A 1153433-nucleotide genomic window follows, 5' to 3' on the forward strand; every position below is an offset into this window, starting at 1 on the left:
TTAGGAGTGGTTATGATCAGTGACTGGATGTCCTTAATGCATTTGTAAAAGCAATTGTAATCTGAACCAAGGCACTTATACCATTAAAGTTCAGTAGTTTAAGAGTTGAGTCAGCTTTTCTTTAATTGTGCATTTAGACACATTTACATGGTAACACCAAGCATTCAGCAAATTATAACAAAACTTTATTCCACCACAGTTGGCAGTGGTTAATTAAATATGAGTCATTCTTATTAAATATTGTTGCTACATAAGTTAGTGTGCATGAGATCTGTTCTGTATCAAATATCATAAATTGCAGGTTGCAGATCAACAACAAATTAATATCCAGATTAAGAAAAACTTCAGTACCTTGTTGCTAAGCAGTGTACATTATTTCTACCTTATATTGAAAAAAGAAATTCAGCATATAGCTAGTTTTACCAATTGTAAATGTTTAGATATGCAGTCATTGCACTTAAGAAGCCTTTTGTTGAAAGGTACTGGGAATATGTGTTTTGTAGTGTTATGGTAATAAACTTTACAGATGTGAAGACTATGTAAATTGTGTGTAATTATTTTTATGTGCTTGCTGTCATTTGCTGTATATGATGTAAAAATGCTACTTTACAAAGGCAATTCATGTAAATTACCATTGACGCGCTTCCTTTAAATAGTTTTCCCTGTATTAAAATGTTTGTGACATAAATGGTAAAATTGTTTGAACAGTGCTATTTTATACTTTTTACACTGTATTAAGTGCATATCTCTCCAATTAACCTATCAAGGGACAATATTTGAATGTTTGAACATGTCTCAAGATTTGAAAAGATAATTAACATTTGAATTTTGTTGCTCATATTTTACAACGGTGTAAATCATGTATAGTTTCGTCTAACTCTTCAAATATTAACTACATACCAAACTTCCTTGAGCTTATGTTATTGCATATTTGAAAGGATAAAACACAATGACATGTTCACAACAACACAGTAATAACTTCAAAAACATTTGTCCATCAAAGTGAAGGACACACATTAGAAACATAGTCCGCTAAAGTGAAGTACACACATTAGCATAAGTTTGAAAGTAAAATATGATGCATGGTCCTAGTGTATTATCAGTGTTGTGTGTAAAATGTTAATTTTCATCTATTAATGATTTTTAAAAATTAGATTTATTTTGCAAGAATGCAACTGTAATCAGAAATATGCCATTTCTTTGGTGATGTTACGAATGGTTGATGTCTACTTTCCATTTGGTGGCCAAAGCTGTGTGCTGAAAACTGGTTCGTTCATTTTTGTGCACTTTCTTAATATTTACAAATTCGACATGAGGCCAGGGCATTTCATTATATAATGCTACTAATGCATTAAAACATCCAGAATACTGTTTAGGTTAGTATTTGGTAAACTTTACGAGTTTAAAAAAAATGTAAACATTGGCTTCAAGGTGGAAGTAAATTTGTATTGCGTCCAGCGAAAAAAAAATTAGGATTAAGCCAATACTTTTTGCTTAAGTTTTTAAAAAATATATATTTCTTCACGCTGGTTTGGCTTGTGATTTTGCAGCTTTGTGCTGAATAATTGCATTGTAATTTTCATATTAACAGTAATTCTTTTGAAACCCAAGCTATTGTTTAGAACGGCAATAAAGAATCCAGAGTAGAACTGGTCAATGTTTTTTCCAAACACTTTCTTGTACAGCTGTTAAGCAACTATATTACATTTTAGATCAATGACTAAGTACAATACTTTAAATTAATTTGAAATACAACAGTCTATACATGTTCTATTTTGAAAAGTAATTCTGAAGTGCTTTCAAGTATATTGGCCTTATGTATATATACCCACTACAGTAAATCAATGTATTGTAATTTAACCCAAGATTCTAGTAAAATGAAGTATATATTGTTAAAATTGTTGAGTTGCTCTTTACTGCATGTTGTACACGCATTAAATATTGAAGCAGAAGTCTGATTCTTAATCTAATTAGGAACTAAAAATGAATCCAAACTGACCTTTTTTTTTAAAAAAAAAGTTGTGATCATGTAGCGCCGTAGCCTGTTCCAAATGAAAGCCTAAGATATTTTACAAATTTCCATGTGTCTACACCATTAAAGGCAAGGAAAGTTTGAGCGGCCAAAAACACAAAGGTATTTTTAAATAGATGAAAATGCAGAGCTTGTTTCTTCTGAGTTCTTTGTTTTATTAATTACAACCAGTAATTTTTTTATCAGCAGTGAACCTAAACATGGATTTATTAAATACATTTTCTCCATTCTTTGGTCCAAGCACCATAATTTAAAAAAATAACTATTTTAATCAAAGTGATTCATCATGGACAACTGGTTAAAGTGTTGAAAACCTTGCTCTGTAGCTTTCTTTTTGATTTAATAAGCACGTAGCAAGTAAGTTTTAAAAAATTCAGTTACTTAAGAGGAAAAGTTGTCGAAAACACTTGGGGATGACACCAGAATAAGGGGCAAAATGGAAGAAAACAAAGCAGAAATAAAATTTACCCTTGGGGTAATGAAAGTGCCTCATCAGCCCTGGCAAATGGTGACTTATCTCTGCACAACTGAGAGCAAAAACTAAATTCTGAGGTTGCTTTCAGTGGAGTATTTTTCAAAAATTACACTGGTTCTGGCTCTTATGGAGATCAGCAAGAAAATCCTATATCAGAGCGGTTCCCCAGACATAGGCTGGGGAATTCTCTTGCAAAAAATTGGATTTGGCTTGCTGGTGTTCCATTCTGGTTGCCTCAGATGTGGTTGAAAGGGTGTGAAAACTTTAGAGCCAATGCAGAGAAGATTTACAAGAATTAGAACCATGTCTTATGAGGAAAGGTTGAGTGGGGTATGGCTTTTCTCATTGGAGTGAAGGATGAGAGGTAACTTGATAGAGATCATGGACAGCCCCTGCCTTTGTCCCAGGGTGGAAATGGTCATACAAGAGGCCATAGTTTAAGGTGATTGGGGAAAAACATAATAAAGATGGCAAGTTATTTATTTATTTTGCACACCTAGTGGTGAATGTATGGAACAGGCTGCCAGGGTTGGTGGAAGAGGCAAATGCATTAGAGACATTTTCGGGACTCTTGGATAGGTAGGCACACCAGTGCAAAAATGGAGGGCTATGAGGGAGGGAGTGTTAAATTGATCTTGGAGAAGGTTAAAAGTTAGGTTCTTCAACCCACAATGCTGTGCCAGTACTGTGCGGTTCTATAATACCCCAAATCGTTAGACCAACTGAAATTTTATAAACGCATAATCTAGCTCCCTTATCTGCTGGAAATGCATGATGGTCTTGGACCTAATATTTTTAATTTTAAATCTTTGTAAACTCTATGTTCCATGTGAAGAGCCAAATAAGATCACTCACTTTTATCTAAAACTTTCTCTCCACACTCTATAACTTTCTATAAAATCATGTCTGATGCAATAGCAAAATGTTTTGCAGAAATTGACAATGTTTCCCATCAGTTTCTTGTGGAAATCTAGACCATGAAATTTGCCAAGGTAAGGTTTGAATAGGGACACCATTCAGTATTATTACTATATTCAATTACAGTCATAGAGATGGGTGGAAAGGTCACGCCCAGCCCAATCCTTCCGTCCTGGGGCCATATTATTTGCTACACTTACCCATCGATACATTCGGGCGTAGGGCAGAAACAGATGGTGCTTTTAGTAGTACTAGCTTTGGCTAGATAATGTCAGGAATTAGTAGAAAAATAAATCTCGTGTGTAAGAGTAAAACTACAGAATTTCTTTTGCCAGTGACATCAAATGGAAAAAACTAAATTCATAATCAGACCAATTTGCTAGGCAGTGTGACTTGGGATTAGATTTGAATTTAATACAATGTTTGTAGACAAAAATATATGGAATACAAATTAGTATTTTAAAAGCCTTAATATGAAATCAAAGATGACTCATGAACTGTAATTACTATTTTTAAACAAATTTTAATATTTGCTCTAATTCCTATCAGAATTACTTGCTTTTCAGAAAATCTTTATTTCTAACTTTATTCTCCTCACATTTCTATTTATGGTGTCTCACATCAAGTTTAGTTGTGCCTACGTTTTTAGTGTTTTTCATGCCTCCGTTCAATTTGTTGGAATTCAAGATTATAATCAGTTCTGACTTTGTACATAAAATAATTTCAACTTTCAGCAATTGTTATTTTTCTCTGAGCCTTTACTAATTTTAGAGTTGAAATGATTGAAATTGTAGTGACTTGGCTTCTCCCTGAACTGACAGTGTCAAATTTAAAAATAAACAAATCCTATAGATGGTGGAAATCCAAATCAACCCCCACAAAATGCTGGAGGAACTCACTGGATTAGGCAGCATCCATGCAAATGAATACTCGTAAACAGTCTCAACGTTTTGAGCTGAGACCCTTCCTCAGGACTGGAAAGGAAGGAGGAAGATGCCAGAATAAAAAGGTAGGGGGAGGAGAAGGAAGATAGCTAGAAGGTGATAGGAGAAGCCAGGTGGGTGGGAAAGATGAAGGACAGGAGAAGGAGGAATCTGACAGGAGAGGAGAGTGGACCATAGGGAAGCAAGGGCACCAGGGTGAGGTGATAGGGCAGGTAAGAAGAGCTTAAGGAGCCAGAGCAGGGAATAGAAGTAGTGCCCGAAGGGGGGTGGGTGGAAGGATTTTTTTTTAAAATCCGGTGGAGGTATTGGAACTATCCAGATGGAATATAAGGGGATGCCCCTCCACCCCAAAGGTGGCCTCATTGTGGCACAAGAGGCGGCTACGGACTGACATGTCAGAACGGGAATGGGAATCAAAACTAAGATGTTGTGCCACCATGCAGTTCTGCTTTTGGCGGATGGAGTGGTTGTGCTTAACAAAGCAATCACCCAATTTACAACAGGTCTCACCAATGTAGAGGAGGCAGCACCAGGAGCGCTGGATACACGAGAAGGCCCCAACATGTGCCTCACCTGGAAGGACTGTTTGGGGCCCTGAATGGAGGTGTGTAGTTGCTTTATATGGAACTATTCCCTTTACTTTTTTTTTTGTTCCCTGTATTTGACTGCTCATTAGTTTGCCAAATTACAACAATAAAACTAAATAAATATTAAAAGTTCTTTATTATAATCTCACGATACTATAATGGATTTTCTAGATAAATTACAAATATGAAATGAGAGATTTCAGAGTTTCTTTGAAATTATTTAGAAGTTTGAATGCTTATTTTTTATATTACTTATTTTGAGATTTAGACATTCCTCACACGTACCTTCTCTATGTCTTGTGAATTCCAACACATTGAAGGAAGTCATGAAAAGACACCAAAAACGTTGCACTTCGGCCACTAGCAGAGGTAAGTACCAGGGGAGAGATTACTGGGGAGGGATCTCTGTGGAAAGTGCGAGGTAAAGATGTGTTTTGTGGTCAGATCCCTTTGGAGATAGTTGCGGAGAATGATGTTAAAATTTACCAATTACTAACTGCTTGTGGGGTTCTCTCCTGAATCATCTTACTGCCATAAAGGGCTGCAAATTAATTTTTGGAAGAACACATTCTGGCTTAGGTTATGTAAATAGGGTGACTGCTTCCTGATTCTGATAATCAATTTTTGAGTAAAGTGTCTTCTGGTTTCTGTGCTAACCTGTCTACTTGTTTCTTGTTCATTTAGTATTCACAGAACTATAGTGGATGGCAACTGCACTGCTCCATGCACCACACATTGGGAAATTCCTCAAACTTCCACAATTTATCTTCTGTAATTCTCAAACTAATATCAAAAGTAAGCATTCAAACTTCTAAATAATTTCAGAGAACCTCTATAATCTCTCATTTCATATTTGTAATTTATCTATAAACTTCATCATAATCTCAAGATGCAATAAAGAGCTTTTAATATTTAATTAGTTTTATTGTTTGATTTGGCAACCTAATGAACAGTCAAATAAAGAGATCAAAAAATTAAGGAATGATTCCATATAGCGCAATTACTTACATGTATGAATTTGAATCCAGTTGGATTCAGCCTGCTTTTAGTCTTTAATGTAACCTCAAGCACAGAAACCATGAAATAACATTAGAGAAAATTTAATGGATGCTTGCTTTGGGAAAAGTTCACCAGTCTCTTCCTAGATGTGTGTAATCCTTCAGCTTAGCTAATGGTCAAAAACAAATTAAACGTATTGGACCAGTCAATACTGGTCCCAGCTCACTGTCTGCAGTGCCTTTCTGAGTAAAAAGAGCCATGTCAGTCTCAGCACCCAAGAGAGAAGTGGGTTGCACAATGTGAGATACTAATCCAGGAATACCATCAAGAAAGGCTTTGGAATGTTTTTTTTCCCCCCAGATGTTACTATTAGAGATATTGTTTAAATTTTATTTAGCAGGATGTTCTTCAAACACTTAGCAGTAAAGTATTCCTAAAATTTAAATTAAGATTTAATATAGGAAAGTATAAAGATCAAGCAAAAAAAAAGTTGATCACAATTTCACAGGACCACCGCTGTTAATTTTAAGCATGTCAGAAGTAGGTATACAATTTCAAAACAGAAAATGTCAAACTGTAGCTTGCTTGAATTTCAAATACTAATGCTTCTTTCCTGGGCAAAGCTTGAAATATTTGACCTGGTTTATGTTTTTCAGTTAAAAGTAGAATAAGATTAAGTAATAAAACAAAGATAATAAAATGAACACTTTACACCAACAGTTTGTAAATATAGAAGATCCACACTTGTGACAGAAGCAAAAAATAAAGTCTAAACATGGAACTAAGTTACAAAACCAAGGCAAGATTTGTGACAAGGTTCTTTATTACAGCACTTTTGCACTTGCATTGAACCTGAACACTAAAAGCAACTCAAACACAAGATTCTGAAGATGCTGGAAATCCAGAGCGACGCATTACATACTGGAGAAACTCGCAGGTCAGCCAGCATCTATGGCAATAAAATTGTATAACAAGCTTCAGCTATCAACAAAAATTCCAAATCAATTCACACAGCTTCATTTAATTTAGCTATCATTTGTTGCAAAAATAAACACTAATATTAATTGGTCTTTGGTAGACAGCTCCCTGGACATAACTGGTTCCAGATGTCAATGGCAACATGTACCTTTAACTCTATCAACTTTGAAAAAAGTTTCAATAAGCTTGCTACTTAAACAATCTTTTGAAATTTCCCATCAATATATACGGAAAGGGAAGCCTGAAAATGAAAAGTCCTATTTTATTTCTAGATATAAAAGTAACTTGTTTCCAAATAGCTATGGACATTTTTGGCTTCTTAACAGCATATCAAGCAATGAAAAGCTCTTAAACTCCAGAAACATGCCTATACAGAACATTCCTATTCATCAACACTGCTATTACATCATTGTAACTTTTAAAAAATATTTTAAAGGGTTAATTGATCATGTTAAGTTGGTACAGTATAGTTGCCTGGAAAATCATCCTTGATTGCCAATTGCACTTAAAGCACCACATGACTTTTTTAGATTGCAAATCCAAAGTCAATCCTAATGAAATCAAGGGAACGAATTTCCATGCATAATACAACATTCTCCAGAATGAAAACAGGCTGCACAAGTGCTGGTCACAGGAACCTATGTGGAGCTTGCTCGGTAACAAAATCACTGCTCTCAGCAGGTGCCAGACAAACTAACAGAAATGAAAGCTAAAAATACGTGACAAAATACACCTCATTTATTGTTACAGTGATTAACCCAATGGAATGGTGAAGAGAAACAGATGCAGTAAGTGTAAGTAATGAAGAGATACTATATGAAGTTAAGGCATCTCCTTCCATTCCAAAAATAGCTTTAGCCAATATAAGCATTTTCTGTAATCTCCCTTCTGCGAGTAATGGGAGATGCAAGTGCAATTAATATACATACAAAACCAGTGACTGCAAGTTGGTAACTTATGATAAACTGTTTGGCTTACTCCTTAACACAACACTTTAAATTGTTTTTTTCTAATTACTATCTTCAACAAACATCCAAACTAATTTCCAAATGCAACAATCAAAGTTCTACAGTTCATGAGTAAATACTGACATTGATTTTGTTTTACAAGTAGCAATATAACTCATAAACAATCATACTGTATGGTTGAGAACATTCTTAAAGAATAATAAACAATGTAATTGTGTGCAAAAGAGTGATAAAGATGAAATGCCTGAAAATTTGTTATATTGAATGGATGTCCAAGATAGCTACCACTAAGCTCATTTCCCTTTGGAAATAAAAGGTAAATTAAAATTTATAGATTACATGCACGACAGAAAGATAAGCAAGACAATTGGCCCTTTGAGAAATACACATGTAACAGTTTTGCGTGATTAATTGCCTCTGAAGAGTTGCATATATTTTTTTATTGCATCAGAGAGCCAAAATTCCTTTGTGACTTCAGTTCTTTGTGACTTCTTCCAAGCTTCCTAATAAGGATTGTGCTTGTCTGAGCCAGGTTTCTATTGCGCTCTCTGGTCACCATCATCAGTGTTGAACTACTAGACAGCTGAAAAGGCATGACTCTTGCACAAGGGTTTCTCCTTCTTAGAATAAAATGTCTTGCCTTCCAAGTTTGTGTGGCATACCTGGAAAGTTAAATTAAGTCAAGTTAGTTTCAATCCTTCTGAATTCAATGGAAATTATATTAATGTTTTCATATACAGTGGATTCTGGTTCATTGCGACACAGCACGATTAGTACATTTTGACCCAATTAAGTGGCTACCCCAATTAGCTGAAGTTTCATGGAAATAGTTAAAGGGTATAAAAAAAGACAAACTGCAATTTACCTGAGTAACAAATTATGTATTTAAGATTCAAGATTGTTTGGTGTCATTTCCTGTACACAAGTGTAAGGGAAATGTAATAATTGTTACTCTAAACCCAACACAGCACGAAAGATGAAGAACAAAATATAAAAGGACAGTAAATATAAATACTGTACATAAATAGCTTATACCCAGTTCATAGATTGTTTGTATCTCCATAAAGGTGACTGACAGGAAATAAAGTAGTGGTGGTTAGGGGTGTAAGGGGGCGAGTTAGTGGGTGGAGGTGTTGTTCAGCTTTACCGCTAGGAAAAAGTAACTGCTTTCATCAAGATCCATCAAGTTCGCTGATGATACTTGATGTGGTTGACCTCATCAGCAACAATTATGAGTAGGCATATTGAGAGAAGGTAGAGAGGCTTGTCAAATGGTGTGAGAACAACAACCTGAGTCTCAAATGTTGAGAAGACAAAAGAAATGATTGTGGACTTCAGAAAGGCACAGGTCAACCACTCTCCATTGCAAATCAATTGCTCTGTCATGGAGAGAGTGAAGAGTACAAAGTTCCTTGGTGTGCACTTAATGGACAATCGAACTTGGAACCATAGCACTTCCTCACAGGTCAAGAAGACACAGCAGCTTCTACACTTTGAGGAGATTGAGTTGCGCAAGGCTCCCCACCCTATTTTAACAACTTTCTACAGGAGTACTTTCAAAACCGTCCAGTCTGGTTATATCATTGTGTGGTAGGGAAGCTGCAAGGAATCAGACAGCAAAACCTTATAGAGGACAGTAAAAACTGCTGAGAGGATCTTTGGGGTCTCCATCTCCCCTATTTGTGACATTTACCATGGGCGTTACAGACAACGAGCCCAAAGCATTGCTGAGAATACCCACCACCCACCCCATAACTTCTGACCCACAACCATCTACTTTCATAATTTGCAGCAACTTCTATCCCCCCGCTCCCCAGTTTTCTTTATCCCACCAGCCCTATGACCCACACATTTCTCCCTCCAATTTCCATCCTCACCTACTTCCCTTTATTCCATGATCTACCTTGCTCTCCAATCACATTCCATCTTTAGCCATCTGCCACTTCCACCTATCACCTCCCAGCTTCATACATCATTCCCACGTTCTCCCTCCCTCACCTACCCATCATCCCTTTCTCATCTGGATCAACCACAACCTCTTGCTCCACCCCTTCCCCCCCACCTTATTACACTGAAGTGAGCAGGCCTTAAAGTGCTCTAAAACTTTCACTTCCCTGAAATAAATTTGATAAGTGGAGAATGGAATTAGGAACATACTCACCGCACACACAAAACAGGTGTCATGCCAGCTATACCCTAAAGCCTCAAGAAATCTGTCACCAGCATCGATCTTGAAGTCACAACCATGGCATTTTGTACCAAACATTTTTTCATAATCTGTTAAGAGTGCATAAATAAGATATATAGATTCATATTTCTACTGCAATAGTTTCTAGATCAGTTTATTAATTTTATCCATCACATAAAGACATTCAGTTGAATTATGGTGTTCAGTCTGACACCATACACTAATCGAGGTACTAAGGCCTTGAAGAGGATGCTGTGGAGATGTATAGAAGTTATGCAGAAGCTGGGAATAACCTCTTTACAATGACAGGTTTGGTAAAAAATCAATATTAAAAAGCAAAAATGAACAGAAATTGATTCATACAGCACTGTTTTGGATGAATATGTAGAAAAATGAAGATATCTAGTTAATGACAATGTGTTTCAGCTGGCATGTGCACATCCGCAGCATTTGATACAGAGTATGCAGGTGTCAATGGTGGAGAAGCTTCATTGTTAAAGAGGCCTTGCCTTTGATGGTCCCTACCGGTACTCATACATCTCCTGGAGGTAATTTACTTATCTGGGTCAACTTTGGGATTCCCTCTGGTAAGAGCACCCAAATTCTTCCATAAACTTATGATTCTCACCCAACACAACCACACCCAACTTATTAATCAGTCAACTGATCCAATCTCCCAACAAAGCTCCCTCCTGAATACTGCCCTTCCACTCCTCCTCAAACTCATATGATCTGTGTCTGCTGCATTTTATCCCAGCCCTGCTTATGATCTTTTCAATTCCTTATCTTTTCCACAGCCCTATCTCTCTCACTTCTGTAACTCTAGTGCTCAACCGTGCTCACCCAATTGTAAAAGAAAGGCCTTTCACCATAGAAGGTATTCTCAGGAGTGATCTTGAACCTTGAGCACCTAGAAGTTACCCACTGACAGGCCAACAAACAAAATGCAGATCAACTTCAAGGTGCTTTAAGAAAATTGAAGCTATTTTACATGCAAGAGAAATATCAATAATTAAAGGTTATAGACTTAACATTATAGTACAAAAAATTCTCTTCATAACCAGTAGATTGGTATGAATGAAAAATTTAAAATACTGATGGATGTAGATTTAACATTAGGTGACCAACTCTCTCATTACCACCCTAGATAAGTTTTCACCCTCACCAATCCCACCATATACCTGCATGAACATAATGTCTTACTTGCTTTCTAAATTATTAAAATCATAGAAAAAAGCAACATAATATATCTTGTTAGGAGGTGCAAGGAAAGGCAACATAATATAAAGGTCTACATTCTAAAGGGAGCAGAAACAGAAACCTTCAAATCTTTGAAGGTGGAAAGGTTGACAAGCAGAGGATACAGATTTAATATAAACAGCAAATGTACAAAAGCTGACTTTCAAAAAAAAATGTACTAAAATGTGATGATTGAAACATGCATTTCAAAAGGGAATGGGATTAAGATGAAAATAAAATAAATTGCAGAGCCATAGAGTAAGGTTAAGGGATAGGTTGCAACGCTCTTGCAGAGAGCTGGAGGTGAACGATCTCCCTCTATGCAATTGTTGTTCAATGATTTTTAACAGGTCAAACCAAAATAAAACACTGTATTTGTAATCACTATCAAACTTTCCACAGCTTCTTTAAAATTTACTTTTGACCTTTAAATTGGGTCTTTTTGTAAGCATTGTATAGATATAAAAGTCAGTTAGTATATTTATAAAGTCTAGAATGCAAGTCCAAAAGTACCATTTGAAAAGCAAATGCAACTTAATCACACACTACTAATCTGAATGAAAAATGAAATGCTGAAGATTTTCATAGGATTGACAGGATCAATAGAGAAAAGAAGTAAATGTTTCAGGTCACGCAGATGCAGCCTGATTTGTTAAGCATCTCCCACACTTTTGTTAATGTCCTTCGTGTACAACTTACTCCAAGGTTACAAATCCTTTTATTTGCCACTTGAACTAATATTAAAGATATGTCAATGTAAACAATCTCCTAAACCAAATTATGACATTAAGTAATATTAGCTTCATGAACTCATTACAAGAGTTCGACCTCATTCCAGTTCACTTAGATGAGGTGGACACATTGTACTCTCTTTTACATGAAAGCAATCATACCCACTATTTAACGTAGAAAAAATATTACTGCTTTCAGATTACATGTTCAACTGCTCATAGTCTAAATTAGATTTAGAATAAAACTGTGATGAAAATTAAGGATGTTATATTGGCTGAATGTTACAATATGCAAAGACATTTAGATAATTACTGATTTCATACAAAGGAATATATGTTTTAAAATTAATATATTGAGTTACACGTCAAATTTTATGCAAAACGCTGCTCTGGTTCAAAATGAGTGAAAATAACTGTTACCGTACATTTAATTGAAAAGGTTCAAACTGTGTTTACCTCTCTCACAGTAAGGCTGACCTTCTTCCATGTAAAACGCTTTATTGCGGATTGGAGTTTTGCATGCAGCACAGGTAAAGCACTTAACATGCCATGTCTGCTTCAAAGCATGCATAATTTCCTAGAAATGGTAAATAAAGGTTAACAGGAAAGAAGAAATTCATATCCAGATAGAGTTTGCCTTTTTTCTATCATTTGGTTTTCAAGTAATCCTTCATCTAGCTTTAATTAGACAAGACTAGGCTAACCAATCTAGACTTAAATTTCTATTTGGACTGCACTTTGAACACTAGGAGCACTCTGCAAAGAGTCAAGTTCAACTGCTGCTTCTTTTGCAATTATACTTAAATATGCCATGTCAGAGAATTAAAAAAAAACAGCTACACATTTCCACTTCAGCTTTTGACGGTCCAAGGATGAAGGAGATTGATATATGATTAAATTACATTCCTGCTTTAAGTAAGCAGCACTCCCATTTCATGCATAACATGACCCTAACCCCTCCTCCAGGTTCAAAGTGGATTTATTTTAACTCAGTTCTTGCAGTTTATTTTTCCCCAATTATGTCAGTGTGGTACTTTGCCTTTCTGTTCCTAACAGAAGTTTGGCTGCAATTCCTCAAACACTTCACTGCAGTCTCCTCTGAAAACAAGTCAAAGTACAAAGGATCCTCTAATCAATATGGTCTGAATGAAGGGAACTCATTCAGCTATAAAGACTACCTTCATCTGGAATATTTACAATGCAATTTCATTGATATTTTATTGATTGCTTCACCTTATATAAAAAAGGTGCTCCTTTTCCATACACATACATCCCTCACAAAAGCAAATGTGAACTTTGATCCATGGATGATTCCCAAGAATTTAGTTATTCTGATGAATATTTCAAGTTCATGCTTATGGTTTAATTAACGAGTTTGCTTGCATCATACCAGTCTTTTATCTTTAAAAAAAACAATGATATTACTCACGCCTATGATCTTCTGTTTACATTTGGCACAGTTGGGAGCGTGCTTATTTTCATAGCATTTTCCACAAAACACAGAGCCCTTTTCCTCAAAGAATCCTCCCTCAGTCAAGGCCGTTTTACACTGATTGCAGGTAAACTCTTCAGGATGCCAAGAACGGCCCAAAGCTACAAGGTAGCGACCTCTAAACAAATGGAACATACATCAATCAAAGTATGCAAATCTTTTTCTAACCCAGAGTTTGATGAAAAAGAGCACTCACTGTATAGCTGAGTACACATTTATGAAACTAAATTTTCCACTGCCGACAATGGGCCGACATTAATAACCCAGTATTATTAGACTAATTGTAAACACCTACATAGTTATAAAAGTGAAACAGAACATGTCAGTGCCACAGATTCATCTACTTCATAGTTTTTTTCAATCATGAGCAAAACTAACATTTCATACTGTGGCTATTATCAGATCTTAAGATTTCAGTATTTAGGTTAACTTTAAAAAGTCAAAAGGCCTACATTGAAAGATTATGCCTTGTTCAAATAATGATTTTGGAAGTGATACCTAATACCCCAATCATGTCAGATTTCACTGAAGCTAATCAGTTATTTCACAATATTCTTTAGTGGTTTACTTGGATGAGTTTCAACCTGTGAAAGTATAATGTATTGACAATTAAACAATTTCCTTTGGTTAAAATGAAATATCCATAGCATCAGCTAATCATATAAAAAGATGTAAAAGTTATGAACTCAAGCTAAAACAAATCATGGACCAATAAAACAACAAGAAATTGCAGTGGGTGAGAAATGTAAGAGAGAGAAGATCGCAATTGATGGCCCAAGAGTCAAATGCTGAGTAGCAAACTGTAAAGTACATTTTGTGCCACCAAGCAAAATAATCTATGAAAAGATATTACCATTACTGCAAGTTATTGCTCAAAATACAATTTTGACAATGAAAATGCAGAAAAACAAAAAAAGTTCATAGCCATATACAATTGTAGAGATATTAAGTTTAGCTTTATTTGTCACATGGACATTGGAACATTGAAAGATACAGTGAAATATCTTGTTTCTGTCATCAACCAAAACAGTCCGAGGATTTGTTGAGGGCAGCCTGCAAGTGTTACCATCTTCTGATCCACAATTGCTTAACCCATATGTTTTTGAAATATGGGAGAAAAGCAGAGCACACAAAGGAAACCCGTGTGATCATCAGTACAATACACAAACTCCTTACAGACAGCAGTACTCTAAAGCCTGATTTATACTTCTGCGTTAACTGGATGCCGTAACCTACGCAAGTGACCTACGCACGTTGTGAGCATTTATACTTGTGCGTTGGTGTGTCTGCGTTGCTCTGCAATTCACGCATGCGCACTCATCTGCCTGCGCAAGGCTTCACGGTCATGGTAGTCTTTCTCAGGGTAAACAAGAAGCGAGTGTCTTTTTTCGTAAAAGCGAAATGTGTCCTCCATAATTTCAGAGGTCTGTAAAGCTTTATGGAAAGCATTGCAGCCAGAGTTCCTTCCTTACCCTTCACTCGCCCAATGGGAAGCTATCGCAGCATAGGAAAACATGCGATGCTACCAAGTGGACCAATCACAGTTCTTACGGTCTGCGTTGCCGCGACGTGCGGTTACATTTTGAGACGGGGCGCGTCGCAGCAACGCAGGCTCTCGCGTAGGGTTCCACGCTGGCTTTGCGTAGGGTTTGCAGCGTTGCAGAACTTACAGCGACGCGTTGATGCAGAAGTATAAACCAGGCTTAAAGCTTTACGTTAACCACTTCACCCCTGTGCCACCCTTGCATGTATAAACTTGCCTAATACATGCAGAGTTAAACAATGAAAACAACTTACTTGTACAACTGAAGTTAGTTTAAATATGTTTAGCAAATTAGCTAATCCTCAACACAGGTTGCTTATCAAGGTGGCTTTTTCATATTCAGCAGCAGTTCACAAATTACAATTTGAAAGAACTCATGCAGAAGTAATACCTGATTATTGACTCCGTTTCTGTGCTTTAATGATCCTACTCAGTCATTCTGATGTGGCTATCCTCTGTCCTCCATGGGTTGTGTGCTCATGCTGACAATAGGTTTCACAGCCTGTCAAATTCCCCAATGTAATTTATAGCTGGAAATAGAATGTGTTCCCAGCTAATTCATGCTGTTCTTTCCTAAAATACATTCCAAATGGCATCTCTACATGGTGCAGAATCTGTTGACCCACACTGAAATCCTACTCCCTGCTATCTTGCCTTGCTCTGAGAATTGAGTTAGGGTTAATTTGGAATTTTAATAATGTAGGTTTAATCTCACAATTGTAAATTTCACAGTGCGAATTTGCTGACTTTGCAGAATTTACATAGGAAATTTTTGCATTCACCTGACCTTTAAAATTAATTCAGAATATAAATGTAAATACAATTAATTCAAACCTCTATCTACAATGCAAAAGAAAATAAATAAGCTAAATTTTAAGAGACTGCACTCTATTATTATAAGCATATAACTTGGTCAGTACAAATTGGAATTCTGCAAACACAGCTTTGAATGCAAAAGATTCAGTAGGTTTTCTCACCTTACTAAATTAAAGATTAATCTATAAATTAGTGATTCAACTTTTTCTTAAATATTAACGCAAACAACCGGGGAAAATATCTTTAGGGTGTTAAAGAAAACAGTGCTTTTTTTTTCATTTTCTTGAACACTTTAGTCCAGTGGTCCCCAACCTACGGGCCACGAAGAATGCAGTGGTGCAGCGGTAGCCGGAATGCACCCAACACATCTTTAAGGAAAAGCCAAAATAATCAAGCTAATCAATTAGGTGACGCAATCAGCAATTGCCTCCGATCTGGGCCGACATTTACGTGCCAGGCGGCACCTAATTAATTAGCTTGTTTATTTCGGCTCTTTTCTTAAAGATGTGCTGGGTGTGTTCTGGCTACCGCTGCGTCACTGCATTCTTCACGGCAATGTATCAGTCTGTGGCCCGGAGGTTGGGGACCACTGTTTTGGTCAATTTCGAAAATAGGATAAAGGAGTTGTGCAACTGGGCAAGGCCACTGAAGCAAGGTGTCCCGTGATGAACCCTGCAAGAATAGGGCAAAAACTAATACAATAAATATTATAAAATGGTTGCCATCTGCATTTTTACAGTCAAATAACAATCATTTAGCTGCATGTTCTTTTTTGTAAATAACTTTTCCTTCAGCATCTGAAACTTTAAATTGCAATCTTGACTTCATCACAACTCTGACCAAAATATTACAATATATTTTGCACTGTAACTACTTTTGACGATTCAGCATATCACAGCTGTTCCATTTTACAATATTACACATTCCTTCAATAGTTCTCATTTTATTCTCAGCAGTTCACCGAAATCATTACAACAAAAAAGGTGTCAGTGTTGTCCTCCATTCTTCATCCCTGGGTGTTATTACTATGATTACAAAAACTAAAGACTAAGAGCATAGATGTCAACAATGATCTAAAGATCATGTAAATTTTGGGGGTTAACAAGATGTATAAAGAGCAGCAAATGCATTTATCTAGTTGCTACAAAATGCTTTTTTAAAATTAATTTTATTGAGATACACCACAGAATAGATGGTGTATCTCAGTTATACTTTTCTAAACCAGCTACAAAAAAATCATAGGAGAGAGAAGTTTATAATTCTGGAAACACTAATTGCTGTGATTTGAAAAAAAATCTAATTTAATAAATTACTAAAAAAGTTAAAAGTTCAATTAAGTTGGAAACCTCTTAACAATTTTAAGAATCCTTCTGATCTCTTTAACAGTATCACATCATTGCTACAAATAGTGCACCTGCCAGCTGAGTGAGTTTTCCAGAGAAATCTGATAACAGTAATTGTTTCTAATCTTGTTCCATCACTGGCTTGTGAGGTCATGGCAATTCTCAACTGACAGTTAAATTCCAAAGTTGTCTTGATATTTGCCAGCTTTGTGGGGAGTGGAGTACTGTATTCAGGGAAAATCTGGATCCTGGGTTCTGAAATAAAAGTGGAGTCATTGCCAGTGGCATTACCAATCAATTCTTCAATATGCTCAAGAGAACAAATGTATGCAGAAGAGGCATAATTGTCTTTCCAAACAGGATCAGAGATCATATTGCTATTTATTATGGGCAATGTATTTAACTTTAAATTTTTATTTTCCTTTGCGTCCTACATTCCTATTCTCTACAAATTTGACTATTTTCTCTATACAGGACATTATAATTTATGAAGAGGTTCCATGCCTGTGTTTTGATAAACCTACTTGCCGAAAATTCACTTTCAATGCATTGGAGAATTTGAGTGCAAATTGCATTTGAATCATTTTGCTGACAACAATTTTGAGTTTGTTCTCAATGCTATTTCCAATTTCTATAATGAGAAAATTTCCAGGAACCAGCACCTTCAAGGAACATTGTAGAACATCATATTAATTCTTGCATTCATAGCATTGCTCAATTTGTGGTCACATGGTATAATATTGGGGGGGGGGGGAAATCAAAGTTATAATGCTTAGTAACCATGTGACAACAACGTAACTTTTAGTGTTTGAATGTGAATAATGTTTTACTGAACAATTTACTAATTTCCTTGGTATGCAATGATCTGTTTCTTAATAACTATTTAACCACTCATTAACTATGTAATCACTGAACTTTGGCTCCCCTGGAACTAAAAAGAGAAACAATTTTTTTTAATGTGTCCGTCAGGGCTCACCTGGGGCACATGTTGCTTTTATCTGATAATTTCTATGGGCACAAAGTACTGTGCTAACTTTACCTACAATGAATGGGAGTTGCACTTAAGAATTCATCTACTATCATCTTCAATTTGGACAATTTTAGGTGAATTGTGCTAGAAAAGTAGACCAGAAACCCTAAATAATTTTAATAATGACTAAGTGAAAGTTAAAGGACAAATAGCAAGCCTGCACATCCCTCAAATCTAGATAATTTGTATTGTTTTCTGCTGAGATTTTGGTAACTTTTTTTTGGCATGAAGTTATATTGGTAATGTCAGGGAAATGCAGCAACAGCAGAAGGTTTATACTCAGCTTGTAGGTAGATTGACCTGCATTAGGTTTTGGTAAGCAGATTTAAACCTGATTTCTATAATCATTTTACCATATAAAAGGGTGCAACATTTGTAAACAAAATGGTACTCCAAAATCAATCTTGAACTGTACTTCAAAAATCAACGTCGTAGTCAAATTTCTTGTCATATGCACAAGTACATGTAAGCAGGTGAAATGAAAACTTCACAGTAGCATCAGCGGTGCATAGTATCATTCAAGTAGTATTCTTAAGAAAAACGTAAAAGTCTTAGGCACATGTAAAATAATTCTGTAAAGTGAAGTTCAAAAATAATGAAATGAAAAGTTTCTAAATATCAAAAAAATTACTATAAAGAACAATATTTTAATCCCAGTTTAGATTCCTAGACAGGCTTGATGATGGTGAGACTCTGTAGGGGCCATATCATCTGTTGCAGAACTCCTTGTTCTTCTTCTTGCTGAAGGTAGTTCTTTATGACCTTGACTGTGTGTTTGGGGCTCACTGTCCTGCTGCAGAATGAAGTTGCGACCATTCAGATGCTTCCCTGATGGTATTGCGTGATAGATGAGAATCTGTTGGCATTTCTCAGCACTGAAGATTCCACTAATTCTCACCAGTTCACTAACTCCATTTGCAGAAACGCAGCCCCTAACCTGCAGGGAACCATTGCCATGCTTCACCCTTGGCTGTAGACACACATCCCTGTAGCATTCTCCAGCTCTTCTACATGCAAACAGTCTCCTGTGTAGGCCAAAAATTAAAAATTTTGATTCATTGTTCTAGAGCACTCACTGCCATTGTTCAACAGCGCAGTCCTTTTGTTTTTCAGTGTATGTTAGTCTCTTAGCTTTGTTTCCACTTCAGAGAAATGGCTTTATGGCAGCAGCTCTTCCATGAAGACCACTTCTGACAAGATCTCTCCGGATGTAGAGGAGAGTACTTGGGTTTCAGTGGTTTCTGTGAGTTCAGTGCTGGATTCTTTCAACTTATAAGGGATGTCAGTTTGGTGCACCTCACCTACTGCATGCAGTTTCCGTGGCTGACCACTGTTGCTGGTCCTCAATTTTGCCTGTTTCTTTCTGCTTCTTCAGAAGAGCTAGGCCAGTGCATTATGAAACTCTGGACTGTTGTGAAATTCCTGCTTGGGAGAGGCCTCGTTGATGCAGGATGACCACTTTGTGTCTTGTTGCTATGCTCACTCTTGCCATGGTGCAACAATTCATGAACTGAAGGGTAAAATGTCACATCTGCCACACCCTCACCTTTTACTTTGGTTGTCCTTCGCCCAGTTTAATTCTTTCTACAACCGTTTCTGTTTCAGTTCATCAGTTAGTTCATTCAATGCATTATATCATTGATCATTAGTACCTGTTTGTTATCTTTGTTTAATCATACACTGGGCTATATCTCTACAAAGTAATCAAGTTTTTATTTGATAGGTGGTCTATTACTTAATGTGTAACAAAATTCTTTAACAAAATACAAAAAAAATTTTCAGTAACAATTTCTTGGAAAATAAATGTTTGGAAATCTAAACTTTACTCTTTTCTACTAACACACTAACGCAGAATATGAAGCAAAGGTCTAAAACAAAGTTTATATTAAAAAATCTAGTGTGCTTCAAACTTCTGCACAGTACTGTAAATTAAGCACACGTTTTACAAGAAAAAAAACACAAACAGAACAAAAAAGCCAATTTGAGTGCAAAGTGATTAGAGTGGTCATAGTATTGCTAAAGTATGGCAGTAATTAAGGTTTTGCTGGTTGGTTCATGGATTGAATGAATGAAGGGAAGTAGCTGTTCTGGTGGGATGGGACTTCAACTTCCTGTACCTCCAAGAGCTATCATTAGTATACAATTTCATATTAAACTTTAGAGTAGTGTGTTTAAGTCCGAAACTAGAGATTTTATGTTGATCAAATTAATTATGAAAGAATTAAGTTAGATTGGAAATTTACATGAAAGCTTTGCTAATATAAGAGCAAGAACAGAAATTACTTGTACTACACACTTAGGAAGCTATGAAGTGATGTAGTGATGCGTGCAGCCCCATTAAGTTCCCATTAAGTGTCATATAGTCCAAGTTTCCTGGTCCAGATTTTTCTATACTTAAAATCCTTTTAAGTTTTGGGAAAGATGGGCCAAACATATACTCTGCTCTAAACAACAGGAATTCTGCAGATGCTGGAAATTCAACCAACACACATAAAAGTTGCTGGTGAACGCAGCAGGCCAGGCAGCATCTTTAGGAAGAGATGCAGTCGACGTTTCAGGCCGAGACCCTTCCTTCAGTTAGTCCTAACGAAGGGTCTCGGCCTGAAACGTCGACTGCACCTCTTCCTAGAGATGCTGCCTGGCCTGCTGCGTTCACCAGCAACTTTTATGTATGTTGCTCTGTTCTAAACAACAGTTCATGAATTGAGCTGGTCCAAATCCACTATTCTTTATTGTCTTATATTAGTTTTCTCATCCATTTCAAGTAAAATAGAGCCAAAAGTGTTTATGGCTGTATATAATTCAAAACATCAGAGTGATATTATTGTATATCTATTTTCCAAAGAATTGTGGTAGTGTTACACAAGAGCATAAGGAAGAACACTAGAAGTAGGCTGTCTGGCCTAGCAAGACAGCTTAGCCATTCAATATGATCAATTCTGATCAGGCCATTGACTCAACCCCACCTATCTGCCTTTCCGCCATAGTTTTGATGTCCTCAGCTATGCAAAAAAAAATCTAAATGTGTTTTAAATATATCTATTGAGGTATCACTGATTACCTTTCAAAGCTTTGAAGCAAAATAATTCCTTGTAGAATTCAGCAAGAAAGGAAAGAGGAAAAAGTGGATGAGTGATGAAGGGAGATCAAAAGGTGATGTCCCAGCTGAAGCCAAAAAAATATTCATGAGCAAAGGAGAGAAAGCTGCAATAGGAGAGAAAGACAAAGAACAGTCAAAATACACCAACAAAAAAACAATGATAGGGATTTACCATATTTTCTGACCTATCATGTGTAAACTGATAATAAGGCAGCAAGAAATAATTAAAAATCACCAAATGCTTTCACAAATATTCATTGATACTCCAACTATACCTAAGAAGTCACAAAAAATTAATCAAACTGCATAAGATAGCAAATGCTGCAATTCTGACCTAAAAATGAAAAATACCAAAAATACTCATCAGATTAAGCAACATCTGTGGAAAGAGCAAAATGCAGACTGGGTGACTGCTTTCCTGAACACCTCCATTAATTACATAAGATTGGCCCAGAGCCTCCAGTTTATCATCAAATTTCCACACTGAACTTGGTCTTTGGTCCCTTATACCACCGCACAGAAAATCATCATCATTTGACTGGGCGCACTGCCACTCCACGGATTCAACACAAGTTTCAGACGATGTGCCTTTCCAGATTGTGTCAGCACTGGCCAGTCATCAAATTGTAATGTTATTTCAACTTTTTTTCTCTCCACACTTTCTGTCTGACCCAGCTTTCTTTGTTACTGAAGTTTTCTGGCACCATTTTTCCCCACTCCTTTGTGCTCATTCATCTCCTTCAGTTTTCAACTACTCCTGGTCGATCAGCTGTGAGTGATAAATCTTCCCAGATGGCCTCCCCAGCTTTATTGCCATAACAACATTTGAACATATAATTTAGGAGCTGAGCCTACATTATTAAGGCCATTGCTAATCAGAAAATATTTCAACCTATCCCAAGTGACCTTTCACCCTTGCTTATTAAGAATCTGTCTACTTTTGCCTCAAAATTTTTAAAGCTTCTGCCTAAACTATTCTTTGTGGAACATTGCTCCAAACACTCACAACTGTCAAAGAAAAAATATTTGCCTCATGTCTGTATTAAATGGGCTTCTCCTTTTCATCAGAGTGATCCCCTGTTCTAGTTCCTCCCACATGAGCAAACGTCTGCCCAAAGTTCAAAGTAAATTTTTTTATCAGTGTACATACATGTCATCATATGTCATCACCTTGAGCTCAATAAATCAAACAACCATAATAGAATCAATGAAAGTCCATACCCACAGGGTGGACAAGCAGTGTGCAAAAGACAACAAACTGTACAAGTGAAAAAAGAAAGAAAAATAATGAATAGATAAGTAACAAATATCAAGAACATGAGATGAAGAGTCCTTGAAACTGAGTTCATAGGTTGTGGGAAGAGTTCAGTGATGAGGCAAGTGAAGTTGAGCAAAGTTATCACCTCTGATTTAAGACCCTGATGGCTGAGTAATAATAATTGTTCCTGAACCTGGTGGTGAGAGTCCAAAACCTCCTGTACCTTCTTTCCTGATGGCAGCCACAAAAAGGGATCATGCTCTGGGTGGTGGGAGATCCCTGATAATGGATGCTGCTTTTCTGTGACACCGCTCTATGTAGATGTGTTCAATGGTAGGGATGGCTTTACCCATGAGGTACTGGGCCATATCCACCACTTCTCGTAGGATTTTTCATTTAAGGGTATTGGTATTTTCATACCAGGCCGTGATGCAGCCGTCAATATACGATTCAGCACACATATTAAAAAAGTTTGTCAAAGTTTTAAATGTCATGCCAAATCTTGGCAAACTTCTAATTAGAGGTACTGTCACATTTTCTTCATAACTGTACTTACGCTGGGCACAGGACAGGTCCCTTTGAAATGATAACTCTGATGAATTTGAAGATGCTGACATTCACCCACACCTATTTTGTACAAAACACTCAGGATTTTCTATGTTTCAATCAATTTACATCTTATTCTTGTGAACTCCATGAGATACAAGCCTCGACTGTCCAAACTGGTCTTATAAGACAATACGTCTTTCTATCAATCCTTCTCTCAAAGCAATAACATTTTGGTCTCATCCCACCACCAACAGTTCTCTCCACCTTGTCCCTCCTTTTCAACTTAAAATAAGCTTGTTTTCTAAGTTGCTTGAGATTTGATGGAAGGAATTTACTTGGAATTTTAAGAGTTCCTCTATCTACAGATGCTGCCTGACCTGCTGAGAATATACTTGATGCTGTAACTAATGAACAGTTATACTTGTATTCTTTACTCACTTGATGACCTTGTTACAATGCGCACACACTGGAGTCCTGTTTGTCCCTTCGGGTGCCTGCTGAGCTGCCTGGACAATAGAGTTTCGATTCTGCTGAGGGGTTGGTTGAGCAGGCTGAGTGTATTTAGTCATTATGGTGGTAGTTTTGTTTGGTGCATATTTCTCTGCAAAGGAATCATCCACCACCCAAGGTGGTCTACAACGTGGAGCAGAAGGAACTGGAGCATCCCTTGGGTCAGGTTTCCCTGAAAAAGAAATCAAGGCAAATAATGAGACATTTTCTCCAATGAGATACCTTACAAACATATGAAATAGTAGCAGAAGGCAGCCATTTGGCACAAGTTCATTAAACACACTGCTTACCTGATTTTAACCACTTTGATTGTAATTTTCTAGTTGTGCTAGTGGATTTGCATTCTAGGAATTCCATAATTTAACTGAAAGCTGATTTTTTTAATACATAGGGTAAACTATGGAAATTTAATTATACAATATTTCAGATTATTGCTCACTTATTATTATTGAGATTGATGGATGAAACACAACAAGCCATAATCTTCTTCTGGTAATCAATAAGAGCAATAACGTGCCAGCAATGCAAGGGATTTCACAATTTCATCATATTTAGTTATTCAGAATCTCTTCAACTCACAGCAACTCAAACTCCAATTAATCTGTCCCTTAAAATAAGCTAGTCAAGCCCAGATACAGTATGCCATCAAAGATCCTTGGTTGCCAGATCCTCCATGTCAGAGAAACCTTTGTCGGAGTTAATAAGGGAGGATCTAATCCAAGAAAGAAGCAGTGAAAAGAATCAGAATCTGGTTTAATATCACTGGAATGTATTGTGAAATTCATTAACTTCATGACAGCAATACAATGAAATACATGATAAGCAAATATAGAGAAAAATTTGAATTACAGGAAGTATATATACGTCTATTATATAGTTAAATTAAAATAACTATTGCAAAAAAAAAAAAAAAGTCCTCTTGTATTAGCCATTCTTGCCATGGAAAAATTCTCTGGCTATCCACTCTGTCTATTCCTCATCATCTTGTACACATCTATGAAGTCATCTCTAATCCTTATTGCTCCAAAGAGAAAACTCTAACTTGCTCACCTATTTTCATTAGACATGCCTTCTAGTCCAGGCAGCATCTTGGTAATCTCCTCTGCAATGTCTTTAAAGGTTCCACATCCTTCCTATAACGAGGTGACCAGAACCGAACACAATATTCCAAGTGTGGTCTAAAGAGTGTTTTATAGAGCTGCAACATTACCTTGAGGCTCTTTATCTTAATCACCTGACTAATGAAGATTGATACACATAATACACCTTAACAACAGTATCAAATTGCGTGGTAACTTTGAGAGATCTAGGGACGTGGACCCCAGATCCCTCTGGTCTTCCACATTGCCAAGAATCCTGCCATTAAACCCTGTATTCTTCCTTCCAATCTGACCTTCCAAACCGAATCATTTCACACTTTTCCAGGTTGAACTCCATCTGCCACTTCTCGGCCCAGAACTGCATCTGGTCAATGAGCCTTTACAACCTGCCACAACACTCCACACTCTCCACAACTCCACCAACTTCCATGTCACAAGAAGTCAGGGATCTGTCTCAAATAGATTCTCTTCTATGGAGTTGAAGGAGTAGCTAAATAGAATGGAGGATTGAACAGAGGGAATTCATTGGTAGCTAGGACATGTAGAATTGTTTTATCATAAGCAGAGCTTATTAACTATATTATTGATCTGCATTACAAAGATACAAAAGTTTATTTTTAAAACCCTTACTATTATTGATTGGCAGTATATTATGGACAGTGAAAATTAGTTGTAAAATACTATATTTAGCAATTGACCAAACAATTGAAAATCAGATTTTTCTAGGGCTAGTATTAGAGGGATGCTTACAATTTCATACAAACTAAATTGCTCTATTAAGGTGGATGCTAATTAATCTAAATAAGTAATTAGCAATAGATTCAAACTAAAATCACTAAGATGAAGGTAATACTTCCAAAGTATCTGCCACCATTTACTTACATAGTGTTGACTACCAGGAAATTCAATACTACCGCAGGGACAGTTCTAGCAGTCAATAATGGGTTACACAGTCTAGTTCCTAGTTTCTTGATTGAAGGAAGATAACCACACCCTCACTAGACAGCTCCTTGGCTGAGGGAGCATCCAGGAATTAGAAGCAAATTTACAGTGTTGGACCTCAATAACATTCACCTCAGCATAAATTCCCTAGCCACACACTGATTGGCATCCTGAAACAAAGAGGGGCAGCATGGTAGCGCAGTGGGTAGTGCGACGCCATCACCGCTCAGGGTGTCAGAGTTCAGGGTTCAACTCTGACATTGTCTGTAAAGAGTCTGCACATCTTCCCTGTGGGATGTGTGGGTTTTCTTCGGGTGCCGTGGTTTCCTTCCACAGTCCATAGATATACTGGTTAGTAGGTTAATTGGCCATTGTAAGTTGTCCCGCGATTAGGCTTTGGTAAAATCGGGGGTTGTAGGGCGGTGTGGCTCAAAGGACCTGTTTTGCACTGTATCTCTAAATAAAAATTTAAAAAATATTCTGTAACCATAGTATTAAAATAACTAGATTGTTATATAACCTACCTGGCTCACTAATGTACTCCTGGCACTAAAATGTGCCATTCTTACCCCCTTTGGCCTACAGGTAGACAGTATGGCCTATATGACTGGCATCTCCTTAGCGCAAGGGGTTTAGATGGGGCGGAGTTTGTTAGGTGTGTTCAGGAAATTTTCCTGATGCAATATGTAGATAAGACAACCAGAGGAAAAGCTGTACTTGATCTGGTATTGGGAAATGAACCTGATCAAGTGTGATAGCTCTCGGTAGGACAGCATTTTGGAGGTAGTGACCACAACTCTATCTCCTCACCATAGCGCTGGAGAAGAATAGGAGCAGACAATTTGCGTAAACATTTACGGGGTAGGGGGAAATATGATGCTATTAAGCAGGAAATTGGGAGCATAAATAGGGAGCAGATGTTCTCAGGGAAATGCACAGCAGAAATGTGGCAAATGTTCAGGGAACATATGCGTGGAGTTCTGCATAGGTATGTTCCATTGAGGCAGGGAAAGGATGGTAGAGTTAAAGAACCATGCTGTACAAAGTATGCAGAAAATCTAGTTAAGGAGAAAAGCTTACAAAAGGTTAAAGAAACTAAGTACTGTTAGAGCTCTAAAAAAATGACAAGGTTGATAGGAAGGAGCTTAAGAATGGAATTAGGACAGCCAGAAGGGGCCATGAGAAGGCCTTGGTGATCAGGATTAAGGAAAACCCCGAGGTATTCTACAATTATGTGAAGAGCAAGGGGATGAGCCGTGTGGGAATAGGACCAATCAGGTGCGACAGTGGAAACGTGTGCATAGAATTGAAGGAGGTAGCAGAGGTACTTAATGAATACTTTGCTTCAGTATTCACCAGGGAAAAAGACCTTGGCAATTGTGGAGATGACTTACAGTGGACTGAAATGCTTGAGCATATAGACATTAAGAAAGAGGAGGTTTTGAAAAGCGTTAAGTAAGATAAGTCACTGCTACTGGATGAGATATACCCCAGGCTACTGTGGGAAGCGAGACAGGAGATTGCTGAGCCTTTTGTGATGATCTTTGTGTCAGCAATAGGGACGGGAGAAGTACTGGAAGATTGGAGGGTTGCAAATGTTGTTCTCTTGTTCAAGAAAGGGAGTAGAGATAACCCAGGAAATTATAGACCAGTGAGACTGACTTCAGTGGTGGGCAAGTCGTTGGAGAAGATCATAAGAGGAAGGATTTATGAGCATTTGGAGAGACAATATGATTGGGGATAGTCAGTATGGCTTTGTCAAGGGCAGATCATGCCTTACGAACCTGACTGAATTCTTTGAGAGGGTAACAAAACACATGGATTTCATTAAGGCATTTAATAAGGTTCCCCATGCAAGTCTCTTTCAGAAAGTAAGGAGGCATGGGATCCAAGCAGACCTTGCTTTGTGGATCCAAAATTGGCTTGCCCACAGAAGGCAAAGGGTGGTTGTAGGTGGTTCACATTCTGAATGGAGGTCGGTGACCAGTGGTGTTCCACAGTGATCTGTTCTGGGACCCATCCTCTTTGTGATTTTTATAAGTTACCTGGATGAAGAAGTAGGAGGGTAGATTAGCAAGTTTGCTGATGACACAAAGGTTGGGGGTGTTGTGGATAGTCTGGAGGTTTGTCAAGCGTTACAGTGGGACTTCAATAGGATGCAGACTGGGCTGAGAAGTGACAGATGGACTTCAACCCAGATAAGTGTGAAGTGGTTCATTTTGGTAGGTTCAATTTGAAGACAGAATATAATATAAATGGAAGACTCTTGGCAGTGTGATGGATCTGAGAGATCTTGGGGTCCGTGTCGATGGGACACCCAAAGCTACTGTACAGGATGACAGCATTTGTTAAGAAGGCGTATGGTGTGTTGGCATTCATCAACCGTGGGACTGAGTTCAAGAGCCGTGAGGTAATGTTACAGCTATACAAGAAATTAGTTAGACCCCACTTGGAGTACTCTGTTCAGTTTTGGTCACCTCACTACAGGAAAGATGTGAAAACTACAGACAGAGCGCAGAGGAGATTTTTTACAAGGATGTTGCCTGGATTGGAGGGTATATCTTACGAGAATAGGTTGAGTATATTGGCCTTTTCTCCTTGGAGCGATGAAGGATGAGAGGTGACCTGATAGAGGTGTATAAGATAATGAGAGGCATTGATCATGCAGATAGCTAGAGGCTTTTTCTCAGGACTGAAATGGCTAACACAAGGGGGCATAATTTTAAGGTGCTTGGAAACAGGTACCGAGGGGATGTCAGGGGTTAAGTTTTTCCACACAGAGAATGGTGAGTGCGTGGAATGCACTGCCGGCAGCAGTGGTGGAAGCGGATACAATAGGGTCTTTTACCAGCTTCTTAGATACGTACATGGAGCTTAGAAAAATAGAGGGCTGTGCGCTAAGGAAATTCGAGGCAGTCTCTGGAGTAGGTTACATGGTCGTCACAACACTGTGGGCCGAAGGACCTGTAATGTGCTGTAAGTTTCTATGTTCTATGTAGCTTCAGATGTTTCAATGTGATTGTCTTTTTAAGTACTTCCTCATTTGAGGGGCAATTAAGGATGGACAATATATGCTGGCATTGCCAGCAGCGTTTACAGTACTTCTGCATGAATAATTAAAAGCATAGTTAATTTTTAGCTATGCAAACCCTCTGTTTAATCTCTACCTGTACAGCTGCATGTTCTGAATATGATAACTTAGAAATGTTATACAAGCTTGAAGCAAAGCCAGCAGAACAGATTAAATTGAGAAGAACTGGATGAAGAATGCTCATAAGGAGTACACTGATTAGCAACTCTGCAAAGATTGGCAATCTTAAAACTAGAAAATATACCATTTAAAAAAAAACTCTAAATGAATACTTCACTCAATATATGATGCATACATGAACCACTTGCAAAAAATAAGCAGAGTGCTACCTCAGTTACCACCTTTGTATCAAGGTCAATGGATGTTTTAAAGAACCCAGGAACTGAAACCAAGGCAGGTGGATAGATTTACACAACACTTTTTTTTGCTGTAGAAGAACTGAATGTTAGAACAGGCCAGAGGGACTGGGTGATCTAATCCCCTACTCACCTTGCTTTTTGCAATTCATCTTTGTGACATGGGCATCACTGACAAGCTAAGGATTTCTTACCCATCCCTGAATGCCCATGAAGTGATGAGTCACTTGTAGACACTCGTAGGATGCTTTTGGTTAAAGGATTCCAGGATTTACACTCAGTGACAGTGAACAACCAGTGGTTGCTAAGTGCTGTGGAAGAAACCAGAAGTGAGTGGTGTTCCTCTGCACTTGCTGCCCTTCCTTTGGAGGAGGTGCCAACAATGTGGTACCTGGGCAAGTAACTGCAATGAATTTGGAGGTACTAACAATGTGGTTCCTAGACATGTAACTGCAGTGGATTTTATAGATGGTACACACAGTATAAATAGCACATTGGTGGTAGAAGGAATAGGGTTGTGGATGAGGTGACAATTGAGCTTACATCTACTTAGGAGCTGTTGCTGCTGCACCTGAACAAACAAGTAGAGAGCACTGCATCATACTTCTGACTTGTGTTGATGGGGCAAAGGCCTTAGGGTGTCAGGAATCACTTGTCACAGGACACCCAGCTGCTGATCTGTTCCTGAGACCACTATATTTATGTTGCTGATCCAACTGAGATTCTGGCAATCTCCAAAACATTGAAGGTCAGAGATTAAGAAATGTCAAGGCTAGCCATTTCAACTCTCTCAGAGACTATCACTTCAGTGACAGTAATGTTACTTGCCACTTAATAGCTCATGGGTGAATGCGTCTCAGTCTTGCTCTTTGTAGGGATGGGCTATTTTATTTGCTGAGCAGCAATAAATGGAATTGAATATCGTGCACTCAGCAGAAAACATTCAATAAGTTTTTTTTTTGTAGTGCAATGACAAAGTTTTAATACAAGACTTCACAAGTAGAGATTCTGACCACATTTCCTAACTCAGATGTAACCAGTTCTGCTTTAAAGTACAATCAATCACAAAGAGGTCCAGGCACAAAAAAAGATAGATCTTCTGGTTAGCACTTGCAGTGATCCTCAAATTCACTCTGGGTGTAAATTCCACATGTTCTTTCTGCTGATGTATATGGTTTAGCAAAGACAGGGATCAACTCATATTACCTCAATAGTGTTATCCATTGATAAAGCAATTGATGTTGATCAGGTTTGGATTGATTGGCTTCTGATAACCATGGAAGCGTGGTGTGACTCCCACCACTGGAGTGTTTTCTATTATCAACACTTCCACTAAGAAGTTAATAAAGACAAAATTTACATGATGACAAGAAGTTGTTTTAAAATGTCAACAGCCTGAGGGGGATCATTGAATTCAATTACAGTGATGACAGAACCGTTAAAAGGGAGATATTTTAATTAAGACTGACCTCCTTCCACAGAAGGTGTGAGCTCTCCTGTTGCCTCTAATTCGAAAGGCCTAAGTGAAACTAGAATACAGCCCAGGGCAATTCCAGTTTATGTTCTAATCCCATTCTAAACCATGGACTGAAAACATACATCAGACAAGAATATCTACCTAGCGGAGATCAGAAGAGTTTCATAGTTGTTTTATCAGTTTGGGAAAGAAAACTCTTCTGGAAATAGCAAATTTGGAGAATGAATTTCTGTTATTTGACAGGTTTCATTGTTTCTGTTTATTGCCCTGTACACAATTTTATTTAGCCTGTACTTATTCATTTGTGTGTTTTCTTGTGTACGAGTTCAGATCTCTGTGTTGTTCACATCCTAAAACTATTAACAAAATTAGCAACTCTCAAATAAATGCCACAGGAACTCAGCAGCTCAGGCAACATCTATGGAAATGAATAAACAGTCGATGTTTTGGGGTGGAGACCCTTTATCAGGACTGGAAAGAAAGGGGGAAGATACCAGAATAAGTGGGGGGAGGCAAAAGAATACAAACAAGAAGTTGATAAGTGAAGCCAGGTGGTTGTGGAAGGGGAGGGAGTAAGAAGCTTGGAGCTGATAGGTGGAATTGGTAAAGTGCTGGAAAAGAAGGAATCTGATAGGAATAGACCATGGGAGAAAGGGAAAGGGAAGGGGCTCTAGGGGCGGATGATAGACAGGTGAGCAGAAGAGAAAAGGCAAAAGGAAACCTGACATAGATTGAGGGACCACGTTGTTGAGCACCTTTGTTCCATTCACAAAATATTGTATCCCGCACTCTGGATGTGACCACCTCTACACTGGTGAGACATAATGTAGACTGGGGGACCGCTTTGTCGAGCATCTTCACTCCTCTGCAAAAAGCAGGATTTTCCAGTGGCCAACCATCTTCACTATAATCCTCAGTCCCATTCCAACATGTCAGTCCATGGCCTCCTCTACTGCAATGATGAAGCCACTCTCAATTTGGAGGAGCAACACCTCATATTCTGTCTGGGTAGCCTCCAACCTGATTGCATAGATTTCTTCAATCTCTCCCCCTTCCCCGATTCCCACTCTTACGTCTTCTTCTCTCCTCACTTGCTTATCACCTCCCTCTGGTGCCCATCATCCTTCTCTTGCTCCCATGGTCCACTCTCCTCTCCTATCAGATTCTTTCTTCTCCAGCCTTTTACCTTTTCCACCTATCATCTCCTAGCTTCTTACTTCATACCCCCTCCCACCCACCTGGCTTCACCTACCACCTCAAGCTTAAAATCCTCTCCCTCCCCCACCTTCTTATTCTGGCTTCTTCCCCACTTCCTTTTCTATTCTGATGAATGGTCTCTGCCCGAATATATATATTTATATATTATGTGCGTGTGTGTTTTTAAAATTGTCTTTATATCTTCAGATACAGTGTCGAACAGGACCTTTGGCCCTTTGAGCTGCGTCGACCAGCAACCCTGATTTAATGCTAGCCTAATAATAGGACAATTTACAATGACCAATAGACATAACAACTGGTACAGCTTTGGACTGTAGGCAAAAACCAGAGGTCACAGAGGAAACTCACGTGGTTATGGGGATAATGTACAAACTCCTTACAAACAGCAGTGGGAATTGAACCTGGGTCGCTGGTACTGTACACTGTAGTGCTAACCACTACACTATTCCCAGCATCTGCAGAATCTCTTATGTTAAAATTAACAACGGTTAGTTTTAAGCTTTCTCTCTGGGGTTTATATTGTAGCATTCACTTTCTCATTGAAAATCACTGCATGTTGTGAAATATTTTTAGTTAAAGCTAAATTGTAGGTTGCTTGATTTTAATCATGGCCGATGTTTATACCCAGCTTCAGTTTCAAATTCCAACTAATCTCAACATAGTATTGCTGGTTCACTTGCAAGAGGACCCAAGGCAAATAGTTAAATGTAAATATGTATGTTCTATTTAAATATGTCTGACTGCTGCATGTTTTTGAAATAAACAAGTACTCAAGTTCAGATTTGGAGATTGGGATATTTTATAGCCACTGCCATTCAAATCCACAGGTTTCATTAAGACTCTTCAAAGAAACAGTGCCTGAGTGGAAATGTAAAGAAGCCAGACACATTCTATAACTGCTGATTGAATATTTACTAATGCAACTTCATAAAGTACTTTGGCTGATTTGAGTGCTACATTATTCAAAGTTTTATAATGCAAGGAGAAAATAAATTGGGAATCAGTGAAAAATGTGCTGTTACTATAAAAGCACATTCATACCCATTTTTAAATGAAATAGAACAGCCTGGAGCACGGTTTAGTACTCGAGATAACTTGCTGAGATTAAAACCACAAGAAAATTCTCATGGAAAGACAAGCTACAGCTGTGGCTAAAATAGTATAAGAAAGCATATCCTTAGAAAATTTTGGCTTAAGGGGATTATCTACGAGTTTTCTGAAATGCAGAATGTTGTAGAATGAAGCAAAAAGAAATTAAAAACAAATAAAACTATTATTTAGGACAGGCATCAGCAAGAAGATGGATAGAGATGTCACAGGGGTAACATATGAAGAGAAAAGGTCAAAATTTGAACTTGTATTCAAGGGAAAAGTAGAGATATTTCAATATGAAATAGTCGTTTTGTATACTTTTGCTACATCTTCCTCATTATACCATTAGAATGATCTGCAACACTTCACACAGTGAACTGCCATTTTAAATACTGAATTATATACATCACATACCAAGCCATCAGATGTTAATATTCATATGGACATGATTAAATACAGAAAATGAATTCAATTTAGTAATCAAAATCTGAAAACAAACATAATGAAGAAGGATAATTTATTCTGGCACAAGAAGCACAAAATGCTGGAGGAGCTCAGCATGTCAGGCAGCATCTATGGAGGGAAATAAGCAGTCAATGTTTTGGGCCAAAACCTTCATTAGGACTCGAAAAGAAAGGGACAGAAGCCAGAATAAGGTGGAGGGTGGGGAGAATATACAAGCAAGCAGGCAAGAGGTAAGACCAGGTGGATGGGTGGGGAGGGGGACATGAAGTAAGAAGCTGGGAGCATACAGTGTATGTAGAAGAGGTGAAGGACTGAGAAAGAAGGAATCAAATTGGAGAGGACAGTGGACCATGTAAGAAAGGGAAGGAGGGGAAGCTAGAGGGAGGTGATGAGCACATGAGGAAGAAAAAAGGGGTGAGCACATAACCAGCATGGGGAATGGAAAGAGAGAAGGAGGGAGGAGAAATTACCGTAAGTTAGAAAAATTGATTTCATGGCATGAGGTAGGAGGCTACCCAGACAGAATACGAGATGTTGCTCCTTATTCTGGTTACTCTCTTTCCCCTTCTCTTTTCCTCAACTGTTATCACCTCCCTCTGGTTCCATTCCCCCTTCCCTTTCCTCCATGGTCCACTGCCCTTTCCTATTAGATTTCTCTTTCTTCAGTCCTTTATCTCTTCCTAACTCCTCCCAGCTTGTTACTTCATTCTCCCTCTCCACACCCCCTCCGTCCCCATCAACTGGCCTCACTTATCACCTGCCAGCTTGTACTCCATTCATTTTTCCCAACACCTTACTCTGGCTTCTTCCCCCTTCCTTTCTTGTCCTGATGAAGGATTGCTGCCTGAAATGTTGACTGTTTATCCTGCTCCATAGATTCTGCCTGACTTGCTGAGCTCCTCCAGCATCGTGAGCAATGCTCAAGATTTCCAGCATCTGCAGAATCTCAAGTTTATCATTTAATCAGGATCTCTGAAGAAAGTTTTCATATTTTCTATTTGGGGCCAAAACCAAACGTTACACCATTCAGTGATACTATCCTCCGATGTTTTCATAAAAAGGTTCAGAACTGATTCCAGAAGCATCCGATTTTTCATCAGCAAGATAACCTAAAACATGACGTTAAAACTTACCCTCATCAGTCTAGGGAGCCTACACTATATTTGTGAAACTCAGAATCAAGAGGAGAATGGCTTAACCTGTATGGACTTTACATTGAACTTAACTACTTCAGGTTATACTCCCTGAAGTATAGGGTGACACTGATTCTGCTATTACATTTTCATATTGCTCTTGACTAATCTATTCAGTTTTTTCCACTTACCACACTTTCATAATTTTGGCAGAATTGCCTGAACCATCTCATTTAAAAAGAATTTTGACAGGCAGGTAAGCAGGCAGGGATGGAGGAGTAGAGAGAAGTTTCAATTGGCATCATGGTCAGTACAGACTCCCTGGGTCAAAGTGCCTGTGCTAAACACTTGGACGTTCGTCTGCTCTCCATCCTGTAACAAGGTTCTCTTTTGTTCTTCCTTTCCCTTCCTCATTCCCTGCTACGGTACCCATTTAAAACATGATATCCAGGTCATCAACAGATTGTAAGGCAGTTTGGCAGTCATGGCACTCGTCAAAGATTTAAAGATAAATCTCAGCTGAACCACAACTGCAACACCTCACAATGGAAGACACATCTTTTAGCTGAGACGTTAAAACAAGAAGTCATCTGCTTTCACAACATTATGGTCAACTATTATCCTTTTAATATTAGCATTTTATCAAAGAAGAATCTAGTCACCATCACACTGATATTTTCAGGAGCTCAGTGTTTGTAATTTGTTAGAATCAGAACACATTTTCAGATCTTCTTTATTGGTCTTGAGGTGTTATGGAACTTCCCAGAGAAGATGTAACAGGCAATATACAAAATCAAATATCTTTTTACATTTCTGTCTAATGCTGACAAAAAGCTTAAAATATCATTTTGGTCTTTCAGTCCATTGATGATGTCCAAACTGAGTATTTTGTCTATTTCCATTTTCCCTATAAATTTAGACATCTACATTTGCTTGTATATTTGCTAAATTTTGATGACAGAATACAAACTAAAGCTGAAAATATTTGGAATCATCTCAACCTCACAATGAATAAACAACCTATGAACACAAAAATATTACCTGGATCTTCAAAGATGTTGGAGGTGGGCTCAAGAGCAGAAGCTAGATCAAATGTATTCTCTGCAGCACCTGTCCCAGGGCTAAAATAACAAGAATAAACCTCAATGCTAATCTCGTCAGAAGACAATTGATAAGTATTTTGGTTAAAGACTCTAAACATATACATTGAAATTTTAAGTCAAATGATTACCTGAACAATGACAGTAAATTTAATCTGAGATGAAGACATTATATAGTTAGTTAAAACACTCAAAAATAACATCAATTATTTTGTCATAATGCACCAATAAAGCAATGGATTACTGTGGTGGAACTGAATTGCATCATGATTTAGGGCCTAAAAATGAAACACGAAAATATTTTATGAAACATTATATGGATTAGTTTACTTAAAGTGAATCTTGAAAAATCCAAGGTATCTCATAATAAATAGAACCATTATAATTGTACTGGGAAATTCTTACAATTTTAATGACAGAGTTCCATTATGACAAAGCAAACAGAAAAAAAGTCATGAGAACCACAATTTAGTAAACTATATGCTGTGACAGATAACAGAAGAAAAATGCAATAATGCTGACCATTTATATTACTGACAATATACAAATCTAGTATGACTCTTTCGGCCAATTTTGTTTCCTTCTCTCCTGAGGGCAACATCACAAAACAAGGTTAAAGATGAAAAATGACAGCAAGGAAGTAATAGTAAACAGCTATCTTTATTAATTCTTCCTCTCCACTAACTCAGAGCATGAAAATAAATAACATTACTTCTCCTGTCCATCTGGCTGATATGAGCTAACTCAGTATAAGGAGATCTGTAAATACTTTTCTGTGTGAATTAATCAAGCATTCAGGCACAAGGAGATCGAAAACAAAAAATAAAAACTACGTATAAATCATCAACAATCTGTGGTTTTGTTTCATTTTGAAAATTAATAAGCCTTACAATAATGCAGGAACAATGATGATAAGAACTTCATAAAATGTATGCACTAATATCTTCCTATTCTATCCTGACTCCAAACACAGCCACCTCTCACCCCATTTCCTGCAAACAAAGGATCGTGTAGAATTTGTGATTATAAAGAAGATGGTTTTATTTTTTAAAAAAACAGCTGCTATATTGCAAGCACCTTTAGGCCTTGGTGGAGGATCTCAATCGAAATCTGCCAAGCACATTGAGAGAATGTTTCCGTTGGTAGGAGAGTGTAGAATCTGAGAGCACAGACTCAGAATAAAGGAACATCCCTTTAAAACTGAGATGATGAGGAATTTCTTCATCCAAAGGGTGATGAATCAGTAGAATCCATTGCCAGAGAGGGTGATGAAGGCAAGACACTGGGTATATTTAAGGAAGAGATTGATCGGTTTTTGATTACTAAGGGAGTTAAAGAAAATGAAAAGGCAAGAAAATGGGATTGAATAATATCAGCCACTATCACCGGCAGAGCAGACTGGATGGGTAAAATGGCCTAATTCTTCTCTCAAGTACTAATGTCTTAAAACAATTACATGCAGAGCATAGTACAGGGGTCCATAGGTACCAAAATCCAACCAACTAGACAATAGCACATTCCTAATGTAACTGCAAATGAAATAGGTGCCTATATAATTTGTTACAATATGCAGTTCACTTGAATCTTAAACCTGCACTTTTGCTTATGAACTTTCATCTCTATTGTATGCACAATATAGTGTTTACTTACAACTCAATTTCCAAAATCTAATTCCACAGACTTACGTGGGATTTCTGCTCCATCACATCTTTCATATGCTACAATTAAAGTCAGTTTCATTTCCTGACATGAATACAGCAGAATTTCCTGTTACAGTGCCTTGGAAAGTAATAACAAAATTCATAACTCTTTATACTCAAGACTTTGACAACTCTTTGTGCTTCAGTAGTCTAGGCTTCAGGCTAAATACACAGCATGACCAAGTAATGTACTCTACAATATATTTCTTAGAAAATATTAAGAATTATTAGAATGGTAAATATAACTAAGGGTGGTACAATTAACTTAGAATGGTATAAAATTTCAGTGTTTATAGATTCTATCTGCTTTCAGTTTGATGAATATTTAATAAGCTAGTTAAATATAAAAGTGCCTCCAGTGTTAACTTCTGTTGTACCTCATTTTTAAATAGCTATGTTTTTGAAGAGATTTATGTAAATTAGTTAAGTCAATATACTGCTGTATTCAAATTTGAGTTGTTGATTTGAAGTTGGTGATTATTAGTCTTCTCAGAGGCTAATGTCCAAACAAGAAACATAAAACTGATTTCACATAACAGACCATAAATAATTAGTTGTAATATTTTCAATATAATAGATTCCAATACCAACTTTCTGTGCATTTAATTTCAAATTTACCTATAGCACACACAATCATCAACCTTAATATATATTAAAAAGTGTTTGCTTAAAAATGAAAGCAAGTCTGCTTAAATAAAACAATTAAGAATGTTCAGAATTATTTGTTTTAAATCTATGCATGCATTTTGCGTTTCCTCAGTTCTATACCCATTATTTTCATTTTACTTCGGCGATTATCTACATCTGATGCTTTGGTTTTTCTTAAGACTGCTCCATTGAACCCCAGAGGAAAAGTTTTGGATTTTGTCATCTGGGATCAATTTTAATTCTTTGCATTCCTGCTGGAGCTGTTAATCTGATAAACTACTTAACAACTCCTACTGTTCCCTCCTCCCAACCTACCAACTGCCTCAAAAATAAATTACAGAATTAATGCGAAAAGTAGGTAGCATAATTGTCCCTTTGCTTCCAAGAGCACTTTGGAAACAACCACATGCTGGATTAGAATAATGTAACATTTAGGAACCAAGTGACTATGTAATAATTAAAAACAATAATGAAAGCTAAGAAGGACATGTTTATTTTTTGACACTGAATCGCTTAAATTTAATGTAAAACTTGCAATCCTCTATAGTAGAGGTCTCCACCTGAGTCCACTGACCCTCGGTTAATGGCACAGGTCTATGCCATTAAAAAAGGTTGGGAACCCTTGCTCTGCAATCTCATTTTTCTCTGCAATTCACATCAAAGGACTAAGTAGATACCTTGGAGGTGTTTCAATTCCAATAAGAGAGTTCTTGATGATGAATTGTTTTCACATGGAAGAGAAAATGTGCATCTCAGTCATTAATTCAGTACACCTATAATTAACTAAAGAGATTAAATCAAATATCATTTGATATTAAACTTCTAGTCTTAAACCCATTAAAAGTTTATATGTATCTAACTATGAATACTACTTGATTCAATTCAGATGTAATAAGATCCTTTAATGTGATAACAAGTTGAAAAATAAGTCTAATCTCATTCTAAATTAATATTTTATATATATTAGAATCTTATCATTAATTATCACTTTGAAATAAAGATTTCAATCAAGATTGCTTCCTTGAGCTTGTATAGGGATCATACAATATTCTTTGATTCCATAAATGGGCATAGCTAAAACAAAGGTTATCCTCAGAGACCGAGGCCTGAAAATGGATTGATTACATTTTGATGAGAGAAACTGGGACACAAATTTCCCACTAGTCTTAGGGTCATTCTTGCATTTAATTCTGCTTCTGAAATTTGGTTCCACTGATACAAAATCCTCTAAAGTATTTAACACATTGTGGAAAGCAGTATGTGAAATTGTGCAAACAATTTTAATAATAACTTAGAACGTGCTTATATGTGGAAAGTGAGTATCGAGTATCGCAGAAGATAACAAGTGAGTGAGATTAACTGGATAGCAGTTTTGAAGAAACTGGCACTATAGTCTAAATCATGTAGCATTCATATTTAAAATGATCCTTGAATATGATAACAAGTTCAGAAAATAAGATTCTAATCTCACACCAAATTAATATTTGTTGAAGGATGGGATGGTTCAGCTCACTGCTCTGCAATGTTTACTTGACTCTGCACTGAACTAAAGGTCTGTGCACAGACTCTCCTTGTGGACTCCAGTTCAGAATGCTGTTTGCTTATTTTTATTGTTTGCATGATTCTTCTTCTCTCTGCACATTGAGCATCTAACAGTCTTTTTTTTTAAAAAAAATGTGTTCCTTTGGGTTTCTTTGTTTTGTGACTGCCTATAAGGAGACAAAGCTCACGGTTGTATGATGTACATACATCCATTGATAATAAATGAAATCTGAACTTTGAACTTTTAAAGTCTGTATCTAACCCAACAACAATGTCAAAAGATCTGAGGAAATGAAATCGTATGAGCAATACAAATGAAGTTTGTTCACCCAAGATGTTAGGTTTTGTTTTCATTTTCATTTTTATAAATGGAGTACAGAAAAGGAAACAACAATTCTACAAGAAAGCTGATGAAAATAACATCACTTCAAAAGATTCAGAAAATTCAGGAGAGCTGGGGAAATGGGTGCAAATAAATTGAGCATCCTTGAACTATATTCAAATTTCTTACGTATTTTGCGCAGGAATTTGGACAATGTGGCGGTCATATTTTCAAACAACACATGAAAAATATATTAAAGGAGAACTTACATGAAAGACTCAAGCTTTTGCATGATTATCCAACCCCTTTGGCACCCATGATCCATTAATTATTTGATTACTAAAAGCATTAAAACCTCACATCTGGACAGTGAAAATGCATATATTGTATCATGATGCTCTTCATTGACTACAGCTCTGCATTCAATACTATCTTCCCTTAAAACCAATCAGCTTCAAGAGCTTGGTTTCATCATCCCTTCGTGCAATTGGATCCTTGATTTCATCACTTGCAGACCATAGTCATTCTGGATTGGCAACACCTCCACAATCATAATCAGCAACGGTGCACCACAAAGCTCTGTGGTAAGCCCCTGTTCTATCAACCTTATACTTGTGACTGTGAGGCTAAGCACAGCTTTAATGCCATATTTAAGTTTGCTGTTGATACCACTGTTAATGACTATCTATCAAAGGTGGCGGTGAATCAGCATACAGGAGAGAAATTGAAAATCTGGCTGAATCGCACCACAATAAAAACCTCTCATTAAAGTCAGCAAAGCCAAAGAGCTGATTATCAACGGCAGGAGGAGGAAAATGGAGGTCCATGGGGAGGGGGAAGGGGAGGGAGGGAACATCGACTCACACCGTGAGAGGCCTGTGTTGGGCATTTTCATGCCTTACAAGGTGCAGATTGGAAGTCTGTGTGGGACACCACTCCTCGCACAGACACTAGAGCAATGTGTGATTAAGTGCCTCGCTCAAGGACACAAACACGCTGCCACAGCTGAGGCTCGAACTAGCGGCCTTGAGATCACTAGACGACCACCTTAACCACTTCGCCACGTGCCCACACTAGGTTCATGAGCCAGTCTTTATCAGGGGATCAGAGATGGAGAATGCCAGCAACTTTAAATTCCTCGGCGTTATCATTTCAGGGGATCTGTCCTGAGTCCAGCATGCAGGTGCCACTACAAAGAAGCCATGGCAGTGCCTCTACTTTTTTAGAGGTTTGTGAAGATTCAGCATGTTATCCAAAACTCTGGCAGGCTTTTATAGCTGCACGATGAAGAGTATACTGACCGGTTGCATCACAGCCTGGCATGGAAATACAAATACAGTTGAACAGAAAGTGCTATAAAAAGTAGTGGATACAGCCAGGTCCATCACAGATAAAGTCCTCCCCAAAATTGAGCCAAAACATCTACAAGGAACGCTGTCGCAGGAAAGCAGCAACCATTATCAAGGACCACCACAATCCAGGTCATTTGCTCATCTCACTGCTGCCATCAGGAAGGAAGTACATGAGCTTCAGGATCCACACTTCAGTTATTACCCCTAGCCCTCAAACACCAGGCTCTTGAAACAGAAGGGATAACTTCATTCAGTGCAACACTGAACTGTTCCCAGAAATTATTCCCTCACTTTCAAGGATTCATCATCTCATGTTCTCCATAATGAAAACATATATGGCGACATATAGATACTTTGATAATAAATTCTTTGAACATCAAACCCTGGGGATTGGCAATGGTCTGCAGATCACAAGAATATAGTCCTGAGGGCAACAACATTCTCTTTGCATACCCGGAAAAAAAAAGTGTTCTCCTACTTAAACCATGCTCCTATAAGTCAGCTCACCCAGATTGTTGCTGCTCATAAAGGGTGCAACCTCAAATCAGCCGTCCAAGGCTCAGCGAAGTCACAGAAATATCCATCCAGACCCTCTGAACTCCACTGCTACAAACAGTATCCCACAGTCATTAGGCAGAAATGTACAGGACCACCTTCAGGCAAGGACACACAAAAGGTAGGCACTTGCAAGGAAAGCAGAAGGATGAATAACTAATGTTGTTAAATACAAGATATCAGTCTAAAGAAGGTATATAAATTGCAGATACTGCAACTTTGTGTAATGTAATTTTGGTTTTGGTTATAATAATGAGACGCAGACAGAAAATAACTTACGGTGCCTAAAGCTTCAGGAAGAATGTAATGCAAACACAGCCAATTTAAACAGCACAACCCTCACAAAGTGCTGGAGGAACTCAACAGGCTAGGCAGCTGAGTTCCTCCAGCATTTTGTGTGTGTTGTTTGGATTTCCAGCATCTGCAGATTTTCTCTTGTTTATGATCGAATTTAAACTATCCCACTGCCAGCAAGAAAGAAACAACTAACTGTGGCCTTTCTCCTGTTATTCACCTCCTCCTCTGTTTGCATTGTTGTGGGCAGTCACCAAGTTAAGAAGAATGCTAGACCATAGAGGACAATGTCATAACTCTGCTTAAATCTAAGCTCTATCCCTTCAAAGACAGCAGTTGTTACTATACTCAGCCTCCAACCATATCCAATGCAGATTTGAAATCAAGACTCAATAAATATTTTAGTAACATCCAAACTGGAATCCTCAAAGAGTTCAATATTTTCAACATTATACCCCACAACCAACTAAAAAGAACAGTTTAGATCAAGGCAGAGCCATGTGTATGGTGGACAGGCTGCCAGCCTATCAGAGTGTCCTAATTATCTGCAATACATCATTCTTAAAATAAAAACAATGCAGAAAAGTGCACAAGCAGCTAGATTTTTTGATCCAATCAGCTGCTAGTTTCCAACCTTTTCTAGTTTTTGGCACCTTCACCCTTTTAAGCACACCAGAATTTATAGACTACCCTGTGCAAGTAGCTTTGATATATGCAATTAAATTTGAGAAAAAGGAAGGCATTCAAATAGTTTTATCAGGAGTTGATAACCTTATCCTTTGCCACTCCTTGCATCATCAGGAAGTGCTCAATGTTTCATGAATAATTTTACTATTTATCCAGAGTGCTACATTTGTTCTAATTGTTTCGCTAGCAACAACTGATCAAGAATTTGAAATTTGCCCAATTTTAAAAGACTTATCACATTTTATTTAAGTGATGGTTGAAAATACAGTTAATCACAGAGGAAAAAAAAGTTTACCACTCTTCATAAAGAAATCTTTTTGTTGCTTTGGAGTAGCTAACTACTGTAGTTACAATAGTAATTACTGTTCTCATTTGTAAACAGGTGACATTTGGACAACAGTAACTTCTCTTACTTGAAACAAATTGAGGACTTAATATATTTATTCACAGCTTCATACTAGGATTACACCAAGTATGGGTATGTAGATTCTGCCATTGAAAGTTTTACACTTATTAGATTTGGATAGCTACAAACAGCCACAAATACACAAATCAAATGGAGAAACAGTTAATTCAGGAATCTTTATTAAAATATTTCCTCAAAACAAACCAGTATATATAAATTTGTACACAGTGCATTAATGGTATGTTATAAATGTATGCAACAGTTTGCAAGTGCCTGGCTTTACAATCATTAAACCTGACTCAAGTGTGAAGATTTACCCAATAACATTTTGTGCTCCTACAATTCAGGACTAACCATTTCACATTCTCTTGGCAGGTGAAAAGCTTCAGACTAAATTTTACTTGGCTGATTTATATACTACTGCATCCAGACCTTACATCTGCAATCTAAAGAAAATTGGTTCAACTTTAGCTTTGTATATTCTAGAAGAATTCTGTTTAACTTAAATCATGCATAACTGTTCATTTCGCAAATCATGTTGTATCATAATTCAATTGTAAACAAAAACATGCTGATTAACAAATTGAAGTCTCCACAATAGTCATAACTTTTTTATGTTTCATATACGACTAATGCTCAGACATAAGAGAAATGAGATGTTCAGGTCAGAAATAAAGGACTTAAGAGATAGCAAGCTTTCGGCAATTACACTTTAGTTAAGTTTTTATATTAAGAGTGTGAGCAGATCTTTCATGGTGCCAATCACGCAATCTTGTGTAACGTGGGCTCTGCAGTTCGGTGATAAACTTTTCTCTGCAGAGGATAAAAGAGAAAGATGAGAAGAAAAAGGAAGGAAAATGTAAAGCGACTCATGCAGAAGGTTAACAAAATGCCTCAATATTTTTCAAAACTGTATTTTCAATTTAAATCCCACATTAGGGTCAGAGACACCTAACTTTCAAGGATAAAGCTGGGGATAGTTCTGATGCATGTGGTCCTTTGTACTGCTTAAATAGATTATTTTAAAGAAAGTAAAGCAAATTCTTCCAAGAATATTACGTCTTTCATAGCTGGTCAGAAAAATCTGTAACGTACGTCTAATAATGAAACTTTAAATTTGCTTCTGAAACATTTAACAAAAGTAATAAGTCCCTTTGCATCTCTGTTTCTTGAATTTTCTCCCTGTTTAGAGAATAGTCTATGCCTTTATTCCTTCTACCAACATGTATGACCATACACTTTCCTACACTGCATTCCACCTGCTACTTCCTGGCCCATTTTCCCATTTTGCAGACTCCCTGCTTCTTCAAAACTACCTGCACCTCCACCTATCTTCGTATCATCTGCAACCTGGCCACAAACTAATTCCATCATCCAAAACATTAAACATATAAAGCGAAGAGAGGAAGTACCAACACCGACCCCTGCAGAACACCAGTAGTCACCAGCAGTCTACCAGAAAAGGCTCCCTTTATTCCCACTCTCTGCTTCCTGCCAGTCAGCCAATTTGCTACTCATGCTAGTATTTTTCCTGTAATATCATGGGGTCTTATGTTGTTAAGTAGCCTCATATGCGGCACCTTGTCAAAGGCCTTTTGAAAATGCAGGTATACAACATCCACTGACTTTCCTTTGTCTATTCAGAATTCTAACAGATTTCTCAGGCAAGATTTCCTCTTAAGGAAACCACGCTGACTTTGGCCTAATTTTGGCATTTACCTCCAAGTACCCCTACACCTCACCCTTAATAATGTTCCCAACCACTGAACCCAGGCTAACTGGCCTATAATTTCCTTTCTTCTTACCCCTTTCCTCTAAAAGAGTGGATGAAATTTACGATTTTCTAATGCTCTGGAACCATTCCATAACCTCATATTTCTTGAAAGATCATTACTAATACCTACACAATTTCTTTAGCTACCTCTTTCAAAGCCCTGGGGTATAGTCCATTTGGTCCAGGTGACTTATCTACCTTCAGACCTTTCATCTTCCCTTAACTCTTAGCAAAAGCAGCTACACTCACTCCTACCCACTGACACTTTCGAATTTCTAGCATGCTGCTAATGTTTTCCACAGTGAAGACTTATGCAAAATACTTAAGTTCATTTGCCTTTTCTTTGTTCCCCATTACTACCTCCCCAGCATCATTTTCCAACAGTCCAATATCTACTCTCACCTCTCTTTTACTCTTTGTATATCTGGGAAAACTTCGGAATCCTCCATTATATTATTGGCTAGCTTACCTTCATATTTCATTTTTTCCTTTTCTTATGGCTTTTTAGTTGCTTTCTGTTGCTTTTTAAAAGCTTTCCAATTTTTTAACTTCCAACTAATATTTGCTATAATATATGCCCTCACTTTCCTTTTAGGCTGTCTTTGACTTCCTCATTAGCTCATCATCTCTTTAGAATATATCTTCATATGTGGAATGTATCTATCCTGTGCTTTCTGAATTGCCCCCAGAAACTCTAGTCATTGCTATTCTGCCATCATCCCTGCTAGTGTCTCTTTCCAATCAACTTTGGCCAACTCCTCTCTCAAGCCTCTGTAATCCCCTTTACTCCACTGTAATATTGATACATTTGATATTGTCTTCTCCCTCTCAAACTGCAGGATGAATTCTATCATATTATGATTACTGCCTCCTAAGGCTTCCTTTACCTTAAGCTCCTTCATCAAATTTGGTTCATTACACAACATGCAATTCAGAATTACCTTTCCCCTAGTGGGCTCAATGACAAGCTGTTCTAAAAGGCAATCTCTTAGGCATTTTACAAATTTTCTCTCCTGGGGTCCAACACCAACATGACTTTCCCAATCTACCTGCATACTGAAACCCCCCATGATTACCGTAACATTGTCCTTTTGACATGCCTTTTCTATCTCAGATTGTAATTTGTATCCCACATCTAGGCTTCTGTTCAGAGGTCTCTACATATACAACTCCCACCATGGTCTTTTTACCTTGCAGGTTCTTAACTGTATCCACAAGGATACTACATCTTCTGATCCTATGCCACCGCTTTAGAAGGATTTTTTCCTAAACCAAGCCACCCCATCCCAACAACCAACCTGCATGTCATTTTGATGTATATCCCTGGGTTTTAAGCTCCCAACAATGATTTCCTTTCAGCCATACACAGTGACGTCCATAACATCATACCTGCTAATCTCCAACTGCTAAAAGATTATCTACCTTATTCCATGTACTGCATGCATTCAAATATAACACCTTTAGAACTGTATTCTTCATCCTTTTTGATTTTGCCCGCATGTTACATTTCAACCAATTTGAATGACTGCAATTTTGCCCCATCATCTGCCTGCCCTTCCTCACAGTCTCACTACACACTCCATCTATTTGCATACCAACTGCCCCATTTTCATCTCAAACACACTGATTACCATTCCTTGCCAAATTAGTTTTATACCCTCCCCAACAGCTCTAGCAAACCTACCTTCAAGATATTGGTCCCTCTCAGGTTCAGGTTTTTGTATAAGTCATACCTCACCCAGAAGGGATCCCAAAGATCCAGATAGATGAAACCCTAGCACAAGTACCAATTCCTCAGACACACATTCATCTGCCATTTCATCCTATTCCTACCCTCAGAGGCATGTGGCACAGGCAGCAATCCAGAGATCGCTACCCTGGAAGTCTTAGGCTTTTCAACATTCTACCTAACTGCCTATAATTCTCTCTTCAGACCCTTCTCCTTTTTTCCTACCCATGTCATTGACACCTATATGCACCATGACTTCTGGATGCTCACACTACCTATTTAGAATGTTGTTGACCTGATCTGAGACATTCCTGATCCTGGCACCTGGGAGGCAACATACCATGCGGGTGTCTTTTTCACATCCATAGAATCTCCTGTCAGCTCGTCTATCTATGGAATCGTCAATCACTACTGTGCTCCTCTTCCCCCCTCTTCCATTCTGAGCTACTGAGCCAGACTCAGTGGCAGAGACCTAGTCACTGTGGCTTCCCCCGGCAGGTTATTTCCCCACCTCCCCCCAACAATATCCAATGCTACCTTCCTGTAGCTCCTCTCTATCACGTTCTCACTCTTCAGTATGAGCTGAAAGTCATCAAGCTGCAGCTCCAGGTCTTTAACACAGTCTCTGAAGAACTGCAGCTCAATGCACTTCATGCATATGTAGTTATTCGGGAGACTGGGGGTCTCCCAGTCTTCCCACATCTCACACTAAGAACATACTGTACCACTAACCCTGGATCCATTCTCAGCACATTATGTATGTACTAATAGAGAAAGAAACAGAAAAAATGTTCAGAAACCATGCGTTATGAATGCACTGAAATAGCAAAATATGTTTGTTGTAAGCTTATTATAACATTCAAGTTACAAAGGGAGACAAAGAAAGTTTAAAACCTTACCATTTCAGAATACCTCTGAATTTATACCTTGAGTTTCTGTATGTCACACAAACCATCATCTTAATGATTTACATTCAATATTTCAGCAGAAAATTGATTGTTGCCTCAACCTGGGTAACCACAGGATTTTTATGGAACATAAAAGGACCACTCTTAATCTTTGGATTCCACAGAAAAGAGCAATGAAAGATTTTTTTTAAATCGTTTAAATCAATGCTTTAAATAGACACTTCAAGCACCACTGCTAAATCCTTGAATACTTGATATAACTGGATAAAACTTTTAAAATGCTGTTTCAAATCATCACTACACAATTACTAAAACAAAAGAATTTTTACGACCTGTATTTTATAGTAACTTAATGTTGGTTACACTGGGACTGCCTGCACACTTTGACTTCCACCAGAGTGATTCAACCACCTGAGGCGTACCCTAACCCTGAGTCCAATTCTATCTTCATTCTCAGGAAAGTCACAAGAGATTCAGTTGATGCTGGAAGTCTTGAACAACACCCTTCATCAGGGCTGGGAAGGAAGGGGGCAGTGACAGCTTTTGTCCCATTCCTTTCCAGTCATGATGAGCAGTCTGCCCAAAACGTCATTTGTTTATTTCCTTCCATAGTTGCTGCCTGACCTGGGGAGTTCCTCCAGCATTTTGAGTGTGTGGTGTTCATTCTCATTAATGCCTGCTTCTATAATAAATACAATGTAGATAAACGCACATTAAAATTTTCACCCCACAATTATCATTACTATATTCCAAAATTTTAATTTATTGTTTGGGGTATTGCAGACCAAATTCATTTGTGTAAATTTCATTGGGTGTCTTTTTTTAATCTGCCTGCTGTTTCAGTTTAAAACACAAGAGATTTTGCAGATGCTGGAAATCTAGAGCAACACACTCAAAATTCTGGAGGAACTCAGTAGGTCAGGTAGTACCTAATGCAGTCAGCGTTTTAGGCTGAGACCATTCCTTACTCTTGAAGAAAGGTCTCAGCCCAAAACATCAACTGTTCATTCATTTCCATAGATGCTGCCTGACCTGCTGAGTTCCTCCAGCATTTTGTATGCATTGGACTTCCAGCAACTGTAGACTTACTCGTATGTCGTTGATTAACAGTAACTACCAAATTAGTTGTCTGCTAAACAACCTGTTTGATTTGCTTTTCCAGTGAACTCGGAGGAAAATAAAGACAGCTCATGAAGTGCATTGAGTTGGTGTTAATATATTGGCAAGGATAAGTGAGTGGCTAACTAACAGAAAGAAATTGAGTGGGATAAAAGCGCAATTGAAAATTGACTATCAATATTAGTTACCAGAATAAGCACTGGGACTTGAACAGTTTTCAATCTTAAATGAAGGGACCAAGTTCATTGTAGCCAAATTTGCTAATGCAGTGGAGATGGTGAAAAGTCTGCATGATTAAATGAGTGAAGAAAAAACTGAGAGATGACAGGTTGGTGGATAGCAGAAGTTTCTTATAAGTTGCGGCAGGACATTGACAGGATGCAGAGCTGAGCTGAGAAGTGGCAGATGGAGTTCAACCCAGAAAGTATTAAGTGTTTCATTAAAGAAAATTGAATTTGATGGCAGAATACAGCATTAATGGCAGGTTTCTCGGCAGTATGGAAGAACAGGGGGATGTTGGGGTACATGTCCATAGATCCCTTCAAGTTGTCACGCGAGTTGATAGGGTTGTTAAGAAGGTGTATGGTGTGTTGGTGTTCATTAGGCAGGAGATTGAGCTCCAGAGCTACGAGGTAATGTTGCAGCTCTATAAATCCCTGGTTGGAATATTGTGTTCAGTTCTGGCTGCCTCACTACAGGAAGGATGTGGAAGCTTTAGAGAGGGTGCAAATGCTGCCTATACTATACATGGCTTATGAAGATAGGTTGAGCGAACTTGGGCTTTTCCCTTCAGAGTGAATGAGGATGAGAGGTGATTTGATAAAGGTGTATAAGATTTAAGAAGCATAGATCAAATGGGCAGCCAGAGACTTTTTCCCAGGGCAAAAATGACAAATGCAAGGGGACATAATTTCAAGGTGCTGGAGGAACTCAACAAATCAGGCAACATCTATGGAAATGAACAAACAGGCAACATTTTAAGGTGACTTAGAGCAAAGTAGAGTGGGGATGTCAGAGATAGGTTCTTTATATAGAGAGTGGTGGGTGCGTCAAATACCCTCCCAAATCCGGCAGTAAAGGGGCATTTAGGGGCATTTCCCACAAGCTCTTAGATAGGCATGTGGATGATAGAAAAATGGAGGGTAATGTAGGACAGAAAGTTTAAATCGATCTCAGATTAGGTCAAAAGTTCAGTATAACACCTTTTGCTGAAGGGCTGGTACTGTGCTGTAATGCTCTATGTCGAGGAGTATGATGTGGAAAAATATATTGGCTATCCAAATTGAAAAGATGGAAAGAAAAAGAAACGAATGATTACTTAACTTAGAGAGTGTAAAATTACTATGGTTGAAGGGGATTTGAGGGTCCTAGTACATGAAAAGCAAGGAGCTGACATAGTGGAACAGCAAGTAATTAGGAAGTTTAATGGAATATTGGCACAGATTGCAAAGGAGGGAAGTTTCAATGTCCTTTCAGAGTGCTGAAACAACTGTATCTCTGGGCTAATGCATACAGTTTTGATCTCTATACTTAAGAAAATACCACGATTAGGGTATTTTTCTGGAATAAAGCGGCTAATATATGGAGAGAGGCTGAACAAGTTAGCTCTACTCACATTATAGTTCAGAAATGTTTCTTATTGAAGCATAAAATTCTGAGGAGGCTTGCAAAAATGGATCTTGAGTGGGGCATGTACTTAGAACAAGAGGGATTCCTTTTCTCAGAATGGCCAATGCTCTTCAGTATTCTCATTCCCAGAAAGCAGAGAGGAATTATAGCATGCTTCTGGGGCAGAAACTGACAATCATTTGAATTAAGCGTGTCAAGGAATGTGGAGGGAGGCAAAGCCAAAACTGAGTCAGCTCAGATCTTATTGAAAGGAGTCACCTATGATCTTAAACACAAAGGATTCTGCAGATGCTGGAAACTTAGAGTAACAGAAACAAAATGCTGGAGGAACTCAGCTGGTCAGGCAGCATCTTTAGAAAGGAATAAAGTCAATGTTTCAGGCTGGGATTGTTCATCAGGACTATGACCTATGATTATACTGTTTTGTTATGAATATGCATTGGTGCGTGCAGTTGTATCACTAGTGTTAGAGCATTTAACCACCTTCTGCTATAAATCAAAAACAATTTTTCTCCCTATTCCTGTCTCTGTATCTTATATTCTTAAGCTTTACTACATTGGGAAGGATCACTTTCATTTTTGCTCATCTGTTGCTGGAGTTATCAATCGATTAGTAATTTCAAGATTTGAAAAAATAAAGCCATTAATAGTTCATTTATCCTCATACAAGAATAAAGCATATATGGGAAGTAAATGTGCTTCAATGAAAAGAAAGTCCTTTTTGGCAATGACTACAAATTCTCAAAACTATAGATTTTGGAAATTTGAAAATAAAACTAAAAGTGCTGAAGTTGTTCAGCAGACCTGATAGCATCCATGAAGTAAGGGAAAAAAAAGTAAACAGTTTATCCAAAATGTTTATTTCATTTCTACCTATACAAAATTACCCAATGTACTGCACATCTCCTGTAATTGTGATTTTATGCTATAAAAGCACAATAGGTTTACAATATTAATACTACGAGTGTGGATAGAAAACTTGTGCTCATTTCCAGCCGACTATCTCAAGCAGCTGCATAGATCTGTCTACTTCCACAATTTTGACTTTTATTGCTTCACATAGAAATTCATAATGTTATAGCTCAGTTAAGAATAACGGAAGTACTGTACAAATCAAATGAATTAATTTATTATCAAAATTCTTAGCTGTTAGATGCTGCCTTTATCCAGTTACTAAATAATGTCGTGCAGATTATGGATGGGCTTCGATATGTCACAGTACAGACCAGGCATTAACAGAATATCTATCCTTTAGAATATGCTTTTAGTCACAAAGTTTTTTGATTAAATGTGCATAAGCAATGGTGGCCTCAAGTTATTGAAAGGCAAAAGTTTATCAATGTCCTTGTCTTTGATCTATAGGGAATGTTCTACTGCTATTGACACTGTCTATCAAATGCATGTGCCAATGTATATTAAGAGCAAAACAGTATTTGGTCACAAACTCAACCAAGGTTATAAGACAGGTGAGCATTGTTAACCTGGAATCTATTTTAAAGTCAAACACTTTAAAATTTTCTTTATAATGGCAACTACTGATATGAATGTGACAACATAATTGCACTATTCCCCTGGTCTTGCCCAATGTAGTTCTGTCAATATAGAAGAAGACCTGATCTTTCATCGACCATTTTCTTTACGGATGCAGAGCTTATAATGGAAAACATTAGCATAAAGCGTGAAAACTGCCTGGAATATGCCACCTAAAAAAGGCCATAAATCAATTGGTTCTTCCACGCCTTACCTGGCTTTTTTAACAACTTCATCATCTGGATCTCTCACTGAAATTAATTGAAAATAAATGAGGGATTCTTAGTTAATAGCGCGTGCTAAATTAAAATACTAAATAAAACAATTTTCAAATTACAAAGATTTAAGCATGAATACTTTTCACATGCTATCAGATTAACTACTTTAAATTCATACAAGAAAATATTCTTCACATCCTTAAATGGTGCCTTGTTATGTTAATACCAGTAAGTAAGCAATATAAAGTTCATCCAATGTAAATTAAAATTCATCTCATTCATTCAAAGGGGAAAAGACAAAACACAACTCAGGTTTACAGGTTCATGAAGCTAAGCATTTGGTGTACTACACACATCATGCAACATTCCAGTTAATTAAAGGAAACCATGAATATATCCTTGCCCTCTCGGTGCTAAATTTAATTAAATTTCTTCAAAATAAATTGCTTCCAGACAAAGTTCTAGTCATTGTTCCACAAAAATCTTTCAACTTAGCAAGAAACCCTTTCAACATTATTCAGATTTCTATCCCAGTAAAATCAAATTCCTCAAATATTTGCATTTACTGGTTACACAAAAGCACAATTTAGTTTATAATGACACTCATAACTGATGCACTAAATTGTATATTTTTCTTCAGTGAGAATCTACAGATACTGGCCTATCACTTATTAATACTAAGACAATTGAATGGACTAACATTCAAAGCTGTCCCTGAACAACAGGAGTTATACTCTTGAATATTTTAAGCTTTTGTTACTTTTAATTTCAGTACTGGTGTTCCCACCATCTCATACAATCCAAACTACCCAAAATTCTTATAACCACATACACATTTCATCAAGTCCTGCTCATCCACATTCCCAACCCTCTATAAACCTATTCTAAATACTATTCTCTCCACAAATCTTACTCCACCTCTCACCACCATGCATTCAAGCACTGTACATTTTAATTTTGCCTCACTACTAACAGAAGCTATCTTAATCCTTCTTTCAAATATCCTCTCTAAATTCACCCATTTAACTTGCACCATCCTATCTATAAAATTCTCCAACTCATCATTTATCTAGCCATGCATGGACGAAGGAATGCATCACTCCCTAAGTGTGCATTTCTGCTGTGTGGTGTCTGCTTTCCTTAAAGTGTACAATGCAAGTTGTTCTTTTAACTTTGCCATGACTGAAAATGTTCTACATTCAACAATCCATATTTTACATTTCTTCCTAAGAAATCCCAAATCATACATCCTCTCCTCACAAAACTGCAACTGAAAGGGATTTCAGCAAATGTCTAAATGGCATTAACCATTATGTTTGTTAGAGCAATAGACGTTAAAGTTTTAAGAAATCACCAACTGCTGACATGCTGTACACTACTGCACATCAATAACCTAACTACACTTACTGAAATCTGTGCCTGTTAGTTGAGCAAGAATACGAAAAGAGCGGGATTGGGTTGTTCCAGTTTTTGGTTGCCAATCCTCTGTGTCTTCTATAAGTCTTTTCTTGCTGGCATCATTTGGTATGACAACACGATGATCAACTTTGCCAAAACGTCTATATAATGTTTTCAGAAGTTAAAGAAGATGGGGTGGGGAAAGAAATACATACCAAGACAGAGAGAGTGAGAAAGCATTTGAAAAGCAGCATGTGACCTCAAATACAGCTAATAACTTAAGCTGATACAGTGCCTTTAGAATAGCAAAACAACTCCAGCCCCTATGGTAGCATTACAAACTAAATTTTACAAATAGTTGAGAGAGAAGATACTGGAGTAGGTGAAACACCAAAAAAAATCTGCAGATGCTGAAAATCTAAAATAAAAACAGAAAAAGATAGAATGACTCAATTAGGTGACATCAGTGAGTTCTGATAAAAAAGTCTTTGACATGTTTCTCTGTTTTAGTCTCCATGTACACCACCCTAGCTGCTGAGATAGTGGAGAAGACCCTGTGTAAGTTCAAAAGGTTGCAAAGAGCATGAAATGGTGTTTGAGTTGTTGATAATGCTTAGCAAGGGAAGACGTTCCAGAATTTGAGGTGGGACAGGAGTTAGCAAAATCAGTTAGCATGAGGACCAGGAAGTGAAGTTAAAAAGTCAGTGCTTTAAAGGGCAGTATTACAATCCAGGGAAATACATTAGCTGTTTTACATACAGATTAGCCTTGCAAAAGGCAATGACAAAGTAAACTATATTTAGCATAGCTCATTGAGGGTTAAATATTCAACAGAACATATGAAAAATCACGTTGCTATTCTTTGAACAGTGCATTGAGATTACTTACATCCACCTGAGACAGCAGCTGGAGCTTTATTTAACCTCTCAACTGAAAGTCAGTACCACATGCAATGTCAGGCTAGACTATGCACTCAAGGCTCCGGAGTGAGACTTGAACCACATTTGCTTCAAAAGGCAAGAGTGCCATTACTGACCCAAGAGTGATGCCTTAAACGTTCAACAAAATTCTCTGCATACATGAACTACAACTTCTGCCAAAAGGTAGAAAGGCAATGTTCAGAAAATTCTAATGAGGATTTGAAATTCTATGGTGTATTTTAATCTGCTGCAGTCCAGTTCTCCGGAATGAGATTATCTGTCAACAGCCATCAGTCATGGAGCAAAGACACTGCAAAAAGGACTCACAAACTGTTTAAAATTATGTTGTCCTCCAAAAGAACAGAGGTATCATAACATATTCTACCTTGTGTCCAGAGATATTAATTTAAAATTTCTCCACAAAATCTCATTATGTAGGAAGCTAAATTAGTGGTTTTTAAAAAAAATGTTTTAATTACATTAGTTTTAGATTTAAATGTTCTTAAATTCTGTACATTTTAAATCATAGAAATATGAAGAAGTAGTAAGCAAGTGACTTTCCTACTGGAAGTGGTTAATTGGTGCTGTTACTAAAATCCTGTTACCTAGGAATATAAATCTGAGGGCTCAGCTAAATCCACGACATCCTGTGCATGCAGTGTCTACATATATCAGCTTTTCCAGCTCTTTTTATTTAGTACTTATAGAACAGTAGCATAGTGTCAGCACACACTTTACAGTACAAGTGACTCAGGTTCGTTTCTAAACAAGAACAGATCTGCAGATGCTGGGAATCCAAGCCACACACACAAAACGCTGGAGGAACTCAGGAGGCCAGGCTGCATCTATGGAAAAGAGTACAGTCGACATCTCAGGCTGAGACCCTTCAGCAGTCCTGCTGAGTTCCTCCAGCATTTTGTGTGTGTTGCTCGGGTTCAGTTCCTGCCGCTGCCTGTAGGAAATTGTACATCCTCCCTGTGAATGTGTGGGTTTCCTCCAGGTGCTCTGGTTCCTCCCTCAGTACAAAGATGCATCAGTTGGTAGTTTAATTGGTCATTGTAAATTGTCCCATGATTGGGCTAGGATTCAACTGGGGGATTGCTGGATTGAAGGGCTCGAAGGGCCTATTCCATGGTATCTTAATAAATAAATTTGTCAGCCAAAAGAAGTGGGGATGATTATGTCTAAAATCCAGGTAGGTTAGAAGAAGCCTCTTGCAGAAGATACAAGATGCGTGTTTTCTGTGCAGTCGAGAGCAAGGGTTTCAGGGTATATGAGCAAACTGAACTCAGTGCCATGGTACAAGAGGTTAATGAAGGTGAGCAAGAGAAAGGTATGTATTGGTAAAAGAGACAGTAAACTTAGGGGATAAATTGTGTTTTCTGCACCTGCAAATCTGAATCCTAAAAGCTGTATTACTTTTCCAATGTCAGAGTTAGAGACAACCCCTCAGGGCTACAGAGGAAAGTGCAGATGAAGGGAAACAATCAAGTTCTCGTGATCCATGTGGGAATCACAACATAGGACAAAGGAGAGTATCCTGCTGAGGGAATATATGAAATCTGTTTCCAAATTAAAAAACAATATATCAAAGGTGATATTCCCTAGATTACTGGCCACGCTACGTATAAAGTGGCACAGGGCAAACACAGTTATGGAAGACTGAATATGCATCTCAAAGATTAGTCTGTGAAAAATGGGTTTCAATTACTGGAATTATGGCACCAAATCTGCAGAAATTTTTAATTGAATAGAGATGATAACACTTTAAACTAAATATTGGGGGGGGAGGGGAAGGAGTGATCTGGTGAAGGTCAATTTCAAAAGCTAAAGAGAAAGGGTGAATGTGCTAGTGCTAGTATCAACTTAAGCTGTGCCTGCGGGGAAGGGAAAGAGCAACAAACACAAGAGCATATCTGCAGGAAAGCAGCATCCATCATCAGGAAACCCCACCACCTAGGTCATGCTCTTTTTTCACTGCTGTCATCAGGAAGGTGGATCAGGAGCCTCAGGACTCACAACACCAGGTTCAGGAACAGTTATTACCCATCAGCAACAGACTCTTGTACCAAAGGAGATAAAATAACTTTACTTACCTCATCATTGAAATATTCTCACAACCTGTGGACCCACTTTCAGGAACTCTATTTCATGTTCTTGATATTTATTGCTTATTTATTATTATCATTATTTTTTCTTTCCTTTTGTACTTGCAGTTTGTTTTGTTTTTTTTTTTGCATGCTGGTTGTCCACCCTATTGATGTGTTCTTTCATTGATTCCACTATGGTTATTGGATTTATTGAGTATGCCTGCAGTAAAATTAATCTCAGGGCTGTACATGGTGACATTTATGTACTTTGATAATAAAATTACTTTGAACTTTTTGAATTTTGCAGTGAGGGAAAATGGTATAAAGAAAAATTTGAAGGTCTTTTATCTGTAATAAAGTAGGTGAATTAATAGTACAAATAGGAATCAGTGTGTCCAATCCAATAGTCATTACAGAGACATATTTGGACAATGACCAAGATTGGGAAGTAAATATTTTACATTACTTTTAGAAGAGAAAGGCAAAATCGAAAAGACGACATGCAAACTTCATTAAAAAAAGAGGGATAAAGTGGAGGAAAGATTTCAAATCTGAAAATGAAACAGAGTCAGTTTGAGTGGAGAAAAATAGAAGGAAATATTATAAGTAATAGTTGAGTAAAACAGAGAGAAACCAGGAAATTAGAAGTACTGCAGGAATGATATTTTAATAATCATGGAAGACTTGAAATCAGCATATAGACAAGGAGAATCAATTTAACAGTAAATGTGTGACAGTTGAATACATGGTGTACAAGAGATCAGTATGTTGAGAAACCAATAAGGGGACAGAGTATTTATGAACATTTGGAGCGGTATAATATGATTAGGAGTAGTCAGTATGGCTTTGTCGAGGGCAGGTTGTACCTTACAAGCCTGACTGAATTTTTTGAGGATGTGACTAAACACATTGATGAAGGAAGAGCAGTAGATGTAGTGTATATGGATTTCAGCAAGGCACTTGATAAGGTACCCCATGCAAGGCTTATTGAGAAAGTAAAGAGGCATGGGATCCAAGGGGACATTGCTTTATGGATCCAGAACTGGCTTGCCCACAGAAGGCAAAGTGTGATTGTAGACAGGTCATATTCTGCATGGAGGTCAGTGACCAGTGATGTGCCTCAAGGATCTGTTCTGGGACCCTTACTCTTTGTGATTCTTATAAATGACCTGGATGAGGAAGTGGAGGGATGGGTTAGTAAGTTTGCTGATGACACAAAGGCTGGATAGTGTGGAGGGCTGTCAGAGTTCGCAGCAGGACATTGATAGGATGCAAAACTCGGCTGAGAAGTGGCAGATGGAGTTCAACACAGATAAGTGTAAAGTGGTTCATTTTGGTAGGTCAAATATGATGGCAGAATATAATATTAATGGTAAGACTCTTGGCAGTGTGGAGGATCAGAGGGATCTTGGGGTCTGAGTCCATAGGATGCTCAAAGCAGCTGCGCAGGTTGACTCTGTGGTTAAGAGGGCGTACGGTGTATTGGCCTTCATCAATCGTGGAATTGAATTTAGGAGCCAAGAGGTAATGTTGCAGGTAATGTGGGACTCTGGTCAGACCCCACTTGGAGTACTGTGCTCAGTTCTGGTTGCCTCACTACAGGAAGGATGTGGAAGCCCTAGAAAAGGTGCAGAGGAGATTTACAAGGATGTTGCTTGGATTGGGGAGCATGCCTTATGAGAACAACTTGCGTGAACTTGGCCTTTTCTCCTTGGAGCAATGGAGGATGAGAGGTGACCAGATAGAGGTGTACAAGATAATGAGAGGCATTGATCGTGTGGATAGTCAGAGGCTTTTTCCCAGGGCTGAAATGGTTGCCACAAGAGGACACAGGTTTAAGGTGCTGGGGAGTAGGTACAGAGGAGATATCAGGGGTAAGTTTTTTTTACTCAGACTGGTGAGTGCGTGGAATGGGCTACCGGCAACGGTGGTGGAGGCAGATTCAATAGGGTCTTTCAAGTGACATTTAGATAGGTACATGGAGCTTAGTAAAATAGAGGGCTATAGGTAAGCCTAGTAATTTCTAAAGTAGGAACATGTTCGGCACAACTTTGTGGGCCGAAGGGCCTGTACTGTGCTGTGCTGTAGGTTTTCTATGTTTCTATACTTCTATGTAGTATTTTAGATCTACTTTGAATGAGGGAAGATTAATTAATGACGGGTGATTACGGGGCCTTCAGGGAACAGTGATCATGTTAATATCTATTCACATATGAACTGAAAATATTACAGACTAAAACCAAGGTCTTAAAATTGAATAATGCATGAAGAATGTTATGATTTGGCCATGGTAAGTTGAGAAACTAGATTAAAACTAAAATAGAGAATAAGTAATAACTAACTTTTAACAAAAATAAATGTTTACAAATATTATCTATCCCTTTAGGGCAAAAAAAAGGAAAGTGGTCCAATCTTGGCTTTCAAAAGAAGTCAAAGGTAGTACCAGATTAAAAGGAAAAGGCTTAGAACTTTACAAACAGCAGTAAGTCTGAAGATTGGAAGAAAATGAAGAACCGCAAAAATGGACTAAGATATGAAGGCAATCTAGTGAGATATGTACACAAAAACAAATAAGAGCTTCTATAGCCAGGTAAATCAGAAAAGACAGCAGAAAGTAAATCAGAAAAGACAGCAGAAAGTAATGGGGGCTGCTAACATACTTTCAAGAAAATGTACAAAGGAAGGAATTGGCATAAAACTGAACAAATTGTGTGTGTCCATCTTCAAACAAAACCTCATGAAAATCATGACTCAAGTGGAGAGTAAAGGAAGACATGAAAGAAATTAGCATTAGTTTAAAAAATGGTTAATATTGCAGAAATTAATAGTGTTGAAGAGTGATAATTGCCAGGACCTAATGACTTGCAGCTATGATATATAACAGATTGGCAAGTACGGTGGTTGTCATCTTCCAAAATTCTTGAAAGGCTCCTATGATTGGAAGGGAGCAAAGTCTATTTAAGAAAGGAGAAAGAAAGAAATAAAAGGAACTACAGGACCTGTCAGCCTGACATTAGTTAAGGAAAATGCTGGAATCTATTAGGAAATTGCAACAAGACACTTATAGACTAATAACAAAAATAGCAGGAGCAGGCTATTCAGCCCCTTGTACCCACTCCACTTTTCAATAGTATCAGCTCAGCACTACTTTCCTATACTGACCACATAGCCCTTGATTGCCTTTATATCTAACTCTTTATCAAACTATCTTCTGCCACTGATTGAAGCTTGGTTCATGGACAGAAATCAGAGCAGGGGTGAATGGGTCACTCTCAGCTTGAAAGAGTAAGGGGTCATCTTTGGAGCCTCTGCTGCTTAGAATACAGTGTGGCATTCCAGAGAGCATGGGGGGGGGGGGGAGTGGGGGCCTGGACGACAGTTCACTCTCAGCATTCCTGGTGGCCAGCTTGTTGTAAAATGTGTTTGTGGGATTATGGTGGGATGTTCAAGTTCACTTACTGTTGCATTTTACTTAATGTTGTGGGTCACCCTGACTGTAACTGGGGCGTGTCACAATCAACTCCCTTGTCTGTACTGGACTGGGTTGGTTCTCACCGAGCGATGGCGCTCTGCCTGTTACTGTGCTTGCCGCAATAAAGCAGGCTGTTCAGATAGACGAGCCCTTCTCGTCTGTCATCATGGACTGAATGCTCGCCACAATATTAATGGTTTGGAGGCATGGATCACATCCACATATAGGTGGCAGTATGGGCTGTCAGAAAGATGTAGTCAGGTTTCAGAGAACATAGGTTAAGCAAATGAGCAAAGGCACAGCAAATGGAATACAAGATGCAGAAATGTGAAGTCATCCACTTTCGGGGGAAAAACTAGAAAATACTGTCTATTTCTTAAATGGTGAGATATTGAAATTTGTTAGTACTTAGGAGGGTTAATTCATTTATTTAGCAATATAGTGTGGAGGAGGCTCTTCCGGTCACATTGCCTTAGCAACCCCTGACAAACCCATTTAACCCTAACCTAATCACAGGACAAGTTACAATGACCAATTGACCTCCTGGTACATCTTTAGACTGTGGGAGGAAACCAGAGCACCCGTGGAAAACCCACACATTCCACAGGGAGGATGTACAGAGACTCCTTACAGAACAGTGCCAGAATTGAACTCTGAAATGCGCCAAGCTGTAATAGTGTCATGCTAAACGCTACCATGGTGCCACATGTACCGTAAGAAAGATTGCTTGCAACAGAGCTGGATTTGGAGATTCATCATATTGATTCCTAGCATGGCAGATTTGTCTTATAAGGAGAGATTAAACACTGTGGACCTATGTTTAATTTAGAAGAATAAGAGGCGATCTCATTAAAATACATACAATTCTAATGGGATGTGAAATGGTATATGCAGAGTTGATGATTTTGCTGACTGGAAAATTTTGAACAAAGGGTCACAGTCTAAATTAGGGTGCCTAGTCATTCACTTAATGTATCCAAGGAAGACTGATAAATTATCTTATTAAAAGAGTAAGGGGATAAGTGCTCAGTGCAGCAAAGTGGTGCCAAAGTTAAAGATTAGTCATAATTTAGTCGTATAGTGAAGCAGAGATGATTGACCCACTCCTTCATCTAATGGCATTTCCTTATTTTTTTTCACTACTAATATCAATATCACTCCATTTTAAACATACTTTAATTTCAAGATTTGAAAGATTACCAAAACATTGCACATAATTTGGAGGAAATTGTAAAGAAATGATCCCATATGAACTCTATTCTCCAATGGAAGTAATTAGCAGAAAGTAGAACAATATACAGACGAACAAGCAATAAGACAAGCAATACTTGTACCAAGTGCAGTTTGAAGCAATACGTCTTTTTTTGATTTAATCAGATCAGACATGCCAAAGAATGCATTTCACCTACAGATCACATTTCAAATAACAATGTCAGCACAATGCATTTCGATTAAACGATTTTGGAATATATTGTGTCTTTCTTTAAGCTCTGTCCACCATCTGATTTCACCCTTCTTTTAAAACAAAGTGTTAAAATACCTGGGACTATGATCAATGTTTCTGAAGGCTCAATGTACTATTCGATCAGGTGGTGTACCACAGAGCTCTGTAGTTCGTTTTAATTAAATATCTCAAAAGATTAATCCATGCTGCATTCAGGATATGTATTAAACAATATATTTTATACATTTGTGCAGCGAAAACTTATTTAATTTTTTTGTCCATTCATATGGCATGGATGTTGTTAAAAGTTCATTGTCTATACCCAATTGACCTCCAATCATGAGACAGATTCACTGAGAGTGTGGAGTTACTTATAGACCAGACCAGTTTAAGGATGATAAATTTCCTTCCCTAAAGGACACGTGTCATAGAGTCATAGAAAATACAGTACAGAGACAGACTCTTCGGCCCAACTAGTCTGTGCTAAGACCATTTAAACTCCCTAGTCCCATCGACCTGCACCCAGATCAGGTGCATTCTCATCCATGAGCCTGTCCAGACTTCCCTAAATGTTGAAATGGAGCTCGCATGCACCACTTGTGCTGGCAGCTCGTTTTACACTCTTATGGCCCTCATGTTCCCCTTAAACATTTCACCTTTCACCTTTAACCCATGGTCTCTAGTTGCAGTGCTAAAAGACTGCTTACATTTACCCTATCTATACCCCTCAGAATCTTGTACACCTCTTTCAAATCTCCCCTCAACCTGCTCCCCTCAACCAAGGGATAGAATGTTAACCTATTCAATCTTTCCCTACTACTCAGGTCTTCAAGTCCTAACAACATCCTTATAATTTTTCTCTGCACTCTTTCAACTTTATTTACATCTTTCTTGTAAGAACATGACCAAAACTGCACATAACACTCTAAATTAGACCTCACCAATGTCTTATACAACTTCACATAACATCCAATCTCCTATACTCCGTACTTGGATTTACGAAGGCCAATGTGCCATAAGCTTTATCACCCTATCTACCTGTCTGCCACTTTCAATGAATTATGAGCCTATATTTCCAGATCTTTTTGTTCTACTGTGTCCTAACATTCACTGTGTAAGATCTACCCTGATTGGTCCCACTGAGGTGAAACACCTTACACTTGTCTGCATTAAATTCCATCTACCACTTTTCAGCTCATTTCACAATCTGGTTTAGAACCCACTGAAAGCTCTGATGATCTTTCGCACTGTCCCACCCCCAATCTTGATGTCATCCACAAATTTGCCTGTCTTGAATCCTGAGTGACTGAACTTTCTTGACCAACCTCCCATACAGGACCTTGTCAAATGCCTTGCTAAAGGCCATGTAGACAACATCAACTGCCTTGACTTCATTAACTTTCCCGGTAACTTCCTCAAAAAACTCTATAAAGTTGGTTAAGCACAACCTACCAAGCACAAACCTGACAACCCCTAATCAGTCCCTGTCTATTTGATACTGATATCTGGTTCATGAGAATACCTTCCAATAACTTTCCCACCACTGCTGTCAGTCTCACGGACCTATAATTTCCTGGTTTATTTTTAGAGCCTCTCTTAAGCACTGGAATAACATTAGCAATCTTCCATTCCTCCAGTGTCTCACCTGTTGCTAAAAATGATTTAAATACCCGTTATGGCCCCTGCAATTTCTACACTTGCTTCCCACATGGTCCGAGGGAACACCCTGTCAGGCCCTGAGGATTCATCCACCCTAATTTGCGTCAAGGCAGCAAACACCTCTTCCTCTATAATCTGCACAGAGTCCATGACCTCACCACTGCTTTGCCTCACTTAAATAGACTCTGTGTTTGTCCCCTGAGTAAATACAGCTGCAAAAGATCCATTTAAGATCTCCCCCACCTTTTTTGGCTTCATGCATACTGTAATTACCATTCTGATTTTCCAGAGGACCTTTTTTTCCCTTTGTAATCCTTTTGTTCCAAACATATCTCTAGAATCCTTTAGGATTCTCCTTCACCTTGTCTGCAAGGGTAACCTCATGCTTTCTTTTAGCCTTCTTGATTTCTTTCTTAAGTGTTGTTTTACATTTCTTATATTCCATAAGTGCCTCATTTGTTCCTACCTGCCTATACCTGCTATGCATTTCTTTTTTTTCCCCCCTCTAAACCTGTTATCTTTACCTTTTTACTCTGACAGGCACATACAAGCATTAAACTCTAAAATTTCATTTTTGAAGACATCCCACTTACCAAATACACCTTTGCTAGAAAATAGCCTGTCCCAGTTCACACTTGCCAGATCCTTTCTAATATCATCAAAATTGGCCTTTCTCCAATTTGGAATCTCAATCTGAGGACCAGACTTATCCTTTTCCATATTTACATTATCATCACTAGATGCAAAGTGTTTCATTATACAAACTTCTGTCACCTGCCCAGTCTCATTCCCTAATAGCAGATCAAATATTGCACACTCTCTCATTGAGACTTCTATGTACTAGTTAAGGAATCTTTCCTGAACACACTTGACAAATTCTATCCTATCTAGACTTTTTATAATAAAGTGTAGTAATACAGTCAATGTGTGGAGAGTTAAAATCACTTAATAAAACAACCTTATGTTTCCTGTAACAGTCCGCAAGTTAATGAGTTAATCAAATGGATTGTTACAACAATTCAGTGGTTCTAAGATCAATGTTACTGATACTGTCTTTATTTATTGAATTAACTAAATTTAATTTCACCAGTTGGCAGGTTGAAATTGAAACTTGACATTGGATCAGTAACTCAGGACTCAAAATTACTTATCCTGTCACTGAACTACAATTTTATCTTTCGGATTGTTGCAATATGATAAGAGTGATGTCACCAAGCATTAATGAAGCATAATTGTAAAGGCAGAGATCAGGAAACAATGCTGTGGGAAACCATGGAGTACAAAGCACATTAAAGTTCAGTTTAGTTCAGCCTGTACTAGTCCATGTTAACCGATTCAAGTGTATAAACTGTGAGGAAAAAAATTTCATACATCTATAGATAGCAAATAGAATCTGTTCTTTGGTGAAGAGAAATTTTTGTAATGGAAAAAGAAACTTGACTCTAGCCAGCCGCAAGCTCTTAATTAAGATGAAGCTAAAACTTTGTGATTATTTGTCTATAAATTATTTAATCTATTTTGTAGTAAATCCCATCACACTACATTCCACCGACATTAAACGAGAGTTATGATAAAGACTCAAAGGTTTCATGCTTGCTCTGCTTACCTATAGTCACCAAGATCATAAAACATTTCTTCGTCTCGAAGAACATGAAACTTGGGACGACCCTCAAGCTTATCCTCATTTTCACTGAATACATTACAATACAGAGTCAAGATTAGAATAAGTGGCAAGGCACGAAATTCCACAATGAACAGGAATTGGGAAAAAGTGATTATTAAAAATAGTCTATCAAATAAAGGAATTATAAATATAGGCAGTAAAAAAGTAGGTCCTGTGTTTTGTTACTTAGGTCAACTAAGTACTTTTATGAAGAAAATATTTCTTTTTTAAAAAAAATGTGCTGTACTAATATGTATTATCACACATGCAACATGCACATCAAATGCCAACACTTCAAACAAACTTGGGAAATTAACTAATTTAGACAGGTCATTAAGCATTCTCAGTAAAATACATTCCCTTTAAGCATCTATTTAAAAGCATAACAACATAAAAAACAGTTCTTCATGCGAGAATCTAAAATAGGTTTGCAAGCAACTAAACACAACGTAAGCTTTTGTCTGAAGTCTTAAATATTTTGTAGGTCATTCAATTTGTACTCTGGACATTAACAATATGTAAAAGTTGAACAATGTCTTTTTTTAAAAATGTCAATTTCAAATAATTTTTGCTGGGTAATGTAATATAATGTAATAACCAATTCACTATTGTATTATGGAAGTGTTTCTATAGATACTACCAAATAGAATTTTTCAGACCCCTAGAATTTCAAGCTGAATTTAACACGCTAATTTAAATGACTACAAATTCCTATCAAATACATAACTACACAATAAAGTTCACTAGCTTTTACATAGTTTTTTTTAAACATGGAAAGTATCCAACTGCTATCAAAGGAATAAGATACGTGCACACAATATTAATAGTGGCTTCATGGAAAATGGCCAAAAGCATGGTCCAAATGGCTTGAAGGAATAGAAAGAAAGTTTAGGTGACAGTTACACTGACTTCTTATACCATTTTACCCCCACAATGCATGATGAATCTATTATGAAGGATTTTGTAACATTAAGGAAAACAGTCCAAACTCAACTGGATACATCATTCATTATTCCACAGCTTCCAAAGAAGAATCTATCCACAATATCTTCAACACTGTTATCACTTTCCTAAATGTTGAAGAACAATGCAGTCTCTTTGTGCTATGAATTTACCTTCAACATTGTCCTACACATCGCACACTAATTTTCAGGCTCTATGCCAAGTTCTGCCAAAGCACAGAATTCTTAAGACACTTGCATTAAGAAGAAGCAGGATTTTTGCTCATTTGGAAATGCAGTATGCTGTTTGTACTGTTTATCAGTGGGGGGGGGAAGCTAAATGAAGTATAATGCTTGTTTTTCTTTATAACAAAGGACAGAGGTACATTTACTAGTGGCTGTCACACACTTTATATAGCTTTTCAATACAGTTTTATATTTCCTTTGAGGAAATTTTGTCATAAATTTGTAATTTTGTAAAGGAAACAAAATTAACAGCATTTGCTATGTCGCTAAAAAGCCAACTACTAAGTAGTTAAGAACTGAGGGGAAAAATATAATACTAACACATAGGGAAAAAATCTATTATTGTGTAGTAAATGTATACTTAATAAATCAGGCAGGAAGAATGCTGCTTCTGATATTCTACTGACTGCATCTGAATTTCAGAGGCATAACTGATGACAATACTGCAAAGTTTAGCACACATCATGAAGTATGAACTTCAGGTTTAACTTCAATTATCATTCAACCATATATCAACATAGCCAAATAAAAGTGTTCTTCCAGGGGCAAGATGCAAAACACATTATCAACAACACATGGCACAATGCACATAGTACAAATAGTACACATAGTTATAATTTCAGTTAAAAGAACACTGTCACAAACAGAAAAAAAAATTACAGTAATTATATAGCTCAAGAGCCTGTGTGGCATGACTAGTTTAATGGTAAGTAGTCCTGGTCCAGTTTGTTCCTCAACCAAGCGAACACCAGAGGGCACAAATCGGCTAGTGACTATCTTGGTCACAACTTAACTCAACCTCTCCTTCCCCATCATCCATCAGTAAGAGAACAGCTCAACAATAGTCAATATATTTAACAAGTGCATTTTAAACTCCTATTCCAAAATATCTCAGGCCTTTTTGTGACAAAAATGCTGCAAATCCCAAAGTAGACGGGTCATCAGAAGCAGCCATTAAGCACAAGTTGCTTGTTCTTCTTGTATTATATCCCCACCAAGTGTAAACAGTCTTATCATAGGGTCATGCAGCACAGAAACAAGCTCTTGGGCTCACCAAGTCCATGACAACCACCATGCATTTCTTTACAATAATGCTACTCTAGTTCTATCATTATTCTCCTTTAATCCTTTCAATTCGCACATACTGAACTACTTATCTACATATGGGGAGCAAAATACAATGTCCAATTAACCCATTCAACCTGCACATCGGGATATCCACACAGCTGCAGGGAGAAGGTGAAAACTTTACACAGACAGCACCCAAAGTCAGAATTGAATCTGGATCTCTGTGGATCTCCAGAGATAGATCGATGTCTACACTCTTTAATATGGATGTCTCTGGCACTGCTTGTAATCATTATTGAGACAAGCACAGAGTGTGTAAGATGGTGTGATGTTCTCAGCAATATCCAGATACTCTTTTAGATTAACTTGGAAGGTGTCTAGCTTCAGTGGTTGATCTGGCATGACCAACTCTCCCTAGTCTCTACCCATGAAAATTGAGAGGAGCACAAATTCGACTGGGCATCAGTGAAAGCCATGGTGCAAGCAAACACACAACATGTATGAGAATTCCTAGAAACCTGGCTTTCCACAAACAATTCTGTAAATAAACATATAGACATCAGTCCTATTTATCAGCAGATGCAGGCAAAATTCCTGATGACACTGCATGAAGTTCACCATACAGCCAATCAGCAACAAGATTTCCTCCTCACTTCACAACTGATTTTCTGAAATGGCTTCCAATCAGCCTATTGAAAAGTATATAAAGGCCAATCATTCAGAGGACACACCACAATCAACAAGGCACTGACCATGACTCCTCGCATAGTGATGAAACGTTTGCATGTCAACTGCCAAGATTGGAGAACAACTCAACCCAACTCTTTTAGACTTCTGAATTAGTTAAGAAAAAGAAATATGAATTCTTGATAATTTTAGCCATTTATAGCTAATCGCACATGCACAGTGAAAACAATAGCCCTTTTTCTATGGTTACATCTAGGGTGTTGGCATTCTCAAGAGTTGTATACAGTATTCAAGAAATATAACATCTTTTTGAACACCTATTGCACAAAATATATATTTTGATGTTATTTGATAATGTAATTTCTCATTAACAGCCTCCAGAATTACAGTCCCCAAACCAAACTGAGTTGCATTCTCCTCAATCTAAAGGGAGTCCAGATTAATGGTAATCTAGATAGGCATAATGATCCCTGGCCTGTTAATTTCAACGTTCAAAGAAAATGTATTATCAAAGTACATACATGTCACAATATGCAACCCTGAGATTCATTTTCTTGCAGGCATACTCAATAAATCCAAGGAATAATGGGATCAAGGAAAAACTGCAGCAATAGGGCAGACAACCAGTGTGCAAAAGACACCAAACATACAAAAAGGCAAAAAATAATAATAATAATAAATAAGCAATAAATATTGAGAACATGAGATGAAGAGTCCTTGAAAGAGAGTTCACTGGTTGTGGGGACAATTCAGTGATGGCGAGTGAAGTTATCCCCTCTGGTTCAAGAGCCTGATGACGGAGGGGTAATAATTCTTCCTGAACCTGGTGGTATGAGTCCTGAGGCTCATGTACCTTTTTCCAGCAAGAAGGGAGTACAATTTGGGTGGTGGGGGTCCCTTATGATGGATGTTGACTTCCTACAACAACACCGTGTTAATGTGCTCAATGGGTGGGGGGAGAATTTACCACTGATGCACTAGGCCACATCAACAAACTTTGAGGATTTTTTTTTTAACTTTTTTTTAAAAGCACAAACATATCTGCCCTAATTATGACAATAGTAAGTTAACCCTCAATTTGATTACACAAATGGTTCATCACATCTGTGTTCAGTTATCTGAAGCTCATGCTGACATTTCTGTCCCCCAAAGTCAAAACATTTATTTCTGTTTGCTTAATTGTGTGGGGATTCTCATAACTGTAGCAGATACTAATCTGTTTCCACTGTAGTTCTTGTCAAGATATCATTATGTGATCAAGATTTCCTAGACCCATCGCATACTGAACTATCTGACCGCTAACTATTCCATTGTGGAGAATATTCAGATTCCTCTCTCTCTCCCTACCACACCTTTTTTCCACAAGAGAAGCCACATCACGTGTTGCTGCTATCATTATGGTTATGGTATGGAATGTGTACTTCCTTTGCTATACACTTATATTTAAATTGCACAGGCAGCAACAAACCGTCTTGAGGAGATGTTAAATTGTATATAATCCAGCAACAATTGTCATTTAAACTATCCTGGAGGACCAGAAAATATTTTAAGTGTTTATCCCAGTGTTAGTTTAGTATACCAAAAACAGATTTTTTTTTTGCGCTAATAAATCTTAAAGAAAAAGGACAATGTTCTCCAAGGTGAAATGCAGTAACAAGATCATAAAATATCACACTAAGATTCTCACATTCATAAGATCATTAAGACAAAAACAAGATTAGGTTACTTGGCGCATAGCCAACTCTGCCATTCAATCATGACTGACTTAATTTCCCTCTCAATCCCATTTTCCAGCCTTCTCCCTGTAACTTCTGACACTTACCAATCAAAAACCTATCAACCTCCACTTGACATGGCTTCCATAGCCATCTGTGTCTATGCATTCCACAGATTCATCAGTCTCTGGCAAAGTAAATTACCCCTCATCTCTGTTCTAGAGGAACATCTTTCTATTCTGAGTCTGTGCCTTTTGGTTCTAGACTCTCCCAGTATCGGAACCATTCCATCCAAGTCTATTCTATCTAGGCCTTTCAGTATTTTGGTAGGTTTCAATGAAATCCCCCCTCATGCTTTTAAACTCCAGCAAGTACAGGCCCAAAGCTCCTCATACATTAACCCCTTCATTCCCAGGGTAATTATTGTAAACCACCTCTACACCCTCTCCATCTTTTCTTAGGATGCTGCTCATGATGCTTTAATTGTGGTCTCACCAATGCCTTAACAAGCCTCAGCATTGCAACCTTGCTTTTAAGGACCATAAGGCATAGGAGCAGAATTAGGCTTTTCAGCCCATTGAATCTGCTCCAGCATTCCATCAAGGCTGATTTATTATTCCTCTCAACTCTATTTTCCTGCCTTCTCCCCATAACCATTGAAACCCTGACTCATCAAGAACCTATCAACCTCCACTTTAAATATACCCAATGACTTGTCCTCCACAGCAGTCTGTGATAATCAATTACACAGATTCACCACCTTCTAGCTAAAAAAAATTCCTCCTCATCTCTGTTCTGAAGCTGTGCCCTCTGGTCCTAGACTCTCACCCCAGAAGACTTACTCTTCACATCCACTCTATCTTAGCCTTTCAATATTCAGTAGGTCTCACTGATATTCTAAACTCCAGTGAGTACGAGACCTGAGATATCATACCTCATACATTACCTCTTTCATACCCAGGATCATTCTTGTGAACCTTTTCTGGACCCTCTCCAATGCCATAATTTTACTTAGATAAGAGCCCAAAACTGCTTATAACACTCCAAGTGTGTCTGATGAATGCTTATACAGTCTCAGCTGTACATTCTTTCTTTTATATTCTAGTCCTTTCAAATTGAATGGTAACATTGCATTTGTCTTTCTTACCACCAACTCAATCTGCAAGTTAACCTTTAAGAGAATTTTGCACGAGCATTCTCAAGTCCACCTGGACCAGTGATTTTTGAATTTTCTCCCATTTAGAAAATAGTCTACACTATACCTTTATTCCTTCTACCAAAAGTGCACAACCATGTACTTCCCTACATTATGTTCCATCTACCACTTTTTTTCTCCATTCTCATAATCTGGCCAAGTGTTCTTCAGACTCAAAGTTCAAAAGTTCTAAGTAAATTTATTATAAAAAGTACATACAGTGGCATGCAAAAGTTTGGGCACCCCAGTCAAAATTTCTGTTACTGTGAATAGCTAAGCGAATAAAAGATGACCTGATTTCCAAAAAGCATGAAGTTAAAGATGACACATTTCTTTAATATTTTAAACAAGATTACTTTTTTGTTTCCATCTTTTACAGTTTCAAAATAACAAAAAAGGAAAAGGGCCCGAAGCAAATGTCTGGGCACCCTGCATGGTCAGTACTTAGTAACGCCCCCTTTGGCAAGAACCACAGCTTGTAAACGCTTTCTGTAGCCAGCTAAGAGTCTTTCAATTCTTGTTTGGGGGATTTTCGCCCATTCTTCCTTGTAAAAGATTTCTAGTTCTGTGAGATTCTTGGGCCGTCTTGCATGCACTGTTCTTTTGAGGTCTATCCACAGATTTTCAATGATGTTTAGGTCGAGGGACTGTGAGAGCCATGGCAAAACCTTCAGCTTGTGCCTCTTGGTAGTCCATTGTGGATTTTAAGGTGTGTTTAGGATCATTATCCTGTTGTAGAAGCCATCCTCTTTTCATCTTCAGCTTTTTTACAGACGGTGTGAAGTTTGCTTCCAGAATTTGCTGGTATTTAATTGAATTCATTCTTCTCTCTACCAGTGAAACGTTCCCCATGCCACTGGCTGCAACACAAGCCCAAAGCATGATCAATCCACTCCTGTGCTTAACAGTTGGGGAGGTGTTCTTTTCATGAAATTCTGCACTCTTTTTTCTCCAAACATACCTTTGCTCATTGTGGCCAAAAATTTCTATTTTAACCTTATCAGTCCAAAGGACTTGTTTCCAAAATGCATCAGGCTTGTTGAGATGTTCCTTTGCCAACTTCTGATGCAATTTCCTATTCCTGAGGAGACTGAGGTCCTTTATCATCTGTCGGACGATGCTGAGGATGTTCTACGAGTCTGTGGTGACCAGTGCTATCATGTTTGCTGTTGTGTGCTGGGGCAGCAGGCTGAGGGTAGCAGACATCAACAAACTCATTTGTAAGGCCAGTGATGTTGGGGGGATGGAACTGGACTCTCTGATGGTGGTGTCTGAAAAGAGGATGCTGTTCAAGTTGCATGTCATCTTGAACAATGTCTCCCATCCACTACATAATGTACTGGTTGGGCACAGGAGTACATTCAGCCAGAGACTCATTCCACCGAGATGCAACACTAAGCGTCATAGGAAGTCATTCCTGCCTGTGGCCATCAAACTTCACAACTCCTCCCTTGGAGGGTCAGACACCCTGAGCCAATAGGCTGGTCCTGGACTTATTTCCTGGCATAATTTACATATTACTATTTAATTAGTTATGGTTTTATATTGCTATATTTATACTCTATTCTTGGTTGGTGCAACTGTAACGAAAACCAATTTCCCTCGGGATCAATAAAATATGACTATGAATTTTGTGGTAAGGACGCAGGAAAGGTTTTTTTCTTATGACTCTTCCACAAAGGTCATATTTGTGCGGGTGTCGCTGCACAGTAGAACAGTGCACCACCACTCCAGTGTCTGCTAAATCTTCCTGAGGGTCTTTTGCAGTCAAACAGGGGTTTTGATTTGCCTTTCTAGCAATCCTACGAGCAGTTCTTGCAGGAAGTTTTCTAGGTCTTCCAGACCTCAACTTGACCTCAACTTGACATTACAAACTGAGGAAACGACTAACTGAAAACACTTTGCTATCTTCTTATAACCTTCTCCTGCTTTGTGGGCATCATTTATTTTAATTTTCAGAGTGCTAGGCAGCTGCTTAGAGGAGCCCATGGATGTTGATTGTTGGGAAAAGGTTTGAGGAGTCAGGGTATTTATAAAGTTTTGAAATTTACATCACCTGGCCTTTCCTAATGATGATTGTGAACAAGCTATAGCCCTAACAAGCTAATTAAGGTCTGAGACCTTGGTAAAAGTTATGAGAGCTCAAATCTCTTGGGGTGCCCAAACTTCTGCATGGGGCTCTTTTCCCTTTTCCCCCCACTCTAAAATTGTACAAATCAAAAATAATACGCTAATCTTGCTTAAAATGTTTCACCTATAACTTTATGACTTTGAGATCAGTTCATCTTCTACTGACTTAACTATTCACAGTAACAGAAATTTTGACCAAGGGTGCCCAAACTTTTGCATGCCACTGTATATGTCACCTTATGCAGCCCTGAGATTCATCTTCTTGTGGGTAGTTGTAGTGAATACAAGAAAAACTACAGAATCAATGAAAGACGTACCCAACAGGATGGACAATCAATGTACAAAAGACAACATACTGTGTAAATACAAAAATAAATAATAATAATTGTCCAGATATAACAGGATAAATAAGCAACAACAGCTTAAGAAATAGATACAGCCATTCCAAACACATATAACATACAGAAATCAGTAAGTGAAAAACACCAGAAACATGCTGAATTAAGAGGGGAAATTGATAGACAACGGAACATGAACAGGGTATACATTGTCCATATGTGCAACTGGTATCATCCCAAAATCACTACACAATAGCTTTAAACAATTAGGCCTGTACAACAATTATTATGTAAATCTCCAGAAGCCAGAATACTATACACCACTAAAATAGTCTGAAAGTTCCTAGCAATGAGTGTGCTTGGATATGACGATATGCCAGGTTTTACCGGCTTGAGCTGAGAAAAAAAAAAATCTTACATATTCTTATAATATATAATAAATATCAAGAACAGGATATGAAGAATCTTTTAAAGTGAGTCCAAAAGTTATGGGAACAATTCAGCGATGGGGGTGAATGAAGTTATCTCGTCTGGTTCAAGAGCCTGATGGTTGAGGGATAGTAATTGTCCCTTAACTTGGTTGTATATGTCCTGAACCTTCTGTAGCTCTTTCCTGATAGCAGTAGCCTGATTCCTCAACACTTCATGCCCTTCCACCTGTCTTTGTACTGTCCACAAACTTGGACATAAAGCCAACACTTCTGTCATTCAAATCACTGACATATAACTTGAAAAAAAACAGTACCAACACCAACCCCTGTGAAACACCACTAGTCTCTAGCAACGAACTCAAAGAGGCCCCTTTATTCCCACTCTTTGCCTCCTGCCAGTCAGCCAATCTTCTATCCATGCTAGTATCTTCCCTGTAATACCTTATCATGTTGAGCAGCCTAATGTATGGCACCTAGTCAAAGGCCTTCTGAAAATCCTAGTAAACATCTACTGACTATACTTCTGTCTATGTAGCCTGTCATTTTCTCAAGGAATTCCAACAGGCAAGATTTCGCCTCAAGAATATCATGCTGATTTTATGTAAAATGAAACTCTTTTAACATGTGCCTCCAAACAGCCCAAAACCTCATCTTTAGTAATGGATTCCAACATCTTCCCAAGCACTGAAGTCAGGCTAACTGGCCTATAATTTCCTTTCTTGTGCCTCCACCTCGTCTTAAAACGTCCAGTGACATTTGCAACTTTCCATTTTTCTGGAATCATTCCATAATCTTGTGATTGTTGAAAGATCATTACTTATGCTCCCACAATCTCTTCAGCTACTTTTTTCAGAACCCTAGGCTGCGATCCATCTGGTCCAGGTGACTTAGCTACCTCCAGAACTTTCAGCATCCCAATCACCTTCTCCATAGTAATAGCAGCTACATTCACTTCTGCCCTCTGACACAATTGAATTTCTGGCATATTGCTCGCAACTTCCACAGTGAAGTCAGGCCCAACTAGCTGAATTTTCAAGAAAATAGTTAAAAAGGTACCAAAAAAAAAAAAAGAGTAATGTTTAACTGAGCAACAAGTAAATGAAATATAGAACAAACTAAAACACCATCTGTACTACAATAGCGCTGTAAAACTGAGAATTAGTTCCTAAGATATCGACAGAGGAATTCATCCAGTGTACGCCACCATGTTCTTTGGATCGATTGTGAGTTAACAAAATCAGCACAGACACCTCATGCAGGTAATGGACTGCCTTCATACAATACTTTTGATGACTGCATCCTCCAAATCTTCATGGTCATTGTGACATTCAAGATGATTGTTGATACCTTCATATTCTTCATAGTTCCTAACTTGTAGTGGTAAAACCATTTTACTCAGGGTCTTTTTACCTTTGTACTTTCTTAACTCTACCCAGAAGGAACCTACAGCTTCTCATCCTATGTCACTTCATTTTTTTTTTTTACCAACAGAGCCATCCCACCCCTTTATCCTTCCAATACAACGTGCATCCTTGGATGTTAAGCTCGTAGCTGTGATCTTCTTTCAATCACAGCTCTGTGATGACTACAACATCGTAACTGCCAATTTCTCACCGTGTCTACCTTATTTTGTATAATGTGTGCACTCAAATATAATACCTTCAGTCCTGTATTCACTACCCTTTTCTTTTCCCCCCCAATTTTGACAGCATGTTATTGGAAGTTAAATTCTTATCAATTTCTAAACTTTCTATTCTGGAGATTTCACTAACTTCTCCTACACTCTCCTACCCATTTATTTTATTCATACTTTTCCCAAGCTGTTCAGTCCATATCCTGTTATTTAGTTTAAAGCCCTGTTCACAGTCCTAGTTATGTGATTTGCCAGAACCCTGGTTCCAGCATGGTTCATTGGTACAGCTCTCCCCAACTTCCCCAATACTGGTGCCAATGTCTCACAAATTCAAACCCATTTCTCCCACATCAATCCTTGAGCCACATATTTATCTCTCTGATCTTATTTACCCTGTGCCGATTTGCATAAAGCCCATGTAACAATCCACAGATTACCACCTATTTGGTTCGGCATTTTATTTTGGTCCCTAGCTCCTCAAATTCACTAAGCACACCCTTTTCCTTTCTTCCCAGATCTCTGCAATCACACTTAGATGAACCTAGGATGCTAAATATATGAAAAGTGTGTACAAGAGCTTGCGGCTGAGTCCTAAAGTAACACCTTTGCAAACTACTATCATGAAATTAAATAGAAGGATTTACAGAAAGGCCCTTGAATGAAACAGAGGCTTATAGTTAGAATCCTCCTGCTGCTCAGTATAAACGGTTTGGAAGCATTAACTGTTATGTATACAAACTACAGAAGTCTAAAAAGATAGCTTAACTGAAAACTTAGTTAAGGAAAGCAAAGGACCTTAAATGAAAAATTCATATCACAACAACAAGGAAATAACCAGAGAGTATAGTGGAATTTACATAAAATTCAAAGGTTAAAAACACTAACAACCACAGAACGAAATGCAAAATTGGATAATACTGTTCAGTTAGAAACTAGATGCACAGTAAATAGATCGAGTGAAGATAAGGTTGGATGGTATTAATGTTCCAATAAAGAAGGTGAAAATATATCCTAAGTGATGAGCAGAAAATAGCATCCAAAGTTCAGCACAAAAATAGTTATCCCAGAATAGCTGTACTCTGCTCTAGGTTAAGAACCAGAAAGCAAGCTGCCAATTATCCAGAGAAAAGAATTCAAGGATTCTGTCTCCCACCATCTGACTGAATATAACCTGAGTTCTTGCTACACTCTCAAAGGGATTAAACAAAAGCAAAGTTCACTGCACGCCTGTGAGGTATTATTAAACACATTTCTCTCAAGAAATGATAAACACTTGTGTTTCCTCCCTTTTGTTAAATAAGATGGTAAAATGCCATTCCATGTACCAACAGCTTTCTTTACTGTGATCATTTGTATTTTGTTAATGGATTTTGCATTTTAATATAAAATGATTCATAGCTATGCATACTTTCTCATTCTTCTATTTTATGTAAATCTTTTGAAAAAATTCTTACTAAAAATAGTAACATGCCACAAATAGCAATCCATGCAAAGATGGAGATATACTAACTTGATTAGAGTATCCTCCTAAAGGAAAGAAAGATGCAAATAAATTAATTATGAAATCTAGCCAAAAGATAAAGTTTCCCCAACAACAAAATAACTGGGGTAAAAAGGAGATAAAACTCAAATGCACAGGTGGAATGATCTGCAGAACAGGATTTAATCACAACAAAGTGACTGTAATTCCACGGCTTACAGACAGATCATTTTGTTGTTTGCTTCTCTTTTTAAAATATCTTTTTCATCTTTGTTTACACAGTCTCATATGAAATTAATTCGAAAATCATTGGAACAATAGCATTCAGTACATTTTCATTTAACCATTGATACAGATAATGTTTCATGTTTATGCATAGGATTACCAAGAAGTACAAAATTCAAAACAGATTGCAAGGACAAATATCCCAAAGCACAGCAAATTTGCAATGCCACATCATTAATTAGACAGGCTTACTGACAAAAATGAAAGGTTGTATCTGCTTACATTTTACAGCCTTCTGCTTTGTATAGGAATACATCATAATTATAGCTGTTTTTGAATATTTTATCTGCATTTCACTAAGTCCAAACCACTTCCTGTTCAAACTCTGTTCTTCTGAATGACACACATTATAATGATTTTGAGGAACAACAAAAGAAAAAGTCAAATGCTGCTTCGTAAATTTTTGAGTACATGGATAGAATATATTGAAGTTTGCCAAATACACCATTGTTCTGTGATCAGGCAGTAATGAAGAAAAAATACACATTATTATTCCAGCAATTGTGATATACCTACCTTTATAATAATCCATTTATTGCAACTTGTTTTACATATTAACAAAAGTAACCATCCCGTAAATGGTAATTATTAAAAGTTATATAAGATTATAAGCATCACAAGAGAGATTTAATTATTTTACTACTGAACATGTTCATAACTCCCAGAATATGTTGTGCAAGTGGAATTGCTTTCAGGTAAGTACGTTTGTAAAAAGCTACAAATCACAAGGTGAAATGGGCCTGTGGCAATAGCACAAAATAAGTAATTATGAATGGCAGCCATTTTACACCCTGCCCAAATTTTCTTTTTCCATCAATCTCTGCATTCTTACCAAAATCTAGTTTCAACTCCTCGCATTTCAAAGTTCTCAAGTTTCTGTTTTACTGTTAGAATCAATACTTTAAAGGATGCTTCATTTCATGCTCATGTGGTTAACAGAAGCTCACGATAGAATCAAATACTAGCATCTCATTAACCAGCCCAATTTGGTTCTGCATGTATGCCTCTGAGATTTTACTACCCACCCATCCTTAGTTTTAAAATCGATCAAAATTATGTCAGTGTTTCAGTGCAATGAAAACAACATTCTACATCAGCAGATTTACACTATCATACATCTTCCTGACAACCAGGATCATCAAAGCTTGCTAACCAGAGCAGCAGTTAAGTATTCATGATGCCCAATATAGGTACAGTTATATATATATGCCTTTCCAAGTATGGGCAGACTTTAATGGGCACCAGTGTAATATGATCCTGACCTGCAAGCTTATTTATAATTTCTTTAAAAGGAAGACGCACACAGCTTGGCATGTTACTGAAGCCAGCTTCCAGTTCCTAAACAGTAATCCAATGCTATATTGTTGCACAAACTTAACTGAAAACATCATGGACTAATCAAACACAAATGCAAATTTAAAAGATTAATTAAAATACAACAAATAATAGTCCTAGAAAATAAGCAGAATTAGTACGGGGACTTCTGCTTCAACCTGAAATGCAAATTTTCCAAATATAAAAGTATCACAGTGAGTGAATTATACTTCAGTTTTTTTTCTCTTAAATGGCTATGGAATAAAGCAAAAGCCAATTGTGAAGTTGCATAAGGCAGTGAACAGAGACACATTTTGTTCATATCATTAAAAAGCAGAGCTGCCAGGAAGCTTGAAAATTTGTTTTTTTTTAAATCAACAAACTAAAGTGTCTGAATTCCCATACATCATGCAGAAGGTATTTTGGTGCAATTTTTGTATTAACATATCAAGTGTTCTTTCATAAAGGCAGTGCCATTCGAGAGGGGGATTCCTACTACTAAATTATTGTTTTTAACTCCATTTCATCTACAACTAAAGTGCATATAGTTTGACCTAAATAACTCTGCCCATCCTATTGAAATATCTGAGCAAATAACGTATCATTCACTTGTTTTAAATTACTCAGAAACCTTAAACTTAGCAGTAGATTCTCCCTCTTTAGTACAGCAATTTTGAAGGTATCAGCTATAAGGACTACATTTCATTGAGCGATCTGAAAGCGTGTTTTCACATACCCATTGGGATGCCGCAGTGTGGATGCAACTGAGCTGCGTTTTTCTGTGGCTGAGCCATATTTTAGTTGTGTCTGGTTTGCACGTGCACTACTGGGCAAAGCAGAAGGTGGAGTGTACAATGAAACAGGTTTGTAGCTCACTGACTTTATTGGTGTCCCTGAATTTGAACTTTCCATTGTTACGGCACCAAAAGGTCTGGCTGTCTTATTCAATGGCATGCTGGAGTCAAACGAATACTTCGGAACTGAAGACGCAGCAAATTTAAAACCCTGAGCAAAAAAAAACAACACAGAAAAACTCAACACCACAAGCAACATGCAGTTACACAGTAATCCAACAGCAAATTCAAGCAGTGTTAAATAATAAATATAAATCACAAGAATATGATTACATAATACCACACAGAATTTAAAATATCAGCAGCAAAAACATAGAATCAAAAAGCAAATCACTGCTACACAAGTTGAAATAATTTCCTTTGCTGTCCTTGGAGAATAGTTTTTCCATAACAAACTTGATTAGCTGAACACAGGAATGTAATAAAAAGGAGTGTTTTGGCTCATTCAACAAGATTATGCATCTTTTTTTTCCCACCACAGCACCATTTTCCTCCCCTATCCCAATCTTCGTAATTCCTCTATTTTTCAAAAAAAGACGATTGATCTTTGTTGATGATAGGGACTCCACACAATCCTAAGGTAAGTACATGTAATGTCTCTCCACTTCCTGAACAAAGAAATGTGATGTTATTTCTGTCCTAAATGGCTTTTCCCTCATCTTGAGATTATGACAATGGGTTTACAGAAAACATATGGTAAAAACATACAAATGTATTAGTCATTTTAAAACAATTTTGACATATTAATCGTAACTGCTAGGATCACCAGTCCAGTACACTGAAGGGGGTGCAAGGGGCCAAATAGCCTTTTTCTTGTAATCATAATTCTATTATCCTATGGAGAGAGATGTGTGATTGAAGGGACTATAGCAAGATAATTGAATATATAACATTGTGAAAAAGGCATGATGTAAAATAGAGGCAAACTAGGTTACAAGTAGGTAGGTACAGTACACCCATACTACTTTAGATTCTGTTGGACAGCTTAAACATGATTTAGGTAATTAAAATTTCTCAAAACAGATGCAGCATTTTTTTTGCTGTAAAAGACAGGTTTGTACACAGCTGGATTTAATTATTTCAAGATTGCTTTAAGATAACATTTGAACTGAAATTAAATCGTGGGGGTGGATGTCCCATTCAGCATGACATGAGTTAAGAACAGATTCAGATCTTGTGGTTATAATGATGGCAAAACTTGTCAGTGTTCATCGTTTTCCCACTTGAAGCTGACAGTAACATCTGGCTTCCACACGTGCAGAATTAGACAGCTACTTTGCTGATGGAATCAATAATTAATCAGTAAGTTGATCAGGACTTTAACTATTTACAAACTATTTAGCCTGAAAGAGCGCAAGGGCAAAAAGAGAGAGAGAAAAGAGAGTTAAAATGAATATGAATTATTCATTATCGGCTGAAACATTTACAAGCTTTGTAACTGAAATTTTAGAAGTTATTTGCTTATCTGGATGCAAGATAAGATTACATTATTATGAAGTATTATCATTAGTGTATGTCAGAAATCCCCTATAATTGATACCAAAAAATCTACCATCCCCCAAAACTGAAATTGCATCACAGAGATACTTGACTGTTATTTTAGCTTTCTTCAAGGTTAACAGGGCACACTGCCACACTATCCCTGTGTATACAAGACTAGGTTTGGTCAAGGTCAAGTTATTTCTTCTTGATCACATACTGCAACAGTACAATCTGCATGAAGCCTCTAGTTTCCCTCACTCAGTCACTTTTTTTTTACAATGTTGGATGGGAGGAAAAAAAGCATCAGCATTCATGCTCTAGTCAAGTCCTGAGTCTGATATTCCAGTTCTTGCCAATTAATCCAATATTTTATAATCAGAAATGGCTTCTACTTGCAGGCCTACAGTGAAACCATGCTAGTGCACACATGGGCAAACTGTTCCAGGAAATCATGACTGCCTGTGAAAATAAAAACCTCCTGTCATCTCATCTGAGATTTGCTTTCATAATTTGAAGCTCTCTAGCTTGCTCTTCTACACCCACACAAATAAACAGAATTGGTTCTCTTCCAATACTTCCAATGTTATATTTGATTATTCTAGCTGAACACCAACACACCATTAGTTAATTGTCTATACTCTGCTTTTCAATAAGAACTTAGCAGTAGCATAGAAACAAATGAAAAAAGTTAAAATCTGAAGTTAGTTCTGAAAATGCAAATATATCTGCAATTTGCATATTGGTTGAAGGGGGATCTTTCAGTGAAAATGTCAACTTTCATTTCCGTGATAGTAAAGCACTTCCTACTTGAAGATGTCATCAACAGTTATTACTGTCACTACAAGGGGCCTCCCATCATGTGTCTGGCAAGGATCCTCAACTAATTTGATTTGTTTCATGGCTAAATGATTCATTTCCAAAACTACTTTAACTCTTTGGTATCAATAAGTCACTGAAAAAATGACAAGCCTGAAGTAGATTCCCATCAAATGAAAACATGCAACATGACTCAGATTTAGAATACCTGAAAGTTTAAAACTTAAGACAGATGCTAACCCAGCCTAAATAAATGTATCTACATAGCATTGTTATTGCAGTACAACATCCAGAGGTGCCTAACAGAAATATTCTCAGACAAAATTAAAGCTTCTGTATGGTATCAGAATGGTCAATCGTTATCTTGGTCAAGGGCCAAGTATTTAAAAAGTAAATTATTAGAGGACAGTGGGGAGAGAAATACAGGGACTGGGCTGGCTGGAGGGCTTGACACACTGAAGTTAAGTTTCTGAGTTTTAATGTAATAGAATTAAAGAGATTAGGGAGGGAATTTGAGAACGAAGAAAAAAATCAATAGTAAAGCAATTAAGATTGTAAGAATTCAGAACTAGAGAAGCACAAGGTCTGTGAGCTTGAAGAAATTACACAAATAGGGAGGGGCAAAACCATGGAGGGAATTGAAGGCAAGGCCAAGTAATTTTAATCTTTGAGATTCTGCCAAACCAGGAATACTGTTTGGTTGGTGATTTCATGGGAATGACATTTGATGCAAGTCATGAGACAGGATGAGACAGAATATGCAGTGTGGTAGAAGGAAAGAAGCTACAAGACTATGAGAAGTCCAGAAATAGCAAAAGCAGAGAAAAGTGTTCTGCCATAGCATTTAACTTTTTAAAGAACATAGTTTAAAAGATGTTTGTCTTTTCAGTGCTTCTGCATTTAATAAAAGACACTGAAGCAAAAGTAACACATCTCATTTTGATACTTGTACATACATTTTCAAATCAGATTGCTAGTGAGCAAGATGAATTGACAAAATTGACTATTTGACTACATATCCATCCTGAAGTGCCCTCTGCATTGTCATTCTGTGGTGACACATTTTCTTCATATATTATAAGACCATAAGACATAAGGGCAGAATTAGGCCATTCAGTCCATCAAATCTGCTCCATCATTCCATCATGGCTGATTTATTTTCCCTCTCAACCACATTCTCCTGCCTTCTCCCCATAACCTTTGATGCCCTGACTAATCAAGAGCTATCTAATATGCCCAATGAATTGGCTTCCATGGCTATCTGTGGCAATTAATTCCAAAAATTCACCACTCTATGGCTAAAGGAATTCCTTTTCATCTCTGTTCTAAATGGACGTCTCTCAATGCTGAGGCTGTACGCTCTGCTATTCGACTCTCTCACTATAGGAGACATCTTCACCCACTCTATCAAGCCCTTTCAACATTCGATAGGTTTCAACAAGATTCACCCTCCCTGTTCTTCTAAATTCCAGTGAGTACAGGGTCAGAGCCATCAAGTGCTCTTTCTATTTTAACTGTTTTATTCCCTGAATCATTCTAGAGAACCTCCTCCAGACCCTCTCCAATGGCAGCACATCTTTTCTTATATAAGGGGCCCAAAACTGCTCATAATACTCCAAGTGCAGTCACACTGGTGCCTTATAAAGCGTCAGCAGTATTAAAACATAGAAACAAACACTGCAACCCAACTTGTCCATGCCAAAGAGTTGTCTACTTGAGCTATTCCCATTTTTCTACATTTAGCCCAAATCCCTCTAAATCTTTCATAACTATCAACCTGTCCAAGTATCTTTTAAATGCTCGTATTGCTGCAACTCTACTAGTACCTCTGGCAGCTCATTCCATATATGCACCACTCTCTGTATGACAACGTTTCCCCTTTGTAACCTTTTACATGGTTACCCAGGACTTAGAAATTGAATGATGCACAGCTTCTTAGCTTGGATTGGTTTTGTAACTTATATCAGTTGTGTATTTATTTCTTGTTTCCCAAATGAAGCCGTGATCCATTGTACATACATTTTACTTATCTTAACGACGCAAACCCAAAACAGGTCTGGCCCAGTGCCAGAGTCCAAGGGTAAATTCTGACTTTTGGTACTGTATGTGTGGAGTCGGTATGTTCTCCCTATGAGCACATGCGTTTCCTCCACATTCTCCTTTTTCCCTCCCACATCCCAAAACAGATGTGTTGGTAGGTTAAATTGGCCAACGGAAACTGCTCTGAGTGTGCAGGTTAGTGGTAAAACCCATGTGCAGTCAGATAATGTGGAGAGAGAAGAAGGGACAAATGTTGGATTTTTATAAAATGGGTGGATAGGCTGCTGCAGGGTCAATAGGTTGAAGGGCCTGTTTCTGTGCTGCATCTCGCCATAAACAAGGTAGGAGACGTCTGCTTAATGGAAACTTAAAGGCTACCACCAGATCAGAGACCACATTGGAGGCAATCCCATTAAGTCTCATGTAAGAACTGTACACAAGGTTTGTTGTGTTTCTTTGGATTTTCCATCTCCAACGTTTGAGCGTTATCATAATCCTGATGTTCTTTGATCATAACAGCCAGCCAGTTCCTCAACTCATACTTAGGGCTCATACTGTATTCCCATGATCTGGTCTGGTCCAAATATTAAGGTCACAACCCTCCCCAAAATTCTAACTCACCTTCCCCACAAACTAACTGGGCCGCTTCTAACCAACAACCATTGCCTGCAGAGTACTTCTCCTTATTCCAGATTGGAACTTGCACCTACTGTGCTTCATCCACCTAAGGGACCTTTCCCGATGTGACAAATAAAGCTAATCTTTGTTTCTAATCCCTCTTGCCCGTCAGTGAAGAAGTGCTGCCCCTGCATTTCCAGTTTTTAAAATAGACCTTGCTTATATATTTGTGCCAATTTTTGCACACACCCTGGCTCCTCGGAACAAGATCTGCAGCATCTTCAGGTAGCCAGAATGAACGGTGAAAGGGTTAAGGACAAGTTGAGACTCATCACAGATGTTGATCGATGATGGGACTGACCTTGGATCCAAGCAGTAGATAGCAACATTGTGTGTGAACAGAGAGATTTTGATCTGAGTTTGCCTACTGCCTGGCATTATCACCACTCTTTATCTATCTTATTTTATTTAGAAATACTGCATGGTAACAGCCCTGCTGGCCAAAAAAGCCCATGCCACCCAAATATACCCATGTAATCAATTAACTTACTAACCCATACATTTTTGGGATCTAGGAGGAAACCCACATAGTCACGGCAAGTAAATACAAATATCTCACAGGGAGCAGTAGAATTGAACCTGGGTTGCTAGTGTTGTGATAGCAATGTGCTAGCTTATGCTACAGTGCTGCTCCTAACTACTATGCTCCAGTACAACATGTTATACAGCAACATGTTCTTCCTGAGTCAGCATGTTCACCATGAAAACAAGACGAGAGAGATTAGGCAAATTTGTCTGACTCCAGAATTGATAGAGAAGCCTGTCTCCTACCCATTGATTAGACCACTACTAGAGAGCAGATAGAACCAGTTCTCTATTCCCTCCCCAAAGCCTACCTTGGAGAGTATGTTTTTCACTTACACGAGTAATATCCTGTCAAATATCTTGCCTCAGCTGTCCAGATAAGTGTGCCTCTTCTTTCCTCACTCCCTAAGCAATGCAGGACAGTCAGAGATTTTCCTGCTAGGTACATCATAGGTCTGGTCTGGTGTACCACAATATATATCCCAGAACAGACGTGCTCTGACTGGTGATGACCTTGGAACCTGTATCCCCATTCAACAGTGAACTAGGTTGCCATTGACCAGCTCTCTCCTCTTTCTGATTGCAAACAATGACAATGCCGCCCTTCCTCATGGATTTTGACACACTGCCAATGAGAAAACGTGCTGGTCTGGGCCCATCCAGTCCCAACAAATCAGTTTTTGGAAGTTTGATTCAGATTAAGGGAAGAAAACAAGTTTGCCATCTCTTCCAAATTCAGTGTCTGGTCTGGTCCCTCCTGCTTGCTGCTGTCTAAGATCTCTATGATAGAGGATGGGAGACTGTGCTGTCTGAACCCATTCTACTACAGAGACTGACACACAGGGATCTGCAGATCTGGTTGTTACAGCACTGTTCTCATCGCTACACCTGTGACCCTTTGGGATGAAGTGTGAACACATCACATCATGCTCCCCTGGGCAGATTGTGGATGGAACCGCAATCTCAATGGATTCCATTACAAAGAAGAAAGCTTGCCAGTTCCTTGTCACTTATTGGGCGTTTGAGAAGTGACTGGCTGCTGTGTCTCAAGCAGGTTTTTGAGTGATTAATGATCAAAGCATTGCCAAGACCTACCAAGGTCAGGCCTCCATTTCGCACGCGAAGGGCAGTGACGTTGACAAAATTCCAGAGAGACAGCATGCGGGAACCTCGTGGTGAACAGGCTGCAGGACGGAGCACAAGCCGATGTTTGGCTCCATTTCGCCGACTAAAGCTCCCATTGTTTGCTGATTAAAGCGACAAGGGAGATCGAAGCATCGAAGCGATTGCATAGGGGTGAGTATGGCTCTGAACCAGAGAAGGAAAGATCTTTCAAAGTTGTATTTTTATCCACCTCTACCACCATTTCTGCCAGATCATTCCACCTACCACCACCCTGTGTGAGAACGTAACCCCCCAGGTCCTCTTTAAATCCTTCGCTCACTACCCTTAAATCTAAGCCTTTCATATTTAGAAAGAAATCTGAGAAAAAAAAGACCATGCTCATTTATAGTATCAGTGTTATTCAGGGAACTACTGTCTGTACTTGTATTCCATTGTCTCTATTCTACAACATACTCCAGCACCCTGCCAGCTACTCCAAGTTGTCCTATTGACATGAACATCAATTTCTCTAACTTCTGGTAATTTACCCACTCCCGTTCCCTCTTCTGCAATTCCTCACCCTGGCTCCCCTCTTACCTCTTCTCTTTTCATCACCTGCCCATCACCTCTGCCTGGTGCCCCTCCATCCCTTACACCCACTGGTGATTCTCTTGTCTTATCAGATTCCTGCTTCCCCACCTTTCCTATCACCTCCCATCTACTTATTACATCCCCCCTCCCCCACCCATCTGTCTTCACCTATCACCTTCTAGATTGTACCCCTTCACCTCCCCCACCTTCTTATTCTGGTTCCTTCCCCCTTCCTTTCTAGTCCAGATGAAGAGTCTTGGCCTGAAATGCATAGATGCTATCTAATCTGCTGAATTCCACCAGCATTGTGTGTGTGTTGCCATAAAGGATTTAGCCCTTTATGTCTTTGTCACTTGTTAGCAGAAACATAATTAATACTGGGACTTTGATTTGTGCAAAATGAACCACTCCTCCTTTTGGTATGTAAATAATAATGTTAAACAAAATTTCAGAAAAGTAAACAGTATTCAGTAATAACTCAAGTTGTTATTTCTCCATCCCTTTCCATACTGCACTCAAATTAAAGTGTCTACAAAATACCATCTCAAGTCCATTGGTTCTATCAAGAGGACACAAAATATTTATCTAACCTTAAAACTTCAGTTTATTTCCATAGAACTAAATGTTCGATATATTAAGGACTTCTGAATTAAAACAATGATTCAAAAATGTGAGTGTGGAGAAGTTTGGTGTATAAATGATGCATGAGATGTGGAGCAGTATACTCCAGAGGATAGAGTAATACCTCACAAAGAAAGAATTTGGTTATGATTGTTTGAGGTCAAGCATTGCATTGCCATGACAACCACCTTCAAATACTTCAATGATCTTTCATCAACAAGTCAAAATTTGCTGATAACTGCACAGTTCAATTCTACTTATAAATCTTCAGCACATGAAGCCGTCCATGCCTGCATGAGACAAGATCAAAGCAGCACTCAAACATAAGACTAAGTGGAAAGTAACATTCACACCACAGAAATTTGAGTCAGTGATAATCTCCAACAAGGGACTGGAACCACTTTCTCTAGATTTTCAATGCATTTTTATGTTGTACGTGACAGGATCATCACTGATTCAACTAACCAGCCACATAACCAAAAAGAAAGAGGAAAGATCAGACTGCAACAATGAGAAAAGAAACAGGATTACATGTTTCAAGTCAAAATTCCTTTGTCAAAACTAGGACAGGAAGAAGCAGTGGAAGAGCGGTGTGGAGGGACAGCTGGTAGGGAGAATGTCTCTGAACAGGTAAACCAGAGTGACCTTGGCAAAAAAAATGTAAACAAGCTTATCTGGTCAGTGAGTAAATGGGAGCAGCGAGAATAAAAAAAAAACAAGCAAATGTACATAAATTTTAAAAAATGTAGGAACTGCAAAAGTGAAACGTAAACCCTTTCTCTCCAAAAGATGATAACTTGCTGAGCATTTCTAGCATTTTATGCTTTAAAAAAAATTCACATATATAAGTACATAGCCACATGAATATTTTGAGAACTTGAATATTCTGTGGTGAGCAAAATCTGACCACTATCCTGAAGACAAACCTAGATTATGACTAAACTTTGTCTACTTGCCTGGATAATTGCAGATCAAGCAACTTTTAGGAAGCTTGACACCAAGTCAAAACAGCCTATTTGATTAGAACCCTAACCACTGTCTTAAATGCACCTTTCCTCCATCACCAGTCCATGCTGATTACAGAATGCACTGTAGTTACCTAATTAGACGACTCTAACAGCACTGGCTAGATTCTATCATCAAAAACAAAACACAGATATATCTGAATACAATCACTTGGGGTGTCCCCTTCCAAGCTGCACACAATCCTGACAATTTTTCCATTGTTACTGAATTGAAATCCCATAACATGTGCCCACACTGTGGGGAGCAACCTGACCAGAATGACCATAGTAGTCTCAGATGACATGTCACCACCAGTTCAAGATCATTAAGCAATAACTAAATAAATACTGCCTTGCCAGACACACCCAGATCCAAAAATGTAAATAACTCAACTCTGGCTTGCCTAATTGCCCTCAAGAAGATCAAAAACACTAATCTTTTAAATGTTCACTAAACAGGATGAAGAAGATGGCTGTCAATAAGCATAGTACTAACAACTGATGCTGTAATGCAATCAGGTAAAAGAGCACTGTGTGTATTTAGCAAAGCAGTAAGCGGTAATTTTCTCCAAAGTTTTGTGCCTAAAGTATAACTCATTCAGAACAGATATAGACAGAGCAAAACCAATGGTGAGCAATATATTGATTATGAATGCTAGTCAATGTATTGGTAATCACTATGGTTTAGAAAGCAATTTCCATTATTCCAAGTGTTGATCTCCTCATTCAGCTGCAATCCACTTTACAAATATAATTTTAATCAGTATTCATTTGAGTATAACCCAAGGTTATATCATATTTCATATCAACAGTATAATGTTTTTACTAATACCAAGATATCCAAGCATAAATGCAGAGGAAACCAAAAGTCTATGGCCTGGGGATACATGCATAGCAAAGACTCCATTTTCAGTGAATATGATTTTTTAAAAATATTATAAATGGGAGCTCTTACTGACAACACAAGCAAATGAAGTTACACTGAACCTATGTAATTACTTAGCAATCGGCCTGCTTTCATTTGTGATGATTATGATAAACGTATAAAATACTAATACTTTATCAAACTTATTTATCCACTATACCTTCTCATCACCGCTGCCAGAGGAACGATGAGCTCTGAGAAGATAAAGAACAAAAAAAGGAGTTAGTGTTGCAATATATCCTAAGTTAAAGTTCAATACAAAATTATATACCGCAGAGGATGTGGTACCAAAACGCATCATCCTGTTAAATTGCATGATGAATCATTCTTTACAGCAATAATTGATGCAATTACGTATTTCATTTAAAGGAATGAGACTGCGAGATAATGCAAGGTCACATTTTTTCAGTCAGACACTGAACCATTAACATTTGAATTCCTGAATCAATACCTTGAAAAGGTGTCAGAGGATAATCCATTGACGTTATACCACTGAATGTCAAATGAGTTATTAGAAGTCTAAAGATGCGAATGTGAATCAATGCCCATATTCTAGACAGGGAGGTCGATTTTGCAAATAAACTCCAAACACCAACACGAAAATTGGCTGATGCTAATAGAACCAATAACCTGCTATAGATCTCCAATACGCACTAAATAAAGGGACATCATGTAAGCCAAGCCTTGGGTTCCTTGGTTCAGAACCTAAATTACTGATACCACAAAGGTCAGAGCAGATAAAAAAAAAGCAGAAAAAATGTTAAGACTAGTCACAAAAACCGCCTGATCCAGTCAATTGGTTTCAACTGTGTTTGATAATATTGTAGAGATATTTTATATCATATCATGATGGAACCCTAAACCTTAATTTCTGATCCAAGTTTGGTTTGTGGCATGATGAAGTTATATGCTCCAAAATGCTTGAACAGATAATTTAGGCTGGAGCTTCAGTAAAGTATTACAGACCATACACTGATATACGTTTAAGTTTATTGAACACAAACCTTTGGTTCCTCTTCCTCAATCCTCAGGATCAAGGGAGGCTTGCCTCCATTCTAATTTTGTGGGTTCTGAGTTGGTTAACGAAGACCATGTAGGAAATGCAGATACCTCCAAAGAGAGAGCAGGGTAAGCTAACTTGGTGCACAAAGGTGGTGCTTTCCTTCTATCACCTATGCAGGATTTCTTTGTCTTCCTGTCATGCAGCCTCAAAGCTCCCAGTCTCACCTTCTTCACTATGAGTGGTCGTTAGCCACCGGTTCCCAAAATTCAACAAGGGTACTTACTTCAAGGAAGCTTTGAGCAAATTCTCAAATGTGCTCTTTTGTGCAACATTTTGCAGAGACGGGTATTAATTCTGCAGTGCCATGAAATGCCTATTGTCAATAGAGCATGACTCTGAAATGTATGTGAAAGTAGGACTCACTGCAAGACCATCACCACAATTTACTTGTTTATTGAAGGTCAGAGACAACATTCAAACACAGTGGACACCGGTTACTTGAGCCATCGGTTAATCGGGGCAGTCGCTAATTCGGTATGACTGATAAATAACAAAAACTAATCAATAAAATTGCTGGGTTTCCCTTCATTTACTTGTGACATTTGTGCAAGAGACTGCTGCGAACAGGTTCTAACTATCATCAGTCGAGCCCCCTTGTGTGGCCATTAGTTGCTACACAGTGCTTAGAGTGAACAGTTTTTAAAAAGCATAGTTGTGTGTGTTTGTGTTCATCGAGCAGTGATTTTTGTCAGTAAGACAATTCAGAACTATTTTACTCATTGCAGTTTCAGGCATTCAGGCTTGTAGATGCCAGAAACAGCCAAGAGTGAAAATGAAATGATTGCACTACTTCAACAAGTTAAGAACTACAAAGAAATTGAAGGTACCTACAATCATCTTGAATATTACATTGAAATGAAGATTTGGAGGATGCAATTGTCTGAAGCGTTGCATGAAGGCAGTCCATCATCTGCACTAAATGTCTGCACTGATTTTGTTCATTGCGTACACTGGATGAATCCCTCCATCATATGTATTCGGAACTAATACAGTTTTAAAGTACTGTAGCACTTTTGGTTAGTGTTCTAATTAGTTCTATATTCCATTTAAATACATAATTCGTTACTCAGTTTGTCTTTTTTAAACACGTTTTCAACTATTTCCATGAAACTTCGGCTAACTGGGACAAAATGTACAGATCTCAATGTGTCCCAATTAATCGGAATCCACTGTAATTCCAATTGTTCCTCATCAGCATTAGACAGTGTAAAGTTGCTGCTACACTACAAGGTCCTAATTTACAGAAGCCATTGCAGAGATTCTATTTGTCTCTGGTATTCAAAAGAACGGGTCTGATCATTTTTCCAACAGAAGGGTCCATTCAATTGGATCATGAAGGCTCCACCTGCATTTTAAAGATAATAACTGTGAGCAACAAGTCAATCATGCAGTCATCTGCAAGGATTTCCTGAAACCTCTGTGGGAGAAGGACTTGGCGGATACCATGGATGGTTCCCCAGTCAGACTGTCAGTCATGTTGCAGAATACATCACCAGAACTCTTAAGAGGGTACTGAGCCCCTGCCTGACAGGTGACCAGAAGGAGCACCCCCATCAGATTTTTCATGAAAATCAAAGTCTATTATGCTACCATGCATACGCTGCCCTCAAGTTAGCTAAATTGTAGATTAAGTTGCCATCTACTTCGTTATGTTTGCCAGGAAAGTCTAAAAAGGGGTTCAGGTTTATTCCAAGCAGCTGCACAACATAAGACTGTGCTCAGATTGTTTCCAGAGACACATACTGAAATAAAGCTCAACTGCTACTGGAACTTCAACTTGGTAAAAGATACATTTTGGTCTGCAAGGTGACATCTGCAAATTAGTGCTGCCGACTGGCATATTCTAAGGAGAAATGAAGTGAAGCTTTAGATTTCCACAGAAAAGCCTCTATGGAGAAGAACCACAACCTAGGACCATGCAACAACACTGAGGGGCTGCATAGCAACCCTCAAACCGATGGAATGCTTGGGGGTGAAACATTCATGACATTCACACATGCGGCTGCATTAAATTGGCTGGCTCAGTGAACAAAGGTAATCATGTTTCAATTCCTTCAATGGAGGAAGGATGCAAGGAAGATCGTGAGAGGAAGGCCGTGAAGTACCAGTCCCTAGTCCAGCAGTGCAGGGACAAAGGATGGCAGACGTGGCTATTCCCTGTGGAGATCGGCCGTAGAGTGTTCTCAGCAAGGTCAGCAGGGAGGTTGCCGTCTGCACTGGGTCATGATGAAACGAGCAAGAACCAAGCAGTTCACAGGATGGGGGAGGAAGCAAAAAGAGCCTCTTGCTGGATATGGAGCGGGTGAGAGGAGTTAATCTGTCAGCCAGGAGCAGATGGGCAGTGACTTGGCCACCACTGCCGACCACTACACTCTCCAGTGGGCAGGTGTGTAGAAACACTCCATGAAGGTTGGGTACCACCTGACATCTGCCCCTGGCCAGAAGCTATGGTTACCTCATCAGGTAACTGAAGAGAGCACTCTGGTGTATGATGCAAGTGTTACTTTCAATACAAAAACCATTTCTTAAGTAGTTATTGAACTCAGTATTCAGTCAAAACTAAATGAAACAGTCAAGCACTCTGGAACTCAGCTCTGGCTCCAAACCTACCCACGTCTTTTTAAACTCCTGCTGTTCCCAACCCTGCCCCTTGATACTGGCTCCAGTTACAAACCAACTATTAATATTGCACAGCAACACGTAAAATTCTGCAGGAACTCAGGATGTCAGGCAGTATTGATAGAGGGGAATAAACTGGTAATGTTTCAGGTTGGGACCCTTCATCAGGACTGGAAAGGAAAGGGGGAACAGACAGAATAAGGTGGGTTTGGGAAGGGGAAGGAGTTTAAGCTGGCAGGTGAAAGCTAAAACTAGGAGAGGGGCTACGTGGGTGAGTGGAGGAGGGGATATGTTGAGAAGCTGGGTGGTGATAGGTGGAAAATGGCTAAAGCAGGAGAGGAAAATGGATCATAGGAGAAAGAGGAGGGGCACTAGTGCGAGGTTATGGACAAGGAAAAGGAAAAGGAAAAGGAAAAGGTACCCAGGCGATGTATGAGGTGTTGATGATCAAATCTGAGAGTGGACTCATCGTGGCAGTAGAGGAGGTCAAGACTGACATGTTGCAATGGGAATGGGAAGTAGAATTAAAATAGGTGGCCATCAGGAAATCCCAACTGTTGTGGCAGACAGAGTGAAGGTACTCAACGAAGTAGTCCCCAACGAAGTAGTCCCCCAATTTATGTCAGGTCTCACCAACAGAGGTGGCCTCACCAGGAAAAACAGAGCAGTATATGACACCAACAGACTCACATGCCAAGTGTTGCCTCACCTGGAAGGATGATTTGGGGCCCTGAATGCTGGTGAAGAAGGTGGTATAAGACACTGAAGTCTATTGCTGATGAAAACCATCGGGAGGATATGTTGCAATGAGGATATTAAGACTCTGCAGTAAGATGTAGCTAAGTTGAATGATTGGGGAAAAGCTTGGCAAACGAAGTTTAATGTGGAGAAACTGCAAAATCATATACTTTTGTAGGTGGAATCAAAAGGCAAATTATCTAATTGGAGCAAGACTATGAACGATTGGAGTAGAGAGGGAAGGAAAGAAATTCAAGCATGCTGGTGCATTAAATAATAGGGGTGGCAAATGGTGTAATGGCATTTAATGCTTGAGTGGAGTTTAAAAATAGAGTTCTATTACAACTATACAGTGTGTTGGGAAGGCTATAGCTGGAGTATAACTGGAGTATGGTACACTAATAGTGAAGACAGTACAGAGAATCACCAGGCTAATATCCAGGAATGAGAGGGTTGTGTCACCTCAACTGACTAAAATAAGTTATATCTGTATTCTTTGCAGTTTGGAAGAATGAGAGAGGACCTTAGTGGAAAAACATCCAAGTGTGCATGGACAGATTCGATGTTGATATGGTTACAATATCTTGAATAAGAGTCATAGTTAATAGATAAAGGAGAGGGTAAGTGCATATGATACCGAATCCCTGGCATTCTCCATACCAGAGAATTCAAGATGGTGATGGTAATACAAGGTGATGTTTTGTGCCAGCTCTTGAAACTTCTAGATATACTTCTGAACTATAATCTGCAGCCTGTAATTTCCCTTTAAATTATATACTTCTGAATTGCCTAAACCAGGTGTTCCCAACCAGGAGTCCATGAATCCTCAGTTAATGGTAAGGGTCCGTGGCATTAAAAAAAAAAGGTGGGAACCACTGGCCTACATGAACTAGTGATTTTACAATTTCCTGCAGGAGTCAATGATCTTGACTTTCACTAATACAAGTACAGCATCTTTAAGCAGATGAAAGTCCATCAGCATGGTCGTTAGAGAGGAAGGAAGGGAGGACGCCAAGCCATATTAAAATAATAGGGTGTAAAACTTCCGCTATCCAGCTTCTTGTTAGCAATTATACAGTCACTGGAGAGCAAGAAAGGGGACCTAAGGGCAAGATTGCAGGAGAGGAGGGGAATGAAGAATTGCTTATTTCTCTATTTCATAGAGACATGGTCACTCCAGACAAGCCAAATACAACGGTCAGAGCGAAGGGCTTCTTGATCCCCGATTCGAAATGGTTGTCTGTGTTTCATGATAAATTCTTCTTGATACTCAGACCTAGCAATCTTGTTGCACTCTTGTTTTCCCCACCTGAAATATCTAATGATTAAGTGCCATCCATTCTACTTACTGAGAGAGTTCTCCTCCATGATCCTGACTGCAGTTTACATACCGCCATAGGCAGATGTTAAGCAAGCACTCGATGTATTGAGTGCTGCAACTAGAAAACAAGAAAGAGCATCCACCACGCCTTTCAAATCATTGCCAGGGACTTCAACCAAGCTTGCTTGAAGAAATCTCTGCATAATTATTATCAACATATCACCTGCAGCATTAGGGTTCCCAACATATTAAGCCACTAGTACACTACCATCAGGAATGTTTACCATTCCATACCTGAACCACATTTCAGGAAATCTGATCATCTGGCTGTCCTCCTCCTATCTGCATACAGGCAGAGGCTAAACAGCAAGTCACCAGAGGCAAGGACAAGAAAGAGATGGTTATGGAAGGCCCAGGAGTGGCTACGGTGTTGGTGGACTAGTTCAAGGACTCAGAGGACCTGACTCAATAAAGTCTGTCGTGGATGAACGTGTCCCCACAAAATCATTCAGAGTTTTCCCCAACCAGAGGCCCTGGATGAACCAAGGGATCGGCAATCTGCTAAGGGCCAGATCAATGGCATTCAGGTCTGGCAACCAAGTAAAATACAAGGAATCCAGTTACAAACTCTGAGAAAGTCATCTCATATGCAAAGTGACAATTCCAAACCAAACCTGAATCACAGAAGGACAATCAACAGTTGTGGCAGGGATCAAATACTAAAGTAAAATCAAGCAACATATGAGACAACAAGGTTTTGTTCCCAGATGAGCTCAATACCATTTATGCTCGCTGAGACAAAACATGGAGGTACCTTCACAAACTCCAAAAGCAGCAAACAACCCTGTGATTTCCGTCTCTGAGGCCAAAATGAGAGCATCCTTTAACAGGGTCAAACCACGAAAAAGTATCTAGCCCAAACAGGGTACCAGCTGAGTACTGAAAGCCTAAATTGGTCAGTAGACTGGAGTGTTCACTGACATTTTAACTTCTTGCTTCAGCAGTTTGAGGTACTCACCCATTTCAAGTAGGGTTCAGTCACACCAGTGGCTGAGACCAGCATCCAGTAGTACTTACATCCACTGTGATCAAGTGCTGTGAGATGTTGGTGATTAAACATATAAACTCCTGCTGAGGAGCTACTTGGATCCTTGATTTCCTCATTTCCAGACTCCAGTCAGTTAAGATTAGCAACAACATCTCCTCTACGATCTCTGTCAGCACAGGTACATCACAAGGCAGTGAGCTTAACTCGTGCTCTACTCGCTTTATACTTGTGATGTCACATGCCAGCGATAATAAACCTGATTATGATTCTAACGACATTTTTAAGCTTGCTGACGACACCACTGATGTTAGTCAAATCAAAGAAGGTAATGAATCATCATCAAAATCCGGCTGAGTGCCACAACAATAACCTCTCGCTCAATGTCAGTAAAATGAAAGAGCTGATTATTGACCACAGGAGGATGACACCGGAGGTCCATGAGCCGGTCCTCATCAGGGGATTGGAGGTGGAAAAATGTCAGCAACTTGAAATTCCTTGGTACTATCATTTCAGAGGATCTGTCCTGGTTCTAGGGTGCAAGTGCAATTACGAAGAAAGCACAGCAGCACCTCAACTTTCTTAGAAGTTTGCAAAGATTTGGCATGACATCCAAAACTTTGACAAACTTCTTCATTGCTCAGTGGAGAGTATACTGACTGGTTATATCAAAGCCAGCTATGGAAATATCAAAGCCCTTGAATAGAAAAGCCTACAAAAAAAAAAAAAAAATGTGGATACGTCCAGTCCACAAGGGGTAAGACCTCCCCACAATTGAGCACACCTACACAGACCACAGCTACAGGAAAGCAACATCAATCATCAAGGACGGCCATCATCCAGGATATGCTCTCTTCTCACTGCTGCCTTCAGAAAGAAGGTACAGGAGCCCAGGACCCACACCACCAGGTTCAGGAGCAGTTACTACCCCTTAACCATATGGCTCTTGAACCAAAGGAGATAACTTGACTCAACTTCACTTGCCCCATCATTAAAAGGTTCCGACAACCTCTGGAATCACTTTCAATGTCTCTTCGTCTCATGCTCTTCATATTTATTGCTCATTTATTATTTTGGGTTTTTCCTCTTTTTTGTATTAGCAGAGTTTGTCATCTTTGCATATTTGTTGCTTCTCCATCTTTGCTGTGTGTGGTTTTTCATTAATCCTATTGTACATCTTTATATTTACAGTGAATGCCCGCAAGAAAATGACTCATGGTAGTATACGATGACAGATGTACTTTAATAATAAATTTACTTAGAACTTTGAACCATAGGGTTGCACTGGCTGGATCTAGATCATTGGATGTACTGTAACTAAATTGAAGTTGGATATATTTTTATAAGATTAAGGAATTGAGGACTAGAACAGATTAGCCTATCACATTGAACAGGGCAAGGATGTAGAAATGAGAGGCTGGGTGATCTGTTCCTATTTTCTTTTGTGCTTTTTTATGTAAGGTAATTGCGAAATGAGTGATTAAGACACAATTTGCAACTATTGGTACACGTATTATGCTCCAACACCCTGATAAGTCAGCAGGAAACTGTTAATGTGCGCAATGCTATAAACAGGAAACAGACCACGGGGAAACCTTCCAGTGCTCTAAGATAGCTTCAGTTGCAGTATTTTAATCTTAACAGTCACCAGGATAAATGACTATTTTACCTTTCATGCTGTAGAATCCCATTTTTGCCTTTTGGGGGGGGGGGGGGGGGGAGTCCTTTTTTTAAAATATATAACCTCACCAGTAATAGAGACAAGATAAGACATTACCCAACAACTTGGGTACAACATAAACAAAAACTTTAGCTAAGAGAAGGTATTTTTAATGAATTACAGTTAGTTAAGTGCCTCAGACAGAGCAATAAAATAATAAGGAAAGGCAACTAATCTTTAAAAGGTGTCCAATATTACTATCAACTGCACTTTAACCTCTGAACATACACTGCTGAATGACGTCGGGCTCTGAAACTTGAGAGACGGATGACACCACAGCAGTTACCACACTTCATTGTTGGTCTTGGCTATGGTGGCCCTGTTGGGCTTCCCCTCCTTTATTCTGGGGAAACTATTTCTTCTCTTCTGTATCAGCATGCTACCACAGGATTAGAGACCCCCCCCCCCCCCCCACCCACCTTCATTTCAGTTAGTATTTTAAATACATGGATAAAGAGTGAAAGGGGAAGGCAAATAATTTCTTAATTATTTAGTTCATATAAAAATTTGGTTTACTGTTGTGATTACCATATTTGTGTTTATGCCACATCATTTCCTTGTGTCATTTTTCTCTTTAAGACTATTTAACCTTCAATAGTTTTAAACGTGGAGGGAGCCTCTGCAATTTCACCATCTGAAGCTGGTTCACTGTTAAAACTCAAGATTTGATTTGACAATTTGGTGAGCCAGTGATCATTCTTTATCTGAACAGTGAGTGTGGGTAAATTAGTCTGTGAGCTGCAAGCCAGGTCCAGTAAAACTAATAGTGCTTCACTCTGATAACAGTGCTTCTCACTGCCTGATCTACAGAATATTTTCAGTATCCTCAGCTTTTTGTTTCTTACCATAATCCAAAAGGAGGTAAAGGATTTTTTGCTTTAAATTGCTTGTGCAAAAATTAGCATAATATTGAGGTTAATCTAATCAAAAACATACAATTCTTTGCTTGTCAGAAAGGGTTTTGTTCACCTTGACTATATCTCGCAATTGTAGTGTTTATTTGGGATTCTCACAATTGTTTTTCAGTGACTTCTCCACTGCACACCCACTTACAGGCTTTACTATCTATGTGATGCTCAGTAGTGATTGCATTCAAATTAGTGCATTATAAACATTCCAGTTACTCATCACAAGCCACTAAATTTCTGCATTTATCTGGATTCCTATTGAAACCCATCACTATATTCCCTATTAGTTGCACTTTGTTTAAGATGATTACTACGTAAGGCAATCTTCTTCAGACAGTAGATTGGCTAACCAGCTAAGGTGCTTCAGGTGTCTTATGCTCACAAGGTTTTATGGAGGCATTTACTTCATAATTTTCACTCTAACTGTTGAGTCTTAAAGCTCGAAAGGTTTCCAGTAAGCTTGGTTAACAAGGGAATAATGTCTATCACAATGCAGCTCTACTTCTTTTTCCCTCTCCTATTATTTACTTATTGTTCTACTGAAAGACCATTGTGCTTTCCCCAATTCTTCAATGCCCTGTTTCCCCAGAGTAGCACCTTTCTCATCAAATTAGTCTTCACTTGATTTTTTTTTAAAAAACACAAGTTCTAATACCAATTCTCTTATCTAGCATTATAAACATTTTTATCTTTTGGCTTTCAGTTCTACAAATACAACCTGAAGTATTAAACTGTGTTAGACTATACACAGATTTTAAAATGAAGTGTTGGCAAACAGATGAGGAGGTTAAAATGTAAAATATACCTTCAAGAATAGAACCAATTTTTTTTTTGGTGGGGGGAAGATAGGCAGATTTCAACTCAGTTACTAACTGCACTTGGAGTGTTGGTAAAAGGGTTTGTTCAATAGCATAGGCTGATCTGTGACTTCCCCAATGAACACTAGCCTAAATCCTACTACCAGAAGCTCAATGCATCACAGGGTCAACTGGTTCAGACATGTTCCTTACTCTCACCTACCACAAAAATATTTTGGTAATATGCCAAAACATTTTGCACTACTTAACAGCCAGGACAATAACTGCTATGTTTATCATCAGAACGTGATTTAGGAAAAGGTCTGTTCAGAGGCTTTTGCCAATGGCAACTACTCTAAAATTAAAAATAAAACAAAAATCATAGATGGTTTAGAAAGCGACATTATACACAAATGGAAAACAACTTAATTTCCAAACCAATTATCTTTACATTAACGTTTTATGCCACAATATTATCAGAACGCACTTGCATTCCATCATCACAAAACAGAAGACATGTCATCTTCAAATATTCATGCAGAGACCTGCACAATCAGGACAGAAGTGAATTATGTGTATCACTACAGTATGGTTAAATCAGTGAAAGAATTTCCCACTGCCAAACCTCTCTGCTTGAACAAATTTCCAGCCACAATAATGCATTGGAATCAGGTTTATTATCACTGTCTTACATACCATAAAATTTGTTGTTTTGCAGCAACAGTACAGTGCCAAAGAACTGACATCATTAGAAGTTACAAAATAAATAAATAGTGCAAAAAAAGAATAATGAAGCTCATGGACTATTCAGAAATATGATGACAGAGGGAAAGAAGCTGTTCCTTAATAGATGAGTGTGGGTCTTCAGTCTCCTCTAACTCGTTCCTGATGGTAGTAATGAGAAGAGGGTATTACACAGATGGTGAAAGTCCATAATGATGAACACTGCTTTCTTGAGGCATCACCTCTTGATGCTACTTTGGTGGTGAGGAGGGTAGTGCCTGTGACGGAGCTGGCTGAACCTACAACCCACTACAGCCTCTCCTGATCCTGTGCTTTGGAAACTGCATTCAAGGCTGTAGTTCATCTCATCAGAATGCTCGCCACTATAGATCTATAGATACTTGCAAGAGTCTTTGGTAGTGTACCAAATCTTCTCAATGAAATAAAGCCACGGTTCTGCCCTCTTGCATCAAATGACTTCAAATATTCATGCAGAGACCTGCACAATTAGGACAGAAGTGAATGGTGTGTATCACTACAGTATGGTTAAATCAGTGAAAGAATTTCCCACTGCCCAAGCCTCTCTGCTTGAACAAATTTCCAGCTACAATAATGCATCAGAATCAGGTTTATTATCACTGTCTTACATGCCATAAAATTCTTTCTGCAGCTGTGATACTATCCTTCATTAGCAAAGCCACTCTCCGCCACCTCTTTTACCTCCCTCCCTGTCTATTTTGAAGTACCTAAGCCCTGGCACATCCAGCAGACACTTTGCTTTTCAATTCACAAATGCAAATATCATTCAATTACATTCATCCAGATTGCAATAAGATTTTCAGTAATAATACAATTTTAGATATTCCTTTAAAGTATCCAATATAGCATTCTACAGTATTTTAATGCACTTTCTAAAGAGAGGCATAGTAATGCAACCACAATGTAACAAGAAAAATAGGTATTTGTCCTCCCAGGTATACACTCCTTCAAGAACCTTCACCATCTAACACATTTACATTCCCATTCAGCAGACCACTTCTCCGGCATGTAAGGAGTAGCAATAAAGAGACAAACCCTGCCCTTGTTTCTGGGAGAGTTTTTAAATAAAGAGTGATCATTTTTTGGTCCAACATTGTCTTCTATTCCTTCACTTTACTGGAATCTAGCTAATCAAATGTCATCATTTGCGGAATTGCCAAAGACTCTGCACCAGATCACAGTAATCAAAGTAACATCTTGTAAGAGAACCTGCTTTTACAATATTCACAGCAATTAATTTGCATTTATTCTTAAAAACACACCTCAACCAGGCTGATCCAAATTGAATCTTAATCACCACACATAAAATGATTCTAGCCTGTTCACTCTCAAAGTCTAGAGCCGGTAAAGATAACTCTGACACATAGGCAAGTGGTTATATGCTCAACTGATGAGAAATGTATTTTAACAATGGAGAAAGATAGCTCATTTGAGAGATCAAGGAGGTGATAGGAGCTACAGGAAGGTAATTACACCAAAGTTGCAAGAGGCTAGTAGTTGGCTGACTGTCAGGGGAAGGAAAGGGAATAGACAGATTGTGCAGAACACTTCACTGGCTGGTCCCCTCAATAGCAAGTGTACCACTTCAGATCCTGTTCCGGTTCTGACCCATCAGAGATAGCAGCAGTGACCAGGTCTCTGGCACCGTGGCTCAGAAGGGAAGTGGGAGAAGAGGAGGAATTCAGTGGTGATAAAGGATTCAACAGTTGGGTAAACGGACAGGAGATTTTGTGGCTGTGAAAGAGAATCCCGAATCGAATGCCGCTCCAGGTATCAGGGTCGGAGGCATCGTAGATTGGGTCCACAGCGTTACCAAAAGGGAGGGCGAGCAGTCAGAAGTCATGGTGTTTATTGGTACGAACAACAAAGGTAAGAAAAGGGATGAAGCCTTGAAGAGCTAATTTAGGGAGCCAGGTAGAAGCTGAATTTCTGGGCAGGAGTGGCTGCTGGTTGTGCCAGGGTTTAGGTGCTTCAAGATGGACAGGGAGGGAGGTAAAAGAGGTGATAGAGAGTGGCATTGCTAATGAAAGATAGTAACACAGCTGCAGAAAGAAAGGACATCGCTGAGAGCTTTTCTACTGAGTCAGAGTGGGTAGGAATCAGAAACAGGGAGGGAGCAATCATTCTATCAGCAGTATTGTATAGACCCCACTCCCTAAATAGCAAGGAGCAGATCAAGAAACAGATTTTCAAAAAGTACAATAATATGGTGGTTGCCAAAGGAGATGTCAACTTCCCCAACATTATTTGGCACCTCCTTAGCAGAATTTGTGGGGTATCCAAGAAGGAATTAAAATGTGGGCAAGCTGTCTGGAGAAGCCATAATGGATCTGGCATAAGGAAATGAAGCTGATCAAGTAATAGGTTACAGTCGGTGATGGGGGGTGGGGGGGGGGCGCAACCATTCTAAGGGATTCTTAGAGAGAGGATTTATGAGCATTTGGAGAAGTGGTATCATCAACATGGTTTTGTGAAGGGCAGATCAAGCCTCACAAGCCTGAATGAATTCTTTGAGGAGAAGTGAGATATTGATGGAGGCAGAGCAGTGGATGTGGTACATATGGATTTTAGTGAGGCATTTGATAAGATTCCCCATGGCAGGCTGATTTAGAAAGTCAGGAGGCATGGAGTCAGAATTGGCTGGCCCACAGAAGGCAGGAGGTGGTAGCAGATGGAGTGTATTCTGTCCGAAGGTCCATGACCAGTGGTGTTCCACAGAGATCGGTTCTGGGATCGCTCCTCTTTGTGATTTTTATGAATAAGTCAGACAAGGAAGTGGAAAGGTGGGTTTCTATTTTGTAGGTGTCATAAAGATTGGTGGTGTTGTGGGTAGTGTAGCAGGTCGTCATAGGTAACAACGGGACATTGATAAGATGAGAGCTGGGCTGAGAAGTGGCGGGTGGAGTTCAATCTAGAAAAGTGTGAAGTAATACACTAAATGGTCAAACTTGAAGGTAGAGTACAAGGCAGGTTTCTTAGCAGTGTGAAGGAACAGTGGGATCTTGGGGACCAAACCCATAGATCCCACAAACTTATAGGACGGTTAAGGCACCGTATGGTGTGTTAACCTTCATTAGCCGAGAACTGAGCTCAAGAGACACAAAGAACTGTTGCATCTCTTTAAAACTCTGGTGAGACTACACATAGAGTATTGTATTCATTACAGGAAGCTTTAGAGAGGGCGCAGAGGAGAATTAGCAGGATGCTGTTTGGATTAGAGAGCATGTCTTATGAGGAAAGGTTAAGCAAGCTGGGACATTCTTCAAGATAAGAGCAACTTGCTAGAGGTGTACAAGATGAAGCATATATAAGACTGGCAGCCAGAGACTTTTTTGTCAGGGCAGAAATGACTAACATGAGGGGGGATTATTTTTAAGGTGACTGGTGAAATATATTGGGGGACGTGTCAGAGTAAGTTTTTATTTTGACTCACAGAGAGTGGCAAGTTCATGGACAGTGCTGTCAATTGTGACGACAGAGACATATACACTTAAGAGATTCTTAGATGGATGTAAGAAAAGTGGAGGGCTAATTAGATTGACCTTAGAGTAAGTTAAGATGTTGGGACAGTATTGTGGGCTGAAAGGCCTGTACTGTGTTGTACCCTTCTACGTTCTATTTTATGAATGCCACAAAATATCATATTTCTGGTGCAAAATGTTTTAAGCAATCAATGACATTACTGGTGCAAAATCCTTTGGGCAATCAAATTCCTTAATTAACAAATGCAGCCATCAATCACCATTTTCTGCCTATTAATAGAAACGATAATTGAACTGCACATCTGAATTGGTAGAGTATTTACTTTAAACAAAATGGCAATTTCTTTTTATATTAAACAACTATTTCTTTAGGATATCTAAGTGTGAAAACTCTACAGCCTGTAATGAAATAGTGAAAAGGCGAATTAAGTAAAAACTTAATTAAAACATTTAAGGCTTCTTGCAGAACAACAACTCTGGCTGAGAGACAACTGATATTGTTCCTTAACGACTTCTTTGCTGAAATACAAACTATATTCCACACTTAAATGGAACTCAGCTAAATAGGGATTCATAAACAGCAAGACACATTTCAGCATTCTAATGAGAAAACCAAATCCACGTTGCCAGCTTTGCTAATAAAAGAAAAAGGATTTTGAGTGGATGTGACACAAATGTTAAGAAATGTTTATAATTATAAAAACTGATTTGAACATTCATTTGTTTTTATTTAGCGACACAAAAGATCATGTTTAAGTTCAAGAAATGTTTTCGTTATTCTTTTGGCAGCCATTCAACATTACATAGTGGTTCCAAGAAAATGGACTAACCCTTCCTGGAAAGTATTGTGTCAGCTATCAAATCACCGGTCTTGCAATGTAAATAATGTTATCAAAATGTGAGCCAAGCATGAATCTAATTTCAACTAAATAATAAGAATTAACCCCCAAAATTGACAGAATGTCTTTATTTAGAAAACCTCCAAGACTGAAGTTGTTCAGTCCCCTGAATTGTTAATGTTGCTTTATCTGGGGTCTATGGAAGTCATACTTTTCCAGAATTTTGAGTTTGATCATATAAACTTCAAAAGCATCACAATACTGTAACCATGAATGTTTTATTGAAAGTGTGGTTTCCCTATTCTACATTGTATAGATAATCCAGAACAGGTGGACATGGGGGGGGGGGGGGGGGCAGTCAGAATATAAAGAAAATGTGCAAGGAGTAAGACTTCTGCATCAAATTTTAAACTCTTCTCTCCTCACCAAAGGATTGCAAAAGAAAACAACTTGGACCTGCAGCAAAGTAAAATTTAAAAAAAACTAGATTATATGTCAATTAATTCCTTGCAAGTTCATTTAGCAACTCTAGTGAGTACGGAATACAGGGATGGGAAAAAAATCTATACAGTTGGGATGAGACTCCTGGGAGACCAACTTGTAGTTGTTTATTTTTAATGTTTATACAAAATTCAAAACAAAACTAACAGATGTAAAGGGATTTCTGGAAGGACAAGCCATGAAAGTGAATTTTGATTAAAACTGAAAGGCAAACTCTACCTTTAATTTCCCTACGGTTGACTTAGAAAAAATTAAAATACAATGAAAAACTGCTACAAAGCATAATTTCCCATTAACTAAGATTTATTTAGGAAACTGCCAATACTAAAGATGACATTATTGATAACAGAGTTGTCCTGCAAGTCTCCTTTATCTCTTTCCCTTCTCATCTTAAATCTATTACCTCAAGTTTTAACCTTCCCTACCCTCTATATTTTATTAGATTTTATAAAGCTCTATAGGGTCACCCCTCAGCCTTCTGCAATCCAGGGATAAAAGTCTCCGGCCTATCCAGTCTCTCCTTTAAACTCAGGCCCTTGAGCCCCAGTAACATTATTTCCTCAGATGATTCATAGAAATCTAGAATATTTTAATTAGAAATATGAGTAGTTCTAATTTATCTATATGAAATTTAAAGTTTTCATTCGTACTTCTTGAAATTCACTTCAATATGATGTACTATTGTGCAATAAATAATTAATTACAGCAAGTTGAATTAATGTGCCAGGAAGTAAAGAAAACAATATAAATAATTATCTGGATAAATTTAAATTAATTGATTTATTTCAACATTGAAAGCTACTAGTCAGATAACTCAGTAATACTGAGATAGTTTGGCTACCAGGAAGCAGTAAAAGTCTTCAGCCTGCATCAATTGTTCCATTGCTGGAATAAATATTGGAGGAGGGCACTGACAGAACAGAAGAACAAAATAAAAGCCAACATACAAATACAAATAAGGCTTAATTTGAATTGCCTATTAATTTATAATAGGTACCAATGTGAACTTTTCACTGATCAAAACTTCAGATGATCACAACACTATAGTGAGGAATTCTAGCATCAATATTTCAATATCCGAATATTGACCAAAGTTTTAGTAACAACAAATCTGAAGCAACATTATTATGGCTTCTTTCTTATCCTTCAATGGTTTTTCGACAGTAAAGCTTCTACCACCTGCAGCTGTCAACACAACATAGGACATACGTTAACTGCCTTTCAGTACTTCAAGTCTGGATTTCACTGTCAGTTCAAGTTTTCTAAAAGATGAAATAATACTTTGTGCATAAACTCCTTATGGTTTGGAAAACTAAAATGACCTCACTATAGAAATATGCTACAACATCCCCACATGGGTATGTAGAGCATACCATTTTAACATTATTAAAGCATTACATTTTCAGTTGGAGTTACGTAAAACATGTCTGCTACAGTATTCTGAACATCAGTTACTACTCCCATGACCAAAGAAAAATGCTAGGTTAATATCTTCCAGCTGAAAATAAGTTCTATTATGTTGATGTCAAGTACCTTATAAATGCCTAATTCTCTATCCATGTCCGACAAAACAGATGCTTCCTGTATTCAAACATATCACTTTTGTAGTTAGCCAAACACTGGTGAACTGTGATTTTGTACTCTATTGAAAATTGCTATGAAACTTTACAGGGAATTAAAATGCCTCATAAATGTTAAAGCTTGAAGGGAAAAAAAAATCCAACTTAGGTAACCAAAACCATTGTTAAAGCACCTTGACAAATACTCTACACTGCAATAAAAGAATAAGTTCTCATGATCCCATCCCTGGAGTTTGCCATGCTACAGTTTGCAGTTCTAAATTACTGGCTTCAAACCCTATGCAGTACATCAACATCGTACCTGATACTCACTTTAAAACTAGAGAGTTTTGAGTATCTGTAATCAGATGTTGCATTGATTCTTACATCAGCAAAGAAAACTTCAAGAACGCATTTAAATTTCTGATAGAAGAATAACGGAAAATAGAATGTGAGGTTCAATAGGTGCATTTAATGTCAGAGAAATGCATACAACATACATCCTGAAATTCTTTTTCTTCGCAGACAGAGGCGAAAACAGAGGTGTGCCCCAAAGAATGAATGACAGTGAAGCCCGTCCAACTCCCACGCACAAGCAACAGCAAAGCAACAACCCCCCCACCAGCAAAAAGCATCAGTACCCTCCACCGAGCACTCAAGCATGCAACAAAGCATCAATAAAGACATAGACTTGCAGTACCCCAAAAACTCACCCATACACAATTTCTCAAGTTGAACACATTAAGGACTAATAACTTTCACATCACCAAATAAGCAACCATGGCTTCTGGACCTCATTTCGATCCATACAGCTCTACTTCCTGCTCTTCTTAACTTGGGCAGAGAAACTTTACTAGGGATCTGTCCAACTAGCCAAAAATTCTCTTGGCATTAAATTTGGATCCTCACAGCAATAAAGCAATACTGATTCATTTTTGCAAGCAGTAAAGAGCATATTTGAAACAGAAATTTAGCTGATTCTATGGGTCACCAGCTAAACTCTCTTGAGCAAACAGGAAAGTCTGAACTTTCTTGCCCACCGCAGACTTTTGTCTTTTGCAGTGCATTTAAATAAGTTTTCTTTACTGTGGAATATCACACAGGAAAGCTCTGAAGCTAAAGATACGCTCTCAACAGACAGTTGGGCCTGCTAGCTATTATGGCAAAATTTGGCCCATTGTCAAACCATCATCATTCATTTTAATTGAGTCTTGAAACTCCTGCTTGATTAAAAAGACTTAATAGGTTGCCACAAATCAGAAGACTAAGCTCAGATCCTTCCACAGAACTAACATACAATCTAAACTTAAACCTCAGTACAATATTCTAGAGTACTGCCTTATCAACTAATCTAACCTTTATGCATGATGCTAATTGATAGATGCAAAATGTATTGTAGATAATAAAGTAAGATAACTTCTCATAATATTTTAAAATCAAGACCTTTTTTTGGCAATAGGGATAGTGAATAATCTGTGGTAAATTCATGCTATCATGTGAAGTAATAACTGGATGATTAGGCCAAGTTAGTTGGTAGCCAAGAGCCGTGCACAAAAATTAAACAAAGCTGAACTTCTATTGGGCTTCCATGCCAGGAGTTACCCAACAGTAACTTTGATGACATCATACTGCCAGAATTAAATTCTGACAGAAATATAATGTATTCCATACATGAATATTGCCTGCAAAATAAATTCCAATATTATCACTGGTATCCATTTTGATTTTAAGCTGAATTATCAGTCACTGTGGTGAAAAGCTTAGGCCTAGAAAATACATCTAATCTTTTACAAACTACTCCTGGCACATGACCCATTAGAGGACAAAAAAAAATTAAAAAGATATTAACCCACAAAGCATCTCAAAATGGTAACACCCCAGGAAGGTGGTAAGTTCACTGCGCATATGGTAACTCTCTGATAGAGCTATTCAATTAATCTCCATTCCTTTACTCTTTCCCCACAGCTCATCTTTTCCCCTCAAATATTTATCTCATTTCCTTTGAAATTTACCACTAAATTCACCCTTGCCTCTTTCAGATCGCATATTTCACCAACAATATCTCATAAGAAAACATTTTCAGATACTGCTTTTGATTCATTTGCAAAATTAAATCTAATTTGTCTGGCTACCAGTCCTTCTCCACTAAAAAGATCTTTAACATCATTTATCTGGTAAACATGTTTATGATATTGAGAACCTCTGCTGGAACTTTTTTTAATTTCCTTCACCAAGGAGAATAATGCCAGCTTGCTAGTCTCTCCACATAACAGTATGGTAGTAAGTGCATCTATACATTCTCTTTGAAGGCTTACATATTTCAATGTGGTGCAAGAACCTCTCGTGCTCCAGCAGAGGCCTAATTGATACCCCACTTCTTCAACATTATCTGCCCCTCCAGCTATCTTCCTATCGTCCACAAAATCGGCCACAAAGCCATCAATTCCTTCATCCAAGCAACACACACTCAGCAGGCCAGACAGCATCTATGGAAAATAGTACAGTCGACATTTCATCAGGGTGAAGGTTCTCGGCCCAAATCATCTTTCCCAAAGATGCTGTCTGGCCTACTGGATTTCTGGCATCTGTAGATTTTCTCTCATTTGTGAATTCTTTCATCCAAATCACTGATATCCAAGGTTAAAAGAAGCATTCCTAAAACTGACCATGTGGAAAACCACTAGTCAGCAGCAGCCAACCAGAAAAAAGCCCCCTTTATTCCCACTCTTTGCTTCCTCCCAGTCAGCCAATCTTCTATCAATGCTGGTACCTTTCTTGTTATAGCATTGGCTCTTTATCATTAAGCAACCTCATGTGTGGCACCTTGTTAAGAGCCTTCTGAAAATCCAAGTAAACAACATCCATTGACTCTCCTTTGTGTATCCTGCCTGTACTTTCCTCAAAAAAAATCGAACCGATAAGCCAGGCAAGAATTCCCCTAAAGGAAATCATGGTTTCTTTAGCCTATTTAATTATGTGCCTCCCAGTACCCTGAAACCTCATCCTGAGTAATGGACTCCAACATCTTCCCAACTACTGGTCAGGCTAATTGGCCTATAATTTCCTTTCTTCTACCTCCATCCCTTTTGAAAGAGTGGAATAACATTTGCAATTTTCTAATCCTCCAGAACCATTTCAGAATCCAGTGATTCTTGAAAGATCAAAACTTAATGCCTCCACAATCTCTTCAGTTACCTCATTCAGAAACCTAGGGCGTAGTCCACCTGGTCTAGGTGACTTACCAATCTTCAGACCTTTCAGCTTCTCAAGCACATTCTCCTTAGTAATAGCAACTATACTCACTTCTGACAGTCACAGATTTCTGGCATACTGCTAGTGTCTTCCATAGTGAAGACCAAAGCAAAATATGATTTAAGTTCATCCTCCATTTCTTTGTCCGCAATTACAACCTCTCCAGTGTAATCTTCCAGCAGTCCGATATCTACTTCACCTCTCTTTTTCTGTTTACATACCTGAAAATCTTTTAGTATCCTCTTTTGTGTTACTGGCTAGCTTACCTTCATATTTCATCTTTTTCCTCCTTATGCCTTTTTTAGTTTGTTTTTTGTTGGTTTTTAAAAGGTTTTCCAATCCTCTAACTTCCCACTAATCCTTGCTATGTTATATGCCCTCTCTTTTGCTTTTACTTATTATATGAAATTTAAAGTGTTTAGTTCATCTTCGGCTTATTCCTTTTACAAACATGCTACACAGTTATTTAAATTACAAATCAACTCTAAATAGCTGTGTTTATAAAATGTATTTAGATCTTGTGGTCAAGGGGAGGTAACCAACAGCAACTTGTCACCATCTTCACTGTTTTATCATCAGAAGGACAAATCCACAAACGTAAACTAAGTTTTAGAATGTTGCTATAAAACAGTGCAAAATACAAGCTTGAAAACATCTTTACGTAACAGAACACTTTGAAATATTAATCTGTATGCATAGTAAGACAATTATGAAATAAAGTATATCCATTACCATTTTATCACTCCTTCATGACCCTAAAAATTCTGGTTAAATCATGCAAAGTTCTTTCTCAGAATTCCTCTACATTGAGCAGAAGTTTACAAATGATCTTTGTTCTCAACTATTTAAAAAAAGGTCATTTGTCATATTCAACCACAAGGCACATAATGGCGCCAAATTACAATTATCTCCGTTTATAAGCAGCTCACTGGATCATGAGGAACCAAAGTATGCAGCATTCCTACATCAGCATGATAATTTTCATGAAAGTTACATGCCATTCTGCATCTGCATACTTCCAACTTACTTCCCCAGGGAAAGTTTCAAGATCCCTGCACAGGCCTTGATCTTGTTCTGTGCTTCCAGATGAGTCATTCCTTCAGTATTTTCTCCATCAATGGATAAAACAGTATCTCCTACCCCGATATTTGCTTGGTCTGCCTTACCACCTGGTGTGACCTGCAGCAAAACATACAATTTTGATGTTGAGTACAACTTAAAATCAACAGGGCATTATCCAATGCAATTACACTGGCATAACTAAATACACTCCCCTCAAGCACGCAAGTAAATATACTCCAGATTTTTTTTAACTATCAGAATTTTATTGAAAGCAAACATCTTCTGAATTTTCACTGACATATGACCAATTAACCTTCCTACTGGTATGTTTTTGGATTGTGGGAGGAAACCAGAGCACTCAGAGGAAAACTACGTGGTCACAGGGAGGACATACAGGTTCCTTACAGGCAGTGGTGAGAACATATCAGGATAGAACAATACTCTGCAGTTAATTCATGCCACCATGTGAAGGTGACGACAACGATATTCTGTAGTGTCAAAATGTGAGCCTATAAGTTGAGGAGAAAACCAGTTGTGCAGTGTAGTTTCAATCAGATGATTATTCTCTTTTCGTCACGTAAAACAACAATCAAGGAAAATTAGATGTCAATGATCCATTTTTGATAGTACACAACAGCATAGTGAAAGACTTTGTCACAGAATAAATTCTGAGGCCCACATCTGGTCCCAAGGATGGCAAACAGTAATCTGTGGCCTGAGTGTGGATATTATATAGCCAACAAAATGAGGATTTAATTAACCACAATATAATGTTTCAAGAAACTTAATTATATAGGTGAATCAAAATGAAATAGAAATGAAGATGAAAACATGGTTCTCATTAATCAAAACGCATTTCATTTACTTTATGGGCTCCATGAAAATCACCTTTCACTGCATTGAACTTACTCTAGTGACAGGTTGAAAGGTTGAGAAGTAGATGACAAATAACAAAATTATTTGAAATTTTGGGAATCAGAGAATACTAAGATTTAAAGGAGCCTGGAGATGCTCCTGAAAATGGACAGCTGTGACTGTCCGGGAACAATTTTTGTGCAACTGAGTCAAGTCTCCACACACCAATTCAAATTCAAGTTTTTGTATGTGTATGGCTGTTGCAATGGAACAAACACTTCAGCCTGGTTCAGGGACTGAGAAGAGGATTTCTAGAGTTTATTTGTGGAAATTAAAAGGTTATGGTGTGATTGGACTTAAGTTATTAAAGCAAACTAATTGAGCAAATAGAAATAAGCAAATTGCTTTGAACGTGCAAAAGGCACGGCTTGATAAGTTTCCGCCACTCTCTGTCAGGGGTTTGTACTTTCACCCCGTAACCCAGTGGGTTTCTTCTGGGTGCTCTGGTTTCCCCCCAGTTCCCAAAGATATAACGGTTGGTAGCTTAATTGGTCATTGTAAATTGTTCCGTGATTAGGCTAGGGTTAACTTGGGGATTGCAGGGCAGCACAGCTCAAAGGGCCAGAAGGGCCTGTTCCATGCTGTATCTCAATAAATATATAAACACTTTACACACAGGAATACAGAATCATGGAATTCTGCAAGGTCAAAATGCTCATTTTAAACAATTTGCAAATAACAAAGCCCTGTGGGAGAAACATCACACAGAATCATGCTCTCAACAAGAGATGCTAAATGGCCCCTTCCTTTTACTGGTATGTAAATGGATGGAATTATCTAATTATTCTACAATTCTAACAAAGATCTACTTGAAAAGTACTTCACAGTTGGTATAAAACTTAGGAGTGACATGGCAGAAGTGAAAGGTGTTATTAAATCCAAATTATTCTTTAGATAACCCACATGGAACAGGGAAGGATCTAATTTACTTTCCTAAATTGTGCTTGGATATCACCCAAGATCATTTGAATGAATAACAAGATGCTTTAAGAAACATGCAAAATTCCCTTGGCTAATCATATAAAGGGCATTATTCTTTCTGTATATGAATATAGAAATGAGTCAAGAAAACTGAAAGCAAACATGCAAATTCCTCCTTTTTCTGTAGTTATTTAAATTGACTCCACATGGGCTAAAGGGATACCAGGAAGAGCAGATGTTCTTGTACGAGAACGCATCAAACCTTATTGAAAGGAATTGAAAACCACAATTAGGCTTGCTTGCATCAGAAAGTAAAACTGCCACAGATACTTGCTATCTTCTGCAATAGTCTGTGAATGCACACACAAGACTTTAGTTTATGTGGGTTACCATCAAATTTTATCTGGATTTCATCGCCCATTTCCTGCAGATGATAATTTTCAGACATTACCTCACATTGATTCCAAATGCTTTAAAACCTCAACTCATAAAACTTTTGGTAACACTTAAATTTCATTAACTTTCTCCCGAGACATAAGAAAAGCGCATCAATAAAGTGTTGTTTGCATCCTACAGCCATGCAAGGGAACATATTCAAGTAGCTTTCAAATAGCACCTAGAAGCACTCTCAAATAGCAAATGCGATAATGACCAGATAATCCACTTTTTAAGTGTTGTTTGTATGATGGAGGTTGGCAACGACACTGGAAACTAGTCCCCTACACATTAATACACCACCATAGATCTAATCCCAGCACATTAATAAACTGCTAGCTCTGACAAAATTTTCATTAAACTTTTGTATTAATCATACTTCCCAATTTACAAGTGTTGCATGACCAACTGAGTGCTCCCATCACAGACTCAATAGCAACCTTATTATGTACAGGAGTGGAAGCCGGTGTGATCTCCTGTTGCTGTTGCCCATCCACTTCAAGGTTCAATGTGTTGCACATTCAGAGATGCTCTTCCGCACACCACTGTTGTAACTTGTGGTTATTTGAGTTATTGTCACCTCCCGGTCAGCATGAAAACGTTTGGGCATTCGCTTCTGACATGCCTGATTAACAAGGTGGTTTCGCCCACAGAACTTTGTCTTTCACACCATTCTCTGTACACTCAGACTGTTGTGCATGAAAATCCCAGGAGATCAGCAGTTTCTGAGTTACTCAAACCACCCTGTCTGGCACCAACGATCATTCCATGATCAAAGTCACTTAGATCATATTTCGTGCCCATTCTAATGTTTGGTCTGAACAACAACTGAACCACTGACCATGTTGGCATGCTTTTAAACTGCCATAAGATTGGCTGATTAGGCACTTGTCTGAACGAGTAGATGTACAGATGTAGCTAATAAAGGGGCTACTGAGTGTACATCATACTGGACCTTTTACAATCACCTGAGTGGGCAGTTTGATCCTCAATTTAAAGTTCAAAGTAGAAAGTACATTTATTATCAAAGTATCCATACTTACACAACCCTGAGATTCATCTTCCTGCTGGTAGCCACCAAATCCCACAGAACAAAGACCGTCATACACACAATGTGCGAAAAAGATCAAATCGTGCAAAAATAAAAAATTAAACAAATAACACACAGAAAATTAACCACAGCGTCCTCAAGTAAGTCCACTGCCATGGAGCCACTTATAAGCATTGCAGTTGGTCCAGGCACCTGATGGCTGTAGGCCACAGCCACGACGAAAGTTCAGCACTGAGGCAAGTAAACTTCATAGAGTAGTGTTTAACACCAGTTTATCCTTGACGCCTTCATCTTTTTAATCTGGCTCGAAACAAATTGACCAAGCGTCGGTTTGTTTTTGCTCTCAGGCCCAGACCCAAGAGCTTCGATCTGACCCCAAGCCTGCTCCAACAAAGACGAAACATCAGCGCATTTTTCAGCCCCAGGCCCAGGCTCAGGCTCTGCCACCTCGATGTGGTCCCAAGTCCACTCCAGCAATGGCGGCCGTGGCCATACCTGTATTCTTCTCAAGAGTCCAATTTAATGGATCCTTCAGGATACCAGAAAAAAGTGCCAGGTCATTCAGATGGTTCAAAAGCACAATTCCTAAAGGGAAATTACAGGCTTCAGAAAGCAGTGACCATCGTCCAGAAAAAGTGTAATTAATAGTTAGTAGATTTGCTTGCTGCCTGTAAAGCATCGTCGTGTCTCACCTCTTTTAATGGTTTAACACCTCATCTGAGGGAACAGCACTCTCAGTACTACTGAGTATCAGCATGCTTATACTGAAGGCTCTGGAGTCCAACCAACCCTCTTAACTCAATGTTATCGACTGAGCCACGACAAACGCTGTAATTATTAAAATGTACTCTATGATTAAGCTGACCATATAATTCAGTGGTTCCCAACCTCTGGGCCAAGTGGTGCAGCGGTAGCCAGAACACATCCAGCACACCTTTAAGAAAAAAGCTGAAATAAACAAGCCCATTAATTAAGTGCCACCCGGCATGTAAATATCGGCCCAGATCAGAGGCGATTGCCAATTGCGTCGTCTCTGATCTGGGCCGACATTTACGTGGCCGGGCGGCACCTAATTAATTAGCTTGTTTATTTCGGCTGTTTTCTTAAAGATGTGTTGGGTGCGTTCCGACTACCGCTGCACCACTGCATTCTTTGCGGCAATGTATCGGTCCGCGGCCCAGAGGTTGGGGACCACTGATATAATTTTAATCTATACATCTGCATCTAACGTTGAGTAAAACAAATACTCATTTAAAATACTAGCCTCGACATTATTAATGTTACAATGTGCGGCAAGATTTCTGTACTATTTTGCAGATAGTTAAGGTTCTAAAACAACAGAATAGTACATCCCATCCATTCACTATTAGGTAACTCCTAGCTTAAATAGCACTGCATAACACTGGCCACTAGAACCAGACAAGAACATTTCTTCCTTTCCATACACAAATGAAAACGAATACAGGTGTCCCCCGCTTTTCGAATGTCGCTTTACAAAACCTCACTGTTATGAAAGACCTACATTAGTTCCCTGTTTTCACTAACAGAAGGTGTTTTCACTGTTACGAAAAAAAAGCAGCGCGATAAAAAAAATTAGCGTGCGAGAAAAGCAGCAATCGCCTCTGATCTGGGCCGACAATTACGTGCTGGGCTGCACCTTATTAATTAGCATGTTTATTCGGCTTTTTTCTTAAAGATGTGCTGTGTGCCTCCCGGCTACCGCTGTACCTCTGCATGCTTCGCGGCAATGTATCAGTCGGCGGCCTGGAGGGTGGGGGCCACTGCACTCAGTTTAACACACCATCATCAGTGTGCTCAACAAGCTGTCTTCCCGATTCCCGTAAGTGATACTACACTGTACATACATTATTTCTACTTTATATCGTCTGTGTATTTTTATGTGTTATTTGGTATGATTTGGCAGCTTCATAGCTTACAGGTTACTGGACAGAGTGTTTTGCCAACAGCGCTTTCGTGAGATTTTCTGCCGAGAGCGCTTGCGCCATGTTTTTGCCAACGGCGCTTGCGTGAGATTTTCACTATGGACAACGGTGCAGGCAATGATTGTGGAAAAGTATTTCTACTTTATATAGGCTGTGTATTCATCATATTCCTGCTTTTACTATATGTTACTGATATTTTAGGTTTTATGTGTTATTTGGCATGATTTGGTAGATTATTTTTGGGTCTGCGAATGCTCACAAGATTTTCCCATATAAATAAATGGTAATCGTTTCTTCGCATTACAACATTCCGGCTTACGAACCATTTCACAGGAACGCTCTACCTTCAGATGGCGGGGGAAACCTGTAACAGCAAAATATTTGACATAAAGCAAATGGAAATTTTGGGCTTTTGCAATAGTTCCATGACTCTAAGTTAGAATCAACTACCTACCAAAGTGCACCATTGTCTGAATACAAATATCCAGGCAGATGCAACCAGATGGACGAGGGAGAAGAAACTGGGCAACAGGGAGGTTGGTGCGTCGGGGTGGGAGGGGAAGATGTGGTGAAAAGAAGGGCAAGAGAACTAGGGTGGATCAGAAGGCAAGAGAATGGGTGGGGGTTACTTTAAATTAGGTGTGGTTCTTCTAGTTTATGTTTAGCCTCATCTTGCAGTATCAAAGACATTATGGCAATGGGAAGGGGAGTTAAAGTGCCTTGCAATTGTCAAAGTCAAGAAGTCAAACTAAATTTATTGTCGGAGTATGTATGTGACACCATATACAACATTAGAAGTCATTTTTTGCAGGCATTGACAAGAAAATAAAGAAATTCAATAGAATTTATGAAAAGCTATACATCAATATTAACAACCTATGTGCAAAAGACAAGTTGTGAAAATAATAAAACAATAAACAATATTGAGAGCTCAGAATAGGAACTGCAGATGCACTGCCTATGCACAGCAAAGCCGTTGCCAATGTAGAGTAGGCCGTATTATGAGCATCAAGACAAGGAGGAATAACTTTGAGGTGTTTGAAAGGAATTATGGAGGGGGTGGCGGAATATCAGAGGCAAGGTTTGTTTTTTACACAGAGTGGCAGGTGTGTGGAATGTGCTGCCGGGGTGGTTTTAAAGGCAGATGCCTTAAAGATATTTAAGACACTCTTAGATAGGTACATGAATGAAAGAAAAATAGAGGGCTACTTGGGAGCGAAACGTTAGATTGATCTTTCATATGTTATAGGGTTGCACAATATTGTGGGTCAAAGGGTCTGTACTTATGAGTACAATATTGCAAGATGTGCACATGGATTTCCTCCTCACTTTGAATCATTTCCAAAGTAATTACCAATGATACAAATTGCAATCAATCTATATTTTGATGATCAGATTCAGTCAAATATCAATCCAATCCTGCTACATGCATGGTTCAGGCCATAACAAAATCACATCAACATTTCATGGATGAATGCCAGCACAATGGCTCAATTTAAGATCAGAGAATGTATACAGTATACAACCTGAAATCCTTACTCTCCACAGACATCCACAAAACAGAGGGAAAATACCCCAAAGAATGAATGACAGAAAAACATTAGAATCCCAAAGCCCCTCCCCCAACCTCTTGCGAGCAGTAGCAAAACCATTAAGCATCAACGAAGTGCAGTTTTTAAAAACAAGTGAAAGTTTTCAAGAAATGTTGGGAAACAAAGTCATAGCCCGTCAAATTGGAAGCAGCAAAATAACAGAAAGTGAGACAAATGCCTCGATCACCTGGAACACAAGTCCCACTGCTAACTTACTTTGACAAGGTAGGAAATGCCACAGTTAACTTAAAAACAACTAATTCTAGAAATTAATAATGACCAGTTTAAACTTTTAGTAATGCTCATAAAAGGGACAAATATTGATCAAGGCACTGAGAATGACTTCTGTTTTCCTTCACAATAATGTAGAAGAATCATTTGCATCCATCTAAAGAGCAACCAAATCTTCAGTAAAACTTTAATAAAAGATGGTATTTGAAAACCTGCAGCCCCTCAATATTGCTTTGGAGGATCAGCCTTAAATTTTTGTACAGATATCTTAAGTAAAAACTCATTTCATTCACAAGGTGGCTACACAGATCCACTAAGCATTTTGTAATACTATAGGTATGACAGAATAAGTTTAATTTTCTTCCACCCCCAGCATTAACATTACGCATAAATAGCACAAAATTTTTATCATAAAATGCTTCAAGGATAGCAAAATAATTAACACAACAAGCAGTCAAATATCCCAGACGAGAACAATGTTAAGTTACAATTCTAAACAAGTAATGCAAGATGGTAACAAAATTTTCTATCATTACATGATGAGCAATTACATTTCAGTGACACTGTTCTGATAAACAAAAGCATCTAATTATTATATTAACAAAAGTACCTATTTATATAGATTCATAGTTATTCATCTTTGGAATCTACCTTTTGTTTTATGTGTACATCCCACTACTCATTCTTAACTGAGTACTGTTGAAGCTAAATGCACATTCCTACAAGGAACTACTTGTACATAATAGTGACATTCTATCCTAGTTCAGCCATCCAGAAAGAAAACAAATTTTCCTTGCATAATTTTAAGATTCTTACTTCCACTAATCTTGTCTATTCTAAGCCCAGCATTCAGCAGAAAGATGCATTTCTCAATGCAGTCCAAATGTTTACCTCTGTCTAGTTTGAATCTACATACATTCCTCAGTTATATTCCGTAGTTTAAAATAAATCAAGAAGATAGAACATTTCCAATACTCTTAGCTGTTCTCTACACCCCTTGCAAACACAATTATAGCTCCTTTGTAAAAAGCCAAAAAAACTTGCTCCAGGATTCTCTAGTTATTCATCATAACTTAAACCCCTGACACCTGCATTATTCTATGTCATTTCTTTCATTGCTTCAATGCTTACATTTCTCTCATTTCTTGAGAACTGGAAACACATGTAGTTTGAGGTGTTACGTATGATATTATTGTCTACTCACATTTTGGGAAACTGAAAGAGTTTGAGTGTTTTATTACAGTAACTGAAGTTACCCAAGTCTGCAGATTATCTGTCATCAGCACTGGCTCTAGAGAAGCCATATAATTCCCACAAAAAACCTCAATACTCTTGAGGATTTGGGTTAATCTTCTTTAGTCTTGACTTTGGGAGGCTCTTCATTTCATTTTTAACCTAAGGGGCAAATGTTCAGACACAGTTGCCAAAGAACTTCATTTAGAATCTGCTGCATCAATGCCTTCAATCACAGCTGCACCTCAGGAAACATTCTTCTGCATCATATAATTACATCATTCATCATTCTCATTTTACTTCAAGTTGAAATTTGACTTGCATAAAACACTGCAGACATATGGTAACTATATAAACAAGGAAAGTTCAAAAGTACATAGCTAAGTTAAAAAAGGATCAAAATTATATGACTTCTAAAACATTATTAAATGAAAACTATTCTGGCTAAACTTATGGAAATGCTGCTTTATGTTGTACTATTTAGCAAAAACTTCAGAAACCAACCTCTTTCACATCAAAGGACCGAAGCTCCCTGCTGGCTCAGCAAGTTCATCTACTGTCTGACTCAAGTGTACTACATTACAACATCTTCATGCATTCAATATCCATCTTTAGTTATAGAAAGAATAAGCATTCATGAAGAGAAAAACAAAATCAAAGCAATATGAAGGGATTTCAAAACATCATCGAAGGCTTAGAATCAACTTATAGTCTGTTTTATTTTAGCAAAGCAGCATTGTAATTGCCTTCAGTACCATTATCATAGGATCTTAGTCCACAGCTGGAGTTGGCAAAGAAATCATGTAACTGTACATTATTTAAAAAGTGAACTATTCATTATGCCTCCAACACACACAGACCTAACTAGTGCGAAATAATGCATGATTTTAAATATCAATAAATAATAATTCATGAGCAATGACATAATGGGTTTGGCAAATTCTTTTGAAAGGTCAAAAATCTGTGAATTGTCATCAGAAACTATTTTCATGTAAAAATATGAGTGGATTCCAGTTAATTGGGGCACATTGGACCAGTTTATTTTGACCCAATTGAGCAGCTGCCCCAATTAGCCAAAGTTTGATGGAAATAGTTAAAAAGGTATATATAAAGACAATGTAACATTTAACTGAGTAGCAATTATGTATTTAAATGAAATGTGGAATAAATTAGAACACTTAACACAACTGCAGTACATTAAAACATAGTTATCAGAGGTATCATTCAGTGAATGTTGTCATTTCCTTTGATTGACGGTAAATTAACTAAACATGCACAGACACCTGGCGCAGATAATGGATAACCCCCATACAATGCTTTCAATGATAGCATCTTCCAAATCTTAATTTTCAATATAACATTCAAGATGATTGTTCATACATTCAAATTCATTGTAGTTTCTAACTTGAAGTAGTGAAATCATTTGATTGAAACTGCAGTGTCTTATTGCTTATTTCTTGCCAACTATCAGTGACAAAAAAAAACTACTTTTTGAACAAAAACAAAACACGCAACAGACACCATTTAAAAACTGTTCAAACAAAGCATCCTGTAGTGTCTAATGGCTTCAACTGCACATGATTGACACGAATTAGAAACTGTCTGGAAAGTCTTAAACACAAAATAATCTGCAGATGCTGGGGTCAAAGCAACACTCACAACACGCTGGAGGAACTCAGCAGGTCGGGCAGCATCCGTGGAAAAGATCGGTCGACATTTCAGGCTGGAACCCTTCATCAGGACTGTAGAGGAAAGGGGCAGAAGCCCTATAAAGAAGGTGGGGGGAGGGTGGGAAGGCAAAGGCTGGTAGGTTCCAGGTGAAAAACCAGTAAGGGGAAAGATAAAGGGGTGGGGAAGGGAGGCAGGGAGGGGATAGGCAAGAAAGGTGAAGAAAGAATAGGGGAAAACACAATGGGTAGTAGAAGGAGGTGGAACCTTTCTTCACCTATCACCTCCCTGCCTCCCCTCCCCCACCCCTTTATCTTTCCCCTTACTGGTTTTTCACCTGGAACCTACCAGCCTTCTCCTTCCCACCCTCCCCCCACCTTCTTTATAGGGCCTCTGCCCCTTCCCCCTACAGTCCTGACGAAGGGTTCCGGCCCAAAACGTCGACCGATCTTTTCCATGAATGCTGCCTGACCTGCTGAGTTCCTCCAGCGTGTTGTGAGTATTGTCTGGAAAGTCTCCTGTCCCAATTATGCAGCGTAATGTCAAAATAAGTGAAGGGAATCCCAGCAATATTCTGAATTAGTTTTGGTTTTTTTAAGATTTGTACCAATTAAGCAGCTGCCCCAATTAACCAATGGCACAATTAATCAGAATCCACTGTAATTAGTTTCTTTGAGCTTAAATTTTCAAACATAATAATCTATAGTAACACTTTTACTGCTGACTTACTTCTAACACTGGTTCTGAAAAAAGCAGCACGGTGCATCTATGCAACAATCAAAAACAGTAATACAATAGCTGACAAAGTGTTCAGAAAAATACCCAAGAGAAACTTGAAAGAAATTTGCAGATGAAAATTATTTCTGGATTAGTTATGTTTTCCTGTGCAAAGATTTCATTCAGGTTTGGGTGAGGGGGAAAAAGTGGTGCAATGTACATCAACTTTATTAATGATCAAGAGGGTATACAAAACTGACAAACTTTTTCTATTTTGCATGCTCCATAACTTTGGATTTACATATCTCTCCATTACTCCCTATCAAAATGAAACTAGAAACTTTAATGTTACACTATTACTGTAAAAATAATGTGCTAAAAAGGTAATCTGACACACGCCAGTTTTACAGAAGTGAATTCATAGAGCAATCAATAAATTTATTCCACCCCTTTAAAACTAAACTTTATAATACAACCATGTTCTTTCTCTTCTCTTCCACACCCCACCCCGAGCAATGGAACAAACTTCAATTACTACTGATTATGATTAAATTATTACACATTGTTATAAACCCAGCTTATCCACATTCATCATTAAATTTGAAGCATTTAAGATGGTAGAAAGTGAAACTCATTTGCTTGAATCACCTGGAAAATCAGTTTCACTGTGCAGGCAATATTGCAGTTGGTCTTTAAGTGACTCTTCCTATTTAGTGTACAGTTTTATCAAACAGAGTTAAAATAGCAACGAAACTCATCTTCAGCAAAACAATTTGACACCCTGATTACTTCCTCCAGTAGTTATTATGCCAGCTTCCTCCAGGTGCTGGCACTTGAAAATTTCTCACTATTTATACAGAATAATTATTAATTACCACTACTTATTAATCAAAAACCTCAATGAATCTTAAGCCGTCTCAACAAATACACACTGCATCACAGAAGTGTGGAGACGAATCTGGAGCTTAAACTATTGTCCATTTAGCTCAGTGAATAGAACCATCAGTCAGAAAGAGATGGATTCCAGCACTATAAACACACTTGAGCGCAAAATTCAGCCATTTCAATGCAGAACTGACAAGGTGCGACTTTGATACAAGTAAGCATCGTTTAGAGGGAGTATGAAACAGAAGCTTAGTCTGCTCACTCAGGCTGAGATAAAGATCTCATGGCCCCTTGCACTCTGGCTAACATTTAATCTTCATCCACTATCACAAAGGATTATCCGGACATAATCATGTGCTATTTCGACAGTGTGAAAATTAACTGCTCCAGTTTGACCATAACAGTGGCTGCATTTCAGAAGCACTTGTCTCCAAACAATTAAATACAGAGTATACATGAACCACCATAGAATCTAGACATCGTTACATGTAGCAAGCTCTGAAAAGGCACTGCATGGGGGAAATCACGTCAGTCCCCCCACCCCCAGGGCCTTTGTTGTATTTTTTTTGTCCCAGGACTGGTGTACTTAAAAGATGACAACTACAACAGAGCTTAACCATTATAGCATGTTATCCAAAAGGCATTTCAAGAGTCCTGCACACCAGTTCCAATTGATCATAGGCCTACATTTCAGAGCGTTAAGTGCGTGCATAAAACAGAAATATCACTGGCATTAGTGTGACATCGCAAATGATTTGCACAAAGATGGGCAATCTGATTGACTAAGTGAACAGCAGGATTTATATCTTGTAACAAAGGCCGAAGCTGGCAGACAGATGCCTATAGTGTTGTCCAGAAGATACAGTCTCCAGTCAGACCAAAGGTGAATAAATGCCCACTTTCTCATCAAAATACTTCAGCCAAGTACACCAATCACAAACAAGAGAAAATCTGCAGATACTGAAAATCTGAGCAACACACACAAAATACTGGAGTAACTCAGCAGGCCAGGCAGCATCAAGGAAAAAGGAACAGTTGCTGTTTCTGGCCAAAACCCTTCGGCAGGACTGGGGGAAAAAAAAAACTGAGGAGTGGATTTAAAAGGTAGGGGGAAGGAAGAGAGAAACAGAAGGTGACAGGTGAAGCCTGGAGAGGGAAAGACCTGGGAAGTTAATTGGTGAAAGAGATAGAAGGCTATGGAAGAAAGAAAAGCGGGACCTCCCACTGGCTACCCCTTTTAATTCCACTTCCCATTCCGATATGTCCATCCATGGCCTCCTCCACTGCTGTGATGAGGCCACACTTAGGTTGGAGGAACAACACTTTATATTCCATTTGGGTAGCCTCCAACTTGATGGCATGAACACTGATTTCTCAAACTACTGGTAATGCCCCCCACACCCCCTCATTTGCCATTCCCCATCCCCTTTTCCCTCCTCATCTCATCCCCTTGCCCGGCCATCACCTCCCTCTGGTGCTCCTCCCCCTTTATTTCTTGCATGGTCTTCTGTCTCTTTCACCAATTAACTTCCCAGCACTTAACTTCATCCTTCCCTCTCCAGGTTTCACCTATCACCTTGTGTTTCTCTATCCCCACTCCCCACCTTTTAAATCTACTCCTCAGCTCTTTTTTCCTCCAGTCCTGGCCAAAGTGTTTCAGCCCAAAACACTGAATGTACTCTTTTCCTAGATGCTACCTGCCCTGCTGAGTTCCTCCAGCATTTTGTGTGTGCAGCCAGATAGACCAGTTCATTTTGCTCACGGCAAGAGAATGCAATCCGTAGCCCGGCCACCCTGGGCTCAGAGTTACTGATGGTCACCGATATAAATCTCAAATGGTTGAGCATGCAATCTTTTGCCATCTCTACAGCAGACCCTGCCCACAGTTATGAGTATTACAGCAAAAGGCAGCACAGAAGAAAAACACAAAAGGAAATACATAGCTTTATTTGGTATCTTTGGATCTCTTGGGAACCTCTCTCAGTGCACTGCAATTGGCTTTGCAAAATAAATTTCAGTTCCCCACTGCAGCAAGTTACCTAGTTGGGTTTATGATCAAAGTTACTGGTGGAGAATTGAGTAATGGAACTGCCGTGAAATAATGTTAAAACTTCAGGGCCAAAGAGCAGCAATTAACTGCTATTTTCAGGCAGTGGAGCTTGTTAGGCCGGAAAGGGCTATTATGCACAGCAGCTACAAATAAATTAATAAACATGGCAAGCTTGTTTGTTACAAGATGCTGATCAAAAAATGTTTCAGTCACATTTTAATTCCACAGCTTTGAGTTTCTAGTTGGGAAGTTTCAACTTGGCTACTTTATTTATTTTATTTAGCGATACAATGAGCCATGCCGACCCTGCATCCTTACAACCCCGATTAACCCTAACCAAATCACAGGACAAATTAACCTACTCGGTACGTCTTTCCACTGTGGGGGGGGAAACCTGAGCACCTGGGGAAAACTACACATTCCTCAGGAAGGACGTACAGAGACTCCTTTTGGAACCCAGAATTGAACTCCGAACTCTGGAAAGCCCTGACCTGTAATAGCAGCGCACTAACCGCTAGGCTACTTATACATTTTCCTATTCCTATAGTGGTCCTGACTTTGCCACCATCTGTATTGGTCATTCTTGACTTCAAGGGCACCTCAACTTTACAGTCAACTCCAGGACACGTCTCAATCAAACAAAATCGTAGTTGGTACCATCATTAATAAAACCTCAAATAATGTATAGCAATGCAAATACAAATATTGACAAGAAAATGAAATATTTGGCAGATTAATATTATAAGTATTGGACACTTTATTAGATACACCTGCAAATATCTAATCAGCCAAACATGTGGCAGTAAATCAATGCATAAAAGCATGCAGATATGGTCAACAGGTTCAGTTGTTGTTCAGACGAAACATCAGAATGGGGTAATCAATTGATCTAATTGACCTTGACTGTGGAATAATTGTTGGTGCCAGACGGGGTGGTTTGAGTATTTCAGAAACTGATGTTCTCTTGAGATTGTCACGCACAACAGTCTCTAGAGCTTACAGGGAATAGTGTGTAAGCAAAGTACATTCAACACCTTGTTAATGCGAGAGGAGAGAGCATGGCCAGAGTGGTTCAAGTTGACAGGAAGGTGACAGTAACTCAAATAACCATGCCTTACAACTGTAGTGTGCAGAAGAGCATCTCTGAACACACAGCACATTAAACTTTGAAATGGATGGGCTACAGTGGCGAAAGACCACAAACATTCTCTATGTGGCAACTTTATTAGGTACAGGATGTACCTAATAAATTGGTCACTGAGTGTTTGTTCATTACTTAGCTCCAAGATGCATTGTTTACTCTTTAGTTCTGACATCCACCAAAATTTACCTTCCAGTTATGACTTGAATTACTCACATCAAACCCAGAATTGGATGGGTAACAGCAGCAGAAGGCCACACCTGGTTCCATTCCTGCATCTAATAAAGTGACCATTGAATGTATGTGTTAGTCCTCTGAACTCTCCATTCAGTAAATAATGTGAAAAACATGACAAAACCATGGTCTGAATTTCATGGGTACTGCCAGAGCAAATATAGACTGCCTTGGAAAAATCAACCATGATGCAGAGTCTAGCCAAACTCCATACAAACATTCTTACCTGAATGAGAGGTTGCTTAATTGGCAAGTACAGGATACAATTAATATAACATGTGAATCAAGGCCATTTAATGCAATGATTAGGTTCCCAAATGAAAAATGTCACTAATTTCATCAATTTAAGTTTAAAGTTCACTTATAAAATCAAATGTCCTTGCCTAACAGTATAGTCCACCCGATAGAAAATAACAAAAAGTAAATGAAAGCAAAATGTACTTGGATCAAATATTATGGATCCACTAAACAAAGAAATAAGGTCTCAATCTTACTCTTTCAATTACTCATTGTTTGCCTTCACCAGAAGTTTTTTCCAAGTAGCCAATTTAATTAAGTAGCCTCACAAACACTATTTTTCAACTGATCTTTATAGAGAATAGTGTATGTTTCATTACAGCTTTTCCTCATAAGTTTACCTGTCAAAGTCGCATAGCAAAAATCATACATCACTTTTTAAAAAGTGTCTGCATTGAATTCAATCAAATCCAGAAGTTATACAAATGTTTTATCTTACATATATATCTTTTAAAAGTTAATTAATTGCTCCTTTGGATTTAGCAGAGGACTTGCAGCTGTTTATGGCCACAGCAGAGAAATGTCATTCAGGAGTCAGTTACAGCACATGTAATTCCATCCTCTTATTTCTGGAAAGAAATCTGCAAGCCTTAACACTGCAGGTCCATAAATATTTCTGAAATAAAATACACTGTGCCATACCCAACTGGTGCAATCAGTTATTAAAAAAATTATGTGTTAAACATCTTAATGCAAATTTGCCATGAAAATAATTCAGATAGCTACATGTGTAACCAAGAATAGTTTGCAATCTATCAAATGGCTGCATGTACATTCCACAATAATCTGATGGCACTTATGCCAGGGAACTTTCTTTTAACATTCACAGACTGAAAACAGCACAATATGGGAAAATTACTTTTGTCCATTGGCAATCAGGCTCTTGAATAAGTGGGTTAAATGCATCACAGCCTGGTATGGGGAACACCAATGCCTTTGAACAGAAAATCCTGCAAAAGGTAGTGGATTCGGCCCAGTACATCACGGGTAAAACCCTCCTAACCATTGAGCACACCTACATGAAACTCTGTCATAAGAAAGCAGCATCTATCATCTGAGACCCTCACCACTCAGGCTATGCTCTTTTCTTTCTGCTGCCATCAGATACAAGGTACAAGCGCTTCAGGGCTCACACTACCAAGTTCAGGAACAGGATGAGTATAGAGGCACTTGACAAAATAGGTCAATGTCAGCATGTTTTCTAAAGGGGAAATCTTCCCTAATAAATCTGTTGGAATTTTTTGAGGAAATAACAGGCAGGGTAAAGGAAAGTCAATCGATGTTGTTTCCTTAGATTTTCAGAAGGCCATGATCAAAGTGCCACACATGAGGATGCTAAACAAGAGCCCATGATGTTACACGAAAGATAATAGAATCTACAGAAGACGAAGGGTGAGAATAAAGGAGCCTCTTCTAATTGGCTGACAGTGAAGTGTTCCATTGAAGACAATGTTACTTTTCACGTTATGTGTTAATGATCTGACTGATTTATACATTAATGAACTAGATGGCATAACTGTGGCAAAATAATTACACAAAGATCGGTGCAGAGGCAGTTGGTGCTGAGGAAGCAGGAAGTCTGCAGAAGGACTTGGACAGTTTAGGTGCATGGGCAAAGGAGTGGTAGATGGAATACAGCATAGGGCAGTGTATGGTCATGCACTTTGGTAGCAAGAATAAAGGTGCAGACTACTTCCTAAATTGGGAGTGATTTTGGAAATCAGAGGTGCAAAGAAATTTGAGGAATCCTAGTGCAGAGGTCACTAAATGTTCATTTACAGGTCTATCCACAATAAATTGGCAAAAGCAATGTGAGCATATGCTTTGAGAGAAATAGAATATGAAAACAAGGATGCAATGTTGAAGCTTTATAAGGCTTTGGTTAGAATGCATTTCGAGTACTTTGAGCTGTTTTAAGAATACGTAAGAAAGGATGCGCTAGCATTAGAGAGGCTCTAGAGGAGGTTCTCAAGGATGATTCCCAAAATGAAGGGGTTAATGTATGAGGATATTTAATTCCTCTAGGCCTGTCCTCGCTAGAGTTTGAAAAACTAGTGTGGGGGGGGGGGGGATTTTTATTGAAACTTACCATACATTGGAAAGCCTAAATACAGTGAATGTGTTGAGGATGTTCTTTATGGTGGCAGAGTCTAGGTAGGACCAGAGAACATGGCTTTGGAATACAAGGATGTCCCTTTAGAACAGAGGAGAGGAAGAATTTCTTTAAGCAATGTGTAGTCAACCAGTGGAATACTGGCGTAAACAACTGTGGAGTCCAAATCATTGAGTACATTTAAAGCAGAGGCTAATATGTTCTTGATTAGTAAAAGTGTCATTTTTTTTTATGGGGACAAGACAAGAGAATGGGGTTGAAGGGAAAAATAACTCAGCCATGATCAAATGGTGAAGCAGACTGCATGGCCTAATTCTGTTCCTGGATTTTACAGTCTTATGGTCAGCCTACCTGACAATTGGAGGTTAGAATATTTTTAAGAAACAGCAGCACATTTTCTACCTGAAAGAACACATTGCCCTGAAGTAAATGTGCCAAATGTTTGGAACTCCAAAGCTGCTGATAGAACAATGTGATTAGTAACAAAAGCAAAGTAACTAGGAACAGCAAAATCATCAGGAAATATAATAATGCCGTACATGAAATACAAATATGAAGAAGCTATAAGAGTATTAATTTCAGCTTTAAATTAATAATTCATATCGCAATAACTATATTCATTGCTCTGGTGTGCCCTTCTCATTACTGATCAAAATATACACTACTCGTTTCATGTTTGCCTCCAGAGGCTTGTATCTGAAGTGCATCGTTTTCCAATTTCTCTGTAGGTGAGACATTACAATGCCATATTTTACATTGAACTATCATGTTTAATTCAAAACACAGTTACACTCTAACAAATTGACACAAAACACAGGGGAGGCAGGTAGCAATGAATCAGTTACAAAGGACTGCAAAAATATTAGAAGTGATAGGCAACAAAAGGGGTGAAGTTGCAAAGAGTGAAATATTCAAGATTGTTTAATGTCATTTCCTGTACACAAGAGTAAAGGAGAATGAAATAATTGACTGGAAAATAATACGGTAGAGGTGGCAATCATGACTATGGCATTGACCTACCTTACTGCTTGGAAAAAGTAATTGTCTTTGAGACTGGTGGACATGGTACACAGCCTCTTCCCTGATGAGATTGGGAAAAACAGTCCTTGAGCGAGATGAGTGGGATCTTTCACGATGTTACTGGCCCTTTTCTAGCACCTTTCTGTATATAGGTCCTTGGTCGCAGGTAGGCTGGTGCCAATGGTGTGTTGGGCAGTCTTGACTGCCTGTTGTAGAGCTTTCCTATCCACCGCAGTGCAGCTTGCATAGCAAACAGTGATGCATCATGTTTTCTTTTTTGATTAAAATCCTTTCAAACTACACTGTGTTAAAATACTGTCCTTTAGAACTCAGAGTTATTAACATGATTCAAGGAAGAGGAATTCTCTTGCTTGATACTGTAGCTATTTTTTGTAGGAATTGGGAGGTAAGGCTATGATGGATTAGAAGAAACTGTCCCCAGCGTTGTTGGGGTCAGATGGTACAGGATATGGAATGGTGGCAGAACAACCAAAAGGTGAGGCAAGGACAAACTCTCTACTTATGTTGCCAGGAGTGCTGATTTTGTAATGGGCACTAATTCAAAAAAAATTTGAAGCATAATAAAAACAAATCATGTTGCAATGGCTAATAATTCCTTCAAGTCCAGATATATGAAAGAAATTACTATTCAGATCAGGTGACCTCTTCATCAACCACAGGTGTCTTTTCAAAGGCTAAAATATCCTGCTTAATGCTTGCATTCATCAAATGAATTGCATTTAAACACACCACTCCAGAATTCTCTTTTCGATCTGATGAAGCTATAAGCTTCATAAATCTTAATTTCAGGTAGTTATTCAGGGAGCCAAAGTATCTACAAATTCTCCATAAATTTAACATTCTTACACAGCGAGATAATGCTGTTGTAGAGGGAGCGAGAGTGAAAAAAAATCACACACCAAGTCAGAGGAGGTGACTTAACAGTGGAATTAAAACAGAAGGAGCAACATCAATCTAGTTCACCACTGACAATCTGGTTACTGCAAGATGCAATGATAATAAAGTTGTTGACTAAACAAGGCCATCAATCTCTATCAAACATTTTACATGAAAAAAGAGCTTTGGACAGAGCTTTGAAAAGTACTTAGTTCCTCGGCCACTTTTTCTCTCCCTTGCATGCAATGATTATGAAGACAAATCCATTCTCAGTCACAGACACTGAATACCCAATTTGAAGAATTGAGCACAGCAACCAAAATGTTACATTGGCCTCCAAAAAATAAATTATGACATATAATGTGCATATTCTAGTACATTACACGTTTGATACCAATTACTATTCCACTACATTAATAATATTTACATAATTTTGAAATTAACATTGCTGAGATCACATAAACCTCTGTTAGCTCAAATGTGATTATAGTATTCCGAAGCCAATGTTCAGCACCAATTTCAAAATGGCTTCAAGCGAAAATATTTATTAAGATTGATATTAAGGGGTAGTAATCTCAAATGTAGAAACAAGTGCAAAAATTTAAATAGCGAATTCATAACAAGGGCAATATTAATTTCTGGCATCCAAATCAGACATTAGTAAAAGCCATTTATGAACCTTCAACACAAAACAAAGCTAGAAACCAACAATAAACACAAGAGGTTCTATGGATATCGGAGCTGATGAAGGGTCTCAGCATGAAACGATGGTTTTTTATTCTTCTCTGTAGCTGCTGCATGACCTGCTGAGTTCCTCCAGCACTTTTTGTGTGTAACAAACTAACAATATTCAGATTGCAATACCAGTCAAAAGGTTAGAGAACATGCTGATGCCAATACCCTGCAGAAAAATAAATGAACTCAATCCAATTTACATTATCCTGGTGTCAATTTTCATTAAATAGCTCCCTCCAGATTCACCAGAACTGATCATAATGTCACAAAGCTAAAGAATGTTGGCTGGTTCAGTTCTTAGGTGAATAAGTCATAAAGTAAGCTCTGTTAAGTAGAGCAACAGAGTTTTAAACACCTTGAACAGGCCAACTTCAGTAGCACTATGGCTTTGGAATTCCTGGCAAACAGCCAGGCACTCAAACTGCTGCTATCATTATAGTCAAAAACTTAGGGTTGTTGGCGTGGACTGAGCAGCATCTGGTGAATGATGAATGACATAAAAAATTAGTTTTGTTCCTTTCTCCACAGGTGCCATGTGACCTGTTCAGCATTGCCAGCATATTGTGCTTTTAATAAATGAGTATTTTCTCACCTCCCAACCACTAAACTCTGAGGGAGGAATTCCACACAAGGGAGGAAGCTCAAAGCAGCAAAGTCCAAACAATCCTTTCCAGAGACCGGCAGAACATTTCAAAACCTTTGGTCTGCAAGTAAACGAAACCAAAATTATACCAAATGTACTTTTCCTCTTCAGGACCTGACTGTTCTTTAGAAAATGTTTACATAACGTAGAGCTCAAGTTAAAATTAACCTTAAGACAGGCATGTAAAAAAGTTACCCAACAATTTTAAAAAAATAGGATCACAGAGGAAAGTATATTTTTAAGTGAACAAAATATAATGACCATGTTAAAAAACTATTTCAAACTTAGAAACAAAATATCAACAACTCTTCACCCCGCATGCTACTTAGCCCATTGAGTTCCTCCAGCTAGGTGAAGACCGTCAGCGCATCCAACAAAGACACTAAGCTAAAAGAAACAGGTTCACCTGTAGCCCATCTATTACGCATGACAAATTCAGTTTTGTGTAGTTTGCACAGTCTTTTTTCCCATTTGAAATGCCATGAAGGTGACCAAAGGTTCAGCTAGGATGGTCAAGTACCTGGGAAGGCTGACATAGAAAGACATAGTAGAAAGAGTTCACTGCAAGAAGAATTTAGACAAGAAAGCAAGTTGAATTTTTCAAATGATACATTCAAGAGTATCAAATTCCTTAGTGTTAAGCCAAGAAAGACAGCTTCTCTACCTTGCATTGATGTAGACCTTCATCCACTATGAAAGCCAGGCAAGGAGAGATCTGCACCTTAGTACGATCTGAAAACTTGTATGTAGATAGTGTCCAAACTTGCACTGAACACACACATTTGTCATGCACCACATCCAAGCATCTCCAGAAATAAATGCTTCACATGCTTGGGAGTCCCTAGAAACAATATATTCTGCAGTAAGAACAATGTATTACATATCATTAAATTCCTTTATATGTGGCATAAAATGATCCATGTTAAAGAATCCCTGGGCCATTGTGCTTACTCAATAGAAAGCAAGAAATAAAAACCACATATTCAAACACTTCAATTGATGAAAACACTGTACAAGTCAGCAGTGACCCCTCAGTTTGAAGATGTTCTCTAATGCTTCATTTCTCGCTATTCCCACTGATTATAGCATCAAGGAAGATTGAAATCATTGAAGATAAGAGCAGAAAGTGGGAGGGTGCTCAGCACCGTCCACCTGCATGTGACTGGTCTCTCACTCTCCCTCTCGCCTGCTGCTCCCAGAGGAAGATGCTCACGTATAAATAGTCTTCCTCTCCCTCTCACTCAATAATGCTAGAGTCCCACATCTTGGGAGCAAGGTTTAATCAATACAGTTTATGGATTGGACTCTGTAGTTCACGTTATGATGTGCTTCTGGTCGCTCCTTTTTTGTTGCTGTTTTGTGTAATTTTGATCTGGCGCTGTGGCCTGCAGATTGCGAGCAACACAGCACTGGATTGAACTGCACTGAGCTCAAATGAACTGAATATACCTGGGCTCTAAATAACTTTGTGATTTAGCATTTTGTATTCTGTGTACCTTGAATCTTTGAATGCAGTTATTAATTAGCCTCAAGATGAGTATGCAATCCTACAACAAAAAAAAATCTGCCTTAAGGAGGTAGTCATTTTGTCATGTCAGCTAGGTTTCTTTCCCTTTCCTTCCTTCTACATCTCTCCCCATTTCTAAATGTGAAAGACTTTGCGCAGCAAGCCACTGCTTGATGAAGGATATGGTGCCATCGAAGTAACTGACCACGTGGCCTCACGATGTCTACACCAGCCTCCTGGTGTTATACTTTCAGCGTGTTCTCACGAAGCTTCCTTCAACGACCATGGAATTTCTCACTATGGGCAAGCTGGAAGTCCAGTAATAGCTGGGAAAACAGGCATGCGCAAAACCCAAGGCAGTCTCAGAGCATTTTAATCTCTTGATGCCATCAAGAATCCAAGGCTTTAGTATGTTAGTTTAAAGGATCCAGTGTAAGCTGAAGACCATTCTGATGGTACACTGGGTTCCAGTTAATTGGGACACATTGGGACTAGTACATTTTGGCCAATTAAGTGGCTGCCCCAATTAGCTGAAAATTTCACAGAAATCGTTCAAAAGGATTAAAAGAAAAATTACCATATTACTGAGTAACAAATTATGTACTTAAATGAAATACAGAACAAATTAGAACACTATCAATACTACCGCAGTATTATAAAACTGTATGAGTTCCTAATTTCTGCTGACAGAGGAATTCATCCAGTATGTCTGTAAACTGACACATTCTTTTGACAAGACTATAAATGAATAATCTCAGCACAGACACCTAGTGTCTTCATACAATGCTTTAGGCGACTGCACCTTCTAAATCTTCATTTTCATTGTAACATTCAAGATGATTGTCGATACCTTCAAATTCTTCGAAGTAGTGAAATTGTTTCATTTTCATTCCTGGCTGTTTCTGGCATCTCCAAGCCTGAATGCTTAGAACCTCAGTCAGCAGAGTTCAGAATTGATTTACTGCTTATTTCTTGCCAACTGTCAGTGACAAAAAACACTATGTTGCTTAGCTTCAATTTCAGTGGAACTGTCCCCAGACAGTAACACAGAACATTGCTAGTAACATGATCATGTGAATGCCTTAGAACCATAGCACATTTTAGAGAACACCAAACCTGGCTAGAATTTTCACAGAACTACATGATTAATGCAGACATCCCACCTCTCCCAGAAGTTCCGGGAGTCTCCTGCATATCGATAGCAGCTCCCTGACGCCCGCAAATTATATATAATATCCCGGAAAATGGGGGAGGGGGAGGGCATCCTGATAGGTCTACTTAGCACAGAGAGACCAATCAGTTTTCTCTGTGAGCGGGCTTTAGAGTCGAGCTCTCTCTCTCTTTCATTGTCCATCAGCTCAGTTTAGTGTCCTGTAGTGCCATGGCAGAGTGTTCCAAAAAAAAATATAAAATGTACTTCACCTCAGACTACACTAAAGTGTACTCCTGCCCAACAGGGGTCAAAAATAATGACAGTGTTGCTCGCTGCACTGTTTGCAACAGTGACTTTTCTATTGCCCATGATGGGTTAAATGACTGTAAAAGACATGTTAAGGTGAGTTTAACAGGTGCCATTCGTTCATTAGCATAGCTAACGTTATTTGAACTAGCTGGCTAGCTGCTAAGGAGCTACTCTATTGACGTCCTAAGTGATGAGGCCAAACTCCCTGTAGACTTGCTTAAAGTTGTAATAGAATAAAAAAAACTCCATAGTAATATAAAAGTACATATTTTAATGTCACATTTTCTGCATAAGACAATATAATAAGGATACACCTTATGCTTTTATTTCTTTTAGGGACCACAATATATTAGGGAGGCTAAGCGCAGGGAAGGCTGCTCAAGTATTTCACAGTTCTTTTCAGTAGAAAACCAAAGACTGACAGAGAAGGTCACTAGAGCCGAGGTGTACTTTACATCTTTCATCGTTGAGCATAACCTGCCATTCCAGGTGTGTAAGCACACGGACAAGCTATTCAGGAAAATGTTTCCTGATTCAGAAATAGCAAAAAACTATGCCTGCTCATGAACCAAGACAGCAGCTATTGTGAACATGGCACACAGCCTGAATGTTCAGAGGATCTGGACAGAAAACGGGCCACACAGTATTTTGGTTGACAAAAGCAACTATATCATGTGTGAAAAGGAATGTGTCATTTTAGCCAGGTACTATAATGAAACACAGGATAAGGTAACAGTTGGATTTGTAGACATGTCAGTGTGCAATGATGCCAAAGCTGAAAACAAATTCAACAGCATTGCATCATCCATGCATGGCAAATGCCTCGAATAGTCTAACTGTGTAGGATTTAGCAGTGACAACTCGTATTTTCAGCGTTGGCTATCCAAGTCACCTGGTCAACATTTGTGCCAAAACTGCTGCTAAGGAGTTCTCAATGTCACCTGAAGAACAGCTCACTGACATCTACTACTACTACTACTACTTCTTCTTCTTAGAGAAAAGTTCCAAATGAAGAGAAGACCTAAAACAGTTTCAAGAGTTCTGCAATGTTGCCCAGCAGAAAGAAAAGCATTGTCCTACATGCTGGTTTTCGTTAGGAAAAGGTTTGGACCATCTGCTCCACCAATGGCCAGCCTTTATTTCATATTTTGAGTCAAAGAGTGAGAATCAGAAGTCATCTCATATTCAGAAGAGGCTGAAAGACCCCCAAATGAAAATATACATATGCTTTCTCCATAATGGAGGCAGTTGCTAAATCAGGTGCTTTCTCAACAAGGAGAATATATATATGTAAATAGTTTCAATATGTGATCAAATAAATTGTTGTGGTCTTTCATAATCAAATGCCCTGTATACATATACCCTTGGAGGTCGACCGGGGGGTGGGGGGGGGGAATATGGGGTTTCGGGGGGCGATGGTGGTGGTGCTACCTCCCTGAAATGTGTTTTTGCAGGGTGGGATGTCTGTTAATGATCAAAGGCCTTTGTGAAATCTGTAAAACCTTTGTGCAGGTCCCAATTTTCCTCAAGAGCTTCTGGCACACAACAGATATCAATCTGGTTACTCCAAAAGATAGGCAAAGTTCGACTACTGGATGAAAATATGAATTTGTGGAGAATTCAGATGCCCCAGGCAAGGTCAAGTACACATAAATAAAGCCCGTTTAAATGTAATGCAATATACTGAAAGCAGCATAGTTCAAGACTTTTTTTAAGATAGTTTATTAAAATGACATAGATAAAGGTATAGATATTAGACCCAAACAATAACAGGAATAGATAAAAGCACTCAGGAAAGTTCTGTAGTCAATATCTTGACTGAAACATTCCTTACTTTGTCACTTTAACATAAATGAGAACTCAACAATTGTCCTACAATTTTAAAATGCTTTCTTTTCTTTTTACATCCTTGTGCAAATGACATAGCTAGAATTCCAAGGAAAGAAAATCATCCTTGAAGGATGATCTTAATCAAACTGCAGTATTGATATATGCAAATTGTCCCTTCAGGGTAGGTGAGGCAGTCAGCAACTCTATATCTTACCACAACGAGGCCAACCAGACATACATCACACACAATGGAACCAATCCTACTTATAATACATAAAATTTATGTTAGGAATAAATAAATATAATTTATGGTCTCAGCAAACCTAACCTGTAGTATATAGTTACTGAACTACAAACAAGAGAAATTCTGCAGATGCTGGAATTCCAAAGCAAAGCTCAAAAAATGCTGGAGGAACTCAGCAGGTCAGGAAGCATCTATGGAAATGAATCAACAGTTGATGTTTCAGGCCAAGACCTTTCATCAGGACTGTCTGAAGGGTTTCAGCCCAAAACACAGGACCGTTTATTTATTTCCATAGCTGCTGCCTGACCTGCTGAGTTCCTCAAGCATTTTGTGTGTTTTGCCTTTCATATATAGTTACTATATTACATCAGAAAGCAATACTAACTTTGTCTTTGGCTCCAGAACTACTAATACAGAGTTTGTGGCCGCCCAATATCCACATAAAAATACATACATTTCTGCTAAATGATACATACAGTGGCATGCAAATGTTTGGGCACCCCGGTCAAAATTTCTGTTACTGTGAATAACTAAGCGAGTAAAAGATGAACTGATTTCCAAAAGGCATAAGGTTAAAGATGACACATTTCTTTAACATTTTAAGAAAGAAAATTTTATTTCCATCTTTTACAGTTTCAAAATAACAAAAAAGGAAAAAGGCCCGAATCAAAAGTTTGGGCACCCTGCATGGCAGAACTTAGTAACAACCCCTTTGGCAAATATCACAGCTTGTAAACACTTTCTGTGGCCAGCGAAGAGTCTTTCAATTCTTGTTTGGGGATTTTCACCCACTTTCCTTGCAAAAGGCTTCTAGTTCTGTGAGATTCTTGGGTCGTCTTGCATGCACAACTCTTCTGAGGTCTATCCACAGATTCTCGATTGATGTTTAGGTCAGGGGACGGTGAGGGCCATGGCAAAAACCTTCAGCTTGCGCCTCTTGAGGTAGTCCATTGGGGATTTTGAGGTGTGTTTAGGATCACCCTTTTTTCTCCAAACATACCTTTGCTCATTGCGGACAAAAAGTTCATTTTAACTTCATCAGTCCACAGGACTTGCATCAGGCTTGTTTAGATGTTCCTTTGAACCTTTTAAATGGAATTTTTTGGTCGCAATGAGCAAAGGTATGTTTGGAGAAAAAAGGGTGCAGCATTTCATGAAATGAACCTCTCTCCAACTGTTAAGCACGGGGGTGGATCGATCATGCTTTGGGCTTGTGTTGCAGCCAGTGGCATGGGGAACCTTTCATTGGTAGAGGGAAGAATGAATTCAATTAGATACCAGCAAATTCTGGAAGCAAACATCATACCGTCTGTAAAAAAGCTGAAGATGAAAAGAGTATGACTTCTACAACAGGATAATGATCCTAAACACACCTCAAAATCCACAATGGACTACCTCAAGAGGCGCAAGTTGAAGGTTTTGCCGTGACCCTCACAGTCCCCTGAACTAAACATCATCGAGAATCTGTGGATAGACCTCAAAAGAGCGGTGCATGCAAGATGACTCAAGAATCTCACAGAACTAGAAGCCTTTTGCAAGGAAGAATGGGCAAAAATCCCCCAAACAAGAATTGAAAGACTCTTCGCTGGCTACAGAAAGTGTTTAGAAGCTGTGATATTTGCCAAAGAGGGTGTTACTAAGTACTGCCATGCAGGGTGCCCAAACTTTTGCTTCGGGCCGTTTTCCATTTTTGTTATTTTGAAACTGTAAAAGATGGAAATAAAAAAGTTTTCTTGCTTAAAATATTAAAGAAAAGTGTCTTCTTTAACTTTATGCCTTTTGAAAATCAGGTCATCTTTTACTCGCTTAGCTATTCACAGAAATTTTGACCGGGGTGCCCAAACTTTTGCATGCTATTATAAATCATAAATTGTAAGCTATTATAAATTACTATGATGTTATAGTAATATAACGTATAGATTTATTATGGCAAAATCACATCATTATACAGAAAAACTAACAGTGTAAATTTGTTGTGTTTCATGCACAAATTCCAATCTGTGGGTGACTGCCACATTTTTTGTAGTCTTTACCACTGGGATTAAAATCAGTTAAATCAATGAGAATACAAAGCTTACAAATTCACTTTTCTGTAAAATCCCCTGAAAATATTGGTAATTTTTTTTGAAAGATCTTACTGAATGTTTAATGGAATTGTTAGCAATAACTGATACTCTAACACTTCTGACCTTTAAAGAGTTCAATTAAAATATATGTAATACAATTCTCTGATATTTCAGAACAATAGACTTTCCAAAACAAATACATTTTAAATCTTACTGTTCACAAAAACTTCTCAATGTGATTGCAGTTATCGCTTGATGATATCAGAACTATAGGACCCTAGAGATCTCCTCATGTTGTCTACATATTTTGCATGAACACAACCAAGGATATTGAATGACTCACTTAAATTTGATTTCTGAAATGTATTGATCTGTGGGATTTGTTTATCAAATCCAGCTCAGAATCAAAGTAAACAGTTTATCTTCAGCTACTTAAGAACCATATTCTGGCAAGTTTCATAACTCACCTCCACTCACAATCACGTTCATGAAGTCAGTTCTCCAGACCAGTCTGATAAGTGGCAAAAACATTTATACCATATAAATGGTGGCTCCGGTTCCTCTAAGCTGTGTGGGTGCACAGCCACGCAGTAACTGAAATGCTCCCATGCTCACAGCCTTTGCTGCTGCGCAATGTTATATAATATTAATATAATTTTGAAATCTATGTTAATATAATTGTAAACTACCCTGTAATTTAATGTGTTAATGAATATAATCTACAAATTTTCTAAATAATATACATACCACAACCTTTCGTTTCAAACATTTTAGAGCTTCAATGCATTTACATTATTGGTGTTCAAGTTACACTGCTGTTACAAACTGTAACAATAAACACAGAATGGAAATTGGTAGCTCATTGGCCAAGGAACACCAATGTTATAATATGCACATTACAAAACAGAACAGTTAAAGTGTGCTGCAGTTTTCAGGCCACATAAGTATTTCCTGCTCAGAGCAATGACTGGTCCACACAGCCGTAAAAAAAAATTAGAGGGAACATTGATTGATGGGTAATGGTCATCTTGAACAACTGATGAGTTATCCCCCTTTGATATTTAACACCATCACTAAGGTCAAATCCTCCAGCATTATCAGCTTTGCTATCACCATTGACTAGCAGCTTAAGACAATTAACAATGAAAGCAACAAGATGAAGAACAGCCAATGCAATGTAATTTTTGCAACATGCAAAAATATAACATTGTCAAACATCTGTCAGGCATGGGTTATAAGAATGAGCACACTCCCAGAATGGTTGAAAGAGATGCTGGCTATTCATCAGGTATTCGGAAGTGACTCGCCAATATCCACAGAGCTCCACTGAGTTGCAGAGCAGAATAGCCACCATTCATTTTGTTGCATCTACCCATTACCTATCCAGTAGAATTTTTTTTTTTTTTTTTAAATAAAAGTGTCCATTCACATTTTTGTTACCTCCAGACTAATTTAACCACTAGAAATGAGACTGAATACTCTCACAAATTTCTACAGATGCACCGTGGAGAGCATACTGACTGGTTGCATCACCATCTGGCATGCAGGGGCCATTGCACAGGTTCAGATAAAGATGCAGAAAGTAGTGAACTCAGCCAGTTCCATCATAGGCACTAGCCTCCCCAGCATCAAAGACATCTTCAACATGTGGTGCCTCAAAAAGGCACCATGCATCATTAAGGAGCCTCATCTCCCAGAAAGTGTTTTCTTCTCATTGCTACTCAAGGAGGTGGTACAGAAGCAAGAAGGCACCCATTCAATGTTTTAGAAGCAGCTTCTGCTCCTCTGCCATCAGATTTCTGAATGGGCAATGAACCCATGTACACTACCTCAATATTTTTAGTGCTACTTATTTATAATTTTATTTTTTAATATATTTCTTATTGTAATTTATAGGTTTATTATGTATTGCAATTTACTGCTGCTGGAAAACAACAAATTTCATGACATATGCTAGTGATATTAAACCCAATTCTGAAATTTCCTCTTGAACCTTCCAGAGCTGTGCGCAAATAAATCTTCACCTGCGCACCCACAATATTTGACCTATCACCTATGTCCCTGGCAATCAAAACCTCAGATTTTAAATTCTCACATCTGAAATACTTCCACAGATTCAACCCCCTCTAACTCGTGATGTCAATGACTCTACAATGTCCAAACAAAATGCTTCCAAATCTGGCCTCTCTTCATTTTCTTCCAATAAGATAGACAATGCAGAGGCCACTGGCTACCATTCCATCAAGTAAAAAACAGCTCTCAACTACTGGAATTCCCTCTTCAAACTTCAATGCCAACTTTCTCCCCTCTTATGATTTTTTTAAATCATGTACCTCAGATCATGACATTCTTTTCAATTTTCTGTTATAATTTAAAAGGATATCCAATTCAAGTGTGAATCACAAGAAAATTGAATGACATTTCAAAATGCAATAATTTAAACTAGCAATTAAAACAATATAAAAAATACTTCCCAGAGTTGAAGACTAGTGAAGATATTCCTCCTTTTCTGGCCCTACTTAACTAAGATTTTGGTCATCTTTCCTAATGATACTTAAGTGACAGTGCCAAAATTTATTTGATAATACCAATTTAATGTTCCCTAGAATGCTGATATTTTAAAAATGCTGCAGAGACGCACACACTGTTTGTAACAGTCTAAGCTGGCTGACCGACCCATAGAGTCTGCTGTAAAATGACCAATGACCCAGATAATGGACAGAACCATCTAAATTCTATGAAGCAAGTACATATCCCCTTGTAAACAGATGACAACTTTGGGAATTTAGCACGAATATGAAATCCTTAAATTGCAGTCAACAGTCATTCTTGCAGATTAAGTCCTGAAGTTCTTGACTTCATGGGATTGAGCTGGAGGATGCAAATTTGAGGAAGTCCCATGTTTATCAAGGCAAAAATTACCCAATATCAAGTAGAGCCACAAAAGGAGGAAGATCTCCACTTATCTTCACTGGCAAGGCAAGGCTGCGAACAATTTGGGAAGTATTTTTATATTGTTTTAATTGATTGTTTAAATGACTGCATTTTTTAAATATCATTTATTTTTCTTTTGATTCATACTTGAATTCAATATCTTTTTAAATTATAACAAAAAATGGAAAAGAATGTCATGGTCTTCACCCATTTTATCATTTACAGTGTGTGTACGGCAGTGTGCGTAAGTTAGTATAAGAGACAGTGATGGCAATAGCAGAATGCAACTTTAAAAATTTCCCAAACTTAGATGGCTTATTTGAAAAGTGACTGAGCAGAGGATACCAGGAAACAATTAAAAGAGAAAATAGATTGAAGTAATATCGAGAAACAACTGACCACATTAAGCTGTAACATTGAAGGGTTAATTATTGAAGAAATAAAGTATGGTCTGAGAGACAAGGATGGGAATGGAAGTCTCTTAACTAGATTAGCAAGTTATTGAATACAGTAAATATGTTGTGTATAGACAACCATCATCCCCTTGCCCAATTCCTTTGAGTAACAGATACGTGCTTAACAATAAATCTACAATCTCCAAAACATCAGAATGTACAAAACAAGCACATAGCAATGCAAAGTCCATAATTCATAATCAAAACTAGTCTTTAGATCTGTATTTGTACACAAGATCATTTTACTAATTATTCATTTTTGGGGAAGAAGGTGTTGCTGGTGAAGCCAACATTATTGTTTATTCTCAAGTCTTGAAATGAAAGGTTAAGATGAATGCTATCTAGAGAACACATAATCCCTTCTATGGACATGTTTTATTGGACACAATTACAATGAGTAATACAGCTTCACTTGCAGAAATGGAATTGAATCAGTATGTTGAACCCAAAAAGGACCTGTATCATTGAATACTATACAATACTTGTCTGGAATTTCTCATTTTAATGTTCAGGGTGATTTAATTTGCTTCGAGGTATTACTGTGTGCATTGGAGCATAGCCAAAATATTTAATAGCTGAAGTCATAATCCTTACTGGCATATTCAACTTAAAATTTCAGAGATGTTTAAAACTACTCCACAAATGAAGAGAGAATACTGAAATAAAAGTCTTTCAGAGGACAGTTTGCCACATGAATTTCATCGAGATAAAATTATTTCTGGTGTTAATCTGCAATTTGTGTTAAATATCAACACTTACATTATTCTATGGAGCAATTTTGCTTGACTTTAAAATCATGGAATTGATTTTAAAAATGCCAAACGAGACATTGGCCTACCGTATAACAGCAGGCTATGCCATACAATTGCCAACATATTTTGAGAAAACTAGACACTCACTCACTGGAGGTCACTCATTTTTGGGCATTAACAACAAGTTTCACATTTAATCCTGTTCACATTTCCCAACTATCTAAAATAACTGTTTAAGCAAATTGCACGCCATATGAGTAAATCCCTCCTGGGAATGAAGTTTATTCAGCACAAATGAATCTGGACTTTTAGAATTGCAACACAACTTGCATGTTGTAACTAGTAATCTTTGTTTTAAAAAGCATAGTAGTTCACATAGCTAACAAGTACTTGGCTCAACTATTGGTTCAATTTCCCTTCTGTCAAAAAAAAAATGGATTGCAATGAAACTCTAACCTTATTTTTAGCATTTAACATTCCCAATGGAGCATTTTTGGCTCTAAAGAATTATAAACCCTGCACATACATTAACCCACTATTTGCAAATCAGGCTTAGCAACTAATGCAAGAAAGCTCCAAGAGTATCAAATCCATTAACATTTAAACTCTAAGGATTCTCAAAAGCAGCAAATTTGAACCATGTTAAGAATATTTACTTTAATAATATTAAAACACTTATAAATTGAAATTATTTAGTCCCAATACACTTTAAAATAATTCTTCCTGTTATTCCAATATCTATTTAGCTTTGTTTTTACTACTTTCTTGTACTTCAGACTTAAGTCATTTGGTTTAAAAGTTCTCCAAAGTTGAATGCACTACAATTCTTGGATCAAATGTCAACCATAAAGTGAAGGTTAAAGTGTTCTTTTTCCAGTGTGGACAGATGCTTACATTTAGTGAGGAGCAATACAATGAGAACAAGCAAGATATATGAAGATATATGAACATGGGGGGGGGGGCGGTGAGAGAAGTGGAAATTTGGGGAAAGATAAACCTGGGAAAGGAGAGCATGGGATGAAACAAGAGGATGGCATGGTAGAATGGTAGGTAGGTAAAAAGTCTAATAGTAAAAAACAAAGAAAAGGAGTTAGAGGACACAGAGAGGGTAAGGGAGAACAGACACACCATGCACAGAGAGCAAAGAGGGAGGCTTAATGGGGTGATGGGGAGGAAAAAGTAAAAGGTAAGACATAGATGAGCTAAGATTTCATGTGGGAACAGTGAGGGGAATATGGGGTAAAGCAAGTTAAGAATGGGATTGACACAAAGATAGAGGATTTCTTCTGCATGTGTCTAGAATTTGTTACTATTTTGGGTTCTCTGCCTTTAATAAGTTAAGGGCAAATTAGGTTGTTCCTGCTAACTTCTGTTTGTACTACTTCAGTACTTTCTAGACTTGAAGATTTATAGATTTACCTAGTGTGAAATTCCAGAATCTAAAGCAGAACGTGAATATCAATTAGGGCAACAAAGTCAACTTTCGGATGCCAAATACACCTTGAATTAAGCTAAGCTATGCATACAAACACATAAATGGGTCCAAGTACAAATATGGCAACACCATAAATATGCAGCCACAAGAACAAACCCTTTCAATAATTTGATTTCTGAGACCTATATGGAGTTGTTTTTCTACTTCTCAATGCTTGAACACTTGCCCATATCTGGTCATGATGAACAAATCTTCTTCAAAACTGAAAGATCATGAGACTGGATCAACAACCAAATTTTAATCAAAAAAAGAACAAAATCCCTGTATTGTACTGTGATATTATTCAAAAATACATTTTAAATAAGCTAAATTGGTCAAATTACAAATCATTTGCGTTATCATTATCAAGAACCTTTTAGAATCAGATTAGTTTGGATTCATCCAAACCAATGTTTTAAACTAAAAAAGTAGTACTTAAAGAAGTTATTACTTCATTGTAACTTAAATTTTGAGAAATCATTGCAAACAGCATACATAACACACCCTGATGAGAATTATATCCAAGTCAGCACATTTCATGTTTTAAACATCAGTAGAAACCTTACCCTAGATAGCGATACGTATTTAGATGGATTCAACTTAAACAGAATTTGGGGTGACAATGACCTCATCTGGTCCATACAAAGGGAAGAGACAGTCTCCTCAAAGAGGCCCTATCAGTTTACACTGCTAGTTCTCAGTACAGTGGAAGCTTCAATCCTTAACTAATCCCTGTGCATTCCTGATATGCAAGATTCACTCTGGAATGTGTTTTCAATACTGAGATTTTAAGATACCATTTTGTGTCGCCCCACCACCTCACGTTAGACTAATAACTTACCCTGGGTCTCTTCAAAATTTGGGAAACACTGCTAATTGTGGGCTCTGAAACACAAAGCGCTCATAGGGCGATTTCATGGTTTTGCAAAAGAAAACGTGAACCCATGTGGCCTGACCTGTCGAGGTTACAGCCTGCAGCTGAACCAGGACCGACTTGCCCCCGCTTTCAAACATGAAAAGCCTGCAGCACTCACTCCCTGTAACACAGGGCGTGCTTTGAAATCCAACAAGAGTTGGAGGAGTGAGTTGTGATTTCATACATCAAATCGCAAGTGCAGTACAAATGTGCCTGTCTGCCCACTTCTGCCTCAAATCTCTTGTTCTCGCAAGATGACGATTTGCAACACAACGCCGTTTACCCAATTCACCAATACCCTCTGAACAGGTAACATGTAGAGAGAGTTACAAGTTGTCTCAGCCTCCCGGTTGCTCTCGCTCACCCTAGACATGGTTAAAGGCATGTTGAAGTCCTTTCCTCCCTGCAGTCTAAACCCCCACGGAGCCGGTCCTTCCAGGGTAACTTTGTACATGTCCATCGTCGTTGGAGAGAGAGAGAAAAAAAAACAAAACTAAAAGTTTGTTGTTTACTTAAAGACCGGGTCGGGGAACTTAATTCGGGAAGGGAGGGGGTTAAGGGATGAAGAAACAAATTGAAGATTGAGCGAAGGAGGACGATGCCCGTGCGAAAGAGAAGGGGGAAGGTATAACCGTGCAGCAACCACTCGCTTTATCCCGCGGAGAATGACAGCTCTGCACTTCCAGGCTATATAAGGCGTGTAAAACTACACCAACAATTTCAGCACTTTTTTATGACTCACGCTGGGGAATTCAAACGCCACACAACACGTCACTGCCATTTCCCGTCCAGTTTGAAGAAAATGAAGCAAGAAAAAAGATAAAGCCCAACAGTGCTTGCAACTACAACCACTGAAGAGTGAGGAGCTGACCAGGGCACTAACCTCCACCCCTAGCCCTACCCCTCCCCCCTCCCGGTACACTATGGGGAGTCTAGCTTTCACCCCGTAAAGTAAGCAAACACTAAAGAATGGCGGCCGCGTACGTCTTAACTTCGTTGTGCTGGTGTTTTAACCTCAAAGCAGCTCACTCGCAGTAAATGAAGAGAATATTTTCCACTTAAAGAGTCTACATTTACAACATGGCTTATTATCAGCGCAGAACTGCATTGTAGGATATCTGAAGAAATGGTGGAGAAATTAAAATTTGCATTGGATGGACAACCTGTTTTTTTTTGTTTGCTTAAAAACTCTCATATCAAAATATCTAAACGTCCTGAACACCCAACCCCTCGGCCATGAGCCACATAATAATTACTTCTTCATAATACAAAAGTCACACCCAACAGCCTCAGTCTCAACAAGGAGTACTAAACACTAACGGGCGTGTCTAATAAATCATACCCTTGATAAAACAGCAGAGTTAAGGAGGCAGATGTAGCTTCTAAAGTAATCGTGTAACAATGAAGGTATTAGGAGAAAACTTATTCTTTACATTACCCATCCAATACAAATTTTATTTTCCCCCATTTCTTCAGACTTTCTACAATGTGGTTCTAATTTGCCAACTAATGAACAAATAAATAAAATTACATTATGTTGAACAATTAATGCAGTACAACCAAGATGAAGGGCCCAGGTGAATTATGCCACTTCTATGTTGAACCTATTATTCATTAACACTGCTCCACGTCCAGAAAAAAAAACATCTTTCTCAAGTTTCCCAATTTAACTGCTTTCCCCAAGTCTGCACACATAGGTTGAGGAATCTGGGAGCAACTTAGCTGTCCTGAAATATTTGTCTCCACTTTACATCTGCTTCAGGCTGTGACTGTAACCAACAGTTCCACAAATGGATCAGATCTCAGTGCAGACTAATGTCCTTACAGAGTCAGAGGCATTTGTGAGTGCAAAAGAGGCCCAGAATAGTGGTTCATGCTGTTCCCGGCATTTTTTTGGAGTTAACAAGTGGTGAAAATCATATTAATGTTGCCTTTAGAAATAAAGAATCTGTGTTGTAATTCAGGGAGGCAATAACATTCCTTGTGGGAGGCCCCACCTGAGTTAGCACAATCACTTCTTTCTCCTTTCTTGAAGATTGTCACAATCATAGCCCTTATGAGTTCCTCCCAGATGTGAGAGATAAGTTTGCAAATTTGAGACTAATATCAAAATAAAATTTATTGTATATAGAGAAGTACATGAACACACAGGTGCAAATGGAAAATTATTTACAGCAGCATCACAGGCATATAGCATTAGATAGGCAGCATTCACAAGAAGAACAACTAATTGTACATATTTTTACAAGAAAGAACAGAACTGGAGCAAAAACAAGGAAACCCATTTTAGTGCAAAGTGGTCATGGTTGGTCACAGTGGTGTTAAACTATAGTGATTAGCATTTTGCAGGTTGCTTCAAGAAATGAATGGTTGAAGGGAAGTAGCTATTTTTGAACCTGATGGTGTGAGACTTCAGGCTTCTGTACATCCTGCAGCTGCCAAAAGATGGCATGGCCCAGATGGTAGAGATCTTTGATGGTAGATGCTGCTTTCTTGAGGCAACACTTCTCGTAGATACCAACAATGGAGGGGAGGGAAGTGGCCATAATGTATTGAGTAGAGTCCACTGCTCTTTTCAGCTTTTGGCATTCCTGTACCAACAATATTTAGAACTTTTAACTGGGATACTGTTCACCACTGCTGCCATGTTACTTCTCAGCTGGCAACCCCTTGTTATAGTGCATGGGTGCTGCAAAGCCACTTAAGTTTACTGTCGCATCAAGGATGCTCATATCAAGGAGAGAAGTTCCTCACTATTCCTTTCAGGAGGCAATATCACCCCTCTGTCAAAGGTTTCAAGGCACATTTAATATTAGAGTCCGTATCCAATACACAACCTAAAATTTCTCCTCTTTACAGACATCCACAAAACAAAGAAACCCCATAGAATGATAGAAACATCGAAGCCGCAAAACTCCCCCTCCCCCACCCTTTGCACAAGCAACAACAAAAGCATTGACCCTCACTCGATGCCAGAAGAAGTACCGACCCCCATCCAACCTCCCCCAACCCTGCAGGCTACAGCAGAAGCACCAGAGATCCAAAGTCATTCAAACTACAGCTCAAAAAACCAGCACTTTGGTACCTCCAACAGGGTCTCTTTTTCCAGCAGAAGAAGAAATGAAAGGGTTGAGTATTTTCTAAATGGATAGAAAATACAAAAAAACTCTGGCGCAAAGGGACTTGGGAGTCATTGTGCAGAATTCCCTAAAGGTTAATTTGCAGGTTGAGTCTATGGTGAGGAAGGCAAATGCGATATTATCATTCATGTCAAGAGGACTAGAATATAAAAGCAAGAATGTAATGTAGAGACTTTATAAAGCAACAGAGAGGCCTGACTTGAAGTATTGTGAGCGGTTTTGGGCCCCTTATCTTAGAAAGGATGTGCTGAAACTTGAGAGGGTTTGAAGGGGGGGGGTGTCATGAAATTGATTCCAGGATTGAATAGCTCATATGAAGATCATTTGATGGCTCTGGCCCTGTATTCACAAGAATTCAGAAGAATGAGGGGTGACCTCATTGAAACCTATCGAATGGTGAAGGGCCTTAATAGAGTGGACGTGGAGAGGACGCTTCCTCTGGTGGGAGAGTCTAAGACCAGAGGACACAATCTCAGAATAGAGGGGTGTCCTTTTAGAACAGAGATGAGAAGGAATTTCTTTAGCCAGGGAGTGGTAAATCTGTGGAATTGTTTGCCACAGGCAGCTGTGGAGGCCAAGTCTTTATGTATATTTAAGGCAGGTGTTGATAGATTCTTGAATGGTCGGGGTATGAAGGGATACAGGGAGAGGCAGAAGATTGGGGCTAAGAGGAAAATTGGATCAGCCATGATAAAATGGCAGAGCAGACTCAATGAGCTGAAGGGTCTAACCTTCACCTACATCTTCTGGTCTTGTGGTCTTATGGACATTAAAGGCAGACACGATACTGTCAATAATCTTCACTACATGTTGATCACAGTTCTCTGTGTGGGATGTTTGAGGAAGGAGATCTTTGCAGGGCTCTTAAGTCATTCAACACTGATTTTCCAGTGACACTATTTTGTTGCTTAGGCCAGGTGGAAATAACAGTAAACTTAGCAGTAGCCAGTGCAACAGTCTTCGGTACCTGGTGTGGCACAGGTGATGGAAATATCCTTGCAGTTCCTTGCTCAGGTAATCCAATAGTTTCAGTGCCTGGATCAAGGCGTTGCCAAGTTGTGCACTTGTCGCTCTGGCAATGCAAGGTGTTCACCAATACAAGAACATGCTCTCTGTATTTTCTCAGCAGGGACCCTCTGCTGGAGTTATCATTCTTATCACTCCCTCCTTGTCAATCATATTTTTCTGGAGGATCACATCTTGCCAACTCTGGCACTGAAGTTTCTCATGAGGTTCAGTTTGTTTCCCTCAGCAACAGAGGCCATGTTATTTATTTTATTTAATGTTCAAAGTAGAAGTCCTCCTTGGCCTCATTCATAGCTTCCAGATTGGTGGCATAAGTGTCAGTGACCACAGGTGGTTCCATGTTGCAATGAGCTGGGGAGTTAAATGATATTCACTTACACCACAGAGATGGGTGCAAATTAGCTCCACCTTGAAGGAAAAACCTACCCAGTGAAGACAATGTTGCACTTGCATTTGCCGTTCCAGAAGAAGGTGTGTACACATCACCTTCTTTTCTCCTGTCTATCCTGTGCAATTCAGACGTTCACGTCAGGGAATCTAAATTTCTGTATTATGATAATGAAATAACTTTCATGTCTGTCATTACTGAGACTGTCCACAAGGACCCCAAGGTCCCAAACTTCATATTGAAGATGGAAGTTACAACTGGGTAATTTCTTCCCATAGGGAATAATTTTTCCGTTATAAGGTGCACATATTCACAAACACACATGGTGAGTTCACTAAAAGTTGCCCTCGTTCTCTGCTTCCCCTTTGCTTCTCCTCTACCACCTTGCCATTGATACCTTTCTTCCTCACTTCTCCCTGCCCTGGAATGTCTCCTTTAGTTCCTCCCACCAATTCCACCCACAGACCACCTCCCAAAACTCCCCTCTCCCACCTTTGTGTCCTGCTCCACATTTAGCACCCAATTCCCTTTCTGACATTGCAAATCTCTGACCTTTGACGCCTATCCTAAAGAGCAGATGAAATCTAAAAGACAGGACCTCTGGTTGGCAACCTTCAAGAATCTAGATTAATGACATAAATCAGGAGAATAAGTGCAATATATCCAAGTTAAGCTACAGTGCAAAGTTTGATTGCAATGCACTTTGTGAAGAGAATGCAGAGAGGCCTCAGGAAGTGGCCACAAGCATGGCAGATGGAATATACTGTAGAAAACAATGAAGTCACCCACTTAAGCAGAAAAAGTCCTTTTAAAAAACAGAATATTTACATGGTTAGAGATCGAAAATATTAGTGTTCAGAGGTACCTGAATGTCTTTACCCACAAATTATTGAAAGTCAATATGTAAATCCTGAAAACAATTTGGATGCAAATTGTACATTGTCCTTTATTGCAAGGGGATTTGAGTAAAAGAACAAAGATGTATTCCTGCAATTACAATGATGATTATAGTACAGAGTACCCAGTTGAGACCGCACCTCGTATACTATGAACAGATCTAGTTCCCATAATTAAGGAAGAATGTAATTGCAATAGCATGAGTGCTCAGCGAGGCTCACTAGATTGATTACTGAGAGAATTGTTCTCAGAGGAGAAGTTCAGTAAGTAGACCCTCTAGAGTTTAGAAGACTGTACACAAATTAGAATATCACTCGCCGTCCAGTAGCATTGAAGTGCCTGACATTTTTCAGTAAGGTCTTTCAGTAAGGTATCATATTGCCTCTTTGCCTCAATATCTAAACAGTATGAAAAGTAGTTTAGTCCTGCCTTTATTTCTCATGTTCTTCATCGGTGCTGGATTTTGAGTGATAGCCTAGGTTGATTTATGCAAAGTGGGACAACTCTATAATGTTCTGACTCTAAAGCAAGAGTTCTACTTACTGAGCCACAGTGGACAGACCTATTCGTGACTTAGATTGTTCCAAATCTAGTACCCTGTTCAAGAACTCTGTAAGGATCCAATTCTTTTAGGCCTTTGAGAACTTTTTAGCAGGCTTGATATATCACAATTTATTAGGCACTTGGCAAAGGTTTCTAAAGAGAAGTGAAGTTTAAGAAGAGCGGCCATTGTATTGCGGGAGCAGCCATTATTCAAGTCAGACAGTGTTAGAGTGGAGGGTTTGAGGCTTTGGCAAGGAGAGGTGGAAGCTAAGGTAAGTTTCTGGTCAACAAGCCAATGGGAGGAGCTTAGGAGGATGATGGAGCCTAACAGGAACTCCTTTGCTTGCATCTTTGGAAAGAGCTCTATTTCTATCTTTAGTATCTCTTTTTTTTCCCTTTTCAGGGTTCTTTTGAAGACCCTGACCTGGAGTTATAAGCTGACTTCGGTTCGTTGTAGAAATGGGGCTCACTCTTGGCTCTCACAACTGACCACTTTTCGTTATGCCAAGGACACGGCCTGGAAGACTAGCATGCCTTCAGTGTGCCAGATTTTCTGTGGCCCTGGAGGCAGGCGGACTTGAGGTCGGTGCCGCCACCTGGTGCGTCCTGTGAGATGGAAAATCAAAAGCAACGATTTGAGCAACAGAGCTCGAAAAAAGCAATGCAACAGACTTTTAACACCATTAATCGGCCAGTTGCTTTGTTATGTCTCCCCCCTCGCTGTGAAATGGGGTCACCACGTTTTCCCTTATTAAGGAGAGAAAGAGCCTGTGGTATGTCGAATTACCAGGTGAACAAGTAGTCTTTGGGATAGTGCAAATCTGTGTCTTTATCGATGCTTTGCTGCACACTTGAGTGCTTGGTGGGGGGGGGGCACTGATTCTTTTTTGCAGGTAGGGGAGGAGGATGTTGCTTGCAGCTGCTTATGCATGGGATGGGGAGCTGGGGGGGGGGTGCTTTGGCATTCTAACACTTAATTGTCATTCATTCTTTGGGGCACTCCTCTGTTTTCGTGAATGTTTGCGAAGAAGAAGAATTTCAGGATGTATATTGTATACATTTCCCTGACATTAAATGTACCTACTGAAACCTATTGAAATTTCAATCTTTTTTCATCTATTAGTGCCTAGCTAGCATAGTGAAAGTGGGTCCAGGGTTAGTGGTGTGTTCGTCATATAGGATATGGGAATTCTGGTTGAATGTAGTGTTACCTCCCTGGTAATACTATACAGGTATCTGTGTGAGGTGTATCCAACTGCAACTGAAAGCTCTTATAACCCTTATATCCCCTATAACTGCAACTCCTTTCAGGCCGTGTTAGGGAACTGGAGCCAGAGCTGAATGACCTACAGTTCATTCAGGAGAAGAGTTATAGGGGATATAAGGGTTGTAAGAGCGTTCAGGTTATGTCACCCCTAAGTTGAGGGTGAGTCACCTAAAAAAAAGATGTGCTGGCATTGGAGAGAGGTTCACAAAGATGATTCCGGGAAGGAAAGGGTTATCATATGGGGAACGTTTGATAACTCTGGGTCTATACTCACTGGAATTTAGAAAGATGAGGGGGAGATCTAATTGTAACTATTTGAATGTTGAAAGGCGTAAACAGAGTAGATGTGGAAAGGATATTTCCCATGATGGGGGTGTCTAGGACAAGAGGGCACAGACTCAGGATAGAGGGGTATCCATTTAAGTCAGGGATGTGGAGAAATGTTTTTTGTCAGAGGGTGGTAAATTTGTGGAATTTATTACCACGGGCAGCTGAGGAGGCCAGGTCATTGGGTGTATTAAAGGCAGAGCTTGACAGCTTCTTTATTGGACACGGCATCAAAATTGACAGGGAGAAGGCCGGGAAGTGAGGTCTAGGAGGGGAAAAGGGGATCAGGCATGATTGAACTGCAGAACAGACTCGTTGGGCCAAATGGCCTAATTCTGCTCTTTTGTCTTACGGTCTTACGGTCTGATAGCGTTCCCCTTGGTAGGCTCATTCAGAAAGTCAGGGGGATGGTATCCAGGGAAAATTGGCTGTGTGGATACAGAATTAGTTTGTACATGGAATACAGAGGGTGGTTGTAGATGCAGCACATTCTGCCTGGATGTTGGTGCTAGTGGCGTTCCAAAAGTTTCTGCTCTGAGACCCTGGTTCTTTATGATTTTTATAAATGACTTGGATGAGGGAGTGGAAGGGTTGGTTAGTGATTTTGCAGATGAAGCTTTGTAGAGCTGTGGATAGTGTAGAAGGTTGCCATGGTATACAAAGGGGACGTTGGCAGGATGCAGATTTGGGCTGAGAAATGGCAGGTGGAGAACATCCTGGAAAAGTGTAAAATGATTAACTTTGGAAAGTTGAATTTGAAGGCAGAATACAGGGTTAATGCCAGGATTCTTAGCAGAGGGATGAACAGAGGGGGATTTTGGGGTCCATGTACATAGATTCCTCAAAGTTGCCATGCAAGTTGATAGGGTTTTTAAGAAGGCATATAGTTTGTTGTCCCTCATTAGCTGGGGAATTGAGTTCAAGAGCTGTGAGGTGATGTTGCAGTTCTATAAAACCCTGGTTAGACCACACTTGGAATATTGTGTTCAGTTCTAGTTGCCTCATTATAGGAAGCGTAGGAAACATGTATCTATTTTCTGTGTGTCTGTATTGTACTTTGTGTTGCGCAGATATTATAGGTAATTTGTCACAAGGGTTGAGGTGTGGTAGAAGCAAATGAGTATAGTTATGCTCACAACACGCTGGGGGAACTCAGCAGGTCCGGCAGCATCCGTAGAAAAGATCGGTCGACATTTCGGGCCGGATCCCTTCATCAGGACTGTAGGGAGAAGGGGCAGAGGCCCTATAAAGAAGGTGGGGGGAGGGTGGGAAGGAGAAGGCTGGTAGGTTCCAGGTGAAAAACCAGTACGGGGAAAGATAAAGGGATGGGGGAGGGGAGGCAGGAAAGTGGTAGGCAGGAAAGGTAAAGAAAGAATAGGGGAAAACGCAATGGGTAGTAGAAGGAAGCAGAACCATGAGGGAGGTGATAGGCAGCTGGGGAAGGGGGCAGAGTGACATAGGGATAGGAGAGGGGAGGGGCAGGGAATAACCGGAAGTTGGAGAATTCTATGTTCATACCAAGGGGCTAGAGACTACCTAGACGGTATATGAGGTGTTGCTCCTCCAACCTGAGTTTAGCCTCATCATGGCAGTAGAGGAGGCCATGTATGGACATATCTGAATGGGAGTGGGAAGCAGAGTTGAAGTGGGTGGCTACTGGGAGATCCTGTCTGTTTTGGCGGCCGGAGCAGAGGTGCTCGACGAAGCAGTCCCCCAATTTGCGTCGGGTTTCACCGATGTAGAGGATGCCACACCGGGAGCACCAGATGCAATAGATGACCCCAACAGACTCAAAAGTGAAGTGTTGCCTCACTTGGAAGGACTGTTTGGGGCCCTGAATGGTGGCAAGAGAGGAGGTGTAGGGACCGGTGTAGCACTTGCGTTAACAGGGATAAATGCCAGGTGGGAGATCCGTTGGGAGGGACGTGTGGACCAGGGAGTCGCGGAGGGACCGATCCCTGTGGAAAGCGAAGAAGGGTGGAGAGGGAAAGATGTGCTTAGTGGTGGGGTCCTGTTGAAGGTGGCGGAAGTTGCAGAGGATAATGTGCTGGATCCGGAGGCTGGTGGGGTGGTAGGTGAGGACAAAGGGAACTCTGTCCCTGTTGTGGTGGCGGGAGGATGGGGTGAGAGCCTAAGTGCAGGAAATGGAGGAGATGCGGGTGAGGGCATCATTGATGACAGCAGAAGGGAAACCACGATCCTTAGAGAAAGAGGACATTTGAGATGTCCTGGAACGGAAAACCTCATCCTCGGAGCAGATGCGGCGGAGACGGAGAAACTGGGAATAGGGAATGGCGTTTTTGCATGTGGTGGGGTGGGAAGAGGTATAGTTGAGGTAGTTATGAGAGTCAGTGGGCTTGTAGAAATGTCAGTGGACAGTCTGTCTCCAGAGATGGAGACCAAGAGATCGAGAAAGGGGAGAGAAGTGTCAGAGATAGAGCAAGTGAATTTGAGGGCTGGGTGGAAGTTTGAAGTAAAGTCGATGAAATTGACGAGCTCAGCATGGGTGCAGGAAGCTGCGCCAATGTAGTCGTCAATGTACCGAAGGAAAAGTTGGGGAGCAGTACCAGAATAGGTTTGGAGCGCAGACTATTTCACCTAACCAATGATTTGTCTACGAAGGTGAACTTACATTGGACTCATGCCCTCAGCCGGAGAAAAGGGCTCATGGTGAGAAGATTGCCCTCCTAAAGGAAAATGGTGTCTGCTTTGGCTATTTGTGTACAGGACATATCAACAAGGATTACAGGAAGCGTCTTTCATGCAAGATATGCAGTGGCAAGCATTCCATCATATTTCACATTCACTCTAACGAAAAGGGTGCAGAATCAAAACCAACGAAAAGGCAGGCATAGCTAGGGCCCATGCCAGTTCCCATAGTTACACCCTTAGTCTGAAGAAAGTGGGAAGAGCCAAACGAGAAGTTATTGAGTGTGAGAACCAGTTCCGCCAACCGGAGGAGTGTAGTGGTGGTGGGGAACTGGTGAGGTCTGTTATCCAGAAAGTAGCGGAGGGCTTTGACGCCTTCTTGATGGGGATAGTTACGTATTCACACTTTGTCTTAATTTAGTCTAGTTGAGAGGGAGTGAGCCACGGGATAATATTTTTCTCTTGACAAAGTGTAACAGCTACTTGAAAACAATCCAAAACCACTGAAAGACTGAATACAGGAGATGACACCGTATGACACACTTCATGAGTAGCTACATCATTTCAGGATTGGAAGTGGCTAGCTTAGATGGTGCAAAATATTGTGAATTACCTAACACCTATAGGCAGCAAAGTATGCCGGTCCATGGAGAGAACATTCTACATCAGAGGGATCTCCAGGGATGATCTCACCTGAGACGTGTCCATTTGCAGAGATTGATTCAGAAATTAAGTTGCTGATGGGAACAAATGTGCCCATGCAGCCATTGCAAGTGATTTGTATTGTTAATAATGGACCTTATGCAACTAGAATAATGTTGCATTCAACTGTGAATGGACCACTGAAAGGAGACAACGGTGCTGGGAGAGTCTGTGCTCAGCCTGAGCTGACAGTTAATGGGATCTCAATTTTAAACTTGGATAAGCTTTGGCACCAACAGTTCAAGGATGATTTCCATGAATGCAGTCAAGATGAACAACCTGGTTTGTCAAGAGAAGACCACAAGTTCATGGAGCTGGTTATAAATTATGCAAAACTAATTGATGGCCACTAACAGATTGGTTTACCAAGTGAGAAAAAAAGGAAGTAAATGTGCCAAATAACAGGAAGATTTCAGAACAGCATGCTTTAAATCTAAGGAAGAGGCTTAAGAAGGATTTGTCATTTCAGTCTTACTACACAGCTTTCATGAAGGATATCACCTCCTAAGGTTATGCCAAAAGAGTGCCAGCAGAGGATCTGGAATGCAATGATGGAAAAATCTGGTATATTCCACATCATGGTGTTTATCACCCCAGAAAAGGGAAACTTTATGTTGTGTTTGACTGTCAAGCGACTTTCAGAGAATATCACTTAGTGCTCAGATTTTACAGGGACCAGATCTTACTAGCTCACTGTTTGGAGTTATAATCAGATTCGGAAAAGAATCCATGGTGATCATGGCTGATATTGAATTGATGTTTCTTCAGGTTAAAGTACCAGAGAAAGATGTCGATCTGCAAAGCTTTTTCTGGTGGCCTGATGGTGATATCATTCAAGATATAGTGGACTTTAGAATGGTGGTAAATCTCTCTGGAGCATCTTCATCACTGAGCTGTGCCAACTTTGCTGTTAAGGAATATGCAGAAGATAAAAAAGAACAGTTCAGCTGAAAGATTGTGAAGCAAGTTTTGCATTGCTTCTAATGCTGATGACTGCCTTGTGCCAGTGTCCTCTGAGGAAGAAGTGCTGTCTTTCTATCATATCCTTGTATCTATTTGTACTAAAGGCAGCTTTTCACTCTCAAAGTTGATTAGCAACAGGCATAGTGTGCCATCTGTGGTACCAGAGGAGCAAAGAGTGAAACACATGAAAAATTTGGATTTGGGTCAAGATATACCTTCATTGGAGAGAGAGATTGAAAAGGCCAAAGATCAGCCTGGCTGAGGATGTCTCTCAGTGGAAGATCTCAGAGAGGCTGAAATGGAGATCATTGGGTTTTGCCAAAAGAAAGCGATTTTGCAGATGAATTCTTAAGTATTCAAAAAGCAATTAAGTGGACTTTTAACTCCCAGCTGGTTAACATCATAGACGAACATGAGAGAGATTGATTAGGCCTGTGCAGAAGGTCCTCAATTCCACCATGAAAGTACAGAACTTTGATGAAGAGGGTTTCCACACAGTTCTTTGTGAAGTGAAGGTGATTATCAATAGTCCCCCATTTAATAAAGCATCCTCCAATCCCAGTGATTTGGAAGCACTAACATCCAACCATCTGTTGCTTCTGAAGACCTCACAGTCCTTACCACGAGGAGAGATCCAAAAAGGAAGACTTTTATGCTCGCAGTTGATAGAAGCAAGTCCAATACGTATCAAGCTTGTTTTGGAAATGGTGAGTCAAGGAGTATTTACCATAGCTACAGGAACATCAGAAATGATCAGTTATGAAACACAATTTCCTCCCAGGAGACATTGCATTTATAGTTGCTGAACAGCACATCAAAACTCATGGATCACAGGTGTACTAGGTTAAGTGCTGGTTACCTCTGGCCGAGATGACGGTTACATGAATTGACCGGAAGAAGAAAGAAGATAGAATACATTTACATAAATGTTAAGATGTTCATCCTTGAAGATTTCATGTGTCCTATTTTTAGTAGCATGTAGTTGTAATTATTATAGTGGAACAATTAGTGGCTGAGATGTAGAAACCATGTATCAATTTTCTGTCCATATTGTATTTTGTGTTGCGCGTTTATTAAGGGTAATTTGTCACGTGGTAAACGAGTATAGTTACATATTCTCACTTTGTCATCGTTCAGTTTAGTCAAGTTGAGAGGGAGTGAGCCAGAGGGTGATATTTCTTTTTGTTGACAAAATGTCGTGGTTACTTGAAAACAAACTAAATCTGCTGAGAGATTGAGTAGACGAGTTGACACTGTATGACACACTTCAAAATAACTAATTTCCAAGTTGTAAAACGGTATGTTTGAACCTTTATTATGAAACCAGCAAAGGCAAACGGTAAGCACCAACGTGACTATTCCTGTAATATCATCTATCTCACTTCCTCAGCCAACCTTTCTGTTGCAAAATGCTCATCTACAATCTTTTCACTGAGAAAATACTGTACATAATTAGATAAATACTTTGTTACAAAATATATACATTTTATTACAAGTTCCTTAAGGTTGTTACAGCTGGGGGTGGTAGTGGAGATAAGCTTTCACTACCTATTAAATTCTTCCAATGGGGGTTCATCTCAAATAGTCTCAGACAACCAAGCCCACCTCCAGGCATTCATTTGTGGCTTAGCTACTAAGCGTGGTGTATCTCTACTGACAGGAGAAGGGGTAAAGGCGAGTTACTGGTGACCTAAAACCAGTCGCTTCGGGCAGATGGGGCTCATCAGTTGTGGTTGGCAGCTCATCTAGGAGAAGGAGAACTCTGATCTCAAATCTCCACAGCCTTGCGGCTACACCTACTCAAGGGGAAGGCTTCAGGAATAAACCTGGAGGAAATATCTAGAGCTGCAATCCCTAAGGTAATCCTACGTTGAGTTGCTAGCTGGTTAACTTACGTGATGCCACTGTGCCAAACTGTATCGGTCTCCGCTGTTCCATTGGATTCATCAGCTGCATGGAGAACGGGAGCCTGCTACATTGACAACAGCTTGCTTTCCATATTATACTACCCTACACAGCCATCAGTCATCCAGCAGGGTAGAAGAACCTCTGGGCAGTGAATAGGCCTCAGGCATAATGTCCTATGGCTGCCCTCTCGGAACATGCTAACAAACTTTGAAAATTTACCATGGAGTCATAGAACATTAGAGTGTCGTAACAGTGCCTTCGGCCCATCTAGTCCATGCCAAACTATTAATCTACCTAGTCCCAATGACCTGGATTCGGACTACAGTCCTCCACATACCTCCATTCAATATATGTATCCAAATTTCTCTTAAGTATTGAGATCAAACTCAAATCCATCACTTCCGCTGGCAGCTCATTCCACCCTGCCAACACCCTCTGAGTGAAGAAGTTTCCCCTCATGTTCCCCTTAAACATAGAACATAGAAATCTACAGCACATTACAGGCCCTTCGGCCCACAGTGTTGTGCCAGCTATGTAACCTACTCTAGAAACTGCCCAGAATTTCCCTAGGGCATAGCCCTCTATTTTTCTATGCTCCATGTACCTATCTAAGAGGCTCTTAGAAGACTCTATTGTATCCGCTTCCAACACTATCGCAGCTGGTAGTGCACTCCATGCACCCACCACTCTGTGTGCAAAACTTACCATTGACATCCCCTCAGTACCTATTTGCAAGCATCTTAAAACTATGCCCCCTCGTGTTAGCCATTTCAGCTCTGGGAAAAAGCCTCTGGCTATCCACACGATCAATGCCCCCCATCATTTTATACACCGTTCGCCTTTCACCCTCAACCAATGACCTTCAGTTCTAGTCTCACTCAATCTCAGTGGAAAAAACCTCCTTGAATTTATCTTATCTATACCCCTCATAATTTTGTATTCTTTATCAAATCTTCCCTTATTCTTCTGCACTCTATGGAATAAAGTGTAAACCTATTCAATCGTTCCCTATAACTTGGCTCCTCAAGTCCTGACAACATCCTCTTTCAATCTTATTGCTATCTTTCCTGTAGGTAAGTGACCAAACCTGCACACAATACTTCACCAATGTCTTAAACAACTTCAAAATAACATCCCAACCCTTACACTCAATACATTAATTTATGAAGGCCAATGTGTCAAAAGCTCTTGTTATGACCCTATCTATTTGTAATATCACTTTCAAGGAATTATGAATCTGTATTTCCAGATCCCTCTGTTCTACCACAGTGCCCTACTTCTCGTATAAGTCATACAATGGTTAGTCCTCCCGAAGTACAACATCTCACACTGCAAGCTTTGTTAACCTTCCTCTACGCTGTCCACTACATTCCCTATCTTGTTGTCATCTGCAAATTTGCTGAGCCAGTCAACAACATTATCATCCAGGTCGTTGATATACACGTTTGTAGATGACAAACAACACCACACTCAGAACTGATCCCTGCATTGTGAAACCTAATCGGAAGTATTGTGTACAATTTTGGTCACTTACCTACAGGAAAGATATTAATAAGATTGAAATAGGATGTTGTCAGGACTTGAAGACCTGAGTTATAGAGAAAGTTGGAATAGGTTGGCACTTTATTTCCTAGAGCGTAGGAGAATGATGGAAGATTTGACGGAGGTATGCAAAATTCTGAGGAGTATGGATAAGTTAAATGCAAGAAGGTTGGCCAAAAAGATTCAGTTGCTTGTCATTCAGGATGAGGTAGTATATTGGTAGTACAATGGCCACAGGAGAAGCCAGAGGGTACTAGTAGTTGGTTGCCTCTCTGACTGGAAGCCTGTAACTATTGGCGAGCTGCAGGGATCCATGTCAAAGGCCTGGCTAACGTCCATCCACTGCCTTTCCTTCATCAACTTTCCTGGTAACTTCCTTGAAAAGCTCTATAAGATTGCTCATACATGACTACTAGGTAAAAGGCTATGTAGACTATTCCTAATCTGTTCCTGTCTATCCAAATACTTATATATCCAGTCCCTTAGAATACCATCAAATAATTTACTCACTACTGATGTCAGGCTCACTGGCCTATAATTTTCTGCCTTATTTTTGGAGCCTTTCTTAAACAGTACCACATAAGCTATCCTTCAATCTTCCCTAACCCCACCTGTGGCTAAGGATGGTTTAAAAATTTCTGCTAGGACCCTTGCAATTTTTGCACTACCCTCCCACAGTGTCCAAGGGAAGACCTTGTCAACCCCTGGGGACTTATTCACCACAATCTCTTAAAGACAGCAAACACCTCTTCCCCTGCAATCTGTACATTGTCCACTGCTGTTTTGCCTCACTTCTCTGTCTGTCCCCTGAGTAAATACAGATATAAAAATCTATTTAAGATCTCTCTCATCTTTTTCAGCTGAATGCATAGATAACCTCTCTGATCTTCAAGAGAACCAATTTTGTCCTTTGCTGTCATTTTGCTCTTAATATATCTATGGAAGCCCTTGGAATTCTCCGTCACCTTGTCTGCTAGAGCCACCTCATACCTATAGCCCTCCTGATTTTCTTATTACGTGTTCTCTTGTATTTCTTGTACTCCTCAAGTACCTTATTTGTTCCTTCCTGCCTACCCTGCTATGCACATCCTTCTTCTTCTTAATCAAGACCTCAATATCTCTTGAAAACCAAAGTTCCCTAAACCTGTTATCTTTGCCATTTAGTCTGACAGCTACATACAAACTCTGTACTCTCAGCGTTTCCCTTTTAATGGCCTTCCAGTTACCAAGCACACTTCGGCCAGAAAACAGACTGTCCCAATCCACACTTGCCAAAGCCTTTCTGTTACCATCAAAACTGGCCTTTCTGCAATTTAGAATCTCATCCTGAAGCCCAGAACTATCCTCCTCCATAATTGTAATGAAACTATGATCACTAGACGTAAAATGTTCCCCTACACAAACTTCTGTCTCCTGCATTGTCTCATTCCTAGTAGATCCAGTATCATACTCCCTCTATTTAGGACTTCAATGTATTGATAAAGGAAATTTTCCTAAACACATTTGACAAACTCTATCCCATCCAGACCTTTTATAGTATGGGAGTTGCAATCCATATTTGGAAAGTTAAAATCACCTACTATCACAACCTTATGTTTCTTACAACAAACTGCAATCTCACTACACATTTCGTCCTCTAGATCCCACAGACTACAGAGTATTCTACAGTATAACCCCATTAATGTGGTCATCCCTTTCTTATTCAGATGTCACTCCTCCCCTGGGTGGCTAGAACAGACATTGACCAGATGCCAATGCCTTTCTAATTATTAAAAACTATTTTAAATTAAAATGTAATAAATAATACAAACAATTAAATTGCAGCAAAATACTTGTAATATTCATCTGTACTTACCTTCCATCAAAAGGCAAAGGGGTCCATTCAAATGAACAGGATACATACGTATTCCTGCATTTTCTGTTGTAATTCTGGGGAGATGATTACAAAGTACACCTTGATCCTCTGTTCCTCTGTTCAGCTTATCAGTTCTCCACTCCTAAATCATCTGACCTATAACCCTTCTCAATCTTTCATTTTTGACACTCAGAGCTATGTGTGCCTGAAGGCTGATAGAATCTTTTTATTACATTATGAAGCTTACAAATGAACCTGCTTCTACTACATTTTCAGGCATTTCAGATAATGGAACATCCCTGGGATAATAGCAAAGAATCTAGGCCTGAAATAGATGTGTTTTAATGAAGGTAGGCTGTGACTGTCATTGGTAAGGAACCCACAGAGAACTGTGTGTTGCCAATTTGAACTGCTGAAATAAATAGCTATTTAGATTATCTTATGTAGATCCAGAGATGTGAACTTAATGACAGACAGATCTAGATACAAAATGATAAGGCGCTGCATGGTGACTGAGCCTTGTGTAATACAATGTGGTAACATGGGCAGACCAGAACAAGCATTATCTAAAAAAAATACCTTCAACAACTGACAAAGTCCCATCACTGACTTTATCAGCAGCAAAAGTTTTCAGTTTTTTTTAAATGGGAGACTTGATAACACTTTGCAAGGGACCTTAAGATGGCAGCACGCTTGGTCATAGTGACATTTCTGGGTCCAACAAGTGGTGCAAATGTGTGTCTTAAAGGTTTTTCTAGTGATCACAAGAGACTGTTGGACACTGGTAATATAAAATATTGCAAGTTGGGTGTATTGGTTCATCAGTGAGACTGACAGCAAGGGAGCTGTGTAGTCTCGGGTGTTGCATGGACCAGGCCCTCATGCCGCGGCATTGCCTGGTGTAGCCACCCAGGGGAGGAGGCACTGAAGGCGGTGAGGGGAGAGAACGGAGGTTCAGTGGATGTGCTGCAATCTGTGCGGACTTGGGGTCTGGCCCCTACAGGCCGGCTCTCCCATCAGTGCTGATCTCCAGTGTTTGCCCGAAGCGGGATTGCCTTCGTATGCAGCTGATGCAGCATGAGACAAGCTGATTTGACTATATCTATGGCTCATACATCACGAGATGAGGAACTGCTGTGTACTTGTGCTTGCAAAAACATGATTCCAGGGCAATATCCTATGTATCATCAATTTTTAGGCCATGCCTCTCAGGGACTTGTACTAACATTATTTTTGTGACTGTATGAGCTACTGTTACTATACTGTGTGTGTTGTGTGCTGTGTGTGACTGTATGAGCTATTGTTACTATACTGTATGTGTTGTGTGCTGTGTGTGACTGTATGAGCTACTGTTACTATACTGTATGTGTTGTGTGCTGTGTGTGACTGTATGAGCTATTGTTACTGTACTGTATGTGTTGTGTGCTGTGTGGGACTGTATGAGCTATTGTTACTATACTGTATGTGTTGTGTGCTGTGTGTGACTGTATGAGCTATTGTTACTATACTGTATGTGTTGTGTGCTGTGTGTGACTGTATGAGCTATTGTTACTATACTGTATGTGTTGTGTGCTGTGTGTGACTGTATGAGCTATTGTTACTGTACTGTATGTGTTGTGTGCTGTGTGTGACTGTATGAGCTATTGTAACTATACTGTATGTGTTGTGTGCTGTGTGGGACTGTATGAACTATTGTTACTATACTGTATGTGTTGTGTGCTGTGTGTGACTGTATGAGCTATTGTTACTGTACTGTATGTGTTGTGTGCTGTGTGTGACTGTATGAGCTATTGTTACTATACTGTATGTGTTGTGTGCTGTGTGCGACTGTATGAGCTATTGTTACTATACTGTATGTGTTGTGTGCTGTGTGTGACTGTATGCATTCTGTTTTGCACCTTAGCCCTGGAGAAATGCTTTTTCACTTAGCTGTATACACTTACTGTAAATGGTTAAATGACATTTGAACTTGAACTAAAGGTTTACGGAGGAACACCTCAGTCAAAAGCTACAAAATCAAGTAACAATGTTACAAAATCCAAAGGATTCACATCAGCTATGGGAGGAAGAACTGAAATCTCATCCTAAGTTTGGACGTTGACTTAGTCACTTAGTTAAAGAGAAGAATTACCTATTGGACCAGCCTACAGAATTGTTCAACAAACTCGAAGTAGTATCTTCTTGGTTGCCAAAGGACTGGTTGGAAGGAGTTGGCTGTCACTTCTCCCACCTGGATACAGGCAGTGACTAAAGAGCAAAGCTCCAGAGATTAAGAGAACAAAGAAGTGGTTATTGGAGACAGAGGAGCAGCTTCGAGATTGCTTCAAGTTGGTGGACTGGGCCGTGTTCAAGGACTCATCTGTGGATCTGGGTAATACACCATGGTTGTCACAGACTTTATTAAAACAGTTGTAGACAACTGTGTACCCACAAAATCATGCAGAGTTTATCCCAACCAGAAGTTTTGGATGAACTATGAGATCTACAGTTTACTGGGGGCCAAATCAGAGGCATTCAAGTCTAGTGATCAGGAAAATTACACGAGGACCAGGTAAGAATGCTGGAAAGTCATCCCATGGGTGAAGTGGCAATTTTGGACTAAACTTGAATCAGCGAAGGATGCTGAACAGTTGTGGTCAGGCTTGAATGCTATTACCTCTTATAAAGTAAAATCTAGTGATATAGGCAACAACGGGGCTTCGCTTCCAGAAGAGCTCAATGACTTCCATGCTCACTTAGACCATCAAAACATCGAGCAGCCATCATGAATTCTAACAGCCCGTAATGATTCTGTGACTTCAGTCTCAGAGGCCAACATGTGAGCAGCTTTCAGGAGCATGAACCCACGAAAAGCATCCAGCCCAGATGGGGTACCTGGCCAAGTACTAAAGACCTGCGCTGATCAACTGACTGGAGTGTTCGCTGAGATCTTTAACCACTTGCTTTAGCAGTCTGAGGTATCCATCTGCTTCAAGTTGGCTTCACTTATACCCATACCTATGAAGAACGTGATAAGCTGTCTCATTGACTATTGAATAGTTGCACTTCCATCTACAGTGATGAAGTATTTTGAAAGGTTGGTGATGAAACATATTAATTCCTGCCTAAGAAGTGTCTTGGATCCACTCCAATTTGCCTACCAGCACAATAGATCAACAGCAGATACCATCTCATTGGCTCTTTACTCAAGCCTGGAACATCTGGACTGCAAAGATGCATACATCAGGATGCTCTGTATTAACAATAGTTTGACGTTCAATACCATCACTCTCTCAAAACTAATCAATAAGCTTCAAGATTTCAACCTTAATTGGATCTTCAATTTCCTCAATTGCAGACTCCATTCGGTTTCGGATTGGACTCCAACATCTCCTTCACAAACTCCATCAGCAGAGGTGTACTGTACCACAATGCTGTGTGCTTAGCCCTGTGCTCTAATTGCTTTGCACATATGACTCTGTTGCCAGGCACATCTCCAATGCCATTTTTAAGTTTGCTGACGCCACAACTGCTGCAGACCAAGTCAAAGGTAGTGACAGATCTTGACAGAGATTGGTGCCACAACAATAACCTTTTATTCAATGTCAGCAAGACTAAGGAGCTGATTATTGACTTCAGGAGGAGGAAACCAGTGGTCCATGGGTCAGTCCTCATTGGAGGATCAGAGGTGAAGATAGTCAGCAACTTTAAATACCTTAGTGTTATTATTTTGCGTGACCTCTCCTGTGCCCAGCAAGTAAGTGCAATCATAAAAAAAAAGCATGGCAGACCTTCTCTTCCTCAGGAGTTTGGGAACTTTCGGCATAACATCTAAAACTTTGACGAAGTACTATAGATGAGTGTTGGAGAGTATATTGACTGGCTGCATCACAGCCTGGTATGGAAACACCAATGCTCTTGAATGGAAAGTCCAACAAACAGTAGAGGATATGGCCTAGTCCATCATGGGTAAAGTCCTCCCAACTCTTTAGTGTATCTACACGAAGCATTGCCACAGGAAAACAGCATCCATCATCAGGGACCTCCACCGCCCAGGACATGCCCTCTTCTCACTGCTACCATCAGAGAGAAGGTACTCACACCACCATGTTCAGGAACAGTTGTTACCCCTCAAGCAGCAGGCTCTTGAATCAAAGGGGATAACTTCACTCGCCATCACTGAAATGTTCCCACAAACTATGGACTCACTTTCACGAACTCTTCATCTTATGTTCTCAATATTTATCACTTACTTATTTATTATTATTCATTCTTTCTGTTTGTATTTGCACACTTTGTCTGCCCAAGTTGGTGCAGTCTTTAATTGATTTTATTGTGGTTAGTATTCTACGAGGGGTGATTGATAAGTTCGTGGCCTAAGGTAGAAAGAGTCAATTTTAGAAAACCTAGTACATTTATTTTTCAACATAGTCCCCTCTTACATTTACACACTTAGTCCAGCGGTTGTGGATCATACGGATCCCTTCATTGTAGAAGTCTGCGTCTTGGACCTCCGGAGTTGGTCCACAGCAGGGGTGATAAGTTTGTGGCCTAAGATAGAAGGAGATGAGTCATACAGCTCTCATTACATGCACGTACAGTTCAACTCTTTGAGTGATTATGCAGAAAGTTTGAAGTTAATAACATTTCAGCAAGACATAGGCCAGCAACGTGGATGGGTCATGATTGATATCCATGGGTATTGGGCTGTCCCAGGCCAGTGAGTCTCGGGAATGGGTGTCCATGCAAGGAAGAGGCATGATAAGACACGAGGGCCAGTCAGTTAGCAAACCCAGAGTTTGAGTCGAGAAATCAGAGTCTTGTCATCAGATTGTCTGGGGGTCGATACCAAAGAGCAAAGCCTGAAGGTTGATTGAAAGTCTGGAATTTGAAGCCTGGAGAATACAGGTTGGAGACCGGACACTTGTCCTGAAGTTCGAGTATTGTCCGTGTGTGAGTGTGTGGGTGGGAAGGAAAAGGGGGCTTGAGTTGCTGTTGTTATTAATGGTTGTGTTATTCTGCTGAACATTGTGGGCATGCTATGTTGGTGCCATAATGTGAGGCAACTCTTGTGGGCCTCCCCCAGCACATCCTCGGGTTGTGCTGGTTGTTAACACAAATGAAGCATTTCACTGTTTCGATGTACATGTGATAAGTAAATGAATTTCTATCAGAAGCCTTCAAGGTCTATTAAAAATAAATTAAACTATGAATCTTATAAATATTAAAGAGGTAAAATACATAATTTAAACACAGTCGAAAACATTAAAGCAAACACAATTAAGGATCACAAATCGAGCTTAATTTTTCTTGGAGACCTTTCTCTCCATTGAAGGAATGAACCTTGCATATGTCCAATTCAGAGGTAGATCTCCCAGAGTCCATGCTGGGGAAATTAGCAAATTTGTGTTCAACCGCTGGACCTTTTGAGGACTCTAGCAGCCGCTCCTAACAAGGTACTGGCACTTAAGAGACTAAATTCTCCTATTGAATTGCCACCATTTTTAACAAACTCCAGTTCACAATGTGTCTTCTTGAGATCTTTCTGTTTGTTTAGACAGCTTGAATCTCAATAGTTTGGTATGGTCAATTCTTACAAGTGTCCAACATTCCCAACTTTGGCCATCGGAAAATACCACAAAGTAAACTGCCAAATGCAAGTAAGTTGACTGTATTTGGTGTACTTTATTTCTGACGGATTAACAATGATACTTGTACAGGAGTAGAAGCTATCAGAATATTTCTATGAAGTTTGTTATCTAAAATCTCTGATGCCTTTTACATTTTTGTGATCTTTTCACAAGCTTTAAAAACATTATCTATTTTCTTGTGTACCTTCAATTTATGCATTAATTTTGTTTGCTTCATATTGGTTTACTCAATTGAAACTGTGATATTTATAATATTTTTATTTATAAAGTCAATCTTCTCGGAAATTATGGTCTGTTTTCAGCAAAGGTCACAGAGTGGAAAAAAGTTTGTACTTCTGTTCGACATTGCTTCAAGCAAGGCTGCTTTGACAGCTTGTGGAAAGCTGTTGATTGCAGGAACAAGAATTATATCCAGTAAACCCTGGAGCTATCTGGAGGCTGACCACATTTGCTTTTGGCAGTTCACTGAGAGCAGGCAGACCATCTGCCACAGATGTAAATTATACCCTGAGCAAAACTATGGATAATTAATTGTGGTTGGACAATAAATGAAGATAATACTTCAGGTTTGCTGTATTCAGTTTGTGCCACTAGGTAGCATTAGAATGCTTCATGAAAGCTTTACATATGATAACAGTTACAACAAAATCAGCGAAGTTTATAATAGGCATGCTTATCATTGTGGTTATCAAAGCAACAACATATGTAAATAACTTACTAAATCAAAGACTTGCTTTTTCATGTGGTTTGTGAATATTTATAATTGAAATAAAATGATAAAATTATTTATAATACATGATAGAGCATAAGACCATAAGACCATAAGACAAAGGAGCAGAAGTCGGCCATTTGGCCCATCGAGTCTGCTCCACCATTTTATCATGAGCTGATCCATTCTCCCATTTAGTCCCACTCTCCCGCCTTCTCACCATAGCCTTTGATGCCCTGGCTACTCAGATACCTATCAATCTCTGCCTTAAATACACCCAATGACTTGGCCTCCACTGCCGCCCGTAGCAACAAATTCCATAGATTTCATCACCCTCTGGCTAAAAAATTTTCTTCGCATTTCTGTTCTGAATGGGCGCCCTTCAATCCTTAAGTCATGCCCACTCGTACTAGACTCCCCCACCATGGGAAACAACTTTGCCACATCCACTCTGTCCATGCCTTTCAACATTTGAAATGTTTCTATGAGGTCCCCCCTCAGTCTTCTAAACTCCAAGGAGTACAGTCCAAGAGCGGTCAAATGTTCCTCATATGTTAACCCTCTCATTCCCAGAATCATTCTAGTGAATCTTCTCTGAACCCTCTCCAACGTCAGCACATCCTTTCTTAAATAAGGAGCCCAAAACTGCACACAGTACTCCAAGTGAGGTCTTACCAGTGCCTTATAAAGCCTCAACATCACATCACTGCTCCTATACTCTATTCCTCTAGAAATGAATGCCAACATTGCATTCACCTTCTTCACCACCGACTCATCCTGGAGGTTAACCTTAAGGGTATCCTGCACGAGGACTCCCAAGTCCCGTTGCATCTCAGAACTTTGAATTCTCTCTCCATTTAAATAATAGTCTGTCTGTTTACTTCTTCTGCCAAAGTGTATAACCATACACTTTCCAACACTGTATTTCATTTGCTACTTCTTTGCCCATTCTCTCAATCTATCCAAGTCTCTCTGCAGACTCTTTGTTTCCTCAGCACTACTGGCCCCTCCACCTATCTTTGTATCATCAGCAAACTTAGCCACAAAGCCATCTATTCCATAATCCAAATCGTTGATGTACAACGTAAAAAGAAGCTGCCCCAACACGGACCCCTGTGGAGCACCACTGGTAACCGGCAGCCAACCAGAATGGGATCCCTTTATTCCCACTCTCTATTTCCTGCCAATCAGCCAACGCTCTATCCACGTATGTAACTTTCCCGTAATTCCATGGGCTCTTATCTTGTTTAGCAACCTCATGTGTGGCACCTTGTCAAAGACCTTCTGAAAATCCAAATACACAACATCTACTGCATCTCCCTTGTCTAGCCTACTGGTAATTTCCTCAGAAATTGCAATAGGTTTGTCAAGCAGGATTTTCCTTTAAGGAAACCATGCTGAGTTCTGCCTATCTTCTCATATGCCTCCAGGTACTCCGTAACCTCATCCTTGACAATCGACTCCAACAACTTCCCAACCACCGATGTCAAGCTAACAGGCCTATAATTTCCTTTTTGCTTCCTTGCCCCCTTCTTAAAGAGCGGAGTGACATTTGCGATCTTCCAGTCCTCCGGAACCATGCCAATAATTCAGTTCCAACTCCATTCTGTCATAAAGTGGTTTCCTTTCCAGTATTAAGATAAAGAAAATATATGAATATCTATATTAGTGCACTGTATCAGAATGGTATATCATTCACCAGAAACTTACATTGAGGAAACAATCATTGCAGCCTATCCATAATTTGTAAGAGCTCTAAAAAATAGATGCAGGAGTAGTATGTACGTCCAGCTAAACATGCTCAAAATAAAAACCTCCTTCCTTAAAGATGGTGGTGCCCAACACAAAAAGTCAGAACCTTGCCGTTGGATAACCCTTTTCACATGATGTGATGTGGCTGAGGTGACTGGATACTGCAAATATCCAGCCACATTTCAGCTGTAATGCTGGAGACTTCTGCTCCAAAGATAGATAGAACAGTACAGCACAGGAACGGACCCTCCAGCACACAATGATGTGCCAAAGGAATTAAATTAGTAATCAAATGGCTAACTAAACTAATCTCTTCTGCCATATCCTTCCATTTCCCTCACTTCTATGCATCTATTTAAATGTCTCTTAAACGTCTCTAATGTTTCACAAACATGCAAACTCTTTCATCAGCTCAACAAAGTGGAAAATTTACCATGGTATGACCTTTCCATAACGTAGGACAAATACAGGTCAGCCTATTACTGCTCGATAAACATATTCTCCATCATCAGCAGAATGATGAGAGATGTCGTCAACTGTGCTGTCAAGTGACAGTCATTCAAAATAGCCTGTTTATCTTGTAGGTACCTTCACATACTCTATTAGGCTTCCCTCGGAATACAGCTTATTGATCACAATTTTGAAACCCTACTCTTGGTTACCTGTAAAAATTGTATTGGCAGCAGCTTCAATTATTGTGTCACTTTAGCAAAAAGGAATGTCCTGTTTTCTAAATCTGTCTCTCTGATTCAAGGTCACTCTGATCATTTTGGACAAATGAATCTGATCAGTGTGCTCCATATTGAGAGAACCGTGCTGTATTTACCTTGTGAAATATAAACTTTCTGGTATGTTGGCACAATGACTAGAGCCATTGCCTTCCAGCTCCAGTACAGCTCTAGTAACCAAAGTTCACTCCAACCCTTTAATGCTGTCCAGCTGGTGTTTGCACCTTCTTCCTCCATCTGCTTCAGTGTTTTCTCAGTATTCCAATTATTTTCCCACATCCCAACATTGTGCAAGTTGGTAAACTACTTGGCCACAGTAATTGCCTGTATTATGCAGGTGAGTGGTAGGATTTCGGGGGTATAGACAGCATGTGGGAGAATAAGGTGGGATTAGTGTGAATAGATGTCATAGAGTTGTACACAACACAAATGGGTCTTTCAGTCCATCATATCCTTGCCTACCTTTTTTCTATCTACAAGAATTCCATATGCCCACATTAGATCCATTTTAGAAACATAGAAAACCTACAGCACAATGCAGACCCTTCAGCCCACAATTTTGTGCCGAACATGTACTCACTTTAGAAATTACCTAGGGTTACCCATAGTCCTCTACTTTTCTAAGCCCCATGTAGTGTGGTTTGTAGATGGGTCATATTCTGCATAGAGGTCAGTGACCAGTGGTGTGCCACAGTGATCTGTTCTGGGACCCCTTCTCTTCAAGATCTTTATAAATAACCTGGATGAGGAAGTGCAGGGATGGGTTAGTAAATTTGCTGATGACATAAAGGTATGGGGTGTTGTGGATAGTGTGGAGGGCTGTCAGAGGTTATAGAGGGACATCAATAGGATGCAAAACTGGGCTGAGAAGTGACAGATGGAGTTCAACCCAGATAAGTGTGGTTCATTTTGGTAGGTCAAATATGATGACAGAATATAGTATTAATGGTAAGACTCTTGGCAGTGTGGAGGATCAGAGGAATCTTGGGTAAGAGTCCGTAGGACACTAAACGCTGCTAGCCTGATTGAATTTTTTTGAGGATGTGACTGAACACATTGATGAATATTCTATGTCTTGCCCGTTTAAAAATAAAACCTGTCTAAATGTCTCTTAAACGTAACAGTTGTATCTGAATCCACCTCCTTGAGTTGAAATGTCTAATACCAGACGGCATGCATGTAAGGTGAAAGAGTGTAAGTTCAAAGCAGATGTGAAGAATAGATTTTTTACACAGAAACTGGCAGGTGCCCAGAATGCGCTGCTTAGGGTAATGGTAGAGGCAGATACAATAGGGACTAGTAACAGACGTTGGGATAGGTACATGAATGTGAGGAAAATGGAAGGATATGGACATTGTATAGTTGGCCATTTGATTACAAGTTTAATTGTTCGCCACAGCATTGTGGACCAAAGGGCCTATTCCTGAGCAGTAGTGTTCTATGTTCTATGTTCCACTTTCCTCTGGCAGTGAGTTTCATTACCAACACACTCTGTGTAAAAATGCTTTCTCTTCAATTCCCCTTTAAAAAAAATGCCTTTCTCTCATAGAAATGTTGGACGAAGATGATTAAAAATCTATGTGGTGTGATGATTTATGCACTTTTGGAACTGAGGAAGTGTTGCTGATAAAAGGTTTTTGAGTTCAAATGGAAGAATAATATTTAATTTTCATTTATCCGAGTTTAAACAGTGTTCCTTCAATAAATGAAATAAGCGGGTGAAACCCATGTTACAGAATATAACTGAATAGTGTAGGAAAGGCTTTAATGGACCTGCTTCCCTTGATCATTCAGTTTACTTAACAATTTATATCAGATTCACATTCTACCACACTCATTATTGATAAGCGTCTGTATGAAATTTTGTTGAAAACTAAATAAAATCACCTGTAAAAATATTATTATAATGTCCAATGCATCAAGAAATTACAGTTTGTTGTTTCTTCTTTAAACAAAAAAATTGTTCTCAGCTATGGGTTGGTGAAATAATAAGTTACAGAGATGTCATTTGGGATTTTATGAAGTAATTGATCACTGGGCCTTGATTACTGATCTCTTCTTGCTGCTGCCTCAGGCCTCATTCCACCAGGTTTAGGAACAGTTATTATCGCTCAACCATCAGGCTCTTGAACCAAAAGGGATAACTTCACTCAGCTTTACATGACATATTACTGAAATGTTCCCACAACCCATGGATTCACTTTCAAGGACTCTTCATCTCATGGTCTCAATATTTGCTTCTTATTTATTTATTATGATTATTTATTTCCTTTTGTACTTGCACAGTTTCTTATCTTTTGCACATCGGTTGTACACCCAGTTGGTGCGGCCTTTAATTGATTCTATTATGGTTATCGGACTTACTGAGTATGCCTGCAAGAAAATGAATCTCGGGGTTGTATATGGTGACATATATGTACTTTGATAATAAATTTACTTTGAACTTTGACCTGATCTTTATTTCTCCATAGAAGTGAAATGTGAATAAATCAAGATTTTATATAGAACTATGTGATTAATTAGCAGATAATCTTTTTCTTATTAATCTTCATTGAGAGATAATGATAATCAGGACAAATTCTCTGCAAATATTTCCAGGGGAACTAGTTCAGTTACTTCCCGTGCCATCTCAGTGGTAACCTAGTTACCCAGCCAGTTTTGGCCATGACAGCAGTTGAGCTATTACATAATGTGCTCAGTTTCAGTAAGAATGAATAATAGTTCCCGGAGTTGTAGGTTCTTTGACAAAACCACATCAGAAGCACCATTGCAGAGGACAAACTGGAAGGACTGGAAAGAGCTAGACCAGCATTTCTATGGAAGAGGCAGCTTTAATTAGTTGAAAGTTTTCCAGGGAGGAGGGGTAAAAAATATGACAAGCGCTACAGACGCGGAAGGAAAGCCAAAAGTTCAACAATTTCTGTGACTGCCAAGCATTCAATAATTAGTGTCTGTTCAACCAACATGAACTTATGCACTCAAAAGATTTAAGTTTATTTACAGCATTATGAATCTTCTGAGTGTCTTGATTTAGAAAATTCATGAGGTTGCTCTGAGAAACAATATAGTCACAAAGGAAGGCCGCAGAAGGACTTAGACAGGAGAATGGGCAAGAAAGTGGCAAGTGAAATACAATGTTGGAAAGTGCATGATCATGCACTTTGGTCATAGAAATAAATGTGCAGACTATTTTCTAAGTGGGGGGGGGGGCAGGAGAAATCCAAAAATCTGAGATGCAAAGGGATTTGGGAGTCCTTGTGCTGAACTCCCTAAAGGTTACCTTGCAGGTTGAGTTGGCAGTGAGGAAGGCAAATTCAATGTTAGCAGATATTTCAAGAGGTCTAGAATACAAGAGCAGGGATATCATGCTGAGGCTTTACAAGGCACTGGTGAGAGCTCACCTTGAGTATTGCTGAACAGTTGTAAGCTCCTCAATAAGAAAAGATGTATTGGCATTGGAGAGGGTTTGGAGATGATTCTGGAAAGTAAGGATTATCATATGAGGAATGTTTGATGGCTCTGGGATGGTACTCACTAGCATTTCGGGGGGGGGATCTAATTGAAACCCTTTGATTGTTGAAAGGTCTAAACAGAGTAGATAGGGAAAAGGCCTAATCTCAAATAATAATGAGGCAGCCTACAGAGAAGAAGTCATCACCCTGACACAGTTGTGTCAAGAAAACAACCTCTCCTTCAATGTCGCAAAAACAAAGGAGCTGATTGTGGACTACAGGAGGAATGGAGGCAGGCGTCAATGGATTTGATATCAATGAATCTGGTGTTAAGAGGGTGAACAGCTTTAAGTTCCTAGGCATGAACATCACCAAAGATCTTATGTGGTCTTTACATACCTGCTGTGTGGTGAAAAAGGCACAACAGCGCCTCTTTCACCTCAGACAGTTGGAGAGGTTTGGTGTGGGCTTCTAAATCCTAAGAACATTCTACAGGGGCACAATTGAGAGCATCCTGACTGGTTGCACCATTGCCTGGTATGGGATCTATACATCCCCCAATCACAGAACTCTGCAGAGAGTGATGTGGACGGCCCAGTGCATTGGTAGATGTGAACTTCCCACTATTCAGGACATTTACAAAGACAGGTGTGTAAAAAGGGCCCAAAGGTTATTGGGGACTCGAGTCACCCCAACCACAAACTTGCATCTGCTATCATCCAGGAAATGGTACCACAGCATAAAAGCCAGGACCAACAGGCTTCGGGACAGCTTCCTCCACCAGGCCATCAGACTGCTTAACTCATGCTGACACAACTGTATTTCTATGTTATATTGATTATCCTGTTGTACATACTATTTATTATAAATTACTATCTCATGTATATGAAGGATGTAAGTAATAAAGTCAACTCAATTCAACTCAGGATGTTTCCCATGGCTGGGGAGTCTAGGACAAGAGTGCACGCCCTCAGCATAGAGGGGCACTCATTTTAAACAGAGATTCAGAGAAATTTCTTCAGCCAGAGTTTGTGGAATTTGTTACCACCGACAGCCGTGGAGGCCTGGTCATTGGGTATATTTAAGGTGGAGATTGATAGGTTCTTTATTGGCCACAGTATCAAATGTGATGGGTAGTAGGCTGGGGAGTGGGGCTGAGGAGGAGGATGAAGGATCAGCCATGATTGAATGGCAGAACAGACTTGATTGGCCAAATGGCCTAATTCTGCTCCTATGTTTTATGGTCTTATGGAAAGCCTTACTGCTTCTACAGAAAGCCTTTCTTAAGTTATTATCCAACAATAATGAGCCTGTAAATTAGAGACTATATATTAGCACATAAAAAAAAATTCATGATTTACCTAGGTTAGCTGATTGTCTCATGAATCTTGGTATCACTTATCATACCAGACAGGATCCATAAATGCTTTGTTGGAAAACATTAAATTCAAATTTAGGACGCCTTTCAGAAATTAAGTAGGAGTTTTTATCTGAATTTCATACATCTAAATTTATCTTTTTTCTGCCATAATTGTTTTTGTTCTGTTTTCTTAAAAAAACATTTGGAAAAAATCCTTTAGACTTACCTTTGCTATTGTACAAAAAGTCTTGTACCTACCCAAGTGGCAGCCGAGCTTCTGAGGTGATTTTTGAAGCATACATTGGAGTGTACAAATGGCAACAGCAATTATTAGTGGAGGAACTAATACTGAATCTTCTTTCTGGTATCATGCAATTTGACACATGGAACACTAGAGGGCATAAATGTACTTCATCAAACTTTGTGGAGCTCTCTCAAAAAGTATTGGCCCACTAACTTCTAAAAATGATCCCTGTAGTACACAGCTGATTTTTTTTGAGTTCTTATATTTTTGTTATTTTATTGACCAATTTATTCTATTTCCTTTATTGCAAGTGCTTTCACTTTATACACATAAATCATACCCTTATAGATTAAAAATTCAACACAAATAATAACTAGTGGATAGAGTGATGTATGTACCCGATCTCATTGTAACATAAGACCAAGGCAAATTTAACCAGGGATATTGTATCAACGTTACAGGGGCTGGGAGAAAATGATGAGCTGGATCTTCAAGAAAATGTTAACAATTTCACATTGAACTGTTGTCAGTTCTTCAAGTTAGTGTCACTAAATTCAAAATTCCCAGGGAAGATTCCCAGATTTGTTCTAATATTGTTTTCCTTTCAGTTAACAGCAAAACACCACAAACATGTAACATTCCCATGCCCTTACCCTGGGGAATCAGGCGCTGAAGCGAATGTGATAAATCTTGTTCAGAAACAGATTCCATTAAAGGGTTGAAAGGGAGCAAAGAATGAGGCAAATTACATTTTTGGAAATTAAGTTTGGTTAAATAATTTAATGATATGAAATTAATATAATTTTTCAAACATATTAGTTTTTTTAACTAAAATTTTAACTGTGTTCATTTGAATTTTACTAGTTTTTGCGCACTTTGCCTCCTGCACAGCACTTTTCGTGTTTCAGATGCGCTGCTTATTTTAAGTAATTGTGTACTTAATACCATCTAAAAAATCAGAACGGCTGATAACATTTGACTTCAGCCAGCATTTGGAACAGCAGAACAGAGGAGGATTCGATTTCAAGATAAAGTGTATTTTCTGCCCTTTGGATGCTGGATTAAGAGATTTCTGCTCCTTACAAAAAAAAAAGCAACTTTGGCATTTAGCAGCTGCACATGAACATCTCACATTGGAGTAGCAAGCTCTAAAATTTCACCGTGTAATTCACTTTACTCCAGCAATTTTCTGAATGGATGTCTTGAGGTGGAAGTGCTGAGGCTTTCACAAATGAGACTTTAGCAAGGAGGCTGAGCAGTAACAGAATCTCTAGAATTGACTCCAGAAGTAGAAATAGCAGTCGATGGAGTTGTATGTTGAGAAATGTGGGAGATAGGTGAGAAATCGAATGTTCATCACAGCTACAGTTGCAGGAAATGTGCCCAGCTACAGCTCCTCTCAGACACGGATTAGTTGGAGTTGTCGTTGGAGCATACTGTAGGCAAAAAGTGTCATAGACAGGAGTTTCAGGGAGCTGGTCACTTTGCAGTTCAGACAGATGAATGGATTACCTCTAAGAGGGAAAGGCATTTAGTTCAGGTGTCTTCTGTGGCTATCTCCCTCCAAACAAGTATACCATTTTGGATACCAAGGTGTGTGTGGGTTGGGTGGCCGGGGCAGGGTGGGGGGGGAGAAAGTTTTCTTTCAGAGGAAAACAAAAGCATGGCTGGCTCTGCTATACAACAGGGAAGTTCAAAGTCTATATGAGCAGTAGTAATAGGGGACTGTGCATCAGGGGCATAAATGTGTATTTCAATGGCAACAATTGAGACTCGAGGATGGTATGTTGCTCCCATCAATGATGTGTCTGAGCAGGTACAAGGCATTCTGAAAGGGGAGGTTGAGCAGTAAATGTCATGGTCCACACAGGCAAGAAGAGAGCTGAGATCTTGCAAAGAAGTTAGTCAGGAAGTTAGACAGCAAATCCTCCAGGGTTCTAATTTCAGGATTACTCTATGTGCCATAAGCTAGTGAGGGTAGAGGATAGCACACATGGATATGTGGTTGAAGAGCTGCTGTAGGTGAGTGGAGTTCAGCTACTTGGACTATTGGGATCTCTTCCGAGAAAGAGGTGATCGGTACAAGAGATACATCTTGCACTTGGTGCTACATGCTTCCACTTGGAGGGAGACTAATATCATTTTTGGGAGGTTTGTTAGTGATACTCAGTGTAGTTCAATCTAGTCGGTAAAGGAGGCAGGACACCAAAGTATCTGTTGTGATTTAAATTCGGAAATGCAGCACCCGGTACTTGTCTGAGTTAAATTCCATCTACCATTCCTTAGTCCACTTTCTCAGTTGATCTGGATACTGTTGTAATTTTAGTTAACCTTCTTCACTATACAATATACCACCAATTTTGGAGTCATCTGCAATCTTACTAATTATGACATCTGCATTCTCATCCAAATTATTATTAAGGATGACAAGTGAAGATCCAGCCCTAATCTTTGTGGTGTATCACTGGTTACAGGCCTGCAATCTGTAAACCAATCCTCTATTTCCACCTTCTGACTCCTTCATCAAGCCAATTATATATCCAATGGATCAGCAAATCTTGAATTCCCATGTGATCTAACCTTCCAGACCGAACTACCATGTAAAACCTTGTCAAAGGCCATCTAGACAGTGTTTACCGTCCTGACATGTTCAAAAGGTCATAAGACATAGGAGCAGAATTAAGCCATCTGGCTCATTGAGTCTGCTCCATCATTCAATCATGGTTGATCATTTTTTTTTAATCTCCTCCTCAACCCCAGTTCCTGGCCTTCTCCCGTAACCTTTGATGCCAAGTCCAAACAAGAACCTATCAATCTCTGCCTTAAATACACCCAACGACCTGGCCTCCACAGCTGCATGTGGCAACAAATTCCACAAATTCACCACAGTTTGGCTAAAGAAATTTCTCAGCATCTCTAGTTTGAAAGGACACCCTCCCCCCCCTATCCTGAGGCTGTGCCCTCTTGTCCAAGACTCTCCTACCATGGGAAACATCCTTCCCACATTTACTCTGCCTAGGTCTCTCAACATTCGAAAGGTTTCAATGAGATCCCCCCTCATTCCAGCGAGTACAGGCCCAGAGCCATCAAGTGTTCCTCATATGATAACCCTTCCATTCATTTCTGAACCTCCTCTGGACCCTCTCCAATACCAGCACATATTTTCTAAGATGAGGGGCCCAAAACAGTTCACTATACACAATACTCCTATGTCTTATGACTCACCAGTGCCTTATAAAGCCTCAGCATCACAACCTTGCTCTTGAATTCTAGATCTCTTAAAATGAATGCTAAAGTGACATTTGCTTTCCCAACACTGACTCAACCTGCAAGTTAACCTTCAACGTGTTCTGCACAAGGACTCCCAAGTCCCTCTGCATCTCAGATTCCTGGATTTTCTCCCCGTTTAGAAAATAGTCCGCACATTTATTTATACTACTGAAGTGCGTGACCATGCATTTCTTGCCCATTCTCCTATTCAATCTTTGCTCACCTCTTCAGAAAAAACTCAACCAAATTTGAGTTACAATTTCTTATACATACAAATACAGAACTTCATTATACAATGAATGAAATCTACAAAATGCATTATCTTTCACTGTTCATTATTAAAATGTTTAACATGATAATGTAACACCATAATGTAAAATGAAATTATTAGCATCTTTAATATTACAACATTGAAATGGCAGATGAATTGAATAAGTACTTTGCAGCAGTCTTCAGTGTGGAAGCATGCCAGACGTTTGAGAGTGTCAGGAGGCAGAAGTGATTGTTTGGGAAGTTACTGCATTCTTCAAGAAAGGAAAGAGGCTGAAGAAAGGAAATTATAGGTCATTTAGTCTGACCTCAGTGGTTGAGAAGGTATTGGGGTTGATTGTTAAGGATGAGGTTTCGGGGTACTTGGAGGCACATGATAAAATAGGGCAAAGTCAGCATGGTTTTCTTAAGGGAAAATCTTGTGTCACAAATCTGTTGGAATTCTTTGAGGAACTAACAAATAGGATACACAAAGGAGAATTAGTGGATGTTGTGTACTTGGATTTTCAGAAGGCCTTTGATAACGTGCTGTACATGAGATTCTTAGCAAGATAAAAGCCCATGATATTACAAGAAAGATACTATCATGGATAGAGCATGAGCAGATTGGCAATAGAGAAACAGTGGCATAAAGGGAGCCTTGGCTGCCAGTGACTAGTGATGTTCTGCAGAGGTCACTGTTGGGATCATTTCTTTTACATATGTCAATAATTTGGAGGATGGAATTGATGGCTTTGGGGCCAAGTTTGCAGACAATAACAAGATAGGTGGAGGGGCAGGTAGTGTGAGGAAGCAGGAAGGTTGTAGAATAACTTAGACAGATCAGAAGAATGGGCAAAGAAGTGGCAAATGAAGTATAATTTCAGGACGTATATCATCATGCACTTTGGTAGAAGGAATAAACACGTAGAGTGAAAGTGAGAAAATTAAAAAATCTGAGTTGTAAAGGGACTTCGGAGTCCTTCACCAAGATTCCCTAAAGTTTACCTTGCAGGTTGAGTCGGCTGTAAGGAAGGCAAATGCGATGTGAGCATTCATTTCAAGAGGACTAGACTTTAAAAACAAAGATGTATTTCTAAGGCCCTATAAAGCTCTGGTGAAACTTCACGTGGAGTATTGTGAGCGGCTTTGGGCTCTTTACCTGAGAAATGATGTGCTGATATTGGAGAGGTTCACAAACAAAATGATTCCAAGAGTCCAAGTCTTATCATATGAGGAGTGTTTTATGGCTCTGGGCTTGTACTCACTGGAATCTAGAAGGATGATGGGGTATCTCACTGAAACCTATCGAATGTTGGAAGGTCTAAACACAGTGGATGTTTCCTCTAGTAGGGGAGTCTAGGACCAGAGGGCACAACCTCAGAATAGAGGGACAACCATTTAGAACAGAAATGAGGAGGAATTTCTTTAGCCAGAGGGCGGTGAATCTGTGGAATTCATTGCCACGGTCACCTGTGGAGGCCAGGTCATTGGGGGTAGTTAAGGTGGAAGTTGATAGATTCTTGATTAGACAGTTGTGAAAGGTTATAGGGAGAAGGCAGGAGAATGGATGGGGTGGAGAGGGAATTTGATCAGCCATGATCAAATGGCGGAGCAGACTCGATTGGCCGTTTGGCCTAATTCTGCTCCTTTGTCTTATGGCAACATTATAGTTAGGATAGTCAATTGATTAGAACAGTATTTTTATTTAATTATGCTTTTAATCTCATGGGTTAGTAATAACATTGATTCTGCTAGGAGCGATGGCTCAAAGATTATTAGAATTGATAACTTTGTTTTAGGGTCTAAACCACTGTGAACTGTTATGTTTTGAGCTCCTATATCAAAAACATCAGGGTAAGATTGATAACAGTGTGGGCATGTTATACTAGTGTGAGTTTCTTACACATATGGCTGCTTTATACTTTATTCTGTCACCAGGTGGCATCACTTCCCCACTTTAATGAGTATCATGGTAAGACTATTGACTTACAGCCTCTTCACTTACATACCCCAAAGGTGTGACACGGCTGCAGGATAATCTCTAACTCTCTGCGTCCTTGTGTTCTTTACTTTCTGTTCAAGTAAGGAGAGAGAAAGTACATCTGTGAGATGGCACTAATTGGATGTATAGATAAGAGGTACAGACAGAAATTTCTGTGAGGCAGGGTAAATATACCCATGATTGATGGGCAGATGAGGAAGTATGGAAGTAGAATAATAGACAAAATACATACAGGGTGAGCAGGCATGAGGACTATTTACTAGACTTGATGAAGAAAGTAAGAAAGGGAAAACTTTGATGAATTAGCTATTGCTCTTACCTATCCAAACTGATAAAGTCACTGGATTGTTCTCCAGGAATATAGCGCATTCTCTGGCTGCTTACCCGTGCAGTCCAAATAGAATATCCTTTCTGGTTGTCCCTGCAGAAATCTTCCTTTTGTGTCAAAGTAACGGTGTCACCTTTCAGGTACTCAAAGCCTCCAAGAGGACATCTGGGGAGTCAGCAATGAACCAATATATATTCAGTGATGTCTAGTTTGATTCCTATCAGCTCCTTCTGGCTTTCAAGTAATTTCTTCCACATTTTCTACTTAGACGATCCTAGTTAGAATTGCATCAAATAGATTGTCATCATGCCTACTGATGCTAATTAGGAGCCGAGCATGATCAGTATATGTTAGTTCAAATCCCTTGTCATGCATGTAACTTTAACTTCTGGGTTTCCTAGGCAAGGGTGAGCCCTTTCCCCTTTCTATGCTCCAAACATTTTGTGAGAGTGAAGTCCAACCTTCTTTATCATTCCCTTTCAAATAGTCTCCTTCTATTCAGCATCACTGCCCAGTATCTACCTAAATCAACTGCCCCATCCTATCTATCTTGCTATTATCCAACCACAGCAGTCATAAAATCCACTGTCTTCATTTTACATAGCTCAGATATTGGTTTGGTAAATACTTCTTTCAACAGGATCAACAAATGTAAACATATAAGCTACTTGCCAGGCTCAAATGGGATAGATAAAGCAGCTGCTCTAAATGATCATAAAAGGATCATAATTACACTACGCATTGTTTCCCTAGAAGTGGCTAGAAAGTGCTGTAACTCTGTCATGTAATGAAGACTTCATATCATTAATTTATATGACTAACCATTTATAGAAGGGTGTGTATATTTATTTCAGATTGTAGGACTCAGTGAGAGATTCCAGGATCATTATATCTTGCCAACAGTACTTGCCAGATGCCTTATGTGGAAGAGATTTTTCATCACTCTTGAGTGACCATTCTTGTTTCAATATTTATATCAGCTTTAATACCTTGTATTTTGGCATTGACTGCTAAAGTGTCGACAGAGAATATAGATCTCGCTTATTTAAAAAAGTCAGAAATTGGCTTGATATAAACAAACAAATTCATTGTACTATATTTGCCATTTTCTTGATGCATTCTTAGTCAGTATAGTTACATTTTTAATAAAGGTGATTCACAGTTTTGTTCTCCTACTGTCCTTCATATCCTAAGGCTAGGTTGCATTCTAGTTTGGTTTTCCACAGTTTATAAATCTCAGAAATATCTCTATCAGCTTCTCATTGCTTGAAAGATGTACATCATAAGTAAGCTAATTTGTCTCTAATCACTTCATTTGTGATGGCTGTGTTTGTATCAGAGGACAGTTTTCATTTCCACATAAGTGAGGGCTTTTTTCAGATACGACCATGGAATGATAGTATCCACTTCATGTGATAAATAACAATACCTTGTCTCGGAAGAGTCTAAAAACACAGCAATGCCCCTTCTTTCAGCTTCTATTTTCGTTCTTACCAGCATTATTCATCTGTTACATAACATTGGCCCTGATACTAATGAGTTTTTAAAATGTTTCTTCCATTAAAGAACTTCAATTGAAAATGTAATCAAAATATTTAGCTATAACAGTTAATTGTTTTGTAAGGTAACATAATTGGGTGAAATTTTCATAATTCACAACCACTGACATTGAGTTGGGTTTCACTTTAAGAGGCTGGGCTGATGTAATGACATTGTTACGTAAGGATTTTTAGCACCTTTCGGTTCTGTAGGTTTTGGAGCTCAATGAAACGTTAAACAGAAAACACCTCACTTCATTTTATTTGCGTAAGTCTGCATTGGTGACCCCAATGCACCAGGAGTTATTGTACATGTTGTCAATGCAGTTGCTTTGAAACTGTTGGAGTTTTGGGAGCAAAATGCTGTTGCTTGGTTCGTACAAGCTGAGGCTCAATTTGCTCTGCGAGAAATATCCATGGGCGACACCAAATTCTACTATGTGGTAGCATCACTCAGCAATTTCACAGCTGCAAGAGTGGTGAGCCTGCTTGAACACCCACCCGAGCACAATGAATACTGTTTGCTGAAAACTCACCTTTTACAGACTTTTGGACTGGCAGAGTCTGACACGCCAAACAGCTGCTCTCCTTGTCCAGTGCTGGCGACTGTAAGCCTCCGGATCTATGGATCACATGCTGTCTCTCCTGTGGAAGTTACCATTCCTGTTTTGTTTTTAAAGAACTCTCATGCAGCAAATGCCTGATCTACTTTGCAGACCCCTCACTAATGCACCCGTGAAGGGCTATAGGGAGCTTACTAAGATGGCTGATAGTTTACATGCAGCCAGGCAGCATTGTATCATTCCTCCTCCTTTCTCTACCTCAATAAATCTGATCAGCGAGGTCCCCAACATAAGGACGCCTGTGGCTGTGAAACAGATGATATTGGGCCTGTGTTTTTACCACGCTTGCTTTGGTAGGAACACTAGGAAGTGCCAACTGCCTTGCATTTTCGACAGTGCCAGCACATCTGGACACCAGAGGTATGTAGATACCATGGGTTCAAGGTGCCAGGGTCATCTACTGTACATTTCGGACACTCTTTCGTGATGATATTCCCTGTGTGACACGGGTGTTCCAGTGAATGTGCTGCCAGCATCGCCTATTGATGAGAAAGCCAAGAGAGTGAAACCTCGCTGGGAGCTTCCAATGGCAGCAGGATTCAGACTTAAGAGACATGACAGGTGACACTCTGCTTCAGTGAGCGATGTTACACATGACACTTCATCCTGCCTAAAGTGGCTAGACCGATGCTTGGTGCAGATTTCCTGTGTATCCAAGGACTGGTAGCCGATCTTAAGAACTGCTGGCTTGTGGATGTCAAGGACTTTGGGTCATTACATTGCTCCCCCAGTAAGTTCCCCACAACCCCTCTGTCAAGTGCGTGCACTACTGCATGTGAATTCACTCAACTGCTGGGTGAATTCCCAGACCTCACCAAGCCCACATTCTCCACCACAGTCACAAAACATGGGGTGAAGCACCACATTCCCACATCTGGCCCACCAATCCTTGCCCACATGTGTAGACTGGACCCAGAAAATTTGGCAACTGTGAAGGCCAACTTTGTCAGCCTGGAAAGTCTCAGAATTGTACATCGGTCAAATAGCCCCTAGGCTTCACTCCTCCACATGGTCCCTAAGTCTGATAGTGGTTGCTGTCCAAATGACGATTATCGATGTCTTAACATGGGCACCACCCTCGATCGTTCCCCGATCCCACACATCCAGGACTTTTCAGCACGCTTAGCTAAAGTCGATCTACGAGGGGTGATTGATAAGTTCGTGGCCTAAGGTGGAAGGAGTCAATTTTAGAAAACCTAGCACATTTATTTTTCAACATAGTCCCCTCCTACATGTACACACTTAGTCCAGTGGTCGTGGAGCATACAGATCCCTTCTTTGTAGAAGTGGTCCACAGCAGGGGTGATTGATAAGTTTGTGGCCTAAGGTAGAAGGAGATGAGTTATTAACTTCAAACTTTCTGCATTATCACTCAAAGAGTTGAACTGCACGTGCATGTAACGAGAGCATCTTGGACCTCCAGGTGGTCCACAGCAGGGGTGATTGATATGTTCGTGGCCTAAGATAGAAGGAGATGAGTTATACAGCTCTCGTTACATGCACATGCAGTTCAACTCTTTGAGTGAAAATGCAGAAAGTTTGAAGTTAATAACTCATCTCCTTCTACCTTAAGCCACGAATTTATCAATCACCCTTGCTGCGGACCACTTCTAGAGGTCCAAGACGCCGACTTCTACAAAGAAGGGATCCATATGCTCCTCAGCCGCTGGACTGAGTGTGTAAATGTAGGAAAAATAAATGTAAACACAAGGAAATCTGCAGATGCTGGAAATTCAAGCAACACACAAAAAAAATGATGGTGAACGCAGCAGGCCAGGCAGCATCTATAGGAAGAGGTACAGTCGACGTTTCGGGCCGAGACCCTTTGACAGGACTAACTGAAAGAAGAGATAGTAAAAGTTTTGAAAGTGGGAGTGGGGGAGATCCAAAATGATAGGAGAAGACAGGAAGGGGAGGGATGGAGCTAAGAGCTGGAAAGTTGATTGGCAAAAGGGATATGAAGCTGGAGAAGGGAGAGGATCATGGGACAGGAGGCCTATGGAGAAAGAAAGGGGGAGGGAGGGAAGCCCAGAGGATAGGTAAGGAGTTATAGTGAGAGTGACAAAGGGTTTGTGCTCCCAGTGCGGCCTTCTTTATATTGGTGAGACCCGATGCAGGCTGGGAGACCGTTTTGCCGAACACCTACGCTCTGTCCTCCAGAGAAAGCAGGATCTCCCAGTGGCCACACATTTTAATTCCACATCCCATTCCCATTCTGATATGTCTATCCATGGCCTCCTCTACTGTAAAGATGAAGCCACACTCAGGTGGGAGGAACAACACCTTATATTCCGTCTGGGTAGCCTCCAACCTGATGGCATGAGCATTAACTTCTCTAACTTCCGTTAATGACCCACCTCCCCTTCGTACCCCATCCCTTATTTATCTATCTATCTATCTATTATTTGTTTGTTTATGTATTTATTTATCTATTTATCTATTTATTTATTTATTTTCCCTTTTCTCCTCTCTTTTTTCTCCCTCTGTCCCTCTCACCATGATCCTCTCCCTTCTCCAGCTTCGTATCCCTTTTGCCAATCAACTTTCCAGCACTTGGCTCCATCCCTTCCTCTCCTGTCTTCTCAAATCATTTTGAATCTCCTCTCCCCCTCCCACTTTCAAATCTCATACTAGCTCTTCTTTCAGTTAGTCCTGACGAAGGGTCTTGTACTTCTTCCTGTAGATGCTGCCTGGCCAGCTGCATTCACCAGCATTTTTTGTGTGTGTTGCTTGAAAAATATATGTGCTAGGTTTTCAAAAATTGACTCCTTCCACCTTAGGCCACAAACCTATCAATCCTCCCTTGTGGTTAGGGGCTACTATCAGATGCCTGTGTTCTTGGAGGACATTCCCAAAACAGCTGCAATAACCCCGTTTGGTCTCTTTGAGTTTCTGTGCACGCCATTTGGATTTAAAAATGCAGCATCGTCTTTCCAACGGCTGACAGACTCTGTATTAAAAGACTTAGATTTTCTTTTTTTTAAACCTGGATGACGTACTTGCCGCCAGTGTGTCCAAATCCATACACGTAACAATCCCCTCACACTTTTTGAGCACTTAAGCCAAAACGGATCGATTATTAACCCTGCTAAATGCCAGTTTGTGTTGTTAACCGTTGAGTTTCTTGGGCATCACAACTCTGCAGAAGGTGTGAAAACCCTCCCATCAAAAATAGCTGTTCTTATGGATTTCCTACCACCCCGCACTACGAAAAAACTACGGGAGATTTTAGGCATGGTGAATTTCTATCACTGCTTCATTCTGCAAGCTGCTGAATATATGCTTTCCCTGTTCAGTGGGCTTAAAGGCAATATCCTAATCAAGTGCTTGACTCCTCAGTGGACATGACCAGGGCATTTGATGATACCAAACGATCTCTTTCTAATGCGACCCTACTGGCACACTCACGTCCCAATGCATCCATAGCCTTTACAACTGATGCCTCTGACTGTGCCGTGGGTGCTGTGCACTGATTGGAGGCATTTGGCAGCCGGTCACCTTCTTCAGTCAGCAGCTCCATCCCCCCGAAAGGAAGTACAACACGTTTGACCTTGAGCCTCCTGTTCTCTATCTGGTTGTCCGTCATTTTGGCTTTCCTTTAGAGGGTTGCGATTTCACAGCATTTGTTGAGCACAAACCACTCATGAACGTGATGAGTGAAATGTCAGACCCTTGGTCTGCATGGTAGCAATGCCACCTGGCCTACAAATCTCATTTCACAATGGATATACAGTACAACATAACGAGGGGAAAAATAGTGCCATGGCCAATTGCTTCTCATGGCCAGTCATTGAAGCCACATACATAGGGCTTGATTATGCTGGCATGACTTCCGACAAGCTACTGACTCAGAGATTCCGGCTTACCAAATAGCAGCCACGGTCCTGAGGTTGGCTGACATTAAGTTTGGGGAAGCTGAGGTTTCTCTCCTGTGTGATGTCTCAACCAGACACAATCACCCCATCGTGCCTGCAATCTCGGGACGGACTGCTTTTGACTCCATACTTGGCCCCTCTCATCCGGGCCGGAAGGCACCACAGAAACTGGTTGGACTGAAGTTTGTTTGGCACGGCCTCAGAAAGGATGTGCATGATTGGACAACACACATAAAAGTTGCTGGTGAACGCAGCAGGCCAGGCAGCATCTCCAGGAAGAGGTATGGTCGACGTTTTGGGCCGAGACCCGTCGTCAGGACTAACTGAAAGAAGAGCTAGTAAGAGATTTGAAAGTGGGAGGGGGAGGGGGAGATCCAAAATGATAGGAGAAGACAGGAGGGGGAGGGATAGAGCCAAGAGCTGGACAGTTGATTGGTAAAAGAGATACGAGAGGATCATGGGACAGGAGGTCCGGGGAGAAGGAAAAGGGGGAGGGGGGGAAAACCCAGAGGATGGACAAGGGGTATAGTGAGGGGGACAGAGGAAGAAAAAGGAGAGAGAGAAAAAGAATGTGTGTATATAAATAAATAACGGATGGGGTACATGGGGGAGGTGGGGCATTAGCGGAAGTTCGAGAAGTCAATGTTCATGCCATCAGGTTGGAGGCTACCCAGACGGAATATAAGGTGTTGTTCCTCCAACCTGAGTGTGGCTTCATCTTTACAGTAGAGGAGGCCATGGATAGACATATCAGAATGGGAATGGGATGTGGAATTAAAATGTGTGGCCACTGGGAGATCCTGCTTTCTCTGGTGGACAGAGCGTAGGTGTTCAGCGAAACGGTTTCCCAGTCTGCGTCGGGTCTCGCCAGTATATAGAAGGCCACATCGGGAGCATCGGACACAGTATATCACCCCAGCCGACTCACAGGTGAAGTGTTGCCTCACCTGGAAGGGCTGTCTGGGGCCCTGAATGGTAGTGAGGGAGGAAGTGTAAGGGCATGTGTAACAGTTGTTCTGCTTACAAGGATAAGTGCCAGGAGGGAGATCGGTGGGGAGGGATGGGGGGACGATTGGACAAGGGAGTTGCTTAGGGAGTGATCCTTGCGAAATGCAGAGAGAGGGCCGGAAGGAAAGGTATGCTTAGTGGTGGGATCCTGTTGGAGGTGGCGGAAGTTACGGAGAATTATATGTTGGACCCGAAGGCTGGTGGGGTGGTAGGTGAGGACAAGGGGAACCCTATTCCTAGTGGGGTGGCGGGAGGATGGAGTGAGATCAGATGTGCATGAAATGGGGGAGATGCGTTTGACAGCAGAGTTGAGAGTGGAGGAAGGGAAGCCCCTTTCTTTAAAAAAGGAGGACATCTCCCTCGTCCTGGAATGAAAAGCCTCATCCTGAGAGCAGATGCAGCGGAGACGGAGGAATTGCAAGAAGGGGATAGCATTTTTGCAAGAGATAGGGTGAGAATAGGGTGAGAATAGTCCAGATAGCTGTGAGAGTCAGTAGGCTTATAGTAGACATCAGTAGATAAACTGCCTCCAGAGATAGAGACAGAAAGATCTAGAAAGGGGAGGGAGGTGTCAGAAATGGACCAGGTAAACTTGAGGGCAGAGTGAAAGTTGGAGGCAAAGTTAATGAAGTCAACGAGCTCAGCATGCGTGCAGGAAGCAACGCCAACGCAGTCGTCGATGTGGTGAAGGAAAATTGGGGGACAGATACCAGAACAGGCACGGAACATAGATTGTTCCACAAAGCCAACAAAAAGGCAGGCATAGCTAGGACCCATACGGGTGCCCATGGATACACCTTTAGTTTGGAGGAAGAGCGAGGAGGCAAAGGAGAAATTATTAAGAGTAATTCAGAGTTATTAAGAGTAATTAAGAGTAGTATTGGACTGCATCTTGTGTGGAGTGCCTGTGGGCAAAAATTAACAGCTATGTTCAGGCACCATTAAGATGTGGAGAGGAAGTCACATCGCATATCCAACTCTCCCTAGTCTCTACCCATGAAGATAGGGAGGGACTGGGCGTCAGTGAAAGCCATGGTGCAAACAAACATGGGGCATGCATACACGAGAATTTCTAGAACCTTGGTTTTTATTTTGAACAATTCTATAAACAATCATGTAGACCTCAATTTTATTTATGAGTTAATGCGGGCAAAATTCCAGACCACGACACACGAAGTTCGCCACTCAACCAATCAGCAACGAGATTTCCTCCCACATCACAACTGAGTTTACGAAATGACAAGCAATCATCTGATTGATAGGTATATAAAGGCCAAGCATTTGGAAGACACACCGGAATCAACAGCGCACCAATGATGTCTCCTCATGTGGTGACAAGATGTTTGCAAGTAAATTGCCAAGATTGGAGAATAACTCATCACAACCATAATTTGTAGTTGTATGTAGGTTATATGTAGTCATATGTAGGTTCTTGTGGTACTTTGTAGACAGCCTATGTAAGACCAATCTCAAGAAACATGACACTACCACAACATGTAGAATCATAACTTAGCAGGTAATCTTCAAATATAATAAGATACTGTGATATTTATTTCAGACCTTCCAATAGTGGCATTTTAAAGCTCACATGAGTTCTGCACTTCATTTTGCACTAGGAACTTGCAAAACTAATTTCTATTCACATTTAGAAAATCATAGGAGTTTGATACAACACCACAGGACAGAAGACAAGTGTACTATGTGGTAATAATTCAGTAAGAAATTATAATGTGAAATGAGGGATTGAACGGAACTCCTTTAATAATATTCTTCCTTGGTATATTCTTGTTATATACTTAATTATTTCCGTATTTAGATATTTCAATCCTTCATTAAAATTAACTAACTTATATATACATTTATGCTAAAGTTATAGTTGACTTGCATTTCAACTTGCACCACTCCAGTTATCAGTCAAAAGCAGGAAAAGAATCATGTCATAAAGCTATAATACAAGGCAGATATTGCCATGGTAAAAGTAGTTAATAGGAAAAACATCGGAGTATTAATTAGTATGCATTAGTGCCATAATGATGATTCATCAGTCTCACTTACATCCTCCTGGTGTTTGTACTTTGCAGTGGCAAAATTAAATCCCTCTGCAGGGAGCTCTCGTAGTTAGAAACAACTGGCTCCTGGTGCCTACAGAGATCTGTCTTTAATAAAAAGAAGTGACATTGTGTGCGCATGAAAAGGTCAAATATCAAAGGTCAAAGGCAAAATACATGTTAGAGTATAATGAAGTGCCATCCTAATATCCCCAAGTGAATACTGAATATACCCATATCATGACAGCTTATTCCCATGGTTACTGTACTTACAGGTTTGGTATTTGGTTTCTCTGCAGGAAGCATAGAAGAAACAAAACACTTTTGTAATAAAGGAGTACAATTAAAAATGAATGTTAAATTCCTTCTACAAAAGTAAATCTGTCCCCTTCCTATTAGGTTTGTGAAAATAATATGAATTTGGCTAAGTGTACACTTGACAGCAATTTTCATGCGATCTTTATCAGCATAACTTGAACGAACTGTACATACTTTCCAGTTTACCTTCAATTACTGTCTGTTCTTTAATGGATATAGTAATTGAGCAACTGTATCCCTCTTTAAATAAGTTGATTTAAGTTCAGGACTTGGGTCCTCTGCCATCAAAAGATAGTTTTCAGGGTATACTTTTTAATCAACTAATGGGCACCAAATCCATTTACTGTCATTCATGAAGATTTTTGTCATGGAAACTATTTAAAAACTCTGCTTGTCACAAGTGCCAGAACAGGCTGCCATTCTATTGTTATGACAGCTCTGTCTGCATTTCTTGAGCCAAGTGCACAAGCAGAAGCATTACCCCCGATGTATTCAGCCATCATAATAACCTGAAGGAACTAATTCAACAGCTTCTTTTTCTTTACAGATGAAACAATCGTCTCAACTGAGGCATTAAAACCAGTCCTGATGAAGGGTCTTGGTCCGAAAAGTTGACTGTTCACTCTTTTCCATAGATGCTGCCTGGCCTGCTGAGTTCCTCCAGCATCTTGTGTGCGTTGCTTTGGATTTCTCATATCTGCAGGTTTTCTCTTGTTTGTGATTTAAACTGTTCGATTTGCGGATTGTTCCATATAGTTTGTTTGTTGTGTGGGCACTGAAAAAAAATTAACGCTCAAGTAATTTGGACAATAATAAAAATGTGAGTGTTTCTCTGTTGATCTATTTTTGTATTTATTTTGAAGTAGCTCAATATTACGTGTGGAAAGTTCAATTTGAAACAACTCTGCTATCAAAAACCGACCTCCTTTTCCCTTGAAAGAATCATAACCCCAAAACTAAACAGAGTAACTCTCATGAACACCTCACCATAAAATAAAAGTCAAAACAATTTCATGAAAAATTTCAAAGTGGGCTTTTACCAACATATGTATTTCAAGATTCTGCTTCAGTACTTTTGCCTAAGATGATCCAGTTCTAAGGATAAATTTCATAAGATATTATCCTGACCCGTGGACAATACCTCAGGTGACAAGAGACACTGCAACTTTAACAAAATGCAAAGGCATTGATATTGTTCTACAGTTGCACAATTCTCAATAGTTTTATTAAGTTTCTAAAACCATTATTTTTGGGACATAAAAAGTCAGCCTTCCTTTTGTTTATTCCTGTTGGTTTCAAAATTGTTAAGTTTACTGTGCATGTACTTTTGTTCCACTACTCTCAGGATAAGACAATGCTACTCCGCTATTTTCATCCTCTGCTTGAGAAAGAACATTGTTTAAAAAAAAAGACTTTTTTTCCTGGATAAGAATGAGATAAAGAGTAACTCTGGCTACCGTTAATCATTGATAAACTTCTGAGCGCTGCAGGCTGGTGAATTATTATGCTGTCATAAAGCACTGGGCAAGAAAGGCAATTAAAAATGAGTAATTGAAGTCAAACAGAAATAGATGTAAGATTTTTATGGATCATACTGGAGTTGAGAAACTGAAGTAAATTTTGGAAACCAGCAATGTCGTGTCATACACAAATCTCCCTTATATATGTTAGCCCATTCAACAAGCAATTTAGTGGCATGAATACAAGATCTTTTGCGACTATATCATATTCATTCAGTGGTTCAGTCCTAAATTCACTTGTTAAGTTTATAACTGCTTTTATTATACTTACTTTTGTTCTACTTTACTAGCTTCAAATTCAAATTAATAAAATTCCTTGTATATTAATAAAACCCCATAGCCATCAGTTGGAAGCCAAAATGGGTTTCACTCTATACATGAATGATTGTGGTTACAGTCGTATCAAATGCCACAGTGGTGAGGCCATTAACGCTTAAACAGGAAACATTTGATGGAAGTATGCAGTGTAGCCAAATCACAAGGTAAAGCAGATTGCAACACTGATTTAGCTCTTGAGTTGTTGCGTTGGAGTTCAATGCTGTAAGCAGTGCCCTATCATAACCTTGAACAGACAAGCATGCCTTTAACAGGAGGAAGGATTTCTCCTATTCACAAAGCTAGAGCCATGCGTAAAAGCATAATCATTGTTTGCTCATCACCTTTTTATGTTGTGATTCTATCCATGCTTTGTGTTCTCTGTGATCGTTTCAAGTTTCAGAAGACTGCTGGGAGTGTTGTGGTTGGCATTGAAATATTTTTTGTTGACTTCATATTGCTGCACAAGTGAATTCCTGCCAGAGAAAACATTAGCAACGTTTTTCTTGGAATCCAGGGTGACTAGGAGAATGAACAGAGGGAATAGTGAACAAGACAAACAACTGGAAGAAAGAGGGGGAGGAAGAGTAGGATGCCAAAAATGCCCAAAATATTGGGGGACCAATTTATTTTAATGAAACCTTAGCTAACAACAAGGGATTATTAATTGAATTACACTTGTATTTAGTGTTTTTAAGCATTGTTTGATTAAGCATTAATGCCAAATTGGGGGATTCCACAAAAATATCATGAAATTGCTTGCACAACAACATGCATAAAATACTGGAGAAAACCAGCAAATCAGGCAGCATCCGTAGAGAGGACTAAACATTCAATGTTTTGGACCAAGACCTTTCATCAAGTCCGGAAAGAAAGGGTGCAGAAGACATCTCTGCCCCCTTCCTTCCCGGTCCTCGTGAAGGGTGTTGCTCAAGTTTTCCAGCATCTGCAAAATCTCCTGTGTCTTTCATCAGAATGAAAATGGAACTGGGCTGAGGGCTAGGCTAACCTCAGGTGGTCGAATCACTTGGACTCAACCAGTGCCATATTCAGGATGAAATTGGTCACAGACATGTTTGAATCAATATTATAATGACTCACACTCGGAAATATGCACTGAAACAGGATCTACAGAGTCCTTGCCCAGTTCAGGCTTAAATAAGCACGTCTGCAGACACAATGATGTCATTAATGTTGCACTCTCCATAGCAGCCTAACAGCAGTAGAACATACTGTAACTGCCATAGGGAAAGGGGAGGATGCAGGAAAGAGAAGAGACACCCTCAGGTTTACAAAGGAGATATTGGATTCCTAATTACTGACATGCCAGGAGAGAGTTTTGTGCAGTGGAAAGAAGGGGGAAAGTGTGGAGAAGAGGGCCACAGTTAGAAGAGCCTACAGGAGGAGGTAGGTCAGAGTTATCTCATTCAGTGTTGAGAATCTCCGTAACAATGCTGAATAAATTGCTGATATAGAACAATGTTGAGAAAAAATTATAGCCTCTGAAGGTGTAGCCATGGTAGTGTAATGGTTAGCAAAGTGCCATTACATCATTAGTGATTAGGATTCAATTCCCCCCACTGGCTGTAAGGAGTTTGTACGTTCTCCCCATGACCATCTGGGTTTCCTCTGGGTGCTCTGGTTTCCTCCCACATTCCAAACACATACAGGTCAGAAGATTAATTGGTCACATGGGTACAAATGAGTGATGTGGGCTCGTTGGGCTGGAAGAGCCTGTTAATGCATTGTGTTTCTAAATTAAAATTAAAATTAAATTAAATTAAAGGTGGTACAAAAATCACTTTAAAATTCATTTCCGATTCAGCTCAGGGTATTCACATATGCATTTGCAAACAAAGGGAGGCAGGGCACACGTTTTCAAAGCCACAAGGAAAGCACTTTATGAGAACCAGCACAAATGCAATACAGAATGGAAAAAAAAATGTCTACAGCAGTGCAGAAATCAAAATAAAACTCACCATCCACGAAAGGTGATTTCCACAGTCTCTACTGTAACTTTTCATAATCAGGCAGACCACAGCTCTCTACATGAATACTGGGTCCATGCCTTGCAATGGCATGGGACCACTCATTGCACTGGCCACAATGAGTTGGCAGAAGAGAGTATGTCATACATATTGAAGGCATGTTCTCCCTAATGCACTCATTCATTCTCATAGTACTCTCTTACACTGTGACCACCTTGAAAGTTGTGTTTTAAGGCTGTTTGCTAAGTGCAAAGATGTAGCATTTATAAATACTGTAGCCAGCTGCTTTGGGAACCATGCAGATATGTAATATTACAGCTACCAAGTTGTAAATCACACCAAGTGAGGCCTCCATTGGTCAGGATCAACCATGAATATTGTGTCCTAGCTGACTAGATGCACAGGTCTGGGCAATACAATATGGAGACCAAGCTGTGGGCCATGTAACAAGCTCCCCTTCTCCACACTTCTGTTGAACCCAAAGGAATGGCAGAGACGGACACAGTTTGGCACCGGAAGTGTCACAGAAGTTGCCAGTCAGCATTGAACTCAATACAGGACTGCCTTAGGGAATCCAGCTACAGACTTTCCCTCAGGCTTACTCCTGAAGCCCTCCCCATTAGAGGGGATAGTCACAAGATCCGAGTTTTCCTTCTCCTAGATGAGCTGCCAACCACAGATGACAAACCCCATCTGCCCGAAGCGACTGCTTTAAGGTGCCGGTAACTCACCTTCACCCCTTCTCCTGTCAGTAGAAGTGTTTTTTCCGGGTTTAGTAGCCAAATCATATGTAAAGGCCAAGAGCTGGACTTGGTTGTCAAAGGCTATTTGAGATGGATGCCGTTGGCAGCATTTAATAGGTGGTGGGAGCTTATCCCTATTACCACTCCCAGCTGTAGCAACCTTAAACCACACTAACCATTTTTAAGAGTTATTTTCTTCACAATTTTTTTGGAATGTGGTATCCCAGTTGGAGGCCAGCATTAATTGCGACATCTACTTAGCACAAGTAAGGATAAAATGAAATTTCTAAGCATAGGCGCCAGTGTTATTCTGACGATAATTATGGAAAATTGATTATGACTTTGCTATTTTTATCTCTTGCTAAATCTTATCTTCTATGCTTATCACAACCTCACCTGAAGGCAGGACTCCAGAAAGAGTCAGCTCATATGATTGAACACTGCACTACATTGCCCCTTCTCCAGATCAACTCCACTGCATCCCCACCTCCCTTCAACTCATTCATGAAAGACAGAGCTGCACCAAGAGACGATGACTTGTGCAGGTAACCAGGACAGCACGTTGTTGAGGTCAGTTCTTGTGAGCTAAGTGAAACATGAAGCTGCTTACCACTGACGTTTTGACGGTTCTGGCAGGCTGTGAGAGGAATAAGGAAGAAGGGAAGGTAGCAGCATTCCTTCTCAAGGAATTTTTCCAAACAGAATTCTGATAACAACACCTCTAATTCCACATATGCCAATAGTTTCATACTTTTACCTTCCATCCATCACAGATGGACACAGTGACTGCTGGACCGCAGAGCAGAAACAAAAGTCCAGACAAAATAAACACTCCAAGGTGAAAGTTATAAATTATGTCATGTTATATACCAGACAGTAACAACTAATTACTCTTGATGTCTGCCTTTTCTGAGATTTTATGTGCCTTGGAGCTCCAGTTCAGTGCTTTCTGTTGGCTGCAGTGCAAATGATGACTGAAGAAACTTGACACATCTATGGACCTTGACAGACATGACACTCATCTTGGTGTGGACGGCAGCAGTCTGGTTTGATTGCCTGACATACAACTGGTGGGGTGGAAGAGAGCCTTTGATTGTCTCCCCAAGAAATGACAGCCTCATTGGCACTTTTCTGAGATAGAAGAAGAATTTGAACTAAGAATGTGAGAAAGAAAATTACAGTTACGTATAAGGATATCGTCTTTGAAATTCCCAGCAATAAACCGGTAACAGCTGATCACAGCCTCTTCCATGGGGTTTAGCAGATATGGATATGCTTGCATCTCCAGTTAAATATGGCTGTTTCTGCTTATGCTTCATCCTGACTAGAAATAGTGAGAGACTTGTTTCAATCAAATAATGTGTTGAAGTGCTAATGTTTTTGCAGTTCAACAACTGGGAATGAGTACATCTTGTATTAATCTTGCAGCAGTACTGAGTTCTGAGTGATAAAAATTGATTGAGTAGTGCCTAAGTGCTGGTGTTAAGAGAAGGCATAAGGTACTTACTTCCCTTGACTACTTGGAGAAGCTTTTGAAGTTGTGACACTTCATCCATGTTTTTTTGGCTAACACTTGTTGTTGACCTCCAGTGCTATATGTGTTCATTCGTTCTATATGCACTGCTGGAAAGTTCTTGTCACACGCATATTAATAACTCCTCTCTTTACTTTCCCTCGATCTTTGAGTGTGAGGCCCAAAAGTAATAGATTTTACCTCTTCTTTGTTATGTCATTAATCGTCAGGTAAGCTACTGCTGCGGAAGGCCTTCCAGTAGCTGCTCCAGCCTCACCTGATCAGCTCCTTAAAAGGTACAAACTTGCTTTAACAACAACGGCTTGTTTTATTAGGACTAGGCACTCACAACAAAGTATTCATGCATCACGTAACCTCAAGATGAGTAATACAGTTCTATATATGGTTTGTTAACTTGAGACTTTAGTTCATTTAATAAAAAATTTTGTTCATCTTTAGTTAGTTAGTTAGTCATACTTTATTAATCCCAGGGGAAATTGGTTTTTGTTACAGTTGCACCATAAATAATAAATAGTAATAACACCATAAATAGTTAAATAGTAATATGTAAATTATGCCAAGAAATAAGTCCAGGACCAGCCTATCGGCTCAGGGTGTCTGACCCTCCAAGGGTGGAGTTGTAAAGGTTGATGGCCACAGGCAGGAATGACTTCCTATGACGCTCTGTGCTGCATCTCGGTGGAATGAGTCTCTGGCTGAATGTACTCCTGTGCCCAACCAGTACATTATGTAGTAGATGGGAGACATTGTCCAAGATGGCATGCAACTTGGGCAGCAACCTCTTTTCAGACACCACCGTCAGAGAGTCCAGTTCCATCCCCACAACATCACTGGCCTTACGAATGAGTTTGTTGATTCTGTTGGTGTCTGCTACCCTCAGCCTGCTGTCCCAGCACACAACAGCAAACATGATAGCACTGGCCACCACAGATTACTTATGAAAACATAACATAAATGAATATTTCCTATGATATGTAATATTTCATAATGGCATGCAATTCATTGGTCAGATTTCTCTGTTGTCAGAAAACTAGTTAGTCCATTCAAATGTACTCTGTTATGTAATAATTTTATTTCATTTATAACAGAGGCATCATTAATTAAAAAAATAGAAAGCATATAATTATAATAAAAGCTTTTAAAAATCTGTTAAATGTTTGAAATTTCCTGTAATATACAGCAGTGGAATTTAAAGAGAATAAAATTAAAGCAATTACATATTTGTGATATTTATGATTCAATTTAATCTCTGGCAATATTCCACTCAACAAGATGTACATTGTAGGTTGCACTGTTGTTAATATCAGATAATTAATATTTAATGCAAATAATTTTATACTTTATTTTATTTGCATTGATACAAAACAATACCCTTGAACTATTATTTACTGCATTTGGAAGCCTCATTTATATTATTGTCATATCCATGTGAACTCAAACTGCTTTGCAAAATAGATAAAGTAATAGTATATCCATTCCCTTTCATTCCTTAATCACAGATTAACTGATTTATTTTCATCACACTATAGTAAATGGAGCAGTAAATTGAACTGTCAATTCTAATTCTTTTGCTTGCTTTATACATTGAGAATACTTAGCATGGTTCAAAAGTACTCTAGCAAGAATTGGGTTGCTCGCAATTGATAGGATCAAACATGTTGTACAAGGTTTGCTCTGGATAACAATGGACTGTGAGCCCTGTCACATGAACCAAAAACAAGCTTGAATGCAAATCATTACCGTTTATCTCTTTCATTTCTATAGAGCCTCTTTATTAATGACACCCATGAAGAAGAACTAATCAACGACAGCAGTTACTGCTGGTAACTATGTGCCCTTCATGGCTATTAGCTTCAGAATTCATGTAGAATAAATGAAACTGAAAATACTTTCACTGAACACAGGTTACCGCAGAATATATTTTAGACAGGAAATAATTCTGGTTGAATTTGTTCATGTTTAAATTACAAATTCTCTGAAATTTAAATAATATTTTTAAAACATCGCAATTTCTGTAGCTAACTTTCTAAAGGTGCATCATTATCACTCTTATTTTTGAAGCAGAAACTAACATTAACTTAGACAAATTGTTGAATTTGTCCATGTATGCGGGACTAAATCAACTTGAATCACCATGTTCTATTTTTATGCAATGCCTACTCAATTTTAACTAATTGAAAACATTCCAAAACAATTTCTTTTCAAGTAAGTCTGTAAATAACTCAAATTTCAAAACTCTTTAAGATACTTTGGCAAATTAAGCAACTAATACTTTCAAAGATGTTAACTGGAAAAACAAAACATTGTCTATTCCAGTTGGTCCACTGAACTTGAAATGAACGTTACTAAGATAAAGGGTTTCCAAATTGGCAGGGCTGTTCATTGGAATATGCTTATTACTGTCACATTTCGAGATACAGTGAAAAGCTTGTCTTGCATACTGCTCACGCTGTCACTATGTGCGGATATGGACCAAGTGCGGAGCGAGAGAAACCCAAGCATGTTGGTAGCTCACAGACTTCAATACGAACAGAGTTAGAGGAAAAAGAAAACAATAAATGCTAGGCAAAACAGGGCCATTAACTAAAGCTTTCAAATGGAAAACAAAGCCAACACTGCAACTGAAAGGATAACTAACTATAAAATGAATACCACTCATCTTCAGAGTCAGTTGACTTGACAGTCCGATTTCTCAGGCAAGGCCGAATGCAAGCAGGTAGTGAAATGTTGCTGTGCTTTGCTCAAGTCTTGACAAGCACTACAATGAAAAGAATGGAGTTAAATACTGTCACAATGAAATAATAACTAGCTGACATGTACATATTCACGAGTGCAATTTCCGTACCTGTTGTGCTGCCGAATCAGTGTTTGTGACAATTACATATCAGATTATTACACAGTGCATTGAGGTAGGAAAAAGATAAAACAATGACAATGCAGACTAAAGTGTAAAGTCTACAGAGAAGTTGTAGTTCAGATGAACAATAAACAGATTCAGAATCAGGTTTAATATCATTGGCATATGTCATGAAATTTGTTAACAATGCAATGCAGTGCATAGTAATAGGTTAAAATACAGTGAGTTCAATTAAATAAGTAGTGCAAAAAATTTTACAAAGTAGTGAGGTGGTGTTCATGAGTTCAATCTCCATTCAGAAATCGGATGGCAGAGGGGAAGAAGCTATTCCTGAATTGTTGAGTGTGTGCCTTCAGACTTCTCTACCTCCTTCCTGATGATAGCAATGAGAAGAGGGCACATCCTGGGTGATGGGGTTTGATGCCACCTTTCTGAGGCACAGTTCCTTGAAGATGTTCTGTATACTACAAAGGCTAGTGCTCATGATGAAGGCAAATAAGTTTACAACTCTTTGCTTCGATCCTGTGCAATAGCTCCCCACCCCCATATCAGACGGTGATGCAGCCAGTTTGAATGCTCTCCACGGTACATCTGTAGAAATTTGTGAGTGTTTTTGGTGACTTACCAAATTTCCTCAAACTCCTAATGAAATGTAGCCACTGTTGTGCCTTCATTATAGCTGCATCGATACGTTGGGTCCAGGTTAGGTCCTCAGAGCTAGTAACACCTAGGAACTTGAAATTGCTCACTCTTTTCTTTTCTGATCCCTCTATGAGGACTGGTGTTCCTTCATCTTACCCTTTCTGAAGTCCACAATCAGCTCTTTGGTCTCGTTAAGTATAAGGTTACTGCTGCAACACCACTCAACTAGCTGGTATATCTCACTCCTGTATGCCCTCTAGTCACCATCTGAGATTCTGCTAACAATAGCTGTATCATCGGAAAATTTTTAGATGACATTTGAGATGTGCCTAGCCACACAACCATGGGTGTAGAGAGCGTAGAGCAGTGGGCTAAGCACACATCCTAAACTAAGTGCAAGATCATTACGAGGTAGATTGTGGAGACAAAAGTCAATATTATTATATTAGGGAACCATTTAATAGTATTATAAAAGTGAAGTAGAAGCTGTCCTTGAACCTGACGGTACGTGCTTTCAGGCTTTTGTATCTCCTACCAAATGGAAGAGGGGAAAAGAGAGAATGTCCGGGGTGGGTGGGATCTTTGATTATACTAGTTACTCACTGAGGCAGTGAGAAGTATAGACAGAACCCACAGAGGGGTGGCTGATTTCTGTGATGTGCTCAGCTCTGTCCACAGCTCCTTGCAGTTTCTTGTGGTCATGTGCAGAGTAGTTGCCATACCAAACTGTTATGCATCCATTCAGAATGCTTTCTCTGGTGCATTGATAAAAATTGGCAAGGATCAACAGGGATATGCCTCCAAAGGAAATAGCAGTGTTGGTGAGATTTCTGAGATTTTCCATTCTCACTTCCACTTTCACGTAGGCTTCCCCTAAGTCTTGCTCAACACTGACTCTTTGAATTGGGCATTTCATTAAGATGTGCTGCTTGAAATGCTAAGGTATACAGATATATAGGGGCTTAATAAAATTTATAGCACCAATGGGTGCCACATTTCTTTCATCATTACCAGGCTTAGCAACTAGCAGTCCTTGAAAGAATTGTTGCTGCCCCTCACCATCATCCCCTCCCTCTAGTCACACTCTCATAATATCTTTCCCACCCAACACAAGACTGTCAACCAAGTCCAATGACTTTGATACCTCAGATGTTGTGAACGTCATTTTGACTCCCTTGTCATCTGGTGTCAGACATATACTTTGATAAAGTAGCTGTGAATATAGCATTGTAAGCCATTTTAGAAAGATAGAAGAGTGCCTAATCTGTAGTTATGTTAATGGTGAACCTACATTTACGCACAGACCATAGAAATGTTATTCATCACCTTCTCTGAATGAAGGAAAATACCTTCATATGTCTTCCAGTAATAGTTTTGATGAGCAATGGAATATTTTTTATGCTCTGGATGAGCATCCACAGTTTGAATAGTGGACCCTGGGTGCAAGTTAGATATCTTGATTATTCAGGTGAGAAATAGAATCATAGTACAGAAGGTAATCATTGCTCCTTTACAACATCTTTGCTAAAGCAATCAGACCTTGCTTAGTTGCTTCATTATCCTTCACTTTGCTCTTTATCATTGATTTTTTTGGTAAAATGCAATATTCTGATCCACCAGTCCCTTTTCAAATCATTTCATGCTACCACCGTCAACTGGTGTAGAACTCTCTCCCCACTATCGTAGTAAAAATGTGAAACTGATGACCACCCATTGCTGTTTTTCTAGCCAAAGGAAATAATGTTACCTTATTTACTCATAATTTTAAAGCTCTTTGAAATCATGCAGAAAATGTTCTATCTAAATTCTCACATTTTCACATTCCTTTCTCCATCTCATTGAATCACTCCACCACGCTCTCTTTGGCTTCAATACCTTTTTCTGAAGAGAAATGTACAGAATTTATACATCAATCCAAGTTTCCTATTCCATCTCTGAAGTGTATGGATCTACTTCTTTTAGGGCAATGACTCCCCTTTACACTTACTTATGGACTGATAACTTACCTATGTGCATTGATCTGTTTATACATACACATTGATCTACTTTCTCTCTCACTGCAATGTAAATACATGAGGTAAAGTCATCTCCCACATGTGTGTTTCTATTTTAATTGATATTTAGTTGTAAAGACACAACATTCTCCATATCCTTTGATGTGCTGTATCTAAATTACTATTAATCTCATTGTTGAATTCATTTAGTGATAGCGCTTGGGTCTTACAATTCTGAAAGTAAATGTTGACAGGCTATTGCAAGTCATATTAGGCTTTTGATTGAACACGAGATTCTACAGATACTGGAAATCTAGAGCAACACATACAAAGTGCTGGAGGAACTCAGCAAGTCTGGTAACATCTGTTCTGGTGAATAAGCAGTTCACATTTTGGGCAGAGACCATCAGGACAAATGATGTCTAACCTGTTGACTACCTCCAGCATTTTGTTTGTGTTGCACAGGCTTTTGATTATTTGTATATTTAATTATTTATTGAGAGAAAGTGCAATGCAGGACCTTCTGGCCTTTCGAGCAATGTTCCCCAGCAACCCTCAGTTTAACCATAAAGTACATAAGTATCAGTCTAATTATGTGACAATTTACAATGGCCAATTAACTTACCAATTGGTATGTCTTTGGACTGTGGGAGGAAACCAGAGCACCTGGAGGAAACCTACACAGTCATGGGGAGAAAGCAAAGTTCCTTACAGACAGTAATGGGATAGGGACCCAGGTCACTGATACTGAAAACATTGTGCTAACCACCACGCTACTGTACTGTCTTCATGTACTTCTAGGAAATTATGTAATTGTGAATACATGTCATTCAGTACCCTTTCATTGTTAGTATATCTGTTCAAAAGGCACATTAAACTGCATCATCCATCTCCTTGGTCAGTCTGCTAAACTAATATTACAAAAGAGCGAGCAGTAGAGAAAAATAGTCCTATGTTGAGTTCAACAATGAGTGGTAATTTCTGCGACGCCACTGGCACCAAACTGTATTGGTCCCTGCTCTTCATAATTTGCCCTTCTCCAATTAAAAATTAAATAGAAGAAGCAGAGGACAAGCTTGCTCGCAGTTAGTCTTTACAATGCCTCTTGAAACGGTGATGTGCCTCTCATGTGAGATGTGGCAGTCTTCGGGGAACGCCTCTCTCTTGCAGAGTCACATCTGCCAGAAGTGCATACGGCTGGACGATCTGGAAGACCATGTTAGGGATCTGGAGCAGCACCTGGATGACCTTCGACTCATAAAGGAGAATGAGGCAGTCATAGATGAGAGCCCGAAACATCGACTGTACCTCTTCCTAGAGATGCTGCCTGGCCTGCTGCGTTCACCAGCAACTTTGATGTGTGTTGCTCTAACATATAGAGAGGCTTTGAGGAAAGAGAAGCAGAATAAATGGTGTAAAGACAGTAAGGTAGAATGGCTGAAACGTGTGTACCTCAATGCAAGAAGCGTCAGGAACAAAGGTGATGAACTGAGAGCTTGGATACATACATGGAATTATGATGTAGTGGCCATTACAGAGACTTGGCTGGCACCCGGGCAGGAATGGATTCTCAATATTCCTGGATTTCAGTGCTTTAAAAGGGATAGAGAGGGCGGAAAAAGGGGAGGAGGGGTGGCATTACTGGTCAGGGATACTATTACAGCTACAGAAAGGGTGGGTAATGTAGCAGGATCCTCTTTTGAGTCAATATGGGTGGAAGTCAGGAACAGGAAGGGAGCAGTTACTCTACTGGGGGTATTCTATAGGCCCCCTGGTAGCAGCAGAGATACAGAGGAGCAGACTGAGAGGCAGATTTTGGAAAGGTGCAAAAATAACAGGTTTGTTATCATGGGTGACTTTAACTTCCCTAATATTGATTGGCACCTGATTAGTTCCAGGGGTTTAGTTGGGGCAGAGTTTGATAAGTGTGTCCAGGACAGATTCCTGTCACAGTATGTGGACAGACCGACTAGGGGGAATGCCATACTAGATCTAGTACTAGGTAATGAACCGGGTCAGGTCACAGATCTCTCAGTGGGTGAGCATCTGGGGGACAGTGACCACCGCTCCCCGGCCTTTAGCATTATCATGGAAAAGGATAGAATCAGAGAGGACAGGAACATTTTTAATTGGGGAAGGGCAAATTATGAGGCTATAAGGCTAGAACTTGCAGGTGTGAATTGGGATGATGATTTTGCAGGGAAATGTACTATGGACATGTGGTCAATGTTTAAAGATCTCTTGCAGGATGTTAGGGATAAATTTGTCCCGGTGAGGAAGATAAAGAATGGTAGGGTGAAGGAACCATGGGTGACAAGTAAGGTGGAAAATCTAGTCAGGTGGAAGAGGGCAGCATACATGAGGTTTAGGAAGCAGGGATCAGATAGGTCTATTGAGGAATATAGGGAAGCAAGAAAGGAGCTTAAGAAGGGGCTGAGAAGAGCAAGAAGGGGGCATGAGAAGGCCTTGGAGAGTAGGGTGAAGGAAAACCCCAAGGCATTCTTCAATTATGTGAAGAACAAAAGGATGACAGGAGTGAAAGTAGGACCAATTAGAGATAAAGGTGGGAAGATGTGCCGGGAGGCTGTGGAAGTGAGCGAGGACCTCAATGAATACTTCTCTTCAGTATTCACCAGTGAGAGGGAACTTGATGATGGTGAGGACAATATGAGTGAGGTTGATGTTCTGTAGCATGTTGATATTAAGGGAGAGGAAGTGTTGGAGTTGTTAAAATACATTAGGACGGATAAGTCCGCGGGGCCTGACGGAATATTCCCCAAGTTTCTCCATGAGGCGAGGGAAGAGATTGCTGAGCCTCTGGCTAGGATCTTTATGTCCTCATTGTCCACGGGAATGGTACTAGAGGACTGGAGGGAGGCGAATGTTGTCCCCTTGTTCAAAGAAGGTAGTCGGGATAGTTCGGGTAATTATAGACCAGTGAGCCTTACGTCTGTGGTGGGAAAGCTGTTGGAAAAGATTCTTAGAGATAGGATCTCTGGGCATTTAGAGAATCATGGTCTGATCAGGGACAGTCAGCATGGCTTTGTGAAAGGCAGATGGTGTCTAACAAGCCTGATAGAGTTCTTTGAGGAGGTGACCAGGCATATAGATGAGGGTAGTGCAGTGGATGTGATCTATATGGATTTTAGTAAGGCATTTGACAAGGTTCCACACAGTAGGCTTATTCAGAAAGTCAGAAGGCATGGGATCCAGAGAAGTTTGGCCAGGTGGATTCAGAATTGGCTTGTCTGCAGAAGGCAGAGGGTGGTGGTGGAGGGAGTACATTCAGATTTGAGGATTGTGACTAGTGGTGTCCCACAAGGATCTGTTCTGGGACCTCTACTTTTCGTGATTTTTATTAACGACCTGGATGTGGGCGTAGAAGGGTGGGTTGGCAAGTTTGCAGACGACACAAAGGTTGGTAGTGTTGTAGAGGATTGTCAAAGATTACAGAGAGACATTGATAGGATGCAGAAGTGGGCTGAGAAGTGGTAGATGGAGTTCAACCTGGAGAAGTGTGAGGTGGTACACTTTGGAAGGACAAACTCCAAGGCAGAGTACAAAGTAAATGGCAGGATACTTGGTAGTGTGGAGGAGCAGAGGGATCTGGGGGTACATGTCTACAGATCCCTGAAAGTTACCTCACAGGTGGATAGGGTAGATAAGAAAGCTTATGGGGTGTTAGCTTTCATAAATCGAAGGATACAGTTTAAGAGTCGCACTGTAATGATGCAGCTCTGTAAAACTCTGGTTAGGCCACACTTGGAGTACTGTGTCCATTTCTGGTCGCCTCACTATAGGAAGGATGTGGAAGCATTAGAAAGGGTACAGAGGAGATTTACCAGTATGCTGCATGGTTTAGAGAATATGTATTATGATCAGAGATTAAGGGAGCTAGGGCTTTACTCTTTGGAGAGAAGGAGGATGAGAGGAGACATGATAGAGGTGTACAAGATAATAAGAGGAATAGATAGAGTGGATAGCCAGTGCCTCTTCCCCAGGGCACCACTGCTCAATAAAAGAGGACATGGCTTTAAGGTAAGGGGTGGGAAGTTCAAGGGGGATATTAGAGGAAGGTTTTTTACTCAGAGAGTGGTTGGTGCGTGGAATGCACTGCCTGAGTCAGTGGTGGAGGCAGATACACTAGTGAAGTTTAAGAGACTACTAGACAGGTATATGGAGGAATTTAAGGTGGGAGATTATATGGGAGGCAGGTTTTGAGGGTCGGCACAACATTGTGGGCCGAAGGGCCTGTACTGTGCTGTACTATTCTATGTTCTATGTTCTATGTTCCTTTGGCTTCATCAGCAGTGTGGAGAGGGAGAACCTGCTTTGTGGACAAATGCTTGCACTCCATATCTTATTCCCCTGGCTTGTCTAACACATAGGCAACTAGGACACAATTCAGGCATTGGTCAACCATGACCGATGGAGGCCCTCAGACTCAGGACCTAAAAAATGTGTTTTGTAATATGCTTTGTATCAAAGAAAATTATGTTAATTATCTGAAAATTGCAGCTTTTAGCAATTACAATTAGTGTGAAAATACTTAATTATTTTCCGTTATTAAGTTCTGCTTTTTTTTCACTAGACTTCTTTCTATTTCACTCTTCTCTTAATGAAAATGATAACTGAAGTGTGGACCCACCACTTCACACAGTCAGTTTTAACTTTCTAAATTATCTCTTTACACAAGGGATGTGTCAATGCTAAACCAAATATTTTCCTGGGCCAAGGTCTACACAAGATTTCTTCAGAATGGTTCCAAGTGTAGTGAGAGGAAAGCTGTTGTTTTGGGCTGGTGAAATCAACTGGTCAATCATTAATTTGTCAGTTAGGAATCAAGAATTGAATGTAGTAGTTCTAATTAACATTGATAAATGTTAACTGATGAATGAAGATCTTAAATGATTGACACTAGAATTACTAGAAAAGACAGGAGGTTTTGTGGATGAGAACGAGACTCCTGGATGGTACGGTGCCTTCCAGGTGCCAGGGTCTGAAACATTTCAGATCAAGTCCTCAGCATTTATAACAGTATGAGCAGCAGGAGGTTGTGGTCCACATTGGTACCAATAACAACAGTAGGAACGGTGACAAGGTCCTGCAAAGTGAGTTCAGGGAATTAGGTGCTAAGTTAAAGGACAGGACCTCCAAGGTTGTGATCTCAGGATTGCTAGCCATGCCATGTGTTAATAAGGCCTGAAATAGGACGGTCATACAGATTAACACATAGTTAAGGAGACAGTGCAGGAGGGAGAGTTTCAGATTTTTAGTCTATTGGGTACTCTTTCAAGGAATATGGAACGTACACAGAAGGGACAGTTTGCACCTGAACTGAAGGGAAACTAATATACTTGTGGGAAGGTTTACTATTTCTATACGAGTGGCAGGGGACAGGGTGGTCAGCTTTAATTAGAGTGCAGGAGAATGGGAACCAGAGTGCCAGAGCAGATTATGGAGAGGTTGTGGGGAAACATGTTGTTAATCCTACTTATTAAATCAGGAATCAAAAGGTTCAGCCCGGGGGGTTAATGTTCTGAATTGTGTATATTTCAATGCAAGAATTGCAAATAATGCAGATGAGCTAAGAGCATGGATCAGACCGTGACATTGTAGCCATTAGTGAGACTTGGTTACTAGTGAGCAGGACTGGCAGCTCAATATTCCAGGGTTCCATTGTTTTAGACGTGATAGAGTGAAGGGATCAAAGATGGAAGGGTGGCAATACTAGTCAGTGAAAATGCCACAGCCATACTCAGATGGGACAGATTGGAGAGCTTGTCTACTGAGGCTGTTTGGGAGGAAATGAGGAATAAGAACGAGAAGACTATGTTAATGGGATTGTATTATAGACTGCCCAACAGTCCGTAGGATTAGAGACGCATATTTGTTGGGAGTTTGCAGACTGTTGCAAGAAACATAAGACTGTGATAGTAGATTATTTTAACTTTCCAAGAATTGACTGAGACTCCCATAATGCGAAATGACTGAATGGGATAGAGTTAGTCGAATGCATTCAGGAAAGTTTCCTCAATAAGTACCAGAAATTCCAACAAGAGAGAGTGCGATATCAGATTTCCTATTAGGGAATGAGACAGGGCAGGTGGCAGAAGTCTGTGTAGGAGAACACTTTGCATCCGGTGATCATAATGCCATTAGTAATTATGGGAAAAAGATAGGCCTGGTCCTCAGGTTGTGATTCTAAATAGGAGAAAGGCCAATTTTGATGATATCAGAAAAGATTTGGCAAGTGTAGATTGGGACTTGAGAAATCTTGGAGACAGTGTGTGAGGGAGGATAGGCAGGTGAAAAAGGGACATGCTCAGACCAATGGTTTGAGATGTGTCTATTTTATCACAAGGAGTATTTTGAACAAAGCGAACGGGCTTATAGTGTGGATCAGTACTTGGAGCTATGACGTGGTGGCCATTACAGAGACTTGGATGGCTCAGGGACAGGAATGGTTACTTCAAGTGCTGGGTTTTGGATGTTTCAAGAAGGACAGGGAGGGAGGAAAAAGAGGTGGGTGCGTGGCACTGTTTATCAGAGATAGTGTCACAGCTGTAGAAAAGGTGGACATCATAGATGGATTGTCTATGGAGTCTCTGTGGGTGGAGGTTAGGAACAGGGGGGGGTCAATAACTCTACTGTGTGATTTTATAGGCTGCCCAATAGTAACAGGGATATCGAGGAACAGATAGGGCAACAGATCCTGGAAAGGTGAAATAATAACAGAGTTTTCATGGTGGGAGATTTTAATTTCCCAAATATCAATTGACAACTCTCCAGAGCAAGGGGTTTAGATGGGGTGGAGTTTGTGTGTTCAGGAAGGTTTCTTGACACAATATGTAGATAAGCCTACGAGAGGAGAGACTGTACTTGATTTGGTATTGGGAAATGAACCTGGTCAGGTATCAGATCTCTCAGTGGGAGAGCACTTTGGAGACAGTGATCATAATTCTATCTCCTTTACAATAGGATTGGAGAGAGATAGGCACATACAAGTTAGAAAAGTGTTTAATTAGAATAAGGGGAATTATGAGGCTATCAGGCAGGAACTTGGAAGCTTAAATTGGGAACAGATGTTCTCAGGAAAAGGTACAGAAGAAATGTGGCAAATGTCCAGGGGATATGTGTATGGAGTTCTGCATAGGTACGTTCCAATGAGACAGGGAAAGGGAAGTAGGGTACAGGAACTGTGGTGTACAAAGGCTGTAGTAAATCTAATCAAGAAGAAAAGCAAAGCTTACAAAAGGTTCAGAGAGCTAGGTAATGTTAGAGATCTAGAAGATTATAAGGCTAACAGGAACGAGCTTAAGAAGGAAAGTAGGAGAACCAGAAGGGGACATGAGAAGGCCTTGGTGGGTAGGATTAAGGAAAATCCTAAGGTATTCTATAAGTACGTGAAGAGCAAGAGGATAAGACGTGAAAGAATAGGAACTATCAAGTGCGACAGTGGGAAGATGTGTATGGAACCGGACAAAATAGCAGAGGTATTTAATGAATACTTTACTTCAGTATTCACTGGGTGGAAAAGGATCTTGATGACTTACAGTGGACTGAAAAGCTTGAGCATATTAAGAAAGAGGATGTGCTGGAGTTTTGGAAAGCATCAAGTTGGATAAGTCACTGGAACTGGATGAGATGTACCCCAGGCTACTGTGGGAGGCGAGGGAGGGGATTACTGAGCCTCTGGCAATGATCTTTGCATCATCAATGGGGACGGGAGAGGCTCCGGAGGATTAGAGGATTGCGGATGTTGTTCCCTTATTCAAGAAATGGAGTAGAGGTAGCCCAGGAAGTTATAGACCAGTGAATCTTACTTCAGTGGTTGGTAAGTTGATGGAGAAGATCCTGAGAGGCAGGACTTATGAACATTTGGAGAGGTATAATATGATTAGGAACAGTCAGCATGGGTTTGTCAATGGCAGGTCGTGCCTTACAAAACTGATTGAATTTTTTGATGATGTAACTAAACACATTGATGAAGGAAGAGCGGTAGATGTAGTGTATATGGATTTCAGCAAGGCATTTGATAAGGTACCCCATGCCAGGCTTATTGAGAAAGTAAGGAAGCATGGGATCCAAGTGGACATTGCTTTGTGGATTCAGAACTGGCTTGTCCACTGAAGGCAAAGAGTGGTTGTAGACAGGTCATATTCTGCATGGAGGCTGGTGACCAGTGGTGTGCCTCAGGGAGCTGTTCTGGGACCCCTACTCTTTGTGATTTTTATAAATGACCTGGATGAGGAAGTGGAGGGATGGGTTAGTAAATTTGCTGATGACACAAAGGTTGGGGGTGTTGTAGATAGTGTAGAGGGCTGTCAGAGATTGCAGCGGGACATTGATAGGATGCAAAACTGGACTGAGAAGTGGCAGATGGAGTTCAACCCAGATAAGTGTGAAGTGGTTCATTTTGGTAGGTCAGATATGATGGCAGAATATAGTATTAATGGTAAGACTCTTGGCAGTGTGGAGGATCAGAGGAATCTTGGGGTCTGAGTCCATCAGATGCTCAAAGCAGCTGCGCAGGTTGACTCTGTGGTTAAGAAAGCATACTGCGCATTAGCTTTCATCAATCGTGAGATTGAATTTAGGAGCCGAAACGTAATGTTGCAGCTTTATAGGACCCTGGTCAGACCCCACTTGGAGTACTGTGCTCAGTTCTGGGTGCCTCACTACAGGAAGGATGTGGAAACTATAGAAAGGGTGCAGAGGGATTTACAAGGATGTTGCCTGGATTGGGGAGCATGCCTTATGAAAATAGGTAGAGTGAACTTGGCCTTTTCTCCTTGGAGCGACGGGGGATGAGAGGTGACCTGATGGAGGTGTATAAGATGATGAGGGCATTGATCATGTGGATAGTCAGAGGCTTTTTCCCAGGGCTGAAATGATTGCCACAAGAGGTCATAGGTTTAAGGTGTTGGGGAGTAGGTACAGAGGAGATGTCAGAGCTAAGTTTTTTATGCAGAGTGGTGAGTGCGTGGAATGGGCTGCCAGCAACGATGGTGAGGGTGGATACGATAGGGTCTTTTAAGAGACTTTTGGATAGATACATGGAGCTTAGAAAAATATAGGGCTATGGGCAACTCTAATAATTTCTAAGGTAGGGACATGTTCGGCACAACTATGTGGGTTGAAGGGCCTGTACTGTGCTGTAGGTTTTCTATGCTTCTATGTTTCTCTGTTTCTATGGGACAGTTGTTTTCTGGAAAGGGTGTACATGATAAGTGGGAGGCTTTCAAAAGTGAGATTTTGAGTATATAGAGTTTGTATGTTCCTGTCAGAATAAAAGGCAAGGAAAGCAGAGTTAGAGAATCCTAGTTTTCAAGACCTTGGTTAAGTATAAAAGAATGAGGTAGATAGCAGATATAGGCAGGAGAGTGCAAATGAGATACAGGTTTCCCCTGCCATCCGAAGGTAGGGCGTTCCTATGAAACGGTTCCTAAGCCAGAATGTCGTAAAGCGAAGAAGCAATTACCATTTATTTTTATGGGAAAAATTTGTGAGCGTTCGCAGACCCAAAAAATAACCTACCAAATCAAGCTAAATAACACATTAAACCTAAAATAACAGTAACATATGGTAAAAGCAGGAATAATATGATAAATACACAGCCTATATAAAGTAGAAATAATTTTCTACAATCATTGCCGCACTGTTCTCCGTAGCGAAAATCTCACGCAAGCGCTCTCGGCAGAAACGCAGCACAATCGCTCTGTGCAAAAACACTCTCTCCAGTTACCTTTAAGCTATGAAGCTGCCAAATCATACCAAATAACACTTAAAAATACACAACCTATATAAAGTAGAAATAATGTATGTACAGTGTAGTATCACTTACCAGAATTGGATAGACAGCGCTGAGCACACTGATGATGGTGTAGTAGGCTGAGTCGTCGGAGGATGGGGTGGTGCAGTGGACCCCACCCTCCAGGCCGCCGACCGATACCGATCCGCAAAGCATTCAGGGGTAAAGCAGTGGCCGGGATGCACCCAGCACATCTTTAAGAAAAAAGCCAAAATAAACAAGCTAATTAATTAGGTGATGCCCGGCACGTAAATGTCGGCCCAGATCAGAGGCGATGCAATCAGCAATCGCCTCTGATCTGGGCCAACATTTATGTGCCAGGCGGTATCTAACTAATTAGCTTGTTTATTTCGGCTTTTTTTCTTAAAGATGTGCTGGGTGTGTCCCGGCTACCGCTGCATTCTCCTTGGCAATGTATCGGGATTTGGGGTGGTGGGACACTGGGGTGTCATCTTATCGTCATCTGTTTCCATCAAGGCAGGCAGGTCATCTTCTTCTATGTCTGCCTGCCTCGATGTCGAAAGTCGAGGTTCGTCGTCTGCTGTGGCTGATGTGGAAGGCTTGAAGAACGACAGCATGCTTGACTGCTGAGCCTCGCGCATTTTTCTATCATACAGTTCTTTGTAAGCACTCAAACCATCCTGCAAATATTCCCTAGACCGACGTACACTTTCAAAATTAAAGTCATACTTTTCTGCAATCATTGCAGTGAAAATCTCACGCAGTTGCTTCACGTTCAGTTCCTGGACGACTTCACTTTCGGTCCGTTCGCTACTGCATTCAGTTTCGATTGTTATCCTTTCCTCTTCCAATTGCATCAGCTCTTCATCTATCAGTTCTTGGTCATGGGAAGCGAAAACCTCTTCAAAATCATCTTTGTCAACTTCCACAAGCCAAACTCACTTTGTCCTTACTTCGTTCACCACGATCGCAACGCTTAATTATGTCAAGTTTTGCGCTAAGTGTAACACCTTAACAAGCTCTTTTAGGCTTTTCCGATACCTTTGAACTCATCTTGCTAACGGCTGCTCACAGACACGTGTTTAAGCAATGCTGGCTAGAATGCAGTTCCGAGGGAGGAGCTTGGCTGCTCAGGGCACGCACTGCCTTTTTTCACGCACTGCCTTTTATCGTGCGCTGTTTTTCTCGCGCTGTGCCTTTTTTCGTAACAGTGAAAACACCTTCTGTTAGCAAAAACAGGTAACTAATGTAGGTCTTTCATAACAGTGAGGTTTCGTAAAGCAAACATTCGAAAAGCAGGGGACAACTGTACTTGAAGAGTATTAGAAATGCTGGCGAACATTTAAGAAGGAAATCAGGAGGGCTAAAAGAAGGCATAAGGTTGCTCTAGCAGACAAGATGAAGGGGAATCCCAAGGGCTTATACAGATATATTAAGAGCAAAAGGATAGTAAAAGACAAAATTGGTCCTTTGGAAGATCAGAGTGGTTATCTGTGTGAAACTCTCCGGTTTCCTTGGCTGCATAAGTCTAGGATAGACACACTCAGGTCATCATCCATACTAAGACTCCAGATCTCTAGTGCACTGAGTGGCGTCATTGGTAAATGTGCAAATATCGGCTGCAAAACGAACAGTACAGCAAAGGAACTTAGATCATGTGTCAAGTATGGCTCTAGCATAAATACCCTCTATCCGTAGCAATACACTGGAGCTTGGCCCCACTAGGCCTTCAGGAATAGGGTTTTTTGCTTGATATATCGCTGGGAATGTGTTTCCCTGCCCCCACCCCGAAATGCCAGGCCGTTCCTTCACTACATCTCTTCTAAGTTTCCTGACGTCTCTCTCTGCTTATGTGCCTGGGGGCTCACTCCCACCTGAAGTGTCACTTTTCACTACAATTATAACAGACAACACTGCTTGCTACCCTTCTCATGGGACCCCGGTCACTAGCAGCCCTCTGCATAGTCTGTCCCCTCGGAGGTCCACCTCCTGATCAGCTTTGTTGTACCCACTGTTAACAACCGGGACAACTCAGTTGTCAGCTCTGCCACGAGCTCCTTCACCACTACCTGGGGTGGGCTATCAGTGGTCACTTCAGCACAAGGGGCTACTACCAAGGACTCTACTCTGCTGACAGAGGCCTCCTGCACCTCCGAAGCATTCTCCTCCTCTCTTACTTCTCTGATCAGCTCAATAAATGAGGGAGGGGGGCTCGTCTTTTGAGACATTCAGAGACCCCGAGCGATCAGGTTCTGCGACTGGATGCCATTCGCTATGTGGTTCATTTTTAACTGATTCACCTCCACCGTTTGAATGGCCCCTCTATGCCGTGAGCAATCCAACTGCCTCTCTAGCCAAAATATGTAGGCGGAAACTTTCTCTCCCTTCTCCTGAAGCATGTCCTGAAACCCCGTCAAAAGCTCCACTGGGCTTCCCGTCCTGCCAAACACATTTCCTGGCATTTGCATGTAGCCCACAGAAGTAGCAAAGGGGTTCTGTGTCTTTACAGATCACACTGCATCAACAGCCAGCCTCATCAAACTTTCAATCAATCGTTGTCTTCTTACGTCATCAGAGCACTGCCGCTCATCCAGCATCTGAGAGGTCTGCTCTGCCCAAGTCTCATACTCCTCTTCCCCTTTATGGGTGTGGGCTTCACTCCTGAGAACATTCCGACCTTCTGATAACTAGGACCCTCCGCCTGTATACTGGGCTATTCATTCACCAGAGGTAAGGGCTGATGCCAACTGAGACTTCTCACTCCTCGCTGGAGGAGTCATTAGAGGTTTCAAATCTGACTACTCCTTCCCCTCGCTCTGCAGAAATGAGAGCAACCGGTCTTTGAAGTCTCCGCCCCAGACTCTCTTCAAGCACTAGATGGAATAAGTCGCACTTGACTTTGCTCCGTTCTTTTTTTTCATTTATTTACCACCGTTTATTATTCACATTGAAGTGTTTACATTATTTTTGTATGCTTGAATTTTGACTTTTAATTCTTGGAAACGGCAACCAGAGGGAAAAAGGCACTAACCGAGAGCGAGGAAGCCGACAATGGAAATAGAGGAGATGGAGTCAACCCTAAACAGTCTAAACAGCCTGAACAAGCACAACTGACTTTGGAAGTTATATCCAAGCTTTTAGATGACAAACTTGATAAATTTGATAAAAGATTTTCTAATCTCGAGATAAAGTTAAATAATATTGAAGATCAACTTGGAGCAATTAAACGTGAGAATGAAAAGCAACAACAACTAATTTCAGATCTTGATGAAAATGGCAGACAAAGAGACCGTAGATTAAGCTCGTTGGAAAGAAGGAATTCTTGACCACTCAAATGCTGGAACCATATAAAGCCAAGATCATTGACCTGGAAAATCGTAGTTGCAGTTTTTTGCTCAATTTTTAATGGAGGTATTCGGTACTGGTGTTTTCTACCACCCCCCCCCCCCCCCCCCGCATACTAGACTGCGCTCATCGCTTGTTAAGGGTTAAATCTCTGGAAGATTTAAAACCCAGAGCAGTTGTTCTATGATTCCACTATGTGCATACTAGCATACTGAGGAGCAGTTAATTCGAGTTGCATGACGGAAAGGAGTTATTGAGCATGCAGATCTCAAATTTCGTTTGGTGGAAGATTTTAGTCCAGAGTTGTTACAAGAGAGGTCTCTTTTTAAGTTGGTGCGTTATTATATCCTGCGCGTTTAAGGGTTGTTTTGCCAGATAAATCATGTAAATGGTTTAAATCAGTGACGGAGGCATGTCAATTTCTTGAAGATCTTGAGTAATCTTTAACTGTTTAATAAATTTACTGCTTTCTCATGTTTGAATGTAGTTGTCTATTAGTTTAAAACTTATGTGTAGATTTGCCTTTAAAGTTCGGGAATTCTCATTCTTGTTTGGATTATACCTGTATTTTTTTTGGAGTATAGATGTTTATTATAATTTTATGTTAAGATTTCTTTTCTCTTTTATTATTTTATGTAAGTATTTTTAACCTTTCATTTAACATTGTGACTTGGCGACAGATTGTTTTTTTTTGAAATATTAATAAGATTGTATTTTGTTTCATTATTACGATTTCGCCTTTCAAAATGTCTCACAATGACTGGGTTCTTTTTTCAAAATTTGTTTTGTCCTTTTCTTCATATTTCTCTCATAATGTTTTGTCTGTGGGTGGTTTATTACATTCCTTCCATTTGGAGTTATGTCTTCATGAGAGTTTAGGGTAATGTATTTGGAATTAGTTAGCATACTGGCTGGCTGTGGCCAGTTGTTTTTTTTTTCGGGCTTGGCGGGTGGGTATTTCTTTTAGATTAGTATTTTCCAATTGGGGTGTTCTGAAACTACAAATATGTTTGAAGTGTCGTAGATTCCGGTTCCTCTTTAAACTATTTCCTCTTCCTGAGTCATGAGTTTCCTGTGCAGTAAGGTTAACCCTTTGCATACCATTTGGCTTATTGTAATAAAAAGGACAATGTTATTAATTTTGTTTCATAGAATGTAAATGGTTTGAATCATCCGATTAAATGGAGGAAGATTTTTAATGTCTTTTGTAGACTGAATGCTCAGATTATCTTTGCTTGGGAGACTCATGGGAGGAGGGTGGATAATCAGCGTTTCCTTAGGTTTTGGAAGGAAGAAAAGTTTCATTCTAATCCACAATCTAAGGTAAAAGGAGTCTCTATTTTTATAGACTCCTCGCTTGCATTTGTTCATTATGAAACAATTTCAGACCTGAATGGTAGATTTTTGCTAATTACTGGCTTACTTTATAATCAAAAAGTTGTTTTGGTTAATATTTATGCACCAAATGCTGACTATCCTGAATTTTTTAAGCATTTATTTGCATCTTTTCCTAATTTAAATGAATGTAAGTTGATAATGGGTGGAGACTTTAATTGTTGCTTGAGCCCTTTGATGGATAGGTCTGTCTCTAATCAAATATCTCCAAACAAATCCGCTATTTTTATTAACTCCTTTTTAGTTGATTCCGGAATCTTAGATGTTTGGAGGCTTTTATATCATAATCAGAAAGAGCTCTCTTTTTTCTCCCATGTATCTTATAGCTATTCGAGAATTGATTTTTTTTATTGATTCTCGATTAATTTAGTCTGTTATTGCATGTGAATATGATGCAATTACTATTTCTGATCATGCACCTCTGAAACTATCAATTAAATTCACTGATGTAATTTCTAGTGCTAGACAATGGAGGTTCAATTCCACTTTACTACAGGATTCAAATTTTGCCAATTTTAATAAAAAATAGATTGATTTTTTTCTTTTCAACTAATTCTACGGATGAAATTTCCAGTGGAATATTGTGGGATACTTTGAAAGTGTATATTCATGGGCAAATTATTTCATATTCTGCTGGATTGAAAAAATGAATTAATAATGAAATATGTACATTGGTTGATAAGATTAAAGGAATTGATAAAAAGTATTCTGTTGCTCCTAATTTAGAACTCTATAAAAAGAGGGTTGAACTTCAGATGCAACATAATTTGTTATTAACTTCTCTGATTGAAAATCAATTACTTAAAACTAACAGTCAATTTTATATACATGGTGATAAATCGGGTAAATTATTGGCAAACCAACTGAAACTGCTTCGGCTAAACTTTTGATTAGTAAAGTTTCTAAATGGGATGGTACCTTGATGGTTGATCATGACAAAATTTATAAATCTTTTCAAGGCTCTTATATCTCTCTATATCAATCGAAATTTCCTGAAGAGTCTACCATTATGCATGAATTTTTAAGGAAATTGAACATAACGGAATTACCACTTAATGAACACTTAGAACTAGATGCATCCATTATGAAAGATGATGTAAAGAAAGCAATTTTTGCGATGAATGCTTGAAAAGCACCAGGTTTGGGTAGATTTACAGTAGAATTTTATAAACCTTTTTCAAGTTTATTTTCACCATAGCTATGTAAAATTTTTAAGGATGCCTTACTTGTAGGTAAATTACCACAATCCTTTTATGAAGCATCCATTTCTTTAATTCCTAAAAAAGATAAAGACCTTACTGATTGTGCATCATCTAGACCTATATCGTTGTTGAATGTAGATTCCAAATTTTTTTTTAATAATTATAGCAAATAGATTGGAAAAGGTACTGCCTCAAATTGTTTCTGATGATCAGACAGGATTTATTAAAAATCGCTTTTTGTATTTCAATGTTAAGAGATTAATGAATATTGTACATACTCCTTCATCTAAAGTTCCGGAATATGTTATTTCACTTAACACCGAGAAGGCGCTTGACAGAGTTGAATGGAAATATTTATTTAATGTGCTTGAGAGGTTCAACTTTAGCCCAAAATTTATTTCTTGGATTGAATTGATATATCATTCACTTCTGGCTTCCGTAGTTACCAATAATCAGAGATCCCCCATTTTTAGGCTTTTCAGAGGTACTAGACAGGGTTGTCCATTAAGTCCTTTGTTATTTGATATAGCTTTGGAACCCTTGGCAATTGCCTTTCGGGATTCACCCAATATATTTGGAATTACTTGTGGGAAGGAGACACATAAGGTATCATTGTATGCAGAAGACTTGTTACTATACGTCTCTAACCCAGAGAAATCCATCCCAGCAGTTTTATCACTACTACCTCAGTTTAGTAGTTTTTCTGGTTATAAACTAAATCTTAATAAGAGTGAGCTTTTCCATTAAATATGCAAGTTCCAATTTATAGACAATTACCATTTGAATTAATTATTGATTATTTCACTTATTTGGGTGTCAAAATTACTAAAAAAATATAAAGATCTATTTAAAGTTAACTTTCTACCCTTAATTGACCATGTTAAACAATTGTTTACTAAATGGTCCCCACTGTCCTTATCATTGATTTGTTGAATTAATGCTATTAAAATTTCTGTATTTATTTCAAACGGTACCAATTTTTATCTCTAAATCTTTTCTTGATATTATTGATCCTAAAATTTCTTCATATATATGGCAGAATAAAAAATCCTAGATTGAGTAAGAAATAGCTACAAAAATCAAAAAAGGACGGTGGTTTAGCATTGCCAAATTTTAGATTTTATTATTGGGCAATTAATATCCGATATTTAATGTTTTGGACGCAAGATTGGGATGAAACTCATTGTCCACGATGGGTGAACCTGGAGGGTGAGTCTGTGCAGGGGTTCTCATTAGCTTCTATTTTAGGAGCTTCGCTCCCCTTTGCATTAACCAAACTGAATAAACAAATAATTAATCCAATATTTAAACATACAATACAAATATGGTTTCAATTTCGCAAACTTTTTGGATTGAACAAATTTATTTTGTCTAGTCCTATTACATCTAATTTTTTCTTTCAACCTTCTAGAATCGATCAAGCTTTTTCCTTATGGAAAATGAGGGGAATAGCATGCTTTCGTGACTTATCCATGGATAATTGTTTCATGTCGTTTGAACAAATATCTAATAAATACAAGTTGCCTAGTTCACATTTTTTTTAATATATCTGCAGATTAGAAGTTTTTTGAATGGTGTTTTACTTAACTTTCCAATATTTCACCCTAAAAAAAATTAGGTTTAAATCCCTATCGGAAGCGCTTAATAGCAGTTTTGTATGATTTAACTATGAAAATACATCTAGGTACATCTCATAAAATAAAAAATGAATGGGAAAGAGAACTTCAGGTATCTTTACCTATAGAGAAATGGGAGAAAATTCTTCAGCTAGTTAGTACTTCCTCAATGTGTGCTAGACATGCACTGATACAATTTAAAATAGTCCATAGGGCTCATATGTCTAAAGATAAATTAGCTCGATTTTACCGACATATAAATCCTGTGTGTGACAGATGTAATTCTGAGGTGGCCTCTCTGACACATATGTTTTGGTCTTGTCCTCTTTTAGATAAATATTGGAAAGGTATTTTTGATATTATTTCAAAAGTTTTGCATATTAATTTAAAACCTCAATTTTTGGATTACCAGTGACATATGTTGGTCATTTATCCTTTTCAGCTTGCTGTTTGGTTGCATTTGTTAAACTAATAGCTAAAAGATCCATCTTACTTAAATGGAAAGATTCTGATCCTCCTACTACTTTTCAAAAGTTTTCTCAAACAATATTATGTTTAAACCTGGAAAAAAATTAGGTGTGGGGGTATGGTTGCTTCTTCAGTTAAATTTGAAGAAACCTGGAGACCGTTTATTCAACACTTTCATATGATGTAAGCTGTCCCTTTCAAAACCCTTTTTCTAAAATAATCTTTAGTTTATCTATAGAGGAGCAGAGTTAATGACAAATAATGTTCTTATCTGAAGGAATAGGACATCCCAGTTTTGTTTTGTGTTTTTTTTTTAGTTCAGGGGGTTCTTTATAAAATTCTTTTTTCATATTCAATTACTTAGAGATTGGGAGGCTTGAATTATATATTTTATTCAAATTATGTTTGTATATGTTAACCATTATCAATGTTATACTGATCTCTTTGTATCATTAATATTGTTATGTATATTAATCTGAAACTTAATAAAAAGTTTGAAAAAGTAAGAAAGAAGTCTCCGCCCTGGTATGGGAGACGCGGCTTGTGATTCAGTATGCATGCCTACATTTTCCTCCTTCCAGAAAGTATGGACAGCCCACGGGTCCCCCTCTCCCGGGGCCCCAATAATACCAGGCAGTTCCAGATGGTATACTGCATATGATTAAAGGAATTATATTTATAAATCTTAACTTAAGTAAAGGGATAGAAAAGAAAAACTAAAAGAAAAGTGCCCATTTTAATTAAACAGTTAAATGTGCACAAGTTGGAGCTCAACGTTTCACCATATTCACCGATCCTCAATTGAACATCGCTCCTGGCTTCTTTGAATCATGGTCCCGCTCAGGGTTGAATCCTACAACCTGTCCTCTTCAGCATCTTCTCTCTTCATCTCCCACTGAACAAAAGCTCCCAAGCCAAACAGTGTCCCTCACCAGGAAAACCTTCCCTCAGTTCTACCATCCTAATTGGATGGCACACATTCCACTTCATCCCTTATCTTCAACAATAGCCCAAACAGGCTGACAGCTGAACAGATTGTTCTTACAGAACTGCTAAATGGAATACATACAGCATAACAGTAAAAATATGAACCAGGGCGTTACATATGCATGCAGCTGAAAGAGATGTGGGAGTTCTTAAATGGATTTTTTGCATGTCTGCTTGGGAGATGGACACAGAGTCTGTGGAAGTAGGGCAAATCAGCAGGAAGGTCATTGACCATATATAGATTACAATGTTTGCTGCCTTGAGGCAAATTAGGGTGAATTCATCACCAAAGCCTGTGGGAGGCTAATGCAGAAATTGCAGGAACCCTAACCAAGATATTTAATCCTTAACTATGCTGGATAATTGGAGGATAGTTATTGTTGTTTCATTGTTTATGAAAGATTCCAAGAATAAACCAGGAATTTATAGGACGATAAGCCTGACATCAGTAGTGGGAAAGTTAATGGAAGATATTCTAAGGGGCTGGATATGTAAATATTTGCATAGACAGGGACCGCTTAGGGATTGTCAACATGACCTTGTTCATAATAGATCAGAATAACAAACCTTAAAGAGTTTTTTGAGGAAGTTACCAAGAAAGGAATGTAAAAATGAATGTAAGTTAGTGAATGCTGTCTACATGGACTTTCGCAAAGCATTTGAAAAAGGTCCCACATGGGAGGTAGGTCACGAAGTTTCAGTTACTTGGCATTCAAGATGAGGTACTAGGTTGGATTAGCCATTGACTTTGCAGGAGCAACCAAAGAGTTGTAGTAGATTGTTGCTTCTCCGACTGGAGGCCTGTGACTAGTGGAGTGCCACAAGGATCTGTGCTGGGTCCATTGTTATTTGTTTATTTCAACAAACTGGATGAAAAAAGAAAAGTAATGTGGTAAACTGTATCAGAAGATTTGAAGATGACACTAAGATTGCTGGTGTCGTGTACAGTGAAAAAAAACTATAAAAGCTTGCAGCAGGACCTGGACCAGCTGGAAAAATGGGCTGAAAAGTGGCAGATGGAATTTAATGCAGATTAGTGTGAGATGTTGCACTTTGGTAGAACAAATCAAGGTAGGACTTACACAGTAAGCAACAGGGCATTTAGAAGTCCGGTAGAACTGAGAGATATAGGAATACTGATCTATAATTCTTTGGTGTCACAGTAGACAGAGTTGAAAAGAAAGCCTTTGGTACGTTGACATCCATAGATCAGGAAAGGTATTGATAAGATTGAAAAAGTGCAGAGAAAAGTTATAAGGATGTTGTTAGCATTTGAGAACCTGCATTATATAGAAAAATGTAATATGTTAGGTCATTATTCCTGAGAGCAAAGGAGAAAAAGGAAAGATTTGATACAGGTATACAAAATTATGAGAGGTATGGATAGGGTAAATGTAAGCAGGTTTTTTCCACTGTGGTAGGGTAAGACTAGGACTAGATGTAATGGGTTAAAGGTGAAAAATGAAATGCTTAAGGGTAATGTGAGGGATTACTTCTGCACTCAGAGGATGGTGAGAACGTGGAACAAGCTGTCAGTGGAAGTGGTGGAGGCAGGAATGCTTTCAATATTTAAGAGATATTTGGATATGTATGTAGATGAGAGTGTAATGAGCTATGGTCCAGGTGCAGGTCGATTGGAGTACGCAAATTAATATTTCAGCATAGACTAGTTGGCCTGAATGACCCTTTTCTGAGCTGTAGTGTTCTATGATTCTACACAATGTAAGATATAGGTCTGGACCGTAAAGACCATGCATACCAAATGCTAAATTTATTAATGTGAATGTGCAGTTTTCAGCTTTCATAGAGTTCAATATGGTGTTATCCAGGTAAGACCACTACCTTAATTGAATGTATCTAGGAAGAAACTCGGGGAGAAATAATGAAAAGCAACCCAAGTTTATGCATAGAGGATTATGTCTATTACTACCCTTTAAAGATTTAAGCCAGTGAATACTATATTAAATTAATGATAACTACTTATGAAATAAAACTCTTAAAAGAAAACAATTTATGGGAGCTGTAAATACTTATAATATCTAGATTGTTGTGAATTGGATGCTTCTTGGATAATATATGTATTTAATCACTGCAATTTCTCAAATATCATCATCTTTAAACTGTTGTTGATAAAAAAAAAGACTCAATAAACTTAAGAGTATGTCACAGAGAATGTCTTAGCATTATATATTTGAGTGCCTGGAAGGAGTAAGTATCGAAGCAGAACAAGTAACCATTAATATGGATAAATGTTATCTGATGAATGCAGTCCTTAAACCAGGATTTCTTAACCAGGGTTCCGCGAGAGATCACTAGAGGTTCCGTGAGGGAACATGATTAAAAAAAAACATATGATGGAGAAGGTGGATGAGCTAGGATCTCAAATGTCAACGGCTATAGTATGACCATTTGGGAAGAGAAATGGCAATTTCTTTGGTTCGCCCAATGGTAGGCAATAGCAAACCACCATTGCAATTTGCAAAGAAAACCATGGTTAAACTCACAAAATGTATCACACAACAACAGCGTCAAGAGGATCTTCAAGGCAACCCTGAAGATGTCTCGCTTGGTAGGATTGATTCAGGCCAGCAGGGGATCCCTGACCATCATCAAGCTACTGCTCATAAAATTAAAGTAACGCAAAAGAAAATTATTTCCACTTGGAATGTAAGAACACTATATCAAGCAGGAAGATTGGACAATGTGATAAATGAAATGGAAAGACTAAAGATTAACATCATGGGAATTAGTGAAGTTTGTTGGATAGTTGCTGGAACATGTCAGATTAGAAATAAAACACTAGTTTATTCTTGTGGAACATCCCATACTAATGGATTAGGAATTCTTATGGATGAGAACATGGCAAAAAGTGTTTTAGGACTTTGGGCAATATCATAAGAATGCTCCTTGTTAGATTCAGAGGACAACCATTTGATTTTGCAATTATACAGGTATATGCACCAACAAGAGATGGAACAAATGAAGATATAGATAAATTCTATGAACAGCTTGAACAAACAAAGAATGGATGCAAATCTCAAGATACTGTTATTGTCATGGGAGATCTAAATGCTAAAGTAGGACAAGGTGTTGGTGGAAATACCACAGGAAAATTTGGACTAGGGGAAAGAAATGAAAGAGGTGAGAAATGGGTAGAATGGTGCAAGATGAATAATCAGGTCATTGTGAATACCTACTTTAAAAACCATCCAAGATGCTTGTGGACCTGGAAAAGTCCAGGTGATAACACTAGAAATCAAATTGACTTTATTACTATAAACCATAGGTTTAGAAACTCAGTGACTCAATGCAAAACATATCCAGGTGCAGACTGTAATAGTGACCATAACCCAGTAGTATGTCATGTAAAAGTAAAACTTAAAAAACTAAAGAAGCGAACACCTGAGCAATCCTTTGACAAATTGCAATTAATTAAAACTTAAGACAAAAACTTACAATTGAAGTAAGGAATAGATTTCAAAGTCTAGAAATAGAATCTGTTAAAGGTGATAGCAATCATGTAGAAATGAAATTTAACTCTCTAAAGGATGCCTTGGTAGAATCAGCAAAGTCAATGATTCCTAAAAAAGAAAAAAGCACAAAGAATGAATGGATGACAGATGAAATCAAAAATCTAATGGAAGAAAGGAGACAAGAGAAAGCAAATCCTATAGAATATCAGTCCTTAGATAAAAAAGTTAAAAGCTTATGTCAAAAAGCCAAAGAAGAATGGTTAAACCAGAAATGTGAGCAAATAGAAAGAATCCCTATTACTGATCAAAAAAGGTTACATCAACAAATCAAGAATATCAGTGGTAAAAAGCTCCTCTGTTCTTCAGGTGGATGTTTGAAAGCAAAGGACGGTACCATTATCATGGAAAAAGATGAGATTATGAACAGATGGACTGAGTATATTCAGGAATTGTTTGAAGACGATCGAGGTGAAAAACCAGACATTAAGAAAAACATTGAAGGTCCAAGTATTTTAAAATCTGAAGTTCGTAATGCAATAAATAAGATGAAGAAAGGAAAGGCAGCAGATCCTGATGAATTAGTAAAAGAACAAATTATTTCCTTTGAAGATTATGGAATTGAAAAACTTACTGACATTTATGAGACTGGAATAATACCAGAAGAGATGAAAAACTCAGTACTTATCACTCTTCCTAAGAAACCTGGAGCAATAGAATGTGAATTACATAGGACTATAAGTTTAATGAGTCATATCACCAAGATACTTCAAAGAATTTTGATGACAAGAGCTAAAGGTAAGATACAAGCTGAAACAGGCAAAGAACAATGTGGTTTTCTGAAAGACAAAGGTACAAGAAATGCAATATTGATGTTAAGGATACTATCAGAATGAGCTACTCAAGTGCAAAAAGATTTGTTTGTTTTATCGACTACACAAAAGCATTTGATAAAGTGAAGCACAATGAGTTATTTGAAATATTACAGATAACCCTAAATCTAGATTCGAATGACCTCCGCCTAATCAGAAATCTGTACTGGAAATAAACTGCCTCTGTAAGAATAGATGGAGAAGTGAGTCAGTTTATGAAAATCAAGAAAACAAGGGTGTGTTTTCTCCCCTGATTTATTTAATGTGTACAATGAAACAATATTACAAAAAATAAGAGACATCTTGGGAATCAAATTTGGCAGTGAAAACATCAATAATTTCAGATATGCAGATGACACCATGTTAATTGTAAGTGCGGAGGAAGAACTACAAAACTTAATTGATATAATTGTTGAAGAAAGTGCAAAAATGGGTCTATCTATCAATTGCAAAAAGACAGAATGTATGGTGATATCCAAAAAGTAGGAGAATCCTATCTGCAGGCTGAGAATAAATGGGGAAGACATAAAACAAGTAAAGAACTTTTGCTACTTAGGAAGCTGGGTGACATCAGATGGCAGTTGCGACTTAGACATCAAAAGAAGAGTAGGGATGGCAAACGACACCTTTACGAGAATGAAGTGTATACTGACCAATACTAAACTAGGCATGACAACCCACCTCAGAGCACTGAAATGTTATGTTTATCCAGTTATGTTATCTGGCTCAGAATGTTGGACAATATCTAGTAACATGAGGAAATGAATTGTAGCAGCAGAAATGTGGTTTTTGAAGAGGATGCCAAGAATATCATGGACAAAACGAATATCTAATAAGGATGTCATGAACAGAGCAAACACAAAAAGAGAAATAATGTATGAGATTATGAAAAGGCAAAGTAACTTCATTGAACACGTGATTAGGAAAGAGGAGATAGAATGCACGGTAATTATGGGAAAGATTCTAGGGAAGAAAGCAAGAGGAAAACAAAGACAAATGATGATGGAGACAGCAGCCAGAAAATTAAAATGAATACCAATGAATTGATCCACTTGGCCTGAAACAGAAGTGTGTGGGACATGGCAGTCAAAGCTCAAACTGGGCATGGCACCTGATGATGATGATGATGATGATGATGATGATGAACTGGTAACAGGGGAATGTCTGCAGATGTTGTTGAAATGGAATTCCAGAGACACGGAACTGTTCAAAGTTCAAAGTAAGTTTATTATCAAAGTACCTATATGTTACCATTCACTACTTTGAGATTCATTTTCTCATAGGTATTCACAGGAAAAAATAAAGACAATGAAATTTTACAAAAACGATACATAAACAAAGACTGACAAACAGCCAACGTGCAAAAGAAGAAAAAAACTGTGCAAATAATAGAGTTTATGAATTGTGAAGAGTCATTGAAAATGAGACTGTAAATTCAGACTACTGGTGAAGTTATCCACTGTGGTGTGGGAGCCTGATTGTAGTAAGATAATAACTATTCATGAACTGAAGGCAAATGATTGATCTGCTAAGGAAATTGGTGAAGTAGCAAAACCAGAGAACAGGGAATAAGAAAAGGTCTTCATATTGGCAGGATGAGATGTATTTTTGCCATGAGTATTCATTTTATTTCCAAATGACATTAAAGATGAGTTGAAGTCCGTTATGCAATTTGCTAATGGTAGGTGGCATTGTATTAGTGCAAGTATTAAATCTTAGTGAGATGTTAATACATTCAGGAGATGAACAAACCCTCTCAAGTTATTTTTCAACACAGAAGTTACCCACTTTTCAAGCAGAACAGATTACTCTCTAAATGGAGAAAGGATAAAAGCAGTGAAGCTCCAAAGATACCTGTGGTCGATAAACATACATCAATAAAATCTCATGGGCTGTTATAGAGGTAATGAGTAGGCTAATATACTAAGAGGACTGAATTAAGAGCAGATAGGAAGTCTGCTACATCCATACAAATGCTTGGACAAACCCAGCCTAGTGTTCTTTGAATAGTCCTGCTATCATATCCTAAAAGTATAGACTTGAGGACTAAATTATAGCAGAAACTAGAGTTACATTCCATAGAATTTAATAGTTAAAGGACAATTTGACTGGAAACAAAACTTTTCAATTCTTACTTCCTTTGCATGCACATAAAATACTGTTCTAAATCAAGACACAAAATCATTCCTTCCATGCAGCCAGATACCGATACATTCTAAAACATGCTCGCTATCAGGAAGGAAAATGGGGAAAATTTAAAACAAAAGAGGATCAACAAATATCTGCACTAAGATGACCAAAAATGAGAACTTATTCGTGTTAATAATTAAATGATTATGACAAAAAATCAAAATAGTACATTAACACATTTTTGTCAAGAAATACAATCAATTTTGACTGCTGTTGAAAAAGAATTGCCTTGTGTTCTCCTGAACAGTGCAATATCATAGTATCCTGGACTGAGCACATGTTCTCTATCTTTGAAATTAAATCAACAGACCGCAAAAAAGTTACAATGCAAAAAGCAGTCACAAATGTTTCTTCTATTGTAGCTTCCTTCTGGCATTTTCCATGCCGTTCATGGATTATTCATGCCACGGTTCATATAACAAGAAGTCAATAACTCTGCAGGAAGTTACGAAAGCGCCACTGCAGCTGAAGGTGAGAAGGAACTTGTTAGCAACAATCAGGCTGGTGACAGTGCTCTCACACTTACAGTTAGATAATTAAGCATGTCAATGGCTTCTGCCTGACATGATGTTTCCAAGTAGGAGATATGGTGTGAATAGCACACCACACCAGGAAGAGGTGAAAAGTATTTATTTAAAGCATGCTTTTCCTAGCATGTTGCTGAAATATCTATGTTACACAGGCAGGAAGTAATTTTGTAAGAATAAATACCTCATGGTAGCAATAATTTAAATATATATTTAGAATTTACTAAAGAGTGTGGCTGACCATACATTTAGAAACCCAAAGAAATGCAACAAAGAACATTAAAGTTAAGGAAAAATGATATAAGCAGCTTTTGAGGAAAAGTGTTTTAGGTAAGGTATGGTGACATTCAGGACCTCATTCTTGAAGACTGATGGAAACACACAGTCAGACTTTTTAAAGGGGAAAATAATGCACAGAGTTACAAAGAGGCAGTGGGATTGACTGAATTCCTCTAAGGAGAGCTATGATAAATTCAACGAGTTGAATGGCTTCCATCTGGACTGGTTCCTGGACCGGCTACTGTGCAGAACTGGCTCCATGGCTGTTCATTTAAATAATTAATTACAGGTTATATGTAAAAATAAATTGAGCATAAGTTATCACACTACCAGATGACTCATGTGCACCTCACTTAAAGTAAAGATGAAGTTACACTTGTATCTTCGGAATCCCATGTCTTTCTTTGAATTAGTTTAATATTTCGAAGTTATAAAACATAACATTGGCAATGAGGTATTTTTAAAAGGAACCCAAGACGACTACCACGTAGCAAGATGTTTGAACTGAAAACAGCACAGTGAGGAACAGCAAAACAGAGTACCACATGCAGTCGTCAAGTCTTAAAAAAAAAGTCGTACACAGAAGAATTCAGAGGTCATAAGGAGTGAGCAGTGGGTGATAATAACCATGAAAAAAAAGCAGAAATGGCTGTCTGCATTGGAAAGATTGTCGAAGAGGGTAATTGGCTCATGTATACTAAACTACTGGAATGATATTTTGAAGCAAATGAAATAGCCAATTGGAAGTGTTTGCCAATTTAGCTGAGTTCATTAGGTTTAAAAGCATACAGTTTGCTTTAAAGTTTGACTGCTCCAAACAAACCATCAGAAAAGAGCTTTGCTACTATTGTAAAAGAACAGTTAGAACTGAGACTTTGTTGATTGCAGAATGCCTCAGGTTTCTGCTACAGAGATGCAATTGAGATGTAGCCAGGAATGAAAATGAACATGTGCAAAATTACAGCATCTAAACAGAAACCATTCTGGCCAAGCAAATTGTGTTACCATTGTGGCAGGAGCTATATACATCAAACAAGCGTAGATTTAAAGGAGAGACTTGCAAAAAATGCAACAAAGTAGGATACATACAAAGAGCATGTCAGGCAGACAAAAATAAGTGGTCTGCAAAGGGAAGAGAAAATGCTAAGAAGTCAAGTTGCAGATTCAGAAAGAACCTAATCTGCATGTTGCTGCAGAAAAATCTTGAAAATGATGAGAATGACATGGGATTGTGTAGTTTGAGATTTAAAGTGTGAAAATTAGCAATAGACAAGCATATCAGCTTACCACCAGAAGTGAACAGCAAATTAATTAAAACGAAATTAGACAGCGGTTTAGCTGTTTCAATTATTGCACAAAATGAGTTTGACAGCATTTCAAAGACATTAAACTGGAGCCTGCAGTTGCCCCGCTAAAAACATTTACTCGAGAAAACATAACTACTGTGGGAATGACATTCGCAACAGTGAAATACAACAATCAACAAGCCACATTGAGCTTGTAAGAAGATAAAAAGAGAAAGAACAGCCCTGAGGGGCATGATTGGCTGAGACAACTACAACTTGATTGGAGTTCTTTCCACAATTTGCATGCCATACCCTCAGCAATGAAGGCAGCTGAAAGTGAATTAAGAAAGGTACTGAATGATGCCACAACTGTCTCCATGCCAAACACCATGAACCATTCCCAACAGAGGATAAACAGGCATTGGTGCCAACCTCTCCACCTCTGACTAGAAAACACATTGGACTAAGAAGGAACCATGCTGCTCAGAGGAATCAGGAAAATGATGAAAGTAGTGTTCAGACTGCAACAGTTTTCATAGTCAATGCATCTGAGAAAGCCTCTGATATGTTAATCATGCAGTTACTTGTGAAATGCAGCTTAGTTTTAATCTGGAGGAGAGTTCAAGTAACTTCAGGAAAGTTGCAATCATTCAGCTTTTGTGAGGATAAAGAAACAGAATCTATTCTGCGTCCATTAATGTTATTGTTAGAACTTCAAGTGGGAGATAAAAATCTGCTTGTAAAAGTAGATGCATAGTCCAAAGCCCATCTAGGTGAAAAGAAGGCCAAAATGAAATGAGTCAATGGAGATACGAAAGCAGAGAATTAGTCTGGTGATTTTGTGGATATGGAAGCCAAGAGGAGAGATCAGATCATAAAGGGAGCAATAGAAGGATGAATATGAGAATACTCCAGTGAACTACATGGACCTTCCCAAGATCAAGATGCACAAACTTGGAAGCATAAATTGGGAACAGATGTTCTCAGGGAAATGTATGAAAGAAATGTGGCAAATGTTCAGGGGATATTTGCATGGAGTTCTGCATAGGTACATTCCAATGAGACAGGGAGAGGATGGTAGGGTACAGGAACCGTGGTGTACAGAGGCTGTTGTAAATCTAATCAAGAAGAAAAGAACAGCTTACAAAAGGTTAAAAAAACTAGGTAATGATAATGATAACCCTTCCTATTGAGCAACGAGGAAGGGATAGTTAGCAATCTTGTCGTGCGAGGCCCCTTGGGAAAGCATGACCATAATATGTTGGAATTCTATATTAAGATGGAGAGTAATGTAGTTAATTCAGAAACAAAGGTTCTGAACTTAAAGAAGGGTAACTTTGAAGGTATGAGACGTGAATTGGCTAAGATAGACTGGCAAATGATACTTAAAGGGTTGACGGTGGATATGCAATGACAAGCATTTAAAGGTTGCATGGATGAACTACAACAGTTGTTCATCCCAGTTTGGCAAAAGAATAAACCAGGGAAGGTAGTGCACCCGTGGCTGACAAGGGACATTAGGGATAGTATCAATTCCAAAGAAGAAACATACAAATTAGCCAGAAAAAGCAGCACACCTGAGGACTGGGAGAAATTCAGAGTCCAGCAGAGGAGGACAAAAGGCTTAATTAGGAAAGGGAAAAAAGTTTATGAGAGAAAGCTGGCAGGGAACATAAAAAACTGACTGTAAAAGCTTTGATAGATGTGTGAAAAGAAAAAGGTTGGTTAAGACAAATGTAGGTCCCTTACAGTCAGAAACGGATGAATTGATCATGGGGAACAAGGACATGGCAGGCCAATTGAATAATTACTTTGGTTCTGTCTTCACTAAGGAGGACATAAATAATCTTCCGGAAATAGTAGGGGACCGAGGGTTTACTGAGATGGAGGAACTGAGGGAAATACATGTTAGTAGGGAAGTGGTGTTAGATAAATTGAAGGGATTAAAGGCAGATAAATCCCGAGGGCCAGATGGTCTGCATCCCAGAGTGCTTAAGGAAGCAGCCCAAGAAATAGTGGATGCATTAGTGATAATTTTTCAAAACTCTTTAGATTCTGGATTAGTTCCAGAGGACTGGAGGGTGGCTAATGTAACCCCGCTTTTTAAAAAAGGAGGGAGAGAGAAACCGGGGAATTATAGACCGATTAGCCTAACGTTGGTGGTGGGGAAGATGCTAGAGTCAGGTATCAAAGATATGATAACAGCACATTTGGAAAGCGCTGAAATCATCGGACAAAGTCAGCATGGATTTGTGAAAGGAAAATCATGTCTGATGAATCTTATAGAATTTTTTGAGGATGTAACTAATAGAGTGGATAGGGGAGAACCAGTGGATGTGGTATATTTGGATTTTCAAAAGGCTTTTGACAAGGTCCCACACAGGAGATTAGTGTGCAAACTTAAAGCACACGGTATTGATGTGGATAGAGAATTGGTTGGTAGACAGGAAGCAAAGAGTGGGAATAAATGGGATCTTTTCAGAATGGCAGGCAGTGACTAGTGGGGTACCACAAGGCTCAGTGCTGGGACCCTAGTTGTTTACAATATATATTAATGACTTAGACGAGGGAATTAAATGCAGCATCTCCAAGTTTGCGGATGACATGAAGCTGGGCGGCAGTGTTATCTGGAGAAGGATGCTAAGAGGATGCAGGATGACTTGGATAGGTTAGGTGAGTGGGCAAATTCTTGGCAGATACAATTTAATGTGGATAAATGTGAGGTTATCCACTTTGGTGGCAAGAACAGGAAAACAGATTCTTATCTGAATGGTGGCCGATTAGGAAAAGGGGAGGTACAACGAGACCTGAGTGTCATTGTACACCAGTCATTGAAAGTGGACATGCAGATACAGCAGGCGGTGAAAAAGGTGAATGGTATGCTGGCGTTCATAGCAAGAGGATTCGAGTGCAGGAGCAGGGAGGTACTACTGCAGTTGTACAAGGCATTGGTGAGACCACACCTGGAGTATTGAGTGCAGTTTTGGTCCCCTAATCTGAGGAAAGACATTCTTGCCATAGAGGGAGTACAAAGAAAGTTCACCAGATTGATTCCTGGGATGGCAGGACTTTCATAAGTTGAAAAACTGGATCGATTAGGCTTATACTTTCTGGAATTTAGAAGATTGAGGGGGGATCTTATTGAAATGTATAAAATTCTAAAGTGATTGGATAGGCTAGATGCAGGAAGATTGTTCCCGATGTTGGGGAAGTCCAGAATGAGGGGTCACAGTTTGAGGATAAAGCGGAAGCCTTTTAGGATGGAGATGAGGAAAAACTTCTTCACACAGAGAGTGGTGAATCTGTGGAATTCTCTGCCACAGGAAACAGTTGAGGCCAGTTCATTGGCTATAGTTAAGAGGGAGTTAGATATGGCCCTTGTGGCTAAAGGGATCAGGGGATATGGAGGGAAGGCTGGTACAGGGCTCTGAATTGAATGATCAACCATGATCATACTGAATGGCGGTGCAGGCTCAAAGGTCCGAATGGCCTATTCCGGTACATATTTTCTATGTTTCTATGTTTCTAGATCTAGAAGATTATAAAGTTAGCAAGAAGGAGCTTAAGAAAGAAATTAGGAAAGCCAGAAAGGGCCATGAGAAGGCCTTGGCGGACAGGATTAAGGAAAACCTCAAGGGATTCTACAAGTATGTGAACAGCAAAAGGATAAGACGTGAAAGAATAGGACTAATCAAGTGTGACAGTGAAATAGTGTGTATGGAACCGGAGGAGATAGCAGAGGTACTTAATGAATACTTCGGTTCCGTATTCACTACAGAAAAGGATCTTGGCGATTGTAGGGATGACTTGCAGAGGACTGAAAAGCTTGAGCATGTAGATATTAAGGAAGAGGATGTGCTGGAGCTTTTGGAAAGCATCAAGTTGGATAAGTCACCGGGACCAGATGGGATGTACCCTAGGCTACTGTGGGAAGCGAGGGAGGAGATTACTGAGCCTCTGGCAATGATCTTTGCATCATAAATGAGGACAGGAGAGGTTCCAGAGGATTGGAGAGTTGTGAATATTGTTCCCTTGTTCAAGAAAGGGAGTAGAGATAGCCCAGGAAATTATTGGCCAGTGAGTCTTACTTCAGTGGTTGGTAATTTGAATATAGAAGATCCTGAGAGACAGGATTTATGAACATTTGGAGAGGCATAACATGATTAGGAATAGTCAGCATAGCTTTGTCAAAGACAGGTCATGCCTTACGAGCCTGACTGAATTTTTTGAGGATGTGACTAAACACATTGATGAAGGTAGTGTAGTAGATGTAGTGTATATGGATTATAGCAAGGCATTTGATAAGGTACCCCATGCAAGGCTTATTAAGAAAGTAAGGAGGCATGGGATCCAAGAGGACATTGCTTTGTGGATCCAGAACTGGTTTGCCCACAGAAGGCAAAGCAAAGAGTGGCTGTAGACAGGTCATATTCTGCATGGAGGCCGGTGACCAGTGGTGTGCCTCAGGGATCTCTCCTGGGACCCCTTCTCTTTGTGATTTTTATAAATGACCTGGATGAAGAAGTGGTGGGATAGGTTAGTAAATTTGCTGATGACACAAAGGTTGGGGGTGTTGTGGATAGTGTGGAGGGTTGTCAGAGGTTACAACGGGACATTGATAGGATGCAAAACTGGGCTGAGAAGTGGTAGATGGAGTTCAACCCAGATAAGTGTGAGGTGGTTCATTTTGGTAGGCCAAATATGATGGCAGAATATAGTAGTAATTATAATGGAAAGAAGCTGCAGAACATCGACCGATCGTTTCCACAGATGCTGCCCGACCTGCTGAGTTCTTCCAGCATGTTGTGAGTGTTGCTTTGACCCCAGCATCTGCAGATTATTTTGTGTTTACAAAAGTTGTAAATCTAGCCAGCTCCAACTTGGGCACTAGCCGACAAACTGCCCAGGACATCTTTAGGGAGCAGTGTCTCGGAAAGGCAGCATTCATCATTAAGGCCGTCCAGCACCTAGGGCATGCCTTTTTCTCACTGTTAACATCAGGTAAGAGATACAGAAGCCTGAAGGCACACACGCAGTGATTCAGGAACAGCTTCTTCCCCACTGCCATCCGATTCCTGAATGGACTTTGAAGCTTTGGACACTACCTCACTTCTTTAATATACAGTATTTCTGTTTTTGTACATTTTTTAATAATCTATTCACTATGTGTAATTTACTTGTTTATTTATTATTACGTTTTATTTTATTTATTATTACTTTTTTTCTGTCGTTGCTCGATTATGTATTACATTGAACTGCTGCTGCTAAGTTAACAAATTTCATGTCACATGCCGGTGATAATAAACCTGATTTTAACTCTTGGCAATGTGGAGGATCAGAGGGATCTTGGTGTCCGAGGTTTGCCATGTCAACAAATACACTCAAAAACTTCTATAGATGTACCGTGGAGAGCATTCTGACAGGCTGCATCACTGTCTGGTATGGAGGGGCTACTGCACAGGACCGAAAGAAGCTGCAGGAGGTTGTAAATCTAGTCAGCTCCATCTTTGGTACTGGTCTATAAAGTACCCAGGACATCTTCAGGGTGCAGTGCCTTAGAAAGGCAGTGTCTATTATTAAGGACCTCCAGCACCCAGGGCATGCCCTTTTTCTCACTGTTACCATCAAGTAGGAGGTACAGAAACCTGAAGGGAGACATTAGTGACTCAGGAACAGCTTCTTCCCCTCTGTCATCCGATTCCTAAATAGGCATTGAATCTTTGGACACTACCTCACTTTGTTTTAAATATACGGTATTTGTGTTTTTCCACATTTTTAAAATCTATTCAATATACGTATATTGTAATTGATTTACTTGTTTATTTATTAATATTACTATTTTTTTCTCTCTGCTAGATTATGTATTGCATTGAACTGCTGCAAATTTCATTTCAACATGCCGGTGTTAATAAATCTGATTCTGATTCTGAAACTAAGTCCTTAGATCTGAACCATAAGACCATAAGACCATAAGATAAAGGAGAGAAGTCGGCCATTCGGCCCATCGAGTCTGCTCCACCATTTTATCATGAGCTGATCCATTCTCCCATTTAGTCCCACTGCCCCGCCTTCTCACCATAACCTTTGATGCCCTGGCTACTCAGATACCTATCAATCTCTGCCTTAAATACACCCAATGACTTGGCCTCCACTGCTGCCCGTGGCAACAAATTCCATAGATTCACCACCCTCTGCCTAAAAAAATTTCTTCGCATTTCTGTTCTGAATGGGCACCCTTCAATCCTTAAGTCATGCCCTCTCGTACTAGACTCCCCCGTCATGGGAAACAACTTTGCCACATCCACTCTGTCCATGCCTTTCAACATTCAAAATGTTTCTATGAGGTCTCCCCTCATTCTTCTAAACTCCAAGGAATACAGTACAAGAGCGGACAAACGTTCCTCATATGTTAACCCTCTCATTCCCGGAATCATTCTAGTGAATCTTCTCTGTACTCTCTCCAATGTCAGCACATCCTTTCTTAAATAAGGAGACCAAAACTGCCCACAGTACTCCAAGTGAGGTCTCACAAGCGCCTTATAGAGCCTCAACATAACATCCCTGCTCCTATACTCTATTTCTCTAGAAATGAATGCCAACCCTGAAGCAACTTGGTGTAGGCCCAAAGCCTTGCTTATCTGTTTTTCATATTAGCAGGCATCAAGCACAGCAGCCAGGGCAGTTTTCATAGCCTCAGTGCCATAGGTATAGGAGTGACTATTGTGTAGAGCAAGTGAGATCGGTTCTTGCCTTGGATCCTGACATCTTGTCTTTTCAGTCTATCCGGACCGGCGTATAAATTGAATGAACAATGGAATAGTGAAACACTCTGGGGTCCTGGAGAGAGGAGTGAATACCGTAGAGAGTGAGCGAAATCAGCTCTCGCCTCTAATCTGGGCCGGCATTTATATTGTCTAAACAACAGATTGTACCTTGCATTACGGCCCAGCCACTGCGAAGGGCTCAAATCCAACACCACAGCACCCAGTGACTTGCTCATGTCCCCAATTTTGCCACTCAGCCTGAAATCACTCTCAAGCTCTTCAAATCAGCTCAGTGCCAAGAGTGATCCAACTTTGTACCCATCAAATTTCCTCTGCCCCAACCTCTCCTCTCTGAATGACTCGCTCCATCTGCATCGATTCTGCAACATTCCATCCCGGCTTATCCCTCGAACTTGCCTCACCATCACTCACCCCTTTACTGTTTGTGGCAATAATTTAACACAATTTACCTCAGAAATGGCGTTTTTAGTGGTGTTTTTAGTGGGACTTCTTTACTTTTTAACTAAAAAGTGACCTGTCGCATGCATTTAGTAGTGCCATCTTGAGCGGAAAAATATGTTACTTGGCTACATCATCACACTACCACATGGTATGTGCACACCTCGCTTAAAGTAAAGATGAAATTATTCCTGGATTTTCAGAATCACTATGTCCTCCTTTGAATTAATTTAACGTTTCAACATTACAAAACATAATACTAATGTAAAGTACTCACTAAGGATGTAACAACATGCAAATGGTCCTCCTTTCATCTTGATTAGTCCTATCTTCTCTCTAGTTATCCTCTTGCTCCTGATGAACAGGATATATAGAATACCTTGGGATTCTCTTTAATCCTACTTGCCAAAGACTTTTCATGGCCCCTACTGGGGAGGTGATAGGCAGGTGAGGAGAAGAGATAAGTGTCTAGAGTGGGGAATAAAAGAAGAGGAAAGGGAGAGGGGAAGAGAAAAAAAAGGAAAAAAAGAACTATGGCAAGGTGAAATCAATGTTGGAGGTTACTTAGACAGAATAAAAGGTGTTCGTCCTTCACTTTGAGAGTGGCCTCATCGTGGCAAAAATAGAGGTCATCCAGAATGGGAGTGGGCATAGAAATTAAAATGGTTGGTCACCAGGAAATTTCGCTTTTGGCAGATGTAGTGGAGATGTCATAGTTCTATGTATTGATCGATGTTCTAAGTTCAATGTGGTGCTGGCGATATATCAGGATGCTCTTTATCAATTACAGCTCAGCATTTAATACCATCATATCCTCAAAGCTAATCAGTAAACTCCAAAACCTGGGCCCCAATGTCCCCTTGTGCAATGAGATCCTGGTTTTCCTCACTTGCAGATGCCAGTCAACTCAGATTGGCAAAAATATCTCCACAATTTCCATCAGCACAGGTGCACCACAAGCCCCCTGCTCTACTCACTTTATACCTATGACAGTATGGCTAAGTAGAGATCCAACAACATATTCAGATTTGCTGATAATACGACTGTTGTGGGTTATGGTGATGAATCAGCATACAAGAGGAAGGCTGAAAATTTGGCTGAGTGGTGTCATAACAAGAACCTCTCACTCAATGTCAGCAAGACCAAGGAACTGATTGTAGATTTCAGTACAGAGAAACCAGTCCTCATCGAAGGTTCAGAGTTGGAGAGGGTTCACAACTATAAACTTCTGGGTGTTACTATTTCAGAGGACCTCTCTTGTATCCAGTGTATACATGCAATTCTGAAGAAAGCACGACAGTGTTTCTACTTCCTTAGGAGTCTGCATGACATCAAAAACTTTGACAAACTTCTACAGATGTGCAGTAGAGAGTGTATTGACTGGTTTCATCATGGCCAGATATGGAAACACTGATTCCTTTGAATGGAAAATCCTACAGAAGGTAGTGGACTCAGCCCAGTACATCACAGGTACATCACAGTACATCACAGGTAAAGTCCTCCCAACCATTGAGCACACCTACATGAAACAGTGTCACAGAAAAGCAGCATCGAACATCAACGATCCTCACCATCCAGGCAATGCTCTTTTTTTCACTGCTACCATCACGTAGAAGGTGCAAGAGCCTCAGGACTCACACCACCTGGTTCAAGAACAGTTACTACCCCACAACTGTCAGGCTCTTGAACGAAAGAGGATAACTACATTCATTTGCCCATCCGTTAAGGTATTCTCACAACCAATGACCCTACTTTAATTACCTCATGTTCTCATAATTCATTGCGATTTATTTATATTTGCATTTGCACAGTTTGTCGTCTTCTGCATCCTACTTGATCTTTCACTGATCCTGTTATGGTTACTATTCTATAGATTTGCTGAGTATGCCCACAGGAAAATGAACTCCAGGGTTGTATGTGCTGACATATATGTACTCTGATATTAAAATTGCCTTTGAACTTTGAAATTTACCTATAAATCTCCCTCCATTAATGTATACACATTTCAAACAATCTGTGCCATCGTATCTATTACTTTGCTCCTACATGGTTACACTGGCCCTGATGTCTATATCTTCTCCATTTCTCCTCTTTCTGATCTGGTGCTCTGGTCACCATCCAATGCCGAATTATTTTAAACTCTCCTGAGTAGCACTAGCAAACCTCCCAGCCAGAATATTGATTCCCCTTCATTTTAGGGGCAACCTGTTCCTCTGTGCAGTTCACCCCTGTCCCCAAAAAGGTTTCAATTATCTAATAACCTGAAGCCCTGTCCCCTGCACTTGTTTCTCAGCCACTTATTCATCTGTACTATCATACTGTTCCTGGCCTGACTAGCATATGGCACCAGGAGTAAGGCAGAGATTATTTCCTCAAAGGTCCTGCTCTTCAGTTTCTTTTCTAACTCCCTATACTCACTGCACAGGACCGCTTCCCCCTTTCTACCTATGTCATTGGTGCCAATATGCACCACAATTTTCTGGTTGCTCACCCTCCTGCTTGAGAATATTCTGCAGCCACTTGAAGACATCCATGACTCCAGCATTTTGTAGGTAACACTCCAGCCTGGCATCACTTTCACAGCCACAGATTCTCCTGTCCATCTCCCTAACTATCAAGTGTGCTATCACTACTGCCCTGCCTGACATTACCCTTCCCTGCTGAGTCTCAGAACTGGCCACAGTCACACTGGCCTGGCATCTACTAATTGAAGCCTTAAGCTTAACTTCTACAATCACCTGAATGATTCCAATTGACTCAGCACCCTTAGCCTCTGCCTGTTCACGTTGAAATGTGTTGAGCTGAAGCCTCTTAATCTAATCCTGGCTCACTCCAACAATGGCCACTCCACTTAAACTGCGCTTCTTTTTATTGGTCTTTGCTAAGTTACTAATAACCTAGGCAAACTCCCACTCTGCAGACACATCCTGACAGGCCGCAGTTGCTTTTTAAACCTGGCATGTACAGTCCACAAGGAACTACCTCCAACTCACTCCTCAACCTCGCGCTCTATAGATATGATTTGATGATTCTAAAATTTAGCTTAGTTCCAGGTCTGATCTGATGTGTTTTCCAATACAGAACTGATATGAAATTCTTCTGTCTCTAAGCTAATTATACTTGGGATTTCCTGAATAAATATCTGACATTAATGGTTAGTTATCTGGAATAAAGTAATTTAGAAAATATCTTTCCAATGCTCAGTGTTACAATAATGGAAGTAATACCAATGCAAGTTTCTAGCATATTGCTTACTATATTTTTAATTTAAGAAATTCAATATATTCCATAATCACACTACATATTTCTCTCTATGACCCCATGCCTCTCCATGACTTCATATAAACCATGCTTCCCAACTAGTTTGCATTGGATTCTGTGCTCTTTGCAGGTACATTATCTAGTAGAAAGTTTTGAAAATAAAGGTTTTCACTCCCTCGTGATGCCTTCATATTATAGTAATAATTTATTCTTGATGCCTCAAATTAATCAAATAATAGGTGGTTGTTTGGAGTCAAATTTTATTGCCGAGTCATCTGAGAACTGGTTATCTTGGGCTCGTCACAAGATCTGCATATAAAAGGAGAGTGCTCCTAGAAATGAGAATCTTGCTGAACCTGGCAGGTCATCATCAGATTGATGTTCTCTGCCTGAACCCACCTTAACAAACGCCCAAAAATGTCCCACGTCATTTGTTTTGCATTTTCTGTGGAAGCGGTTGTTGGGTTGAAGAGCTTCATTCAATAGAATGATTTTGATTCTGTAATACAGGCTCAATTTTGGGGTCAACCAGAGAAGGTAGAAGATGACAAAGCAATTGCGGATCAAAGAGGGAGGGTCAAATAGGAGAAAGAGGAAGGAGTAGAAGAGAAAGGCAATGTAGTGTTGAGAGACTCTTCCCACTTTGATAGATGTTGATATCAATAAACAACAATCAAATTCTTAATTATTCTGCAGTTTCCATTTTACCCTGTTCTAAATTCTCTCAGCACCTCGAATCAAAATAACAGGATACAGCAGGACACTATATCTAGTCTAAACCATACCTATACAGTGGCTTCTAGTTAATTGAGCCAACGGTTACTTATTTGGGACAAATCTCAAAGAATGGAGGATGCAGTCGTTGATAACATTTTATGAAGGCAGTCCAGGGTCTGCACTAGGTGCCTCCACTGATTTTGTTCATTGCATACTTGTTGATAACTTAGGAACTTATTCACATTTTTTTCTTTAATGTGGTACTATTTGTAATGTTCTAATTTGTTCTGTATTTCATTTAAATACATAACTTGTTTCTCAGTTTGTCTTTTTATAATTTTTTAAACTATTTCCATGAAGCTCCAGCTAACTGGAGCAGCCACTTTATTGGGCCAAAATGTACTGGGCTTGGTGAGTCCCAATTAAATGGAATTCACTGCATTTCCAAAAGGGAGACAGAAAATACTAGAAATCCTCAGCACTTCAGTCAGCACCTGAGGAGAGAAAAAGAATTTAGTATTTCTGATGCCCTTTCATCAAATGTACAATATATGTTCAAATATCAATCATATGTGTAAATGTAAACAATATATCAAATAAATCAATATAAAAATATAAAAACTTACATACATAGAAATTGAGCTTGTGTCTCTTATTGGATTTCTCCTTGTATGTTATTCTCAGCACTGTTTCCCCAGTTACTGTAGCATGGCTGATGAATGTTGCTGAAGTACCAGCCTAGGTTCTCCTTGGGGATACACAAATGTATTTCAGAAAATGTAAATTTTTGCTAACTTTCTTCCATGTGTACTGTATTCTATTACGATTACAATGATATGCTCAGTGTAGCAAGTAAAAACATTAAAAAGCAGATTTTGCATTGGTAGCATAGGAAATCTTAGCAAGCTAGATCACCTGTGCATAGATTGCAGACAAGAAGATTGCTTTGTCAGTTTGTTTTGCTCCTGCTGTGAGCTAGCAGCCTATGAATGGTGTCCTTGGTAAACTAATTCAGTTTCTGTATACAGATTTTGTTTATTTTTCCATACAAATTTCTTAAGATAACATTTTTATTCTATATCTCAAACTTTGAGGTTGTAAATTGCAAATTCCACATGGCCAAATTTCCGTTACCTGAACTGCCATAAAGAGTTCTCTAATTACTATAAAGCATATTGTATCCATCTTTCAATTCTTGCAATTGCTGGATAAGTTAGATCAGATTATGCCTGCCCTAACTCAGATGTTCAGCCTACAAAATTTTCCTGTGGCTGCATTGAGCTTTACTGCAAAATTACAGATCAAGCTTCAGGATCTGTTTCTGTGTCTATCTCCGGTGGAGTGCTCCAGGAGTAGTGAGCAGGTCAGTAGTGGCACATGCTGAGTCCCTTCTCAGACTGCCTTGATGGTCTTTGGAAAGCACTTCCAACTGATGATTAAAGACCTGGGAAAGCAATTGATATAGATCCAAGCAACATCTTTAAAAAATCCCTAAACATTAAAAGAAGTTTACTGAAATAAATAAGTTTTAAAAATAATAAATTATTAAAGTAAAGAAAATTTACAAAACTGCTCACCCTCACCTACCTTTTCCATCCAGATTGGAGATTTCATTCCAACAGTATCTAAACTTCTATCCATGACTTCACTTCATGAAATTTATTCATATTCCTGAACTCAGTGCCAAGTCTAACAGTAATACAAGAGTTCAAATGCATGTTTTTAACCTTTAGTGCATTCCATGCTCTCGCACTGCATTGTACAGGTTTAAATATCAGTTACACATGGAAATATGATGCAGCATTTTCAACTGCTGTTTCATTACTCCAGAGACTTATTTTGATTGTGACTGCTGTTTAAATTAGCATGGAGTTCATATATAATTGATGTGACCATAGCAATTTCTCCCAACTGCTCTGGTTCTACCCATATTCTATAAATATATTGATCAGTAGTTACATATGCCATGTTAAATTGTCCCAAGTATATGTGACTGGCAGGATGACCAGGAGTTGATCAGCATGTGAGTGAGTAGGTTAGAGAAGAGGATTGTGGAATGGGACTGGTGAGATTATTCTGAGAGCCAGCAGAGACTGAATGGACTGAATGCCTGTGTTTTATGTCAATATGATATGTGAAATATGGCAATGAAGATGCACACAGAAGTGAAATAGATCACATTAACAACTTTGCACTCAACATCAGTAAAACCAATGAACTGATTGTGAGCTTCAGGGAGGAAAAATTGGGAGAATTCTCACCAATCCTCACTGAAAGATCAGCAGTGGAAAGGGAGCACCTTTTTTTTAAGTTCCTGGGCATCAATAACTAAGATTATCCATCTTGGACATAACACATTGATACAATCACAAGCAAGACATGCCAACAACTAAACTTCATCAGGCACTTGAGGAAATTGATATGTCACCAAAGACTCCACTGAGTTTCTACAAATCTGCCATGGAGAGCATTCTAATTGGTTGCATCACCGTCTGGTATGGAGTTGTCAAAGCACAGGATTTTAAGAGGCTTCAGAGGTTTATAGCTTTAGGTGGTTCCATAGGAACAGGCTTCCCACCATTGAGGATATCTTCAAAAGGTACACACACAAATGCTGGAGGAACTCAGCAGGCCAGCGAGCATTTAGCAGTCAATGCTTTGGGCTGAGACCGTTCATCAGGACTGGAAAGGAAGGGGGAAGGAATAAGACTAAGAAGGAGAAGGGAGGAAGAGTTAAAAAGTGGCAGGTGATAGGTGAAATTGGAAGAGGGAAAGGGGGTAAAGTAATGAGCTGGGAAGCTGATTGGTGAAAGAGATAAAGGGCAGGAAAAGGATGAATATGATAGGAGAGGACAGAAGACTATGGAAGAAAGGGAAGGGGAGGAGCACCAGAGGGAGGTGATGGACAGGTAAGAAAGATGAAAAGGCATGAGAGGGAATCCGAAATGGAAAGGAGGTGGGGGGAGGGCAATTACTAGACGTTCAAGAAATCGATGTTCAAGCCATCCGGTTGGAGGCTACCCTGATGGAATTTGAAGTGTTGCTCCTTCAATCTGAGAGTGGCCTCATCACGGTAGTGGAGGCCATGGACTGACATGTCAGAATGAGCATGGGAAGTAGATTTGAACTTGGTGGCCACCAGGAGATCCAGCTTTTTCTGGTGGATGGAGTCTAGGTGCTTGGCGAAGCGGTCTCCCAATCTATGTTGGGTCTCATCTCTATACAGCAGTGGTCCCCAACCTCCAGGCCATGAAGCATCAGGGGTGCGGTGGTAGCTGGGTGGCACCTAATTAATTAGCTTGTTTATATTGACTTTTTTCTTAAAGATGTGCTGGGTGCGTCCCGGCTACCACTGCAGCACTGCATGCTTCGTGGCCCGGTATCAATTCACAGCCCAGAGGCCATCTACTGTACCCAGTGCTCTCAAAGTAGCCCAGGAGGCTACTTTGAGAGCACTGGGTACAGTAGATGGCCCCAACAGACTCGCAGGTGAAATGTCGTCTCACTTAGAAGGACAGCTTGAGGCCCTGAGTGGTAGTGAGGGAGGAGTTGTAGGGGTAGGTGTGGCACTTGTTCCACATGTAAGGATAAGTACTAGGAGAGAGGTCAGTAGGACAAGGGAGTCATATAGGAAACGAGCCTTGCGGAAAGTGGAGGGGAGGAATAGATGAGCTTGGAGGTGGGATCACATTGGAGAAGGTGGAAGTTATGTGCTGAATGTGGAGGCTTGCAGGATGGTAGGTGAGGACAAAGCGGTGTGGCGGTGGGAGAATGGAGTGAGGGCAGATGTGCATGAAATGGAAGAGATGTAGATGAGGTCAGCATTGATGGTGGAGGAAGGGAAGATCCTGTCTTTGATGAAAGAAGACATCTCAGTTGTTCTAGAATGAAAAACCCCATCCTAAGTGCAGAACCAGCATAAAAGGAAGAACAGAGAGAAGGGAATGGCATTTTTACAAGTGACAGGGAGGGAAGAAGTATAGTCCAATAGCTGTGTGTTAGTGAGTTTATAGAAGATATCAGTAGATAGATAGACAAAGAGATTGAGAAAGGGGAGAGAGGTGTCAGAAATGAACCAAGTAAATTTTAGGGCAGTGTGGAACTTGGAGGCAAATTTGATGAAATCGATGTGCTCAGCATGGGTGCAGGAAGCAGTATGAATGTAGTCGTTGATGTGGAAGAGTTGTGGAGTGATGCAGGTGTAGACTTTGAAAATGGGCTGTTCCACGTGGCCGTCAAAAAGGCAGGTATAGTTGGGACCCATGCACGTTCCCATAGCTACACCTTTGGTTTGAATGAAGTGAGAGGAGCTGAAAGAGAAATTGTTGAGGATGAGGACAAGTTCCACTATATGGAGGAGAGTAGAGGTGGATGGGAGAGTAGTGATCGGGTTTGCTGTCCAGAAAAAAAGTGAAGAACTTTAAGACCCTCCTGATGGGGGATAGTAGAGTATACAGACTGAATATCCATAGTGAAAATGAGACAATCGCGTCAAGGAACAAAGTCATTGAAAAGAACAAGAGTGTGTGAAGTGTCATAGATATAGGGACTGAACCAAGGGGGATAAAACAGAGTCAAGATATGCAGACACAAGTTCAGTGGGGCAGGAGCAGGCAGAAAAAATAGCTCTTTCTGGACAGTCAGGTTTGTGGACCTTGGGAGGGAGATAGAAATGGGAGGTGCAGGGTAAGAGAACTATGAAGTTGGTGGCAGTGGATGGGAGATCCCCAAAGTCGGTGAGATTGGTAATGGTGTAGGAGACAATGGCTTGGTGCTCCTTCGTGGGGGCTTGCTTGAGGGGTAAGTAAGGGAAAATGTCTGAAAGTTGCTGTCTGGCCTCAGTATGTAGAGGTCAATCTGCCAGACTACTACAGCACCCCCATTATCTGCAGCTTTGATGGTAAGGTTGGGATTAATGTGGAGAGAATGGAAAGCAGCGTGTTCAGAAGGAGTGAAGTTTGAATTGGAGAAAGAAGCGTTATAGTTGAGACAGTTGATGTCTCATTGGCATTTAGCAATAAAAAGATCCAGAGCAGAGTGTCCAAGAATGGAGTTCAAAAGTTGGTACTTCAAGATGTTACCTTGGCAAACATCATGAAGACCCTCACCATCTGGTATATGCACTCTTATTACTACCATCATGGAGGAAGTGCAGGAGCCTGAAGATCCACACTCAACATTTTAGGAACAGTTTTTTCCCTCTGATATCAGATTTCTGAATGGTCCATGAACTCATGAACACTTCCTCACTATTCCTCTTTTGCATAACACATATTTACTTACTTGTATTATTGGAATTTATAATAATCTGTTATGTCTGCACTATACTGCTGCCACAAAACAACAAATTTCACCACTTATGTGAGTGATAATAAACCAGATTCTGATTCTGATTCTCAATCTGAAAGTTCTCCCATGAGAGGCACTTCTCTGTTGGCTGTTGTCCAAACTGCTGACAAAAAATTTAGCCTATTGCATTACCAGACAGTTACTAGTGCTACATTTTGACCATTTCAATTAACTTTGACCTTCAACTGCACACTTTCTAAATAAAGAAATATAGTGACTGAAAAGAAGCAGAATAAATATAATTTGACAGTTAGAATGGGGAGCACTACCAACATAAAACAGGATGTAGTTATAATATTAATCCAGGATGGGGATATATCCATAGAATGTAAGCGACATCACTCAAGAAAAAAATGGACAAAGTTTATTTTTAATAAACTAGCAGGTAATCATCAATCTTCTGATACTTTATGAATTATTCATTTTCGTTTGAATTGTCTCCAGTGAAAGTAGTTTGATTGAAATGGTCGGCACTGGCTATATTCAAGGATACCAAACGCACTTGTGGAATAATGGAGGGTTACCACATAACAACAAATCTTTTTGAAACTCCCAGTGGAATGAGGATTTGGAAGGAACAACATTGCTCATTCTTCTGTCAGAAATCATCCCGTTTCACCTCTTATCCAATCATGAGACTGATCATGACCTCAATCAATGCACCCGCTCATTCTCTCCTGTTACCTTGCTTCTCAAATGCTCCTTTCTTCTGAGCACCTGAGTCTAAGGACATTACCTTTCCTTGTTCCCATGTCTGGAAATCATCCTTTTCTTCCAGTCCGTTCTCCAAGTCTCCCAACTTTCAGCCACCACTCAACAATCATCCATATTTTAATCATCTGATTAATTTTTTTTCTGGGAAGTCCATTATATATCATGAGCTCATGACAGTGAGGCCATAGGTCCAGAAATTCCATGCAATCTGCACCTAGACATACATTTCACTGATAGATAAATTTCTATTTCTATCCAAGTTTATGATTTTTATATTGTTAAAATATAATTATTTGTCTTGCTTTTTAAGTAAAATTTCACATTCAAGAGAAAACTAGAAAGTTGTTCTTTGTTTTTTATTCAATTTTATAAACTTCAAAATAATGAACAAATTCCAGGCAAAATTAAAGACTTATTTATTATTTTGGTATACAATACTGATAGTAGGTACTGTTTTAATACTGATCATAAATGAATAAAGTAGTTATACATATTAAAAGTATTTAATACATGAAATTAGATGTTAACAGAAGATTTTTGCAATATTTAAAGGAATTGGTTAATAAGCATGCAGGAACAATTTGCGTAATAACAACTTTGCTATTATTAATTTCTTTATACCTTGTATACAGAACAAAAGAAATTTCTAGTTCATTGACCTTAACTCTGTCAGAATATCTACCTCTTGTCTCTCCCACAGGTCTACCCACATGTTCTGCCAGATGGAGAGTGGAAACTGCCACTCCTTTCTTCACTTGTTCAGCCTGCAGGCTAAAGGCTGTTGCAGCCTTATGTAATATTCATAAGTGAATTAAATAGCTACCAAGTAACTTATCCTTGCTTAACTGTCCATGGCCTTTATTATCAGCTCTTTATTACCGACAAGTTCAAGTTTAAATTTTTATTATTCAAAATATCATATTCAACTACCTCTAGAAAAATGTAGAATATACTATAAATTTGATATAAACTAAAATATCAAACACTCCACCAGGGTTTGAAAATCAGCTCATTCTGAATTTATTAAACAAAAGCAATACTTTAGAAAAAATAAAATTGTCTTTTATCATTTGAAATCTGAAGGAAAACTAGTACTAATACTTTTATCTTTTTGAACATTGAATATTTATAAACCTTATTTTTCAACCAAAAATACATTTTCAACTAAGAGAAAAATCCAAAAAGTATTTGTTCTTGTAAGATATTTTTCATATTAGTTCTCTCTAACGTAGGATAGATAAAGCCAAACCTCAAATGGACACCAAAGGCAAATGTTGTTTTTTAATGGCATTCAGTAAACACAAATGCTGTGTAAGCATCTGTACTACTTCAGAAATATGATAATTCTCCTAAAATAAACTAAATGCTTGGGATACTGGAAAATTGAAACTAAAAGAACAAAATCGTTAGAAATACTCAGGAGGTCAAACAGAACCAAAGTGAAGCTGACTTGATGAGTGAACGAATATCAGCAATTCTTGAAAAATGGGGTAGAATAGTAATATAAACTAGAAAGAAATATATCATCAGAGTTCAGGAGGATTATAAGAATACAAAAAGCAAATGAGTAGCAAAAGTAAAAATTACTTGGAAGCTGAGACAAGAGAGTTAATAATGGGAAATAAGAAAATGACAGAAACAAAATAAATATTTTATGTCTTAGACCATAAGACAATAAGATTTAGGAGCAGAACTAGACCATTCAGCCCATCCAGTCTGCTCCGCCATTCTATATGGCTGATCTCAGATCCCACTCAACTCCGTACTCAACCCCTTCTTGCCAATCCTATGATGCCCTCACCAGCCAGGAAATGATCAACTTCTGTCTTAAATATACCCACAGACTTGGCCTCCACCACGTTCTGCTGCAGAGCATTCCACAGATTCACTACTCTCTGGCTAAAAAAAAATCTTCATTACCTCTGTTCTAAAAGTTTGCCCCTCAGTTTTGAGGCTGTGCCCTCTAGTTCTGGATATCTCCACCATAGGAAACATCCTCTCCACATCCACTGTATCTAGTCCTTTCAACATTCAGTAGGTTTCAATGAGATCCTCCCACATTCTTCTAAATTCCAGTGAGTACAGGCCCAAAGCAACCAAACACTCCTTATATGTTAACTCCTTCATTGCTGGAATCATCCTTGTGAACCTCCTCCAGACTCTTTCCAATGATAACACAGCCTTTCTGAGAAATGGGACCCAAAACTGTTGACAATACTCCAAATGCAGCCTGACTAGTGTCTTTTAAAGGCTCTGCTTTATCTCCTTGCTTTTATATTCTATTCCCCTTGAAATAAATGCCAACATTATATTTGCCTTCTTTACCACAGACTCAACCAGTAAATTAAACTTCTGGGAGTCTTGCACAAGGACTCCTAAGTCCCCCTGCACCTCTGATGTGTGAACCTTCTCCCCATTTAGATAATAGTCTGCACTATTGTTTATTTCACCAAAACACATTATCATACATTTCCCAACTCTGTATTCCATCTGCCACTTTTGTGCCCATTCTTCCAACATATCTAAATCCTGCTGCAATCACAATGCTTCCTCAGCACTACCTACCTTTTCACCTATTTTTGTATCATCCATAAACTTTGCCACAAAGCCATCAATTCCATTATCCAAATCATTAGCAAACTATTTGAAAAGAAGCGGTCCCAATACTAACCCCAGAGGAACACCATTATTCACTGGCAGCCAACCAGTAAAGGCCCCTTTTATTCCCACTCACCGCCTCCTGCCTGTCAGCCATTCCTCTATCCGTGTCAGTATCTTTCCTGTAATGTCATAGGATTTTATCTTGTTAAGCAGCCTCATGTGTGGCACCTTATCAAATCCCTTCTGAAAATCCAAGTAAATGACTTCCACTGCCTCACCTTTGTCCACTATAGTTTTCTTGAAGAACTCTAACAGATTTGTCAAGCAAGATTTCCCTTTTGAGAAACCATGCTGACTTTGACTTATTTTATCATGTGTCCATGTACCCTGAAACCTCATCCTTAATAATCCTTATTAAGACTCCAATCTTTTCAACCACTGAGGTTAGGCTAACTGGCAGATAATTTCCTTTCTTTTGCCTTCCTTCCTTCTTAAAGAAAGAGTAGAGTGACATTTACAATCTTCTAGTATTCTGGGTCCATGCCAGAATCAAGTGATTCTTGAAAGATCATGACCAATGCATCCATTATTTCTTCAGCAATCCCTCTCAGGATTCTGGGAAGTAGTTCAACTGGTCCAGGTAACTTATCCACCTTAGATCTTTGAGTTGCTTGCACTTTCTCCTTTGTAATGCAATGGCACTCACTCCTGCTCCCTGACACTCACTGACCTCTGGCACACTGCTAGTGTCTTTCACAGTGAAGACAGGCGCAAAGTACCCATTAAGTTCATCTGCCATTTCTTTGTCCCCCTCGGATTCAGGTGCAACCCATCCCATTTGTACAGGTCCCACCAGCCCCAGAAGAGGTCCCAATTGTCCAGAAATCTCAAACCTGGCCCCCTACTCCAATTCTTCAGCCACACATTTATCTGCCTCTTCATTCTATTCCTATTCTCACTGTCATGTGGGAATAGAATGAGGTCTTCCCAGTAGAATATCAAATAACAGAGGACATACATTTAAGGTGAAAGGGCTAAAGTTTAAGGGAGATGTGCAGTGCATTGGTAGATGCCTGAAAGAGCCTGTCAGTGTTAATAGTGGAAGCAGATAAGACAGTGACATTTAAGAGGTTTTTTAGATAGACACATGAACAAACAGGTATTGGAGGGATATAAATTTAAATCTTCCAAATTCTCTAGATTCTAGAAGGGACATGTAAATTGGAAAATAGAAAACATAACATCATTATTCCATAAATAAAGGGGAGAGAAAACATGGAACTGTAAAGCAATTAACCTACTATTATCGGATGGAGAAGCACTAGCAAAAATCTTAGGGGAGTGATTGCAAAGATGCAAAGATCAGGCAAAGAAAATATGCTTTTGCATAGGAGCATCGTTTTAAGGAATGTATTGGAGTTTTTGAAGAATATTACTTGTTTGATGGAGTCAGTGAATGGATTGTATTTGGATTTCCAAACTATATTCCAGAATGTGTAACTTAAAGCTAGAAATTGCAGAGGCCAGTGCAGAGATTTTTGCTTCATCAAATGAGTTTCTGGAGGACTAGACAGTGACTAACGAGGTACCATTGTTTAAAAAAACAAGACAGGAAGCTACAGACCAGTGAATTTGACATGATAGCGCGTAAATTACTGGAGGGGATTCTGAGGAACAATATCTATGAATATTTGGAGAGACAGGGTCTGATCGGGACTGTTAGCATGACTTTATTCATGGGAATTCATGCTTGACAAATCTTCAAGTTCTTTGAGGAGGTAACCTAGATGGTAGATGAAGGCAGGGCAGTGGATGCTTATCTATATGACTTTAGCAAGGCATTTGACAAAATTACTCATGGTAGGCAATATGGAAGGTTAGATAAAATGGTATCCATAGAGAAAGAATAGATTGGATTTATCATTGCCTGAAAGGTAGGAAGCAGAGGGTGATGGTCAAGGGTTTATCTTCAGACTGGTCTGTGACTAATGGTGTGCCACAGGCTTTTGTACTGGGAACTTTTTTGCTTTAAATTTATATAAATAATTAGAAGTGAGTGCACAAGGTATAGTTAGTAAGTTTGTGAATGATCCTCAATTAGGTGGTATAGTAGACAGTGCAGAAGGTTATGAAAATTTCAGGGGTAACATAATCAGCTGGGTATGTGGTTGGAGGGTTGGTAAATAGCCTTTCTTCCAGATAAATATGAGGTATTGCATTTTAGGAGATCAAACCAGGTTAATACTGAAACAATGATTGGTAGGGTCCTGGGAATGAAACAGAGCAACCCAGGAGTGAGTGCAAATGCATAATTAGGTCACCCTTTTATAGGAATGATGCTATTGAACTAGAAAAGTGCAGAAAAGATTTGACAGGATGTTGCCTGGACCTGGAGACCTGAGTTACATTACAAGAAGAGGCTGTATAGACTAGAATTTTATTCTCTTGAACATTGGAGATTGAGGGGTGACCTGAAAGAGTTATCTAAGATCAAGAGGGACATACACAGGGTGAAAACACAGCCTTTTTTCCTAGGGAGGGTTACTAAAAACAAAAAGGTGAAGGTTGAAGATCAGAGGTGAGAGATTTTAAAGTTATAACAGGGTCACCTTCTTTACACAAAGGGTGGTGCATATTTGGAATGAGCTGCCAGAAATAATTGTTGAGGGGAGATACATTAGCAACATTCTGTAGCCATTTAGGTAAGTGTGCGAATAGGCTAACTTTAGAGGGCTATGGGCTGATCACAGCCAAATGGGACTCGCTCATGAGGAAACACATTAAGAATGGATGTGTTGAGCCAGAAAGCCTACTTCCATTCTATACAATGCTATGTCTACTGCCCTCTCTGAGTGTGTGAGCACAGCTATGCAGCGAACTAAACAATGTTTTAAAAATCACCTGAGACAGAAGCTTTATTTCAAGTTTTTTTGAGAAAACGTATTGCCATTTCAAGGGCAAGTAAAGAGTGGATGGAGTTAAATGCCTTTTCACCGTGTGTTTTGAATCAGAATAAAAACTATCCACGCAGGAAGTAGCATAAAAAAATAACTTGCGTACAGGAAGTGATATTCATACAAAATAAACTGCATCTCTAGAGGCCAGAACACTATAACTCTAAAAGTTGACTTCACAAGATAAGGGTTCAACAGGTCAAGAGTTACATAACTACACAAACATGCTGTATTATTATCAGACAGAAAATACTCAGTGAGGGACAGACCATTTTCAAGTTTGTAGCCTATAACTCATTCACTGGGTGACTCTGTACAGCACAGCGGCAGGAACAGTTAATGATCTTCTATAATGCATTCAAATTTCCTTATATATTTCCATTTTCGTATGACAGAGAAAGTGCTCATTTGGCCCATTTAGTCTATGCAAGGTCTCCCAATATTCCCATCAGTCCCATTATCTAATTATTGCTCCATATTTTTCCTCCATCACTCTCAAATGCTCATCAAACAGCCCGTTTCTCCAAATAGTTATGCCAACTAGAGGTATTTTACAGTGGCCACTTAACGTAACAGCACATCATTGGGATGTGAGAGGTAACCAGATTTCCACGCAATCACAGAAGTTCTCTGTGTACAAAGCTCACAAAGACGGCACTGGGGGTCCGGCTTGCACTTGGGTTGGTGCAGCCACACAGCAGCAGCAGCACCTAACTAACTCCGTATGAGTGTCGTGCCTGCCAGCACACCAAAGGTGGGATGATGCAGAAAAAGATGGGAAGTGAGTTAAAGAAATCGTACAATGGTTTTCTCCTGTTGAGATGAACCACTTGTAAGGTAAGAGATCAGCGAGTGAAGCAGTGAGCAGTGAGGGACAGTGAGAAGAGCGTGAGAGGGGTGGGACCAGTAATGATGGGATTGAGAGGTCAGTGAGAGGACAGAGAGAAGGCACTGTCACTCAACATCAGGAAAGCCTAGCAACTTGCTAGGGGACCAGAGTTGGAGAGGGTCAGTAGCTTTAAATTCCTTGGTGTCAACAAGGATCTGTCCTGGGACCAAGCACATAAGTGTCATCACAAAAAAGACACAACACTGCCTCTGTTTTCTTAGCATTTTGCGTAAATTGGCGTATCACAAAAACTTAGACAAATTTCTATAGATGCAGAGTGGAGAGTATCCTGACTAGTTACATCACACACTGGTTTGAAATCACAAATTCCGAGGAATGAAAAGGGTCCAGAAAGTGGTGGATACAGCCAACTTCACCACAGGCGAAGCCCTCCCTACCAATGAGTACACTTCCATGGAGAGCTGCCACAAGAAAGCATCCATCCTCAAAGAACCTCACCATCCATGCTGTGCCCTCTTCTCACTATTACCACTGGGGAGAAGGTACAGAAGCCTTAGGATCACATCACCAGCTTCAGGAACAGTTATTACCCTACAACAATCAGGCTTCTGAACAAATGTGGATAACTTCACTCATCACTACCTCAAACTCACTTTCAAGGACTCCTTACAACTCATTTACTCTTTCACAGTTTGTCTTCCATTACACATTGATGTTTGTTTATTTATAGGTTTTTGTAAAATTCTATCATACTTTTTTCCTGCAAGAAAATGAATCACAAGGTAGTATATGGTAAAAATATAGAGTAAATATTGATAATAAATTTACTTTGAACTTTGGAAAGAAGTGAGACAGCAGTAAGTGTGCAGCGAAAGGTCAGTGAGGAGGCACTGAGATGACAATGAGAGTGCAGAATTGGAGCATTGACAAGCAGTGATGCAGTTTCAGTCACAGGATATTTACGACTACAGGATTTATGTTTGTAACTCAAGCTATCCTAAGACCATAAGACATAGGAGCAGAATTAGACCATTTGACCACTGAGTTGCTCCACCATGGCTGACATATTATCCCTTTTAAAACCATCCTCTCCATAACCTTTAATGCCTTTACTAATCAAGAACATATCAACCTCTTCTTTAAATATATCCAATGTCTTGGCCGTCACAGCAATGAATTCTACTAACTCAACACCCTCTGGCTAAAGAAATTCTTCCTCATCTCCGTTTTAAAGGGATGTCCTTAAATTCTGAGGCTGTGCCCTTTGGTTCAAGACCACCCCACTTTAGGAAACATCATCTTCACTTCCACTCTATCTAGGCCTTTCAGTATTCAATAGATTTCAATGAGAACCTCCTTCATTCTTCTAAACTCCAGTGAGTAGAGGCTCAGAGTCAACACTTTTTTTAGTGGTCCTTGAAAATGACTTAAATTGTATATTTGATCCTCTCTGCCAAAAAAAAAAGACATGTACCACTGCCACTGAAAGCATTGATAAAATTTTAAAACTAAAGTGATCCTGGCCAGGAACTAATTTAGTTACTAAGTGCAGGGCTGAGGGGTGAGGAGTAAAGGGTGAAGGGCACTAGGTGTGAGCTAGTTAACAGGCAGCAGATGTTTGAATAATCTCCAGTTTATGGATTTTAGACTGTGGTGACTACAGCAGTCAGCATGAGAGGTACCAAGCTGTATATGGATTCAGCAGCAGATGAGCAGAATCAGGGTTAAAACTGGGCAATTCTCCAGATGTGGTTCAAAGCTCATCTCAAGGTTGTACATGTCACTGCTTCAAACAGTTTAATTCAATCTGAGGCACCTGTCGAGGACTGAATGAAATCAGCAACTGTGAGAAGAGATTTTGCAGAGTGGAGGAAGCAAAGCTCTTGCCAACATTTAATTAAAGGTCATCCAATACTGAATGTCAAACGAGCTGCATCTCATGTCAAAGTCAAAAAAGGGTTGAGAGAGTTGCTGTGTGTGTCCACTGGGACACACAATATTAAACCTGCAGAAACTGATGCTCTATTTTCGGATCATTTCACCAAGGATCTGCAAATGGTAAAGGAGTAGAATGACATCATGGACTGACCCTTTGGAGATAATAATGGCTTTGCTGCTTGGGTGGAGAAGGTAGGAAAATAAGTATTTTACATGATTCTGGACAGATAAAGAATGGACTAGGTGAATGTAATTCTTTCTGGCTTGATGGTGACAGAAAGACTTGAAGGGGGATGTAGTCAGAAATTGAAAGATTGCAGATAGGACAAAGAAGAATGGTGAAGTATAAACTGGTGCCATTAACATAATTTTGAAAAAAATGTCACTTTGGTACAATGAAAGACAGAATGGTGGTATAAACCTGGTGCCATGGGGGAGTACTGGCAAATTCAAGAAGTCTGGAGAACTAAAACAAAGGGTTGCCAAGATATTGAAATTTTGTGTTTTGAAAGAGATTGGAACAGTATGTTGGGTGATGGAATCATTGATGGGATCTGCTAACGTGGAGGAAGCTATGATAGGTCAGGGATTTACAGGCAATTCAGCCAAGGGATCAGGAGACTTGTCTCAAGAACAGGTGTGGGCAGAGAGGGTTTGAGGAAGAACTGAAAAAGGATGAGAGCTTAGCAATAGAGAATATTAAACTAATTGTTCAACAGAGTTATTTGATCATCAGAGGCTTTCCTAGCTTTGATGTATTCCATATGATGCTAACATTCACAGTCCATGTTAGCTCCCTAGTTCTCCTATATTTGGAACCACATGTAATTAAAGATATCTTCAAGATGTTCACATTTTTCGACCACACCTCTTACCCTCCTGAAATCCAATCTCAGTACCACATGCAAACTCTTGACCTTTCACTTTAACTGCATTGTTTCACCCTTTCATAGATCTATTCTGGTTCAAATTTCATATAAATTTCCACACTTTATTTCCCACCTCAATTATTAAAATAATTGTATTGTTATGTACTGAATAACAATAAACTACTTACAAGTTCAAGGTCTAAGTTCAAGTTGAATTCATTATCAAATGTACAAGTAGATCTATGCACAGGTGTAGTGAAAAAGCTTACAACAGTATCACAGGCATATAGCATCATATCAACAGCATTCACAAGAAAGGCAGATTAAATTCAAGCTATTCCCATTTTTGTAAGAAATACAATTGCAGCAAAAGGTCCAATTTCATACAAAGTGGTCAATTGTTCATAGTGTTGCCAAACTAATGATTGTTTGTCATTTGGTTGTATGAAATTGGCTGTTCTTGAACCTGATGGAGTGGAAATTTAGGATTCAGCACCTCCCAACTGATGATGACTTATGAAAAGATTGTTCATGAACTAATAGAAGTTTCATTTGATTTGAAACTGAAGAAATTTCTTATAAACTTCCGAAGTTTAATCTAACAGATGTAATCGATTTTTCAATATTACACTGGCTACATGTCATGGATCCCAATGTAATTAACCATTTGACAGAAATGTCATTATTTTCAAGATTTAGATTAAAATTGATAAACAAGCGAAGCATGAAAAATTGAGTGGTTGCTTGTAGAAATGCAAATGAAATATATTAAACATATGCTGTTAAATTCAAACTGTGGGGTCAAAATGTCACTATCTTCTGATTTATTCATTAGGAAGTGTTAGGGAAAAACAGTCATAATCAGAAAGAATGAATGGTTAAATGCAGTAACCAATAATACAAGTAAGAGCCAGCCTTAAATTTAGTACAAGGATAGCTGTATGAATAAGTACCATTTTCTGCAAAACAAGCCATAACTTAATAAAATGGTAAATAAAGCTTGTTTTTGGTATCTGGATTCCTGAAAGAAGTGATTGAATATTCAAGGGTAGTCTTATCAGCTGAACTGTGCATCACCTGTCTACACCCAAAGTAGTGAACTGAATTATGTAATTATGACTTTTGAAATTGTACTTTATCACCATCACCTTTGTACTTAAAATATAATATCTCAATTGCTTTTGAGTTGAAAGAAATTCCTCTGAGAGAACCCCCAGGAGAATTATACACCAGGTCTCCTCTTAATGTCTGCTTGTCTGAATAACAACCTCTTGTGCCTGCAGCTCTGGTCTCCATTGCCTCATTCAAACCACAATGGGAAAGTAGCTCCTCATGCATGTCAAAACTTTCTATATAATACAAAATGAAGACAATGAAACTGTATGCTTATGGCATTGATTTTCTTATGTTAATAAGTATGAATTACCATTTTCCTTATAATTTTCTCTTCTTTTATGCAAACAGAATGACAACTGAGAATTGTTCTGAAATGTTGAGAAGGGTAAATATTTGCTAGATATTGCCGAAGATTAATAGCTTATGATTTTTTCGGTGATACATAATCGCAATAAAAGGCTTCCTTAGTTATAGAAAATATTTGCATTTACTTTGAAAATAATTATTTGTATTAAAGTCCTAAATAACATTAATATATGATGACTCTTCTGTGATTACAGTTCCTTTCTTCTTGCAAACACGAGGAAATCTGCAGATGCTGGAATTTCGAGCAACACACATAAAAGTTGCTGGTGAACGCAGCAGGCCAGGTTTCTTCTACTGATTTTGTCAACATTCTTGAGGATCTATAGCCGAAAATGTGCATGAATGAACAATGTTTCATTGTTCAGAAAGCTAGAACGTTGACTTTTAAAAACAGTACAGAACCAATTTTTACAAAACTATTTATGTCGTGAAACTATTAATCCAAGATCGATTCCAGAGATTCAGGTTACTTTTACCATTCCATTGCACTATATATCTCTACTTTTTTTTAACCTATGTGATGCTCTACTATTTTCAGAAGTCAAGTGGTAATATTATAGTAGTTAACATGCTGGTCGTTTCACCTTGAACCAACTTACCAAAATTTCCAGACACTGCTTCATTAAATATCAAATAAGGTCTGTCATTTATTTGTTTTATATTTTAGATTTTACATATTTTTAATGACAAATTACTGTAACAGTTCAAACAGCTTTCTTTTTTTATCTACAGCTATTTTGAGTAATTCAAGTCACAGTTGGAAGGTGGGGTTTGGTGCACGTCAGAACAAAGAGAAAGAATGCGTCCCTGATCTAAGCAACCACCTAAGTAACCATCTGTACCTAATAAAGTGGACACTGAGAGAATATTCATTGTCTTCTGCTGCTGTAGCCCACCCACTTCAAGGTTCAATACAGTGTGTTTTCAGAGATGCTTTTCTGCACTTCACTGCTGTAACATATAGCTATTTGAGTTATTGATGCCTTTCTATCAGCGTTAACCAATCAGGCTTTCTCCACTGACCTCTGTCATTCACAAGGCATTTTTGCCCACAGAAAACTTGTTCACGGGATATTTTTGCTTCTCGCACCATTCTCTGTAAAATCTGGAGACTGTTGTTTGTTAAAATCCCAGGAGATCTGCAGATGTGAGATACTCAATCATCCCATCTGATCATGGTCAACTTTTCTTCCTCATTCTGATAGATAGCCTGATAAACAACTGAATCTCTTGACCATGACTGCATGTTTTTAAACATGTGCTGATTAGATTTATTGCATTAAGGTTCATGTGTACAGGTGTACATAATGAAGTGACACTGGATCATAAAAGAAGACTGAATTAGAATGCGTATTCAAAGAGAAGGTCAGGTATTGGAAGAAAACAAAGGATAAATCGAATTGGATTCACATGTGATAATTAAGAAAAAGAAAGAAGTATAAGTATAAAAAGTAAATTGAGTGTTTTCTATCTGCAACAATTGATGCCCAGAAGTATGAGATGCTATTTTTGCAAGAGCTAATTTTCAGTGCTAGCAAGGTTGATTGACACTAATAAATAATTATGCCATACTTGGCAGGTTGCTTGAAATAGTTGGATTAACTTTGTGCTGCAAAAATATAAAGACTTTGAGCCATCTATGGAACTTCAAAGATGAGAGAAACAAAATGATATCTATATTGTAAAGACAGTAGTGGAATTACACAAATCAGCTGTACCTAGCCCTGCACTATTGACGCTTGCAGATATAACAGCACTTATTGATTATTAATATTTGCAAGCATCATTACTCTTACAGTTGTTTTGGTGACAGGAAGTGGCCCATTTAGGTATTTTTATTTGATAAATATCTTCACTTTCTCCAATTATCTGATGCACTTAGTACTCCACTCAAGCATTACAGGTCCCTTGGCTATCAAACTGAAAATTCATAACAATTTAAGGTGCCATTGTACTCTAAGCTCCAACAGGATAAAATCTATAGTATACCAAAGAAACACAAGTCATTCTTAATGCTTGAATTGAGAAACAAAATGTCAAGGGAACCGTTGAGAGAAATCGATGGAGTGAGCTAATTTTTATATTTAATTCATTTATGAAAAGATTGTCTTAACTTTTACAAACTTAAAATTTGTGCTGAAATAAATGGGAACTGAGGTTTCAGTGAGGAAACTTCTCATCTATTGGATTCGGATCGAATGCCATTTTGAGACAAGCACACATTTTATTTATTCCGGACGTCCACACAAAGCCAGTTGTTGCCCAATCTATATTTATAACTGAGGATTTGCTGCTTCAGTACTTGATCACAATGGATAACCCCACTGTAAAACCTTCATATGTACTTTCAAAAGGAATATGGGAGAGAGATGCCGTTACAATATTATTTTAAAAATCCTCCACAGCTGTTAGGTATGTTTCTGGTCATCATTTTCAATAAGTAGTGAAGATTTTCTTTTGACTGCTTCTGGGAGTGTTTACAACTCTAACAGACTTGCAAAAAAATTGTCAAACTTTCTCTGGGAAGAATCATGTAGTTTGCTGACTTCCACCACAGTTGGGGGAGCAGTTAATGGTACAGCATTAAACTAGAGTAGAGAGAACTGCATCTGAAAAGAGATGATGCTGAAGGAGGGAAGTTGCAGAAATCTATTTTTTTTAAACTCCAAACACGTTTCAGGACAGGAGCATTGAAGATTCAGCTCAGAGACAATCTGTTTGAAGTAGCAGCTCCGCATCAAAGGTAAGTAATTGCAGAGCTACATTACCTGTTGAATCCTAGCATCATGGACCATACATTGTCTCTAATCCAGCACTACTATGAGATCATTCTACGCTGCAGCAGATAACTTATGTGAGATTAGAGAATTGGTGCTGTTGAGTACCTGTGTCAAAAATAATATTGTTAAACCATTTTTATAGCCTATGTTCATCTCCTCTTTTATAGAGTCAGAAACACCATAAGACAGATTTCTGGAGTTCACCAGGATTGTAGGTTGCCTTGGCTCAACTAACAACACACACCAACATTCTGTAATTTGACCCAAGCATATTAAGGGACAGGAATGGCTCTCACTCAGTAAATGTGGAAATAACATCCAGTGGCCAACAGGACATCATACAGATTTTATGCTGGTTTCCTGGCAGATCTGCTGGTGACCCTATTCTGCACCACCTCTCAAATTTCCCTTTTTTGCTGTAATCAGTTCAGCTGGACAAAGGTAGGGGAAAACAAATGCCCAACTCTGATCAGAACTACAGCTGACTCATCCCTTATCACCAATCATACTATTTGCTGCCATTCTACATAGCATCTTGTTCTAAGATCTAATCCTTTCTGTTCCCAAATCAGTCCCTTCAACCTGAAGATTGATATTGCATTTCCATTGTTTCACCCACATCAATAAGAATCAGGACAAGATATGTATTTTTTTTCATTATTAACAAATACATGGAGCAATGCAAGATAAAGTTTATGCTTGGTTTAGGTGAACATATGCTTAGTCTCATATGTTTTACTGCTTGCTGTAGATGCTACGGCATGAGAGATGAAATGCAGCTATATAAACTGTGTGGTACTAGAGTTGACCATAGGAGTGACATTGAAATCTAGGGCCTAGGTGGTGTAAGCAGGCAGTAGTCCTGTCATTTTGGTGGAAGGATCAGAAAATACCTCACATTAGCTCTCCTTTTCTCTTATGGTAAAATTAAAACTCTTAGTAAATGATTGCAGTAGATGTATCTTCATCATTCTATCAGTTAATTGAATTATAATGCATGTGTGTGTGTGTGTGTGTGCGTGGAAAGGAGAGGAATATCTGGAGGAGTAAGTTGAGTGGGTAAGGAAACAGAAGGAAAATCAATCGTAATTGCAAATCAGGAATTATCAAAAGCTTCGGGGAGTAAGCTAAACAGTTGCAGGTAGTTAGTTAAAAGTAGGTGAATACTTACAGTAGTTTTCTAAACTCTGTAGGATGCAGCACACTGGCTCTCAAAACCCAACGTCAACATAAAGGAAAGACAGCAGAACATAACAAGTGAAGGAAGTTCCCTTAGGTCCTGAAATTCCCAGTATCAGACTTAACCTCTCCCATTTAATAATTGAAATAGACCTTAAGATGGGTGTAATTCTGTGAGAAATGTTCTTTTTATTTGAATCCTTTTAGTACAGTACATACTACAATGTTCCTCTGATTACTATTAAATTTCCAAATGTCAACATTGTAACAGAAGTACTAGACATTAATATTTATTAAATAGAGTCATATGGTGAATATATTTATTGCACACAAAATAAGTTCATTGTTAATAACAGAGTCATAATTAACTTTAGGTGTGAAGTCTCAGACATCACCAAACATTACATATAATCCCTCATGTTCCTTTATTATTAAAACTGTTAGAGTATGTCTTTAACTCACCCCAGTTTTCATCAATGTACCATAGAAATTTACATACTAGGATGCTAACTTTATTGGGGTAATAAATCCAATCAGTAAAATCAACAATATTCCTGTACTTATCAAGATTAACAATGAGACTGAATATACAACCAAAAGACAAATGATAGTTTTATTCCAAACTAAAGAGGTTCAGTCAAGCATGAAAAAATGCACCAAAGTTAATAGGACCTCAGTTTCCTTGTCTGCCTCAGCTGATGGAGGCAAGATTAATAGAACTTGCCCAACACTAAACAATACTCCTTACTGATTTTCCATGCATGTGTTTCACATATTACATAATATTACATCGGTTTAACCTTTCTTGTGACTTAGTAATTTAAGTTCAATAACAATAACAGTTTTTATTTGGCTTTTACTTAAATAATTCTGTATTCTGTATTCAAAAACTACTAATTGCTACATTATTTTCACTTAATTTGATGATTATAATAATGTGTTAAAATGTACATATACTTTGACAATTATGAAAATAAACAGAGAACATTGATGTTAATGCTTTAACATCATATTATTATGAGATGTCATAACATTATTATTGATATTATGATAGACAAGTTGTGTAACTGATTATGTTTTGCATTTAATACACATAAAGGAACTAATAAACATGCCTAGTAAATTTTATTTTACAACAGAGACAACAAAGGGAGAAACTAAATGTTATCCTCTTAATCTCAAATTCACCTAAAGGAATTTTAGCATTACTTCCAACTTCCAGTCCATAAAGTTTTGGCAATGTTCAAACTTCTTGTGAAAAATATACTTTGTGCCAACTTCTTAGAATGACGTTTAATGAACTTTGAGCCAAAAGTAATTACAAATATACTCAAGTGGGCTTCAAATTGAAGGTGTTTTCTTTAAAAAGGGTATAGGAATTTTAAAAAACTACAATGGTAACTCAAATAGATAGAAATGAATTTGAGTTTTATATTTAGATTTGCGTTTATTTTGACAATATTCAGAATTAATAAAAGCAAATTACTAAAACTGGAATTAGATAAATGTTACATCTATTTTTGGGGGGTATGAAACAGATATAAGGCATTTCTAACTAGCAGTGGGACAGGTTGTTCCCATATTGCACAGAAATGGGATTTCACAGCTGAACTTGTTGGCATCCCTCTTAGTCAGTGCAGGGTTTTGCTTAAATTGAGCCAGATTATCCGGAACCTGGCACACTGCCCATCACCTCTAACAGGGATATCCATCTGTCCTCTGGGCTGGTCGTAGACATCTGATCTCACCGACCCACTGTACCCTGAAGTCAGAGGAAGCAGTCTTAGAGGTGACTGCTCCTCAGGCAATGTTGCACTGTGACATTATCACTGGAAATCCCTGACAGGTTTTGACAGTTAACTAAGTTACGGGCTTTAGCTGCAATTAAAACTGGTAATTAACATTATACACTTTTAAAAGTCTTGACAAACTATGAAAATGATGCAACTTATTGAATAAAACAAGTTATTAAACATGAAAAATAAAAAAACTTCAATGTTAAAAACACTTATTTTAATATTTTCATTTCAAAGTAAAATAATTGATAGACAAATTTATTTTACCTGTGCCTCCCAAACCACAGGCTGATAATCCTCATTGAAATGGGTATAGCAATGGGAAGTTATCATTTCAAGTCCCAGTCCCAGGCTGAGAAATACTAAGTTTCGTATGGATGTGGGTGGGACTAGCATCAGATGCTTATCTGGAATACTCTGAGGCAACCAGAGCCCAACAAAAGCACTGATACATGTAGGATGCAAGTCACTCTGCTTTACGTTCTCAGTCATTCAAATATAGATCTTTACAAGTAATACGAATGGAAGCATGGTGATCTATGTTCATACAAGGGAAACTATAAAGCCTGAAACACTTGTATTGCTTTAACAAAGTCAAGATGTTCCTAATCTCCTAACAGACTCTTTGAAATTGTGACGGGTTGGGACTGTTATAATGCAGGAAATACCTCAATCAATTTCAGTGTAGCAAGTTCTCACAAACTTGAAGCAAACCTAAGGACGCTGGAAGATCATTGAAGATCCTAATTGACTAATACTGTGCTTCCTGAGACTTTTTAAGAATCATCTTCCATACTCATGATATCCAACCTTCTGCTGAAAAGCAAGTAACAAAGAAAGCAAATTTAGTGTGATCAAGATGAAGCCCAAATCATGGAATTAAGCGAAATGCATGCTTTCTCCAAACTGGATCTAAACTTTGGATATGACTGGTAGCAACATGAGGAGGTCACAATTATCCTACAACATAATTTGGTTTGCAGTTTACAGAAGTTTTAAACCATTAGCTCATCTTTATCTATATGTGTCACTGAATAGACTAATACACAATTAGATTGTGATGACAATTTGTCACTGAATAGATTAACACACAATTAGATTAGATAACAATTGCACTATGATTGTGAGAAATGACAGCCAAAGAAAAGTATTTCATTAATTTTGTGGTATTCACATCAAGGGATGGTTTAAAGTGCTTTAGATCCAATGATACTTATGTTTAAAGGATAATTACCATTGTAGCTAAAGTTGACATCTTCATGGTACCATGCTATAATATAGATGCATAAATACATGCCTATAAAATGCCTATAAAAGGTATTCACCCCCCCTCTTTTGGAAGTTTTCATGATTTATTGGTTTACACAATTTGGCTTTTTTGACACTGATCAACAAAAAAAACTCTTTCATGTCAAAGTGAAAACAGAACAAAAGAACACTCCAAGCAATTCTACGTAAAGGTTATTGAAAAACACAAGTCAGGAGATGGATACAAGAAAATTAGCAAGTCACTGAATATCCCTTGGAATACAATTGTCAATTATCAAGAAATGGAAAAAATATGGCACACCTGTAAATCTGCCTAGAGCAGGCTGTCCTCAAAAACTGAGTGACCATGCAAGAAGGGGTCTAGTGAGGGAGGCCACCAAGAGATCCATGACAACTCTGGAAGAGCTACAAGCTTCAGTGGCTGCGATGGGAAGGACTATGCATACAACACCTGTTGCCTGGGTAGTTCATCAGTTGCAACCACATGAAGTCTTGGCTGGAGTTTGCCAGGAGGCTCTGAAGTCAGATGGAAGAAGGTTCTATGGTCGATGAAACCAAAATTGAGCTTTTTGGTATTCAGACTAAATGCTATTTTTGGCATAAGGCAAACACCACCCATCATCAAAAACAAACCATCCCCACCGCGAAACATGGTGCTGGCTACATCACAGCTGTGGGGATGTTTCACTACAGCAGGCCCTGGAAGGCTTGTGAAGGTAGAGGGTAAAATTAATGTAGGAAAATACAAGGAAATACTGGATGAAAACTTGATGCAGTCTGCAAGAAAACTGCGACTTGGGAGAGGATTTGTCTTCCAGCAAGAAATGACCCACGTATAAAGCCAAAGCAACACAGGAATGGCTTAAAAACAACAAAGTTAATGTCCTGGAGTGGCCAAGTCAGAGTCCAGACCTGACTTGAGAATTTGTGACCAGACTTGAAAAGGGTCATTCACTCATGATCCCCATGTAATTTGACAGAGATTTGGCAGTTATGTAAGAAAGAATGGGGATAAATTGCAGTGCCCAGATGTGCAAAGCTGATAGAGACCTATCCACACAGACTCAAGGCTGTAATTGCTGCCAAAGGGGCATCTATTAAGTACTGACCTGAAGAGGTGAATACTTATGCAATCAATTATTTTGTGTTTTATATTTGTAATTAATTTAGAATACTCTATAGAGATCAGTTTCCACTTTGACACGAAAGAGACTTTTTCTGTTGATAGTGTCAACAATGTCAAATTAAATCCATTGTGATTCCACGTTGTAAAACAATAATACATGAAAACTTCCAAGGGTGGTGAATACTTTTTATAGGCACTGTAGATATGGATATAGCTGTCTAGTCAGGCCACATCTTTTTTGATGTTAACAGGCAAATGAAGAACTATTCATTGTCAGTTTTTGGCTTGGGAATCATCCATTGATAAAATAAAAAACTTTGGTGTTATTGCTATCCACACATTGCAGAGAGCAATGTTACAGTCAAATTGAATTGGAAAAGTTGATATTTTGTGGAATGAACAACAATTCTACCCATTCATGCATTTTTTATTAGAACATTTAAAGAAGTGTCTACAGGTGTACTAATGAAAAGATTCTGACTGGCTGCAATATTGTCTGCTACATCAACCTCAATGTGCAGGAAATAGAAAAAGAGAAAAATATACAGCACAATACTGGCCCTTTGGCCCACAAAGCTGTGCTGAACATGTCCCTACCTTAGAACTACCTAGGCTTTACCCTTAGCCCTCTGTTTTTCTAAGTTTCATGTGGCCATCCAGGAGTCTCTCAAAAGACCCTATTGTTTCCGCCTCCACCACCTCCACCAGGAATGCAAGAAGCTGCAGTGAGTCATGGATTCAGCTCAATACACCACTGGAACACCTGTCCCTAACATCAGCAATATTTACTGAAGATGCTTCTTCAAGGATGCAACATTCATCATCAAAGACCCCCACTATCCAGGCCACGTCATTCTCTGCCCTTACCATCAGGCTGGAGGTACAGAGCCCTAAAGTTTCACACCGCCAAGTTCAGGAACAGCTGCTTTCCTTTTGAGCCATCTGGCACAACCTAAACACTACCTCAGTATAACACCAGTATGACCACTTTGATCACTTTGCGGTATTTGGTTTGTTTTGTTTCAATTTTGTCAGTTCTTGTAAAAACTATGTATCATTTACATTTAATTTACAATTCCTTTTCTTTTGAGTGCTCTTTATATGATATTATGTGCAAGTGATGTTGCTGCAGGTAAGCTTTACATTACACCTGTCATGCAGGTACTGGTGCATATGACAATAACCTTGACTTTGGTGTTGACCTTTTTCCAGGATTTGTGGAAATTGAGTTAGACAAAGTTTGTTAATTTCCTTCCACGCTAAATGTGGGAATCTAGCCAATAAATTGATTTCCAAAACTTCACTTCCAAACCTTGTTGTAAGATATTACTCGGAGAAAGCTGATGTTCAGATTTAGCTTTCTATACTCCAAGCAATTGTTATCAAGGATCCTTTCCAAAGGATCACACATTGTGCAAAATCCAAAGTCAAAAATTGGAAACAGCAAGGATTGACTTGCTATGAATGGCCTAACAAAGAGAATATCAGTCTATAGGAACTTCAGATGAACTTAATATTTAAGTATTATTTCCTTCCCAGAGATGAAGATGCAACAGTCAACTTCAAAGGCTAACTCATCCCGAGGTTCAGTTCTCAGATATATACAGCAAGGCAGAAGTTGGTCATAAAAGATGTGTAAGCTGTTAGAGGAGCACTTACACATCTTAAAACTATCAATCTTGAAACTATTTTAATACCTATTACAAACTACTAATATTGAAATCTTGGGCTCATTTATTCAAAATTAGTCCTACCACAAAACAGCCAAGCTTCAAATTAATCATTATGATAAATTTATGTGAATTTACTCTCCCTTAGCTAATTTTTCATTCATTCTGAGCTAATATCCCATCATCCATTTACATACCATCTAGAAGTATTGACTGCTTTTTTTTTGCCACAATTTGATAAAAATTAAAATAACCAGTAGAATAAAAATGGCTAAAGTGTCAATATAAAATGCATTAAGCATCATGTCAGTTTTCACAATCTTTTGTAAGAAGATATGTTTTCTGCAAGAGACTGTGTGTTATTGTTTTAAGGTGCCTCATTCACAGAATTAGCTTCATTCACCTTCCGTCTCCACCCTGTGAATTAATAAGTGAATAAATGACTACGGGAGTTTCAACTAGCTACCCTCATTGCTTGTCTTTGAATAGTCTCTAAAAATAAATGATACTGTTCAACACAAAGACAGTTACAGAAATGTTTTAAAAGCTTTTGAGTACAATTCTGTATCTCAGGTAGATGAATGGACACTGTGACTAAAATAGGTTTTTTTTCTGATAAACCCACCTTCTGCAAAATGTACGTGGTTCCCATGTCAAATATATTGTATTACTGTTTGAAGACCAGATTTTTTTTTAAAGACACACTTCAAAATTCTCTCCAATTATATTGGTTAAGGCTGGGATTTAGTCACAGAGGGCATAATGATCACAAATAACATAATATGGAAACATATATTTTTAACTTCAGTAATTTTCTATATTCAATTACCTTACTTAATGGGAACTGTTGCAACTCTTGATGCTGACACCAACAAAATGAGTCAACCAGAAGATGTCAGCACAAAAGTATCCTTTTTATAATCTGAGATAAACTTACATGAAAGTAGAGATTTACTTTTTTAGAGATAGAATCATAGTACTGTACAGCACTCTGTGCAAGTGTCTGTCTATATGTCTCTTGAACATAGCTGTGGTATACTGTATACTAATAGATTAAAAGTACTAAGAATTGGAAAAACAACTTAGAGTAACTGTTTCATAAAGATAATGCATTTTTGAAGAAAATAATGTGTATTATTTTCTAAGACCTCATTCGTCCTTGTCCAGTTCTTCATTTTCAGCCAATATGCCATGACTAATCTGTGATTACAGTTCAAATGTTCTGTAACATAAACCTATCGCTAACCCTAGTTAATGCCAGAATTTACATTTATTTGTATACTAAAAAATGAGCAGAAATAAGTAAGATGATACTTTGCAAAATGTTGCACTGATTTTACAAGTAAGACCTAAGCCAGAATAGAATGTTTTTAAGCACAAAGGAATGAATTCAAAGCTTTTAAAAGCCTGTGATCACACCAATACAATACATAGCTTTACCAATTTGCTTCACTTCATTCAAAATTGTGCAGTTAGACAAATGGGTAACTTGAAATTCCATGCTTTACATATAAGTGACAGAATGATCTTGATGAGACAGTTGATTAAAGCAACCTTCATGAAATACTGAAATCCTAAATCACATTGCAATGATTCAGATAATAACGTAAGTTATCCACACACCAGACAACTGTTACTTAACTACTGGAATAGGTTTAGGAGAGGAGGGCAAGGAAAAAGAAAGTGAAGAGGAGGATAGGCAATGGGAAGGAGCCTATGGAAGAATGCAGGACCATAAGAAATCCTAGCAGGAATAAGCTATTTTCCTCTCATCGCTTCTTTTCCATTCAATAGGAACACGGCCCATCTTTTACCCCATTGCCATTTTCCTATAGTAACCTCATACTCTTGATTCCTTTAATAGCCAAAAATGTATTGATCTCTGTTTTGAATCCGCAGTGACCCAGCCCTCACAACTCTCTTGGTCAGAGAATTCCAAAGACTCAAACTGAGGAAATTCTTTTTAACTATATACTGAATGGTTAATCCATTACTTTGAAACTGTAACACTTGGTTGAAGACATTCTAGCAAGCTTAAGTATCAAACCTACTTCTACCTCGTCAAGCTGATAAGAATTTTGTATGGTTCAATAAGACTGCCTCTCAATCTTCAAAACTTTTAGAAAATGATGATCTGGTGTCCCTTTGTTGGAAAGTCAACATGGTTTCCTTAAGGGAAAACCTTACCTGACAAATCTGTTGGAATTCTTTGAGGAAATAACAGGCAGGTTAGATAAAGGAGAGTCAATGATGTAGGTTCTTGGATTTTCAGAAAGCCTTTGACAAGGTGCCACACATAAAGCTGCTTAACAGATAAGAGCCCATCGTATTACAGGAAAAATAAAAGCATGGATAAAAGATTGGCTGATTGACAGGAGTGAGTTTTGGAATAAAGAAGGCCTATTCTGGCTGGCTGCTGGTCACAAATGGAGCTCCGCAGTGGTCGATTTTGGGACCGCTTCTTTTCATGTCATACGTCTACAATTTGGATGACGGAATTCATGGCTTTGTGGCCAAGTTTACAGACGATACGAAGACACGTAAAGGGGCAGGTAGCATTGAGGAAGCAGGGAGTTTGCAGAAGGACTTGGACAGATTGGGAGAATGGGCAAAGAAGTGACAGATGGAATATACTGTCAGGAAGTGTATGGTCATGCACTTTGATAGGAGGAATCAATGTGTAGACTGTTTTCTAAATGGGGAGAGAATTCAAAAATCTGAGGTGCAAAGGAACTTGGGAGTCCTCATGCAGCATTCTATAAAGGTTAACTTGCCAGCTGAGTCGACAGTGAGAAGGCAAATGCAATGTTAGCATTCAATTCAAGAGGACTAGAGTAGAACAGCAAGGATGTGATGCTGCAGCTTTATAAGGCATTGGTCAGACTGCTTTTGAAGTGCTGTGAGCTGCTTTGGGCCCCTTATCTAAGAAAGAATGTGTTGGCAGTGGAGAGGTTCCAGAGGAGGTTAACAAGAATGATTTTGGCAGTGAAAGAGTTAACGTACAAGGAGTGGTTGAAGGCTCTGGGTCTGTGCCACTGGAGTTTATTAAAATGAGTGGGGGTCTCATTGAAACCTATTAAATATTGAATGATCTGGACAAAGTGGATGTGCAGAGTATGTTTCTTCAGAACTGGAGAACCCAACAGCAGAATAGAGGGACATCCATTTAGCACAGAGATGAGAAGGAATCTGTGGAATCTGTACCACACACAGCTGTGGAGGTCAAGTCATTGAGTATATTTAAAGGAGAGGTTGATAGGTTTTTGGTTAGTCAGGGTGTCAAAGGCAATGGGGATAAGGCAAGAGAATAGGGTTGAAAGGGATAATAAATCAGCCAAGATGAAATGGCGTAGTGGAGGTGATAGGCCAAGTGGCCTCATTCTGCTCCTATGTCTTATGGTCTTACATATTGCAAAAAAGACCAACATATAATTTTCATTGCTAATTAGTTTATAAGAATTTAGGGATGAAATACCAATCTGTCTTTTCTGATGACAATGACTTATGGAGATTAAAATATTCTGCAGTCACTAACTGTACACAAAATGGTAGCTATATAATCACATCTATTGGTAGTTAAGGTCACCGATGCAATATTTTTTTTGCACCTCTCCAGACAAGAGTGACAATATCAATCTCTATTTATCAAAAGGCAATTTCATATCCAGGCAACTACATATCAATTAAATAAAGACATGCATGTAGAGATGGCTTTATCTGGAATATTCACATTTCAGTGAGAGAGAGAATGCATCAATGTGCATGCATAGACAACAGATCGATGTGCATGCATAATTGTCAGTCAATAATCAGGGCTAAGGGGAGTCATTTTGTTAAGGAGAAATAGATCCATACATTACACGTCCTCCCCCTTTAAATTAATGTAACATAAAACTGCATATGTAACAAGACACTTAATTTCCCTTTAACAGCCCATATTCAAATAAACATGCTTTCACAATAACAGTCCATAACTTACTTCTCTATTCTAAATATTCAGTCTCTTGAGTGCTGCTCTGTTTCTTTTAGGATATCGCCTCTGGACCTATGAATTGGCATCAGGTTTGGCAGTTATCTTGTCAAAGACAAACTTCTCTGATGCAGGTGTCACACTGCTGTCAGTGACATGATCATCACTGAGAGGTAAGTCCGGTGGCTGTAAGGTGTCCATCTTGTTGGGTGCAGTTGACTCAGGTGTATACTTTGACTAAGCATCCAGTATCTGGTTCACATGATGTCTCCATGTATGATCACCAACAACCACGGTGTACATCAGTGGTCCAGTCTTTGGAGCTATTCTACCATGTGTCCAATTGTTCTCTCAGGTCTCACGCACTAGGATTTCCTGTTGCGTCTTCTTGCTGATTTAATTAGCTACTGGCTGAACTGTTTGTTTTGTACTTCCCTCCATAGATCTGGTTTCTGGAGGTCTATGTGTAATCTCAGATTCCTGCTCATGAAAAGCATTGTAGGTGTTTGATTTGTCATCGCACAGAGTTCCAATACACAAATAGGAATTGTCCACATTGTGCTGTAGAGAAATGTCCTCTTTGTCTTTAATGGACTTCTTGAAGGTTTGGATAAACTTTTCAGCTAATCCATTCATTGTTGGGTGAAGAGGAGATGACTTGAAATGTTCGATGACATTTTTCTTCATGAATAGTCTGAACTCTTCAGACATGTATTGTGGTCCACTGTCACTCAAAATTTGTTCTCGAAGATAGTCCTCAGAGCAGAGGCAGTCTTTGCTGAGGTGGTCAACTTCACCAGTATGACCTCAGGCCACTTCGAATGAGCGTCCACAGCAATCAGAAGCACAGAGTTCATGAATGACCCAGCAAATAAATATGCACTCTTTGCCATGGTGAAGATGGCTACTCCCACAGGTGTAATGGTGCCTGTGGGGTGCATTTTGAACAGTGTGGCATCCCAAACAGACTTTGGTCAAGCCTTAAATCTGTCTATATAGTCCAGGCCACCAAGCATAGCTCCGGGTGAAACTCTTCATCTTGACTGTACCCAGGTGTCCTTCATGCAGATTCTCGAACACTCTGGTGCACAGTTTAGGGGGAACCACAACACGAGATCCACACATCGGCATTCTTTGACATTCAGACAGCTGGTTTTGTCTCACTGAGAACTCTGGAAACATAGAGTTACCATAAGCTGGCCATCCTTGCATGGTGATGTCATAGACTTCTGACAATGTCAGGCCTTTCCTTGTTTCTGTTTGTATTTCAGAATTTGTTACCAGCAACTGGCCTGCCAATGCTGTGTGGAACACCTCTGCTGGGTCACAGAATGAAGACTTCTCTTCTTCAGTTGCAAACGGTGCAAGACATGGCAAGCCAACAGCGTTGCTATGTTTTTTGTACCCTTGAATTCTATATCGTAAAAGTGGGTTTGTAGGAAAAGTGCTCAACATTGCTACCAGGTAGCAGACATTACTGGCATTCCCTTCACAAACAGGAGAAAATTTGCAGATGCTGAAAACCCAAGCAACACACATAAAATACTGCATGAACTCAGCAGGCCAGGCAATATCTATGGAAAAGAGTTCGGTTGACATTTCGGGCTGAGACCCTTCAGCAGGATTGGAGGAAAAAAGATGAGGAGTCAGAGTTAGAAGGCGGGAGGAGGAGAGGGAGAAACACAGGGTGATAGGTAAAACCTGGAGGGGGAGAAGGGTGAAGTAAAGGGTTGGAGAAGGGGGAATCTATTAGGAGAGGACAGAAGGCCATGGAAGAAAGAAAAGGGGGAGGACCACCAGAGGGTAGTGATGAGCAGGCAAGAGGATAAAATGAGCGAGGGAAAAGGGGATGGGGAATGGTGAAAGGGGGGACATTACTGGAGTTCTGTTTGGGTAGTCCCCAACCTGCTGGCATGAATGTTTGAATTCTCAAACTTCCAATAATGCTCCCCCACTAAGCATTCCCCATCCCCTTTTCCCTCGCTCACCTTATCTCCTTGCCTGCCCATCACCTTCCACTGGTGCTCTTTCCACTCCTCCCCCTTTTCTTTCTTCCATGACCTTTGTCCTCTTCTTATAGACTGCCCCTTCTTCAGCCCTGTATCACCAATCAACTTCCCAGCTTCACCCCTCCCCCTCCCAGATTCACCTTTCACCCTGTGTTCCTTCCTCTCCTCCCCCAACATTCTAACATTGAGTCCTCATCTTTTTTCTCCAGTCCTGCTGAAGGGCCTTGGCCCAAAATATTGACTGTAGTCTTTACCATTGATGCTGAGTTCCTCCAACATCTTCTGTGTGTTGCTGGGATTGAAAATGGACAATGGGGGCCGGTGGTCTGTCACTAGAGAAAGGTTTTGTCATTGATGCGGTGTTGGAACTTCCTTACTCCCCATACTAGACTAAGGGCCTCTCGGTCGATCTGCAGATAGTTGTGTTCTGCACTTGGCAGTGAACTTGAAGCAAATGCAATCAGGCGTTCAGGTCCATCATCCACCAGTGTGTGACAAAACGGCTGTAAGGGGCATATCACACACCAGTGCAATGGGCAGAGTTGGGTCATAATGGGAGAACTGTTGATCTGATGTTATTACGTAGTCTCTTTGTGTCCTTGAATGCTCTTTCACATCTTTCTGACCATTCCCACTTCGATCTTCTCTGCAACAGTGTGTTCAAGAGATGCTGCACTGTAGCAACGTTCAGGAGAAACCGGTGATAATAGTTTACCAGGCTCAAGTATAATCTGAGTTGTGACACATTTTCTGGTTCGGGTGCTGGTAGCACTGCTTCAATCTATTCCTGTGACATTTGTAAGCCATGCTTGTCAATGCCATACACAAAACATGAGATTTCATTCTTGAAAAACTCATATCTCTCTCTCTTTGCACACAGACCATACTCACTCCACCTGGTAAGCACTTTACCAATGTTCTAGAGGTGCACTTCATCATTCTTGCCGGTCACGATGAGGTCATCAAGGTAACATTGTGTTTCTGGGAAATCTTCAAGTATATGGTCCATTGTTCTTTGCCAAATTACTGGAGCTGATGTGATGCCAAAGATGAGATGATTATACTGGAACAGTTCCTTGTGAGTGTTGATTGTGAGGAACTTCCTGCTTGACTCCTCAATCTCCATTTCAAGATAGGCTTGTGGACAAGTCAATCTTTGAAACCTCCCCCTGCCTGCCAAAGGTGCAAAAATGTCTTCTATTCATGGCAGGGGCTACTGCACTGTACGCAACACAGTGTTGGTATTTACTTTGAAATCCCCACGTACGCAAACAGCTCTGGCCTTTCCATTCTTGATCACCGGGACAATGGGTATGGCCCAATCATTCCACTCAACCTTGCAAAGAATACTAGATGCCTCCAAGCTCCAAGGATCAGCATTCACTTGAGGACATAATGCGTAAGGCACTGGATGTGCTTTATGGAATCTTGGTGGTCCTACTTCATTCAGTTCAATTCTGGCCTTCACGCCTTTGAGTTTACCAATACCCTTCTCAAACACCTTCTCATTAGCTTTAAGCAGCTGTAACAGTCTCTGGTTAGTGCTATTGTTTGGGCTGCAGTTGCGCATTGGTGACACGTTGAGAGCTTTGATTGTGTGTCAGTCTACTTGGACTTTTCTCAACCATTCACGTCTGAAAAGTGCTCACCCTCCACCTTTCAATACATAAAGCTCTAAATGCTGCGTTTGGCCTCCATACATCACATTCACTTTCAGTTTGGCTTTGGGAGACATTTGTTTGCCTGTGTACATCCTTAGCATCACTGAGGTCTTTTCTAACGGTAGCTTAGAAAACAGTCTGTTGTAGTCAGCCTCTGAAATTATAAATAAAGCTCACCCTGTATCCAGCCCAGTTTTCTGTTTTACACCAGACACATCTATTGTGATCCATATGATTTTGTGATTTGCTTCAGTAAGACTAAACAGTTCTAGGCATGACAGCTCACTTTTGTCAGACTCTTTATTATCTGATTCAGTTTCACAATCAGTCACACTATGCATTTGCTTAGTTTTGTGTTTGAAATGTTTCACTCTTTGTGGTTTTCTCTTTGGTAGTACTTCTTATCTGGTTTGTACACTCACTCTAAGTTGCCGTAGCTGTAACACTTACTGCAAACTGTTTCTTTGAAGCAACAGTCATCTGCATCATGGGAGGATATGCCACATCAATAACATTTTTGGCTTTATGCACCATTCAGGAATATTGTGTATGTTTCATATTCTACATGCTTGTTCCGTAGTTCTGCTGCATCCTTTGTTGCGGTTTCTAAAAATATGGCAATAGTCAATGCCCGTTCTAAGCTTAGGTGGCTTTCTGACAGTAATCTCTTTTGAGTGCTTTGACTATGCAAGCCACATATAAGCTGTCTCTCAATGCATCAGAAAGTCCATCTCTAAAGTTGCAGTATTGGGACAGTTTGTGCAGTTCTGCAATGTATACAGAAATGCTTTCACCATTTGACTGGTTCCTTTTGTTAAAATCTAAATCTCTCAGCTATTACTAGTGGTTTAGGGCTCAAGTGATTTTGTAAAATTGCAACAATTTCATTGAATGTCTTGTTGCTGGCTTTTCAGGAGTTACTAAGTTGTGTAAGAGCTTGTACATTTAAGCACCCATTAAGCTAAGAAGCGATGATACTTTCTCTTCCTCATCCACTTTGTTCATGTTACAATACAGTTGAACCCTCTCATTAAACGATTCCCAGTCCTCATTAGCACTATCAAATTCATCAACTTTCCCAACTACCGTAAGGCCATTATCACATTATTTTCACTTTAGCTTTGCTAGTTGTGTGTCTTTCACTGTGTACTATGCAGTTACTCACACGTACTTTTGTTAATGTCCGTGACGGATCCGTACTAATTCACTCTTTTCTCTCGCTGTCTCCCTCCTTCCCTCTGAAGTCTGTCATCCCATATCTGTCAGTGCAGTTGCTGATATTCATGGATATTCAGGTTTGTACTCATCGCCAATTTGTTGTGTCTGTGCAACTACATTTCAATTAAATAAGGGCACACACGTGGAGGTGGCTTTAACTGGAATATTCACATTGCAGAGAGACAGAGAAAACAAATCAATGCATATGTGTAGCTATTAGTCAATAATCAGTGCTAAGGGGAGTCATTGTGCTAGAACAAAATAGATCCATACATTACAATAGTCCTTGTCTCTTCCTTTCCTTGACTGGATTTCAATCAGTCCCTTTCACACTGTTCACCCTCAGTATTTTCAATCTTCTATTTGATGAAGCATCGCCATCCCCCACCTACTCTGCCACTTAGAGTAATGTTGTTTTTCTCTTTATCAGTTTTGTTGAAGGGTCCACGACCTGAAATATTAACCGTTTTCTCTTTTCATGTTGCATTCTTCCAGCATTTTTGTTTTTGCTACTGGCCCAACAATGCACTCCAAAACACTCCAGGATGGGTCCATCACACCATCTTCATTATTGCTTAACTTTACCACCTGGACATTAAGTAGTCCTTGTCCTTCTCAGGGATTTCACAGCAGACTGAGAAGCAAGGGGTGAAGAAGAGGAAGAAATAGTAAAAAAGGAAAGCCAGTCACCTTTTAGCACGATTCAGAACACCACCTCACCTTGATTGAGCAATTGATTTTCATTGTCTGCATCCATCACACCTTCTTCATTTTATTAGCAATAAAGCAACTTGGTGAATTTATTTCAGGGGTCCATTGCCTCCTCTTGTGTCACTATGATCCACCCTCATGGTGGAGGAGCAACAGATTTTGTCTAGGTAGCCTCTACCTGATGGCATAAATATCGATTTTTCCTTTCAGCAATTTTTTCCCTCCCCCCCTCCCCATTTCTTCCATTTCCCACTCTGGCCTCTTACATCTTCTCAACTGCTGATCACCTCTCCTAGGTTCCCTCCTCCTTCCTTCTCACTTATGGTCCATTCTCCTCTCCTGTCAGATTCCGTCCTCTCCAGCTCATTACCTTTCCTACTCAGCTGGCTTCAACTATCACCATAAGACCATAAGACCATAAGACAAAGGAGCGGAAGTAGGCCATTCGGCCCATCGAGTCTGCTCCGCCATTTTATCATGAGCTGATCCATTTTATCCTATTTAGTCCCACTGCCCCGCCTTCTCACCATAACCTTTGATGCCCTGGCTACTCAGATACCTATTAATCTCTGCCTTAAATACACCCAATGACTTGGCCTCCACTGCTGTCCGTGGCAACAAATTCCATAGATTCACTACCCTCTGACTAAAAAAATTTTTTCGCATTTCTGTTCTGAAAGGGCACCCTTCAATCCTGAAGTCATGCCCTCTCGTACTAGACTCCCCCATCATGGGAAACAACTTTGCCACATCCACTCTGTCCATGCCTTTTAACATTCGAAATGTTTCTATGAGGTCTCCCCTCATTCTTCTAAACTCCAAGGAATACAGTCCAAGAGCGGACAAACGTTCCTCATATGTTAACCCTCTCATTTTCGGAATCATTCTAGTGAATCTTCTCTGTACCCTTTCCAACATCAGCACATCCTTTCTTAAATAAGGAGACCAAAACTGCCCACAGTACTCCAAGTGAGGTCTCACAAGCGCCTTATAGAGCCTCAACATAACATCCCTGCTCCTATACTCTATTTCTCTAGAAATGAATGCCAACCCTGAAGCAACTTGGTGTAGGCCCAAAGCCTTGCTTATCTGTTTTTCATATTAGCAGGCATCAAGCACAGCAGCCAGGGCAGTTTTCATAGCCTCAGTGCCATAGGTATAGGAGTGACTATTGTGTAGAGCAAGTGAGATCGGTTCTTGCCTTGGATCCTGACATTTTGTCTTTTCAGTCTATCCGGACCGGCGTATAAATTGAATGAACAATGGAATAGTGAAACACTCTGGGGTCCTGGAGAGAGGAGTGAATACCGTAGAGAGTGAGCGAAATCAGCTCTCGCCTCTAATCTGGGCCGGCATTTATATTGTCTAAACAACAGATTGTACCTTGCATTACGGCCCAGCCACTGCGAAGGGCTCAAATCCAACACCACAGCACCCAGTGACTTGCTCATGTCCCCAATTTTGCCACTCAGCCTGAAATCACTCTCAAGCTCTTCAAATCAGCTCAGTGCCAAGAGTGATCCAACTTTGTACCCATCAAATTTCCTCTCACCAGCGCCTTATAGAGCCTCAACATCACATCCCTGCTCCTATACTCTATTCCTCCAGAAATGAATGCCAACATTGCATTCGCCTTCTTCACTACCGACTCAACCTGGAGGTTAACTTTAAGGGAATCCTGTACGAGGACTCCCAAGTCCCGTTGCATCTCAGAACTTTGAATTCTTTCCCCATTTAAATAATAGTCTGTCCGTTTATTTTTTCTGCCAAAGTGCATAACCATACACTTTCCAACATTGTACTTCATTTGCCACTTCACTGCCCATCCTTTCAATCTATCCAAGTCTCTCTGCAGACTCTCCGTTTCCTCAGCACTACCGGCCCCTCCACCTATCTTTGTATCGTCAGCAAACTTAGCCACAAAGCCATCTATTCCATAATCCAAATCGTTGATGTACAATGTAAAAAGAAGCGGTCCCAACACTGATCCCTGTGGAACACCACTGGTAACCGACAGCCAACCAGAATAGGATCCCTTTATTCCCACTCTCTGTTTCCTGCCAATCAGCCAACACTCTATGCACGCATGTAACTTTCCTGTAATTCCATGGGCTCTTATCTTGTTAAGCAGCCTCATGTGTGGCACCTTGTCAAAGGCCTTCTGAAAATCCAAATATACAACATCCACTGCATCTCCCTTGTCCAGCCTACTGGTAATTTCCTCAAAAAATTGTAATAGGTTTGTCAGGCAGGATTTTCCTTTAAGGAATCCATGCTGAGTTCTGCCTATCTTGTCATATGCCTCCAGGTGCTCTGTAACCTCATCCTTGACAATCGACTCCAACAACTTCCCAACCACCGACGTCAAGCTAACAGGTCTATAATTTCCTTTTTGCTTCCTTGCCCGCTTCTTAAATAGCGGAGTGACATTTGCAATCTTCCAGTCTTCCGGAACCATGCCATAACTATCGACTTTTGAAAGATCACCGCTAATGTCTCCGCAATCTCCACAGCTACTTCCTTCAGAACACGAGGGTGCATTCCATCTGGTCCAGGAGATTTATCGACCTTTAGCCTATTCAGCTTCCTGAGTACTTTCTCTGTCGTAATTGTGACTGCGCACACTTCTCTTCCCTGCCACTCTTGAGTGTCCGGTATCCTGCTGTCTTCCTCAGTGAAGACTGATGCAAAATACGTGTTCAGTTCCTCTGCCATCTCCTCATCTCCCATTACAATTTCTCCAGTATCATTTTCTATCGGTCCTATATCTACTCTCACCTGTCTTTTATTCTTTATATACTTGAAAAAGCTTTTAGTATCCTCTTTGATATTATTTGCTAGTTTCCTTTCATAGTTAATCTTTTCTCTCTTAATGACCTTCTTGGTTTCCTTTTGTAAGGTTTTAAAGACTTCCCAATCCTCTGTCTTCCCACTAATTTTTGCTTCCTTGTATGCCCTCTCCTTAGCTTTAACTTTGGCTTTGACTTCTCACCACGGTTGCATCCTTTTTCCACTCGAAAATTTCTTCTTTTTTGGAATATACCTGTCTTGCACATTCCTCATTTCTCACATAAACTCCAGCCACTGCTGCTCTGCCGTCTTTCCCGCCAGTGTCTCTTTCCAGTCAACTTTGGCCACTTCCTCTCTCATGCCACTGTAGTTTCCTTTACTCCACTGAAACACCGACACATCAGATTTCGGCTTCTCTTTTTCTAATTTCACAGTGAACTCAATCATGTTATGATCACTGTCTCCTAAGGGTTCCTTCACGTCAATCTCTCCAATCACCTCCGGTTCATTACACAATACCCAGTCCAGTACAGCCGATCCCCTAGTGAGCTCAACAACAAGTTGTTCTAAAAAGCCATCTCGCAGACATTCGACAAATTCTCTCTCTTGAGATCCAGTGCCAACCTGATTTTTCCAATCTACTCGCAAGTTAAAATCCCCCACAATTATCATAACACTGCCCTTCTGACAAGCCTTTTCTATTTCCAGCTATGCTCCTTCCACCCTCCACTTTTTTTATTCTGGTGTCTTCCCCCTTCCTTTGCTGTCCTGAACAAGGGTCTCAGCCTGAAATATCGACTGTTAATTCATTTCCGTAGATGGTGCCTGACCTGTTAAGTTCTTCCAGCATTTTGTATGTGTTGTATTAGATAAAAAAAAAGCTATCTCCTCAGTTCCTGTGGATTATCTTTTGCCTTTCCAACACAAGATTCTATTTCATTGTTTCTATTTCATGTTTCTATTCCATTCTTCTTCCATGCCTGCAATCTCATAAATGAATCAGAATCAGGTTTAATATCACCGGCATATGTCATAAGATTTGTTAGCTTTGTGGCCGCAGTACAATGCAATACATGGTAGATAAAGGAAAAAAAAACTGAACTACTGTAGGTATAGAGGTGCATATTAAATAATTAAATAAGTTGTGCAAAAACAGAAATTAAAGCAGTAGTGAAGTAGTGTTCATGAGTTCACTGTCCATTTGGAAATCAGAAGGCTGTCGGGAAACAGCCGTTTCTGAATTGCTGACTGTGTGTCTTTAGGCTTTTGTACCTCCTTCCTAATAGTAACAAGAGGGCATGTCCTGGGTGGAAGGGGTCATTCGTGATAGACTCCACATTTCTGAAGCACTGCTCCCTGAAGATGTCTTGGATGCTACATAGGCTACTAACCATTAAGGAGCTGACTGATTTTCCCACTCTAAGCAGTTTACTTCAATCCTGTGCAATAGCCCCCTCCCTACACACACCAGGCAGTGATGCAGCCAGTCAGAATGCTCTCCACAATACATCTGTAGAAGTTTTTGAGTGTTTTAGGTGATAAACCAAAACTCCTCAAGCTCCTAATGACATATAGCCTCTGTCGTGCCTTCTATATACGAGGGGTGATTGATAAGTTCGTGGCCTAAGGTAGACGGAATCAATTTTAGAAAACCTAGCTCATTTATTTTTCAACATAGTCCCCTCGTACATTTACACACTTAGTCCAGTGGTCGTGGAGCATACGGATCTTGGACCTCCAGAAAGTGTCCACAGCGGGGCTGATTGATAAGTTAGTGGCCTAAGGTAGAAGGAGATGAGTTATACAGCTCTCGTTACATGCACATGCAGTTCAACAGTTTGAGTGATTAGGTAGAAAGTTTGAAGTTAATATCCCCGTCTACCTTAGGCCACAAACTTATCAATCACCCCTGCTAAGAACACATCCCTGAGATGTACCAGTGTTGATTGGCAGTGAGATGGTGATGTTTTTACAAATCCACACAGATTGTGATTTTCGAGTTAGGAAGTCAAGGATCCAGTTGCAGAGGGAAGTGCGGAGGCCCAGGTTCTGTAGTTTTTCAATCAGAACTGTAGGGACAATGGTGTTAAACTCTGAGCTGTGTTAATGAAAAGCATCTTGACGTAGGTATTTGTATTGTCCAGGTGATCCAAAGCCACATGGAGAGCCATTGATTACTCATATATTCCAGTATCTGTGTTCTCGATATTTGCAATCTATAAATAACAGACTACTGATTACGTTAGTGGTTACGGAATAGCAGGATCACTTTAACAAGACGTATGTGTGCATCATCTTTGTTTTGTAGCATCTCCTCAGGTAATTACAAAAACAGGAATTTTTTTTATCACAATTGACAGAAATAATAGCATATTTATGGTTTACATGTTAGCTGTTCAACTTTTTAATCTTAACACTTACTTAAAATTGGAAAATCTTACAAAAAGTGATGGATAAGGCCCATTCCCACCATAGAGCACATCTACAAGGAGTGTCATTGCAGGAAAGCAGCATCCAACATCAAGGAATCATACCATCTAGGCTGTGCTCCTTTCTCACTGTTGTCATCAGGAAGGAGGTACAGGGGCCTCAAGTCAACACCATGAGGCTGGTCAACAGTTATTACCCCTCAACCATCCGGCTCCTGAACCGGAAAGGATAACTTCACTGAACTTTCACTTGCCCCATCACTGAATTGTTCCACATTCTATGGACTACTTTCAAGAATTATACAACTCATGTTCTCAATATTTATTATTTATTTAGTTACTATCATTATTTTGTTTTTTTTTTGTATTTGCACAATTTGTTGTCTTTTGCACATTGGTTGTCTGAATTGAATTGAATTGACTTTATTACTTACATCCTTCATAAACATGAGGAGTAAAAATCTTTATGTTACGTCTCTGTTCAAATGTGCAATGTACAATTATAGTAATTTATAATAAATATTACATACAACAGGATATGTACTATAACATAGAAATACAGTTGTGTCAGCATGAATTAAGCAGACTGATGGCCAGGTGGAAGAAGCTGTCCCAGAGCCTGCTGGTCCTGGCTTTCATGCTGCAGTACCATTTCCCGGATGGTAGCAGCTGGAACAGTTTGTTGTTGGGGTGACTTGGGTCCCCAATGATCCTTCAGGTCCTTTTTACACACCTCTCTTTGTAAATATCCTGAATAGTGGGAAGTTCACATCTACAGATGTGCTAGGATGTACACATCACTCTCTGCAGACTCCTGCGATTAAGGGAGGTACAGTTCCCATACCAGGCAGTGATGCAGCCAGTCAGGATGCTCTCAATTGTGCCCCTATAGAAAATTCTTAGAATTTGGGGGCCCATACCAAACTTCTTCAACCGTCTGAAGTGAAAGAGGCGCTGTTGTGCTTTTTTCACCACACAGCTGGTACGTACAGACCACGTGAGATCCTCAGTGATGTTTATGCCGAGGAACTTAAAGCTATTCACCCTCTCAACTCCAAATCCAATGATGTCAATACGGTTTAGCCTGTCTCCATTTCTCCTGTAGTCCACAACCAGCTCCTTTGTTTTTGCGACATTGAAGGAGAGGTTGCTTTCTTGACACCACTGTGTCAGGGTGATGTCTTTTCTCTGTGTAAACTGCTTCATTATTACTTGAGATTAGGCCAATCAGTGTAGTGTTGCCAGCAAAATTAATTAGCAGATTGGAGCTGTGGGTAGCGACACAGTCATGGGTATACAGAGAGTAAAGGAGAGGGCATAGGACACAACCCTGAGGGGCACCTGTGTTGAGGGTCAGAGGGGCAGAGTTGAGGGATCCCACTCTTACCACCTACTGGAGATCTGACAGGAAGTCCAGGATCTAGCTACACAATGCCGGGTGAAGGCTGAGGTCTCTGAACTTCTTGTCAAACCTGAAGGGAATAATGGTGTTGAACGCTGAACTGTAGTCCAAGAACAGGAATCTCACTTAAGCATTCCTTTTCTTCAGATGTGTAAGGATGGTGTGTAGAGCTGTGGCTATTGCATCGGCTATAAGTCGGATGTGTCGGTAGGCGAATTGTAGGGAGTCCAGTGTGGATGGCAGCATGCTGAAGATGTAGTCCTTGACCAGCCTCTCAAAGCATTTGCCTATTATTGAGGTGAGTGTGACATTTCACCAGTCATTCAGACATGTTCCCTTGGTCCTTTTAGGTACAGGGACAATGGTGAATATTTTGAAGTAGGCAGGCACTCTACATTGGGAGAGGGAGAGATTAAAAATGTCTGTAAACACACCTGCCAGTTGTGCTGCACACTTCCTGAGTATTTGCCCTGGGATGCCATCCGGTCCTGCAGCCTTGCGATTGTCCGCCCATTGGAAACACCTGCATACTTCAGCCTCAGAGATGACCAAGCTGCTGGTCACATCATCTGCAGGTCTCCTCAGGGTCTCAGTACTGGCGACATCGAATCAAGTGTGAAAAAGATTTAGCTCATTTGGGAGAGAGGGGTTGATGTTGGAAACTCCACTGCGTTTAGCTTTGAAGTCTGCGATGGTGTGCAGACCTTCCATAAGCTTCATGTGTTGTTGGTGGAAAGATGAGTCTGAATCTTGTCCCTGTATTTTTGTTTTGCTGCCTTGATGACCTTGCGCAGAACGTAGCTGTATTTCTTGAAAACAAATCTCAGCGTTGTATATGATGACATGTATGTTTTTTGATAATAAATTTACTTTGACCTTTGAATTTTGTACTTAGCTAACTTTTAGATTACAAACTTACAGCTACTGATCATTGAATTAGCTATATAGCCATCCAGCACAGAAAATGCTTTGTCCCGATGTGTATGAAATTACAAAAGACTAAAACATAATGCCGAGAACTTCCGAAATAACGTTCTGAGTATGATATGATTGATTTCTAATAATTCTATCTTCCTTTGTGCTGGGTATAACCCAGACAGTAGAATATTCCCCTTGGTTCCCATTGCTTTCAGTTCTACTAGGGCTCTTTAATGCCATGAAAGATCAATCACTGCCTTAAAATCAAGGGAAAGAGTCACTTGTACTTCAGCTCTTTTGTCCGTGTATTGATCAAGCCTCATTGAACTCTGGAGCTAAGTGGTCTTGATGATACCTGAGCTTAGTACCAGTGAGTGGGTTATCAGTGAATGAGTGCCATATGTCAATCACACATCCTGTCATTCTGCTGGTAATTGAGAGCTGACTGATAAAAAGGACATTATTCAGATTAGGTTTGCCCTGTTACTTGTGAAAGGATGTGTCTGCATAATTTTCCAGACTCTACAGTCCCTGATGGTGCTGTATCTTCAATAGCTTGGCTAGAGGCACATCTAAATCTGGAGAGCAAGAATGTTATAATCAGAATGTTGACTAGACATACCGTATAGCAAGGCACAAAAAATTCTGGACTGATGAAGGGTGTTGGCCCGGAACGTCGACTGTTTATTTTCTTCCATAGATGCAGCCTGGCTTGCTGAGTGCCTCCAGTATATTGTGTGTGTTCCTTTGGATTTCCAGTGTCTGCAGATTTTCTTGTGTTTGTCATGTAGTATAGCCTTTTCTTGTATTCAGTGCTTTTAATTTCTTGAAGTCTATACCAACAAGAACCAGGAGCTACAGAAAGACTGAGAAGATAGTTAACCATAGCTAAAATAGTTCCCTGGATTGGAAGCTCCTGTTTCCTTAAGGGAAAAGAAACAGTTCCCAACGTACCTGGAGGCAGAGACCCATCAGAAAACTCGTGACTTCAAGAACAGCTGTTAGATGGAGGCTCGGTTACATACTGGCAGCCACGACTTGTGTGGGTTCTTGAAAACTGTAAAAAGCATCCATGCTTCATACACGTAAGACCCACCCAGTGAGAATGGAGAACAGTGAACTCCACAGCAACAGAGAAGCAGGCAACCTCCACCGAAAGAACACTACAAAGGCTCCTTAAAGTTGATTCTTCCCTTTGTGTGATCATCCAGGACTGTGTTTCACAGCAACCTATTCAGGCCATATTTGATTCTTAGCTGACAAGAAATCAAGAAAGCCACATCCCGATTCTGAAATAAAATGATCTTGAAAGCAAAGGGTTTCCCCAATGAAATCTTGAGAGTTGGCATTGGAGAGGCAATCTCATTGTCAATATCTGGGAAAAGGAGGAAATGCCTAAGAACATGTCAGAATGCTGAAGCAGGGACCCAATCGCAGACCAAGTACTGTGCACACTGTGATATTTACTGAGTAGCAAATCCAGAGGGGCAACAAAGTCAGTGTCAAAGTTCAGGCAGAGATCAAAAATTCCAGAGAAATCAAAAAACCAGAATTGGGAAACAGGCAGAGTTGATATTTGGATGGACAGACTTCAGTTACGAATGTTGTTAGGGCTCGGGAAACCTCACTGGCACAATCTGGCAACAAACAGGTAAAATCACAGGACTAAAATACACTCAGCAATAAACAGAGAGGCAGATGGTAGGTGGATGGTAGATGGTAGGTACAATGACAGAACATCACAGATGCCTTAACAGAAGAGACTCTGTACATGTGCCAATGCTGGAAATCTTGAGCAACACATAGAAAATTCTGGAAAGTCTTCGCAAATTAAGCAGCATCAATGGAGGGGAATAGACAAAAGTTGAACATAAATTTATTATCAAAATGCATATATACCACCACATAATACTCTCAGAGAAAGAGTTGACGTTTCAGGATATTTTGAGCCATGTCTCAGCTCCAAGCGTCGACTTCTTATACCCCTGCATAGGTGCTGCCTGATCTGTTGTGTTTCTCCAGCGTTTTGTGTCTGTTGCTCAGAGATCCTTAATCAGGACCAATTTTGAAAAAAATGACAGGAGACAAGTAGTCCATGGTAATTTACTCAATATTTCACACAGTAACAGCTATTTCCTGGTTCATTTTCAGCGGTTTCCTTCGAGTGTTCAAAAAACACTTTCCTGAATCATAATGAGGATTCCTTTCAACTATAAGCACAGTGAACACAATTTTACCTTTAATATAAATTTTGTTTCAGTCTATAAGCACAGTGAACACAACCTTTAATAACACACAGAAAAGTTGCTGGTGAACGCAGTAGGCCAGGCAGCATCTATAGGAAGAGGTACAGTTGATATTTCGGGCCGAGACCCTTTGTCAGCTGGTTCACCAGCAACTTTTATGTGTGTTGCTTGAAATTCCAGCATCTGCAGATTTCCTCATGTTTACCTTTAATATATGTTTTGTTTCAGCCTATAACTGCAGTGAACATAATTTTACTTTTAATATAAGTTTTCTTTCAGCCTTTGTATATTGCAGTGAGAGTCTAGCTATGGAACTAAAATATATACACCTAAAATGTAAAATAAATGCTAAGTGAGCTTAATTCCAATAGTTATACTCTGACTTAAACTATAAATGTTATTAGTTAGGTTGAAGGATAATAAAAGCTGTATTCCAATCGCACGCAAGATTGCAACCAGACGAGTTTCTTACAAATTACAACTGGATTTGATGGAAGTAAATTTAAATTATATTGACCTTTGTGAACTAAGTAGGTAAAGCTGTGAACTAACATAATGCAGGATAAATATTATGGACCAAAGTCTGCAGTATTTGACCTTTGCTGCTGGTGCTGGCGTGTTACATTTGTTAATTTATTTCAACTTGATTAATCTACGTGCACTGACAGGGTAGTTCAAAGTTCATCTCATGTGACAGGTGCAGTTCCTTGCAGGCAACACACCTGCTCTTTTACAGCTTAAACTCATTTACTTAAGTTTTGACTATATTGCCTTCTCCCATTTTAATAAAGCCTAATTGAAGTATATAGTTCAACATATCTGCAAGATAATAAATTATGGATCACTTGTTTGTTAACAAATAGTTTCAATGACATATCTACATCTATTTTTAACATTAATCTCAGCAATTATGTTGACTATAACTTATAAGAATGCTTTGTACCCAAATTATCTTGAGAAAAATATTTTGATAGGATACATTTTGTGTCTATTGATATTTGTAGCACAGCTGAATTCACAGTTCCGAATCTATCTGAATTTTGGAAGAGTTTCAGCACTTCAGCAGCGTTTTTAGTAAGCCGCATAGTTTATTGTTAATGCAACAAATACATCCACTATTGTAATTGTTATGTTGTGTTAGGGAGACCATTCCTAGTAAAATAACCATATGAAATTACACATTTCAATGTGATTCAAAATGTAAATTTATTGAAAACTAAAGAATAATTTCATTTTACAGCATACTTTTTCATGAATAAGTCTATCGAATTAAATTCAACCTTAATATTTTACGATGAAAATGATCCTAGAATTATTGCTGGAACATGTTCCACTGAAGGGCAAAATGTGACGTGATAGTAGCAAAAACCACTATCTACTCGCATTTCAATGACCGCATTAACGTCGACCATGAAAACAGCGCAACAATTAATAATGAAATATTACACACGCTAAAAATTAAGAATGGAGTAATATCTCAACAATGCCATGAATTCTGCTTCATTCTGATTGGATTTTACTATGCATAACTTAATAGATTCAGCTGTAGTATTCTTAAAGTGCAACAGGCGATCGCAAAATTGCGCGAGAAAACCATTTTATCGCTATTTGGAATTAATATAAAAATAAATTTATTCTGTTCCACTCTCTACATTGAGAAGTTATAAGTTTTTTTAAAAAAAGTTCAGTTTCTTTTTAAGTTTTAGCCTAATTGGCTTTCTGCTCCCTGGCGATATGGGAGTGATTCTGCGCCGTGGCACGGCGTACCGCCAAGCTGTTCCTCCTCCCAGTCACTGGAATGCGAGTGAGGAGACGATTCTCCATCACTCACATTCTGCAGAAGTTCAGTTAACTCTGCGATGTAGATCTGTGCCATTTGCAGTGTTTCGTATTTTGACAATTTCCTATCGTTATGAAAAGCTGGAATCACACTTCGCAGTTCATCAAAAGCATGATTTAATCCATGCATTCTTCTCCTTTCGCGTGCGTTTGCAGCAAGTCGCCGATGTTTTGGTGGTTTTGCTACCTGCTTGCTTGGAGATTTTGTCTGACCTTTGAAATTGTGAAGATCACTATCTTTCCCTGCATCCACTGTGGGGACTTCCGCGCTTGGAAGTATGTTGGGTAAATCTCCGTCACAAACTTGCTGATCAGACAAAACTGCGTTTTTTTCTCCAGGCGGACAACAGGTATGAAAGGATGGGTAGGTTGATTGAAATGCGGGCGAAACCCAAGCCCGGGAGTTGGTATTTGTACCATGCTCTGCACTTGCTGGAGAATATGACTTCGTTTCATTCGAGTCCTCTCCCGACCACGCTGCAAGTTGGAGCTTTATCCTCTGGGACATGTCGATGAGTACAGTTCGATCAACTGCTATCGTGCCGAGAGGCATTACCAGGCGAGCCTGGAAAGCAGATTCCCCTAACTCCTGGTGCCAGCTATAAATGCACCAAGATGTACTCAAGGATGGGGAAGGAGACAAATCAATTCGTGCCCGTGGCGCGTGTGATTGACCAATCGGAGATCTGATCAGACATTCCCGTTGCTGGAAGTCAGCCGTACGCGCGCTAATCGCGTGCGGTGGCCCAATGAGAAGAAGCGGAATAGCCTTTCGATGAATAATTAACAGGGTGTCCGGGCTCGGGTTCCATCCTGTGAGATGGCACGCGCCGGGTATGAATGACACTTCACCCTGACTTCAGCACCAGGCACAATTGGAAGGAACAATTCAAATTATTTGGCAAACTGCAGAAAGTATTGCTTACTTCTGCACACTCGAGACTGATAATCAATCCTTACACTTTTGCCACATTCGATTTTGGTTTACATAAAAACGTATGCAACTGATATTGCAAATTTATTTTCCACAAATCTTCTGAACGCAACCAATTTGTTAAAATAATACGGGTCAATATTTGGACTGATTTGCAGAGAAAAATACATTCGTTAGAATAAACTGCGAAGTTCCTCGGATTTCACAAAAAAAACTCCCAATTTCTCAAATAACAATCACTCGCAAGTTCCTCAATTATAAAACAGAATTTTATTGGGGCTAAATGACGACAGTCTGAGTTTACATTCATTGCTGTTGTGGATAATGTAATTACCCTAATAACTTTTTTTTGTGTGGTTGAAAAATAATTCAGCTCAACCTCGCCCTTGTTGATTGAATCATCTAACTCCTTTTCCGTAGTTCAAAAAGTTTAAATAAACAAGACATAGATATACATTTCAGTAAAATAAGTTTTTAAAAAGTATTTCAAAAATGCTAAGTGAAATTAATTAGTTTAAAGCACGTGGAACAATAGTTGTTTATACTTATCCTCTCACAGATTCTGAAATTGTGAAGAAAATGTGTTAAGACAGATTAATTACCGGAGGTAAGTATGCTCCCAGTAACAGTTCCTTCATTTTTTAAAAAAGATTTAATACTTTGTGTCCAGTTAAATAAGAAATTATGCATAACCAACTGTCCTCTTAACACAGGACTAGAATATTGCCCTACCCAGCACCGGGAATGATTTTCACATGCTTTATCACATGTACCTCTCTCCGAATTATATTGATGTATATTGCAATTACAAGGATAGAATGTCCACTTTTGACTCAAAATAATTTAATATTTTAAGTGTATTAGTGTAAATATTTTATTGTGAGTATAAACACAAATATAATGCTTCATGTAAAATAATTTCTAGAATTAAAACTAAATTATGTTTGAAAATAATTGAATAATATCCATGTTGCAAATCAACGTTTAGAATCTATGATTAAGTTCATTTTGCCATTGACTTAAGCATTTTTACCAATATAAAATCAGGTTAGCTTTGGATTTTGTGTGATCACTTTTATTGCATAGATTTAATCAAGCACTGAAGTAATTATTTTCAAGAAAGTTTTTCACTTTAAAGAATAAGTGTTTACATTTGAAAAAAAATTAAATGCACTTGATTTCAGAAGTTGTATTTGGCAAATTGCTCAGAACTTGTATATTACATTTATTCAGTGTATTGCCTCATTTCATTCTGCCCTGTGAAAATGAACTAACACGAGGAATCTCATTTTAATCAGTGCTTAATTAATTTATATAAACACTTCATGATTTGGGGAATAAAGGATTCAGAAGATTTTCTATCTCATTCCAAACATACATTTCATTATTTGCACTTGTTTGTTCCGGATGTCAAACCTCTTCTACTAAGTATATTCCTTCTTTGAAAATCAATACCTTTCTACTTTTATTTAATACTGAAAGTTTCAAAATCCAAGTAATATAAAATTATTAGTATTATTTATAAAAACCAATAAACTATACTGTTGTCAATGCTATAAATGTTGGACTTCTGTAAACTCTTGGTTGTGTAATCATAAAAAAAGTTGGTTAACCATTTACTTAATTAGTCGGATTGCAAAGTAAGGTTGTACTTGCAGTATAGTTATACACCTGGTATCATAACTATACAACCTATTTACTGTTCTATATTAGATATTAGACACAAAATATTAAAAGGGTTATTGGCCTGACCACAAGATGAATCATATTTCTTTCAAAAGATGCTTTGAAAAAAAAACATTTTCATTTGTAATACAAAAAGTTGAGTGATAGGTATAAAATGAAATCTGCAACAGAGTTAGAAGAGAACACCTTTTGTCAAAGCAGTATACATTCTCAAGAGATTAATTTGTTTAGATGTGGTAGAAAATAAATTTATGAACCATATCTTTAAGCACTCAATTCCTTCCTGATCCTATTTAAAATATTGTCAATTAATAATTGAAATATATTGCCATTAAATATTTTTTGGTAAAAACACATTAAATTAATAACACTTGTATATAATTGCAATAAACAATATTCCTATCTAATTATATCTACTGTATCTAGTACAAGGCAAAGTTTGAAATAAAACTATTTTTGATCTTTCCTGTTCAATATAATTCATGAAACAAGAGAAGTTAACTACAAAATCCCAATTAATGCATAACATGTGGTCAATTAATAATTGAAATATATTGCCATTAAATATTTTTTGGTAAAAACACTAAATTAATAACACTTGTATATAATTGCAATAAACAATATTCCTATCTAATTATATCTACTGTAACTAGTACAAGGCAAAGTTTGAAATAAAACTATTTTTGATCTTTCCTGTTCAATATAATTCATGAAACAAGAGAAGTTAACTACAAAATCCCAATTAATGCATAACATGTGGTAAAGGATTTTTTCTAGTCTGCAGGAGAATAATTATTCAAGGAAAAGAAATTTAAAACTGATTACAAGGCACAGCTATGATTGAGTAATTAAAATTAAATCAAATTTTGATAAAAAGCTAACTATATATTTGAATCTTAATATCTAAAATAGTCAAATTTAAACACTTTTAGAATACATATTATAGTTTACAAAGTGCGCGCTGATATCACCAGAATAGCTTGATCATAATTTGGGTTGATTCTTCCTGTTTTTGTCTTAAATAATGATGCTGGTCATTGCACTGACATTTTTTAAAAATACACAAGTTGCTGGAGGAACTCAGTGGGTCAGGCATAATATGTGGAAGGAAATGGACGGTCTACAGTCGCAGTCAAGATCCTTCATCTGGATTAGCTATCTACTTTTTAGTAAACCTTCCATGTTTACCTACATCATTACTTCCTATCAGCCAACGTATTACCCAATCATTCAAAATATTTGCTGTTCTATAACAATCTCCTAAGTACGTGTGTGCTGCTTCTATGAACCTCGCTTTCCCTGCCAATCTCCCAATGGAGTTCAAATGTCGATTTGATTACAGTTCACAGCATGGTGCTGAAGACCATGCACTAGCCTACAAACCTTCTAATGAAGTTAGTTGGAAAGCCACACCTTCATAACTAGGCAAGGAAGTAGCAGTAGGAACAGAGAGAAACACACACATATAGATCTGTAAATAAAAGACATCTCAGAAAATGCATTCTTCCACACTATAATTGTTAACACCCTTTGGATGAGATATGGAGAAGAAATGCAAGACTTAAAATGAGATTTTCTCAAATTTGCTCCAAAGTGCTTATAGTCAGCAATGAGTTGCTTCGACTCATTTTAGAACGAAAGAGCCTTTGCAATCCCTATGGGTTGCAAACACTGAAAGCAGATAAGAGGATCCTAAGGTACTCATTTATCTCCTAATGTAAGACAGAAGAGAATGCAGATGCCTAAATCTGGAGCAAAGAAACAAGCCACTGGAAAAAACTCAGCTGTCAAACAGCATCTGCAAAGAAAAATAGGTGGTCATTGGCTCAGGCTGCGACTCTGCTTCAGGACTGAAATTGTAGAGGGAAGAGAGCCAACATCCAGAAGTGAGAGGGAGGGGCAAGGCAGACGCTGACATGGATAGGTGGCATCAGATGAAGTGGGAAGGGAGGGCATTGTTGAGGCCGGGTGGAGAAGGAGAATGGAAAGGAATGGAATGGGCATGACTTGTGGGTGTGGTTTAATAAAAATGGAAAGAAAATAATAAAATAAGCAGATGGGTTGGTAGCAGCAAAAGCTGTTTGGTGACGGGTGGAACCAGATAAGGGAGGGATGATGGGGGAGGGATAGGAAAGGTGAATCATTGGAATGGTGGAGCAGACTCGATGGGCTGAATGGACTAATTCTGCTCCTATCTCTTCCAGTCTATGGAAAAATTAAGCCTGATGGATAGACATGAGGGTGACTGGCAGATGAATTAAGGTGGTGAATAGTCCAGGTAAGAAAGGGGAAGAGGGAAGGGAAAAAATGAACCAGAACTAGAGAAAACCATGCGGAGCAGGTGGAAGTGGGAAAGGAACAAAGGGGGTGTAATTATCTGAAACTAGAAAGCTCAGTGTCTTGTGCCTTTGGGTTGCAGATTCCATTTGGGAAGCCCATAACCAACACCCACCCTGCTCCACCGCCTCCCAACCAAACACACACACACACCAGCTTCTGATTCAAATCCGCTGCTACCCATCACTTTATGTCAGTAGTGTCGCAGGCACACCCACCGAGCACCAGTAAAAAACAATAATAGGGATTCTTTCACAGGACTATTTCATACATATATCGGTGACACTTGGCATCAGCACACCAAACCAAATGTGCTTGCTCACTTGTGCTCTTATTTAATCCAAGATAGACATTTGTGCATTTTGAATAACATTTAAAGAAATTAAAGTTTGCTTGATTTAAGTGTATTAGCAACTGGTTTGTATAAACAAAATAAAACAGAGTCTACTTATCCTCTTTTACATGGACCAAACAACTTTCAGGATAGGTGCCCGAAATAACTTTGTCTGTAGAGTGGTAGGAATGAAGGATTTCTCCACAAATGGTAATTGAAGCTAGGTCAGTTGTTAGTTTAAAGTTCAAAGTATAGATATTTGTTAACCAAAGAATTAAAAGGATATTGATTTGCAGAATTAAGTGGTATATTCATATCTCCCTGAATGGTGAAGTGTACCTGACAAATGACAGGTATACACCTGTTCCCATGCTCTTTCATTGGATGTCATATGGATTAGCATTTATTAAGTAATAACCTTTAACGATGTACATAATAAAACACCACCCATCATGTTTACATTTTTTCTTTCTGATTAACTTCTAATTATAAATGAAGATAAAAGAAGGAAAAGCCAAAAAAGTTTACTGCAAAACTTTTACTCATCCTAGTGATATTCAAAAGAGGCTGCAGGTCAAGAAGAAAGCAGCAATGGCTGTTTATTGAAAATATGCATTACTTTCAACTTAAAGCAAGATTACCAAAACCAGTCATGAAACCCAGTACAGCTGAAATATGGAGAGCAGAACAATACTGTTACAGAATAGGACAGGTTAGATTGGCACTTGGGGTAAGGTTAGTAGTTTGGTAATCAGTGTGCACCTTCACCTGAGCTATCCAGGTTTTGATGTGAAATGCAGCTGAGTTCTGGCACTCTGCAACCTAAGAGTAGAAACTAGCTTGGCATTTGTGAAAGGTTTATTGGCGAATCGCCAGCAGTTGGTACACATAGATGATACTTTTTCTCAGGTGCGAATGATCAAGAGTAAACTGATCATTTAGATTGATCGCGTCCTGCTTCTGTGGAATATATCACATTAGTCCTATCCATTCCCCACTTCTTTTCCTTAATTCTTCTGCTGGTAGCTGCTTTCTTTATCATAGTTGCTGATGATGCTTGGCTGGCAGATCCAGATGATTTTTCAATATCTCAAAGTTGCCAGAAACGTAGCTGCATCAACACAACTTGATTACAAGCACAGCTATTTTGCACCTTATTATTTACCTGTGCTGCACTTTCTCTGTAGCTGTTGCACTTTATTGTGCATTGTGTTACCTTGTGCTACCTCAATCCAGAGTGTAATGATTTGATCTGTATGGACAGCATGCAAGACAAGCTTTTTACTATATTTCAGCACATGTGACAACAAGATCTGTAAGGAGTTTCTCCCTTTGACTGCTTGCGTTTCCTCCAGGAGCTCCGGTTTCATGCTACATTCCAAAGATTTACGGGTTAGGGATAGTAAATTGTGAGCATGCAATGTTGGTGCCGGAAGAATGGCAAAACTTGAAGGCTGCTCCCAGCACATCCCCAGACTGTATTAGTAGTTGACGCAAATAACACATTTCTCTGTGTTTCAATATTTCAATATACATATTTCAATGATCAAAGTAAATTTATTATCAAAGTACATATGTATCCATATATTATCCTTAGATTCATTTTCTTGTGGGCATTCACAATAAATGCAAAAAAAATCCACAATATTTCAAACAAAGGAACACAAAATAATCTATGAAGAACTGCACACAACAAAGAGACACAAAAAAACATGCAGCCACTCTTAATCCCTTTATCAATGGATGGATAATAATACTGATAAAATATTGTTACTTCAACCTATTCTCTTCAGTTTAAAATATGCCAGTTATTTTTAAAAGTTAGATTAGTTCTCTCAAGTAAGACCGTAAGAGATCGAAGCAGGATTAATCCACTCAGCTCATTAAGTCTGCTCTGCCATTCGATTATGGCTGATTTACTGTTCCACCTCAAACCCATACTTCTACAGTGCCTTCTCCCTGCAACCTTTGACACCCTTACCAATCAGGAACCTATCAACCCCCACATTAAATATACCCAATGACTTGGCCTCCAAAGCTTTCTACAGCAAAGAATTTCTTAGGTGCACCATACTCTGGCTAAAGAAATTTCTCATCTCGATTCTAAAAATATGTCCTTTTATTTTGAAGCTATGTGCTCTAGTCCTTGAATCTCCCACAACCAGAAACATCCTCGCTGTGTCCAATTTATCAACATTCAATAGGTTTCAACAACTCTCATCCTTCTACACTCCAGCAGTACTGGGCAAGAGTTTTGAGGCACATGTATATAGCTATGGTGCTTAAGACCTTTGCACAGTACTGTATTTGTCAATGAGGAGTGGAGCTTGTAAATCCTGCGGAAGCAAAGGATGTTAGGAGTGGTGAGAATGGCTTGCCACAGGAGAGGTGTGGGACGGGTGACAAAGAAAGAGTGCTGGGGTGTGGTGTGGCATGGGTACAAATACACCCAGCCCGAAGACACCAGGCAAGGTCATTTGATTCCGAACAATTGATTTATTGATCATTACAGAACGTCTCTCTGGTGCTTCCCACTCCCACACCTCTTTCTTCCCCTTTTCCCAACCATGATTGCCCTCTTCCTGCCCCCTTCCCACTCTCAGTCCACAATAGAGACCCCTTCCCTCTCTCAGAATTAAGTTTATCATCACTCACATATCTCATGAAATGTGTTTTTGTTTCTGGTTGTGGTACAGTGCAATACATAACATTACTACAGTACTCTGCAAAGTCTTAAGCACACTAGACTAAGACTTTCTTGGACCATTTCCAATGGTAACACATCCTCCTTTGGATATTGGACACAAAGCCATCCACAATACTCTAAATGTGTCCTGACCAAAGCCTTATAAAGCCTTAGAATCAGAATCTGGTTTATTATCACTGGCATGTAACGCAAAATTTGTTAACTTAGCAGCAGCAGTTCAATGCATACATAATATAGAAGAAAATGAATGAATGAATGAATAAATAAATAAATAAATCAATTACAGTATACGTATATTGAATAGATTTTAAAAAAAACATGCAAAAAACAGAAATACTGTACATTAAAAAAATGAGGTAGTGTCCAAGGGTTGAATGTCCATTTAGGAATCGGATGGCAGAATGGGAGAAGCTGTTCCTAAAGCACTGAGTGTGTGCTTTCAGGCTTCTGTACCTCCTACCTGATGGTAACAGTGAGAAGAGGGCAGGTCCTGGGTGCTGGAGGCCCTTAATAATGGATGCTGCTTTTCTGAGACACTGCTCCCTGAAGATGTCCTGGGTACTTTGTAGGCTAGTACCCAAGATGGTGTTTACTAGATTTACAACCCTCTGCAACTTCTTTCGGTCCTGTGCAGTAGCCCCTCCCCCCATACCAGACATACTTGCTTTTATATTACAGTCCTCTCAAAATGAATACTAATATTGCATTTGCCTTACTCCCGAATCGACCTGTAAGCTAAACATTAAGAGCCTTCATTGGGACTCCAAAGTTTCTTTGCACCTCTGACTTTTTATTCCATCTACCATTTCTTGGTCCATTCTCCCAACCTTTCCCAGTCCTTCTGCTGACTCCCTGCATCCTCAACATGTCCTCCCTTCCACTTATATTTGTACCAGCTGCAAAACTGGCCACAAAGCCTCCAGGTCATTAACTTATAACATGAAAAGAAACAGAGTCAACATAAACCCCTGCAGAACACCTCCAGCCACTGGTAACCCAGCAGAAACAACATCCTTTATTCCCACTCTTTGCCTTCTGCCAGGCTTCTATCTCTGTTGAAAACGTTACCGCAATACCATGTGCTCCTACCATGTTTAACAGCCTTCAAGTCATTCAAAGTAAAATCGAAGTAAACACCATCCACTGACTCTGTTTTCAGTACACAATAGTACAGGCTAGGGTCCATGTGGAACAAAAAGCATTCTAAAATCAAATTTAAGTTCAAGCCTCAATGACAGAATCACAATTTCTGATTTCTAATGGGTATGAGTTCTGTACAAAGTTAGATATTATTCTTGAGTCAATGGGTAGCACCTTCTGCTCTTCAGTCTTAATCTAAGGTTCAAATCCCACTCCATAGACATCAATCAATAGTCCAGTACTTCGGTTTCTATGGCATTTTCCAGAAAGCTTTGAGATTCTTTGTGAAAAAAATATAGAAGTTCATAACTCTTATTGATAATATGTAAACAAGTTACAAATTGACAACCCACCTCTACGGGGAGCTTGTATGCAAGCAACCCAAAAGACATTTGGGTTTAGTCAGAAGTCAGTGGGTTAGAGATGGATTTCTGACCTGCTATCTTACTCAGTGTTCCTAGTTCTGAATTCCTTCCCAGACCTACCTGCTCATGGAATTTAAAGTCAAAACCTATTTGTCCCGAAGTGCGAAGTGTAGAAAAATCAGGAATGTTGGCTCCAATTTGGTAGTACTAAACCATACAGTTAGGGTAGTACTCATTTAATGATACCAACTGCAGGTGAATTTCTAGGAAGATTTTCATAATGACTGACAGATAGCAATTAAAGTGCACTACCTCACATCAGTCCCAGGTCAGAAGTCTGCCAAAAGTTTGTAGCAGCCATTAGAGAATTTTTGTGCCAAATATATTACAGATCATGTATTATATCCAATAAGTATATACTGTGCAGAAGTCTTAGGCAGCCTAAGACTTTTGCATAGTTCTGTATATATTATTTTATCTGTTCCTTCTATATTAAATAGCTACTAGTAGAGAATCATGAGTAATCATATTTTGATCATTATAAGTCTCAAATAATAATTTGCATATTCAGCTAAAGGTTCCTTGGTAAATGATACAATGCTGGCAGTTGGCATGGAGAAAGTAAATTAATACCCTGGCTTGAAGACAAATCTTTGGTCAAAACAGTTATAATGACTAAATAATTAAAGAATCAATGATTTCATATCTGACAAATGAGCGTGTTGGCGGTACTCTACATTATGTATCAGAATTGCACACTCATCAAACTGTTTAACAAAATTAACTGCTTTTGATGTAGCTACTACACAGTAGATCAATCAGGCACAACAAAGTGGCTTCTGGGTGTATATTGATAAATTGTTGATTTTTTTTATGGTTGAAGAATAATGTCTTAATAACTGTATTTTGTGAACAATACCCACAAATTAATGCTTGAATCAACTATATAAAGTGCAATTATGTAAAGAAGGAATTTGGTGGAAATGGTGTCATAGATTTTAATGAGAAACAAATTCAATACCTTTTAACAGTTTTAAATGTTAGAAACATTTCCGAAACTGATAGCTTTGAACGGTGGTAAGCAAAACAGGTCAGTATGGGAAGGAATGGGAAGAAATGGATAGGGTTATTAAGTTGCTGTTTGCCCAGACGGTATGCGGACCTTACTGTCAGCTGATACAGAAAGACTAAACCCTGTTACTATACTAGATACATTAAGTCTCTGCTAAGCAGCTGCATTTTCAATTTCAATTAATCTTTTTTTAATCAATGGAAGGGTAATAATTATGATGAAGGTAGATTGATAATTCAACCTACGCTCTTTAGCTTGAAATGTACCAATTATTTTTAAAATTTAAATCAATTCACTCAAATAGCACAAGCCACAAAACCTAGAGCCCAAATGGCACAAGAAAAACTGAAATAAAATTTGAATTCAAGCCTCAATGACCTAATGGCAACATTTGATGGGTATGGGTTCCACACAAAATCTTGATTTAGTGTTAATATTTCTGTCTTTTGAGTCTTAGTTGTTGGGTTAAAAAACCCACCCCAGAAGCTTGAACCTAAATTCCTGATTGACACTGTAATTGTAAGGCTATGCCTGAGAAAGAACATGCTGATGGAGTTGGAATTCTTCACCTGAGACTTTAAAGTGAATCCTTTCTGGTCACTTACATAGAAATCAAATATTCAAATAAATCAAATATTCTGAAATTCCAAACAAAACAAAAGGATGTTTATTTTCTTTCAATACTTAGGTATTAACCATTCTTACTTCATTGCTGTTTTGTGGACCATTCGGTGCGTATCCCTCCCCCTCCTGTCTTCTCCTATCATTTCGGATCTCCCCCTCCCCTCCCCCTCCCACTTGCAAATCTCTTACTATCTTTTCTTTCAGTTAGTCCTGATGAAGGGTCTCGGGCTGAAACGCCTACCGTGCTTCTTCCTATGGACGCTGTCTGGCCTGCTGCGTTCCACCAGCATTTTGTGTGTGTTGCTTGAATTTCCAGCATCTGCAGATTTCCTTGTGGGTGCATAAATTAGCTCATTTTTCAGTTACAGCAAAATTAAATAAATAAAAATGTTCAAGGATACCTATGGCTGTGAATAGCTGATGATCAGACATATTATTGCTTTAGGTCAATCTGAAAGCATTTCATAATCATAAACTCACAGATAAAATGGAAACACTAATACCATTTAACAGAAAATCCTACAAAAAGTAGTTGATACAGCCCAGTCCATCACGGGTAAAGCCCTCCCCCCACCCCCCTTTGGGAACATCTACACAAAGCATTGCTGTGGGAAAGCACCATCCATTATCAGGGACCTCCACAACCCAGGTCATACTCTCTTCTCACTGCTGCCATCAGGAAGAAGGTACATGAGCCTCAGGGCTCATACCAACAGGTTCAGGAACAATTATTACCCCTCAACCATCAGACTCTTGAACCAAAGGGGATAACTTCACTCAACTTCACTTGCTCCATCACTGAACAGTTCCCACAACCTATGGACACACTTTCAAGGACTCTTCATCTCATATTCTCAATATTTATTGCTTATTTATTATTATTATTATTTCTTTCTTTTTATATTTGCAAAATTTGTTGTCTTTTGCATACTATTTGAATGCCCAAGTTGGTGTGGTTATTCATTGATTCTACTATGGTTATTATTCATTATAGATTTATTCAGTATGCCCACAAGAAAGTGAATCTCAGGGTTGTATATGATGACATATATGTACTTTGATAATAAATTTACTTTGAACTTTGAACATGCACAATAGGACAGGGTCAAGGAAATATTGGTATTACAACAGAGAATCATAAAATTGGTATAATTAATTAAGGGAAATATTATAAATATTGTACTTTATATCTTGGTAATTTGAATCATTTAAGAACACACAATTTAAATCATCATAACAAAACCTCTATATTGTTAAGAATATAATAATCTACTAATAAGTAAATTATGAAACTTCAGCAACTCCAAAACAAAATGTGCAGCAAATTTCATTATCTTCCATCGTAGATTATGCAAAAGGGATTTAGATAAAATTACAAAAAGCATTATTCATGATTAAGAAGTGCATTGCTGTATTTAATCCTTTCTTTTCCTCACAAGAATATTAGAATCATGAGCAGTAGATCATATGAACCCTCAAGTCTTACAATTTTTAATTAGGTCTGAATAATTGTACAGTAACAGCAATGAACTTTTGATTATATATTACAATGTCACAAAATTTTATTAAGAATTTAACCAAAATTGTATGTTTGATAAAGATCTTTCAAAAAAAGAAACTTCGTATGCAGCCACGTTACAAAAGTTGAAACATGAAGTTGTATAAGCATTGTTGTTTTTTACTTTGAAATAAAAGACAAAAATGTTTTCAACAAACACACCTTTCTCATTCAAGTTGAGACAGTCTTTTTTAATCGCTTCTTAATCTGAACTTCTGTCCTATGACTAGAATCCCTTCAACATCCTTGAATGTCTTGCTCCCCTTCAAGAAAATGCCAAACCTTGACGTGCACTCTTCATCTGGACCCAAGCAAAATCAGCAATTTATTATGTTGGAATCAGGTAAGCAAACATAGATTGATTGATCTATGGAATTTATTGGAGCAGTTACTGGGAATCCATTAAAATATTTGCTTGATGCCTGGCATGATATTGTAGATAAATTCTCCCTATTCATGAACTTGAGATGATTTCATTTGCTTTACATTTATGTGACAATTTACTGGCACATTTTCTAAATAACTATCATAAATTTTAACAATAAAAAATTCTATACAAAATATGAAAGCAAATCCAAAATGACCTCTAGATTTGTACTGTATGTCATCTGTCCTTCATTATTAGGATTACTATTGCTTAATTATTTTCAGCCAATAAATCTAGAATTAACTGAATAAAACACTGACAGAAATAAATTGGAAAACCTATCTTCTTCAATACGTTTTTGTTTGCTTTAAATCCTCTGTTACTATTTAGATTCCTCTTCCCCTTCTCCTGGCATATTCATATTATTGTTTAAGAATTTTAGTAATTAATAATTAGGACTTTAAACTAGAAAGTGATGTCAAATGATGAGATGGATTTCTTCACCTTTTACACATATCTTTTACCTCTGTACTTCACCATTACCAATCCTGATTGCCCCATTCTCTCCTCCAAATAAACTTCTAGTAGGACCAATTTCACCTTGAGATCATTCCCATTATTTTGCACTTCTTGTTTGATTTGGTAGCACTATTGAACATAATAAATAAAATTTGTTTTTATTAAAAAACTGAAATTGAACATGATTTATATGTGCTCTCCACACATGTCTATTTCTACCTTGTTTACCCTTGCTTGCCCCTACACCATGTAGCTCCACCAAAATATATAGTAACTTCACTAGCTCCCTTAAGCTGGATAACACAGTGTTTAATTATATGTAATTTTTAACAGTTTTTCCAAACTTTTTTTTTTCTGTCATGAAATCTAGTGCAATAATTAAATGAAAGAAACACATAATTAGAACAAAAAAGTAAATATACATTTTCTTATTTTATAACCGGACATTTGAATAGATGTGGATTTTTCCAGTTTAGGTAGATGAATGATGATGAAAGTACTTTAAGTACTTTTTGTGGAATCACAGTTTAGTGTGGGTTTATCTAACTTAGGTGGTTCATCTTAACAAAACACTGCTTTTAATGAGGAAATATTAAACTGAGTTAAGTATTATATAAAATGTGGCATTGATATGGTCTGTAATGTCTATACATTTAATAACTCCATGAATCTATACAAATTTGTATGCACAAACAAGAAGATCACAATCTTATGCCATATAAGTGGCTTAGCTCTACAATTCAGATCATAATCAATAATTCAAGATTGATATAATTTTCTTCATTATTACTTTCTGGAAAAAAGTTTTTTTCATACCAGTATGAATCAATGAAGCAAAGTTTCTTCAGAAAACATAATGAACTATGAAATGAATTTAACTAATATAATTTAAATATATTTTCTAACATGTTAATCTAAGTAATGGGCACAGTTTTAATTAGTACTTTAGTTATTCTCAGTCCTGTGTATTTATTCTGATAGCATATTCTGCATGTTTGCAATGTTCATGTAAAGGAGCAGATATTTCAAAACTGTCTTTTTGCATTCTTTGTTGCAATTTATCTGAGAATGAGCAGTGAAAAAGTAAGCAGACTTTACAATTATTAGCTTCAGTTGGGATGCAAATAATTGAACAATCAATGAAAATAGTGACAATCAAAAATCCAAGAGATATATGTAAGTTACAGAAATCCTTCATTTTGAAAATATTCATTTAAAAAAGGTAAGCATGCAGGGAAAGGGAAATGAAAGATGCTATTTAGAGTCCATAGAGGGGGAAGCTTTTAGCACTTAAAGTGCAATAATAAGAACAATTCATGAAAAGGCTATATACAATGACATAAACTTGAAAAGAGAACACAACTGTTTAGCATCAATATGACTATTTATAACAAGAGCTGTACTAACATAAGGGCACTATTTTACTCTTAGTTCATACATCAATGACATTGCATCAATTGATGTGACAATGGTATCAGACCAGGCATTTCATAAAATGCAATCTTATAGTCCAGTGGTTGCACAGTATTCCAAGAGAAGCTGTATTCTACACAATGATTTTGTTGGCATTTCAAAAGAACAGTCACTACTGCACTACTGGATGAGAATTCTAATAATCACAGGCCCCAGTCTCTTTCAAGGTTAATAAAATTTGCAATATCATTTAAAATGGCAGGAACTGAGTTCTGTTAAAACTCCAGTGTGCTGCAATATTTAATATTAACAAGTGACATTAAGATCTGCAAAGATTAAAATACAATGTAGTTCTATTCTTCATTTACATTTCCATCTATTCTAGCATGGTGAAAAGTAACAATTGTTTTCCTCTCATCTCTTTCAAAGGAGTTGATTGGAAAATTAACATGCAAATTAACTAATTTTTACATAAATCAGATTTTGAAAATGTATTCTGGCTGTATGAACAGGTTTTGTCATAAAGACTAGAGCTTCCTGAATATCTAGGACTGAAAATTTATTTTACAAGCCAAAATGGAGTTGTCAGACTACATAATTTAGTCCCAAGACAATTTTCTGTTTCTCCTTAAGAATAAATTTCATTTGTAACTTATTTCTGAATACCCACGTTTTCACATATCCATAAGTAATTTGGCAAATGAAAAACCCAGCCTTAAAATTAGTTACTAATCTAGGATTGATTCCTGTTGTAGAAGCTTTTTGGTATTCAATCAACCTTTCTTCAATCTAAATTATTGTTACTAAATTTCCCTGACAATAGACATTATGCAAATAAATTTAACACTCTATTTTCAGCTTTTAAATATGGGGCCTCTCGAATGATGTCACCTATTTCCTTCAAGATTCTGGGATGGAACCCACTTACCCCTAGAAATGTCATTCTTTTGCCATTACAGTTTCCCTAGAACATTCAGTAAGTTATGCTCTACCTCTTGTATTTTACATAGAACACAATGTGATGCACCTAATAATGTATATTTATTTTAAAATTAATCACATAATTTTAGTGATATACCAATATTAGTTATAAGTACCAAGCAGCACTTCTTTGTAAGACTGCAGTGACATCTATGTGTTACTTATTTAAAATTCCAAAGTACAGATGAAAATGTATGCAAACAGTTGTTATATGCAAAGTTTGTTCTCTGAAAGTTATACATACTTCTAGTTATCAACAAAGCAACTGGAAAAATAATGAATAATTTTGAATGTTTGTAGCCATCTCTCGAAGCCACTATTAACTTACATTCTTATATTCTGTTGTTCAATGGTTGTAATCATCTTGCATTACTTTATTGTCTACATTCTATTTTAATTAAAAAAAAACATCAAGTTGGTTTATTACAAATGAATCACTATTAAACACATAAAACTGACTTGAAAGTTACAAGAAGATTATGACTGCAGGTTTTAAATAATCATATGGCTAGATTTCCCAAATAATTTGACAGAATTGGAATATGAGGTTTGTATAGGAACATGCTGCCCCCTAGCTCACCCAATTGAGTTTATCATCAGAGGCAGAGCACTGTTCTGTTGACAGTACTGTAAAGGGATTTTAAAAAATTGCTGCATTTGAAAATGTTGAATAAGGAAATGACTTTCACTATTTAATTTAACCAGATAAATCAATTCTTTTAAGTTGTGCTTCATAGAAAATATTTCAAAAATTCTTGCAAAGCTACTTAGCTAAAAATGACCATCGGATCACATACTGCCAGTTGATAACGAACAGTAGAATTTGCAATTTTATTTTCCTCATATTACAGTGAAGCTAATTCATTGTTGTAACATTTATATCTCATTTATTATAAAACTGTTAAAACTAACACTGCTTCTGTTACCTTCTTTAAAGTGCATCATTTTGAACCATTATAGAACTCATGTAATATACATTTCTTTTAGTTTGAAGCATTTCAGTTAGACGTAAGTAACTAAGCAGCACATGTAAATCCACACAGACTAGGCCAGTACACAATATTCTCTGTCTTAATAATTTCAAACAGATTAGGACACAAATAGGTCGTAATATGTCATAAAGTCAGTCTCCTTTCAACTTTCAGCTTGCCTTCTCTTGGTTCATGTATCTGTGTTTTTAATTTCCTTCATTTCTAATTTTTAACTTTACATTTGTTTGCTGAACATAGCTTACTTTCATTGTCTACTGAATATCTAAGACCAGGCACTTCCTCAGCAGGCATTTCTTCTCCTTGCCCTAGCACAATCCTGACGGAAACTAAGGAAGGTCACCTTCCACTCTCTTAGGCTGTGAATGGTTCATAGGAAAGGAATTAGGCAATAGGCAGAGGAAAATATTTTAAACTAGGGATAAAGAATGAAAGACTGTTACATCAAACATGTACACACAAATCAGAAATAACCTGGATCCAGTAATTAAAATTTGCAAGAGCTTGCTAACTTTCCAGATAGTATGTTGGCAACGTAATCACTCTGATCCAGCAAAACATAACAACATGTGATAAATCATTCTAAAAAAGAATTTGCCTTACAATACTCAGAACCTCATATTTCATGGGGCTGTAGTTTAATTAGTTCAAAGAAAAGATGAAGGACTGCTACAGTCCCTCTCATTTTGTGGTGTACATACACATTGTGCAGTTTGTTGGGATGTGCCACTCAATGGCATTCCAGATAAAGTCTTAGCCGATAAGCTACATGTGCTTGTCCTCCGCATCTGCTCAGGTATGAAAGTTGACATGGTCAAATTAGTGTTCCTGAAATCACTAAGTTCTTCTTGATTTTCACCAGTTGGTATCATAGAAAGTTCAAAAGAATTTAAGTCTACAAAGGATGGTGAAAATTTAAGAGAATGTTCATCGATTTTAGAGATGCTGTCTGCCTTTTTCTGAAACTGACCAATTTCAATTTCATTGCCCTCCTGTAATAAGACAAAGAGAAAAAAAATAACTGAATACTACTATAGCATTAATTGTTTTAAACATTCTGTCAGAGAACAGCAATTGTTTGCACACTTTGCCAAGCTATGCAGTCAGTGTCCAATGAAAGATCTATCTCCTTTCATTTCTGGGAATATTCAGTGTTGAGAAAAAAACTTTCAACCCCCACCCCCACCCCCCCCCTTGAAAGTTTTCATGTTTTATTGTTACACACCATTGAAGAACAATGGATTTAATTTGGCTTTTTTTGACACTGATGAACAGAAAGAGATACTTTCATGTTAAAGTGATCTCTATAAAGTGATCTAAATTAATTATAAATATAAAATACAAAATAATTGATTGCATAATTACTCACCCCCTTCAAGTCAGTATTTAGTAGATGCTCCTTTGGCAGCAATTACAGTCTTGAATCTGTGTGGATAGGTTTGCACATCTGGACACTGCAATTTTTCCATATTTTTCTTTTCAAAACTGCTCAAATTCTGTTAGATTGCATGGGGATCATGACAGATCAGCCCTTTTCAAGTTTAGCCACCAAATTCTCAAGTGGATTGAGGTCTAAACTCTGACTTGGCCAGTCTAGGACATTAACTTTATTGTTTTAAAGCCATTCCTGTGTAGCTTTGGCTTTATGCTTGGGTTCATTGTCTTGCTGGAAAACAAATCTTCACCCAAGTTGCAGTTCTCTTGCAGACTGCATCAGTTTTCCTCCAGAATTTCCCTGTACCTTGCTGTGTTCATTTTACCCTCTACCTTCCAAGCTGCCCAGGACCTGCTCCAGTGAAGTATCCCCTACAGCATGATGCAGCCACCACCATGCTTCACAGCAGTTTGTTTTTGATGATGTGCGGTGTTTGGCTTACACCAAACATAGCGTTTAGTCTGATGGCCAAAAAGCTTAATTTTGGTCTCATCATACCATGGAACCTTTTTCCAGCTGACTTCAGAGTCACTCACATGCCTTCTGCCAAACTCTAGCCAAGATTTAATGTGAGTTTTTTTCAACAGTGGGTTCTCCTTGTCACTCTCCCATAAATCTGTGACTGGTGAAGCACCTGGGCAACAGTTGTTGTATGTGCAGTCTCTCCTATCTCAGCCACTGAACATTGTAAGTCCTCCAGAGATGTCATAGATCTCTTGGTGGCCTCCCTCACTAGTCCCCTTTCTTGCAAAGTCACTCAGGTTTTGAGGATGGCCTGCTCTAGGCAGATTTACAGCTTTGCAATAGTCTTTCTATTCCTTGATGATTGACTTAACTGTCTCCAAGGGATATTCAGTGACCTGAAAATTTTCTTGTATCCATCTCCTGACTTGTGTTTTTCAATAACTTTTTGGGCTGAGTTGCTTAGAGTGTTTTTTGTGGTCTTCATAGTGTAGTTTTTGCCAGGATACTGACTCACCAGCAACTCCGGATACAGGTATATTTTACTACAATCAATTGAAACACCTTGACTGCACATGGTAATCTCCATTTACCTAATTACAAGATTTCTAAAACCAGTTGGTTGCACCATTAATGATTTGGTATACCATATTAAAGGGGGTGAATACTTATGCAATCAATTATGCGTGTGTTATATTTGTAACTACTTTAGATCACTTTGTAGAGATCTGTTTTCACTTTGACACGAGTCTTCTTTTGTTGACCAGTATCAAAAAAAGCCAAATTAAATCCTCTGTGATTCAGTGTTGTGAAACAATAAAACATGAAAACTTCCAAGGGGGACAAATACTTTTTATAGACACTGTATTTCAAATTCAGTTCGCATTGAAATACAGTGGATTCCAGTTAACTGTAACACATCAGGACCAATACATTTTGGCCCAATTAAGCCAAAGTTTCTTGGAGATAATTAAAAAGTATAAAAAAAACTATTATTTAACTGAGTAACAATCTATGTATTTAAATTAAATAGAGAACAAATTAAAACACTACCAATACCTCTATAGTACTATTAAACTGTGTATTAGTTTCTAATATGAAAAGATTGAAGAATTCATCAGCTGTGTTCTTTTAATTGATAATAACTAACAAAGGCATCTGTTAGTCTTGCGAGAACATGGATCTGCACCTAGAAAGTCTTCACTCTCCAGAGTGCAGGCCTGGGCAAGGTTGTATGGAAGACCGGCAGTTGCCCATGCTGCAAGTCTCCCCTCTCCACGACACTGATGTTGTCCAAGGGAAGAGCAAGGGCCAATACAGCTTGGCACCAGTGTCATTGCAGAGCACTGTGTGGTTAAGTGCCTTGCTCAAGGACACAACACGCTGCCTCGGCTGGGGCTCAAACTCACGACCTTCAGGTCGCTAGTCGAATGCCTTAACCACTTGGCCACATGAGCACATTTTGATTGATACTAAATGAACAAAATCTATGTACACACCTAGTGCAGATAATGGACTGCCTTAATGCAATGCTTTAGATAATTGCATCCTCCAAATCGCCTTTTTCTTTGTAACATTCAAGACGATTTTCGATACTTTCAAATTTTTCATTGTACCTAACTTTTTTAAATAGTGACACTGCCAGCCATTTCTGGCATCTCCAAACCTGAATGCTTGAAACTGCAGTGAGCAAAACAGTTCCAGATTGTCTCACTGCTCATTTCTTGCCAACTACCAGTGACAAAAATCACTGCTTTTGAACACAAACACATGCAACTGATGCTATTTAAAACTAACATGGAAGAAGAGCTGCACCAAAAGAATCTCTCAAAGTACAAATTCAATAAATTTTTATATTTACCATTGACTAGACTACTAAAACAAATTTGTTAACACACAGATCTTGCATCATAAACAAAGAAATGAGGGCACAAAGGGTGAGATTTTAGTAACTGTCCAAATTAAATAAAAATAGATGGCCATAATAGGATCTTGTTGAAAATGGGTAGAATTCAATTTCCAAAGCTGATAAATTACACCTTTTTACTGTTGCAATGCATACTACTTAAATTTTTAAAGATGCAAGATGAGTGCACATTTAGATGCAGAAGAGAAAGCCAAAAGGTTGTAAAGAGAAGCTGATGAGAGATAAAGAATTGAGAGCTGGGTGCCTGAGCTATATTGCTGAATTTATCATTGATACAAAAGTGGCCATAAAATTGCAGGGCTTAACAGTCATGATCCACTTTTGGGCAGGTGCTAACTCAGGCAAATTCAAGATGTTTCAATTATTTAAGACGGAAAGATAAAGCACCACTCGTTAGTGTAGCTGTTCACAGGTAAGCTGTGATTAAGGTCAAATAATCCTGGCTAACCTTTTTGTTGTACCTGTAACCACATTCAACGGATGCACTTATCTTCACAAGATACCAGTCCGTGGCTCATCATTACTACTGATTTCAAATCAATTAATATAATTGATAAAGACATTCTGAAGGATTAATACAGCTAATAATACAACTGAACTGCATTATCAATGATTAAAGGTGATTTAGTTGGCTGTATCATGCTAGATTCATTTCCCTATCTTATGTTTACCATTGCATAATCCTTATGGGTTTTCTAACTTCTTGAGCATCTAGAGGTCTAAACTAATTGAAGGTTTTATTTCGGTAGTCACCCAGGAAGCAGATTGGACCACCAGCAGTACTAGGCCTAAGAAGGCAGATACTGCCGACTGACTAGCCTCAAAATTGCTCTGATGACTTTTGACAGTTTTACAAATGGTTTTTATTTGTCCTCGATCATCAGATTCATAGACTTAATTGATTCTAATTAATCAGAAGCATTAATATTAATTTAATATAAAGGAAATATTTGTCTTTATTTAACTTTATCAACAGTGACCCTACATCAAATGAAGAGGGTCTTGCAACATACACCAGCAATATTTGGCATGAAGCTGAGAAATTGATCGAGAGTCTATCCAGTTTTGCATATCTGAGCTCCACTCCGAAATACAGTACTGGATATTATGGTAAAATGGGAGATCAGGTATGCAAAAGTCTGCTCTCCCAAAGGATTTGAATTTCTGGTGCAGTGCATATATGTGAAGGTTCAGCACCCTGAACAAGAGTGTGGGTGCTCCCTGTGGAGCCACCATCCACACCCTAACAAAATTCAGCCCAATGTTTTTATGAATTGAGATTAATATTTTAATTTATCTCTCATAATATCACTGCCATTAATTTCTTGTTTTATTTGATTGCACATCATAGTCTTAAATAATACTCACCAAGAATAAAGATAAAGTAGCATTTAAAACGAAGAGGAGATAAGATACCCCAAAGTTAATTATTCTTTAATAGATTTGGGTTTTAAAAGCTGCGTACCGTAAGTGAATCCTGGATACAGTGAAAAGAATCTAATTTCATTGTTTTGTGTGTAAAAAGATACCAATGATAGCTTAGATTGTGATTCCATATTTGCTTATATTTTCATTTAGTTTCAATAAAATAAATCATTTTTGAGAGGTCTAAAATCAAAATATTACCTCTCCAACAGCATCTGCTTTCTTTTTGCCTTTCCACCAAGATTCCACCATGGCAGCGACGAAAGCCAAAATAACACCCACAGCAAGAAAAACAAAGGCTCCAGCAAAATTTTGTAGGTCCATTGGTCCCCCTTTTCCTTGTGTTTTAGCCTGACTTTGCAAATCACATTTCCCAGCTTTGGGCCACCACTTCTGCTTTAGTCCATCAAGTTCACCACTTTGCTCAAGTTCTAGAAGGCTGCATTAAAAATATAGAAATGTATGTTATTCAAAAATGAACTATTTAAATAACTTAATCAATTGCAGCATTTTTAGATTAAACTTGTATTTGCAGAGCATTTGTAACAAGGATAGGCATCTCAAGGCACTTAAGAGAAGCTTCATTAGAAAAGAACTTACACCATTGGCATAAAAATATAGATATTAAAAGATGCAAGTAAAGGTTTGATCAAAGAGCTATTTGTAAGGGGGAGTTTAAGACAGAAAAAAGATTAGGGAGTGTTGGAATTGGAATTTTTTAAGCTTTGCAGCCAGGCAGAAGAAAGTACAGCCATTAGTGCTGCTGTGTTAAATGCCAATGATGCACATGTCGTATGTAATAGTCTTCATGCAAATTTGCAGTGCTGGAGAAGGCCACAGAGATAAGGGTAACTACATGAAGAGATTTAAGCAAATGGACAAAAAGATTTAACATGTATGCTTGAGCTGTGGGAGTCAAAGAGTGATCACAGAAACTGAGAAAGAATAAGGCCTGGTATGGGTTAGGAAATTCGAGACAGTGTGCTCTATGATGGCATAATAGAAAATGTAGGAATATGTAGGTAATTCCTTATCAGAGTATGAATGTTTAGAGATCAGATGTATGGAAAGGGAAGAGGGTGAACAAAAAAATGAAGAGATGAAACAGGAGAACAAAGAAATAAAATAACAAATGACACAGAGCCAACTCACGGTGGTGTGACAAATTTAAGAATAATTGTAGATGTAAATGAGGATATTAGAATCATTATCTAATATTTTCATTTCTACATTGCTCTTAGAAGGCTGTATTGAATCTCACTGGAAGTGCAGTTTTTTTTTGAGCTCCTTGTTTAAACTGAAGTCCATTCAGGGAGAGCAGGAAGCAATAGATATGCTCCTGTTTACATCAACATTGCTGAGATGATAAGGTTGAGAGCAACATGCTCCTGGGGGTGAACGTTACCAATTACTGTCTTGATTAAACTATGTAGATGCCACAGGCAAAAAAAAAAAAAAAAAATTGCACTTGGCCTTCTTCAAGTGGGCAAAAAAAATCTGGCATGTCAACTGTGAGCCTCATCAACGCTTGTTGATGCACATAGAAAGCATATATGGCAACAACTCTGCCTGAGACTGTAGAAAACTTTAGGGAGTTGTAAACAGAGCTCAGCACCTCACAAAAACCAGTATCACCTCCATGGACTCTAGTCTATTCTTCTTGCTACCTTGATAAAGTATTTGACATAATCAAGGATTCCATCCACCATGGACATTGTCTCCCACCTCCAATCAGGCAGAAGATATGAACGTCTGAAAGCACTTACCAGCAGGCTCAAGGACACCTTCTACCTTGATGTAGTAAATGAATGGTTCCCTGGTATGATAAGATGGACTCTTGACTTCACAATCTACCTTGTTATGCCCTTGCACATTATCGTCTGCACACATTGCTCTTTTTCTGTAACTGTAACACTTTACTCTACATTCTCTTATTGTTTTCCCGTGGACTTCCTCAATGTGTCGATGTGATGAAAATGATTTGTATAGATGGCACACAAAACAATGTTTTCACTGTACCTCTGTACAGTGGTTTACAATAATAAACCATTTTACCAAATGAGTAAAGCATGGGTGAAGAAATAGCATTTCTGGGAAGAGGGAGGCATTAGGTAAACTATGGCCATGGCCAACCCAATGGTTAGGTAAAGGAAACTGACTTAACAGAGGCAGTTCAGGAATTGAAGGACATGATAGAAATCAGTAAAAAGATTTCATCAAAATTTTATGTTACTTTTCTTCAAATGTCTTATCTTTTATTTATTTTACAGTGATTTCTTTGTTGTGTATCTCTAATTTACCATTAAATCAATTTTTAATTGCTTATTAATTAGCTTAGGGCAAGATGATTAAACTACTTTATGAATATTAACTTCTTATTACAAAATATTTCTCTTACACTTCAAAGGCCAGAATATTTTTGAGCATTTGAATCATTTAAGCAAAATGTGTGAAATAATCTTATTTGTTAGCTGATTTTGAATGGTAATATGGCTCTGTAGTGAATAATGCATTGTGAGAAGAACATCTAAAGAAAGTACTTTTACCAAAAATGCAAAAAAACACGTAATAGCATACATTTAAATGTACCAAATTACCAGATATTTTGTTAAGACTTTAATGAAGAATATTACCTGTAAGGCAGATCTAGATTTAACAAGATTTAAGTTGGTATTGTTAGATACTAACTTATAAATCCTTTAGAATTTGGACATTACACTAAACAACACATGCTGAGAATAGAATCTTAACAGACAGTTCTTTGGAAATATAAACATGTAATGTATATACATATGGTTGATTAGAATAGTACAGGCTGTGAATTCAAAAAGAGTAATGATATTTTAGCTCTATGCAGAAATGGAGTTATGACAGACTGATTTATTTGCCTTATTGAATATCCTATTCCACTGGGTCACTTAAGGATATATTTACTGTTTACTATTTACTATTTAAGTTCCATAAGCTTAATGTTATTGGATTATTTATGGAGGTAGCATATGCAATTACTCAGTATTTTGCTCAAGAAACAAAAGTCTTAGTTACTGTGCTGTCAGAACAGAACTAAAACTAAACAGATTTCTCTCTGATTGACAGTTTTGTTTGAACTGATAATTAGTTCCACTTTCAAAGGATACAGTACTTTCCTGGCATAGGTTTCATTTCAGGATCAGTTCAGAGGCGATCTTGCAACCTGTAGATTTCATTTAATTCACTATATTTCTATTTCATCTATCATAAATATTTCATACTGCTCATTGTCAATATATGTTAAAAATAGTATCTGCTTGTGTGGATAAAAAGAAACAGAAGGAGCTGCAACATGTAAATTCTAGCTTAACTGGGGAAATCTCAGTTCTTTTGATCCAATTCCAGAGACATATGAAAATCTACATTGATGATTGAAACACGTTACTAAAGAAATACTGTATTTGCCAGAGGTGTGATCTTTCAGGGGTGGCATTATCTGTGCACGTGTCGAGAAATGCCAGGTAAAACAAAATATTTATTGTCAGTACTTTCTTACATTAAGTTCTTAAGAGCAAGTTTATTCTGTATCTCGGATTATGGTTGGCACACTGCAGAAAGAATGTGGAGGTTTTGGAAAGAGTTCAGATGAGGTTTACCAGGAAGCTGCCTGGATTGGAGTCCATGAGCTACAGGAAAGGTTGGACAAATTTAGATTGTATACTCTGGAGTGTTGGAGGACGAGGAGAGAAATGTATAAATATATGAGAGGAATAGATACGGTAAGCAGTCAGAATCCTTTCCCCCAGGATTGAAATGTCCAGTTATAGAAGACACACATTTAAGGTGAGAGGGTAGTGCTTAAAGGAAGCGTGCACGGTAACATTATTTTAAGCAGAGAATGGCAGTTGTCTGCAACTGACTGCCAGGTGTAGTGGTGGAAACATACAACCATGGTCTTTAAAAAGCTTCAGATATGCACATAACTATGCAAGGAATAAAATGATATGGAGAATGTACAGGCAGAATAAATGTAGTTTAATTTAGCATTGTGTTCAACACAGACATCATGGGCCAAAGAGCCTGTACCTGTGCTGTACTGTTCTAAGTTTGTCTTTTGATAGAGATTTGCGAATTTGGTCAGGGTGAATCTTCATAACCTGCGCTGCTGTACTAGGGGCTTTCCTGCATTTTCCTTCTCTGTCAACGTGGCTCAGATATGTAAAATTGCAGCAGGAACATAGTTGTCTGTTTAGTTTTCCAACGAATAACAAACATTTTAGTTTTTTTGTGTTGCTGATCAAAATAAATCTTGAAACACATCATAGTTCTGATAATTGATGTGATTTTTTTCAGGTAACTCGCTGAATCTTCCTTTCTTTTCAAATCTTTTTATTATTATTATGTTATTCAAAAATAACACGAGTACATCGAAGTAAGCAACACTTACAATGTCTCAAGAAAAAAAAATAAAGATTGAAAAATTTTGGTGATAATAAAAAAACCCTACTAAGCAGAAAAAGTGGGGAAAAAACCCCGTTAGGTGTACAGCCCCGGAGCCATGCGTCATACAAAAAGCTTTTAAAGATAAACATCAAACTGCCAGCAAGAAAAAAACATAACGAGCAAGTGAACCCCATCTTTTCTCAAAATCAAATAAAGGTTCAAAGGTTCGACTTCCAATTTTCTCCAAACTAAGACATAACATCACTTGAGAGAACCATTATGACAAAGTGGGAGCTGATGTATTCTTCCACTTCAACAAAATGGCTCTCCTAGTTATCAATGTAACAAATGCAATAACATGTTGATCAGATACAGAGGTACCATGGATATTTTGAGGAATTATTCCAAAAAGCACAGTTAACTTGTTAGGTTGTAAATTAATTTTAAGTGCTTTAGAAATTGTCGAAAAAACTGACTTCCAGAACTGTTCCAGTATAGAACAAGACCAAAACATGTGTGTCAATGTAGCTGTTTCAGTTTTGCATCTATCACAATAACTATCAACATTAGAACTCACTGAATCTTCCATGAGTTGCATGGCAAGGGGATGTTATAAAATACATTCAATGAAATGGGGAGGTATATGAAGAATATTACTACATAACATCTGAACATGGTCAGATAAGTAACATAGATGCATAAAGTGCATAACTAGCTATTTTTGCTTTGTCTTTCTTTTATTCTGGTGACTTTGTTTTGATATATTTGTTGAGGGCCATCAACTACCAACCTAGCCCATTGCTGCAAGTTAGAATTAAATCAATTTCAAATCTTTAAAGTTCCACCTTACCAGATACTAAATCGTGCTTATCAAGATGGTTGTAGTTTACGCTCATGCAGTAGTATGGTAACAAGATAACTCAAGTACTTGAATTAGAAAAAAATGTTCATTTCTATCAATGGTACAAATGAGATATTTTTGCTATTTTTTAAAATTCTTGTGGGATATCTTGACATCCTGGGCAAGGTCAACATCGTCTGCCCATCCTTGTACTTGAGAATGTAATAGTAAGCTGCCATCTCGAACTGCTGCATGCTTTTTGGTGAAGGTTCTCTCATGTTGTGGACAGCAAGGAAACAAAAAATGTATTTCCAAGTCAGGATGGTATGCAAGCTGCAGAAGAACCTGCAGCTAGTGGTGTTCCCATGCACCTGCTAGCCTTGACCTACGTGGTGGTACCATCATAGCTTTGGAAATAGGCCAGATAAGTAACTGCAGTGCATTCTCGGTACACACGGAAGCCAATGTGCACTGATGATATGGGTAATAAATGGCCTGTGTGATGGATGGTGTACTGGACAGTCAATCCCATCCTATCTCTGAAATTCAGTCCTTTGATCCAAATTTTGGTATAGTTTTTTACATTAACAGTGGCAGGTGCCTGAAATGCACTACAGGAATTGGAGGTAGAGGTTAATACAATAGGGACATTCAAGAGACTCTTAAGCACATGAATGTAGGAAAATGGAGGGTTATGAGTCATGCAGAACGGAGGGGTTAGCTTGATCATGAAACAGGTTTACATAGGTTGAGATGACATTGTAGGCCAAAGGGCCTCTATTGTGTTGTACCATTCCCATTCCATATTCTATATACCATACGTTTAGCTGTGATGAGGTTTAGAGCTGGGTGGCCCTGGTAAAGTCTTGCTAGGTAAGCAGGCTATGGATAATTAAAGTGCTGCTTGATAGCACTATTGATAACATCTCCCATTACTTTGCTAATGACAAGGTGCCAGAGGAGCCGGCCACTGTATCAGAGGAGATGGCCGAGGTGCCAGAGGAGCTGGTCAGGATGTTGGAAGAGCCGGCCCGGGTTTCAGACAAGCCGTGTCACTGTCTGCTACCTGAAGGCATTGTGCAGTGTAACCATAGGTGATTGTCTTGGATGTTTCTCTTGCCATCGCAAGACCCTGTTGGACACTGATGATGTAACATGCCACAGGCCCATTTCCCTTGTTTGGAGGTGAAACAGGCAGCATGGGAGCTGCATAACCTCAGTTGTAGTGAGGACTATGATCAAGCCACAAGTTGTCTGCTGCTGCAGTTCAGGTGCGGAGATGCAGGAAGCGGTGTAGCATGGCGTCTGTGCTCTGTTGGTGGCTTGCCTCTCCCATTGCTGTTGCCCTCCAGTGTTTGATCAGTGGAATGACAGGCTGGATTGCTGGGAACCGCACCATCAATTTGCGGGACATATCGCTCAGGGTCTTGGACTATATGCATGATTTTTTTGCATGACCTTGTAAGCAACTGTGTATGAAGTTACGTGGATACCTGTTTCATGTGAATACTTTGAAGAGATGTTTCTCCTCTTTCTCCTTTAGCTCCATCTTACTGCAGCATGTCTCTGTTACGGGTTGTCCACTACGAGGCCAACAATGCACCAACCAAATGGGTTGTCCCTTTATACATTTGAAATACCTCAGAAATGACAGCCTGACTGCTCCAAGAACATAGAATTTTGGTCAAGCATAAATTAACAGAGACATTGGTCTACAAAATCCAAGGGACTGCAGCAAATATTATGTCGTCCAAACTAGGAGAAAGCTATCCACAAGGATCCATGAACATCAGCTGGTTGTGAAGTGGTGTGACCAACCCTCCCTAGTCTCTACCCATGAAGACTGGGAGGGCCACAAATTTAACTGGGCATCAGTGAAAGTCATGGTGCAAGCAAACAAGCGCATGCAAAAGAATGCTGAGAAGCATAGTTTTCCTCAAACAATTCAGAAACAGTTTAGACCTCGATCCAAAGCCAATGCAAGCAAAATTCCAAACAATGCACATAGCTCAACACACAACCAATCAGTGACAAAACTCCCTACCTATGTTACAACTGAGTTTCTGTAATCAACTGATTGATAAGTATATAAAGACCAAGCATAGTTGGATGCATCAGCAAGGGAGATGAGTTTGAGTACAGGTCTATGGTAGGGAACTTTGTCACATGGTGTGAGCAGAATTATCTGCAGCTTAACGTGAAAAAGACTAAGGAGCTGGTAGTAGGCCTGAGGAGAGCTAAGGTACTGGTGACCCCTGTTTCCATCCAATGGGTCAGTGTGGACATGGTGGAGCATTACAAATACCTGGGGATACGAATTGACAATAAACTGGACAGGTCTAAGAACACCGAGGCTGTCTACAAGAAAGATCAGAGCCGTCTCTATTTCCTGAGGAGACTGAAGTCCTTTAACATCTGCCGGACGATGCTGAGGATGTTCTACGAGTCTGTGGTGGCCAGTGCTATCATGTTTGCTGTTGTGTGCTGGGGCAGCAGGCTGAGGGTAGCAGACACCAGCAGAATCAACAAACTCATTCATAAGGCCAGTGATGTTGTGGGGATGGAACTGGACTCTCTCACTGTGGTGTCTGAAAAGAGGATATTGTCTAAGTTGCATGCCATCTTGGTCAATGTCTCCCATCCACTACGTAATGTACTGGGTGGGCACAGGAGTACATTCAGCCAGAGACTCATTCCTTCGAGATGCAGCACAGAGCGTCATAGGAAGTCATTCCTGCCTGTGGCCATCAAACTTTACAACTCCTCCCTTGGAGGGTCAGACACCCTGAGCCAATAGGCTGGTCCTGGACTTATTTCATAATTTACTGGCATAATCTACATATTGCTATTTAACTATTTATGGTTCTATTACTATTTATTATTTATGGTGCAACTGTAATGAAAACCAATTTCCCCCAGGATCAATAAAGTATGACTATAACTATGACATTTGAAGGACTCACCACAAGTGAAAAACGCACTGATGATGTCTCCTCGTATGGTGATGAAACATTTGCAAATGGATTGCCACGATCGGAGAACAAGTCAACACAACCATTGGGCTAACCTATATAAATCTACTCCAGAATCGCTCTAACCTTTCTCTCATACACAGCCCTTAACTCTACATGTTCTTATGTCCATGTGATTTAAGAATCTTTTAAATATCACTTTCTATCAGCCTTTACCACCACCTCCAGTAGTATGTTCAAAGCAACCACCACGCTCTGTGTAAACAAAATACCTCTAAAATCTCACCAAAATATTCCTTCACTCACCTAATATGGATATCCTCTGGCATTAATCAGTGCTGCCGTGAAAGAAAGGTGCTGCCTCTCCACTCTATCTCTGCCTCTCATAATCTTATAAAGTTACCTCTCATCCTCCATTGCTCCAGAGAGAAAAGCCCTAACTCACTCAGCTTTTCCTCATAAGACATGTTCTCTAATCCAGATTGAAATCCAGGGGATGAAGGCAGCACAGAGCAGCCATTATCTCACCTAATTGTGGGGCAGGCTTGAGGGGCCCTGATGGTCTATTCTTGCTCCCATTTACCGGGTTCTTGTATTCAGTTCCTCAATCGATAACCACTTTGTGTTTTGCAGAGCAACACACAAAATGCTGGAGGAACCCAGCAGGTCAGGCAGCATCTATGGAAAAGAGCGAACAATCGATGTTCGGGCTGAAACCATTCATCATGACATTCCCATTTACTCATTGTATTTTAGTATATCCAATGAAAAGTTTAAGTCCAAGACACTGATCACCTCTGTCATCTAACATCACTGACTGACACCCAGAGTGCTTCCAGCTCTTTCTGTGTTTTAGTTCAAGTTTCCATTCTTCATCTTATGAAAAGGTAAGACTGATTGTGAGTTTTCTCTGCAGTATGAGGAACAGAGAAACTGATTTGCTCTGCTTTGACTTCTGTGACTGGTATTTTCTGAAAAAATAAATCAGCGTCACTTTATGGCACAAATAAGGCAAGTACTGACGAAGGGTCTCGGCCTGAAATGTCGACTGCACCTCTTCCTACAGATGCTGCCTGGCCTGCTGCGTAGACCAGCAACTTTGATGTGTGTTGCAAGTACTATACATGTGTCTTTTTCAGAGTGCGATGGTAATTGTAACTGACTTGCAATTATTATTAGTGTATTTCCTAGTGCGATCAAACTGTGCTCTGTCACGAGACATAAAGGGTGGCGAACATTAGAACTGCTTTTACTTAGCCAGGACAATAGTGGCATGACTAGTAAGAAACATGCATTTTCTGACCTGTCTCCAAAGGGCTCAGCTGATCTTTCAAGTAAATTTGTATGGTTAGCATTGCCTGCTGTGATGTGTCACCTTTATTTGTATTGCAAATAAATATTCAGTGATATTCTGATGAAGTGTTGCAGCATTCATACTTATGAATAATTTAAATACAACATTTAAATAATCACCTTGGGATACAGCTACCTTGTAATTCTGTTATGTTTAACATTTTTGATTTAAGCAAAATTATAAAACAATAAACTTTAATGTTTAATATGACCTATTAAAATTAGAGGGTTTTGTTTCAATAAAACTGTTATGTAACTTTCAATTGAAGACACTCTGGTAAGGATCAATTATGATTTCTTAATGATCATAATTAACAGTCAGTACTTGGCACACAATCTGTAAAGATGTAATCTGCTGTCAGTTTTTGTTCTGAAATGCTCTAATCTTGTTCACCAACTGTAAAGATTAAAATAAGTGAGGGATTCCTGTAGTGGGCAGATAAACTCCATCTATTGTATTGTGACTGCTTGGTTGTTAAGTGATTGTTGATCTTTTCTGCTTTTTAGTTAGGAAAATACATTTTTATAAAATTACCCATGATGTCATACATCCTTATCTTTCTCATTTACAATACACTAGTAAATAGTAAGCATCATTTTCAAAGTAACCTTTCATTTATTTTACTCAGCAGCATAGTATTCTGAAACACTAATGTGAAAGAATCATTGTACAAATAAAATTAAGCTTTTAGATTTACAGGATTGTTATGTAGCAATTGGTAAACCATTAAAACCTCACCTCATCCAAATGAGTAACATTTTTAGGATTTCATTACAGTGATAATTTTTTTCATAACTAATTGCTGAATTTATGCTAGAAAAGGCTGCATAATGCTGCCTCCCTGTGAAAGAGCTGCTAACACATTTTCAACTCTCTTGAAATATGCCAAAAGTTCTATTTTCGCACAGCACCATCTACCCTGTCAAACCTCCTCAAAAGATTAAACTCTTTATTTTCCTAGCCTCCAGGGATTTAAAACCCAATCTTCGTAATTTTTACTCACATAATAATTCTCCGATTTCAGGAATCAATTCCAGGAGCCCTTGATTATTCTTATCTAAATTTTTGCAATTACAATTAATTTTGGTGGACTTGTCAATTAATTTTCCTAGTGGTGTGTACACATTTTATTGTTTAAGCTAGCCTGTAAAATACAGATCAGCTTATTCATTACACTTTTTGTACATTCAGTGATATTGCTCAGGCAACCCGATATTAAATGAACAAGAGGGAGCAGCTGCAAATAAAAAAACAGATATGTTAATAACATAATTAAAAGCCCTAATTTGGCATCAAAGGTAAAGTCAGTCTACATAAAATATAGTGTGCATCAAAGATCAAATCTTGATATGATCTGTATAATGTCTTATATCCAATGCGCTGCTGTCATATCACAATCACAAAAAATAATCAGCAAAGAGCTTTGAGATTTAAATAATAAAATTATATTGCAGAGGATTAAATTCTACATAAACTTTTACAACTAATTTTTTTCCAATAAATATTTGTGCCAATGTTATACTCGTTCGTTACTGTTGCATATGACGTGGATGATCACTGTCTTTCCATGACCATGATGGTTCTTGATAAATTTTCCTACAGAAGTGTTTTGCCATTGCCTTCTTCTGGGCAGTGGCTTTACAAGATGGGCAACCCCAGACATTATCAATACTCTTCAGAGATCGTTTGCCTGGCGTCAGTGGTCGCATAAATAAGACTTGTGATATGCACCAGCTGCTCATACGACCATCCACCACCTGCTCCTATGGCTTCGTGTCACCCGGATTGGAGGGCTAAGCCGATACTATACTTTGCCCATGGGTAATCTGCAGGCTAGTGGATGGAAGGAGCACCTTACACTTCATTTGGTAGAGACGTATCTCCACCCTGCCATCCAATGTCATATTACATAATTTTAAAAGCCTCTAACTTTGCAAATTAGTCCTTGTTAGCCAAGCAACAAAATGATGTTTTCATTCTACAGTTGCTGACTACATGACCACTATATCAGAAACCAGTTAAACAAATATTTGACAAGCTCAGAAAAAGTCTGAGCTTTGCACAGAATTGGGTGAGCAAAATCAGCCATGCTCAAACCTTTACTGAAGTGAAATAACTTTATGCTCCCTACTGCTTCGTTGTGCTGCACACAGCATGACTCAGCAGAGGTAGGGCGAGGTTCCCCCACTGAGGGTGCTTTTTCATAGATTTATCCAAAGGAGTTGTGAAGCCATCAAGAGACAAGTAAACTTGTGCCTGGCACTGGGAGAATGTGATTATAATGGTGGCTGGGGTAGTATTTAGGGGTGAAGATGTGTGGATGGTGGAGGGTTGGACACCTGAGATTACATGTTAATAAAGCTGTTGGCATTAGTCCAATAGAGGCTGTGGCCTCTGTACCCACTTCTTAAGGGAACAAAAAAATTATCTTCCAGTTTGAAGTGAGACAGCTTCCCAGTGGGTGCTTTAATACAGTACCTAAATGTGTGTGCAATTTTGCTTTAAACCAGACAAAACACAGTGCTGTTGTTTTTTTTTCAGGAATTTACAATGAAATTTCAAGCTCTATGAGTAAAGTGCTGAGAAGTTGTTATGAATTTCCAACAATCTGTCTTTGACTGCATCCTTCCAAGTAATGCAGAAATGTGCACAATCACATCTGGAACTGGGAGACCAATCTTCTATAGTGATAGTCAAACCACAGAATCAACTCTGGTCCAAGGAAAAGTGCTGAGAACACCAACTGTACTAGAAGTGAGGTGCCAAATGATGAAACTGCAACACAGGACTTTGTGTGTGTTATGTAATCGAAGTAGAATAGAGCAGACAGAGCTAAGCAATGGTTCAGATCAAAGATCTGTGGTCATGTTGCATTTTGTCATTAATAAGTTGTCTAATTTACCAGATAATGGAAGGTAGAGAATTCAAGAATATTTCCATCATTAACATTGGTGAGGTACAACATAAGAGTGCTAAAGACAAGATTTAAGACCTTTAAAATGGCGGAGCAGGATCGACGGGCCGAATGGCCTACTTCTATTCCTTTGTCTTATGGTCTTATAGGTTATGGTGAGAAGGTGGGGGAGTGGGACTAAATAGGAGAAAATGGATCAGCTCATGATAAAATGGCGGAGCAGACTCAATGGCCGAATGGCCTACTTCTGCTCCTTTGTCTTATGGCCTTATGGTCTTAAGTATTAGGAATCACATTCAGGGCTAAGTGCCTTGTGGATGATCCTTCTTTGTTTCTTCTTGAGAACCCTACCATCAAGCTAATTTTATTCAATGCATGCCATGTTAAGAAGAACCAACTGGCAGCATTGAATACAGTAACAATTGGGGACTAGACAACATCTGCATTGTTGTATAAAGGCCCATGGTCCCGAATGAGTCATGCCTTAAGCCAAGTTGTTTCAGTTTATTTGCAACCCTGCCAACTACCAATAGTTACACAGGTGTGTTTGGATAAATCCAGTCCAGCTAAATACTGCCCAGTCTGCTTTCAATCATCAAACGATTGAAGTAAGTTGTCATTCACAGTACTATTAGGCAATATTTATACACTAGTAATCTGTTCACAAATCTCTTCTTTGGGTTTCACAAGGGACATCTAGCTCTAGGCCTCATCACAGTGTGAATCAAGAAACTGAATCGCCTTGGGAGATGATACTAATTGTCCCTTACACCAAGGTATTTAGCCAAGTACAGTGGATGCCAGTTAATTGGGACACATTGGGACCAGTACCTTTTGACCCAAATAAGCAACTGCCCCAAATGGCGAAAGTTTCATGGAAATAGTTAAAAAGGTACAAAAAAGAACAACTACCATTTAACTGAGTAAAAAATTACGTTTTAAATGAAATACAGAATAAATTACCACAGTACTATAAAATTGTGTATTAGTTCCAAATAGTTATCATCAGAGGAATTCATTCAGTATACATTGACGTGTTCTTTTGATTGACTGTAAATGATCAAAATCAGCACAAACAGCTAGTGCAGATGATGGACTGTCTTCAAACAGTGTTTTTGACAATTGCATCTTCCAAATCTTCACTTTAATTGTAACATTAAAGATGATTGTCAATATCTTCAAATTCTTCATATTACCTAACTTGTTGACGTAGTGAAATTGTTCCATTTTCGCACCCAGTTGTTTTTGGCATCTCCAGGGCCAAGTGCTTGAAACCGCAGTGAGCAAAACAGTTTTGAATTGTCCCACTGACTATTGCCAATTACCAGTGAAAAAATCATTGGTTTTTGAACACGAGCACACAAGTGATGTTATTTAAAAAAACATTCACTCTAAGCATGGTGCAGTGTCTAACAGCCCCATGACATGCAACTGACACTAATTAGAAAATATTTGGCAACAGTCTGCTGTCCCAATTAAGTAGCATACGAGGGGTAATTGATAATTCGTGGCCTAAGGTAGAAGGAGTCAATTTTAGAAAACCTAGCACATTTATTTTTCAACATAGTCCCCTCCTACATTTACACACATAGTCCAATGGTCGTGGAGCATACGGATCCCTTCTTTGTAGAAATCGGCGTCTTGGACCTCCAGAAGTGGACCACAGCAGGGGTGATTAATAAGTTCGTGGCCCAAGGTAGAAGGAGATGAGTTATTAACTTCAAACTTTCTGCTTATTCACTCAAAAAGTTGAACTGCACGTGCATGTAACGAGAGCTGTATAACTCATCTCCTTCTACCTTAGGCCACAAACATATCAATCACCCCTGTTGTGGACCACTTCTGGAGGTCCAAGCCAGCGACTTCTACAAAGAAGGGATCCGTATGCTCCACGACCACTGGGCAAAGTGTGTAAATGTAGGAGGGGACTATGTTGAAAAATAAGTGCGCTAGGTTTTCTAAAATTGACTCCTTCTACCTTAGGCCATGAACTTATCAATCACCTCTCGTATGCAAAGGGAATCCTAGTTATTTCCTCAAATTGTTTTTTTCTTTTAGATTTGTTCCAAATAAGCAGCTGCCCTGATTAACTGATGGTCCAATTAACCGGAATCCACTGTATAGCATTAAGATGTCCTTGTAAAACTAAAATCTTTGACAGCAAAGGAAAATACTCTAATGATTAGTGTAAGTCCTGGCACAAAGGAAAGTGACTTTATTGGGATCAATCCCATATCCAGGAGGCCCAAACAATGCCTGATGTTTCATCAATTACCTTGCTTCCATCGTAAATAAGAAGTTCAATGTTTGCTGATGATGCACAAAGTTCATAATTCCTTAGGAAATGAAGCAGTCCATGCCTGACCAGACCTAGGCAATATTCAAGCATGAGCTAATAAGTGGTGAGCAATATTTGCATCTAATGTTTAAGCTAATGAACATCTCCACCAAGATTTCAATTACTTAATCTTAATACACAGTGCATTACCATCAGTGAATCTAACAATTTCAACACCCTAGGAGTCACCATTTACAAGAAACCAAATTAAACCAGTCACACAAATAATGTGGCTATTAGTGAAGGGTTAGAGGCTTGAAATATTGGAACAAAGGACTCAATTTCTGACATACAGAACTTCTTCCATCATCTACAAGAAACAAGGTATAAATGTGACAGAACCGTCTGTAGGAGTTGAGTTCTAATCTCATTCAACATCCAGGACAAAGTAGGCTGCTTGATTCATCCCTCAGCATTAGTTCTCTCCATTGCCAGCTCATTGGAGCTGCAGTATGTACCTGTTGTGTATTTAATATTTCAGTAATATATGAGTAAAATTGTAAATATATTGTTTGAGTAAGCATTCTTTGTTGTTTATATAATTCATTATGGTATGAAGTATGTGATGGCATACGTCATCACGTCACTATGTCATATCCGTATGTGCCTCGCTTAAAGTAACCACTAGACTAGGAAGATGTTATCCCCCAGCTCCCTTGATTTCCTTTCAATTAGTCCTTATGTTTTGGAGTTACAAAACATAACAGTGGCGATGAGGAAGATTTAAATAAACTTGAGATGACTACCTATCTGTTGAAGTGAAGTGAGGCATTCAAGTTTAAAAATAGTCAAGTAAACAAAAAAGGCCAGCATGTGCTTCTTCAAGAACGGACAGTCTTGGTCAAGTTTTAAAAACGCAGCAAATGGACAAGCTCATAGGTTAATAAGCAGTATGCACCGGGTGTTAATAATCTTAAATAAAAAAGCAGAAATGGCTGGCTATGGTGTAAAGATAGACACATTCTATTGCACAAGAGATAACTGGATATTGTATACTTTGTGAATTAAGCAGAATTGTAAAGCAAGCGGAATAGTTGATGAGGAGCGGGTGCCAGTTTTGCTGAGTGCATTGGAATTAAAGGTATACAGCTTGCTTAAAAGTTCGACTGGTCCAACCCAACCAGCTTAAATGAGCTTTGCTGATATTGTGAAAGTAATGCAGGAATATTTAGAACCAAAACCATTGTTGATTGCAGATTGATTTAGGTTTCGTAAGCAGAATCAAAAGGAAGGGGAGTCCATTTCAGCATACGTGACTGAATTGAAGAGATTGTCTGACCACTGTCAGTTCACTGAAGAGCTTAATGATTCATTGAGGGATCATATAGTTTGTGGAATTTTGCAAGAAAGCATTTAAAAATGGCTCCTAACTGAAGCACAACTTACATTTAAAAGTATAGTTGAAATTACTGTATCAATGGAAACAGCAGGCAGGGATGCAATTGAATTGCAGTCAGGAATGAAAGTGAGTGTGAACAAAACTGCAACATCTAAACAGAAACTGGCCTGGCTAAACAAATCGTGTTACCGTTGTGGCAGGGGATCACATATAACAGACCAATGCAGGTTTCAAGGTGAAACTTGCAGAAAATGCAAAAATATAGGACACGTACAAAGAGCGTGTCGGCCAGACAAAAATAATTAGACTGGTAAGGGAAGAGAAAAAGATAAAAAGTCAAGTTTCTGTTTCAAAAATAACACTAACCTGCAGCTGTTGATGAAAAATCTGATAATGAAAATGACACAGGACTGATGGCTTGAGATTTACAATATGAAAACTAACAATAGACAAGCAATATGGCTTACACCAGAAGTGAATGGCAAATAAATTAAAATGGAATTTCACACTGGCTCAGCTGTTTCAGTCATTTCAGAAAATTAATTTGAATGACATTTCAAAGATACTGAACTGAAGCCTGCAGATATCCAACTAAGAACTTACACTAGAGAAAAGATAACTTCTGTGGGAATGACATTCCTAACAGTGAAGTACAACAACCAACACGCCATGTCGGTCTTGTATGTGGTAAAAACAGGAAGGCCAGCATTGTGGGGACCATGAATGGCTGAGACAGTAACAACTCCATTGGAGATCCATTTACCATTTGTATGCCACATCCCCTGCAACTGATTCAACTGAAAACAAATTGTGAAAGGCACTGGATGATGCCACTAGTGTGTTCAAAAATGGCACTGGAAAACTCAAAGATATGAAGGGTAAAATACCGTTAAGTGAAAATGTTACAACCAAGTTTTACAAAGTCCATCTGGTTCCTTGCATCATTTGTGATAAAGTAGCATTGAGCTAAATTGCATGGAGGCTGAAGGAATTCTTTGTAAGTTTGAGTGGAGCCCATGGGCAACGCCAGCAGTCCAAATAGCCAAGAAGAATGGGTGTGTCAGGATTTGTGGTGATTCTAAGGTCACCATCAAACTAATACCGAAAGCAGATCAACTCCTTCCACCCAGGATAAAGGATATCTCTGCAAACCTTTCCGGAGGTTAGCTGTGGGCTTAGTGGACTTAGTGGAGCCCTATCCTCAGATGGCGATGGAAGAAAAGTCCAAAGTGTTTCTCACCATTAACACTCACAAAGGGCTTTATTACTATAATAGGCTTATTTTTGAAAAAGCATCTATACTTGCAAACAACAGGAATTCTGCAGATGCTGGAAATTCAAGCAACATACATCAAAGTTGCTGGTGAACGCAGCAGGTCAGGCAGCATCTCTAGGAAGAGGGGCAGTCGATGTTTCAGGCCGAGACCCTTCATCAGGACTAACTGAAGGAAGAGTGAGTAAGAGATTTGAAAGTTGGAGGGGGAGGGGGAGATCCAAAATGATCGGAGAAGACAGGAGGGGGAGGGATGGAGCCAAGAGCTGGACAGGTGATTGGCAAAAGGGGATACGAGAGGATCATGGGACAGGAGGTCCGGGAAGAAAGACAGGGGGAGGGGACCCAGAGGATGGGCAAGAGATATATTCAGAGGGACAGAGGGAGAAAAAGGAGAGTGAGAGAAAGAATGTGTGCATAAAAATAAGTAACAGATGGGGTACGAGGGGGAGGTGGGGCCTAGCGGAAGTTAGAGAAGTCGATGTTCATGCCATCAGGTTGGAGGCTACCCAGACGGAACATAAGGTGTTGTTCCTCCAACCTGAGTGTGGCTTCATCTTTACAGTAGAGGAGGCCGTGGATAGACATGTCAGAATGGGAATGGGATGTGGAATTAAAATGTGTGGCCACTGGGAGATCCTGCTTTCTCTGGTGGACAGAGTGTAGATGTTCAGCAAAGCGGTCTCCCAGTCTGCGTCGGGTCTCGCCAATATATAAAAGGCCACATCGGGAGCACCGGACGCAGTATATCACCCCAGTCGACTCACAGGTGAAGTGTTGCCTCACCTGGAAGGACTGTTTGGGGCCCTGAATCTATACTTGCACTTTGGCAGAAAGCTATGGACCAGGTGCTGGAAGGCTGCCCAGGCACTCAGTGTTACAGGGATAACAACATTGTTACTGTTTAGGAATAGAAGGAACATGTGCAAAACTTCTTGTTACATACACCTGTTAGGGTGCATTCTCCAGTTACCTTATAAGGTAACCGTAGCCTTCAGTTACCTTAAGAAAGAGATCGGAAGATAATGGGGTCCGAGCATGGCACGACAAGTGTGAATTCCTTAAACCAAGCATCACTTACTATGGTCACATCATTAATGCACAAAGATTGCACAAGTGTGCTGAGAAAATCCAAGCATTGGTGGATGTCCCAACATTAAAGAATGTGATGCAGTTATGGTCCGTCCTTTTTAAGATTAGTCAAATACTATAACAGGTTCCTGCCAAACCTGGCTACTATGCTCCACCCCTTGAACTCATGGCTGTAGATTGGGAAGAAATGGCAATGGACAGAGCAGTGTGAGGTGGCGTTCAAAAAGGTAATGTCAGACATTATACTCACACATTGTGATCCACATCATCCAGTGAAGCTTGCCTGTGCTGCCTCGCCTTATGGTATAGGTACAGTTATGTCATATGGAAGTGAACGCTCATAGATAGCCTTTGCATCACTTTCCCTTACTGCTGCAGAGAAAAATTATGCACAGATTGACAGTGAGGCCTTTAGTCCAGTTAGGGGTGTAAAATGTTTCAACCAGTACTTGTATGGGCAAGAGTTTACTCTTGTTACTGATCATCGACCATTAGTGTCCAGTTTTCAATCCACAGAAAGGTGTTCCACTAACAGCAGCAGCACAACTGCAGAGATGGGCTCAGTTTCTTGAAGGATACACTTACAAGATCAATCCAAGAGGATAACTAATCATGGAAATGCTGATGGATTGTCCCCTTTACCTTTGGAAAAGGAAATAACCTGAAAAATTTACAAAACAGGACACTCTATTTGATGTATTCTTCCTAATGTAAATTGAAAGTCTCCCTGTTACATCAGGGATGATCCAAAGGGAAACCAGGAGAAAAAAAACATTGCCTCAGGTCTACATGTCCATGCAGAATGGTTGTAAAGTGTAACATAAATCCTAGTTTCGCCATTTTTACCTGTGCCAGGATGAAGTTGCCCTTGACAAAGGTTGTGGGGGTTGAGTGTTGTTGTTCCATACAGGCTGAGAACTAAAGTGATGGAGGAGCTACATGCTGGCCATCTAGGTGTGGTCAAGATAAAAGCATTGGCTCGAAGTTTGTCAGGTGGCCTGGGATTGATCATCTGATTGAGCAGATTGCCATGCACAGTTTGGAATGCCAACACGTCCAAAAGAAAGGTATCAAGAGCTGTCAGAATCACTTCCTGCAGTCCCAGAGTCAACTCCTACAGCCATCACAGAGGAGGCCTCAAAACATCGCTTCACGGCCATGTCTTACCTGTGAAGTAGAGTGTCCTCCTTGGTCAGGAAAGATATTATTCCACAAGAGTAAGAAAGCCTCCACAGCTATTAACTCTTTTGTCCTGAATAGAATAATTTAAATTTTACTATGCTGTGGATGCCTATATAGTAGTTCTATCATATAGTATACTGTATATACTAAGACACATCTCCAAGCTCAAATCTTCTTCTTGCAATTAGTTTTATGTTTTAGAGTTGCAAGCATAACAGTATCAGCTACTGCAGTTTCTCAGGCTAAGCTGATGGAACCTCTCATTCCCATGCCCAAATCCATCATGAAGGACAAAGGCAGGAAGCAGACAATATCACCTTTAGTTTCCCCGCAAGTCCTGTTATGATTTCACTTGGAAAGTATATCACAGTCTTCTTTTGCCAAATCTAAATCTCAGAACTCCTTTCCAATAGCATTGTGGGAATAGCGTCACCAAATGGACTGCAGCAGTTCAGGACAGTGGGTCACCATCATCTTCTCAAAGGCAATTACTGATGGGCAATCATTGCTGACCACAAAAAAAACATATGTAAAGCTGAGACTGAAGGTAAATTTCTCCTTTATTATAAATAGATCACTCTTGAGTCTTTCTTCCACTCATCAGAGCTATTTTACCAGTGTGCTGCATAGCTGTGGTCCTCAGCATTGCCAATGATCTCTCCCATCCATTTAACAATTTCTTTGACCTCCTATCATCAGGCAGGAGGTTTTGTAGCATTAGCACAAGAACTGTTAGAATGGCAAACAGTTTCTTCACTCTGGTCATAAGACTACTGAGCTCCCTGTTACCATGCAGGTCTCATGACTTACAGTATGAAGCACTGGTAACGTTACTGCTATTTGTTAACTTGTGTAGTAAATGCACATTATTATTTGTTAACTTACTTGCAATAATATTACTTTATGTGTTGAGTGTGAGAGTTACATGTACTTAGTTATGCACCTTGGTCTGGAGGAACATTGTTTTGTTTGGCTGTATACAATAAACAGAAGTTCAATTTGAACTTGAGATAAATATAGACGGTTTAAAAATAAAATAGGATCACTGAAAGATGGACATAATAATGATGATTGTAATGAGTAATATGACAGAGGCACTGAATGGGAACTATTTGTCAGATAATAAATACAGAAGGATGAGCAGCATTTGATAATTTTGAAAATAACTTTGCCATAGTGATGGGATGTAGTGCGGAAAAGGTATTGGATCCTGATGGTCATGGATCTCAAAATTCAAGAATGCAGATGAGCACAATCTCTCAGAACTTTTGATATAGAGGTTATGTCAAAGGTTGCAGGTCAAGCAACAGGTACAGGGACAAAAGGAGTAAGCTACCATTTCTGCCTGAGACCCTGCTCCATAACTGAAAACAAAGTGACAAGATTTCTATTATTTATCAGTAAGAGGCAAGGAAGGAACAGAAGCCGATAGGTGAGAGGCAAAACAGGTGGGGAGGGATTGATGAGCAGATGAAGCCAAGAGGATGGGAGAAGTGAACAAAGGGAGAGAAAACCTAAGAGAACAGTTGCGTGTCTGTGTGTGCCTTCACACGTGTGTGGAGAACACCAAGATGTAGGTTGACCTGAAACTGGATATTTCAAAGTTTATCAGCTACCTAAGCAGAATATGAAATGTTCTTCCAGTCTAGGTTTGACCTCTTCATACATTGGAGAAAGCCGAGTACAGACAGGTCTGTGTGGGAGGGAGAAGAAGAGTTAAAATGAAACTGAAGATGACCACTGAGGTGTCTCAACCTTGTCACTTCTCTGCTTACACATGGGTATTCTTTAGGAACTTGTGGTTAAAATTTAAATAGTTCAATTTGAATTTAGCTTGGTCCAGTTTCCTTAGAATATTATACTATAAAATCTAAAGTTCTTTCATTAATTATACCAATCGAACTGATGCCACTGAAGAATGCCATGACAGTAGATTATTAGAGGAAGATTGATGTGAGGATTTTGATGTTAAATTATTGTGTCCTAAAGTACTGTTAAATAGCCCATAAAAATTCACATCAAATTGGTATTTTAAAAACGAATGCTCCTCATCCATGAAGATCCTCGTGTGATGTGGAAAAATCACTCAAGGTTATTTCATTTTTATAGAAATGCATAAAATGAAGGGAAATGCTGTAGAATAGGTTTCCCTTCTACAGGATTTTGTTCTTTATTCTTTATTTTTTACAGGATGAACAGCATATAATATAATAGACTTAAAAATTTATGTCTATAACTAGCGATACATTTTCAATAGATTTGATTATAATAAGTTCTTGGTGTTTCCCGCTATCTCGTTTCCTCGAAATTTTCACAATCATGCGAATTTCACCCTCTTCCTCACAGTAATTCTTCATTATAGTCTAAAGGATATTACTTTAAAAGTGCACCCTTGATGTAATTTTATATTGTTCATACCAAAATTACATGGCAGCAGTTCCAGGTTGTCAAATCCACAGACAGCATATGCACTGGGAATATCTTTAGGACACAGTACACAATACAGCAGCACCCAGCCTGTCTAAAATGGTCTTTTTCACTTCAATTTGTCGGTAGGATGGAACATTGCAGCATACAACGCATGTGGTTCATAGTATGAAAGATCATGGTTTTCAAATACATTCAACTCTTCATTTTGTTTTTTTTTAATAAGAATTTTCACTTTCCTCTAAAGCTGCTGACAAGAAGAAAGTATATATCAGCTGCATTGTGCTCACTGGCTGATGCTGTTCAGGAGTGGCCCTGGAGTCAATGCAATCCTGTGGTAACACCTGCCAATCTTAGGCACTCACTAGCCACATGTAATCTTATGCAAGAAGTTTAACACTCCAACCTTGACAATTCTGATCTCTTTTACTCAGCTGTGCCTCACAAAAATAGAGAATTCCCAAAGCATCCTGAGCCCTGAAACATTCAGATCATTATCTTTTCCTGGATCCACTAATATTCTGCCTCACAGCATCTTTCATCAGCAATACCAGGAATTCTGTATAAGTTCAAAAGCTGGTCTATTTTCCTTTCATTTGTGTCTGTCAAAACCTGAATGGGAATTGGCATTGCTATCGGTGAACCTGATGCTGCAATGTCTCATCTAGTATAAAGAGCTAAAGATCACTGACAATTAGCTTCCTAGATAAAAGGGGAATCATAATAGCTTCAGCTAATTGATCTCTTAAGTAGAAACGCACTTATTTTTGCAGCTTCATTATCTATTGTATGTGACAATAGTTTTAATATTTAAAAGTAAATGATTCATCATTTTTGTTTACCCAGTCTAAACAAAGAAGAAAAAATTATAAATTTCTTGAGTACAAGTTAGACAACCTCACTAACAAATCCAATGTGTATTACATCCAAAAATATAAGTAGGTTCTACAAATAGACTAGCAATAGCAACTTTTAAAAATAATTCATCATGTAACCAGGCAACAGTTGCTATGGTGCAATTGCAGCTCAGCAAGGAGCAGCCTGAAAGAGAATTGAGCACACTGAAGGGAGGTGATGCATTAGAAAAATATAATTATGTTTTTCTGTGGTTATAGTTCCTATAAGGGCTGATAAAATGGCACTGGTAAAGAATAACATGAGAGCACTGAAATTAGTATCTACCTTATTGAAGTCACAAAAGAGTTCACCCTTGCTACGAAAAATGTATATTTACTGTGGCTGTAATCTTGATAGATATTTGTTCTCCTTACTGCATCACTTTCTATATTTCATAAACTGCCCAGGAAATAACATAATAGCATTATTATGATTAGATATTTAATTTTAATAATCAGTAAATAAATAATTGCAATTGCTAAATCTGATTTAAAAAATTCTGCATTTATTTTCACCCATCTTCTTTAAGAACCACTAAAACTTTTCAAAATAGGACACTTGAAATGTTTCATTATTATGGATATTTATGTATGACAAATTAATCTTGATTCAAAATTTATAGAGCAGAAACTGCCTGATGCAAATCCAGCATTTGATCAAATTTCTTGATGCTCACCAACAACGGAGGGCTTTATCTTATTTGTAGTTTAGCATTCATGAAAGTAATATAAGGGTTAAATCATCTCTAGGAAATTGATACAAAAGGAAATGACTGCAGTTTGGTCATTCTTGCCAAATCTGTTGCTTTCCCTTTGACTGAAGCCATCTGTTCTAATTAGTTTTCCTGCCCTTTCCCTGCATTATCATATTATTCTTCTTCAAATACCGTGAACTGGTATTCAATTATTCTCTCAGTAATCACTGTTAAAGCACCCCATGTACAATTAAGCCTTATTTTAATTTCCCCTCCATAATTCTATTGTTGATACTCAGTGAATAATGTTGGTGTTACTTCGCAAACGCAGTTGGCACATTATTTCAATATTTACGTTTTTATATCTCATTATAACTTTGAACTATTAAGTTTTCAAAACAGAAAAGCCTTTTTTGACTTTTCTCCATAACCAGATTCTCAAGTTCTCATCACATTTCTTCAGAATGCAGCAAGAACTGCCCCACGACTTAATGTCCTTTTTATAATGGGGTTCCAAGAGTGATACAAATTGTTCATAATATAGCCCAAACTATGTTTGACGAAACCATCTTACTCCCTTGGTTTTGTATTGAATGAGTACAACATACTGAATTTTATATAGATTCTTCCTATTCATTTTATTTGTAATATTTCTACCAACAATATCTCATAGGAAAATAAAGTTACAATTTGTTCAATTAAAGCAATCATACAGCAAGAAGGGAAGAATATGCTTGTAGGCAGGTTAATCACTATAATGGGATGATTCCAAATAAAAAAAAAACAATCTAATTCCTTTTCTTAGATATCGAGTACAGGAGTTGGGATGTTATGTTGAAATTGTATCAGGCACTGGTGAGGCCTAATTTGGAGTAGTGTATGCAGTTTTGGTCTCTCACCTTTGGGAAAGTTGTCACTAAGATTGAAGGAGTGCAAAGAAAGTTTATAAGGATGTTGCCAGGACATCAGGACCTGAGATATAGGGAACGGTTGAATTGGTTAGGACTTCATTCACTAGAGCATAGAAGAGTGAGGGGAGATTTAATGGAGATATACAAAATTATAAGGAGGACAGATGGGGTAAATGCAAGCAGGCTTTCCCACTGAGGTTAGGTGAGATTAGAACTAGAGGTCATGGATTAAAGGTGAAAATTAAAATGTTTAAGAGAACATGAGGGGGAACCTCTTCACTCTGAGGGTGGTGAAAGTGTGGAATGAGCTGGCAGCAGAAGTAGTGATTGCGGATTTGATTTCAACACAAAGAGAAATGTGGATAGGTACATGGATGGGAGGGGTTTGGAGGGCTATGGTCTGGGTGCAGGTCTATGGGACTAGGCAGATTAATAGTTTGGCATGGACTTGATGGGCCCAAGGGTCTGTTTCTGTGCTACAACTATGACTGTATTATCCCTTCAGTTTTCAAGTGCTTTTGATTCGTGGATTTCTGGCAGTCCACTACATCTTTTTCAGGGATTAATTATGTTAAATGTAACCAAAAATCTTCTGTAGAATAGTTTATATCTGTCTTCAGTTAATACAACTGATTTGGTAAACTTAAAAGCTTCATGTATTTTTTCATGGAGCCCAGCATTACTAGATTTCCTAATTCAATGTGAAAGCTGTGGAAGTTTGCCTGCCTTTGCTGGATACCATGAGGACTGAAGCACTGAAGTACAGCTGGCCAGCCATCAACTGTGCAGAAGTTTGTAATTTCTGCATTTGCACATGCTTGCATGGGAATCCCAGGCTGGTAACTCTGTGTTTTCTTAATGGTAGATTGAAGTCCAAGCGCCTCTTGGTAGTTTTGACAACTACCATAGCTGACAAGTGAAACTGATTAAATAAAAAAATCTCCTCTTCATGAATTTACACAAATGTGCATTCTGGGAATGATATTCTGAGCAACCTAGTATTTCCTTGCCAAACACACTAAAAATAAAATACATGTTGTGCCATCTAATTTACATTTAAAATAATATATGCGTATTTCAGTTAAATTAGAAAATATTAATAAATTACAGTGAGATGTAATTCAAATACTTATGAAAGTACTTTCTTATATATCAGAATGCGTGTACTATATTCAAAATTAACGTGTTTAGTAACAGAAGAAGCCTACCTTTGTGAAAAAATGTCCCTATAAGGGCTGCCATCCTGAAGAGCAATGCCATAACCTCTATCGACTTTAGAATTCCTTGCTGTCACAAAGGCACAGTCAGGTTCATTCTCTGCAACATACTCCAGAGCTGCAACATCCCAGATGAATGCATAATTTCCAGACTTTACCTTTAAATATGAAAGTGTGTTACACAATAAACAGTTCTATTCATGGCTTTCAAAAACCAGACGATGGTGCACTAACACATCCACATAGCACACACAGAAAATTGCCCTCATGTTTACATTTTAAAAGTTGTAGTGTATAATTAATTTTCAAATTCAACTAATGTAAAATGTATGAATTACAAGAGAAGGAATCTACATATTTTGTGCATTTTACAATGGTGAATGTATCAAATGTTTAATGACACACTTCTGTTTCCTTATATACTTCCACATTTCATACATATAAATAATTCTGCAATGTAGAACTGCCAGTTTTCAGTCCAATGACTCCGACAATAATGAATACTTTTATTAGGAAGGCAACTAAGCATAGGGAATATTTATTTTTCTGCCAGTAGCAAACTTAAGGTGGTTTGTAACTTTAGGCTTGTTAATGAGACAATAATACATTTGGCATGAGATAAGCACTAGAATGCCATATTCCAACTCACTACCATATTAAAGTAATAGAAACACTGTTACTATGAACAACAACAGTAGCATGATGCCAGCATCTATCTGTAGCTGTAAACAGTAGGTCATATTTGCATTAATGATTTTATTCAAAGACAAACTGGACCTTGTGCAATCATGAATACTGATTCCACATGATCTTGAATGTCACACATTAAAACCATTGTAAATTACTGCAGTAATGGCACATTTCATTATGAGTTCTTTTGAAACGTGACAATGACGCAGGGGAAGCAGCATATATTGACATCACACTTGCAGACTCCCTACTTTCATCCAACCAAAGAAGTCCATTACCAGAAATGCTAGCCTAACTATATGTAATTTAAATAGTCATGGATAGATTATATTTATTGTAAAGTAATTTCTCACAGCTACCATGACGACTTTCATCCCACCCTGCCTCCTGTAAGAACTCAATTCCATTCACCTAATTCCTCCTTATCTTTTGCATTTGTTCTGCTGATGAGACTTTTTCTGCAGGTCCTTTGAAATGCCCCCATTCTTAATGAACTGTGGGTTTCCCTCTATCATTGTTTAAAGAAAAAGCACCAGACCACATCTCATCTATTTGCGATGACTCTGCTCTCAACCCCTCTCCTCATGTATAGAACGAGGATGAGCTCCGCTGGCCCTCACATTTCACCCCACTAGGCACCACGTTCAAAATAAAATTCTCCACAATTTCCACTGTTGTTAGACAGCTTCCTCCACCAGGTGAGAAGAGATGGGGTAAGAGGGGAGCTAGAAAAGGGAATGTAAAAAGTGCAAAGGGGGACAGGGAGGAACTACCAAAAGTTAGAGAAATTGATGTTGATGCCTTCAGGTTGGAGGCTATCCAAATGAAATATGAGGTGTTATTCTTCCAACCTCAGAGTAGATTTATCGTGGCACTAGAGGAGGTCATGTACTAACATGTAGGAATGGGAATGGGGACTGGGATTGAAATGATTGATCAACGGTTTGTTGCAGACACAGCGAAGGTGCTCGACAAAGCAATCCTTCAGGTCTCATCAATGCAGAGGAGACCGCACTGGGAGCACTCGATGCAGCAAATGACTCAAAAGTGAAGTGTTGCTTCATCATCTCTGAAATTCAACATGTTTCTTTTGTCTCTTTTCCAGTTCTGGTTAAGGGTCTTCAACCTAAAACATTACCTCTGTTTCTCTACCCACAACTGCAGCCTGACTTGCTGAGTATTTTTTAGCAGTTTTCATTTTCATTTTAGATTTCAAGCCAAACAATTTTTAAAATGTTCACTTATCAAAGCATTTCAGAGTTAATACAACTTTTTAAATTATTCTCCAATTACAATGTTTTTTTTACCACAGGACTGAATTCTCTAATTTGAATGATCTTATTACCCAAGTTATTCATTTACCGATGACACTGACAATGACAACCAATGACATGCTCTTCACTTCACCCCTCCCAGTTTCACCTATCACATTGCGGTTCTTCCACCTACTCCCCCCCCCCAACTTTCTTACTCTGACTCCTCATCTTCTTTTCCAGTCCTGATGAAAGGTGTTTGCGTGAACAAGACACCTGGCTGGTATGTTGCCTCCCAGGTGCCAGGGTTATGGACATTTCAGATTGTGTCCACAACATTTTGGAGAGGGAGGGAGAGCAGCCGGATGCCTTGGTACATATTGGTACCAATGGCATAGGAAGGAAAAGCAAAGAGATCCTGATAAGAGAATTTAGAGAGCTAGGTAGAAAGCTGAAAAGCAGGACCTCCCAGGTAGTAGTTTCTGGATTGCTGAGGATAAAACACGGTGATTTGGCAGAGAAGCTGGTGCAGGGGGTAGGGCTTCAGGTTCTTGGATCATTGAGATCCTTTCTGGGGGAAGGTATGGCCTGTTCAAAAGTGACGGGTTGCATCTAAATCTGAGGGGAACCAATATTCTCACAGGCTGGTTTGTTAGAGCTGTTGGGGAGGGTTTATACTAATTTGACCGAGGTTGGGAATCAGAGTAAAGGGACTCAAGATAGGATGAATGGTAAAAAAAGCAAAGATAGCATGCAGTCAGACTGTCAGGAATTGAAGACAGATGATAGGACATAATTGCAAACAGCAGCGTGAGTATCAGGGCATTAGAGATGCAGAATCAAAAAGGGTAGCATATACAGTACTCAAAGTGTTATATTTTAATGCATGAAGTATGAGAAATAAGGTTGATGATCTTGTTGCACTGTTACAAATTGGCAGGTATGATGTTGTGGCCATCATTGAATCATGGCCATGGTTGAAGAATGGCTGTAGTAAGGAGATAAATGTCCAAGGTTACACTTGTATTGGAGGGTTTGGAAGGTAAGCAGAGGGGGTGGTGTGGCTAAGCTGGTAAATAATGGCATCAAATGAGTAGAAAAATGTGACATAGGATCAGAAGATGTTGAATCCTTGTGGGTTGAGTAAAGAAACTGCAAGGATAAAGGGACCCTGATGGCAATTGCATACAGGCCCCCTAATAGTAGCTGGGATGTGGACCACAGGTTACAAAAGGAAACAGAAAAGGTGTCAAAGGGGTAATATTATGATAGTCATGGAAGATTTCAAAATGCAGGTCGATTGGGAAAACCAGGTTGGAAATAGATCTCAAGAGAGTGAGTTTGTTGAATGCCTGCCAGGTGGCTTTTTAGAACAGTTTGTTGTTGATCCTACTAAGGAATCATTTATATTGGATTGGGTGTTACGCCATGAACTGGAGGTGATTAGGGAGCTTATGATAAAAGAACCCTTAGGAAACAGTGAGAGAGGAGTTGGCCAAAATAAATAGGAAGGAGGTGCTGGCAGGGATAACAGCAGAGCAGCGATGGCATGAGTTTCTGGGAAAAATGTGGAAGGTGCAGGATAGATGTATTCCAAAAACACAGAAATACTCAAATAGCAAAATAGTACAATGACAAGGGAAGTCAAAGCTAATGTAAAACCAAAAGAGAGGGAATACACAAAGCAAAAAATAGTGGGAAGACAGAGGATTGGGAAGCTTTTAAACCCCTACAGAGAGCAACTGAAAGAATCATGAGAAGGGAAAAGAAATATGAAAGTAAGCTAGCATACAATATCAAAGTGAATATTAAAAGATTTTTCAAGTATGTAAAAAAATAAAAGAGAGATGAGAGTGGATATAGGGCTGCTAGAAAATGAGGCAGGAGAAATAATAACAGGGGACAAGCAGATGGCAGATGAACCAAATGAGTATTTTGCATCGGTCTTCACTGGGGAAGACACTAGCAGTGTGCCAGATGTTAAGGGAAGAGAAGTAGGTGCAGTTACTATTACAATAGAGAAGGTGTTCAAAAAGCTGAAAGGCCTAAGGATACATAAGTCACTCTGGACCAGAGGAACTGCACACTAGGGTTCTGTAAGAGGTAGCAGTACAGACTGTGGAGGCATTAGTAATGATCCTTCAAAAATCATTGGACTCTGGCATGGTGCCAGAAGACAGGAAAATTGCAAGTGTCACTCCAATCATTAAGAAAGGAAGAAGGCAGCAAAAAGAAAATTGTAGACCAATTAGCCTGACCTCAGTGGTTGGGAATATGTTGGAGTCAATTTTAAGGATGAGATTATGGAGCAATTGGGGACACAGGACAAGATAGCACAAAGTCAGCATGGTTTCCTTAAGAGAAAAACTTGCCTGATGAACCTGTTGTAATTCTTTGAGGAGATTATGCATAGGATAGATAAAGAGGATGCAGCAGATGTTGTATATTTGGACTTTCAGAAGGCCTTTGACAAGGTGCCACACATGAGGCTGCTTACCAAGTTAAGAGCCCATGGTATTACAGGAAAGTTACTGGCATGGTTAGAGCATTGGCTGATTGGTAGGAGGCAGTGAGTTGGAATAAAAGGATTCTTTTCTGGTTGGCTGCCAGTGTGTGGTGGTGTTCTGGAGGGGTCGGTGTTGGGACTGCTTCTTTTAATGCTGTATATCAATGATTTAGATGATGGAATTGATGGCTTTGTTGCCAAGTTTGCAGATGATACAAAGATTGGCAGAGGGGCAGGTAGTGTTGAGGATTCAATAGGTTGCAGAAGGACTTAAGACAGATTAGGAGAATGGGCAAGAGAGTGGCAAATGAAATACAATATTGGAAAAAGAATGGTCATGAATTTTGTAGTTGAAATAAATTTGCAAAATATTTTATAAACAGAGAGAAAATCCAAAAATCTGAGATGCAAAGGAACTTGGTGAATCCTTGTGCAGAACACTCTAAAGGTTAACTTGTAAGTAGAGTCGGTGGTGAGGAAGGCAAATGCAATTTTAGCACTCATTTCAAAGGTGTAGAATACAAGAGAAAGGATGTGATGCTGAGGCTTTGTAAGGCACTGATGAGGCTTCACCTTGAGTATTGTAAACAGTTTTGGGCTCCTTATCTGAGAAAAGATGTGCTGGCATTAGAGAGGGTTCAGAGGAGGTTCACAAGGATGACTCCGGGAATGAAAGGGTTATCAGATGAGGGACATTTGATGGCTCTCATCTGTACTTGCTGGATTTTAGCAGGATGAGGGGGGATCTCATTGAAACCTTTCGAATTTTGAAAGGCCTAGACAGAGTAGATGTGGAAAGAATGTTTCTCATGGTGGGGCAGTTTAGGACAAGAGGCATAGCCTCAGGATAGAGGGGCATCCATTTAAAACAGAGACGTGGAGAATTCGCCAGAGGGTGTTGAATTTGTGGAACTTATCACCATAGTCAGCTGTGCAAGCCAGGTTGTTGGGTGTATTTAAGGCAGAACTTGATAGTTTCTTGATCGGACATGGCATCAAAGATTACAGGGAGAAGGTCGGGGAGTAGATCTGAGGAAGAAAAAGAGAATCAGCCACGATTGAATGGTGGAGTAGACTCGATGGGCCAAAAGGTCTAATTCTGCTCCTATGTCTTATGGCCTTACGGAAATGTTGACTGTACTCTTTTCCATAAATGTTGCCTGGCCTGCTGAGTTTCTTCAACATTTCGTGAGTTGCTTGGATTTCCAGCATCTGCAGATTTTCCCATGTTTATTATTAGACAATCACTGACATGGTCTTTTTCCCTTTTCCATTACTTTATAGTTACTTTTCTATACAACACATTCTGTTGCAGCAATTCTAGTTCCATTGATTTGTTTGGATCTAATTTGTTCTTAATATTTAATTACAACAAAAATGTCTGGATCTTTCACTGAGGGAAAAAAAGCATTCTCCTTGAAACAAATCCAAAACAATTTGAAATAAATATTCAACCAGTGTTTGACTTCCCAGAGAAATTGTATTCCACCAGTTTGAAAACGTATGATCCATTCTGATAAATAATTGTATAATATTGTTATTTGCAATAGAAATACCACGATGGCAAGCATTTCCCCCCACTAGTTCATCAATCATTCAACCAGCACGGTTCTGAGCTATCATTCAACTTTTCAACGCTACAAAAGTGATTTAAGAGGAGAACTGTCAAATCGAACTAATCTATTAATCCACCGCATCCTACGCTATCAAACATGAAAATATCATTGTTCCTAAATAAGATACTTTAATCAACAGCATTATGGAAGTATTTTCACCAGAAATTCTACAGTAGTTCTAAGCAGTGGTTTACTGTCACCTTCTCGAGGTCTGTTAGGAATGAGCATTAAATGCTGATCATCTTCACATCCATTTTCTCTATTTATGACCCTATTTATTTCTGCTCCTATTGTAACTGCTTTCTGTCTTTCCACAAATTATTTTATTATTGCATCAGAGAAAATAAAAGATTATTATCTGTATTATCAGAGAACAGGATCAGGGTTTGCTGTAAAGTGCAACAAATTTGAATTCAGACCCATTAGTTAATATCAGATGAGCTACAGACTAGCCATATGATGTATCCGTGCAAATGCCCGCCAGAGTTTTAGACTAACATTGTAGTATTCAGAAGGAATGTGAAACCATCAAGAACTGGCTTTGGTTGGTCTGTATTCGGATGAGGGGTCTCGGCCCGAAATGTCTACTGTTTACTCTCTTCCGTAGGTGCTGCCTGGCTTGCTGAGTTCCTCCAGCATTCGGTGTGCTTTGCTTGGATTTCCAGCATCTACAGATTTTCTCGTGTCTGTATCTCAATGTGTCTGTTTGCTTCTGGTCAGCCGTATCATGGAATGAAATTGCACTGGATGAAGTACATACATAATTACATGGTGAGCCTGCACTTAGTGCATTTGTTGGATTCCATTTCAAGTAACAAGAGTTATTCTGCAGTTACTGAGCTGAATTTTCAGTTAACCAGGAGTAAACTCTCTGACTAGAGGCCTGAGACCAGTGGTGTGCTGTTGGGATCAGTTCTGGGTCCCTTGCTGTTTGTCATCTATATCAGCAATCTGGATGATAATGTAGAAAACTGGATCAGTAAATTTGCAGATGACATCAAGATTGGCATGTAGGGGAGTGTGAGGAAGGCTATTAAACCTTGCAGAAGAATCTGGACCAGCTGGAAAAATAAGGTGAAAAATGACAGATGGAATTTAATACAGACAAGCATGAGGTGTTGTCCTTTGGGAGGAGAAATCAGGGTAAAACCTACGCAGTGAACGGTAGTGCACTATGGAGTGCAGTAGAACAGAGGGCTCTGGGAATACAGATCAATAATTCCTTGAAAATGATGTCACAGGTAGAAAGAGTCGAGGAGAAAGCTTTTGGCATATTGGCCTTCATAAATTGAATTATTGAGTACAGAAGTTGAGATGTGATGCTGAAGATATAGAAGACATTAGTGAGGCTTATTTTCAAGTACTTTATGCACTTCTGGTCACTGACCTTCAGGAAAGATATCAGTAAGATTGAAAGTTTGCAGAGAAAATTTACAAGGATATTGCTGGGACTTGAGGATTTAAGGTATAGGAAAAGGTTGAATAGATTAGGATTTCATTTCTATAAGAGAATGAGGGGAGATTTGATAGAGGTATATAAAGTTATGAGGGATTTAAACAGGGTAAATGCAAGCAGGCTATTTCCACTGAGATTGGGTGATACTAGAACTAGGTCATGGGTTAAGGGTGAAAAGTACAATGTTTAAAGGAAACGTGAGGGGAAACTTCTTCACTTAGAAGGTAGTGAGGGTGTGGAATAAGCTGTACATAGGAGTGATGAATCCAATTTCGATTCCAACATTCAAGTTTGGATATGAAGGGGCATGGTCCAGGTGTAGGTTGATGGGACTAGGTAGAATAATAATTTGGCATAGACTAGATTGGCCAAAGTGCCTGTTTCTGTGCTGTAATTATCTTAAGATTCTAAAACATGGACTCAGCATATCCAGACTTTTATTAGCCCCTGTAGCCCATGTGAACTGCTTATTGACTACAGGAGGAAGAAGCTGGAGGTTTAAGAAGTGAAGAGTCAGTAGCTTTAAATTCCATGGTGTTGACACATCAAAGGATCTGTCCTGGGACCTGCATCATAAAGAAGGTGCAGCAGAACCCCTACATTCCTAAAAGTTTGCCTAAATTCAGCATGTCACCAAAAACTTCAGCAAACTTCCAAAGATGCACAGGGGAGAGTATCCTAACCAGCTGCATAAAAGCCTGGTGTGGAAATACAAGTACTCAGGAACAGAAAAGATGGACAGAAAATGGTGAATACGGGCCAGTCCCTCACAGGCAAATTTCTTCCCACCATTGAATACATTAATATGAAGCACTGTCACAATAAGGGAACATCTGTCACCAAACAACCCCACAATCCAGGCCATGTTCTCTTCTCATTACTACCATCGGGCTGGAGGAACAGAATCATTAGGTCCTACACCACCGGTTCAGTAACTATTATTACCCTACTATTGTCAGGCTCCTGAGCTGGCATGGGTAACCTCACTCACCACAATTCCAAATAGATTCTACTATCTACAGACTCACCTTCAAGGACTCTTTACAATTCATGTTCTTAGCATAATTCTTTTTTATTTGCACAATTGGTCTTCTTCTGCACATTGATTGTTAGTTTTTGTTTTATGTATAGTTTTTCATGCATTTTATGGCATTTCTTTATTTTCTGTAAATGCTTACAAGAAAATCAATCTTATGGTACAATATTGTAACACATACTGTATGTACTTTGTTAATAAATTTACTTTGATTTAACTTCCTTAAAATCCTCAGCATATTAATAAATAACATAATATTAGTCTAAACAGATTTTAGCAGACTTCCTTAATGCACCTCAATATTTTCCAGAACTATGACGTCAGATGTTGACAGATAAAACTTCTTTGCAATAATGCCTGTGTTTTCAAAAGGTCATACCCTGGCTGAAGCACTAATCTTCTTTATTTCCAGCTCCTTTACCATGTAGTCAGCCAGCAACCATGGTTTATTTTGAACAGTCTGAATGGGTACTGTTTAACCCACATATGTCACATCATTGATGAATTAATAGCTTGTTATCACTCCCTCCAGAAATACAAGATGAATGATGTCAATCAAAAATGAATCTTAGACTTTCAATCTAAAATGCCTTCTATTAACTAGGTTTCTTTGGTTTATTTCAAATAATCTTGAATCCATTTGCTTTTTAAAATCCCACTAAAATTTTATATTCTACCATTAATGCCAGTAATCTTTTGTAAGTTTGTACAAACCTTTAATAAAAGAACACTAATCCTAAATATCCCATATTCAACTTTTGCTCTTAATTTGTAGAAATGTCAGAATCAGAATCAGGTTTATTATCACTGGCATGACACGTGAAATTTGTTAACTTAGCAGCAGCAGAAGTTCAATGCAATACATAATCTAGCAGAGAAATAATAATAATGATAGTAAGTAAAATTAAAATATTAATAAATAAGTAAATCAATTATGATATACATATATTGAATAGATTTTTAAAAAGCATGCAAAAACAGAAATACTGCATATTACAAAAAAGTGAGGTAGTATCCAAAGATTCAATGTCCATTTAGGAATCAGATGGCAGAGGGGAAGAAGTTGTTCCTGAATCGCTGAGTGTGTGCCTCCAGGCTTCTGTACCTCCTACCCGATGGTAACAGTGAGAAAAGGGCATGCCCTGGGTGCTGCAGGTAATGGACGCTGCCTTTCTGAGACACCGCTCCCTGAAGATGTCCTGGGTAATTCGTAGGCTAGTGCCCAAGATGGAGCTAACTAGATTTGCAACCTTCTGCAGCTTCTTTCGGTCCTGTGCAGTAGCCCCTCCATACCAGATAGTGATGCAGTGTTGAAAATCTGCCCACAAAAAGAAGCCTCACATGTCCTTTGGATGTGTAAAACATTAGATGATTGTTAACCTAGTATTAACTGTTGGCATTAGATGGAAGTTTGCCATCTAATTCAACACCTCTAACAAAAGATAGTTATCTATTAGCAAGTTGGCTATCATGAAACTATCAGCTATTGTACCGCTTATGTGCATGCTAAGAGAGGTTTATAAATGAATTGATTAATAGGGCTAAATTTAGGAGGAAAAGCCATGTGTCATTTCATTGTGCATTTGGTATCTTTATAAATATCAGCATCTTGCATTCACTCTTACAAAATAAAAGAAAAGCTTTCCGCTTCACAAGCATCATGGATAAAAGCATGGAATAATAATTAACTTCTTCAGTTCTTACTGTACAAAAAGACAGTGGATGCAGCCCAATCCATCACAGGAAAAGCCCTACCCACCATTGAGCACATCTACAAGGAGAGCTACCACAAGAAAGCAGCACCCATCATCAAGGACCCCCATGATCCAAGGTCATGCTCTCTTCTCACCGCTGTCGTTGGGAAGGAGAAACAGTAGCCCTAAGTGCTACACCACCAGGGACAGTTATCACCTTTCACCCAACAGGCTTCTGAACCAGAGGGGATAACTTCACTCACCTCAACACAGATCACTGAACACAACCAACAAGGACTTTCAAGGACTCGACAACTCACGTTCTCAGTATTATTTATTTATTTATTATTTGAGTTATTTAGATTTCTAGGGTTTTCTTTTGCACATTGGTTGTTTCTCAACAATTGTAGTTTTTCACTGATTCCATTGCATTTCTTTGCTCTATTGTGAATGTCTGCAAAATCAATCTCAGGGTAGTATATGGTGACATATCGGTACTTTGATAATAAATAAACTTTGGACTTTGTTAGCATAACCTAGACTTTATAACATATTATTTATAACACACACCATCCAGATGAAGGGACTCAGTCTGAAATGTTAACTGTTCATTCCACTCCATGTATGCTGCCTGTCCTGTTGATTTCCCCCAATATTGTGTGTGTGTTGCTCTAAATTTTCAGTATCTGCAGAATCTTTTGTGTTTACTTCTTACTTGTACTTTTGTAAGAATTTATCTGAATTTTATATTTGTCTAATTATAGCATGCTGTTGATCAAAGTTTATTTTTTAATATAAATACTTCACTTGGTTGTCAAGTTCCTTCAAATTGTTCCTGCTGTCTTCTATTTTTCTCTAATATGTGTCAGCTGATACACTCAGAAAAGTTCCTGTTGTGAGACCCTGCAGGTCCAGTCAACTGAAAGCATTGCAATGACTGTGAGGGAGAATGGCAAGTAAAAAATAATTTTATTTTTAGAATTAATTAACTTTACTTTAAAGTTTTGAATTGTTCGAAGATGAATGGAGGTGGGAGAGGAGATGAATGGGTAAGTGTAACACTTCTTCCACTTGCAGGGATAAGAACTGGGAGGGACATTAGTGGGAGAGACAAATGGACAAGGGAATTACAGATGGACTGATCCCTGCAGAAAGTAGAGAGTAGGGAAAGAGAAAGATATATTTTGTGCTAGGCTCATATTGAAGATGGTGGAAGCTGTGGAGAATGATATGCTGGTTGCAGAGTCTGAAGGGGTGGTAGGTGAGATTAGCATCCAATTTACAGTTCCATTTAAATGCTCATAGCAAATAAAATCTTGAATGAACTTGTTCACTCACCCTTTGAATTCCATCATGAATTTTCTTTACACAATTCTCCAAACCATTTGTTTTGTTCATCATATTCCACAAATGAGCATATGTTTGTTCAAGTTCAAATGGATTTCGACCCTTGGTTTTGATTATTTGCAAAACTTCTGAATCGAGGACAGTACCATATGGAACATCTGTTTGTTTGGCAAGATCCTGAAAAGATCTGCATTATGAAAAACACAATTAGTTAACTCAGCATTAGCTGCATGTTACTATTATTCCTTTAATAGTGTTGGTCTCAAAGCATTTCAATTAAGATTCCTTCTTGCTTAATATGTAGCATTGGCAGAAAAGTTCAAAGTACAAAGTTCAAAGCAGAAGACATGGATTGGGTATTTTTGTTTGTTAGAAGTGGCGAGCAGCATAGTTGGCCCTTGAGATTACTGGCAACCTAGCATAAAGTTGTCACTAATTGGATACAGTCCGCATTATTTCAAGAACAACTGAGGGAAGAGGTTACTGCGCCTCTGTCAATGATCTTTTCATACTCACTGGCCACAGGAGTAGTGCAAGAGGATTGAAGGATGGCAAATGTTATTCCTTTGTTCAGGAAAGGTAATTGAGATAATCCTGGGAATTATAGACCAGTGAGCCTTACATCAATGATGGCAAATTATTGGAGAAGATTCTTAGGGACAGGATTTACAAGCATTTGGAGAAATATAGTCTTAGTGGGGTTAGTCAGCATGGCTTTGTGAGGAGCAGGTCATTCCCCATGAGTCTGATTGAATTCTTTGAGGAAGTGACAAAACATACAGATGAGGCAGAGTAGTGGATATGGTGTATATGGATTTAATAAGGTGAGGACTGCTGAGAGGATCATTGGGGTCTCCCTTCCACCCATCAGTAGTGCTGTGGATTCAGGGCCCTCAGCATTGTCAATCATCCCTCTCATCCATCCAACAAACTCTTTGATCTCCTACCATCAGAAAGAAGCTACCAAAGCATTAGGACAAGAATTGACAGGAGGGGAAATAGCTATTTTCTCCCAGGCCGTAAGACTACTGACCACCCTGCCACCACCAGTTCACATCATTATAAAGTGCCAGTAGCATTATACTGTTTACTTCTCAAATTAGGTCATAATTGCACCTTGTTAATGTACGAGTAGTAATGTTACTTTATGTGTTATTTGTATGAGTTATATGTACCGTGTTGTGCAGCTTTTAGTCAGGAGGAGTGTTGTTACATCTGGTGGTATACATGTGTACGGCTGAAGGACAATAAACAGAACTTAAACTTGAACTTTATTTGCAAGCTTCCTCATCCATGGTAGGCTCACCCAGAAAGTCAGGAAAACTTGGCTCTGTGGATTCAGAATTGAACACCCACAGAAGCAGATAGTAGCTGGAACATTATCTGGCTGGAAGTCAGTGACCAGTGGTGGTCTGTGACCCATGAAGTGGCAGATAGAGTTCCAACCAAAAAAGTGTGAAATCATTTGTTTTGGAAGATTGAACTTGAAGGGAAAAATTAGGGTTAATGGCAAGACTCTTAACAGTATAGACAGAGGGATCTTGGGGCTTCTATAGATCCCTCAAAATTGCAGCATAAGATCATAGGCAGGTTAAGAAGGTGCAGAGGGTGTTGGCCTTCATTCGTTGAGGGATTGATTTCGAGAGCAGCAAGGTAATAATGCAGCTTAGTAAAACTCTGCATAATTCAGACTACACTTGGAATATTGTGTTCAGTTCTGGCCAGCTCCTTATAGCTTTAGGGATGATGCAGAGGAGATTTACCAAGATATTGCTTGGATTGAAGAGCATGCCTTAAGAGGATGGGCTGAGCAATCTAGGGCTGGTCTCTGGGGAGAAGGAGAATGAGAGATAAATACTGTAGGGTTGCAAATTGATAACAGACATAGGTAAACTGGACAGCCAGCTCCTTTTTCCCTAGGGCAAAAATGGCTAATACGAGGCGGCATAACACTTAGGTGTTTAGGAGGAAATTATAGCCGAGATATTAGAGACAGGTTTTTTACAGTGAGTGGCAAGTACATGGAACACACTGCCAGGGATGGAGGTTGAGGAAGATACATCAGAGACATTTAAAAGATGCTTAATTAGGTGCATGGATGAAAGAAGGAATGGAAGGCTATTTGGGAGAGAAGGATTTGGTTGACCTTGGAGTAGTTTAAAGGGTCGGAAACCTTTAGATTTAAGATGGCGTCGGGGGCAGCTTCTTTGAGATATTACGTGAAAACAGCTTAATTTCTTCCTTTAATTTCCCTTTTCTTCCTTTTCAAAGTGGATGGGTTCTGTCTGAGTTCTTGGTCTACAGTTGTCCTCATGGTGCGGTTCTTTACAGTGATGGTTCCTGCTCACCAACTGGCTGTTTTTCAATATCCCAAGGACGCGGCCTGGAAGACATGCGCGCCTTCAGGGTTCTGAGGCTCTGCGGATGAATCGGCTTCAAGCTGGCTGAGGTGTCGCAGAGAAAACAGAACACTGCATACAGCAAATAAGCTGTCGGTGGTCTCCGTACTTGGATTGCTCTCTCTCATTTTATCAATGATGGGGAAGAGTTTGCTGCGAATTCTCGATTCAGAGCACTCATAAAAAAGCAACACGGCAAACTTTAACACTGTATTCAGCGATCTGTTTTTCCTCTTTCTGCCTCTTTCTAGAGAGAGAGCGAGCGTGGGTGGCATGTCGAATTACTAATGTGAATGAATAGTTTTTGGTGTACTGCAGATCATGGTCTCTCTTTTCAGGGCTTCGCTATTGCTTGCTTGGTGGGTGGTGGGAGCTGATGCTTTTTGCTGGAAGTGGGGGGGAGGGGAAAGTTTGATGCTTTGCTGCTGCTTGTGAGTAGGGGTGGGGGGAGAAGAGGGGATTTGGGGTTCTAACATGTTTTACCATCACTTATTCTTAGGGTTACTGTTCTGTTTTTATGGATGTCTGCGAAGAGCAAGAATTTCAGGTTGTATATTGTATAAGTTCTCCAATATTAAATGGAAAAAATTAAACCATTTGAACATTGTGGGCCAAATGGCCTGTACAGCGCTGTACTGTTCTACATTCTATATATCAGTGATTCTGAATCTGATGTATAAAGAGTACGTTCACTTTCAGCCTCTGAAATTAGTGACTTCTTATCTTCATAGAATTCACTCATTTCAATTCAGCTCAATTTCCGCCGTAAACTTTTAGTCTCTCCTTCAGGATAATAGCTTCAACACAAATTCTCAGAAATATCCTTGACCTTGGCATCTCATGTGGTCGCACTTTCCTCATTGTTTCAATCACAGTTAGAGCCATCTCTCATCTCTTATGTTATACTTCATCCATTAACCCTCCCAACACCTCCTTCTATTTTTGTTTGCATTGGACTCTAGATTGACTTACTTCTGCATTTTCAGAATACTTATTGTCTCACATTATGCACTCCATTTTGGACTGTTTATATCACTTTGCACTAGATAAGGAAAATTATTAACCATTTTGAAAACATTCCTGCTCCATTATTGTCTGATTTTATCCCCCAGATTTTCAGCTGTTTAAATTCCATCTATGGACACTATTGCCCTTGCCAAAGTCACACATGACATCATCTGTGTCTTTGTCAAAGTGATGAATGAGATCACCAGAGGCAGTGTGGGTGAAGCCATCTTGCTGTCTAACCTTCCAGAGAATGTTGCCCTTCCTCCCTCCCACCCTTCCCCCCACCAAGGTGGCCTTTAGTTTTAAATGTCTAATTTCTTAGCTCCTCTCTTTGCTCTTTTTCCTCTATACTTTCATTTCCGGAGCCTTATAAGATCCCATCTTTGGTGGTTTCCTTTTCCTCACCTGTATTGCACTGCTCAGTGACAATGACCAACAGTGAAAGGACCTCTGCCAGCTGAATGTTGAAGATGTGCAATTTGATGGCATTCATACTCTGAAATTACTTCTCCAACTACACCATTGATTTTCACTCCCCCTTCTTTGGATACAACACTGAAGTCGCCTTCATTCTTGAAAATTCTGATGTCCTATTTGCTTGACTTGTAACATGTAAATTTAAAGGCATCCCATCTCCTCACCTTGCTATTATAATCTCTCCTGAATTGCTTTCCCTTGTGTGCGTGTTTCTTAATATGCTGACATCTTTCATCCATTCTTCCTTTATGCCAGGAATAGTTCCACTGGATGTGAAACACTTCAATGACAATGTACAAGATGTGGGAGTCTTCATAATTATTAGACATTGAAACATGGGCATGAAACTACTTCTACATACGATGTTGCCTCAGAATAGAAACCAAATCAGTTGTACTCTAAAGAAGAACAACTGCTAATGAAAAGCAGATCTAGAAGCTCAGGTGTGGCACTTTTCCTCAGCACGCCAAATCTTGAAGTCACTTTGTTCTAGAGTCTAATGCAACTGTGGCCAGGTCCAGGTTGAATAATACCACTTCAAGAACTTGACCAGCCATTTCCACTCAGAAATACCCTAAAACATCTGACTTGATATTTGCATTATCTATATATGGTGTGATGTTGATTCCTGTTCAATCATCTTTTGGACTGTTGTTTAGGAAGAAGGTCACATTATTCCACTGAACACCCTTATGACAATGCTAGTTTGGGAGCTTTGCTCCTCCTGAAGCTGTAAATTTAAAAGGGGCTTCTGCAAGCAGGTTACAACCATTTCCTTGAACTTACAACTTAACTGCTCTCCTCGGGCAATCATTCTGCTACCCACTCCAGAATGTTTTGAGCTTTACTGCATAAATGATCTTTTGAAGTCTATGGCAGAGCTCCCTTCCCATACTTGCAACCCATCTTCAGGTATTACAGCACATCCTCTTGTCCCCACCCCAATCGGTGGAGCCAAACCCTGATCACACTCCATCTCCCAACTGAGCTTAATCCACTGGGTAATCTTGCTCTCAATCCCCAGATCCAGATTCTTCATATTTTTCTTCAAATAGGAGAACTGACATACAAAGATAATAAAAACAATACTCATGAATGATTCAATCTTTTGTTATATAAAATTCGACCACAGGTAACACAAAGTAAGGCTAGGAACAGTTATGCCCATGAAAAGACGGCTTGTTGCAACTCTTATAAATAATAGTTTGATAAAATTGTGGGAAAAATGAAATGAGTAAAACTAAGAATGAAAGAGAAGGAGGTAGAGGACTCTCTCTTCAATAGAGACAGATATAAATGTATGGATTGAATCACACATTTTTAATGCAACCAAATACTTAAATGTATCAATCCATATTTTACGTCAATGGAAGAGATATTGATGAAGCTAGTAAATTGATTTAAATTGAATTGACTTTATTTTTTACATCCTTCACATACACGTGGGGTAAAATTCTTTACATTATGTCTCCATCTAAATGTGCAATGTGCAATTTATAGTAATTTGTAATTAATAGTATGTACAACAGCACAGTTGTATAGCATAGAAATACAATTGTATCAGCGTAAATTAATCAGTCTGATGGCCTGGTGGAAGAAGCTGTCCCGGAACCTGCTGGTCCTAGCTTTAATGCTGTGGTACTGTTGCCCTGATAATAGCAGCTGGAAAAGTTATGATTGGTGTGGCTCGGGGATTTGGGGACTTATGTCAAACTTCTTCCGCCATCTGAGGTGAAAGAGGTTTGGTGCTTCTTTCACCACACAGCCGGTATGTATAGACCACGTGAGATCCTCGGTGATGTTTATGCCAAGGAACTTAAAGTTGATCACCCTCTCAATTCCAGATCCACTGATGTCAATTGAGGTTAGCCTGCCTCCATTCCTCCTGTAGTCCACAATCAGCTCCTTTGTTTTTGTGACATTGAGGGAGAGGTTGTTCTCTTGACACCACTGTTTGAAGATGATGACTTCCTCTCTCTAGGCTGCTTCGTTATTATATGAGATAAAGCCAATCAATGTAGTATCATCAACAAATTTAATTAGCAGATTGGAGCTGTGAGTGGTGACACAGTCATGGGTATACAGAGAGTAAAGGAGGGGCTTAGGACACAGCCCTGAAGAGCATCTGTGTTGAAGGTCAGAGGGGCAGAAGTGAGGAAGCCCACTCTTACCACCTGCCGATGATCTGACAGGAAGTCCAGGATCCAGCTGCACAAGGCAGAGTGAAGGCCGAGGTCTCTGAGCTTCTTGTCAAGACTGGAGGGAACTATGATGTTGAATGCTGAACTGTAGTCCAAGAACAGCATTCTCACATAAGCATCTTTCTTCTCCAGGTGTGTAAGGGCGGTGCGCAGAGCAGTGGCTATTGCTTGGTTCGTGTCGGTTGTGTCGGTTGTTTGACCAGCTTCTCAAAGCATTTGCTTATTATTGAGGTGAGTGCGACAGGACGTCAGTCATTCAGACATGTTACCTTGGTCTTTTTAGGTACGGGGCAATGGTGGCTGTTTTGAAGCAGGAGGGCACTTTACACTGGTAGAGTAAAAGGAAAGGTACATCCTGATCTCCTATAGACAGCTTAAACTGTCAAACACCATTTCTGCTGTTTCCTTCTTTTTTATTCTTGATCACTGATGGTCAGAGACATTTAGAAAAGAATAAAAAACATAAAACAAATTAATTTAAAAACTTATTTAACTTAATATTAATTGAAACTTTAAAATGAACTAAAAACAAAGAGAGGAAACTACTTTCTTTGTGTTGTAATCTTTTTAATAAAGATCAAATTAGTGCAACCAGACTAGTTGTGCCAGCTATGGCTAGTATAAAGATGACGGGCCAGCTACAAACTTAAAGATATCTGGCCTCTCAGCTCGATTTTGAACTGCTTGTGAGCTCAGTGTGACTGACCTCGAGCACTTCTAAACTTCTGCATAGGCATGGAAATCCCAAATGCGCTGATTTAACCACTACAGCTGTGAAGCCCTTCTTTTTGGAACCACCACATAGACATTAGTGTAATCTAGTTCATTATTTTGCTTCTGGATGTTTTCAAGCAGTTGTTTTATATATCAATGTCTTCCATGGCAATAGCGTTTCAGTGAAAGAGGGAGTTAAAAAATTACAGCATTTTTCTTTTAAATGCACAGATATTTCCATGAGTATGCACAGCTTTTTTCACTGAGGGCTAAATTTGGTGCAGGTTCATTATGGTATTCAATGCTAAATAGAATGGAAATATCATAATGTGTGAGGATTAAGAAGAGTCTGTTATTTATTGGGAAGAGCTGGATAGACATAGTACTGTGCAAAATCTTAGGTACACATATATATATAGCTAGGGTAACTAAGTCCTCTGCATAGTACTGTATTAATTTTATGTATTGCGCTGTACTGCTGCTGCAAAAAAAATCATGACATATGTGAGTGATGATAAACCTGATTGTGATATGGGTCTCTATTGTAGACTGACAGTGGGAAGGGACAGGGAGAGGGGAATCATGGGTGGGAAAAGGGAAAGAAAGAGGGCAGGGAGTGGAAAGCATCAATGACACATTCTGTAATGCTCAATAAACCAATCATTTGGAATCAAATGACCTCGCCTGGTGTCTCAGAGTTGGGTGTGTCTGCACCCATGCCACCTGCCATCCCTGGCACTCCTCCTTTGCCAACTGCCCCATACCCCTCCTGCAGTACGCCAACCTTGCAATTCTCAACATCTTTTGCTCCCACCAGATTTACAAACTGATTGTTCATCCCATATTCACAAATATTGTACAGTGTAAAAGTCTTAGGCACCCTAGCAAATAAATGTACCTAATATCTTTGCACAATTGATTATGCGTCGTGTCATGTGACATGGGCAACCATGGTCCATGACCACAATTATTCTTGGCAAATTTTTCTACAGAAATGGTTTGCCATTGTCCTACTGGGCAGTGTCTTTATAAGATGGATGGCCTCAGCCATTATCAATACTCCACAGAGACTGCCTGCATCAATGGTCACATAATTAGGCTTTTGATATACACCAGCTGCTCATATGACCATCCACCACCTGCTCCCAGGCTTTATGTGACCCTGAACGGTGGGGGGAGAGGTAAGCATCTGCTTTACCTTGCCCAAGGTGACCTTCAGGCTAGTGGAGGGAAGGAAGGCCTTACACCTCCTTTGGTAGAGAGTTATCTCCGCCCCACCACCCACTCGGCACAGTACTGGAAATGCAGCACTTCCTGGGTAAATCGGGAATTTTCAAATTTCCATGTAGTTTTTCTGAAACAAGTTGTGACAAAAAAGTTACTCCAATCCATCTGACTTTGAGAAGAGTTATCATTGGTAAACTGTGTTTTGTCATTTTATTTTAAAGAGGGTCTATTTTAAAAGATTTGTGCAAAATAGAATTTAGTACAATTGTAACTAGTAGAGAATTAAGGATATGGGATTGATGCAGAAAAGGGACATGGAGGTAAATACTCAAGCACAAACATGCACCTCATTGCTATTTGTTGGAAGAGTAGGCATGAGGGGCTGAATGGCCTTCTCCTTCTAGTTTAATGGTTTTACGAACCTAAGTTTGCTCGTATTGTATGCATATAATAAAATTATGGAGACCGGCAAGATAAAAATGAACTCATAAAATATTACTCTCAATTACAAAGTGTAATTTAAATATATCTTGAACACTGTAACACTATTTATGACATTATAAATGGGAACCATATATTCAGGAAATATTCCATATCATCAGTTCACTTCTAGAAGGCAGTGAAATCAAGAATGAAAAGGAGGAGGGACATAGTGACCAGGTCCATCACAATCGCCCCATGACATATAATTTGCTAGCGTATAACGGCATCAAAGTATATGTAATCCAGTTGCAAACACATGGCTGAATCATATTCATGACCTGATGCAATAAAATAACTATGAAGTCATACGACATAAAAGCAGAATTAGGGCATTCAGCCCATTGGATCTGCTCCACCATTCCATCACGGCTGATTTATTGTCCCTCTCGATTCTCCAGATGGCACTCACGCAGTGAAGTCACTTCTCGGCTTCGCTCCATTACTTTTTCATTTTATATCTATGATCACCTTTACTTAATTTTTACTTTTAAGTTTGGATTTTGAACTTCAAAGAGATTAGTAGAGAACCAGCTACAAAACCGAAAGTTCGAGACGCTAAACCCACAAAAGATGCCGATGGTGACGGAAAAAAGAAACCCGATCCTAAACATCCTGAGATAACTTATGAAGTGTTGATGAATATGTTTCGGGATCATGCTGATGAAATACGCCGAAGCTTTAAAGAAGAGATTACACCAATTCTGCAAACTTTTGGTGCGCTTGACCATCAAGTTCAACAGCAACAAAACACTATCACTGAACTGAAGGAAGGTGCCGGAAAGAAAAATGAAAAAATCGACAGTTTGGAACAAAAAGTTTCTTCGACAGATAAACAGCTGGAGAGTCTTAAATTCAAGATTACTGATTTGGAAAACCGATCCAGAAGAAAGAACTTACGTTTAATTGGTCTCCCCTAGGGAGTTGGGACAAGAGACCCTTCAGTATTCTTCTTGAAATTTTTAAAGACTGCGTTTAGCTCTGAATTCCCGGATGACCCTTCATTGCTTGACCGTGCTCACCATATTTTTCGGAATAAATCAGATTCTCAAGCTAAACCGAGACCAGTAATTATCTGATTTCATTATGTTCATGTTAAAAAGCAACTCATATGAGTAGCCCAATGGCAGGGAATGATTAAATTTGAAAACCATCAATTCCGGCTGTATGAGGACTTTCGCCCTGAATTAATGAGAGTGCGATTAGCTTTCAAACCTTTGATGATGGAATGCAACCAAAAAGATCTTAAACCAGCGTTACTGTATTCTGCTCACTTAAGAATTTCTCCTCTGAACAGCCCGTGACTTTTTTTCAACTCTACATGTGCTGCTCGAAGCTTCCTGGAAGAACTTGAATCAGACACCACGGTTTAATTAATATACGATCTGTGTGATATTGGCTTTGGATTTTCATTTTTTTTCAATTTCTATTAATCATACGATTCATTTTTGAAGATTGACTTTTATAACAATAAGACTTTTAGTTTTGATCAGTAGTGTTGGTATTCTTTATACTTAATTTTAATGATATCAGTTATTTTCTATATATTTTTTAATAATGTATGAGGGGGAATATTATGTTTTTTTTCCTTGTGGCATAATTAAGATGGCGTTTTGTTTTTCTTCTTTCCATTATACCTTTGTTTTTTCTTTACTGCGCCATCTTTTTGGGTTCTTCTCCCCATAATACTTTTCTTCCTGGATACGCCTTTTTTTATACTTAGCTGTTTTGCCTTACAAATATTTTACATTGAATATTATGTATTGGTGTCTCTTTTCTTTTTATTTTATTAGCATGTTAGTGATTATAATGCTAAGGTATTTTATTTTACTGTATTTGTTAAGTTTATTGTTTTTTTTTTGCTGTTATAGTGTAGTTTTTTTTTCTTAGGTGGTCTTTTTACCAACATATATTTGGGAGCTGCCTTCTGGAGAAATGGGGGTAGATTTAGTCTTAGTTAGCTTTCTGGCCTCTCTTGGCTTATTTTTAGGGTTCTTGGGCGGTGGGTGGGGGGGTCTTTTCTTTTTTCATCGGGCTAATTCTGAACTACAACAATGTCTGCTTTGTCGCAACTTCCGTTTCCTTTCCGAATGCTGGTTCCTCTTCTCGATACATGGGCTTATACTCTGGTTAACCCTTTATATACCAAAAGACTGATTTATGGTTAACATGGCTCAGAGGATTAACTTTGTTTCTTGGAATACAAATGGACTAAACCATCCGATTAAAAGGAAAAAAGATTTTTAAAGTATTCCATAGAATGAATGCCCATATTATTTTTGCCCAAGAAACTCATGTGAGGAAAGAGGATAATCAGCGTTTTTTTAAGTTTTGGAGGTAGAACAGTATCACTCAAACTCCAGAGCTAAAGTGAGAGGAGTCTCAATTTTCATAGATTCTTCAATTGTATTTGTTCAACACAACACCTTTTCCGAACCGAATTGTAGATTCTTGTTAATTACTGGTCTACTTTTTAATAAGAAAGTTGTTATGGTTAATGTTTATGCCCCGAATGTGGATTACCCTGAATTTTTTAAATAATTATTTACCTCTTTTCCTAATTTAAGTGATTATATGTTGATAATGGGGGGTGACTTTAATTGTTGCTTAAATCCTTCGATGGATAAATCTATACCAACTCAGGCACTACTGAATAAGTCCGCCTCTCTTATCAATTCGTTTTTGATCGATTCTGGAATCTCCAAGATTTGGAGATTTCTACATCCCAAGGATAAAGAATTTTCTTTCTTTTCACACATACATCATACTTATTCTAGGATTAACTTTTTTTTATAGACTCTCGTTTAATTCCATCTGTAATTGAGTGTAACTATGATAACATTGCCATTTTTGACCATGCACCATTGAATCTCTCTATTAAGTTATGGGATACACCTACTAATACTAGACAATGGTGTTTTAATTCCAACTTACTTCACGATTCAGATTTTGTAAAATTTATCAAGGATCATGTTGACTTCTTTTTTTTAACCAATACTACGGATGAAATTTCCAGTGGGGTTATATGGGATACTTTTAAATCTTACATCCGCTGTTAGATTATTTCTTACTCGGCTGGATTGAAAAAATGCACTAAGAATGAAATATAGGTGTTGATTGACAAGATTAAAGACATCAATAAACAATATGCTATTGCTCCTAATGAGGAGCTTTACAAACAGAGAGTTGAACTTCAAATGGAACATAGTTTACTTCTAACATCGTCAATAGAAAATCAATTAATGAAAACAAGAAGTGAGTTTTATATACACAGCGATAAATCTGGTAAATTATTAGCCAATCAATTAAAAACAGCCTCGGTTAAACGTCAAATTAATAAGATTTGTAAACCTAATGATATTTCAACAGTTGATCATGATGAGATTAATAAATCTTTTCAAGAATTCTATACATCTTTATATCAGTCAGAATTTCCTCGTGATCCCGGGGAGATGCAAGATTTTTTTAGGAATTTGAACTTTCCGAAATTAACACCCGACGAACGTTTAAAGTTAGAAACACCTATTACGGATGAAGAAATAATGGGTGCTATTTCTTCAATGAATTCTGGTAAATCACCTGGCCCAGATGGTTATACAGCAGAATTTTTAAAGTTTTCCTCTTCTATTCTTTCTCCCCAGTCGTGTAGAGTCTTTAGAGATGCAATTATTATAGGTAAACTGCCACAATCATTTTATGGAGCTTCCATTTCCTTAATTTAAAAAAAAATAAGGATCCTACTGAATGTGCATCATATAGACTGATACCTTTATTGAATGTTGATTCCAAATTTTTTTCTAAAATACTAGCATCTAGGTTAGAAAAGGTATTACCTCAAATTATTTCTGTGGATCAAACTGGATTTATCAAAAATCACTATTCATCTTTTAATATTAGGAGTTTCATAAATATTACTTATACTCCTTCACTGAGAACTCCAGAATGTGTTATCTCATTAGATGTTGAGAAAGCTTTTGACAGAGTTGAATGGCCATATTTATTTACTATGCTTGAGAAGTTTAATTTTAACCTGACATTTATATCCTGGATTAAACTGACATATACTCCCTTAGCTTCGGTTTTGACTAACAATCAAAGATCTCCCTTTTTTCGACTATTTCGTGGCACTAGACAGGGTTGTCCTTTAAGTCCTTTATTATTTGATATTGCTTTAGAAACTTTAGCAATTGCAATTCGAGATTCACCAAACATTTTTGGTATTACTCGTGGGAAGGAGATACATAAGTTATCATTATATGCAGATGACTTACTATCATATTTGTCTGACCCAGAAAAATCTATTCCTGCAACTTTATCCTTATTGGATAAGTTCAGTAAATTTTCTGGTTACAAACTGAATCTTAATAAGAATGAACTTTTTCCGTTAAATATGATGGTTCCAATTTATAAAAAATTACCATTTAGATTACTTACTGATCAATTTACTTATTTAGGAGTTAAAATTACTAAGAAGCACAAGGATTTATTTAAGGTTAATTTTTTACCCTTACCTGATCAGATTAAAGGTTTGATAACTAAATGGTCACCAATGTTTTTGTCATTAATTGGTTGGATTAATGACATCGCCCCAGCGGCCTCAATGACTACAGACTGGTGGCATTGACCTCCCACATCATGAAGACCCTGGAGAGATTTGTTCTGGAGCTGCTCCGGCCTATGGTCAGGCCACACTTAGATCCCCTCCAGTTTGCCTACCAGCCCCGACTAGGAGTTGAGGATGCCATCGTCTACCTGCTGAACTAATGTCTACGCCCACCTGGACAAGCCAGCGAGCACTGTGATGATCATGTTTTTTGACTTCTCCAGTGCGTTCAATACCATCCGCCCTGCTCTGCTGGGGAAGAAGCTGACAGCAATGCAGGTGGATGCTTTCCTGGTGTTATGGATTTTTGATTACCTGACTGGCAGACCACAGTACGTGTGCTTGCAACACTGTGTGTCTGACAGAGTGACCAGCAGCACTGGGGCTCCACAGAGGACTGTCTTGTCTCCCTTTCTCTTTACCATTTACACCTCGGACTTCAACTACTGCACAGAGTCTTGTCAACTTCAGAAGTTTTCGGATGACTCTGCCATAGTTGGATGCATCAGCAAGGGAGATGATGCTGAGTACAGGGCTACGGTAGGAAATTTTGTCACATGGTGTGAGCAGAATTATCTGCAGCTTAATGTGAAAAAGCTAAGGAGCTGGTGGTAGACCTGAGGAGAGCTAAGGTACCGGTGACCCCTGTTTCCATCCAGGGGGTCAGTGTGGACATGGTGGAGGATTACAAATACCTGGGGATACGAATTGACAATAAACTGGGCTGGTCAAAGAACACTGAGACTGTGTACAAGAAGGGTCAGAGTCGTCTCTATTTCCTGAGGAGACTGAGGTCCTTTAACATCTGCCAGACCATGCTGAGGATGTTCTACGAGTCTGTGGTGGCCAGTGCTATCATGTTTGCTGTTCTGTGCTGGAATAGCAGGCTGAGGGTAGCAGACACCAGCAGAATCAACAAACGCATTCGTAAGGCCAGTGATGTTGTGGGGATGGAAGTGGACTCTCTCACTGTGGTGTCTGAAAAGAGGATCTTGTCTAAGTTGCATGCCATCTTGGTCAATGTCTCCCATCCACTACGTAATGTACTGGGTGGGCACAGGAGTACATTCAGCCAGAGACTCATTCCACCGAGGTGCAGCACAGAGCGTCATAGGAAGTCATTCCTGCCTGTGGCCATCAAACTTTACAACTCCTCCCTTGGAGGGTCAGACACCCTGAGCCAATAGGCTGGTCCTGGACTTATTTCATAATTTACTGGCATAACTTACATATTACTATTTAACTATTTATGTTTCTATTACTATTTATTATTTATGGTGCAACTGTAATGAAAACCAATTTCTCCCAGGATCAATAAAGTATGACTATGACTATGACTATGACTATGGATTAATGCTGTTAAGATGATTATTTTGCCTTAGTTTCTATATTTATTTCAAGCATTGCCTATTTTTATTCCAAAATCCTTTTTTGAAAATGTTGATTCAAAAATTTCCTCATACATATGGCAGAATAAAAATCCTAGATTAGGTAAAAGATACTTACAGAAGCCCAAAAAGGAGGGTGGCTTAGCATTGCCAAACTTTAGATTCAACTATTGAGCGATTAATATTCATTATTTAAAATTTGGACATGGAATTGGGTTACAGTTCCTAGTCCACAATGGGTCAATCTTGAATGTAATTCTGTTTCAGGATTTTCATTGGGTTCTATTTTAGGGACCCCACTTCCTTTTGATTTTTCTAAACTGGACAAACAAATGAATAACCCAATAGTTAAATATACTCTTCGAATATGGTTTCAGTTTTGAAAATTTTTTGGACTGAATCAATTCATTTTAACTAGCCCTATTATATATAACTTTCTTTTCCAGCCTTCTTTTTTGGATCAAGCATATCTGGTTTGGAAAACAAAGGGTATAATACGTTCTTCTGACTTATTTTCAGATAATTGTTTTATGTCTTTTGAACAATTATCTAATAAATATAATTTACCTGGATCACATTTTTTTAGATATTTACAGATCAGAAACTTTTTAAATACTATTCTTACTACATTTCTGATTTCATATTCCACAAATATATTGGAAAAAATTTTGGATCTAAACCTTTTTCAGAAAGGTTCAATAGCAATTATTTATAATATGATTAGGAAAATAAATCCAGATGTTTCCAAAACAATTAAGAATGATTGGGAAAAGGAACTTAAGCTTACCTTACCTATCGAGAAATGGCAAAAAATTTTTCAATTAGTTAATTCTTCCTCTATTTGTGCTAAACATGCGTTGATACAGTTTAAAGTTGTACGTAGGGCTTATATGTCTAAGGATAAATTAGCTCGTTATTACTCTCCTATAAACCCTATATGTGATAGATGTCATTCTGAGATAGCTTCATTAACTCATATGTTTTGGTCTTGTCCTTTATTGAAGAAATATTAGGACAATATTTTTGACATTATTTCCACTCTCTTGAACATTAATTTACAACCTCACCCTATTACTGCCATTTTTGGTTTACCAATGTTTGAAAAATATCATTTGACCCCTTCAGTTTGTCGGATGATTGCTTTTGTTACTTTAATGGCTAGAAGATCTATACTATTGAATTGGAAAGAGATTAATCCTCCTACAACATTTCATTGGTTTTCTCAAACTATATCTTGTTTAAATCTAGAAAAGATTAGAAGTGTTATTTTTGACCCATCTATTAAATTTGATGAGACTTGGAGACCATTTATTCAATACTTCCACATGATGTAATTTGACCCTTGCCAATCTATTTCATGATTTCAATATTTGTGGAGAGGAGCAGAAGTGGCGACACTATTGGTTCTATCTGAGATATCATAATAGCCCTTTCTTTCTTTCTTTCTTTTCTGTAGTTTTCTTATTTTGAGTAGTTTAATTTTTATTTAGGGGATTTTTTTTCTTTTTCTTTTTTATGATATTTTATATTTTATGTATACTCTTTATATATTTTGTTGCTGATCTGTGTGATTTTGGGATGTTTTTAACTTTGTGTTACCTGACTGTAAACCTTAATAATTGCTATCAATTAACATAATCCCAAGTATTATGTACTTACTTTTTGTAATGTGTTTGTTGTTGAAACTAATAAAAAAGATTGAAAAAGAAAGATTTATTATCCCTCTCAACACCATTCTCTTGCCTTCTCCCCTTAACCTTTGATGCTCTTAGTAATCAAGAACCTATCAACCTCTAATATAAATCTACCCAATGACTTGATCTCCAAAGCCACCAGTGGCAATGAATGCCACAGATTCACACCCTCTGGCGAAAGAGATTTCTCCTCCTCATTGTTCTGAAGAGATGCCCTTATGTTCTGAGCAATACATACAAAATGCTGGAGGAACTTAGTAGGTGAGGCAGCATCTACTGAAAGGAATAAACAGTTGATGTTTTGGGCCGAGACCCTTCATCAGGACTGATAAGTGATAGAAATGTCTTACCGAACAGGGCTTTCAATACGATTACTGGTCAAGATGGCAGTTAGATTTGCAGTGTATGTTGAGATAATTATAAACACAAAGAGCCACCAAAAACCCATCAACAAGCGAACTGCCAAAGTGTTCAGGGGTACTTCACCTCCTGTGCCTAGAAAAAACATAGTACAAATTAGCATTTGCATGTTTCTAAATTAGCTCAACGATTTAAATGTCAGGATACTAATTCACTCATAAGGTGAATCAGGTGATATTAGGAACATATGGTGGAGAAAATGGAATTGTGGGTACTTCTTTGCATTAAACTCTAATATTTATAGGCCCATGGCATGGGAGACTAATTTAATTGCAATAATGTAAACTTTTCCTTCCTTGTTTCATTGGAAACTTACTCTCTCAATCCTGTAAGGGAATCTTTGAGCACTGCTTAATGGGTCACATATAAAATTAGATCCATTAAATGTAGTTTCACACTAAAAAATAAAGGAGACAAAAGAACAAAAGACAACAAAAAAGCAACTCATGCACTCTAGTCATCTTTTCTGGTGCATTCATTAATAAATTTAAAAATAAAGATAAAAATTAACTTTTTTTGTCACATGTACATTGAAACACAAAGTGAAAAATATCATTTTGTGTCAATGACCTACATAGTCCAAATATGTGCTAGGGGCTGACTGAAAGTGTTGCCATGCTTCTGGCACCACAAACCATGCCCACAATGTACTAACACTGATGTGTATATCTTTGAAATGTGGGAGGAAATCAGAGCACCCGAAGGAAACAGAATGAACAAGCTCCTGACAGACAGTGATGGCAATTGAACCCGTGAATGGGTGCCACGGCAGTGTAGCAGTTAGCGCGACGCTATTACAGCTCAGGGCATACTGGAGTTCACAGTTCAATACTGGAACTGTTCTGTAACGAGTCTCTGTATGTCCTCCCCGTTTTCCTGCATGGGTTTTCCCTGGGTGCTCTGGTTTCCTCCCAAAATCCAAAGACGTACAGAGTAGGTTAATTGGTCGTGGTAAATTGTCCTGTGATTAGGTTAAGGTTAATCAGGGTTGTGATGTAACTGGGATGGCAAGGCTCAAAGGGCCAGAAAGGCCTACTCCTTGCTGTATCACTAAATAAAAATAAATAAAATTCCAGTCACCTATAGCAGGCACTGCAATAGCATTATGCTAATTTCTATGTTGCCTCTTTTCAAACCTACATATTTTCAAAATCAAGTTTCAACAAATTTGCAACTTCTGGTCTAGTATGTGCAAGTAGTATATGCAAATATTTTGCCACATAAAACAATCAGCTCTTAAAAATTATTTTGATTATTGTTTTCAATAATCAGGCAAATTGCCTCAGGTCACTTCATATTACCGCAGTTAGAATCATTACCACTTCCAAAATGGTGACAATTATGGATTTAAGCATAGTTTCCAAGGTCAATGTGTATGAACTGATTGTCATAATATAGTTTATGTTGTATGCTTATAAGTTATTAAAGGTAGGGAGGAAGATGTAAAGAAGCTTTAAGGGTATAGATAAACTAAATAACAGGACAAGAATATTTCAGATCGAATACAATTTTGAAAAATGTAGGATCATCCACTTGAATGCACAGATAGAAAAATGTCTATTTTTTCAAGATAATAACAGATTTTTATATCTGTTGGTTTCAAAGTGATACAAGTTGCTGAAAGCCAATACGTTGGTATAACTTGCATTTAGGAAAGCAAATTGCATGCTGGCCTCTGTTACAAGAGGTTGAGAGTACAGGAGTGAAGACATTTTACTGTAGTTACTAAGAGTTTTGGAGAGAATTATGTGCACCTTTGGTTTCCTTACCTAAAATATGGATATGATTTTCACAAAGTCATGGTACAGAAAATTCACTGGCCTGGTTCCTGTGACAGCAGGTTTGTTACATGAGATGTCATTGAAGAATTCAGGGGCTCTGCTGTCTTCTGAGGCTCTTTTTAATTGTCTCCTCCCAGCTGCTAAAGAACTGCTTCTTGAGTCATTGTGTGATTTCCATTCTTCAATTGGCACGACAGAAATGATCTAAACTGTATGAAAGTTCCCAAGAATAATGCAGGGAGCATCATTATCCAGCTTACACTGCCTTTTTCAACCACACAAGAACCTTCATTCATCAAGAATCCTTATCAAACGTCGATAGAAACTCATCCTTATTTGCTGCATGACAAAATTCAAGCAATAATTCCAACTAATGTACCCATCACAGATCTAATCCAATAATGCAGAATAGGATCAAAGAAGACTGTGCTATTAATTCAGTGATCAGCAGCACTGAGGCTCCACAGGGGACTGTCTTGTCTCCCTTTCTCTTCAACATTTACACGTCGGACTTCAACTACTGCACAGAGTCTTGCTATCTTCAGAAGTTTTCTGATGGCTCTGCCATAGTTGGATGCATCAGCAAGGGAGATGAGGCTGAGTACAGGGCTACGGTAGGAAATTTTGTCACATGGTGTGAGCAGAATTATCTGCAGCTTAATGTGAAAAAGGCTAAGGAGCTGGTGGTAGACCTGAGGAGGGCTAAGGCACCGGTGACCCCTGTTTCCCTCCAGGGGGTCAGTGTGTACATGGTGGAGGATTATAAATACCTGGGGATACGAATTGACAATAAACTGGACTGGTCAAAGAACACTGAGGCTGTCTACAAGAAGGGTCAGAGCCGTCTCTATTTCCTGAGGAGACTGAGGTCCTTTAACATCTGCCGGACCATGCTGAGGATATTCTACGAGTCTGTGGTGGCCAGTGCTATCATGTTTGCTGTTCTGTGCTGGAACAGCAGGCTGAGGGTAGCAAGCACCAACAGAATCAACAAACTCATTCGTAAGGCCAGTGACGTTGTGGGGATGAAACTGGACTCTCTGATGGTGGTGTCTGAAAAGAGGATGCTGTCCAAGTTGCATGACATCTTGGAAAATGTCTCCTATCCACTACATAATGTACTGGGTGGGCACAGGAGTACATTCATCCAAAGACTCATTCCACCAAGATGCAACACTGAGCGTCGTAGGAAGTCACTCCTGCCTGTGGCCATCAAACTTTACAACTCCTCCCTTGGAAGGTCAGACACCCTGAGCCAATAGGCTGGTCCTGGACTTATTTCCTGGCATAATTTACATATTATTATTTAATTATTTATAGTTTTATATTGCTATATCTGTACTCTATTCTTGGTTGGTGCAACTGTAATGAACCACAGTTTCCCTCAGGATCAATAAAGTACGACTATGACTATGATTATGACTAACACTCTTTTCAACCTCCTTTGCCAAAATCTTACACCTCATCTCCAGCAAATTCCTCAGTGGTGTGGAATGGGAAAAATGATCATCCTTTGTTGTCTCCACACCAGAGCCATGTGACTCCAACTTCAGACATCGAGCTTCAGTCTACAGAGGACATTCGCATATGTGCACACTCAGGCTGAGTTTCAAGTCAATGTAGACCCATTCACTGAAGTGTCTGAGAATAGAGATCTTAAACTAAACATCTTTAAGTCAAAGAAAAATGGAGGGCTACATGGGAGGGAAGTGTTAGATTGATCTCAGACTAGGTTAAAAAGTCAGCACAAAATCATTGGCCAAAGGGCCTGTCCTGGGCTGTGCTGTTTTATGTTCTATGTTCCAAAGACCCGTTACCAACCTACCCCTGATGTACATTGTTTCATGAAAGTTGGCTACTCTAGCTCAAAAGTGGAAAGCTAAAGTATGGAATCCCTGCGCATATCATTTTGCTGATAAAAATAAATTTGCATCACTAATCACCAGCAACATTTATACTCTGAACAGTGAATAAAATGTAAATGGCTGGGTTCGTGGTGAGATAAATCCCAAATGAACTCTCTGCAATATTGTATATATTGGAGGGGTAATATCAGAAGTATGCTTACACTGCTTTCTAAATAATTCCAAATTTAGAAACACACATTTAAAAAGTGAGAAAAAGATGAGCAGGTAGAATCAAAAAGGACGGATTTTATAAAGGAAGCTATAAAGTGCAATAGCAAAATCCAAATTCCTGAAGAGGCTCCAAATACGGTATGTCCTTTGAAAGCTAAATTATTTATTTATGTAGGTATTTATTTATTTAGAGATACAGTGTTCTGGCCTGAAAATCTACATTGTTCAACAGCCCACTATTTAATCCCAGCCAAATCACAGCACAATTTACAATGACCGATTAACCTACTAACAGGTATATCTTTAGATGGTAGGAGGAAACTGGAGCACTTGGATGAAACCTCCACATTCATGGGGTGAACGCACAACTCCTTACAACTGTGGCATTCCTCTATAAGGTAGATTCTATATAACATACATTCTAAAACATGTGCTCCAATGGCTTCCCTCCATTGTGAAATAATAGCATCCTCCAGTAGCCTGGCAGGGTATTTTGGGGTAATACCCAAAATATAAAAATAAATAATTTGATGTGCAGGGAAATTAGTGAACGTCCTTTAAAATTAAGTGGTGTTTGAAGATTAGCTAGGGAGCAGAGCATAATAGATTTTGTTGCAGATGTATAAATATGCCTGGAACAACTGAGTGTACCATGTGATATGACTATTGTTGCACCAGATATTGCAGTCAGTTGAGAGGAATTGCCTTCAATGAAGTATGCACCCTTTCAAGCTCCTCTCTGTATATTCGTTTATGAAAGCATTAACCTGAAAGAACCTATACTCCTTTTAGTAATCTAAACTGGTTGACTGTCAGCAACTTGCATTGGGGTTTTATGACACTCTTCAAAGATGATTGGCATAAGCATCTACAGGCAGATTGATACAGTAACAGAAGGGAAAAAGTGCATCAAGAAGGGTGAAATCAGAGGGCAGAGCAAAGGCACGATGGCGCTAAACGGCAACTCCTTTGCTTGCATCTTAAAAAACAGCTCTATTTCTATCTTTGATATCTCTTTTTTCCCTTTTCAACGTTCTTGAAGTTACACTCTGACTTTTGTTCTTGCGCTCTCAGGGCCTCACGACTGGCCGCTTTTTGATATCCCAAAGATATGGCCTGGAAGACTAGCACGCCTTCAGGGTGCCAGATTTTGGTGGCTCTGGAGGTGAGCTGATTCAAGGTCGGTGCCCCTGACTGAGGCATCACGGGAGAACACAGAAAATCAGGAGCAGCGAGTTAACTGCTGGCTGTGTGTCCAGAGACCGGAGCCTTTCTGGGGCCAACTTTCAGGGCACAGAGCTCGGAAAAAGCAACGGAACAGGTTTTTAACATAATAAATTAGCAAGTTGCTTGTTATGTCTCCCCTCTTGCTGTGAAACGGGGCCACCCCTTTTTCCCTTATTAGGGAGACAGAGGGCCTGTGGTACGTTGAATTACCAGGTGAACAAGTAGTCTTGCCGTTTCCTTTCCACGAATGCTGCCAAATTTGCTGAACATTTCCACTTCTCTCTCAATAAAAGAACCAAACAGTTCCCCTCCGCTACCACTCTCCTCCATCTGGCAAAACTGGTCCATACTCTCAACAATTTTTCCTTCAGCTCTCCCTCTTTCTACAGATTTGAGGAGTAACCATGGCCACCCACATGGGCCCCAGCTATGCCTGCATTTTCATTGACTACATAGAACAGTTCATCTCCAGTAATGCTCCCCGATTCTTCTGCGACATTAACAACTGGATTGGTGCTGCTTCATAACCCATGCTTAGCTCGTCCATTTAATCAACTTTGCCTCCAACTTCCACCCTGCCCTTAAATTCACTTGGTTCATATCTGACCCCTTCCTCCCCTTTCTCAATCTCTCTGTCTCCTTCTCTGAAGACAAACCTTTGACCAACATCTACCAACTGATTCCCACAGTTTACTCCATTATACCTCTTTCCACCCTATCTCCAGTAAAAACACTATTCCCTTTTCTCAGTTCCTTCATCTCTACTGCATTTGTTCCCAGAATGAGGCGTTCCTTTCCAGGACATAAGGGATATTTTCCTTCTTTAAAGAACAGGAATTCCCCTCCTCCGCCATTGATGCTGCCCTCACTTGCATCTGCTCTATTCACCCCATCTTGCTGGCACAGTGACAGTGATAACATTCCTCTTGTCCTTACGTACCACCCCATGAGCCTCCATATCCAACACGTCATTCTCCACAGCTTTCACCATCTCCAAAGGGATCCTACTACCAAACATATGTTTACCCCCCACCCCCTCACTTTCTACAGGGATCACTCTTTCTATGATTTCGTTGTTCATTTGTTCCTCCCTACTAATCTCCCTCCCGGCACTTAGCCTTGCAAGCAGCTGAAGTGCTACACCGACTGATTCACTTCCTCTCTCATTTCTATCCAGGGCTCCAAACAGTCCTTCCAGGTGAGGCAATGCTTCACATGCAAATCTGTTAGGGTCGTTTATTGTGTTCGGTGCTCCCGATGCGGCCTCCTCTACATTGATGAAACCCATCGTAAATTGGAGGGGCCACCTCATTGAGCACACCCGCTCCATCCTCCAAAAGTGGAACTTCTCCATGGCATAACATTTTAATTCCAATTCCCAGTCCCGTTCCGACATGTCGGTCCATTCCCTCTTTCTTGTGCCACGACGAGGCCACCCTCAGTTTGGAAGAGCTGCACCTTGTATTCTATTTGGGTAGCCTCCAACCCGATAGCATGAATATTGATTTCTCCTTCTAATAAAAAAAGTTCCCTCCTCCTCCCCTCTTCTTCTATTCCCCACTCTGGCATCTTTCCTCTTCTCACCTGTCTATTACCTCCCCCTGAGACCCCTCCTCCATTCCTTTCTCTTATGTTTTTTTTTCTTTCCCATCAGATTCATTTATTTCCAGCCCTTTACTTTTCCAACACATTGGGCTTCACTTCACACCTTCTACCTATTCGCCTTCTCATACCGCCACCTTAATATTCTGGCATTTCCCCCCTTCTTCCCCAATCCTGAAGAAGGGTCTGGGCCCAAAACTTCAGCTGCTGATTCATTTGCATTGATGCTGCCTGACCTGCTGAGTTCCTCCTGCATTTCATGTGTGTTAGCAAGCATTTTCTGCTTTTATTTCATGTTTTCAAAATCTGTAGGCTATTTTGTCGATTTTCAATATTTTTTTTTCCAAATTTGTAGTGCCTAGAATTGCTTTGGAAACTATCAGTATGGAACCATACACTATCCTCTCCAACCGTTGAGCACAGGTCAGCATTGAGGTAGAAATACTCATCACTAATAAATAGCACATGAACCAGATAACACATTGTCCACAAAAAATCATTCAGTATTCTGGTCCATTACAAATCCATGCTGACACTCTAATCAGCTGAACATTTACAAGATGCTCAAATATTTTTTTCCTGAACTATAAACTGTAGCAATATCCCAGGATAATTGTTAATTGGTCCATAATTCCCTGATACGCTGTTTCCATTTGCATGATTTTTCAATGTAAAAGTAAACAAGAGAAGTTATTAAAACCATAAATGTTTTCAAAGATTATCATTGGAACACTTTCAACATTTTCCCCAACTTTCTTTAAAGGTTTCTTTGATAGAAACTACTCAGTTCTGGAATTTTGTAGCTTGTTACTACCATTATTTGTTACAATAATTTTAGTGCATTTCTGCCCTTGAATTGTTACATATATTTCTCCCTTGAACAGGAGAATTTACTTTGATTATTTTGCATGTCACCCTAATAGCAAGAAGTAGAAAGCTTTTCATTACGAGGCCGTATGCCTGGGAAACGCAGAAGAGGAAGGCAAAGAAGAAAATATATGGACACTGTGAAAGAACTAACAAATCTAAATGTGTGAGATACCATTGACACTGCGAGGGATCGTTCGATGTGGACAGCCATGATCGTCCAAGCGTGTAACGCGCAAGGCACGTGAAAAAGAAGAAGATTTTGCATGTATGTGTGACCAAGCAGTTCTCCAGAAAAGCAAGCTGAGAATCATGGGACCGTTGGCCAAGCTGTTCTTAGACTAGTTCAAAATTCGCAAAACTAGTAGGGCCAGACATTCAGTCTGATTTCACAGGTTGGTCATACCACAGTAACAACAGATGTTACTGGCCACATATAAGTCCATAATTAGGGACTGAATATTTAACGTAAGTATCAGTTTCAGGGGAGAGAAACTATAGAGAGCAGACTTAACGGTGCCTTGGTTTCTTGCCTTTAACTTATTTGGTGGTTCTGTTCAATGCTTCTCTACAACCCAGTGTCCGTTGAAGTGATTAATAGTGGCACTCCTTCCTTGCCACCCAGCTGGTTGAGGCAAGAAACATTTTTGGAAGGCCTGAGCAGGGATCTGACAAAACTCCAGCAGCAAGCCATTCCCACATCCTCAGGAAAGACAAGGGCCACAGCCAAACTCAAACCAGCATCAGCAAGTTCCAGTTGAAGGTGCAAGAAGAAAGGGCAAGCCAGGGTAGCAACAGCTACGTCCTGGTGGTCAGCATTGAAGAACCTCATCAACAGCCAGTGAAGCAAGCAAGGAACACAGATGGAAAAGTCCTAGTCCTGGAAATTAAATTGATTTATTATTGTCACATGTATCAATGTACATTGAAAAGTTTATCTTGCATTCTTTTCATACAGATCAATTCATTATATACTACTACTACGTCGACTCAGGCCTAGGGTGCTGGCGTCGGGCATGATGACAGACTCTCCACTTCTCCCTCTCCCTCATCAGTGTGTTCAGTTCATCTATATTAGCTGCACTGCTGTCTTCTAGGAGCGTGTTGACCATAGTCTTGGGAGGGCGCCCAGGGTTCATCCTCCCGTGCTTGGGCTCCCATATGATGACTAGACTGGCAGGTAGCTCGGGGTATAATGGAATGTGGCAATATAGGTGTAGCCCTGCTGGCCAGCCTCAGGGTCGCTCAGCTCGCTGTCGTCTAGGGAAACAGCCCTCGGCCCCGCCAAACTGGGTAATTAGTTTGTGTGGATGCTGTGTGAGGTACCTCACCCCGCCCAAATAACAGACAATACACCAGATACGATTAAATGATTTACAGTTTATAGATATTACTGGAACTATATAATTAATAGAGAATAAAATATAAAAGGCAAATAAAAGGTGCCACACTTATCAAAGTTCAATCTCTTCGTGCACAAGCAGTTGGAGCTCAGGACCCTTCTTCTTCACCCTGCGACCCCGTGGACCACCTTGACCGGCCACCTGGGACCACCAACGGTCGTCGACCAGACACTCCACACGAGTCCGTCTCCGTCTCCTCTCCTCACCGAATGCCCCGCTCAGGGTCTGACCCCGTTAGCAGATTCACAGAACCTGGTCCCTCCTCTGTCTCTCTCTGTCCCACTTTCTGCCCCAAAACCCCACACATACAATATCTTCAGATACACCAAAAACATAACAACTATCCCAATTGGTTTGTAACATCTTCTTATCACAGTCTAATCCAAAACAAGCTGCTAGCGCAAGAACTTTCTCAGCGTTTAACATAACAAAGAAGCATTCCCAAGTATAACATAACAAAGAAGCCATTTTAATTAGACTACGAAGTAACAAAAAAGACGAAACCCCCTTACATAGGGTAGATCAATAACAGAATGAGGCACATTTTTTCTTCGCAGAGAGATGTTCAAGTTAAAAGAAGTGCAGTGACACATTCGTGTTTAAAAAAGTGCAGCATATTTTTCTTTAGAAGGGGGAGAAAGACGGGTGCCAATGCAGCATAGCAGCTAGGACAGCTTTATTACTCTTGGGGGCAATCTGAAGTTCAGACTTCAATTCCAGCACCGTCTATAAGGAGCCTGTACATCCTTCCAATGGAATGCATGGTTGTTTCCCGGGTGCTCTAGCTTCCTCCCACAGTCCAAAAATGTACCAAATAGGTTAATTGGTCATTGTAAATTGTTCCAAGATTAGATTAGTTTTAATCAGGTCTGTTGGCGTGGCGTGATAGGCTGAAAGGGCCTACTGTGTCACTAAATAAGTGGGGGGTGGAGCTTAGGAGACAATGGTGCCTAATGGCCACTCCTTTGCTTGCATCTTCGGAAACAGCTCTATTTCTATCTTTAGTATATCTATTTTACCCTTTCAGGGCTCTTTTGAAGACCCTGACCTGGAGTTACATGCTGACTTCGGTTCTTTGCAGGAATGGGACGCACTCTCGGGGTCTCACGACTGGCCGTTATTCGATATACCAAGGACACGGCCTAGAAGATTAGCTCTCCTTTGGAGTTTCGGGATTTCGTGGCTGTGGATGTGGGCGGACTCATGGAAAATCGGTGTGTCACGGGAGACAGAAGATCTCTGACTGTGTGCCCAGAGACCCGAATTCTTTGGGCACAGAACTCAGAAACAGCGACACAATGGACTTTTAACATCGTAAATCAGCGAGTTGTTTGTTATGTCTCCCCTTTCGCTGTGAAACAGCGACACTACTTTTTCCCTTATTAGAGAGAGAGTGAGCCTGTGGTATGTCGAATTACCTGGTGAACGAGTAGTCTTCATGGTACTGCAAGTCTGTGTCTTTATTGACGCTTTGCTGCACGCTTGAGTGCTCAGTGGGGAGGGGGGTGCCAATGTTTTTTTGCTGGTGAGGGAGGGGGTCGTCGCTTTGCTGCTGCTAATACATGGAAGGGAGGAGCTGGGGGGCTTTGGGGTTCTAACATTTAACTGTCATTCATTCTCTGGGGCACTCCTCTGTTTTCGTGGATGGGTTTGCAAAGGAAAAGAATTTCAGGATGTATATTGTATACATTTCCCTAACATTAAATGTACCTTTGAAACCTTTGAAGTGATAAATAAATAAATAAACACAATTTTTATAAAGACAGAAATTGGACAAAATTCACTGGTCCTAAATAGTGTGCACTGTGTGATAATACTAATAAATAAAAAAGTGGAAATGGTTGGCTACGTTGGAAAGACAGATGTGTTCAATTGCACAACAGATAATAGAATATTATACTGAGTGGACTGAGCAGCAAAAAAGGTTGGAGTTACAGTTCCCTTATTTTAACCAGCAGCAGGATGATCTTGCCCTTGACAGGGTTGCCTTTTGTAGGGATTGACAGTTGTTGTACCATCCGAGCTGAGAGTTAAAGTGTTGGAGAAGCTACTTGCCGGTTATCTAGGTATGGTCAAAATAAAAGTGTTGGCTTGAAGCTTTGTCTGGTGTTCTGAGGTTTATTAGCAGATCGAGTAGCTTGCAATGATCTGTTTGAGATGCCAACATGTCAAGAAGATACCAAGAGCAGTGCCTCTCCATGCCTGGGAATGGTCTGCAATGCCCTGACAGATGATTCATGTGGACTTTGTCAAACCATTGATGGGTCCAAATTTCTTGGCAGTAGGGTATCCAAAGTGGTCAGAGGTGTTCCTAATAGGCTCCACTACAGCCACACACTCTATTGGTGAGTTGAGAAGACTCTTCCCAAGGATTGTTGTTCCAGAACAATTAGTTAATAACAATGGACAACAGTTTGTTGCATAAGAGTTTCAGTAATTCTTGAAAATGGATAGAATAAGACCTATTACATCTTCACCATACCACCAAGCTACAAATGGTTTGGTGGACACTAGGAAATCTGCAGATGCTGGAATTTCAAGCAACACACATAAACGTTGCTGGTGAACACAGCAGGCCAGGCAGCATCTATTGGAAGAGGTACAGTCGAAATTTCGGGCCAAGACCCTTTGTCAGGTTTGGTGATAAGGTTTGTCCAGACTCTTTCTAAGGCACAGCAAGCAATGTCAGCAGAACATATCACATTCACACTGAATCAGAAGCTTGCCAATTTCTTCCTTGCATATCACAATGCAGCATACTCCACAACCAATAACTCCCAGCTATGCTGTTCCTGGGTTGTCCCTTATACTGACACTTGACTCACCTCAAAACAAATTTCAGAGGGACTTTGCGGGTCAAACAGCTGAGACAAGTTCAGGACTCCTCAATCAAATGCTGGCGAGGAACTACAGAGGTGATCAAAAATGGATACTTGGAAAGATTATGGACAGAACTGGATAACACTCTCCTGCAGAGCGACTGTGTTTAATGTCATCTAGAGGTGACACATTGATCAGTTGATGATAGCAGAGTCAATTGTTAGAGAAAAAAGGTGTCCAGAGCTGTCAAAACTACTTTCTGCAGCCCCAGAATCAAATCCTACAGCTATCACAGAAGCCCCAGAACCTTACTATACATTATATATATATATATATAGTAAGTACTTTATTGATCCCGAGTAGGAAGTGATTTCATTACAGCAGCAACATTTAAAAACACTCTTAGCAATAATAATAAATAATAATAATGTTACCTAACAATAAAGTACAGAATAATAATATATATAATATTTACCAATATGCAATAATATGCAATAATAATGTACAAAATAACAAAACAGAGATTATTGTACTACGAGGTGTGTTCTATTGTATATAAGTATGTCTATCCCAGCATGTGAAGACAGACTCCGGTGGATTGAGCGGACGAGACCAATGGAAGGTCCAACGGTTAAGAAGGCAGTCTCTGCAAGTGTCGTGGAACCTGTAGAGCAGGACAAGACACAGAAGACGTCCTGGTCATCCACTGTGCCTAGTCCCATCTCCAGCCGTCTTGACTCTGTCTTACCACTGGATCCAGATGGGAATTGGGAAGAGAGAGTGAGGCTGATGCTGCGCAACTCTCCCTCACTTAAATCCAAATCAAGCGCTAATCTCGACACCGTCATAATGGTGTTGAGGTCCTCATCGACGTTGACGATAGACGAACACACACAAGTATGTATATAAGTTAAGATGCATTCTATATTGAGTTGAAGTTTATAGCTAAGCAGGGAGGAATGTTTGTATTGAATATTTCAATAATATTTGAGTAATAATTGTAAATACATTATTTGATTAAGCATTCTTTGTTTACATAATTCACTGTGGGCTATATGTAAAAGAACATGAATGGCATATTTGAGCTCCCTTCTAAAGTTAAAACGAAGTAAGCACATTTATCCATGGCTCCATGTTTTTCTTCAGATTAGTTTTACGTTTTGGGGTTACAAAATGTAACAATGGAGGGCAGCAAAAGTTCACTCGTATGATTCCAGTATATGGGGCATTTTAATTAAAAAGACAAACTAGAGTTATTTTCAATTGAAGAAGGAGCGTTTAGAACAAAACTTATGATGGATTTCAATAAAGTAACTGGTAAAAAAGCTGTGTCCATTGTTTGCTGACATAGCATGGAACTCACATAAGTCAATGAAAATAGTAACAGTTTTGACAGAAAACAGCTATAAATATCATTGGCTAGAAGATGTCCATTTGTATTATCAAGTTACAGTATTCATGAAATTAAAGTTATACAGCAGAGAAATAGGCCATTTGGCCCAATTCATCCATGCTGAACTTAACTGATTCTCTCCATGTATTTATCTAAAAGTCTTTCGTCTTTGTAACTGTGGCCCTACCATGTCCTCTAGCTGTTTACTTCATATATCCACCACTGTCTGTCTGAAATATTTGCCCATCTTTAAATCTTTTTCCTGACCATAAATCTGGCACTCTAGTTTTAGACTTACCCATGCTGGGGAAAAGTCTGTAGCTGCCTACACTATCTATGACCCTCAAGATTTTATAAACCTCCATAAGGTCACCTCTCAGCTTCCTTCATTCCAGGGTACCCAGTCCCAGCCTATCTAGCCTTCTCAAAAATTAAGCCTGCTAGTCCTGGCAACATCTTTGCAAATCTTTTCTGCACCCTCTTAAGCTAAATAGCATGATAATGATCTCTAAAAATTAAACATAATTTACGAAAACATAAATAAAGCATTTTAGAAACTTAGTAACATAGAAAACTTACAGCACAATACAGGCCCTTCGGCCCACAAAGCCCTGCCTAAAGTGTACTTACTTTAGAAATTACCTAGAGTTACCCATCTCCCTCTATTTTTCTAAGCTCCATGTACGTATCTAGGAGTCTCTTAAAAGACCCTATCATATCCACCTCCACCACAGTCGCCGGCAGCCCATTCCACACACTTACCACTCTCTGCGTAAAAAACTTATCCCTGACATCTCCTCTGTACCTACTTCCAAGCACCTTAAAACTGTGCCCTCTCGTGCTAGTCATTTCAGCCTCTGACTATTCACACGATCAATGCCTCTCATCATCTTATACACCTTTATCAGGTCACCTCTCATCCTCCCACCGCTCCAAGGAGAAAAGGCAGAGTTCACTCAACCTATTCTCATAAGGCATGCTCCCCAATCCAGCCAACATCCTTGTAAATCTCCTCTGCAACCTTTCTATAGTTTCCACATCCCTCCTGTAGTGAGGTGACCAGAACTGAGAACAGTACTACAAGTGGAGTCTGACCAGGGTCCCATTAAAGCCGTAACATTACCTCTCGGCTCCTAACCTCAATCCCACAGTGTATGAAGGCCAATACACCGTATGCCTTCTTAACCACACAGTCAACCTGCGCAGCAGCTTTGAGTGTCCTATGGACTCAAACCCCAAGATCCCTCTGATCCTCCACACTGCCAAGAGCCTTACCATCAGTACTATATTCTGCCATCATAATGAACCACCTCACACTTAACTGGATTGAACTGCAACTGTCACTACTAAGCTCAGTTTTACATCCTATCAATGTCCTGCTGTAACCTCTGACAGCCCTCCACACTATCCACAACATCCCAATCTTTGTGTCAACAGCAAATTTACTAACCCATCCCTCCACTTTCTCATCCAGGTCATTTATAAAAATCACGAAGAGATGGGAGTCTCAGAACTGATCCCTGAGGCACACCACTGGTCATTGACCTCCATGCAGAATATGACCCGTCTACAACCACTCTTTGCCTTCTGTGGGCAAGCCATAAAGCAATGTCCCCTTGGATCCCATGCCTCCTTACTTTCTCAATAAGCCCTGCATGGTATACCTTATCAAATGCCTTGCTGAAATCCACATACGCTACATCTACTGTTCCACCTTCATCAATGTGTTTAGTCACATCCTCAAAAAATTCAATCAGGTTCGTAAGGCACGAATTGACTTTGACAAAGCCATGCTGACTATTTCTAATCATATTATGCCTTTCCAAATGTTTGTAACTCCTGCCTCTCAGGATCTTTTCCATCAGCTTACCAACCACTGAAGTAAGACTCACTGGTCTATAATTTCCTGGGCTATCTCTACTTCCTTTTTTGAATAGGGGAACAATATCTGTAACCCTCCAATCCCCTGTAACCTCTCCCGTCCCCATTGATGATGCAAAGATCATTGCCAGAGGCTCAGCAATCTCTGCCCTTACCTCCCACAGTAGCCTGGGGTATATCTCATCCAGTTCCAGAGACTTATCCAGCTTGATGCTTTCCAAAAGCTCCGGCACATCCTCTTTCTTAATGTCTATATGCTCAATCTTTTCAATTCACTGTGAGTCATCCTAACAATCGCCAAGATCCTTTTCCGTAGTGAATACTGAAGCAAAGTATTCATTAAGTATCTGTGCTACCTCCATCGGTTCCATACACACTTTTCCACTGTCACACTTGATTGGTCCTATTGTCTTACGTCTCATCTTCTTGCTCTACACATACTTGTAGAAATCCTTGTCGTTTTCCTTAATCCCGCTCGCCAAGGCCTTATCATGGCCTCTTCTGGCTCTCCTAATTTCATTCTTAAGCTCCTTCCTGCTAGCCTTATAATCTTCTAAATCTTCTAGATCTCTATCAATACCTCGTTTTTCGAAGCTTTCGTAAGCTTCTCTTTTCTTCTTGTCTAGATTTTCAACAGCCTTTTTACACCATGGTTCCTATACCTTACCATCCTTTCCCTATCTCATTGGAACATACCTAATGCAAATATCCCCTGAACATTTGTCACATTTCTGCCATACATTTCCCTGAGAATATCTGTACCCAATTTATGCTTCCACGTTTCAGCCTCATGGTTTTATATTTCCCCTTGCTCCATTAAAACACTTTCCTAACTTGTCTGTTTCTGTTCCTCTCCAATGCTATGGTAAAGGAGATTGAATTGTGATCACTATCTTCAAAATGCTCTCCCACTGAGAGACTTGACACCTGACCAGGTTCATTTCAAGTACAGGTCAAGTACAGCCTCTCCTCTTGTAGGCCAGTACAGCCTCTTCTCTTGTAGGCTTTTTCTTATACATTATGTACATTTTCAATGCCTGGAAGCAAAAAAATCAGTGTTTATCTCAAAATGATTGTAAATGTATAATATGTTTATATAAGTGAATTTTCTTAATGTAAAGAGCAACAAGTTCTGATGACAATTACATACAGAAATATCAATCAATTAGTCTGCAAAATGAAGTCGGTACTAGTGTAGAAATACATACTGCCTAAATCAATAAATTGGTAAAAGCTGACTAACTAATTCTGGGGGGGGGGGGGGGGGAGGGTAGGAGCTAATACAAGTTGGAGATATAACATGCTGAGTACATCACTTCAGGTGCAAGAAGTTATGAACATCAGCAGGTATGCTCACTGAAAATAGAATCCCCTTGAGCTATCTCTCTTATCCTAGTGTATTGGTAGAGAATAGCCTGAAGGTAGTCTGAAGTTTCACTCTGCACACATCAATGGAATCATATTTCAGAAATATACTCTACGATGCAGCCAACAACTTGCAATGGATTTAGCACCACTAACTATTGATAATTTTTTTTGGCAAATATTTATAAATCTGTAAGTACTCAAGTGCATAATGTAATGTTCTCACAAAAAAAGGGTTCTCAACTTTCCATTGGACATAACTCTGGTTTTTGTTGTGTCTTTGAATCCTATAATAACAATGTGATAATGTCCCAATAATGCAGTGCAAATGAATGTCATGAAAAAAAATCTGTGCATTGAATTAAACTGTGCCTCTGAGAATAAAATTCTGTTGCATCAGGGCAGTCATGTGACATACTGCTACAGTTTATCCTGCCTAAGATCAGGAAGGTGCGTAGAGGGAGAGAGAGTTTAAAAGAAGTGAATGGGGACAGGGCATTTGTTTGCGCATCACAGTTCCCAAGGAGACATTGGACTGTGTATAATTAAGCACTTGGCAAGGACCAATAAAAAAGAAGTTTGGTTTAATCAGAGCGGCCATTGTGTGAGTGGGCCAATGTTAGAATAGGGAGCTGAGGCTTTGGCTCATCAAAGCTTCGGCAAGGAAAGACAAAGGCCATAGATAGATTATTATTTATTCTTTCCATGTTTCTTATTGTACATTTAGAACAGTGTGGATGCCAGACAGGATACTGGAATGCTCTTCTTGTGGGATGTGGGAAGGCAGGGAGACCACCAGTAGGTGTAGTTCCTGATGACTACACCGACAAGAAATGCCTCCAGCTACAACTTCTAATAGACCATATTAAGGAGTTACAGCCGAAACTGGTTGAACTCCGGATCATTCCGGAGGCTGAGTGGTTGGTATTCAGGACATACAGGGAGGTAGTTATACCCAAGGTACAAGACACAGTTAACTGGGTGACCATTATGAGGGGGAATGGGGCTAGGCAGCCAGAGCAGAATACTTGTTCCTTTCAACAACTGGTATACTGCTTTGGATAATGTTTGGGGGGGGGGGGGGTGACTTAGGAGAGGAAAGCCATTGCAGTTACGTCTCTGTCACTGAGTCTGGTTCTGTGACTCAAAAGAGAAGGAGGAGAAGAGTCGAGATGTCCTGATAGAGGATTAATGGGTTAGAGGAACAGAAAGGAGGTTCTAGAGATGAAAACGAGATTCTTGGATGGTTTGTTGCCTCCTGAATGCCAGGGTCAGTGTCATCTTGGACCAAGTCCACAGCATTCTTAGTGGGAGGGTGAGCAGCCAGAGGTTCTAGTCAACGTTGTTACTAATGGCATAGGTGGGATGCATGACAAGGTCCTGCAAAGTAAGTTCAAAGAGTTAGGTGCTAAATTAAAGGACAAGACATTCAAGACTGTGATTTAAGGATTGGTACCACTGCCACATGTGAGTGAGGCCAAAAACTGGAAAAATCATACAGATTAAAATATGGTTAAGGAGATGGTGCAGGAGGGAGGGTTTCATATTTTTCAATCATTGGCTGTCTTCCAGGGAAGGTAAGACCTGTACAGAAGGGGCAGTTTGCACTTGAAGTGGAGAGGGGCTAGTATCCTTGTGGGCAGTGGTGGGGTGCTAGCCGGAGCACGTCCGGTACCTCTTTAAGAAAAAAAGCCGAAGTGAACAAGCTAGTTAATTAGCTGCCGCCCAGGGTGATTTGAGTATCTCAGAAACTGCTGATCTCCTGGGATTTTTATGCACAACAGACTCTGGAGTTTACAAAGAATGGTGCCAAAAACAAAAAAACATCCAGCGAGTGGCTGTTCTGTGAGTAAAAACATCTTGTTAAATCCACTCGCTGGATGTTACTTTGTTTCTGACACCATTCTTTGTAAACTCCAGAATCTGTTGTGCATAAAAATCCCAGGAGATCAGCAGTTTCTGAGATACTCAAATCACCCTGGGCGGCACCTAATTAGTTAGCTTGTTTATTTTGGCTTTTTTCTTAAAGAGGTGCCGGACGCGCTCCAGTGCGCTCCAGCTAGCACTGCACCACTGCTAGTGGGAAGGTTTGCTACTACTGCATAGGGGAGTTTAAACTAAAGTTACAGGGAGAAGGAAACCTGAGCACCAAAATAGATAGAGGAGTGGTTGTGGAGAAAGATGTTGTTAAGCCTACATACAAAGTCATGAATTAAAAGGTCGAGCATGGTGGGACTAATGTTCTCAGCTGCATATATTTCAATGCGAGGAGTCTTGTAGGAAAGATGGATGAGCTTAGGGCAAGGATCAGCACGTTATGTAGTCATTAGTGAGGCTTAGTTGCACGAGGGACAGAATAGCAGCTTAATGTTCCAGGATTCTATTGTTTTAGACATGATAGAGTGGGGGAGATTAAAGGAGGAGGGTGGCGATACTAGTCAGGGAAAGTGTCATGGCAATGTTCAGTCAGGACAGGCTGGAGAGCTCATCTAGTGAGGCTTTACGGGTAGAACTGGGGAATCAGAAAAGTATGACCACATTAATGGGAGGAGCAAATTTGTATAGAGATCACAGCTTGCTGCAAAAAACATAAGGTTGTGATAGTAAACACGAGGAATTCTGCAGATGCTGGAAATTCAAGCAACACACATCAAATTTGCTGGTGAACGCAGCAGGCCAGGCAGCATCTCTAGGAAGAGGTACAGTCGACGTTTCAGTCCTGACAAAGGGTCTTGGCCTGAAATGTCGACTGTACCTCTTCCTAGAGATGCTGCCTGGCCTGCTGCGTTCACCAGCAAATTTGATGAGGTTGTGATAGTAGGTGACTTTAACTTTCCACATATTGCCTGAGACTCCCATACTCTAAAAGGGCCAGATGGAAAAGAGCCTGTCAAATGTATTCAGGAAAGTTTCTTTAATCAGTGCATACAAGTCCTGATGAGAGAGTGCGGTACTAGATATATTACAAAAAGAGGCAGATCAGGTGACAGAAGTTTGTCTAGGGAAACACTATGCATCTAGTGATCATAATGCCATTTGTTTCAAGGTAATAATGGAAAAAGATGAGCCTGGTCTTCGGGTTGAAATTCTAAATTGGATAAATGGCTAGTTGTGATGGTTTCAGAAATGATCTGACAAGCGTGAATTGGGACAGGCTGTTTTCTGCCAAAGGTGTACTTAGCAAGTGTCAGGCCTTCAAAAGTCAAATTTTGAGAGTTCAGAGTTTATGTGCTCCTGTTTGAATAAGTGGCAAGGACAACAGGTTTAGGGAGCCTTGGTTTTCAAGAGATATTGAGGCCCTGGTTAAGAAAAAGAAGGAGGTGCATGGCAGGTAGGAACAAATGATGTACATGAAGAGTATAATGCAATACAACACATAAGAAGAAAATCAGCAGTGTTAAAAAAAAAGACATGAGGTGGCTTCAGCAGACACAGTGAAGGAGAAACTTAAGGCCTTGTACAGATATATTAAAAGGAAAAGCATAGCAAAGGACAAAATTGGTCCTCTGGAAGATCAGAGTGGTCATCTATGTATGGAACTGAAAGAGATGGGGGAGATCATAAATGTTTTTTTTTTGCATCTGTATTTGGAGATATGGGAGATGGACACAGAGTCTATAAAAGTGAGGCAAAGCAGCAGTGATGTCATGGACCCTATACCACTTACCCAGGAGGAGGTGTTTGCTGCCTTGAGGCAAATTAGGGTAGATAAATCCCCAGGGCCTGACAATGTGTTCACTCAGACCATATGAGGTGCTAGTATAGAAATTGAAGTAGCCCTAGCAGAGAGATTAGCCACAGGTGAGGTTCCAGAGTAATGGAGGAGAGCTAATGTTGATCCATTGTTTAAGAATGGCTCTAAGAATAAGTCATGAAGTTATTGGCCAGAGAGTCAGATACAGTATGAACATTTTTGGAAAATATTCTAACAGACTGGATGTATGAGTATTTGGATAGATAGGAACTGACTAGGGATAGTCAACATGGCTTTGTGCATGGTAAGTTGCGTTTAACCAAACATAGAGCTTTTCGAGGAAGTTACCAGGAAAGTTGATGAAAGCAAGGCAGCGGATGTTGTCTACATGGCATTTGATAAGGTCCTGAATGGAAGGTTCAGTTGCTTCGTATTCAGGATGAGGTAGTAAATTGGATTATACATTTGCTTCATGGAAGAAGCCACAGAGTGGTTGTAGATGGTTGCCTTTCCAAATGGAGGCCTTTGACAAGTGGAGTGCGCAGGGCTCGGTGCTGGGTCCATTGTTGCTTGTCATCTATATCAAAAATCTGGATGATAATGTGGTAAACTTGATCAGCAAATTTGTGGATGACATCAAGATTGGGGGTGTGTAGTGGACAGTGAGGAAGACTATCGAAGCTTACAGTGGGATCTGGACCAGCTGGAAAAAATGGGCTGAAAACTAGCCAATAGAATTAATGTAGTGAAGTGCAAGTTGTCACTCTTTGGGAGGACCAACCAGGGTAGCTCTTACATGGTGAGTGAATGAATGAATAAATGAATGAATGACTGAATGAAATTTATTTCAGTCAGTACAAACGTAACAAAAAGCATCATTTTCAACAATGATTTCATAATGATGATTTCATAAGACAAAATTACAACAAAAAGGAAACATAGATATTGTTTAAAACAGACCAGAAGGTGTAGGTTGAAGCTACAGCTTATTACGCCTAGCCCTCTTACTTATACACTGAAGATTGTGGTAGAATAAAGGGTTCTATTAATACAGATCCATAATTCCTTGAAAGTGTCGTCACAGATAGGTATTAATGAAAACTTTTTAAACATTGGGCTTCGTAATTTAATGTAATGAGTACAGGAGTTGGGATGTTATGTTGAAATTGTGTAAGACTTTGTTGAGGCCTAATTTGGAGTATTGTGTGCAGTTTTGGTCACCAACCTACGGGAAAGATATAAATAAGATTGAAAGAGTGCAGGGAAAATTTACAAGGATATTGTTGGGTCTTGATGACCTGAGTTATAAGGATACATTGAATAAGTTAGGACTTTATTTCCCAGAATGTAGAAGATTGAGGGGAGATTTGATATATGTATACAGAATTATGAGGGGTATGAATAGGGTAAATGCAAGCAGGCTACAGGTTGGATGAGACTATAGCTAGAGATCATGGGTTAAGGGTGAAAGGTGAAATGTTTAAGGGGAACATGAGGGGGAACTTCTTCACTCAGAGGGTGGTGAGAGTGTGGAATGAGCTGCCATTGCAAGTGGTGGAACTGAGGTTGATTTCAAAATTAAAGAGAAATTTGGATAGGCACACGGATGGCAGCAGTATGGTGGGCCATGGTCTGCGTGCAGGTCAATAGACCTACGCAGATTAATGGTTCAGCATAGACTGGAGAGGCCAAAGTGCCTATTTCTGTGCTGTAGCGTTGTATGACAACGACAATAGGGTGAAGTTTTGAAGTTGAAAGCTGGATGAAATTTAACACTCCTTGCCATTACTTAGATGCTTTCAAATGATATTTTATCCCATTCACATTGTATCAATAAAATATTTGTTTCCATATAAAAACTTGTTTTAATGCTATGAAAATTTGTCTCAAACGCTTGCATTAGTACTAGCACAGTTTGCATTAAGTCTAGCTGTAGGTGCCTGAAAAAAATTGAAGACTCATCCAGGGTTTTACTAGAATCCACAGCATAAATAATAAGTAATCTGGTAACTGACAGGTGGTTGCAAATATTCTTGCACATGAATGAATGGCTATCATCACATTCACATTTGTCATGCTTAGACAGTATAGCAACTTCAATACTCCTGAAGAAATTGCTATAATAATGTCTCCGGTATATACATTCCTCAAAATAAACCTTAAAATATATATATTTTTTTAACTTTTTAATACATTTCCATTGTGTTACGAGCCATGAAATTTTACAATCATTTTGCATATCAGGGAAGGAGAAAAATTGCTGGAGTAAAAAATTCAGAGGTAAATTGGTTCTGTTAAAACATAAGTGGGCTGGTGTGAAAGTTGCAGCAAGGATTAAGGTACTGTGCTTGGAAGATTAGTTTACAGATAATCTGCAGTCAACTCAAGCAAGTGAGGTCTTTGAAGAATAAAGTTTCTCTTGGCTCAGCAGGGTCCAAGACTAGGATGCAAATGAAGGATTCTGGGGTGACACTTACTGTTAGTCAGTTACTTTACTAATTCTGAACTATTATTGGCCTTTACTGTAGGGAATTTATTGGCTAACAGTACCTATATTATTGTTGTGCTATTGGTGATTGATTATGCAAATAAAGAATTTGAACATGTACCAGGTTACCAATTGGTCAATATCTGTATCCAACTAGTCAATTAGGCATTAAAAAGGCATTTCTTTGTTCAATCTTCAGAAATATTTGGTGACAGGAACCATGCTGCCTTCCTTGTACACAAGTAAATTAAGTGTAATTGAGGAATGAATGCAAATTTTCAGAGTTCAGTTATTCAGCAACAACACTGGTAGTACTGAATGTGTATTCAAAGGAGGAGCTATGGAAGCAGAAACATTCTGAACAAATTAACCCTTTCAACATGTTTTGATGTTAAGGAAGTTGACAATCACCAAGCTGATTACTTTGGCACCGAAAAGAAAATTCAGATGGGAGAGGTATGAAGCTATATTGGATTCAGTGAAACTAGTATAGGGAAGGTCAGGTGTTTAACAGTACTTAGAAAATAGTAGAAGTAGAAGATAACAAACTAAAAGATAAGTTGACAGATTGCTAGTATCTATATTACATAAATTCATTCTGTACGTGCCATGATGGGACATATTAAGACATAAAGATCCTTACCTTGTTGTACAAATGATCCATAAACAAGCCAAGCAGCATTGTACAATGTTGTAGATGTCACAGATCCTATCTGAAGTGGAGATGGCTTTACCCAGCTGAACATGCAGACAAGCAGGCCAATTATAAATAGAGTGCCAATAATGCAAGCCCACACCGTTAGATCAAATGGTTCTAGGCAGGTAAACATATCCACTTTTTGTTCTGGCTTCTTAAGTAGAAATCCTAAAGTATAATCCATAAATCGACCAGTGAAGTCCACTACATTCTCCCTCTCTGGGGTAATTGTCAGGGCTGAAACTGCTATGTCAGCTCTCTAAAAGAAAATTTAAAACAAAACATATTATGCTCACTTATTATGTTGCTGAGAATGATAATGGAATTATCTAATTACAACGATCTTTCAAGTATTAAAATTAAATATCCAGACAATTTACCTCATTTTTATCCTGATAATAAACAAATTTAGCAGACATCACAATTCATGAGGTATTAATTGCTATTAATAGTCAATGGCATTCAGATCAAGGCCTTATATTACATATTGATGCAGTCAAATATGTCAAATGGAGATATATATATAGCTCAAACAAATTAAATTGTCTTCATTTAGAAAATAAATTTGTGTTTTCTATATAGCCAATAAAGCTTCACATAACAACTGACATTTTATAAAGGCAGAGAATTGTATCAGTCAAAATATTTATTCCCACTGTGAGGCTAGGCACAGGTCAAATAGCATTGATATATTTGCCAATAACACAACTTTTGTTGGCAGCATTTCAGATGGTGACAAAGAGCTGTACAGGACTGATAGGTTGAGTTGTGTTGCAACAATAATTTTGCATTGTAAGTCAGAAAGACCAAGGAACTGATTCTGGCCTTCATGAGGGAAGTTTGAGGGAACACACATCAGTTCTCATCCAGGGATCAGCAGTTTCAATTTCCTGGGTGCCAGTATCTCCGAAGATCTAACTTGAGCTTAACATATTGATGCAATTACAAAGAAGACATGGCAGTGGCTATATTTCATTAGGAGTTTGAGGAGACTTAGTATGTCAACAAAGGCTTACAAAATTCTACAGATGTATGACAGAGAGCATTCTTAATGTTTGCATCACTACCTGCTATGGTGGGGCCACTGCACAGGATCAGAAAAAGCTGCAGAAAGTTGTAAACTCAGCCAACACATCATGGGCCCAATACTCATCAAGGACACCTTCAAAAGGTGATATTTCAAAAAAACTGCATCCATCATTAAGAATTCCCATCACTGAGGACATGTCCTCTTCTCATGGCTCCCATATTAGAGGAGGTACAGGAACCTGAAGACACACACTCAATGGTTTCGGAACAATTTCTTCCCCTCCATTATCAGATTTCAGAATGGACAATGAACCCATGAAAACACCGACTATTTTGTTTCTACTGTTGTTCACTTTTTGCACTAATTATTATATATACACATATATACATACTGTATGTGTATATTTATTGTAATTATTCTAATCTGTAATTTTTCATTATTAAGTACTTAGACCATAAGATACAGGAGCAGAAGCAGGCCATTTGGCCTATCGAGTCTGCTCCACCATTCAATCATGGGCTGATCCAATTCTTCCAGTCATCCCCACTCCACTGCCTTCTTCCCATACCCTTTGATGCCCTGGCTAATCAAGAACTTATCTATCTCTGCCTCAAATGCACGCAATGACTTGGTCTCCACAACCAGTCGTGGCAACAAATTCCACAGATTTACCACCCTCTAACTAAAGTAATTTCTCCGCAAACTAAAGTAATTTTTCCGCACTAAAGTAATTTCTCCTCAAACTAAAGTAATTTCTCTGCACTAAAGTAATTTCTGCTCAAACTAAAATACTCTCTCTGCACTAAAGAACTTCACTGTATTACTGCTGCAAAACAACAAATATTGTGACATATGTCAGTGATATTAAACCTACTATCCACTATACTTTGTAGGCCAGGTTAGTTTGTAAGATAAACAATCTGATTATTTGTTAGACTAGAAGTAAGTACTGACTTAGATTAAAATTAAATATTTTATTTTACTGCCAGAAATATTAACTCCATTTCTCACTATTACAAATGTGGAAAACAGGAGCAGGAGTAGGCCATTTAATCCCTTGAGCCATTTCCACCTTTCAAAACAATCACAGCAGATCCACACTCCTACTATCTTCCCATACTCCATTGGTATTTTCAGAAATTCATCCACCTCGTGCTTAAATATAGTTAGTATCTGTGTTTAATGGTGGAGAATTTTGCAGGTTTACCATTCTTTTTCTGCATCCCAGTATCCTGCAGATGTAACCTTCTTCTCATTCCGACCCACTGATACTCATTATTACTGCATCCAAATAACCTAGCCCTTTCAAAATTTCGTATGCTTCAGTGAGATTTGCTCTCATTTTCAAGATTAGTGGATAGAAATATAGACAAGCAAATTTCTCCTGATACAATTGTTTATCATCCCAAGAAACGTTCTGATAAACTTTTGCTCTCTTTAGCAAGTATATCATTTCTCAAATAATACTCTACAGCTAGTCTCAACAAAACCTTCTGTAATAGTAGAAAGATATCCTTTCTTCAATACTTAAAACTTTTTGTAAGAAGTGCTGACATATCACTCGACTTCTTAACTACCAGCTTCCCCTGTATGTTTGCTTTTGATAACTAATATGTACTGTAAAGTTATCCAGGTCCCATCGTACATCAGCTTTTCCAAATCTATCAACATTAAAATAATACACCACCACATAGTTTTCTATACAAAAGTGCAAAAGTAGAACATTTTGTATCTGTTAATTTGGTAGTGGATGGTGGTGGGGGGGGCGGGGGGGGGTTAAAAAACAGAAATAGCAAAACTCCTGAATGCTTCCTGTATATTTTAACTTTACTTTAGGTTTCCGCAGTCAACATGTTTTGCTTTTGAGATGATTGATGCATTTTAACATTAAATTACTTTCAAAGAGACTGAATGATATCTCTACTTATTTAAAGCAAGTAAAGAAAATGAGAGTAAAGATCAAAGCTTGTTTATCTTTGTATCTTGTGTTACATTGTCATTGGACACGCTAGTAACATACAAATGTAGCCTTCCTGAAAAATGAGAGTATTGAAATAAATATTAAATGATTCAAATCAAATTGCATTAGCCACTTCCTTTATGGTGATATTAATTGATAAAATGATGGTTGAATAAGTGGACAATGAAATGTATTAGATCTTGAAATGTAACAAACTAAATCTCATTTTAATTTGGGAACAATTGCTTTTAAGTTAATAGTTTAGATTTTAGTACCGGTTTTGTTGATGTGTGAAAAGGTATGCACCAGAGGAACTCAGTGGGTCAGCCAGCATATATGGAGGGAAATAGACAACTGATGTTTTGGGTCAGAACCCTTCATTTAGGCATCACTTTACAAGGACAAAATACTACTTTTCTTTCTCAGCACCTTTCATTGGCATGAAAGCTTAAATTTATAAAAGGCCTTGTATGATTTATAAATACAGACAAAGTATACAAATCAGCTTGTTAGTAAGCTCCCACAGCCATTCCCTCTCAATACAACAACATAAATCATTCATTGACTTACAGTAAGTTCTGGGAACCATCTAATGTGGTGCCATTTCAGAGATTTAATACATTTATTTGACAGTGTTACATTATCATCCTGTGATCCAAATTTTCAACAATGTCTATTTTTTTTCCACGAATTGTACTGATTTTCATGATTTCAAATGAACCTGTTTGTGTTTAGTGTCATTAATATATCTAATCAAATAATACAATATATTTGCATATGTATATTAATAAGCCCTAATACTGTAATTCATTTGCCTTAATAGGTGAAAGAATAAACAAAAAAAACTGGAAAAAATGAATACATTTCTGAGTATGAATATGTTGATTGATCCATACTGAAATTAAATTAGAAAGCATACATTTGCATTCAACTTGGTTGGAAAGAATTCAAATAGTGATATAAATAGTAAAACTACAAAAAAAAATTCAACTTCAGCAAGGGCAGATGCATATAGAATATTTAAGTAGAATATGGTGGGCAGTCAAGTATTTTATTACCATTAAACAGAAGGCATGACTCACTCCTGAATGTTACATTCATAATCGATCCTCTGTTGCTTCTTTCCAAAATATTAAATCTGATCTATTATTTCAATCCTAGCTGCACTGTAGATGCATTTATTCATTATGGATGCATTTGAATTCAATGTGTTTTATCACTGAATGGCAATACTTCCTGTCTTGATAAACTAAACTAGCAACTTTGAATTTAATTGTTCTTTTTGAAATTGCTCAAAGAAGAACATAGGAGCCAGGAGGAAAATGAAACTAATGTGTTGTGTGTTTTAAAATTAATTACTTTTGTAGATAAAATAATGAGAAAGTAGATTAGATTAAGCGAAGTTATGTAGCAAAAGGAGTAAGGAAAAATAATTAATGAGTAAATCCGCAATGAGTCATCTTGCTCCAGCACCATCTTGTTTTAATAACCACAGTGCGTAAGTACAGGCAACAACACCAATACCCCAATTATTCTCAACACTGGTGCTCAACAAGGCTGATTCTCCCTGTTCTCCCTATGCACTCAAATCTGTGTGACCAGATCCTGCTTTAACTCTTTCTATAAATTCACAGATGCCACCACTATAATGGTCTGAATCTCAAAGAATGATGAGTCACAATACAAGGAGAAGACAATATGACGTGACAACTCTTCCCTCAGTAACAGCAAAACAAAAGAGCTCATCATTAACTTCAGGAAGATGGCAGTGTACACCGTCTTTTTGCGTCAGTGGGGGTTCAGAAGTTGAGAGGAATGAGAGTTTTAAATTCCTACCAGCAGCTGACCTGGTCGACCATGTAATTGCACGGCCAAAAAAGTGCACCAGCATCTCTACTTGCTCAGAAGATTAAAGAAATTTGACATGTCCACCTTGACCCTGACTAATTTTTGTAGGTGTTCTGTAGAAAGCATCTTATCCAGATGCATCATAGCTTGGCATAGCAACTGCTCTACTCATGACTGCAAGAAATATCATAGAGTTGCACAGTTAGCTCATTACAGAAACTAGCCTTTCCTCTCTGGACTTTGTCTACACTTCTTGCTGCCATGGGAAAGCAGCCAAAGTACTTAAAGACCCACTCAGCCACTGAACAGTCTCTTTTCTATCTCCTCCCATCTGACAGAAGATACAAAAACCTGAAATCACATAATACCAGGTTCAAGAACAGCTTCTATACTGCTTTTATAAGACTATCGAACAGCGTCCTAATGTGGTAAGATGAAATCTTGAGCTTACAATCTACCTCATTAAGGTCTTACACCTGATTGTCTGCCAACAGTGCATTCCTTGTAACTGTAATATTTGATTCTGCATACTGTTATTGTTTTCCTTTGAACTACCTCAATGCATGATTATAATGAAATGATCTGTACAGATAAACTGCAGAACAGTTTATCATTATATCCTTACTATGTGTGACAATAATAATCCAACTTGCCAAAGTTATTAGAAATAAGAATTTCAAAAAAACTGACAATGATATTTATATATTTTCATGCATGTGAAATAAAGGTTATATTTAAATCTGCATATTAACATACAATAAGAATATCCTATCCATAATTTTTTTTGTATTATCAAACTTCTTGAAGGAAATTTGTCCAGTATCATAGCATGAGACTTGACAATCTTAAATGAATTTGTGAAGGACGTCTGTTGTATTAAGTCTTACTTTTGAATTAATAAAAGGTTATGTTACAGTACTTTTAATGTTGCAATACTTGTCACATTCTTTCTAGACTTCACAGTCCTATAATGCCCACCCTAAAGATGCAGCAATCTCTGCCTGAATAATGAGCTTTATAGTGAAGTGGGGTTACATTCTGTATGGGAATCAATTTGTTAGGATGATCATGAGGATCAGGTGATTCATGGCACACATTGTAAACATGGTTTCTCTTACTTTCAGAGTAACTTTACATGCTCTTATACTGTGCCATATCTGCTGTGAAGGGATTCATTAAAGCCATGACCTGCTTCACAAGATTCTCTGCAGGCTCTTTTTCATCTCTGCAGGCAATTATTTTTGGGAACCTTGCAGTTTTCATTTTAACACAGCTACCAAGGTAAATCCTCCCAAAGATGTTTTACAGATCTTCCTGTTGGGCATTAGTTGAAACCCAGGAGTTGCTTAACACGCCTAATGAGTGTGAGATTTTTGGCATTTATATCAAGTTAATAAATCTAATTACTAGAAACTGCTGTTAGTTCAAGATGAAGCAATGTATTTTCTACAAAGATGAACATTTTTTTAAAGGGAATGTATGCTTAATGTTTGTTAATTATTTTTATAGTTGAAATACATCTCTCATCAAGCTAGTTCCACTCAGTCAACTATAAGAGATAGACTATTACCTCTGTCAGTGCACTATATCCTGACTAATTATGGCTTGCAAAACCAATAGAAAAGGCAGTAGTGCAAAAGTGTAACAAAGCAAGTGATTTGGATCTGGAATGAATTGCTGAGAGTGCTAGTCAAAGACGATTCAATTGTTGCATTTGATAGGGAGTTGAAAGTGTATCTGAATAGAAACATAAGAAATAGGAGCAGCAGTAGGCCATCTGGCCCGTTGAGCCTGCACCGCTATTCAATAAGATCATGGCTGATCTGGCCATGGACTCATCTCCACCTACCTGTCTTTTCCCCACAGCCCTTAACTCCCCTACAATGCAAACATCTATCCAACCTTGTCTTAAATATATTTACTGAGGTAGCTTCCACCGCTTCACTGGGCAGAGAATTCCACAGATTCAGCACTCTCTGGGAAAACTAATTCTTCCTCATCTCCGTCCTAATTCTACTCCCCTGAATCTTGAGGCTATGTCCCATAGTTCCAGTCTCATTTATCAGTGGAAACAATTTTCCTGCTTCTATCTTATCTATCTCTTCCATAATTTTATATGTTTCTATAAGATATCCACTTATTCTTCTAAGTTCCCACCTCAGGTGACTCAATCTCTCCTCATAGTCTAACCACCTTATCTCTGGAATCATTCTAGTGAACCTCCTCTGCGCCACTTCCGAAGTCAGTACATCCTTCCTCAAGTAAGGAGATCAGAACTGCAGGCAGTACTCCAGGTAGATCCTCACCAGTACCCTGTATAGTTGCAGCATTAGCTCCCTGCTCTTACGTTCAATTCCTCTAGCAATGAAGGCCAACCTTCCATTTGCCTTCTTGATAGCCTGTTGTACCTGCAAGCCAACCTTTTGTGATTCATGCTGAAGCATTCCAAGTCCCTCTGCACAGCAGCATGTCACAATTTTTTACCATTTAAATAATCATCTGCTCTTCCATTTTTCATTTCAATGTGGATGACCTCACATTTACCAACATTGTATTCCATTTGCCAGACCTTTGCCCACTTACTTAACCTATCTATATCTCTTTGCAGACTCTCCGTATCTTCTGCACAATCTGCTTTTCCACTCAATTTAGTATCATCAGCAAACTTAGATACACTACACTCAGTCCCCTCTTCCAGATCGTTAATGTATTTTGTGAACATTTGCGGGCCCAGCACTGACCCCTGCAGCACACCACTCACCACTGATTGCCAACCAGAGTAACACTCATGTATCCCAACTCTCTGCTTTCTCTGCTATTAGTTAACCAATCCTCTATCCATGCTAATACACACCCCCAACTCTATGCATCCTTACCTTATGGATAAGTTTTTTATGTGGCACCATATCAAACGCCTCCTGGAAATCCAAGTAAATAACATCCATCTGTTCCCCTCTAACCACTGCGCTGATTATATCCTCAAAGAACTCCAGTAAGTTTGTCAAACAGGATGTGCCTTCGCTGAACCCATGCAGCGTCTACCTTATGGATCAAATTCTTTCTAGATGCATCACTATTTCTTCCTTAAATCTTCAAGCATTTTCCCAACTACAGATGTTAAACTAACTGGCCAAAAGTTGCCTGCCTTTTACCTACATACAATTTTGAACAGTGGTGTGACATTCACCAGCTTCTTAATTCGCCAGGGCCCGCCTAAAGTCCAGAGAATTTTGCTAAATCATCATTAAAGCCTCTACTGTAACCTGCCACTTCTTTTAGTACCCTGGGATGCATTCCATCAGGACCAGGGGACTTATCTATCTTCAAGCCCACAAGTTTTCTCAGCACTACTTCTTTATGATAGCTATTGTATCAAGGTCTTTGCCTCCCATCACATCCATAACATCTCTCTTTGGCATATTAGATGAGTCCTCCACCATGAAGACTTCTTTCTTTCTTTCTTTCTTTATTAATCTTTTTATTGATTTAAAAGGAACATAAATACAAACAAGAGGAGAATTATCTCAAATATATATATATTAATGACAATACAAACTAAGATTGAGATAGACATTATCAAAATCATGGTGTTAAGCTCGTACATAATATATAATAAAAAAGAAAACGTCAATTCTCCTCTGATCAGTTCATAAGGAGGAAAGAAAAAGCTTTGGATTTTAAATGAAGAAACAAAAACCCACTGCACAGTACAAAAAAAAAGAAACAAAAAGAAAGGGACTGGGCAGTCCATTCTGAGGATATGACCAAAGAAAATCTTTCTGATCAAATCTAAAACTTTAAAAAAAATTGGAAGAGTAATGAATCAAATTAAATGAAAATATTGAATAAAAGGTCACCAGGTTTGCACAAATTTAAAGGATGTATCAAATGTCCAACTTCTTATTTTCTCTAAACTTAAACAGGACATAATGGAGGAAAGCCAAGAAAATACCGTAGGTGGAATAGAATCCTTCCACTTCAATAAAATGGCTTTCCTAGCCAATAAAGTCAAAAAGGCTATCACACGTTGAGCGGAAACAGGAATGTTTCCTGCTTTCGATGGGATAATCACAAAAATTGCAGTCAGCAAATTAGGTTGTAGATCCAGATCCAAGACTTTTGATAGCATTTTAAAAACATCTCATCAAAAGTTAGGCAACACACGTCAAATTTGCTGGTGAACACAGCAGGCCAGGCAGCATCTCTAGGAAGAGGTACAGTCGAAGTTTTGGTCCGAAACCCTTCGTCAGGACTAAGTTATCTAGCTTTATACAAGACCAATACATATGAGTTAAAGTGGCCACCTCAATATCACATCTGTCACAAATAGGATTGATATTGGAATATGCGCTAGTTTATCCTTTGACATATGGGCCTGATGCACTACCTTGAACTGTATCAAGGAATGACAGGCACAAATAGATGAGTTATTAACCAAATGAAAAATTTCACTCTATTGATTAGCTGAAAATGATTCTTGAAATTACAATTCCCAAGCACGTTTAATTTTATCGTTAGATATCATTCGTGAGTTCATTAACCGTTTATAGATTATAGCTATCAAGCCTTTTTGAAATGGTTTAAACTGAAAGAGAGCATCTGTCATATTAAGGTGGATAAGCAGAACGGTAATTTGGTAACAAACCACGTAAAAATTTCCTAATTTGTAAATATTTAAAAAAGTGTACATTAGATAAATCATATTTATCCACTAACTGAGGAAACCATGAAGAACTGACACAAAATAGTCATTCAAAGCCTTGACCATTTCTTCATTACCGAATATCAGTTTCCCCTTCTTGTCCTCCAAGGAACCTACATTCAATTTAGTAGCCCCTTTCTGTTTTATATAATTATAAAAATTCTTACTATCCATTTTTAAATGTTGTGCTAGTTTATTTTCATAATCTAGCTTCCCTTTCTTTATTGCTTGGTTAGTGGTACTTTGTTACATATAAAGTTTTCCCAATCTTCCAGTCTTCCACTACTCTTGGCTACTTTGTACACACGAGCTTTTACTTTGATGCCCTCTTTTATTTCCTTGGTTATCCGAGGCTGGCTCTCCCCACTCTTACTGTCTTTGCTTCTAACTGGAATATACTTTTGTTGATCACCACGAAAAATCCTTTGAAAATCTTCCACTGTTCCTCAACTATCCTGCCATATAGCTTGTAGTTCCCTGTCTACACTTGCCAAATCCTCCCTCATCTCATTGCAGTCTCCACTGTTTAGGCACAATACACTGGTTTTAGGTCAGACCATTGCACCCTCCATTTGTATGAGAAATCCAATCATACTGTGATCACTCTTTCCTAGAAGATCCCTAACTACAAGCTCACTAATTTTACCTGTCTCATTGCACAGGACTGGATCTAAGGCAGCACGTTCCTTTGTAGGTTCAGTAACATGCTGTTTGAGAAAGCCATCACCGGTGCATTCTATGAAGTCCTCCTCAAGACTGCATGGACTAACTTGATTCACTCAATCTATGTGTAAGTTAAAGTCCCCCATGGTAACTTCTGTTCCATTCTTACATGCCTCAGCTATTTCTCTGTTTATTGCCTGTGCCACTGCAATGTTATTATTTGGTGGCCAATACACAACTCCCTCCAGTGATTTTTTTTTCCCTTTACTATTCCTAATCTCTACCCAGTTGGATTCAACATTCTTAGATCTTGTATTGTCCCTCACTATTGCCTTGAACTCATCCTTAATTAAGAGTGCTACCCCACCTCCCCTACATTTCTGCCTGTCCTTCCGTATTACCTGATATCCTTGGATATTTAATTTCTAATCCTCTCCACCCTGCAACCACGTCTCTGTAACGGCCACTAAATCATACCTCTTTGTACAGGTTTGTGCCACAAGTTCACTGACCTTGTTTCAAAAACTATGGGCATTCAAATTAAGAACCCTTACTCTCATTTTAAAATCATGTAAATGCTTTTAAAATCGTGTAATCTTTTATCCTTTTGCACTTGACTTTTCTTTACTCCACTCTTAATTTTCTCTTTTTTCTCTTTTGCTTTTTCTTATACTTTATCCATACTTCTCCATTCTGTTGAACCCACCTCCTTACTATTTAGTTTAAAGCTCTATCCACAGCCCTAGTTATGTGAATTGCTAGGATCCAGGTCCCATCACGGTTCCAGTGGAGCCCGTCCCATTGGTACAGCTCCCTCCTTCCCCAATACTGGTGCCAATTTCCCACGAATTCAAACCCACTTCTCCCACACCAATCCTTGAGCCACACATTTAAGTCTATAATCTTCTTGACCCTATGCCAATTTGCACATGGCCTCGGTAGAAGCTCTTTCCTCATTTTACCTATGTCATCGGTACCCACATGGACCACGACAACTGGATCTTTCCCATCCCACTGCAAGTTCCTCTGTAGGTCAGGTAAGATGTCCTGAACTCGGACATCAGGCAGGCAACACAGCCTTCGGGACGCTTTATCCTCATGACAGAGAACTCTTGTCTATTCTCGACTATACTATCCCAATTACCACTACATTTTTCTTCTTTCCCCCTCCTCCTGAAAGGCTCCCCGAACCACAATGCCATAGATAGGGTGCTCTTCCTTCCTATAGCCCCCACACTCATCCACACAGGGAGCAAGAATCTCAGACCTGAGAATCCTCCAGCACTGTCACTAACTGCCTCACTCACAGTCATATCCTCTTGTCCCTGACCACAGACCGAATTTGAGGCAGCTAATCTAATATGTGTGACCACCTCCTTGAACAGAGAATCCAGGTAACTCTCCCCTCCCTGATGTGCCGCAGTGTTTGAAGCTCAGATTCCAGGTCATCAACTTTGAGCCTGAGGTCTTCGAGCAGCCTGCACTTGCTGCAGATGTAGTCACCAGGGACCACCACAATGGGGTTCACCAATTCCCACATCAAGCAGCTACCGCTGAAAAAAATTTTCAGGATTACAGGGGCTGGTCAGGGAGGGTCTGCAACTTGATAAACTGGATTGCTTTTGCACTGAGCTGCTACTGCCTTCATAGACTGAATTAGTTCTTCATTGCTGTATCCTTTCTGAGATTCAATGTCCAATAGGAAAATTCTCAATACAATGCTTAAATCACAAGGTTACTTCTGTTGGCCTCAATGAAATTTTAGAAAGGAAAAATGCTGCTCTTAATATGAATGAATATTTTCCTTACATCCATGGAACACAAATGTCCCTTTTAAAATATTTTGTTCTATAAGATGTCCTCAATTATGAAAGAATAATATAAAAATAACCTGTCAAAACAATTGAGAAAACTAATGAAAATATAGTATAAACCAACACATTAATTTTGTTCTCAATGTTACTTTTAGATGGTTAATCTAATCAAAATCCATGCAGTTTGTTCAAATGTTCTATCAGTTTAATACAGTTTTTGTCTGATTTATTCAGGAAGTTCCAGCCTTAGAATTGATGTTTGCAGATGTTCTAAAACCCAAAGCAACAACCATAAATCTATAATCCTGCTAATGCAGAAATTTGTACAAGTAGAACTTTAGCTTTGGGGGAAAAACAGAATTTGCAGAGATTATGGAATGTTATCATTTAGATTTAGAAATTGTTGTTTGAATGCAAACAAATTATGACAAAAATCACCACCAAGGTGCTTCTCATGCCGAATATATTTATGTTGTCATTCTTCCCAAGCCTTTATTACCATTAGTACCTGTAATTTATGAGATTTTGAGAAATGAAGAATCATTATAAATATAATCTTTCATGAGTGTAGCTTTAAGTGGGTTGGATTTATAATTCAATTATAACTTTAGGGTCAGTAACAAGAAAACTCCAATATTTCACTGTAAATTTTTTTACCTTAATCAGTATTCCAACATTACAGACAGATCAAATTTTCCACTTTTACTATTTGTGGTATTATAATCAAATAATCTATGTTCCACGTAGAATACAGAACAATACAGCCCAGGAACAGATCTTTCAGCCCCACAATATGTATGCTGAACAGGATGCCTAAACAAAATGTTATCAGCCTGGAAATGATCCATATTCCTCCAACCCCTGTTCACTCATGCATCTATCTACAAGCCTCTTCAATGCTATTATTGTAACTGCTTCCATCAATATCCCTGACAGCCCATCAAGACACCTACCCCCCTCTGTGAGTAAAATAAAAACTTGCCGTGCATATCTTCCCTAGATTTTCCTACTCTCACCTTAAATGTGTGTCCTTTAAGTTATGACATTTCTACTCTGGGGAAAACCATATGTTTCTCTTAATTGTAAATGCTGTGAACAGGTCTTCCCTCAGCCTCTGATGCTGCAGAGAAAATAACTCACGTTTGTGCAACCTTTCCTTTTAGCTCATACACTCTAATCCAGGCAGAATCCTGATAAATCTCAATTGTACCCTTTCCAAGCTTTCATATCCTTCCTGTAATGGAGTGGACATAATTGCACATTCTATTCCAAGCGCAGCCTAACCAAAGTTTAGCCTCTAACATGTATCTTTATGACTTCTTTGAGAAGCTGTTCAGGGCACACATCAACTCCATTTTTCCTGACAATCTTGACATGCAATTTACTACCGGCAAAAATAGTTCTATAGCAGACACAGTCTTCTTGGCCCTAAACTCATGTCTGGAGCATCTGGACAGTACATCAGATTACTGTTTATTGACTACAATTGTGCCTTAAATAGTATTATTCCAAGCAAACTCATCACAAAACTCTGGACCCTGGGAGTTATTGCTTCCTTCTGCAACTGCATCCTTGATTTTCTGACCAACAGACCACAATCAGTAAGGATAACAACACATCCATCACAATTATTCTCAACAGTGGTTCTCCTCAAAGTTGCATCCTCAGTCCCCTGCTCCACTTCCCATACACTCATGAGTGCATTGCCAGATTTTGCTTTAACTCCATCTACAAGTTTTCAGATGATATCACTGTGGTGGACTGCATCACAAATAATGATGAATCAGATTAGAGGAAGTATGTAGAGAGCTTAGTGATATGCTGTCATCGCAACAACCTTCCTTCAATGTCAACACTGATTTCAGAAAGTTGAGGGGTGGTGCTGTACATGCTCTTGTCTATATCAACTGTATTGAGGATGAAAAGGTTGAGAGCTTCAAATTCCTCGGTCTAAATATAACCAATATCCTGTCCAAATCTAACCACGTTGATGTCATGGCTGAATTAAAAGCCATTATTACAAAACAATTAAGTGTAAAAGAGAAGGCCAGTAAGGTGGAAAATACGCAAAATACTGCAGTAACTCAACAGGTCAGGCAGTATCCATGGAAATGAACAAACTGTCGACTTTCCAGGTCATCTTCAGAATTGAAATGGGAAGGGAAGGACACCAGAATAAAAAAATGGGGGAAGGGGAAAGAGGCTAGCTATAAGGTGATAGGTGAAGCTAGTAGCTGGGGAAGGTTAAAGGCCTGGAGAGGAAGAAATGTGAAAGGAGATCAGACTGAACCAGAGAAGAAAGGGAAAGAGGAGGGGCACCAAGGAGAGCTGATAAGCAGGTGAGCAGAGGAAAGAGGCCAGAGTGGGGAATAGAAGGAGAGGGGAAGGGAAGGGTTTTTTTTAACTGGAAGGAGAAATCAATATTTATGCCATCATGCTGGAGGCTACCCAGACGTAATATAATGTATTGCTCTTTCAACCTAAGGGTGGCCTTGTCCTGGCACAAGAAAGAGGCCATTGACCGACATGTCAGTCAGAACAGGAGTAGGAAGTGGAATTAAAATGTTTGGCCATCAGATAGTCCTGCTGTTGGAAGTTCTTGACAGAGCTGTCCTCAGTTTACGACTGTTTTTCATCAATGTAGAGGACGCCACATTGGGAGCACTGGAAACAATAGACGACCGCAGCAGATTTGCAGGTAAAGTACTGCCTCACTTGGAAGGACTGCTCATGGACCTGAATGGAGGTGAGGGAGGAGGTGAATGGGCAGGTGTAGCACCTTGGTCTCTAGCAGGGATAGATAAGTGCTGGGAAGGAGATTAGTGGGGAGGGATAAATGGACAAGGGAATCACAAAGGCAGCAATCCCTTGGAAAGTGAAGAGTGGGTAGGGGAGGGGGTAAAGATGTGTTTGGTGGATCATGCAGTGGTAGATAAGGACAAGGGGAACTCAATCACTGTTAAGACAGCAATGTGGGTGAAGGCAGCATCAATGGTGGAACAAGGGAAACCCTGTCCTTTGAAGAAGCAGGACAACTCTGATGTCCTGGAAAGAAAATCTATTTGTTGAAGCATAAGTTTCCATTTGAATGAAGTGTGTTGCAAACAGATGTTGAGGAGAAACTAGGTACTCGTTTTTAAACTGCAAATGTCATTAGACCATAAGACCATAAGATTTAGGAGCAGAATTAAGCCATTTGACCTATCGAATCTGCTCCACTATTTCATCATGGCTGATCCAATTTTCCTTTCAGCCCCAACCTCTTGCCTTTTCCCCCTAACTCTTCAAGAGTTGACCAATCAAGAGTCTATCAACCTTAAATATACATAAAACCTTGACTTCCACAACTGCCTGTTGCAAAGAATTCCACAGACTCACCACTCTCTGGCATAAGAAATTCCTCCTCAACTCCATTCTAAAGGGACACCCCTCTATTCTGAGGCTATATCCTCTGGTCTTAGATTATCCCACCACAGGAAACACCCTCTCCCCATCCACTCTATCAAGGCTTTTCAACATTTGATAGGTTTTGATGAGGTCACTCCTCATTCTTCTGAATTCTAGTGAATACAGGCCCAGAGCCACCAAATGCTCTTCATACGACAAACCATTCAAAGCCAGAATCATTTTTGTGAAGCTCCTTTGAGCCCTCTCCAGTTTCAGCACTCCAAGTGAGACATCAACAGTGCTTAATAAATTCTCAACATTACATCCATGCTTTTATAATCTGACAAAAATGAATGATGATATTGCATTTTCCTTCCTCACCACAGACTCAACCTACAAATTAACCTTTCGGGAATCCCTTTGCACCTCGGATTTTTGCATCGTCTTTCTATTTAGAAAATAGTCAACCCTTTCATTTCTCTGTCTATTCTCCCAATCTGTCTAAGTCCTTCTGTAGACTCTCTACTTCCTCAAACCTATTTCCCCTCCACCTACCTTCATACCGTCTGTAAATTTTGCAATAAAGCCATCAATTCCATCATCTAGATTATTGTCCTATAACGTAAAGAGAATCAGTCCCAACACAAACCGCGGTGGAACATAACTTATCACCCAGCATCCAACCAGAAAAGGCTCCCTTTATTTCCACTCTTTGCCTCTTACCAAAAAACTACTGCTTTATCTATGCTAGGATCTTTCCTGTAATTTCATATCAAAGGCCTTCTGAAAATCCAAGTACTGTACACAACATCAACTGATTTTCCTTTGCTATCCTGCTTGCTACTTCTTCAAAGAATTCCAGCAGATTTGTCAGGCAAAATTTTCCCTGGAGGTAACCATGCTGACTACGGCCTATTTTATCACGTGCCTCCCACCAAGTACCCTGAGACCTCATTCTTAATAATTGACTCCAATATCTTCCCACCAGTTAATTTACTTTAATGATATTGAAATAAAAGGAGACATTTATAAGGTAAGAAATGGCAGAAATACCAATCACTTGCTGGTGGAAATGTAAGGAACAATGTAACCATACAGTTATAGGATAGTATTACAATTAGTTTTAAGAAAAAATTGTTAACGAGGAGCAAAGTGTCCCCTCCATTGGATTTCTGTAAAGAAAATTCTTATGATGGATGATTACTTTGCAGCAATAATTATTAGATATGAAGTGATTTATTAACCCGAATGCATGCCAGAAATCTCAGACATGGGAAAAGAACATTTAATATGTAAAGTAACAATAAGAAATAATGGTGCTTAATGGTGACAGATCCTAGGAGCAGATCGTTCCCAAGTATTGGCTTTAGATTATGCTGCTGAGGATATTATTCAGAATTACCCTCAATTCCTCAATTCATTTCTTTTTCTTAAATTAGGCTCGAAATTTGTAAATACTCCATTTTTTGAGAAAGTTAGGATAGGCAAATCAGGAAACAATAAATCAATTCACCTATTAACTATTGTCAGGACGTAGTGAAGAATGGTGTATCTGGCTGTTTCAAAAATCTTAGCAGGGAATGGAGTTGAGGAGTTGGAAAAAAGGATCAGCCATGATTGAATGGCAGAGCAGACTTGATGGGCCAAATGGCCTAATTCTGCTCCTTTGTCTTATGGCCTTATGGTCATAAATTGTACCCACTGGGTTATCATAGTACATAGTTCAGTACAGCACAGGAACAGGCACTCTGGCCCACAATGTTGTGCTGAACCAATTAAGTTAGCAATCAAATAAGCAACTAAACTAATCATTTCTGCCTACACAACGTCCACATCCTTCCATTTCCTTCACATTTATGTCTCTATCTAAACACCTCTTGAAAGTCCCTATTGTTTCTGCTTCTCCCACGACCCTGGCAGTGCATTCTAGGTACCCATCACTCTGTGAAAAAAACTTTTCTCCAAACTGCTTTGAACTCAGCCATTTCACCTTAAATGCATGCCCTCTGCTATTAGACATTTCAACCTTGGGAAAAAGAAACTGTGTATCTATGCCCCTCATTGTCTTATAAACCTCAATCAGATATCCACTTAGCCTTCACCACTCCAACAAAAATAACCAAGTTTGTCTAACTACTTATTATATTACATGAGCTCTAATTGAGGCAGCATCCTGGTAAACCCCTTCTGTGCCATCTCCAAAGCCTCGACCTCTTCCTATGATGGAGCAACATAGCACTGCATGAAATACTCCAGATGCGGCCTAACTAGAGGCTTATGAAGCTGCAACATAAACTCATGATTTTTGAACTCAATGCCTCAAATAATAAAGATAAGCATGCTATATGCCTTCTTTGATCACCCTATCAACCCGTGTTCATGTTTCACTATCAGGGATAAACCCTAATAAACCTGTTGAACTTTTTGGAAAATGGACATAGAAAGAATGTGTATGTTTGTTATTTATCTGGGTCTTCAGAAGGAACTTAAGGAGTCATGGTGAGTTGAATACCTGATGTAAGATTATTGATCTTGGAAGGAAATTGTCTGAGTAATAGGATTTTGACAATAGGAATAATGGATAGCCACTGCAATTGGCAAGATGTGGCTGGGATTCTCCTAAGGGACTACATTCGTGTTTTGGCTATTAAATTATCCACTGAGATAATGGGATTGAAAGCCTCATATACAAGTATGCCAATTAAACTGAAACAGGCTTTACGTATTTAAGTTTGCCATTCAAGCAAAACAAGTTAAAATAGTCCCAGTAGAACAAGGATGTGGGCAAGTCAGTGGCTATTTTAGATCAGATATTTCCTAATCACAAAAAGCTAAAACAATGCTCCAAGCAAATTTAGAGGTTCAACTACATGTAATGTAAAGAGGACCCACAGAAAATAATCATAAGGGCTAATGGAATGTTAGAAACATAGAAAACTTATGGCACAATACAGGCCCTTCGGCCCACAATACTGTGCCGAACATGTACTTATATTAGAAATTACCTAGGATTACCCATAGCCCTCTATTTTTTCTAAATTCTATGTACCTATCCAGGAGTCTCTTGAAAGACCCTATTGTATCCGCCTCCACCACCGTTACCGGCAGCCCACTTGATGCACTCACCACTCTCTGCGTAAAAAAATTTCATCTGACATCTCCTCTATACCTACTTCCAAGCACCTTAAAACTGTGCCCTCTCATGTTAGCCATTTCAGCCCTGGGAAAAAGCCTCTGACAATCCACAATGCCTCTCATCATCTTATACACCTCTATCAGGTCACCTCTCATCATCCGTCGCTCTAAGGAGAAAAGACCGAGTTCACTCAACCTATTCTCATAAGGCATGCTCCCCAATCCAGGCAGCGTCCTTGTAAATCTCTTCTGCACCATTTCTATAGTTTCCTCATCCTACCTGCAGTGAGGTGACCGGAACTGAGCACAGTACTCCAAGTGGGGTCTGACCAGGGGACTATATAGCTGGAATATTACCTCTTGGCTCTTAAGCTCAATCCCACGGTTGACAAAGGCCAATGCACTATATGCCTTCTTAACCACACAGTCAACCTGCGCAGCAGCTTTGAGTGTCCTATGGACTCGGACCCCAAGATCCCTCTGATCCTCCACACTGCCAACAGTCTTACCATTAATACTATATTCTGCCTCACATTTGACCTATCAAAATGAACCACCTCACACTTATCTAGTTGGAACTTCATCTGCCACTTCTCAGCGCAGTTCTGCATCCTATCAATGCCCCATTGTAACCTCTGACAGCCCTCCACACTATCCACAACACCCCCAACCTTTGTGTCATTAGCAAATTTATTAACCCATCCTTCCACTTCCTCATCCAGGTCATTTATAAAAATCACAAAGAGAAGAGGTCCCAGAACAGATCCCTGAGGCACACCACTGGTCACCAATTTCCATGCAGAATATGACCCATCTACAACCACTCTTTGCCTTCTGTGAGCAATCTAATTCTGAATCTACAAAGCAAGGACAATTGGATCCCATGCCTCCTTACTTTCTCAATAAGCCTTGCACGGGGTACCTTATCTAATGCCTTGCTGAAATTGCATTCTAGCTTTTATATTCTAAATCCCTTGAAATGAATGCTACCATTGCATTTGCATATTATTGGTACATGTACCTGAACAGAATTATTTTGCCCACCACAGTTTAATACATTATTAAACTGAGGTAAAATAAAGAAGACCGAAAGTAGAATATCGTGTTTCAGTTACAGAAAATGTTCAGTGCAGGTAAACAAATAAAGTGTAAGGCCCTGTTGATGTAGGTTAGGAGATTGAGAGTGTATCTTTCAATGTACTGTATCTGAAGTCCATTTAAGAGTTTGATATCACTGGGATAGAAACTGCCCATGAGTCTCCGTGGTTCGTTCTTTCAGACTTCCGTATCTTTGGCCTTATGGGAAAGGTGAGAAGATAGAACGATTGAAGTGGGAGTTCTAAATGATGTTATCTGTTTTCCTGAGGACGCGTGAGAATCAGTGTAAGGGATGTTGGTTAGCATGATTGGTGGGGCTGCATTCACAACTCTCTGCGGTTACTGTGGTCTTGGGCAGAACTATTCCCATACCAAGCTATGATACATTAGGAGCATGGATTCACTATCCTGGACTTCATTTAGAATAAGGTATGAGGAGGGAAAATAAAAATTAGCATCTACCCCTAAGAATTTATGCCAGAGGGTGACTGTATTGAAATTCTCTAGCATTAAAACAAACCAATAAAATAAATAGAAAAAGTGCTGTTAAGGTAGCTCAGTACTAAGCTTTCATGGACAAACCAAGAGCTTTAATTTGTGGTTGTTATATGTACGGAGTAGTAATGATTTGAAATTTCTTTTTCCTCACTTCAAATTGATGTTCAGACAATTATTCTTCATAAATGATATCAAAGATATTATTAGCTAAAAGTCAAGAAAAAAATGGATAAATGGAGATAGATTCAATGGAGATTGGTTGCTTGCTGTTTATCAAGTCATAGAATTTTACAGCACGAAGACTTGCCCTTGAGCCCACAGAATCCAATGGAACATCAAACACAGATTAATACTAATCCCATTTTATTCTCCTACATTCCATCAAATGCCCCCAGATTCTACTATTCACCAAGGGAAATTTATGGTGATCAACTGATTACCTATCTGCATGTCTTTGGGATTGGGGAGGAAATTGGAACTCCTGGAGAAAACCCACACTGTCACAGGTAACATGTGCATACTCCACACAGGCAGACCAGGGTTGGGTATCAAACCAAGGTCATCGCCACTGCAAAGCAGTGTCAGAACTACCTGCTCCACTGTGCCACCCAACGCTTATAAAATGGAATATTTCACGATTTTGATGAAATTAAAATACTGTGAAGATGCAGCATTTCTGATTTTCCAGATATGATGAATTTATTCTTCCAATATCATTCCTTATTTATAGCATGACTTCAAATTTCAAGATACAAATTTTCAATCTAAATTTTTGAAAAGGTATTAGCTGTAAATCAATTAAATAGTATTTTTAATTTTAGTTCAAAGACTTCATGGTTTATTAATCCTCTCTGAATTCAGGTGCAGGCTGCAAACAAGATAATGTGCATGTTACAGCAGTTTTCACGGATGAACTGATCCAAACACAGATTTGATGAAATAAAGAAAGTTAATTTTGACTGAAATTTTATCATCTATATGAAAATTATTGTTATATGAACATTATTGTTGTACAGTTGTGGTGTGGACTAAAATATGCATACATGCACATAAATATATTCATGCCTCTCTCACGGACTTAGATAATAAAATAGATATTTGCTCAACACTAAAAGTGGTACAAGCACTTACAGGTCATTTAGTGAATACAATATTTTGTCACGAACTGAGTTCAATGAGACAGTATTTTATCACTAACTGACAATCACTATATGAACTCCTAATAATAATATTTGGAAGATACTTCTGTATTAAATAACCATTAGTTGATTGTAATAACCATTGACAATCTCTTCTTCTGAGTGAATAGAATAATGTCAAAGTAAGCATCAGTCAGTAGAGGTACAGTATATTTGTAGTCATTTGAATAACATGGGAGACATGAAGCCTGATTCTGGAAAAAGCATTGCGGGTCACTGTGAAGCATGAACTAAAATAAAGCAAGTTGACAAAAAATCAAATGTAAAAAGAAGATATTGTTCCAAAAGTCAGCTTCAAATTTGTAACGATAACAGTTTTATTTAATATGTGAATAATATTAAATTAATTTTAATACTATATTAATATTTCAGTAGTGCTCTACTTACCTTGTTAATGAGTTCACCTATCATTCCATCCCATTTTCCATTACTTAATAGTTTACCATACTGATTATCAGGAGCTTGATAGATTTGATACTTAAAGCCAAGATGCTCTGACAGTGCATTCAGAACATCCATAGAAAAACCATAAAATTCTTTAGGTTGACCGAATATGTTCTCTGATACCATAACAAATGGAGCCACCTGAAAAAAAAAGATAAAGGAAAAGGATCAGATCATAGGGGAGACTGTCATGTTCCTCTTGTTTAAAAAGTAACTTTCAGTGTTAATTTTCACTTGGACTTAATACTCAAAACACGCAGTTAACTAAAATTAGTTATAGTTTTCTACAGAATACTTTAATTTGCTTTTCAAATATTCATAAAGAGAATGGATATTATTTTAAAAAACTATAAGTTAATCTAGATAAGATAAATATGCGTTAGAAATATTCTTATCTATTATCAGTTGAGGAAAAAGACGACAGAAGAAATTTAGGCAAAATTTGAACATCACATTGTGATTTAATTGGTGTCATTTGTTTTCTCAGACCATTCAAAAAACTAAATGATAATTAGTTGTAATTAACATGGTTAGCTTATAGTTTCTGCTTCTGTCATCCAGATTTAAAGGAATTAAAAGGTTGAGAACATCCAGTGGAGTACTGTTTCAGTTTAAATTCAACTTTGAGTCAGAATTCTGAAACTCCATAGTTTGTTAATCATCCTTTGCTTTCTGATACAGATTTTCTAATAAAGTAGCTTTCTTCTAAGGTGTATGTTACAATCTTCATCAGTAGTGAATTGATCCAAACCGAACAAATTCAAATGAAATCCAATGATTTTTAAAGTGATACCATTCAGACTCAGATGATGACTCACAATAATAAACATAGTATTTCTATGAAAACGTGCTTTTGTTTTTCCCAGCTTCAACATAATCTGGATCATTTCAAGCACATATCTGTAGTATGAAAGATGAAAATAATCATTTATGACAGACAGAATTAGATTTTTCTACTATTCAGCTGTTTGATTTGTGTATAATTTATTTAAGTGGGAAGAAAGTTATCTTTACAAAGGTCCGTCACATCTTTGATGTTCATCTGAAACATAGAAACATAGAAAACCTACAGCACAATACAGGCCCTTCGGCCCACAAATTTGTGCCGAACAGGTCCCTACCTTAGAAATTATTAGGGTTACCCATAGCCCTCTATTTTTCTAAGCTCCATGTACCTACACAAAAGTCTCTTAAAAGACCCTGTCGTATCCACCTCTACCACCGTTGCCGGCAGCCCATTCCACGCATTCACCACTCACTGCTTAAGAAACTTACCTCTGACATCTCCTCTGTACCTACTTCCCAGCACCTTAAACCTGTGCCCTCTTGTGGCAGCCATTTCAGCCCTGGGAAAAAGCCTCTGACTATCCATTCAATCAATGCCTGTCATCATCTTATACACCTCTATCAGGTCACCTCTCATCCTCCATCGCTCCAAGGAGGAAAGGCCAAGTTCACTCAACCTGCTTCATAATGCATGCTCCCCTTATCTCCTAAAGAAGATCTGCAGAAAGTATCAGCTACATAAATGGCAGTCTAGTTATCATGACTATCACTAGCCTTAACTACAATGCTTATGCTCAAGGTAATTGCTGTGCCAGAAGGTGTAAGTGATAGTCTCCAATGAAGAGGTGGTTTTGCCTTAAACTCCGACAAGAAAAAATACTTCAGTGTGTTGTTGCAGAGATCAAAGATTTTGTTGACTATCCATGATGTAATATAGCAATATGAAGATTAAAAAGATCTTTCATAACCGTATATTTGAAATGGCCAGGTAATCTTGCATTAACTAATATTATCAAATGCAGAGTAACTATTTGAAAATCAAAATAACAGCAGATGATGGAGATGGAAAAGTGACAATGATTGAAACAGTAAAAAAATGTTGGAAGGAAGTTCTGATGAAGGGCCAGTGACCCGAAACACCAATTCTCTTTCTCTTTTCATAGATACTCTCTGATATGCTAAGTGTTTCCATAATTTTCTCTTTTTATTACAGAAGAAATAACTTGTGAAGCAATGCTAAATGTAAGGATTTTGCTGCTGCTTATACATTACACTGTCTGCATATCAAAACAAACAATGAAACATGAATTACCTTATAACATATTTTAGACATGTTATGGTGTCATATATTTGCAAATGTCTTCTTTCTTTCAATGCAAGTTCAGCCATTAAAACTGAAAGAGTTGATCCATCTGACACAGCAAACCCTTGTTTTGTCAGTGAATGTTATTCGCTAATTAAAACATGCTAATTTCTGATATTCCAGGAGTTACACATGCCCATGAACGCCACTGGATATTGTCTTCAGTAGACAATGAAAAATTATTTAATCTGTCAGAAATTAAGGGCAAGTCTGATTGACTGGTTCATTGGTGAGACCGATGGTGCGGGGAGCTACATTGTCTTAGTTGTTGCATGGACCAGACGCTCATGCTGTGGGGTCACCTGTAGCTGCCCAGAGGAGGAGTCACCAGAGGCAATCTGGATGGGTGACTGTTTATATTGGGATGGGGGCTGGCATATTTATATGACCGTTTATATTGGGGTGGAGGTCCCTCCCATTGGTGCAGACCTCCAGTGTTCACTTAAGACCATAAGACCATAAGACAAAAGAGCAGAAGTCGGTCATTTGGCCCATCGAGTCTGCTCTGCCATTTTATCATGAGCTGATCCATTCTCCCATTTAGTCCCACTCCACTGCCTTCTCATCATAACCTTTGATGCCCTGGCTACTCAGATACCTATCAATCTCTGCCTTAAGTACACCCAATGACTTGGTCTCCACTGCCGCCCATGGCAACAAATTCCATAGATTCACCACACTCTGGTTAAAAAATTCCTTCGCATCTGTGTTCTAAATGGGCGCCCTTCAATCCTTAAGTCATGGCCTCTCGTACTAGACTCCCCCATCATGGGAAACAACTTTGCCACATCCTCTCTGTCCATGCCTTTCAACATTCGAAATGTTTCTATGAGGACCCCCTCATTCTTCTAAGCTCCAAGGAATACAGTCCAAGAGGTGGACAAACGTTCCTGGTATGTTAGCCCTATCATTCCTGGAATAATTCCAGTGAATCTTCTCTGTACTCTTTCCAATGTCAGCACATCCATTCTTAAATAAAGAGCCCAAAACTGCCCACAGTACTGCAAGTGAGTTCTTAACAGCGCCTTATAGAGCCTCAACATCACATCCCTGCTCCTATACTCTATTCCTCTAGAAATGAATGCTAATATTGCATTCACCATCTACACCACCAACTCAGCCTGGAGGTTAACATTAAGGGTATCCTGCACGAGGACTCCCAAGTCCCGTCGCAACTCAGAACATTGAATTCTTTCCTCATTTAAGTAATAGTCTGCCCGCTGATTTCTTCTGCCAAAGTGCATAAGCATACACTTTCCAACATCATATTTCATTTGCCACTTCTTTGCCCATTCTTCCAATCTATCCAAGTCTCTCTGCAGACTCTCTATTTCTTCAGCACTACTAGCCCCTCCACCTATCTTTGTATCATCAGCAAACTTAGCCAGAAAGCCATCTATTCCATAATCCAAATTGTTGATGTACAACGTAAAAAGAAGTGGCCCCAACACGGACCCCTGTGGAACACCACTGGTAACCAGCAGCCAACCAGAATAGGATCCCTTTATTCCCACACTCTGTTTCCTGCCAATCAGCCATTGCCCTATCCACGTATGTCACTTTCCCATAACTCCATGGGCTCTTATCTTGTTAAGCAGCCTCATGTGTGGCACCTTGTCAAAGGCCTTCTGAAAATCCAAATATACAACATCCACTGCATCTCCCTTGTCTAGCCTACATGTAATTCCCTCAAAAAATTGTAGTTGGTTTGTCAGGCAGGATTTTACTTTAAGGAAACCATGCTGAGTTCTGCCTATCTTCTCATATGTCTCCAGGTACTCCATAACATCATCCTTGACAAATCAACTCCAACAACTTCCCAACCATCGATGTCAAACTAACAGATCTATAATTTCCTTTTTGCTTCCTTGCCCCCTTCTTAAATAGCGGAGTGACATTTGCAATCTTCCAGTCCTCCGGAACCATGCCAGAATCTATCGACTTTTGAAAGATCATTGCTAATACCTCCGCAATCTCCACAGCTACTTCCTTCAAAACATGAGTGTGCATTCCATCTGGTCTGGGAGATTTATCTACCCTTAGACTATTTAGCTTCCTGAGTACTTTCTCTGTCGTAATTATGACTGCGCACACTTCTCTTCCCTGCCACCCTTGAATGTCCGGTATACTGCTGATGTCTTCCTCAGTGAAGACTGATGCAGAATACTCGTTCAGTTCCTCCGCCATCTCCTTATCTCCCATTACAATTTCTCCAGCATCATTTTCTATCAGTCCTATATCTACCCTCACCGGTCTTTTATTCTTCATATACCTGAAAAAGTTTTTAGTATCCTCTTTGATATTATCTGCTAGCTTCCTTTCATAGTTCATCTTTTCTCTCTTAATGACCTTCTTGGTTTCCTTTTGTAAGCTTTTAAAAACTTCCCAATCCTCTGTCTTCCCACTAATTTTTGCTTCCTTGTATGCCCTCTCCTTTGCTTAACTTTGGCTTTGACTTCTCTTGTCAGCCACAGTTGCATCATTTTTCCATTCAAAAGTTTCTTCTTTTTTGGAATATATCTGTCTTGCACCTTCCTCACTTCTCGCTTAAACTCCAGCCACTGCTGCTCTGCCGTCCTTCCCGCTAGTGTCCCTTTCCAGTCTACTTTGGCCAGTTCCTCTCTCATGCCACTGTAATTTCCTTTACTCCACTGAAACACCGACACATTGGATTTCGGCTTCTCTTTTTCAAATTTCACAGTGAACTCAATCATGTTATGATTACTGTCTCCTAAGGGTTCCTTCACCTCAATCTCTCTAATCATCTCCAGTTCATTACACAATACCCAGTCCAGTACAGCCGATCCCCTAGTGGGCTCAACAACAAGCTGTTCTAAAAAGCAATCTCTCAGACATTCTACAAATTCTCTCTCTTGAGATCCAGTGCCGACCTGATTTTCCCAATCCACACGCATGTTAAAATCCCCCACAATTATCATAACACTGCCCTTCTGACAAGCCTTTTCTATTTCCTGTTGTAATTTGTAGTCCACATCACTGCAGCTGTTTGGAGGCCTATAAATAACTGCCATCAGGGTCCTCTTACCCCTGCAATTTCTCAGCTCAACCCATAAAGATTCTGCACCTTCCGATCCTATGTCACCTCTTTCTAATGATTTAATATCATTTCTTACCAATAAAGCCACGCCTCCCCCTCTGCCCACCTTCCTATCCTTCCTATACACCATGTATCCTTGACATTCAGCTCCCAGAGACATGCATCCTTTAGCCACGTCTCAGTGATGGCCACAATATCATACCTGCCAATCTGTAGCTGTACAACAAGATCATCCACCTTATTCCTTATGCTGTGTGCATTTAAGTATAACACCTTAAGACCAGTATTTGGTACTTTTTGCTTTGATTGCACTGCAACTCATCCCAATGGCTGCAAATTTGCCTCATCACCTGCCTGTCCTTCCTGACACCTTTACTGCTTACTATCTCATTATTTCTGTTTTCCCCTTCCTCCACTCTATCAGTCTGGTTCCCGTTCCCCTGCCATATTGGTTTAAACCCTCCCTAACAGCTCTATTAAACCTTCCCACAAGGATATTGGTCCCCTTTGGGTTCAGGTGTAACCCGTCCATCTTGAACAGGTCATACTTCCCCCAGAAGAGATCCCAATGATCCAAGAATCTGAAGCCCTGCTCCCTGCACCAGTCTCTCAGCTTGTCTGACCATACTATTCTTGCCCTCGCTAGCATGTGGCACAGGTAGCAATCCTGAGATTACTACCCTGGAGGTCCTGCTTCTCAGTTTCCTTCCTAACTCCCAGAAATCTCTCTTCAGGACTTCCTCCCTTCTCCTATCTATGTCATTGGTACCAACATGTACCAAGACAACTGGTTGCTCGCCCTCTCCCTACAGAATATTCTGGACCCGATCCGAGGCATCCCATACCCTGGCACCTGGGAGGCAACGCACCATGCGGGTATCTCTATCAGGTTCACAGAATCTCCCCTGAATGTTCCCCTGACTATGGAATCCCCTATGACTACCGAATTCCTCTTCAACCTCCTTGCTTCCTGCACAACAGCGCCAGGCTCAGTGCCAGAGACTCGGTCACCGTGGGCGTCCCCTGTCAGGTCATCCCCCTGAACAGCATCCAAAACAAGATTCTTGTTGCTGAGGGGGACAGCCACAGGGGTGCTCTCCACTATCCAGGCATTTCCCTTCCCTCTCTTGACAGTCACCCAGTTTTCTGACCCCTGTAGCCTAGGGATAATTACCTCCCTGTAGCTCCTGTCTATTACCTCTTCACTTCCCCTAATAAGCAGTAGGTCATCAAGCTACAGCTCCAGATCCCTAACACGGTCTCTGAGGAGCTGCATCTCAGTGCACCTGGCACAGATGCGGCCATCAGGGAGGCTGGAGGTCTCCCAAGAGTCCCACACCTGACACCCTGAACAAAGCACTAACCCTGCAGGCATGCTATCTAATTCTACAGGAATAAAACAGGAAAAATAAGTCTACTCACCCACTTACCTCGCCAAACAGAAGAACTTTTTAAACCGTTAGCTCGTACCATTAGCTGTGTGACCCCTGCTGTTTCCCCGTCTGTCTGGGCTGATTCGCCAAGGGGAGAAAAAAGAGTTGGTGCCTCACTCTTGCCTCTTCCTGTTACCACCGAAGCCCATTGAAGCCAAAGCTCTACACTCTGCTACTACTCAGTCCGCTGCCCGCTGTATAGGGTGGTCTCCTTTTTAAACTCTCTGCGCTGTCCTGTCTACATCACACGCCTGCGCAGTCTCGTCCTTCCTGCACTTGAAGAAGTTTTTTTTAAAAAAACGCTTTCCTTCAGAATTCAGCTCCCACGCCGCTCTACTTGTCCCAATCCAAACGACAGCCGTTGGAAGTAGCCTTCCTTTTTAAACTTTCCGCGCTGTCCTGTCTACGCTTGGAGGAAGACAAGCTGGATTGCGTTCATCTGTAGCTGCACTAGTGCTTGATGCTCAGACTGCCACATGCTTATTTTTACCAGCAAAATCCCGTGCACCATCAAACTACAGGATATGACACTCAAGGATTGGGCTATTTTACTGAATTTTTGTAACTGTATGTTTGTTGCTATCGTGATTATATGTCCCTTGTGCTGTGTACGATTATTGGTACTATATTTTGGACCTTGTCATTAGAGGAATACTATTTTGTTTGGCTGTATTCATGAGTGCACATGTATGACTCAGTGACAATTAAGCCTGAACTTGCATAGAGATCAGCCACGGTAATGCACAATACACTGTCTCCACAAGCAATTTCCACAGAATATTCAGAGGCATTTATGTTGTTTCACTAATACACCGCAAAAATGCATCAAAACATCCTTATTTTTATACTCTTTTAAAGGTCGATATTCCATTAATCTCTCTATTAACTTGCTAAAGCTGAATGCTAATGTTCTGCACTTCATGTTCTGGGACCTTAGATCCCTTTGTACTGCAATGTTTTATAGTTTCACTCTTTTTAAGAAAGAATTTACTGTTTTATTCTTCCTTCCTAAGTGAATAACTTCACAGATTCCCACATTGTAATTCATGTGTCAGCTTGTCCACTCACTAAATCTAATCAGTCTTAAGGTTCTTTATGCCCTCACAACTTGCTAACTCACCTTTGTGTTGACAAAAAAATTTGTTGACAGCTTCATTAAACTCAACTATATAGGTCATAATTAGCTGAGGCCCCAGCACTGATCTCTGTGGTTACTCAAAAAAGCTGCTCGGTCATCAGTTAAACTCATTACTAATTTTAATTAATATCTGAGGAAAAGTAGCTTATTATTCATCTTCTTATTCCAGCTTGAGCCTGAATCCTGATCCTCACTAAATGTCAATCTGAAAATCACTTATTTCTCCCGTTTTCTGTTATTAACAGAATAGTGTACACACACAGGTACTTTCTTATCTTGAACAGTAATTCTTAATGTGGAATCTTATCAAATGTCTTCTGGGAATCTAGAGTCCTTCTTCTAAGTGATGCTCAATTTCTCATTATATTTTTCTTTCAGTAAGCTAATTACTTGCACTTTTTACAACACTTCTTTCGACAGGCTATAGAGAAATCTTAACCAGTCCTTCAGATAAGGACTCCATTGATCAATCAACAAACACTGCTGTCACTTCTTGTATCCATGCCCCTCCTGCACATTTTACGCTCCTGGATAACATCCATCTCCCAAATTCACTATTTCTACACTGCTACCTAGTGTGCTACCTTGAAAATTAATTGTTTGGATTGAATTCCTATGTAGCTGCTGATCCTGCAGAACTGAGCTTCACATTGAGAAGCTGTTCTAGTCAAACTCCCTCTATGTAAAGCCTCCTTACAGCTCAATTGCTTTTGCTTGCCTGCACACTAATTAAATCCACTCAAGCAGCAAAGTCAACCGATTCAAATACAGCATTTACGTATAAATATCAAATCAAATCAAGCTTAACCATCGTAACTTTGATGTAGATTTAATAAATAGCTTGTTACTAAAGTCATCTGTCACCATTTGCAAAAATAATTACTCAGAAAAATCAGGCTATTCATCAGTTAACCCATTATTAATTTTAACTAATATCTCAATAAGCACAATTTATTTTCTCATTCTAATTTGGTCCTGAATCCTGATTCTCAATTATTGTCCATTTCTTCTAAAAGCTCAATTTCAAATCCAGCTTCTAAATATATTACAGAAGTCAAGCATCACTGCTGTAGAATTTAATAGCATGCCTACATGTTGCTGCATTTTCTAATCTGATATGCGTTCATTATGAAAAATACACGTTGTTGGCTTTTTTTGTAAGCCCAATCAATAAGTCTTCAATGGCTTGAAATTTTTACAAAAACTGGTCATTCTGCATGGAACTGAGTCTTTCATCACCAAAATTATTAGGAAGTTTTGAACCCCCACACAACTTGCACAAATGTGGAAGTCCCAGATATTCCAGAGCTGATTGCTGGTGTCATTCTAGTTGTACTTCAACTTTGGAATCCAGTGGTGGAGTATAAACATCCTGCAGATCCTCACAGCTGAACGTTGACCAGTTCAGATGCCACCTCCCTAGCCATACACTCATCTCTGGAGCAGTGAGCAACAATTCGAGTCAAAAGCAGGATCTCCCAGTGGCCACCCATTTTAATTTCACTTCTCATTCCCATTCCGACATGTCAGTCCATAGCCTACTCTACAGTTACGATAAGACCACACTCAAGTTGGAGGAGCAACGCCTTACATTCTGTCTGGGTAGCTTCCAATCCGATGGGATGAACATCGATTTCTTGAACTTCCAGTAAATCCCCACCCTTCACCATTCCCCATTCCCATTTCCCTCTCTCACCTTATCTCCTTAGCTGCCTATCACATCCTTCTGGTGCTCCTCCCCCTTTTCTTTCTTCCATATCCTTCTGTCCTCTCCTATCAGATTCCCCCTTCTCCAGACCTGTATCTCATTAATCAACTACCCAGCTTTTTATTTCACTCCTCCCCACTCCTTCTCAGATTCACTTATCGCCTTGTGGTTCTTCCTCCTCCTCCCCCCCCCCCACTTTCTTACTCTGACACCTCATCTTATTTTCCAGTTCTTTTGTAGAGTCTCGGTCTGAAACTTCAACTGTATTCTTTTCCATTGATGCTGTCTGGCCTGCTGAGTTCTTCCAGCATTTTGTGTGCGTTGCAAAGCAATTTTTCTGATGGATAAGTGTTCTGTATCGCAAATGTTCGGCATGTGAGTGCAAGAAACTGCAGAGAGTTGTCAATACAGCTCAGTATCTCACAGGAACCAGCCTCCCCTCTATGACTCTGTCTATACCGCTCGTTGCCAACATAATCAAAGACCCAACCCATCTCCCTTCAGCCACAAAATAAAAAAGCCTTAAATCATGTACCACCAGACTCAAAGACAGCTTCTATCCCACTGTTATCAGACTCCTGAAAGGACCTCTTTGACAATACTTGGACTCTTGGCCTCACAATCTACCTTATTATTAACCTGCACTTTATTGTTCATCTGCACTGTACTCTCTTGGTCGCTTTTATGCTTTACTCTGCATTGTTTCTGCTTTACCTCATTCAAGGTCAATGCAATGTGTAATGATTTGATCTGTATAAACAGTATGCAAAGCAGCGTTTTCTCTGGATACTCACACATGTAACAATAAAAAAAAACAATACTGATATGCTCATTTTAATGGAGAGGAATGGCTGCACAGGAGAAAGGCTTCAGGGATTGTCATATTTAGATTTGATTATAATATTTTAATTGTTTTCAAATGCCTTCTAGTTTTTCATATGTTTAATTACTTTAAGAGTGTTAATAGAATGTTTTATTCTTAATAACCTGTGAATAACCAAGGTGGTTTTGACAGTTTTTCATCTCTTAAACAGGTGGCAGAGTATTTCAGCTGAGTAAGCAGAGAGGTAGAATATTTCAGCTCACCAATTGAATTCTCCCAAGTACAGTGCACGTTTATAAGTTGTTAGCTTAGATAGCAAGAAAATTCTGGACCACTGATACCTTCAAGGATGGTGTTCTTTTGAACAATTAGACAGGGACTTTATTTTACAGTACATTAAACATCATTCACATACAATTGCTGATCTATTTTTGCTGTAGCATACTACAAACCATAAAGTTTAAGCTAGTAACTTAAAGACAAAGAACAATAATAAGTAACAAACTCCAGGAGACATTTCCCTATGATGTACATTTAAGAACAGCAGTAATATTGCATTGATGGTATCAGAATATTCTAAATAATCTGATTTTAAGATTTTATGAAAGAAATAGTAGAGGTCAGCTAAATGATGCTTTCCTATCCATGACTTCCCAAAACAACACTGCTCTAGTCTCTAAAAGATTACTCTTTTTCAGTGGATTCATAATTTCCCAGATCATCTGTATTGCCAATTTTCTTTTACCTCTTTTATCGAAATCTTCCTGGCAATAAAAGAGCGGAAAATCGGCACTTGAAAACTGAATCAAGCTTTTCTGTTACTTTGCATTCTGAATTCTCATTTCATTTTAACTTATTTATATCTGCTATGCCTTCATTGATGCAGTGGTTAATATAAATAATCAAGTCAAGACAAGTCACTTTTTATTGTCATTTCGACCATAAACTGCTGGTACAGTACACATTAAAAACGAAACAACATTCCTCCAGGACCATGGTGCTACATGAAACAACACAAAACTACACTAGACTAAGTGAGACAACACAAGGCTACACTAGACTACATACGACAACACAAAAACTACATGAGACTACGAACCTACACAGGACTACATAAAGTGCACAAAACAGTGCAGGGCAGTAAAATAGATAATAAACAAGACAATAGGCACAGTAGAGGACAAATTACAATATAATAATACATGATGTAGATGTCAGTCTAGTCTCTGGGTATTAAGGAGTCTGATGGCTTGGGGGAAGAAACTGTTGCACAGTCTGGTAGTGACAGCCTGAATGCTTCAGTACCTTTTGCCAGATGGCAGGAGGGAGAAGAGTTTGTATGAGGGGTGCTTTGGGTCCTTCACAATGTTGTTGGCTTTACGGGTGCAGCGTGGAGTGTAAATGTCTGTAATGGTGGGAAGAGAGACCCTGATGATCTTCTCAGCTGACTTCAATATCCGCTGCAGGGTCTTGCTATCTGAGACGGTGCAATTCCCGAATCAGGCAGTGATGCAGCTGCTCAGGATGCTCTCGATACATCCTCTGTAGAATGAGGTGAGGATGGGTGGTGGGAGATGGACTTTTCTCAGCCTTTGCAGAAAGTAGAGATGCTGCTGTGCTTTCTTGGCTATGGAGCTGGTGTTGAGGGATATTATGATATAAAAGGGTCTACATTTACTTTTGAGAGGGAATGCTTAAAACATATGGATATGGTTTCCCATCATATAGCCATCCTTTACATATGTATGCTTTATTTATAAAGATTTATAAATGGAAACATGTTTAGCCCTTGATATATGATGATCATAAATGTGTTCTGAGATGTGCTGGTCAAGAAATGTCAACTATTTGAAGAACTGCTTTCATACTGATACCAGCAAACTATAAATTTGGCTGTCTTGTTTCTCTGCTGCTCAATACAATGCAGTTGCTGGCTTCTATAAATATTGTCATATTAATGGAACTCCGTACGAGTTGCAAATTGTAACTTAATCTTACTTCTGAATTTGTATTTCATTTGCAAATTCAAAAGATAAATCACATTAGGATTATTACACATTAAATAATATTACCACTTTATTGTAATGGGTAGCCAATATTCATGAAAGCACATTTCTCTAACTATTAGTGTAGTATGGTCAGTAATTGAATGATTTGTCTTTACCCAGCTAATTAATATTTAGCAATGTTTTCTGGTCACAATAAATGAGTGATTAATTTTGTTTCCTAATGGTTGCAGAACATTTTTAATTTACTCTACTGCCTCACATTCTAACCCTTCCCATCAAAATATTCAAACCAGGATTATGGGTTGTTAGACTAACATGAATGATATTTTAAGAAGCATTCAAAATATAGGCTGAAGCAAAGGGACACAGTTTTTCATAATCCATCAGATTTTTTTCATAGAATAATTGCTGAAAAAAACACTTTCTGGACAGCAAGAACAAATGAATTTTCACTAGAAGCTTTGTTGCCTCTCTTACCACACCATGTTTTCTCTTTGCAATGATCATGTCAGTGTAAAAACCTCAAATCTAAGCTGCAAAGTAAGTATGTATAAGATATAAAAATGAGAAATTCTGCAGATGCTGGCAATCCAAAACAACACACTCAGAATGCTGGAGGGACGCAGCAGGTCAGGCAGCAGCTATGGAAATTAACGTTTCGGGCTATGATACTTCTTCAGGACTGGTAAGGAAGGGTGAAGACACCAAAATAAAAAAAAGGTGGGGGAGAGGAAGAAGGATAGCCAAAAGGAGATAGGTGAAGCCAGGTTGGTAGGAAAGGTAAAGGGCTGGAGAGGAAGTAATCTGACAGGGGACAAGAGTGGACCATAGGAGAAAGGGAAGGAGGAGAGGCACGTGATAAGAAGTATGAGGCCAGAGCGGGAAATAAAAAAAAGGAAGAGGGACAGAAATTAAATTTAGGTGAAGGAGAAATCAATATTAATGCTATCAGGTTGGCGGCTACCTGGATGGAATATAAGGTAGAAACATAGAAACATAAAACATACAGCACAATACAGGCCCTTCGGCCCACAAAGCTGTGCCGGATATGTCTCTACCTTAGAACTACCTAGGCTTTACCCATAGCCCTCTATTTTCTAAGCTCCATGTAAGATCCTATCGGTTCCGCCTCCACTGCTACTGCCGGCAGTCCATTCCACGCACTCACTACTCTCTGCGTAAAAAACTTACCCGTGACACCTCCTCTGTACCTACTTCCAAACACCTTAAACCTGTGCCCTCTTGTGGCAGCCATTTCAGCCCTGGGAAGAAGCCTCTGATTATTCACATGATCAGTGCCCTCATCATCTTATGCACCTCTATCAGCTCACCGCTTATCCTCTGTCACTCCAAAGGGAAAAGGCCGAATTCACTGAACCTGTTTTCATAAGGCAAGCTCCCCAATCGAGGCAATATCCTTGTAAATCTCCCCTGCACTCTTTCTACGGCTTCCACATCCTTCCTGTAGTGAGGTGACCAGAACTGAGCACAGTACTCCAAGTGGAGTCTGACCAGGGTCATATACAGCTGCAACATTACCTCTTGGCTCCTAAATTCAATTCCACGATTGATGAAGGCCAATACACCATATGCCTTCTTAACCACAGAGTCAACCTGCTTAGCTGCTTTGAACGTCCTATGGAATCGGACCCCAAGATCCCTCTGATCCTCCACACTGCCAAGAGTTTTACTATTAATACTATATTATACCATCATATTTAACCTACCAAAATGAACCACTTCACACTTATCTGGGTTGAACTCCATCTGCCACTTATCAGCCAAGTTTTGCATCCTATCAATGTCCCACTGTAACCTCTGACAGCCCTCCACACTATCCACGACACCCCCAACCTTCTGTGGGTAAGCCAGTTCTGGATCCACAAAGCAATGTCCCGTTGGATCCCATGCTCCCTTACTTTCTCAATAAGCCTTGCATGGGGTACTGTATCAAATGCCTTGCTGAAATCCATATACACTACATCCACTGCTCTTCCTTCATCCATGTGTTTAGTCACATCCTCAAAAAAATTCAATCAGGCTCATAAGGCACGACCTGCCCTTGACAAAGCCATGCTGACTATTCCTAATCATATTATACCTCTCCAAATGTTCATAAGTCCTGCCTCTCAGGATCTTCTCCATCAACTTACCAACCACTGAAGTAAGACTCACTGGTCTATAATTTCCTGGGCTGTCTCTGTTCCCTTTCGTGAATAAGGGAACAATATCCACAACCCTCCAATCCTCCGGAACCTCTCCCGTTCCCATTGATGATACAAAGACCATCACCAGAGGCTCAGCAATCTCCTCCCTCACCTCTCACAGTAGCCTGGGGTACATCTCATCCGGTCCTGGCGACTTATCCAACTTGATGCTTTCCAAAAGCTCCAGCACATCCTCTTTCTTAATATCTACATGCTCAAGCTTTTCAGTCTGCTGCAAGTCATCACTGCAATCACCAAGATCCTTTTCCATAGTGAATACTGAAGTAAAGTATTCATTAAGTACCTCTGGTATTTCCTCCGGTTCCATACACACCTTTCCACTGTCACACTTGATTGGTCCTATTCTTTCGCGTCTTATCCTCTTGCTCTTCACATACTTGTAGAATGCCTTGTGGTTTTCCTTAATCCTGCCTGCCAAGGCCTTCTCATGGCCCCTTCTGGCTCTTCTAATTTCCTTCTTAAGCTCCTTCCTGTTAGCCTTATAATCTTCTAGATCTAACATTACCTAGCTCTCTGAACCTTTCGTAAGCTTTTCTCTTCTTCTTGACTAGGTTTACTACAGCCTTTGTACACCACGGTTTTTGTACCCTACCATAACTTCCCTGTCTCATTGGAAGATACCTATGCAGAACTTATTGGAAAACATTGTAACACTCTGTTTTCTAAGTGTTTATTTTAGTGTGCTTTTATTGTGCATCAAGTGTTTATTCAGGTGTTGACCATGCCTTTACTATGCATTAAATGTCTGTTGTTGAGTGTGTGGGGTTTACTACAGTATTTTGCTATGTAGCCATCGATTCATTAGTTAGAACGAAACCTGTGTACTTTAAACCCCATGAGAAAGGAATGTAGCCAAGTAAGAGAGATAAAAGTAATTGATTTATTAGCTAGAGTGAAACTTACAGCGGTATGCTAATGCGAGAAGGGGGGCTATAAAGAATGCTGTGTGAAAAAATAGGCAGGTATTCAGTGGCGGGCATACAGAGGCTAGCCCACTGACTGTCTCAGCTTTGGTTTGCAAATTAAAGTTTAAAAATTTCTTGGAGAATCATCGGCACCTCCTTGTCATTTGTAAAACTACGACAAACTCCACACAAATATCCCCTGAACATTTGCCACATTTCTTCCGTACCTTTCCCTGAGAACATCTGTTCCCAATTTCAGCTTCCAAGTTCCTGCCTGATAGCCTCATAATTCCCCTTACGCCAATTAAACGCTTTTCTAAGGTATTGCTCTTCCACCCTGAAGGGAGGCCTTAGCATGGCACAGGAGGAGGCCACGGACCAACATGTCAAAATGGGAACAGGAAATGGAATTAAAATGTTTGAAAAGCAGGAAGTTCCGCTTTTGGCAGACAGAGCAGGGGTGCTTGACGAAGCCGTCCCCCAAATTATAATGGGTCTCACCAATGTAGAGGAGGCCACATCAGGAGCACTGGACACAATTGACAACACCAGCAGATACACAGGTGAAGTGTTGCCTCACCTGGAAGGACTTCTTGGAGCTCAGAATGGAGGTGAGAGAGGAGGTGAACGGGCAGGTGTAGCACTTTGGACGCTTCCAGGGATAAGTACCATGAGGGGCATTAGTGCGAAGGGACGAATGGACAAGGGAATCATGGAGGGTGTGATCCCTGTGGAAAGCAGAGAGGTGCAGGGAGGTACCTGATAGGATTGCTTAGGAGATGGCAGAAGTTGTGGAGAATGATATGTTGAATGCAGAGGCTCGTGGGGTGGTAGGTAAGGACAAGAAGAACCCTATTACTGCTAAGGCAACGGGAAGGTGAGATGACTGTAGAGTTTGGGAAGGACAGCATCGACGGTGGAGGAAGGGAAACCCCATTCTTTGAAGGAGGACGTCTCTGATGACCTGGACAGGAAAGGCACATCCTGGGAACAAATGCTGTGGAGACAAAGGAACTGCAAAAAGAGAATAGCATTTTTACAGGAGACAGGGTGGGAAGAAGTATAGTCAAGGTAACTGTGGCAATCTGTAGGTTTATAAAAGATGTCGGTCGACAGCTTGTCTTCAAAGATGGAAACAAAGACATCAAGAAAGGGGAAAGAGATGTCCGAAATGGACCAAGTGAATTTAAGGGCAGAGTGGAAGTTGGAAGCAGAGTTGATGAAATTGATGAGCTCAGTGTGGATCCATAAAGCAACGCCAGTGCAGTCATCAGTGTAGCAGAGGGGTGGGGATGATTACCAGGAAAGGCTACGAACATTGACTGTTCCACATAGCCAGTGGAAATCCAGACCAAGCTGGGACCCATGCGGGTGCCCATGGTTACCTCTCGAGTCTGGACGAAAAGAAGGAGACAAAGGAAGAATTGTTGAGGGTGAGGACCAGTTTTGCCAGACGGAGGAGAGTATAAAAATATGTTTAAAATGTAAGACTGCTCAGCACTATTGGGCAGATTAAAATGCAGTTCAGTTTCTCCTGACAACTTCTTGACTTAATAAGAACAATTGTAATTAAATCTACCAACTTTTCAAAGGAATATTTATTCTGTCTGAATTTACTAGATTACAGAGCTCTTGCTTATGATAACATCAAACCATGTGAAGAGGTTAAAAAAATAAAACCAAGAAAATCTAGGGAAATTAAACACAGTGTGAGAAAGTGATGCTTTCATAATAAGTAATTTAATGAGATGAATAGTTGAATAGAAAGGATGAAAATTATCTGAAAAATTCAGAATGCTTTCAATGTGAGACCGCCTTTGGCCAAGCCAATGCAAACTGACTTTCAAAGATAGGTCGAAATATTACCTCAAATACCAATAAGGTCATATTCAATTATTTTACACACCTTACTTCCGAAAAGAAAGATAAATGGAGCGGACTCAGAGGATAGCAACAAAAAATTCAGGATTTAGAGCAAAAACAACTGTGATAGTTAGTTTCTTCAAAAAATATATAAATGATGAAAATCTGCCTAGAACAGAGATTACGTTTAAAGGAAAGGGAAAGGGAGGTTTGGTTAAATATTTTGTGGAACCAAGAGGCTCCCATAGTTGCTGGATCTGGAGCTTGTTTAACTTATAAAGGATAATGACCTTCAATAATATGGAGGTATTGGAAGGCATTATGGTGCTCACTTGCTTATCTTACAGGAATCATGGGCACAGAAGCTCCACTTGGGACCTAACCAGTTATACTGAAGCATATGATTAAATAAATCATTACATTTTTAGTATAAAATGATGGGTTGACCCACTAATTGGTCTTTGCTTTCTTACTGTAACTACTAACTGTTTAATGCTGGAAAAATGGAGGAGTTCAAGAATAACCTCCATGATCAGGTTACAAGGTAAAGTGCTGGGACATGAGGAGAGACATCAAAATATAGTAAAGGACAAAGTCCAATGGTCAAATGCTCAGTTCATACATTGTGCTCGTCTAAAATGTATTTGTTTTCTAATATATTTATAATTAGACAAGTAAGTTATTTAACATGGAAAGGTACATAAAATATGCTTTGAATTTTAAAACCTTTATTGAATTTTAATAATATAAAAATACTACGGATTGTTGGATTAATTTTGTTGTTTCTAGTGTTACTTATTCTTGTGACAGTACACAAGGAGGCCATTTGGCCTAAAGGTCCATACTAGCTCCTGAATGTGCAATCCTATTAGATCTAAACACAAGGATTTCTGCAGGTGTTGGACATCTACAGTATAATCTAACTTTGTTATCTGATAAAGATTTTTTAAAGTTGATGAAGAGACAAGTTATTTTTTTTGAAGAGAATACGTTAGAGGAGACTTCTAGTCTTATCAGATGGGATGCTTTTAAGGTGAATATTGGAGGACAAATTATTTCTTATACTGCAAGTATTAAGAAAAAAGCTAATAAGGAGACAAGTGGTTTAGCTCAGCGGTCCCCAACCACCGGGCCGCGGACCGGTAACGGGCCGCAAAGCATGCGCTACCGGGCCGCGAGGAAGCGATATGATTTGGCCATATGAGTCAGCTGCACCTTTCCTCATTCCCTGTCACGGCCACTGTTGAGCCATTACGCATGTGAGGTCATTACCCGCGTGTCATCCATTTCAGAGCGGGAAGCAGATCAACTCCTCGAGCTTGCAAATGATGGCGGGCTGAAAAGTATGTTTGACATAACATCTCTGCCAGCATTCTGGATCAAAGTCAAGGCTAAAAATCCTGAGATAGCCATGAAAGCACTGAAAATGTTGTTTCCATTTCCAACATATCTCTGCAATGAATGCAACGAAAACTAAATTGCGGAATAGACTGGACGTAAGGAACCCCCTTCGACTATCGCTGTCTCCCGTCACCCTTTGATAGGACCATGTTGTTGCAGGAAAACAAGCCCAGGGCTCCCACTGATTCAGTGATATTGGTGTGTTGCAATGATTTTATATGTTCATACGGGAAAAATATGTGCTGCGTGTTTAATATCCAAACGTTACTTAAAATATTATGATGCTATTGTATAACCATATAACCATTACAGCACGGAAAATATTATGATGCTATTATATAACCATATAACCATTACAGCACGGAAACAGGCCATCTCTCCCCTTCTAGTCCAGGCCGAACGCTACTCTCACCTAGTCCCATCGACCTGCACTCAGCCCATAATCCTCCATTTCTTTCCTGTCCATATACCTATCCAATTTTTCTTTAAATGATAATATCGAACCTGCCTCTACCACTTCTTCCGGAAGTTCGTTCAACACCTACTTCAAGCTCCCCTGTCCTCCCCTGATAATTGACTTATCACTATATTCATGCGAGGAAAATATGCGCTGTGTGTTTAATATTAAATTTGTTAGATAAACCCTTTTAGAAAGGAAATTGAGTGTATTAGCCACTTATCACCGTATATTCCGGTATATATTCCGGTCGTGATTAACACCCGCACCCCCCCAACAGAATCGCCAAAAACGATTTGTAGAGAAAAAATCATACACGCATGCGCACTGGTGCCCGCGCAAGACGTCATGGTCATTGTAGTCTGTCTCGGGGTAATCCAGCGTATTTGACTGCTACTCTTGTCCGTTGGCAACCCTACCACCAGCCCTAACCCCTCCCCCCCCCACCGGCCGGTCTGCAAGAATATTGTCAATATGAAACCGGTCCGCAGTGCGAGAAAGGTTGGGAACCCCTGATTTAGCTAATCAGCTGAAACAGTTACACCAAGAGTATGCCTTGGCTCCAGAATCTGCCTTATATAAAAGACATGTTGAAACTAAAACTAAATATGATCTCCTTTTAACTTATCCAATTGAAACCCAACTCCTAAAAGATAAAAGATATTCATGGAGATAAAACCGGTAAAGTATTGGCTGACCAAATTAAACTCTTTATAGCTAAACAGCAGATTAAAGAAATATGCAAAGCTAATGGTGATAGGACAACTGATTATTTAGAAATAAATAATACTTTTAGAGAATTTTACTCTAAACTCTATAGTTCAGAATCTTCTAAGGGTAACACTGTAATTAACAATTTCTTAGATCAACTAAACATTCCTACAATTTCTGCCGACAACGGAAATTTGTTGGAACGACCTATTTCCTTTGAGGAAATTGTCGAGGCTGTGCGCTCATTATGTTTGAGGAGGGCTCCGGGTCTAGATGGATTTTCTGGAGAATTTTACAAGACCTTTTCCTCACTGCTTATACCACATTTATATTCAGTTTTTTCGGATTCATTTAAGTCGGGCAGACTTCCTCAATCTTTTTATAAGGCTTATTCTTAAAAAGAAAATGGATCCAACTGAATGCTCTTCTTATAGACCAATTTCATTACTTAATGTTGATACTAAGCTCCTATTTGGCCCATAGGATCGAAAATATTTTACCATCTGCCATTGCTGATAACCGAACTGGATTTATTAAAATTTGATATTCTCACTTTAATATTCGTCGGTTATTAAATGTTATTTATTCTTCTTCTAAAATGATATCAGAATGTGTGGTATCCCTAGATCCTGAGAAAGCTTTCGATGGAGTTGAATGGAATTATTTATTTAAAACTTTAGAAAAATTCAAATTTGGACCTGTTTTCATTCAATGGATTAAATTACTTTATTTAGCTCCTTCCGCTAGGGTTATCACTAATTCTCATAATTCCTAACCATTTAAGCTTCAACGTGGCACTAGACAAGGCTGTCCACTGATCCCTTTGCTTTTTGATCTGGCCTTAGAACCCTTAAGCCATTGCCTTTTGAGAATATAATGATATCACCGGTATTTTAAGGAAAGACACTATTCATAAAGTCTCGCTGTACGCTGATGATCTGCTGCTATTTATTTCTAATATTGAGACATCATTATCCCATGTGTTTTCTTTACTCTCCTGTTTTAGCCAGTTCTCAGGTTATAAATTAAACCTACATAAAAGTGAACATTTCCCTTTGAACAATTTGATACCAACACATTCTAACCTTCCTTTTAAAATTGTAAGAAACCAATTTACCTACTTAGGTGTAACAATCACTAAAAACTATAAGTGTCTATTTAAAGAAAATTTTCTTACCCTATTGAGTCATGTGAAAAGGATACTATTAAATTGGTCGCCTCTATCATTATTGCTGATTGGTCAAATTAACTCTATCAAAATAAATATATTACCTAAATTTATATATCTTTTTCAGGCATTGCTGATTTTTATTCCTAAATCTTTTTTTTTTGATTCTCTTGACTCTATTATATCTTTATATATATGGAAGAAGCATTCTAGATTAAATAAAATTTATCTTCAGGAAGATAAAGAAGAATGGAGGATTAGACTTACCAAACCTTAGATTTTATTATTGGGCAGTTAATATAAGAAATCTTATATTCTAGTTATATTACATAAATCGTGAAGATTGCCTGAGGTGGTTTTCTTTAGAAGCTAACTCTGTTAATAAATTTTCTATTATTTCTCTTTTTGGATTCTCACTCCCTTTGTCTCTGAGTAAGTTAACTGATAATCTGGTAGTTAAAAACACTATGAGAATTTGGATACAATTCCAAAAATACTTTGGCTTATTGAGATTTTCTCTTTCGAGCCCCATTTTTTCTAATTATTTTTTTAAACCCTCTATGATTGATGTGGCTTTTAAAGAATGGGATAGATTAGGTATTAGATGTTTTCAGGACCTGTTTGTAGAGGAAAGTCTCTTTTCGTTTGAACAACTGTCAACTAAATATTGTTTACCCAAAACTCATTTTTTTCGATACTTACAAATAAGAGATTTTTTACGGTCTCAAATAAGTACATTTCCTAAAAGTCCTGATAAGAATCTACTAGATGTAATTTATAATTTGAAACCTTTTTATAATGGATCTATATCTAATATTTATAATATGCTGCTGGGAATGAGGTGTTCCATTAGATAAAATTAAAGATCTTTGGGAACAAGATTTATCGACTTCAATTTCTGAGGAAACTTGGTATCAAATTTTTAAATCGGTTAACACTTCATCGTTGTGTGCCCGTCACTCTCTCCTTCAATTTAAAGTGGTCCATAGGGCCCATATGACCAAGGATAAGTTGTCTTGTTTTTATTTAGATATACTCTGTATTGTGATAAATGTCATAATGGAGAAGCTTCACTCATTCATATGTTTTGAACATGCCCGAGTCTTGGAAAATATTGGAAAGAAGTATTTCAAACTTTCTTGATACTTTTTAAAGTAAACTTTAAGCCTAATCCTTTGACCACTTTATTTGGTATTGTTGGAGGAAAGGATATTATTTTGGAGTCATCTGACTTGCACATTTTGGCTTTTATGTCTCTTATGGCCAGAACGACGCTCTTGCTTAAATGGAGAGATCGGCCCCTCCTATTCATTTTCAATGGTTACGTGATGTCATGTCATGTTTAAATTTAGAGAAGATTCGATGCTCAATTTCTGAATCTAGTCAAGCCTTTCAAACATTGTGGGGAGCTTTTCTCAATTATTTTCAGAACCTTTGATTTGTTGTTAAAGCATAGATGATGACTAATAATTTTTTTTCCCTTTTTTTCTTTACTAATCAGCTTTCGTCTTGGTAGTGGGTTAGATTTTTTTATATAATAAAATTACTATATTTCAATGTTACGAATTAATTAACCTGTATGAATATAGGGCAATGAGTCTTTATATGCGATTTAGTATAATGTGTTGACATAAATAATATATTTATTTATTTATTTATTTTCTGTACTCTGTATTCTTATATTCTTATATGTAAATTAATAAAAATATTGGAAAAGAAAGGACACACACAGTAACGCATATGGAATGCCAAAGGATCTTATCAGGTCAGGCAGGATTGGAGCCCAAAACATTTTGGGCCTGAAATGTTGCTCCTTTATTCCTTTGCATTGATGCTGGCTGACCTGCTGATTTCCTCCAGCATTTTGTGTGTGTTACTCCCATTAGATCTATTCCCTTACTCCTTATCTCTGCAACGGGTTCTCTCTCAGACTTTTTCATCAAATTCACTTAGATTCTTTTTGTCTTAAACTTCAGATCAATGTTAAACTGCAGTTGCAAATACTTGGTATATTTGGTAATATTCAAACAAACATGGAAGCAAAAATTTTAACTTTACCAGCACTGTTACAACACGCAATGTTACTCCTTCCATACTGTTTTCCAGTTTCTGGTCCACTAGCGACCCATTCAATCCAGAAGTTGGACTCCAAAGGCCTAGCTATGGGTCATAGAAAATAAGCAACGTTATATGTAATGTTGTTGAGTTCAATTATAACATAATTTTACTTTTTTACATTCCTAAAACTCTGTATGTGTCAAAGCTCATTATACCATCAAGACCATGACAATATAATGCATTTCATAAAAAAATTATACTTTAAATAAAATTACATTTGGCCCTTGCAATATTGGTCACAGAAAATTGAAAAATATGTATTTTATAGAGTTACAGGAATCATATCATGTAGCACACTGCTGTTCTCCTGCTGAAGCTGTGTTTAGTGTCGAGCCAGTCTCTTATAAAGGTACCTACTACAAATTGATCTCCAGTCAATTATATTAAATTCACTATAATGTAGTGGTAGCACTATATTCAATGCCAGCTTCCATGATTTTCATATGCTGCTGTTATTATATGACACACTTAGTAGTGATGACCAGAGAATTATTGCTGTGCAGCTGAGTGCACAACTTGGTACAGTCTTAAAAGTTAACAGCTTTCTTTTTACAAAATCATTTTTAGAAAACCATGAGTAACTACCATGCCACTCGGGTATTAAACTCAAATTATTATTTATGAATATTGACCGTATGTATTATTAACTAATAAGCTCACAAACTGTAAGGGGATAGACATTCATCCTTCACCACAAACACTAAGCACGTGACCAAACAGTATTTCTGAATTCTGCTTCTGAAATTCAGCTCCATTAACCTCAGAAACAGAGTATTTATGCAGCTGTTATATTCTGTGTCTAGTACAAGCAACTGAGAATAAAATTCAATATCAGGATTGTGAAAAACATGCACAGACAATTAAAGTAGGTTAGGGGGTGCATTACAATATAGATTTAAAAGACACCCAATGTTGTAATAAAAAATTATGGGTTTCTTTAAGAAAGCAATACCTTATTTCCAATTGTATAGAGTAATGTTCAGACTTTCCAATTAGGCTTGTTCTTTGATGAAAACATTGCAGGGACAGAATAAAAAGACCTGAAGACCCAGGCACTGATTGTAATGTGATTTCTGTAGTGATGCTTACTGAAGTAATTAACATGAGCTCCTGTTTTTGCAAATATCCTGCGCTGAAAGTTCACCTGTGGAAGCAGGAGTATAATAAAATATTCTAGTACTTTATGATGCACACCAGTGGCTTTACTTCACTTGGAACTTAAGGAGACTTATTATGTCGCCAAGGTCAGCATATGGGTTAGTAAATTTGCCGATGCAACTAAGGTTGGGGGTGTTGTGGATAGAGTGGAGGGCTGTCAGAGGTAACAGCGGGACACTGATAGGATGCAAAACTGGGCTGAGAAGTGGCAGATGGAGTTCCACCCAGATAAGTGTGAGGTGGTTCATTTTGGTAGGTCAAATATGATGGCAGAATATAGAATATAGTATGGTAAGACTCTTGGCAGTTTGGAGGATCAGAGGGATCTTGGGGTCTGAGTCCATAGGACACTCAAAGCTGCTGCGCAGGTTGATTCTGTATTTAAGAAGGCATACGGAGCATTGGCCTTCATCAATTGTGGGATTAAGTTTAAGAGTCAAGAGGTAGGTAATGTTACAGCTTTATAGGGCTCTGGTCAGACCCCAATTGGAGTACTGTGCTCAGTTCTGGTCGCCTCACTGACGGAAGGATGTGGAAACTATAAAAAGGGTGCAGAGGAGATTTACGAGGATGTTGCTTGGATTGGGAAACATGCCTTATGAGAATATGTGGAGTGAACTCGGCCTTTTCTCCTTGGAGCGGCGGAGGATGAGAGGTGACCTGATAGAGGTGTATAAGATGATCTGGTCAGGTCACTCGTCTGAGTGCTACTGGTACCATGTAAACCAGTACTACCTGTTGCATGGTCGGGTGGTCGGCGACTAAACTGGCTCCCCCATTGAGGAGGGTGACTAGACACCCTGCAGGGTGAAAAACAAGACGGTCAAAGGGCGGATGAACCCTCTCGTAGGGTCAATGGCCATCTAGCAAACACATGCCATGAAGCGCGGAAAGGGCATCCCTTGCATCGAAGCCATTCACTGCAACAGAACTTCCCCCAGCCATCTTGGACCCCACCATGCCGCTGGATCCGGGAGGGGATGTCAAGAGGGTGGGTCTGGACCTGTGCAACCCCCTACTCACCTAAAATTCACTCACGCACACGATGTTCCTTTCTGAGGAGTGGGGTACCATCATCATCCTATGGGATGGATAGCCAGAGAGCGAGGGGATAAGATGATGAGAGGCATTGATTGTGTGGATAGTCTGAGACTTTTTGCCAGGGCTGAAATGGCTAGCACAAGAGGGCATAGTTTTAACGTGCTTGGAAGTAGGTCCAGGGGAGATGTCAGGGGTAAGTTTTTACGCAGAGAGTGGTGAGTGTGTGGAATGGGCTGCCGGCGACGGTGGTGGAGGCGGATACGATAGGGTCTCTTAGGAGACTCCTGGACAGGTACATGAAGCTCAGAAAAATAGAGGGCTATGGGTAACCCTCGGTAACTTCTAAGGTAAGGATATGTTCAGCACAGCTTTGTGGGCCGGAGGGCCTGTATTGTGCTGTAGGTTTTTTCTTTGTTTCTATATGACAAGCCATTCAATCCTGGAATTATTTTCCTGCACCACCTTGGAACTCTTTCTAGTTTCTTAGAGAAGAAGCCCAAAACTGCTCACAATACTCTAAAAGAGGGCTCACCAGTGTTTTATAAAGCCTCAACATTACATCCTGACCTTTATATTCTGACATCGCATTTGTGTTTCTCACCGCAGAATCAACCTACAAATTCACCTTTAGGGACTCCTGCACAAGGACTCCCAAGTCCCTTTGCATTTCAATTTTTTAAAATATTTTCTCTCCATTTAGAAATTAGACAACCTTTTCATTTCTTCTACCAAAGTGCATGACCATACACTTCCCGACACTGTATTCTATGTGCCACTTCCTTACCCATTCTCCTAATCTGGAAATATCCTTCTCTAGCTAGTATCCTCTCTACTTCCTCTAAACTACTTGCCCCTCCACCTATCTTCATATCTTCCGAAAACTTTGTAGCAAAGCCATCAATTCCATCATCCAAGTCATTGACATTTAACGTAAAAAGGATTGTTCCCAACACAAACCCATGAGGAACACCATTCGTCCACCAGCAGCCCACCAGAAAAGGCTGCCTTTATTCCCACACTTTGTCTCCTGCCAATCATCCATGCTGAAATTTTTCCTGTAATAGCATGGGCACATAGCTTGTTAAGCAGCCTCATGTGTGACACTTTGTCAAAGGCTTTCTGAAAATCCAAGTACACATCAGCTGATTCTTCTTTGTCTATTCTGCTGGTTATTTCTTCAAAGAATTCCAAAGGACTTGTCAGGCAAGATGTTCCCTTGAGGAAAGCATGCTGACTACAGCCTATTTTATCATGTGCCTCCAAGTACCCTAAGACCTTATCCTTAGAAGTTGACTCCAACATCTTCCCAACCACTGACGTCAGACTAACTGACCTATAATTTCCTTTCTTCTGCCTTTCTCCTTTCTTGAATTGTGAGTGACATTTGCAATTTTTGCAGTCTTCCAGTGATTCTTGAAAGATCATTACTAATGCCACTACAATCTCTTCAGTCACCTCTTGAAGAATCCTTGGGTATACACCAACTGATCCAGGTGACTTATCTATCTTTAGATCCTTTCAGTTTCCCGAAAACCTTCCCCGAGTATTGGTAACTTCACACACTTGATGACCCCTGACACCTGGGACACCTCTCCCCTCTCTTTTACACTTTATGTATCTGAAGAAACTTCTGGAATCCTCTTTAATATTGTTGGTTCGCTTACTTTCATATTCAATCTTTACCTTCTTATTGACTTCTGTAGTCACCTTCTGTTGGTTTTAAAAGCTTCCCAGTCCTGTATCTTCCCACAAATTTTTGCTCTATCATACAACCCTCTCTTTTGTACTGTAGAACAGTACACCACAGTACAGTCCTTTTAGATACAATGATGACCAACCTTTCAACTTATTCCAAGATCAATCTACAGTCCTCCAATATTCTTTAATTAATTTATTTACTGAGATAAAGCATGGAATAGGCCCTTCCGGCCCGTCAAGCCACGCTGCCCAGCAATTCCCCGATTTAATCCTTGCCTAATCATGGGAGAATTTACAATAACCAATTAGTTTACTAACTGGCACATTTTGGACTGGGGAGGAAACGGGAGCACCTGGAAGGAACCCATGTGGTCACAGGAAGAATGTACAAACTCCTTACAGGCAGCTGAACCCAGGTATTGGTATTGTAAAGCATTCTAATAACTACTACACTACCGTGCCACCCCATGTGCCTATCTGAGGGTCTCTTAAATATTCCAATATTTCTACCTCTGCCACCAACCCCAGCAGCGCGGTCCGTTCACTCATCACTCTCTCTGTAAAACAAAAAATCTACCTCTTCATTTTCCCTGCGGTCCGTTCACTCATCACTCTCTCTGTAAAAAAAAAATCTACCTCTTTATTTTCCCTACTTTATTTTCCTTTACTCACTTTAAAATTATGCCCTGGGAAAAAGGCATTGATTATTGAATCTTTCTAAGCCTCTTATCATCTTATACACCTCCATCAAGTCCCCTCTCATCCGATAGAGAAATGCCTTAGTCAGTTCAACGTATCCTCATAGATAAGTTCTCTATTCCAAGCAACACCCTGGTAAATATCCTCTGTATCTACTCTAAAGCTTCCACATCATTTCTATCTAAACTCTCTAAAATCCTCTTCAATAGCTTGCCCACCACTGATCTAAGGCTTACTGGTTTATAAATCCTATGTTATCTCTAATACCTTTCTTAAACAAGTGAATAACATTTGCCACTTTCCAATCTTCTGGTACTGCTCCTGTGGGCAGTGATATGCAATTATCATCGTCAAAGCCACAGCAATCTCTTGCTTCACTTCTCTTACTAACTTAAGGTATATCCTCTCTGGCCCTGGGGATTTAAGTATCTAATGTTTTTCAAAAGTTCCAGCACATCCTTTCTTAATGTCAATTCATTCCAGCATATCGGCCTGTTCAATGCTAAACTCACATTCATCAAGGACTCTTTAACTGATAAATACTAAAGTAAAGTACTGACTAAGGACTTCCCCTACTTCCTCCTACTACAGGCACATGTTTGCTCTTTGATCTTTGATTAGTCCTCCCTCACTCTAATCATCCTCCTGTTCTCCATGTATGTGTAAAATGCATTGGAGTTTTCCTTAATCATATTCACTAAGGGCTTCTCATGCCCCCTTCTAGCTCTCCATGGTCTCTTCTTAAGCTCCTGCCTGGCTTTCTTATAACTCTCAGGAGCTTTGTCTGATCCTTGCTTCCAAAACCTTATTTAAGTAACACAAACAAAGTGCTGTAAGAACTCAGAAGGTCAGGCAGCATCTATGGAAATGAATGGATAGACGATGTTTTGGGTCAAGACCCTTCTTCAAGACCTTAATTAAGTACGCTCTTCCTAAACCTTACATAAGCCTTCTTCTTCCTCTTGTTAGTCCATTTTTGTATTATTCATTTAGTTTTTTTTACTTTATAGTAAATGAATGCATTTGCACTGTACTGTTGTGGCTAAACAACAAGTTTCATGAAGTACAAGTCTGTGATACTAAATCTCATTTTGATTCAGTGTAACTTAAAGGATTGTGGCAGCTAAATTATCAGGCACAATTGGCATAAATGAGGCTTAAGCAGCCCCACTGCACGCTTACATATTCAGAAGAAAGGACATGGGACTAAGTGGTGTATAAGAATTTGGCAGATCTGCTATTAAGAAAGGACTCCTTGAGTTACAAGAGGCTCACACACAGAAATAAGGCAATTTCCTTATAGACTATTTTCCCTCAAGTAGCGTTACAGATTTTATATAAATGCTTGAGTGCATAATTTGATTTCACATTTGATGCACTATCACCATTGGAATCACAATAGTTAGAAAAACTGCGTGAATATACTGTACAGGCGGTAGCAAGCAATACTGGAGGATGTTGTTTTGAAAAGATGGACTGTGTGGCAGTTTTTGAGCTTTCAAATACAGTGAAAGGCATATCGATGATAGATAATACTGTTGGAGAGAAAATGCAGCTGCATCTCATGCAGGGTCCAGAGCAACATTTGACGATTCTTTGCATAAAAATAACTATAGAGGTGATCCCCATGGTAAGTGGGTGGAGGGGATGTGTTCACAGAAAACAGGCCTCATCACAATTTTTTATCATGCTAAGCTGTGTCATCTGCATATGTATCAACAAACACACGTTGAAAAGAAAAGCAACACACACAATCTGCTGGAGGAACTCAGCAGGCCAGGCAGCATCTATGGAAAAAAGTACAGTTGACGTTCCGGGCCGAGACCCTTCTTTCTAGTTGTGCCTCCTTAACAACAGCAACAGAAAGCAGAATAGTAGCAGAGCTTTGTTTTGTGTTTTAGCTGTCACTGATTTTAACATTTCAAATGCCTATGATTCTCAGTTATTTAATAATCATCAAAACTGAAATAAATAATTTAACTTATTAAATAATTATAAGTACACAATATTTAGAAAAAAAACTTAAAACCATTAAAATACAACTAAGTAATGAAATTATGTTGTAAGAATCATAAATGTAATGACTGACTTTAAAACTAAAGGAAAACATTTTTTTTTTGAATAAATAACTTAGCTTCAGCTATGCTTCCCCTCTGGATCCTACATACCTACTGAAATCAATGGAGTTGAGACTCCTGTGCCCTTGCCAATTTAGCAGCATAATGATGGGGAAACCCAGCAAATATGGGTCACACTGTTTAATTTCCCACGTAGTTCAGTGGTGGCCTAAATTGTCAGATTTGGCCTGTCAAATCTGGAAGTAATTTATGGATCTCTGTATTTTACAGACCATAGCTGTAAGTCCATGCGGAATGCCAGCATTTCTGTTTAGGCGCAGCTAGCATGATTCAGCCAATTTAAAATTCAGGCAATAGAACTAATCTGACAAAACATCACCTGCCTTAATTATTAACTTTTTATTTAGTATTTAAGTAGTGAATATTTAGATAGTAAGAAAATACCCACTTATCCTCAACTTATCCTCAATGTATCCTCAACATTTTCTGTTTACTTTTCAGATTTTCTGCGGCAGTGGTATTTTGCTTTTGCCATGTAGATAAGTCTGTAGTTTTTGTAGGACACCACAAAGAATAACAGTATTAAAGACTTTGATACATTGTTCTGGCTAGTATTGAGTTAAACCTCGATTAAATCCCTTTGAAGATTTCAGTCACTTTGACAAGGATACCAGTTTGTTATGGATTCAGACAGTTTAGTTTGTTCCTGTGAAAACAAATGGTGTGTAAGTATGGGAATGGGAAATTTCTTGAGCTTTAAATAAGGCCTATCTAAGAAAACATTCTGGAGTTGATCTGCAGAATGACTTTATGACAAATTATGACTTTGATCTCAACTTCCAAAGAATCCTTTGGCTCTTTCAGTAGAACTCCACAAGGTTTTTGGTACTTTAAGGAAAGAAGATCTCAAAATTTAATTTCACCTTTTTGCAATTTTTTCCAACTTGAAATTGGATAAGTGTACGAGACACATAATGTCACACTAAAAGCAAAAGGGTCATCTTCAGCCTGTTGTAAATTACATTGGGCACAGTTCCAACTGAATAGAAATCTTGCTATTTTCACCTGATTTACACCAATACACTGCCAGCTGAATCTGTGAAATCTCCACAGATCATTGAGACATATTTATATCACACAGGAGTTGAGAGATAATGTATCAAAGTAAGTCATGGTGTCTTCTGCACTACACAGCTGTAAATCGATACTTCCCACAAAGTAATTGCATCGCATTTAGAAAAAAATAATTCAAACAATGAAACCATGGCAAATTATTCAACTTCCTTACATATTGTAGCCCAGAAGCAGTTTATTCTACCTGGAAACAGGACAGAGCTGGGAGTGAAGTTTAACGTTTGCTTCACCATAGCTCTCTGCCATGCATCATCATGAATTTATTCACAGAATTATGCAGCTTTGCTTTTGTCATTGTTGAAATTCAAATACAATGAATGGGATACATTTATTTTTTTCCCTGAATTAAACATAATATGATGCATTAAGTTCTCATAGCTTTTCTAAGCTTGTTACCTTTTCAGTCCTGTTCGGTTTTATCAGTTGAACCAAACTTAGCTAAGAGCATCTTGTTATTTATATTGAATATCCTTAACATGCACACTTTGTACTTTCCACTAAATTTTACAGAACTTTTATTATTTATTATATAAGGACCGCATGTTGTAGAATTCTCTTATAAGGTGTCCACGACTAGAAAAGTGTTGGGCTGACAGTAAATTTTCCCAAGAGGACGGGCCCAGGGATCATTGAAAGTTATAAGAATTTTAATGATACACCAGCACAAACACTTCAATGATCACAACTACTTGCCCTCAAACTACCCCACAATGCATTGCCAGGAAAATTGAACCAGTGTAATATCATTCATAGGAGTAGTGATGATGGAAGATGGTGTGGGGTGATGTTGGAAATTATCCTGTCTAATCTATGCAGGACATCTTGGCTTGTGTGTTGCCTTAGCATGATCTATGCTGTCAATCAACTGCGAGGATCTGGGAAGAAAGAATTCTTATTAAAGCTTAAGAAATCATTCTAAGAGTGGGTAATGTAGCAGGATCCTCTTTTGAGTCAGTATGGGTGAAAGTCAGGAACAGGAAGAGAGCAGTTACTCTATTGGGAGTATTCTATAGGCCCCCTGGTAGCAGCAGAGATACAGAGGAGCAGATTGGGAGGCAGATTTTGGAAGGGTGCAAAAATAACAGGGTTGTTATCATGGGTGACTTTAACATCCCTAATATTGATTAGAACCTGATTAGTTCCAAGGGTTTAGATGGGGCAGAGTTTGTTAAGTGTGTCCAGGATGGATTCCTGTCACAGCATGCGATTAGTGGGAATGTCATACTAGATCTAGTACTGGGTAATGAACTGGGTCAGGTCACAGATCTCTCAGTGAGTGAGCATCTGGGGGGCAGTGACCACAGCTCCCTAGCCTTTAGCATTATCATGGAAAAGGATAGCATCAGAGAGGACAGGAAAATTTTTAATTGGGGAAGGGCAAATTATGAGGCTATAAGGCTAGAACTTGCAGGTCTGAATTGGGATGACGTTTTTGCAGGGAAATGTACGATGGACATGTGGTCAATGTTTAGATTTCTCTTGCAGGATGTTAGGGATAAATTTGTCCCGGTGAGGAAGATAAAGAATGGTAGGGTGAAGGAACCATGGGTGACAAGTGAGGTGGAAAATCTAGTCAGGTGGAAGAAGGCAGCATACATGAGGTTTAGGAAGCAAGGATCAGATGGGTCTATTGAGGATATAGGGAATCAAGAAAGGAGCTTAAGAAGGGGCTGAGAAGAGCAAGAAGGGGGCATGAGAAGGCCTTGGCGAGTAGGGTAAAGGAAAACGCCAAGGCATTCTTCAATTATGTGAAGAAAAAAAGGATGACAGGAGTGAAGGTAGGACCAATTAGAGATAAAAATGGGAAGATGTGCCTGGAGGCTGTGGAAATGAGCGAGGTCCTCAATGAATACCTCTCTTCGGTATTCACCAATGAGATGGAACTTGATGACAGTGAGGACAATATGAGTGAGGTTGATGTTCTGGAGCATGTTGATATTAAGGGAGAGGAAGTGTTGGAGTTGTTAAAATACATTAGGACCGATAAGTCCCCGGGGCCTGACGGAATATTCCCCAGGCTGCTCCACGAGGCAAGGGAAGAGATTGCTGAGCCTCTGGCTAGGATCTTTCTGTCCTCATTGTCCACAGGAATGGTACCGGAGGATTGGAGGGGGGTGAAAGTTGTCCCCTTGTTCAAAAAAGGTAGCAGGGATAGTCCAGGTAATTATAGACCAGTGAGCCTTACGTCTGTGGTGGGAAAGCTGCTGGAAAAGATTCTTAGAGATAGGATCTATAGGCATTTAGAGAGTCATGGTCTGATCAGGGACAGTCAGCATGGCTTTGTGAAGGGCAGATTGTGTCTAACAAGCCTGATAGATTTCTTTGAGGAGGCAATCTGGCATATAGATGAGGGTAGTGCAGTGGATGTTATCTATATGGATTTGAGTAAGGCATTTGACAAGGTTCCACACGGTAGGCTTATTCAGAAAGTCAGAAGGCATGGGATCCAGGGAATTTTAGCCAGGTGGATTCAGAATTGGCTTGCCTGCAGAAGGCAGAGAGTCGTGGTGGAGGGAGCACATTCAGATTGGAGGATTGTGACTAGTGGTGTTCCACAAGGATCTGTTCTGGGACCTCTACTTTTCGTGATTTTTATTAACGACCTGGATGTGGGGGTAGAAGGGTGGGTTGGCAAGTTTGCAGACAACACAAAGGTTTGTGGTGTTGTAGATAGTGTAGAGGATTGTCGAAGATTGCAGAGAGACATTGATAGGATGCAGAAGTGGGCTGAGAAGTGGCAGATGGAGTTCAACCCGGAGAAGTGTAAGGTGGTACAATTTGGAAGGACAAACTCCAAGGCAGAGTACAAAGTAAATGGCAGGATACTTGGTAGTGTGGAGGATCAGAGGGATCTGGGGGTATATGCCCACAGATCCCTGAAAGTTCCCTCACAGGTACATAGGGTAGTTAAGAAAGCTTATGGGGTGTTAGCTTTCATAAGTTGAGGGATAGAGTTTAAGAGTCGCGATGTAATGATGCAGCTCTATAAAACTCTGGTTAGGCCACACTTGGAGTACTGTGTCCATTTCTGGTCACCTCACTATAGGAAGGATGTGGAAGCATTGGAAAGGGTACAGAGGAGATTTACCAGGATGCTGCCTGGTTTAGAGAGTATTTATTATGATCAGAGATTAAGGGAGCTAGGGCTTTACCCTTTGGAGAGAAGGAGGATGAGAGGAGACATGATAGAGTTGTACAAGATAATGAGAGGAATAGATAGAGTGGATAGCCAGCGCCTCTTCCCCAAGGCACCACTGCTCAGTACAAGAGGACATGGCTTTAAAGGTGAGGGGTGGGAAGTTCAAGGGGGATATTAGAGGAAGGTTTTTTACTCAGAGAGTGGTTGGTGCGTGGAATGCACTGCCTGAGTCAGTGGTGGAGGCAGATACACTAGTGAAGTTTAAGAGACTACTAGACAGGTGTATGGAGGAATTTAAGGTGGGACGTTATATGGGAGGCAGGGCTTGAGGGTCAGCACAACATTGTGGGCCGAAGGGCCTGTAATGTGCTGTACTATTCTATGTTCTAAGGTGTTCCTTTAACAATAGGATGGGATTGGTTGCAAATCTGCACATTGTTCTCTTTACTAAAAACAGCAAAATGGACACTATGGGGCAGAAGCTCTGAGGTACTGGTTTCTGTTCTGTTTTTATCTGCCAAAGTCCTGTTGAGGTTGGAGCAGAATTTTTCATGGAAAATGGGAGAGTTGCACTTGAAATACTATAGCCACAAGGTGAAGATGCATCTGAAGAGAAGATTTATAACAAATGGTGCTTTAATTTAAATAGCTGTAAAAACAATACCTTATTAGAAGTAGCATAGTTTATCCCCTCATCTTAACTGTAAACTCTGAAATGTTACTTACACGTTGAATGCCTTTATCCTTTTCCTCACTGTAACTGGTACCAAGAATTTCAAACAGGACATTTGCATTTGTACCATCATCCCTAAAACTGAGCATTCCAGTTAATCCACTCACTTTTCCCTATAAAGAAAAGGCACAATTTGTAGAATTTGAAATTTGAAGTTCACATAAACAGCCAGCATGAAAAATGAGGAAAGGCATTTTGGCATTTATTGGTACTTAGAGGATTTCATTCTACAACAGTGCTTGTCATCTTGGAGAACTATAAAGGGATGGCCATCAATGCCTTGCAACTTGAAGAAGGACATGGGACATGGTTCTACCTGATAAAAAATGTTTGGTTGCTTGAATATTGGATTTGATGCATATGGCACCACATGGTAAGCTCAGTACATGAAATCAAAGATGAATGTACGGACTAGTGAATTCTTAATGTCACAAGGAAACGCTATTACAACATTTTACTCAATAGGTTGGGCTAAAGGTACACACATATGTAATCCGTGCTTCACTTCTGAAGTGGAAGTCAATGGAATTGTATTTTGGAAGCAGAGTACAGTGAACTAATGCTACAACATGCATGCCTAATTCATGCACCACAGATGGAAATCCCTCACCCAAAATGAAATAAGTGTTTAATTAATGAGGAGAGGAGTGGTGACTTCAGAATATATGCCCGTGGATAAAAGATGATAATAGGTAATTTGCAAAAAAAATCTCTTTTGACGTTGTGGGAATGGATTCTGCTCGATCCGGCCTGACGCCCACAGTCGCTGAATGCTTGCATTCACCTGGACTGGACAAGGAAGACACATCCTGCTGATCACCTATACCTTTTAGTGAGGCAGCAAGACAACACAGCAGCTGGGCCTCAGGTGGTGTCTGGCAGAGTCCATTACCCATAGAAAATTTCCAACAAACTTTGAAAGGAGTCAAATATACAGGCAGAACTTTGCCATCTTTCAGAGCTGTCAAAGCTGTTTTAATTCAGAATCAGAAGAGACTTTTGAAAAGTATTACATATGAAACTGTAAGAAAATTAAAATTATAGACATTAGAAGTATGCAAAAATGGCATTCATTTAAATCTCGTTAAAACACTTAGGTATAATCAGTGACAAGCTGAAGTTGCAATGGCTGATTAGGAATGTCAGCTCCAGCCAGCCTCCCTATTGCATGGAAGTCAGACTCAATAGTGTGCATATATTGTACTGGATGAATCTATATCATTGATGACTGGTTATTAATCTGTAAGACTGATTATGTGAAGTCATTGCATGCCTTACCTTCAAGACAATCGTCTCATCTTGAATTGTAATATTCTGTTGTCAGTATGGAACACTCTCAGGGTTGACTGGGCTGAGATTACCAGTAATTTTTTTGTGATATGGAGCCTGAGGTGATTTTTGTAGGACAGTCTAATCTTCTGAACAAATCTGCTGAATTTAGTGTTTTTGACTACAGCCTGGATGCATGCATTATTAAACCGTCATTCAGAGTCGTTTCAGTAATGTGGAATAGAATCAAATATAGGCTAGACAGTTAGGACATTAGTAATCTAATCAGTGATATTGCACAAATCATTGGGTTTATAAAATTCAATTTGACAATTTCCCATAGAGGGATATGAACACAAATATCCTCTAATGCAGACCCAGTATCATCATTCTCTTGATCATAGAATTATACTTCCACAGTTAACACAGTATAATGTTAAAGACACTGCAACATTAAAAAAAAACAGATTACCAGGCATAACCGTAAAAGGACTCGGTAACTCACTCCTAATCAGAAGACATGCTGTTTGCTGCAAGCATACATTTTCAAGTCCTTAATCATTTTAAATGCTCTTTCCACTATTGCTTCTCTTTTAAATAGGGGCTTTAGCTTTCTCTAAAAATATCACCATCAAATAGATTTCTAATACTCAGAGCCTGTTTCTGTGCTATGACTCTGTGACTTAACATGTAAGTGATGGACAACAGATAGCTTGGAGGTGCACATGCCCCTACACCTCCTCCTTCACTACCATTCAGGGCCCCAAACAGTCCTTCCAAGTGAGGTGACACTTCACCTGTCGGGGTCATACACTGTGTCTGGTCTCCAGTGTGGCCTCCTGAATATTAGTGAGACCTAACGTAGATTGGGAGATTGCTTTGGCAAGCACCTACACTCCATCCGCCAGAAAAAGCGGGATCTCCCAATCCTCACCCACTTTAATTCCGCTTCCCATTCCCATTCCAATATGTCTATCTATGGCCTCCTCCACCGTCATGATGAGGCCACACTCAGGTTGGAGGATCAACACCTTATATTCCGTCTAGGTAACCTCCAACCTGATGGCATGAACATCGATTTCTCGAACTTTTGGCAATGCCCCCTCCCCCTTCACCATTCTTCATTCCCTTTTCCCTCTCTCGCCTTATCTCCTTGCCTGTCCAAAACCTCCCTCTAATGCTCCTCCTCCCTTTTCTTTCTCCCATGCCCTTCTGTCCTCTTCAATCAGACTCCCGCTTCTTCAGCCCTGTATCTCTTCACCAATCAACTTCCTAGCTCTTTACTTCTTCCCTCCCCCTTTAGGTTTCACCTATCACCGTGTGTTTCTCTCTCCCCTCCCCTCCCCACCTTTTAAATCTACTCCTCGACTATTTTCTCCAGTCCTGCCGAAGGGTCTCGGCCCAGAACATCGACACTCTACTCTTTTCCATTGATGCTGCCTGGCCTGCTGAGTTCCTCCAGCATTTTGTGTGGGTTGCTTGGATTTCCAGCATCTCCAGATTTACTCTTGTTTGTGAAAACTTCATACGAAGTCCGTGAGGACTTGAACAATAGAGTTGCCTTCACATTTTTAGGGATTGAGGGGAAGTTTAAATTTGTTGATATGAAATGACACCCATTTTTACTGGAATAAAATTAGTGCAGTTAGGGACAATTTTGGGAGTATTTCTTGCACATTAGAAGCCTGAGAGAGAGTAAACTAGAAATAAGATTGTGTCTTTTTACACGCCTGGTATGCACTTAAGGAGGTAAGTCACCTGTACCTGCAAACTTTCTCCATTTTCACTTTGAATGGCTACATTCCTAATTGAATCAATTAGTAAAGAGAGCGAATCGATTTTAACTCTGCTATCTATTGCATACAACTTATACTTATATGGATATAATACTATTGAATTGTGAAATAAAACATGCATAACCTTTTTTATTGCATCAAATGTAGACCTTCCACCTTGCCATGGCTTAGAGTTTTTCCTTATGCATGTCAAACTAGCCATGCTATGCCATTTTCGATCTTCTAGCTTCTTATGGAAGGCATCGGCCAGCAGCAAGACACTGTCATATACATAGAGATTGGAGATCTGCATAGATTAGATCAAAGAATAACTTTCAACTAAAAAAAATTTGAAATGATGAGTTCCCGATACAAGGAAACTGCAGATTAATGAAACTCTTCAGCCAAAGACGAGCATTTAATTTCTCTAATGAATTCTTCCCTGCACTCAATAAAAATTGTGTGAAAATTTATCGGTCCTCTGGTGCAGCACATGGATAACACCATAAAGGTCTTTGAGAAGTCTACACCGTGCATTAATAATATCAAATATTTTTACCAACCAGTGCACTCACTAGAAAACCCTCATTAAAACACCTAAAAATCATTATATGGACTTTGGCAATTAGTCAATGTATTAATCAATATTTTGCTTTAAGTGGTTTTATGTGTAATCTGATCTGATTTTTAGTCAAGGTAGCCTCTACATTAAGGCATTATGGAAATATTGATCAATTTAAATTATTTCATGACTGAAGAGACAGGAATTTTGTCTAATCTCGGTGTGTCTAAGATAGTAGATTTTCAACCTTTTAAAAATGTGGTTGCTTCAGAGAGAAAAAAGAACACATGTCAAAAGATAAAATTGATAGGATTTTTCAGCTCCTTTTCCAAACATTTCAAAGCAGCATTCCAACTGCTATACCGATCCTGTCATGATCAAAGCCCCATTTTTTGAAGGCTTCCCGAAGATGCATGCCAGTGACAAATGAAAAGAGAACAAACGTATTAGTACTGGGACTGTCACAGATAAGAGTGACATTAAACATCATAAAATCTAGAATAGTGGAACAAACTGGTGGCTGAAAGTCAAGGTCAAACCTAAGTATGTAAATCTGGAAGGAAAGACTCTTTCCCATTAGACAAATATGGCCTAAAACTATCTTTTGTTTTATTTTATTTATTTGGTGATACAATGTAGCATAAGCCCTTCTGGCCCTTTGAGCTCTGCTGCCCTAGTAACCCCCAACAACTTGACTTAACCCTAAACTAATTACTGGACAATTTGCAATAACTAATTCACCTACCCAGTAGGTCTTTGGACTGTGGGAGGAAACCAAAGCACTGGGGGGAAACCCATGCAATCCACCGGGAGGACGTACAGAGAATCCTTACGAATGACACTGGAATTGAACTCTGAACTCTGACACCCTGAGCTGTAATAGCATTGTGCTAACCGCAGCACTACCATGGCACCAAAGAGATTTTATTCCATTGGCCCACAAAAGCAGACAGATGGGAGGGAAATAGGTTTGGAACTTAAACCCATCTTTCAAATGTATTTGTAAATAATCAGAAAAGGAGAAAGCAGTTCCAGAGGAAGTTCTGATTTCAGGCTGTGAAGCAAGATCAATGTTCATTATCCGTATTTTACCCACCCTTGATAATCACTTGAAATACAAGAACATGACTTCAGCAAGACCAGGTGGAGGCTAAGGCTGCTGAGTCATCTTTGATAGTGAAACTCAGGCTTTAGAAGTTGGAGCCAAGGTATAACAAACAGCAAGAAGAGGCTGAGTAAATAACGGAGGTGAGTGCAAAACTTAAAGGTTTTAGAGAGAATGCACAGCTAAGAACAGGTAAGCTTTTGTTTTTGTCTGTAGATCCTTAGTCCTTACTTCAGTGTAGGCAGGATGGTTAAGGTGGTGGAATGCTGCTCCTCTGGGAGTGAGGTTTCAGATACCCAACAGTCTCCCTCGTTACTACATCTGTAGGAAGTCCAAATTCAGCTCTTGATCAATAAGATCAAGGAACTGGAGCTGGATGTATTCCGGACCGTCCAAGAGGCTGAAAACCTCATAGATGAAACTTTTACTGAGTTGGTCACACCCAGAGTGCAGGTTTCAGGCAGTAAATGAGTGATCACCAGGAGAACTAAAGGGATTAAGCAGTTAGTGCAGGGATCTCCAGTGGTCAGTCCCCTCAGCAACAAGTATATCCCTTTGGATACTGCTGATGTTATGACCTATCAGGGCACAGTACCAGAAACCGGGTCGGTAGCACCGTGGCCGGCTCTGAGACTCAGCAGGGAGTAGATAAAGTCAGGTAGAGCAATAGTGAAGGAGACTTGATAGTTAGGGGGATGGACAGGAGATAGCAGGATGGTGTGTTGCCTCCGAGGTGCTTAAGGTCCAGGGTGTCTCAAAGCGGCTACAGAATACTCTCAAGAAGAAGAGTGAGCAGCCAGATGTTGTGATGCACATCGGCACCAATGCCAGGAACAGAAAGGGGGAAGAAGTCCTTCACACAGAGTATAGCGAGTTAGAAAAGAGACTGAAGAGCAGGAATTCCAAGGTAATCTCCGGATAACTCCCAGGACAGGAACAGGATGATAGTACAGATGAATGAGTGAATGTGGAACTGGAGCAGCGGCAGCCTCTTAGATTACTTGAATCTCTTCTGGGGCAGGAGTGACCTGTGCAAGAAGGACGGGTTGCTCCTAAACAGAAGAAGAACCAATAGCCTGGCCAGGAGTTTAGCTGGTGCTGCTTGAGAATGTTTAAGCTGGTTTGGTAGGGGGTGAGAACCAATACGCTATGTCAGAAATTGGAAGGATGGAGAGGAAGGTAAATACCAGGGCCAGTGACAGATGATAGGAACAAGTAATAGTTATAGAAGCAATAATAATAGATATAGGTATATAACTGGAGTTAATAGTAATAGGAGCAAAGTAATAGATATGATGGGACAGATAGTTTGAAGTGTGTGTATTTTAATGCTAGGAGTATTATTGTCATGAGGCCTGTGGGCCTCTGCAGCTTTCCATTGAGTGCTGGGCCGGTAGGTTTCTTGAACACCTAAATTTACTAATTGTTGTCTGAAGTAGAGTTGTTAAGCCCACATGCTTTCTGTTTAACCTTGTCAAGCTAATTGAGACTGGCGCTGGTTTTCTGCGTTCTATGGTTATTGAATTTGGACTCTTGATTAGCGCTGATAGTGTAGTCCTTGTGTTTGTGGAGGATGATTTGTCTCGCACTTTCACCCGGTCATGTTACCGATACTCTGTTAGTATTCCTATGTATAACTTTTGTTTCCATCTCTTCATGGGGAGTTTGCCATTCCTCCGCCCTTGGGTTGAGTCATTGCCAGCGCTCTCTGTGACAGAGTCTGCCATTCCTCTGCAACTGGGTCCAGTCCTGCCAGTGTACACTGTGACACTTAAGGGCAAACGTAAAGAACTTAGAACATGGATAAGTACATGCAATGATAATGCTTGACCATTACACAGAAATAGTTGAAAGACAGGCAGGAATGGGTGCTTAATATTCTAAGGTTTTGATATTTTAAAAAAGATAGATAGGGAAGTAAAAGAGGTGGGGCAGTTGCACTACTAATCAGAGACAATATCAGAGCTACACTCAGAGGGGGCATAATGGAGGACTCATCGACTGAGTCTATATAGGTAAGACTCAAAAATAGAGAGGGTGCAATCTTTCTGAAGGAATTGTACTCCAGACCCCCAACCCCACAACAGCCATCCAAACATCAAGGAATATACAGGGAGTTTAACGAGAAACAACAGGGTTAGAAACATAGAAACATAGAAAATAGGTGCAGGAGTAGGCCATTTGGCCCTTCGAGCCTGCACCGCCATTTATTATGATCATGGCCGATCATCCAACTCAGAACACCGCCCCAGCCTTCCCTCCATACCCCCTGACCCCCGTAGCCACAAGGGCCATATCTAACTCCCTCTTAAATATAGCCAATGAACTGGCCTCAACTGTTTTCTGTGGCAGAGAATTCCACAGATTCACCACTCTCTGTGTGAAGAAGTTTTTCCTAATCTCGGTCCTAAAAGGCTTCCCCTCTATCCTCAAACTGTGACCCCTTGTTCTGGACTTCCCCAACATCGGGAACAATCTTCCTGCATCTAGCCTGTCCAATCCCTTTAGGATCTTATACGTTTCAATCAGATCCCCCCTCAATCTTCTAAATTCCAACGAGTACAAGCCCAGTTCATCCAGTCTTTCTTCATATGAAAGTCCTGCCATCCCAGGAATCAATCTGGTGAACCTTCTCTGTACTCCCTGTTGTTGCATGGGAGACCTTAAGTTTCCTAATATAAACTGGGACCTTCTGAGTGCAGTGCGAGAGGCTTGCTATATAGACTGTACATCAGGAGAAAGATGATAACTAGGGAGAGGGTAGGACCAGCAAGGATAAAAGGGGGAACACGAGCTTGGATGCAGAGGATGTGAGTGAGGTCCTTAATAAGTACCTTATATCAGTATTCACTAAGGAGAAAGCCATGGATGATAGGGAGATCAGCAGCAAAAGTATTAATATGCTAGGGTATTTCAAAGTAAAGGAGGAGGTGGTGTTGGGTCTCTTAAAGAGCATTAAGATGGATAAGTCCAAGCTATTAAGAGAGATAAGTGAAGAGATTGGTGCAGCTTTGACCAATATCTTTGTGTCCTCTCTAGCCACAGATGAGATTCCCGAGGACAAATGGTTAGCTAAAGTTGTTCCATTATTCAGGAAGGGAACAAAGGACAGTCCTGGAAACTATAGACTGGTGAGTATTACAGCAGTGGTGGGGAAGGTACTGAAAGTAATTCTTTGGGATCGGATTCATGAGTATTTGGAAAAACATGGTTTAATTAGGGAGAGCCAGCATGGCTTTGCGCGGGGCAAGTTATGTCTGATTAACTTGATTGTGTTTTTTGATGATGTGACAAGGGTGGTTAATGAAGGTAGAGCTATGGACATTGTCTACCTGGACTTTAGTAAGGCACTAGACAAAATCCCTTATGGCAGGCTTATCCAGAAGATTAAGATGCATGGTGAATTGGCCATTTTTGAATTCAGAACTGGCTTGCTAAAAGAAACTAGAGGGTAGTGCTGAAGCGTCTTATTTTAGCTGGAGGTCTATAATTAGTGCTGTTCTACAGGGATCTGTACTGGGACCTCTGCTGTTTGTTATGTATATAAATGACCTGGATGAAAATGTAGATGAGTGGGTTTGTAAGTTTGCAGATGATAGCAAATTGATGGCTTTATTGTTTTATGGTAGATGACAGGCAAAGAATAGATAAAGATCAGTTGCAGATACAGGTGGAAGAAATGTGAAGTTTTGCACATTGGTAGGTAAAAGTTAAAGAGACAGTACACTGTTAAGGGCTGGACCCTTAACATTGTTGAGGAGTACAGAAATCTTGGGATCCAAGTTCATAGCTCCCTGAAAGTGGCTACACAGTTTTAAAGGGTGATTAAGAAGGCATATGGCATGCTTGCATTTATTAGTTGAGGCATTGAGTTCAAAAGTCAGATAGCTATGTTGCAGCTGTATAAAACTCTATTTCGGCCACATTTGAACAGAACTGATCGCCCCATTCTAGGAAGGATGACAAGACTTTAGATAGGGTGCAGAAGAAGCTGTTAGGTAAACTGCCTTGTTGGCTCTCAATACCTCTCTCTGTAACTGAGTCTGGACTTCTTAACAGACAAGTCACAGTTAGCCTGTGTTGGCAGGAACACTGGTGCCCTCAGGGTTTCATGCTCAGTCTACTACTGTTCATGTTGGCCTCATCAACAATGATGATGACACGGCATACAGACAGGAGATAGAGCAGCTGGTAGAATGGTGAGAGCACAACAACTTGAGATTAAATGTGGACAAGACCAACGAGATGATTGTGGGCTTTAGGAAGGCGCAGGCTGATTAATCCTCACTGCACATATACTGCTCCTCCATGGAGAGAATCAGGAGCAGCACGTTTCTGGGAGGGCACATAATGGATGATCTCATGTACCAGCTCTTGGTCATGAAAACACAGAAGCATCTCTGTTTCCTAAAGCGAATATAACATGTGAGGCTCTCCTTCTCCCCTCTCCCATTATTTTAACCATTTTTTACAGGAGCACCATCCTGTTCAGCTCTATCACTATCAGGTATGGAAATTGCAAGGCATCTGACCACATATCCCTACAAAGGACAGAGAGAACCGCTGAGAGGATCATCAGAGTCTCTCTTCCACCCATCAGAAATATTTATCAGAAGCACTACATACTCAGGGCCTTTTGCATTGTCAGTGCTCCCTCCCATCTGTCCAACAGTTTCTTTGACCTCCTACCATTAGGGAAGAGGAACCATAGCAATAGGACAAGAACTGTTAGATTGGGAAACAGTTTCCTCCCCCAGGCTGTAAGACTAACCCCCTGCCATCACCTATTTCATCACGCATGAAGTGCCAGTAGCATTATAATGTTTGCTTTTTAACTTGTGTCACCTTATTATCTGTTAACTTACTTGTGGTAATATTACCTTATATGTTACGTGCGTGAGTTACATGTACTGTGTTGTGCACCTTGGTCTGGAGGAACATTGTTTTGTTTGGTAGTATATAGGTGTATGATTGAATGACGATAAACTGAACTTCAACTTGAAGAGGTTTACCAGGACGCTGCCTGGATTAGAGGGGATATGCCATAACAAAGAGGTTGGGCAAACTTGGGTTGCTTTCTCTGGAGCAGCAGAGGCTGAGGGGAGATCTCATTGAGATTTATTAGCTTATGGGAGGCATAGATGGAGTAGACAGTATTGTTTTCCTAGGGTTGAAATGTCCAAAACCAGAGGGCACACATTTAAGGTGAAAGGGACTAATTTCAAATGTGATGTGAGGGACAAGTTTTTTTTTTCCACAAAGAGTGGGGGATGCCAGGAGTGGTGGTAGAGGCAAATACATTATGGACTTCTAAGAGACGCTTAGGAAGGCACATGAATGTGAAGAAAATGGCAGAATTTGGACATTTGATTGCTAATTTATTTGACATGGCACAACACTGTGGGCCAAAGGGCCTGTTCCTGTACTGTAATGTTCCAAGTTCTATGTTGTGAAGATTCGGCGTGACATCTAAAACTCTGACAAACTTCTGCAGATGTGTGGTGGAGAGTATATTGACTGGCTGCATCACAGCCTGGTATGGAAACAGCAATGCTTTTGAACAGAAATCCCAGAAAAAGTAGTGTAAATGGTCCAATCCATCATGGGTAAAGTCATCAACACTATTGAGCACAAATGTTCCCACAGTCTATGGACTCACTTTCAAAGACTCTTCATCTCATGTTCTTGATATTTATTGGTTATTTATTTATTATTATTTCTTTGTTTTTATATTTGCAGTTTGTTGTTTTTTGCACATTGGTTGAATGCTCTGTTGGTGCAGTCATTTATTGATTCTATTATGGATATAATGAGTGTGCCCAGAAAAAAGATGAATCTCAGGGTAGTGTATGGTGAAATATATGGACTTTAATAATAAATTTACTTTGAGCATTGAACTTCCTTTGTTAACATGGGAAGTAAGAGCAACAATTCATCTTGAGTTATCTGATCTTGGTTTCCACACTGTTTTCCCACAATTAACCATGCTTTTCTCCTGTAAACTAAAAAAAAACAATCTGATGACTTCAGCTTTGAATATATTCAGTGGTTCACCCTTCACAACCTTTGGGGGTAAACAACTCCAATGGTTCCTGAGCTCAGAGAAGAAATTTCTTTTCATCCATTCTACTTGCCAGTTCATGTGCTCAACATCAACCCTGTCAATTCCCCTTGGAAATGCAAATGATTTGACAAAATCACCATTCGCCCTTCCACACTCTGAAGGATAAAAAAAACAGCCTGCTCAATTGTTCGTCAAAAAATCAAACCCTTCCCATGGAGAAACAATTGTTCCACACTATCTCCATTGAGACTATATTCATTCTTCAATAAGAAGACCTAAACTATACAGAGCATTTCAGATGTAGTTTCATTGAATTCAGCATTCACAATATCTTGCATCTTTTTATACTTCATTGTCTTTTTAATAAATGCCAACATTCTACTTGTCTTACCAATTATTTGATGCATTTTCAGACTAATCTTCATTCCATGCACGAGATATCCAGATGTCAAGTGCCACAACATTCTTGAGTCTCTTTCATTTAAAACAATACAGTTTTACTATTTCTCCTACCAAAGTGGATCATTCATGTTTCCCTCAGTGTACTGTGCCTGTCATTTTGACCTATTCATGTAGCTTCTCTATGTCACTTTGTAAATTGTTTTGATTGGAAATTGCTTTGTGCTTTTTTGTGGGTATATCATGTATAAAAAGCAAAATTTATTGATTTTCAGTATTTTTGTGGATTCTTGGTGAAAGCCCAGAAGTGCCTACTTGGATCATGCAACTCATTGACAGCATAAAATGAGAATTAAACAAAATACGAGCAACGTCCTTCTCGCATGGCTTGCCAATTATCTACTGAAGTTAAGTCATTCCTAATGTGTATGGGCCAACGAAGTAAAAAAAAGAAAATAAAGTACTATATATAGGGAAAAAAAGCAGGCAACAAATGCTCCTTAAGTATTACTGAGATGACAACTACTTAATTTGAACACCTACTACTCTCAGTTTCAGTCTGTATTTAGTTTATAGCAGAGGACAGATTCTAGTTTTTTGTGTCTTTACTAACGTTATGTGAGCTTTAAGATACTACGATTAATGTATGATCCAGACAATAAAACAAACACATCAGAAGTTTGTCATTCTAAAATTTGAGCAAAGGAAAACTTCAAAAGTGTGTAAAAATGTCAAAGGAATTTATATGTCTTAATATTTTCCTTTAAAATTTAATTTGTCAAAATTCTTGTTTTCCTTTCTACAAATGTTTCCACACTTCCACCTTCCAAGATTTGCAGCATTTTGCCTTTTCAATGAATTATTTGATTTTATTTTCTTATTATCTATTAACTTATTTCATCTGAAACATATACATATAAATCTAGTCTTTCAAAGTAACACAATAAAAAACTTCACAAATAGCAAAAATATCTTTTAACTTTTGTGAATCCAGACTTCAAAAACATTTTATCCAAAAAAAATTCATTCTTGTTTTAATTTTTTACAGGTTAATGTAACAAAACTGTAATAAAACTCAAAAATGACATGATCTCTAAACTGATTTTGTTAGCGCACGGAAAAGCATGCTTCATATAGCCAATAAAGGGATGGTATCCATTTTGTGGTTACTGATAAATAATGATGTATATTGTGGCTAAAACTGCAGATCATCTTCTCAATTGTGTTTTGCCATGTCAAATTAACTTTAAAAATGTCCTCTATAATGAATGGCTTCATCAAGCATCCATACATTTTGTACTTAATTACTAGATCTTTATCATTCAAATGCCCCAAGTATGTTGCATTTCATGGGTTTTTAAAGCAGGTTTACAAGCAAATCTGAAGCAGGAAAGAAGTTTCCAAGTGGGTTATGCACTACAGTATAAATTCAATCCCATAAGTACTAACTAATTATGTTGTCTTTCATTTCCTTCCTCCTTTACTAAAACACTGTATAATTTTTCTTTGTCCACGTACAGCTGATAGAACATCTGCCAGTCTTTGTAACAGGCTGAAACAAGGCATCTAGTTATAGACCAACCACAATGCTCTCTGAAATACATACGTAGCAAATTTTTTTGTGCATCACTTCCACATAGACTTTGAAGGCAATGAGAATGCCGGCATAATTGCCAAGAAATTGCACCAGTTTTATCCTAGTATATAAGCATTTATATTGCTGCTGGCCTGAAAATGACAGAAAATGGTCTGTTTTTTAATTCATTGTACCTAGTGTCAAACTCTGAATAAAACCTATCTTGTGAAGCTTCACTCAAGTCCTTTTAAGGGCAAAAATACAACTGAATTAAGAATTCATTTAAATAATCCACAACTATTTTGAGATCTTATTAAGATTATTAGATAATACATGCATGACTACTCTATTAAAATAATGTGGAAATTGCATGAAAATCACCATCATAAGGAATTATGGAAGAGAAGTTACTTTTTGATCCCAGAGCTATAGGTGCAAAGAAGAATGCTGCTCACTTTCAGAAATTCAGCACCTGTCTCTGCAATCAGTGCCCTGATTCAGTTGTCCCTTCTGTAAAACTCCTCCAGGCCCATACAACTCTTGTAATCATATCACAATTCAAACCTTATCCTATGATTTTCATGGTTCTTTGACTTTTCACACAAATAAATCTTCCTTTATATTCTTTGAATGTAAATCATTTATCTATCAGTCTTTTCAGCTTAAAATAGTAACATCTGAAAATATACACATGCACATTCAATCAGGCCAGCTTTAAATATTTTTCAGAATATTAATTTGCTTTTCATACAGTATAATATAATTTTCACAGCGAGTTAGTTTCATTTTCATCTAAATTCTATATTGCCTAAACAGAAACATTATTAAAATACTTTAGCTAAATCTTCTACCTCCATATGCTGCGTGAAGGGGTCTTTAGGATTACACATCACTGAAGAAAACCTATGATTGCTTCTTAAACAGTACTGGCTCTTGCTTTCTGACAGAGGGAAAGTTTGCCGAATGACAGTCAATCTTCCAGTCAATCTTCTTGCTAGTTCCCGAATATCTGCATCATTTATTTCCTTAAGTTAACAAAGAATGACAAATTAGTTAATTGTTCTTAAAAGCAATAACATTTATAAATTCAGTCATACATATGTTTTTGATACAGAAAGGTTTGGGCTTGAAGCACAGTTGAAGTTTCCAATGATGATATCCAATGCGGTACCTAATTAGTGCCCCCCCGACACCCTGCCTAGAGTGTGTTAGAATTTCTAAACATAATTATAGCGGTCATGAATTCATGCTTGCCAATTACTTGGAACACTTTCTGAGTAAGATGAGTAGAATTGAAAAGGAAGAATCATTGTATGTGATGTTTTTAGATTTCAGAATGCTTTTGATAAAGTTGTATGCAGGACGATGGTTAACAATGTCAGACTCCATGGAATTCAGGGTAAGGCATGAGTTGGAATGAGAATTAGTTATCAAGCACAACTCCAAGAGTGGGAGTAAAATAGAACCTTTTTCATGTTCCAGGCTGCAACGAGTAGGGATCCTTATCTGGACTAAACCTATTCACAATCTACGTCAATGACTTGGGTGAGGAGACCAAATGTCAAATTTCGAAATTTGCTGATGATGCAGAACCTAGTTGAATTGTGAGGAAGGGTAAGAGCATAAAAAAGCCTTCAAGAAGATATAGATAAGCTAAGTGAAAAAGCAAAAACATGTCAGAGGGAATATAATGTAGAGAAATGTAAAGTCTCAAAGATGCACAAAACAAAAATGCAGAGTATCTTTAAATTGGTGAACGTGGATGGTGATAGGCACCTGGGTATTCCTGTCGCACACATATCAGTGTAAACATACAAGTGAAGTGAGCAGTCAGGAAGAAAGTCTGAATTTTGGCATTTTCCATCTTAGATAACCGTGCAGGATTAGCTATCGAGTTTATTCCAAACTGAGACTGAGATACTGATGGATTTCCAGATATTAAGGTAATCAAGGAATATGAGGATAATGCAAGAAAATGTTTTAGGAGGTGATCCTGATGAACAGTGCACTTGAAGAGCATATTTCTCATGTTCTTATTTTATGTGCAAATGTTCTAATATGTTTTTATGTCTATCAAGTGTAAGTGATGATGGTACCATACTAGTAGTAATAGTACTTTGCTAAACAGAGATTATCCTCAGATTCTCGAAACAACACAATAGTTTGCTTGCATTTATTCTGCACAAACAATAACAAACATAACCAATAAATCTGAAACTAAAGATTAACATTGAACTGGAAAAAGAATGGACCATTGTGGAGAAGCTACTTTTCTATTGTTTCTATTTGCCAGTGATTGGAACATAAATCAAATCCAATACTGAAGTAGCCAACCTGGATCATAAAAAAAAAATCAGGCCACTGGATTATATAGGCAGATTCATTCATCTTCAGGTGCAGACTAAATGGGCTAGCTGTGTGTTCAGAAATGTTTCAAGAGTGAAATAGCACCTTTTTTAACTGCTATTTAGCATTATTATGTTGGAATCCAAGGCTGAAGGCAGATATTGTCTTATTTAATGAATATATTGCACTCAGTCACAGTTACTGTCAAGATCAACTGAAACAGGTAGCTTTGAATGGAGCGATTGTAATGAGTTGTAATGACATTTTCAGATGAGAAAATTATTTTGCAGCTTTTAGGGGAACACTTCGAATACCTCTTAGATTGTTTCTGACTATACCTGGTAGATTGATGATCAGGTGACCATCTCACACCACAAAGGATTTATTAATAATAAAACAAATCATTCTCTATTTTTTTAAAAGACAAAGTTGCAATATCATTTGAGAATATTGATATGCAAATTTAGACTATTTAGGGTAATGCATTGCACCTCCATGGTTATCTGCTCATTACTGCTGCTAAGGTGTGTCTAGATGACATGCTTATCATAGATACAGAAAACCTCTTCTCCTTTCTGCCTCCTCTTCAAGGCATTCAGTGCCATGTCCAATATCCATCTTGCATCATTCTTGTTTACCTGGACAAATTCAGATCCTGCTTTATGGAACTGGGTGTAGCAATAATGCAGTTTGCCTTTATCAAGGATAGGCAAGCTTAAAGCAGTGCTGATGCTAGCAAGTTAAGAAGCATGCATCCCTTTAATTTTTGCCGTTAGCCTTGACTTCAAACAAAATTTATTTTCATAATGACTGCAGCAAGACAGCATGGAATTGGCATGCTGCCTGCACTGCAATTAACTGGCAGAGGTTAGTGATATGTGCTTTAGTTCCAGAGAATATCCAATTCAACTCCCAATGTGTCACAGCTAGTTGTAGCTTGCAGTGCTCTATAAAACTTCTCCAAACAAATATCTGCACTTGGGTGTTTCAAAGTGCTAAATGTAGATGCTGTGAGATTCATGAATCAGAATCATCATTTAGTACTAACGCAACTGAGACCACAAAGCAACTAATCACTATTGTAGTTGCTTATGTTTTAATATGCCGATCTCTGCATTCGTCCCTCCTATTTTCAAAAAGACATTATTTGAATCCTGTCTCTAAGAATATGGGAACGTGCCACAGTTTGTACGACAGAAGCAGATCAACAGTCATGGAATCATATACGTGAGAAATTCTGCGGTTGCTGGAAATCCAAAGCAACACACACAAAATGCTGGGCAAACTCTGCAGGTTAGGCAGCGTCAATGGAAGTGAATTAGCAGTGGACACTTTGGGCCAAGACCCTTCTTCAGGACTGGAAATGAAGGGGGAAGATGCCAGAAAAAAAGCTGGGGGGAGGGGAAGGAGGATAGTTAGTTGATAGTTGAAGCCAGGTGGGTAGGAAAAATAAAGGACTGGACAGGAGAATGGACAATAGGAGAATGGACAATAGGAGAAAGAGAAGGAGGAAGGGGCCCAGGGGAGGTGGTAGGCAGGTAAGAGGCCTGAGTAGAAGAAGGGAGGTTGATATGGCATTGACAAAAGGCATTTAGCACATCTGATTGTGCCTGTCCTTTGTAAAAGCCATCTAACAAGTCCCACAGCCCTCTGTTTCCCATAGGCTACATATTATTTTCCTCCTTGAGTATAGATTGAACTTAAATTTAATATTAACAGGCGGGAGGAGAAGATGGCGACGCGCCTGCGTGTGTGCGGCCCTCTGGTGAAAAATGATATCGTATTTGTTAAGTAGGGGCCGTGGACAATTCTGATTTGATGGAGAATGGATGTGAAAGCACAGAGGAACATTTGGAGAAATTTCTGAAACGCCCGTTCACTGCTGTCGTTACTAAGTGGTCGGGAATCTTTCGGAGGGTAGGCCTCAAAATCCCCGGCCTTGCCTGCTTTTAGCGACCGAGAAGGAGGTCGAATCGTTCGGACAGAGATGGCGCTCAGTACTCGGTGTCGGAGAGCTGATCAGAGCTCAAAGTTTTCGGTTGACTCAGAGTCGGATTGTGGTTGGCATGGCAGGGAGAGTTTTTCTTCCTTCTCCTGTCTGCGTGAGATGTGGGACATTTGAGAAACTTTGAACTTTACTGTGCTCATGGACTTCTTCAACAAGTTATGGTATTGTTACACTGTTTGTAACTACATGTTATAATTATGTGGTTTTGTCAGTTTTTTCAGTCTTGGTTTGTCCTGTGTTTTGTGATATCACACCGGAGGAAATAATGTATCATTTCTTAATGCATGCATTACTAAATGACAATAAAAGAGGGCTACGTGTCTTCATAATTAAATATCTAATTACCACCATGCAGCCTGTTGTTGATCAATGTGATGATAGGAAGTGAGAGGTATAATTTAAGAAGAACATTAAGTTGTGTCCTAAGAGAAAACCAACCCAACCCCATGGTTTTGTGTAGGTCCTGGATGCCATATTTCAAATTCTTATTCCAAGACAAGACATTTATCCAATATGCTTCTCTATATCCTGTGTGAATGTGAAGTATACATCAATAATACTTAAGCTGCCTCTGAGATAAATATATTTACCTCCTTAAACATGAAGGAGCAAAGTTATCATCCACATACAAATGGCCTACTGGTGTGATCCTTACCTGTTGCTTCATCAGACCATTTGACATTTCTGCCTCAGGCACAATCATAGGTGAACACCTGGTTTCCCAGTGTTATATCTTTGTTTTTTATGATCAGTGCTGCTGTGACATTGTAAAAGTTGATCAGTAAATATTTCCTGTTGAGGATGCAGGATCTTATTATCCCATGACAGTCCGTTTAAGATGCTGCTTATGTTGGTTAAGATATCTGATTTCCCATCATGTTGTGCTATGTTATTATTCCTGTGTAGTTTCTCCAACTTACATCCTCTCTTGGCAATGCATTCCAAATATTCGTTCATAAATTATTACATTTAGACTGTCAACTAATGCTTCCTTTAACTAGGCAAGTATGAACTCTAAATATAATTAATTACTATATTGAAATATTTACATTTATCTTGTCTATTCCCATTTAGGAATATGAATACTTCAATAGGATATGCGAACTCAAGGGATTCTGCAGATGTTGAGAATCTTGAGCAACACACACAAAATGCTGGTGGAACTCAACAAGTCAAGCATTTATGGACGGCTATAAACAGCTGATATTTTGGGCTAGATTCTTCATTTGGACTAGGTCTAGGACCAGAGGGCACAGCCTCAGGATACAGGAATGTATATACAAGGACCCTAACCCATTAGGACAGAGATGAGGAGGAATTTCTTTAGCCAGAAGATAGTTAATCTGTGGAATTCACTGCCATATATGGCTGTGGGAGCCAAGTCATTAGGTATATTTAAAGAAGAGGTTGATTACTAAGGGTTTCAAAGGTTATGGCAGAAGGCAGGAGAATGGGGTTGAGAGGGAAAATAAATAATTCTTGATGGAATGGTGGAACTGGATTGATGGGCCGAATGGCCCAATTCTGGTCTTATGTCTTATGTTGAGTCTGGAAATATCACGCATCACACCCAGCTTTCCAGACAGCCTTGAACTATTTCATTTTGTCTACAGCTGACCACGGTTTATGGAAGACACCAAATTCCCAGGTCTAACACTCTTCTCTGAAGCATCTGGTGAGTAAAGAATCCAACATCAGACTATTGGTTATTGACTATAGTTCTCCTTCAATACTTTTAATCCAATCAAATTCATCATTAAACTCCAGATGTCTACCTCATCTGGTTTGAGGTTGAGAGGATTGAGAGCTTCAAATTCGCAGTTGAGAAGATCATCAATAGCCTGTCCTGGACAACCACATTAAGGTCACAGTCAGGAAAGCTCACTATTATCTCTACTTCCTCAAGATGCTAAAGAAATTTGGCATGTCTCTGTCAACTCCTACAGTTTTTATCAATGCACCATTGGAACTATTCTGTCTGGATACATAAGAGTTTGGTATATTAACTGCTCTGCGTGTGAGTTGAGGAAACTGCAGAGAGTTATGTACAAGCTAGGCACATCACAGGAAACAGCTTTCCCTCTATAGACTCTGTCTGTACTCCTTGCCACTTCAGTAAAGCTGTCAGTTTAATCAAAGGCCCACCTATCCTGGACATTCTCTTCTCTTCCCTCTCCCAACAGGCAGAAGGTACAAAAGCCTGAAAGCATGTACTACCAGGCTCAGGTTCAGCTTTAACCCACTGTCATCAGACTCTTGAACGGTCCTCCTGGCCTTACATTCTAGCTTGTTATGATCTTCTATTTTATCATTTACCTGCAAAGTGCTTTTTTGGTAGTTTTTTCACTTTATTCTGCATTGTTAAGATTTAACCTTATTCTAGCTCAATGTCATCTATATAAACAGCATGCAAGGCAAACTTTTCAGGCAGCACAGTAGTGCAGTGATTAGCACAACACTTTACAGTTCCTGCAACCCGGGTTCAATTCCCTCAGATGCCTGTAAGGAGCTTGCACATTCTTCATGTCACCGTGTTGGTTTCCTCTGGGTGCTCCAGTTTCCTCCCACAGTCCAAAGATGTACTAGTTGGTTAGTTAATGGGTTATTGTAAATTATCCCCTGAATAGGCTAGGATTAAATCAGGGGTTACTGGGCATCATGACTCGAAGGGCCGGGAGGGTTTATTCCATGCTGTATGTCAATAAATACATGTGACACTAATAAACCAATACCAGTACCAACACCAATCAGTAATGGCTGCAATAACTCGCTGAGTCTGTACTTCTCTGCTGCAAATGAAATCATTTGGGTTCGGCATTTGGATGGTAGTACCCTGCCTTGTCCTGTTACTCCTTGCAGCTCTGCAGTCCTTCGAATATCCACAAATTTGTGTATCAGCATGCCATTGGGCAGTAATTAAATTAGTGAAAGTCTGTTTAAAAACTTCTAAGTTTGTTCTCCATCCCTTTCAGCATTCAAGAGGATTGCTCCACTCTTCCCTTCCCAACTACCACTCCCATTCTTATGGTACTTTCTCATGCAAATGCTGGAGGTGCAAAAACTTGTCTTTTCACCCCTTCTTTCTCCACCACTGAGGGACCCAAACAGTCCTTTCAGGTGAAGCATCAAATCCTTTGGTTTGCAATCCAATTGATTTTTTCTTGTGTGGGCTCCTCTTCATTGAAGAAAGCAAATGCAGAGTGTATGCTTGTTTTGCAGAGCATCTATGTTCAGACTCTGCCCTTCCAATTGGTGTACCAGCCCACTCCCAGTCTCATCTTCCTGCCTGTGGCTTCTGCACCATTACAACAAGGCCTGATGCTAGGTTGAAGAACAAAAGAAACACAAGAAATTCTGCAGATAATGTAAATCCAAAGCAACTCGCATACAATGCTGAAGGAATTCAGCAGGTCAGACAGCATCTATGGAAATTAATAAACAGTCGAGGTTTTGGACCGAGACCCTTCTTCACACCTCATTTTCTATCTGGGTATACTGTGGACTTGAGGATTCAAAGTCAAAGTTGAAGTTGAATTTATTCTCCATAAGTGCATGCATGCAGAGGTGCGGTGAAAACTTGCCACAGCTTCACAGGCATTCAACATCACATATGCAGCATTCACAAGGAAAACATCAATTTGAACAAAAAATACTAAATTTCAATACTAAGTTCAATACTGAACTTCCAACTCCAGGGAACTCACTCTTTTGCTTTGTGTCAGATCTATTTATGTCTGTCATCATTTTTAGTCAGTTTTTTCTTTTTTTCTGTTTTTTGTGCATTCTGGCCCACTAAGCATGTAGTCACCATTAACAACACAGACACATAACCTGAAAAAAGATTTTAAACTTTGCCTCACCCAATTACACCCTATAAGAGATTTGCCACGGTTCTATGCCCCTGCTTCTCCCACCTCATCTAAGCTAATTTGTTTCTCTTCCCTGGTTCTAATGAAGGGTAACAGACCTGTGTTTCCAGCACTTTCTTATAGATCCTTCCGTTGATAAATGCCAAAAAGATAGCCTATTAGAGATTGAAGCAAGTTATCTCCAGAGTTTATGATTGAGCTTTCAGTCTGATATCCAACTCTGGCTTTAGGATTTTGACTGAGTAACTGCATGCAAAAGAACCTTAGAATCAGCACATTATCCATGCAATCCTGATCATGGAAAGTGTTCTTAGATAACTTCATAATTTGCAGTTAGTTCTGTCTACTCACACAATAATGCAGTACCATGAACAGCAATTATAATGAGTTCATAGACAGGTCCTGTCAAATTTTAATCAAAGGAGCCCAAAAATGGGCTTGTGGGCCATCAGTTGGACAGCCTACTTACTTATTCTTCCTCGGTCAATTTTTTCACCAATTGTTTTTTTCCTGAATGATTCAGAGGACACAGCCTGGCCTTGCTTGCCATCTCAGCAGTAAGAAATGCACACACTGTGGCAAATTTTGTGCTTTTTTCACTTATTTATTGAGATACAGAGCGGGGTAGGCCCTTCTGGCTCTTCAAGCCATGGCACCCAACAACCTCCTATTTAATCCATGCCCAATCAGGAGATAACTTACAGTGATCCATTAACTGACAAACCGGTATGTCTTTGGAATGTGGGAAGAAACCACAGCACCCGGAGGAAACCCACACGGTCATAGGGAGAACATACAAACTCCTTACAGTCAGCGGCGGGAATCAACATGCTGTGTATTTTAGAATTCTTTTCAGCAGGTAGCACAGCCTCTTAATGAACGGTTAGATAATGAGGCATGATAATGGCCTGAAATTGGCTGCAATGGGTAAACTGGCAACAAATAGCACAAGTAGACAGCTGTTCTACACGATCCTCCAGTGGCAAATTCATTTCAAAATCTGCAAGAAAAATAATTAGAGCATGCCACAGAGAGCTCAGCAGTCGATCAGGAGCGCAGCTAGACAGCTGTACCGACACCATATCATTATCAAACAGTTAGGGAGTTCAAGAATACGCAGCTAACTTTAATTTTATTGAACCACTTCTTCTGGTCAATATTTATCTACCTCTGACAGCTAGTTGCTATAATATATAGACAGTGATGCATATTGAATAAAATTGCCACAAAGGGAAACAAAAACAGTTCTTCTGTAAAACTTACTATGTTATCAGCTTATCAGTTTTCGCCTGTGATCAGTGGATGTTGCAAAATGCTTGTTTTCATCCATGGCTGGTTTCAAAATATAATTTCAAAGGCAATATAACAAGTTACCACTCCAAAAGGCAATTTAACTATTTCATGCATTCCTCTATTACTATTCAATAGATGAGTTAAATAAATATAACTAATGTTGCCAGTTGCCTTGATTTCAGTTTCTAAATGTTTGCCCTGGGATGAATAATTTAATCAAATAATGCTGATTTTGTAATTGTTTTGTAATGTCTAAAGTTAGCATGCCTCATTTAAATGTGTCATAAGCTATTCTTCTGTACTTCCCCTATCAGTCTCATTTCATTTTGCTGCATCTTAAGCAGCAGCAATGGCTTGAAGGTTTTATATCCAGGCACTCCATTTTGTTATTGATTTTTAGAGTGGGGATGAGCAGACCAATGTTGGTCAGGAATTCAATATTTTAGGGAAAACTGAAGGCTTAGGAGCAATCTTAAGACATTTGACAGAATATTAGTAAAACCAATGTCACTGGTAAGAAGGAAATTTGTTGTTCTTTTCTAATTGAGCTTGAACACTTTCACATTTGTCAGTCAGGAGTCACGCATAGAAGCTTTTTTAGCGGTGATGCTGTGATTTCATGACCTACATTAATGGAGGCAGACTCTTATTTATGATTCATTGTCTATGTGCATTTAAACAACTCATGGGTCTAGAAGTCAGCCTCTGAATCACAACCATTATACCATCTTGTTTTCTTTCTTCTTAGGCAATTCCTCAGGATCAATGATGTTGGCACTGTAGCATAGCGATCAGCACAACGCTTTACAGTCCCAACAACCTGGGTTCAATTCCCACCGCTGACTGTAGGAGTTTGTATGTTCTCCCTGTGAACTTGTAGGTTTCCTCCCACAGTCCAAGGAAGTACTGGCTAGCAGGTACATTGCCCCGTGATAAGGCTAGGGTTCAATTGAGGCTTGCTGGGCAGTGTGGCTCAAAGGGCTGGAAGGACCAATTCCATGCCGTATCTCAATAAATAAACAAACGTCTCATTCCCACTCTGTAGGTTCTAGGATTGCAGATAGGGTGTGCGAGTGGGCAGCTTGAAAAGCAGCCTGCTCTTTCTGCCACTTACACAGGGCTTCTGTGTGCTCCTGATGCATGGTTCTCAATACCATCCTGAATGTTCCTTCTCCACTTGGAGTGATCATTGACTCCAGATTCAGAGAAGTCAGAGGAGATGTTGGATTTCTTTAAGGAGGCATGAATAATCTCTACCCATGACAGTCCTCAGAATAGAGTGTATCTTTCAGGGGTTTGGAGTTGGGTAGAGAGTAATGTAGCCAGAGCCAGCTGGGTGGGCATAAATATTGGGAGTTGCCCAAAAAGAAATCACTGCTCCTCATTTGCGTATCTTTCCAATGAGATTGGAGGAGTTTACAGACACAGTGTTGGTGATACCTTTCGAATGCTTTGACATACCTGTTGTAAATCATCTTGGTATTAGTAATACTATACCTACTACTTGAGGATGATTTTTATCAAACCATGCACACAGATATACCAGTGCCATGATTGTACTCTAATGTTTTGTGACAAGAATACACATAGATTAAGATGTAGCTGTCCTGTGCTGGCACCGGTGGGATCAGCAGTTGGTCTGCCACCTGTCTTCAGGAGAGAGAGAGATAAGGAAAACAACGGAGCAGCACTTGGAGATGTGTAATGAAGGGACGGGAGAGAGAATAACAGAAGGAGAGAGCTGTCAAGAATGGCTCCCCCTTTGAACCCTGAACTGTTTGAAGTGATGGACAGGTCATACCCCAGCAGGGGGATAAAAAGGGATAGGTTCGCTAAGGCAGAACACACACACGACACCCGAGGTAACGAGACCCTGGAAGCGGTGCGCCTCTCACAAGTCGGTGGGAAGCTTTCGGACGGCTGATCGCGGGATCAAGCCAAAGACACTCAAGGTGGAAAGGCACGATCGGCGGGAACCTGGTGTGTGTCCACCCTTGCCTGGGTGCCAGGTTCACCGCAGGGAAACGATCGTATCTGGAAACAGAGGGGTCACGGTCGGTGACCTCAGATGACATCACAAAGGACTCGCCCGAAAGCTGACTGCAAAGGTCTGTCTGGAAACCTTGAATATTCATTCGTTTGCTCTCTCTCTCCTTCCCCCCCACTGTCCATCGCCACGGCAGCGATTACTGCGAACTGAACTGAACTTTGCGTCACTTTGAAACTGGTCATTTACCCCTAGACAACGATAGAGCTTGATTAATCCTGTTAACTGAATTCTGTGTACATGTATGTTTATCATTGCTGAACTGTTGCATTCATTATCCTTTTGATTAGAGTACTGTGTTGCTTGTTTCTTTAATAAAACTTTCTTAGTTCTAGTAATCCAGACTCCAACTGAGTGATCCATTTCTGCTGGTTTGGCAACCCAGGTACGGGGTACGTAACAGTTTTAACAACTGTTTCCAGGCTAGTGGAGAATGCTGCATTAGATAAGCAATGGGGTAGTTTCAGGGTAAAATGTCAGTTTATGAAAGATATGCTGATAGAATTAGATGAAGCTAAAGTGAAAGAAGCTTTATGAAAAGTTAAACATTAACACAGAGCAATCAAGCCTGAGGCCTGTTATGGTTGTAATTTTACACTCCATTAGATGGAGAGTAAGGCAGTTTGCCAAACTAAACCATTCTTGCTCGGATGGTTAGATTAACATGGAACATGGAGGCTAAAGAATTTGGAAAATTATGATGGGTTCAATCCCTGATATATCTCGGGGGGGGGCGGTGGCTCCAATTTTCCTTCTGTTCTTGAAAACCTATAAGTAAGAAACTTGTACACTCCTGACCACTTAACATTTTAAAGATATTAACCAATAAAGGAAGCACATAACCACTTAACCATCCAAGTAAAAAATACAGATATCTGCACGTGGGTGACTTGTGTTGACGTTGTACTTGCTGCTCAAAACATGTGTTCTAGTTATACATGTGCATCTGTCAAACAAACTACAAAATGTGGAGTTGCCTAAAAAAAAATGGTTAGAAGTATTGAACAAGTTTCCTCTGTGATACTGAAGAATTTTACTATAAAGTGCTTTCTTCATGTAGTCGAATGCTACATCACAAGAGTAGGCAAAGTGTTAACAACTTTACTTTGGCAGATTCTAAGATAATTGTTTTCTCATTCTAAACACATGAGATTCTGCAGATGCTGGAAATCTTGAAGAACATAAAGTGCTGGAGAACTCCAGAACTTGGTCTGTTCTTCCTTGTCTGCTATCATGCTTTATTCTGGCACATTATCTCCATCTGGACAAATTGGCTGCCTTGCTTTATACTGGCACATTATCTCCATCTGGGCAAATCTGCTACCGTGCTTTATAATAGCACATTATCTCCATCTGGGCAATAATGCTGCTGCCTCATGAGCAAATTCTTTGCCACCATAGTGGAGCAGGCCTTTTGCAGAAGGATCACCAAAGCTGTGCCTTCAAAGGCAGCAGCTTATGTTCGGACTGACCATTGTTATACCACACTGGTTTGGTTCTGGTTTACATTTACAGAAAGATCAGAACTTATTTACTTTGATACTCAAAGGATAGCCATCGCAAAAGCATCACAAAATCCATCTTATTCTGATGTAAAATATGCAGATCTTGCTTTAATGAATCAGCCCCTGACAGCTCTAACCCTGCCAGGAAGTGTGCCGGAATGAGATCAGAGTTCAAATCGTACACCAACAATCATCAGACAAAGATGCCTGATAATGTTCTGGTGGCCTACAACGCAGGCTGCCTTTTCTATCTGGGGTGAGCAAATTTAAAGTCACCTCAGGGTAATTTGCATAAAAGTGGATGCAGATTAACTTTTTGATGACTATGCTAAAACCATGAATAGCAGACTATTATCATGCACACTATATTAATACAGAAAGAGAGGCAAATAATGTTTTTAAACAGGGGTCACCAACCTTTTTTGCACCACAGACTGGTTTAATATTGACAATATTCTTGTGGACCGGCCGACGGGGGTGGGGGGGTGGGTGGTCAAGTAGGGTTGCCAACTTTCTCACTCCCAAATAAGGGACAAAAGTAGCAGTCAAATACGGGACACTTGTGTTTACCACAAGAAAGACTACCATGACCATGAAGCCTTGCGCGGGCACCTGTGTGTGCATGCGTGTACATGCTGATTTTTTTTCTATAAATCGGTTTTGGCTTAATCTTCTCGATTCTGTTAAGTGAAACTACACTGTACATATATTATTTCTACTTTTTATAGGTTGTGTATTTATCATATCATTCCTGCTTTTACTATATGTTAGTGGTATTTTAGGTTTTATGTGTTATTTGGTAGGTTTTTTTGTGTCTGGGAATGCTCAAAAATTTTTCCCATATAAGTTAATGGTAATTGCTTCTTCACTTTACGCCATTTCAGCATGAAAGGTTTCGTAGGAATGCTCTACCTTAGCAGGGGACATACGGGACAAGGGCGGTCCCGTATGGGACAAACTAATTTAACCCAATATACGGGATGTCCCGGCGAATACGGGACAGTTGGCAACCCAATGTTCAAGTTCAACAGTGCATGACAGGGAATGAGGAAAAGTGCAACTGACTCATATTGTTTCACATCACCAAATCATATCGTTTCCTCGCAGCCAGGTAGCACATGCTTTGTGACCTGCTACCGGTCCATGGCCCAGTAGTTGGGGACCACTGTTTTTAAAGACTTCCCACAATCCTGCTGCTGTTAGGAAGGAATCTGTGGATTCCAGCCTTTTTTTTTTGCACTGTAATAAGTTAAACTGTATCATGCAGACATATTTTAAGGTTTTTTAAAGAAAGAGACAATCCTACTTTGGAAAAAATCACTGGACTTGTCCAGGTTCTTTCAATAGGAGCATGATGTATTATCTCTCACCGACACCAGCCTCTCCACCCCACAACCATTTCTGTAAATCTGCACATTGGTTCATGGGAAATCCAGTGAAATCACATCCCGCACTAAATTCCTCCACTTGATTGTCCAAACTGTGAGAATTTTATACTGGAGCAAGGGAAAAGTTTCAGAGCTCACAACTTAATTTACTCTTATTGCAGCTTGTTCTGAAAACCAATGCCTTTCAAGATGCAGGCTATGATTTAATTTTCCCAGTAAAGAATTCATCGAAGGTCATTGTTCTGAAATATAAACTCAGTTTCTGTCTTCTACCTACATAGTATAGCCGGCCAATGGTATAGTGGCATCAGCACCAGACTTTGAGGCGAATGGTCTCAAGTTCGAATCCAGCCGTCTCCTTGAACGCTTTCTATCCATGCTGGGCTGAGCACTGAGCTAGCAACTTGGCCCTGTAAAAAACAGTTATATGCTACGGTAACGGCAAAAGCGCCACCTTATACGCCACAAGATGCGAAAAGGAAGAACAGTAACCTGCATAGTCTATCCAGTATTCCCTGATTTTATCAACAGCTCAGTACTTCTTTTTGAAGAGCATATCCAAGGCAATTGACACTGGAAGAGGTGGGGCAAGATGGACTGGTACAAGAATGTCTTCCTATCCTCACATAATGCTTAAAATTAGATTTAGCTGGTGAGATAGAAGGGTGAAGGGCTGTAAAATATAATGGTTAAACAAGTATGTGGCCTGAACTAACATTAGATAAAAAAAAACTAAAATTTGTTATAGTAGCCTGCGTAGAGGTAGAACTGGGAAAATGAGGTATTTTTTTCATAACAGGAGGGAGAAGGTAACAGTGCATGCATTTTCACATACCATGTGTTGTGAAAGAATGCAGGCATTTTGTTGGGGACCACCCAAGATGTACCACAGATAACAAAGGCACTTACGTCAAATATTATATTAACTTAACTGCTTTAGTCAATTTCAAAGTCTGGAGACTTGTGTGGTGCTATGTAACCTCTACAGTGTATAGGTTAAGAGTGAATCAGTTGGCACGAGGTCTGGTGTATGAGTCTGGATGATGACTCTGAACATCTCAGGAATTCTGCACTGTATGTCTTCATGAGATCATCCATACGGATTCTTCAAAAAGAGGTACAAGAACCATTTTGGGCAACAAGGGAGCCCACCGTGGCAAATCTGCATTTAACTTTGTTATATTCAAGCAGAGGTGGACAGATTTCCAGAGAAGATGTCCTCTATGCAGCTGTATTCATAACTTTACTGAATAAACTGGCAACTATTGTTCCGGCTATGGTAATGACCTGGCTCCTGATATTCTGGCATCCAGTGCATTGTTGGCATGTTAAGTCTTATGTGTCAATTCCCAACAGTTGGTATTTAGCATAATAATTGAAAGAACATCCAATTGAAATAAGTGTTCTCAGGTTGCTAGATAGAGGTCAGAAGAAGGGAAGGCTATGTATGTATTTTAATACTTTCCTATTTAAACATTTTGATCAAGAGGATGAAATGCAAAAAGACGCCAAACAACAAATTCCTTTAATATAAAAAATGCCTACTGCACTTCATAAAAATATAAGTAAATGCTGGATCAATGAAGGGATAATGAGAAGGGGTAACTATAGGTTCAACATGGTTAGTTTCAGTGTCTTAAAAGTGCTCTGAGTTGGAGAATCTGAACAATAGCTGGAAATCTCACAGCAAAGTAATGCAGTAGAATATTTAAGGCAGAGATGGATAGATTATTAATTAGTCAGGGCATGAGGAGAGATGGGAAGAAGGCAGGAGATTGGGGCTGAGAGGTTAAATGAATCAGCTATGATGAAATGCCACTGCAGGCTCAATGGGCCAGATGGCCTAATCCTGCATCCAAATCTTATGAATTTATAGTTGAAGGACTGGTCATTAATATTATATAGAAAGAGGTAAATTTCACATAAACCAAGTGTCAGTGAGAGAGTGGAAAAGAGAGTGTTGTGTAGCTATTAATGGGGAAAATAACAGGTGGGGTAGCTGGTGAATGTGGAGAGAAATGATGAAATCTGAACATAAGAAATAGAATTTGGAATCGGCGACAATGATGAAGCAAAGCCAACATAATTAATAAGTATTGTTTGGAGAGTAAAGAGGATCTAGGTACATAATTTCTATGGGTTGAGGCTTGAAAGGCTTCCTCACAGGCCACAAAAAAGCCAATGGGAGCTGTTGTACTTGCTAAAGCTAAGTTGTAGAATAAGACTTGTGGAAGGGAAATCTTTCCCAACCTCACTCCAATCCTCGATTTACCTACTGCCCTTACAATGTGAGCATAGTGATTGCTCCCTCCCAAACTTCACTCTCTTTGATTCCATCCTAAATTATAATGCTATATTTCACCAAGCACCACTAGGTTATGTTGAAGTCCCACTCTATCCCAATGCTTCTCCTTCCAGTCCTCTACATTTTGGCAACCCCATGACTTGATACTGCCCCTAACTCTTGATTTTACACCTTGATCTCTCTCTGCCCCCCCCACCGCCAATTTCCGTTCTTCACCTCCACTTCTCCCATTCTCACCCACCAAGTTTTTAACCCAAGCTCTGATGGAAGCTGGAAAGCAACTTGGGTTATGGCCTACACCGGCAAGAAGACTGGAGGATGTGGGTGGGGGTAATATAACTAAGTGGATTGGGATAAGAGGGCGCACTTCAATTTCAAAGTAATTTGTCGAAATTATTAGCTACTTGAGAATAAATATTTCAATTGCAAATCTGTTATGTACTCTATTGACATCGACCATATATATTTATAAATGTTATTGATGTTTTCTTTAGTTGGTATCTAGTACAGTATTTTAACACTACAAATTGCAATAATATTTGTATGCAACATAAACTATGAATTCCATCACAAATTCAAAGCACAGCAATTCCATATATTGTATTTCTATATTGTAGGAAATTGTATAATTGAGGTGCTTAATCTGATAAAACAATTTAAAGGTGTCTTAAGGAGAAAGTGATGGCAAAATCCTGCATAAGAAACCAGGAGAGAAACCTGTTTTCTGACAGGGGATAACAGGAATGTAGAACTCTCATCCCTCATCATTTTTTCATGCAGGATCATTTCTAACTTTCAAGACTCTAAATGATTGCTTTAAAATGGTTAAGTGTATTCAGGTGTGTGAACCTCAGGAAACTAAAATATGTTGTTATTCTATCGTTACCTAAATTGATAGTTGAAAGGCTCAAGGGGCTTGAAAAGTCAGTTTCCGTTCTTATATTGCAAATGATAAATTTGAACAAACATGTATGATCTACACCTCCAAGTAGAAATCAGATATTTTTGGCAGAAGTGCAATTATATTTTGTACCACTTAATAAATTATTCAAATCTGTTCAACAAGGTTCCCTTTTTTTTGGAACACAACGGTGGCATAGCGATTAGTGAGACACGGTTACAGTTTGGAGCGTCGGATGTTTGGAGTTCAATGCCGGCGCCATCTGTAAGGAGTCTCTGTACATCCTCACTTGAAATGCATGGGTTTCCTCCAGGTGCTCTGATTTCCTCCCGCAGGTTCAAAGATGTACCAGGTAGGTTAACTGGTCATTGTAAATTGTCCCGTGATTAGGATAGGGTTTAAAATATGGGTGTCAGCGGCTAGGGCTCAGAGGATCGGAAGTGCCTATTCCACTCTATATCTCCTAAAAAAACACGCTGGACTTAATAAAATAATCACTGAATATATTCACCTTTGGCATAAAATTAACACAATGTATCATTAATCTGTCTTCAGTGAATATTCTTTTTCATATGTTATTCGGATATAAAACTGGCTTCTTGGTAAATAAGCTATGCATCTGCACATGTACACAGTATAAACAACAAATAAAATATACATTATATTTGACAAAGTTCTGGTACACTATATGACTTGTTCCACACAATTTCAATTACCTCATTTATGAAGATCCAGTGACTATCAACAGCTGCCAAATTGGTATCAACAGCCTGTAAATGGGAAGCAATAATTCACAAGTTATACAACATTTTTAATATATTACCGGGCTGTTTTTTTCCACTTAAGATATATAGTATCAGGCTTACTTTTTTTCTTTAAGGCATTCTTCGCATTCAAACTAATAATTAAGAAATTAACCAACAACAAAGAAAACAACCTGTGGCCACCTCACAGGCACAGATAAAAAAGTTTTTTTTTTCATTTTGAGGTCTAAACCATCTCACACATTGGCATTTTAATATATAAACATACAGGCATATTGAAAATATGAAATCTATTACTTAGAAATTTAATTTGCACCATTTCCAACAAGTAATTCAGTTCGTTCTGGCAGGAGAGTGACATAAAAGATCACTCCACTACGTTTTGAAAAGACCTACAAATTTTGGGAATTGCAAGGACCATAAAAAGCAGTGATTAATTTTAGCATGCAGTGAAGCACAAGATTCACTTGGTGAAAACAAATGAATCCAAACATTTAACAATATGTATTAAAATAGATACTAGACATATTCCACTGACAATGTGACTTTAGTCAGAATTGGGTTCCAAATCCAATATGCAAAACATAAATTAATGTAAAAATTGTGGTTCTTAAATTGTAAAACTCAAGAAAAAGATCCGTTATTGTTTATAATTACACAATGACTAAAAAGCGTTTAATACCTTTGTTATATTAAGATAAAAATTTACTGTATAAAATTTATAGTCTTCATTATTTTCTCTGAATGTATAAATGATTAAGCTAATGGTGTTAAGCACAGTTAAATCACTAGTGGAAAGTTGATAAAAAGAACAGTCAGGGGAATTTATAGTCCAGAAGACAGGCATTTGCTTTATTGTATCTTTGCTGACTCTACACTGCTACTGCAAAAGTAATCCTGTAATTTTGTACCCTCTCTGCAATCAGTCTTCATCGGCTCAATCAGTTATCCAATTTTCCATTAGAAGATTCAATGGTCATCTTCAATCACTCCCTGTGGCAAAGTTCTTCTTGGTCCCAGAATTCTCTAGATAAATATATTTATTCAGTTCTCCCATTTCACTCTTTCTAATGGCAATATTAAAATTTATGATAAATCATTTAAAAAGAAATCTATCAAAGTTGTTCTATTAGCCTCGAGATGAAATAGTCCAAGTATTTTCTTCATTTCTACATATTGTCATTCATAACATCACCACAGGAATCTAAGTGCTGTGTCCTTCAAGACTTTAATGTCATTTCTGTACTGAGATGGATAAAAATGCACGGACTAGCCATTTATCAAATTATTCTCAGGAAAGTCAAGCTTTATTAATAGAGTGGGATCCCTGTAAATGACTTATTTTGATTCTTCAGACTACCTTAACCCACTTCACACACTTCTCTCCTTTAGACCACCTTCCACAACCAACCTTCAGAACAATTACTAAATCTCCATTCCAAATATTCTTCCGACCTTGTGGTTCTGCCTCAATCCATCTATGGTCTTGCCTCACCAACGATCTCACTACTGACAGGATGTTAAATTCACTAAGGACACAACATTTTGATTCCAAGGAGGATGTTATGAATGACAATCCAGAGGAATTTAAAAAAAACAATCCCCCAAATCTCTGGTTGAAGCTGCAACATCGACCAAATTCACAAATTACTGCCACTAACCCCAGATCCAATTCTTGCAGGCCAACTCTTGGCTCAGATGCAAGAATGCTATTCCTATCATTGCATTGACAACCTGACGTCTGATTCTGCTCCACGTCCTTTGAATGCTGTTCCTACTTCCAACTCTGGCCTTGGTCTCAATTTCAGGTGGCACACTCTGAATAATGCTCATCTGAAACTGAAAATTACTGATGCTTACTATAATGGAAACACATTTCCCTTGATAATTCTTTATCTGAGAGGCTTCGAAGAGGCTAAAGTTCTGGTTCCCTCTGTTGCCTAGGCATTGTGCCCACGGATTTTTATCTGTACATCACCGTAGTTATCTCCCCTACTGTAAGTCTTAGGTCACACAGACACGTGTGTGTCCTTGAGCTCTCTGCTGGCAGTTACTCTGGGCAAAAGGGAAGCATGTTGTGAAATGTGTTGTTTTGTAGCAGTAACACAATGCAAGATATTAAACATTATGTCACAATAAAAAAAAAATCATTAAATGGTGCAAAAGAGGAATAGTAAGGTAGTGTTCATGAGTTCATGGACTTGTTCCGAAATCTGACAGAGGTGAAGCTGTTTCTGAAATGATGAGTGTGGGTCTTCAGATTCCTGTACCTCCTCCCTGAAGGTAGTAATCAGAAGAGGACATGTTGTGGATGTGCCACAGAATGAAAGGTTAATGCAGCTGTGTAGCAGTTTTGAGATGCCAATGTGAACTTTGCAACATGGAGAAGGTAGAGCATACAAATATTAGGGCTCACTTCGTAGTCTTCCCACCTTATATGGAGGCAGCACATATGTATTTTACTATCAATGGGTGCTCATTTTTGTATGCAGCACATTTGTCAGATACTCAAAATGACATCAAATAGACATTCAGCTCACTGCACCTGTCAGGCAGCTGACTGTTCAAATTTATGTCATTGTGGCAAATGAGAATTAAGGTTTCAGGGAATATTGACATTTTATAGTAAGAAAATATTGATTAGAAACTTGATACTGTATGAGATAAACAATGTCACAAACTTAGCACTTTACCTCCTAAAGATTTAACAGTTCAATAAATGTACATTCCAGTTGTCCAAATCAAATAAACAACTTTCCCATGGTGCAAATGTGTTTGATTCGCAATATTTAGTAGAACAGATGTTCTTCTTGCAATTTGCCCCAACAAATTGGCACCTTTACAGTTAATTTTCTGAATAATAATTGGAAAGCAATCACCTTCAAATCAACTCAATTGTTGCAATGGCATTGTTACAAAGGCATAGTGTGTGACCACCTGCAAAATGCAACACACTGGAAGAAATCATTTCAACCTTAAATAACATAAATTGATCAAAAATAATGATTTTTTTCTTCAAATAGTTGCAATGACGGATTTCACACTGGTGAAACTGCTTTTCAAACTCTGGCTATGGGATTTACATTGGAAAAACAAAGAATGAAAAAGTATAAGAAGGACAAGAAAATGGAATTGTAAATATACCCTCAGAGAGTTGACACAACAGCATTAAAATAAATGGCTCAGTAATGTGCTTTAATTTGTGTGATTCTTTTCCAATTGTCAGCTGGGCTGTGATGAGAAGCAAGGTCTATGTTACACTTTTTGCTTTATAAAATTTCAAGACTGATCATTATTTTAAACTTAACTTTTCCAATTTTTAAATCATATGCCCATATTGATAAGATCATGATTACTGAGAAGCTACATTTATCAAAATGGCAATCATGCAAAATGTAAATCATAGTTATAGGATACACATCATTTAGTCAACAGCCCCAAATCAGGAAAAAGCACCAACTGAACCATGTTCACTGCAGTAAACAATTAGAGAATTAGAGGCTTAAGTTTTCCATTAGGAAGATTACATTAGAAATACTGCCAATAGAAATACTGTGGAGAAATACTTCTCTGCAGACTAAAATTCATGTTCCACTGCTGTTCATTTTATATACTGCATTCTTCAGCTTGGAATGGTCATTTACAATTCACAGTTTGAGCCCTTTTAACTATTTCCATTAGAAAACACAGAGAGTTGTTTTGATATTCATATTTTTAAAGACAATTTTCATTATATTAAAAACATTGGCATTATAGTCAGTAATGAAGAATGAAAAGGTAGTGGAAGAACCAACGAGACTGCTCAATATACTGCATAATCTTTCAATCATCATTCTTATCATTGCATCCCTGTGCTATTTTTATCACTTGCATTTATATTTTTCTCCATGCTTGAAGAGGATTTCGGAGAAATGTAAGAGATAGTCCTCTGATGAAAGACACTGTTAATATTGTGAGTTTCTGAATTATACCGATCTTAATGCTTAACGTTTGCCAAATTAACCTCTAAATCTGAATAGCATACCTATAAAGCTCTAAGAAAGTAAGATATAAAGATAAATAATGGTAGCAAAAAAATGAGTATGTTGATTTTACCAAGACTCACTAAAGTCTGCTGCTTGAGATTAATTGAATTTTTGTTAGGTATTCATTTATATATATTTGTCGACATACATTTCATTGTTGTAAAATGTTGATTTATTTGATGTGAAATGAACAATTGTGTCTGCAACACATTACAGTTAGTTTGCATTTATACCTTTTATAAATTGATTCACTTTCCAATTACTAAATTTGCTCATTCCGTGCACATCAATCCTGCAGAATACTAAAATGTAATCTAAAATTATTGCAAAACACACAAGAGAACTTGGATTAATTAGCAAGTGAAATTCTAGCTACAGTAAATAAAATGTCTGTATCTTTCCAATCATTAAATGGGATGTGTTTTGATAGTGGGAATGGCACCTCCTTAACACAACAAATGCTGATTCATGTTTCATTGACAGATGGCTTTGCCCGCAATTTGGATGCTTTATACCTGACAAGGGGGAAAGATACCTTCAATTTTCATCTGCAACTAAACAATTTAAAATCATTTCTGTAAGCACACCATGGCTCCACAATATACCAAGCAAACATTTTTTTTTATTATTAATTAGGGAACAGCAGTGCTGTCACAGTGTGATAATAAGGAGAGACTGAATCTATTAAGGCTTTAGTAAACGCAAATTACATTTTGTACATGGATACTTGTGCCATAAACAGTTAAGTACTTAAGTTTCAATTTCTTCATAAAGCACACATTTCTTATTAAGTCATTTACGTGAGAGGATTATAATCTGCACTAGTCAAATAATTATTTTATGAGCAGAAAGCCTTTCAAGGAATAAAGTTAGCTTCTTCAGGTGGTAAAATTCACTTTTCAAACAACAAAATAAAACATTTTCTGAGTTTACTTCAGTGCATTATAATTTGAAGTGTTTATTCCTGAAGAATGTTGCAATAATGTGCCCACTGTGTGAAACCTGGAATCACTAATAGCTACCTCCTGGAGTCAAGCATTTGTCATACAATTTCAAGTTCAAGTTTATTGACATGGGCATAAACACCCAGTGTGTAAATACTATAAAAACTAGCTTTTTGTGGTAGCAGTGCAGTACATTACAAACATGACAAGCATAAATTACATAAAAGTTAAATTACCATAAATTATACATAAATTGCACAACAAAAGCAAACAACAATAAAATAAGTACATTTGTGCAAGCTGAGGGAAATATTACCTGAGGTAAAATTATGGTTTTTCAGGTTGATACAAGAACCGGATGGCAGCGGGTCATTCAGCAGAATGCAGAGCCAGTTGCATCACAGGCACAATGCTCCCCACCATCCAGGAGATGGTGCCTCCAGAAGGTGGTGTCCATCATTAAGGACCCTCACATGTCCTCTGTGCTACCATCAGGGAGAAGTTAAAGAAGCACTGGACCACTCAATGATTTAGGACAGCTTATTGCACTCTGCATCAGATTTCTGAATGGTTCTGAATCTATGAACCCCACTTCATTACTTCCTTATGTTGTAATTTATTGTAATTTTTATGTCTTTGCATTGCACTGCCGACACAAACCCACCAGTTTCACGACATACCAATCTGTGATGACAAACCTGATTCTGATTCTGGGGAAGAAGCTATTGTGGATGGCATGGTGGCATTGCAGTAGGTATGGAAAGGGATAAGCACACAGCCTTGAGATGCATCTGTGTTGATGGTTAGTGAGCAGGACATGAGATTTCCCAATTCTTATTAATGCTGGTGTTCCGGTGAGGACACTGAGGATTCAACTGCAGAGGGAGGTGTGCAGAGGACCAGGCCTTGGAGCTTGTATAGTCTGGTGTCATGAACATTTTGGATCAATGGGAGGCCCTGAAGGCGCCAGACTTTGGTACTCTACCTGGATATTGTTAAGTGACCTAATTCTGGTTTGTTTTACATGTTAATTGCTCTCTGAAATTATCTTGTGTTGTTTATTGACAACGGCTGGTCTCTTCTGCGACCTTGTACTACTTCAGTTATGCGCACTGAGTCTTGAAATAACCTTTCCATTGTGACGTTCGCTCAGAGTGACCAGTGTACCTTCAATGATACTTTAGTGAATAAACTCTTGTCGGTGTTTTATACTCGAATCTCCAGTTACTCTGCGCCTGGGTCTCCAGCCTGAGTTCACCATGTCAGCAAGATTGAGCCGTCACGGACCCAGTGGAGTGTAAACAGATGCATACAGCATTACCGTGTCAAGGAGAAGCTGTTGAGAGACATGAACACATGCTCCAGGAAATATTAACCTCACTGAAGAAGTTTTCCTGCTGGGGGTTAAACTGGTGGGTTTACAATGCCCCTTAGCATTTGAGTTGCAGCTATCTGAGTTTCCTTCAGGTCGAAGTACGGAGGGATACATCATCGCACTCTATTTGGGCTGGGTCCTCTTTTGGGCAATGGCACTACAGGAGAAGGAGGAGGGTGTTCAATCACTCACCGGTGGTCAGGAGGCAGCTAATAGACTCCTCTATCCACATCAGGGAGTATGGTCCGTGGTGGACTACTCCAGAGAACTCCACACTTTGGATGCAGAGAGTGGTTGGAACATGGAGATGCTGACCACCATTATTCATCAGGGTTCTAATGACGACCTTAAGAATGTTTTAGCGGCCTAAAACTCAGCTGAAGTATTGCAGATTCTCATAGCCCTGGCACACCGATTAATTATCCACTATCTGAAGGGAGGTGACAAAGACGTGGTGAATTTTCCCAAAGAACTTTCCTTCACACGGATTCAACATCATCTTTGACCCCGCATTCAAGGACTTCACTCAGATCTCCACCACCTCCTCCTTCTGAGGAACAAATGTAACTAGGCAGAACCAGATTCTCTCCATTTGAGTGGGAGAGATGACGAAGAGAGAAGTGTTGTGTTTATTGCAGAGAGGTTGACCACTATCGCTCTTCTTGCCCTGAATTAGCAGGAAGACTCCCAAGACCGTTCGGGAAGGGGAGGACTGTGATAGTCTCTAACTTTTCTCCTGGCTCTGCTACTTCAGGAGTGATGCTACCTTCTCTTTTATCATGAAAGGAACATCAGCGTGTCCTTGGAGCCTTTCTTGACTTTGATGCTGTGGACAATTTCTTAGATCTCAGGCTGAGCAGACGACTTATTTTCCCATCCAGACCAGTCACTCTTCACCACGGCTCTGGATGGAAGACCATTGCTGCTGGGGCAAGTTTGTTTTCTTACCTTTCCTCTCAAACTTACTATTGGCTGGGATGTGGAATCTTAGGAATTCTGAGTTGCTTCCTAGACCTCCCGAGTGCCTGATGAGGTGCCTGCAAGATCTCTTAAGTCGCTGGCCAGATTTCCTGAGTTGTCTGTAAAATCTTCTGAGTCACTTCCTAATCCTCATGAATACTCTCCAAATTTCTTTGAGCCAAATCCAATACACCTGAATTGTCTCGAATGGCCCCTAATTATTTTAACTTGCGGATTGTCGCCTTTTGAATGCAAATTCAGCTATAATCAATTATTTCCAGAGCAGGAATCTGAGGTAGGTGTTCCATTAGCCAACCAATAAATTCAAAGATGCAAGCAAGTAGCAGGATTGGCCAGTTCTCAATAGCAACAACAGTATGCTAACTGCCAGAGATGGCAAGGTCCACCCTTTAATTCTGGACTGCGAGTGTGACTATCAATCAAAGAGTTGAATCCTGGAAACGGACCCTACATTACATCAGTCCATTTAGGATCCTTCATTGGACCAACTCTGTTACTTATCATCCACAACGATTGTGCACCATCCACATCCACTCTATTTTTCATGTGTCCCATCTTAAACATGCTCTTTCTAGCCTCTTGGCTCCTGTCTCCAGGTCCCTATGCTTCTGCCTTTATTATTGATGGGGAACCGATGTATACAGCCTGGCGACTGTTGGATTCTTGTACGATATGTGAAAGATGCAATATTTGGTGGACTGGGAAGGATATGTCATGGAGTAGTGGTGCTGGGTTCTTTCTTGTGACATTTTAGATTCTGAATTAAAATGGACTTCCACAACCGCCATTCAGATTACCCTGGGCTGTCAGGACCCACCCATAGTGGCAGGGGTGTGGGGGGCAGAATTGTCAAGAACCCTTTGAATCAATAGGTGGCCCCCAAGATCCCCAGACCTTGGTGTCCTACTTCACCTGGATATCATTAATTTACCTAATTGTGGCTTGTTTACCTGTTATTTGCTCCCTCAAGATTTTTTTTTGTGGTGTTTATTGCAAACTGCAGGTTTCTCATTTGACCTTGCACTATTTAAGTTACATGCACTGAGCACTGGTTTCTCAGTCTTGACTTAGCCTTTCCATAGTGATATTCATTCCAAGTGAACTGTGTACCTTTGTTGATTCTTTCGTAAATAAACTCTCATCGTGGTTTTGTGCTCGAATCTCTAGATACTCCCTGTCTGGGTTTGCGACCCTGAGTTCATTGTTACGGTCTGGAAATTGTTTTCAAATTCTCAGTGCAATAATGACAAATGCTGAGAGTATTTTACCATTTCAGTTGTAAATTATGAATAATTTCTGCAATAAGTTTTCTAGCTCAGAAAAGAGTAAAAAAGTGAAGCAAATAAGTTTGATTTTTGTGTTCTTCTCTCAGGTTCCTTTCCTTACCTTTTATATGATGGCTTGAAACCTGTGCCAATTCCAAAGTACCAATACTGCAAGGCATTGATTTTCATTGAAAGATCAAAAAGAATTTCAAAGTAAATGACTTAAAGTCATTTTTAATACAGTGCTCTTTTGTATCAATTTCATTGAAATCTCTGCCAATTCAACTCTTTAGTGTGGCTAAGATGCCCTATTGTGTATATATGCATTGGATTAGGATTTGATTTAACTCCCAAATGTTTTTTTTTATTTTATACAAATAGTTAAGGATATGACCTACACAATCTAATTTGCTAAGGTTGTCCACTCCGATGGTTCAGAGTATGAGGGCATAATTGAGCTGCTTGTGCTGTTTACCTTTTTCAGGATCTGGGCTGTAGGATGTATGATTTATACCTATTGACAATTTCATGTCCACGCCGTACAACAAGATTGTCAAGGGGAATCTCAGATGGGAGGTAAAGAAATGTAATTCAAGTCAATTAGTGACATTCCATTTAGTAAACAAATTGGCATCTGGCATTTTGTAAGAGGTAACTTACTTATTTGAAAGTTGGTTCACAATAACATGCCATAAAGAATTATTGAGGGGCAGTATATAACGTCAGGGATACCTTTCCTTAACAACAAGCAGAATCAGATTTGTAAGAATTGTTGAAGGTTGCAGTTTAGGTAAGGCAGATGCAGAATATTTGCATTAATTTCTTTTAATGATCAAAGTGTAAAAGACTTGGTAAAACTCATTAAAATATTGTTGCAATGATTTTTGCATTCAAATGTTCTTGCACCAACTAACTCAACAGAAAGTTTGAAGTTAATAACTCATCTCCTTCTACCTTAGACCACGAACTTATCAATCACCCCTGCTGTGGACCACTTCTACAAAGAAGGGATCTGTATGCTCCACGACTGCTGGAGTAAGTATGTACATATAGGAGGGGACTATGTTGAAAAATAAATGTGCTAGGTTTTCTAAAATTGACTCCTTCTACCTTAGGCCACAAATGTAAGAGTTCGGCACGGACTAGAAGGGCCGAGATGGCCTGTTTCAGTGCTGTAATTGTTATATGGTTATATATGGTTATCAATCACCCCTCGTATGCCACACCCCAAAAAATTACCTCAAACATTAATTCCCATGAGAGAAATTGGAAAGAAAAAAGCAAAGACATATATTCTGCAGGTTCTATAGTTGATTTACTGTACATTTGCTTAACATTTCCTGGAAATTTCTGCCAAATCTGTAGAATAAATTACTTCGCACTTTTCATATGTTCAGGATATTACAAATAATTTACAGACAATGAATGCATTTTTGAGTGGAGTTACAGTTATAATATATGAATTCTTAATGCAGTTTTTAACTGTTTGCTAATTATTCCATCAAAAATGTAGAACATAATCCTTACCATTGTAAGGGTTGGACAAGCATGGAAAGGAAATTACTGTATAGAGTGAAGCTCCTGCCAGACAAAAGCTCAACACAAAGACAAAGGGAATTTGAACCAAAAGAGAGACAAAGGCTCAGACATTTGTGGGGTGGGAAGAAATTCCAGAGATATTATAGTTCATGCCAATAATGATATTCCTTAACAAGGAACAAATACAGTATATCTCAGCAAGCAATAGAGAATTGAATTACTGAGATTTGGTTCAAATCAAGATACCAACAGCAGAGTTATGAAGTCCTAGAAGAAGAACATCAGCATAGTCAAACCCAAGGGAACAAATGTCCAGACGTGGTTTTAAACGCAGGGAGCTTTCAGCAAGAACAAAATCATTTGGTTGCTACAAAGGTAAAGAAAAAAGCAGTCATAATGATGTTTCGATATGCTCTTGGAAGCTTCTCTTGATGTCAGATAGGGCATGTGAGGGAGATCACATTTCTGTTATAGTCAATTACCAGACGTTGTCATAGGAACTAAAGAAAAAAGCTTCGGCCCTCATAATAGATAAATATAAGAAATTTCTGTTCATCCATTGCTATCAGTCAAGTAATGTGACACCTAGAGGCAATGAGCTGGTGGTGTTGAGATAGAGCTAGGTGGCATCAGTCAACTAGCATGATCTCAAATTAATCTTTTAATCTACTAATCAGATCCCTCTTTACTGAAGGTCATGGACTGTAGCTTCTTTGGAGGAAATTCATGGCAAGTAGACGTCATGGTTACTACAGGGACATGTTGGGAATACAAGATATATGGTTGACATAGTTGGAGTCAAGGGCAATCTTTCAAAGAATAGAATTGATGCAGCAGAAAGCAAACTAAATCAAAGGAGCCTTGGCTGGTTCTTACCAGAATAACAATCACTTGTTCTTTTCCCACACTCCTACATTTTTTCCAACAATTTGCTTTGAAGATGAAAACAGAATCTGTATCCATCACATTTTAAGATATAGCATTAAAAGATGAAAAATGTTTTTTTCTTCCAAATCTCCATAGACCTTTATGTTCATCAAGATGAACAATATCAGATTAACTGCATTTTTATTTATTTCAGATGTTCAACATTCAGTCCACCTTCCTCTGAGAATTTCATATTATTATTCTGCATTTATACATTCTTAAGACTGACCTTTGTTTCTTTACTTGTCCCTGTACTATCCTCTTTCACGTTCCCTTAATGCTGCCTTTGTCATTAGATTGTTATTGACTTCTAGGCTATACCAGATCTTCCATTATGTTTTCTCTTCCCTTCTTAAACCCTATAGCATGTTTTATATTTAAAGTATTTTTTATATCTTCCCTGGGAAATCTCTCACAGATTTGATTATACCAGAATCACAGGTTGATTGGAGAGTTTCAAGGCAAAGATCTTCAGAAGAACTTCATAGCTTTTGCTACATCCAGATTTCTTAGCCACCATTTAGTACCATTTGTAGTGAAATGAGCTGGATGAATACCGACACGTAGGATAGTGGAGCCAAATAGTGTCATTGAAACAGCAGTTGTGGCTGAAAATATTGGGCAGGTTGATCAACCTAGTCTGTTGCATTCCATTTCTCCACCATGGATGAAGATAATAATTGTTTGTTCTTTCATTTGTCTGCTTCAGCGCTGCCGTTAGCTTTGGACATGGTAGAGGTACAGAGTTTGCAGTGATCCATCAGCTTTTGCAGTGCTCAATAGATGTAATGGATTGTTACCTTTTGTCTTTAGTATGCAGACAACAAATGTTGTAGTTGTATCGGTTTGAAGCTATTAGGATAATCACTTGCAATACTTTGTTCAATGTGGATATCACGAAAGGGTGGTGGCAGGTCCATGGAGTCAAAGTTTTCCACATAGTACACAGTTCATTGTATTCCATGTGGTGGATTCAGTTGATGGATTGGTGAAAAGTGATGGGCATAGGATTTTTTCTTTGCCTCTTCAAACACGAATGAATGGGGTTTCATAAAGAGCATTGTCAGCCTTTTAAAACCAAATGGGTGTTTAGGTTCTCTGTAGATGTATTTAGATGACATGCAATTCAAAATAACAACAAAAGGTTCTCTTCGCTAAAGACAGTTTTGCACCAGCAGAACTTTTATGATAATTCGATCACTTCTCACACTCAATCTCTTATGTCACCAGACAATTACCAAATATACTTATTTTAATGATTTTTTTCAAGTAGGTCTTGAGCTCATGATCACTGAGTTAGCTTGTCTTTGTATAATGATTACTACTGGCACACATATGGTTCTGTAGCAATCTTTCCCCCACCTAAATTAGTTTCACCTAATTAAATGACACCTAAATTTAACAACATTATACCTTAGTCATGGGTAGTATCTCAGCAGTCAGTCAAGTTGCCTAATCAAATAATTCGAAATACTTATTGTGAAAATAAAGTAAATGTAGTTGATTTCTCATCAGACTGAAGCTCAGGATAAGATATTTTATCAAACTCAGCAACATCAAATGAGTTTACAAGAAATGACCATTTTATTTCAGAGTACCTTCAATTCTGATCTTTACTTCAGACTACAGATAAAAACCTGGGCTTGAAATTTAAGTTTTGAAGATTCTGCAGGGAGCGCTCATGGAGTGTGGTCGTCTCTCTGGCTTCACTCCATTCCCGTTATCCTTTTTAACCTATGATCTCCTTGATCTAATCAACTTTAAGTACACCAGAAGACTTACTTTATCTCACAATCTTACAATTATCGATTAATTGACTTCCTTTTGTCAATCGCAACTTTTGAGCTTAAAGAAATGAGTACGAGATCTAAAACCAAAGATGGGAAAAACGCTGATGGGAACGGAGGAAAGAAGAAAGGTGACTCTAAACCAACGGAATTAACTTACTAAGTTATGGTGAAGTGTTTGGAGGAAATGTTTGAGCAGCATCGGATAAAATTATCTGAAAGTTTAACTGCTCAATTTGAACAACATCGTCAAAGCCTTAATGAAGATTTAAAATCAATCACGGAATCTTTGAAATTCCTGAATGCTGATGTTCAAAAACACGATGCAAAAATTTCTGAGCTGGATACTAAATCTCAGAAGACGGATACAAAAGTTGAGATCTTAGAGAAGAATCTAGCTTCGACTACTAAACAGCTCCAACAACTTAAATCCAAAGTTATTGATCTTGAGAACCGATCGAGAAGACAAAATTTACGTTTAATTGGCCTACCCGAGGATGTTGAGGTTGGAGATCCTGTAATATTCTTTGCTCAACTTTTAAAGGATTCGTTCAGTTCAGTTTTTCCCAACGATCCTCCATTACTCGATCGCACCCATCGTATACCGTGGGTAAAGTCGGCAGCGGCTGTTTCCAAACCCAGACCTGTTATTCTTCGTTTCCATTATGTTAATGTTAAAGAACAACTTCTCCAGATCGCTCGTCGACAAGGGATGATAAAGTATCGTCAGCATTCCTTCAGGATAGTTCAAGACTACAGTCCTGAAGTGATGAAGGAACGACTGACTTTTAAACCTTTAATGTCGGAATGCTATCAAAAAAATCTTAAACCGGCACTACTGTATCCTGCACGACTCAGAATCTCTCTTTCCGATGGAAATCGTTGTGTTTTCCACTCTACAACTGCCGCTCGGAGCTTTTTGGATGATAATTTCCCATCTGATACAGACACCCTCTCTTAGTCTGTGTTTGGTGCTTTCAGCACCAACTTTTTTTCTCTCTGGTTTTTTTTCTTCAAAATAAACCTTCTACTACTGTGCGATGAAGGATTTTATAAGTTTAAGATTTTTGTTCTTTGGTTATTACTATAGTGATTACTCTAGAATTTATATGGAATATTTATCTTCTGTGAATAACATCACTTTCCCTTAGTTAACCTTTTGTTTTAATCTATCCTTTTTTGTTATTACTAATGATCCGAACCGACGGTCATTTGTAGTTATATGCTTCCTATTTTTGATTTTCGCATAATTAAAATGGCGACTTGTCTTTCTTTTTCTATAATTTTTGTTTTTTTTTCGGGACGCCATGTTCTTATGCTTCTTCTTCCCATAATCCATTTTTTCTTATTTTGGAAGCGTTTTTTTTTATTTACTCATTTATAATTAACAAATTATATGCACTGATACTGGTTTCTTTTATTTTATATATTTTAGTAATTTTTACTATGGAGACTAATTTACAATACTGTTTATTTTTCACATATTAGTCTTTGGGAGGTCACTTATCTAACATATATTTTTGGAGTTGCCCCCTGAAGAAATGGGGTTAAAGTTAGTATTAGTTAGCACTTTCTTCAGCCTTCTTTGGCTCAGTTCGGGTTTCTACTTGGGGTTGGGGGAGGGGGTTGTCTTTTTCTTTTTTAATTTTTTCTATTGGGCTGATTCAGAACTACAAAGATGTCCCCAGTGTCGAGATTTCCGGTTCCTCTCTAATCATGTATTCCTCTTCCGATTTCATGAGCTCACATTATGGTTAACCCCTTACTCACCAAAGGGTTAATTTTTAGTTATGGCTCATTCTATTAATTTTGTCTCTTGGAATACAAATGGTTTAAACCATCCAATAAAACAGAAAAAGATTTTCAAAATATTCCAAAGACTGAATGCTCATATTATCTTTGCTCAAGAGACTCATGTAAGGAAAGAGGACAGTCAACGCTTCTTTAAGTTTTGGAAAGGTAACAATACCACTCAAATGCTCAAGCCAAAATTAAAGGCGTTTCAATTTTTATTGATCCCTCAATTACATTCATTCATCAAGACATCATTTCAGATCCTAATGGCAGATTTCTGTTAATTACGGGGGTACTTTTTAATAAAAAGGTCGCTATGGTTAATGTTTACGCTCCGAATGTGGATTATCCTGAATTCTTTAAACATTTACTTACTTCCCTTCCTAATTTAAACGAGTATATGTTGATAATGGGTGGTGATTTTAATTTATGTTTGAATCCCATGTTGGATAGATCCACAAGTAGTCCGGCTTTACCGAATAAGTCGGCTACTATTATCAACTCTTTTATGTTGGATGCTGGGATTTCAGAAATTTGGAGATTTCTACTTCCAAATGATAAGGAATTCTCCTTTTTTTCACATGTTCACCGTTCTTTTTCCCGAATTGATTGACTCTCGTTTGATTCCATATGTAGTTGATTGTAATTATGACATTATTGCTATTTCAGATGATGCTCCATTGAAACTTTCCATCAAGTTAATGGATACCTTTTGTACTACCAGACAATGGCGATTTAACCCTATTTTGCTTCAAGATCAGGACTTTGTCAAATTTATAAAGGAGCAGATTGATTTCTTCTTTTCAACTAATACTACAGATGAAGTTTCCAACGGAACTGTTTGGGACGCCTTTAAAGCTTATATCCGTGGTCAGATTATTTCCTATTCGGCCGGTTTGAAAAGACGTATTAACAATGAAATACTTCTACTGGTTGATAAAATTAAAGAAGTTGATAAAAAAATATGCTATTTCTCCTAGCAAGGAGCTGTACAAACACAGAGTTGAACTCCAATTGGAACATAGCTTATTATTAACATCCTTGATCGAAAATCAATTAATGAGAACTAGAAGTGATTTTTATATTCATAGTGATAAATCGGGTAAATTACTGGCTAACCAATTGAAATTTGATTCGGTTAAACGTCAAATTACTAAGATCCGCAAACAGGATGATACTTTCACAGTTGATCATGTTGGGATAAACCAAACCTTTCAAGAATTTTATACCTCTTTATATCATTCTGATTTTCCTCATGATTCTAATTTCATGCATGATTTTTTAAGTAAATTGAGTTTTCCGAAACTATCTCCCGAAGATTGCCTATCACTAGAAACTTCCATTTCAGAGGAAGAAATAATAACTGCGATCTCATCATTAAATTCCGGTAAAGCACCCGGTCCCGATGGGTTTACAGTGGAATTTTTTAAATTTTTTTCCTCCATTCTTTCTTCTAAGTTGTCTAGAATATTTAAGGAAGCAATTGGTTTAGGTAAATTACCACAATCGTTTTATGAAGCCTCTATTTCCTTAATTCTTAAAAAGAATAAAGATCCTACGGATTGTGCATCCTACAGACCGATATCTCTTCTGAATGTAGATTCAAAAATTTTTTCAAAAATTCTAGCTACTAGACTGGAGAAGGTGTTACCTCAAATTATTTCCATGGATCAAACCGGATTTATTAAAAATCACTATTCATCTTTTAATATTAGGAGGTTAATGAATATTGTTTATACCCCCTCACTTACTACCCCGGAATGTATTATCTCATTAGATGCCGAGAAAGCCTTTGACAGAGTTGAATGGCCTTATTTATTTAATGTTCTTGAGAAATTTAATTTTAATTTGACATTTATATCTTGGATTAAATTGTTATATTACTCCCCGGTAGCCTCGGTCTGTACAAATAATTATAGATCTCCTTTTTTTCGTCTTTTTCGCGGTACTAGGCAAGGTTTCCCTCTTAGTCCTTTATTATTTAATATTGCTCTTGAACCTTTAGCAATTGCTATCCGTGACTCGCCAAATATTGTTGGTATTACCCGTGGAAATGAAATACATAAACTATCATTATATGCAGATGATTTGTTGTTATATATCTCTAACCCGGAGAAGTCAATTCCTGCTATCTTAGATCTGTTAGCTCAATTTAGTAACTTTTCTGGTTACAAATTGAATCTTAGTAAGAGTGAATTATTCCCTTTAAATAAGCATGTACCTATTTATGGACGTTTACCATTTAAATTGGTTACTGATTCATTTATATACTTAGGGATAACAATTACCAAAAAATATAAAGATTTATTTAAAGCTAATTTTTTACCTTTAATTGATCAGATTAAACTTTTATTTACCAAATGGTCCCCAATCTCTTTGTCTTTGATTGGTCGGATTAATGCTATTAAGATGATCATTTTGCCTAAATTTTTGTATATATTTCAATCAGTTCCAATTTTTATCCCAAAATCTTTTTTTGATAACGTAGATTCAAAAATTTCCTCATATATTTGGCAGAATAAAAATCCTAGGTTAGGTAAAAGATATTTACAGAAATCCAAGAAGGAGGGGGGACTTGCCCTCCCAAATTTTAGATTCTATTATTGGGCAATTAATATTCGATATTTAAAATTTTGGCTACAAGATTTGGACGCATCTTTAAACCCTCATTGGGTAAATCTTGAATCTAATTCATTACAAGGGTTTACCTTGGGTTCGGTTTTAGGAACTTTACTTCCTTTTACTTCTTTTAAATCATATAAACAAATGAATAACCCAATAGTTAAACATACTTTACGTATATGGTTTCAATTCCAAAGATTTTTTGGGTTTAATCAATTCACTCTAGCAAGTCCCATTATATCAAATTTTCTTTTTCAACCTTCCATGATGGATCAAGCTTACTTTGATTGGAAAACCAAAGGTATAATATCTTTTCGCGGTTTATTCTTGGATAACTGTTTTATGTCTTTTGATCAACTCTCTAATAAATATAACTTACCCAGATCTCACTTTTTTAGATATTTACAGATTAGAAACTTTTTAATTACTGTCTCTCCTAATTTTCCACACCCATATCCAATGGACACTTTGGAAAAAATCTTAGACTTAAATCTTTCTCAGAAAGGTGTAATAGCAATTGTATATAATATAATTATGAATTTATGTCCTGATGCCTCTAATAAAATTAAAGCTGACTGGGAAAGAGAACTTGAGATTAATATACCAACTGAAAAATGGGAAAAGATTCTTCAGTTGGTGAATTCATCCTCTGTATGTGCTAAGCATAGGTTGATACAGTTTAAAGTAGTTCACAGGGCTCATATGTCCAAAGATAAACTATCTCGTTATTACTCTTATATTAATCCAATATGTGACAGATGCCAGTCTGAGATTGCTTCTCTAACTCACATGTTTTGGTCATGTCCCTTGTTGGAGAAATATTGGAAAGATATTTTTGATATTATTTCAACGGTCCTAAATATAGACTTACAACCTCATTCAATTACTGCTATCTTTGGACTACCAATGATAGACTCAAATAATTTAACGTCTTCATGATGAAGGATGATTGCATTTCTTACTTTAATAGCTAGAAGGTCCATTTTGTTGAATTGGAAAGAGATCAACCCTCCTACAGTATTTCATTGGTTTTCACAAACTATGGTGTGTCTGAATCTGGAGAAAATTAGAAGTGCAGTTTATGACCCTTCTATTAAGTTTGAAAAAATTTGGAGGCCATTTATTCAGCATTTTCATTTGATGTAATTTGATCATTTCCAAACTTGTTTTATTTCTCTGTACTGTTGTTGGAGGGGAATGGAATCGTCGACGCTGAGGTTTTCTTCTTTTCCATTTTTAAGTTGTTAGTTTTGCCCAAGTCTTTTAGTTTAGTTTAGTTGTTTTTTTTTCTTTTGGGATGGGGATGGGTTTTTTTTCTCTTTTTCTTTCTTTTTTCTTTTTTTTTGCTTTATATTATCCGTGATCAGTTCTACACGTATGGGAGCTTTGGTAATTTCCACTATTTGGTTTTGCAATTACTCTTTTTTTAAATGTAACAATACATCTCATATTATCTGTATTATTGCTATGTTTTGTTTCTATATTTTGAAATTAATAAAAAGATTGAAAAAGAAAGAAAGAAATTTAAGTTTTTTTAATCTCAAGTGATCAGTGTGTTTAATGTCGGATGAGAAGAGTTTTGTTTAAATTTTCTGATGCTTTAGTATATAAGATACATGAAGTTTCCTGATAAGCATGAAGAGAAATCACAATGTAGATTGATGGGCAGATTGGTTTTAGAATTTGCACTTTGACTTGAGAATTTCTTCAGAGGTTTCTATATGATTATAAAACCAGATTGAGCAGACTGCTTTTTAAAAAACTTAATTTAATAATTCAGATGAATTATTTAATTCATAAACCTAACCAGAAAGACACTACTTCACAATAAAGAACTTCATGACCACTATAATTTAATTTAATGATACTTAAAATCAATAAGTTACAGATAGGTACTTGAAACAATTATTACTAATTGTATTCATTAATAATTTTAATTTTCCCATTTTGTAAAGTGATTTTTAAAGTTATTTTATAAACCGTAATTGCAGTGCGAAACAGTGAAAAAATGTTTAAGAAGGTATATTGAAAAAAAAGCTCTCAAGCACCAAGCCACGACCATGGTGATTTGCTTAGTGCTCTAGCCAAGCAAATTTATATGCAATAAATAATGACGCCTCAGCTTTAAAGAAAATTAAACAAATAAAATTAAATGCACAGATACAGCATAGTAACAACCAAGGTTCTATAATGGAAATAACAAATCATATAACTTCCCTTCCAACAATCTGACATTGTTGCATTAAATTACTCTATGTTATATCTCGTACACGCATTCCTTTACTTGCTGACCAGCTTATGTGCAATGTTTGTAATATTCACCAGTGCCAACAAATCTCCTTGCATGACATGTGAGTTTCAGATGTTTGCTTTATAACTATGCTTGATTGTTATAGCAAAAATACGTTTGCTAGTCATTGTAACTATATTTAATGTTTTTCACCTCCCCAAATCACACTTCTCATTTTAATATTGATATTCTCTTGCACAATTTCTGAACAGTGACCTCCCATATCCTTCCTCTTTCACCTCAGATTCCTGACAGTTCCACAAGAGGGTACTGTAGTTACATCCTCAGGTTGTACTTTTTGCATTTGCAAATATTGAGTAAAAAGCAGATTGTAAGCTGACAGAGCGCTCTGAAATGGACAGTATGTTTACTGCAAGCTCCAGTTTCTAGCTTCTCCAGCTTTCAGCTTGACTTTATTTGGATTTTATTACCTTCCTACTTTATCCTCACTCATTTTGAATTCCTGCATCTTTCTAATTTCTGTTTCTCTAAATGTTTTGATTTCTTTATATTTTCATGATATTGTTTTTTTCATCTGGCTAGTTGGGAAAATGTATTTTTAGTTAGTTTAGAATTTTCTAAAATTGCCCTATTTAACACTGAAACTCAAACATTACATTATCTGCTCCAGGAATCTGGTGACAGATTACCATGCTTAGAAAACATTCCGGTATGATTTAATTTTTTTTTAATTTAACTCCTACTGGTAATCCTTTTTTTTAAAGGGGCTTTCCCTTGGCATAGCTGTTTTAACAGACGTATATCGAGGTCAATTGAGGCTAATTATTGCTTCAGTTGGAAGATTTCCCAGATTAGCATCTGTTTAGTTTTCTTTCCTTAGAGGTATCAATGTTTCCCAACATCAGGAAAATTGAGGCTTTTTATGCTTTCTTTTTGTACATTTTATTGTCAATTCTTTTGGAAAGGCATATTTAAAATGCAGTACACAACGTACAAATAGATACTTTCTTTGAAAGGCCACTGCAAAACTTCCTAGTGGAACTTAGCCAAGATCTTGATCTATGAATCTAGCCTTTTACAGTACCACTACCTTCATGTGCTACATCAACATGATGTGGCTATGGAGCTGACATTTCATAGTTGAGAAAGGAAAGGACAGAAGTTTCATTGGGGTTACTGGGTACTTGAGAGTTCTGCTGGGTTATCATGGTGGGAGTTTTTACTGGCTAATCGGGCTGAGGGTTGGTTGAGGACTTGAATTGGTGGGCAAGATTGAGGGCAAAGATAGGGCTTGCAATAAAGGCAGTTCATAAGGGTTAAAGCTGTAATCAGATAAAATTGGTGAGAGACGGACATAAAACAGTGAGTTTTAGTGAGAAACATTCTGAATATTCATCAGGGAAAGTAAAGGTCGTGATAGCAATTGGTTGTGTGGAAGGGGGCTGAGGATTAGGCTGGTGGCTGTGAAGAGATCCAACATTCAAAACAGTGGGAGGTGTTCTGGAGGGAAGAGTTAATGCCAAGTTATGTCATCTGAGGAAGATCTACCGGATGCAGCAATCCAATATCAGACTCCACAGACTAAACCTAGACAGACTTTGTACAAGGTTGAAGCAACCCTCATGTTGTGATGCACGCAATCTGCGATCTTGCATACATAATGGAAAGCAACACTGGTATGTGTAGTTTATTTAACATTTCAATAATATTTGAGTAATATTGTAAATATATTGTTTGATGAAGCATTCTTCAATGTTTACATAATGTCTTGAGAGTTATCTATAAATGGCATATGTCATCACACCACTATGTGATATGTGCGTGCATCGCTTTAAGTAAAAAATGAACTAAAATTCACATTTCAGATTCCCATCTTTTTCTTTCAAGTAGTTTAGCATTTTGGAATTACAAACTATAACAGTGGTGATGAAGAAGTTTTAAACGAACCTGAGATGACTACCTACCTGTTGAAGCGCAGAGAGATGTTTGAGTTAAAAAAACGTAGCAAGAAACATTTAAGTTAAAAAAGTGTATTGAGAAACATATGAGTTAATTAAGAGCAGCACAGCACAACTAAGTAAAAAGGCAGAAAATGGACAACTTCACAGGTTCATAAACAGTGAGTACCGGCTGATAATCATAAATTTAAAAAATAGAAATGTTTGGCTACATTGGAAAGAAAGACACATTTGAATACTAACGAATAACTGACTCATGTATACAAAGCAAATTATGTAGTAATTTAAAGCAAATGAATTACTCAATGAGAAATGAGTACAAATTTTGCTGAGTGCATTGGATTTAAAGATATACAGTTTGCTTAGATGTTTAACTGCTCCAACCAAACCAGTTGAAATGAGCTTTGCTGATAATTGTGAAAGTAATACAGGAACAGTTAGAAACAAAACCATTGTTGATTACAGAACGCTTTAGGTTTCATAAGTGGAATTAAATGAAAGGAGAGATAATTTCAGTGCATGTGGCTGAATTGCAGAGATTGCCTGAGCATTATCAGTTAAATGATGGGTTTAATGATGCACAGATTGATAGCTTAGTTTGCAGAATCTTACAAAAAAGCACTCAAAAACAGCTCATAACTGAAGCACTACCCAGTGTAGGGTTCTCAGTAATACTAATTGTAATGTTAATTGTTAAGGCTGACAAAATAGCTTCTCTGTACTGTTAACTGCTGAGTAAGGGGTTCTCTGTAGCAGCATGTCTGGGTTATAATTAGTGATAACGGGACTTGTATTCATTTGCTAGCCAATGGAAGTCATGTTATTCTATTTGTATGTGGGGGAACTGGAGGAAAAGCGTGGGCCTTTGGTGGAGGAGAAGAGAAGAAGTCGGACGTGAGTCGAGCGCTCTGGTAGATCACTGGGAGTGATCTCAGTCCAGGGTTGACAGAGTTTGAAGGAGATTGAGGGGAGGAACGGATACCGAATTTCATGAGCTCCAATGAATTATTTGTGCACAGAACTGATAAAATTTATTGATTTGGCGCCTTTATTTTATTTGTTTCTACTAACCCATCACCAAGAAATAATTATAAGAGTAATCATTTACTTGCCTATTGTGTACCGTCTGATATTTTATGTCGTGGGCTTGTACCTGGGTGCAATCACACAGTATCCACACCAATGCGATTACTGAGTTGGTGGGGTCAACGCCCGTTTACCCTAGATGAATGGGAGTCAAGCGGGGCCTAGTCGCTACACTAGCTTTAAAAGAGCAGTTGAAATCACTGTCTCAATGGAAACAGCAGCCAGAGATGCAGTTGAGTTGGAGTCAGGAACAAAGGTGAGTATCAACAAAATTGTAGTGACTAAACAGAAACCAGCCTGACCAAACAAATTGTGTTAACATTGTGGCAAAAGCTCACATACACCAGACCAATGTAGATTTAAAGGGAAAACTTACAGAAAATGCAACAAAGTAGGATACATACAAAACGCCTGTAAGGCAGATAAAAATAAGCGTACTGCACAGGAAAGAGAAAAAGACAAAAAAATGTCAAGTGGTAGCTTCAAAAAGAGCAATAAACTGCATGCTGTTGATGAGAAATCTGACAATGATGACGGCAGCTTGTGGATTGGTGTGAGAAGAACAACATAAGCCTGAAATGGGGAGAAGGCAAAGGAAGTTATTGTGGACTTCAGGAAAGTGCAGACAAACCAGCCCCCTCTGTAACTACATGGCTCCACCAGACAGCGAATTAAGTGCACCAAGTTCCTGGAAGTTCACATTACCGTGACCTCACCTAGTCTCTTAATATCACCTCCCTGCAGAGGAAGGCACAGCAATGCCTCCACTTCCTAAGAAGACTGAGACAAGCAAAGTTGCCCCCTCCCTCATATTAACAGCATTTTACAGGAGCACCATTGAGAACATCCTGACAAGTTGCATCTCCACCTGGTATGGGAGCAGTCAAGCATCAGACCAGAAGTCCCTACAAAGGTCTGTGAGAGCAGCTGAGAGGATCACAGGGATCTCCCTACCCCCTATCAGGGACATTTATCTGGGGTGCAGTTTATGCAGGGCCCTTAGTATTATGAAGGATCCCACCCATCCATCCAGCATCCTCTGACTTTCTACCATCAGGCAGGAGACACCAATGCATAAAAATAAGAACAGTCAGGCTAAGAAATACTTTCCACCCCAGGCCATCAAGCTTCTGACCTCCCTGCTCCATCATATTTGAAGTGTCACTGGTTAATCTGTTCCATACCTTACAATATTTAATATTAATGTACTTTAGTTTGTTATTTATGTAGGATTCACCTGTAGATTTGATCCTTACCTTCATGTTATTGAGTATTATGAGTGCCACTGTGCTTTACACCCTGGTTTGGAGAAATTCCGTCTCCTTTCTATGTATATTATATACATGTATATAGTTAAATGACAATAAACTTGACTTGAGTGACAATCAATATAGACTATACCAGAAGTACATGACAAGTTAATTGAGTTGGAATTGGTCACTGGCTTGGCTGTTTCAGTCTTTCCACAAAATGAGTTTGAACGGCATTTCAAAGCTACCGAACTGCAGCCTGCAGATATCCAGCTAAGAACTTATACTGGAGAAAAGGTAACTCCTGTGGGAATGACATTCATAACAGTGAATTGCAAAAATCAACAAGCCACATTCAGCTTGTATGTGGTAAAAACCAGGAGGAATTGCACTGTGGGGTCATGACTGGCTGAGACAAGTACAACTTGATTCGAGATCCAGTCACCACTTGCATGCCACATCCCCTGAAATAGAGTCAATGGTAAGCAAATTAAGAAAGGGGCTGGATGATGCCACAACTGTCTCTATGCTGTACTCCATAATCTGTTGCCCAACAGAAGGTAAATAGGTGTTGGTGCCAACCTCTGTGCTTCAGGTAGGAAAGCATCTTGGACCAAGGAAGGACCATGCTACTCAAATAAATTGTGAAAATGATGAAAACAGTGGTCTGACTACAGCAGTTTTTGTAGGCATGATATGTTAATCAGACAGTTACTTGAGATATGTTGCTTGGTTTTAAGCTGGAAGAGAGTTCAATGAGCTTTAGGAAAGTTGCAACCATTTGATGTTTGTATGCATAGAGAACTAGAGTCTACTCTGCATGCCTTATGGTCATAGCAAGAACATCAAGTGGGAAACAAAAGGCTGCTTGTAAAAGAAAATGTAAAGACCAAAGGTTGCAGGAGGAATTGAAGACCAAAAAGAAAACAGTCAATGGAGGTATGAAAACAGAATTCGTTAGATGATGTTGTGGATGAGGAAACCAAGAGGAGAGATCAGATTATAAAGGGAGCAATAGAAAGATTAATAGGAGAATACTCCAGTAAACTAAATGCACCTATGCACCTTCTCAAGATCAAGATGCACAAACCAGAAGAAGAAGAAGGAAGAAGACAGGTGTCCAGAGCTGTCAGACAACTTCCTGCAGTCTAACACACCTCCTACAGCCAACAAGGGGGAGAGCCCAAAGCTAACATTGTTTCACAGCCACAAGTCTCACCTGCCAAGCTGAGTAACCCCCTTGTTAGGAACGATGTTATCCCACAAGAGTAAGACATCCTCCAAAGCAATTAAATCTTTAGGCCTGAATGGGACAATTTAAAATTTACTATGCTGTTGATATCTATACAGTTGTTTTGTTATATAGTATACTGTTTATACACTGTATATAAGTTGATATGTATTCTATATTAAGTTCAAGTTTATAGCTAAGCAGAGTTGTGTATTTAATATTTTAGTAATATTTGGGTAAGGTTGGAAATATATTGTTTTATTAAGCATTCTTTATTGTTCACCTAATGCATTGTGGGTTTTCTGTAAAAGTATGTAAATGGTACACGACAAAAAGCAACCACATCATACGTGTGCACTTCGCCTAAATCAAAAACCGAACAGGCTCACATTTCGGGCTCTTTTTTTTGCTTTTTATTAATTTTATGGTTTGGAGTTACAAAACATAACAGTATGCCCAGGTAACTGAAAGTGCTACACATTTCTGAGAACAGCTGCGATCAAAGCTTCAAGCCATCCCCACAGTGACTACCCAATCTCCTAACTCAGCCTTTCATATCCGTGACTTTGCATGCCTTGCCACCAATGCTCTCATTTATCTATACTTCATCCCCATTCCTCTGGCCTTCCTTACCTTCCATCACAACTCACATTCTAGTTACAAACAAGAGAAAATCTGCAGCGTCCTGCTGAAGGATCTCCGCCCATATCATCAACTGCCCTGTTTTTCATAGATGCTGCCTGGCCTGCTGAGCTCCTCCAGCATTTTGTGTGTATTGTTCACATTCTAGTTAACAATCCTACAACAGTCTGACAGAAGTAAATTGGTTTGAAGGCTTTGCTAAGCAGACAATTAACTCATTTTGGATTTAATTTTAAAGAGAATGGCTAAAATCTAAAATTGCATTTAAATAAGAAGAGCTTCATGCGAAGCCATGATAACATCTACAGAATTAGCCTTAGTTATGGTCTGGAACATTTAATTCTTTTGTTGGAATTTGATTTATCTATGGGCATACTTAATCATTTTAGTTTTAAATGGTAATTGTAGTATATACAAACTGAATAATCTGATGGGAACCGAAGCCTCTGCAGCTTGCATCCTACAAAGGTGTCCTCAGAAACATCATAAAACATGTTTCTTAATCTGTTCACACATACAGTACTTGAAAATATCATTCACTGGAATGATGAGTTGCTTTATTGTGGTCATTTAAGTACTTTGGTGCTGTATGATAAACAGCCACAGAGAGGGGATTAGCTCAAAGTGGAATAAAGCAACTCTGCATTGTGAATTAGTTTTATATTGAATGAAAATTTTGTACAGCAAGCAATCAACTCTGATCTCACAGCTGCTACATGATTTTTTTCTCTCTGTGCAAACCTTACCAAAGCATCACACTTGTGGTCATAAATCCAGATCTGTGAATACAAAAGCAGGACACTCTGCACCAATGTAAATAAAAAAAAAATACTATCATTCCTGGCTACCTGCAAACATTAGTTAATTTATAAAAACATTAAAGAATTTACAGGATTCCAGCTAATCTATCTTTAATATTGCTATACAACAGTTCCTTGCTGAATGCATTTTAATTAGATGAATTGCTGAACACAGCATAAAATGATAAAAGTTACGCAATTCCATGAATGCAGCATTTAAAGTGTTTTGCACACGCTCAGCTGCTTTTCACATCTCTTGATGCATATGCATGTGGATGAAAATCTACTTAATTAAATTTGGTATGCTAATACTTCAGAACTGATTTTAATATAACATTATGCAAGCAGTGAAAGTAAGAGCAGGGATCTTATCTATTTTAAGAGTCCTAGCATTACAGCACAGATACAGGCCTTTTAGCACAACGCTCATGCCAAAAAATTACCAGCATTCAGCCGACAACGTCCAAGCCCTAACGCTCCGTGTACCAATGCAAGTGCTTCTTAAATGATACTATTGTATCTGCTTCAACCACTTCCCTGTCAGTTCATACCATATACCCACCACCTTCTGGATGAAAAAGTTGATCCTTGGCTCATTTTCAATTTTTTCCCCTCTCACCCTAAAGCTACAGTATGCCTCCTAGTTTTGAACTTGCCTGCCCTGGGGAAGAGACTGTTAACATCCATCAGACCTATGCCTCTCATTATTTTAAGATCAGCCATTATTCTCCCACTTTACAAGGAATAAAGATCTAGCCTGTCCATCCCTTAATTCACAGCCTCTAGCTCTGGCAACATTCTCATAAATCTTCCCTGCGCTTTTCAGTTTAATCCTGTATTTTCTTACAGTATACACCGTACTCCACTACTCCAAGTGTGGTCAACCTCAGGCAATTGCAACATAATGTCCCAACTACTATACACAATGCATGTATGCTAAGTGGATCTTTTTTCATCATCCTGACTATCTGTGATGGCATGTTCAATGAGTTTTACACTTATACTCCTCAGTCCCTTTATTCCATTACACCTTATAGTGCTTTGCCATTAATAATACAAGCCCTACATTGGTTTGACTTTCCAAAATGATTTGCCATGGTTCACTCTGGGCAAATGTGTAGCAGAGGATTCAGTAACTTCACACTCGCCTGTATTGAAATTCATTTGCCACTTCTCAACCCACTTCCCAAACCTAGCAAGATCCCCGTAATCTATAATAACCATATTTACTATCAACAACACTGCCTAATTTCATATCATCTACAAACTTACTGACCAAGCCCTGTGCGTTGACATCCAAAAAATTTATTTAAATAACAAACAAGGTTCCCAATACTAACCCCTGCAGCCCACCGCTAGCTATTGGTTCAATTCTATAACTCAAACAATATTCAAACACCACACTGTGCTCCCTACCTCTGAGCCAATGATGAATCTACCTAACTGGCTCTCCCTGGATTCTCAGGGACCTAACCTTCTTGATCAGCCGACTATAAGGGTTTCTGTCAAATTGTATTCATAATATAAAAAATATATACAAGTACAAAGCTAAGAACTCTGCAAGTGACATTTGTAGTGTCATTCAGTCTATACATTCAGTGTCACTGGTTCTTTACGTTAGTAGTGTTGGCATATATTTTTTGTACCTACTATCATTGTCACTCATGTGGCCCTCTTGGATTATACAACTTCATTTGCCTGAGGGGCCACCTCACTGGACCAAACTCCTCAATGTCCAGAAGGATCTCATTGAAGCAGTGCTTTCCAACAGCACCTTTGGATTGGCTGCACAGAGCATCCCTCAGCACTTAACCCTGCAGCTTGGAATGTGCTAGTCAGCAGTATTCCCTTATAGAATCACATTGTGCTGGACAACCAGCAAGTTCTGGGTAGACTAAAGGACATCTTTCACTAAGTTGATGATCTTTCAGAAACACTTAATTTCTGTCTCTGTGAACATCCCTGGGAGCAGTCAAGGGTCTGAGAATCCTTGACTATATACTTGCTCAGAATGAACCATGACAAGGCACCTTGCATCCGCCTCCAGACTCTGTTTCAAAATACACAATTAACTAAGACATGATTGACTGGCTCCTCCTCTTTGCAACTGTCCTAAGTGCAATATTCATTGGGAGTAAGATTCTGAAGGCATCTCTCCCTGCCAGCTAAGCAAAGCTTTGGTGCCTGTTGGTGAGTTCTGGTGATGAGGAAGATTGAGGAGAGATTTGATAGAGGTATACAAAATTACTTCCTCAGGGACCGTTACCTCATCGTAGTGAGGGGGGCTTGTGTATCTCCGTGACGTTATGAGCTGTACCATGTAGAGCTACGGAAGATTGACAGGTCATGGCAGAGAGATCAGACTAAATATGGTCCACTGGAGAAGGAAATGGCAACCTACTCCAGTAATTTGCTAAGAAAACCTTACGGATGAAATCCATGAGATCACGAAGAGTCAGACTCGACCTAAAGACTGAACAACACATACAAAATCATGAGGGGTATAGACAGGGTAAATGCAAGCAGGCTTTTTCCATTGAGGTTGGTTGGGACACTACGACTAGAAGTCATGGGATAAGTGTGAAAGGTGAAAAGTTTAAGGGGAACATGGGGGAAAACTTCTTCATTCAGAGGGTGGTGAGAGAGTGGAACAAGCTACCAGTACAAGTGGTGTACATGAGCTCAATTTCAACTTTTAAGAGACGTTTGGATAGGTACGTGGATGGTAAGGATATGGAAGGCTATCGTCTCGGTGCAGGTCAATGGGAGTGAGCAGGTTAAATATTTTGGTATGGACAAGATGGGCCAAAAGGCCTGTTTCTGTGCTGTACTTCTCTATGACCCTATGACTCTGTATGTGGACGATCTGTTACCATCTTGGCTTGATTGAACGCAGTTTTAAACTGCAGATTGCAAGGACATTTGGGCAAATGCAATTGGGTCCATACTTAAGTAAGTAGGGGGCCACCATGCATGTAGCTGTTATTTGAACTTATTATACCTGAGGCCTGAATGGAGTTGCAAATTGTACTTTCTCCTTTTTAAGTATTTTGAGCAGCCAATATTAATTAAGGCCATATTGAGTCTTGTTTCCATCACTTTTACGTGGGCTAGCTTCTTGCGTCTCCACCTCTCAGCCTGGGAGTAAAATTTAATCCTTTAATCTTCCACCAATTTGTTTTTTTGTCCACAGTGGCTAGAAAACTGCACTAAATCGTCTTGGTGATATAGCACATTTATATATCATTTGCTGACATCAAGATTTGGCTTCAGCTGAATCATGAGGCTGAGCAGAGGTTAAGTACATTCTCAGAAGGTGCAAATGAAAATGGAATATAAATCAACTTGCATTATTCTGGAGCACCTTTTAACAACTAACTAAAATGCAACACAGAGAGGCTGCAGCTGAAGCCAAGGTTACAAAAGATACATAATACCTAATTTTACATTACAAATGCAATCAGTGCACATCTCCCATCCTAACAATTGCTAACAAAAGGTTTCAAGTCATTAAAACGAACTAATAGAAACCTGGAAGCCATTTATTTCCTGGAGCCATTAACCTGCGGAAAATGCATAAACTTCCACTGGATCAGACAGTAACCACAGATTACTTTGTTGACTGGAGACTAAATGCACTGCCTCAGAAGGCAGTGGAGGCCAATTCTCTCGATGCTTTCAAGAAGGAGCTAGATAGTTATCTTATGGATAGGGGAATCAAGGGTTATGGGGACAAGGCAGGAACCGGGTATTGATAGTAGATGATCAGCCATGATCTCAGAGTGGCAGTGCAGGCTCAAAGGGCCGAATGGTCTACTTCTGCATCTATTGTCTATTGTCTATAAATAAGTGGGGTTCAAAACATGATGAGATTAGAATCTGGGATTCCGAAGGAAAAAGTTACTTTGTTTAACACTTCCAGTGACAATGTATAAGTGAGGTGCAGCATGTGTATAAAATGTTTTTTTTTAACTTTTGAAAATTAAAATGCAAAAATTACAAACACTTAATCTTGAGTGAAAGGGAAAAGTGAATTTATCAATAGAATGAACTAGGTTTAGATAAATCTACCAGACATCATCAATCCCAGGGCTAGACTCTTTGCAAGTATGACAAATTTCTAAAGATTATTGTTGTCAATCTGATGCCAGATTTATGAATATTTTGTGGCAACGGGACAGAAGTTTGTGAACGAGGAAAACTGAAGTTGATGAGATCCATTCATAATAGAGGGGAGATGTTGTTGAGAACGTCAAGAGTTAAATAAAACTCATTTAACTCCCAGTTTAGCTCAAAGGTAATAATCTCTGAACTAGTGCCTAAATCACAAAGAAACTGTTTTCAAAAATGAGAGATTAGGGTACTTTACATGACTTTAAAGAGTTGGCATGAAGAAGAGTTGTTTTCAAGAAACTCTGGCACCACATAACAGGAAACAGTTCCAACAGTGGAGCGGCTCTGACTGATCTGAATGGATCCACTGTCCTTGTGGCAAGAGTAAATGGGAAGTTTCAAAGGCTTTAGATAAATATGACAGAATAGACAGAATCTCAAGGAATAAGTAGTGAGGAAATACATAAAGTCAGTGGACAGAAATGTAAAAGGATGGTTAAAATAAGCATAATTATTGAAATGCATTTAACTGTCTGTATATTAATACACAGACTATACTAAATAAAACATGGAAACTGGATAAAGCAATACGTTGCAAGAAATCAGATAGAATTGGGCTTGCAAAATTTTGACAAATATAATGCAGGAGTGGAAATTCAATATTATGAAGTACAATATATTTAGAAATTACAGGGAGGGCAAAGAGGAGATGGAGTAACTGTTTATTAGAGTTAGCATAACATTAGTAGGAAAAATGGCACATTTATCAAGTAATATACAGTAGAAATAGACATTATAGAGTCTGTGAAAAAGTAACACACTGACAGCTACTTAGCAGGTGCATAGAGGCTCATTAGCGAATTGCAGAGCAGGGCATCTATCTTCTCACTCTGCCTCAGACTCATCTTAGATCTCTTAGGACTCCAGGAAAAAATGTCTATGTGCAGCTCACGGGAGAATGACTCCACACAGTAACATTGGCCCAGATGAATTGGCTGAGTCATAGACACAACATGGAAACACGCATTTTGACTCACTTAGTCTGCACTAATCATCTACCACCTATTTACACTAATCTCAAGAGGATCACCTTTCTTATTTTCCCCACGTTCTCATTAACTTCTCTCAGATTCTAACACTCTCCTACAGCAGCCAGTTAATCTACTTACTCACATGCTTTTGGGACGTGAGAAGAAACGGGTGCACCTGGCAGAAATCCACACAGTCACAGGGAGAACATGCAAACTCGACATAGACAGCACCTTAGTCAGGATTGAACATGGGTCCCTGGCTCAGCGAGGCAGTGGCTTGACTAGTTTCTCCACTATGTTGCCACTGGATCACAAGATGGAATGATTCAAAGAGCTAGAGAGGATACACAGTGAAATGTTTGGTATATTTCCTTCCTGTCAGATTGAATACACAAGCTGACTCGGCATATGAAGGGGTCCATTTAGAGTTCTGTAACACCACAGCACAAAAACAGTCCTTACAGCCCACCTAGTCCATGCTAGCCTGGTCTACCTGGACTCAACTACCTGTACCCGAACCATAGCCATCCGGACCCCTCTCATCCATGCACCTTTTCAACCTGCTCTCAAATGCTATAACTAATCCCACATCTTCTGTTTCCACTTGCATCTTGTTCTACACTCCCACCACCCTCTCATTTCACCTTTCACTCTGTGACCTTGAATTCTATTCTTACCCAGCTTGAGCAGAGAAAACCTGCATGAATTCTTCCTATCTATACCCCTCATAAGTTTGTTACCTCAATAAGATCTCTCCTCATTCTCCTATGTAATAAATTCCTATCCTGTTCAGTCTTTCCCTATAAAACAGATCCTCAAGTCCTGGCAATATTCTTATAATTTTCTCTGCATTCTTTCAAGCTTATTTATATCTTTCCTGAAGGTAGGTGACCAGAACTGCACATGAAGCACTTCAATTATTCCACATGAAGTGTTGTCAAACCTCTCTTCTACTCTGGAAGTGATGCACACTTCTGTGTTGGCCATTGTGAACACAGTGGTTGGGGAACACACATAAAAGTTGCTGGTGAACGCAGCAGGCCAGGCAGCATCTCTAGGAAGAGGTGCAGTCGACGTTTCAGGCCGAGACCCTTCGTCAGGACTAACTGAAGGAAGAGTGAGTAAGGGATTTGAAAGTTGGAGGGGGAGGGGCAGATCCAAAATGATGAGTAAGGAATTTGAAAGTTGGAGGGGGAGGGGGAGATCCAAAATGATCAGTAAGGGATTTGAAAGTTGGAGGGGGAGGGAGAGATCCAAAATGAAAATCATTTTGGATCTCCCCCTCCCCCTCCAACCTTTAAATCCCTTACTCACTCGTCCTTCAGTTAGTCCTGACGAAGGGTCTGGGCCTGAAACGTCGACTGCACTGCTTCCTAGAGATGCTGCCTGGCCTGCTGCGTTCACCAGCAACGTTTATGTGTTGCTTGAATTTCCAGCATTTGCAGAATTCCTGTTGTTTACAGTGGTTGGGAGGCAGGTTTCAACTTCATAAAGCAAAGGACATACAAAATCTTTGTGTCACCCTGAAGTCTCAGAACTTTCAATCAATTCAAGATATCAGGTGACTCAAGACGATAATAAACACAAGAGATTCTGCAGATGCTGGAAATCTAGAGCAACACACAAAATGCTGGAGGAACTCAGCAGGTCAGGTACCATCTATGGAAATGAAGGGCCAGAGTTGCCCCTACTTCCTGAGGAGACTGAGGTCCTTTGGAGCATGCAGGCCTCTCCTTCACATGTTCTACCAGTCTGTTGTTGCCAGTACAATCTTCTATGTGGTGGTGTGCTGGGACAATGGCATCAACACGGGTGATGCCAACAAGTTCAATAAACTGATTAGAAAGGCTAGCTCTGTTATAGGAGTCAAATTGATCACACTGGAGGCTATGGTAGAACAAAGGAGCTTGCAGAAAATCCTAGCAATTGTGGACCATGTTTCTCACCCTCTGCATGCCACCTCGGCTGAACAGAGTAGTATTTTTAGTAATAGACTAAGACAGCTGTGCTACTCCAAAGAGTGGTATATGAGGTCATTCTTACTCATGGCCATTATTCTCTATTAGAGTCTACCTATAGCCAGGGAAGTGATGACCCCCTCTCATGTTAGGCTGTTTGTGGTAACTTTTTTTTTATTCTTTCTGATTTATTTCTCTTCCAATATTTATATCTGTGCACTTTTAATGCTACTGTGACACTGTAAATTCATTTGGGATCAATAAAGTATCTATTTATATATCTATCTCTCTAAACAGTTAATGTTTCAGGCCTTCATCAGGAGTTGGGCATTGGCCCTTCCAGAAGAAGGGTCTTGGCCCAAAACATCGACAGTTTATTCATTTCCCTTGATACTGCCTGACCTGCTGAGTTCTTCCAGCATTTTATGCGTGTGAGACTCATGGCAATGATATGTGGATCCCTGCTAAGCAAGAGCTTGCAGAAGGTTGGTCTCCAGCACTGTTCTAGACAACTGAATAAACTTGGGAATGGAGCCCTGTTTCTTGGATCTCCAGAATTAGGTTTTATTATCATTGACATACAGTACATCTTTTGCCACAGCAGTACAGTGCAAGACATAAAATTACTGTAAGTTACAAAATAAATAGTGCAAAAGAGGAATAGTGAGGTGGTGTTTATGGACCATTCAGAAATCTGAGAACAGAGGAGAAGGAATTGTTCTTTTAAAATTGAGAATGTACCTTCAGGTTCCTGTACCTCCTCCCTGATGGCAATGATAAGAAAAGCGCATGTCCTGGATAGTAAGGATCTATAACGATGGATGCTGCCATCTTGAGGCACTGCCTTTTGAAGAAAGGAGAGGGTTGTGTTTGTGAAGCAACTGGCTGCAGCCACTTGCCTTCCTGTGCATTGGAGACTCCATATCAGGTGGTAATGTAAACCAGTCAAAATGCTCCCCATTGTACATCTGTAAAAATTTGATCAAGACATTGGTGACATACCATCTCCTGAAACACCTAATGAATGTTCTCCTACCATGGGTGCCATGGTAGTGTTCCAATTAGTGTACTGCTAATGCAGCTTGGAGCGTTCGGAGTTCAGAGTACCGTTCTGGTGACATCCAATAAGTGTTTGTGTGTTCTCCCAGGGACTGTGTGGGTTTCCTCTTGGTGCTCCAGTTTCCTCCCACAGTCCAAAGACAGATCGGTTAGTGGGTTAACTGGTCTTTGTAAATTGTCCTGTGATTAGGCTACTGTGACTTTAGTAGGTTGCTGGGTGGTGTGGCTCACTCGGTATGAAGGGCCTGTTTCATGCTGTGTGCCTAAATAAATGAATAAATAGAACGCAATGTGCCTTCTTCAGGATTACATTAATCCATGTGTTGGACCCAAGATAGATGAAGGCTTTGGTTACCTGCATGCAATATTTCCCTAACCACTAGACAAAAGTGAAGTCAGAAAAAATAAAATAAACATCAGCTGCTGGAAATTTTAAATTAAAAATAGAAAGTGCTGGAAAAACTCAACAGGTCAAGCAGCATCTGTGGAAAGGGAAGCATCATTAACGCTTCAGGGCTGTGAACCTTCATCAAACAAGTTCTGATGAAGGTTCCTGAATCTGAAATGCTCTATGTTTTACTTTCTATAGACACTGCCTGAGCTGTGGAGTTTCTCCAGCAATTTCTGTTTTCATTTAGAAATAGAAGGACTGGCTGAGAATTACGGAATAGAATTCCTGAAGTGCCGACAGAAAACTTGAATTTTGGATAGAACAACCTTAGTGCCTAATGTGGTGATATGACATGTAAGAATGTGATTGGAGAGAGTTCTGAGCATTCGCAGGGATGATAGAAAGATCCAGAAACATGACATTGTAAATTCGTTGTGGTTGTAGTTCTAGTTTAAACAGAATCGAAGATAATTTTCTGAAAAAAGAGTTTGAACTGTTTTGGTGTTGCTAACAGTTTTACAAATGGAAGGTTTGCAGCCTCCATCGACACTTCAATTGTCTGGGAACATAGCTGTGAACTGGAGAAAACTTAAGCAACGTTTTGAATTGTACTTATCGGTGATCGATGAGGATCAAAAACCGGTAAAAACGAAAGCTGCACTTCTACTCCACATAATAGGTTACTATGCAATTGAGGTATATAATCATTTTATTTCTGAAAATGGAGATAATTTAAGGTTAAAATCAATAATGGACAAATTTGAAGCATTTTGTATATTGAAATGTAACGTGACGTACGGGCGGCATAGATTTCTTACATGTACGCAGAGAGCTGGTGAAACTATTGATCAATATGTTCCTGAGTAAGGACACCAGAGTAAAACGTGAGTTTGGAGAACTGACAGACTCTTTCATTAAAGACAGAATTGTTTGTGGCATTCTGGATAATGGTCTGACAGAAAGACTGTTAAGAGAACAAGACTGAGACTTGGTAAAAGCTTTGATGCTCTGCAAAGCTTCGGAAACTGTGACGCCACAAGCTAAAGAACTTGTCATTGAGAACCGCAACATAGACGCAATGAGAATGTGTGAACATATTAGAAAAAATAATAAAATGATAACAAAACTGACAGAGAGCAAGATGTCATCTGAGACAAAAAAGCCACATGATCGCTGTGGGTGGCAGCATCAGCCAAAACAGTGTCCAGCATATGGGAAAATGTGCAATGACTGCAGTAAGAGTAATAATTTTTCATGCCGTTGCAGAAGTAGGAAGAAAATAAAACAAGTAAATGTAGTCCTTGAAACTAAACTTCTAAGTTTTATATAGATGTGCTTTGTGAAAACAAACAAAGTAAGAATGACTGGACTATTCCATTGCAAGTGAACCAAAACAATATTCTGTTTAAACTGGATATCGGAGCACAAGTAAATGTTCTTGCAGAATCTGAGTTTAATGCAGTAAAGCCAAGACCAAAGTTACATAAGACAAATATAAAAGTGACTGGGTATTCAAGTGCAGACATTCCAGTTAAAGGAACATGTGTGGCAAAAGTATCACACAAAAATATTGTGTACGCACTTTCATTTGTGGTGGTGCCAAGGAATGTACAGTCAATACTGGGTTTATCTGTCTGTGAGAGACTGAATTTGGTGAAAAGAGTCTTAGTCCTGGACAGTGACACAGAGTCAGAATACAGTGACTTGATGAAAGAGTATGAGGACTTGTTCAAAGGCCTTGGTTGTCTTCCAGTAGAGCACATGATTAAAATTGCCACCCGTAGTACATCCATGCAGAAAAGTGCCTTTTGCATTACACCATCAACTGAAAACAGAGCTTGACAGACTGGAACGGCTAGGAGTCATAAAAAAATTGATGAACCGACTGAATGGGTCAATTCGCTTGTCATTGTTGATAAGAAAAATGGAAAACTGAGGATTTGCTTAGATCCAAGAGACTTGAATTGAGCCATTAAAAGAGAGCATTTCAAATTGCCTACTCGTGAAGAAATTATGTTACAGTGTGCTAATGCAAAGTACTTCAGTAAATCAAATGCATCCTCTGGATTCTGGCAACTTAAACTAGATGAACCAAGTTCTAATTTGTGTACCTTTAACACTCCTTTTGCCAGATACTGTTTTCTTTGGCATCCGTTTGGAATTACATCAGCTCCTGAAGTGTACCATAAAACCATTCACATGTTATATGAGCACATCAAGGGTGTGGATACATCCATGGACGATATTATTGTTTGGAGATCAACTAAACAGGAGCATGACGCTAGACTCAGACAAGTCTTTGAGGCAACATGCAAGGCAAACCTGAAGTTGAATAAAGACAGATGTCAGCTAGGAGTGACTGAACTTACCTTTGTGGGTGATATGATCAGCAATTAGGTTGTGCGCCCTGATCCATTGAAGGTATCTGCTATTGAGAACATGCCAAGACCGCAATGTAAAAAGGATGTTCAAAGGATCATGGGAATGGTCAACTACATGTGAAAATTCATACCCAATCTTTTGGAACAGCTTGCTCCATTGAGGCAGCTAACAGAAAAGAAAAATGAATGGAGCTGGAATCATGAACAGGAGAAGGCATGGCAAAATCTCAAGGAAGTGCTCACTAAAGAACCTGTGTTGAAATTCTATGATGCTGAGAGACCCATCAAAATCTCATGTGATGCTTCTCAAGCAGGATTAGGAGCAGTATTACTCCAGAAACATGATCAGGAATGGCTACCAGTGGCATATGCATCTTGTTCATTATCTGATCCAGAAACAAGGTATGCCCAAATTGAAAAATAATTGGTCAGCATTGCGTTTGCTTGTGAGGGATTTCATCAGTTTGTGTCAGGGCAATCTATTGATGTTGAAACTGATCATAAGCCTCTGAATGCATTGTTTCACAAATCTTTAAGCGACTGTCCTTTGCAAATTCGGTGAATGATGATCAAATTGCAAAGATATGTATTGAATGTGTCATACACACCTGGAAAATTCATGTACACGGCTGACACACTTTCCAGAGCTGTGGATCCAACAACAAAATACAGTCACAGGGACGCTGTTGATGTTCAGGCACTTGTTGATATGATCACAGAGACTGTACCTGTTGCTCCTGAAATGTTTGGAACTGCTGCATCTTGAGACAGAGAAGGACAAAATTCAAGTGGTAATACAAGAGGTGATGGATGAATGGCCAGATAATAAGAATGGCTGTACCTCAGAAGTACAAGAATATTGGAACCACAGATCACAACTTTCTGTGGTGGATGGGATATTGTACAAAGGTAGCAGAATTGTGATTTCTAAAAGTCTCTGAAAGGAAATGCTTGGGAAAATTCATGAAGGCCACATAGGTATTGAAAAATGTAAGAGAAGGGCGTGGGAAGTGATGTTTTGGCCTAGGATGAATCAAGAAATTGCAGAATTGGTGTCTTCTTGTCAAATATGCCTGAACTACCAACCTAGCAACCCTAGGGAACCACTGCATCCACATCCTAGTCCTCAGAGACCTTATCAGAAGGTAGGCGTTGATCTTTTTGTAACTGACAACAAAGATTATCTATTAATAACAGATTACTACTCATTGCATCCTGAAGTATGTGGTCTGTGCAGAACAGCAGCAGAGAGTGTAACTGCATGCATGAAATCGGTTTTTTCCAGACATGGTGTACCTGATGAAGTTTTTACAGACAATGGTCCACAATTCAATGGTGAATGCATGTAATACTTTGCTCATGAATAGGGCTTTGTTCATACAACATCTAGTCCATTTTTCCCTCAATCCAATGGATTAGTTGAGAAGTCGGTAGGAATTATCAAGAAACTGATGCACAAAGCAAAAGATAGTGGAGGTGATTTTTATAAAGCTTTGTTAGCCTATTGCAGTACTCCACTTGAATGTGGATTTTCACCTGCTCAGCTCTTGACGGAATGCCGTTTGAGATCCAATCTGCCAATAGATGAGAGCCTTCTGAGAACAGAGGGAGGTGAACAAGTGAAAAGATAGAAAGATGAACATAAATTAAAGCAGAAAATATACTTTGACAGATGTTATCGTCCATTACCTGAACTGCACCAAGGAGATGAAGTAAGGATACAAGACAAAATGAACACAAGGACACAGAAAGCTACAGCACTTGAAGAAGTACAACCCAAATCATACATGGTCCAAACAGAAGGAGCAGTGTTAAGAAGAAATCGCAAAGACCTCAAGAAAGAGCCAACTTCAGAGTTTCAGTTAACTGATGCAGACTAGACAAAACATGGAAATAACAACGAAACACAAGAACTGTGTGAACAACTTACAAGATCTACTCGTGTTAATAAACCCCCAGAGAGGCTGATAGAGACATGTTAAATTATGCATTTGCTCTGGCCAATATTGCTATTTGTTTTTTTTAAGGAAAGGAAGATGTGGTGATATGACGTGTAAGAACATGATTGGAGAGAGTTCTGAGCATGCTCAAGGATAATAGAAAGATAGAGGAACATGGTATTGTAAAAAAGTTGTGGTTGTTGTTAAATAAAAGTTCTAGTTTAAACAGAAGATGGTTCTTTATTAGTAACCCATGGTATGTATGAATACAAAGAACACAACACCTAAAATGCTTCTTCCATGCCTTTCAGTCTAAAGACGTTGAACTGCAGTCAATGGAGAGTGCACAAGTGAGGAGCAAGTGGCTCTTACAGTTAAAATTTTAATTCAAGGCAATGTGTCCTCGAGTGGAAAAATACATCTGTTTACTGTTAAACACTACTGTTTTTTCACAACTTTCTTAGACAATTGTGAAGATTTAGTGTGACATCTAAAACTTTCATAAACTTTGATAGATGTGTAGTTAAGAGTATACTGAGTGGCTACATCATTGCCTGGTATGTAAACACCAATGGCCTTGAACAGAAAATCCTACAAAAAGTAGTGGATATGGCACAGCCCATCACAAGTAAAACTTTCCCCATTGAGCACACCTGCACAGGACATTGTTGCAGGAACTACTTCTGGGGCACCTTGGGAATGGCAAACTCCTGCAGCATAGCTCAATGGATACAATTAAATACTCCCATTTCAGCTTGATACTGCTGAGAATGACAACTGCTTCCAAGGTCTGTACAGTTAATAAAGGCGGTTTAATGCGATTAACCCTTTCCATACCAGATGCAGCAATTCAGATTGATGGCTTCACTATACCAATATATCAAGATAGGACTGTTGAGTCTCTCAAAAGCAGACGTGGTGGTGTATGCCTCATGATCAACTCCTCTCGGTGCACAAATGTATAAATGTTGTTCCAGTTCTGCTCACCAAACCTGGAATATCTTGCAAATAAGTGCTGTCCATTTTATCCGCCACGGGAGATTTCTGCGATCATTTTGGTAGTGGTGTACATTCCACCTCAGACCAACATCAAACAGGCTCTAGATCATCTGAGCAATGGGATCAAAATGCATGAAACTGCCCACACTGACGTCTTCACCATCATTCTGGGGGATTTTAACCAGGCCAGCCTGAAAAAGTCACTAAGTAATTACCATTAACCATCAATCACTTGTAGTATCAGAGGAAATAACACACAGGACCACTGTTACACCACCATCAAGAATGCTTATTGTACTATCCCACACCCACACTTCAGTAAGTGTGATTACCTGCTGTACTTATACTCCCTGAGTATAGATGGAAACTGCAGCACCAGTAGTGAGGACCAAGAATATATGGACAAAGGAGACACAGGAGCACTTACAGAATTGCTTTGAATTGGTATGCCACAGATGTTACCGCCTATTAAAACCTATGTGGATGAGAGTGTGCCAATGAAAACTTGTTGTTCATTCCCAAACCAAAAGCCGTGGGTGAACCAAGAGGTACATTGTTTGCTGAGGGCTAGATCTGTGGCATTTAAGTCTGGTGACCCAGGTCTGTACAAGAAAACCAGGTATGACTGGCGGAAGGGTATTTCAAAAGCAAGGAGACAGCTTTGAGCTAGGATGGAGGTGACATCGGATGTACGACAATACTGGCGGGGTTTGCAAGACATTACTTCCTACTAAGTGAAACCCAATAGCATGAATGACAACGATGCCTCACTATCAGATAAGCTCACCGTCTTCTACAGTATGCCCACTTTAAAAAGGGGAATGTAGCTACAGCTGCGAAGATCCCTGTTGCACCCACTGACCCACTCCAACCCTGACAGCATTGGAGGCTGATGTTAGGCTGTCCTTAAGAAGGGTGAACCCTCGCAAGGAGGCAGAGCCTGAAGGAGTACTTGGTAAGATTCTGAAAACATAAGCCAACCAACAGGCAGGAGTATTCAAGGACATTTGCATGCTCTCAACTTCCCACCTGCTTTGAGAGGTTGTTCTTGGCTAGAATGAACCCCTGCTTCAGCAAGAGCCTGGACTCACTGCAATTTGCCTATCACCACAATAGGTCTACTGCAAATGCAATTTCAATGGCTCTCACATGGCCTTAGATCACCTGGGCAACACAAACACCTATGTCAGTATGTTGTTTATTGACTGTTGCTCAGTATTTAACACCACCATTTTCACAGTCCTCATCTATAATGGAACCTGGGTGTCCGTACCTCCTCTGCAATTGGATCTTTGACTTCCAAACCGGAAGACCACCATCTGTGCAAATTGGTGATAATATCTTCTCTTCGCTGAGAATCAACACCAGTGCAACTAAAGGGTGTGTGTTTAACCCACTGCTCTACTCTCTCAGTACCCATGACTGTGCAGCTAGGTATAGCTCAAATACCATCTCTAAATTTGCTGATGATAAAACTATTGTTGGTAGAATCTCTGAAGCAGATGAGGGTGTAGAGGAGTGAGATATACCAGCTAGTTGGATGGTGTCACAGCAACAACATTGCAATCAATGCGTAAGGTGAAAGAGTTGATTGTGGACTTCAGCAAGGGTAAGATGAGGGACCATGAACGAGTCCTCATAGAAGGATCAGAAATGGAGAGACTGAGCAGGTTGAAGTTCCTGGGTGTCAAGAGCTTTGAGGACTTAACCTAGCCCCAACATATTGATGCAGCTACGAAGAAGGCAAGACAGCAGCTATATATCATTAGGAATTTGAAGAGATTTGGTTTGTCAACTAAAACACTCGAAAGCTTCTATAGATGTACTATGGAGAGCATTCTGACGGGTTGCATCATTGTCCGGTTTTAGGGGACTGCTACAGCACAGGTCCGAGAAAAGCTACAGGAAACTGTAAAATCAGTCAGCTCCATCTTTGGTACTAGCCTCTGTAGTATCCAAGACATCTTCAAGGAGCAGTGGTAAAGAAAGGTGATGTCCATTGTCAAGGACCTACATCACTCATGGCATTCCCTCTTCTCATTATAACCATCAAAAAAGGAGGCACAGAAGCCTGCAGGCACACATTCAGTGATTCAGGAACAGTATCTCCCCCTCGGCACTATAATTCCTACGTATAAGTAAAAAGTAGTAAGGTGAAAAGTAAAAGTGGCAGGCCGACAAATCCAGGGCAAACATCAAAAAGGGCCACTTTTCAACATAATTGTATAAGGGCTAAGAGAGTTATAAAAGCGCGCCTGAAGGGTTTGTATGTCAATGCAAGGAGCATTCGTAACAAGGTGGATGAATTAAAAGTGCAGATTGTTATTAATGAATATGATATAGTTGGGATCACAGAGACATGGCTCCAGGGTGACCAAGGATGGGAGCTCAACATTCAGGGATATTCAATATTCAGGAGGGATAGACATGAAAGAAAAGGAGGTGGGGTGGCGTTGCTAGTTAGAGAGGAGATTAACGCAATAGAAAGGAAGGACATAAGCCGGGAAGATGTGGAGTCGATATGGGTAGAGCTGCATAACACTAAGGGGCAGAAAACGCTGGTGGGAGTTGTGTACAGGCCGCCTAACAGTAGTAGTGAGGTTGGGGATGGTATTAAACAGGAAATTAGAAATGTGTGCAATAAAGGAACAGCAGTTATAATGGGTGACTTCAATCTATATGTAGATTGGGTGAACCAAATTGGTAAGGGTGCTGAGGAAGAGGATTTCTTGGAATGTATGCAGGATGGTTTTTTGAACCAATATGTCGGGGAACTAACTAGAGAGCAGGCTATTCTGGACTGGGTATTGAGCAATGAGGAAGGGTTAATTAGCAATCTTGTTGTGAGAGGCCCCTTGGGTAAGAGTGACCATAATATGGTGGGATTCTTCATTAAGATGGAGAGTGACCTAGTTAATTCAGAAACAAAGGTTCTGAACTTAAAAAAGAGAAACTTTGAAGGTATGAGACGTGAATTAGCTAAGACAGACTGGCAAATGACACTTAAAGGGTTGATGGTGGATATGTAATGGCAAGCATTTAAAGATCGCATGGATGAACTACAACAATTGTTCATCCCAGTTTGGCAAAAGAATAAATCAAGGAAGGTAGTGCACCCGTGGCTGACAAGGGAAATTAGGGATAGTATCAATTCTAAAGAAGAAGCATACAAATTAGCCAGAAAAAGTGGCTCACCTGAGAACTGGGAGAAATTCAGAGTTCAGCAGAGGAGGACAAAGGGCTTAATTAGGAAAGGGAAAAAAGATTATGAGAGACAACTGGCAGGGAACATAAAAACTGACTGTAAAAGCTTTTATAGATATGTGAAAAGAAAAAGATTGGTTAAGGCAAATGTAGGTCCCCTACAGACAGAAACAGGTGAATTGTTTATGGGGAGCAAGGACATGGCAGACCAATTGAATAATTACTTTGGTTCTGTCTTCACTAAGGAGGACATAAATAATCTTCTGGAAATAGTAGGGGAAAGAGGGTCCAGTGAGATGGAGGAACTGAGGGAAATACATGTTAGTAGGGAAGTGGTGTTAGGTAAATTGAAGGGATTAAAGGCAGATAAATCCCCAGGGCCAGATGGTCTGCATCCCAGAGTGCTTAAGGAAGTAGCCCAAGAAATAGTGGATGCATTAGTGATAATTTTTCAAAACTCTTTAGATTCTGGACTAGTTTCTGAGGATTGGAGGGTGGCTAATGTAACCCCACTTTTTAAAAAAGGAGGGAGAGAGAAACCAGGGAATTATAGACCGGTTAGCCTGAAATCGGTAGTGGGGAAACTGCTGGAGTCAGTTATCAAAGATGTGATAACAGCACATTTGGAAAGCGGTGAAATCATCGGACAAAGTCAGCATGGATTTGTGAAAGGAAAATCATGTCTGACGAATCTCATAGAATTTTTTGAGGATGTAACTAGTAGAGTGGATAGGGGAGAACCAGTGGATGTGGTACATTTGGATTTTCAAAAGGCTTTTGACAAGGTCCCACACAGAAGATTAGTGTGCAAACTTAAAGCACACGGTATTGGGGATAAGGTATTGATGTGGATAGAGAATTGGTTGGCAGACAGGAAGCAAAGAGTGGGAATAAACGGGACCTTTTTCAGAATGGCAGGCAGTGACTAGTGGGGTACTGCAAGGCTCAGTGCTGGGACCCTAGTTGTTTACAATATATATGAATGACTTGGATGAGGGAATTAAATGCAGCATCTCCAAGTTTGTGGATGACATGAAGCTGGGCGGCAGTGTTAGCTGTGAGGAGGATGCTAAAAGGATGCAGGGTGACTTGGATAGGTTAGTTGAGTGGGCAAATTCATGGCAGATGCAATTTAATGTGGATAAATGTGAAGTTATCCACTTTGGTGGCAAAAACAGGAAAACATATTATTATTTGAATGGTGGCTGATTAGGAAAAGGAGAGGTGCAATGAGACCTGGGTGTCATTATACACCAGTCATTGAAAGTGGGCATGCAGGTACAGCAGGCTGTGAAAAAGGCGAATGGTATGCTGGCATTTATAGCAAGAGGATTCGAGTACAGGAGCAGGGAGGTACTACTGCAGTTGTGCAAGGCCTTGGTGAGACCACACCTGGAGTATTGTGTGTAGTTTTGGTCCCCTAATCTGAGGAAAGACATCCTTGCCATAGAGGGAGTACAAAGAAGGTTCACCAAATTGATTCCTGGGATGGCAGGACTTTCATATGATGAAAGACTGGATGAACTAGGCTTATACTCGTTGGAATTTAGAAGATTGAGGGGGTATCTGATTGAAACATATAAAATCCTAAAGGGATTGGACAGGCTAGATGAAGGAAAATTGTTCCCGATGTTGGGGAAGTCCAGAACGAGGGGTCACAGTTTGAGGATAAAGGGGAAGCCTTTTAGGACCGAGATTAGGAAAAACTTCTTCACACAGAGAGTGGCGAATCTGTGGAATTCTCTGCCACAGGAAACAGTTGAGGCCAGTTCATTGGCTATATTTAAGAGGGAGTTAGATATGGCCCTTGTGGCTAAAGGGATCAGGGGGTATGGAGGGAAGGCTGGTACAGGGTTCTGAGTTGGATGATCAGCCATGATCATACTGAATGGCGGTGCAGGCTCGAAGGGCCGAATGGCCTACTCCTGCACCTATTTTCTATGTTTCTATATACATTGAACCGATGAATATTACATTAGAAAAATCTATATTATTTCTGTTTTTGCACTATTTTTAATCTATTCAATATACTGTACATATACATACTTACTGTAATTGATAGATTGATTTATATATTATTTTCTATTTCTTTCTTTCTATACAGGATTCCCCCACCATCCGAAGGTAGAGTGTTCCTATGAAACGGTTTGTAAGCCGAAATGTCGTAAAGCGAAGAAGCAATTACCATTTATTTTTATGGGAAAATTTTGTGAGTGTTCACAGACCCAAAAATAACCTACCAAATCATGCCAAATAACACATAAAACCTAAAATAACAGTAACATATAGTAAAAGCAGGAATGATATGATAAATACACAGCCTATATAAAGTAGAAATACTTCTCCACAATCATTACTGAACTGTTCTCCATAGCAAAAATCTCACGCAAGCGCCATCGGCAGAAAATCTCACGCAAGCGCTGTTGGCAAGAACACTCTCTCCAGTAACCTTTAAGCTATGAAGTTGCCAAATCATACCAAATAACACATAAAAATACACAGCCGATATAAAGTAGAAATAATGTATGTACAGTGTAGTATCATTTATGGGAATCGGGAAGACAGCGCCGAGCACACTGATGATGGTGTGTTAGGCTGAGTCGTCGCAGGTTGGGATGATGCAGTGGCCCCCACCCTCCAGGACGCCGAGGGATACATTGCCGCGAAGCATGCAGGGGTCCAGCGGTATCCGGAAGGCACACAACACATCTTTAAGAAAAAAGCCGAAATAAACAAGCTAATTAATTAGGTGTCGCCCGACACGTAATTGTCGGCCCAGATCAGTGCTGATTTCCGATTGCGTCGTCTCTGATCTGGGCCGACAATTATGTGTCGGCGGCACCTAATGAACTAGCATGTTTATTTCAGCTTTTTTCTTAAAGATGTGCTGTGTGCCTCCCGGCTGCCGCTGCATTCTCCGCGAATCGGTATCTGTCCGTGGCTTGGGGGTTGGGGTGGTGGGACACTGGGGTGTCATCTCATCATCGTCTGTTTCCATTAGAGCAGGCAGCTCACCTTCTTCTATCTCTGCCTGCCTCAATGTCGAAGGTCAAGGTTCGTCATCTGCTGTGGCTGATGTGGAAGGCTTGCTTGACTGCTGAGCCTCGTGCATTTTTCTATCACACAGTTCTTTGTAAGGACTCAAACCATTCTGCAAATATCTCCTAAGCCGACGTACCCTTTCAAAATTAAAGTCGTACTTTACCATTACTCATTCGGTTTCGATTGTTATCCTTTTTTCTTCCAATTGCATCAGCTCTTCATCTGTCAGTTCTTGGTGATGGGATGCCAAAACCTCTTCAACATCATGTTGGTCAGCTTCCACAAGCCAAACTCATGTTGTCCTTACTTCGTTCACCACGATCGAAATACTTAATTATGTCTAGTTTTATGCTAAATGTAACATCCTTACGAGCTCTTTCAGGCTTCTCCAATACCTCAGAACTCACCTTGCAAATGGCTGCTCACAGGCACATGTTAAAGCAATGCTGGCGAGAATCTGGGGGAGAGCGGCTGCTCGGGGTGCGCGCTGCCTTTATCGTGCGCTGATTTTTTTATCATGCGCTGATTTTTTTCGTAACAGTGAAAACACCTTCTGAAAGCGAAAACAGGGTACTAATGTAGGTCTTTTGTAACAGTGAGGTTTTGTAAAGCGAACATTCGAAAAGCGGGGGACACCTGTATTATCATTTATTGCATTGTACTGCTGCTGCTCAGTTAACAAATTTCACGACACATGCCGGTGATAATAAACCTGATTCTGATTCTGAAAGCAGTATACATCATCAGGGACCCCCGCCATTCAAGCATACATTTCCTTCCCTCAATTTCTGCTTTCCGTAGGGATCGCTCCCTACATGACTCCCTTGTCCATTCATCCCTCCCCACTGATCTCCCTCCTTGTACTTATCCTTGCAAGCGGAACAAGTGCCCCACCTACCTCTACATCTCCTCTCTCACTACCATTCAGGGCCCCCAAACAGTTCTTCCAAGTGAGTCAACACTTCACCAGTAAGTCTGTTGGAGTCATCTACTGTATCCGATGCTCCCGGTGTGTCTTCCTGTATATCGGTGAGACCTGACACAGATTGGGAGATTGCTTTAACAAGCACCTACACTCCATTTGCCAGAAAAAGCAGGACCTCCCAGTGGCTACACATTTTAATTCTACTTCCCATTTCTATTCTGATATTAATTAATTTAGAACACTTTGAAGAGACGTGTTTTCACTTTGCCACGAAAGAGTCTTTTGCTGTTGATCAGTATCAAAAAAAAACAAATTAAATCCACTGTGATTCAATGTTGTAAAACAATAAAACATGAAAATTTCAAGGGGGGTAAATACCTTTTAAGGCACTGTATGTACTTCGATAATAAGTTTACTTTGGAATTTGAGAATGAAGGAAGTTGCAATTTCCCAGCACTGAGCATGAGGAACTATCCCTGATGGTCAACCACAAGCAAAACATCAAGGGAGTGGAAGTCCTTGTAATTTGTGAGGTGCTCTATGTTCATGGCTATAGCTCCTCAGAAGCATGCATCTGATCCAGCTGTAATTCTTCCAATAACAATAGTGGTGCTACACAACTAGCTTTGTAGGTAGTTTCTTCATACTAAAATGGCAGTCTAACTTCTTATTATGAAAGAGCTGCTCTCAGAATGTCTCTGAGCAAAGAAGAGCAACATCAGTAAGTTATAAATGAACATGCGACTGTTTCTTTAAATTAAGCTGCTGTGGAGCAAACAGCATTACAAAAAACTTTTTGTGTCCAAAACCCGGTGCTTTTTAATAAAATCTGACTAATTTCACTTTGGAAGCTGAAAAACTGTTTTAACATGTGCATTGATGTTACTGGAACCATATTACCATGTGATAGTGGGAATCAGGTGAAAGTTGTAAGCTGATTTCTAAATTAGCAGGATATGTTGTCACCATGCTTCCTTCCAGAAATGTGTTTTAACTATGTAATTCTGAACAAAAATGTGTGTTATATGATGAAATATCTCAGCTTATATCCAAACAATCATATTAATTGAGGTAGCACTGAACAGTGGAAGAAAAATGAAAAAAAAACACGAATTGGAGGAATAAGCAAAAATTGAAAAATAATGATTGTGGTTGATATAAGCCTTGTTAACACTCAGAAGAAGGAGATAAAAAAGAATAAATGAATGAAACTTCTGCAGACATTCTTTCTGACTCCATTTATAAAATGTGTAAGAGCAGATGTTTCTCATCCAGAGGTAGGAAGACAGAATGGACAACAATATTATCAAACAATATTGTAGAACAAGGCCGCAACATCTTAAAACCGAAATAAAGCTAGCAAAATATGCTCTACAACGAAAGCAAACTACTCTAAATAGGCACCACAGATGAATAAAGAACTAAGGAGAAATCTGAGAAGAAAGAAGCATTAAAGTTCTTAACATGTGGCAAGCAGGAAAGAATATTGCAAGATACAAAGACACTTGATGAAAAGTAAAAAGAATTTAATTAGGAAAACGTAGAGGAACGATTAAATTACATAAAAAAACTAAATAATATAGTACGCAGAAAGACAGTGAAGGGAATAGAGAAGCTTAAGAATGGAAAACAAAATTAGAAATCAAAAGTGAGGAAATTACATTTAAAATTAAATAGAAATATAATATAAACCATTTTTAGAATAAAACTTTGGTTTAGACAGGTTATATTTAGGAACCAGAGATGAGACAGCAGAGATACAAGATAAATATTTCATTAGAAAAATGAACAGTCCCAGAACACTAAAAATAAACCTATAATAAAGAAAAGAGATAGAAGATGTCTATGGAATTATAGAATAGTTGATTAGGCTTAATGTGGGAAAATAATAGAACTTTTTCTAAAGCTGAGAACAAAAGAACATCTATTAGCCAGAAATATAACAAGTAGACTATGCAGGTTTCAAAAGGAGAAGTCTTGCCATACTCATTAAATTACTTGAAATGTTAACTTTGAGGGCAAACAAGGATAATGGAGTAAATTTAATTTGTCTGCATTATGAAAAGCCTTTGGTATTTAATAACAGACAAATCAATAAGGTCAGAGCATATTGTATCATGGCACAGGGAGCGGAATGAATAATTAGCTAGCCCATATGAAGGGAAGCTGGGAATAATCTTAAAGCATAGCTGGTGTTGGTAATATTCATATTAATGATTTTGATTCTGAAATCAAAATGAAATTTCTAAATTTCCAAATGGTGTTAAATTGGAAGTAGTCAATACAGAGGTGAGTATCATCATCTTTGTAGAATGGAGATCTGAGAGGTAATCTAATAAACATAATTAAAATTATTGAAGGTTTTAATATAATTGACACAGAGAGAGTTTCTACTTTTGGGAAGGTCAAAACTAAAGGTTTTTGTAAGGTAGTCAGCAAGTAATCAATCATGGAATTCAGGAAGAACACTAATCCAAAGAATGAGAACGTGCAACTTTCTACCGAAGGAGAAACAGTACAGAAACAGCTGTGGAAAAGATGGGAATGGAATAGAAATACATGCGGATGGATTTAGTTGAATAAAAAGGAGTGGAAATGAAATAGTCAGGACAAAAAAAAATGTAAGCTTCGCCATGTGTTAAATTCAAGCTTGCAGTTCCATTGACAAGTTGGTGAAATTCCTACTGTTCATATGTTAATCCATTTGGTATTTTGCTGCAGTATTTCACTGGTCATTATATTCTCAAAGCTGGCATATATCATAGCAACCTTTTTCAAATAACTCTATATTTGTTTCAAATACACAACCTTTTCTAATTAATAAATATGTAACATTCACTGCTCATGCCAAAGTTAAGCCCCCACCTGTCTGTCTGTCTGTCTCTCTCTGTCTCTCTCTCGCGCGCGCGCGCGCGCGCACACACACACACACACACACACACACACACACACACACACACACACACACACACACACCATCCAATTGGACCTAGCAGACAGGTTTTAAGTGATATTCAATTGTAGAATATCACTAAAATAATTCCTTGGTCAACATTTTTTAAGAACGATGCTCAGCTTAATTTCTGATAAATTTTTACGCTTTTTTTAAAAATTTGTTGTTTTCAGCTCAGATTTTTAACAACTGTTTTCTTGTTTTATTCCACAGATTTATTTAGGCTGAAAGTCAAATATCAATATTTATATGACAAATTCAGACAGAAATTAAATCTGTTACCTCACTAATGAATGTCTTCGCAGTACGTGGATTGAGAAAAAGTAGGGCTCTTCGAAGCATGTCTCGAAATCGGCTGAGCTCATCGAAACCAAGTGTAGAGAAGAGACTAGTAAACATGTTATTTATGCTGGTTTCCACCTTTTGAAGTGAGACTTCTATTCCCTGCTGGCCAGCTTGACCCAAGAATTCTTGAATACCACGAATGTCTGTTCAAATGATCAAAATAATTAAGAGTGAGAACTCATTTGGGTCAACTGATTAACTATTATCAGAAATTTAGTTTTCTTATTAACTTTTTTATGACTTTGTTGCATACAATAACTGAAAGGATCCACCATTCATATATCATCACAAAACCAATAACTCTTCACAAATATTCTTTGGTTTGATTGTCTCTTGTGGTACGAGCTAATTAGGGTGAAATGTTGTCTATTCGTCTTATCATTTAAATTCAGATGAATTTGTTAACAGTAAATTAAAGAACAATAGATAATTCAGTGATGGTAGAGGTGATGCTCTTTACAAGTATCAATAATGGAAAATAAATTTGCTCGGCACTTGGCTTCCAATTAGTGCATTCTCGGGTTGGCAGCATGATGATACCAGCTTTGAAGCTATATAAGCCAACAGATCAGGGATCAGCTGTAATAATCACAGCTTAGTACTTTTACAAGCAGCCAATTCACCCAGAAAGAAACAAGCTAATCAGTAATATAGTCATGCTACCTAGCGATATGAGAAATTTAGTGACACAGCTAGTTGATGGCACATCCTACATGTGGCAGACACTGGGAGTAATAACCAATTCACTAGTACACCCCTCCTCCTACAATCTGCATGTTCAGCAGGGTTTCCTGTGAACTATTTAGTTTACATGTTGATGCTAAATTATACCTTGTGCTACTTTATTACAGTTGATAATCCAAGCAACACACAAATTAGCTATAAACTGTATCAAAATCTAATGCAAACATGTTGACCAGATGCTAGAGGGAGCACCCAAAGGAAATGAAATCCCGAAGAACATATTCATGAAGAGATATCCAATCAAGTAATTGCAGTAAAGGATAAATTCACATCAAAAGAACTGCTTACTACAAAATTGCCTTCAACAACCAGCAAGGAAAATTCTGCCTTAAGAATAGGAAAGGTTCACCAAAACCAAAACAAATCAAGTTATTTTCTTTCCTTTTATGAGATGCTGGGCATGTCATATTACTATCATAATATTCTTGTTAGCTTGATCACTATGTCTATTCTGAATGCAGCAAAATGTAGCAGCAGATGCTGAATGCAGAAGCATAATATGGGAAGCACAATGAAATCTCGAGAGGGTTGTGCACCCAAGTTTTGTGTTATTGCAACTCACACCTTGATCCATCGCAGTAACTCTGATATGTTACCCATAATATTGGTAAGACAATCCAAAGAATTTTTACATTATAGATACAATATTAATTATTTACACTATAGGAGAGGAAGATGTTCTTTCAGATTCACACATCACTGAAGTTTCTCACAAAAATCAAGATATCATACTTTCTATGTGACAAGCTGTACTTTTGACTTCACCTTTTCTAGTAAATGCATTGATCAGAATTATTGAGTTTTGGTATTACAATACCGAAAAAATAAAGTGGTAATTAGCTTTTAATTATACTTTGTTAAAATATATATCAAACAAACAAATTTAAACTTAAGTACCATGGGAATTTGAGATTGCAATCAATGCTATAAATTCCTTATTTTATTTATATGTGTCAATTAGAAGGGAAATAAGCTTGGGTTGTTACCGTATGCATCATCGTAGAAGATCATAAATTTTTGCCAAGAAAATTCAGAGATTACTTTAAGGATGACTTCATTAAAGTAGTCAGGAGGGCGTACAGAAAGTGTGTAATCATTGTTTCTGGCATTCCTCGCAATGGAGCATCGTGAGCGTGGCGTTCCGGCTTGTGTTCGTTGAATGTAGAGGTGAGGAATTTGCATTCCATTTGCAAAGGATTGAAGTGAAGCAGAAGGTGCACAGCCAGTGGAACTGACAAGAGCCAATATCCCTTGCGACACAAGATCACAGGCTGAAACAAAAACATTTTCTGTTAATATAATTAACAACAAATAATTAAAATTGCATTTAATTATTGCCTTAAACACAGAGCAAAAGCCTAAGGATTTCAACAGAACTCTGAATCAAAGGACAAGAACTTCTGCTTGAAGGGCTGGGTCTTAGAGAATATCTGGTGGCTTGGAAGGACGTTGAAGGGATAGAGTACTGTCGAAAATTATTTCAAAAGATACAGAGCTAAGTAGCTGATGGTCATGACAAATCTGCCTTTGAAACTTCAGGAGAAATTGTCCAAGAAGAAGCAAGTATTTTCCAGTAACAGTTAAAATTTCAGTCATTAGAGTATTTAATCATGAAGAGATTCTTGGATGAGATCAGATTGAAATGCAGATTTGAGAGGTAAATGATAAGGGAGAGGGCAAGGTTTGTGCTTTACCATGAGATAGAACTTTATGTAGCAAGCTGAATAATCTTTTATCTCGGTAAAATGAAATCCATAATCTTTTCTTCAATGTTAGAAAGATAGAGTAAGGATGTGGCTGAGTTATTTGTTAACAGACAAAAGAAACTAATTCCAGCACCTGAACCTCTTACTGTAAACCTCCACAATAAACTGGGAGCCAAAATCTTTGATATATCTAAAGTATTATAATCAAGCTGGGGGAGTAATTATAAAGAACTAGCATATAGAGAATGCAGGAGAACAATACATTTGTCACAGATTGGAGAAAGAGTGACATAAGTTAGTCAGGAGAATTAGTGGCAGAATTTTAGAACTAGTGAATACAATGAAGATTTTAAATGACAGTTAGAATGGTCGGTATAAGGTAAGATGCTTAGGGATATATGAATACATTAAGACATGGCTTGCTGTCAAGGCTCAATATCTCCAAACTCCTGCTGTACATCAGATGCCCCCAGCTTCCTACCCACTACTGTTAAAACCTGAGGCCAGAAGATTATGATGGAATGAATTCCTTTGAGATAACACAATGTCAATTTATCGCCACCAGCAGCCAACATCTAGATTTAAAAGCAGTAATGGATAGGCATAGTTTAGTGAAAGTTTGGAACAAAGTTGATCTGTTCCTTTCATTTTTTTTTAAACCATCCAACCAACTTTCTATAAAGTTTCTTGCTGATGCACCATAACTGTACTGTGAAGCAGATATTTAATTGGTAATATCAGGGCAACATGTCAAGCCTGTTCCACTATTCATTAAGATTATGGCTGCTTTGTATTGTAACTTCATCTCCCTAAACCACATACTTGCAAAACAAATAATCTCAGTTTTAAAATTATTAATCAGACTGGTACCTATTTCTTACTCACCAGTCTATAAACAAAAAAAAATCCTAGTTCTCATTTGAGCAACCTACCGCTAATTCGAAGATGTTTCCTTCTCTGAGATTTCTCAAGTAGTAAAACATTACATTTTGTCCATTCAGTTGACTTATCTCAAAAATCTAAAAATGTCAATACATACTATCCTTAATTTTCTATATTCAACAGATAACAAGCCAGATCTCTGGGAACTTCGTGATAACTTTCACAGCATTTATTACAAGGCCATTTTATTATTCCTAAGATGTGGTGTTACATCTCAACACAATTCCACTTGGCTTGTATAGTTTGAATAAACCAGTTTCACTGTTATATTCCGTGCACAAAGCCTAATGTATCAATAGAATTTATGATTTTCTTTATGCTTGACCAATACACTAATCTGTATATATAGACTAAAATATCTTTAGACCTCTGTTACTCACACATTTTCATATCTTAAACATTATCATATCTATATATTTTTCATCCATAATGGTTATACTTACCCATGTTCAAATTCATCTACCACTAACTTGCCTGTTCAATCTATTAATTCCTTTTCATAGATGTATGCACATTCACACATTACTGTTATGCTATTAATTGTTGTGCCATCATAAAAGCGTTAATTTTAGCTCAGCGGATTTTCCAATACAGTACATTAATGAATGATAATGAACAATTGAAAGTCAGTACAAATTCTCATAGACACTCAAAAATGTTGAATAGGATATGTCTGGTTATAAGTATCAGTTTATACCAGAGTCTACCCGGAGCCACAGGGTAGCTTTAGAGCAAGCAGATGCACTGTGGATATGATCTTCTCACTATGCCAGCTGTAGGAGAAATGTCGAGAGCCGCAAAAATGACTCTTCATCACATTCATTGACCTGATGAAGTCATTTGACCTGTTCAGCAGAAGTGGGCTCTTCAAGATGCTGCGCAGGATAAGCTGCCCTCCAAAACTGCTTGGCATGACCACTTCCATCCATGAGGACATGCACAGCACCGTCTGATTTAACAGCGCAACTTCGGAAGCCTTCCCAGTGAGAAGCGGAGTAAAGCAAGGGTGCGTTCTCACACTGATGCTCTTTGGCATTTTCTTCTTCATGCCGCCTCAGTGCACTGAGGGCATCTACCTACATTCCAGAGCTGACAGCAAACTCTTCAGCATTGCTCGCCTTCGCTCCAAGACCAAAATGCAAGAGGTCATCATTCTCGAGCTGTTGTTTGCTGATGATGCAGCACTGACTTCCGACGCAGAAGCCCAAGTGCAGCGTCTCATTGACCACTTGTCCCATAAGTCCCTAAATGATCCCATAGTCTGATGTGATGGACCTTTGACCTCATAATTTACCTCATTATGGCCTTGCACCTTATTGTTTGGCTGTACATGCACGTTCTCTGCAACTGTTACACTTTTTGTTGCAGTCTGTCCATTGTTTTCCTTTGTACTATATCAATGTATTGCTGTAGTGAAAAGATCTGTATGAAAGACATTCAAAACAAAGTTTTTCACTGAACTTCGGTACTGTACCATTGGTACACCAATAATCTGCGATGGAGAGAAAAATGTGCTGTGAATTTAAAATAACCCAGGCTCTTATCCTTTCTCCATTCTTGTTAATACCCAGACTCTCTAGTCACCACCTTCTAATTTTTTTGCTTATGTCAATAAGAGAATTTCAACCCTGATTCATTATTAGTTTGTCTGAATGTCAGGTATATTGTCCTCTTCCGTTGCTATGAAAACTGACACAAAATACTAAAGATGCGATTTAAAGAAGCTTATTTATGTTACATCCTTCAATTCATTGCACTTTTTTGCTGTTGCAAATATATCCATAGGCTAAGCTTATGGTGACACATTTGCTTTGATGCTGAGCAGATTTAGATAAATCCAAATGTCATAATTCGTTTTGAATTCAAATCAGCTTGTGGCATGTTTCAAGTTGTAGCCAGTAAATGATCTGTTTTTTTTAAATACATAGAAATGCAATGTTAATTAAAGGCACATGAATGCACACATAAATATGTAGGTGCCTTTAGTTAACCTTGCAAATCTGCCAAATTGATATATGTAAATCTGCACAGAGCAGTTCCCACAACAAAGAAGCTTACACAATCTTGAACAAAGCAGTCAATTGCATTACATCTATATTTATCCACAACTAAACATTCTCTCTCTCCACCGTGAATGTAGAGTGCACCATCAATGAAATGCACTGACCCAAAGCTAATTCAACAGCATATCCTAAACCCACTACCTCTAGAACAAAGGAAGTTAAGAGCTGTAGATTTATGCAAATGATACCACATGCACATTTGCCTACATTGGTTCTAAGTCCTGTAACTTCCCACCCAACATTATTTCAGAATTAGTTCAAGATGACAGCTCACCACCACTTTAGCAGGTGGGCAATAAATGGTGGCTTTGTTGGGGTCAAGATGATAGTTCATCTCATAGTGGACTGTGGGTTTGCAAAGAGAACGTGCAGTAAAATGTAAGGAGCTGTGTCATATTTCATCTCGAGCAACTGTGTGACCGAGGACTCTCTGATATACAAGCTGATCCTAGAGACACGCAGAGAAATGGACATCAAGTGCTGCAGGAAAATCAACAACTGTGAAAGATGCCCTTTGGTCTGCCCAGAGCATGTTGGTCTGCCAACACATTGAGATGGCTGCAGAGGAATGCTACTGAATGGCACATTTCAGGCTGCAGAAGTAAGTGGTGATAGATGATCTGAAGCTCAGTGCAGCCACCAGAAGGGCTTTCTGGGGAAGGGCCACAGTGTAGGGTTCTTCCGCATCTGGATGGTTAGGAGCAGGGTGGGTGAGAAAGCCCCTCAGTTATTGTAGTAGTGTACCACTCCAGTGGACCATATGAATGATAATAGTTTTAAGAAATGTAATTGGACACAACATAACACATTGTCTATGAATATAAGAATGAAAAAGCATTGCATGGTTTATTCTTGTAAATCATTTTTTAAATTATGAATAAAGTTCATTTTGGTTAAAAATAAATAGTGGGCTTGTGAGCTATTGGTTTATTTTGAAAATGAATAAGAAAACTAATATATTTAGTATCTCAGTAATATTTGAGTGATGTACATAATTTGATTTAGCATTCTTTCTTTTACATAATTCTTATAGGTTATATGTAAAAAGTTCGTGAATGGCATATGTCATTATGCCATCACGTCATATGTGTGCGCCTCACCATAAGGAAAGGGAAAGAAAACTAAGTGGAAAGTATCCCAGCTCCTGTGTTTTTCTTTCAATTAGTTTCTGGAATTACAAAATATAGTAATGGTAACGAGGAAACTTTAAAATGAACCCAAGATGATTACCTACATGTTGAAGCATAGTATGTTTTTCATCAGAAGGAGATAGAGATGTTCATGTTAAAGAAAGGCAGAAAATGGACAAAATTAACAAGCAACGAGTACAGCCATGGGTTCATAAACAGTGAGTACCAGGTGATAATTATGAATTTAAAAAAAGCAAAAATAGCTAGCAACATTGGAAAGTTAAACATGTTCAAATGCACAACAGACAACTGGATGATGCATACTAAATGAATTGAGCAGTATTTTGAAGTAAATAAAGCTGATGAAAAACGAATGCCAGTGTTGCTGAGTGCAATGGGTAGAAAAGCATACAGTTTGCTTAGAAATTTAACTGTTCCAACCAAATCAGCCAAAATAAGCATGGCAGTCAGACAAAAAAAAATGGATTGCACAGGGAAGAGAAAAAGACAAAAAGTCAAGTTGCATTTTCAAAAAGAACCCAAATCTGCATGCTGTTGATGAAAAGTCTCATAATGATGAGAGTGACACAGGACTAAGTAGCCTCAGGATTTCAAATGTGAAAACTAACAAGAGACAAGCAATATGGCTTACACAAGAAGTGAATGGCAAATTGATTAAAATTAGATTGAACACTGGCTTGGCTTTTTCAGTCATTCCACACAATTAATTTTAATGACATTTCGAAGATACTAAACTGAATGCTGCAGATAACCCATTAAAACTTATACTGGAGAAAAGATAACTCCTGGGAGAATGATATTCATAGGAGTGAAATACAAGAAGCCACATTGGGCTTGTATGTGGTAAAGCAGGAGGGCCAGCATTGCAGGGCATGATTGGCTGAGAGACTACAACTTAACTGAAGATCCATCCACAATTTGCATGCCATATCCCTTGCAATAGTGTCAACTGAAATCGAATTAAGAAGGGCACTGAATGATACCTTAGCAGTGTTCAAGGATCTCATAAGAAAACTCAAATAAATAAAAATGCCACATCCAAGTTTTACAAAGCCCATCCAGTTCCAGTTCCATTTGTGATGAAGTAGCCAGTGAACTACATCACATGAACTCTTTCCAAGGTTGAGTAGAGCCCACGGGCAATGCCAGTGGTCTCAAAAGCCAAGAAGAATGGGTCTGTCAGGTTCTGCAGTAATTTTAAGGTCACCATCAACACAGTATGAAAGGTAGATCAATACCCTCTTCCTAGAAAAGAGGATATCTTTAAAAACCTTTCCAGAGGGAAAGTGGACTTAACTGAGGCCTACCTACAGATGGAGATGAAAGAAGAGTCCAAAGCGTTTCTAATCTTAAACACTTACTTGCTATGATAGGCTTATTTTTGGAGTAGAATCTGCACCTGCACTCTGGCAGAAAGTTATGGAACAGGTGCTGCACAGTGATCCAGACATTCAGTGTTACTGGATGACGCCATTGTTATCGGTGAAGATGACAAGAACATCTCCAAAATGTCATGAAGTTGTTAAAAAAGATCAGAAAATTATGGGCTCAGAGCATGACACAACACATGTAAATTCTTTCAACCAAGCATTACTTACTGTGGTCACACCATTGATGCGCAAGTTTTACACAAGCGTGCTGAGAAAATTCAAGCAGTTATTTTTGCCTCAAAGCCAAAGGACGAGTCATAGCTGCGGTACTTTTTAGAACTTGTCAATGACTATAACAGGTTCCTGCAAAACCTGACCATAGTGCTCCATCCCTTGAACTAATTACTACAGATCGGGAAGAAATGGCAATGCACAAAGCAGTGTGAGGTGGCTTTCCAAAAGGCAAAGGAAATGATGATGTCAGGCACTGTGCTCATACATTATGATCCACATTGTCCATTGAAGCTTGCCTGTGGCACCTCGTTTTATGGTACAGGTGCAGTCATGTCACATGTTATGAATGATGGAAGTTAACAGCCCATGGACTTTGTATCATGCTCCCTTACCTCTACAGAGAAAATTTATGCATATATTGACAGAAGGTCCTTGAGTCTAGTTTGGGGTGGAAAATACTTCAACCAGTACTTGTATAGGAGAGACTTTGCCTTCATTACTGATCATCATTTTCAATCCACAGATGGGTGTTCCACTAATAGCAACAACATAAATGCAGAGACGTGCTCTGATTCTTGGAGGACACAATTAGCAATTGAATTCAAGAGGAAAACTAATCATGGAAGTGCTAATGGCTTGTCCTGTTTACTCTTGGAAAAATAAATTTACAAAAGAGGACACTCCTCTTGGCATATTCTCCCTAAGGCAATTTGAAAGTCTCCCTATTATGGCACAGCTGATCCAAAGGGAAACCAAAGACCCTACTATGTCTTACGTCTACACGGCCACCCAAAATAGCTGCAATGTGCAGCAGAAACTACAGTTCCCCCATTTTCACCAGACCTGGGATGAACTTGCCCTTCATGAGGATTGCCTTATGTGGGATTGAGAGTTGTTATAACAAGCAAGCTGAGAGCTAAAATGTTAGAGGAGCTACATGCCATTCATCTAGGTGTGCACAAGCTTGATACTTTGTCTTTTGGCCTGGGGTAGATCAGCAGATCGATCAGCTTGCCATGCACTCTTTAGGATTCCAATAGGTCTAGAAGATGCCAAGAGCTTCGGCTCTCCAACCCTGGGAATAGCCCGTAATCCCTGACAGAGGATTGATGTGGAGATTGCCGGACCATTCACATGGGCACAAGTTTCTTGGCAATAGTGGATGCAGCTGCAAAGTGTTCCCAATAGTCTCCAAGATAGCATACACACTGTTGATGTGTTGAGAATCCTCTTCTCAAGGACTGATGGTGCAGAACACTTAGTCAGCAACAGTGGGCCACAATTTGTTGCAAAACAGTTTCAGTTACTCCTGAAAATGAATAGAATGAGACATATTACGTCTGCAGCTACGAACGGTTTGGTGGAAAGGTTTTTCCAGAACCTAAAGAACACACTATACTAACACTGAATCAGAAGCTCGCCAATTTCCTCTTTCCATATCGCAATGCAGAACACTCCACAACTAACAACTCAACAGCTATGCTGTTCCTGGGTTGTCCGTTGTGCTGAAGCATGGGTCTCCTCAAACCCAGTCTGAGAAGGAGTATGCAGGACAAACAGCTGAGACAAACTGAGGGCTTCTCATGCAAGGAGGTTTGATGTTTCACTCCTGAACAAGCAGTCCTGGCGAGGGACTACAGAGATGATCAAAAGAAGTTACTTGGGAAGATTAATGACAGAACTGGACCACTCTCTGACACAGTGGATATTGTGTCTGATGATACATTGATCAGCTGAGATGAGAAACAATTGTTAGAGAATAAAGATGTCCAGAGCTGCCAGAAACCACTTCCTACAGTGCCAGAGTCAACAACCACCACAGAGGAGGCCCCAGAACCTCTAATGACTAGAGAGCAATACATTTCATATTTGAGTTGAGATGCATTCCATATTGAGCTGGAGTTTATACCTTAGCAGAGAGGAGTGTAGTCTATTTCAGTAATATCTGAGTAATATTGTAATTATGTTGGTTGTTAAAGCATTTTTTGTTTATATAATTCATTATGGATTATATGAAAGAAATACACGAATGGAACACATCATTACACTACCACATCATATGTGAATACTTCACTAAAAGAAAAGCGAAAGAAAACTAAGTAGACATGTCATAAACAGGAGTAAGTTTGTAGATGCTGGAAATCCAAAGCAACACACACAAAATGCTGGAAGAACTCAGCAGGTCAGGTAGCATCTATGGAAGTGAATAGATAGTTGACCTTTCAGTCTGAGACCATTCCTCAGGACTGAGAAGGAAGAGGGAAGATGCCAGAATAAAAAGTCAGTGAGAGATGAAGGAGGTTAGCTAGAAGGTGAAGTCATGTGGGTGGGAAAGGTCAAGGGCTGGAAAGTAAGGAATCTGAATGGAGAGGGGAGTGGTCTATAGGAGAAGTAATAGGCAGGTGAGAAGAGGTAAAACCTCATAGTGGGGAAAAGAGGAAGGGTGGAGGGATTTGTTTACTGGAAGGAAAAATCGATATTCATGCCATCAGTTTGGAAGCAACCCAGACAGAATATAATGTGTTGCTCCTCCATCCTGAGGGTGACCTCAACTTGGCCTAAGAGGAGTCCATGGAGCAACATGTCAGAATGGGAATGGGAATCGCAATTAAAATGTTTGGCTACTGGGGAGTCCCACTTGTGGATGATGGTGCGGAAGTGCTTGACAAAGCGGTACACCAGTTGTAAACAAGTATTCCAGCTTCCGTGTTTTTCTTTCTGTTTGTTTCTTAAGTTACAAATTCTAAAAAAATCCATGAGCTTCTCCCTCTTCTCATTTAACCTCAACAACATATTCTTCTATTCCTATCTCAAAGTCAAATCTGAGTTTGTGTGCACAAGTACATGTATGTTCAGGGATAGGGAATAGCTCACTGATCATTATTGCAGCAGCGTTAGTAGACACGTAGTATCATATAAGCAGCTTTCACAGAAAACCAAACACAATTTTTACAAGAAAGAACAGAATCAGAACAAAATAAATCAAAGTTCACTTTAATGTAAAGTGATTAGTGTTGCTAGAGTGCAGTATTTTATGTTTTGCTGGCTGTTTCAAGAACCAAATGGTGGAAGGGAAGTGGCTGTTCTTGAACCCGATGGAGATTCCTTATTCTCCAGCCCTTGACCTTCAAGCTTCTTCCCTCCTGCCCAATGGTAGCTGTAAATAGGCAGTATGGCTCATGAAGATGGGATCTTTGATGACAGACATTGCCTTCTTGAAGAAATACCTCCTATGGATATTTCTGATGGTGAAGAGGGACGTGCTCATGATGATTTTGATTTTTTTGAACTTACTGGATTGCTAATATAATAACTAAAAATAAACAAGATTAATCGTGTATCTGTTGCTGTATATTTTTTCAAGGTTATAAGCTGATGTAAGCCTGTCATACTAAACCTCTGATTCTTTAGAGGTTTATTTTCAATGGTAAGACTGGGACAAGAAGTAGACACGTGTCCTGTCTCAAGCCAGCTTTTATTTTCCCCTCCTTTTCGCTGTTGTTTATCTATGTTCTAGTATGCATGAGTTTTAGTAATCCATTAATGAGCTATGCTAACATTGTTCAGAAACATTGTTTTTAATCCCTTGTAATTTAAGATCAGCGGAGAAAGTAAACATTCACTTCTAACTATCTTCTTTTGGTAAATAAGCCAGAGGGATTGTGCTATTAATATTTTAAACTGATATGATAAACATGTAAACTGTTGGTCAGGGAGCTGAATGTGAACCAATCTGGAAATTGTTCCATGGTGCCTGACTAATCAGACAGGAAGGAAATGAAACAACCTCTCAGATTTGGGCATCTTTACACTGAATTGCAGGCAGTCAATGAATATGTTGTTGCAATTCAGCTGCTGCTAAGCAAAAGTGATTAGGTAATTGGCACCTGGCTATAAAGTAAGTTATGGTTGTGGTAGAGGGTGCAGATGGCTGAACGACATAGGTAAATTGTAGAGCATCATATGTTCTGTAGATGCTCAAGTATCAGTGCTCCTCCTCACACTAAAATAATCTCCAAAAAACAGATCAAAACATTTTGTCTAGAGACTTAGTTTGGTTCCTTGGGTAGAAAAATGGTACTGACCTGTGGTTCCACCATGTTATAACTGTAGACCTTAAACTTGCATAGTTTCCACATCCTACTTGCTTGCTTGGGGGTAATATATTTGTAAAGTGCATTCAGAATAGGTGTGCAAGGGCACTGCCATGCTTGTAGTTGCAGAACATCCACCTTGAGTTGAGAAATGAACGGCCATCTATGGATAGTTTCATTTATGCATTTAAAGCAAACCTCGAACTCTGATAGAGTAAATTTTCTTAAAGTTCATATTCTCAGCAGTATTGTTATAAAATTTTTGCTGCATGGAAATTCATTACATCTCTACTCCTTAATCAAAAACATTATTCAAGTGTTGAAATGTAAAGTGTCAATTAGACATGAGGGAATATTCTGTTCCTTTAGGTTGCTAATTATTAAGTTTATTTTATTATTTTATATTTGTTGTAATATTCTTCACAATCATGTTGTCATTAAATTTTAATAGCTTTAGAATTAAAATCCAATTTTATATTCATATGAATAATGGTTATTTTTCTACTCCACAATTTATAACAACTAAATATGGGCACATCTCTTGTATTTTAGATTAAATTTCATTAAATTAAACTCTGAATGATATCCAGAATGGTTACTGACCGAATGAAATCTTGATTTTTAAAAAAAAGCTCTATGTGATGCCTTGTCATGAGACATAATCCTCAAAAACTCATGTTTCAGTTGTTCCAATGCATTATGTAATAAGTTTAGAAGACACAATGAAGGTGAATCAGCATTTTAAAACTTAAAGCACTCACAATCCTTTATTTATTCAAACAATCTCAGTATTTTGCAGACTAACTCAAACATTGCTCTAAATCAGGACACCAAAAAATCATAACTCAATTATTCTCATTTGCAATTTTTTTACCGTCTAATAGACACACCAGTGGGGTTTCTGTAAGTACTCCACCAAAAGCACACTGGATGTAGGAAAATTCTTACAATAACTCATGCACTTGTCACAAGAGAGCTCCTTCATACTACAGTTACTCAGTCACTATCAAGTACACCAAATGATTACATTCATTTCAAAATGGATCTGTCGAAGCTCTTGCAGAATAAACTGTACTAATAAGAGCTGCACTCAGTGAAATCCACACTAGTTTACAGGAAAGAATGAATCAATTGATGATCGATATTATAAATCTCTGGTGAACAACATGTAGCAGGTTTAGAGTCAGTGTATGACTAAAGAAAAGAAATTAAAATAATTTTGTTCAGAAAAAAATATTTTGACTTATGGACAACTAGCACGAGCTGACGATGGGACTTATATTTTACATTTAGTGAAATTGGTCAACTTACAAAGAAATATTAGAGATTTATTTTCCCTTTTCAAAAAAAAGTAATAAAGATCCTTACATTTTTACCATTCTACCAAAAGCAAAATTCATTGGCACTACAGATATTCTTGAGTGTGCTAATCCTTCTTGCGAGTCCAATTGTACAAGCTCAATGACAGGAATTACATTCATTCATTTCCAGAATCACAGAATGGTTACAGCACAGAAGGAGAAAGTTCATGCCATTAGCAGGTCTGTAGTGATCATACACAAGATTTCGAACAATGCTTTCTCCCATTGTGAAATAGGTATTAGGAATTTCTTTAGGGGCTGTCATCATCACCTGTGCTTATTTTCCATTCTTTTCTTCTGGGGCAAGATCATTTCTCAAAACTGCATTTGTGTTATCTTTTATTTCGGGGTTAACACCTCCCTTCTCCAATACTCCCATCCCATTTTTTGAGTTTTCAAGTCATCAAGTAACCTGAAATGTTGATTTAAAATATTTAAGATTAGATTAACTCTATTTGAGTTACAAACCTTTATCATTTGGCTCTGCTGAATAAGAATTTGCAAGGGATCAACTTCATACTTCCTAAGATTTCTGTTGCATTTCCTGAGTCATATCATTAATCTAGTATATCAGACTAATCAGATTAGGCTACTATTATGCTCATATTAACTAGAGATAGCTAAACTTGAATAAATTAAATTTGTTTTGGTGCTTATTCTACTTTGTCCATTGGGAATATTGTAAAGGCCTTTGAAAGTTATTCCGTGGCTAAAAATTTACATGTCAGAGCTTCACTTCATATTTCAAAAAATCAAGGAGACATTAGCTTTCTTGTGTCTATGAGCAAAAGAAACTCCCCAAATAAATTGATATTGCTGGACAACAACAATCAACGGTGATCTTTTCTGCAAAGAAAAAGAAATTGGAGTCGAGGAGTTTATACAACCCCTTTCTCCCAGAGTTCATCGGGGATACTTAAGCTCTCATCCTGTTAACTCTTTTTGCAGAAAAGGTCAAGGATGGAGATACAACTTGGACAGTTGATTTCAGACATGTAGTGCAGTGTATAGCAGTGATTATATACTGTAAGTATATTTAGCACAATCTCCCCAAGCTGATTTACTGGTAAATTCTAAGGGAATTTGGTCAGAACCAAGCATGAAAGAGAGACGATCAGACTGTTACTTTCCTCAGAAAATCAATTTATGTTGTTGACAGCAAATGTAATTTAATCGAGTACAAAATAAATCACAACTGCCTGCAGAACACGTATTCTGCCTCAGAGACTTTCAAGAGTGCACCTGTATGAGTTCTTCTTTAACCACAGAATTCAACAGACATTTCACATTTGGTTCAAAATTCCTCTCCATTTAAACACAAAATAAGAAACCTCAAAGGATCTACCTGAGACAAATGAAGGTGGAATGCTTTGTGCTCTTAATTGAGTGGCTAGGCACAGATCAAATGTCATCTATAGATTTGCCAGCCATACCACTGCTGATGGTAAATCTCAGATGACAATAAGAGGGCGTAACAGGAGTGAGGTGGATTGTCTGGTTGAGTGGTATCACAATGTCAGCCTTGCACTCAACATCAGCAAGACCGAGGAATTGATTGTAGGATTCAGCATAGGAAAATTGGAAGAAAACACACCAATTCTCATTGAAGAGTCAGCAGTAGAAATGGTGAGCAGTTTCAAGTACCTGGTTGTTGTTAACATCTCAGTAGATATATTCTGGGCCCACCATATTGATGCAATCATGAATAAATCACACCAGTGGCTATATGTCATTACGAATTAGAGGATATAAGACCATAAGACATAGGAGCAGAATTGGGCCATTCGGCCCATTGACTCTGCTCTGCCATTCCATTATGGCTGATTTATTATCCTTCTCAACACCATTCTCTTGCCTTCTCACTGTAACCGTTGATGCCCTGTCAAACCAAGACCCTATCATATTCCGCTTTAAATATACCCAATGACTTGAGCTTCACAGAGATTTGTGGCAATGAATTCCACAGATTCACCACCCTTGGGCTGAAGAAATTCCTCTACCCCTCTATTCTAAATGGATGTCCCTCTATTCTGTGAATGTACCATCTGGTCCTAGATTTACCCACTATAGAAAACATCTTCTCCACACCCATTCTGTCCAGACCCTTTAATATTCTATAGGGTTCAATGAGATCCCTCCCCATTACCCTAAGCTCCAATGAGTACAGGCCCAGACCATTAAACACTCCTCCTACATTAAACTTTTTCTTCCTGGAATCATTCTCATGAACCTCCTCTGGACCTTCTCCAATGTCCGCACATTTTTCTGAGATAAGAGACCCAAAACCGCTCACAATACTCCAAGTGCAGTTTGACCAAAGTCTTATAAAGCTTCAATATTACACCCTTGCTCTTATATTCTAGTCCTCTCAAAATGAACGCTAACATTACATTTGCCTTCCTTACCACCAATTCAACCTGCAAGTTAGCCTTCAGGGAATTCTGCATGAGAATTTCCAAGTCCCTTTGCATCGCCAAACTTTGAAATTTTCTCCCCATTTAGAAAATAGTCTATGCCTTTATTCCTTCTACAAAAGCATATGACCGTACACTTCCCTACACTATATTCCATCTGCTAATTCTTTGCCCATTCTCCTGATCTGTCTAAGTCCTTCTGCACACTCCCTGCTTCCTCAACACTACCTGCCCCTCCACCTATCTTTAGATCCTCCACAAATTTGTCCACAAAGCCATCCATTCAGTCATCCAATCACAAAGAAGAGAAAATCTGCAGATGCTGGAAATCCAAGCAACACACACCAGTCCTGCTGAAGGCTTTCAGCCCAAAACATCGACTGTACTCTTTTCCTAGATGCTGCCTGGCCTGCTGAGTTCTTCTAGCATTTTGTGTGTGTCATTCATTTATCCAAATCATTGACATATAATGTAAAAAGAAGTGGTCCCAACACCGACCCCTGTGGAACACCATTTGTCACCGGCCAGTTAGAATAGGCCCCCTATATTCTGGCGCTTTGCCTCCCACTAATCAGCTAATCCTCTATCCATGTTATTACCTTTCCTCTAATGCCATGCGCTCTTATCTTGTTAATCTGCCTCATGTGAGGCACTTTTTCAAAGGCCTTCTAAAAATCCACATACACAATATTCACTAACTCTCCTTAGTCTAATTTGCCTGTTATTTCCTCAAAGAATTCCAACAGATTTGTCAGACAAGACTTTGGCCTACTTCATCATGTGCCCCCAAGTACCCCAAAACATTGTCCTTAATAATGAACTTTAGCATCTTCAGAACAACTGAATTTATGGCAAATGGCCTATAATTTCCTTTCTTCTGCCTCTCTCCCTTCTTGAAGTGTGGAATGACATTTGCAATTTTCCTTTCCTCTGGAGCCATTCCAGAATCTAGAGATTCTTGAAAGATCATTACTTACGCCTCTATAGTCTGTTCACAAAATGTCACCTGACACTCTAGTAAATTTCTACAGATGTACCATGAAGAGCATTTTATCCAGTCGTGTCGTCATCTGATACAGAGGCATCAATATACCGGATCATAAGAGGTCTTCAGAAGATTGTGGACTCAGCCAGCTCTATCATAAACTTCCCCACCATTGAGGACACTTCAAAAGATAGTGCCTCAAAAGGTGGCAAATATTATTAAGAACCCTCACCATGCAGGAATATGCTCTATTCTCATTATCACCATCAGGGAGGAGGTACAGGTGCTTGAAGATCCAAACTCAACATTTTAGGAACAATTTCTTCCCCTCTGCCACCAGATTTCTTAATGGTCTATGAACTCATGAATATTACCTCTTTCACACTACGTACAATATATATTTTTACTGTAACCATTAATGATTTCTTATGCCTTGCACTGCACTGGTACCACAAATCAACACATTTCATGACTTATGTCAGTGATTCTCATCCTGATTCTAGGAATGGTAGGACTAATACATGTACAGGAGTGTTAACATGACATGCTGATGAGTGAGGTGAAAATGCTGGGAGGTAGTCAGATTATGCTGCACCTGTTAGGCTAAAAGATTACTTCTCCATTGTAAAAGGTCGCATGCTGTTATTGAAAGCTAGGGAGTAGATTGTTGAGGTCCTGCAGGCAGAGATTGCTGTATCTTCATTAGTTATTTACATAGGTGACGTATTGAAAGAATAGAGGACAATTAGATGTATATGTATTTTGGTCTCTGTTTTTATTAGTTTTTAATAATTTTTTGGTAACTCTAGTGACATTTTTCAATTTTTTTGTTGTCAAAAAGATTCAATTAATGTTGGCTCCTAGCTTAGCTGTCGGCATGATGAAATTGTCCATTGAAGCTTTTTTCGCATTTCCTACCCAATTGCCCTCATACTCTACTTGAAAGGATGTATACACCGATTCTCCAGCTGTATTTCTCTGCTGAGTTTAGAGACGGCTTCCACAAGCAAGCTGACCTTCCAAGACTGCTGATTTTGTTTTTGTTCATAAATGTAATTTTGTTCACAGGTTAATGGTGAGAATGAGTGGCTTGTTGCTGACACAAGTTCTAAGCCAGTGCTTTTCTGCACCTAGTTTATTCAGTGAAATAGAAATCAAATGTAAAATAGGACTATAAAATATCTTTGTTGATATTAAATGAACATATAAGCACATAACATTTTTGTTTTCTAACCATATGAAAATATTTATTTAATGATCACTATAATTTGTATATGATTTTTTAATATTTAACTAGCTTGGTATTTTTTGAAAGCCATCGCATTCCAAGGAACCATTTTGTTAGATATGTTCAGCTTTTATAAACTGTAGTTACAAAGGCTGTTTTTCCCATAAGTTTTTCTGTCCTCAATGAGTTCTATAAAAATCTTATAAGGGGAAAGTAAAAAGACCTTGAATCAATAAAATCAATAATCTTGAATAAATACATGTTTTAACTGAACTTATTAGACAAGTGTATATCAGGATCATTAAAGATTAGAATGCGGAATACAAAGTGGGTAAAATTTCTGCAGGAGAATTTCTGATCTCTCCTATAACTTGAATATACTGAAAGTTTAGTATTTATTTATGTTGCTACAATTCCTTTGCCCAAGGTTCCTAAACAACATTATAGCAGAGAAGTAAAAAAACAAAACCAAGTATATTGCCTCAATATTTTGTGTACTTTGCTCATTAGAGGGGATGTAATCAGCAGGATGCTAAGGCAATTTAAATTGTACCTTCCAGCATGTTGTGGTTTATTTACTTTGAATCAAAAAATGTTGGGGTGCCAGCTGTTCACAGGAGCTGCTGGCACATTTTAAATAATTTTAAAAGTTTTTTTAAAAATGTGAACAGCAATAGATTATTAGCTATATGAGCAAAATAAAAATCAAATAATTTTTGTATTTTGAAGAATGGATGAAATAATTATGTTCAACATTACAGAAATAAAAGAACAAGGATTAAGAAATAATGGAATAATATGCTTGCTGTGAAATGTGTAATATGGAAATACACAATTTTTCTTTTACCTTCTGGAAAGACCCCAGGCATGGAGGAAATATTCCTCCCCAATGAGAATGATAATAATTACCACCAAGAGGTACACTTTCGTAACATACATAATGAAATTAGCTGAAGATTAAGACAAATAAAAGAATGCAAAAATCTGACAAAATCATAAATTCCAAAAAATCAAGGTAACAGAAATACTCCACAATCTGCTGTCAAAATAGCCATGAGGTTTATGGTGATTTCTGTGTGTAAATACTGTAATAATTTCAAGCTATTTGTATCTTAGAATTTACTAATGTGATGTCCTCATATTTGTGAGGTATATGATAGAAAACTCACCAAATAAAAATAAGGTCTTAGCCACTTCGATGAAACTACCTTCAATCTATTTGAGAAATAATAACTATTCTAAGCACTGAAAATCAACTATTAGTATCTGTTCACATCTTAATAGCTGGAAAATGTAATGACAAATTTAAAATAGTACTTCATTTTATTTTGTCTTTTTTTCTCTCTTGTTCTAATCTTTAATCTCTTTTTTATCTTCCTCTAGCTCACTGACTCTTTTTTATGTCCTTGCACTGTTATTTCATAACCCTTCAATCTCACTGTTTACGGGTATATATGGATGCCTGCCCTTGTCATCTCCTCCATGTCCCAGAAACTATCTGCATTACCAGGATGTTATTAGTTCATATTGCTAGGAAACTGCCAAGCAGTTTTATTTAAAATTAATTGTGCTAAAGCAAGATTAAGTAATGGTGGCTATTAGCTTTTCTACTGCAGAAAATTATAGACCTTAGAAAGACATGAACTAGTTTATGACTGGAGTACAAAATTATGAAGTAGGATTATTGACCTTAACTTGAAGTAAAAGTGAAGGGAAATGGATAATGTCCTTGCTCATTGTCCTTTGTTCACTTCTTATGAAAAGATTATGCATATTGTCTTTTAAGATCTCAGCATTTAATCAAATGTCATAATATGGTCTCAACTATTTACTTACTTATCCTAAGGTTTCAAAGTACTTTGCACTTATCAAAGCTTCTAACATTTATTCCTTTGAGAATTTTTATAACATAACTTAATGACAATGGTGAAATTGTTAACATGCCAAATCTACCTTCATAGCTATTATATTTAATGGGTAGTTATGACTAAATCTTAAGCAATACTTTTACTTTTATCATGTCATCTAATTTGGAGTACTGACTTTTGAAAGTGTGTGAAGAATTTTATTCAGTTCAGTTGCTTTCCAGTAGACATAATCATATAGCAATCTGTCTGAAATGCTTACATTTATTCACAACTACCTTTTGGAACTGCTCACTAAATTTTACTCTATTATACAGTATAGCAAATTATATTTAAATTCACTCTTCAAATACAACTAAAGCAAAAAACAAAGTTGAACTGAAAAACATACAAAAAAGATTAGAAGGGCCATTCTAGAATGTAATGTTTTGAATTTTCTTTTGAGACTGAATTTAATGGCATTGTCATTTAGTTAATACTTCGGTTAGAATTTCATTACTGTGCGACAGACGGCTTAAAGTGTGAGATGAAAACTGACTGAGAGTGAATGAGCATCTGGGATATATTAGCTTTACTGGGTAAAATAAGTAATTGTGAAATTAAATATAGAAGTCCACATAAATCTGAACAGGTTAATTCAAATTCTAAATCAAGTACAAGGCCCAAATAAAAGTGATAAAAGACATGAAAATGAAATATGAAAAAAAATTAAACTGAACTGGAAATAAGTAATTAAAACTCCGTAATTGCAACTAAACTTAGATGAATTATCATACACTTGAATGGATCAGAAGAAGAGCAAGAGAAGGCTCATGGGCCTACTCAAGCATTCAATAATGTCATGATCAAATTCTACATCAACACTCTTCTTGTTACGTGATTCTTTTAATGCCCAGAAACATGATCAAACTCAATCCTAATGCATGTACTGAGGCCACTTTATTAGATACTTCCTGTAAGTATTTCTTCTGCAGTACTCCATCAGTTTCAAAGTCTGACGTGTTGAACACTCAGAGATGCTCTTTTGCGCACCAATGTTATAACACATGCTTATTTGAGTCCTGTCAGCTTGAACCAGTCTGGCCACTCTTCACAGACCTCACTTATTAACAAGGCATTTTTGCCCACAGAGCTGGATTTTTTTGTTGGATTTTTTGTCTATTCTCTGTAAACTCTAGAGACTGTTGTGTGTGAAAATCCCAGTCAAAGTTTCTGAAAAACTCAAAGCCATCCAGTATGCAACCTGCAATCATTCCACAGTCAAAGTCACTTAGTTCACATTTGTTCCCCATTTTGATGTTTGTTACGAACAACAACTGATCTCTTGACCATGTCTGCATGCTTTTAGGCATTAAGCTGGTGCCACATGATTGGCTGATTAATATTTGCATTAACAAGCAGGTATACAGGTGTACCTAATAAATTGGCCACAGAGTGTGTATTGCTTGAGCATCCATGGTTGTCCAATAGTTTATAACCTTTGGGGGAAGATTTTTCTCCTCATCTCAGTCTCCATGTCTTATCCAGTAATAATGATCCTAATTTTATATTCTATGGTCAGGGGAAGAGGCCACCCAGCACCTAAATTGTAATGTACTTGAATCTTATTATATGTTGCAATCACATGACTTTTAATTTTTCAATACCTAAAAGAATACAGGATGACCTTATCCTGTCTTTCCCCATATTCCCATCCCCAATCCCAGAATCAGCCAACTTGCATTGCATCTCCTTTAAAGCAAGTGTGTCTTTCCTGATGTAAGATGTTCAATGACAATAAATTAGATTTATTTTGACCTTTATAAATGCATAAATTGCATATTAAACATGATTTTTGCATATTTTGATGTGCCTGACCCCAATTCCTGTTGAAGTCCTGCCCATCAAAAGTTAGACCAGGCACTTCCTGTCATTGCTCATTCTAATATGAATGCTGAATCCCCTTCACCAGCCCTGCAAATGATAGCATCGTCGACTAGCAAAGTATTCACTAAAGTGGATCAGCACTTTGTGTCTCGTACCTTTTTGTTATTTAGTCATAGTTCAAAGAGGTGTACATCATGCTACAAATAGTGAACTGTGTGCAATTTTGTCATGGATATTGTTTTCTCTGTCATCATGTGTCACTTTTACTTACATAAAAGCTCATTTCTGCCAATCCTCTATATAGACCAACGTTTTTGTGAGCTGATAATTACAGTTCAGAGATGCCTCTATATGCAAATCAAATGGCTACTGCTGACCAGCGAGGCACAAGACACGATCATTCTGCTCAATGCTCAGTGCGTTTCTTCACCAGTAGACTAATGTGCCATTATTTCTTTCCACATTCTCCCTTATCCTCCAATTCTGGACAGCTGCCTACTATTCCTGGTTTGATATCATGTCTATGGCAAATTGAGATTCACTTCAAGAATGCTGCCCCACTTCCCATGGATCAGCACATGGAAGGATCTGTAACCAACTGACCATCACAGCTGTGAAATGTGCAGCTTAGCTTTTGATACTTCTTAACGAGAGTAAGCCACAATCAAAATTTCTTATTGAACAAGGACATCCCAAATGTATTATTCTTTAGGTAGCTTCCATTTTAGTGTAGGCTGTACATATTGAATGCACCAAATGTGAGGGAAATCCAATTTCTAGTTTAAAATTGTACAATGCTTTCCAGCTTTACTATGACCATGCAGTTCTTGTATTGTAATCCAACTGGACCAGAAAGTCCTATGGCACAAAAAAATACACAGAGCTAAAAATCTGAAATAAAGACAGAAATAATTAGAAACATTTATTAGGTCTGCAAGCCTCCATGCAAAAAGAAACAGCGTTAACAATTCAGGTTAAAGATTCTTTGTCAGAATTGGAAAATAGAGAAAGCCATCTAGTAGTCATTTATAAGTGGGTGACAAGGAGATGTATAGGAAAAAGGAAATGTCTCTGACAGCTAGGGTTACCAACTTTCTCAATCCCAAATAAGGGACAAAAGTAGCAGTCAAATACGAAACACTTGTATTTACCCTGAGAAAGACTACCATGACCATGAAGCCTGTGTGGGCACCTGCGTGTGCACGCATGACGTGTGCATTGTGCATGCGTGTACGTGCTTTTTTTTCTACAAATCGGTTTTGGCTTAATCTTCCTGACTGCACTGTACATACGTTATTTCTACTTTATATAGGCTGTGTATTTATCACATAATTCCTGCTTTTACTATATGTTAATGCTATTTTAGGTTTTATGTGTTATTTGGTATGATTTGGTAGGTTATTTTTTGCGTCTGGGAACGCTCAAAAATTTTTCCCATATAAATTAATGGTAATTGCTTCTTCACTTTACGCCATTTCGGCATGAAAGGTTTAATAGGAACGCTCTACCTTAGTGGTGGAAATACAGGACAAGGTCGGTCCCCTATGGGACAAACAAATTTAGCCCAACATACGAGATGTCCTGGCTAATTCAGGACAGTTGGCAACCCCACATGACAGCATTAATCTAGAGTTCCCATGAAAATAAGCTATCGGATGAGTCAATCGAGTTGATAGGTGCATGAGGGAAGTTAGAGAGAGAGAGCGAGCAAGAAAAAAACATAAATGCTATGGAATGAAGGCAAATTAATAACATATACTGGAACAAATGAAAATGAAGTTTAGAACAAGGAGCCAGCAGCATGGTCAGAAAGTTAAATCGCAAATTTAGTTTCCTTATTAACCAGTCCTTAGAAATGCGTATAGAGAAATATACACATGAATTCAGTTAAAAATAGTTAAGTATGCACAAGATGACATTTCAGATTGCACATTACATGTTAAGCAGCATTTTTGTTCAATTATTGGATGACAGCTAAAGCTCTGAAAAAATTATCCACAAAGAAGAGTCTGAATTCCATCACAGCAATTGTGGAATTAAAATTCAAATAATTAAATATATCTAAAATATGGCAATGGGAGCAATGAAGCATAAGCTTATCTTAAAATCCCTGTTGGTTCACTAATACTCTTCATACCCTTCAGGCAATCCTTACACCATCTGCCTTCCATGTGGCTCTAAATCCATTCAGGTGGTTGACTTTCTTAACTGCCTCCTTATTCATGGGCAATTAAGGAAGGACAATGGGTGCTAATATTGCCAGTGACATCCATTTCCAAGGGTTGAATACTAATTTTAAAAAATCAGTATTGATAGAAATGGCATCCAAAAGTGCTTGAGAATGTTATTCGCCACAAAACATTAATGTAGCTGTAGTCCACTATCATGGCACTATCTGATAATGCAAAGCAATGAAATTGAGTTTACTTGTGAGACCTCTTCAGTCATTTGCTGTTGCTTCAGTGGTTGCTGCTGACAATAATTCTGTCAGCTTTGAAATGCCAAGTACTTCAGTGGCCAAAGTCACATTTGACAGACCCTGGGATAGAATAAGTGCAAAAACAATTTCAACATGAATTCAGAATGCAATCAGACAGAAGGTTCATAGTTTGAAAGTTCATATGGACAATGAAACAAGATTAAAGATAAAGATTGGTTTTATATGAAACATTGAAAATATATTGATTGGGACTTCCATACTGTTAGGGATCTAGATGGTTTAGAGTTTGTAAAATGTGTTCAGGAAAGTTTTCTAAATCAATATATAGAGGGACCAACTAGAGGGGATGCAATATTGGATCTCCTGTTAGGAAACGAGTTAGGACAAGTGACGTAAGTCTGCGTAGGGATGCACTTTGGTTCCAGTGATCATAACACCATTAGTTTCAACTTGATCATGGACAAGGATAGATCTGGCCCTAGGGTTGAGGCTCTGAACTGGAAGAAGTCCAAATTTGAAGAAATGAGAAAGGATCTAAAAAGCGTGGATTGGCACAGGTTGTTCTCTGGCAAAGATGTGATTGGTAGGTGGGAAGCCTTCAAAAGAGAAATTTTGAAAGTGCAGAGTTTGTATGTTGCTGTCAGGATCAAAAGGCAAAGTGAATAGGAATAAGGAACCTTGGTTCTCCAGGGATATTGCAATTCTGATAAAGAAGAAGAGGGAGTTGTATGAAATGTATAGGAAACAGGGAGTAAATCAGGTGCTTGAGGAGTATAAGAAGTGCAAGAAAATACTTAAGAAAGAAATCAGAAGGGTTAAAAGAAGACATGAGGTTGCCTTGGCAGTCAAAGTGAAGGATAATCCAAAGAGCTTTTACAGGTATATTAAGAGCAAAAGGATTGTAAGGGATAAAATTGGTCCTCTTGAAGATCAGAGTAGTCAGCTATATGCGGAACCAAAGGAAATGGGGGAGATCTTAAATAGGTTTTTTTGCGTCTGTATTTACTAAGGAAACTGCCATGAAGTCTATGGAATTAAGCGAATCAAGTAGTGAGATCATGGAAACTGTACAGATTGAAAAGGAGGAGGTGCTTGCTGTCTTGAGGAGAATTAAAGTGGATAAATCCCCGGGACCTGACGGGGTGTTCCCTCGGACCTTGAAGGAGACTAGTGTTGAAATTGCGGGGGCCCTGGCAGAAATATTTAAAATGTAGCTGTCTACGGGTGAGGTGCCGGAGGATTGGAGAGTGGCTCATGTTGTTCCGTTGTTTAAAAAAGGATCGAAAAGTAATCAGGGAAATTATAGGCCGGTAAGTTTAACGTCGGTAGTAGGTAAGTTATTGGAGGGAGTACTAAGAGACAGAGTCTACAAGCATTTGGATAGGCAGGGACTTATTAGGGAGAGTCAACATGGCTTTGTGTGTGGTAGGTCATGTTTGACCAATCTATTGGAGTTTTTCAAGGAGTTTACCAGGAAAGTGGATGAAGAGAAGGCAGTGGATATTGTCTACATGGATTTCAGTAAGGCCTTTGACAAGGTCCCGCATGGGAGGTTGTTAGGAAAATTCAGTCGCTAGGTATACATGGAGAGGTGGTAAATTGGATTAGACATTGGCTCAATGGAAGAAGCCAAAGAGTGGTAGTAGAGAATTGCTTCTCTGAGTGGAGGCCTGTGACTAGTGGTGTGCCACAGGGATCAGTGCTGGGTCCATTGTTATTTGTCATCTATATCAATGATCTGGATGATAATGTGGTAAATTGGATCAGCAAATTTGCTGATGATACAAAGATTGGAGGTGTAGTAGACAGTGAGGAAGGTTTTCAGAGCCTGCAGAGGGACTTGGACGAGCTGGAAAAATGGGCTGAAAAATGCCAGATGGAGTTTAATACAGACAAGTGTGAGGTATTGCACATTGGAAGGACAAACCAAGGTAGAACATACAGGGTTAATGGTAAGGCACTGAGGAGTGCTGTAGAACAGAGGGATCTGGGAATACAGATACAAAGTTCCCGAAAAGTGGCGTCACAGGTAGATAGGGTCCTAAAGAGAGCTTTTGGTACATTGGCCTTTATTAATCAAAGTATTGAGTATAAGAGCTAGAATGTTATGATGAGGTTGTATAAGGCATTGGTGAGGCCGAATCTGGAGTATTGTGTTCAGTTTTGGTCACCAAATTACAGGAAGGATATAAATAAGGTTGAAAGAGTGCAGAGAAGGTTTACAAGAATGTTGCCAGGACTTGAGAAACTCAGTTACAGAGAAAGGTTGAATAAGTTAGGACTTTATTCCCTGGAGCGTAGAAGAATGAGGGGAGATTTGATAGAGGTATATAAAATTATGATGGGTATAGATAGAGTGAATACAAGCAGGCTTTTTCCACTGAGGCAAGGGGAGAAAAAAACCAGAGGACATGGGTTAAGGGTGAGAGGGGGAAAAGTCTAAAGGGAACATTAGGGGGGGGCTTCTTCACACAGAGAGTGGTGGGAGTATGGAATGAGCTGCCAGATGAGGTGGTAAATGCGGGTTCTTTTTTAACATTTAAGAATAAATTGGACAGATACATGGATGGGAGGTGTATGGAGGGATATGGTCCGTGTGTAGGTCAGTGGGACGAGGCAGAAAATGGTTCGACACAGCCAAGAAGGGCCAAAAGGCCTGTTTCTGTGCTGTAGTTTCTATGGTTTCTATGAAACATACAGTGGAAAGCATTGCTAGTATTGGGGATGTGCTGGGCAGCCTGAAAATTTGCCACTCTTCTGGTGCCAATATAGCATGCCCATAACTTACTAATCCTAACTATATCATTTAGTATGTGGGAGGAAACCAGAGCATTCAGAGGAAAACCATGCACTCATGGAGAGAACGCACAAACTCTTTAGGACAGCAATAGGAATTAAACGTTAATATTACAGTTGGTGCTGTAAAGCACTGAGCCAACTGTAAATGCAATGATGAAGTTTTTATGTCACTAATGAAAATGACAGCAAAGAGATATTAATATGAAGGTGTCTATTAATAACACGACAGCAACTTTTTCATTAGTCTTGCTTCCTCAGAAATTTGTATGTGGTTATGATAGACTGCTTGAAGCTGAACACAAATATAATTTCTGACTACTTGTATCATGTAGGAATTTTGGTAAACAAGAAATTAGCTTTTATTGAATATAATGCATTTAATTGCATAATGGTTCCATTGCTTGGCAATAGTTCAACTAGGCTAAAAATGCTTTGTTGATGATTTTTGCTTGCCTGTGGCTTCTCGCTAAAGTGTCCAACAATAAATGACTAGCATTGATGGATATTCATTTTCCTGATACCGTTTCTCCATGACAATGCCCTTTCACCACGCTTGTCACTGACAGCATCAAGCTTTGCAAGGAAGAAACATAAATGAACCTTTAATGACTTGTTGCACTTCATGGTTTTGTATGTTTGAAGCATGTTGTCAACCAGCTCCATGTAATTTGGTGCTCTGTAGTTGCCAAGAAAATTTTCAACAACATTCTTGAATGCTTTCCATGTGATTTACGCTGGTCCCACTAGATGTTCCTTGAATTACCTGTCCCTAGGCCTGAGTCGATGAAGTAGTAGTAGTAGTAATAGTAGTAGTAGTAGTAGTAGTAGTAGTAGTAGTAATAGTAGTAGTAGTAGTAGTTGTAATAATAGTAGTAGTAGTAGGTGACTGTTTGAGTTGTGGACAAAAAAAATGCCTTCCTTAATCTTGGCATCAGTTATTCTGGGAAACATCCGTCTCAAATATTGAAAGCCTTCACTGGGTTCATGGCTGCAGATTCCATCCTTGCAGTCTTGAACCCAGTAATTCTGCTTTTGGCTTTGACAGACCCGAGTATCTGACCAGGTCATATAACTCAGATTCAGTTATTAGATGAGGCTCACTCAACATAAAGGGTTCAAAATCTGTATCAGTATCAGTGTTATTTTCCATTCCTGGCTTGTGCACCATCGTATCTTTGTCTGCCTATAGACTCCATGTCTCTGGTGGCTTCGGTATTGGAAGACTATTACCATGTGGCACAGACTTCATGGTTGAAGGGAGATTGAGGTATTCAATAAATTTCTTGTTTTTAGCAGAAAAAACAGACACACTGGCCAGAAAAAAGTTGTAGTCTGTTACCTGATCCTTCTGCTCTTGCTATATCATCGGCACAGTGAACGGCATTGACTTCCGAGTACCTCTGAGCCAAGCTTTAAGATCAACAGCGCAGGTTGCACAACAAATGTGAGGAGCCCAGGCTTTGTCTTGGTTGTTGCTTTTACACCCAAAGTAGAGCTCATAGGCTTTCTAAATGAGGAGTCATGCTCTGTCTTTGAGATTTAAGCGTATACTCGGCACAAATATAATAGAAAGTAGCGGGGCTGTTGCAACAATGGTGTGACATTTTGCCATCACAAATACTTCTGAAGATACAATTACCTTATTATAAAGAGTACACACATTATGTTATGCACATAGAGCAGCGGTCCCCAACCGCTACCGGGCCGTGAGGAAATGATATGATTTGGTGATATGAGTCAGCTGCACCTTTCCTCATTCCCTGTCACGGCCACTGTTGGAACTTGAACGCAAGCGAGGTCATTATCCGCGCATCATCCATGTCAGCGCCGGAAGGAGATCAACTCCTCGAGCTTGCAAATGACGGCGGGCTGAAAAGTATGTTTGACATAACATCTCTGCCGGCATTCTGGATCAAAGTCAAGGCTAGATATCCTGAGATAGCCACGAAATCACTGAAAACGTTGCTTCCATTTCCAACATATCTCTGCAATGAATGCAACGAAAACCAAATTGCGGAATAGACTGGACATAAGGAACCCCCTTCGAGTATCGCTGTCTCCCGTCACCCTTCGATGCACCGTCTTGTTGCAGGAAAACAAGCCCAGGACTCCCACTGATTCAGCGATATTGGTGTGTTGCAATGATTTTATATGTTCATACGGGGAAAATATGTGCTGTGTGTTTAATATCCAAACATTACTTAAAATGTTATGATGCTATTGACCTACTTATATAACCATATAACAATTACAGCACGGAAACAGGTGACCTTGGCCCTTCTAGTCCGTGGCGAACGCTACTCTCACCTAGTCCCGCCGACCTGCACTCAGCCCATGACCCTCCATTCCTTTCCTGTCCATATACCTATCCAATTTTTCTTTAAATGATAATATCGAACCTGCCTCTACCATTTCTACTGGAAGTTCGTTCAACACTTACTTCAAGCTCCCCTGTCCTCCCCTGATAATTGACTTATCACTATATTCATGCGAGGAAAATACGCGCTGTGTGTTTAATATTAAATTCATTAGATAAACCCTTTTAGAAACGAAATTGAGTGTATTAGCCACTTATCACCTACATTCCGGTCGTGATTAACAAACCCTCCAGCCCCACCTCCACCCCAGTACAGAATCAAAATTGCCAAAAATGATTTGTAGAAAAAATTGGCACGTACATGCACGCGCAAATCACGCATGCGCACTGGTGCCCGCGCAAGGTTTCATGGTCATTGTAGTCTCTCGGGGTAAACAACGTATTTGACTGTTGCTCTTCTCCGTTGGCAACCCTACCCGCACCTCCCCCCCCCAGGTCGGTCGGTCCGCAAGAATATTGTCAATATGAAAGCGGTCCGCAGTGGAAAAAAGGTTGGGGACCCCTGACATAGAGCATCCACATCAATGTGATCGCAAACTGATAGACATGTAAACGCAATCCATAGAATGATATGTGTGTGATGCTTTTATAGCCTTTCTAAAACCTGTCATGCTATGCAGCATCTGTCCTGTCTAGGCATGCCTGGATGAGGTAGAAAACCTTCCTGCTTATATTGTGAGCAACATTTTAATTGACTTGAATAATGAAGTGAAATAACAAATATAGGAGATTTCAAAAAATGGTGCTTGATAGAGAAATTTCATGGTGATTTTCATGATCAGCAGTCCTAAATCAATAAGATAGATCAAAAAGTATTCAGGAAGTAAAATCTGTGTTGTTGAGTGCACTCAAAGCATTGACAGGTGAATTATAGCACCAGAGGTTGTTAGTCAAGACACTTACTCTAGCAAGTTCAATCAGATACCATTGACAGAAAGAAGTATCCTACATTGAAGAGGTTTTACAGACAAGTGGAATATACTGTACAGCACAATGCCCTGGCAGCACTACTATCATCATTGGCAAACTTCTATAGATGTGTTGGGGAAAGTGTGCGGACTGGCGGCATTATGGCCTGGTAAGGGAACATCAATGCCTTTGCGTGGAAAATCCCACAAAAGATAGTGGATTCAGCCCAGTACATCACAGGCAAAACCCTCCCAACCATTGAGCACATCTACATGAAAAGCTGCTGCAGGAAAGCAGCATCCGTTATCAAAGGTCATGCTCTTCTCTCGCCGCTGCCATCAGGTCCATGGTACAAGTGCCTCAGGACTCGCACCAGCAGGTTCATGAACAGTTACTACCCTTCAGAAATCAGGCTCTTGAACAAAAGGGGATGACTACACTCACTTAAGGACTCTTTATCTCGCTATTTCATGCTCATTATTTATTGCTATTTGTTTATATCTGCATCTGCACAGTTTGTTGTCCATTGATCCTATTTACAGTTCCTGTTCTATAGATTTGCTAAGTATGCCCGCAGAAAAGAATCCCAGGGTTGTATGTGGTGACATGTACGAGGGGAGATTGATAAGTTTGTGGCCTGAGGTAGAAGGAGTCAATTTTAGAAAACCTAGCACATTTATTTTTCAACATAATCCCCTCCTACATTTAAAAACGCAAACACGAGGAATTCTGCAGGTGCTGGAAATTCAAGCAACACACATCAAAGTTGCTGGTGAACACAGCAGGCCAGGCAGCATCTCTAGGAAGAGGTACAGTAGACGTTTCCGGCCGAGACCCTTCATCAGGACTAACTGAAGGAAGAGCTATTAAGAGATTTGAAAGTGGGAGGGGGAGGAGGAGATCCAAAATGATAGGAGAAGACAGGAGGGGGAGGGATGGAGCCAAGAGCTGGACAGGTGATTGGCAAAAGGGATAGGAGAGGATCATGGGACAGGGGGTCCAGGGAGAAGGAAAAGGGGGAGGGGGGTAAAACCCAGATGATGGGCAAGGGGTATAGTCAGAGGGACAGAGGGAGAAAAAGGAGAGAGAGAGAAAGAATGAGTGTAGATAAATAAATAATGGATGGGGTACGAGGGGGAGGTGGGGCATTAGCGGAAGTTTGAGAAGTCAATGTTTCCCCTCCTACATTTACACACTTAGTCCAGCGGTCGTGGTGCATACGGATCCCTTACTTTGTAGAAGTGGTCCACAGCAGGGGTGATTGATTCATTCGTGGCCTAAGGTAGAAGGTGATGAGTTATACAGCTCCCGTTACATGCATGTGCAGTTCAACGCTTTGAGTGATTATGCAGAAAGTCTGACAGACCACAGTACGTGTGCTTGCAACACTCTGTGTCCGACAGAGTGATCAGCAGCACTGGGGCTCCACAGGGGACTGTCTTGTCTCCCTTTCTCTTCACGATTTACACCTCGGACTTCAACTACTGCACAGAGTCTTGTCATCTTCAGAAGTTTTCTGATGACTCTGTCATAGTTGGATGCATCAGCAAGGGAGATGAGGCTGAATACAGGGCTATGGTAGGAAACTTTGTCACATAGTGTGAGCAGAATTATCTGCAGATTAATGTGAAAAAGACTAAGGAGCTGGTGGTAGACCTGAGGAGAGCTAAGGCACCGGTGACCCCTGTTTCCCTCCAGGGGGTCAGTGTGGACATGGTGGAGGATTACAAATACCTGGGGATATGAGTTGACAATAAACTGGACTGGTCAAAGAACACTGAGGCTGTCTACAAGAAGGGTCAGAGCCGTCTCTATTTCCTGAGGAGACTGAGGTCCTTTAACATCTGTCGGATGATGCTGAGGATGTTCTACGAGTCTGTGGTGGCCAGTGCAATCATGCTTGCTGTTGTGTGCTGGGGCAGCAGGCTGAGGGTAGCAGACACCAACAGAATCAAGAAACTCATTCGTAAGGCCAGTGATGTTGTGGGGATGGAACTGGACTCTGTGATGGTGGTGTCTGAAAAGAGGATGCTGTCCAAGTTGCATGCCATCTTGGACAATGTCTCTCATCCACTACATAATGTACTGGTTGGGCACAGGAGTACATTCAGCCAGAGACTCATTCCACCGAGATAGGAAGTCATTCCTGTCTGTGGCCATCAAACTTTACAACTCCTCCCTTGGAGGGTCAGACACCCTCAGCCAATAGGCTGGTCCTGGACTTATTTCCTGGCACAATTTACATACTACTATTTAATTATTTATGGTTTTATTACTATTTAATTATTGATGGTGCAACTATAACGAAAACCAATTTCCCCCGGGATCAATAAAGTATGACTATGACTATTGTGATGCCAAACCAAGGTATCGGACGATTGATGCTAATGAGAGAGATAAGAGAGACAATGGAGAAACATTCAAAATGCTAATAAGAGAGGAGAGAGGGATTAACGGAAAAGAAACACAATTCAGAATATTGACAGAACGGTTGCTTTGAACCTGAACTGTTTGAAGTTTGATGGACAGGTGATACTCCAGCAGGGGGATAAAAAGAGCAGGTTCACTAAGGCACGGGACACCATGAGACCACGAGACAACGAGACCCTGGAAAGAGCGGTGTGCCCCCACAAGTGGTGGGTGTTTGGAGGTCCGGTTTGCGGAAACCGACCATAGGCTCACAGGGTGTAAAGGTACGATCGGTGGGAACCTGGTGTGTATGTCCGCCCTCGCCTGGGTTCAGGGTTCACCGCGGAAGAACGATCATATCCGGAACGGAGGGGTCACAGTTGGTGACCACAGCGGGATAGAAGACATCAAAAAGGGTCAGCCCGAAACCAACTGCGAAGACATCAAAGGTCTGCCTGAACCAAATTGCATCCACGGTCTCTCTCTCTCTCTCTCAAACGGTACAACAGCAATTACTGCGAACTGTACTATGCTGAAATAAACTCTACATCACTGTAAGACTGATCATTTTACCTCTAGACTGCGATAGAGCTTGGTTGATTCCTATTACCCTAGTTCTGTGTATAGGTGTGTATTATCATTGCTAACCTGTTACATTTATATCCTTACGATGAGAGTACTGTATTATTTGTTTCTTTAATAAAACCTTATTAGTTCCTAGTAATCCAGACTCCCAACGATGTTCCATTTCTGCTGGTTTGGGAACTCAGTTACGCGGTACGTAACACTATGAAGTTAATAACTCATCTCCTTCTACCTTAGGCCACGAACTTATCAATCAACCCTGCTGTGGACCACTTTCTAGAGGTCCAAGACGTTGACTTCTACAAAGAAGGGATCCATATGCTCTACGACCGCTGGACTAAGTGTGTAAATGTAGGAGGGGACTATGTTGAAAAGTAAACGTGCTGAGTTTCCTAAAATTGACTCCTTCTACCTTAGGCCATGAACTTATCAATCACCCCTCGTATGTACTCTGATAATAAGTTTTACTTTGAACTTTATAGAAAACTGTAACTTCAATGGGGACACAACAGGCTGAAACAATTCAACCAAGATTTGAATATTGTTAGTACTGATGCTCCAGATTTGCAGTTTGACACATTGCTGGAAAACATGATTTTAGATTTGGAAATGGTTCCAATGGCGTATTCAACTATATTGTGGTGTGCACATTCACATCTTTCTGTTTACAAAGTCTCATTTGTGCAAAAGACTCAACTTAACAAGAAACCGGATGGTGAAAATAAAATGGTGTATTCATAATTACTGAACAGTATGCTAAATGCCAATATCTGGAGACACATTAGATCAAATCACAGATGAACAAATTCTCCTGGTGGCTTCATAAGTGTAATGAAAGGTATTCAGAGAGCTGATCCTCTATCATTCCAAGTCTCAACTAAGTATTAACAAAAGCTAGAACTGCATGAAAACTCCTGATACTGGAAATGATCCATGTATGGAGTGCACCTGAGATGAACTTTCCAGAAATTTAAAAAAAATAACTTGTGAATAGACATTAAAAAGGACAGAATTTGACCAGTGTACATATAGACCATAAACTGATGCTCCTCCATAATATAGTCTAATGACAGCAGGACTGCATCAAGTGGGAACAGACACACCTACTATTTTGAGTGGGGAAAAGAATTAGAATTAGAATCTTTTATTTCTTACATCCATCTCACAACCTGAGGCAATAAAAATATTTATGTTGCATCTCCATTGCTATATACAAGAAATAAGGAAGAGAAATGTGGGAGGATATTGCCCAATCACTAAGATTGTATACATAATTGTTTTGTATACATGTATGTACAATCAGATGCAATGTACAGTCAGGTACACAATTGGATCGATGTGTATTGATAAATCCGATGGCCTGGTGAAAGAATCTGTCCAATGTGGATGCTGGCATGATGCAGTTGTAGTCGTTGACCAGCCTCTCAAAGCATTTGTTTATGATAGAGGTGAGTGCGACAGGACACCAATAGTTCAGTACCTTAGCTTTCTTTGGTACAAGAAAGATGACCTAGGTTCCGGTGACATCATTGTTCAGAATGGCAGTTTAAATCAACAGCTCCTCCGGAAAAACACATTATTTTGCCCCGTTAATCCATCAAATATAAGATCTTTTGAAAATATCTGAATTGATAAAGGGGGCAAAAATGGGGAGAAAGAACGGAGATAAAAAAAAAAGCTTCACTGCGGAGCTTATGGAAGAGAGAGGTACAGCGCACGGCTCTCCTACACGTGCGCGTGGTGGCAAGGCTGACGATGGGCCTAGTGCAGGCGAAGTGGCAAATATGATAAGGATTTTGGAAGAGATAAGGGAAGTCTAAAAAGATATAAAGCAGCAACTCAATGATATAAAGTCAGAGCTCGCCAACATCAATCAGAAAATAGTGGTGGCAGAGACTCAAATTGAGAAGATGGAAGATCCCGTGCAAAACGTGGAACAGATACTAGGTAAGACGATAAAAATATTAAATCAACAGGTAAGTAAATTGCTTGACCAGGAGGGAAGATTGCAAAGGAAAAATATCAGGATTTATAATGTTCCTGAAGGAGCGGAGGGATTATTGATGATAGATGTTGTAGACAAGCTGCTGCGGGAAGCGCTGGAGATTCCTCAGACTACAGAGATTGAAGTTGAAAAGGCTTGCCCAGTGGCCTCCTGGAGACAGATAAGGTAAACCGTGCTCCATTATGCTTAGATTCCTTCGATTCAAGAGCAAGGCGGAGATTCTACGAAGGGCCTGGGGTAAGAAGAGTGTGTTTTGGAACGGGAAGTTAATATACTTCGATCATGATTACCCCCCGGTGGTGCTACAGAAACGGAAGGAATATTCTTAAGCGAAATGAATATTAAAGCAATAAAAGATTAAATTCCAAACCCTGTGCCCCACTAAACTGAGGGTATTTTACCAAGGGGGGATACGACTATATCAGACAGTGGAAGAGGCGACTACAGACATGAAGAACAGAGGGCTGCCCATTAGCGTGGTCAAACCAAGGGAAACTCTGGCTGATCAGTTGTCCCGAACTGCCTGGGAAATAGTAAGAGAACCTAAAAAGCAGGGGACGGGAACAGGACCAGAGAAGGATTTTAGGAAGAGACTGTCAGTTCTCTGCGGGCAGCCCTCACCTCCTCCAGAAGAGCCATAAAGTTTGGCTAACTTTAAAAGTGCTGATAGACTAAAGGGAAGCAAAAATAAACGGTGATATACCTATCTCGAGAAATACGTGTTATAATGTGTATTTTATATTACTCAGTTTAAAAAATAATAATTTATTCATGCCTTTTCGCCCACCTAAATGTGAATATATACATGGGAGGAATACACAGGGAAATTATTTCTGTGTAATGGACATAGATTATTTTAACTTACTTTTATAGGTACTGCAGCCGGGGCCCTCAACCCACAGGCAGGAGGGGTTATCCCCCATGGCTAGACTTTCCTTCTAGCCCAACCCAGGGTCATCTAGAGACCCCAGCCTGGAACCACACCTTTCTTACCTTTTTTTATTATTCAGTTTTCTTGGTTCTTATTTGTTCAGGGAGTAGATCGATTAAGTTATATTCTGCAAATTTCAATGATATACTAACAGATAAATACAGTAAGACCATATATTTTGGGTATACACCTCAAGAATGGTTAAAAAGAGATAAATATAAATATTTAATGAATGTACTGCTGGTGGCTGGTGAAAAGACCCTTACCAGAAAATGGTTATCTCAGGAGAGCCCAACTTTAAATGTATGGATGGAAATTACAACAGACATTTACAAAATGGAGAAGATAACAACATCTGTCAATCATAAGTTGGAACAATCTTATTCATACTGGAAAGAATGGTTTACCTACATACCATCTCTCGGACCTGATTTTATTCTCACAATCAATGAATATGTTGTTTAAAAAAATCACTCCCTACTCTGTACATAGTTTTCTTCTTTCGATTGTTCTTTCCTCTTCTTCTTTCTATAACAGTATACTTCAGATAAATATTATGTGGAGATTTGTGACAAATATGATTATATGATATATATGTACAGTATCTGAAATACATCCTATGGAAATGTTTGATGATGAAACTCAATAAAAAATAAATTACAAAAAAAAAATGACCTAACTTAATACTTCATCACTGAAATAGTCAGCATGAAAGTAATTACATGAATATTTGTTATTTGGACTTGTTTGTTCAATGAAGAAACAATATTTGCTAGGATTAGAGGAATAAGCCACTAAAATTCCTTGGTCACTAGATCTCATTGTGAAAAAGGCAATTGCAATTTTCTGTTAGTGATCAAAAGTCACTCCAAATGATCTGAAATGAAAAACAAGGGTTTATGTACATAACAGAGTAAAACTGAACTGAGATCTATATGTACTTATCATAGTTCTTATAAGGTCTCATTTCTGACAATAGCACTCCATTTAATATCCTGTCCTTATATTTTCATCCTTTTGCATTATTTGAATTTAAATGCAATAAACAGAAGGTCAGTTTGAATAGTTAAAGTTGTTCTCCAGAAGCAAATATTCAAGAGTTATTCAAATCTTAGCCTATGAGACTACATAGCCAATTTCTTGATAAAATATATACTTTTTAACGTAGACCTATGTTGCTTTTGGGGTGCCTAGGCGCAACTCGGGTAACAGCAGTACTCTCAATGGATTCAATTAAATATTCCTTTATCAGCCTGATACAGCTAAAAAGCACCACTACTTCCAAGGTCAGTACAGTCAACAAAGATGACTTAATGTGTTTAAATGAACTATCGCTGCTTAAAACTGATGGAAACAACATTGATTGTGGTTGGAAGTGCCCACAGAGGACACCTCGGAGGAAGGTCGCTGTAGATCGGGGTTACAAGTTCAAGGAAATGGGGTTTTAATCTCCCTATACCAACTATCTTGCTGGTGAACATGTAGTCTCTGGTGAATTAAACTGATGATCTCAGAGCCAGGGTGCTGAATCAGAGGGACATTAGGACAGCGTGTCCTTTGTTTCACAGGATCCTGGTTAACCCCTGCCGTACCAGATGCAGTGATCCAGATCAGTGGGTTTACTATACACCGTCAGGATAGAACTATAGAGTCTCTCAAAAGCAGAGGTGGAGGAATATGCCTCATGACCAACTCTTCTTGGTGCACAAATATATCAGTGGTGTCCCAATTCTGCTCACCAGACCTGGAATATCTAACAGTAAAGTGCCGTCATTTTTACCTACTTTGAGAGTTCTCTGGGGTCATTTTGGTAGCAGTTTATATTCCACCTCAGGCCAATGTCAAGCAGGCTTTAGATGGTCTGCGTAATGGGATCAACATGTGCAAAACAGCGCACCCTAACGCCTTCACCATCATTTTGGGAGATTTTAACCAGGCCAGTCTGAAAAAAAATCACTAAGCAACTACGATCAACAGATCACTTGCATATGCGGAGGGCTATTTCAAGGGCGAAGAGACAATTTCGAACAAGGTTGGAGGCGACATGAGATGCACGACAACTCAGGCAGGGTCTTGCAAGACATCACTTCCTACAAAAAGAAACCCAATAGCATGAATGGCAGTGATGTTTCACTACCAGATGAACTCAACACCTTCTATGCACACTTTGACAGGGAGAACACAACTGCAGCTGTGAATATCCCTGCTGCACCTGATGACTCTGTGATCTCCATCTCAGAGGCCGATGTTAGGCTGTCTTTAAAGAGAGTGAACCCTCGCAAGGCAGAAGGTCCCGTTGGAGTACCTGGTAAGGCTCTGAAAACCTGTGCCAACCAACTAGCGGGAGTAGTCAAAGATATTTTCAACCTCTCATTGCTACGGGCTGAAGTTCCCACTTGGTTCAAAAAGGCAACAATTATACCAGGGCCTAAGAAGAATAATGTGAGCTGCATTAAATACTATCGCCTGGTAGCACTCACATCTACAGTGATGAAATGCTTTGAGAGGTTGGTTATGACTAGACTGAACTCTTGTCTCAGCGAGGACCTGGACTCATTGCAATTTGCCTATTGCCACAATAGGTCAACGGCAGATGCAATCTCAATGGCTCTTCACACGGCTTTAGACAAGCTGGACAACACAAACACCTACGTCAGGATGCGGTTTATCAACCATAGCTCAGCATTTAATACCATCATTTCCACTATCCTGGTTGAGAAGTTGCAGAAGCTGGGCTTCTGTACCTCCCTCTGCAATTGAATCCTCGACTTTCTAACCAGAAAACCACAATCTGTGCAGATTGGTGATAACATATCCTCCTCACTGATGGTCAACACTGGCGCACCTCAGGGGTGTGTGCTTAGCCCACTGCTCTACTCTCTATATACACATGGAGAGAGTGAGCAGCTTCAAGTTCCTGGGTGTGAAGATCTCTGAGGATCTACCTGATCCCAACATATCGATGTAGTTATAAAGAAAGCAAGACAGCAGCTATACATTATCAGGAGTTTGAAGAGATTTGGCTTGTCAACAAATACAAATACACTCAAAAACTTCTATAGTTGTACCGTGGAGAGCATTCTGACAGGCTGCATCACTGTCTGGTATGGAGGGGCTCCTGCACAGGGCTGAAAGAAGCTGTAGAAGGCTGTAAAACTAGTCAGCTCCATCTTGGGTGCTAGCCTACAAAGTACCCAGGATATCTTAAGGAAGAGGTGTTTGACAATGGTAGTGTCTATTATTAAGGACCTCCAGCACCCAGGGCATGCCCTTTTCTCACTGTTACCATCAGGTAGGAGGTACAGAAGCCTGAAGGCACACACTCAGCGATTCAGGAACAGCTTCTTCCCCTCTGCCATCCGATTGCTAAACGGACTTTGAATCTTTAGACATGACCTCACTTTTTTAAAATATACATTATTTCTGTCTTTGCACTTTTTAAAATCTATTTAATATATATAATTGATTTACTTGTTTATTATTATTATTTAATTTATTCTATTTCTTCTCTGCTAGATTATGTATTGCATTGAACTGCTGCTGCTAAGTTCACAAATTTCACGTCACATACTGGTGATAATAAACCCGATTCTGATCTTCTGTGATTTATCTCTCTTAATACCAATATTTATTATATTACCATGTTCTTAATATTCCTTTTAATGAAGAAAGTTTCACAAAATCAATGAGCTATAATTCTCATTTATTTTATGGATCAGAAGTAATTGTTATGAAATTTGTCATTTATTTTGATGAACTGTAAGCAGGAGATAACTGTAAACACTCCAAAAAATAGATTGTTACTTCTACTGTGGAAATAACATTGGTCACACAACTGAGTGATTCAGAGGTTAAAATTTATTCATGAAAAATAAATGTGTTTAAAAAAGGATATTTTTAAATTACAAGCAGTATTGTGGATTATTATAAGCAACTTCAGTGGAAAAACAAGTGATATTTACTCGGTAAATGCTACAATGATACAAATCACTCACAATATCTACAGAAGTAAATTTATTGTAACAAACCCTAACAAATCTCACACTTGCAAATGGGAGAATATGGTTTATGCTTTCTCCCTGTTTATATAGAAAGTGGCATTCTCCTACATAATTGGAGACAGGGTGCAGTGTCTTACAACAGCTTCACCAAATGTACATACACTCCAATATTCGGTTAAGGTGTGTACAAGATAAAAAGACGAATAGATAGAGTGGATAGCCAGCACCTCTTCCCCAGGGCACCACTGCTCAATACAAGAGGACATGGCTTTAAGGTAAGGGGTGGGAAGTTCAAGGGGGATATTAGAGGAAGGTTTTTTACTCAGAGAGTGGTTGGTGCGTGGAATGCACTGCCTAAGTCAGTGGTGGAGGCAGATACATTAGTGAAGTTTAAGAGACTACTAGACAGGTATATGGAGGAATCTAAGGTGGGGGCTTATATGGGAGGCAGGGTTTGAGGGACGGCACAACATTGTGGGCTGAAGGGCCTGCACTGTGCTGTACTATTCTATGTTCTATGTTCTATCTTTTGCCTTATGACACTATTCCCTTCAGGGCCTAGATGTCCTTCACTGTTGTGGAAAAGGATCTGCTGTCAGGGTGCTGGAACCATGACCCAATCGCAGACCAGGTACTGTGCACACTGATATTCATTGAGTAACAAATCCAGAGCGGCAACAAAAGTCAACGTCAAAGTTCAGGCGGAGATCCAAAAATCAGAATCAGGAAACAGGCAGAGTTAAAAACCAGAACAATCAAGATGAATGTGAAATCAGGGTCAGCAAACATGCAGGGTCGAGACTCAGAAGGACAGAGTTTAGATATGAATGCTGGAAAGGCTCAGGAAAACTCACTGGCACAATCTGGCGAAACACAAGAAATACACCGAGCAATAAACAAAGAGGCAGATGATAGGTGGAGCACGATGAGACACAGGTGGTAGCAATACAGGTAATAATGAGAAACAGATGAGGGGCGGAGTAATCAGTGATACAGGGGCCGGAGTAGAGCAGGGGTGGGGACAGGAGCACATGAGGCATGAAAACAAACAAGAGCACATGGCAATACAAAAACGGCTAGGTGGAAAACACACCGAAAGACAGAGTTCAACTGGAGGTACTAACAGTAACTTCCCCTTCCCCCCCCCCCACCGCGCCTCTACGGATGCCTCCTGGTGTCATGGCAGGTGGAACTGGGTGCTGGCGATGAAAGTCCCTGACGAGAGTGAGGTCCAGGATGTTATGGGCAGGGACCCAGCACCTCTCCTCAGGACCTTAGCCCTCTCAGTCCACAAGGTACTGGAGGCCACGGCCCCGGCAATGACTGTCCAGCAGTCGACATACCGTGAAGGCCCCTGACCCATCGATGAGCCGTGGGGGGTGGCTCATGAAAGGCTTGATGCGGGACACATGGAAGGTGGGATGAATGCAGCGGAGAGTGGAGGGGAGCTTGAGACGGACGGCCCCAGAGCTGATGACTTTATCAATGGGAAAGGGGCCTATGAGGTGGGGGGGGGAGCGAGTTTGCAAGAATCTACCTTGAGGGGCAGGTCTTGGGTTGAAAGCCAATATGGGGCCTCGAAGCGATGGCGGTCAGGATGCTTGATCCTGGCAGAGGCACGGAGAAGGGCAGAGTGTGTGTGCCTCCACGTCCACTGACAATGGCGGATGAATGCCTCAGTAGATGGAACGCCAACCTCCTCGTTCTGGGCAGGAAACAGTGGAGGTTGGTAGACAAGGCAGCACTTTAAGGGGACAGACTGGTGGATGAGGATGGATCAGAGTTTATGGTATACTTGGCCCAAGGTAGCTGCTGACTCCACGAGGAGGTGTTCTGGGAGACCAGGCACCGCAATACAGTCTCCAGCCGTTGGCTGGCCCGCGCAGTCTGTGTGTGGAATCCTGAAGACAGACTCACAGAGGCACCCAGAAGATTACAGAATGCCCTCCAGAAGTTGGATGTGAATTCAGGGCCCCTATCTGACACAACATCTACAGGCAAACCGTGTAATTTGAAAATGTGCAATATTAGTAATTTGGCTGTTTCTTTGGCGGGGGGAGCTTATGTAAATGAATGAAGTGTACAGACTTGGAGAGCGACCAACTACTGTGAGAATGGTGGTGTTACCACATGATGGGGGAAGACCACTGACGAAATCCAAGGCAATGTGGGACCAGGGTCTCCTGGGAATAGACAGGGGTTGTAACAGATCAGCAGGTAACCAGTTAGAATTCTTGCCTTGAGCACAGACCGAGCATGCTGAGACCAAGTTGTGGATGTCATCTCCTTGGAGGGCCACCAGAACTGCCGACTGATGAAGGCCTGAGTACGTCTGATCCCAGGGTGACAGGATAACTGGGAAGAGTGACCCCACTGCAATACCTGTGAGCGGACAGAGCTGGGAACATAAACACGGTTAGTGGGGCATTGAATTAGAGGCCGCCTCACTCTGTTGAGCAGCATGCAGAATGGATTCAATATCCCATTGTGCTGCACCCTCGAGACAGTGAGCAGGAGGATGACATTGGGTACCGCAGGAGTCTCATAAGAGGGCAATCTTTGGGAGAGGGCATCAGGTTTTCCATTCCTGGAACCGGGGCAGGAGGACAGAGTAAAATTGAATCTTGAGAAAAACAGGGACCAATGAGCTTGACAGGAGTTAAGATGCTTGGATGTATTCCAGATTCTTGTGGTCAGTCCAGACCAAGAATGGCACCTTAGCTCCCACCAGCCAATGCTTCCATTCCTCCAGAGCTAGTTTCACAGCCAGCAGCTCCCGGTTTCCGATATTGTAATACTGCTCCTTGGGAGTGAGGCGGTGGGAGAAGAAGGTGCAAGGGTGTACCTTCTCATCCTTGGCAAAGTGCTGGGAGAGAACAGCTCCTAAGCCAGTGTCAGACACATCCACCTCCACAATGAACAGCTGGTTGGTGTTGGGTTGAATCAGGATGGGGGCAGAGGTAAAACATTGACTCAGGAGAATCTGACAGCAGATGATGTAAGAGTAGTGAGTGGTACAGCCAGTGTACTGTAATTTCTGATGAAGTGGCGATAGAAGTTAGCGAAGCCCAAGAAGCGTTGCAGCTCCTGATGAGTCGAGGATTGGGGCCATTTGACCACTGCCTTGACCTTCTGTTGGTTCATTTGAATGGAACCGCTTGAAATTACATACCCCAGGAAGGAGACTGTATTGCAATGAAACTCACATTTCTCAGCCTTCACAAAGAGCTGGTTCTTCAGAAGGCATTGGAGAACTCTGCAGATGTGACCTGTGTGTTCAGCAAGAGACTTAGAGAAAAATCAAAATGTTGTCGAGATACAGAAAAACAAATTGGTTCAGCATATCCCTGAGAACGCCATTTACCAGGGCTTGGAAGATGGCGGGGGCATCGATGAGACTGAATGGATTGACCAGATACTCATAATGGCCTGAGGTGGTGTTGAAGGCCATCTTCCACTTGTCTCCTTTGCGGATGCGGACAAAATGGTAGGCATTACGGAGATCAAGCTTAGTGAAAACTGGAGCTCCTTGTAGTATTTCAAATGCTGAGGTCATGAGCGGAAGAGGGTAACTGTTCTTAACAGTGACTTCATTCAGGCCCCGGTAATCAATGCATGGATGTAAGGAGCCGTCCTTCTTTCCAACAAAGAAAAAAACGGCACCAGCAGGGGAGGAAGACAGCCAGATGATGCCTGTAGCCAGAGACTCTTGAATGTGCTTACTCATGGCCTCTGTTTCAGGTATGGACAGGGAGTACAGGCGGCCCCTTGGGGGAGATGTGCCAGGCAAGAGGTCAATGGCGCAGTCATATGGACAATGAGGCGGCAGGGAAGTGGTCCGGGACTCGCTGAACACAGCCTTGAGGTCCATGTATTCAGGAGAGATGGCAGTAAGATCCGGAAATTCTTCGGGGGGATCTATGCTTGAAGATGAGGAGATCCGAGCAGGGCGGAGGCACTGGGAGTGACAGAATGGGCTCCAGCCTACAATCTTACAGCTCAGCCAGTCAATATGGGGGTTGTGTTGAACTAGCCAGGGATGGACCAGGACAATGGGAGCTTGAGGAGAGACTCACCGGGACTGTGACATGGGTGATGTTAGCCCGTCCTTGACCGTTCAAGGTGTTGGCCATCAATGGTGACTGGAGAGCAGACGTGGTTAACCCCCACTGGGCAGCCAAGCCGGAATCGATTAAACACCCCTCCGCACCAGAATCAACCAAGATGGAGACTGCTTGCTGTTGGACGCCCCACTCCAGAGAAGCAGGTATGAGAGTAAGTGGTATCGAGGAGGGCAGGACGGGGGACACGCTTACCAGTACTCCTCATCCTACTGGCGAGCGATGGCATTTACTGGGCAGGTGGTGATGAAGTGGTCTGGTTGGCCACAGTACAGACAGGAGCGGGTGCTGATTCTCCTTTGTCTTTCAGTCAGCGTCAGGCAGGTACGGTCAACTTTCATCACTTAGGGCTCTGGAATGAGAATTGTAGAATGGGGCAAATGGCAGGGCAATGTAGACTGACGAGGAGCTTGGAACTCACTCAGTGCCCCCAAGGACCCTCTGGAACCCCTCCCTCTGTGGCGCTGCTGAAGGCGAGCATCAATACGGATGGCCAAATCCACCAGGGCTTCGAAGGTGGCAGGAAGGTCCTGAGTGACCTGCTCATCTTTGATGTCTTTGGAGAGGCCGTTCAGGAAGGTGTCCTAGTCTGCCTCCGAGTTCCACCCGCAGGAGGTGGTTAGGGTCCGGAACTCTATGGTATGATCTGACACAGATCTGCGCCCCTGGTGCATGTGCAGCATTTCATGGGCAGCCTCTCTCCCATGTTTGAAGCGATCAAACACTTTTCTCATCTCCTGAGAAAGTAACTGAAAGTTGATGCAGAAAGGTGAGGCTGCCTCCCAAACGGCTGTTCCCCATCCTCTCGCCCGATCGGACAGTTGGGTGATGATGTAGGCTACCTTGGCTAGATCAGTTGGAAATGTTGTTGGTTGTAATTCAAAAATGAAGGTGCACTGGAAAAGAAAAGAGTGGCAGGTACAGGGTTCACCTGAGTACTTCTCTGGAGGAGGCAGATGGGGCTCTTGGACATCCTCGAGGATGCGGAGGGTGGGGCGGCAGATACAGTCACAGAATGTTGGTGGGCGCTCTGGGGCAGCTGGAGTGACTGAGTCTGGGCCACAAGATCAACTACATTGGTAGAAAGTGAATCCACTGCCTTGAACACAGACTCCAGCTGGTTCTGGTGTCTCCCCAGCATCACTCCCTGTTTTTTTTCCCAGGATAGCTCTCAGATGACTGGGGTTTGCTGGATCCTTTCTGGCTAGATTGTACTGACAGGGCGCTGGAGCAGGGACCCAATAGCAGACTAGGTACTGTGCACACTGTGGTGCTTATTGAGTAACAAATCCAGAGGGGCAACAAAGTCAGCATCAAAGTTCAGGCAGAGATCAAAACATCCAGAGAAATCCAAAAACCAGAATCAGGAAACAGGCAGAGTTAAAAATCAGAACAATTAAGATAAGCAGGCAGTGTCAATACTCAGAAGGACAGAGTTTAGATATGAATGATGGAAAGACTCAGGAAAACTCACTGGCACAATCTGGCAAAAAAAAAACAGGACTAAAATACACTGAGCAATAAAAGTGAGGCAGATGACAGGTGGAGCACAATGAGACACAGGTGGCAGCAATACAGGTAATGATGGATAATAGGTGAGGGGCGGAGTAATCAGTGAGACAGGGGCCGGAGTAGAGCAGGGGTGGGGACAGGAGCACATGGGGCATGAGAACAAATAAGAGCACATGGCAATACAAAAACACAGAATGACAGCTAGAGGGAAACTCACAAAAATACAGCGTTCAGCTGGAGGTACTGACACTCTGCCATGTCTCAGTTTACCCCAGGAAGAGACTCAATATATTTCACTCTTGCGCTAACTCCTAGGGGGTGTTCTGGTCTAGTTTCACAAGAATAAGGATTCTATGTAATCGCAGGTCTTATTACTCTTGGGCTACTGCCTGCCAAACAACAGGTTTAAGATCTGAGGTCTGAAAATCTGTGATACAACAATTCCCATGCTCTGGCATATTGTGAATTTGTACTACAATTATGTACTAATTTACTTTACTGTCTTTCCATTTTTCTTTCTTAGAACATTAAGTAGGTTCGATGAGTCACCGAACACTGAGACCTCTACAGATGTACTGTTGAAAGTATCCTGAATGCTTGTATCATAGTCTGGTACAGCAGAAACATAACGAGTGCAGAGAATAGCATTACATCATTGACACATCCCTCCTCTCCTCAAGAAGGTTTTGGGCTGGGTCCTGACGAAGGGTTCCGGCCTGAAACGTCGACTCATCGTTTCCACGGATGCTACCCGACCCGCTGAGTTCCTCCAGCATGTTGTGAGTGTTGCTTTGACCCTAGCATCTGCAGATTATTTCGTGTTTATCTATCGTCAAAGACTCTGGGCCATGCCATCTTCTTGCAGCAACCGTTCGGCAAGTGATCGCATGAAATATTACACTAAAAGGCTCAAAAACAGCTACTTGCCTTCAGTTCTAGAAGCAACCGGCACAACACTAATCACCAGAGTACAGCAAAACGATGACCACTTTGATCACTTTGCATTGAAGCAGGCTTCAGTTTTTTTTGTTCCAATTGTGTTTTTTTCCCTGTAAAAATGTGCATAACTTTTTGTTGGTGTTTTATTACCTTGTGAATGTTGTTTCTCTGATGTTGCTGCACTTGTGTATACAGTACATGTACTCAGGCAGCTGACAATAAACTCAACTTTGACTTCAAATAATTAAGTCTAACTGTTGGCCATGAAGGAATTAACATTCTGCAAAACAGCCAACTGGAATGAGACAATATCAGTGGAAGTAGACAAGATAAATGTCTATGTTCTGTGTTGGAAAGAATGGAAACTGATATCTTGTAATATTGTTCATGCAGCTACCATTTTGTGCACTATTTCCTGAACTGGTTTTTAAAATGTAAACAACAGGAATTCTGCAGATGCTGGAAATTCAAGCAACACACATCAAAGTTGCTGGTGAACGCAGCAGGCCAGGCAGCATCTCCAGGAAGAGGTACAGTCGACGTTTCAGGCCGAGACCCTTCGTCAGGACTAACTGAAGGAAGAGTTAGTAAGAGATTTGAAAGTGGGAGGGGGAGGGGGAGATACAAAATTATAGGAGAAGACCGGAGGGGGAGGGATGGATGTCTACTATAAGCCTACTGACTCTCACAGTTATCTGGACTATTCCTCTTCTTACCCTGTCTCTTGCAAAAATGCCATCCCCTTCTCGCAATTCCTCCGTCTCCGCCGCATCTGCTCTCAGGATGAGGCTTTTCATTCCAGGACGAGGGAGATGTCTTCCTTTTTTAAAGAAAGGGGCTTCCCTTCCTCCACCATCAACTCTGCTCTCAAACGCATCTCCCCCATTTCATGCACATCTGCTCTCACTCCATCCTCCCGCCACCCCACTAGGAATAGGGTTCCCCTGGTCCTCACCTACCACCCCACCAGCCTCCGGGTCCAACATATTATTCTCCGTAACTTCCGCCACCTCCAACGGGATCCCACCACTAAGCACATCTTTCCCTCCCCCCACCTCTGCTTTCCGCAGGGATCGCTCCCTACACAAATCCCTTGTCCATTCGTCCCACCCATCCCTCCCCACTGATCTCCCTCCTGGCACTTATACTTGTGAGCAGAACAAGTGCTACACATGCCCTTACACTTCCTCCCTTACCACCATTCAGAGCTCCAGACAATCCTTCCAGGTGAGGCGACATTTCACCTGTGAGTCGGCTGGGGTGATATATTGCGTCCGGTGCTCCCGATGTGGTCTTCTATATATTGGCAAGACCCGACGCAGACTGGGAGACTGCTTTAATGAACACCTATGCTCTGTCCGCCAGAGAAAGCAGGATCTCCCAGTGGCCGCACATTTTAATTCTACATCCCATTCCCATTCTGACATGTCTATCCACGGCCTCCTCTACTGTAAAAATGAAGCCACACTCAGGTTGGAGGAACAACACCTTATATTCCGTCTGGGTAGCCTCCAACCTGATGGCATGAACATTGACTTCTCTAACTTCTGCTAATGCCCCACCTCCCCCTTGTACCCCATCCGTTATTTATTTTTATACACACATTCTTTCTCTCACTCTCCTTTTTCTCCCTCTGTCCCTCTGATTATACCCTCGCTCATTCTCTGGGTTCCCCCCCCTCCGTCTTTCTCCCCGGACCTCCTGTCCCATGATCCTCTCATATCCCCTTTGCCAATCACCTGTCCAGCTCTTGGCTCCATCCCCCCCCCTCCTGTCTTCTCCTATCATTTTGGATCTCCCCCTCCCCCTCCCACTTTCAAATCTCTTACTAACTCTTCCTTCAGTTAGACCTAACGAAGGGTCTCGGCCTGAAACATCGACTGTACCTCTTCCTAGAGATGCTGCCTGGCCTGCTGCGTTCACCAGCAACTTTGATGTGTGTTTCCTGAACTGGTTCTTGCTTGGGGATGGTGAAATCAAAGTAACTAAAATTGGGCTGACAAAACCCTACTGATAACCTGCTGCAGACTTAACCTATGCAGTCTCTGTCTGAGAACTTAATGTAACTTGAGCCAAGTCTCTGGCTTGAGCAGGCTTTAACTTGTTTAACATGGCTTAGGAAAAATCAAGGAAATGACATCAGTGGTAAGTCCTTATTTAGGAGAAGAGCTACTTGAAGCCTTGGGCCTGACTGAGGAAGACATAATTGGCCAAATTTGCTTGCCACCCATCCCTTTTTGGCTCTTTCCAGAACCAGAAGTAGACCTATTCTTCCTTTTTCAGCTTAAAGGAAGCAGTGCAATTTCATCAGCGTTGATCACAAATGAATATTTAAATAATAAATGGAGATCTTATCTGAAGATTTTTACTGATGGCTCAGTGGACCCAGAGAGCAGTAGGGCAGGATTTGGGATGTATGTGTCTCAACTTGGGAGTTAGGATTGGTCACCGGGGTTCAGTTGGCGTTTCTGTCTTTGCAACAGAATTACTAGCAATCCTCTGGGCCTTATGGTGGATAGAAGACTCTCGACCACGTAGGGTTATCATCTGTTCGGATACTGCTGCTGCCTTAGAGTCTATAAAAGGGAGTAAATCAAAAGCTCGTCCTGACATAGTTATTGAGATTCTCTTAGTGTTGTTTAGAGTAGGGAAGATGGGTTGTGCAGTTAGATTTTCATGGATACCTGGGCATGCTGGGGTGGAAGGAAATGAAATTGTGGATGGCATTGCAAAGTCTTCCTTACAGAGCAGGCAAGTAGAAATTAGAAAAAGAAGAAGAAGAAGAAGAAGAAGAAGAAGAGGAAGAAGAAGAAGCAGCAGCAGCAGCAGCAGCAGCAGCAGCCTTGGGCCAGAGCCAAAGAAAGATTGACACAGGTTTGCCAGATAAGCTGGAACAGTGCAGAATTGACAAGAAAAGAGGATAATATAGAAACATAGAAAATAGGTGCAGGAGTAGGCCATTCGGCCCTTCGAGCCTGCACTGCCATTTATTATGATCATGGCTGATCATCCAACTCAGAACACCGCCCCAGCCTTCCCTCCATACCCCCTGACCCCCGTAGCCACAAGGGCCATATCTAACTCCCTCTTAAATATAGCCAATGAACTGGCCTCAACTGTTTCCTGTGGCAGAGAATTCCACAGATTCACCACTCTGTGTGAAGAAGTTTTTCCTAATCTCGGTCCTAAAAGGCTTCCCCTCTATCCTCAAACTGTGGCCCCTTGTTCTGGACTTCCCCAACATCGGGAACAATCTTCCTGCATCTAGCCTGTCCAATCCCTTTAGGATCTTATACGTTTCAATCAGATCCCTCCTCAATCTTCTAAATTCCAAAGAGTACAAGCCCAGTTCATCCAGTCTTTCTTCATCCTGCCATCCCAGGAATCAATCTGGTGAACCTTCTTTGTACTCTCTCTATGGCAAGGATGTCTTTCCTCAGATTAGGGGACCAAATCTGCACACAATACTCCAGGTGTGGTCTCACCAAGGCCTTGTAAAACTGCAGTAGTACCTCCCTGCTCCTGTACTCGAATCCTCTCGCTATAAATGCCAGCAAAGAATCTTGGGTGTATAGCAGACAGAACTCTGGCGGGGAAGACCAAAATGCCTGGGGCAGGGAGAAAAAGGATCAATCATTTGGCAAATAGGAAATCCCCTATTTTGGTGTTATAATTTGGAGTGGTAGTCTGGGTGAGTTCTGGTACAAAAGGATTAATTGCAATCAGGAAGGTTAATCATTAGCTGGGGGTCAACATAATTTTTGTGGATATTTACACCGACACAATAAAGTGCAAGTTTTGAATTAATTAAGATTTAATTTATCTAAGTTAACAAAATTAAATCTAAATTAACTAAGGTATTTTCTAATCTGAGGTTAATTAAGTAACCAGTGCAATCTCTGCTAGCAGCATTTTCAATTTATAGGAACTGGCTTACAGACAGTTCTCTGAGACCTCCTGCATCCATTTTGCATTTGCCATAACTTACACCATACTTAAAAAAAAGTTCTTCACAGAAGAATATGATTCTTGGCAGCTTCTATGGTCCAGCTCCAGTCTGGTCCTAAGCATGCCAGACTAGAAAATTTCAACCCATATTTACTTTAATTGCACTCTAGTGGAGTCCATCTAATTCTGGATCCTTCCTATTTCAAAGTTAAGAAGAAATTTGTACTGTCCTCTTTTTCCATAATTTCTCAGTGTGTTTGTTTTTCCCTGCTTATTTCCTTGCTTGGTTTATGAATACTCTACAGGACTACCAGTAATTAAATGAAGACAGTGAACGTGTGTCATCGAACTTTAATCATGCAAAAACTTTGCTATTCAAAGATTCAAAGCACATTTTTATCAAAGTACGTATGCAGTATACAACTCTGAGATTTGACTTCTCCACAGAAGGCCACGAAACAAAGAACCATGGAACCAGTTCAAGGAAAAAAAATCAACCACACCCACGCGCAAAAAAACATGTTGTGCAAATGGGAACACGAGAGGGAAAACACAAGGTCAAAAGGTATATTCAGTTCAGTTCATTGTTCATAATCTGCAGGCTGACCCGACTCAACCTTGCATGTTCCCTATTTCTTCCATTAAAGAAACAATGGAGAATAGAAAATAAAGTAATATAGAACAATGTAGGAAAACGATCATTGACAATAGTGGTAGACTTATTAAATGTATTGTCAATTCAGTTTGAACTCCCTTTCAGTTAATGCCATGTTAATTTTAACTATTGCAATAATTTATAGCATTCTTAAAATAGTAATCCAATAAAGGGGAAAAAGAATATAATATTTTCAGTATGTAAACACAATTAAATTTTTTGCTGTTTCGTGATAGATAATAATTCATATAAATATTAGTAAGGGGAGTTTGGGGAATAGTAGTCATAGCATGATGATATTTTGTAAAAAAGAAGTAATTCAATTTTATCTGAAATTCCTACCTTAAATATGAATAATAATAAGGTGTTAGTTCTGGTAATTTGGGAAATTACATTAATAGTTTTGACACTAACAAACAGCTAACAATTTAAAAAATTAATTCTACAATAACATGTTTCCTTAAAACAAAAGTGGCTGATCAGAAAAAAATAATCCTGTTGTGACAATCAAGAGAAACTAAATTTTGCATTAAATCAGAGAAAAAGAGGTATAACATTGACAATCATAAAAATAAACGAAGTTCAGGAAGCTTTTCGAATTTTGCAAAAAATGTTGAATAGCCTAGCAAGATACATGAAAATTTACTGTAACATTTCTACACCTATGTAAAAGGCAGGAGATAAATTAAGTTAATGTAGGGCTCTTGCAGACAGAGAAAGGAGGAATTATATTTGGAATAAAGTAACGTCAGAGTAATTAACCAAGTGTTTTGTGTCCATTAACATCAAAGATATAGAAAACCTTTCAAAACTACTGGGAGATTAAAGGTCTAGCATGAAAGAAGAACTGAATGAAACTGGCATTATTAAAAGAACGAGCATTGGAAAAAATGACGGAATTGAATGAGAACAAAGTATTTCCAACATCTTATGACCAGAATCCCAGCGTTTTGAAGGAGCTGATTCTGTTGATAGAGCATGTAAAAGTTTGCTATTTTACAAAATGTACAATGGTGTGTGGTGTTCGTCCATCGTCGACGTCGATGAGGACCTCGACACCATTATGATGGTGTCGAGACTAGCGTGTGATTTGGATTTAAGTGAGGGAGAGTTGCGCAGTGTCAGCCTCATTCTCTCTTCCCAATTCCCATCTGGATCCAGTGGCAAGACAGAGTCGAGACGGCTGGAGATGGGACTAGGCGCAGTGGATGACCAAGATGTCTTCTGTGTCTTGTCCTGCTCTACACGTTCCACGACGCTTGCAGAGACCGCCTTCTTGACCATTGGACCTTCCATTGGTCTCGTCAAATGAAAGACTGGAAGATAGCATATGAAACTCATTCTTCCCAGAAGGAGGGAGACAAAAGGGTGAACTATAGACTAGTTAGCTTCACATCAGGAGTAAAATATCTATTATTAATGAGGTGGTAAAAATAGAAAATAATAATAGAATTGAATGGAGTTGACATAAATTTATAAAAGGGAATTAATGTTTGATAAATCTGTTTGAGATCATAATTAACAGAATATGTAAGGGTGAATCAAATAATCATATATATATGATTTCTCAGGTCTGTCTAAAAGTCCAAATATATCGCATCAACTAGTTTACCCTTTTTTAGTGCCACACAGTGCATTGCTTAACAAAATTAGAATTTACAGTATTGAGTTAAAGACTGATAAACAGACAGGGAATAGAGGGTAGGAATAAAACACAGTGATTAATCTGATAGCACAGGGAAGAATGCTGGATCACAGAGTACTCAATCTAGTTCCATGACAAGAATGAGAACATCATATGCAACATATTCAGATTTACTAATATTACAAAGCAAGATGGCAATACAAACTTTGAAAAGGTAGAAGACCTCAACGGATATAAACAGGTTAGGTGAACGGGAAAGGATCGGCAGCTTGAATATAATGTGGAAAAACTGAGATCATACATCTGGTAGAAAAGCGGAGAAATGGTAACAGATTGAAAGGTAATCAGAAAATAGTATAGCCAGTTCAGGTAGAATCTGACAAAAGAGAAAATGAGGCTTTTCTCCTGGCTCACAGAATAATGTAAGCATTTTATATTTTTGTTTCTGATTTCATCATCTGCAGTCTTCTGATTTACAGAGATTAAAGATCATTGAGCGTGTTCAGAAGAATCAAAATATCTGAGTACATGAATCACTGTAAGTTTACATGAAGATGCACTGAGCACTTAAGAAGGCAAACAGAATTTTAGCTTTTATGAGAAGAGGATCAGAAGATGCTTTAGTCCAATTATATAGGGACATGGCACCATATCATCTGGAAAATTATGTACAGGACTGTTCCTGTTGAAGGAAGAAAACACTTACTTTAGAAGGAGTATAGCAAAGGTTTACCTGATTAATTCCTGAGATAACATGTTTGTCACATTAAGAGTGATTAAAGAGATTTTCGCCTATATTTTCTGGAATGCAGAAAAATGAGAGGAGATGTCATGGAAACATAGAAAATCACTGAAGGGAATGAGTGGCAGATGCAGTTTTAATGTTTGTCCTTTCTGGTGTATTCAAAACCATGGGTCACAATGTCAAGGAACCAACTATTCAGAAAAAAAAGGGGAAGAAATTTCTTCAATTAGAAAACAGTGAATCATTGGAATTCTATATACAAGTGAATTATGTTGCTAAGCACATTCAAGAGAGAGCATGATAGATTCTTAGGTAGTCAATCAAGAGATATGGGATAGTGCAAGAAAGTGGTACAGAATTAAAAGATCAGCCATGACCTTAATGAATAACAAAACAGGCATATGAAACTGAAAGACCAATTTCTGTTTCTATTTCTTAAGTTGTTTTGCTCTTTTATTCTAAATCAAGTACATGATGCTTGCAAAAAGTAATGAAATCTGTTAAGTTCCAGGTCCAATTATATTACTATTTGTTGAGACCATTTAAAGAAGTCATTCAGAATTGTGATTGTGCTGTATATACAACAATGCATTCACATTTGACAGTATATGGAGTAATCCATTTAAGTCTGATTAATTTATTGTTGTATAGAGTTCAAAATATCTGGTAGATGTAACTAGTACTGTGCAAAGCTGTTTTGATTTTCTTCAAGGACACTCTTTAAACTGTTAAGGAATCTTGGTACCCTTTCATATCTCAGGTAAGCTTCTTGTATAGCTAAGAGATGGAGATAATATTTGTATCACCATTGCCTGCATAATAGGTTTATGACTACTGTGTACACCAACTATACATCATAATTGTATTCAAATTGAAAAGGTATTTGATAACAAGAAAGGGAAAAAAAGGTAAATTTATGCTGTCAATGCAACAAACACAAAATACTGAAGGAACTTAGCAGGTCAGGCAGCATCTATGGAAAAGAGTACAGTTGAGTTTTCTGGCCAAAAGCCTTCATCAAGACTGGAAAGGGATGGGGAAGATACCAGAATAAGAAATGGGGGGGGGGGGAGGAGGAGGACAAACTAGATAACGACAGATGAAGCCAAGTGGGTGCAGGAGGAGGGGGATGAAGAAATAAGCTGGGAGGTGATACATGAAAAAGGCAAAGGACTGGAGAATAAGGAATCTGATTGGAGAGGAGAGTGGATCAAGGGAGAAAGGGAAAGAAGAGGAGCAACAGGGGGTGGCGATAGGCAGGTGAGCATAAGAGGTAAGAGGCCAGAGCAGGCAAATGAAGAGGGAAGGGGGAGGGGAAATATTACCAGAAGTTGGAGTAATTGATGTTCATGCCATCAGGTTGGAGACCAGCTAGATGGAATATGTGGTGTTGCTCCTCCAACCTGAGAGTCATTACATTGTGGTGGAAGACAAGGCCATGGGTTGATGTGTCAAAACGGGAATGGGAATGGGGATAGGAATTGAAATGGTTAGCCACTGGGAAATTCTGCTTTTTCTAATGGAGCTGAGTTGTTCAACAAACCGGTCACCCAATCTACGTTGGGTCTCACCAATGTAAAGCAGGCCGCATTGGGAGCATCAGAAACTGTAGACAACCTCAACAGATTCACAGGTGAAGTGTTGCCTCACCTGGAAGGACTGTTCGGGGCCCTCAGTGGAGATGACGGAGGAGGTGAATGGGCAGGTGTAGCACTTCTGCTGCTTGCAGTGGTTAAGTATCAATCATATGGTTTCTGGTCAGTAATAGAGGTTAGCAACCCCTTCAGAATTTCTTTACCTTTTCCAACACCACATTTGTTTTTACTATAAGAGCTTAGTTAAAACTGGTTATTGTTCCTGCAGTAATTTAAAAGGAAGGTTAAAAATTTTAGTACCATTTGCCTCATTTAATTTTAAATTACAGTGCGATCAATATTATATTAATTGCAACAATATTTCAAAATGTGAAGGAAACTGGCAAATATGCTGCATTATCAGCACAGTATGCCAAAAACGACACCTTTTTAGCAACATAGTGTATCCTATACATAGTTATGTCTGTATATGATATAGATATGTCATAGTTGAGGGGATGGGTTCTTCCACTTTCTTAATCATGTTTTTCATCTATTTCTTCAGTAGTATCCAGTTTTATCTTTAGCATGAATGCATGAGCTTGATTTTTAAATGTTTAAGGTCAGCAACTAAATGCATCAATTTGTTCCTTTGGACTGAGTTCAGTTTTCCTCAGCTTGAGTTTGTTGTTTTCGTCTATGAAAGCATATTTTCTATTACTTGGAGCAAAACTAATAATTATATTTTCATATTAACCAAACTGTAAAAAAACACAAGCAGCATTTTATTCATGGCAGTCTTTAAATTTGAAAATTCAAATGAGCAAATAGTAATAAATTATGTATGATAACAGTCAGAACTGAAAACAGCAGAAGCTGCTAAACAATATGTGGTTTTCACTGTCAATACCTTTACAGATACACACTCAGAACACTGTATCACAGGGAATATTTTAGTGAAATTTATCATTAGTTGATTAACAGAGTGAAATGAGGAGGATATTGTTTGTGCTTTGTTCATCAGGTTGGGGTAATTTTCACTGCAGTAATAACACAGTGAGCATACTTGACTATGCTTTTGCCCAGGAATGATGTCAATTTAAATGATTGTCACAGCCTGTTGAGTATTTCAACACCTAATAAATAACTTGCAGCAAGATTGATTTGTCTGGTGAGTTCTAACAGTGCAAGGCAGTGGAAAATTTTGCACAACCTACTTTTATGAAGTGTGTTCAGATTTCATAATCTGCTTCTGTGGAACTATATTGGCAGCTTGTCAGCACAGGTGTGTTAAAATTCATGATCAGAGCGATTTATACAGTCCAAATTAACCATAGTTGAATCCTCTATTTTATTTTCTTAGGTGCCAAATGATCAGTTAGGACTCCCTTGGCTAATTCTTTTAAGGATCAGACACAATGCTGACAAATCTTTCAATAAATACCAAAGAATAATGAGGTCTACAAGAATGGTATTGAAATATACGTGGACTTCTACCTTTGATAGGATGAGTTAAATTGACAAAGCAGCCAGAGGATGAGTTCAAAGAGTGCACTCTGGATAAACATTGTTTTGTAGAAAACAGGCTATTTCAGAACTGGTCATATCTAAAGGAAGAGAATTAATTAATGATATCAAAGTAAAGGATTCTCCAGGGAAGAATGATTGTAACGTAAAAAATTCACATTCTAGTTCAGCAAGAAACTTCAATCTGAAACTAGCATTTGAAATTTAGATACAGGCAAAGTTCATTGCAAAGATAAAAAGACAGAGGGAGCTAATATGGTCAGGTAAATAGACTGAAGACAGCAGAACCTCTGGTGTAACTACCAGAGGTTCGAGAAATCGATGTTCATGCCATCAGGATGGAGGCTACTCAGGTGTAATATAAGGTGTCGCTGCTCCACCCTAAGTGTGGCCTCACTGCGGCAGTAGAGGAGGCTCTGGACTGACATGGCGGAATGGGAAAGGGAGGTAGAATTGAACTGGGTGGCCAGCAGTAGATCCACTTTTTCTGGGATATGGAGCATAGGTGTTTGGCGAAGCGGTCTCCCAATCCATTTCGGGGCTCACCGATATACAGGTGGCCACACACAGCAGCATCGGATATAGAAGATGAACACCCCCCCCCCGCCACAGGCTCAGAGGTATAATATCACCTCACCTGGAAGGAGTGTTTGGGGCCATGAATTGTCTTGAGGGAGGAGATGTAGCGGCAGGTGTGGCACTTGTTCCAGTTGCAAGGATAAGTACCAGAAGGGAGATCAGTGAGGAGGGACAACTGGACAAGGGAGCCGCATAGTGAGCAATCCCTATGGAAAGCCGAAAGTGGGGAGGAGGAAAAGGTGTGATTGATGATGGGATCCCACTGATGATGGTGGAAGTTACGGAGAATTAACTGCTGGACGCAGAGGCTAGTGGGGTGGTAAGTGAGGACACGGTGGTGAGGGTACCTCCCTGCCCAGCACATAATTCTCCATAACTTCGGCCATCCTCGATGGGATCTCACCAGAAAGCACATCTTTCCCTTCCCCCAATTTCCTGCTTTCTGCAGGTATTTCTCTCTATGCCACTCCCTTCTCTATCTGTCCTTCCTCACTGATCTCCCTCCTGACACTTACTGTATCTTTGCAAGCAGAACTAGTGCCACACATGCCTCTACACTTCCTCCCTCAATACCATTCAGGGCCCCAAACTATCCTTCCAGATAAGGCACTACTTCACCTGTGAATCTGATGGGGTAATCTACTGTACCCGGTGCTCCCGGTGTGGTCTCCTGCATATCAGTGATACATGACGTTGATTAAGAGACTGCTTCGCTGAGCACCTACACTCGGCCAGAAAAAGCGGGGATCTCCCAGCGGCCACCAATTTCAATTCTACATCCCATCCCCATTCCGACATGTCAGTCCATGGCTTCCTCCACTGCCACAATGAGGCCACACTCAGGTTGGAAGAGCAACTCCTTATATTTTGTCTGGGCAGCCTCTAATCTGATGGCATGAACATAGATTTTCTGAACTTCTGGTAATTGCCTCCCACTCCCCTTCACCATTTTCCATTTCTATCTCTCTCTCACCTTATTTCATTTCATGCCCATCACCTCCCCTTCCCTTTCTTCCATGGTCTTCTACCCTCTCCTATCAGATTCCCTCTTCTCCAGCCCTTTATCTCTTTCACTGATCAACTTTCCAGCTTTTAAGTACAGCACTCCCTCTCTCCTGGTTTCACCTATCACCTGCCACCTTGTACTTCTTCCTCCCTTTGCCCACCTTCTTACTCTGACTTCGCATCCTTTTTTCCCACTTCTCATGAACAGTCTCGGCCCGAAATGTCGACTGTTTATTCTTTCCCACTGATGCTGCCTGACCTGCTGAGTTCCTCCAGCATTGTGTGTGTGTTGCAGAGACGTATTTCATTGAGAAATAAAGACGCTGCGAGAGAAGAGTCAATGATAGCTAACTAAGGGAGATAATAATTATTGAATTGATAGCTTTTTTTTACAAACTAGCGGAATAAAATATTAAGAAAAAGAGATTAGAAATTTAATCAATCATTAAAGATAAAAGCAAACTGACAGAAGGTCTACATAAAAAGAAGATACTTAGGGTAAATTCTAATTATTCAGAAGATGAGACTGTGAAATTAATTATGGAAAATTAGGAAAGAGCAGATTTTTGCACTTTTTTTTCTGCCTTTACAGTGTAACCTTCTATAATAGTAGAGCTTCCAAGGGCAAAGGTGAGGATGAAATGTTGGATAATTACTATTGCCAGTGAAAGGGTAATAAGCAGACTAACAGAACTAAAAGCTGATAATTCTGGATACGGCTTACATCATAGGGTGACTAAAATATGACTGTGGATACAATAAATACATAGGTCTTGACCTTCTAAATTTCACAAGATTTTGGATGGGACTCAGCAACTGGAAAATTATAAATATAACATCCCTAATCAAGAATTTCTAGGGGCACTTCATAATGTGTCACATAAAAAGTTAATGCACAAAACAAAAGTTCACAGAATCAGGAATAGGGCATAATTCATTATCATTATTTTGTAACCTCCAAGCAACTTATTCTGTAAGTTTCAACCTTAAGGATGGTAATAACAGAACCGTTCACATTTGACTGACATTATGTACAATCCTGTGGTCACACAAACCACTCACTCCCAACAACATCTAACCTCAGGCCCCATGGCTATTGTACAAGTTGATTAGATTTTGGGTAATGACAGACCTTTACAGTGCATTCTGGGGCTTCCATCCACAGCTTTATCCTGATAAAGATAGAAGATAAATTTATTTTTCTTCTCTTAATTAAAGGCGTAAACATAGAATGATGCAAGTACAAAACATAAAGCACCAAAACCTTGGTTAACATTTTTAACTAAGGTCAGCAATTCCATTTAAATTAATATCACTTGGCAGGTTGCACAAAAAATGGCTGGAGTAACTCTAAGTATATGTACTCCTCCCCTAACTAGTCCCTTGCCTTTCCTGTGTGACCTTCAAACTTTGTTCTAGCCTTGTTTTCTATGCGCTCTTTCTAACCAGTCTCCTCTGCAGTTTTTCTAATCAGACCCTATTTTCCCATGTGGCCTTTTTCATCAATCCTTCACTCTTCACTTGATAGTTTTCCATCTATTCTCTCCACTTCTGACTTTTAGAAGAAAATTATTATTTTAAGTGTTCACGTATAATATTTGGGAATAATTAATAAGGCAACCTGAGTGGTTTTTATAACTGCTCTTTTGCCAGCAATAACTAGCTGTCAGCAAATTCTAGCAGTATCTACTCCACATAATAAAAAAGGCAGAGCAATGCTAATAAGTGTCTACCTGGTAGAAGGAATTGCATTATTTTGACATTGATGTATGACTCACATTATTGTTATTCCCATATAGAAGTGATAAATAAAGAGTTTCATTTGAAAAAATTAAAGTAAGACTGCCATTGCACTGCCATAGGCACAATTTCCCATGAGGACAGCTTCGCTCTTCCTCTGTGCAACAGCTTCTTGACCGATAACTAACAAAATACTAATGGCTTCCAAAAATCATAAAATATAATTTTCTTAAATTATCTGAGAAGAAGAATTACTATGCATTACTCACAGATACAGATTAGGAGATGAAACAACAGAATAATAAAAGAATAAATTTAGAACTCAAAAGTGAATACAAACAAAATCCGTTATGAATTATATTAAACACAAACAAAATACTGGAGGAACTCTATGGAGGTGAGTAAACAATAAACGTTTTGGATCGAGAAACTACACCTGGGCTGGAAAGAAAGGGGCAGAGCCAGAGTAAGGAGGAGGCGAGGAAAAGGAGTACAAGCTTCCAGGTGATAGGAGAGACCAAGTGAGGGGGAAGGTGGGTGGGTGGGGGAGAAAGGATGGAGTAAGAAGCAGGGAAGTGATAGGTGGAAGAGATAAAGAGCTGAAGAAGGAACCTGATAGGAGAGGACAATGGACCATGGAAGAAAGGGAGGTGGCAGGCAGGTGAGGAGAAGAAAAGGGATGAGATGGTAACCAGATCAAACCATGGGAAGGAGCAACACCTCATATTCCATCTGTGAAGCCTCTAACCAGATTACATGAACATTGATTACTCCAACTTCTGTTAAATTCTACTCCCTCCGACCTTCTGGTTGCCCTCTCACTCCTTTTCCTTGCCTGCCCATCAACTCCCTCCAGTACCCCTCCTCCTTCTCTTTCTTCCATGGTCTACCGTCCTCTCCTATCAGATCATACTGAATGGCGGTGCAGGCTCGAAGGGCTGAATGGCCTACTCCTGCACCTAGTTTCTATGTTTCTATGTTTCTATCCCTTCTTCTTCAGTCTTTTATCGCTACCACCTATCCCCCTCCTCCACAAACCCACCTCACCCCTCAGCTGGTCTCAAATATCATTTGCCAGTTTTTACTCCTTCCCCATTCTGGCTTTTGACCTTTCCTTTCCTGTCCTGATGAAGGGTCTAAGCCTGTAATGTCAATTGTTTATTATCCTTCACAGATGCTGCCTGATATGCAGAGTTCCTCCAGCATTTTTTATGTGTGCATTTTCAAGGTTTCCAGCATCTGCTGAATAAGACCATAAGATATAGGAGCAGTAGGCCATTCAGCCCATCAAGTCTGCTCTGCCATTCAATCATGGGGTAAATCTCTTGTGCTTGGTAATTCTACTAATTCAAGTTTTAAAAAATGGAAATAAAACTCCAATTTAGTTATGACTGATGTCATTGGTGCTCTGTGGTTCATTCTAAGTAGTTGGACTGACATTTTAAAATGCCAAATCTGAAATCATTACTGATCACCATGCTTCAAAGTATCAACTGCATTCTGCCCCACTGAAAAATCAAACCTAGGAGTGAAGGCTCCTACCTAATAGAATGTCCTGTATCACAGCAAGCAGCATATTATACATTTTCAGATTGCTGATATTGTATTCATAGATCAATGTTACAAGTTGCAGAAGGATGTTCTTAACTCTTATTTTAATATGAGAAGGAAGGAAGAAAATCCATGGTGTAGTGATGTATGACCATTTCCCGTTTTAGTGTACTGTGAGCTGACAAATAAAACACTGTGGTTAATATCTCTTCACATACTATGAAATGATGTTTGAATGCCAGAAAGATAGAAATATTTATTAATAGATTATGGGATGATTATTCTCCCATGTAGTACTGTAAATTCACCACCACAGCTTCATAGAAGCACCCATGAAGACATCTGATTCTTTCATTACACAAGAAAAAATAAACAGATCTGTAGAGTTTTGTCATTTTTCCCTTAATTTTCCTCTTTAAAAAACTGATGCAGGTGTAGAGGTTCTTTAATCATGTAGCACAGCTACCAATATCAGGTGAAACCTATCACGTAGCATATAAAAACCTTGCGGTATCTGAGAGAATTTTACTAATTGAAATGGACAATTCTGTGCATGCTCAAAGCATTCCAAGATTCTTTATTGCATTAATCTGTGCAAGGAGATCACTTGAAAAACTATTGTAATACCATAGAATGAACATGCGTACATTGTGAGTGAGTGTGTGTGTGTGTGGGTGGGTGTGTGTGCGCGCGCCTTGAACCCAGTCACTTGTAGGACTCACTTCTATTTATGCCATCATTGAGGAATCCATAAGCAAAATCACAACTTAATTCATTCTAGTTAGGTTGGGGGTTGACATTCTAGAATAACTTGTTGGTGAAGACCCTAATCTCAGTGATGCCTGCCCGGAGACTATCTTCCAATGATCAGGAATCCAATCCAGTGTCATAGGGTGGGATTCCATCTTTCGTGCGTAGCACATGGCACATCATGCTGTACTCTCTGGGTCTTAATAAAACTGCCAAGGGTTCCCTATGTGTTCACACTTACATGAGGTGCTGTCTCAAGATGGCAACATCTATTGTCAAAATAGCCACACCATCAAGGCCAGGCCATGTTCCATTGAGCAAGAGGTACTGAAGCCTGGAGTTCTTGCCTCCAGGTTCAAGAATAGCTTTAGTGCATAGCACATCGCACAGCATGTACATTTGAATCACATCATGTACCTTCAAACATTTGTTTCTTGAACTAAACTACACAACTCTAATCACTAGATCAGTACAGCTATACCATGACCACTTTGCACTACAGTGGACTTCTTTTATTTCAATCCTGTTTTTTTATTGTATAGTTTGTGTTTAATTGTTTGGTGGGGGGGGGGCGGTTCTTCTGAACATTATGTCCTTAATGTTATGTGCTGGTGAAGCTGTTACAAGTTTTTGCATTGTACCTGTGCATATGACAATAAACTCAATTTTGACCGTGTAACTCAACTTTGACATACAGTATGTTATTAAATGATGAATCATTAGGTCACCTAGTCCTTAAAGGTGCACATGTTCTACAGATGCCCAACATGTTGCTCATCAAAGTGGCTTTGATGACAATGATTATCAGCATAATAACATCATAGACATCTAGAAACAATATCTCAACATGTGAAATGAGAGAATTTAACTGAAGGCTTGCTCAGGGACATGATTGATCTATTTGGCTCACCTACTCTATGAATGAATGCGAAGTGAGTAAGCCATGAATAATTTGTTAAAAATTTGCTTGAGTGCATTTTTGAAAAAAAAACTGCAAAGGAGAAGTCGCATGTAGGAGGTTCCCACTTGTTCTTTCAGGTCCACAGCTGTGTGAAATTGGTAAACAGAAGAAAGACGAACATTAATACTGATATATTTAATTATTATTATCTCAAATAAGAATACATTGTTTACAGAGTACAATTTATTGGTTCAGTGAATGCATGGTGATATCTACTTGAGAAGAATAACAGACCTTTTGTTAAAGTGTTTCTCAATCATGGGAATGATGATGAAAAGAATTACTCCACAAAAGCAAAGGTGAAATGCAAAACAAATTAGAACCAAGTAATTATTGGAGTTTTAATAGTAAGATTCATTAGTATAAATGCAATAATTAAAAAAATGTTTTTAAAAGTATTTCTATTTTGATAATGATTTTCAAATTAATGATTAATATTACTTCAGGCTAATTATTATTTGCCTCATATTGGTCTTTACAGATTAGCTACATACATCATGGAATGTATTAGGATTGTGGTTCTTACTGTCCTGAACTGAAATGCTTGTGCTTTAGAAAGAAGATAGCAATGCAGAGAAAAATTAAATACAGTAATGTGAAATATACTTGAGTTAAAAAAGATTTCCTTAAGTATGAGACATGCAAGTAATAATATAATGTGCATAATGACACTGTTTTTAAAATAAGTAAAATCTTATATTTCATTCATTTTATTGCATTAATCTCCTGTATTTCCAATATGTTGCTTTGCAAACTCGTGTGCTTTCAATTTTATACTACAAATCAGTTTTTAATCTCTAGGGTACACGAACATTTTAAAAAGCAGTGAAATGATCCTTAAACATCATTATGAATACTGTATTGGATTTCTAACATCAATAAGCAAAATGTATCTATCCTCTGAGGTCTTGCAATTGCTCACATATAAAACACTTGAAGATATGATTCAACCTGGGAGAAATTGAACTTGAGTGCCTTTGTTTTGAGTTTCACTTATCCCCAGAACTGAAATTAAATCTGTAGGGGACATAAGTATTCTAGGAAAAATGTAATGAATGCCATGTTAGTGAGGGCAAATATGAAGCCAAGTGAAATTCAATGGTAGCAAGTACAGCAGGCAGGTATCCTCAGTATGAAGCTGTGCTAGAATTTTGTAGCTTGCTTCTACAGCTGATGCCATCTCTTAACCTGCATAACTAAATGCATGTTCAACAACAGGATGGAGATGTAATTACTACTGTTCTCCCATCAATTTTCTTTCCAAATGAAATCAACACAGACAGCAGATTCTGTGGCCTCTAAAGAGAAGCCTGGATGGGGTGTGTGGCCTCCTAGGTGGTAGGGTCCAGGATGCCTCAGGGAGGCTGCAGAAGATTCTCACTAGGGAGAGTGAGAAGCTAGAGGTGGTGGTGCATAGTGGCACCAATAACATTGGTAGAAAGGGGGAAGAAATCCTGTGCAGTGAGTATAGAGAATTAAAAAAGAGCTGAAGAGCAGGACCTCCAAAGTAGTCATCTCTGGACTACTCCCAGTACCATGTGATCATCAGAACAGGAAAAGACTGACAGTACAGATGAACACATGACTGAGTTGGTGGTGCAAGGGGCAGGGTTTCAGATTTCTAGATCATTGGGATCACTTCTGGGAAAGGCATGACACATACAAAAAAGGCCAGATTACAGATGAACCGAGAGGCACCAATACCACTCAGGCAGGTTTGCTAGAATTGTTATGAACTACTTAAACCAAGTTGTCGGGGGATGGGAACCAGAGTGATAGGACTGAAGATGGGGCAGCTGGTATACAAGTTGATGCATTGTGTAGTGAGACTGTGAGGAAGGAATGGCAGATGATAATGCAAAATTGCAGTCAGTGGGATGAGGCAAAGTGAAACATAAGGGCAAAATTGAAAATGGTGATGAATATAAGACTGAAGGTGGTATATTTGAAAACATGCAATATAAGCAATAAGGTAGATGACCTTGGAGTGCAGTTAGGGATTGGTAGGTATGATGTTGTGGGCATCACTGGTCTTGGCTGAAAGATGATCATAATTAGGAGATTAACAGCCAAGGAGACATATTGTATCGAAAGGACAGGCAGGTCGACAGAGGGGGTGGGGTGTGTCTATTGGTAAATATGAAATCAAATCCTTAGAAAGAGATGACATTAGATCAGAATCATTGATGGTAGAGTTAAGGAAATGCAAGGGTAAAAAGACATGGATGGGAGTTATATACAGGCCCTTCAACAGCAGCCAGGATGTGGCTATAACCTTCAATAGGAAATAGGCTTGTCAAAAGGGCAATGTTAGGATAGTTAAAGAGGTTTTCAATATGCAGGGATATTGGGAGATTCAGATTGGTGCAGGATCCCAAGAGAGGAAATTTGTCGAATGCCTATGAGATGTCTTTTCAGACTAGCTTGTGGTTGCGTCCACAAGAGGACAGGCAATTCTAGATGGGGTCTTGGGTAATGGACCAGATTTAGCTAGGGAACATAATTAAGGAAAAGGAGCCCTTAGGAGTAGGTGATCATAATGAGATAGAATTCACCCTACAGTTTAAGAAGGAGAAGATAAAACTCAGATACTTCGGTATTATAGTGGAGTAAAGGTAATTACAGAGCCATGAGAGAGTTGCCGGCCAAAGTTGATTAGAAGTGGACACTATCATCGAGAATGGCTGGAATTTCTGGAAGGAATTTGGAAGGCGCAGGATAGATACATACTAGAGATGAATAATTATTCTAAAGCGAGGATGAGGCACCCATGGCTGACAAGGGAATTCAAAGTCAGCATAAAAGCAAAAGAGATGGCATATAATATGGCAAAAATTAGTAAGAAGTTAGAGGATTAGGAAGCTTTTAAAAACCAACAGAAGGCAACTAAAAAAAACGTAAGGGGGAAAAAGATGAAATATGAAAGTAAACATAATATCAGATACTACCAATAATATCAAAGAGTTTACCAAAAAGTTTTTTTTTTCAGATATATAAATAGTAAGAGAAGTGAGAGTGGATAATGGACTGCTGGCATATGACACTAGATAGGTGTTGATGGGCAAGGGGGTCAAAGAAATGGTGAACTAAATTATAAGAGTTTTGTGTCAGTTTTTAATTTGAAGGACACTAACAATATGCCAGAAATTCGAGAGTTGTCAGAGAGCAAAAGTGAATATTGTTGCTATTACTATGGAGAGGGTGCTTGGAAAGCTGAAAGGTCTGAAGGTAGTCATCTGGACCAGATGAACTATACCTCAGGGTTCTGAAAGAGATAACTGAAGAGATTATGGAGGCAGTAAGAATGATCTTCCAAGAATCACTAGTTTCAGGAATGGTTCTGGAGGAAAGGAAAATTGCAAATGTCTGTCCACTTTTTAAGAAGACAGGGAGGCAGAAGAAAGGAAATTAAACGCCAGTTAACTTAACTTCAGTGGAAGATGTTAGAGTCCATTATCAAGGATGAAGTTTTGAGGCACGTGGAGACACATATTAAACTAGGCCAAAGTCAGCATGGTTTCCTTAAGGGGAAATCTTGCCTGACAAATCTGTTGATATTTTTTGATGAAATAATAGACAGGATAGAGAAAGAAGAGTCAGTGGATGTTGTTTACTTGGATTTTCAGAAGGACTTTGATAAGGTACCTCACGTGAGGCTACTTAACAAGATAAGAGTCCATGATATTACAGGAAAGTTATTCGTATGGTAGAAGATTGGCTGGCTGGCACAGGCAAAGAGACAGAATAAAGGAGACCTATTCTGTTCAGCATCCAGTGACAAGTGATGTTCCACAGAGGTCATCATTGGTACTGCTTCTTTTCACGTTAGAGGTCAGCACTTTGCATAACTGAATTGATGGATTTGTGTCCAGGTTGCAGTCAATACAAAAATAGGAGAAGGGGCAGTAATGTTGGGGAAGGAGGGAGACCGCAGAAGGACTTGGACCAACTGGGAGTATTCGCAACAAAGGGGCAGATAGAATACAGTGTAGGGAAGTGTATGTCATGCACTTTAGTAGAATGAATAAAGGCTTTAAACTTTGACTATTTTCTAAACAAGGAGAAAAGTCAAATATCAAAGTGACAAAGGGATTTGGGAGTCCTTGTACAGGATTCCCTGAAGGTTAAGTTGCAGGATGAGTTAGTGTTAAGGAAAGTAGATGCAATATTAGCATTCATTTCAAGATAACTAGAATATAAGAACAAGGATGTGATGCTGAGGCTTTATACAGCATTGTTCAGACCACACTTAGAGTATTGTGAGAAGTTTTGGGCCCTTTATCTAATAAAAGTTGAACTGGTATTGAAGAGGGTCCAAAAGAGGATTGGAAGAATGATTCTGGGAATGAAAGGGTTAACATATAAGGTACATTTGATGGCTCTAGGCCTATACTCACTGGAGTTTACAAGAAAGAGGGGGGGGACCTCATTGAAACCTGTCAAATATTGAAAGGCCTAGACAGGGTACATGGAGAGGATATTTCCTATTGTGTGTGAATCTATGACCAGAGGGCACAGCCTCAGAGTAGAGGGACGTCGACTTAAAACAAAGATGAGAAGGAATTTCTTTAGCTAGAAGGCATCTGTGGAATTCATTGACACAGATGACTATGTAGGCCAAGTCGTTTAGAATATTAAAAGCAGAGGTTGATAGGATCTTGGTTAGTCAGGATGTCAAAGGATGTAAGGAGAAAGCAGGAGAATCAGGCTGAGAGGGATAAGAAGTCAGCCATGATGGAATGGTGGAGCAGACTTGATGGAGTGAGTGGCCTGATTCTGCTCCTATGTCTTATGCCAGGGGTGGCCAACCTTTTACATTCCATGCATCAATTTTTTCACTCACGAGTTCAGATGCGCCATACAACTCTTGTACCCCCATTCAATTCTTGTAAAAATATGTTAATATAGAACTCGTGCATGAAAAAATTGATGCATGGAATGTAAAAGGTTGGCCACCCCTGTCTTATGCTGTAGTTACCAGTTAATATTTTTCACTTTTGCTGTAGTTTTCATATTTGCTTCAATTCTACAGGGAGAGCTGTGGCAAATGCTGAAAGATTCTTTTGTCATCACAAAACTTCTGCAGAAACTAACTGCAGGGAAAATGATCAGAGCTCACACACAAAATGACAAGATGCTGTCAGAGGGAAGAGGAGAGGAAGAACCCTGGAGAAAAGGCCAGATTTGCTCAAGGTGAACAGGAAGTTACTCTTCCACTTCAGTGAGAAAAATGTACAAGATGTCTGCAATTGTATAACAATGTCCTTCTAGAAACCTGCCACCACAACCACAAACTCAGAACATGTACTGTGTTACTAGTGACTACTGTGACTGAGGTAATCACGGATCTCATAGCATCATACACTACAATGCAAACCTCATATAAGTTCTGTCAAAGTGGAGGTGAAGCTACTTTCAGCAGTTCATATGTCCTCCACAGACATGGGGTAGAGATCTTTGAACTGCTCTAGGTTGGACAGAAACAATTCAACAGATGCAAGCATGTGCATTTTACATATTGGTGGATAGTGTAAGGATACTGAGGATATGGAGAACTGCTAGACCACGTGCACCTTGTTTAACTTGTTCTCTAACTCTGCTTTGTCTGTATGCGTATATGATGCACTTATGTACAACACAGAGGTGTCCTCACTTCTGGCATCAAATAATGATTTCTTTAGATTTACAGATTTAGCCTATTCATATTTTCCGCGTCTTTTACCATGTCAAAGGAAGTTCCACTGCATACAATTTATCCACTCCTTGATTTTGAAATGATTGCTTCCTGACTTAACTCAGTAGAATCTATATTCATTTATATCTATATTTATTTATCATGTACTGCTGCTAGATTTCACAACATATGCCGTTGACATAAAATCTGATTCTGATTCCGATTTGTTGCACAGTCCCCACTGGATTATCTTCAGGAGTGTACTCATGAGGGCCTATCACCCTCCCTGACTCTCAGTCACCATTTAGCATGCAGATGTGCTGTTCGCTGTTAGAGGAACAGATGGATCTGCCGTACACTAGAATTAGCTCTGCAGGCTAACCCTGCACCAAACCTTGTGTTATTCATCAATACTGCTTTATAGGAAAGATCCCACAATCTTCTCTCTCACTCCCTGCAGACATCACTTTACTTCTTTCACAGCTCCTTGGTGGTGATACTGAGCTGTGTCCTTTAGAATGGGGAATAGCCTCATACCAGATCCTCACTTCAGAAAAGGACACATCTGAGAATATCACAAAATACCCTCAACAGTCTTTTTTAAAAAAAAAAAAAAAAATATATATATATATATATACCAAAGAAAGCATCCTATCTGGATGCATCATGACTTGGTCTGTTGAAGATTGCAAGGACCTGTAGAGAGTTGTGGACACAGCTCAGCACATGACAAACGTTAGCTTCCCTTTGGTGGACTCTGTCAACAGCTCTCTGCCTTGGAAATGAAACCAACATAATCAAAGACCTCTCTCACCCTGGGTATTCTCTCTCCTGCCTCTTCTCTTCAGGCAGAAGATACAAAAGCCTGAAAGTTCATTACCAGAAGAGTTAAGGACAGCTTCAATCCCGCTTTTACAAGACTATTGAATGGATCTCTTGTACAATAAGATGGAATCCTGAGCTCGCAATCCATCTTGTCATGGCCTAGCACCTTATTATCCACCTACACTGCGCTTTTTCTGTGACTGTAACACTATAGTTTGCACTCTGTTATTGTTTTTTCTTGTATAACCTCGATGTAATGGTGTGGTGAAGTCTCCTGTATGGACAGCATGCAAAATAAAGATTTTCACTGTACCCCAAAAACTGTTACAATAATGAACTAAGCATCTATTCCAATGTCAATCATTTGAGAGGAATACATTAAAAAGTGTAATTCTACTTTTATTTATCTTTTGACAACTGTCCTATTCGGCAAAAATTACCTGAGTATACAAGGAGCACAGCAGATCAGCCTTTCCAGCAAACAGCCAGTGTGCCATCCAGCTACCTCCCAAACAGGAAAGAAAGGAAAAAAGTTTCTTCTGTAACTCTAGTATCTGATGGTCAGTGGACTGATTGACTTTCTCCATGATGCAGGGATTATTTTTCCCTTGACTGGACCAGGTATCACATTCTCAAAGTAAGGGCTTCACACAAAATGCTGGAGGAACTCAGCAGGTCAGCAGTATCTATGAAAAAGGGTGAACAGTCGACGTTTTGAGCTTACAGCTTTCATCAGGACTGGAACAAAAGATAAGAAGTTAGAGCAAGAAGTAGGGGGAGGGGAGGAAGAAGGGCAAGGTGGTAGGTGATAGGTGAAATCAGGAGGGGGAGTAATGAAGTAAAGAGCTGGGAAGTCGATTGGTGAAAGGGATAATGAGCTGGAGAAGGGGGAATCTGGTAGGAGACCACAGAAGTAAGGGAAGCGGCACTAGAGGGAGGTGATGAGCAGGTAAGGAGATGAGGTCTGAGAGGGAATCGGGAATGGGAATGGTGAAGGGGGTGGACAATTACAGTAAGTTTAAGAAATTGATGTTCATGCCATCAGATTGGAGGCTACCCCGTTGGGATAGAAGGTGTTGCTCCTCAAACCTGAGTGTGGCCTTATCGCGGCAATAGGGGAGCCATGAACTGACATGTTGGAATGGGAATGGAAGGTAGGATCACGCTTTATATTCTGTCTGGGTAGCCTCCAACCTCTCAGCATGAACACCGAATTCTCGAACTTCTGATAATTACCTTCTCCCCAACCCTCCACACTTCACCATTCCAATTCCTATTTCCTTCTCTCACCTCATCTCCTTAGCTGCTCAATCACCTCCCTCTGGTGCTCTTTCCCCCTTCCCTTTCTTCCATAGCCTTTTACTCTCTCCTATCTGATTTCCTCTTCTCCAGCCCTCTATCTCTTTCACCTATCAGCTTCCCATCACTTTACTCCCCAATCCCTTCTCTTGTTTCACCTATGACTTGCCACCTTATACTTCTTCCTCCCCTCCCCCACACTTCCTTGCTCTAACTTCTCATCTTTTTTTTCCAATCCTGATGAAGGGTCACGACCCGAAACATCGACCGTTTACTCTTTTCCATAAATGCCGCTTGGCCTGCTGAGTTCCTCCGACATTTTGTGTCTGGTGATTAGATTTCTAGCATCTGCAGATTTTCTTGCCTCAAAATAAGAGGACATCTATGCAGGACAGATGAGGAAAAACCAGAGGATAGAGAATCTTTGGAATTATTTAGTTATGAGAGCTACAGAGGACCAATTACCGGGTACAATGAAGGAAGAATCGACAGATATTTAAGTTTTATGAGAGTTAGAATAAGCAGATTTTATGCAGGCAACTAGTGCTGAGTTAAAAGATCAGCCATAATCTCACTGAATGGTTGAAAAGGGACAAGCGGCCAAGACACATGGGAAGCATAAAAATATATTTTTAGAATAAACAACATAATGGAAATAGATGCTGCTATGGGAATGTGCCTACACATAATGATGATCTGTGGGAGCACAAGGAGAACATTCTAACTAAAAAGGGCTATGGAGCTTAGCTAATCTTTTAATGCCAGAGAAAACAAAGAATGTTCCAAATACTGATAATATAAATATTACAGGATTCATTCATTCCTGAACCATCTGAATTTTTGGGGAGCTATACATCTGAAACTAGGAAATCAGTAGTCAGGCAAGACTGTCAAGTGAATATTTTGTCTACTTCACGGACTTGTTAGCACTGCAATTTAGTGCTTTTGTTGACTGTGCCCTGCACACCAAGTTTGTTGAGCTTTAATTGATGAATGAATTCAATCAGAATGACTAATTATACAGAATCACACATTTTATCCTGTACAAAAAATTACAAACAGTCTGGAGAAAGCATTAGGAATGCTGAAGAGTTCCAAATACAGGTCTTCAAGCAGTAACAAAGGCTGGCATTTCAATAAGAACCTGAAGCATTTGGGTAAGACTGGTGTGAATTACTATTCATAGCTGTAGCAGAGTCATTCACTGCACATATCTCAACTTAAATGGCAAACATTTTAACTGTCAGAAAAAAATGAGCACAGATCTTTAACAAGAATAAAACTAAAACAGTTAATCAAAGTAACTGCACCAGTTACACAGTAGAGATCACAGTAAAGACATTTTTATACCAATAAAGCAGAGAGAAGAATTCTGTGCAGTATTGAAGCTGAAGTGAACAATGGAGCATCAGGCTTCCAGACCTTTACACGACCAATGCAAATGGCAGAATGCAGATTGATATCAGGACCAGAGTGAGGTTAAATAGTTCACACATCCTCATGAGTGGTGATATGGAAGCAGGTAACTCACTTATGAATAAGGATTTGGATTTGTGTCTGTTCACCCATGAATGAAGAGTACAACGAATACATCCATAATGAATTCAGATGAAGTCATTAAGACTTAATAATAGATAAAATGTTATGTGAGCTACAGTATTCAGCAAACAAAATGATCTACTGTAGCTGATACAGTATCTGAACACTGATTAACAAAGACTATCACTGTAATCACCACCCTGTAGATCTTAGCCATACATATGGAGTACGCCTTTCATTCCAACTGGTCCATACCAACCACAGCGTCCTCCCTGCTGGTCTCAGCTGCCCACACTCAGCCCGTGATGCTCCAAGCATTCCTCTGCATGATCCTATCCAAATGCCTCATAGATTTTACAATTATACCAAACTTAATACTTTGATAATAGATGTACTTTGAATCTTTGACTACTTCCTCCGGCAGCTCATTCCAGGTACTCACTGCATTCTGTGTAAAGAAGTCACCTCTCAAGTCTCTTTTAAATCCTTCCCCTCTTATCTTGTATCTTTGCCCTCTTGTTTTGGACATCTCAACCCTGGGGAAAGACTGTGACTATCCAGCCTCTCCATACTTCTCATGATTTTACAAATATCTATGAGGTAATCCCTCATTACTTTGCATTCCAAGGAAGAAAGATCCAGCATGGCCAACCTTTCCCTATAACTCACACCCTCTAGATCAAGCAGTATCCTCACAAATCCTTTCAGCATCCTTTCCAGCTTGATTCAGCTGTTACCTTTCTTACAACAGGGTGACCAAAGTTGTACACATACAATTTGTGCAGTCCCACCAATGACTTATATTATTGAAACATAATATCTCCTTCTTCTAAAATCAATGTCCTGACTGAAGAAGACCGGTATACTAAATGCCTTCTTCACCACATCATCTACATTACCTACATGCATGGTTGCTGTCAGTGAACTATGCACTTATACTTCCAGGTCCCTCTATTACACAACACCTGCCAGTGCTCAGCCATTCACTATATAGGTCCTACTCTGACTTGAATGTCCAAAATGCATCACCTCACATTTACCCAGGTTGAAATCTGTTGTAATGTGAGCACTATTAAAAGTAAGTTAATAATAATTAGTATAATGGGGGGGTTTACTTCCATTCTTTTTACTCCCGGTGGGCTTTGTATATAGTGTTCCTGCCATGCCGTACGGGTTGTGAAAGCCTCTGTATAGACATAGCAGTTTTGACGTTCGAGATAAAGTTGTTTCTTGGGCATGAAGTTGTCAAGCGTGCCTTTTTCGAAGTAGAAGTTACTGCATATTTTTGGCGACGAGGTGAACTGGTTTTGTGAACGTATCGGCGCGCTTTTCGAATGGGAGCTTCGCATTTCAGATGGCTACATTTGGAACTATTGGCGAATTTCTGGAAGAAAACGAGGACTGATCGGAGTATGAGGAAAGGTTGGGACACTTTTTTTGTGCTCATGGAATTACTGAGGAGGCTAAGAAGCGCTCAATTCTCCTGAGTGTGTTTGGGGCAAAGAATTACAAGCTAACAAGGAATTTAGCTGCACCGTGGAAACCAGGGGACATTCCATATGACGAACTGGTCAAGATCGTGGGGAACCACCTGAACAATATTATGCCACAGTCACTGTCAGGGGAAAGGTCATTAAGTCTGAGATTGATTCAGGGGCTACTGCATCGGTCATTAGTGAGGAGACCTATAAGAGGACATGGAGGTCCAACCTGCCTCCCATTAGACCGTCAAAGCTCAAACTTAGGACCTATACGGGGCAGCCCATACCTCATTTAGGGGTGTTATATGTGGACATTTCAGCTGGGGTCAGAAGGCTGAAGCCAAGCTAATGATAGCTAAGGACAGGGGGCCCAGTCTATTGGGTCGCAATTGGCTTCGCAAAATCCAGCTCAACTGGCATGAAATTAAGTATGCACACACGACGGAGGATATTCTACAGTGGTACAGTGACATTTTCAGGGACAAGCTAGGAACACTGAAGGGCATGACAGTGAAACTCCATGTCGACCCTGAGGCTACACAATGTTTTTTTAAGCCCAGGTCGGTGCCCTATGCCATGAAAGGCAAAGTTGAGGAGGAGCTGGAACATTTACAGAGGCTGGGCATTATTGAGCCCGTCCAGTTTTCAAGGTGGGCGGCTCCCATTGTTCCAGTTTTGAAGGCAGACAAAACGGTGAGGATATGTGGGCATTATAAATTTACGGTGAATCAGGTCTCTAAGCTGGAGGAGTACCCATTGCCACCGGTGGATGACCTGTTTGCGACCCTGTCAGGGGGTAAGCCGTTCACAAAGCTGGACATGAGCCACGCCTACCAACAGCTGCTGCTCAATGAGGATTCAAAGGAGTATGTCACAATTAATACGCACAAGGGGTTATTCAAGTACAATCGCCTGGTGTTTGGAGTGGCGTCCAGCCCTGCCAATTTCCAAAGGACAATGGACATTTGCTGCAGGGGATTCCACATGTAGCAGTGTACCTTGATGATATTTTGATCACGGGGGCTACGGAGGTGGAGCATCTGGCTAACTTAGAACGGGTGCTGAAGAGGCTCTCAGACACAGGGCTGCGTTTGAAACGTGGAAAATATGTGTTCCTGGCATCGAGTGTGACTTACCTGGGACACAAGATCACAGTTGAGGGGTTTTGCCCTGTGGAGGACAAAGTGAGAGCTATTAAGGAGGCCCCAAGCCCTAAGACCGTCACGGAACTTAGATCATTTTCGGACATGGTGAATTATTATGGCAAGTTTCTTCCTGACCTCTCAAGGGTTTTGACCCCACTGTATGAGCTGCTTCACAATGACACTAAGTGGCAATGGGGTGAAGAGCAGGAGAAAGCTTTCAAGGAAGTGAAAGAACTCCCTCACTCAGCGAAGCTGCTTGTTCACTATGACCCAGACAATGAGATCACCCTTGCATGTGATGCCTCGCCCTATGGAGTCAGGGCAGTTCTCTCACATGTAATGGAGGACTGATCAGAGAAGCCTATTGGTTTTGCTTCACGTACCCTAACAGCTGCTGAGAAGGGTTATTCACAGCTAGACAAAGAAGGTCTGGCCATTGTTTTTATGGTCAAATGCTTTCATCAGTACCTTTATGGACACGTATTTACAATTTATACGGACCATAAACCACTGATGAGCCTGTTCAGTGAGATTAGATGCATCCCACCGCTAGCATCAGCCAGGATACAGTATTGGGCTCTTACATTGTCAGCCTACCGGTACACAATAGTGTACAGAGCGGGTGGGGTAATGCAAATGCCGATGCACTGAATCAACTACCTTTACCTGAGACACCTGTTGATACACATGTGCCTCCATAGACTGTGTTTTCATTGGAGAGGCTGTCATAGACACCTGTAAAGGCGACCCAGATCAAGCAGTGGACAGGAAGAGGATGGACATTCTCACGCAGACACACAGACCCCTCTAATGCCCCCAACACCAGACACTCCCAAAACACCATCACCAGCAGTGCCTGCTGGGTCACGGGGGGTAGTGCGCAGATCACAGCGCACTTGTAAACCTCCTGATAGACTGAATCTTTGACGGGACAGTTCTTTTTTGTTGTTGTTAGATTGAATGTTGAATCTGTCACGCTTTCCAGATGTTTTGTATTGGTAAACTGTTGCTGAGTTACTAGTATAAGTTTTCAGGGGTACGCAAGTTAATAACACCACTGTTTTTATTTCCTAGCTTTTGGGGAATGTTGGATTTTAAAGGGGGAGGAGTGTTGTAATGTGAGCATTATTAAAAGTAAGTTAATACTAATTAGGATAATGGGGGGGTGGGGTTCTACTTCCGGTGCTTTGTATATAGTGTTCCTGCCATGCTGTACGGGTTGTAAAAGCCTCTGTATATACATAACAGTTTTGGCACTCAAGATAAAGTTGTTTCTTTGGGCATGAAGTTGTTGAGTGTGCCTTTTCAAAGTAGAAGTTATCACAGTTTCTTCTTTCTCCAAAAAAGGTTAATTTTCCACAACAATAGGGAATATGGAAAATAAAAGTGAACAGTTGCTAAAGCACGTGTATCTTGTTTATTTAATTCTCTAACTTCTCAGCATATGATCACAAATGCTCTTCACATATATTGTATGTTTGTACATGACAGTGGAAGTACAGTTCATTGCTTCTTGCCATAAACAACCTTAAGAAGGGTGTTAGAAACATGGAGCACAGGTTTACTCACAGAGTAGGATATGACATTTTGCATTGCAATTTTGTTCTACATCATTCATGTGATCCAAATGTTTCCACAAAACTGTTATGTAGGGAATTACAGGGATTTGGTCCACTGACAAATATCTAAGGCACAACTGTGTGCAATCCGTTGACTGTCCTATTTCAGAGTTGCTATCGAAGAAGCCCAAGTGAGATGTCACAGTGCATCTTACAAATGGCAGGCACTGCTACTTTGGTGCACTGGGAGTGGAGATTGAGGGTGACTGATGGGTGGGTGTTTTGTCTTAGATGGGAAAAAGCCTCTTGAAAGTTGCTGGGGTTTGTACTTATCAAGCAAGTCCAGAACATTCCATTGTGCTGCTAGATATTGGTAAAACTTTGGGAAATCAAAGGATGAGACATGCTTCACAGAAATAACTATTCACTGGCCTGCTGCTATAGCTACAATATTTTAATGCAATGATTCAATTGAATTTAGAGTCAGAGAGTCATTTCCAGTCAATAATTACATCCTCCCACTAGAAAGAGTGATATAACAATGATAACGTCATTGAATGTTGAATCCTCCATGTGGGAAGCAATGAATACTTGACATAATTTGATGCAAATTATTTTTTCAGCTCAAATGTTTGTTTTCCTTATCGTGGGCAGGCACTGCTCCATTCTCTGATGAACTGAGTATGGAAATGAACACTGCTTTCAACAATTATCCCCATTTTTAGATTTTATGTTGGAATTGTGATTATTGATAAAGGAGCTGAAGTGGTTCTGTCAAATTTGTATTGAGAAACTCGTGTGCTAATTTATTGAGGTCTAGCTGATTGGCTTCCGACAATCATACCTAACTTTCTTTGTACTAATCTCATTCCAACCAGTAGAGAACTCTCTTTATAACTCCCACTGACTTCAGTGTTACTGCAGCACTTTGATATCACACTCCACAAAACATCACTACATCTGGATCAATTCGACTCAACTCTTGGTATTGGCAGCAATGGTTACCTCGTTTCCTTTATTAAGGAGTGTTGAATAAAGTGAAAGGTAGTCCAGGCTACTGCTGATTTTAGATTTCTTCATTGATCTGCACTTCCTCAAACTTGATGTCTGCTCTTTCCCAATGTATAAAGTTCACTTTTTTGTCACACGTACTTGTACAATGAAAAACTTACCTCCAGCAGCATCCAGGGACACAGCACCATATAATCAGCTTGCACATAACTTATACACTTTATTTTACAAGAAAACATTATTAGCATATAAATAAGCACATCTTTTTTACTGCAAGATATTTCCAGATTTCCCAGGCTGGATTCCTTCTAGCATGACAGCCGCCTTTTGCTGCAATCACAGTCCTTTAGGCAGGATAGACTCTTATCAAGTAAAGCTGCCCCTTGATGCATCCAGTTCATGATCAATGGTGAGACGATGGAGATGAGCAGACAGCTGCCATACATGCTCATTTCAATCAACAGACGTGCAATAAAGACACATTTTTTTTCTGTGTCTAAGATGCTCAACAGTTCAGTACATTCTCATCTATATGATGCTTTTGCTTTAATTATTTGAGTTATTTCCTTGAGCATTTTTGTTGAAGCTCTTGTGAATTATCTTTAGCAGTCACAACCACAGAACAGCTAAATCACAAACTACTCTGCAATAAATAGTGGCTTGATATTAATGGATAACTTTGCTCATAATTTGTTTTTGGCACTTAGCAGAATTGATTTTACATCTAACCAATAAGGATCATGATATACTGCATAGATTCAGGTAATCTCAGAAAAGGGCATTTGACTAACAAAGATCAGACTGTGAACAAGCACTTGGAATAGAATTTGGGAAAATAAGATGCACAATAATGATAAAGAATAGAGATGGGAGCTATTAATGCTATTTTCAACAAAGCTCAAATAATCCAGAGCAACAAACAGAAAATGCTAGTTGAACTCAGCAGGTCAGGCAGCATCTATGGAAATTAATAAACAGTCAACATTTCAGGCTGAGACTCTTCTTCAAGGCTGACGAGGACGGTATAAGAAGGTAGGGGAAGGGGAAGGAGGCTAGCTAGAAGGTGATAGCTGAAGCCAGGTGGGAGGTGGGTGGGAATGGTAAAGGACTGCAGAAGGAAGAAACTGACAAGAGAGGAGAGTGGATCGTAGGAGAAAGGGAAGGAGGAGGGGACCTAGAGGAAAGTGATACGCAGGCGAGAAGAGAGAAAAGGCTAAAGTGTGAAATAGACGATGAGGGGAAGGGGAGGGAAACATATTTACAAGAAGAAATCAATATTGCTGCCACCAGATTGGAGGTTACCCTGGCGGAATACAAGATGTTGCTCCTCTACCATGAGGGTCACCTCATCTTGGCATAAGAGGAGGCCGTGAACCGATATGTTGGAACAGGAATGGGAATTGGAATTAAAATGTTTGGCCACTTTCTGGTAAAAGCAGTGACAAACAAAATGTTGAGTAGAAGGAAAGGGTATGCTAAGTTCATGTACAATAGACTAGATAGAGGCAAAGAAGGCGGGAAAGTGACTAAGAGAAAATTAAGCATGAGGGAGGATGGGTGCTGGCTTGTCAAGATCACTAATGTCATTACCGTTTGATTGAGAGGAGTGGATTATTTCTAGGGTACATAGTTATGTTAGATTAGATTAGATTATGAGGACACTCAGTCCTCGTTTATTGTCATTTAGAAATGCATGCATTAAAAAATGATACATTACTCCAGAATGATATCACAAGAAAACACAAGACACACCAAGACTAAAACTGACAAAACCTCATAATTATAACATATAGTTACAACAGTGCAAAGCAGTACCAAAATTTGATAAAGAGCAGACCATGGGCATGGTAAAAAAAAAGTCTCAAAGTCCCGATAGACTCATCATCTCACGCAGGCGGCAGAGGGGAGGAACTCTTCCCGCTATGAACCTCCAAGCACCGCCAACTTGCCGATGCAGCACCATTGGAAGCAACTGACCACAGCGAATTCTGAGTCCGTCCGAAAACTTCGAGCCTCCGACCAGCCCCTCCGACACAGCCCCTCCGAGCACCATTCTCTGCCGCGTGCTTCGACCCCACCCCGGCTACTGAGCAACAAGCAAAGCCGAGGACTCGGGGCCTTCTCCTCCGCAGATTCTGGACCACACAGTAGCAGCAGCAGTGAAGCAGGCATTTCAGAAGTTTCACCAGATGTTCCTCCGTGCTCTCATGTCTGTCTCCATCAAATCAGGATTGTGCACGGCACCCTACTTGACAAGTAACAGACTTCACCACCGGAGTGGCCGCTGCGAGCTGCGTCGCACCGCCATCTTCTCTTCCCACCGTTATGTTGGAAATGCAGCAAAAATGCAAAAGCTCTTGTTACAGACTAAATGATAATCAAATTCCTAATTCACTGTAGTTGAAGGACACCTATTAACCTCACTATGAGGAGTAACTACTCAACTCTTTTTTTCCAAAGGAATACCATGGGATGACTGACCAGCTGAGAGGGCAGGCAAAAACTTGATTTAGTATCTCCAGTAAAAGATAAAGCCTGCAGTGGAGCAGCAAACTTCAGTACTGTGATGAATTATTAGCTTAAGTATTCTGCTCAAAGTTATTTGGACTTAAGTTGATAATTGTTTAACACATAAGTAAATATGCTAGCAACTAAACACTTCACAGAACTTGCAACAATGAGGACCTTTGTTCTAACACAGCCAATAGTTATAACTTCCATTGTCAAGAAGGCAAAATCCATCATTAAAGGTCTTCACCATCCGGTATGTTACTCTCATTGCATTATTACCATCCGGGAGGAGGTACAGGACCCCAAAGCCCACAGTCAATGATTGGAGAACAACTTCTTCCCCTTCACCATCAGACTTCTGAACTGACCATACCCTATGAACTCCATCTCATTATTCCTTTTTTCTCGATTTATTTTAGTAACCTCTAGTAATTTTTATCTATTGCACTGAACTACTGTTGCAAAACAACAAATCTGTCAAATATGTCAACGAGAAGAAACCTGATTCTGATTTGCTTTCCGGAGATTCAGAATTCCTGTACAGCAACTCACTAAACCTCCTGCAGGTCTGTGTCTCAGCTTGTGAAGTTAATTCCTGCTGTTTGTGAAGTTAATAGCTGCTGTCTGTTTTAGGCCTACTTCTGGAGCTTGGAGGTATGAACAAGTTCGATGCTGCACAGTAAGATTACAGCCAATGTTGTAAAATTAAAGTAAAGAATTATATCTCTGTCTTCTTCCGTACAAATGTTACAAAATGCAATTCAATTGGCTAAAACTTCATTTGCAAACTCATATTTGCACATGAAAAAGCAGCGTTCTGCAGTTCAACATCTGCTTAACTCAGAGGAGAGTAATATGGTTCTTATTTCTTCTCTTATTGACTGCAGCAAAGTATATCCTCTCATTTGGTAGGCTGGAATTTTTCCTCATCTAGGTGCTGTGTTTCTGGTGTAAAACTCTTGCAAATGATGTCAGCAGTAATACAAAATGTATTTTTTCCTGCAATCAAATATTTATTCATGGATCTGAAAACGTTCAATTCTTTTTCACTGTTAGTTTTTGCTTCAGGTTTATGGTATTCAAAGGGGCATCATTTAGACTGACTTTTTTTTCATCTCACTGAGAATTGTGAGCTTCCAAGGCCTCAGATTTAGATACATATTTGCATCTTGACTACTATATTCATTAAGGTCGAGGTCACAGTGTCATAAAGTCACAGTGGTATAGATTCATACAGCACAGAAATAAACCCTGCTTCCTAACTTGTCCATGCTGAAGTTGATGTTCATCTAAGCTAATAACACGTGCCTCCATTTGGCCTACGTCCCTCTAAACCTTTCCTATCCTTTTACCTGTCCAAGTGAATTTTAAATATAGTTATTGCACCTGCCTCAACCACTTCCTGTGGCAGCTTGTTTCATACACTCACCACCCTCTGTGTGAACAAGTTGCCCCTCAGTTCCAATTTAAATTTCTTACCTTATGCCTATGCCTTCTAGTTCTTGGTTCTCTTTTTCTGGGAAAAAAGACATGTTACCCTATCTATGCTCCTCATGATTTCATACACCTCTATAAGGTCACCCCTCAATCTCATTTACTTCGAAAACTCAAGCTCTAACCTTTCTTATAACTCCATCCGCTCATAATTCAGACCCTCATGACCTGGCAATATTCTCATAAATCTTCTTTGCAGTCTTTCCAGCTTAGTAACACCTTTTCTACAATGGAGTAGATCGAACTATACATAATACTCACCAACATCTTGTACAATTGCAACATAACTCTAATTACCTGCCTGATAAAGGCTAATGTGCCAAGTGGTTTCTTCATCATCCTGTCTGCTTGTGATGCCACTTTTGTGAACTATGTGCTTGCCCTCCTAAGTTCCTCTGTTTCTCATTCTCAGATTCCCAGAACCAGGTTCACTTAGGGTTCTGTGGCCCAGCTCTGCTCTGTATCAGTTCACAACTCATTGATGCACTAAGATATTGCCTCATTGAAACATGCACATGAATTGTAGACCTGTTAAAAAAAAAGGAAAGCATTTATAGCTTGCGTTCATGGCCTTGAAGTGAATTTGTGGCAACCTCCTTCGAGATCATAGCCCTGAAGAATCTCTGGTGCACTCCATGCAGAAGAACATGCTTCATGTTTGAATCATTCTTCACCTGTACGTTATGGACCTTCCCATTATTACTGTTCCCATTCACTCAAAACAAGCAGTACCTGTAGTTGGAAGAATCTGCTTTGATCATGGCATACTCTTTTTAGAAATGCTTGTGAAGATCAGAAATACGCAACTACGTACAGGCAATGGTGACAACTTGCAATAACAGAATACTGGGCAAAAGCTAACAATGCCAACTTAAGCAGGAAAATCCAACAATATTGTTCTGTAAAACTAGCAATTGTAGGATCTGGACTATATGGGACTAACTCAAACAATATCTGGATGATTTGCAATGGCATCTGAACCCAAAGAAAGGGGCCAGTTTCTATGTCCATACATCTACAAACAGAAGCAGAATTTTGAACAATAATACATTGGCATTAACATTTTAGTTATTTTCAGTGGTATTTTACCTACCCAATGCCTGATCACTGACTGAAAGTAACATTGCATAAAGCACATTTCCTACCATGAAAAAAACATCCTCAGTATGAATTCCAAATGTTTCTAAAGAGTCCAGAAAAACAGTAAAAAGGAGAGGATACACCTGGATAATTAATTATTTCAATCTGTTCAGGTGACTAATAACATGATTAGGCTATAGGCTTAATATATTTATTTTTATTGTATAATCTTAACCCGAAACCATCTTAGATACTGTAACTGTTGTGTTGAAATAAGATATTACAGGTCCTCTCCAGCTTATGAATGCCCAATATATGTACAGCCCGTAATTTGAACAAGCACCGGAGAAGTGAATTTGCAGGCTCCTTCTGAAGTCTGGGAACTGAGTTCATGGCTGTATTTCCAATTTACGAACTGTTCATTGGAATGGAACTTAGCCATTACCTGGGGTGAACCTGCATTATTTGGTTTCTAACTCACTGTATGCAATCAAGTTTCATAGAATTGTGCAACAATAGATTTTAATGTGAATGTCAAAATATGTGGAGGCTCCATATAAGCATATTTTTTTTTGTTTTCAAAATCTTTGGGAGTTTGAATTTCTACCACAAACCTGGAGAAATACACAAAATAACAAAATTAGCAAGCTAGTGTTTTAATGTTACTTGATTATTTCATGTGGTATGACAAAATATACCAAATCTTTACAGGCAGATAAGAATAATGGACAATTTGATATGACTTATATGGAAGAAAGGGCAGTGCGATACACTATAGGCAACAGAAGGCTACAGCCTTGTTTTTTTTCATTCTGAATTTCTTGGGGAGAGGTGATACAATGGAAGGTGTGGAGGGTGAGGGCTGGGGAAAAAAATCACAAACAAAACTACTGGAAGAGAAAAGAGTAAGTTGATTGATCCACTATCATAATGTTCATCAGTACTTTACTGGTTACAAGCAGTGTTGCCAAAATCTGGAATTAGCGGCTCATCAGCTTAATTGGCTGAAGAAATCACTGTTGGACTTTTTAAAAAAAGCTTAATGCAACAAAAGATGATTTGAAGTGCAATGTTATCAGCATCAGTTTCATAATTATATCTAAAAGCTTTGAAATAATACCCTGAATTTTACAATTAATCATTGCTTGTTCTCAGAACTATTCTGCATTCTAGATTGTCCCTTGGTGTATATATAGATTACTAATGTGGGCCTGCATCTTGTGGTCATCTGGGAAATGAAGCATTCACTGCCAACCTCACAAAAAGCTGTCCAAGAGATTCAGAGCTATCTTTCAATCCAGGTTTGTTCTTTTACCCAACTGTTTAAGAGAATGAATGCTGTCCAGCAACAGTGATGGCATCAAAGTCGCTGAGGAATTCTCAAAGCCATCAATCTAAGAAGTGAAAAATATTTTTAAAACAAACTTCTTTATACAATGCATATTAAAGGGGAAGCTTTTAAAAATTACATTTTAGGCCTTTAATTAAATGTTTTGAAAGGGATTGCAACCCAACCCACATATAATTGATATTTTAGGGTCAGAGCTTTAACAGTCAGTCACAGAGAAATACAACATAGAATCAGGTTTGCTGGCTTACTAAGTTCACACTAACCAACAACTACACATTTACAATAATCTTACATTAACCGTTTACCCTCTCTCCACCTTTTCATTCCAATTGTTGACATGATAACAATCTTCTTGATGTCTGCACTCCCGTCAGCTGCTCCAACCTCAGTCCCTCCTCGTGCACAGTATTCCACTTACTCTGCACCAACTCCCAAGGTCACAGGCTTTCTGGCAGACTGACCACTACTGCGCAGAGGCAGCAACTCTCAGACACCTCTTAACTACCCCTTCACCCTGACCCCAACAGCAATTATCAAGGTACTGACTCCCATACAAATTTCATCCATTCAAGAGTTCTCTCCTCCACAGCCTCCATCCTGATAGTTCCCCAACCCAACACTGCCCATTTCTATTTCCTATCCCAGTCCAAATGAAGGGTGCTGACTGCTATCAACAGTCTTTTTCCTGACCCACTGAGTTCTTCCAGAATTTTCTTTTTTCGCTCTTATTAATTTCCCACGATTCTGCCACTCACTAAAAATCTTGGGGAAATTTACAGCAGCCCAATAACCTGCACATCATTGGGAGGTGGGAGGAAACTGGATCTCCTGGAGAAAAATCAGGCAGTAACACAGAGAATGTGCAAACTCTACTCAGGCAGTACCTGAGATCAGGATTGAACCCATGTCCCTGGCATTGTGATGCAGTGGCTCTACGGGATATGTCATTGCAGATTTCATAACTAAGTCTTAGAACACCATTGAAACCGCAAGACGGCTTACAATCTGAAGGGTATAAAAATACATGATTTATTTTCATCAATCCAGTGATTTCTGCAGATAACTGAGAAAACTGTAAAAACCAAGTATTTTCAGGTGTGTTAGGGGTGCTAAGTGTTTGGTGTCTGCTTTATTTATTTTATCTATTGAGACACAGCATGGAGTAGTCCCTCCCGACACTTCAAGCCACGCCACCCAGCAACCTGCAATTTAACCGTCGCTTAATCACGGAACAATTAACCTACGTCTTTGGATTGTGGGAGGAAATCCGAGCATCCGGAGGAAACCCATGATGTCACGGGGAGAACGTACAAACTCCTTATCGTCATCAGCAGGAAACTGATCAATATTATGACAGTGTCCAGGGATGATATCCAGGCAGAATCAGCCAATGAGCAACCAGAATCAAGTTTATTATCACCGATGCCATGAAGTTTGTTGTTTTGTGGCAGCAGTACAGTGTAAAACAACAAAAATACTACAAGCTACAAAACATAGATAGAGCAAACAACAGTGAGATAGGTTTATGAAACATTCTGAAATGTGATGGTGGAGAGGAAGAAGCTGTTTCTAAAATGCTGAGTGTCCCACCTATCCAATGGTAGTAATGAGAAGAGGGCAAGTTCTGGATGGTGAAGGATACCAGCTTCTTTCTAATATGTACGTAGAACTTTGGAATAAGAAAAGGGTGGTTATACTAGAAACGTCTCAACTGTTTGTGGGAAATAGGGAGATTGCATAAGGATGTAAAAGCATATGGTTATCATAATGGGGGATTGTAAGTTTCCTCAAAGATGACCAGAATTGCCTTAACTCAGTGGGTTAAAATGGAGAAGAAATTATACAATGCATTCAAAATGCTTTTCTGAAGCAGTGTGTGAAGAAAACTATGAGGGGTTGACCGTACTTGAAAGAACCTTATGGAATAAGGGTTGTTGTGTCCATGGAGGAACCCTTTGAGAACAGTGGCCATAGTTCAGTAAGCTTCAAGACAGTCATAGAGAAAGATAGGGACTGAAACTGAGGGAAGGCAGATTTTGATAAAGCAAGAGAGTACCTGGCAGAAGTAAACTGGGAGCAGTTGCTATAAGGGAAAACAACACTAAATATTTGAGAGGTGTTTAAAAACAATATAATAAGAAATCAGAGCAAGCATATTCCTCTTGTGTTGAGGCAAAGATGGTATTTGAGGAACCTGGGTTAATGAATGATATTGAAGGTTCGATCAGGGAAAAGGAGGAAGTATGTGTCACGGACAGGAAATTGGTACTAAACTTGAGTTACAGATGAGAACTTAAGAAAATTCAAGAGAGCAAAAAGAGTTCATAAAGTGCCTTGGTAAGAAGGATTAAGAATCATTGAGCCTTTTGTATATTTTAGAAGCAGAAGCTCGGGACCAAAGGTATAATCTGAAATGGAGCCAAGGGTTATCTGCAATATTTTAAATTAATGTTTCAAATTGTATTCATTAGAAGCTGAGACAGTTAAGGGAGGGGTACACTGACAATATGGAGCAGATCTGGAAAGTTCTATATGGTTGGCAAATTGGATCCGAACTTAGCTTGCTGATAGGTGGGAGAGGGTAGTGGTGGCAAGTCGACTGGAAGAAAACACTAGCAGGGAGGATGGCAGAGCAGCAATAGCTGGAGTTTCTGAAATCAATTCAGAAGTTGCAGGACAGATACATCCCAAACAAGAGGAAGTATTCTCAAAGCAGGATGGTCCAACTGTGGCTAACAAGAGAAGTCAAAGCCAAAGAGAGGGCATATAATATACCAAAAATTAGTGGATTGAGAGATTTAAAAAAAAACAGCAAAGCAACAAAAATATCACAGGGGAAAAGGTAAAAAATGAAGTCAAGCTAGCCAATATCAAAAGTGATACCAAACTCTTTTCAGATATTTTATGTCTAAAAGAGAGGCGAGAGTAGATACTGTACTACTGGAAAATGACTCTGGAGAGATAGTAACAGGGTACAAGGAAATAGCAGAGAAACTGAATCAGTATTATGCATCAGTCTTCACTGTGGAAGACACCAGCAGTATGCTGTAAGTTCTAGAATGGCAGGGTGCAGAAGTGAGAGCAGTTGCTATTACTAGCGAGATGGTGCTTGGGAAATGTTGAAAGGGCTAGATAGAGTGGATGTGGAGAGGATGTTTCTTATGGTGGGAAGTCTAGGACCAGAGGGCACTGGATAGACCGAATGTGAAGAGTATGTTTTCTTTGGTGAGGGAGTCTGACTAGAGGGATGTCTATTTAGTACAGAGATAAGGACAAATTTCTTTAGCCAGAGGGTGGTGAGTCTGAGAAATTTATTGCTACAGGGGGCTGACAGTATTAAAGGCAGAAGTTGGTAGATTCTTGTTATGTCAGAGTCTGAAAGGTTACGGGGAAAAAGAGGAGAATGGCACTGAGAGGGAAATGGAAACACCATGATGAAATGACAGAGCAGACTTGATGGGCCAAATGTCCTAATTCTGCTCCTATGTCTTATGGCCTTATGGCGGTGCATAGTTGCATGAGCCTTTCAACAAAGAGCCGGAATTTTGCAGGAGGTTGTGACTTAGGGCCTGCAGTGGAGCAGGGAATTGACTGCAGTCACCTCTGGATATTCACATTTCATTGCACAAGTGTGGCTCCTGAATTTTCCACTGGTTACACGGTGATGGTGGCAAATGCTACAATAAATCAACTCTTCAAATGGAAAATACAATGTTTAAAACTTGCTGGCTCATAAAAAACTGGTTTAGACAAGTTCAGCTGAGATGTTGAGATAAAGCTGAGTGGGTGATAATGCAGCAAGACTTGTATGCTAGGTTGCGAAAGCAATGTGTTTATTATTCCAGATGTACATATTGGACAAGTTATCTTAAAACCCAAAAAGGATACAATGGGCACCACAGGGCAGTGACATTTCTTCGGACAGACTTTCAAACAATATTAAAGTTGTAGTTTCTTCACACTTCCATGCATACTGCAGTTGCAACAGCCTATATGCTTTATTCTTTCCAGCTCAAAAGCCTGTAGCAGATACTGACAATTTCAGATATTCATTTTCTCTCTCTCTCTTTCTCTCACATGTCCTTTTCTAGGCTGATTGAAAATGACAGCCTGGAGGCCAACCAAACAGGCGCTAAAATTCAACTTGATCTGTGATATATCAAGGGTCTCTAACCAGCTGCACTAGATTTGCAGTCCCTTTGAAGATGCAGGTTTTCAACATGCCTGTGAAACTTGATTTTGTACAACTTAAAGGAGAATTATCTGAGTAGGTTCTAATTCAATTCAGATATGTCACTGTTCTCTACATTATTGATTTAATCACAGGTCCCAAATGTAGTGACCCTCACTGATCACTCAAATTGTCACCTCCACTAATCCCAACAATACCTTCCAGTGACCTCCAACGTCTTCAACTGCCAATTGCTCCACCGCCCTTGATTACAACTACACATCCTTTCCTTCACCCACCCTACACCATCCTCTGGAAATTAGAAGTCAATTAAAGACTGACACTTCACTGCGCTAACATCTGCTGACTGCTGAATTGTGACAGGTTATGAATTAGCTTTTCTGAAACACTTCCATGCAGCCCTGATGATAAATATGTTGAAACAAGTTGTTCCACTGACCCACTTCAGTGGCACTGAACATTGAAAGGCACTCCCTCTTCAGTTCATAAATTTGTTTTCCATAACATTTCAGTTTCTAATTAAGTTTTAAATCTAATGGAAATACTTCTTTCTTTGATGAAATGATTGTTGCCCTGAAAGGGACAATAACTGAGTGCTTGAACATTTGCCTTGCTTATGATAAGAGCTACAAAGTGAATTGACATTTTACTCATTTCTAATCAAAAGTAATTAAGCTATTATTTTTCATATTTCTGGCAACAACCTGAAGGCAAATAACTTAACATGCATCAATGGTGGTAAAAGCTGAACTGCAGACTCATTAAAGAAAATGCCAGGATCCCATACATCAGAAAATAAATTCAGCCAATGACTTAAACAATCACACATTTGAGGCAAAAGCAATTAACTCATGGATTCATCATGATCTCTATTATTCCATTCTATGATGTGATCACATGCATATAAAAGATAATGCCGCTGAGAGTAATCGTGCTATGTAGGAAGTAAATTGGATGAATTATCAGGGAATGTGGGAACGTGATTTAAAAATGCACTAACAATTAAAAGGCAAACACGAGAAAATTTGCAGATGCTGGAAATCAGTCCTGAATAAGGGTCTTGGAATCAAACGTCAACTGTTTACTCTTTTCCACAGATGTTGCCTGACCCACTGAGTTCCTCCAGCAATTTGTGTTTTTGCAAGTAATTAAAAGGATTGTTTAAACAAATAGCAATTGAGGATGTTGTCTCAGAAATAAAACCTACTCTACATGATTTGGAACTGTTCACAAGGTGAAATCCATCAAAGGTGCTCCCTCTTGAAATCTTACTCAAAAAGTGGTTAATACATTAGCAAAACAAAAATGTTTTTCTGTCAAGCTAACCTGAGTATGCATTGGTCTGTAGTTTCAAGATTTATTTGGTCAATCATTCTCAGGTGCAGAGTAGTAATGGCCTGGATTTTGTTAAGGGAGCCCAGAACTCAGAGAGTGATCAGGGTGACAAGGGTGACAACAGCATGTGGACACAAGTGGCAATACCCTGCATGACCATTCTCTTGGCCAGCATACATCTGAGTTATTTAGCCAATTTTAATCACTACTGTTAGTAGTTAGTTCAGTTGCCATGACCTTCAGTTCTTGAATTCACACTGTTTCTCTGCTTCTGTAGCTTCCTTTCCTCCCTTTTGAAACTTCCTTAAAATCTACCAATTTGACAAAAATTTTCTTAGCTTGCCCCTTTTGTGGTTCAGATCAAATTTTGAAAACAGCCTATGTATTTGAATTTCAATAACATTTGAGTAATCCTGCATATTTATTGGTTGATTAAGCCTTGTTTGTTTAATAAATTGTGGGTTACATGTAAAATACATTAATTGCATATGTATTATGCTACCACATGATGCACACGCACCTCGCTTACAGTAAATTCAAAGTTACACCCATATTGTAGCCCCCCCCCCCGGCCAGCCTCAGGATCGCTCGGCTCGCTGTCATTCAGGGAAACAGCCCTCAGCTCCGCCAAACTGGATAATTAGTTTGTGTGGATGCTGTGTGATGCACCCCACCCCGCCCAAATAACAGACAATACACCAGATACGATTAAATGATTTACAGTTTATAGATATTACTGGAACTATATAATTAATGGAGAATAAAATATAAAAGGAAAATAAAAGGTGCCACACTTATCGAAGTTCAATCACTTCGTGCACAAACAGTTGGAGCTCAGGACCCTTCTTCTTCACCCTGCAACCCCTCGGACCACCTCGACCGGCCGCCTGGGACCAACAATGGTGGTCGCCCAGAAGCTTTACACGAGTCCGTCTCCGTCTCCTCTCCTCTCCTCACCGAATGCCCTGCTCGGGGTCTGACCCTGTTAGCGGACTCACAGCACCTGGTCCATCCTCTGTCTCTCTCTCCTGCCTCCTGCCCCAAAACCCCGCGCATACAATATCTTCAGACACACCAAAAGCATAACAACTATCGCAATTGGTTCATTCGTCCTCATATCAATAGCTAATCCAAAACAAACCGCTAGAGGGAAGGACTTTCTCAGCAGTTAACATAATAAAGAAGCCCTTTTAATTAGACTACGCAGTAACATAAAAAAAAGAAACCCCTTACACTCTTTTCAGACTTCTGTGTTTTCCTTGGAATTAGTTTAATTTTTTTGAAGTTACAAAATATAACATTGGTATTTATAAATGAACCTGAGATCTGGGCTGTACCCTCCGGACCTGCCTCTTGGTTTATTTTGCACTACCTTACTTTCCACTTTTCTATTTTCTATTTATGATTTATAATTTAAATTTTTAATATTTACTATCGATTTGTAATCCAGGGAGCGGGAAGCACAGAATCAAATATCGCTGTGATGATTGTACATTCTAGTATCAATTGTTTGGTGACAAAGTATAAATTACTGACCTGTTAATTCAAACTGAAAAAAACACTGTGAGGAACATTCAAATCTAAACAAAACAGCCTAGCACTTGGAGAGGTAATTGAGTTTTTTTCAAATAAAAGGCTGTAAATGGAAGAATTCTTCCAGATAGAGTTACTGGGTGACAAGGATTGTTAAAAATAGCAAAAATGGCTGGCTTCATCGGAAAAATTGACCAGTTTGATTACACAATAGGTAATCACTCGTGTGCTGAGCTATTGAAACAGTACTTTGAAGCAAATGAAACAGCCAATGAAAAGTGAGTGCCAATTTTGCTGAATTTATTTGGTTTAAGGGCATACAGTTTGCTTTTATATTTTATTGTTCCGACCAAACCATCGGAAATGAGCTTTGCTGCTATTGTAAAAGTGATGCAGGAACAATTCAAACCAAAGCCATTGTTGATTGCAGAAGGCTTTAACTTTCATAAGCAGAATCAAAAATGAGTCCATGGCTGAATAAAAGAGATTGCCTAAGCAATGTCAGTGTGGTAATGGGCTTAACGACACACCAAGAGATTGACTAGTTTGGGGAATCTTAAAAGATAGCATTCAAAAACAACTCCTAACTGAAATACAGCTTACATTTCAAACAGCAGTGGAAATCGCTGTTTCAATGGAACCTGCAGACAGAGATGCAACTGAGTTGCAGTCAACAATGAAAGTGAGAATGAACAAAATTGCATCATCTAAATAGAAACCATCCTGGCCAAAGAAATTGTGCTACAATTGTGGCAGGGGCTCACATACATCAAACAGATAAAGAATTAAAAGCAAAACTTGCAAAAAATGCAACAAGGTAGGACACAAAGAGCATGTCAGGCAGACAAAATTAAATGACTGTGCAGAGGAGAGAAAAAGATAAAAAAAATCAAGTTGCAATTTTGCAGAAGAGCACTAATCTGCGTGCTGCTGATGAAAAAGCAGATAGTGATGAAAGACACACAAGATTGTGTAGCCTTGAAATTTAGAGTGTGAAAATTAACAATAGACAATCAATACAGCATACGCCAGAAGTGAACAGCAAATTAATTAGAATGGAATTAGAGACTGGTTCAGCTGATTCAGTCATTTCGCAAAATGAGCTTGAACGGCATTTCAAATATGTTAAACCGAAGCCTGCAAATATCAAGCTAAGAACTTATAATGGAGAAAAGGTAACTCCGGTAGGAATAACCAATAGTAACTGTGACATACTGTGACAGTAGCGGGGGCTACTGAGGTGACTTTAAACTAGAATGGTTGGGGGGTGGGAATCAAATTAAAGAGGCTAGGCGTGAGGAGGTTAGTTCACTACAGGGGGATGGGAACCAGTGCAGAGAGGCAGAGGGGTGTAAAGTGAGGGTAGAAACAAAAAGTACTATGGAGAAAAGTAAAAGTGGCAGGCCGACAAATCCAGGCAAGCATTAAAAAGGGCCACTTTTCAGCATAATTGTATAAGGGCTAAGAGAGCGCCTTTGAAATGTTTGAAATGTAAGCTGTAAAAGAGCGCCTGAAGGCTTTGTGTGTCAATGCAAGGAGCATTCGTAATAAGGTGGATGAATTGAAAGTGCAGATTGTTATTAATGATTATGATATAGTTGGGATCACAGAGACATGGCTCCAGGGTGACCAGGGATGGGAGCTCAATGTTCAGGGATATTCAATATTCAGGAGGGATAGACATGAAGGAAGGGGAGGTGGGGTGGCGTTGCTGGTTAAAGAAGAGATTAACGCAATAGAAAGGAAGGACATAAGCCGGGAAGATGTGGAATCGATATGGGTAGAGCTGCGTAACACTAAGGGGCAGAAGACGCTGCTGGGAGTTGTGTACAGGCCACCTAACAGTAGTAGTGAGGTCGGAGATGGTATTAAACAGGGAATTAGAAATGTGTGCAATAAAGGAACAGCAGTTATAATGGGTGACTTCAATCTACATGTAGATTGGGTGAACCAAATTGGTAAAGGTGCTGAGGAAGAGGATTTCTTGGAATGTATGCGGTATGGTTTTTTGAACCAACATGTCGAGGAACCGACTAGAGAGCAAGCTATTCTGGACTGGGTTTTGAGCAATGAGGAAGGGTTAATTAGCAATCTTGTCATGAGAGGCCCCTTGGGTAAGAGTAACCATAATATGGTGGAATTCTTCATTAAGATGGAGAGTGACATAGTTAATACAGAAACAAAGGTTCTGAACTTAAAGAGGGGCAACTTTGACGGTATGAGACGTGAATTAGCTAAGATAGACTGGCAAATGACACTTAAAGGATTGACGGTGGATATGCAATGGCAAGCATTTAAAGGTTGCATGGATGAACTGCAACAAATGTTCATCCCTGTTTGGCAAAAGAATAAATCAAGGAAGGTAGTGCACCCGTGGCTGACAAGAGAAATTAGGGATAGTATCAATTCTAAAGAAGCAGCATACAAATTAGCCAGAGAAAGTGGCTCACCTGAGGACTGGGAGAAATTCAGAGTTCAGCAGAGGAGGACAAAGGGCTTAATTAGGAAGGGGAAAAAAGATTATGAGAGAAAACTGGCAGGCAACATAAAAACGGACTGTAAAAGCTTTTATAGATATGTAAAAAGGAAAAGACTGGTAAAGACAAATGTAGGTCTCCTGCAGGCAGAAACAGGTGAGTTGATTATGGGGAGCAAGGACATGGCAGACCAATTGAATAATTACTTTGGTTCTGTCTTCACTAAGGAGGACATAAATAATCTTCCAGAAATAGTAGGGGACAGAGGGTCCAGTGAGATGGAGGAACTGAGCAAAATACATGTTAGTAGGGAAGTGGTGTTAGGTAAATTGAAGGGATTGAAGGCAGATAAATCCCCAGGGCCAGATGGTCTGCATCCCAGGGTGCTTAAGGAAGTAGCCCAAGAAATAGTGGATGCATTAGTGATACATTTTCAAAACTCGTTAGATCTGGACTAGTTCCTGAGGATTGGAGGGTGGCTAATGTAACTCCACTTTTTAAAAAAGGAGGGAGAGAGAAACCGGGGAATTATAGACCGGTTAGCCTAACGTCGGTGATGGGGAAACTGCTGGAGTCAGTTATCAAGGATGTGATAACAGCACATTTGGAAAGTGGTGAAATGATCGGACAAAGTCAGCATGGATTTGTGAAAGGAAAATCATGTCTGACGAATCTCATAGAATTTTTTGAGGATGTAACTAGTAGAGTGGATAGGGGAGAACCAGTGGATGTGGTATATTTGGATTTTCAGAAGGCTTTTGACAAGGTCCCACACAGGAGATTAGTGTGCAAACTTAAAGCACACGGTATTGGGGGTAAGGTATTGGTGTGGGTGGAGAGTTGGTTAGCAGACAGGAAGCAAAGAGTGGGAATAAACGGGACCTTTTCAGAATGGCAGGCGGTGACTAGTGGGGTACGCAAGGCTCAGTGCTGGGACCCCAGTTGTTTACAATATATATTAATGACTTGGATGAGGGAATTAAATGCAGCATCTCCAAGTTTGCGGATGACACAAAGCTGGGTGGCAGTGTTAGCTGTGAGGAGGATGCTAAGAGGATGCAGGGTGACTTGGATAGGTTGGGTGAGTGGGCAAATTCATGGCAGATGCAATTTAATGTGGATAAATGTGAAGTTATCCACTTTGGTGGCAAAAATAAGAAAACAGATTATTATCTGAATGGTGGCCGATTAGGAAAAGGGGAGGTGCAACGTGACCTGGGTGTCATTATACACCAGTCATTGAAAGTGGGCATGCAGGTATAGCAGGCGGTGAAAAAGGCGAATGGTATGCTGGCATTTATAGCGAGAGGATTTGAGTATAGGCGCAGGGAGGTACTACTGCAGTTGTACAAGGCCTTGGTGAGACCGCACCTGGAGTATTGTGTGCAGTTTTGGTCCTCTAATCTGAGGAAAGACATCCTTGCCATAGAGGGAGTACAGAGAAGGTTCACCAGATTGATTCCTGGGATGGCAGGACTTTCATATGAAGAAAGAATGGATGAACTGGGCTTGTACTTGTTGGAATTTAGAAGATTGAGGGGGGATCTGATTGAAACGTATAAGATCCTAAAGGGATTGGACAGGCTAGATGCAGGAAGATTGTTCCCGATGTTGGGGAAGTCCAGAACGAGGGGTCACAGTTTGAGGATAGAGGGGAAGCCTTTTAGGACTGAGATTAGGAAAAACTTCTTCACACAGAGAGTGGTGAATCTGTGGAATTCTCTGCCACAGGAAACAGTTGAGGCCAGTTCATTGGCTATATTTAAGAGGGAGTTTGATATGGCCCTTGTGGCTACGGGGGTCAGGGGGTATGGAGGGAAGGCTGGGGCGGTGTTCTGAGTTGGATGATCGGCCATGATCATAATAAATGGCGGTGCAGGCTCGAAGGGCCGAATGGCCTACTCCTGCACCTATTTTCTATGTTTCTATGTTTCTATGTTTCTATACAACAACCAACAAGCCACATTGAGCTTGTATGCGGTAAAAACAGAAGGACCAGCATTGTAGGGGCATGATTGGCTGACACAATTATAAATTGATTGGCGATCCCTTCACCATTTGCATGCCCCACCCCCTGCCATGAAGCTAACTGAAAGCGAATTAAGAAATGTACTGAATAATGCCACAACTATCACCATGCCGAACATCATGAATCATTGCACAACAGATAACAAAATGGGTATGGTACCAACCTCTATAACTCTGGTCGGAAAGCATACTGAACCAGGGAAGAACCATGTTCCTCCGACAAATAATAAAAGTGACAAAAGCAGTAGACCGACTACAAGTTTTCATAGTCAATATACAGGTGTCCCCCGCTTTTCGAATGTTCGCTTTATGAAACCTCACTGTTACGAAAGACCTACATTAGTACCGTTTTCGCTAACAGAAGGTGTTTTCACTGTTACGAAAAAAGCAGCACACGAGAAAAGCAGCGCGCGCCCCAAGCAGCCGCTATCGCCAAGATTCGGAACGGCATTCTCGCCAGCATTGCTTAAACATGTGCCCGTGAGCAGCCGTTTGCAAGATGAGTTCTGTGGTATCGGAAAAGCCTGAAAGAGCTCATAAGGGTGTTACACTTAGCGTAAAACTAGACATAATTAAGCGTTTTGATTGTGGTGAATGAAGTAAGGACTAAGTGAGTTTGGCTTGTGGAAACTGACGAAGATGATGCTGAAGAGGTCTTGGCATCCCATCACCAAGAACTGATAGATGAAGAGCTGATGCAATTGGAAGAGGAAAGGATAACAATCGAAACTGAATGAGCAATGATAAAGTACAACATTAATTTTGAAAGGGAACCTCGGTTTAGGGGATATTTGCAGGATGGTTTGAGTGCTTACAAAGAACTGTATGATAGAAAAATGCGCGAGGCTCAGCAGTCAAGCAAGCCTTCCACATCAGCCACGGCAGACGACGAACCTCGACCTTCGACATCGAGGCGGGCAGTCATAGGAGAAGATGAGCTGCCTGCTCTAATGGAAACAGACAATGACAAGATGACACCCTAGTGTCCCACCACTCCAACACCTAGGCCGCGGACAGATACCAATTCGCGGAGAATGTAGCAGTAGCCGGGAGGCACACAGCACATCTTTAAGAAAAAAGCCGAAATAATAATGCTAATTAATTAGGGGCCGCCCGACATGTAATTGTCGGCCCAGATCACAGGCAATGCAATCGGCAATTGGCACTGATCTGGGCCGACAATTACATGCTGGGTGGCACCTAATTAATTAGCATGTTTATTTCGGCTTTTTTTTAAAGATGTGCTGTGTGCCTCCCAGCTACCGCTGCATGCTTTGCGGATCGGTATCAGTTCACTGCCCGGAGGGTGGGGGCCACTGCACCACCCAAACTCCGACGACTCAGTCTAACACACCACCATCAGTGTGCTCGGCGCTGTCCCAATTCCGGTAAGTGATACTACACTGTACATACATTATTTCTACTTTATATCGGCTGTGTATTTTTACGTGTTATTTGGTATGATTTGGCAGCTTCATAGCTTAAAGGTTACTGGAGAGCGCTTGCGCCGTGTTTTTGCCGACGGGGCTTGTGTGAGATTTTCGCTACGGAGAACAGTTCAGGCAATGATTGTGGAAAAGTATTTCTACCTTATATAGGCTGTGTATTTATCATATCATTCCTGCTTTTACTGTATGTTACTGTTATTTTAGGTTTTATGTGTTATTTGGCATGGTTTGGTAGGTTATTTTTGGGTCTGCGAACTCTTACAAATATTTCCCATATAAATAAATGGTAATTGCTTCTTCGCTTTACGACATTCTGGCTTACGAACCGTTTCACAGGAACGCTCTACCTTCGGATGGTGGGGGAAACCTGTATCTGAGAAGCTTCTGGTAAGTTAATCAGGCAGCTACTTGCAAAATGTGGCTTGGTTTTAAGCTGAAGGAGTGTTCAAGCAGCTTCAGGAAAGTTGCAAGCATTCATTTCTAGTGAGTATCGGGAACCAGAATCTACTCAGCCTGCATTAATGCTATTGCGTGAACTTCAAGTGGGAGACAAAATTTTGTATCTAAAAATAGATGCAAAGACCAAAGCCCAGATGGATGAATGGAAGGCCAAAAAGAAAGGAGTCATTGGAGATATGAAATCAGAGGATTCATCAGATGATGTTGTGGATGAGGAAACAAAGAGGAGAGATCAGATTGTAGAGGGAGCAATAGAAGAGAATACTCCACTGAACTAAATGGACCTTCCCAAGATCAAGATGCACAAAACTAGAAGAAAGATTGTTACCGCTGCCAGACCCACTTCTTGCAGTCTTAAAATCAACTCCTACAACCACCATGGAGGCAGCCCCAGAACGTGAGATTGTTTCACAGCCACAAGTCTCACTTGCCAAGCAAAGTGATTCCCCTTGTCAGGAAAGACATTATCCCATAAGCGTAAGAAATCCTCCACAGTGATTAAATCTTTAGGACTGAATGGGACAATTTAAAATTTACTATGCTGTAGATGACTGCATATAGTAGTTGAACTGTATCATATACCTTGTATATTTGAGATGCACTCTCCATTGAGTTGGAGTTTTTAGCCAACCAGGGAGGAATGTCATGTATTTGATATTTTAGTAATATTTGAGTAATCCTGTACATATATTGATGGATTAAGCATTCTTGGCAGCTGAAATAATTAATTATGGGTTATATGTAAAACACATTAATTGCATACGTCATCACACTACCACATGATGTGTGCACACCTTGCTTAAAGTAAATTCAAAATTACACCCACATTTTTGGACACCAGTGTTTTCCTTGGAATTATTTCAATGTTTTGAAGTTACAAGATATAATATTTCATAATGCAGTTTGGGATGCTCTACGTTGTTGAAAGGAGCAATCTAGAAATTATTTTTCTGATTTTGTTATTGAATACATAACACTTGGAAGTGCATGAGAAGCTAGGTACTGCAACGCCATACCTAGTACTCAACAGTGGCTTCTTCGAGCTCATCTGCGGAAACAGCTTAATTTCTACCTAATTTAATGTCTCTCTTTCCTTTCAAGTTGGATGGGGTTCTGTCAAAGACCCTGACCTAGGGCTACTCCCAAACTTCGGTTCTTTGTGGTGAACGGACCAGCTCCCGGGGTTCATTGATGGGCCATTTTTTTTACAAAATTCAATATTCTGAGGACATAATCTTCAGGGTTCTGAGGCTTTGCAGCCCTAGGGATGAGCCGGCTCTCTGCTGGTGCCACCACAGAAGTGTCGCAGGAGAAAAGAGATAATCAGGAACCGCGGATCAGCTGTCAAGGGCTCTGTGCTTGGCAAATCACGCACGTTCTCTTTCTCTTGGTGGGAAGAGTTTGACACAGTAATTGGTGAGTTGTTAGTCTTTGTTGGTCTCCCCTCTTGCTGTGAAAGGGTGACACCCCTCTGTCCGTTTTTGAGAGAGAGAGAGAGAGAGAGAGAGAGAGAGAGAGAGAGAGAGCATCTGTGGCATGTCAAACTGTTAGGTGAACGATTAGTGTTTTTTTGTAAAAGGTCTTTCTTGGGGCCTTTGCTATTGCTTGCTTGGAGGGTGGATGGTGATGATGCTTTTTTTGCTGAAGTGAGTGGGGGAGGGGGAAGTTGCTTTACTACTGCCTTTGTATTGGAGCGAGGAGTAGGAGGGCTTTGGGGGTTCTAACGTTTTTGGGGCACTCTTCTGTTTTCGTGGATGCCTGTGAAGAACAAGAATTTCAGGTTGTCTATTGTATACATTTTCTGATATTACATGGAACCATTGAACTATTGAATAGCCACATTAGTAATCACAATTATAAAATAATGACCATTTAATGATCAAGTAATTAAAAGAATTGTTTACAGAAATAAATAGCAATGAGGATGTTGTCTCAGAAATAAAGAATACATGTAGTCCATGAGCCCGTTTAGTTGGTCGGTACCATCGGAGGGGAATAATGCTCATAGTGATTTTTGGCAAGGTATATATTTCTAGAGTTAGAAAATATGTGATAGCATTGCACCAGTGGTAGCTTTATTACTTCAAATAAGTAAACACTTTTTGTATATACTCCATATTAACATAAATATACAGCATAAAATGTTACCCACCCCACAAAAGGTAAAAAACCTCATTTGGAGAGATTTCTGGAGTTTTACCAATGTCATGATATTTTCTACATTGTTGTATCAAATCAAAACAATCTTAAGCTTTTGACATAGCACATAGAATTACAGTACAATAATTCAAATGTGGGGTTCCATATGGCCATAACCTAGACCCCATTTGGTTGTAAAATAAGTATATTTAATCAAAGACTGCTTTCAATACTTTGTTTTCCATGCTTTCATAACCTATTAATAATCATAATAATTTTCCAAGTCTTCCACATCTTCATCTGAACTTTCCACACTCTCTGAGGTGAATGCCTGGTTCTCACAGTCTGTCAGTCTACACATGTCAGTACACCTGATGTCACTTGCAACACACATACATCTTGGGAGTGAACATTTTTTTGGACAGTTACAGGCCAGTAGATCCAGGATAGCATCAGGTGCTGGCTGGCCTTCCATCCAGTGCACCATCAACTGTTCAGCTTCCTCTTCTCTCTCCATCTTCCATCCTCTGCAAACAGGGCTTGGCACTTGTGGGTCCATCTCCAAACATCTTCTCCATATACCAGCCTGGTAGTTGGCTCGCTGTGTATGTTTTGTTAAGCAGTCCTTGCATGGTGGGAGTTGATGACTTTCAATTTCACCTTTTCTGGCACATTGACTTTGGTGGTCAATGCTTTTGGGGCATACAGGAAACATGTAAATGCCTCCAGTTTGTCCATCAGTTCTGGGGAGAGGTCCCATTCCTGACCAAGCTCTAAGAATATGTCCTGAGTTTCCCTGTTGCTGGTCAGAAGTTTTAGGGCACTTGTCTTCCCTTAGCCTGCAAAAGCGCTTACAGTGTCACATCTTGTATATGCGTGCAGCCCGATGAGAGCCCTACAAACCTCCATGCCAACAGTGGCAGCAACCTTCCTGATGTCTATAAGCCTTGTACGGATTCTAGTGCCACACTTCTGGAACAATGGGACCTCAATCTTGTCACAAAATGCTAAAGACATGATGAAGACATCCGTGTCTTCTGAGCAGATCACTACAGATTGGTATCCCTCTCTTGTGGCATGGGCAACATGGAGAAGTAGGCAGCCATCTGCTTCTTCTTGCTGACACTGAAGAACTGACACCTCCTCACTGTCTTGAGATGTGATTCTGTAACATTTGTCATTCACAGTTGTACACAGAATCTTCTCCTGTAGCTTTGCTCTGTACTCTGCTTTCCACCATTCATGGACTAGGAAGCTAATGAGACTAGTTTTGTTATTGACTTGGTCAGGAAGCTCCTCCACTGCCTCACCATCTGTGTGCCTGTGATACCTTGCAGCTCATAACCAGTCTCTTCACCTCGTAGAGATCTGTCACTATTCTTGATAGAGTTCTCCTTGTATGTGTCAAACACAACATCTATTCTGCTACTCTGACTGCCTTCCCTCAGAGCCATACCCAGAATTGTTGTGGCAACATCTCTGAAAGTAACTTGATCACCTTTCACTCTTTGGACCAAGTTCATTCCATCAACCACTGTAGCAGTGTTTCCTGGGAGTTGCTCTTCTACTGCTACATTTTTCTGCAAGGTTGTGGCTAAAGTAGCTTTATTTGTCTTTCTCAGCAATCCTTCTAGGGTGGACAGGGCCCAGGGCAATGGTCCAGGGGGTTGAGAAAGGATATCCTCCATATGCAGACTGCACCCTTGTGCCATCACTATGATGTGTCCAAACACAGACATGTCTGCTTTCAAGATGATCGCCCTCCCATTTGATTTCACTTCTCTCTTCTTACGCATATCACTGAATGTTTTCAGCTTGTTAGTTTTCATTGGGTCATGGAATTTCTTTGCTGGTGGGTCTTCTTCTAGTCTCTCATCCTTGAAAGTTGCATAGCATTGCTCACCAATCTCATATGCCTTCATCAGGTTGAAGGCAATGTCCTTAGAGGCTGCCTTTGCCGTAGAGATGCTAATGAGGTCCCACTTCTCTGCAAATGGGTTGACCCATTCATGTATGAGGCTAACCATTACTGAAACTGCTTCCTCATCTTTCTGGATTCTTGGCCACTGTAGCTCCGCATGACAAAGCTCTGATTTGTTGCCTTGCACCATCTCCCTTAACTGACCCAGGAATGCACCGCGGTACTCAGCTGTTATGTCAGTGGTCACCAACCTTTTTAAGCCCAAGATCCTCTACCTCGACCTTAGTGAAAGGTAAGATCTACCTACTAAATTGTTTAGAGAAAAAACAGCTCAGATTGTACTTCCAATTTGAGACCTTTTATTTGGGCTAATTGTATTTGAATTACACAAAATACTTTTGTCAAACTTTCAAATTAATTCAAACAAGAAAACACTGCAACTAACATATCAAACAGGCCATAGCTGCCTTTCTTTAAGAATATTACAAATTTCACACCTTTAATTCTAAGTTTCATTATTTAATTTTATTTCCACATGAAAAATAAATGAATAAAAATTGACTGTTGCACTCAGTGTGATGACTGAGGCTGAATACCTGTACTTTCTGCTAGTTCCCTGAAATTTGGCTCATAACTACAGACAGCCAGTCTGAGACAATCTGTGAGGTGTCTGTCAGTAAGACAGCTCCTGTACTTAGATTTAATAATTTTCATCTGTGAAAATGCAATTTCACACAGATAAGTTGACCCGAAGTAGGCATTGACCTTTAGTGCACATGCGGTGAGATAAGGAAACTTCTCCCTGCTGACAAACCTCCAGAAGTCACCGTCCCTAGATCTTGCTTTAAGCTCGATGTCATCTTGCAAATCAATTATTTCCGTTTCAGTATCACTTGGCACACCAAATGCTTGCTGGAATTTGGCTGCTATCTGTTCTATATCGATCGGCAGAAATGGGTTTGAAATAAATGCAGCAATATCTTTCATGACATTTAACTCCCCAAAACGCCGATCGAACTCTGCTGCCAGTTTGTCTAGGTAAGCACAGTACTGCTCAGGGCGAAAAGCATTGTTTTCCTTGATGGCCTGTAACATTTTTTTCCAAGTTGGGAGAGTGTGTCAGCCTCCCATTCTTTAAATTTGAAATCCAAACACCGAGCTTGGCCTTAAACGCATTTACTGTGCTTATTATGTGGGTTAGGTGTTGGTCTTTTCCCATGAGCTCATTGTTGTGCATTTAATTTAGCCGTTAGGTCTATCAGAAACCCTAAATCCAGTAGCCACGCATCATCTGACAGTTCTTCATGTTCCTCGTTTCTTGTCAACAGAAAAGTCTTTATCTCAGGTAGCAAGTCAACAAACGTTGCAGCACTTTGCTGCGACTCAATCACCGAACATCAGCATGAAGAATTACGTCTCCGTAGGTGGCATCGAGCTCATCCAATAACGCCTTGAATAAGCTGTGCTGAAGTGCTTTTGCTCGAATCAAATTTATCAGTTTGACCACCAGTGTCATTACATGAGAAAAGTCCATGACCTTCCCAGCCAAGGCTTGCTGATGAATCACACAGTGATAATTCAGGAATTTGGGAAAATCAGGGTCATTACAGCACAGTGCTATAAAACCAACATGCACACCGCGCATTGCTGGGGCCCCATCAGTAATAATTGCCACCAGTTTATGAATGGGGATGTCATTTTCATGGACATATTTTTTAAACTCATTGTAAATATTCTCACCTCTCGTTCTCTCCTTTAATTGCAAAAGAGTGAGGAAGTCCTCCTTTGTTGTAAAATCCTGGAAAGCCATTCTGACAAATACAACAAGCTGAGCAGTTTGCATTACATCCAGGGGTTCATCAAACTGTAGTGAAAAATACTCACAGAGTGACAAGTTCTTTAACACTTGTCAATATCACATCCTCTGACAGTGACTTTACCCTCCTTGTCACTGTTGCAGGGCCAAGCGTTATATTATGTATTGTAGTTGTGATGTTGTTTTTGTTTTTAAAGTCATTAAGAACAGTCTCTGTGGTAATGGCCATTACTTCCTTAAATAAATCACCATCTGTAAAAGGCTTCTTGAGTTTAGCCAAAAGGTGACTTACACGAAATGATGCTTCAATAGCAGCCTTATTTTGAGCAGCATGTTTTGTGAAAAATGATTGCTGAGCCTTCAACCCCGATTTCAGCCCCTCAACTCTCCTGGCACGAATTGCACTCTTTGGGGGGTAGGTGTCCTTAAATTTCTGGTGGTTGGTGTTGTCGTGCCACTCCAGATTCCCCCTTTTAGTCAGTGCTTGTGTTTGATGGCACAACATACATACAAACTTGTCTTTCACCAAGGTAAATAGAAATTCCTCGTCCCATTCTGGATGGAATTTGTACGTTTTCGCATTATTTCGTGGAGTCTCCAGCCCACCATGCTATCAGGATATCACGAGCAAGTGCTGTATATTGATGTTTGCAACAGTCTGTACACTTGTCTAATCTAATTGGTCACTTTGATGCAGCACAAGCTACGCTGAAAACGCAGTGCATGGCGGGGGAAGCTACACACATGCGCAATGGGCAGAAAGAACAGAACTAAACCCCGCAACCCGGAAACAATCTCTCTTTATAAACAGCTTTCAGTAGCGAAAGTATTGCTATATTACCATTATCCTAATTCGTATTACTTACTTTTATAATGCTCACATTACATCAGTATTTGTGTATTTATTTTTGATATTTTTCAGGATCTACTGGGAAAGTCTCAAAAATCGACGGGTTAGCGACCACGACGTTATGTAGTAACGCTTGATAGCTCCAGCATTCAGGCTGAACCGTGATGTGCCTCCAGGAGTCTGTGTGTCTTTGTTCACTGTGGCTTCAATAGCCTGGTCCACAGGGATCTGCCCAAAGGGGTTGTTACTTGACGGCTGCACTGAGAATTGGCCTGTCTTGAAGGCCTCATACACAGAAGGATTCTTCTCTGGGAGGTTCATCATCTGAGCAAAGTAAGGGGACAGGTACCTGGCATAATTCATCTTATCATAGGAAAAGCACCATAGGATCATGGTTCTTATAGCATGGAGGTGCAACTCCCAGTCCTACTCACAGAAAGCTACCACCACTGCAATGCTATCACATATTTCTAGCACTAGGGGTGTATACCTTGCCAAAAATCACTATAAGAATTATTCCCCCCAGATGGTACCGGTGGCCCAAAATTGCGGTCCTGGCTCACAGATCAGGAACTCTTCACAAGGTCATCAGCTTCAGGGGTGTTTCCACATGAAATCCAATTCAAAAAATGTTCATGTCATTAACAAAGCAATTAGATATAAATGTTATAGTATCAAGCTAACTTGAATATGCGATGGTGTATATTTCAAAGATTTGTTCGGTCAATCATTCATGGATGCAGAGTAGCAATTCACCGTTGATGGTGCCCTCACCCCCATCTCCTCTGTATCCCAGACATCCGCGCTCATCCCATCGTCCCACCGTCCTATATAGAGTTCCTCTTGTCCTTACCATCCACCACATGAGACTCCGCATCCAACACATCATTTTCCACAACTTCTGCCACCTCCAAAGGGATCCTACACCAAACACACCTTTCCTTCCGCTTTCTTCAGTGATCGGTCCCTCTGTGATTCTTCTGTCCAATCATCCCTCCCCACTCATTTCCCTCCAGGCACATCCCTGCAAGCAGCCAAAGTGCTATACTTGCCCACTCACCTCCTCCGTCACCTTCATTCAGGGTCCTAAACAATCTCCCACCTGAAAATCTGCTGGGTCATTTCTTGTATCTGGTGCTCCTGATGCGGCCTCCTCTACATTGGTGAGACCCATCATAAACTGGGGGATGGCTTTGTTGAGCTCCTCTTTTCTATCCGCTTAAATTGGATCTTCCTGTTTGCCAAACATCTTTACTCTGGTTAAGATTACCGTTACAACGTTAGTCCATGGCCTCTCCTTGTGCCTCAAAGTGGCCACTCTCAGGGTGGAAGAGCAACACCTTATGCTCTGTCTGGGTAGCCTCCAACCTGATGGCATGAACATTGATATTGCTTTCTGGTTAAAAAAAAATCCTTTCCCATCCCCTCTTCTTCTATTCCTTAATCTGACTTCTTCCCTGTTCGATAAACTACAGAACCTGAGCCTCGGTACCTGCCTCTGCGATTGGATACTCTACTTCCTAACCAGAAGACCACAATGTGTGTGGATTGGTGATAATATCACCTTCTCACTGACAAACAACACTGGTGCACCTCAGGATTATGTGCTTAGTCCACTGTTCTACTCCCTCTATACCCATGACTGTGGAGCTAGGTATAGCTCCAATACCATCTATAGATTTGCTGATGATAAAACCATTTGTTGGTAGAATCTCAGTTGGTGACGAGAGGGTGTACAGGAGCAAGATATTCGGTGCCGAGAAAAAGTATTCACCTCTCTTGGAAGTTTTCATGTTTTATTGTTTTACAACATTGAATCATCGTGGGTTTAATTTGTCATTTTTGACACGATCAACAGAAAAGAGTCTTTCGTGTCAAAGTGAAAATAAATTTCTACAAATTGGTCTTAATTTTATTACAATTATTAAACACAAGATAATTGATTACATAATTACTCACCCCCTTCAAGTCAGTATTTAGTACATGCACCTTTGGCAACAATTACCGCCTTTGGTCTGTATGGATAAGTCTCTATCGGCTTTGCGCATCTGAACACCGCAATTTTTCCTCATTTTTTACAAAACTGCTCAGCTCTGTCAGATTGCATGGGAATCATGACTAACAGCCCTTTTCAAGTCCAGCCACAGATTCTCAATTGGATTGAGGTCTCGACTCTGACTTGGCCACCTCAGGACATTAATTTTGTTGTTTTAAGACATTCCTGTGTAGCTTTGGCTTGCTGGAAAACAAATCCTCTTCTAAGTTGCAGTTCTACATCGAGTTCTCCTCCAGGATTTCCCTGTATTTTGCTGCATTCATTTTAGCCTCTACCTCTTCACAAGCCATCCAGGGCCTGCTGCAGTGAAGCATCCCCACAGCATGATGCAGCCACCACCATGCTTCACGGTAGGGATGGTGTGTTTTTGATGATGTGCGGTATTTGGCTTACACCAAACATTGTATTTATTCTGATGGCCAAAAAGCTCAATTTTGGTTTCATCAGATTATATAACCTCCTTCCAGCTGACTTCTAGCAAAATCTAGCCAAGATTTCATGTGAGTTGTTTTTCAACAGTGGATTCCTCTTTGCCCCTCTCCCATAAAGCTGCGGTTGGTGAAGCTCCCAGGCAACAACTGTTGTATGCGCAGTCTCTCCCATCACAGCCACTGAAACTTGAAACTTGTAACTCTTCCAGAGTTGTCATAGGTCTCTTGGTGGCCTACCTCACCAGTTCCCTTCTTGCACGGTCACTCAGTTTCTGAGGACGGTTATACTAGTTATGCTTACAGCTTTCATGGTTAAATGCCTTCAATGGATTATGAATATTTAAGCCATTCTTTCCTGAGGTTTATGCATGGATGGCATCACTTTACATATTTCTCAGTCAAAATCATTGTCATTGCAATATTCATGTTAATTATTTGCATTCAGTATTGGAAGGGCATGTTGTTATAAGGAAATTTTTATTCTGCAATCGATTTGAGATAGATTGAATGGTTTGGCAAAAAATCTGGCAGAGTTCAGAGGAGCTGAAAGACAAATGATTATCTATATGGAGGAAGCCTACAAATGAATGAAAATTAGAGGAAGTTAGGTATTCTGGTGCATAAATCACAAAATGCTACCATGCAGGTCCAACAAGTAGACATTCAACATTATTGCTAAAAGGTTGTGTAAGAATAAGGAGGTTCTGTCACAGAGTGTTGGTGAAGCTATATCTAGAATACTGTGCATTATTTTAGTCTCCTTAAGAGAGAATATAGTAGCTTTCAAGGCAGTTAAAATAAGATACATCAGATTAATACTTGGTATGAGAAGGTTATCCTAGCAATAAAGGCTTGGACTGTATGGGTCTGTATTCCTTGGAATGTAGAAGAATGAGGAGTGACCTCATTCACTCTAAAAATGTTGCGCTGAGTAGATGTTGAGATGTTTTCACAATCGATAGAGTCAAAAACAAGTGTCAAAGCTACAAAATAAGGGCTAGTCATTTTTAACTGAGCTGCACAGAAATCTCTTCACTCAAAAGGTAGCAAATTCAGAATTCTCTGCTTGGGGGTGATGGAAGCCATATCATCAGATATAGTTATGCGAAGATAAATGAATATATGAAGCAAGGAAGCGAGCCAGCATTGATCAGCCATGAACAGATTGAATGGTTGTGCAGACTTAAAAGGCCTAGTAGTCCAATCCTGCTCCTATTTTTCTGTGGGAAAATAACTGAGATAAAAAAGTAAATTTGTTATCAAAGTACATTTTTGTCACCATATGCAGCACTGAGATTCATTTTCCTGTGGGCATACTCAGCAAATCTATAGAATAGTAATTGTAACAGGGTCAATGAAAGATCAATCAGAGCCCAGAAGACAACAAACTATGCAAATGCAAATATAAATTAATAGCAATAAATAATAAGAACATGAGATAAAGAGTCCTTAAAATGAGATCACTGACTGTGGAAACATCTCAATAGATGAACAATTGAGTGTAGTTATTCCTTTTTGTTCAGGAGCCTGGTGGTTGACGGGTAGTAACTGTTGTTAAATCTGATGTTGTGAATCCTGAAGCTCTTGTATCTTCTATCTACAGCAGCGAGAAAAGAGCATGGTGTGGGCAGTGGGGATCTCTGAAGCTGTATGCTGCTTTTTTTAATGACAGTGTTTCATGAAGATGCGCTCAATGGTTAGGAGGACTCTACCCATGACGTACTGAGGCAAATCCACTACCTTTTGTAGGATTTTCCATTCAAAAGCATTGGTGTTTCCATGCCAGGCCATGATGCAGCCAGTCAACACACTCTCCAATACACATCTGTAGAATTTGTCACATTTTTAGATGTCGTGCTGATTCTCCACAGACTCATAAGGAAGTAGAGGCACTGCGATGCTTTTTTTGCAATTGCACTTACGTGCTGGGTCCAGGACAGCTCCTCTACAGTAGTAACACTCATGAATCGAAAGTTGCTAATCCTCTCCATCTCCGATCCTCCAATGAGGGCTGGCTCAGGGACATCTGGTTTCCCTCTCCCAAAGTCTAAAATCAGTTCTTTGGTCTTGCTGACACTGAGTGAGAGGCTGTTGTTATGACAGCACTCAGCCAAATTTTCAACGTCCCATGAATGATGGGATTTAAAGTATTTGCGTCGGTTCAAAAATCAAGCACATACATTAAGTACAAAAGAAATGGATAGGTAACAAGCAGCACACTGGCAGTTAAGAGCTGTCTATGGGTTCATTGAAATTGCCATTAATTCACTTAAGTCAAAGTGGTATGGTCACAGTACAGGAGGAGCCCAATTTATTCCTTATTTTGGGAGAGCAGGCATAGAAAAAGTTCATAATGATCAAAGCAATTAGACCTGAAATGTTCAAAGAGCTTTTAATGAGATAACAAAGTTAAAGTAACCTAGAGAAAAATAGTTAATGGATTACTTGCTTATTCTTGGGAACCTGTGCCACAGGGATTTTCTCAACCATTCTGGAGAAGCATTGCAACGCAGAATGGTAAAATGTGATATACTCTTATCTTTGAAGGAACAAGAAGAATAAACACCAAAATTCATTATTCATTAGACACTGCAATATTAAGCTGCTTTTGTTTTACTTTCAAATGTGAAGTATTTTTGTTGAGTCATATACCACTGATGTGTTTTTATTACTTCTTGAGTGGACTGTTTCAAGTGCCAGGAAGTCAATTTCCAGAATTTACGGTACTGTACTCCATCTCATATTACAGCCGAACCATACCAGGTAGTTTCTGCAAGGCCTGTAAGCCAGTCCCCTGGATAAAAATTTAATTTAGTCATGTAAATGCCAGAAGCTACTTCATGACTGCCTTTCTTCTGGAATCTAATCTGAAAAGCAAAGGTATAAAGGTGGGTTTTAGCTCTGCTTTGTGACAATAATATCCCAATCATGTTAATGATCTTCAATGTTGGCTTTTAGTGCCCAGGGATATATAGTTAGAAGTTTCTTCTGTCAGAAATATAATGTGAAATTCTGTGGTTTGTTTCACTGCAAAGCATAAATGTAGTGTACAGAATTTAAATTGCTGCTGTGAATGCTATTATCTACTCCTTACACCTCTGGGGAGTCTGAAAATTTCATTTGTATAGGTCAAGTGGCTTACACCTGATAATTAAAGGTAATAATTGTCAGTTGCCTCAGCTGCATTCTTATTAGTTGGCTAATCCAAGTCTCTGTATTTGCAGACATTTTTAAAATCTTCTCAGAAGGGATAATCAGAAATGACACATCCGTTTTCCCCTTCATTCTGCCTGCATCTAAGTGATTCTGTACACATCTCCTCTTATTGTTACATTATTGGGGTAAAGTTACAAAAAAAAGTACCGGAATAAACTATGCCACGAAGTCTTAAGTATTCCCAAGGGTGAAAAATGCCCAGCTAACAGCAGATGCTTTTTGGAAATAATACCACATCAAATAAAAAATGTCATTTATCATTTCAAATATTTTATATTTCTGGGCATATTGCCAGAATGTTGTTATCCAAAAACACTTCAATCATTTTCAATGACTTTGCACAATAGAACAGCACGTGAATTGAATGAACACTGTCATGCAATGAGTTCTGCAAGTCCTTTGAGCTGCTATCTTCTTCGCAGCTTTTAGGTGCACTGCATGCTTTGTATTTATGCTTATGGTAACAGAGTGTGGGTGCCAAATTTACTTCAGTGCATTATATATCCATCATCAGAATATGAGCCCTTAAATTTTGTTCAAGCTACCATTAAATACCCATCAATATATTCGTGCATCCACCATGTCACTCCTCTCTCCATGGCACTGAGGCTGAGAAGACTGTCCCGGCCAGTGTGCTCTGTGCCTACTAATGTGATGAACTGATAAGCGAGGCTTTGGGCCTACTCTGAGCTGTTCCAGGGGCCGGAACTGAGGACTCAATTTTGGTTTGGAATGTTGTTGTTGGCTTCAGTTGTTTGCATGACTTGTGCTTTCCCCCCCTTTCTCTTGTGCATTGGGAGTTGGTCTTTTATTTTTATTCCTTTCTTTTCCTTAATTGAGATCATTCAGGTTTCTTGCTTTGTGGCTACCTGTGAGCAAACAAATCTCAAGGTTGTATAATCTCCCCCTAGACGAACAGATGCTGGCCCAGCCTGAGAGTTACAATTGATACATTCTTTGATAATAAATATACTTGAATCTTGCAGGCTCAATGCAGAATAAATGAGTGAATGAAGTGCAGCCTGGGGAAAAGTACACACTCAGGACAACAAATACTTTTTCAGGTCTTAATTCCTTTAACTGTTTTAGATGTTTAAGTGCCAGAAGAGGGTCGCGAAGCAAAACAAATGAATTTACAACCAGTTCTTGCCATTACAATCTCAGTTTAACTTTCGATCCACACCCTCGTGTATGGACAGAATTGCGTACGCAGTATAAAAAATACCGGAACTAATACAGTACTAATATTGTAGTGGCAATTATGAAAGAACACAATACAAACATCATTAGAATCCCACCCACCCTGCATCTTATACATAACAGCGAAAAATGTAAGCGAATACAGCTCACCTAAGATGTACACACCTGCTGAACTTCTGAACAGAGACTAAACATTCACATTACGTGGTTACATGCACAATCAGCCTCCTGATCAGTCCTGATACAATAAAGTTAGACAAAAGGTACACTTTGGCACAACCTTTACAAGGTATTGCCAGGGAGTTAAATTACAAGAAGACTGACCTACTTGTGTAAAGGGTTTCTTCTTTTATGTTACTGCGTAGGCTAACTAAAATGGCTTTTTTGTTATGTTATAATTGAAATGGCTTCTTTGTTATGTAAACTACTGAGAAAGTCCTCCCACTAGCAGTTTGTTTGGATTATATTATTGATAAGAGGATGAACTAACCAATTGGGATAGATGTTATTTTTTCTGTGTGTCTGTAAGTTATTGCGATGCACGGGTTTTTGTGCAGAAGGCGCGAGAGAGAGAGAGAGAGGATGGACAAGGTGCTGTGAGTCGGCTAACGGGGTCAGACCCTGATCAGGAGTCCGAGGTCCAGGGTGTTCGGCGAGGAGAGGAGACGGAGATGGACTCATGTGGAGCGTCTGGTCAACCACCGTTGTTGGTCCCAGGTGGCAGGTCAAGGTGGTCTGAGGGGAGACGCAGGGTGAAGAAGGAGGGTCTCGAGCTCCAACTGTTTGTGCATGAAGAGATTGAACTTTGATAAGTGTGGCGCCTTTATTTTCCTTTTATATTTTATCTCTATTAATTATATAGTTCCAGTAATATCTATAAACTGTAATTCATTTAACTGTATCTGGTGCATTGTCTGTTAATTGGGCGGGGTGGGGTACATCACACTGCATCCACACAAACTAATTACTCGGTGGGGCCGAGGGCTGTTTCCCTAGATGGCAGCGAGCTGAGTGACCCTGAGGCTGGCCAGGGGGGGCTACACTTGGATGGTGAGGAACTTTGTATACTCCAGGGGTCCCCAACCTTTTTTGCACTGCGGACCAGTTTAATATTGACAATATTCTTGCTGACCAGCCGACCCGGGGGTGGTGGGGGAGGGTAGGGTTGCCAATGGACAAGAGTAGCAGTCAAGTACATTGTGTTTACCCTGAGAAAGACTACCGTGACCATGAAGCCTTGCGCGGGCACCTGTGTGCGCATGCGTGTACGTGCCAATTTTTTTCTACAAATTGTTTTTGGCGATTCTGTTCGGGGGGGGGCGGTGAATTATAACCGGAATATAGGTGATAAGTGGCTAACACACTCAATTTCATTTCTAGAAGGGTTTACCTAATGAATTTAATATTAAACACACAGCGCATATTTTCCTCGCATGAATATAGTGATAAGTCAATTATCAGGGGAGGACAGGGAGCTTGAAGTAAGTGTTGAACAAACTTCCAGTAGAAGTGGTAGAGGCAGGTTCGATATTATCATTTAAAGTAAAATTGGATAGCTATATAGACAGGAAAAGAATGGAGGGTTATGGGCTGAGTGCAGGTCGGTGGGACTAGGTGAGAGTAGCATTCGGCACGGACTAGAAGGGCAGAGATGGCCTGTTTCCGTGCTGTAATTGTTATATGGTTATAAGTCAATAGCATCATAACATTTTAAGTAACTTTTGGATATTAAACACACAGCACATATTTTCCCCGTATGAACATATAAAATCATTACAACACACCAATATCACTGAATCAGTGGGAGCCCCAGGCTTGTTTCCCTACAACAAGATGGTGCCATCGAGGGGTGATGGGGGACAGCAAAACTCAGAGGGGGTTCCTTATGTCCAGTCTATTCTGCAATTTAGTTTTCGTTGCATTCATTGCAGAGACACGTTGGAAATAGAAGCAACATTTTCAGTGCTTTTGTGGCTATCTCAGGATATTTAGCCTTGACTTTGATACAGAATGCCAGCAGAGATGTTATGTCAAACATACTTTTCAGCCCGCCGTCATTTGCACACTGGAGGAGTTGATCTCCTTCCCGCGCTGACATAGATGAAGTGCAGGTAATTACCTCACGTGCGTAATGACCTCGCTTGCGTTCAAGCTCAACAGTGGCCATGACAGGGAATGAGGAAAGGTGCAGCTGACTCATATCGCCAAATCATATCGTTTTCTCGTGGCCCGGTAGCACATGCTTTGCGGCCTGGCACCGGCCCGTGGCCCGGTGGTTGGGGACCGCTGGTATAAGCCATGCTACCCAGCGTCGATTCTTTCACTCGTGGAAATCTAAAGCATCCACATGTAAAACATGTCAAATTACCGATATTCTCGATCCGCCAACAAACATAAACTAATTCACATGGATGTTGTCAAGTAATGCTCACCTTTCCTCACCATGCCCAGCACACTTGGGGAGGAACGCGATTCCAGTGCCCTACCACGTCTTCAGCAGAAAGCAAAATGGTCTCCCCATTATCCTGCGCATGTGTAATGACATCATTGTCTCCCTTAAAGGCACAGATAACTATTCGAGCATTACTTGGATGGATGCCTAAGTACACTTTTAACAATACTGAATAAGATCCGATAGTCACCCGGTTACATTAGAATAATTTTAAATGCCTTAATTTTATCCTGAAAGCTTGTGCAGCAGGCTAAAATAGTGTTGCCCAATTTGTAATAAGAGAATTCCTACAGGAGATGAAAATTCATGGCACCAATATAAAAATTCACACATATCCTTTAAAAGGAACAACATTTAAAGACATATGAGGAGGGTTTTCATTTTACAGAATACAGCAAACCTTATTTTCATTCCATTTCAAACCTGTTCCATAAGCACCTTGTATTCAGTCTACATAAGCTTCCAATAGTGAGTTATGGTCACCAAATCTAATGATCACAGCTCATCACGCATTTCAAAATGAGGCCTAAACCCTGGAATACTTTAGCTTAATTTTTTTCCCTTGTTGGGAAAAGTGATGTTAAATAAGCCAGCCCATTCTGTGCAAGGGCTGTAGTTACAAAATATTACAGTGTCAGTTAATAAATGAATCTGATGGCAATTAAATATACCTAGCAAATTCAGGGTGATAGAGTTTTTAACTCTTCAATAATGGGAGGGAGAGGGTAATGTGGTGTAGATTTTTGAAAACTTTGAGGTTAAGGGTGCAATGAAAGAAGACTAGTTCTTGCGAAGCCTGAGTAGGACACAGTAAGGATCATGTAAATTGAAAGCAGATCTATCTGTGCATGGTTCCTAGCACCACATTCTGGCATGTCTCATTAAGTATCACTGAAGCTGTTACATCAGCTGTTAAAGCATGCTTCTCTGTAACCTGACTGCACCATCTACACTACTGTGCACTTGTGTGTTAGAACTGAAGATGACTCAAGTAAGTTTTAAACTTTGAAGCAACACAGCAGGTTACTTAGGCAGACTAGATAATGCAAATAAACACTCTGGGACTTCTGAATGATTGGCAATGACACGAAGAAGTAGGTGCAAAACACAACATTAAGATCATACCAAATGAATGTTCAACTCAACCTCCAATTTATAGTTAAACATAAAGCAACATTGTTCAAATAATTTTTTCCTCCAAGTATTCTGAAACATCAGCTTTAAAAATCAAGGCTGATGAGTTCACTGGATAAAAAATTTAAAGCACACAAAAAAGACACTTCATTTGTCTACTTTCATTTGCTTTTCCCATTTTTGAAGTGTTTCACACCTTAACTAAAACATTTATTATTCATAAGACAAAATTATCTGGAATAAAAGAAAAGAACTTGTTCTTGTAACAATGCAGCATTTTGGAGGTACATGAAAGAAGACTAAATTCCAAAATATTTATCACAGGCAATATTCTCTACAGCTAGTGATTCACTGATGGTCTAAACAAGGCCATTACCTTTGAGTTTGAGTTTAAGGAAGACAGCAAAAGACTTCAGGAGTCATACAGTCAGGCTGGTGAGCTAGCAAGTGAAACTTAATGCTAAGCAATAAGAGGGATAATCTATTTCAGCGGTCCCCAACCACCGGGCCGCAAAGCATGCGCTACCGGGCCACGGCGAAACGATATGATTTGGTGATATGAGTTAGCTGCACCTTTCCTCATTCCCTGTCACACCCACTGCTGAGCCATTACGCATGTGAGGTCATTACCCGCGCGTCATACATGTCAACGCGGGAAGGAGATCAACTCCTCGAGGTTGTAAATGACGGCGGGCTGAAAAGTGTTTGACATAACATCTCTGCCAGCATTCCGGGTCAAAGTCAAGGCTGAATATGCTGAGATAGCTATGGAGGCACTAAAAACATTGCTTCCATTTCCAACATATCTCTGTGATGAATGTAATAAAAACTAAATTGCGGAATAGACTGGACATAAGAAACCCGTTTGAGTATCGCTGTCTCCCATCACCCCTCGATAGGACCGTCTTGTTGCAGGAAAACAAGCCCAGGGCTAACAATCATTCAGCGATATTGGTGCGTTGCAATGACTTTATATGTTCATACGAGGAAAATATGCGCTGTATGTATAATATCCAAACGTTACTTAAAATGTTATGATGCTATTATAAGTGACTTATATAACCATATAACAATTACAGCACAGAAACAGGCGATCTCAGCGCCTCTAGTCCGTGCCGAAAGCTACTCTCACCTAGTCCCACCGACCTGCACTCAGCCCATACCGCTCCATTCCTTTCCTGTCCATATACCTATCCAATTTTTCTTTAAATGATAATATCGAACCTGCCTCTACCACTTCTACTGGAATTTTGTTCAACACTTACTTCAAGCTCCCCCTCCTCCCCTGATGATTGACTTATCACTATATTCATGTGAGGAAAATAAGCGCTGTGTGTTTAATATTAAATTTGTTAGATAAACCCTTTTAGAAATGAAATTGAGTGTATTAGCGATTTATCACCTATATTCCGGTCGTGATTAACACCCCCCCACCCCCACCCGCACCCCCGAACAGAATCGTCAAAAACGGTTTGCAGAGAATAATATCGGCCAGCGCACTGGTGCCCACGCAAGGCTTCATGATCATTGTAGTTTTTCTGGGGGCTTGTCTGTTGGCAACCCTACCCCCCCACCCCCCGCCCCTGGGTCAGCCGGTCCGCAAGAATATTGTCAATCTTAAACCGGTCCGCAGCGCAAAAAAGGTTGGGGACCCCTCATCTATTTGAAGAAAAGAATGAAAATTAATGACATAAACCAATGGCATTATTATTAAAAGCACTGTAGGAACAGATAAACTGAGGGGAGCATGGATGTAAATTTATTTGAGATCCGTGGTTCAATTAATGCATCATATCATGAAAATGCAAGGAAGTTATGTTAAAGTTTTATAAAATAGTAGATGGGCCTCATGTAGATATTTATGCTCAGTTTTGAACGTTAGACTTTGTACAAATGGCTTGATTTTAGCAAAAATGCAGGTTTATTTCAGAATACATTAGACTACACCTGCAAGAAGTACATCCGGCTGCAGCTTCCTCCAGACCACGTTAGGGAACTCCAGAGTGGATAGGGTTGGAAGGCTCAGGGGTTGATTGACAGGGGATACAGGGAGGTAGTTACACCTAAGGTACAACTGTATGACCATCAGGAGAGGTAAAGAGGATATGCTGCCAGTGTAGGATACCCGTGACTGTAACCGCAGATGCTGCTGGGCAGTGGTGAAACCCAGAAGACAAATGCCACAGCAGCCAGGTCTCAGGGATCAGAAGGGAAGGAGGAGAAAAGGCAAGGGATTGAAAAATTACGGAAACAGGCAGAAGATTCTGCAGATCTGAAAGAAACTCCCAGATAAGACCATAAGACCATAAAATATAGGAGCAGAATTAGGCCATTTGGCCCACTGAGACTGCTCTGCCATTTCATCGTGGCCAATCCATTCTTCCCCTCAGCCCCAATCTCCTGCCTTCTCCCTGTATCCTTTCATGCTCTTACCAATCAAGAATCTATCAACCTCTGCCTTAAATTTAAAAAAAAACTTGGCCTCTACAGCCACATGTGGTGAAGAATTCCCCACAGATTTACCATTCTCTGGTTAAAGAAATTCTTCCTCATCTCTGTACTAAAAGGACGTCCCTCTATTTAGAGGCTGTGTCCTTTGGTTTTAGACTCTCACACCATAGGAAACATCCTCTCTACATTCATTTTGCCAAGGTCTTTTACCATTTGATAGGTTTTAATGAGGTCACCCCTCATTCTTCTGAATTTCAGTGAATACAGACCCAGAGCCATCAATCACTTTTCATATGACAAGCCATTCAATCCTGGAATCATTTTTATGAGCCTTTTTTGAACCCTCTCGAGTTAGCACATCCTTTCAAAGATAAGAGACCACAACTGCTCACCAAAATCCAAGTGATGTCCTACCTTTAAAAAGTCTCAACATTACATCCTTGCTTTTATATTCAAGTCCTCTTGAAATGAATGCTAACATCGCATTTGCTTTCCTCACCAAAGACTCAACCTGCAAATTGACCTTTAGGGCATCCTGTACAAGGACTCCCAAGTCCCTTTGTGCTTCAGGGTTTTGTATTTTCTCCCCATTTAGAAAATACTCAAGTTTTCATTTCTTCTAAAAAAGTGCATAGTGCATGACCATGCACTTCTCAACACTGTGTTCCATCTGCTACTTCTTTGCCTATTCTCCAAATCACCCCATCTGTAGCATCTCTACTTCCTCAAAACTACCTGCCCCTCCACCTGTCTTCACATCGTCTGCAAACTTTGCAACAAAGCCATCAATTCCACCATCCAAATCATTGACAATAATATAAAATGTATCAGTCCCAACACAGACCCCTGTAGAACATCACTAATCACCATCAGCCAACCAGAAAAGGCTGCATTTATTCCCATTCTTTACCACCTGCCAATTAGCCACTGCTTTAGCCATGCTAGAATCTTTCCTGTAATGCCATTCGCTCATAGCTTGCTAAGCAGCCTCATATATGGCATCTTGTCAAAGGCCTTCTGAAAATCCAAGTTAAAAACATCACCGATTCTCCTTTGCCTATCCTGCCTGATATCTCTTCACGGAATTCCAACAGATTTGTCAAGCAAGATTTCCCCTGCTGACTACGGCGTATTTTATCATGTGCCTCTTTGTACCCTGAGACCTCGTCCTTAATAATCAACTCCAACATCTTCCCAACCACTGAGTTTGGACTAACTGGCCTATAGTTTCTTTTCTTCTGCCTCTCTCCCTTCTTAAAGAGTGGTGTGATATTTGAAATTCTCCCATCTTCCTGAACCATTCCCAGAACTAGTGATACTTGAAAGATTACTACTAATGCTTCCACAATCTCTTCACCCAGCTCTTTCAGAGCCCTGGGGTGTACACCATCAAGTCCAGGTGACTTATCCAGCTTCAGACCCTTCAGTTTCCCAAGAACCTTCTCTCTAGTAATGGTAACTTCACACATTTCATGACCTCTGACACATGGAACTTCCACCATACTGCTAGTGTCTTCCGAAGTGAAGAAACATGCAAATACTTATTCAGTTCATCTGACATTTTGTTGTTCCCATTACTACCTTTTCAGCATTGTTTTCCAGTGGTCCAATATCCACTCTCGCCTCTCTTTTACACTTTATGTATCTGAAGAAATTTTTAATATCCTCGTTAATGTTATTGGCTAGCTTATTTTGGTATTCCATCTTTACCTTCTTAATGACATTTTCAGTTGCCTTCTGTTGGTTTTTAAAAGCTTCCTAATCCTCTAACTTCCCACTAATATTTGCTCTATTATATACTCTCTCTTTGGCTTTTCTTAGTCGTCACATTTGTGTCATCTTGCCTTTAGAATACTTCTTTCTCTTTGGGACGTATATATCCTGTGCCTTCTGAATTGCTTCTAAAAATTCCAGACATTGCTACCCTGCCATCATCCCTGCCAGTGTTCTTTTCCAATCATTTCTGATCAACTCCTTTCTTGTACCTCTGCAACTCTTTTTACCCCACTGTAATACTGAAACATCTGACTTTAGCTTCTCCTTCTCCAATTTCATGGCGAATTCAATGATATTATGATCCCTTATCCTTAAGGGTTCTTTTACCTTAAGCTCACTAATAAATTTCAGTTCATTACAAAATACCCAATCCAGAGTAGATGATCACCGAGTAGGTTCAACAATGAGCTGTTCTAAAAAGCCATCTCGTAGGCATTCTAGAAATTCCCTCCCTTGGGATCCAGCACCAACTTGATTATGCCAATCTACCTGCATATTGAAATCTTCATGATGATTGTAACATTGCCCTTTTGGCATGCATTTTCCATCTCTCGTTGTAATAAAAAGTATTAAGACCACATCCTTAATACTTTTTGCGGTCTGTATACAACTTCCATCAGCGTCTTTTTACCCCTGCGGTTCCTTAGCTCTATCCACAATGATTCAACGCATTCAGACTCTATGTCACTTCTTTCTAATGATTTGATTTCATTATTTAACAAAAGAGGAATGCCACTCCCTCTGCCTTTCTGTCTTTCCTTTTGATACGGTGTGTATCCCTGGACATTAAGCTCCCAGCTACAATCTTCAGTGATACCCACAACATCATACCTGCCAATCTGCAACTGTGCTGCAAGTTCATCTACCTTGTTCTGTAACCCGTGTGCATTCAAGTATAACACCTTCAGTCCTGTATTCACCCTTTTTCGATTTTGTCTGCCTTTTACATTGCAACTCATTCTATTGACTGTAATTTTGCCCTATCTACAGACTCTCCTCACTACACATTGCCTCTGTTTGTAAAGCAGACACCTCATCTTCAGCACTATCACTCTGATTCCCATACCCCTGCTAAATTAGTTTCAACCTTTCTGATGGTATGTTGCCCCTTGGTTCCATGGTCAGCGATGCCTCAGATTGGGTCCACAGCATTCTTAAGGGCTAAGGTGAGCATCCAGAATTGGTGGTATATATTGGTACCAATTACATAGCTAGAAATGTTTTCAGGATGAGGGCCTGAGGAGAGAATATAGGGAGCTAGCTAGGAAACTGAAAAGGAGGACCTCAAAAGTGGCAATCTTTGGAATGCTGCCTGTGCTATGTGCTAATGAGGGTAAGAATATGATGATTTGGCAGATGAATGTGTGGTTGAAGAATTTTTGTAGGGGGCAGGGTTTCAGATTTGTAGATCAGTTGGATCTCTTCTGGGGAGATAGGACCTAGTGTAACAAGACAGGTTACACTTTAATTGGGGGTGCCAATATCCTTACAGGTGGGCTTGCTAGAGCTGCTAGGGAGGGGTTACACTAGTTTGATGGGGATGGGAACCCGGGTGATTGGGCAGAGAATGCAGCAGTTGGTGTAAAAGCAGATGCAGTCAAGCAAAAGCAATGGAAAGGGCATAATTACAGCCAGTTGGACTTGTCTATTTTACTGCGAGAAATATCAGGAACAAGATTGGTTGAGCATGGATCAACACATGGAGCTATGACATTGGGCCATTACAGAGACCTGGCAGTCACAGTGGCAAGAATGTCGGGTGAAAGTTCCGGGGTTCAGATGTTTCAAAATGGATAGGGAGGGAGGTAAAAGAGTTGTAGGAATGGCATTGCTAATCAGGGATTGTATCACAGTTGCAGAAAGGGAAGACATCCTAGAGGGATCAGCTACTGATTCAGTGTGGATGTAAGTATGAAACAGGAAGGGAGCATTCTGTAGACCACCCAATTGCAAAAGACACAGAGGAGCAGATTGGGAGAGAGATTTTGGAAAGATACAAAAATAACTTCAACTTCCCTAATACTGATTATTTTTTATAATGAATATTGAATATTTATCATTGAATATTAGAGCTGATGTTCAACTCCACTTTGCTGATAAAAGTTTCCATTGTGCATTCAAGCTACAAGGGAGATTCAAACATTAGTCATAGTCATACTTTATTGATTCTGAGGAAAATTGGTTTTTGTTACAGTTGCACCATAAATAATTAAATAGTAATATGTAAATTATGCCAGGAAATAAGTCCAGGACCAGCCTATTGGCTCAGGGTGTCTGACCCTCCAAGGGAGGAGTTGTGAAGTTTGATGGCCACAGGCAGGAATGACTTCCTATGACGCTCTGTGCTGCATCTCAGTGGAATGAGTCTCTGGCTGAATGTACTCCTGTGTCCAACCAGTCCATTATGTAGTGGATGGAGACATTGTCCAAGATGGCATGCAACTTGGACAGCATCCTCTTTTCAGACACCACCGTCAGAGAGTCCAGTTCCATCCCCACAACATCACTGGCCTTACAAATGAATTTGTTGAGGCGAATGCGGAAGGTGAGTGCCAGCTACCTGCCTTTTGATTGCTGAGGGATTGTTCTGCTATCAGAATGGGGAGACTGCCTTTTGATTTCTGGGTGATCGCTCTGTTATGGGAATGAGGAGACCGCCTTTTGATTGCTGGGGGATCACTCTGCTATCGGAGAGGGGAGAGGCTGCTGCTGTGCCCGGAGAATGTCACCCAGGTTTTTTGTGCTTTGCATATGGACTTGGACTATAGACTTCTTTTCAGTCCCATGAGTTTTTTTATATTCTGTGTTTTTCACCCAATCTTTCTCTTTTTTTGTGTGTGGGAGGAGGGATTTGGGGTGAGGTTGATGATCGTACTGACATTCTTTTCCTTCTTGGTTTCATGCTATCTGGAGAGGGTGAATTTCAGAGTTGTTTACTTTGATCTTTGACTGGGACTCCTCATAATATAAAAGTTTTAGATGGGGGGCGTGCATAGGAAGAATTCAATTGATCGAAGCATATTTATTATCAAATAATGTATACATTATACACCCTAAAATGTGTTTGCTTACAAGCAGCCACAAAGCAAGAAACCCAAAGGACCCAATTAAAAAAATAAGACCATAATCATTGTGCAGAGAAAGAGGGAAAAAAACATATACATCTTTGAAATGAATTGACTTTATTTCTTACACCCTTCACATACATGAGAAGTAAAAATCTTTACGTTATGTCTCAATCTAAATGTTCAAAGTGCAATCATAGTAATTTATAATAAATAGAACAATCAATGTAAGATAGAATACACTCAAATTGTCATGGTCCAGTCCGTGAAGTCCGTATTCCGGTTTGCAGTCAGTTCCATCGACCCTTGCTCCAGGTTTTCCTATCTACCCTGTTTCTGTTCTGTTGAGCTCTAATTGAGGCAGCTGATGCTCGTTGGGGCTGGTTGCATAAATACCTTCACAGAGCAGGGCATGGCTGCTGGATTGTTCTTACTCCTTGTATCTCTTCCTCTGCCTTCTGTTTCCTCGCCTGAAGCTTTGCCTTGTCTTGCCGGTAACTCTCACCTCGCCTGAAGTTCTCGTTTCATCTTGCATTGCCTGATGCCTTGCCTCGTCTTGCTGGTAACTCTTGCCTCATCTCGCCTTCAGTCTTGTCCTGGAGCCACCCCGTACCCAGTTCCATTCCTATCCCTTGCCTCCGCCGGGTAAGTCAGGCTGTCTTGCCATTACCCTGCGGCTGGTTCTGTCCCTTCCTGTCCCTAGCCTCTAACGGGTAAGTCAGGCCGTATTGCCGTTACCTATGGTTGGTTCTGTCCCTTCCTAACTCTTGCCTCCATCTGGTAAGCCAGGCCATCTTGCCGTTACCTGCGGTTGGTTCTGTCCCTTCCTGTCCTTTGCCTCCGTTGGGTGGTGATCCGCGGCCTGCCCAGAAGTCTCCAGCTTCCTGCCTCCTGCCAAGCCTCACCTCAAGTCTCTAGCTTCAAGCCTGAAGACTCCAGCCTCCTGCCTCCTGCCAAGCCTCGCCTCAAGCCTGAAGACTCCAGCCTCCTGCCTCCTGCCAAGCCTCGCCTCAAGTCTCTAGGCTGAAGCCTCCTGCCTCCTGCCTCGCCTCGCCTCTAGTCCCTAGCCTCAAGCCTGAAGACTCCAGCCTCATCCTTGCCTAGTTCTGGGGTCCGAGCCAGAGGCAAGACCCAGGTACTGGGTCCTTGTCCAGCCTCTGGCTCAGAGTTCAAGCCCGGGCTCCTAGCTCTCTTGTCCAGTCCTGTTCCGGGTTCCCGGTTTTTGTGTCCGTGTCCTTGCCCTCACTTTGTATCGTAGTCCTGTCCCTAGTACTTCAGTGTCTGTGTCTTGCACTTGGGTCAGTTCCCAGCCACCACCGTATGACACAAATCAATGTGAATTAATCAGTCTGACGACCTGGTGGAAGAAACTGTCCCGGAGCCTGTTGGTCCTGGTTTTTATGCTGCGGTTCCATTTCCCAGATGGTAGCAGCTGGAATAGACTGTGGTTGGGATGACCTGGGTCCCCAGTGATCCTACAGGACCTTTTTACATACCTGCCTTTTTAAATGTCCTGAATCATGGTAAGTTCAAAACTACAGATGCGCTGGGCTGTCTGCACCACTCTCTGCAGAGTCTTGCAATTAAGGGAGATACAGTTCCCATACCAGGCAGTGATGCAACCAGTCAGGATGGCCTCAATTGTGCCCCTGTAGAAATTTCTTAGGATTTGGGGCCCATACCAAATTCCTTCAACCATCTGAAGTGAAAGAGGTGCTGTTGTGCATTTTTCACCACACAGCTGGTGTGTACAGACCATGTGAGGTCCTCGGTGATGTAGATGCCGAGGAATTTAAAGCTCTTTACCCTCTCAACCCCAGATCCATTGATATCAATAGGGGTTAGCCTGTCTCCATTCCTCCTGTAATCCACAACCAGCTCTATTGTTTTTGTGACATTGAAGGAGAAGTTGTTTTCTTGATACCACTGTGTCTGAGAGATGACTTCTTCCCTGTAGGAAACCTCGTTATTGTTTGAGATAAGGCCAATCAATGTAGTGTCATTGGCAAATTTAATTAGCAGATTAGAGCTCTGGGTGGCAACATAGTCATGGGTATACAAGGAGTAAAGGGGGGGACTTAGTACACAGCCCTGAGGGGCTCCTGTATTGAGAATCAGAGAGGTGAAGGTGAGGGAGCCCACTCTTACAACCTGCTGGCGATCTGACAGGAAGTCCTGGATCCAGCTGCACAAGGCAGGGTCAAGGCCGAGGTCTCTGAGCTTCTTGTCAAGCCTGGATGGAACTATAGTGTTGAATGCTGAATGGTAGTCCAAGAACAGCATTCTCACATAAGCATCCTTCTCCAGATGTGTAAGGACAGTATGTAGAGCAGTAGTTATTGCGTTGTCTGACCATCTGTTGGGTCGGTAGACAAAATGTAGGGGGTCCAGTTTGGGTGGTAGCAAGCTGCAGATGTAATCCTTGACCAGCCTCTCAAAGCATTTACTTATTACTGAGGTGAGTGCAACAGGACGCCAGTTGTTCAGGCATGTTATCTTGGTCTTTTTTGGTACAGGGACAATGGTGGATAACTTGAAGCAAGAGGGCACTCTACACTCGGAGAGGGAAAGATTAAAAATGTCAGTAAACACACCTTCCAGTTGTGCTGCGCACATGCTGAGTACTCGCTCTGGGATGCCGTCTGGTCCCACAGCCTTGTGACTTTCCACTCATTGGAAACATCTGTGTACCTCAGCCTCAGAGATAACCAGGCTGCAGGTTGTAGCAGTGGCTTTCCTCAGAGGATCTGAGCATAAAAGCGATTGAGCTCATTTGGGAGAGAGGCTGTGATGTTGGCGGCACCACAACATTTCGCTTTGAAGTCTGCAATGGTGTGCAGCCCTTGCTACAAGTCACATGTACTATTCACTGTGAGTCTTGACTCAATCTTGACCCTGTATTGTTGTTTCACAGCCTTGATAGCTTTGCACAGATCATAGCTACTTTTCTTGAGCTCTATCTGATTGCCGGCGATGTAAGCTCAATGTTGCGCTGTAACTGCTGCTCGCACAGAACAGAATCCAGGGTTTCTGGTTCGCTGGTTCGGGAAGACCCTGACCAACTTCTGGGGGACAACAGCGTCGATGTACTTCCGGATGAAGCACGTGACTCCATCAGTGAACTCGGAGACATCCTCATCATGAAGATATTCCAGTCAACGTCGTCGAAGCAGTCCTGCAGCATGGACACCGATTGGTCCAACAAACAGAGGATGGTTTTAACTACGGCCGCCTCTTGTTTCAGTTTCTGCCTGTACCTCGGCAAAAGCAGGATCGAAAAGTGATCTGATTTTCCAAAAGCTGGGTGAAGGAGAGCTTTGTAACCGTTGTGGAAGGGAGCCTAACAGTGGTCAAGTATTTTATCTCCACGAGTGCTCACTTGGATGTGCTGACAAATCTTCGGAGAGACTTTCATCAGTAACGCTTGATTAAAGTCACTGGCGGCGATATTGTTCATGCAAGCAATAGATGCAAAAGACAGCATTCTGAACCGGATTGAGTCCTTTGATCCTGATACAGTATGTAGACAGGCCGACTACAGCACAGGCCATACTGGATCTGGTTCTAGCCAATGAACCTAGTCAGGTGTCAGATCTCCCAGTTGGTGAACGTTTCGGAGATAGTGACCATGCACCCTGACCTTTATCACGGCCTTGGAGAGGGATCGGAGCAGACGGTATGGGAGAGTCAGCAGGCTAGGCAGCATCTCAGGAGTCCTGATGAAGGGTCTTGGCTCGTAACTTTGACTTTTTACTCTTTCATAGATGCTGCCTAGCCTGCTGAGTTCCTCCAGTATTTAGTGTGTGTTGCTTTGGATTTCCTGCAGATTTTCTCATGGTATGGGGAAGTATTTATTTGGGGAAGTGGGAATTATGATGCTATTAGGCAGGAAATTGGGCGCATAAATGTAAAATGGATGTACTCAGAAAACACACAAAGGAATGTGGGGTTTGTTTAGGGAGCACCTGCATGTGGTTCTGGATAAGTTTGTCCCTTGGAAGCAGGGAAAAAGATGGTAAGGTGAAGGAACTATAGTTGACAAAAGATGTGGAACATCTAGTCAAGAGAAAGAAAGGACCAAACTGAAGGATTAGGAAGCAAAGACCAGACAGCACTCAAGTTACAAGGCAGCCAGTAAGGAGTTTAAGAATAGATTTAAGAGAGCTAGAAGGGAGCACAAGAAGGCCTTGGAGAGTAGGATTAATGAAAATTCCAAGCCTTCTGCACATATGTGAAAAACAGGAGGATGACTAGAGTGAGGGATGGACTGATCAGGGATAAAAGATGAAACGCACCTGAAGTCAGAGGAGGCAGGGGAGGTCCTTAATGAATACTTTGCTTCAGTATTCACCAGTGAGAGGGACCTTGACAAATGTGAGGTCAGTGTAGAACAGGCTGTGATATGATGAAACATGCCAACATTTATTGACAAATGTACTGGAACTTTTGAAAAGAATTAGAATAGACAAGTCCCTGCAGCCAGATGGGATATAACCCAGGTCACTAGGGGAAAATGGGGAAAGGGATTGCTGTGCGTTTGGCATCCTCACAGGCCACAGAAGTAGTGTCAGAGGATTAATTGGAATGGGGGAGGCAAATGTTGTTTCTTTGTTTAGGAAAGGTAATAGTGATAATACTGGGAACTATAGACCAACGGTCCCCAACCACCGGGCCGCAGAGCATGCGCTACTGGGCCACGAGGAAACGATATGATTTGGCGATATGAGTCAGCTGCACCTTTCCTCGTTCCCTGTCATGACCACTGATCAGCCATTACGCATGCGAGGTCATGACCCGCGCATCATCCGTGTCAGGGCGGAAAGGAGATCAACTCCTCGAGCTTGCAAATGACGGCGGGCTGAAAAGTATGTTTGACATAACATTTCTGTTGGCATTTTGGATCAAAGTCAAGGCTAAATATCCTGAGATAACTACAAAAGCACTGAAAACATTGCTTTCATTTCCAACATTTTTCTGCGAAGCGGAGTTTTCTGCAATGAATGCAACGAAAACTAAACTGCGGAATAGACTGGACATAAGGAACCCATTCAAGTATCGCTGTCTCCCATCACCCCTCAATAGGACCATGTTGTTGCAGGGAAACAAGCCCAGGGCTCCCACTGATTCAGCGATATTGGTGTGTTGCAATGATTTTATATATTTATACGGGGAAAATAGGTGCTGTGTGTTTAATATCCAAATGTTACTAAAAATGTTATGATGCTATTGACTTATAAGTGACCGTATAACAACTACAGCACAGAAACAGGCAATCTCAGCCCTTCTAGTCCGTGCCGAACGCTACTCTCACCTAGTCCCACCGACCTGCACTCAGCCCATAACCCTCCATTCCTTTCCTGTCCATATACCTATCCAATTTTTCTTTAAATGATAATATCGAACCTGCCTCTACCACTTCTACTGGAAGTTTGTTCAACACTTACTTCAAGCTCCCCTGATAATTGACTTATCACTATATTCATGCGAGGAAAATATGCGCTGTGTGTTTAATATTAAATTTGTTAGGTAAACCCTTTTAGAAACAAAATTGAGTGTATTACCCACTTATCGCCTATATTCCGGTAGTGATTAACACCCACCCCCACGAACAGAATCGCCAAAAGTATTTGCGGGTGGGGGGAATCGGCAGGTCACGACGAGCATGCGCACTGGTACACGCGCAAGACTTCATGGTCATTGTAGTCTTTCTGGGGAAACAACGCATTTGACTGCTACTCTTGTCCATTGGCAACCCTCGCCCCCCCCATTGGCCGGTCCGCAAGAATATTGTCAATATTAAACCGGTCCGCCATGCAAAAAAGGTTGGGGACCCCTGCTATAGACCAGTGAGTCTTACGTCAGGGGTGGTAAAACTATTGGAAGGGATTCTGCAAAACATGATTTATGGGCATTTAGGGAAGCACAGTCAGAAAAGTGATAGTCAACATGGCTTTGTGAGGTCTGTGAGCCTGACTTCTTCGTGGAAGTGACAAAACAAATTGATGAAGGCAGAGTGATGAACGTGACTTCAGTAATGCATTTGATAAGGTTCCCCGCGGTACGGTCAATCAGAAAGTCAGGATGCCTAAAGCCCATCCAACTTGGCTGCGTGGATCCAGAATTAGCTTGTCCCTAGAACCGGCGAGTGGTAATAGATGAGTGTATTCTTCCTGTAAGCCAATGACCAGTGGTGTTCTGCAGGGATTGGTTTTGCTGAAAATCCTACTCTCTGTGACTTAGATGAGGAAGTGGAAGGGTGTGTTAGTAACTTTCCAAATGACATTGTTTCGAGACAGATATTTCAGATAAAAACAACGGCGCATGCGCACCAACTTTAATTGTCTGCTCGCGAGTGCATGTACAAGTATATCATAGCATCCTCCTTTTTATCAAAGCAAAGAAAAGGAACAAGTGTATTAACAATTTAACTCATTTTCTCTGAAGTCTGCTTTCCAGTGTATTTTCATGGAATTAACTTTCAAAGCATTCATTAATCATGCCTTATATTTCTTATGCCTGTCACAAATACATACCACTCATCATTTCCATTTGTATAAGCATATATACAAAATATAAAACATACTAAAATTCGACTTTAACTTCAAACTACAAACTACACAACCTCAAATAGGACATGGTCCTTGTCTGAGTATAAACGTGACAATAAAATGCCAAATAGTGCCACAGACTTTTTGTTCCATTGTTCGTGCAACTATTCAATGTGGGACAAAGTCTTCTAGATATTGTGGCCTTTTCACTTTGTGGCCAGAATGAGTTTTTACTGTTTTGTCCAAATCCTGTTGTTTGTTATTTGCATGTTTTAACGTTTGTGTTAGTGTTTGTGTTGTGTCATTAGTCTCTGCTAGTGTTTGGCTATGTGCATTTGATGCGGTAGGCACACTGAAGCACCTTCAATAACTCCAAAAGACTGAAGTTGGGTAAAATACTGGAAGGCTTTTATTCACTATACAATACGACCTCCATGCTGAGTGTCTGCCCCGGACTGAGGGGGAGGGGCAAGGCAAAATCACCTTTATTCAGGAATCTGTGGGAGGAGCCACAGGGGCAGTCAGCAGAGGGGCATGTCCAGACAGTTAACCCAGTTACAACATATACATAGTTTACCACACACACTGTGGTCATTGATCTCGGTTGTTTGACCTAGTTTTGCCTGTTCATATGTGATTAGCTTTTCAGGCAGTTCCTCAGCCAGCTTTCATAGATGTGTGCGATTATGTTGGTAGATCCCAGAAGGGGTTTAAACTACATATGAACGCTCATCAAGACGCCGACACACAATTGCTTTCTCCCAATTCTTTTTACCTTGCACCAGGGGTTGCATGCACACGGTATCCCCTTCGTCGAGCGGGGCAAGATCTTTGGCTGATTTGTTGTAATTGTCGGACTTCTGCTGGACGCATTGTTTCATACGCTCGCGTTTGCATACAACTCTGGGTTCCAGCAAACTCGCTGTCGTAGGCAGGACCGTGCGTGTGCGGCAATTAATCAAATGCTGGGCAGGACTCATGCCGAGCCCTTGTGAAGGTGTGTTGCGATGGTCTAGAAGTGCGAGGTCGGGATCTGCTCGTGATTTGTTGCTCTTTGTGAGGATCCGCTTAGATGTTTTAACTGCTGATTCAGCTTTTCCATTCGCTCTGCTATTTCCGGGGCTGTCACACAAGCGCTCAAAATCCCATTCTCGTGAAAACCTGTGGAACTCTGCTGACGTGTATTGTGGCCATATATCACTAAGCACTTGTGTTGGGCTACCATATCTCACAAAATGAGCCTTCAATTTGTGATTAACGGCTGCACTGGTCGTATCGCAAAGGAGATCTACCTCGAAGAAATTGCTGTAGTAATCAACGGTGACGAGGTACTCTTCTCCTTTGAACGTAAACAGGTCGGTACCTGTCTTTTCCCACGGCCGAGCAGGTACCTCATGACTCATAAGCAATTCTTTCTGCTGACTCATTTCGTATGTGCGACAAATATCACATGTAGCAATATATTGCTTTATGTCGCTGCTCATACCTGGCCAAAAAAGACATTCGCGTGTGCGTCTGAGGTATCCTTCTATACCCAAGTTTGACAAATGAATTCTTTCCTTCATTTGCTTTCACTCACTTTGCGGTATGATGACATGCTCACCTCTGAAGATTAAGCTGACTTGGATTGCGAGCTCATCCCTATAGCTGTAGTAAGGTGTAAGTTGCTCTGGTAGCACGTCACGTTCGCTCAGCCATCCACTGATGATTACGTATTTCAACATCTGTAGTGTGTCATCTTTCGCTGTTTCTATGCGAATCTGCTCTAGACGCTCATCGTGGATTGGCAGGTGCGATAACATGTTGATTTCGTTGAAGCTGTTCTCCTGGCCTGGAGTACCGCTAACTGCTCACGATAGCACATCCGCGAGGTGCATGAGCTTTCCTTTGACAGTAGGTGATGTCAAAGTCATAGTTCTGCAGGTGAAGAAGCATTCCCTGTAGGCACTTTGGTGCCTTCACCAACGGCTTCTTAACTATCATTTCGAGTGGCTTGTGATTGCTGAGCACTCTTGTAAAGCGGCCAAAAGTGTATTGATGAAAATGTTCAAGGGTAAAAAGGATTGCGAGCATTTCCTTTTCGATTGCCGCGTAACGTGTTTCTGTGACCGTTAGCGCTCTGCTTGCATATGCGATCGGACGTCCATTCTGGAGGAGTGCTGCCCCTAGGCCTTTGCTGCTGGCATCACATTGGATGGTTAGCTCTTCCTTGGAATTGTAGTATGCCAACACCGGTGCTTCGGATACCATCCGCTTGGCCTTGGAGAGAGCATTTTGCTGCTCAGCTGACCACTCCCATCTGGCTTTGTCATCTGTCTTATTGGTTCAAGGGTATCTGAGAGACTTGGTAGAAAACAGCTCAGGTAGTTGACAAAATCCGATCAATCACTGCACTCCCTGCACATCCGTGGGTGCTGGCATGTTGAGAACGTCAGCGACCTTTTTAGGATCAGGCTGAAGTCCCTCACTTGTGATGAGGCGCCCCAAAAAGGGTACCTCTGTCACTCTGAAGACAGATTTGTTCTTGTTGAGCCTGATATGCTGCCCTGCACAACGCTGTAATAGCTGCTCAAGTTTCACATCATTACCAGCGATTGCCTTTTCCTGCGTTTTCCCTTTTCCGTACACCAGAATGTCGTCTGCGACGCAGATCACTCCCGGTAGTCCTTCCAGCGCCTGATGAGCCTGCGCTGGAAGATCTCTGATGAAATGCTGGTTTCAAACAGGAGTCTGAACCATCTATACCGCCCGAAAGGTGTGTTGAAAGCAGTGAGCATGCTTGATTCGCTGTCCAATTTCACTTGCCAGGATGCGAAACTCATATCAAGCTTGCTGGAAACTTTAGCCTGGTCAAGATCTGGCAAAATGTCCTCTATCACCGGAAGGGGGTAGGGTTCTCTCCTCAGTGCTTCGTTCAATGGTGAAAGGTCAATGCATATACCAAGATTGCCGGTCTTCTTCTCTGCGACCACTAGCTGGCTAACTCACCTTATAGGTTCATGGACGGGAGCTATCACCTTGCTGTCTACCAGTTGATCAAGCTCAGCTTTCACTTTCCACTTCATAGTGTGAGGTAGATGTCGTGGAGGTAACACTGTAGGTTGAACTTCCTCATCAATCTGCAGGTGGGCTGCACCTGGAAGCTCCCCAAGTGCATCATCGAACACCTCTGCATAGCGTTCTGCTGGTGTGCATTGTTCTTCTTTAAGTGTAGATCCATGCACCCTGTGGAAGTTCTCATCGTTGAACGTAATCAGCTTCATTTGCTGGCTGCCCCTGCTTCCCAGCAATGGTGTAAAGTCGTCAGTGACGACAACAAATTCGACAGAATACTTGCAGTTCGTCATGGTGTTACGCAATTTCAGTCTGCACATCCCTTCTGCATCCATGGTGGTCTTGTTCCACATCATCAGCTTTTTTGTGTATTGTCTTAGTGTGTGGTCTACTCCCTCCAAGTATTTGTGGGGTAAAATGTTAATGCTCGCCTCGCTGTCAACTTGGAAATCTATTGGCTTTCCATTGATGAGCATCTGTGTGAATACGTCATCCTTTGTCCTCAAACTGTTGACCACCAGTGTGACATTGTCGATAAACTCGGTGCTGCTGTCACTGTCAGTTTGGTCATCGCTTTGTGCTTCCACCCCATGCACGGGCTTCTGCTTGCATACCTTTGCAAAGTGATTTTGAATGCCACACGCCTTGCACACCTGTCCGTATGCTGTGCATTGTTGTTTGTCTCTTGCATGTTCCGTGCCACAGTACTTGCAAGGGTTCACTTTGCTTCTGTAGCTGTTCAAGGTGCCTTTTACTCTGGCTCCACCACTAGCACTAGCCTTCTGTCCAGGATGCTTTGAACCTTTCTTGTTAGTGCGAGGTTTAATCCCACGGACAGTAGTGGATCTGCTATCTGCAGCTGTACTGAATGCTTGTAGATGTGATTCAGCCATTTCTGTGCTTTTACAGATATGTCAATGCAGTTATTGAGCGATAGCTTTCTCTCTTTTAACAGACGTTTTCTGGTTTAGGAATCGTTAATGCCCAGTACGATCTTGTCTCTCAGCAGACTGTCTGACATACACGAGCAAAAATTACATGTCTTTGCCAGAGATCTAAGGCTGGCAAGAAACAAATCAAAAGTCTCACTTTGTTCTTGTTGCCGCTTGTTGAACAAGTACCATTCATAGGTCTCATTGTTCTCACCGATAGCATATCTGTCAAATGCAGCTAAAATCTTTGTGAGGTCTTGGCCTTCAGCCTCATCTGCAAACACAAAACTGTTGTAGACCTCAAGTCCTGACGGTCCAATTGTATGTAAAAATAATGCCGTCTGGTATGCCGGAACTTGTTTGTACAGTTGTGCTACAACGCTGTAGTTAGTCCACATCTGCCGCCATGTCTTCCATCCGTCTATCGCCCCGTGGTTGACCGTCACGGCCGGTGGCGGGCGGATGTCGCTGAATGGGAGAGGACTTCTGCCCCGAACACGGTCGCCCGCGGGTGCTGGGTGCTGCTGAGATTCTGCTGTCTCTCCTCCAGTCATTGCCACTGCACTTGTCTCTATTTGTGGCTGGTTGCTTGTCTCGGTCGACATTTTTCTACTCTTACACTCACCCTCCGATGTTTCAGAGTTGCGCTATTATTATGCTGCCAACCGCAAGTTGAAAAAAATCAGGCACTGCAGTTGAAAAAAGCAATTTTCCGAGCCCCACCACTGCCACCATGTTTCGAGAAAGATATTTCAGATAAAAACAACGGCACATGCGCACCAACTTTAATCGTCTGCTCACGAGTGCATGTACAAATATATCATAACAGACATAAAGATTGGTGGTCTTGTGGATAGAGTAGAAGGTTGTCACAATTTACAATGGGACATTGATGGGATGCAGGGTCGGGCTGAGAAGTGGCAGATGGAGCTCAATTTGAAAAAATGAGAAGTGATTCACTTTGGAAATTTGAACTTGAAGGCAGAATATAGGGTTGATCGTGGAATTCTTAAGACCTTGGAGAAATGGGAATCTTGGGGTTCATGTCCATCAATCCTTCAAAGTTGCAGCACAGCTTGATAGGGTAGTTAAGAAGGTATATGGTGACATGACCTTCAGTAGTCACGGGATTTAGATCAAGAACGGTGAGGTAATGTTGCAATTCTATAAAACTCTATAAAACCCTGGTCACACAAAGGTTTGTTCTGGTCAGCTCATTAAAGGAATAATGTCGAAGCTCTAGAATGAACACAGAGGAGATCTACCAGGATGATGCCTGGATTAAAAGCATGTCTTACAAGAATAGGTTAAATGAACTATGGTGTTTGTCTTTGGAAAGAAGGAAATTAGAGGTAAACAAGATGATAAGAGGCAAGATAAGAGACATAGATTGTGTGGACAGCTAGAGATTTCTTTTGTCCATGCAGAAATGGCTAATACAAGGAGCCATAGCTTTAAGGTGTTGGGAGTAAAGTATAAAGTGGAAATCAGAAGCAGTTGAATATTATACTACCACTACCCCCCCCCCCCCCCACACACACACACACACGCACACCAAGTGTCTGGTGCGTGGAAAGTGCTCCCAGTTGTGATGGTAGAGGCAGATAAATTATGGACATTTAAAAGACACTTAGATAGGCAAAGAAAAGTGGGAGGGAAAAGTTAGATTGATCTTGAAGTGTAGGGTCAGCACAACATTGTGGAACAAACAGCCTGTTCGCAGCTGTGCTGTGCTACGTTCTATAAATGGAACTAGTGTGAAGGCCTTTGTTTTGTGGAGACTGTTGCAACTAGGACAAATGCTCATTAACAGAAGTTCTGAGAAGAGGTTTGAACAGGTGCTCAAAATCACGAAAGGCTTTAATAAAGTAAGAAAGGGAAAAAACATCTAATGGCAGACATGCCATTTATCAGAGGACGCTGATTGTTAAAGGATGAGAAGTGATATGAAGGTAGAGTATACAATTGAAGTTATTTCAATCTGAGTGTACTGCTGAAGAGGGCTATGAATGTAGATACAATTGTAAGAATAGGGCACAAGTAGTAATATAAAAATATTACAGCTTTGGGGAGAGAGCACAATAGCACAGTCACTTGAAAAGCTCCAAGACACAACACTGGCATGACAAACCAAACCACTTCCTTCTCTGCTGTGTCAGACAATGATCCTTTCTCATAAGTGACCAGGGATAATTTATTACTTTCGAATAAGTAGTAATGTCCTTTTTGGGATCTCTTCTGATGAAGGACACCTCTGTGTGATCAATACATTCCCTTGTATCCCCCTTCCATATTTAATTTGCAAATTTACTTTTGTTGGTTATTTTGTGTTATAGCACTAATCTAACATCCATAGTAACGTACAGGATGTAGCTGCAGTGTGTTCAATACTCCAACAATCTGATCATGTGCCTCTGTTTGAAAATACACTTTAAATTTATGGTCCATTAAGATTTGAGAAGAAATAAATGACTCTATGCCTCGTGAAGCCCCCTTCTTCAGTGACTAGTGATGGACTAAAACTCCAGAGTGCTATTAACAAATTAAATTAATTTCCCATTCAAAAACTTTACTTCTCGATGTTTTAAATCTTTTTATACACTTGGTAAAAAAAAGTCTGTGGAAATACACAGGAAAAATAGGACTGCAAAATTAAAAAAAACATGCACTTACATCATTGAATTTCCCAACAGCATGACATGGTTTACTGAAATATTTTGTCATATTGTTTTTAAAGGAGTCAACTCAATGCATGAGAAGAAAATCTATACAAAAAAAAGTTTGAGAAAGGACAGAATTGGATGGAAGAATTGATTTTTCAATCTTAACTTCTTCCCCAGAATAATTTATTGTAAACGTTTGACAGGTGCTGTACCAAAAGAAAAATAAGTGATTGAAGGGGAGAGCTTCTTTATTTAACCAAGAGTGGTTGTGGTAACCTTTATGAGCATAGAAATCACTATTTTTCTACATATTGTAAGAAAATGTTTAATGAAATTACGAACAGTTTCTATGTTTATGCCATTTTCAAGATAATGAAATCATAATTTATGTACTAGACCTGCGGTCCCCAACCACCAGGCCGTGGACCAGTGCCGGGCCGCAAAGCATGTGCTACCAGGCTGCAAGGAAACGATATGAGTCAGCTGCACCTTTTCCTCATTCCCTGTCACGCACTGTTGAACTTGAACATAGGGTTGTCAACTGTCCTGTATTTGCCGGGACATCCCATATATTGGTCTAAATTGGTCAGTCCCATACGGGACTGCCCTTGTCCCGTATTTCCCCTTCTAAGGTAGAGCGTTCCTATGAAACCATTCGTAAGCCGAAATGGCGTAAAGCGAAGAAGTAATTACCATTAATTTATATGGGAAAAATTTTTGAGCGTTCCCAGACCCAAAAAATAACCTACCAAATCATACCAAATAACACATAAAACCTAAAATAACACTAACATATAGCAAAAGCAGGAATGATATGATAAATACACATCCTATATAAAGTAGAAATAATGTATCTACAGTACACTGCAGTCAGGAAGATTAAGCCAAAACCAATTTGTGGGAAAAAAATTGGCACGTATGCACATACGCACGTCACGCATGCGTACACAGGTGCCCGCACAAGGCTTCATGGTCATAGTAGTCTTTCCCGGGGTAAACACAAGTGTCCTGGGATTTGACTGTTACTTTTGTCCCATATTTGGGAGTGAGAAAGTTAGCAACACTAACTGTAAAGGACATGTTGAGGTGAGTTTAACCCTACTTGAACACCTCCCCCCCTCCCCCCCCCCCACTGTCGGCCAGTCCGCAAGAATATTGTCAATATTAAACCGCTGCAAAAAAGGTTGGGGACACCTGTACTATACCAAAATGTTGACCATTTTTGAATATTAGGTGGACCACACAATAAATTGAGTACTGTTCCTGAACTGGCCATTTGGGGCTTAAAGCTTCCTCCATTCATGGAGATAAATGCTGATTTTCAAGTCTCAAAGCCATTTTCTGGCATTGTCCCCGTATCATAGAAACATAGAAAACCTACAGCATAATACAGGCCCTTTGGCCCACAAAGCTGTGCCGAACATGTCCTTACCTGAGAAAATACCTAGGGTTACCCATAGCCCTCTATTTTTCTAAGCTCTATGTACCTATCCAGGAGTCTCTTAAAATACCCTATCATATTCACCTCTACCACCGTCGCTGGCAGCCCATTCCGCACACTCACCACTCTCTGCATAAAAAACTTTGTACTGACATCTCCTTTCTAACTAATTCCAAGCACCCCAAAACTGTGCCCTTTCATGCTGGCCATTCCAGCCCTGGGAAAAAGCCTCTGACTATCCACACGATCAATGCCCCTCAGCATCTTACGCACCTCTATCAGGTCACCTTTCATCCTCCGCCGAGTTCACTCAGCCTATTCTCATAAGGCATGCTCCCTAATCCAGGCAGCATCCTTGTAAATTTCCTCTGCACCCTTTCTATGGTTTCCACATCTTTCCTATAATGAGGCGACCAGAACTGAGCACAGTACTCCAAGTGGGGTCTGACCAGGGTCCTATATAGCTGCAACATTACCTCTTGACTCCTAAACTCAATCCCATGATTGATGAAGGCCAATGCACCAGCTGCTTTGAGTGTCCTATGGACTTGGACCCCAAGATCCCTCTGATTCTCCACACTGCCAAGAGTCTTACCATCAATACTATATTCTGCCATCATATTTGAACATACCAAAATTGAACCACCTCACACTTATCTGGGTTGAACTCCATCTGCCACTTCTCAGCCCAGTTCTTCACCCTATTGATGTCCCTCTGTAACCTCTGACAGCCCTCCATACTATCCACAATACCCCCAATCTTTGTGTCATCAGCAAATTTACTAACCCATCCCTCCACTTCCTCATCCAGGTCCTTTATAAAAATCATGGAGAGAAGGGTCCCAGAACAGATCCCTGAGGCACACCATTGGTCACCGACCTCCATGCAGAATATGACCCATCTACAACCACTCTTTGCCTTCTGTGGGCAAGCCAGTTCTGGATCCACAAAGCAATGTTCCCCTAGATCCCATGCCTCCTTACTTTCTCAATAAGCCTTGCATGGGGTACTTTGTCAAACGCCTTGCTGAAATCCATATACACTACATTTACTGCTCTTCCTTCATCAATGTGTTTAGTCACATCCTCAGAAAATTCAATCAGTCTCATAAGGCACAACCTGCTTTTCACAAGGCCATGCTGACTATTCCTAATCATATTATGCCTCTCCCAATATTCATAAATCCTGCCTCTCAGGATCTTCTCCATCAACTTACCAACCACTAAAGTAAGACTCACTGGTCTATAATTTCCTGGGCTATCTCTCCTCCCTTTCTTGAATAATGGAACAACATCCATAACCCTCCAATCCTCCGGAACCTCTCCCATCCCCATTGATCATTGCCCGAGGCTCAGGAATCCTTTGATACTCTTACCTATCCAGAAATTTATTGATTCTTGTAATTAATTAACTCTATTAATGATTATCCGCTAAGTCAGAGAATTCATCTTCCTCTGAAAGAAGAAATTTCTCTTCATCAGTCCTAAATGACACATCACATCGAACTGTGACCCCGGCTCTTAATTCTTCAGCCTGTGGAAACACTATCCCTCAATTCACCCTTTCAAGCCTCATAAAAGAACAAAGGTTCAGTTTACTCAACCTGTCTTCAAATACAAATCCACCTTCCCCTGTAGCCAGTCTGGTGAAACTTCACTGCCCTTTTTAAATGGTAAAAAAAATCCTTTTCAAGTATAGAAAACAAAATTGTTCACAAGATATAGATTCACCAAAGACCTGTATAATTGCAGTAAGACATCTTTCTCCTGTAGTCAAATTATTCCATAATAATTGCCCAACATTCTCCTGGGTATCAACATTCCAAAGGATCTATCTTCCGACTTCTATTTTGATACAATCATTAAGAAGGCGTGCCAGTGGCTCAACTTTGTTAGGAGTTTAAGGAGATTTGTTACGTCATTGAAGGCTTCTTCAAATTTGTACAGATGTATGTTGCATCACTGTCTTGTATGTGAAGGTGAAAATAGCACTTAACATTCATGGTTTCTTTAGAAGTGGAAGGTGATATTAATGTCACACATGTAACTGTAAATTTGAAAGGACCTACAACTTAATTATAATGTCAATGCTCAGCATCATGAAAGGCTACAAAGGGTTTGTAGACTCAGCCAGTTCCATCACAGGGACAAGTTTCTCCACCATCGAGGACATCTTCAAGATGTGGTGCTCAGGAAGGTAGCATCCATCATAAAAGACCCTCACCATCCAGGACATGCCCTATTCGCATTACAGTGGTCAGGAAGGAGGTATAGGAACTTCAAGACCCACTTGAACAGCTTCTTCCCCTCCGCCATCAGATTTCAGAAGAGTCCATGAACTCGTGAACACTACCTCATTATTTGTACTATTTATTTAGTTTCTAACTTATTGTAAGTTACTAAACTAAAAAATAGTACAAGTAACGCTGCCACAAAAAAAATCATAACATGTCAATGACAACAAATCTGATTCTGATGCATTTGTATGTTAGCTTTTAGTAATTTGTGTACAAACACAACCAGATCCTTTTAAGCATTAGAACTACTGACTCTCTCAGCAGTAAAATAATTACACTATTCTAGTTTTTGCATCAATGAGGATAAAAACACAGATTTTCCCCAGATTATATTGCACCTATTTCGATCCACTCATCCAGCTTGCTCATATCCCTTTGAAGTCTCTTCACAGCCTACTCCTTCCACACAACACCACCTGGTTTTGTATCATCAGAGAACTTGTAAACACCCAGTTAACAGCAGAGCTTGGCAAATTTGCACCATTGATTTGACTAATTAAAATATTAGCAGGTAAACAATGTGCTCCAGGTAGTAGGTATTCAGAAACAAAGAAACAATGTATGTTTTTCACATTCAGTCATTTTGGAAATTAAGCAACATTCTCAATAAGTTGTAGCTCCTTTCAGATTTATAGTTAGGTGCAACATTAATATCACCTCCGCATCTGAATTTCTATTAATGTTAAATGCTGTTGTCATGTTCACAATCACAGACAAGGCAGTTGACTTGCTATTTGCTGAGAACACATACAAGATTAAAACAGATGCTGTTAACCCATTTCCATTCCAACATATTAATCCTTGGCAGCCTCTATTGCCATGATGAGGCCACTCTCAGGTTGGAAGAGCAACACCTCATATTCCTTTTGGGTAGCCTCCAACCTAATGGCATGAACATTGATTTCTCCAGCTTCCTGTAATTTTTCCCCTCTCCCTTGCCCCTTCTTCAATTCCCCACTCCGGCCTCCCTTGTACCTCTTCTCTTCTCACCTGCCTATCGCCTTCCTTTGGCACCTGTCCTTCTTTCCTTTATCCATGATACACTCTCCTCTCCAATCAGAATCATTCTTCTCCAGCCCTTTACGTTTTCCATCTATCACATCCCAGCTTCTTACTTCATCCCCTTCCCCCACCCACCTGACTTCACCCATTATTTACTAGATTGTACTCCTTCCTCCCCCCACCTTCTCATGCTATCTTCTACCCCCTTCCCTTCCAGTCCTGATGAAGGGTCTCATTCGAAAATGGCAACCATTTATTAATTTTCATAGGTGCTGCCTGACTTGCCTAATTCCCCCAGCATTTTGTGCGTGTTGCTATAATCTACCAGGTGATCTGAAAGAGAACACAGCCTTCTTTGACACTAAATGAAATAGCCGGATGGTGTTCAATCATTTGTAGGCAAGCTGACGCAATAAATAGATTAGGTATTTCCTGGCTACATGTGTCACACTACCTTGTCTTCTATCATTTCCTACTCTTACACCATTACTTTCCTGATGGCAAACAAAGTCGTCAGATGAATAAGCTGCATTATTTCATAGAGCACAAGTAAATTAAACTTCTCAGCAAATAGCAAAACCTTGCATCAAATGCTCAAAGTACCTATATGACTCATGCTGAAATAGTGTTGCAGAATGATTCACTAACAGTACAACATATAGGAGAGTACTACTGCACTCCACTGTTTGGGCTGCGGACATTAACTATAACACACAGCTTGGGCAATGCCATGTGGTTTTCAGAAATACACACTGTTACCCATGCTGGAAAGCTTGGTGGTACATTTCCCTATTTTGTATCAATCAATGAATCAAGCGAGGTCAGCAGTGTACAGAAGAATAGGAGACTGTAAAAGGAAACCGGAGCACCTGGAAGAAATTTGCACATTCCACAGGATGTACAAACCCTTTACAGTGGACACCAGACTAGAACTCTCAACTCCAATTCCCCAAGCTCTAATAGTGTTGAGCTAACCCCGACACTATTGTAGTGCTGGAGATTGTTTATCCAGTCAGAGATAAACAAAAGCCATGATACTATGAAAGTAGAAATAGGATGAAGTATAAAGGGACCATCATGCCTAAAATCCCTCAAAAATGATATTGGTAATCAAAGTTCTAAGTAAACTTTATTATCAAAGTACATATACGCCACCATATGGAATTCATTTTCTTCTGGGCATACTCAATACATTTATACAATAATAACCATAACAGTTTCAATGAAAGACCACCCAACTAAGGCATTCAACCAGAGTGTAGAAGACAACAAACTGCAAATATAAAAAAATAATAATAATACTAAATAAGCAATAAATATTGAGAGCATGAGATGAAGAGTCCTTGAAAGTGAGTCCATAGTCTGTGGAAACATTTCAATGATGGGGCAATTGAAGTTGAGTGAATTTAGCACCTTTGGTTCAAGAGCCAGATGGTTGAGGATAGTAACTGTTCCTGAATCTGGTGGTGCGGGTCCTGAGGCTCTTGTACCTTCTTCCTGATCCGATTTACCGAAATACAGTCTGGGCATGGAATGGTAGGCATTCCTTATCTTAGTATAACAGAGGTCTAGTGTGTTGGGACCTCTGGTGTTACAGGTTATATGCTAATGGTAATTGGGCAGGGTTTTCTTCAAACCTGGTTGAAGTCTCCAACTGTGACTTGAAATGCATCAGGATGGACTGCTTCTTGTTTGGAGATGACATCACGCAGTAACGCGAGAGCTTGTTCATAGTCAGCTACTGGTATTATGTAAATTCCAGTGAAAGTCATGGATGAGGGCTCCTGAGGTAAATAGAATAGTCAGCATTGATTTATTATTCTCACAAGCACCAAGATATAGTGAAAAGCCAGTTTTGCACATTACATTGTGCTTTGAGGTAAAACAATAACAATGTTGAATAAGGTGTAAAAGCTACACAGAAAGCGCAGAGCAGATAAACAATAAAGTGCAAGATTATAACAGGGCAAATTGTGAAGCCAAGGGAACTGTTTCCTCTGCACCTGAATGCTCCATTCAAATTATAATCTCAACCACTTTATTCATGTCAAAAAAAAATCCTACGCAACAAATCACCCAAAAAATTTCTTCCGCACTGTTAGCAACTCAGCTTCATATCCCTTTATACTTGCATAAAACAATCTATTTCGATATTACATTTTTCATAAAATGTTGAAGCTGAGTGATTGTATTATGTTAATATTCGATCCATATCAGAACTAATAACTTGCGCTGTAAGACAGGAAGTAATTTCTGACATGTAGGAAATACTGTTTTACTCCTTCAGTTTCAGTAAAAATAACTTTGAGAGAAAGTGACACTTCTTTCACTGTTTGTAGCAGCTTTTAGGCCCAATCTTCAACTGATTCAATTGTTGCTGAAAAATCCAATTGTGCCTTCCAACTAATGTGATTGCTCATGTTGACAATCTTTAATCTCAATGAAAACGCTAACAAGCTGTCACATAGGTTCAAGTATTGTTAGTTTCATATCAATGTAACTATCAAAGCTCCAGGCATTTTTCTGTAATTTAACTGGTAAGGCAAAAAGTTCCATTTTCACCCACAATAAAGCAAACAGATGGCTCATGAAGTTGATCTGTAAACAAAGCGGGAAAAAAGCATTGGAGAAATAAGAGCATGTGACAAAATGGAGACTTTGATATTTTCCATTGCCTAATGAAAGTTCCAATAATCCCTTTTAATTAACTTTAAAGCATTTACAAAAATAACACAGATTTGCAGCAAATAAGCTGCAATAACATTACCGCACAGTTACACAGAAATATTCTTACTAGATCTTGACAATAAAAACCCGAAAATCATGGTTTCCATGGAGAAATTAGCACAAACAGTTCACTTACCCAATTGCAAAACCAAACCACTGCTGTTAAAAACCAGGTCAACACAGAGCAAAGCTAGTTTATATACATTTCTTGGCAGTTTTGCACCCACCACACCGTAATGTCTAAGCATGACTTTCACATTCACTACCACTTTACTTCTGATCCTTGCCTGTGTGAAATGCATAATAACAGTGTAATTTTCTCATCAGCAAGGTTTCTAAACACATCGGTTTGAAAAATGTCACATGTTACATACTTCATGGATACCTTGTGATTGTCTTATGAGGATGATGTAATGGTCTCGCGGAGGTCACATGATGTAATTTTCCTGCCAATGTGAGGTCACATGATGACCTGTTCTCACCAGGTATCTAAGTGTAGACCCCTGGTGACGCAGTTAGTTTTTAGTTAGATCGTCAGTCAGATACTTCGCTACACTGCGTATTAGTCTTATGACGAAGTTTAATTTTAAAACTGAGTTTTATTGTCTATTGTAAGGTACAGAATTGTTGGGCCGGCAGTCTCACCAATAACTGCCAGATTTGTTGATGTACCTTTTCAGTAATATTGGACAGTGAAGACGGGAACCTGAAGGAGTCGTTCGATGGTTTTGGAGAGGATCGACCATTATTGAATTCATTCAAGTAAGATTGATCTGCATGAGATAACCTCTGCTAAAAGAAGCAGAAAAGGTTGTGCAGTATCTAGCCTATTCTACAGAGAAAAAGGTCAGTGCCTTTAAACCGTTTTATTCCCGTCATCGTGAATCTTGCAGACAAGGCAGGTTCTGGCTGGAATCGACAGTAACGTCGTGTCTTCAAGGAATTCTTTACTTCAGGATAGTCTCTCCTAATTGACTGTATAAATCTCTTGGACTTTCAAATTTACCATTCGAAGAACTGTGTTTGAATTTACCACTTTAAGATTGTTTTCGCATTTGCTGCTTTAAGAACTAATACTGAGTTTGGTGGTTTGTTAAATGGCCGCATAGCAGTTTACTTCCAGTCAAGGTTTTCGTTTGTTTATCTTTTTACTAATTTTGAGCTGAGTTTTATAAATTTTTATTTGTTTATAAAACTTGACTCAATTCTATATTCATTGTTGCCGGTCACGTGACACACACAACGTTCACACACAGACCAACCAGCTTTTCCTCTTGTTGATCACTTGAAACATATATTTAAAAGGCCAATTAAATCAATCTGCACACACAACAAATTGTTTTCCTTTACTCCACTACCCTGAGCTCACAATCGACACTACCCACCCAAAGACCAACCTTCATTACATCTCTGTTGGTAAGCAAACTCAACTGACAATCTGTCTTGATAGACCACTCCTAACAGATGACAGGGATGTAACAGCAGATATTTCCCAGCAGCACAAACGTCCTTGGGTGTACATCACAGGAAGTAGATGAAGGCCCATCACTGACATTATTCACCCAAGCCTTATATGGCACTGAGCATTTATCTCCATTACTTGAAGGAGCAGGTTGCACTTCCACAAGGTAGGCAACACTGAGAACTGAAAACTTATAAGATCTTATTTACAAGCTCCATCACTTGCTTAATCCATCTCACAATCAATGTAAATGCTATTTCATTCTCAATGTCAAGTTCACCTCTAGCTCTAGAATCATTCCAGGCCAGAACCTCTGGTATACTTTTGTTTGCTGCTCATCACTGTACTAAAAAGATCTCCACAAGAGCAGACATCTGTCTAGTTCTCCAGCAACACACACACACTAGACAGTGGCGGTTCAAGCTACTACAGTCATTACTATACTGCAATTACATACCCGCCGCTGCTTTCATTATAAACTCACAAATGCCCCTTTATAATACCTGTTTACATTCTCTCTTAATGAACTTGGTAGCAAACTGTCAGGTGACCTTTTTTAATGGCCAATTCCAGATTATAAGACTTGGTCATCTTTCCACAGTCATAGCCATCTCCCATACCTGAAACACCACACGTTTGAGCAGGGAGAGTCCTGAGGAGTATCTCCGGCTCAAGTGGCTGCCTGCTCCAGTCATAGCTCCAGCTAGTCGGGTAAATAATGCCACATCACAACAAGGTGCTTAGTGGAGACTGATATAGGAGGGGGTTTCATAATGAGGTATTTCCTTCTTATGGAACTTTGCAGTAATCAGTAGCCTTTGGACTGTGGATGATGCGGGGTGAGCGAAGGTAAATAATTCTGCTGTTCTGGCAGAACATCACCATTGTTATGAACAGCTTCTGGCATCCCAAAGTGTCTGAAAATCTGCAGCAGTTTTTGAATGGTAGTCTCTGTCATTGTTGACTTCAAAGATGAATCTTCTGGCCATTTGCAATAGGCATCAACCAGGCCAAGACAGTGATACCCCGTTGTTTAGGCCAGTAAAGTCAATATGTACTGGACTCCAAGGTCTGGTAGCCTGAGGCCATGGTTGTGGATAGGCTCTATTTGGATTCTTTGCTGCCGTAGAGCACTGAGTACACTGCATGTATATGGTGGTGATATCTTCCTGGCCAGTACACAAAAGTTCTTACCAGGGCTTTCATGCCTGGATGACCACAGTGGAATTGTTTCAATACTTTTGGTTGAAGTGTTCGTGGAATCACTATTCTGTCTCCAAACATTAAGCAGGAGTTCACAGCTGAGAACGATACAACACATTCCTCAATCTTGACTGGCCATCATTGAGGTAATTGGAGATACAATGAGGAAAAGGATCTGCAGCTGTTCCTGCTCTGATCTTGTCAACTGTGACAGGAAGTTCTTCAGCAACATTCGTTACAACCCAGTGCACTTTGCAATCAATTGGAATCACAGCCATAACTACATCTTCATTTTTAGTAACCTGCCAATTCATAAATCTGCAGAGGGCATCTGCCTGACCAAGTTCCTGGGTTGATGTGTGCTTCATTTTAAAATCATAGGCTAGTCACATCATTGGTCACCTTTGTAAGTGGTTTGCTGTTTATACCGGGATGCCTTTTTTAAACCCAAACATGGACAACAGTGGCTTGTGATTGGGAATGAGTGTGAAGTGTCTGCCAGAAAATACCTTGTGGAATTTCTTCACAGCAAAGACGATTCCCAAGGCTTGCTTCTAGATTTGTCCACAGTTCCTTTCTGCTGCAGTCAGTAATCTGGCTGCATGCATGACAGCTTTTTTAGAACCATCAGGGTCTGGGATATGACAGCTTCCACCCTGTAGTTGGACCATTTCATCACAATGATGATTGGCAGTGCTGTATTGAAATACAATGAGATAAGTTTGTGTGACAGCATATGCTTCACCTGATCCACGGCATTGTTTGGACTATTTCCATGTGTTTAGCAGGGCAATGAGTGGCTCCCTCAGCTGGTGATTGTTATGAGAAATGCTGAATAATGACTGATTATGCACAAAAATAATCATGAAGTGCTGACATCTGATAGCAATGCTGTTTTTGAAATACGGTGACAACTATGCTCAACTATGATGAATCTCAGTTACATGATTGAAGATATCAGGAGGCTTGATTTTTCTGTCCAAAGTCTTTTAGTCAGTTCAACATGTGGTGCAGGCATTGACATAATCCTATCTAATCTGTGCCCATCACAATGATGTCATCGAGGTAAGAGCAACACCATCAATACCACTCATCATGATGTCCATAAGCTGTTGGAAAATTGAAGGAGCTGCCCTTACTCCAAAAGGCAGATGGAAGAATGGAAGCAACCCTTTCCGTGTTGTAAAGGTGAGAAGCTCCTGTAAATTTTCTGCCACTTCTACCTGGAGGTAGACTCCAGTCAAGTGCACCTCCACAAAGTAGCATTCAGTTTTGTGAAGAGATCTGCCAAAACCGGTAATGGGTACTGGCGTATCTCCAGGGCCACACTGAAACAAGTTGAGAAGTCTGTACACAACCTCACTGTACCAGTGGTTTTCTTGATAGTATTGGAGGTGCCCAACATGAGTAGTTAACAGCTTTGATCACACTAGCTTGTTGCAGGCGATCTAGGTCTTGCTCCATGACTGATAAGGCTGTGCATGGAACCGATCTTTTGGGTCAGATGTCTTGCTTTGCATTTGTACGGAGTTCTGCTTGCAGTTTAATGCAGCAACCTAGATCTCTTGAAATACTGTTGCAGTTGTTGTTGAATGGTCTCACGTATTGATAGTAGTATGGTGCGACTGACATGATTTGAATGGCCAATGTCCTCTTATAGATCTCATCTTGAGATCAAGCTTGTCCATCCAGTCAATGCCAATGGTATTCAGATCTGACTGCTCTGGTAGGTAACATACACTGTTGACTTGGTTATTATTCAATGTGCAGAGCAGTTCACCAGTCAGCTGTATTGTTTCACCCGATGTATTGCAGATGGCGTGATGAGCTGATTTGACTGATGGGGACCCGTGCCCACTATGTGCGTTTGGAAAAACATGGTGATGTCTGACACTTTATTGAGTTGTTGTTCTCCTGGAGGAAAAGCTAACTTGGAACATGATCATTAAACTCCTTGTAGATTTTGAAATTTCTTGTCTCTGTGCTCATCTGGCCTAGGAGATTGTGAAGGACTGCAAAAGCCTTTGTGACCAGCCATTGACCTGCTGCAAATGTGTTTCTTGTGTTCGTAATTTCTTGTGTAATGCCACACACCACAGTTCAACGAGCTGTGTTTGGCCACTTGGAGACCTGCTGCATGATGATGTCTGAGCCATTGGAAACTGCATTGACATTGTCCTGTTGAACAGATTGAAATCAGATTCAGAATCAGATTCACGTTTATTATCACCAGTATGTGTTGTGAAATCTGTTAACTTAGCAGCAGCAGTTCAATGCAATACATAACAGAGAAAAAAATAAATAAAAAGTGAATCAATTACAGCATACATATATTGGATAGATAAAAAATTGTGCAAAAATAGAAATAATATATATTTAAAAAGTGAGGTAGTGTTCATGGATTCAATGTCCATTTAGGAATCGGATGGCAGAGGGGAAAAAGCTGTTCCTGAATCACCGAGTGTGTGCCTTCAGGCTTCTGTACCTCCTCTCTGATTGTAACAATGAGAAAAGGGCATGCTCTGGGTACTGGAGGTTCTTAATAATGGACACTACCTTCTGAGACATCAGACACCACTCCTTGAAGATGTCTTGGGTACTCTGTTGGCTAGTACCCAAGATGGAACCAACTAAGTTTACCACCATCTGCAGCTTCTTTCGGTCCTGTGCAGTAGCTTCTCGCACCCGCCCCCCCCCCATACCAGACAGTGATGCAGCCTGTCACAATGCTCTCCACGGTACATCTACAGAAGTCTTTGAGCGTTTTTGTTGACGTACCAAATCTTTTCAAACTCCGCGCAGCACATCACACAAACCAATCTTCCGTCCGTGGACTCACTTTACACCGCACGCTGTCGGAGCAGTGCTACCAGGATAATCAAGGACACAACCCACCCAGCCAATAGACATTTCGTCCCTCTTCCCTCTTGGAGATGGTTCAGGAGCTTGAAGACTCATACGGCCAGATTTGGGAACAGCTTCTTTCCAACTGTGATAAGACTGCTGAATGGATCCTGACCCAGATCTGGGCCGTACCCTCCAAATATCCGGACCTGCCTCTCGGTTTTTTTGTACTACCTTACTTCCCATTTTTCTATTTTCTATTTATGATTTATAATTTAAATTTTTAATATTTACTAATTTTAACTATTTTTAATATCCTTAATATTTAATATTTGTACTCCAGGGAGTGTGAAGCACAGAATCAAGTATCGCTGTGATGATTGTACATTCTAGTACCAATTGTTTGGCGACAATAAAGTATAAAGTACAATGATGTATAGTCTCTGTCTTTCCTTCTTTATAGCTGCATCATATGTTGGGATCAAGTTAGGTCCTCAGAGATCTTGACACCCAGGAACTTGAAATTGTTCACTCTCTCCACTTCTGAGGATTGTTATGTGTTCCTTCATCTTACCCTTCCTGTATCAGGTTGTTCAAACACTGACATTCTTGAGTGACAATTTGTAGAGTGAGATCTGAGTCTTACTCCAGTTTGGCAAGGAGCTGTTTGTGAATGTCTGCATCACCAGGAGTCTGAAGTCCACAGATAAAAATCAGACACTTGAACTCTGATTCAACCATGTTACCCAGCTTGAACTGTTCATATTCACAATTGATGATACTGGCATATAGTCGAAAAGAAGTCATTGGTGTCGTGTTTAAAAAGCCTTAGGCAATGGTAGCAAACACTAAAGAAAGGTGACTGGTCTCCAAGAATGCTTGTTTGCTGTTGAACAGATTCATCAAATGATAGGTTACGAAGATTCTTTGGTAGAATGAAATTGAATTACCATTCATGATCAGCAGTACCCACAAAGTGTCTTCCACGAGTTGTCTTTACTGACAAACTCAACCTTGAATATACAGTATCTTCATAACAAACGTAACTCCTGAAGTGGCATTGAACTGGAAGTTGGTAATGGATGCAACAACTGACTCACTTGAGTTCTGTTCAGTGTTTGACATCAACGTCATTGTCTCACAAATATTAACCTGCTGGACAAGGTTTTGATTAACTCCAGCTGGGCCGCCTCAAATTTAGTTTGCTGCTGTTGCAGAACTGCACTTGTCTTCTGCTAAAATGGCCACATCAACATAATATCGCAGCTTGTCACCAATTTGTTGTGTTGCTCACCTATAAGTACTAATGATCCCAAGCCAGATGACAGAACAAAGCTGGAACACAAAACTAATCTTTATTCAACAAAAACCTCAAAACTCAACAGTACTTCCCAGAGTATGGCTATTTAAATTGTTTACTCAAGAGCATTTGAAACATTGATAGGAACAACAACCATTCAGTGAAAGTAATCCTGGATTGGTTGACAGCTGACCGACAGGCATTGGTTGTTTCGGATCATCATAACAGATTCTTCTTTACATATCTTCATTGGTTGGAATTTCATGAAACGTGCTATGTAAACGCTAACCTTTATTTCTTTTCTTTCCTTTTAACATTAAAAGCTGCCTGATACAAGGGGAAATACAATCTCTTCATTTTCATGTTGTCAATATAGTATCTTATACCTTGATTTATTACACAAGTAGAAATCATACGAAGTTTTCAAATACTACAACAATATTTTTCATTCAGTTTAAAATAAATCAGAAGCTGCAATTATTTACAACTACTGCCTCAATGAGACATTAATGACCCCATGGTAATAATATTAAAGGGCCAATTGCACAATGTCACACTTCATTAACTCTAAAATTATCAGCAAAATTTTAAGATTTTCCATGCATTATTAACATCTGAGGCTTTATGTGGCAGGTCAAAAATCACAAATTGATCCTGGACATGCTAATGCGGAAGAAGATGGGTTAACTGTACAAACTAAACAGAACAGACTGAATCTTCAACACTGAAAAGTGAAAGTGGAAGTTGCACAGCTGTAAGCACAGTGTAATGTTTCTGGTAACCAGACTTGCATAAAAATAAACTTTTTGACACCACGTTCTGGTCAATAATGAGAATTATTGAGTGGCCAGACTATTCTGCTTAGAGGTCTAAATACAACAGGGAAGGTGCTTGCTGCAGGGCAAATCAATCATGGCCGCTACTGAAGAAACGTGCACAAACTTCTATAAAGATCTCCTTTATGTATTTCCACTTAATGAATATTCCTGAGTGATTTGTACCTGCATTACTAACAGAAGTACAGAGCATTTAGGCAAAGTACAGTGCCCCATGTAGTGGAAATCCATGATGATTCACCTTCTTGAGTCCCATCAGAAACAGTCCAGAGTTTCTTGAGCCTCTCTCATTGTCTGTTCCAGCTATCACCCAATAACCACTGTGTCGTTGCATATGTGACAACCATTAACCAATATGTGGCAATAAACAAATCTGCAGTTTATAAATGGCCAAAGTGAGCAACAAAATTTTGAAGAGTTGGACAACTACTCTCCAAACTTTCTTTCAGACTGAAGAACCAGCAGAACTCCTCTGAAGAAAGCCTACCACAGATTCAATGCTGTGAGACCACAATATTTAATGTCAGATTCATAAATCGTATCTGTTGTTGATGTAGTCTTGATAATGGCTTTAATGGCCTGTTTGAGAAAGCTCACAAAATCAGTATGCCTTACACTAAATTCACGAACTGCTTTTCAGCTCAGAGATTAATGTATTCAACTTGATTACGCCTCACCTGAATGCATTTTCTACATACAGTGTAGTATCACATACTCAGGCCAGATTAAAGCCACTGATTCATATTCAGCTTCTAATCCTAGATTTAATACTTAATTTCCCTCTTCATAAGATTTAATTTTCACTCACTAAACCAAATAGCTTGCTGGTCGGTAGTGTACTGGCATCAGCAACGGACCTCGAGGCCAATGGTCCCAGGTTTGAATCTGGCCGGTTCCTTGCATGGTTTCTATCTGTGCTGAGTCGAGCATCAAGCTGACAACTCAGCAACTCGGCCTCATAAAAAACAGACAAACGCTATGGAAATGGCAAAAGTGCCACCCGATGCACCATGAGGCACAAAAAAAGGAACAACAAATTAAATAGCTTAATCTACTCAAATAAATCAGAATATAAAATGTGACTGTCTTTGTAGGCAATCAAAATTAATCAGTTTGAGCAAGAAGGCAGATATGATAAAACTGTACTGGGCACAGTGTGTGTGGTTCTCTCAACAATCTGTCATCAAACTTGTAAGATAGCAATAATTTGTTTACACAGGATGCATCTCTTACTCTTATATCAGGTACAAGATTATTGATGCTGCTACCTATTTTAATCTAATTTTAACCTAATACAAATAATAAAAAAGTTAATATGTGAAAATTACTCAGTCAAGTGTAGAATTTATGTTACTGTGGAACTTTCATGTTGACTGAATATGTAGCTTCATTTTCTCACGTAAAGTAGATACTCTATAAAGATAACAGATAAGACAACTGCTTTATCCTAATTTCAAATTACAGCTTTCCGTTTAGGATAATGAACACAGTATTAATCTGCGCAGATATTATCAGCTTGGATGTGGTCAGGTGTGGTTTGGGGGATTATTTGCCAGCACTGAAGAAGAATACAGCATATAACAAGCCAACATTAGAAACATTACAGACTGATTTTCAGGTCCCTGAAGGCTGAGCGTGATTTGCCTTTTATGCTGCTACTCTAATTCTGTGAGTTCCTAAGTGGTTGATGAGGCCAGTTCAGGTCCCACAGTCTCTGCTACAGGAGCTGCCTGAGCCCGTGGACAGTTCTGCAGTACGAGATGAACTGAGTTACTTCCACTATTTACGCAAAGCTTGTTTCTGCTCCCAACAAACTGATTTAAGGTTCTCAGTGACATCATTACTGCTCGTCTTCTCATGGGCCATCGACACCCACAAGCCGGTGGAATGTTACCCTTTTATTAAGGAGGCTTTGAGCACATTCTTGAATCTTTTTGGTAATTGTTTGACACAGCTCGGAATAGTGTATCAATCAGGAGACTGCTGAAAAGCATCACAGAACAATTTGCCACAGCTATAAAACACTGCTCTTTATTTTATTTATTTATTTATTTATTCAGCAATCCATTGCGGATCAGGCCTGTCTCCCAATGAGCCATGCCACCCAGCAGCTTACCTATTTAACCCTAGCCTACGGAAACTCATGCGCTCACGGGAAGAAACATACAAATTCTTACAGAGGATGCCTGAATTGAACTGTGATCTGAGATGCCCTGCGCTGTACGGTATTGTGCTAACCACTGCACTACACTACTGTGGCAACCCCAAACTTCAGATCCCATACCAAGAGTCAAACCCGTGCCATCTGAGTGAAAACCATAATCCTAACTGTTAGGCCCTATGGGAGGTTTATACAATACTCATACAATAAAACTCATAAAGAAAGATAAAGATTAGCTTTGTTCATCACATGTAATTTGAACATCAAAATAAACAGTGAAATCCATTGTTTGCATCAACAAACAACACAATTTGAAAATATGCTGGGGCAACCACAAGAGTCGTCATGTTTCCAGTACCAACGTAGCATGCCCATAACCAACCCTAAGCAGTATATCTTTAGTATGTGAGAGGACACCACAGCACCCGAATATTACCCATGCAGGTATAGAGAGATCATAAAGCTCCTTACAGACTGGTAAAAATTAAACCCTGTAAAGTGTTATGCTAAGTGCTATGCCACCATGTCATTGATGATACCTAAGAAACTTCGACCACTCTGCATATCTCTGGAGCCATCTCTCAACAAAAACAAAATTCACTATTGTCTTCAGAGCCATTGGTAATCTGAGGAAAAAAGAACTTCACCTAAGGACAAGCAAATCAATCTCAGCATCCTTTACTTGGCCAATGTCTTCAGTAGTGAGGCATGAGGTACACTCAAGTTAGTTATGGTGGGCAGACCACATTATTTGCATGCCCAAAATTATACAGCAAAGAACATAATCTATTTCTGTCATAGAAAGAGATTACAGGTTGATAAAGATTTGAGTAGGAGGAGGAGTTTAGGAGGATTAATGGCGCTTAACGGCAACTCCTTTATTTGCATCTTTGGAAACAGCTCTATTTCCATCTTTAATATCTCTATTTTTCCCTTTCAGGGTTCTTTTGAAGGCCCTGGCCTGAAGTTACGTGCTAACCACGGTTCTTTGTGGGAATAGGACCCACTCTTGGGTTTCACGGCTGGCCGTTATTCGGCACGCCAAGGGCTCAGCCTAAGAGCTTTGCTCGCCTTCAGAGGCCCAAGATCTCGTGGCTCTGGAGATGGGCAGATCGAAGGTCGGTGTCCGGGCAGGAGATCGGGGTGTCGTGGGAGATGGAAGATCTAAGGCTGTGTGCCCAGAGACCCGAGATCGTTGGGCACAGAGCATGGAAAAAGCGACGCAATGGACTTTTAACATCATAAACCAGTGAGTTGTTTGTTATATCTTCCCTCTCGCTGTGAAACAGAAACGTCTCTTTCTCCCTTATTAGGAAGAGAGAGAGCCTGTGGTATGTCAAATATTGGGTGAACAAGTAGTCTTTGGAGTACTGCATCTGTGTCTTTGCTGTTGCTTTGCTCACGTTTGAGTGCTCGGTGGTGAGTGCTGATGCTTATTTCTTTGCCAGTGGGGGGAGGGGAGATCGTTGCTTGCTGCCGATTACGCGCAGGAGGGAGGGGAACTGGGCGGGGGGACTTTGAGGTTCTAATATTTAACTGTCATTCATTCCTTGGGGGCACTTCTCTGTTTTCGTGGATGGTTGTGAGGAAAAAGCATTTCAGGATGTATATTGTATACATTCCTCTGACATTCAATGTACCTTTGAAACCTTTGAAACCTTTGAAGTAACTGATCTAAGATTCCTTAAAGAACTGCAGCATCATCACCATCTCCTGGAAGTCTTGTCGAAAGTGGAGGAGAAGCACTTGAGATGGTATTTAGAAAACATGGCCAGGAACTAGGAACGTACTGAAACTGCATAAACATCAAAAGGAGTGAACCACCTTCCAAATGACCTACCTGTCGGTCCTGTGGCCACCATCCACCTACCCTATGGAGTAATCTGCACTTTCTACAATAACTTCCTCAAGGTGTACAAAAATAGATTATTATAAATTTCAGTGGACTGCCTAAATAGCGATTGAGGTACCAGTAGCAGTGTGAGCCTACATTTTCCACTCCGCATGTTTTAACAGTTTACGAGTGTTCAGTGACATTCAATGGTCCTTTATCCAACAGAACTTGTGAATATGCTCCTTTTTAACAAGGTGTTATTTAACAAACTAATTTTATAAAATTATAGTTATATATACTTAGTCACTTATACTAAACTCATACACATGCATGCTCTGTTCAGTCCAAAGTTCAAAGGAGCCAATTATTGAAAGTCCAGCTGTATGTTTCGAGCAAGCAATAAAAGACATAGACATAATAATAATTCAGTATAATACACTCTCAGCAGAAGACATCCTCTGTGGATTTATTGGGGATAAAATATGGTAATATTTTATGATGTTATGATTGTATAACAATTGAGCTATGACTGTGTGATCTTTCCCAATTTACAAAATGTAAGAAGCTCTAGCCTTGTGTTTGCATTTACTTAACAAGGGAAATATAAGTAAGTACAAAAGGGAGAAAGGAAGAGAAAGTGAAATTGGCTAAGTAAGGTGAAAAGAGAGGTTGTTTCCATGCTGTAAATCTATTTAATAATATTTTTTAGTATGGAGATTCAAATATCCAGTCTCATTTATTGTAAACTGCCTGACAATTCAGTTTATTTTTAATTCTAAAATTGAGACTTATATGCAGTTATTTTGGCTTTATTGATGTCTCACAGATAGTATTTAATCTTTGAACCTTTCTACAGTGATCTCTAATAAACAGTTTACAGGTAAATTTATTGAATTTAGTACAAATTAGGTTTTATTCTTTACCTCATTATTTTATTTTGTTAAATATTCAACTACATTAAAAAGTTATGGTAATAGCTATAACCACTTTAAAAATAATAAATTGAGCAAAATGAGAGATGCAAGCTGCAGAGTTTAAATTATTTCCTATTATGCATAATCTTCCTTGTTTTATAATTCACTAATCAATATGGTTTAGTTTCCACCCGAGATGCTTTAAGTAACCACAAAATTAATTTTAGAACTTAAGAAATAGGAGCTGGAGTTGGCCATGTGGCCCATCAAGACTGTTCCGCCACTCAATATGTCATGGTTGATCTGGTTATGGACCAACTCCATCTATCTGCCTTTCCCCATAACCCTTAATTCACCTATTATGCAAAAATCTATTTAACTATGTTTTAAGTACACCTAACAAGGTAGCCTCTGTGGTTAACTTGGGCAGAGAATTCCAGAGATTCACCACTCTCTGGGGAAAAGTAGCTTCTCCTCATCTCTGTCCCATACCCTTGCTTCCGAATCTTGAGACTATCTTCCAGAGGAAACAACTTTTCTGCCTCTGTCTTATCTTTCCTTTTTATATCTCTCTCATTCTTCTGAATTCCAGTGAATATCATCCCATGCAACTCAATCTCTCCTCATAGACTAAAGCCTTCAAAGTCAGTGTACCTTTTTTCAAGTAAGGAAGCAACAACTATATGTGTCGCCAGCTGCGGCCTCTGCAGTACTCTGTGCAGTTACTGCAAAACCTCCCTGCTCCTAAATTCAGTCCTTATAGCAATGAAGGTCAACATTCCACTTGCCTTCTTGACAGCCTTTTGCACCTGCACATCAACCTTTTACAATTCATATACGGGGTCTGTCCTGGATCCAGCACGTAAATGCCATTATGAAGAAAGCATGGCAGTGCCTCTATCTTCTTAGAAGTTTATGAACATTCAGCATGTCATCTAAAACTTTGACAAACTTCTATAGATGTGTGGTAGAGAGTATATTGGCTAGCTGCATGACAGGTTGGTATGGAAACACCAATGCCCTTGAACAGAAGAGCCTACATAAAGTAGTTGATAGGGCCCAGTTTGTCATGGGTAAAGCCCTCCCCATCACTGAGCACTCTACGTGGAGCACTGTTGAAGGAAAGCAGCATCCATCCTCAAGGTCCACTATCATCTAGACAATGCTCTTTTTGCTGCTGACATCAGAAAGAAGGTACAGGAGCCTCAGGATACAGAATACCAGGTTTAAGAACAGTTATTACTGCTCAAATATCAGGCCTTTAAACCAGAAGGGATAACTTCACTTTTCACACTACTGACATGTTCCCACAGCCTACTGACTCATGTTTAAGACTCTTCATCCCATGTTCTTGATATTTATTGCTTATTTATTGTTTCTTTTTTATTTGCACAATTTGTGGTGTCTTTTGCACATTGGTTTGTTAGTCCATCGTGTTAGGTACAGTCGTTCATTGATTCTACTTTTGCACTTACTATGAATGCCCTCAAGAAAGCAAATCTCAGGGTTATAGATGGTGACATATATATACTTTGATAATAAACTTAATTTGAAATTTGAGTTGTTCCCAAGTCCTTTTGCACAGCAGCAAGTTGTAATATTTCAGCACTTAAATAATAATCTGATCTTCTACTTTCTTTCCAAGATTGTACTCCATCTGTCAGATCCTTGCCTACTCATTTAATCTATCTATATCTCTCCACATTTTCTGCCCAATTTGCTTTTCTACTCAATTTGGCACATTAGATTGAATTGAATTGAACTGACTTTATTAATTACATCCTTCACATACATGAGGAGTAAAACCTTTATGTTACGTCTCCGCCTGAATGTGCAATTTATAGAATTTGTAATAAATAGTATGTACAACAGGACAGTCAATATAGCATAGAAATACAATTGTATTAGCGTGAATTAATCAGTCTGATGGCCTGGTGGAAGAAGCTGTTCCAGAGCCTGATGGCCCTGGCTTTAATGTTTCTTAGATGGTAGCAGCTGGAACAGTTTGTGGTTGGGGTGACTTGGGTTGCCAATGATCTTTTGGGCCTTTTTTTTCCCCACACCTGTCTCTTTAAATGTCCTGAATAGTGGGAAGTTCACATCTACAGATGTGATGGACTGTCCGCACCACTCTCTGCAGAGTTCTGCGATTCACAAGGCAGTCAGGATGCTCTCAGTTGTGCCCTTCTAGAAAATCCTCAGGTTTTGGGGACCCATACCAAACTTCTTCAATCATCTGAGGTGAAAGAGGCGCTGTTGTGCTTTTTTCACCACACAGCCGGTATGTACAGACTAGGTGATATCCTTGATGATGTGTATGCTGAGAAACTTAAAGCCGTTCACCCTCTCAACCCCAGATCCATTGATGTCAAAAGTGGTTAGCCTGTCTCCAGTCCTCCCGTCGTCCACAACCAGCTCCTCTGTTTTTGAAGGCGATGTGTCCTGCACTATGAGGACTGACACAAGATGGGCATTCCACATTACCCAATATTAATTTCCCCTTCTCATTATCCAAAGGACGTATGTTCACTTCAACTACCCTTTTCTATTTTATATAAAAAATTTTACTATCTCTCTTTACATTCTAGCTGGCTGGTGGTGTAGTGGCATCAGCGCCGGACTTTGGAGCGCAGGCTCCCGAGTTCGAATCCAGCCGGCTCCCTCGCTTGCTTTCCATTCGCGCTGCGTTGAGAATCGAGCGAGCAACTCGGCCTCGTAAAAATAAGAAAGCCTGCTAAAAAGAATGCCGTCATGACTGTGTCCCGATGACTCCACTTGGAGTTAAGGGCTTTCTTCTTCTTCTTCTTTTTACATTCTGGACTTGTTTACTCTCATAATCTATCTTCCCTCTTTTATTGATTGCTTAGTGATTCTCAGAATCAGAATAAGATTTGATATCACTGGCATATATTGTAGAACTTGTTAACTTTACAGCAGCTGTACAATGAAATATATGATATATAAATATACAGAAAAACTGAATTATATTAAATATATATATATGTCTATTAAATAGTTTAATTAAAATAAGTAGTGCAAAAACAGAAATAAAAAGTAGTAAGGTAGAGTTCATGGGTTCAACGTCCATATAGAAATGGCAGAGGGGAAGAAGCTATTCCTGAATCGCTGAGTGTGTGTCTTCATCTGCACCTCCTTCCCAATGGTAATAGTGTGAAGAGGGCGTGTCCTGATGGAGGGCATCCTTAATGATGGATGCTGCCTTCCTAAGGCATCGCTCCTTGAAGGTGTCTTGGACACTAAGGAAGCTGGAACCCATGATGGAAATGACTAATTTTACAAGAACCTGGAACTTATTTTGATCTTGGGCAGTAGCTCCCCCATACCAAACGGTGATGTAGCCAGTCATAATTTTCGCCACAGTACATTAATAGAAGTTTTCGAGTGTTTTAGTTGACAAACCAAATCTCCTCAAACTCCTAATGAAATATATAGCCACTGTCTTGCCTTCTTTATAGCTGGATCAATATGTTGCATCCAGGTTCGGTCCTCAGAGATAATGACACCCAAAATCTTGAAGCTGCTCACTCTCTCCACTTCTGATCCCTCTATGAAGATTGGTTTGTGTTCCCTCACCTTACCCTTCCTGAAGTCCACAATCAGCTCTTTGGACTTGCTAACGTTGAATGCAAGGTTGTTGCTGGAACACCACTCAACTAACTGGTACATCTCACTCCTGTACGCCCTTTCGTCACCATCTGAAATTCTTCCAACAATGGTTGTCTTATCAACAAATGTATAGATGACATTTGAGCTCTGCCTAGCCACACAGTCAAGGGTGTGGAGAGAGTAGGGCAGTGGGCTAAGCACACAACCTTCTGGAGTGCCAATGTTGATTGTCAGCGGGACAGAGATGCTATTTCCAACCTGCACAGATTGTGGTCTTCTGATTAGGAAATCGAGGGTCCAGTTGCAGAGGGCGCTACAGAGTCCCAGGTTCTGTAGATTTTTGTTCAGGAGTGTAGGAATGAAGGTGTTAAATGCTGAGCTATAGTCAATAAACAGCATCCTGGGATATGTATTTGCATTGTCCGGGTCATCCAAGGCTAGGTGGCGAGCCAATGAGATTGCATCTGACGTAGACCTATTGTGGTGATAGGTCCAGATCCTTCCTGAGACAGGTGTTGATTTCAGCCATGACCAACCTTTCACAGCATTTCATGGCCATAGATGTGAGTGTTACTGAACAATAGTCGTTGAGGCAGCTCTTCTTGGTTACCAATATAATTGTTGGAACTTCTCACTGTAGCAGTGAGAGATTGAAAATGTCTTCGAATACTCCCGCCAGTTGGTTGGAACAGGTCTGCAGAGCTTTACCAGGTATTCCATTGGGCCCTGCTGCCTTACTAGGATTTACCCTCTTGAAAGACAGCCTGACTTCTGCCTCCGAGACAGAGATCACAGGGTCATCGGATTCTGCAGGTATCCTCACAGCTGTAATTATATTCTCCTTTTCAAAGCAGGCATGAAAGGCATTGAAAATGTATGGTAGTAAAGCATTACTGCCATTCATGCTATGGGGTTTCACTTTGAAGGAAGTAATGTCTTGCAAAACCTGCCAGAGTTGATGTGCATCCAATGTTGTCTTCACCCATGCTCAGAATTGTCTCTTTGCTCTTGAAATAGCCCTCCACAAATCATATCTGGTTTTCTTAGACCCATAGAACACTACAGCACAGAAAACAGGCCATTCGGCCCTTCTAGTCTGTGCCAAAACATTATTCCGCTAGTCCCATTGACCTGCATCCAGTCCATAACCCTCCAGACCTCTCCCATCCATGTACCTATCCAATTTATTCTTAAAACTTAAGAGTGAGCCCACATTTACCACGTCAGATGACAGCTCGTTCCACACTTCCACCACTCTCTGTGAAGAAGTTCCCCCTAATGTTCCCCCTAAACCTTTCCCCTTTCACCCTAAAGCCATGTCCTCTCGTATTTATCTCTCCTAATCTAAGTAGAAAGAGCCTATTCACATTTACTCTGTCTATACCCCTCATAATTTTGTAAACCTCTATCAAATCTCCCCTCATTCTTCTATGCTCCAAGGAATAAAGTCCTAACCTGTTCAATCTTTCCCTATAACTCAACTCCTGAAGACCTGGCAACACTCTTGTAGAAACTTGGGTCACCAGACTTAAATACCACAGATCTAGCCTACAACAGACAATGAACCTCCTGGCTCATCTATGGCTTTTGGTTTGGGAATGTACAGCAAGTTTTGTAGGCACACACTCATCCACACAGGTTTTATTGAAACCGATGACAAACGCAGTATATTTATCCAGACTCAAAGACGACTCCCTGTATACAGTCCAGTCTACTGGTTCAAAACTGTCCCGTAAGCATTCCTATGCCTCCCTGGTCCAGTCCTTCTTTGTCCTCACTACTGGTGCTGCAGTCTTCAGTCTCTGGGAGTAGAAGTACCATTAGCTTGATCAGACTTTCCGAAGTGTGGGCGTGGGATAGTACAGTAGGCACTCTTGATCTTAGTGTAACAGTGGCCCAGTGTGTACTTTGTTGATTACAATTATTTAGTGACTTTTTCTAGCTGGCCTGGTTAAAATCCCCCAAAATAATGTGGAAGGCATCAGGATGTGCTGTTTCACGCCTGTTGATTACGTCACTCAACTTATCTAGAGTCTGCTTGACATTAGCCTGAGGTGGAATGCACACCACTACCAAAGTGATCACTGAAATCTCCTGCAGCAGCTAAAATAGCCGGCACATAATTGTGAGGTATTCCAAGTCTCAATACTGGGGCATCACTGACACAATAGTACACCACAAGGAATTGATCATGAGGCATAAATCTCCACCTCTGCTTTTGAGAGACTCGGCCGACCTATCTTGATATTGTATTGTGAACCCGTCTATTCAAATCACTGCATCCGGCACAGAAAGGGTTAACCAAGATTCTAGAAAACAAAAGACGCAGGTGTTCCTGACATTCCTCTGGTACAGCACCCTAATCAACAATTTTATTTACCAGAGACTGTACGTTTGTCAGCAAGATTGTTGGTGTCAGGTGTCGAAAACCTTGTTTTCTTAAAATACACTATCAGACCAGCACGTCGAGCGCTCTTTTGCCGGTGGCTTCTTAAAGGGGTAGTGTGCCAGCCGCAGTCGGGTCTATTTCCATCTGTTTTAAGCAGCGATAAATCATTCAATGGCATTAAAACTTCATCACTGACTGTACTCATCATTGATACAGTTACGGTCCTCAACGGTAGCAGGCTAAACTAGAACATTTGATGATTTCCATCACTTTCAACGAGAGATGCCGGTCGGGTCATCTGTGGTGTTGGTGCCCTGGATGTGATTCTTTGCTCCTGTTTAAACTTTTTCCAGTCTTCCATTTTTCTGCATCTCTTGGTGACTGTATGTGAATGAGCTTGTTAACTTGACGTCTTCATTTCCTTAATTATCCAATGCTGGCTCTCTCCACCCTTATTGCCCTCACTTTGAATGGAATATTCTCCTGTTGAGCACTGTGAAAAATCTCTTTGAAAGTCTTCCACTGTCTCACTATATAGCCTGCATTCCCAATTTACTAAGGCCAACTTCGATAGTGTTAGATCAAACTATTGCTTGTGTGAGAAATTCTATCACCTTGTGATCATTCTTTCAAGAGGATCCCTAACTACAAGATCACTAATTTTACCTTTCTCATTGCACAGGATCAGATCTAAGACAGCATGTTCTCTTGCAGGGTCAGTAACATGCTGTCCAAGAAAATGATCACAGGTGCGTTTATGAAGTCCTCAATACTCCATGAACCAACTTGACTCATCCAATCTACATGCAAATTAATGACTCCAAGACAACTGCTGTTCCATTCTTGCACACATCAAGGCAGATTTACAGCTCTGCCATATTCTTTACATTTCTTGATGATTGACAACCGTACTCCAAGGGATATTCAGTGACTTGGACATTTTTTTTGTATCTTTCTCCTGATTTACGCTTTTCAATACCTTTTTGTACAGCTGCGTGAGTGTTCATTTTCTCTTCATAGTGTAGTTTTGCCAGGATACTGACTCACCAGCAGTTTGACCTTCCAGATACAGGAATATTTTTACTACAATCAATTGAAACACCTTGACTGCACACAGGTCTCCAAAAGCAGATCTCCATTTAACTAATTATGTGACTTCTAAAACCAACCAGCCGCACCAGTGATGATTTGGTGTGTCACATTAAAGGAAGTGAATACTTACGCAATCAATTACTTTGTATTTTATATTTGTAATTAATTTAGATCACTTTGTAGAGATCTGTTTTTACTTTGACACGAAAGAGTCTTTTTCTGTTGATCATTGTCAAAGAAGCCAAATTAAATTCATTGTGATTCAGTGTTGTGAAACAATAAAACATGAAAATTTCCAAATGGGGTGAATACTTTTCATAGGTACTGAATCTGTTCCTCAATATCCCGATGGCTATTAGGAGGTCCCCAGTACAACCCCATCAGTGTGATTGCACCCTATTCTTGAGTTCCATCCAAATGGACTCACTGTCCAGCCCCTCCATTATGTCTCCTCTGAATAAAGCTGTGATATTTTCCCTGATTAGGCCCCCCACCCCCTTATTTCCTCCTCTATCTTTTCTAAAATTTCAAAAACCTGGTACATTGATCATAGGTCCGCTTGCAGGGATAAGTACCTGGAGAGAGATTAGTGGGGAGGAACAAATGGATAAGGGAATCGTGGAGGGAGTGATTCCTGCGGAAAGTGAGGGAGAGATAAAGATATGTTTAGTGGTAGGATGTCTTTGGAGATGGTGGAAGTTGCGGAGGATGATGGGGTGGTAGGTAAGCACAAGAGCAATTCTATCACTATTAAGACAGCGGGAGGATGAGGTGAGCATGGATGTACGGGAAATGGAGAAGATGCAGGATTTTAAACAGTACTGCTCGAAATCATTGGAAGAATTGATATCATACTGCCTCAATTTATTATACACCCATTCATTTCATCACCACTCTCAAATGCTTTTCTTCTACCACAAACCTGCACTTGATGAATCTACAGAATGTACTGTATGTTACAGTCTCAAACAATATCACTTGACTGGCCAATGACTTTCAACTTCAGCATCAGCCAAGTACTGAGAACATTGTATGGTGTCACTCAAATTTCAAAGTTCTAAGTTTTAAGTTCAAAATACATTTGTTATGAAAGCATGCATACTATTTTCAACCTTGAGATTCATCTCCTTATATTCAGCCACAAAACAAACCCTTGAGGAAGAATCTAGAATTGGCATCGCTAAGGCAGTTCTATGTTGATTTCAATGCTGACTGGCAACTGCTGCGATGATACTGGTGCCAAACTGTTTCAGTCCCTTTGGATTCATCAGCTGCCCGGAGAGGGAGAGCCTGCTACATGGACAACAGTTTGTTCTCCATATCGTTCAGCCCTGGCTTGCATGTCACATAGATAACTGAGATGCAACATCCATGTTTGACCCTGACTAACAGAGGGCTTCCTCCTAGTACTACAGACCAGGAGATAGTTTGTTAATCAATTAAAAGCCTTCAGATTATCTTTGTAAACTTAGAAAAATATAGGAAGGAAATTAATAATCTAATTATTATAATATTATGAAAGTAATCTATGTGAAAATAAATGTGAAAAAATCAGAATTATGAATGTACCTTTTCATATATTTCCAGAATGTCTTTTCATTATTTTGAAACCATATGTTTTTTCATGCATCTTCTGTGCCTGATTTAAACTTCATTCCCATTTTACTCACTTCTAACATGGAAATTCCATTAACAATTCTTTTTTTCTTTTTTCAATATTTTTATTGATTTCCATATAGAAGAATACAGAGTCCATATTATAAAACAAAAAATAATAATAATACCAGATAGTATATTGAATCACACTAACAAACTCCTTACTCTATATTCATATAGATTAGATTAATTCTTATATTAGATTATAAACAGTTTTATATAAAAAAAGATCTGCACCTACTACCAAAGTTGAACCTGTTTGGGAAAAAAAAAGAAAAAAAAACTTCATCAGATAATAAAATATGCTATTAACCAACTTCTGTACTTTAACGAGAAGTCAAAGATTATGAAAATAATCTAAAAACGGCCCCCACAAATGCTGAAAATCTTGGTTAGGTTCAGAAATTGAACAACGAATCTTTTCTAAATTTAGGCATGCCATAACATCCCGAAACCACTGAGCATGATTAGGCGGAACAGCATCCTTCCATTTAAACAAAAGCGCCCTCCTAACCGTAAGAGAGATAAAAGCCAGAATGTGCAAATCATATGTTTTGGACATGCCCAAGTCTTGGAAAATATTGGAAGGAAGTATTCCAAACTTTTTCTGCACTCTTTAAAGTAAATTTTAAGCCAAATCCTTTGACTGCCCAATTTGGTATTGTTGGAAGGAAAGATATCATCTTGAAGACATCTGATTTGCATGTTCTGGATTTTATCTCTCTTATGGCCATTAACAATTCAAATCAATTCTACGTTAGAATAGAATTTATCTTTGGAGTATATTGTCAAATCTTTGTTGATATAAGAAACTTCAATCTCAAAGCACATTAAAAACCAATCGTTTTATACAATTTGATCAATAATAATGATATTGATCAATAATAATAAAAAAAAATTAATTCAATTAAATTCTAGAAAAGACTACTTTTTGGCTAAAAGAAGGCACGACGAGGCTATATCATTAGGAGCCTGAGGAGATTTGGTATCCTACCAAAAACACTCGCAAATTTCTACCGATGTGCCATGGAGAACATTCTAACCGGCTGTAGCACCATCTATTATGGGGGTAGGGGAGGGGTGCTATCGCACAGGATTGAAATAAGCTGCAGAGAGTTGTAAATTTAGTGCACTCCATCATGGGCATTAGGCTCCATAGTATCTAGGACATCATCAAAGAGTGATGCCTCAAAAAGGCAGCATCTATCATTATAGACCCCCATCACCCAGAACATGCCTTGTTCTCATTGCTACCATCAGGAAGGAGACTTGCACTGAATGGTTCAAGAGCAGCTTCATCCTCCCTGCCATCTGATTTCTGAATGGACACTGCACCCATGACACTACCTCACCACTTTATTTCCACATTTGCACCGCTTATTATAAACACACTATATATACATACATACTAATTGTAATTCACAGTTTTTTTCTATTATTGTGTATTGCATTGTACTGCTGCCATAAAATTGCAAAGACATATGCTGGCAATATTAAACCTGATTCTTATTCTGAGTAATAAAATTTTATCTGGCATGGAAAATATCAGTAGTGCTAGAAGGTGTACTCTTTATTCTAGAAAGGTCTGTAGCATTAAACTTAACTCATTCACGAGACCACCAGTAACAGCTGATCTTAGAGAAAGATCACAAGAGTGCTGTCAATGCACCAGAATCTATATTGCAAATCATATCAATCCATATTGCAAAATAAGCCATAAAGGGGAGTATTTGCACAGGAACTATATTATTTATCAAGTTATTTTCATATATGCAAACACACACACATACACACAGGCACACACATAACAGGGAAGGAATCATCTCCTTTTGGATGGTACAGAGCTGCAGACTGGATGTCAAGCTTCATACAATGTTGAAAGGATTTATTAATATTTTTGAAACAGGCTAATGACAGTGCAGTCTCTAAAATAGTGGGCAAACAAAGCTGCTCACTTGCAAACAAGATTGTGACAGGCATAATCTTATTGTGATTGACTATACTGTCATGCTTGCTTTGGTTTATGATTCATTTTAACAACCGTGTGGTTGTTGATATATTGAATTCCCTGATCTCCAACAATATAATTTCCCAACTCTTGGCATAATGCTTCACTTTCACAAATGTTGGCATTCCCTACAATATCAACCCTCTCAAAGTGAATGTTGGGTAAGTCACCCTCTTTTATTCCAAGAATTCAATAAGATTGAAGACTAGATTGGCCACCCAGCAAAAATATGCTCTTCCGATGAAGAAATCCACATGTCTCACATCAAAGAGGAAAGTGTTAATCACAGAATATTAATAACCAGTAAATTCCTCTTCTGTACCCTGTCCCACTCAAATTCTCAAAACAAATGTGGCATACTTTTCAATATTAAGCAGATCGGACAGAATCTTCAGTAGCCTTTGCTGCTTCCTTCCATTGTCTATTTTTCAAACTAAATCTTTCTCCTCTTCTTCTGCCATGTAGTCTTGAACTCACTTCCCCCACCCCGTCTTTCAAAAACCCCCTCTCAGATCTACAAACTCCCCCTTTTGCTTCTTTTCGCACAAGATCAATCTACATGAAATATTCTTTTCCATTTCTAAGACAAATAACTGAAGTAAATGTAAGTGATTTTGTTAGACTTTGAATATCATCCTTCAATGATATGCTGCCTCTTCTTCTCCAAAATTGACTCCTTTGTACAATTTATCAGGTTCCCTTTCTTCTCCCAGACCTCTAAAGGCTTTACATTTGCAACTGTGCTTTTCCAATACATTCCAATTCTCCTGAATATCTATTTAATGTACTGAATATACATTATTCTAACAAAAGTAGAGATGCTGTTTTAATCAGAAGCACTAAGAATTCCACAAGTCACAGTATAGAGAAGGATTCTCGGGTTGCAATGGTCGTGCAGTTAATAAATAAGTGAGGGGGGTGAGGTTGATGTAAATTGAATTGTGGGTGCATTTGAAAATATACTGAAAAAGTACAGCAATCTGTTTTCATTTGACTTCTTTCTATATTTTTATATTTTTTAACAATTGATATATATTTCCAGATTTTATAAACCCAAGCTCAAAATTCTGCCAGGATTAAAATTTACATCATTCAGATGGATAGTGCTGTAAAACTCTATTTAGTTCAACGCTGAACAGACTAACTCAGAATGTGGACTGGTTCTGAAGAGTGGGGTATTACAGACATAACAGAAGCATGGCTGAAAGAAAGTCAGGACTGGCAGCTCAAGACCAGGATACAGATGCTGCAGGCGTATCAGAGTTACAAGTAAGCAAGGAGGGATGCAGCCTGTTTGATATGGGAGGACTTAACAGCAGTACTTCGAGATGACATTTTTGATGGATTGTCCAGTGCAGCAGATGGGTAGAACTTTGAAACAAGAAGGATTGTTTGAGTGGCATACATTATAAACATCCCCTAATAGTGAGCAAGAATTTGAGCAGCACGTGTGTAAAGAATTCGCCCTATACCTCTGCTCCTCAAGTAAGAGTAATAGGATTTTACTAGTGTGAGATTTTAATTCCTCCAGTATTGCCTGAGCCACCCACAGTATTAACAAACTAAACAAGGTGGAATTTGTGAAATGTGTACAGGAGATTTTCCCAAGTCAATACACGAGGATGCAATGCCAAACAAGGCATGGCAAATAAATAAGGTGGCAATCAGGGAGCACTTTGGCTCTCATGACCATAATTCTATTAAGATCATAAGACCATAAGACAAAGAAACAGAAGTCAGCCATTCGGCCCATCGAGTCTGATCCGCCATTTTATCATGAGCTGATCCATTCTCCCATTTAGTCCCACTCCCCTGCCTTCTCACCATAACCTTTGATGCCCTGGCTACTCAGATACCTATCAATCTCTACCTTAAACACACTCAATGACTTGGCTCCACTGCCACCCGTGGCAACAAATTCCATAGATTCACCACCCTCTGGCTAAAAAAATTCTTCGCATCTCTGTTCTGAATGGGCACCCTTCAATCCTTATGTCATGCCCTCTCGTACTAGACTCCCCCATCATGGGAAACAACTTTGCCACATCCACTCTGTCCATGCCTTTCAACATTCGAAATGTTTCTATGAGGTCCCCCCTCATTCTTCTAAACTCCAAGGAATACAGTCCAAGAGTGGACAAATGTTCCTCATATGTTAACCCTCTCATTCCCGGAATCATTCCAGTAAATCTTCTCTGTACCCTCTCCAACGTCAGCACATCCTTTCTTAAATAAGGAGCCCAAAACTGCCCACAGTCCTTCAAGTGAGGTCTCACCAGCACCTTATAGAGCCTCAACATCACATTCCTGCTCCTATACTCTATTCCTCTAGAAATGAATGCCAACATTGTCAAAGGCCTTCTGAAAATCCAAATACACAAAATCTACTGCATCTCCCTTGTCTAGTCTACTTGTAATTTCCTCAAAAAATTGTAATAGGTTTGACAGGCAGGATTTTCCTTTAAGGAAACCACGCTGAGTTCTGCCTATCTTGTCATATGCCTCCAGGAACTCCGTAACCTCATCGTTGACAATCGACTCCAACAACTTCCCAACCACCGATGTCAAGCTAATAGGTCTATAATTTCCTTTTTGTTTCCTTGCACCCTTCTTAAATAGCGGTGTGACATTTGCAATCTTCCAGTCCTCCGGGACCATGCCAGAATCTATCGACTTTAGAAAGATCATTGCTAATGTCTCTGCAATCCCCACAGCTACTTCCTTCAGGACATGAGGGTGCATTCCATCTGGTCCAGGAGATTTATCTACCTTTAGCCTATTCAGCTTCCTGAGTACTTTCTCTGTTGTAATTGTGACTGCACACACTTCTCTTCCCTTACACCCTTGAGTGTCCAGTATACTGCTGATGTCTTCCTCAGTGAAGACTGATGCAAAATAGTCGTTCAGTTCCTCCACCATCTCCTTATCTCCCATTACAATTTCTCCAGCATCATTTTCTATTAGTCCTATATCTACTCTCACCTGTCTTTTATTCTTTATATACTTGAAAAAGCTTTTAGTATCCTCTTTGATATTATTTGCTAGCTTCCTTTCATAGTTCATCTTTCCCCTCTTAATGACCTTCTTAGTTTCCTTTTGTAAGCTTTTAAAAACATTCCAATCCTCTGTCTTCCCACTAAATTTTGCTTCCTTGTATGCCCTCTCCTTTGTTTTAACTTTGGCTTTGACTTCTCTCGTCAGCCACGGTTGCATCCTTTTCCCATTTGAAAATTTCTTCTTTTTTGGAATATATCTGTCTTGCACCTTTCTCACTTCTCACATAAACTCCAGCCACTGCTGCTCTGCCATCCTTCCCACTAATGTTCCTTTCCAGTCAACTTTGGCCAGTTCCTCTCTCATGCCACTGTAATTTCCTTTACTCCACTGAAATACTGACACATCGGATTTCAGCTTCTCTTTTTCAAATTTCACTGTGAACTTAATCATGTTATGATCACTGTCTCCTAAGGGTTCCTTCACCTCAATCTCTCTAATCACCTCTGGTTCATTACACAATACCCAATCCAGTACAGCTGATCCCCTAGTGGGCTCAACAGCAAGCTGCTCTGAAAAGCCATCCCGCAGACATTCTACAAACTCTCTTGAGATCCAGTGCTGACCTGATTTTCCCAATCCACTCACATGTTAAAATCCCCCACAATTAACACAACACTGCCCTTCTGACAAGCTTTTTCTATTTTCCATTGTAATTTGTAGTCCACATCACCGCAGCTGTTTGGAGGCCTATAAATAACTGCCTTCAGGGTCCTTTTACCCCTGTGATTTCTTAGCTCAACCCATAAAGATTCTGCATCTTCCGATCCTACGTCACCTCTTTCTAATGATTTGATATTATTTCTTAACAATAAAGCCATACCACCCGCTCTGCGTACCTGCCTATCCTTCTGATACACAGTGCATCCTTGGACATTCAGCTCCCAGAGACATGCATCCTTTAGCCACATCTCAGTGATGGCCACAATATCATACCTGTCAATCTGTAGCTGTACGACAAGATCATCCACACTATTCCTTATGCTGCGTGCATTTAAGTATAACACCTTAAGACCAGTAATTGGTACTTTTTGCTTTGATTGCACTGCAACTCATCCCAATGGCTGCAAATTTGCCCCATTACCTGCCTGTCTTTCCTGACATCGTTACTGCTCACTATCTTAGATTTATGTCTGTGTTCCCCTTCCTCTGCTCTATCATTCCGGTTCCCATCCCCCTGCCAAATTAGTTTAGACCCTCCCTAACAGCTCTATTAAACCTTCCCGCCAGGATATTGGTCCCCTTCGGGTTCAGGTGTAACCTGTCCATTTTGAACAGGTCATACTTCCCCCCAGAAGAGATCTCAATAATGCAAGAACCTGAAGCCCTGCCCCCTGCACCAGTCTCTCAGCCACACATTCATCTGCCTGATCCTACTATTCTTGCCCTCACTAGCACGTGGCACAGGTACCAATCCTGAGATAACTACACTGGAGGTCCTGCTTCTCAGCTTCCTTCCTAACTCTCGGAAATCTCTCTTCAGAACCTGCTCCCTTCTCTTATCTATGTCATTGATACCAACATGTACCAAGACAACTGGCTGCTCGCCCCCTCCCTTCAGAATATTCTGGACCCGATCCGAAACATCCCATACCCTGGCACCTGGGAGGCAACACACCATGCGGGTATCTCTATCAGACTCACAGAATCTCCTGTCTGTTCCCCTGACTATTAGTTTTAAGAATAACGGAAAGGGATGCCCCAAATCCACAGGTTAGAATCCTAAATGGAGCACCGCTAATTTGGAGGGAACCTGGGTAGAATCTAGCAGCGGCTGATTGGCTGAAACAATTTGATAGAAACAGAACAAATGGCAAGTAGAAGGCTTTTATGCATGTGATATCAAAAATGCAGAGGCAGCTTGTTGTTGTTAAGGTGAAAGGTAAATGTGGACGAGCTTAGGGAACTTTGGTTTATAGGAGATTCTGAAGTTCTCACCAAGAAAAAGAAGGAAATATTACATTGGGTTTAGGATTTTGGAAATGAGCAAATCTTAAGAGGGAAATCAGAAGGGCAAAGGAAGGACATGGGGTGGATATGACAAGTAAGGTTATGGGAAATCACACACAGTTCTATAGCTATATTAAAAATAAAAAGGTGTCCAGGGAGAGAATAGGTCCCTTTAGAGTTCACTTATGTGTTGAACCACAGGAAATACAGTTAGATATATTTGTTAGAAATATCTCTCCTCAGTGTTTACTGAGGAGAAAATCATGATTGCTGTTGAGAAAAGGGAAACGTGGAGATGTTTGGGAGGACATTCACACTACCAGGGAGGAGGTATTTACCACCTTACAGCGTACTGAAGTAGTTATATGCCCAGGGCTTGACTGAGTGCATCCTTGGATTTTGCGGGAGGCTGGTGTGGAAATTGCAGATGCCCTTATGGAAATAATTGTGACATCATTAGACACTGGTGAAGATTCCAAAGGACAGAAGATAACTAATGTGGTGTCAGTTGTTTAGAAAGTGAGCAGGTACAGGACAATCAGCCTGACACCATAGTGGAAAAGTTAGAGGGAATTCTGAGGGACAGGATCTATCAGCATTTGTATAAACAGTCTGATTTAGAAGAGTCAGCATGGCTTTATGTGTGAGAAGTCATTTCTAACAAATATTTTAAAGATTTTTTTTTAAGAGAAAAGGTTGATGAGGGCAGGGCAGCGGACGTTGTCTATTTGGACTACAGCAAGGCCTTCTTCAACAATATCCTGCATAGTAGGTTAGCCTGAAAGGTTAAGTTCATGGAATCCTGTGTCAAAACTGGCTCAGAGATAGGAAACAGAGGGTTGTGGTTGAAAGTTGCTTCTTGAGTGGACGCTGGTGACTACTAATGCACCACAGGATTCAGTGTTGGGATACTCGTTAATCATTAATTACATAAAAATGATATGGATGTAAAGGCACAATGCTTGACAGCTAGGAGGTGTTGTTGATAGTGAAGAAGGTTATTTGTGATTACAGAGGGGTATTGATAAATTAGGGAAGTGGGCTGAGGAGTGGCGAATAAATACAGAATCTCTCCTCTCCCAGAAGTTCCGGGAATCTCCCGCATATTGATAGTGGCTCCCTGATGCCTGCAAATTATATACAATATCCCAGAAATCAATTTTTTTGAGAGCCAGTGAGCGAGAGCGAGCACAAGAGTGCGAGTGAGCGAGCGCACGAGAGAGAGAGAGAGAGAGACAGAGAGCACCATGGCAGTGTGTTCCAAAAAAAGAAATATAAAACGTACGTCACCCCAGACTACCCTAAAGTGTACCCCTTCCTAATAGGGGTCAAAAATAACGACAGTGTTGCTCGCTGCACTGTTTGCAACAGTGACTTTTCTATTGTCCATGGTGGGTTAAGATAGTAAAAGACATGTTGAGGTGAGTTTAACAGGTGTCATTCGTTCATTAGCATAGCTAACGTTATTTAAACTAGCTGGCTAGCTGCTAAGGAGCTACTCTATTGCAGACATCCCACCTCTCCCGGAAATTCCAGGAGTCTCCCACAAATTGATAGCGCTACCTCCCTGAAATGAGTTTTTGCAGGGTGGGATGTCTGTAAATATTAATACAGGTAAGTGTGATGTCATGCATTTTGGAAAGTCAAACCAGAAGGACTTATACACGAGGAAATCTGCAGAGGCAGGAATTTCAAGCAACACAGAAAAGTTGCTGGTGAACGTAACAGGCCAGGCAGCATCCCTAGGAAGAGGTACAGTCGATGTTTCGGGCCGAAACCCTTCGTGACGAAGGGTCTCGGCCTGAACCGTCAACTGTACCTCTTCCTAGAGATGCTGCCTGGCCTGCTGCATTCACCAGCAACTTTGATGTGTGTTGCCAGAACGACTTGTACTATGAATGGTACAGTGCTAGAAAATGGAATGGAGCAGACATTTAGGAGGAAAAGTGCACAGTTAATCTAAAGCAGTGTCACAGTTAGACAGGGTGATGAGAAAAGCATTTATCACACTAGCTTTCATCTGCCAGGGCATTGAGTATAGGAGTTGGGATATTATGCTGCAATTTTATCAGTTGTTGTTGAGACTGCACCTGGAGTAATGTGTACAGTTTCAGCCACCTTGTTATAAGAAGTATTTGGTTAAAGTGGATAGAGTGTAGAAAAGATGTACAAGGATGTTGCCAAGATTACAGCGTCTGATTTATAGGGAAAAGTTGGCCAGGCAAGGTCTTTATTCCTTGGAGCATAGCAGAATGAGGGGAGACCTAACAGAAATGTTTAAATTATGATGGGCATTATGAGGTGGGCAATAATAGTCTTTTCTATGAGATAGAGGAATCCAAAACTAAGCAGCACAGATTTAGATTTAGGTTGGAAGTTCGAAGATTTAAAAGGGCCTGAGTTACAACATTTTCCACACAGTAGTGAATACTGTGCACAGAACAGGAAGAAGTCATTGAAGCTTACAAAAAGTTGCAAAATAATGTAGACACTAAATCAAATCAAAAGATTTCCAGTGTCAGAACTAGTACTTCTCTGCTATCTTCTACTCCATTGAAAAAAATCTTAGTGAGACTGATCAATCTAGTTTACTTATATGAAATCAGTTGTTCTGTAGCTCAAGTTAGAAAACAATGAAGGGACACTAACAAAAAAGAGTTGATCCAGAACATAAAGTCAATCACAGGCAATGTCTAGAAAGATGCAGCTCGTAGCAAACGATAAGGACTAATATCCTGATTTTTGTCTCTAATGAGGGTAAAATATTCAGTGTTCACCATTATCAGGCTCGGAAACTGACAGGAACTTCTAGCATGCATGTGCAGTTAAACAGAATTATTCAGAGATTTATGTCATGTCAGTGATTCCCATTTTGCATATAGGAAACATTATTTTTCAGAGTCTCCAGTGCAATCAGGGGACTGTTGACTTACCTAAAAATGTTACACTTGCTTGCGCAAGGATAAGCAAATTTTAATGATACACAGCCATATATATTGTTAAGCATACTATAATGCTAATAAATTCAGTTATGCAGATACATTACATTTTTAAGTATCTATGGTATACACTATTTTGCAGAATAACCTTCCATAAACTGGTTATCACATTTTAGATTGCAATTAATCTTTAGTGACATTTTCAGTTTTAGTTAACATTCTCCAAATGCGTAAAATACATGTCAAATTGTGCTTATTGCATTCTGATTTGATGTCTGATAGACTTCTTTAAAGTGATTGCATTCTCAGTGAATTGACTTTATCACTGTTGCTAGATACCCTGGATCTAAAATTCTTGAACAGGTAATTAAATTCTGGAAAATGGAATGTTAATTCCTCAGAGATAGCTGGATATTTTGATATGGAATTCAGATAAAATCATATAATTGGTAATAGTAGTGTGGTGTTCTCCATAGTAGAGTAACCTGGATCCTACCAGTGGGTTAGAAAATTATCAACTTGGTCATGTGATTTGATAGAAGTTCACAAGTAGTCTGTAAAAATACTTTGCCATGGAAGTTATGAAAGCTGCAAAGCTCAGAATATCTGTTTAAGATGACCCAGTGCAATAAATAATACAAGGTAAAGTGTACAAGTTCCTGAAGGTAGTCATCCCTGTTGGCCTTATATGCAAAGGACTAGTTAAGTGGAACACTGGGCTGGAGCATGGTAGATACTGAGGAGGAAATGGGAATGCTTGTGTTGGTATTGGGTTTATTGACCTCAAAGTTCTAAACTCAAAGACCTTAATCCCTATCGGATATAAATAACCATGAGAGCCCTCACTAAAGAGAGATTAAAGTGTAACTATCCAATTTTCAAAGACTAGTTCTCTTCCCCGTTTAATCTCCAAGGCAAGTTCAGCTGCTAATACCCACTATTCAAGTATTGAGTCCCTGCACCCTAGCAATGGAAAGTTGCTTAAAACAGTTCACTTACTTTCCGCATTATATATTTAAATCCAGACAACATTCTTAAATCACATCTAAAACTCACAGAGGACTTCCATCTTAAATATTTCCAAATTACATACCGTTTTTAAAACACAAAGCATTTTGTAAACACAAAAGACAAAGGATTTCCAAATCACAGGTACAATTCCTATCTTATCAATGATGCAGATGAACAAATCAACCATCGCAGAAATCAAAGACAGAGTAATGGAATCTAATTCACCTCATGTTTCTTCCATGATTCTTGATGTTCTTTACCACATTCTTAACAAACATGAACTGCTCTTTACATTTCTACAGTTTCTCTGCAACTTGGGTGACTTCAGACACAGTTAATATCTCATCAGCTACCTTTTCTATACAAAAGGTCCAGATAGTCTGTTATCAGGTCCAAAAACAAATCAGACACACAGTTCTCAGCTTAATATTCACAGTTCACATGCTATAAAGCTAACTTCCTTGAAACTCCCAACATTAATAGATCAGTTATTTTATACACTAAATTATATTGTCCATCCTGTCTGCAGGCTTCTTTGAAATAAGCAATGTGGTCAATGCGGTCTGTTTTGAAACAACACAAATGAAATAACCCATTGTCTTATTCTGCATCTCTTTGAACAGTTAGCTTCATAATATGAGCCACAAACAACATCTGTTTTAATGTCAAGTTGATTACCACTTGCCATTTACATTTTAAGAACTGAGGAATGACTCTCATTTATGATCAGAAGCTAAACAAAGCAATACTAGTTTGAAGTTTATTGACATTGTTTTGATTTTACAAGTAGCAGTTGCTGTGTTTAGAAAGTGAGTTTGGCAAAACAGGAGACCTCCTGTCCCACAAAGCTAATACCTATCATATGCCGAACATTATCTAAGGCACACCCAGGGAAGTATTTATGACTGTACTGTACATTTAAGATTATTCATTTAGAAAGCAATCATTATTAAATACATCAATATAGTGGTGTGTCAGTATGTAATAAGCCAGGATATGCATCTTATTTTCTGTTGATATGGTGCAAAAGAATTTTGATCTGTAGAGGCCCTGACTTAAGGGCAGGTGAACTGTTGGGTTGCTATCACATAGGACCACCCACAAGTATACATCTGTTATTATAGGAGTGGACAAAATCACAACCAACATATTAAGTGGGTTTTTGAAAGGATCATGGACTTGGGCACCAAGAAAATTCAGGAACCTTCACACTTTGCACTGGCCCTAGTCAAGTAAAATTTGGTGCCTCGGAGATGCCTTCAACTAACTGACACAGGCAGATGTAGATTAGAAGGTGTAATGCTTAAGAAATAAAGATGAAAAATGATAGTTCAATTATTACTATACAGCTAGCTGAGACAGTGTGATGAAGTATATCCTAATATTAGAGTGCCTATAGGCTACTCTTTCCTTGAGATCAGGAGTGATGATTGAGGTAGCAATGATTAACAAACATTGTAAATGGAACTTGATAACATAATATCTGAAACTAATGTGAAGCTTGATATCAAGGGACGAGTAAGCAGTTAAACACAAGACCTTGTCCAAATATGTAGATAATGCATTCTAAGAAATTGAGGGGAAGTTGCACAATATGGAGACAGAGACACTGACAAAGCACTGACAATGAATGGAAAAGTGACACCTTCAGAATGATTTTGCAATGATACTGAGTATTATCTCAAAAAAATTAGAAATCTCAGGAGAATATTGAAGATACTCTTCAAATATCAAAGATTTGCATTGCTGCATATATATGTTAGTTATAACTAGACATACATCTTTCATGATGCTTCAACAACTAAGGCAGTTATTGCATCACGATGGCAATGAATTACTAGGGCAGATGGTGTCAATTACAGGAGCATCTGTGAGGTTGAGGAAAAAGCTGGTAACATTCCAAGCTGGTCAGAGAATTGGATCTGTCTATGACACCTCAGTTAAAAAGACATCTGAAGTCCTAGGCCAATGGAAGTCACTCCGTTATGAAAAGCTTAAGTCAATGGCATTGCTTGGACAAGCCTATCACAAACAACAAAAATAAGCCTCTCAGAGGAAGTCACCGTAATCTATTTCAATATTATGAGAAAGCTAGTTCATGAGTTTCAGAACAACAGCCATGGCATTACATGTGCCCACAGACAAGCAGGGTACAAAAGAATCAACACAAGGTGAGACAATTGACATTACCTCTGGCATTGATGAGACACATTTACACTAGGGACAATTCTTGCATTCAGAATTGCTGAATGGAATTAATTAATGGCAGAGTGATTTGTATGCTTTGAAAGGACCACATTATAACGTGGAGCGAGTTGAAAACCTCCAAATATACTTTGCTAGATATCAAAATAAATTATTCTGACTACTGTCAGTCCAGAGCGGCATAGCCAGTTAGCAACAAAGTACATTGAAAAGTCACAGTGGTGCTAAAATCAGAGAAGGTGATTTCATAATTTTAAAATGAAATGCTAAGAGAGAGGAAAGGTCTTTTGTCAATGGTGAGTCAGAGTGAAGCTGAAGCACAAAGATGGAAACTTTTAAGCAGCAACCAATGTAGTAAATGTAGCTCATCAAGTTCACGGCTTCCAATGGTGTATAAGTAACAAAATACACCATTAGATAATAATAAATGCTACAAAACTCTGTGATAAGTATCATCTGGACATTTATTGTATTGAGTTAGCAAGAAGATGGCGATCCAAAATATGTCAAATAATGTATTCAGTTTTGAATGTAACTATTTTGAAGCAACAATTGGAATAAAGAATATGTGATCAGATATGTGTAAAATTATCTGTAGATGTTATCACTGGGACAACTATGACCTGAAGTGTATATTTCAGAAATGTCAGGTGCAGCTTGCAGAGAAGAATACAAGAACAAAAATACCAAGAGATGAAGCGATTTACAGTTCATTGAAATTACAGCTCCATATTTGTGTAAATAATTAACTGTCTGTAGAATTTCAGGTACATAAATAATTATCTACAGTTAGTTATCAATTATAAATGATGCTAGCATGGCTAGAACACTGGCTAACTGGCAGGTGGCAAGGAGTAGGAATAGGCTCCCAGTGAATACTGGTGTTACTCAGGGGTCTGTATTGGGACCACTTCTTTTTAAGTTATATGTCAATGATTTCAATGACAGCATTGATGGCTTTGTGGCCATATCTGCAGAAGATACGAAGATAGGTGGAGTGGCAGGTAGTGTTGAGGAATCAGGGAGGCTACAGAAGGACTTAGACAGATGAGGAAAATGGGCAAAGAAATGATAGAGTGTATATAGTGTTGCGAAGTGTAAAGTCATGCACTTTGGTGGAAGGAAAAGAAATATAGACTATATCCTAAATGGAGAGAAAATTCAAAAACCTGAGGTGCAAAGTGACTTGAAGTCCTCATGCAGAATTCACTAAAGATTTGTTTGAAGGTTGACTTGGTGGTGAAGACGGCAAATACAATGATAGCATTCATTTTGAGAGGACTAGAATACGTAGGAAGTAATGTTAAGGCTTTATAAGACACTGGTGAGGCCCCACTTGGAGGATTGTGAGCAGTTTTGCACCCTCTATCTAAGAAAGGATGTGATGACATCGGAGAGCTTTCAAAGAAGGTACATAAAATGATTCTGGGCTGGAAAGGCTTTTATGATGAACTTTTAATCTCACTGGGTCTGTACTCACTAGAATTCAGAAGAATGAGGGGGGATATTATTGAAATTTATTGAATGATGAAAGGCCTTTGTAGAGTGGATGTGGAGAGGACGTTTCCTATGTTGGGGAATCTAGGACTAGAAAGCACAGCCTCGGAAGAGTGGTGTTCATTTAGAATGGAGATGAGGAGGAATTTCTGTAGCCAGATAGTGGCAAATCTATGGAATTCATTGCCACAGACCGGATCTGGAGGCCAAGCTATTGGGTATATTAAAGGCAGAGGGTGATAGATTCTTGATTAGTCAGGACTTGAAGGATTATAGAGCAAAGACAGAAAAATGAGGCTGAGAGAGAAATAGATCAGCAATGATGAAATAGCGGAGCAGTCTCGATGGGTCAAATGGCCTAATTCTGCTTCTATATTTGATGGTCTTAAGATTTTATGATTGTTTGAAAGGTTCCTTTCTTTTATTTTAAAAGGAAAGCAGTGTATAGATGTTTGTGTACATATATCTTTAAGAGTTGTATGAATATGATCTTGATGTAATAATATGGCAGATATGGCTGTATAGCTGAGTTATAGTTTTCAATAAGAGATGTTTCATCACAATTTTTTTTGCCTAAAGAAGCAATATTAGAAAATAGTCAACAGATATCATTGGAACTGCAAAGATTGCAGTGGAGAGCTAAGAAAATCATGTCTGAAGAGAAGTTTAAAGCAGAGAAGTTGGTGATTAAAATGGGAATCATTGTAAAACAGTCAGGCTTTAAAACTGGATTTTGATGAGAGTTGAAATTAATTTCAGAGAATAACTAGAATTAATTTAATTCACAGAACAATAGTAAACAAATAATTAGAGCATCTAATTAAATATCAAGATAAAATGAATTAGGCAAAATATACCACCATTAAACCGGATCCAAATTACTTTAAACCATAAACAATTAACCATTAAAAATAATAACATTAAATGAAAACACTACAAAAAGTAGTGGATACAGTGCAATCCCTCACAGGAAAAGCCCCCAGCACCCCCCCACCCCACCGCAAGCACTCAGCACGTTTACAGGGAGCACTGTCACAGAAAAGCCACATCCATCTACAAGTAAGCCCACCATCCAGGCTGTCTCCCTACTATCAGCTAGGAGGTACAGGAACATAAGGTTCCACACCACCATGTTCAGGAGCAATTATTACCCTTCAACCATCAGGATCCTGAAACAGAGGGGATATCTCACCCCAACAATGAAATAATTCCATGACTTATGGACTTGCTTTCAAGGACTCTACTATTAATGCTCTCAATATTACGTATTTACTTATCTACCTATCCATAAGACCATACAACATAAGAACAGAATTAGGACATTCAGCTCATTGAGGCTGCTCCCCTATTTCATCATGGCTGATTTATTGTCCCTCTTAAAACCAATCTCCTGCGTTCTCCCGTAACCTTTGATACCCTGACATAGAAACATAGACACATAGAAATCTACAGCACATTACAGGCCCTTCAGCCCACAATGTCGTGCTGACCATGTAACCTACTCTAGAAACTGCCTAGAGTTTCCCTACCACATAGCCCTCTAATTTTCTAAGCTCCATGTAGGAGTCTCTTAAAAGGCTCTATTGTATCCACCTCTACCAGCGAAGATGGTAGTGCATTCCACTTACCCATCACTCTCTGTGTGAAAAATTTACCTCTGTCAACCTCCATATACCGACTTCCAAGCAACTTAAAACTATGCCCCCTCATGTTAGCCATCTCAGCCTTGGCAAAAAGTTTCTTGCTATCCACACGACCAATGCCTCTCATCATCTTATACACCTCCATCAGGTCACCTCTCATCTTCCGTCACTCCAAGGAGAAATGAAAACCTCTCAAGTTCCACCTTAAATATATGCAATGACCTGGCCTTCAAACCCTTCTATGGCAATGAATTCCACAGATTCTCCACTCTCTGGTTAAAGAAATCCCTCCTCATCTTTCTTCTAATTGAGCATCCCTCTATTCTGAGGCTATGTCCTCTGGTTGTTGACTCCCCACTATAGAAAACACCCTCTCCACTTCTACTATCTAGACCTTTCAATATTTTATAGGTTTCAATGAGATTTCCCATTCTCCTGAACTCCAGTAAATATAGGCCCAGAACCATCAAACACTCCTCATATTGTAATCTTGTCATTCCTGGAATTATTCTCAATGACCATCTCAGGACCCTTTCGAACGCTAGCACATCTTTACTTAGACTAAGGGCCCAAAACTGCCTGCAGCTCTCCAAATGTGGTCTAACCAGTGCCTTAAAAAGCCTCAGCATTACATTTTTGGTTTTATATTCTACTCCTCTCAAAATTAATGCTAACATTGCAATTGCCTTTGTTACCATCTGTAAGTTAACCTTTAGGGCATTCTTCATGAGGAGTCTAAAGTTGCATGTCTGATTTCTGATTTTTTTTCTTTGTAGAGAAAATATTTATTGATTGAGATTCAGCTTGAAATCGGCTCTTCTGGCCCGTCAAGCAATGCCACCCAGCCATCCTAGCTTAATCATGAGACATCTTACAATGGCCAATTAACCTACCAACTGGTAGGTCTTTGGACTGTGGGAGGAAACTGGAGCATCCGGAAAAAAACCCATGTGGTCACTGAGAAAATGTACAAACTCCTAATCAACAGTGGCAGGAACTGAACCTGGTTCACTGGTACTGTAAAGCGTTGTGCTATCCATTATGTTACCATACGCAACATTCTACACCTTTATTCCTTCTACCAAATAGCATCACCATACACTTCCCTACAGTGTATCCTATCCACTTCATTGCCCATTCTCCTAATCTAAGTTCTTCTACAGACTCACTGTTTCCTTAATACTATGTGCCCTTCCACCTATCTTCATATCATCCACAAACTTAGTCACAAAGCCATCTGTTCCATCATCAAATCGTGGACATATTACTTGAAAAGAAGTGGTCCACTTACTGAAGTCCGCAATCAATTCCTTGGTATTACTGACGTTGAATGCAAGGATGTTGCTATGACACCACTCAACCAGCTGATCTATCTCACTCCAGTATGCCTCCTTATGACCTTTGACATTTGCCAGTAATTGTTGTGACATCGACAAACTTATGAATGATGTTTGAGCTTTGACTAGCCATACATTTGTGGGTGTAGAGAGATTAAAGCAGTGGACTAAGCATGTAACCTTGAGCTGCTCCAGCGTTCATTGTCAGTGAGCAGGAAATGCTATTTCAGACTGTGGTCTCCCAGTAAGGAAGTCGAGGATCCAGCTGCAGAGTGAGGTATAGTGGCCATGTTTTGCAGCTTGTTGGTTATAATTGTGATGGGCACTGAGCTGTAGTCAACAAACAACAGCCTAACATAGCTCCTGGGCCCTTGGAGGCTCCATCTTCCTCTCACCCCAACCCTCCCCTCCCCATTGACACCCCCCGCCTCCCCCCTCTGATCCCAGCTCTCATCCGTGCCAGGTCTTTACCATCCCCTCCAACCTTCAACTGTCGGAGGCAGAACGCTCTGTTCTCAGTAAGGGCCTCACATTTGTCCCCCTTCGCCCACACCTCAGCGAGTTCCGTGTTCGCCATGATGCGGAACTTTGCTTCCGCCGTCTCCTTCTCTGAGCCTACTTCTTCGGCAAGGACTCTTCCACCCCCACCAATGACCCCTTCTCCTGTCTTCAACCCTCCTCTTCATGGACACCCCGCTCTGGTCTTCTGCCTGCTCTGGATCTCTTTGTCGCTAATTGCTGATGGGACATCAACCGTCTCCACTTCACCGCACCTTGTCCCCATTCCAACCTCACTCCTTCGGAACGCTCTGCTCTCCACTCCCTCCGCACTAATCCTAACCCGCCGATAAGGGAGGTGCTGTTGTAGTATGGCGTACTGACCTCTACCTTGCCGAGGCACAGCGACAACTCGCGGATACCTCCTCTTATTTACCTCTCGATCGTGACCCCACTAAGGAGCACCAGGCCATTGTCTCCCACACGATCACCGACTTTATCCGCTCAGGAGATCTCCCATCCACTACTACCAACCTTATAGTTCCCACACCCCGCACTTCCCGTTTCTACCTCCTACCCAAGATCCACAAACCTGCCTGTCCTGGCTGACCGATTGTCTCAGCTTGCTCCTGCCCCACCGAACTCATTTCTGCATACCTCAACACGGTTTTATCACCCCTTGTTCAATCCCTTCCGACCTATGTTCGTGACACTTCTCACGCTCTTAAACTTTTCGATAATTTTAAGTTCCCTGGCCCCCACCGCTTTATTTTCCCCATGGATGTCCAGTCCCTGTATACTTCCATCCCCCATCAGGAAGGTCTCAAAGCTCTACGCTTCTTTTTGGATTTCAGACCTAATCAGTTCCCCTCTACCACCAGTCTGCTCCATCTAGCGGAATTAGTCCTTACTCTTAATAATTTCTCCTTTGGCTCCTCCCACTTCCTCCAAACTAAAGGTGTAACTATGGGCACCCGTATGGGTCCTAGCTATGCCTGCCTTTTTGTTGGCTTTGTGGAACAATCTATGTTCCGTGCCTATTCTGGTATCTGTCCCCCACTTTTCCTTCGCTACATCGACGACTGCATTGGCGCTGCTTCCTGCACGCATGCAGAACTCGTTGACTTTATTAACTTTGCCTCCAACTTTCACCCTGCCCTCAAGTTTACCTGGTCCATTTCTGACACCTCCCTCCCCTTTCTAGATCTTTCTGTCTCTGTCTCTGGACACAGCTTATCCACTGATGTCTACTATAAGCCTACTGACTCTCACAGCTACCTGGATTATTCCTCTTCTCACTCTGTCTCTTGCAAAAACACCATCCCCTTCTCGCAATTCCTCCGTCTCCGCCGCATCTGCTCTCAGGATGAGGCTTTTCATTCTAGGATGAGGGAGATGTCTTCCTTTTTTAAAGAAAGGGGCTTCCCTTCCTCCACTATCAACTCTGCTCTTAAACGCATCTCCCCCATTTCACGTACATCTGTTCTCACTCCATCCTCCCGCCATCCCACTAGGAATAGGGTTCCCCTGGTCCTCACCTACCACCCCACCAGCCTCCGGGTCCAACATATTATTCTCCGTAACTTCCGCCACCTCCAACGGGACCCCACCACTAAGCACATCTTTCCCTCCCCCCCCGCATTCCGCAGGGATCGCTCCCTACGCAACTCCCTTGTCCATTCGTACCCCCCATCCCTCCCCACTGATCTCCCTCCTGGCACTTATCCGTGTAAGCGGAACAAGTGCTACACATGCCCTTACACTTCCTCCCTTACCACCATTCAGGGCCCCAAACAGTCCTTCCAGGTGAGGCAACACTTCACCTGTGAGTCAACTGGGATGATATACTGCGTCCGGTGCTCCCAATGTGGCCTTTTATATATTGGCGAGACCCGACGCAGACTGGGAGGCCGCTTTGCTGAACATCTACGCTCTGTCTGCCAGAGAGAGCAGGATCTCCCAGTGGCCGCACATTTTGATTCCACATCCCATTCCCATTCTGACATGTCTATCCACGGCCTCCTCTACTGTAAAGATGAAGCCACACTCAGGTTGGAGGAACAACACCTTATATTCTGTCTGGGTAGCCTCCAACCTGATGGCATGAACATCGACTTCTCTAACTTCCTCTAAGGCCCCATCTCCCCCTCGTACCCCATCTGTTACTTATTTTTATGCACACATTCTTTCTCTCACTCTCCTTTTTCTCCCTCTGTCCCTCTGAATATACCTCTTGCCCATCCTCTGGGTCCCCCCCCCCGTCTTTCTTCCCGGACCTCCTGTCCCATGATCCTCTTGTATCCCCTTTTGCCTATCACCTGTCCAGCTCTTGGGTCTATCCCTCCCCCTCCTGTCTTCTCCTATCATTTTGGATCTCCCCCTCCCCCTTTCAAATCCCTTACTCACTCTTCCTTCAGTTAGTCCTGACGAAGGGTCTCGGCCTGAAACGTCGACTGCACCTCTTCCTACAGATGCTGCCTGGCCTGCTGCGTTCACCAGCAACTTTGATGTGTGTTGCCTAACATAAGTATTGAAATTGTGCAGGTGATCCAAGGCCGAGTGGAGATGGCTTCCCCTGTAGACCTATTCTGACTATATAGGCAAACTGCAGTACAGTTGGCCCTCCTTACCCGTGAGGGATTGGTTCCGGGGTCCCTCGCGGATACCAAAAAACGCGGATGCTCAAGTCCCTTATTCGACCTGTCTCAATGCGGTGGACCTTAGGACCCAGCGGAACCCCGGACCTCATTTAACCTGTCTCAGTGAGGTGGGCATCAGGACCCAGCGGCGGAGCTCTGAATCCGCAGTGTTTCTGTTCACAAAAATAATCACGATCGCGATTTTTAAAAAAGTGAAAATAATAGTGGTCAGAAAGAGGTGAAACGCTATTGGTCATTGGAAAAGCGTTAGGTTACAGTCGGTCAACGATCGGAACAATTTTAAAGAATAAAATGAGAAAGGCCCTGCCCAATTAAAGCAACAATTATTAAGCAGCAACACAGTGGTTTAATTATTGGGCTTTGGGGTTTTGGGTTTTTGATCCTCCACATCAACCCGGCAGGGATGGACAGTGTGATCGGGAGTGATCTGTCACTATCACTGGGTCGAACTTGGGAATTTTCGTTCTCGAGCCCGGCGCTGAAACATACATTTCTTAAGTATTTTATATGCATAGAAAGGTAAAATATATACTATATACTAAGACAAACGTTTGACAAACTGACGCTAATAATACCGGATGTACCTGTTCCGACTTACCTAGTAAGAGAACTTGTGTTTTTTTCGATCCCGATCCACAATAACCTACGCACGTCCTCCCGTATACTTTAAATCATCTCTAGATTATTTATAACAGCGGTCGCCAACCACCGGGCCGCAAAGCATGCGCTACCGGGCCGCGAGGAAACGATATGATTTGGCGATATGAGTCAGCTGCACCTTTCCTCGTTCCCTGTCAAGCCCACTGTTGAATCATTACGCATTTATCCAATTTTTCTTTAAATGATAATATTGAACCTGCCTCAACCACTTCTACTGGAGTTCGGTCAACATTTACTTCAAGCTCTCCTGATAATTGACTTATCACTATATTCATGCGAGGAAAATAGCACTGTGTGTTTAATATTAAATTCATTAGATAAACCCTTTTAGAAATGAAATTGAGTGTATTAGCCACTTATCACCAATATTCCGGTCATGATTAATCCCCCCCCCCCACCCCACCCCACCCCGGAACGGAATCACCAAAAACGATTTGCAGGGGGAGAAAAAAACGGGCAGGTACTCACGCATGCGCACTGGTGCCTGCGCAAGGCTTCATGGTCATTGTAGTCTTTCTCTGGGTAAACACAACAATATTTGACTGCTACTGTTGTCCGCTGGCAACCCTACTCCCCTACTCTTCATGGGCACTAGTGTGATTGTTGAAATTTTGAAGCAGGTGGGAGCCTCCGACTGCAGCAGCAAGACATTGAAGAAACTGTTGATTTCTCCCACCACTTGGTTGGCACAGGTTTTCAGAGCCCCACCAGGGTCTGAAGCCTTGCAAGGGTTCACCCTCTTGAAATATGTTCTGATGTCGGCCTCCAAGACAGAGATTACAGGGTCACAAGATGCTGCAGGAATTCACACAAGCATCGTTTTGTTCTTCCTTTCAAAGCGTGTATAAAAGGCATTAAGCTCATCTGGGAGTGAAGCATCGCAGCCATTCATGATGTTAGGTTTTGTTTTGGAGGAAATAATGGCCTGCAAACACTGAAAGAGCTGATGTGCATTTGATTCTGTCTCAACTCTCAACTGGAATTGTTTCCCTGCCCTTAAAATAGCCTTCTGTAGCTCATACCTGAGCTTCTCTTATATTTCTGGATCAGAGGTCTTGAATGCCACAGATCTAGCCTTTGGCAGACTATGAATCTCCTGATGGTTTAGGTACACATATCTGATATGTTCTTGAAGCCACACACTCATTCACACAGGTCTTGATGCAGTCTGTGACAACTGCGGCATAACCATGATGAATCCCTGAATATTGAATATTGTCCCTAAATGAAAGGTGTAAGATGCTCTCCAGCTCCCTTGACCATACCTTCCTGGTCTGTACTACTGATGCTGCTGTCTTTAGGCTCAGCCTATATGCTGGATGTAGATGTACAGCCAGATGATCAGACTTATCCATTTTCCAAACTATTCCAGAATCAAGTGACTCTTGAAAGATCATTGCTAATGCCTCCACAATCTCTTCAGCTACTTCTTTCAGAACCCTGGGGTGTATTCATCTGATCCAGGTGACTTATCTACCTACAGACTTTTCAGCTTCCCAAGCACCTTCTCCTTAAATAAAAGGACCTACACTCACTTCTGCCCCCTGGTACTTTCGAATTTCTGGCATTCTGCTAGTGTCTTCCACAGTGACACAAAATAATTGTTAAGTTCGTCTGCCATTTGCTCTATTACATCCACTTTTAACTTCTCCTTCTCAAACTGCAGGGCGAATTCTATCATTTTATGATCACTGTCTCCTAAGAGTTACTTTACTTTAAGCTTTGTAATCAAATCTGGTTCACCTAATCCAGAATTACCTTTTCTCTCATGGGCTCAACCACAAGCTGCTATAAAAAAAAATCTTGTAGGGATTCTACCAATTCTCTGTCTTGGGATCCAACATCGATCTGATTTTCCCAATCTACCTGCTAATTGAAATCCCCCATGAGTATTGTAACATATCCTTTTTTACATGGCTTTTCTATCTCCCATTATCATTTGTAGCCCACATCCTGGCTACTGTTTGGAGATGTACATATATCTCCCATCAGGGTCTTTTTACCTTGCATTTTCTTAGCTCTGCATCTTCTGATCCTATGTCATCTCTTTCTAAGGAATTGATTTCGTTTTTTACCGACAGTGCCATTCCAGCCTCTTTGCCTACCTACCTGTTCTTTCAGAATAACGCATATCCTTCGAGGCTGAGCTCCCAACTATGATCTTCTTTCAGCTGCGACTCAGTGATGCCCACAACGTCATACCTGCCGATCTCTAACAGTGCTATAAGATCATCTAGCTTATTCTGTATAGCCCATGCATTCAGATATAACATCTTCAGTCCTTTTTAATCACCTTTTTCAATTTTGCCTCCATATTACATTTCAATTCATTCCATTGACTGCAATTTTGCCCTATCATCTGTCTGCACTTCCTCACCGTCAGACTACACACTGCATTTGCTTTTACATCAACTGCTGTATCCTCAACCCTCTCACTCCCGTTTCCATCCCCCTGCCAAATTAGTTTAAACTGGTGGTTCCCAAACTTTTTTGGGTTACCGTCCTCATGGCTAACAGACCACATCTCCAACACCCCCTTTTTCCTTACCTGCCATTACATAAAAACTATAATGAATTTTGATACAATGCACAGTGTACAGAAACAGGAAATACAAAATTAAACACAAAGACTAATAATTCCAAAAATATTCAAATCTATAGCTACAAATAAAACTATTCCTTTAGTTAATTACAGTAAAAAACAATTTCATCACCAATTTTAGAGTGTGTATTAGTAGTCCAACGTTTCACCCCTTCATTGCTCTTTCACCTTTCAATGGGAAGGATAGGCTTGGTAGAGTGAGATCAGCTTCTCAACATCAGGCTGAGTGTCACTCAGACGCTCACATTCAGTCATTTGCAGTCTGTTTCAGTGCTTTGGAAGAAGCTGGGTGACTGTACTTCACTAACTATAATGTTGGAAAGGCAATAAAGAACATATTGACCATTTTCCAAAGTGCAGGACAGAGTTCAGAGATTTCATTCTGCTGCCAAAAGTCTTGATATGATTTTCAAGGAAGTAATAACCCCATGGTGACATTCTCCCATTGGTGGTGACCTATCTGTTGCACAAGCAAGAATGTTGGTGAGCAGAATGTCCTTCTCTGAAAAATTGGTCTACAGCCTGAAATATTGAATTCCCCTTTGCATCTGTTTCTAGTCCTCTTGCAAATAACAACTCTTGAACCATGCTTTTCATCAATTACAAAACAAATACAACCGAGAAGCAAAGATTCGTTGTCTGGCAGAGTTGGCTCATCCAATTGGAAAGCAAATTCTGTTGTCCAAAGTATGTTACACGATGTGTCTTCTACATTCTCAGACATTTCTTTGAACAGAATTTTCACTGAGTGGAATTGCTTTAATTATTTTTACTGGTGGACTCAGAGCCTCTCTTACTGCTGGCAGAATCAGTTACTCTCCAATTGTACGGGGCTTCCTAGATTTAGCAATGAACAGTGAAATATTGTATAAAGCACACAGACCATCACTCTTTTGTTGTGAAGTGCTAGCAAACACGCTTTGAATTGTTTTCCATTTCTGAAAATTTTCACAAAGCAGCTGAAAATAAGCCAAGTTCTTGTTTGCTTTATCAAAGTGTATTTTCTTCAAATGTTCAAGAAACCTAGATGGTTGATTTCCTTTATTTGAAAACAATTTTCACACAATAGACACATTGGCTGCTGTTGCTTGCTTGGTGCTGGTATAAATCCATATTACAGATACTCCACACAATGCTGTCTACACTTCTTTTTCATTTGGTCTGCTTCTGTCATTTTCATTTTGGTTTAATGACCACAGTCAATTGCCTATTGTTAAAATCGAACCTCAAGTGCTATATCAATAAAGGAGAAAGCTCTGACATCATCATAGCTCAGGGAAAACTTGATTCTCTGCCTGAAGGTACATAAAGTGGGCTAGTGATATCTCAAATGAGCCATGAACTGGGCCATTCAAAAGGATAGATTCTGAATTTTACTGCATTGAATGTCATTCCCTAATTCACAAGAATTGCATCACTCTGTAATTAAGGATATGGGAATTGTACCAGCAGACATTAGTGAATGGCAATAATGCACAGAATGGGCCTGGAAAAAACATAGTTTCTTCGGTCCAGATTTCTCAAGATATGCCAAATACAGGAGGGTCACATTGCTTTTCAACAATCATGTAGCACTGAGGAAAAATGTTGATAATAAGTAATTAATTTCTTAAATTAAGGTATAATCGCTCAGCTGCACCTCTTGCTATGAGCACCCCCTGTCACCGTCCCCATTATCTATATCACCCCCTTAAAATCTTCCACTGCCCCCTGTGGGCAATATCACACACTTTGGGAACCATTAAACCCTCCCCAATAGCTTCTGTAAACTTAGCTGCAAGGATAAGGTAGGAATGACATAGGTAGGAAAAGGGATGAGGTCCTGAAAGGAGAATATAGGGATCTAGGAAGGGAGTTGAGAAAAAGGACCGCAAAGGTACTAATCTCGGGATTACTGCCTGTGCCACGCAACAGTGAGAGTAGGAATGCGATGAGGTGGAGGATAAATGCGTGGCTGAGGGATTGGAGCAGGGGGCAGGGATTCAAGTTTTTGGATCATTGGGACCTCTTTTGGCGCAGGTGTGACCTGTACAAAAAGGACGGGTTACACTTGAATCCTAGGGGGACCAATATCCTGGCAGGGAGATTAGCGAGGGCTACTGAGGTGACTTTAAACTAGAATGGTTGGGGGGTGGGAATCAAATTAAAGAGGCTAGGCGTGAGCAGGTTAGTTCACAACAGGGGGATGGGAACCAGTGCAGAGAGACAGAGGGGTGTAAAGTGAGGGTAGAAGCAAAAAGTACTAAGGAGAAAAGTAAAAGTGGCAGGCTGACAAATCCAGGGCAAGCATTAAAAAGGGCCACTTTTCAACATAATTGTATAAGGGCTAAGAGAGTTGTAAAAGAGCGCCTGAAGGCTTTGTGTGTCAATGCAAGGAGCATTCGTAATAAGGTGGATGAATTGAAAGTGCAGATTGTTATTAATGATTATGATATAGTTGGGATCACAGAGACATGGCTCCAGGGTGACCAATGATGGGAACTCAATGTTCAGGGATATTCAATATTCAGGAGGGATAGACATGAAGGAAGGGGAGGTGGGATGGCGTTGCTGGTTAAAGAAGAGATTAACGCAATAGAAAGGAAGGACATAAGCCGGGAAGATGTGGAATCGATATGGGTAGAGCTGCGTAACACTAAGGGGCAGAAGACGCTGGTGAGAGTTGTGTACAGGCCACCTGACAGTAGTAGTGAGGTCGGAGATGGTATTAAACAGCAAATTAGAAATGTGTGCAATAAAGGAACAGCAGTTATAATGGGTGACTTCAATCTACATGTAGATTGGGTGAACCAAATTGGTAAAGGTGCTGAGGAAGAGGATTTCTTGGAATGTATGCGGGATGGTTTTTTGAACCAACATGTCGAGGAACCAACTAGAGAGCAGGCTATTCTGGACTGGGTTTTGAGCAATGAGGAAGGGTTCATTAGCAATCTTGTTGTGAGAGGCCCCTTGGGTAAGAGTGACCATAATATGGTGAAATTCTTCATTAAGATGGAGAGTGACATAGTTAATTCAGAAACAAAGGTTCTGAACTTAAAGAGGGGTAACTTTGAAGGTATGAGACGTGAATTAGCTAAGATAGACTGGCAAATGATACTTAAAGGATTGACGGTGGATATGCAATGGCAAGCATTTAAAGGTTGCATGGATTAACTACAACAATTGTTCATCCCAGTTTGGCAAAAGAGTAAATCAAGGAAGGTAGTGCACCCGTGGCTGACAAGAGAAATTAGGGATAGTATCAATTCCAAAGAAGAAGCATACAAATTAGCCAGAGAAAGTGGCTCACCTGAGGACTGGGAGAAATTCAGAGTTCAGCAGAGGAGGACAAAGGGCTTAATTAGGAAGGGGAAAAAAGATTATGAGAGAAAACTGGCAGGGAACATAAAAACTGACTAAAAGCTTTTATAGATATGTAAAAAGGAAAAGACTGGTAAAGACAAATGTAGGTCCCCTACAGACAGAAACAGGTGAATTGATTATGGGGAGCAAGGACATGGCAGACCAATTGAATAATTACTTTGGTTCTGTCTTCACTAAGGAGGACATAAATAATCTTCCAGAAATAGTAGGGGACAGAGGGTCCAGTGAGATGGAGGAACTGAGGGAAATACATGTTAGTAGGGAAGTGATGTTGGGTAAATTGAAGGGATTAAAGGCAGATAAATCCCCAGGGCCAGATGGTCTGCATCCTAGAGTGCTGAAGGAAGTAGCCCAAGAAATAGTGGATGCATTAGTGATAATTTTTCAAAACTCATTAGATTCTGGATTAGTTCCTGAGGATTGGAGGGTGGCTAATATAACCCCACTTTTTAAAAAAGGAGGGAGAGAGAAACCAGGGAATTATAGACCGGTTAGCCTAACGTCGGTGGTGGGGAAACTGCTGGAGTCAGTTATCAAAGATATGATAACAGCACATTTGGAAAGCGGTGAAATCATCGGACAAAGTCAGCATGGATTTGTGAAAGGAAAATCATGTCTGACGAATCTCAGAATTTTTTGAGGATGTAACTAGTAGAGTGGATAGGGGAGAACCAGTGGATGTGGTATATTTGGATTTTCAAAAGGCTTTTGACAAAGTCCCACACAGGAGATTAGTGTGCAAACTTAAAGCACACGGTATTAGGGGTAAGGTATTGATGTGAATGGAGAATTGGTTAGCAGACAGGAAGCAAAGAGTGGGAATAAATGGGACCTTTTCAGAATGGCAGGCGGTGACTAGTGGGGTACCGCAAGGCTCAGTGCTGGGACCCCAGTTGTTTACAATATATATTAATGACTTGGATGAGGGAATTAAATGCAGCATCTCCAAGTTTGCGAATGACACGAAGCTGGGTGGCAGTGTTAGCTGTGAGGAGGATGCTAAGAGGATGCAGGGTGACTTGGATAGGTTGGGTGAGTGGGCAAATTCATGGCAGATGCAATTTAATGTGGATAAATGTGAAGTTATCCACTTTGGTGGCAAAAATAGGAAAACAGATTATCTGAATGGTGGTCGATTAAGAAAAGGGGAGGTGCAACGAGACCTGGGTGTCATTATACACCAGTCATTGAAAGTGGGCATGCAGGTACAGCAGGCGGTGAAAAAGGAGAATGGTATGCTGGCATTTATAGCGAGACGATTCGAGTACAGGAGCAGGGAGGTACTACTGCAGTTGTACAAGGGCTTAGTGAGACCACACCTGGAGTATTGTGTGCAGATTTGGTCCCCTAATCTGAGGAAAGACATCCTTGCCATAGAGGGAGTACAAAGAAGGTTCACCAGATTGATTCCTGGGATGGCAGGACTTTCATATGAAGAAAGACTGGATGAACTGGGCTTGTACTCGTTGGGATTTAGAAGATTGAGGGGGGATCTGATTGAAATGTATAAAATCCTAAAAGGATTGGACAGGCTAGATGCAGGAAGATTGCTCCCGATGTTGGGGAAGTCCAGAACAAGGGGCCACAGTTTGAGGATAAAGGGGAAGCCTTTTAGGACCGAGATTAGGAAAAACTTCTTCACACAGAAATTGGTGAATCTGTGGAATTCTCTGACACAGGAAACAGTTGAGGCCAGTTCATTGGCTATATTTAAGAGGGAGTTAGATATGGCCCTTGTGGCAACGGGGATCAGGGAGTATGGAGGGAAGGCTGGGGTGGGGTTCTGAGTTGGATGATCAGCCCTGATCATAATAAATGGCGGTGCAGGCTCAAAGGGCCGAATGGCCTACTCCTGCACCTATTTTCTATGTTTCTATGATATTGCTGACCTTCAAGTTTATGTGTAAGTTTTTGGATGGGTCATATCTTCCCCAGAAGAGATCCTAGTGATCCAGAAATCTGAATACCTGCCCCCTGAACCAATTCCTCAGCCATCCATTTATCTGCCCAATCATCCTATTCTTACCCTCACTAGTACATGGCACAGGCAGCAATCCAGAAAAGACTACCCTTGATATCACGCTTTTCAGCTTTCTACCTAACGTCCTCTATTTTCTCTTCAGGACCTCATCCTTTTTCCTTATGTCACTGGTACCTATATGTGCCATGAGTTTGGGCTGCTCACCCTCCCTCTTCAGAATGCTGTGGATATCCCTGACCCTGACACCTGGGAGACCACATACCATCCAGGTGTCTCTTTCACGTCAACAAAATTTCCTGTCTATTCCTCTTTGTGAATCCCCTATCACTCGTACACACCTCTTCTTTCCACCCACCCCTTCCCTTCTGAGCCACAGAGCCAAACTCAGTGCCAGAGACCTGGTCACTGCAGCTTCTCCCCGCTAGGTCAATCCTCCGCTCCCCCCCCCCCCCCAATTCCCTTTCCCTCTCCTGATGGTCACACTGCTACTTTCCTCCTGCAACTTAGGGGTGACTACCTCCCTGGAGCTCCTATCTTGAGCCCGAAGTCGACTGTGGATGTTGCGTCTCAGCTGTCTGTGTGATATGCGAGTCAGAATGCAAGCCAGGGCAATATGACATGGAGAACAAGCTGTTGCCCATGCAGCAGGCTCCCCCTCAACACAGATGATGAATCCAAAAGAACGGCAGAGGCCAAAACAGTTTGGCACCAGCCACATCGCAGGTGTTGCCAGTAAGTGTTGAGCTCAACACAGGACTGTCTTAGGGACTCCAGGTCCGGACTTTTCCTCGGAGTTTACTCCTAAAGCCTTCCTCATGAGTGGGCGCAGATGCAAGTCAGTGGAAATTTCTGATCAGAGTTTTCATTCTCCTGCATGAGCTGGCAACCATGGCTGATGAGCCCTATCTGCCCGAACTGACTCTTTTAAGGCGCCAGTGACGTGCCTTTGCTTCTTCTCCTGGCTGTAGAAACAGTTCCACTGGGTTTATTAGCTTAGCCATACATGAAGTCCAGCAGCAGGCTATTTGAGACGTACACCACTGGGAGCATTTGATAGATAGTGGAAGCTTATCCCCACTGCCTCTCCCAGCTCTGACACCCTTAAGGAACCAGCTCCTACCCATCACCTCTTCATTTATCAGTATGAGCCAAAGGTCATCCAGCTGCAGCTTCAGTTCCTTAACACAGTCTTTAAGGAGCTGCAGATAACTGAATGCATTTCATGAAAAATGTATCAAGAGAGACTGGGGATCTTCCAGAGGTGCGACATCCCACATGAAGAACATACCGATAACCCTGGATCCATTCTCAACACACTAGATACTGTATATACTAACAGACAAAGAAAGAGAGGAAAAACTGCTAGACACTTACTGCGAGTCTCCAGCCATTCTCACAAAAGCCATCTACCACCGTTATTTATTTAGAAATAAAGCATAGCACAGGCCCTTCTGGCCTGATGAACCAATCAGTCCAGTAACCCATCTACTTAACACTAGCCTAATCACAAGGCAATTTATAATGAACATATATTAATATTACTGTTATTTTTTTCTTTTTGTATGTACACAATTTGTTGCCTTGTGCACATTAGTTTTTTCTGTCATTGTGAGCAGTTTTTCATTGACTCTATTGTGTTCTTTGTATTTACTGTGAATGTCTGCAAGAAAATGAATCTCAGGAAAGTATATGGTGACAATATGTACTTTGATAATATATTTACTTTGAATTTACTTTATATGTGGTGTAGTCAAATAATAAATAATGAGGTGTTTTGGTTTAACATGGAAAGGAGAAGTTCAGTGCATATGGAAACTCCAGATTGCTTGATATGTTCTGGATAATCAGAGAAAGGAAGTGCTCAAATTCAAAACTAGAGATTGTGAACAAACGGGCAGCTGAGAATTTATTGAATTGGTTATTGTACAACTTCAGAAAATTTGAATGACTGTAAGGTTGGCTGGCTATCTGAGAAGTAGGAAGATGACAGAAAATGAGGAATGATTTAGGAATGTGATATTCAAACTGGTTTTCAATATTTTCAGAAGGTACTGTCAATGCTGTGGCCAAACCATGGGACCGTGGAACAACTGACCACACATGGCACCACACATACACACGATTTGACAGATGCTGGAAATCCTGAGCAACACACACAAAATGCTGAAGGAACTCCATAGGTCATTCAGCATCTATGGAGAAAGATGAACAGTTGATGTTTCAGGCCAACCCGTAAGACGAGAGAAACAACTAGCAGACATAGCTTAAGTGCGTGCTAAGAATTTAGTAGAAATATCTGGTCTAAATTTCAGAAGACTGGGTGGAAGCCAACAACAAGGCAGCAACATTTTGATTCCCATTGACTACAGCTGTACCTCCAATACCATAATTCCAAGCAAACTTATCTCTAAACTCGTAGACCTAAGACTCAACACTTCCCTTTTGAACTGGATTACTGACTTCCTGACCAACAGACCATAGTCAGTAAGGATAGGTCACAACTCCACCATGCATTAATTCAACACTAGTGCTCCACAAGGCTGCATCCTCAGCCACAAGGCTTCATCCTCAGCCCCTGCTCATGAGTCTGTAGATAGATTCTGCTCTAGCTCCATTTACAATAGTGCAGATGATACTACTATAGTGTGTAATATCTTGGATAACAGTGAATTGTACAGGAAGCATATAGAAGGTAGAGTGACATAGTTTCATAACAACTACGTTTCTCTGAGTGTCAGAAAAAAAGTGGTTGTCACTGACCTCAGGAATGGGAGGAGTACACATGCACCTGTTTATGTCAATGGTCATGAGGTTGATAGGGCTGAGAGCTTCAGGTTCGTAGGAGTGAACATCTTCAATAGCTTGTCCTGCTCAAGACATGTTGGAGCCACATCCAAGAAAGCTCACCAGTGTTTCTACTTCCTCCGGAGGCTAAAAGAATTTTCTATGTCATTTAACTCTCCCCAATTGTTAATCAATGAACTGCAGAAACCACATTAACTAGATTAATCATGGCTCTGGTATATCAACTGCTCTGCCTGTGACTGCAAGAAACAGCAGGGAACTGTGGACACAGTTCAGCAGATCTTGGAGATGAGCACCCTTCCACCTCTATAGAGTCTGTCTATACCTCACTGCCTTGTCAAAGCAGCCAGCATGTGTGTGCGCACCTTCATGAGCTATGAGGACCACTGACATCCTTCGGTGGGTGTGTTTATCATTTGTGTCTCCAGGTGCAACTGATGAGTTCATTCTGAGCTAGAAGTACCTCCCACATGTGGGGTAAGTGGGTGAAGGTGTCATAAGGGCGGTGGCTAGGAACGGACCCAACTGCAAGACACAGACACTGAAGTACTAGGGACAGGACAAGGATACAGGGTGATGGCAAGGACATGGACAGGAAAACCAGGAACCTGGAACAGGATTGGACAAAAGAGCTAGGAGCCCGGGCTTGGACTCCGAGCCAGAGACTGGACAAGGACCCCGTACATGGGTCTTGCCTCTGGCTCGGACCCCAGAACCAGGCAAGGGCGAGGCTTGGCAGGCAGGCAGGACAAGGCAGAAATCTACAGGCTAGAGGCTAGGCCGGAGGCTGGAGTCTTCAGCCTCGGGGCTAGGCCGGAGATGAGGCAAGGCTGGAGGCTTGAGACTTGAGGCGAGGTGAGGCTGGAGACAGGAGACAGGAGACTTGAGGAGAGGCTTGGCAGGCTCCTCCTGGGCAGGGCGTGGATCACCACTCGACAGAGACAAGGGACAGGAAGGGACAGAATCAACCCCAGGTAACGGCAAGATGGCCTGGCTTACCTGGGCGGAGGCAAGGGACAGGAAGGGAGCAAGGTACAGGGTGGCTCCAGGACCAGTCAGCAAGACAAGGCAAAGCTACAGGCAAAGCAAGGCAAGACAAGAACTTCAGGCAAGGCAAGAGTTACTGGCAAGACAAGGTAGGGCTTCAGGCAAGGAAACAAAAGGCAGAGGAAGGGATCCAAGGAGTAAGGACAAGAACAATCCAGCAACTACGCCCTGGTCTCTGGAGGTATTTATGCAGCCAGCCCCAACTAGCATCAGCTGCCTCAATTAGCTCAACAAGGGCAGAAACAGGGTAGATAGGAAAGCCTGGAGCAAGAGTCGATGGACCGGACCGTGAACCGGAATACGGACTTCACGGACCGGACTATGACAGTAACAACCCGCACCCCCCCCCCCCCCCCCCACAACGGGAGCCTCCGGGCGACCAAACAGGGTATCCAGACTATGGATGACCCGGATGGGTGGGAGGGTATGTAACAGAAAGGAACCCTGGGTGGCAAGAGGAAAACGACAGTGTCTGTGTCACTAGGTCCATGGTTGGCTGGATCGTTCTGTCATAAGGGCGGTGGCTAAGAATGGACCCAAGTGCAAGACACAGACACTGAAGTACTAGGGATAGGACAAGGATACAGGGTGATGGCAAGGACATGGACAGGAAAACCAGGAACCTGGAACAGGACTGGACAAAAGAGCTAGGAGCCCGGGCTTGAACTCCGAGCCAGAGACTGGACAAGGACCCAGTACGTGGGTCTTGCCTCTGGCTCGGACCCCAGAACTAGGCAAGGATGAGGCTTGGCAGGCAGGCAGGACGAGGCAGAAATCTACAGGCTAGAGGCTAGAGGCTTGGCTTGGCAAGAGGCTCGGGGCTAGGCAGGAGGCTGGACTCTTCAGGCTCGGGGCTAGGCAGGAGGCTGGACTCTTCAGGCTCGGGGCTAGGCAGGAGGCTGGACTCTTCAGGCTCGGGGCTAGGCAGGAGGCTGGACTCTTCAGGCTCGGGGCTAGGCAGGAGGCTGGACTCTTCAGGCTCGGGGCTAGGCAGGAGGCTGGACCCTTCAGGCTCGGGGCTAGGCAGGAGGCTGGACCCTTCAGGCTCGGGGCTAGGCAGGAGGCTGGACCCTTCAGGCTCGGGGCTAGGCAGGAGGCTGGACCCTTCAGGCTCGGGGCTAGGCAGGAGGCTGGACCCTTCAGGCTCGGGGCGAGGCAGGAGGCTGGACCCTTCAGGCTCGGGGCGAGGCAGGAGGCTGGACCCTTCAGGCTCGGGGCGAGGCAGGAGGCTGGACCCTTCAGGCTCGGGGCGAGGCAGGAGGCTGGACCCTTCAGGCTCGGGGCGAGGCAGGAGGCTGGACCCTTCAGGCTCGGGGCGAGGCAGGAGGCTGGACCCTTCAGGCTCGGGGCGAGGCAGGAGGCTGGACCCTTCAGGCTCGGGGCGAGGCAGGAGGCTGGACTCTTCAGGCTCGGGGCGAGGCAGGAGGCTGGACTCTTCAGGCTCGGGGCGAGGCAGGAGGCTGGACTCTTCAGGCTCGGGGCGAGGCAGGAGGCTGGACTCTTCAGGCTCGGGGCGAGGCAGGAGGCTGGACTCTTCAGGCTCGGGGCGAGGCAGGAGGCTGGACTCTTCAGGCTCGGGGCGAGGCAGGAGGCTGGACTCTTCAGGCTCGGGGCGAGGCAGGAGGCTGGACTCTTCAGGCTCGGGGCGAGGCAGGAGGCTGGACTCTTCAGGCTCGGGGCGAGGCAGGAGGCTGGACTCTTCAGGCTCGGGGCGAGGCAGGAGGCTGGACTCTTCAGGCTCGGGGCGAGGCAGGAGGCTGGACTCTTCAGGCTCGGGGCGAGGCAGGAGGCTGGACTCTTCAGGCTCGGGGCGAGGCAGGAGGCTGGACTCTTCAGGCTCGGGGCGAGGCAGGAGGCTGGACTCTTCAGGCTCGGGGCGAGGCAGGAGGCTGGACTCTTCAGGCTCGGGGCGAGGCAGGAGGCTGGACTCTTCAGGCTCGGGGCGAGGCAGGAGGCTGGACTCTTCAGGCTCGGGGCGAGGCAGGAGGCTGGACTCTTCAGGCTCGGGGCGAGGCAGGAGGCTGGACACTTCAGGCTCGGGGCGAGGCAGGAGGCTGGACTCTTCAGGCTCGGGGCTAGGCAGGAGGCTGGACTCTTCAGGCTCGGGGCTAGGCAGGAGGCTGGACTCTTCAGGCTCGGGGCTAGGCAGGAGGCTGGACTCTTCAGGCTCGGGGCTAGGCAGGAGGCTGGACTCTTCAGGCTCGGGGCTAGGCAGGAGGCTGGACTCTTCAGGCTCGGGGCTAGGCAGGAGGCTGGACTCTTCAGGCTCGGGGCTAGGCAGGAGGCTGGACTCTTCAGGCTCGGGGCTAGGCAGGAGGCTTGTCTCTTCAGGCTCGGGGCTAGGCAAGAGACGAGGCAAGGCTGGACTCTTCAGGCTCGGGGCTAGGCAAGAGACGAGGCAAGGCTGGAGGCTTGAGGCGAGGTTGGAGACAGGAGACTTGAGGCAAGGCTTGGCAGGCTCCTCCTGGGCAGGGCACGGATCACCACCCAACAGAGGCAAGGGACAGAACCAACCCCAGGTAATGGCAAGACGGCCTGGCTTACCTGGACGGAGGGAAGGGACAGGAAGGGAGCTAGGTACAGGGTGGCTCCAGGACCAGACAGCAAGACAAGGCAAGGCTACAGGCAAAGCAAGGCAAGACAAGAACTTCAGGTGAGGCGAGAGTTACCGACAAGACAAGGCAGGGCTTCTGGCAAAGCAAGGCGAGACGGAACCTCAGGCAAGGTGAGAGTTACTGGCAGGGCAGGGCTTCAAGCCAGGAAACAGAAGGCAGAGGAAGGGATCCAAGGAGCAAGGACAAGAACAATCCAGCAGCCACACCCTGGTCTCTGGAGGTATTTATGCAGCCAGCCCCAATGAAAATCAGCTGCCTCAATTAGAGCTCAACAAGGACAGAAACAGGGTAGACAGGAAAACCTGGAGCAAGGGTCGATGGACCGGACCGTGCACCGGAATATGGACTTTACGGACTGGACTATGACAGAAGGTTCTGTAACTGCTCGTTCTTTCCGTTTTTAACGTTCCTTTTTCGCTTCGGCATTACAATTCTTTTCAGCTTTGGTAGAACCTTTACTGAGAAGGCTCTGCCAGGATGAGTGGTTCAAGGCTGCATGCTCCCAAGCAGTGTGATTGAGAAAATTCTTGAGTGTGTCCTTGAATCGTTTTCACTGACCATCACAAGAGCATTTCCCCATGGAGAGTTCCCCGAGGAACAGCTGCTTGAGGATGCAGTCGTCTGACACCCTGACGACATGGCCTGCCCATTTGATTTGATGTTTCATCAGCAAAGTGTGGATGGTGATTATGTCTGCTGCAGACTGCACTTCTGTGTCAGTTGATTTTCATGATCTTCCATAGGCATGACAAGTGGAACTGGTTCAGACTATGTGCATGTCTCATGTACACAGTTCACCTTTCGCACACATAGAGGAGGATGACAGTGCATATAGACTTTCAGCTTTATCTTCAGAGTAGTTCTCCTTCATCTCAGACAGTGTCACGTAGTCTCCCAAAATGAGCACCAGTCTTGGCGATCCTACAGCTGACCTTATCGTCAATGTGAACTGCTCTTGAGGGGGTGCTGCCAAGATATGTGAACTTGTCTGCTGCCTTGAGCTGCTGGCCATTCACCGAGACAGATGGCTCCACATAGGGTTGATCTGGGGCTGCTTGGTGCATGACTTCTTGGTGCTGATGGTGAGACTGAAGTTGTCACATGCAGTGGAAAATTTGTCGATGATGTTGAGAGCACAGTCGTCAGCGAATAGAAAGTCTTTTGGCACTGTCTTTTTGACCTAGGTAACGTCTTGAAGCCTGTGCTGGCTGAACAGCTTGCCATCCATCCTGTATCTGATGTGGATTCCAGGATCACTGCCCCAGAATGAATCAGTCAACAACACACTGAACATCATGCTGAAGAGGGTGTGCACCAGCAGGCATCCCTGCTTGACCCCATTTGTGACTGAGAAAGCAACAGAATAGTCACTATCATCAAACATGTGGGCTGACATCCCGTCATGAAACTGCTTGACCATGGTGATGAACCTGCCAGGGCAACCAAACTTCACCATGATCTTCCATGATCCCTCTCGGCTCATGGTGATGAAGGCCTTGGTGAGATTGACAAAGGAGGTGTAGAGCTGTCTGTTCTGCTCCTGGCATTTTTTCTGGAGTTGTCTCGCAGCAAAGATCATGTCAATAGATCCTCTTCCTTACCTGAAGCCACAATGACTTTCCAGGAGATGACCTTGTTTCAGGTGAGCACTTAGCCGGTCTAGTAGAACTCTGGCTAAGATTTTCACAGCTACTGAGAGCGAAGAGATGCCTCTGTGGTTGTCGCATGCCTGGCAGTTTCCCTACCTCTTGCACAGGTGTACGATGGATGCATCTTTCATTTCTTGCAGAATATGATCCTTTTCCCAGAAGGACTGGAGGAGCTCTGTCAGTTTGCTGGTGATGTGTGGACCACCTGTTTTGTAGACCTCTGCTTGTATAGCATCTGCTCCGAGAGCCTTGCCACTTGACAGCTGGCCTATTGCTGTCTTGACTTCCTCTTCTTGGGAAAGAGAGTCCATCTCATAGTAGATATCTACCTGATTGAGATGATAAATTGGTTCCTTGTTTATGGTAAATGGTCTGTTCAGCAGAGATTCAAAATGCTCTGCCCATCTGTCCAGAACCTTGGCCTTCTCAGTGATGAGTGTGGTGCCATCTGTGCTTAGGAGGGATGAGGTCCCAGGGAATGAGGGCTGATAGTAACAAAGAATCGCTTTGGCACATCTGTCAGCGTAGCCCTGAATCTCGTCAGCGTTTTTTGCAGAGCAGAGTTTTGCATCTTTCTGAGTTTGACTTGAACTATTCTGTGCATATTGGAAAAAAACTGTTGTCTTGGAAATGTAAGAAGGATCATTCTGATAGGCTCTGTGCAGCTTGTGAATTTACCTGTGAAACCCTTTTTTACTGGGTGGCTCTAGAGATGTAGCTCATTAGCCACTGGACTCCGTGGTAAGAAAACCACTTTTTCCAGACTCCATATGTTGAAGGTGTATAGGACTGTGGTCCCATCAGCCCATGAGGATGATATGTCTTACCCACCAAAACCCTAATTTGCATGAATACTGTGTGATTTACTTCCCCATGATATCGTCTGTCGGCAAGAAATAACAGATCATGCACTGCATACAATCATAAAATGAGTATATTTATGAATGTTAACTTAACCAAAGAGTTATTCAAAAAGAACAAAATAACAAAAAGGGCTCATTATAACTAACCAGTTAAATTGCACAGGTGGAGCTCAAATCTTCCAATGTGTCCGATGTACTCACTGCACCAACTCATATTCACTGATCCCCGGTAGAATTCTCTTTCTTGGGCTCCAGCGGATTGCACATTCCTACCAGATCGAATCCTACAGATAGTTCACTGGAGCTTCTTTCTCCATCTCCCACAGAAAAAGATCTCAGCACCTGTCACAAAAATCTCTCTCCCAGCGTTCTCTAGAACTTTCTCCCAGTTTCACCCCCTGATTAGATGACACAACATTCCTAAGCACCTCTTATCTTTAACGGTAACCCAAACACTACCAGAAGAACACACTGCTCTGTAGTAAACCACTACATGAAAGACCCTACAATATTAGCTGTAAAATTTTACCAGGCATTACACCTGTAGGAGAGCTTTTATCTCCTCGTCATTCTCATCGAACCAGTCTTGGTTCTTCCTTGATACGTGGCAGAGGAACTCAAAGGACCAGAGTAAATGCAATCTCTGAAATCAGCCCAGTCTTCTTCAACATCCCCTCCAAGACAAACATTGGTGAGCTGCGACTGGAGGCTTTTAGCCAGGTAGTCTGCAGTAGTACCCAATTTCAGCTTGCTGGAGGGAGTGTCAGGGAGGGGTAGAAACTCTTGTGTGAAGACCTGCTGTACCTTCCAAAGTAGGTCCTTCACCTTTGGTCCTCACCTGGCATCCAGCTCACACCTGTGGCTCCAAGTAAGCTGTTTGCACATGACAGCAGGCAACGGCTTCAATAGACTGGCCAAATCATGTAAGAGTAGCTATCAGGGTTTTTTTGAACCCTTGGTGGCTTGAGGCTTGTCTACCCATAGCATGTGAAGGCTGGATTTGGTGGACTGCACAGAAGAAATTACTTGCTAGTTCAACTGGCAAGAAGGCATGTCCCAGCATGCGTTGTGGAGCATGAAGAGCATGGCAAGACACGTAGATCGCCCTGGTCATCCACTGCATCCTCACCTACCTCCTGTCGTCTTGACTCTTGTCTTGCCACGGGATCCAGATTGACAAGGATGAGGGAGTGTGCATCCAGCATAATCTAAGACCAAATCCATTCTAGATATTCTCTCTTATTCCTTCTCCCATCAGGCAGGAGATAAAAAAAAGCCTGAAAGCACATACCGTCAGGCTCAAGGACAACTTCTGTTCAGCTGTTCTAAACCTATTAAATGGTTTCCTAGCACAATAAGATGGACCCTTGACCTCACAATCTACCTTGTTATGACCTTGCACCTTGTAAACTACCTGCACTAACTCTATGTAATGAACAATTTATTCTGCACTCTGTTCTTCTTTTACCTTGTATTATTTCAATGCAATATTGTAATATTGTTGGTGGTTGGTAAACGGCTGGAAGTTATGGTACATATTGGTATCAACCACATGCATGGGAAAAGGAACGAGGTCCTGAAGAGAGGATATTGGGAAAAGCAGGACCTCCAGGGAGGTAATCTCTGGATTGCTGCCTGTGGAACATGCCAGTGAGGGTAAGAATATGATGATTTGACAAATGAACGTGTGAATGAAGAATTGCCACAAAGGGCAGAGTTTCAGATATATGGATCATTGGGATCTCTTCTGGGGATGATATGACCTGTAAAAAAAGGCCAAGTATACCTGAACCTGGGATTGGGGGGGGGGGGCAATATTCTTTCGGACATGTTCGCTTGAGCTGTTGGGAAGAGTTTAAACTAATTTGGTAGGGGGATGGAAACCACTGTGATTGGACTGAAGATGGAGTAGTTGGTATACAACTAGATGCAGTGGGTACTGAGACAGTGAGAAGGGACAGTCTGGTGACGGGCCAAAATTGCAGTCAATAGAATGAGCTACGGTGTAACAGGGGGCCAAAATCATAAAGGACCATAGGTATTATACTTGAGTGCATGCAATATACAGAATAAGAAAGATGCTCTTGTATCGCACCTAGGGATTGGCAGGTATGATGTTTTGGGCATCGCCAAGTCATGGCTGAAAGAAGATCATAGTTGGGAGCTTAACATCCAAGGATACATATTGTATCGATAGGGTAGGCTGGTAGGCAGAGGGGGTGGGGTGTCTCTGTTGGCAAAAAATGAAATCAAATTTTAAGGAAGAGGTGACATAGAAATGAAAGATCTAGAATTCCTATGGGTAGAGTTAAGAAACTGCAAGTATAAAAAGAGCTTGTTGTGACTTACTGTATATACAGGACTCCAAGCAGTACTCAGGACATGGACTACAAATTGCAACAGGAGATAGAAAAGACCTGTAAAAATGGCAAGGTTGCAATCGTCATGGGGGATTTCGATATGCGGGTAGATTGGGAAAATCAGGTTAGAGAGGGAATTTGCAGTATGCTTACAAAATTGCTTTTTAGAAACAAGAGAAAATCTGCAGATGTTGAAACTCCAAGCAACACACACACAATGCTGGAGGAACTCAGCAGGCCAGGCAGTATCTATGGACAAGAGTATAGTTAACATATCAGGCCAAGACCCTTCATCAGGATCTTACAGCAGGTTGTGTTTGAGCTCACTAGAGAATGGCAGAGTTTGAGAAAGAGAAATTAAAGTCGTATGTATCGGTATTACAGTGGAGTAAAAGGAATTACAGAGGCATGAGGGAGGAGCTGGACAAGTTGATTGAAAGGGGACATAGCAGTGAATACGACAGAACAGCAATGGCTGGAATTTCTGGGAACAATTCTGAAGGCGCAGGAATGATACATCCCAAAGCAAAAGCAGTATTCTGAAGGGAGGCTGAGGCAACCGTGGCTGAGAAGGGAAGCATGAAAGGAAAAGAAAGGGCATATAATACATCAAAAATATGTCAGAAGTTAGAGGATTGGGAAGCTTTTAAAAACCAACAGAAGGCAATTAAAAAGCCTTAAGGTGAGAAAAGATGAAATATGAAGCTAGTCAATCATATAAAAGAGAATACCAGAAGTTTTCGCAGTGTATAAAGCGTAAAAGATAGACAAGAGTAGATCTCTGGAAAATGATGCTGGAGAGGTAGTGATGGGGAAACAAAGAAATGTTGGATTACCTTAATAAGTATTCTGCATCAGTCTTCACAGTGGAAGACACTAGCAGAATGCCAGAAGTGCGAGTGTCAGGGGGCAGTAGTGAGTGCGGTTGTTATTACTAAGGAGAATGTGCTTGGGAAACTGAAAGGTCTGAAGGTAAATAAGTTGCTTGCAGCAGATGGGCTACACCCTTGGGTTCTGTAAGTGGTAGCCGAAGAGATTGTGGAGGGATTAGTGAAGACCTTTTCAGAATCACAAGATTCTGGAGGACTAGAAAATTGCAAAGATCACTCCACCCTTAAAGAGGAGAGAGAGGAGGAGAAAGGAAATGATAGGCCAGTTAGCCTGATTTCAGTGGTCAGGAAGCTGTTGAAGTCCATAACTAAGGATAAGTTTTCAGGATACTTGGAGGCCCATGACAAAATAGGCCAAAGTCAGCATGGTGAAATTATGCCTGACAAATTATGCCTATCGGCATTCTTTGGGAAATACCAGACAAATTGACAAAGGGGAGCTAGTGGATGTTGTTTATTTGGATTTTCAGAAGGGCCTTGAAAAGATGCTGCACATGAGGCCACTTAACAAGCTGGAAAGAAGATTGACTGACTGGCAGGAGGCAAATAATGAGAATGAAGGGGGCCTTTTCTGGTTGGCTGCCAGTGACTAATGGTAATCATCAGGGTTCAGTACTGGAACCGTTTCCTTTCACATTATATGTCAATGATTTGGATGACAGATTTGATGGCTTTGCAGCCAAGTTTGCATCTAGTACAAAGATAGGTGGAGTGATAGAAACAGTGTCTGTAGAAATACTTATACAGATTGGTAGGATGGATAAAGAAGCAGCAGATGGTATGTAGTGTAGGGAAGCGCAGTTTGGTAGAAGGAATAAAGGCAGAGACCATTTTCTGAATGGGGAGAAAATTCAAAAATCAGAGGTGCAAAGGGATTTGGGAATCCTTAAGGTAATCTTGCAGGTTGAGTCAGTGGCAAATACAATGTTATTCATTTCAGGAAGACTATAATACAAAAGCAAGGATGTAATGCTGAGACGAGGAAATCTGCAGATGCTGGAAATTCAAGCAACACACACAAAATGCTGGTGGAATGCAGCAGGCCAGGCAGCATCTATAGGAAGAGGTACAGTCGAAATTTTCGGCCGAGACCCTTCGTCAGGACTAACTGAAAGAAGAGATAGTAAGAGATTTGAAAGTGGGAGGGGGAGGGGAAGATCCAAAATGATAGGAGAAGACAGGAGGGGGATGGATGGAAGTTGATTGGCAAAAGGGATACCAGGCTGGAGAAAGGAGAGAATCGTGGGACGGGAGACCTAGGGAGAAAGAAAGGGGGAGGGTAGCAGAAAGGCGGAAGAGAGAGAAGGGGGGGGGAGATAATAAATAAATAAATAAATAAATAAATGCATATATACATAAATAAATAAATAAGGGATGGGGTAAGAAGGGGAGGAGGGCATTAATGGAGGTTAGAGAAGCCAATGTTCATGCCATCAGGTTGGAGGCTACCCAGACGGAATATAAGGTCTTGTTCCTCCAACCTGAGTGTGGCTTCATCTTGACAGTAGAGGAGGCAATGGATGGACATATCAGAATGGGAATGGGACGTGGAATTAAAATGTGTAGCCACTGGGAGATCCTGCTTTCTCTGGCAGACAGAGCATAGGTGTTCAGCGAAACAGTCTCCCAGTCTGCGTCAGGTCTCGCCAATATATAGAAGGCCACATCGGGAGCACTGGACGCAGTATATCACACCAGCCGACTCACAGCTGAAGTGTCAATATATAGAAGGCCGCACCGGACGCAGTATATCACATCAGCCGACTTCGCTGAACAGCTGCACTCTGTCCGCCAGAGAAAGCAGGATCTCCCAGTGGTCACACGTTTCAATTCCACATCCCATTCGCATTCTAATATGTCCATCCATGGCGTCCTCTACTGTCAAGATGAAGCCACACTCAGGTTGGAGGAACAACACCTTATATTCCGTGTGGATAGCCTTCAACGTTATGGCATGAACATGGACTTTTCTAATTCCATTAATGCCCCACCTCCCCTTCTTACCCCATCCCTTATTTATTTATTATTTTTTTTCCCCTTTCTTTCTCTCTCTTTTTTCTCCCTCTGTCCCTCTCACTATATCTTCCTCTGGGCTCCCCTCCCACTTTCTTTCTCCCTAGGCCTCCCGTCCCATGATCCTCTCCCTTCTCCAGCCTCGTATCCCTTTTGCCAATCCACTTTCCCGCTCTTATCTCCGTCCCTCCCTCTCCTGTCTCCTCCTATCATTTCGGATCTCCCCCTCCCCTTCCCTCTTTCAAATCTCTTACTATCTCTTCTTTCAGTTAGTCCTGACGAAGGGTCTCGGCCTGAAACATCGACTGTACCTCTTCCTATAGATGCTGCCTGGCCTGCTGCGTTCACCAGCATTTTGTGGATGTAATGCTGAGGCTTTATAAGGCACTTGGAGTATTTTGAACAGTTTCGGACCCTTATCTAAGAAAAGGTGCGCTGCCATGCTGAGGGTCCAGAGGAAGTTCATGAGAATAATTCCAGGAATGAAAGGGTTAACGTATGAGGAGGTTTTGATGGCTCTGGGCATGTACTCGCTGGAGTTTTGATGAATGGGGTAGGAATCTCACTGATACCTATTGACTATTGAAAGGCCTAGATAGAGTAGATGTGGAGAGGAGGTTTCCTACAGTGGGGAAGGCTTGGACCAGAGGGCACAGCCTCAGAATAGGGGGCACCAGTTAAAACAGAGGTGAAGAAAGAATTTCTTTAGCCAAAGTGTGGTGAATCTGTGGAATTCATTGCCACAGGTGACTGGGTAGGCCAAGTCATTGTGTGCATTTAAGGTGGAGAATGATATGTTCTTGATTAATAAGGGTGCCAAAGGTTATAAGGAGGATGCCGGAGAATGGGGTTAAGGGGGATAAGAAATCAGCCATAATGAACTGGTAGAGCAGACTCGAGGGGCCGAATAGCTTAATTCTACCCCTATGCCTTCTAGTCTTATAAGCAGGTTAGTAAGATTGAGAAATGGAGTGCAGTTTGCTGGTTACTAAATCAGTGTGGGGAACAAGGACCGAAGTAAAGTGGCTGTGTTCTCTCTCAATAATGATCGGACCAAATCCCTTCCACACCTCTCTACACTTTAATCATTAAAATAGCAGTTTATTACAACTCGCTGTTTTGTGTCTCAATCTAATCTATATGCATTTTCTTGGTGACCCTTTTATCCACTGCTTTTGATTCTGATAACAATCTCATCACCTGGCAGTCATGGTAGATATAATATATTTCCACATCAAAGAATAAGCCTCATGAACACATAGAAAATGTATAAACTTTAATGAAATAAACCTGTTTCATCTAAAATCTTCGGATAACAACCATAAAATGACAATGTTGATAACAGAGTCCAGAAAGCCCACTGAATAGAAATTCCAGGTCAGCACAAGCTCAAAAATGCCCTTGCTTATCTCTATTTTCAGTCAGAGTGTTCATATTAAGGGCATTGCTGATACATTGCCTGGTGGACAAAATTGGACTCTGCTCCTGGTTAGTCTGGCAGTGTGACGATAACCTGAGTCATTCATTATGGACTGTGCCTTTAAGAACCTTGCCTATAGGAAAGAGAAAGCTGTACAGCATGAACAGCTTGTTACAGAGGGAGAGGGGGCGAAGACTGCTCATAGTTTGTTTGGGGTTTCTTTAAGGACACTGCCAGCTTCTGATTTCCTACAGAAAGAGAGAGAAGCTACATGGTGGACAGCTGGTGTTCAGCACAACAGTATTTAAACCAGCGTAGTTGCTTGTTTCACAGGACACCGAAGAAAAGGACATGAAGACGCACTAAGGTGTGGTGAAATTACCACTATACTTTCAGGGGCCCATGAGCGTAGGACTGAGGATCGATTAAGAGGAATCGATCTGTGATTATTAGTACGTGAAAGAGTGACTCTGTGGAGCCTACCAGTATGTCTAACCCTTGCCTGGGCTGGTAGATTACCACTTGAAGACGGAGCTCTTAAGTTGGCTAACTTGGAAGTTTCGGAGGACAACGGGAAGAATAGATGGCATCGGCTTAAGTGGTCAACAAACCTCTCTCTCTCTCTGTCTCTCTCTCTCTCTCCTCAGTTCTACTCAACTCAATAACACAAACTGAACTGACTTTGTTTACCTACCATTGTGAGACTGTGCCAATTACCACCTAAGCTTGAAGAAGTTTGGGTTAATATTTCCACACCTATATATGCATAAACTTTGCTAACCTGTTCAATTTATCTGGTTATATACTTCTGTATTGCATAGTTACTAATAAAATAGCATTAGTTAACAACAAAACCAGACTCCAGGTGCGTTCCATTCCTGCTGGTTCTTTAACCCATCACGGGGTATGTAACAGGCAGTCACACTTGTAGAAATCATACTGTATTTATAGAAGGAGTACAATGACTTTGCTCTAGCATGGAGGTATTTTGAGCTTGTGTGTCATAGCAAGGAATAAAGATCTAAGCAATGCTTTCTTGTTGACTTGAAGCTGAAAATTTGCATGATCTTATTCTCTGATATTTAAATGGTCCACTATTATGGTCTAGCAGCCTTTCATTTAGCAAGCATTATTTCTCTTTTGGAATTCTTGAAAGCTATTTCTTTGATTACTAAATGAGTCAGTGTGAATAATTGATAACGTTAATACTCAGAAGACTCAGATCTAACCACATTGAGCAGATTCTTATCCTTCTACTTCTTTACACTGCCTAGTTTCTTGATACCGGGTAAACCGATGCAACAGCATCCAATCCTACAGCAGTTCCTAACCTAAATAATTCACAAGGTTTCAATTTAATCATGCCAGTAAAGCGATCTTTCATTATGGCCATGTTTAGCTCATGTGATTATTTAACATTTCAACAAACCTCTCCTGCTCAGAAAAGGGCACTAATAATAAAACTAACAGCTCCACTAGTAAAACCAAGGATGTCATAGGCTTATCAACTTACGATCTTCAAAGATTTGTATATGTGAACCTCCAAGACTCTTTTTGCCTGTATCTTTTTTGAAGCTTTACTATCTTATTTCTACCAACTTTCTCTATTCTTTCTTCCAAAATACATTGCATTACAATTACCTGCATTAAATTTCATCATGGTGCAATGTGCATTAAGAATTCAGCACTGATTTATACATGAATACATCTCAGTTCTAACTTCTATCAAGCTTGCTAATTTGCCAGTGCAGCTTGGAATTTTATGTGCATGTAATATCACTTTCACTCTCAGTAGGTACAGACATTATGAAGGGGAGACAAAGCGTCATGGTGAAGTGGAGGCAAATCTCTCCAAAAATAAACAATTTCTAAAACACGCAACACACATCAAAGTTGCTGGTGAACGCAGCAGGCCAGGCAGCATCTCTAGGAAGAGGTGCAGTTGACGTTTCAGGCCGAGACCCTTCGTCAGGACTAACTGAAGGAAGAGTTAGTAAGAGATTTGAAAGTGGGAGGGGGAGGGGGAGATCCAAAATGATAGGAGAAGACAGGAGGAGGAGGGATGGAGCCAAGAGCTGGACAGGTGATTGGCAAAAGGGATACGAGAGGATCATGGGACAGGAAGTCCGGGAAGAAAGACAAGGGGGAGGGACCCAGAGGATGGGCAAGGGGTGTATTCAGAGGGACAGAGGGAGAAAAAGGAGAGTGAGAGGAAGAATGTGTGTATAAAAATAAGTAACAGATGGGGTACGAGGGGGAGGTGGGGCCTTAGCGGAAGTTAGAGAAGTCGATGTTCATGCCATCAGGTTGGAGGCTACCCAGACGGAATATAAGGTGTTGTTCCTCCAACCTGAGTGTGGCTTCATCTTTACAGTAGAGGAGGCCATGGATAGACATGTCAGAATGGTAATGGGATGTGGAATTAAAACGTGTGGCCACTGGGAGATCCTGCTTTCTCTGGCGGACAGAGCGTAGATGTTCAGCAAAGCGGTCTCCCAGTCTGCGTCGGGTCTCGCCAATATATAAAAGGCCACATCGGGAGCACCGGACGCAGTATATCACCCCAGTCGACTCACAGGTGAAGTGTTGCCTCACCTGGAAGGACTGTTTGGGGCCCTGAATGGTGGTAAGGGAGGAAGTGTAAGGGCATGTGTAGCACTTGTTCCGCTTACACAGATAAGTGCCAGGAGGGAGATCAGTGGGGAGGGATGGGGGGGATGAATGGACAAGGGAGTTGCGTAGGGAGCGATCCCTGTGGAATGCAGAGAGGGGGTGGAGGGAAAGATGTGCTTAGTGGTGGGATCCCGTTGGAGGTGGCGGAAGTTACGGAGAATAATATGTTGGACCCGGAAGCTGGTGGGGTGGTAGGTGAGGACCAGGGGAACCCTATTCCTAGTGGGGTGGCGGGAGGATGGAGTGAGAGCAGATGTACGTGAAATGGGGGAGATGCGTTTAAGAGCAGAGTTGATAGTGGAGGAAGGGAAGCCCCTTTCTTTAAAAAAGGAAGACATCTCCCTCATCCTAGAATGAAAAGCCTCATCCTGAGAGCAGATGCAGCGGAGACAGAGGAATTGCGAGAAGGGGATGGCGTTTTTGCAAGAGACAGGGTGAGAAGAGGAATAGTCCAGATAGCTGTGAAAGTCAGTAGGCTTATAGTAGACATTTCTAAAACACTTTCAGGTTGTTAACATTAGAGATTGGAATGAGCAAGTATGGAATAACTAAAAAATAAGATCAGAGAGAAGACTCAAAGTTAGTGGCTAGGTAAATGTCAAATGAAAATAAACTTTGATAAATTATTGAAGATATCAAGAAAAGAGCATTTGACAAGTAGATTGCTGCAAGCTTAAAACTTCCTTTCACAACAATATTTTATCTGACATTACTGGATTGTCAGTAAGTTTCTATGTCAATCACAAAAATGAACAGTGCAGAAAAAAAGTATGTTGTCTTTAAAGTGAACGGTTTTAAGCTCAACAAATGCAGAAGATTTGACAATAATATAATTTATTTTACTGAATTGAATCATTTACTTGGAAATGGCAAGAAACTTATTTGCTCCCAGTAAAGTTTGCCTAACATAATCTTAGAATAAGGTCAATTGTATCATGATTTGACTCAAGAACAATCCCCAGGTTCTTTCCGCTTTGAAATGGATAGACCCAATTTTAGACATGCAATTGGCTGTCTAGTGACTTATTCATAATACTTTCATATTATTGATATCAGGAATTATATAACTCACCCAAACGTGCTTTTAGATCAAAAGATGTTGTATGCACTTTGAACAAAATGCCACTTTTTTCTCCGCTGTGCAGAAGAACATTAAAATTCAATATCTGTGTGAGGGATAATCAGTTCAGCAACAGGATTGGGAAAATGGAGGACCAGGGTCCCAAAGGATCGTGACTGCATTAGTTGAAGAATGGGGATCTTGGCATTATGTTGGATGGGGAAAAAGGATAGAAGTATGGGATTTAAGTTAGTGGAATCTTAATCCAACAGTGCCTAATGAAAGCACAGCTTCCCCAGGTGACCTTAGGTGATTAATCTTGGGACAAGATGGATTGGCTATCGTCCAAGTGTTACATGTGATTTGAAGTTATTTGATGCATGTCTGACACCAAAATTGGATTTGATGACAAATTGTAAACGACCTGGGAGCATTGTAGATCAGAGGAACAAAGCACAAGTACCTGGTATCCTGACAGTGACGTCACAGGTAGTAGGCCTTAGTAATGCCAGCCTTCATCAGTCATGGCACTGAGCATAGAAGTTAGGATGTTATATTGCAGTTATTCAAGATACTGGAGAGGTCACGTTTTCAATATTGTGTTTAGTTTTGGCCACACTGCTATAGGGAAGATGTCATCAAACTGGAAAGAGTGCACAGAAGAATTACGAGGATGTTGACCGGACTTCAGAGACTCAGCAACAGAGGGAGGTTGAGCAGATTGGGATCTTCTCCTACGCTGAGTAATGAGGGGTGATACAATAGAGATGCATAAAATCCTGAGAGCCTAGCTAAAGTGAATACACTTAATCTTTTTGTAGGATTGGGAAATGAAGAACTAGAGGGCAGACACTTAAGGTGAGAAAGGAAAGATTTACAAAAAACTTCAGGGGAAACTTTCTTTTAACATGGAGGTGGCGTATATATGAAATGAGCTGCTAGACAAAGTGGTTCAGGCAGACACATTATCTTTTAAAAGATAGTTGGACAGGAACATGAACCCAAAAGGGTGACAGGGATATGGGCCAAGCAAATGGGACTAGTCTGGATGGAAATCTTGGTTGGCATGGACTAGTTAAACCAAAATATGTGCTTCCGTACTGTATGACTCTATGACTTGGAAACTGTTGTAGTAACACTTCAATGCACAAAAATGAATGCAATACGCATTTTTAAATATGCAATGCTGATATGACCAGCACCCTGTGATCAATTTATAAAACTTTGGATCAGTTCATAAATCAGGACATCAGGGTACAGGGCAGCAAAGTTAATTGTTATTTGTCCTTTTATATACATTTACAGAATTCTGCAGAAGGAAAAGCCAAAATGCAAGCAAGACTGAAAATCTGAAAATGCAGGAGATACTCAAAAGGTCAGACAACAACTATACGGAAAGGAAAATAATTAATGTTTCAGGTCAGGTCTCTTGTCAAAACTATAATCAGAATTATTTTGAGCATAAAACTGCATTGACAGCAACCACTGTACAGTAAAACCAATCACAACAGCAAAGGTCTCTGATGGTGGGATAGACCACAACAATCACGATTTTCCACTTGAAATACCCAAGAATTAAGGCGAACAACTATGAGGAACAACAGAAAGAGTTGACATTTCCAGTTAATTATAAGAACATAAGATATAGAGGCAGAATTAAGCCATTTGGCCCATTGAGTCTGCTCTGCCATTTCATCATGGCTGATCCAATTTTCCTCTCAGCCCCAATCTCCTGCCTTGTATCTCTTCATGCCCTGAATAATCAAGGATCTATCAACCTCTGCCTTAAAGATTTGGCCTCCTGTGGCAAAGAATTCCACAGATTCACCATTCTCTGGCTGAAGAAATTCCTCCCCACCTCCATTCTAAAAGGACACCCGTCTATTCTGAGGCTATGTCCTCTGATCTTAGATTGTCCCACCACAGGAAACATCCCCTCCACATCCACTCTATCAAGGCCTTTCACCATTCATTCTTCTGAATTCCAGTCAATACAGGCTCAGAACCATCAAACACTCTTCATATGGTAAGCTATTCAATCCTGGAATCATTTTTGTGAACCTCCTTTGAGCCCTCTCCAGTTTCAGCACATCCTTTCTAAGGAGCCCAAACTTGCTCACAATACTCTAATTGAGTCCTCACCAGTGCTCTATAAAGTTTCAACATTACATCCTTGCTTTTACATTCTAGTCCTCTTGAAATGACTGCAAATATCACATTTGCAGCTAGAATTCTGAGAAACTGATCACCTCCAGCTTGTTCCATCTGTATTTCAAATTTTGGCTGTTTAAATAATCTATGAAGATTTGCTCATGTCGGTAATACACACTAAGCAGGACCAGTCCTGATGTTATGGGCATTTAATGCCAATTTATATTTACTTAATAGGTAGATTTCATAAGAAGATTTAAATTAATAACTGAACATTTTGCATCAGGGATTAAAATGAACATTTTACAATGCAATTTAATTGATATGGCATTTGAATCACATCATAAGACATTGTATCCAATTACTATTAGGGTACTGCAGCTCAATTTTGCATCTCATTTAGATTTTTCTGTTACAGCTTAGTCTGTAGTATTGTCTCTGCTTACAATCAGGCAAAAAGCTCTGTAGGTTAATCATGGGTTGGATGGTGATCTGATGCATGATGGTTCACCCTCTGATGTTTAGCATGTCTTCAGCTTCCACATCTGTGCAATGTAATGCAGATGTCAGAAACAGGCTAAGTAGCAGTGGTTTGGAATGCAGCTGCTGTTCATTGGTCATTGTTAAAAAGTTAAGATTTGTGTTTGTTCTTCTTTATTTCACTTAAAGTTTTGTTCTTGATTGACATGGTGGTTGATGAATTTTAATAAAACTTTTTAACCAAACTTTTTTAGAAATTTATGGACTCGGATGTCTGCATATTATTGGGGCTAAATATGGGTGCTAAGTCAGATCTAAAGTAATCTGACTTCGTTGGAACTCTGAAAAAAGTACTGAATGCATTCACTTTGTGCAAGGATTACACTTTTGTTACTTGTTAAGTTTTTCAAGTTGTGGGCTTCATTGGTGGGACCAAAAAACGGATATGCCTGACTGCCCTTGCGATGGTGAGTCACCCTCTGAAGGGCACTTACCTAAAATTAGAGAATGTGTAAAGTACTCCACCAACACCTGATCTGTGGCTTGTCAATGGTGGGCAGGTTTTTAGATGTGAGTTACTCACCACAGCGTACCAAAGCTTCACCTGCTCATGAAGCAAGAGGCTTTTGTGTAGCTGGCTCAGCTAAGATTCTATTACTAACACTTAACCAAAAAGTGCCAACTATAGTTGCTCTTACTGTGGAATTATATCAAATTTCGTTGTCACATCAAAAGGATAGAAAATACTCTATTTTTGATCGACTTGCGTAGATTAAAGCTGCCTGAGGGAACACAGGAGGTTCTCAAGAATGTTCCTGGAAACGAAATATTTAAACATATGAGATCTGTTAAAATTCTCTGGGCTGATAGTCACTGGAGTTTAGAAGAATAAAGTGAGATCTCATTGAAACCTACAAATATGGAAAGGCCTAGGTAGAGTGGAAATGAAGGTGATATTTCCTATTGTGTGGCAGTCCAGGACCAGAGGGAACAGCCTCATAACAGAAGGACATCACTTCAGAAAACAGAGATGAAGAGGAATTTATTTAGCAGGAAGGGTGGTGAATCTGTGGAATTCACTGCCACAGACGACCTTGGAGGCCAAAACATTAGGTATGTTTAGGTGGAGGTTGATAGGTTCTTGATTAGTAAGCACATAAGGTTACAGGGTGGGGTTGAAGGCTGGAGAATGGGGCTGAGAAGGATGGGACTTAATGGGCTGAATGGCCTAATTCTGCTCATATGCCTTATGGTCTAGATTTGATCTCCTTGCAATTACAGAACAAATAACATGCTAAAAGATGTACTATGATGTTACATTAATAAAACTAGAATCATTCCATAAAATATTAATGTGGATTATTCTATTTGGCAGGAATTAAGATTGGCAAGTTTGAGTTTTGATACATTTTAAGGTGAAATACTGCAGGTCATTGACCCAATTCAAAATAAGCAGTGGAGTATGGAACTTCAACAAATGAAAAATTAACAGCCTACCCTGTGTCCTATAGGATTAGATTTTTCATGTTATATTCTGTTTTACGTGAACTAAGATTCAATGTTTAATGGATCCCACAAGTTATGAAAAATGATTGTATATTGTAGTACATAACACACATTTTTCCAGATGTACAATTTTTCGAAAGGCTCAGTATTCTGACAGAATAGTTATTTGACACACTCCTCTAACTCGTGTTAGAATAATAGACAGAGTGAACACCAGTGAGGGCAGGAGCTTACTGAAGGTTCCAACAGCAGGAGGCAAGCAAAAATTGCCAACCTGGGAAACGCACAGCTCACATATTCGGTACTCAGATATGTAGTCCAACAAACTTTATTACATGATGCAACCTTCTGTGCCATTAGTGATTCAATTTCATTTTTTAAAAATCCACTAAGGAATATGATGGATTTACCACAGATGCTACTAAGTCCATGGATATTATCCTGGAAATGTTTGAATATTACTTCTCGAATTCTGGATAACACATAATGTCCTATAATGGACAATGCCTTTTGGGCACTTGTGAGGCTTGCAAGATCATTACTTAATAATATATTCCTAAATAGGTCCCATGCCTTGGAGAGCAGTGCTGAGAACCCACACTAAGTATAAAATGTTTAAACATTGAGATAATTTTCTCTTAGGTCCCAAACACTCACATTCATTCACTAACAGCCAGCCACATCCTCACCCTACACCGCCCCCCAACCACACACACTCTCCAAATTAACTTCCCCACATTCCTTTCTCATGATAATTTTGTTGGCCAGAAAGAACTACAGTGTACAACTCACAGAACCTAGTTCCACTGATGAATGGTCAACACTGTCTACCACAAATTTATCTCCTGTACATCACTGTGACCGATCTGTTGTCTGATGCCTTCACTCCACTGATCAGATGCCTCTCTTGCCCCCCACCAGTCAAGCATTTGTGGCTCTCACACTATATAACATCAACCAATCTTATAAGAAAGAGCTTACGTACTGCTTTGTAAAGACTCTAAATAATAATAATGTAGGTCGCATCCAGAATTTGATGTAGTTGGGATTCGCATACGAGGCAAGTTGCAGCAGTGGTTTGCCACTGCCTTCTGCTGGGTGAGTTTTTTTTCCAAAGAGATCACCAGCTCTTAACCCCGCACGGTTGGAAAGCGTGCCGGGGGGAGCTGGCTGGGATTGAACTTCAGAACTTCTGCCCCGCAGTCCAGCAATGATGCCACTAGGCCACCAGCCGTAACGGCTCTAAGAGGCAGAAAATGGTGATTAACAGTTGCACCAAGCAAGGGCGCAACTGTATCAAAAGAAACTGCACAAAGAGCACTTCAAATGATTTTATGGCATTGACTTTGATGAAGTTCTAACCCTAAACAACCGGGAGCTTAAGTATCTAGAAGCAGCACATATTAAAATGATTGAAAGCAAATATTCAGGTTAATAAGGCCATAAAAAGGCAAATCAAACACTGGGGTTATTTTTTATTAATATAGGAGAGGCTTGGAAAAAAGAAATTGCCTGATTTAACGATATTTAAGTAAATTTACCATTAAAGCAGCCTTAAGACTGCAGGGAAAAGTAGCAGGATTAATTATAGAGCCAGTAATAACATTCTTCATAGCATTATTGGGACATCAAAGGCAATAAAAAGAAAGCAGCAGACCACTGAACGGTTCCACTGAAGAGAGTCAGGTTAGTATTTTATACATTCGGATTTTCAGAGTTTTTGTTAAGCTTACATGCCATAAATTACTTTATAGGACACAATTGTCCACAACTTGTTTACAGGTAAAGAACTGATAAGATAAAATCCCAAAGGAAATTATTGTTGCAAGGTTGCTTAGTCAGAAAGATATATTTAAAAATACAAAATATAAGCTTTGAGGCACGAAAAAATGTGCATTAAGAATTAATAGTGCAAGATACAGATGTGCAATGAAACCATATACTTATATACTTAAGGAGGAGAGTTGTAGAGTTTTATAGTCACAGGGAGAAAGGATCTCCTGTGGCATTCTGTGGTGCACCTCAATGGAATCAGCTTCTTACAAAAGGTGCTCCTCTGTTTGTCCAGTATGTCATGGAGGGAGTGAGAGGGATTGTCCATAATGCTCCAAAGCTTCTGCAGCATCCTTCTCTCAGACACAACCAACAGGGAATCCAGTTCCACCCCAGAACAGAACCAGCCTTCCTGGTGAACTTATCAATCTTTTTAGCATCAGCTGCTCTCACCCTGCTGCCCCAGCAGAGCACAGTGTAGAAAACAATTCTGGCCACCACTGAGTTGTAGAACATCTGCAGCATAGGATTGCAGACATTGAATGGCTGGAGCCTCCTCAGGAAATACAGTCGGCTCTGTCCCTTCTTGTACAGAGCCCCTGTATTTTTAGTACAGTCTAGTTTATTGTCCAGGTGGGTTCCCAGGTATTTCTAGTCCCAGACAATGGAAGTCCATTCTCTTGATGGAGCTAGATTGCAGGGTGTTTACACCTTGCTGAAGTTCACCACCAACTCCTTTGTCTTTCTAATGTTGAGCTGCATGTGATTCAGCCCACAATCGCTCAACCAAGTTTTCCATCACTCTTCTGTACTTAGCCTCTTGACCCCAACTGATACAGCCCACAGCTGCCAAATCATCTGAAAACTTCAGCAGGTGGCAGGACTCCAAGTTGTATCTGAATTCTGAGGTGTAGACAGTGAACAGGAAGGGGGACAGGACAGTCTCCTGTGCTGCCAACTGCAGTATCTGATACACAGCTCTACAATCTCACATACTGTGGCCGTCTGGACAGGAGTCTGTAATCTTCGACACTAGTGCAGCATCCACCATTACCTCCGTGAGCTTACCCCCTAGTAAAGTAGGTCATATGGTGTTAAAAGCACTGGAGAAATCAAAGAACATGATTCTCACAATGCTGCCTGTCTCATCCAGATGGGTGTAAGCCTGTTGAAGCAGGAAGATAATGGTGTCCTTGACTCCAATATGTGGTTGGTAAGCAAACTGCAGGGGATCCAATGATGGATTTACGATGGTCCAGAGGTGTATCAGGACCACTCTTTCTAATGATTTTATAACATGTGAGGTCAGTGCCACTGGTCTGTAGCCACAGGGCTACATTGCAATCTCCTTAACTGTGATGGTTTTATATGAAGCCAAGTCAAGAGTGGAATTATGAAAGAATCTATGCTAGAAATGTCATATGTCACAATGTATTTATTTGGAGATACGGTGTGAAATAGGCCCTTCCAGTCCTTCAAGCTGTGCAGCCAAACAATCCCCGATTTAACCCTAGCCTAATCACAGGACAATTTACAATGACCAATTAACCTACTAACTGTCTTTGGCCTATTGGAGGAAACCGGAGCACCGAGAGGAAATCCACATGGTTCCAGAGAAGACATAGAAACTGCTGACAGAGGACGCTGGGACTGAACTTCAAGTCTGATATCCCAATGTGAAATAGTGTTGCACTAACTGCTACACTACCATGGCAATCCATTAGTCATCGAGTTCAGAGTATCCCAGATACCAAGAAAACACTTTTGATCTTCACAAGTTTATTCACTTAATGCACCATTTTCCAGTTATATACTGTAATCACCGAACAGGCATGTTGTGGTCAGGGCTAAGTCCCCTCTCAATACCTTGTACCACTATTCAACATTATCTTTTTATACTGGAACTTCATTTAGCATTTAAAGCTACATTGTAAGATCAGTGGCTCCACCACTGGCGGAGCTGCTGTCTCACAGTTCCACTGACTTGGGTTTGTTTTCACCTTCATAGTTATGAAGAGTTTGCCCCAAATGACATGGTTTCCTCCTGCATCCCACAGACATGCAGATTCATAGGCAAATTAACCAGAAAGTTTATCCTAGTGTGTATATCATTTGGTAAAATTTGGTGGATTTGTTTAGAACGTGGGCAGAATAAAACACGGTTATTGAAGGGTGTGTAAATGGGTTCTTGATATTCAGCACAGTCTTGCTGGGCAAAAGGGTTTTTTCATGCTACATGACTCCAGCAATACTTGACTTTTGCCTATACAAAAACAATCATAATGTTTGTTGTACGTGGACACTGGAAATCAGATCTACATTCTTCTACTTCACATGCTTGAAGGAGTTGCTGTGTACCTCTAAAATTAATTTTAGATTTTTTGGCTGCCAGTTACTTCTAGAAGCAGCTTATTCAACAATCTGGTTATAAGTCGAAATTGTGTTTGTAAACAAGATCATGAAAGCATAAGGCACAAGGCAGTCTTAGATTAATTAGTCTGTTTTAATATTTTTCCTATGCAGAGATACATTTAAAATAGCAAGTGGTCAAGATTTTTTTTTAATATTTTCATTGATTGCATAGCTATCTATCAAAAAAAGCAAGGAACAGCAGATGAAATAACACAGATAAAATCAGTGATTAAAAACTATTTCCTAAGGGTGCTTGTCTTGCAGAATAGTCACACATTCACAATTTTCTAAAGTCAATAAAATCCAAGATGATTGTACTTTCAAAATAATATACACTTTCATAAGTAATGTATGCACAGTCAGATCAGATTCAAGATATTCTGCTGCAAAATGATGATGAACATAGTATGTTAAATTGTCAATGGAGCTAGCGGGTTTTCCTACAATGGAGAATCAAGGACCAGAGGGCATAGCCTCAGGATAGAGGGACATCCATTTAAAACAGAGATAAGGAGAAATTTCTTTAGCCAGTGGGTAGTCAATCTGAGGAACTCATTGCCACAAACAGTTGTGGAGGCCAAGTTATTGGGCATACTTAAAGAGGAGGTTAATAGTTTCTTGATTAGTCAGGACATCAAAGGTTTCTGGGAAAAGGCAGGATAATGGGGTTGAGAAGGAAACTACTTCAGCGATGATGGAATGATGGAGCAGACTCGATGGGCTGAATTGTCTAATTCTGGTCTATGTCTTATGGTCTTATCATCTTAAAGATAGTAACACGAAGAATGTCTCTCAGTCACATTTGGATCTTTAACACACAATTATGCGTTGATTATATTCAATTTTATAAATCAAATTGCAGGCTTTATATCACAAATACCACATGCCTTTGCAGAATAATCAGACAACTGAAATTTTTTCATTTGTCAAGTGGTATGTGAGCAATTTGTTGTATTAAGTTCATTGTAACCCACAAGAATGATGAGATAATGCAATTAAAATGGAAATTTTAATCAAGCATATCGATGCATGTGTAAAGATGTGAAAACATGGGTGATGTTTGTTCCCATTCAATGCTTATTGGGACCTCCTCTGTTAAAAATTATCATGGAAGTTCAATTAATACACAATGTTGTACAACATGTGGAAGAAAACAGATTCCTTTAGCGTGTGCTGTTGCAAGTGGGGTGGGGGGTGGTAGATCAATAACTTGCTACTTTATTGAAGAGCCTTTTGCAGCAAAGTTGGATGACCCAGAGTGATATGCTGAAGAATGGACACTTGGGAATTGATAATTTTACTGAGTTTTTTTTGTTTTTAGCTTTATTGATCCCACTGGGCTGCAGGATAATCAAGAACAAGAGGAAAGGTTCTGAATTCATGGATGAATTATCAGAGTAGAAGAGAGGAGAAGGGGATAAAAACATCTTGCCAAAGTAGTTCATTCCTCAAGGTTTTACAGAGAGCCATGTTCTATTCCCATTCTCTCAGGAAAGCAATGCTAGGGTTCCCAAGTCAACGTTGACAAGAAGTGATCACCTATTTGTAGATGGATCCAGCATCACTGCAGTAGCAGTCTGTTCATGGTTGGCAGAGCTTCCTGGCCAGCGAGTTGAGAACATTCAGTGCCTAGCTAGCGGAAAGAAGAGCCAAGATGGCAAATGACCGAGCTTTCAAAGCCACAATTCATTATGAAACTTCCATTTATGTTGCCATACAACTTAAGGCGGAAGGAGAGGGTGGCAGCGCGTCTGCGTGTGCGCAGCCCTCCGGTGAAAAATGATATCGTATCTGTTAAATAGGGGCTGTGGACAATTCTGATTTGATGGAGAATGGACGTGAAAGCACAGAGGAACATCTGGAGAAATTTCTGAAACGCCCGTTCGCTGCTGTCATTACTGTGTAGTCGGGAATCTTTTGGAGGGTAGGCCTCAAAATCCCCGGCCTTGCCTGCTTTTGGTGACCGAGAAGGAGGTCAAATCGTTCGGACAGAGATGGCGCTCAGTACTCAGTGTCGGAGAGCTGATCAGAGCTCAAAGTTTTCGGATGACTCAGAGTCGGATTGTGGTCGGCATAGCAGGGAGAGTTTTTCTTCCTTCGCTCGTCTGCGTGAGATGTGGGACATTTGAGAAACCTTGAAGTTTACTGTGCTCATGGACTTCTTCATCAAGTTATGGTATTGTGCACTGTTGTAACTATATGTTATAATTATGTGGTTTTGTCAGTTTTTTCAGTCTTGGTCTGTCCTGTGTTTTGTGATATCACACCGGAGGAAATAATGTATCATTTCTTAATGCATGCATTACTAAATGACAATAAAAGACGACTACGTGTCTTCATATTCTAATACAAATTGAAGTAAATTTATTATCAAAGTGCATATCATATATGTTACCATATAATAGTTGAGATTATTTTCTTGCAGGAGAAAGATAAATGCAATAACTACATAAGCAAACACTGACAAACAGCAGTGTGTGAAAGAAGACAGGCTATGCAAAAAAAAATACTGAGAACAGGAATTCTAAAGAGTCCTCAAAAGTGTGTCGGTAGGTTGTTAAATCAATGCAGAGTAGTGGTGAATCAAGTAATCCACGGCAATTCAGGAGGTTAATGATTGTAGAGTAATAACTATTCCTGAACTGAAGGAATGGGAAATAAGGATTCTGCATGTCCTGCCTGATGTTAGTAGCAAGAAGAGAGGTGGCCTGAATGGTGAGATGGGCCTGGGGGGCAGGGGGGGTGTGGTTCTTTGATGATGGATGTTGCTTTCTTGTGTCAGTGCTCCAAGTAATGTAGTCAGTGATGAAGGGGGCTTCATCCGTGATGGAGTGGGCTGTATGAACTACTTTCTCTAGCCTTTTCCTTACCCGTGCATTGGTGTTTCCATACCAGGCTGCGGAGCAGAAGTTAGGATGCTTTCCACTGTTCATCTACAGAAGTTTGTCTAAGATTGGGGTAATATGCTGAACCTATGCAAACTGTGAAGAAAGTAGAGGCATTGTTGTACCTTAATTGCGATGACATGTGCTGGTTCCAGAACATATCCCCTAATATGTTGACACCAAGGAATTTAAACTCACTGACCCTCTCCACCTCCATTCCCTAATAAGGACCTTCTCCTGGACTTCTGTTCTCTTCTTCTTGTAATCAACAATTAACTCTTAGGTTTAACTGATGTGGAGTGAGAGATTGTTGATGTGACATGACTCAGCCAGATTTTCAATCTCCCTCCTATATGCCTATCTCTAATTTGGCCAACAGTGGTGACATAATCAAAGTTAAATATGCTATTGAGGCTGTATTTGGCCACACAATCATAAGTATAAAGTGACAAGAGTAGGGGGCTAAGTACAAGGGGTAAGTATTACACCAGATCTGCACCAGTGCAGCAAACTGGTATGCAGCTTCATTCTCCAAGAAGCTGGCATGAACTAACTTTCTCTGTTCCCCAGCAACAGCCCACTTTTGCCATAGGTTTTCCCATTTCAAAGCTAGCTACACTTCTGCATTATCCCCCATGCTCTGCAAGGTGCCAGGATCTGAGCTGAGCTTGTGGATGGGAGTGACACAAGCAGTAACAGAATGGTTTTGTCACCTTCGTTACTCCAGTGATTCACATGGGGAGAGCTTGAACAAGTGGGGTCTCTTGTGAATCTGAACTGATAAGTGTAGGGGGATTGCTAAATGATAGAAATAGCACAATACATTACGAAGTATGTGAGAGAAGGTCTAATGGGGTTTCTGAAAAATAGTGCATATGCACTGGGATTTTCAATCATTCACTATGAGGCTGTGAAGTTCATGGCTTAATCCTTTCTGCCGAATTAATGAGCCTATGAAAAAGGTGGGTCCTTTCAAAGTCTGCTAACAGCTTGTCCAGCAAAAGGAAAGAATACTGATAACTAGATGTAATTGCTGCCATGGTTCAACAGCTGTAGGGGTATGAGATCCCTAAAATTTACATTTAGTGGCCACTTTATTAGGTACACCTGTACACCTGCTCATTAAATCAGCCAATCATCTAGCAGCAACTTAATGAATAAAAGCACACAGACATGGTCAAGAGATTCAGTTGCTGTTCAGACTAAGTATCAGAATGGGCAGAAATGTAATTGAAGAAACTTTGATCATGGAATGATTGTAGGTGCCAGACAGGGTGGTTTGAATATCTCAGAAACTGCTGATCTCCTGGGATATTCCTGTATTTCAGTCTCCGGAATTTACAGAGAACAGTGCAAAAAGCACAAAAGTTATCCAGTAAGCAACAGTTCCATGGCGGGTGTGGCTTGTTAATGATAAGGATCAGAGGAGAATGGTCAGTATGGTCAAGCTGACAGGAAAGTAACAGTAACTCATAACATAACAGTTGTGTGCAGAAGAACATGCAGATAGGATCATTAATCATTTCCACACAATATTTTTGGGATCATGGTCACATCAGTGGCGTACCATACTTGGTACTGATCATTATATATGAATTATAAGCAGGAATGCATTACTTGGTTCCCTAACTATGATCATTATTCAAAAGATTTGATTATAAAATGAATTGCACATTTCCACATAACCTAGGCAATCTTTCTTCCCTGTACTTATCAAAACTGTACTTTAAAATGCTTTCACTAATCCTCAGTAAGAGAAATTCAAAAATTCACTATCTTCATAGTGTAGCTAGGACTTGCAGCTAGACTTCCTGTAGACCATGCTACCGCCTGCTACAGGAAGGCATTGGCATTAATACATGAATGCGGTGGCAACATATCAGAAGACCCTGTCGGATATTGATAATGTAAAATGCTGCTTGCCTATTTCCCTGGTGAATTGACAAGACAGTCGGTGAAGGAACTGTGTGGTCTTGGTCATAGCAAGGGCTAGGCCTCAAGCAGCAGGTTTGCCTGTTGCAACAGCCCAGGACAGGAGTCACGGGGGGTGGTTCAGCAAGGCATCTGTTCTGATTTGGGTGCTGGCCTCTCCTGTTGGTGCTGCCCTCCAGTGTTCGCTGGTGGAAGACAAGCTGGGTTGCGTGCATACGTGCATTTGTCTGCTGACTGCTGAGAACCACTTGTTCTTACCGATAACACCGGCACCATCAATGTACAGGGTATGTCACTCAGGGACTTGGGCTTTATATACATTTTAGTGTGACTGTATGTTTGACTGCTATCTTATATGTGCTACATGTGCCTTGTACTGTGTATGACTATTGGTTCTGTGTTTTGCATCTTGGCTCCAGAGAAACATTGCTTTATTTGGTGTATTGATGGGTATTTATATATGGCAGAACGATAATTAACCTTGAACTTGAACTTAAAAAAAAATACTTAATTCAGCCTTAAAAGGGTGAACCCTTATTTCTTTGGAAACAATGTACCTAGTTCTAGAATTTCTAACTCTCTATAAGAGGTACTAACTTCTCTACATAGAATCATACAGCACAGACAAAAGGCTCTTTGGCCCAATAGGTTCATGTTGACCAACGAAGTTAGTACCATATATTCATATTTGGCCCATATCACTTTAAAATTGTCCAGTCCACGTCCCTGATCCAAGAACCTTTTAAATAATGTTTATGGACCTGTCTCAACCACTTCCCTGTATTGACTACTTTCTAGGCTAAGTTGCCCCTCAGGCTCCTATTAGATTTCTCCCCTCTCACCTTAAACCTTTGCCCTCTAGTTCTGGATTTCCTTAACTTTGGAACAAGACTGTGCTTTCTCCCTATCAGCATTCTACCTTGTCAAGGTGTTTTAAGATCTTTTGTGTTTCAATCAAGGTCCATCTTGCTTTTTTAAATGACAATGTAAGCAAACCTAAATTATCTAACTTTCCTCAAAACAACCTGTCATTTCCAGTTATTAAGCTAGTAAATCTTTCCTGAAGCAGATTCCAATGCATTACAAACCATTTTTAAAAAAGAACGTCAACATAGAATACAATATTCCAAGTGAGGTCTTACCAAAGTACAACCTGTCTATTTTTGCGTAAAAATTCCACTCACAATAACTGGTTACATTTGTTAAGCTTTTCCAATTAGTTGTTGTACCTATACATTTTTCTTCTGCAACCTATGCACAAAAGAATGCTCAAATGTGCCTGCATCTCAGCACTCTGCAATCCTTCAGCATTTAGATGATTTGTGTTGCCATGACAGACAAATTCCACATTTCTCTTCACTACATTCCATTCGCCCATTCACTTAGTCATCTGTATCTTTTAGTGGCTCCTTTATGTTCTCTTCACAATTTACTTTCTCATAACCTTTGTGTCATCAGCAGATTTAACAACTATGCCTTCATTCATGCCATTTTTCTAAAATCTGGGAAGTTGAGGCCATACAATCAATCCTATTGGAATACCACAGATCACAACTTACAAACCAGGAAAAATGACCCATTTATGTCCAAACTATGTCTTCTGTTGATCAGCCAATCTTTTTTGTGCATTAACTTAATTTTGACATACCAACTGTTCAAAAACCATCTGGAAGTCTAAGGTTAATATATTCACTAATAACCATATATGCACGGAATGTGTTACTTCTTTAAGGAACTCAGATAAATTGGTTATGCATGACCTCCCTTTCATAAAAGCATAATGACTTTCCCTTATTACTTTGACCGTTCCTAGGTGTAATTCTAAAATTTGTTCAATAATTGTTTCTGACATGTTTCCCTATGACAAATTTTAAGTGAACTGCTGAATCTGCTGCTTTCTGCCTCCCTCCTTTTTTTTAACTAAAAGAGCTATACTTGCTATTTTTTCAATTCAATGGAACCTCCACAAATGTAGGACATTTTAGATAATTAATAATTCAATATTCTCACTTGGTATTTGTTTTGTGTCTGAAAGATGAACTTCTTCAGGACTCAAGATTTATCAGCTCAATTTCCAAACAAGTTGCTAACTTCAACACCCTTCTTGTTGAATGTAATTTTCCTGAATTCCTCACTCCTTTTCAATTCTCTATTTACAGCTATCTCTGGAATGTTGTTATTTGCCTTCTCTGTACTGAAGTTTGATCTTTGTTATAATTTCCTCAGAGTGACATGTTATTTTAGCCTTGGGATGATTTTCAATGTCTACACAGCAATGAACCATGGATTCCCCACACATTTAGTACATTTTTTATGAGTTGTATGATTTCTGGTCAAGAAAGTTTATTGAATTTTCTGAAGAGTTACACAAACCTGGCAATGACAACTCTCCATTTCTAGCATTACATCCTAAACACAAAGGAAGTGATATGAAATTACATAATATACTTAAAGTATCTTGCCTCGTGGTAGACAGATTTACTTGGATATTTGAACTGTTAATCTACAGGATTCCAAATCTATAGTCATTTTAGAAATCACAATTACATCTTTGTTCCTTTTACCAGTTACCTAAAGCATTAAAGAAAATAGCTAAAAGACCAATAAAAATAAAATTGCACACCAAGGTACATAAGACTATAAAGCTGCATTATAAATACTGTGTTCACAAGTTAACTTATTTTTTTATTCTTGCAGTAGTACCCGACAGTATTATGAAGTTAAATGTTGCAAGTTTATTTCCCCATGAACACTTTTCACAAATTACTCTACATCAATCATTAGCAATGTAAACCACATACTTCTTAATGTTTTAAGTCAATTTGCAATAAACTACTCAATTGGACTGTATCTAACTTCCTCAAAATTTGAAATGATAGGTAAATGCTCATTTCATCAAATGTAATGATAGAAAATTGTTGAAGAATTCAATACTTACAATTTACAATACAAAAAGCATGCATATTGAGGTAACATAGTGTGAAAAGTATGAAAAGTATAAATGATATGCTCCATAGCATAGCCTTCATTCATCACTCTTTCAATTCCTTGCATTTTTTTTCCCCATGTAATTAGGCATTTACTGTACCTTGCTTAACGATTTTGTTGCATGGAGCTCAATTATTCCCTTGATTTATACATCTAGTATTGCTACTCTGATGTTGGAACAATATGGTGAACAAGCACCATATCTACTGCATATGATTACATAATCCCATATAGTGTCCACTGCATATGCATGGTCAAAATTACGTAAATTAGTTGCACTATGGCTGTCAAGACTCACCATTTGTAGTCTCTGACAGCTTTCATATATGGGCCAGATTTGGAAGGCTAATCAAACGTACATCCTGAACTCAAAGGTGATGATGCCTAAGGAGGCATAATGGCAAGATTCCATCCCACAACACCCTGACAGCCTTTCATGGAATCTGCCTTGAAAGGTTCAGAACTAATCAGGCCTAATGGAATATCACAATCTGTAACCCCAGAATGCAAATGAGGAGTAAATAAACAAGCTATTTAATTTAAAAAAAAACATTTTAAGATATTCTGAACTTAAGAAAACTAAAATAAATAATCCATTAAAACACTGAACTAATCAAAAACATTAATGTAAAAATATATAGATTAACTGATTGGCCTGGAATTTGTGTAGTAGATTACCTTGAAATCTCAGTACAACAGGATTTTGGGCAAAATAAAAGTAACATCTGTCAGTCAGTATGTCTCAGAATTATACCTGTAAGTGAAATCCAGGCATTGTCCACACATAAGTGACTGAAGTCAACAAGTTCTGCCACACTCACAACACGCTGCAGGAACTCAGCAGGTCCGGCAGCATCCGTGGAAACGAACAGTCAACGTTTTGGGACGGAACCCTTCGTCAGGACTGTAGAGGGAAGGGGCAGAGGCCCTATAAAGAAGATGAGGGGAAGGTGGGAAGGAGAAGGCTGGTAGGTTCCAGGTGAAAAACCAGTAAGGGGAAAGATAAAGGGGTGGGGGAGGGGAAGCAGGGAGGTGATAGGCAGGAAAGGTGAAGGAGGAATAGGGGAAAACACAATGGGTAGTAGGAGGAGGTGGAACCATGAGGGAGGTGATAGGCAGCTGGGGGAGGGGGCAGAGTGAAATTGGGATAGGGAAAGGAAGGGGGAGAGAATTACCAGAAGTTGGAGAATTCTATGTTCATACCAAGGGGCTGGAGACTACCTAGACGGTATATGAGGTGTTGCTCCTCCAACCTGAGTTAAGCCTCATCATGGCAGTAGAGGAGGCCATGTATGGACATATCCGAATTGGAGTGGGAAGCAGAGTTGAAGTGGGTGGCAACCGGGAAATCCTGTCTGTTGTGGTGGACGGAGCAGAGGTGCTCGATGAAGCGGTCCTCCAATCTACATCGAGTTTCAGCGATGTAGAGGAGGCCGCACCGGGAGCACTGGATGCAATAGATGACCCTAAAAGACTCACAAGTGAAGTGTTGCCTCACCTGGAAGGACAAGTTCTGCCAGCATGATTCAGCCCATTTGAAGTAACCACTTAATTTCCTTCAAACACTATTACTGATCGACTTAGAGTAATTACAAATAAAAGACCATTTATTTGTTGATGTTATGCATTTCTTTTCTTCTACCTTGATGGAGGTAACAAGATCAATCATTAACCATTCTCAAGTTTTCCAAAAGTCCTGTGCCTTTATAGGACAGACAGGCACGGTATACTGTAACTTAAATGCCTAATTACATGGGGAAAAGAAATGCAAGGAATTGGAAGTGTGATGACTGAAGGCTATGCTATGGAGCATATGATTTATACTTTTCATACTTTTCACGGTATGTTACCTCAACATGCACGGTTTGTGTAATAATAACACTGCACTTAAATGAATTATGAACTCAGGAAATACACATCAAAGCAGGTGCTAAACATTGTGTACCATGGCAATAAGAAGGAATTGACATTTAATGTTCATTCCTCTAATTTATCTTAATTCAACAAGATTACAGTGTGAAATATGTTAAATAGATACAGCTTACCAATTAAAGAGGCATTAATGGCATGAGGGCACACTTGGACACAATGGCCTCTCTGGGTCCAAACAAAGATATAATTGTTTGTTCATTATGTCTTTTTTTTACGATCACAAGATGATGCTAGATATTAAAAATACCAAGTACTGTGGGTCTACCCCGCTAGTGAGTTGCTTAATCGCGGTGGAGATGGACCTGATGCACACCGTGTGGTAGCCTGCTTCAGCCACCTAGGGAAGAAGACAACAGGCATGGTGCACGATCCAACAAATGATTGTCTTAGACATTTTTAATGTGATCTCAAGGCCCTGTTGGACATTGGTAATGTAAAATACTGCGTGTCCATTTCACTGGCCTCAGCTGCAGCATGGAGTCTTTAAGATAGTAGACTGAATGCCTATGCAGTATCAGCTAATAAAGGCAGCACACCACATAGCTCTCCTGCACAAAGGGATCATAATATGAATACATACAAAGATATACAGGGATCAATATTTACCTACTTAGAGATGTACAATAGAAATAGGAGGCAAAAATTACTTTAAATTTTTTTCACCAAATGTTCTGATGAAATAGCATAGACATACACTGGGTGCATAAATATGTCAGCCAGCTATAGACAATGTCAATGCCAACACCGTGACTTTCAAGAAATGGCCACAATGTAGGTAAGACTCTGCTTAATCCTCCAGTTTTGCATAGCATCAGGTTTTCACTTCATTTTTTTTAAACTTGAGGAAATCTGAGGAAATCATCTATTTGTACCTGAACCCACTTGTGCCTGAATTCAGCCTATAATGCAGAGTAGACAATGAAAAGAAGAGGCAGCACTTAACCTGCCTCATAAATCTTGGAAACCCATAAACATGACCACGTTAATTCACTTCCACACATTTTGCGGGAGCAGCAGGCACACAACTGAAATGAGATTGGGAATAGGATATCACCCTACTGACACATCAGTAGAAGAAGTGGCCATTATTGGCAAAGAAAGGGGATACGATTATGAAGATCATAGAATAAAGTATGAAAATGGCTACTCGACCAGACAAGGCATCAGTGACCTCAAACAACTCTTTGCTAGCAGTAGGATAAAGCAGCTTTCAACATTATCATAACTTCTCTGTGACAGCAAGTATGTTAACCAAGATCTAATGTCCTATTACAATTACCAAGATTTCCAGGAATTTTTTGTTACCCTGCAATTGCTTCTATTTCCTCTGTTGTGCATTCCTTTCCTTTTGCAGAATCAAATTCCATGTAGAATTAAGCATGTTAAAAATACTCAAGAGCACTGGACATTGATGGAAATGAGTATCATAGAAGTCTTCTTCGCAGTGCAGAATAATTTTCTACTTGGAGACAAGTCCCAAAGTTGTCAACTAGTATTACTAAGATCATATGATGATGCTTTTAAATATCATTAAACAAGGCTGCCTACCAACTTTTACAATTCATGGACAAGCAGACTGAGGAACAGTAGCAAGATAAGAGAAACAAAACTAATGGCAAGTGTCAAGATTATATTATCAAACCTCATTGCTATATATTAATAAAAACACTAGCCTATTTCTTTGGAGGAACTTTAATCAATGAGAAAGAAAGAACCTGAAAAACATAATAAGTGGCTCACAATTGTTCATTGCCATGTTCACTTAAAAAGTTATTTCTGTTTTTATAGTCTACACTTTTAAGCTCAACAGTTACTACAAAGACATGAAAATAGCTGTCATTATATCCCATTTTCTCCTCTCAGAAACAAACAGAACATCTAATCATCAACCTATTCCCATTTCTGATTGAAGCAATAACCAGCACAGGTGAATGTAATGCAGATAATTACAGTGATATCATGGATGCTGATCAAAATATCTATTATAAAGATGATTTGGTTTCATACCTGTCAAGTCAGACAGGAACACATATTCTTTTTCAAAATCTTTCTAACTTTTATTTAAAACAGACGGCTACTGGAAAGTCAACAATATGATCATAGCAGAGGTATTTGATCACACTTCTGATAGAAGCGACTGCACCAGTTGAACATTGATTACCAGTGTTTCATGATCAATGCCAGTCAAGGGCTCTTGTCTTCTGTAGCAGATCATAACTTTGCTTCCCTGCTGGCAATTTGGGTCCAGAAGCTAAATTAATCATATATTCATTGGTTTATGCCATTCACCTCACCTCAGCATTTTCTATGCTGGCAGCTGTCCACTATCTGCTTTTATCTGCATTGGCTCCATTCCAAACCTCCCAGAGATTATTGATAACGAATATTGTTAAATAATGTGCTTTATTATGAAAATAAATAAACTTCATTTTCTTCACCAAGCTCCTATTTCACAAGGTTACAATTAAAGCAGCACTATATTACTCTAAACCAGGAGTTTCCACCCTGGGGTCCACAGACCCCTTGCTTAATGGTATTGGTCCATGGCATAAAAAAGATTGGGAACCCTGTTTTAAACAGTTTCTTCCATAAGGCTTGCTACAATATCAATGAATGCAATTTTATTGTAATCTTTTCTATGCATTCAAAGCATTGCCTTTACCACGATAAGAAATTCTATACAGAAATCTTACAAGATACAAGCAGTCGTGATCATCCAGCCCATGTTCAAGAGACTTTAGAGTGGCTCTTGCATCTAACAAATATTACTAACGTCAACAGAATAGTTGACAAGCAAAATGGTATCCACGACTGATGATGATCTCGGAGTTTTCAACTCAAAATGAAGTCTGTATTTTTTTAAAAACAAAGTAACTATTTACTCTACTTTTTAACTCCATTCTTAAACCCCTGATGAGAGTGCAATTAATTGTAGGGCACAACTACGTGACCTGTATTTGCACATGGATGTGTCATTCTGATTATCAACATTGTTTGCTGTCCTTTAAATTGGTTTATCTTTACCATGAATCAGCGACCTACCATTAGTTCAAACAACTGTGAATTTCCCACTGTTTTCTGCAACACTATGAACCATAAATGCATCTAGTTGTGAAATATTCTTGTGATATTTTCCATGGCAAACTCTGTTATTTGTCATTTCTTGGCGACCAGTATGAGCAGTATTTACACAGCATCTGCACAAACCAAAGTTCTATCAATCGGAACATCCCAACTTCCCCATTTGGTTGAACCCCAAATCATACTGACCCTAGATGTATATGGTTATAAAGGTGGCCTTTTCACCACTGAGACTTGTGGCTGTTAGCCGAGTTAGGTATCAAGCCAGTTTTCATAAAAGTCCAGTGACAGCGTTAGATTTGTGGGATGCCTGTTTGGGTTTTGGTGAATGTTGTCTAATTTAGTTGTAGAATACACCTTCTGGTGCTACTTGGACATGTCTTCAGTGGTCAACCCGCGGTGATAGGGTGTTTCGGGTCTTCAACCATCAGACAACTTTGACCGGGCGACCCAGCCAGGAGTGATCAGCCCCCAACTTGTGTCCAAGTGGTGCACTAACCCACGGATCCCCCCTCCGGATAAGAATTGATTGTCCAGTTTGTATGTATAAGCCTGTGTTTAAATTAGAGTCAGGGAAGTGACTAAGGTACTTTATTATGGATGCTGCAGGGATTAAGGTTTGGTGTGATTCAAAGAGATTATTCATAAATAATGCTTGCATTCTGAGCAGGGTGGATATCAGACGCTGTGATGAACTGCTATTTAGAGTGCTGAGCTCTGTAAAGGCATTGGGGAAAGTTATGCTGGTTGATCAGTGTTTTGATTAATCGGCTGGTAAGGATGCCATTTTAGTCCATACTGGCAGTGATGTAACTGAAGTTGCGCTACCTGATAGAATAGGGGCACCTGGAGAGGCGGGGCCATGGCAGTCCATATTCCTCGAGAAGGGGGCATGTAGCTGAGGGCGAAGACTTTAAAGACAAGTTGTTCTTGTTTCTTTGAAGTGAGGGGAAAGACTTCTCTAATGTGAAAGGTCTAATGGGTCCTTCAGCGGTTGATGGAAATTCTGAGCTGGTTTCAGCAATTACATCACTGGTTGAATAATGCCAAAGTGTACCTGCAGAGAACCAAAGTTATTGTAGGCTGAGAATGTTCTCTGAAGACAAGTCCACACCCAATGGGGAAAAGAATATGAGACTTGGGTGGAGCAGATATCTCAGTTACTGGATGATTGGCAGTGCTCAGATAATATGAAAAGACCGTAACTGGTAGAGAGTTTAAAAGGTCCTGCTGCTGAAGTGGTAAGATCTCTAAAGGCAGAAAACCCATTGGTCACAGCCATGAACTATATGCAAGTATTAGAAAAAGTGTTTTTGGCCCAACAGACAGCCTGGCGGAGCTTATGATGAAGCTGAGGCACACATTCCAGGAGAAAGGGGAGAAACTTTCTGCCTACATTTCAGGCTAGAGAGTCAGCTGCATTGCTTGTGCCATAAAGGGGCACTTCAACTGGCTGAGATAAAGCGATTAAGGATGGGGCAAGTTGTGAAGGGTGTGCCGTCACATGATGTGATTGCTTTAAGCATTCCAATGGCTCACAAGACGCATCCCCTTCTCTCATTTGTTGAGCTGATCACAGAAGTAAGAGAGGAGGAACATACTATGGAGGTGTGGGAGGCCTCCATCAGCAGGACATAGTCCTCAGAATCAGTTGCTGAAGCGACCCCTGATGCCACACAAGTGGGGGTTTTGCAGGATGTAGTGAAAAACCTGCAAGCAAAGGTATCTCAGCCGATGTTAGCTAGTGCTGCCACCAAATGTGACAAGTCCAATAGGAAACAGAACCCACCGGTAGGACATACTACGCAGAGAGCTGCTGCTGGCAGGAGTCTCTTGACAAGGAAAGTGATGTAACAGCTGAAGCCAGCTCAGAATTTTCTGTTACAACTGTGCCGAGGATGGACATTTCAAGCGAGAGTGTGAAGAACAGGGAATCCTACAGAAAGTAAACCAATGGTTACTTAAACAGAAAAGGAAGTCAGGAAACTTCGGAGAGACCCAGTAATGAAATAGCCTGGCATCTCAGACAGAACATGTTCCAATCAATGTATCAGGAGAAACACTAAAGTGCAAAACCCTATTCCTGAAAGCTTATTGGGAACAAGCTAGGGTGTATCCATATGAATTGAGGGTATTTAAGCTGCAGTCATACTTGACACAGGTTCTCAGGTTACTCTACAAATCCTTTTACAACTGGTGTTTGATGCATTTACCATAGATGCCACTCGGTGCCCTAGAAACCTGAGGTCTTAGTACTGATGATTACCTGTCTGATGGTTTCTTGTTATTGAAGCTGGAGTATTCAGAAGCATATGTTGGTGTAGCTGAGGCACTTGATACATTACTGTTAGTCTGTCCTGATCCGCTTGAAAAAGGAGAAGCTTCCATTATTGTGGGAACAAATACTCCCATTGTGAAAAGGCTCATGGGAGCCTGCACGGAGAGAACTGGAGAGAATTTTCTGAAAACCTTATCCATTCAGAGCTGTTTTTGAGAAGGTGCAAGTTTCTCCTAAGCAGGATGATGAGCATAAATGAGGAACTGTGAGGAACTGTGTGGTACACCCAGTCCAAACCTGTTGTGTTACATCCTGGAGAAGTAGCTAAAATGACAGGAAACCCCAAATTCCCCAGAATGCCAGAGGCCCTCCTGGAGGATCATAAAGAAGAGTCATGCTTACCCACTGGAGTGCTGGTGAGACCTGAACTGCAGAAACCTTCGGCTGTACGTGTAAATAGGATAACAGTGATTGTCAGGAACACCTTGGAGAGAGAGGTCACCATCAGACGTGGGATGCTGTTGGTACATCTTTTTCTAGTGACCGTCATGTCTAGCTTTCCAGTCAGGAAACTGTGAGAGAGAAAGTCTCCTGGATTGGGAAAGTTAACAGCAAAGTTATTCAACATTGGTGAATCCCCAGTATCTGAGGAAAGGAAAAGGAGATGAATGGAGAAGATGTTGAAGTTTGAAGATGTCTTTTCTACTGACGAGTTTGATGTGGGTTGCTTTAAGAGTACTCATCATACTATCCGAGTTACGGAGGACAGCCCTTTCAGAGAAAGTTCTCGATGGTTAGCACCAGTGGAGGTGAAAGATATTCATCAGCATATGCTGAAGCTGAAGGAAGATGGAATATCACTGAGTCACAGAGGCTCTATGTGTCACCCGTAGTGGTGGTGAGGAAGAAAACTGGGAAGGTACGAATGTGCGTTGACTGACGGACACAGAATCGATTTACAGTCCCCGACGAATATGCTGTTCCCTGGATTGAGAGGGCTATGGAGCAAAATGGTCCAGTGTACTGGACCTAAGGAGTGGGTATTATCAGATACCCATGAGGAAACTTGATAAAGAGAAGATGGAACTTATATTTCCACTTGGATCCTTTCAGTTTGAAATAATGCCCCAGGGCAGATGAGAGCACCAGCTACTTTCTAATGTATCATAAAGAAGACTGTTGGGGACATGCACTTGCTTGAGGAACTGGTGGAGTTGGATGATCTCATAGTGTCCAGGTTTGTACTGGAGACGCATGAGATGAAGCTGCAGAAGGTGCTAGACTGCCTGAAATCTGAAAGTTTAAAACCATGTCTTGACAAGTGCCAGTTCTGTAAGATGTCAGTCAACAACATCAGGCACATAGTGTCACAGCATGGAGTCGCGATGGATCCGACCAAGATAGAGGTGGTGACTACATGGTTAAGGCCAAAGAATGTGAATGCCTGATGCTCATTCCTTGGATTCTGTGGGTACTACTGGAGATTTGTGTAGGACTACTCCAGAGCAAGCCACCCTTGAGCATGAATGCTGGAAATGGACAGAGAATGGGAGGACATTCCTGCCTCTGGTGTTATAGCAATGTGCCAGTTTTCCACAGTGGGGAAATCAGAGGCATGGCTATGGCATGATAGAGCTGTGGATCATTTGGAAGCACCTTGTGCCATTCCACAAGCATTGAACGCTCTGAATTCTAAGCAGTTGCCTGCCTTGCACCCTGCGGAATTGGTAGCACCCCAGTGAGACAACCCCTTATATAGGTGACATTTAGTCATCTGCTGTTAAGATGGAGATGGCCCAAGTAGAAAAGATGAAAAATCCTACCATACCCCTACTGATAAGGGAATGCGGCAAACTAGAGTTGAGGAACCAGGTTTTATACGGGGTCAAGTCTCCTCCAGACAGAACTCGGCATTCCTAGTTGTTTTTGACTAAGAAGCATAGGAGGATTATGTTTAGCTCCTTGCATGATGATTCAGATCACTTGGGGTTTGACAAGACCTACGATTGCTCGAAGATTAGTATTTGGACGAAAACACTGCCTACAAGAGTTGCTCCATTATCTCATTTACAGAGTGTGGGGCCACTTGATTTAGTGTGTGTGGGTTTCTTCTCCATGGAGCCTGACTCCAGCAACTCTGTGAATGTCGTGTTCATCACCGATCACTACACCAGGTAAGCTCAAACCTTCCCCACAAAGAATCAGAAGGCATCCACAGCTACTAAAGTGTTATGGGACAAGTATTTTGTTTATTATGGGCTCCCAGCAAGAATGCACAGTGATCAGGGAAGAGATCTTGAGAATCGGTTTACACGTGAGTTAGTGAGCACACTTGGAGTCAAGAAGTCAAGGACTATGTCATATCACCCTCAGGGTGATCTCCAGCCTAAAAGGTTCAACCGGACATTGTTAGACACAGTTGAAACCCTGCATAACAGCAAAAGGAACAAATGGAGTCAGCATATTGGGCATTTGGTCCATTGCTACAACTGCACACAGAATGAAGCTACTGGATACTCAAAGCGAGATTGCCTGTAGATCACTGTTTTGGAGCTGGCAGTGAAGGCTTGCACACAGAAAACCTACCTCAAGTATGTGCCTGACATGAGGAAAGAACTGCAAAAGATTTATGAGCTAGCAACAGTTACTGCTACCAAGCAAAATCAAGGAAACAAGAGGAAATGTGATCAAAAGATTAGCTTCTCTCATCTGATGCCTGCAGCCAGGGTTTTTATAAGATATTAGGGACTACCAGGGAAGCATAAGTTGGCTGACTTGCTGGGTGTCTATGCCTTACGTAGTGGAGAGCCAGATGCTAAATGTGCCAGTTTTCCGGGCGAAGCCAAAAGATGGGAATGGCCCTGTCAAAATTCTCCATCAGAATCACCTTTTTCTTATAGAGCAGGAGTTACATATTAACCTGGAGTCTGACATGGAATCTACACCTAGATGGAGAATTCTGCATAGAAGAAGGAGAACAGAAAGGCAATCAGTGGAAAGACCTGAAAAGGACCCAATCACATGAATTCTATATGGACTCAGAGGATTAGGAAATGGGAGTGTGCTATGTGATACCTTATGCAAACTCCCCGAGTTGATGAAGGGATTTCCGAATTTCCCAACCCTGACTCAGATGTAGTGGGGAGGACTAGTAGTAGATAGGCAGACATGATGGTAGAAAGTGAGGAGAAACTGGGCTCCAATGTAATTGTGGATGAAGCTGAGCTCAGTCAGAGGATGGAGGACCTGAGATGCCAGAAGGCACGTGATGGAAGGGGATGTATCTCCAAGTAATCAGGAATAGTCATAAAGTGTGCTTGAGCCTGAAGAAGCTGAAGAGGAGATAAGAAGGTCTCAGAGAGTCAGGAAACCCCCAGATAGACTGGCATATGATGCCCAGGGGAAACAGGGTGTTTCATCTGTTTCAATAGTGAGATATGTTACTGCCATTTACAAATGGATTGGGAGGGGGTCCTGAAATCATGAAATTTATTTGGCTACTGTGTTATTAATAATGGTTTAATAAGTTCGAAAGTCATGAGGACATGACCATTTTTGGTGGGGGAGAATGTAATGCCCTGATTAAGATTTCTACTGCTATGCTGTGAGGTATCTCATTTTAGTAGTTTTCTGTAAAAGTAGGATGCCCCGTGTTGATAGAATGTTTTGGTTTTGGCTGAAGATAAGGAACCATATTGTTCAACTTAGGAATGTTGTGTCAGCTAATCAGGATGGTGGGATCAGGAGAAGGTTCTAGAGAGAGCTGGGCAGAAAGAGATTTGTAATGAATGGTGCTGGGTTTGTGGTCTTTTGGTGCGAGATGCAGAGAAGAGAAGATTGGGGAGATGCCCATAGGATTCGATCTGACAGGATGACACTCGTGCAGGGACTGCTTCATGAGACAAAGGAGTCTAAGAATGGGAAGTTCTGCCAGTGATTGGTGATGAGAATTCAGTGCTGTGAGTGTTGGAAAACATTTTAAATCTGTTTTCTAAGTGTTTATTTTAAGTGTGCTTTTTGTGTTTATTCAGATGTTGACCATGCCTTTACTATGCATTAAGTGTCTGTTACTGAGTGCGTGGGATTACTGTAGTATTTGGGATGTATCCATTGAATGAAACCTGTGTACTTTTAACCCCTTGAGAAAAACGAAGGTAGCCAAGTAAGAGAGATAAGAGTAATTGATTTATTAGTTAGAGTAAAAGTAAAAAACTTACAGAGGTATGCTAACCCAGAAGGGCTATAAAGAATGCTGTGTGAAAACGACAAAGGGGCAGTCAGTGACAGACTTACACAGCCTGGTCCACTGTCTGTCTCAGCTTTACTTTGCAAATTAAAGTTTAAACATTTCTTGAAGAATCTTCGGCACTTCCTTGTCATTTGTGAAACCACGACATGAGTAACAGTTATATGCAGCTTTTGGAAGAGATAAGCTCCAACGGTCATGTGCACATTTAGACTGGTCTAACTGCAATGACCCCTTTCATTTATTTATTTTTCTTTCTCTCAATAGCTGTTTGATAAAGCTGAAATTGGTAAATTTCATGCCAGTGTATGATTTGTCCTTTCTTAGCAACCAGTAATTCTGTATGGGCAGTATTTACACAGCATTTGCTGAAATTGAGGTTCTGTTAATCGGAACATCCCGACTTTGCTGTTTGATTGAACCCCAAATCATATCAATCCTATATGTTTATTGTTATAAAGGTGGCCTTCTCACTGCTGAGCCAGGTGGCAGTTAGCTGAGTTAGCTAGCGAGCCAAGTTTGCGTATGAGCCCGGTGAGGGAGTTACACTGATAACACAAATTTCAAGTTTACGACTGAAAAGATACAATGGAATAGAAGGGCATGACAACATCTTGCAGGGTGGGGGCCATTTGAAAACAATAAGTCTCGTCAGAGTGAGTCTTATTTGAGCCAATAAAAAGAAAGGAGATGTAAATGGAGTTGCCGCTGTGGGAGTGGCCACTGTTGGAGCGGACGAGCGTGAGAGTGGTCAGGCTTTGGAGAGAACAGGCCAATGCGAAAGATACTGAGACTTTTGGAGTCACTTAATTGATTGTAAAACTTAAACCTAAGAAGATAGAGCCAAAGTGTAGGCAGGATGGTAGTTGAGGCAGTGGAATATCCTCTTGTAAGATGTGGGGTTGCAGTGGTTCTAATGGTCTCTCTGATTACATCTGTAGGAAATGAACCCAACTTCAGCTCCTGATTGAAGGAGCTATAGTTGGAACTAGATGTAATCAGAACCTTCCAGGAGGCAGAAACCACAGAGATGAGATTTTTACTAATGTGGTCACACCCAGAGCGGAGGCTTCAGGCGGCAGATGTGTGGCCACCAGGTGAAGTAAAGGGCATAAGCAGTTAGTGCAAGGATCTGTCCCTTAGCTACAAGTATACATGTCCCTTTGGATACTGTTATGGGTATGACCTATCAGGTCACAGAAGCAGCAGCCAGGCCAATGGCACTGCAGCTGGCTTGGAGTGAAGGGTAAAATCATGTAGCACTTTAGTGATAGGAGACTCAATAGGGGGACAGACAGGAGACTCTGTAGCCGTGAAGATGCCTGGATGATGTGTTGCCTCCCAGGTGCGAGGGACCAGGATGTCTCAGAGCAGCTGCAGAATATTGTTCTCAAGAGTGTAAGCAATGGCACTAATGACATAGGCAGAAAAAGTGAAAAAGTCAAGCGTAGTGAATATAGGGAATTGTGAAAGTGGGTGAAGAGCAGGAGCTCCAAGATAGTAATCTTTGGATAACTCCCAGTGCCACATGCTATTCAAGGCAGGAATAAGTTGATAGTACAGAGGCTGAAGGGCTTAAGGTACCACATGATTAATCTACGTACCACTTGCTAGGCAGGGCAGGAATAGGAGGATAGTACAGATGAATGAGTGACATAAAATTTGGTGCCGGTGGCAGCATTTCAGATTTCTGGATCACTAGGATCACTTCTGGGGAAGCTGTGACCTTTACAAAAAGGATGGTTTACACCTGGTCCTAAGAGGGACCAATATCATTGCGGGCAGGTTTGCTAGAGCTGTTGGAAGGATTTAAACTTCCAACAATGGAAGGATTTGGCAGGGGATAGAAACCAGAATAATGGGGTTGAAGATGGGGCAGTTGGTATACAAGTAGATGCAGTGAGTAGTGAGACTGTGAGAAAGGACAGGCAGATGATAGGGCAAAGTTGCAGTCAGTGGGATGAGTTGAAGTGAAACATGGGGGTAAAATTAAAAATGGTGATGAATATAGGACTGGAGGTGTTATATTTAAATACACACAGTACACAGGATAAGGCCTTGTAGCGCAGTTAGAGATTGGCAGGAATGACGTGGCATCACTGAGTACTGGCTGAAAGAAAATCATAATTTGGAGTTCAACATCCAAGGATACATTTTGTATTGAAAGGGCACACAGGTAAGCAGAGGTGGTGGGATGGCTTTGATGGTAAAAAATTAAATTAACTCCTTAGAAAGGGGTGACATAGGATCAGAAGATGTAAAATTTTAGATTATGAGAACACTTAGTCCTCTTTTATTGTCATTTAATAATGTATACATGCATTAAGAAATGATACAATGTTTCTCCGGCATGATATCACAGAAAACAAGACAGACCAAAGACTGACACTGACAAAACCACATAATTATAACATATAGTTACAGCAGTGCAAAGCAATACCTTAATTTGATGAAGAACAGTCCATAGGCACAGTAAAAAAAATAGTCTCGAAGTCCCGAGTCGACCGACTCCTGAGTCCCCGATAGCGGCGGCAAAAGGGAGAAACTCCTTGCCATAAACCTCCAGGCACCGTCAACTTGCCGATACCTTGGAAGCAGCTGACAACAGCTGACCCTGGGTCCATCCGTCCAAAAACTCTGAGCTTCCGACCAGCCTCTCCGATACAGCCTCCCAAGCGCCATCCTCTGCCGAGTGCCTTTGACCTCTCCCCGGCCTCTGAAACACGCAAAGCCGAGGATTTCGACGCCTTCAGCTCCAGAGATTCCGGTTACCACACAGTAGCAGCGGTAGCAAAGCAGACATTTCAGAAGTTCTCCAAATGCTCCGCTATGCACTTACGTCTGTCTCTATCAAATCAGGATTGTGCACGGTCCCCTACATGACACATAACAGATATTCATCACCAGAGAGGCTGCGCGTGCTGTCGTCGCGCCACCATCTTCTCCATTTTGTGGGTAGAGTTAAAAATGCAAAACTAAAGAGATCCTGATGGGAATTATATACAGGCCTCAGAACAGTAGCCAGGAAATGGGATATAAATTACAATGGGAGATAAAAAAAAAGGCACATAAAAAGGGCAATACTAAAAACAAACTATGTATATTTTATTTCTATCCTCTATGTGCTATTGTGCTGTGTATGACTGTTGGTACTGTGTTTTACAACTTGTTGTAATGTTGTTTCTCTTGGCTGTATCCATGGATATTCATGTATGGTTGAATGACAATTGAACTTGAACATGAACTAATCATGGGGGATTTCAATATGCAGGTAGATTGGGAAAATCAGGCTGGTGCTGGATCCCAAGGCAGGGAACTTGCCTAAGTGATGTCTCTTTATAGCAGGTTGTGACTGAGCCAACACTAGAGGAATGGCAATTCTGGATTGGGTGTGTTGTAATTAAACAAATTTGATTAGGAAGCTTAAAATAAAGGAAACCTCAAGAGACAGTGATCATAATATGATGGAATTCACTCTGCAGGTTAAGAGGAAGAAGATAAAGTCAGATGTATCAATAGTACAGTGGAGTAAAAGGAATTAAAGAGGCATGAGAGAGGAGTTGGCCAAAGTTGATTGGAAGTTGACAGCAGAACAACAATAGCAGGTGTTTCAGGGAGCAATTTAGAAGGCACAGGATAGACACATATTAAAAATGGTGCACTCATGAGGGAGGATGAGGCAATTATGACAGACAAGGGCAGTCAAAGACAGCATCGATGGAGAAGAGAGGGCATATAATATAGCAAAAATTAGTGGGAAAATAGAGGATTGGGAAGCTTTTAAAATCCAATAGAAGGTAACTAAAAATACATGAGAGAAAAAAATGAAATAGGAAGCCAATAATATAAAAAAGGATCCCAATTTACAAACGTATATAGTAAAAGAGAGGAGAGAGTGAATATTGGACCACCGGAAAACGATGCTGGAGAGGCAGTGCATGGTGGACAAAGAAACTGGTGTTCGAACTTAGTAAGTATTTTGTGTCCGTCTTCACTGTGGTAAACACTAACAGTATGCCAGAAAGTTTGGAATGTCAGGGGTCAGAAATGAGTGTAGAGGCTACTACTAAGGAGAAGGTGCTTGGGAATCTGAAAGATCTGAAGTAGATAAGTCATCTGGACCAGATATATAACATCCCAGGGTTCTGCAAAAGGCTGTTGAAGTGATTGTGGAGGCAATAGTAATGATCTTTCAAGAGTACAATTTTCCAGTCTTTAACAAGGAAGGCAGAAGAAAGAAAATTAGAGGCCAGTCAGCCTGCCCTCATTGGTTGGGAAGGTGTGTTGGAGTCAATTAATAAGGATTATGTTCCATTAGGCCAAAATCTGCATGGTTTTGTGAAAGGAAATCGTGCCTGATGTATCTGTTGGAATTCTCTGAGGAAATGACAGGCAGGATAGACAAAAGAAAGTCAGTGGATCTTATTTACTTAGATTTTCAGAAGGCCTTTGACAAGATGCCACACATGAGGCTGCTTAACAAGATCCAATGGTATTACAGGAAAGGAAAGGTATGGATAGAAGATTGGCTGACTGGCAGGAGGCAAAGAGTGGGAATAAAAGGGGCCTATTCTGATTGACTGCAGGTTGAGTCAGTGGTAAGGAAGGGAAATACAATGTTATCATTCATTTCAAGAGGTCTAGAATACAAGAGGCAAGGATGTGACACTGAGGCTTTAGAAATCATTGGTGAGACTACATCCAGAGTACTGTGAGCAGTGTTGGGCCCCTTATCCAAGAAAAGATGTGCTGGCATTGGAAAGGTTCCAAAGAAGGCTCATGAGAATGATTTTGAATATGAAATGGTTAATTTGTGGTAGGTTTGATATCTCTAGACCTGTACTGGCTGGAGTTTAAAAGAATGAAGAAGGATATCATTGAAGCATATCAAACTTTGAAAGGCCTAGAAAGAGTGGGTGAGGAGATGTTTCCTCCAGTGGTTGAGTATAATTGATCAGCCATGACGTCATAGCAGAGCAGTCTCGATGGACCAAGTGGCCTATATTTGCTCCTACACTGTGTCTTACGGTCTTGCATTTAGAAAAAATACAGCAAGTAATACTGCAATGTTTTAGCTAATACGAAGGGTAAATTAGTACCTCCAAGTAAAAACTATATTTCCATTTTTGTAATTGTAAACAATGTGTTTCTTGCATTGTACTGACAAAAATTTAAGCACTTTAATGTAACAGACTGTTTAGTGATTTGGGTGGCGGGGTGAAGATGCATCTCTACCAAAGGAGGTGTAAGGAGTTCTTTCCCTCCATTAGGCTGCAGGTCACCTTTGGGCAAGGTGGAGCACCTGCTTAGCCTCCCCCCATCCCTGATCAGGCCATGGGAGCAGGTGGGAGATGGTCGTTTGAGCAGCTGGTGCTCATCACAAGGCAATGGCAAACCACTTCTGTAGAAAAATTTGTCAAGAACAGTCATGATGATGGATACAACAAAGAATAAGAACAACAGCGGAAAGAGGATCTTCCTCAGAGGCGATGTTCCCTCGTTCAGTAGAGACATTCATGTACAACAGCTGAGACTCAACCATCATCAGGCTAGTGTCCATACCAAAGATACCATCAAAGTAGCAACATGGAATGTGAGAATTCTTGATCAAGCTGGGAAGCTAGAGATGTGAAACAAGAAATGGAACATTTGAAAGTCAACACCATGGTACTGTGTGAGACAACGTGGAAAGGGACTGGATGTTTGGATTCTGATGAATACAAACTGATCTATTCAGATGGTGATAAATAGGAACATAATGTAGGAATAACACTTGATGCTGAAAGAAGCAAAAGCCTTATGGATCTGGCCATTATCGGACAGTAGTATATGCTCCAACTGCCGAGAGTCGTGAAGATGGTTTTATATTATCTTACAAGAAGTGAAGGACCACTGCAAATCACTAGGTATTCATTATGGTGACAGGGAATGTGAAATAAAGTTGGACAACAATAAGATGGTGATATTGTTGGCTCACTTGGATTGGGAAACAGGAACAACAGAGGTGAGAAGTTCATAGACTGGTGTTGTGTAAATGATTGGATAATAACAAACAGATGGCTCAAGCAGCACATAAGGAAGGTGTGGACTGGGAGAAGCCCAGAAGATCAGTACTGCAATCAAATAGATTACATTATAATCAACAAGCATTTCAGGAAAGCCATGCTACAGTCCAAGGCATATTCAGGAGTGGACTGTGAGAGTGATCATGTTCCAGTGATACGCAAGCTGAAAGTTAAGCTTAGACAGTTAAAGAAGGTAAGAGTGAAATGAAATTAAACCTGGCTTGTTTGAAAGATCTGGACATGAAAATGGATGCACTGTAGCAGTGAAGGACAGATTTGAAGCTCTGACAGTGAAGAACATACCAACCTGGTTTAAAAAAAAGTTAGTGATGGATGTGTCTGATGAAGTGATACTGAAAAAGAGAAAAGGCAAGTAGAAAAAATGGATGACAGATGAAATTCTAGATCTAATGAAAGGAAGACATAAAATCATACCAAAGAACAGTGACAAATATAAATATTTGAACAAAGAAATCAAGCAAAAACATTGGGAAAGTACAATGGATAAATGGAGAATGCAAAGAGGTAGAGAAACTGGGAAGTTCTGACGATGTGCACAAGAAGGTGAGGATGCTCACAGGTGCTTATTCTTGTACTTTTAGTGGGTGTTTGAAAGCAAAAGAGGGATTGATATTCATGGAAAAGCATTCTGGCTAGATGGTCTGAATACATTGCCAACGTATTTGAAGATACCGGAGGTGAGAAGCCAATAACTACTAAGAACTTGGATAGCCCACTGATTATGAAATCAGCATTTAAAGCAGCAGCGAGGAAAATGAAAAATAAGGCATTAGAACCAGATGGCACTGCTACAGAAATGATTCAAGCACTGGAAGATTTTAGGATTGATAGGTTGACAGATTTGTTGAATGAAATATATGATAGTGGGGAAATTCCTGAGGATATTAGCAAGTCAGTATTTATTGCACTGCTGATAAAACCCAGAGCAATTGAATGCGAGTTACACCACATATTTAGTTTGATGAGTCATCTTGTGAAAGTCATGCTACGAATCATCATGATGAGAGCAAAATAAAGCATGAAACCAGAGATTGTGCAAGAGCAGTGTGGAACGTGAAGATAGTTGAAGATAGTGGATGATAGTGGAATGCAAAATGCAATCTTCATCCTTAGAATGATTTGTAAGCATTTCATAGAGGTCCAGAATAACCTATACCCATATTTTCGATTATACCAATGCTTTTGATAAGGTGAGACAGGAAGAGCTTATAAAAATCTTTCAGCAGCTGGATATTAATGGGAAAGATTTCAGAATCATCAGAAATTTCTATTGGAAACAAATGACAGGAAAAAGAGTTAAAAATGAGACAAGTGATTTTGTCCAGATTAAGAGGGGAGTCAGACAGGATTATATTTTCACCCCCGACCTATTCAATCTTTATAGTAAGAAGATTCTAATAGAAACTAGCAATATTCCAGGCATGATTATGGGTGGATACAATTTGAACAGCCTACAATAACCGGATGACGCAGCGTTGATAGCTATTTCTAAAAAGAAGCTCCAAGAAATACTGGATAAAGTAGTTGAAGAAAGTTCAAAGAAAAGATTGACCATCAAGTGCAAGAACAAATGTATGGTTCTCACAAGGAAAAAAGAAATACAGAAATGCAATCTGAAAGTGGGCATCAAAACAATTAAACAAACATGGAAGTTCGATAAGTTAGGGAGCACGGAAATATCTGATGAAAGGGCTGATATTGAAATCAGAAGAAGGATTGGGATTGCTAAATGCACGTTTGAGCATTTGAGCAAGATATTACGGAGTACATAATTTTTATGGGTACAAAGCAGTGTTGTGGTGTTGCATTCATTCCACTTTAATATATGGAAGCGAACATCAAAGCAAAATCGGGGAAGAATTAAAGCTGCAGATGTATGTTTTTTGAGAAGAATGATGAAAATATCACGGAAGGACAGAATAACGTTGAGGAAGTATGGGTAAAAACTGGAATAAGAAGAGAGCTGATATCACCAATGGCAGCTGGGCCTTCTGGGGTATATACTGAGGGTAAAGAAGCTTGAACATCTCGCAGTGATGGGAAAAATTGATGGAAGAAATACTTGCAGTCAACAGCGCATTACATCAAGGGATGGGCAGGCAAAAGTTTTGAAAAGTTTATTATAACTTCTCAGATTACAGACTGTTGAAAGACCATAATTGCCCACGTCATACAACATGGCACATAATGATGATGAGTGATATATTTTATAAACTACTGACACTCACAGAAATCTCTACTATATTTATTCCCTCCCTGCCACATGTAAAAATGCTATTCTCTTTTCTCAGTTCCTTTCCTCCGTTGCATCTGTTCTCAGGATGCAGTGTTCCTTTTCAGAACATCACAAATGTTCTCCTGTTTCAAAGAATAGGGTTTCCTTTCCTTCACCATTGATGGTGACCTCACCTACATCTCCTTCATTTCCCAAAATCCACCCTCATTCCATCTTCTGGCTGCCTTAACAGGGATAGAGTTCCTCTTGACCTTACCTATCACCCCAAAAGACTCTACATCCAGCACCTAATCCTCTGCAACTTCTATCATCTTCTACATGACTCTACCACCAAACACATCTTTAGCTCCACTCCACCCCAACTGTCCACTTTCTGCAGGCATCACTCTCTCCACTATTCCCTTGTTCTTTCATAATTCCCCACTAATCTCCTTCCTGGCACTTATCCTGGCAAAGAGAAGAAGTGCTACACCTGCCCATTCTCCTCCTCCCTCACCTCCATTCAGGGCCCCAAACGGTCCTTCCAGACGAGGCAAAAGTTCACTTGCGCGTCTGTCCAGTCATTTATTGTACCAGTGCTCCCTGTGCAGCCTCTTCCACATCGGTGAGACCTGTAGCAGATTGGGGTACCACTTTGTCAAGCATCTTCATTCCATACACAACAAGCAGGATTTACCAATGGCCAAACACTTTAACTCCAATCCCCATTCCTATTTCGACATGTCCTCTGCTCCATGTTGAGGCCATTCTCAGGTTGGAGGAGCAACACCTCATATTCTATTTGCATAGCCTCCATCCTGATGACATGAACATCGATTTCTCTAACCTGGTAATTTTTCCCCCTTCCCACTTCTGTCTTCTTCCATTCCCAATTCTAGCTTCCCTTTTACCTCTTCTTTTCCCCTCACTTGTCTTACGCCTCCCCCTGGTGCCCCTCCTCCTTTCTTTTCTCTCATGGTCCACTCTCCACTTCTATCCTCTTTCAGCCCTTTACCTTTTACAACTAACAACTCCCAGCTTCTCACTTTATCCACCCTCATCTACCCACATACCTTCCCTCTCACTTGGTTTCACCTATCACCTTCCAGTATGTACTCCTTCTCCTACCCCCAACCTCTTTGACTTTCAAGTTGTAGTTAAGCATTTCAATCCAAAACATTGAGCATTTATTCTTTTCAAAGAGCTGCCTGGTCTGCTGAGTTCCTCCAGCATTTTGTACATGTTACTCTGGTTTTACAGCATCTACACAACCTCCCCATTTAAAGTAAAATTTACATATATTTACAACATTCAACTTTCAACATGATTTATAACTTTCTTTGAAGTTTGTGCAGATTTGCCATGTCATGTAAAACTTCAACAAACTTCTATAGATGTACAATGGAAAATATCCTGATGGTTGCATCATGGCCTGCTATGAAAACACCAATGTCTAAGAATGGATACAGCCCAGACCATCACAGGAAAATCTCTCTGCACCATCTACAAGGACTGCTGCCACAAGAAAGCAACATCCATCATCAAGCTCCCCCACCATTCAGTCCATGCTCTCTTCTCATTATTGCCATTGGGAAAAAAGTACAAGAGCATTAATCCCACACCACCAAGTTCAGGAACAGTTATTACCCTTCAACTATCAGGCTCTTGAACCATTGCAGGCAACTTCATTCATGCCAACACTGAACTGATTCCACAACCTGTGGACTTATGTTTTCAGTACTGTTCATCTCTGTGTGTAGCTTTTCATTGATTCGATTGTACTTTTTCGTTCTACTGTGAATGCCTGCAAGAAAATAAATCTGAGAATTGTTTATGGTGACAAACTGTATGTATGTACTTTAATAAATTTACTATGACTTTTAATTTATCCTGAGGGAATGGATTAAACAAAGGCAAAAAGAAATGGAATTTGAAACACCATTGATAAAATGTTCTATGTTTGGTGTTCTCAAATGTTTGCACTGGTTCTAAACTATGTTCAACAGACCAAGTCCCACACAGAAAACCAAACTGCACCCCAAGAGCACAATTCTATATTTGTCCAAAGTTATCACTGAAGGTTCTTCAAATGGCGTTAACTTTTTGATACCTATGCATAAATAGATCTGTTGTTAAAGTTTTTCTGTTCCCAATACTACTAAAAATAATAAATAGAGCTCCTCTTAAAATCACGCTACACATTGATAGATATTAAAAGAGTTAATATTTTGTGTTGAAGCCATTGACAGCCATACTTCTTAAATGGATGGGGTCTTTCAAATAAATGAATACATTGTATCTGAAAACTTCAATGAATGGCTAAGTTCTATTATGATTGGCAATTACACTGGTTAAAGAAGATTTCAGATTTCTGGTTTACAAACAATTGCGTTAATCCAACATACTCAGGATTTTTATGATTCTAGTCCGGCAGATTCTGGTCTTTTGGATGATATTTTTAAGCATTCTTTTCATTCACATTTGTTTAATATTACATAATACTATTATAAATTTTCCTGGTGACCCTGGCATGTTTCAAGGGGTTGCTGAACCAAGTAACTTCTAGTCTGTCTGTCTAGGTACCATATCCAATGTGGACTTTGGTGACCATGGTTTTTCATATAGATCTATCCTTCGTTTTTTGGATGACTTTCACTTTCTCGATGTGTAGCCACCTGGCTATGCTTTTGATGTACGTAAGCCGAGGTCTTCCTCTAGGTTTGCTAGAAAAAGACAAAAACCAGAGTCCCAATGAATTCCAAGCAATCATGGAAAGCAAGGCCTCAGTGTATGCTAAAGGGAGTGCAGGAATCAGGACGTTTTGCAGTCACTGCCAAGCCATCAGGATTTTCAAACAATTTGATCGGGGATTATTGTTGTTTTACTGTAAGCCAAGTTGTTAACTGCTATGTCAAATGCACTTTAGGTTCAATTTCATGGTTCTCCCTCTAAGGTAAACTAAAACTTCTGTGTATTCCATTTGAACTTGGCAAGTGTACGAGAGGCACTTGGTGCCAGGGTAGGAAATTTAATTTTACAGAGTTGTTGCTGAGATACTTTGAGTCCCATACAGCCTCGAATAAAAAAAAAGAGTACCAGACGATGGATTAGAAATACAGTATTTTCATTAATCAAATATATTGCTTAAAGCAGAACTTTTAAATCTAATTCAAAAAATAATGTACAATTGACTTATCGCAGTGAGCAAGAAATAGCCAGACATTTTTAAATTCAACCCATTCACTGGGGAAACTGCAAGAATTGGATTAGCTATTTATTCAATACCTCACCTGACTTTATATCGTAGGTACAAACTTATACCCCAGAGAACTGAAATAATAGGAGGCATAGGTGATAGGCATGGCTGAAAGATCAATGAACAATTATAGTGCCTTTCACAGTGGAAAAAGGAAATATGAGTACAAATTAACAGAAGTGAATAAAACAATGACGTAATTGGATTGAAGCTTGTTAAATGAGCATTAAGACTCGGGTCTTAAATAAAAAGTCAAGCAAGTTTCTTGTGATTAAACAAAGATTACTGAGTTCGTGAAAGACTCAACATTGAATCTACACTTTCAGTAGGTCTCCCAGTAACCACCTATCCTTCACTGAAAATGTTCTATGGGGTCCCCTAATAGATGCCCAAATGCTCCTCATAAAACAGCAAATGCCTGTCGAAGCAGCTGCCCTACTTCACCACGCCCCTTGCCCTGTTTAATCTACTCTAGCCTTTAATCCCATTGTTGCAATCACAAGCCAAACTTCCCTCTGACTGACCCTGTCTTTTTTTTGACTGTGGGCAATACTGATCATCATTGGCAGGCTTCCAGTTGTCTTTATCCCCTTCTTTGAACTTCCTCGGCCCCACAATTCCCCCAAACATCCCTGGGAGATCGTTTCGCTGAACACCTATGCTCTGTCTGCCAGAGAAAGCAGGATCTCCCAGTGGCCACACATTTTAATTCCACGTCCCATTCCCATTCTGATAAATCTATCCACAGCCTCCTCTACTGTAAAGATGAAGTCACACACAGGTTGGAGGAACAACACCTTATATTCCATCTGGGTAGCCTCCAACCTGATTGCATGAACATTGACTTCTCAAACGTCTGCTAATGCCCACCTCCCCCTCGTACCGCATCCGATATTTATTTATTTATATACACGCATACTTTTTCTCCCTCTGTCCCTCTCACTATACCCCTTGCCCATCCTCTGGGCTTCCCCCCCCATCCCCCTTTTCTTTCTCCCTAGGCCTCCCATCCCTTGATCCTCTCATATCCCTTTTGCCAATCAACTGTCCAGCTCTTGGCTCCATCCCTCCCCCTCCTGTCTCTTCCTATCATTTCGGATCTCCCTCTCTAACACTCAAATCTCTTACTAGCTCTTCTTTCAGTTAGTCTTGACGAAGGGTCTCGGCCCGAAACGTCGACTGTACCGCTTCCTAGAGATGCTGCCTGGCCTGCTGCATTCACCAGAAACTTTTATGTGTGTTGCTTATTCCCCATACACATTTTGTACTACCTGCTGCACCTTCTAAATCCATAGACTCGTACACCGTGGTCTGCCTGTTCCTCAACAATGCCCTACAATTTACTGCAAATACTAATAACGGTAAGACGTACCCAAAGTGCGCCACTGTGGTTTTTTTACACTACCATCCTCTCCCTGCCTAAGTATGTTCCACTGAGGCAGAGAAAAGATGGTAGGTTAAAGGAAACATGGTGTACCAAGGATGTGGAAAATCTAGTTAAGAAGAAAAGAAAAGCTTACGAAAGGTTCAAGAAACAAGGTGCTGACAGAGTTCTAGAAAATTACAAGGTTGCCAGGAAGGAGCTTAATAATGGAATTAGGAGAACCAGAAGAGCAAGGGGAGAAGCAGTGTGATAATAGGACCAATCAAGTGCAATAGTGGAAACGTGTGCATGGAGTCAGATGAGATGGCAGAGGTATTAAAGGTAAGACTCTTGGCAGTGAAAATGATCAGTGAGATCTTGGAGTCCATGTCCACAGGACACTCAAAGCTGCTGCACAGGTTAACAGTGTTGTCAAGAAAGTGTATGGTGTGTTGGCATTCATCAACCATGGGACTGAATTCAAGAGCCATGAGGTAATGTTACAGCTATATAAAACCTTGGTCAGACCCCACTTGGAGTACTGTGTTCAGTTCTCGTCACCTCACTACAGAAAGGATGTGGATACTATAGAGAGAGTACAGAGGAGATTTACAAGGATGTTGCATGCTTTATGAGAACAGGTTGAGCGAACTGGGCCTTTTCTCCGGGAAGTGACGAAGGATGAGAGGTGATTGATAGAGGTGTATAAGCTGATGAGAGGAATTGATCGTGTGGATTGCCAGAGGCTTTTTCCCAGGGCTGAAATGGTTAACATGAGGGGGCATAGTTTTAAAGCAATTGGAAGTAGGTGCAGAGGGGATATTAGGCGGGTATGTTTTTCACATAGATAGTGGAATACATTGCCAGTGACGGTGGTGGAGGTGTATACAATAGGGTCTCTTAAGAGACTCTTAGATAGGTACATAGAGCTTAGAAAAACAGAAGACTATGCGGTAGGATAATTTTAGGCAGTTTCTAGAATAGGTTACATGGCCGGCACAACATTGTGGGCTGAAGGCCCAGTAGTGTGCAGTAAATATCTATGTTCTATGACATTTAATAGAATTACATTGCACCTGCCACAGCATTGCCCATTGTATCAACTGTAGTATCATCCTACAGTCTATGATTATCCTCTTCACTAGAAATACTACCTATTTTCATGTTATCTACAAAATTACTAATCATACTTTCAAAATTCATATCCAAATTATTAATAGTCTCTTTTGCCTAACTCATCTATGCCAATCAAGGTGTTTTCCTGAGTCAGTAACACACATAAAAAATGCTGAGCTAGTTCCATTTTACTGCATTTGACCCACCTAGTTCTCAACATTTCCTATCCATGTATCTTCCTGACATCTTTTAAAATGTTATAATTGTACCTGTTTATACCACTGGCAGTATGTTCCTTATAACTACCACCCTCTGTGTGAGGAATCTTGTCTCTCAGGTCCTCTTATGTTTTCCCCTCTTGTCTTAAAGCTATGCCCTTTAGATTTTAACCTCCCCTCTCCTAGGGAAAATGACTGTAACCATTCATCACTGCCCCTCATCATTTTATAAGACCACCCCTCAGCCTTTTTCACTGCATGGAAAATAGTCTGGCCTATCCAGTTGACCTTATATCTCAAGTACCAGACCCGCGCCCCTCACACCGCCAACTCAGCACCCGACAACATCTCTGTAAATAGTCTCTGCATCCATTCTGGCTTAACCACATTCTTCTTACACTATGACCATCAGAAATACACACATTTGAATGTGGTCACAACAATGTCTTGTACAATTATAACATGGTGTCCCAAACTTTCTACTCATTGCAATTGCTTTAAAGTAGGAAGTAAGGTGTTCAGAGGGAATTGGAAAAGGATTTTTTCTACCTAGTAAGTGTTTAGAACCTGGAATGTACAATTAGAGGCCAGAGTATCTCTGCATTGAGCACAGAAAAATACTTGACTTCTATGTGTTAGCAAATGGTGGACCGAGGGATCTCTTTCCTTCTTATATTATTCCAAGATTCAACGACAATCACCTATATTTGTTGACATCAGTTAGATGAATAGATGTATAGAGTGCAGATAAAATAAGTGAGCTGAACAGAAATTGACTAAGGAACTGAGTTTTGCACTAATACAGGGATAAAAATGGAAATTCTAAGGGGTAGAGATGAACAATGGAATTTAGAATTCCAGGTGGATGAGTCACTGAACTCAAGGTACAAACCAATAATAGGATACAGAGCTTTCAGCATTTTCAATTTTGAATTTAAAGCAAGAATAGATAAGTGTCACTACCTGGAAAACTGGTTTAAGCTCGTTAGGAATAACAAGTAGAATTCTGACAACCCACTGTAAGCAGCACATATTGGTTTTAGACTAAAGCCAATGCATCAGAATGATTTCTGGAACAATTAATGTGTAATAAGGTTTGGTTGTACTATAAGTTATATAAAAATAAATATGTTGGGATACTGAAAAATGTTGCACAAGGGCAGATGGGCACATCTAGAACGAAGGGAATTTAGTTTAGAACTAGAATGCAATTTCAACTTAAAAACTGCAGACTCAAGAAAAACTTTCAAATTTGGAACTATGCTATAAGAAAGCCACAGATTTAAAAGAAAGTTATTTAAAAGAAAGGTAAGCAGTTTAAAAACAAATTATTTTATTTCAATTATGCGTATGATATTTCTAGTCACAATTTCTAAAATGCTTTTTAAAATAATTCAATAAAAACAGTTTCAAAATAACTTAAAAGGGAAATTACAAGAGCTGCTGAAAAGGAAATCAATTAGTATTGAACTCTCTCTCTCCATTAAGTTTCTAATTGAACATGGCGAAGCAACCTGACAAAAAAAGTATATGCAATTTCAAACACTAGGATGTCTGAACAAAATACTTTCAAATATAAATACAAGAGGTTCTTCAGATGCTGGAAATCCAAAGTAACACACACAAAATGCTGAAGGAACTCAGCAGGTCAGCCAGCAACTAAGGAAAGGAAGTAGAGTCAACATTGGATTACTGCCTGTGCCACGCGACAGTGAGAGTAGGAATGCGATGAGGTGGAGGATAACTGCGTGGCTGAGGGATTGGAGCAGGGGGCAGGGATTCAAGTTTTTGGATCATTGGGACCTGAGGTGGAGGATAACTGCGTGGCTGAGGGATTGGAGCAGGGGGCAGGGATTCAAGTTTTTGGATCATTGGGACCTCTTTTGGCGCAGGCGTGACCTGTACAAAAAGGACGCGTTACACTTGAATCCTAGGGGGACCAATATCCTGGCAGGGAGATTAGCGAGGGCTACTGAGGTGACTTTAAACTAGAATGGTTGGGGGGTGAGAATCAAATTAAAGAGGCTAGGGGAGAGGAGGTTAGTTCACTACAGGGGGATGGGAACAAGCGCAGAGAGACAGAGGGGTGTAAAGTGAGGTTGGAAGCAAAAAGTACTAAGGAGAAAAGTAAAAGTGGCAGGCCGACAAATCCAGGGCAAGCATTAAAAAGGGCCACTTTTCGACATAATTGTATAAGGGCTAAGAGAGTTGTAAAAGAGCGCCTGAAGGCTTTGTGTGTCAATGCAAGGAGCATTCGTAATAAGGTGGATGAATTGAAAGTGCAGATTGTTATTAATGATTACAATATAGTTGGGATCACAGAGACATGGCTCCAGGGTGACCAAGGATGGGAGCTCAACATTCAGGGATATTCAATATTCAGGAGGGATAGACATGAAAGAAAAAGAGGTGGGGTGGCGTTGCTGGTTAGAGAGGAGATTAACGCAATAGAAAGGAAGGACATAAGCCGGGAAGATGTGGAATCGATATGGTAGAGCTGCGTAACACTAAGGGGCAGAAAACGCTGGTGGGAGTTGTGTACAGGCCACCTAACAGTAGTAGTGAGGTCGGAGATGGTATTAAACAGGAAATTAGAAATGTGTGCAATAAAGGAACAGCAGTTATAATGGGTGACTTCAATCTACATGTAGATTGGGTGAACCAAATTGGTAAAGGTGCTGAGGAAGAGGAATTCTTGGACTGTGTGCGGGATGGTTTTTTGAACCAACATGTCGAGGAACCAACTAGAGAGCAGGCTATTCTGGACTGGGTTTTGAGCAATGAGGAAGGGTTAATTAGCAATCTTGTCGTGAGAGGCCCCTTGGGTAAGAGTGACCATAATATGGTGGAATTCTTCATTAAGATGGAGAGTGACATAGTTAATTCAGAAACAAAGGTTCTGAACTTAAAGAGGGGTAACTTTGAAGGTATGAGACGTGAATTAGCTAAGATAGACTGGCAAATGACACTTAAAGGATTGACGGTGGATATGCAATGGCAAGCATTTAAAGATTGCATGGATGAACTACAACAATTGTTGATCCCAGTTTGGCAAAAGAATAAATCAAGGAAGGTAGTGCACCTGTGGCTGACAAGAGAAATTAGGGATAGTATCAATTCCAAAGAAGAAGCATATAAATTAGCCAGAAAAAGTGGCTCACCTGAGGACTGGGAGAATTCAGAGTTCAGCAGAGGAGGACAAAGGGCTTAATTAGGAAGGGGAAAAAAGATTATGAGAGAAAACTGGCAGGGAACATAAAAACTGACTGTAAAAGCTTTTATAGATATGAAAAAAGGAAAAGACTGGTAAAGACAAATGTAGGTCCCCTACAGACAGAAACAGGTGAATTGATTATGGGGAGCAAGGACATGGCAGACCAATTGAATAATTACTTTGGTTCTGTCTTCACTAAGGAGGACATAAATAATCTTCCAGAAATAGTAGGGGACAGAGGGTCCAGTGAGATGGAGGAACTGAGCGAAATACATGTTAGTAGGGAAGTGGTGTTAGGTAAATTGAAGGGATTGAAGGCAGATAAATCCCCAGGGCCAGATGGTCTGCATCCTAGAGTGCTTAAGGAAGTAGCCCAAGAAATAGTGGATGCATTAGTGATAATTTTTCAAAACTCGTTAGATTCTGGACTAGTTCCTGAGGATTGGAGGGTGGCTAATGTAACCCCACATTTTAAAAAAGGAGGGAGAGAGAAACCGGGGAATTATAGACCGGTTAGCCTAACGTCAGTGGTGGGGAAACTGCTGGAGTCAGTTATCAAAGATGTGATAACAGCACATTTGGAAAGCGGTGAAATCATCGGACAAAGTCAGCATGGATTTGTGAAAGGAAAATCACGTCTGACGAATCTCATAGAATTTTTTGAGGATGTAACTAGTAGAGTGGATAGGGGAGAGCCAGTGGATGTGGTATATTTGGATTTTCAAAAGGCTTTTGACAAGGTCCCACACAGGAGATTAGTGTGCAAACTTAAAGCACACGGTATTGGGGGTAAGGTATTGATGTGGATAGAGAATTGGTTAGCAGACAAGAAGCAAAGAGTGGGAATAAACGGGACCTTTTCAGAATGGCAGGCGGTGACTAGTGGGGTACCGCAAGGCTCAGTGCTGGGACCCCAGTTGTATACAATATATATTAATGACTTGGATGAGGGAATTAAATGCAGCATCTCCAAGTTTGCGGATGACACGAAGCTGGGTGGCAGTGTTCGCTGTGAGGAGGATGCTAAGAGGATGCAGAGTGACTTGGACAGGTTGGGTGAGTGGGCAAATTCATGGCAGATGCAATTTAATGTGGATAAATGTGAAGTTACCCACTTTGGTGGCAAAAATAGGAAAACAGATTATTATCTGAATGGTGGTCGATTAGGAAAAGGGGAGGTGCAATGAGACCTGGGTGTCATTATACACCAGTCATTGAAAGTGGGCATGCAGGTACAGCAGGCGGTGAAAAAGGTGAACGGTATGCTGGCATTTATAGCAAGAGGATTCGAGTACAGGAGCAGGGAGGTACTACTGCAGTTGTACAAGGCCTTGGTGAGACCACACCTGGAGTATTGTGTGCAGTTTTGGTCCCCTAATCTGAGGAAAGACATCCTTGCCATAGAGGGAGTACAAAGAAGGTTCACCAGATTTATTCCTGGGATGGCAGGACTTTCATATGAAGAAAGACTGGATGAACTGGGCTTGTACTCGTTGGAATTTAGAAGATTGAGGGGGGATCTGATTGAAACGTACAAAATCCTAAAGGGATTGGACAGGCTAGATGCAGGAAGATTGTTCCCGATGTTGGGGAAGTCCAGAACGAGGGGTCACAGTTTGAGGATAAAGGGGAAGCCTTTTAGGACCGAGATTAGGAAAAACTTCTTCACACAGAGAGTGGTGAATCTGTGGAATTCTCTGCCACAGGAAACAGTTGAGGCCAGTTCATTGGCTATATTTAAGAGGGAGTTAGATATGGCCCTTGTGGCTACGGGGATCAGGGGGTATGGAGGGATGGCTGGGGCAGGGTTCTGAGTTGGATGATCAGCCATGATCATAATAAATGGCAGTGCAGGCTCGAAGGGCCGAATGGCCTACTCCTGCACCTATTTTCTATGTTTCTATGTTTCTATTTCAAGCCAAGACCCTTCATCAGGACTTTCAACAATAAAAGCTTTTAACCGCATGAAAAATGTACTTCATGCAGCTAAGAATATTTATTTTGTTCCCTGTAGGATTATAATTATGGCACAAGGAGTTCTGCAGATTCTGGAAATCCAAAGCAACATACACAAAATGCTGGAGCAACTCAGTAGCTCAGGCAGCATCTATGGAGATGAATAAACAATCGACGCTTCAGGCTGAGATTCCAGTTCAAGGCTAGAAAAGAAGGAGGAAGACGCCAGAATAAAAAGCTTGAGGGAGGGGAAGGAGGATAGCTGGAAGGTGACAGGTGAAGGGAGGGAAACAAAAAATGGCTGGAGAGCAAAGGATCTGATAGAAGAGAAGTGTGAACTATAGGACAAAGGGAAGGAGAAGGAGAGCGGTGGAGCTGGGGTGGTGGTGGTGTTCGGGAGGGAGGTGATAAGCAGGTGAGAAGAGGTAAGACACCAGTGTGGGGAATAGAAGAGGGGAGGGAGAGGAAATTATATTTCTACTGAAAAGTGAAATTGATATTTATGCTATCTGGCTGGAGACAAACCAGTTGGAATACAAGGTATTGCTCCTCCACACTGAAGGTGGCCTCATCATAGCACAACAGGAGGTCATGCAGCAACTTGTCAGAATGGGAAAGCGAACCAGAATTGAAAGGTTTTTGCTGGCTAGAGTAGAGGTGGGCACATGGCCAAGTGGTTAAGGTGTTTGTCTAGTGATCAGAAGGTTGCTAGTTCGAGCCTGAGCTGTGGCAGCGTGTTTGTGTCCTTGAACAAGGCATTTAACCACACATTGCTCTAGTGTCTGTGTGAGGAGTGGCACCCCACACAGACTTCCAATCTGCGCCTTGTAAGCATGAAAATGTCCGATGCAGGCCTCTCATGGTCTGAGTCAACGTTCCCTCCCTGCCGGATAGAGCAGAGATGTTCTACACAGCAGCCCCCCAATTTATGACAGGTCCAGGAGGTGGCAGGTGGCAATACATGACCACAACATATTTTTAGGTGAAGTGTTGCCTCACCTGGAAGAACTGTTTGTGGCCCTGAATGGAGGTGAGGGAGGAGATGAATGGGCATCTTCTCCCTCACCTCCATTCCCCTGCAGAAAGGGGAGGGGGGGTAAAGATTTGTTTGGTGGTAGGATCCTTTTGGAGAAGGTGGAAGTTGTGGAGAATGACGTGTTCAATGCAGAGTCTCATGGGGTGGTAGGTAAGGACTGTTAAGGCAGCAAGAAGATGGGGGGAGCATGGATGTTTGGGAAGTAGAGGAGATGCGGGTGAGGGCAGTGTTAATGGTGGAAGAAGGAAAGAATGGTGGAGGATGCACAAATCATCTCTGATGTTTTGAAATTGAAAGCCACATTCCTGGAACAGTTGCAGCAGAGACGAAGGAAGGGAGAAAAGGGAATAGCATTTTTTACAGGAGACATGGTGGGAAGAGGTATAGTCAAGATAGCCATGGGAATCAAATAGGTTTATAAAGGATGTTGGCCAACAGTTTGTCTTCAGACCTGGAGACAGAGCAATTAATAAAAGGAATAGAGATGTCAGAAAGAGACCAAGTGAATTTAGGGCAAGGTGGAAGTTGGAGAAAAAGTTGATGAAAGTGATGTGCTCAGAGTGGGTCCATAAAGCAGCAACAATGTAGTCATCAATGCAATGGAGTAAGTGCTAGGCAGCATTACTGGGGAAGGCTTGGAGCATGGACTGTTTTACATAGCTAACGAAAAGGCAGGCATAGCTGGGGACCATGTGGGTTCCCGTGGCTACCTCTCGAGTCTGTAGAAAGTGGGAGGAGCTGAAGGAAAAATTGTTGAGGCTGAAGACCAGTTTTGCCAGACAGAGGAAGGTAGCGATGGTGGAGAGGAGCTGGTTACTTCTGTTTTTAAGAAAGAAGCAGAGAGCTTTGAGGCCTTCTTGATGGGGGATAGAAGTGTATAGGGACTGGACATCTATAGTAGAAATGCAGCAGTCAGGGCCAGGAATCTGTAAGTTAGTGAGGAGTTTAAGAGCATGAGAAGTGTTGCAGATGTCAATGAGAAGGGACTGAACCAAGGCAAATAGAATGGAGTTGAAGTATGAAGTCACAAGTTCAGAGGGGCAGGAGCAGGCAGAACCAACTGGCCTACCCAGACAGTCAGATTTCTGGATCTTGGGTTGGAGGTAGAAGCAAGCAATGCCGGGTAAGGGAACTATGAGTTTGGTGGCAGTGCATGGAGGTTCCCCAGAGTTGATGAGGTCAATGATGGTGTTAGAGACAACTTTCTGATGGTCAGGAGTGTGGTTCTCTTCAAAGGGTAGGCATGAAGAGGTTCCTGAGAGTTGCCACCTAACCTCTGCAGGGTTGAGGTCAGTCCGCCACACTACAACAGCACCCTCTTGGTCTGTGGGTTTGAGGGTAAGGTTGAAATTTGTGCAGACAGAGTGGGAGACAGTGTGTTCAGAAGGGATGATGTTCAAGGTGGGGGAGAGGAATTCTGAAATAATCATTTGATAAAACATTTTATGCCATCACTTTATAAAACTTGCAACTCATGGACAGAATAGGAATAATAATTGTCCAGGAGAACCAACAGGGAATCTGCAATATTTCAGTTCCTTTTCATTCACATAGTTGAAGCAATTCTCCGTAAATTGCTTCCCATATTCAATTTGTTGATTAGAAATCCGATCATTCTACAGAACTTGCCTGAAGCAGTTTGAAGGGAAGATTTTATTTACTGCAGACAAAATAGAGGAGCAAGCTCTGGAGATATGGAAAGCTGTATTCATCAGAACATCCGGCAAAGTCTTGAGACTTTTAGATTCAACTAGGGAGCAATTTGTTGAACATCCACAATGGATAAGAAGTCTACTGCAGTGTGTGAGTTCCCAAGGCAACATATAAACCACGAATAAAGAGGTTAGCCCTTATCCCCATGCAGCAGCATTTAGCTCTCCCTCTACAACGAAAGATCATTCAGCAGAAAGGTGTAATAGATACAGTATATAAATCAACTCAAACTAATGACAGAATCCAGGATCAATAACTGTTGGCCATTATACACTGGTTGTACATTTTAAAACAGAGAGCCTTGTAATTTATAATGTCAGTTGCAATGTATAGACAGTATCTACAAAGTGATGTGTGCAGACCATGGTATCTATAACTTGGCGTTAGTTTGCAATCACTGCACATCTCAGACATAAATGGTTTCTTTACAGTTTTTTTCTTTCAAATGATGAATATATTTCCCATAGTAAATATTGCAAATGCCACTAGTTGACTGAAAACATGAAAACAAATTAACCAACATTAGTTATGTCCTTTCTGAGTTATGTGTGAAGCAGCTTAATGAACAAATGTGGTGAAGGTGAAGGTTTAGCAGTTGATTGGTAATTCTGTCCAACAGCTATGTTACACTCTCTCCCAGGAAATAAAGTCATGTATGCACTATTCCTTCTTTGTGCTCCAGATCTGCAAGCACTTTCAGAAGTGCAAGAGTTCTTTCAAACATGCCTCTCTTTACATGTGGAGCTCCAGTTTCCTTTGCTTCTTAAGAGTGGATTCCGAGAAGGATGGACAGATAACTGTCACAAGCCAGGGCAGTGCAATATAGAGAGCAAGCTGTTACCTGTGCAGCAGGGTCCCCCTCTCCACGTAGAGGATGAATCCAAAGGAACGGCAGAGACTGATAAATCAGTCATGTGACCATATAATGCAATGTCATATGTATGACATGTTCACAAATAGTGATGTGGTTAGTCTTCAAAAAAAAAGACAGCACATTGCATAAAGCCCGCTTTCTCTCACAAAATTTATTTGTTCCACTACTCCACAGAATAATGTGTATGCTTTTTCTTTTCCTTAGGTATTAATTTTAGAATTGAGAAAAGCCTGTATACTTATGGCTTCCAAATAGGATGATGAGGCCATGTTGGAATCTCAGACGCTTCACATATTTGACAAGCAGTTGCCAATGGGCAAGCAAGTGGGTAGGTTGTAAGGTGGAAACAACAGGAATTCTGCAGATGCTGGAAATTCAAGCAACACACATCAAAGTTGCTGGTGAACGCAGCAGGTCAGGCAGCATCTCTAGGAAGAGGTGCTGCCTGACCTGCTGCGTTCACCAGCAACTTTGATGTGTGTAGGTTGTAAGGTGGACCTTACACCACTCTAATCACCATTCACACAGGATTGTATGCATTTCCAAAGCATGCCCTTGAGCTTCTCAACAACTTCCTGGATAGTTCTCTCCATTTGGGGTAGTCATAGCTCAGAGATTTCCATGATTTAGTAGAAATATTCAATTTCTTCAAGCAGGCTTTGAGGAAACCCTTTATTTTTTTTATTTGTCCAACAGGTAAAACCTTCCATCACATTCCAATTAAGGATATTGATGTTGACTCACTTGCCCTTGCAATTAATTTAGAGAATTTTGTGAAGGTCAGAGTAGTAGTCTTTTTTCAGTAACTTGCGATGGCTGCTGTAGGTAGACTATGTCTTAGAAGAATATAAGAGGGCAGGCATCAGTGCTGCTCAAAAGGACAGGAGTTTGGGCAGAGTCAAAGGCCTTGATCTTCAAGTACCCTTTCCTCCAACATTGTTAGTTAATTGGGGCTCTCCCTGCAATCTGGCACAAGTCAATTCTATTGGTCAGTTAGAAACTTCCCAAATCACAATGTGGATTTTGTTCATTTTGTGCATCGATTACGATCTTCACTGTGATAGCTTCAGAGAGCAGTACCATCCACTACTGTATATGTAGCCTTCAACCTCAGCCTAGCGTTTGATTCCAGCAATCAGTTGAGCATCCTCAACTTTCCCTGCTAACATTAATCTGTGACCACTTTATGTTTGCTCTATATGCAAATTGTCATGTTATGCAACAGATCTATGAAACAAAGGTGCAACAATTTTTCTAAATTTTTATTACTATAAAGCAACATCTCACCTCCAACAAAGTTCCAACAAGAGTAGAGATAACTTCAAGCCTGAGAGGATGGTCCTCAAATTCAACATCTGATAGAGCAAAATCCTCTACCAAATTAAATCTTCTGCAACACAATGCACTTCATCAAAAAAGTTTTGCATCCAGTTCCTTCCTAAAAAACATGGAATACTTCTCATATCTTAGGCGCCATCTTTCATGGAATAAAGAAATTCACCACTAACTTCTTTCAGATGCATTCTCCCTCTCTCAAGATTTGTGTGAGACTTTAATGAGTCAAATAAAATTCACGGAATGCCACCAAGATCAAAGTTCTGAATTCTATAGCTGATTACATGTTACGAGGTAAAGAGTAGTAAATAAGAAAGGCTCATTTGGGCGTGTTGTGGTGTATTAAATTTTGTAAAAACATCAGAAAAGAGTCTGAACAATTCCAAGCGATTCTTTAACTCTTCATGAGTTTGCAGCATGTAAGATGTCTGCAGAATTTAAACACTGTAGCTTTGTTAAATGTTTACTAACAGCAGCAGGGTTCTTACACCTTAGATATGTTAACTGTTTCCTAAGAGTGGCTGGTTTCTTTTTAGCCTCAGGCATGAGCAGCATGAGAACAAAAGACCTGAGGGTTTATCTGTCTCTGCATGTCCCACTATGCTTGTGGATTGGACCCCTAATTATCGAGGCACTTTTCGCTTGGTTCTTGGGACTTCACCTAGAATGAGGAATCATGATCATCGGTGTCTAGAACAGACCCAGGGTGGTTTCACGAGTCAGAATTCAGAGTTCTGTTGACAGAAGCAGCAACCCCACCCCCGACAACAGAACAATCAAATCTAGACAGTGAACCGTGAGCCCTGAAATCTTTGTAAATTACTACATAGTATTTTGCATGGTTCATTTGTACTTTCTATTTTATGGTAATAAATTAGGCTTAAATTACTTGGTTGTGCTTGTATGTTTATTAGCACATCTTCAGGACACACAAATTGCTTTGGGTCTTTTGGGTCTGATCAACCCAGCCCATTTACTGATCAAGCAGATGTTTTATACAGACTGCCGCATAATGATTCTGTGTGGTTATTGAAAATGCCTTAATTTTTCTTTAAAAGATTCTTTGTTGCTGGTGGACAATATGTTTTCCGTCATGGATACAGAACTCACACAGTTGAGTCCATGAGCAAATTCTGAAATAATGGACTGATTCTAATCCAAACTTGAATGCACAACAATTCTATTATTTTAGACACACATTATCCACTGATCACAGTGGGAAAATCCCAATATTCAGATAAATGGAGTCTGAAAGCAAGAAACTGCAGCTGATGAAAAACTTAAAATACAAGAAAAACTTGGGTCAGGCAGTGGAGAGAGAATTGGGATTTATGTTTTCAGAGGAAGGTAATGGATGGAGGGAACAAACAGGAGATCTATGATAGGGTAGAGATCAAATAAATTTGCTGTTCATTTTGTCTGAAAGAAGATGGTTAAGTCTTAGAATTCATAGCTGATCTGGAGAAGGTATGATCAGAAGGAGATGAGTGAACATAGATGAGAGGGGAAATCATTCATTCTCAGATTTTTCCTTTGTTCTTTCCACCACTCCCAATTCTCTGCAACTTAAAACATGCTCTCACTTTTACAGTTCTGATGAAAGGGCATCGACCTAAAAATGGACATTCCTTCTCCTTCGATATATGCTTGATAATCTATTGAGTATACCGTGCATTTACTGTTTCTATTTCTGCATGAAAGAACCCTAAGATGGAATACATTTAGTACAGTAAATATGACAGGAGTTCTAATAAGCTCATACATTCATAAGCTATAGATAGAGAGCTAGAATATGCCATTACAGCAAATACAGTCTCTCTCTCTTGAGAGCAGGACCACCACCTAAGACCCCCTTTAGAGTCATAGAGTTATACAGCACAGAAACAGGCCCTTTGGCCAAACATCTACACCAATGAGGATGTCTTTCTGAGCTAGTCCTACTTCCTGGAATTTGGCCATATCCCTTTAAATCTTCCCTATTCATGTACCTGTACAAATATCTTTTAGGTGTTGTCATTTTACCCACCTCCACTACTTCCGCTGGCACTTCATTCCATATACCCACAATACTCTGTGTGATAAACTTGCTTTACAAGTACCCTTTAAATCTTTAAACCTTAAGTCCAAGCTCTCAAGTTTCAGACTCCCTGTCCCCGGGGACAACAAAACTGAAAATTCAACTCCTCATGATTTTATCAAATGTTATAAGGCAACTCTAAGCCTCCTTTGCTCCAAGAAGTCTATTCAGACTTTCCATATACCTCATGCCCTCCAGTCCCAGCAACATCCTTGTGAACTTTTTCTGCATTTTCTCTATCTTACGTCCTTGCAACTCATGCAGTTCTCCATTTTTCCACAGTTTTGAGAGTTGCCGATGTATCACAGATTTGAACATAGTTACTATAGCCCAGTATGGATGTAAAACAGCAAAAGTAAACTCCTGATTCACCACCTTCCAACTCATTAAGAGGTACAGTAAAGTAGTTCAACAACATGAGAAAATGAAGGTACTCTAAATGCCAAACAGGTATAACATGCCAAAGGTGTACATTGGTGAACAGTACAAATCTTAAGGACTCAAGAGTCTGTACAACTACAAATCAATGTGTATGGGTACATTACCAGTCAATAATTAGTACAAAGTGGAGTCATTGCACTAAAAGAAGTAAATCTGTACACTAAACTTACTCTTCCTTTAGATTAACATAACATAAAACTGTTCATGTAACAAAACATTCAATTTTCCTTTAACAATCCATGTTCAAATAAACATGCTTTCACAATAAGTGTTTGCATGATTTTTTTTTAACATCTGTCCATAACTATACTAAAGATCCAGCCTTTAGGGTGGCACTCCGTTTCTTTCAGGAGAGCAACTCTGGACCTGTGGAGTGGCATCAGGTCTGGCAGGTCTCTTGTCAAAGACAACTTTCTCTGTTGAAAGTTTCACGTTGATGTCAGTGACAGCATCACTGAGAGGTAAGTCCGATGGATAGAATGGGTCGTCGGTCTTACTGGACACAGATGACTTCGGTGTGTTTTTTGGCAGAGCATCCAGTATCTGGTCCACATGACATTTCCATGTATGATCTCAAACATCCACCATGTACATCTGTTGTCCAGTTCTTGCAGCTATCCTACCAGTGTCCACCTGTCTTCTTTTCTAGGACTTCCCGTTCAACCTTGAATCTCCTTGCTGATTTAACTGGAAACTGGATAAAATGTTTATTCTGCACTCCCATTCTAGATCTGGTTTCAGGAGGTCTATGTAAGACCTCAAACTCCTGCTCATGAACAGCTCTGCAAGTATTTGATTTGTCGTTGCATGAACAGAGTTCCGATACACATAAAAGAAGTTGTCTACTTTGGGTGGTAGAGAAATGTCCTCCTTGTCCATCGTGTTAATAGGCTTTTTGAAAGTTTGGACAAACCTTTCAGCTAACCCATTTGTTGCTGGATGGTGAGGAGCTGGCTTGAAATATTGATGCTATATTACTTCATGAAATGTCTGAACTCTTGACGTGTATTCTGGTCTGTTATCACTCAGAATTTGTTCAGGTAAGCCATTTCTGGTGAAGATAACCTCAGGGCAGAAACAATCTTTTGTGAGGTGGTTGACTTCATTGGTATGACCTCACACCGCCAAGTCAGTACTGACAGCAATCAGAAATATGGAGTCATGAATGGCCCAGGCAAAGTCAATATGCACTGTTTGCCATGGTGAAGACACTGGTGTAAAGATGCCTGTGAGGGTGCGTTTTGAACTATGTAGCATCCCAAACAGCTTTTCGTGAATTCTTCAATCTGTCTATCTATCCCTGGCCACCACACGTACCTCCAGGTGACACACATCAAAGTTGCTGGTGAACGCAGCAGGCCAGGCAGCATCTCTAAGAAGAGGTACAGTCGACGTTTCAGGCCGAGACCCTTCGTCAGGACTAACTGAAGGAAGAGTTAGTAAGAGATTTCAAAGTGGGAGGGGGAGGGGGAGATCCAAAATGATAGGAGAAGACAGGAAGGGGAGGGATGGAGCCAAGAGCTGGACAGGTGGACAGCTCCCTTCCCAACATTCAGGGCCCCAGACAGTCCTTCCAGGTGAGGCGACACTTCACCTGTGAGTCGGCTGGGGTGATATACTGCGTCTGGTGCTCCCGATGTGGCCTTCTATATATTGGCGAGACCCAACGCAGACTGGGAAACTGCTTTGCTGAACACCTATGCTCTGTCCGCCAGAGAAAGCAGGATCTCCCAGTGGCCACACATTTTAATTCCACATCCCATTCCCATTCTGATATGTCTATCCACGGCCTCCTCCACTGTAAACATGAAGCCACACTCAGGGTGGAGGAACAACACCTTATATTCCGTCTGGGTAGCCTCCAACCTGATGGCATGAACATTGACTTCTCTAACTTCCGCTAATGCCCCACCTCCCCCTCGTACCCCATCCGTTATTTACATACACACATTCTTTCTCTCACTCTCCTTTTTCTCCCTCTGTCCCTCTGACTATACCCCTTGCCCATCCTCTGGGTTCCCCCCCACCTTGTCTTTCTCCCCGGACCTCCTGTCCCATGATCCTCTCATATCCCCTTTGCCAATCACCTGTCCAGCTCTTGGCTCCATCCCTCCCCCTCCTGTCTTCTCCTATCATTTTGATCTCCCCCTCCCCCTCCCACTTTCAAATCTCCTACTAACTCTTCCTTCAGTTAGTCCTGACGAAGGGTCTCGGCCTGAAACGTCGACTGTACCTCTTCCTAGAGATGCTGCCTGGCCTGCTGCATTCACCAGCAACTTTGATGTGTGTTGCTTGAATTTTCAGCATCTGCAGAATTCCTGTTGTTAGCTCCAGGTGAGATTCTTCATCTTGACTGTACCCAGGTGTCCATCATGCAGATTCTCCAACACTCTGGTACACAGTTTTGAGAGAACCACAACAGGAGATCCAAATTATCAGCGTTCTTTGACATACAAACAATTGGTCTCATCTCACTGAGAATTCTGGAAACATAGGATTACACTAAGCAGGCCATTGTTGTAAGGTGATGTCATAGAAAATGTTGGGTCACTCCTTGTTTCTCTTTGTATGTTCTCTTTGTATTTCAGAAGTTGTTACTGGCAGCTGATCCACAAATGTTGTGTGGACCACTTCCGCTGGGTCACAGAATGAAGATTTTTTTTCTTCAGTTGCCAACAGTGGAAGATGTGACAAGCCGTCGGCGTTGCTGTGTTGCTTGGTACCCTTGAGCTCTATGTCATAAGAGTAGGCTCCTACGAAAAGTGCCCAATGTTGCAACTAGGTAGCAGACATCACTGGGATTCCCTTCCTGGGATTGAAATTAGACACAAAGGACTGTTGCGCTGTCACGTGAGTAAAGTTTTGTCTGTAAAGTAGTGGTGGAACTTCTTTACTCCCCATATTAAACTAAGGGCCTTTCGGTTGATCCGTGCATAGTTGCGTTCTGCACTCATTAGTGACCTTGAAGCAAATGCAATCAGATGTTCAGATCCATTTTTCATAGTATGTGACAAAATGGCACCAATACCATAAGGGGACGCATCACCCACTAGTTTGATGGGCGGAGATGGGTCATGATGGGTAAGCAGTTCATCTGACATTATTAGTCTCTTTGTTTACTTGAAGGCTCTTTCACATCTTTATGACTATTCCCACTTTGTTCTTGTCTGCAACAGTGCATTCAATGGGTGCAGCACTGTAGCAATGTTTGGGAGAAACCGGTGGTTGTAATTTACAAAGCCCAAGTATGACCTGAGTTGTGATACATTTTCCGGTTTGGGTGTCTGCAGCACTGCTTCAACCTTCTCTTGTGACTTATGTAAGCCTTGCTTGTCAATGACAAGCTCACAATATGAGATTATATTCTTAAAACTCACATTTCTCTCTCTTTGCACACAGACCATACTCACTCAGCCTGGTAAGCATTTTACCAAGGTTCTGCATGTGCTCTTCACCATTCTAGCCGGTCACAATTATGTCAAAGTAACATTCTGTTCCTTGGAGCACCTGGTGCATTGCTCTTTGCCAAATTGCTCGAACTGATGCAACGCCAAAGACGAGACAATTATACTGGAACAGTCCCTTCTGAGTGTTGATTGTGAGGAAATTCCTGCTTTATTCCTCAATCTCTATTTGCAGATAAGCTTGCTACAAGTCAATATTTGTAAACCTCTCTCCGCCTGTCAAAGATGCAAAGACATATTCACAGCAGGAGATACTGCATAGTACACAGCATAGGGTTAATGTTCACTTTGAAATCCCTGCATATGTGTTCAGCTTTGTGCTTCCCTTTCTTGATCACCAGGACAATGGGCATGGCCCAATTCCTCCGTTCAACCCTAGAGAGAATGCCAGACGCCTCCAAGCTTTGAAGTTCAGCATCCACTTTAGGACATAGTATGTAAGGCACTGGACCGCTTTATGGAATTTTGGTGTTACTGCTTCATCCAGTTCAATTCTGGACTTAATGTCAATACCCTTCTCAAACACCTTCTCATTCATATTACTCAACTGTGATGTATCTGGTTAGTGTTACATTTGGGCTGTGGTTGCCTGTTGATGACACTTTGAGAGCTTTGATTGTGTGCCATTCTAGTTGGATTTTTCTCAACCATTCACATCCAAAAAGTGCTGGCCCTCCACTTTCCAACACATAAAGCTCTAACTGCTGTGTTTGACATCCAAACATCACATTCACTTTCACTTTGCCTTTAGGAGACATTTTTTCATCTGTGTAGGTCTTTAGCATCACTGTGGTCTTTTCTAATAGTAGCTTGGGAAACAGCCTGTTGTAGTTAGCCTCTGAAATTAAAGACAAAGCGGACCCTGTATCCAGCTCTACTTTCAGTTCTACACCAGGCACATCTTGTTGGGATCCATATAATTCTGCATTCTGTTTCAGTAATGCTATGAAGTTCTAGGCCTGACAACTCACCTTTGTCAGACTTGTGTGTTGTCTGATTCAGTTTCATATTCAGTTACTTTATGCATTTCCTTAGTTTTGCGTTTGAAAGATCACTTTGTGTGGTTTTTCTCTTTGGCTGTTCTTTTTGCTGTACTTGTATATTCTGTCTATGTTGCCTTGTCTATCACACTTTTTGCAAAATTTGTCTTTGAACCCAGAGTCATTTGCATCATGGGAGGAGGTGCCACATAGGTAACATTGTTGGCTTCTTGCACCATTCAGGGATGTTTTGTGCATTTCACATTCTAAACTCGTTTTCTGTAGTTCTGATGCATTCTTTCCTCTCGTCTCTTTTGATATTGCAATAGTCAATGCCCATTCTAAAGTTAGATCCCTTTATGACAGTAGTCTCTTTTGAGTGCTTTGACTATACTACCACATACAAGCCTGTCCCTTAATGCATCAGAAAGTCCATCTCCAAAGTCACAGTTTTGGGAAAGTTTGCTCAATTCTGCAATGCATTCCAAAATGCTTTCATCCTTTGACTGGTTTATTTTGTAAAATCTAAATCTCTCAGCTATTACTAGTGGATTTTGGCTCAAGTGATTTTGCAATATTCCAACAATTTCATTGAATATCTTGTTTTCTGGCTTTTCAGGGGTTCCTAAGTTGCTTAAGAGACTGTACATCTTAGCAGTCATTAAGCTAAGAAGTATAGAGACTTTCTTTTCCTCATCCACATCACTGGCATTACAATAGAATTCAAACCTCTCAACATATGATGCCCGGTCCTCATTAACACTATCAAATTTGGCAGCTTTCTCAACTAAGGCCATCGTCATGTTATGTTCACTTCATCTTTGCTAGTTGCACATCTCTCACTGTGTACTCTTCACTGTCACTCATACATCATTATGCTACCATTTGTGATTGCCTTCTCTGTACTAGTTCACTCTTTCTTCTTGCTGTCTCTCTCCTATCCTCCGAGTTCTGACATCTCATAACCATCAGAGCAGTTGGTAATATTTGCTGACGTTCAGGCTTGTAATTATTGCCAATTTGTTGTGTCTGTACAACCGCATGTCAATTAAATAAAAGCACACACTTGGAGGTCAAGTTAACTTGTATATTGACTTTGCAGAGAGAGCAACCAATCAATATGCATGGGTAAGTTATCTGTCACTAACTAGTGCTAAGGAGAGTCATTGTGCGAAAAGAAATAGATCCGTACACTTCATAAACAATATCTTGTGCATGGTGTGCGGGGAGGAAGTCTAGAAGCTAGCAGGCTGACAAAATGATTGCAGTGAGAGACACACTGGAGAAATGTGTGATCACAAACTTCTTACATAAGTGGATTTCAGAGATCCAAAAACTGCTTTGGTTGTCAAGAATCTAACAAAACCAGCCAACATACTAAAAATGAAATTCTTGTACATATAGAGAAGCACTTTTTCAAAGAGACAATGTAGTGTGGTATATCTGTGTAGAAATATGTAAATAAACTGCATAAGAATTCAGTGTGATGACATAATTGCACTTGATATGTAATTACAATGCTATTGTCTTCAATAAAGAGGTAGTACTTGTTCTGAAGGACTCTAAGTATCTGAAATATTAAACACATCCTCTTTACCGAAGCCACTAGAAGCATTTATCCAACACTAGCCACAACCACTTACACACTTCTTCCTTTGAATTTCCAGTACATACAAAATGATGCTCTAGATGGGCTTTATAACAGACATCTGCTAGCAACAGGCTTTGGATCTCAGCCCACAGTTAAAACTTTATTTTTGCCAGAGGCCAAAAAGGATCCATGTTACATGTGGAATTCTGTAAAGTATGCTGCCTGAGTTAGGAGTCAGGATCAACCATTCCATCCACAGAAAGGATTCGTAAGCAACATTCAGATGGTTGCCTCAGATTACCTTTACATCTTGTTCCTCAGTCCCCTGCCCAGTAAAATCCACTCTAGTACCCAGACTGACTTTGCTAATAACTTTCCACTGATATTGCTGGGCCATGAATAGCTAACATTTGCTTGCTGAGGTGTGCATTGCCAACAGCTCCTATCATCTCTGTTTTGCAAGTTAAAATCATCATTTTAATATATGATCCTGCACTTAATGGCACCTAAAGATCCACCCCCAACTCTCTAATTATTGTGGAAATTATTTGGGAGATGAAATCCAATTGAAAATGTGTTAAAGCCAGAAAGTTGGACAGTACATCTTTATCCAGATACAATTATATTTCTCTGTCAGTATTCATGACACACTGGCTGTAAACTATGTTTTCCTTTCTCCCTCAGGTATGGGAACACATGAGCAAGAATGGAAAATTTCAGTGGAGGGGAAATAACGTGAATGTCTGAATGTATAAGCAATAAGTGTCACTTTCATTCGCTCTCATTACTTCTAATTTCAAAGATAAGAGAAATTGAGCAGAGCACAGTTATTGAATAAATTACCAGTTCTCTCTTTCTCCATACATATCATATCTATAATTAAAGATGCCAAGGGGAAAAGTGATTTTGTGTGGTATATATCTCAAGAAAATAGTTCAAAGTGACGATATCAGTATAGGAGAGAACCCTTTTCCCACTCACTTCTCTGCATTATAGGAATGCAAAAGTTTTCACTATCATATGGCTAAGCTGAAGTGTTATAACATTTAAGCCAAGAAGAGAGGCAACAACATTGGCTTTCAATAATTTGCTTAAAAGAGCTAAATTTTAAGGGCTGTCTAATAAAATGCAGCCAAAGGTGGAGAGCAGAGGTTTAAGGTAGAGATTTTCGATATCAGGGTCCGAAATACGAATGAGGGAATCTAGGCAGAATTCCTGATTTGTTGCGGACCTGGAGGATGCTAGAAAACCGGGAGGTGCTAAGGCATGAAGAAGATGAGAACAGAGAGAGAGAGGTCCTCCGTTGGTCAGAGTTGACCATGGATGCTGCACCCTAACTGTCTACACAAGCTAAGGCAGTACAATATGTAGAGCAAGCTGTTGCCCATGCAGCAAGCTCCCCCTCTACATGCAGCTGATGATTCTGAAGGAAATGGCACAGATTGATACAGTTTAACACCTGCAACATCGTAGGAGTTGCCAGTTGAACTCAAATACGACTGTGTCAGAGAATCCAGCTTCAGATTTTTCCTCAGAGTTTACTCCCGAAGCTTTCCTGACGAGTGGGTACAACCACAAAACAGCAGAGGTTTGAGATCAGAATTTTCCTTCTCCTAGATCAGCTGCCAACCACAGCTGATGAGTCACATTTGCCTGGATAACAGCACAAGAGCACAACAAAAAATAACTCAAGCATGAAAAACATTAAGATAGTTGGGTGACTTCATACTTGGGAGTCAGTAAAATGTGTGGGGCTTTTAATCACTTGAAATTATTGGAAGGTGGAAGACTGTGGGCAATATAAAAGTGTTAGGAAAATTGTATCTAGAGTTAACAGGAAGATACACGATGGTACCTGCAATAGAGAAGTTAAGGCAAGGATTGAAATGAACAATGGTCTATGAGATAGGGTCAGAAAATCAAATGAAATCAAATAGAATTCCAAAAACTGCAACCATTCCTACTCTTATGAGTCAGGAACAGGGAAGAGAAAAACAATATGGAGGTAAGAGAGCAGAACTTGTCACTGGACCCAAACATATATCAACGTTAATTTGGAGAAAACTGTAGCACAGTAGTGACTAGATACTGGACAAACAGCCTGAAAACACAGACAGACACATTAGAGAGTTGCTGATGAGGCAGAGCTGAGTGAAATCAGTTCACATGTGGATCCTGAACTATTGGCAAGCAGTAAAATGCTGCTCAGAAATAGGAGTCTAAACAGACTTTTGGGGGGATCCTTTAGATAACACTACAGAGACAAGAAGAGCCTTCACTGACAATTCTCTTGCTATAACTAATTGGGTTAAAAGGAAAGAAGCAATGGCATTCTCACTTAGTTGGACATAGCAGGGAGGAACTGAAGGATGGTGGGCTCAAATCACGGAGAGCTTTAATAATATCTTCTGAAGTTAAATTAGCTTGAACATATACTCTTCACAATAGTTGCAAATAAAGGTAAAGAGGCAGATCACGCTTCAGAAACAGAACTTACTTTTAACTAAGATCTGAAAGACTGAACATTTACTTGAAAGTTATTACTGAAGGTTGAATTAAAGGTTAAAGGTTCATGAAGTTGTATTGATATTATTAAACAAAGTGGGAGCCTATAGTTCAATCATCAAAATCTAAGCGTTAAACTATTCAAGACTAAAATTAAAACACACAAAACCAAATTATCCCTTCAAAAATTCATCAATTTCATGCTTGTAATTTACTTTTAACCTTCATAGATATTACGTCCATAATTAAAGTTCATTTCAAACAATTGGCAATAATAAAGATGACAAAGCCTGCAATAATCTTCCTGAACAGAGGGCTATTGATATAAATGGCCGAAAAACTGCTGCCTTACCCTCTTGAACAGCTTGAAAGGGATTGTTGGAATCAACAAATCTGACTGAGAATGTTATCTTTTCATTCTGCAATATTTCTTCATTCATGTTCATTTCAGCCACAGCTAATCGAAACATTTTATCATCCTTTCTTGCAGTCTCCTCAAAAATTGCACCTGAAGAAGGAAAACAAACCCCATCAATTTGAGTCTGATTCGACAATGAGAATAGGAATCATTTTAAGTAATTTAAGCAGCTGAATTTGACAGACTCTCCATGCATTTGAATAAATAAACTGTACTAGCATTGAAATATGGTGCCTGATTTGCAATAGTGTACAATAATTGTTAATATTTAGTCACACTGACCATTTTCTTTTCAGAATATCAATGGTGCATTGATTTAGTCATATCCAGCATTTCTGAAAAAAAATTACCTATATATTTTCAACAAGGCATTTGATATTAATTATGTAAAAAAATTACAATCATGTCTATTAATTACAAGAGATGTACATGAGATTAAAACCACAGCGGTGAACAGAATTTTACTCCTTTCCTATATTTTTTATCTTTTACCCTCTACTTCGGTTTTCATGTCAAATTCTGTCAAGGGCATCAGTTTCTACTTAGAAGGTGATAGAGCTGCTACTTCACAGGGATACAGGCTCACCAGACTTCCTGTATTATTTGTATGGAGTAGATGCATCCTCACTGTGACTCAGTGGGTTAACCATGGGTGTTCTGACTTCCTCCCATATCCCAAAGATGTGTGGAATTGTGGATTACTCAGCTATTAACACATAGATAAGTGGGCTGCAGCTGTTCAGAATGTTGGCTGGAAGAATAGGGAATGAGGTAATTGGTATTAATAGATACTGAATGGTCAGTCTGGACAATGCACCAAAGGACCACTTTCTCTAAACTACTTACTTGGGTCCATGACTCTATGAAATTCTCCATTCCAACCATTTTTTGTCTAGTCCACATCCATATTTTTTGGGTACATCTCACTCCAGAGAAAACACAGTTTTCAATAATACAGTTTCACAAGCTGGTCTGAATTTTCTGTCAGATTAAGGGCAAAGGTAAAATAACTTGAAATTTACATCACAAACACGAGAAGATCTGCAGGTGCTGGAAATCCAAACGACGACACACAAAATGCTAGGAGGAACTTAGCAGGCCAGACAGCATCTATGAAAAAGAGTACAGTTGATGTGGCAGACCGAAACCCTTCTGCAGAACGGGAGAAAAAAAGCTGAAGAGTAGATTTCAAAGGTGATGGGAGGGGAGAGAGAAACACAAGGTGATAAGAGAACCCTGAAGTAAAGAGTTTGGAAATTGATAGGTGAAAGAAACAGAAGGCTATGGAAGAAAGAAAATGGGGGAGGAGCACCAGGAGGGAGTCGATGGACAGGCAAGTGGATAAGGTGAGAGAGGGAAAAGGGGATGGGAAATGGTGAAGGAGAGCGGTGGGGAGGTGGGGGGAGGCATCACCAGAAGTTCCTGAAATTGACGTTCATGCCATCAGGTTGGAGGCTACCCAAACAGAATATAAGGTGTTGTTCTTCCAACCTAAGCGTTGCCTTATCCCGACAGTGGAAGAGACCATGGATGGACATATCGGAATGGGAATGGGAGGTGGAATTAAAATGGGTGGTCACTGAGAGATCCTGCTTTTTCTGGCAGACAGAGCATAGCTGCTCGATGAAGCGGTCTCCCAATCTATGTCGGGCCTCATTGATATGCAAGAGGCCACACCGGAAGCACCGAACGCACTATATGACCTCAAAAGGCTCACAGGTGAAGTGTCGCCTCACCTGGAAGGCACATTTTGGGTCCTGAATTGTAGTGAGGGAGGAGATGTAGGGACAGGTGTAGCACTTGTTCAGCTTGCAAGGATAAGTGACAGGTGGGAGATTAGTGAGGAGGGACGAACGGACAAGGGGGTCACATAGGGAGTGACCCCTACTGAATGCGGAAAGTGGGGGTGAGGGAAATATGTCCTTGGTGGTGGGATCCTGTTGGAGATGGCAGAAGTTGCTTGGTGGTCGGATCCTATTGGAGATGGCGGAATTTGCTTGGTGGTGGGATCTCCAACAGGGTTTCGGGGTTCCAGCCCGAAACACTGACAACACTCTTTTCCATCGATGCTGTCTGGCCTGCTGAGTTCCTCCAGCATTTTGTGTGTGTTGCTTGTTAGTTACATGCAGGTTGAACAATAAAGGATAGAAGTCCAAAAAAAGAACGCTCTTAAAGCCATCCTGTTCCTCCATAAATTTTCTGAAAAGGCAGACAAGCACCCCATTTAATCAGTGTGCAGTTGCTTTACTTATCTGATACATACCACTAAAATTGTAAGTGTAAGGCTTTTCCTAGACCAGCACTAAGGATTCTACATTGTTATCAAACAATCTCTCTGGCAATGAGAATTCATTTTACAAATTGTGAAGTCTTATTGCTTCAGCTTTTACCTACAGTACAGAATTTTTAAAATGTAAAATCTAAAATAACCATACATTTTGTTTATTCTTCTCTGACTCTCTTTAATCTCTCTCACTCCTATCTTTCATTCTCTTTATTTGCTCTTCTTGTAAAGTTTAATGGCAGTTGGTGGACCAACATGAGGTTCATTACCGCCACCTACTGAGTGGAGTGTGGAGCAAAGAGACAATAAGTATACACACTGAATTCACCCTCCACCCCTCACTCCCCCAAAATATTCAGATAATATCAAAAAATGTAATGCTTTTCAGCAAGTCACAAAATCACATGTACATTATGGCAGTGATATCCTAACAAACTTTCCATGTTAAGCTATGTCTGTCCTGAGAGCTCAATTTAGCAATTAGATGTTCCCTTTGCACCTCATAGGAATTGGCTTCAAACAATATGTACTGCACCATTTCCTGATAAGTACACTCCCTATAAATGCCTGTATCATGCATATAAATCCTGACAAAGGAATTATTCAACCTCGTATGTCCAATAAGTAAACAAGTACAGTAAAACTTTTCCCCTCCTTTTGTACCCTTCTTCTTGTTGAGTTTCCATCATCCTCTGAATTTTATATAAATGCCGTCCTTTCTTTTCCTTAACCCAACTTTGTTGCCATAGTGATTGAATAGACTTTTTAATTATGGCTTTCACCTCCCCTTCATGCAAAGGAACCACGACATTTATCGACTTAATTTTAAATGATTGCTTGGCTGGAAAGGCTGTCACCTCGTTTCCTTCAAACTCCACATGGGCAGAGACCCATAAAAAATATATATACAGAAGCCTCGACCCTGCAGCCTCAACAGGTGCTGTCCAATCTCAAGAACAATTTCAGGCCGCCAATTTGAAATACCCGTTTCAATAGATGTCAAGACGGAAAATGAATCAGAACACAGAAGTATATATCCAGGGCGTACTTCTTCAACCCATTCCAAGGCTAAAATGATAGCAACCATCTCAGACGTGAATACTGATAATTAGTCTGATAATCTTTTCTTAACAGTCACCTGAGATTTTGGAACATATACAGAAGCATCTGAATGACCTGCCACTGGATCTTTTGAACCACCCGTGTATATGTACTAAGCCATAATATCTGCCTTGCTTATATTGCTCATCTACCTGTGATACTGATACACAATCACTCCTCATCTTGATCTTTCCCAGAAGGCTTAAATCAACCAGAGGCAAAGGGAGAAACATGGAGGAGTGACAGGAAGGGGTACACTAGGACCATATTCCACATTAAACAACCCAAGACTTTGTGCCCATTCATTTCCCATCCACCCAAAACTGAACACCTTACAAATACACTTTCCTTCTGGGCCACCTTCACATGGGCAAACTTGAAGTGCCGAGCTCGATGGATATGATTAAATCTTCCCACTTCAGTCTGCTACAGCTGAGAATTACCACTGCATCCAAGGTCTATTCAGTTAATAAAGATGTCTTAATACAACTGAATGATCTATTGCTGCTTAAAACCGATGGAAACAATGATGACTGTGCCCGTACTATCTTTGTTAGGAGGACCGTCATCGGAATTGTAGCTGTGGCTTGGGACTACAAGTGGCGTTAAAAAAAAGGTTTTCGACTACCAATACTGACTATCTTGATGGCAAACATACCGTCTCTGGTAAATAAAATTGACAACCTCAGAGCTAGGGTGCTGTATCAGAGGGACATTAGAACAGCGCGCATCCTTTCTTTCATGGAATTTTGGTTAACCCTTTCTGTACTGGACACAGTGATTAAGATTGACGGATTCAGTGTACACTGTCAGGATATAACTGTTGAGCCTCTCAAAAGCAAAGCTGGAGGTGTACTTATCATGAGCAACTCCTGGTGACGTACTAATGTTTCGGAGATGTCCCAATTCTGCTCACCCAGACCTGGAATATCGTGCAATTGTGCCGCCCATTTTACCTGCCGCGGAAAATTTCATTGATCATTTTGATAGCAGTATACATTCCACCTCAGGCCAATGTCCAAAAGGCTCTGAATGATTTGAGTAATAGGATCAACATGCATAAAACAGCACACCCTGCGTCTTCACCATCATTTTGGGGGATTTTAACCAGGCTAGCTTGAAAAAAATCTCCAAATAATTATCAACATATTGCTTGTAGTACTAGAGGAAAGAACACACTGGACTGTTGTTACACCAGCATTACGAGTGCTTACTGTGTTATTCCACACCCTCACTTCGGGAAGTCTGATCACCTGGCTGTACTTCTACTCCCTGAGTATAGGCAGAGACTGAAGACTGCAGCACCAGTAGTGAGGACCAAGAAAGTATGGACAAGGGAAGCACAGAAGCGCCTGCAGGACTCCTTGGAATCGGTGGACCGGACTGTATTCAGGGATTCATCTTTGAATCTGGATGAGTATGCCGTAGTTGTTACCGATTTCATTGAAACCTGTGTGGATGAGTGTGTGCCTATGAAGATTTGTTGTACATTCCCAAACCAAAAGCAGTGGATGAACCAGGAGGTTAGTCATCTGCTGAGGGCTAGATCTGTGGCATTTAATTCTGGAGACCCAGGTCCATAAAAGAAAACAAGCTATGGCTTGCAAGAATAAAGAAACAATTTCAAGGGAGGTTAGAAGCAACATCGGATGCACATCAATTCGGGATTGCAGGACATTACTTCCTACAAAGGGAAACCCAAAGGTATGAATGGCAGTGATGCTTCACTACCAGACAAGCTCAATGCCTTTTATACTCACTTTGAAAGGGAGAATATAACTACATCTGTGAAGATCCCTGCTACACCTGGTGACCCTGTGATCTCTGTCCCGGAGGCTGATGTCAGGCTGTCTTTCTGGAGGGTGAACCCTCACATGGCACCAAGCCTCGATGGTGTACCTGGTAAGGCTCTGAAAATTTGTGCCAACTAACTGGCGGGTGTATTCAAGGACATTTTCAATCTCTTACTGCTACAGTCAGAAGTTCCCACCTGCTTTAAAACAGCGATAATTATAACAGTGCCCAAGAAGAGTACTATGAGCTGTCTTTAAAACTGTTATCCAGTAGCACTTACATCAATGCTTTGAGAGGTTGGTCATGGCTAAAATCAACTACTGCCTCAGCATGGACCTGGACCCACTGTCATCTGCCTATCACAATAGGTCTGTGGCAGATGCAATCTCAAATGCCCTTCACATGGCCTTAGATCATTTCAACAATACAAACACCAATGTCAGGATGCTATTCATTGACTATAGCTTAGCATTTAACACCATCATTCTTGCAGTCCTGATCAATAAGCTACAAATCTGGGCCTCTGTACCTTCCTTTGCAATTGGATCCTCGACCTAACCAGAAGACTACAATCTGTGCAGATTGGTGATATTATCTCCTCCTTGCTGACAATCAACACTGGTGCACCTCAGGGATGTGTGCTTAGCCTACTGCTCTACTCTCTCTATACCCATGACTGCGTGGCTAGGCACAGTTTAAATGCCATCAAATAATTTGCTGATGATATGGTCATTGACGGTAGTAGCTCAGGAACAGAGAGGGTGTATACGAGCCAGATATAGCAGCTAGTCGATGGGTGACGCAGCAACAACATTGCACTCAACATCAGTAAGACCAACCAGCTGATTGTGGACTTCAGAAAGTATACGATAAGGAACTCTAACCAATCCTCATAAAGGGATCAGAAGTGGAAAGAGTGAGCAATTTTAAATTCTTGGGTGTCAAGATCTCTGAGGACCTAAGCTAGACCCAACGTATCGATGCAGCTATAAGGAGGGCAAACCAGTGGCTACATTTCATTAGGAGTTTGAGGAGATTTGGTTTGTCACTTGAAACAATTGAAAACTTCTACAGATGTACCGTGGAGAGCACTCTGACGGGCTGCATCACTGCCTGGTATGGAGGGGATACTGCAGAGTTCCAAAGAAGCAACAGGATATTGTAAAATTAGTCAGCTCCATCTTGGGCACTAGCCTTCATAGTATCCAAGACATCATCAAAGAGTGATGCCTCAGAAAGGCAGAGTCCATTATTAAGGACCCCCATCATGCAGGACATGTCACTTCATCCATTTCTACCTATGATGTCGTAAATAGGGATGAATTTATAGCACTACAACATAATCTGAATGCTAGAGCCTGGACTTTATCAAGAGGCTCTAAGACCGATGGCGAGGCTGACCCATAAGCAACGTAGCCATAATCAAAGGCAGATCTGATTAAAGCAATAAACATTTGTTTAATTGACCTCCTAGTTGCACCACAATTGCACCCAACTAAGCACCTGAGCACACTAAGAGGATGTGAATTATTTCACATGCATCTTCCATGTTAAACTTGTGCCCATCCGCATACCTAGATACTGTACCATTGACTCTTGTTCAAGAGTTTTAGACCATAAGATCATTATATGGTAAGATATAGGAGCAGAATTAGGACATTTGGTGAATTGAGTCTGTTCCACCATTTCATCATGGTCAATCCATTTCCCTCTCAGATCCAATATCCCGCCTTCTCCCCATATCCCCTCATGTCTTGACTAACCAAGAATCTATTAACTTCTGTCTGAAATAAACCCAATGAGTTGGTCTCCACAGCCACCTGTGGCAATGAACTCCAAAGATTCACCACTCTCTGGCTAAAGAGATTCCTCTTCATATCCCCTCTGAAAGGATGTCCCTCTATTCCTAGGCTGTGTCCTCTGGTCTTAGACTCCAACACCACAGGAAACATCCTTTCCAAATCTCTCATCTTCTTCTGAATTCCAGTTAGTACAGGCCCAGAGCCATCAAACACTCCTCATATGATAAGTCAATCAACCCCAGAATTATTTTTGAGAACCTCGTTTGAACCATCCCCAATGTCTGCACAACCTCTCTTAAATAGGGGGACCAAAACTGCTTACAATACCCCAAATGAGATCTCACCAACACCTTATAAAGTCTTAACATTACATCCTTGCTTTTATATTCTAATCCTCTTGAAATGAATGCTATCATTGCATTTGCTTTCCACACCATGAACTCAACCTACAAATTAACCTGCACAAGGAGTCCCAAGTCCCTTTGCACTTCAGATATTTGATTTTCTCTCCATTCAGTAAATACTCTACACTTTTATTTCTTCTACTAAAGTGCATGACCATACACGTCCCAACACCATATTCCATCTGCCACTTCTTTTCCCATTCTCCTAAACCGTTGAAGTCCTTCTGTAGCCTCTCTACTTCCTCAGAACTACTTGCCCTCCAACTATCTTTGTATCAGCTGCAAACTTTTCAACAAACCCATTAATCCATCATCCAAATCATTGATATATAACGTAAAAAGAAGCAGTCCCAGCAAAGACCACTGTGGAACAATGGGAGACAAAGAAATGGCAGATGAACTTAATGGGTACTTTGCATCTGTCTTCACTGTGGAAGACACTAGCAGTGTGCCAGAGGTCTGTGAGTGTCATGGAGAAGAAATGAGTGCCATTGCTATTACAAAGGAAACAGTGCCAGGCAAACGCAAAGGTCGTAAAGTGGATAAGTCACCTGGACCAGATGGACTACATCCCAGAGTCCTGAGAGAGATTGCTGAAGAGATGATGGATGCATTATCTTCCACGAATCTTTTGATTCTGGCATGGTCCCATAAGACTGGAAGATTGCAAATGTCACTCTACTCTTTAAGAAGGGAGGAAGGTAAAAGAAAGGAAATTGTAGGCTAGTTAGCCTAACTTCAGTGGTTGGGAAAGTGTTGGAGTCCATTATTAAGAATGAGCTTTCGAGGTGCTTGGAGACTAATGATAAAATAAGCCAAAGTCAGCAAGGTTTACGTAAAGGGAAATCTTGCCTGAAAACCTTTTAGAGTTCTTCGAGGAATTAACAAGCAGGGTGGACAAAGGAGAGTCAGTGGATGTCATTTACTTGGATTTTCAGAAGGTATTTGATAAGATGCCACACATGAGGCTGCTTAACAAGATAAAATCCTTTGGCATTTCAGGAAAGATACTGACATGGATAGAGGAATAGCTAACAGGCTGGAGGAGGCAGCGAGAGGGAATAAAAGGGGCCTTTTCTGTTTGGCTGCCGGTGACTACTGGTGTTCCTCAGATGTCAGTATTGGGACCGCTACTTTTCACATTGTTTGTCAGTTATTTAGATAATGGAATTGATGGCTTTGTGGCAAAGTTTGCGGATGATATGAAGATAGGTGAAGGGGTAGTTAGTGCCGAGGAAGCAATACGATTGCAGCAGGACAGACGAATTGGAAAAATGGGCAAAAAGTGGCAGATAGAATTCAGCGTTGGGAAATGTATGAATTAAAAGGAACAAAGGTGCGAATTATTATCTAATTGAGGAGAAGGGTCAAACATCAGAGGTGCAGGGGGACTTAGGAGATCTCATGCAAGACTCCCAGAAGGTTAATTTACAAGTTGTGTCTGTGGTAAAGGTGGCCAATGTAATGTTGGCATTTATGTCAACGGGAATAGAATGATATTGCTGAGGCTTTATAAAATGATAGACAGGTCGCACTTGGAGCACTGTCAACAGTTTTGGGTCCCGAATCTCAGAAATGATATGTTGTCATTGGAGAGAGTACAGAGAAGGTGCACAAGGATGATTCCAGGAATTGAGGGGTTACCATATGAGGAGTGCTTGACAGCTTTGGGCCTGTACTCACTGGAACTTAGAAGAATGCAGGGTGGGGGGGGGGGTGGAAATCTCATTGATAGCTGCCGAATGTTGAAAGGACTACACAGGGTGGATGTGGAGAGGATGTTTCCTGTGGCAGGGGTATCCAGAACCTGAGGGTACAGCCTCAGAAGTGAGAGGCAACCTTTTAGAACAGTTGTAACGAAGAATATTTTTAGCTAGAGAGCAGTATATCTGTGGAATGCTCTGCCACAGACTACAGTGGCCAAGCCCGTGGGTATATTTAAGGCGGAAGCTGACCATTTCCTGAGCAGTCAGGGCACCAAAGGATATGGCGAGAAGGCAGGTGTATGGAGTTGAGTGGGATCTGGGATCAGCCATGATAGAATGGTGATGCAGACTCAATGGGCTGAATGGCCTAGTACTGCCCCTATGTCTTTTCTGGTCTTAGGGAACACCATTAGTCACCAGCAGCCAAACAGATAAAGCACCTTTTATTCCTATGCTTTACCTCCTGCCAATCAGCCAATATGCTATCCATGTTAGTACCTTTCCTGTAATACCATGGGGTCTTCATTTTGTTGGCAGCCTCATGTGTAGCACCTTGTCAAAGGCCTTCTGAAAATCCCAGTAAAGAACATTCACCATTTCTCCTTTGTCTATCCTGCTTGTTAGTTCTTCAAAGAACTCGAGCAGATTTTTCAGGCAAGATCTTCCCTTAAGCAAAGCATGATAAATTTTGGCAACACACATCAAAGTTGCTGGTGAACGCAGCAGGCCAGGCAGCATCTCTAGGAAGAGGTACAGTCGACGTTTCGGGCCGAGACCCTTCGTCAGGACTAAATGAAGGAAGAGCTAGTAAGAGATTTGAAAGTGGAAGGGGGTGGGGAGATCCAAAATGATAGGAGAAGACCTGGGGGGAGTGATGGAGCCAAGAGCTGGACAGGTGATTGGCAAAAGGGATATGAGAGGATCATGGGACAGGAGGCCCAGGGAGAAGGAAAAGTGGAGGGGGGGAAAACCCAGAAGATGGGCAAGGGGTATAGTCAGAGGGACAGAGGGAGAAAAAGGAGAGAGAGAGAAAGAATGTGTGTGTATAAATAAATAACGGATGGGGTACGAGACGGAGGTGGGGCATTAGCGGAAGTTAGAGAAGTCAATGTTCATGCCATCAGGTTAGAGGCTACCCAGACGGAATATAAGGTGTTGTTCCTCCAACCTGAGTATGGCTTCATCTTTACAGTAGAGGAGGCCGTGGATGGACATATCAGAATGGGAATGGGATGTGGAATTAAAATGTGTGGCCACTGGGAGATCCTGCTTTGTATATAAATAAATAATGGATGGGGTACAAGGGGAAGGTGGGGCATTAGCGGAAGTTAGAGAAGTCAATGTTCATGCCATCAGGTTGTTTGCGATGATAAATTTTGTCCTATTTTACTATGTGCTTGCAAGAACCACGAAACAACATTCTTAACAATCCATTCTAACATCTTCCCAAATACTGAGGTCAGACTAACTAGCCTTTAATCTCCTTTCTTCTGCCTTTCTCCCCTTTTGAAGAGTGGAGTGACATTTTCAATTTTCCAATCCTCCAGAACTATGCCAGAATCTAGTTATTCTTGAAAGATCATTACAAATACCTCCACAACCTCTTCAGCCACTTTCTTTGGAACTCTGGGGTGTAGACCATCTAGTCCAAGTGACTTACCTAACTTCAGGCATTTCAGTTTCTCAAACACTTTCTCCCTAGTAATGGTATTTTACTCACTTCTTGCTCCTGTCTCCCTTGAACTTCCAGCAAACTGCCAGTGTCTTCTGCAGTGAAAATTGATGTGGGATACTTATTCAGTTGTCTGCTGGAGTACAACCTGGTGAACCTCCTTTGCACTGCCTCCAAAGCCAGTATATCCTTCCTCAAATATAGGGACCAGAACTGCACACAGTAGTCAAAGTTCACTTACTTTACTTCATATACTGCATGCATTCAAATATAACACCTTCAGTTCTGTATTCACCCTTTTCGATCTTGTCTGCCTTTTACATTGCACCTCATCCTGCTTGCTGTCTCCTCAGCCTGAACTTGCTAGTACTCTCACTATACACTGCCCGTTTGTAAACCAACTGCCCCATCCTCACCCCTATCACTCCAGTTCCCATCCCCCTGCCAAATTAGCTTAAACCCTCCCAAACAGCTCTAGCAAACCTGCCTACAAGGATATTGGTCGCCCTCGGATTCACGTGCAACCCATCCCTTTTGTACAGGTCATACCTTCCCCAGAAAAGATCCCAATGATCCAAAAATCTGAACTCCTGCCCCCTACACCAGTTCCTCAGCCACACATTCCCCTGCCAAATCATCCTATTGTTACTCTCAATGGCGCATGGCACCAGTAGCAATTCAGATGTTACTACCCTGGAGGTCCTGTTTTTCAGCTATCTAGCTCCCTGAAATCATTCTTCAGGACCTCCTCACCTTTCCTACATGTCTTTGGTGCCAATAGGTACAAAGACCTCTAGCTGCTCACTTTCACCCTTTGGAATGCCGTGTACCTAATCTGAGACACCCCTGATCTTCCCACCAGGGAGGCAACATACCAACTGGGTGTATCTATCACACCCACAGAATCTCATCTCTATTCTTCTGATTATGGAATCTCCTATCACCACTGAAGTGATGATCTCATAAAACTTGAGATCAATTTTGGGTGTAATATTCCTTTTAGAAAAACAAATAACTACAGTCTTTGTAATAGAAAATTTAAACACCCACTGATGTCTGCATTCCTTTAATTCATTTATAGCTGCCTGCACTTTCCTAACTGTATAACTTATATTCCTGCCTCTCATCTACACTGCAAAGTTACCAACCTATACAGATTTGAAAATGTCTGAGCCAACATTTAAGAAAATATCAGTAATTATAATTTTGAAAAGGAGTGGACTACACACACTTTCTGTGAAGTCTCATTCTCTTTCTCATACTCCTTAGAGAATGTTGCTCCCACCCTAAGTTGTATCTTCCTACCACAATAAAACCTTGAACCGAACTGAACTTTCTACCACCTTTTCCCCATCTTTTCCAGCAACCCTTGTGTCCATAATATATCATAATCTTTCTCTACATCGAAGAAAACTGCTTCCACTGATTCTTTATTAACTTGGGCCTTACAAATATCAGATTCCAAACTTAACACTGAGTCCATGTTCATTCTCCCTTTATAAAATCCAGATTAGTATCAGGGAATTTTCCACTACTTTCCACAAAATAAGAAAGCCTTGCTATAACCATTTGCTCCATTATTTTACATACATGTTGAAGGTAGCAGAATATGTTCATAACCAGAAGGATCTTACTAATGCTTACCAGGTTTCAACATTGGAATAACATCTGCTAATTTCCAGGAACCATTAAACCCATATTATATTAAATAATTTCAAAAGCAACATGAACTTCAAGTCTGATAACCATGTAAACATATTAAAACAAATATCATCTTTCACAGATGATGTCTGACCAGCACCATTAATAGGCCTTTTAAGTTCTCAGTCAATGTAAATTCAACACCCAACCAGGAACTGGAATATTCTATTTTCTCAGTAATCTGAGGATTGCTTACCAAAACTGTTTCTCTCTTTTTCACTTAAATTGGCTGACGTATGTTTTTGCTAATAATTTTGCTGTTGCAGAGTCAGTAACTGCAATCTTCTCCCCACAATACAATACCAGTAATACATCAAGTTTTCTAACTCCTCCCATTTTCCATATCAAACTCCAATCTTTTCTACCTGGATTTCTCTCCCAATACTATCACAGCAAGTTCTCCAATATATTTTCTTTGCTCTTCTCACTGCTTTTCTAACTATAGATTGAGGTTTTTTTTAATATATTGATTGAAAGGTGAATACGAGTAACACTGTCTAACTTTCCCAAATGCTTTATTCTGTTTTTTCACATTTGTCCATCCACCAGGGAATAGCTCTTCTTTTATTATCTCCCAACGATCTGTGAATTGATTCCTTAGCTATTGAGTTGAGTACAGAGCACAAGGTATTATTAATCAGCTTGATATCCTCCAAAAACAAATGGTATGGAGATCCACTTTCACATAAATTATCAATTACATCCTAATTTGCCTTTTTAAAAATTCCATCTGGGGATATGAGAATCTTTCCTCTCATACACATCAATTCCCATTGAGCAGATAATGGGGAAATGATCACTCCCCACAGTTGTATCATTATACACTTCTCAGTTAATTCACTTGTTATAACTTTAGATACCAGCGTATGGTCTATAACAGAAACAGTGTTGCAAATAAGATTTATTTTTGCACCATTCAAGCTCACCACTTTTCTTTCAGAAAGTCTTCCACCACTGTCCCATTCATATTTGTCATTACAACAAGCATTAAAATCCCCACACTATATGACCTTATTTTCTGTATTTCCACTCACGGTTTCCAATATATCAGGTGTTAACCTTTCACAAAGATTATAAATATGATTTGCTCTATTTGTGTTCTTGTACCAAAATATCTATCCTTTTCAATCTCCAACTTCCTGTTTCATAAACTGCTTGTTGATGGTTCTTCTACCTGACTGGTTACTTGCCTTCATCAGACTGGTTCAAATGCTCTATAAAAGAAGCTGATATTTGATTCTTTAATCTGAACAAGTTTTGGTTCAAAACTTCAGAGACTGTTCATTATCAAGTGCAAGTCTTAGTGTGGATGAAAATTCTGCACCATATTTTTCCTCAGTTAATCAGGTCATGTTCCACAAATTTACTGTTATCACCCACCAGAATGTCTGACAACTGAAGCTGCACTTCTCAACAATGGCCTTTATTGTTATTTGCAATTTGCTCCAAAATAATATATTATTTTTTCCTTGTTTCACAATTCTGAGGCTACTATTTCTATCTGTTTGATTTTTTTCCTAGTGTTTTGTCCAGCTGTCTGTTGGCTGAGGTATCAATCTACATGCCCAAAGTTAAACTCTTTGGTTTCACCAAACAATGCACCCTGCTAAATCAGGAATGGTTGGGCTTAATTTCAGAAGTCTGAGAAGTCCTGGAGACAAGTACAAGTTTAAGTGCGAGTTGGAAGGAGGGGAGTAATAAAATCAGGTTACATTTCAACAAGCACTGCTTTACCTTATTTATTTATTTATTTATTGAGCTACAGCATGAAATAGGGTCTTCCGGATCTTCGAGACACAACGTCCAGCAACCCCTGATTTAACCCTGGCCTAATCACAGAGCAATTTACAACGACCAATTAACCTTCCAACCGGTATGCGTTTGGACTGTGGGCGGAAGCCCAAGACTCGGAGGAGAATAGTCACGGGGGAAATGTACAAACTCCGAACAGGCAGCAGTGAGAATTGACCCGGGTCACTGGTACTGTAAAATGGTATGCTAACCACTGTGGTAACATCATGTCATGCTTCAAAGCATTACACTGCATGTATCTCATCTTCAAAAGCAAAAAGAAAAATAAAATTATCTTTCAGATTATTGAACTCCCAAGAATGAAAAGAAAAAGGCCATTTTCAATCCCAACCTTGATTGAATTGATGATCTGCAAAAATAAAAACTGCAGATGCTAGAAAGCTGAAATAAAAAGATAATGCTGTGGATACTGAGCAAGTCAAACAGCATCTGTGGAAGTGAAACAGACTTCACACTTACGATTGTTGACACCTGGGATTGAAAATGACTACTACCATGCAATCTGAGGGGATTGAATTGGCCCAGTATCAAGCTCTGAAGACTATCAAGTGAGTTAGAAAGGCCATGTATTAGGATGGGCTCATAATTTCAAGAACCACAAAAAAATCTAGAATTCACCTTTCCTGCACCTATTCTGTAACAGCACCATAAAACCAGTTGGAAAATCACAATTTTATTTACAAAGGACTAGAACCTGATGTTTAACTCACTGTTTTTCTTGCATAAGTCTAACCAATGATCGCAAGCTCATTCAAACATGGTGGCAGATGCAAGAGTTGAACAAAAACTGTGCTTATAAAAGACAAACAAGGACACGTACTTAATAAAACAGTAAACAGAAATAACATAAAAAGAGATGCTGCAGAAATGGGTAGACAATCAAATACTTATTAAAAATACCTTTGATTAGCTGGTAAGGATTCAGATCTCAGGCAGGAAAAGATTCTATTAAAATTAAGATACCAAAATAAAGAGGGAAAGCCTTTATTGGAACAAAATTTCAACGTTTGTAAGCAATACATGTGTGCTAAAAGATTGAAGAATGATAGATGTTATATATTTGTTTAAAACTCTTAAGAGTCCTGCCAATTATCAATCAGCTGGCATTTCCTCAGTCGTCAAAAATAAGGACAGATTATATGACCTCATACTTCACCTCGGACTTCAACTACTGCACAGAGTCTTGTCATCTTCAGAAGTTTTCTGATGACTCTGCCATAGTTGGATGCATCAGCAAGGGAGATGAGGTTGAGTACAGGACTATGGTAGGACTCTTTGTCACATGGTGTGAGCAGAATTATCTGCAGCTCAATGTGAAAAAGACTAAGGAGCTGGTGGTAGACCTGAGGAGAGCTAAGGTACCGGTGACTCCTATTTCCATCCAGGGGGTCAGTGTGGACATGGTGGAGGATTACAAATACCTAGGGATACGAATTGACAATAAACTGGACTGGTCAAAGAACACTGAGGCTGTCTACAAGAAGGGTCAGAGCCGTCTCTATTTCCTGAGGAGACTGAGGTCCTTTAACATCTGCCGGACGATGCTGAGGATGTTCTACGAGTCTGTGGTGGCCAGTGCTATCATGTTTGCTGTTGTGTGCTGGGGCAGCAGGCTGAGGGTAGCGGACACCATCAGAATCAACAAACTCATTCGTAAGGCCAGTGATGTTGTGGGGATGGAACTGGACTCTCTCACGGTGGGATCTGAAAAGAGGATGCTGTCTAAGTTGCATGCCATCTTGGTCAATGTCTCCCATCCACTACATAATGTACTGGGTGGGCACAGGACTACATTCAGCCAGAGACTCATTCCTCCGAGATGCAGCCCAGAGCGTCATAGGAAGTCATTCCTGCCTGTGGCCATCAAACTTTACAACTCCTCCCTTGGAGGGTCGGACACCCTGAGCCGATAGGCTAGTCCTGGACTTATTTCATAATTTACTGGCATCATTTACATATTACTATTTAACTATTTATTACTATCTTCTATTACGATTCTATCACTAGTTATTATTTCTATGACTATTACTATTTACTATTTACTAATAGTAATATTACTATTACTATTACTATTAATATTTATTATTTATGGTGCAACTGTAACGAAAACCAATTTCCCCCGGGATCAATAAAGTATGACTATGACTATGACAAACTTCAGCAGTTTTGGCAGTTTTAGCCATGAAAGAAAAATCCAGAAAATGTTGGTGGGAGAAGGAGAAAGAGAAGCTGAATCTGTCACTTTGTTTACTCATGCCAGAAGGGCATACTACGATTTTATTCCCTTTCAAGATCTCAATCAAGCTGTGCTTTGACTGCCAGCACACACGGGAAGACACCACTGATGACTATGCCAGCCAATGCCCACTCATTATATAGTATCTCCATTATCTGAAATGTAATCTATTTAAAATTACCAAGGCACTTCAAAAGGAGGTTTTACATTTTCCTTACTGCTTTCTTGACAGTTTTTCCCCTTCTATTTGTTCAGTTTGGCTTTATCTAAAGGACATTTGATCTGATAGCAAACCCGATGATCTAGCAAAAAATAAACAGTCACACCACTCTGCATCCTAAATATTTAAACAAATTAGAGATAAAGTAGAATGAATAGGTGGGAGGGATTGAGCTAAATAAGAATCAGCATCAAGCATAGAGAGCTCATGCCCAGTGACCAATACAGAACTTGATTGAAGCAAATAATATATTATTGAAGTGAATGAATAAATACATTTACATAGTGTCAAAAGAGGGCATTGGGAGTGGACCCAAATGCAAGACACAGACACTCAGACACTGAAGTACTAGGAACAGGACAAGTTTATCAAGAAAGCAAGGGGAGTCAGGAAGAAACGACGCCGGGCTTGGACACAGGCCCTGGACGAGACAAGGACACCGGGCCTAGGCTAGGACTAAGACTAGGAAAGCAGGACCAGGACAAGGAACTTGGAACTAGGAGCCTGGGCTAGTACTCCGAGCCAGAGACTGGACAGGGACCCGGATCCTAGGTCCTGACTCGAGCTCGGACCCCGGATCTAGGCGAGGACAAGACGTGGCTACAGGACTGGACGTGGCTAGGCTGCAGGACTGGACATGGAACCCCTGTACAGGATGAGGACATGAAGCTCAGACTTGGACAGGTCAGAAACATGGTGCCTGGACTTGGTCTTGGAACACAGAGCCTTGGACTTGAGCACCGGAACACTGAACACAGAGCCTGGACCCCTCCTTGAGGACAAGACATAGGGCGGGGTCTCATACACAGAACACCGAGCCAGGACCCCTCCTTGGGAACAGGACCTTGGCCGGGGCTCTACACAGAGTCAGGGTCCCTCCTTGGGAACAGGACCTAGGGCCGGGACTCTTCTTTGACACGGACACTAAACACAGGGACACAAAGAGACGGTTCCAAACTCAGTGATAGATAGTTCCTTATCTTGGCGTGGCAAGGCTCCGGTCTCACTCTGGCGGTTGAACTAGATGGCGATACAGGCAAGGGTGCAGGCGAGGTTGCAGACAAGGGAGCAGGCGAAGGTAACAGACGAAGATTACAGACAAAGATTAGTGTCGCAGTAACTGTTGAGATAAACTGCCAAAGTAACTGCTAGGGATTCGGATGGGGACGATCCAGCACAGGATGAGGGAACTTCCAGGGCTGGGTAAGGGAACCTCCAGGGTTGGGCGGGGGAACCTCCAGCACCATGCTGGGCGAGGTACTCCTGGGCTGGGCGAGGGAACTCCAGGGAAGGTTGTGGCTCTTTAACTAGATTTGGCTCAGTTCTTTGACTTGGCTGGGTTAGGCTCTAGGGCAGGGGTCCTCAACCTTTTTTGTACCGCAGACCGTTTTAATATTGACAATATTCTTGCGGACCGGTCGACCAGGGGGGTGTTCAAGTAGGGTTAAACTCACCTCAACATGTGTTTTACAGTTAGGGTTGCCAACTTTCTCACTCCCAAATAAGGGACAAAAGTAGCAGTCAAATCCCGGGACACTTACGTTTACCCCAGGAAAGACTGCCATGACCATGAAACCTTGCGCGGGCACCTGTGTGCGCGTGCGTGATGTGCACATATGTGATGTGCGCATGTGCATATGTGCTGATTTTTTCCCCACAAATCGGTTTTGTCTTAATCTTCCCGACTATACTGCACATACATTATTTCTACTTTATATAGGTTGTGTATTTATCATATCATTCCTGCTTTTACTATATGTTAGTGTTAGTTTAGGTTTTATGTGTTATTTGGTATGATTTGGTAGGTTATTTTTTGGGTCTGGGAACGCTCAAAAATTTTTCCCATATAAATTAATGGTAATTGCTTCTTCGTTTTACACCATTTCGGCACTAACGGTTTCATAGGAACGCTCTACCTTAGCGGGGCAAATACGGGACAATGGCGGTCCAGTATGGGACAAACCAATTTAGCCCAATATATCTGATGTCCCGGCAAATACGGGACAGTTGGCAACTCTATGTTCAAGTTCAACAGTGCGTGACAGGGAATGAGGAAAGGTGCAGCTGATTCGTATCGTTTCCTCACGGTCCGGTAGCTCATGCTTTGCGGCCTGGTGCCAGTTCTTGGCCCGGTGGTGGGGACCACTGCTCTAGGGTACGGAGCCAGGACTCCCACTTGGACGCGGAGCCACCAGGACCCTGCTAGGAAGCAGGGCCGAGATGCTTTCCAGGACACAGAGTGACGCACCTTCTATTATTCCAAAAGACTGAAGTAGGATAAATACTGAAGGGCTTTATTCGCAGTAAAATATGACTTCCAGCATGCTGAGTGTCTGCCCCTGGACTGAGGGAGAGGAGCAGGGCAAAATCACCTTTATTCAGGGGTCTGTGGGAGGAGCCACAGGGGTAGTCAGCAGAGGGGCGTGTCCAGACAGGTAACCCAGTTACAACATATATATATGGTTTACCACACAGAGCTGGGACCTTTTCTTGAACGCAGGGTCCAGGATAATTTCCAGGATGCAGGGCCGGGACACTTTTTAGGACGCAGGGCTGGGATGACTGCCAAGGATACTAGCCGAGGTAACTAACGAGGATACTTTATTGTCGTCAAACAATTGATACTAGAGCATACAATCATCACAGCGATATTTGATTCTTCGCTTCGCGCTCTCTGGTGCAGAGATCAATAGTACATAATAAAAATTTAAATTATAAATCATAAATAGAAAATAGAAAAAGGAAAGTAAGGTAGTGCAAAAAACCGAGAGGCAGGTCCGGATATTTGGAGGGTACGGTCCAGATCGGGGTCAGGATCCGTTCAGCAGTCTTATCACAGTTGGAAAGAAGCTGTTCCCAAATCTGGCCATATGAGTCTTCAAGCTCCTGAGCCTTCTCCCAGAGGGAAGAGGGACGAAAAGTGTGTTGGCTGGGTGGGTTGTGTCCTTGATTATCCTGGCAGCACTGCTCCGACAGCATGCAGTGTAAAGTGAGTGCAAGGACGGAAGATTGGTTTGTGTGATGTGCTGGGCTGTGTTCATGATCTTCTGCAGATTCTTCCAGTCTTGGACAGGACAACTTCCATACCAGGTTGTGATGCACCCTAGAAGAATGCTTTCTACGGTGCATCTATAAATATTAGTGAGGATTTTAGGGGACAGGCCAAATTTCTTTAGCTTTCTCAGGAAGTAAAGGCGCTGGTGGGCCTTCTTGGCAGTGGACTCTGCTTGGTTGGACCAAGTCAGGTCATTTGTGATATTGGCCCCGAGGAACTTAGTTTTTGACCTGTTCCACTTTCGCACCACCAATGTAAATGGGGTCATGCGGTCCGCTACTCCTTCTGAAGTCAACAACCAATATCTTCATCTTGCTGACGTTGAGGGATAGGTTATTGTCTTCGCACCATGCCACCAGGTTCTTAATTTCCTCTCTATACTCAAACTCATCATTACCTGAGATACGGCCTACAATTGTGGTGTCATCAGCAAACTTATATATTGAGTTTGATGGAAACTTGGCTACACAATCATGGGTGTACAGTGAGTACAGCAGGGGGCTGAGTACACAGCCTTGTGGGGCACCAGTGCTCAAAGTGATCGTAGAGGAGAGCTTGTCCCCTATTTTTACAGCCTGGGTCCTGTCTGTGAGGAAGCTGAAGATCCAGCTGCAGATTTGAATGCTAAGGCCCAAGTTCCGGAGCTTAGGAATCAGTTTATTTGGAATGATGGTATTAAAGGCAGAGCTGTAGTCAATGAAAAGGAGCCTTACATGTGCATCTTTATTCTCCAGGTGTTCTAAGGAGGAATATAGGGCCAGAGAGATGGCATCTGCCACTGACCTGTTGCTCCGGTAGGCGAATTGCAAAGCATCGAGGTTGACCGGTAGGCTGTGGTTGATGTATGCCATAACCAGTCGCTCGAAGCACTTCATAGCAATTGACGTCAGAGCCACAGGTCGATAGTCATTCAGGCATGCCACCTTGCTCTTCTTCGGCGCCGGGATTATTGTTGCCTCCTTAAAACATGAGGGGATCTTAGACTGAAGCAAGGAGCAGTTGAAGATGTCAGCAAACACCCAGCTAGCTCGCTTGCACAGGCCCGGAGAACCCGTCCCAGGACGCCATCTGGACCCATCACCTTCCTTGGATTTATCTTCAGGAAGGCCCTTCTAACATCCTCCTCTGTGACAATGAATCTCGATGCCACCAGGCCCGGTTCATCCGGAGGGAGCGGGATGCTCCTCTTCTGTTTGAATCTTGCGTAGAATACGTTAAGTTCATCAGGAAGAGAAGCGCTACAGTTATTGATATTCCCAGCCTTTTCTTTGTGCCCAATGATCTCATTTAGACCCTGCCATGGTCTACCAGCATACCTCTGGTTAGCCTGGGCTTCCAACTTGGCTCGATATTGCCTTTTGGCGCCCTTAATGGCTTTATGGAGTTCACACCTGGATTCCGTGTAGCGACTGGTATCCCCGGACCTAGAAGCCGCAGCTCTAGCCTTCAAAAGGGACTGGACCTCATAATTCATCTAAGGTTTCCAGTTAGGGAATACCCGGATTGTCTTGCGAGACACACAGTCTTCTGTGCATTTCCAGATAAAGTCCGTGACAGCTGAGGCATACTCATCAAGGTTAGCTGCCAAGTCCTTGAATACTAACCAGTCCACCAATTCAAAGCAGTTACCTCATCCTTTTTGTCCATCCAATGCGACACCACTTTTGGCACCGTGACCTCCCGCTTCAGTTTCTGTTTGTAAGCCGGGAGGAGAAGTACGGGCTGATGGTCCAATTTTCCGAAGTGAGGTCGTACTTGATGCGGTAATTGCCGAGGAAACCGCCGAGGAAACTGTCAGGGATTCAGAAGGGGAGGGAAAGGGTACAGTCCAGCAGGGTATCCTTGGTTTGCAGAGGTATTTATGTGCCTGCCCAAAACGAGAATCAGGTGCCTCAATTAAGGCACCCAATGGAACAAGGGAAAACAACAAAACCCGGAATAAGGATCGATGAACCGACTGTAAACCAAAATGCGCAATTCACGGACTGGACTATGACATATAGATTTTCAAGGAATACTAAATCATCTCACAATATACAAATGTTTGTATTTATGGAAAGTAATTAGGATTCTTGGCATAAAGAATTTGATAGAAGTATGGATAAAAATAGATCTGAATGGCAGTCTGCCAACAAATCCTTCTCAAGTTTGTGATTGCTAGAAGCAAGTCCTGGAGATTGGTAATATGATTAGGTTTGTTCTCTATTAAATATATATATATGTATACCACAGGACTCCCTCATGGCTTTGCATATATTGAAGTCAGAGGATACACTGCATTCTGAAACGTAGGAATGTTATATGAATCTCTTAATCCATTGTTGAGCCTAGGCAAAACAATAATTAATCTAAGATGTTCAATTTAAATAAGTCAACTATGACACATCCCGAAGGTCTTATGAATTAAATAAATATTGTCAGCAAATAAATAACAAAGGGGTCAAGAATTAAACTAATGAATGAGAGGTCAAAAATTAACCAAGAGTACCCAGAGTCCTAGTTAAATATCAGAGGCAGGAATTCAATAAATAATCATAGGCAGTGGCTTATCTCATTAGCAATTCCTTGTTTATATGATGAAGAAAAAAAATCAGAAGTCACATGCCCAGTTACATCCAGATGGCTTCTGACTCGTTTTAGTTCTTGTGGTGATGATGCTCTGGGTAACTACCAACAGCAGTAACTGGAATTGCAACTGCAACGTTAATTAAAGACCCAACCATCAAATGAGGTGGAGAATTAGGCGAAAGAGATAGAAATTTTTCTGAGTAATAAACCTAGTTAATCACCTAGCCTTAGGTAAAGCATATAATATCTAATGCATACAAAGTACAGTAAAACACAATATTAACATAAAATATATTTTGGTAAAAGCTGTACTCTCAATGGCTTCATTCTCATAAGTTTTAACACAAACATTGACCAAACATTGCAGTAATAGGTGGCAAAATTTATTGTAGAAGTGTAATGCCCTGATTCACATCTTTACTGTTATGCTGTAGGTATTTCATTTAGCAGCTCTGTTCTGCTGACAGCCTGTTTGGGTTATTGTTGAAAATAAGGGATGATGTGGAATGTGTGCCATCCAATTAGTGGGAGGTTTTCTTGGTGAGGGACAATAAGGTTTGTCTTGGGCTTTTGTTCAAGAGGAGATAGAGAGAGAAGACGCTGGGGAGAATCAGTCATAGCATACGATCTGGTGGGAAACCGTTTTTTTCGAGATGGATTGTGATGGATTATGTTTGGAAGGTGGTGTGTGCTTTCACATTGACCGAGAGCTCAGTGCATGAGTGACAGAGAAGTGCAAGATGAGCTCCAGCTTGCGCACATTTGACTGTTTAATTAGAATGGGCCCTTGTCTTTTCATTATTCATTACTAACCCTTCAGTTAAGATTCATAAATATAATTCCTTTATTCATATGCAGTCTACTGTCCGTTATTTCATGGCCTTAATTTGTAACAGGGTAGCAAATTACACAGCATCCACACAAACAGGGGTTTTGAGGGATGAGGTGCTCCCACCTCAATCTCACACATTTGGTGAGGCCAGAGGAAAGCAGAGTGTTTCATCAGTGTTCAAAATTTACAAATTTCTTTTAAGTTATCTGGACAGGTATACATAAAGAAGAATATCAGAATTATTAATGATGCTAAAGTGCGAAGGAGATGCAAAGTGCTTTTACACTTGTAGATACAGGCGATCTTCGATAATGAAAATTAAACTTTAATTAACTGATAATAGTGAGCCAGAATAATAGTGTAATTCAAGAAATGTTAATTAGGTTTACTAACTCTAATCTATGAACTCCATCCTCAATTAAAAGGTCTACCAATAAATTTCACTTAGGATGTTATCGCTATAAAACTCAACCTCAGCGTAATTTCTTCAAATTTATATTCAAAATTCAAACTCAAAGTTCAAAGTAAATGTATTATCAAAGTAAATGCATATATCTCACCATATACAACATTGAGATTCATTTTCTTTTGGGCTTTTACAGTCGATGCAAAGAAACACAATAGAATCAATGAAAACTCCAGGCAAAAACAAAGACCAATGAGCAACCAATATGCAAAAGACAACAAACTGTGAAAATACAAAAAAAGAGAAAATTTAATAATAAATAAACAAGAAATATCGAAAAGATGAGTTGTAGAGTGCTTAAAAGTTTGTGGGATCAGTTCAGTTTGGGATGACTGAAGTTATTTCTCTGGTTGAAGGGCCTATGGTTGAGGGGTAATAAATGTTCCTGAAGCTGGTGGTGTGGGACCTAAGGCTCCTGTACCTCCTTCCTGATTTCAGCAGTGAGAAGACAGCTTGATGGAAATGGTGGGGGTCCTTGGTAAGGATAAGGCTTTCCTGCAACAGCACTTCTTGTAAAGGTACTCAGTGGTGGGGAGAGCCCTACCTGTGATGGACTGGGCAGTATCCACTACTTTTTACAGGTTTTTCCATTCAACAGCTTTCGCGTTCTCATACAAGGTCATGATACAACCAGTCAGTATACTCTCCACCACACTTCTATAGAAGTTTGTCACAAGTTTTAGATGGCATGCCAAATCTGTGCAAACTTCTAAGAAAGTAGAAACACTGCCATGCTTTCTTGCAATGGCACCATGTCCTGGATCCAGGACAGATGCTCTGAAATGGAATTTAAAGTTACTAACCTTCTCCACCTCTGATCCCCTAATGAGGACTGGCTCATGGACCTTTGGTTTCCTCCTTCTATTTATGTGTTTATAAGGTGAAGATTTATAAATTTTAGAAAGTGACAGAATTACTGAGACACTATGATTGAAAGCAGTCTTTCTCTGTAGTAGTGAATCCAGCTTTAATGACCCAATTAAGCTGGTTCCCTTGTGCTTTGACAAAGGCCCCTAGCATCCCATGGTCTCATTCAAAAGCTTGTAATTTTCACCCACCAAATTGCACTTGTCACCCAATACTCATCCCATTTCTGATCTTGAACCCACGAACACTACATCATTATTCCTGCTTCGTACTATTTATTAATTTTGTAACTTTTGGTATTTTTTTGTCTTGAACTGCTGATACAAAACAACAAATTTACATCAGTGCCTTGAAAAAGTATTCAGTCCACACAACTATTTTCTTTTTAATGTCTTACTGTCTGCTCACTAGGTTGGTGTCAGGAGTGGGATTAGAAACTGACAGCAAGATTGAAGAGCTATGACGTCGGAAGGAGCACCTTAAGACCCAGGGAATAAGTCAAGGGAACGAGCAGTATGTCTCCCCTGCATCTCCAGGCTGGGTTGCCGAAGATGGGACGCTGGCCCAGAGGGAGGACCTAGAAACCGAGCATTGTACCTTCCCAGAGAACCCTGATGCGGCAAGCTTACCCACGTTCCCCAACCTTGGGGACATACTGGATTGCATTACCCACCTCCTTTATAAGCCTGCACCAGGGAACCGGAGACTCTGTAGCCATGGGCAACTGGGCAATTTTGTAGGCACCCACTTCAACTCTGCTTCCCATTCCCATTCGGATATGTCCATACATGGCCTCTTCCACTGCCATGATGAGGCTAAACTCAGGTTGGAGGAGAAACACCTCATATACTGTCGAAGTAGTCTCCAGCCCCTTGGTATGAACATGGAATTCTCCAACTTCCGGTAATTCCCTTCCCCTCCCTTCCCCTATCCCTATTTCACTCTGCCCCCTCCCCCAGCTGCCTATCACCTCCCTCATGGTTCTGCCTCCTTCTACTACCCATTGTGTTTTCCTCCATTCCTTCTTCACCTTTCCTGCCTATCACCTCCCTGCCTCCTCTCCCCCACCCCTTTATCTTTCCCCTTATTGGTTTTTCACCTGGAACCTACCAGCTTTGTCCTTCCCTCCCTCCCTCCCCCTACCTTCTTTATAGGGCCTCTGCCTCTTCCCTCTACAGTCCTGACGAAGGGTTCCGGCCCAAAACGTTGACTGATCGTTTCCACGGATGCTGCTCCTCTAGCGTGTTGTGTTTGGCCTGGACCTGCTGTCCTGCTGGGGAACCTGTGTGAACGTGCCAGGGGCAACATTCTACCTCAGCACTGAAGCCGTGGCTCTCTAGCAGGGCAGCTCTGGAAGTGGAGCCACCAGTCTCACAGCTGCCCACCACAGTGCAGCACACCCTGCAGAGGTCCAACTCAACAGAGCAGAACCAACGACAAGTGATGGTGGTGGCAGCCCTTCAAGCGGCAGCCGGCGATGAGGTAGACCTCTCCACCATTGACCAGCAGCTGCACAGTGAGCAGTACAGCGATCCCATGCTGGCCTGGGTGAGGGGCTGGCTGAGTGTGGGATGGCGGCCAGAGTGTGCAGAGGTGTCCAGCCTGAATCCAGAGACCAAAGCCTGACACTCTCAGTGGGGCATGCTGAAGGTGCTACTGACACCCCACAGCACCCCAGGCGGCGGTGTCGACCACCACTGGGACCTTCGGAGTTTGTTGTGGACTCAGGGATTGCCGGGGATGACTGTCCCTTCAGGTGGGGCCACTGTAGAGCTCCTTAGCCATCCGTAGCATTCCTAGTGGCCAGTGTCATTTATTGTTCTTGTTTTAAAATGCTTTCAAGGGATTATGGTGGGGTGGTTAAGTTCATTTATTGTTGCATTTTAGCTTGGGTTATCCCTATGTCTGTTTGTGGGTCACCCTGATTGTAACTGGTGTGTAAAAGAATCACCTCTGCAATCTGTATGTGACTGAGAGGGTTCTCTCCCAGGGTCTTAGCAACCAGTCTGTTTCAGTGGTTGTTATAATAAAACCAGCAGTTAAGCTAAATGAGCTTTGCTTGTCTGTCATCATGGACCGAAAGCTTGCCAAGGAATTTTTTTGACCTAATCTACAAAACATTATGCATCATGTCAAATCAAAAGAAAAATTCCAAAACTTGTCAACAACTTACTGTAAATTAAAAACCAAACCTGAAGGGCCGAAGAAGTATTCATCCCCTTTGTAATTACTACACTAACTTTCATCAGGTGCAATATACTGTACTGCCAACCCACCCAATTTAATGATGTAAAAAAATTGGAAGATCCCTTGTTTTCAATGAATTCAAGAGAATAAACACCCCCTCGTTCTGTAAGCGGTAACATTAGGGTAGATTTTCAATAGACCAAATCAAATGATGCCAAAAGATCATTAAGGGCAAGCCAGGGGCATGATAATGGAGAAGTGCAGATCTGGGGACAGGTACAAGACAAAAGGGAGGCTCAGGCTACTATGACACCAACAGTCACTCTGAGTGAGCAACAGAAGCCAAAATTCTACAACTGGAGATGAAGTTCATCGCTCTATAAGCTCTCAGGCCTTGAACAAAAAGGGTAGCAAGGAAAAAGCCTTGGCTAAAAAAAAATTATATCCTTGCCCATAAAGACTTTACAAAGTGTCACTTAGAAGATACTGTAAAGATGTGGAAGAAGGTATTGTGGTCCGATGAGACTAAAGTGGAACTTTTTGGTCTCAACACTAAGGGTATGTGTGGCATAAATCTAATATTGTGCATCAGCCAGGTAACACCATCCCTCCATGAAGTAGCATCATGTTATGGGATGCTTTGCAGTAGCAGGGACTGGAAATCTGGTCAGGATTGAATGCTGCTAAATACAGATATCCTGGATATAAAGCCTCTGCTAGAAAGATTAGACTGGGAGGAAGTTTCTCTTTCGGCAAGACAATGTCGCAAATCACACTGCCAGAGCAACCACAGAGTGGCTTCGAATGAAGAAAAGTGATGCCATTGTCTGGCCTAGTCAGAGTTATGACCTTAACCCGATGGAAAATCTATGGCAAGACCTCAAGACCTCAAGTTCTGAAGATGACAAGACTCTGTGCAGTAGTTGAAGTCCGAGGTGTAAATGGTGAAGAGAAAGGGAGACAAGACAGTCCTCTGTGGCGCCCCAGTGCTGCTGATCACTCTGTCAGACACACAGTGTTGCAAGCACACGTACTGTGGTCTACCAGTCAGGTAATCAAGGATCCATGATACCAGGGAAGCATCCACCTGCATCGCTGTCAGCTTCTCCCCCAGCAGAGCAGGGCCAATGGTGTTGAACGCACTGGAGAAGTCAAAAAACATAACCCTCACAGTGCTCACTGGCTTGTCCAGGTGGGCGTAGACACGGTTCAGCAGGTAGACGATGGCATCCTCAACTCCTAGTCGGGGCTGGTAGGCGAACTGGAGATGATCTAATTGTGGCTTGACCATAGGCCGGAGAGCTCCAGAACAAGTCTCTCCAGGGTCTTCATGATGAGGGAGGTCAATGCCACCGGTCTGCAGTCATTGAGGCCGCTGGGGCGTGGTGTCTTCGGCACAGGGACGAGGCAGGACGTCTTCCACAGTACAGGAACCTTCCGGAGCCTCAGGCGCAGGTTGAAAAAAGGAACATTACAGTGAAAAATAGAGAATGTGATCCACAAATCAAAGTTCTCAGTTAAATTGATCAAAATGCCTGGTTGTTATATTCATTTATGTGAACAAAGGGCTGGGGGCTGAATACTTTTAGAAGGTATTGTATATCAGAAATAATAAACCTTGACTTTGGCCAAAACTAAGCAATTCCTTTGCAAACTCCACAACAGTGAAGATATTTTCCTCTATATGATTTAGTAGCACCCCTACATTCTTCCAAATGACTAGCCCTCAAAGAGGTTTGCCGGCCCACCATTTGGTGACTAACCAAGGGGGTCCTTGCAGCAACCAATAAATTTCTAAGTCCATAACCTCCTCTTGGATGATAGGGTGGAGATGTCTCTACCAAAGGAGGTGTAAGGCACTCCTTCCCTCTGCTAGCCTGCAGATCATCCTTGGACATGGTCTAACACCTGATTAGTCCCCTGATCAGGGTCATATGAAGCCTTGGCAGCAAGTAGTGGATAGTTGTACGAGTAGCTGGTGCGTATCACAAGTCTTGGTTATGCAACCACTGACGCCAGGCAATCTCTGATGAGTATCGATAATGGTTGGGGTCACCCATCTTGTAAAGATACTGCCCAGAAGAAGGCAATGGCAGACCACTGCTGTAGAAAATATGCAAAGAACAATCATGGCCATGGATAAGACCATGATCGCCCACATCATACAATACAGCACATAACGATGATGATAACCACCTCAAACTGAGCACAAAAGACTTTAATTAGAATATTTTATTCAATCCCCAGTGATTTATAGAAAACAAAAGCAAAAAAAGGATTAAAAGAGAAAGAGAGGAATAGTTATTCACCTTAAATTTCAAGAAATAATTAAAATCTAAAGGAAAGAGTCCAACCTTGTAAAAGTTCATCAGTAGCAAAAAAGGTTATTTTGCAGTTACTATCACACACTTGAAATCTTAATATTTAAAATATACTTGGACAGATTATACGGATATGAACAGTTTAGAACTTTAGAGTGACATGTTGGAAAATGGGACTAGCTGAGAAGGGAAGTTTGACTGGTACGGACCAGTTGAGCCAAGGGGTCTGATTCTCTGTTGTATTATTCTATGGTTCTATTACATTCACTAAATTGAACAATTTTTAAACTATTCTAGCAAACCTAGCATGTAAGTTAAGCAAACCAGCTATCTCCTATCCCATATATGTCAGTAAGATCCTGTACTGTTACAGCAAACTGGTAGATACATGTGTTATGACCAAGGAAAGAAATGGCTGGATTTGCTTAGCACTTTAGTGCAAGGGTGTTTATTAGTTATGTCAAAAATCAAAGTTACAAAAATGAGCAAAATAGTAGAAAGACAACTGGCAATATTTGGAAAAAGATATCTACCAGAAAACACAATAATAGTTCCAGTGTGAACTCCTTGCAATCCCAATCTCTCTCTCCTGCTAAAAGCAATCATCTCCTTTTTTTTAACCCTAGGACATAACATCTTTAATTACCAACAAAGTTAACTGAAGCCTGCACATGAATTAAAATATAATGCACCCAACAATGTAATTACATTTCATTACAAAATGAACAGAAGTATCTACATTAAATACAGTATACAAATGTCTATTGTGACAAAAGACCAAGTTATCAGAAGATTGATGCTAATGAGAGAGATAAGTGAGACAATAGAGCAGCATTCGGAAATGTTAATGAGAGACGAGAGAGATTAACGAAAAGAGACACAGTTCCGAGTATTGTCAGACCAGTTGCTTTGAACCTGAACTGTTTGAAGTTTGATAGACAGGCGATACCCCAGCAGGGGGATAAAAGGAACAGGTTCGCTAAGGCAAGACACACCACAACACCACGAGGTAACGAGACCCTGGAAGTGCGGTGTGCCCCCCCCCCCACAAGTTGGTGGGAGTTTTGGAGGTCTGGTCGCGGGACCGACCATAGACGCACAGGGTGAAAAGGTACGATCGGCGGGAACCTGGTGTGTGTGTCCGCCCTTGCCTGGGTGCCGGGTTCACTGTGGAAGAACGGTCGTATCCGGAACAGAGGGGTCACAGTCGGTGACCTCGGAAGACAATAAAGGGTTCACCCGAAAGCTAACTGCGACGAACATCAAGGTCTGCTGAATCTGATTTGCATATCTTTTTCTCTCTCTCTCTCTCAAACAGCACAACAGTGATTACTGCAAACTGAACTCAGCTGAACTGAACTCTGCGTCACTTGAGACTGATCATTTTACCCCTAGACTGCGATAGAACTTGATTGATCCTATTATTCTAGTTCTGTGTACATGTGTGTTTTATCATTGCTAACCTGTTGCATTTATATCCTTACTATTAGAGTACTGTGTTACTTATTTCTTTAATAAAAACTTTCTTAGTTCCAGTAATCCAGACTCCAACTAAGTGGCCCATTTCTGCTGGTTTGGCAACCCAGTTACGGGGTATGTAACACTATCCATTTACGTATCTCTTTTACTAAATATTCCACCATATATGCAGGGAAGGCACTGCAAAGCCATCCCAAGTGCATCAGCAAGTTTAGGACCCATTATGAGAATATACCGGGAAAGACATTGAAGTATGCACACTCAGTGCAACGTCAGCAGAATGACAAGGCAATGTTTGTATGTATGTGTATGAAGCGCGTTAACCGAGTGATTTTCGTCACAGAAATATTCTGGATGACCAATTCAGATCGACCACCAACCTCCTGACTGTGTTTTACTGGTGCATGTCCAGTTACCAGATGTTTCTCTTCTGCTTTCACTTCAATAACTGATTGCTGATAGTCTGACAATTATTTATACTACTTAACCTAAACCAATATATTGTACAGTTGTTTCATTTCACTTTGATTTATATTGGTTGGCATCTTGCCCGAGGATGAAACAGAGATTAGATCACACTGCAAGCACCTGCTATCTTTCATGTTAGAATGAAAGCAACTATACTAATTAAAACAATGAGCTTTAAACTGCAAAAGATGTTAGTAATTTTTAACTGTGAGTTGTATACAGTTTTCATTTGTAAGAGTCAGGTAAAGTGAAGGTTGAGATGATTTTGACGTAGAGTTTGATTGCATGTGCAATTTACTTCAGAGCACAAAATTAAGAATGAATTCACTACACGGTGAAGCACAATTATGACCATTTCCAGATCACTTCACATCACTCTGCAAATTCAAGCAGGCCCGTCTCAGCCTGTCTCTCACTGGCAAGTTCAATGTGATTTATTCATTATCCACTCACCCAATGACATCATAACTCTTTCAGCATTTCTTTTGAAGTATTGTCCAAAAGATTGATAATCTTTGAAATTCATGAATGAACACCTTCACTGTGACACAACAGACGGAGCCTCTACTTACCTTTAGCCCAGGACTCATATTTACCTTTTTTGCTATTTTCCCACAGCCTCTATCTGGAATGGAGATAAACTATAAATCTCCATCCAGTGCCAACATTCTAACCCTAGCAAATCCTCCCCATGCCTAGACCCTAATCTCCAACAATACCAAGTCTCAATCTGCAGTTTACTGTGGCCATCACAAATGATGTCTACGATTCCATTCCCAGAGAGCATTGCAGTAAATCTGATAACTTGGCTGTCCTTCTCCTATCTGCATACAGGCAGAGGCTAAAGAACAAGGCTCCAGAGATTAAAAGAACAAAGAGGTGGTCACAGGAGACAGAGGATTACTTCAAGTTGGTGGACTGAGCCGTGCTCAAGGACTCATCTGTGGATCTGGATGAATACACCATGGTTGTCTCAGACTTTCTAAAAACAGTCATAGACAAGTGGATCTCCACAAATTCATTCAGGGTCTTTCCCAACCAGAAGCCCCAGATGAACCATGAGATTCAAAATCTGCTGAGGCCAGGCCTGAGGCATTCAAGTCTGGTGACTAAGAATTTACAAGAGGTTCCAGGTACGATCCCCAGAAAGCCACCTCATGAGCAAAGTGGCAATCCTGGGCTAAAACCTGAATCAATGAAAAATGCCTAACACCTGCAGTACGGCTTGAATGCTATCACCTCTTACAAAGTGAGACCAAGTGACATAGATGACCACAGGCTTCGCTTCCCAATGAGCTCAATGCATTCTTGCTCGCTTTGATTGTCGAAATGTGAAGGAACCATCATGTTATTTTACAGCCTCTGATACTCCAGTGACTTCAGTCTTTGAGGCCGACATGTGAGCATCCTTCAGGAGGGTGAACTGATGGAAAACATCCAGCCCAAATGGGTACAGACTGAGCTTTAAAGACTTGTACTGATCAACTGGCTGGAGTCTCCACTGAGAACTTTAAACTCTTGCTTCGGGAGTCAAAGATACCCACTTGCTTCAAGCAGTCTTCAATTATACCAGTGCCTAAGAAGAATATGGTTACCTGCCTCAATGACTATCGCCCAGTAGCACTTACATTCACTGTGATGAAGTGTTTTGAGAGGTTGGTGATGAAACGTATCAACTCCTGCTGAGAAGCAATTTGGATCTGCTCTAATTTGCCTACCAGTGCAACAGGTCAAAGCAGATGCCATTTCATTGGCTGTTCACTCATCCCTAGAACATTTGGACAGCAAAGATGCATCCATCCAGATGCTGTTTATTGACTACAGTTCAGTATTTAATACTTTCATCTCCCCAAGTCTAATTAACAATCTTCAAGACCTTAGGTTTAATACCTGCTTGTGGAATTAGATCCTTCATTTCCTCACTTACAGACCCTAGTCTGTTCAGATTGGCAACAACTCCTCCTTCACAATCTCCATCAACACAAGCGCACCTCAAGGCTGCATGCATAGCCACCTGCTCTGCTAGCTTTACACTTAATACGCTGTAGCTAAGCACAGCTCCAATGTCATATTTAAGTTTGCTGATGACACCATTGTCGTAGGCTAAATCAACGATAGTGACAAATCAATACAAAGCAGGGTTTTTTGAAGATCCGGCTGGATTGTATCAAAACAACAACCTCTTACTCAATGTCAGTAAGGTTAACAAGCTGGTTATTGATCTCATGAGGAGGAAACTGGAGGTCCATAAGCCAGTCTGCATTGGGGGTCAGAGGGGGAGAAGGGTAGCCATTTTAAATTCCTCAGTTTATCATTTCAGAGGACCTGTTCTGGGCCCCAGCACATAATTATGAAGAAAGTACAGCAGCGCCTCTACTTCCTTAGGAGTTTGCGAAGATTTGGCGCGACATTTAAAACACTGACAAACTTCTACAGATGTGTGTTGGAGAGTATATTAACTGGCTACATCATAGACTGAGTTAGAAACACTAATGCCCTTGAATGGAAAATCCTACAAGAAGAAGTGGGACACGGCCCAGTCCATCACAGATAAAGCACTCATCACCACTGGGCATATCTACATGGAATAATGATGCAGGAAAGCAGCATCCATCATCAGTGACCCCCACCACCCACGTCATGCTCTCTCCTTACGGCTGCCATCAGGAGAAAGGTACAGGAGGCTCCAGGTTCAGGAACAATTATTACCCCTCAGCTATCAGGTTCTTGACCCAAGGGGGATAACTTGCCCTGGCCCATTACTGAACCGTTCCCACACCCTATGGACTCACTTTCAAGGACTCTTCATTTCATGTACTCTTTCTTTCTTTATTTATTTTTGTTATTACTTCTTTTTTTCTTTCTTTTTGTATTTGCACAGTTTTTGTCTGTTTGCTCACTGGTTGGTGGTTATTGTATACATTGAGTGTGCCTGCAAGAAAATGAATCTCGGGTAGTATATGGTGACATTAATGTACTTTGCTAATAAATTTATTTTGAACTGAAGTGAAAGGCCTCAGTCTGAACTTCCAGCCAAGATGGCACTTGCGTACAACACTCCTTCAATTGACATCTTCTGGATAGATTATGAAACCATATATTTCACTTCTTTTATGCCCTTTATATTTGTATATCATCTTGGATATGATCGTGGAATGGTTGGAGCCCATGATTTGTAGTTTGGAGATTGTTTGGGTGTTTCAGCACAATGCAGTCTCTGAGGGAATTCTGGGAGGCAGAGGCAGCATGCAGGAACCTCGTGGCGAGAACGCAGTGAGTTGACGTTTGGCTCCGTTTCGCCGCTTGAAGCTTACATTGCTCACTGATTAAAACAATGAAGGAGACTGAAGTGCCAGGTGCCTGCTTCTTATCATTGGGGAATCACTCTGCTGCGGAGAGCACAGGGTACCTTTTTATCACTGGAAAGATCGCTCTGCTATGGAGATGGAGATGTTGCCCAGGTTTTCTGCGTTTTGGATGTGGACTTGGACTCTGAACTTCTGTTTCTTTTTCGCCCAATCTTTCTCTTTTTTTTGTCTGCGGGGTGAGGGGGATTTTGGGGGTTGATGTGGCTGTTCTGCTTTTGTTGTTTTTTTTGTACGGGGTGTAGGCATCTGGGGGTTGATATGTGCTGCCATTCTTTTCTTTCTTGGTTTTGTGGCTTTCTGGAAAAGAAAAAGTCAGAGTTGTATACTTTGATAATAAATAAACCATTGCACCTTTGAACTTTGATCCTTTTTCGGTAACTTCCCCCCTGAAGTTCCATACTTAACCTTCTGATAATTTTCTTTCAGGGACGCTTACACTGTATCCATTTACTGATCCTCACATATCTGATCCTGAATGTGATCACTGATCCAACCATGGAGGACCGAACACAAACTCTGCACTTCACTGGTAGCTTAACCCTGTTCCATTCCTGATGGAACTCCCTCCCTTTACATCACTGGCCTAAACAAGACCCAGAATTCTGACAGCCAATGTTTTTTGCACAATATGTAATGATACACTGTGAAAGTACACAGGAACTGTTTTTCATTAAAACTAGGCAAAGCCCACTCTACGGAATTGCACAACTGTGGAGGCCAGGTTGTTGCACGTATTTAAGGCAGAGCTTGATCGGTTCTTGATTGAACACAGCATCAAAGGTTACGGGGAGAAGGCTGGGGAGTGGGTCTGAGGAGGGGAAAAAAAATCAGCCATGATTGAATGGCCCAATTCTGCTCTTATGTCTAAAGGTCTTAAAAGGCTCCAGTGGCCTTTCACCATGGACCTTGAACTTAGGGGAACCTGGCATTTGTTTGGAATAGGATTGGAACCTATGACATTCCATACTCAGTTATATCATTCCAAATCATAGAGTGAGTCATAAACATAGTATCAGGCCCCATGGCCCACATCCATGCCAACCATTGGTATTTGCTATTCTTATTCGGTTGGGTAGTGGGGTGGAGATACCTCTCTACAAAAGGAGGTGTAGGAGGTGTAAGGTGCTCCTTCCCTCTGCTAGCCCGCAAATCACCCTTGGGCAAGGTGTAGCACCTGCTTAGCTCCCCACACCCAAAATTAGGGTCACATGAAGCCATGGGAGCAACTGGTGGATGGTCGTATGAACAGTTGGTGCATATCACAAGTCCTGGTTACGCAATCACTGACGCCAGGCAAACAATCTCGGAAGAATATTGATAATGGCTGGGGTCACCCGTCTTGTAAGGACACTGCCCAGAAAATGGCAATAGCAAACCACTTCTGTAGAAAAATTCACCAAGGACGATCATGGTCATAAGACCATGACTGCCCACTTCATATGACATGGCACATAATGATGAATAATAATAAACTTGGTTTACCAACTATAGCCTTCCATACCAAGGCAATTCAACTACTTCTTACATCTTATGAGAGCACTTGCATCCACCACTCACTCAGATTCCAACTGCACTCTGGATGATAAGGGTTTTTCCACAGAACCTGTTACCCTCTCCTTTACTCTCACAGCCTGTGCCAGCTAGTTTTAGGTGCTCATTACTTAAGAGCATCTTGTTACAAACACTGATGGATGATACTGGAGGAAACATCTTTCAGCAGTACATTGGAAGAGCTGTTCATTGAGAAAATAAAATTGCCTTGTTCCATGCAAACAAATTGGAATATATATGTTTTTTTTTGCTGCCAGAATCACAATGACAGTTTAATTTAAAATTAAAATATTTCACATGCTGGAAATCTGATTAAAACAAAATTTGCTGAAAATATTCAGCAGATCAGGCTTCAGATTTAATGTTTCTAATCCGTATTGTTTTATAATAATTTGCTTCCTGATTACTCAGTCTGACATATTAAATATGTCTACTTCCTAAAAATAATAATTTTTTTTGCTATTGGTATTCAGATAGGGCATAACACAATGTGGCAATCTCTTTAACCTCTTCTTTATTTTACTTTTGATTATCTTAAGTTGATATTCTCGAGTTGCTAAATCACAAACTCATGGAAGTACTTTTCCTGACTACATCATCAAAAGCCATCATAATTTTGAACAGATCTATTAAATCTGGTAAAGGAGGTGGAGGGGTTGCACTTCTGACAAAGCAGAAAGTCGCAGCAGTACTCAGAGAAGACATACTAAAGGGATCATCCACAGTGACAATTTGGAGCTCAGAAATAGCGAAGATGCCATTATGCTGATAATAGCAACCGCAACTCCCTTCCCAACTAGCTACTGTCTGTAGGGTAGGTCATGGAAAGGTGCAGAAATAACAGGGTTGTCATAGTACTATCATCTACAAAGCCCAGCCTTCTTCCCAGACATAGGAGGCACTGGGAGCTAGATAACAAAAGTATAGGAAAAATACCATACTATAAGTTTTATAGTACAATATTATAGAATATAATAAGTATTATACAGTCACCAAGGTACTAAGGGGCATTATTCACATTAAAGTAGGTGATAAGGAAAGTGGGTGGAAGGGGCTTTGTGCAGCTGGTTTTGAGTGTAGAGAGTGAAAGAAATTTTTGCAAGGGAAATCTGGGGAATCCTTATAGAAATGCAAAAATGTTCCTGGGCATTGAGGAAAGATTAAAGATATTAAAAAGATCTCTGAAGTTTTCCTGCCTCTGAACCGCCCTCACTCATTAAGTCCAATGTGTCAAAATCACAACTGAAATATTTCTCCATTGTCAAATATGGTTGAACCAAACCAAATTATATAACAACTTTGTCAAAACTAGGTATAAGTCTAAAGTTATCCTTACATGCAAAAATATTAATATCTGAATTTTCTCTCTTCCATTGTCAAACACCTTCAGAAACAACACTGCTATTCATCCTTTAAGAAATGTCAAATGTTCATTAAAAAATAGTCACCAAAATAGAGAGTAATTATTCAACTGCCTTGGTTACTTTGATTGATGGTCAAATCAATGATTTCATTGACATAATCAAATCAACGATCACAACTCATTTTTTCTCCAGATTACTTCACACACATTGAATCTCACTTTCTCATCCTTTCATTTCATTCTCAATGAATTTGTCTTTCCAATAATCATGTAGACCGGCATTTCCTATCCATTGATAATGCTAACTTCTGCCAAAATTACCCCATTTCGAGTCATATTCAGCAGCATGTTCTCTGAGCATCCAACCTTAATATAGGATGGAGACTCCAGTCTGCAGATGTGGGGATCTTGAGCAAAAATAAACTACAGGAGGAATCTAGTGGGACAGGCAGCATCTGTAGACAGAAATGGACAGTTGATCTTTCAGGTTGAGGCCATTGCAGATGCTGCCTGACCTGCTAAATTCCTCCAACAGTTTTTTTTTTAATTTTGCAACCTTAAAGTAATAGCATCCTGTTATTCACTGAAGAGTTGGCAATAACTGAGCAAAACTGTACACTCAGTCACAAGTATTAAACGTGAATCTTGGTAGTAAATGCACTGTTGCATTCCACTTCCAAATACTGGCCAAACAACTTCAACAGAACCAAATTAATAAGGTTACAAACAAATCTCATGGAATATTATGCTGAGAATTCTCATGGAATTTTCATAGAGTATTATGCTGAACACATTACCCTACCTTTTATCTCCATTAAAACATTGGTTCAACTTCATTTTCTCCCCTTTCAGAATAAATTGGAATATTTGCATCCCTGCATGCTCTCAACCCAATATCCTCTGTTATAACTGTTTGCTTTAACATTTGCCATCAGTTGACTCCAAAGCTCACCGAGTTGCCTTCCATCTTTCACAAACAACACTGTTCAAAATCTCAGCTCTTTGTTTTCTATTGAGTGATTAGTACCACTGTCACCGCAGCCAAACTGCACTGGCTCTCTGTTCATTGCACCCAGACCTAAAGGTTCTCCACTACATACTAAAAATGCTGTTTGGCAGCCCCTCCTAATTTTATAAGGATCCACAAATATACATTTCCTGAAACAATACTTTTACCCTAGTTCCACACATCTAGTCGTGTGATCCTCTGCTCCAGAATTCTCTATTCTTCCATCACCTTCCCTCCTTAAAATCAATCCTTTTGATCAAATTTTCAGTCAGACTTCCCAGTCAATCCCTCTTTAGTTTATTACCTACACGTTTGCTAAAAGCTTGAGATACTTTAATGCATAAGATTTTTATTGGTACTATTGAACCAGATATGAAGATTAATCTGTTTGCATTTTCTTCAGCTCTCTTAAACCAATTAATTCCTCCTACTGCAAATGCAGCAAAGGCAAGAAAGGCATAAAAACCAATTAGTACAATGTTTGGGGCATCCCTAACATCACAAACTCTTGAGCATCACAAGGTTTCCTTTTAGCATTTTCTCAACAGATACATAATAAATAAGAATTTACTTAACAGATCACTGGGGAAGCCAGAAAACTAAGGATGCCTCACATTTAATAATGCCAGAGGGACGAGGAAAATGGGAAATGAGAAATAATCTTGAATACTACCAGATAATTGATGCATTCAGTTGCAAAGTCTAAAAATGTCATAAAGGGGCATTTATTTTACTAGTACAGCAGGTCACAGTTTTAAAAACACAAATGTCCAAGAACTTCTAAACAGTGAGCTCCAATCTTTCTAACAGAAACTAAATACATGAAAACTGACAACTGTAGCAGTTCGGTTGCCAACTTTAATAATGATGATGAATTAAATCAATGGGGCAGATTTTCTGTTATCGCACAATCAGTGACTGCCCTATCCTTGGGCTATACCATGAATAACAGCCTAATAACAGACATAAGCTTCTACTGGGAGCCCAGCTCAGATTTGCCTTACCCTGGGGCTGTCTCATCACAGAAAATGAGTTTAATTCACAGAGTAACATTAACACTGAGGCTTCCTCTGTCGTTGAGAAACTGACAAAGCTGTTAATATAAGTTCAGACATATTTAACATTCATTAATAACTTTGACAATGAAATAGCGAAAAAGGAATACGATACTCCCAGAATATCATTATCCTCTGTGATAGTTGGGCCCACTACACAAGTGATAAAGACATGGTAGAAGTGCTTGAAATACTCTTCAGCCAAAAGTGCCCAATGATGTTCCATCTTGGTTTTTCCCTGAGATCCCTATTACAGTACCACAGCAACCAATCTTTGTCCAACTTCACTCACTTCACAAGAGATTAAAAAGTGATTTTAAAACACGGGATATGAGAGACTAGGACAAAACAACATCCCAGTGTGATAGAATTGCACTCTACAGCTAGTTGTACCTCTAATTGAGCTATTCTAACCTACACTCTGGTAAATTTCTCCAATATATTCTACTCTCAAAATCTAGGACACATTCATTCTGGCAATTTACAGCAGAAACTTCACCCAATTGATGGCAGCAATTCAAGAAGTGGCTCACTGCAATCTTCACAACAGCAATTAGAGATGAGCAATAAATTTTCGCCTTGCACGGACCCCTCCATCCCAGAAAATGACTAACAAGGTGTTTAACAGATTACAATATATTTTACATTTAAAATGCTTAGAACACTTTATTGCATTAAAATCAATTTTAAAAAAACATTCAAACCAGCAGCAGGCAGGAAATCCCCACTGGTTTAGGTCATTGCAAGCAATGCAACAGGAACACCCATGGTGTTAAGCAGTATTGTTGACACTGAGTTAGAAAGTATGGACAACAGACAATTGTAAAAACTTTAGATTCAGTAGTGTATTCTTATTACTGAACATGGATTCCACTGTGATCATCAGATCCTCATACAGGTGAATACTTATGACAGCACCTGTTCAAACTGCACAAGAAAGAATGGCTCAACAGACTGAGTCTGCTGAACTAGCTTACACTGACAGGTTTGGAAGTGACAATGTTTCTTCTAAAGGTGAAAATGCAAGATATAAGTGACTGCCTGTCCTGAATTTGCTACCTGTGGGGAGAAGTAAATCTAAAGCTCGCTAGCTAAAAATAAATTGCTGGAGGAACTCAGTGGGTTGAACAGCATCTGTGGACGTATAGGAATTTTTGGCTTTGCTGGGCTTCAGTCTGAAATCTCAGCAATTCTTTTCCCTTCCAATGCCATTCGAACATGATTAGTTCTTCCAGAATTTGGTGTTACCACAGATTTCAGCATCTGTTGTCTCCAGAGTCCCTAGTTAGCTAGATAAATTGAAAGCAGAAGTGTTTTGAAGAGGGAAATAGAATATAACATTCTTAAAATGAGCCATGTTGTATTCCACTTTGCAACATTAATGGAGAACAATCTATTTCTATTTATAAGGTAAAGTTTAAAGTCTGGTTTTCTGGGATTGCTGGATTTCTAGGCTTCTTATTTGTGTCAGGACTGACCAGTTCTGGTAGAAGGGCAGAGGATAGTGGGGGTGCTCAGCAAGTTTGTGGAAGGACAATGTCAGCATTTCAGCTGGGAGGAAGCATCATTCTGTTTCTCTCACCATAAATGCTGCCTAATCTGCTGAGTGCTTCCTGCATTTTCTGTTTTTATTTCAGAGTTCCAGCTTTCAGAGTTTCTTTTTTTATATTTTCTGACTGGTGTAAAGGCATTTACAAAATTTGCTCAGACTCATACGTTGACGCCTGTCAGCATTCAGCACTATAATCAACAATACATAACTGTCAACATATATAAAGGACTTCCTATTGCTAAATTGTCCACTAAACACCAACGATAACACTTTAAAGTTGTTTGTGTAATCAGAGTGTGTCTCGATTGCTGTGCGTAATGAAAAGGAGAAATTTCAGAGTGTACTAGAGGAGATGGAATGGCCACACAGTCAGTGAGAACATTATACAGATAATCTTGGTATAAGAATGGATGTATCTGGTTTTCAGCCTGTTAAACAAGAAGTACATGCCATTATAAAGACCTTAAAAGTGGAGACAAGTTAAATCAAGGTCATTCCTGAGAACTGTGCAAGATCAACGGAAACAGTTAAAGGCAAAACACTTAATTATGTTGATGTGCAGGTAGATATTGGGATCCAAGTCCATAGCTGCCTGAAAGTAGCCACACAAGTTGACATGGTAATATAGTGAGCATATTGCATGGTTGCCTCATAAATCAAGGCACTGAGTTCAGAGTTAGGAAGTTACTTTGCAGCTAAATAGGTTGCATCTGGATTTTAGCATTCAGTTCTGGTCTCCACATTAAAGGAAGTATGTAGAGAGGTCAGAAGAACTGTACCAGGATGCAACCTGGACTAATACCATTCACGTACTTCTTACATATAACCTATAATGAATTATGCAGATAAACAAATCAAACAATAAATGTCCAATATTACTCAAATATTACTGAAATATTGAATACATTACACTCCCTCCTACTTAGCTATAAAATCCAACTAAATATAAAATGCATCTCATCTCAAATAGGTAGCACATTGCTATCTAGTTATCATATATATTCAGCCCCCACAACTATTTTCATATTTTACTGTCTCATTTTCAAAATTTTATATATACTGAAGTAGGATTTTTGAGCTAACCTATAACACATTGTGTGTCAGGTCAAATCAATAGAAAAATTCCAAAACCTGTCTAAATTTTACTAGATATTAAAAACCAAAACTGAGAGTCTGAAAAAGTATTCATCTCCTTTCTAATAGAGAAACACAAATCTGGGGACAGGTACAAGACAACCTTAAAGGCACTGAACGTACTTCGGAGCTCAGTGCGGTCCATCATGAAAAAGTGGAAAAATGTGAAACCACAGCCACACTGCCTAAGCCAGACTGTCCATTGAAACAGTATCCAGAGAAGAATGGCACTTATAAGAGAACCTACTGTGATGCCAACAGTCACTGAGTGAGCTGCAGAATCAGTGGCTGCAACTGAAGATGAGGTTCATGGCTCCTTAATCTCCAAGGCCTTCCGCAGAAAGGGTATTTATGGAAGAGTGGCAAAGAAAAAGCCCTGGGTAAAAAAATACCTAGACTGTGTAGACTTTGCAAAGAATCACTTAAAAGATTTTGTAAAGATGTGAAAGGATGTCTTCTGGTTGGATGAGACTAAAGTGGAACTTTTTAGTCTCAACACTAAGCAGTCAGTACATGTGGCGCAGATCTAATACCAGACATCCCACCTCTCCCAGAAGTTCCAGGAGTCTCCTGCATATTGATAGCGACTCCCTGATGCCTGCAAATTATATACAATATCCCGGAAATTGATTTTTTTGAGAGCGAGAGAGAGCACGAGGGAGCAAGACAGCAAGAGAGAGCACAAGAGTGAGAGAGAGCGCAAGAGAGAGAGAGAGCGCCATGGCAGAGTGTTCCAAAAAAAAAGAAAATATAAAACATACTTCACCCAGACCACACTAAAGTGTACCCCTGCCTAACAGGGGTCAAAAGCAATGACAGTGTTGCTTGCTGCACTGTTTGCAACAGTGACTTTTCTATTGCCCATGGTGGGTTAAGACTGTGTAAAAGACATGTTGAGGTGAGTTTAACAGGTGTCATTCGTTCATTAGCATAGCTAACGTTATTTAAACTAGCTGGCTAGCTGCTAAGGAGCTACTCTATTGCAGACATCCCACCATTCCCAGAAGTTCCAGGAGTCTCCTGCAAATTGATGGTGCTACCTCCCTGATGAGTTTTTGCAGGGTGGGATATCTGTAATACGGTACATCAGCCAGGTAACACCATCCCTACTGTAAAGCAAGGTGGAGGTAGCATCATGCTATGAGGATGCTTTTCAGCATCAGGCAATGGAAATCTGGTCAGGATTGATGGGAAGACGAATGCTGCTAAATACAGGGAGATCCTGGATAAAAACCTGCTAGCCTCTGCCAGCAAGCTTAAGCCGGGTAGAAGTTCATTTCTCAGCAGGGCAACGACCCAAAACACACTGCCAGAGCAGCCAGAGAGTGGCTTCAAATGAGGAAAATTGATGCCCTTGAGTGGCCCAGTCAGAGTCCTTTTCAGATCGGGTTTGAGGAGATTAAAGTGTGAGCACAAGGGACGACTCAGTAAAAGCATAGCTGGTGAGTGGTTGGTTGAGAAGTTTGCTGCATTGTGATATGCAAAGAGGAGACCGATGAGCTTCCGATTCAATGTAGTTTATTCTGCTGACATTGCTCGAAGTACGTTCTTTAGATGCTGCACAAACCTTTCTGCCAAGCCATTTGCTGCCCTATTTTTTTAAACTTGAGAGTCTCTGTCCCCTTTCAAAGAAAGAGGTGCTGTACTTCAACAGGTAGGTAGTCATTTTGGGTTAGTTTTAAAAGTTTTTCATCAACACTTGTAAACATAAAAAACGCTAGACCAAATAACCACAGCACAAAAGATCATTACTTATCTTTTCACCCGTTTATTTCTTTGAGCTCAGTCGCTGAGTGAACTTGGTCTCGACATCAGGGGAAAAGTGTTCTCATCCCCCCCACGGTTCAACAAGTTCACTGTTCGCCTTCCAAAACTGTTATAATTTATAAGACCACCGATATGAAAAGAACAATCGGTCTGATAAACATTCCAGCCAAGTCAATGGATTATTGATACAAAAGAACAATCAGTTTGATAGATACTCCAGCCACTTTAATTAAGAAAGGTATGCCCTGTCTAATTTCCATCAGGTACTGCCTTTTGTCAAAACCAAAAGCTGTGAAAAATCAGGAGACATTTTATGTGGATCTGCGTGAACTTTAAACCTTATCTTGCTCCAAAGAAGCAGCTGTGAGACATTATTCAAACACACTGCAGTCACTCACAAAATACACAAGCATGGTCGGTACTTAATCCATTATTAACAGGAATCTGAGAATCCCCCAGTTCCCTTAAACTTTATCACACTGTTATGTTTTGTAACTCCAGAAACTAACCAAAATGAAAACATGGGAGCCAGGAAATTCTGTCTGCTCAAGTTTTTCTTTTAGTGAGGCACTCAGCTATGACAAGGTGATGTAATGATGGATGCTGTTTGCATACTTCTTACATATAATCCATAATAAATTACATAAACAAACAAACAATGCTTAATCAAACAACATATTTACAATATTTCTCAAATATTACTGAAATATTGAATACATTACAGGACAAACAAGGGTTGTTTTCTTTGGAGAGGTGGGGGCTGATGGGAGACATGAAAGGATCTATCCGCACTGTCTTTTGCCCTTAACAGTCACATCCTGACAGATACTGATTGCAATGTTTCAAGGGTGAGCCCGACCATTTTTCTCAAGCACAAGTTAGGTCAAATATGCATGAGGAAGACAGTCAGGTTTACCGTTGAAACGCTGCAATCAGTACCTGTAAGTATGTGACAGTTAAGGCCAAAGGATATTACTGATGCACTTGATAACCAGTCACAAAACTTCTGTAATCAGACTTGAAAGAGGTTTGTAAATCAATGAGAGCCATAGATAAATACCTGTTATCTTTTTCACAGTGAAAATTCAAATGAAATGTCCGGAGTAAGTGCTTTTTTTCCCTCAGACAAAAAGCGGAGGATGTAAGGAATATGTTCCCAAGGGTGATGGTGCAGCCAGATAATGATAGAGGTGATACCCCTTTTCACTGGGCATCTCTAGAGATCTGGCTTGTTAGCCCCTCGCTGAAAGCCACCAGACTCAGCGGTGAGAACCACCTTTTTTTCAGACTCTGTATGTCTAGGGTTGAAATGACTTGGGTCCTGCCAAACTCGTGAGGTTTGGATGTCTCACCCACCCAACCCCTGATCTGTGTGAATACTGTATAATTTACTACTCTGATGCAACTGCCTGTCGGCTAGACATAACAGACACTACACTGCATACAATTATAAAGAAAGTATACTTACGACTGTTAACTTCACCAAACAGTTGTTAAAGGAAAGAAAGAAAAAAAAACAAAAGTGCCTATCATAATTAATCAATCAAATATGCACACATTGGAGTGCAAACCTTCCAAAAGCCAATGTGTCTGATGTACTCACAGCGTTAATTCCTATTCACCAGTCCCCAGTAGAACTCTCCCTCTTGGGCTCCATCATATCATGAATTCCTGCCAGATCACATCCTATAGCCGGTTCTCTTGAGCTTCTTCTCTGTCCATCTCCCGCCAAAAAAGACCTCACCCCCCTCAGTGTCTGTCACAAAACCTCTCTCCCAGCGTACACTGGAACATTCACCCATTTCCACCATCCTAATTGGATGATGTAACATTCCTAAGCATCCCTTATCTTTAACAGTAACCCAAACACTACCAGAACACACTGCTTCTACAGACAACCAATACATGAAATACCCTACAACATTAGCAGTGAAGTCTTTACCAGTGAAGAATCTCCCCCCGCCAAAAATAGTCATGTCCTCATGACTTTGAAATTTACCAACCCGTTATTAATAATACAGTTTTCAAAGGAATGTCATGATGTCAGGACTTCCAATCCATTTGTAAATGGTAGTGACATATCTCACTAGGGGAATAGACACAACCCGCTGTTTCCCTGGTGCATCATAGGCCAGCCTATCTGGGGGTTTCCTGACTCCTTGAGACCTCCTTATCCAATCATCCACTTCTTCAGTCTCAGACACTCCCTGGAATCTTTCCTGCCTACTTGGAGAGACCTCCCTCTGTGCCATCCAGCAACTCAGGTCCCTCTGTCACTTGACTCAGCTCAGCATCATCCCGAGTTACTTTGGAGCCCAGTTTCCCTTCATTGTCCAGCCACAAGCCTACTTTTCCACAGCTAGCTCCTCCCCTACCCCCTCCCACAGTATGGGGTGGTTCAGGCACCTCTTCATCAATTATAAGGGAGCTTGCATAAGGTAGCATATACTGCAACCCCAATTCCTCATCCTGTAAGTCTGTGCAACATTCAGTGGTTCGGTCCCCTTCAGGTCTCTGTGCAATTGTCTTTCTGTTCTTCCACTTCACTACAAATTCCTCCTACTTTGTGTAGGGCCCATGTCAGGCTCTGAGTCAATACGTACCTCTTGTCCTAGAGGTAAGAGGTGGTTCTGATGGAGAATTCTGACAGGCCCATTCCCATCTTCTGGCTTCACCCAAAAAAAACTGGCACTTTTGGACCTGACTCTTCACTACGTAAAGCATAGCCACCCAGCATCAGCCACCTTATGCTTTCCTGGTAACCCCAAATTCCTTATTAGAACTTTGTCTCCGGGCATAAGTTAGGAGAACTTAATCTTTTGATTACATCTCCTCTTCTTTTCTTGATTTTTCTTGGTAGCAGAGACCTCTGCTAGATCATAAGCCTTTTGCAACTTCATCCTCTTATCAAACACATACTTAAGGTAACTCTTCCCCACCAGTCCCAAAACAGAGATCTAAAGGCAATCTCACTTTGTGCCCAAACATCAAATAATATGGCGAGTATCCAGTAGCTTCATTCTGTGTACAGTTGTAGCAGTGGACCAGATGCCCAATGTGCTGACACTATTTGCTCTTCTTGCTGATATCCAAGGCTCCAAGCATGTCTAGCAATGTCCAGTTGAACCTCCCCGGCTGGGAATCACCCAGAGAGTGAAAAGGTGTAGTCCATGACTTCTCGACTCCAAGCATGCTCAGTTAACTCATGTATAAGCCTACTCTCAAAATCCCTTCCTTGATCACTGTGTATCCATCTGGGAAAGCCACATGAAGAAAATTATTTTCCCATAACACTTTGGCCACAGTGGACGCCCTCTGATCCTTTGTAGGGAAGGCTTATGTATATCTCCTGTAGCGATCAGTAATAACCAAGGTATTCGCAGTGATGCTAGAATCAGGCTCTATGGAGAAGAAATCCAGAATTACTATATCAAGTGGCCCTGCACTCTGCAAATGGGATAAAGGAGCAGTCCTTGTAGGCGGCATCTTCCTCCAAATACACTGAATGCACGACTTACCGTACTCTTTGACGTCAGGCTTCATTCAGGCCAGTAGAACTGATCTTGGACCAATTCATAGGTTTTGTCAAAGACCTGAATCATCATGAAGTGACTTCAACACAACCCTCCAATGCTTCTCAGGCAAAACCAACTGGAATGTCGAGGCCTGTCCGGAGGAGACGAGACCCTTTGTTCCATTCTCTCAGTAGTTGAGGTATAGCGGAGTGTTTTGTCTTTTCCGCTTGGGCCAAATCCCCTTTCACAACAGCTGACCAAACAGAACCTATACAAGTGTCATCTCGCTGAGCAGCGGCCACTTCCTAGGACTCAAAGCAGGCAGCTGCCTTGTACTCAGGGCAATCAAGTTGCAGTAAGCTTGTGGAATGACACAACCAGAAGCTCCCAAATGATCCACAGCTCTATCCTGCCCCAGCCTCGCCTCTGAATTCCCTGTGGAAGAAAATTGCCACATTGCTTTAACTCGAGGTGCAGGAACGCTCTCCCACTCTCCACTCATTTCTAGCCCTTCATCTGCACATTGGGACAATGCATCTTTATCAATGTTGTGACTCCGCGTCCTGTACTTCAGGCTGAAATCATAGGCAGACAACACCGCCAACCAACGCTAGCCTGTGGCATCCAATTTCGCTGAGGGCAGGATACGAATCAATGGGTTGTTGTCAGTCCTCACCTCAAACTTGGCACTACATAGGTAATCACTTAACTTAACCAGCACATCCCATTTCAATGCTAGAAACTCCAATTTGTGCTTGGGGTAGTTCCGCTCAGAAGGTGACAAGCTCCAGCAGACAAAAGCGATAGATTTTAACCCTGTGCCCTGATCATGATATAGAATGCCCCCAAGCACTCATGGTTGGTGCCTGTATGAAACACATATGCAAAAGGGGGTTTGCAAAACCCAACACTGAAAGGCCTCTTCACATTTTGTGTCCCTTCTTGCTCCAAAAGGCTCTGAAGGGCTAAGATAAACTTTACCATCTTCTCCTTTTGTTCTCTTCCCCTTCTTCCCCAAGGGAGGGTAACCACACAGAAGGTGATTCAAAGGGTGACTCAATTTGGAGTAGTCCTTCACGGACCTCTGATAGTACCCACAGAATCCAAGGAATGAGCATAGAGTACTCACATTCTGGGGCCTTGAACATGTGGTCACCACCTCTATCTTTGACAGATCCATAGCTACTCCATCGCATGAGACTCTATGTTTAATGTAGTTGAAAAATGTCTTGCAGAATTGGCACTTGTCCAGTGACAGCCTTCAGCTTTCAGGCAGTCTAACACCTTCAGCAGTCTCATCTTGTGCTCTTCCAGGATGGCCCCGAACACTATAAGATCATCCAAGTACACCAGTACATCAAGCAAATTCATATCCCCAACGGTCTTCTTCATGACATATTGGAAAGTATCCAGAGTTTCTGATATGCCCTAAGGTTTCCTTGCAAACTGAAAGAATCCAAGTGGACATGTAAATGATATCCTCTCTTTGTCAGCTGCACTCATTGGTATCTGATAATATCACTCCTTAGTCCAACACACTGAACCATTTTTTCTCCATTCACAGCATCTTCAATCCAGGTAGCAGTATATTAGTCAGGGACTGTACGTCCATTCAGTGTCCAACAGACACACACATACATACCTTCCCATTCTTCTTCTTCATCGCCACTATGGGTGACGCATCGGGACTCCATGACTCACTGATAATCCTAGCTTCCTTTAGCTTCAACAGATGATGCCAAACGTCCTCCACCTCTGTGGGTGCTAGTCGCCGAGACCTTTCTCTGAAAGGGGTGTCCTCTGTCACTCGGATGGTGTGGTGAGTATTCTTGGAACAACTCACATCAAACTCATCAGTCGAAAGAACATCTTCAAAATTTAACATCTTCTCTGTCAGTCTCCTTTTCCAAACTCCAGGCACTCGGGAGTCACCTTTCCCTTTCCAGGAAATGGCCTCTCTCCTGCTTTTCTCACAGGAAAACTAGGCATTATAGTCACCAGTAAAAGATGTGGCATTGGCATTCCCCGTCTGAGGGTGACCTCCCTCTCAGAGACGTTCCTGACAACCACTGGTAACCTGTTTAGCCATACAACCAGTGGATTCTGCAGTTTGAGCCTCACTAATACCCCAGCAGGTAAGCATGACTCCTCTCCATGGCCTTCCGGAGCAACCACCAGGAGGGCCTCAGCATCAGGCATTCCAGGAAATTTAGGGTTTCCCATCACTCTAGCTACTAGTGTTGGGTACATGGCCAAGTGGTTAAGGCGTTCGTCTACTGATCTGCAGGTCGCTAGTTCGAGCCTCAGCTGTGGCAGCGTGTTTGTGTCCTTGAGCAAGGCACTTAACCACACATTGCTCTAGTGTCTGTGCGAGGAGTGGCGCCCCACACAGACTTCCAATCTGTGCCTTGTAAGGCATGAAAATGCCCGACTCAGGCCTCTCATGGTCTAAGTCGACGTTCCCTCCCTCCCCTAGCTACTTCCCCAGGCCGCTGGTTTGGACTGGGTGTACCACACAATTCCTTGTTTGGGCTCATTATCCAGCCTAGGATGGACTTGCACATTCTCAAAAACAGCTCTGAACACAGGGTGAATGGACAAGGTTTTCAGAAAGCTCTCTCCAGTTCTCTCCTTGCAGGCTCCCACTAGCCTCCTCATGATAGAAGTATTTGTTCTCACAAGAATTGAAGCTTCTCCCTCCTCAGCCAGGTCCAAACAGGCCAACACTAATGTATCAAGGACCTCAGTTACTCCCATATCTGCCTCTGAAAATTCCAGCTTCAATGTCAATTAACCGTCATACAGGTAGTCATCAGTACTAAGGCCCCAAAGCTCTAGGGCACTGAGTGGGGTTAATGGTAAATGCATCAAAAACTGGTTCTAAAATAATCTGTACAGCAGACTAACCTGTGTCAAGTACGGCTCTAGCATACAAACCCTCAGTCTATGGGGATACACTTAGCCCCACTACGCCTTCAGGAATAGGGTTTTGCACTTCAGTATTTTCATTGATAAATTGATAGAACCTGTCCCCCCACCGACTTCCCATCCTTCACACTCGGGCCTGAAATGTCCCTCCTCACCACAGTTGTGACAGACAATATCGATTGGGTGACACAACATTCTTAAGCATCCCTTATCTTAACCCAAACACTCCCAGGAGAACAAACTTCTACAGAAAACCATTATGTGAAACACCCTACAGCATTAACAGTAAAATCTTTACCAGGGTGTTACGTAGACATTTAATTAGCTCCTCTATGTAGAGAAGTAAGTGGACCATGTGAAGACAAGAGGAATGAGGTGTTATTATCTAATTAATTCAGCACAACATCATGGGCCAAGGAGTCTGTTCCCGTGCTGTACTGTTCCATTTTCTGGGAGATTTGGCAACTACACATTTGCTGCTTCTCACTTATAAAAGATACAGAATATGACCAGGCAAGAATGTAACAGAATACTCATGATAAAGTTCAGACACAGCAAGGTAGTGAGGCTCTGCTTGTCCAATGTGACACCAGTCATGGAATGCGGTTAGGTGTGATGATTCAGGATACGGTGCTGTGGTTACCATTAGGCATGTAATGAATGACTGACAGGAGAAGCTTACCATTCTTCCATCCTGCATATTGATGAATGCTGCATTAAATTATGTCTGAATAGAGAAGAAAGCTCTTAGAATCATGTTTTGCATCAAAGGCTTTAGAATGTGTGACTACTCCTGGCATCTGATCTTGAAACAATGTGACCTGTATTGTTAGACATACTGCACCTCAGAGTATTATCACAGGAAGATTCACCAGCCTCCAATTTGACATGGGAATGGGCAAAGAGAGATTAACAGCTAAAACAGGATTTAAATAACACCAGAACGAGGAATAGGCTAACAAACAGGACCAGTCTAAGACAGCATAAAACAAGGTCTAATATAAATTTACATAATACAAGAGATGTATTTAACAAGATCAGTGGACTACAGGTGTTATAAACTACACTGGGTCAAAATATCATAGCAAAAACAGAGACCTGGACAATGAAAGATACAAGAATGAGTTTTGATGGCACTGGATGAAAAGTTTTCAGGGAAGGAAGAAGGCAAAACAAATGGTACTATTGGTTGAAAGGCATACTGCAGTGCTAGAAAGAATGTTCTGAAATAATCAGAGTAGGTATCTATCATTTCAAATTGCAAAACAATACAGCTTCACTAATACTACTGAGACTATTCCATAGGCTGCCAAATAGTGTGGTGATGCTGAAATGCTAAATACCATTGAATCTAAAGTGATATGGAAAAAGTTATAAAGGGAAGATAGGAGGGTGGGGTGGTTAAACAAATATACTTATTCATATACTGTACAGACTTGCTTAGCAATTATATTAGGGGTAAAGTTAAGGAGGTATTTCTGATAATGAGCTCAGTAGAACTTTCTTAATCAGTAGATTTCTGCCCCAATGAGGAATGTGGCATTGCTGGATTTGATTCCGAGAGAAAAAGACAGGTCAAATGGAGCAAGTATTGTTAAGGAAGTGTCACGTACCCCGTAACTGGGTTGCCAAACCAGCAGAAATGGATCACTCAGTTGGAGTCTGGATTACTAGAACTAAGAAAGTCTTATTAAAGAAACAAGCAACACAGTAATCGAAAGGATAATAAATGCAACAGTTCAGCAATGATAAACACACGTGTACAGAATTAAGATAACAGCATCAATCAAGCTCTATCGTTGTCTAAGGGTAAATGACCAATCTCAAAGTGACACAAAGTTCAGTCCAATTTAGTTCAGTTCGCAGTAATCGTTGCCATGGCGATGGACAACGTGGGGGGAGGGAGAGAGAGAACGAGAACGACTGATCATTCAGAACAGCTTCCACTCACAGACCGGTGATATTGCTCACAAGCAGCTTTCCGGCGGGTCCTTTGTGATGTCACCTGAAGTCACCGACTGTGACCCCTCCTCCAGATGCGGTCGATCCTCTGCAGTGAACCCGGCACCCAAGCAAGGGTGGACACACTCCGGGTTCCCGCTGATCGTACCTTTCCACCCTGTGCGTTTACGGCCCGGTACTTCCCACCGACTTGTGAGAGGCGCACCGCTTCCAGGGTCTCGTTACCTCGGGTGTCGTGTGTGTCCTGCCTTAGCGAACCTGTCCCTTTTTATCCCCCTGCTGGGGTATCGCCTGTCCATCACTTCAAACAGTTCAGGGTTCAAAGGGGGGAGCCGCTCTAGACAGCTCTCTCTCCCGTCCCTTCATTACACATCTCTAGATCGCCTGTCCATCACTTCAAACAGTTCAGGGTTCAAAGGGGGAGCCGCTCTAGACAATACCCAGACTGATGGCTCCTTCATTAACATCTCCAAATGCTGCTAGATTGTTCCTTATCTCTCCCTCCCCTGAGGACAGGTGACAGACCAACTGCTGATGCCACTGGTGCTAGCCCAGGCCAGCAAACATCTTAATTTATGTGTATTCTCGTCACAGAAGTAACTAGTAAACTGTGACAATACTATGACATTTAAAAAACTATAGAAAAGTACAGGGACTACTCCAAAATAGGCAGTTGCTGAAAGGCCATTTTTAATTGGATAAGAACAAAAATGGCCTAGGCAATTTGCTATCAAAAATTGAACCTCAAAGAACTGCAGTTGCTAGAAATTAAAATAAACCAGAAAATATTGAAAGACATGTCAAGTCAGGCAGCATGTGTGAAAGGAGACACGGTGTTAACTTTTCAGGTTGAAGACCTTTTGTCACTACTGAGAATATTTAACTTCCTGTTCTAAATAATTTGGTGGAAATGGAAACTTTGGAGAGGGAACAGAGAGGTTCACCAGGATGTTGCCTGGATTACAGAGTTCTAGCTATATTGAATTATTTTCTCTGGAGCATCAGAGGCTGAGGGGTAATGTAATCCAAGTGTGTAATGTTATGGGAGGCTTAGACAGCCTAGGTATAGAGCCTTTTTTCCAGAGTGGTAATGTCAAATATTAGGGAGGTATAACTTTAAGGCAAGGGGGTAAAGTTTAAAGAAGATTAAGGAGGCAGTTTTTATGAGATTATCCATTCTTGCTGAAGGAAATGCTCTAGCCTGCTTATCAATGAGGTGAATTCCGTCTTATAAGTAAAATAAACCCTGCATTATAATGCAGCTTTCTGGTTTTGCTTAAGAAAATGGTGTCAACCGTTGTTAAGTTTCATAAATCTGACTGCAATTCTTTATTGGTCACATCAATCCATTGCTAAAATGAATGCTAACATTGCATTTGCCTTCCTCACCACCAATTCAACCACAAGTTAACCTTTAGAGAATCCTGCATGAGAACTTCCAAATCCCTTTGCACCTCAGATTTTTTAATTGTCTCCATGTTTAAAAATGGTCTATGGTTTTATTCCTTCTACCTATGTGCATTACCGTACACGTCCAGACACTGTATTCCATCTGCCACTTCTTTGTCCATTCTCAACTGTCTGAATCCTTCTGCAGCCTCCCTGCTTCCTCAACACTACCTGCTCCTCCATCTATCTTCGTATTGTCTGCAACCATGGCCACAAAGCCATCAATTTCATCATCTACATCACTGACATACAACTTAAGAAGTATTTCCAATATAAACCCCTGCGGAACACCACTAGTCCCTGGCAGCCAATCCAAAATGACTCCCTTTGTTCCTACTCTTTGCCTCCCATCAATCAGCCAATCCTCCATCCATGTTGGTATCTTGTCTGTAATATCCTGGGCTCTTATCCTGTTTAGCAGCCTAATGTTGGCATTGACATACATCCCTTCAATACTTTGGCACATATCCCTTCAATTGCAAAAGCCTTAATCTGTAGAGAGCTCCCTCAGTTTAAGACTTCTCTCAATCCCTGATCCTATTTCCTCCAATAACACATGTTGCAGCCTGTTTTTATCATGTTAGTCACTATTTTTCTTAATATTTCCTCATGTGGCTCAGAGCCAACATTTGTTTGCTAACAACCCTATGAAGCACTGAGAGTTTGTGTTTCTACATTGAAGAGAAGATGTTAATGGAAATTACTGTTATTTGAAACAGTCTCTTTGTTTAATTCACTGGTACCTTAACCTTTCATATATTTAATCTTATGAGTACACTATATTTTACTAGTTAAAAGCATGTATTTTTTCCAAAAATGCTTTGAAATAAAATAGCCAAAAATTGATGCATTTTATGTTATATATGCAAATAAATTTCTTATTAACCAAGAGGCAGCCGAAAAGTCAATATAGTATAGATACAATCATAGCTTGCTTAATTTATTAAACATTTTGATTAGATTCCATAAAGATAATGTGATGTATCACTGGAGTTTTTTTATAGAGGAGCAGATTGGCATTTATACTCACTCCTTTCCGCTCTTTTCCTTTAAAGAGGATTTATATATTTTTCTCACTACATATTTCTTCTTCCTTTATTTAGCAAATTAAATAGGACTGCAATTTGATGTTATCTTCGTCATTTATTGAAACAGCAGATTGTGCTTATGTAGCATACAAACAATTCTCAAACCTTAAAGGTAATTGGGAATGGAAAGTTCTCTAGTAAATTTTCTGGAAGTGTTGCCAAACGTTTCATCCGGATTGCAAGATTTGTGTAAATATGTGGAAAACAGAATATGAAAAAGTGCCAAAGTGCCTCAAAAGTAAAAAGAAATTCAAAACAATATAAGTAGCTTAACAAAGCAAATATGTTCAAATTAACATGATGGTAGTGCGAAGCTTCACAGAACAAATACACTCGAAAACTTTTATAGTTGTACTGTGGAGAGCATTCTGACAGGCAGAATGTCTGGTATGGTGGGGGAGGCTACTGTACAGGACCAAAAGAAGCTGCAGAGGGTTGTAAATCTAGTCAGCTCCATCTTGGGTACTGGCCTACAAAGTACCCAGGACATCTTCAGGAAGCGGTGTCTCAGAAAGGCAGCGTCCATTATTAAGGACCTCCAGGACCCAAGTCATGCCTTTTTCTCACTGTTACCATCAGGTAGGAGGTACAGAAGCCTGAAGGCACACACTCAGTGATTCAGGAGCAGCTTCTTCCCCTCTGCCATCTGATTCCTAAATGAACATTGAATTCTTGGACACTACCTCATTTTTTTAATATACAGTATTTCTGTTTTTGCACGTTTTTTAATTCTATTCAATATACGTACACCATAATTGATTTACTTATTTATCTATTATTACTTTTATTTTTTTTCTCTTCTAGATCACATATTGCATTGAACTGCTGCTACTAAATTAACAAATTTCACGTCACATGCCGATGATAATAAATCTGATTCTGATTCTGGAAGTTTATGATACATGCAGCATTTCCGCATGCACATCAATTGCATGATTGCAGCATTACAAATTCTATGTTTAGAATTGTGCATACATGTTGGGAGCAAAGTTTTCAAAAGCAAACTTTGGAATTTTTATTTATTTTAATAGGAGGAAATACCAAGTGGGTACTAACAATTTTTCACTATGTCCTTTTGAAAAGTACAGTCCAATCATCTCTACCTCAATATTCTATCCCACACTCTCACACCCACACACCACAGCATCCCCCCACTCCAATATCTATATCCTTCAAAAAAACAAGAACAATAAAATAACAAAAACAATTTCTGAGATCTTAGATATATTAAATAAAAAATAATTTATTTCACAATATTAAAAAAATAGTTGCTTCTGAACAGGCAGCCTTGCAGTCAATACTCAGTAGGGCCTCCAGTTACATGAAAGGCAGTAGGACAGATGTTATCATGAGTTCTACTTACAGATATTCAGAAAGGAGAATAATTTTAGCTTAATTTTTAACTTGCAAATAAAAAATATTCGTATGTTAAAAGAACTGAATTGGTAAATGTGAATCAGGTGAAAACTTGCCACATATCAGATATGCACACAGAGACTGTGGGCACGTTAAGTTATATGGCATGTAACAATAATTTTAGCATTACGACATAAAACCTTACTGTGCATATGAATTCTTAACAGCAACAGCAGTGCTTCAAAGAAAAGTAATGATCCTTTCTAGACTGCCATCAGAGAGCTAGAGACATCTTCATCATTCCTTTAAAATGGAGACAAGGAGGGATTTCTTCAGGAAGAAGGTGGTGAATCTGAGGAATTTGTTGTCACAGAGGGCTGTGAAGGCCAAGTTATTTAGTGTATTTAAGAAAAGGTTGATAGGTTCTTTGATAAGAGAATTAAGGGTTATGGGAAGAAGAAGGTAGAAAAGGGGTTAAAAAACAAATATCAGTCATGATCGAATAGCAGACCTGATGGGTCAAATGGCCTAATTCTGCTTCTATATCTTATGGCCTTCATTAAGATGCCTTTTTAAAGTTTCCTTTGTTTATGATTAGTCCCACATCCATCCATCCTGGGTGCTGATGTTCTCAAGGGCCCCTTCCCCAACTAGTATTTGCCTAAATTCCCACCCACAACTTTCCAACCTATCAACATGCAACCTATTATTTCTGTTTGTGAGAAATTATCCCCTACACATCCTGCAATCTTCTGCCACTTCCCTGCCACATTCTAATGATATCTTGTCTTCAAATTTAATTACTTCCTCCAAGATTTCCACTACTTGCAATGGTAGGGAATTGCAAAGGAAAAGTTTTGTGTAATGTCTGATCTACTATGCACTAATCACTGGATGCAACAGAAAATCTCAGCCTGGGAAGCTTGACAAAAACTAGCTGAGGCTCTCCCACTCAGCAGTTCTTCAACACAGAACACAGAATATAGAACAAAGAAAACCTACAGCACAATACAGGCCCTTCGGCCCGCAATGCTGTGCCGAATATGCACTTACTTTCGAAAGTACCTAGGGTTACCCATAGCCCTCTATTTTTCAAAGCTTCACGTACTTGTCCAGGAGTCTCTTAAAGGACCGAATTGTATCCGCCTCCACCACAGCCGCCGGAAGCCCATTCCGTACACTCACCACTCCCTGCATAAAAAACTTACCCCTGACATCTCCACTGTATGTATTTCCAAGCACCTTAAAACTGTACCCTTTCGTGTTAGTCACTTCAGCCCTGAGAAAAAGCCACTGACTATGCACACGATCAGTACCTCTCATTATCTTATACACCGCTATCAGGTCACCTCTCATCCTCTGTCGCTCCAAGGAGAAAAGGCCAAGTTTACTTAACCTATTCTCTTAAAGCATGCTCCCCAATCCAGGCAAAATCCTTGCAAATCTCCTCAGCACCCTTTCTATCGTTTCCACATTCTTCCAGTAGTAAGGTGACTAGAACTGAGCACAGTACTCCAAGTGGGGTCTGACCAGGGTCCTGCATAGCTGTAACATTGCCTCTCGGCTCTTTAACTTAATCCCACAGTTGACGACGGCCAATAAATGGTATGCCTTCCCTAACCACACAGACAACCTGCGCAGCAGCTTTGAGTGTCCTATGGATTCAGACCCCAAGATCCCTCTGATCCTCCACACTGCCAAGAGACTTACAATTAATACTATATTTTGCCATCATATTTGACTTACCAAAATGAACCACCTCACACTTATCTGGGTTAAACTCCATCTGCCACTTCTCAGCACAGTTTTGCATCCTATCAATGTCCCACAGTAACATCTGACAGCTTTCCACACTATCCATAACACCCCCAACCTTTGTGTCATCAGCAAATTTACTAACCCATCCCACCACTTCCTCATTCAGATCACTTATAAAAATCACAAAGAGAAGAGGTCCCAGAAGAGATCCCTGAGGCACACCACTGGTCACCGACCTCCATGCAGAATATGACCTGTCTACAACTACTCTTTGCCTTCTGTGGCAAACTAATTCTGGATCTACAAAGCAAGGTCCCCTTGGATCCTATGCCTCCTTACTTTCTCAGTAAGCCTTGCATGGGGTACCTTATCAAATGCCTTGCTGAGATCCATGTACACTATATCCACTGCTCTACCTTCATCACTGTGTTTAGTCACATCCTCAAAAAATTCAATCAGGCTCATAAGGCACAACCTGCCTTTGAGAAAGCCAGGCTGACTATTCCTAATCATATTATGCCTCTTCAAATATACATAAATCCTGCCTCCCAGGATCTTCTCCACCAACTTATCAACCACTGACGTAAGACTCACTGGTCTATAATTTCCGGGGCTATCTCTTCTCCCTTTCTTGAATAAGGGAACAACATCTGCAACCCTCTAATCCTCTGGAACCTCTATCGTCCCCAGTGATGATGCAAAGATAATTGCCAAAGGCTCAGCAATCTCCTCCCTTGCCTCCCACAGTAGCCAGGGGTATATCTCGTCTGGTTCCGGTGACTTATCCAACTTGATGCTTTCTAAAAGATCCAGTACATCCTCTTTCTTAATGTCTATATGCTCAAGCTTTTCAGTTCACCATAAGTCATCCCTAAAATCGCCAAGGTCCTTTTCTGTAGTGAATACTGAAGCAAAGTATTCATTAAGTACCTCCGCTACCTCCTCCAGTTCCATACACACTTTTCCACTTCACACTTGATTGGCCCTATTCTCTCACGTCTTATCCACTTGCTCTTCACATACTTGGGGTTCTTCTTAATCCTGCTCACCAAGGCCTTCTTATGGCCCCTTCTGGTTCTCCTAATTTCATTCTTAAGCTCCTTCCTACTAGCCTTATAATTTTCTAGATCTCTATCATTAACTAGTTTTTTGAACCTTTCATGAGCATTTCTTTTCTTCTTGACTATATTTTCTACACCCTTTTCCTGTACCCTACCATCCTTTCCCCGTCTCATTGGAATGTACCTATGCAGAATGCCAAGCAAATACCTCCTGAACATTTACCACATTTCTGCCATACATTTCCCTGAGAACATCTACTTCCAAGTTCCTGCCTGATAGTTTCATATTTCCTAAACATTTTCCTAACTTGTCTGCTCTAATCCCTCTCCAATGTTATGATACTGTGGATACTAAGGAGATACTGTGGCGATCCACTTTCTACACAAGCGAACCGGCGCTCACAAAATAGCTGCGCACAGGGTGAGACTTTTGTAATGCAACTCTGACGTCATTTCCCCCCGGAGGGGGCTGAAAGGGAACTGCTTAAAAGCCAGTGCCGCAAAGTTTGAATAAACAAGTCTCGAGTGCGACTTACAGACTGCGTACCGTTATTTCTAGCTCTGTGTGTAGCACTTCACTACATTGGTGACCCCGATGGTCCAAGCGGGATTTAGACCAAAGATAATCGACTGTTCTTCATCTGTTCACACAGTTTCGCTAAAACTGCCAACTTTCTGGACGCTGCGACCACGCGTGTGGTTTGACCAAGCAGAAGCCCCTTTCCAGATTCGGCAGATATCTTCGGATTCCACACGTTACTATTACATGGTGAGCTCCCTTGACCAGGAGACAGTCACATGGGTTGGGGATTTCATACAGTCACCCCCCCGAAGAAGGCAAATATGCAGCATTCAAAGCGCTGCTCTTAGAGATCTTTGGCCTCTCACGGCGTGAGCGAGGTGCCCGCTTGCTGCACCTGGACGGTTTGGGAGACAGGCCGCCGTCAGCATTAATGAACGAGATGCTGGCCCTGGCTGAAGGACACAAGCCCTGCCTCATGTTTGAGCAGGCGTTCCTAGAGCAACTGCCCGAGGACATACATCTGCTGCTGGCCGATGCAGATTTCAGTGACCCCTGGAAGGTGGTGGCCCGGGCAGATGTGCTGTGGAAAGCCAAGAGGGAGAGCGGGGCGTCCATCGGACAGATTACCAAGCCACGCGTCCAACAGCAGGCCAGACTAGGCCCTGCGTCGGAGCGCACACAACCCAGAGGAAGGAGTGAAGAGGCCAATGAACAGTGGTGTCTCTACCACCAGCGGTGGGGCACAGAAGCCCGCCGTTGTCGCCTGCTCTGCAAGTTCCCGGGAAACGCCAGGGCCAGCCGCTGCTAATGGCTATGGCAGCTGGCCACCAGGACAGCCTCCTGTACGTCTGGGACAAGCAGTCGGGACGCCGCTTCTTGATCGACACTGGAGCGAAGATCAGCATCTTCCCCCGACGGGGTATGACACTAGCAACAGGGCGACGGGGCCCACCCTGAGGGCCGCAAACGGCAGCACGATTCGGACCTACGGCACCCGCACAGTGCAGCTGCAGTTCGGCACCAGCCGGTTCACGTGGGACTTCACACTGGCCACCATGGCCCAACCACTCTTGGGGGCGGAATTCTTGCGAGCTCACAGCCTGCTGGTCGACTTACAAGAGAAAAGACTGGTCCATGCCCAGACTTTTCAGACGTTCTCCCTGGGCGAAGCCAAGTTGCCGGCCCCACACCTGGACTCCATCACACTGTCTGACAACGGGGATTCACCAGAATCCTGGCGGACTTTCCATCAGTTCTGGCACCGCAGTTCACGGCAGCCATGCCCAGACACAGAGTACAGCACCACATTCCGACCCAGGGACCACCCCTCCATGCCCGCGCACGAAGGCTCCCCTCGGACAAGCTCCGCCTGGCGAAGGAGGAGTTCAAGAGGATGGAGGAATTGTGGATCATATGGCGGTCCGACAGCCCGTGGGCCTCCCCCTTGAACATGGTGCCCAAAGCAGCCGGGGGCTGGAGACCATGCGGTGACTACCGCAGACTGAACGAGGCTACAACTCCAGAACGCTACCCCGTGCCGCACATACAGGACTTTGCAGCAAATCTGCATGGGGCAAACATCTTTTCCAAAGTAGCCGTCGTCCGGGGGTACCATCAAATTCCAGTACACCCAGAAGACATCCCCAAAACAGCACTCATCACCCTGTTCGGCCTGTTCGAATTCCTCCAAATGCCGTTTGGGCTGAAGAATGCCGCACAGACGTTCCAGCGGCTACGGGTGTGGTGGGACGCGACCTGGACTTTGCATTCATCTATCTGGACGACATCCTCATAGCCAGCAGTAGTCGTCAGGAGCATCAGTCCCACCTCCGTCAGCTCTACTCCCGCCTGAGTGATTTCAGCCTCACGATCAACCCGGCCAAATGTCAGTTCGGACTCGACACCATCGACTTCCTGGGCCACAGGATTACCAAAGACGGGGCAACACCTCTGCCCGCCATGGTAGACGCGATCCGCCACTTCGCCCGGCCCAACACAGTCAAAGGCCTGCAGGAGTTTGTTGGTATGGTGAACTTCTACCACTGCTTCCTCCCCTCAGCAGCCCGTATCAAGCGCCCTTTGTTCACCCTGGTGTCGGGTAAAGGTAAGGACATTACTTGGGACGAAAAGGCCGCGGCCGCTTTAGTTAAAGCCAAGGAAGCCTTGGCAGATGCCACGATGCTGGTGCACCCCAGAACGGACGTTCCAACCACCCTCACAGTGGATACATTCAACACAGAAGTCGGTGGGGTGCTGGAGCAACTCATCGAGGGGCGTTGACAACCCTTGGCATTCTTCAGCAGGCACCTAAGGCCACCCAAACTCAAGTACAGTGCCTTTGACCGGGAGCTGTTGGCACTATATCTGGCGATCCAGCATTTCAGGTACTTCTTAGAAGGCAGGCCGTTCACGGACCACAAACCGCTGACCTCCACATTCACGAAGGTATACGATCCCTGCTCAGCCTGCCAGCACCGACATCTGTCCTACATCTCTGAGTACACGATGGACATCCAGCATGTCTCGGGAAAGGACAACGTCGTGGCGGACGCACTCTCCAGACCAGCTATCCAGGCCCTGTCCCGGGGCTGGACTATGCAGCACTGGCGGAGGTGCAGCAGGCAGACGACGAGATGTCCAGCTACAGGACCGCAGTCCCGGGTTTGCAGCTGCAAGACTTCCTCGTAGGCCCAGGTGAGAGGACCCTCCTGTGTGCCATGGCTACCAGCCAACCTCGCCCCATTGTCCCGGCAGCCTGGCAGCAGCGAGTTCTCAATTCCATACACGGCTTGGTGCACCCATGTTTCAGGACTACTGTCCGGATGGTCTCCAGCAAGTTCGTGTAGCACGGACTTCGCAAACAGGTCAGCGAATGGACCAAAACGTGCACACAGTGCCAAACAGCCAAGGTGCAGAGGCACACCAAAGCCCCGCCGCAGCAGTGCAAACCCACTCGCCGGAGGTTCGACCACATTCATGTGGATATCGTGGGGCCCCTGCCAGTGTCACGAGCAGTGCGGTACCTCCTAACTATGATAGACCGGTTCATGAGATGGCCAGAGGCAGTCCCGCTCAACGACACCACTGACGGTTCCTGCGCCCGAGTGCTGATTGCAAACTGGGTAGCACGCTTCAGGATACCAGCCCACATTACCTCTAGCAGAGGCGCCCAGTTCACCTCCAGCCTGTGGTCGGCTGTGGCCAGCCTGTTGGAAACACAATTACACCACACAACTGCCTACCACCCACAGTCGAACGGACTAGTGGAACGCTTCTATCGTCACTTAAAGTCAGCTCTCATAGCCTGCCTGAAAGGGCCTAACTGGGTGGACTGGCTTCCCTGGGTCCTACTTGGAATCCGCACAGCGCCCAAAGAGGATCTGCACACCTCATCGGCCAAGCTGGTGTACGGCATATCCCTGGTCGTCCCAGGAGAGTTCATACCAGCCTCAAGGTGGCAAGAGGAAGAACCTGCAGCAGTCCTGGACAGACTACGCAAAAGGCTCGGCAACCTGGCCCCCTTACCAACTTCACAGCACGGACAGATCCCAACCTGCGTACCCAAAGACCTGCAGAACTGTAAGTTTGTATTCGTATGAAGGGGTGCACACCGGGCACTGTTACAGCGGCTGTACAAGGGGCCGTTCAAGGTGATCAGTAACAACGGGTCCATGTATGATCTGGACATTGGGGGGGAAAGAGGAGGTTTTCATGGTGGACTGACTCAAACTGGCCCATGTGGACTTGGTACAGCCGGTCGATGTTCAGGCACCACGGCGCAGAGGCAAACCGCCCAAACAGGGACTGATCCAGACTGTGGACATTAGGGGTGTTTCGCCGGTTCTGGTGGGGGGGGGGAGGTTATGTGGCGACCCACTTTCTACACAAGCGAACTGGCTCACAAAATAGCCCGCGCGCAGGGAGAGACTTTTGTAATGCACCTCTGACGCCAAAAGCCAGTGCCGTGAAGTTTGAATAAACGAGTCTCGAGTGCAACTGACAGACTGTGTGTCGTTGTTTCTAGCTCTGTGTGTAGCACATCGCTACAATTGTGATCACTATCTCCAAAATGCTCTCCCACTGAGAGACCTGACACCTGACCAGGTTCATTTCCCAATATCAGATCAAGTACAGCCTCTCCTCCTCTAGGCTTATCTACATATTGTGTCAGAAAACCTTCCTGAACACACCTAACAAACTCCACCCCATCTAAGCCCCTTGCTCTAGGGAGATGCCAATCAATACTGGGGAAATTAAAATCTCCCATCAGGACAACCCTGTTACCAATCTGCACTGACTGTGTGTTACAATTCAAATTGTGGTGTTACAATTTTGAATTGTAATTGTGGTGTTAAAGTGTTCTATTTGTTTAAATGGGTCTATATTTTACTAAGTAAAGTTGGGAATAAAAGTGGAAATATATTAAAATAAGGCTGAGAATGTCATTGAGACCATTAAGTCCAGCCTAGATCTTGCCAATGTTAATTCAACAAGGTGGGGAATAGATGTTCAAACATATATTGGAAGGAGCAGGAAATGTATTTTTGACATGCAGCAATTTAAGCCACAGTCTGCTATTTATTAATTAAAGTATGGCACTTAACACCTTCATCTCCTTAGTACCAAACAACAAGCTTCAAAACATGGGCCTCTGAACCTCACTCTGCAGCAGAATCATTGACTTTCTTATTGGGAGACCACAGTCAATGCAGGTTGGTAATAGCATTTTGTATTTACTGATATCAAAACAGGCATAGCACAAGGATGTGTGTTAGCCCACTGCTTTACTCACTATATTAATGACTGAATAGCTAACCACAGCTCAAATGCCATCTATAAATTCACTGATGGCAGCACTGTTGTTGGTAGAATCTCAGCTGGCGATGAAGAACCATAAGGAGAGAGGTAGATTGGTTGTTTGAGTGCTATTGCAACAACAGCCTTGCACTGAACATCAATGAGTCTAAGGAATTGATTGTGTACTTTAGGAGGGGTGAGTTGGGAGACACACACTCCTTATTGAAGGAATCAGTGAAAATGGTGAGCAGTTTCAAGTTCCTGAGTATCAGCATCTCAGGAGATCTATCCTGGGCCCAACATATCAAGAAGGCAAGTGCGGCTCTACTTCATTAAGTGTTCGAAGAGATTTGGTGTATCACTAATGTTACATGCTCAAGGAGATCTGTTTTTTTTTTGTGAGAATGACGTAATGGTCTTTTGGAGGTTACCTAATGTGATTTTCCTGCCAAAGTGAGGTCACGTGATGACATGTGCCCCATGACTATATAAGGGTCGACCCAGGTGATGCAGTTGGTTTTTTTTTTGAGTTTGTATATTTCCAGGTAGAATGTGCTGTATCTCCATTTCTGTTGCGTGTTTGTTTTTGGTGACACAGTTTCATTTTTAAAACGGTTGTGTGTTCTGTTGCAAAATACCTTTATTATTTGGACTGGAAATTTGTGGCTGGATGTGCCAATTTACTCAATTCCAACAGTTGAAGGGAGAGTGAAGAATATATCGAAGGATCGAGAGAAGGCATCGTTTGGCAGTTTAATAAAGAATCGACATAATTGAGTCTTCGTTGGAGGAGTACCTGCATCGAGATAACTCTTGCCAGAAACGGCAAGGAGTTCATGCCAAAAGGCGCTCTCTCTCTCTAAAGGTATTTAAAGTCAGTCGATTTAAACTGTTTATTTTCAGCATCATGAACAGAACCAGCAGGAAAGATGCGTCTGTGAAGAAATCCTTCTTCAGAGAAGTCTCTCCCAATTGAACGTGTATATCTGTTGGACTTTCAAAGTTATTGCTTTAAGAACTATATCTGACTGTATTGCTTTAAGAACTGTTTTTGCATTTAACGCTTTAAGAACCAGAGCCGAGTGGCGAGTTGGTGAATGGCTCCATATCTGTTAACTTCTGGTTAAAGCTTTCGTTTGTTTTTTTTCCCCTTATCGTTTATACTTGTTTAATAAATGTTTGGTTGCTTTTATATAACCTGTCTCGATTGATATTCATCGTTGCCGTTTACGTAACATAAATTGTGGGCGCTCGGCCAGGAAATGTTCTGATTTTGGGTCTAAGTGCTGGTAATTGCCATTTTGATTTGGAAAAGGGAAATACCCGATTTTTTTTGGTTTGATTGGTGTGTGTGTTGTATTCGGCAACAATGGATATTGACGGGTTTTTGAAGACGCCTGACTTGGGATTTCTAGAGACTGCGAGAAAACCTGTGGTATTGAGATTGCTTGGAAGTTGGATATTAAAGGAATTACGAGAAATTCCACAAAGGCTTTCATACAAAGAAAAATTGTTGAACATTATGTCAATTTGGAATTGTTTGATGAGGAGGTGTTAGAGAAGTTTCCAATGAGTAATCTGGAAATACAGTTGCATCTTGAACAGTTAAAGTTTGAAAGACTTAAAGTGGAAATGGCCGAAAGAGAGGCTAATTAAAAAAGGGAATTTGAAGAAAGGGAAGCTGATAACCAGAGGAAATTCGAGCTAGAGATGCAGAAATTAAAGTTCGGGAGTCAGTCTTCTGGTCCTACGAAACAGTTTATTGCTAGTCATGAGGTTATTTTCTCCTCTATTTAATGAAGCTGACGTGGACACATATTTCCAACATTTCGAAATAGTTGCTCTGAGTTTAAAGTGGCCGAAAGACCAATGGCCAGTGATGTTACGAAGTGTAATTAAAGGCAAGGCACAACAAGTTTATACAGCTTTAAATGCTGATCAAGCACTGGATTTTGATATTGTTAAGCAGAATATATTAAAAGCATATGAGATGGTTCCGGAAGCGTATAGAGAAAGATTTAGAAGTTTGAAGAAATCGGTAGAAAAAACTTATGTGGAATTTGCCTATGAGAAATCTGTGTGTTTTGAGAGATGGGTTTCCTCTAAAAATATGAATGGGGAGTATAATAAATTAAAACAGCTGATTTTGCAGGAGGAATTTAAAAGAAGCATTCCTGTTGAAGTGAGAACATCTTAAATGAACGGGACACTGCTACATTGCAGGAGATTGCTAAATTGGCTGATGAGCATGTTTTAATTCACAAGAATAAATTTTCTCCAGGTAAAATTTTTAAAAGGAAAACTAGCACAGAGAGTCAAGGTAAACTAGAAAGTAAATCTGAAGTTAGTGAGAAAAGTAAGGATGAAGGGAAGCATGTGAAGGAAAGACATTTTGGTATTATTTGTAATTACTGTAAGAAACCTGGACATGTACTGGCTAATTGCTTCTAATTGAAACGGAAAGAGAAAGAAGTGGCCCCAGACGCTTGTCTGCAGCATATTGGAAAACCTGTAAAACCACAGGGTTTGGAAAATATTAATGAAGATGTGTCAGAGTCTGGCCAAGTTAGGAAGGGATATGAAGTTTTTATAACAGAAGGATTTGTATCCTTGAAAGAAGGATCCAATGCAGTATCAATGAGGATACTTAGAGATACTGGAGCTTCACAATCACTAATATTAGACAGTGTACTAAGGTTTAGTGATGAGTCTGACATTGGTGAGGTAAATTATATGAGTGGTAGGGAGTGCCCTTATGCCAGTACATTTACATAGAGTAAATTTAAGGTCAGGATTAGTTACAGGGGTTGTTAAAGTAGGACTACAATCCAGTTTACCTGTGAATGATGTTTCTCTTTTGATAGGGAATGATTTAGCAGGTGGACAAGTTTTTTCCTGAAGTGCATTTGACAATAAATTCAAATTCTGAGGAACCACAGAAGGATTCTAACACAGATTCTTCCTGTGTTGTAACAAAAGCTATGGCTAAATAGACTGATGTAAAAGATGAAGTTGTTACCCATGACAGTTCAAATCAAGATTCCAATTTTGAGGATGTATCAGAAACTTTCTTGCCTACCTTATTTGATCAGGATTTTGATGGTAAGTCTGATCAGGAAGATTTGTCTTTATCTCAGAAGGAGATGATAGCAGAGCAGGGTAAAGATCCTGAGATAGTTAAGTTAAATGAACAAGCTCTTCCAGATAGTGAAATTGAAAATGTACCAGTTGGATATTATTTTGAAAAGGGGGTATTAATGAGAAAGTGGAGATCACCTATAATTCCTGCTAGTGAGGAATGGGAAGTTAATCATCAGGTAGTAGTTCCTAAAATTTACCAAAATGAGATTTTGACTATGGCTCATAGTATTCCTTTGGGTGGTCATTTAGGTGTAAGGAAAACTATAAACAAAATTTATAAACATTTTTATTGGCCTAGTTTAAGACAAGATGTGGCAACATTATGTAGAACGTGTAATACATGTCAAAATGTTGGTAAACCTAATCAAGTTACTCCAGTGGCCCCACTGCAACCAATTCCAGTATTTGGTGAGCCGTTTTCAAAAATCATTGTAGACTGTGTAGGTCCTTTGCCAAAAACTAAAACTGGACATCAATATTTATTAACTATTATGTGCACAGCGTCTAGGTTTCCAGAGGCAGTACCTCTTAGGAATATAACAGCCAAAACTGTGACAAAGGCTCTTATAAAATTCTTCACTTATTTTGGGTTGCCTAAGGAAATACAATCAGATCAAGGTAGTAATTTTATGTCTGGGTTGTTTCAGCAGGTAGTTTATAAACTGGGAGCAAAACAGATTATTTCCTCAGCCTATCATCTAGAATCACAAGGAGCCTTGGAGAGATTTCATTCTACACTAGGAACTATGATTAGGATGCATTGTGTGGGAAATGAAAAGGACTGGGATGAAGGTATACATTTACCACTTTTTGCAGTAAGGGAGGCAGTGCAGGAATCATTAGGTTTTAGTCTTTTTGAACTTGTGTTTGGACATAGAGTTCGAGGAGCTTTGGCTTTGTTGAAGGAACAGTGGATTAATAAAGAAGTACACACTAGTTTGCTAGATTATGTTTTGAAATTTAAAGACAGATTGTACAAAGCTTGTAGCTTGGCCAAGGAAAATTTAAAGTTAGCTCAAGAGAAGATGAAGACTTGGTATGATAAGGAAGCTAGGATGAGGTCATTTAAGCCTGGAGATAAGGTGTTGGTTCTCTTCCCAGTGCAAACAAACCCACTGCAAGCCAAATTCCATGGTCCTTATGAGATTAAATCTAAAGTAAATGATGTGGATTATGTGGTTAAAAACCCCAGATCTGAGAAAGACAACACAGCTGTGTCATATTAATATGATAAAATCGTATTATGAGAGAGAAGTTGCCACTGTGACTGTTAAGGAAAAGGGTTAAGGAATTAAACTCCAATTTAATAATCCAGTTTAATGTTACAGGAGTACAATATTTTGCTCACTCATATTAAGGGTAAAGATAATGTGATTGCTGATTGTCTAGATGTCAAATGTATAATGAAAATTTGTTTTTTTGGAGTGATATTTTAAGATTTGTAACACTCCTACTGTACATTAGTTTGTAAAGGGCTGAAAGATAAGATTGTATGTATTGTGCATTTTGTAAATTTTATACATTTGTTTCTTTTTGTATAAATTGTTAAAATTTTGTTCTTCAAGAGACCAAAATTTTTTTTGGAGGGAGGTGTTACATGCTTAAGGAGATCTGTTTTTTTTTTGTGAGAATGATGTAATGGTCTTTTGGAGGTTATCTGATGTGATTTTCCCACCGATGTGAGGTCACATGATGACATGTGCCCCATGACTATATAAGGGTTGACCCAGGTGACGCAGTTGGTTTTTTTTGAGTTTGTAGATTTCCGGGTAGAACGTGCTGAATCTCCGTTTCTGTTGCATGTTTGTTTTTGGAGACGCAGTTTCATTTTTAAAATGGTTGTGCATTCTGTTGCAAAATATCTTATTACTTGGACTGGAAATTTGTGGCCAGATGTGCCAATTTACTCAATTCCAACAGTTGAAGGGAGAGTGAAGAATTTATCGAAGGATCGAGAAAAGGCATCGCTTGGCAGTTTAATAAAAAATCAACCTTATTGAGTCTTCGTTGGAGGAGTACCTGCATCGAGATAACTCTTGCCAGAAACAGCAAGGAGTTCATGCAAAGAGGTGCTCTCTCTCTCTAAAGGAATTTAAGATCAGTCCATTTAAACAGTTTATTTTCGGCATCGTGAATCCTGTGGACAGAACCAGCAGTAAAGTTGTGTCTGTGAAGAAATGCTTCTCCAGAGAAGTCTCTCCCAATTGAACGTGTAAATCTGTTGGACTTTCGAAGTTATCACTTTAAGAACTATATCTGACTGTATCGCTTTAAGAACTGTTTTCACATTTAACGCTTTAAGAACCAGAGCTGAGTGGCGAGTTGGTGAACGACTGCATATCTGTTAACTTCCGGTTAAAGCTTTTGTTTGTTTTTTTTCCCTTATTGTTTATACGTGTTTAATAAATGTTTGGTTGTTTTTATATAACCTGTCTCGATTGATATTCATTGTTGCCGTTTACGTAACACTACCGACTCTAGTAAATTTCTATAGATGTACAGTGGAGAGCATTCAGATTGGTTGCATCAACCCCTGGCATGGAGGCATCAATGTGCAGGACTGAAAGAGGCTGTGGAGGATTGTAGACTTAGCCAGCTCCGTCAAAATCATAACTCTCCCCACCATCGAGGAGCTTTTCAAGAGGCAGAGCCTCAAGAAGGTGGGATCCATCAATAAGGACCCACACAATCTGGGACATGTCCCCTTCTCATTATTACCATCAGGAAGAAGGTACAAGAGCCTGAAGACACACACTCAACATTTTAAGTACAGCTTCTTCCATTCCGCCATAAGATTTCTGAATGGATAATGAATGCTATCGGGTTATTGCTCTTATGCACTATTTATTTAATTTTACTCATTGCAATTTTTATCATTTGTATTATACTGCTGCCACAAAGCAACCAAATTCACGACATAGGTCAGTGATAATAAACCCCATTTTGATTCTGGCGGTTGTTATATCTGCAGATTTTTACTGAAGTTGACAGACACAAATAAATAAATGAGAGAGCTTTTTTACAAATAACTGAGACCCTATCAGTAAATAAAGGGATGCAGAGCTCTACATCTTTTCTATGGGGGAGGCTGGGATCATAGCTTTAGGTGAAATAAAAATTGCAGTGGATTTTTAGTTGCCTCAAAAGCACTGTATGTCAGACTGAATATTCCGGCATTGACCCGGGTGTAGCCTTCCACTAGAAGTCTGGTTGCCAGTACTTCAGCCCAGTCTAGAACAGTGCTGGTGCTGTTTTAGAACAGGCAGCTCACTGAACTCTCAGAACTATTTGACATTCTGGCAAGGCCAGAACCCCAGAATCACTCACTCACTGACTGCCAAAGCTGTTACAGTAATTACGGCCATCAAATGCATAAGATCACAAGCTCATTTTGTAATAATAACAGGTCTGTATGACTGCAATATACCATCATTTCAAGATGTCCATCGAATTCACTTCTTTTGTTCAACGTTAAATATCCTCAATGAAAGTCATGCTTTATGTCCATATGTTCCTTTATAATAATGTTTGAATAGCAAATAAGAGAGAGAATCCTTCTTTAAAGCCAGTTTTACTCTTCTGCTTCCAACTAGGCAGTCGCTTGTGATCAAAAAAGGCTTACTTCCTCTCCATTTTTGTGGATTTTGAGGTGACTAAAGAAGCCACTATGGAAACAACACACTCTTCCTCTGATGGAGAAGGTGACTGGTGTGGCAGATGAATGGTTCATCTGTAAGTGGTCCATTCATTCTGCCTCTTGCACAGAGCTTTTGTGCAGTCCTAATACATGGTCTCAAAGTTCTGAATACTCCTTTGCACTTTGAGCAATCTCAGGCCAAAGGTTCCTAGGAACGAAGTGGGAAATTTGCACTTCAGGGAAGCTTTGAACAGATCCTCAGATCTTTTTCTTTGTCCAGCTGGTGGTCTCTTCTCCTGACAGAGCCCAGAATAAAGAACAAAGTAATAATATATAAAAATGGCATTAACTAGGATGTATAGCAAAGCAAGAAAATAGTGATTCAGCCTGATATATTCTGCTTCAAAAGCTATTTATATGAACTAAGGTTGCAAATTCTGTTAATGACAATAAAAATATACGCTGCATTTGGATAGCACTAGAACCTTCTGTTTGTTAATTTATAAAGCCATCCCCACTTTTCTGCCCCTCTTTTACTCAACTCTGCACTCTACCTGCTTTTCTGCCTCATTATTTTCTGCTTCCTGCTGTCATATTAAAGTCATAAAGTCATTCCCTCTGGCTTTCCTTTTCTGAATCTTCTCTAAGACTTTTCAATTCTGACATGATTGCTTTCAATCTCTCTTGTTGCATGCTTGCTTGATGTAGTTGGCTGACACTAATAACTCTATATCCACTGCAATATCCTTCAGAGGATCTTCAAGGCTTTGGAACTCTCCCACATTTTAATGTAATTCCCTCTCAAAGCATATACACTCAATCTCTGAGAGATTCAGTCAATCCAGCAAAACTATAGAAACTAACAACTTTGTAGATATGGAGCTGTTTGCCACAACATACCTTGTCTCATCTTCTCCATCAGTGTCACCTTTACTGAACTGCATCAATGTTACAGCACCTCATTCTCAGCTTTCTGTCTATCACCTGTTTGTGGCACATCTGTTGTCCTTGCACACTTTGAACTTTCTCACACACAGATTACTGGCTCATCTTCCAAACTGCCTGCCACTGCAATTAATCACATCATTATTCTGAGATGGCCAAGACACTGTATAATTGATGCATTTGCCTCAACCCTTAATGGTGGTTTGTCTTATACTGGTGATTTTCACAGGATGCTCTCTCCCACCTAATTCTCTGACAAGTTTTGTTTTTATTTTGCTTTGAAAGACAGTTGTTCAAACTCATGGTTGTTCTCTTCTTTCCCTACCTGCATGATACTGTACCGGTTTCGCTTGCTAACCATGTTAAAATACACAACTGCTAGCCATCACTCTAAAGTATATGGCTCTCACAGGATGTGTGCACTCAGCATGCTGTTTGTTTCTGAAGCAGTACCCTTCTGTCTGCTCCCTTTGCAAACTTATTTTTAGAGATATCTGCTGGATTCCTTTTTAGCCCAAGCTTTACCGTCTTTGTTCTGTTTTGTCTATGTCACTATACTTATTGTATTTCTTATTACGATGTAAACTGCTTACTCTGCAAGCTTGAGGTGAGCAAGGAGTTTCATCACTTCCTGGTATATTTGACCATAAACCAATCTGAACCTGATAAAGAAAAGACTTTGCAGATGCTGGAAATCTTAAGCAACACACACAAAATGATGGAGGAACTCAGCAGGTAGTGCCTATGAAGGGAAATACACACAGTGGCTACATTATTAGGTACATGAGGAAACTAATAAAGCGACCACTGAATGTATATTTGTGGTCTTCTGCTGCTGTAAACCATCCACTTCTAGGTTCAACATGTTGTGTGTTCAGAGGTGCCTTTCTGCACACCACTGTTGTAATGCGTGGTTATTTGAGTCACTGTTGCCATCCTGTCAGATTGAACCAGTCTGGCCATTCTCCTATGACTTCTCTCACTTGCAAGGCATTTTTGCCCACACAGCTGTCGCTCAGTGAATGTTTCTTTTGTTTTTCACACCATTCTCTGTAACCTCCACAGAACGCTGTGCATGACAGTCCCAGGAGATCTTCAGCTTCTGCGATACTCAAAGCACCCCATCTGGCACCAACAATCACTCCATGCTCAAAGGTAATTACATCACATTCCATCCTCACTCTGATGTTTGGTAAGAACAACAAATTAATCTCTTGACCATGTCTGCATACTTCTATGCATTGAGTTGCTGTCATATGATTTGTTGATTCAATATTTGCATTAATGAACTGGTGTACAGGTGTACGTAATAAAGTGTAAGCAGTCGGTGTTTCGGCCCTGAAACGTTGACCGTCTATTTCCCTCCATAGATGCTGCCTGACTTGCCAAGTTCGTCCAGCATTTTGTGTGTTTTGCTGAATCTGAATCCATTGTCATATTACACCTGTGTTGGTGTCAATGCAACATTACCTGTTCCTGACCTCATGGAGGCATTTATGCTTTCTCATTTATGTGTACTTTCTCTTCACTGGTCTTTATAGGTGCATGACAAACATTGCATTATACTTTTTTTCTGCAGTTATCCAACTCGGGCAGTAGCTAGTACCTCCGACTTAAGTTACATCTGCTGTCATCTGGAGAACATTTAACAGCTTCAACTCTACCTGAACAACTGGTCTTCAAAGAGAGTAAATAATATTGACAAAAAATATTCCTTCAGAAGGAAACAAATGGCCTCTGTGAATCTGAAATTTGAATGGCTCCTGGTTTTCCTTGGTGCTAATATTGTGTTCCTCTATTCACCTAAGGCAATCTAATCTACTCTATGTTTGCAGGCATAACACTCATATCCTGTTACCATGGCAGATGGCTCATTCAGCTCTGCCACCATCACAACACATTACTTTCCCTCATAACTACTAAGAACCCTCCTGCCTATGTACCCATCACTACATTGCTCTGCCTTAATTGAAAATAGTTGAACCATTTCTGGTACATTTGTTGGCCAATGATATTTTGTCTTCACACTATATCAATACACATATTTATGGTTGCTTCATCAAAGAGAAAGGTAGTTTTAGAGATGGTGAATTTATCAATCTCCTCAGAGGTGTAATAGATACCATTAAGTATTCACATCAGCACAGTATAATAATCTAACAGATTTGTTCTTTGGTTCTGAGCTATTTGAAGATGACATCTTTATTGAACTCTTAATCTCCTGTACATTATGGCTCACCCTGTGACATTTTGGTTTTGTGCCATTTTGAATAGTCATTCAAAAGTTTGGTGGTTCTACTAATGCTCACAGCAAAGACACTGGCTTTTTGCACCCACGTAACCCACTATCTTCCACGTTGTACACACACGTGATTTGAACAATTGTGTCTTTCTGAGGCACCTGTACAAGTCAGAAGAATATCTATAAACTGCACATTGTCAAGGTACTTTGGAAGTGTATCCAGACCAGAGATGCCTCTTATCTTTAAGCACTATCTTTATTATTGCAGGTATTTTATTCACTCAAATAATGTTCACAGCATTAACACAAGAGATTCTCCCACACCATAACCAACCTTATCAGCTCAGGGGATCTCCCATCTACTGCTACCAACCTTATAGTTCTCAGACCCCGCACTTCCCGTTTCTGCCTCCTACCCAAGATCCACAAACCTGCCTATCCAGGTAGACACATTGTCTCAGCTTGCTCCTGTCCACCAAACTCACTTCTGCATACCTCGACACTGTTTAATTCCCCCTTGTTCAGTCCCTTCCCACCTATGTTCATGAAACTTCTCATGCTCTGAATCTTTTCAGTGACTTTAAATTCCCTAGCCCCCACTGTTTTATTTTCACCATGGATGTTCAGTCCCTGTACACCTCCATCCCCCACCAGGAAAGTCTCAAAGCTCATCACTTCTTCTTGGATTCCAGACGTAAGCATTTCCCCTCTACCACCACTCTCCTCCATCTAGAGGAATTAGTCCTTACTCTTAATAATTTCTCCTTTGGCTCCTCCCACTTCCTCTAAACTAAACATGTAGCCATGGGCACCCGTATTGGTCCTAGCTATGTCTGTATTTTTGTTGGCTTTGTGAAACAATCCATGTTCCAAGCCTATACTGATATCAGTCCCCCACCTTTCCTTCGCTACATCAACGACTGCATTGGTGCTGCTTTCTGCACGCATGCTGAGCTCGTTGACTTCATTAACTTTGCCTCCAACTTTCACCCTGCCCTCAAGTTTACCATTTCCGACACCTCTCTCCCCTTTCTAGATCTTTCTGCCTCTATCTCTGCAGACAGCTTACCTATTGATGTCTACTATAAGCCTACTGACTCTCACAGCTATCTGGACTATTCCTCTTCCCACCCTGTCTCTTGCAAAAATGCCATCCCCTTCTCGCAAATCCTCCATCTCCGCCGCATCTGCTCTCAGGATGAGGCTTTTTATTCCAGGACGAAGGAGATGTCTTCCTTTTTTAAAGAAAGGGGCTTCCCTTCCTCCATCATCAACTCTGCTCTCAAACGCATCTCTTCGATTTCGCACACATCTGCTCTCACCCCACCCTCCCGCCACCCCACTCGGAATAGGGTTCCCCTTGTCCCCACCTACCGCCCCAGCAGCCTCCAAGTCCGACATATAATTATCCATAACTTCCGCCACCTCCAACAGGATCCCACCACTAAGCACATCTTTCCCTCCCCCCCAACTCTGCTTTCCGCAGGGATCGCTCCCTACGCGACTCCCTTGTCCAGTCGTTCCCCCTATTCCTTCCCACCGATCTCCCTCCCGGCACTTATCCTTGTAAGCAGAACAAGTGCTACACATGCCTTTCCATTTCCTCCCTCACTACCATTCAGGGCCCCAGAGAGCCGTCCAGATGAGGCGGCTGGGGTGATATTGTGCGTACAGTGCTCCCGCTGCGGCCTTCTATATATTGGCGAGACCCAACGCAGGCTAGGAGACCATTTCGCTGAACATCAAGCGCTCTGTCCGCCAGAGAGAGCAGGATCTCCCAGTGGCCACACATTTTAATTCCATGTCCCATTCTCATTCTGATATGTCTATCCACGGCCTCCGCTACTGTAAAGATGAAGCCACACTCAGGTTGGAGGAACAACACCTTATATTCCGTCTGGGTAGCCTCCAACCTGAGGGCATGAACACTGACTTCTCAAACTTCTGCTAATATCCCTCCTCCCCTTCTTACCCTATCCCTTATGTATGTATTTATTTATTTATTTGTTATTAATATTTTTTCTCCTTTTTTTTCTTTCCCTCTCTTTTTTCTCCCTTTGTCGCTCTCACTATAACTCCTTGCCTGCTCTCCACCTTCCTCTGGGCCCCCCTCTCCCTTTCTTTTTTCCTAGTCTTCCCGTCCCATGATCCTCTCCTTTCTCCAGCCTTGTATCCCTTTTGTCGGTCAGCTTTCCAGAAGCTTTTCTTAGCTTCATCCCTCCCTCTCCTGTCTTCTCCTATCATTTCGGATCTCCCCCTCCCCCTCCCACTTTCAAATCTCTTACTACCTCTTCTTTCAGTCAGTCCTGATGAAAGGTCTCAGCCCGAAAAGTCAACTGTACTTCTTCCTATAGATGCTGCCTTGCCTGCTGCGTTCACCAGCAATTTTTATGTGCGTTGCTTGAAATTCCAGCATCTGCAGATTTCCTCATTTTTGAGGTTCTGCACGTGTTGGAATCCAGAATAACACATACAAAATGCTGGAGGAATAAGCAATCAAAGTTTGAGCCAAGACTCTTCTTCACGACCGGAAAGGAAGGGGGAAGACACTAGAATAAAAAGTTAGGGGAGGGGAAGGAGGATGATCTAGAATGTGATGGGTGAAGCCAGGTGGGTGGGAAGATAAAGGGCTAGAGAAGAAGGAGAGGAGAGTGGATCATAGGAGAAAGGAAAGAAGGAGGAGCTCCAGGAGGTGGTGATAGACAGGTGGGGAGAAGAAGTAAGAGGCCAGAGTGGGTTATAGAAGAACAGGGAAGGGAGAGGGGAAAAAGTACAAGAAGGAGAAATCATCATTCATGCCATTATGTTGGAGGTTACCTGGATAGCCTGAGGGTGGCCTCATCTTGGCAGAAGAGGAGGTTGTGGACTGACACATTGGAATTGGAATGGGATAGGAATTAAAAAGGTTGACCACTGGGAATTTCCATTTTTGGCAGCTGGAAATCAGGGGCTCGACAAGGTGGTCCTCCTATATACATTGGGTCTCACCAATGCTTAGGAGGCTGCAAAGAGAGCACTGCATACAACAGATGACCCCAACAGGTTCGCAGGTGAAGTGTTGCTTCAACTGGATGGATTGTTTGGGGCCTGAATGAATGTAAGGGAGGAGGTGAATGGGCAGGTGTAGCATTTCTGTCACCTGCGAGGTTAAATCCCAGCCGGGAGATTAGTGAGGAAGGATGAATGGACAAGAGAATCATGGAGGGAGTGATCTCTGCGAAATGTGGAGAGTTTGGGGGAGGCGAAGATGTGTTTGGTAGTAGGATTCCATTGAAAATGTCAGAAGTTGAGGAGAATGATATGGTGGATGCAGAGGCTCGTGCTGTGGTAGGAGAGGACAAAGAGGAGCTCCATCCCTGTTAAGGCAGCGGGAAGATGGGGTGAGCACTGTAAAGGAGTTGATGCAGGTGAGAGCAGTATTCATGGTGGAGGAAGGGAAAGCCATTCTTTGAAGAAGGAAGACATCTCTGATGTCTCGGAAAAGAAAGCCTGATCCTGGGAACAGATGTGGTGGGGATGAAGGAACTGAGAAAAGGGAATAGCATTTTTATAGGAGTCAGGGTGGGAGAGGTATAGTCAAAATAGCAGTAGGAATTGATAGCCTTATAAAAGATGTCAAGACAGAGACAGAGAGAGAGAGAGAGAGAGAGATTGAGAAAGAGGAGTGGGATATCAGAAGTGGACTAAGTGAATTTAAGGATGGGGTGAAAGCTGGAGGCAAATTTAATGAAATTGACAAGCTCTGAATGAAGCAACACCAGGTCAACGTAGGGCAGGAAGAGTTGGGGAGCATTACCATAACTTTAAATAGTCTAATCTCAATTCTCCCATTTGCCATTCGGCACACTTACTAATTCCATATTGACCAGTCTACAGATAACAGAACTTGCACTTTTTGCCAGTCTTTAAACGAACCATTTCTTTCTCTGGCCACTGGATGGATTTTTCAAACTTGGACTGTGGGTCCCTTGATTTTTTTTTGAATCCTGGGATAAAACACCCCAATTTATTTTTCAATTGGTTCTCACACAGGGCTTCTGACTTTCCTGGCACTAGTAGACTCAACATAATTTCATATCTTTAACCAGATTACCAGCATTACTGTCAACAACTTCTTCCCATATAAAATAGCATCACTCTGTTCTGTATTCTCCCATGGGACTTCAACAATATCATTTGCCTTGAGAGAATTTCCACTGACAAGCTATATGGTTGGGTTAGCTCAGCCCTCTCCAGCTCACTGACGTAGCTGTCACATCCATTGCCCCATTCTTTATTTCTTTCACTCTGGATTATTATTCCTCCTTGAAGCAGAAACGTCTCAAACTTGACATCAATATAGTAGATGTAGTTTTCTTTTTGCTGCTTGCAATGAATGCAACGAAAACTAAATTGCGAAAGAGACTGGACATAAGGAACCCCCTTCGAGTATCGCTGTCTCCCATCACCCCTCAATGGGACCGTCTTGATGCAGGAAAACAAGCCCAGGGCCCCCACTGATTCAGCGATATTGGTGTGTTGCAATGATTTTATATGTTCATACAGAGAAAATATGCTCTGTGTGTTTAACATTCAAATATTACTTAAAATATTATGATGTTATTGACATAAGTGACATAATTGACTTATCACTATATTCATGCGAGGAAAATATGTGCTGTGTGTTTATTATTAAATTTGTTAGGTAAACTGTCTTAGAAATGAAAATTGAGTGTATTAGCCACTTATAAGTGGCTCATAGTTGACTTATCACCTATATTCTGGTCGTGATTAACACCCCACCCCCCCATCGGCCGGTCCGCAAGAATATTGTCAATATTAAGCCAGTTCCGCGGTGCAAAAAAGGTTGGGGACGCTTGCAATAGAACATCTTTTATTGAAGGCAGTAACTCACAACCAACAGCAGTGTCCAGCACAAAAAAATTATCAAGGCCATTCAGTCTTAAAGCCTCCCTTACACAAAAATGCACTTCACAGTTACAGCCTTAATAATGTTATATATATTGCAGTTGTATTTCTTCTCAATGATGCACTAAGTTCAATCTAAAATTCGTGAAATTTAAGCTGCAGATTTATTGATATTTCAATTACATCCTTTGATTGCAGCAACTTGTCAGATGTCAGTGGTCAACCCCAAAGTAATTCAAAGGAAAATCTCAAATAACAAATGTGTGCAGAACTGTTAATACATTTGCATCATGAAATAGTTATGCAATTGAATAGTGAATTACAGCTATTCTTTAAGCTTGCGCTTAATTTTACAACCCGTTCCTAGGTGTTCACCAGGAGAAACTTTGTACTATCAGCATTAAGAGCTAAATTAACAAACTTGCATAAGAGAGTGTACGTTTGCAGAACAGTGGATTCTGGTGGATTCAGGTTAATCGGAGAAGCCGTTTATTTGGGACAACTCATAAAGAAAAAAACTAATTGAGAAAATAGTCAGGATTCCCATTGTTTATTTCGGACACCATGCACTTAATTGGGACAAGAGATTATGCCTAACAGTTTCTAACTACCTTTAATTGGGTGCAATTGTGTGACTGTTGGATTCTACACAGTGCTGAGAGTGAACCCTTTTTTTAACATAGCACCAGTTGCTATGTTTGTGTTCAAAAAACAGTGATTCTTGTCTTTGACAGAAATAAGCAGTCTGACAATTCAGAACTGTTTTGCTCACTACGGTTTCAGGTATTCGATCCAGGAATCTGAGATGCAGAGGGACTTGGGAGTCCTTGTGCAGAACACACTGAAGGTTAACTTGCAGGTTGAGTTGGTGGTGAGGAAGGCAAATGCCATGTTAGCATTCATTTCAAGAGGTCTAGAATACAAGAGCAAGGATGTGATGCTGAGACTTTATAAGGCACTGGTGAGACCTCACCTTGAGTATTTTGAACAGTTTTGGGCTCCTCATCTTAGAAAAGATGTGCTGGCATTGGAGATGGTCCAGAGGAGGTTCACAAGGATGATCCAGGAATGAAAGGATTATCATACAAGGAACGTTTGATGGCTCTGGGTCTGTACTTGCTGGAATTCAGAAGGATGAGGGGGGGATCTCATTGAAACCTTTTGAATGTTGAAAGGCCTAAACAGAGTAGATGTGGAAAGGTTGTTTCCCCATGGTGGGAAAGTCTAGGACAAGAGGGCAAAGCCTCAGGATAGAAGGGCGCCCTTTCAAAACAGAGATGTGGAGAAACTTCTTTAGTTGGTGAATTTGTGGAATTTGTTGCCACGTGCAGCTGTGGAGGCCAGGTTGTTGGGTGTACTTAAGGCAGAGATTGATAAGTTCTTGATTGGGCATGGCATCAAAGGTTACGGGGAGAATGCAAGGAACTGGGGTTGAGACGGAGATAGAAAAAAGGATTAGCCATGATTGAATGGTGGAGCAGACTCGCTTGGCCAGATGGCCTAATTTTGCTCCTAAGTCTTATGGTCTTATTCAGGTTTGAAGATGCCAGGAATGACTAAGAGAGAAAATGAAACAATTTTACTGCTTCAACAAGTTAGAACTATGAAAATTTGAAGGTATCAACAATTATCTTGAATGTTAGAACGAAAATGAAGACTTGGAGGATGCAATCATCGAAAGCATGGTATGAAGGCAGTCAATTAATCTATGCCGATTTTGTTCATTTACAGTCAATCAAGTGAACATACAGTGACAGCGTATACTGGATGAATTCCTTCGTTGATAACTATTAGGAACTAATACACATTTTTATAGTACTGTAGTAGTATCAGTAGTGTACTACTTTGTTCTGCATCTAATTTAAATACATAATTTGTCACAGTTAAACAGCAGTTTGTCTTGTTTATACCTTTTTAACTGCTTCCATGAAACTTTGGCTAAGTGGGGCAGTCACTTAATTGGGCCAAAATGTACTGCTCCTGATTAACTGGAACCCCAATTAACTGGATGTATATCAATGTGAATCGAATTTGAATTATATTCCTAGAGATGAAAAGACATTGCATTTGCCCATTGTCCACAAAGGTATCTCCTACATAAGTCTCCAATTTAAATTCTACACTCTATTCTGAGAAATTATCTTAATTATCTTAATCAAGGGTGAAGCTTAGGAGGACGCTGGTGTCTAATGGCGTCTCCTTTGCTTGCATCTTCAGAAACAGCTCTATTTCTATCTTTGATATCTCTTTTTCACCTTTTCAAGGTTCTTTTAAAGACCCTGACCTGACCTGGAGTTCAATGCTGACTTTGGTTCATTGCGGAAATGGGACCCGCTCTAGGGGCCTCACAACCGGCCGCTTTTCGATATGCCACGGATGCGGCCTGGAAGACGAGCACACCTTCAGGGTGCCAGATTTTTATGGCTCTGGAGGCGGGTGGATTCAAGGCCGGTGCTGCTGCTGTCTGATATGTCGTGGGAGATGGAAGATCTTAAGTAGTGAACCGGCTGCTGGCTGTGTGCCCAGAGACCCGAGTTCTTTGGGCACAGAGCTTGAAAGAAGTGACACAACAGACTTTTAACACCATAAATCAGCGAGCTGCTTTGTTTTGTATCCCCTCTCGCTGTGAAACGGGGACACCTCTTTTTCCCTTATTAGGGAGAAGCTCTCTACCTGTGGTAAGTCGAATACTGGGTGAACAAGTAGTCCTTGGGGTACTGCAAGTCTGTGTCTTTATTGATGCTTTACTGCATGCTTGGGTGCTCGATGGAGGGTGCAGATGCTTTTTTGCTGGTTGGGGAGGGAGGGGGTCGTTGCTTTGCTGATGCTTATGGGGGAGCTGGGGGGAGCTTTGGGGTTCTAACATTTAACTGTCATACATTCTTTGGGGCACTCCTCTGTTTTCGTGGATGTTTGCGAAGAAGAAGAATTTAGGATATATATTGTATACATTTCACTAACATTAAATGTACCTATTGATCCTATTAATTTCTCACACCGTATAATCTTACATTGCATTTTATAATTTTTTTACAACTCTTCCATTTTCTTCTTTGGTAAATGATCATCACCAGTCCTTATTGTTATCAGTTATTACCCCGAGAGTGTCACTTTCTGCAGCAAACTGCCACCACAGCATATTTGACTGGCTGAATTTGAACTCTGCTTCAGCTCTAATATTACAATCATAAGGATGCCATAACCCACTTATCTGATATTAATTACAAATTGTTTTTAAAATTTATATAATAATTTGTCTGTGTTATATAGTTCATGAAATAGAAAGGGTTATGCAGAAAATTGGCTGGACAGGAAACAAACAACAGAAGTGAAAGGTTCTTTAGTGGACCAGTGGGAACTGAATGCAGAATTCCACAGAAGTCAGTACTAGCTCTACCATATTTCTTAATATGTTTTAATTATCTGGACTGGGATGTATAGGGCACAGTTTCAAATTAAGATGACGATGATGCAAAACTTGGATGCAGTGTATACAGTGAGGAGAATAATAATAACCTTCAAGGTGATACAGACAGACTTACCGAATACTGCCAGATGGATTTAATGCTGAGATACGTGATGTGTTACACTTGGAAGGAAGAATGAGAAAACAATATAACCTAGATGGCACAATACTAAAAAATGATTCGAGAACAGAGAGCACTGTGAGACTATGTGTCTAGTTCAGATTACCAGAGCAAGTCACTGAAGTATTTATAAAGCCTATTGGATCATTGGCTTTATAAATAGACACACAGAGTCTTGGAAGCCATGAATAATCTTTATATAACTATGCAGTTCAATCACAACATGATTATTATGTCCCTTTTTGGATGCAACACTTTAGGAAAGGTGCAAAGGTGTAAAATTATTTGAGGCATGAGGGACTTTAATGCAGAGATTGGAGAAGCTGGGACTGTTTTCCTCAGAACAGAAGGAGCTGTGAGAAGGATCTGACGTGCTTAAAATTATGAAGAGCAAACTTCGAGTAGCTGGAGGGAAACTGGTTTCATTGGTAGAAGGTAATACAACTTCCTTACTCCTGCAATCAAGCCCTATGTTATTAAATCTCTCACCATTTAACAAAAACTCTATTTCACTGAAGTTGATAACCTCACATTTTTCAACAGTATTTTCCATTTGTCAATTACTCAGCTTGTCACTATTCCCTTGAAGCCAATTCACATTCACTGTACTCACAATTCCATTGGTTTATTATTGCCGTAAACTTAAACCCCTCAGGCAAATCATTAATATAGATTATGAAATGCTAGGGTCCAAACATCAATCACTGTGGCATTCTACAATTCATGGCCAAACAATATTCCCACTCTTTGTTTTCTGTACAGCAACCAATTCTCAATCCATGACAGTGCATTTCCATGTGTTCCTATTTAAGACCTTACCAAATGCCTTCCAATGGTTCAAATGCACTACAACCCCTGATTCAAGCTCATCTGTTCTACATCCTCAAAGAGCTATCTGTGTTTAATCAAAGGTGTTTTATTTTTCATTTCATACATCCATGCTGGCTCTGCTCAATCCTCTTTTTAACATATAGGGTTATTTTTTAGAAAATAATTAACCATAGGTTCCATCATCTCTAAAGCTACCTCCTTTTCTGTGATGTCAGTCACTGGATCCTTCGAATTCAACAGCTTTCCAACTCATCAAATTCTCTAGTACTTATTTTTGACAAAGTTCCTTAATTCTCTAACGTATCTGAAAGTTTTTGCACGTTTCCTTTTGTAAAGACGGACACAAGTAATTATTTAATTCATCTGGCATTTTGTAAATGTTATAAATTCTCCTGTGAAGGACCTACACTTGTGGCTCTTTCCTTTATTGCAGTACCTAAAAAATCTCAGTGAACAAATCAAGTAGTCTGTCTTCCCACCAATTCCTCAATGCTGTTTAAGTTTATTGTCCAGCTTATTACAGTAAATTTGATTTAACCAATCTGAGGGTTAAAGTGACCCATAATTTTGTAGTAAGCCTGTTGCACTAATCTCCAGATTTTTTCCACAGTATTAGAGACTCAGATTCAACCCTGAGCTTGGGAGCTGTCTGCGTGAAGTTTCTCCCTGTGATTATGCGGGTTTTCACTTTGTGTTCCGGTTTCCACCCAAGTCCCAAATACCCATGGGATGGTAGGTTAATTATATACTCCCCTTAGGGTGTGGGTGAATGGTAAAATCTGGGGTGAGTTAAACAGAATGTGGTGAGAATAAAAAATGAGAGATCATTTAGGACTGGTGTAAATGGATGGTGTATGGTTAGCACACACGTGGAGGGCTGAAGGGTCTGTTTCTCTGTTGTGTCTCTCTATGACTCTACAATTTAGTGGTCTAAAACCATAGGAAACAGTCTTAAGGTGACTGGGAAAAAATTGCCAAAGACAGGAGGCTTTTGTTTTGTTTTTACACAGTGAATAGCATGATCTGGATTGTCAGGAACAGTAGTATATAGACAGGTTCAAGAGAGCTGAAAATTAATTTGAAAAGTAAAATAAAAATTGCAAGGCAATGGGGAGAGGGCAGAGAGGGGGACAGGCTAGATTGCTGTTTGGCAAATCGAATGACCTCCTTACGCTATCATAGAGATACAGAGCACAGAAATAGGCCTTTTTCTCACCACCCAGACCAACCCCCAAACACCCATTTTATTCTTGCACATTTTTATAACATAATCCCCTCCCCCAGGTTCTAGCACTCATCTAAACAACAGGAATTCTGCAGATGCTGGAAATTCAAGCAACACACATCAAAGTTGCTGGTGAACGCAGCAGGCCAGGCAGCATCTCTAGGAAGAGATACAGTCGACGTTTCAGGCCGAGACCCTTCGTCAGGACTAACTGAAGGAAGAGTGACTTCTCTAACTTCTGCTAATGCCCCACCTCCCCCTTGCACCCCATCTGTTACTTATTTTTATACACACATTCTTTCTCACTCTCCTTTTTCTCCCTCTGTCCCTCTTAATATACCCCTTGCCCATCCTCTGGGTTCCCCCCCCACCCCGTCTTTCTTCCCAGACCTCCTGTCCCATGATCCTCTCGTATCCCTTTTGCCAATCACCTGTCCAGCTCTTGGCTCCATCCCTCCCCCTCCTGTCTTCTCCTATCATTTTGGATCTCCCCCTCCCCCTCCCACTTTCAAACCTCTTACTCACTCTTCCTTCAGTTAGTCCTGACGAAGGGTCTCGGCCTGAAACGTCGACTGTACCTCTTCCTACAGATGCTGCCTGGCCTGCTGCGTTCACCAGCAACTTGATGCGTGTTGCTAGCACTCACCTGTTTAATAAATGCTATTTACTGTAGCCGGATAACAGATTAAGCAGGAAACTGGTCCTCTCAGGGGAAAGCCAAGGGCCACAGAAAATATGTAAACTGCACATGGACAGCACCAATGGTCAGGATTGAACTCGGGTTACTGGAGCTGTGTGACTGAGTTTGCCATTGGGTGACATCCTAATTAATTAATTCTGTTAATTGGTTAATAAAAGAAAGCATTTCAGCTTTGTGAGGAAATAAAGCAAAGCCAAATGTACCTTATAACACTAGCTTAGGCTAAAATTTAATTACTAAACAAAGCAAATGAACAGCCAAGAGGCTGTTTATATTCTTCAATCTGAATAATACGCTTTGAATTCTTTTAATCTTATGTTTTGCATTCTACGGTGGAGACACCAAAGACAGATGTGAGGTATCACTCCTCTCTTGTCAGAGTTCAACTTTAAACCCCCGTGTCTCAGGAGCTGACATTTAGAGTTCACCTCGTAGGAGGAAGATACCGTCTCACCCACACACAAGGTTCTCACCTGAAAAACTTGTGATTATCAGACATTGTAGGAAGTTTGACCTGATGATCATAAATAATGTTGTCCCATTTTTTAATGTGGTACATTCACTAGCACCAGCTTGCTGCCTCATTTTTATACCAGCAAAGTTATGATTGTTGTGAATAAATCATTTCAATGGTTTCTGGTTAACTTATACAGACACACATATTGTGCTCCTGTCTTTCACAGTGCCTCGAAAGAAAAGCAGGCAATCTGTCCATTCCCAATATACAATAAAATATTGTGATAAGATGCTTAAATAATTTCTTGCATATAAAAAGGCAAGTTTGGAACCAGTGATATGGCTACTTATAAAAATGCCCATTTTCTAGAAGCATTAACAAATAAGCAGATTGGACCCTTTTATTATTATAGAATCAATGACAGACCATGGTAGCTCTACTGTCTGTCTTCATTGCGCCATTTTATTTCCTTTCAAGTACATATCCAATTCCCTTTAGAAATGGACAATTCAATTTTCTTTCAACATTGTTTCAGAGAATACATTGCAGAACACAGCAGACCACTTCATGACAAGAAATCCTTACTTTTTTACTTCTCACCTTAAGTAAAACTCCAGTGATTAGTGACCATGTAAAAGTTGCTGGGAAACAAATGCCACAACGTTGTGATTCCATCCATATCCTCTCAAGACATCTGAATGTATATATACAAAGCTGTAGTCAGCAGTATAACGCAACTCATAGAATATACAACATACAGCACAGTGCAGGCCTTTCAGCCCACCATGAAGTACCAACATCTTATCCTACTCCAAGATCAATCAAACCCCTCTCTCCCACATAGCCCCCCATTTTTCGTCTATGGCCCTCCTAAAAGTCTCTTAAATATCCCTGATGTATCTGCCTCCACCAGCGCTTACCACTCTCTGTGTAAAATAACAAATGTACAATTTTATGCATAACATTCTATTTTAGAAAATTTGTTTCTCTCTTTGTTATTGCAGCACTTGCACTGCAAATCTTTATTGCTTCATTGAACCTCAGTCTCCCTTACCGCCTGCACCTGAAATATTGCAGATGATGGAATCCTGGAAAAAAATGGAAAATCCCAGAGCTACTCAGTAAATCAGAAAATAAACATGAAGAGTGGGCACGTGGTCAAGTAGTTAAGGCATTGGACTAGCAACCTGAAGGTCATGAGTTCGAGCCCCAGCCAAGGGAACGTGTTGTGTCCTTGAGCAAGGCACTTAATCACACATTGCTCTGCGACGACACTGGTGCCAAGCTGTATGGGTCCTAATGCCCTTCCCTTGGACAACATTGGTGTCATGGAGAGGGGAGACTTGCAGCATGGGCAACTGCTGGTCTTCCATATAACCGTGCCCAGGCCTGCGCCCTGGAGAGTGAAGGCTTTCCAGGCGCAGATCCATGGTCTCGCAAGACAAACAGATGCCTTTTTTTTTAGACATAAAGAAATAAACAGTCAGTGGTTCAGCCTGATGACCTCTCATCTGAACTGAGACTGTTCATTGTCATTCTTTTGATAAGTCATCAACCTCAAATATTAGCTGTTTTTCCCTCCATGGATGTTATCTGACTTATTGTGTATTACTAGTATGTTTTATTCATTATGGTTATACATGTATTAATGTTATATTAGTATTAGCAAAGCTAACATTTATATCATCATGATAATGTCTAATTAGCCAAGTTAAATCACATTTCCTATTAGATTGGAGTCATATGTGGACATTTAGATCAGATTAGATTATGAGGGCACACAGTCCTCGTTTACTGTCATTTAGAAATGCATGCATTAAGAAATAATACAATATTCCTCCAGAGTGATATCACAAAAAAAAACAATAGTTGGTTCCATTCCACAATGGACATCAACAAATAGATTTTTTTTTACTAATGACAGAAGACAACTTCAGTTTCATTTATGGGTACCAGCTTAAGAGTAAACTTCTTAAGAAGAAGTTCAAGTTTACACATGCAACTACTGGGCACAAAGTTATGATCCTTTGATTATCAGGGCAGCAGCCTTGCTACTGAACTACCATATTCAGACACCAAACTCAATTTATTTCTGCTTATTTATCTGTTTTTTATCAATTACAACTCAGATTTCATAGCAATCAGCATCAGCCACCCCTTACACAAGTTGAACAACCTTTATGAATTATTCATTTTATCAAAGAACTTGAAGATAATCAATTGCACAGCCACCAGGGCAAACATAAACAGATTAGAGAGGCCACTGTTTACCCCTGTTCTCACAAAGAGATGGAAAAAACTCAGCTAACATTTATCTGGACACGGAAGCAGAGCAATGTTTCCACTAATGCTATAGCTGAGAGACAACTACAGGGATTTTGCTATTTCTTGCTGTCAGTTCACCAAACCTTCACTGCTGCTGGAATAATCATAGTAGTGAAGGCTAGTAACATCTGCCCTCTATGCCAGTCAGTCTTTTTTAGGTCAGGCAACCATAAAATAAACAGTATTGTTGTACATATTAAAGGATGTTTTTGTCAGCACCAAGACTTAAGTTTCTAACAGGTGGTCAATATGAAAATCCCACTGTTTTTCATAGTGACTAGTTTCACAAACAAGTTAGACTGGGTTACTAGACGCTGATCAACACCCATAAATATACTAGGGCTTAAACACACAAAGGATTCTACTTCATCAACACAGGTACCTTTAAACAACTATCAGAGCAATCATGAAATTGCTGTAATTGAATCACATCAGTGGGAGTTTGTTTACTTTACAGTGGTGCCTTTCAAAGTGGTTGTTTTTAGAGCTGCAATGAAAATTGTTGAGAACCGTAATGGGAACAGTGCAGGGGAAAAAACTCCAGTAGAATCTGTCATCAGGAGCTGATAGTACGCTTTATTTCTCTACTAAATGTATCCTCACATGTAAGATCGCAATCGTTCTTTTACATTATCTATACATTGATTCCAAATCTACCTCTGAAAAATAAGCATCCCTATTCTGTCCCTGAATAGATGGACAACACTGATGCATTCAAGAAAGCAGAACCTCAACCAAAGAACATCTACAGAGTGTTTTAGATAAGGAAGTTGAATATTTAACTTCCTCAGAATCAGGTTTGATATCACCAGTATATGTCACAAAATCTGTTATCTTTGCAGCAGCAGTACAATGCAATACATAATAATAGAGGAAAATGTGAAATAAAGCAAGTATATATATAAACTAGTTAAATTAAGTAAGTAATGCAAAAATAGAAATAAAAAAGTAGCGAGGTAGCATTCATGGGCTCAATGCCCATTCAGAAATTGAATCGCAGAGAGGAATAAGCTGTTCCGGAATCACTGATTGTGAGCATTGTTGTTTCTGTACTTTCTTCCTTATGGCAGCAACAAGAACAAGGGAGGCATAACCTGAATGATGGGGGTTCTGAATGATGGGGGTCCTTAACAATGGATGCCACCTTTTTGAGGCATTGCTCCTTGAAGGTATCCTGGATACTACGGAGATTAGTGCCCATGATGGAACTAAGTTTACAATTCCCTGAATTAGCCCCCCCCCACCCCCATCCCCATACCAGACAGTGATGTAGCCATTTAGAATGCTATCCACGGTACATCTTTAGAAATTTGCAAGTATCTTTGGTGACACACCAAATTTCCTCAAATCCTAATTAAATATAGCCACTGCCATGCCTTTTTTGTAGCTGCAACAATATGTTGGGTCCAGGATAGATCCTCAAAGATATAGACACCCAGGAACTTGAAATTCCTCACTCTCTCGACTTCTGATCCCTCTATGGGGACTGATGTATGTTCCCTCGTTTTAACCTTTCTGAAGACCACAATCAGTTCTTAGAGTCTTACTGATGTTGAGTGCAAGGTTGTTGCTGCGACACCACTCAACTAGCTTATGTATCTTGCTCCTGGTCAACATTTCCTACTTAAAACACCCCCCCCACCCCGGACCACCATTTGATACAACCATTAGGCCTACAAGAGATTAGAAAATACGAGCAGGTACTCTCTTCATGCCCAAAATGTGGAACACAAATGTACATCTTGCTGTGGTCCCACAGTTTTGGCCTTGATGCAATTCTCATTTTAGAATTTTCAAAATCAGAATAAAGTGAAAAAAGAAAAGGTAAAGACACGACAGATTTTTTTTTACAACATCAAAACATTTTTGCTAAGTTGGCATCTTTAAAACAAGTGACCTTACAATGAGGCAATTCTACATGACAAACATTCAACCATATATGTCAATCAGTGCTTCTGCCAGGAATACATGGATTCAAATGCATCACTTCATCTATAACTAATTATAGAATCCCAAAGTGTATAAAGGTAATCCATACTGGCTCTTCAAAAAAGGACCCTATGGAGAGTCAACTTTTTGTGAATGGATTCTAGATCTTTCATATTAAATTTCAAACTTGCTCTGTACTGTACATGGATCAATTTCTACAGTAAGCATCTAATATATTCACAGGTAAGTTTCTAAAAATTCCAATCCAGATGAATTGTTACTCAACAGCTACATTGCCTCTGTGCTACAGGATGTAAACAGCATAGAACTTAACTAATGAACACAACAGCTGTCCATTAACAGTAATAATTAACCCATTCAATTATTAAAACTTAATGGAATTCCATTTTATTATACGTGAATGGGGTCTGAAGACTGGAAAATATAGAGAACACTTTTTATTTATTTGACTGAAATACAAAGTACATTGTCCTGTATTTTTAATAGTTTTTTTTCCAAAAGCCGAATAAATCTATTACACTCCAGAGAAACATTAGAGGAATTCATATCAAGAATAGAGCCAGAACACAGGAGAAGTAAGAAAGCAATCGACAGAGGTAAGACAGAATCTTATGCACAAAAGAATGTGAAATGTAGTAAGAAGAAGATGCCCAGGGACCAACTAACTTGAATCCTGATCCCATATGCAGATACAGACAGTGCATGAACTGAAATAACATCAGACAGTTCCTTACATCTATTGCAAAAGTCTACAGGGAGAACTATCAAAGGGTTTTCCCTCTTTCCCGTGGCTGCTTTCTCAGATTTTCCCTAAAACCATCTCATATATTCATCCATGTACACTCAGGCAACTCTCCTTTAAATATTAGTGCATTGCAATCTCATTTCTGGCTTTCCCCTGTCATTAATCTCTTTTCTCTCTGAACACTAAAACATTTATTTTAGAATACTTGTATGACCAAGTATACGTAGTAGAACACAACTAGCATTGGACATCTTCAAATCCTTGTGAAATTTCACAACATCAACTCATATAATCAAAGAAATCCCCTGCTGTTTAGCATATATCACCCTCCCTCAGGTGAGGAATCTCCACAAACTGATTTCGTAACAGGCAAAAGGAGGATGGTTGTAATTGACAGAGATGAATAGACTCAGTCCAAGGATGCTCTCACCACCCAGGACATGCTCTCTTCTCACTACTGTCCATCAGGAAGAAGGTACAGGAGCCCGAGGACTCACACTGTCAGGTTCAGGAACAGTTATTACCTCTCAGCTATCAGGCTCTTGAAACAAAAACGATAACTTCACTCACATCACTTGCCCCATTGTTCCCCCACCTATGGACTCACTTTCCAGGGCTCTTCATCTCATGTTCTTGTAGTTATTGCTGATTTATTATTGTTTTTATTATTTCTTTCTTTTTGTATTTGGACAGTTAGTTGCCTTTAGCACACCGGTAGGATGCCCAAGTTTCCTTCAGCTCCTCCCACTTTCTCCAGACTCAAGAGGTAGCCATGGGCACCAGCATGGGTCCCAGCCATGCTTGCCATTTTGTAGGTCATGTATGTAACACCCTGGGAAAAGTTTTACTGATATCATAATAGTTTTTTTTTTCTGTAGAAGCAATGTTTGGATTATGGTTAGAGATAATGGATGCTTTGAAATGTGAGCCATCCAATCAGGAGAGCGCGTTTTTGGGTAGTGTGCCTGACACCGGTGTGAACTGGGGTCCTTTTGTTCAGCAGGAGATGAAGAGAGAAGACATTGGAGAGAACCGGTTGTAGGATTCGAGCTGGTGGGGGTCCCTGATTTGATGCAGCAAGGTGCAACAGTCGACTGAGAATCAGTGAATAAGAACATTTGGAAGAGTTGAGCTCCAACTGTTCACATTTGACTGTTCAATTATAATATGTCCTTTTTGTATTTTTCTTCCTTTTCTTTACTAACTCTTTAGTTAAGATTCATAAATATAATTCTTTTAATTGTATGCAGTGTGCTGTCTGTTATTTCTTGGCACTGAGTTGTAACAGGGTAGCAAATTACACAGCATCCACACAATCCAGGGTTTAGGGTGGGAGAGCCATCTCAATCTCAGGGTTTGGCAGGACTGGAGTGTGTATTCCCTAGATTTACACAGCCAAGGGAACCAGTGGGGTTTCACGTAGAACAGTCCATGATCCAAGCCTCCTCTGGTAATGCTTCCCAACTCTTCCTCTGCTACACTGATGGATTCCTATACCCATGCTCAGCTCATCAATTTCATTAACTTTGCCTCTAACTTCCACCCTTCCCTTAAATTTACTTCATTCATTTCTGACACCTCCCTCTCCATTCTCGATCTCACTGTCTCCATCTCTGGAGGCAAACTGTCAACCGACATTTTTCGTAAATTTACCAATTCTTACTGTTATCTTGACTATACCCCTTCGCACCTTAACTCCTATAAAAATGCTATTCCTTTTTCTCAGTTCCTTCGTCTCCACTGCATCTATTCCCAGAATGCGGCTTTCCTTTCAGGACATCAGAGATGTCCTTCTTCTTCACAAAACATAGTTTCTCCTCCTCCACTATTGATGCTGCCCTCACCCACATCTCCATTCCTCAAACATCCGTGCTCACCCCATCTTCCTGCCACCTTAATAGTGATAGAGTTCTTCTTAACACCTCATGAGGCTCTGCATCCAGCACATTATTCTCCACAACTTCTGCCATCTTCAAAGGAATCCTACCACCAAACATATCTTAACCTCCCCCCCTCCATTTCCTGCAGGGATCACTCTCTCCATGACTCCCTTGAGTATCTGTCCCTCCCAGTAACCTCCCTCCTGGCACTTATTCCTGCAAGTGGCCTAATTGCTACACCTGCCTAATTACCTCCTTCCTCATCTCTACTCAGGGCCCCAGGCAGTCCTTCCAGGTGAACAACACTTCATCTACAAATCTGCTGTATTTTCTTTTGTGTCTAATGCTCACGATGCAGCCTCCTCTGCATTGGTGAGGCCCATCATAAATTGGGGGACTGCTTCATTGAGCACCTCTGGTCCATCTGCCAAAAGCAGAAACTCCCGGTGGCCAAACATTTTTATTCCAATTCCCATTCCCGTTCCCATGTTGGTCCATGGCCTTCTCTTGTGCCAAGATGAGACCACCCTCAGGGCAGAGGAGCAACACCTTATATTCCATCTAGGTAGCCTTCAACCTGATGGCATGAATACTGATTTCTCCTTCTGGTAAAGAAAATTTTCTCTTCCCCTCCTCTTTTTCTACTCCCCACTCTGGGCTCTTACCTCTTCTCACCTGCTTATCACCTCCTCCTTCCCTTTTCCCTATGGTCCTCTCCTATCAGATTCCTTCCTCCTCAGTCCTTTACCTTTCCTATCCACCTGGCTTCACCTATCACCTTCTAGCTATCCTCCTTCTCCTCCCTCCAACTTTTTATTCTAGCATCTTCCCCCTTCCATTCCTGTCCTGAAGAAATGTCTTGGCCTGAAACTGACTGCTTATTCATTTCCATAGATGCTGCCTGACCTGCTGAGTTGCTCCAGTACTTTGTTTGTGTGTTGCTTTGGATTTTCAGCATCTGAAGACTTTTTCATGTTTACAAGTTGGTGCGATGTTTCATTAACTCTCTTATGATTATTATTCTATAGATTTATTAAGTCTACCCACAAGAAAATTAATCTCAATGTTGTATATGTTGACATATATGAACTTTGATAATAAATTTACTTAGAACTTTTTCTAATACAGATACATTTCAGATCAGCATATGAACATGAATGACTGCTTGCTACTTTCTTGATGATCTTCTTGCCATCATAAAATCAAACCTAGGGATCTTCACTGCATCAAGAAAGGGAAGTTTGTAAAAAGTTAAATTTTGTGTTTACCTTTATTCACAGAAATCCAAGACAGTGAATTTTATTACTTTGTTACACTGGAAAACACAAATTTTGCTTCTTCAATACTTCTGCATGTATCTTATGGATTTTGGGCTGCTGATCATGAAAATCACTTTGGAATTTCTCTATCACGCACCATTTTTTAAAAACAATTGTATTTGTTACTTCAATTTATAATTCAAGTCAGATAACTGATGCTAAAATTAAGGAAGGCATTCTTGTTGGTCCACAGATCAAATAGGACGTCAATGACAGGCAATTTGAAGAACTTCTAGTGGGACTGGAGAAAATCACATGAAAGTCATTCAAGGACGTTGTTGAAAATTTTCTTGGCAACTACAGAGCAGCAAACTATGTGCAGCTGGTTGACAACATACTTCAAGCAGACAAAACCATGAAATGCAACATGTCACTATATACTGATTTTCTGTATTGCCATTTAGACTTCATTCATGCAAATCGTGGCACTTTCAGTGACGAGTATGGTGTAAGTTTTCACCAGGTCATTGCGATCATGAAGAAACGGTATCAGGGCAAAAGGAATCCATCAATGCTGGCTGATTATTGTTGGACTCTTAAACGAGAAGCTTCAGACACCGAGTACAAATGAAAATCATCAAGAAGACATTTTTAATTTAGTTGAACTATTGCAAAGCATCAGCATGGTAATGCAATTAAACCCATTATATTCAATAAAAGTTGATTTCTTGTTTCTTCAAATTCCTACATGATGCAAGTAGTCTGAAATTACATTTGTGTTCAGCTTCAAGCTATCATAAACAAAACAAATTCTGAGGAAGCCACACTTCCGAAAAAAATTGCTGTCCTGTGTTTTTTTAAACACATCTTAGATTTCTGAGCTGCAATTTGTGAATTTTGTAAGAGCATATTTCCGTACTACACATGGCTATCTAGCCCCCTAGTAAGCCTCAGGCTCGCTCAGCTCGCTTCCGTCGAGAGGAAGCAGCCGTCGGCCCCTCCAAACTCTGTAATCGAGTTTATGTAGATGCTGTGTGATGTACTCCACCACGCCAAATAACAGACAGTACACCATATGTGATTTACAGAATATAATTTATAGATCTTATTGGAACTATGTAATTAATAGAGATACAATATAAAAGGAAAGTAAAAGGTGCCAAACTTATCAGAGTTCAACCACTTTGTGCACAACCGTTGGAGCTCAATTAATGGAGTCTTCTTTCCACCATGCGATCTCCTCCGATCCCCTCGACCCACCACCTGGGACCAACCATGGTGGTCGACCAAAGCACGTCCCACACGTCCTTCCTCTTCGGTTCTCCTCCCGAAAACCCTGGGCCTCGGACTCCCGCTTGGGATCCATTCCGTTGTACAGCTTACAGCATTGCATCTCCTCTCTCTGTCCCCATCGTGCCTTCTGCCCCAAAGCCCACGAAAACAATAGCTTACAGACACACAAGAAAGAATAACATCTATCCCAATTGGTGAGCAAATGAATACAATTCTCTTTATCAGTAATTATAACCCAAACAAGCTGCTAAACAGAACCACTTTCTCAGCAGTTAATATTACAAAGAAGCCATTTTATTCTAACATAACGAAGAAGCCATTTTTATTAGCAGTAACATAAAAGATGAAACCCTACAGCTATAACACAGAGATTGTTGCACAGTGAACCATACTGCAGACACCAATGCTCTGTATAACTGAAGCATACCCTCCCATTTTTATATTCCATTGTTCTGGCAATAACCCTTCTGACAGCATTCCTACTTACTTCATAAACATGCATTCTCCAACCACAATCACCATCAGTATACATGCACCACAAGGCTTCGTAACTAGTCCCCGGCTCTACTCACTACATACCTATGACTGAGACTAAGTACAGCTCCAATACCATATTTAGGTTTGCTGACAACACCACTATTGTGGCTGAATCAAAGGTAATGATGAATTGGCATAAAATAGGGAGCTTGAAAACCTGGTTGATTAGTGCCACAACAACAACCTCTCACAAAATCAGCAAAACCAAAGAGCTGATTATTAACTACAGCAGGAAGAAACCAGAAGTCCATGACCCATTTCTCATTCAGGGATCAGAGGCGGATAGGGGCGGCAGCTTTAAATTCCTTGGCATTATCTTATTGGGGTATGTCCTGGGACTAGCAGTAAGTGCCATTACAAAGGAGACATGACAGTGCCTCTACTTTCTTAGAAGTTTATGCAGATTCAGTATATGTGAACTTTGACACACTACTATAGATGCAGAGTAGAGAGCATCGTGACTGTTTCAACAAGGCCTGGTATGGAAACACCAATGTCCAGGAATGGAAAAGCCTACAAAAATTGAGAGATACAGCCCAATCTATCCATCGCAGGCAAAGCCCTCTTCACCATTTGGAACAGACATGATGGGCTGAAAGACCTAATTCTGATCTTATGTCCTATTGTCCTTGAGTATATCTACAAGAAGCACTGCCACAAGAATGCAGCATCTATCATCAAGGAGCCCCCCACCCCTCCGCTACTAGCCAGCCTATGGTCTCTTCTCGCTACTGGCATCACGGAGGTGGTATAGGATCCTTAGGTCCCATAGCACCAGGTTCAGGAGCAATTATTACCCTTCAACTATCAGATTCCTGAATAAGCGTGAATAACTTCACTCACCACAGCTCTGAAATAATTCCACACCAATGGATTCACTTTCAAGGACTCTACAATTCATGTTTTCAATATTATTTATTTACTATTATTGTATTTGTGTAGATAGTCTTCCTTGATACATCGGTTGTTTGTCAGACTTTGTGTGCAGCTTTTCATTGAGTTTAGTATTTGCTCTAAAGTGAATGAATTTTAGGGTAGTATATGGTGACATATACCTACATTGGTAATATATTTACTTTCAGCTTGAAATTTGCGTCCCTAGCATGTTAAGATGGATTATTGATTTCACAATATATCATTATGATCTTGCACCTTATCATTTACCTACACTGCACATCCTCTGTAACAGTTGCACTTTTTTCTGCATTATGTTACAGTTTACCCTTTATTGCTTCAATGCACTGTTTAATGATTTGATCTGTGTGAAGTATTGTCAGGGCGCTGGAGCAGGGATCCAATTGCAGAGCCAGTACTGTGCACACAGTGACTGGATAACAAATCCCGAGGTGCAAACAAATGTTGGCAACAAAGTTCAGGCAGAGATCAAAACATTCAGAGAAATCCAAAATCCAGAATCGGGAAACCAGCAGAGTCAACATTCAGACAGAGTACAGATACAAATGCTGGAAAGGCTCAGGAAAACTCACTGGCACGATCTGGCAACAAACAGGTGAAAACACAGGACTGAAATACACCGAGCAATAAACAAAGAGACAGACGATAGGTGGCGCACAGTGAGACACCGGTGGCAGCAACACAGGTAATAATGAGAAACAGATGAGAGACAGAGCACTCAGTAATACAGGGGCTGGAGTAGAGCAGGAGTGGGGACAGGAGCACATGGCAATACAAAACCACAGACTGACAGCTAGGGGGAAACACACAAAAAAAGTTCAACTGGAGGTACTGACAAGTATGTAAGACAATCTTTTCTCTGTGGCTTGGTACCTGTGAAAATAATCAACAATTGCAAATGTCCTGAGTATCCCTGCCTTCCAATTCCAGAATTATAGTTATCTTTAGGACATTACATGTGTCATCCATAGTGAAGACTGATACAACAAACCTATTTCACCTACTGTTTTCTATTATTCATCTTCCAGACTCTCACTCTCAGACCAATGCTCACATTGTCAATTGTTTTACTTCTTCTCAAGATTTACAAGCTCCCACTGTCAATATTCAGATTTCTGGCTACCTTTGTCTCATTCTAATTTTCCACCCATTTTAATCTCTTAGTCGTTCTCTGCTGCTTTTATTTTCTGTACAGTTTATTGCACTGCCACCTGCTTTAGCTCATAACTGCTTTCCATTTAAATTTTTCAATTACCGTGCAATTAGGAATATTGTATACCTATTCTGTGAATTTGGAAAGTTCCCCTTAAATGTCTGCATTGCATCTCAATTAACCAGTGTCTTAACCTAAACTGCCAATTTTCTCCAGTTTTTTCTGATAATATAGCCTCATAAATGCTCTTATTTAAACTCAAAATATTAGATTTAGACACATTCTTGTCCTTTTCAAACTAGTGTAAAAATCAATCAGCTTATCTTTATCTTACCTACAAACTCCTTCATGGTGAGGATTTTAGTTAATCTCATGCCATTTTACAATACTGCTACGAAATTATCTAAATTATTTATGAACTCTTATCCAGGTTATCCTTGCTCTTCAATCTCTTATCATACTCCCCCTTGTTCAGCTCTTTATCTTTTTTACCAATTGACTTCCCAGCTCTTTACTTCACCCCTCCCGCCTTCCCAGTTTCACCTATCACCTATTACCTTGTATTTCTTCCTCTCCTCCCCCCACCTTCTTACTCTGACTCATCTTTTTTCTCCAGTTCTGATGAAGGGTCTCAGCCCGAAACATCAACTGTTTACTCTTTTCCAAAGATGTTCCCTGGCCTGCTGAGTTCCTCTAACATTTGGTGTGTGTTGCTTGGATTTCCAGCATCTGCAGATATTGCCTTGTTTGTCACCAATTGTTATTGGTGTATGTGGAGATCAAAGTTGTTGGTGATTATTGTCCTAACTTTACTTATTTTTCCTTCTGACCTACTGTGGGGTTATTATGCAACACACCCACAAGTGACTTCTAAACTTAGCTAGTTTGCATCCTCACCTAAACCACCTCCGTATCCTGGTTTCCTCAATGCAGATTATCCTTCTCTTTTGTGAGGCAGATCCATTCTGCCATCTTCTATAACTTTCCATTCCTCTTAAGAATCATGAGTCCTTCAGTATTCAGGTCCCAATTTTGTCATGCTGCAAACATGTTTTTTTTTGTTATGGCCATCAGATCATATTTACTTCTTTCTGTTGTGCTCTCATTTAATCTGTTTTTTTTTTAAGAACAGATGAAATGAAAGCACAAACTCTTTAACCTTTTATTTTATTTTTGTAATCGTTGTAGTCTGGTTGCTGATTTATGCTGAAATATATACACTCGATATCCTTGCTGTCTAAGTCTATTTATCATTTCCCATACTAACGGCTTCCTCTCTCGCATTGTCTTTCCCTTTTACTTTATGAGAGCATCCCAACATTGATCCATTTATTTTTAAATGTTAGATATCCTTTGCAGCTCTAGTTATATGGCTTTCTAGTGTGCTGGCCCCAGTATGATATGGACAACCCCAGTGTACAGCTTTCACATTCCCTAATACTGGTGTCAATGTTCCATGAACTAAAGCCCATTTCTATACCACCCTTTTCTCCAACTTATTCTCCTTTGCCAATTGCATATGAGTCAGGTCACAATGTAGATATTATCTGAGTTAACACCCTTTTTTCTTGGTGTCTAGTTCCTTATAACAACCGTGCAGAGGCTCTTTCTTGGGCATGCCTATGAGGTTAGCAGCACATTAATGGATCTCCATGTCCCATACCTAAGCAAATATTTCACAGCTTGGAGTTGGCCATCTGCAGTATCACTCTTTACTGCAGAGAACAGACTACATCTCCTCCCTATACTGACCTTACTAATACTCATGTATTTCTCTCCTCTTCAATGGCTTCCTCCAATATGGGGTTATGGTCACCCAATTCATCCACCCTGCAGCCATCCAAGCAGCCAACAGAACCTCAACCCTACTGGGACGATTGCAATTGCTGAGGTGCTCAAATCCTATCCTCTTGGTTCTCTCACCCATTTCACTTGCAATCAAACCCCTTAGCCATGACCACTAGTGAACTCAGAAGACCTATTGAAGTCCATCCAAATATCCAGGTGAATCGTGCCCTTCCAGGTACGTTGCAATCGATTGCAAGGCAAAATTCCTCACACCACAAAGACGTGGTACAGGGCCGTTTGCACTGGATCACAGAGTCACTTGTAAGCTCCCATATGTCGCAGCTATGATGCATCCTTTATCTTACACTCCTTAATGTGCATTAATTATTTTATATAATTATTTGTTTTCCTTTTCCACATTTGTTATTATTTACCTCCAGTTCTGTACTGTTATAAGCCTTGGGGATGAGAATGGAACCTTAACTATTTACCAAGTACTCACCAAACATTTGGCTTCTTTCGACGACTCATCGCACTTTATTGAGTGGGAAATGTCCGACATTTTTGATTTCTGAAATCTGGTAGCTAGCTTTTTTTTATTCTCCTTTACTTATTTAGTGTCATTTCATACATGTTTGGTTACAGCAGACAGTTCGGCTCATTATAAATTGTGCTGTTCTAAATTGGCTGTTTGTTATGCACTCCAAGCTCCACCTACAACTTTACCGCTGAATCCGTATTACAGCAGTATCTTCCACAAAATGCATTACACGTAACTCCTAGGCTTTGTCTACAGCACTTCTCAAACTACAAGCTGCACCAGAGAAACAGTATAAAGGGCAGAAGGCGTATAAGAACACCAGCAGCGGTAAATCAAATCTCGCAAAATCTCTCCAATTTGGATTACGGCGCTTTTCCTTTACAGTATTCTATACCCAGGAGCTCTCTTCCCAACAGAACAAGTTAGACTTGGACACCTTAAACACGTTGAGCGTGACGGTTCCGAAGACCGCTCACCACCATCTTCAAGGGTAATTGGGGTCAGTTCCGTGTTTCAGCAATGACATCCACAGCCGATAACTGAATGAATAAAACACAAGCCAACGGTCCCCTTTTCCTATCAAATATCATACTTGTACCCCCCCCCACCTTCGGTGTACAGTACTCATTGGGAGGTTTTGAACGCTGTGCTGTCCCGTTGTCGTTGTGCAGGGCTCGCACTGAATTGTCTGCATTCGTGGAAGCGCCGGACTTCTAACGCGAGATGCACCGGCCGCTTGGCTGGATTTAATTCAACTGCCCCGACTTTGCCTACTGTAAAAATATACAGTGATCTCAGCAGAAGACAGCTGCGTCAGTCCTCTCCAATCTTTCCCGCTTTCCCCCCCCCCCCTTTCCTTTCCGCTTCAGTTTGCTTTTCGACTTGTGTTTGCATGATTGACAGTTGCAATGGAGTTGACGAGGCCCGGTTACTCAGTTCAGAGCTCTCCATTGACTATCGATCTCCATTTGGAAAACTCGAGGCCCCGTTTACCTTGTGCAATCAGCACCTCGTAAAGCCTAAACCATTGCAATATTAACCTTTCCAACTTGCACTAGATCTTCATTCTATTTTCCAGCTACGCTGAAGATGTACACGCATTAATGAAGTGTGTATCCAAGGGGATTTCCCAATACTTCAATGCGTTCTGTGAACTGCTACAGAATCTGATTCAATGTTTCATCCTCCCAATTTATCTAACATACAACGTAACACACACACACACAAACAATGATAGCTATATTTTACCACAACTTTACGAAGAAACCTCAATACCGAAACTCCACATAACAACTATAAAGCAGAAATATCAATTAGACTGTGCGCTGATTGGGTGATTCAGTGACTTTCATACAGGCTAAATTATAATTCTTGCAGAAGCGACGTATTAAATAAAGACAGTGCTAGTTTAGATCTTGGATTGCTGGCAACGCACGACGTAAATAAATGCTCATTCTACTCGTGGAAAGCAGCTCCACTACGTTTGCCACCATTAAAAAGACAAACAAAGTGCTTCCTTACCTATGTGAATGATCGAATCACTAGCTACAGTGTCGGCACATAAGATCCAAGCGATGGACACAAACAGCGCGGCGAAAACTTCCATTTCCTTTATACTAATTAAGACAGCCGATATCCGCAGCATAAAGCACATAACATGAAAGCGAAACCTTGTGATCCAAATGTATTGATCAATTAAAATGTTTTTTATTGAAACGGCCCCTTTCTTGCTTGACAATCCACTTCTAGAACTTTGCTTGCATTTTTAAAAATAAATAACATGCACATAACGTGTCCTTCGATTTCACTCTTCCAAAGACTGAAAACACCAAGTGACGATAGGGTAAACCAAACTACAGCTGAAATCTGCGCGATTCGACGAGGGTAGCTTCGTTACTTCCCTGCTCGCCTTTCACGATGTTGCAAAACAAATGTATTTTACCGTAACTGGCTGCTACAAATTCAATGTCAGTCAGAGGCGAAAAATCCATGACACCCAAAATCGGAGAAAGCCAGAGCAGTGTAACAGTACAATATCCACTTGCAGACCGTCTGCAGAGACTATTCGTCTCTCTGTAAAGAGAGCTCGGCAAGGCAACGGAGGTACGAGCCGCCTCTATCTCCTCAGATCATTGCTTTAAATCGGTCACAAACATGAGGCGCCAGATAGCTTGCATACACACAGCAATGAACGGCACTGACTGGCAATACCTTCAATTTGCGTTAGTAAAATTGACGTTATGCAGCATTTTCCGGAGTAGGACACGCAGAAATGCCTTGGGTTCATCTGAAACTCGTCACGGGTTGTTAGCAGCGGGCATGTTGAAAACACTGAGCGCCTTCCATGCTTTAGTGAGCGCTTAATCCCCAGAAGACATTTGTATTACCTCATTTAAAATATGCTTGTACTTGGATGAGTTACAGTTCAAATTGAAAAACCAAAGAGATCAAAAACAACGATAGGAATCTTGTGTAATATAGCGATCACAATCTCGTCATTTGGGGACGCAGGCACACTAATTTAAATAAGCAGCAACAAACTTAGTAACTAAGGGGCATTTTCTGTTGCACCAATGGGGTAGGATCAATAGCCGAGACTGCTTTTTTGATCTCGTTGCACATGACGTCATCTGAAAATACTATTTAAACAAATGAAAGACAATTAATTCACGATAGACCTTTGAATGGATTTGGCAGACGAGAAAGAAAGCTGGAAGTAATTCAGTCTGATAACTCACAAAATGGGAGATGTCCAGCCTGAGATATAAATACGTTCTTCTGTTAATACTGAGTTAGCAACATTCCGGTTAAAGCAGGATAAAACTCCCTTCAGGCACGGATAAAGAACGAATAACACTAACTTTGGGTTCCTCTTCTGTAGTGCGTAATATTCAACAGACACCCGAGCACATATGCACATTCAATGAACTGGTTTAAATCTACCCAAATTTGCTTTACCTTGGAATTGTACCGAAGAGCCATCTTGGCTAGTAAATCCAGGAAATATCTTGATAGACTCAGGCAGAAGAAACTAGCGCCTGTTAATAATCTAAAAATAGCAGAAAGACTAAAATTATGCAGGCTACTAAGGAGTTCCAGTATTCTTCTGCTACACGGATCATTATGTAGAGTTGGCGGCATACAACGAAGGTGATTAAGCGCAGAAGGGATTCAGTGATGAGGAAAAACATTTTGAACAGATTGTTTATAAAGCAGTTTGGACAAAATGAGAATTAACAGATAAATAACTATTTGTTAAATGTACCAAAACCATGAAGGCATGTTTTTTAAGGTGAGAGTTAAGAGGTACAAAGGGGATCTTAGGAGGTAAATATTTCACACATAGGTGAAATCGGATACAATTGCCTTGTCTAAGATACATTTAGGCAGACAGGCAAGCCACTGAAGGATATAGGTCTTATGCAGTTAAATAAGATTAATATAAAAGCTCAAATAGACCAGTTTGGATATTTTGGCCAGAACAGTCCTTTTCTCTACTGTGAGTTTTCTAGATATTGTAAGATTTACAATACCTAGAAAATATCTCAAACACAGCAATGTATTTCATCTGAAAAGTTTCAGGGACTAAAAAATTACAAATAAATTTCAACTATAAAGCAATGAAATGGCCCTTCTTAGGTTATTTAATATTTTGCATGCATTGTTTTCACATTTCAAAGTTCAAAGTAAATTTATTATCAAAGTACATAGAAAGTCACCATAAACAACTCTGAAATTAATTTTCTTGCAGGCATTCACAGTAAATACAAGAAACACCATAGAATCAATGAAAGGCCACTCCTAACTAATATTCAAAAGTCAACAAGCTGTGCAAATACAAAAAGAAATTAATAATAAATACCCAAGCATTAAAAATTGAGAACATGAGATGAAGAATCCTTGAAGGTGAGTCCATAGGTTGTGGGAATAGTTCAGTAATGGGATGAGTGAAGTTATCCCCTCTGGTTCAAAAGCCTGATGGTTGAGGGGTAATAACTGTTCCTGAATCTGGTGGTAGGGGTCCTGAGACTCCTGTATCTTCTTCCTGATGGCAGCAGTGAGGAAGAATTAGCATAGCTGCTGTCTGTGTAGAGTTTGCATGATCTCTCTCCACTAGATTGGTTTTCTCTTTCTCCTTGTAATATGTGAGGAAGGGCTGATGGTGGTGTATCTAATTCTGAGTGTGTGTTTGTTCTGTTAGATAATCCAGTTGTGTTTATGTATCAGACTTCCTTAGAAATCCAATTCAGGGAGGATTAGGAGAAAATTGAGAGAATCTAACCACAATCAATTGTATGGCTTATCATTGCCAGAATAATGGCACCAATAACAAATAGTAGATAATATAGACAAAATTCTTAACAGCATTCATGGATGTATAAGAAAAACAAATTAATACTGTTACAACGCATTAAGAGGAATCACTAAAACTTGTTCAATGTTTCTTTACAGAAAAAAGAGATCCAGGTGAGACAAAAAGATTTCATCACAAAATGCTTAAATGTTTAATGCTCAATAGTTGACTGTTAATAAACGATAAAAGAGAGTGGATGCACAAGTTATCAGAGCTAGAAATACGAAGATTTCCAAGGTAATAATTACGATCATAGAAATTTTAATTTAAACAGGAGATCAGGGACCAACACATGCACAATGGCCATGTTAAATGCCCGCTAGAAAATGGTGTATGATTGAAAGAGTGAAACTGAACTTTGAGTGAGCTGCAGTTGGGAGCAGAGGAGGGTAGATTCACCTATGGAGCATTGAAATAACCATTTCAAGAAATAACATGGTTTCAACATCGGATGTTGAAACGGGGACAGAAGTGAGCAGCTTTTTCTGAGAAGATTCAGGAAAAGAAGCACCATTGTAGAGGCTGCTGGTGACATTTGAGTAATTAAGCTTGCAGTCTGTAGTGGGATCTCTAAAGTTGAACATTGAAGGCTTCTGGGCTCTTTGCCTTCTAGAAGAAGATTGTGTGGTGAATTATACCAAGGAAATTCAGGCAGGATATGAAGAGATTGGACGCTACCAAGGAATGTTGTTTATGACTTTTGTTTGCATCGTCTCTGTGTGTGGTAAGAAATTAAATTTCCTTGGACTGGTTGAAAGTGTGAGAGACATGAAAGAGTCTTTGAATAGTAAAACACAGCAAAGGTTTTGAATGAGAGAAGGTACATTGAAGGTAGTGTTTTTAATATGAGCTCTTCCAAGGGATTTTTTCAGTTTTGGAAGTTCCAGGTGATGCTTGCATAGGGGCAAGCTATTTATAGTGTCAACTGGCTTAATAATAGAGAAAAGTACATAGTCAGAAGGCTTATGGAATGAGATGAATCGGCTAAAGGTGTATGCCTTGAAAAAGCTTTGGGAAGGGTATCAACAGGCAAAGAGAGAGAGTAACTGAAGAAAGAGGGATAAAGCCAATGACAAATTAAAAATCAAGTTCAGCATCATGGAAGAATAAAATAAAAATAATTAACAGCCTAACATGTAAATATGTGGATTATTTCTTTATAATGTTAAAACTACATGCCTTGGCAAATGATGTGTCTAGATGTTTGGAACCCCAAGGCAAGTGCTGAAGAATCATAGTATTACATTCAATTTCCATTAAAGAGGCTTAAATATAAAAATATAAGTTGATACTTTGGTGCTAGGGGAGTGCTGCATTATTAGTGATGCATTGTTTGAAACTTTCAATCATGTCACCTTTCACAGCACTAATTTAAGGAAAAACAGGAGATTACTCTTTGAAATATTGGCCCATATTAATAACTTAAAATACTTTATCTATTTCTTTTAAAACTTCCATTTTTTTGCTACTTGTGATGTGTGACTTTGAACTTCAAAATTTTAAATTAACTTGGTTTTCTCTTTCATCAGTATTACAATTCAGAAGTATTTCATAAATCCTAAAGCATTTGTGAAAGATGGCTTATAAGTGTAAACCTTTTATTTCCTTTAAAATGATCAAAGTGTTCTTTCAATTTCCTAGATTAGTCAGAGAACTGAAGATCATATTCTGTTACAACAGTTTGAGAATTTAAATTAGTTAAAAAGCTGTAAATAAAGACTTTGTGGCCGTAGAATTGATTATGTCAGTGATTGACTGATGAAGTAAAAGAAATTGTTACCTTTTCATGTAAATCCATCTGGCTATCTGATGTCCATCAGAGATTTAAACAAAACTGTCACCTTCACTTAAATGACCCTTGTCCACCCTTTAAGAATTTTACTCTAAACTGTTCGTGTTTTATCAAGTTTATATTGCCATGTTTTCAAGACAGCAATGAGTAGATAATAAACTGCAGCTTAACTATTGATGCATGCATCACAATAATAAATATTACCAAAATAATTCAAAACTTGCCAGATTAATTCCAACCACCTTCCTGCAGATGAAATATTTAAAAAGACCATTCTAAGGTTGCTATATAAAGATATTGCATAAGTAGCATCCCGATGCATAGAATTCAAAAATGCAATTAAAGTGATCTTGCATACGGAATATATTTATTTATGATTTTATATTGAATAATATTTCTAGAAATTACACCTACATGACTTCTACTGTTATAAATTGCTGATATTGTTTATAATTTCCATTCCTAAGAAAATACCAATAAAAAAGGGTTTATGAACATTGTACAGATGAGATTGTTCAAAATGAGTTATAACCTACCATAATGTAGCACCTGTGCAGTAATATTTACAATATAATAAGCATTATAAGAGATCATAACTGCCAACTCATAGACAGAATAAATCTAAGATTTAGTAGGTCATATTTCAACTATAGTGCTATTTTTCATCCATAATTATGTGTGTTCATAAGTATACATCAAAACCTCCATTTAGTATGACGTATGTAATCCTGTAATTAATTAAGAGTTGAAATGGTGATTTATGTGAACTTCTATTTGCAAATTCTGCCACTTTACAGGTGAGAACTTGCAGATAATTCAATTAGTAAACTGTACAGGGGTGCCACCATTGGATAGCCTATTAAAATACATCATTAGAAATGCCAAGGTTGATTGTAAACATTTGTAAATTTTACTCTGATTCAAAGCATGAATCAAAGTAATAACAAAGAGAATGGCACGGGTGAGATTGCTCCATTTGGAGCTAGCATGGACTTAATGGTAACCTTTGCATTCTGTGATTGATTTAATAAGTAAGTAATGTAATTTATATAAGATTGCTGGCTTTTCTTGTAGATCCTTTAGCAAACTAAACACTGAAAGAATTCTCTTGACCATTAAAGCTGTTTCTGGGGAATTTACTGTTGATAGTTATTTTCTGACTAATTATTCAATCTATAGTTTAGTATTTTACACCATTTATATAACAACTCAAAGGATAAGATTTAACATGGAAGGTTATCTATGACCTAATTTTATTACTATGTCTTATGATCCTATGAAACCATTTTGCAAACGTATACAGTATACCGAACTATTTGCTCTTGTGTTATCATTCAAAACAAGTTAAAATATTACATCTGCTGCTTTTCTCAACCCAAAATCTGGCTTCCACATGTTCAGTTTAAGTCTATAGATGCAAATTATAGACCTTTTCAAATCATAAAATAGCTTAAACACTTTTTCTGTGGTGGATGGTTCAGAGATTCAATAAGGACTACAAATTAAGACCTTAACCTGTTTACTGAAAATAAGAGAACTTCTGTTTTCTTTAACACAAACTTATTTCAAGTTATAGTTTAGCAGTGCAATAGTTTCTAGACTTAAGGTCAAATCTAAGAGGCCATGACAATGGATATAAAATGTCATCAAAATTATTGTCTCTTTTAAGGTCACTTCTCAAAATAGACACAAGGTGGAGCACAAGCCTCTGTTGAAGCAGGCTTCAGCATTAATACCTAAACTAAAGCAACTTAAAAAATGATGCTGATAGTCTTTTCAACATTCAAAGCAAAGTTAGTATCAAAGTACATACATGTCACCAAATACTACCCTGAGATTCATTTTCTTGCAGGCATTCCCCTTATAACAAAAAAACAAAGAAAAATAGAAACATAGAAAACCTAAAGCACAATAAAGGCCCCTCGGCCCACAAAGCTGTGCCAAACATGTCCTTACCTGAGAAATTACCTAGGGTTTCCCAATAACCTCTTTTTTCTGAGCTCCTTATGCCTATCCAGGAGTCTCTTAAAAGACCCTATCGTATCCACCTCCACCACCGTTGCAGGCAGCCCATTCCACGCACTCACCACTCTGCATAAAAAACTTACCCCTGATATCTCCTCTGTACCAACTTCCAAGCACCTTAAAACTGTGCCCTCTCGTATTAGCCATTTCAGCCCTGGGAAAAAGCTTCTGACTATGCACACGATCAATGCCTCTTATCATCTTGTACACCTCTATCAGGTCACCTCTCATCCTCCGTCTCTCAAAGGAGAAAAGGCCGAGTTCACTCAAATTGTTCTCATAAGACATGCTCCTCAATCCAGGCAACATCCTTGTAAATCTCCTCTGCACCCTTCCTATAGTTTCCGCATCCTTCCTATAGTGAGGCAACCAGAAATGAACACAGTAATCCAAGTGGGGTCTGACCAGGGTCCTATATAGATGCAACATTACCTCTCAGCTCCTAAACTCAATCCCACGATTTATGAAGGCTAATGCGCAGTATGCTTTCTTAACCACAGAATCAACCCGCGCAGCAGCATTGAATGTCCTATGGACTCAGACCCCAAGATCCCTCTGATCCTTCACACTGCCAAGAGTCTTACCATTAATACTATATTTTGCCATCATATTTGACCTACCAGTATGAACCATCTCACACTTACCTGGGTTGAACTCCATCTGTCACTTCTCAGCCCATTTTTGCATTCTATCAATGGCCCGCTGTAACCTCTGACAGGGTGGCCTCCATGTAAATGTCTGCAAGGGCCTCTTCCCTGTGGCACCCCCTTCCAAACTGTCCGGTCGATCCCTGGCCCAACTGCTGAAAAGGCCCAGCTCCTCAGACTCGGGGTGACTGCTTCCAGATGCCGTGTGCAGTCTGAAATGCCATCGAAGTGGTGGAACTTGCTGTCTCTGCTTTAACTCAAAAATCCCTCCCCGTCTATTTCCCAATAATTTTCTATACTATGCTATAAAATTAATCATCTACCTTCAGCAACCAGCATTCTTTACAGAGTACCATCATCATCATCACACTTTAGCAGGCTATTCATTGTTTTCCAACATGCTCTCAGTGTCTCCTGCCACGCTCCCAGCATTTTCTGCCCTTGTGTTTCCTCCGGGTATGTTTTCATCAGCTGTGGTCAGGTCTGACATGGCCGGCTGGTGTTCCTCTCTGAGGTTCTCTGTAATTACATGATTACTGGGTACACTTGGTTCCCCACTCTGTCTGTGGGAGCAACAAGAGGGTGAGTCGTGTGGTTTAACCTGAGTCCAGTGTTTCCACTGGCTGCCTTGCCGAGTCTGCACACAGACACACGTATCATTCATTAAGAGTACTGTCTGTGGTCCTATCCACCTGGGGATAAACCCCGGCCTTTCTGGGAGCACCTTCACCATAACTTGGTCGCCGGGCTATGGAAGGACTATCTCCTTTCCCTCTGGCTCTTTCTGATCAGCGATTCGCTGCTGTCGCTTCACCTGGTCCTTCAACACTTTAAGTTGGTTACAAAGGTCTTTCACATATTGGGTCATTCTATCCCTGTAAGCCCCAGGCTCCCCGCAATCCCTAATTACCCCATAAGGGAGTCGCATTGCTCGCTCCATCAATAATTCATAGGGGCTGAGTCCCAAAGTGCGGTTCGGAGTTGCACGCAATCTCATCAGGATTCCTGGTAATACATTAACCCATGTCTTTCCTGTCTCAGCTATAGCTTTGGCTAACACATTCTTGATTGTTCGGTTCATCCTTTCTACCATCCCTGAACTCTGGGGGTGGTAGGGTATGTGGATCCACTGTCGAATCCCGAGCAGTTGGCACATTTCCTTCATCACTTTCCCCGTGAAATGTGCTCCCTGATCCAAATCCACCTGAACTGGGGTTCCCCACCTTAGGAGGATTCCCTGAACTAGGATCCACGCAGCGGTGGGGGCAGTGCAGTCCCTTGTTGGGAAAGCCTCTACCCACCGGGTGAAGTGATCCATAATTACTAGACAGTAGCTTTGCCCCCTGCTTTTTGGCAGGGGCCCTGTGAAATCTATCTGGATGTTTACCCAGGGTCCCCTCGGCCGAAGCTGATTTGCCAGCTGTAGCTTTCTGCCCTTACCAGGGTTATGCTGGGCACAAATGATACAACGGCGGCAGAATTTCTCAACATCTCCGCACATCCCTGGCCACACCAGTCCTGCTGGAGGGTTGTGATCATGCTCTGTCTTCTCTGATGCATCGCCCCATGGTATAACTTTAGTAGTATCTGTCTAATACAGGGTGGGGCCACCGCGACTCTTTCCTCCCCATGTGTCCAGCACCCGTCTGGTCCCTCCTTTGCTCCTTTTCTCCTCCATTTTTCCTTCTCTTCTGCCTCGACCTCTTCATATAATTTTACTAAGCTGGCTTCTGTCGTTTCCTCCTGCACACTTGCAATTTCAATTGCCTCTTGTTCCTCTGCTGCCTTGTTCGCAGTAATGTCTGCCCTCGGAGGAACTGGGAAAACTTTATGTTCTGGAATGGCCGCAGTCTCTCTGAGTATCCCCTGGTGTTTTTGTTCTTTCGCTGTACCCTGAACAGTGGTCAGTGTGTCAGTTTGTATAGGGCCCTGCTTGTGGGGGGGTTATACAGATCCTCCTCTATTTTAACTGGGTTTATCTTTACTCGACCACAATCTTGCTTGTGTGTAGCCCACACTGCTGGGAACTGCTGACAAGGTAACCCATAGACCCCATCCGGGCTGCAGTATCTGATGATCGGGGCAGCTGCGACTATGCTAGCCAGGTTGCGTTCGCTGCCCCTGACTCGTCCATATTATTTCTCCTCTTCCCAAATCTATAACAGCTCCTGCTTCCCTTAGGACGTCTATTCCAAGGATTGTGCCCTCATTATTTGGACGTACCCAGAAATACACTGGAAGCTGCACTCCCCCGATTTCTAGTATTCGCGAATCGCTTCTTTCTGCTTTTACTGTTTTCCCTCCTACACCCCTGATATAACTGGCCTGTCCGGTTGTTGGTAAGGGTAAGTCTGTTATTGATATCGATGCCCCTGTGTCCACTAACATATTGCATTGCCGTCCCCCTAATAATGCCATTATGTACATCCGTGAGTCACCAGCGCTGGCAGTGCAGCCCGCTGCCACATCTTTTTCTGCCCTAAGAGGTGCCGTTACTAGCTCTTTGATCTGATCGACAGTCAGACTGGTTGCTGATGGGGTGAGTGACTGGGTGTCTGCTGTGACCTTCGCCTGGGTTTCCCCCTCCCTTTTGGGCACTGTCTCCAGCCATGTCCCAATAGGCCACAGCTGTAGCATATCAACTCCTTCGTTGTATTATACCTGGTCCAGCAGTCCTTTGCTAGGTGCCCTGGCTGCCGACAAGTAAAACAAACTCTCCGGGACATCACAGCACCTGCATCCACTACACCCACTTTACGATTTCTCTTGCCTTTCTCACTATCTCTATCTCACTGGCCCACGAAACTATCGCAGAGTAGTTGGACCCCACCATTATGCCTAAATCTAAAACTTCCTGGTGGGCTGAGCTCAGGCCTTCCTTCAGCATTTTTAGGAAGATGGGGTTGTCCCTCCCTGGATTATCCAACCCTGAATATGCTAGATATTTACGCACTGTATAATCCATGGCTGTCTCGTCAGCTTTTTGAATCACTGCCATTATCGTTCGCCAGCTACTCTCACCTCCCGCCAGCCGCTGCCTCACTTCCCCTTTAAAAGAGCGATATCTTTCTTCATTACTGGCACTCCCGGTAGTTGCCCATGTACCATCCCGCACCCCCTGGGCCATACTGTCCCACATATTCCTTGGGCACTTTGCTTTCACTAACATGTGTATATCTTTAGGGCGCATCTGGTGAATTTCAATCATTTCCTCGAGTTTACGCCAGAATTCTGAATTCCCACAGGTAACTTTATGTGAGGGCAACTCAGACAAGATGCTCTGTTTCTCCCCAGGGGTGAAGGTCGTAATCAAGGTCAAGGGCTGGCTCGGATCATCACGGTTCTCAACCTGATGTTGCCTGACCTCAACAGGTGCCATTCTGGTAGATTTATCTGCGTAAAAGCTCTCCCTGAGATATCCCCACACTACGTAAAATATCAAAGACAGGTAGCAGTTAAACAGTGCATACTTAAAACCGCAGAGTATGTATTCCACAATCTGCCATTTTTGAGTACCCGAACTCATGATGCCTGCTGTATTCCCTTGCATCACACTTGCAAACACATACACTAAAATGCAGCTCCCTGAACGAGTATACATGCCCCCCTACTCTGGCGTCTCGAACCGTACTGTTGGTTACCACCTTTCACAACTGTTGGTCCAAGTCTCATCAAGTTGACCACATTAACATGCAAAGATTCCTCACTTACATAAGCACACATGCACACGCACACGCTACTTTTATATCTACCAGTTCAGCTCTCCGCGTTCGTGATACCACGTGTTCCCGTGTACCACCAACCGAACAGATCCAAGTGTGAGTGTTATTTTAGAAAAATACTCATCAACTTAGACTGCTAGGAACACTGGCCACACGACGGGTCACTAAGTATCCCACTCCTGACACCAAATGTTGCAGCGTGGATGAAATCACCGGAGAGACAGAGTCACTGGGAGATACAAAGCAGCTTCTTTATTTGACACAACAAGCTACAGCAGGCATCATACGGACGGAGACGCGTTCAGTAGAAAGGTCTGCTAGCCCAACGTGGGCTCGATATTTATATGCTAAACGCAAAGGCAATTGCTACTTAAAAAGTTATAGACAATGCTTCCTTTTGAAGCTACATACAAAACATCACACCTCCTAATTTCATCCTTTTCTTCGGACGCCAACATATCTGGGTTGGTATCCACAGCCTTTAGGAATGCAAGTTAAATCCACAGTGCATTTATTTGGCATTTTATGTGCTAACATAAAAGGCCATTCCTATCTATGAAGTATAGATAATACTGTCTTCGAAACTACCTGTAAACTTCACACTTCCATCCGCAGCGTCCGGCTAGTATCCCGATGTTCACAGCTTTTAGGAAATGCATTGTTGTGAACTCAATCCACAGTACTTTGTCAAACAGGAGACTGGTGGCCAGAGTCATTTAAGTGTAAATGAATCATCTACCCAAAACCTCACTCTAACACTTGCATTAAATAGACACATTTCAAACCATTGGTCTGAGCGCGTTCCTTCTCAATCACCCGCCTATCCTCGCTCTCACACTGTGTCCAAGCTTTCTCTATTTGTGAGCCAACTGCTTCTTCCTCCGTCTCTTTAGTTTGGTTTCCATCCCCCAGCAATTCCAGTTTAAACTCTCCCCAATAGCCTTAGCAAACCTCCCTGCCAGGATATTGGTTTCCCTGGGATTCAAGTGCAACCCATCCTTTTTGTACAGGTCACTCCTACCCCAAAAGAGGTCCCAATGATCCAGAAATCTGAATCCCTTCCCCCTGCTCCAATTCCTCAGCCACACATTTTTCCTCCACCTCACTCTATTCCTATACTCACTGTCACATGGCACAGGCACTAATCCCGAGATGACTACATTTGTGGTCCTGCTTCTCAACTTCCTTCCTAACTCCCTGTAGTCTGCTTTCAGAACCTCCACCCTTTTCCTGCCTATGTTGTTGGTACCAATATGTACCACAACCTCTGGCTGTTCTCCTTCCCACTTCAGGATATCTTGGATGTGATCTGAAACATCCCAAACCCTGGCACCTGGGAGGCAAACTACCATCAATGTTTCTTTCCTGTGTCCACAGAATCGCCTGTCTGACACCTATCTATAGAGTCCCCTATCACTGTTGCCATCCTCTTCCTTTCCCTACCCTTTGCCAGACTTTGTGCCAGAGGCACGGCCACTGTTGCTTCCCCCAACAGTACTCAAGCAGGAGTACTTATTGTCAAGGGTTACAGCCACAGGGGTACTCTCTAGCCTCTGACTCCTGCCCTTCCCTCTCCTGACTTCTACCCACATATCTGTCTTCCCAGACCCCGGTGTGACTCCCTGCCTATAGCTTCTCTCTATCACCTCCTCACTCTCCTTGACCAGATGAAGGTCATTGAGCTGCATCTCCAGTTCCCTAACATGCTCACTAAGGAGCTGCAGCTCGACGCACCTGGTGCAACAGAAGTACAATAGAAGCAATAAAACATCTTCATACAAAGACTGAGAAGCAACCAATGTGCAAAAGATGACAAACTGGGAATATACAAAAAGAAACAATTAACAAACAAACAAACAAATAAATAAATATTAAAAACATAAGTTATAGAGTCCAGAGGCAGTGTACTATGATAAATTTGGTGTTGTTGAGGTGCTTGATGATGTCCACAATGGTTGATTTCAGGAGCCTGATAGTTGAAGGGTAATGACTTGGTGATATGGGACCTAAGGCTCCTGTACCTCCTTCCTGATGGTAGCAGAAAGAATAGAGCATGCATAGATGTATGATGGATACTGCTTTCTTGTGGCAGCATGCTTTGTCGATGTGCTCAATTGTGGGGATGGCTATTTCTGTGATACATTGGGCTGCCCCCATCACATTTTGTAGGCTTTTCTGTTCTTGGACATCGGTATTTCCAATAATGCTACCAGACAGGATGCTCTCCACTGTGCATCTATAGAAGTTTGTCGGAGTTTTAGATGACATGCCAAATGTGTGAAAACCTCTAAGAAAATAGAGGTGCTGCCATGCTTTCTTTGAAATGGCATTAGTATCCATGTGGATAGTAATTGCCAGCCACAATTTTAACTGTTGCATTCACATACTGACTCTACAATTTCTGATTTGTTGATAGTTCAGTTGATGCAGTCTCATTCCTAACAGTATTATATGCAGATTCACCCTGTTAATATTCTATTCTTGCATCCAAATTATAGAGCACTAACAGGAATGAGAACTTGAAAATGGAGTAACTGCAACAGGAACAGTGCAGGGAATTGCTTATGGCCAGTAAAAACATCCTGATGTATGTGAACACTTGTGAAATTGACACAGCATAACAAACAGCTTCTAATCATTACATAGTAGTTTGAATGGCAGCTCCCAAGCATTGATAGATGTTTTGAACAAAGTAATTAAAAGTTACTTTCAAGAACTCATATCAGCTGGTAAGTTAGGTAATTATAAAAGCTTAGGAAGAGTATGGAAACACAAATAGTGATTGAAAGCAAAGTAGGCTTAGGGGAAGTTCAAAAATGGATGAGAAAGTAAAATACTAACTAAAACAGAAATCGCCTGAAACACAGGTCAGGCAGTTTCAATGAAAACAGGGCAGAGTCAACGCTTCAATCAACAGTCCTTCATTAGAAATAAAACGTCCTTGTTTGTTTAAAAGTCGCTATTCATCATTTTATCAGGTTCTGATGAAAGGTCATTAGCCTTTTACTCATTTCCATTATTACATACATAATGTACTGGTTGGGCACAGGAGTACATTCAGCCAGAGACTCATTCCACCGAGATGCAATACAGAGCGTCATAGGAAGTCATTCCTGCCTGTGGCCATCAAACTTTACAACTCCTCGCTTGGAGGGTCAGACACCCTGAGCCAATAGGCTGGTCCTAGACTTATTTCCTGGCATAATTTGCATATTACTATTTAACTATTTGTGGTTTTATTACTATTTATTATTTATGGTGCAACTGTAACGAAAACCAATTTCCCCCGGGATCAATGAAGTATGACTATGACTATTATCTGCTTTATTTTTGATTTCCATCAGCTGCAGTTTTTTTTAGCTTCAGGTAGCATCCTAAATATATAATTCAAATGAAGAAATGCAGGCACAGATGAAAAAAAGAGTCTGGAAAATCTGGAAACTAATTTCAGTAACAACTAGGTTACAAACAAAGCAATTAGTAGAACTGTGGACATACACAAGACTCCATAAGCAATTTACTTTTCAAAATATAAGAATCAATCTTAATGCATGTGTTAAATTCATATAAATTGAAAAGAAACCAGAGGGGATTTTGTTTAATCAAAAATAAACTTTACAATTTACTACACCATCTCAGCAAAGAATGAACTGGAAGTTCAAACATGTGTTCAAATGATTTCGTCAGGAGACCCAATTCCAGATTTTCCTGCTGTTGTAGTGTGTAATTTTCATGTAGGTAACTCTTCTGAATGATTGTCTCACAAAAGACATTACAGATGCACATTCCTTTATCCGAAATTCTGAAATCCAAAAAGCTCCAAAAACCGAAGTTTTCTTGCCAGCAGCTGACGTCACTCAGGTGTGACGTGGCAGCACTAGCAGAGGCCGCCAGGCGTCAGTTGTGGCTCAGCGCTTGAGCTGGTTACATGTGCATTTGCTGTTCGCTGATATTTTGCATTCACTGTTGACTTTGTGTTTAATTTCACTGTGAAAATGTCAAGAAGAGCTGCAGATGCACCTATGGGTAACAATGAGAAAAAGAGAAGGAAGCATCTATCATTATCAATAACTCAGAAAGTGGAGTTATTGCAGAAGCTTGATCGTGGCGTCTTACTGAAGAAAATAGTGTCGGACCTACCACTGTATATGATTTAAATAAACAGAAAGACAAGTTACTGAAGTTTTATAGTGACAGTGACAGTGATGTTCTACATTTATTCCAATAAGTAATTTACCCTGTATTGATTCGGTTTGTTTGAAGCTGTATATTTTTATGTTTTATTGAATGTTTTTGTTGGAAATAAAATATTTTCTTGGCATTACTCCCTAAACAATACAGTATAACAGCTATTTACATAGCATTTACATTGTATTAGGTATTATAAGTAATCTAGAGATGATTTAAAGTATACTGGAGGATGTGTGTATGTTTGGTGTGCCGCCGGGTCTTAAAGTCCACTGCACTGAGACAAGTTAAATAAGGGACTTGAGCATACGTGTTTTTTGGTATTGGTGGGGGGGGGGTGTCTGAAATCAGAAAAATTTTGAATTCCGAAATGCAACTGGCCCCAAGGATTTCGGATAAGGGATTGTGGACCTGTATTAGCAATGCATAAAAGTAACTATCAATCACAGACAATTCTAGGGATTTTTAAAAATGCAGTCCTGACGCAGGGTCTCAGCCCGAAACATCGACTGCACCTCTTCCTAGAGATGCTGCCTGGCCTGCTGCGTTCACCAGCAACTTTTATATGTGTTGCTTGCAATTCTAGGGGTCCTGTCCATCAGTTTAGAATGGTCTACTATGATAAGCAAAATCATCTCTGAATCTAATCTCTCAATGGTGCTGTTATGCCACTGAACAAATGGAGTTTGCAGGAATGGCAGCACAAAAACAGGGGAAAAAGCATCTATTTCAGCAGCTGTGATTTCCACATCCTGGTCAGAGAGTTCTGTGTGAGAAGAAATATTTTGCACACCCGAGGTCCCAGAAAGCTACCCTAAAACTGAGGTAAAATATTTGCTATCAAAAATAAAATCCAATTTTTAATTACTGTGCCAGAATATTTTTCTTCCTCACCACAAATAGTTCACCCTCACTTTTCTTAAACAAGTCCATTCAAATCATTGACCTTATTGGTATACTAGCCTATTTTAAATTTAAGTTTGAGTATTATGTCATATGCTATGCACTTATTGCTCAGATTTGCATAATGGAATAGATTTTCTCAATCTATTTCATTATGCATAGCTAGATCTATCATCATTTCTCGTTGTAGGCATACAAATTTTACGGCAGAGGTTGGCACAAATTACTTTTAAATCTTACCATTGCATGATATGTTCTTTCACTCCCGAAAATATTACCTTACCTTCCTCTTATTAGTTGGTAGACAAGTTTTTGTAAACGTAATGTGTTCTATGGTGAATGAACTTTGGTAAAATTGGTGATCAGTGGTGAATGAACTATGGCAAAATTGGAGATCAATGGTGAATGAAAGGACACCACTGACTTCAAGTTGCACAGTGGCATAGAGAAAGGTGCTGCTGTGTCATGGTACCAGTGACCTGGGTTCAATCCCAACCTCTGCTGCTGTCTCTGTGGATTTGCGTCTTATGTGCAGGTTTGTAGGTTAATTTGTTTTGAGAAATTACCCTTGACATAGATGGGTGGTAGGAGAAGCTTTCTGGAATTGATGTGCATGTTAATGAGAACGGTTTACAAGGAATTATGTTGTGAAATAGGATTGATAGGATTCTTCTGAGCACTTACATAGACTTTATCGTCTCTTTCTGCATTTTGTGAAAATATGAGAAAGCAGGCCATAAATAATTCATTGGCTTTGTGCCATTATCTAAGGTTTTATAGGGTATCTATAAAATCTGGAAACAACACAGTCATTATGTAGGCTAGGCAGGCAGAAAGATGGAAGGAATCAAGCAGGGAGTAAAAATAATTCATTATGATTGTTTCTTAATCATTTTATAAGAAGTAAAATGTAAAAAATGGTACTTGCACATAGGATTAAAGTAGAAGCTATATATTAGGAAAAAGATTTTGAAAAGTATCAAAAATGACATTTTTATTGTTTTTAAATATAGAGCATTTTCAATATAAAGTGGCACTAAACATTTGTAACATTCATTTATCAGGACTAGAGAAGTTGCTAATGTCCATTATGGTCATGTGTTATTACAAATTCTATTTCATTTCATTAAACTATATTTAATATTCTGGTAAATATTTAGTTACACCTCTTTGAATAAAATAATATTTTCAAGGCTTTTGTAGTGAATTTAAAGCTGTTGAAGAGTGTGTATGATCGCTTATGATATATTGATTTCATGTGCAAAAGCTGCAATGGTGCACCCTATGGAGGAGTAGATATCACCAACATAACATCATATTTCTGTGTTTAAATGTGCAGGTATGGACACCAGAGGTTTCCATTGTTTTACAGAGAGATGATAGTAATTGCTGACAGTTTCACCATCAGTACAACTGCAAATTTTGGGTCACCATCTCTCATTAGAGGAATGAAATTTTCCCCTGTTTTGTTTGGCCAATTAGGGCACTAGAGTAGAGAATTTTATCTTCTGATGTTTAAAGTTGTCTTTTTTTCTTAAAGCAAAGCTATGAGAGTCATTTTTTTCCCTTCTAATTGGTTTAGCTGATATTCTCCAACTGTTTTGCTTTTTTGCAGTGTGATGCCCTTTCTGTTAAATTCTTTTCTGTTATGATCCTCTATTCTTATTCCTTTTATCAATTTTTTATTTACCTACACACCTTCCTTTGATAGCTATCAATTATTATTAATTTAACAGTTTTTAATTCCTTTCTTGTGGAGGTATAACTTGCTGCTACAGAATCACTCCAAATTTCCCTAGAACCAAAACCAATGTGATTCCATTACTGACTGTCGGTTGATCCATCTTAACAGCAGAACTACTAATGGGAGCATAGATCAGATCTCTCGTGTCTGGGGAAATGGGTTAAAGTTCCAATGGAGTGGGACAGTTGTGCTAAAGCAACTGATTCACAAAATGGGATGCCGGAGAGAAATTTCAACTTGAAATTTACATACAGTTAGGCTTCAACAACAATCTATTATGAATTTTTGGTTCTAATATTGCTATTCATTAACAATTAAGTGTAATAGTCAACAAGAAAAAGAGAGCTCCACCAATTATTTAAAGACTTCTTAATTGAGCACCCTTAGACCAACTGATCCTGATTTTCATTAGATGTGATTTTCTTTTTAAAATTAACAGTTTTCATGCAAGTGTGGATAATCAGCATACACCACGTTAAACAATTATTTTGTATTAACTTTGCTGCAAATTTACCTGTTCTAATGTATGGTTTGAGGGTCCAAAGCTGGATATGTAGTATTAGATGTGATAAGGAGCTGTGTAAGGAAAGATGGAGCTGAAATATGTTCCAGTCTTCTTCTTATCCCCATAATAGTGGCCTGGGAAAGTCAAGTACCAATTGTGATAGATTCACTGTCCAGGGGGCAATGGGGCCTATTTTTTTCTCTTATGCCAACCTCAACAGCAGCTGTAAACTTCTAAAGATCAAAGTGTTGTCTTTGAGTAAGTTAAACTTCCAACTAATATTCTTTGTTTAGCTGTTTGTGCAAGTGGGGGCCAATCTTTAGTTCTTAATGTAAATGGCAAGCAGTAATCGGTTTGAAGTTAGAAGGATAGCATTGCAAACAAGCACTGTCTATAGAGCCACAGACTTCCTGGTTCTACTGCACCTAGGCAAAGTACTCAAGATGTGCATTATAAAACAATGGATTATTTAATTTGGCTTGTTTCAAAACAGACAATACCAGCTAAATTTGCAGACTGAATTGGTAATATCATTTGGCAAATCAATCATTGAACTGTTAATACTTGTAAAGTTTGTATACTCAAAATAGTCAGTTTAATTATTGGTATCTGGGAACTTTGTCTCCAGAAGCTTTTAGACCACTTGTGTTAAAAGGTACATATCTGAAAAAATATTGCATGAGTGTGAAGTCATCCAAGTGGCAGGAAAATGGTATAAATTTAGCTGGAACTCATGCGGGAGTCATGGGCACCCTATTGGACACCAATAATTCCTACCTTTTTGTTTGCTATGTAGAACAGTCCATGTTCCAAGCCTTTCCTGGTAATGCTCTCGACTTGTCCTCCACAACATTGATGACTGCATTGGTGCTGCTTCGTACATCCCTGCTGAGCTCGTAATTTCATCAACTTTGCCTCCAACTTCCACCCTACCTTTAAATTCACTTGGTCCATTTCTGACACCCACCCCCCCTTGATCTCTCTGTCTCCATCTCTGGAGACAAACTGTCGATCGACAGCATTTATAAACCAAACAATCCTTACGGCTATCCTCACTATGCCTCTTCCCACTCTGTGCTCTGTAAAATGCTATTCCCTTTTTTCAGTTCCCTCATCTCCACTCCATCTGTTCCCAGGATGAGTTTTTCCTTTCCAGGATATCAGAGCTGTCCTCTTTCTTCAAAGAATGGGGTTTCCCTTCATCTACCATTGATGGTACCCTCACCTACACCTCCACCATTCCCTGGATATATTCCTGCCACCTTAAAGTGGTAGAGTTTCCTACTACTACCTACTACTTACTTACTACTCCATGAGCCGTTGCAACCAACACATCATTCTCTTGCAACTCCCGCCATCTCCAAAGGGATCCTATCACTAGATACAGGTTTACCTCTCTCCCTCCAGTCTCCACTTTCTGTAGGGGATCGCTCCCTTTGTGATTCCCCTGCCCGTTTGTCCCTCCCCACTAATCTCCCTCCTGGCACTTATCCCTGCAAGTAGCCTAAGTGCTACACTTGACCATGTACTTCCTCCCTCACCTCCATTCAGGACCACAAACAGTCTTTCCAGGTGAGGCAGCACTTCACCTGCGCATCTACTGGGGATGTCTATTGTATCCGATGCTCCCAATGCGACGTCCTCTGCACTGTTGAGACCCATTGTAAACTGGGGGACTGCTTCCTCAAGTACCTCCGTTCTGTCTGCCAAAAACGGAACTTCCCAGTGGCCCAACATTTTAATTTCAATTTGCATTCCCATTCCGAGATGTTGGCCCATGCCCTAGTATTGTGCCACGAAGAGGACACCCTCAGGGTGGAGTACAACACTTCATATTCTGTTTGGGTAGCCTCCAACCTGATGGCATGAATATTGATTTTTCCTTCTGGTAAAAAAGAAATTTGCTCGCCCTCCCCTCTTCTTCTATTCCCCACACTGCCCTCTTACCTCTTCTTACCTGCCTATCATCTCTCCCTGGTGCCCCTCCTCCTTCCCTTTCTCTTATGGTCCACTCTCCTCTCCCATCAGATTCCTTCATCTCCAGAATTTTACCTTTCCCACTCATCTGACACCATCTATTACTTTCTAGCTTTCCTTCTTCCACTCCCAAAAGTTTTTTTATTCTGGCCTTCTCCCCCTTCCTTTCCAGTCCTGAAAAAGAATGTCAATCTGAAACATTGACTGTTCATTTCCATGGATGCCGCTGGACATCATGCTGAGATCCACCAGCCCTTTGTGTGTGTTGCTTTGGATTTCCAGCATCTGCAGAATTTCTTGCGTTTATAAACTTAGAGAGCAGCCCCACTCTTTTTAGGAATGGTCTCAGTGTGTATGCGTTAGGGGCTCATGTACTCGTCTTTCTAATTTATAGTAATTGTACCTGTGTCTTGCAAGTCCTTTGTGTTTTAGAAATGGTTTGAAATTTGGAAGTCTTTTATAGGATAGAAATCCTCTGTGTGTTTTAAATGTGTTTTTAAAAATGTTGTCTTGATTTAAACATGTATCATTAAAAATAAATAAACTATGTTTATTTATTACTTCCAGTTGTCAGCTGGAAATATCTCCTCCTTGATCGGGGGTGGTGGGGGAGAACACACTGCTCATATAGTGGGTATTGGCAGCTAAGCTCACCATGCACAATGAACAGGGAATGGAACTAGTCTTTGAAGATTGGTTGGTTACAGTATAACCTCCCTTTAGTGCGTGTACCCGTAGCTATCCATATCAGATACGGCTTAAGTTTAGAACTTCACTGTCAGAAAACCCAATACCATAACACAATGGCTATCAGAGATCCTGGTAAGATCTTATAGTGAAACAACTCTGATGTCTTGAGAAGTTACACCCAAATTTTCTTTGAGGACAAGGTTTGATTTAATTCTCCACTGTTATGTGATCTGGTGCTAACAGCATCTATCTCCCCATGCTTGCTTCTGAAATGGATAATTTCAGACTATGCATGTGTGACTTTCAGAGCCTGGTTTGAAAGGAAAATAAAAGCATGAGAAGACCACGTTGTATCTCAAACCATAGTACATGTCTTCCCATATGATCTTAACCCTGGTCCCAGCTCATCCATTGTAACAGATTCACATAATCTTCTATAACCTGATATTTCAAGAATCTTCCTACCTCTTCTCTAAATGCCCCTACTGAACTTTCATCCATAATTCTGCAGTGTAGGGAATTCCAGAGATTCACCAATCTCTGCAAGAAGAAATTGATGCACACCTGAGTTTTTAATAGCAGCTCACTTAGCTTGTTACTCTATCCACTTGTTTGCGTGTCTCCCACTGGTTGAAACAATTCAACGTCTATCCTGTCATGCCCCCTAAGGGTCTTTCTGAGGTTATAGACTAAGTAATATTGTTAAGGGGTTGGCTGAAGTTATCATTAGTTAAAGTTGATTTCTATTCTCAGTGACAGAGAGACAATGATTGTGATCTCTATTCTCAGTGATAGTGATACATTGTTTGTGTTTCTTACTTCTGTCGAAAAGAGTGTTTGATGATTTTTCACTGCATGTTACAAGCTACTGGAGTTTTATGGTCCTTTACCACATCATAGACAGACATTAAGCCTCTAATGCTGTCACCCAGATGCCTGAGAAGAGGCCTGATGAATTTAGCAGAGGCATGATTCCATTTTATCTTTACTAAAAGTGTCAAAAATAGCTCAGCCTAAAGCAACTTCTACTCAATATCTCCATTATTCAAATATTGAACATTGGTATTTCATGTTATGAAAATGTCCATGCTCTTAATGCAATTCTCGACAAAATCAAAATCTACTTGTGCAATTTTAGATTACAGTTTTATATCTACAAAAATAATTGAGGTCTTTTTTTTGAATTTTTGTGTTTACAAGCACTAAATTTTCTCATTTTAAATAGTGGCTGCATTGGTATCAGTCTCTGTTAATATTTGTAAATTGTTGTCATGACTGCTGAAAGGAATTGACTTATTAATGGTTTTAGCTCCCTTATCATTGCACATTTATTGCTGGCTGAGGAGTTGTCATGGGAACATTTCTACAATTCCTCTCATTTATGCTGTGCATTTTAACAAGAATGATGGTATAAATTTGGAACATATTCCCATGTGGAGAAATAGGTAATATAAGATATTAGATGATTAGATAATGCAGCTCATCGTAAAAGGACTTGTTTGGTGTTTTCAAAGGTTATGCTACAGTAAAATAAACATAGCTACTAGAATGACTTTTAAGATTATTATTGTTGAAGAAAAATAGTAATTTAAATAGAAAATCAAGTAACTACAAATTCCATAATTTTTAATTAAGAACAGAAAAAGCCAAAAACATTCAGATGCCTTGCAAAGTTACTGTTTCAAACAAAGACCCTTCATTAGAACTGGGAAATTTTTTTAAAAAGTTACAGTTACGTTGCTGAGAGGATGAAGAGGGATGAATAGAATGGAAGAAATTTCTCTGATAGGGTGAGATCAATGATGATTACGATGATTACTGAGCTACAGTATCTGATCAATAGATTAATGAGGAAAGTTAGCAGGACAGAATACAAGCAAAAGGATATATTAAAGCTGAAAATGCAAGTCAGAGATGCTGTTGAATCTGAAACCAAAAGGTCATCCTAGAAGAATCCCAGCATATAGGACCATAAGACATACGAGTAGGATTAGGCCGTTCGGCCTATCAAGTCTTCTCTGCAATTCCATCATGGCTGATCTATTATCTCTTTCAACCCTATTTTCCTGTCTTCTCCCTGTAATCTTTAATGCCCTGACTATCCAAGAACCACTGTCTTATATGCATTAAGGAAACTATGCTGACGTTGGCCCACTTTATCATGTGCCTCCAGGTACACTAAACCTCATCCTTAATAATGGATGTTAGAGTGGATTTCTTTTTGGGTAGATGACTTCTTAACACTTAAATGACTTTGGCCACCAGACTTCTATTTTAACTGTTTGACAGTGGATTGAGTCCACCACAATGGGCTTCCAAAAAGGCGTGAATACCAGATACTACTGATAGTTTGACCTGATGCTGTAGTTTTGAAGGCAGTACCACCTATACATTATAAATATTAATTGTCTTCTATGTTAGCACGGGAAATGCCAAATAAGTGTATCGTAGACTTAACTTACATTCTCAGACATGTTGACGTCAGAAGGAAAGGATGAAATCCGAAAGTGTGATGTTTGTATGTAGCTTCAAAAGGAAGCATTGTCTAAGCATTGTCTATAACTTCTAAGTAGCGATTGCCTTTGTGTTTAGCATATAAATATCGAGCCCACATTGAGCTAGCAGACCTTTCTGCGGAAAGCATCTCGGTACGTAGTTGCCTGTTGTACCTTGTTGTGTCGAATAAAGAAGCTGCTTTGTATCTCCCAGTGACTCTGCCTCTCCATGATTTCATCCACAATACAACATTTGGTGTCAGAAGTGGGATACCTTCGTGACCCGTCGTGTGGCCAGCGTCCCTAGCAATCTAAGTTGGTGAGTATTTTTCTAGAATAACACTCACACTTGGATCTGTTCGGTCGGTGGACACACAGGAACAAGAGGTAATCACGAACGTGGAGAGCTGAACTGGTAGATATAAAAGTAGTGTGTGCGTGTGCATGTGTGTTTATGTAAGTGAGGAATCTTTTCAAGTTAACTTGGTGAGAGTTGGACCACCAGTTGCGAAAGGTGGTAACCAACGGTACAGTTCGAGACGTCAGAGTAGGGGCGTGTATACTCGTTCAGGGAGCTGCATTTTAGTGTATATGTGTTTGCAAGTGTGATGCAAGGGAATACAGCAGGCATCATGAGTTCAGGTACTCAAAAGTGGCAGATTGTGGAATACATACTCTGCGGTTTTAAGTATGTACTGTTTAACTGCTACCCGTCTTTGATATTTTGTGTAGTGTGGGAATTAGTGTGGGGATATCTCAGGGAAAGGTTTTACCCAGATAGATCTACTAGAATGGCACCTATTGAGGTCAGGTAACACCAGGTTGAGAACCCTGATGATCCAAGCCAGCCCTTGACCTTGATTACGACTATTCATAAGCCCTTCACCCCCAGGGAGAAACAGAGCATCTTGTCTGAGTTGCCTTCACTTAAAGTCGCCTGTGAGAATTCAGAATTCTGGTGCAAACTCGAAGAAATGGTTGAAATCCACCAGATGCACCCTAAAGATATACACGTGTTAGTGAAAGCCAAGTGCCTGAGGAATATGTGGGACAGGGTGGCCCAGGGGGTGCGGGATGGTACATGGGCAACTACCGGGATTGCCAGTAATGAAGAAAGATATCACTCTTTTAAAGAGGGAAGTGAGCCAGTGCCTGGGGGGAGGTGAGAGTAGCTGGGGAATGATAATGGCAGTGATTCAAAAGGCTGACGAGATAGCCATAGATTACACAGAACGTAAATACCGAGTGTACGAGGAGTATTCAGGGTTGGATAACCCAGGAAGGGACGACCCAGTCTTCCTAAAAATGCTGAAGGAAGGCCTGAGCTCAGCCCACCAAGAAGTTTTAGATTTAGGCATAACGGTAGGGTCCAACTACTCTGAGATAGTTTCGTGGGCCAGTGAGATAGACCAAAGAAAAGGCAAGGGAAATCATAAAGTGGGTATAGTGGATGCAGCTGCTGTGATGTCCCAAAGAGTTTGTTTTGCTTGCCAACAGCCAGGGCACTTTGCAACGGACTGCCGGACCAGGTATAAGGCAGCAAAGGAGTTGATATTCTACAGCTGTGGCCTATCGGGATGTAGCCAGAGACAGTGTCCAAAAGGGAGAGGGAAACCCAGGCGAAGGTCACAGCAGACACCCAGTCACTCACCCCATCGGCAACCAGTCTGACTGTCGATCAGATCAAAGAGTTAATGACAGCGCCTCTTAAGGCAGAAAAGGATGTGGCAGCAGGATCCACGGCCAGCTCTGATGAATCATGGATGTACATAACGGCATTGTTAGAGGGATGGCAATGCAATATGTTAGTTGACACAGGGGCATCGGTATCGATAACAGACTTACCCTTACCAACAACTGGACAGACCAGTTATATCAGAGGTGTAGGAGAAAAAACAGTAAAAGCAGAAAGAAGCGAGAAGCAAATACTAGAAATCGGGGGAGTGCAGCTTCCAGTGTATTTTTGGGTATGTCCAAATAATAAAGGCACGATCATTGGAATAGATATCGTAAGGAGCTGTTATAGATTCAGGAAAAGGAGAAATAATATGGACGAGTCAGGGGCAGTAAATGCGTACAACCAACAGAGTACATGGCCTGGCTAGCATAGGCGCAGCTGCCCCAATTATTAGAGACTGGAACCAGGATGGGGTCTATGGGTTATCTTGTAAGCAGTTCCCAACTGTGTGGGCTAGAGACAAGCAAGATAGTGAGCAGGTAGAGATAGACCCAGTTAAAATAGAGGAGGGTCTGTATAAACCCCCGAAGCAGGACCCTATACAAACTGACACACTGACCGCTGTTCAGGGTATAGTGAAGGAACAAAAACACCAGGGGATACTCAGAGTCTGCGGCCACTCCAGAACATAAAGTTTTCCCAGTTCCTCCGAGGGCAGACATTACTGCGAATAAGGAAGCAGAGGAACAAGAGGCAATTGAAATTGCAAGTGTGCAGGAGGAAACAACAGAAGCCAGCTTAGTAAAATTATATGAAGAGGTAGAGGCAGAAGAGAAGGAAAGATGGAGGAGAAAAGGAGCAAAGAAGGGACCAGGTGGGTGCTGGACACATGGTGAGGAAAGAGTCACGGTTACCCCACCCTGTATTAGACAGATACTACTGAAGTTATACCATGGCACGATGCATCAGGGAAGGCAGAGCATGATCACAACCCTCCAGCAGGACTGGTGGTGGTCAGGGATGGGCGGGGATGTTGAGAAATTCTGCCGCCATTGTATCATTTGTGCCCAGCATAACCCTGGTAAGGGCAGAAAGCTACAGCTGGCAAATCAGCCTCGGCTGAGGGGACCCTGGGAGAACATTCAGATAGATTTCACAGGGCCCCACCAAAAAGCAGGGGGAAAAGCTACCGTCAGCTTAAAGTATTAAAGGACCGAGCGAAACAACAGCAGCGAATCGCTGATCAGAAAAAGCCAGAGGGAAAGGGGATAGTTCTTCCACAGCCCGGCGACCAAGTTATGGTGAGGGTGCTGCCAGAAAGGCCGGGGTTTGTCCCCAGGTGGATAGGACCACAGACGGTACTCTTAACCAATGATACGTGTGTCTGTGTACAGACTCGGCAAGGCAGCCAGTGGAAACACTGGACTCAGGTTAAAGTATACAACTCACCCTCTTGTTGCTCCCACAGACAGAGCAAGGGACCAAGTGTACCCAGTAACCATGTAATTACAGAGAACCTAAGAGAGGAACACCAGCCAGCCATGGCAGACCTGACCACAGCTGATGAAAACATACCCAGAGAAAACACAAAGGCAGAAAACGCTGAGAGCGTGGCAGAAGACACTGAGTACGCATTGGAAAAACCATGGATAGCCCGCTAAAGTGTGATGATGATGGTACTCTGTAAAGAAGGCTGGTTGCTGAAGGTAGATGATTAATTTTATAGCATAGTATAGAATATTATTTGGGAAATAGATGGGGGGATTTTTGAGTTAAAGCAAAGATGGCAAATTCCACCACTTTGATGGCATTTCAGACTGCACAGAGCATCTGGAAGCAGTCACCGCAGTCTGAGGAGCTGGGCCCTTTTCAGCATTTGGGCCAGTGATCGACCGGACAGTTCGGAAGAGGGTGCCACCGCGGAGAGGTCCTTGCAGACGTTTACGTAGAGGCCACCCCAACCCCTTCCTGTACATTGATGAGAGAGCCCGTGGGTGCTTCTGGAAAGAGAGTTTCAGCGACCAGAGGATAAAGGGCTGAAGGCAAAGGAATGTGATTAAGATGCAGTCAGCCTGCAGGCACACCAAAGCAGCTGCATTCCTAAAGACTTGGAACAGCCTCTCTGCTTAACATGTGGTAAGTAATGCTAGGATAGATATCGAGGTACATAAAATTGGGGGGGGGGGGGGAATTTCGAGACAGGGCATTTTTACTGCCCTATTTGAGCAGATCCTCCTAGGTTGGCCTTTCCTGATACAAATTTAATTTGTCCAGGAGGGCCAAGAGGAGGGATTGTTAGAGTGGACTTCTTTTTGGGTAGATGATTTGTTAACACTTAAATGACTTTGGCCACCAGACTTCTATTTTAACTGTTTGACAAAGGACTGTGGATTGAGTCCACCACAATGGGCTTCCTAAAAGGTGTGAATACCAGATACTTCTGGTAGTTTGACCTGATGCTGTAGTTTCGAAGACAGTATCACCTATACATTATAAATATTAATTGTCTTCTATGTTAGCACGGGAAATGCCAAATAAGTATATCGTAGACTTAACTTACATTCCTAAAGACTGGATACCAACCCAGACATGTTGGCGTCAGAAGGAAAGGATGAATTCCAAAGGTGTGACGTTTGTACGTAGCTTCAAAAGGAAGCATTGTCTAAGTATTGTCTATAACTTTTAAGTAGCGATTGCCTTTGTGTTTAGCATATAAATATCGAGCCCACATTGAGCTAGCAGACCTTTCTGCGGAAAGCGTCTCGGTACGTAGATACCTGCTGTACCTTGTTGTGTCGAATAAGGAAGCTGCTTTGTATCTACCAGTGACTCTGTCTCTCTGGCAGTTTCATCCCCACTACAACAATGGACTCCAGCATCTTTCCAACCACTGAAGCCAAGCTAACTGGCCTTCCTTCCTTCTTAAGGAGTGGCGTGACATTTGCAATTTTCCAGTTCACGGAACAATTCCATAACCTAGAGGTTCTTGAAAGATCTTTACTGGTGCGTCCACGGTCTCTTCGGCTACCTCTTTCAAAACCCTGAGATATAGTCCATGTATTCCAGGTGTCTTATCTGCCTTCAGACTTTTCATCTTCCCAAGCACCTTCTCCTTAATGATTACCACAACACTGTCTTCTGGCCCCTGACACCCTTGATTTCCGGCATGCTGCTAGCATCTTCCACAGTGAAGACTGACGCAAACACTTATTAGGTTTGTCCGTCATTTCTTTGTCTCCCATTGCTACCTCTCCAGCATTATTTTCCAATGGTTTAATATGCAATCTCACCTCTCATTTATTCTTTATATATTTGAAAAAACCTTTGGTATCCTCTTTTATATTATTGGTGAGCTATCCATCATATTTCACCTTTTCTCTCCTTATGGGTTTTAGTTGCCTTCTGTTGGTTTTTAAAAGCTTCCCAAACCGCTAACTTCCCACTACTTTTTTGCTATATTAAATGCCCTCTCATTTGCTCTTGCTCAGTCTTTGACTACCCTTGTTAGCCACAGTTGTTTCATCCTCCACTTAGAATCCTTCCTCCTCTCTGGAATGTATCTATCCTGTACCCTCTGAATTGCCCAAGAAACCCCAACCATTGTTTTGTTGTCATCCCTGCTAATGTCCCCTTCCAATCAACTTTGGCCCCCTCCTTTTCTCATGCCTCTGTAATTCCCTTTACTCCAATCTGATACTGACACATATGACTTCATGTACTCCTTCTCAAATTGCAGGGTGAATTCTATCATAATATGATCACTATTCTATCATAAAATGTAAAGGGTTCCTTTACCTTGAGCTCCTTAATCAAATAGTACAGATGTCTTATCTCACAGCAGACTAGCAAGTTCTAATGCAATGGAAAAATGTGTATTATGTCAAAATGTTGAGGTCAACATTTAGATCCAGATCCAAATGGTGGACAATGGCCAGGTGGAAGGTGAGCTGCTTTTCTTAATCTTTCACTGAGCCTCACTGAAATAGAGCTAGAGGTCACAAACAAATAGGTCACTGTGCATAGACAATTAAAATGATAAGTAAATGAAAGCTTAAGGTCTCCTTTGCAGTCTGAATGGAGGTGCACTATGAAGAATGGGGTTTAGATGATGCAACAGTGAGGACCAATCTATGGATGTGGCAGAGATCAGCAGCAACATGGAATGGTCCTAAGGCCTGACCACCATGGCTATAAGGTCACACGATGTTAGAATGACCGCAAAGAATGCAGTTTGAGTGTTGGTTCTTTAAGTAGGGTTTTGAGGGGAAACTCAGTGCAACGTCAGACAATAAGAAATACCGTATTTCAGGCCATGAGATTAAATATGTACTTTGTCTTTTGTATCATTTTGACTAGCCCAGTAAATTAGAATTCAGTTCAAACAGAAAGCAGCATTTGCACAATATATTCAAAAATGTAATATGTTACAATAGATAGAAGTGAGATGTTGTTAAAGAATAATTGCAATGAATAAAGTCACATGGTATGCAGAAGCTATATCATGAGGAATTATGAGAAGATGCAAAAAGGGAAAATTAGGGGATGCACAAGTTACATTAATTTCAGTAAAACACATAATTGCTGCACATACTCAGAGCTTACCTTTTAAACAAAAGCTGTTTTTAATTCAACCAACTTGTAGTGTCTGAAGCTACAATGTTATAATACACGTTGAATTAAATTACAAAGCTTTCCAGAATCAATCTGTTATCCTATAATGTCAGTTACATGCTGCATTCTTTTGAAGTACTGTCAGTTTGATATCAAGTGCTAAGTGATTCACCAACCACGAATGGCAACTAACAGTGCAATAAAAGTTTGTTTTGGTCACTCGATGAGTGTCACATTTCTATGTATGGATAGCACTAGTCACGCTGCAATGATCTATCCAAGACTCCCTTGCAAAAATGAATTACTAGAGGGTAATCAACACAATAGGCTGTCCAGGGGATGACCTGGTCCAAACCTACATACGTTCCTTCAATAAAAGCATCAACTAATTGTTGATTCACTGAAGAGATATTTGCAAATTGTTGCAAAAGACTTGGGGGAGGGAGTGTTGGAGGGTACTGATAGGTGAGGATAGGGTAAGAGGATTTTTAGTATATGAGAAAGGACAAGGTGATTGTGTAGAGTGAGTAATGACAAGGAGCGTACATCAGAAATAGATGGAGTATACAAATGTAGCGACTGAAAAAGTGATAAAGGGACAAAAATTAAAGTTTTTTTTATCTGATTCCTCACAACATTCTCAACTAGATAGATGAATTGAAGGTGCAAAGGAAAACAAATAGGCATGATTTGATCATCATTGCAAAGACATTAATAAAGTGTCAGCTAGTGCTGGCAACTGAAGATTCCGTGATAATTGACATTTTCCAAAGAACAGCGAGGACAGTACTGAGATCAGTGCAGTAGTGAGAAAGAACCTGGGCTTGGATGATCAAAGATATAGGTCTGGATGAAAATAAGGAAGTCACTGTTCGTAATACTCTAGGAGCCCCTGTATACTAGTTTGGATAGAATGTGAACATTAATAAATAATGTGTGCTTGTCAGAAATGCACAGCATTGACTAGTGATTTTAATTTTCATAATGGTTGCACAAATCAAATTGACAAAGATGATTTTGAAGAAGTATAAATGTGGATATTCTAGGACAATATATATATGAAGAATCAATCAGGAAATGGGGTATTTTATAGTTGGCCATGTGTTAAATGCATATTAAATGAGAATCACAATAAAAGATTCTCTGGAAATAGGGATCAAAGCATGGTAGTTTCACAGAGTTTAGAAGTAAAAATCCTGGGCAGTAAATAGGTGTCTTTAATTTAAATAAAAGCAGTTACAAAGGTATGAAAAGAGCTGGCTATAATAAACCAAATAGATTGAAAGCAACAGCTCTGAATAAGTAATAGCAGGCTGTTATGGAAGTCTTTCATCTTTTGAGAAATGAAGGTGCCAAGAGGAGGTGTCAGTCATGGCTACAATAGTTAAGGATGGTGTCACATGTAAACAAAATCACTCTTCGCTTTCTATAGATATCACTCCCTCTGTGATTCCCTTGAACATTCATCCCTCCAACTAATCTCCCTCTTGGCACTTTTCCCTGCAAGTGGCAGAAGTGCTACACCTGTTCATTCATCTCCTCCCTCACCTCCATTCAGAGCAGCAAATAGACATTCCAGGTGAGGCAACACTTCACCTGTGTATCTGCTGGGGTCCTCTACAGTATCCAGTGCTCCCGATGCAGCCTTCTCTACATTGTTGAGTCTTGATGTAGATTGGGCAACCATTTTGTCAAACACCTTTGCTCCATTCTCAAAGCAAGATTCCCCGATGGTCAGCTATTTTAATTCCTATCCCCACAATGAGGCTATTCTCAGGTTGGAAAAGCAACTCCTCATATACTGCCTATGTTGTCTTGACTTGTGATGGCATGAACATCAATTCGTTTAACTTCCGGTCATTTTCTTCCTCCCCCTTCCCTCTTCTTCAATTCCCCATTCTGGCATCTTACCTTTTCTTCTCATCTCCCACTGATGCCCCATCTCCTTCCCATTCTCCCAAGGTCCATTCCCCTGCCTTTTTAGATTCCTTCTTCTCCAGACCTTTATCTTTTCCACCTATTATCTCCCAGCTTCCCCACCCAGCTGACTTCTAGCAGCTTTTCCTCTGTTCCCTCAACCCCCCCCCACCCCCCCATCTTCTTATTCAGGCAACTGTCGTCTTCCTTTCCAGTGCTGAGGAAGGGTCTTGGCCCGAAACATTGACTGTTTATTTCTCTCCGTAGACGCTGCCTGACCTGCTGAGCTCCTCCAGCATTTTGGGTGTGTGGATAAATGATATGATAGGGCAGAAATTAGGAAATTTTAGATAATAGTGAAGGATGACTAGAATGATATAAAGAGTGAGAACATAAATTATGAGAGTAAAATAGCAATTAATATAAAAACCAATGGAAGATTTTTTTTACAATATATAAGAAATAATAGCTAAGATATTTATTGGTCCCATAGAAGTTGAGCCTAGAAAATTAATAATGAAATTGTTAAGGAGCTGGCAAAGGCAAACAGATTTCTGTATGTGTTTTCAAAGTAGAAGGCATGAATTGCATGCTTATAATGGTAGAAAATCCATAGAGAGAAAAAAAGGGAGGAATTTAAACCATTCATCATCTCTGGCAAGAAAAAGTACTAGGCAAATTTATGTCACTGGACCAACAATGAGATGTCCCCTGGATCTAATGACTTGCACTCTAAGGTCTTAATCATAGCTCTAAGAAGAATGGATAGATTGGTTATTATTTTCTAAAGTTTCCACATTATGGAAAGATCCTCCAGCAGACTGAAAAACTGCAGATGTAATGCTCCATACAAGAAAGAGAGGGAAATAGAACACACATACCCTTAGAGTTTCATTTGTCAATGTAAAAGTTCAAAGGTTCATTTATTATCGAAGTATACAACTCTGATGTCAAAATGGTTGTTGTGATGTGTCTAGTGTGGTAGTGTAGTGGGTAGCGCTTGTCGCTGTCACTTTCAGCTTCCACCACTGGCTTGCAGACTTGCAAAGAGGAGAGCTGAATGTGTAATTCTCTCCCTGCTAGTACATAGCCTCTCCAACAGCAAGCCTCACATAGTGCCTCCTCACTGGCGACACACGGAAACCAAACGCCTTTTGGTCTCAAACAGAGGACAGAGGAGGTCTGGCCCCTGCACACATAGCACGCATGCCCACTGGTGCATGGACATGCCCTGGTGCTCGTGAACCAGTTACCCCAGCTATGGGTAAACAGTCCCACTGCCTTTTGGGCAACCACATGAGAGATGAAGGCTTATGGGTGTAAACCAAGACAGTAAATCCGGAGCGGAGCCTCTAAGGCAGCTGGACGTCATTGAACATTCTTCTGGCAGCTCCTGCAGCCAAGCTGGTGCCAAATGTATTGGTTCACAAGCTTTCCTCTGTATGACACTGCTGAGGCTGAGAGGAGGATCTTGATGTCTGGGCATCTCAGGATCTCCATATCTTCTGCCCATGCTTGTGATGATGAGTCGGAAAGTGTTGAATCATTGATAGAGCTAAGAAACTTCAAGGGTAAAAAGACACTGATAGGAGTAGTATACAGACTCCCAAACAGTAGTAAAGATGTGGTCTACAAATTACAATGCGAGATGGAAAATGCATGCCAAAAGGGCAATGAGGGATTTCAATAAAAGTTTCAAACATTCATTTATTATCTGAGTATATAACTCTGAAATTCTTCTTCTCAATATAGCCACAGAACCAAGAAAAGAAAGAAAAGAAAGGAGAGCAGCACAATCATCAACCCTGCAAATCTCCCCCCCCCGGCACAAAAAACAAGCAAAACTGGAAAAGGCACATCAGACCCCGAATACCTTTCCACCCCACACAAAAAACCCGAGAAAGATTGGGCAAAGAACACAGAATATAAAGAACAGTCTAAGTCCATATCCAAAACGCAGAAAACCTGGCTAACATTCTCCGGGCCCAGCAGCAGGCCTTTCCCTCTCCATTGCAGAGCGATCTCACCAGCGATCAAAAGGCAGGCAGCCGGCATTCACCTTTCACATTCGCCACGATGTTTCTATGTCCCTCAGCACTTTAATCGATGAACAATGGAAGCTTTAATTGGTGAAATGGAGTCGAACATCGGTTTGCACCTTGTCCTATAGCCTGCTCACCACAAGTTTCGCACAAGCTGCCTCTGTCTCCCGAAATCCTCTCAGAGGCTTTTGAGCACTGAAGCATCCAAACGATCTCCAGACTTCAAATCACAGACTCCAGCAGTACCAGAATCACATTCAAGATGAAAAACAAATGTAAAATACATAAAAGAAGTGAAATTTGTGGTCTCAAGATCTATCCAGACGATGTTGACCAAAAGAGCATTGAATGCTTGCACCATCTTGACCGGAATTTCTACCAGTCAAGTCCGTGGAATCTATAATTAAGAAAGTTGTAGCAAAATGTTTAGAAAATCATTGTACAATTCATCAGTGTAGTTTTATGAAAGGGAACTCATTTTTGAAAAATCATTAGAGTTCTTTGAGGATGTGACTGACGATACAGTTTGAAGCCAAGCAGTAGGTGCAATGCATTTAAATTTTCAAGAGGTATTTGGAAAGGGTCATTTCAATTTGGCAGGCTGAAACTATTGGATGGGATTGCCTTAACAACATAGAAACAGCACGATCATCAAATATTGACCTTCCTGTAACAGCAAACACCCATTAGAACTATTGAGTAAAGAGATTCGAATCCAGTACAAAGAAATTCCACAACAACAATGTGCTTCTACATACACTCAATAACGTCAGTGTACAACAGTGACAGCCCCGGCTGATTTCTTTTGTGCCAGCATTCTGGCAGTCTTTGGATGACCTACTATTTGTAAGCAAAGTTCCTCAGGGCTGAAGCTTGAAAAAAAAGCAGCCACATATAGCTGTTATGGGTGAGTGCTAGATGGCTTGACCACGCAGACTCAATAGTAATGGAAGCAGTTGGGTTTGCAGGCTAATGGGCTAGCTGCTACTGCACAGCTGCTACTACAGCTTATAAGTCGGCACTAATTGCATGGCTGAGAATATCCTACAGTAACATACTGTACAGTAGGCTGAATTCTGGGGTGAGCGTTCCCTAAATCTATGTAAAGGCCAAAAGGGACCCCTGGTTTTCCTTGATCTAATACATGAAACTCTTCTCATTCTTCTTGATGCCTGAGCAAGCAACTGACTTTGAAGATTCAAGATATTTAAAAAAATCACAGCTCTAGTATCAGGAAAAAAAATTACGATTAAAGGATCCAACATTATTAGTCGTCCAGGTCTAGTAAATATAAACAGCTAAAGAGCCTTGCACACTGTGAGTGCTTAGGATTTGCCAGGGAGTGCAAAAGGTGCAGGATTTCATGCTGCTAAGAATATTCCCTTTTATTAATTTACAGGAAGCGAGCAAGGTCAACAATTAATGCCTGTTCCTACTTGTTCTTGAACTGAAAGGTTTACTTTGGTATTTCAGGAAGCAAGGGTTATAGGTCTGGTGACATGTGCAGGCTGAATAGATAAAGAAAGCCATTGTTCTTTTACAAAGGATATCAATAAACCAGTTGGCCTTTTACAACAATCTGATAGAATTGATTTAATTACTGAATTTAAATTCATTGGTGGGCTGGCACAGAAGATAGTAGTGCTGTCTTGCAGTGGCAGTGATCCAAATTCAATCCTGACCATCAGTGCTCTCTGTGTGGAGCATGTACATTCTCCCAATTATTGCGTGGCTTCCTCTGGGTGCTATGGTATTCTTCCCCCATATATTGGTAAATTAATTACCTGTCAGTGTAGGTAAGGGGCAAAAAGCATAAAAGGGAAGTTGATAGCTGTATGAGAGAGAATAATTTCAGCACAACAGAGAAACAAGGAGATGGGAATGGAAATGGTGGAATTGCTCTGCTGGGGCTGATTGGTTTCTCCCTGTGTTACAACGAGCAATTAGTCACTCATTGCTGTGGTGGTACTTGAATTCATGCCTGGGATCATTAGTCCAAGCTGTTAGAGCACCAATCTAGTACTAGCTCAGTGTAGCAATCCAAACTTACTTGAGTAAGGACTTGAAAAAAAGAATTCCTGCAACAAAAGTAATTTTGATGATGTCAAACTCCACCTAAAGAGTTCTCATTTCAGTATAGGCACCATAGACCCAATGATCTCCATGGAGGAGAATGTTAATAAGGACACAACGAAACTAATGGCACAAGATCAGGTTGAGATTATTTACAGTCCTATGTTTCTTATTTTACAATTTCACACCATTGTTTAAGGTGAGTTCTTGTATCTGTAAGGATTTAAACAAGAAAAACAACTACCATCCCATGGGAAGATAGCTTGGAAGAGGCCTTTGGAAGGAAGCTCTCCAAGTACACAGGGCTGGTCAGCAACTGTCAGCAGGCTGGATGGAGAGTGAGGTGTCTCCCAGTGGAGGTTGGTTGTAGGGGATTCATAGCCCGTTCCTTAGTTAGAGCCTTCAGCATTTTGGGCATCAAGGGAGAGAGGAAGAGGAGAGCCATCCGCAGTACCACCGATGCGGCAGAGAGGGCCTCAAGATGGCTGTGACTCAAAAGAGGGGAGCCATGGTGTCATAAGTAGCTAGCCATCTGGACACAAGCTGGGGTCCGATCAGCCCCGGCTGGGTCACCTGGAGGAGGTTGTATGATGTTGAAAGACCCGAAACACCCGATGATTCCAGGAACATCACTGAAGGTGTGTCCAGAAGCATCAATAGATGCATGTACACAGCTAAGGTGAGTTCTTGTATCTGTAAGGATTTAAACAAGAAAAACAACAGCAGAGCAGTTCATAGTACAAGACCTGCATGATAATTGGAGTGGGGAAATATAGTAGATGGAGGTATCATTTTTATGTGCACCTAAGTCTCTTGCATCGGTGTGCTTCATTTACTAGTTGACACTTACATTTTTGAGCACTGGCCTTGAATTTTTGACAAAGCATACGCAGCATGTTCATCATTAGTTTTGATATTTTTATCCATACAGTAGGTCCAGAATTTTTGACATTCTGTCTATTGAAAGCAGTCTGATGTTGTACAACACCAATAAAAATAAACTATTCTTAAGGGAATAATGCAAAAGTCTACAACTATTTGTAAGTACAATGTTTTTTCAGACTTAACATATTTTAACATTTATGTCCCAGTGTTGTGTCTATGTACAAATACATAATCAATTAAGTAAAAGCACAGATGTGGGAGGTGGCTTTAGCTGGTATATTCCCATTGCAATGAGTGAGACAGAATAATGTGCTTGCATAGACAACAGCATATGTGCAGACAATAGACCAATATATAGTGCTAAAGGAGGGGGGATTGCTCTAAAAGAAATTGATCCATACATTATACTTCCCCCCCCCCCTTTAGATTAACGCAACATAAAACTGTTTATGTACAAAACATTCAATTTCCTTTCATAAACCCATATTTCAAATAAGCATGCTTTCACAATAACAGTCCATAACCAACTTCACAGTTCTAAAGGTTCAGCCTTTTGGTTGGTGCTCTATTCCTTTCAGGATGGTGCCTCTGGATCTGTGGAGTGGCATCAAGTTTGGCAGGTGTCGTGTCAACAATAATGTTCTTGTCGCACCTCCAGACATGTATCGTGGCATTAGGCTTGGTAGATGTCTTGTCTAAGACAATGCCTCAGTTTCCAGTGTCACATTGCTGTCAGTGACATCACCACTGAGTGATAAGTCCAGTGACAGTAATGTGTTCAACTTGTTGGATGTAATCGACTCAGGTGTGTTCTTTGGTTGAGTATTCAGTATCTGGTTCACTTAACATCTCCATGTTTGATCTCCAATATCCACTGTGTACATCAGTGATCCAGTTCCTGTAGCTCTCCTTCGGGTGTCCACTTGTCTTCTCAGTAAGATATTAAGAGGAATAGATAGAATGGGCAGCCAGCGCCTCTTCCCCAGGGCACCACTGCTGAATACAAGAGGACATGGCTTTAAGGTAAGGGGTGGAAAGTTCAAGGGGGATATTAGAGGAAGTTTTTTTTTACTCAGAGACTGGTTGGTGCATGGAATGTACTGCCTGAGTCAGTGGTGGAGGCAGATACACTAGTGAAATTTAAGAGACTACTAGACAGGTATATGGAGGAATTTAAGGTGGGGGGTTATATGGGAGGCAGGGTTTAAGGGTCGGCAAAACATTATGGGCCAGAGGGCCTGTACTGTGCTGTACCATTCTTTGTTCTTTGTTCTTTGTTCTTTAATCATGCGCTAGGAGTTCCTGCCCAATCTCGAAGCTCCTTGCTGCTTCACTTGGCAACTGGCTGAACTGTTTATTTTGCACTTACCTCCATAGATCTGGTTTCAGGAGGTCTTTCTGAGACCTCAGATTCCTTCTCATGAATAGCATTACAGGTATTTGATATGTCGCCGCATGAACAGAATTCCAATACACAAAAAGGAAGTTGTTCACCTTGTGCTGAGGAGAAAGGTTCCCCTTGTCCATTGCTTTAATGGATTACTTGAAGTTTTGGACAGACCTTTCAGCTAGCCCATCTGTTGCTGGGTGGTGCCATTTTTCTTCACAAATAGCCTGAAGTCTTCTGATGTGTATTGTGGTCTGTTGTCACTCACAATTTATTCAGGTAAGCTATTTCTGAAGAAGCTAGTCCGCAGAGCAGAAATAGTCTATTCTGAGGTGGTTGACTTCATTGGTACGACCTCTAGCCACTTTAAATGAACAGCAACAGCAACCAGAAACATGGAGTTCATGAATGGCCCAGCAAAGTCAATATGCACTCTTTGCCATGGTGAAGACAGCCACTCTCACGCATGTAAGGATGCCTGTGTGGGTGCATTTTGAACTTCGTGGGGTCCTGATCATCTTTTGGACAATTCTTCAATCTGTCTATCTATTCCTGGCCATCATACTTAGCTCCAGGCGAGACTCTTCACCTTGACTGTACTCAAGTGTTCTTCATGCAGATTCTTTAACACTCTGGTACGCAATTTAGAGGGAACCACAACATGAGATCCAAATATCAGAGTTCTTTGACATATAAACAATTGGCCTCATCTCACTGAGAACTCTGGAAACATAGGATTACTATGAGCAGGCCATTGTTGTAAGGTGATGTCATAGACTTTTGAAAGTATTGGGTCATTCCGTATTTCTCCTTGTATGTCAGAATTTGTTACTGGCAGCTGTTCCACAACTGCTGTGTGGACCGCTTCTGCTGGGTCACAAAATGAAGACTTTTCTTCTCCAGTTGCCAATAGTGGAAGATGTGACAAGTTGTCAACATTGCTGTGTTGTTTGGTACCCTTGAGCTCTATGTTATAAGAGTGACCTCCTAGGAGAAGTGCCCAATGTTGCAACTGGGTAGCAGACGTCACTGAGATTCCCTTCCTGGGATTGAAGATAGACACAAGGCGTCTGGTGTTCCATCACTAGACTAAATTTTGGTCTGTAGAGGCAGTGGTGGAACTTCTTTACTCTCCATGCTAGTCTAAAGGCCTCTCAGTTGATCTGTGTGTAGTTGTGTTCTGTGCTCATCAATGACCTTGAAGCAAACGCAATCAGACATTCAGATCCATCCTTCATAATGTGTGACAAAACAGCACCAATGCCGTAAGGGGACATGTTGCACGCCAGTCTGATGGGTATTGATGGGTCATAATGGGTGAGTAGTTCATCTGATGTTATTAGCCTCTTTCTTTACTTGAATGTTTTTCACATTTTTCTGATCACCCACTTTGCTTCTGTCTGTAACAATGCGTTCGCTGTGTGCAGCACTGTAGCAAGGTTTGAGAGAAACCTGAGATAGTAGTTTACAAGGCCCAAGTATGACCAAAGTTGTGACACATTTTCTGATTTAGGTGCTTGCCGCTCTGCTTCAATATTCTTTTGTGACTTATGTAAGCCATGCTTGTCAATGACAGCTCACAATATGAGATTTCATTCTTGAAAAATTCACAATTTGCTCTCTCTGCATGTAGACTACACTCACTCAGTTTGGTAGTCACTTTACCAAGGTTTTAGAGGTGCTTTTCCTCATTCTTGACAGTCCCAATGATGTCATCAAGGTAACATTGTGTTCCTGGGTTATCTTGGAGCACTTGGTCCATTGCTGTTTTCCATGTTGCTGGAGCTGATGCGACGCCAGAGATGAAATGATTAAACTGGAACAATCCCTTGTGAGTGCTGATTGTGAGGAAACTCCTACTTCACTCCTCAATCTCTGTTTGCAGATAGGCTTGTGACAAGTCAATCTTTGAAAACTTCTCCTCACCTGTCAAACAGGCAAAAATGTCTCCCATTCATGGCAGGGGGTACTGCACAGTACAGAGCACCAGGTTGATGCTCACCTTGAAATCCCCACATATGCAAGTAGCCCTGGCCTTCCCTTTCTTGATCTGTGGGACAATGGGCATGATCCAATTACTTCACTCAACCTTGGAAAGAATGCCAAATTCTTCCAAGCTTTGTAGTTCAGCATCCACTTTAGGATACAGTGCGTAAGGCACTGGACACACTTTATGGAATCTTGGTGTTGCTATTACATCCAATTCAATTCTGGCCTTCATGCCTTTGAGTTTACCAATCTCCTTCTCAAACACCTTCTCATTAGCATTAAGCAGCTGTGCCAGTCTCTGGTTAGTGCTACTATTTGGGCCGCCATTGCCTATTGATGCCACACTGGGAGCCTTGATTGAGTGCAGTCTAGTTGGATTTTTCTCATCCATTCACATCCAAAAAGTGTTGGCACTCCACTTTTCAATACATAAAGCTCTTTCTGCTGTGTTTGGCCTCCATTCATCATCTTCACTTTCAGGTTGCCTTCGGGAGACACTTTTTCACTTGTATAGTTCCTTAGCATTACCGAGGTCTTCTCTAATGGTATCTTATAAAACAGTCTGTTGTAGTCAGCCTCTGGAGTTATGGGCAAAGCTGGCCCTGTATTCAGCTCCATTTTCGGTTTTACACTGGACACATCGATTGTGATCCAGATGATTTTGTAATCTGCTTCTGTTATACTATGCAGTTCTAGGCATGACAGTTCACCCTTTATGTTGTCTGATTCTGTTTTACATTTGGTAACTTTATGTATTTGCTTAGTTTTGTGTTTGAGACTCTTCACTCAGTTGTGCTTTTTGTCTGCCTTGCACATTCTCTCTATGTGACCTTGACTGTGACACTTTCTACAGACGTTTTCTTTGAACCAACAGTCATTTGCATCATCAATAACATTTTTGGCTTTTTGCACCATTCAGAGACATTTTCTGCATTTCACCCTCTAACCTCCATTTCTGTAGTTCTGCTGCATCCTTTGTTGCAGTTTTTAACAATATTGCAATGGTCAATGCTCATTCTAAGATTAGGTCTACTTCTGACAATAGCTTTTTAGTGCTTTGACTATGAATGCCACATACAAGCCTGTCCCTTAATGCATCAGAAATTCCATCTCTGAAGTCACGGTACTGGAAGAATTTGTGCAGTTTTGCAATGTATTCAGAAATACTTTCATCTGTTGGCTGGTCCCTTTTGCAAAATTTAAATCACTCAGCTATTATCAGCAGTTTAGGGTTCAGGTAATTTTGTAAAATTGTAACAATTTCATTGAATATCTTGCTCACTGGCTTTTCAGGTGTTACTAACTTGCGTAAGAGTGTATGCTCTTGCAACCATTAAGCTAAGAAGCTCCTGTACATTGTTCACGTTACAATACAGTTCAACCCTCTCTATACACGACTCCCAGCCTTCATTAGCATTATCAAATTCATCAACTTTCCCAACTGAAACCATCACCAAATCACTTTCACTTTAAATTCAGCATGTCATTCGCTGATACTCTGCACTGTACTCATGCGTTTGTTAGCGTCTGGGTGGACTTCTGTGCTGTTTGACTCTCGTTGTTTCATCCAGTAACTGTCAGATCAATAGTAGTGCTGGTGGGGGAGGGGGAGGGTCATTGCTCTGAAGAATAGATCCACACATTACACCCAACAGCCAGTTACCTAACTAAAATAGACAGGAACAGTTAAAAAGCTCTGTTTGAAAAGGTCAAAACCTAAACACTTATCGGTCATTGTTTAATTTGCAAATGAATCTTGAAGTGCGTGAGTAAACAGAACCCTTTAAGGTGTTCAGGGAAGCATCCTGTTTTCTCTGACTCCACTAAGCATTTTTTTTATTTCTCTTAAAGGTCCTTTTCTTTTATCTTGTCAAGATTCATAATTTTAGGACCTAAAATATCACTGCTCTCCCATGTGTGTTGTACATTTCCATTCAACATATTTTTATAAGGCTCTTGCTGAATTCAGGTGTGCATCTGGGGAATGCAATAAGTGTACCTATTTAAGATACCAATGGGTGTGAATGAAATGCTAAGTCATGTACGGTTATTTTAATTATGGACGCTTTTTTTCTTGGTGAGAAGTTAAAATTTCTCTGTAGAGGTCTAACATGAAATTACAGCTTTTATAAATATCCAATGGGTTAACTTTTCAAAGGACATGACATTTTTACTGATTCACTACCAAACCTCGAGGGACTCAAGCCCATCGCATTACTATACATTAAAATGTAGGTTCTGTCATCCAAATGTTTGGTGCAGATATGTTTTTGCTCATATTGTAAAACTTATTTTGACCTTGTTTGTCTTTACAGTCCACCAAGTTTATATACATTAGAGAACTCACACTGAAGCTGGTGACCTCTTGTGGCTTTGAATTATTAATGGCTACTTAAATCAAAGTTGTCAATCAATTAATCAGACATTTGCACTTTTATTACTATGTATCATTCCTACGGGATTTGATTGATAGTTTCTTGTGTTCAGTCTTTTATTTATAGTTGGGAAGAATGTTTAGCATGCTGGAAGAGTGGTAATGGATAGAGTTTTGTTATTTAGTGATGGGTATTGATGCTTGTAACCAGATTTGGAGCTGAATAATCCTTGGGGTTTCATTATTTTAAAAGATTAGATACAATCATACGCAAGGTTTTCACTGTTCTATAAGGCATGGGATTACCTATAAAACACACAATAAGAGAGATTTGCAAACTAAAATGCTCATAATTTGCTGATGGGAAAGTAGTGACACTTCCAATGCAGTGCAAAGTAGTGACACTTCCAATAGCCTTTACGTTGATTATCCACAGCATCTTTTGTAACTATTTGTTTTCGTCATACTGAAGCCAAAAATATTATGGTGAGCTTTTGGTCCATGATGGCAATTGAGGAAAGCTAGGTTAACTCAACAGCCATTTTTATTATGATAAGCACAAACACAGACTGGGTGCTATGACCCACTCAGTCACACACAGATGGGGGAGGTGATTATTATACACCCCGGTGACAGTCACAAACACACAAATGAATAACTGTATAACCCAAGCTAAAATGTAACAATAAATGAACTTCCCACCTTAATCCCACAAGTGCATTTTAACACAAGAACAATAAATAGCACTAGTCATTAGGAATGCTGGGGTGGGCTGTTGACCCCACCTCCCATGCGCCACATTGCCCCCACCTGAGGGGTCGGCCATCCTCCGGCAATCCCAGAGTCCAAAACCAAGTCCAAAAGTTTTGTTGGTGGTCGAGGCTGCCACTAGGGTGCTGGGGGGCAGTTGGGGGGTGTTTCTGGAGACCCCCCCCCCCCGGGGAGGCTCTCTTTGCTGAGTCAAGAGGCAAATCACCAGGAGCATAACTTCCTTCCCGCAGCATTGCTGGGTTGTCAGTGGCTGAAAGTTGATATGGTGCTAGTCGGTCCTGGTGCAGCACGACTGCCTTCTACATCTCAGGCAACCACACCTGATATACCACATCGGAGATGTGGTTGAGCACCTCTCCTAGCCCTGTCCAGTTTGGGGATAGTCTGAGTGAGGCAGTAGACCCATACTGGGGTCCCCATCAGGTACTGCTGTATTGGCGCCCTAGACTGGTGGCCCATCCCTTGTGGGATGTGCAAACATCACAGGAGTGCACGAACGGCTCCACATCTTGCCTGTATCCAGGCCAGTGGGGGACAACCAGCTGCAGGAGATGTCTGTCATCATCAGAAAATGGCCAGTGCCAGAAGAGCAACCTATCGCGCATCTCCACTATGTTCCAATGAGGATATAGGCTTCGGTCTCTGGATACGGGGTATTGATCTCTGCCTTCTCCAGCCACCATCCCACACTCAGCCAGCCCCTCACATGGGCTTGCATGGGATCGCTCACCAGCTCGCTGCACAGCTGCTGGTCAATGGTAGGGAGGCTTACCTGGCCACCGGTTGCAACTTGAAGCACCACCACTGCTTCTTGCCCCTGGTTCCGCTGTGTTGCATTGGGCATTCCGGGGTGTGCTGCACTGTGGTGGGCTGCTATGAGACCCATGGTGGTTGTTGCTGCATCCACTGGGTCTGTTTTCTGGAGCTACCCTGTCAGAGAGCCACGGCTTCTGCTCCAAGGTAAAGTGTTGCCCCTGACCCCCAGCGGGACATCGGACCCAAGCCAATGATGCAGGACTCCCAGACATCAGGTAGCCACACTTCATGCTCCGCTGTTTTCCTCCCCACTGTGATGCACGGCCACCTCTTCCCTCTCATTGCTGCAGAGTCGCCGGAGACCATAGCCAGCTAGACTGCCATCATTGTCTGCCCAGGCAGGGATGGCTGATCTGTGTTGGGGAGGACACCCAGAAAGACAACGGTGATGGTTGACCACGTGGCAGCTGATCACAGAGCCCATGTAGAAGCCTTGCTCTTCACCCAAAAGGTCTACCCAGAGAGGTGACAATGGAGGGATTCTGCTGGAGGTATCGGGCGGCGCTACCCGCTCATCATCTCCCGATGGCTGTGCTGGGCTGTGGCATGGTACTGGTGCGGGGCAGTTTGGGAACTCATGGCCTGCCTCATCACACCGGTAGCAGAGATCGCTTCATGGCACACGATGTGTCCAGCGTAGCGCTGGTCGGAACTGTCACATGGGCTCATCCTCATCAGTTTCCTCGGTGACAGAAGCCCAGGCTCGCTGGCATGCAGGGTGATGCTGGAATGCCTTGGGGGGGGGGGGCTAAAATGGCTTCTGCCCTCTCCACCTCTGCCAACACCACAGCCAATGATAGTGGTGATGTCAGGCGAACATGCTGCTGAAGGTGCTTCGGCAGCAGTGCCTTTCCAAAGGTGTGGTGGGCAAGCTCCTCCTGGGCCGCAGGAGGGTATTGGAGGTAGCCATACTGAGAACAGTGGCGGAGATCTGCTGTGAATGCCCCCAGGCTTTCTCCCACACAGCACTGACTGCTGCCCAGTTCTTTCTACATTGCTTTCCCCAATGGTCTCTGCTCGAAACACCAGTCTAGCGCTGCTATGATGGCCCCGTAGTCACACTGCTCAGCCGGCACTAGATCGAGGGGGGCCCGCAGGGCATTGACCACCAGTACCAGGACAATGTACACCACTGTCTCAGTGGGAATCCATACGTTCTGCCATGCAACGTTTAACTTGCACCAGGTAAGGTTCCAGGCGGCCGGTACTATTTTATCTGGGAAGTTTCAGGATCTTGCGGTGTGAACTGGAGAGTCCCAGTTGGAGAGACAGAGGCAGAGTTAAGATAGTGCTAAATGGCAACTCCTTTGCTTGCATCTTTGGAAACAGCTCTATTTCCATCTTTAATATCTTTATTTTTTCCTTTTGAAGACCCTGACCAGGAGTTACACGCTGAATTTAGTTATTTGGGGGAATGGGATCCATTCTCGGGGTTTCAGGACTGGCCGTTGTTCAGTAGGCCAAGTGGTAGGCCTGAGGGGCAGCCTCGTGTTTGGAAGCTTAAGATCGTGGGGCTCTGAAGATGGGCGGTTCACGGCAGGAAACTCGTGTGTCGCCGGAGAGGCTGGAAAATCTTTCGCTGTGGGCCTGAATACCTGAGATCTTTGGGATCTTCAGACACAGAGTTCGTAAAAAGCAATGAAATGGATTTTTTAACATTGTAACCCAGTGTGTTGTTGTTATGCCTTCTGCTTGCTGTGATGATGGGGGCCACCTCCCTCTCCTTTAATAGGGAGAGAGAAAACGTGTGGGTTGCCGAATGCCGGATGAATTGCGATAGTCTTTGGGGTAACTGCAAGGTCTGTGTCTTTGCTACCCCTTAGCTCATCCTTGTGCTCGGTAGTGGGTGCACTTTTCGTTTTCCCGGTGGAAGGAAGGGGGATTGTTGCTCGCCGCCGCTTACGTACAGTAGGGGAGAGCTGGGTGGGGGGGGTCTTTGGGGTTCTCACGTTTAACTGTCGTTCATTCTTTGGGGCACTTCTCTGTTTTTGTGCATGTTTTGTGAAGAAAAAGCATTTCAGAATATATACTGTATACATTTCTCTGACACTAAATTGAAACTTTGAACCATTGGTCTTTTGGTCTTCCTCTTGCTCTGGTGGCACTGGTGGTGCCTGCATCCTCCCATTGCTGTGGCATCTTGGGTTCCCTGGTATGGGCCATGAGGGAGGCTGGTGATAGGCTCCACTGGACTGGGTATGCTCCCTGGGAAGGCACAGTGCTCAGTTTCCAGGTCCTCCCTCCAGACCGGCGACCTATTTTCGGAAACCCAGCCTGGGGGTGCAGGGGAGGCTTACTGCTCCGTCCCTCGGCTTATTTCCTGGGTCTTTAGGCGCTCCATCCAATATTGTAGCTCTTCAATCTTGTCGTTAATTTCTAATCCCACTCCTGACACCAGTGTGGCGAGTATTTAGTCCATGATGACAGATGAGAAAAGCTTGGTTTGCTCAACAGACATTTTTAATGCAACAAACACTAAAACAGACTGGACGCTATGACCCAGGGAGAGAACTCTCTCAGTCACATACAGACTGGGGAGGTGGTCATTATACACCCCGGTTACAGAGACCCCGGGAGAGAACTCTCTGAGTCACATACAGACTGGGAGCTGATCATTACACACCCCGATTACAGTGAATGTGACCCCCAAACACACATGCAAATAAGTATAACTCAAGAGAAAAATGTAACAATAAATGAACTTGAACAACCCACAAAAGTATTTAACACAAGAACAATAAATAACACCGGTCATTAGGAATGCTGAGGCAGGCTGTCGACCACACCACCACAGCCACCCCTCCCACCCTCACTGGAGCGCCACAATATATCTGAGAAACCACAAGTTAAACTGCTCCGCCATTCCTGAGAAACTGCTTCAGACTTACTGCTATACATGTTTGACTGGCAGTATATACAGTATATTCCTCGCGACCAGGGTGTTATGTAGACTCAGAAAAGAGTCCCCAGCATTATGACTGGATTCCATAAGATCTTGTTACATTAACCCAGACACAAACAAGGGAAGATCTATCTGTTGCCCAGCTGCTGTCCTCCTTCAGCAGGTTATGAACACTAGTCTGAAGACCAGAGAGTGGCAAGGCATTGAGCACTCTCTGAGTTGGTTACTTCACTAAAACTGGCAGGACATGTTGATAATGGCCACTATGACTAGAGAGGGTCTGCAACAGGTGGTGAGAGATCCAATATAAGTGCTACATGAACTCTGCCTGTTAGAGGTGCATTTGCCGATGACTATATTGGCCAGAGTGCAGACTTGTTGTGGAGATTATGGGAATCTCATGAATATTTTTTAACTCTTACATTGAGACTCTTTTCAATTGCATCTGTCACTTTCCTTCTTTTGTCTTGCCAAAGAGACTTAAGTCTCTCCAAATATTCTCTGTTTGCGGAGTCCTAAAATAATGTATTCTCTGAAATCTACTAAATGTGGTTTCCAGCCCTGCAATAGTGAACCTTAGCAAGTCATACTTCCAATGCTGATTGTGCTAAACTGTTGTTCTCCTTTCTTCTAATCAGACGCGGAAAGGGAGAATGTCATGGAGGAGCCATCTATTGAGTTAGTATGGGCTGTTTGTTATGTCCTATATCGTACAACATGGGTGATCATGGATTTTCCATGACCATGATTTTTCTTGCCAAATTTTTCTACTCACATGGTTTGCCATTGCCTTCTACTGGGCAGTGTCTTTACAAGAAGGATGACCCTAGCCATTATGAGTACTCTTCAGAGATTGTCTGGCTGGCATCAGTGGTTGCATAACCAGGACTTGCGATATGCACCAGCTGCTCATGCAACCATCAAACACCTGCCCCCTTGGTTTCACGTGACCCTGATCGGAGGCTAAACAGGTGCTGCATCTTGCCCAAGGGTAACCTGCAGTCTAGCGGATGGAAAAAGCGCTTTACTGTTCTTTTAGTAGAGGTTTATCTCCACTCCACAACCCTCCAGTCTGGGTAGAAGTCAGGAAGAAGAAAAGAACAATCCCTCATGTGAGTATTCTTTAGTACCCCACCCCATAGCAGGATAGACACTGAGGAGCAGATCATGAGGAAGATTTTGGAAATGTGCAGAAATAACAGGATTGTTCTCATGGCTGACTCTATTTTCCTGAATGTTGTTTTGTACCTCCTTAGTGCAAAAGGTTTAGAATGGGTAGAATTAGTTAGGTGTGTTCTGGATGGATGCCTGACACAACATGTGGACAGGCCAACTAGAAGGGAGTTTATACTGGATCTGTGTACATTAATAGGCAATCCAATTTCCAAAAGGGTTGCATGACCTAACCTATAACAGGAGAAAGAAACTCAGATATTGCTGGCTTGGGGTGAACTTCTGATAAACTATCAATATTATCTGAATTTGACCTTCCAACTAGTCCCAAACTCATGTGGTACATCATATTAAAATTTATCAATTTTTCCACCTGGTTATTGGTATCGTCGTCATCGTTAGGTCGCATCTGGAATTTCCAGTTGGCAGACGATTTTCCTCCACACCGCTCTGTCCCGACACTTGTCCACAACATCCCTAGTCTTGTCCAGCTTGGTCCAATCCTTGATGTTATCCAGTCATGTTGTTCTTTGCCTTCCTCTTCCTTTCTTTCCCTCCGCCTTTCCCTATAGCAACTCCGACAAGATGTTATCTCTCCGTGTGAGGTGTCCACAATAAGCAACTTTTAACTTCATGATCTTCTCCAGCACTATCCGTGGTCTATCAACTTCGGACAAAACCCTCTCATTTGAAACTTTCTCTACCCAGCTGATCTTCAACATTCATCGACAGCACTGCATTTCAAAATCATTAATTTGTTTCATGTCAACCTTCACCAAGATCCGTGTTTCTGATCCATACCTCAGCACTGACCATACGTAACACTCAAGGAACTGGATTCTACTCTGGATGTCTACCTTCCGTTTGCATAGTAGATCTTTTAGCTTCATGAACTGGGTCTTAGCCAAACCTATTCTCCTTCTGATCTCAACTTCACATCTCCCGTCATCCGTCAGACAACTGCCAAGATAATCAAACTTTTGCACCTGTTCAATGTCTTGTCCATTCACTTGTAATGATACCATCATGAATGAGTCTTTAGTGTTTGGCTTGCTTACCACCATCGATTTTGTTTTCTTAGGGTTGATTTTTAGTCCGTATTCAAGGCTTTTCTCATTCACTTTATTCAGCATAATTTGCAGTTGGCATTCGCTGTCAGCTAACAACATGGTGTCGTCCACATATCTGATGTTATCCACCTTCCTGATGGGCGCATTCCTGAAAAATCCACTCTCCGTAGAGGTTGAACAAACCCGGCGAGCCAACACAGCCTAGCCTTACGCCTGGTTTAATACATGCCCATGGTGATAGCTCATTTTCTACCCTGACCGCCGCTTTCTGATTCCAATACAATTTCCTTATTATTTGCACATTCTCCCATTCCAGATCATACTTGTTCAGCACCTCTATTACTTCCTTGTGTCTTACTTTATCAATTGGTATAGCAATGAATATAATAACATGAATACCAACCAGTGTTAGAGTGGTCAGCCTTTGATTCAACAGGCTTATTTCAGAACAGTCAGAAGATAGAACTTGAGCTTAATAAGTTAGATCCAAGAGACAGCAAGTATAGGCAGGATGGTATTTAGCACAGTGTAATGCTCCTTCTGTAAGACGTAGGATTGCAGGGTACCTGATGGTTTTCCTGATGACTACATTTGAAAGATGTGCATCCAAATTCAATTTCTGATTGACAATGTCAAGGAACTGGAGCTGGAGCTGGATGTACTCAAGACTATCTGGGAAGTGGAAAACCTCATAGATGAACCTTTTACCGAGGTGGTTGCATCCAGTGTACAGACTTCAGATGGGTGACCATCAGGAGAGGTAACGAGAGTAACCAGTCAGTGCAGGATTCTCTGTGGCCATTCCCCCTCAGCAACAAGAAAACCCCTTTGGATATTGCTGGGGGGTGGGGAATGACCTATCAGGACACAACAGCAGCAGCCAGGCAGTGGTACTGTGGCTGGCTCTGAGGCTCAGAAGGGAAGGGTAAAACCAGGCAGATCAACAGTGATAGCAGACTCAATAGACAATATTAGGTAGTCTAACAAGAAGAATAGCTATCCTGGACCTGGTAATGAGCCTGGCCAGGTGATTGACTTTTTAGTGGGTGAACAGTTAGGGAACAGTGATCACAACTCTTTAAGATTTAAGATAGCTCTAGATAAAGGATAATTATGGACCTTGTGTGAGAGTATAAAATTGAAACAGGGCAAGTGAGGAGAGCATTAGGCAGGAGTGAGGGGCAGTTACTTGAGAACAGCAGTTTTTGGTCAAGACATATTGAGGGTGTTTAATAACCAACTGCACAGAGTACAGGACAGTTATGTTCCAGTCAGAAAGCAGGACAAGGATGGCAAAGTAAGAGAAATTTGGAAGTTGACGGAGGTAATGAATTTAGTCAAGAAGAAAAAGGAAAAGCATGTAAAGCTTAGAAAGTTAGAAATAAAAAGAGCTCTTGAAAGTTATAAAGAAGCCAGAAAAGAACTCAAGAAGGAATTTAGAAAATCCAGAAGGGGCCATGAAAAGTCCTTGGTAAGCAAGACTAACGGGAATTAAACACTTTTCATACGACAAGATGACAAGATGTGGAAATCATTCTGACAGGCTGCATCACAGTCTGGTATGGAGGGGGTGGGCTACTGCACAGGACTGAAAGAAGCTGCAGAGGGTCATAAATTTAGTCAGTTCCATCTTGGATACTGGCCTACAAATTATGCAGGACATCTTCAAGGAGTGGCGTCTCAGAAAGGCAGCGTCCATTATTAAGGACCTCCAGCACCCAGGGCATGCCCTTTTCTCACTGCTCACTGTTACTATCAGGTAGGAGGTACGGAAGCCTGAAGGCACACACTCAGCGGTTCAGGAATAGCTTCTTCCCCTCTGCCATCCGATTCCTAAATGGACATTGAACTCTTGGACACTACCTCACTTTTTTCTAATATATATTCCTGTTTTTTGCACAATTTTTAATCTATTCAATATATGTATACTGTATAAAGTATACTGAATAAGATTTACTTATTTATTATTATTACTATAATTATTTTATTTTTTTCTTCTATGTTTTGTATGCATTGAACTGCTGCTACTAAGGTAACAAATTTCACATCACATGCCGGTCATAATAAACCTGATTCTGATACCTGAAGTCATTTCCATGAACCTCCTTTGAACTATCTGCAGTTTCAGCACATCCTTTCTAAGATAAGGGGCCCAAAGCTGCCCACAAAACTCCAAGAGCGACCTCACCAATGCCTTGTAAAGTCTCAACATTACAACTTTGCTTTTATACTCTAGTTCTCTTGAAATAAATGCTAACATCGCATTTGCCTTCCTTACCACAGACTCAACCTGCAAATTAACCTTTAGGGAAGCAACACTCACAACACGCTGGAGGAACTCAGCAGGTCAGGCAGCATCTGTGGAAACGATCAGTCGACGTTTCGGGCTGGAACCCTTCGTCAGGACTGAAGAGGGAAGGGGCAGAGGCCCTATAAAGAAAGTGGGGGGAGGGTGGGAAGGAGAAGGCTGGTAGGTTCCAGGTGAAAAACCAGTAAGGGGAAAGATAAAGGGGTGGGGGAGGGGAAGCAGGGAGGGGGATAGGCAGGAAAGGTGAAGAAGGAATAGGGGAAAACACAATGGGTAGTAGAAGGAGGCGGAACCATGAGGGAGGTGATAGGCAGCTGGGGGAGGGGGCAGAGTGAAATAGGGATAGAGGAAGGGAGGGGCAGTGAATTATGATTATGAAGACACGTAGTCCCCTTTTATTGTCATTTAGTAATGCATTCATTAAGAAATGATACATAACCGGAAGTTGGAGAATTCTATGTTCATACCAAGGGGCTGGAGACTACCTAGACAGTATATGAGGTGTTGCTCCTCCAACCTGAGTTTAGCCTCATCATGGCAGTAGAGGAGGCCATGTATGGACATATCTGAATAGGAATGGGAAGCAGAGTTGAAGTGGGTGGCAACCGGGAGATCCTGTCTGTTGTGGCGGATGGAGCGGAGGTGCTCGATGAAGCGGTCCCCCAATCTGCGTCGGGTTTCACCGATGTAGAGGAGGCCGCACCGAGAGCACCGGATGCAATAGATGACCCCAACAGACTCACAAGTGGGAGTGCTGCCTCACCTGGAAGGACTGTTTGGGGCCCTGAATGGTGGCAAGAGGGGAGGTGTAGGGACGGGTGTAGCACTTACGCTTACAGGGATAAGTGCCGGGTGGGAGATCCGTGGGGAGGGACGGGTGGATCACGGAGTCGCGGAGGGACCGATCCCTGCGGAAAGCGGAGAGGGGTGGAGAGGGAAATATGTGCTTAGTGGTGGGGTCCTGTTGAAGGTGGCGGAAGTTGCAGAGGATAATGTGCTGGATCCGGAGGCTGGTGGGATGGTAGGTGAGGACAAGAGGAAATCTGTCCCTGTTGTGGTGACGGGAGGATGGGGTGAAAGCCGAAGTGCGGGTGAGGGCATCAGTGATGACGGCAGAAGGGAAACCATGATCCTTAAAGAAAGAGGACATTTGAGATGTCCTGGAACGGAAAGCCTCATCCTGGGAGCAGATGCGGTGGAGACGGAGGAACTAAGAATAGGGAATGGCATTTTTGCATGTGGCGGGGTGGGAAGAGGTATAGTCGAGGCAGTTATGAGAGTCAATGAGCATGTAGAAGATAACCTTCAGGGAATCTTGCACATGGACTCCCAAGTCCTTTTGCACCTCAGATTTTTGTGCTTCCTGTCTATTTAGAAAACACTTATATTTTTTTCTACTGAAGTGCATGACGATACGTTTCCTAACACTGTATCCCTACTGCCACCTCTTTGCCCATTCTACTAATCTGTATAAATCCTTCTGTAGCCTCTCTACATCCTCAAAACTACCCACCTCATCACCTATCTTTGTATCATCTGCAAACTTTGTAACAAAGTCATCAATTCCTTCATCGAAGTTGTTGAAATAAAACATAAAAAGAATCAGTCCTAACCTAGATCCCTATGGAACACCACTTGTCATTAGCAGCCAACTAGAAAAGGCTCTCTTTATTCCCACCCTTTGCTTCCTGCCAAACGACCACTGCTTTATCCATGCTAGAATCTTTCTTGTAATACCATGGGGTTGTAGCTTGTTAAGCACCCTCATGTGTGGCACTTTGCAAAAGGCCTTCTGAAAATCCAACTGATTTGCCTTTGTCTATCCTGCTTGTTAGTTCTTCAAAGAATTCCAACAGATTTGTCAGCCAAGATTTTCCCTTGAGAAAACCATGCTGACTACAGCCTATTTTATCATATGCCTCCAAGTACCCCAAAACCATATCCATAACAATCAACTCCAATGTCTTCCCAACCACTGAGGTCAGACTAGCTGGCCTATAATTTCCTTTTTTCTGTGTCTCTCTCTTTTTGAAGAGTGGAGTGATAGTTGTAGTTTTCCAGTCCTTTGGAATTATTACAGAATCGAGTGATTCTTCAAAAATCATTACTAATGCCTTTACAATCTCTTCGGCCACCTCTTTCAAAACCCTGTGCTGTACATCATCTGATTCAGGTGATTTATCTACCATCAGACCTTTCAGTTTCCCAAGAACCTTCTTCTGAGTAATGGTATTTTCACACATGTCATGACCCCTGCCATCTGGAACTTACACCATACGGATAGTGCTTTCCACAGTGAAGACTGATGCAAAATATTTATTCAGTTTGCCTGCCATTTTCTTGTCCCCCATTACTACCTCTTCAGCATCATTTTCCAGCAGTCCAATATTAACTCAGCCTCTTTCTTACACTTTATGTATCTGAAAAACTTTTGGTATCCTCTTTAATACTATTGGCTAGCTAACTTTCATATTCCATCTTTTCCTTCTTTATGATTGTTTAGTTGCCTTTTGTTGGTTTTTAAAAGCTTCCCAATTCTCTGACTTCCCATTCATTTTTGCTGTATTATATGCCCTCTCTTTGCCTTTCATGTTGTCTTTGACTTCTCTTGTTAGCCATGGTTGGCATCTTGCCTTTTGAGTACTTCTTCCTCTTTGGTATGTAGGTGTCCTATGCCTTCCGAATTGTTTCCAGAAATTTCAGCCATTGCCGCTCTGTGGTCAGCCCTGAGTTGGACAATCTACACCAGTGAAAAGAGCTACATTTTAATCAGGGAAACCATTGACATTTTGAAGGCAGAGTTTCGTGGCAATTTCTCTGATTTGAGGAGTGACCATTCAGCAAGAGGTGATATGTGAAAAGAGCTACCTTTTAGCCAGGTCCATGTACAAGATTCATAAAGCAGAATGTCGAGACAGTTTTCTCTGAGTTTGACAATCCACACCAGGGGTGCATAAATAGAGCTAATTTTAAGCAGGATGGTGATCAAGATTTTGATGGCAGAGTTTCACGATGGTTTCTCTAATTTGTGGAGTGACCAATCAACAAGAAGGATTCATTAGAAAGGGCCAATAAGAATAATTCAAGTGCAAGTGGAGCCTATATTCTATGAGTGGCCATTTTCTTGGTGTATGCCAGTCTTTAGATTGGCTTTGGCTTATCAGGCTTAGGCAAGATCAAGCTTGGGTGAGGTAGATTTTCCTGTAAGTTACTCTCTCTGCTTTTATTTGTTCATTCCTCATCTGTTAGATAGATACATAGAGAGACAGACATACTTTATTGATCCCGAGGGAAATTGGGTTTCATTACAGTTGCATCAACCAAGAATAAAGTATAAATATAGCAAAATAAAACCATAAATAATTAAATAATAATATGTAAATGTGCCAGATGGAAATAAGTCCGGGTCCAGCCTATTGGCTCAGAGTGTCTGACCCTTCAAGGGAGATGTTGTAAAGTTTGATAGCTTCCTATGATGCTCAGCGTTGCACCTCGATGGAATGAGTCTCTGACTGAATGTACTCCTGCGCCCAACCAGTACATTATGTAGTGGATGGGAGACATTGTCCAAGATGGCGTGCAACTTGGACAGCATCCTCTTTTCAGACACCACCGTCAGAGAGTCCAGTTCCATCCCTACAATATCACTGGCCTTACGAATGAGTTTGTTGATTCTGTTGGTGTCTGCTACCCTCAGCCTGCTGCCCCAGCACACAACAGCAAAGATGATAGCACTGGCCACCACAGATTCGTAGAACATCCTCAGCATCATCCGACAGATGTTAAAGGACCTCGGTATCCTCAGGAAATAGTGACAGGAAATAGAGTACAGAAGTTTAGTGAGAATGGCTGCAAGAGTGGTGTTTTGTACTCTCTGTGGGATGTAGGAAGTCTGGGAGACATCCAGTGTCCCAGATAAACATATTTGCACCAGCTGCAGCTCCTGAGGGAACATATTAAGAAACTGGAGCTACAGCCTGATGACCTTCAACTCATTCAGGAGAATGAGAAGGTGAAGGACAGGAGCTACAGGGAGGTAGTTACTGCTAGCATGCAGGACACAGGAGGGGAAGTGCACAGCAAGTGCAGACTACACCTGTGGCCATTCTCCTCAATCATAAGTATGTACAGTAACTTTAGATACTATTAGGGGGGTGACCTACCAGGGGCAGACATAGTGACGGGGTCTTTGGCACTGAATCTTCTGAGCAGTGACTCCGAAGGGCAGAGAGGTGAAGAGGACTGCAGTGTTGATCGGAGATTCCTTAGTCAGAGGGAGAAACACAAAGATCTGTGGGTGCGATAGGGACACCCGAATGGTATGTTTTCTCCCTGGTGCCAAGATCGGGGATGTTTTGGATCGCGTCCATGGCATTCTCAAGGGCAAGGGTGGACATCCAGAAGTCTTGCTACTTAATAGCACCAGTGACATAGATAGACAAAGTGAGGAGGTCCTGAAGAGAGGTTTTAGGGAACTAGGTAGAAATCAGAGAAACAGGACCATCAAGGTGGTAATCCCTGGAATGCTGCTTGTGCCACGTGCCAGTGTGGGCAAGGATAGGATGATTTGGCAGATGAATGTGTGACTGAGGAACTGGTGCACGGGCAGGATTCAGATTTATGGATCATTGGGATCTCTTCTGGGGAAGATACAGCCTGTACAAAAGGGAAAGGTTACACCTGAACCCAAGGGGCCCCAAGCTGTCCTTCCAGGTGAGGTGACTCTTCACTCGCGAGACTGTTAGGGTCATCTATTGTATTGGTGCTCCCGGTGTGGACCCATGTACGTCAGTGAGACCCGACATAGATCAGGAGACCGTTTCACCGAGCACCTACACTCCATCCGCTAGAAAAAGAGGGATCTCCTAGTGGCCATCCATTTTAATTCCACTTCCCATTACCATTCCAACATGTCGATTAATGGCCTCCTCTACTGTTGCAATGAGGTCACACTCAGGTTGGAGGAGCAACACCTTATATTCCCAACCTGATGGCATGAACATTGATTTCTCTAACTTCCGGTAATGCCCCCCTTCACCCCACTTCTGTATTTCTCATTCCCACTTCCCTCTCTCAACTTATCTCCTTAGCTGCCCATCACCTCCCTCTGGTGCTCCTCCCCCCTTTACTGTCTTCCATGGCCTTCTGACCTCTTTCCCCCTTCTCCAGCCCTGTATCTCTTTCATGAACTGACTTCCCAACTCTTCACTTCGCCTCTGCCCCCTCCCAATTTCACCTATCACCTTGTGATTCTCCCTTTGCTCCCCCCACCCTTTTACTCTGACTCCTCATCTTTTTTCTCCAGTCCTGCTGAAACGTTGGCTGTACTCTTTTCCACTGATGCTGCCTAGTCTGCTGAGTTCCTGCAGTATTTTGTGTGTGTTACTACCTAAGTTGCTAGTTTGTGGAAAATATGATTTCAGGTGTCTACCACCATCTACCACTGCACTCCTAGGGTCTCTGATCTCTTTCATAGTCACTCACAGGACGTCAGTCTGCCCAATACTGAACAAACCTGTAGAAACTATTCCTGCAACAAACCTCACAAAGCAAACCAGTCATATACCTGGACTGGAGCAATGAATTGCAATATACCAAAGGATATTTATTGAAAGGAAACAGCTTATTATGGTAAAGAAATCCAAAAGCTTAATTTTATGCCATGATTTAAATGTTTTAAAGTTTATACTGATTACTTCAGAAACTTGTATGCCTGTTGGTTTTTGTAAAGCACTGGAAGCATTAAAAATAAATTTGTCTATAGTTATGCAGTATGAAACTCAGCCATAATTTTTGAAGTTAATTTCGCAATTTAGGTCAGGTCTTATTTGTATCTTATTTCCTCCCACATCTGTTAAAATCCGATTGTGCAAGTATAATGCACATTAAACAGAACACAATATGAACCTTAAAGGCAAGGAAATTAGGCTTTGCGTATGTTTAAATCATTTATTTGTGAAACTTGAAAAGAAAACTACATATTACAACATTGTAAATCATTCCCTGTTACAATGAACATCTGTTCCTTTTGAATCTTAGAAACATGGCATTTAAAACAGTTAGATAATAAACAGTTACTAGACAACGGGATGACCCGTTGGGGCACCCTTTGAGAGAAGGGTAGTGCAGTCTGATGTGACCAGAATGTACATTAAATTTTCCTGAATACTATTGGTATCATTTTGCTTTGGAAACTGAAGCAGAAAACCTCAGTTTATTAAAGAAGAACGACGCGTAGCAAAGCAAATATAGCTCCTCTTCGTTTAACGAAGAACACTTTTGATGGCATCATTTCTGGTTTATCTGCCACCCTTGTGCCTCTCGTTGTCATTCTGGAGATGTGCCGTCCTTTCATCCCCCTTCTCTTCAACTCTTTCGCTGTTTGTTCTTTGTCTCTGATCCTGGAGATGTGAATTTCTCAGCTCCTTTGTCTCTTTCTCTCTCCTCCTTCTGTGCCTGTTTTTGTCATTCTGGAGACATTCAGCCCTTTCACCCCCCCTTCTCTTCATCTCTTCTGCTGTTTTTTGTTTGTCTCTGATCCTGGAGATGTGCATGCCTCTCCTCCTCTGTCTCTTCTTCTCTCATCTTTTTTTGTCCTTGCTCTTTGATCCTGGAGTCGTGTGGCCCTGGCTTCGTGCGATTCCTGTTATCTCCCCCTCCTTGCCGCTTCCTGATGACATTTGGCGTCATCTCTTGACCACAATGTCCTCCTTCCCTTCTCACGCGGCATAATTAGGTTGACATTTTTTTTTTAACCCTAATGCTGCATAGAAGATACAAAGCAGTAACACCAAAGGATGCTGATTATTCTTGATGATGTGGTTGGCGCTCTCCTAAATGGACGTGATATAGTCACCGCTGTCCTTTGACTGCAGGGTGTCTCGAAGTACATAATTACAATAAGATTTAATAATCTCTTATTGATGGGTGTCAGTTTAATCTGTCCCAATCCTGCACATGCTGATGGTGATTAGCAGAATGCGAACCCTCGAAATAGAGCTGCCCTGCCCTTTTGCTCCAGTAGGTGTTGCTGCTGAGGCTGGCCGTGCGCATGCGTCGGGCTGTCGCATCCCGATTTCCATGATGGCGGATCGTCTCTCGGGTGAAAGCGAGCCTGTTGATTTTGGCAAATGAGCAATTTTATACGAATATATAACTCTGAACTTTGCCTGCATTCTGTAAGTTAGCGCATTTTAATTCAATTTAGCCAAAAAAAGTGCGCTGTAATGCACCGCTTGCATTAATTGGAGGTCACAAACAGACAAACAGACAGACAGAGCATGAGAGTTTTAGTAGTATATGGATTACCTTAACAGTTCAGGCAGTGATATCACCCAAGGTTCAAACCACACATAGCAACAATATTTCAATCCATATAGTCAATGGCAAAATATTTCAGACTGTTTTCGGAAATCTAAGATAAATAATTATCTTATATTAGAAAATTATTTTGGATCAAGTTAAAACTCTTAGCCGTAAAATAGCATTTAGAATGAATATTAGTATGTAATAATTGCATACATTATTGAGGAATGCAAAAGACAATGTTAAAGAAAGTTGGTTAGAAATTTGATAATACTCTTACATGTTTAGTGACACTATCATCCTCTCAAAACCGATCAATAAGCTCCAAGACCTAGGCCTCAATAATTCCTTATGCAACTGCATCCTTGATTTCTTCACTTGCAGATCCCAGTCATTTTAGAATGGCAATATCTTCCCATAATCAGCATCAACACAGGCCCACCAAGCATCCAACATCAAGGACTCCCTCCATGCAGGCCATGCTCTCTTCTCACTACTGCCATCAGGAAAGAGGTACAAGAGATTTGGGTCCCACACCACCAAGTTCAGGAAACCTTTGACCATCAACCCCCTGAACCAGCGTGGATAGTTCACTCACAACACTGAACTGATTCCACAACCTGTGGATTCACATTCAGGGACTCTCTAAATCTTTCTCAGCATTATTTATTTATTATTATTGCTTTTTTTGTATTTGCACAGACTGTCCTCTTGTACATTGGTTGCTTGTCACTCCTTGCTTGTGCATAGCTTTTCACTGATTCTATCGTATTTCTTTGTTTTACATGAACACCCACAAGAAAATTAATCTCAGGGTGTATATGGTGACATACTTGTATTTTGATAAGAATATTACTTTGAACTTTGAACTGCAGAAATTTGAAAAATAGGGCACACAAAGGTAAAATGATAAAAAGGGTGTAAAAAGGGTGGTTTCCATCCAGATTCTGGTGTTAAAAATTTTACATGCATTGTTCTCAACAGCTATATGAAGGACTCACAACTGTCTCAGTTTTGGTCTGTTAAAGTCTGGGAAGCAAGTCAGACTCTTAGAACTTTTCTTTGTGACACAGAAAAACTGAGGAAAGGCTGTTATAAAGGTGAGGAAAAAATGCATTAAGCCACTCTTACATTTCCAGTGAGGGTGACACCTAAACCCACCTGCTGCAAAATCTAGTGCCCCAGTTCCTCCTCCCCCCACCAGGTGTACCTCCATGTTCGAATGAACATGAGCTGGGTGAATCCAACAGACAGTATATCATCTTGCACTGAGATGTGTGACATAACAGCTCTGCACTCATTGTGAGAACACAAAGTGCTGCTTCTGCTTATATTCCCACCGATAAAAATTGAGTCTGGCAGAGGCTGCAGGTTAATGTTGTTTTATTGACCCTTTAATTCACATCATTGTCAATCTGCTTTGGGGTTTGACTCTTGGTTTTCCAAATGATAAGTGAACATCATAAGTTGCACCATTATGTATTAATTTACATGAGTAAATGGAAGTGACCAATGTCAATGTGGTGCTGTCATTAGGTTTGCGACTGAAAATGGGCAAATGTCAGCCATATTAAGGTGAATTACATGCTGAAATATTCAAATCCATTTCAATGCACAGGAACCTAGCTGGCCTGCTAGCACATTCTATTGGGCAGAAAATTGCTTCTATGTGCAAATATGCCCAACATCTAGTTGAGTTCCTTTCTAGAAGTGTATTGTGACTTTTTTGAAGAAAAGCAGCAGCTAATTATATAAATTCTTAATTCAATCAATGGGTACTATATTCTGATGTTTGAGGTAAAAACAAATCAACCTCTGTTCCTATATAAGATTAGTACAACAATTTAGGTTGCAAAATATTGCACAGGTGCAAATAACAGACATTTCTCGGATCTTGTTTATCTGGAAATTTATCTACTGATTTTTTGTAAACTGAAGTTGATGTGTTAATGGAGAAATATTTGCCATTTTCAGATATGAATCTATTACTGCTCCCCTGAATCATAAGAAGCCTGCTGAGCGAACGGTTGCCTATGGACGTGCTCCAATTCTCAAAAGGATCTTTGTGAATTTTACTGCTGTCATGATTGTCTGGTGATGTGACTGAACAAAGAAATTAAGCAGATAAAAATGGGAGCTTGCCACAGTTTTTCAATTAATTTCTGAGTTGTGGGAAACCACACTGGTGAATTAATTTCCTGTCTTTGGCAAAATGAGACTTATCAATTTTAACCATCCAGCGTTTTATTATGTTTCTGGCCAGCACACCACAGATAGTAATCTCTGAATTAGCGAACTGATTTCTCAAATCCCAGTCGAGAGATTTGAGTACAAAGATCAAGGCTGGCACCACTGTGAAGTATAGAGAGATGTAACACTGTAGGAAATGCGATCTCCATTAAATCAGTGGCTCATTTTCGCTCCTAATGGAAGCTGAAAGATCCACTGCTACTATTCCATAAAAGATTAGGAAATTATCCCCAGTGTGTTGGCAAATATTTATCTTTTAATCAAAATTTCTGCATAATATATAAGTTTATTAGGAGCTGTTGGAGCCTGATTTGTGCAACTGAGTTGATACGTTCTTTACGGCAATGACTACACTTCATAAATGCTTCATTAAATGTATAATGTTCTGGGATCTTCTGAAAAGGACGTGAGAGGCTTAACATAAATTCAGATGTTTGTTTTCATTACATTCTTTGAATGGGGAATGAACTGAGGACCAAGTGAACATTGGGCTTCCCTCTTGACAACCCAAGAGCACACAGGTTCAGATGGAATGAAGATAATGAGGCATTCAAGACAAGGGAATAGTGGATCTTTTGAAAGTAAATTGGAGGCTTGGACACCTGATTGCAGACAGCCTCTCCCAATATCACAATACTCCAAGTGTGGCCTCACTAGTGCTTTATAAAGTTTCAAAATAACATTCTTGCTTTTTTATTCTAGTCCTCCTGAGATGAATGCAAACATTGCATTTGCCTTTCTTACCACTGACTCAACCTGCAAATTAACCTTTAGAAAATCATGTGCATGGACTATTTTTTGTATTTTCACTCCATTTAGAAAACAGTCAACCTTTTCATTTTTTTTCTACCAAAGTGCATGACCATACGTTTCCTAACACTGTATTCCATCTGCCATTTCTTTTCCCATTCTTCAAACCTAGGTCCTTCTGTAGTCCCTCTATTTCCTCAAAACTACCTGGCCCTCCACCTATCTTCATATCATCTGAAAATTTTGCAACAAAGCCATCAATACCATTATCCAAATCATTAACATATAATGTAAAAAGAATTGATCCCAACAGGTCAGACTAACAGGCCTATAATTTCCATTTCTTCTGTCTCTCTCCCTTCTTGAAGAGTGGACTGGCAATTGCAATTTTCCAGTCTTCTGAAATCTTTCTAGAATCCAGTGATTCTTGAAGGATCATTACTAATGCCTCCACAATTTCTTCAGCCACCTCTTACAGAACCCTTGGATGCACACCATCTGCTGATGGTGACATATCTAACTTCAAACCTTTCAGTTTCCCAAGAATCATTTGCCTAGTGTTAGTAACTTCATGCACTTCATTATCCCTGATGCCTGGAACTTCCACCATACTGCTAGTATCTTCCACAGTGAAGACTGATACAAAATACTTACTCAGTTCATTTGTCATTTCCTTGTGCCCAATTACTAGTTCTCCAGTACTGTTTTTCCACAGTCTGATATCCACTCTCACCTCTCTTTTACACTTTATGTATCCAAAGAAACTTTTGTTATTCTCTTTGATATTATCGACCAGCTTATTTTTGTATTCCATCTTTAATCTCTTAATGGCTTCAGTTGGCTTTTAAAAGCTTCCCAATCTTTCAACGTCCCACTAACATGTGCTCGATCATAATCCCTCTATTTGACTGTTGTGCTGGATTTGACTTCTCTTGTCATCTTTCCTATAGAATAATTCTACCACTTTAGTATGTATATATACTGTGCCTTCCAAATTGCTTCCAGGAATTCCAGCCATGGCTGCTCTGCTGTCATCCCTGCCAGAGTTCTTTTCCATCAATTCTGTTCAACTCCTCTCTCACACCTCGCAAATTCCCTTTACTCCACTGTAATACTGATACATCTGACTCTTGCTTCTCCTTCTCAAATTCAAGGGTGAATTCAACCATATTATGATCTCTTTCCCCTGAGAGTTCTTTTACCTTAAGGTCTCTAATCAATTCTCGTTCATTGCACAACACCCAATTCAGAATAGCTGATCCCTTTGTGGGCCTAACAATGAGCTGTTCCAGAAAGCCATCTCCTAGGCACTCTAGGATTTCCTTCCCGCTGGAATCCAGCACCAAACTGATTTTACCAATCTACCTGCAAATTGAAATTCCCCTTGACTATTGTAATATTGTCCTTTTGGCATGTGTTTTCTATCTCCCACTGTAATATGTAGACCATATTCTTGCTACTGTATGGAAGTCTGTATACATCTCCCTCTGGGTCTTTTTATTCTTGCAGTTCTTTAGCTCTGTCCACAATGATTCAACACCTTCCAACCCAATGTCACCTCTTTCTAAGGATTTGATTTCATTTTTTTAACCAATAGAGTAACACTGCTCCAAGCTATAATCTTCTTTCAGCCATGATTCAGTGATGCTTACAACATTATACATGACGATCCAAAACTGTGCATCTAGTTCATCTACCTTATTCCGTATACTGTGTGCGTTCAATTACAACACCTTCAGTCCTGTATTCACCCTTTTCGATTTTGTCTGCTCGTGACGTTGCAACTCAGCCTGTTGACTGCAATTTTCCCCTATCAAAAAACTATCTTCACTACACATTGGCTCTGTTTGATATTGGTCCATGAACAATTATGATTCTGTTATGGAAGTGTAAATTACAGATATAACCTTAGCTAACCACTAGTAAATTGGCACTATATATTTTTGTAATTAATTATCAAATACATATTCATGGCCCTACTAGATTTTCCCAGATTTTTTAAAAATGAAAATCATATAATTAATAGTTTAAAAATTGTCTCATTTGCTGGCAGTTTCCTTTTTTTTGTTACCTACTACTACTACTGCATGTTTTGTTTGTGTCCATCTGCTACACTTTCTATGACATTATTAATTGCTTTATTCTCTTGATAGCATGGGAAAGTAATGACTGTTGCTATGGTGCTGGGAAGAGGGCAAAGGGTGTATTTGATTCCTCACACTAGTAAGAATGTATAACAGTGTCTTAATGCCTTAACAGTCACTCCTGCATCAGATTTTCGCACTTGATAATACAAACATAAAAGATTGATCTTCAGATTCTGTTACAGTATAAAGTGGTGTTTAAATGCTGTGATATTCATGGAATTTCTTTTTGACTAGAGAGCTATAAAATTATTCGGTAACACTTCGTAGTTGCTAATCAGTAAGTGAATTGCAGCTATCAAACCATAAAATATTTGTGAGAGTAGATAGAGATATGGTTGACAAGAGATTTCCTCTATATATTGTAGCTGCAGTGAAATTAGAGCCATGTTCTTTCTAAATATGCTAACATTTCGCTACAGTTTGCACACAGACACATTTTTCCCTATAGCATCACTTATTAATACTGATTCCATTCAGATATTTGATCTGTCAGTTTTGATTAAAGTTTTATGTTTTGATTAACTTACTGCCTTACTTTTTTTCTTTCAAATCCTTGAGGGCTAAATTTTATGCTTCCTTCTGGTGTAAGTAAGTTTGTTAAAGGTATCTTCACCTCCCACCTCCTGCATGCAGGCTGGGGTGAGAATATCCTAGCTGTGGGCAAATCAGAATCCGATAATGTACATGAGACCTCAGTGTAATTTTGAAAAACAACTGGCTAGAATGTTTTGTGTACAGCCCATTCAATTAATGACATAGTGAAGAGGAAAAGGAAGACTGATATTTGTAAAGGGGAAAAAATATGCTGCTAGGCAGACAAGAAGAAGGACTCCTGATCTGTGATGCACAAGATCTGTGTGGTCCAAAGCCTAAATTTTATTTCCTGAACCATGGCTATGTATCTGCCATCATGGACACAGCCCTTGACCCGATTTCATGTACTTCCGTCATCTCTGCCCTCACCCTCTCTCCACTTGTAACAGAGTTCACCTGCTTCCCATCTTCCCCACCAGCATTTGCAAGTCACAGGTCATTTTCTGACTGCTTTCCACCAGGTCCTGCAATTCTCCACAATCAGATGCCTGTAGCCCTTTCAGCATTTTGAAGGCATTGTTCCCTTCATGTTCTCTGATTCCTTTTCCATCCTCACCAATCATTTCTGCAGTGGTGATAGGAGATTCCATAACCCAAGGAACAGAGATGAGATTCTGTGGGCCCGATAGAGACCCCTGGATGGTATGTAGCCTCCCAAGTGCCAGAGTCAGGGATGTGTCAGATCGGGTCTATGGCATTCTCAAGGGTGAAGGTGAGCGGCCAGAAGTCTTGGTACATATTTGCACCAATGACATAGGTAAAAGAGGTGAGGAGGTCTTGACACGAAAATTTAGGGAGCGAGCTAGAAAGCTGAAAATCAGGACCTCCAGGATTGCTGCCTGTGCCACGCACAAGTGAGGGTAAGAATATGATGATTTGGCAGGTGAATGCATGGCTGAGGAACTGGTGCAGGGGGCAGGGTTTAAGGTTTATGGAACATTGGGAATCTCTTCTGGGGAAGGTAAGACTGTACAAAAGGGATGAGTTACTCCTTAATCTGAGGGAGCCCAATATCTTTGCACGCAGGTTTGAGTGTGTTTAATTTGTCTGGGGGGGTGACCGTGCTGAGGATGACGTAGTTGGTTTACAAACAAGGCAGTGTGTAGTGAGACTCCTAGCAAGGAGAGGCTGATGATAGGAAAAAAATTGCTATCAAAAGGAAGAGTTGCAATTTAAATAGTGACTCATCAAAAAGGATGAATGTGGATCTGGAGGCGTTCTACTTAAATGCACACAATAGACGGAATAAGGTAGATGAACTTGTAGCACAGTTACAGACTGGCATGTATGATGTTGTGGGCATCACAGAATGATGGGTGAAAGAAGATTATAGCTGAGAGGTTAACATCCAAGTATCGAAAGGACAGGCAGGTAGGCAGTGAAGGAGGCATGGCTCAGTGGGTAAAAAGAAATGGAAACAGATCAGTAGAAAGAGGTGACAGAGGTTTGGAAGGTGTTGAATCATTGTGAGTGGGGCTAAGGAACTGTAAAGGTAAAGAGACCCTGATGGGAGAGCCCCAAACAGTAGTAAGGATGTGGCCTACAAGTTACAACAGGAGATAGAAAATGCATGCCAAACGGACAATGTTACTATAGTCATGGGGGATTTCAATATGCAGGTAGATTGGGAAAATTATGTCAGTGTGGATTACTGGAGGAGGAATTTCCAGAGTGCCTACAAGATAGCATTTTAGAGCAACTCGTGTTTGAGCCCATGTGAGGATCAGCTATTATGGATTGGGCATTGTGCAATGAACCAGAAGTGATTAGAGAGCTTATAGTACAAGAATCCTTGGGGGCAAGTGATCATAATATGATAAAACTCACCTTGAAAATTGAAAAGGAGAAGTAAAGTCAGATGTATCAGTATTACAGTGGGGTAAAGAGAATTACAGAGGCATGAGAGAGGAGCTGATTAAACTTCAGTTGAAAAGAACACTCTCAGGGTTGATGACAGAACAGCAATGGCTGGAGATTCTGGAAGCAATTCGGAAGGCACAGGATATATACATCCCAAACAGGAAGAAGTAACCTAAAGGCAAGATGACATAAGCATGACTAACAAGAGAAGTCAAGCCAACATAAAAGCCAAAGAGAAGGCATAAAATCGAGCAAGGATTATTGGGAAGTTGGAGAATTGGAAAGCTTTTGAGAACCAACAGAAGGCAACTAAGGAAGTCATTAGAATTAGAGAATCAGAACAGAATCAGGTTTATTATCACTAGCATGTGATGTGAAATTTGTTAACTTAGCAGCAGCAGTTCAATGCAATACATAATCTAGCAGAGAGAAAAAAATAATAAACAAATAAATCAATCACGTATATTGAATAGATTAAAACGTGCAAAAACAGAAATACTGTATATTAAAAAACAAGTAAGAGTCCAAAGATTCAATGTCCATTTAGGAATCGGATGGCAGAGGGGAAGAAGCTGTTCCTGAATCGCTGAGTGTGTCTTCAGGCTTCTGTACCTCCTACCTGATGGTAACAGTGAGAAAAAGACATGTCCTGGGTGCTAATGGTCCTTAATAATTGATGCTGCCTTTCTGAGACACCGCTCTCTAAACATGTCCTGGGTACTTTGTAGGCCAGTACCCAAGATGGAGCTGACTAGATTTACAACCTTCTGCAGCTTCTTTCAGTCCTGTGCAGTAGCCCCTCCATACCAGACAGTGACGCAGCCTGTCAGAATGCTCTCCATGGTACAATTGTAGAAGTTTTTGAGTGTATTTGTTGACATGCAAAATCTCTTCAAACTCCAAATAAAGTATAGCCGCTGTCTTGCCTTCTTTATAACTACGTCAATATGTTGGAACCAGGTTAGATTCTCAGAGATCTCGACACCCAGGAATTTAAGCTGCTCACTCTCTCCACTTCTGATTTCTCTATGAGGATTGGTATGTGTTCCTTTGTCTTACACTTCCTGAAGTCTACAATCAGCTCTTTCATCTTACTGACTTTGAGTGCCAGGTTGTGGCTGCAGCACCACTCCACTAGTTGGCATATCTCACTCCAGTACACCCTCTCGTCACCACCTGAGATTCTACCAACAATGGTTGTATCATCAGCAAATTTATAGATGGTATATGAGTTATGCTTAGCTACACAGTCATGGGTATATAGGGAGTAGAGCAGTGGGCTAAGCACACTCCCCTGAGGTGCACCAGTGTTGATCGTCAGCGAGGAGGAGATGTTATCACCAATCCACACAGATCGTGATCTTCCTGTTAGGAAGTCAAGGATCCAATTTCAGAGAGAGGTACAGAGCTCAGGTTCTGCAACTTCTCAATAGGGATTGTGGGAATGATGGTATTAAATGCTGATCTGTAGTCAATGAACAGCATCCTGACCAAGGTGTTTGTGTTGTCCAGGTGATCTAAAGCTGTGTGAAGAGCCATTGAGATTGAATTTTCCATTGACTTATTGTGGCAATAGGCAAATTGCAATGGGTCCAGGTCCTTACAGGGGCAGGAGTTCAGTCATGACCAACCTCTTGAAGCATTGCATCACTGTAGATGTGTGTGCTACCGAGCGATAGTCATTCAGGCAGCTCACATTATTCTTCTTAGGCACGGTATAATTGTTGCTTTTTTGAAGCAACTGGGAACTTCCAACCATTGCAGTGAGAGATTGAAAATGTTCTTGAATACTCCCGCTAGTTGGTTGGCACAGGTTTTCAGAGCCTTACCAGGTACTCCATCGGGATCTTCTGCCTTGCGAGGGTTCACTCTCATTAAAGACAGCCTAAAATGGGCCTCTGAGACAGAAATCACAGGGTTATAGAAGCATAGAAACAGACAAAACCTATAGCACAATACAGGACCTTTGGCCCACAAAGCTGTGCCGAACATGTCCTTACCTTAGAAATTACCTAAGCTTACCCATAGCCATCTATCTTTCTAAGCTCCATGTACCTATCAGCCTCCACCACCACTGCTGGCAGCCCATTCCGCGCACTCGCCACTCTCTGCGTTAAAAAACTTACCCCTGACATCTCCTCTGTACCTACTTCCAAGCACTTTAAAACTATGTCCTCTCTTGCAAGCCATTTCAGCTCCGGGAAAAAGCCTCTGACTATCTACATGGTCAATGCCTCTCATCATCTTGTACACCTCTATCAGGTCACCTCTCATCCTCCGTTGCTCAAAGGAGAAAAGGCCAAGTTCGCTCAACCGATTCTCATAGGGCATGCTCCCCAATTCAGGCAACAATCTTGTAAATCTCCTCTGCACCCTTTCTATGGTTTCCACATCCTTCCTGTAGTGAGGCAACCAGAACTGAGCATAGTACTCCAAGTGGGGTCTGACCAGGGTCCTATGTAGCTGCAACATTACCTCTCGGCTCCTAAACTCAATCACACGATTGATGAAGGCCAGTGCACTGTATGACTTCTTAACCACACAGTCAACCTGCACAGCAGCTTTGGGTCTCCTATGGACTCGGACCCCAAGATCTCTCTGATCCTCCACACTGCCAAGACTCTTACCATTAATGCTATATCCTGCCATCATATTCGACCAACCAAAATGGACCACCTCACATTTATCTGGGTTGAACTCCATCTGCCACTTCTCAGCCCTATCCTTCATCTGATCAATGTCCTGCTGCAACCTCTGACAGCCCTCCACACTACCAACAACACCCCCTACCTTTGTGTCATCAGCAAATTTACTAACCCATCCCTCCACTTTCTCATCCAGGTCATTTATAAAACTCACAAAGAGTAGGAGTCCCAGAACAGATCCCTGATGCACACCATTGGTCACCGACCTCCATGCTGTGTACGACCTATCTACAACCACTCTTTGCTTTTTGTGGGTAGGCCAGTTCTGGAACCACAAAGCAATGTTCCCTTGGATCCCATGCCTCCTTACTTTCTCAATAAGCCTTGCATGGGGTACTTTATCAAATGCCTTGCTGAAATCCATAATGACTACATCTACTGCTCTACTTTCACCAATGTGTTTAGTCACATCCTAAAAACTTTCAGCCAGGTTCTTAAAGCACGACCTGCCTTTCACAAAGCCATGTTGACTATTCCTAATCATATTATGCCTTTCCAAATGTACATAAATCCTGCCTCTCAGGATCTTCTCCATCAACTTACCAACCACTGACATAAGACTCACTGGTCTATAATTTCCTGGGCCATTTCTACTCCCTTTCTTGAATAAAGGAATGACATCTGCAACCCTCCACTCCTCTGGAACCTCTCCTGTCCTCATTGATGATGCAAATATCATTGCCAGAGGCTCAGTAATCTCCTCCCTCGCTTCCCAAAGTAGCCTGCGGTACATCCCGTCCAGTCTCGGTGACTTATCCAACTTGATTTTTCCAAAAGCTCCAGCACATCCTTTTCCTTAATATCTACATTCTCAAGCTTTTCAGTCCACTGCAAGTCATCCCTACAATTGTCAAGATCCTTTTCCGTAGTGAATACTGAAGTAAAGTATTCATTAAGTACCTCTGCTGTCTCCTCCATTTCCATATACACTTTTCCACTGTCACACTTGATTGGTCCTATTCTCTCACGTCTTTTCCTCTTGCTCTTCACATACTTGTAGAAAGCCTTGGGATGTTCCTTAATCCTGTCCGCCAAGGCCTTCTCGTGACCCCTTCTGGCTCTTCTCATTTCATTCTTAAGCTCCTTCCTTCTAGCCCTATAATCTTCTAGATCATTACCTAGCTTTTTGAACCTTTCATAAGCTCTTCTTTTCTTCTTGACTAGATTTACAACAGCCTTTTTACACCACGATTCTTGTACCCTACCATCCTCTCCCTGTCTCATTGGAACGTACCTACGCAGAACCCTAGGCAAATATCCCCCGAACATTTGCCAAATTTCTTCCGTACCTTTCCCTGAGAACATCTGTTTCCAATTTATGCTTCCAAGTTCCTGCTTAATAGCCTCCTATTTCCCCTTACTCCATTTAAATGTTTCCCTAACTTGTCTGTTCCTATCCCTCACCATTGCTATGGTAAAAGAGATAGAGTTGTGATCACTATCTCCAAAATGCTCTCCCACTGAGAGACCTGACACCTGACCAGGTTCATTTCCCAATACCAGATCAAGTGTAGTCATCAGGTGCAGCAGAGATCTTCACAATTGTAGTTGTGTTCTCCCTTTCAATCGCTGCCTTTCATGCTATTGGGTTTCTCTTTGTAGGAAGTACTGTCTTGCAGACCCTGCCAGAGTTGCCATGCATCCGATGGTCACCTCCAACCTTGTTCAAAATTAGGAATGAAAAGATGGAATATGAAAGTAAGCTAGCAAATAATATTACAGAGGATACCAAAAGTTTCTTTAGATACATAAGGTTGAAAAGAGAGCTGAGGGTGGATATTGGACACTTGAAAATGATGCTGGAGAGGTAGTAATGGGGGAAAAGTACATGGTAGATGAATTGAATAAATATTTTGCATTAGTCTTCATTGAGGCAGACACTAGCAGTATGCTGGAAGTTTGAGTGTGTCAGGGATCAGAAACATGTGCCATTACTAGGGAGAAGGTTAAAGTCATAGAACAGTACAGCACAGAAGCAGATCCTTTGGACTGTCTAGTTCATAATAAAGCCAGCTCAAATGCCTGTTCCATTAACATGTGCTGGGACCATAGCCCTCCATACCCCTAATATCTATGTACCTATCCAAACTTAGTTTAAGCATTGAAATCGAGCTCACATGCACCATTTGTGCTGGCAGGTTCTTCCACATTCACATGACCCTCTGAGTGAAGAAGTTTCCCCTCACGTTTCCCTTAAACTTTTCACCTTTCACCCTTAACCAATGACCTCTGATTGTAGTCCCACCTACCCTCAGTGGAGAAAAGCCTACTTGCATTTATCCGATCTATACCTCTCATCAGTTTGTATACCTCTATCAAGTCTTTTTTCAACCTTCTACGTTCCAAGGAATAAATTCCTAATCTATTCAATCTTTCCTTATAACTCAGGTCCTCCAGACCCAGCAACATCCTTGTAAAATTTCTCTGTACTCTTTCAAACTTATTTACATTTTTCCTGCAAATAGTTGACCAAAACTGCACACAATACTCCAAACTAGAACTCACCAATGTTTTGTACAACTTCAACGTAACATCCCATTTCCTGTTTTCAATACTTTGATATATGAAGGCGAATAGCTTTCATTACAATCCTATCTACCTGTAATGCCACTTTCAATGAACTATGGACCTTTATTCCCGGATCCCTTTGTTCTACCCCAGTCCTCAATGCCCTACCATTCATTGTCTAAGCCCTACCCTGAACCAGATCATTCTGCAAGTCATGATGCCCTCCTCATTGTCCACTACAACCCCAATCTTGTGATCCACAAATTTGTTGATTCAAATGCCTTACTAAATCCATGTAGACAACATCCACTACCTTGCCTTCATCCACATTCCTGGTAACTTCCTTGAAAAACTCTGTAAGGTTGGTTAGCCACGACCTACCACGCACTAAGCCATGCTGAATATGCTTAATCAGTCCATGTGTATACAAATATTTTATATATATCACGTCCCTTGGAATACCTTCCAATAACGTTCCCACAACTCATTTCAGACTCACTTGTCTATAATTTCCTGGTTTATGTTTAGAGTCTGTCTTAATCAGCAGAATAACATTGGCTATTGTCCTATCCTTAGGTGCCTCTCCTGTCACTAAGGATGTTTTAAAGTAGCCTGCTAGGGCACCAGCAATTTCTAAATTTGCCTTCCATAGGGACCAAGGAAATACCATGTCAGGCTCTGGGGATACATACCCCCATATTTGTCTCAGGTCAGAAAACACCTCCTCCTTTGTAACCTGTACTGAGTCTATGTTTTATTGATTTCACTAAAGCATTCAACAAGGTGCAACATGAAAAATTATTTCTAATTCTTGCTCAACTAAACATTGACGGAAGGGACCAACAACTGCTTCAAAATTTATATTGAAATCAAACAGCCGCAGTAAAAATTGATGATAATAGAAGCAGTTGGACTAAAATTCAAAGAGGAGTTAGACAGGGATGTGTTGCCTCACCGGAATTGTTTAATATCTATAGTGAAATGATTCTCAGAGAAATAGAAGACCTAGATGGGATAAAAATTGGTGTTGACATCAACAATATAAGATATGCAGATGATACCACCCTAATAAGCAAGTGCTGCAGAAGACCTACAAACCCTCCTAGACAAAGTAGTACAAACAAGTGCAGATTTTGGTCTAACCATCAACTGTAAAAAAAAACAAATGTATGGTAATATCAAAACAACAGGATACTCCCAACTCCAAATTGTACATCAGTAACCAAGAGATTGAACAAAAGACCAGCTTTAATTACCTTGGTAGCTTTATATCACAAGATGCTAGAAGTAAAGTAGAAATAAAAAGAAGAATTGCCATTGCCAAAGCCAGCTTCCAAAAAATGAAACCCATTTTTACCAACAGACTCATTTCTATGATAACAAGGCTTAGGCTACTAAAATGTTACATCTGGTCAATCTTGCTGTATGCTTCTGAAACATGGACTATAACACCAGAACTCCAAAGAAACTTAGAAGCAACAGAAATGTGGTTTCTTAGAAGAACGCTAAAAATATCATCTAGAGATAGGGTAACTAATGAGACAGTACTCCAACCTGCCCATACAAAAAGATCTTTAATGAGAACATTAAATGAAAGGAAAATTAAATTCCTGGGCCATGTCATCCTGTGTGTGAAGTCCGGCAGTGAAGCGCGGAAGATTTAAAGGGACAGAAATCCTGCTTCGGGTTTAATTCGAAGAAGGAAGTCTGAGAATCGGAGCAGGAGTGCGGAGGAAGCCAATTTTGAATTTTTTGGTTTTCTTTCCATCGGCGTTCAGAGAGGTGGGACTGCGCAGGCGTGTGATGTCGGGCAGGGAAGCACGGAAAATTTAAAAGGAACAGAGCCTTATAGAGTGGGCAGCGGAGTTTGCGGGCTGCAGAGTGAGCCGGGAGCAGAGAGAAGGCTTAAGGGCTTCGGCTCAACGGGCTTAAGCAGAAATGGGCGAGGCAAGGAAGGTTTGGTATTCATTTTTTGTTGTTATTTGAGGAGAGGGGCAGTATGAGTGTGAGGGCAGTTTGTTGTTCTCGGTGCCAGATGTGGGAGGCCCTGGAGTCTCCAAGCCTCCCGGACGCCCACATCTGCGCCAGGTGCGCCGAGATGCAGCTCCTAAGGGACCGCATTAGGGAACTGGAGCTACAGCTCGATGACCTTCGTCTGGTCAGGGAGAGTGGGGAGTTGGTAGAGAGGAGTTACAGGCAGGTGGTCACACCAGGGCCACGGGAGGCAAACAAGTGGGTCACGGTCAGGCGGGGGAAGGGGAAGAGTCAGGTAATAGAGAGTACCCTGGTGGCTGTGCCCCTTGACAATAGGAACTCCTGTTTGAGTACTGTTGGGGGGGACAGCTTACCTGGAGGAAGCGACAGTGGCCGTGCCTCCAGCACAGAATCCAATCCTATAGCTCAGAAGGGTAGGGAAAGGAAGAGGAGGGCAGTTGTAATAGGGAACCTGATAGTAAGGGGTCAGATAGGCGATTCTGTGGACGCAATCCAGAGACCCGGATGGTAGTTTGCCTTCCTGGTGCCAGGGTCCGGGATATTTTTGATCATGTCCAAGATATCCTGAAGTGGGATGGTGAGGATCCAGAGGTCGTGGTACATATAGGTACCAATGACATAGGTAGGAAAAAGGAAGAGGTCCTGAAAGGAGAATATAGGGAGTTAGGAAGGGAGTCGAGAAAAAAGACCGCAAAGGTAGTAATCTCGGGATTACTGCCTGTGCCACGCAACAGTGAGAGTAGGAATGCAATGAGGCGGAGGATAAATGCGTGGCTGAGGGATTGGAGCAGGGGGCAGGGATTCAAGTTTTTGGATCATTGGGACCTCTTTTGGGGCAGGTGTGACCTGTACAAAATGGATGGGTTACACTTGAATCCTAGGGGGACCAACATCCTGGCGGGGAGATTTACCATAGAAACAATAGAAACTATAGAAACTACAGCACAGAAACAGGCCCTTTGGCCCTTCTTGGCTGTGCCGAACCATTTTCTGCCTAGTCCCAGTGACCTGCACACGGACCATATTCCTCCATACACCTCCCATCCATGTATCTGTCCAATTTATTCTTAAATGTTAAAAAAGAACCCGCATTTACCACCTCGTCTGGCAGCTCATTCCATACTCCCACCACTCTCTGTGTGAAGAAGCTGCCGCTAATGTTCCCTTTGAACTTTTCCGCCCTCACCCTTAACCCATGTCCTCTGGTTTTTTTCTCCCCTTGCCTCAGTGGAAAAAGCCTGCTTGCATTCACTCTATCTATACCCATCATAATTTTATATACCTCTATCAAATCACCCCTACGAGGGCTACTGAGGTGACTTTAAACTAGAATGGTTGGGGGTGGGAATCAAATTATAGAGAATAGGAGAGAGTAGGTTAGTTCACAACAGGGGGATGGGAACCAGTGCAGAGAGACAGAGAGGTGTAAAATGATGGTAGAAGCAAATAGTAGTAAGGTGAAAAGTAAAAGTGGCAGGCCAGCAAATCCAGGGCAAAAATCAAAAAGGGCCACTTTTCAACATAATTGTATAAGGGCTAAGAGTGTTGTAAAAGCGAGCCTGAAGGCTTTGTGTGTCAATGCAAGGAGCATTCATAATAAGGTGGATGAATTAAAAGTGCAGATTGTTATTAATGAATATGATATAGCTGGGATCACAGAGACATGGCTCCAGGGTGACCAAGGATGAGAGATCAACATTCAGGAGGGATAGACATGAAAGAAAAGGAGGTGGGTGGCATTGCTGGTTAGAGAGGAGATTAACGCGGTAGAAAGGAAAGCCATAAGCTGGGAAGATGTGGAATCGATATGGGTAGAGCTGCATAACACTAAGGGGCAGAAAACGCTGGTGGGAGTTGTGTACAGGCCACCTAACAGTAGTAGTGAGGTTGGGGATGGTATTAAATAGGAAATTAGAAATGTGTGCAATAAAGGAACAGCAGTTATAATGGGTGACTTCAATCTACATGTAGATTGGGTGAACCAAATTGGTAAAGGTGCTGAGGAAGAGGATTTCTTGGAATGTATGCGGGATGGTTTTTTGAACCAACATGTCGAGGAACCAACTAGAGAGCAGGCTATTCTAGACTGGGTATTGAGCAATGAGGAAGGGTTAATTAGCAATCTTGTCGTGAGAGGCCCCTTGGGTAAGAGTGACCATAATATGGTGAAATTCTTCATTAAGATGGAGAGTGACATAGTTAATTCAGAAACAAAGGTTCTGAACTTAAAGAAGGGTAACTTTGAAGATATGAGACGTGAATTAGCTAAGATAGACTGGCAAATGACACTTAAAGGATTGACGGTGGATATGCAATGGCAAGCATTTAAAGATCACACGGATGAACTACAACAATTGTTCATCCCAGTTTGACAAAAGAATAAATCAAGGAAGGTAGTGCACCCGTGGCTGACAAGGAAAATTAGGGATAGTATCAATTCCAAAGAAGAATCATACAAATTAGCCAGAAAAAGTGGCTCACCTGAGGACTGGGAGAAATTCAGAGTCCAGCAGAGGAGGACAAAGGGCTTAATTAGGAAGGGGAAAAAAATTATGAGAGAAAACTGGCAGGGAACATAAAAACTGACTGTAAAAGCTTTTATAGATATGTAAAAAGAAAAAAGATTGGTTAAGACAAATGTAGGTCCCCTACAGACAGAAACAGGTTAATTGATTATGGGGAGCAAGGACATGGCAGACCAACTGAATAACTACTTTGGTTCTGTCTTCACTAAGGAGGACATAAATAATCTTCTGGAAATAGTAGGGGACAGAGGGTCCAGTGAGATGGAGGAACTGAGGGAAATACATGTTAGTAGGGAAGTGGTGTTAGGTAAATTGAAGGGATTGAAGGCAGATAAATCCCCAGGGCCAGATGGTCTGCATCCCAGAGTGCTTAAGGAAGTAGCCCAAGAGATAGTGGATGCATTGGTGATAATTTTTCAAAACTGTTTAGATTCTGGACTAGTTCCTGAGGATTGGAGGGTAGCTAATGTAACCCCACTTTTTAAAAAAGGAGGGAGAGAGAAACCGGGGAATTATAGACCGGTTAGCCTAACATCGGTGGTGGAGAAAATGCTAGAGTCAATTATCAAAGAAGTGATAACAGCACATTTGGAAAGCAGTGAAATCATTGGACAAAGTCAGCATGGATTTGTGAAAGGAAAATCATGTCTGACGAATCTCATAGAATTTTTTGAGGATGTAACTAGTAGAGTGGATAGGGGAGAACCAGTGGATGTGGTATATTTGGATTTTCAAAAGGCTTTTGGCAAAGTCCCACACAGGAGATTAGTGTGCAAACTTAAAGCACACGGTATTGGGGGTAAGGTATTGATGTGGATAGAGAATTGGTTGGCAGACAAGAAGCAAAGAGTGGGAATAAATGGGACCTTTTCAGAATTGCAGGCAGTGACTAGTGAGGTACCGCAAGGCTCAGTGCTGGGACCCCAGTTGTTTACAATACATATTAATGACTTAGATGAGGGAATTAAATGCAGCATCTCCAAGTTTGCGGATGACACGAAGCTGGGCGGCAGTGTTAGCTGTGAGGAGGATGCTAAGAGGATGCAGGGTGACTTGGATAGGTTAGGTGAGTGGGCAAATTCATGACAGATGCAATTTGGTTATCCACTTTGGTGGCAAAAACAGGAAAACAGATTATTATCTGAATGGTGGCCAATTAGGAAAAGGGGAGGTGCAACGAGACCTGGGTGTCATTATACACCAGTCATTGAAAGTGGGCATGCAGGTACAGCAGGCAGTGAAAAAGGCGGATGGTATGCTGGCACTCATAGCAAGAGGATTTGAGTACAGGAGCAGGGAGGTACTACTGCAGTTGTACAAGGCCTTGGTGAGACCACACCTGGAGTATTGTGTGCAGTTTTGGTCCTCTAATCTGAGGAAAGACATCCTTGCCATACAGAGAGTACAAAGAAGGTTCACCAGATTGATTCCTGGGATGGCAGGACTTTCATATGATGAAAGACTGGATCGACTAGGCTTATACTCGTTGGAATTTAGAAGATTGAGGGGGGATCTTATTGAAATGTATAAAATCCTAAAGGGATTGGACAGGCTAGATGCAGGAAGATTGTTCCCGATGTTGGGGAAGTCCAGAATGAGGGGTCACAGTTTGAGGATAAAGGGGAAGCCTTTTAGGACTGAGATTAGGAAAAACTTCTTCACACAGAGAGTGGTGAATCTGTGGAATTCTCTGCCACAGGAAACAGTTGAGGCCAGCTCATTGGCTATATTTAAGAAGGAGTTAGATATGGCCCTTGTGGCTAGAGGGATCAGGGGATATGGAGGGAAGGCTGGTACAGGGTTCTGAGATGGATAATCAGCCATGATCATACTGAATGGCGGTGCAGTCTTGAAAGGCTGAATGGCCTACTCCTGCACCTATTTTCTATGTTTCTATGTTTCTATCAGAAAGGGAGGAATAGAATGCCTAACATTACAAGGCTGTATGCCTGGGAAATGCAGAAGAGGAAGGCAAAGAAGAAAATATATGGATACTGTGAAAGAACTAACAGAAAAAAATCAAACACTAAAGAATAGAAAAGCTAGTTACAGTGCATTAAACTACTGTAATATTTTAAAAGGACAATTATAAAGAGAATTAAAGAGAAGAAACAAAAACATGTAACTTTCACTTGCACTGTAAATGGAGACACAGAGACTCTAGATGTTGGAATTTGGAGTAACAAATGATCTGCTGGATGAACTCAAAAGTCAGCAGTATCTGCGGACGGAAAGGAATTGTTGACACTTTGAGTCAAAATCTTGCACCAGGTCTCACAAATGCTGCTCAACCCATTGAGTTCCTCTAGCAGATTCCTTTTTGCATCCTTTAAATGAAGTTTGGTGATCCCATTCATTTTAGAAAAAAACCCAGAAAATCCTGGAATGACTCTGCTTGTCTTCTAACATTTACTATTTTTGTTTGTGATTCCAGCAGCTTCAGTTTTATGGTATACCGAAGTCTCATTACATTTTCCAGCCATGTCTCATGTACTATAAAGGGACTGATGCAAAATGTATTCTGCCTGTCAGTTGAAAACAATCTAGTGGTGAGCTCAGCAGCAGAGTAGGAGTTTCTGCGCATTACCTCTGCACCCTAGTATCAGGATTCCCATGTTGCAACACATTGGCACTGACGTCATAAACAATCCTGACCTACGACACGGATACAACCAATTGTGCTCTTTTAGTCAGTCTCAGACAAGTATTAATTAAAATTGTTGAAGTCAAATGCTGAATCCTCAGTTTGATAATATCTGCCATTGATACATGAGATGCTGTTCACTGAGTTTGCACTGGGCTTCATTAAAAAGAACAGGATGCAGAAAATAAAGAGGCCAGAGTACGAATGGGAAAGGAAATCACATCAATATGAGAACTGAAGGTCAAGGTAAAGGTTGTGAAGTGAATGGAGATAGTGTCAAAAGTAATCACCCAATCTGCATTAGATTTCTCCTATACAGATATACCATATGCTAGGCAACAAATATCACTTAATAAAATGAAAAAATTGTAAGTACATCACTCTTCACCTGGAAAATATGTTTGAACCCAATTTGCAGCAGAGGAAGTTAAAGGGCAGGTATTGTAACAATCTGTGCTTACCTGGACAAAACTTTCTTTGAATATACCTTTGAGTGAAGGGCTGATTGGAAGCATTCAAGAGGGGAATAATACAAGGGAGTATTGAGAAATGGTAGGAGAAAATATTTTTAATGGTGGTATTATATGGATGGAGGATTACCTGGCTGGTTAGTTGGTCAGTGAGGGCAATAACGTGGCTGTGGTAGTTAAGAAGAAAGGTAAAGAAGGAGAGAAGAGAAGGAAAGTAGAGCGGAATAGCAGATGGACCAACTAAATAGAGTGGCAGAGTCCTAAGTTGAGAGAAATGGAATAAAAAAAATCAACACATGGGTACAGAAGGTAGTATTATCAGTACCAACCTAACAATGACAAAGAAAGCATGGAAGAACCAAAGACCTAATAAAATATTTGGGAATGCAAACACGATGAATTCTGCAGATGCTGGAAATTCAAGCAACACACATCAAAGTTGCTGGTGGATGCAGCAGGCCAGGCAGCATCTCAAGGAAGAGGTACAGTCAACGGTCTTGATGAAGGGTCTCGGCCCGAAACGTTGACTGTACCTCTTCCTAGAGATGCTGCCTGGCCTGCTGCATCCACCAGCAACTTTGAAAGATATTTGGGAGTAAGTGTGGTCAGGTTGATTGTTGAAATTGTTATGATTAGAGTGAATATTGGTTGTTGACCAATCATTAAGTACAGAAGTGAGATTGGTGAGGAAAGGAAGGCAAGAGTCAGAGATTAAATAAGTTATCTCAGTTAAATTTGGATAGTGTATAAAATAATGTTTACCATTGAAAATGTAAAATATCGCAAATGATAAATATTTAGCTATAACAAACTCATAAAAAGACACTTTGTAAGAGCTTATATTCCAAAGTAAAAAGGGTAGTGGATGTACATTTTTAACAAAATGAAAATTTGGTGCTTCAAAATCAATTGCACTGTTCCAAAATGGCAGGTTTGGAATTATCTTTCTTAGCAATTTTACAAGAGGTGTGTCCTTTGGGAATCACTTCCCAGTTTGAGAATTGAAGGATCTATCTTTTGTTTCAGGACTTATTCAAATGAATGTAACTAAGTAGAAGCATCAAACATCAAACAGTCTGCTGGAAGAACTCAATGGGTCGAGTAGCATCTGAGGCAGAAAGGGATCTGTCAAAACCCTGCATCAGGACTGTCAACCCAAAATGCCAACAATTCCTTTTCTCAACAGATGATTCATCTATGCTGAGTTCTTCCAACAGATTGTTTGTTGCTCTGGTTTCCAGCATTTTGTAGTTTCTTGTAAGAAGACAGCAAGATGTCTATAATCTACTTCTTTTAGCACTTAGCACTACGTAATCATATATTGTCTGAGCATGCACTGCTGTTTACGGGTGTGCATTGTTCCCTCTTCCTCTCCTTCTCCCCCTCCCCTCTCTATTTCCCCCTCCTCCCTTTCTCTTTCCCCCTCTCTCCCACTTTCCCCCTCATGTGAATATACTAGTTAAGGCCATCTCCCATGAGTGTGCTTTTATTTAATTGATAAGTGGTTGTGCACAGAATATAACAATAACAATGTCCATAAGTGCCTTTCTACCAATGTAAATATGGCAAATGAAAATTAACTGGAAAAATGTCTTCCTACTTGTTTTATTAATTATAAGGTACAATAACAAAGCATAAAAATTGTATTCAGTATTAGAAAATTTATTAAAGTATTAAAATCAGACACCATTTTCTCTTTATTATTGGTTGGAAAGTTCCTTAACTTTCTGTTGGAAATGCTCTTAGAAATAAGAAAATGATTTTGGAATGGCTGTCTGTCTAGGTACCATATCCGATGCGGACGTTGGTGACCATGGTTTTCCATATAGATCGATCCTTCGTTTTTTGGGTGACTTCCACTTCCTCGATGTGTAGCCACCTGGCTAGGTTTTTGATGTACATAAGCCGAGGTCTTCCTCTAGGTTTGTTCCCCTCAATCTTTCCAGAGAATGTGAGTTTTTCTAGTTCATCTTTCCGCATGATGTGTCCTAGGAACCTGAGTTGTCTTTCTGTTATTGTTGGTATGAGTGATCGATCTGCTTGGGCTCTTCTGAGAACTTCTTCATTTGATGTGTGTGTGGTCCATGATATTTTTAACATTCTCCTGTAGAACCATAATTCAGCTGCTTCTAGTCTCTTTTCCATTGCTGGAGAAATGGACCAGCATTCACTTCCATAAGTCACGGTTTTGGAATAGAGTCGTAAAACACAAGAAGTTGGATATTTCCTTCTTTCAGTTGGTAGAAAACAGCACTATAAATGTTCTGGCTTTGTTAACATTCACTTATTTACCCTTGCATTCCAATTCACACCGAGATGAATCGGATGGAATGTAAAATAAATGCTGATCTAAGTTAAATATCATTACGTGACTGGAACTGAAAATATTCTTGGATAGCCACCAAAATTATAATGAGCTAATCTTTCTACAAGTGTGATTTGGGGCCAAAACATATTCATTTAACATGTTTAACTGACAACTGAAATAAGTTTAGTGTATTTTCTGGAATCTGTACTGGGTAGAACTGATCACTTGTTAAGCCATTTAGATTCATTGGTATGCCAACTTTCCCAAGGAGGTGCCACACATACAAATGTAGTGCTAATATGGAAAGAAAATACAGATTTTCATTAAGTTACAACATTTAAGTTTTGCACAGGTATGCTTTTAAATATTGAGTGATTATGCCATGACAGTATTTTGCTTCATCTCTGAGGAATGGCATAGAGTAAAGACAGATGATTAAAACCAACAACTAGAATTTACTTAGCACTTTAATGTAGTAAAGCATCCCAGGATATTTCACAGCAGTTCGAGCAGATAAAGTGTGACATCAAAGTACACTGAAAGTCCTTAGTGCCAATGATCAAAGGTTAAATCAAAGAAGTAGATTTTAAGCAGCATCTTAAGTAAGGAAAGTGAATATGGAGAAGTAGTCAAACAGGGAATGTGGGTTCTAATACTATTGACAGCTGAGGGCATGGCTGCCGATGGTAGAGTTGTTAAGGTAGAAAATGCATAAAAGTTTAGTGCAGAAGGAACACAGAGCATTTTAATCGTAGCTGGCCTGCATCTGGTCATAAGTATAGGGAGTTAAATGGACAGATAGATTGTAAAATAGTAATTTTCAAAATCTAGTCATTACTTAGCATAGAACAGTTTAGGTAATCAAGACCAGGTTTATCGGGTGAACAGGCAAGAGAAAACACTGAGAAAAGTCTTTAGGTTGAGTTCAGATTACTGAGTAGAACATAAAAGATGGACAAGAGTGCAATGAAATAATCAGAGCTATCAGTGACAAAGCCATGGAAGAAGGTATCAGCAGCTAATAAGATGGTATTTCAGAGGTTGAGATGTAATGTCAGATGGTATTTCAGGGGTGTAACGAGGGTTCCCACATTCTCCAACAGGAGGTTCACTCTTGAAATTCTGAAAAACACAGAATATATGCAATATTTTAAATATTTTAAAGGCCATTTAAATATTTCATATTCACCACAACTTCTCTGTAACAAATGTGTCTGTGTCAATGCTGGAATCCCACTCATTTCAAGTTAGTCACTACATTATTCTTCAAAGCCTGTTATTTTTGTGTTTCTTTTGGCTCTTACCAGTCCCAGTTCATGACAGTGTAGTGTTAATGTTACTACACTGAGTGTGAGCTCAAATCTAAATATGAAAGTTTGAGGATCAGAAATCAATTTTTAAAATAAAATGTTATTATAAAACTCTTGTAAAAATGCACCTGGTTCACAAATGCCCTTTAGAAATGGAAATCTACTTGGAACTTTAATTCCCCACCTCCGTGCTTGACCCTTCTGCCCTCTGACATGGCCTATATCAACTGTAACAGAGAATAACTTATATACTGATTCAAGAAGTTAGCTTACCAACATCTTCAAAAACCTTGCTAGTGTTGCCCAGATTCTGAGAATGAATTAAAATATCGAAAACTATTATGAATTTGATTATATTTGTTGCCCATTACGTTTTATACAGTCAGCAAGAACTGCAGTCACTGAACAAAGTATAGACCGTTGTTACTCAAAAGCTAGTATTGCATTGTACCTCCATTCAAAAATGCATTCTAAAAGATGGTACGTGAATGCAAAAAATTTAACAGTAGTCAGTGAGATGAAATTTAATTTCTTGCAGATCGTTTCATATCTGAAGTAAAATTGATGGAAATCTTGGTTTTAAAAGAAACACTTGATCTTAGCAATCATAGCAATTCATCAATGTATCTACAGTATGTATCTTTCCATTGTGCCCTCATATAATCTCAACCAGGGGCTTGGATGGGCTTCAAGGTATTTTTAGGTATTGGGGAGAAGTCACAGAAGATTGGGGTAGCAAATAATTTAAATATCTCACTGATAATTCCCTTGACTATACAGTATGTACCATAGCATGCTTTATGCTAAATAATTAATAATAAAGATATCTTAATGCATTTAAATTAACTATCGCTGCTTAAAACCGACGGAAACAACACGGTCTGTGGTCAGAAGGGCCCACAGAGAAAACCTCAGAGAAAGCATGGGCGAAGATTCAGGATTACAAGTACGTTTAAGGAAAGGGGGTTTTAAACTCCCTATACCAACGATCTTGCTTGGCAAATGTGCAGTTTGTGGTGAATAAGATCGATGATCTCAGAGCCAGGGTGCTGAATCAGAGGGACGTTAGGACCATGTGTGTCCTTTGTTTCGCGGAATCCTAGTTAACTCCTTCCGTACCAGATGCAGCAATTCAGATCAACAAGTTTACTATATACCGTCAGGTTAGATCTATAGAGTCTCTCAAAAGCAGAGGTGGAGGAGTATGCCTCATGATCAACTCTTCTTGGTGCACAAATATATCAGTGCTGTCCCAATTCTGCTCACCAGACCTGGAATATCTAGCAGTGAAGTGTCATCCTTTTTACTTACCACGGGAGTTCTCCGGGGTCATTCTGGTAGCAGTTTACATTCCAACTCAGGCCAATGTCAAGCAGGCTTTAAAATGATCTGAGCAATGGGACAACATGCACAAAACAGTGCATCCTAATGCCTTCACCATCATTTTGGGAGATTTTAACAAGGCTGGTCTGAAAAAAATCACTAAACAATTACCATCAACAGATAACTTGCAATACCAGAAGAAACAACACAATGGACCATTGTTACACCACCATCAAGAATGCCTACAGTGCTGTTCCATGTCCTCACTTCAGGAAGTCTGATCACCTGGCTGTACGTCTACTCGCTGACTATAGGCAGAGACTGACGACTGCAGCACCAGCAGTGAGGATCAAGAAGGTTTGGACAAGGGAAGCACAGGAGCGCCAATAGGACTGCTTTGAATCAGTGGACTGGACTGTATTCAGGGATTCACCTTTGAATCTAGATGAGTATGCTGCAGTTGTTACCAACTTCAATAAAACCTGTGTGCCTACAAAGACTTACTGTACATTCCCAAACCAAAAGCTGTGGATGAACCAGGAGGTACGTCGTCTGCTGAAGGCTAGATCTGTGGCATTCAAGTCTGGCAACCCAGGCATGTGCCAGAAAACCAGGTATGATTTGTGGAGGGCTACTTCGAGGGTGAAGAGACAATTTTGAACGAGGTTGGAGGGTATATCAGATGCACAGCAACTCTGGCAGAGTCTGCAAGACATTACTTCCTACGAAGCGAAACCCAATAGTATGATTGGCAGCGATGCATCACTACCAGATGAACTCAACGCCTTCTATGCACACTTTGAAAGGGAGAACACAACTACAGCTGTGTAGATCCCTGCTGCACCTGATGATCCTGTGATCTCAGCCTCGGAGGCTGACGTTAGACTGCCTTTAAAGAGAGCGAATGCTTGCAGGGCGGAAGGTCCCCATGGAGTAACTGGTAAGGCTGTGAAAACATGTGCCAAGCATTTAGCAGGAGTATTCAAGGACATTTTCAACCTCTCACTGCTACAGGTAGAAGTTCCCACTTACTTCAAAAAAGCAACAATTAAACCAGTGCCAAAGAAGAATAATGTGGGCTGCCTTAATGACTATCACCCGGTAGCACTCACATCGACAGTGATGAAATGCTTTGAGAGGTTGGTTATGACTAGACTGAACTCTTGCCTCAGCAAGGACCTGGACCCATTGGAATTCGCCTATTATCACAATAGGTCAACAGCAGACTCAATGTCCATGGCTCTTCACATGGCTTTAGACCACCTAGACAACACAAACACCTACATCAGGTTGTTGTTCATCAACCATAGCTCAGTATTTATTACCATCATTCCCACAATTCTGATTGAGAAGTTGCAGAACCTGGGCCTCTGTACCTCCCTCTGTAATTGGATGCTCAACTTCCTAACCAGAAAACCACAATCTGTGCAGATTGGTGATAACATATCCTCCTCGCTGACTATCAACACTGGCGCACATCAGGGGTGCGTGCTTAGCCCACTGCTCTAATCTCTGTATATCCATGAATGTGTGGATAGGCATAGCTCAAATACCATCTACAATTTTGCTGACAATACAACCATTGTTGGTGGAATCTCAGGTGGTGACGAGAGGGTGCACAGGAGTGAGATATGCCAACTAGTGGAATGGTGCTGTAGCAACAACCTGGCACTCAACATCAGTAAGACGAAAGAGCTGATTGTGGAATTCAGGAAGGGTAAGACGAAGGAACACATACCAATCCACATAGAGGTATCAGAAGTGGAGAGAGTGAACAGCTTCAAGTTCCTGGGTGTCAAGATTTCTGAGGATCTAACCTGGACCCAACACATTGATGTAGTCATAAAGAGGGCAAGACAGTGGCTATACTTTATTAGGAGTTTGAAGAGATTTGGTATGTCAATAAATACACTCAAAAACTTCTATAGTTGCACCATGGAAAGCATTTTGACAGGCTGCATCACTGTCTGGTATGGAGGGGCTACTGCACTGATCGAAAGAAGCTGCAGAAGGTTGTAAATCTAGTCAACTCCATTTTGGGTACTAGCCTACAAAGTACCCAGGACATCTTCAGAAAGGCAGCGTGCATTATTAAAGACTTCTAGCACCCAGGGCATGCCCTTTTCTCACTGTTACCATCAGGTAGGAGATACAGAAGCCTGAAGGCACACACTCAGTGATTCAGGAACAGCTTCTTCCCCCCGCCATCCGATTCCTGAATGGACTTTGAAGCTTTGGACACTACCTCTCTTTTTTTAATATACAGTATTTCTGCTTTTGCACATTTTTAAATAATCTATTCAATAAATGTAATTGATTTACTTGTTTATTTATTATTATGTTTTTTATTTATTATTTTTTTTCTCTCTCTGCTAGATTATGTACTGCATCGAACTGCTGCTAAGTTAACAAATTTCACGTCACACGCCAGTGATAATAAACTTGATTCTGATTCTGATTCTGACTTAATAGATTGAATTATCTTCATTATTTTCAAATGCATTCATGGTTAGAAACACCTGTTAGGACTTCTGGCCCCAGCAATAATGCTGCTGATGCACTCAGTTTACATGTCCTGACAATGTTTGAACATTGTGACAGATTAATAATGTTCCCTTTTGTGAAATCCCATAGTAATTTTAGAAATCCAATCAGCGACCTCAGTTTTAACATTGTTGATAGACCACTTAGTAATGAAGGAATAACCAATTAAGAACTTGATTTAGAGGACCAAGCATATGCAAATGACAGTGATGTCTTAATTAGTTGAAATTTTTAGATATACACTATGGAGGGATTTGCAGTATTAGTAATGATTGTAAGAATAAATTGTTATAAAAACGTCTACAAATTGCATTCTTTATCTTAAGGAGTAAGTGAGATGAGGAAGATTGGACATGATTCTTGCACTGGGTGGCATAGGCGTACAAGTGAACTTATCTGGAGGGAGTTTTTCTTAATTTTCTTTGCTTGGAGATTTGGTTTGTTTTACTTAAAGTGTAAGTGAGTTATTTCTATCCTCTGTCAGAAAACATTGCAGATGGATGTCTGTCTGTGAAGAGGCAATAGGAATTATTTCTGTGATCTGCCTGAGCAGAGAAGTGTGCAATGTGCCAAGTGAAAATTCTGCATTCATATTTTAATAAACAGAATGATTTTGCTTTAAAATAATTAAAATCTTGTACAGATGAGTTGATTGGCAGTGACTTGATATGTGGGAAAATATCTGAACTGGCGGGGAATAGCTTTAATACTTTCCGGTGAACTTAGTAGAAAAATCATGTTCTCAAATAAGCTCTTTCCATTGCATGTGTTTCAATGCCGGGTCTCTTGCCAAGATACATTTATGGCATAGCTTCTGAATGAGAGAGTAACCACACCACTTAATTGTATGGATGAAATAGACCATAGTTATTAGTCAATTTAAACTGTATCATTAGTCGCACTATTATTTCTAATGCATCTTTCGAGCCATTTTGTATTTAGATATTCATTTTCAGACATCATTTATTGTATTACTCTTTGTTCTGGCTTCTCTTAACTCAGTTATATTAATTCTGCTAATTACAGTGGGACAGTGTTAATAGGTTTGTAAAATATGGTACTCCTTAATTATATTAGCAATTCTGAAAACCATGTATCATTTTCTCTACAAATTAAATTAAATATTTTTGGTACAGTAAATTTCCATTGAATGATCTCAATCTAATGACTTACTTTTGTTGAATGCGTGGCTGAGGAGTTGGTGCAGGGGGCAGGGTTTTAGATTTCTGGATCATTGGGATCTCTTCTGGGGAAGGTGGGACCTGTACAGATTGGATGCGTGGCACCTGAACTCGAGGGGGAGCAATATCCTTGCAGGTTGGTTTGCTAGCATGGTTTGGGAGGGTTTAAACTAATTTATAAGGGGGATAGGACCCAGAGTGATAGAGCAGTGAAAGAAGTGCATGGAGTAAAGCCAGATCTAACATATAGAGAGGCTTTGAGGAAAGAGAAGCAGAATGAACGGTGTAAAGGTAGTGAGGTAGAAGTGCTGAAGTGTGTGTACCTCAATACAAGAAGCATCAGGAACAAAGGTGATGAACTGAGAGCATGGATATATACATGGAATTATGATGTAGTGGCCATTGCAGAGACTTGGCTGGCACCAGGGCAAGAATGGATTCTCAATATTCCTGGATTTCAGTGCTCTAAAAGGGATAGAGAGGGAGGAAAAAGGGGAGGAGGGGTGGCATTACTGGTCAGGGATACTATTACAGCTACAGAAAGGGTGGGTAATGTAGCACAATCCTCTTTTGAGTCAGTATGGGTGTTATCACGGGTGACTTTAACTTCCCTAATATTGATTAGCAACTGATTAGTTCCAATGGTTTAGATAGGGCAGAGTTTGTTAAGTGTGTCCAGGACGGATTCCTGTCACAGTATGTGGACAGGCCGACCAGGGGGAATGCCATACTAGATCTAGTAATTGGTAATGAACCGGGTCAGGTCACAGATCTCTCAGTGGGTGAGCATCTGGAGGACAGTGACCACCGCTCCCTGGCCTTTAGCATTATCATGGAAAAGGATAGAATCAGAGAGGATAGGAAAAGTTTTAATTGGGGAAGGGCAAATTATGAGTCTATAAGGCTAGAACTTGCAGGTCTGAATTGGGGTGGTGTTTTTGCAGGGAAATGTACTATGGACATGTGGTGGATGTTTAGAGATCTCTTGCAGGATGTTAGGGCTAAATTTGTCCTTGTGAGGAAGATAAAGAATGGTAGGGTGAAGGAACCATGGGTGACAAGTGAGGTGGAAAATCTAATCAGGTGGAAGAAGGCAGCATACATGAGGTTTAGGAAGCAAGGATCAGATGGGTCTATTGAGGAATATAGGGAAGCAAGAAAGGAGCTTAAGAAGGGGCTGAGAAGAGCAAAAAGGGGGCATGAGAAGGCCTTGGTGAGTATGGTAAAGGAAAACCCCAAGGCATTCTTCAATTATGTGAAGAAAAAAAGGATGACAGGAGTGAAGGTAGGACCGATTAGAGATAAAGGTGGGAAGATGTGCCTGGAGGCTGTGGAAGTGAGCGAGGTCCTCATTGAATGCTTCTCTTTGGTATTCACCAATGAGAGGGAACTTGATGATGGTGAGGACAGTATGAGTGAGGTTGATATTCTGGAGCATGTTAATATTAAGGGAGAGGAGGTGTTGGAGTTGTTAAAATACATTCAGATGGATAAGTCCCCGGGGCCTGATGGAATATTCCCCAGGCTGCTCCACGAGGTGAGGGAAGAGACTGCTGAGCCGCTGGCTATGATCTTTATATCCTCATTGTCCACGGGATTGGAGGGAGGCGAATGTTGTCCCCTTGTTCAATAAAGGTAGTAGGGATAGTCCGGGTAATATAGACCAGTGGGCCTTATGTCTGTGGTGGGAAAGCTGTTGTAAAAGATTCTTACAGATAGGATCTCTGGGCATTTAGAGAATCACGGTCTGATCAGGACAGTCAGCATGGCTTTGTGAAGGGCAGATCATGTCTAACAAGCCTGATAGAGTTCTTTGAGGAGGCAATCTGGCATATAGATGAGGGTAGTGCAGTGGATGTAACCCATATGGATTTTAGTAAGGCATTTGACAAGGTTCCACATGGTAGGCTTATTCAGAAAGTCAGAAGGCATGGGATCCAGGGAAGTTTGGCCAGGTGGATTCAGAACTGGCTTGCCTGCAGAAGGCAGAGGGTTGTGGTGGAGGGAATACATTCAGATTGGAGAATTGTGACTAGTGGTGTCCCACAAGGATCTGTTCTGGGACCTCTACTTTTCGTGGTTTTTATTAACGACCTGGATGTGGGGGTAGAAGGGTGGGTTGGCAAGTTTGCAGACGACACAAAGGTTGGTGGTGTTGCAGATAGTGTAGAGGATTGTCAAAGATTGCAGAGAGACATTGATAGGATGCAGAAGTGGGCTGAGAAGTGGCAGATGGAGCTCAACCCGTAGAAGTGTGAGGTGGTACACTTTGGAAGGACAAACTCCAAGGCAGAATACAAAGTAAATGGCAGGATACTTAGTAGTGTGGAGGAGCAGAGGGATCTGGGGGTAAATGTCCACAGATCCCTGAAAGTTGCCTCACAGGTAGATAGGGTAGCTAAGAAAGCTTATACGGTGTTAGCTTTCATAGGTCGAGGGATAGAGTTTAGAGTTGCGATGTAATGATGCAGCTCTATAAAACTCTGGTTAGACCACACTTGGAGAACTGTGTCCAGTTCTGGTCGCCTCACTATAGGAAGGATGTGGAAGCATTGGAAAGGGTACAGAGGAAATTTACCAGGATGCTGCCTGGTTTAGAAAGTATGCATTATGATCAGCGATCAAGAGAGCTAGGGCTTTACTCTTCGGAGAGAAGGAGGATGAGAGGAGACATGATAGAGGTGTACAAGATAATGAGAGGAATAGATAGAGTGGATAGCCAGCGCCTCTTCCCCGGGGCCCCACTGCTCAATACAATAGGACATGGCTTTAAGGTAAGGGGTGGGAAGTTCAAGGGGGATATTAGAGGAAGTTTTTTTACTCAGAGAGTGGTTGGTGCGTGGAATGCACTGCCTGAGTCAGTGGTGGAGGCAGATACACTAGTGAAGTTTAAGAGACTGCTAGACAGGTATATGGAGGAATTTAAGGTGGGGGCTTATATGGGAGGCAGGGTGTAAGGGTCGGCACAACATTGTGGGCCGAAGGGCCTGTACTGTGCTGTACTATTCTATGTTCTATGTTCTACACTTTTGAAAATCAGACTTAAGTGATAATTTTCTCACGATTTGAGTTGAAATTTTTCTTAATGTCGTGCCTCATTGCTTTATTTTAATCTACTTAGCAGCAGGCAATTTGGGGAAAGCCCACCTAAAAATACTCCCTGATTTTGGTGTGAAATATCATTCCAAATGAAGCTATGACAAAATTTAAGTTAGATATTTTAGGCTTAAAATAAACAGAAATTTGGAAATTCTGAGTAAAAACTAAGACAATGTAGATTATATGATGAATGGGAGCAAAAGGTATTTGGGGAGTGAACTTGCTGTATCAACAGAAAAAGGAAAAACATCATTGGCCTTGGGATTGAATGATGTATTGTATTACTTTGACTTAGGCCTAAATTCCGAGCCTTGAGGCATATAGACATATTACCTAAAGATGAGAAGTGGTGAAGGACATGTGGGAACTACAACATGAATCAAATAAAACATGTCACTACAAATGACGTAATATGATTAAACATAAATTATTTATCGTTATGGATTTAATATACTTTAGTGCTTACATTACATTTACAGAAATCCCCAGGTTCTGCCAGATACAGCCAGTTCAAATAGTTTTTTCAAACAGGCATAGCTGTCTCCTTCGTTATCTTAAACACCTGGATCAAAACTCCCCAAAGTCTGCATTCTTTTGGTGTAAAAAGACAAACCCTTCAACTTTTCATTAATCAAGTTCATTTTTGCCTCACTAATTATACGTGTCAGGCCAGAAAGTCTCATCTCATGATTTTCCAATGCAAGTGTTTCACAAAAACATAATTAAGTTTTAATACATAAAAGTGAAACTATAAAGTCAGTAAAGCATAATTGCTATATTTTAATTTTTATTCAGTGTATTTTAAAATGTTTTTAGATTTAAATTTTAGTGGTAATTCAACAGTCTGCAATTTAATATATCACTATCATTAGTTTGTAATATGCAGTTGATTTAAATCACCAAATTCATTGAGAAATATGACCAGCAATTTCAGGTGATATAGATGGTGGTTGCTAACCTCACTCAACAGCAATATCAATTAATGTGCAATATACAGTAGGCATAATGACAATGTTGGAATGTTTTGGCCCACTCAAAAATATGTGTGGAGTTTGACTGCAGGAGTAGGTCATAATAGAAGGAAGATTGCCTGGCCACTCATAAGTTAAAGGGGATGTCCTTTTTAGGGCTCCTGTCAGGGAGTACATTGATGAACATAAAATAGAACATGGTACAGTACAGAAGCATGCATCTTCCCCTTTGCCTACCATGGCTGTGCTGTCCATTATACCATTCTCACTATTCCCATTTGCCTACACATGGGCTGTATCCCTCTATATGTGTGTCTATCTAATTACCTTTTAAGCACTGTTATCATATCTGCCTCTACCATGTTAGTGTGTTCCAGGCAACTACAGTTCAAGTCAGAAATTTACATACACTTAGGTTGAAGTAATTAAAACTCATTGTTTAACCACTCCACAGATTTCATATTAGCAAACTACAGTTTTGGCAAGACATTGAGGACATCTACTCATTGCATGACACGAGTAATTTTTCCAACAATTGTTTACAGACAGATTATCTCACTTTTAATTGATGATATCACAATTCCAGTGGGTCAGAAGTTTACAAACAAACTCAAAAGAAATCAGCCAAGACCTCAGAAAGAAAATGTGGACCTCCACAAATCTGGTTCATCCTTGAAAGCAATTTCCAAACACCTGAAGGTACCACGTTCATCTGTACAAACAATAGCATGCAAGTATAAACACCATGCAGCCGTCATACCACTCAGAAAGGAGATGCGTTCTGTCTCCTAAAAATGAGCGTTCTTTGGCATGAAAAGTGTAAATCAATCCCAGAACAACGACAAAGGACCTTGTGAAGATGCTGGAGGAAACAGGTAGACAAGTATCTATATCCACAGTAAAACGAGTCCTATACCGACATAACCTGAAAGGCTGCTCAGCAAGGAAGAAGCCATTGCTCCAAAACTGCCATAAAAAACCAGACAACAGTTTGCAAGTACACATGGGGACAAAGATCTTACTTTTTGGAGAAATATCCTCTGGTTTGATGAAACAAACATTGAACTGTTTGGCCCTAGTGACCATCGTTACGTTTGGAGGAAAAAGGGTGAGGCTTGCAAGCTGAAGAACACCATCCCAACCGTGAAGCATGGGGGCGGCAGCATTGTGTCGTGGGGGTGCTTTGCTGCAGGAGGGACTGGTGCACTTCACAAAATAGGTGGCATCATGAGGAAGGAAAATTATGTGGATATATTGAAGCAACATCTCAAGACATCAGCCAAGAAGTTAAAGCTCAGTCGCAAATGTGTCTTCCAAATGGACAATGACCCCAAGCATATCCCCAAAGTTGTTGCAAAATTACTTAAGGACAACAAAGTCAAGGTATTGTAGTGGCCATCACAAAGCCCTGACCTCAATCAGATAGAAAATTTGTGGGCAGAACTGAAAAAGCATGTGTGAGCAAGGAGGCCTACAAACCTGACTCAGTTACACCAGTTCTGTCTGGAGGAATGGAACAAAATTCTAGCAACTTATTGTGAGAAGCTTGTGGAAGGCTACCCAAAACGTTTGACCCAGGTTTAACAATTTAAAGGCAATGCTACCAAATACTAACAAGAAGTGTATGTAAACTTCTGACCCACTGGGAATGTGATGAGAGAAATAAAAGCTGAAAAAAATCATTCTCTCTACTATTATTCTGACATTTCACATTCTTAAAATAAAATAGTGATCCTAACTGACCTAAGACAGGGAATGTTTTCTAGAATTAAATGTCAGAAATTCTGAAAAACTGAATTTAAATGTATTTGGCTAATGTATATATAAACTTCTGACTTTAACTGTACCAATCTCTGTGGAAAAAAAGATGCAAATATCCTTTAAAGTTTTTCCCTCCCTGTTTAAACCTCTGTCCTCTTGTATCTGACATCCCCCTCTGAGAAAAAGAGTCTAATTATCTCCCCTTGTCTATGCTTTTCATGATTTTATATACTCTTCAATTCTATCATGCCCAATTACCTGTCAGTAATGTAGATACTCATTCTCTAACGTATCCTGGACTGGGCAATCCATTTCAGGCGCCATTCGTTCGTTATGTGCCATGTCATATGACATTGGTGATCATGACTATGATTGTTCTTTGTAATTTCTTCCACAGTAGTGGTTTTCTATTGCCTTCTTCTGGGCAGTGACTTTACAAGATCGATGACTGGAGTCATTATCAATACTCTTCAGAGATTATCTGGCATCAATGATTGCATAACCGGGACTTATGATATGCACCAGCTGCTCATACAACCATCTATCATATTGTTTCACATGACCCTGATCGGGTCGAGTTGGCTAAGCTGGTGCTACACCTTGCCCAGAGATGTCCTGCAGGCCAGCGGAGGGAAGGAGCGCCTTACACCTCCTTTGGTAGAGACCTATCTCCACCCTGCCACCCATGTTTTGGCCCTACCATTTGAAATTATGATACCTTATCAGAAGTTCACAGTATGCTGAAATCAAACAAACGTGGTAAGTTAGAGAGATCATATAACTCTTGGATCATAGTGCCTTTGCCATGAAGAACTAAACTGAAAATCCAGATTGCTGATGTTTACTCAGAAAATGTTTGCATGATTGCATAAAGAATAAGGAAGCATCACATTTTTGGTATCATTTCAGCAAACTTGGAATTTGACAAAGTGTTTCCAATGTGTATTCTGTTTCTCCTTCCATAGCCGCTGTCTCATCTATTGAGTGTTTCCAGCACATTTTTTTTGTTTTTACTCCTTTTTCCTGTGTAGGGTACTGAATGTTATTATGTAATGAGACACATCCTACTATTTCAATAATTTCTTCTTCCCTCCTTCAGAAGCTTGAGGAGACAACCTACTCTCCCCAGCTCTACTCAAGACCAGCAAATACCATTGAGCTGTCCAATTGTCCCAGAGAGACTCACAAATAATAGAAAGAGCCTTAATCTTTTCTGGGATGCTAACTTTCCATACAATGAAATGCAAGTTCTCAAACAGTCTACAAATTATCAGAACTCAACAACGTCTTGCATTTTTATGAATTAAAATGAGAAACTCTGATGATATACTACAATACGTTAACTTAAAAGGACCATTTTGTTTCTCATGTGTATCATTGTGTGCAGTAATATTGCTTTATTTCACGTATCTGGCTCTGGGGTCTTCTCACAGAAATTCTCAACATTATCGACTTCTACTCTGGTAACTCAAGTGTAAGTGCTTTTTCATTTATGTTTCTCAAAGAATTGTTAATCAGGTAAGGTGAGTTTGAGTTTAAAATAGTAGAAAGAATGTTTGCAGATAATTTCTCAACTTGCTAAATTTTGGGATATCAACACTAGGTAGGTGCTGATGAAACAGTTTGATGTTCAGGTAGTTATTGCTGAAGTGCTACAGTGAGAATGTCAATACGTACACTGTGAGTGATTAATAATTAATGAGTGCAAGCAGATGGAATACATTTTAATGTACAGAGTAGGGTGCCACGGTCTCAGAACATCTATTAAGAAATGCTGCTGTCACTATTGAAATAGTAATGCAGGGATAGATAATATGAAGGAAAAGAATATGAGAGCACAATTATGTGGATGAAATATGAAGAGGAAAAAGTTCACATTGAGGCAAAAGCACTAAAAGGTTATCATAGAACTGACCACCCGAGGAACACTGATACTATAACTGTTGTGTAACACTGGTAATTAAAAGCATGATTTTACCCCTAAGTTTCTAAATCATTGTAAAAGGACACTTTCTGCATTTCCAATCATTCAACCAGAAAATGTTATGCAAGTATTTGAAAGACCAGCTACTTCTGCATTGCAGCATTATTCAGCATGACCCTTGTCTTGAAGCTTTCATCCATACTTCTGCCACCTTTCTCCATATGAGAGAATTGGTCCTCACCCTCAACAATTTTTCCTTTGGTTCTTCCCTCTTTCTCCAGACTCAAGGGGTAGCCAATGGCCCCAGCTATGCTGGCCTTTTCATTGGCTAGGTAGAACAGTCCATGTTCTAAGTCTTCCCTGGTAATTCTCCCCAACTCTTCCTCCGCTGCATTGATGATTGCATTGGTGCTGCTTCATGCACCCATAATGAGCTCATCAATTTCATCAACTTTCCCTCCAACTTCCGCTCTGGCTTAAGTTCACTTGGTCCATTTTTGGCACCTCCCTACCCTTACTTGCTCTTTCTGTCTCCATCTCTGCAGATAAACTGTCGACTTTTATTACGTTTGTATAAACCCACTGATTCCCATGGTTAGCTCTTCCCACCCGATCTTTTATAAAAATGTTATTCCCCTTTCCCAGTCCCTTCATCTCCTCTACGTCTGTCCCAGGATGCAGACATGTCAGGACACATTTCATGACATCAGACATGTCCTCCTTCTTCAAAGAATGGGTTTTCCCTTCCTCCGCAATTGATGCTACCCTCACCCACATCTCCTCCATTTCCCGAACATCCGTGCTCACCCCATCTTCCCACCTCCTTATTAGTGATAGAGTTCCTCTTGTCTTCACCTACTACCACTCATGGGCCTCCACGTCCAGCACATCATTCTCCACAACTTCTGAAATCGCCAAAGGAATCCTATCACCAAGCATATCTTTACACTTCCCCCCACCCACTCTGCTTTCTGCAGGGAATACTCCCTCCGAGATTCCCTTGTCTGTTTGTCCCTCCTCACTACTCTCCCTCCCGGCACTCATCCCTGCAAGCAGCCAAAATACTACACCTGCCCATTCACTTCTTCCCTCGCCTCCATTCAGGTACCCAAACAGTCCTTCCAGGTGAGGCAACACCTCAATTGTGAATCCGCTGGGGTCATCTATTTTGTCTGGTGCTCCTGACGCGGCCTCCTCTACATTCGTGAAACCTGTTGTAAATTGGGAAACCACTTCATCGAGCACACCGGCTCCATCCGCCAAAAATGGAACATCTTAGTGCCCAAATATTTTAATTCTGATTCCCATTGCCAATCCGGCATGTTGGTCCATGGCCTAGTCTTTTGCCATTATGAGGCCACCCTCAGCATGGAGGAACAGCACCTTATATTCCATCCAGGTAAACTCCAACCTGATGGCATGAATATCTATTTCTCCTTTTGGTAATGAAAATTCCCTCTCCATTTCACCTCTTCTTCTTTTCCACAGTCTGTCCTCTTACCCTTTCTCACTTGCCTATCACCTCCTCTTGGGTCCCCTCCTCCTTCCCTTTCTCCTATGGTCTACTCTCCTCTCCTATCAGATTCCTTCCTCTGCAGCACTTTACATTCATTACCCACCTGGATTCACCTGTCATCTTTAAGCAATCTTCTTTCCCCTCGCCACCTTGTCTCCTTCTCCCTTCCTTTCCACTCCTGATGCAGGGTCTCAGCCCGGTATGGCAACTATTCATTTCTATAGATGCTGCTAGACATCATCCTGAGTTCCTCCAGCATTTTGCGTGTGTTGCTTTGGATTTCCAACATCTGCAGAATTTGTCTTGTGTATGATTTGTGTATGACTCTTCTAAAGCTTTTAGCTATTCCTCCTCATCTGTTTTTTAGCTGGGTTGCCAATGGCTTTCTAAAGCACACTGGGTCACTTTACTCTGTCAGAAGCACACGTTTTGTGCTTCTGTATATCCCTGTGCAATTGGTTACCTGGCATCCTCGCTGGTAGACCTCGTTCATGTCAGTTAGTGGGGACTGGTAATAACACTTCCTCCTCGCTGACCATAAACACAGGTGCACTTCCAGGTTGTGTGCTTACTCCAGGGCTCTGCTCTCTATACACACATGACTGTGTGGCTAAGCACAACGGCAATGCCATCTTCAAATCAAGCTCTCCTCTACAATCACTCTGAGCACCGGTGCCCCACAAGGCTGTGTACTAAGGCCCCTGCTGTACTCACTGTACAGCCATGATTGTGTAGCCAAGTTTCCATCAAACTCAATATATAAGTTTGCTGATGACGTAACAATTGTAGGCTGTATCTCGGGTAATAATGAGTTTGAGTACAGAGAGGAAATTAAGAACCTGGTGGCATGGTGCGAAGACAATAACCTATCCCTCAACGTCAGCAAGACGAAGGAATTGGTTGTTGACTTCAGAAGGAGTAGCGGACCGCATGACCCAATTTACATCGGTGGTGCGCAAGTGGAACAAGTCAAAAGCTTTATGTTCCTTGGGGTCAATATCACAAATGACCTGACTTAGTCCAACCAAGCAGAGTTCACTGCCAAAAAGGCCCACCAGCGCCTTTACTTCCTGAGAAAACTAAAGAAATTTGGCCTGTCCCCTAAAACTCTCACTAATTTTTATAGATGCACCGCAGAAAGCATTCTTCTGGGGTGTATCACAACCTGGTATGGAAGTTGTCCTGTCCAAGACCGAAAGAAGCTGCAGAAGATCGTGAACATGGCACAGCACATCACACAAACCAATCTTCCATCCGTGGACTCACTTTACACCGCATGCTGTTGGAGCAGTGCTGCCAGGATAATCAAGGACACGACCCACCCAGCCAACACACTTTTCATCCCTCTCCCCTCCGGGAGCAGGCTCAGGAGCTTGAAGACTCGTACGGCCAGATTTGGGAACAGCTTCTTTCCAACTGTGATAAGACTGCTGAACGGATCCTGACCCAGATCTGGGCCGTACCCTCCAAATATCCGGACCTGCCTCTCGGTTTTTTTGCATTACCTTACTTTCCATTTTTCTATTTTCTATTTATGATTTATAATTTAAATTTTTAATTTTTACTAATTTTTACTATTTTTACTATTTAATATTTGTAATCCAGGGAGTGGGAAGCGCAGAAACAAATATCGCTGTGATGATTGTACGTTCTAGTATCAATTGTTTGGGACAATAAAGTATAAAGTATAATTTTTTTTGTTGCATGAGTTGCCTGGTAGCACTCACATCAACTGTGATGCAATATTTTGAGAGGTTGGTCATGATTAGACTGAACTCCTGCCTCAGCAAGGACCTGGACCCATTGAAATTTGCTTATCACCACAATAGGTCTATGGCAGATGCAATCTCAATGGCTCTCCACACGACTTTAGACCACCTGGACAACAGAAACACCTATGTCAGGATGTTGTTCATCGACTATAGCTCAGCATTTAATGCCATAATTCCCACAATTGTGACTGAGCAGTTGCAGAACCTGGGCCTCTGTACCTCCCTCTGCAATTGGATCCTCAACTTCTGAACCGGAAGACCACCATCTGTGCGGATTGGTGATAACATATCCTCCTCGCTGACGCGCCTCAGGGGTGGGTGCTTAGCCCACTGCTCTACTCTCTATATACCCATGACTGTGTGGCAAGGCAAAGCTCAAATACTATCTACAAATCTGCTGACGATACAACCAGAATCTCAGGTGGTGATGAAAGGGTGTTCAGGAGTGAGATATGCCAACTAGTGGAGTGGTGCCACAGCAACAACCTGGCACTCAACGTCAGTAAGCCAAAACAGATGATTGTGGTCTTCAGGAAGGGTAAGACAAAAGAACACATACCAAACCTCATAGAGGGTTCAGAAGTGGAGAGAGTGAACAGCTTCAAGTTCCTGGGTGTCAAGATTTCTGAGGATCTAACCTGGTCCCAACACATTGATGTAGTCATAAAGAGGGCAAGACAGCGGCTATACTTTATTAGGAGTTTGAAGGGATTTGGCATGTCAACAAATACACTCAAAAACTTCTATAGATGTACCATGGAAAGCATTCTGACAGGCTGCATCACTGTCTGGCATGAGGGGCTACTGCACAGGACTGAAAGAAGCTGCAGAGAGTTGTAAATCTAGCCAGCTCTATCTTGGGTACTAGCCTATAAAGTACCCAGGACATCTTCAGAGAACAACACTCACAACACGCTGGAGGAATTCAGCAGGTCGGGCAGCATCCGTGGAAACGCCGACCGATCTTTTCCACGGATGCTGCCCGACCTGCTGAGTTCCTCCAGCGTGTTGTGAGTATTGCTTTGACCCCAGCATCTGCAGATTATTTTGTGTTTATCTTCAGAGAGCGGTGTCTTCAAAAGGCTGTGTCCATTATTAAGGACCCCAGCACCCAGGGCATGCACTTTTCTCATTGTTACCATCAGGTAGGAGGTACAGAAACCTAAAAGCACACACTTAGCGATTCAGGAACAGCTTCTTCCCCTCTGCCATCCAATTCCTAAATGGACATTAAATCTTTGGACACTACCTCACTTTTTTTCAATATACAGTACTTCATTATTTGCATGTTTTAAAAAATCTATTCAATATATGCATACTGTAGTTGATTTACTTGTTTGTTTACTTATTATTATTAGTTTTATATTTTTCTCTGCGAAATGATGTATTGCATTGAACTACTGCTGCCAAGTCAACAAATTTGACATCACATTCCGGTGATAATAAACCTGATTTTGATTCATTGGTGGTGATGAGACAGTTTACTGGAGTGAGATCAGTCACCTGGTTGAAGGGTGCCGCAAAATCAGCCTCTCACCCAACAGCAGCAAAGCTAAAGTGTTGATTATTGACTTCAGGAATGGAAAGGATGGCAAACGGTGTTACAGAAGATCATCAGCTTTAAATCCCTTGGTGTTAAAATATAGGAGGATCTGTCCTGCACCCAGATTGTGAGAAAAATGTTCCAACATCTACAATTTCTTAATTGATTAAGAAGATTCAGCTTGTCACAGAATACTCCAACAAACTTCTACAGATGTATTATTGGAGCCATCCGGATTGGTTGCATCATGGACTGGTGTAGCAATCTGAATGTGCAGGAATACATGTAGGTGCAGAGATTAGTGGACACAGCACAAACATCATGGGCACAAACTCCCCATCATTGGTACTGTGACAAGATATGTCATGAATTATTCTGTTAACCTGGCTATGCCACCTTTCACCATTACTTTTGCACAGGAAGCACAGGAGCCGGAAGTCCTACTCATTTAGTTTCAAGTATTTCCCTTCAATTAGTTGGTTCTTAAACCAACCAGTAATCCCCTAATTACTACAGTTTAGCAACATTAGCAACAGTCTAGCACAAAAGACAGGAAAGGCTAACCATTTCCATTCCCATTCCCATTCTGTCTTCCCTTGTCTACTATCTCAGCTCAGGAAAGCTCAGGTTGGAGGAGCAACACCTCATATTCCATCTGAGTAGCCTTCAATCTGATGGCATGAACATTGATTTTTCTAACTTTTGATAATTTCTCCATCCTCAACCTTCTTTCCTTTTCCATTCCCATCCAGGTTACCCCTCCTCCTTCCTAACCTGCCCATTGCCACCTTCTGATTCCCTTCCCTCTTCCTATTCTTCCTTGCTCTTCTGTCCTCTCCTACTAGATTCCTTCCTTTTCAGCCCTTTCCCTCTTCCATCAGCCTCTTAATTCAACCCCTCCCCTACCTGCCTCTTACTTCAACCCCTCCCTTTACCCCTCACAGGTTCTCACCTATTATTTGCCAGCTTGTATACCTTCCCCTCCTGCCATCTTCTCATTCTAGTTTCTGAAGAGCCTCAGCAACCAGATATCAAAGTTTTTCTCCTCCATAGATGTCGCCTGACTTGTAGAGCTCCTCCAGCATTTTGTGTGTGTTGCTTGGATTTACAGCATCTGCAAATTTTCTCTTGTTCATGAAAATGGAGGGTGTTTTTCTTCTAATTGTGTTTTTCTTGTAAAAATTGTGTATAGTTTATGATTAATTTCTGCTTGTGGATGCTGCTTATACGATACTATGTGTTTGTAAGGCATCTGCAAGTAATTTTTCAATGCAACTTTGTATATATGAGCATGTTCATATGACAGTGAGCTTGACCTTAGCGTTAAATTAAGATGCATGTTGTACTGAGAAACCATTTTATAGATCACAGCAGGGAAAGGTTAAGTAAAGGTTAAATTGCCAGAGCAATTCTCCAGCAATTAACTTTTATTGCATAAGGAAGTATTTAAATGTGCTGAATATGTGTAGTCACATAACGATGGACAGGCTGAAGAAGCGATAAGATATGGTGAGCTCAGAGATTTAGAAAAGGAGAGTAATTGCGTTATGAAGCCAAGAAACAAAGTGCCTCAACAATCAATTAATATTTGTAATATATCAATGTCAACAAAATTATCATGTTCAAAGATCAAAGTAAATTTATTATCAAAGTACATATATGTCACCATGTACAATCCTGAGATACATTTTCTTGTGGGCATACTCAATAAATCCATCATAGGATAATAACCATAACAGAATCAATGAAAGACCACACTAACAAGGGCATTTAACCAGTATGCAAAAGACAACAAAGTGTTCAAAAGTAAAAATAAATAACATTAAAAAAATACAACAAATAAGCAAGAACATGAGATAGAGTCCCTCAAAGTGAGTCAGCAAGTTGTGGGACCATTTCAGTGATGGGGTAAGTGAAGTTGGGTGAAATTATCCACTTTGGTTCAAGAGCCTGATGGTTGAGAGGTAGTAACTGTTCCTGAACCTGTCAGTGTTGGTCTTGAGAGTCCTGTAGCTGCTTCCTTATGGCAGCAGCGATACGAGCAATCTGAGTGGGGGAGGAGGTTGGTATCCCTGATGATGGATGCCCCTTTCCTGTGACAACATTCCATGTAGATATGCTTAATTATTGGGAGGGCTTTACCCATGACGGAATAGATTGTATCTACTTGCTTTTGGGAGATTTTCCATTCAAGGTTATTGGTGCTTCTACCAGGTGGTAATGCAGCCAATCAATATACTCTCCACCACACATCTAATAGGTGCTTTTAAGGTTTGAGACATCATGCTGCATCTTCACAAGCTCCTAAGGAAGTAGAAGCACTGCTGTGTTTCCTTCGTAATTCTTCAGTAGGTCCTCCAAATGATAACACCAAGTAATGTAAGGTTGTTGACCCTCACCACCTCTGATCCCCTGATGAGGACTGTCTCATGGACTTATAGTTTCCTCCTCCGGAAGGCAATAATCGGCTCCTTGCTCTTGCTGACGTTGAGTAAGAGGTTGTTGCGATAGCACTACTCAACTAGAGTTTCAATCTCTCTTCTACATGCTGATTCATCAGCACCTTTGTTTCAGCCTTCAACAGTGATGAAAACAGCAACCTGGAGTATTGTATTGGAGCTGTGCTTAGCCACAGAGTCATAAGTGTAAAGTGAATACAGCAGGGGGCTAAGCACACAGCCTTGTGGTGCAACTGTACTGATGGAGATCACAGAGATGATTTTGTTGTCAATCCGAACTGACTGGGGTCTGCAAGTGAGGAATGAAGAATCCAATTGCACAAGGAGGTATTGAGACCAAGGTCTTGAAGCTTATTGATTAGATTAGATAATAGTATTGAATGCTGAGCTGTAGTCAATAAACAGCAACCTGATGTATGCATTTTTGCCATCCAAATGTACTAGGGTTGAGTGAAGAGCCAGTGAGATGGTACTGTACCTGCTGTGGACCTGTTGTACCCGTAGGCAAACTGGAACAAATTCAATATGCTTCTCTGGCAACACTTGATCTGTTTCTGCACAAACCTCTCAAAACACTTCATCAGTGTGGATGTAAGTGCCACTGGACGACAGTCATTGAGGCGGGTTGCCATGTTCTTCTTGGGCACCAGTGTCAGTGAAGCCTGCGTGAAGCAAGTGGGTGCCTCAGACTGCCAAACTGAGAGGTTAAAGATCTCAGTTAACTATCCAGCCAGCTGATCATCACAGGTCTTCAGTACTTGGCCAAGTACACTGTCTGGGACAGATGTTTTTTATTGGTTCACCTTCCTGAAGGCTGTTTGCATGTTGACCTCAGAGACTGAAATCACAGGATTATTCAGGGCTCTGGGATTTTGTGACAGTTCCTCCATGTTCTGACAGTCAAACACACATAGAAGGCATTGAGTTCATCTGGCAGTGAAGCCCGGTTGCCTATGGCGCTTGACTTTACTTTATCAGAGGCAGTAGTATTCAAGCCCTGCTACAGCTGTTGAACATCCTTCATTGTTTCAAGTTTAGTCCAGGATTTCCACTTCACTTGTGAGATAGCTTTCTGGAGATCATACCTGGGCCTTGTTTAACTTTCCTGAACACCAGATTTGAATTTCTCTGATCTGGCCCCCAGCAGATTGCCCATTTCATGGTTCTTATGGGGCTTCTGATTGGGGAAGACTGAGCGATTGTGGGGACACACTCGTCTACAAGTTTTGATAAAGTTCAGGACAAGCATGGTGTATTCATTCAGATTCACAGAGTAGTCCTCGAACATGGCCTTGTCTACCGACTTGAAGAAATCGTGTAGCTGCTCCTTTGCCTCCTGTGTCCAGTTCTTTGTTGTCCTTACCTCTGAAGCTTTGCTTTTTAGCTTCTGTCTGCATTCAGATAGGAGAAGGACAGCCAAGTGATCAGAGTTCTGGAAATGCGGTCTGTGCATGGAAGGGTAGGCATTCCTTATCTTAGTATAAGAGTGGTCTAGTGTGACCTCTGCTGCTACAGGTTATATGCTGATGGTAATTTGCCAGGGTTTTCCTTAAACAAGCCTGGTTGAAATCCCCAACTGTGATTTGAGATGCATTAATATGGCCTCATGCAGTATCTCAAGTGCTTGATTAGAGTTGAACACTGGTGGTATGTAAACTGTGGTCAGGATTATGGACAAGAACCCCTTGATAAATAGAAAAGATGCCTTTTGACCATTAGGTGTTCAAGATCAGGGTAACATGAGTTAGACAGAACTGCTGCATCAGAGCACCACTGAGAGCTTATCATGAAACTCACCACCTTTTACCTTTTATGAATCAGCAGTTCAGTACATCCTGTGAATCAAGAAGTCTTCAGATCTGATCACTATATCTGGCATGCCAGAAGAAAGCCACATTTCAGGTCAAACATAAGACCATAACATAGGAGCAGAAGTAGGCCATTCGGCCCATCAAGTCTGCTCCACCATTCAATTATGTGCTGATCCAATTCTTCCAGTCATCCCCACTCCTCTACCTTCTTCCCATACCCTTTGATTCCCTGGCTAATCAAGAACTTATCTATCTCTGCCTTAAATGCACCCAATGACTTTGCCTCCACAACCACTCATTGCAACAAATTCCACAGATTTACCACCGTCTGACTATAGTAATTCCTCTGCATCTCTGTTCTAAATGGACGTCCTTCAATCCTGAAGTCAGACCCTCTTGTCCTAGACACCCTTACTACGGGGAATAACTTTGCCATATCTAATCTGTTCAGGAATACAATAGAATACACCAATCTCTCACTTCCCTCCAATACAGCAATCTTCGCCCCCCCCGCCGCCCCAGTCCTTAATTTTGTTCTCCAGTGACTCTACATTTACCACAAGATGCTGGGTAGAGGGGGACGCATTTCTCTGTGTTTTAGCCTGGCTTGGAGTTACCCCCTCTTGCCTTGCTTGGGCCATGGCGATTAACCTTCATTCACTTACCAGCTTGCTTGAGTTTGCTGAGTCCTTTAGAAGATTGTGAAATCTATAGTTCATTAAGTCGGTCTAAAATTACAAGTGGAGAAAGCAAATGGATTATAAGGCATTATTAGAAGCTGGACAAATGAAAAAATTCAAAAGAATCTTTTCAGGCATATAGTTTAAGATCAATGCTTTGCACTAAAAGGTAACTATCTCTAATTACTCTACCATACTTTCTGTACTCTATAGTTCATTACATTATAGATAGCTCATTTGTAAGCATGTTGCTAATATTAACAATGTGACGTTCTATTGGAAGTCACACACATTAATGCAAAAGATTATGTTTCAAGTCATGCTTATCACGTCAATCCTCCCAACTGAGTTCATCCATGAATTGCTCTTGTCTGCCTCTGATAATTTCTTCAATGCCATTAACAGATGTTTTATTGAAGACATGACTTCAGTTGGATCTGTGAAAGTTCTCTTAAGTGTCAGTCAAGACAACTATCAGAAGATGCACTGGAAAAATTTTGAGATTGATGTTGAAACAGTTGACTAATAATCAGCTTCTGTGGTCTTACATGTACATTAATACTGCATAGAAACAGCTCCTTTAGCTCAACTGCTCCATGCGGATACGGCACCCTCCCTGCTCATCATAGTTGCTTGCATTCGGCCCATAGCTCTCCCTGCCTCTCTCTTCTATGTACCACTCCCAATGACTCTTAAGCATTGTAGTTGTCCTGCCTCAACCATTCCTCTGGCAGCTCATTCCAGTCCTCACTGCCCTCTGAGTAAAGAAGATACCCTTCAGATCTTTTTGCGAAATCTCTTCCCTCTGATTTGTATCTGTGGCCTCTTGTTTTGGACTCCCCAACTATTCAGAAAAGACTACAACTATCCACCTTTTCTACATCCCTCTTAACATCATGTTCAAACAGGGCTTTAGTGCTAGAACACAGTTTCTTTAAATAAAATTCCTGGATTTGTGTTTCTTTGAAGTTCATTTCATTCATTAAAACTTGATATTTCCTTATTTTAATAACAAAGTAGAATCAAAATATTCTTGTTTAAAACTAATATTCTGTAACTATTATTTCTTCGAAAAATGCATACTTTAACTAATGGGTTCACACATTTAATTCTGAAATCTAGAGCAACAAACAATCTGCTGGTAATATTGAAAAAGTGCACTTGCCAGTTGGTGTGGATTTTACTTTGCTTTCCAGCAATGTAGTGCATTTGAAGACCAGAGGCATAATCTTGTCTTTTTTTAAATCCTGTCCTCACACAGCCTGACTTGGCTTTGACTCAAAGTTGGGTATTGAAGGAATCTCTGTACGTTTATCATTAAGCCTCCAAATTCCAAGTCGCCAAATCACTTAAGTAGCATATCTGCAGAAAGCTTATTCCAATTTTGTGTTTATCAGAACAGTTTCTCAGTTTAATACTCCAGGGAAGTACAGTTAACTTGAATCTGCAGGAAAAACTTACATATTATTTTTTTGGAGTCTGGCTATGAATGACCACATTCTTAGATTTTTCTAAAGGATTATTAATGCATTAGCATGTGAATAAAATGCTTCTATAATTCACTCTCCTTTTCTGAATGCTTTTACAACTGTTCTGTTCCTGCGTCAGTTTACATCTCTCAATATATTTTGTTACTCGCATGCAAAAATAACAGCTATCTAATTATGAAATAAATAGAGAGAAAGGCTTTATCACATATATTAGCCCAAAATTTCCTCCATCCAGCGTTGGTAGTCACTCATCTGCTGATTCAACCTAACGTCCACAGAATTCATGGTACAAGCTTCTTCACCAAACTGATTTCAGAGTGCTTGATAAAGTCCTGAGCAGCTCATGACTTGCTGGTCATCCATCACATTGAAGTAGCCAGGTGATAAAGGCTTGATGAAAATAAAAAATAACACTTCAGATGAAGGAAATCTAAAAGAAAAATAGAAAATGCTGCAAATATTCAGCAAGTCAGGCCACACGTGTGAGAAAAGAAACAGATTTCATGTTTCAGGTTGGAGATCTTCCATCAGATTTTCAGCTTGTTAGCTTGCAGCATACATAAACATTCAAAAGACCTATTAAGAATTAAACAGCCTATTAAAATGTGAAAATACTGAAATATTATTGGAAAATGGTTTCAGTAATAAATGGCTCAACACCAAAAATGCTGTAAAATTAATTTTAAGGAGTAAACTAACTAATGTATAACTTGTCTACTTCTCTCATTGCATTTATACTTGACTGAAGTTACCTTGAGCAGGTCTAACCTGACATTGGTTCTGTAGACAGATTATAATTGAAGGCAGGATAGTTGAAGGCAGGGAGACCTCCAGTGGCCCTGGCACGGCAAGAAGTGCATCCAGCACAGCTTCCAATGATGAGTGTTGCAGAGTTGGAGCTAGAACTGGATGAACTCTGGATTATATGGGAGGCTGAGGGTGTGATAGATAGGACATATAGAGAATAGTTACACACAAGATGCAGGACACAGGAAACTGGGAGACAGTCAGGAGGGGAAAGTACCCCTGTGGCCATCCCCCTCAAAAACAGGGATGATCTGAAAGAGGAAAGTCACAGCAGTTGGCTCTCTAACACTGAGTCTGCCTCTGTGACTCAGAAGGGAAGGTGGTGAGAAGAGACATGTCGTGTTGATAGGGGATTTGTTAGGTAGGGGAACGGCAGGAAGTTCTATGGGCAGGAACGAGATTCATAGATAGTATGTTGCCTTTGAGGTGCCAGGGTCCAGGATATCTCGGACTGAGTGCGCAACATTCTTAAGTGGGAGGGTGAACAGCCAGAAGTCGTGGTCTATGTAAGTACCAATGACATGGGTAGGACAGGTGATGAGGTTCTGCATAGGGGGTTCAGAGAGTGAGATGCTGAGTTAAAGTGTAGGAGCTCCAGGGTTGTGATCTCATGATTGCTACTCATGCCCCATGCTAGTGGGGCTAGAACTAGGAAGATTATACAGTTTAGTACATGACTAAGTGGTTGGTGTAGGAGGGAGGCATAAGATTTTTGGATCATTGAGTAATCTTCCAGGGAACATGGGACCTGTACTGAAGGGATGGTTTGCACCAGAACTGGAGGAAGCCTAATATCCTGATGGGAAGGTTTGTTAATATTGCACAGTGGGGTTTAAACCAGAGTTGCAGCGGGATGGGAACCAAGGTTTCAGAGCAGTTAGTGGAGGGGTTGTGAAGGCGGGTATTGGTAAGACCTCAGATGAAGTTAATAGAAAGTTTAAACTGATTGGCATGTATGATGTTGTAGGCATCACTGAATCATGGATGAAAGAAGATTATAGTTGGGAGTTTATGTCCAAGGATACACATTGAATCAAAGTGACAGGCAATGAGGCAGAGGGGGTGGCATTGCTCTGCTGGTAAAAAATGAAATCAAATCATTAGAGAGAGATGGCATAGGGTTGGAAGGTTGGGGGACAAAGAAATGGCAGCTGAACTAAATAAGCATTTTGCATCATCACTCGCAGTATGGTGGAAGTTCCAGGTGTCAGGGGTCATGATGTGTGTGAAGTTATTATTACTATACAGAAGGTTCTCGGGAAACTGAAAGGTCTGAAGGTAGATAAGTCACCTGGACCAGATGTTGTATATCCCAGAGTTCTGAAGGAGATGGCTGAAGAGATGATGGAGGCATTGGTAATGATCTTTCAAGAATCACTAGATTCCAGAATGGTTCCAGAAGATGTGACATTTGCAATTTTCCATCCACTCTTCAAGAACGCAGAGAGGCAGAAGAAAGGAAACTATCGGCTAGTTAGTCTGACCTCAGTGGTCGGGAAAATGTTGCCTTGATTATCAAAGATGAAGTCTCAAGGTACTTGGAGGACCGTGATAAAATAGGTCATTGTCACCATGGTTTCTTTAAGAGAAAATCTTGCCTGACAAATCCTTTAATTCTTTGAAGAAAGTACAAGCAGGATAGATAAAGAAGAATATGTTGATGTGTTTTGGTTTTCAGAAGGCCTTTGACAAGGTGCCACATGTGAGGCTGCTTAATAAGCTACAAGCCCATGGTATTAGATTCTAGCATGGATATATAGTGGTTTATTGGCAGGCGGCAATGAGTGGGAAAAAAGAGAGCCTTTTCTGGTTGGCTGCTGGTGAGTAGTGTTGTTCCACAGGGGTCTGTGTTGGGACTAATTCTTTTTACGTTATATGTCAATGATTTGGATGATAGAATTGATTGCTTCCAAAGTTTACAGATGATATGTTGATATTTATTTGAGGGGAGGCAGGTAGCCTTAATGAAATAGAGATGGTATAGAAGGACTGAGATTAGGAGAATGGGCAAAGAAATGGTGGATGGAATACAGTGTCAGGAAGTGTATGGTCATGCACTTTGGTAGAAAAAATGAAAGGATTGATTCTTTTCTAAATGGAGAGAAAATACAAAAATCTGAGCTGCAAAGGGACTTGGGAGACCTTGTGCAGGTTTTGTTGAAGGTTAATTTGCAAGCTGAGTCTGTGGTGAGTAAGGCAAATGTGATGTTAGCATTCATTTCAAGAAAACTAGAATATGAAAACTAGGATGTAATACTAAGACTTTATAAAGCACTGGTGAGGCCGCACTTGGACTATTGTAATCAGCTTTGGACCCCTTATCTTAGAAAGAGTGTGCTGAAACTAGAGAGTATTCAAAGGAGGTTCATGAAAATGATTCCAGGATTGAATGGCTTGTCATATGAAGACTGTTGGACAGCTCTGGGCCTGTATTCACTTGAATTTGAAAGAATGAGGGATGACCTCAGTGAGATGTGTTGAATAGTGAAAGGCCTTGATGGAGTGAATGTGGAGAGGATGTTTCCTGTGGTGGTGAGTGTAAGATCAGAGCACACTGCCTCAGAATAGAGGGGTGTCCTTTTAGAATGGAGATGAGGAGGTATTTCTTTAGCCAGAGCATGATGAACCTGTGGAATTCTTTGCCACAAACAGCTGTGGAGGCCAAGTCTTTATGCATATATTTAAGGCAGAGGTTGATGGATTCTTGATTGGTGAGGACATGCAAGGATACAGGGAGAAGGCAGGAAATAGCAGCTGAGAGGAAAATTGAATCAGTCCTAAAGAAATAGTGGAACAGACTTTATGGGCCAAATAGTCTAATACTGCTCTGATAACTTATGGTCTTATTATCTAATCAAGGAATTGTGTCCAACCTGTGAAGGTTTACTCCCTTTCCATAAATGACAAAGGTTTAATTACTCTCTCTCTCTCTCTCTCTTCCTCCCTCTCTCTCTCTTCCCCCATCTCTCTATCTCTCTCTCTCTCTCTCTCTCTCTCTCTCTCTCTCTCTCTCTCTCTCTCTCTCCCCCTCCCTCCCTCCCTCCCTCCCCCTCATGGCTCCCACCATTCGTTTCAGAAAATAGAAGTTACTGCTCATAATTTCCCTTTACACATTGATTTTTTAAAAACAATCAAATACTGACAATACAAGGATTGATATGGCAGGGAAATGGGTAAGGAAGATATATTACTAGTTGACCATGTAGATTAAGTGCAATGATAGCTCGTTTAAATGAGCCAAGTTATAGATTCATTCAACAAAACTCTTCCAACTTTTTAATGTTTTCATTCTATACTTTTAAAGATCCAACAGATTATTTCTCAAAGCTATAATGTCCTTGAATGTTCTATTGCCTAGCCATCTTAATATTTGATAAATCTTCCCAAAATTTCAAAAAGACCAAAATCTGACTTTTGTATTAATTATCATTTATAGCTTTAGAATGTAGCAACCTAATATTTTAGCCAAAATTGCTCAACGAAAACATCACTTTTTAAGAAATACTGTATATATATAGAAATAATTCCACTTCAAGGTACATCATTACATACAAAATACCTGGTGCATTCCATCTACCTACTCAAAGTAGCGTGATCTATAGGTTTGATTTCGGCTACTTCAATTCAGCCACTGAAATCATTTACCCTTGCATCCAGTCATAAATGCACAAAATGCCAGTGAGGTAGATCTATATCCTGCAGAAGAATGATCTTAAACTAGAATGTGGACATTCATCCATTGATGTAGGCAACTACATGGTAAGTTAAAAAATTTATCAGAGGAAAATGAGACAAGAGTGTTTCTCTTTCTTCAATATAATTATACAAAACATTTCAAATGATAAAGGTATCATCAGCATTTATTGGCAAGCTCCAAATGGTCTATGTTATTTTCTAAAATGTTCTTTTTGAAATGCTACAATTTTTTTGTAGGGCTACTAATAGTGAATTTAGAATCCTCTGCCCTCCAAAACCTCTGTGAAGGAGCAGTGATATATTACAAAGACAGGACTGTATGCATGACTTGAAGGGGGACCAAGTTTGGAAGGACTAGGTAATGACGCAGGATGTCAGTTCATTAGAATATGGCCCAAGTGCAGAGGGAGAGAGAGGCACCGAGTGCTTCTATGCTTCATAGACTTTACTGAGAACAGGGATTTAAGGGAAAGCAAAAACAAGAAATGCTAGGCCAAAGAAGGCTATTTACAAAAACTCTCAAATGGAAAACTAGATGCTAACATAGTGGCTAAATGGAATAATTAAATATAAAACAAATGCCGCTAGCATTCAGCATCAGTCGACTCGACAGTCCACTTTCTCAGTCAAGGCCGAATACAAGCAGGCAGTGTAACATTGATGTACTTTGCTCAAGTCGCCACAAGCACTACAATGAAAAGAAGGGAGTTAAATACCACCATAATAAAATAAAAATTAACTGTACATTTCACCAGCGCAATTGTTGAATCTGCTGTGCTGCCGACTCCGTGGTTGTGACAGCGTCCCCCTTCCTAGGCACAGCTCCTGAGGTGCCACAGACCTGTGCCAACTGGAAGTCCCGGATGAGCGACTTGTCCAAGATGTCCTTCAGTGGGATCTCCAAGAACATTCTTCAGGACCATATCCTTCCTAATCCACAAGGTTCTGGTCCTTAGCACGTACCCGGCAAGCTGCCAGGAGGTACCACACAGGGAACCATCTACCAAGTGAGGAGGAGGGGGAGGCGGGGTGACTGGGGCTTGGGGAGAAGACATAACTGGTTTGAGGTGGGAAACATGGGATACTAGGTGGGTCTTCAGTGATGCTTCAGACACAATCTATATGAGACCTTGTTGGCAGCATTTTCCACTACAAATGGTCCACGTAGCATGGAGCCAATTTGCAGCTCTTGACTTTCAGGGGAAGATCCATCGATGCCAACCAGACCTCTTTTCCTGGCTTGAATGGCCTTACCTTTCGGGGGAGCCAATCAGTCTGCTGACATGGTGTTTCTGGGTGTGCAGCAAAGAAGCACTGGCTTGTTACCATGTGCACTTGTAGCACTGGATCAGCTGTTCAGCAGCAGGAATTACTTCATCAATCTCCTGGTCAGGGAAAAGTGGGAGCTGGAATCCCTTCTGGCTTTCAAAGGGGTCACACCCATGGAGGATGATTGAAGGTTATTGTGGGCGATCTCTACCCAAACCAATTGGGAGCTCCAGGAAATGGAGTTGTAGGAGACAAGGCACTGCAGGTTGTCTCCAACTCTTGGTTCACTTTTACAGTCTAGCCATTGGATTGGGGTGAAAACCAGGCAAGAGGCTGGCTGTGACTCCTACAGAAAAGCAGAAAGCCTTTCAAAAGTGGGAAGTGACCCATGGTCCATGATTAGACACGATCCCTTGAAGCCTGAACACATGTTGAACCATGAATATTGCAGTCTCAAGAGCCGATGGGAGCTTGGGGAGGGCAATGAAGTGGGAAATCTTGGAAAATCAATCCACAATGACCAAAATGGTGGTGTTTCCATTAGACAGGGACAGACCAGTGATGAAATCCACTGAGATGTGGTTCCAGGGGCAGTGGGGCACAGACACTGACAAAACAGACCCACAGGACACTGACCTGATGTCTTATTCTGAGTGCAGGTGGGACAGGCAGATAGAAAGTCGTGCATATCATGGGACATAGATGGTCACCAAAACTTATAAGCTCCTGGGTCCTTCGAATTCCCAGATGCCCAACCAGATGGGAGGAGGGGTCCCAGGCCAACACTTTGGAGCGCACCACAGCAGGGACAAACAGCCGGTTGGGAGGTCCAACAGCAGGGTTCTGAGTCCGATTGTTGGGCGGTCCTCACCTCCACCACTATTCCCCAGATCACCCGAGCAGCAATACACGAACAAGGAAGAATGGGCTCTGGATCGGCATTTTCCACAGACCTGTTGAACTGGTGGGAGAGAGTGTCGACCTTAGTATTCTTGCTGCAGTGAAGATAGGTGAGGATGAAATTAAATTGGGTGAAGAAGAGAGCCTACCAGGCTTGATGAGAGTTGAATCTGTTTGTATCCTGCATGAAGAAGAAGTTCTTGTGACCTGTCCAGACCACCAAGAAAGGATGCTCTGTCCCCTCCAGCCAGCGTCACCATTTCTCTCGGGTCTCCTGGAGAGCCAAAACTTCCAGCTTCCCAACGTCATAGTTCCTCTCAGCCAGAGTCAAGCGACAGAAAAGATAGACACAAAAGTGCAGCTGGCTATTCGCACAAGAGTGCTTAGAGAGGACAGCTCTAATGCTGACATTGGATGCATTCTCCTGGACTACGGATGGCTATGCTGGGTCTGAGTAAAACCACTGGGGCAGTGGTGAAATGTTGAAACGTTAAAATGTTGCTTCAACTCCAAAAAATTCTTGGTCAGCATTGTCTGTCCAATGGAATCCTGCATAGGTCTTCCTGGAGAGTGCATTTATGGGAGCCACGACAGAGTTGAAATTCCGAATGAAGCAGTGATAAAAATTTTTAACCCCATGAAGCGTCATACCTATACGACTGTAGATGGTTTGGGCCACTCTGTGACTGCCTGAACTCTACTAAGGTCTATTTGAACACTGGATGGGGTAAGTATATAGCCCAAAAATAACACCTGGTCTTTATGGAATCACAAACAGTAGGGAATCTGCAAATGCTGGAAATCCAAACAACACACACAAAATAGAAACATAGAAACATAGAAAACCTACAGCACAATACATACCCTTCGCCCACAATGCTGTGCCGAACATGTACTTACTTTAGAAATTACCTAGGGTTACCCACAGACTTCTATTTTACTAAGCTCCATGTACCTATCCAAGAGTCTCTTAAAAGACCCTATCGTATTTGCCTCCACCACCATTGCCGGCAGCCCATTCCACGTACTTACCACTCTCTGCATAAAAAACTTACCCCTGACATCTTTGTACCTAGTTCCAAGCAGCTTAAAATTGTCCTCTCGTATTAGCCATTTGAGCCCTGGGAAAAAGCCTTTGACTATCCACATGATCAATGCCTCTCATCATCTTATACACCTCTATCAGATCACCTCTCATCCTCTGTCGATCCAAGGAGAAAAGGCCAAGTTCACTCAACCTATTCTCATAAGGCATGCTCCCCGATCCATGCAACATCCTTGTAAGTCTCCTCTGCACCTTTTCTATAGTTTCCACATCCTTACTGTAATGAGTTGACCAGAACTGAGCGCAGTACTCCAAGTGCGGTCTGACCAGGGTCCTATGTAGCTGTAACATTACCCCTCAGCTCTTAAACTCAATCTCTCAGTTGATGAAGGCAAAGGACCATATGCCTTCTTAACCACACAGTGAACTTGCGCAGCAGCTTTGAGTGTCCCATGGACTTGGACCACAAGATCCCTCTGATCCTTCACATTGCCAAGAGTCTTACCATTAATACTATATTATGTTAACATATTTGACCTACCAAAATGAACCATCTCACACTTACATAGGTTGAACTCCATCTGCCACTTCTCAGCACAGTTTTGCATCTTATCAATGCCCCACTGTAATCTCTGACAGCCCTCCACACTATCCACAACACGCCCAAACCGTTGTGTCATCAGCAAATTTACTTATCCATCCCTTCACTTCCTCATCCAGGTCATTGATAAAAATCACAAGGAGAACAGGTCCCAGAATAGATCCCTGAGGCACACCACTGGTCACTGTCCACCATGCAGAATATGACTCGTCTACAACCACTCTTTGCCTTCTGTGAGCAAGCCAATTCTGGATCCACAAAGCAAGTTCTCCTTGGATCCCATTCCTCCTTACTTTCTCAATAAGCCTTATCAAATGTCTTGCTGAAATCCATATACACTACATCTACTGCTCTACCTTCATCAATATGTTTAGTCACATCCTCATAAAATTCAATCAGGCTCGTAAGGCATGACCTGCCTTTGACAAAGCCATGCTGACTACTCGTAATCATATTATATAACCATATAACCATATAACAATTACAGCACAGAAATAGGCCATTTCGGCCCTTCTAGTCCATGCCGAATGCTTACTCTCACCTAGTCCCACCGACCTGCACTCAGCCCATAACCCTCCATTCCTTTCTTGTCTATATAGCTATCCAATTTTACTTTAAATGACAATATCGAGCCTGCCTCTACCACTTCTACTGGAAGATTGTTCCACACAGCTACCACTCTCTGAGTAAAGAAGTTCCCCTTCGAGTTACACCTAAACATTGCCCCCTAACTCTCAACTCATGTCCTCTTGTTTGAATCTCCCCTACTCTCAATGGAAAAAAGCCTATCCACATCAACTCTATCTATTCTCCTCATAATTTTAAATACCTCTATCAAGTCCTCCCTCACCCTTCTATGCTCCAAAGAATAAAGACCCAACTTGTTCAACCTTTCTCTTTAACTTAGGTGCTGAAACCCAGGTAACATTCTAGTAAATCTTCTCTGTGCTCTCTCTATTTTGTTGACATCTTTCCTATAATTCGGTGACCAGAACTGTACACAATACTCCAAATTTGGCCTTACCAATGCCTTGTACAATTTTAGCATTACAACCTAACTCCGATACTCAATGTTCTGATTTATAAAGGCCAGCATACCAAAAGCTTTCTTCACCACCCTATCCACATGAGATTCCACCTTCAGGGAACTATGCACCATTATTCCTAGATCTCTTTGTTCTACTGCATTCTTCATTTACCACATATGTCCCATCTTGATTAGTCCTACCAAAATGTAGCACCTCACACTTACCAGCATTAAACTCCATTTGCCATCTTTCAGCCCACTCTTCTAACTGGCCTAAATCTCTCTGCAAGCTTTGAAAGCATACTTCATTATCCACCACGCCACCTACCTTAGTATCTTCTGCATACTTACTAATCCAATTTACCACCCCATCATCCAGATCATTAATGTATATGGCAAACAACACTGGACCCAGTACAGATCCCTGAGGCACACCACTAGTCACTGGCCTCCAACCTGACAAACAGTTATCCACCACGACTCTCTGGCGTCTCCCATCCAGCCACTGCTAAATCCATTTTCCTACTTCAATATTAATACCTGACGATTGAACCTTCCTAACCAACCTTCTGTGTGGAACCTTGTCAAAGGCCTTACTGAAGTCCATATAGACAACATCCGCTGCTTTACCCTTGTCAATTTTCCTAGCAACCTCTTCAAAAAATTTGTAAGATTTGTCAATCATGACTTTCCATGCACAAATCCATGTTGACTGTTCCTAATCAGACCCTGTCTATCCAGATAATTATATATACCATCTTTAAGAATACTTCCCATTAATTTACCGACCACTGACATCAAACTTACAGGCTGATAATTGCTAGGTTTACTCTTAGAACCCTTTTTAAACAATGGAACAACATGAGCAATACGCCAGTCTTCCGGCACCATCCCCGTTTCTAATGACATTTGAAATATTTCTGTCAGAGCCCCTGCTGTTTCTACACTAGCTTCCCTCAAGGTCCTAGGGAATATTCTGTCAGGACCCAGAGACTTATCCACTTTTATATTCCTTAAAAACACCAATATTTCCTCTTCTTTAATCATCATAGTTTCCATGATTTCCCTACTTGTTTCCCTTACCTTACACAATTCAATATCCTTCTCCTTAGTGAATACCGAAGAAAAGAAGTTGTTCAATATCTCCCCCATTTCTTTTGGTTCCACACATAGCTATCCTGATATTGAATCCCCTCGGATTCAAGTGCAACCTGTCCTTTTTGTACAAGTTACGCCTGCCCCAAAGTAGGTCCCAATGATCCAGAAATCTGAATCCCTGCGCCCTGCTCCAATCATTCAGCCACGCATTTATCTTCCACCTCACTCTATTCTCATACTCACTGTCGCGTGGCACAGGCAGTAATCCCGAGATTACTGCCTTTGAGGTCCTGCTTCTCAACCTTCCTTCCTAACTCCCTGTAGTCTGTTTTCAGGGTCTCCTCCATTTTCCTACCTATGTTGTTGGTACCAATATGTACCACGACTTCTGGCAGTTCACTTTCCCACTTCAGGATATCGTGGACACGATCAGAAACATCCTGGACCCTGGAACCTGGGAGGCAAGCTACCATCCATGTTGCTTTCCTGCGTCCACTGAATCACCTGTCCGACCCGCTAGCTATAGAGTCCCCTATTACTGCTGCCTTCTGAGCCACAGGGCCAGGCTGTTGGTTCCCCCAGGTAGGCCGTGCCCCCCAACAGTACTCAAAGAGGCGCACTTATTGTTAAGGGGGACGGCTACAGGGGTACTCTCTAGTATCTTACCCTTGCCCTTCCCTCTCCTGACTGTTACCCACTGATCTATCTCTCGAGGCCCCGGTGTGACTACTTGCCTATAGCTCCTCTCTATCACCTCCTCACTTTCCCTGACCAGATGAAGGTCATCGTTTTGGGCCGAGACCCTTCGGCAGGACTGGAGAAAAAAAGATGAGGAGTAGATTTTTTTTTCTCCAGTCCTTCTGAAGAGTCTTGGCCCGAAACGCCGAGTATACTTTTTTCCATAGATGCAGTGTGTGGGTGACCTGGTCTTTATGGTTCTCACATTTCTCAGGCTTGGTGTGCAGGTTATTTTCGAGGAGCTGTCTGAGAACCCTCTGGACATGCTGGACGTGTTCCTGATGAGAGTGGAAATAGGTAAGGATGTCATCTAAATACACAACATGAACTGGTTCAATATGTCCCTGAGCATATCATTAACTGAGGCCTGGAATACAGCGAGAGCAATGGCCGGATCACAGGGTATCACAAGGTACTCATAGGTACACTTAAACATGTTGAAAACTGTCCTTCACTCATCCCCTTCGTTGATACAAACCAGATTGTAAGCATTGCACAGATCAATTATGGAAATTATGGTTGCTCCCTGGAGATGTTCCTTGGCCACATTATGGTTGCTCCCTGGCCACAGTCATATGGCCAGTGTGGAGGCAAGGAGGTGGCCTTCCTTTTACTGAAGACCTCAAGAAGATCCCCGTATTCAGCCGGAATCCCAGACAGGTCCACGTCCTTAGCTAACACAGAGGAGATTCATGGAACAGAACTTGATCTGGACCCAGACTGTTAGATGGGCATGTTGGTCCCCACATTTGGAGTGCTTCTGGAGACCAATTGATCGTTAGTTATATCGGTATAACCAGAGGAGACCTTACACCAGTGGCAGTTCTGATGAATCAAACAGATAGAATGAGAGTTGTTCGCTGCAGTTGCTTTTAGGCAGAAGTTGGAGGAGTTGGGTGGAAAGGTTGATCCGGCTGGTGCTGAGAGGTCGACCATCCAGGACATTGATATTGATTTTTCTCTTAATTCCTGGGTTGGAACTCCCCACCTTTGAGCTAGAGAGATGTCCATGAGATACCTGGCAACATCGGGGTTGATAAATGCCTTATGTTCGTGGGTCTGACACCTCCACAACAAGGAAGCTGCGAGCATTACAGAATTACAGGAAGCTGACTGAAGAGAGAACCGACCCATCAGGATTCCCCTCCCTGCTGACCCGTATTCTCTTTTACTGGTCACTTGGGAAATGCCACCTGGAAAAGTCCTGGATCACCACAATAGAAGCAGGAACCTGTCCTCTTACGCCACTCTCATTCCTCCTGAGATAGTTGCGTGCATTTGCATATGCTCCTTCATGGACTGGGTGCAGAGTGGTGAGAAGGTGAGGGAAGATGTATATCAGATAGCACGTAGAAAGCCTGAGACATTCTTTCCCTGCGTTACTCAGTTATCCAGCCATCAGTTTGAATAGCCAGATTAATCAGGTCATCTAGACTATCTCTCTCGTCACAGACAGCAATCTCATGCTGGACCCCGTGTTCAGTCCACACTGGAAAGCAGTGATGAAAGATCTCTCATTCCATCCTGTATCTACTGCAAACGTGTGGAATTTGATGCATAGGCTCTCACTGTCTCTCTGCCTGGGCACTGGTCCAGGAGTTGGTGAGCAGACTCCTGATCCCGTACTAGAAGGTCAAATCCTTCCTTAACTCTTCAACAAAATGACCAAACAACTGGGCTGCCAGGTATCCTTGCTTCCAAAAAGCGTTGAACCTGATGAGTGGAGTTCCAACTAGGAGACTGATCATGTACGCCAGTTTTTGTGCATCACCAAAATGACCAGGCTGGGCTTGAAATGTCAGCTCACATTGGGTAATAAAATGCCTGCAGCCATCAGGATCACCAGAGTATCTGGCTGGTGGTGGAATATTTGGTTTCTGTATGGACATGGGTGTCTGTGGGGGTCCAAAAGCGGGAGTCTCTGGGGGTCCTGGTGTGGGTATCTGTGGGGTTCTGGGCACAGAAGTGGGAGTGTTAGTGGTAGAGATTGTAGGGGCAGCAGAAAAGTAGGAACTCTGAGGTGCCGGAAGTGGGACTGATGCGGCCAAAGGCTGTTGAAATGCATTCATAAGAACGCTAATGGCTGTCAGCTGATGCCGGCTGTCCACAGTGAGTTCAAGGACAGCGGCCATAAGAGTGGAAATCGCAGACATCTGACTCCAAAGATCTGTGGTGAGATGTTGAATAGTTGCGGCAAGGGGTAATACCTGTTCCTCCAGATGAGACTGCACTTGTCGGCACGAGATTATCCATGTTTAAGGACTCATCAAAAAAACTCAAACACCACGCTTGTTGCCAACTGTATCAAGTCAGATGCAGACGATTGTGGCCCCACAAAATTATTCAGAGTCTTCCCCGAACAGAAGCCTGCTCAGAATTAACAGGTGACTTATTGAGAAGTTCTGAAGCCTGCATATATTCCAAATGCATAGATGTAGTTGAGATGTTCTGTAGCTTCCCTGAATTAAAATATTTGTTTGAGGAAAACAGAAGTTAATTAGGGTGAATGGGCACAAAAAGCAGTCTAATGGGAAAATTCATTTTGATATTATTGTGTACAAAGTTAAAAATAAATCGTTTTTAATCCATAATTTTAATTTACTGAGAGAAAAAAAAATCATGCATTGCAGTTTTTAGCAAAGGCAATTTTCTATGATTCAACATTTCACAATTATAATAACTCATAAAATATTTATGCCCTCAGTTGAAGATTTCCCATAGGATAGATGTACAAATGCATTTAAATGATGGATGTCAAAATAAAGGGCATCCAGATACCTGAAAATCTAAGGGGACAAATACAGGATTGTTAAGTACCAGAAGTGGGATTTCCTGATATGAAGGAAAATTTGGATAGTTAATAATAAATGCAAAATGCTGCAGGAATTCAGCATTTCAGGTAGTATACAGGGAAAGGAATACATAGTTAATGTTTTGGGTTGAGACACTTCACTGAAATGGATGAAGAATCTGGGCCCAAAATGCCAACTACTTATTCCTTTTCATTGATGCTGCTTGACCTGTTGAGTTCCTCCAGCATCTTGTATGTGATACTCTGGATTTCCAGCATCTGCAGAATATCTTGTGTTTATAGTTTATAATATAGTCAATTTATATTCACTTCTGATTCTGTTATTTTAAATTTCAGTTGTCTTAAATAAAGTAAATGTGTACCTATCTTTCACCACTTCTTATCTTGTAGTTATACTTAGAGATTACAATGATACAGAATCATTATATCATGCTTATTAAATCATACAGATGATTTGAACTTTCACTTCACATGGAGTTAAGGAGAATTTAATAGCACCTACATTTCAATAATTCTATGTGCTACTATTTTCCAAGTCATACTGCTTCCATTATAAATTCAAATAGAAGAATGCTATTGATATTCACCTTAGCTCCTCAAGAATCAATGTGCTTTGGGAAGAAAAGAATTATAATTTGCACCCTGGGGATGATCTATTTATATCTGTATTAGACAGCTCATGATGTGCACATGAGATGTTTAATGTGGATTTCAATGTATAACACAAAACAAAGGCTAGAACTACGCAATTATAAATTATGGACCAGACTTTGTGTTTAGTCTTAGTTCAACTTTGTGAGGTCGGCAGAACTTTTAGGGTGTGTGCATATTTAATATAGAAATGCTGAAGTTTCTGTTTATAGTTCGTAATATCTTTACAGATTGTTTTTTGTCGACTTCTCCAACACAAAAACTGATCTTAATTTCAATTATTAGGATCTAGCCTTTGCAGTGAAATACCTTGTAATCATTCTTTTTTTCTCCAAGAATGCCAAGTGGGGTTTTTAAATGGTGTAATTTTCCAATTATTGGCTTTAACTATAATCTCATGTATCAATACTGTATTTCTGTCAGAAGTTAAGATTATACTCTTTACTTTCTGATTTGCTTTCTGTAAGTATTCTTAATGTGATGGGTTGATGATATCACTGCTGCTGAATACCAGAGATCTTCTGAAATAAACTTGGCAGCAGCACAGATTAGAGAAGGACCATAAAGAATGCTAGAATTCTCAGGGAATCTTTCCTCAAGGTCAATAACAAATGATCTTGCTTTACCACTGAGTGCAATTTCAGAACCTATATATTGGTTAACAACTGGAAATTTTTATCTCCAGTCAAAATTTAGAAATTATGCTGTACATTTCCTATGATAAATAATTTTCTGCCCTGGTGATCTTGCATATAACAGGGACATTGACTTGCTGGTTCTCAAATCTGAACATACATATGTGTGAGCACAGAGCATATCGACATTAGAGTCACAAATTTAGTTTGAACACAATGAATAAAGGGTTTCTGAACAGGCTGATGGTAAAGAAAGGCTACTGAAACGAGTATTTTATTTACATGTTAAGTAATCCAATTACTTGAATAAGCTTTGGTCGAAACACTTCATAAAGTGTTATTTTATTCTGCTCCTCAGGCAAGTGTTAAATATATTTGAGAAAAGATAAACACGTACTAAACAAAAATGAACTCCCACAGAAAACTCATAAACAATAAAGGACATAGAACTTAGAAAGTTGTAAGTCAAAAATGAATGATTGAGCTATGTGAACAGTAAATGACACTAAGTATATGGATACATGATAGACATTTTAATTCAAAAATTGCACCACTACCATTAAATACTCATGAGTGGATTGGCCCTATTTGTACTCATCTCAGTGCAAAATCCTCAGCTGACTCTTTTGAATATCTTATCCCATGGCTATTCAAACTGGTGAAACAGCATTTGAAGATGCTATTGAGAATCTGAGGCTATACATTGAAACCACACAGATGCTCTATATAAATAGGAAATGAGTAGACCACTACACAGTTTAATCACCTTCTCATCCCATTAGCTACCACTATCAGTGAAGTATTTGCTATTACTGTGGCCTTACATGTGACCTCAGAACCCAGAAGACTGCAGTGGAATTGATTCCTTCTTGATCTCAAATGACTGCTTTGAAAAGAAAAAAAAACTGTTTGATGTATAAAACTGAATGTGCAGGGCTGAGTGCAACCAATAGCCAATACTCCTGCATGTGTTTACTACCAACAACCCAGTACGAACTTTACCTTTAGTTTACACTGTATAATTCAACAAGGAAGAAATGATTGCAGTAAAGAAGAAGCAGTGTACAGTTGTCAAAATAAAAAAAATGAGACAAAGTAGTCAAAGATAAAAAGGTCAAAGCATGATCCTGATAGGCAGTACATGAAGAATGAGCAATGAAGCTAGGGAGTAGAGAGAAGAGATACCAGTATTAAATCATAAGGTATCACTTTGAAAGAAATACTGCCAGCATGATGACAGGCAGGAAGTGCAATTGTTATATATAGAACTAATATTAGGAAGCGCAGTCCCCTTGGGCCTGCTGTGCTGTTCAGTAAAGTCTTCGGCCTTAACTCCATTTTCTTACCTGATCCCTTTAACACTTGATTCCCCTGAAGTTCAAAAATCTGTCTATTTTTGATTTAGAAATAACTCATGACTCAGTATGCACAGAATCCTTGGGAAAAGAATCCCAAAGATTTACAAGCCATTGAGAGAAGAATGTCCACCTCATTCAGTTTTGAACAGTTAACACTTTTTCTTATGGTAGAAAGGTGACAAGAGTATTTGCTGATACAGCAATGAAGGAATGTGGGATTTATTTCTTTCTCCTTGGGGGGCTCAGAAGGTAAGAATCAACAAAGATTTATTATTGGTTTTATTAAAACTAAGGCACAAACAGTTTCCAAAACTAAAACAGATAGCAAGTTTCACGGTCTCTTTCTTAAGGAAGACTGAGGGTTTAATTATTTGTTGTCGACTCCTTTAAACTGCTCTAATGTGCTATTTATTACTTCTAATGCTGTTCGTTTAATTACTGTTAATAGTTGAATGAAAAAAAAATGTTACTTGCCCCTATATTTGTTTCACTCTGCTCATGTGGCCACTGGTACTAAGGGTACAAAGAGGTCTGTGATGATATATACAAATCCCTAACATGTATTTTTCAAAAGTCAGCGAAGACTAGTGAAATCCCTAAGAACTGGACATAGGCTAATGTTCTCCAGGTATATAACAAGGGTGAGTGCACTGACTCTGGTAACTATAGATCAGTAACTTAACGTGAATCATAGGTAAGATAATACAAGCATTAATAAAGACTATTAAGACCATAAGACCATAAAACTTAGGAGCAGAATTAGGTCAATTGGCTCATTGAGTCTGCTCCACTATTCAATCATGGCTGATCCTTTTTTTCCCTCCTCAGCCCCATTCCCTGGCCTTCTCCCCATAGCCTTTGATGTCATGTCCAATCAAGAACCTGTCAAGCCGTGTCTTAACTATACCCAACAACCTGGCCTCCACAGTTGCCTGTGGTAATAAATTCCACAAGTTCACCATCCTCTGGCTAAAGAAATTTCTCCACATCTCTGTTTTAAATGGATGCCCCTCTATACTGAAGCTGTGCCCTCTTCTTCTAGACTCCTCCACCATGGGACAACCCTTTCATTCCCTTAATCATCCTTAGGAACCTCCTCTGAACCCTCTCCAATGCCAGCACATGGTTTCTTAGATGAGGAGCCCAAAACTGGTTACAATACTCAAGGAGAGGCCTCACGAGTGCCTTATAAAGCCTCAGCATCACATCCCTGCTCTTGTATTCTAGACCGTGTGAAGTGAATGCTATCATTGCATTTGCCTTCTTCACCACTGATTCTACCTGCAGGTTAACCTTTAGGTTGTTCTGCACTAGGACTCTCAAGTCCCCTTGCATCTCAGATTTTTGTATTTTCTCATTTTCTCCTCATTTAGAAAATAGTCTACATGTTTACTTCTTCTACCAAAGTGCATGACCATGCATTTTCCAACATTGTACTTAATTTACCACTTTCTTGTCTATTCTCCTAACCTGTCAAAGTCCTTCAGCAGCCTACCTGTTTCCTCAATACTATCTGCCCCTCCACCAATCTTCATATCATCTGCAAACTTGGCAAAAAAGCCATCTATTCCATCCTCTAAATTATTGATATACAGCATTAAAATGAGCGGTCCCAACATCGACCCCCACAGGACACCACAAATCACTGGCAGCCAACCAGAAAGGGGTCCTTTTATTCCAACTCGCTGCCTCCTACCAATCAGCTAATGCTCTAACCATGCCACTAACTTTCCTGTAATACAATGGGTCTTAATTTGGTAAACAGCCTCATGTGTGGTACCTTGTCAAAGGCCTTCTGAAAACCCAAATATACAACATCCACTGCATTCCCTTTATCTATCCTACTTGTAATCGCCTCAAAGAATTCCAACAAGTTCATCAGAGAAGATTTTCCCTTAAGGAAACCATGTTGACTTTGTCCTACCTTGTCCTGTGTCACCAAGTACTCCATAACCTCATCCTTAACAATTGACTCCAACATCTTCCCAACCACTGAGGTCAGGCTAATTGGTCTATAATTTCCTTTCTGCTGCCTTCCTCCTTTCTTAAAGAATAGTGTGACGTTTACAATTTTCCAGACCTCTGGTATCACACCAGAGTCCAATGATTGAAAGATCATTACTGAACCCGAGGGTACAGTTCATATGGTCCGAATGACTTTTGTACCCTTAGTGAATAATGGGATGGAAAAGTAGCTGATAAGAACAGGCATGTCAGCAGAAAGCCAGCATTGGTTCAGAAAGGGGAAATCATATTTTACTAGTAGGTTGTTCTATAAAGAGGCAACTGAAATTTATGATAACAATAGAGCATTTGATATCAATTATTTGGACTTTCAGAAGGATTTTGACAAGGTGTCCCACAAGAGATTAATAATCAAAATTACTGGAGGTAATTGGGTTCCACAGGGATCAGTTTTGGAGCTACTGCTGTTTTTTTTTTATTTGTACTACTGATTTGGATAAGCACATAACAAATAAACTAGTAACGTTTGCAGAAGTCACAAAATTAGGCGGGGGGGGGTGGGTGGTGGCCGTGAGGGCTGATCACATACAGGTAGCATGTCTACAGTTAGATATAAACAAAATCCAGACATGAGCAGATAAATGGTAGAAGAAATTTAATGTAAGTAAGTGTAAGATATTATATATAGGAAGCAGAAATATTAGATATAAATATGCAGTGGGGGGATTCTTGAGTTACAAAGTGCACTGTGGTAGATTCATCACTATCAACATCTAGATAATGCACAGAAACAACTTGGAAGGCTAGTAGAATGTTGTCTATATCATGTGCTCATTGGAGTTCAAAACAAGAGACGTTCTCCTTCAGCTGTGTAAGGTGCCTGTGCGGCTAAACCTCGAGTACCGTGTACAATTTTGGTCTCCATATTTTGTGAGGGATGTGAAGGCACTGCAGAGAGTTCAGAGAAGGCCAGTGAGACTCATTCCAGGTCTTCGGGGTGTGAGCTATGAAGGAAGATTGAAAGGATTAAATTTTTGTAACCTAAGTAGACATAGAATGACAGGAGACATGATAGAAGTGTTCAAAATCATTAGGGGTATAAGTAATGTGGATGCCAGCTGCTACTTCAAAGTTTATCCATCAACGAGGACATGGGGTCATAGGCGGAGACTAGTTAAAGGAAGATTTCAGGATAACATCAGGAAGCATTTCTTTTCACAGTGAGTTGTGGACACCATGAACAAGCTACCTGTCTGTGTAGTCGAGAGTAGTACCTTAGAGACTTGCATATTTAAACTCGATAGTAATTTCAACACACTATGTGTGTAGGAGTTTGCAAGTTTGTTGGTTCAAATGGCCTATCCTTGTCAAAACTTTCTAACATTCTATCATGGAGGAATCTAGGACCAAAGAACACAGCCTCAAAATAAAAGGACGTTCCTTTAGGAGAAATTCCTTTAGTCAGAAGGTGTTGAATGTATTTTCACAAATGGCAGTAGAGAGCACAGTTTTGGGTATTTAAAGCAGAAGTTGATAGGTTCTTGATTAATTAGCCTGTCAAAGGTTATGGGGAGATGGGGAGAAGGCAGGGTAGAGTAAAATCAGATGGCAGAGCAGACTTAATGGGCCAAATGATCCAATTCAGCTCCTATGTCTTATGGGCTTATGGTTTACTACTAGAGTGAATAATTGCATGATTGAGACAGTGGGTTCTTCAGAGAGCTAATGTAGAAAACAGACATAGGAGTAAGCTAATTGACTTCTCAGTTTTGATACACTATTCAATAAGATTATGGTTGATCTTTTATTTCAGTGCCATCTTCCTGCAATAAATTCCTCTTCTTGATTCCTTTATTATCTAACAGTCTTTCTCTCTAAGTCTTAAATATACTTATTGACTGAGTTTTCATGGGCCTCTTGAGCGAAGATTTGCTACACCCTGAGTGAAGAAAATTCTTCTTATCTCAATTTCAAGTGACCAATTCTAGTGAGGGAAAATATCATCTCTGCATCTTCATATCAAGTACTTCTAGGATGCTTCACTTGAATGAAGCCACTGCTTGCTTTTCTGTACTTTGGCAAATAGAGGTCACTTTCACTGCATTTAATATGCCAGGCATCTTGTCCATTCAATCTTCTCTGTACTTCCTCTAGAGCAAATATTTCATTTTCTGGTATGATTAGCAGGGATTCTAACTTTAGTCACAGTGTTCGACATGGTGGTGTCATAGTATTGGCTCCTCAGCCAAGCAGATACACTAAGTATCAAAACCTGCATTTGCCTATTGTGTTATATATGTAATACCCTGGCTAAAGTTTCTACTGCTATGCTGTGAGGTAATTTATATTGACAGTTTTCTGTAGAAGCAGTGTGTCATGCAAGAAAGTGTGTTTTGGCTTCAGCTAAGGACCCATGTTGTCCAGCTTTGGAATGCGAGCCAGCCAATCAGGATTGGGAGATGTGAGAGAAGTTTCTAGAGAGCTGTGGGGAAAAGTTTTCAGAAGGACAATAGTCTGGTTTGGGGTCTTTTGGTGGGAGCTGCTGAGCGGGACACAAGGGAAAATGGCGCAGGAAGAAGAGTCCCCATTGTAAGAAGTGCTTTGTGCTGATGAATAGCTCCAAGGAAGAAGGGCCAATACTCCCGAGAGAGCCAGGTCATTCAAGATGGTCTTGGAGGAGAGTTCAGAATGTGGCGGGTGCTTTCACACAGACCGTGGGTCCAGTGCATGAAAAAGGTTATAGATCCTTGACTACTCCAGCATGAGTTTCAACTTTATGTGCACATTGGACTGGTTTAATTGTAATGGGCCACTAAAACCAGAGGACAGAGCCTCAGACTAGAGGGGTGTTCTTTTAGAATGGAAATGAGGAGGTATTTCTTTAGCCTGATATGGGTGAATCTGCAGAATTCTTTGCCGCAGGCAGCTATGGAGGCCAAGTCTTTATGTATATATAAGGCAGGGGTTGATATATTCTTGATTGGTCAGGCATGAAGAGATGTGGAAGGTGGCTACATGTCTATGAAAGGTAGCTTTCTGACTGCTGGGTCAACGTGACTGTTAGCAGAGTTATCTAATTGAAGAACTGGCTATTGTATAGCCAGTTATCTAATTGAAGATACTCGTCATGATATTGCGAGTACCAGAGTTTTGAACTTGGTTATGCATGTGTGAACTTGGTTATGCATGTGTGATCTAATGTGAAATCAACCTTATGGTCAGGAGATTCAATTAGTTTCTCAGATTTCAATTTCAGGGAGGGACTAAAAAGGCAAAAACCAGGATTAAGGAATGGTGTGGCTCTAAGTAAGTGAACTGCAGGTAAATGTATGTTTACTCGTTAATTAGGAGTCCAGCTTTTGAGAGAAGTTATAAATAAAGGATATACTGTATCAGTGTATTATTTTTCTTTAAATGGAATTAGTTTCATGGAGACTACTCATGATGGAGTGTGTCATTGACTTAAGCTGTGTTGACGAAACCTGAATAGAAAAGCAATTCAGAACAAGATATGAATAGAAGTCAGTGAATCAGTGGTCAGCCTTTTCAATATATAATTTAGCTTAGATTGGTGTAACTCAGCATGCTCTAAGTTAAAGGTCATATTTAATTTCAGCCCATTTCTGTAATGACAATTTATGTGAAGACTGATCAAATGTCACAAATTTAGCCTACCTGGTGGATGGATTTTCATTAAGTGCACTGCTCAAAATTTTGTTTACATTGTTTTTGCCAGATTGAGCAGCTCTTGCAATCCTTCCCATTATTTCATGCAAATGATGTATGGTGATGTGAGGGCATAAGTATGCAAGGATAAAGTGGTATAAGTCACGTTGTTACTCTTTGAGCTCAGAAATACAACACGTTAAATTAAATTTCTCAAATTAATGTGGAGCTCAAGGAATGTTGGCTGGTTTCGAGAGCCACTTGTTCTATATGTGGAAAGCAAGGGTAAAGATGTAATGCTTTAATGAGATGATTATTCTACATCAGTTGTATTACATTGCCTTTTGTTGCAGAAACATCTTATACTGATTGCTCACGCAAGTCTTCTATCACTTACACAATGAAAATAATTCATCCAGCATGAAATTTGCCTTGTTTTTATCAATTTGCTTGTTTGTGACATCTCATCAGTTTTAGCAGTCATTCCCAAATTACTTCCTTTGTCACTGTTATGTATATAAATTGTTAATTTTATTCCTGAACAAGGATCCAATACCAATCCAGTTGTTAATCTAAATTGTGTTTATTCAAAATATAGTGCTTATATGCAATTGCTATGTCTTGAATGATCTCTTACAGAAAGTTATTTATTATCAAAGTGTAATTCAAATCATAAACTATACACGGTGGCTACTTTATTAGGTACCACTGTATGTAACAAAATGGGCATTAAATGTATGGCTGTGGTCTTCTGCTGCTGTAATATGTCGTTATTTGAGTTACTACCACTTTCCTCACAGCTTGAACCAGTCTGGCCATTTTCCTCTAACCTCCATCATTAATAAGGTGCTTTTGCCCACAGAACTATCATTCACTGGATGTGTTTTTTTTTTCTGTTTTGGCACAATTATCTGTAAACCCTAGAGGCTGTTGTGCATGAAAATCCCAGAAGATCAGCAATTTCTGATCTCCGACCTCTCCAATCGGCACCAACAATCATTCCACGGTCAAAGTCATTTAGATCACATGTCTTCCCCAGTCTAATGTTTAGTGTGAACAACCACGGAAGCTCTTGACCACATCTGAGTTGCTGCTTAATAATTGGCTGATTAGCTATCTGCATTAATGAGCAGAGATACTGGTGTACCTAACAAAATGGACATTGAGTGTATGTTCCAGTTGAATATGGAGGGAAAATAAGGATGGAACAATTTAGTGCAATTGAGTTCTAGTGATAGGGATTTTGAGCAATGTAAAATGAAAACTAGTCAAAGAAGATGAGGGAGTAAGATAAATTAATGGTGATATTACTGTGGTTTTGAATAATTGTTCAGGGACAGGAGCTTGAATCACACCATCTTGGAATGAGATTATCATAATAATCCACATGGTATACTAATATCATTTTGAGAAAAAAACCTGCTATTGTCATAAGGGGGTGGCTGGGAACAGGCCCAAGTGCAAGACACAGACACTGAAGTACTAGGGACAGGACTAGGATACAGAGTGAGGGCTGGGACATGGACACGAAAACCTGGAACCCGGAACAGGACTGGACAAGAGAGCTAGGACCCCGGGCTTGGACTCCGAGCTAGAGACTGGACAAGGACCCAGAACTTGGGTCTTGCCTCTGGCTCGGCCCCCAGAACTAGGCAAGGACGTGATTGGCTGGCAGGCAGGACGAGGCTGGAGTCTTCAGACTTGAGGCCAGGCTTGGCTAGAGACTTGAGGCCTGGCTTGGCTAGAGGCTTGAGGCAAGGCGGGAGACCAGAGACTTGAGACTAGAGGCTTGGGGCGAGGCTCAGCTAGAGACTTGAGGTCTTAAAGCTCCTCCTGGGCAGGGTGCGGTGCACCTGGGCAGGGCACGGATCTCCACCCGACGGAGGCAAGGGATAGGAAGGGACAGAACTCACCACAAGGTAACGGCAATCTGGCCTGGTTTACCCAATGGAGGCAAGGGACAGGAGGGAAAGAACCATCCGCAGGGTAACAGCAATCTGGCCTGATTTACCTGACAGAGGCAAGGGACAGGAAGGGACAGGAAGGGACAGGACCCACCGCAGGGTAACGGCAATCTGTCCTGGCTTACCCGACGGAGGCAAGGGACAGGAAGGGACAGAACCAACCACAGGGTAATGGCAATCTGGCCTGGCTTACCCGACAGAGGCAAGGGACAGGAAGGGAGCTAGGTACTGGGTGGCTCCAAGACAAGACTTCAGGCGAGACAAGGCGAGAGTTACCAGCAAGACAAGGCAAGGCTTCAGGCAATGCAAGGCGAGACAAGAACTTCAGGCGAGGCGAGAGTTACCGGCAAGACAAGGCAAGGCTTCAGGCAATGCAAGGCGAGACAGGAACTTCAGGTGAGGCAAGAGTACCGGCAAGACAAGGCAAGGCAAGGCTTCAGGCAATGCAAGGTGAGACAAGAACTTCAGGCGAGGCGAGAGTTACTGGCAAGGCAAGGCTAGGCTCCAGGCGAGGAAACAGAAGGCAGGGGAAGGGATACAAGGAGTAAGGACAAGAACAATCCAACAGCCATGCCCTGGTCTCTGGAGGTATTTATGCAGCCAACCCCAACAAGAATCAGCTGCCTAAGTTAGTGCTTAACAGGAACAGAACAGGGTAGACAGGAAAACCTGGAGCAAGGGTCGATGGACCAGACCATGAACTGGAATGCGGACTTCACGGACCGGACCATGACAGCTATAGGTTACTAGACATGAAACTGTACATGATAAGCCAACATGGTGAACCCACAATACTGGACCACATGCTTGCTAAACATCAAAATAAAGTATTCAAAAGACAAAGCTAAGTGATATCACAACCAATGGAACGGCTCAAAGTTCCTCATTGTTAGCTGTCATTGGTGGTAGACAAAAAGCTAGCAGGAGGAGAAAGTCAGAAGAACATCCCCTCCTGAGCAAGATTGGGCAGAAGCATTCACAGACATGTTCTACCAGAATGGACAGCCCACCACTGTAAAGAGTTACAGTGAGCTCAGAGATTCAATCACTGAAGTGTGGTCATTTTGTACCCTCTGAACTAAGGTGGACGATCATTGAATTGAAGTGTGGAGAAGATGACACAGTCTGGTTTGAAGGTCATCACTTTATAGACTCAGTATAGAATACGTCTCTCTGTCATCATCCTTTACATTGTGTGCAGTCACTGCTGGGAATTGAGCCTGTTTGTGTTCTGCTGAGAATTTGAATGGAAATCTTCCTTATTTTCCTATTCCACTGACTCCTACCATTCTTCAGTCTGCATTTCATGTCCCTCAGCCTCCTGGTTTCCCTTTTTCCTTCCTGAAGCCTGAGCTGCTGCCTTCAAATTGCCAGGTTGGGCAGCATACAGCTCACAATGATGAAGCCTCTGTACTTGCTGTGTGTGTACTACTGGGGATGCCAGCCTGTCAAAAGTTATGAAAATCCGTTTTTGTATGACCAATGGCATTCTCCTCAACTATTTCACTGATTCCAATGTATTACTGCTCAGCATCTACAGAAGGACTAAAAACTGGTGCTGGAGCCAGAGAAGTAAAAGTTTGCCCAAGGCAAAATGGCTTTAGAAAACCTTAGGCATGTCTGTCTTATTGAGGAGGAACTCATTAAATGTGGTTCCTAGTGATATGATATTTGCTGAGGAGAAAACCTTTATATGGTCTACATTGTGGGAGTGGAATTTTTTTTCCATTCAAGAGAAGGTCTGGGTAATCATGGGACTCATCATGGTTATATTAATACAGTCAATGTTACCTTCACTAGTGGGATGTTAATAATTAAACAAATACAAACTTAAAAAATGGCATTAGTGGCCTCTAAAATCAGGTATATTAACTCATCCTGTCTTTATACATTGGGTGATCTTGCTGATGCACAAATTGATAGATGTGACAGATTACTGATCTTCAGAAAATAACATATCTACTGCAGCTGCTTGGAAAGATTCTGTAATGAGGAAGATGAAAGTAGATGGTTTCTTGATTTCCACAGAGAACACAGTCCAGGCAAAAAGTATGGCTGAAGATTGTCCCACATTTCTCTGTCATGATTCATAAGTCCACAATTGGACTGTTCTTCGGAGAGGTCTTGATTGATGTGGTATCTCTGCTGACTCTATAGGAGTAGGTATTTGCTACTGAGTATGGCTTTACTTCCAGCCTGACATTTCCCAACTCATCCAGCATGGAGAGACACAGCCAAAAAACATCTTCTGTAACAAAGTCATATATTACCACTGAGTCATCCATTGAATGAGCATCTTAATAGTAATCTGCTTACTAAAGTAGCTGCTTTTAATTTGGGGGCAGTATTATGAATTTTGCAAGTTATTAGAGTTGCATGCAGTTACACCTGAAGCTGAATAGTCAGCTCTGTCAATAGCAGCAGAATGACTAAATAGGGTAGTGTCCTCCATGTTGTTCTATGACTACCCAATGACGATTAGAGGTTGCACTCACAGTTTCCAACTTAGGTTGATCAGAGAATGGACATGATGTGCATGTTCAGTGATGTTATTTGGTGTGTAAATGATGGCAAGAAGATATCAGATTTGTTAAAGTGAATTGCACACAGATCTGCCTGGTCAATTTATAATTGTTCAAAAGTTCAAAGTTCAAAGGAGTTCAAAAGTAAGTTTATTATCAAAGTACATATGTCACCATACGCATCCTCGAGATTCATTTTCCTGTGGGCATTCACAATAAATACAAAGAGACACAATGAATGACAGCTTCCAACAAGATAGACAAACAACCAATGTGCAAATAAACAACAAACTATGAAAATACAAAAAGAAAATAATAATATTAATAAATAAATAAGCAATAAATATCGAGAACATAAGATGAAGAGTCCTTGAAAGTGAGTCTATAGGTTGTGGGAACAGTTCAGTGATGGGATGAGTGAAGCTGAGTGAAGTTATCTGCTCTGTTTTAAGAGCATAATTGTTGAGGGGTAATAACTGTTCCCGAACCTGGTGGTGTGGGTCTGGTGGCTGCTGTACTGCCTCCCTGATAGCAGCAATGAGAAGAGAGCATAGCTTGGATAGTGGGGGTCTTTAGAGATGGATGTTGTTTTCCTGTGACAGTGTTGCATGTAGATTTGCTCAATGGTGGGGAGGGATTTACTCATGATTAACTGGGTTACATCCACTACTTCTTGTAGGCTTTTCTGTTCAAGGGCATTGTTGTTTCCATGCCAGACCCTCATGCAACCAGCAAATATACTCTTCACTGCACACCTATAGAAGTGTGTCACAGTTTCAGATGGATCTTCGTAAATTTCTAAGAAACTAAAGGTGCTGCCATGGTTTTTTTGTAATGGCGCTTACACGCTGGACCCAGGACAGATCCTCCGAAATGATAACATCGAGGAAATTAAAGTTGCTGACTCTCTCCACAATCCACCCAGAAATGATCTAACTGACATAAAGTCATATTTAAACACATTTTGAGCATGAAAAGCAAGCATTGGTCCATTTGGTTTCTGGACTGCATTGATGAAATGCTTCTGGCTACCAAAGTGCGATAAGTGAGTGATTTGCAAAAAAAGAGATAATTTGTGGTGCTTCTAACCTAATGATATTTACATCAAATAAATAGAAGTAATTTGGTTAAGAATAAGATCTGTAAAAAGCAAGTGTGTCAAATAGACAGTGAATGGAACGTATACAGTACTCCAGCTGCTAGAACAAGGGGCATATACAGAAGAGACACAATGCTGTTGATCCAGACATAAAGGGAATGTATTGCTGATTAAAAAGGAAATGGAGGATAGAAAAATATATTTAAGGAATAATAGATTATGGAAAAATATATGGATAAGAAACAGATTCATATAGCATGGAAATATGCTCTTCAGCCCAATTTGTCCATGCTAATAAAAATGTTCATCTAATCTACTCCCATTTGCCAGTGTTATATAAATAGCTTGGAGGAAATATTCAAGTACATAAGAACAGGGTAATCTAATTTAGCCCCTTGGATTAGTTCTACCTTTAATAAGATCATGGCTGTGTCATAGCAAGAGAAGCAGATCCTTCCACCTATCCTATTCAATCGTACCATTAAGTACCAAACATATTTATAATATTTTGCAGTATTTTCTGCATTGATGATTCAAGTGTTCATTTAGATACTTAAATATTGTGAGAGTATTTACCTCCAATAACTACCTCTGGCAGTATATTCCAGATTCCAAACACCCTCTGGTTAAAAATGTTCTTCCTTGGGTCCCCTCTAAACCTCTTACCCATTACCTTAACTAATGCTCTAGTTTTAGAAGGGGACTTTCCTGCTATCCATTTATGTACTTTATGTCTCCAGTAACCACCAGACTTCTTTCACTTGAGAGTGTAGCCCCTCCTTGGCCACTCTCAGGGACGCTCGGCTTGCTGTCGTCTAGGGAAACAGCCTCGGCCCCGCCAAACTGGATAATTCGTTTGTGTGGATGCTGTGTGAGGTACCCCACCCCGCCCAAATAACAGACAATACACCAGATGCAATTAAATGATTTACAGTTTATAGATATTACTGGAACTATATAATTAAAAGAGAATAAAATATAAAAGGAAAATAAAAGGCGCCACACTTATCAAAGTTCAATCTCTTCATGCACAAAACAGTTGGAGCTCAAGGACCTTCTTCTTCACCCTGCGACCCCCCTCGGACCACCTCGACCGGCCGCCTGGGACCAACAACGGTGGTCGACCAGACGCTCCACACGAGTCCGTCTCCGTCTCCTCGCCGAACGTCCTGCTCGGGGTCCGACCCCGTTAGCGGACTCACAGCACCTGGTCCATCCTCTGTCTCGCTCTCCCGCCTTCTTCCCCAAAACCCCGTGCATACAGTATCTTCAAATACACCAAAACCATAACAACTATCCCAATTGGTTAAAAGCACTCTCTTATCACCCTCCAAACCACAATAAGCTGCTAGCGCAAACCTTCTCAGCGTTTAACACAACAAAGCCGCATTCCCCAGATTAACGTAACAAAGACGCCATTTTAATTAGCCTCCGCAGTAACATAAAAGTCGAAACCCCCTTACAAGAGGAAACAAACAGACTCTCCAGTCTCTCCTCATAATTGAAATGCTGTACTCAATTACACCTCCACTGTACTCTCTCAGTGCAAGCACATCCTTCCCATAGTGTGGCAAACAGAATTATACACAAATGTAACTTAGCCAAATGTTTCATAAAACTGTATCATACTCTCCCTGCTCATATTATAAAATGCAGCTAATGAAGATAATTATATCATATACTTTCTTTGTCACCTTTTATCTACCTGTGCTACAATCCTCTGTTTCTCAATACTCCGAAGGAGATAGCATTCATCGTGTTTATGTTTATCATTTCTTCCAAGGTGTGTCATTTTGCACTTATCAGGATTGAATTCTATATATCACTGGTCTGCCCACCTTACAAAAGGGCAATATCATCTTTAGCCTCCAAATCTCCTCTTCACTATCAGTAACATTATTGTCTTCCTAATGTTACATCCTACATTGAAAAGTCAAAGTAAATTTATTATCAAAAGACATATATGTCACCATATACATCCCTGAGATTCATCTTCATGTGGGTATACTCAACAAATCCACATTAGAATAATAACCATAATGGAATCAGTAAAATACTGTGCCAACTTGGGCATCCCACTAGTGTGCAAAAGGCAACAGACTGTGCAAATAAACAAAGAAATAAATAATAATAATAATAATAATAAATATGCACTAAATATTGAGAACATGAGATGAAGAGTCCTTAAAAGTGAGTCTATGAATTCTGGGAACATTTCAACAATGGGCCAAATGAAGTTGAGTGAAGTTATTCCCTTTGGTTCATCCAAACTGTTCATGTATGTAATGAATTGTCAGGCTTCCGGCATTAATCCCAGGGATATACCAGTAATCCAGGGCTTCCAATCACAAAACAACTTCTCCATCATCCTCTACCTCCCATTGCCAAGCAGGTTTTGGATCCAGATTGTCAACTTGACCATCTGATCTGCACTATGCTGTAACCTAACTCCATATACTGTACTTCACTCGGCTTGAGCCCCACTCTTTGAAAGCCTGGATTAATAAAGGGATAACTATTTTAGATTTAGCATTACCAATTACCATTGAAAGAAGAAAATTTCAGTCCTTTACCATGGTTTGAAGAAGTGTTTCTAAATTTCATTGTGTAAAGGATAGCTCTAATTTTTCAAATGACTTGCATTGATTAGAAGTTAGTGCAAAGCAAAAATCATGGATTTTATTGAAAAATTAACAGGCAAGACTATAAGGTAAGAAAGGATAAGAATTCATACAGATGAAGGAGACCATTTTGTAATTGAAACTGGAAGAACGGCAGTAAATGTATTAGAATGACAGCAATACATTAGAACAGCCAAGGAACATGAAAATTGAATTTTAAAAGCATATGAATGCAGCATGAAAAACTGACTTCACTGTTTTCAGTGCCTAATGGTACATGAACAAACTCATTTCTTTAATCCAGCATGTTATATTTAGAGTTATTTTGCAATGAAGGTCCTTTTCATGGGGACATAACATTAGCCTGATATACAACCATACCCTGCAACATCAGCTATATATGACAAAGTTAATCAATTGAATTCAAATCCCCAGTAAGCTTTGTATTCGGTGTTGGAATTTCTGGTCTGCTGTGTGGCAGTGCTATAATGGAAAATACTTTTTTCATGTCAAACATGGCTATCCCATATAATACCGATTCATTTCTCATCATTCAATTCAGCATGGCATGGGGGGAAAATGGGGAAAATGGGAAGAAATTTGACATTTAGGCACTACACTGCAATATACAGTAGGTCCTGAAATTGATTACACTGACTATCAGAATGGCAGACTATCAGAATGGATTTGAACATCTATATTGCTTTCATCCGCTGGATTCCCATGGCTGGGGAAATCTGAAATATTTCAAGGGACCAACCTGCTTCCTAAAAATTGAAAGGTCACCTTCCCATCTTAACAGCACTGTGTGGATGGCGTAGCCCAAGTTGACTTCAGTTGCCATGAAAATTGGTGGAGTTGTGGCTATTGAGGAACGTTGTCAAAGGATACATTAAGGATATTGATCAGCTAGAAATATGGGTCAATTAATAGCAGATAGAGTTTAATAGAGATATTGTGTAAGGAATTGTGCTTTAGGATGTTAGATGAAAGAATATCGTTTCCAGTAAATAGAAGGGCCCTTGGGAGCAGAGATAGTCAGAAGGATCTTGGGCACAAGTCTGTAGTTCCCTGAAAATGACCACACAAATTGATAGGGTGCTATTTGTCATTACTGGTTGGGGCATTGAGTGTAAAAGTTGACAAGGCTTGTTACAACTGCATTAAACTTTGATTAGGCCCATCTGGTGTACCACGTCAATAGACAATAGACAATAGACAATAGGTGCAGGAGTAGGCCATTCAGTCCTTCGAGCCAGCACCACCATTCACTGTGGTCATGGCTGATCATCCACAATCAATACCCTTTTCCTGCCTTCTCCCCATATCCCATTCACTCCGCTTTCTTTAAGAGCTCTATCTAACTCTTTTTTGAAAGAATCCAGAGAATTGTCCTCCACTGCCCTCTGAGGCAGAGGATTCCACAGAACCACAACCCTCTGGGTGAAAAAGTTTTTCCTCAACTCTGTTCTAAATTGTCTACCCCTTATTCTTAAACTATGGCCTCTCATTCTGGACTCCCCCAATGGCAGTTCTGATCACTACATGACAGGGAAGATATGGAGGCACTGGAGATGGTATAGAAGGGATTAACTAGGATTTTGCCTGGAGTAGAGAGTATTAGCTATGAAGAGAGATTAGACAAACTTGAATTGTTTCTTTGCAGTGTTAGAGGGTGAGGGGAAATCTGATAGACATATATAAAATTATGAGAGACATAGATGGAGTAGATGGTCAGAGTCATAGAGTCATACAGTATGAAAGTCCCTTCAGTCCAAATCATTCATGTTGCCCAGCGAGTTAGTCCTGTTTTCCCCCATTTGGTCCATAGCTGTCTAAATCTCTCCAATCCATGGACTTATATACATGCATTTTAAATGTTGCTAATGTGCTCTTATTAGCCATTATTTTTGCCAGCTCATTTCAAGTACACAGTTTCATCAGTGTGATGAAACCGACCCTGATATCCCTTTCAAATCTCTTGTCTCTGATCTTAACCTTATGCCCTCTTATTTGTAATATTCCCTCCTTGAGAAAACGATGATGTGTTTTCACCCTGTCTATGCCCCTAATGACCTTATACACCTCCATCAGGTCATTCCTCAGTCTCCCATCAATCAGTCCCCGTGTCTCCAAATGTTGATCGATCCTGTCCCTCACAATCCTCTCCAGCAATTTACTGATGTCACTGATGTCAGTTTCATTGGCCTGTAGTTTCATGACTTGTTTTTGCTCCCTCTTTTAGATAAGATAATGATATTAGCCACTCTCCAGTCCTTTGGAACTCAAAATATGGCCAGAGATGAAGCAAAGGTCCCAGCAAGGGCCTTGGCAATTTCTTCTCCAGCTTCCCACAAGGTCTGAGAATGCATTAGCTCAAGCTATTGGGATTATCTACCTTAATGCACTTTAAGGCCTCCAGTACTTCCTCCCTCCTAATTTGTATGTGGTCCAAGGTAACTACTCCTTTTTATCATTTGCTTAGCTTCGATCATTTTCTCCACAGTAAAAACTGAAGAGAAATATTCATTGAAAAATCACTCATTTCTTTTGGTTCCACACACAGACAGCCACGTTGATCTTTATGGGGATCTATTCCCTCCCAAGCTACCTTTTTACTCTCAATATACCTATAGAGTGCCTTGGAGTTTTTCTCAATTTGCTTACCAGATCCTCTTATATCTTCTTTTTGCTTTCCTAACTTGTCTCCCAAATTTTTTGTAGTTATCAAGAGATTCACTTGTTCCCAATTGCATGTGTGGATTGTATGTTGCTTTTCTTTCTTACTAGAGCCCCAATTTGTCAACTGGAGTTTCCCAAATCATTTAAGCTGCCTAGTCCCATTGACATGCATCGGGACCATAGTCATCCACACTCCTGCCACTCGTACCTTATTGGACCCAATGCTTGTCAACATACACTGCCATCATTTGTCCTACTTCATTTTCCAGGTGGAGGTCCAGTATTGCATCTGCTCTACATATTGATAAGGAAGCTTTCTTGGGCACATTTTACAAACTCCACTCAATTCAAGACTTTTACATAATGGTAGGCCCAGTCAATATGAGGGAAGTTACAATGTCCCACTAATAATATTCTTGTCTCTTATAACTATCTGAAGTCTCCCTACTAACCTGCTTCTTCAATTTCTGCTGACTACTGTAATGGGGAGTGGAAGGGTGAGAAGCTGTTTTCCAATCCTATCAAAGTGACCATCCCCTTCTTGTTTCTAAGTTCTATCCATATGGCCTCAATGGACGATTACCTCAAGCATCTTAGAGAGCGTAAATTTAGTGCGAGAGGGGGAGTATTTAAAGGAAACTTGTGAAACAAGTTTGTACACAGAGTGGTAGATCCATAGAAAGTACCTCCAGGACAGCAATCGAGGAAGATGCAATTGAAAAATTTAAAAGGCATTCAGAGAGGCACAAGAACAGACAGGGAATGAAGGGAAAGAAACCATGTGTAGGCAGATTGAATTAGTTGAAATTGGCATTATGGTTGCACAGACTTTGTGGGTCAAAATACCTGTTCCAATGCTGTACTGTTTGATGTTCTGTATTAATATTTGAAGTGGGTGGTGGTTTCAGTTTCAGTTTCAGATATTCCCCAGTTTAACCTCTGATGTGACTCGAACTCACCTATCTTTGGGATTTCAGACTCAGCTCATTAAATCACCTATCCTTACTCAATGTAAGTAGATTTGCAGAATCTATTTTACAAGATTAAGCTACTAAATAATTTAAAAGGCTAAGGAAACTAGAGGCAGTCAGTATAGATTTGTATAGGAAAGGTTACTCGACACAATCTAATATAATCATTCTTAACTTAGCCAATTTAATTTTGTTACTAAATCATAAATGAAATCAAGGTGATGTAGAAAAATGGAAATTAAGAGTGCATGAGGTAAAGAAACCTTATTGAGATTTCTTCTGCAGAATTGTTTATGGACAGTCTAATACCTAGAGAACGATGGAGAATAATTTCTCCATTATTTGTTAACCTGATGTTGTTGTGAATACTCCAAATCCAGGAACCTCTATAGGTTGCTAACCGTTGGGGTTAATTAGAGGCTAAATATAGCTCCAGTGTTATTCAGACATTCATTCAGGATCATGTATTGGTTTATCCCGTATTGATTTTTGCCTGTGATAAATTGTAATGGGCACATTCAGTATGCAGGATGAAAGGCTGAACTGAACTGACTGACAAGTTGTGGCTGTGTGTAGAGCTAATAACTCAGACATGGCTGTAGTGTATTTGATATTCAGTAATGTTTGTTTAAACATTCTTTTTGTGTTCACATAATTATGGGTTTCATGAAAGAAATATATAAGACTATAAGACCATAAGATATAGGAGCAGAAGTAGGCCATTTGGCCCGTCGAGTGTGCTCCACCATTCAATCATGGGCTAATCCAATTCTTCCAGTCCCCTGCCTTCTCCCCATACCTTTTGATGCCCTGGCCAGTCAAGAACCTATCTACCTCTGCCTTAAATACACCTAGAGACTTGGCCTCCACAGCCGCTCGTGGCAACAAATTCTACAGATTTACCACCCTCTGACTATGTTTCTATGAGATCTATGTTTCTATAGTATCTTCTTTGATATTAGTTGCCAGCTCCCTTTCACAATTCATCTCTTCCTTCCTAATGACCTTCTTAGTTTCCTTCTGCAAGTTTTTAGAAGCTTCCCAATCATCTATTTCCCTCTAGCTTTGGCTTCTTTGTATGCCCTCTCTTTTGCTTTTAGTTTGGCTCTGACTCTACTTGTCAGCCACAGTAATGTCCTTCTTCCATTCGAGAATTTCTTCTTATTTGGAATATATCTGTTTTGCACTTCCCTCATTTTGCAGCTACAAAGTGGCCAGAAGTGTTCCCGATAGCCTCCACTATAGTCTCACACACTGTTGGTGTGTTGAGAAGCCTCTTGTGAAGATCTGGTTTTCCAGAACATTCAGTTAGAGAAAATGGACCACAGTTTGTTGCAGAACAGTGTCAGTTATTCTGATATTGAATAGAATAAGATTTATTACATTTGCACTCTATGACCCTGGCTTGGCGGTTTGGCGGAGCCTAAAGGAGGCATTTTAATGGGCTGGATTAATCAGTCCCAACTATTTGAGTTTCCAGGAGATGTGGTAATAAGTATACAAGAAAAATAAAGTAACTTTAACCTAATTTATTATCATATAATAGAAACCACAAAGATACCACACAAAATACTAGTACTTAGAAAGTCACAACGATTTCTACAAAGATTTCTGTGCTCACAATTCTTAGTCACCACTTGATCGTTGCTGTTAATGGGGGAATTCTGACATTCACTCACAAGGCCTCCCCTGGGTCCTAGGCAGTGATAGTGATCTCTGTCCATATTTGAAGTCGGAAGGAAATCCAAAAGTCAGCCCAATATATCCACATGCTTCGCAAGCACAGAGACAGACAAATTATTTGATATTACATTAACTCAGCTTGTTTACGCCAACAACATATTGTGTGTCAATTAACACATCATTTAGCATACCCTTGTAAATCAATTTTAGTTGTTATTTCTCATTATCTTTGTAGTACAGCATTCCTTGGGTTTACAAAGCACATTAATGTTGCCTATAAGCAATAATCCCAAAGAAAAATCCAGCTAAATGCCTAAGAGAAAATCCAGCTATCAACAGATATTCTACAGACATTCACAGATCCCACCTGCTACAATTCAGAAAGAGTTAATTGGTCATTGACCTGACAGAAATTAATTCAATGTTTTACAGAATTCAATGTGCCACAGCACTGCGAGCAACGCCAGCAGAACATGCTACATTGATTCAGAACCTTCCCAATTCCCTCTTTGCACATCACAAAGCAACACACTCAATAACCAACAACTCACCAGCTATGTTGTTCCTGGGTTGTCCCTTGCGTTTACGCTTGGAACACCTCAAACCCAACCCCGGAACTAAAGTCAGGGAAGACAGCTGAGACAAACTGGGGGCCCCTCGGACAAGGAGGTTTGATATTTCAGCCCTGGACAAGCAGTCCTGGTGAGAGCTAGAGCAATGATCAAACATGGGTACTGGGAAAGACTAAGGACAGTACTGGGTCACGTTCCTCCAAAGTGGAGATTATGTCTGATGTCATCTAGAGATAACACATCAATCACTTGAGGTGAATAGAGATGATTGTTAGAGAAGAAAGGAGTCCAAATTTGTCAGAACCACTTCCTACAGCCCCAGAGTAACTCCTCCAACCACCCTAGAATGGAGATTGTTTTCCTGCCACAAGTCTCACCTGCCAAGCAGAAGGACCTCTATTGTCAGGAAAGACGTTATCACATAAGAGTAGGACATCCTCCACATTGATTAAGTCCTTAGATCTGAATGGATCAATGTAAAATTTACTCTGCATGTAGGTGTCAATATTGTAGTTACATCATATAGCATACTGTGTATAAATCCAGTGTCTATAAAAAGTATTCAACTGCCCCCTCGGAAATTTTCATGTTTTATTGTCTTACAACATTGAATCACAGTGGATTTAATTTGGATATTTTTGACACTGATCAACAGAAAAAAAAACTCCTTCATGTTAAAGTGAAAATAAATCTCTACAAAGTGATCTAAATTAATTACAAATATAAAACACAAGATAATTGATTGCATAAGTATTTGTCCCTTAGATGCACCTTTGGCAGCAATTACAGCTTTGAGTCTGTGTTTACAGGACTCTATCAGCTTTGCACATCTGGACACTAGAAATTTTCCTCATTCTTCTTTACAAAACTGCCAAGCTCTGTCAGATTGCACGGGATTCCTGAGTGAACAGCCCGTTTCATGTCCAGCCACAAATTCTCAGTTGGATTGAGGCTTGGACCCCGACTGGGCCACCCCAGCACATTAACTTTGTTGTTTTTAAGCCATTCCTGGGTGGCTTTGGCTTTATGCTTGGGGTCATTGTCTTGCTGGAAAACAAATCTTCTCCCAAGTCGCAGCTGTCTTGCAGACTGTACCATATTTTCCTTGAAGATTTCGCTGTATTTTGCTGCATTCATTTTACCCTCTACCTTTACAAGCCTTCCACCCTGCCCTCAAGTTTACCTGGTCCATTTCCGACACCTCCCTCCCCTTTCTAGATCTTTCTGTCTCTGTCTCTGGAGACAGCTTATCCACTGATGTCTACTATAAGCCTACTGACTCTCACAGCTATCTGGACTATTCCTCTTCTCACCCTGTTTCTTGCAAAAATGCCATCCCCTTCTTGCAATTCCTCCATCTCCACCGCATCTGCTCTCAGGATGAGGCTTTTCATTCCAGGACGAGGGAGATGTCCTCCTTTTTTAAAGAAAAGGGCTTCTCTTCTTCCACTATCAACTCTGCTCTCAAACGCATCTCCCCCATTTCACGCACATCTGCTCTCACTCCATCCTCCCATCACCCCACTAGGAATAGGGTTCCCCTGGTCCTCACCTACCACCCCACCAGCCTCCGGGTCCAACATATTATTCTCCATAACTTCCGCCACCTCCAACGGGACCCCACCACTAAGCACATCTTTCCCTCCCCCCACCTCTGCTTTCCGCAGGGATCGCTCTCTACGCAACTGCCTTGTCCATTCGTCCCCCCCATCCCTCCCCACTGATCTCCCTCCTGACACTTATCCTTGTAAGCGGAACAAGTGCCACACATGCTCTTACACTTCCTCGCATACAACCATTCAGGGCCCCAGACAGTCCTTCCAGGTGAGGCGACACTTCACCTGTGGGTCGGCTGGGGTGATATACTGCGTCCGGTGCTCCCAATGTGGCCTTCTATATATTGGCAAGACCCGACGCAGACTGGGAGACCACTTTGCTGAACACCTACGCTCTGTCCACCAGAGAAAGCAGGATCTCTCAGTGGCCACACATTTTGATCCCACATCCCATTCCCATTCTGACATGTCTATCCATGGCCTCCTCTACTGTAAAGATGAAGCCTCAGTCAAGTTGGAGGAACAACACCTTATATTCCGTCTGGGTAGCCTCCAACCTGATGGCATGAACATCGACTTCTCTAACTTCTGCTAATGCCCCACCTCCCCCTAGTACCCCATCTGTTACTTATATTTATACACACATTCTTTCTCTCACTCTCCTTTTTTTCCCTCTGTGCCTCTGACTATACCCCTTGCCCATCCTCGGGGTTCCCCCCCATTGTCTTTCTCCCAGGACCTCCTGTCCCATGATCCTCTCATATCCCTTTTGCCAATCACCTGTCCAGCTCTTGGCTCCATCCCTCCCCCTCCTGTCTTCTCCTATCATTTTGGATCTCTCCCTCCCCCTCCCACTTTCAAATCTCTTACTATTCCTTCAGTTAGTCCTGACGAAGGGTCTCGGCCTAAAACGTCGACTGTTCCTCTTCCTGGAGATGCTGCCTGGCCTGCTGCATTTACCAGCAACTTTGATGTGTGTTCCAACAGTTATTATATGCACAGTTTCTCCCATCTCAGTCACTGAAGCTTGTAACGTCTCCAGAGTTGTCATAGGTCTCTTGGTTGCCTCCCTCACTAGTCCCCTTCTTGCAAAGTCACTCAGTTTTTGAGGATGACCTGCTCTAGTCAGATTTACAGCTGTGCCATATTCTTTCCATTTTTTGATGATTGATTTAACTGTACTCCAAGGGATATTCAGTGACTTGGAAATTTTCTTTTATCTATCTCCGGACTTGTGCTTTTCAATAATCCTTTCACAGAGTTGCTTGGCGTCTTCCTTTGTCTTCATGGTGTAGTTTTTGCCAGGATACTGACTCTCCAACAGTTGGACCTTCCAGATACAGGTGTATCTTTACTACAAGCAATTGAAACACTTTGACTGTATACTAGTCTCTAAAAACAGATCTCCATTTAACTAATTATGTGACTTCTAAAACCAATTGCGTGTAGTTTAGTTCAGTAATTTTTGAGTCATATTGTAAAAGTATCATTTCATTAAACATTCTTAGTTTGTTAACATAATTCATTATGGGTTATATGTCAGAAGTACTTGAATGGCATACATGATTATGCCGCCACATCGTAAGTGAGCGCCTCACTAAATGAAGAAAAGAAAAACTAAGCCCACAAACATTCTGGCTCCTGTATTTCCTTTTGACTCATTTCTGGAGTTACAAAACTGCAAAACATATTGATGGGAAGTTAATATATGAATATTCATACTTGTGCAGACTTGAGTAAGCATGAATATTCAAAACCAGTTCCAAAGCTGGTGCATCTAGACCCCTGCACTCCTTTATGAGATATTAGATATGCATGACTTCATTCCATATGTATATCTTTTAAATATTTCCAGCCATTAGAGATATTTGAAGGTGTTGAAGGTAATTTGCCGTCTGGACTGCCACATCTTTGGATCAATGTAAACTCATTGCTAAAAATGCTGCATCTTTATTATCCCACAGATAGAAGTGTCAACAAAATTATTATTGCTGACTTTTATAGACTGGTTGGTGAGTTCTAGTAGCACAGGTTACAATGATGTATTATAGAGACATTTATGTCTCAATCGTTAGAAAATTAGAAGGTTATGAATGGTCGCTGTCTTCATTTGATTCACCTAACTATGAATTTCTATATTTGGGGCTTTATCTTTAAAAACTTATCTTGGTAGGAACAAATTATTTTGTTCTACTTTGAATGAAAATATTTTATGTTAACAGATAAATGGAACATTTTGCCAAGGTTACATGTGTATTTTTGTGCACAAGTGGGTCCCTGAAAATAACAGTTATTACATTGCAAAAGGAATTGTTGCTTAGTGAGATATCTTGAAAGATGTTCTATAAATAATGATTCAATATCATTATTCGTATCTGCTCAATCCCATTCTTACAATTTCTTGTGACCTTGATGTTTTTGCATTTTATATTTCTCCCTTTCTATTTTCTTGGTCTCAGTCTAGCATCTTCTGCAGCATCCCTATTGTCACATCTTTCTTGATAAGGGAAAGATATTGGCAGCTTGGGTCTCATGATGGAATAGGAATTAGAGCAGTTAATGGCAACAAACTACACCATCCTTCCCATTGACTTTTGCAGTCTGGATCTGTACATTAGTCCATTTCTATTCACTTTACAACTTCTGGCGATCTGCATATTTTGTCTTATTTTTTCTGTTCCTGTTCTTTTAATGTCATTCTCCATGTTCCCGTATACTACTTGTATTCTCATTTTTCTACTTCTCTTTTTTTTTCTACTGTGCTTCATTAATTTTTCCCTTAGGTCTTTCTTCTGTTTTTCTAAAGTTCATTCCCCCTCCTTAATGTTCTGTTGTACCACATTACACCACCTTGGTTCATAACCAGCTGAAAGCTATGCAAGATATCCATCTTTTTTCTTCATTCCCAATTTCATCAACCTCAATCTCAACTCCTATCCACTTCACCAGTATAAATGTAGAACATCCTTCCTCTATCTTTTCATCATCATGATTCCAATACCCACATGGCAAAATAATTTCTTTTAGTGCCTCAGCCTAACAAAAGAACTGAGTTGTAGAATTCAAAGATGATATTATTATAATACATAAATTGATATTTGTAGAATTGCTGAAAATAAGGTAGATCTCTTTAGGGGAGATTCACCTAAAACTAAGTGAGAGATGCTGAAAAAATCTGATTACTTTTTAAAGTGGTATGAAACATCACTACTAAACTGAAAGGCAATTCTATTTATTTTTCTTCTGTATGAAATTCTTCCCAATTCAATTCTTGCAGCCTGAAATCTTCGAATAACTTTGATGAAGTCGTCCCTGCAGAAACTGCAAAATCAAAATCCAGCATGCTAACAGAATACAATTATTAACATCTTTCAAATTTGTTACGGAAGTTCACTACTGATTCAGTAAAAGAATCGTTCCAATATTCAGCAAACATTAAAATAAATAAAGCTTTTGGAACTACCTGCTATGGAATTACAGAGTAACAGGGCACAAAGGATACAACACAGAAGGACGTCATTCAATGCAAGAAGTTGGTGTTGAGTCAATGTGAATGCTTTCCAGCAGTCCCACTCCCCTGACTTCTCCCTGTTAATCTATGAATTACTTCTTTCAAGTACTGATCCAGTTCCCTTTCAAATTATCCTATTCTGCCACAATACAATTCCAATTTGTATAAGACGAACATTGGCCCTATTATTTGCATGAAGCCATGTTCTATTTCTCTCACGAACTTAATTTACATTTATACCTATGACAACATTCATAGCCTAAAGACCAGAGCCAGAAAGGAAATAATTGTGATACAATGGTGCCATTATCTTTCATTTCTGAAAGATAGCTGAGTTCCTACTGCACATGCTGCTCAGATTCACTAACCTTGACAAAATAAGTTTTACAATAACTTCCACTCATTTTTATTTGCTATTTCACAAGGGTAATCTTTTGTTAAATTACTTTAACTGTACAATTAAATAACTTGTGTTGATCAATCTTAAAGGTGCAAAGTGAAAGCAGCTTCCATTCACAAATATCTTTTAAGATCTTACTAGTAAAACTGAACTTTAGGAAATAAAGTTACTGTTAATTGGAATAAACTCCTCTCGGGCTTCCAGCTGGGTACAGGTATTAATTTTAACTGACATTTTGTTGAGAAACTCTGCCATCTTCATCAGGGATGATGCCTAAGCATGTTCAGTCTGGGTGGAATATGTACTCAACTCCCGTTGTCTGTCCCTCCTGATTGGTTAGTTCTCATCCAATCAGGTTTCTGCTCTCCCGCCTTGTTTACAATCTAATTCCAGTTCTTAATTTGAGTGAGACCTTTGTCTTTGATGAAATTATTTTTCTCTAGTTTTATTTCAACTGCTTTCTTCACCATTTATTTGTCATATGCACCGGGAAAGCATTGGAACCTTTTTTACTGTTAATTATTTTCCCAACTTGGAAGCATAATTTCAATATTGGCACAATACATATAAACTTGATTCAAGTATACTTTTTTTTCTGAGACAGGCTTGGGTTGCTTTTCCTGATGAGTTGGAAGTTGATGGACATCCTGATGGAAGTTCATAAAATTATGAGAGACATGCATAGGGTAAACAGTACTTTTATCAGGGTGACTAGGTTAAATATAAAATAACATTTTTTTTGTTTGTGGGGCGGAACATTTAAAGGAAATTTATAAAGCAAGTATACTTTTTTTACGCAAAGCCTGAAATATGTTGCCAGGGAATATGGTACAGTAGATAGAATAGGAAAGTTTAAGAGGAATTTTGAGAGGCACATGAATAGGCAGGGTTTGGAAGGAGACAAGCCATTAGCAAGCTGATAGGATGAACTTAAATTGAGATCATGGTCAGCACAGACATTGAGAACAGATGGATCTGTTGCTGTGTTTTACCTTCCTATGCTCTGTATTCTGTGCTCTAAGAATATTTATTGTCTTTATGATAGAAAGTAGCTGGGGAATTGGATTTGCTAGGATTATAGATTCCTCACAGTCAAAGTGCTCTTAAATGTTTTGAAACACTTAAAGTTACTGCTAGTTCGAATAAACTCTTCACTGGTTTCCAGCCAGGTACAGGTATTGTTTTTAGTTGACATTTTGATGACAAGCTCTGCCATCTTCATCAAGGATGATGCCTAGGCATGTCTAGACCGGTGGTAAAATGTTAACTTTGCCCTATTTTAGAAATAAACTGGATTTAATTTTCTCTCCTAAGAATGCTGATGGAATGCAACATGCAGCTTGGTGCCCAATATCCTAACAGCAGTCATGATGTCTTCAACTGTGCCAGTGTGTCAGCTACACCTGAGCTACCATGGCAAGCTGAAGGTTGGTTAATCCATTGAAAGCATTGCATGAATAGTCTATACATGCAGTACAGGTGTCCCCTGCTTTTCGAACGTTCGCTTTACGAAACCTCACTGTTACGAAAGACCTACATTAGTACCCTGTTTTCGCTTTCAGAAGGTGTTTTCACTGTTACGAAAAAAAAAGCAGCGCATGGGGAAAATCAGTGCGCGAAAAAATCAGCGCGCGATAAAAGGCAACGCGCCGCGCGCCCCAAGCAGCCGCTTTCCCCGGATTCGGAACAGCATTCTTGCCAGCATTGCTTAAACACATGCCTGTGAGCAGCCGTTTGCAAGATGAGTTCTATGGTGTTGGAAAAGCCTAAAAGAGCTCGTAAGGGTGTTACACTTAGCGTAAAACTAGACATAATTAAGCGTTTTGATCATGGTGAACGAAGTAAGGACTAAGTGAGTTTGGCTTGTGGAAGCTGATGAACATGATGTTGAAGAGGTTTTGGCATCTCATGACCAAGAACTGATAGATGAAGAGCTGATGCAATTGGAAGAGGGAAGGATAACAATCGAAACCGAATGCAGTAGCGAACAGACCGAAAGTGACTGCGTGAGATTTTCGCTGCAATGATAAAGTACGACTTTAATTTTGAAAAGGTACGTTGGTTTAAGGGATATTTGCAGGATGGTTTGAGTCCTTATAAAGAACTGTATAACAGAAAAATGCACGAGGCTCAGCAGTCAAGCAAGCCTTCCACATCAGCCACAGCAGACGACGAACCTCGACCTTCGACAACGAGGCAGGCAGGCAGTAATCGGAGAAGATGAGCTGCCTGCTGTAATGGAAACAGACAACGAAATGACACCCCAGTGTCCCACCACCCCAACACCCAGGCCGTGGACAGATACTGTACCGATTCGCGGAGAATGCAGCAGTAGCCCGGGAGGCACACAGCACATCTTCAAGAAAAAAGCCAAAATAAACTTGTTAATTAATTAGGTGCCTCCCGACACGTAATTAATTAGCATGTTTATTTCGGCTTTTTTCTTAAAGATGTGCTGTGTGCCTTCCGGCTACCGCTGGACCCTGCGTGCCTCACAGCAATGTATCGCTCAGCAGCCTGGAGGGTGGGGGCCACTGCACCACCCAACCTGCGATGACTCAGTCTAACACACCATCATCAGTGTGCTCGGTGCTGAACCAATTCCAGTAAGTGATACTACACAGTACATACATTATTTCTACTTTATATAGGCTGTGTATTTTTATGTGTTATTTGGTATGATTTGGCAGCTTCATAGCTTAAAGGTTACTGGAGAGCACTTGCGCCGGGTTTTTGCCAACAGCGCTTGCGTGAGATTTTCTGCTGACGGCGCTTGCGTGAGATTTTTGCTACGGAGAACAGTTCAGTAATGATTGTGGAAAAGTATTTCTACTTTATATAGGCTGTGTATTTATCATATCATTCCTGCTTTTACTATATGTTACTGTTATTTTAGGTTTTATGTGTTATTTGGCATGATTTGGTAGGTTATTTTTGGGTCGCGAATGCTCACAAATTTTTCCCATATAAATAAATGGTAATTGCTTCTTCGCTTTACGGCATTTCGGCTTACGAACCATTTCATAAGAACGCTCTACCTTCGGATGGCGGGGGAAACCTGTATCATGAAAAGCATGCTGTCTATAATGTGGCAGCATAGATCAGTACTTCACACATCAGGACAGAGAGTTGTAATTGTCTCCTGCATGCTGCACATCCTTGGCACGAGGAGGAAAGAACCCCAGATAACATTCAAATAAAGGCCAATGAACAGTAGGTTACAAGGACTGAGCACCTTTCCAGCCAGCTAAATTTGATACCAGTTACACGTTTCATGTGATTCAGTTTTCATCAGTCACAACATTTGCAGACTCATCTGGCATAAATTAATTGACCCACAACATGGGCACTGACCTCAGCATTCTAAAAGGTTGAATTTGTTTTAGAATAGCACCGTTTTACGGATTTGTTTATAGGGGGTTGTTTAATATCTTTTACTCAGCTAGCAGTTAAATTTGATTTATCCAATATACACTTTTATAGATATTTACAAATTAGGAATTTTTTACGTACTTTGCTTCCAAATTATCCCTCCACTTATCCATCTGTAAGGGGGTTTCGATTTTTATGTTACTGCGGAGGCTAATTAAAATAGCGTTTTTGTTATGTTAATCTGGGGAATGCGGCTTTGTTGTGCTTTAACGCTGAGAAGGTTTGCGCTGGCAGCTTATTGTGGTTTAGAGGGTGATAAGAGGGTGCTATTAACCAATTGGGATAGTTGTTATGGTTTTGGTGTATTTGAAGATACTGTATGCGCGGGGTTTTGGGGCAGAAGGCAGGACAGCGAGACAGAGGATGGACCAGGTGCTGTGAGTCCGCTAACGGGGTCGGACCCCGAGCGGGACGTTCGGCGAGGAGACGGAGACGGACTCGTGTGGAGCGTCTGGTCGACCACCGTTTTTGGTCCCAGGCGGCCGGTCGAGGTGGTCCGAGGGGGCCGCAGGGTGAAGAAGAAGGTCCTTGAGCTCCAACGGTTTTTGTGCATGAAGAGATTGAACTTTGATAAATGTGGCGCCTTTTATTTTCCTTTTATATTTTATTCTCTTTTAATTATATAGTTCCAGTAATATCTATAAACTGTAAATCATTTAATTGCGTCTGGTGTATTGTCTGTTATTTGGGCGGGATGGGGTACCTCACACAGCATCCACACAAACGAATTACCCAGTTTGGCGGGGCCGAGGCTGTTTCCCTAGATGACAGCGAGCCGAGCGACCCTGAGGGTGGCCGGGGGGCTGCATTGTGGGGGCTTTGTCCGGGATGCTTGAGTCTGTTGGTATGCTGTGTGGGTGCCCTGATTAAATCTGTAATGTGTGTCTCTGTGGGTTATTTGCTGTTGATTGCTGTATGCGTTGTGGGTGCGGTCTTTGTTCGAGTTCAGACTAGCATTGACGAGTGAGAGGTGGCACACGGGGCTGTCCATGCAGTTGGGAGAGAGAGGAAAGAGTGGTCTGATTTGGAGATAGAGTCTGCGAATAAATGTTCTAGCTCTGGCAGGCTCCGCCTGGCACTGGAGATAGTGTCCACCTCAGGAGGGGCGGAGACGTGTGAGACGTGGGCGGAGCAGATCTCTCAGTTGTTAGATGAGTGGCAGTGCTTGGTTGCGGGAGAGCGACAGGGATTGGTTGAAAGTTTGAGTAGGCGGGCTGGTGACGGTGTTAGAGCTGTCAGGTTCACTTACACCGTAGTGACAGCTGTCAGTTATTTGAAAGAGGGGGGAAAGTTTTCAGTGTGTCTTCTCTGGCGAGGAGGGCGGCTAAATTGCTTGTAGTGCCAGGGGATCAGTTGTTCAGCTGATCAGAGAGGTGTCGGGAAACTTAGTGGAGGCCCAGTGGGGGAACAGCTTGGGGTCTCTGGGGAAGCACGTTCCTAGCAATGTACCACTGAACTTCCGCAAGGAAAAGACCCTATTCCTGAAGGCTTAGAGGGGCCACGCCCCAGGGTGTCGTTATGGATAGAGGGAAGCGATGCTAAAGCTATCCTCGACCCCGGCGCACAGATCAAGTTGTTGTACAGTTCGTTTTACAACCGGTGTCTGAAGCACTTATCCTTGACAACCACAAGGGCACCGGAGACTTTGGGTACCAGTGCCGGTAATTATCCAGAAGACGATGATTGGTTAATGACCCTGGAGTTCATGGAGGCATTTTCTGGGCACCCAGCGTGTCGAGTTGCTTCTAAGGACGTGTGTAGCAGCCTTGAGCCGGTACCGAATTTAAATGAGACCCAGCGGTGGTACGGCTTGGGGAAAGTAGCTGAGGGTGAGACCCTCTTAGTAGATGCTCCGAACCACCACGAGGGAGGGGAGTTGACCGCTGAAGACACCTCAGTGAGAGAGAGGTCGCGGCAACTGGACCCTGGCGGCGTGGGAGATGAAGGCAGCGTGTGTGTGGATGATGCGATGTGGTTTAATGTGCTGCATCTGAGGGGTGGATGTTGCCAGATCCTGAGGAGTGCGGCTGTTGAGCTGAAGATGGCCTTTATTAGTTCCCTAGGATTCTTCCGATCCGAAAAGATGCTCAAGGGCATATCCGGAGCCCCTGCATCCTTCCCGCGGGGCATGAGGAAAACCGTGGGGGAAGTGAAGGTGTGTGGAGTTTTGATGTATGTGGATGACCGCCTAGAGCTTGGATTCGCCTGGGGGGGACTATGAGGCAAGGTGAGTGGCTGAGCCCGGGCAACCGAAGCGAAGTGTCAAATGTGGAGGAGTTTTTGGCTGGAGGAGTTTGGTGCAATGTGAGGAAAATGACCCGACATACCAGTTGAACTTCCTGATGTTGGGACAGACGGTGGTGGACCGGGGGATGGAAACCCAGGTCGTCAATCTGAATGAGACACAGGGAAGAGAGGGGATTTGCACCGCACTGCGGTCATATACTGACGAATTAATCCAGCGAGAAGAAACAATGACCCACCTTCGAAGGGATCAGCAGAAACTCAAGACGTCCATTCAGAACAGATTGGAAGATTTACAAGTTGGGGAAGATCAAGAAAATGTTCTGACTAAGGTCAACAGAAAACAGAGCTCAGGGAGGGGAGTTTGACTACACTCCCGAGGAGGTAAAGAAATGGAGGACAGATCTCGGAAAAGGGAGGCGGACGCTTGAAAGGAACCTGAAGATGACTATCGCAAGTTTAAATGAAGTGGAAAAACTGAAAGTTGACCTGGAAGATGCCCTCAGGAAGAAACAACCGGAGGCTGAACATCCTTTAACTGCTGCTTTTCAGGTCAGGGTGGAAGAAGCTGGTGGGGCAACTGCGTCCCAGATTGAGATGGCCAGGAACTCTGAGTCAGAACTGCTGAGGCTGTGGCGAGAGTTGAAGGAGTCCCCGAAGAAGCTGACGTCTCGACTGCAGGAGGCTGAAGGGGTAGCCCCAGCTAAATGTTTCAGTTTGGAGAAACTCAAACAGCAGCTACCGATCGAAGGAATGAGGAAGAATACGGATTCGAAGGATGATGTGCTGCACATGGGGTACATGCTGCCTTTCGCTAACTTCCCCGTGATTGAGGAAGAGACCTTTGGCCCTTCTCCCACTGAGTCAGGTGTAGTGGGGAGGGCTAGCTGTGGGCAGTCTGAGTTACGGCAGGATCAGGAAGGAGGAGAGGCGGGGCCCCGGCCACGGGACAGGGGGCTCCGAGCTGTAGTGGTGGCCTGAGTGAGAGAGGAGTTGGCAAGCAGGCCCGAGGTATCCCTAGTAGTGTCTGAGCCTTGTGGGTTTAGGTGAGGGGGTACGGAGGTCTCAGAGGGTTAAGAAGCTCCCAGATAGGTTGGCCTATTTAGCGCCCGTGGGACGGGAGTAAGGTCCACTGTTTGGGGAGCACTGTCACTGTGTGTATCTGTGTATGTGTGTGTTGTGTGTCTGTAGGACTGGGTGGCGAGTTATTTAGAAGTCATGAGGACATGACTTTATTTGATGGGGGGAGAGTGTAAGGGGGTTTCGATTTTTATGTTACTGCGGAGGCTAATTAAAATGGCGTTTTTGTTATGTTAATCTGGGGAATGCGGCTTTGTTGTGCTTTAACGCTGAGAAAGTTTGCGCTAGCAGCTTATTGTGGTTTAGAGGGTGATAAGAGGGTGCTATTAACCAATTGGGATAGTTGTTATGGTTTTGGTGTATTTGAAGATACTGTATGCGCGGGGTTTTGGGGCAGAAGGCAGGACAGCGAGACAGAGGATGGACCAGGTGCTGTGAGTCCGCTAACAGGGTCGGACCCCGAGCGGGACGTTCGGCGAGGAGACGGAGACGGACTCGTGTGGAGCGTCTGGTCGACCACCGTTGTTGGTCCCAGGCGGCCGGTCGAGGTGGTCCGAGGGGGTCGCAGGGTGAAGAAGAAGGTCCTTGAGCTCCAACGGTTTTTGTGCACGAAGAGATTGAACTTTGATAAGTGTGGCACCTTTTATTTTCCTTTTATATTTTATTCTCTTTTAATTATATAGTTCCAGTAATATCTATAAACTGTAAATCATTTAATTGCGTCTGGTGTATTGTCTGTTATTTGGGCGGGGTGGGGTACCTCACACAGCATCCACACAAACGAATTACCCAGTTTGGCGGGGCCGAGGCTGTTTCCCTAGACCACAGCGAGCCGAGCGACCCTGAGGGTGGCCGGGGGGGCTGCACATCTAATATAATAGATACCCTCTTCCAGATTAAACCACTCCAAAAAGGATTAATAGCTACAATTTATATATGTTATATAAAAGCGTACAATTTATATATTTACATAAGGGTGCGCATGCGCTGGTCGTGCATGCAGCCTGGTACAGCTGTTCCGATCTATTCTTTTACTTTCTTCTTCTTACTTTTAATTTACGTTATTTTTTTGTATTTTTTTTCTCACGGTAACATGTCGAAGCTGCACCCTCTCTAACATGCTGGTAGAGAGAGTTTAATTTGGGTTTTCTTTCGCCCTGAAAATGGTTACATCCCGACACGCGGGACAGAAGCAAGGTCACATTGTGTATTCCATGGACCAGCAAATTCCGGCCGGCTTAGCGAACAGAGCGGTGGACACCCCTGCTGAAATCTGGAGGAAAACACACAGAGGATGCAGAGGGGGATCACAAAGCTGAGGAAAGAGGACCGGATTGAGACAACAGAGACTTTTGGAGAAGGGGAGTTCGGTGGGTAATACTGTTCCGGCTGACCGGAAGTGCACCAAGAGCGGGAAGCATAAAGGAGTTGGGTGCTTACTGATCTGGTTAACAGCGGATGGTGCAATCCGGGGTATATTACGATTGAGGAACGAGTTTGCAGACTGGATATTGAACTTTTTACTGTTGGACTTCGACCACATTCCACTGTGATACAACACTTGGCGGCACGGGAGGTCGTTCCTGCCTGTGGCCATCGAATATACAGCTCCTCCCGTGGAGGTCAGACACCCTGAGTCAATAGACTGGTCCTGGACTTATTTTCCATCTGGCATAGTTTGCATTTTGTTGTTTGATTGCTGGGGTTTTTTGTATTCCTATATTTACGCTCTATTCTTGGTTGGTGCGGCTCTAACGAAACCAAGTTTCCCTTGGGATTAATAAAGTATATCTATCTATCTATCTATGTTCATTGAACTTACGTATGATATCTAATGATAAAATTAAAGCTGCCTGGTAATTGGAATTTCAAGAGTTACTTTCAGATTATCAATGGAGAAAAATTTTTCATCTGGTAAACAGTTCATCAATTTGTGCCCATCTTTCCTTGATACAGTTCAGGGTAGTGCATCGGGCACATATGTCAAAGGATAAATTAGCCCGTATTTTTCCCAATATTAATCCTATTTGTGATAGATGTAATACTCAGGTGGCCATTTTAACTCCCATGTTTTGGTCTTGCATAAAGTTGGAGAACTTTTGGAAAAATGTTTTTAAAACCTTATCAAAAGTGCTGGATCTGGATTTACAACCAAACTTATTTACAGCTATTTTTGGGATTATTCCATCGGAAGAACGATATACTCCTGCTTCCGCTCAGCGGATGATATCCTTTTCAACCTTATTAGCTAGGAAGGCCATTTTACTTAAATGGAAGGACCCTAACCCTCCTACCACCTCCTATTGGCTTTCCTCTATCATGTCCTGTTTAAGTCTAGAGAAAATAAGAAGTCAGACAATGGATACATCCTTTAAATTTGAAGAAATCTGGCAACCTTTTATTCAATATTTTCATATGATCTGATTTTTGTACTGATTCTCTTCCAGCTATTTTTTCAGAACCTTGGATTTGATCAGAGAGTCTCTCTTTTAAAAGTTGCTGGTGAACGCAGCAGGCCAGGCAGCATCTCTAGGAAGAGGTACAGTCGACATTTCGGACCAGTAACTTTTATGTGTGTTGCTTGAAATTCCAGCATCTGCAGATTTCCTCGTGTTTGAGTCTCTCTCAGGATGGACTGCCCGGTCCTTTTGTTTTCTTCTCTTTAGAATAGTGTTTCTTTTTCTTTTTTTTATATAATAATTTCTAATGGTCCTTCCTTTCTTCATAAGTTGATAAAAGGAGAATGAATTACATTTTTTTTCTGTATTATACATTCTGTATCAAATTTATACTTTGTAGATCAACACTATGTGTGATTCTGATATTGTTTATTTTACCTTCTGTATGTACTGTTACTGACATATATACCAGAGGTTTTCTCCTCCTGCTTGTATACACACTTTTTAAAAAATCAATAAAAAGATTGAAAAAAAGAAAGAAAGAATAGCACCTTACACTTAGAGGTGTTCAGGTCAATGACCAAAGGATCGCAAAGGGTCAAAAAACACAGCTGAGAGCTGAACTGGTAGATTTAGAAGTGTGAGCCCACTTGAATTTGATACTAGTAATTGTAACTCCCTATTCTTCACTTTAACAGTTCCAGGCAATCCCTTCTCTCTGTCTCTGAACATCAGAATATTAACATCATGGAAATATAATTCTGATTTGATGGAGAATGGATGTGAAAGCACAGAGGAACATCTGGAGAAATTTCTGAAACGCCCGTCCGCTGCTGTCGTTGCTGTGTGGTCAGGAATCGTTCGGAGGGTAGGCCTCAAAATCCCCAACCTTGCCTGCTTTTGGTGACCGAGAAGGAGGTTGAATCATTCGGTAGAGATGGCGCTCAGTACTCGGTGTGGGAGAGCTGATCAGAGCTCGAAGTTTTCGGATGACTCAGAGTCAGATTGTGGTCGGCATGGCAGGGACAGTTTTTCTTCCTTTTCCCGTCTGCGTGAGATGTGGGACATTTGAGAAGCTTTGAACTTTACTGTGCTCACGGACTTTCTTCATCAAGTTATGGTATTGTTACACTGTTTGTAACTATATGTATAATTATGTGGTTTTGTCAGTTTTTTCAGTCTTGGTTTGTCCTGTGTTTTGTGATATCACACTGGAGGAAATAATGTATCATTTCTTAATGCATGCATTACTAAATGACAATAAAAGGGGACTACGTGTCTTCATAATCTAAATATAATGTCCTGGTTAAGATTTTTATTGCTATGGTGTAGGTACTTATATAACTGCCTGATAGGTTGCGAGACCCTGAAGAGCTGGGACACTGGGCAGTCTATATTTTTAGAGAAGGGGAGCATGTAGTTGAGGGCAAAGACTTTAAAGACAAGTTGTTCTCATTTCTGTGAAGTGAGGGGAAAGAATTGTCTGATGTAAAAGGTCTAAAGGGTCCTTCAGTGGTTGATTTAAATTCTGAGCTGGTTTTGGCAATTACATCTCTGGTTGGTAAAGGCGGAAGTGTTTCTGCAGAGAGCCAAAGGTATTTTAGGCTGGGCGTGTTCTCTGGGGTCAAGCTCACACTCAATGGGGAAGAAGAGTATGATACTTGGGTGGAGCAGACATCTCAGTTATTGGATGAATGGCAGTGCTCAGATAATATGAAAAAAACAGAAACCGGCAGATAGTTTAAAGGGGCCAGTGGCTGATAGAGTGAGGTTCTGAAAGGCACAAAACCCATTAGCCATGTCAGCTAATTATCTGCAAGCACTGGAAGATGCTCTTGGCATTGCTGAAAGTGCAGCCAATTTTTAGATGATGTTTAGGCACATATTCCAGGAAAAAGGAGAAATGCTGTCTGTCTGCATTTTCAGATTGGAGAAATTTCTGCTTTGTTTCTGCCACAAAGGGGGTATCAACTGTCTGAGTGAAGTTGCTCGAGAATGGAGCAAGTTGTGAAGGACACGCTGCCATATGATGTGATTGCTCTACGTTTTCGAATGACCTGCAAGGTGCACCACCCTCTATCTTTTACCCAATTACTCAGAGAAGTTAGAGAGGAGGAAAACATGACTGAGAAGTGGGACATTTCTAACAGCCAAGGAGTGTCTTCAATGGTCACCTCTGTTGCTAAAGTAGCCCCTGATTCCACGGAGATAGATTATTTGAGGAACGAGGTTAAAACCTTTGAGCTGAGCTGAATCAGTGGATGTGTGCTAATGTTTCAGCTAAACGTGACACATCCATTGGGTTACAAGACCCACCTGTAAGATTTACGACACAACAGACTGCTGCTGAAAAGTGTCTCTTGACTAGAGAGACGACAGGTATTTTCTGTCACAACTGTGGAGAAGTTGGACATTTCAAGTGAGGTTGTGGAGGTCAGGAAAATCTTTGAAAAGTAAGTCAGTGATTAATCAAACAAAGAAGAAAAGAGACCAAAACTACGGAGGGACCCAGTAAAGGAATGGGCTGGCATTTTGGAGAGGATACGTTCCAATCAGTGTATCAAGGGAAATGCGAAAGTGCAGAACACTACTCCTGAGGGTTTAGTGGGACCAAACTCTGATGTATCCATACGGATTGAAGCAGTTTATGCTGGAGCCATACTTGACACAGGTTCTCAAGTTACTTTGCTTTATAGATCCTTTTACAACTGGTATTTGATGTGTTTACCATTGACATCGCTCATTGTCCTTGAGATTCGAGGGCTTAGTACATAGTTTCTTGTCATTGAAACTGGAGTTTTCGGAAGCAGATGTTGGAGTAACTGAGACTATTGCCGCACCAGTATTAGTCTGCCTGGATCCAATCGGAAAGGTTGGAAGTTCATTCTTGTGTGAATAAATACTTCTGTTGTGAGAAGGCTCATGGGAGCATGCAAGAAGAGAAATGGAGAGAACATTTTGAAAACCTTGACATTTACCCTGTGTTCAGAGCTGCTTTTGAGAAGGTGTAAGCTCCTCCTAAGCAGGATGATGAGCTGAAACGAGGAACTGTGTGGCGCACCCAGTCTAAGCCTGTCAAGTTACATCCAAGAGGAGTAGCTAGAGTGACTGGAACCCTCAAATTTGCCGAAATACCCAACACCCTGGCCATCCAGGTGGATGCTCCTGATGATCACGCTTACCTGCAGGAGTAACAGTGAGACCAGAACTGCAGAAATCTTCTGTTGTCTATGCAATAAGGAGGACAGTGATTATCATGAACATCTCAGGGAGAAAGGTTACCCTCAGACACGGGGTGCTGACTGCCCCTCTTTTCCCTGTGACAGTAGTGTCTAGTTTTCCAGGGGAAATGGAAGAGAAGCAATCCCCTGGATCGAGAATGTCGGCATCGAGGTTGTGCAACTTGGGTGACTTACTGATGCCCGAGGAATGGAAAACGAATGCTCCAATACCACTTGCCACACTAGTAGAGTGACCAAGGACACCACTTTCAGAGAGAGGTCTCACTAGTTATCACCAGTGGAGGTTAAAGGTATTCAGCAGCACCGGATTAAACTGAAGGAAGTTAAGTTCAGTCATGGAGTAGGGGGATCTGATCCAGAGCAAGATATGAGTGTTAGAAAGGGGGAGGCACCCTTCAGCAGACAGGAAGAGTTACAAGGATCGGTTGAAGCTGGAGAAGTTGAAGATGTGATGAGAGGTTCTCAGAGAGTCAGGAAACCCCCAGCTAGGCTGGCAGATGGTACACTTGGGAAATGACGTGTTATGTCCGTTCCCATGGTGAGGTATGCTCCTTCATTTACAAATGGACTGAGAGTCCTGGAATCAAACAATTCATTTGAATACCGTGCTATTAATAATGATTTAATAAGTTCCAAAGTCATGAGGACATGACTACTTTTGGTGGGGAGAGAGTGTAATGCCCTGGTTAAATTTTCTTTGTTTTGCTGAGGGTACTTCATTTTAGCTGCTCTGTATAAACAAAGTTTTCTGCTTGTAGGATGTTCCTGTTTTGGCTAAAAGGAAAGGGGCTATAATGTTCAACTTTGGAATATTATGTCAGCCAATCAGGATGGTAGAATCAGCAGTGTTCGAGAGAGTGGGCTGGAGAGAGATTTTGTGACGGACAGTGTGGTTCGCAGGTTTTTTTGGCAGGAGCTGAGGAGAGGACAGGAGGGAAGATGGCTGAGAATGCCATGGAAAGAAGCATCCCTGTTGCACGAATGCTTTGTGTCGATGAATGGCTCCAAGAGGAAGGGCCATAGTCCTGTGAGAGAGCCTGCTGGTTCCAGATGGCTTTTGATCAAAGTTCAGAATGTGGTCTGTGTTTTCACGCAGACTATTGATCCAGCACGTGAGTAAAAATGACAACTGCAATATGAGCTCCAACTTTATGTGTACATTTCGACAGGGTTAACTGAAATGGGCCCTTTTATGTTTTTTTTTCCTACTAACTATTTGATAAAGCTAAAATTTTTAAATATGCTTCCTTTAAAATTTTTAAGCAGTGTATGATCTGTTATTTTGTGCCCACTGACAATTGCATATTGGCAGAATTCGCTCAAATTGATGTTGCTTTAATCGGAACAACACGACATTCCTGTTTGTCTGAACCTCAAATGTTATTGACCCTAGATATATATTGTTTATGAAAGGTGGTCTTCCCACTGTTGTGTACCATAGCTGTTAGCAGAGTTGATTAATGGGCCAAGTTTGCTTATGAACCTGGTGAGGGGGTTGCACAAAATTAAAAATAAAGACTCAGTAAATATTCCAAACTAATTTTATAACTGGAACATGCCCTATGACCACCAAAAACAAAGTTGTGAAATATTCTGGGACATTTTTTTTAAGTGAGGATACGAGGATATTCGTTTAGTCATACAATGGCTTGCTTGCAGCATGACTATGGAAGAATTTTGACTCAGGAAACTGCAGTGAAGAATAGTCTAATCAATTCTAACCTTGAATGCCTGACTGCATACTGCGTTTTTATGGGTGATATTAATTTTGGTTGGCTGGATGATAATGTGCATTAGTGTGAAGATGAACGGTGTCATTTTGAATCAGGATAGTGGTTTCACGTTCCTCAAGAAGAGGCTCAGCAATCTTATTGTATGCAAAGAAGCTTCACAGCTATGAGTTGCCATAAGCCTTATTGAATTCTGAGCCACCAGATGAGAAATTTGAACAAGCTATCCATAACGACGTCCCAGTTGCTGGCGCAGTGATATCAGCGCCGGACTCCGGAGCGAAGGTTCTCGAGTTCGAATCCAGTTGGGCCACTCCAGGGCATGCTTTCCATCCATGGCAGGTTGAGTGTTGAGCTCGCAACTCAGACTCGTAAGAAAAAAAAACTGCGCTGTGAGAAGGACGTGGGGGACCACTCACATAAACTTTCCTCCAAGACAACTACTTGAAAAGTGGTCGCCGAGGCTCTGGCAAGGTATGGCACACAAAAAGAAATCCATAACGACAGGCATTGGGTAGTTTCTGACTGTGCTGCAATGGAGGCTGTTATACCCATATATGATACTGTATTGTAGCTGGCTGTGTAAAGTACAAGACAGAACTGGAAAGGAAGAAATCCAATCTCCTCTGCAAACACTTGTGGAAGATTACTGCTAGATTCATCCACATTTATTTAGTTCAACACACTCATCTGGTGTTCTTAACAATGTATGAAGCAATTGGTTGTTTCTCCTTCTTTCCACTTCCTCCAATGTTTCCACATTATACCACTCTTTTCAGATTAGGTTGATTGGTGAAACAACTGCCAGCAAATACTCCAGGCGATGTACCTATTTCTCAAGGGGAACTAATGCAGTTTAGCTTTAAGTGGAGGCAACCATTCACAATATTAGAACAAAGAACAGTTCAGCATTGTAAAGTTCGGTGTTGTACAAATCTAGATGCCAATTTATATTAAATGTCCTCCTCCAATGTATCATCCACATCCTTCCATTTCATTCATATTAATGTTTCTATCTAAAAGTCTCTTAAACTTCACCAAAAAAACTTACTTCCACTACTACCCTTAGTCACCTTTTACAGAAATCTACCACAAACTGCGTAAACAATTTGCCTATCACATCACTTTTAACTCCCTCCTCTAATCTTCAAAGCATGACCTCTGGTGTTTAATGTTTCTACCCTGAGGAAGAGATTCTGACTGTCTCCCCTATCTATGCCTCTCATACTGTACCCCCCCCACCCCCGAAAGTTTTCACGTTTTATTGTTTTTCAACATTGAATCAAAGTGGATTTAATTTGGCTTTTTTGATACTGCAACAATTGGTTTTAGAAGTCACATAATTAGTTAAATGGAGATGTGGTTTTGGAGACCTATGTAGTCAAGGTGTTTCAACTGATTGTAGTAAAAATACACCTGTATCTGGAAGGTCCAATAGCTGGTGAGTCAGTACCCGGGCAAAAACTACACCATGAAGACAAAACAGCACTCCAAGCAACTCTGCAAAAAGGTAATTGAAAAGCACAAGTCAGGAGATGGATACAAGAAAATTTCCAAGTCACAAAATATCTCTTGGAGAACAGTTAAGTCAATCATCAAGAAATGGAAAGAATATCGCTCAGCTGTAAATCTGCCTAGAGCAGGCCATCCTTATAAAATGAGTGACTGCAAGAAGGGGACTAATGAGGGAGACCTATGACAACGCTTAGGGGAGTTACAAGCTTCAGTAGCTGAGATGAGAGAGACTGCACATACAACAACTGTTGCCTGGGTGCTTTACCAGTTGCAGCTTTATGGGAGAGTGGCAAAGACAAAGCCACTGTTGAAAAATACTCACATGAACTCTTGGCTACAGTTTCCAGAAGTCATGTGGGAGACTCTGAAGTTATCTGGAAGAAGACTTTATGATCTGATGAAACCAAAATTGAGCTTTTTGGCCATCAGACTAATCACTGTGCACATCATCAAAAATACACTATCCTTACCCTGAAGCATGGTGGTGGCTCCATCATGCTGTGGGGATGCTTCACTGCAGCAGGCCCTGGAAGGCTTGTGAGGTAGAGGGTAAAGTGAATGCAGCAAAGTATAGGGAAATCCTGGAGGAAAACCTAATGAAATCTACAAGAGAATGGGGACTTGGGAGAAGATTTATTTTCCATCAAGACAATGACCCCAAGCATTAAGCCAAAACTACACAGGAATGGTTTAAAAATAACAAAGTTAATGTCCTGGAGTGGCCAAGTCTGAGTCCAGTCCTCAATCTAATTGATAATTTGTGGCTGGATTTGAAAAGGGCTGCCCAGTCACAATCCTCATGCCAACTAACAGAGCTTGAGCAGTTTTGTGAAAAAAAATGGGGAAAAATTGCACTGTCCAAATGTGCAAAGCTGACAGAGACCTATCCACACAGACTCAATGCTGTAATTGCTACCAAAGGTGCATCTGTTAAATATTGACTTGAAAATGGTGAATACTTATGCAATCTATTACTTTGTGTTTTATATTTGCAATTAATTTAGATCACTTTGCAGAGATCTGTTTTCACTTTGACACAAAAGAATATTTTTCTGTTGATTAGTGCAAAAATAGCCAAATTAAATCTATTGTAATTCAATGTTGTAAAACAATAAAACATGAACACTTCTGCGGGGGGTGGGGGGCGGGGGTGAAAACTTTTTATAGACACTGCAATTTTTAAAAAAAACCTTTATCAGGTTTCTCTTAACTCCAGGGAAAATAGCCCAAATTTTTCTAACCTTTCCTTATTCCGTCTAATGCAGGAAACACCCTTGTAAGTCTCTTCTGCAACTTCTTTACAGTCTGCACACTTCCTATAATGAGCAAATAGAACTGCATATAATATTCCAACTGTGCTCTGGCTAAAGTTTTATATCACTGAGGCATAACTTCATTACTCTTACTCGGCACGTAGCACTTCATTACTCAACAGTCTGACCAATGAAGGGAAGCATGCCATCTGCCTTTTCTTACCACATTGGTCAAGTGTGTAGCCACTTTAAATGAAATATGGATTTGAAACACAAAATCCCTCTGCACGTCAATATTCTTAAGGGGCTTACCATTAATGGTGTACTTTCTTCTTCCATTTGACCTCTTTCCATTTGACTTTAGGGAAAATTGCAGCACGTACAGACGTAGCGGCCTCTTAGAGGCCAAACAAAGGTATTTTTGTCTTCTTTAAACTTTTTTTTGATTGCAAGACAATATTGAACGTTAAGAGCTTCAAGTACCGCAGGTCTGCCCCATCAGCAGGCTGCTCCTCAGCTATGAAGCTGGAGGACCTGGACTTTGTGTGGACCGTGTCATTGCCCATTCCAGAAAGGCATTGAACTCAGTGTACGAAGGTGGAGAACAGTCTAACAACAAGTGAATGTCTTGAATGTTTCCCTTATGTCTTGAAGACCCTGTTGGATATTAATAATGCAAAATGCTGCAAATCCGTTTCCCTCGTTTATTGGTGGGACAGATGGTGGAGAGATGCATGGCCTCAGCTGTAGTCAGAACTAGGCCTCAAGCTGTGGGCTAGTCTGTTGCATCAGTCCTGGAGAGGAGATATCAGAGCTGGTGTAGCACAGCATCCATGTTGGGTTGGGGCTGGCCCCTGCCACCGGTGCTGCCCTACAACGTTAGATTGATGGAACGACAAGCTGGATTGCACATGTATGTACGTTCATCTGTGGACTGCTAAGAACTGGTTGTTAGTGACAATAACACCCGTGCACCTTCAATACAGGACATATAACTCAGGGACTTAGGCTATATATTTTTGTTTTGTGTGTTACAACCAAGCATGCTCCTACAATTCTGGCCCACCTGTTTTTACATACAAGCACAATGTGGCTTGATGCTTGATCTATTTCACCGGTAAGAATGTCATTCCTATAGGAGTTATCTTTTCTCTAGTATAAGTTCTTAGTTGGGTATCAGCAGGGTTTAGTTTAATACCTTTGTAATGCTGTTCAAACTCATTTTTTGGAGTGACTGAAACAGCTGAGCCAGTGTCCAAATTCATTTTACTTAATTTGCCATTCACTTCTGCTGTAAGCCATATTGCTTGTCTCCTGTTAGATTTCAAAATGTAAATCTCAAGGCTGGGCAGTCCTAATAACTTCCATGATTATTAGATTTGTCATCAACAGCGCAGATAGTGTTCTTTTTGAAACTGTAACTTGAATTTTTTTGTTTTTTCTCTTCCCTGAACAGTCCATTTATTTTTGTCTGCGTGACATGCTCTTTGTATGTGTTCTACTTTGTTGTATTTGCTGCAAGTTTCACATTTAAATCTGCATTGGTCTTGTATATGTGAGGCTCTGCCACAGTGATAACACAATTTGCTTGTTTTGTTTGGATGTTGCAATTTTGTTCAAGCTCATTTGCATTTCTGATTACAATTCAATTGAGTCTCAGCTGTTTTGATTAACACAGTGATTTCAAATTCTCTTTTAAATATAAGTTCTGCTTCAGGAGCTGATTTTGTAAGATTCCACAAACTAAATGTTCTCTCAGTGCATCATTAATCCCATGAACAAACTGACAATGTTCAGACAATTTCTTCAATTCAGCCACATATGCTGAAATGGAGTTCCCTTCCTTTTGATTCCACTAATGAAACCTAAAGTTTTCTGTGATTATCAATGGGTTTTGTTCAATATTCAATATGTTCCTGCATTTCTTTCACAATGTCAGCAAAGCTCATTTCAGCTAGTTTGTTTGGAGTAGTTAAAATTTGAAGCAAATTGTATGCCTTTAATCACAATGCACTTAGGAAAATTGGTACTAGTTTCTCAATTGCTTCAAATGCAGTTCATTCAGCTCAGTATACATGAGCCTGCAAAGAGCAATTGAACACGTCTATCTTTCTAACGTAGCCAGCCATTTCTGCTTTTACTTATGATTATTATCACCTGATAATAATTTTCATGAGCTTCATGAGTTCATAAAGCTCACTCTTTATGAACTCTTGAGTTCTTCTGTTTTCTGCTTTAAAAACATGTTGATTGTGTCTTTTTTTAAAACTCAATTATCCCACTGCGATTGCACAGGTTGGTAGTTGTTTTGGGTTTATTTTAAAACTATTTCATCACCACTGTTATGTTGTCCAACTTCAAAGCTTTAAAATAATTGCAAGAAAATGACAGAGCTAGGAATGCAAGTCTAAGTTTGTGTATTACTTTAAGCAAGGCATGTACACATCACATTGTATGCAATTCACTAATTTTTACATATAATCCGTAATGAATTATTTAAATAAACAAGAATGTTTAATCAAACAAAATATTTAAAATATTACTCAAATACTACTGATATATTTAACAAACAACATACATCATTCTGGAGTTACGAAATTATGGATAGCATAATTATAGATTAACCAAAATAAGAAGCAGTCTTAAGAAATAAATCCTATACAAAATGTAATGGGACATTCTGATCCTGTCCCATTGGAACTTCATAGGGGAAGACAGCAGATGAATGGTCCTGCTATTAGTACATTGTTGAAGATGTATCGTGACACTTAATGCACTGCTCAAGACAGGTCTGTTTTGTCACTGAACATCTAGTTAGTTCTATATTCATGAAGCCGTCCTTCAACACTATAACAAAAGAGATATTTTGGGTGTCTGCAGTTTGAAATCAGAGTCCTTTGGAACAGGTATCAGTTTTGAATTTTCAAAGGGATAAATGTTACAACTGATGAAAAATAGTCAGATGGATGTTCCAAATGGGAAATATAAAAGTCCTTTTTCACACAACAAGCCTCCGAGAGTGTGAGTTCAGGAGAATCCAAGAGTATCTCACTCCTCCTGATATGACATTCTTTACTTCTTCCACACAAGATAACAATAAACAATTAACTATAATTTCAGTAGCTCTAATCACCTACTTAACTTCAGCATTTTGAACATAGTCAGTTAAATTTACAGAATTACAAATCTACAACGGCAGTGTATCAACAACCAAGGGCTGTCTGATGGCATCAGAATTCAGACCTGATGTTGTCTGATCTCAATAAGTTCTCCCTCAAATATTTCCACTCTGATTTCCATATTAAACATAATCAAAAGAAGAATTTAAAAAAAACAGTACAAACTCAAAACCCATGTGAAATTACTCCTTTTGCTCCTGAATTCATAAGGGCTTTTGTATTCCATTTCAATTAAAAGCCTGTCATCCTAAAGTTTCAAACTTATTCTTAACAATCATGAGCAAGCATACTACTGTACAGTTTCCTGAATAAATATACATGCACTCCTTTGCTGACCCAACTGGTGGCCCTGTCTCACCAATCCACCCAATACTGTCTGATCACTGGTCTCTCTCTCTCTTTCTCTCTCTCTCTCACACACACACACACACACACACACACACACACACACACACACACACACACACACACACACACCTCACTTCTATATCTGCCAATGCACCAAAATGCTGGAGGAACTCTTTGCAGGCCAGGCAGCATCTATGGAAAATAGTAAACAGTCATCGTTTCGGGTCAAGATCCTTTATCAGTACTACTTGTATCTGTTCAGCTCTCAGCTGTAACCTTTGACACCTTGAGATCATCCTTTGGTCATTTACCTGAACGTAGCTAAGTGTGGGGTGTTACTCTGAAAAATATTCAACCTCTTAGAATACTGAGGTCACTGGCCATGTTGCAGCTCATGAATGTATGCTGGATGAGCCCTCAAATGTTGTGAAAATGGAGTCACATGAAAGCTGTAACTAGGAAATATAAATTCTTTATTATTTATTATTCCGCTTAACCCCATTCTCCTGCCTCCTTCCCACAACCTTTGATGCCTTACTAATCAGGAACCTATCAACCTCCACTTCAAATATCCAGTGACTTGGCCTCTACAGCTGTTCTGGCAATGAATTCCATAGATTCACCACCCTCTGGCTAAAGAAATTCCTCCTCATCTGTGCTCTAAAGGGACATCCTTGTATTCTGAGGCTATTCTCTCAGGCCTTAGTCTCCCCCACTGTAAGAAACATCCTCTCCATGTCCACTCTACCAAAACCTTTCAATATTCAATGGGTTTCCATGAGAACCCCCTCCCATTCTTTTAAACTTCAGCAAGTACAGGCCCAGAGCCATCAAACAATCCTCAAATGCTAACCCTTTCAGAATCAGAATCAGGTTTTATATCATTGGCATATGTTGTGATAGTTGTTGTTTTGCAGCAACAGTATAAGAAATGCAAAAAGAGAGCAATAATAATGAGGTAGTGGGTTGGTTCATCGTCTGTTTGGAAATCTGATGGTGAGGGGAAGAAGCTGTTTCTAAAACATTAAGCGTGTGTCTTCAAGCTCCTGCACCTCCTCTCTAATGATATCATTGAGAAGAAGGAACGTCCTGGGTGATGGGGATCCTTAATGATGGATGGCACCTTTTATGAGGCATCAACTTTTGACGATGCTCTCTATGATGGGGTTCTAGGGCCCATGATGGAGCTGGTTGAGTTTTCAACCCTCTGCAGCTTTATCCGATCCTGTGGAGTGGTCCCTCCATACCGAAAGGTGATGCAACCAGTTAGAATGCTCTCCATTGTCTATCTGTAGAAATTTGCAAAAGTTGTTGGTGACATACCAAATCTCAAACTCTGAATGAAATATAGCTGCTGACATGCCTTCTTTATAATTACATCAGTATGTTGGGTCCAGGGGAGATCTTCAGGGATGTTGGCACAGATGATGATTTCCACCGCCATTCTTGTGAGCCTCCTCTGTACCCCCTCCAATACCAGCACATCCTCCCATAGGTTAGGGAGCCAAAACTGCTCATAATATTGTACGTGTGGTGTAACCAATGCCTTATAAACCCTCAGCATTACATCAATGCTTTTAGATTCTAGTCATCTTGGAATTCACACTAATTTCAATTGTTCACTCATCATACCCCCGATGCAGAGTCCAGGAGAATCCAAGCGAATCTCGCTCTCCTGATACAATGTTTTATACTTCTTCAACACAATGACAACAATACACAATTAACTACTGTTTCAATTGCTATAATTACCTACTTAACTTCAACATCTTGAATATTATTGGGTAGATTTAGGGAAACAGTTAGAACATCACAACTCCCTTGAAAATTCAATGCTGGTGTTTGTTCCAAAAGCCTCTAAGAACAAACTGCAGACACCCACGATATATCCTTTTTGCTGTAGTGTTGAAGGATAGTTCCATGAATATGTAACTAACTAGAGGGCTGAGTCACAAAGCAGACCCATCCTGAGCTGTGCTTTAAGTGGTAGGGATACCCCTTTACCAATATGCTATTAACAGGAAAATTCATCTATTGCCTTACCCTATGAAACTTCAAAGGCACAGAATCAGTATGTCCCACTAAATTTTGTATAGATGCCATTTCTTGAAGACTTGTTTTTATTCTGGTTATTCCATAATTATGCTATTTATAATTTCATAACTCTAGAATGAGTCCTAATAATCTGCAAATTTGTTAATCCACCCATATACATTTTCATCTATGTCATTAATATATATCATGAACAACAGAGCTTCCAACAGTAAGTCTTGTGGAACACCACTGGTCATGAGATTCCCCATAGAATAATAGGCTTCCACCCCAACTCTGTCTTCAATGGGCAAACCAATTTTGAAAGCAAACTTGCATTTCACTCTGGATCCCATGCATCTTTATCTACTGAATCAACTAACCATGAGGGAATTTATCAAATGCATTGTTAAAGCTTCAAATTCCTCAGTGTACACATCACCGAGGATCTGAACTGGACTATACATGCTGGCTGCGAGGTGAAAAAAGCACAACAGTGCCTCTTTCACCTCAGACAGCTGAAGAGGTTTGTCATGAGTCCCCAGATTCTCAGGACTTTCTACAGGGTCACCATTCAGAGCATCCTGACTGGCTGTGCCACCTGGTACAGGTCACAGGACACTGCAGAGAGTACTGCAGACAGCCCAGTGCATCTGTGGGTGTGAATTTTCCTCTATTCAGGATATTTACAGCAGCAGGTGGGTGAAAAGGGCCTGAAGGATTATCTGGGACTCCAGCCACCCCAACCACAGGCTGCTTCAGCTGCTTCCTTCTGGCAATTGGTACTACAGCATTAAGGCCGGGAGCAACAGACAAAGGGATAGCTTCTTTCACCAGGCCATCAGATTTATCAATACACATTGTTCTGATTGTGTATCTGACTGTACATACATGTATACAAAACAATTATGTAAACAATCTTAGTGATTGGGCAATATCCTTTCATATTTCCCTTCCTTATTGCTTGTACATAGCGATGGAGATGCAACATAAAAAAATTCCTCTCTCGTGTTTTGAGATGGAAGTAAGAAATAAAATTCTAATTCAAATTCTAATTCTAATGTCCATGTAGATAACTTTCTTATCCACCACCTTATCCTCATCAAGCTCCTTTGTCACCTCCTCTAGAAACTCAATCAAGATTGCAAGGCATGACCTGTCCTGCATAAACTCATGTTGACTGTCCCTAAGTAGCCCGTGCTGTCCACATGTGCATAAATCCTATCCCTCTGTATCTTCCCCAATAGCCTTCTTACAACTGATGTGAGGCTCAGTGAACATTAATACCTAGATTATCTCTCTTTTGTTGCTTGAACAAGACACCCATTTGCCACTCTTGAGTCCTCTGGGACCTTGTCTGTACTAATAGTGACTTAAAGATCTTTGTCAAAGCCCAGCAATCTTGTCATTTGCTTCTTTCAGTGTTCTGGGATATACAGTGTACCATCATGCTCTAGGGTACCAATCACCTTAATGCCTTTTAGAAGATGTAGCACTACCTCCTCTTTAATCTTAGCATATTCCACTCTGTCTTTATGATCCTCCAAATCCTTCTCCTCACTAAGTACTGAAACAAAGTACTCAGACTGCTCTAACTTTAAGCATAATTTTCCTCTTTTGTTCTTAAGTGGACCTACTCTTTCCTTAATTACCCTAATATAAGTATAAAATGCCATGAGATTCTCCTCAATTCTACTCATCAAAGGCATTTCACAACCACTTCTGGCCTTCCTAATCACCTTCCCGAGCACTTTCCTGTTATCTTTATATTCTACAAGCGACCAGTGTGATTTTACTTTCCTAAACTTATGCTTCTTTTTGCCTCCAGGCTAAACTTATGACCTCTTAGGTCATCCATTAATCCCTTATCTTACTGTTCTTGTCCGTTCTCCTTACCAAACATGTAGACTCTGAACTCTGATCAGCTGTTCTTTAAACAACTTTCACATGTCAGATGTGAACTTGTTTGACAGTAACTTCTCCTAGTCAATAAAACTTGGCTTCTGTCTCATTCTGTCATAATTTGCCGTCCCTCAGTTTAGATCCTACCTGCAAGATCCAATTTTATCCTTACTCTTAGCTATCTTAAAAGATGAATTGTGGTCACTGTTCCCAAATTGTTTCTGCACTATCAGGTCTGTCACCTGGACTGGCTTATTTGCCAAAACCAAGTCCAGATGTTTTCTGGTGAACGCAGCAGCTGGTGAGCTGCTGCGTTCACTAGCATTTATTGTGTGTGTTGCTTGATTTTCCAGCATCTGCAGATTTCCTCATGTCCAGTTTGTTTTCTCCCCTCATTGGACTTTCAACATATTCTTTCAAGAACCTCTTGAATGCCCTGAAGAAATCCCACCTCATCCTAGCTTCTTGGATTAAGGAACTGCTTGTCAATACAAGGAAAGTTAAAGTACACATCTTATGACAAACCTTTTGCTCCTGCACCTTTTCATAATCTGTCTACTTACCGTTCCTCCACTTCTTAGTGGCTATTGGGGAGTATATTGTTTAATCCCATCAGCGTAATGGCACCTTTCTAATTTGGATCAATTCTTTACTGCTTTCGCTGATGCAATCAGCTAATTAAAAGAATCGTTTGCATTTCCTAGAGGATGAAATCATTATACTGAGTAGATAGCATGATGATTCCTACACAGCAATTAACTGATGTGGGTTAATTGTGCATCACTGTCTCTGTGCTTGTTTTCTGGGGCTATTGAATTTATCTCCCAAAGCATTCAGCAAAGGCAACTGTGCGACACAATTGACCCTGTAGATCAATTTTCATGTACAGTTTGAAATAATTTCTCTAGAGATGATAACTGATGTAAATTCTCTCCAAAAGGTCATGCAAATATGGTACTAAATTCTCCATTGCCATCTTATTTTCATAATTATTCGTAGCACCAGGGCAACTTTGGAAAATTTAAAATGTTGACAGTCTTCAAAGTAGAAAATAACAGCTGGCCGGGGTGGAATACATCCAAGGTTACTAAGGGAAATAAACACGGATACTGATAAAGTTCTGGTCAAGTGTGACACTATGGGTTTGGAGCATTATGCACCCATCTGAAAAGGGGAAGTGAAAGCAATTCTCCAATGACAATAAACCTAGACAGTTGATTAGTACCTGTAAATGCATGCACTATTAAATTGATGTCAAACAGACTTCTAGAAACAAATTTTATTTGATTAACTTGACTAAGTTCTCTGTTAAAGTAGTATATTATAGGTAATTCAGTTTACTTTAAGTACAGGGACTTGCAAAGGTGTTTGAAAAATAGCAGGACAATAGAATTTATGCAAATTAAATCTCATGAGTTGAAAATAATAGCTGTAGTATGTGAATATCTCTAGTTCCAACTCCACATATGCTGCCTGACCTGATGAGTATTGCCAGAATTTTTCGGTTTTATTTGAGAAATCAAGGAGCAATGGTAGTGATCAAACTGGAGAGAGGTATATAGTGGTGTTCTCCTGCATCTGTATTAAATCTGTTCTTTTTAATATAATCATAAAGAGGACAAAATTTTGTGAATGCTGCCAGACAACAAAATGGAAAATTGCCCATGTAAGATCTCTTCACAAAAATAGGACAAATCCAATCCAGTAAATCACTGCCTAATCAGCCTTCTTTCAAGTATCAGTATCATTGACAGTATAGCCATTTCTATCAAGCAATTCTAACTTCTCAAACTTGCCCAGTTAAGGTTTATTTGGGGTCCATCCAATCATCACAATCTTGGTCAAAATATGGATCAAGTAGTAAATGGGTGTGGTAAATATACCTGTCCTTATATCAATATGATATTTGACCATGTGCACCATTGAGAAGTCCTGATAAAACTGAAGCTTCAAAGAAAAAATATACCAGTGGCTCCAGTCAGACTTCACAGAATAGAAAATGGATTGTTGCTAATCACCCAAGCCAGTTGCTAGAGTTAAAAGTTTAACATTTAAGGTAAATTTATTATCAAAGTACATATACATCATCGTATAAAACTCTGAGCTTTGTTTTCTTACGAGCATACACAGTAAATCCAAATATCAATGGAAGACCATGTCCAACAACGCAAACAATCAATGTGCAAGCAGGCAACAAACTGTGCAAATAGAAAAGAGAAAACCAAATAAATTAGCGATAAATATCAAGAACATGAGTTGATGAGTTCTTGAAACTGAGTTCATGGGTTGTGGGAACAGCTCAGTTGATGGGCTAGTGAAATTTGATGAAGTTATCCCCTCCGGTTCAAGAGCCTGATGATTGACGGGTAATAACTGTTCCTGAACCTGGTGCTGTAGGTCCTGAGGATCACAAAACACAAATTGTCTCCAGACGGATGTGAGTGGCTACTAATGCATTCAATGAAACAAAAGAATGTGTTATGAAGAGAATATGCTGGTTAGAGCCAAAAGTATTCAAGGAATACAAATTATAACTCTATGAAAATGATGTCAGAAGTGGCTGAACATGCATTTTCTGGCCATGGAATAATTAAAGGTGACCACTGAGTTTTTATATTGATATAATTCTAATACCTCTTCTCCAAAATATTTAGAAAATAGCATGATTTATACAACAGGCGTAAGTGTGTGGATCACTCCTTAAAGGTGAAGGATAGAGCCCTAAGTACTTTGAGGTGATAACAGTAGTTCAGATCTTGGAGGGCAGGATCAATGCTGCTAGGTAAACCATGCATTTTTGAGCCATGTCTGATGCTTTACCTCTACCTCAATTGACCAAAAAGTGTACTGACGCAATGTGGTGAATTTTTAAAGAGATTAGATTTAAAGATAAGCTTTATTTATCATATGTATATCAAAACATTGGAACATACAATGAAATGCATTGTTTGCACTAATGGCCAATACAGTCCAAGAATGTGCTGGGACAGCCCACAGGTGTTGGCAAGCGTCCAGCGTCAATAACATGCCTGCAATTTACTAACCCTTACTAACCCCTGGACTGTGGGAGGAAATTGGAACATCTGGAGGAAATCCACACAGTCACAGGAGGAGCATGCAAACTCCTGACAAACAGTGGTGGAAATTGAAACTCAGTCGCTGGCGTTGGAGAGCATTACACTAGCCACTATGCCACCACACTGCCCTTAATTACTGACATCTGCATTTTCCAAAATGTGGTTCCACAAATCGGGAAATGATCCATATTTTCCATGGTCTTTCCATGAACTGTTATTGTTGGAGAACAGTGTCGTATGGCCGGGGTAGGTTGTTAGAGGGTTTTTATGCTGTGCACATTCAGCATAGAGATATACTCTACTGTGCTTCAAGATATAATTTGATAATAGCTCGAAGCTTGACTTCTGCCAATGCACAAATGCAAGCATTGTATATGCATTGGAAATCAACCGCTGAGGTTCAGGTCTCCTTGGTTCTGAAAAGTTAGATGCGATAAGTAATTGATTATTTTTCCTTGGAGATGCTTTTGTCACTTTCTGCTTGTGACTAGAGCCACAGCACTGCTTTGATTATCACATTATAATGCTTGTGGGCAAGTAGAAGAAGATGGAATGAATTATGCTATTGTAGTATGCTAGCTTGGGAGTGAGTAGGAAGGAGGTAAAAGATTGATAGCATTGGACCTGGAAGAGGGTGATACAAAACTTTGAAGTGTGTAAGTGAGATTGAAAGAACTTTCATACCTTACATGCATTCTGAGATTATTAGTAACTTACCCCCAAAGTCGAGCTCTCTTCTTATATTCAGATTACAGTTTCACAAGACCACCTGGAATACTTCACCTTTTGTTAAGAGGTCATTGTGGTCCTTTCCTAACAGTATGGGGAGAAAGGCTTTATTTTGAAGGGCATGTGAGTGATTGCAGTATGTCCCTTCTTTAGTTTGTTCTCACCTGTAGTCATTAAGTATATTGAACAATGCAGAACTTTTGGAACTCTAGGTAGAGATAGGATTATATGTGTTGAAAACATCAAGAGGTTTCTGAATCTAGGTGACTTAGAAGGCATTTTTGTAATAATTCATAGGTTTAATAATTTTGCATGATTGACATTTCTTACTACAGACCTACCTTTGGGTCTGTTGAAGAAAAATTAATTGGGATTTATTGCCATTCCATTATCATGTTATGCCATTAACATATTATATAAAGAGCAATACATTAAAATGTGTACCAGGACAACAATACTTCATTGGGCCTAAAGCAATTTTCAATGCCTTGAGGTCATGAAAGAACATAGGTGTTTCTTTTATCTTTAGATAGACCTTGATCTCTTTCCATGCAGCAGTTACTATTCTCCTACTGAGGAGTTTCAGCTGGTTGAGAACTGAATAATTTTCCTCCATCTTTGTCAGGAATTCTTTGATCAGGCAGTCATTGATTGCATATGTCACTACACTTGAAAGGTTAGATAAAAGACAAGCTTGTTCCATCCAAAATGTTGATTTTCATCAGATTTGTAAGAAATGCATCTGATAATGTATTAATACTTTTCAGAAATTGATTGTATTTTAATTATTTAGCTGTTCAGCTGATTTCTTGTGTCATTAGTATTAACTAATCTATAAGCAAATTTAAATATTTTTAAAGCAACACACAAAAAATGCTGGAGGAACTCAGCAGTTCAGACAACACCTGTGGAAATGAATAAACAGTCAATACTTCAGGCCAAGACCCTTCTTCAGGGCTGCCCTTCAGAGCCCTGGAGAAGAGTCTCTGCCAAAAACATTGAATGCTTATTCATTTCCACGGATGCGGTCTGACCTGTTGAGTTCCTCCAGTATTTTGTGTGCCTTGCTTTGGATTTCCAGCATCTGCAGACTTTCTCGTGTTTAAGTTGTTTTAACACTTTTTATTTGTTCAAAGGGTAATTTTCCTTCTCTCAGGGTGGACAATAGTTTGGGTCTCTCACAGAATTCCCAGTAATTGATATACGGTAATTAGGAGCTCATTGTTCAATCCCATTTCTCTAATATACGCACAATACTATATCAGAGCAGTTGTCCTGCTTTTTTTCATCATTATAAACTTTTCTGCAAGTCAGAAAGTATTCTTTCTAATAAATGGAGTGCAATAATTAAACAAGGATTCTTCCAGACCTGTTATCAGTCATTTTCTATATATTTATATCATGGAAACGTAGTTAATAATTCCATACCCATTCTTATTTTCTATAAATAATTGTCATAGAGAATGGTTATTTGAGTGCTGTCATGTGTTAGGAAGTACAAACGTACTTCTTGTTTAAAAAAAATGTATTTGTTCCTTAGAGTTGCATTAAAAGTGGAATGAAGTAAAGCAGATTTGAACTGATAACTGCTTGCTTATGCAAAAGAAGAAATAACAGATATGCAGCTGTCTTTCTTTAGCAGCCTACTTGGTCCATGGGCTCCGCTTTGACTTTCCTTGATAACTTATTCAATTGGGTGCAGGTTTTGTTCTTTGGACTGAGAAAGAAACAAACAGAAAAAAAAACCTGAACTTTAATATTCATATAATTAGGGATTTGGAATAAAAATAAACCAATAGCATAATCTGGGAGAGCACAGGAACAGAGGCTAAATTATCCAAAAGAACTACCTTGACAGTATTTAATTACTATATGTAATCTAGATAGTATTATAATGAATGTCAAGTTGCTGGAGATCTGAAAAAACAGAAAATGCTCGAAACACTCAGCAGGTCAGTTAGTTTGAATGTAGAGAAAGACATTGTTATTATTTTGTGTCCAAAGCTCCCCATCAGACCTTACAACCATATAACCGTATAACAATTACAGCACGGAAACAGGCCATCTCGGCCCTTCTAGTCCATGCCGAACTCTTACTCTCACCACCAACCTGCACTCAGCCCACAACCCTCCATTCCTTTCCTGTCCATATATCTATCCAATTTAACTTTAAATGACAACATCGAACCAGCCTCAACCACTTCTGCTGGAAGCTCGTTCCACACAACCATCACTCTCTGAGTAAAGAAGCTCCCCCTTATGTTACCCCTAAACTTTTGCCCTTTAACTCTCAATTCATGTCCTCTTGTTTGAATCTCCCCTACTCGCAATGGAAAAACCCTATCCACATCAACTCTATCTATCCTCCTCATAATTGTAAATACCTCTATCAAGTCCCCCCTCAACCTTCTACACTCCAAAGAATAAAGACCCAACTTGTTCAACTTTTCTCTGTAACTGAGGTGATGAAACCCAGGTAACATTCTAGTAAATATTCTCTGTACTCTCTCTATTTTGATGACATCTTTACTATAATTCGGTGACCAGAACTGCACACAGTACTCCAAATTTGGCCTTACTATTGCCTTGTACAATTTCAACATTACATCCCAACTCCTATACTCAATGCTCTGATTTATAAAGACCAGCATACCGAAAGCTTTCTTCATCACCCTATCCATATGAGATTCCACCTTCAGGGAACTATGCACCATTATTCCTAGATCCCTCTGTTCTACTGCATTCTTCAATGTCCTACCATTTATCAGGTATGCCCTATTTTGATTAGTCCTACCAAAATGTAGCACCTCACATTTATCAGCATTAAACTCCATCTGCCATCTTTCAGCCCACTCTTCTAACTGGCCTAAATCTCTTTGCAAGCTTTGAAAATCGACTTCATTATGCACAACTCCACCTATTTTAGTATCATCTGCATACTTACTAATCCAATTTACCACCCCATCATCTAGATCATTAATGTATATGATAAACAACATTGGACCCAGTACAGATCCCTGAGGGACACCACTCATCACCGGCCTCCAATCTGACAAACAGTCATCTACCACTACTCTCTGGCATCTCCCATCCAGCCACTGCTGAATCCATTTTACTACTTCAATATTAATACCTAACAATTGAACATTCCTAACCAACCTTCCGTGTGGGACCTTGTCAAAGGCCTTACTGAAGTCCATATAGACAACATCCACCTCTTTACCCTCGTCAACTTTCCTAGCAACCTCTTCAAAAAATTCAATGAGATTTGTCAAACATGACCTTCCATGCACAAGTCCATGTTGACTGTTCCTAATCAGAACCTGTCTATCCAGATAATAATATATAACATCTCTAAGAATACTTTCCATCAATTTACCCACCACTGATGTCAAACTCACAGGCCAATAATTGCTAGGTTTACTCTTAGAACACTTTTTAAACAATGGAACCACATGAACAATATGCCAATCCTGCGACACCATCCCCGTTTCTAATGACATTTGAAATATTTCTGTCAGAGCCCCTGCTATTTCCACACTAACTTCCCTCAAGGTCCTAGGGAATATCCTGTCAGGACCCGGAGACTTATCCACTTTTATATTTCTTAAAAGCACCAGAACTTGCTCTTCCTTAATCATCATAGTTTCCCTAACTTGCCTACCTGTTTCCCTTATCTTACACAATTCAATATCCTTCTCCTTAGTGAATACCAAAGAAAAGTAATTGTTCACAATCTCCCCCATCTCTTTTGGCTCCACACATAGCTGTCCACTCTGATTCTCTAAGGGACCAATTTTATCCCCCACTATCCTTTTGATATTAATATAACTGTAGAAACCCTTTGGATTTATTTTCACCTTACTTGCCAAAGCAACCTCATATCTTCTTTAGGCTTTTCTAATTTCTTTCTTAAGATTCTTTGTACATTCTTTATATTCCTCGAGCACCTCACTTACTCCATGCTGCCTATATTTATTGTCAATATCTCTCTTTTTCTGAACCAAGTTTCCAATATCCCTTGAAAACCATGGTTCTCTCAAACTTTTAACCTTTCCTTTCAACCTAACAGGAACATAACGATTCTGTATCCTCAAAATTTCACCTTTAAATGACCTCCATTTCTCCTTCCCATAAAACAAATTGTCCCAATCCACTCCTTCTAAATCCTTTCGCATCTCCTCAAAGTTAGCCTCTCTCCAATCAAAAATCTGAACCCTGGGTCCAGACCTATCCTTCTCCATAATTATATTGAAACTAATGGCATTGTGATCACTGGACCAGAAGTGCTCCCCAACATAAACCTCTGTCACCTGACCTATCTCATTCCCTAACAGGAGATCCAACACTACCCCTTCTCTAGTTGGTACCTCTATATATTGCTGCAAAAACTATCCCTACACATTTTACAAACTCCAAACCATCCAGCCCTTTTACAATATGGGCTTCCCAGTCTATGTGTGGAAAATTAAAATCTCCCACAATCACAACCTTGTGCTTACTACAAATATCTGCTATCTCATTACAAATTTGTTCCTCCAATTATCCATTTGGTGGTCTATAATACACCCCCATACGTCTTACTACACCTTTCCCACCTCACTTCCACCCAAATAGCCTCCCTAGACGAGCCCTCTAATCTATCCTGCCAGAGTACCGCTGTAATATTTTCTCTGACAAGCAATGCAACATCTCCCCCTCTTGTCCCTCTGATTCTATCACACCTGAAGCAATTAAATCCGGGAATATTTAGTTGCCAATCACACCCATCCTGTAACCATTTTTCACTAATAGCTACCACATCATACTTCCAGGTATCAATCCATGCTTTAAGTTCATCCACATTTCTTATAATTCTTGTGGCATTAAAATAAATGCATTTAAGAAATTTTCCACCTCTTTCTCTCTGTTTATCACTAACAGTGCAAACAACATTACTACTTTCTTCCTCTTCCTTCTCCCCTACATCTGTTCCTACACTCTAATTCCCCTCCCCCCTTGTATCTAGTTTAAATCCACTGGAGCCTTTCTAGCAAACCTACCTGCAAGAATATTCATCCCCCTCCAGTTCATATGTAAACCGTCTTGCCGGAACAGGTCCTATCTTCCCTGGAAAACTGTTTAATTATCTATAAATCTGAAACCCATCCTCCTGCAGAATGTCTTCAGCCACGCGTTGATCTGCGCTATCTTACTATTTCTAACCCCCCCCCCCCCCCCCGCACGTGGCACTGGTAGCAATCCTGAAATTGCTATCCTGGAGGTCCTGTCCTTTAACTTGGCGCCTAACTCCATAAACTCACCTTTCAGGACCTCCTCACTCTTCCTACCCACGTCATTGGTCCCAATACGGACCACGACATCTGGCTGCTCACCCTCCCTCTTGAGAATACTGAGATCTCGATCTGGGATATCGCGGACCTTGGCATCAGGGAGGCAACAGACCATCCGGGATTCTCGATGTCTTCCACAGAACCTCTTATCTGTCCCTCTAGCTATCGAATCCCCTATCACTACTGCTCTCCTCTTTTGCCTCCTTCCCTTCTCTGAGGGTCCCATCTCGGTGCCAGAGACGCAACCACTGCAACTTATCCCTGGTAGGTTGTCCCCATCTACAGTATCCAAAACGATGTATTTATTATTGGTGGGAACGGCCACCGGGGTGCTCTGCTCATTCTGTCTATTCCCTTTCCCTCTCCTGACAGTCACCCAACTACCTGTCTCCTGACTCTTAGGGGTGACTATCTCCCTGTAACTCCTGTTTATTTCTGCCTCTGCCTCCCGAATGATCCGAAGTTCTTCCATCTCCAGCTCCAGTTCCCTAACTCGGTTTGTCAGGAGCTGCAGCTGGATGCACCTTTTACAGGTGTAGTTATCAGTGACGATTGTGTTCGCCCTGACTTCCCACATACTGCAAACGGAGCACTCAACTGCCGTAACTGCTGCCTCAATTACCTAATCTTAAAGTAATTAGATTTATTAAAAGAACTTACCCGGCCTTATCTCATTTGGAGTGAAGCTCTTTCTCAGCCTCTGCTCGCCGAAGCCTCAGGAGCCAAAGCCTTCCTACTCTGTCTCCCACTACTCTGTCACCCTCTGCAATGTTGCCCGCTCCATTAATCTTCTCACTTTTAAACACTCCCGCTGCCTCATGGTCCGACTTACACACGCTTGTGCAATCGTGCCCCGTTCAACTACTGAAGAAATGACCGACTTCCACAGTCTTCTCACTTTTAAACACTCCCGCTGCCCCACGGTCCGACTTACACACGCTTGTGCAATCGTGCCCCGTTCAACTGCCAAAGATGAGGGTTTTAGATCTGAAACTTGCTGATGAGGGTTTTAGATATGAAATATTATGTCTATCTTCTTCCACAGATGTTGTTTGATCTGTTGAGCAGTTCCAGCATTTTCTGTTAGCATTATTAATTGCTGTATGAATGCAGAACATTATGCTTCCTAAAGGACAAGAATATAAATGTTTTTCTATTCTTGTTTTTTAATTCCTAAAATAAACAGAAATAATATCACCAAACTGATGCAACTTGTGTAGAACCATATTTACAGAATTATCTTCAAAATAAAATTACCTCACTAACATTCAGGGACTTATCGGAACTATTCACTTACAAATACGTAAGTAAAAATTAGAACAGGCTCTAAAATTTCTATATTTAAAAACAACAAATTACTAAGTATACAGCTTGATTTTTAGTAATTTATCTATTCTTTTCCCAAATTAATAAAATCTACCTTCATATAAAAGCTTGCCTTATATCCAAATTTCCACTTTCTTATGAATTAAAATTAAATTTACCTGTTAAGCAAAGCAACATTTACTACAATCTCATCAGTGCAGGGAAATTCAAACCACAAAACTTATTTACTGGTTGACTCAACTGAATGGGTTTATTTCCCAGAGTTATTACAACAGATGTGTTACTTTAAAAGCAGATCTTTTACTTCAGATATCAATAATATAATTTGTTCTTATGGCCCTAAATCCTAGAATTAAACACCATAAAACACAAGATACCTCTTGATTAAAGTCAAAATTTCAATTTAACTGAAAGCTCTTTCAAAAAAAAATCAATAAATAACTTTTATGACTGCAAGAAAATAAGAAACTGATACAATTCTATCAAAACATTATTTTGAAAAAGACTAAGCATCACAATACAAAAGCAACACTGACATTTTATGGTCATCCATAGCTCATTTTTATAAAATAGTTATCTTCCAGCAATACAAATAAGCTAAATGGTGCGTTATCCTTTGGAGATAATGCAATCATGGTTTAGTTAACAAATACAATTGTCAAAGAATACAATGTGAACCATCCTTGGAAATTGACAATTTTGTTGAGGTTAAACTACTAAAACATAATTAACTGTATGGTACTCTTTGGAAATTACACATATTTTTTTCTCTGTACTGTAATATGGAATTTTAAAAACAGTATTATATTTCTCCTTGCAAGTCTTTGCCTTCTCAAGTTACTTTTGTAGTTTTTTTGTCTCAAATATAAGTTCCTCTCTAGCTCAAGAGTTTTGCCTCATTGCCTCAGTTTGTAGAAACATAGAAAACCTAGCACAATACAGGCCTTTGGACCCACAGAGTTGTACCGAACATGTCCCTACCTTAGAAATTACTAGGCTGACCTATAGCCCTTTATTTTACTAAACTCCATGTACCTATCTAAAAGTCTCTTAAAAGACCCTATCGTATCCGCCTCCACCACCGTTGCCGGCTGCCCATTCCACACACTCATCACTCTCTGAGTGAAAGACTTACCCCTGACCTACTCCCCAGCACCGTAAACCTGTGTCTTCTTGTGGCAACCATTTCAGCCCTGGGAAAAAGCCTCTGACTATCCACAAGTTCAATGCCTCTCATCATTTTATTAGATTAGATCAGATTAGATTCAACTTTATTGTCATTGTACCAAGTACAGATACAAAGCCAATGAAATGCCGGTAGCATCTGACCAGAAATGCAAAGAATAGTGTTATTTACAAAATAACTGTGGATAAAAATTAAGTGCTACAGCACACAAATATAAAAGTACTGAAACAGTACAATATCGGTGCAATACTGCTTAGTACTGTGATGTGAGGTTCAACAGGGTCACAGCCTCTGGGAGGAAGCTCTTCCCGTGCCTGCTGGTGCAAGAGTGGAGGCTTCTATAGTGCCTACTGAATGGGAGGAGAGTAAAAAGTCCATGGTTAGGGTGAGATGCATCTTTGATAAAGCTTTTTGCCCTGCCCAGGCAGCGTTTATGGTAGAGGTTCTCAATGGTGGGCAATTGGGTGCTGATAATCCACTGGACAGTTTTCACCACACGCTGGACTGTTTTGTGGTCCGATACAGGACAATTGCCATACCACACTGAGATCCAGTTGGTGAGTATGCTCTCAATGGTACAGCGGTAAACATCCGTCAGTATTCTGGGACGGAGGTGAGCACTCTTGATGCTCCACAGGAAATAAAGGCGCTGTTGCGCCTTTTTGACCAGGATGAAGGAGTTCAGGGACCAGGTGGGATCCTTGGAAATGTGGGCACCAAGGAATTTGAAGCTTGATACATGCTCCACTACAGCTTCGTTGATGCAGATGGGGACGTGAGTGTGTCTCCTAGCATGCCTGAAGTCCACAATGATCTCCTTGGTCTCCTGGGTGTTAAGGGCCAGGTTGTTGCCGGCACACCACGTGGTTAGGTGCTGGACCTCGTCCTTGTAGGCCGTCTTGTCATCCCCTCTGATCAGACCAACCACCATGGTGTCGTCTGCGAACCTCTATCAGGTCACCTCTCATTCTCCGTCACTCCAAGGAGAAAAGGCTAAGTTCACTCAATCTATTCTCATAAGGCATGCTCCCCAATCCAGGCAACATCCTTGTAAATCTCCTCTGCACCCTTTCTATGGCTTCCATATCCTTCCTGTAGTGAGGCGAGCATAATTGAACACAGTACTCCAAGTGGGGTCTGACCAGGGTCCTATATGGCTGTGACATTACCTCTCAGCTCCTAAATTCAATTCCATGATTGATGATGGCCAAAACACCATATGCCTTCTTAACCACAGAGTCAACCTGCACAGCTGCTTTGAGTGTCCTATGGACTCGGACCTTAAGATTCCTCTGATCCTTCACACTGCCAAGAGACTTACCATTAATACTATATTCTGGCAATATCCAATATTGTATTCAATATTTTTTCCCACTCTTCCTTCTTTATTCTTTCCTGAACAAATCAGAATCAGATTTGGATTTATTATCACATACTGTATATGTGACATAAAATTTGTTGTTTTCAGCAGTACTACAGAGTGACACCATACAAATGTATAAATTACAAAAATAAATAAGTCAGTAAAAAAAATAATGGGGTATTGTTCATGAGTTCTTTCTGAAACCTGATGGTAGATGGGAACACACTTCTTTCTGAATCATTGATTGTGGGTCTTTGGGCTCCTGTACCTCCTCTCTAATGATAGTATAGCCCCCTGGCCAACCTCAAGATCGCCCAGTTCACTGTCGTCCAGCCCTCGGCCCCACCAAACTGGGTAATAGTTTGTGTGGATGCTGTGTGATGTACCCCACCCCGCCAAATAACAGACTATACACCAGATATGATTAAATGATTTACAGTTTATAGATGTTACTGGAACTATATAATTAATAGAGAATAAAATATAAAAGGAAAATAAAAAGTGCCACACTTATCAAAGTTCAATCTCTTTGTGCACAGACAGTTGGAGTTCAGGACCTTCCTTATTCACCCTGTGACCCCTCGGACCACCTCGACCTGCCACCTGGGATCAACAACGGTGGTCAACCAGATGCTCCACACGAGTCTGTCTCCGTCTCCTCTCCTCGCCGAACACCCTGGACCTCGAACTCCTGCTTGGGGTCCGACCCCATTAGTGGACTCACAGCACCTGGTCCATCCTCTGTCTCTCTCCCCCGCTTTCTCCCCAAAAACCCACCCATCACACTAACTTACAGACACACAGAAATAATAACATCTATCCCAATTGGTTTATTCATCCTCTTATCAGTAACATGATCCAAACAAACTGCTAGCGGGAGGACTTTCTCGGCAGTTAACATAACAAAGAAACCATTTCAATTATAACATAACAAAGAAGCCATTTTAATTAGACTACGCGGTAACATAAAAGAAGAAACCCCTTACAATAATAACAAGAAGAGGTTATGTTCAGATAGTGAGGGTACTTAGTGATGGATGCTACCTTCTTGAAGCACCACCTGTTGAACATGCCCTTGATGGTGGCAGGGATTGTGCCCCGACAGAAATGGCTATGTTTTGTAAACCCTGCAGCCTCTTGTGATCATGTCCATTGGAGGCTCCTTACCAGGCTGTGAAGCAACCAGCCAGAATGCCCTCCAATGCACATCTATAGAAATTTTTAAGAATCTTTGGTGACATACTGATCTCTTCAAACTCCTAACAAGGTAAAACCACTGATAAGCTTTCTTCATGAATGCTCTCCATTTTACATACTCTTGCAGACCTCTCTGCTCAATGCCTTTCTCTTTTTATTTACCACAAAAAGCTCTCTTGCATATTTTTTACATCACCTTGTGGTTAGAAAATGTCAACACACATGGAAACTGGGTCATTTTTCATTATACATTAAATTGGATCCAAAGAATTTATTGTTTGCTTCTAATTAGGGCTCCTAGTTCTACTTGTCCCTTTGCTTTCTATATGTATGTTACCTCTTGGTAATATTATAGTCATGAATTTGTCAGTTCAGATATATTGATTTGTAAGGGGCTTCTACTTTTATGTTACTGCGTCGGCTAATTAAAATGGCTTCTCTGTGAGGTTAACCGCTGAGACAGTGGTTCTCTTTCTAGCAGCTTGTTTGGGTTATATTACTGATAAGGAGGATTGTATCCATTTGTTAACCAATTGGGATAGATGTTATTCTTTTTTTATGTGTCTGTAAATTATTGTGATGCACGGGTTTTTGGGGGAGAAAGCGCGATGGGGAGAGGGAGAGTGGATGCGGTGCTGTGAGCTGGCTGATGGGGCAGACCCCGAAACCGAGTCCGAAGTCTGGGGTCTTTGGTGAGGAGAGGAGACGAAGACAGACTCGTGTGGAGCATCTGGTCGACCACCGTGGGTGGTCCCAGGCAGCGGGACGAGGTGGTCAGAGGGGATCGAATAGTGAACAGAGGACTGTTACTAGAGCTCCAACTGTTGTGCACAAAGAGGTTGAACTTTGATAAGTTTGGCGTCTTTTATTTTCCTTTTATATTTTATCTCTATTAATTACATAGTTCCAGTAATATCTATAAATTGTAATTCATTTAATCATATATGGTGCATTGTCTGTTATTTGACGGGGTGGGGTACATCATGCAGCATCCACACAAACTCAATTACCCAGTCTGGCTGGGCCGAGGGCTGTTTCCCCTGGACGACAGTGAGTTGAGCGACCCTGAGGCTTACCGGGGGTGGGGGGGGGGGTGGAGGGCTACAGATTCTTTGAGGCTGTTTCTCGGCATCACCATTTGACTATTTGCACAACACTGTAAATTTTAACACGTTTTATAAACTCTGAATGACCAGATGTTTAATTCAACTGGGCATTAACAATGCAAGTTTGTTTGGCCCAGATAATGCAATCGACAGAAAATAAATTCTTCTGAACTTTTAAATTTTACTAGCCCACTGAAATTCTTTGAGGTTTTAACCTGTGATTTTCAGTTTTCTGACCGTCAGAACATTGTGGTAATCTTCATAGTTAATCCAGGAATTATGAATCCAGAACCAATCAAACAGAAGAACTGCAGGAACATACAAATTCTAAATCAGAAAGTTAAATTGTAATATTTATTGCCATGTAACATTTTAGTAAAATAAGAAATTGGGGCAAGAATATGCTATTTGTCCCCTTAATGCTCCAACATTCAAAAAGTTTCTGTCTAATCTACTTCAACGCTCTAACCCAACATCCCATTATGCTTATAACAAACAAAATCCATTGCTTTATGTTTCAATGGTATTAATAACTACCACAGCCATCTGGAATAGAGAGATCAAAAGATATTCTGGCATCTGAGTGAAGATATTTCCCTTTATTTCATTTTGGAATCAGAAGCAGAATCAGGTTTATTATCACCTCCTGTACCTAATAAAGTGGCCACTGAGTGTATGTTTGTGGCCTTCTGCTGTTATAGCCCATCCACTTCAAGGTTTGGTATGCTGTGCATCAGAGATGCTCTTCTGCACATCACTGTTGAAATGTTTCATTCCATGATCAAAATCATTTCGGTCACATTTCTTTCCCATTGTGATCTGTGGTGTGAACAACAGCTGAAACTCCTGACCTTGTCTGCATGCTTTTATGCATTGAGTTGCTGCCTTATGATTGGCTGATTAGGCATTTGCATGATGAGCAGCTGTGCAGTTGTACCTAATAAAGTGGCCACTGAGTGTATGTCGTGAGATTTGTTGTTGTCAGTTTCCACTGCTGACCCATCAACTTCCCCTTCCGGAAGTTCACATTCAATTCTTTGGTTTTACTGGCATTGAGTGCAAAGTTGTTGCGACACCACTCAGTGAGCCGATCTAACTCATCCTATATGCTCCCTTATCACTTTCACCTCATTCTATATAGTTTCCTCCTTATTTTTGAGACAGCAGTCCCTCGTTCTAGACTAGTTAGATAAGGAAAACATCCTCATTGTATCTCCTTGTCAAAGTCACTTGGAGTCTGGTACATTTCAGAAAGGTCAGCCCCTCTTCTAAACTCTGGAAAATAGAACCGTTGACGATTCCATCTCTCATTATTTGTCATATCCAATGTTCCAGAAAACAGTCTGATGAAATTTCACTGAACTTCCTATACCAAATAAATCCGTTCTCAGATAGACAGAACAATGTTGTACAAAGTACTTAAATGTACTTCTGCTAGAGCATGCTATCATCAGAGTTATACAGCACAAAATAGACCACTTGACTTACTAATTTCCTTGAAGATCAGTGGGAACACATTCATATTAATTCCATCTTCCAGCACTTGGCCATTAGTATTCTATGCCTAAGAAATTCCTTTACGAACTTTTATCAATGCCTTATAGAAAGCATCCTAACAGTTTGGTATGGTAACTGTTCTCCATGTGACAGCAAGAAACCGCAGAGAGTTTTGCATACAGTTCAGCATACCATGGCAACCAGCTTTCCTTCTATCCACACAGTCTATACTTCTCGCCGTCTCAGTAAAGCAGCCAGGATAATCAAAGACCTCACCCACCCTGGAAGTTCTACCTTTTCCCCTCTTCCCAACATACAGAAGGTACAAAAGCCTGGAAACACATAACACCGGGCTCAATGATAGTTTACAACCCCACTTAATAGGACTTCTAAATAGTTCCCTAGTACAATAAGATGGACTCTTGACCTCACAGTCTATTGTTTACCTGCACTGCACTTTTCCTTGAAGTTGAATCAAAATCAGAATCATGGTTATTTTTACTGACAAATGAGACTTATTGTTTTGCAGCAGCAGTAGAGTACAATATATTAAAAATCCTATAAGTTACAACATGAAATATATGTCTATATATATATTTTTTAACTTACAAATAGAGCATGGAACTGGCCCTTCCGGCCCAACAAGCCACACCACCCAGAAACCCAACTATTACCTAGCCCAATCACAAGATCTTTTACAATGACCGATTAGCTTACTAACAGGTACGTCTTTGGAATGTGGCAGGAAACCAGAGAACCTGGAGGAAAGTCATGCATTCACAGGGAGAGACATACGCACTTCATATGGATGGTTTGGAATTGAACTCCATGGACTATAATGCATCCATGCTAACTGCTATGCTCCAGCAGTGGTTAGTATGAATAACTAGTGCAAAAAATGAGGTATTGTTAATGGTCCATTCAGAAGGCTGATGAAAGAGGGGAAGAAGCAGTGCTTGTCCAGCTACTCCTTAAACAGTTTCAGCAACTCTTTTTGCACCACTCTGTCATGCAGTCTGTTCCAGCTACTCTCTAAATTCTGGGTGTAAAGGTCCCCCTCAGGTTTCTTCTAAATTCTTAACCCTTACCCTAAATCTACATCATCTAGTTTTGTTCTCCTCTAAAAAGGGGAAATGTTTCCTATTGCCTACCATATCTATACATCTCATCATTCCATATACCTTAATCAATGTTCCTCTTAGTGGAGCAGATATAGCACAAACTGTACAAGTTTTCCTCAAAGGACCGCCTGCCCATTCCAGGTATTAATTTAAAAATGCTTCTCTGAACTGCTTCCAACATACCAACATTGTTCCTTAAAAAAGACCAGCATTATACAATCCTACAGATGTCTTACCAATGACCTATATCACTGAAAAAAATCTTATTTTAATGTTATTCAATTACCCCAGCAATTAACAAGAACATTGTTTCAGCTATCCTAATTACTCGTTTTATCTGCATATTAGTTTTTTCTGAATTCTGAATGAGATTGTGAGGGTGCTTCAGAAATCTTTGTTTACATAATATGCTTTTCTCATATTTCCTGTCAAAATAGATAACCACATTTTCCATATTATGTTCATGTCACAGAACTTTGTCCACTTACTTAACCTGTCCATGATCTTATGTCATCTTCAATGTATGCTTTTCTACCTGTTTTTGTGTTACCCTGTATTAGTAAATATAACATGCTTACTTAAATCCTTTCATCCAAATTATAGGTATAAATTATAAAATGTTAAGGTCATAGCTGCAATTCTTCCAAACCAAAAGAAAGGAACCATTTATACTCACTGTTGGATTCTTTGTTTTCTGTTTACCAGCCAATGATTTGTCTTCCACATTATATTATCATTTATACCACATGTTTTCATTTTCCACAATAACTTCTCAATATGGCAACTCATCACTGGCTTCTGGAAATCTTTCTGAAGGGACATCCTACAACAAGTTTATTAATTAGTCATTTCTCATCACACACTACTAGATGTAAAAAGGCTCAATCAGTTAATCAATACATTAATCTGGTAATCTATTTCATTTGTTTTAAAGAAATTCTTCCTCTGCACTGCTTGTACTAATTTGATTTGCCAATCAATATTAATGTACCCCATGGTTACTCTATTATTCCTATTACATATGCAATTCATTCTTTTATTCCCTTCATCACAACTCTTATTTGGAGATTAATAATGAAACCACCTCATTTCCTTGGCTGTGTAAGTCTAGAGGTGTATGGGGTGTCAGGGAGGGGTAGCACCTCTGATGGGGGAACATGTCGCGTCCTTTTCAAGGTGGTTAGTCCACCTTTGGTCCCCACCTGGCACTCAGCTCTCACCTGTGACTTCCCGTAGCTGTTTGCATGTGACAGCGGCCACACCCTGGGCAACAACTTCGACAAGTCAACTAAACCAGGTGAGGGTAGTCGACGGGTCTCAAACCCTCGGTGAGATAGGGAGTTGTCTATCCCAGCAATGTGAAGACAGTCTCTGGTGGATTGAGCGGACGAGACCAATGGAAGGTCCAACGGTCAAGAAGGCGGTCTCTGCAAGCGTCGTGGAACATGTAGAGCAGGACAAGACACAGAAGACGTCCTGGTCATCCACTGCGCCTAGTTCCATCTCCAGCCATCTCGACTCTATCTTGCCACTGGACCCAGATGGGAATTGGAAAGAGAGAGTGAGGCTGACGCTGCGCAACTCTCCCTCACTTAAATCCAAATCACGCACTAGTCTCGACACCGTCATAATGGTGTTAAGGTCCTCATCGACGTTGACGATGAACAAATACATCAAGTCTAGGGAAGGTACACTCTGGTCCCGCCAAACCCATGAGATTGAAATGGCTCTCCTACCCTAAACCCCAGTTTGTGTGGATGCTGTGTAATTTGCTACTCTGTTACAACTCAGTGCCAGGAAGTAACAGACAGCACATGGCATACAATTAAAGGAATTATATTTATGATGCTTACTTAACTAAAGGGGTAGTAAAGAAAACAAAGAAAAGTATAAATAAAGCCCATTATAATTAAACAGTAAAATCTGCACAAATTGGAGCTCATCTTGAACTTCCCTGTCACTCACACGTTGGACCCTCAGTCTATGTGAAAGCACACGCCACCTTCTGAATGTCACTCACAATCCAGCTCGAATGGACGGGTCTCCCACTGGTCATATCCTACGACCGGTTCTCCCCAGCTTCTTCTCTCTTCATCTCCCACCGAACAAAAGGACCCAGCTCACACCGGTGTCAGGTACACAACACAAGAACACACTCCCCTCATTGGACAGCTCACATTCAAACCACCCATAATCTCTAACCATAACCCAAACACTGCTTCTACAGAAAGACCATTATGTTAGCAGTGAAACCTTTCCCAGGGTGTTACACTCTCCCTTCACCAAAATTAGTCATAAACTCATGATACTGAGATAATTTGTCACCCCTTCATACAAAGCACAAAGTCCAAACCAGGTGCAAATGGCAGTGACATAGCTCCCCAAACGGATAGGTGCCACACTCTGTTCCCCAGGTGCGACATAGCCCAGTCTGTCTGGAGGTCTCCTGATGCTTTCGAACCTCTTTACCTCATCATCTACTTCTTCAGCTCCAGACACTCCCTAGGCTCTTTCCTCTCTACCTAGGGAGGCCCCTCCTTGTCCATTACACGTGCCTCCCGACAACTTAAGTCCCCTCGTCACTTGGCTGAGCTCACCTTCATGTCCAGTTACTTTAAAGACCAGCCTCCCATCATTTTCCAACCACAAACCTGCATAGCAACTGCTAGTTCCCCCCATTTCACCTGCCTCAGCGTGAGAAGTGTTGGGAATCTCTTCATCAATTATTGGGGAGTTTGCGAAGGGCAGCCCTGATTTCCTCATTTCCTGAGTCTGATTCACATTCAGGATGGAGTCCGGTCTAATCTCTCCTGCTGCTGGTCTTTCGGGTCCCCTCACGTCGTCACAGAGTCCTCTTACCAGGTGTGGTGTCCAGAGCAGGCTCTGGTCAACACGTACCTCTTGCCCCAGAGGTAGAAAATGGATTCCATGGAGAATCTTGACAGGCTCATTCACATCCTCAGGTTTCACCTGGAAAACCGGTACATTTGGCATCTGACTCTCCACCACATAGGGCGTAGCCGCCCAGCAGCCAGCCTTCCCAGGTGGCCCCAAATTCTTTATGAGGACTTGGTCTCCAGGCATTAGTTGGGAGAACCTTACCTTTTGATCATACCTCCTTTTATTTCCTTGATTCTGCTCATAGCCGAGACCTCAGCTAGTTCCCTTCTCATATCAAATCAAATAAGTCTTCTGTTGTATCTTTTCCTCGCGAGTCCCAAAAGAGAGATCAACGGCCAACCTCACTTTGCACCCAAACATCAGCTAATATGGTGAGTACTTGGTAGCTTCATTCTGTGCATAATTGTAGCAGTGGACCACATATCCATTATGTTGACTCCATTTGTTCTTTTTACTGATCTCCAAGGTTCTGAGCATGTCTAGCAAGGTCCAATTGAACCTCTTGGGCTGGGGATGACGCTGCAGGCGATAAGGCGTAGTCCTTGATTTCTCGACTCCAAACATGCTCAGTAGCTCATGGATGAGCCTACTCTCAAAATCCCATCCCTGATCACTCTGTCGCCACCTGGGGAGGCCATAATAAATGAAATACTTCTCCCATAACACTTTGGCCACAGTGAACACCATCTGATCCTTGGTAGGGAAGGCTTGTGTGTATGTGGTGTATTGATCCATAATAACTAAACCACTTGCCATGTTGCTGGCATCAAGCTCTATCGATAGGAAATCCATACACACCAGATCAGTGTCCCCACACCCTACAAGTGGGATAATGGAGCAGCCCTCATAGGCAGCATCTTCCTTCATATACATCGAATGCATGACTTGCAGAACTCTTCAACCCCCAGCTTCACTCGAGGCCAGTAGAATTGATCTTTGAGTAATCTATAGGTCTTGTCAACCCCCAGATGACCGGAATCATCATGACGTCGCGTCAATACAATCCTCTGATACTTCTCAGGCAGAACCAGCTGGGGACACTGAGGCTGGTCCGGAGGCGAGGTGACCCGGTATAGAATCTGGTTCCTCAACTCCAATCTGGGCCATTCTCTCAGTAGTGTGGGTATCACAGAGTGGTTTCATTTTGTCTACTTGGGCCATGTCCCCTTCCACAATCGCTGACCAAATGGTACCTGCACATGGGTCACCCGCTGAATGGCTGCCACTTCCCCAGGACTCAATTCTGGTAACTGGTTTGTCTTCAGAGCAGTCAGGTTGCAGTAAACTTGTGGATTGGCTCCAAATGATCTACCGTTCGATCCTACCCGCCCTTGCATTCCTCTGCCTTCCCCGTGATGGAAAACTGGCACATGGCTTTGACTCCAGGGACAGGAATGCCCTCCCATTCTCCATCCTGTCCAGCTCTTCGTGTGCACGTTTGGACAAGGCACCGGCATCAACGTTCTGACTCCCTGGCCAGTATATCAGGTTGAAATCGTAGGCAGACAACGCCGTCACCCACCGATGGCCTGTGGCATCCAATTTTGCCGAGGTCAGGATTGTTGTCCGTCCTCACCTCAAAGTTGGCACCATATAGTCACTTAGCTTATCCAGCACAGCCTATTTCAATGCTAGGAACTCCAACTTGTATTGTTTCGCTCAAGGTGTGACAGACTCTGGCTGACAAACACAACATATTTCAATCCTGTGCCCTGATCCTGATATAGGATACCCATAGAAACATAGAAAACCTACAGCCCAATACAGGCCCCTCGGCCCACAAAGATGTGCCGAACATGTCCCTACCTTAGAAGTTACTAGGCTTACCTATAGCCCTCTATTTTTTTTAAGCTCCATGTACCTATCCAAAAGGCTCTTAAAAAACCCTATTGTAGCCTCCACCACCATTGCTGGCAGCCCATTCCACGCATTCACCACACTCTGAGTGAAAAAATTTACCCCTGACATCTCTTCTGTACCTACTCCCTAGCACCTTAAACCTGTGTCCTCTTGTGGCAACAAAAGCCTCTGACTATCCACAAGATCAATGCCTCCCATCAGTTTATACACCTCTATCAGGTCACCTCTCATCCTCCGCCGATCCAAGGGGAAAAGGCCGAGTTCACTCAACCTATTCTCATAAGACATGCCCTCCAATCCAGGCAACATCCTTGTAAATCTCCTCTGCACCCTTTCTATGGCTTCCACATCCTTCCAAAAGTGAGGTGACCAGAACTGAGCATAGTACTCCAAGTGGAGCCTGACCAGGGTCCTATAAGCCCTCTCTGCTAGCATCTATATGCAGTACATATGGCAATTGGGGATATACAAATACAGCACAGGCACCTGGGTCAGCATCTCCTTCTGCGACTGAAAGGCCTCTTCACATTTCACATCACACCTTACTCCAAAAGGCTCTGAAGGGCTAAGATAATCTTTACTCTCCTCTTTTTTTGTCCTCCTTCCTTTCTTCCCCAAGGGAGGGTAACCACACAGAACATGATTTAAAGGGTGATTTACTTTAGAGTAGTCCTCCAATAATATGCACAGGAATGGGCACCCAGAGTCTGGGGCCTTGGCCATATGGCCACCACCTCTATCTTAGGCGAATCCGTAGCTGCTCCTTCCCGTGAGATTATATGCCCAACAGACATCTTGCAGAACTGGCACTTGTCCAGGGAAAGTTTTAACCCTTCAAATTTCAGGCGGCCCAGCTCCCTCAGTAGCCTCGCTTCATGCTCCTCCAAGGTGGACCCAAACACTATGAGGTCATCCAGGTACACCAATACCTCAGGCAAGTTCGTATCCCCCAGCGTTTTCTCCATGACATGCTGGAAAGTCGCTGGGGCTCCTGATATGCCCTGGGGCATCCGTTCAATCTAGAAGAATCCCAGTGGACATATGAATATCATCTTCTCTTTGTCAGCCTCTCTCATGGGGATCTGATAATACCCACTCCTCAAGTCCAGCACACTGAACCACTTCACACCACTCAGACAGGCCAGTGCTTCTTTGATTCTCGAGACCATATACTGGTCAGGGATGGTACGCCTGTTCAGAGTCCGATAGTCCACACACATCCGTACCTTCCCATTCTTCTTCCTGGCTACCGTTATTAGAGACACATAAGGGCTTCTGGACAGTGATGATCCCAGCTTCTTTCAGCTTCCACAAATGCTGCCAAATGTCTTCCATCTCTCAGGTGCCAGTTGCCATGACCTTTCTCTGAACAGGGTGTTCTCTGTCACCTGGATGGTGTGGCGAGTGCTCTTGGAACAACCCACATCAAATTCGTCAGTAGAAAGGACAGCTTCCAGTTTCAACATCTTCTCTATCAACCTCCTCTTCCAACCTCCAGGTACCAGGGAGTAACCAAAGTTGAATGACTTGGCAGTCAAGTTTCACTTTTTCAGAGACAGCTTGTCTCACGGGGGCACTAGACATTACCAGTACAGGAAAGAGGTGTGCCATTGGCATCCCCTGACAAGTAACTATCGTACGGAAAGTCATCCGTACTAAGAGCCCAGATCTCTAACACACTGAGTGGTGTCAATGATTTTAAAACAAATGGTACAGCAGAGTAAACTGAGAGCCAGTGTCAAGTATAAATACCCTCAGTCCATAGCTATACACTGGAACTTGGCCCCACAAAGCCTTCAAAAAAAGGTTTTTTTGTTTTAGCGTGTTCCTTGATATATTGCTGGGACAATGTTCCCCCAAGATGCCTAGCCGTTCCCTCATTGTGTCTCTCCACTGTCGTGCCCGGGGGTTCACTCTCCAAGGGTTTTCCCATGCTTCACAGTCCTGCCTGAATTGTCCCTCTTCACTAGAGTTATAACAGACAACACCGGTCACTCCGTTTCTTGCAGGACCCCATTCAGTAGCGGTCTTCTGCTTAGTCCATCCCCTCAGGAGGTGCAACTCCCCGTTGGGGTGGTTGTGCGGGTGGCTACATCCACCGATAACAACCGGGACATCTCAGTTCTCAACTCTGCCACAGGCTCCTTTACCACTCCCTGGGGTGGGCTATCAGTGGTCACTTCAGCCTAGCGGGCTACCACCAAGGACTGAACCCTGCCGACGGAAACCTCCCGCGCCTCCATCACATTCTCTTCCTCTCTTACTTCTCTCATCAGCTCAACAAGCAGGGGAAGGGAGTGCATCTTATGAGACTTTCAGAGACCCCAAGTGATCACATCCCTTGACTGTGTACCTTTTGCCACTTGGTCCATTCTTAACTGATTCACATCAACCGTTTGAATGACCCCCCCATGCCATAAGCAACTCAGCTGTCTCTCTAGCTGAAAAAAAAAATAGGCAGAAGTTTCTCCCCCTTCTCCTGAAGCATGTTCCAAAGGTCCAAACATTTTCTAGCGCTTGCATGTAGCCCTCGGAAGTAGCAAAGGGGTTCTGTGCCTTTGCTCTCACTATGTTAGCAGTTGGCCTCCTCAAACTCTCCACCTTTTCATGTCATCAGAGCACTGCCACTCATCCAGCATCTGATAGGTTTGCTTTCCCTAGGTTTCATCTTCTTCCTCCCCTTCAGGGGTGGGTGTCATTACCAAGAACATTTGCCTACGATAATTGGGACCTTGCACCTGGGCACTTTGCCATTTATTCGCCAGAGAAGTATGGGCCAATACCAACTCGGAATGCTCACCCCTCGTGGATGACTCGTTAGACCTTCCACATCAAACCACTCCTTCCCCTTGCTCTGCAGAAACGAGAGAAACTTGTCTTTAAAGTCTCCACCCCCAGCTACGAGAAACTTGGCTTCCAATTTGGCAACCTCGCCTACACTCCCCTCCTCCTGGTCAATATGGACAGTCCATGGCCCCCCTTCTCCCGGGGTCCCAATAGTACAAGGCAGATTCACTGCCATTACGTCAACACTAGTCTGAACTAAAACAAGTCTTTGCCTACCATTTTGTCAAACCTCTGCTCCATGATCGTAACTGTTCCTAATGCTTTAATGGCACTTAAAGTCTGAATTAACAATTCATTGGGGCTACAAATGTCTACCCCACTCGATAACACATGTTTGTTACCAGTAATCCTGTGGATTCGCACCACCGTTCACCACCTGCAGCGTCCATAACCACGTATCCTAATCACTTTACTGGACAATAGTTTAATGCAGGCTTAAACACACGACCCACTGGATCAATGCTCAAGGCAATCACCCAGCATCCAACGAAATTGATCCCAGGCGAGCCCCCACATTGAAACCACCTGGTTTCCTTGGCTGCATAAGTCTAAGGAAGAAACACTCTGGTCCCGCCAAACCCATGAGATTGAGATGGTTCTCCCACCCCAACCCCGGTTTGTGTGGATGCCGTGTAATTTGCTACCCTGTTACAATTCAGTGCCAAGAAATAACAGACAGCACACTGTGTACGATTAAAGAAATTATATTTATGAATCTTACTTAACTAAAGGGCTAGTAAAGAAAACAAATCAAAAAGGCCCATTATAATTAAACAGTCAAATGTGCACAAGTTGGAGCTCATCTAGAATTTCTCTGTCACTCATGCACTGGGCCCTTGGTCTGTGTGAAAGCACACAACACCTTCTGAATTTCGCACACAATCTATCTTGAACAAACGGGTCTCCCACTGGGTCATATCCTATGACCAGTTCTCCCCAGCGTCTTCCCTCTTCATTTCCCACCAAACAAAAGGACCCAGCTCACACCGGTATCAGGCACACAACACAAAAACACACTCCCATTATTGGATGGCTCACATTCCAAACCACCCATAATATCTATCTATAACCCAAACATTGTTTCCACAAAAAAACTATTAGGTTAGCAGTGAAACCTTTCCCAGCGTGTTACGTTAACAATTCCCACACATCATTTCTTCCCTGCTGTTTCTTAGTTCTAGTGCCCCTACTTCCATATGACAACCTGTGAGCCAAGATTTTTATAAATACAGTATGGTCATCATCCTTACTGATAGTACTATCACACTCCCTTTTCCTCTCTGTCAGTCCTTCCAGGATGTTGACCTCCCTGCAGAATGTATTTTCTAGCTTTGACCATCTTGAAGCCATATTCCTGTGATAACAGTCAGAACATATGTATTTCCAGAGCCACTTTACAAAAGTAGTGTGTACATTTGATGTACGTTTATCTGTTTCTAATATTTTCCTGTTTGTTAACTGTATTTTCTGCCAGCCTGTTTCCATTGCCTGTTTATTTTGCTTATAACGTGTATAACATCCAGCTTTGGACTCCTCCGTCTTGAATTGCCTCTGGCCCCAGCCAAGGTACCAGGGGTGGTTGATAAGTTTGTTGCCTAAGGTAGAAGGAGATGAGTCATACAGCTCTTGTTACAAGCACATGCAGTTCATCTCTTTGAGTGATTATACAGAAAGTTTGAGGTTAATAACTCATCACCTTCTACCTTAGGCCACAAACTTATCAATCACCCCTGATGAGTTATTAACTGAGGAGTTATTAACCTCAAACTTTCTGCATAATCACTCAAAGAGTTAAACTGCATGTGCTGATAACAGTGGAATAGAAGCTGTCATTGAGCCTGGTGCTATATGTTATGTTTTGTAACTCCAAAAACTAATCAAAAGAAAAACACAGGAATCCGGTTATCTGCCTACTTGGGTTTCTTTAATGAGGGGCTCACATATATAACCTATAATCAATTATGTAAACAAATAAAGAATGCTCAATAAAAGAATATGTTTACAATATTACTCAAATATTACAGAAATACTAAATACACTGCAGTACATGCTTTCAGGCTTTTGTATCTTCTGCCCGATGGGAAAGAGGCGAAGAAAGAATGTTCACTCTGGGTGAGGTGCTTGATCGTGTTGTCTGCCTTACAGAGACAATAAGATGTATAGACAGAGTCCATAGATGGGGGAGGGGGTGGCACTGATTCCTTTGAAGTGCTGATCTGTGTCTACGACTCTCTGCAGTTTCTTGTGGTCATGTGCAGAGCAGTTGCCATACGAAGCCATTATGCATCCAGACAGGTTGGTTTCCAAATGGTGCATCAATAATAATTAGAAAGCATTGATGGGGACATGCTGATTTTTTTTCACCTCTGGAGGAAGTAGAGCCATTAGTGAGATTTCTTGGCCATGTCTTCAATGTGGTTGGACTAGGACAGGCCATTGGTAATGTTCACAGCTAGGAACTTGAAGCTGTCAACCGCTCTGGAAATGTCTTCATCCTAAAAATTAACCCTATTTCTTTTGCTGTGGATGCTGCCTGATGTGCCAAGTGTTTCTGGCAATTTCAAATCCTTCTTCTTCCCTTCAAAGTTTTATTGCAACTCAAGTTTTATTCTTGATACTTCACCAGAATTTTGTCATCCATTTGTGATATGTCTGATTATCCTTTGACTTTTGAGTGTATTTTAGAGTTTACCTGCCTAGTGTGAAATTAGACTTAAGCTGGTAAGAATAACTGAAGTGGAATATGTTTGAGATGAATTTTGGCATATTACTCCATTGACTGGGTGCATACCTAATTCAGTTTGGTATACTTTGAGTTGATCACATATTAGTCAGCAAGAGCTTTTGTACATTTGCAGTTCACATATTTCTGTACAACATTGACTGTTGTTTTAATGCCATTAAGAGTAAACATTCCTTTTTGCTGTTGATGGCATTGTTTCTATCAGACTAGGGACAAATGTCTTGTTTTTTTCTGCTTACAGTTATGCTATGTCATTTGCATTGCAGCACTGAGGGTTGAACTTTCAAAGTCAGCAAGACTGCATTGCAAATCTAGTGGCTGCTGCAATGTATTATTTTTCAGTATGTATGAAAGATAATGATCAACCATAAAAGAAGTGCTTCAAGGCTGGTGATGTTTCTCAATCGTGCAATAATTGCGTTTATGTGATTAAGAACTATTGCCATAACCTTCAGAGACAACAGTTAATATTTAATTTGTTGACATTTGTGATTCACAATCTGAATTAGAATTTAATTAGAAACTGAATTTTGTCTCAAATATTAATAAAAGACAAGGTAGATGTAGTTACTCTCATCTTACTTCAGGTATTAGTCCTTGCATTAAGGACTGGATTTGAATGGTTGTGGTAGAAAATGAACTGAATACTGTAAACAGATATCAGGGTGCAAGTGCTGGCTGATGTATTGACCATAACTTCTTCTTCCTTTCATTGGAAACATAAATTTGACACACTAAAGGTAGCCTAAGCATTTATAAATATTTGCTGGATACATTCAGTATGAATATCATAATTGCGCTGGAACAGCATGGCTAGGAAGGGGCTAGTTCTGTTGAATGGGTCATCAGCATTGAAGTTTTGAGGTCTGTAGCTTCGGATATTTTCAATGAACTCAACCGCTTGAAATGACAAATAAGCAATCGTTTGATGTTGGCATCACCATGACAGTGAGTGAAAATTTTAAGCGAATTAGTTTTGTTTAAAATATTTTCCAATACTTAAATTTTACCACTTACATTCATTCACAAGCAGACTGAATGATAGCTCAGGAACACTCAGGAAGATTCTGGAAATCTTGAGCAGTGCACACAAAATGCTGGAGGAACTCAGCATAGCAAGCATGGAAGGGAGAAAATATTCAATGAGTTGGGTTGAGACCTTTCATCATGACTGGACAGTAAAGGGGGAAAAAGCCAGAATAAGAAGGTGGGGGAGGGGAAGTATGACAAGCTGGAAGGTGATAGATGAGATCAGGTGATGAGGTAGGTGGGTTGATGTGGGAAGGGTTTGAAGTAAGAAGTTGGATGGGGATAGGTGGAAGAGGTAAAGAATCCTTTAATGAATAGGAGAGGACAATAGACCATAGAAGGAGAGGAAGGAGAAGGGGAACCAGAAGGGGGTGATAGGCAGAAGTGATGAGAAGGGGTAAGAGGGTAACCATTCTGGGGAAAGAGAAAAGAGAGGAGGGCAGGGAGAAAATACTGGAAATTGGATATATTCATGTCATCTACAGGTTGGACACCTGTAAGTGGACTATCTTGGGTTTGGAGGCCTGTTGACGAATGTGAGTGGGTGTGTGGGAGGGAGGAAAGATACTTGTTTTGCTGTTGTTATTTTGTTTTCCTGCTGTTTCTGTTGTCCTGCTGAACATTATTGGCATGTTAAGTTGGTGCCAGGATGTCTGGTGACGCCTGTGAGCTGTCCCCAGTACATCTTTAGGTTGTGTTGGCTGTTAGCACAAGAGATACATCTCACTCTATATTTCTATGTATATGTGATTGAAACAAAATGAGTCTGAATCTGAATTAGGTTGGAGGCTACCCAGACGAAATATGAGGTGTTGCTAGCCCATGCTGAGTTTGGCCTCATCATGGCGGTAGAGGAGGCCATGGGCTAGTTCATGGATAATAGCTTAGTATTGAGTTACTTCATGAAATTTCCAACTCCTATCACTGCTGGATCATCTATACAGCTGACTAAGCCTTATGACATTCCTCACCCATCTCTGCCCTTGAGAGGGGTGTGGAGATTTCCATTTTGAACTGCCACAATCCATTTATGGGAAATACACTAGAATTCAGTGAGAACTTTAGTATATCTTCAAAGAACGTGGCTCAGTGATGGTAGAAGAAGTGTTGAGGTGAGTCAAGAGATGAGTCATCATTGTAGGATCTCCATCCTCTAATCTGTTCTTTTGCCATTGTGTTGACAAGGAGAGATGCCACAAGAAAGCAGCATCCATCATCAAGGACCTCCCCACCATCTAGGCATGCCCTCTTCTTGCTACCGCTATTGGGCAGAAGGTACAGGAACCTTAGGTTCCACATCACCAGGTTCAGGAACAGTTATTACCCTACAGCCAGCAGGCTCCTGAATCTGCATGGATAATCTCACTCACTGATTCCATAACCTACAGACTCAGAGCAGAAAGCCCTGAAATCCTCAGCTTTGTTTGATTTCAGTGGCCGGGGCGAGGTTGAAGGCACTCAGCAGAGTATGGCACTTGGGAAGCTGTATCGGAGAGGCTGGTCAGAAGCTCGAAGTATTCGGACGGATGGACTCAGTGTCAGCTGTGGTCGGCTGCTTCCAAGGCATCGGCAAGTTGACGGTGTCTGGAGGTTTATGGCAGGGTGTTTCTCCCTTTTGCCGCCTGCTATCAGGGACTCGGGAGTCGATCAACTCGGGGACTTTTGAGACTTTATTTACCATGCCCATGGTTTGTTCTTCATCAAATTATGGTATTGCTTTGCACTGCTGTAACTATGTTATAATTATGTGGTTCTGTCAGTGTTAGTCTTTGGTTTGTCCTGTTTTCTGTGATATCACTCCAGAGAAACATTGTATCATTTCTTAATGCATGTATGCATTTCTAAATGACAATAAAAGAGGACTGAGTGTTCTCATAATCTAATTTTCAAGGACTCTACAACTCAGGTTATCAGGATTATTTATTTATTTGCACATATTGTCTTCTTTTGCTTGTTTGTTGTTTGTCAGTTTTGTTAATATATAATTCTTAATAAATTCTATTGACTTCTTTATTTTCCTGTAAATTTCTACAAGACAATGAACCTCAATGTTGCATATGGTGAGCTACATATACATTGATAATAAACTTAGTTTGACTTTTGACTTTGATGTTGCTGTGTCACAACCACAGATTCAGCAGCGCAGTAGGTATGGCAATTGCACTTGTGAATATGCACGTGTCAGCTAATAATTATTTCATTGTGATAGTATTTAACTCTATAACTTGTCATCGTAGTGCTTGTCAAGACTTGGACACAGCCAACACTTCACTGCCTGTTTGAATTCTGCCTTGCCTGAGAAATTGGACAGTTGAATCAACTGACTCTGAAGACTAGCAGTACTCATTTTATCCTTTGTTGTTCTTTTCAGCGGCAGTGTCGGCTTTGTTTTCCACTTGAGAGTTTTAGTTAACGGCCCTGTTTGGCCCAGCGTTTTCGTTCCCCTTCAACACTGTTTGCATTAAAGTCTGTGAACTATCGACCCGCTTCAGCGTCTCTCACTCCGCACTTGGGCCATATCCGCATTGAGTGACAGCTAGTCTCGACCACACAAAGATGGACCCAGCAGAGAGACGGCAGCTGACCTTGGCCGTGAGATTCATTGGTCAGAGTGATTCATCCAGGCAACAATGTTCCGTTGGAATTCCTATGTATGAACTCTTGTTTCTGTCTCCAGCGTGACAGGAGGATCTTGCCAAGTAATGGACCCAGCAAAGTTTGAACAGTGACGTTTTGATATTGATGGCTTGAGGAGAGTGTGCCTTTATTTTCATTGCATATCCTGACTCTATATTACAGGAGTCCCAAGTCTATCTACTGAGCTTCTGTAGTCTATATCACGTTTCTCCGGTATCTATTCCAAGTTTTTCAAATCACAAGTACTCAGGTTCCCAGCTTTGTAGTCCCATGACTCAGGTCTGCATGACAAATGAGCGATTCAAGCAAGCTTATCAATTGATTCAACAAATCATCATTCAAGTCAATAGTATAAATTCTGGAAAAGCCCTACTCCAAAAGCCGATTCCTGGCTGGAGTGTGCAAATACACAACTAAAGTAACCCTATCAAGAGTATTTTTAACCCCTCGTTGAAAGTCACGATACAGACTGGGAAAATTGAACTTTCATGTAGCAAATTAAGCAGATCTACAGAGAATTACCTATTAGCAATGACAGCAACCTGACTATGCTGTCTTGATCTGTAAAACTGAGAGCATATCCGAATTGTCTCTGGAAAAATTGTGAAAGATAAAATATTGTGAACAAGATTTGAAAAGGTTCATCCTCTAGGTTTCAAGTTTCATAGTTTAAAGGTTTCCCAAGGACATTTCTCTATGTTCCCAGGGTTTTCTTTTTCTGAGCACCTCCAATGTGTTAAGGGTTTTTCAATGTCTTTCCCGTTTCAAGGATTCCCAAGACTCCCTCTCGTCCAGCCTGAGGCTTCTTGATCTCAGTCTGTTGGGGTTCCCAGGTCTCTCAGTCTCTCTGGATCCCCTAGTCACCCTGCCTCTCGAGTTCCCCATGCCTCCATCACAAGTTCCCCAGGTATCTCAAGTTATTCCTGGATCTCGCGTTATAGGTGCCAGTTATAGGGAGGGGGCAGAGTTCATGTAGTGACTTCTTCAGGCCTGTGCAGGGCATCAGAGAGCATTGGGCTCTGATGTTTTTAGAGCACCTGAATTGGTTAATTGTTGCTTAACTGTTATTTATGGTTTAAGACTTCCTTGTGTTTTTCTTGGGTGACTCGCACTTTGTAATGCAGTTTCCTCGTGCTTTCTATTTAAATTTAAGTTTATTTTGACAGGCTCAGAGATTCTGTGTTAGTTCTATTCTTGAGCAGATACCCCATTAGCTCCAATTTTGAGAATATTCGTCTCTCAGTGTCACTTGTTCGAGTTACCACTGTATAAGCTCTTGTTTCTGTCTCTACATGGAAGTTTTTGGCTCCGATATTGGCAGAACACCATGACACTTATCTACCAGCATCACTGAAGGACATCTTGGACAAGCCCCTCAACCGGGACTTCCACTGGACTCAGGTCTGTGGCACCTCAGGGGCTGTGCCTCGAGGGGGGATGTGTCACAACCGTGGATTCGATGGCACAATAGTTACGGCAATTGCGCTTGTGAATATGCATGTGTCAGCTAATTATTATTTCATTGTGATAGTATTTAACTCTATTCGTTCTGTTGTAGTACTTGTCAAGACTTGGACACAGTCAACACTTCGCTGCCTGTTTGCATTCTGCCTTGCTGAGAAACTGGACCGTTGAGTCAACTGACTCTGAAAATTAGCGGTATTCATTTTATTCTTACTTGTTCTTTTCAGCTGCAGTGTAGGCTTCATTTTCCATTTGATATTTATAGTTAACAGCCCTGTTTGGCCTAGTGTTCATTGTTTTCTTTTCCCTATAACACTGTGCCCATTAAAGTCCCTGAAATATTGTCTCGCTTCAGTGTCTCACTCCACACTTGGGCCACATCTGAACTTTGATGACACGCTGATCAAGCATTTCTATGAAAGGAGGAGTTCTTGATGTCAATTGAAACGTCAATGGTGAACCTGCCTATATCAATGTCAGGTTTTGATTAGATGAACATTATTGACCACAGAATTTAAAAAAGAGTTTGTTTGATAAGAACCAGTTCAAGGTTAAATATTTTCCAGGTCTTATGCATTTAAAATATTTGAATGAATTCATCATCTTATGATGTGGATCAGAGATAATTCGTCTGCATCAAATACAACTATGTTCTTTTTCACAGGAATTTTCCACTGATTCACTATAATTTCAACTTTATTGGGTTGAGTAGATGCCACGCTCAGTGGGATACAACTTAATTTTATGAACTGTCATTCCTATCGCACTTCTTGAACTCAGCTCTTTTATTCATGCCTGATCCAAAGATGTAACAGGATCTGTAGTTGAATAGTATTGATGAAATCCAAAGTGTGCATCAGTGAGCAGGTTTTTGGTCAGCAAGTGGAACTTGATAGTGCTGTCAATACAAGTTTCCATCACTCTGCTTGCTGGTGGTTGAGAGATGACTGAGAGAAATTTTACAGAATTGATTGGATTTTTCCTGTGTTTGATGATCTGTATATTTCTGTCCAATTATCCATTTTGTTCAGAAGATGAATAACAGAGGTGAGGTTGGCATGACTGTCAAGACATTAAGGCGTCAATTGACTAAACTCACCATCAAGGAGACCAAGCTGATCTGGAAAAAACTACAATCATAAATAATAAGTAGTTGAGAACTTGGATGTCTGGTCATTCTTATCTTCCACTTGGTTAATAAAAGTTTTCAATTGCAATGTACTTGCATATATCCTTTTTCTTTCATAAAACAAACTCTCCTTAATAAACTGTGAAGTTATCTACAGCCACTGTGAGCAGTCTAAGCACTTGCGTGCATTTTCATCTTTAAAGATTTACATCACAATTTAGATCAAATCTCCCTCAGTTGTTTCTTATGTTGTAATTTGTTATTAACAAAGGAAAAAAAAAGCTTGGTATTAAATGTCCAGATAGAGGCATTTAAAACGTTTGATGTCTATCAAGCCTCATTCCAAATATTTGGTTTATCTGTCCAAAGTCACAGGCAGATATTCAGCTAGTTTTTGATTTACCATCATCTTCACAAAACTGATTCACTGCTTACGGTATAGTCCAGGAATTTTATGACGAGAAGAGCTCCATTAATTGTAGTCAACAACGGAAGGAAAAGTGTAAGGAATTTAATGTGTCATGAGATAATAAGAGTATTTTTAACCTGTATAATTCTTATCTGTTGCAGACTGAAAATGGCAGATTTTCATTTCGTTTTTTTTCTTATTCAATAGCCCCGCTTTAGATTCTGATACAGATAAAATATTCGCTAGAATACAATTCCTTCATTCCATTGACGCACAAAAACAGATAGCAGTCATTATTTCAGAATTGAACTCTGTCCAGCATATTTAATAGAAATCTCTTTTTGAAGATTCACATACTGAAAATGGGAAGGCTATCCTATGTTATTGTTGAACATGCTGTTTCACATTTTCTGTCAGATTTCATTGACATTTGTTTCATCTCAAAAACTATTTCCTTTGAACTTTTTTCCTTAAGAACATGAGCAATAGAAGCAGGAGAAGGACGTATGGTCCCTTTTGCCTGCTTCAGTACACAGAAGACCACCAATCTTCAATTCATTTCCTCTTCAGTGTATATTCCTTGATTCCATTATACGCCAAATGCATTATTCTTTTTTTACAATATTCTCAAGTTACGCACCTCCAATGTCTTCTTGCGCTGAGAATTCCAAAAACTCATTATGGTCTGGATGAAGAAATGTTCATCTTTCGTCTGAATGATCACTCTCTTAATATACAACAGTAACCTTAGATCTAATCAAGGAAAATATTTTTCCCATGTCTATCCTGTCAAGTACCCAAAAAAACTTTATATGTTTCAATTAGATCCCCAGTAGAACAATGATAGGTGATCTCAATCTGAACACTGCAGTCAGAGAAAACAGCTATAGTCTACTTAAGTTCTCCTCAGAGAAAAATCCCATCCCCATCCTCAGAATCAATCCGATGAAACTTTGTTGCTCTCCTAATTTTGCAATTATGTTTTCTCTAGGTAAAGAAAATAGGCCAGTGCACAATATTCCATTCCAATAAGACAATTTTACTCTTGCATACAAATCTTCTTGGAATAAAAATTAACATGTAATTTATCTTCCTAATTTCCTGCTCTATTTGCATTATAACATCTCGAATTGCTCTACCATTACACATTTTAGTTGACCTTTTTCCACATCATATTCCCACCAGTTTGCTGAGGCTGTCTATTTCCCCTTGAACTTCTCTGCACCACCACTTGCACCATTGACCAGGCTTCTATCATCATCTCCCTTGAAGCCACAAAGCTAACAATTAAAACAAATACCTGTTATGCAAAAAGCAACAGCTTTACTAGCTCTTCAGTGTATCCTTTTTTTTCATTCGCAGCTAAAAGAGATTGTAGGCCATTTTGCACCTTAATATCACAAATGTAAATTCACCCTGTCATGGTTGGGAAATTACTTGTTCTGTTTGAACTTCCTGTTCATAAAAATCCCAACAGAGTGAAAAAGAATGCCATTTATAATAATTAAAGCAACACACATAAAAGTTGCTGGTGAATGCAGCAGGCCAGGCAGCATCTCTAGGAAGAGGTGCAGTCGATGTTTCAGGCCGAGACCATTCTGTTTGCGTTTATAATAATTAAATAGCTTCTTCAAAGACCTGAATTGTCTCCTCAGTGCATTGTCACTCAATAGGAGGTAAATTGGATGGCACTGAAAAACATGGGCTATAACAGAGATGCACAAAACCTGTGCCATTCAATACTCTCAAACTGTAACTGACTCAGAACATTACCCTGAGGCTCAGTGTTGTGAATGGCTGGCTGGTGATCAAGGCCTGACAGTCCTATTTAATGGCTGGGGCGGGGGTGGGGGTAGATAGGTTGTGATACAGGAGCTGATGAGATGATTCTAATGGTCAGTATGGCTTGCAACAAGAAGCAGTAAAACACTGGTGAGTGTGAAAACCCATCTGTTGATCTAGGTGTTGTATGAAAAAGAAGGGAGAAATGGAAAATTCTCTAGACATGGGAGGTCATGAGGCTTCTAGGAAATACAGATGGAACTTAGGTGTTCAGCTGTGGGCAAGTTTTCTAAGACTGCAGCCCTGATGATTGGATCCATTGTGACACAAAAACCCAACTACATCAATAGATTCAACTGCTAAATGGACCATATGCCTTACCCACTGCACCCAGCTGCCAATAGTTGAAGACAGGTCTCTAATCACAAAGGAGGCATTGGAAACACTGCTGTACTCCTGTAATACCTGGTGAAGAAATGTCATATGTAAGAGAGCATTCCAGTTGATTGCATGTTCCTTATCTGCACACCGAGCCTTTAAGTTGAGCTATACAAATGAAGCATAAGGGGACAGAAGAACACTTTAGTTTTATATATATTTTTGCATTATTATACACAAGCTAATATTGCTACTCATGCATATTCAGATTTTCCACTTCATGGCCGACATCTCAACTGCCACTGCAGTGCAAGCAGAAACTTCCCAAAACCCAAGTGCTGCAGAGAAAGATCAGGATTTGGACATGACGGTGCACACTGTTGCTATGCTGGTATTAGACAGATGATACATGAGGAATTTGAGTGCATCACAACAGTTTCTTTCAAGTCAGACATTCTGCCTATATATGGTCAGCAATAAAACACACAGGGATCTCCTATATTATTCTTCCGTGGAGAAAAAACGGTGTGCTGCGGGGAAGCCCTAAAGCAGCACTTCCCTTCTACATTGCATGCCTGGAATTATTCGTGCAGTTGATATGTAGGGAAAACATTTACTTTGTCTCTATGCAGTGGGCTTCTCTTGTCCAAGAAATCAGTTTCTCCTAAAACACCTTCTATCAAGTTCTTTCCAGATCTTTTCAGTGAACTATAAATCCCTCTCCTAAATATGCTCCATGAGTCTAACATCTTTCTGGAACACTACACCTTACCACTATCAGTGGGCAACATGATTAGAAATTCTTTGTATGCACTGTTACATGCCCACAGTTTGATCATGGGGCAGTGGGATGATGTAATGGCCTTGTGAGTGGGATGATGTAATCGTCTCATGACCGTGGAGTGATGTTATGTTACGTGATGGCATGTTCCCTATGGTATTTAAGGAAGCCGCCAAAGTGTGACGCAGTTTTACTTTCTATTTTAAGGTGCAAATACGTTGTGCTGACAGTTTCGCCAATCGCTGCCAGTTTTTGTTTGTTGCACCTATGTTTTACCTTTACAGTCTAGTATTGGAGAGTGAAGACCTTACCAAAGTACGAGAACCCAAAAGATAATGACATCCAGTGCTTTGGAAGTGATAGACTATTTGGAATTGGAATCGTCCGGGAAATTGTGGCACACACGTTTGAGTACACCCCTGCAAGGCCAGGACGGTTTGTGCAGTGTCCACCCTCCTGAGAGAAAAGGTCAGTTATTTATGATTTCATATTTGGCGTGACTCCTTTGGACAAGACTGTGATCGAAAGATTCGTCATAACTTCGAAGGAATTGTTTCTGCAGTAAAGTCTCTCCTCAAAGACTGCAAAAAGATCTCTTGGACTTTTCAACTTACTACTTTAAGGTGGGGCTTGAATGAGTACTCTTTAAGAACTATCTCCAAGTTTGACTGTTTGTTCGAGATAGCCGCATAATGGTTAGCTTCCGGTTAAGCTAGTTTGTTTATTTTTTCCTATGTTTTGAGTAGAGGTTAATAAATATCGTTGTTTGTTTATATAACCTGACTCAATTTCATATCTATTGTTGACAGACACGCAACAGTACTTTGTAACCAAAATATTATACTTGATTTTACAACATTGTCACACCTGAGGGATTTTCTGTGTATTTTCAAATTATCTTGCATGGTCAGAAAATTGTAAATGATGAACTTGAAATGTATGATTCAAATGATTCTGCATATCACTGTATTCATTTTTATATTCTATGATAAGCTTGTAAGCTTTCTTAGTAATTTGTCTTTTTCTAAAAGTGCACACAACTGAATAGATAGCGACATTCAAATGTATAGAATGTAAATCGATTTACAGGTGACTGAAAATCAGTTTGGTGAGTTGTCAGAAAATTAGAATTGGAAGCACTCAAAGTGCATTGCAACCAGCCAGCTGAACTGTGATAATATCTCTACAACATACAATTGATAAATTTAAAACAGCTATAGGTTATTCTTCAGGGAATTAATGTAGCTACTCCAGACATGCATCCTAAATTTATGATGAAAAAATATACAGAAGCAGAAGCTGGATAAAGAATGCCAAGAAATTTGCAGCCTAGGGCTGTCTTCATATTGGGCTATTATTTAGTCAAAATGCCACAGCTAATTGTAGCTGCTATAACAATTTCCAGATTTTTAATAATTTAACAAAACAAATACAATGATTAGTTGTCCTCATGTGCAGCTTGATAGATAGTGTTCTTGGTGAAATAGGCATTCAGTGCTACAATAATAACCAAACATAAATACTTTGTGGTCTAAACGTGATAGCAAGTCATAATGTATATTTAACAAGTATGCTATGCTTCCAATACATGTAGTAAATCTACTCCTCCATGTAACATCCAGGCTGTGCTATCCACACTGCTGACGCTTCTGTAAACCACAGCAAAGGGAGCACTTTTATGATTAGCACACATAACTTAAAGCCAGACTGCACTTTCTCAAGTGTTTTAAGGTTTGAGCAGATGATGGAATTCATGGAATTTATTTTGACATAAAAAAATATTGACACATTGTGGGAAGGAGCGTGGTCTATGGTTTTCTGATGATACTGAAGGCTTGGTGATGAAGGGAGAGAGGAGAAGACATGCAACCACAAGAGTTTAAGAAGAATTTTCATAGGTCAGTGGAACAAGGTAATCATGACAGTAAATGTCAAGGTCCTGGGTATGACTCTAAACTGCAACAGGTGATGAGGCTCTGATTGGGGACTTTCAGAGCTTTGGGGAAAGTGGAGTTACCCCTTAGTCATTCATTGCTCCCAGGGCCGCTCTGACCCGGAACGGTAGCACCTGCAAGGGTTCCTGCTCAGGATACGAGCGAAGGCCAGCGGCAGATCCGGCAGGTTCAGTAACTGAACTTATGACGGAGAAGGTGGATAAGCTAGGTCCTCAAATGTCAACGGCTATTGTACAGGTGGATGAACTTTTGGGAAGAGAAATAGTGATTTCTTTTGTTTGCCAAACGGAAAGCAATAGCAAACCACCATTGCTAGATACTAGGTTTCCTAGAGTCTATTTGCTAAGAAAGCCATTGTCAAACTCACAAAATGTATCACACAACAACAGCGTCAAGAGGATCTTCAAGATAATTCTGAAGATGCTTCGCTCGATAGGGGTTGATTCTGGTCAGCAGGGGATCCCCGACCGTCATTAAGCTACTGCTCATAAAGTTCAAGTAATAGAAAAGAAAATTATTGCCACTTGGAATGTAAGAACCCTATATCAAGCAGGAAGATTGGACACTGTGATAAATGAAATGGAAAGTCTAAAGATGAACATCATGGGAATTAGTGAAGTTCGTTGGATAGGTGCTGGAACATGTTAGAATAGAAATAAGACACTAATTTACTCTTGTGGAACATCCCATACTAATGGAACAGGAATTCTTATGGATAAAAACATGGCAAAAAGTGTTTTAGGACATTGGGCAATATCATAAAAAGTGCTCCTTGTTAGATTCAGAGGACAACCATTTGATTTAGCAATTATACAGGTATATGCAGCAACAACAGATGGAACAAATGAGGATATACAAACGTTGTAGATAAATTCTATGAAGTGCTTGAACAAGCAAAGAATGGATGCAAATCTCAAGATATTGTTATTGTCATGGGAGATCTAAATACGATAGTAGGACAAGGTGCTGATGGAAATACCACAGGAAAATTTGGACTAGGGGAAAGAAATGAAAGAGGTGAGAAATGTGTAGAATGGTGCAAGATGAATAATCAGGTCATTATGAATACCTACTTTAAAAACCATCCAAGACACTTGTGGACCTGGAAAAGTCCAGGTGATAACACTAGAAATCAAATTGACTTTACTACTATAAACCAAAGGTTTAGAAACTCAGTGACTCAATGCAAAACATGTTCAGGTGCAAACTGTAATACTGACCATAACCCAGTAGTATGTCATGTAAAAGTAAAACTTAAGAAACTAAAAATACAGAATTCTGAACAATCCTGTGATTACTTGCAAAAAAATTAAAACAAAAATTTACAATTGAAGTAAGAAATAGATTTCAAAGTCTAGAAATAGAATCTGTTGAAGATGATAGCAATTATTGGGAAATGAAATTTAACTCTCTGAAGGATGCCTTGGTAGAATCAGCAAAGTCTGTGATTCCTAAAAAAGAAAAAAACACAAAGAATGAATAGATGACAGAAGAAATAAAAAATCTAATGTCAGAAAGGAGACAGAAGAAAGAAAATCTTATAGAATATAAGTCCTTAGATAAAAAAGTTAAAAGCTTGTGTCAAAAAGCCAAAGAAGAATGGTTAAACCAGGAATGTGAGCAAATAGAAAGAATCCCTATACTGATCCAAAAAGGTTACTTTAACAAATCAAGAATATCACTGGTAAAAAGCTCCTCTGTTCTTCAGGTGGATGTTTGAAAGCAAAGGATGGTATCATTATCATGGAAAAAGATGAGATTATGAAGAGATGGACTGAGTATATTCAAAAATTGTTTGAAGACGATCGAGGCGAAAAACCAGAAATTAAGTAAAACACTGAAGGTCCAAGTATTTTAAAATCTGAAATTCTTAATGCAATAAATAAGATGAAGAAAGGAAAGGCAGCAGGTCCTGATGAATTAGTAACATAACAAATTATTGCCCATGAAGATTATGGAATTGAAAAACTTATTGATTTAATCAGTGACGTTTATGAAACTGGAATAATACCAGAAGAGATGAAAAAATCAGTCCTTATCACTCTTCCTAAGAAACCTGCAGCAATAGAAGGTGAATTACATAGGACCATAAGTTTAATTAGTCATATCACCAAGATACTTTGAAGAATTTTGATGATGAGCTAAAATTAAGATGCAAGCTGAAATACGGAGAGAACAATATGGTTTTGTGAAAGACAAAGGTAAGAAATGCAATATTGATGTTAAGGATACTATCAGAATGAGCTATTCAAGTGCAAAAATATTTGTTTGTTTTATCAACCACACAAAAGCATTTAATAAAGTGAAGCACAATAAGTTATTTGAAGTATTACAGAAAACTCTAGATCTAGATTCAAAAGTCCTCTGCCTAATCAGAAATCTGTACTGGGAACAAACTGCTGCTGTAAGAATAGATGGAGAAGTGAGTCAGTTTATGAAAATTAAGAGAGGCGTTAGACAAGGTCTATTTATTTAATGTGTACAGTGAAATAATATTACAAAAAATAAGAGACATCTTGGGAATCAAAGTTGGCGGTGAAAACATCAATAATTTCAGATATGCAGATGACACTGTGTTAATTGCAAGTACGGAGGAAGAACTACAAAACTAAATTGATATAGTTGTTGAAGAAGGTGCAAAAATGGGTCTATCTATCAATTGCAAAAAGACAGAATGTATTGTGATATCCAAAAAGAAAGAGAATCCTATCTGCAGGCTGAGAATAAACGGGGAAGATATAACAGAAGTACAGAACTTGTGCTACTTAGGAAGCTGGGTGACATCATATGGCAGATGCAACATGGATATCAAATGAAGAATAGGGATGGAAAAAGACACCTTTACGAGAATGAAGAGTATACTGACCAATACTAAACTAGGCATGACAACCTGCCTCAGAGTACTGAAATGTTACACTTATACAGTTATGTTATATGGCTTAGAATGTTGGACAATTATCTAGTAACATGAGGAAACGAATTGAAGCAGCAGAGATGTAGTTTTTGAGGAAGATGCAAAGAATATCATGGATGAAATGAATATCTAACGAGGATGTCATGAACAGAGTAAACACAAAAAGAGAAATAATGTATGAGATCATGAAAAGGCAATGTAACTTCATTGGACATGTGATTAGGAAAGAGGAGTTAGGATGCACGGTAATTATAGGAAAGATTGAAGGGAAGAAAGCAAGAAGAAGACAAAGACAAATGATGATGGAGACAGCAGCCAGAGAATTGGAAATGAATACCAATGAATTAATCCACTTGACCATAAACAGGAGAGTGTGGGCCATGGCAGTCAAAGCTCAAACTGGGTATGACACCTGATGATGATGATGAAATGTCAAGACCTAGGTGGTATGCCCCAGAGTATTCATTGGACATATTTAAGTAAGTACACCATTAAACTCCATGTTCGACCAACTGTGCTACTTGCCTCACTAATGCACAATATCCCATCATTGCCATCACCCATCTATCAACAATTTCTCAGGTCAGAACTTGATTAATCATTGATTCACTTACCCTCAAATACTCAGCAAATTTAACACACAATCATCTCACAGTCTATATATCCTGGCAGTATTCTACTGTGATAGCTACATAACGCAGACATATTCTGTGACGCTCACTGATACAGCCCTCTTCCTCCTCGTCCAATATCCAGAGGCATGAGAGCAAATTTCACAATGGCTGCTGGAGAGATAAAATTCAAGTATTTTGTCTGGTGGCAGAAATGATGTTTGGAATCTTAAAAGCTACTTGGTTTAGTAATATCATTCGAGGAACAAGTACAACTATCCTTGTGTGTAAAAAGGTGGTTGACTCTTAATTGTCCCCTGAAATTAACTGACAAGACACTCAAATCAGGGGATAACTTGTTATGAATAATCTCCTCTCTGGCTTCTAGCTGGACATGTGCATCAATTACAACCAACGTTTCGATGACGAGCTCTGTCATCTTCACCAGGGATGATGTCTGGGTGTGTCTAGTCTGATGGCATTTATACCCCTGGAAACCAACCCTCCTGATTGGATAGTCCTCATCCAATCATATTTCTGCTCTCCCACCTTGTTTCCAATTGAATGCCACTTCTTACCTAGAGTGAGACCTTTGTCTTGGTTAAAATTCTTTCCCTCTAGTTTTATCCAATGGCATTCTTCACCAGGCAGTTCCAAAAGCCATGGGCTCAGCACAAACCCATAAGAAAGCTCAAATCAGAGCTTGCGTGGGTCAAAGATGAACTGGGACTCAGGTCAGCTGATGTTTTCAGGATTCTTTGTGAATGCGGAGCAGCGTATATTGGCTAGATAGGTTGCACAATGTAAACCCACATCATGGAGCACAGGAGATGTATCTGTCTGGGTTACCCAGAGAAGTCGGCGGTTGCATGACATTGTATAGGTAATGGCCATAGGATTAACTTGACGGCACAAAATTACTGTGCCACTTCAACACAAAACACTCTGCAGATGCTGAGGTCAAAGCAACACTCACAATATGCTGGAAGAGCTCAGCAGGTCGCGCAGCATCTGTGGAAATGATCAGTTAACATTTCAGAGGGTCCTGACGAAGGGTTCCGGCCAGAAACGTTGACTGATCATTTCCAAAGATGCTGCCTGACCTGCTGAGTTCCTCCAGCATGTTGTGAGTATTACTGTGCCACTTCAACGGCTTTTAGGAGGGGCATGGTAAAGGAAGATGTTGAAATAAAGCTAGAGGAAAAGAATTTTAACAAAGGTGGAGGTCTCACTCTAAGTAAAAACTGAAATTTGATTGTAAGCAAGGTGGGAGAGCAGAAGCCTAATTGGATGAGGACTAACCAATCAGAAGGGATATAAGTACCACTGGACTAGACATGCCCAGGCATCATCCCTGATGAAGATTGCAGAGTATGTCAATGAAACATTGGTTATAATTGATACCTGTACCCGCCTGGAAGCCCAAGAAGAGTTTACTCATCATATATGCCGGGAAAGCACTAGATCTTTTTTTTGTAATTTGTTATGTTTTCTTCTAAAGGAAATCAGTGCTGAACAATGGCTGAATCTGCAAGAATTGAGGATGTAGAGTTTGTAATGTAATGCAAGTATCTACTTCAGCAAAGAGTATATCAATAAACTGTTAGATTTCAGAATGAACATAAAATTTATCAATGCTGCTTATGCCTTGACATAGAAATTTGGGGTGGCAGCTCCGTACCCAATGAGATCTGAGACCTGATTCAACAGCTGGGTATAAACAACCGGTACATTCCGCAGTGGTGAATTAGAGTTAAGGTATGTGTTGTTCCTCACTGAAATTTCTTGCCCTGTAAGAGTAGCATAAGATCATTATCTCCGATTTTTCCACTTCACTGAAGCTACCTTCAGTTTTGTTGTTCACCCTTTTGGTCTTCTAGCCATAATGGTAACCTAGGATGCACAACTGTGATTTTTTTGAAAAAATGTCCAGGCTGTCAAGTTGCCATATTTGGTGTTTTCAACTGTAGAAGCCAAAACAACCAGAAAAATCACTAATAGAGTGACAAATCAGATACAACACTGATTCGAGGCATGGAATAATGCTGACACAGTACTTCTTGCAGACTGCTTCAGATTTATGGCAGGTTTTAGAATAAGTCCTCCAAGGGGACCACAAACTTTTCGTGGTTGGAGGCTTATGTGCCTCAATGACCTGGAGTACTACATTGGCTGGTGTCAGGGCTCTACGTTTTGGCTCTTGGTGGGGTCACCCATGTCAAACAGGTCAAAAGGTAGAGGCCAGACTAAGAGTGGTCCACTGGTCCTCTAGGTTTGGGGGTTCAGCTCAGGGTTAACAACCCTGACTGGTAAAACAAAATTGTTACAGAAACAACAATGAAGAACCCTGCTTCTATATGTAATGATATTCCTGAGTGTCCACCCAGGACATGCATGAGTGACAGGAGTGAAAATGGAGAGGAAGCCTTGAGCATGATGGACGAAGACCTGAATACCACCGGAGATGGAGGACCTTCATTGCTGCCCTAAAAACAAGTGATGTAACGGGCAGTAAGTTAGAATAAATACAATGGTGAGAAGGTTGAAAATGGTGGTATTACACTGAAGTATACAATAGACCTTTATTTGCACTAGCCCCTTTATAGCTGAGTGTGGGTAAACTGTACTCCACCCAAAAGTATACTTGAGGTCATCTTTGACAAGTAATCCCCATTAAGAATTCAATGTCCTTGCATCTATATTTCCAGCACACATAAGAAAGAGCCATATCAGGAAGAACTGCTGATTGGGAATTTTCAATACTAAGTATAGAAGTCAATGCTTTATGATTGATTATACAGCAAGGTTTCAGTACTGAATATACAAAGTAATCATGAACAAATATTTAACTTTCACAAAAGTGTGGAAATAATTTACCATTACTTTTATCCCAATATTGAATTGTATTTATTACTTATAATGAGATGCCACAATTGTTTCTTCCTTCACACTTGCACAATTCCAAGAATGATTGAATGGTATTCATAAAGTTTTAAATGATTGACATTTAATATAATACTTTACTGCATCTCAGCCCTGTAATAGTGCATTTTCTTCCAAATGGAAATCTTTTTATGAAGGAATTGATGAAAGTATTGCTATTTTTACAAATAAATTTAAGCATAGGAAGCAACTATATTTGAATTTGCTACAATTTCTGCATTGTGTGCATGTTGTGTGGGAGTTAGAAGCTATATTGTGTTAAGAGCGAACACTTTTTTAAATAGAGCCAGTTTTATGTGTTTGTGTTCAAAAAGCAGTAATTTTTGTCACTGATAAGTTGGCGAGAAATAAGTCATAAGACAATTCCAACTGTTCCTCTTCACTGCTGTTTCAAGTATTCAGGCCTGGAGATGCTAGAAACAGCCCGGAATGAAAATGAAAAGATTTCCTCACTTCAGCAGTTTATGATCTGCAAAAAATTTGAAGTCTTTTACAATTACCTTGAATGTTTCAATGAAAGTTAAGGCTTGGAGCATGCAGTTGTTGAAAGGATTGTAACAAAGCAGTCCCTTATCTGCACTAGGTGTCTGTGCTGATTTTGATCATTTACAGTGAATCAAAAAAACACAGCAGCAGACGCTCTGTCAATATCTATTAATACACAGGGTTACAGGACCGTAATGCTATTCGTAGTGTTCTTATTTGTTCTGTATTTCATTAAAATACATAATGTGTAACTCAGTTTGTCTATTTTTTATACCTTTTAAACTATTTCCATGAAAGTTTGGCTAATTGGGGGAGCTGCTTATTTGGACCAAATGTACTGGTTCTGATCTGTTCTAATCAACCAGAATTCACTATATATGTAATATTAACAATTTGGATGAGAATGCAGTTGGGATGATTAGTAACTTTACAGATGACACCCAAAGTTTTGGTGTTTAATAAAATCATGAGAGGTGTAGAGGAGGTGGACGGTTAGAGAATATTTCCCAGGGTAGAGGAGTCTAAACTGGAAAGCATAGGTTTCAGGCCAAGAATGAGCTGTCAGAGTAAGTGGTGGAAATGGATACAATTACAATGTTCAAACTTTTAAAGGATATTTAGACAGTTTCAGAAATGGGGGCGGGGGGGGGTTATAATCTTAAATGAAGTGAAATTTATTGTTTTGCAGCAGCTGTAATTTATAAAGACATAAAATTACTACAATTACAAAAAATAAATACATACTTAAAAAAGGAATAGTGAGGTTGAGTAATGGTTCATGGATAACTCAAAAATCTGATGGCAGAGGAAACGAAACTGTTTCTAAACCATTAAGTGTGAGTCTACAGGCTCCTGTATCTCCTTCCTGATGTAGTAGTGAGAAGATGGCATGTCCTGTATGGTGAGGGTAAGGGTCCTTAATGAATGATGTCATTTTCTTGAGGTACCACCTCTAACGCAGAGAAGGGCTGTGCCTGTGAGGGAACTGGTTAAATCTACAGCCCTCTGCAGTCTCGTGTAATCCTGTGCATTGGAGCTTCCATATCAGGCTGTAATGCAATCAGTTAGAAATCTTTCCACTGTACATCTATAGGAATTTGCGAGAGTTCTTGGTGACATTCCAAATCTCCCGAAATTCCTAACAAAGTTGAGGAACTGGCATGGATAAGTACATGAATAGGAAATATTTCAAGGGGTGTAGACCAAATGTAGGTAAGTGGGATTGGCTCAGGAAGGCAACTTGGTTAGCATGTACGAAAAAAGCCAAAGCATTGATTTCTATGCTGAATAATTCTGCAGCTAAATGATCCTTTAGCTGATGTAGAGGAAGATAAATAGAAATATTGTTAAAACAGTATTATTAAGACAAATGGTTTTCAATCATCATTAAGAGTATATCCAGCCAGCAGGAAATCTGTCCTCATCATAATATGGACGATGATGAAAGAATACTCCTGATCTTCTAATTCAAGACATTACAGGCATGGAATGGAGGAAGAGCACTTGATATTCATCCTTGATGGTCTCCAATCTGACAGCATGAACATCTATTTCTCTAACTTCAGGTAGCCTCTCCCCTGGTCTCCCTCTGTCCCACCAGCTCCATCACCACTTCTCTTCTCTTTCCCCACCCCTGCTTTCTCGATCTGCCCATCACCCACTCATTCCTCCCTCCAGTTCCCTTCTTCACTACTCTCCATTTATTACGTGTCCTCTTCTAGCTGACTCATCTTTCAGCTATCTTACATAATTCTCAATCTTTCCTTTCCCCACATATTGTATCTTTAAAAAAAATTAACCCCTTTGGAAGTTTTCATGTTTTATTGTTTTACAACATTGAATCACAATGATTTGATTTGGCTCTTTTGACACTGATCAGTCGAAAAAGACTCATTTGTAGCCAAGTGAAAACAGATCTTTACAAAGTGATCTAACTTAATTACAAATATAAAACACAAAATAATTGATTACATATGTATTCACCCCCTTTAATATGACATGCCAGACCATCACTAGTGCAGCAATAGGTTTTAGAAGTCACCTAATTAGTTAAATGGAGACCTGGTTTTGGAGACCTGTGCAGTCAAGGTGTTTCAATTGATTGTAGTAACAATACACCTGTATCTGGAAGGTCCAGTAGCTGGTGAGTCAGTATCCTGGCAAAAACTACACCATGAGGACAAACTAACATTTCAATCAACTCTGCAAAAAAGTTATTGAAAAGCACAAGAAAATTTCCAAGTCACAAAATATCTCTTGGAATACAGTTAAGTCAATCATCAAGAAATGGAAAGCATGTAGCACAGACATCCTCATAAAAGAACACTCCAAGTAATTCCTTGAAAAGGTTAATGAAAAGCACAAGTCAGGAGATGGATACAAGAAAATTTCCAAGTCACTGAATATTCCTTGGAGTATAGTTAAGTTAATCATCAAAAACAAGAAAAGAATATGACACAGCTGTAAATATGCCTTGAGCAGGCCATCCTCACAACCTGAGTGACCATGCAAGAAGGGGACAAGTGAGGGAGGCCACCAAGAGATCTATGACAATTCTGGAGGAATTACAAGCTTCAGTTGCTGAGATGGGAGAAGTGTCTGTAGCCCAGGTGCTTCACCAGTTGCACCTTTATCAGAGAGTAACAAAGAGAAAGCCACTGTTGAAAAAAAAACTCATATGAAATCTTGGCTAAAGTTTGCCAGAAGGCATGTGGGAGACTCTGAAGTCAGTTGGAAGAAGGTTCTATGGTCTGATGAAACTAAAATCGAGCTTCTTGGCTATCAGACTAAATGCTATGGTTAATGTAAGCCAAACACTACACATCATCAAAAATACACCATCCCTACTGTGAAGCATGCTGGTGGCTACATCATGCTGTGGAGATGCTTCACTTCAGCAGGCCTTGGGAGGGTTGTGAAGATAGAGGGTAAAATGAATGCAGCAAAATACAGGGAAATTCTGGAGGAAAACCTGATACAGTCTGCAAGAGAACTGCCACTTGGGAGATTTTTTTCTCCGCAAGACAAAGATCCCAAGCATAAAGCCAAAGCTGCACAGGAATAGCTTAAAATTAACAAAGTTAATGTCTTGGAGTGTCCAAGTCAGAGTCCAAACCTTAATCCAATTGAGAATTTGTGGCTGGACTTGAAAACCCTGTTCACCCATGATCCCCATGCAATCTTACAGAGCTTGAGCATTCTAGTAGAGAAGAATGAAGAAAAATTGCAATATCTAGATGTGCAAAGCTGAGAGACCTATCCAGAGAGACTCAATGTTGTAATTGTTGTCAAAGGTGCATCTACTAAATAATCACATGAAGGAGGTGAATACTTAAGCAATTAATTATTTTTGTATTGTATTTGTAATTAATTTAGATCACTTTGTAGAGGTCAGTTTTCACTTTGAGATGAAAGAGTCTTTTTCTGTTTAGTGTCAAAAAAGACAAATTAAATCTACTGTGATTCAATGTGGTAAAGCAATAAAACATGAAAACTTCCGGGGGGTTTGAGTACTTTTTATAGGTACTGTATCTGTTTTCACTCTTACATGCATTCACCTATCGCTTGCCACTTCTTGCCCCACCCCACTCTCTGACCTTTTATACTTCTCCTTTTCAGTCGTGATGAAGGGTTTCGGCCCAACATGTCAACTTTTCATTTCTCTCCAAAGATGCTGCCTGACCTACTGACTTCCTCCAGCATTTTGTGTATTACTTATACTAGATTCTTTAATGGGCTCCAAATTTCTGACCACTGTAAATCTCCAGATCGTTACGGTTTAAAGAGTACTTGTGCAAAATAGGAAAAATTCAGTAATTGTATGGAATAAGTATCATCCTATCTGAATAAATTTAGAAAATGTGCCCCTAGAATTGTAAAGAACCATACCTTCAATATCGGAATGAAGACTTCCGTTATTTCAGTTCATCACTCTAATTGTCAATATCAATAATGGCTGAAGAATTCAACAGTCCTTAAAATGGGCACTTGCAGACCACGCATGGGTAATCACAGAACTGCATCCATCATTGTTTTAGGGTTGCAACATTAGTGCAATGGTGTTGATTATCTTTCTATTCAACCTTGAGTGATATCTCTGGAAAGATTGAAAGTACATAGATCTAGCTGGATGACTGGAAATAAATTATGTTAATGATATAACAGTGCAGTTGATAAATTGATTGACTATCATTAGATACAACAACTGATTTACTCCAGACCTCATGTCTAAAATTTCCATTACAGAATTTTTTTGAATCAAGTCCAAATGAATAGATTAATGAAGCCAAGCCATACCTTAATCTAAAACACATTACTGCCCTTTTGTATACAGGACCGCTTTGTACTACATGGCTTTTCCTCCAAAGGAAAGTCAGAACAGCATCAAATTAAGTGCCACGGGAAATATCATGCTGGTTATCTAAGGAGATGCTGTTCTACGAAAGGATGATTACTGAAGCATAAACTTTATTGTTTTGCCAGAGGATAACATGATGAAAAAATGAAGGGGGCTAAAAAAAATTAAAGAAAGTCAAAACAATTATTTAATTGCTGCAATTATAGCTGTTTATGCATTTAATTTGCTATTAGGCTTTCAAAATGATCGTGACAGTTGAATGCATTAAAACAATTAGAGTTCTCTAAAGTTCTAACAATATTTTTGTACCAAATATTTGAATGTTAAAAGATATTAGAAGCATTATTTACTTTTTAATTGGACTGGATCTTAGGATTTGATAAAGTGAGACAACAATTGCATTATAAAGGAATTATTGTAGGCAGATTTCATGTAGGTACATAATTTGGTAATATCTATAGCATGGAAAAATTTCCGATTCTTAAATTTTCAACTGGTAAGAATTTCTTTAAAAATAGCAATGACATTTTAACTATTTATTTCCAGAAATATTCATGCTAATATCTAGTTGCAATGGTTGCAACATATTGTGGGAAGGCCATAAAGAAATCCAATATATCCCTTGAGTACCTAAGAAAGTCTAGCTATAGTATCACAAGGTTTGTGAGGCATAGTTGCCTAATGCAATGTCAATGAAGGAAACATTTTGTAGGTGACACAATGTTGACCTTCGATCAATTTCAGTTTCTGATACTATCTGTGTGGAGTTTGAAGGTTCTCACTGTGTTTAGGTCATATCTAGTTTCCTCCCCATCCCAAAGGTATCAAAGTTGGTGGGTTAAATGGCTGCAGGAGTTCCCCCAATATGTAGGTGAGAGATAAAATCTCTGGGGGTAAATGGGAATGTGAAGAGAGGAAAAGGGGATTAGTATGGAATTAATATACACTCAGTGGCAACTTTATTAGTGTACATCTGCTTGCTAATACTAAATATCTAATCAGCCAATTGTGTGGCAGCAACTAAATCCATAAAAGCATGCAGACAAGGTCAAAAAGTTTAGTTGTTGTTCAGGCCAAACGTGAGAATGGGGAAGAAATGTGATTTAAGCAACTTGGAACGTGGAATGATTATTGGTCCCAGATGGGGTAGTTTGAGTACCGCAGAAACTGCTGATATCTTGGGATTTTCACGCAAAACCATCCCTAGTTTACAGAGAATGATGTGAAAAACAAACGAAAAAAACAACCAGCGAGTGGCCAGTTCTGTGGGCAAAAATGCCTTGTTAATAAGTGAGGTCAGAGAAGAATGGGCATACTGGTTCAAGCTGAAAGGAGAGTGACTGCAACCCAAATAACCACATGTTACAACAGCGGTGTGCAGAAGAGCATCTCTGAATGCACAACATGACAAACCTTGAAACAGATGGGCTACAGCAGCAGAAGACCATGAACGTAACTAATAAAGTACTTAATCAAATGGCCACTGATTGTATATAGGCTGTTCAGTGGACATTGTGAACTCAGTGGACCACAGCATTTGTTTCCATAAAAAGTGGCGCAGAATATAAAAAGCAATATTGGCACCAAAGTCAGCATAACATTTAGTGGAAGTCCATCTTCAGTTGCAGTTGTAGAACATGATGATATGCACATTTTGAATTCTACTACGGATGAATTTTCTTCACTATATTTACGCTATTTTGTTTTCATCACAAGTTCATACTGTCATCAGCAAATCTAGTGAAGTGAAGCAGTTCTGCAAATAAGTATCTACCCACTGAATATTTCCCTGTTGATTTCGATCAGTTCATGTCTTCCTATAAATCATATGTCATATTAAAATAAGATTAGGCTTTACCAAAGACACTCCATTTGAGGCTGTGTAAGAACATATTTGGTCCTTGAGGAGATAAGATAGCATATTAGGCAGTGAGTAAACAATTGTGGGTTGGCTGAATTGGTGGAAGGTAATGAGAGGGAAGTGGTAGCATTTTAGCTGGAGCGTCTGCTTTCCATCCTTGTTTGTCATCATCTTTCCATGAGCCATGTATTGTTCCTGGTAATTGGGAAATTGAACAATAGGGCTAAAATATTGGATCATTCTAATTGAGTAGGGAGGAATGATTATGTCTAGAGTTTGTATTGTTGGTTATGACTTGCTTTGACTTAGCTGATAGCCTTGATTAATGTTCCATTCTGATATCACCTGGGGAGTTCAGGCATTTGTTCAATGTCCATGGGTGAGCATTTAGCTCAGCAATCCTTACGTTTTCCACAGTGTCAGGGGTCACAGTTCAAGAAATGTAGGGGTGGCACGGTAGCATAGCAACTAGCATGATGTTTTATAGCACCAGCCAACCGAGTTCATTCCTGCCACCATCTGTAAAGAGTTTGTACGTTCTCTCCGTGGCTGTGTGGCTTTCCACTAGCTGCTCTGGTTTCCTCTCACATCCCAAAGACATACGGGTTGGTAAGTAAGTTGGTCACCTGGGTGTAATTGGGTGGTATGGGCTTGTTGGACCAGAAAGGCCTGTTACTATTCTATATCTCTAAACAGTTAAGGAGCCAAGCCAATGATGTGATTTGAAGCCGTCAGAATTCAGAAAAAGCATGTCACAGAATGGATTAAGGACACTCAAAAGCTCTAAAGCTGACACTTTTTCTGATGTTTGAGAGGCACAACCTTTCCTTGCATCAGGTCTATTAGTCATTCTGTCCATGTATGATGCATCACTGGTGCGCCAAGTGGTATCAATCCACTCATGCTTGAGCTAGTCTATAAATGCATTAAGATGTTTTGAAAATCTCTTTGTACAGCTGTGCGCCAACACAGAGAACCGGCTTTCCCTCAGTGACCTGCAGGATACTGCGTCTGTCTGCTTAACAGCAGTGAAGTTGACCATTTCACACTTAGCAGCAGATGACATTTAGGTTATTAATTATCAATAGTGTCACCCAGTAGCTGGAACATTTCCCTCTGCCCCACTCTGAATGTCAGCGGCTGTTGAGCTAATTTGAAAGGTTGTTCATGGTAGCCTAGTGAATATCTTTTTCCACAGCCTATCTCTGGGAATATTTTTGAGGCCAAAGACTATTACGTTGTACTGAACAGACCTTATGTGAGGAATGATTGTTTCTTTGAGCCACTGGCAGGAGAGTCAACTTCAGAGTATTTGAATGTCCTGAATCAATTCTATGACTTCCCCTTTTTCTGAACTCGAACTCCTTCAAATTGTATTTTTGACCTGGTCCCTTAATTCCTTGAGTTGAAATGATTGTATGAACCTGGCTTCTGTAGATTGGACAGAAGACAAAACATCTCAGCTGAACACTCATTCACAGGCATCGAACAAACTTCTGATCTCCCTGGATATCAGACACCCATCCCTGTTCCTGCATTCCTGAACCTCTGAAATCTTAATACACCTCCTCATTAAATACGGGTAAAAGGTCTTGTGAACTTCATAGCTCAGAATAGATCATATACTGGGAAAAGCGCATGCATTTTCCCAGCATTTCAACTCAATTTTTTTCTTTGTTTGGTTCTTGACCTAAGCACCACAAATTATAATTAACTGTGTCCACAGATTAGTCTGCAGACGTTTCAACCAATCCAGTGTTTTTATTAGACTAATTAAGAAGCATGTAAGCATCAGAAATTGTCCACTTAGAAACATTTGTCATATTGTACAAAGTGCTCCTAACTAAAATGGCCAATTATCATTCAATTAATCGAGTGTCAGTAAATTGGAATGGTGCCTATTTTAGCAGAAACAATAAACACAATGTTCAGGACACTACAGCAGCCAAGAAATGTTAATTATATCAAATTATATTTATAGTTGATTTGTGATATTGCTCCAGGCAGTGATTTGGACTCCCCAGCCACACCTGCCTAGTTTCAGAGGTTATCTTCCATGTCAGCACCAATCGATTGGCTTTTGCCTCTCAACATTTTATGCCTGTCCTCTAAGTGAGTGTTTTGATGCTCCAAGGGATTTATTTTCTTATTGACCTATGAAAAGGGAAAAGTAGTTGTTCTGCTGATCTTTTATGCAAGTCAGAACCGTCAGGTTGGATCTGACATTCAAACTGACGTTCAACAAGATTTTTCTATTATGCTTGTGTGTTGGGATCATGCTCAGTTTATATCTTGCAGCTGCAACTGTTCCTCTTTAAGTATCTTTTGGTTTATATGACTTTTCATGCACAATGTGCCTCAGTATCTTGCTTAAGCGATTGTATATCAAGTTTAGCATCCCATTATACTGTCACAATTTCCCGTTGCTTTCAGTTCTATCCTGAGAAATTCTTGCCATAATAATTTCATTTTATACAGATGCCCTTGCTGTGAACTATTCAGCTTCACCTGTCAAACTGCCTATGTCCCGCTCCCGGTCTGCATTTAAGCAACTCATTTCTGCCTAAAGATAAATATTTTCTTCCCTCTGAGTGATAGTCTGCATTCTCTGTGCTGCTTTTCTTAAATCTGAGAGAAGTCTCTCCCCTCATCTGGATACAACATTCATTCGAGTCTTGGTAAGACAACTTCATATTGCTGTTTCATCTCTTCCTTAAGGCTGTTTCAGCAGGTTCTTTAATTTCAAATTCCTTCCTATAATTTTTCTGAACACTTCATGTTTTATTCATTTGCTCAAGTCTGGAAAATAATCCTAATCAAACCTTTCTTCCTATTACAAGTAAAATCTGCACAGCAGGCTTTGTGCTTTTAGAGAACCTCAAGCTACAAAGTGGACTGTTTAGAAAAGGTTGTTCCTAGTTCTTTCAGAAACTTTTTCCCAAAAGTAGCAAGAGATAATATCCTTTTAATTCTTGGAGGTAATTGTAATTATGTTGAGCTCACCAGGGAACATGAATCTTCATTACATCAGTACTTGTTTACCAGATAGCCCTCTTAATTGGGGAGAAAGAAAGAAAGCAGATGATTCATATGAGTGATTACAAATCTGTCTTTTTTTAAATGGATTTGTACCACGACCCTTTCCCATCTGTTCAGAACTATCTTATTATTGATGCAGAACCCAATTAATTCCAGAAAAGGAGCATGTCATCAGTAAACTTATGTTGCAAATGTTAACTGTTGAAGTGTATTGTCAAATTGCTCTGAATTCATGACACCACCGTAATGAAAATGATCCATGAATCCTCATCTTACGAAAACTGGGAGAAAAGTCAAATAAAATATTAATAAGAGTACAAATTTCCTTTCCACATAACTGTTAACTAATTGATTGATCTTGTAGAAGACAATAAGGTAGCAAATATTACAATATCCTCAAAGGAGAAATGGAGAAGCATGTTAAAATGAACTAGCAGGCTGAGAATAAATAAACGAGATAATCACCACAATCCATCTTCATAAAGATTAGGAGCAGCTGAAGAAAGAATCAGTATAGTTGTGTAAGGTAGGATCTGTCTTATAGAAAGTCAGTCTGCTTTGCTTTTAGTTAGTTGCACGGTGGGTTTTTTTTGGGTTTTTTTTTCCTTTTCTCTATTGATATATATAAAAATTAGTATACTATTATGTTACCTTGGTACGTTATGTTTAAATTACATTGTTTGTATTATTTTTTTTGTATTAATATCTCCTGTAATTTTATTATATTCTAACAGTGTATTAGTGCCTATATGGCTTACCTTTTTGTATACTTATTCAATAAAAAGATTTAAAAAGAAAGAAAAGAAAGTCAGTCGAGTGGCAAATCAGGAAGGATCAATAAATGTCATATCTACAGTACTTCAAAAGATATTCAGTAAGATACTCCATCGGAGACATTGAGAAAGGCACTGTCCACGAAGTTGCTAGCTAAAAATTCAAGGCATATAAAACTGAATCGGTGGTATTTGTAAAATAAAAAGGAGGATGTAAAATTTGAGGAAGGATATACAGAACGAAATAGACTTTATTGGATTGGGATAGGAGTGTCTGAACACAGAAGTTCTTGACTAGAGGGATTCTCGGACACTTTTAAATGCCATAATGAATTACTGTTTATTAAAACTAAAGGAAAATCAAGAAGACATGAGATTCTGAACTTTTTCATCAGAATATTAGAACATGAAGTGCTACATAAGTAATATAGTGCAAAAATCAGATCTCCTTTAGGTAAATGCATGATCACTTAACGTACCTCATTTTATGAAAGATGTACCACCCTTTGACTATAATCATAGTCATAGAAAAATACAGTACAGAAGCAGATTGTTTGACCCAACTAGTCTGTTCAAAACCATTTAAACTTCCTACTCCCATCGACCTGCACCAGGACCATAGCCCACCATACCCCTACCATCCACGTAACTATGCAAATTTCTTTTAAATGTTAATATTGAGCTTGCAAGCGCCACTTGTGCTGGCAGCTCATTTCATACTCTCACAAACCTCTGATCTGTACCCTTCATAACTTTGTATACCTCTATCAAATCTCACTTCAGTCTTCTACATTCCAAGGAGTAAGGTCATAAACTATTTAATCTTTTCTTATAACTCAGGTCCTCTCGTCCCACAAATGTCTTTGTAAATTTTCTCGTTACTCTTTCAACCTTATTTACATCTTTCATGTAGGTAGGTGATCAAAATTGCACACAAACTCCAAATTAGGTCTTACCAATGTCTTATACAACTTCAGCATAAGATTCTATCTCCTGTACTCAGTACATTGATTTATGATGTTCAATATGCCAAAAGCTTTCTTTACAACCATACCTACTTGCACCACCACTTTCAATGAATTATGGGCCTGTATTCCCAGATCCCTTTGTTCTACATCATTCTGCAGTGCCCTATTGTTCACTGTGCAATGCCTACCCTGGTTGATCCTAACAAAATGTAACACCTCACACTTGCCTGCATTAAATTCTATTTACCATTTTTCAGTCCCATTGAGTTCCCACTACAAGCTTTGATCGTCTTCCTTGTTGTCCTCTACACCCTATTGGTGTCATCCGCAAATTTGTTGAACCAGTTATCATCTAGATCATTGATGTGGATGACAAACAACAACAAACCTAACACCGATCCCTGCAGCACTCCACTAGTCACAGGCCTCCAGTCAGAGAGGCAACTATCTACTAACACTCTCTGGCTTCTTCAACAAAGACAAAGTCTAATCAAATTTACAACTTCAACTTGAATTCCAAATGACTGATATTCTTGACCAGCCTCCCATGCAGAACCTTGTCAAGTGCCTTGCTAAAGTCCATGTAGACAACATCCACTGATCAACTTTCCTGGTAACTTCCTCAAAAATACCTACCAAACACGAAGCCATGCTGACTATCCGTAATCAATCCATGTCTATCCAAATACTCATATATCTGGTCCCATAGAAAACCTTCCAATAATTTTCCCACTACTGATGTCAGGCTCACTGGCCTATAATTTCCCAGTTTATGTTTAGAGCCTTTCTTAAACAGCAGAACAATATTGGCTATCTTCCAATCCTCTGGTACCTCACCTGTCACTGAGAATGATTTAAATATCTCAGCTAGGGCCCCGGCAATTTCTGCACTTGCCTCCCAAAGGGTCCAAGGGAACAATCTGACAGGCCCTAGGAATTTATCCACCCTAGTATGCATCAGGTAGCAAAATCACCTCCTTTGTAATCTGTATAGGGACCATTAAGTTGACGCCACTTTACCTCGTTTCTATAGATTCTGTGTCCATTTCTGAGTAAATACAGATGCAAAACATCCATTTAAGATCTCCCCCATCTCTTTTGGCTCCATGCATGGATTACCATTCTAATCTTCTAGAGGACCAATGTTCTCACTTGTCATCCGTTTGCTCTTAACATATCTGTAGAATCCCCTAGGGTTCTCCTTCATTTTGTTCGCTAAAGTAATGTCATGCCTTCTTTCGCTCTCCTGATTTCTTTCTTAAGTGTTTTCTTGCATTTCCTATACTCCATAAGCACCTCAATTGTTCCTACCTGTCTATATCTGCTACGCACCTCCTTTATTTTCTTAACAGGGCCTCAACACCTCTTGAAAACCGAGGTTCCCTAAACCTGTTATCTTTATGTTTTATTCTGAAAGGCACATTCAAGCTTTGTATTCTCAAAACTTCTCTTTTGAAGGCCTCCCCCTTACTAAGTACATTTTTTGTCAAAAAAAAACCAGCTTGTACCAATCCACACTTGTCAAATCTGTTCTGATACTATCAAAATTGGCTTTTCTCCCATTTAGGATCTTAACCGACAGACCGGACCTACCTTTTTCCATATTTACTTTGAAACTAATGATGTTATGATCACCAGATGCAAAGTATTCCCCTACACAAACTTCTGTCACCATCCCTGACTCAATCCCTAATAGGTGTCCAAATATCGCACACTCTCTCATTGGGACCTCTACATCCTGATTAAGGAAACTTGCCTGAATACATTTGACAAACTCTATCCCACCTAGTCCTTTTACTGTATGGATTCCCAGTCAAGATGTAGAAAATTGAAATCACCTGCCATCACAACCTTATGCTTCTTGCAACAGTCTGCAATGTCTCTACATATTTGTTCTTCTAAATCCCATGGACAGCTGAGTTGTCTATAATAAAGCTCAGTTAACATTATTGTTCTTAGTCCTCAGTTCCACCCTTAACAACTCCCTAGACGAGTTCTCCAGTCTTCCCTGACTGAGCACTGCAGTGACATTTTCCCTGACTAGTCATACCACCTCTCCTCCTTTAATCCGTCCTGCTCTATCACGTCTAAACCAATGGAACCCCAGAATATTGAACTCCCAGTCCTGCTCCACCTGCAACCAAGTCTCACTAATGGCTACAATATCATAATTTCATGTGTTGATCCATGCCCTGAGTTCATCTACCTTTCCTACAATACTTCCTACATCGAAATGTATGCAACTCAGAACATTAGTCGTACCATGCTCAACCTTTTGCTTCCTGACTATATCTGAGGTCTTAAGAACATAAGAAATAGGAGCAGGAGTAGGCCATCTGGCCCATCGAACCTGCTCCACCATTCAATAAGATCATGGCTGATCTGGCCATGGACTCTTCTCCACCTACCTGCCTTTTCTGCATAACCCTTAATTCTCCTACTATGCAAAACTCTATCAACTATGTCTGGAATATATTTACTGAAGTAGCCCCCAGTTGTCTCCACAACCTCTCCATGAAATGTTCTGGCACTCTTGTTCCATTCCACACAGCAATGCCAGTTTAAACCCTCACCCCCAACTCCTTGTGCAGTAATAGCAAATCTTCCCTTTAAGATATTAGTCCCCCTGTAGTTTAGGTTCAAATGTTTTGGGGAGGTTACCAGGAAAGTAGATGAAGGCAAGGCAGTGGATGTTGTCTATACGGACTTCAGCAAGGCATTTGACGAAATCCCACTTGAGAGGTTGATAAAGAAGGTTGAGTCTCTTGGCATTTACGATAAGGTATTAAATTGGATTACACATTGATTTTGCGGGAGAAGCCAAAGAGTGGTGGTAGAAGGTTCCCTCTCTGGCTGGAGGCCTATGACTAGTGGAGTGCTGCAGCGACTGGTGCTGAGTCCATTGTTGTTTGTCACCTATATCAACAACCTAAATGATAATATGGTTAACTGGCTCAGCAAATTTGTGGATGGCACCAAGATTGAGGGTGTAATAGACAATGAGGAAGGCTTGCAGTGGGTTCTGGACCAGCTGGAAAAATGAGGTCTCTGGCATGGGTGTAGTTCGATGGGACTAAGCAGTTTATATGGTTCAGCATGGACTGGATAGGATGAAGAGCCTGCTCCTGAGCTGTTGTTTTCTATGACTCTATAACTCTAAGAAAGGACTTAGAAAAGCACAGCTTCCCTTGGCAGAGCAGGGGATTTGAGCCTTTTGGCATACGGAGGCAAGATAAAGATGCAAATGAAGGGTTTTATGGTGACACTATCGGTCTGTTACTTTACCAATTCTAAACTATTATTGACCTTTTACATTGAGATTCCATTGTTTATTCACCCCTATATTAGGTTAGAGTGATTGGTGGTTGATTATGCAAATAGGGAATTTGAACATACAGAAGGTTACCAATTGGTCAGTATCTGTATATAACTCATCCATTTCTATATAAAAATTGTATTTCTTTGTTCAACTTCAGAACAGTATGGTGACAGCAATAGCCAGGAACTACTGATTAAGATAGAAAATCTAGTTTGAAGAAAGGCTGCTAATTGTTATATTGTATTTCAAAAATATGGATTTTTTTTCATTTCCACTATTGTAATTTTAAAAAGAGGTATTCTGTTATGTTATCAGGAATGTTCCGCTAACATTCTCTAATGCATATAAAAATATTTGCAGTTTGGAATTAAGGAGCAATTTGTTGATAGCTGCAAAATGTTTCATTTTACTCATTATTGTACTTCCCAAGTAAAGGTACCCCAAAAGTTGCAGAAGCCAAGTTAACTCGACAACCTGAGAGGACAAATAGACTTTTGCTAATGCTAAAAATCACTTAGCCATAATTTGCAAGAAATATTACATGAATTAGGTCTTATGACTGTAACCATAGTTATAGTCATAATCCCATTGATATAAGCTGATCTGCAACCAGTTCCACAACACAGATGATCAGAAGTTGCTAGAAAATGTGGCGAGAGCTTTAACATTTTCTGCACCTTTTACTGAGATCCACAAAGGAGTTTTATGGGTCAACTAATTCAAGACGAAAAACTGTACAAATAAATCACCAATACTTTTCTTTGGAGTCAGTCAGTTCATAGAATTTTCAAGACAAATGTTTGAGGGAGCAATGTTGATTTTCAGAATGCCACAATTGTTGGATTTTTTATTGCACAACTGTGGTTTATGAAGCTCATATCTTAAACATCAGACTCAAAGTCTTCTGTTTCCCAATTACACATTCCTCCATATGAGTTTTGATATTCTGAGAACCGGTGAGAAGTTTTCATACTTTTCCATTGAAACCATTACCTGTAGCAGCTAATTGTAAACCTCACAGTGTACTTACCAGAAAATGTTTGATGATAGATATCTTGAAGGATGTGAAAGATGCTGAAAATGAACTGCTACTATCAAGAAAAGGTCCCACAATACAGGTGTAGTAGTCAGAGTTTCGATGGAGTAGCAGACAAAATAATCTCCAACAGCATCAAAGAATGTGTTCAGCAAAATTTTCTGAAGTTTTAGTCAATTATGGAGTAGTTTCATCGCACCAACCTCTCTACGGAACCCAATTAGCATGCTTACTCCTCATAATGTCCTATAGCATCATAATTGTGAATATGAACATCGGAATAATATCTGTTCCCTATTGTCCTATCAGGGAACTAATCAGTACTTACATCAGTTAATCTAGTAATTCATAATAACTATTTAAAAAAAACATTCCAAAGCTGCTTCATCATGCAGACCCCTTGTGATCATGCAAATCTTTTTCTACAGCTTATTCTAACACTTGTACTACATGCCACCTGAGATATAACCATCTGCTGTACACTTTGGCTGTAAAGAACCTTTGGCTAAACCTGAATCTCTGTTTGTGTTCTTGGTTTTGTAGCAGGACACTTTAGATTACCGCCTACTTGGTTAATTTCCATTAGCAGACATTATTCAGTTGAATCAGATTTCATCTGGCACTTGGACAATGAAATAAGAAAATGTGAGAACAGGAAAATTAGAGTATTGTTTAATTGGAGACAAGGTGCATATAGCTGTTCCTCTATCCAGCTGACAACTTCTGTTGGCTATGTGAATTTGCCATTGACAAAAAAGAATATTGGATGGCATTGATATACTGGAGATACCATTTCGTCACACCTTTTCACATTGTTAAAGGTATGAAATTATTTAAACACTTTTCAATTATTTCTTTTCTCTTCCAAAGCAACACTCCTTTCACTCATGTTTGTCAGAAGCAGTCCCGAAAATATTTATTCTCGTCATCCTTTTTTCGGCCCCTATCAGTATATTTCCAGATTTTAATTTTATTTAACCACAGTAAAGTGTAAATGCATAAGCAGCAGCTGCATCCAGTCCATGTAACAGACCAGAATTACTTGCAATTACTTCAAAATGTTCCACCATGTACAACCTTCCCAACTCATACCACCTTTTCTTTCACCGCACACTCACACACCTATTTTCTTATTTTTGTCCCATTGAGCTTTATGCAGAGAAACGGATTTCTGAATTCCTGATGCAGTCAGTATTGCTTAAGAACTTCAATCCAGTGTATCATAAGACCATAAGGTACAGGAGCAGAATTATGCCATTTGGCCCATCGAATTTGCCATTTCTTCATGGCTGATCCAGTTTTTCTCTCAGCCCCAATCTCCTGCCTTCTCCCATTATCCCTTTATGCCTTGACCAATCAAGAATCTATCAACCTCTCCCTTAGATATACATAAAGACTTGGCCTTCACAGCTGCCCGTGGCACAGATTCACCATTCTCTGGCTAAAGAAATTCCTCCTCAGCTCCATTCTAAAAGGATGTTCCTCTATTCTGAGGCTGTGTCTTCTGGTCTTAGACTGTCCCACCATGGGAAACATCCTCTCCACATCCACTTTATCAAGGAGGTCACCCCTCATTCTTCTGAATCTTAGTGGATACAGTTCCAGAGCCATCAAACATTCTTCATATGACAAGCCATTCAATCCTGAAATCATTTTCGTGAACTCCTTTGAACCTTTTCCATTTTCAACACACTGAAGATTTAATATCACTAAAGATTTTCTTCATAGTTGTCAAATTCTACAGTGCATGTGCAGAATTTCAGTAGATTTACCTTCAATACTGCAGAAGGTCTTAACTGGACAAACGTCAGCTCCTGAATTATTCAAGGTCCTCAGCCTTATCAGGTGTGAAGTCCTAGTATCAGCTGAAGCTTTTAAGGAAAAAGAATTTTGTGTCAGGAAAGATGAAACACTTTTATCTGCACAGTGGTCACAATTCTTAATTTTTTTTAGCAATTTCTTTAGTAGGTAGCACTACCAATCAGGATCCCTATGCCCCTATGCCTACCTGTTTGTGTGATAACCTCGATGGCATAGGATGCACGTGATAAGTAACCTCATACTCTCTTCTCATTATCCAAGAGAAAATTCTGGCCCAAAGCGGTACAATTAATTTGATGGGATAGCTCACAGGAGGAATTGATATTTTAAGGGCCCCTGACACAATAAGAGGTTGAACAGCAGAGTTTGTGCTTTGGTCATTATTGACCCCAATTTTGCACATAGTTTACTTCGGAGACATGGGCTTTGTGAATTTCATTGTGCTCAAGACATCCCAGTGCAGTATATGTATAATCATGGCCCACAGCCTCACTTTAGATTGATACAGGTTCCCTACATAAAATTATTGAATATTTTTCATGCATCAAGAAATTTCTAGTCCATGGGCTTTCCAGGTTTTGCAAAATATCAAAAAGAGATTGACAATCAAGTGGCTTATTCCTCTACCTAGAAATATGACTCAACAGTTTTAGAAATACAAAAAAAAAATTACCGAAGCATTATCAGCAAGTAATCTGGATTTGTTTGAAGGCATGCATTATAGATTTTGTGTAAAATGCAGCCACAGCTTATTCAGCTGTAAGTTTCCATTGATATCTAGCTAACTGACAAGTAACTCATAAACAGTTTACACTAATAAAGACATTTCTAATATCTTAAAGCCATTTTAAATCTATTCTGTGCAGCACCACCCTTCTCCAGGGGATTGTGCATCCCCGAGACACCCAGTTCTTAAAAGGAATAAATCATTTTGCACTATAACTTTGAAAGATCTTTTATCACAATAATACCACTGAGCTATTGGGAGTAATGCGAGGGACTTTGTGACTTTCAATACTTACTGCCAATACTGTGATGCAATTTTATGTGATTTGAAAAAGTAGTTTTCTAATAAAATGGCCTGATCACATCTCCAGGTAGCGGACCTTACATTTCTTATAAAATCAATGTCCAGTACTTCTTATGCCAATAATTATTGTGCATTTTTAGGCTTGCATAAGTTACTGCAAAGAAACATTTTATTTCTGTTCAAGTGACTCAGCAATCTTGTATTACCAACTGATTGCTTTTTAGCTGAATGTAAGTTCCATATTAATTAAGTAGAAATTAGAATAGTACCACATAGGTAAGCCCTTCAGCTCACAATTAAACTAGCAATAAAAAGCCAAATAAACTAGTCCCTTCTACCTATACTTCCAAATCCCTCTATTCTCTGCGTATCTCTTAAACGTCACTATCGTATTTGCTCTATTGCCACCTTTGGCAAAGCATTTCATGCACCCACCTCTCTTGAAAAAACTTGCACCCCCAACTTGTTCTTCTCAGCTTAAATGCATGCCTTCTAGAATAAGACAATTTATCCCTAGGAAAATTGTACTGGTCGTCTGGTATATCTATGCCCCTCATAATCTTATAAAATTCTATCAGAATCAGAATCATTGCTGGAGTGTTTGGTAACATACCAAATCTCCTCAAGCTCCTGATGAAGTACAGCTGTTGGAGTGCCTTCTTCGTGATTGCATCACAATGTTGGAGCCAGGATAGATCTTCTGATATGTTGATGCCAAGGAATTTGAAAAGGCTCATCCTTTCCACTGCTGACCCCTCGAACAAGTCTCCTTTCAGCCTCTGCTGATCCAGAGGGGGGAAAAATATCAAGCCTGCCCAACCTATTTTCATAGCATGTTTCGTCAGATCCTGGCAGCATCCTTGTAAACCTCTTCAGTGCCGTCGCCAAAGACATCCCTAATGGGGCAACCGGAGCTGAGTGCAATACTCCACATGTGGCCACCTGAGTTTTATAAAGCAGCATTGTGACTTCCTGACTCTTGAACTCAATGCCTCAATTAACGAAGGCAAGCATGTTATATGCTTTCTTTGCTCCAGTTTCAGGAAGCTATGAACTTCAATCCCCAAGATCCCTCTGAACAATATTGTTAGAATCTTGCTATTAACTGTGTACTGTCCCTTTATATTTAATCTCCAAATGTACAACACCTTATACTTGACTGGATTAAACTCCATTTTTCATTTCTCTGCTGATATCTGCAACTGATCTATGTCTCATTGCGTCCTTTTGCAATACAAGTTCTGACAATGTAGTGCCAAGCTGTGATATCCGTTTAGTTGTAGCTCAGATTTAGTTTTTTTTAAAAATTGATTTTAGGTTTGTAAAGGTGGCTAAAGACAGAAAAGGGAATTAGGTGGCAGGTTCAGGTTTACAGAATTCCCTTACAGGGGAATTAAAGGTCAGTGCAGAGTCTAAGCCTCCACTTCACATTTAAAGGTTAGTGACATGGATGCGGGACATTCGTGACCAGATTTCAAATGTCAGGCTAGGAGAAAATGGATGAGGGTCCACCCGAGTCAGTATGTTGTCAGCAGGTTCTGGAGTCAGAATTCTGCGTGGGCAGGAGGAATGAATTTCGCTGACCCCCTTGGGTTTGCAAATCAGTGAAACTGGAGTTCAGGGTCTAGCGTTCAGGTTCTAGGTTATCCGTGAGTCTGGAGTTCAAGGTCTAGTCTTTGGTAATGGTTGTGTCCTGATGCGAGGTTCAAGGCCCAAGGGTTGAATCGGTAGTCCATAGGTCAAGGACCGTCTGGAAATCTCTTCAAGTCTGCTGGGGAAGTCAAAGCCCAATGTCTACTAGTCCGAGTCTGCTGGAGGCCTGTTCTGTGGTTAAAGGACTGAGTGTGAGGGAGGAAAGGGGCTTGTTTTGCTGTTGTTGATTTGTTGCTTGTTCTGTTCTGTGTTGTTCTGCCAAGCAATATGGGCATGCTCTGCTGGCGCTGGAATGTGTGGCAATACCTTCAGGCTGTGCCCAGAACATCCTCAGGTGTGTTTGTTATTAATACATATGACATATTGATGTACATCAATGAATAGGTAGTAAATAAATAAACTTCAATCTTTCTCCACAACAACACAAATCTTTATGCCATGTGCAAATTTATAAACCAACCCATCCACAATTCCATCCAAGTCATTTACACTGAGTGGCCTCTTTATTAGGTAAACTTAATGATCATAATGCCATTAGTTTCAAGATAATTATGGTGAAGGATAGGCCTGATACTTGGATTGAGATTCTAAGTTGGTATCAGAATGGACCTGACAAGTGTGGATTGGGACAGTTTGTTTTCTGGCAAAGGTGTACAGCATTTGGTAAGTGGGAAGCCTTTAAAAGTGAAATTTTGAGAGTCCAGACTTTGTATGTTCCTGTCAGAATAAGAGGCAAGGATAACAGGTGTGGGGAACCTTTGTTTTTGAGAGATATTGATGTCCTGGTTAAGAACAAGAGGGAGGTGCATATTTGGTATAAACAGGAAGGAGCAAATGAGGTACTTAAGAGTACAAGAAATGCAAGACAACACTTACGAAGGAAACCAGGAGGGCAGAAAGAAGGCATCAGATTGTTCTAACAGACAAGGTGAAGGAGAATCCTAAGTCCTTCTACAGATATATTAAGACCAAAGGAATAGCAAGGGACAAAATTGGTCCTCTAGAAGATCAGAGTGGATATCTATCCATGGGCCCAAAAGAGATGGGGAAGATTGTAAGAGGATTTTTGGCAACTGTATTTCCTATGCAAATAGACACAAAGTTTATAGAAGTGAGGCAATGCAGCAGTAGGGTCATGGACCATATATAGTGTAAATGCAAGCAGGCTGCTTCCACTGAGACTAGAACAGGAGGTCATGGGTTAAGGGTGAAAGGAGAAATGTTTAATTGGAACATGAGGGGAAACGTCTTCATATAGAGTGTGGTGAGAGCGTGGAACAAGGGGCCAGCGGAAGTGGTGGAAGTGTGTTTAATTTCAACACTTAAAATTAATTTGTGTAGGTACATAGATGGTGAATATGCAGTTCAATAGCACTAGGCAGATTAATAGTTTGTCACTGACGAGATGGGTTGATGGGCCTGTTTCTGTGCTGTAGTGTTCTATGACCCTATGACCTATACAGCTGCTCATTAATGCAAATATCTAATCAGCCAATCTTGTTGCAGCTACTCAATGCATAAAAGCATGCAAAGATGGTCAAGAGGTTCAGTTGTTGCTCAGACCAAACATCAGAAAGGGGAAGGAATGTGACTTTAAGTTACTTTGACCATGGAATGATTGTCGGTGCCAGACAGGATGGCTTGAGTATCTTAGAAACTGCTGATCTCTTAGGATTTTCACTTATTACAGTCTCTGGAGTTTATGGGGAATGGTGCAAGAAACAAAAACATTTAGTGAATTTTCTGTGGGCAAAACAGCTTTGTTAGTGACAGAAGTCAGAGGTGAATGGCTAAATTGGTTCCAGCTGACAGGAAGGTGACAGTAACCCAAATAACCATGCATTACAACAGTGGTGTTTAGAATAGGGGTGGCCAACCTTTTACGTTCCATGAGTCAATTTTTTCCACGCACGAGTTCAGATGCGCCATACAACTCTTGTACCCCCATTCAATTCTTGTAAAAATATTTTGATGTAGACATATTTAGCATTTTTACATGATATATTGTTTTTCTATAAAAAGAAGGTAAACATTACTTAATGAGACTCCTAACAAATATATATTGTCTTCTTTTGATTTCTTCCTTTTTCTTAATCACGTATTCTTTCCGTAACTCAGACCCAAGCACTAGCTTCAGTTTTTCTTCTATTTCAGTCTGATGTCGTGTTTTATTGTGTCTTTTAAGACCGTGTCTTCTATTATGTGAGAAACAATGCACAATGGTTTTCCTGACGGACCCGCTATAAATACATAGAACATAGAACATAGAATAGTACAGCACAGTACAGGCCCTTCGGCCCACAATGTTGTGCCGACCCTCAAACCCTGCCTCCCATATAAGCCCCCACCTTAGATTCCTCCATATACCTGTCTAGTAGCCTCTTAAACTTCACTAGTATATCTGCCTCCACCACGGACTCAGGCAGTGCATTCCACGCACCAACCACTCTCTGAGTGAAAAACCTTCCTTTAATATCCCCCTTGAACTTCCCACCCCTTACCTTAAAGCCATGTTCTCTTGTACTGAGCAGTGGTGCACTGGGGAAGAGGCGCTGGCTATCCACTCTATTTATTCCTCTTATTATCTTGTACACCTCTATCATGTCTCCTCTCATCTTCCTTCTCTCCAAAGAGTAAAGCCCTAGCTCCCTTAATCTCTGATCATAATCCATACTCTCTAAACCAGACAGCATCCTGGTAAATCTCCTCTGTTCCCTTTCCTATGCTTCCACATCCTTCCTATGGTGAGGTGACCAGAACTGGACACGATACTCCAAGTGTGGCCTAACCAGAGTTTTATAGAGCTGCATCATTACATCGCGACTCTTAAACTCTATCCCTCGACTTATGAAAGCTAACACCCCATAAGCTTTCTTAACTACCCTATCCACCTGTGAGGCAACTTTCAGGGATCTGTGAACATGTACCCCGAGATCGCTCTGCTCCTCCACACTACCAAGTATCCTGCCATTTACTTTGTACTCTGCCTTGGAGTTTGTCCCTCCAAAGTGTACCACCTCACACTTCTCCGGGTTGAACTCCATCTGCCACTTCTCAGCCCACTTCTGCATCCTATCAATGTCTCTCTGCAATCTTTGACAATCCTCTACACTATCTACAACACCACCAACCTTTGTGTCGTCTGCAAACTTGCCAACCCACCCTTCTACCCCCACATCCAGGTCGCTAATAAAAATCACGAAAAGTAGAGGTCCCAGAACAGATCCTTGTGGGACACCACTAGTCACAATCCTCCAATCTGAATGTACTCCCTCCACCACCACCCTCTGCCTTCTGCAGGCAAGCCAATTCTGAATCCACCTGGCCAAACTCACCTGAATCCCATACCTTCTAACTTTCTGAATAAGCCTACCGTGTGGAACCTTGTCAAATGCCTTACTAAAATCCACATAGATGACATCCACTGCACTACCCTCATCTATATGCCTGGTCACCTCCTCAAAGACCTTTATCAGGCTTGTTAGACACCATCTGCCCTTCACAAAGCCATGCTGACTGTCCCTGATCAGACCATAATTCTCTAAATGCCTATAGATCCTATCTCTAAGAATCTTTTCCAACAGCTTTCCCACCACAGACGTAAGGCTCACTGGTCTATAATTACCCGGACTATCCCTACTACCTTTTTTGAACAAGGGAACAGCATTCGCCTCCCTCCAATCCTCCGGTACCATTCCCGTGGGCAACGAGGACATAAAGATCCTAGCCAGAGGATCAGCAATCTCTTCTCTCACCTCGTGGAGCAGCCTGGGGAATATTCCGTCAGGCCCCGTGGACTTATCTGCCCTAATGTATTTTAACAACTCCAACACCTCCTCTCCCTTACTATCAGCATGCTCCAGAACATCAACCTCACTCATATTGTCCTCACCATCATCAAGTTCCCTCTCATTGGTGGATACCGAAGAGAAGTATTCATTGAGGACCTCGCTCACTTCCACAGCTTCCAGGCGCATCTTCCCACATTTATCTCTAATTGGTCCTACCTTCACTCCTGTCATCCTTTTTTTCTTCACATAATTGAAGAATGCCTTGGGGTTTTCCTTTACCCTACTCACCAAGGCCTTCTCATGCCCCCTTCTTGCTCTCCTCAGCCCCTTCTTAAGCTCCTTTCTTGCTTCCCTATATTCCTCAATAGACCCATCTGATCCTTGCTTCCTAAATCTCATGTATGCTGCCTTCTTCCTCCTGACTAGATTTTCCACCTCACTTGTCACCCATGGTTCCTTCACCCTACCATTCTTTATCTTCCTCACCAGGACAAATTTATCCCTTACATCCCGCAAGAGATCTCTAAACATCGACCACATGTCCATAGTACATTTCCCTGCAAAAACATCATCCCAATTCACATCTGCAAGTTCTAGCCTTATAGCCTCATAATTTGCCTTTCCCCAATTAAAAATTTTCCTGTTCTCTTTGATTCTATCCTTTTCCATGATAATTATAAAGGCCAGGGAGCGGTGGTCACTGTCCCCCAGATGCTCACCCACTGAGAGATCTGTGACCTGACCCGGTTCATTACCTAGTACTAGATCTAGTATGGCATTCCCCCTGGTCGGCCTGTCCACATACTGTGACAGGAATTGATCCTGGACACACTTAACAAATTCTGCCCCATCTAAACCCTTGAAACTAATCAGGTGCCAATCAATATTAGGGAAGTTAAAGTCACCCATGATAACAACCCTGTTATTTTTGTACCTTTCCAAAATCTGCCTCCCAATCTGCTCCTCTGTATCTCTGCTGCTACCAGGGGGCCTACAGAATACCCCCAGTAGAGTAACTGCTCCCTTCCTGTTCCTGACTTCCACCCATATTGACTCAAAAGAGGATCCTGCTACATTTACCCACCCTTTCTGTAGCTGTAATAGTATCCCTGACCAGTAATGCCACCCCTCCTCCCCTTTTTCTGCCCTCTCTATCCCTTTTAAAACAATGAAATCCAGGAATATTGAGAATCCATTCCTGCCCTGGTGCCAGCCAAGTCTCTGTAATGGCCACTACATCATAATTCCATGTATGTATCCAAGATCTCAGTTCATCACCTTTGTTCTTGATGCTTCTTGCATTGAGGTACTCACATTTCAGCCCTTCTACCTTACTGTGTTTACACCGTTTATTCTGCTTCTCTTTCCTCAAAGCCTCTCTGTATGTTAGATCTGGCTTTACTCCATGCTCTTCTTTCACTGCTCTATCGCTCTGGGTCCCATCCCCCTCGCAAATTAGTTTAATCCTTCCCGAAACATGCTAGCAAACCTACCTGCAAGGATATTGCTCCCCCTCGAGTTCAGGTGCAACCCATCCAATCTGTACAGGTCCAATAAGAACTCATTTTCCCACTGTTCATTGAATTCATGCTTACTATCACTTTCTGCTTTTCTTTTGCTCATTTTCTTTTGCACTGCACTGGGTAACTGAATGTAATAACAAGGCTTAATTTTTGAAAAAGTACAAAAGGGCAAATGTTCACAAAGGACGAACAAAGCACAACTCCGTAGCGCACGAGTGTCAATTGTAAACTGACTGGCAAAAACCTGCGACGCACCGCTGGTGCAGACGCCTGGCACCTCAGGATCAAACAAGTATCAAACGTGTATTGGGCAGTTATGGAATGACTGCAGAACAAAAGTCCTTCTTTCCCAGTTTGACTCATTGAACATTTTTTAATTGAAAACAGATTAATGTGAAAGAAGATAACATTCACCAAAAGATGTGCATGAAATAATAAAATCGCTAAAAATAATTGCTGAGTTTTAGATTTATTCCCAGTAAAAGCCATTTTGAACTCTAAGGCACTTGAAATCCTGTTATAGATTTTTTTTCTACAAATCTGTTTTTGTTTAATACTTTTGCATGAGTAGGCTTACCTTTTTTTTATTATCACTGGGGTGCAATGCGCCACTTCTAATCATCCAATGTGCCCCTTTTGGCACATGCGCCATAGGTTGGCCATCCCTGGTTTAGAAGATCATCTTTGAATGCAGAAGACCTTGAAGTGGATGAGCTACAGAGCAGAAGGCCATGAACATACACTCAGTCACCACTTTATTAGGTACAAGAGGTTTAAAGGCATGATGATGAAATGTCTCGGCCCACATGTCAACTATTCCTTCCTCTCCTTTCTATAGGGTGCTGCCTAACCTGTGGAGTTCTTCCAGTAACTCACATCAAAGTTGACTGGTGAACCTCATGATAGTGGTGCAGATTCTTTTGGAGATGATTCTTACAGGATAGACATTTGGACAGTAATCACTTAATTAAGACATTTAATATTCAATACATACAAAATACTGGAAGAATTCAAACACGAGGAATTCTGCAGATGTTGGAAATTCAAGCAACACACATCGAAGTTGCTGGTGAACGCAGCAGGCCAGGCAACATCTCTAGGAAGAGGTACAGTCGACGTTTCGGGCTGAGACCCTTCGTCAGGACTAACTGAAGAAAGAGCTAGTAAGAGATTTGAAAGTGGGAGGGGGAGGGGCCACACATTTTAATTCCACATCCCATTCCCATTCTGATATGTCTATCCACGGCCTCCTCTACTGTAAAGATGAAGCCACACTCAGATTGGAGGAACAACACCTTATATTCCGTCTGGGTAGCCTCCAACCTGATGGCATGAACATTGACTTCTCTAACTTCTGCTAATGCCCCACCTTCCCCTCATACCCCATCTGTTATTTATCTATATACACACATTCTTTCTCTCACTCTCCTTTCTCTCCCTCTGTCCCTCTGACTATACCCCTTGCCCATCCTCTGGATTCCACCCCCCCTTCCTTCTCCCTGGGCCTCCTGTCCCATGATCCTCTCATATCCCTTTTGCCAATCACCTGTCCAGCTCTTGGCTCCATCCCTCCCCCTCCTGTCTTCTCCTATCATTTTGGATCTCCCCCCTCCCCCTCCCACTTTCAAATCTCTTACTAGCTCTTCCTTCAGTTAGTCCTGACGAAGGGTCTCAGCCCGAAACGTCGACTGTACCTCTTCCTAGAGATGCTGCCTGGCCTGCTGCGTTCACCAGCAACTTTTATGTGTGTTGCTTGAATTTCCAACATCTGCAGAATTCCTCGTGTTTGAATTCTTCCAGTATTTTGTATGTATTGGATATTAAATGTCTTAATTAAGTGATTACTGTCCAAATGTCTATCCTGTAAGAATCATCTCCAAAAGAATCTGCACCACTATCATGAGGTTCACCAGTCCATTGTTACCGTATTTCCCTCATAAAACAATGGAACAAAGGAGAAACTATTGGAAAAGGTTTAAAAGACCATCTGCTCTGTTGAAATGTCCTAGACCTGCAGAGTCAGCTGTATGCTCCATTGATGGATTTTCTGATTTCATTTTGAATT

The 1153433-nt window shown here is 40.4% G+C and overlaps 3 protein-coding genes across 4 annotated transcripts; all 3 read right to left on the minus strand.

The window, feature by feature from the left end:
- Positions 1 to 8084: 8084 nt before the first annotated feature.
- On the minus strand, positions 8085 to 145550 carry LOC140200447 (PDZ and LIM domain protein 7-like). Of its 2 annotated transcripts, none has more exons than XM_072263795.1 (10): positions 145230 to 145550; positions 110470 to 110621; positions 88997 to 89030; positions 79077 to 79201; positions 35616 to 35695; positions 23629 to 23872; positions 13489 to 13669; positions 12516 to 12636; positions 10063 to 10178; positions 8085 to 8563 (listed from the first exon to the last, which is right to left on the minus strand). In XM_072263795.1, the coding sequence occupies exons 1-10, from the start codon at positions 145323 to 145325 to the stop codon at positions 8477 to 8479; spliced, it is 1236 nt and encodes a 411-aa protein (XP_072119896.1). In that variant the 5' UTR covers positions 145326 to 145550; the 3' UTR covers positions 8085 to 8476. The 2 variants fall into 2 exon arrangements, with proteins under 2 accessions (XP_072119896.1, XP_072119895.1); XM_072263794.1 differs by having other exon boundaries at positions 78933 to 79201.
- Positions 43332 to 76644, minus strand: LOC140200448 (PDZ and LIM domain protein 7-like). Its single transcript, XM_072263796.1, has 5 exons — positions 76628 to 76644; positions 64677 to 64760; positions 53495 to 53646; positions 52084 to 52120; positions 43332 to 43993 (listed from the first exon to the last, which is right to left on the minus strand). Exons 2-5 carry the CDS (start codon positions 64700 to 64702, stop codon positions 43897 to 43899), a joined length of 312 nt encoding a protein of 103 aa, XP_072119897.1. The 5' UTR covers positions 64703 to 64760; positions 76628 to 76644; the 3' UTR covers positions 43332 to 43896.
- A 160187-nt stretch (positions 145551 to 305737) lies between the features above and the next one.
- On the minus strand, positions 305738 to 907034 carry LOC140200825 (glutamate receptor ionotropic, delta-2-like). The gene is made up of 16 exons (XM_072264448.1): positions 906228 to 907034; positions 804371 to 804526; positions 529181 to 529465; positions 527388 to 527593; positions 476585 to 476638; positions 459058 to 459231; positions 448646 to 448807; positions 445450 to 445569; positions 433717 to 433818; positions 410551 to 410748; positions 388776 to 389088; positions 365464 to 365608; positions 348914 to 349109; positions 337316 to 337482; positions 311662 to 311899; positions 305738 to 307203 (listed from the first exon to the last, which is right to left on the minus strand). Exons 1-16 carry the CDS (start codon positions 906358 to 906360, stop codon positions 306859 to 306861), a joined length of 2994 nt encoding a protein of 997 aa, XP_072120549.1. The 5' UTR covers positions 906361 to 907034; the 3' UTR covers positions 305738 to 306858.
- Between the last annotated feature and the right edge of the window lie 246399 nt (positions 907035 to 1153433).

This window comes from Mobula birostris, chromosome 7 (assembly GCF_030028105.1).
Source record: "Mobula birostris isolate sMobBir1 chromosome 7, sMobBir1.hap1, whole genome shotgun sequence".
NCBI lineage: Eukaryota > Metazoa > Chordata > Chondrichthyes > Myliobatiformes > Myliobatidae > Mobula > Mobula birostris.

What these genes read in the sequence shown, in the direction of transcription:
- LOC140200448 (XM_072263796.1), bottom strand. Translation starts at nt 64,702, where the DNA reads ATGTTTTATGATCTTGGTGACTATAG. An exon ending in ACTAACAGGCACAGATTTCA is followed by an intron (nt 52,121 to 53,494) that starts GTAAGTGTAGTT and finishes AATTAATTTCAG; the next exon opens with TGAGAGATCCAGATGATGAA. An exon ending in GAAGTTGTTAAAAAAGCCAG is followed by an intron (nt 43,994 to 52,083) that starts GTAAGGCGTGGA and finishes TATCCTCTGCAG; the next exon opens with AGAAAAGTTTATCACCGAAC.
- LOC140200447 (XM_072263794.1), bottom strand. Translation starts at nt 145,325, where the DNA reads ATGGACATGTACAAAGTTACCCTGGAAGGACCGGCTCCGTGGGGGTTT. An exon ending in CATTGTAACAAGGTCATCAA is followed by an intron (nt 13,670 to 23,628) that starts GTGAGTAAAGAA and finishes CCATTTGTTTAG; the next exon opens with AGGTCGCTACCTTGTAGCTT. An exon ending in TCAGCCTTACTGTGAGAGAG is followed by an intron (nt 10,179 to 12,515) that starts GTAAACACAGTT and finishes CACTCTTAACAG; the next exon opens with ATTATGAAAAAATGTTTGGT.
- LOC140200825 (XM_072264448.1), bottom strand. Translation starts at nt 906,360, where the DNA reads ATGTGCTTTATGCTGCGGATATCGGCTGTCTTAATTAGTATAAAGGAA. An exon ending in TGATTCGATCATTCACATAG is followed by an intron (nt 804,527 to 906,227) that starts GTAAGGAAGCAC and finishes TTCCTTCTTCAG; the next exon opens with GTGCAATTTTTGAGGAGACT. An exon ending in TGCGTGTTGTAACAGTGCTG is followed by an intron (nt 410,749 to 433,716) that starts GTAAAGTTAAAA and finishes TTTTTTTTTCAG; the next exon opens with GTGGCTCCATTTGTTATGGT.